The 941,083-nt window shown below is 46.1% G+C and overlaps 37 protein-coding genes, 9 long non-coding RNA genes, 1 pseudogene and 1 gene segment (V, D, J or C); 26 read left to right on the top strand and 22 right to left on the bottom strand.

Annotated features, from left to right (window-relative positions):
- The first annotated feature begins 55,116 nt into the window (after window positions 1-55,116).
- On the top strand, window positions 55,117-62,379 carry LOC128083878 (RUN and FYVE domain-containing protein 1-like). 3 transcript variants are annotated; one of them, XM_052689481.1, is made up of 8 exons: window positions 55,117-55,417; window positions 58,222-58,395; window positions 58,624-58,741; window positions 59,359-59,460; window positions 59,767-59,890; window positions 60,495-60,553; window positions 61,098-61,163; window positions 61,679-62,376. In XM_052689481.1, exons 1-8 carry the CDS (start codon window positions 55,159-55,161, stop codon window positions 61,776-61,778), a joined length of 1,002 nt encoding a protein of 333 aa, XP_052545441.1. In that variant the 5' UTR covers window positions 55,117-55,158; the 3' UTR covers window positions 61,779-62,376. The 3 variants fall into 3 exon arrangements, with proteins under 3 accessions (XP_052545441.1, XP_052545443.1, XP_052545442.1); XM_052689483.1 differs by having other exon boundaries at window positions 55,118-55,368; window positions 61,679-62,377; XM_052689482.1 differs by lacking the exon at window positions 55,117-55,417 and adding an exon at window positions 57,193-58,085 and having other exon boundaries at window positions 61,679-62,379.
- Window positions 62,380-151,946: 89,567 nt separating this feature from the next.
- Window positions 151,947-165,663, bottom strand: LOC128083890 (uncharacterized). The gene is made up of 5 exons (XR_008208241.1): window positions 165,422-165,663; window positions 163,546-163,666; window positions 163,196-163,273; window positions 161,364-161,488; window positions 151,947-154,497 (listed from the first exon to the last, which is right to left on the bottom strand). It is a non-coding gene; the product is annotated as an uncharacterized LOC128083890 (long non-coding RNA).
- A 33,254-nt stretch (window positions 165,664-198,917) lies between these two features.
- On the bottom strand, window positions 198,918-233,625 carry MN1 (MN1 proto-oncogene, transcriptional regulator). Its single transcript, XM_052689457.1, has 2 exons — window positions 230,085-233,625; window positions 198,918-202,493 (listed from the first exon to the last, which is right to left on the bottom strand). The coding sequence occupies exons 1-2, from the start codon at window positions 233,515-233,517 to the stop codon at window positions 202,309-202,311; spliced, it is 3,618 nt and encodes a 1,205-aa protein (XP_052545417.1). The 5' UTR covers window positions 233,518-233,625; the 3' UTR covers window positions 198,918-202,308.
- Window positions 233,626-237,605: 3,980 nt separating this feature from the next.
- On the top strand, window positions 237,606-406,829 carry HSCB (HscB mitochondrial iron-sulfur cluster cochaperone). Of its 3 annotated transcripts, none has more exons than XM_052689492.1 (6): window positions 403,922-404,176; window positions 404,246-404,342; window positions 404,844-404,930; window positions 405,052-405,196; window positions 405,843-405,890; window positions 406,673-406,829. In XM_052689492.1, exons 1-6 carry the CDS (start codon window positions 403,950-403,952, stop codon window positions 406,762-406,764), a joined length of 696 nt encoding a protein of 231 aa, XP_052545452.1. In that variant the 5' UTR covers window positions 403,922-403,949; the 3' UTR covers window positions 406,765-406,829. The 3 variants fall into 3 exon arrangements, with proteins under 3 accessions (XP_052545453.1, XP_052545452.1, XP_052545451.1); XM_052689491.1 differs by having other exon boundaries at window positions 404,841-404,930; XM_052689493.1 differs by lacking the exons at window positions 403,922-404,176; window positions 404,246-404,342 and adding an exon at window positions 237,606-237,678 and having other exon boundaries at window positions 404,824-404,930.
- Window positions 240,382-260,416, bottom strand: PITPNB (phosphatidylinositol transfer protein beta). The gene is made up of 11 exons (XM_052689495.1): window positions 260,325-260,416; window positions 259,184-259,214; window positions 258,298-258,443; window positions 257,790-257,881; window positions 257,209-257,216; window positions 255,837-255,911; window positions 254,656-254,739; window positions 247,070-247,147; window positions 245,651-245,761; window positions 245,431-245,553; window positions 240,382-242,208 (listed from the first exon to the last, which is right to left on the bottom strand). The coding sequence occupies exons 1-11, from the start codon at window positions 260,342-260,344 to the stop codon at window positions 242,158-242,160; spliced, it is 819 nt and encodes a 272-aa protein (XP_052545455.1). The 5' UTR covers window positions 260,345-260,416; the 3' UTR covers window positions 240,382-242,157.
- Window positions 263,064-389,056, bottom strand: TTC28 (tetratricopeptide repeat domain 28). 3 transcript variants are annotated; one of them, XM_052689454.1, is made up of 22 exons: window positions 388,949-389,056; window positions 383,157-383,435; window positions 320,036-320,183; window positions 317,428-317,700; window positions 316,610-316,740; window positions 299,010-299,517; window positions 293,395-294,736; window positions 292,158-292,681; window positions 291,032-291,141; window positions 290,619-290,748; window positions 289,991-290,209; window positions 287,851-288,016; window positions 284,971-285,111; window positions 279,859-280,003; window positions 277,687-277,866; window positions 275,863-276,583; window positions 275,106-275,230; window positions 273,802-274,033; window positions 273,391-273,467; window positions 270,446-270,575; window positions 269,058-269,165; window positions 263,064-268,547 (listed from the first exon to the last, which is right to left on the bottom strand). In XM_052689454.1, exons 1-22 carry the CDS (start codon window positions 389,039-389,041, stop codon window positions 266,923-266,925), a joined length of 7,407 nt encoding a protein of 2,468 aa, XP_052545414.1. In that variant the 5' UTR covers window positions 389,042-389,056; the 3' UTR covers window positions 263,064-266,922. The 3 variants fall into 3 exon arrangements, with proteins under 3 accessions (XP_052545414.1, XP_052545415.1, XP_052545416.1); XM_052689455.1 differs by lacking the exons at window positions 383,157-383,435; window positions 388,949-389,056 and adding an exon at window positions 380,972-381,115; XM_052689456.1 differs by lacking the exons at window positions 383,157-383,435; window positions 388,949-389,056 and adding an exon at window positions 353,831-353,958.
- On the top strand, window positions 389,236-396,695 carry LOC128083888 (uncharacterized). Of its 5 annotated transcripts, none has more exons than XR_008208237.1 (5): window positions 389,236-389,299; window positions 390,722-390,778; window positions 391,480-391,580; window positions 393,231-393,305; window positions 394,598-396,695. It is a non-coding gene; the product is annotated as an uncharacterized LOC128083888 (long non-coding RNA). The 5 variants fall into 5 exon arrangements; XR_008208239.1 differs by having other exon boundaries at window positions 391,480-393,305; window positions 394,598-394,659; window positions 396,052-396,695; XR_008208238.1 differs by having other exon boundaries at window positions 391,480-393,305; window positions 394,598-394,659; window positions 395,347-396,695.
- On the bottom strand, window positions 391,182-403,839 carry CHEK2 (checkpoint kinase 2). The gene is made up of 14 exons (XM_052689494.1): window positions 403,528-403,839; window positions 402,626-402,750; window positions 402,248-402,395; window positions 401,764-401,854; window positions 400,707-400,815; window positions 399,808-399,861; window positions 399,019-399,080; window positions 398,429-398,528; window positions 397,819-397,905; window positions 396,967-397,130; window positions 396,693-396,808; window positions 396,463-396,548; window positions 392,021-392,101; window positions 391,182-391,407 (listed from the first exon to the last, which is right to left on the bottom strand). The coding sequence occupies exons 1-14, from the start codon at window positions 403,775-403,777 to the stop codon at window positions 391,312-391,314; spliced, it is 1,569 nt and encodes a 522-aa protein (XP_052545454.1). The 5' UTR covers window positions 403,778-403,839; the 3' UTR covers window positions 391,182-391,311.
- LOC128083889 (uncharacterized) lies at window positions 399,855-401,317 on the top strand. Its single transcript, XR_008208240.1, has 2 exons — window positions 399,855-400,185; window positions 400,289-401,317. It is a non-coding gene; the product is annotated as an uncharacterized LOC128083889 (long non-coding RNA).
- A 577-nt stretch (window positions 406,830-407,406) lies between the features above and the next one.
- Window positions 407,407-417,666, bottom strand: LOC128083874 (solute carrier family 2, facilitated glucose transporter member 11-like). 6 transcript variants are annotated; one of them, XM_052689466.1, is made up of 13 exons: window positions 417,545-417,651; window positions 417,027-417,112; window positions 414,840-414,938; window positions 414,450-414,610; window positions 413,996-414,120; window positions 413,037-413,166; window positions 411,757-411,905; window positions 410,595-410,782; window positions 410,366-410,476; window positions 410,167-410,268; window positions 409,417-409,492; window positions 408,825-408,952; window positions 407,407-408,306 (listed from the first exon to the last, which is right to left on the bottom strand). In XM_052689466.1, the coding sequence occupies exons 2-13, from the start codon at window positions 417,060-417,062 to the stop codon at window positions 408,103-408,105; spliced, it is 1,509 nt and encodes a 502-aa protein (XP_052545426.1). In that variant the 5' UTR covers window positions 417,063-417,112; window positions 417,545-417,651; the 3' UTR covers window positions 407,407-408,102. The 6 variants fall into 6 exon arrangements, with proteins under 6 accessions (XP_052545426.1, XP_052545427.1, XP_052545429.1 ...); XM_052689467.1 differs by lacking the exon at window positions 417,027-417,112 and having other exon boundaries at window positions 417,545-417,666; XM_052689469.1 differs by lacking the exon at window positions 417,545-417,651 and adding an exon at window positions 414,316-414,391 and having other exon boundaries at window positions 414,531-414,610; window positions 414,840-417,538.
- Window positions 417,667-417,850: 184 nt separating this feature from the next.
- CCDC117 (coiled-coil domain containing 117) lies at window positions 417,851-422,607 on the top strand. 2 transcript variants are annotated; one of them, XM_052689485.1, is made up of 5 exons: window positions 417,851-418,325; window positions 419,446-419,496; window positions 419,858-420,094; window positions 421,491-421,628; window positions 422,163-422,607. In XM_052689485.1, the coding sequence occupies exons 1-5, from the start codon at window positions 418,054-418,056 to the stop codon at window positions 422,413-422,415; spliced, it is 951 nt and encodes a 316-aa protein (XP_052545445.1). In that variant the 5' UTR covers window positions 417,851-418,053; the 3' UTR covers window positions 422,416-422,607. The 2 variants fall into 2 exon arrangements, with proteins under 2 accessions (XP_052545445.1, XP_052545447.1); XM_052689487.1 differs by lacking the exon at window positions 421,491-421,628 and having other exon boundaries at window positions 417,860-418,325.
- Window positions 422,608-425,536: 2,929 nt separating this feature from the next.
- On the bottom strand, window positions 425,537-428,899 carry XBP1 (X-box binding protein 1). 3 transcript variants are annotated; one of them, XM_052689490.1, is made up of 5 exons: window positions 428,666-428,899; window positions 428,474-428,570; window positions 428,267-428,405; window positions 427,619-427,728; window positions 425,537-426,907 (listed from the first exon to the last, which is right to left on the bottom strand). In XM_052689490.1, the coding sequence occupies exons 1-5, from the start codon at window positions 428,851-428,853 to the stop codon at window positions 426,350-426,352; spliced, it is 1,092 nt and encodes a 363-aa protein (XP_052545450.1). In that variant the 5' UTR covers window positions 428,854-428,899; the 3' UTR covers window positions 425,537-426,349. The 3 variants fall into 3 exon arrangements, with proteins under 3 accessions (XP_052545450.1, XP_052545449.1, XP_052545448.1); XM_052689489.1 differs by having other exon boundaries at window positions 426,637-426,907; window positions 427,619-427,695; window positions 428,277-428,405; XM_052689488.1 differs by having other exon boundaries at window positions 426,637-426,907; window positions 427,619-427,782; window positions 428,277-428,405; window positions 428,666-428,898.
- An 8,111-nt stretch (window positions 428,900-437,010) lies between these two features.
- On the top strand, window positions 437,011-509,556 carry ZNRF3 (zinc and ring finger 3). Its single transcript, XM_052689460.1, has 9 exons — window positions 437,011-437,184; window positions 480,271-480,396; window positions 498,930-499,004; window positions 500,547-500,678; window positions 501,587-501,697; window positions 502,380-502,547; window positions 503,370-503,472; window positions 503,887-505,632; window positions 506,686-509,556. Exons 2-9 carry the CDS (start codon window positions 480,271-480,273, stop codon window positions 506,727-506,729), a joined length of 2,505 nt encoding a protein of 834 aa, XP_052545420.1. The 5' UTR covers window positions 437,011-437,184; the 3' UTR covers window positions 506,730-509,556.
- A 4,587-nt stretch (window positions 509,557-514,143) lies between these two features.
- On the bottom strand, window positions 514,144-533,822 carry KREMEN1 (kringle containing transmembrane protein 1). Its single transcript, XM_052689471.1, has 9 exons — window positions 533,621-533,822; window positions 526,419-526,581; window positions 525,944-526,035; window positions 521,681-521,805; window positions 521,202-521,355; window positions 518,006-518,338; window positions 517,332-517,490; window positions 516,793-516,877; window positions 514,144-516,110 (listed from the first exon to the last, which is right to left on the bottom strand). Exons 1-9 carry the CDS (start codon window positions 533,697-533,699, stop codon window positions 515,948-515,950), a joined length of 1,353 nt encoding a protein of 450 aa, XP_052545431.1. The 5' UTR covers window positions 533,700-533,822; the 3' UTR covers window positions 514,144-515,947.
- A 3,008-nt stretch (window positions 533,823-536,830) lies between these two features.
- SUSD2 (sushi domain containing 2) lies at window positions 536,831-554,041 on the bottom strand. The gene is made up of 15 exons (XM_052689459.1): window positions 553,881-554,041; window positions 552,049-552,250; window positions 550,594-550,745; window positions 549,901-550,068; window positions 549,489-549,663; window positions 548,278-548,479; window positions 547,279-547,364; window positions 546,438-546,706; window positions 545,976-546,119; window positions 545,415-545,570; window positions 544,477-544,725; window positions 543,742-544,014; window positions 543,161-543,343; window positions 539,060-539,150; window positions 536,831-537,534 (listed from the first exon to the last, which is right to left on the bottom strand). Exons 1-15 carry the CDS (start codon window positions 553,945-553,947, stop codon window positions 537,420-537,422), a joined length of 2,532 nt encoding a protein of 843 aa, XP_052545419.1. The 5' UTR covers window positions 553,948-554,041; the 3' UTR covers window positions 536,831-537,419.
- Window positions 554,042-555,439: 1,398 nt separating this feature from the next.
- LOC128084051 (somatomedin-B and thrombospondin type-1 domain-containing protein-like) lies at window positions 555,440-558,018 on the top strand. The gene is given in 7 exon segments (XM_052689821.1): window positions 555,440-555,529; window positions 555,878-556,136; window positions 556,138-556,531; window positions 557,038-557,220; window positions 557,293-557,383; window positions 557,494-557,667; window positions 557,821-558,018. Coding segments are annotated over 6 exon segments (1,050 nt in total). The 5' UTR covers window positions 555,440-555,529; window positions 555,878-556,034; the 3' UTR covers window positions 557,927-558,018.
- A 142-nt stretch (window positions 558,019-558,160) lies between these two features.
- Window positions 558,161-559,834, bottom strand: LOC128084050 (myb-related transcription factor, partner of profilin-like). Its single transcript, XM_052689820.1, has 2 exons — window positions 558,829-559,834; window positions 558,161-558,650 (listed from the first exon to the last, which is right to left on the bottom strand). The coding sequence occupies exons 1-2, from the start codon at window positions 559,475-559,477 to the stop codon at window positions 558,484-558,486; spliced, it is 816 nt and encodes a 271-aa protein (XP_052545780.1). The 5' UTR covers window positions 559,478-559,834; the 3' UTR covers window positions 558,161-558,483.
- On the bottom strand, window positions 559,711-570,032 carry LOC128084049 (thyroid adenoma-associated protein homolog). 2 transcript variants are annotated; one of them, XM_052689818.1, is made up of 31 exons: window positions 569,914-570,032; window positions 569,287-569,464; window positions 569,133-569,219; window positions 568,954-568,981; window positions 568,734-568,882; window positions 568,524-568,646; window positions 568,274-568,394; window positions 567,953-568,107; window positions 567,622-567,706; window positions 567,340-567,476; window positions 566,979-567,176; window positions 566,227-566,896; window positions 565,991-566,143; window positions 565,793-565,902; window positions 565,564-565,724; window positions 565,276-565,442; window positions 564,977-565,162; window positions 564,699-564,844; window positions 563,996-564,130; window positions 563,770-563,874; window positions 563,412-563,612; window positions 563,102-563,252; window positions 562,717-562,942; window positions 562,408-562,644; window positions 562,109-562,334; window positions 561,793-561,999; window positions 561,363-561,601; window positions 561,074-561,256; window positions 560,724-560,990; window positions 560,454-560,641; window positions 559,711-560,371 (listed from the first exon to the last, which is right to left on the bottom strand). In XM_052689818.1, the coding sequence occupies exons 1-31, from the start codon at window positions 570,024-570,026 to the stop codon at window positions 560,100-560,102; spliced, it is 5,604 nt and encodes a 1,867-aa protein (XP_052545778.1). In that variant the 5' UTR covers window positions 570,027-570,032; the 3' UTR covers window positions 559,711-560,099. The 2 variants fall into 2 exon arrangements, with proteins under 2 accessions (XP_052545778.1, XP_052545779.1); XM_052689819.1 differs by lacking the exons at window positions 568,274-568,394; window positions 568,734-568,882; window positions 568,954-568,981; ... (1 more) ...; window positions 569,287-569,464; window positions 569,914-570,032 and having other exon boundaries at window positions 568,524-568,638.
- A 2,133-nt stretch (window positions 570,033-572,165) lies between these two features.
- GSC2 (goosecoid homeobox 2) lies at window positions 572,166-574,409 on the top strand. Its single transcript, XM_052690027.1, has 3 exons — window positions 572,166-572,388; window positions 573,205-573,476; window positions 573,919-574,409. The coding sequence occupies exons 1-3, from the start codon at window positions 572,166-572,168 to the stop codon at window positions 574,021-574,023; spliced, it is 600 nt and encodes a 199-aa protein (XP_052545987.1). The 3' UTR covers window positions 574,024-574,409.
- A 170-nt stretch (window positions 574,410-574,579) lies between these two features.
- Window positions 574,580-583,925, top strand: ESS2 (ess-2 splicing factor homolog). Its single transcript, XM_052689833.1, has 10 exons — window positions 574,580-574,789; window positions 574,911-575,079; window positions 576,059-576,154; window positions 576,713-576,879; window positions 577,589-577,706; window positions 578,126-578,259; window positions 578,393-578,495; window positions 579,308-579,417; window positions 580,321-580,436; window positions 580,959-583,925. Exons 1-10 carry the CDS (start codon window positions 574,595-574,597, stop codon window positions 581,242-581,244), a joined length of 1,494 nt encoding a protein of 497 aa, XP_052545793.1. The 5' UTR covers window positions 574,580-574,594; the 3' UTR covers window positions 581,245-583,925.
- On the bottom strand, window positions 582,529-586,307 carry LOC128084172 (testis-specific serine/threonine-protein kinase 2-like; annotated as a pseudogene).
- A 117-nt stretch (window positions 586,308-586,424) lies between these two features.
- On the top strand, window positions 586,425-623,403 carry DGCR2 (DiGeorge syndrome critical region gene 2). 2 transcript variants are annotated; one of them, XM_052689546.1, is made up of 10 exons: window positions 586,425-586,671; window positions 600,384-600,506; window positions 608,138-608,265; window positions 610,310-610,527; window positions 611,327-611,403; window positions 613,517-613,693; window positions 614,620-614,823; window positions 618,691-618,843; window positions 619,516-619,752; window positions 620,552-623,403. In XM_052689546.1, exons 1-10 carry the CDS (start codon window positions 586,593-586,595, stop codon window positions 620,791-620,793), a joined length of 1,638 nt encoding a protein of 545 aa, XP_052545506.1. In that variant the 5' UTR covers window positions 586,425-586,592; the 3' UTR covers window positions 620,794-623,403. The 2 variants fall into 2 exon arrangements, with proteins under 2 accessions (XP_052545506.1, XP_052545507.1); XM_052689547.1 differs by having other exon boundaries at window positions 586,426-586,671; window positions 608,138-608,263; window positions 610,317-610,527.
- A 3,869-nt stretch (window positions 623,404-627,272) lies between these two features.
- LOC128083788 (carbonic anhydrase 15-like) lies at window positions 627,273-631,386 on the top strand. 2 transcript variants are annotated; one of them, XM_052689334.1, is made up of 8 exons: window positions 627,449-627,905; window positions 628,917-628,952; window positions 629,471-629,641; window positions 629,728-629,888; window positions 629,994-630,086; window positions 630,170-630,236; window positions 630,339-630,505; window positions 630,987-631,386. In XM_052689334.1, the coding sequence occupies exons 1-8, from the start codon at window positions 627,839-627,841 to the stop codon at window positions 631,191-631,193; spliced, it is 969 nt and encodes a 322-aa protein (XP_052545294.1). In that variant the 5' UTR covers window positions 627,449-627,838; the 3' UTR covers window positions 631,194-631,386. The 2 variants fall into 2 exon arrangements, with proteins under 2 accessions (XP_052545295.1, XP_052545294.1); XM_052689335.1 differs by lacking the exon at window positions 629,471-629,641 and having other exon boundaries at window positions 627,273-627,905.
- A 6,077-nt stretch (window positions 631,387-637,463) lies between these two features.
- LOC128083789 (immunoglobulin lambda-1 light chain-like) lies at window positions 637,464-641,888 on the bottom strand. 2 transcript variants are annotated; one of them, XM_052689336.1, is made up of 4 exons: window positions 641,750-641,888; window positions 641,331-641,624; window positions 639,511-639,552; window positions 637,464-637,982 (listed from the first exon to the last, which is right to left on the bottom strand). In XM_052689336.1, exons 1-4 carry the CDS (start codon window positions 641,793-641,795, stop codon window positions 637,669-637,671), a joined length of 696 nt encoding a protein of 231 aa, XP_052545296.1. In that variant the 5' UTR covers window positions 641,796-641,888; the 3' UTR covers window positions 637,464-637,668. The 2 variants fall into 2 exon arrangements, with proteins under 2 accessions (XP_052545296.1, XP_052545297.1); XM_052689337.1 differs by having other exon boundaries at window positions 641,334-641,624.
- LOC128083792 (uncharacterized) lies at window positions 639,159-644,445 on the top strand. The gene is made up of 3 exons (XR_008208191.1): window positions 639,159-639,552; window positions 641,334-641,501; window positions 644,397-644,445. It is a non-coding gene; the product is annotated as an uncharacterized LOC128083792 (long non-coding RNA).
- A 2,393-nt stretch (window positions 644,446-646,838) lies between these two features.
- LOC128084170 (Ig lambda chain V-1 region-like) lies at window positions 646,839-662,724 on the top strand. The segment is given in 4 exon segments: window positions 646,839-646,935; window positions 660,245-660,317; window positions 662,175-662,424; window positions 662,599-662,724. Coding segments are annotated over 4 exon segments (495 nt in total).
- On the bottom strand, window positions 648,636-657,453 carry LOC128083793 (uncharacterized). The gene is made up of 3 exons (XR_008208192.1): window positions 657,328-657,453; window positions 651,567-651,645; window positions 648,636-648,750 (listed from the first exon to the last, which is right to left on the bottom strand). It is a non-coding gene; the product is annotated as an uncharacterized LOC128083793 (long non-coding RNA).
- On the top strand, window positions 654,686-659,881 carry LOC128083794 (uncharacterized). The gene is made up of 3 exons (XR_008208193.1): window positions 654,686-654,788; window positions 655,460-655,512; window positions 659,806-659,881. It is a non-coding gene; the product is annotated as an uncharacterized LOC128083794 (long non-coding RNA).
- A 2,978-nt stretch (window positions 662,725-665,702) lies between the features above and the next one.
- Window positions 665,703-668,079, bottom strand: LOC128083790 (vacuolar protein sorting-associated protein 29-like). Of its 2 annotated transcripts, XM_052689340.1 has the most exons (4): window positions 667,977-668,079; window positions 667,432-667,620; window positions 666,668-666,903; window positions 665,703-666,143 (listed from the first exon to the last, which is right to left on the bottom strand). In XM_052689340.1, exons 1-4 carry the CDS (start codon window positions 667,977-667,979, stop codon window positions 666,026-666,028), a joined length of 546 nt encoding a protein of 181 aa, XP_052545300.1. In that variant the 5' UTR covers window positions 667,980-668,079; the 3' UTR covers window positions 665,703-666,025. The 2 variants fall into 2 exon arrangements, with proteins under 2 accessions (XP_052545300.1, XP_052545299.1); XM_052689339.1 differs by lacking the exon at window positions 667,977-668,079 and having other exon boundaries at window positions 667,432-667,942.
- Window positions 668,080-668,699: 620 nt separating this feature from the next.
- VPREB3 (V-set pre-B cell surrogate light chain 3) lies at window positions 668,700-669,294 on the bottom strand. The gene is made up of 2 exons (XM_052690026.1): window positions 669,246-669,294; window positions 668,700-669,028 (listed from the first exon to the last, which is right to left on the bottom strand). Exons 1-2 carry the CDS (start codon window positions 669,292-669,294, stop codon window positions 668,700-668,702), a joined length of 378 nt encoding a protein of 125 aa, XP_052545986.1.
- On the bottom strand, window positions 668,822-676,334 carry LOC128083786 (uncharacterized). 2 transcript variants are annotated; one of them, XM_052689333.1, is made up of 7 exons: window positions 674,748-676,334; window positions 673,590-673,934; window positions 673,065-673,424; window positions 671,984-672,058; window positions 671,327-671,466; window positions 669,246-671,119; window positions 668,822-668,943 (listed from the first exon to the last, which is right to left on the bottom strand). In XM_052689333.1, the coding sequence occupies exons 1-6, from the start codon at window positions 674,980-674,982 to the stop codon at window positions 671,066-671,068; spliced, it is 1,209 nt and encodes a 402-aa protein (XP_052545293.1). In that variant the 5' UTR covers window positions 674,983-676,334; the 3' UTR covers window positions 668,822-668,943; window positions 669,246-671,065. The 2 variants fall into 2 exon arrangements, with proteins under 2 accessions (XP_052545293.1, XP_052545292.1); XM_052689332.1 differs by having other exon boundaries at window positions 669,246-671,466.
- Window positions 676,335-679,027: 2,693 nt separating this feature from the next.
- Window positions 679,028-680,250, bottom strand: CHCHD10 (coiled-coil-helix-coiled-coil-helix domain containing 10). The gene is made up of 4 exons (XM_052689341.1): window positions 680,177-680,250; window positions 679,922-680,102; window positions 679,652-679,805; window positions 679,028-679,270 (listed from the first exon to the last, which is right to left on the bottom strand). Exons 1-4 carry the CDS (start codon window positions 680,233-680,235, stop codon window positions 679,251-679,253), a joined length of 414 nt encoding a protein of 137 aa, XP_052545301.1. The 5' UTR covers window positions 680,236-680,250; the 3' UTR covers window positions 679,028-679,250.
- Window positions 680,251-690,627: 10,377 nt separating this feature from the next.
- On the top strand, window positions 690,628-707,887 carry MMP11 (matrix metallopeptidase 11). Of its 2 annotated transcripts, none has more exons than XM_052689530.1 (8): window positions 690,628-690,759; window positions 698,989-699,230; window positions 700,378-700,521; window positions 701,488-701,621; window positions 704,246-704,493; window positions 704,736-704,949; window positions 706,533-706,790; window positions 707,242-707,887. In XM_052689530.1, exons 1-8 carry the CDS (start codon window positions 690,628-690,630, stop codon window positions 707,373-707,375), a joined length of 1,506 nt encoding a protein of 501 aa, XP_052545490.1. In that variant the 3' UTR covers window positions 707,376-707,887. The 2 variants fall into 2 exon arrangements, with proteins under 2 accessions (XP_052545490.1, XP_052545491.1); XM_052689531.1 differs by lacking the exon at window positions 690,628-690,759 and adding an exon at window positions 695,988-696,072.
- Window positions 695,250-707,937, bottom strand: LOC128083909 (uncharacterized). Its single transcript, XR_008208247.1, has 4 exons — window positions 707,867-707,937; window positions 699,116-699,224; window positions 698,896-699,011; window positions 695,250-695,356 (listed from the first exon to the last, which is right to left on the bottom strand). It is a non-coding gene; the product is annotated as an uncharacterized LOC128083909 (long non-coding RNA).
- Window positions 707,938-707,997: 60 nt separating this feature from the next.
- Window positions 707,998-718,109, top strand: SMARCB1 (SWI/SNF related, matrix associated, actin dependent regulator of chromatin, subfamily b, member 1). The gene is made up of 10 exons (XM_052689532.1): window positions 707,998-708,183; window positions 709,306-709,417; window positions 709,932-709,961; window positions 710,639-710,768; window positions 711,339-711,476; window positions 711,712-711,839; window positions 712,337-712,503; window positions 712,692-712,882; window positions 716,693-716,824; window positions 717,741-718,109. The coding sequence occupies exons 1-10, from the start codon at window positions 708,091-708,093 to the stop codon at window positions 717,778-717,780; spliced, it is 1,161 nt and encodes a 386-aa protein (XP_052545492.1). The 5' UTR covers window positions 707,998-708,090; the 3' UTR covers window positions 717,781-718,109.
- A 2,122-nt stretch (window positions 718,110-720,231) lies between these two features.
- On the bottom strand, window positions 720,232-724,700 carry LOC128083906 (derlin-2-like). 3 transcript variants are annotated; one of them, XM_052689528.1, is made up of 7 exons: window positions 724,543-724,693; window positions 724,363-724,425; window positions 723,827-723,900; window positions 723,381-723,474; window positions 722,133-722,328; window positions 721,594-721,684; window positions 720,232-720,890 (listed from the first exon to the last, which is right to left on the bottom strand). In XM_052689528.1, the coding sequence occupies exons 1-7, from the start codon at window positions 724,633-724,635 to the stop codon at window positions 720,782-720,784; spliced, it is 720 nt and encodes a 239-aa protein (XP_052545488.1). In that variant the 5' UTR covers window positions 724,636-724,693; the 3' UTR covers window positions 720,232-720,781. The 3 variants fall into 3 exon arrangements, with proteins under 3 accessions (XP_052545488.1, XP_052545487.1, XP_052545489.1); XM_052689527.1 differs by having other exon boundaries at window positions 724,363-724,428; window positions 724,543-724,691; XM_052689529.1 differs by having other exon boundaries at window positions 720,706-720,886; window positions 724,363-724,428; window positions 724,543-724,700.
- Window positions 724,701-733,032: 8,332 nt separating this feature from the next.
- On the top strand, window positions 733,033-752,557 carry LOC128084168 (uncharacterized). The gene is made up of 24 exons (XM_052690025.1): window positions 733,033-733,265; window positions 735,517-735,615; window positions 736,164-736,324; window positions 736,433-736,557; window positions 736,819-736,948; window positions 737,137-737,285; window positions 738,366-738,553; window positions 738,904-739,014; window positions 739,482-739,583; window positions 739,716-739,791; window positions 740,214-740,341; window positions 740,802-740,998; window positions 745,186-745,205; window positions 745,997-746,124; window positions 747,067-747,227; window positions 747,704-747,828; window positions 748,046-748,175; window positions 748,418-748,566; window positions 749,129-749,316; window positions 749,969-750,079; window positions 750,371-750,472; window positions 750,819-750,894; window positions 751,238-751,365; window positions 752,062-752,557. The coding sequence occupies exons 1-24, from the start codon at window positions 733,245-733,247 to the stop codon at window positions 752,266-752,268; spliced, it is 3,012 nt and encodes a 1,003-aa protein (XP_052545985.1). The 5' UTR covers window positions 733,033-733,244; the 3' UTR covers window positions 752,269-752,557.
- Window positions 752,558-756,164: 3,607 nt separating this feature from the next.
- Window positions 756,165-764,076, top strand: LOC128083898 (solute carrier family 2, facilitated glucose transporter member 11-like). The gene is made up of 12 exons (XM_052689509.1): window positions 756,165-756,340; window positions 757,259-757,357; window positions 758,012-758,172; window positions 759,003-759,127; window positions 759,497-759,626; window positions 760,239-760,387; window positions 760,538-760,725; window positions 761,131-761,241; window positions 761,811-761,912; window positions 762,445-762,520; window positions 763,299-763,426; window positions 763,740-764,076. The coding sequence occupies exons 1-12, from the start codon at window positions 756,317-756,319 to the stop codon at window positions 763,944-763,946; spliced, it is 1,500 nt and encodes a 499-aa protein (XP_052545469.1). The 5' UTR covers window positions 756,165-756,316; the 3' UTR covers window positions 763,947-764,076.
- LOC128083899 (uncharacterized) lies at window positions 757,931-767,753 on the bottom strand. Its single transcript, XR_008208245.1, has 2 exons — window positions 766,880-767,753; window positions 757,931-759,691 (listed from the first exon to the last, which is right to left on the bottom strand). It is a non-coding gene; the product is annotated as an uncharacterized LOC128083899 (long non-coding RNA).
- Window positions 767,754-770,452: 2,699 nt separating this feature from the next.
- LOC128083897 (solute carrier family 2, facilitated glucose transporter member 11-like) lies at window positions 770,453-780,306 on the top strand. 2 transcript variants are annotated; one of them, XM_052689508.1, is made up of 12 exons: window positions 770,456-770,590; window positions 770,890-770,988; window positions 771,763-771,923; window positions 772,673-772,797; window positions 774,247-774,376; window positions 774,521-774,669; window positions 775,227-775,414; window positions 776,472-776,582; window positions 776,665-776,766; window positions 777,812-777,887; window positions 778,789-778,916; window positions 779,069-780,306. In XM_052689508.1, the coding sequence occupies exons 1-12, from the start codon at window positions 770,471-770,473 to the stop codon at window positions 779,276-779,278; spliced, it is 1,599 nt and encodes a 532-aa protein (XP_052545468.1). In that variant the 5' UTR covers window positions 770,456-770,470; the 3' UTR covers window positions 779,279-780,306. The 2 variants fall into 2 exon arrangements, with proteins under 2 accessions (XP_052545467.1, XP_052545468.1); XM_052689507.1 differs by having other exon boundaries at window positions 770,453-770,590; window positions 774,247-774,669.
- Window positions 780,307-782,697: 2,391 nt separating this feature from the next.
- LOC128084105 (solute carrier family 2, facilitated glucose transporter member 11-like) lies at window positions 782,698-791,435 on the top strand. Of its 3 annotated transcripts, none has more exons than XM_052689931.1 (12): window positions 782,698-782,832; window positions 784,144-784,242; window positions 784,824-784,984; window positions 786,327-786,451; window positions 786,711-786,840; window positions 787,402-787,550; window positions 788,111-788,298; window positions 789,044-789,154; window positions 789,712-789,813; window positions 789,977-790,052; window positions 790,698-790,825; window positions 791,141-791,435. In XM_052689931.1, exons 1-12 carry the CDS (start codon window positions 782,809-782,811, stop codon window positions 791,345-791,347), a joined length of 1,500 nt encoding a protein of 499 aa, XP_052545891.1. In that variant the 5' UTR covers window positions 782,698-782,808; the 3' UTR covers window positions 791,348-791,435. The 3 variants fall into 3 exon arrangements, with proteins under 3 accessions (XP_052545891.1, XP_052545892.1, XP_052545893.1); XM_052689932.1 differs by having other exon boundaries at window positions 782,726-782,836; XM_052689933.1 differs by lacking the exons at window positions 782,698-782,832; window positions 784,144-784,242 and adding an exon at window positions 785,561-785,693 and having other exon boundaries at window positions 784,863-784,984.
- Window positions 791,436-800,200: 8,765 nt separating this feature from the next.
- On the top strand, window positions 800,201-802,012 carry MIF (macrophage migration inhibitory factor). The gene is made up of 3 exons (XM_052689905.1): window positions 800,201-800,389; window positions 800,820-800,992; window positions 801,751-802,012. Exons 1-3 carry the CDS (start codon window positions 800,282-800,284, stop codon window positions 801,815-801,817), a joined length of 348 nt encoding a protein of 115 aa, XP_052545865.1. The 5' UTR covers window positions 800,201-800,281; the 3' UTR covers window positions 801,818-802,012.
- A 351-nt stretch (window positions 802,013-802,363) lies between these two features.
- DDX51 (DEAD-box helicase 51) lies at window positions 802,364-811,274 on the top strand. Its single transcript, XM_052689382.1, has 16 exons — window positions 802,364-802,411; window positions 802,485-802,753; window positions 803,034-803,272; window positions 803,403-803,553; window positions 804,527-804,672; window positions 805,010-805,081; window positions 805,259-805,365; window positions 805,895-806,003; window positions 806,616-806,761; window positions 807,363-807,561; window positions 808,217-808,332; window positions 808,427-808,543; window positions 809,216-809,317; window positions 809,785-809,848; window positions 810,070-810,204; window positions 810,687-811,274. Exons 1-16 carry the CDS (start codon window positions 802,389-802,391, stop codon window positions 810,711-810,713), a joined length of 2,022 nt encoding a protein of 673 aa, XP_052545342.1. The 5' UTR covers window positions 802,364-802,388; the 3' UTR covers window positions 810,714-811,274.
- Window positions 811,275-812,009: 735 nt separating this feature from the next.
- GSTT2B (glutathione S-transferase theta 2B) lies at window positions 812,010-817,184 on the top strand. Its single transcript, XM_052689380.1, has 5 exons — window positions 812,010-812,173; window positions 813,961-814,048; window positions 814,617-814,767; window positions 815,362-815,538; window positions 816,311-817,184. Exons 1-5 carry the CDS (start codon window positions 812,062-812,064, stop codon window positions 816,509-816,511), a joined length of 729 nt encoding a protein of 242 aa, XP_052545340.1. The 5' UTR covers window positions 812,010-812,061; the 3' UTR covers window positions 816,512-817,184.
- Window positions 812,074-814,674, bottom strand: LOC128083818 (uncharacterized). The gene is made up of 2 exons (XR_008208198.1): window positions 814,587-814,674; window positions 812,074-813,059 (listed from the first exon to the last, which is right to left on the bottom strand). It is a non-coding gene; the product is annotated as an uncharacterized LOC128083818 (long non-coding RNA).
- A 3,916-nt stretch (window positions 817,185-821,100) lies between the features above and the next one.
- On the top strand, window positions 821,101-831,406 carry LOC128083814 (glutathione S-transferase theta-1). 3 transcript variants are annotated; one of them, XM_052689377.1, is made up of 6 exons: window positions 821,101-821,266; window positions 821,323-821,406; window positions 825,634-825,721; window positions 826,611-826,761; window positions 828,568-828,744; window positions 829,122-831,406. In XM_052689377.1, exons 1-6 carry the CDS (start codon window positions 821,155-821,157, stop codon window positions 829,320-829,322), a joined length of 813 nt encoding a protein of 270 aa, XP_052545337.1. In that variant the 5' UTR covers window positions 821,101-821,154; the 3' UTR covers window positions 829,323-831,406. The 3 variants fall into 3 exon arrangements, with proteins under 3 accessions (XP_052545337.1, XP_052545338.1, XP_052545339.1); XM_052689378.1 differs by having other exon boundaries at window positions 821,102-821,266; window positions 821,347-821,406; XM_052689379.1 differs by lacking the exon at window positions 821,323-821,406 and having other exon boundaries at window positions 821,103-821,266.
- Window positions 831,407-832,783: 1,377 nt separating this feature from the next.
- Window positions 832,784-835,228, top strand: DDT (D-dopachrome tautomerase). The gene is made up of 3 exons (XM_052689381.1): window positions 832,784-832,954; window positions 833,028-833,203; window positions 833,757-835,228. The coding sequence occupies exons 1-3, from the start codon at window positions 832,847-832,849 to the stop codon at window positions 833,827-833,829; spliced, it is 357 nt and encodes a 118-aa protein (XP_052545341.1). The 5' UTR covers window positions 832,784-832,846; the 3' UTR covers window positions 833,830-835,228.
- A 1,163-nt stretch (window positions 835,229-836,391) lies between these two features.
- Window positions 836,392-929,322, top strand: CABIN1 (calcineurin binding protein 1). Of its 6 annotated transcripts, none has more exons than XM_052689438.1 (38): window positions 836,394-836,547; window positions 837,371-837,433; window positions 837,903-837,965; window positions 838,603-838,695; window positions 838,834-838,947; window positions 839,125-839,259; window positions 839,507-839,687; window positions 840,206-840,335; window positions 840,709-840,858; window positions 841,271-841,554; window positions 841,873-842,041; window positions 842,398-842,534; window positions 842,895-843,112; window positions 843,794-843,872; window positions 844,129-844,316; window positions 844,811-844,960; window positions 845,698-845,886; window positions 846,597-846,833; window positions 847,565-847,718; window positions 847,957-848,072; window positions 851,600-851,761; window positions 853,018-853,224; window positions 853,575-853,720; window positions 854,889-855,150; window positions 856,518-856,778; window positions 857,399-857,550; window positions 858,066-858,157; window positions 865,894-866,076; window positions 867,767-868,104; window positions 872,664-872,777; window positions 898,176-898,339; window positions 900,449-900,545; window positions 901,706-902,341; window positions 902,802-902,876; window positions 914,188-914,482; window positions 924,995-925,159; window positions 927,070-927,296; window positions 927,936-929,322. In XM_052689438.1, exons 3-38 carry the CDS (start codon window positions 837,957-837,959, stop codon window positions 928,077-928,079), a joined length of 6,453 nt encoding a protein of 2,150 aa, XP_052545398.1. In that variant the 5' UTR covers window positions 836,394-836,547; window positions 837,371-837,433; window positions 837,903-837,956; the 3' UTR covers window positions 928,080-929,322. The 6 variants fall into 6 exon arrangements, with proteins under 6 accessions (XP_052545399.1, XP_052545398.1, XP_052545396.1 ...); XM_052689436.1 differs by having other exon boundaries at window positions 858,066-858,244; XM_052689437.1 differs by having other exon boundaries at window positions 841,271-841,563.
- Window positions 929,323-941,083: the final 11,761 nt, after the last annotated feature.

The raw sequence follows: 941,083 nt of genomic DNA, 5'->3' as shown, positions 1-941,083 counted from the left end.
CCCGAGGGGAGCGGGGACTGCCCGCCCTGCCCGGCCCCGCGGCTCCGAGCCGCCCCGCTCCGCCCGCCTCGGGGCTCGGGGTGCGGGGCTCGCGGGTGCCCCGGGGCGGCGGGCGGGGGCTGCGGTGCCGCCTGGTGCGGGCCGCTCTCGGTGAATTCACGTGGGAACGGGAGCCGGGAGAAGAGCGGTTCGGGCACCCCCGAGGGAGCTGAGCCGGAGGCGGGGGGGGACCCGTCGGAAGCGAGGCTGGAAAAAGTGCCGGCGGCCCGAGAAACCGCGTCACGGGTCCTCACTTGGAGAATAAATTGCCCTAAGTAGCAATTTCAAGGGGGAAATTATTTGGACTGTTTGCACAGAAGGCTGAAATGACTTGCTGCAAAGCCATCCTACCATCTTATCTCAAATATCTGCAAAATGGAGAGAGAGGCTCTGGAAGCATTCAGGAACACTATAAATACAATATAGAAGAAGATTTGTAAAAATAATTAAATAATGAAGAGTGGCCTTTATGGAAAAAAACAAGTTATATTTGTTTCCATATGGCCAGGATAAATGCCATACCGCTTATTCCTTTCAGATAATGTATATATTTACTCAGCTGCTACATTATCAGGATCACATACTGTTTTCATCATTTTATTCTTTAACTTTGCAGAATCCCAAGAGCCCTTCCTGTGCTCTTGCTGTCCTCACCAGCCCAGGCCTCCCCTACCGCACACAAGTTTGCAGGGTATCTGCCTCTCCCAGAGCCTCCACATTTGCATGCAGTGGCTTGCTGCAGGATCTGGTACTCTGCCAAGAAATTTTCCTGGGTATCCTTGGCTATTCTGCTCCTCTTACACCACTACAGGTCCAATTAATACTTGTAATCCCAGTATTCCAAACACAAATGAAGGGTACGGGAGAAAACGATCCGTGCTGCTCAGTGCCATTGCCTGGGCTTTCTGGAGCCCAGGTCTGAGCAGCTATGGCAGCACATGGCATCCTCCCTGCTTGGTTCGCTGCTCCTGTTCGATCTTCTCATTTTTTAGGTTAAGGATAAAAAGGGAAAGATTATTCTGAATAATGGAGTAGATCAATTTGTGCATTACTTTCAGACATCCCTTTATCTTTTAAAATGACCTCTGCTAGGGGTGGCTGGCTGTGCTGGGCTTCTCCCAGTTCTTCCTTTTGGTTTGTTTGTCTGTTGGCTCATTCTTTGTTTTGTTTTGCTTTTGCGAGTCCATACTGAGCAGCTTCTCCTACTTAAAATCTCATAGACTTTCATCAGTACGCAGCTGGAAACTTTCCAACTTCATTTTTATTGGACTTGTATTTTAAGCTGATGATGTGGCTTTTTTGTGTTCCATCCATCCCATCCTGCTCAAATTGAAATAACTTCTGCTCATAAACTTGAAAGGGAGAGGAATTGGCCATATATTTGAAATCAAAGTTCCTGTTTCTATATGATGCATCCACAAAAAAAATTAAGGAGATGGGGTAGATTACAGAAAAAAATACAACCCAGCCAACAGTTCCACTAATTAAGATAGGTTTTAGTTCTTGAAAAAATTGGAGATTAAAAAATGTGCTTTAATATGGATAACAGCTGCACTGCAAAGTAATGATATAAACAAAAAGAATCAGTGATGCCTCCATGTAGTTTATTTCCACACAGAAACCAAGTGCTGTGTGCATCCCTTACTATTCTGATGCACGTGGCCAGAACCAAGAACTCTGCAGCTCTGATGGAATTACTGATGGAATTATTTTACAACCTTCTTTATAATTTTCTCTTAATCCTGAGCTGAGAACAAGTGTCAAACAATGGGGCCAGATCTGCAGTCGGTAAGAACTGTTTTTCCACTGAACTCACTGGACCAAGTCCTGGTCCCTCACTGAAGTCTGTGAGACTTTTGCCATTGACTCCAACGGAGTCAGGATTTTATGCAATAGATTCACAGTGCCAACTCAGACCAAGTGAGGATGCACACATGGCACAGCAATGAGCCCCTTATCCTTCCAGACAAAAATGTATCCAAGTTTGATCCAGAGGAGGAGATCCAAACCTCACCAGGCACCACGGAGCATGAGTGGGTGAAACTGCAGAAGAGAAGAGCAGTTCTTGAACCCTCACCCTGCTCTTACACCACTGTAGCTCAGGGAATGCCCCCTCAGAACTCATTCTCTATTGTCTAAACTATTGCTCAGAATTCTTGACAGGCAATCGAGGTCGCTGCCTGGGTTTCCATGCAATGGCCTTGCCAGGATGCTTCACATTTTTTTAGAATGAACCAGGAAAACTCAACACAAAATGTATGTACTGCTGCATTACTCATCCTTCACAAACCTCTCAATTAATTGGTGTGAATGGAGTCACATCATATTTATTTTCCTGGAATGAAGGGAAGAGGACCGAGATACCGAGGCTGCGCTCTGCCAGTTGGAGCTGAGGGCACACATCTGCTGCTGCCAAACGTGACTACCATCACACAGACATTTGCCTTTGCTGGAGACAGGCATGCAGAAAGGAAAAAATGATGTGCTGTGTCCTGAATGAATACCTAGTCTGAAGGAAAGGGCTTCTAGCAGCTTATGCTGGCATTCCCAAAGCAGCTTTAAACAACCCAGCTGAGCCATGAACAGCCCTGTGACTCAAACAATACAGAGTTCAGCGCTGCCTGCCTGCCTGAATATTTACTTGGATTTACGGATTCTGTCTGCTCTGGGTTTGTGCAGTCAGTCCCAGTTCCAGCCTGGGCACATGCGTACAAACTGCAGTCAGGCCTTTTCTGTGGAGGTTTCCTCTCAACATTTAGTTTTGCTCGGTAAAATGAAAAGATCCTGTGCATACATCACCAGCTGCTGCTCTGGAAGTGTCTCACATGCACATAACTACACCTCACGCCTGGCATTTCTAACATCTCCTGCTGTTTTCAAGGGAGAATCTTCAGTTGGGCTGCGAGGGGAGATGACTGGCTCAATGTGAGCAGGTAGCCTGGAATCTTCCACAGCCTCTGTGATCCAAACCAGCCCAAGGTCTCACATGAGAGGTTCCCCAAAAAGGAGTTCTCATTTCTGACCTTGTTAGTGGGAGAACAATGCCATTCCGCAAAAGGCTTGTGCATTGCCTGCTTTGTTTCTAGTGCAGATTGCTCATTGCATTCGCCCTCATCTCATGCACATACTTTGGTCATATTATACAGCTTAATAAAAAAGAAGAAATGTTAAAATAGCATGCCAGTTCATTTCTTCCACAGTTGGCATTTCCAGGCTCTACAACATTTGAACCCTTTTGCCACTGCGTGGCAGAGTTACATATTGCCCACAAAAAAGGCATGTGTGATGTAGGAGCAGTGGATGCTTCAGAGCAGTAGCCACAATGGCAGCAGTCCTGGCTTTGTTCCCCTTTACCTGAGCACAGTAGTGAGATGAAATATCACACAGACACACACACACACACAAAGAACTCAAAAGACCAATGTAACAACACAGTTATCAAATTTTGATAATTTCATTTCCACTCTTTTCTTAAAGAAAGGTAAAAGATTATTTCTGGCACCAAAGAAATAGTGTCAGAAAAATAAAGTGACAAAAAACTAAATTAAAGCAGTGACACCAAGGCTAGACGTTCTGATTCTTGAAGCAAGAAAGGAGCTGACATGACCACAAAGTCCTGCCTCCAGCAGATGCCGGCTGGCCATACAAAAGGGGCCGTCTCCTCTGCCCACTCCTCCAGAATTTTACCTTCAGCCGGCTCCCAGACCCCCCGCACATCTGGCCGCGTCAGGACAAGCTGCAGATGCCTTCTCAGGCTCACTGACAACACAGGTGCAGATTTCTTCTGCACGTGGCCCAGAGCTCCTGCCTGACTGTGGCCGTGCAGCTGAAGCACACACACGGCTGTGCATCCAGGCGTGGGGCAGAGCACAGCAGCACTAGGAGCTGGCTCCAGCTTCCAGCAGTTTCTTCTGCGTTTGGTTGAGCCGCTCTGTGCTGACATTGTGGCCCATAGCACAGGTCCCATCTTAATTCCCCTTCACATTTGCTCTGTCATCATAACTCATAACATTTCATTGTTAACATTTCTTTCAGTAACTGCCTGTATTTAACTGCTGGGATGAACACCCTGTGATAATAAGTACAGTCCCTCCCCTATGTTTTCACCTTGATTCTTTCTGTGCAGATTTGCTGCCTCGCTATTAATATTCCAGCCATGTGATTTATCCCAGCATGTTCCCAGAATACTCGCTTTCCCTATATAAATATTTGAATGATCTTAATTTCAACTAATTAGTACTGGGACATTTGATTTCCCTCCTGAAGAATTCTCATTTGATACTAACCAGTTCCTTTCTGGTTTATGAGATCTACATTGAAGGAAGAACATAGAGTTCCTGAAAGAACCACTCACTACTGTAAGAACTGTTCTAGCTTTCTTCATACAGTTCATGTCAATCTGATTCCAAAACAACTCTCCGAGGTCTACCAGCATCCCTCCCCTGCCCATCAACACGCATCAGTCCCACAGGAAGATGGAGCTGAGGAAGAACATTGGCTGTGACCTTGGGGGCAAACCTACCGAGCACCTTGTTGTGCAGCACACGTGGGCAAGTCACCAGGTTCAGGTTCTGCTGGAGGTGTAACGGGAGCTCGATGGCCTCGTGTCACCCTCTGGGTCATCACCTTTGCTATCAGCTTCAGCTAACAAAGGAAGCTTCCAGCAGCCAGGCCCCAGCTGACTGTTTGCCTTTCCTTTTTTTCCCCAGTGAGAATCTACATGTATGATTTCACTGAAGAACACTCGGCAAGCTTGGCTGAAATATTTTGACTGTGCAGCGTGACTTCTGTAAAAAGGGAGGAATCAACATCCTCCAGAAGAAAAATTTCTGAGGGGAAAAATGTGTTTCAACCAGCTGTACTTAGAATTCATTCTGCTAGAATAAAGTCTTCTCAGAAGCATTTCTGCCATGCAGGTTGCTCTGCTCTCCAGAAAACCACACCATTCATTTTTTCTGATTTACCCCAAAGCCATGAAGTGGCTGATGAGCCCAGACGTCTTCTTAGTGAGTGAAGGTGCATGTAAAGAGCACATACTAAGTAGTAAGGCAAAAGTAATTATTTGTAACTACAATAAATTGGTTTAAAAAATATTCATAGATCTAATTGAGTAAAGACAAAAAGCAGGATTTTCCCAAAATCAAGGAGTTAAGAAGCATGAGAATTTTTTTTTTAATAGGCTCTATCAAGATTTTCAGATTCAAATCTCTCTTGAAATAAAAGAAGTTCTATTTTCCAGTTGCCTGTTTCACAGCTGCAACTCCAGTAATAGGACATCTCAGTCACTTCTATCTTCACAAAAAACAAATAACCATTCAGAATGGGAGATTTTCCAGCCTCAAAATCATTATTTGTGTATTTATATTGAATGAATGCCTAGAAGGCCAATGGAAACTGAGGTCTATTGAGTTAGAAAGACAGTGAAGAAAGTGACCTGCCTAAACACAAAGTTCAGTGCAGTTGTTCAGTAAAACAAGAACAGAAATAAGGATTTCTGAACTCTTCCAATAACTCACCTCTGCAGTCCTTATCTATTACTTGCTGACATGCTTTTCAAACAACATTCGTTCTTCACATTTACAAACAAATTCTCTGAATAATTATTTCCTTTAACAACAGAAGTCTCAAGCTATTTCCCTTCTCTGTTCTCACCGCCTACACCACCACCTCGAGAGATCTGGTGTGTTTGCAACTTAGCCTTTTTTTTCCTTCTCTTAATCAGGCTTCCTGGGAGCCATAAAGCTTCCTGGGAGCATAAAGCTCTCCTATGAAGGAGAGAAAACCATAAATAATTGCATCTTCAGAGAAGAGTTTAAGCTTTCAGCAGTGGCACAGATAGTGAGTTCATAGGCCAGCACCAAGCTTGATCAGAAAAGTCCTTACAAACCAGGTTAAGGGAAATTTACTCCTATCCAGGATCCCTTATTTGAGAAGGTTTTTCGTCGGTCACTGAAATGATATCATTTCTGTAGCTGCCGTTTAAGGATATAAGGAACACAGAAGGAAAAGCACAGCAGATTACTGGGATCCTGTCCAATGTGGAATATCTGCAGCCTCAAGTCAAACAAGCTCAGAAGGTTCATGGAATTTGACTCAGTGAGAACTGCCAACTCGGGGAAGGTCACAATCACAGTGCTCAAAAGATAAAGGAAAACACTTCTCAGTCAGTCAGGAGATGCAAAACTTTGTGGAATGTGAATTTTCTACCATACAAAAGGGGATTTTTGTTGAACTTGTGAATTGTGCATTTCTTTTAGCTCCAGTGTCCTAACCCGCCAAATTATGTGGCATTGCTCGTGGACACTGTTCCTAACCCTTCACTCATTCAAATGAAGGAATGAGGGCAGAGTTTCTTCAGAAATATTTGAAAGCAGCCCTCTTCCTTGCATCATTTGTCCTGGGGAAAAAAAAATCAAGACAAGGACTTGGACTAGAATAATTCCTCTTCGGTACCATAGCACAGAAGTTAAATCCCATCCTTGACTTCTTTATAACCCCAGAACAGAAGTTGGGTGTGAGCTGGTACTCTTAGAGTGCACGATAAATTGTGTCAAACTAGCATCAAAGGAAAATAGCACAGAAAATCTCTAGTAAGCCCAGGGCTATTATTGAAATGCATGCAGTAAAGCAACCAAATGCTTCTGGCTGTTCGTTGGCTCATTCTCCAAATGACACACTGGGGTCTGCTCTGCAGTCAAACAGCTCTGGCTCGGGCAGGCACATGGCATTCGATATTTGCCTTCTAAGCTAAAAAACCTGGGCTAGACCAAAATTCTTGTAGCCTTAGAAAGTTCACTTCACCAGAAATAATACAGCAACTTTGCAGCAATGGAAATTCAAGGAAACACGTTCAGAAAGCACAAAAACAATTTTCACCTGAAAATTCAAAGCTGCAGAAAGCTGGCTTGGTGCAGCAAATGCAAATCATGCGCTAGGCATTTCAGTGCCTCAAGGGAACAAAGGCAAAATATGGGTGTTTCTAATGACCTTCTTCATTTTGCAAATGTAATAAAATCACTTCCAAAGAGATACCTAACGTTCAGCAAATTTATAGCTGGTTTTTGCTCCACTTTCAACCAATGGCGGACAAGCAGAATGCAGCGCTCCGTCCATGACCTGAAAGCTTGTTAGCAGCCTCCCTTGTTCTCTGTATTGATTTCAGAGTATCACAGGGAGTATCTTATGATTGTTCTCGTCCTTTATAGACATATAAATCAAGAGCAAATTCACTGAACTCGGAGCTGTGACCCTCATGTGATATGGATGTTAATACAATCAGAACCACCTACTGGCAATGCATTTTTGAATTATTTCAGCCTGCTGTGCTAATAGTGTCCCAGGCTCTAACATGTCGTTACTGACAATTATTCAAAATGTATTTCATACTCAGAGAGCAAAGAATCCCTAAACACTGAAGCAGGTGAAAAGCACACGGTACGTCGCCTAAATGTGATCCCCACCGTTTATTTCCTCAGACACTGTGTGGTAATTTGTGGGTTTGGGGACAGCTTGAGTTTCAAAATCATTAACCAGCTGCAACGTAGGGCTTTATTGATCTGTTTTCACACTCGCAGTAACGATGTGGTCCTGCATAAGAGGTACTGCACTAATGATAGCAGTGCGTATGTTTCGCATTACCCGACAAACTTTTCTACTTATAATAATCATTGGGCTCTGTCTTCTTTCAGTAGTAATGGCTCATATATCTTGTCTATGTCCAAGACAAATTTCATAGGAGCAGGAACAACTCTAATTTCTGATCTGTCTGCACCATGAGCGCAAGGCCTGCTTCTCCAAAGCCTTTCTGAACACATCCCAGCAGACCTGCAGGACTCCCCCAGCTTTCTCCAGCTCAAAGGCATGTTTTGGTTGAGTGGACAGAGCTATCAGCCGCCAGAAATAGCTACGCCTTTCACTTGGCATATTTGTTTCTAGCATTCTCCTTACAAAAGGACGAGGAATGCTGCACACAGTTCTGCCAGAGCAATGCCTGAGTACAAAAACATTCAAAGTCTTCCAGTGAAACAGTAGTAAATGACACGTGCCTCTTATTACTGCTGATGCAATCCTTGATAGAACACATTTACTTTATCTTTTGCAGCTTAATAGAAGTGTGTAAAATACCCAGCTTCATTAGATGGCATATTACAAGACTTTAAAGAGGACCAAATTCTAAATAATCTCTCTGTACTGAACTGCGGGCAAGCTCTGTACAGAGCAACAGTGCAACTTCCACTGGACGGAGCACAGAATAACAGCCCTAACACCCCTAACATCCCTAACACCCCTAACACCCCTAACACACCAACACCCCTAACACCCCTAACACACCTAACACCTCTAACACCTCTAACACCCCTAACACACCTAACACCCCTAACACCCCTAACACCCCTAACACCCCTAACACCCCTAACACCCCTAACACCCCTAACACCCCTAACACCCCTAACACCCCTAACACCCCTAACACCCCTAACACCTCTAACACCCCTAACACCCCTAACACCCCTAACACCCCTAACACCCCTAACACCCCTAACACCCCTAACACCCCTAACACACCTAACACACCTAACACACCTAACACCCCTGACACATCTAACACCCCTAACACCCCTAACACCCCTAACACCCCTAACACCCCTAACACACCTAACACCCCTAACACCCCTAACACCCCTAACACACCTAACACCCCTAACACACCTAACACCCCTAACACCCCTGACACATCTAACACCCCTAACACCCCTAACACCCCTAACACCCCTAACACACCTAACACCCCTAACACCCCTAACACACCTAACACCCCTAACACCTCTAACACACCTAACACACCTAACACCCCTAACACCCCTAACACCCCTAACACACCTAACACCCCTAACACCCCTAACACCCCTAACACCCCTAACACCTCTAACACCCCTAACACCCCTAACACCCCTAACACACCTAACACCCCTAACACCCCTAACACCCCTAACACCCCTAACACCTCTAACACCCCTAACACCCCTAACACCCCTAACACCCCTAACACCCCTAACACCCGTAACACACCTAACACCCCTAACACCCCTAACACACCTAACACCCCTAACACCCCTAACACCCCTAACACCCCTAACACACCTAACACCCCTAACACCCCTAACACCCCTAACACACCTAACACCCCTAACACCCCTAACACCCCTAACACCCCTGACACATCTAACACCCCTAACACCCCTAACACCCCTAACACCCCTAACACCCCTAACACCCCTAACACACCTAACACCCCTAACACCCCTAACACACCTAACACCCCTAACACCCCTAACACACCTAACACACCTAACACCCCTAACACCCCTAACACACCTAACACACCTAACACCCCTAACACCCCTAACACCCCTAACACCCCTAACACACCTAACACCCCTAACACCCCTAACACCCCTAACACCCCTAACACCCCTAACACCCCTAACACCTCTAACACACCTAACACACCTAACACCCCTAACACCCCTAACACACCTAACACCCCTAACACCCCTAACACCCCTAACACACCTAACACCCCTAACACCTCTAACACACCTAACACACCTAACACCCCTAACACCTCTAACACCCCTAACACCCCTAACACCCCTAACACCCCTAACACCCCTAACACACCTAACACCCCTAACACCCCTAACACCCCTAACACCCCTAACACCTCTAACACACCTAACACACCTAACACCCCTAACACCCCTAACACCCCTAACACCCCTGACACATCTAACACCCCTAACACCCCTAACACCCCTAACACACCTAACACCCCTGACACATCTAACACCCCTAACACCCCTAACACCCCTAACACACCTAACACCCCTAACACATCTAACACCCCTAACACCCCTAACACCCCTAACACCCCTAACACCCCTAACACACCTAACACACCTAACACACCTCCTGCCTGCCTGCGGCTGGTTTCCTACTGCTGGTCAGACTGTAGACACCAAATCAGGTTGATACATCAGTAAGATTCCGCCTGTTCTGTAGACTCCAGGATTCTGGCCTTCTCTAGAAGCATTCTGCTCCCTACCACAGAGAATTAAGTTGTTTTTCTTTTTAAATCAAACCTACACAGGCTCATAATCCACCAGGCAACTTCACAGCATATACACAACTGCGTAATCCTCCTGAAGTTGCATAACCCTCCAGCTGTCCTCATAAGAGGGATTTTGGTCTGTGCCTGGCAGGTTTTGCAAGAAGGACATGTTCTGTAGAGTCTGCAGGTAATGATGTGTGTGATATTGGGGACGTTTCTTAAAACTAATCAGTTTTTAATCTCTGTCCTTTTCTTCTGTAAAACCTGCCTTCCATGTAGTTGTTTGCTCACAAATACAGATGCACAAAATAAGGAACAGATGTCAGTTCTTCTGATTCTAAAAGTGACTCCAGTTATATATTTTAACAAGAGCCAAATATTCTTCTAAATCTCTCTTAGAACAAGTCTTCTATAGGTATGTCACTTTTCCTATGTCAATTTGCAGTAGTGGAATTAATAATTTAGTGAGATGGCAATTATGGGACTTCTCATGTACATGTACAGTGCTATAATGTATGCAGGATCTTGTTAGTTTTCAGGCATGTAGCCATTTTCCAATAATGTTAAATCCCAAACTCTATTCTATTTCACAGAGTTTAAACAAAAGCAAGCACTTCCATAGATCTTCTCCATAGTTTATTTTAGTTCAGGGAACTCACAGATCACTCAGGCACTGCCACTGGTACCAGCTCTTTTCTCATCCCCAGAGCCATAATATTTATGATTGCCAAATACTTTCAGACTGCTGACCTTCTATTTTAACAAGAAATTACTCCAACCATAAATAATCCTGATTATGAAGCATGCTATATCAAAAGCAAAGTGGAAATGTAACTGTAGCACAAACCATACGCTATTCTGACTTTGCCCACATGGAATAAGAATCTCTTCCCAGAGAATTTCAAATAGCAGCTCCATGATTCCTTTGTCTCTTCACTCTGTGTCGTCACTTAAACATTACTTTTGTGTTTTACTTACATAATGTCCATCTGTTGCTGGACATACACAGATAGGAAATAGGAGCAATTCTGATCTTGAGGGAAAAACAGCTGGTTCTTGGTATATTCAAGAAATCTGCAATGTTTCCTCCTCTAATTGGCGTAATATCACAGTTAGTAGCAGCCATGTTCCATGACAGAGAAGAGAAGAACAAATGCTCCTTATGCCAGATCAAGTATTTCCAGAACAGGATCTTTTCCAAGCCTCCTAAGATAAGAGATGCTTCGTTCTTTTCCAAGCTTGTTTAGAAATGTCCCTGCTCCAGTATTACAGCTGTTATGCTTCCTGACAATGTTCTACCCAGCTTTGCTTTTAAATCTAATTTTAGGACAGGCATTGGTGTGTTGCAGTGTAAGAATGAAGCTTCTCTCAAACCTGAAATTCTCCTATTTGTAGATGGACATTGCAAGCAGGAGGGAAAAAGGAAAATAACCTTCAAGACAAAGTCCAAATCTGATGGCAACTAAAAAGTGGGCAATATCAGTCAATTAACAGCTCCCTCAGACTGAAGTGCCACCTGAGCTATTTGTGACCATAGCTACTGCATGAACCGATATCTATATTCCTCTGACCTGAGGAGGCTAAGCCAAAAAACTCTCCAACTCTGAAGCCACTAAGTAACTAGATCAGGATTTTGCATACAACCTCTTACAACTGTCATATAATTATGAGAAAATCGTGGAAGAGAGGATTAATGTACAGATTTCCTGAAGAATCTGCCATTAGCGTGTGCTGTGAATTAAGAGCCACGATTATATGTAATTATTAAAATCACTGTAATGCCAAGCAGATTCAAACAGGACAGATCATACCGTGCTAAATCCTATTATGTACAGTAAATGACTTGCTGTTTTGTAAAGATCTTACTGTTTACATGAATGAGATATGAAAAACCTGGTAAGGAAGGCACAGACAGGGAGTAAGGATCTAACTTGCCTTCTATCATACTGCAGGTCGGTTGAAAAATCGAAAATAGAACCCAAGTCTCAGTGGATCATGTAGTTGTTACCTCAGAACATAACTAATCATCACCACTACAAAGCTGCATTACAGTTGAATAAAGAGTTGTTCATTATTAGAGGGGCTGGTAATTCGGTCCATCAGGACGGCGAAAGAACAATCAGTGCTACAAATCTGCATTCAGTGCTCTTAGATACTTTCCACATTAGATATTGATCAAACAGTGTTTTAATGATGCAAGAAATGAAGAAGGAAAAGCGTACAGTTCGTATACTATATACTTATACACTGAGAAATGCAAATAAAATATTGATTCCTGTTCCAAGGTCAACCGTGTTCATGTCTTCACTCTAATAGGGCTAATTACAAAAGTTGGTCCCTGCTGTTACAATCATTAAACACTGCTTAGATAAACTGCCACTTATGTCATAGCCAAAAGAAACCTACTTTGCTTTCAGAATCACATTTATCTCAGAATATCCTGATGTTACCATTTTATGTATGATGCTCCCACATTTTACACGGGTTTCTCATCAAAACAGTAGAGCAGTTTCGCCTCACAGATCTGCAGTCCAAAACTACAGGCACTCATTTTACATTAACCTGACCTGATATTTTCAGGCAAAGGTTATCTGCTCCTCAGTGCCACCCCCATCTCATTCAATGGGCTTCTGAAGCTACAACTTCACTCTTCTTCCTAGGAACTTTTCTTAGCTGTTCTCTTTGGCGTTCATTCCCGATACAACACTTTAAAATGTTTAAACTGAGGGATGAGAGAGATTATTACTGTGGCCAACCTGCAGCTATTGAGACCTCTTCCACATGCACCACGTGGCTCCTGGGAACATCACAGCAACAGCAGCAATAGGAGGCTGGATAATACTAATTAAAAAAAAATGCATATTTATTTTAAAAATGTGATATCAAGGGAAATTAAAATTGAGCTGCAAGTTTAGCAGTCAATTTGGTTTTGAATGCTGGATTGTTTGGAGGCTCTTTTCACTCTGCAAGCTGACCTCGCACCTGCCTGGCTTTTCTCTGTACACAGTTGCAGCTCCCGAGACAAAGGCGCAGCGTACTGAGAGCAACAGTCTATGATGTGCTCTGCTCTCCAAAGGAACCAGAGGGAAAAGTTGTGTTTTTTTTTTTAAATTAAGACAGGAGCAGACATTTCCGACTGAGACACAGCAGATGGCTGCCAGAAAATGGTAAAGAATTCAGGAAGATGAAGGGCAAAGCAGCCTGTGGGCTTTGGAAAAGAGGCAGGAACCCAAGACCAAATACAGTGTCTGTATGTGTGGGGCAGAAAGGTTTGGAGTGGTGGAAGTGTGTAGGAGTCTCCCTCCATGCACTTTTGCTGCCATCTCTCTGGTCCTGCTGCAGGAAGCTTCGCACTGCAAATCCGATTCTAAACACAAGAGCTGCACGTCAGCAAGAATTCAGCATTCCACGTATGACGAGGAAATGTGCCTCCAAGTGCTCTGTTCTGGCCGATTTGGCCTTTTTTCAATGAAACTGTAACTGGAGCTGTATTTCCTGGGAAAGGTGGCCTTTTTCTGGGGCAACAGCTCTTCAAATACTTTTCTTAATATTGAAAACAGTTAGCATTGGAAGGGCTCAGACAATTCCACAGGAAATCCATCTAGCTGTGGAGCTCAAGAAACATTTTATTAGGGGTACTAACAACCTTTATAATAATAATAGGGAAAGGCAGTGTTTCCGTCAGTTTATGTTAGGAGGTGTTGATACAGATGCTTTCTTTTTGCAATATATGTTATTGTAATGATCACATTTCAGGAGGGCGGAGCAGGAATTTCTTTTGTAACTATCTAAAATGAAATTTTGAGATATGCCTTATCCAAGCATTTTCAGCTTCTCATTTTAAATTGTTCTGTGATTGCTTATCTGAAGCCTCAAAATAAAACGCCATCAGATGCATGGGATAGCATGTAAAAGTTCTGAAGTGTTTTTTTGTCACGGTTGGGGTTCAGTGTGTCGTTATTAAAATGCCTCTCCATTCTGGAGACATTTTGGCTCTGATTTCTAGGCGTTGGTAGCATCTACAAAGGAAGGCAGGTCCTGAGCAGAGTTCAGCTCCTGTTTCAGAGCCTCGGCAGAATGCTCCTATTTCCTGAAGAGCTCAGCACCCAGATGCTCTCATTCTCCTCCAAGGCAATGGCAAACTGCTTTGCAGTCCCATTTAAGTAAAAATACCCATTCAAAAGATTTGATTGCATGGAAAGCAATTGTTTCCTCCCTGATCCATTTGAAAATGTAAGGTGATTATCTCAAAATTAAGAATGAGTGCTATGAATGCAAAGTACAAAATTCAGTGGCTCTATGAGCTGCTTATTAAAAAGGCCCCAGCTTAGCACCCACCAATGCAGAGGATTGTTGCAGAAGGGAAAGCTCACCCTTATGATAATGAGTAGATATGAGGTTTCACAATCTTCCGCAAGGTCTCATCAGTATTCACGATTCTAATTAAGGTAATTTGGTACTTCTCTTTGGAGTACACACAAATAAAATGGCTGTAGCAAGTGAAGAAAATAAATCACCTCATGTGGACACCTGTACATCTTCTGTACACACCTTGGTAGCTGATGGTTACTCCCAGCCAGCCGTCTGCAGTAGCTCACACCTACAGCATGATCCCCTTCCAGGGCAGCTCAGTGGCACATCTGCTTTTGCATATCAACTAGAGAAAGTTGTTGTTTAGCTCAAGGAAAGTGGGCACACAGCTGGGGGGTGAGAACAGCCACGCTCACCACACAGCTGTGGCACTGAATGGCACTGAACCAAACAGCCATTAAGTCTCTGTATTGGCTACGCTGCAATATTTACAGAAATATTTATTCATAGGGTCTTACTGCTTGTTGGAAAACTACTGATGCAATAATTATTCTACCATGAAGGTTGTTAGATAACATGTATAATGCAGCACAGGCCACATTACAATCACAAGTCCTATGTTCCTCATTAAAAGCAGCATTTTACTTTCCTCACGTTTTCTCACCTCCAGGGGTCTGCTCCAGGCCTTCACAACATTACTGTAAAGATGGTTTATGTTTCTATACCAGGACGAACGAGAAGAATTAGTGAAAAACATGCATGCATCCTCGAGATTTTTAGGTGCAACTTCTTTCTGCGCTACAGTATTTCCTTTTAATCAGCAGGCCTGTTCTATTGTAGGCTGGTGAGCAAGAGCATGAGACACAGTTCTACCAGCTTCACAGAGCACTGCACACAAAACTTCCACAAATTCAGGCTGCTCCCACCTCCCACTGCTGCACAGGCTGGATCTGGAGTCTTGTTTTCATTGGCATCTCTGTTAATTCTACAGAGCAATCAAAGTAATTTGTTTCAACTGTTTTCTTCCAAAACAACTCGAATTCACTGCCACACCTCCAACAAAAAAACAAATTGTTAACAAATGACTGAAGTCTAAGTCACAATTAGAGCAACAGTTGTGAAGAGGAAATCACGATAATACAAACACAGCCCTATCCAGTTCTCGCTGGGGTAAGTCATTCCTGCAGGGATGTGGAATTATGATCCAAATGCACGCAATGGCTTTTTGTTGTTGGCCATTGATCTCTCACAAGCTGAGAAGAATTACTGCAGAGTAGTATTGCTGATGTTTATTAGAAGCAATGCCCTCTAACAGCTGGAGTACAGGCTGTGGTATAATCCCTTTCCTGAGGAGATCTCCCTTAACTTCACAAGCTTCTCCTGTTCAGTTTAAAGCATGTACGACATGCAGTGCTTTCTTATCCTCATGGCAGTACTCTGGTTACTGGTGAGCACTTCCCAGCAGCTGGCATGATACACTTGTGGTGAAAGATTTTAAAACAGATACGCTGGTGTTTCAAACACCTGTGTGCTTCTCAAAAGATGTCTTTGGCCTCATCCACACTGAGGCACAGCCAAGCATCAAACACAAAGTCTGTAAACAGACACACTGCCTTTCTGACATTACCAGATTAGCTGCCATTCTGCTCACCTACAGAACAGATGTTCAGCTTCCTAGTCACCTAAAATCATCCTCCGTAATTTACATCTAGCTGCCTGTATTTAAAACATTATGCATGGACAGGGCAATGAACAGATTCAGACAGTTCGCAACACACAAAACACTGCTGATGTATTCAGTGATATTCAACAACAAGGGACAAAACCAAATGTTGATGCAATTGATTCTGAAAATACATTGAAAGTTCTAGCTGCAAAATGAACTACCTTGCAAGGCTCAAGTGTCCTAGAAAATGTCTTTTTTCAAGTGTTTGACTTGACTAGAAAGCAACCACAACAATTTTCTACTGGACAAATGCATTTTTACCATATAGGGAATTAGTCTACATAAAAATTGTGAGAATGTTCATTGTGCTCATTCTTATTAAACATTTTATAAATATAGCCTAGCTGTAATGTGATCAATTTGAATTAATTTGTGGATTTTTAATCTGAGATCAAAGATCTGCATAGTAACATTTTAATACCAGTTCACATGGAAGCAATACCTTACAGTTGCAGTCAAACATATGAAACTTTAATCACATTTGCAAGAGATTCTTCTTCAATCAGTTTCAATACCCCACTCTTCCTTTACACTCTTTTATCTCCACTTGCAATCCTTCATCTCCCCATTCACTTGAAACGAAGGCATTTCTAAGAAATAAACGCATAAGCAGCCCAAACATCTATGGACTAAAAAATTAGAGCCAAAATGCTCTGTTTTGCTTTCAAGACTTTCTTGACACCAATGCAGCCTTGTTCTACTGGAAATACTGTGTTTCCCATGGCTTCCTGTACTTAAGTTTTGCTTAGTTCCTGTCTTTCAGCCTTCTTTTCCTTTGAGTTAGCTATCATCATTACCTGTTCACCTAAACCCTAGGGTTTGTATTTCCTGGGCTGAAACTAGAAGCTGATCCTAGAACACCATGGGCATCTAACATAGGCTATTCAAAGGCTTCATAAGTGCCCAGTCAGATCTGTACCTCTTTCTGCAGAAGTTACCCTGTCTTGACTCTGAATCATTTCTGCTGGCTGTCTTCAAATTTCTTTCACATTCTACATGTCTGCTGTTGAGCTGGCCAGAACTGAATTCATTATTTTCTCAGATATATTAGTTTGCACTTCTCCAGCTCAAATCACATTTTGTTTCCTGCACATATTTCTGAGCTCTCTAGATCCCTTTTTATTATTTATCCTCTCTCACTTGGTTTGCAACACCTGTCAGTTTGGAGTATGATTACATCATTAAAAGGCAGGGCAGCCGCAGGGCAGGCGATGCCACAATGTGCCTGGGAAGGCTCCAAGAAGCGCTGGGGCTCAAACTTTTGGAAATCTATGCATTGCAAAGAAAAAGGATCAGGAACAGGTATAGCTGAACTGGGGCTCAGAACAACTGCCAGAAGACAAAGAGCAAAGAGTGCATTTTCAGAGGGACACAGAGTGTCCGTTGCAGGCAAAATGATGGATTTTACCTGGCTATGAGGTATCTGAAGCCTCCCCACTACCTCAGGAACGCTGCCAGATGTTGTTGGTGCATGCACACACCCATAGGTGAGCCTCTGCATCCTCTCACTGCCTCCTCTTTGGGCAGCACTGAACCACCAGGCAGCTCCTTGAGGTCGTGATTCCAGAACATTTTTCCTTTCCAGTGGCTGATCTGTGTGGCACTGAGACATTTCAGAACTTAGGCTTGAAAAATGGAGTTGCCTGCAAGTTGGTATTGATATTCAGAATCCAAGTGCTATTTAATTTTGAAATGGATGCACAGGGATTAGAAGTTTGGAAGACAGCATTCACACTGAGTACAGACATTAATTCACTTTCTGAATTTTCAACTTCTATCTGGAGCCCGATGTTCCATTTTTCCATGACATTTTACACAGAATTAACTATTCTCCTCATGCCTTATTATTTCCCATGGTGGATCCCAGTGTGATTAAATTATAATACTGACAGCTCCCTGCAGGGAGCACTACGCATGGGACTAACTGGGTACTTTATCTACCTGGCTGCATAAGCAGCAGCCCACCTGGCAGTGCAGTGATTGTGCTTACCTTGGAGAAAATCAGACAGTTTAAAGCGTGCACGTTAGATTTCTCTAAAGAGAAGCAGCTTTTCAGTGAATTCACAATAGCACCTTGAGCTAATAGCTCTCCAAAAATTCTCATCTGTCCATTTTACTTAGCAGGGCTAGTTTTGTGTCATTTTTTCTGAATTTTACTAATCCGAACAGGAATATAAACTACTGAATGAGTCTTCCAGTCAATTGTAATTTTGTCTACCATTTCCTCCGTCATAAAGCCTTAGATTTATAAAAAGCAGGAATTTTTGGTGAGTAATGGCTGTCAGGAGCTCTTTTCAGACCCGTGTAATTATGATGGACAACCTGCACCCTGCCCTTTCACAGCCCTGCAATAAGCAGACAGGGTTCCACCCATATCCTGTACACAGGCTGCAATTATGGTCTGAGTAAATAAGTCAAAGATGTTGATCCACTGACAACAATGAGCTTAGAATCAGGCTATTAAAGAATGGAGGAGTATGTGGAAAATGTCCCCTTTCATGTCAAAATAGAGGAAATTATACCATTCCCTTCACAGCAGGGTGCTCATTCAAAAACGTATCTTTTAAGAAACATAGAAAAAAAGTTCTAGGAGTTCATGTCTTTCTTTTTTTTCAGAGTTTGGATAACAGCTTTAATAAATAAATATCTAAATATAGAAATAAATATGACTGATCACTTAATTGAATTACCTATCCCAATTGCAGTACTGTACGTGCTCTGGCATACCTAAAGATAGTGAATAGAGCTCATATCCTAAAATAATGCATCTGTAATAAATGCATGTGTTTGCATTCAACGCTAAACATCTCTGCTGTACTCTAAAGGGTGTCCCTGAGTATTTTCATATCTTTTGTGTTCTGCCACAGACTTTCCCCCTGACCTTAGGCAAGGCCCTCAGAGCAAGGGCCAGTAGATTTAAACTGAGTAACTTTGAAAATCTAACCGTTGAGCTCCAGTCTATCATTTTCCACTTGCAAAATGTACGCAGGGCTACTTCCTGTCTCACATTTTACCCACAAAAGCTTCTAGGTGCAGTTCTCTGATAAAATAATAAGAATGAGAGAATACAGACTATGACAAAACATTCAACTACTCAAAAACATTCTCTAAACGGATTATGATTCTAACACATTATTTATAAGTTTTGAGGATAATATTCTGATTCCCTACTGCTGAATAATTGAAGTTTCTTCACAAATATTTGGTGTCTCCACCCGAAAGGAAAACAGCTATCAGTAAAGCAGTCAAGTAAAGTGATATACTATTGTTTCTATTCCCAAAATAGAGTGCAAATATTTGCAATTCAAATGTCTGCTTATGTAAATTTGAAATCTACATCCAAAGATCTGCCAGCTAATCTAACTTGGAGGATAAGCCTTACACTGAGATTCTCCCACAGTCAGGGCAACTCTTCCAGCAGCAGCACTGCAGCCCCTCTCCCACTCTCCAACCCCACACATCCTCTATCTGCCAGGCACACGTGTGTGCAGGGAGCAGAACTGAACCCATCGCTGCAGCTTCCATCAGAACAGCTTCTCCAAATGGCGTTGCCAGATGGCCTGCAAAGGTTGTACACAGCATTGCACAGAACCACATCACACAGAGATATTCCTGATAGGCTCCCCACGCCGGGGCTCAGGGCTGCGTAGTTTCAGTGGCCAAAGAAGAAAACTCTGAAGGTTTCCATTAGTGTTTGTCTATGCCACTTTGTTTCACTTTCTTGACACCTTGCCAAAGAAAGATGACACAAGCCAGATTTGCTCTTGCTGTACTTTCTAACAGGCAGATGACTGGTGGGAATGTCGCTCCGCTGGGTTTTCACCTGGAAGAATGTGGCACAGTGCCTCCAGTGAAGTGACTTGCTACTAGCTTTAATTGGCACACACCTCCTTGTGCATCATTCTGTGCCCATAGGCATGCCTTGGCTGAATCCAGTGGAATATATTTTACATGTATTAGCACTTCCAGCATACTGAACTCTTGCAGTACATATGCTGGGCACCTCTCCAGGTATGTATGACCTCATAACATTTCATGAATTTTGGACATTAGCCTATTTTGCACTTGTTCCTAGCATACAGAAATGGAAACTTTGAGAAACAGTATCTATCATATCATATTTAGAAATAAACCAAGAGGATCACAGAAACTGTGATAATGAATGGAGCTTGAAATCAAGAATGATTTCTTTATTCACAAATTTGTCATCAACCCTTGAACAAGTTAAAAAAGCTCCCAGAAATTGTTTTTAAAGTAGTTTAGCAAGCTACTGCATTATGTTGAGCAGTACCTTGCCCTTTGAATAGTCCTATTGATTTCAGTTCAGAATAAGGTTGGCAGGATGGGGGCTTAGCAACTGCAGATGGGCAGCAGTTCCTTAATTTATATTCACTTGGCCATGTTTTAGAATATTGTTTTTTTTTTCCTAAGGAGATTCTATCTCTCAACATAGATCTCATCAGCACTTCCAATCTGGACATCCCTTCTGGATATTTCCCACCGACTTCTGCTGGAAGAGGTTGGTGCCATTTAACCAATGGCAAAAGTTCACTGGTTTCCACGCAGCAGGGTTTTGCCTTAATTCTTTGGGTATTATTGTCTAATATTGTCATCCTTGGCATATTTCACTCTATCTCTGCCCCGGATTTAAATTAATAAAATACTTCCTTCTAATAAAACTCTACAGTACAGAACGTAGCATGTTTCCAGGCCATATTTCTTCTTTTCCAAGTTTAACATGTTGGCAGTGCAATTCTCACTTCCATTTCTGTTTTAATCCCAAATCCATTGCTGCTATGATCCCTGCGTTAATGATTCCCTATTATATGGTCAATTTTGTCTCCAGTGTTGTAAACTTAAGGCTAGATTTAGAAGTGTATTCATCCTTATCATCAGATGCACATCTGCATTTAGAAACAATTCTAAATCAGTTTCAGTGTCACAGCCTTGATTTCCAATAATAATTACATAGTACAGTGTGTACCCCTTACATAGTACTGTATTTTCTCTGTTGGCACAAATACTGCCTCGGGTCATTTCACCACAGCAGTGGGTTACAGCAGGCACCTTACCCCACGCTGCATCACCATTCTCAGCGGACAGTTCTCAATTTAGTGAGCAGGACCAGAACTCCTGTGGAATGAATCGTTACCAGGTTGTGCGAGGTACCAAGCAGACCCTTACTTTACACAGATCAGCTTCACAGGGCATCAAGAGGACAGCTGGGTTCAGATGGATTTGTTGGAGCTCAGTGCTTCCTAATGTTTTCCTTGCAGTCCGGTTAGAGATGAACATTCATCCAGTTTGTTCCTGGCTACAGGAAGTCGCCGCTATCTCAGATATCACGTTTCGTCTGTTTAAAAAGCTTTCATCCCATCGCAATAATCACTGCTTTTATTTTAGTTTCTTCTCACCTATTTCAGATTTCACTCTAGTATTAATGTATCTCAGCCAGAGAAATGTATTTAATGAGAGCAGCTATTGGACTGTAATACAAATTAAAAAGCCTCTTTATTATGCCCATAAAAAGTCTTCAATTTTATTATATTTGTGTAGAGCGACAGTGACTTTTACCATCTTATGTAAAACCTTAATCAAGTCTGAGTGTAAAATGAGGTCAGACAGATTTTTACTCTCCCTCTTTTTTCCCTTTCTTTTTCTGACCAGAGTGGCCCTGATAGATAGAGAATACTGATTTAGCTGTTACCTTTCCTTTTATTTTATTGAAAGATCTCTGCAGGGATAAACACGCTCTTCTGGAGCTTTCTTTTTTTTTTAATTAAAAAAGTGAATAATAAAGCAGAATGATCTGATAATGATATGGACACAAATTCACGCTCCTCTGAAATTTATATGAAGTTACATAACGGTGGAGTTTTATGAAGCCCAGCATATTCTTCCATCTTTCAGTTTTCATTCTGCATCACTGCCACTTCTCCTTTCAACTACTTTTTTTTCCTCCTCCTTCACCCCCAGGAGTATCAGAAACTTTCTTTGTTACTGTTGTGAAAATACATACAGTAACAATAATCGGAGTGCAAGGAAAGGCTACTCCTGTGCTGAGCAAACACAGAATGAAGCCCAGCTGCCCCAGAAGACCTCAGTGTGGAAGCAGGCACAAGGTGAGAGCGTGTGGGCAAATGAACAGCATGAAGTATTTGACTATATTTGTAAGCAGTATGCTTCTCGTTCTGTTGGGTTTTATTCACCTTCTTAACAGGGATGTAGTACAAATAGTTGGCGTGGGGAAATAGGTGCTAGACAGTATGAGGTAAGGATAAAAGGAAGAAGAATGAATAGCACAGCCAAAGCTCATCAGCTGGCCCTTGTTTCCCCTGAAGATACAGCAAGGCTGAAAAGGAACTCTGAAGATTTGAGAGAGAAGATGGCAGATGTAGCAGTGTGGCTTTGCTTTTTTATAGTAAGATTTCCCCACCAAAAAAAAAAAAAAAAAAAAAAAAGCCAACCATAAAGTTTATGAGAGAACGTGCAGTGTTCTTTGACACAGCATCCTCTGGCTTTTCCACAATGCTTAGAATTTTGTCTGCATAGTTATAGTGAGCTGGCTAACTATGGAACAGGTATCAGACCCCAGGTACTGCCATGTATCTCCTTTCTGCAGACATTCTGTTTTAGAATAAAGGATCTAAAGGATTATTCTGGAACAGAGCATTCCCAAAGGACAGCAGAGATATACTGGCATCATTATGGAGGAATAATTACATCCTGTAAACATGACCTATGTTTTACCCCACCTTATGTCAAGGCAGTCAAAGTCGCTGCAGAAACATTGAGGGCTCAGCTGCCAAGCAGTTATGCTCCTCATCTCTGCAGTTCGGGGTTCTGCAGGAAGGCCTTTGCTGCTGCAGTCAAGAACTGCACCCTCTGCAAACCCAGTGAAAAGAAACGATGCTCGATGCTTGTAGCAGGAATGTGTCAGCTGGAACTCAGACTATGCACAGAATAGGATGGGACAAAAAGATGGAAGGGAAACAATAAAAAGCAGAAAAAAAAAGAGAGAACTGCTTCAAAGATGCTCCAGCTGGCTTCTGCAAAGTTGTTATTTATTTATTTTTAAAATCCAAATCACTGCAGCTTGGCGGGAGCTTCTCTGCCTGATGCTGAAGTGTGAGAAGAACTCAGTGTTTCTCTTACAGGAATAGTCTTCAGTTCGTAAGTGGTCGGTTCTGGTCTTTAGGGTCAAGATGCCATTTGGCAGTTTGCTTCCTCTGTTTCACTTTTATCATCCTTAATTCCATTGAAGTAAAACACGCAATGGAGAAAACTACCACAGTCAGGACAGCCAAATCATAGAACAACACCTTTTACTCCTCCCTCAGTGCAAAGAGAACACTTTGTAGGACTGAGTCCCAAATCAGAGAGCCCTAAATTCTATAAATCTTCCCCAAAAGAATTAGAAGTGACAAAAGCATTATGTAAGTCAGCTGATATATGTGCTCCTGTGGTTAGGGAGCAGCCTATTTGGGTCCGAAGCAAAAATAACCACATATCTCTCCAAGGAGTTGTCAGTGCCCGCTTTCTCTTTCATATTAGCTTTCTTCTAGATTAATTTGCAGAAAAGATCACAGTCAACTAGATGGCACATACTGAATACTGCCTGCAATAATAGTCTGACTGACAACTTGTAACAGCTCCACCCAGGAACTAAGCAATGGTGATGATTATTTGAGTGTACTGAACATGCAGATTCCAAAATGAGCTGACTGCCACAGTTAAAACTGAAAGAAAACTGTATCCACACCTGGAAAAATTTAGAAGTAATTAGGAATTCCTTGAGGGAACCTACACCTACTAATCTGAGTGATGAGCTGGTAGGAAAGGATAACTTGAAGTTAAAGCTGATTTTCTCCTAATCCAATATTGAGGACTTTCAGATAAGTCAAGTTTTACTCTGCATCTCTACTGACTGGGATGTTGGGACTGCTGCTGGAATTATGCACTGGTGAACAGTAGGTTGCAGTGCACAGTAAGATATACGTCCTACTGACAGACTTCACCAAATAGAAAAATTTGCTCACTCATATAAAACTTTCTACATCCCTATTATCCTGCCAGTGCTGTGCAAGATTGTGGTTTCATAATCAATTTGAGCCCATCTAAAACTGCAATGGCACCAAAAAGGGCTGCCCCACCTTCAGCCCTGGGCTGTTGACAGTAAATCACATCAGTGGCAATTCATCTTTGGTCATCTCCACCTCACTGTGAAAATGCACGCTCAGTAAAATGTTGGGGTGTAGATGACCCTCTTAATTTGTGTTTCATGTCATGTTTGATCATAAAATACATGTTTGATCATAAAATACATGTTTGCATGGATACAAAGTTTCTGAAGCAGCTCCGAACAGAGTGATCTGATCCATTGACCACCACACTATTTAACCTGTTTTCCTCTCTGAATCAGCAGCCTTGATCTCTGCTGCTATCAATCTGATACTGCCACAGGCAATGCTTAGTAACACTGAAGTAGCTCTAAATTCTTGGCTACAAAGGTGGTTTAGGTGCTGCTGTCTCACTTTAGGAAAGAAAAAAAGAGCACCATGGATTAGCTATAAATATGCATAGAGTACAGTAAGAACATCTTTTCTCAGGTTAACTCTGCCTGATTGTATGGTGGGGATGTTCCCAGGCTGCCAGCTACTATCTGAATTTGCCCACAGTGAGTTGTGAAGAGTAATTTGCATATTGAAACCAAAAATAAAGAGTGGTCTGGGGATACAGTACCTCTTATTTCTGTCAAACATGCTGCCCAGGGGTTTAGATGTAAAATTCTCAGCTGTAGTTGGATATTATAATACTTCATTTCTTAGCCTGTATTTATTACAGCAGGAATCAGCATATAAAAGGAAGTGCTATTCTTTACCCTTTTTACTCATTCTCCTGTATGGCATGTTTTAAAGTACAGCTGTCTACCAGATGCAAGAAAATTAAGTCATTTAATTTCCTCTCCCTGTGCATAACTCTGCTTAACGTTAAAGGCATTTAGGTATGAAAGTAGGAAGAGAGCTACCACAAAGAGGCTGAGTGTAACAGCTCGCCCATACCAAGTAAATCTGATTGTTTCAAAGAGAAAGGCAAAGTAGGAGACACATCCCACCCATCTTATCTTTCAGAACAAGACTTACAAATTCATACTTGACTTTAAAGCCACAGTAGACATTACATGCTCAGCTGTTCACCATTCGATACATCCACATTCAATAGACCTTCAATGTTAAGGCAGCTAAAAATGCAGTTCTTCACTGCATATATTCTAAACTGCAGCTCCCGGGATGGCTTGCTGTTCATTCTGTTACTGGGCCTTGTTCACCAGCCATGGGCATAGTTCCATGAATGCAGCTGGTCAAGAGAAACCAAAATCATCTGGGGGAAAAGTTTTGCCATGCGCAGAATGCCATTATATTTGTACTCAAGCTGCAACACTGCACTTCAGGCTGCCTTATCTGAAAAACACAGCTTAATTTCAGAAATGCAGAGAGACTGGAGCATCTCTGCCAGTTGCTTGCTTCATGTGGAATCATATTAAGGCCTGTACTTCAGTGTTATCCTTTGTGTTTTACTCTCAGCTTCATCCCACATCACATTTAGGTGTCACTCACAAAAGCTTTGTTCTCTTAGTCTTTCTGTCAAGAATTTATATCAAACAAATGCTTCAGTTACAGAATTGGAACAACGAAAAAGACATTTCCAAATGTCCCCATCATCCCCATTCATCATCCCCAGTCATCATAGTGACAGAATTTCTGTCACTATGGGGGACAAAAGTTATTGGCTCCTTTGGCAATCAGTATTAATTTCCTGACAAACGGCTAAGTGGGGACAATGCAGCATGTATAACTACTCCATAAGATGGCAAATCAAGGTCATTCTCCAGTTGCAACTAAAATTGTGAAGCGTGTTCTGATGGAAAAACATCTGGATTGCAGTGCTTTTGAGAATCATTTTTCAGTGGTTCTGTAATAATTGTTTTTATTGTATTTCTTTTTTGTTCTTCATACTGAAGTGTTTCTAAACAGTATCTGCTTCTCGGACAAAACCTTTCTCTCCAATTTAATTGATGCAAATTTTGAACAGATTAAAAATATCTTGGAGACCATTTGCTGTGACCTACAGACTCAGCCTTGTGTCACACACTGGCATTACAGGATTAAAACTGCTGTTACAAATACACTGAGAATCCAACTCATGGTTATGTTGAAATCTCCTACCCTTTCGCTTCGGCAGATTTTAAGGACAATTGCAGAATTTCATTGTATCCAGATCACTTAAGCTTTCAATGGCTGTTGTCCTAAACTGGAACTCCTTTCACAGAAAAAAGTATCCATGGTGCTCAGAAGCTGTGGTCCAAGATAGAAACCACACAAAGGTTTTAGCACAGATTAATTTTCTGCCTTTCAAGTGGTGCATATCTGTGCTTGTGTCATAGAAGACTTTCAAATTCAAAAATGTAAAAGCTGAACTCACACTGCCTAAATAATCCCGTGTCACTGCTTGGTGTCTTCAGGTCTTGTATAACTCAGTGGCTACAAATATGCTTTTAAAGTCACTTTTCTTAGTGAGTGTTAAGGCTTTCTTTTAGGAAGGTGCCTTCTGTGAAAATCTAAATCCTACATTATAAAGCCTTTACAGGAGACCATCATCTATCACAAAATCAAGGACACCTGTTGGAGTTCTTCTAGTATTAATAGAACTAATGCAGAAGACTTCATTTCCTCTGTTAAGTTTCCTTACAGCAAAGTGTTGTTGTTTTTAATCAGATCACACTGCAAGAAATGTTCACCAGGGCTCTGATTCTCAGAAAAGACAAACTAAAAATTCTGTTCAAAGGATTCTGGAAATACTGGTCTCAAAATCCTGGCACGGAACATGGAAAAAGCAGCTGGATCATACGTGGCTCAGTGAGCGCTGTAAGAAGGAAAGCAATTTTCAGCCACGTTGAATAAATGCAGGATCCCACAAGGAACAGCTGGGCGTGCTGAGGTCTGCCCAGCAAACAGAGAAAAGGGAGATGCAGCAGCATTAAGCACTGATTGGCCAATCCATCCTACAAGGCTATTTGGAAGAAAGGTCTTGATACAGTCTTTCTGAGAAGAAATGGTGTATCATTCTTCACAGATCAGTGTGCAGCAGCTCCTCATCCTTCAGCGCTGGCTCAGGTTTGTACAGCCTGAAGAGAAACCAGAGCCTGGGTATCTCCAGCAGGGAATGGAGAGAAGATGCTTTACAGATCCTCACCTTATCATGCAGTTGAAAATATACTATAAAGTTCTTATCTTCAGATCGCTCATCGATTGCTGCTCCATAACAGAGGTGAAATGTTTTATTGCTGTATAATTATTTGCTATGTGTTGACGGAGTGCAATAATTTCTAATTTGCAGAGGTGTGAAAACCCAAATCTGTAATCTGCTCCTGTCACGTCTGAGGAAAAAAGTACCAAACCTTTACATTGCTTATTAAACTCAGAATTACTCTCACTATTTCCCTGTATGCAGACCAGAAATTGGGGAAAATTAAATGTGAAATGACAAAATTTAAAAAAATCACAGAAGAAACACACGTATTATTTTCGAATATAATTGTCCCTACTCCTACATTCTGCAGATATATTGTACATAAATATACTTTACTGGAGGCTGGAAAGCTGCAGGCAAAAAAAATAAAAATAAGAGCAGAAATTACAAGGAACTGCATTGTAACAGCTGAGCAATAGCAAATATTTCTGCCTTCATTTACTGGTTGTGTAAGAACACTCAGTGTAGTTGCTCACACTGAAGTAGAAACTCCACTGAACTGTCTGACAATCAAACAGTGCAGTTTTTTTACATTTTTTTATCAATGTGTAATTGGATTTGTTAGTGCTTGGGATCTGTCACAAGTGCTCATTTGTCAGAAATTAAGTTTTCAGATCACTTTCAGGAAGAAAATGGGTGTGTGAGACGTAATTATCACATCCAGTAACTTTAGTTCCGTCCCAGAATGATCCAGGTAACATAGATCAGAAGTTGCAGAGATAATCACTCTCATTTGATGCACACCAAGGCAAGTGAGGCTGCTGCAATACTCCTTGTGCCTCCTTAGCTCAGGTTATGATGTTGCCTGGCGTGGGATGAGGTCTGATAGCAGTGATGACAAAAAGAATATATATATATATATATATATCCAGCTATAGTTACAAAAACACCTCAAGGAATGGTTTTCTATTCATCCCTCCTGGTATCCTGCCCACTGCTCAGTACAGTTCAAATCCATTCTCTCCAACTGTATGATCTTAAAATATTTTATCTTTTGCCTTCACAAATACATTTCAGAACTGATAAATCAATTAGGAAACAATTATTCAAGGACAGACTCAAGATTTTAGGATCAACTTTGGAAATCTCTCTTACAATATTAAATGTCAACAATTTGTTGCAGCTGCTTTCCCTGTATTAAATATAAGCAAAACCAGTGCTGATACTATGAAAACACACACACAAAATTATAGCAATAAAGTAATGTTTAAGTGTGAAAAAACCTAATTCCTGAATTCCAACTTGCCTTCAAAATCCCTCTCATGTCTATAAAATACTCAAAATAAAATCTGTACCAGCTGAAAGAATAATCAAGATGTGAATTGTAGCAAATAAGAATAATAAAAGAAGAAATTCCTGAAAGACACTGCGTGTTTCAGAGAGTAAAGAACAGAGCAGCACTGTTTGGGCTGTTCTGGGAAATTTCCTGGTGAAACAGTTTCTTTCACAGTTAAAAGTGAAAAATTCCAGTTGTGTTGCCCAGAAAGCATTACACTGGAGATGTAATGTACCGGTTTACTTGGATCTGATTTCACCTTGTCACGTTGTGTTTCTGCTCTTAACCTGATGGTGATGCCCCAGCAAGCCCAAACCAGACACTGCGCCAGCACTGGCACAGCTGAATCCTCTGCACCAGATTGCAATTGATGCTGAGGAACGCACACACAGCACCTGTGTATGTGATCTGCCATAACACCATCACCCCCTTTCACACAGCAATAGACAATTTCTTTAGTATTACCTGGTACTACGAAGACTACGGGGAAATTTTTCATACAAAGTTCCAAGCTGTTTCTGAACTACTCATAAAATTCAGAGTTGAACTTATATAAACAAAGGTATTTACCTAGAGAACGGTGAAAGCTCTGCTCTCACAGCCTCAGTGCCCATCATACACACTGCCCTCCCCATGGGCAGCAGCAGGAGTTGGTCTGGCAGCACTCTGCATGGGCCGGGCTGCTTTTTCAGCCCCTCCCTGCCTTGCTGGCGGCAGGACTGCTGCTCAGCCTGAGCCCAGCATGGGCCCTGCAGGAAGGCACTGCCAGTTACAGCTGCAATGAGAAAAGTCGCAGCAATTCATCATGTGAGTTGCTGATTTGCCATTAGAGGTCACTGTCCTGCTTATGACATAACCATGAGTTACATTTCATTTTATAAAGATGTATGTAATTAGGCAGGCACTTTAAAGGATGACAAATGGTAAGGACAGAGGCCATCATATAAAGTAATCTTAAAAATTTTGATGTATGTCCTGTATAAAATTAAATAATAATTAATAAAAATCAATAAGATATCTTTTAGGAAAATATATTACAATTGTCTGTTTTTCAGAGTTCAATAAGGTATTGAGTAGATAGTCTTACAATTAAGAAAACTGCTTCACCAAACCAAAGAAATACCATTTTAAAATTGCTTCCCTGTTTTAAACACATTGAATTTCTATTCTTGACTTATTATCATTGTTCTTCAATGAATTCATGTTTCTCCACATGATTTCATCCTGCATCATCCCATAGCGTGGTTCCCCTGAAGTAGGGAAGTAAGCTTGCATGCACTGCCTGTTGGAGGACTAAGAACAGTAAGGAGGCTGACCAGTCTGATAGCAATGCCTTAAATAAAGGGGAGGGAACAAAAATGACAGTTGGTACTTAATGTTCTGTCTCTCCACACAGCAAAAGCCAATGGGAAAATGGAAATGTGGAAGGATATCAAACCAAACAGGAGAGCATTAGTTACAGATTTTGGTCATCTGCACCAGAGATGAGGGACAAAGAAATCTCACTTCTGGTAGGGCTGCAGTGCAGAATTTCCTGTAACTCATTCTTCCATCTCAAACTGAACTGGTTTGCTCGGTTCCACTGCACCTCACTCCAAAACACACCATTTCCTGAGCAATGTTGAGCCAGCAGCCTTTTGCTTGGCTCAAAGTCAAATGATGCAGCACTGCAAACATGGTCATAACAAGTTGGAAACACATCAGAGGAGAAACTTTCACACCTCTTCTCTTACGAACAAAGAGTGATCAGGACAGGAAAAACACACGGGTGAAGATGTGTGATCACCAACTCCTTCTTTTGTTCACTAAAGCCTCCATAACAGGATGCTGCAGTTACTGTGGTTTGTACACAACTTCTCTCAAGTCTGGAGGAGAGTCAACATTTGTTAACATGAAGAACCATTTAATGTTTCAAAATACTCTTTGGATCAAACCCAATGTTACTGAAAGGAGTTTTCTGAAATTCATTACAACTACTGTGAAATACTGTCATGTGTTTATAATCCAATGAGTACCATATCTGCCATTCAACTCTGAGTTATATGGTCCTTAATGAGCTTTACTGAAGCATAAATGCACATCATATAGGTTAAGAGAATGAAACGTGAAGACAGCATTCACTGTGATTCCCACTTTTAATTAGGCCAACTGGGAGTATTTTAGCATAACATACTTGAGCTGTAAAAAACACCACCTTTAGAGATGCACCTCCCCTGCTAGGCATTTGCAATATCTTATCATCGTGCTCAGGATTGTATCTCAGAGGTGAATACTTCATCACTAGAAAGAAACTCAATAACATTTTTTAAAGCAAAGGTCAGGGGCCCTGCACACTAAGTCCCTGTTACAGGCTGATGATCTTTGTAAAACCATGATCACCCATTCTAGTAGGGATTAAAGTCTAGAGAGGAAGAGCCATTCCCAGCTATGGCTGGAGCAGCACATTCACCTGCCAATATTCTGATGCCTTCCCTGATCCACTGCAGTGCCCTTTCATCACAGTGTACAGATGCTGGTGTGGTTATGATAAAGGACATTCATGTTACATAGTATCTCTTTGCCCACAGTTTTCAGAAAGTGATGCCAACTATAGGGCCTTTCTTTGGGAAAAGAGTCAGAAACAGCCACAATGGCCCTACGTGCTTTTGGAATACAGAAATGGCAGTTCTACAGAGATAATCATGTTTTCATTATTCTTCAAGACCTACTGCTGAATTCATCCCTGCATACTTATTAAGTAATAGTCCTATGCATTATTACAACAATTATAACACATATTTGTAACTTCCACCACTTAACCCTCTACTCTCACCCTGTAATGGAGACTGAGCTAGAAAAAGGTTGGCAAACTTGCTATAGAACTTAGTTACAGACACTGGACTTCTTTTTGCCAGGACTTTTTGGGTGGACCTGGGTATTAATCACACATTTCCATTAAACATCACCATTGTGACCATCTGTTCAAAAGACTGTCATAAATGAGCACTAAGGTGATTCTGCAGAGAATCCAAGAAGCCAAAGAATAAATATTACCATCACATTACCACGTCCCTGAGAGTGAGGGGAAAGAATAGATTTAATTTTCTTTTTCTTTGATGTTGCTCTTTGTATTAAATTACAGAATCTTGCAGAAGGAAAGAAAGAAAAAAACTTTTGGAAGTTGCACCCCTTATCTTTTCTGCAGTGTAACAGACAAATACTTGCCAGACTCTACCCTTATTACTCATACTAGGAAGAATTCAAAATGTCATTCTGGTTTAAAACAACTTTGAAAAATGAGAGCCTTTCCAGGATAGACCAAAACATTTAGATAAGTCAAATATGTAAAGATCATACATTTCTGTAAATCACTACCGGATTTGTGTGATGTTTTTCAGAGGTATCTAAGAATAATAACTGACTTGGAAGTCTGAGGTCCAATTCTCCTAAGGGAATTTTGCCACTAAGGCAGTGGGCAAACAGTCGGATCCTTCATATAACCTCCATACTGTACGTGTTTTAGAAATCCTGCATGTCTGTGTGCTAGGAACCATGCCTCCCAGTTCCTGCAGCGGAACTAAAGAACATCCAGTAACCAAACACATCTCTTTGGACACCATTTACATTCCTTCTGACTTTTTGAGGGAAGCACAACTACCCACCTGAACAGCACCAAGTTCCCGTGAGCTGACTCAAAGAACTTGCAGTGTGGGGTGCTGTCAGCACAGCTCTAACTGAGCCGTTCCTGACACACACAAATACACACAGTCCAGGGGGGGATGGAATGGGGATGTTGCTGAGGAAGCACCACAGCCAACAGATTTCAGCCTGCCTTCCTGTGATCTGGCACCATTTTCAATTAGATAAACGCCCCAAACTTTCCACATTAAGATGAAACCAACGCAAGCAGTAGCCTTACACTTTGAAGCCTTTGTTGTTTCTCATGCTCCAAGTGCTATCAAATGCATACTTTCACGTGTTCAAGTTGCACCTACATCCAAAGAAGGGGACCAGGCAAGTTGTTGAAGTCAGACCTAGCTGAGTGCTAAAGCAAATGCAGAAGAGGAGGCAGAACACATTTGTCCTAACAGCTTTCCTTGTCTATAATTCTGTCTTGTTTTAAAAAAATCCCCTTCTCAGTGTTAGCAGAAAGAAACTCTGCATGCACTTCATTATTATGAGAAGAAATGTAGAAAAAATACCTGAGTTTAATGAGATTTTGGAAAATAAATACACATCTTGAGTTGTCTGTGTGGTGGTGCCTTCTAATGAGTTTAACTTTTGGTGTATAAATAAATACTCTTTTAGATGCCATCTGAATAATGTGTGCAAATTAAGAGGCTTCGGTGCAAAATTTCATTCTTCCTACAGTATAATATTTGTTGTTTGTTATCTTCCGTAGGCAGCAACTGATCATTATTTCCAGGATGCGCTCAGGGAAATCATGAAGTGTTTGTTTTAGATAATGATGTTCTGCATTCATAGCTACTTGTGACTTGCAGAAACTGAAATATCTGGCTTATCTTTAAAAAAAATCTACCATTGCTAAAGCTTTTTCTAACTTCAGTTCCACGTAATTGAACAAAACGTTCTACTGAATACTTTGCGATACGGCTCAAGTTAAGCGCAGCGTCACTTTGCTGTGAGTGGATGCAGTCTTGTTTCCTAACAGCTGAAGCACACTGATGACCTACTCTCCTGACCTACTGAAGGTTGTATATCCACATCACTGAAGCTTCAAATCCCTTGAATGACTGAGAACAACAGCCTCATTTACCAAAAAACATTTTCTCCGTTCCCTGTAAACTCTTCTAGTTACCAAATTGCTGATGACCTGGCCGTGGTCTTCCTGTAAGCCTCTGTAGGGTGATGTGATCCAAATGTATGCCATTGAAAGGTGTTTGTGGAGATTCTGGCCACATGCAAAAAAAGTTCCACTTTTCTAAGAACAAAAGCAAATACAGGATGGCTTCTAAATACTCTCCTTAACTCAGAGAGTGCTGTGTCCCAAGAAGACAGCCAATCTTACTTCTTAGGCCCATTGCACGAATTTATGCTCCTTTTTTTCTTTCACCCTGCCATGATTTAGAAAAGCATGTAACTTTTCTTTATCTTTAACAGTTGATAAATACAGAGATCAACTCAAAATTATTAGGTTTTCCTTTTTTTTTTTTCCAGTCATAAATACTGAGTTCCTTTCATTTTATTTCTACTTTTTGATTCTTTACGGTTCACTTTTTAGTCTATTTCTCCTCTACAGCTGGCTGTTCAGCTTAGCAGAATTACTGTCACTTAGTTTAATAAGTTCAGTCACTGAGGGTCAGGAGACCAGAGTAGACAAACTCAGCCCAGAAATGGCAGCAGAATTTCACTGTGATGGACACAGGTTAGAGATCAGAAGGCTGCAAAGCACAGCCAAGTTTAGTGGTATTTGAATGGCATTATCTTTGCTGTGACACTAAGTAGGATTCTTAGCCAAGGGCTAGGACCCAGGAATACAATGTGCAGCACAGAATCAGAAAGAAGTCGCCGTCCAGAATGGTTACCTTCATACACACAGATGAGGAGACAGATAAAAAGAAGGCCACTACAGGCAGACAAAGATGCTGTTGTATCATAAGCTGTGGTGTACGTACAACTAATGTAATTGCAGCCAAGTTATTTTGCAAGCAACACTGGAAATCAGATTCTTAAATATAAAAGTGTATTGTGAGGGCATCTTCTGAGAGCTCATTAATAAAAGGACTTCTCCCAACTATATTGGAATCACAGAATTTCAAAACAATGTTTTTGTCCTTAGAGGAGTTTTCAAAGTGCTATTCAAAAGTAGGCTCATTTTCCACAAATTCATAAAGGAACATCTGGACTAAAAATATTCTTTCATCCTTTGCACATCATTTTAGTACTTTCCCCTGATACACTTTTTGTCTTGCTGCTTGGATTTATTAGCTCCTAATTAATTACATTTTGTTTCTCTGCGGTGTAATCATTGCCTGGGTCAACATTTTCAAGGGGATCCTACAGCTTTGTAAGAGTGGTGATCAACATGTTCTGATCATTATTTGCTGTGCTCTTCTTCCTTGTCTTCTCCAGCAGTGAATGCCAAGACATTTCTTCTAGCCTTCTGTGTTCCGCAAGTTCATTCAGGCAGTGTATTTCACCTTCTATTCATCATCTGGGGGTTGTATATCCTCTCCTTTTAATTTAAAACTAATCTCTAATCTTTACATTGACTTGAGCACACAAGAAGAGAGTCAATAAGGAAGCAGTGATGAAGAATAGGTGAGATTTTTCTACTTATGCATTCAGCTGGTGGCTATGCAGTTTGTTTGTACAAAGATATCTCCTCAGAACTCCCTTTCTTTCAACATATGAGCAATGAAAAAGGCCTGTAAACCTGCAGCATCTTCCTTAGCAAAGCAGATATTTACAAGCTTTGCAGAAAAGCACAGAAGGCAACTGTAAAACCCCTCAGCTATCCTATGAGATCTGTGGCCATGGTTACACAGCTGCTTTAATCCAGCATAAATCTATGCCGATGAAATGGGGTGCTTCTAAATTCCCCTCTCGATGAAACTCCTCCTTCTCATTGCCTCTCTAATGCTGGCTGTAGCTGTCCCAGGGTTGCACAGTGAGTCTGACAAGGGAACCAGTATAACTGCAAACTAGTGGAGCAAATGAAAAAGAATATTCACTCTTAGTCAAATTATCTCCCTGTTCTAAATCATTGCATAGCACCAGAAGCACTAACACTACAGAACAGTGGATATACGCAGCTGACACTGAAGAGCAGGGGCTCAATTTCACAACAAGGAGCTGAAAATCAGCTGATAACAAGTATGAAGCTCCCTAGTCTTCTCCTTTCTGTGCTGAAAATGCAGTTAGTTCCATTTACAAGCTTCCAGCCATTAGTTTGTTCTTTGGGCTCCTTGTAACCAGCAGCTTGAACTCACACTACACTACTTTCTTGTGAACATAAGGAGGAACATTCTTCAACACTCAGCTCCTGGCAGACAGCTCTCAAGAGCAACAGGCAGTCTGCCATGTTTGCACAAGACTCGTCTCTCCCTGGGCACTCCCAAATGCAGGAAGAAGGAACGCACAACAGCCCTGTGCTATAGCTGAAGTGTAGAACTTTCACAGTTCTGAAGAACTTGAGCTTCAGGCTCACTCCATAGTCAGATGCAAGACCTGCACAGGGACAAGCAGATCTGCTCTGCCACACAGGAGCAGAGAGGCTTCAGCAGTGGCTGGAGTACAAGACCAGCGACACAGAGGGAGAGGGATGGAGCAGAGCCACGTGCCTTGCTGTGCACAAGGTGAGGCTTCATAGGTTTGGCAGACACTCAACAGATGACTAGTTTAGAAAGACATTTACTGACTTCTCATTTTTCTTTGCTATTTTCCCAACAAAAAGAAGACAATACTAAGTACGTGACCTAAGCAAGTGACAAAAAGCTGATACATAAGAAAACATGCTGAAAAAGTTACTCAGTTCCAATGACATTATATTGCTTTTGTTGCCTTCATGGCCTAGAAAAGGAACAGAAACCATTGGCTTTGGTTGCAAGAAATGTGGCCCTTTCCCAAATGAGAAACTTCAGTGGCCAACCAGCTGTAACCCATCATCAGCAAACTTGGCCACTGCAAACAGTGGTGGACAACAGCTCAAATAGCCAGGAAGAATCCTTGTTTGCTCCCTCAAAAATCAATAGGATCCTGCTTTCAAAGGATCAGAGCACAGGATTCAATACCAAAGGATAACCCATAATCTCACATTGACTAAAAGCCACTTTAAAACTGACATCAATCAGTCAGATCAGCCCTACCAAAATTAGCAAATATTATCATTAAAATGTCCTTGACCTTGCTCCCATTACCAGCAATGAAAACACTTCCTCTAAGTCTACCACTGTGGTGCAACATTAAGTCTGCAATGCCAAATACTGCAAAAATCTTAGATCCAGTTAAGGGCAGCTTCATTTTCCTGCATATGTTTCATTCTACAGAAATGTTCAAGTCTAAAAACATTAAAGCTACCTCTGCAGCATGAGCTCAGAATCAGCTTTACTGAATCAAAGGGTCAGCAAAGTCCAATTGACCTTATGTGAGTCTTGCACAAACATTTTAGCACCTTGCTGGAGTACGACCATATTATTCACAGGATCTATTTACTCGAAGGAAATCTTACAGGTGAAAGTTTTTGCTGGTGTCATTAAAAATCGACATTGAAAATAAGACATTTGAGATTCACAAGTCTAGGCTTAAAATTGTGTCCCATGCTGGAAGTTAATAACTCAGTCTACAGAAAATATTTCCCGTATTCTCCATTTTAATATCAGGAAGGAATGTTTTGTCAGCTTTTATGATACCTATTCAACTGGGGGTGCCCAAGGTTGAGGAGCGCCCAAACCATTCACAAGGAAGCAATGATATGATCTCAGTAGAAAAAAAATTCGATCAAGTTTTCTTACATAGGTGCATGTAACAACTTTGCTCTCTCCTTGCATCTCTGTGCAAGGAGTCAATGTATGTTATACAAGTACAGTTACATAATTACAAAAATTAACATGCAGAATTTAAAAAAATGAAAATGTTCTTTGAATGTACAGCCACAAATGTGTAGTCACAGCAGCCAAAATACAAGAAATGCCAATAATTAGAGATAAAAATACATCCATTTTAAAGCATTGTTACTTCCCTGCTGCACCAACTCACAAAGCTGAGTAAAGAAACCTGGATAATTTTAAAGAGCAAATCTGGTGTTGCCCAGCAACAGCACACCCTGTTAGAAAGGATGCAGGATGTTGGAAGATTTAATATTAGGGAATTGTGCTTGCAAGGGGAAGAAGAAGAACAAATACAATTTATTCATACAACATCCATAAAATTGGAACAGCTTAAAAAATAATAATCAGATGAAGTGATCATCCTAGTATTAATCTTTGTATAGTAGAGCTAAGTAAGAAGTTATTGCCTGGAACCAATGAGTTAGCATCACAGTTCATTAAATGGCATCGATGTTTGCACTGCCCTGACACCACATGATGAGAAAAGAAGGCAGTGATTTTATGAGAATCTGAGAGCCATCTCCCAGCAGAAGGCTGCACTTCTGGCACTGACTCGGATGCTCCTGCTAACGTGAGAGCTGCACAGGAACACAGGCCTCCACGCTTTCCCCTGAGCTGGAGGAAACCTGATGTCCTCTGAGGAAGTTTCTTAGGCAGTACATGCTTCACCTCTGCTTTGACTGCAAAGAAGCACCTCTCCTATTCATTTATTCTCAATCTGAGAAGCAAGTTCTTTTTGGGTTAAAAGATAAGTCATGATTTTTTTTTTTTTTGCTCTGAATGAACCTTCCACAATGTTCTTTCAGGATAATACAGGACAAATTGTGCAAGGGTACTTCTCACAAACCCTGAGAGCATGAACTTCTGCTTGTCAGTGTGCTGTTGAAACTGAATCATTAGGACCCATAGAACGATTTCAGTTGGAAGGGACCTTTAAGATGACCTAATTCCAACCCCATAATATAGGCAGAAACACCTCCCTCTCTACCAGGTTGCTCGAAACTCAATGCAAAAAACGTTACATGATTGATGCTTGGACTCCTAGTCCCAACAATACAAAAGTTTGGCAACTGCTTTAATCTCCACATCCTAAAAGTAAATGTGAGAATACTTTGTTGCTTTTGCAATGTAAAACCCAATGTATTAAACAAGAGCAATACCACATTGCCTATTAAACTATTGGTTGCATGAGAAAACAAGTCTGAAGCTGTTCTCTGGGTCACTACGTTTGGTACGACCCAGCTAAACCCTTGGGTCAGAAGCTGTTTACAATGAATATTATCAAACTTTAGTTGAAAATACAAACAAAAGCCCTTCGAGAACCTGCTATCCCAAAATGACAGGGGGAAAAATATAGAGTAGAATGAAAAAGTATAAATATTTCATAAAAACAAGCATTTCATTAAAAATTCATACTCATCATTTCTCTTCCATTCTGGGAAAGGGATCTTAATTAAAATCTATAAAGCAAAAGTGTGAGGTGAAAGCCAGAAGTGGTATCCTTGGGAACAAAAATAAAACAAGAGACAGAAGGAAAAAAATCCTGGGGAAAATGTATGATCCCAGTAATGCCACGGTGAGGATCCGATCCCTCAGATTTCCCCATTTTTGTGTTTACTACATGTTCACTCTCAAAAGTCACAGAGATCTCAGCACGTTCCTCTCTGCGATGATAGAATTTTGCTGAATCATTATTTTCCAAGTGTCAGAATGTGATTGCTGCAGTCTTCAGCGCTGCTGAAAGGAAGACTTCCTTACACCAGAGCAGCACCAGGCCCTTGACTGAGTGCTCAGCTATGTAGATCAAGGGGAAATTGTGCTTTGCTGAATGCTAATCAGTGCTGATATTTATCAAAGGAATTGTGAGGACATGGAAATATGTCATAATTCAGAAAAAAATCTTTTGAGAGGAAGTAGGAGAAACTAAAATGTAACAATGCTGGAAAATATCACTCTGTGCTGTAAGTAGAGCTCTGTTTACTATCCTTTTCTTAGCCCTGACTTTGAGAAGTATATTTACTTGGTAGAAATGTATTAAAAGAACATCTATTCTACAAGTTCTTGCAATGGTTCCCAGCTACAAAGTTCTGGGAAGACAACTGTGTGGAGTCTTTGTGATCATGTTTTCCTTACCAGAGATGGTAGCAACTGGGATGAAGGCACTGCAGAAGATGTGAGGTTTTTCCATGGATGTTACCATGCTAATTTCCAGCTGTTCAGAGTCTAGCTCTGGCTCTTATGAAAAACAAACTATTTCTTTTTGGATGAGAAAAACTTCTCTGAAAATGTAGAATAGAGTTGCTGCAGATTATATAAACCACAAGATAAACAAAAGGCCTGAGACTATCCCAAAACTACAATTTTTGCTAGAAAGCTCTTGAGCAATCATAATCTCTTTGAATACGTTGCTAAACCAAAGACTTGGAAGTCTACCCATGGCAGAGTGTTTTAACTAGTGCACATGGGTTACACTTAGAAATCCATATAATAAGATATTGAAAATATTTTCCAAATTTATTTTAGCTGCAAAGATGGAATATATCTCCAAAATAAGTAAGAACTGAAAGAACGGGGGGAAAGTGGGATGTGTTCTGTAACAGATGCCTCAGAAAAGCAGAAATAGGAAACTAACATCATTTCCTTCAAAGAAATGGACTTCTAAAGTATTCGTTAAACTGATGTGGAAGATTCCCACAGAAAGAAACTAAAAAGTGATGTTTCAAAGTAATTACTACACAATGTATCAAACCAAGACATTTTGTTGTGCCACATTCTTTAAAAAAAGGAATCATTTCAAAGACAATCTTCAATTTCTTACACCTGAACACAAATGTATCAAGTTAATTAAGACAGTTCTGACTTCCCGATGCTTCCATTCAGTTTCACACAAGCAATCATTTCACAGCAGGTCACAAGATAAGGGATAGATTTTGTCTATGTACTCCAGCACTGAACTGAATTAGCAGTTGCTCACATTCACGTTCCTCAGCCATGCAGAGGATTGGCATAACCAAAACATGCAGCTCTCATCAGCTAACTCATAATTGGTGTTGCCACAGGAAGTTACTGACACCAGGTATCTGCTCCATGCGTCCACCATTATCTTAAATGACTCCAGAAGATCTTACCAGATACCCTGAGTGAAAACATCCCAAAGAGTCAGCAAGTATTTACCTAACAAGCCAGCTCACTTTCTTCTGATCATTCAGCAGAGATTAAAGGATGTTTTGGCTTCAATTCTGAACACATTCTAAATTCTAATCTGCTTCAGATAGATCTGTGTGCAATGAAAAAGGAGCTTGTTGCCCTTTTCAGTTTATAATGTCACCAGAAATTAGGTCTATTTAACAGATGTGGAATTCATCATTTCAGCCTTTAACTTGCATTAGAGTCACCTTTTTGATAACTGATCCCACTGTGTGTTGTATTCACTGCAAGTACCAAGGGAAGTCACATAAAAACAAATTCTCTTTCACACTGACAGGTTGAAATGCAGCGCTGCCCCATGAATTCTTGCTGTTCAGTTTCTTGCTATTTACCCCATCACAATGGAAAAATTGGTGAGGATCATTTGAGAAGGACTACGTTCTTCTTTGCAGACAAAGGAAGATCGAGACCAGGCAATAAGCTGATTTTTTTGTTTCAGAGGGGAGTCTCAAAGTATTCAGTCATTACTCACCGACACCAAGGACAATTATTCCCCTAGATGCCTTAAAGTAAGGCAGACTCGTGCTAAACCTCTTGTAGCTGAGAGCATTCCAGTAACGCATAAGGCGACACATTCAAACCAACATGGATTTCCTCATCAAGTTCCCTTACACAGGCATACTGCACAAGAATCATTAGAGAGGAGGGAAGCAAGTCTGATATATGAAATATTTACATAAAAGCTTTGGCCAAAATAACATATCCTCAACTTCCTAAAGCAAATTAGTTGTTTTCTCTTACTTCACTGCATTTCATTTACATATGTACCAGGTCTTCGCATAATAATCCTAACAATTCCCTCAGCTTTATGAAATAAGCATTAATTCAAAAGAAATAACATCAACCTGCAACCTCAAACTGAGCAGAAGAACGAATAGAATTTAGTGGAAGTCAATTCCCAGAGATGTGCAAATTCCCAGGCACTCACAGCTTTCCATAGTTGTGAAGCTGTGATTAGTCATGAAAATTGACTAAAATTAAACAATTTCAAGTTTTGCAACAAACCAGGAAGCAATTCCAAAATAGTACTCCACTTTTTCCAGGTAAGTGAGAATACTACATAGCTGATATTTCATCTTTCACTTTTTTACTCTTTTCCTTTTCTGATAGGTGGACAAACAGAACACCAAACTCAATCCTCCTCTCAGTTGCATTCATTCTAATGCAGTGTATTGACTACCTTCAATGCAGTCACAAATGCATGAAGCCCATAATATTTTTCTCGTGTTCTTTGATTTTTTTTTAATGAATTGGAAATAAAGAGTAGGAGGGAGGTAGCTCTCCAACTAGGGGAAGCTGGACAGACCAATCAGTGGGCTGGATCTTTAGATACAGTGAAGCTATGTGGGACCATCGAAGCTAATGATGACACAGTTGGAATAAATTCAGGTACTGCTATTAAGAACAGTGTTACTCCTGCTACACATACCTACATAACTGTTCCCACATTATATGCCAAATAAGAAAAGTTGGACACATTTCTAGGAAACTGCTAACGGTGAGCCCAAGAACTTTATTCTTTAACAGACTCTAAAACTGCTGTAGCTGCTTGAAATGCAGCAAGGGTTTGATTTTGACACTGTCTTTTTCCCAGACTCCAGTATCATTGACTTGATGAGGCTTTTTGCCTAGATCTGTCTCCAAAGTCAGTGTCTGCATAACACGATGATGCTAGAGGCATTCATTTCCATTCGTATCAGCTCTGTACTATATGCCAGGAGGTCAGTCTCTACAGGACATGTGTAGTTATTTAAGAGAGGGAGAAAGCAAGATTCTGAGGGTAGTTCAGACCTGGACTGTGGTTAAAGCTCACCTTTAACCCTCTGGAGAAAGAGATGGCTCTCTTGCTCTGCTCCCTCTCCCTTTGTAACTGTAAGACTGTAAAGGTGCACGAAAGCCACCCCTAAGCTTCAGGGTGCAGGCCTGCACACCCTTCTAGTTGTCCAGTCTTCCTGAAAGCAGTGATTAAAGAGTAGTAATGGAGACCTTAACTTGCATGCCTGAATTAAACATTAGAGAGTTCGTAACAATTTTTCATAGTCCAGTAATTTCATATGGACAGGAAATTGTACCATACAGCTGTACTCATGAGTGAACACAACATGGGACCTCCTCAGAAACCTCACATTGTTTCACCCAGGTCCTCTCAGCTCAATAAAACCCAAACCTTCTTCTCATTGCCCACCTACCACATCACTTCTGCCAAAATGGCAAAGGGAAAAAGCTGTTTTTAGCAGCAAAACTGCCCCTTTTTCTCAATCCAGCTGGGCCTTTCTGTACTTGCTGCCATGACTGTTGTCTGACTTTTTTGTGCCTAGTATAGAAATAAATGAATTTATAGTCCTGTAAGATATATCTTTCCTCAAGGGTTTTCATTTTCTGATTCGCAGGAGTATTTTCAGGCTCCCAGAAATTGCTACAGTGATTGGGACCCCTGGCAAAAATCTACTATTTCCTTGCAATTTATCTGTTATATCACTTGCTCTTCACTTTTTTGGAAAAAAAGTATGGTTGTGTTCAGGTTACCAATTAGAAAAAAGCATGTTACTTTTTCTCTCAGACAGGATAAGAGTGAAAACATCTCTTCTCATAAAAATCAAGCTCTACTTGAATCTCTTTTCCAGAATAGCAGTGAGGTTTGTATATACACATTACTGTAATAATGTCAAAGTTCAATCATACGCAGAGTTTATTAGATTTTCTTTTATTCGTTCCCCTGAATTATTCATTGACTATCTATAATTTCCCAGAGAATAATTTCATAAAGTGCTGCAGCAATAAAACTCCCCATATATAGCACACCAATGTGGATGGTATTTATGATGTACTCAAAGAAAGATCAGCTTGTTACATTAATCATGTAAAAGTATTGAAAAATTATATTTAATCATTTCTATTTGAAAATAAAACCTGCTCAGAGCTTTAAAGCTTGCATGAAACCTAGAATTAAATTTCATACAACATTTCCTGCAACAATATACATAATTATTCAATACTACCAGCTTTGTCGGGTGTACAGTAATCTCTCATCTCATTTTCTCTGAATTACATGTTGCATTTGATCTCTTTGATTTGGTACTTTTTGCTTAGTACATTCCAGATTTAAGAAGGAGGGACAGGAAGATACATAAAGCCCTACTTTTCGGTCAAGACAAGCTGAATAGCAAGATGTGTCCTTCCTGAACCCTATTTCTGACTATGGAGACCATCAGAATCCTATGGAACACCAACACTGTTTAAAGTACCTTTTGTTCTTATCATAGCCTCTGCAGTGAGAAAGCATGCACACTAAACACTGATGCTGGCAAAGTAGAGTGCAAACACAGTGTGTTCTTCAGGAGTTCCACAGACCTCCTTTAGGGCCATCTGCAATGCTTCCTGTCCATTCAGCGACTGGATGAAGGGGCAAAGATGTGGCCTACTGCAGTTTGTCACTAGAAGTCTGCTGACACAAAATGTAAGCAGCAGTAGAAAGATTGGTAAGTTCTTTTGTCAGAGAATGAATGTTTCCTACATTCGACTTTGGAGAGCACCAAATCACATTGCATTTCACTTTGATCTTTCCAACAATAAACTTCCCAGGCTTCACTAGCCTCTGCCTGTACGAAGTCAAGGCAAACTCCAGTCGGAAGACACAACTCACACTTCAATCAGCCAAAATGCAGAAGCTGTGCAGAGCACTTCTGGAGGGCTCACACACACTGTGAGCCAAATCATGCTGACATCTTTCAGGTGTTTGGAAAGCTAAATACAGTGTACCAACACACACAGCATGTCATTAACATGAGATGCAAAATGAGTGACCACGACTGTTGATGAAGCAGAGTATGCTGCCATAAGGCCATACCTGTGCCAGGGCTGCAGGATCGTTCCATACAGTCAGTTCTTGAAAAGCTGGAACCTGCAAATTAATAAGTATGGAATTAGAAATAAATCTATGAAAAGATAATGATGCCTTTATTAACTCTAACAACTATGTGTGTTTGTAGAATATGTAAAACTACAGATACATAAATGAAAGCTTTTTTCATTTCCTTGGGGTTCCTGTGAAGGATTCAGAGAATTAATAGTTGATATAACACACGACGCTCATCTTTCAGCTTTGAAATTAATAACTTATTTGAAGTATCTCAGCCTACTGTATATGATCCACCCTGTAGTGTTTCAGATGATTTTGATTCTCTTCATGCAGAAACCTTTTAGCTAATCATTTTCATCTCTGTGTGTCAATAAATCTTGCATCTCTAGGGCAATGACTTTTACTCAGCAAATGTTAAGCAGAAGTAAAACTGCCCAGAACACTCTGAGCATGAGAATTTCAATAAGAATTTAGCAATATATTGATCTACTTCTCCCCCTTCTGACTTTTCCTTACTATGCCACTTTCACCTCCTGAATCAATAAGATAAAAAGCTAAAATAACATGTGACTTATAGGCGTTAGTTAGTCCTACTCAAGTGATTTTTGAATGGCTTCTTCACCAACAGCAAGCTCAAAAAAAAACTTTCATAACACTGAAGGCACCAGAAAGTGGACAATGCGCTCTTGAATGGAAGAACTGGCAGTCACAGAGTAACAGCGAGTGACCTTGGAAGTAGAATAAATTGGAAGTAGAATAAAAAGGAGGAATTAGAAAAATGAAAAAAATGAACTAAATGTCATAAAAAGCCAGGTTTCTGTGATTTCCTAAGTGTAACATTGTAATACCCTGCATTTCCTCTTCCTCCGAGGAAATAATTCTGTGGCATTAACTTTCCCTGAACCATCTCTGTTGCATTCTCCCGTTTACTTCCTGCAGTAGAACAGGGATCAGTGATGACATATTGACACCATATTGGAGAAACTAATCTATTTCAGTCCTACAAGTATCAGTAATGAAGACAGCATTGCCACAGATGTGTTCAGAAAGCATAACTGCAATTCCAGCAATATTACGACTGACAGCAAGAAGAGTACTTGAAGAAAACAAAGATATCTTAATATTTACCAAAGTCAGTAGGGAATCATTTATTCTCTTACAGAACTATTGGCATCTCATGAAAGGATTATTTTCATATGATGAAAAACACATAGGGGCCCATTCTCCACAAATTCTATCCAAGTAAATAGTTATTTGTAACTGTCTGCAATTAAGGAATGGCTACTGACTGCAGCAAGACCTTCTCCATGCAGCTCGAGGAAGCCAGCCATACAGATACCCATCTTCTGATAATCACTCTCAGATACTCTTCTGATTAACATAGTTCAAAGTGCCTTTGAAAATTTGTTACGAAATTACTGCAATACTTCTGATTTTTTGCAACTACTCTACTATTGTACTGTATTGTACTGGCACTGGCATATTTCTAACTCCTCTGTGAGTTCAATCTGCTCAACTAGTGGTAAAAACAGAAACCAGGTTAAAAAAACAAACACCACAGAATAGAGAAAGCCATCAGTGAAGAAGGACAAAAGCATCAAATTCCATGCAGTGTTGAGCCACTCTTTCTGCTGGAGGACAACTGAACGGCTGGTGCAGTTGGTTGGTGGCACTGAATATCACATACAGGACATTGAGAGACTTTCAGGCTGAAATTCAGAAGACTGTTTATTTGGCTGATGATGAGTTAGAAAACACATCAGAATTCCTTGAGTTGCTCATCCTCCCCGTGCCCCTTAATCACCTGCTCCTGCTGTACCTACCAATGGCTATATTTCATTTTTTAACAGAAGCCACTGTAACAGAGCAAGGTTGGAAAGTTACTATGCGTTCTGTTTCAACATATGAACTCTTCCTCTGGGCTTTGCTCAGAGTTGGACTATCAGCTCCTTGTCTAGCAGGTTTTAGCTTTCCATTCTCTTTATGTATCCCTTTCTCTTCTTCGTTGTTGTCTCATACATGCTCCTCTCTTCACACTAGTAACACTCCAATATCAATTTATTATGAAAGTTCTCAGCTTTTTTCATGTATGGAAGTATTCCACACCAGGTGTGTAGACTCCAATAGAGTAAGTTCCAGCATAGCTCAAAGAGCCTTTTTGCTTTGGTTGGCCCTTAGAACAGCCTACAGAAAACAGAGTCCACACGCTGCCAAGTGAAAGTATGGACCTACATTACTGACACCGAGATGCAAAAACCACAAGTGCTTCTCATACAGTCTCACATCCTAATCAGAAATGAATTCACTCCTCTTGCTATCCTCCCCTGCCAGAAGAGCTGGCTGAGGTCTCCAAACACAAGGACTGATTTCTCATCTTCTTTCAGAATCTCCTGGAATTAGTTAACCAGAAAACAACCAATAAAGCTCTCTGTAAGCCATTAGCAGTTAGATTAGACTTCTCTAGAGGCCATTGGATTGTTCAGCGTCCGCTTGGATATGACTGAAATGTGAGCCCTCAGTACTTATTTCTACATACACCTCCACCTTTCTTCAAACCTTAAGAGCAGCAACAGACATCCAAGCTAGAGAATGGCTACACAGGACAGTATGTCAGAGACATTGCTGGGAGCAGTTTTCAGACAGATTTACAGATAAACAACTGAGCTGAGACAGAAGTTGATAACCTATAAATCCATCTGAGCTATAACAGGAATAGCAGGACTGACCATTCTCTGTCATGGAAAGAAAGAAAAGATTATGAATCTAGGGAGATCTATTTTCTTTCCATTTCAGGTCAGACCTACCTGAGCAGGCCATGATCCAAGATTTACACTCCTATGGTTAATATAAACTTCAGTGTGACAAATCAAAACAAAAAAGCACTCCACAAAGATAAACTGATTTCTTCCACTCCACGAATCATTTGCAGAACCCAACAGCTGTTAATCCTGTTTGTCCCAACACAACCTAACACAGAGCACGTACCAACAGGGTCAACATTCACAAAGGTCCCCAGAGCATTCTTACAGCAGCACTTCGTGCAAACCTGTACACTAGATCATTAATTTTGCTAGTTATCTGCTTAGGAAAGACCAGCAATGCTCTTTATTTATTCAAGATAGAAATGAGAAGATGAGCTTCGAGTTGTTTTGATTGTGTTTAAATAAAAACTTGAGTGTATTTTCCAGCTTCTCTGATATGAGATTTCAGTTGTGTTGTTTGTTAATACTGAAAATGTCCAATTAAATAAACAGATTTTGGTACATTTTTTTTGTAAAGAGGTGATCCAATGCCAATAAATACAACAAGCGATAACATTTAACGTGTCTGTCTCAAACAGAAGCTAAACTCTTCTCAGTTCTGGGATCCTTGAGTATTTTTCAAGGTCACACTGTAAATTCAGAAACTTCACCACAATAAAAAAATTAAAAAAAATTTGAAGTTTGATGCAGAGCCATTCACAGATCACACCCATAACATCTAACAAATGGAAATCATTTAAGTGGCCATGATGGCACGGCGTGGCATATATATGGCACTGGCTTGCCGTGCTGTACCGTGCTGTGCCCTATGCCATATATGGCATGGCATGGCATATATGGCTTAGGGCACAGCATGGTATGGCACTATATGGCATGGCATCCGAGCTCCCAAACCATAGGGCAGCACTGCAAAAAAACAAAGACTAGCCGACATGACGTGCCCTTGCTTGATATTCAAAGGTGGACCTGCCAGAGTTGCAGCTAAAGTAAAAGTCTATTCAAATTAGCAATCAGCACATATGACTACTCTTCCATTTCCCTTCCATGCACTGAAATAGGAGCTCCAGCCTCCCTGCACATAAACAGCAAACACACACTCGGCATCTGATACCAAAGAAGGCTCCCAACACCATGAAAAGAACAGGGAGAAGGTACTGCAGAGAGGGAGCTGCCATCTTTGCTTTGCATCTGTGAGTGTTTGGCAAGGCACATATGGAGGATTCTTTTCTCCGCCTCATTTTTGGCCATGGAAATGCAGGAATTGGGGAAAAGCAGCAGTTCTGCCTGGGGCTGCTCAGGACAACCCAGTGACCTCAAATGTATGGTTCCTCCCCCCAGACACAGGTGCTGGGGAGCCAAATGTGTCTGAAAAATAAGCAGGAAACAACAGTGGCACAGGAACACCTGAGAGTTCTCCTTTCCTTCTCCAAGGAAGATATTTTTTGGCTCTGTGCAGGACAAATCCTGAGCATTTCCATTTTCTCTTTTCCTATTCAGTCCTAACACAGTGAGGATCTGGGGGGCTTTGTTGCACTTATTTCCTGGTACTGAACAGAAACACTTCTGCAAGCAGCAAAGAAAGAACAACAGCAGAGCAGCATTGTGCATAAGATCTCCTAAATACACCCACGGACCAGTGATAGCAAGCCAGAACAAAGGTCTTCACTGTCTCCTTCTGCCCCACCAACGAGAAGGAAAGCAGAAACAGCTCTGAAGAAACCACAGGAGAATACTTTCTCTTTCAACCCACGCTACGCAGTAGCTATCAGGCACTTGGGGCTTCCACAGGGACACACAGCCATTCCTCTGCATTAGGAAGCCACATGTCCAACCTTCACTGCCTGATCCTGCTCTGGGTGTCAGTGGATGTGCTAACTGCCAGCTTCCCTGCATGAGGAGCTGCTTTCCCCAGACTCCTGCTGCTGAACTCCCAGGGCTTCTGTCATCTCCTCAGTACAAGTGCAGGAAAATGAGGGAGAAAACCTCTACATCCAACCCACTGCATTCAACTCAACCCATTGTACTCAACTCAGCCTCTTGCATCCAACATGCAGCATCCTCAGCATCAAAAAAAATTAAAATAGAATAAAATACAAAGCCTCAGGGAAGCAAAAGTCTGAGCAGGTGGAAGAGCAGAAGTCTCAGAGGTGATGGTGACACAAACCTGAAAGGGAGTTGTAGCCTTTTGGTCACTATGGTCATTCCTGAGCTCCAGGCATAGAGGAACACAAGGAACAGCAGTGCTGATGTGAGAGGGGCAGCAACCAACCCCCATGAGGGTACAGAGGGCTCTCCTCATACCCAGAAGACCCTGCAGGAGAGGTGCTGAGCTCACGACCCCCTCCCCCATGCTGTGCTCCCATTCCCATCTGCAAAGCAGAGACCCACACATCACAAGACATGCTCACACAGGTGTGAGGACACCACTCGTGCCCAGCAGACAGGGAAGAGGAGGTCTGCAGATAGCAAAATTATTACTTTTTTCCTTCTTTTAAAATCAGGTTAATTATTTATTCATCCACAAAACACAGGTTATTGTTTGCTAAACAAATCTGTGCACCAGTCTGTGTGCATTGCTCCTTATGTGCCAAGCACCCTGCTTCAAAACAAGCCCCGTCTCCCTCCATTCCTCACTCCATCACTGCTCCCTCGAAGAGCCCTGTCCCATCACCAGCACCAGAAGAACAGAACTCCCAGCTGGGGACAAGGAGAGCGCTGCTTTCCACTCCCACAGCTCTGCTGCATGAAATGATTTCAAAAACAAATTCAGGAGCAGCGGCACGAGGAGCCCAGGCATAAAACTAAAGCCTCACAGGGTTTTGTTATCACAACACCACACTGTTAAGTGTCCTAAGCAATCTTTTTTTAAGGAAAACAAGTCTTTAGAAACAGAGGTGACCCCAGAAGTGATAAGTGAAGAGGTGCACCTGAAAGTCTGTTATCAGCTATTTGTGCCTGGCTCTGCCTCAGATATGGCACGGCGTGGCATATATATGGCACGGCGTGGCATATATATGGCACGGCTTACAAACGTAAATTCAGGTACAGTTTTAACAAGAGAGATGCATTTTATTGGTGTAAGCTACAAAGTCAAGTTGTTCCCTGTGTGCGTCCTGTCTCCAATTAGGAAAAGTAACGCTCTAATTAGAAATAACCCTGCCAAGGACAAGTGTCAAAGCAAAGCAGGAAGAAAAAGGTTTGCTCCCCCAGTAGCCACATGAGTTCATTAACAGTGACATGGACTGTGCTCTTATCTCAAGCAAGAGATAAAACATTAATCTGTTTTGCAACTATTTGCTTATCATATAGTTTAAAGTGATGCTCTGGTATTCTCTAAGCACAACAGGGCTGCACAAAGCCTGCTGGTGGTTAAACCAGGATACCCTTCCAGAGCACAGAATACACTTCACGCTGATTGAGCTGCAGCGAAGAAACAAGCTTTGGTTCATGCAACATTGTGGCCTAATCTCACACCCTGATAGTGGAAAATTGAGCATCTGTTTGGGTTTCTGCTCCCCCCACATTTATTTGGTAATAAAGGCTTAGCAGGCAAACACCTAGAGCCAAACAGAGAAAGTCACAATTGTGTTCTTAGTACAAAGAAGCTTCTGAGCTTTATGTGGTCTCCTGGCTAATTGTGATTCAGTGTATCAGTTAGCTGTGATCTTTGGTGTCTTCTGCACCTGAATAATATTTTCTGACATTTAAGTCAAGCTAAATAAGAGCATGCTAGTGACAGTAACAAAGTCTATGCTCAGAACTACATTAAAAGCAGGTTTCCCAGGTTGGGTTTCATAAATTTCTTTGCAAACATGGACCTAGCAACAGAGCTGGATCTTTTTAAGATAATACCATATCTGGTGACAGCAATTCAAAACTGGGTTAATAATTAAAGGCAAGATCCCTTTCCCTCCACTGCCAGTCCTTCAATGAGGTCTGGGAATGGGTGGATCCTGGCTCCACCCCTTCCAGTCACTCAGGTGCATTGCATTGCATACACCTGAGCTCCCCTGGGTTGGCCCTGCATTGCCACCGGCTGCTCAATCACTGGTTTAAGCTGGGACTGAGCACTTCTGCTACAGCGTGCAAAGTTCAGCTCATAAACAGATCATGTTTTCCTTTTATTCTCTTCTACTAAGAGGCTACTTCAGATGCATTTCCTAATAGCAAAATCACTACTGTGTTGGCTACTAGAAGCTTTTAGGATTTATTAAGACAATGACTCTACTTTCTAATTATGGTTCTTCTTTCTCCCTACACATTTATAGCTGCTATGATGCCAGGAGCTTCTGTGATTGCCAAAAGATGGGAGGAAGGATGTTTAAGGTAAAGAACTCTGTTAGTAAGTCTGTCATCTGCTTTGCTAATCTGCCATGTGGAGTCTCCATGGAAAGCTCAGGTCAGGCAGAAAACTGGGGGTTGAACAGGACATGCATATCGTGAGTAACTCTTCCAACACACCATCTGGAAAATATGAGATGTTTCGGTACATTAAATCAGTAGGGAAACAATTTACTTCTGTTTTATCAGATTTCTGCCAACTCAGGGCACTGAAGTGGTTCAGCAAACCAATGACCAAGGGGATTGGGGAAAGGATTTGGTCAGAGTAAAAGACAGCAGCTCCACAGCCAGCAGCTGGATTGCCTTTGGCTGCTAGAAAGCTACAGTTATAAATTCCTGCCATTTTTTACCTTTGATTGGCTTATCAAGATGTCAGAGGAAACAGGGCTGTTGTAAGGAATAAGAAGTAACTGAAGTTTCCCTCTTGATCTTGAAGCAGGGAAGGGCCTTCAGTGAAATTATCCTTACTCGTTATATGAGCAGAAACAGGGAAGGTGGTAACAGTTACACAGCTTTGTTACCCAAAAGTTCATGTTTCTCTTCGGTTCTTGCAATAAACGAGGTGCTTCTGCACATCTGTTCAGCGTTTCTTTTCTTCCTCCCTCTCCAGAAAAAAAATCCCTATTGAATCAAAGGGTTTGGGAGTTATCCCTAATTGTGGCAAACAAGCTGCTAGCTTGAACTCCACAAGGATAAAAGAAAGGAAGAGACAGATAGAAGAGACTGTTTTTGTTGGCTTTTTAAATAAAAATCTAGCCAAAGATGTATTGATTTCCCTTTTGTTTTAGGCTCTGCAGTATCTGACCAATTAACATGCAGTGACATTCACAAAACAAGCATAAAAATGAGAAAATCCAAGGCAAAGTAAAGGCAGGGAATTACACTTCTCAATGCCTCCTGCAATTTCTTTCAATAGTTTAATGCATCTAAGATGTGACTTAGTTATAAGATCTTTACTATTTGTGAAGAAGACTTAATCACAAGCAGCCTGTGCCACATCCTGCCCTTGGGTGAACAGGAACAGAATCACCAGGATTGTAAGCAAGCATCTAAATGATCTGTGGTATATTATGTGAAAAAAAATGTATTTTATTATTCCTACGGAAGAATAAACTTCACTTAAATGTATTTCAGGTAACTTAAAATCCTTTGTCTGAATTTTCCTTCTATTCTTACTGAAGCAGCAAAGCAGTCTGTTGTCTGATGTGCACAGAACCTTGCAAAAATGGAACTTCCTCTACAACACCCCCATTTTTATCATTCCACTATTTCGTAATATTAAATGTTTCCATACCTTCATACTGCTTCCAGTGAACTTGCAAAGCCACACCACTTTTCATGTAATGACTCTGGCCTGGAACATTGCCTCCCAACCCCTGCAGACCCCTGCAAATCTCCATGGAAGATCAGAAGGCACAGCTGTAGGTGACCTGGAACACCTCTGGGGATGGAGCACCCACAGCTTGTTTGGCAGGCTGCTCCAGTGCCTCACCGCCCTCTGGAAAACTTTCCCCTTAATATCTGATCTAAATCTCCCCTCCTTCTGCTGAAAACCGTTCCACTTGCCCTATCACTGTCAAACCCTGTGCATACAGTAGATTGAGCCCAGCACAACAATTCCAGTATTTGTATGCCCTGCTGGGAAGGTGACACCTTGAGAGCTGTTTGCTGTTTCCCAGGCAGCCTCACAACACGGCATTTGCTCGCGGTGCGTCCTTGCCGTGTGTGAGATGCCGCCCCACGAATACAGCAGTGCCACAGTGTCACCTAGCGGGAAGCTCTGTGTGCTGCTCATTCGCAAAGCACCAACAAATAATGTGATAAATAATAAAAAGCTAAGTTGGCGTGCACTTCTTAACTGTATTCTGACATTCCAGATCGCAGCCCACTGCATTCCTGCTATGGGTCTTTTATTTCCTTTACTTCGCTAAAAAACAGGTGATAGTTTAGAGTAGAACAAGAGCAGGACTAGTGGTCTGCAATGAACAGAGGTGAAATAGCAAATGCAGAAGTGGAAAATAGAAATGAACCCACTTTCAGAGCTAAAATTGCACTCTTATTCATGCATAGTGCCTATCTTTCATTCAAGACCAAAATAATGAACAACTTTTTTTTTTTTCTAGCTGTGCTTAAAGCTCTATTCTCTGTAAACTACATCCTCTGTGGTTATTTCTCTACCATGTACATTGATTATTATTTTTTAATAGCAATATGCAGAAAGATGATCTTTCATTTACTGTTTTTACACAGAGGTTAATTGCAAGGCAGCACAGGGAAGTATGATGCATGATTACATTACTGGATCAACACGATGGTAGGTGGACAGGGGTCTTTGTTTGCTTTTACTTTCAGTCACAAACTTTCCACATCCTATTCTTCAGCTCTATTGAATAACAAAATTATTTTGAAACTCACAACTCTGTTTTGCCCCTCTGGCCAATACTGTCCTCAGACTCAGTATTGCACAGACAGTGAAGGTTGAAAATCAGCATTAGGTCTTACTCAAGTCAGACAGAAGTGTACTTCTGTAAGCAGCAGCAAGGTAAGAACCTGTGAAGCTATCGGACACAGTGGTCGCTTAAATCCACTGTTAAGTACTGCTGGAGTCCACCAGGTGGACTCTGCACCCTTCCAGCAGCAGCAGCTTACTGCCCGCACTTAGCTCGCGTGAGTCATGGATGAACAAGAGGCTGCTGAGCTCTGAATTCTCGGCAAAAATAAACCAGATTCTTTATGCTTTGTAGGAGAGGAGCTGACAAACTTGCGGTATCTGAGAAGCCAAAAGGATAGAATCAATCTTAAACTAGCTCAAAGTGGGAGGATAAATAAGATGCAGACATAAAGATCTGTTTTGCTCTGATGATCTCCAACTTTCCTATTCCGTCTCCCCTTCTCTTTTTTTCTTAGGGGAGAAGAAAACAAAGAAACTTGTGTAGCAGGAAAGCTAATATGCAAAATCATATGACTGAGTAAGTGATCTATCTGCCTCGCAACAAAATGACCAATACAACTTGGGTGCATACAACTTCTGGAAGGAAAAAAAATGAGTGATAAACCATCGGTATCTGGGACACCTACTAAGGCTCAATGATCATATTGGGGTCATTTCAGTTCCCCTTTGCAATAAATCTCTCCTACTAAGCATGGCCCAATCACAGTCATGAATAGCCTGATTGTGCCCAGCTGCTTTGTAATGGCAGTGACAGAAGCACACACTTACCAAAAGAGCGAGTTGTCCTTCCTACCCACCACTTGAATCAAGATAGGATGGCTTCAGTTATACGTGTATAATTATATCAATAAAAGTAATAAAGATCTGTTTCAGCATACAAAACACCAGAAAAATCTGGCATTTTGAAAGATACTAAATATATATATATGTATATGAAAGTAACATTTGGAAACACAGAATGCAAGGAAAGAAAACATAACGTGCGGGTTTTTTTCTTATTTTCAAACTCGCTTAAAAAGAGAACTCCGCTCAGGTTTCGTCGCCCCTTCCCTCTCTCCTAAAGCTTTCAGCTGGGCGCTACCAGCGGGCTGCCGGCAGCTCTGGAGGCGGTCCAAGCCCGGCCTGCGCTGGCAGGGCGGCCCCGCGGCACGGCCCCGAGGTGCGGGACGAGGCGGGCCGAGCGCTGCCGGAGCGCAGTCATGTGATGGAGCGAAGATGGCTGCCGGGGAGCCGTGCGCTGCCGCGGGGATGAAGGAAGACTTTGAGATCATTGACAAAACGCAGGTGCCTGACACAGCCGAGCTGAAAAACGTGGAAAAAGAAAAGGAGGAAGCGAAGTGGTCCGCTCCCATCTTATCGCTGGCAAAGAAAGCCTCCGAAAACCTGGCGCTGAGCTATGGCAGCGCTCTGAAGTCTGCGGCTTCGGTAGGACTCATATCCAAAGCAGTCAGCAATGACAGCACAGCAAAAACAAGTATGGCTATGTCTATTTAGTAAACTTGCTTTTTATGCGGTACAAATAAGTTTAGTTCCCGTAAGTGGCGTTAAGTAGTGTGATGCTTTATTATTACTTTGAATTTAGGGTGTTTTGTTTTGTTTTTAATGTAATGCTGCGCTTGTTTCTTTAAGCAAGAGCACGCAGGCAGCACGGGAAAAGTTAACAAACTATAACCAGAAGAGCCCTAAGCTCTTGTAGCTCTTGTCAGCATCCTTAGATTCACTTGTATTTGTGGTTCAGGTGGCTTTTCTTGATTCCCTTTCTGCCTGAAGTTGTGCTGAGCAGCAGCCTGCTGGCGGGGTGCCTTCCTGGGAGGGAATGACGCTGCTTCCTGCACGGCTCACACGTCAGACAGCGGGCAGCTGGACTAAGGAATGGGTTGCTTACAAACTAATTGCTAACTGTGCTGAAAAACATCTCGTTTAATCACAGCTTGCTTTATTAAGCATTGCGTTCATGGGTGTAGTAACATGGGATTTATGGAAGAGCTCTCTTAAGACTGAATTAAGTGGGATCTTTATGGAAATTAAATCTCAGTAATATTTACAATACAGGAAACAAACCCATTCAAATGCAGTAGTACATGAGCACATTGGGCTGCAAGCTCCCAAGCTGGTGTCTGATGGCTCTGGGCAGCAGAGCTCAGTTATGCTGGCTGGTTATAATCTTTTTGTTTTGAATATTACGTATTCAAGCTGCATTCCTGAGGATGAATCGTAACTGCATGGTGGAATAAGGCTGATAGAATATTTCTTGTGTGAAAATTCCTCAGTGATGCATAGTCAGAGGTCAAGATTTCCTGTCCAGAAAGCAGCCTCCATTCTTATCTCTTTCTGCATCCACAGAACTCACACCAAACTTCTCAACTGGGGTGATCCAGTGTCTGTTCACATTTCATACCTGTTCTACCCTCCTATATAAAGCACTTCCCTGTTAACTTTGACCAAGCATCGTTTGATTTAAATGAGGTCTTTTTTAGAAATAACTTGTGGCCTGCAAGTGTATTTGTGGAAAAGTAACAAGTTGTTCCCTGCTGCCATCTTTTTGTATGAATTTTATTTAACTTCCCCCTACTTCAGATCTGGTGATCACGTGTAGATTCTGCTACACGCTGTGTGGTCAGCTGGACAAAGGAGGGAAAGGCACATCATAAACCCATTTTCTGTCACTGAAGAAACTGTTCTGCCTGGCTGGAAAGGCAGGAAATGCAAATTTAAAGAATGCAAATCAAGAAAGACTGTCTTAAAGACCAAAAGATGGAGAACTGTCACCTTTTCTTTATGCTATTCTCCTACTGTGTGTAGAACAGTGTATGGTAAACAAAGCATGGAGCTTCAAAGTGATGTTAAAATCAGCCGAACTGAGTCAGACACTACAATAACATGTTTTTAAAGATTGCATATCTGGGATCTTTTGCACTTACGTAATTCAGTTTGTGAGCTTTGAGGGTGGACTTGGATAATTTGCTAACACCTGGCTACTCTGCATGTACCAACTGGTACGTAGTTTTGCTAAAGGTGTGTGTGACTGTAGATTTCCAACAGACTAAGCGATTGTTTGTTACTTAAACTGAATACAAATCATCAACAGTGCTGTTTAGTTGAAATTCGTGTTCATAAAGAACACTTCATTCACAGTATTCATTTTTTAAGTCTTCTAGATAATATATATAGTGTTACAGTGTTTTATATATATATATATAGTGTTTTATATATATTTATATATATATATATACATATATATATATATATATATATGCATCTCTTCAGAAAGGCTTACAAGCAAAATATCCCTGATAAGTGAAAGTTCAAGATCAGAAAACAGCATAACAATATATATTCAGTTGCTACTGAACACCTCAATATCTAAACAAAGCCACAGATTTCTTATGTCTAGTCAGGCTTTTTTCTCTGTCCTTAATGTCCAACCTGACATTAAAACCCAAAATGCTACAGCCCTCATGATCCTCAGTCTCAGGCATTATGAGCAACTTTGGTACTGATATGGCAGAGCTAGGCTGCTGGGAGGACAGGACTTCATGTGCTGTGATTTGCTGAAATAATTTGGTTAGGATAACTTTGATAACACTCTTCTCACAGGGAAAAGTTACACTCGATTTTAACTCTACATTACTATTCTGTGCACGAGAACATCACGATGAGAACTACTACTCAAACGGACTTCTGTGCGGTGTTGCTAACAGCCCTCACCCTCTTCCACGTGACTGACGGGGTTGTACCTTTTAGACTCACTCGTAGTAACTCGCATTCCCGCAGGCGACCAGGCCGCCCCCACAGCGCAGAGGCGGCAGGCTTCTTAGCGCAGCGCGCTCGGCCCAAAGCAAACGTAGTCGGCCGTGGGCCTGCGCTGACTGAAGCGGTAGCTCACCGTCGCGGGGTTTTGGTTGGTTGCTGTGGATTTGTTTTTGTTGGCGATGGGTTTTGCTTGTTTTCTGCCTCGCCCCGCATTCAGGTTACCGCGCTCAGGTCAAGGTGAGGAGCGCCTCCCGCCCTCAGAGGCGGCGCTGTGCGCGCGCGGGACGCCCTGCTCGCAGAACGAACTATTTCTAAAATGGCGCCCGGCGCGCGCGGGCCACGCTCAATCTCGCGAGAGTTCAGGGTTGTTGGGGGCTGCTGTTGCCGTGGTAACTCGGGAGCACGGGGCCTGGTCTGAAGCGCCCCCAGTTGGGGCCGGGCGGCGGGGGGCGCCGCTCTGCGAGGGGCGGCGGGAGCGCGTTTCTTAAACCGGCTTTTCTGTTTTTGCCCCTCCCCGCCGCACAGCCGCGAGGCACCACGCCATGGAGGAGCGCGCCAACCTCATGAACATGATGAAGCTGAGCATCAAAACCCTGATCCAGTCGGCCCTGAGCCTGGGCCGCACTCTGGACTCCGACTTCCCTCCTCTGCAGCAGTTCTTCGTGGTGCTGGAGCACTGCCTGAAGCACGGCCTGAAAGGTGGGCTTGTGCGGCCGTGCGCTGAGGGGAGGCCCGCAGTGACACTGGTTGCGCTGTGCCCGGCCGTGCCTGCTGTGGGCTGTGTAGGGCTCTGCCGGCTGTCCGAGCGCCCTGTGGCTGTTTGTCCTCTCAGCTGTCCGCTTGTGAGAGATGCGGGTGTGTGGTTGTGGAATGGCGGCTGGGAGGCTGTCGGTTCTCATCACGAACTTCTCTGTGTGCTCCCTGTAGCGAAGAAGACCTTTATTGGACAGAACAAATCGTTCTTTGGTCCTTTGGAGCTGGTGGAAAAGCTTTGTCCTGAAGCATCAGATATAGCGACTAGTGTCAAAAATCTGCCAGAGCTGAAGTAAGTTCCTTGTTGGGAATTACGTGTTTTGCTCACTCTGCTGGGAAATGCAATCCTTCGGGTGGTTTCTTAGCTTCATTAATGAGATCTCGTTCCAAAGAGACAAACAGGGTATGTAGGAGGCGTTGAGTGCTCCCAGAGATAAGGAGGCTGTCTCAAAATATTCCGCTCTTCTCTTTCAAATAGTGCACTCAAAAACAACATTGCAAAATTTCTGTAAGCGTGCTGTAGGATCTTCACAGGTGGTTCTTTCCCCTTGCTCCCATCGCTTTTATGGCTTTGTCTAACTTTGTGTGCATGTACATTTCATTTGAGGCCTCAGGATAATGAAGAGACTAGTTTTATTCCCAGAATGTATGAACGGTTGGGTTCTGGTGTCAGCTGAAGATATGTAGGGCTTTCTGATTCAGAAAGATGTTACAGTACACTTTCCTGACACTGAAACATCGGAATGTAATCAAATCCTTCTCTTGCTCTGGCCAAAAAAATATTTCCTTTGAGATTTAATTAATTTAATAAATAAGTGCCTTCATCTCCCTTTGTAAAGAGGGAATTTTCAATTGCACAGCTCTATTTAAACATTTTTGCTTTACCATAACCTTAATGTTTCATTTTAGGACTGCTGTAGGAAGAGGAAGGGCTTGGCTTTATCTGGCACTCATGCAAAAGAAACTGGCGGATTATCTTAAAGTGCTTTTGGACCATAAACATCTATTGAGGTAACAACACCAATACCTTGCATTCACTGAATCCTTGCATAGCTGTAGAAAAAAGTCATTAATTGTCCCATTTAACTTTGGGTTGTTCTTGCATTCTGCAAGGCAATAAGTTGTTCATTGTTCTTGCAGTGAACTTAGGGTCAGGAGAATTTTCTGTTTTGCATCTTCTGCCTCGTGCACTGCCTTAGCAGGGGGAGGCTGGTCAGCTGAGCTTTAAAAGCACAACATTACTGCTTATGTTATTTTAGTGATAGAGGTACCATTGTAATTATGATGTTCAGTGATGCCTTATCTTATTTCTTCTAGTGAATTTTATGAACCTGATGCACTGATGATGGAGGAGGAGGGAGCAGTCATTGTGGGTCTCTTAGTTGGACTGAATGTCATCGATGCCAACCTTTGCTTGAAAGGAGAAGACTTGGATTCTCAGGTGAAGATTGTTTAAATATGATCAGTCCTTAAAATAATTGAGTTGAATTAAGCACTTTGATAAATACTTTACAGAGATGAGCCTAGAATTCCTAAATCTGTTATGTAGATAGGGATTGTCATTGCTTTTGTAAGTGGACGTTTGAATTCCTTGCATAAGAAACCAAACTTTAGATGAAGTGTGCTAAACACATGAGACACGTTGCAGTCAGTCTGCTAAGGCCTTGTGGGGTCTTTTGTTTTGAGGGTGAGTGGAGCTTTTCCTTAGGTTGGGGGAGGGAGAGTGGCAGGAATGTCCCGCATAGAAGCTGGTCATGTTTCCATACTGACAAGTATGAAAGTATCCATCTCCTTCAGTAGCAGCTTATGGAAATGCTGTCAAAAACAATAACTTCAGGGAAACTGAGTGCACCCAGTGTGGTGGTTTTGATGCTGACAGATACTGGCCTGGAGGTTTGCTTTGGTTGTGAAGGACATAGGCATGATCTGTCTTCCCAAATCCGAACATTTAGATTTTTACTTTTTTTTCCAAATATAGAGAAATGCCTTCTGCTACTCAGAATTGTGTTGTGAAAGCATGGTAATCTCTTAAATATGTTTTTCAGGTTGGAGTGATTGATTTTTCTCTGTACCTTAAGGAAACACAAGACAGTGATGGCAAACAGTATGTATGGTGGATGAGTGATTCTAAATTGTTTGGGTTTTGTGTTTTGTTATTTTTTAAGGACAAGCCCATCTGTCAGTCTGTAGGAGCACATCAGTGCTAGAGATATCAAGCTCTCTTATTAACTGAAAAAAGAGAATCCTAAATAGATTTACTAGCTAAACAGAAGTACAACAATAGTTGATCCTGTGGCAACTTAAACAATGTGGTGAGGAGAGTCTGTCCCAAGCCAGCACCAAACTAATGACACTCAAAATGTGAACAAAATGTGAACTTAGCCTCTGCTAAGTCACTGCTTGATTTCTGAGCACCAGCTCAGTGCCATGCTCAGTGAAGGAGCTGTTTCTGTGGGAGATACCAGTTATGGAGAAGTATTTTTACTGGAAGTGTTAAGTGATGATGTTACTGCTTCCTGACCTTGCTCAAACACATTTCTATCACAAAAAAAGATATGCAAGTGCATGTTGACAACCTCTGTACAAATTAACACTTTCAAATGGAGAGAAGTTTCTTCTCAATCAATACATTCTTGCTTTACAATTAGAGATGGAGGCATTACTGCTGTCCTTGACCAGAAGCATTATGTGGAAGAGCTGAACCGGCACCTAAGGTAGGACTTTCTGCTGTTCTGAGGCACAACCACTTTCCCTTACAGCTTTAAATGTCTTTGCTGTCATTCTTGCGACTTTTGTCTGATTATAAACTGTCTTTTTTGATTCTCTGCTGAAAACTTAGTTTCATGTTGCAATCTTAGTCTTGTTATGGCAGATGCTAGCAAAAAACAAGTTCTGTAGTAATAGTTGACTGTTCCGAAACTTGCTAGTGGTCAACAGAGGATTTTGCAGATGGATTTGTGACAGTTCTCCCTTGAACAAACATCTCAAAGTCCATCCTTTAGATGGAGATGTGTTCTTATGTAGCTGCTCAGTGCTGGTAGCTGGCTTCGTTTAACCTCTGCAGTATCAAAGAGGTGTTAAGACTAAAAGCTAACCCAAAACAGCTGTCATAATGAACAAAAGTCATTGTTAGCAAATACCAGATGATGGAAGTATGGTTGTAAACAGGAATAAACGTTGAACATTGGCACTTGTATTGTTTTCATGCATTATTTTTTTCTCAACACAGTTGCACAGTCACAGATCTTCAGAACAAAATAGACTGCTTAGAAAAGACCAACTCAAAGCTGCAGGAAGAGGTTTGTGTCTGGCTATTAAGTGTTTCTTAGCTTTCTTCTGTCAGAGACAAAACACCCAAAGAATTCACCACACACTTGGACTGAGTTGATAATAGTGAAGTATGAAGGATTTCCTTAATCAAGGTCTTTTTCGTGCAGCGATGTCTCCACCCCAAATTAATCATATCACTAAAGAACACGATTTGTCTCGCTCTGCTCACACACCTTTATACATATCTCTCGTGTGAGTTAGAATGGAAATCGGGTAAAAATAAAAGAATAAAGATCACTTTGGGAATCTTTCCTAGTTGGGAACCACAATAAAAGCCATCAGTACATGTGACGAAGGCTGAGGGGATTTTTTTGCTTGGTTGGTATTTGTTTTGTTTGTTTTCAGGTAATGGTTGTTTTATTGTTCATATTACATGCACTACATGCCTACAGTCTGAACTGATATAATTCAGCATCCAGTGCCTTTTGGGGAATCTCCACTTGAAACTGCCATAACGTTCCAGCAGCTCCATGGCTGCCTTGTGCCTTGTTTTGGGTACCAGGAAGAACACTGCACATAAAGACCTGGGGTTGTGTTTGGCTTTTTGTGCTGTGACTCAAAAATAAGTGATGAGGGCATGGAGCACACTAATAAATGTTGTGGCCTTGTTGAGGCTGTAGGGTGAGTATAGCTGCAAAATGGCCATATATGGCACGGCGTGGCATATATATGGCACTGGCTTGCCGTGCTGTACCGTGCTGTGCCCTATGCCATATATGGCATGGCATGGCATATATGGCTTAGGGCACAGCATGGTATGGCACTATATGGCATGGCATCCGAGCTCCCAAACCATAGGGCAGCACTGCAAAAAAACAAAGACTAGCCGACATGACGTGCCCTTGCTTGATATTCAAAGGTGGACCTGCCAGAGTTGCAGCTAAAGTAAAAGTCTATTCAAATTAGCAATCAGCACATATGACTACTCTTCCATTTCCCTTCCATGCACTGAAATAGGAGCTCCAGCCTCCCTGCACATAAACAGCAAACACACACTCGGCATCTGATACCAAAGAAGGCTCCCAACACCATGAAAAGAACAGGGAGAAGGTACTGCAGAGAGGGAGCTGCCATCTTTGCTTGCATCTGTGAGTGTTTGGCAAGGCACATATGGAGGATTCTTTTCTCCGCCTCATTTTTGGCCATGGAAATGCAGGAATTGGGGAAAAGCAGCAGTTCTGCCTGGGGCTGCTCAGGACAACCCAGTGACCTCAAATGTATGGTTCCTCCCCCCAGACACAGGTGCTGGGGAGCCAAATGTGTCTGAAAAATAAGCAGGAAACAACAGTGGCACAGGAACACCTGAGAGTTCTCCTTTCCTTCTCCAAGGAAGATATTTTTTGGCTCTGTGCAGGACAAATCCTGAGCATTTCCATTTTCTCTTTTCCTATTCAGTCCTAACACAGTGAGGATCTGGGGGGCTTTGTTGCACTTATTTCCTGGTACTGAACAGAAACACTTCTGCAAGCAGCAAAGAAAGAACAACAGCAGAGCAGCATTGTGCATAAGATCTCCTAAATACACCCACGGACCAGTGATAGCAAGCCAGAACAAAGGTCTTCACTGTCTCCTTCTGCCCCACCAACGAGAAGGAAAGCAGAAACAGCTCTGAAGAAACCACAGGAGAATACTTTCTCTTTCAACCCACGCTACGCAGTAGCTATCAGGCACTTGGGGCTTCCACAGGGACACACAGCCATTCCTCTGCATTAGGAAGCCACATGTCCAACCTTCACTGCCTGATCCTGCTCTGGGTGTCAGTGGATGTGCTAACTGCCAGCTTCCCTGCATGAGGAGCTGCTTTCCCCAGACTCCTGCTGCTGAACTCCCAGGGCTTCTGTCATCTCCTCAGTACAAGTGCAGGAAAATGAGGGAGAAAACCTCTACATCCAACCCACTGCATTCAACTCAACCCATTGTACTCAACTCAGCCTCTTGCATCCAACATGCAGCATCCTCAGCATCAAAAAAAATTAAAATAGAATAAAATACAAAGCCTCAGGGAAGCAAAAGTCTGAGCAGGTGGAAGAGCAGAAGTCTCAGAGGTGATGGTGACACAAACCTGAAAGGGAGTTGTAGCCTTTTGGTCACTATGGTCATTCCTGAGCTCCAGGCATAGAGGAACACAAGGAACAGCAGTGCTGATGTGAGAGGGGCAGCAACCAACCCCCATGAGGGTACAGAGGGCTCTCCTCATACCCAGAAGACCCTGCAGGAGAGGTGCTGAGCTCACGACCCCCTCCCCCATGCTGTGCTCCCATTCCCATCTGCAAAGCAGAGACCCACACATCACAAGACATGCTCACACAGGTGTGAGGACACCACTCGTGCCCAGCAGACAGGGAAGAGGAGGTCTGCAGATAGCAAAATTATTACTTTTTTCCTTCTTTTAAAATCAGGTTAATTATTTATTCATCCACAAAACACAGGTTATTGTTTGCTAAACAAATCTGTGCACCAGTCTGTGTGCATTGCTCCTTATGTGCCAAGCACCCTGCTTCAAAACAAGCCCCGTCTCCCTCCATTCCTCACTCCATCACTGCTCCCTCGAAGAGCCCTGTCCCATCACCAGCACCAGAAGAACAGAACTCCCAGCTGGGGACAAGGAGAGCGCTGCTTTCCACTCCCACAGCTCTGCTGCATGAAATGATTTCAAAAACAAATTCAGGAGCAGCGGCACGAGGAGCCCAGGCATAAAACTAAAGCCTCACAGGGTTTTGTTATCACAACACCACACTGTTAAGTGTCCTAAGCAATCTTTTTTTAAGGAAAACAAGTCTTTAGAAACAGAGGTGACCCCAGAAGTGATAAGTGAAGAGGTGCACCTGAAAGTCTGTTATCAGCTATTTGTGCCTGGCTCTGCCTCAGATATGGCACGGCGTGGCATATATATGGCACTGGCTTGCCGTGCTGTACCGTGCTGTGCCCTATGCCATATATGGCATGGCATGGCATATATGGCTTAGGGCACAGCATGGTATGGCACTATATGGCATGGCATCCGAGCTCCCAAACCATAGGGCAGCACTGCAAAAAAACAAAGACTAGCCGACATGACGTGCCCTTGCTTGATATTCAAAGGTGGACCTGCCAGAGTTGCAGCTAAAGTAAAAGTCTATTCAAATTAGCAATCAGCACATATGACTACTCTTCCATTTCCCTTCCATGCACTGAAATAGGAGCTCCAGCCTCCCTGCACATAAACAGCAAACACACACTCGGCATCTGATACCAAAGAAGGCTCCCAACACCATGAAAAGAACAGGGAGAAGGTACTGCAGAGAGGGAGCTGCCATCTTTGCTTGCATCTGTGAGTGTTTGGCAAGGCACATATGGAGGATTCTTTTCTCCGCCTCATTTTTGGCCATGGAAATGCAGGAATTGGGGAAAAGCAGCAGTTCTGCCTGGGGCTGCTCAGGACAACCCAGTGACCTCAAATGTATGGTTCCTCCCCCCAGACACAGGTGCTGGGGAGCCAAATGTGTCTGAAAAATAAGCAGGAAACAACAGTGGCACAGGAACACCTGAGAGTTCTCCTTTCCTTCTCCAAGGAAGATATTTTTTGGCTCTGTGCAGGACAAATCCTGAGCATTTCCATTTTCTCTTTTCCTATTCAGTCCTAACACAGTGAGGATCTGGGGGGCTTTGTTGCACTTATTTCCTGGTACTGAACAGAAACACTTCTGCAAGCAGCAAAGAAAGAACAACAGCAGAGCAGCATTGTGCATAAGATCTCCTAAATACACCCACGGACCAGTGATAGCAAGCCAGAACAAAGGTCTTCACTGTCTCCTTCTGCCCCACCAACGAGAAGGAAAGCAGAAACAGCTCTGAAGAAACCACAGGAGAATACTTTCTCTTTCAACCCACGCTACGCAGTAGCTATCAGGCACTTGGGGCTTCCACAGGGACACACAGCCATTCCTCTGCATTAGGAAGCCACATGTCCAACCTTCACTGCCTGATCCTGCTCTGGGTGTCAGTGGATGTGCTAACTGCCAGCTTCCCTGCATGAGGAGCTGCTTTCCCCAGACTCCTGCTGCTGAACTCCCAGGGCTTCTGTCATCTCCTCAGTACAAGTGCAGGAAAATGAGGGAGAAAACCTCTACATCCAACCCACTGCATTCAACTCAACCCATTGTACTCAACTCAGCCTCTTGCATCCAACATGCAGCATCCTCAGCATCAAAAAAAATTAAAATAGAATAAAATACAAAGCCTCAGGGAAGCAAAAGTCTGAGCAGGTGGAAGAGCAGAAGTCTCAGAGGTGATGGTGACACAAACCTGAAAGGGAGTTGTAGCCTTTTGGTCACTATGGTCATTCCTGAGCTCCAGGCATAGAGGAACACAAGGAACAGCAGTGCTGATGTGAGAGGGGCAGCAACCAACCCCCATGAGGGTACAGAGGGCTCTCCTCATACCCAGAAGACCCTGCAGGAGAGGTGCTGAGCTCACGACCCCCTCCCCCATGCTGTGCTCCCATTCCCATCTGCAAAGCAGAGACCCACACATCACAAGACATGCTCACACAGGTGTGAGGACACCACTCGTGCCCAGCAGACAGGGAAGAGGAGGTCTGCAGATAGCAAAATTATTACTTTTTTCCTTCTTTTAAAATCAGGTTAATTATTTATTCATCCACAAAACACAGGTTATTGTTTGCTAAACAAATCTGTGCACCAGTCTGTGTGCATTGCTCCTTATGTGCCAAGCACCCTGCTTCAAAACAAGCCCCGTCTCCCTCCATTCCTCACTCCATCACTGCTCCCTCGAAGAGCCCTGTCCCATCACCAGCACCAGAAGAACAGAACTCCCAGCTGGGGACAAGGAGAGCGCTGCTTTCCACTCCCACAGCTCTGCTGCATGAAATGATTTCAAAAACAAATTCAGGAGCAGCGGCACGAGGAGCCCAGGCATAAAACTAAAGCCTCACAGGGTTTTGTTATCACAACACCACACTGTTAAGTGTCCTAAGCAATCTTTTTTTAAGGAAAACAAGTCTTTAGAAACAGAGGTGACCCCAGAAGTGATAAGTGAAGAGGTGCACCTGAAAGTCTGTTATCAGCTATTTGTGCCTGGCTCTGCCTCAGATATGGCACGGCGTGGCATATATATGGCACTGGCTTGCCGTGCTGTACCGTGCTGTGCCCTATGCCATATATGGCATGGCATGGCATATATGGCTTAGGGCACAGCATGGTATGGCACTATATGGCATGGCATCCGAGCTCCCAAACCATAGGGCAGCACTGCAAAAAAACAAAGACTAGCCGACATGACGTGCCCTTGCTTGATATTCAAAGGTGGACCTGCCAGAGTTGCAGCTAAAGTAAAAGTCTATTCAAATTAGCAATCAGCACATATGACTACTCTTCCATTTCCCTTCCATGCACTGAAATAGGAGCTCCAGCCTCCCTGCACATAAACAGCAAACACACACTCGGCATCTGATACCAAAGAAGGCTCCCAACACCATGAAAAGAACAGGGAGAAGGTACTGCAGAGAGGGAGCTGCCATCTTTGCTTTGCATCTGTGAGTGTTTGGCAAGGCACATATGGAGGATTCTTTTCTCCGCCTCATTTTTGGCCATGGAAATGCAGGAATTGGGGAAAAGCAGCAGTTCTGCCTGGGGCTGCTCAGGACAACCCAGTGACCTCAAATGTATGGTTCCTCCCCCCAGACACAGGTGCTGGGGAGCCAAATGTGTCTGAAAAATAAGCAGGAAACAACAGTGGCACAGGAACACCTGAGAGTTCTCCTTTCCTTCTCCAAGGAAGATATTTTTTGGCTCTGTGCAGGACAAATCCTGAGCATTTCCATTTTCTCTTTTCCTATTCAGTCCTAACACAGTGAGGATCTGGGGGGCTTTGTTGCACTTATTTCCTGGTACTGAACAGAAACACTTCTGCAAGCAGCAAAGAAAGAACAACAGCAGAGCAGCATTGTGCATAAGATCTCCTAAATACACCCACGGACCAGTGATAGCAAGCCAGAACAAAGGTCTTCACTGTCTCCTTCTGCCCCACCAACGAGAAGGAAAGCAGAAACAGCTCTGAAGAAACCACAGGAGAATACTTTCTCTTTCAACCCACGCTACGCAGTAGCTATCAGGCACTTGGGGCTTCCACAGGGACACACAGCCATTCCTCTGCATTAGGAAGCCACATGTCCAACCTTCACTGCCTGATCCTGCTCTGGGTGTCAGTGGATGTGCTAACTGCCAGCTTCCCTGCATGAGGAGCTGCTTTCCCCAGACTCCTGCTGCTGAACTCCCAGGGCTTCTGTCATCTCCTCAGTACAAGTGCAGGAAAATGAGGGAGAAAACCTCTACATCCAACCCACTGCATTCAACTCAACCCATTGTACTCAACTCAGCCTCTTGCATCCAACATGCAGCATCCTCAGCATCAAAAAAAATTAAAATAGAATAAAATACAAAGCCTCAGGGAAGCAAAAGTCTGAGCAGGTGGAAGAGCAGAAGTCTCAGAGGTGATGGTGACACAAACCTGAAAGGGAGTTGTAGCCTTTTGGTCACTATGGTCATTCCTGAGCTCCAGGCATAGAGGAACACAAGGAACAGCAGTGCTGATGTGAGAGGGGCAGCAACCAACCCCCATGAGGGTACAGAGGGCTCTCCTCATACCCAGAAGACCCTGCAGGAGAGGTGCTGAGCTCACGACCCCCTCCCCCATGCTGTGCTCCCATTCCCATCTGCAAAGCAGAGACCCACACATCACAAGACATGCTCACACAGGTGTGAGGACACCACTCGTGCCCAGCAGACAGGGAAGAGGAGGTCTGCAGATAGCAAAATTATTACTTTTTTCCTTCTTTTAAAATCAGGTTAATTATTTATTCATCCACAAAACACAGGTTATTGTTTGCTAAACAAATCTGTGCACCAGTCTGTGTGCATTGCTCCTTATGTGCCAAGCACCCTGCTTCAAAACAAGCCCCGTCTCCCTCCATTCCTCACTCCATCACTGCTCCCTCGAAGAGCCCTGTCCCATCACCAGCACCAGAAGAACAGAACTCCCAGCTGGGGACAAGGAGAGCGCTGCTTTCCACTCCCACAGCTCTGCTGCATGAAATGATTTCAAAAACAAATTCAGGAGCAGCGGCACGAGGAGCCCAGGCATAAAACTAAAGCCTCACAGGGTTTTGTTATCACAACACCACACTGTTAAGTGTCCTAAGCAATCTTTTTTTAAGGAAAACAAGTCTTTAGAAACAGAGGTGACCCCAGAAGTGATAAGTGAAGAGGTGCACCTGAAAGTCTGTTATCAGCTATTTGTGCCTGGCTCTGCCTCAGATATGGCACGGCGTGGCATATATATGGCACGGCGTGGCATATATATGGCACTGGCTTGCCGTGCTGTACCGTGCTGTGCCCTATGCCATATATGGCATGGCATGGCATATATGGCTTAGGGCACAGCATGGTATGGCACTATATGGCATGGCATCCGAGCTCCCAAACCATAGGGCAGCACTGCAAAAAAACAAAGACTAGCCGACATGACGTGCCCTTGCTTGATATTCAAAGGTGGACCTGCCAGAGTTGCAGCTAAAGTAAAAGTCTATTCAAATTAGCAATCAGCACATATGACTACTCTTCCATTTCCCTTCCATGCACTGAAATAGGAGCTCCAGCCTCCCTGCACATAAACAGCAAACACACACTCGGCATCTGATACCAAAGAAGGCTCCCAACACCATGAAAAGAACAGGGAGAAGGTACTGCAGAGAGGGAGCTGCCATCTTTGCTTTGCATCTGTGAGTGTTTGGCAAGGCACATATGGAGGATTCTTTTCTCCGCCTCATTTTTGGCCATGGAAATGCAGGAATTGGGGAAAAGCAGCAGTTCTGCCTGGGGCTGCTCAGGACAACCCAGTGACCTCAAATGTATGGTTCCTCCCCCCAGACACAGGTGCTGGGGAGCCAAATGTGTCTGAAAAATAAGCAGGAAACAACAGTGGCACAGGAACACCTGAGAGTTCTCCTTTCCTTCTCCAAGGAAGATATTTTTTGGCTCTGTGCAGGACAAATCCTGAGCATTTCCATTTTCTCTTTTCCTATTCAGTCCTAACACAGTGAGGATCTGGGGGGCTTTGTTGCACTTATTTCCTGGTACTGAACAGAAACACTTCTGCAAGCAGCAAAGAAAGAACAACAGCAGAGCAGCATTGTGCATAAGATCTCCTAAATACACCCACGGACCAGTGATAGCAAGCCAGAACAAAGGTCTTCACTGTCTCCTTCTGCCCCACCAACGAGAAGGAAAGCAGAAACAGCTCTGAAGAAACCACAGGAGAATACTTTCTCTTTCAACCCACGCTACGCAGTAGCTATCAGGCACTTGGGGCTTCCACAGGGACACACAGCCATTCCTCTGCATTAGGAAGCCACATGTCCAACCTTCACTGCCTGATCCTGCTCTGGGTGTCAGTGGATGTGCTAACTGCCAGCTTCCCTGCATGAGGAGCTGCTTTCCCCAGACTCCTGCTGCTGAACTCCCAGGGCTTCTGTCATCTCCTCAGTACAAGTGCAGGAAAATGAGGGAGAAAACCTCTACATCCAACCCACTGCATTCAACTCAACCCATTGTACTCAACTCAGCCTCTTGCATCCAACATGCAGCATCCTCAGCATCAAAAAAAATTAAAATAGAATAAAATACAAAGCCTCAGGGAAGCAAAAGTCTGAGCAGGTGGAAGAGCAGAAGTCTCAGAGGTGATGGTGACACAAACCTGAAAGGGAGTTGTAGCCTTTTGGTCACTATGGTCATTCCTGAGCTCCAGGCATAGAGGAACACAAGGAACAGCAGTGCTGATGTGAGAGGGGCAGCAACCAACCCCCATGAGGGTACAGAGGGCTCTCCTCATACCCAGAAGACCCTGCAGGAGAGGTGCTGAGCTCACGACCCCCTCCCCCATGCTGTGCTCCCATTCCCATCTGCAAAGCAGAGACCCACACATCACAAGACATGCTCACACAGGTGTGAGGACACCACTCGTGCCCAGCAGACAGGGAAGAGGAGGTCTGCAGATAGCAAAATTATTACTTTTTTCCTTCTTTTAAAATCAGGTTAATTATTTATTCATCCACAAAACACAGGTTATTGTTTGCTAAACAAATCTGTGCACCAGTCTGTGTGCATTGCTCCTTATGTGCCAAGCACCCTGCTTCAAAACAAGCCCCGTCTCCCTCCATTCCTCACTCCATCACTGCTCCCTCGAAGAGCCCTGTCCCATCACCAGCACCAGAAGAACAGAACTCCCAGCTGGGGACAAGGAGAGCGCTGCTTTCCACTCCCACAGCTCTGCTGCATGAAATGATTTCAAAAACAAATTCAGGAGCAGCGGCACGAGGAGCCCAGGCATAAAACTAAAGCCTCACAGGGTTTTGTTATCACAACACCACACTGTTAAGTGTCCTAAGCAATCTTTTTTTAAGGAAAACAAGTCTTTAGAAACAGAGGTGACCCCAGAAGTGATAAGTGAAGAGGTGCACCTGAAAGTCTGTTATCAGCTATTTGTGCCTGGCTCTGCCTCAGATATGGCACGGCGTGGCATATATATGGCACTGGCTTGCCGTGCTGTACCGTGCTGTGCCCTATGCCATATATGGCATGGCATGGCATATATGGCTTAGGGCACAGCATGGTATGGCACTATATGGCATGGCATCCGAGCTCCCAAACCATAGGGCAGCACTGCAAAAAAACAAAGACTAGCCGACATGACGTGCCCTTGCTTGATATTCAAAGGTGGACCTGCCAGAGTTGCAGCTAAAGTAAAAGTCTATTCAAATTAGCAATCAGCACATATGACTACTCTTCCATTTCCCTTCCATGCACTGAAATAGGAGCTCCAGCCTCCCTGCACATAAACAGCAAACACACACTCGGCATCTGATACCAAAGAAGGCTCCCAACACCATGAAAAGAACAGGGAGAAGGTACTGCAGAGAGGGAGCTGCCATCTTTGCTTGCATCTGTGAGTGTTTGGCAAGGCACATATGGAGGATTCTTTTCTCCGCCTCATTTTTGGCCATGGAAATGCAGGAATTGGGGAAAAGCAGCAGTTCTGCCTGGGGCTGCTCAGGACAACCCAGTGACCTCAAATGTATGGTTCCTCCCCCCAGACACAGGTGCTGGGGAGCCAAATGTGTCTGAAAAATAAGCAGGAAACAACAGTGGCACAGGAACACCTGAGAGTTCTCCTTTCCTTCTCCAAGGAAGATATTTTTTGGCTCTGTGCAGGACAAATCCTGAGCATTTCCATTTTCTCTTTTCCTATTCAGTCCTAACACAGTGAGGATCTGGGGGGCTTTGTTGCACTTATTTCCTGGTACTGAACAGAAACACTTCTGCAAGCAGCAAAGAAAGAACAACAGCAGAGCAGCATTGTGCATAAGATCTCCTAAATACACCCACGGACCAGTGATAGCAAGCCAGAACAAAGGTCTTCACTGTCTCCTTCTGCCCCACCAACGAGAAGGAAAGCAGAAACAGCTCTGAAGAAACCACAGGAGAATACTTTCTCTTTCAACCCACGCTACGCAGTAGCTATCAGGCACTTGGGGCTTCCACAGGGACACACAGCCATTCCTCTGCATTAGGAAGCCACATGTCCAACCTTCACTGCCTGATCCTGCTCTGGGTGTCAGTGGATGTGCTAACTGCCAGCTTCCCTGCATGAGGAGCTGCTTTCCCCAGACTCCTGCTGCTGAACTCCCAGGGCTTCTGTCATCTCCTCAGTACAAGTGCAGGAAAATGAGGGAGAAAACCTCTACATCCAACCCACTGCATTCAACTCAACCCATTGTACTCAACTCAGCCTCTTGCATCCAACATGCAGCATCCTCAGCATCAAAAAAAATTAAAATAGAATAAAATACAAAGCCTCAGGGAAGCAAAAGTCTGAGCAGGTGGAAGAGCAGAAGTCTCAGAGGTGATGGTGACACAAACCTGAAAGGGAGTTGTAGCCTTTTGGTCACTATGGTCATTCCTGAGCTCCAGGCATAGAGGAACACAAGGAACAGCAGTGCTGATGTGAGAGGGGCAGCAACCAACCCCCATGAGGGTACAGAGGGCTCTCCTCATACCCAGAAGACCCTGCAGGAGAGGTGCTGAGCTCACGACCCCCTCCCCCATGCTGTGCTCCCATTCCCATCTGCAAAGCAGAGACCCACACATCACAAGACATGCTCACACAGGTGTGAGGACACCACTCGTGCCCAGCAGACAGGGAAGAGGAGGTCTGCAGATAGCAAAATTATTACTTTTTTCCTTCTTTTAAAATCAGGTTAATTATTTATTCATCCACAAAACACAGGTTATTGTTTGCTAAACAAATCTGTGCACCAGTCTGTGTGCATTGCTCCTTATGTGCCAAGCACCCTGCTTCAAAACAAGCCCCGTCTCCCTCCATTCCTCACTCCATCACTGCTCCCTCGAAGAGCCCTGTCCCATCACCAGCACCAGAAGAACAGAACTCCCAGCTGGGGACAAGGAGAGCGCTGCTTTCCACTCCCACAGCTCTGCTGCATGAAATGATTTCAAAAACAAATTCAGGAGCAGCGGCACGAGGAGCCCAGGCATAAAACTAAAGCCTCACAGGGTTTTGTTATCACAACACCACACTGTTAAGTGTCCTAAGCAATCTTTTTTTAAGGAAAACAAGTCTTTAGAAACAGAGGTGACCCCAGAAGTGATAAGTGAAGAGGTGCACCTGAAAGTCTGTTATCAGCTATTTGTGCCTGGCTCTGCCTCAGATATGGCACGGCGTGGCATATATATGGCACGGCGTGGCATATATATGGCACGGCGTGGCATATATGTGGCACGGCGTGGCATATATGTGGCACGGCGTGGCATATATGTGGCACGGCGTGGCATATATGTGGCACGGCGTGGCATATATGTGGCACGGCGTGGCATATATGTGGCACGGCGTGGCATATATGTGGCACGGCGTGGCATATATGTGGCACGGCGTGGCATATATGTGGCACGGCGTGGCATATATGTGGCACGGCGTGGCATATATGTGGCACGGCGTGGCATATATGTGGCACGGCGTGGCATATATGTGGCACGGCGTGGCATATATGTGGCACGGCGTGGCATATATGTGGCACGGCGTGGCATATATATGGCACGGCGTGGCATATATATGGCACGGCGTGGCATATATATGGCACGGCGTGGCATATATATGGCACTGGCTTGCCGTGCTGTACCGTGCTGTGCCCTATGCCATATATGGCATGGCATGGCATATATGGCTTAGGGCACAGCATGGTATGGCACTATATGGCATGGCATCCGAGCTCCCAAACCATAGGGCAGCACTGCAAAAAAACAAAGACTAGCCGACATGACGTGCCCTTGCTTGATATTCAAAGGTGGACCTGCCAGAGTTGCAGCTAAAGTAAAAGTCTATTCAAATTAGCAATCAGCACATATGACTACTCTTCCATTTCCCTTCCATGCACTGAAATAGGAGCTCCAGCCTCCCTGCACATAAACAGCAAACACACACTCGGCATCTGATACCAAAGAAGGCTCCCAACACCATGAAAAGAACAGGGAGAAGGTACTGCAGAGAGGGAGCTGCCATCTTTGCTTGCATCTGTGAGTGTTTGGCAAGGCACATATGGAGGATTCTTTTCTCCGCCTCATTTTTGGCCATGGAAATGCAGGAATTGGGGAAAAGCAGCAGTTCTGCCTGGGGCTGCTCAGGACAACCCAGTGACCTCAAATGTATGGTTCCTCCCCCCAGACACAGGTGCTGGGGAGCCAAATGTGTCTGAAAAATAAGCAGGAAACAACAGTGGCACAGGAACACCTGAGAGTTCTCCTTTCCTTCTCCAAGGAAGATATTTTTTGGCTCTGTGCAGGACAAATCCTGAGCATTTCCATTTTCTCTTTTCCTATTCAGTCCTAACACAGTGAGGATCTGGGGGGCTTTGTTGCACTTATTTCCTGGTACTGAACAGAAACACTTCTGCAAGCAGCAAAGAAAGAACAACAGCAGAGCAGCATTGTGCATAAGATCTCCTAAATACACCCACGGACCAGTGATAGCAAGCCAGAACAAAGGTCTTCACTGTCTCCTTCTGCCCCACCAACGAGAAGGAAAGCAGAAACAGCTCTGAAGAAACCACAGGAGAATACTTTCTCTTTCAACCCACGCTACGCAGTAGCTATCAGGCACTTGGGGCTTCCACAGGGACACACAGCCATTCCTCTGCATTAGGAAGCCACATGTCCAACCTTCACTGCCTGATCCTGCTCTGGGTGTCAGTGGATGTGCTAACTGCCAGCTTCCCTGCATGAGGAGCTGCTTTCCCCAGACTCCTGCTGCTGAACTCCCAGGGCTTCTGTCATCTCCTCAGTACAAGTGCAGGAAAATGAGGGAGAAAACCTCTACATCCAACCCACTGCATTCAACTCAACCCATTGTACTCAACTCAGCCTCTTGCATCCAACATGCAGCATCCTCAGCATCAAAAAAAATTAAAATAGAATAAAATACAAAGCCTCAGGGAAGCAAAAGTCTGAGCAGGTGGAAGAGCAGAAGTCTCAGAGGTGATGGTGACACAAACCTGAAAGGGAGTTGTAGCCTTTTGGTCACTATGGTCATTCCTGAGCTCCAGGCATAGAGGAACACAAGGAACAGCAGTGCTGATGTGAGAGGGGCAGCAACCAACCCCCATGAGGGTACAGAGGGCTCTCCTCATACCCAGAAGACCCTGCAGGAGAGGTGCTGAGCTCACGACCCCCTCCCCCATGCTGTGCTCCCATTCCCATCTGCAAAGCAGAGACCCACACATCACAAGACATGCTCACACAGGTGTGAGGACACCACTCGTGCCCAGCAGACAGGGAAGAGGAGGTCTGCAGATAGCAAAATTATTACTTTTTTCCTTCTTTTAAAATCAGGTTAATTATTTATTCATCCACAAAACACAGGTTATTGTTTGCTAAACAAATCTGTGCACCAGTCTGTGTGCATTGCTCCTTATGTGCCAAGCACCCTGCTTCAAAACAAGCCCCGTCTCCCTCCATTCCTCACTCCATCACTGCTCCCTCGAAGAGCCCTGTCCCATCACCAGCACCAGAAGAACAGAACTCCCAGCTGGGGACAAGGAGAGCGCTGCTTTCCACTCCCACAGCTCTGCTGCATGAAATGATTTCAAAAACAAATTCAGGAGCAGCGGCACGAGGAGCCCAGGCATAAAACTAAAGCCTCACAGGGTTTTGTTATCACAACACCACACTGTTAAGTGTCCTAAGCAATCTTTTTTTAAGGAAAACAAGTCTTTAGAAACAGAGGTGACCCCAGAAGTGATAAGTGAAGAGGTGCACCTGAAAGTCTGTTATCAGCTATTTGTGCCTGGCTCTGCCTCAGATATGGCACGGCGTGGCATATATATGGCACGGCGTGGCATATATATGGCACGGCGTGGCATATATATGGCACGGCGTGGCATATATATGGCACGGCGTGGCATATATATGGCACGGCGTGGCATATATATGGCACGGCGTGGCATATATATGGCACGGCGTGGCATATATATGGCACGGCGTGGCATATATATGGCACGGCGTGGCATATATATGGCACGGCGTGGCATATATATGGCACGGCGTGGCATATATATGGCACGGCGTGGCATATATATGGCACGGCGTGGCATATATATGGCACGGCGTGGCATATATATGGCACGGCGTGGCATATATATGGCACGGCGTGGCATATATATGGCACGGCGTGGCATATATATGGCACGGCGTGGCATATATATGGCACGGCGTGGCATATATATGGCACGGCGTGGCATATATATGGCACGGCGTGGCATATATATGGCACGGCGTGGCATATATATGGCACGGCGTGGCATATATATGGCACGGCGTGGCATATATATGGCACGGCGTGGCATATATATGGCACGGCGTGGCATATATATGGCACGGCGTGGCATATATATGGCACGGCGTGGCATATATATGGCACGGCGTGGCATATATATGGCACGGCGTGGCATATATATGGCACGGCGTGGCATATATATGGCACGGCGTGGCATATATATGGCACGGCGTGGCATATATATGGCACGGCGTGGCATATATATGGCACGGCGTGGCATATATATGGCACGGCGTGGCATATATATGGCACGGCGTGGCATATATATGGCACGGCGTGGCATATATATGGCACGGCGTGGCATATATATGGCACGGCGTGGCATATATATGGCACGGCGTGGCATATATATGGCACGGCGTGGCATATATATGGCACGGCGTGGCATATATATGGCACGGCGTGGCATATATATGGCACGGCGTGGCATATATATGGCACGGCGTGGCATATATATGGCACGGCGTGGCATATATATGGCACGGCGTGGCATATATATGGCACGGCGTGGCATATATATGGCACGGCGTGGCATATATATGGCACGGCGTGGCATATATATGGCACGGCGTGGCATATATATGGCACGGCGTGGCATATATATGGCACGGCGTGGCATATATATGGCACGGCGTGGCATATATATGGCACGGCGTGGCATATATATGGCACGGCGTGGCATATATATGGCACGGCGTGGCATATATATGGCACGGCGTGGCATATATATGGCACGGCGTGGCATATATATGGCACGGCGTGGCATATATATGGCACGGCGTGGCATATATATGGCACGGCGTGGCATATATATGGCACGGCGTGGCATATATATGGCACGGCGTGGCATATATATGGCACGGCGTGGCATATATATGGCACGGCGTGGCATATATATGGCACGGCGTGGCATATATATGGCACGGCGTGGCATATATATGGCACGGCGTGGCATATATATGGCACGGCGTGGCATATATATGGCACGGCGTGGCATATATATGGCACGGCGTGGCATATATATGGCACGGCGTGGCATATATATGGCACGGCGTGGCATATATATGGCACGGCGTGGCATATATATGGCACGGCGTGGCATATATATGGCACGGCGTGGCATATATATGGCACGGCGTGGCATATATATGGCACGGCGTGGCATATATATGGCACGGCGTGGCATATATATGGCACGGCGTGGCATATATATGGCACGGCGTGGCATATATATGGCACGGCGTGGCATATATATGGCACGGCGTGGCATATATATGGCACGGCGTGGCATATATATGGCACGGCGTGGCATATATATGGCACGGCGTGGCATATATATGGCACGGCGTGGCATATATATGGCACGGCGTGGCATATATATGGCACGGCGTGGCATATATATGGCACGGCGTGGCATATATATGGCACGGCGTGGCATATATATGGCACGGCGTGGCATATATATGGCACGGCGTGGCATATATATGGCACGGCGTGGCATATATATGGCACGGCGTGGCATATATATGGCACGGCGTGGCATATATATGGCACGGCGTGGCATATATATGGCACGGCGTGGCATATATATGGCACGGCGTGGCATATATATGGCACGGCGTGGCATATATATGGCACGGCGTGGCATATATATGGCACGGCGTGGCATATATATGGCACGGCGTGGCATATATATGGCACGGCGTGGCATATATATGGCACGGCGTGGCATATATATGGCACGGCGTGGCATATATATGGCACGGCGTGGCATATATATGGCACGGCGTGGCATATATATGGCACGGCGTGGCATATATATGGCACGGCGTGGCATATATATGGCACGGCGTGGCATATATATGGCACGGCGTGGCATATATATGGCACGGCGTGGCATATATATGGCACGGCGTGGCATATATATGGCACGGCGTGGCATATATATGGCACGGCGTGGCATATATATGGCACGGCGTGGCATATATATGGCACGGCGTGGCATATATATGGCACGGCGTGGCATATATATGGCACGGCGTGGCATATATATGGCACGGCGTGGCATATATATGGCACGGCGTGGCATATATATGGCACGGCGTGGCATATATATGGCACGGCGTGGCATATATATGGCACGGCGTGGCATATATATGGCACGGCGTGGCATATATATGGCACGGCGTGGCATATATATGGCACGGCGTGGCATATATATGGCACGGCGTGGCATATATATGGCACGGCGTGGCATATATATGGCACGGCGTGGCATATATATGGCACGGCGTGGCATATATATGGCACGGCGTGGCATATATATGGCACGGCGTGGCATATATATGGCACGGCGTGGCATATATATGGCACGGCGTGGCATATATATGGCACGGCGTGGCATATATATGGCACGGCGTGGCATATATATGGCACGGCGTGGCATATATATGGCACGGCGTGGCATATATATGGCACGGCGTGGCATATATATGGCACGGCGTGGCATATATATGGCACGGCGTGGCATATATATGGCACGGCGTGGCATATATATGGCACGGCGTGGCATATATATGGCACGGCGTGGCATATATATGGCACGGCGTGGCATATATATGGCACGGCGTGGCATATATATGGCACGGCGTGGCATATATATGGCACGGCGTGGCATATATATGGCACGGCGTGGCATATATATGGCACGGCGTGGCATATATATGGCACGGCGTGGCATATATATGGCACGGCGTGGCATATATATGGCACGGCGTGGCATATATATGGCACGGCGTGGCATATATATGGCACGGCGTGGCATATATATGGCACGGCGTGGCATATATATGGCACGGCGTGGCATATATATGGCACGGCGTGGCATATATATGGCACGGCGTGGCATATATATGGCACGGCGTGGCATATATATGGCACGGCGTGGCATATATATGGCACGGCGTGGCATATATATGGCACGGCGTGGCATATATATGGCACGGCGTGGCATATATATGGCACGGCGTGGCATATATATGGCACGGCGTGGCATATATATGGCACGGCGTGGCATATATATGGCACGGCGTGGCATATATATGGCACGGCGTGGCATATATATGGCACGGCGTGGCATATATATGGCACGGCGTGGCATATATATGGCACGGCGTGGCATATATATGGCACGGCGTGGCATATATATGGCACGGCGTGGCATATATATGGCACGGCGTGGCATATATATGGCACGGCGTGGCATATATATGGCACGGCGTGGCATATATATGGCACGGCGTGGCATATATATGGCACGGCGTGGCATATATATGGCACGGCGTGGCATATATATGGCACGGCGTGGCATATATATGGCACGGCGTGGCATATATATGGCACGGCGTGGCATATATATGGCACGGCGTGGCATATATATGGCACGGCGTGGCATATATATGGCACGGCGTGGCATATATATGGCACGGCGTGGCATATATATGGCACGGCGTGGCATATATATGGCACGGCGTGGCATATATATGGCACGGCGTGGCATATATATGGCACGGCGTGGCATATATATGGCACGGCGTGGCATATATATGGCACGGCGTGGCATATATATGGCACGGCGTGGCATATATATGGCACGGCGTGGCATATATATGGCACGGCGTGGCATATATATGGCACGGCGTGGCATATATATGGCACGGCGTGGCATATATATGGCACGGCGTGGCATATATATGGCACGGCGTGGCATATATATGGCACGGCGTGGCATATATATGGCACGGCGTGGCATATATATGGCACGGCGTGGCATATATATGGCACGGCGTGGCATATATATGGCACGGCGTGGCATATATATGGCACGGCGTGGCATATATATGGCACGGCGTGGCATATATATGGCACGGCGTGGCATATATATGGCACGGCGTGGCATATATATGGCACGGCGTGGCATATATATGGCACGGCGTGGCATATATATGGCACGGCGTGGCATATATATGGCACGGCGTGGCATATATATGGCACGGCGTGGCATATATATGGCACGGCGTGGCATATATATGGCACGGCGTGGCATATATATGGCACGGCGTGGCATATATATGGCACGGCGTGGCATATATATGGCACGGCGTGGCATATATATGGCACGGCGTGGCATATATATGGCACGGCGTGGCATATATATGGCACGGCGTGGCATATATATGGCACGGCGTGGCATATATATGGCACGGCGTGGCATATATATGGCACGGCGTGGCATATATATGGCACGGCGTGGCATATATATGGCACGGCGTGGCATATATATGGCACGGCGTGGCATATATATGGCACGGCGTGGCATATATATGGCACGGCGTGGCATATATATGGCACGGCGTGGCATATATATGGCACGGCGTGGCATATATATGGCACGGACTGGCTTGCCGTGCTGTACCGTGCTGTGCCCTATGCCATATATGGCATGGCATGGCATATATGGCTTAGGGCACAGCATGGTATGGCACTATATGGCATGGCATCCGAGCTCCCAAACCATAGGGCAGCACTGCAAAAAAACAAAGACTAGCCGACATGACGTGCCCTTGCTTGATATTCAAAGGTGGACCTGCCAGAGTTGCAGCTAAAGTAAAAGTCTATTCAAATTAGCAATCAGCACATATGACTACTCTTCCATTTCCCTTCCATGCACTGAAATAGGAGCTCCAGCCTCCCTGCACATAAACAGCAAACACACACTCGGCATCTGATACCAAAGAAGGCTCCCAACACCATGAAAAGAACAGGGAGAAGGTACTGCAGAGTGGGAGCTGCCATCTTTGCTTGCATCTGTGAGTGTTTGGCAAGGCACATATGGAGGATTCTTTTCTCCGCCTCATTTTTGGCCATGGAAATGCAGGAATTGGGGAAAAGCAGCAGTTCTGCCTGAGGCTGCTCAGGACAACCCAGTGACCTCAAATGTATGGTTCCTCCCCCCAGACACAGGTGCTGGGGAGCCAAATGTGTCTGAAAAATAAGCAGGAAACAACAGTGGCACAGGAACACCTGAGAGTTCTCCTTTCCTTCTCCAAGGAAGATATTTTTTGGCTCTGTGCAGGACAAATCCTGAGCATTTCCATTTTCTCTTTTCCTGTTCAGTCCTAACACAGTGAGGATCTGGGGGGCTTTGTTGCACTTATTTCCTGGTACTGAACAGAAACACTTCTGCAAGCAGCAAAGAAAGAACAACAGCAGAGCAGCATTGTGCATAAGATCTCCTAAATACACCCACGGACCAGTGATAGCAAGCCAGAACAAAGGTCTTCACTGTCTCCTTCTGCCCCACCAACGAGAAGGAAAGCAGAAACAGCTCTGAAGAAACCACAGGAGAATACTTTCTCTTTCAAACCACGCTACGCAGTAGCTATCAGGCACTTGGGGCTTCCACAGGGACACACAGCCATTCCTCTGCATTAGGAAGCCACATGTCCAACCTTCACTGCCTGATCCTGCTCTGGGTGTCAGTGGATGTGCTAACTGCCAGCTTCCCTGCATGAGGAGCTGCTTTCCCCAGACTCCTGCTGCTGAACTCCCAGGGCTTCTGTCATCTCCTCAGTACAAGTGCAGGAAAATGAGGGAGAAAACCTCTACATCCAACCCACTGCATTCAACTCAACCCATTGTACTCAACTCAGCCTCTTGCATCCAACATGCAGCATCCTCAGCATCAAAAAAAATTAAAATAGAATAAAATACAAAGCCTCAGGGAAGCAAAAGTCTGAGCAAGTGGAAGAGCAGAAGTCTCAGAGGTGATGGTGACACAAACCTGAAAGGGAGTTGTAGCCTTTTGGTCACTAAGGTCATTCCTGAGCTCCAGGCATAGAGGAACACAAGGAACAGCAGTGCTGATGTGAGAGGGGCAGCAACCAACCCCCATGAGGGTACAGAGGGCTCTCCTCATACCCAGAAGACCCTGCAGGAGGGGTGCTGAGCTCACGACCCCCTCCCCATGCTTTGCTCCCATTCCCATCTGCAAAGCAGAGACCCACACATCACAAGACATGCTCACATAGGTGTGAGGACACCACTCGTGCCCAGCAGACAGGGAACAGGAGGTCTGCAGATAGCAAAATTATTACTTTTTTCCTTCTTTTAAAATCAGGTTAATTATTTATTCATCCACAAAACACAGGTTATTGTTTGCTAAACAAATCTGTGCACCAGTCTGTGTGCATTGCTCCTTATGTGCCAAGCACCCTGCTTCAAAACAAGCCCCGTCTCCCTCCATTCCTCACTCCATCACTGCTCCCTCGAAGAGCCCTGTCCCATCACCAGCACCAGAAGAACAGAACTCCCAGCTGGGGACAAGGAGAGCGCTGCTTTCCACTCCCACAGCTCTGCTGCATGAAATGATTTCAAAAACAAATTCAGGAGCAGCGGCACGAGGAGCCCAGGCATAAAACTAAAGCCTCACAGGGTTTTGTTATCACAACACCACACTGTTAAGTGTCCTAAGCAATCTTTTTTTAAGGAAAACAAGTCTTTAGAAACAGAGGTGACCCCAGAAGTGATAAGTGAAGAGGTGCACCTGAAAGTCTGTTATCAGCTATTTGTGCCTGGCTCTGCCTCAGATTTCTCATTTCGATGTGACGGCAGCTGAAAATTGGATAGATACTGACTTCACCTCAAACAAGACTTTCTCTTTTTGTCTTCAAGGGCAACTTAAGTGCTTTTCCCTCCGAGGTCGTGGTGAATCGCAGGATGCTGGAAGAGGAGCATTCAGGAGGGACTCACAGAGCAGCTGTGTGGCATATTTTGATAATTAAACTACAAAGTAAAGCGAGTGTGAGGGAGCTGGAAAAAAGCACCCGTTGTTCTGATATCAGCCGTTAACGAGGGTTCTCCTTGCTGACCAAAAGCAGGTTTAATCCTTGCACCGTGTCCTGCCCTCCGAGCCGCCCCAGTCATGGGCACGCACCCACCCACAGGCATTGGTGCCAGGGAGATGGGGAGGGGGTCGGGGCTGCTTCGGGAGGGGAGAGGACCTGAGGGAGGTGCTGAGGGTGAGGCAATGCGGGAAGCAGGGGATGCGATGAGAAGAGTGGGTGCTGGGGCTGACCCCGTGTGTCAGCTGCCTCCCAGAGTGGCATTTCAATTCCCCAGAAAAAAGCCTTGAGGCGGCTGTGCTCAGGGATATGTGTTCTTATCAGCTTCATCTTATTCCAGACGGCAGTTCCTAAGAAAAATGGACAAAGGTATGAACGTCTTTCTGCCTGCTGCGGCAGAGCTTTGCAGCGTGCCCTGTTAAAATGTGGAAATAATGCACTGGAATTGTTTGCTGCACCACTTGTGTGCCTGGTGCAAGCCTGCTGGGGTCAGATGGGTCCAGCGTGTGGCAGAGCACAATGTGTGTGAGCAAACCCAGCCACTCACATGCAGCGCATCTGCAAACACAACAGCCAAACAGCAGCACGTCCAGCCAAGCTCTTGGAATGAGCAGTCTAATTCTTTAGGAAACAGCAGAATAAATATTCCAAAGCTTCCCTAAACTTGAGCATAGAACCATGGAATGGCCTGGGTTGAAAAGGACCACAATGTTCATCCAGTTCCAACCACCTGCTATGTGCAGGGTCACCAACCAGCAGACCAGGCTGCCCAGAGCCACATCCAGCCTGGCCTTGAATGCCTCCAGGGATGGGGCATCCACAGCCTCCTCAGGCAACCTGTTCCTTAGCATCTTTGACTCACATAAGCAACACAGTTCAGACAGAACCATAGAGACACCTACACACATCTATCCCACTTATTTCAGTCACTCCATCAGCCAAACCCAGATGGTCTTCCCTCCATTCCTCATGCTTCACCAAGAGCCACGCGCTGCAACCTCACCTCCTGCTGTGGCCTCATGGTGAGCGGGTGGCAGTGGGAGCAGCTGGGACTCTCTCCCTCCTCCTTTCTGAAACCATTCCCAACAGACTACTTCTGGAGGAACAGCCCTTCCAGGAAACCTGTTTACTTTTCAAACTCCGGTTACCATAACAACACAATACAACTATTTAGATGAAATCTCTTTCTCCCCCTTTCTCAGCTTGTGCTCGGTGGTAGGAGCACAGCTTCTGAATCAACGCTTTTTTTTTTTCCTTTCAGTGAATAGTTTTGTCTGTTTTTTGATATAAACACTCATCAGACAGAATGTGTGAACCTCAGCCAAGCTGAGTTCTACAGACCCATCCTCTGCAAGCACAAACGGCGTGAAACCCCGCGGGACCGACAGCCACAATGGGCTGAATACAGAAGGCTCCAAAACACGGTGGCACTGTGGAACTCCAGCCCCATCCAGTCACATTCTGCCACATCCAACTCCATGCTATCCAACTGCATCACACCCCATTCCACTGCATTCCACTCCATCCCACCCCATTTTACCATCACCTTGCTCACAGTGCACGGAGACAAGCACAGAGCCATCAAGATGATACTGGAGAAGTGTTTCCCAACTGTATACAGAGAGTTTGAAACACCATCAAGCTCAGCTGTGCTCCTTCCTGCAGGACTGGCTGCAAACTGGAGCAAAGCCCTCCAGCCTCACTTCGTTTCATGAGTTGTTTATTTTGTTCTGATATTTCCAAGGGTTGGTTTTTTTTCCCCCTCTTTACTACCAACAACTGCCACATTACTAATAAAAGGAAAAGTTCACAGAATAAACTTCAGTGCATTAATTATTGAGGGATATAATCCAAATTTATTTAATGAATTAATAATAAGTCATGGGGGTATTTTAATAATGAAATACTTCTAGTTGTGTTTCAATAATCATGGCTGGCTTTCATAATTACACTGCTGCAGTGAAAATAAAATCAAAATCAATTAGGTGGCAGCAGTTCTGTCCCATGAGTGCCCTGTGCAACTGTATCTAGATCAGGTTTAAAGAGATGTCATGAAAATCAATGTTGGTTTAAGCGTCTGCACACCATTGGTTCTCTGCTTACCCCCAGAAGGAAATCAGGGTCCCCATACAGAGCTGCCTGGGGACGTGAGAGGAGCGATTCTGCTTGGATGGAACACAGTCTCACTGCCCTATGCTGCTTGATCAGGTGGGAGGCAACCGTCCCACAGAGAGGGGATGGAACTGGGTGGGCTTTAAGGCCCTTTCCAATCTAAGCCATTCTATGATTCTCACACAGCCCCTCCAGGCAGCACTCAGCTTGCCTGAGGACAACAGTCCTGCAGCACTGACCCGAAGGGCAGATGAAGTGTTTGCATCTCCTTCCCATCCTGGGGAGCCTCCATCCCACCCCATGCCTCAGCCGCTGAGCTCTGACAGCAGCTGCATTTCTTTAACCTTTTTCATTTGGAGGAGGAGTGTTTGGAACTGGAAGGAGCTTCCAGCTCACTCTGCTGAGGAAAGTTGTCATTCCCAGCAGCTGGGATTCTTCCGAAAGGCCACAGAGCACCACAGCTCAGCTGGAGGGACAGCACAGTCCTTCAGCTGCTCCCAAAAGAACATCCCTATCCCCATCACTCCCTGGAGGGCTCTGTGAGCCCTCCACTGCCCCCACAGCACCCTGCCACTGCCCCCACAGCAACCACGATGCACAGAGATCAGGTTTAGTGCAAGGGACTTTGGGGTGCACTTCTGTTTCACTCTGTTTATTTTGGCTTTGCTGCAGAAGGAGTTGGGTTCCCCCCCCCCCAGGCATACCCCACCTGCAGGCTCCCCCTGCACCATGCTGAGGATGCAGCTATCTCATCCCCATCACCTCTGAGTGACAACAGACACAGAAATGGCCCGGAAGCAGCAGCAACAGAGGGCAGCCCAAAATAGGAAAGGACAGAGATTCTCAGCACCAAAGATCCAGAGCCTTAAAACAGGAAAGGAAGAAATACAAGCAAAACATCAGGGCAAAGTACTCATAAGCAGGAGGTCAATCGGGCAATAGAATAATTTATCTAGAGAGATGTCATCACTGAAGGCCGGGCCACAAATGAGAGCTGACACTCAGGGAAGGGGGGAAGAGGGGCTCTGGTGAAGATGTGAGGACAAAACACAGCAGGGCCATGCCGTGATGCCATGGACGTCTCAGCTTGTGGGTGCTCCATTTTTTATCATAAACAGAACATAACGCACTGTGCTTTCTGGCACAGATCATTCCTAAGCAAACACTCACAACTCTGTCCTCTCTGCAGCACAGCTCACCGTTGTGCTTTAATTACAGCTGCAGCCAGGAAGTGCTGCTGACAGGGTGGCCCAATAGCAATCCTATGGGAAACTGCATCAGAAATCAACCTAAAACATTTCAAATGGAGCCCTTGCTTTACCAGCTTTTGCAGTTAAGCACAGCACATCCTAAATGTTCACACTGAATAACTCACATACTTCTGCAAACAAAAAACAGTGGCTAGTTAAGTACAAATGGGCTTCAGTTTCTGAGTCTATGTTTGTTATTTTAAAACAGTCCCCACAATTATACTCTAGCACATCAGTTATTACTTCACTGTGTGCTGCTTTGAGCATCTGCTGTTCAAACCATCATGCCTATCCCCTAAATTACCAGCGTTTCTTCTAGCTCCTAGCTTAAGATGAAGTCCTACAAGAAGATCTGATGCAAGATTATGAATACATCAGTAACAAACAGCCAGGCTCCACCCCTTCAATCACACACATGAATTGCCTTCACCTGTGCTCCCACAACTGACCTGCTCCTTTCCCCAGGTGCTCAATCAGTGCTTCAGGCCGGGACTCAACAGTTCCCATACAACACTATATGCAAACACTGTGCTGCCACACAGACATGGATGCTGCCTGGGCCCACAGCTGCTGGAAGCAATGCTCAGGTGCGAAGGCTCCTGCTCTGCAGAAACCTGCACTGCCCTATGGTGCTGGTATCACGGCTCAGTGCACCCCGTGCTGCTCAACCCAGGGGCAGAAAGCAGTATTTTCTTATGCCCATCTAGCTCAGCTTTTTCATTTGGTCTTGCCGCAATCGGTTGTCCTTAAATAGACTGAAGTGCTGTTCAGTAGGTCAATCCATTTCATCAAGTCGTTCAGCTTGACCTTTTGCAATGCACAGCAGTGCAATTTACACTGCAAGTTAGAGTGCCACTACACATCACACTCATCCAATTTCTAGCCAGGAGAAAATGAGGGAGGGTAGGAGTGGTGGCAGATTGCTCTAACCGCTGATTAGCGCTCGGGCCCTCGTTACAGACCCAGCAGTGAAGTGCCCTCAGAACAGAGCAGAGCTTTGGGAATGAAGCGACAGCTCAGCCCTCACCTGTGGTGCTGAGAGCCCTTGAGCTCGGCACGGTGCCATGCAGCACCCACGGGCTCTGCATCCCCAAAGCCACCTGGCTCTGCTCCTCCTTTGTCACCGTGCTGGAAGGGGTCCGTGTACCCATAATGGATGCACTTTTAACTTGCAAATGCGACACAAACTTCCCTCAGGAACGTCTAATTCACATTTTAAGTAACAAAAGGGCTCAAATCCCTTTCTTGCCTACTTAGTCATGCTGCATTTAGTATAAGCGAGATGAAATGCTAAGCTTGGGGAAGATCAGAGAGAAATTGTATGATTTCCACATTATAGGATAATTCCATGGCTGACTTACCCAAACACTTGAGATGAGACACTGCACTCAGACAACATTCACAGTGCAGAGCTGAACCCTGCAGCCAAAGCAGGACAGGGCAACGGGGTAGCAGGGGGACCAAGCACCTCAATGCCCCATCACTGCCACCACCAGCTGAAGTCCCCTGCACCACTCTGAGCCCTCAGCCCAGCATCATAGGAAGCCCTCTGCACCCCAGGGACACCAGGAGGGCCCTGATGTGTGGGGTAGGGCCCCATGGCCACATGCAACAGACCCTGGGTGCTGTTAGCCACGTGGAGCCTCCACACGAGAGACACTCATAGCCACTTATCTCCCAGCCCAGTGCAATTTAATTATCAACTTGGAAGCTATCCAGCAAAGCATAAAAAGTCGCCCCATTCCAGTTGTTTAGGTATATCATTGCCCCGCTAATTGAGTTTGATGGGAATTTCAAGAGGATTTTACAATATTTTCCTTAAGCGCTGTTATGTTTAACTCTTTCCTGATTTGGTGTCACTGGTGACAGGAGGGGCAGAAGGGGCATCCCAGCAGCGTCAGCCAGCCACAGCGGGTGACATCTGGGGAGGTGTCTGGAGGGGCTGCAGCCTCCCACTGGGGAGCAGGGAATGTGCAGTGGCTCACAGCCAACCCCAGCACCACCTGTGTGCTGTGAGCAAGGATTTTCCGTGACATCAGACGCAGCCACCAATTCGGGTAATGCAACACAGCAAGGAGGGGACAGGAAGCATTCATAAAGCAAACAACTCACAGACAATGCTCCCAACTCACCCCAAATCACTCCACCTCCAGCAGACGTTCGCCCCGTTACGGTGCTCAGATAACTCGGAGAGCCCCGGTTGTAACCAGAGAGCCCCGATCCTTATCTCGGCACAGCAGAAGCTGTGGGAAGCAGCAGAATAAAGGGTGCTTTGTGAGGGTGGCATCGTTCCCATGCAGCCCTGCAGCGACCAAACAACACGGGGGGGTCATTGCCTTGCTCACAGTGAGGGCAATGCTGGTGACACTTCTCTTCCCGCACTGAGAGCGGCTGCAGAGACGCACGCAGTCCTTGCTGGCACCAGCCTCTCCATTTCGTGTTTGAATGATGCTGCCACAAACATTTATTGTCACAAAAGAGGTTATTCAAACACAAGCAATTAGGCAACTATATTAGCATATTTTTCATTGTAATAATACAACAAAGGGTATATTCCTCCCAGTGAACGTATTTATAGGCTTTCGGAGCTAATATTTGTTTAAATGATTAATATGTTTTTCAAATACATGTGACAAGTGTGGCAGAAATATTTTTATCTCTGCAAACAATGTTCTGAAAGGCGAGAGCTCTGAGCCTCCAGGAGGGCTGCTTTCCAGGTTCAACAGAGTTTTTCAAGACACACAAATTAAATTTTTATCATCATGAATTCCAAGAGAAGGGCTTTTCTGCAAAGAACGTTGAGTGCAGATGGAGGCTGCGGGACCTCCACGCCACCCTGACACCCTCCTGCACTGCACATCTGCAACAAGCCTCCGCCTTATCTTTGCTTAGATGGCTGTCTTCATTCCAAGTGCACACAGTGGTCTCACGCTGATAAGAAAGCCCTGATCTATTGATAGCTAAAAGCAAAGCTCACAGACAGACCGTGTGCCACACGTTTTTAAGCAGCACTATGTTTCCACAGAGCAGCCTTCCTGTCTAGGGATGCAGACTTTAACCAGAGCCCTGGCTGTGCATGGCAGTGGCTGTGCCCACATTACACACCACTTTTGCCATTCGATGTCTTAGACGAGCGAACCCCTCAAACCAGCAATCTGCAAACTTCCTCTCTGTCCTTGCTTTGACAACAAGGGAGAAGCAAGTTCAAGAAGCTTGATTTGGAAGTGTCTGAAACGGAGAGGTGCTGTGTGGGGAAGCAGAGCTGCGGGGCAGCGGCACCGAAGCCCCAGTGCTAAAACTGGTCAGCGTGGGACAGCAGCAAAGGGGTGGAACCTGAGCAGGGCAGTGCTGCTGGCTGGTTCATCCCCTCCACAGAAGTTCAGGAAAGTTATGAATAAGGCTCTGAGCTGCAGCTGCTCCCCAGGCAGTTCTGCCAGTGCTGGTTGTTGACTCTCTGTCTGTCCATTACCTTGTGTCCTGCTGCTGTGCCGGGCGGCCGCCTCCCACCCCGCAGTGTCTCTCCAAATATTCAAACTTTGTTGTTTTTTTGGGTTTTTGTTTTTTTCCACTGACAAACTCTGTGTCCTCAGCAGCTTTCTAGAGCTGGAGAAACAAAGCTGACATTAATAGAAGAGTGTAATACACCTATGATCAGTACCACGAGTGAAATCTCAGCCTGTGATTTGGCTGCCAATTCAACTCATCCCACTCCTTTCCTTCCAAATGACAACTGAGATGGTATTTACATTGTACTCAGCTGTGCGAGGAAGTGAAGCCTAAGGAGGAATATACTACCACCACCTGTGGAACCAAAATAGCACTCGTGCAGAGGAAGCTGGGCTGCTGGGCTGCAGGCTCTGCTTAGGAACAGTGAACTCTGCCGAGGTTTCAGGACTGGGTCCCACATCAGTGTGGCTGCACCAAACTGTTGCCCAGATGTTTGCCCTGCTTTTGAGCCACAGTTCCAACCCTGTGAATGAAAAGCCCATCCATGGCCTTGAGCACTCCCAAGGATGGGGCACCCACAGCTCTGGGCAGCACTGCCAGGACCTCAGCACCCTCTGACTGAAGAATTTCCTCCTGACATCCAATCTCAATCTCCCTTCTTTTAGTTTACAGCCATTCCCCCATGTGCTATCAAATTGTTCATGTGGAACACACTGCCACTATGGCTTTCACTTGGCCTCCACCTTAGGCTCTACATCAGAATTTGCCACCTGCAAGTTCGGGTAGAACCCTTCCAACATCCACCACCTCGCAGCCATGCTGGAAATGTGGGTTTCCACCATTTCTACTGCCTGTAGCAAGAGCAGGCTCACAGATACATTCGTGACCCTGGATTATTTTTTTTTTTTGAAATTCTCTAAATAAAGGCTTAAAAATGCATGGTTTTGCTCAAGATCACCCTGTTTGTGTTGGTATGAGGCCAAAATCCATGAAAAATAGCATGTATGCCAAAAAAAATCAATTTTATATAATAAATACAGATCATTTGGATGTTTCTTGCCAAAAACAATGCAAACATATACATCCTTCACGATTCTTATCAGAGCGCAGCTGAATCTTTAATACACTATTCTGACAAGCTCCTAACAGGCAAGAACATGCTGTTTAACTACCACTGATCAATGGTTAAAGTTTCTTCATGTCCACCCACTCCAATGGCTTTTAGCAGCCAGAATTGTGAAATTTGGGTTATTGCGAGAAACAACAAACCAAATATCAAAGGCTCATTCAAAGCCTGCGTTTGACAAAGAAATGGAGGATCTGCTAGCTAAAAACTGTATGCCTTTGGCATCACAGACATTGCTGGATGGCACTGAGAAAATGCTTCCCCGGAGCAGCTGCTCTGGGCCTCACGCTCCCAAGGACCCTGTGCATTTGGGGCACACACACAAAGCAGGGCCCGAGCATCCTGCTCCCTTTCGTAGGAACACAAACACGTTGCTGCAAATAGTTTAAATTCCCTATTATAGCCTGGGTGGAATAAATAAAATATTCCATCTGCCTAATGTGACATGCAGATCAGACCCCTGTGGGTAATACCAGAGTTTGCAAAGGTGCATATGGGATGCTACAGCAAATCTAATATATGTAGAGGAGGTTGTTTTATTTTTTAAAATAACCTTTACGTTATCCACGCTATAAATTATGTAAGAAGGCACCACTGAGAACATGGTACTCGTGCTCACATGTGCACACAGGGGGAAGGCAGCGCTCAGCCCTACAGCACGACGCCAGGCTCCATTATACAGAGGAGCTGGAGGTGTAGGACACTCCTTCAGATCATCCACAGATGCTCAGAGAGAATGCAAACGTAACTCCTTAAGCAGCAGCTTTTTGTGTGCTCACAGAAAGCACAGCCTATGCTGCACTCTCTTTTCTCCTTCTCTTTCAAAGCACTGCCAATAGTGGGAGAGGCTGCATTTTGCAAGCAAAGTTTGCAGGAACTATAAGGGAGCATGTTAACTGCTGGTGGCGGTGCCTAATGAAGTGTGTTTGAAATATTGAAGTATATGATAAAACATTATGTAAATTAAATTCATTGATAGCTCTGCTACGAAATCGTTCTGGTAGCAGAATAGTAGATAAACACGGAGCTCAGGCGGTGTCATTTATTCATCCTTAAAATGGTTCCAAGTTCCCAGTGATTCATTATCATTCAGCAGAAAACAACTAAACTTGAAGGAACAGCTCTCAGGCTCTGCAAATACTGAGGTTTGATGATGCTTTCCCTCTCGCTAGGTCAGGTCCTTCTCTGTCCTTTGTGGAGCCACTGGCTGTGGTTGCCTTCACTGTGCACAGGCTCCACCTGTGTGCCCCGAGCCCTGCAGCACAGCCTGCATCTCCCCCAGGGCAAAGGGTGGCAGCCATGGGAGAGAACAGCAGAACCAGGCAGAGACAGCAGCCCTGGGGGTGCGAGGGGTTAACGCCAGCACTGCCGCCAGCCAAGCGTGCTGGGAAGGAGACAACCCGCTGTTCTGCAACTAATTTTACAGCTTACCTCCTATCAAATATCCCGGGCCCCCCTCAAAAACCCTCTTTGAGAGGTGCTCTCCCAGCCCGCTGGAAAACCCGTGGCGTGTTGTGATTGGCACCGCCACTGCCAGACGGTGGGAGTTATAAATAAACATCTCTGCGGGGCCTGGAAAAGTCCAGCTCACTGCCGGCCCCGCCACAGCTTTCAGAGCTCCTCTCCACAGGCTGGGCCCTCGCTGGAGCCCCTCCATTGCATGACATAAGCCCCGAACAGGACATGACTGCATGTGTGCGAACAACTCGTGTTACAGAAACAGCAGCTCCTATTCAGCGGGCAAATTACTGCGAGCTCTCAAAAGGCCCCTTTCTCTCCTGGCCTCTCGGCTTGAAAAGCCGAGGGGCGAGGAGCTGCAATTTGCATCATTGGGGACAAAGACAACTCGAATCCTCACACCCGTTGCTCCTTGGCACAGGAGCCAATAGCGCAGGGGGGGGGATCAGCGACAAACGCCCACCCCAAGGTCTCCTCCATCCTTCTGCAGGGACATGGTGCCCTATGGAACAGCTCCAGGACAGGGATGCTCCCATGGCACTGCCCTGTCCCTGTCCCACACCCCAGTGTCACGGTGCCAGTGCCTACCGCCAAGCAGAGCCCAGCTGATGAATGGTGTGTGCTGCACCACAACGGTGATGGATGGCAGCCATACTTCACCAAATGCTGCTGCTCCCATGATGTGTTATTGCAGTACATCATTGGCATGGCGGGCGGCAGGACCACGAATCCGGCAGGTGCCCTTCATCAGGGCATTTAATTCTCCAGCGCTCAGCTTTTTTCTCTCACCAGGAAACAAAGGCTGTGTGTGCAGCGTGGGCTGGGAGGTTCCCCTGGCACTCCATCCATGGTGGCAGCAGGTTCTGCAGGAGCAGAGCAGGCTCCAACGCATGGCGAGAAGATCACAGCCATCTCTCCGGCTGTGACCTCTCCCTACATTTTAAAAGTCACCACTGGTTTATTGATCTTACTTTATCTTCGTTGCATGGGAAGGGAAGGTGCCCTTTAAAGAGGCAGACTCTTTGACAGACAAGTTCTCCCACAGTCACGCGTGCTCAGCTGATCCCACACCACATCCACACACACAGGCAGTGCTCAGTGGCCGTGCCCAGCACGTTGGCAGCACTCCCGGCTGCCCCTTCAGCATGCACAGCACCAACCAAAGCCAACCCCACTCCTTCCAGCACAGCTGATGAATTCTGAGCACCCCACAAGGCAGAGTAACTTTGGCTGATACCAGATTTTACGTCTCCCTGCTAAGGGTGCCCAACTGCGTATGGAGGCGCAAGAAAAGGGACTGGTGCCACACAGTAACAATTCAATTACTTGCTACAGATGCTAGCAGAGCTGTTCTCATTTTAATGCCACAGAGTAACTCATTTCATGCTGGAATTGCAAAGCACTCAGGAGTCCCACACACGCACGTCCCCTGGAGACCCCCCTCCAATTAATAATCAGTAACATTCACTGCTCCAACAAGTGAAATGATTTCTGCATATTCAAAGAGGATGGGTTTTGCCAGCCAGGCAGTGCATCCCTGACTCTGGCACTCGGTCAAGCATCAGCTCTGCAAGGCACGCTCAGCTTGCCCCAGTGATCCTCAACAACCAGAACTCAGTGTGGCCCTGTGCTCATTTGGTGCCTGCTAGGTATCACTCCCACAGCAAAGAACTGTTGGCCAAGTAGGTTACACTGCTCTGGATAGATGGCTTGGAAATGAGTGGTGTGAGCAGAGTGGCAGATTTGGAAGCTGCAGCTTCTCTCTGGTAAGAGGATTTGCTACTCAGTATTTATAACTGCAATTAGGTTGCTTTTGTAGTACGCAGCAGAAACCAAAAACTGGCACAGAATTGAATGTTTACGTCGTGGGAAAATTTCATTGTGCATCTGAGGGCATCCAGTTTCTTTTAAAAAGTTCATCCGATCTTTGTCACGCGCTTTGACATTCATTTTTGTGCACAACCTGTTGTTTGACCATTGCTGGCACTTAAACCTGAAACTGCACTTGTAATTTTAAGTGGTGGAGTTTGCCAGGTGTACGTTTGCAGTCCTATTTTTTAGAGGGTGGAAGCCTACATTGAAGCAATACCAGAGCACAGCTGGCATCAGCAATGCCTCTGCCTCCAGCACATCCAGGCTGGGTGCTCCTGAGTAACCATGCTGAACAGGGGCTTGGAGTGGATTCACTGAGATCTAAGATCCTCCCTGCTGGACCAAGCTCGTTGCCACAGGCTCCCCCTGGTCCCAGAGCCAGCAACCAGCACCAGCCTGCAGCAGGAATCTCACGCTCAGTGCTCATAGCATCAGCAGCACAGGAACAAGGGACGCAGCAACAAATGGCCAATGAGGTCAGGCTGGATGCCAGCCGGGCAGGCTGCAGACACGGAGCGGCAGGGGATGCCTCCCAGCATGCATTGTCCGTGGGCAGCGCTCATGCCAAGTGCCGCGGCGAGCCGGGAATAGGTCATTCATGCTTGAGCTGAAATCCCAGTCACATTATATCACTTACAGCTAATTAGTGGGCTCCAGGCACAATGCAGCAAGACACTGTTTCTTGCAGAAATGGATAACTCAGGGCAGCCCTCAGCACAACGTTTGTTAAATCCTGCAGGAGCAGAGGCAGTGTTCATCTCCCTTCCTCCCTTCTCCACACTAAACCACATGCAAGGCTCGGATATGAACCACCTAACACAGGCTAAACTCAACAAGTGATAGGTTATGCTGGAAGACTGCAGGAAACCATTCCCAGAAGAAAGGCGGCATTGATCCACAGGGGCAGGGTACCTTTTTTCACCCACATTCACAACGCTGGGTTCCTGAGGGCTTCTGGATGTCCAGGCAGCAATGAAAGCATTCATGTGTAACTTCCCTTGAAGACAACCAAGCAGCACTGCCTCCAGCAGTGGGAGCTCGCACAGTTACTGCAGAGCATCTCACTCATGCCACTCTCAGGCAGCTGCTTTGGGCAGCTGCGGGATGGGGAGCTCCTCACTTGGCATGCCATGGCTGTGGGGGATCACGGCTGTGGTGATGGCAGTGGTGGAGCTCGTGTTGGTGACAGCGGTGTTGATGGTCGTGGTGGTCACTGTGTCACTGTCACTGTGATGGTTGTAGTGGTGATGATGATGGTTGCGGTGATGGTTGCAGTGGTGGGGATGGTGGGTGGTGGAAACAGTTGTGTTGATGGTGGTCATAGTGGTAGTGATGGTTGTGGTGGTGCTAGTGGTGGTGTCCCCTTTGGCTTGGTGGCCCTGCCTCCCACCAGGCAGTGCATGCCAACAGCAGAACTGAACTGTTTGTGCATGGAGAGCAGATAGAAAGGTCAGTCTCCTTGCAACTTGTAAACATTTTAACATTTCCACAAGTTTCCTGGCTGTGTTTTCCTACCAAGGAGCCACAGAACAAACACGCTCTGTTAGGCTTCATTTAATGTAGGTAGTATTGATCAAAACCTTTTTCTTTTCTTTTTTGATTTTATATCATCTATTAATATTATTAATGTCAATATGGATCACTTGCCAGAAACAATGGATCCCTTTTTTTCCTTTTTTTAGCCAAATGTAGAGCTTCTGCAGATAGTTCAGTTCTAACAGAGCTTCACGGGGGATATTTCAGAAAAGATTCTGCTTGCTTTAATGCACATTAGTGCAAGCTGTGTAGCCACTTCTCAGCACACTCTAGATTTTCTCCATGCATTTAAGAGGGTGTTTCCTTGGAGAGGTGCCGCGTTGAGCAATTTACCTCATTACTTGCAAAATCACCCTTTTACTCAACAATAAGAGCTACCACCTGTTCCTAGGGCTGGCCCGTGCTTCGGTCAAAAAGTTCACTTGTTTGTTCACTTTGCTGCCTGTGCAAGTGAGAAATGCTCTATTTTTACATAAGGTATTTCTGCACAGCCTTTAATACCCGACTGAAAGGCAGCACTCTTGCAGAAGCCAGGCGTGCTGGGCGCTCAGTGAAGCACAGGATTGTGTCGGTGTTGGGCAGAAGAAGAAAGTTCAGGGCTGAAACGCGGAGCCCAAGGAGCCTGCAGGTCGTTGGTGCTGCTGAGGGTAGGAGCCCACCCGCACTCTCCTGGCAAAACGTTCTGCCAGTATGAACCTCCTAGCACGGTGCTCTGGGAAAACCCAAAGAAATGAGCAAAAAAAAAGCCATTTTGGAGGCTGAGGCTATTTTGAGAGCTGGTGGATTATATTGTAATGCGGACCGAGTGCCAAAATACACTGTGCTTGGGGGTATGTAAACTAATTCCCCCCCAAAATCTTGGGACTTTATTCCACTGTCCTGTCCCTCCGTCTGACACAGAGCCAAGCCCTGCACAGCCCAAGCACCGCAGCCTATTAGAGATTTTGCTCTAAGCAGCTTGAGAGTGTTTATTTGGTGTGCAAAGAAGATTGGAGCTGGGAAAAGCACAAAAAGGATTATTCTGTTTATCACTCAGCTTTCCCTGGCCAATCTCTATTCATGGAAAAAGTCATTTACTCGGGTTATCCACAGGCTTTGCTTGCCAGAAAGTGCTGAAAGCCCTGAAAATTAGAGAGATGCAGAATGGATTGGCACCATGTAAGGCACTTAGGAGCATCTGACACCCCGGAATATATATGCTGAATTGAGGCTTTTTCAATCCCAACTTTCCCCCGCTAATAAGAAACTGTCCAAGTCCCAGCACGCGCCAGCTAAACCCCTCCATAGGCCAAGCAACAATGAGATGGATTGTCACATCTGGGAGGTTGTTTTTTTTTGAGAGGAAAATTAGAAACCAAAACATCAGATTGAGATAATGAGCCTTTCATTAATTCTTTTCTCTAGCTTTTTGCTTTGTATATAGTTTGCAAATGCCATCTGATTTTATTTCTGTCGGAGCGAGGGCAAACCCGGGATCTCACTGCAATCATTACAGCAGCTACACAAACCAAATGGTTGCAGCCCTCATCCTCAGCCTGCAGCACTCGGTGCCTCCTCCACGCACACAGCCTGCCCCAGCACAGCAGCAAAGAAAGAGATGTGCAGATGCAAGCCCCTACGAGAATGCCTCCACAGAGTGCTTGGCATTGGGTTCTGCTAAGAAAACTGATTTGGGGAACCTTGTACTGAGCCAGACTGAGGAGGGCCCGAGGGCTGGCTTTGCTCTGCTGCTCATGTTATGTCCCACCACTCTGCTGGATGAGAATTCGGGCGCTGAGCCCAATGGGGCTGGAGCTGCCCCACGGGCTGCTGGTCTGCGCCGTCGGGCCGCCCTGAAAAGAGAGATTGTTTCTGGAAAAAAATAAATATTCAATAACTCTACAATTTCAAATAATTCAGAGCTCCGCTATTTTCCATGCATTATGAAAATAACGTCGAGGGGAAAAGGTATGTAATACGTTTCCTATTTCCTGTTTCTGCAGCCCTGCATGTGCCCCGGGGGATCGGCACAAGTGGAATTATCTATCCGCTGGCTAGGAGCGTTCATTTCAAGCCAAAAACACCAACAAAGTATGAACTAATCCCTACATTGAGCTAGGGAAGTGTGGGATCGCGGGCCAAGGGCTGAAAAATGAGGCAATTTTCCCCATTTCAGAAAGTGACTAAAATCCCTCTGCTCTTCTCAGCACAAACGCATTCTGTTCCACCTCAAACCACTTCAAGAGGGGATCGCCAGCCTTGGGAGCAGGCACTGTCCTGCTCAGAGCTTCTGCGTGGGGAGAGGCGATGCTCAGATGTTGTGCCATTATCTGTGACGTTCGGAACAGCTGGGAGAGCTGCGCTAAGTGCATTAAAAAGCACGGAATGCCAGAGCCAGTGCAGCAGATCCACTGTTCACCAAGGCATCATTTGCATTTCCAAAGAACTAAAAAAAAAAAACCCATACAAAAATGAGTACATTGAAATACATGGTTTTCTGCCCCATCCAGTTTACCGACCTGCAAACCAACAAAATGCATCTGTGAAAGAAAAGGATTAGTGAAAGACTCATTATCTCAACCTGACATTTGGGTTTCTAATTTTCCGCTCAAAATTAACCAACAAATTGTATCTCTTCTTTTTTATGAGCACCGCATAGAGGAGAAAGTCAGTATAAAAGACACCTTTTCCATACTTATAGAATCATAGAGTAGCCTAGGTTGAAAAGGACCACAGTGATCATCTGGTTTCAACCCCCTGCTATGTGCAGGGTCGGCCACCACCAGACCAGGATGCCCAGAGCCACATCCAGCCTGGCCTTGAATGCCTCCAGAGATGGGGCATCCACAGCCTCCTTGGGCAACTTCTCAATATCAACCTCAGTATCTCATCAACAGAAGCCCTGCCCCCAACTTGCTTACAAGCTGTAAACCACCTCTGTTTCTTAGCACTAAGATTTGCAGGATGCTCATTAGAATCCGAGCTCCTCCCCAATTAACCGCATGTCTTAAGAGAGGAGGGAAGCTTCCCATGCTTGATGGTTCCTTCTAATGCCTGGCAGCACAACAAGCTGCTGGCAGGAGTGGGCTCAGCCTGCTGAGCGCAGAGCAGAGCGCAAAGAGCTGCATCCCATCACACCTCCAGCCCCAATGCTCCCACTGCTGCTGCAGCTTCAGAGCTCATGGGGCTGCAGCAGCTCCAAAGAGAGAAAGAAATCAGAGAAATGCAGAACATGCTCCAACAGATCGACTCCCTCCCCCGGCCCCTTCTGCCCAGTCTCCCATTTTCTTATTCTCCCCCCTCCCTTTTTTTTCCTTCACTTTAATCTTCCAATGGAGGTACTTGGCTTGGATAAAGGCTCAGCCCAGGCCAAGTTCTGAGGCTTTTCAGACTCCAGACTTTTCTCTGTAGTCCTGTCTGAAGAAGAAGGAGGAAAAAAAAAAGAAAAAAGAAAAAAAAAAAAGAAAGAAAAAGAAAACAGCTAAAGATTTTCCAGTGGGAAGAGAGTATTTTCTCTTCTCCCATAACTTAGACACAGCCAAAGGAATTTTTCTCAAGCTTGAAAACAATTCACCTTCAGGCAAACAACAAGCATGGAAAATTTAAGCCCAGCAGGTGAATGTTTGGGAAAATTTTTAGCCTATAGAAATTCTCATGTAACCTTAACTATAGGGGTCGCTGTATGGCATTGAACCATTATGCAGCACCCTCCTCCACGCTGCCGGCTGTCATCAGCTTTCCCAAGGAGAGCTACAAGTATTGGCATAAGAAAATATCATCCTGGGGGGGGAAAAAAATGCAAACCCATCCCTTGCATACACCGTGCATTGCTCAGAACCCTTTCGGTGCCTCTGGGGCAGTGCCAGCAGCTTGTGGCTATGCCATGTCAGTGCCACACGGGGATGGGGACGTCACCTGGCAGCCTCCATGCCCTAGACCACACAGGAATTCATGCAGGTCACAAATTTGGTTATGCTGAGCAGCTTAGACTGGGTGTATATATTTAAGTTAATCAGAAACAACTGAGCCACCAAGAGACTAATTCCAGCTCTGCTAACTAGCCACTCTGGGACCATTCCTGGGGAGTCTGAAGCGCTTCCTTTCAGCCTGGTGGACGTGAGTCTAAGCAAACATGGCTTGAAAAAGCAACCAAGCCAAATACCTCCTCGACACAGCTGTAACTCTGCACTCACACAGCAGTCCCACCGTGTCCCCTCAGTGCTGCGCAGCACTGTCACCCCGCAGATCCCGTACACATAACCTAAGAAAGATGGAGTGGTATTCTTCCCCTCACCCCTTCCTCTCACTCCCCTCTAGAAGAAGGAACAGTTTAGTGGGCAGTTCAGCACAGCAGCCAGCCAACTCCATCTGGAGAGGTTCATCTGCAGCAGCTAAGGGGAAAGGGTGCAGATCCTTGAGCTGCAGAGCTCAGCTAAGAGTCCCTGGTGGGAGAACCACTGACCAAACCACACATAGCATTTCTGAGTCCTTACATCGACCATCTCTTCCCTCTGTGCAGGAGAAGCCACAGTGAACATCAGCTTTTGGCCGAACGAGGGGAGTTTTGCCACTATTCGGTGCTAACAACAAGCAGCTCTTCCCATAGCACTGCTCAGACTGCAGCCTGCAAGTGAGCACATGCCCCAGGGTCCCAAGCCCAGCCATGGGGCACCACCTGCAGCATCCGCTGCTGACCTGCACCCACCGAGCAGCCCTGCTCATCTGCCAGAGAGCAAACAAACACCAGAGGTGATCGATGGCTCCCTTTGGAAAACACTAATCACTTCGCTGTAGCGCATTTAGCAAAGCAGAGTGTGCATCAATCCCAGCAGCTGCCTTCAATCACAGCGGAGTTTAACTCCACCAGTTTAAGGGACTGCTATTAACCATCATCTGGTAGACAACGTGCCCTTATTGTAGTCAACATCCATTTAGAGCTGAGGGGCAGCAGCACTCCTCATTGTCTCGCAGTGCTCCAGGCTGGGGACGGTGGCTGGATGTCATTAGTGCCGGGAGGGCGATGTTTTGAAAATACCACCGGCGATATTTTTATACAACAGTGACATCATGAACGTAGGAGGCCCTTTTTACATTTTCAAACATAAACTGAACCACCAAAGATAGAAGATGAGCAAACCTACGAGCATCTGAGCACTTGGGATCTCACAGATTCCTCTCCTCATGTTCTGGGCAGCGTTCCCAGGCATCGCCTCATTGCAATGCACGGGGATGGCATTATAGGGAAGGAACCGCTCCCTGCTGCCCTCCTCTTTCCCCTGGGCTTTGCAGGGGCACCAGAGCAGCCAGCACAATGAGGGGAGGGAAAGTTTGTCCAAAGGGAGCCAAGTACATCGAGCATTGCTGTCTGGAGATGGCAGAGCTAGCAGGGAGGTCAGCCTGCGAGCTCCTGAATGGAGGGCAGCCTGGGAGCTAGACCAGGCTGCCATAGAATCATAGAATGACCTGGGTTGAAAAAGAGCACAATGATCATCTAGTTTCAACCCCCCTGCCATAGGCAGAGTCGCCAGTTACTAGATCAGGCTGCCCAGAGCCCTGTGGGAGCTGCCCACCATGACCACAACCAGCAGCAGCCACCAGCTGCCAAGTACAGAGGAGCTGTAGATGGAAAGGAAAATAAATGGGAACCAAATGGAGGGGTGGCTATTTGGAGCGGGCCGGACTGGTGTGCCGAGAGCTTGAAATGCGCTACACTTTAATTACAGCTCTTACCAATCAGGCGGTAATTACTGGTATCCTTCCTGCAGCCTACAATTGCCTAATCTTGTTATTTGAGAACCATCAAGATTTAAACAGCTGAAGAGCTGTGCCTCCTTCTCCAAGGCTTCACTTGGCCGTGACACTGACTGTTTAATCTGGAAACATTGTGTGACAGTGTGCATTAGCTCTGCATCTCCAGCTCCTCTGCACAGGGCAGGGACCAAAGCTGCCCCACGAGCAGCACCACCAGCACCTCCTGAGAACCCAGCTCAGAGGAGGTGGCTGATCCCTGCTGTTTGCCAACAAGTGAGGAGGCTGTGCACCCCCACTGGAGGCTCGGGCAGAAACTCTCCCAGAGAGGTGATGGTACCCCATCGCTGGAGACACCCAAGGGCAGGGGATGGGGCAGTAAGCACCGATGGAGCTTTGGGTGTCCCTGCTCCCCTTACCAAGTGGCCTTCGGGAGTCTCTTCCAACTCAAACGGTATTGAGATTCTATGATTCTATCAGAAATCCACCTCTAAGCCTTGTAAGAACAGATCAAGCCTTCACATCCAACCATTTATTTTGGTTTCTCAGTATTGGAGGCTCCTGTTATTAAAATAATACCTGCTAAGCTCTGTTATCCTCAGGATAGCATCGAGCAGAGCTGCTTAGTGTGAGTGCTCACCTCTTTTCACACCTACAGAATCTCAGTCAAGCAACATAAAGAATAAATTATGCCAAAAACATCATGTACAGTATTCCCTTTACAGAAGTATGCTCACCCTCCAACATGCAGTGTCCCCTGGGCACCCTTCAGGGACTGAGCCCAATCCAGGAGGACCCTGATCTGCTGTGCCCAGGGCCGAAGAGCCACGGCTGGTTGTGAGCCTTCCAGCTGAACCCAAGCACAGATTGCTGTCACAGTTACTGGTGAGATCTGAAAAACGGCCCTTTCACTTCAATGGCATCTGAGAATTAATGCATTGTGGAAATGCTGATTTTATCTCCATAGCATCCTTCCCTGCATACTTGTGTTACATATCAGCCTGGGAAGCAACTACGGAGATGTTGTCAGCAGCGTTCGTCTCCAAGGAAAGTCTGAAATTATTGTGATAATACTACAGATACTCAAGGACTTTATTTCCTGAGCAGTACTAATTACACAGGGATGCAGAATGACGAGGAGCCTCCATGTGCAAGGAGGATATGATTTAGGTGCTGCTGGGGGAAGACAGCCACTAGTGGCCATGAACACTGAGCTTACCCCAGTGTGGTCTGTGCATGAGGACCCCCCTGGCAGAGCAATGACTTCCATCTGTGCCCAGCCAGCAGCGCTGGCAGCACAGCTCAGGGCTGTCCCAGTGGAGATCTAAAGGCACACATTGAACTTGGGGAGAGCCCAGCCCAAGGGGAAGGGGTTGAGCTCACCACCAAGCACCAACTCCATTCTGTTCCAGCAGGGCTGGGGCTTGTGCCCGGCTGCAGAGAGCGGGGCCAGGGCACAGCATGTATCTTGTTGCACCATCCCCACGAAAGGGACAGCAACCTCTGACAGCTGAGCACAGTAACCCTTTAATCCATTGCAGAGCTTGTCTGTCAGAGCTCCAATGCCCATGGGGAGGTATCAGTAACAAAACGCAGGAAAGAGAAATGCGAGTGGAAAATGCTTGGCTTTTTGTCTCCTCGCTCACTAGGAACACAACAGTTCTTGTTTTGTGCCCGTCTTGCTGGCGGGGGGGGACCTCCCTGTGGCCACGCATAGCTGTGCCCCTCCTATGGCCCCCCAGGACCTGCATCGCAGGGAGCACCACAAGAAGCAAGGAGAGAGGATAGAGCCCAGTTTCTGGATGATTGAATAGAGCGGTCAGCAGCTGCAGGAGGCCAGCAGGCTCCTCTGGCCCTTTCCCCTCCTAAAGCAGAGCAATCCATGCGGCTGAGAGCAGGAGATGGAGGCTGTGCTTCCCCCGCGTGTAATCTGCGGATTACGTCTTGTATAACGGGATTACCGGGGGCTGCAGAACGGCAGCGAGCAGCATCCAAATCACACAGTGAAACAGGAGGGAAACCTGCAGGAATGTCCTGCACAGTGAGAGTGCAAAGACGTCCTCGTAAGATCGCGTTTAGATTTTCAGATCAGATTTTCTGTAATGCAGAACATACTTATGGCCCGTGTCCCTTGCTGGGCAGCTGCTGGTTTTCAGTGTGGAGGAATTGGCAAGATCTTTTCACCAGGTGAAATAAATAGAGTGCTGGGCCCCAGATAGGATTACGGTTTGTTTTCTTTAGGTGTATAGAATCCGCGGGAAAGCTGAGCCCAAACGGAAACTCAACTCCTAAAGAATTTGGCCTATACTGGCCAGCTTCTGTCTGCCTGCCAGGCGTGCTCTCCTTGCCTGCATTTTGCTCTTTATCTTTTAAGAGGCTTTGTTCGCAGCATATCAAGCTGCTCTTTGTGTGCCACAGGGACGGGTTCTCTTTTCAAATTACGGCAGATGATAAAGTTACAGGGTTCTGCCTGCAGAAAGGCGCTCAGAACACTTTCCTGGGCATTGCCAGGGACCCCCTCCCCAGCACAACGCAGACCAAAGCCAACTCCCCGCACTTCCAGGGCCTGAGCTCGGCTGGGGGAGGCGCAACCTGGCAGCCCCTCACCCGAGTCTGAATCCCATTTCTGTTGCTAACATGTTTTCCTCCTTGCTGACTTTATCTTTAGTCCCACAAGGGCTGTAAAAACCCTGCAGTATCTCACATGGGGAGAAAATGTACGAGGTGCACACTGTGCAGCAAAGCACTGTTTTCTGCCTCTGCCTCAAAAACAGTGCAATGCTGACTCAAATTAATGCCAGAGACAAAGACAAGTGCAGTCCCAGCAAGCAGAGTGCCACGTTTAGGTTTAGGTGTTTTCTGCACGTCTTTGCTCTCTTGCTCCTCTTTGTTTCTCTGGTGAGCAGCATTTGCAGCAAAGCCTTGGCTGGAGTATGCCGGAGCCCCAACCCAGCCCCCCACGGCCAATCATAGAATCTGAGGTTGGAGGGGATCTCAGAGATCCCCCAGCCCTGTCGTGTGCTGGCTGCCCCCAGCTCAGGCTGCCCATCCATGGCCTCGGGCACCTCCAGGGATGGGGCACCACAGCTCTGGGCAGCACTGCCAGGGCCTCACTGCCCTCTGAGTGAGGAATTGCTTCCTCACATCCAACCTCAAACTTCCCTCTTTTAGTTTAAAGCTATTCCCTCGTGTTCTATCACTATCAGATCATGTAAAAAGTCTGTCCCCACGCTGCTTGTAAGTACCCTTCCAGTACGGGAAGGCTGCAATGCTCTTGAAGCCACACTGCAACAGGAACTGGAACCAGGACTGTCTCTGTCCCCATCCCTGTCCCATCCACTCTCACAACAGGGAAATAGACTTTGCTCCTAATTTAAAATACATTCTCTAAAATTCTTTAGGGAATATCAAGGGGAACCTCATACTGAAAAAGCATGCATTTCTCTGTAGAAATGCTTACACTTCATAGTTAACACACAGTTTATTTTTTTCATCTCATGATGTTCTTTGCCCAGATCCCTTTTATTTTGGATGAGAAAGCAGCGCCATGCACAGGTTGGGAAAACAGGGGAGAGAGTGACCTAACAAATGCCTGGACAGAAATATGTCCCAGTAATCAAGTAGACTGTCATGTCCTGAGGTCTCTTTGAATGCCAGGTACAGGAGCAGCACCATGTCAGCCCCCACTCAAAGTGCCCAGGGGGGTTGCCTTGCTGCAGATGCAGCACAGCAGCAGCAGAAAATGGATCTGCAGCCTCAGCCACCCCAGCTGCAGTCAAGGTCCCCTAAAGTGGGTGTGCAAGGAAGATCTGAGGAATAACTCTGGGCTTATTCCAGTTCCTTCTGTTTCCTTTTCCCTCCCAGAGCAACACCCAGACAGCACAGTCAGCGAGCGAGGGGCCTTGGCATTGAGTTCTCCCAATGGCTGCCCCCACCCTGAGCCCCAAAGGATGGCATTTCCAATGGGAAACAAGTGTGTTTGTTGTCCTTCTCCCTGTGAATTGCTGCCTTGCTTCTTCTGAAAAACTCGCATAAATTTGACCATATTCTAGCTAAAAAACAATCCGCTCTGGAGCTGCTGGATTACAGCTTTCTGAAACTGGGAAGCAGAAGATGATGGGATGGGAAGCATCCATCCGATGGGGCTGGGTGATGGCAGACCACTGCTCCCAGCCTGCAGGAGCTGATGGAGGAGCTGGTGCCCCCACCGCCATCACCCCACAGCCATCACAGCTGTGAACCTCAATGCTTGAGCCACACAAAATCTGTGCAGAAATGATCAGATCATTACATCCCAAGGACCTCTCACCAAAGCAGCTGAAATCATTTAAACGCTCAGAGCACATTCAAGGGGTCAAGGGGGGGGGGGAAGCCCTTGGTTCTAAATATATGCCTTTGAAGGTAGCTTGTTATTTAAACAGCTATTGCAAAACAGGGTTTGCATTTAGCTGCTCTTAAGAGGGAGGGAAAGCTGGTTGTGGGCACGCAGTCACCACCCAGGTATTTTAATTGCAAATCCTGGCATGTTTTATAGATGTCAGGAGAGTACCTTTTTACGTAGGCTCCAAGGATTACAGTAAGATCCATCATCTTTAATACAAACCCAGTGACAGTAGGTAAGTCCCACCCTGCCAATGCCAAGGATGGGAGGACACCATTTAACATCTCCCACCTCCCAGAGGCAGCAGTGCGTTGTGGGGATTTTCGTGGCTCTCTGATGGGATGCACCATTCTGCATCACGGCAGCTGGGCCACGCTGAGCAGCTAAAACTCCAACCAGGCTGACAAACCCACGGGAAGGCTGCAGCAGGGCAGGACTGAAGCACATTTCGCAGCAGGTGGGTTGTCCCCCTGTGCCAGCACACACTGCCAGCAGGCACAGTCCTGCTGTCAGCCTCCAGCCATCCCTTACCAGCCCTGCAGGGTTGTTGCTCGTGCACATCGCTAGGCTTTAGCTCAGCTTTCATTCTGTTGTCAGTACAAATAGGGGAATCCCAAGTGTGCCTCAACCCGAACGCGAGATTCCCAATGGCAAGGAGCCCGGCCGTCAGCAGGGGCAGCAAGTCCCACTTGGCCTGACGTGACCGCTGCATAAACGCTGCAACCTGCTCCAGTGCTTATTCCAGCAATCCCAAGGGCACAATCTTTCCTGAAAAGTGTGTCAGTCGGCGCTCAGACACAGGTCCTGCTTCCTGCCTTGGAAAGCTCATGCAGAGAAGCGGGCAGCGCTGCTGCGCCTGTGCCAGCCCAGGCACCGGGTATAGCAGTATTCTCTAGAGGAAGACCTCCCACCCTTTGTGGACTGGCTCATCCAGAAATTTGCACGTGTGGGGACAGCACTGTGCTTTTCAGGCACCTTCTTGTGCTTCAGACCTCGTGAGCATTCCCACTTTCGGGGTAGAGTGCCTGAAGACAGGAGCACTGAAAAAGCCCCAAAGCTCCCTGGCACCTGCATACATAAAGCACTAATAAACAAGGACGCAGCCTGCAGGGCAGCCACAAACACAGCACAACAAGAAAGCAGTCGTGTAAGAGTACAAAAGCATCATAAATACTCTCCCACTGCCAAAGGACCTCTTCAGTCTTTTACTAAATCTCATCACAGGAACAATTTACAAGCCAATAATGCTGAACAACTCCATTCCAAACTCTGTGTTAAGCTTTATTTCAGGCTTTCACACTTTATCATGTTAGCACCTCCCGGCTGGCACTGGACTAATGCATGCCAAGTTCAGTAAGGGGTATAATGGAGCGGGGTTTGTCTCTGCATCTGAAGGTCTTCCAGTCAGGAAAAACAGCATGCTCACAGGCACCCGACTTGAAGAACAGCTTTTGTGTGCCCTTCCCAGGTGAATGCTTTGCGATGGAGAATTTGAGCTATATAAAACATGTTCTTTTGATGTTTAGCTGAGCTATTTTTCCTTATGGATAAAGCAGACCAGTGCTGGTGAGGGGAAAGGCTGGCAGTGTGGGCCTGGGGTGCTCCATGTGCAGGGGAGTAAGCTCTGCGTGCGCCAGCAATGGTCACTGGCCAAGAACCTAAAACATGGCATGGGAATTGACATGCTGTAGACCGTGGAAAAAGACTCTCACAGACTGAGTTGGAGAAGGGAACTTAATGCAATTATCTTAAATTAATAAGAGAAGAGCGTTCCTCTTTGGAGGTCATCTCCATTAACTAATGCAATCCTATTCCGTCCTAATGTAATTGTGTAAGCTTTGTGACTTCCATCCAAGAGCTGGGGCTCATTACAAGAACAATGCCACTCTGTTATGCTCAGTGTCACGCCGTCAGGGTTCTTCTTAGCTTGCACACCGATACCTGGGAGCTGGGAGACCCAGGCTGCAAACGTTCCCTAAATAATGGAGAGATGTAAAAGGAGATGGCTCCCGGAGGACGGCTCAAAGGTACCAAAAAGGTCTTTCTGTGCACATAGCAGCATGGTGTACACATTCCCCAAGCCCAACCGCTCACTGCTTTCCCCTGACTTCAAAATGCAGCAGTATTCCACCACCCCTCTCTACTGCCAAGTTTGTTATTAGCTTTCACAACTGCGAGCACACAGCAAACATATACAGCAATCTTCAGCGGCTCGCCCTGAGAGAACGTTACCAATGGCTGCTTAATTCAAATTGCAGCTTCTTTAGAAAATACTTCTACAAACATTGACACTCCAAAGGAAAAAAAGCTCTCTTTAGCCTTTTATAAGCCAGGAGTTTATTTTGTTAATATTTTTCTGCATGGCGTGTTTTAAATGAGAACATTCTGAAAGTAAATTGGCAGAGTATTTATTGCTGTTTATTTCTGAGCAGCTATAAGCCAGTAATAATAGAGAATCCTCTCCGAGTGAAAACTAAATTCCTTTCAGTGAAAACGCTCAGCGCAAAGACCGAAGCTGCATTTTGTCAAGCAGATGCAGAGTGTCACCTTATAACGCCCATGCTAATGGAGTAATAGGATTGGAGCTGCGGCGAGCTACCCAGATCATTACGATAATCCCAGCCTAGAGAAAACAATTCCACACTGAGCATTACTGCTCTGGAGCGCATCCATCCCACGCTGGCCCAGCCACGCCTGCTGCAGGCGCACGCACACCGGGGTTAGCGTTTAATCCTCTAACTGCCCACGAATGCTACAAGCATTCAGCAGTGCAGAGGTTCCAGTCCTCCCCGCAGGGCCCTCGCTGGCTCTGAACCCTCAGCGCAGTGCCGCCCCGGGGCTGCTCCTGTTTGCAGGGGTGCCTTCCTGCCCGCGGGGCTCAGAGCTCTGCCCGAGCCTGAAGCGGTGGTGATCCCTTGTCAGCCCACAGAGTTAAAGGAGCAGGCGGCCAAACCGCAGGCTGCAGCTCGGTCTGACCCAAGATGATTAAGAACAGGGCTCATGATGGTGGTGTGAAGGAAGGGGAAGAAGCAAAGCAATGATAGGACAAGGGGGAACGGTTTCAAACAGAGGCAGAGAAGGTTTAGGTTAGATATTAGGAGGAAGTTTTTCACCCAGAGGGTGGTGAGGCACTGGAACAGGTTGCCCAAGGAGGCTGTGGATGCCCCATCCCTGCAGGCATTCAAGGCCAGGCTGGATGTGGCTCTGGGCAGCCTGGTCTGGTGGTTGGCGACCCTTCACATAGCAGGGGGTTGGAACTGGATGAGCAATGTGGGCCTTTTCAACCCAGGCCATTCTATGAATCTATGATTTCAATTTATGACCATCTTGGAGAGTCTGGCAATTGTTGGCATTGCTGGTTAGATGCAAAGCACTGCACTGTGCTTCCCCCAGCACAAACCCAGAAAGGCGGCTTCTGCAAAACATGAAGGCTGAGGAAGGAAGGATGCCAAACCGCTAAAAAAACAAACCCTGCTGGTGCAAGGAATCCCAGAAGCGTCTGGAATCTGCTTGTAAGGCTGGGCAGCTCACTGCCCATCTGCTCTTCTGGGCCTCACCGTTCACACACTCCTTTTTCCATTATTTCACAAATTAGAAATTGCAAGTCTCCCTCCAGATCTGAAGTGAGCCCACTCAGCTGGTGGCTCAGTGAGCAATGGGAATGTCTCCCTTCCACCTCAGCAGAGCCCAGCCACACTGCCCACACCCAGCCCCGTGCACAGCCCACAGAGGACCATCCCTCTCCAAGATGTGAACAACTGAACTCACGTGCTGGGTGAAACCTTACTGTAGGGCTCTAGGCTGGCCCAGTTCGTTCCCCTGAGACATTGAGGGTGCTCCATCCCTGGAATTGCCCGAGGCCATGGATGGGTGCTGGGCAGCCTGAGCTGGAGGGCAGCCAGCACATGGCACAGGTGGGGCTGGGTCATCTTTGAGGACTCCTCTGACCTCAGCCATTCAGTGACTCTCCTTCAGAACAGGGTCAAACCCAGGGCCAAATCCAGTCAGATTCCTCCCCAAGGAAAGGAAGTACTGGTTGCCTCCATCTGCATGTACACTGTGCCCATGACAGCCTCTACCTGCATCCCACAGTGCTGTGGTCAAAGGCATCACCAGCTCCCAGCTGGAGTTCTGATCCCATTTCCTAAATTGCAGGCTTTTTACTTTGTGCATGCCACAGGGCAATTACTAAAGGAAAAATCCTTTTATCCAGAATACAGTACTTTGTTAATCTGATTACTTGTTAATTGCTCCAATTTAACTGAAACATGTGGTTGAGCTTTACATTTTAACCACTGATGCTCTGTTAGATCTTTGGTTTGAGGTTCCCTGAGAACTGCCCCATGGCTGCACAGCTGAGCTCTCCTCCTTGTAAGCCTGCATGCTGGGGCTGCCCAATTTCAGAGGCCTCCAATTCCAGGCTCTGAATGTGCTTTTGCCACATGGGGACATGGACCTCATGGGCAGATTTATGCTGGGCTGTTCCTGCACACCCATTTTTGAATAGAAATTATAAGTTTCTATGAAGAATGCTTTCCAGCTGTTGACACAAGATGTTATTACTGAAGCTGGAAAATGCAGTGCTTGTATGACCACTCCTTATCTTTATTACTTCCTCAAAGCATGAAGAAACTTGGTTAAACTCATTTTTAACAATGCCACAGGAGGCAGTGGGAGGCTTTCCTACTCCTGACAGACCTGGCTAATTCCTCATTGCAACGAGCTGAATTTTCCCTTGTGTCCAGAGGAATGAAGGCCTCAGGACCACAATTCCTTGGTGGTATCCTGTGGAGCCATTCCAGCTCTGCCTAACCCTGACCTCCAGCTGCTGAGCTGGAGAGAGCCATCTCTGCCAGTTTGCACTGGTGCCTCCAACAGCCTGTTCCCTGACCCCAGGGTCCAGTTCTGGCCCTGCATACCCATCTCCTGAAGGCAATGCCAGCAGGTGCCCGTTTCCACTGGCTGCAGAGATGTCAGCAAGGGCAGGCGTGCTGCATCCTGCTCTGAAGCAGTCCAGTGGATCGAGAACTCACAGTCTTCGCAGAGATGTGGTGGATGCCCCATCCCTACGTACCAAAGGTCAGGTTGGACAGGGCTCAGAACACCTGGTTGAGCTGTAGATGTTCCTGCTCACTGCAGGGGAGTTGGACGAGATGACATTTAAGGGTCTCTTCCAACTCCTTGGCACGGCACAATGGGAACACATCAAAACAGGCAGCTGCCAGCACAGCACTATGGGCACCTCATGTTCAAAGCACAGTGCCCAGGCTCTGGGCGGGGGACCCTGTGCCTGCAGAACATCAAACCCAGCAAAACACTTCCATGTGCGCCGTCCCGCTCCGAGCACGTCAGTCATGCTGGATTAATCCATTGGCCAGCATGAATGCTGCTGTCCCCACAAGTGTTCTTTCATGTTTGCCTACACTCTCAATGTCATCACACAAAATCAAGACTAATTATGAACAGATACCAGCCCCACACACCCCCCCTCGCTTCTGTTCCTCAACATCTGGTTTCCACAACATCTCAGGGGTGCTGGGAGCTGCAGCCACGTGCACAGACCTTCAGCACAGCTCCGCCAAGAGTTAACCCCGTTCCCTCCTCCGCTTCCCCCACTAATTTTTCATTTTGATCAGTGATCAGCGCTGAACAGGTTTTAATTCCCCAGCCTGGGATTCCCTCCAGGCTTATTGCTGGCTATTCTGGCAACAAGAAGAAAGTACATTGAGGGGAGGCCCAGCTCTGCTCACGTTCATCCTGGCATTGCCCATAGCACTGCTCACAAACTCCAGCTGAGCAAGGGCTGCCCCACATCCACACTGACCTGTCTGTAATGAGCGGCTGCAGCCCCAACCTGTCACAGAAATGGTGCTTTGCTGAGTAATGACAATACCTAAAATGGCCGTCACTCCTGGACAGTGTGTCATGCAAAATTCGTATCTGAACTGACTGATGCTCTGCTCTGGTATTTCTCCCGAAATCATGGCTCGTGGGATGGGATCTGGCAGACTAAGACAGGGATGGGCTGCGACAGGAGACTGAGAGGGCTCAGGGTTCTGACTAAGCACAAAACGAGATGGGTGAGAGTTGGGGGGTGAAGCAGTGGGGCTGCAACCTGCAGAGCCTGTGAGAGCTCACGGAAAGGGCCAAAGCTGCCCATACTCAGCCTTTCTGACACCCAAAGTCAGCCCTGGGTGAATCAGCTCTGGTCCTGCCCTTCAGGAACAAAGCCTGGGTGGTGCCACCACGGTGCCAGGGAGCACCAGTGTTATGACACCACCAGTAGGGACATGCCATGACAGCAATGCCTAAAACAACACTGCTGAGAGCAGAGATGCCAGCCCCTACCTGACCCGGCCACATCACTACCCTTCTGACCAGCGCAGCACAAGTGTTTGGGTTCTTTCAGCCCACTGGAATTTTGACAGTCATGCATGCAATTTTGAATATCCGTGGGGTCCTGTGCCTTCTGCTAACTGCAGGGCTCTGGGGGAAGAAAGCACTGCTGGGACGTCTGATCAGAGCATTGCACTGCTCCCTGCAGAAAGTCCCCTGAAGTTCCTGTAGGTCAGGCTCAGGCTCTCTCCTTGGCATCTCCAGAAATAAAACAAGCCCAGTTGGAAGCTTGCTCCAGCTCACACAGCACAGCGCTGCCCTTTCACTACCAGAGGTTATCAACCTCGAACTGGAAAATATCAGGTGCATCGAACACTTCTTGAAACTGTTTGAAACTCTTCATGTTTATGTTTGCAATAAGATAAATTAAAAAAAAAAAAAAAACAAACAAAAAAAAAACAGGTGCTGGCAATTTAACTAATCAGGTACCATCTAAATCTCCTCCGAATGGATTCTTTTGCAGTATGCTCCAATGGCTGCTTGGCCATCCAACAGCCAGCAATTATGCAGACATCCCGATTCACATGGTACTTATTAGCGGCACAAGATGTGCTGTAATCCTGTAATTTTTACTGAGGCCTGGAACTTGCTGTATCAGCTTTTTGGGCCTCTTGTGCAGATGATTTTCCTTTACTGCCCTCTCAGTCATGAGGTGGGAAGGAACACTGGAAGAGTCCCTGCTGCGGTGCCCCCCTATGGGCACCACTGGCTTCCACTGGGCATGGGAAGTACTGGTTGTGTTCAAATCCAAGGGAAAAAGAAGAAAAATCTATTAGACATCATACATTTAACCAATTCTGACTTGACCGGAATCCAATAAAATGCAGTTCATACAACATTTTTATTGCTAATTGGTTTGACTCTTAAAATTTAAATGCATGAAGTTACTTTAATGACAGGCAGAGTGGACCTTGTTAACCTTTAAAAGGGCCTTAATTCATTTATATACTCCTAAAATGCTTTGCTCTTCTTTGGTGCACGGCCCCTGCTGCCTTGGCCAGCTGCCGGGTGTGTCAGCACTGCATCCCCCCAGCACGGGCTGTTTGCACACAGTGCAGGCTCAGCTCCCAGCAGCTCCGGCCAGAGCCACACAGATAGCAGCTGGGTGCCCTCTCCAGGCTGCACAGGAGGAGATGGGGGTCCAGCAGAGCCCCAGCTCCTGTGTGCAGCCTGCCCTGGACACACAGTTCCACACCGGGCTTCCATCCAAGTCCCCCTTCCAACCATAAAACCCATGTGAAGCAGAAGCTCTGCCAGCTCCAGTGGCTTTACTCTGTTCTGAAACCCCAGGCAGTGCCTGCCTTGCGGGCATCAATAAAATCCTCTGAGTCACCACGATCCGACCGCAGGGCTGGAAGACAGCTCTCCAGAAGCACAGGTCCTGCTCTGGAGCAGCATCCCGATGTCTCACCACGCACAGACCGTGCACGTGCGACCCCAACCCAGAAGGGCAGTCGGGAGCAGTCAGCACTGACTGCTGCCCTTGGCCAGGCTGAACAGGGCAGCCAAGTGTCCAGCCCATCTCACCAGCGCCAGCGGCCCTCAGCCCTGCTGCCTGGCATGGTTGTGCCACCACCCACGGTGTTTTCACCGCATCCCAGGGACCCCAGTAGCACAGGTCCCCATGTGTCACACGTTGCCAAACGTTTTCTATTTAAATGCAAATTTTGACTTTTCGTTCAGGAGCCAGTGAAAGTTTTTCACGCCGGAATGAGGGTCACAATAATAATTTATCCACAGGCCTCTTTCTACAATTACTATTTGTACAAGAGAAGTGTTTATACTTCCGTGGCTGGGAGAGGCTTCCATCAGCAGCGTCAGAGCAAAGGAGTATTGTTGCCATCACAGCCTCACTCTGCTTCTCTCCTTCCCCCATCTGTCCCAAAAGCATCCAACCACAGCTCAGATGTCAGGCAGATGCCTGAGCACACCGGGATGGGGCTCAGAACAGAAGCTGCCCCTGGCCCACAAAACCCACCCCAAGCACAGCAAAAGGCACCCAGAGCCGGGGTCGTATCCCTTCTCTAATGTGAATTAGTCTGAGCACTAAATGAGTTCAGATTTAATTGTAAGCATTTTCTGTTAACTAAGCAAGAAATCTTATAATAACACAATAAGGTGCCATTTCACAGCATCCAAATGGAGCAATAAGCTAGTGCCTCATTTGTATGTATTTTTTTTTCCACAGTGATTGCTGACGCTGCTGCTTTTAATATATTCACATTGGCACAGCCATTTGCATTCAGATGCAATTATGAGTTAGAAACTCCCTCCTTTCTGCAAGCTCCAGAAAGGGAGAATTTCAGCCCAGAGACACGTTGCTGTTCGTTTTGTGGGGTCTAATTAAGGAGTCTGCTCTGGCAGTAATCGAATTCCTATTGTTACCAAAGGGAGCGTCCTGCAAAGAAAAAGATTAAACGAAACCAAGCCTTTAAAATTCTTCCTTCCCCCCTCCGCTCCCCTATTTCTCATTGATCTCGAGCAGAAATAGTTGTTTCCTATGGAAATAATGACTCTTTGGGGACACAGTCCCAAAGACACACCAAGCCAGGGAAGAGTTGCCATCTGCAGACCCCAATACTCTGTGGTCAAGCTGCTCCGGCACTGATGTTCCCCCTTCCTCTTTGTGAAGATGCTGCAGGCAGGCCAGCTGTATGAAAAACTGCAAACACAAATCCTGGCACTCTGCCTGGAGCACAGCCCTCCCCTATCCCACAAGTTGCAGCTGTCCCCTGACCCCTCTTGCTCAGCTCTTCTTCCCCCAAACTCACAAAGCCAGGGGGATTCCCACAGCCCTGAAGGCAGTCTGCAGCCCCCTGGATGGTTCTGCCTGATGGCCATCCCTCACCCTTTGCTACGCATCACCCCAGCCACATGCTGGGATGCAGTGCCCACAGGTGTCACGTCTGTGTCCCCATCACATGGTTCTCCACCGTGGGCTCTATTGACAACATGCCATAAAGAAAGATGGGCAGGCAGCACATCCCTGCTAGCTCCCTGCTTGCTGGCTGAGGGAGGAAAGCACTACAGAGAGCAGAGAAGACAAAATAAAGAAACAAAGAGAAGCTGGAGCTGTGGCAAGGGACTTGGTTGCCAGCCCAGGATGCTGGGGTGGCCTAGAGCAGTGAGCACAATCTTGGCCATACCAATATCCACCTGAGCTAAGGAGAACCCAGCAGCAGTGCAGGACCATGGGTGGTGCCCAGAGCATGGCTCTGAGCAGCACACAGCCCCACAGGCAGTAGAAAGGGGCACGGGCAGGAGGAGATGGTGTAATTACTGCAGCACCTGAAATCTCATAGAGTGCCATGTAGATTACCTCCTCCCAACAGGCTGGAGCTTTGGTTTATAGTTTACACCAGCATATATCGAATTAACCTCCGAGAAAAAGGTTAAACTATCAATCACGAGCTGCAGTTTAAAGAACTGCGTTCCCTGTGATATATGGCACTGGCAGGCACATCAGAACTAAGCAAAAGACTGCTTAAAAGTAACTGGGGATAATGGGCCTGGCTCCTTATGGAGATAGATGTGCAGTGTGTTGACTTTAATATGCTGCATAAATGAGACCCCGGTGTGGAAATATTGCATCACAATGTAAAACAATTTCCTCTATTCAAACAACCTCTAAGTAGACTTCTATTTAACATTCATCAGGTGGCTCGGCCAGCACCGCCTGCCTCTGGCCATGGGCGAGGGGGGCACAGGGAGCCCATGGCAGTGGGCAGAAGCTGGCACCCACCTGGCCACTAGCCCCATATTACAGAGGGCTTCTATTAGCTGCACATGTGTAGAGCAGCAGGGCTGTAATTTGAAGACATGTAACACAGATTGTTTACATTTTTGCAATCCTGGATAGTTATGCGCTGAATTTCCCTACTGGAAAGAAAAACTGCATGAGAGGGGAATGCAGGGAAGGAGGAGGCTTCTCCCCCCAGGACAGGGGGATGCGGCACAGCTGGGATGCAGCAGCAGCCATGCACCACAGCTCAGCAGTAGGACTGCAGCTAGCATACTGGTATGAGCCAAGGAGGGCAGAGGGGCTCAGGATTGGCCCCCACACTCATTGCAGTGTGGCACAGCCCCACGTCCCACAGCCCCATCACTCAGCAGATGTGATGGCTCCCAGGGCCCCATGGGCATCACCTTAAGGGTTACCGTGCCACACAAGCTCCTGACACAGCAGCAGAGGCCAAGGAGCCAGCCCCATGCCAGTGAAATGATTCTTCCATCAGGGACATGGAGACCATGGAGGTGCCCAAGGCCACGGATTGGCCCTGTGCAGGCTCATCTGGTGGGGGGCAGCCAGCCCACAGCAGAAGGTTGGAACTGCTGGTGATCCCCTCCAACCTCAGTCATTTTCTACAACTCCATGATTCGACGACGCAAAGTTGAGTTCTAATTGCAAGGAGCGTGACTGCTAGGTTTGGGCAAAGCCACCCATCGCCACAACTGCCATGTTGCAAGAATTACAGTCAGATGCTCTCCAGCAAAGGTAACAGCCTTCATTTTACACCTTCTAACTGCAATAAAAGCATCGAAATCACAGCTTTGGGCCAGGAATGGCAGCACGTTGAAGACAACACTTCATGACCAAGAGAGCAGTGACCCCCAGCCAGCCCTGTGCAGGTGGGCACCCGCTGCTGGTGGGCTGAGAGCTGGAGGGTTAGGCTCAGCCGGGCTGCTGCTTTACCTAATGCTCTGTCTTGGGGAGAAGAAAAGGTCAGCGAGACTTTGGAAATAAAAATGTTTCCATCTCAGTTGAGAAAAAGCCCAGATGGGTGAGCAAAGTTTAGAAAAGGGAAAGAATTGAGCGAGCAAGCAATACTGTGAGAAGCTGATAAGAGGAGCTCTAGCGGGAGAATAGGGGAGCCTTGTCTATCAGCCTATTAAAGGCTATTCTTACAAGTTTTTTTTTTTCCTTTTCATTAATACGCAGGGTGAATAGAACATTGAATAAAAATCAGTACTTACTGCACAATTGTAGGATTGAAAGGTAACTGTCAACAGAAGGATTGGGGTGACAAAAGGGGCCATTTCAGTGCTTAGCAAATGATTTTCGGCTTGTCATTTCAATAGGCCGTGTTTTTCAGAGATTGTGTTTTTTTGAATAGCGTTTATTACCATGCTTTTTAAAAATTTCGTGTTGTCTCTTCGCAGGCACCATTCATTTGCAGATGCAGTATTCCTTTTCGGTTGTCAGAGGGATACTGCTTTAGAAAAATAAAGTACAGTCGTCCAGTGAGAAAAAGGATTCTCTTGTGAAGCTAATGGCTGCGAGAACAACAGTGGGGCAGCTCCTACCTTCTTGCCAGGCTGACCCACTTTCTCCCACTGTTCTTTATTCATGACCCAGAGGGCCACGGGCTCTCTCCATTCCAAATCGCAAGGAGATGCTGAGTAAGATAAAACTTTTTTAACCCAAGCCCCACTTCCTTGGAGCGGGAGATCCTCAGCGACCGATAGGTCTCCTATCTCTCTCCGACAGACGAAAGGTCCAATTCTGCAGTCTTTATTCAGACGAAATCCCATTTACCTCAAAGGGGGCTTTGCTTGAATGAGCAGTGGGCAATTAATGCTCAGGCCTTACAAAAGAGATACGTGGGGTGTTTAATGCATTGTGCGTATGCCCAAGAGGAGAAGCTAAATGACAAAGTTTTACGCTTATCTAGTTTAAATAAAATCTTTGAAAGCTTCTGTTGGTTTAATCAAAATGATCATGTTCATTGCGACATAATTGCTCGCATAGGTCCAGAATTTGCATGACACTGTACACTGTGCAACAGCAGTTAAAAGGACTTGCATTAGGATTTCATATCATTTTAACAAAAACCACCATTTTTGGCACCCTGGGCTCCTAAGTAGAGAGTAATCTAGAATTAGTGAGAAATAGATTTCATGGCTTTAAGTCACTTTATAGTGTGCAGGTCTTGAACCCTGATCTTTTGTAAATTGAACCACTTGTGAAAAAACAAAGGCCTCTAATCCTTTTAAACTGCCACTGCACATCCCTGGCCCAGTGCCCTTGAGAAGTGATTTAAATGGCATTGAGTATGGCAGTTCAAAACATACTCAAATCTGTTAAGAGCCTGATATCTATGAAGGGAATGGAAGCAGGGGAAAAAAAGCTAATTAAAAGTATTGATGAGCCCTGCCGCAGAGAATAATATCCTTCAGTCCTCTGACAACCACCCGAAACACAATCAGTCCTGCAGTGGGGAGCAGGGGAGAGTGGTTTGCTTTTTGCCATAGAATCAAGTCAGGCAAACAGGCACAACAAGCTCAGGGGATGGTCTGTGCCCCTAAGGATGCCAGTTCCATGCCCTTTGGGACACCAGCTCCAGACCCTTTTAGGATGCAGACTCCATATACATTGGGATGCCAGCACCATGCCCTTGGACATCTCCATGCCATTGGGATGCCAACAGTGTATCCTCGGGGACAGCAGCTCCAATGGCCTTTGGGATGCCAGCTCCATGCCCGTAAGGATGCCAGATCCTCAGGAAGCTCACAGCCTCATGCCACCTTGTATCCACACAGAGCACCAGCCAGGCTGCCAGCAGTGAGCCCAATAGGTTTTCCAAAGCTCACTGGCACATGCAACCCCTATTTGCAATGCTTTGCTACCAGCTGCTAATGCTTCACTCCATAAACATAGAGCTGCAGTTGATTAGGCGCAAAGACTTCCAATCCTGCTGGGGGAAGAAGAGAAATGCAGCACCCACAGCTGAGCCAACAAACACTGCCTGACTGCCTGTGTCTGGTCAGTGTCTCCTCACAGCACACGGGAATTAGCAAGATCAGGTGTAAACATGCACATGTCAGTAGGATGTGTCCTGCTTTTGTCTCTACCGAGGAAAACACTCTCTGATCTGGAGACTCCAGATGAAGTGCAGATTTCATAGCAAGCAGTGATCTCTTAATTACAGGTTTAACCAAGTACTCAGAGACCTTTTTCCCTTGGATTTGCAGCTGTCTGGGCTGGGAGCTGGGTTCATCCTTCACCTTTCTCCCTTTTCAGCCAGGCTGCAGGCCTGCCTCCAGCTGCAGAACCCTCTGCTGGAACCCAAAGATGAGTTGGGCTGCAGCAGGACCCCTCCTTTTGCATGGGCCTGCTCCCGCAGCACAGCAATGGGCTCCTGGGAAAACCATTTTTTCCTCTTTCCTCCAAACACAAGACACCACTTCTGAACTCTCTCAGGTGACCTGGAGTTTTCCGTGTTAGATAAACATTACTAATTCAAAAGCACTTTTCTTTTCAACAGCCAGAATTAAATCAGAACTCTTTCCCGAGGAGCTGCAGCAATAATGGGTGCGTTAATGAGGATTACCCTTCCTGCCAGCCCCTAGGAACAGCTGATAAATCAATAGACCCATCTCAGCATGCTCCCCCGTGCCCCAAAGCACTGGGGAGAGGTGCAGCTGCTGCCATCCCCATGGTCCCCCCCCCACAACCCTGTCCCACCACCTGCACCCAACTGCAGAGCTCCATACAAAGCCATCTCTACCACAGCGCTCGCTGAGCTGGCTGCCAGCAGGAACAAAATGTTCCATTTCCTCAGCAATAGCAGAAAAAACAATTTGAAAAACTTAAATAAAAAAAAAAAAAGTAAAATAAAAAAGAACCAACGAACCCCACTGTTCTTTAACAAACCTGCTGGCTGCTCCTTTCCCAGGGGAAGGCCTGAGACAAGGATCTCTGCAGCAGAAATGCCTGACTCGGTGTTTAAAGTGCCCTTGTTAGCCCTGCCTTGATGGCTGTCTTGAGAATCACAGATCCCACGGATATTTAAGGCCATATAATTTGCTTATCTCCTTGTACACTCTTAAACAGTTCCCAAAGAAGGAGACAGGCTGCTCCCTTGCACACACTTTTGTTTTAGGCTGACATTCAGGTCATGCACAGGGATATGGGGACAGCACAGGTGACCTCACCCATAGCACCCCAAACCCTTCCATTTCCCTATGGCACACAAGTGATGGGAGCACAGCTGCCACCAGCATGCAGCCTCTGTCCAGGCACCATGGGTCACAGTGGGTGACTTCACCTTCCCAGCACAGATGGCATCTCCTGGGTTAGGGGAAGCCCTGGCATCCGCAGCTCTTGGGGGGGAGATTTGGTTCCTGCTCCACTGCTGCAAACCCCTGCTTGGCCGGAATTTTCCAAGGGCCTTCCCAGCTGTCAGAATGCCTTGCTGTGCCCTGATCCCTCATGCCATCTGTATTTCCATCCCAGCTATCCTCACGTAGTACCACCCCGCCATACTTGCTCTGCCTCAGACAAGAAGTCGCAGTGCTGAGGAGCTGTCATAGAATCACAAAATAACAGTGATAAGGGTTGGAAGGGACCTCTGGGAAGCAGAACATGGAAACAGAAGTTCAACAATGAAACAGTAAAAAGATCACTGAGTGCAATAGATGCTGACTGCCTTAGGGTAACACAAAGGGGAACCCCAGAACAGGAGGCACAACATCCTAAAGTCCTGGAAGACCAAGTGGGAACTCTCACCCAGACCCATCATGAGCCCAGGCAGCAGTGCCTGCAATGAGCAGGTGACAGAATGCTGCTGCACGGGCTCGGACAGGAAAGGAGGCTGCACTGCTACTGCCCAGGAGCTGGGCAGAGCTGAGTGGTCAGACTTCAATCGCAGGCTCAGCACGAAACAAGGTGTGGGCCAAAGTGCAGCTCCACGAGGTGCTGCGCCAAGAGGGACTCGGTGCCAGCTGCAGACACTCTGGCAAACAAGCCCCCTGCAGCTCCAATTATGAGACTTCTCTTATACCACTGTCTCTAAACATTGGCTTCTGGCTGCAGTGCCTTATGCCAAATTGTAATCACCCTCATTCTACTAATGGTCACAAGGCTCAGAGTCCAAACGTGATACAATAATCACCGAGGAGGAGAGGCACACTTCAGTGCTGCGCTGTACAGGGAACCGCAGCATATGTCACCATGCTGTGATTACCTCACAGGATCTGTTAAAAAAACACTTTTTCCATTCAGACTCCAAAATGATCATAAATTCAAATGCATTTTGGGGCTCTCTGTGAGGAGGATGCTCCAGCACACGGCAGCAGGCAGCGACCGGCAGCCCTGACTGCTGATTTAAAAGCTTATTAAAATAGAGTACGTCGAGATAAAATGCCAGGAATAAAACGAAATATGACCGGATCGAGTGTGACTTGGCTTATTGAGTTTGTTTCCTATCTTTTTATAAGGGCTATAAAAACAAACAGCTCTCACTTGACTAAAGAAATCGCTGAGTTCCTCTGCTCACTCCGGCGCATCCAGATGTGAGCACATGGGCTCAGAGGTGCCCTCTGCATGGGTTCATCACACAGTAGTCACAACCCCACAAGTGCCCTGGTGGGATGTGGCACCACACGGCACCCACGTGGCACCCGTGTCCCACTGAGAAGTGGCTGCAGTGTAATTGAATCAAGGAGCAGGCAGGAGAGCCTGAGCAGCTGTGGGAGAGAAGGAGGAGCCCGAGGCAAAATTTATTTCTGTCAACTGGTGGTCTATTTCCCTGATACCATTTCCTTGTATACAGATAAGGAGTTATCTTAAATGACCATGTCTTTTTCAATTTGTACTTAACAGTCAGTCCCATTTTCCTTATATGATACTATCACAGCAGGATGAAAAATGCATTACAATAATCCCTGAGGATCTTCATATATCAATATCAAATGGTCTGAAATTGACCTGTTATAAAAACCAGCCTTTCAAGTCAGAAAAAACTTAAATAAAAAAAGCAAATTTCAGAGCGTGCAGCATGCTCCATAACCCAAATAGTCAGGCACAAAGAGCAACGTTTCCAGAATACTTAATGAAAACAAACCTTCAACATCTATGTTAAAAAAAAAAAAAAAAAGAAATATTCTGCCTATTGATACATCTGCTTAATGTTTGCTGCACCTCTGAGGAATGCTAATCCTCTGGGCTGGATTCACATGTAAGCAGCCAAATGAGGCAGATCCAGTGGCCCCAGCATACCCTCAGCTGTGGTTTTCTGACCCCCAGAAGGAGGATAGGAGGGGGGGCAGCCCCCAGCCCTGCACCCCTGGTGCTGGCCTGGCCCCATGCGCTCAGGCCAAGCCCAAGCAAAGCCAAGGTGGAAGAGGATGCTGCTGAATGGATGCCAACAGCACCTGTCCTCATGGGGGAGGACCCAGAACCCCGGGCCCCAGCAGCGAGGTTTTGGGACAGCTGGGCTGCATGCACCTGAATGGGGGTCACAGCTGCAGGTGGGTTGCATGCAGAGCATGTGGGCTGTGTTTGGTTCCCGATGAGAGCAGCCTCTAAAGCAAGAGGCACAGGAGGACATAAGTAATGCTAGATCAGGGCCCCTTATTAATTAATAAACAGGAGTGCAAGCTAAAAGCATTACATCTACCACCACTAAATGCACAGTTAAAAGCCCAATAATAACCTGCGTTCATAATATATTCCAAGCGCTCTCTTCTCTCTGAAGTGCATGTGATATGACACCATCTACCTGCTGCAGCATGCAATTAAAATTAAGTAGAGCTCAGCCCGTGATGAATCCCATGTGAAACACCACACAGCAGCATCACCTGGCAGATCAACCCCTTTGTCACGATGTGCAGCACGATGCGTGTGCTCATCACCAACTCAGCTTTGCTGGGATTGGTGGCATGGCATTGTGCTCTCATGCACTGGGAGAAGAGCTTACTACCATACCATACTGCATGGTTCTCTGCTCGTCCTTTTAATGGCACCTAGAGCTTCCTAAACCACTTGGAAACCAAGGTAGATTTTGCTTCAGCTGGGTTTCCTTTGCCATCATAAAGAGCAAGCCATGTTCACTGCACACAAGCTCACATGCTGCTGCTCAACAAGCTCAATTACCATGAGTGAACATGCAAAGCAGATAGTAGCAGGCACACGGCCACTTAGATGCCTATTCATTTGCATACACAAACACTCATTTCCAATGCAAAATGTGATTTACAGAAAATGGACATCTAAATCGAAGTGCCCACAAATCTGCTTGCACCAGCCATGGTAATGGCTTTGCCTCTGCTGCACACAATATTGACATATATGCTAAATTACTATCAGCACTGTTGATGAAAAGTGCTGTAAAATGGCCGGGCATGATTATTTTTACAGCTAAGGGGATTCATTAGCATTCATTAATTTTTCAAAGAGCCCTTTGGAATGGGTCTGCAGTAGGAGCTCCCCTGCCCCAGCATCCCCCCCACAGAGCAGGGCTGCCCAGCTCCTTCCCACCTTGCAGAAGAGCAATTCCCTGCAACTGTAGTAAGCTCACAGCAGCTCCAAGGATACCTTTTCAGAACATTACAAGGCAGTGCCCCTAACACTGACAGACCCTGGTGCTTCCTGTTTGGCAAAGGCACAGTAAATGAGGAAGAGACATTTCTGTGGCCTTTCAGTGCTATATTAGGACTCTTTAGCTTCCCCACGTTCAATCACATTCAAAACAACAGCAGGATATGAAATGTAATCACTCGTGTAAGACCTCTGGAGCCAGATAGGCCTCTAAGACCAAGCTATTTTTCAGCACAGACAACACCATGAGCTCTGCATTTGCACCAGCAACGAGCAATAGCCTACATGATGCACCCCTCAAAACCTGCACCAGTGGAGGCGACCCACCACCACTGCCACCACAGCTGAGCCCCTCACTTTGCTCACATCCACTGTTGGGTCTCCATAAACGTTGACCAAGCATCAGCGCAGCCCTACTCAAAGCCTTGCAGTCACCTGCTGGTTTGATGTGCAGCGCAGGCAGGCGGCACGCGGAAAGGGTTAAAAGAAAATGTTACACTAAAAGAAATCTTTCTACAAGTATAAAGAAAAAAAAAAGCAAAATGATTGTAAATTCCACCAGGGGAATTCTGCCATGAATATGCTTCACCTTTCGCAGAATCTCCCGCCCTGCCTCAGAGGATAACTGACCTTTGGAGAAAAATAATGAAAAGAAGAAATTCCTTGGAGAAAATAATGTGGCCAGGCCTCAGTAATGAGATCTGCTCCCTTTATGTTGCTATGACAACCACAGTCATTTTATAATACAAAATACATGAATGGGAAAGAGGGCCATCTCCTCTCACCGAGCTGCTCGGCACCCCCAGCCCTCGCACTTCTGGCAGGGCAGCAGCACATTGCCGTCGGTTTGAGCTTGGCTTCACCTCTTTTTAGTGCATAGACAATCAAGAAATCCTCCTCCTTCCTTCAGATGCTTTCATTACCACTCATTAACTTACCTCTGGGGCTGCAGCCAGGCACATGTCCCAGCACAGTCTTGCAGGCCAGGTGCTCAGCAAGGACCAGTGGGGAGCAGGGTTTCCCCATACAGATACTTTTCCCCATCACAAAACACAGGGACATCAGTGGAACCCAAAAGCTGTGCCACGGTCATGGTATTCCTCACTGGTCCCCCATTTCCTGCTCACTCTTCCACACTTCTCCCATCGGAGCAGGGCACCAGAATTACACCTGAGTTCTGGCAATCCCTGCTATCAGTACATGCTGGGGGACGGAGAGGATGAAGTGGCAAATCTGCTGAAAAGGACTTGGTACTGGTGTATGGCAGCTGGATGTGAGCCAGCAATGCACCCTCACAGCCCAGAAAGCCAACTGTATCCTGGGCTGCATCCAAAGCAGCGTGGGCAGCAAGGAGAGGGAGGTGATCCTGTCCCTCAGCTCCGTGCTGTGAGACCTCACCTGGAGCTCTGTGTCCAGAGGTGGAGTCCTCAGCACAGGAGAGCTGTGGGCCTGTAGGGGTGCAGCCAGAGGAGAGCCACGGAACTGACCCAAGGGATGGAACACCTCCCCTGTGAGAACAGGCTGAGAGCTGGGGCTGCGCAGCATGGAGAGAAGCCTCCAGGGAAAAGTGAGATCAGCCTTTCAGTATCCAAAGGGACAGTAAGGAAGAAGGGACGGACCCTTCAGCAGGGTCTGTTGTGAAAGGACAAGGGAAAATGGTTTTAAACTAAAAGAGGGGAGATTTAGATTGGATATAAGGAAGAAGTTTTTACATTGACAGCAATGAGACACTGGCATGGGGTGCCCAGAGAGGTGGTGGTGCCCCATCCCTGCAGCTGCTGCTCACAGAGGGCAGGATTCCAAAGCAGTGCAAGCAGCCCAGCAGAGCAGATACAAAGGTGATCCCTAACAGCACCCTGCTGAACAGAAAAAGGGGTTCGCTTCTGCAGCTCCAGTACGGTGACAGAGCAGCACGCATACTGGAATGGGATAAGCACATGAATGCACATCCCAGGCTTTGTAGAGAAAGCCACACTCCATGGCACACAGTGCTCCCAGCTCACCTCCAGTCTCTTTCAAGTGACAGCGGGATGACAGCTGCTAGGACTGAAGGCCCAAAAGCAGGGCAGGAGATGGAAATGGAGAAGTCAAGGGCGAACTAAGTATGGGTTTTCAGTTAATCCAGAGCCTGAGAGCGTTTCCTGTTATCCAGGTGGTCTGGTGGGGGACCTCTACTGCACGGTCAGCAGAACTGCTAGGCAAGCTGGGAGAGCATGAAGAAAAACTCCTAAACAGAGGTTCACAAATGAAAAAAACAGTCAGAAAAATGAGAGAAGCCTAGAGGATGGGGAAAGAGGAGGCCAAGATACCAGGAGAACAAACAGCTCAGACCTATGCTGCTATACAACTCACCAAGCAGCAACACCGACAGCATGCTGGGGCTGCCCACCACCAGGAAGAAGGGAGGTGATATCTGTGGCCTCCCTGCTGTACTTTCACAGCAACATTTCCTTAAGAACAGAGACTAGCAGAAGGATACAAAGAGCCGCAGAAATCATAGGTAATACCCACTAATATCTGTTGCAGTTTTCCACCCAAGATAAATACTTGCAGAACATGGGTTTCTGGATTAACACCTCACAGGATGGAAGTCCAGATGGGGTCTGCCTCTCCTGCTGCACTCAAGGCAGGCAGCACCATTTAGCCAGGGTTCTGAATCTCCTTGTGAAAGTCCAAAACCCTCTTTCCATGCTAAAACTCATTCACTTGTCCCTGGTGACTAATCTGGGGAATACGGAAGGATTTCTGTAGCCATCTAACTACCCAAGCAAGCCAGAAAGGTACTGACAGTACCACTACGTCAGGACAACTCCAAACCCCTGGAAGCCAGAGTAAAATGCAAGTTGCCCTCTGACTGGTGCCTTCCTTGTACACAGAATTTGCATGTGGCAGCAAAATTTGCCTTATATCAAATACCAATGCAAAGGGTAATTTAAATTCTTTGTATGCAAATGTTCAGTAGTATGGAACAGTAATAAATCTGGGAAACCACTGGAAAGATGTTTAAGAGGACATACAAATTCTGGTCACACATCAGCAATTAGGAATCCCAAGACGGAGAAAGCACCTGTCTTGGCCTTTATTGAATATTATTCTCAATTAGAATGTTCATCATATACACAAGACAATTCCTTCATTCAAACTTCCATAGGCATGTTCAAATTACATCATATCTGCAAAACAGAGAGATGGAAGTTATCATAACCTGTCTCTGAACAAAGCATTATTGAAACTATAAATGGTCCTGTCTGAAGCTTGCTGGAGTGCAGAAGCCTGACAGATGCTGCACAGAAATATGACTGGCTGGGTGATGCCTTCTGAAACAGCTTGCAGGAAAATGATCCCATTATGACTGAGGCTTTCCAGCAGCAGCCGTGAATACCTAGCAGGAAAGGCAGCTCGATGTGGGGATGCACACAGCATAGCAAGCAAGGAGATGTTGCAGCAAGCATGGGGTGTTGCTGGTCACCCCACTGGTGCCACAGGGAGGTCTCCAGGCACACTGCCATGGGCTCTCTCCATCCAGGAGCCCTGAAGTGGACAGCCACAAGTTCATGCTGGCTGGGACTGGAATTGCAAGCTTACCCTGCTCTGCTTGGTGCTCACAAAGCCACACTCAGGGCAGAGCATGTGCCTCTGTGTGCAAGGTTAGAGCACTGAGGTTACTCATTGCCTGGGGCTACCCCTGCACACAGCACTGGGAACAGAGCTTCATCTCAGAACCGCTGCTGCCCCCATCTCTTCCCAGTGATGCCAGTCAGGCTGCCAGCTGTTTTCTGATAACAGATCATACATTTAAGGCCACAGGGATCCTCACGCTCATCTGGCCTGTGTTCAGCAGGAGATCAGACCTGAGGGCTTTTCTGTGTCAGCCCCTGATACAAAACCCATGTCTGTGCAGGAGTTCTGTCTAAACTTCAAGCAACAGCTCATCGTCCACATCTCCACATCAGCTCAGAGCCTCCCCTCAGCTCCCACTGCACTGCCCACAGCCCCACAACATGTGGGCAGCAGACCCTCCCCCACCCAGCATCACATTCCTGCCCCATCACCACTACGGCTTTGTCATGTACCAACCAGACACAAACCCTCAGAGGAAAAGGAGCTTTGGGTTACATTCACTACAGCTTTGTTTTAATGCTTTTTCTGTCAGCTGACAAACCTCCTGCAGTGCATCTCACCCTCGTCATGCTTTGCAAATTCTGGCACAAACTCTTCTCCACTGGAATGTTCTCACTGCACCTAAGAGTACGCACAGTTATTGTTAACAGTCCAGGGAGGATTTCATCCTGCTCTTTAGGAATGCTCGAGTTCATACGCTGTCTCCAGAAAGGTCCCATCCCCAAAAGGGATGATGTTACTATTGAAATATTGCACCAGCAGCACAAGTCCCCTGGTACTTCCCAGGGCCACTCACATTCCCCTCTACCCCACCTACATGAGCACAGCCTGTTGCAGAGCTGGGTTTGTGCACAGTGGCCCTTCCATTGGGTTGTCAAAGTGCAAAGATGCTTTTAGATGGAATGCAGTTCCTTCTCATATGGGAAAAAACAAAGTTTCACACAAGAAGCTTGGTGCTCCCAAGCATAAAGATGCACTGTACTAAGTGTAAAATGCAATCGTTTCAGTCTTAAAATATACCTTCTACTACCAGGGAAGATACAAGAAACTAACAACATTTAGGAGTATGTTCCTCATCCCTGGGGTTTCCCTGTGTGAATTGGGTATGGGGATGATGTTCCCACACCTTCCTAGAAGGGAAAGAGGGAATAGGTTGGACTTTGTGACCACAGAGCTTTTTTCCAACCTTAATGATTCTCTGACCCCTGTGTGTCTGCACCCCAACAACAGTGCCTGCCAATGATGCCACCAATACCACAGCACAGCAGTGGGCACGATGCTGTGATCCCAGCCCATCCCACTGATCTTCCCAGTCCCTTTCAACCATCACCTCTCACCACAGTTCAGCTGGCCTCTGCAGAAATAAAAGGTATTGAGAAAAATCAATGGTAATTCATTGTATCCTATGATTTTTAAAGGCAATTAAGGCTAAGACAAGGTAAGAGGTTAGAAAAATCTCTCATTCTTTAATATATTGTATTTTCTCATTAATTCTCTAATCTTGTGACAAATTCTCCCAGGCAGAGGGCCAGCTTCCTGCCCACTTGAACTCTCCCTGAGTTATGAATGAAGCAGGTAATGCCTCAGCCTGCTAACGAGCAGCACGGAAAGGAAGAGATGTTGGGCAACCACTGCAGCACAGAACCTACAAACAAGACCCACCTCAGCCCTGCCTGCAGCCCCCTGGTACAGGCAACACAGGGCTCCCCAATGCCAGGAGCTGCAGCCCCCCAGAAGGCAGATCACTTGAAATTACTGCTAATTAGGGATAACTTGAAACGAGAACACATCACACTTCCGCTAATCGCCAGCATTTCTGCATAACGCCTGGAAAATCAAAATTATTAATGAAGAAGTTATTTCAGAATTCAGAGTTTAATTCTGCAAACTCTGGATAACAGCAGTCAGACTTGCCAGCTAATTTTCACATCGTAACATCAGAACCCTTTAATTAATAGGGAACTAATTAGAAAACTCATACCTAAAGGCAGCCCGCACTCAGCTGCAGAGCTCTGCAGGCAGCACAGGGGCAGCAGCTGTGGGATGTGGGCTCTGGAGGGCAAATTCCCAATCTGCTTTTAAGCTGGCTTCAAGTCAGTCGCTGTTGGGATGCCTCAGCTGAGGCCTCACTTGGAAACACTGTGCAATGCCTCCTTCCCTCCTCCAAAACAAGGGTGAGTGCCTGAGCCCCACGTGGGGCAGACACAAGGATAGCAACCCAAGTATTTACCTGCTTTGTTCGGGCTCCTATCTATTAGGAATATTTTCCATCTCTCCACCAAACTAGGCAGAGTTTTCCCTAAAAACAGCAAATATTATGGCCTTCCATTCCACAGAAATTTATTACTATAGAGTAAAAATGCTACTGTATTCCAAACATTGGCAAGAAAGCTGGGAGCCTCCAGTCCTGCCAGCTCTTAATAAGATACACATTGAAGCTGCATGTTGCTTGCAAGTTGTATGTTTATTTAAACAAGAATTTCCAAGTGTTTGGGGACAGAGGTTGCTACAACAACTTCTTATCATTAAAAACAATGGTGCTGAAACTTTCAGGAAGGAAAATTACAAATGGAGGCACTCTGCAGAATAAATCACTGATAAACTTTCAGCACAACTGAATTTAACCCAGAAAGAAAGTCAGGCTGGATCTTTGCTCGCTCCTAATGGATGTGCACAATCCCAGGATGATTTGGGACCTATTATGAGATGAAGTGATTTATTTGGGGATTTCAAATGCTTTAAATACAGCTCTCCCTCAGTTTCTGTATTACATACTTTGCTAGCAGAGCTGGAGATAGGACACTGGCTCAGTAATCCTACAAGCTCAGGAACATTACCCAAACCTTTCCATTCACCCACCTTTAGGACCCCCTTCCACGCTTTCCCAAAAATGACATGCAGAGAAGGGTGCTCAGAGGCCAATATTCACTTTTGAAGTGATGATCAATGGAGGTTCCTAGCTTAACTGTGCCAAGGGGTACTGTCACACTAATGACACAAAACACTACACATGCATAAAGTCAGCTGAAGGAACTCAAGGAACACAAGATCAAGATCTTTCAAGTCAGGAAACAGCCTGCTTGCCAGGCTGTCCATCCCAGCCTCATTCTGACTCCTGACAGCACCCAGACACTGAACAAGAAAGGTAAATGGGGCCTCCTGGTCCTGCCACGAGACCTGGCAGGGGACCCCCCAGTCCCACAGCAGAAATCACAGGGGGTCCAGTGAGGTGCACTAAAAGCTGCAGAGGGACCACAGAGCAGACTGGTAAGTGGGAAATCACCAACAATGTAATAGGCAGTAGCATCTCAGCCCACTAGCATGTTGGAAGAGCTCACAGATATGAATCCTTTGAGTTCAGAGCCATGGGAAGACTGCAGAGCTGGTGACTGCTGGCCTCAGCTTCTCCACACAGCACCAAATGCCAGAGCCCCACAACACAGCATGCTGCCAGGACCCTCTGCCCAAATGCCAGCAAGGCAAGGAATGATGGGTTGTGCATCCCATCACCAATGGGAGGGCATCCCCAGCACAGGACCAGCTCACACCCCGCATCCATCTCCACTGCAGGGAGGGCGATAAGCAACCCTTCACTACCGTGCCTAGAAAGCTGCTGGGGCTTGGTAAATATAAGGAGACACTAAATATTATTTTTGGTAAGGATTTTCATATGAAAAAAGTAAAGCGCCATAAATCAAGCACAATGCTACAATCAGCACATACTTGTGAATAAATGCATCCTGTAGTACATTTCAGCATAAATTATAGCCATTTGATTTAGGCTTTGCTGCACAAAGCCATATTATTTAAATTCAGCCAGAATCGAGTCCACTCACATTGCAGCACATTTATAAAACATATCCATGATTATTGTCATAAACTCCTGAGAACTGGCTGTTGAGTTATTTTGCCACATCATCATCTCTAGTAAACAAGACTTATTTTACATTTCTCTTCTCTTCCCCGACAATCGGCCACAAAACGCTCCGCAGAATCAATGCCGACCTTAGGGCTGGATTTTCTCCAGCAAATGTGAAGTAATACCTATACAAAGGATGGTACATGAAGCTTTAAGCTCTTTGCAGGACACCAAGTGATGGCATCCCCCCTGCACACCCCGCTGATACAGCAGCGCAGTGCCACTTGTCCCCAAGCCATGACTGCAGCACGGCTGCCCATCCATTGGCCTGCAGCTGCTGGCCGGCCTGTTGAGCCACATTCACACTTTGCATTTCTCCTCCAGCTTGCAAACTTTTAAGAAATTAATCCCGTCACTTCAACAAGTGTAACAACTAAATTATCATCTTTACGTGATTAAAGTCTCCGCTGCGTCTTTTCTTGGCAAACATCGCACGCACATAATTTTACCAAACGCAATAAACCAACCATACAACTATTAATTTTAGCATGGTATTCATAACAATTAGAAACGCATGAGCCTTAAAATGATAAAAACTGAAATGAATACCAAAATAGTATGAAATGCAAGAATCCAGCTTCTCGAGCCAGGGAAAGGGTGTTCCATAGCTCCATAGGCATCTTAAGACAGAACACAACTGCTGGGGACACCCCTGGGTCTCTGGGGTGGATTTGGGCTCTCCCCACTGCTCTCCAGGAAGGTGATGGTGGGGCTGCATGGGGGAACAACCTCCACACTCATCAGGGTCCCAGGATCCGCACTCAAAGGGGCTCCCCTTGCTCCTCAGGCTGCCCAGCACACGGCTTGCAAAGATCCTGAGATCGCCCCTGTTTGTTCCAAAGAACGGTAGGAGTGAGAAGTTTTATCATTTCATTTTCTCTTATTTTGCAACCGATCTCCTTTTCCAGGGAAGAAGAAAAAGAAAAGCAGCACAAAAAAAAAAAAAAAAAAGCACCCTAGACATTAAGAATTTGATCAAAAGCCAAAAACAACCTTTGGTATCAAGGCATTCTTGAGCTGCTTTGTTTATAGATACCAAAATACACACACCATCCCACACTGCTGTAACCACTTAGAGCATAAAACACTTCCATAAAGAGCAGCCCGTTGTTACAAATCACACACACTGCTGCATTTCCTAGGTAATAAACACCAGGGAGCGAGAGGCAAGGCTCTCCACCAGACGATAAGGGAAAAGCCATTGTTCCTGGGGCTGGGAGGGCCCGGAGCCCACCACGCGCCAGCTTGCTTTTCTTGGAGCGTCCTCGTTCAGAGAATTCCACCCGGACTGGACTTCTCTGCATTTCCTTTCCCATTATCGCCGATTGCCAAAATATTTGCGCAGTGATGGAATCTGCCTGCCAGAATGAGAGCAGGAGGAGGGAGCTTGGCTTCAGCCTGACCCCGAGTCAGGAGAGGTTCTGGGTCTCCGTCGTGAACTACTGCCGTGGAGCTGGCAGCAGCCCAAGGCTGCCTAATGAGAGCAGCCCAGCGGGTGCCTCCCTCCCACCAGCCCCCAGCATGGGCTACAGGGATCCGATGGAAGCTGCAAGAATGTTTCCACTTTGCCAGAGCACACTAGGAAAACTTTTTGGAGAATGTATATAATTTATTTTTTTTTTTGCTAAGCGCCTCCAGATCGATGCCCACGAATAGGAAAAAACCAAACCAAAGAGCTGTGCAGAAGGGCACAGAGGAGACCGGTGAGATAAACAGGAAAGAATTGGAAATTTCCAGGGCATTGTTTGAACCTCAAGACAGAACATTCTGATCTACTTTTTACTGTTTTGATGTTACAATTCGTGTTTTAAAACACTCTGTGCCTTTTTTTTTTTAAACAGAGAAGCTGCAAAGACGTCAAAAGAATCTGAATGTATTGACTGCTATTTATTTGGCTGCCCTGCAGTATTCCTGATCTGCAGTGTTGCTACTGGGATAGAAGACATTCAAAGCAAGGCACCCATCCTGAGGCTCTGAGCTGCCCAAGGACACCATGGGGCAGAGCTCTGCTGCAAACGTGTCCTGGACCTCACGATGCTTCTGGCAACAGCCACGGCCTAAATATTTGTTGAGGAGGAGCGAGTGTCTTTGTCTCTCAGGACAGAGAGACTTTTCTTCTGCATCTGCTCAGACAGTTATACATCTTTGTTACTGCCAGTTGGAAGCTGCAGCATGCAGACCAGGCCCTCCCAAAGCAGAATGAATTGGAATTTGGGCAGAGGAGAGCATTGCTGAGCCCAGGCCCTCGCTGCCAGCTGCCAGCCCATGCTCACTGTGCCCCCCCAGCACCCCATAGCCATCCCCATAGCCATGCCACTATGTGCTGCTGGGGAGCTGCCTCCTCCTGAGTGCAGTGCCCACTGCCCCTCCCAAGGAACCAAGTTGCTCTGTGCTGACACTCATGGCACCTGAACCATAGCAGGAGAAATGGTTTTAAACTAAGAAGATTTAGATTGAATACAGGGAAGGCTTTTTTTTTTTTTTTTTAACACTGAGGGCAGTGAGGCACTGCACAGGGTGCCCAGAGAGCTGGTGCTGCCCCATCCCTGCACACAGCCATAGTCAGGAGATGGGGCCGTGAGCACTGTTGGGGCTGTAGGTGTCCCTGTGCACTGCAGGCAGTGGGAACAGACGGCCTTTGGGGGTCTCTTCCAACTCCAACCATTCTGTGGCTCTAAACTGAGCACTTCTCATACCTCCAGCACCCTGCGAGCATTATACAAGCTTCAGTCCCAGTTCACATCTTCACTCAGTGGGTATTTCACTGTTACACTTGAGGAGGAAAGATCAGATTTTTTTCACCTATTTAGACAGTTGTCTTAGGAAGTACTGTCATGCCCTCAGGACCATGCATTAATGGATTACTACCACTCTTAGGAAAAAGGTGAGAGGGTGCCCTACACCCTCTAATACAGTCTCTGCAAACAGCACTCCAAGCCCTCAGGATGGAGCATAGGATGCTACAAAGCTGGCTTTACCCAGTTTTCACATACTAGGGGGAAGAAAAAAAAGCAGGCTTCTCAAAGACAGGCAGCCCCAAGAAGACATCCCACCACCAACCAGCCAACCCCCACCTCATATGATGTGCTGTCAGTGTTCGAGCTCCTCGTGCAGCAGGGCAGGATGTGACAAGTATTTGTGCATTCTGAGCTCCGGCCGGTTTTGCTTTTTATTGTCTAGCCCTTCAAGCAGATATCTGAGCTGTCAAAACATAAGGTCTCCTGATGATAAAAATACTCCACAAAAGAGCTCTGGTGTGAGATGCCCAGGGAGGCTTCACCACACTGAGGGTCAGCGCTGTCCCCAGTCCCTCCCCAGAGCTGCACCAAACAATTAGTCTCAAGTGAAAATCAACCACAGAAGTTCATTTTTTCCCCCCTCCTTCCACTTCCACAGATCACCTTCTGCTCCGAACATGGAAACCATATGGCAGACAGGTCCTATCCTCTGCCAAGAAATTCCTGCTTGATGAGATCCCTGTAGCTATCACTGAGGCTACACGGGCTTCCAACAAGGGAGTTCAGCTCTGCCGCAGACAAACTCTCCAGGCAACCCGGGGAGGAAGAGCAGGAGCCGAGGTGCCAGAAGTTGTGCTATAGCTGTTGCCTGTTGAGAGTAATTGCCCTCAGAGGGAGCACTGTCACACTTATATCTTCATCCCCAGCCCTCCAGCGGATGGGGGCTGTGGATTCACCATGCTCTGCTGCCACAGCAGCGAGACGCCTCTGGGCAGGGTGGGACCCAACTGAAGGCATCCCATCCTTCAGCTGAGGATGGATGGAAGGCACAGAGGTCACTCCCCTGCACTGAAAAAGGCAGATGTTCTACTGATGTATACGGCCCAGGCTTTGGAAATACTGAGAACTTCACCATCCTGACAACTCGTGAATCAGTCACACACAAACAGGTTTATAGAGAAACAGTTCCCCAAATTCAGTCACATACAGAGGAACTCTGTTGAGCACTGAACAAATCCACCCAGTGACCTAAGCCAGGAAAGGACAACTGCAAGAAGCAGAGAAGTGGATCCCAAATCCCCTGAAGTTTTGGGCAGTTGGGGCAGAGCCCCACGCAGCTAGACTTTATGGAGACCTTCAGTCCTCCTGGGATACAGGCACCACTTCCCACACTATGTTTTCCCCCAGAACCAGTGCTGATGTGGGAAGTAGTAAGGTGAATGGAGTAATCAGCATCTTCAATGCCTGCATGGTGAAATGGACAGAGGCTATCAGGGGATCAATGCTGCCACATGGGACGCTGCCTCTTACCTACACCCACATCTTGTTCCATTAGCCAGCAAGAAAATGATATGCAAATACAAGCGTTGGCAAGAAGGAAGCACCAACTGAAGCAACAACAAAGGAAGAAACAGCCTTGCCACAGACACATCCCAGTGCAAGTCTTGCCTTGCTATTGCCAGCTTGGGCTGATGGGAGCAGGGCTCAAACCCAGGAGCAGACCACCTCCCTCACATTCCCTATCCCTGCATCACTGCATCACTAGGCTGGGCTGGTGTCTGGGACAATGTCACCTGCCTATGGGGACACCAGCAGCCCTGGGCACAGAGCCCTCCCCAGCTCTCACTGAAGGGGCCATCAGGTCGAGTTCACCAGAGAGCTAGAAAGAAGAAAAAAGAAAAAAAAAAAAATCAATGAAAGCACTGCAGTCAAAACAGTTTCTGGCAGAGCTCACACCATCCTGAAGTGAATATTACTCGGGACTAAATTGTTTTCCTTATCTAGCAGTTTGTCCTGAGGAGCTGGACTTAGCCTCCCAGCGAACCCAATAAGTCTTTCGGTTTGACTGGAAACTCCACATTTTTCCTTTTTAGAAAAATGTCACAGACATTCCTCCATTTCATTACTCTTCACTGCTTCTCCTTTCCCTCCTATTAAAGCACTAGCAAGGGGAGGCTTCAGTAAGAGCCAGCTCGGAGCTGGACACCAGCCCAGACTGTCTGGACATGGCTCAACACTGGAAAGACCTATTGTTTTGCTTGGCAGGCTACTGGTATTTTTCCTTATGCCCAGAAAGGCTGCGCCAATTTACAGCCGGTGACCTAGGGAGGGGGAGGAAGAGCCAGACCCAGAGTCCACCCTTTTCCCCTCCAGTAATCTCCATCAGCGGGAGGCACTTGCACTCCCTCCCCCAGAGGACAGGGTGCACCATATGGAAAACGAACTCCTGCATGCAGAGCAGCAGCCCCCTCCCTCCCCACCTATCCCCCCCCCAGGTACGCTGTGCCTCTCTGGCCTGCATCTATCACCCAGCCCAGATCTGACCCTCGCAGAGACACGGGCCACAGGTCAGCCCCAACCTCCCCAACTCCTCCCATCCTCACAGGGATCCCAGCCCCACGGGAGCTCTGGGGGATGCTGAGCACATCCTGCTCCCACCCCGGACCAAATCCCATCAGCACAGCCAACCCGATGCTATCTCAGTACTTCCAGAGCCAGGGCAAGCAGGAAGCACAGGGCTGTGGGAAAACTAAACAAGGAAGCTGGCCAAGGTTTCTCACACCAGCAAGCAGGTTTGCTCCCTTCTCATTTAAAGCACTGGGCACAAGATCAGGTCAGGCCTTGCCTTATCACAGGTTCTTTCTTCCAGGCCCTGATACGATCAGTAGCATTCACCATCCTACTGCTCCCAGCATCCCAAGGCACAGCCCCTCTGCTTGCCACACAGTCAAATCTCATCCCTACCCCTCACACCATGTGGTTCTCACCCAGGTGGCTTAGCGCATTCAACTCCAGGGGCTTTTCATGCAGTTTCCATGACAGGAGGAGAACAAGAGCTTTTCCACTTGAATCAACATCATGAATCTCTTTGCTACCCATCAGCTGCAGGAATGTAGAGCAAGTGATCTGCACACCATCTCCAGCATCAGCTGGAGCCATAACATCCTGCAGTGAGACACTGCCCTGGTGCAGACAGCAGCTCTAATCAAGCTCCCCTTCTGCAAGCAGAGCCACGTGGTGCAGCAGGCAGGGAAGGAGCTGACATCCCAGGCACATGTCTACCACTATCCCAACCCATCACAGAATCATAGAATGGCCAGGGTTGGAAGGGACCTCAAGGATCATGAATCTCCAACCCCCCTGCCACATGCAGAGCCACCAACCTCCCCATTTAAGGGTAGACCAGCCTGCCCAGGGCCCCATCCTTCAGAGCATCAGAGCAAGGAAGGACTCAAGCCCTTCATCAGCAGGCTGAGGGCTCTCCTCATCTCCTAAATCATTGTGCTCCTTCCTTAAAACCAGAGTAGCTTTAATCCCTGAGCCTCAGGGATTGTTCCTGGAGAGCACTTCCCACTGCACCAAGGGAAACGTGGCAGCGCTTTGAAACCTTCCAAATACATAGCAGAATGGTGATAATAAATACTGATTACTGCTCAAGTTCTGTGCTCCATCCACATTTCCCCAAGCCGCATACAGAAAAGTCTCAGAGGGAGACTCCCATGACCAGAGATATGGGATGGAAATGAAAGGAAGGTGAGTGAAAACAGGGCTAATCAGAGAGGAAATGGCCCTTGTAACCCAGCCAAGTCAAACTCTGATTATCTCATGGATTTAAAGTGCTGCTGAAGCAGGAAAGCTTTAAGAGCACATGCGGTAATTGTCTTGCAAATAGGAAGGCGCTGGGCTTTCCTCCTCTGCTTTGGAGAGGACACAGCAGGATGCAATACATGGCTGTCAGCAGGGGTCATGGCACCCTGCACAAAGCCCACAGCCACCTCTGCTAATCGAGAGTCCCCTGAAAGATGTGTCACCACCACAAGCCCAGCAGCTGCTCTAGAACACCCCGGGAAGGGATGTCACTCCAGAATCCAACACTTTGCTTCTGTAATCTTTCAAGAGGCGATCACTCTGTTTCTAGACTAACCACCACCTCGCAGCAGCAGAACAGAAATGCTGCTCCTAGCATTCCCAGATGTATTTGTTTTGGCACCCCAAGGCATCACGACCATAGGGACTGTCCACCCTCTACTTCAGAGGAGATTCATGCTTCAGTGAGAGCCTGCTGGGTGCAAGACAAGCAAGTTCTGACTGCTCCTCTAATCACAGAGCTCCTTTCCTGACTCCTGTTCAAAGCATTTTCCAAGGGAGCTGGGTGCACTGGCAGCAATCTGCAGCAAGGAACATCAGTGCTGCTGGAGGCAGAGAGCTCCACAAGATGGAAAGCATCAAACACCTCTCATCCTGCTGTGAACTTCCTTACAGTGACTCAGTTCTGCCTACAGGATATGGACAGCTCAGGAGATGCTGCAGAAATGGGATAAACAAGAAAACAGCATAGAAGCCAACAATATCAGGAATGAGAAGAGCCCAGGCTCAGAGAACAAGCCAGGTTCAGTTAACTTCATGGCCCCATCTCTCTCCTGCAGCTGGTTGCACAAACACCAAGGGGTGCATTGGAGACACAGCTGTCCCCAGCCAGAAAACTTCATTGGGAACACAACAGCAGGAGCACAACTTCCCTGCTCACACCCTGTCAGAGCTTTGCACACCTCCAACACAGGAGAGCATCTTCCCATTTGCACATGGGAAGGCCCAGGTGTGTCAGTGCTCCAGCTTGCAGAAAAGTGACTCACATAAAGTGCTGTAAGTATAATCTTAAGTACACACACGAAAACAAATTGTGATTTTCTTCTACATAGAAGATCAAATAATATTGCGGTTACAGCTAATTACACACCCCACAAGTACATCAAAGGGAGTGGTGTTGAACCACCCTTTTTCTTTGACTTAGAGCTGGCATCAGGATTTCACACTTGATGCTGTCACATGTTACATTATCACCTCACCATTATTTAAAGATATTGGGCTCCAGGTGTGACTTCAACTAGGCAAGAAGCAATGCCAGCGCTGAGTGCTGCCACCAATACAGCACTAACCAGAGACCATGCAGGTGGTTGGAAGCGTGGATGCAAGGAAGTGCATTTTTTAGGTTCATAGAAATGTGTGCCAGAAGATCACAACACCTCCTCCCCAATGTGCCACAGGCTTTTGGCCTTAAGAGCTTGTCCTCTATTGAGCTTCTCTGGCCAAAATACCTTACAAAGAAGCATTCATCCCAGTTTGGAGGTGTCACTTCCTATCATTGCTCCCCACTCCATCCCCACACCCAAGGTCACATTCCCACTCTCCCCAAGACACAGCTGGCACCCACTCAACTACAGGACCACAGGAAGCCTGGGCTGATGGATTGCAAAGAATTACAAGAGCTCTGTGCAAATGATTTGTTACCAATTAAGGCGGAAGTCAATTAAGGCAATTGGTACAGGTTAAAAAAAAAAAAAGATGGGTTAAGAAATTCCTAATTGATAGAAAAAAGAGCAGCCTTCCAGAAGCACCACATTAACCAGAGGCTGAAGATGCCATGAGGTTCTGTGCATTCATTCTGCTTATGATCAGGTGAAGCACTGAACTCCCGCAGCTCCCAGCCCACATGTCTGCCTAAGAGACAAATACTGCCATCACTAGATGCTCTGCTTCAGTTTTCTTACATTTTCATTCCCTCCCATTCAATGGGCCAGCTCTGTTGGGATTCTGACATCTGTAGGTGAGCGTGCATAACAGAGCACAACCTTCTGCATCCACCCATACATGCAAACAGCACCCAGCACAACAGCCCCAAACGCATCTACATCCATCTCAGGAATTCCCTGAGCCAGAAACAACCCAGAGAGGTGGTGGTGCCCCATCCCTGGGGACACCCAATGTCAGTGAATGGGGCTGTGAGCACTGATGGAGCTGAGAGGTGTCCCTGTGCACTGCAGACAGCAGGAATAGGTGGCTGTCAGAGATCCCTTCCGACTCAAACAGTTCTGAGATTCTATCTGTTGGCTGGAAATGCCCTCAGGCAGCAGCACTCCCCCAGGGTTGCCTGGTAGGACCACAGTTCACAATGCTCCCTGTAGCAGGGGAACTGGGCTGCATGCTTCAGGTGGGGCTAATCACTAATATGAAGGATGGCTTCCTTGGTGACATTTTTAACACTGATTTTAAGGAGCATATTGCCCAGCTGGAAATGAGAACCCATCAGACAATAGCATACATGGCAGGTCCTGGTCAGTAAGTGGAAAGAATTGGGGTTTATGGCTCAATAAATCATTGAACTGTCAATTAGATGAGTAGCTTAATTACTCTGCTAGATTTAGCATCCCACCTCTTCTGTAAGATCATATTCTTTTAATGGCAACACAGCAGTTATGCAAGAGCCTGACAAGTTATGCTTCCTTCCCTTTAATTCAGGATCTGAGCTCAAGCAGATGGGACAGTGCACCTCAAATTCACCAAATTGCTCTTAAAATACAACGTGCTTTGGCTTTCCATAGATTACTCCAAATAAATAGCATTACATCAAACCTCTCTTCCATTAGACAGAGGGATTTGCTTTACAGCTGTGACTCTTACTGATAAATGAGACATACTGGAGACCTCAGACAGAGCCTCACGTAACTTCCAAAGCCTTCAAAGTAACCCCTGCAAAAGCAAAGCTATGGCAAAACCTGTCCCCTGCACAGCAGAGATCAGTGACATTCCAGGGTTCAGAAGGAGAGAGCTGCACTTCTGTCGAGGAACTCACTTACAAATCACTGCAATTAACAGCCCACAGCAGGAGAGGTGCATGCTGAAGTGCACGGCTGCTCACAGCCCTTGAAAGGCAGGCAGGAGCATTTGGCTAAGGAGGTGTTTGCTAGTTTACAAACTAATCATGTATTCACATAAATATTGCCAAAGAGCTGAGATAAACAAAGCCTTTGACATGAAATAGACCAGACATTTCCCATCCTGGTCCAAGTGCAGATTCCTGACAGGCAGCACGCAGCAGTGTGACCCAGCAGCAGCACCAGCTCCATGGTGTGAGCATCCCACAGGCCCCAGTGTGTATGGGGGGCTGCGGGGGGAGCTGGGCACGGAGCCTGGGGCAAGGAAGGCTATGAGAAGCATTCTGAAGAGATCAGCTGGCAGCCATCCTGCTCAGCTCTGAAGCCACAGAACCTCATGGGTTCCCACCTCTTGGTGTGCCTGAGCCACACTGAATGAAGAGCAATCATCACAGGTTGCTCTGAAAGTAATGCCTCCTACTTATTTCCATACAACAGGCAAAATGAGCAGACGATCTGCTTGATAGAGCTAATTCTCAGCTTCAAAACACTTTTTTCAACATAGACAACACCATTAGCAGTGTATTTTTGCCAGCTATGAACAAAAACCTGCATGCCATACTCGTAAAACCTACACCAGTGGAGGCAACCACTGTCATCACCGCTGAAACATCACCCAGCCCTCACTGCTCTCACACCCGCTGCCGGGTCTCCATAAACACTGACCAAGCAATGAATGTCAATAGCAGCCTTATTTCCCCCCCCCTCCCGCATGGAGGAATTCCATTCCACATCTTTGCTTTATACACACTTCCATATCAGACACCAGTCTGTCAGACTGCCCCTCTGCTGCCATCTGTCACACAGCAACAGAATGGAATAGAATACTAGTGGGAAGGTTCAGCCTGCACTGCTGTACCACCACCATTTGCCTCTAATATCATGGAGCAATATCATAAAACAAGAGGCATTACTATTGGAGCAGCCCACATAAAATATATATCATGATCACACATATGGTAGCTGCCACTCTCAGCAAGTTCTCCAGGTGCTCAACTTTGATGAAGTTTTACTTTTCCTGTGTTCCACCCTTGCCAATAATTGTTGACAACAGCACATACAGCTCTGACAGCCCTGCACACATCCAGCAGCAGCCCTGAGGGTCTCTGGGTTACACAGCTTTCCAAAAAAAAGAAAACTTCAGCAAAAGATTTGGCAACTGCAAATGCATCTTCATCTCACCTTCATTGCTGCAACTTAGGCTGAAAAGTCCGCTTTGTAACCAAAAGCAAACCCTTCCTATACACCAAACTGCCTGACCCATAACAGTGACTCCCTTTCTTTCCTCACTTCCTACCCACAGCACCTCGACAGTTATAGATCTTTCACACTCATAAAAGATAATCACCCTTCATGGGTGAAGTAGCCTCTATTTATACCACCGCAGCAGGAGGATTGATAGACTGTGCAATTAACACACGGGAGCTGCAGCAGAAGGGCTGGGCACAATCCCTACCGAAGGGAGAAGCCGGGATATGGGCAGTGCTACACCATGTGCAGAGCCTCGAGGCTCAGAGCGCCGATGGGGTCTTTGTCCCAGGTCTGGATGTGAGGCCCCCCCTCCCCAGCTTTGGACAAGACCCCCACCGTGCACAGCTCCGCAAGGGCGTTATTTACCTTGTTAATTTCCGAGGGAGGCATTTTAATTGCTTTAAATTACCGCTGGAAAAACCGGAGTGGTCAACAATCAATCAGGCTGATTTAGCACCCCGCGCCCACCCGCTGCGAGCCGCCAATCAGCTGCCGCCACCAGATCCATTATTGATGAACTTTGCGGCTCTGCTCATTAGCTGCGAGCGCACAGCCCGACCCCGGCGAGATGCACACGGTGCCGCTGCTGGAGTTTTCCAAAGAAATCTTCCGAATGTGGCCAAGAAACACCTTTGTTTTAAGGGCGGTGACGCAGTAGCACAGTGTGCCCAGAGAGCTGGTGCTGCCCCATCCCTGCACACAGCCACGCTCAGGGCACGGGGCTGTGAGCACTGCTGGAGCTGTGGGGTCCCCGTGAACCGCAGGCAGCGGGACCAGATGCCCTTCGGGGATCCCTTCAACTCAAGTGGCTGTGCATGACGTAGGGCCCCCAGACACAGCCGTGTGCTGAGAACAAAGGCAGAGAGAGAAGGGGGAGCAGCGCAGTTCTGAGCAGGGAGCTCCTGCCCGTCCCCTGCCCAGGAGCGCCTTGGTGGCAACGGGCGCTCGTGTGCCATTCATCCGTCAGCCCACTGATCCCGTCCTTGATTTTCATGAACATCTTTGATTTTTCATCATAAATTCTCCTTGTTCCTCTACAGAGACTGACAGGGATCGTAAGTACCGAACGAAATGGAGAATATTAAAGTGGCTGCTGTCCTATTGTGCCTGTCAGTTACTTCACTTTAAATGCTGTCTTTATTAATGATAACACCATAACACTTTAGGACCCTCAGCCGAGGCCTTCAAGGACTTTGACTCACTACATCTTTCCCTGGAAAGCCTTGCCTTTCCCCCCAAAACCCTTTTATAAGGACCAGGTTTGTTCGAGGTCTGAACTCAGGGTAAAGCAGCTTGGATGCAGCGAGAACCATCCCCAGCCGTGCCTTAACAAGCAGGAGCAGCTCGGATGCTCAGAGCTTGCACAACGTCTCCAGCCCATCGCTTATCTCTGCTGTGCATCTCTGCTCCTGGGACTGGGAGCAGGAAGCTGCAGAGCCCTGGGAGGCAAGTGGGAAAGTTTTGCTTACACCTCACTCACACCTCAACAACCGTTGTTTATTCAAAGCTATGCAAACTTCGTAGGCTTGGAAATAGGGCCGAAAGCCTTATGCAACCGCCTAAGAGAGCCAGTGCAGCCCAGCAGCAGCTGGCAGCAGTCTCACAGCAAGTCAGGGCTTGCATCGGTCTGTCCAGAGCAAGCAGGTGCTATGAAGCTCAGGACAGAGCCAGCAGCAGGTCCGCGTGCTCAGAATCCCCACGCCTGCAGAGCAGCACTTCTGTGATACAACTCGTGTGGTCACACCACACACCTACCATGCACACCTATGCAGCGAGAAGCTCTTCTGAGGCTGGAGGAGGAAATCTCCGTGCTCACCGACACCCCCAGGTGCAGACCCTCAGGCTGCATGCTGCAGCTCGGAACGGCCCCCCACCCCCCCCACAGGACTGCCACCTGAACAACTTCTACCAACAACAGAGAAGACCGAACCGAAACACAAGTATCTTCGGACCCCTCCACCTTCTGCCCACCGAGGCCTCACACCAGCACAGATTCCAAGCACCAACGCGGCTTCCTGCACCAAGCACTGGGTGCGAGCTGCCAGCAGAGCAACTCCAGCCACCGGAGCGCCTCCAACTTGCGGCAGGGCAGGCAGCACACCGCACTGAGCGCACAGAAGCACCAACAACGCGAGCACGTCTACCTCAATCATCACCATTATACTCGCTTCCACAACCACTACGCCTTGATTCGTCCATTGATTTTTCAAATCAGCATCAAATCGCTTCCTACCTGCTGCTGTCTTCTCCGTTGCCGCCTCCTAGTCGCAGCCCCTCCGGCTTCTTTGGGGGGTTACTGCCCCTTCCCCGGCTCCTGCCTTATAAACCCTCCCTCCCAAAAGCTCTCCTGCCCCATTTAGCACATTAGGGCTTCCTCCTCCAGTAAGAAACCATTGGTTCCAGGGCACAGCTGCTGCCAATTACCACTACTTAACTGGCACATTAAACACATAGTAAGGAATTAGGAGTTTCAGTCTGCACTCTACTTAACAATAACAAAGTCACTTGACCTTTTTTCAGCCACCACAATGGCTGTGTAAGTGACTGCTTGACAAATGCGCTTTGTAATGGTCTCTGTTCTTTCTCATGCGACTGGTGGAACAGTTAATATCTTGAGTCACAGCATTAAGACGAGTGCTCGTGATTAATTTAAGATGTCAATTAATCACCCCAAATGGACTGGTTTGTCATCACTTCCTAATGGGAAGATGTTGATATGTCCCACGGAATCTGCAGCAGGAGCTGAGGCTGCAGCCCTCGCTCGGAGCGTTTCAGAGCCGCGCGTTTGTGTGCAGCGCAGCACCAGCGAGAAATAAAGGAATGAAGGAAATCGGCACATCCGAGCGTTAAATGTTCCTTTTTATCCTCGTTTTAAAAGTAACACCAACCTGGGAAAAGCTCTCTGTGTGTTTTTCCTGAAGAGCCGGTATTGATTTTGACTTTAAGCACTGTCCGTGTGCCATCTAATAGGCTTCCAGCCTGGACTCATTGAACAGCCCAGGTCCTGTTTCCTGTTTGTTGGAATCGAAAGATCGTTAAGGTTGAAAAAGACCTCTAAGCTAACCCAGTCCAACCATCCGCCTACTGCCAATATTGCCCACTAACCCGTGTCCCTAAATATTACACCCACCCTTTCCTTAAAGACCTCCAGGAACAGTGACCCCTCCACCCCCTGGGCAGTCTGTGCCGGTGCCTGATTGCTCTTTTGGAGAAGAAATTCACCTCAATGCCCAACCTGAACCTTTCTTGGCACTGTGTGAGGCCGTTACCTCTTGTCCTACTGCTGTTACCTAGGAGCAGAAGCCAACCCCACCTTCACAACCTCCTTTCAGGGTGTTGTATGGAGCAATGAGGTCTGCTCTGAGCCTCCTCCAGACTGAACCACCCCATTCCCTCAGCCTGTGCTCCAGAACCCTTACAGCTCCTCTGCCCATCTCTGGATACGCTCCAGGGCCTCGGTATCTTTCTGGTGGTAGCAAGCCTTAGTTAAGCAAGAGATCCTCTCTAAGTCACGGAATGTCTTATCCCCATACCAGATGAATGGGTTCAGGTGGGACTTTCAGAAGCCCCCAGGTCTTATGAATATCAACAAGACTTGTGCTTCTGGGTCACACACTTGGAAATCCTGCCTCAATTCTCGCTCTCACACAAGTTTTCATTAGGAGGGTCCTGCACAGCAGCTTATGCCCAAGTTCACGTGAGAAGAGCAGGTGGGAAAGCAGAGGAAAGGCACACAGTGCGTTGGTGTCAGCGCAGCAGTTACACGAAGCAAAGAAGAGCAGAGGTGTGCAGCTCTTGCAGCCGTGCTTTCTCTCATACAGTTCACACAGTGCCCTAATTTTACGCCGCACTGTTCAGAGATAAAGCATCCAGGTCCAGTCTTTCTAGAGCAGACAGCGGAGATTGGAAACATCTTTGATTTTATCCAGGCAAAGAAGACACTGACAATTTCAAATCTGTCCTCGGTTGCTTTTTATAGAAACAAGACATGTGCGCCGATGATTCACAACCGTATCTCAAAGCATTGCAAGTGCTGCTTTTCAGCAGCTCCTCCGAGCTGCGTGGCAAACGTTTGCAGAGCCGTCGTCACCCTGAGCTGCAGGCCGAGGGCAGTGGGCCCAGGGCAGCTCCAGACATCAGCTTGGGACACAGCACACTGTTGGCTCTCATCTGCCATGCGCCGTGCTCGGCCAGATGCACATCCTGACTTACTGCAAGTGGCGATTTCCTTCGCTGCACTTTTCCAGGATGTTTCTGGGTCACTTGCTGCTGCATGAGGCATTACCTGGCTTCATGTGAGCTGTGTCACCCCTAATCAGTCTCACACTGTGGCAACAAATAGTGTCCAAGCGGAGACGGAATTTTTTCCACCCCGAAGCCTGCGAGAGAATGGGCTTCTGCAGCAGGAGATGGCGCGTTACCTGCTGCTGGCTCCTGTGCAGTCCCCAGCTCTGGGCTGCAGGTCACAATTTGTATTAATCACAGAGCAAAGTTGACACTTGGACTGCTAGAAAATGAAAGCAAAGGTGGAAAAAATAAACTGGAAGTGGGTATAAAAGAAAAACAAAACCATAGAAGGTGTAACAGGAAGGAATGTGAGCAGGCTGTATCACAGCGCCTTCACATCCAGCGATGCCGATCATCAAAAAAAGCTTCACCCGTCCTTTTTCACCTGTTTGTTCTCAGGCTCCCACACTGCTCTATCAGGATGTCCCCTCCAACACGTGCAGCATCTCTGCCTCGAGCCACATGTCCTCCCTGCAGCCAGGTGGTTCTCCAAGCACAGAACCTGGCTCACAGCATGGCCAGGGACCCATGAAATGCCACTCTCCCATGCAAACCCTGTGAACCGTGCTTCTCTCCGCCAGGCTGTGTGCAAGGCATCCTGCTTTCCTAAAGTTCCCATGAAATCACAAAAATGTTGGGAGCTTTCTGGGAGGGAGGGCTGCCTTTCCCATCCATGAGTGCATCCCTGGGGAGCCCCCTGAGCGCCGCACAGCACCGCAGCACCACTCCTGTGGGGCATCAGGAGACTCCACGGGGTACAGGCTTGGTCCTGGCACTGCAGACCTGGGGATATGGGCTGACACCAATGAGATGAGAGCAGCCCTGGCAGGAGCGGGCACGACACGGCACTCGCTGGCACTCGCTGGGATCTCTCCACGGCTTTTTGCTGGCCAAAGCTCCGTGACAAAAGCGTCAAATCTGGAATTTTAACCCATAGCCAACCCATGAAATTTCAGCTGTTTTTTTCCATGAAAACATCCAGCTCCTTTCCTCGCCACGCTGCGGGGCGCCAGGACCAGCAGGACGGCACCTCCCGCAGAGCCGCAGAGTGGAAGCAGCCGGTGCCAATGGGGAAACTGGTCTCACTGGGCAGGCAGCCCAGTCATGGCTGGGGCAGTGCCAGCAGAGCGGGGCAGGGGGCCCACACGGGGCAGTGCCATGCACACATGGTCCTGTGCCCCTTGCAGGATGGATTTGCAGCGTGTGAGGCTGCGCTGTGACTTCAGTGCAGGTGGCGGTGGGAGTTAGGGGACAAAAACTTCAGGAATTAATTTTCTCCTCTTAACGTCGCTCTTCCATTTGATTCAAGAAGAGTAAAGGCATCGTCGCCAAATAAAATATTAACTTATTTATTCTATCTCAAGCCCCTGAAAATAAAAGTAATTGCACATAACAAGCAGCTGGAGGACGCACACGGTGGCAGCATCCAGTGGGATAGCAGAGGAGATCAAGGTGAGCTAAACAACATCCTTTCAAAAGTTCCTACTTTATTCAGGCTTTGAAGTGGCACAAGGAGCTTCAACTCATTGTTCTCAGCCCTGGTAGTGCTGGAAAGTTACAGAAGGACCTCGGCTGATGTGGGAAGCCAGCAACCTTCGGGAAAGGGCTCTTTTGTAGCCAAAGTGCCCCATGACACAAAGCAGGAGAGCGGTAACCCTACAGATAATTTCCTCATTCTGATTGGGGATCAATTGACCACTTGCTCCCATTTATTCCCTCCCGGGCCTGGCTGCCTTCCAGCCCTGAATGCAAAGCAGTCACTCCTTATTTCCAAATGCAAATGAGGCAATGAAAGGCCCGGCTTTGAGATCAGCATTATTCCCCTGGGTCCCGACCCTCCCCACCGCTGCCCTCACCCCGTCCTCTATCTCTGACTCTGTGCTCTGCCTTTCCAGAGCAACAAAGGTTAGGAGAAATAAAAGCAGAGCGACTACCATCTGGGAATCATCAAGGCAGAGTTTGGGGGGAAGGGAGCGAGCTGCAAGGACCCTGCTGTACACAACTGCCCAACGTCATCCATGCATTCCTCAGCCCACACAGGACCCAAGCAGGATGGGGATGGCCCCAGCATCACTCACTGGAGCATAGCAAGGATGCAGCAGCGAGGTGAGCTCTGCAGCTTGAACTGTGTGGCTGCAGTACCCTGGGTTTCCCTGAGCTGGGGCTGCAATTGTGCTCCCCACTTAGCTGGGCTGCAGCTGTGCTATCTGGTGTCTGCAGTGCAGAGCCCAGCTCAGCACTGTGTTGGAGCACCACACCGGAGCACTGCACTACAGTGCTGTGCCAGTGTGCATCTCCTTCCAGCAGTGCCCATGCACCCACCCAGCCAGAGCACTGGGTAAAGCAGAGTTGACACAAAGGTGGACTTCGGGTTCCAGCTTTTGTCCTGCTCTCCTTTCTCCACATCCAGTGCAGCACACAAGTCCATGCCAGCACAATGGGGCTGCAGAACTCGGGGCAGTTGATGGGAGAGGGGATTCCTGCCCCAACAGCTGCCGAGCACCCGTGTCCCCTTCCCCTGCATTGAGCTCCTGACATGTCCCACCACATCCCTACATACAGGGCTGGGGACGGGGACCTCCCCGTGCCCCCTCTCTGCAGGGCGGTGCTGCTGCAGCTCATCCATCAATGAGCTCTCTGTCCTCCACAGAGCCTGGAAATTAACCCCCCCGTAAATCTCCACCACTGCCACTCCGTGCTGGTGGCGAAGGGCCTCGCATTCCTGAGTTTCAGGCCGCAGCCACGTCCTCAAGAGCAGAGCCACAAGAGCTTTCTGATGGTTAATTGCTGGCACACTCTCACTGAAAACATGAAACACCCCCTGACAAGCCGCGTGATTTATTACTGCCCACTGCAAAACGGAACAAAATCAATTGGCTATTACCTCACTTAGCGAAGCCTTGTCACCGCCTGGGAGCAGGGTGTTAAAAATAAAAGCCAGGCACGGCCCAGCAGTGAGCCCCACACCGTGGCTGCTCCACCTGCTCAGCAGCAGATAACACCGGGCTGAGCATTCCCAATCACTGCGGCGCTGGTGCACCACCGGCTCGTTCCCGCTCTGCAGTTATTAATTACACAGATGTCATCACGAGTGCCGTGCACAGTACATTTCAGAAGAGATGCAGAGCGGGGACAGAATATTTGTTTATGGCAGAAACGTATCCTGTAATGAACTGAACCTATTTGACCCATTCCCAACCAGGAACTCCCCGTGCACTGCAAGCCTCAAAGCTGCCATCCCTGGGCTCCTTTGGGTGCTTTCATGGTCGCTCGGTGCTTGGCCGTATTGGGGACGTGCCCTGGTGCTTGTGGGCCAAAGAGTTGACCAGAAGGGCAGATGCACATTTACAAGGTATTTCAGAAACTAAATGCTTCCTCTCCTTGCATTTCATCGCCTTTGTTTCATTCCCAAATCACTTGCAGGCTCTTCCAGTCAGAGCAGGGAGATGCTCCTCCCATGAAGCTCCAAACCGTGCAAAGCATAAAGAGGCTGCATTATTTATAGACTCCGGATAGATATTTCACTCGCAGTCCGTCCCATTCCCAGCATTCCCTCCATTCACAGATCATTAAGTAGCACTTGCTGACATATAAGGCAATGCAAGTGGAGTGGTTAACTTTGAATATTGCCATCCATCCCGGTGTTAAATGAGATTCAGAAAGTAATTGTCCAAAGAGATAGGAAAGCATTTGCCCTGCCAAATAATGCAGAGCATCCCAGAGGCGCCAAGCAATAATGTTATGGCAGGGGCACCGGGCTGCACAACCCCATATGCTGCCCTGCACTGCCCTTGTCCAGCCAGCCAGTGGGACAGCACTGTGCTGAGCCCAGAAGGGTTCTCTCTCCCTCTGTGCTCTGTTGCTCAGAGGTTTTCCTTAGGCAGTAAGAATCTCACAAGAGCTTGGAGCAGCACTATGCAGTTCCCAAAAATGCCCTGATGGTAAAACCCCACAGACAGCACCCTACAGGCAGCACCCTGCACCCCCCAGCCAGCACCCCGCGTGCTTGCTGGTGCACCGGAGGTTCTTGGGGGCAGCAGCACTCATGCTGCCCACACAGTTGCAGCTAACAGCCACCTCGTGCTCCAGCACTTCCATTTCAGTCCATAGCTCTGTGTGCTGCAGCCGCAGGAGCGCCGGGGCCAGTGGAAAATGGGGCTCTGAGCTCATGCATCTTATTTTAGCTCCCCATCCTCTCTGGAAGCTATCTCAGGCATGTTTTGGGAATACAGCAGGTATTTTTATGAGTGGGATTTGCAAGGGTATTTTCATCTTAGGCTTGGAGACAGCTGGGCCTGCTGCCAGGCACAGGGAGCACAGAGGCAGAGGCAAGAAACATAAAACCAGTGAGAGGTAGGCTTCTTACTGGGGCTTATATTTAGCAGAGGGGAGCAGGAACACTTTTAAATGGCCTCGTGCTCTCCGTGCCAGCGTGTCCCCTCAGCCAGGTCACAGGGGCCAACCTTGACCAGGCTGGGGAAGACAACAGGAACATGTCCCCATTGTTGGCACTTGTGTGGCTTGGCACATATGGCACCAGGATTTGGGCACAGGGCAGGGCAGGAGCTGCCACCATGTCCCCTTGAGGTGTCACCACCACTGGGGAAGCAGGAACAAGACTGCCTGCCCTGTGGTGGACAACAGCTGACGGCCAAGCAGAGGGGCTGGGGCGATGCACGACCTTGGGGTGACACGGAGAACACGAACCCAGCAGCTGCACCATGCTTGGCCAGGAGCCTGCACGCAGCCATGGCATGGCGAGCACGGCCAGCTCGCTCTGCAAACAAAATGCCTTCTTCCCTGGGAGAGGAAGGAAAAAAAAAAAAAAGCTTCAAACCAAGAAACAGCCAGAGACCATTTTTGTTTTTAAAGCATCGCCTTTATTCTGTTCATTTTGAATTCTTTTGTTTTGCTGGAAATGGACATACAACCACTGTGTTCCCTCCCCTCTGCCTGGAGTAGAGTGCCAGCCCACAGGGTGCCCCACGCTTCCCTTTGCAGCTTGGCTCCTCTTCCAAACCAACAACTGGTCTCAGATGGGGCCTCAAGCACAAAGTGCACCCTCTCCTATAGCTAGTATTAATTCTATTGCACCTGGCAAAGGTGTGCTCAGCATCTCCTAGGGTGCTCAGCCACCCTGTGGCTTAAAGCCCTGCTGATCTCAGAGTCGAGCGCACACACTTTGGCTGATGCAGCTGGAGGGGCACGAGCACACAGTGCTCCACCATTTTGAGCCCACCCTCAGTGTGCAAAATGGTGGTGGGCACAGCTGCACCCATCGGTGGCTGCGCTGTGTGCAGAGCTCCTGATTACATCTCAGTTGTCATGCCACTCAGCGAGCTAAATTAGAGCAACTAATTGCACCTCTCTTTGAAACAATCAGGATGACAAATCAGTGGTAATCTCTTCAGTTCTGGAGAGAAGCTATCGCCGCTCGCTTACAAGGATTAATCAGCTTTTCATCAGTGTTTTTAGACCAGCACTGCCTCAGGAGGAGCCCCGAAGTCACACCGGCCACGCTCACACCGTGGGGACACCAAGATGTGTGGATGTGATGGAACACCACACAGCAGCCCTCATTCGCAGCCCTCTGCACAGCACTCACAAGGAATGGCAGTAGGAGCAGCATGAGCTGGGCTCCAAGGACACAACACTGCCACCAGACCCACAGCGAGCAACCCAGCACCATTGGGAGCTGCTCTGCAGGGACTAGGAGAAGAATCTGCACAGCCTCAGGTTTTTTGGCTAGGGCAGGTGACTGTTTTGCTCTCCGTGGTGATTTAAACTCTTTGTCGGACTTGTGTGACTTAATGAAGAGCTTAACCTTGAATTGAGTGCATTCACACATTCAGAGCAAAAAAAAAAAAAAAAAAACCAGGAAAAAAAGATGTAATCACTGCAGTGGCATCTTACAGATCAGAAGGGGAGAAGTAAATATGTGGTACTTCTCTTCTTTGGGTAATGAGTTGCAGGAGATATCTTGGCAAGCCCTCACCATTGCACCGCAGAGGTTCGTTCCATGAGTCAGGAGTTCACACCACAAGCACCGCTCTGGATCCATGGTTTGGGGCTGCTGCAGGGAAATCCCCCACCCCCTGTTGAGCTGGAGCTGTCAGCAGGCACTGCTGGGCCCTTCAGTTCTTCACCACGGCATGGCTGTGCCCATACAATCTGCTTGCTGCCAAACAAAGGTAAATGAGCAGCTCTACCATCTCTCTCCTGGAGACAGGGATTCATCATCTTCCACACTTCCACTGCACTTCATGGCAATCCCAGAGCACTTTGCATCTCCCTGCTGTTAATGCTGAGGATAGCAGAGAACTTTTACAGAAAATTCCTGAGATCCTGTGCTGCACCAAGCAGGGGTGACCACTGGTAGGTCCTGAAGGAAAGACAACACATCTCCATGGACAAAATGAACCCACTTGCATTTGATGGACCCACTGTCTTACTATCACAGGCCTTCCCCTTGATCCACAAGGACCTCCACACCAGACCAAGCAGGAGCTAAACACACAAGCAGAAGCATGGGGTGCACAGAGAAAAGGGGAAGGCCACGGTGCTGGCATGAAGACCCCCGGTGACAAATTCTTGCCCTTAGAAGAACTTCTTTTCCATGAAGCACTCAGAGCCCTTAGGGGGCTCACGGCACTGCTGCACCCTAGAAGAACTCTGCAAAGAGCACATGGCATTTCAGACCCCTGCCTCAGTTTCTCCAACTGCAGGTTACTCCATTCCCTCCCGAGTGCAGCCCTGCCAGCCCCACTCTCCATGTTGAGCCCAGGCTGGGCTGGGGATAAAACCCTGCATGGCCCTTCTTGGGGAACCACACAGGGATGCATTTGCCACAGCTGGATGTGCCTGGCCAGGTCCCTGCCTCCCAGACCCAGCCCACTGTGACCTTAGAGGCTGAACAGGAGCGCAGCTCAGGAAGAACCTTGCTGCTGTTGCTGCTACTCCATCTGCATCACTGCTGGATAAGGAGAGAGTCTTGAGCTCAGGAAGGGTTGGTCAGCATCTCCATCACCCTGTGCTGTGCACCCTCTCTCCAGAGAACACCTCTGGGAGTCAATCTCTGTGAAAGCAGCAGGCTGGTGGCATTTATGCAACTGAATCAGCCCTCTCAGTGTGCAACACACCTCCAGTATACACTTTACAACCTGTACACACCTTCCCTCACTCTCTCCATCACTGTGACCACGGTGCACCTACCTGCAGACAAAGGCTTGATATTCCTGTCCATCCTGTCTCCTGCCAGGACCAACCAGGTCCAGTAGGCATCTGAGCCTCGTGTTCTCACTTAGGTACAGGTGAGTGCTGCTGCCAGTGAGCCTGCCAAGTGCAGCAGCTCTGAGTGGGAGCCTGCCCTGCTGTGAGCCAGGAGATATTCCTTGGAGTTCAGGAGGCAATTGGCACCAAGGGCAGCACGGTGCTGCCTGGGGATGCCAGCTGGGAGGGCGTCCACATGGCTCTGGGTTGAATCACAACCTGTAATGGATGGAGAGCAGAGTGGGTTAGCAAAACTCAGCAAGAGTTATGGAAGCTTGCCTAACAGCAGCTTGGTGGGGCTTCAGAGCCTGTATCTGCAGAGATGCTGGCATTCAGGGCCCCTGGACCATCATCCTAAAGCAGCATCTTCCATGAAAAGAAAGTGCAGCCAGATGCTGTGGCCCGAGAAGGGCCTTAAGGCTGTGCTGGGATCCTGATGAATGCATGCCAATGCACCAGCACCCAGCACAGCTCTCTTGTCGTGCACAATAGCCAGCTCTGCTAAGTTACAGCATTTAGATTGCGCCATAAAAATGCAATGGTGCACTTGAGTTACATAAAGATATAACTCTTGGAGGAGAAAAGGCTCTTGATGTTTCCCCATGGCAGGATTCTTAGGTACGTTATGAATGCTAAAGTCATGGATGGGAAGCGAATGGGAAGATGAACAAGCCAGGTGGCAGCACCCTCAAAAACACTTAAACTAAAAACCACTGAAAAATGTAAAAGAAAATGGAAATCTCCATTACATTCCTGCTACCAAAGAAAAAACCAACATCTTCTACAATATGCTTGTATGTTATAAACATACACTATGCAGCATACATAATTATAATTTCACTGTCCGAATGACATGTATGTGCATAAATGTAATACATGCATAAAATATTACAGCTGTATTTAAGTCATCTTCATGAGCACATACAGAAGGCACCCAGGCTTTCTCCCAGGGGGCTCATAGCATGGAATCAGGAGCTGTCCTTATCAGCAGGGCTCTTTCTGATACCAGAGCAATTACATCTACATTTTTCCCCCCCTCTGAAAACCAAACTCACTCCCACCTGAACTACTAGAATTTGCCAGGGTGTTGGTGAACAGTTTATTTTGTGGCACATTAAACTACCCACAGAAGACAGCCCGATAAGGAGTGGGGATACAAAGCACTGCATCTGCTCTATCCCAGATGGGTTTGCTGCAGATCTTCTGTTTGCAGCTTTACTCGGGCCAAGTTAATTAGAAATGTCTGAAAGTCAAAGCATGGCTCTCGCATGAGGTCACAGGGAGCTTCCCAGTGCTTTCTGTAAGCAGGGCTCATAAACACAGCCCCTCCCTGGTGTGCTGCAATCGCTGCCCATCACAAAGCCATTTTGGATCAAAGGAAGGGGTTAACCTCCACGCAGTCGCTGCATTGAGTCTTGGAGGTCTGAATGCTGCCAACTCCTGAAAAATGGCCACCAGGCAAGCTGCTGAGAATAATCAGAATAAGATTGGAAGGTGTCCACATCAATCAATCACTCGCTGACAGATGACTGGAAGCCCCCACTGTGACCGTGGACAGCTGACCAACTCTCAGCTTAAGCTGAAGTCTAACATTAGACTGTTTGCTGCGTGTGGGTGGCTGCTGCGTTATGACCTTAATAGTCAATCAATCTTGAGATGAGTGGTCTGTCTGGCAGAAACATTAATTATCCATACTATTCATGCATTGAAAAGCTTTATCTTCAAAAACTCAACGTCACTTAGGGAGGAATAACAGAACCTGGAGCAAGAAAATAAGCCTGGCCTCAGCTCCTGGCTGGGAACAGGATGGTGTGGAGCAGCTCCAGGGATCTGAGCAGCCCCAGACCAACCACAGGAGCAGGGCACTGCCCTGGCTTCCGTGCTGGTACCCCTTCAGTGAGCTGAGAGGCTGCTGCTGGAGCCGGTGCCAAGAGGAAGACGAGGGGGAGAGATATAAAAGGACAACAAACACATCAATTAAACCTTGCAAGCTGTTAGTCACACTAGTTAATAAGTTCTTTCTATCTGTAAAGTGCTCTTAGTGACAAATCCTTTAACTGGCACTCAGTGTTATTATGGCTTTCAAGATGCCTCTGCCTTTCATGTGCAGCTTCTTGTACACATGTGAGTGCTCCCTGTTGCGCAGTCTGTTTACACTAGTTGTGAGAAGGCATCATCAAAGCAAACTGAAAGCAACACTAAATGCTTGAGAAAAACAGAATTCATTCACTGCTGCCTGCTCTGAAATCGCCTCTCCCCTGGTTGGAAGGCAGCCGTCACAGCAGAGTGCAGTGGGAGGAGAGGGGGGAAGATGCATGGCTGAGGCTCAGCTCACCCTGCTGCTAAGACTGTAGGTTTAGGAGCAAGGAGACCAGCACCCAATGTGGCACAGAACCACAGCAAGCACCCTGGGGTGCACATCCTGGCACAGGTGAGGCCATGCCCAGGGCACAGCTCCACGGGCACCACTAAGGGAACCATCTCCTGTTCAGTCAAAGTCAAAGCAATTAGGCCTCTGCGACGTTAGATTAAAAAAGAGACAGCTAATCAGAGACCATCCATAATCTATCACATTCTGCAGGCCACAATTCAGCACGCCTTGTCTGGACTGATTATATTTCCTGAAAAATGAACGGTGACTCTCGTGTAGATGCAAGTTACATTTCTGTAAACTCTCTGCCACACAAATTAAAGTATTCATCACCTTAATAAACATTAATGCGGAATGGTCATTTATTACACTCAAAAAGATACATACTCTTAAAGCAATCATTGCACATTTTTGGTATCCAACACACCCACAGCACAAACGTTTGTGGCTCTGCGCATAGATGACAAGCAGGCTGCCTGCCAGCTGCCCCTGTGCCATCCTCCTGCTGTGAGCTCCTGCTCCAGGATACCGTGTGCAAATTGAGCCTAGGAAGTCCACATCTACAGCATGCCTTCCAACATCACAGCTGGTGGCATACAGCAAGGAGCACCCCAAAGTCAGAGTTGCCAACAGCTCTGCACCCAAAGCCTCCCTCTACTGTGTCACTGCTTATCCATATCGCCAAGTAGGCAGGTGCTTGGAGCAGCTCTCCCCTCTGTGCCCCACGATGTGCCCTTGGGAATGCCTGCACAGGGAAAGCCTTTCAGGGCTGGTGGCTGGCAGGTTACTGCAGAGCTGCTGCTTCCAAACCGGGCCAGAGAAAGCCCTCTGCTCCCCACAGCAGTCATAGGGACTAAGCCAGGGGTGGTGCAGCCCAGGAGCAGGATGGCAGCAAGAGCATTTGGGAGGGCTCCAGCCTATCAGTTGCATGTGATAATGTTAGCTCTCATACCCCAAGAAGATTCTCTGTGCAACCTTGTCTCCTCCAACTGGCTCAAGGCTTCGCTGCTGGTGTCAAGTGGCAACTTTCTGGATTTTGACCTTGCTGGAATTCGCTCCTTGTGGGGGGAAACCAGTCCATAAAGTTCCCATTAGCGTAAAAGCAGATGTAAGCACTTTGTTGGCAGAGTTCAGCAGCAGGGAAGCCTGCAGTTGATCAGTTCTGCCTCACTGGTCACTGCAGTCAACAGGAATTACTACAGAGGATTTCTGTGCCCCCTCTCCCAGAGCTCACCCTTCTCCAAAAAAGATTTAAAGAAACCAGCCGAGCTCAGGCACCGCTCCAGTATAAGGCAATAAATCCGTGTGATTCATGCAGAGGGGAGTAGCACCTCGTCCAGGAACAGCCAGCAGGAGAGCAGCATGACTTTGTTTATTGTACGAAACAAATCTAACTGTAGGGACTGCATGGTGCTTAGCATGAGGAGCAAACAAGGTAAGAACACCAGCGTGCTCCTGCTGGAGGCTGGGGCTGGCGGTGCTTCCCATAAGAAGGGACACCACCCACAGTGTCCCCAGGATCAGGGATGAGGGCTCAGCTCCCTGCCTGGCAGTGGGGCCATATGCAACAGCCACGGCTCCAGCTCCATCACCGACTTCTCCATCCACATTACACTGAAAATCAGCACCAACTGACCTGGTTTCAACTAGTTTTGCTTTATGATTAACAGTCTCTGGGCCCCTATTCACTCTGTTATTCTCACCAAATTAAAGAGCAGTCCCGGATCCTCGTTAGATTTGCTCACATTTGAGCAGTGTCATGTGGTCAGTAGCCCATGGCAATACACTAAATTAAAGGCCTAATGCAGAATCCACCTACAAGCCTGACAACTAATGAATCGAAAGCTCCAGGCCCCAGAGGACCTGCACTGGGATGAAGCCACTCCACACCGAGCTACAGCACGAGTGCAGTCCCTGGGCTGTCATTCAGACATAAAGAGTTGATTAATTTTATTCACCACAGGACACACAAACAGCAGCATCTCCTCCCGGCCGGCCGCCCGTTCACTGCGCGGCTCCCCATGCCGCCAGCGATGCGCTGCAGGAACAGCAAACGCACTCCTTGCTCAGCTTCAATTAACAGCGTTCAGCCCCCAGCACAGAAAAGCAGGCCCTCTCATTCATGACCAAGATGAGCCCCTCTCCTTCCCTCGCATCAGCGGCCAAGCGAGCGCTGGATGTAAACAGCGGGGCCAAAGCGGCGGCCATCAATTCTGCTCTGAAGCATTTCAGGTCGGAGCTCTTGTCTGGAAAGGTTCAGCCTGTTGTATCAGACAGCTCCAGCACCGCAAAGGTCAGGGCTGTTTTGGTAAGGAAATGTTTGCTGAAACCCTTCCCCTCCCCCAGATTCCTGCTCTCGGCTTCACACACGCGCTCACACTGCTCCAGCCTCAAGAAATGGAGAAACTACAGCAAAGCGGTGCTGCTCTGCTCAGCCTCATCCCCAAAGATGCAAACGCAATTTTCCAGTGGGCGGCTCTACTGACAAATGCAGCTATTTGTATGACACGTATAAATGTGTGTGCACAATGGACTGGGGAAAGCTTTCTGCCTAAATATTGTCAACACTCTGACAACGTTTTTATTATACCAGCAAATAATTTGTTTTGTTGCTGCTTAATTAGGAATCAATATCGTGCCTATGTTTAATTACATCCCCCATTTCGGAATGGTTGGGATCCTGTTTGTTTTTTTTTTTTATCCCTACAGAGATTAGGGACCTAGTATTTAGGATTCAGAGTGCACAGAGGCTGCCTGTAGGAGAGAACAGCCCCATTAACAGAATGGGCGTAGTTAGCAGCATCATTATTAACTATAAACAACACTCATGCAGAAAGGTCAGAAGCACACTTACCCTTTCCGATCTGTAAACAACCAATTATTCAGCTCATCAAACAAAATAACGTGTGAGTATTTACATACGTGTGGTGTTTGCACATGTAAGTGGGTGCGATTGGGTGCATCTGTCCTCACCATCAGACACCCCACGCTGGGACATCCCTACATGCAAAATCTGATGGGAACTCTGTGCACAAGAGCCAGAAGAGCCACCCTCTTCTTGCTGCAAACCCCTTATGCCAAAGGGAGACATCTGGCCTGGCGATGTAGCCAAACCAGGCACCATAGTCGGTGCTTGCTGGCAGGCAGCAGCATCGTGGCTCTGTCTGGGAGCATGGACTCACCTTCTTGCAGTGTGCAAATGGACTGGATACAAACAATATCCTGCACTGTGTCACAGCTGGCTGCACGCTAACTCTTGCAATTACTTGCTTGTAAATAGCAACCTTTACGTGTACTTGACTCGTGGCATCTTTACGCACTCCATCTCCACAAAACCCCCCGAGCACAGCCTGGAGGAGCCACCTCCCACCACAGCCCCAGCAGTGCTCTCACCCAGCTGAGTCTGCACAAGGCAGGACACAGCTGTGCTGAGGCTCCTACCTTCGTGGCTGCAGGTTAGGGTTAGAGTCAGGGTTGCATCGCATTGTGTTGCATTGCACTACATTGCTCACCTCCCATCTCCTCTGAAGCCCACTTGTGTCTCCTACCCAAAAGATAGCGATGCACAGCCAGCTGTGCACTGTCACCACTGCTGCACAGGGTGTGCATGTGGACATCCTCATCTCCAAAGCACACCCCTGTGTCTGTGGCACAAGCAGAAAAGCAGCACCCTCCTCTTTTTGGCACATCATTACAAAGAAGCAGCAGCCTGAAAACCTGCCTTGAAAAGCACAGCTCTGCAGACATGGGGCAGTCAAAACCACTGCATCTTAGGAGCAAACATCAGAACCCAGAGAGGCAGAAGGCTGGAAAACCCCATGCTGCACTTTGTTATGGCACTGCAATGCCACGCACTGCAAGCCTCCCTCTCCTCTCTATTACAGGCAATGAACTCATTCCCACTGTGTGGAGATGATGGGGCAAACAGAAGCACTGAAGGCTGAAACACATTTATTTTTGACACTATTAGGTGCACAGCCTACAAGCCCAGCATTTCTCCATCTGAGCAAAGCACAACCACTTCTTTAAAACAGTCTCTAATGCTAGAGCTGCATTTTAGCATTAATTTCTTCTCCTAGACAGACTTCAATCTCATTAATTTTAAGACACTCTAAGCTCTCTTTAGCCATCTCTAACATAATTCTCCTAACTTAAGATACACTAGATAGAAGTAGCCAATCTCATTCGTAATTGTATATATGGCCAGCAATTCAAATTCACTTCCCCTGATTTAGTGTCCTATTTGTATTCTATCAATAAATGAAGTTCTCACGACCATACTTAAATAGAAGCAGCACTATGCTCTGATAGCCAAAGCCAGCAAAAAAATTTCATCACCAAACCAAAATGTCTTGTAGTATATGATTCTTTGACTTATTGTTCTCTCCTCTTCACTGCACTTGAATATTAAATGTTGTATTAATAGCTCACTCTTAATTATCCATGAGTAATGTACTACAACCAGGAAATTAATGGAGGAGAGCACCACAAAAATGGGGAAAAAAAAATCTCACTATCCCCGATCCATTTTTGAATAGGCTATGAGAGAAGGGAAGGCACACACAGCCTTGAACATGTAATTCAGCGCTGGACGTCACTGCTGCAGAAAGGAGTTGAGATCAAACCAGTTCCCACCACAACACCGCATGCAATAGGGACAATTTGGAGATGCCCCATCTGCTGATGAACCAGCGCATGGCCAGCGATGCCTCACCTCATTAACATTGCAGTGTAGGTCAAAATATGCCCATCCCATAAGCTGACCATCATGCAGAAGGTAACGCCCTTACTTCCTCTTCTGCCATCACCAGACCTCGATCCACAGGAATCTTTCAGGATCTGTGGAAGCAGAACCAAAACATTTTGGAGTTTCATTCTTGCTGACAACAATGCAGGACAGACAGGTGCTGGCAGGCAGACAGACTGACTCTCTGGCTGTAAGCAGGACAGCCCACAGTAGTCAGCCATGCCCCATGCCTGGAGGTGCCCCAAGCCATGGATGGGGCCCTGGGCAGGAGCCCACGGCAGGGGGTTGGGGCTGAGTGACCATTAAGGTCTCCTCCAACCTAAGCCACTCTATGGCGGGGTTCTATGAGATAGCTCAACCTGCCTTACAAATATAACAAATGCTTTTTGGAGCACTGAGATGCAGCCTCACAAGAGCAGATAGCCATCAGCAGAGAAGATGTAATATTCCCTTATTGCCCAGGGGAGGAAAGTGCTGCAAAAGTTGCCTGTATTCCAACACAGCACAGGAATCAGAGCTCTGGTATTCTGACCTGCTGCAAACTTTGTAAAAGCTCATTCACTGAACTGTTCTGCGCAGGGAAGAGAATTAGTTACTTTGTCTCTTACTCAATAAAGGCATTAAAAAATTAACAGGCCATTACTGAGTTTTCTTTGCATTTTCTGCCTATTAAAGTGTTATTTAATGAGTCAAGGCTCTGCTCTGAACTCAGCACTGTTGCTGCAAGGAACCTGTTGCAGGTTTGCCCATTGGGGAGGATCCAGGTGCAGCACAGCCCCTCTGCTGCAGTGCCCAGGTGCCGCAGCATCCACCTCCATGGGCTCAATCCCAGAGCTGCTCCAAAAGAGTGAAATGGTGAAGTGCCTAATTAAATATGTGCCTCCCATTGCCGGAGCTCTGCAGCAGCCATGAATTATGCAGCGGCTCACTTACATGTCAGCAGGATCACAATATTGATGAGTTATCCCGCGTGTAATCTGATAAAAACCAAGATAAACTCAGCAAAAATTGAGTGTAATATGATCCTTTCCTTTCAATAAACAATTTCCAGCACAGCGTTCGGATCGTCTCCGCCGCGTTCCTCTCTCTCTGGGCTCTCTTGTCACCTTAGGCAGCCTAACACAACGGCTCCTCAATATGGCCTAATACCGGCATGAATAAACAGCCAAGCTGGCTGCATTAACCTACAAGCTGTGAGACAGTGCTGGGTGTCTGTTAAACACTACCTGGGGGATATTTTCATGCCATATGGAATTAGAGGCTAGTGCTTTCAATAATGCTGGTGCATTCCACAAGGTCTGCTTTTTGGCATTTAGATTAATGCTGGAGACAGGGAGGAAGAAGTTGCCATGTCTCGCACTGACTCCCTCTTCTCCGTCTGAACAAATGACGGATGGCAGAGTGCAACTCCCACTTGGAAATGCTTTCCAACGCTCATTCAGACCCCAGGTCCTGACTCTGGCTTCCATAACAAGCTGACTGCTTTATAATCCCAGCCCAGATGCTTTTGCTACCCTGGGAAAAGTAACTCAGTTCCTCCTTTAGTTGAAATGCATCTTTACAAGAAATACTTTGAGGAGAGGGGAAGATACCTGGCTCTGGTCACCGGGCATGCGGCTCCAGCAGAAGACTGAAGGCTAAGGGAGGGCTCTTGTTTCAGCATCAGTGTGTGTCTCCCAGAACTCCAGGGGGACAGCACTACCCCCACACCACTGCTCCCTGATTCTAAAGGAACCAAGGCTGCCCATGTTCAGAACAGAAGCAAAGCCAACAAACAGCCAAGAAAGCCAGCAGCACACCTGAGAGCTCTTCCTCAGTCTGGGGATGCTCATCTGGCTGTCCTCAGCATATCTTGCACAGTGCCCTCGTACTGCCAGCTGCAGGAACATAACAAAACTACCAGTTCATTAACAAGAAGCAGGAACAAGGGGTGAAACATGGACAACAGATAGAAATGCTGCTCAGGAAATGGTGGGAATGCCAAGTGGGAAAGCAAGAGGTAGCAGCAAGCCAGGGAGCTCCATGTGCCCCACACGAGAGCAGGGAACAGGCGGAGCAGGACAGCAGGGACCTGCCAGGAACAACGGCCACCCTACACAAGCAGGGCATGGGGAGCAGCCGTGGGGATGGGCTCCGAGTTACCAGCCACCTGAGGCTGCCTGTGAGCATCATCATCAACGCTGAGCTCCATCAGCCCTGCAGATAAAGCTGTGGGGAGAGCCAGGCACGGCGCTGCCTGCAGACGCCTCATTTCACAGTTGTGCGTCTCTCTGCGAGCGAGGGAAAGAAACTTTCACAGTTTTACTGCTTCTCAAATATTTTAATGCAAGCCATTTGGCGTAATATTTTTCAAAAAATGGATACCAGCATGAGCTACATGCACATTAGCAAATGTCTCTACATTAGTATAAATACAAGAAGCAGAAAAGCACAGTCTGACTCCTAATCCATATGGTTATTCCAAATAGATTGCATGGTCTTAAACCTTGGCTTATTAGACTGAATCTTACATATGGAAAGAATTAAAATGTTGGATTTACAGTGCAGGCTAATCAGGACATTTAACTTACGATGCCCCAAAAGACCCAGAAGGTCAAAGCTCCCCAACACCTGAGCGCAGAGTCTGATCCAGCTCACACTGGTGTAAAGCAGGCAGAACCCGCGGCACAACGCTGTGGCGTAAGGCAGGGCAGGATCTGACCTCCTGCACTCCATGCAAGCAAGCTGCAAAAAGGAAATGCCTCATTTCCCACCGACTAGTCCATACAAGCCCATAGACAATAGGGCCAAGTGTGCACCGCCGGCAGCGTTCCCATAGAGGAGTGCTGTCTGGCACTTGGGTTGCTTTGCTGAGAGCCTCGGTATCTGAAAAAGCCATCAGCATGCCTGTTCCTTCACTTAGAATAAAAGGTCACTTCAGGGCTCTTAGGGGTTTTTGGGTTGGTTTTTTTTTTTTTCCTCTTCCCTTTTTGTCCAAACAAAAGAATTATGTTGATTTTTTTTAATTTTTTTATTTTCTAATACTTTGCTCTGAGATCACAAAAGCTGTTAAAAGCGAGGTATGATATCACCATTAGCAAAGCCAGAACTCACAGGAAGATGGATCTAGATTACTTACTTCTGCTAATTTATTTCTGGACAAGGCCAGACCCATCTCTGCTGCTTTTCTGCTCGCCTTTCCACCAGCACAGATGGAAGCACCCTGACCTCCCCCACCAAAGAGCCTCTTCTGCAGCAGCCTGAGCCTTGCTCCCTTTGTTTTTTGCATAGATTAATTCTGCTGATGTTGTTCTCATGCCAGTCAGTTGCCTTTTTATTACTTCTCTAACTACAACTTCCCCCAGAGTTGTTGGATTTCTGAACTTGGAGCAGTGACAGAAGAATACACTGACCCCCCCCACTTCCACACTGCTCTGTCTGCTCTTGCTGGCTGACATCTCCCTGCAGGGATCATTTCAGATGCTGTCTGCTGTTTACTTGTTTTTCCAATGTTGGTTTTTTTGTTTTGTTTTTTTGTTTTCCTTTCCCCATGTGAAAAGCAGAAAAGTTTTATGATGAGCAGATTGTAAAGGAACAGCCTTCAGGAGCAGCATCATGGGGCAGTGTTTCCAAGCAGGTACAGCAGCATGTGATAGTCGGGATCAGGAGGAGCTTCTGCTGCTGTCCCATAGAACACAAGTTCTGCAGGGAGGAGTAGAACTGGAAAACCAAGGCACCCTTATTGCAGCATTTGGGAAACCTGCACAAAGCCATGATGGGAGCACCAGGCTCTGCCACACAAGGTTATTCTCATTACCCTGCTGCAGAGGCACGGCGTGGCTGTGAGGCTCTGGCAGCGCTTCGCTAGAAGAAAAAAATGCAGACTGCTAGAGGTGGAAATCTTTTTCAAACTGTGCATTTCTTTTCCTTAATCTGACCAAACTGAAGCTGAAGCAAGCCTGACATGCCCAACCATCTAAAAAAAATGGGAGAAATTAAAGAAATGAACCAAACAACTTCCAGTGATATCTGAGTCCACCACTCACCTGTGCGCCGGCGGTGCACTGATGTCAGTGTACTGCTGCTCTTACTGCCATCACAACTGCTCAGTTGCAGAACCTTGGGCACCAATGCTCTCACACCACCAGCTCTCCGGATGTGCTCCAGCCCGGTTCCTCTGCCTCCATCCCACCAGAGACCTTGCAGAAAGCATCGTTAATCAGCAACGCTCCCTCTCTTGCAGGGTCACTCAAGGCCCCTGTGGAGGCGGGAGAGAAGATTTTAATGGCATCAGAGACCCTTTAATGATTACGTCAAGTGGCGAGTCATTTATTAGTCTCCTTAGCTGCCTGAAAACATAGGTAGTGAAAGACTGGAGCACAGCATTTAATGGCTCCTTGCTGCCCATCGCAGGACGTGCACTGCATGCCAAGGCTCCCACCAGCAGCACTGGGAACAGGGCCCCTTCCTCGGCCAGGCTGGGAACACAGGCACCAGGATGGGTCTCCCCAGTTGCTCTGTGCTGTGACTGCGACAGGAGCATCTTCCTTTTGCTGAAAGCACCATCGGATTTGGCTGACAGGAGACGCAATGGAATTTGAAAAGGCTACAGATGGATAGCCACGCTCAGGCCAGTTACACCAGCACTGAAAAGAGCTTTGCAAAAATACCTATCAGGGAACCGTCTTGCACTAACTACAGCTTAATTGCCAGCTCCTCTCTCCAGCCTCTCATTACAGAGGACTGGAGAAAGATGGGGAGCGCGTTCACCTTCTGCTTTTCAAGGAAATGATTAAACTTGGATCAGCTTTTCATCTTTCCCACAAAAAAAAGTGCTCTGTCATCTTGTGCCCGCTCACCTCGGCGAAGACGAGATGACATCTCTGGCTAAAGGCCAACAGTTCTGCACCTCCTTGTCACTTTTAACAAGAAAATAATCCTGCAGAAACACTTGAAAAACAAATCGGTGTTGACACTCCTCATCTGCTAGGTACATTTTATGAAAGGAAAGAAATACTGCATTAGCGTTTGACCCCCTCACCTTCTTGACATTGGAAGAAAATAGAGAGGCACTCAGAAAAGCTGATGCTGGAATAACAAAATAATGGGAGCAGGCAGGAGCCCGCATGGCCCACGGGCTGCACAGCGAGCCGCCAGCCAAGCTCTGCCTCTGGGAGAGGAGAGCTGGAGGCTCACTCCTAGAGAAGGGGCATGCAGGACATCTCCAAAAGGCTTTTCAGCCCTGCAAAGCGGGCTCTGTGCTCAGCACTGCAGCCTCCAAATGAACCAGCTGCTGTCCTCTTGCTGTGCAGCACTTTGTGCCGGCTCCACTCTCACACTGCCGCATGGTCCTCAGGGCTGCTTGCACTCATAAAGAAGGCTGTGATCTGCACTGCTCTGCACGCTCACCAAGGCATGCCCCAAGCTTCTGGCTTCCGTAGCTTGCAGACAGCAACAAGCCAGCTTCCCCTGCTCCCAGTACTGCTGGCTGCCACCTTCCATCGTTCTGCCCCCGGAGCAGAAGTTACCAAGAAATAGAACTGGGCTTCATCTCCCAAACAGCCAGATGTGTATGTACTTCATGAGTACACAACTATCACAAGGCACACCTGCCCTTCGGACACAGCATTCAACCTACTCCGTGTGCACAGCACCAGATGGCCTCTTTGCTTCCCAGTGTGGCCAGGCGGTTCTGCTGCCACCATGACAGCACAAGTTGCTGCCTGTAGGAGGTGGGGGCACTCCAAGGAACTCGCAGAAATATTTTCCCACTGGTAGCTGTCGGCCTGAGCTAATGCAACATGACACATATCTCACTATGAACAATGCACTGACATTCAAAGCCTGTTTGCCATGTTCAAAATCATGCCATTGTCACTGGAGTGTGATTAGAGGCAGTTGGATACATTTCCCCTCTGAGCTCATTTCAAGCACCCCTTTGAGATGCCTGTGCTGTGGAAGACCTGGCATTCCCACCGCAAGACAGCTTTGTAAAGGTAGTGTGGTGCCCATGGTGATGTTGGCTGGAAGCACGAGGGCAGGGAGTGAGGAAACTCCTGCAAAATTGCTCTCCATTAGTATGCATGCTTGCCGGCTGCAGCACATCTCACAAAGGACCGGGCTTCCCATATCTGCTCCCCTCCTGGAAAGAGACTGCTAAATGCGGGAGCAGGAACCAACTACTTGTGCCAACCCCTCCACTCAGTGATGTGCACCGAGGAATGGCTCTCACAGCCACCACAGCCCCCCAGCACCCACCGCCTTCCCTCAGCACTGATGAGTCACCATTACTCATTTCCTACCCGCCTGCACAGCCCCTGTGCCTCGCTCAAAGCATGCATAGCTCCAGCTGCTAGGTCTGAGAGCACAAGGAATGGAGGTGTGATCTCAGGTCATTGGGTTGTTTACCGCCATGTGCTGGACAGAATGTGTTTATATATTACAACAGGTCTCTGTAAAGAAAGTGCATAAATAAAGCATGAGGCCTCTGTAAGCAGAAATGTGTACAGTACACCAAACACCCTGATCATCTGTAGCCCTGCACCGCCACATCAGCGGCAGGTCATGGAGCCCAAAGGGGGTGAGAGATGCATAACCCAAAGCATAAACCAAAAGCACGGGAGCTGCTAGCAGGCACACTCACTACCATCAAGCCCTGGACAATTGTCCCTGCTCCTTTCCTGGTTTTTCAAAGCAGGCCCCTGACAACACCTCTGTGCTGCAGCCAATCTCAGAGCAGGGCCAGACCTGCACCCCAGACCTCTGGCATGGCATTGTCAGGCAGCAGAGATACCTCAGCCGCTAACCTGCACGTGGGGAGGAAGAGTTGGGTCAGTGGCACATGAGAAGTCATCATCTGCCCCAAACAGCACCATATCCTGACACAAAGCCTTCAGACAGTGGCTGGTAACACTGATGGTCCTTCCAAACTGAAAAAAACAACGCACAGAGCCAGCACTGTGTCCCAGTGCCCAGCAGCACGCTGGTGTGCGGTGAGGCACATGGGAAATCCCTGCGACTGATTCCCTCTGGGCTGCAGGGGAGGGAGAACTTAGCATAAAGCACTGCCTGGATGCCGAAATCCTGCAGCCTGCTTGCACCCTGCTTATACAACAGCATTACACAACGTGGCGTTTTAGCAGATTGCATAAGAAGGGTCAGGCACACCTCGAAACCCCAGAGCTGCTATGCATGCTAGAACAGCCAACCCACTGCTGCCAAACACTCCCTGCCTGGCCGGGCTGCAGGACGTGCAATGAGCACCACAGTCCCACGCAGGATGGGCCCACAGCCCACATTGATGGAGCTGTGGGTGTCGCCGTGCACTGCAGACAGTGGGACCAGATGCCATACAGGGGTCCCTCCTGATTCAAACAGTTCTATGCTGCTCACGCTGTCCAGTCCCTGAGAAGGTCTGTCCTTATCCCAGGATACACCCAACCTGTAACAAAACACAAATATTTCCCTACTTGCCAAGGACTCATTAACTGATACCATTTCCTGAAGTTCCTGATCTTGATCTCTACTTCAGTGAGTCTCTAGCTATCAGTACCCAGCAAACATATCACCTTGCATACCCAAACACGTGCCACCTCCCAGGCAAAGGACTTTGGGGCTCCTTCTTGATGGACAAAGGAAAATGCTTCACTCCCTAGAGAATTTAAAGTCATTTTTTTCACAGAATCATGGAAGGATGAGCAGAAGCTTGATGTCATCAGTAAATTCCAGTCTCCATTACAGAAGGCAGCACTGCATTCACCAGCGATTTATAATTTCTACTTTGAGCTGCTAGAGAAAGTGAAAGCACAGGAAGGTGCTGCTGTACCACAGGTTTAAAATTCTAGTTTCCATTTCAACAAAATCCACTTGAGTACATCCCAACGTGTCACAAACCAGGTGTCTACAGCACAGCGCATGGGGAGAAGCTGCTGTAAGGAGGAGGTTTGAGCTTCTCCATAGCTGCTAAATCTGTTCTTTCTGCACCCAAACGAGATGCCTGCAGCCTGAGTGAGGATTTATGATATGGGTAAGCTCTGGAGTCTCCTCACTCTACAAGGAAGTTCAAGGAAATAAAAGGCAATTGCATTAGTGATCAGAAGATCAGGTTTTCTGCCTGGGTTCTGATGGCAGCAGGTACCGAGATGGCTCAGCTGCCTGACCACAGCCAGCAGCACTTGCACAAGGCAGGAAGGAGTCCCCTTTGCAATGTGCTACACGCTCCACACGCAGTTTAATAATCAAGCAGCCTCACAGAAACATGACAGAAATATGCTGTTTGCTGGTAACCACCAGGAGAAGCTCCAGGTAATTACGATAAGGCTCCTACCCCAAGCACTCCCTCCCCCTGCAGCCGGGCAGGCAGCAGCACATAGCAGTGACTCACCTGGCTCTGCTCCGCTGCAGGAACCCTAGTGTCTGCACAGCGGGTGGGCACTGAGAACCAACCACCTGGGGGCTGGGAGCCTGCCCTTGGGCTTCCTCATCTCCCTGGCTGGCATTAGCACAGCTGCATCCTGAGAACTCCGCACCCAACAGCACATTGGCCTTTTTCACAGCTGTATCCCACTGCCAGCCCACTCCCTTTTTCTTGCAGCACTACTAACCAAATACTGCAGCTCTGATCTAGACTAATAATTGAAAACAACTTCTAATGCCCTTCTTTGTGCTACTGTCCGTGCTGCTCTTGGTGACTGCAGGCCAGTTTCAGCCACGCTGCTATTCCTCATTTATTTCTTCTCTCATGCAACAACTTCAAAAGGGCCGCTGCAAACTCCTCCTGCAAGAAAGACAGTAGCCAAACTCAGCTCCTAATAGCCTTGTTTCCTCTCCTCCCCCCAAACATAAATTGTGAAACTACTAAAGTTGGCTGAAAATAATGATAACTGACAGATGCTGGGTTAAATAGGCCACAGTCTTTCCCTCAGGCCTAATTTAGACCGGATATCAAAATGATATAAAATATCATTGCTTGCCTTCATTCCATCAGGACATCTGCAGACAGACTGCTATTAACTCTTTCCTAGGAGTGCTGACTTTGTGCCAGCACTTGTACAAAAGAAAAAAAAAAAAGTGTTTTACCTGATCTCTTCCTGCTCTAAAACAATGCTGGAGCTCAGGTGCTCCCCAGCAAAGACACAGAGGTTCAGTGCTCAGCTCAGCACCAGGTAGCGGAGAAGGCACCGCTGTGGATCTCAAGTGCCGTGCAGCGTATGATGGGTCAGATGCCAACAAGAGGCCAACAGCAGGAGCGATGCAGACCTTGAGAAGGCTTTCAAAATAATAGAATAAGGGGAAAACAGATATTTTACACCCTTTTCAGACAGATATTTGATTACGCTTCCTAAAAGTCAACATCTCAACCAGTGATCCTGGAGCTAACGCAGCTTGCATCGCTGCACTTCCTCCACCCCACACGCCAGCATCCAAGTTTTCATTTCAGTCCTTCGCCACGCATTGGTTTCAAAAGAACACTGGATATGAGCTGATGCCAAACATGCGGCAGCCTGAAGACAGAACCCAGAACCTGCTCACTTCTTATCATTGACATTCATGTGTCTGGTGGGGGTTCCTCTCAACTAATTAGAAGTAGACATCTAAAAGCTGTCCTCAGAAATGGCTGAATCACCCACCTCTCTCCTTAGTTGGAGTCCATGCAATTGGTTGCAACTAGCACACAGTTTGAAGTCAACCAGGAAGAGGCCCAACAAAAAAAAAACAAGATGCCAGCACCATTAACCCTCTTATTGCTGATCCCAGAAGGACCAGAGGAGCAAGCACAGCAATCTGCTCTGAGCAATGCCTTGTTCAGGAACTTCTGCAAGGAAAGCCATCGTGACAGGTCTCATGTCAGCACCAATGCTCCTATTCTTATTTTCAATGCAGCTTCCTGTGTATTGGAAGCCATCATAACTTACTTCTAATTTACCCAAAGAGAAGCCTCTTTGTCACACCAATAAGCTCCTGAGCTGATTGCACACATCACCTGCACGCTGTTGGAGCTATAATTTATTAGCCTTCTATAGGGACAGCTGAAGGAGACACACGAGGATAAAACCCAACCAATGCACACTAACAAAGCTCTACAGCTATGAGCAATTAGCAGTGATTGTTCACACAGTCATTAACTATGTTTTGCACGGATAAAAAAAATTTGCTTGTAGGCAGGCCAGCAGTGACGTGGTACAGCCCTCCACCATCCCTAGGTACCATCCATGGGATTCCCTTTGAAATACTGTAGCAATTTGCTCTCAACACAGGTTTATAGCAAAAATGAGTGCCGGTGGGTGTCAGATGGATGCAAGCAGCATCTCTCTCAATACGTAGCAGCACTGGTGGTGCAGAAGTCAGATCTGATCTGTGGGCATAGCAAAAGGGCAGAGCAGTGTGTGGCTGCGTGGTCAGGCACATCGTGTGTCGGCTGGAGCTGCAGCAGCAGTGTTGGGTCTGCCAGCCTCGGCCTCGTGCTGACAACCACCAGTACTACATGTACAGCAGAGCACAATCCTCACTTCTGCACTTAAGGACACACGCAGCTCAGACAGCTTACGACATGTAATTAGAGACTGTATTTTAATGAATATGCACAAGGGGGCAGAGTCAGAGTTGTGCACCTGAGGTTAAGTTTTGCATATTTTAACTTCTCAGTGCTCAGCAGTGCAGTCTTGCTTCATTAGCCTGACCTTCTGCATCTCGTTTCCTAGGAGGCTTTTTGGGTCTGTTTCTTCTAAAAGGAAAGAGGAAGCTCTCAGGAGCGTTCTCTTGTCTCCAACCCAAACCACCTGAGCCCATCCCAGCCAGAGCTGCATGCAGTTTCTGCACCACCCCGGTTCATTAGCAGGGCTGTCTGAGACATATAACTAAACGCTTCAGGTTTAACCACTTATAAATTTGCCAAGGGTTAACTGATCAGACCCCAATTTTTCATGGCAAATACATCAGGCTGACAACATATCGATTTGAAAAATTCATTCAGATCTACCCAGTTATTTCTGAGAAATAGTTCCAAGGTACGCTTTCCATCTCTTCCATTCTCTTCACTTTATTAATAATGTTCTGGGGGCAAGAGCGCATCTCAGTGTTCTGAAAAAAGATTCAAGATGTGCTGGGACAGCCCCTGCAGCCCATCCCTGTGTCCCAGCCCAGCAGCTCAGTCAGCCCACAGAGCAGCCACAGAGTGGTCTCTCCTCTGTGAGCAGACAGAGCAAGGCAACAAACTATTTCATTTTTACTATTTGTATTTGACCTTTTTATATTGTTTGCTTTTTCCAGCATAATCTCTTAAGAACATGACTCTGATGATTTATAACAAAAGAATATCTCTATAGTGGGTGCCTTGCAAGACCTCTCTCCTGCTGCTTTAGAGTGATTTACTTTTGGATTAGCCTCTGATAGAGAAGGGCTCGGCTGACGATTTGCCCTCGTATATCAAAAGGGAAATCCTTAAGACATCACTATAAAACAGCAGGAAAGAGCACCTGCCTGACTCATAAACTTATATGATGTGGTTTAGTCAGATAGGCCATCTGCTTCCCTTACATACCCATATGTCCTTCGCTGTTCCCTGCTACCTCACAGTTAACTTCACTGATTTTCCTCTTCACTTCTGCAAAGCTGAAATAAAAAGAAATGAATCGAATGATGGATTCATGCAGATGGAACAAGTGGCCACTGTCTCGGCCGCCTAGTTGATGCAATAAATGATGACAATGAAGATGAGGAAACACACATCTCCTCATAATTAGATCCACGTTATAAACATAATGTGCCCCATCTCACACCTGCGTGGCTCAGCTGCATCAGGTGAGGCAGCCCTGCTCCTCGCTCCTGGCCCAGCCTCTCTGCTCTGGGGCAGGCAGAAGGTTGTCCAGCCATCACCACCACCACACTAACTTGGACCAAGGAGAGTGCTCTTTTTCCCAGGGTAGGAAGACCCTGCCTTGTAATTACTTATGGAGAGATTTACAGAGCCAAACCATCACCATCAATAACCATGAATTAACTTTTCTTCCAAGGACTTGCCCATTTCCCTTCTGAATCCATTTCAACTTTGGCTTAGCCACAGCAACGCAGTGAAACACCACGCTATAGAACTCACAAACCCACTAACTTCATTACACCCCAACTTGTGACCGCACAAGCACAGCGATGCGGAGATTCATAGGAGTGGCAGTGAGTTGGCCTCGCGTGCTGCTGCCCACTTGATTCACACTGCAACCTGTGCAGTAATTCCAAATGAAAAATGCACTTGAAGCAAATGTAATCAGCCGACAGGTAATGCACAGCCAGCAAAACAGAGGCCTGGTGCCAGCTAGGCAGGATGCAGGGAGCTGTCAGCACGTGCTGCAGGGCCTGCTTACAGTCAGTGTACAAATTTCCTACAGACAAAGCTCAGGGTGTTCATTTCTCCCCTCTGCACCAGGGTAAAGCAGGCAAAGGTTTTTCCAGCTCTCTGGAGAGCTGCCTATAGCCTACCACAGAGTGGATAAAAACCTGCATAAAAAGACCACCCAAGGGACTGGGAAAAGCGGTCCCCACAGAGGCATTTTGTTTAGAAAGGCTGAAGCACAGACAATTACCCGAGGCAGAAAAACAACGGCACAAAATCTCCCACCCTGTGCTCTCAGAGCACCGTTCCCAGCAGCGCCCGCAGCTGAGAAGCCACCATGGGAGGATGCATAGAGAATGTGTGTGCAGATGTGCACGCTGGTATATGCCCTTATGGAAAGGCAGGGAGCGTACCAGGCATGGCAAGCAGTCCCCTGCCCAAATACTTCACGCTGATTCCCCCCTTAGAAATCATTGCTCATTAACACTGTTGAGCAAACAACCTCGATCAAGCAGCCCATCTCAAAAGACATCCACTGATTGCAATACTCCGGAGCCAGCTCACCAGAAACACGTCCCTCACCCCAGCCTGCCCCTAACAAACACTGACAGAGACGGTCCTGCCCAACAACGGGTGAGACACCTCCCCGGGCACTGCCTCCCCAGCCCACACCTGTCAGCCGTGTGTCTGTCTGTCCTTCCCTGTATCCGTGTGCCCATTCACATGTGTCTGCATGTCCATCCCTGTGTCCATGTGTCTGTCCCACCAGCAATGGGGACGTGGGACAGCCTGCAGACAGCAGGGCAGGACAGGACTGGTGAAGCTCACTCGCTCTGCTCCCACCAGCATCCAAGGACATCCTGGAATTCAGAGAAATTAGAAAGTGGAAAAGGCATCACATTAACCTCCTTAATTTTTCATTTCTGACACAGATTGTTTTCTCCTCGTTTCAAAGAATTTCAAGCTAATGTCTGGAGGGCAGAAAAAATCCATTTCCCAATACGCCTGCTGCAGCTTTTTCACCAATCGACTGCCCTTCCTGGTACAATCACTGGGACATTGATTTTTTTTTTTTTTCTTTTTCTTTTTTTTTCTTTTTCTTTTTTGCTAGAGCATCATCCAAAAATCTATCAATGCATCTTTGAAATAAATAAATAAATAAAACACCAGCACTCTAAGACAAGCTGCTTCCTCCATCCTTTAGCCCCAGTGCTGCAGAAAACCCTTTGCCCAGTGCCTACCCCAGCAGCGCTGGCCACCCAGGGCTGGGCCACCACTGCTGTGCCCTAGGGCCACACGGAGGCTCTGCCCACTTCTCTGCTCCCTGATGTGGCTTAGGACACAGAACAGCAGTGGCACAGAGCTCCTCTGCCATCAAGCTGCCCAGGGTTGCCCATACACAAAGCTGTGGCTCTGCTAGGCATGGCAATAACTGCCTCCTATCACTATGCTAAATAAACAATTCACTCAACAGTCTTGGCACTTATTAAGCACCTGGGAGAGAGGCTGCCTTGTGTTGTCCAAAACACTCTTAATTACTGTTTAATCAAGATCTCTTCCCCTCTAGAAGAAGAAAAAAAAAGAAAAAAAAAAGCGGAGGCAAAATATTTGCATGTATTTTCCACTGCAATCACATTACACATCTCTGTGACAAGCAAATTCTTGGCAATGCTTCGCAGGAACGCGCTGCCTGTGCAGGAGCATCGCAGCACAGCGTGCTAATCCAAATAGCCCGAGGTCTCCCCTTCCCTAGGTAAGGGAAGAAACCAGGAGGATTTCCTGGCACATGGACTAATGCTATCAAATGCTTCTTTTATTTGTTGTTGACACATGTATAGCAGTTGAAGCATCGCTAAATAACCTTGTAATATCTTGATTTATGGATTATTCTTCCATACGAGTAGCACACGGTAAGGACAGCACGTATCCATCCCCACATTATCTCCCTGCTGGAGCACTGACTGCTGCACACACCCATGGATCCCAGGCCATGAGTGCTGCATGGGATGCCCAATCCCTGCTGCCAAGTGCCGCGTGGGCACAAATCTCTTCTCACAACTCCTGCAGCTGAATTTTCCCTATGCAACTCCTGCAGGCAGATGAGGAGCGTGCCCAGCAACTTGCAGCTGTGCTTCCAGGGCACAAAGACATGGAGCAAGCGGAGCCCGGCAGTCAGCATGGCTGCTCCATCCCAAGCCCAGGAACCAGTGCTGGTGATGGATCAGCGATGACATGTGACTTTGCATTTTGACAAAGGCTACTCTTCCTGCTTAACCCAGAATATCAGGTTAAATCATCCCATGGGATGTTTTGAGAGAGGTAAAACATCTCATCCACACTGTGATGTGAACAAACTGTTCTCCCAGAGCTTCCATTCCGTTCAGGAGATTCAAAGACCTTCGTAATGATGAGCTCTGGGAGAACGGCAAGAGCTTGCAGAAGAGCTGGGCACAGCAGTTTGTTCCTCCAGGACATGTAAGCAAGCTCTGTGTATAAGGATCCGAGTACACATTAGACACTGACTCATTTTCCCATTTTAATGAACGACTGAATTTCTTTGGTTTCTCTTCCCCATCCACTGTACAAAGGTCACCCACACACAGACAGCAGCAACTGGACACATGCACGTCTGTGCTCACGTCACAACTGCCTGGATTTGTACAGCTGAGCCTAACAGCAGTCTCCAGCTCCAAAATATCATACAAATTCTAACCTGAGCCTGTTCTGGTTTTCAGATGCAAGCCAAACTAGCTCAAGATCATCTCCGCTCTCAGCCCACTTACCAAATAGATCTCATGGCAAGCATGTGCTAACTCTTGATCTGGGGAACACGTCCAAGGAAAACAGCTGCTCGAGGCTCTGCTGAGAACAAACACCGTGTGCTAAAGGAGTCCCCGGCCTGACACTCTGAACTCCAGCCCAGAGGTTTAAGTGGGGACAGACAAAACCCAAAGCACGCTGCCTTCTGAGTGCCTCCGAAGGAAGCCCTGCGTGGACACAAAGAGGGGGCCTGTGGCAGCTCGCAGCAAACCCAGCCCAGCGCAGTCCTTTGCAGTTTGCATGTCCCAAGACCAGCCACACAAACCCCATGCACTGAAGCCCTACAAGATGGAAGCGCCCACCCTGCAGCCCCGCACAGAACTGCGGCGCTGCCCCAGGCACGCTCCCAGCTGGACACAGAGGGGAGCCTGAACCAGCACGAAGGACAAACCCCCCCATCAAAACCTTGGAAGGGCTTGAAATGAACTTTCCCAAAGAATGGGAACAATTTGAAAAACAAAATAAATGTAAATCTTCCATTCAAAAGCTGGGAATGGAGCCAAGAAAACCAGCCGGGCGAGGGGTTAATGCCCTGCCCAGCCCTCTGCCTGATGCTCCCTCCACTGCTGCTCTGCAGAGCTTCCTTGCCTCATGGAGATGCACACCTCCAGCAACAGCCGCCTGCTGCTCTGCCTTCGAATGAGAATTATTGCACGTCTTTCCAGTTGTAAAATTAGCAACTGGACTTCATTGATTTCCCCCTCTCCACCTCTCTGAAAAGCCAAAATTTTGAGAACCTACAGAAAAAACGACAGCAACCAAGTTTGGGTCCATGGCACGAAGACCTGCAAGTGTTTTTTGACAGCTCAGATCTGGATGATTTTAAAGGTCACTCATTTTCACGTCCTCCTTTCCTCCTCCTGTCTTGGAGCACCAGACACCATGAGAACAGCCTTTCTTGGAGTATTTTGCCTGGCCCGCCAAGGTGCCAGGGGTCTTCTGAGAAAGCTCACATCCAGGCAGCAATACCCCAACATCTCATCAACACGCAAATCCCCACCTAAAGCCAAAGTCTGGTGTAGGAGACGTGTCCAGCTCCTGCTGAACTCACAAGAGGATTACTCTGGGCCTGTTTAGCAAAGTCCTAGCACAATAGTGCTGTAAGGCCCTTAATTACACTGTGCTTGAGCAGCATTCCTTGGCCCAGTAAAGCACACCAGCAGTATGAAACATGAATGCTGGCCAAGCTTTGTTTCCCTGTTCCTGTCTCCTGAGCCCACAAGGAACATCTGGTTGCCTTCCTTCCATTGCAGAGGGTGGGCATGGGTGGGTCCCACTGACAGCAGCACAGCTACAGCTAACAGCACACCCAGCAGCCTATTGATCAACACAAGACAAGGACGTGCTTGGAGAGGCGCCTGCAAGAGTTTTGCCATGCTGGCAGCAGAAGCAAGGGACACAGAAATTAGGAGCTGCATGAATGTAAGCATTGCAAAGAAAACCAGTATAATGGCAGATAAAAGACATTTGACCATAGCTTGCAGGGAAAGTAGTCAACTGTTTCCTCGCCTCTGCAGACAAGTGAGGAACCATGGCATTTGGCTGTAAGACACCTCCTGGGCTCTGCCAGGACAAAAGCACCCATTCAGTCGGGCTTTAAGCACAGTACAGAGGGTCAACTGCAAGAAGGCAAGAAACTGATTTGAATGGGAAGGCACGGCCATAAAGCAGCAGCCCAGCACTCCACAGTCTGTGCTTGGTCTTAGAAGGGCTCAAGCACTCTCTTTCACAACAGTTTCACAAATAAATACCCTGCCTGCCTACAGCAGACAGACCTGGTCAGTTTGCAAGGGACATTAACTAGGTAAAACCCACATCACCAAAGTAGATAAGGATCCCCTCTTGCACCCTCTTGCACCAGAGCAGCTCCTATTCCAGTGGGCTGGTGCTGCAGGCTCATTCCTCCTTTTTGGGAGTTGGGTAGGTGCTCCCTGGCATAGACGAAGACAGCAACAGGGCACACACTAACCCTAACCTTACCCTAACCCAGGAAATGAAGGAGCTTCATCCCCGATGGTTCTCCCCCAATAATCCATTTAATTCCATATAGGCAGTTTGTCTGTTTTGAAAGCAGGAACAGAATTCAAAGTAAGGTTTCAGGACTATGGATTCTTGGGAGACAGCAAGTTCCAGAAAGGTTGGGACTTCAGCTGTGTGCCTGCCTCCCCTCCCGCACTGCTTCTTGCGTGCCACATCTGCAGGGGCGCAGCTCTCCCATGACCACAGAGCCATTGTGATTCAGGGTCAGCAGGCAAACACCCAGGCCTGCTGTGCCACACTGGAGCAGAGATCTCCAGGGCAATGAAAGGCACTGCCATGGCACACACACCAGGTCACCAGTGGCACCAGGCCCAGTCCGCAGAGCGAGGGACCGGCCAGCAAGCGGCACGCTGGTTGCAGGCTCTGCAGCTCCATGCAGCTGAAAGTCCAGCACAGAGGGAAGCCTGGATTAGCTCCTGGCACTGTAGGAAGTGTGATAATAGCAGAAGCAGAGCAGCAGGCAGCAATTGTGGAGCCTGAGCAAAATCCCTTGTTTTCACTGGCTAGTTCTGGTTTCATGTTTCTGATCTTTTAAACATCAGGCACTCCCCGGCCCTGGCCAACAGCTCCCTGATGCAGCACTGCTCTCTGCCAGCAGCTTGACCTGTGCCAATAGGTTTCCTGCAAACTGCCAGCTCCAGGCTGGAGCGGAGGCTCTAACCCTGCTGCACGCTGACTGGCAGCATCCCTCAGTAGCAGAACAGCTGGGCTCAGCTCCCTGGAGGGAAGCAGCAAAAGCTCGCTCCCCCAGCCAAGTCTCACAACAGACAAAGCTACTTTTCCAAATGCGTCTCTGTAAGCAAACCCACAAGTGTCAAAGCAGGTCAGATGGAACATGGGGAGCACTCTGCACAAAGGGGGGACACGAGGGCAGAGGCAACCAGTGCCAGCCACGGGTACTAACATGTGCTCTGCTTCCATCCCAGCCCCTTAACCACACACTCTTTTCCTGGCTGTTAAGGCAGTCAGTAACACAGACCTGCCTGTCTCCTCTTCCAAAGGAGGTAAAAAAGGAGCTTGTGGAAAATAAATCACCCTCTGCAGCCTGGAAAAAGCTGGGCATTGTGAAACTGCAGAAATGACAAGAGGTCATGTGGGCAGGTGAAGGGTTAACAGGTGGAAGTCAATGCCCCTCTACCAGGCAGCCAATATTGCTATCAATAAATTATGCATCAGCATCCACTAATAGTGACCTAGCAGCCAGCACTATTTAAAACAAACCAATCAATGGTATTAACATAATCCCCGGGAGAAAACAAGACACCACATGCTGTGCTGGGACAGGAGCAGACCAGGCCAAGGAGAGAGGGACCTCTGGCCAGGGCAGCACTCAGCCATCCTGGAAGGAAAGGTCCCCATGCTGAAGGGACAGAGCGAGCTGCACCATGGCCAAAAGCACAGAATAGAAACGGCCATGCACAGTGTGGTCCCACATATGGCAGCAGGGAGCAGGTCTGGCAGCTGCTGCCCTCTGTCCCAGGAATCGCTGACACCAGGCTCTGCCCTATCTGTCTTCTGCAGGGGAGCTCCCATACGTGCACCCTCTGCATCTATGGGGTTTATCAGGCACCAGTGCTTCCAAACCATAAGTGAACTTTGCAAGCATTCAGAGCTTTGAGTCTGGTTACCTGAGAGGTTCCAAAGAAATGAGAAGTGCGCTGCTGGGAGGGCAGCACTCAGACAGCAGCAGCAGATACAGCCTGGATGCAATGCCAATGAGCACATGGCAGGAGCAGGCATAGATCTCCTGGTTTCTTCTGATGCTCATAAGTGATTGTGAAGTCCCTGAAGCTGCTTTACCAGAACTTCACTTTGATCGATCGATTCCTCTTCCTCCAGCATAATTAAACGGAATAAGCTGCCAAGTAAGCCTACACTCTCAAAACGGGGAGCACAGACATACAATCCTGTAACGAGCTGTGTGCAGCCCAGCATTCCGAACACCTGCACACAACAGTGAGCTCTCTGCTTGCGCACCCCACACGTGATGCAGTGCTTGGTGCTGCAGTTGGGGCACACAACTTCCCCTGCCCCCGGGGCAGCAGGAGACACAGGATAGGAGGGACCCCTACCCTGCCCTCACTGCTGGGCCCCAGGAGCATGGCTCCTGCCCGCAGACACAATGGCTCTCCAGCCCATCTATATAACACGCTTCATGTGCATTCTCCATATTAATAAATGGGGAAAGAAGGAACCATAAATCTATGAACTGCCAATTTGCACAGGACTAGGTCTTTTACTGGCTACGCACTAGCACCTTTTACAGCCCATTAATTACTTTCTCTAATAAAGTTTGACAAAATGATAACTTGCCCATGAAAAGTGTTGTAATAAATACATTTTCTCTAACTTTCAACTATTCTTGCATGTCTGCCTCATAAACCCCTCCCATGGTTCAGCAGCTTACGGCCTACCTGTGTTTTTCAGCCCAGAAGGAACCCTGGTGTGACGCTCCTGCAAACAGGACAATGGCACTGATGCCATCCACACCTGGTGTGTGCAGTTCCCCAGCTAAGCACGGCCTGGCTGGACACAAGAGGACCTCCTGCTCCCCAGCTGCTGCTTTTTTCCTGCAGATTTGAATCACTGCTTGCTTGGCAGGGATGAGGTACCCCATAAAGCCCACACTTAACACAACTCTCTGTGTTCCTCATCTCAGGTCACACCAAAACCAGCTCAAAACAGCAGCACTGGGGCCACTCCTAGAGGTGAGGTGCTGAGCACTCCCTCAGCAGCCCTGGGCTGAGAAGATCAGGTCCAAGGCATCACACTTCCCCACCTGACCCTCAGCCCACTCACTGTATTTCCTCATTTACACAAAGGCACGCATGAGCTCAGCAGAGAACACAATGGACAAAGCTGTTCTTTTCTAGTACAGGAACAGGAAGCAATAGGCATGCGTTTGCCCTTCAATAATTCCAAATTATAAACTGTTTGAAGACTTTGTTATTACTCAGAGCAGCACTAGAGAACTGACTCACCTCTGGACATAGGAATTCAGATCTCTTACCTTACCGCATCCATTCTCTCTACCCAGGCACCAGAGACATGCACCAGGACCAGGGATTACCAGCACTGCCAGGTGTGTGGGTGCTGTGCTGCACCTGACAGCAGGTTTCTTTCCCTGATTAATTAGCTGAGCAACTCTACTCTGCCCAATAAAATCATCACACCCTCCCCCCCACACACACACACAGCAGTGGCATGCAGTGAAAATTTATGATCATAATTTAAAGGCTGAATTCCCACTGTCAGTACCTGTGCCACAGAAATTACTCACTCCTCTGATATTCAACTGTTGATTTTGCTGGGTTATATGAAGCTGGAAGCACCCTAAGTGGAGCCTGAGTTGAGCAGATAGAACACAAGATGTGGAGACCTGTGGCACCACAAACTGAAATTTAACATCAGACATATAAATTGAAACCCTTTGACTCAGAGGCCCAAATACGAGGCAGGCTGATTTCAGAGCAGTGGTTGTAACATTACATCCCAGTCCCTGTGCAGGAGCCTGTCAGGATTTCTGATGGGCGGGTGAAAGGAGTGGCGTGCATTTGTATGCAGAGCAAGCATTAAGCAACAACAGTAGGAAAAAAAAACAAACCACTTTTATCAGCGGGGAGGGGGGGGAAAGGGAGCACAAATGTTCTCACTCATTTTCACTCAGCCAGCTGAAGCTCTAAGTCAGAACGGTGGAGGCTGAGGATCTGTTTTCTCTCATTGCAGCGGGCAGCCCAGTACCTGAGCCAGGCACCCAGCGCGGTGATGCTGCCCCACAGCTCGCACTCCCTGCAGTGCCAGCACGAACCTGGCAGCCCCAGTGCCGCTCTGCACACCTCAGCCTCCCCAGGTTTGCAGTCTTTGTGTTGGTGGGGCAGAGCTCCCACACTCCCCTCCCACTCCTGGGCTGGGGCCGTTCAGACCCTAAGGGATTGGTCCTGGCAGAATAATTTCCTTAAGGATCAGACACAAGGAGTTTGGTAATGGGAACTGAGGGTACGACCATGCAGGGACCTTCCCCCTGAGAGCATGAGTGGAATTCATTGCAAAGCTTTCTTCAGTATAGGTCTCTTATGTCCATCCAGAGCCCCTCTGATGATGGAAGAAGAGTGCACATAAAAATTCACATGCACAATTTCGATCATGTGCATTTATCTGTAGAGATGGCCCTTTTTTTGCCAAGATAATGTCAGAAACTCTACACAAATCATCACAATTTACACTCTCCTCCTCTTTAGTATAAGGCAGAGTCTGCCAAATCAAGGGCTAATATATCACATTATTTCTAGTAATCCAAGGGCTGCCTCCTGCCAAATGCTTTATGAAATACCTATGTCTTTGATTCATTGTTTTCCTACCTCACCTTGTGGGTAGCAAAGCTCTTCTCCCTCCTCGTACAACTCCCGGCTGCATCACAGCTCACAGTGCTGCTCGGCAGCGCCAGCCCTCCTCATCTCCAGCCAGGATTAACCCCTCCCATGACACTGCAGGGCCCAACGTGTTGCAGTAAGACCTTGCCACGTTATTTAATTATTATTATTTTTTTTAGGATAGTTTTCTTTCTCCTTCCAGGATGAACACACTGCCCCAGTGCTGCAGCCTTTTACCATGTGAGGACCAGGCAGAGCTCAGCACAGCTGTGTCTCATCATTGCAGTGATGCCTTCATGTGCTGCAGCCCAGCATGTTCCTCTTCACCTACATCGAGCTCACGGCCCTCGGGATGGAACCCCTCCTGTTCTGGTTGCACAGCACTAGATGATGATTGCACAGCCAGCTGATGATTTATGAACCTTCTGGTTTTGGTGCAACAGCCCACAGAGCAGTTGTAAGGAGGGAAAGCAAATGCACAGAGCAAACACTGTGCTGCTCCCTGCAGAACACAACCACAATACCAAGCATGTCCTGCCAGCACCAGGATGACTAATTCCATGGGAGGACACCAGTCACTGTAGGAAGACCTGAGCAGCTCTTCTTTCACAGCTTTAAGCACTGAAGCAAAAGCAAGTCTGACTATCCAGCCTGTGCCCCAAACGCCCTGGGGAGGTCTTCAAAGTGCCATTTTACATATCAAGAACAAAAGACATGATAAAGCAAACTGCAGGAAAATGGAGAGAGAGGATGTGAGGGCCCATGTCCCTGAGCAGACAGAGGAGGCTGCAGCTGGAGCTCAGGCAGGGAGGGAAGAATAGCCATCCCCTGCAGAGCAACTGCAGGCACCCAGCAGCCTGGCAGACCCCATGGCAGCACCGCTGGGGCAGGATTCCCTGCATGCAGCTCAGGCTCTGTGTCCCATTGCTAAATCTTTAAATGCAACTTCCTCATCTTTCTCAAGGGGCCATAGCTCCCCACGTGTTGTTTTTTTTTTTTTAAATTAATATTATTTTTTCCTTCTTTTTTTTCTAAAGCACAAAATTTGATCTCCATGCGCTCTTCCCATCGCAGCCCATCATGGTGGGATTGCTCCCAGGCTGACACAGAGCACTCCTGAGCAGGAGGAAGGCACTTAGCCCACTTACAGCCTTCTTCAAGAGAACAACCTCAGACTCCTTTGCAGATCAGAAAAAAAGGGGGATTTGCTTTACAGGAAGCAAGTCTAGGGCAAGAATCTTCCCTTGTGTTTCACATTCAGTATAGCAAAGTCTCCTCTGTTCGTTATAATCTTCAGTGTAACTTCTGCTCCGCAGCTCCTTTAATCACATCAGATATGGGAACAGAAAAATTTCATTGTTCCTTGGCCACGAACAATGCCGTTTGTGGAGCCATGAGAAAGCACAAGATGGAAATAAAAAAGGCGGGCTCTTGTTTCCCCCATAATCTCTTCTCCAAAATGACAAAAGAGGGTTTTGTATAGAGAAAATTGTCACATACAGAAACAAAACAAAAAATAGAGCGTGCGAGCCGGGACCACTTTCATCTGGAGAGGCACCACGGGGAGATATGCCAAATGTGATTCATTTTAACAAGGTTGGCCCGCAGAGCCCACGGTCAGCCAGGAGGGTCGGGGAGTGCTGGGATCACAGCCTGCCTCGTTAGAGGGGCATGGTGCTGCAGCAGGAGAGGAGCTGATGGAAAAGGCCAGGCTGGGGGTGTGGGTGTTTTTTATTATTTATTGCTAGTTCAGCCTGTGCACTGGCTTGTTTACAATGGAGTAATTAAAGTATATAAACAGATACGGAGGTTCTTGCTCTCCCATCCATAACGGGCAGCTAGCAAGGATTAACTGCATGGCCCTTTGGGGATACTCTTCCCCTACACTGGCACCTGAGCAAATACCCTTGAGCTGCTGAACAGCTGTTTGTAGAGCAGCACGATGCTGGGCTGTAACGTCACACAGACACTCGCGCATTGGGGACTGGCCCTCCTGCTCCCCCAGCTCTGCAGGTAGAAGAAAGGCCCAGATCGATAGAACTGTGAGACCCTTTGAATGCAATCAATGCAGCTGAACAAGCGTATAAGTCCCGGTGTCATCACATTATTTATTCCCCAACGTCCCTATCCTGCTTCAGCCAGAAAGCACACACAAATACATTTCTTCCCTTTGGTTTGCAGCATGCAAATAAATCAAAACCCCAGGTTCTGCTTCCCAGCCTACTCCAGGATTATGAACTGCTGGCACCAAGAGCTCTGCTAAACGTGATCAGTTTGCAATAAGCAGATAATAGGGTGGTGGCACTGAGACCCTGAAGCCAGCTCCCTTTCTTGCAGGCAGCTCCTGTGCCCTCTCATCTCGCAGGTTCTCCTCCTCCACCTCTCTGGGATGCCACTGTGTTCACTGACTTCCTTTAAGCCATTGTTACACAGTTTATTAAACGCTTTAAGAGTTGGAATTTGTGCCCCAGGAGAACGAGCTGCAGAGAAAGAGCTCGGCAGTCCTGGTGGCCTCATAGAACCAGCCAGATGTCACATCCAGCCCCAGCAGGCAGCTGCATGGAGGCAACGAGGGCTGCCCCCCACCGTGCTTCAAAAGAATGGGTGAGAGATGGGCAAAGGCCCACCACCACGCTGCCCTCCCTCTATGGGGAAGCAGAGCCGAGCTGTGGCACCAATAAACTGTGGGGCACAGCCGTGAGCCCAGCAGCTGAGCCACCTCCTGAGCTGAACACAGAGGCACCAAGTGGGCAGAAGCACGGGGCTGCTGTACTGGCACCAATGCTGCTCAACCCACAGCTCAGGCAGGCAGGTGCCTCCCTGCAGAGCAGGGCAAAAGGCACTGCTGCAACCCAGCAAGAGGAGCAGTGCACTCTGGCTTTCCTTCCCGCATCCACAACAGCGCAGTGCACACATGGAAGGAATCTCAGGCTGCTCAAAGGGAGGGCACAGAGCCTGCTTCCCACAAGTCCCAGTTTGACACCTTGAAAACCCCAAGCCAAGCACTGCAGAGAGTGAGAGGAGGAGGAGACCCCCTTGGGGCACGAGCTCCATGGGCAGCAATGGGGACTCGGGAACAGTCCCAGCATGGAGACACTTCATGAGTCCACAAGCACCCGCCAGGTCTTTCTTAGCTCTGCTTTTACATATGTTAAAGTTCAGTTCAAGTGTCTTACTGCATAATCATTGAAGTAAACCACAAATATTTCCTAAATCCAGCAATGCTAGGAAGCTAATTTTCAACAATTGTGGGCTGCACGCATGGTCCATAGGCGGCCTGCCACACAAAGTCCTTCCACCCACTGGCCAGGCTCACTGCTCCCTGCTCACTTGCAGAAGCAGTGCATGCAGCCTGGACTGTGCTCAGCACTGTACAAGCACCCCAAGGCCTCCTGCAAACATCGCTTGCTACAGTGCCAACATCAACCAGAAGCACTGTTTACAGCATGCACAACATAAATGAAAGTTTTCTGTTCGTTGCTTGAAGGCTCTGAATCATAGAATGGTTGGAGTTGGAAGGGACCCCCAAAGGCCGTCTGTTCCCACTGCCTGCAGTGCACAGGGACACCCACAGCTCCAGCAGTGCTCACAGCGCCGTGCCCTGAGCATGACTGTGTGCAGGGATGGGGCAGCATCAGCTCTCTGGGCACCCTGTGCAGTGCCTCACTGCCCTCAGTGTCAAAACTTCCATACATCCAATCTAAATCTCCCTTCTTCGAGTTTGAAACCATTTCCCCTTGTCCTATCACAACAGATCCTGCTGAAGACTCCCTCCCTTCTTTCTTACAGCCCCTTCAGATACTGGAAGACCACTTTGCTCTGTCCCCGGGGCCTTCTTCTCTCCATGCTGCACAGCCCCAGCTCTCAGCCTCTCCTGGTAGGGGAGCTGTTCCATCCCTTGGGTCAGTTTTGTGGCCCTTCTCTGGACACGCTCCAGCACGTCTGGGGTCACTAGTCTCCATACCCTCCGTGGAGGCAGCATCACACACACATCACACGCATTTGCTTTCTCCAAGTTAATCCATATTTCCATCTCTAACCAAATGACGCCGTCTCGTTTGCTGAACGAGCCAAAACTGCGGTTCAAAGCCACATCGCAAATTAGGTTATTTAGGATTCTTAACCAACACCGTTAACTAAATCCCTAACACTGTTCATTATGCTTCCCGTCGCCAATTTACAAAAAGGCTGTATCGATCTTGCCCCTACAAATGCAAATCACGCTGACCAGAATCCAAACCCACACACGCAGAGGGCTGTGCCCCCACACCCCGTGTTGCTGCAGCAGAGCCGAGAAGGGGACAGCGTGAAAGCAGCCAAGGAAACAACTTCAAATAAAGCATCTGATTAAGGAAGAGGTGGTAAGGCTGTGTCGGTTCTGTTAGACCACAGGCTGCGTTCCCACAGCTCTGCTGCCACTGGAACCTGGCTGAGCAAGCAGGTTTGCATCCCACCTCGGCACAGTCACCCTGCTGCACGCCTCTGCGTTGCCATTTGTTATTTGGGCAATGAAGCGGAGGTCTAAGGAGCAATATATTTTTTAGCTGTGGTTATAGCTTGGAATTAATGATCTTCCCACGAGTGCTGAGCTGGCCTGACATAGAAGCAGCATTTTCCATTATCTGATTGAGAAAAATATAACAGAAAACCTCACTTTCAAGCACAGAGCGCAGGTAACCTGAGAATACCAGGAAAACACTCCAATCAGTTCTGAGAAGCAAATCATACAATGGCTGAGCTTGGAGAGGACATTAAAGCCCCCCCAGCCCTACCCCTGCCATGTTCTGGCTGCCCCGCAGCTCAGGCTGCCCAGGGCTGATCCATGGCCTCGGGCACCTCCAGGGATGGGGCACCCACAGTTCTGGGCAACCTGTTCCAGGAAAGTTCAGTTTGAAACCTAGGGCAAAGGTATCTGCATTCCTCACCATGCACCCCCTGCCCCAAGGCCCTCTGGGGCTCAGCAGCACCCACAGGGGCAGAGGCTGTGGGCTGCAAGCTGAGATGGCCCCAAACTCAGTGCTCAGTTTCACATCATTTACTCTGGTGGGAGAAGGCTCTTTGTGATTAGCTCCATCAGAGCCTTGTGCACATCGATCTCATTACAGCCAGAAAGCTCATTTAGACCTTCGACAACAGAGGGAAATGAACTGTGATTCCGAGCACAGCCCACCAGCAGATCACGAATCCTCTCACTGCGAGGATACAGTTCATATTACATCCAAGCAAGAAATCTATCAAGTCACTTTAATTAATTCCCCTCCTCCAACACACATGCCTGCAAATTGGAAAGGTCACACCCTCCTGCAAGGAAGTGCTGTCTGCTCATCCGCTAAGGATGCTGGAAATCACTGGGCTATGGGTACACCAGTGATGGGCACAGGATGTCCCCATGGCACAGCACCAGAGCAAACGTCCTGGCCCTGCCGAGCCCGGTGATGCTCACACAGTGAGGCCACCAGTGCCAAGGATGAGCAGCTCGCCCGTTCACAAGCATCTCAAACACTGCGTGGTATGAGAGGCTGATGGAGCACCAGTTGAATGCTTACCCAGACATGGGAAAGTGAGCCCAACCAGAATGGGGCAATGCAGCTGGAATCAGCAGAGCAATGCAACCAGCCCCAGGAGACACAGCAGCACTGCCCAGCCCAGCATTCAGTGCCTGGATGCTTCGCTGACAGCAGAGACAACAACTGGGAAAGAGAAGCCTCGTGGAAACTACAGGACAGACATGCTGTGGGAATGCAGAGGGAAGAGCAGCCACGGACATGGCAGGGAGTTGGATCTAGGTGATCTTTAAGGTCCACTCCAACTTAAGGCATTCTATGATGTTATGATACATACGAGAGAGACAGAGTACCCTCCTTACATTTCAGCCTACCTTTGCATTGTGCTCTCAGAACCATGGAAAAGGACTTCAGGGGCTCACATCGGCTGTGTTAACCAAAAGATGCCCAGTTCTTAAAATTGTTGTCTTGCATTGCTGAGCACCTTCTCATAAAACATTAAAAGAAACAATTAAGTGTTAAAGCATAGAGTTGCAGCCAGGGCACCCAGCTCCCATGGTTCTGCAGAGGCGTATCAGTAACATCTAAGATTTCAGTGGCTGTTGAGGAGGAGGTGAGCCAGACCCACACATTGCTGCTTCATTTATGGAGACAGTGGTGGAGGTGAAGGGGCAGAGATGGACAGGCTGGCTCTGACACAAGATACTGGGTGTAGTTTGGAGCAACACAGACTCAGTCCACCTCTTCATAGCTGCACTGTCCTGCTTTACAAATGGGAAATTCCTGGTTCATTTCAGAAGACTGAACCAGAGCAGTTATTTTCTGTGCAGAGCAGAGCTGCCTTTACAGGACTGAGTCATGGGCAATCAACTAGAAGGCTGCTACATCTCTGCAGTTTGAAAGTCTGGAACAAGCCATCACTATTCCATATATGAGAGCAAAATACTGTCACTTGAGTTAAAATCCTGCTCTCTCTTCTCCTTCCTTAAGCACTGCAAGGTGGCACAGATGGCGGGCACAAAATATGAGGGAAAAGAAAGTCAGAGAATCATAGAATCGTTAAGGTTGGAAAAAACCTCTAAAATCACTCTAAGTCCAACCCCACCATACCCAGTAACCACATCCCTCAGTGCCACATTTACACGTTCCTTCAACATCTCATGGGACAGTGACCCTAACTGCTCCCTGGGCAGCCTGCCCCAGTGCCTGGCTGCTCTTTGGGAAAAAAAAACTGTTCCTAACATCCAAGCAAGTCAAGGTTCAAAGCTCAGTTTCAATATTTGTTTTGCCCCAGATCCATCCCATAAGCTTAGACCAGCAGAGACAGCATTGTGGCATTACAATTTGTTCTTCTGCTCCTTCTAAGAGGTTGGTGTAAAACACTAAGTCAAGTTTTAGCCCCAGTAATTGGCTTCATAAGGGAACAAGAGTTCCTGCTCTTGCTCCCCAGGAAGACGTGGTAAAATGAAAATACGATCCCCCGCTTTCCTTCTCCGAAATTAACAGTGGTATTCTAAGTACTGTCCTCATGATGCAAGAGCCAGGCAGCGAGATGGCAAATGATGGACAGGCAGCTGCGCCTGCAGAGTGCAATGGCACACAGTAACACTGTGCAGGCAAGGCATTTAGGTGAGTCACTGCAGGCTCACACACGCAATTTCCTTACATCAACGAGCAGCTTTCAGCTGTGCCTCCCACATTCCTCCCAGATAAGCTCCCTCTGCACTCTTTGGCCCTCCTTATCAGCCCCAGCGGGTCGTATGCAGGATGCAAGGCAGACTGCCCGCCGACCCCCGGCCACACGTGGGAGGGGGCACCAAATCTGCTCCGAGGGTGGCGGCTCTCAGGAGCATTTCCATCGCTCGCATTTCCATAGCATCATGCTGGCAAAGAAAGGCGAGCGGCGGTGAAAGAGTGGCTCAGTGAGGTTGAGAAGAAGCTCTGCTCCACCAGCCTTTCAGATACAGAGGTCGCAGGCTTGCAAGGGTCAGCAACCCCTCTTAATATTCACCAAAGCAGCGACAACAAAGGCAAGCTGGGGAAAGGGAAGCGTTCCTGCCGAGTCCCATCTTCACTCTGGATACCGCTCTACAATGCGGCGATTTCAAACTGCCCATAGGTTAAGCTACAGCTTTCATCCCAATAGCCACGTTCCCGCTGAGCGCTGCCTGCACACACACATCAAGCAGGGATGCTCGGATGACATCTAACCTCAGCAGTGCACACGGCAGCACCTTTCTCAGCCAGGCTGGTAATTTAGATCACAGAAGAGAGTGTGCCAAACGCCTAGCATTTAATAAGACCAGAAGGAGGTCAGCAGCCCTGTCAGAGCGGCACTTTAAAAGCTTCCATCTGATATAAATGTTATCTCAGACATCAGCAGCACTTGGTAAATAAAAAGACAAGTTCCACTTTCCAAAGCAAATTACTTGAATGATGCTTGGCTTTGATGATGATTCCTAGGAGTCAACTCTCTATTATTTCCCCTTCATACACCTGGGCATTAACCAGAAAGCCAAGGTCACTTGCTGCTTTCTCATTCAAACAATCTGGATTATGTCTCCCTGAAATCATTACCACGTTGTGACAGCAGCTGCAAAGCCCAGGGAAAGCACTTCCCTCTACAGCTGTAGGGCTGCCAGGAGCACTCACTCCGGTGATCCCTGCAGCAAGGCAGGCAGCCACAGCCACGAGCAGCGTGGTAGCACCATGCATGGAGCACAAGTGGGTGCTGGGACCATGCACAGAGCATGGGTGAGTTCTGCTCCTCAGCCAGGACTCCTCAGCAGCAGACTGGCCCTGTGGAGCAACCACACACCCCACATCTCCTTTAGGCTCTGCAATGAGGCAGCATTGCTTCCATGATTGCTTCCCAGAACTATTCGAGGCAACACCTCCACTGTGAAGCCTGGGTTCTAACACAGCTATTGAGAACTGCCACCCAAGAGTACTCCTTTCCCAAAACAAGTTGCTTTAGAACAAAAGAGGGGACAAGTCACCTACCTGTTTTATTCCCTTGGGTTTTCATCATGCTGTGAGGGATGTGCCAGCTCAGTGCACCGTTGCCACAGGCTGTAGGATGTTGGGCTCTGGCCATCAGTGGAGCTGGGACCGCTGTGCCTCCCACCATCAGTGAGGATGGGCTCAGCAGGAGGGCTGCTGGCAGCCTGTGCTTTGTGCCGAGGCACGCAGAGCAGCGAGAGCACATGAGGAGTTAAGTTTCTTCTTAGAAAATGTGTAAAGATGTGGTCTGCACACTTGGTGAGCTGCAGCGTTTGTAGGCCAAAACATTTTGCTGCATATTTCTGAAATTATTTGTCAGAAAAGAACGTCAATGACATAGAAAATGAGTTGCAGATGTAACCTTTTCAAGCATCAATAATAACTTCAGACATTTGAAACTAGATCTTAACTCACAAGTGACTACATCACGCAGTTTCTGAAGCAAAGGCTTGAGGATCAGACGCAGAATTGTTACAGATCCCAGCAATGCTGCCTTGCTCCAGCTCTCCCACTTAGAGAAGAACAATTAAATCCCTGTATTTGCCAAAGCTGCTTCCCTTCCTGGGACCTTTCTTCCCCAGGCTGCTGCCAGACCCAGTGGGCATTCTTGGGTCCAGAAGCCAAGCCTTACAGCACGCTGCAAACAGGACATCAGAGTGCCTCTGAGCCATGTGAGTGTTGCTTTGTTGCACACGCAGGGCACAAGGACTCCTCACTGGCACATAGGGCTGTGTAGCTAGGAGTGGTGCTGCACGCACAGACGGCCATCGGAGCACTCAGGGACCTGCAGCACTTCCTTGGCCCTGTGCTGCTTGTGGCGAGGCCAATCTGCAGCCTGAAGGTGCTTTGTTGCCACCTCAACGTCTTGTGGGATTGTGCAGCCACAGCCATATACCCATACTGTTGCTACCACATTGATACTTCTGTAATAAATATCACCACTGCGTTCTCAGGGGCACATGCTTAAGAAATTTAACCGCTGTAATACAATGGGCTCAAGTTGCCAAAGAATGTTTGTGCATCAGTGTGAAATCAGAAATTCAGGGAGGGGAGGCTCTATCTGTCAAAGGGCAGCACCACAGGGCTGGCAGAGCTGGCAGTGGGAGCTGGTTTGCATTCGATACGCATCAGCCCATCGAACACAAACATTCTTCAAAGCACTGCAGGCACAAGCCGGCCCCTTGTGGCCCCCAGCCTGGTCCTTTCTGTGTAAATCACAGAGAAAAAGGACATCGCTGCGCAGCTTGGATTGAGATGAGATGACCAAGCTGTCGGGCCAGAGGTTACCTGTGCTGCCTCTGGGTCACATCGTGCTCCTGGCACAAGCCTGAGCCCATTGCTCTCACCCACCCAAAGGACACGAGCAGGATTTTAGACTGTTTCCTCTTCCAGCGATATGGAGTGATGGTAAAACGTTACAATGATGTAAGGGGACCAGCAGTCACCTCTCAGCACAGCAGGCTGCCCTTCCTTGTGAGCACAGTGCCAATAAGGTGCATCAGGTGCACAAAGCAAACACATTTTGGAGGCTGCTGGCACACTGCGGGGTCACTGCAGGCCCAGCACTTTGCCCACACCAGGGCTCCATGCTGCCAGGCAGGGCTGATCCCACTGCAGTGCTAGAGGGACCTGGGAGCTCCTGCACTGAAATCATCTGGTTTAATTACAATTATGGTACGTGCCTCTCTATTAACTGTGAATGTTTAAATAGTTTAAAGCAGGCTGAAGGCAGCCCCTGCTGCGTGTGCTCGCAGTGCTGTTGGAAGAGCTGTTGGCATCTGAGTTGCATGGCACAGAACTGTGGGAGCAACACCAAACTCTGACCCTTTCAAAGCACAAATACTCCAATAAAGGATCCAGAGGACCTTCTCCACAGCAGAGGGAGGCCTGTGGGAGACACCTCAAAGCCTTTCTGAGCAGACCTTCCCCTAGCACAGCAGAGCCAGTGTTCAATCCCAGTGCACACATGGGATGCGGTCAGCACTGCACAGTGCATGCAGCCACCCCCAGTCCCCCCAGGTCCCCCACACCCGCAGCGTGCCCAGCCGTACTGTAGGAGCTCCTATTTACCAAGAATCATATGTTTTCTGCCCTGGTCCTCACTGTATTCAGAACAGTTACTTAGCTTCAATAAGCCCCTTGTTAAAGCCTTTTCCCTTCTGTAATCTCATCAAACTAACCAAAAGGAGTTTGTTCTGAAATAGAGTCCCATTTTGTAACCTGGCTTCCTATAGGAGATCTCCCCACGCACGCTCGGCCCCTCCACCACAAAAGGGCTCTGCTTGTCCTGGTGGCTAACAAAACCCGCGGTCTGTTTGGGTTAGCCAGCAGGGGGTTAATGAAAAGCCCGGCCCTGGGGACTCCCACCTTATCTGCAATCATGAATTTATTGAAGAATGTGTTAATGTGCTGGATTTTATTCATCAGGGGTCAGGGCTTTTCAAATTCTTCCTCCCGGCTCCCCCTCTTTCCATCCCTCCCCAGCAAGCTCACAATGCTGTTTAAACAAAGGGCTCCCAACACAAAGAGCAAATTTACACAGTAAAGTTTTCTTGCGAGCCCAGAGCAGAGTCTGGAAGAATTCCAGCTTTATAAAGAGAAAAGGGGTGAGGGGAAGAAAGGGGGAAGGGAGAGAGGGGCATTTCACAGAGAATAAAAAGAAATCGAGAGAAGTTCCCACCTCCGAAGCTCAGCACTGCTGCCAGTTAACTCCAATGGGCTACAAACCCTCCAGGGCTCCAGCAGGACAGGGGCCCTCGAAAACCATTTTCAGTATCCTTCAGGGAGGCTGAAATTAATGTGTTAATACTGCCATCCGAAATCCAGCCTATATCAACATTAAATACAGACTGCCAATTCAACAACTTTGTAGAATCACAGAGGGGCTGAGGTTGGAGCCCACCCAGCTCCAACCCCTGCCATTGGCTGGATGCCCCCCACCTGCTCAGGGTGCCCAGGACCCATCCGTGGCCTCGGGCACCTCCAGGGTTGTATGTTTGTGAACCGGTAACATTTGCTGCTGATAGAACGCTGCTGGCCAGAGCACGTGTTTCTCTGGGCTGGTTTCACAGGTGGTGACATCCATGAGCCACAGCTGCACACAACGCAGCCCAGTGATGCCTGCGGTCCCACTCCCAGCAGAGAGAGAGGCTGGGGTTGGTGACTAGCAGTGTGGGTTTTGGTGCTAAACTGAAATGCTGAGGCACCCCCAGCACTTTCTTGGTTTTCAGTGTTGGTCAGAGCTTTGAGAATTAGGGAACGTGGCACAATCCAAATAGGACCGAAGTGCACATCACCATATTACATCCACTCCAGGTCAGACGTGTGTGCTCAAAGCCACCAACATTTACACATGAGAGCTCCTTCAGCTGACGCCTTTCAGTTCCTCATGGCCACAGCAGCCCCTTCCCAGCCCCTACCTGCAGGTGACAGGGGGGTGGGGGATCACGGCACACTGGATCCGGCTGCGCTCTGGACAGATCCTGACTGCAGAACATACAATGCATATTTATGGGGTCTCCTCCGTGACAAGAATCCCAAAGCCTCATGCAGAAAATAACTCGAAGGACATAATTAAATCAGTTAAATGTCTTGGGAAAAGGAGACACACTGCAGCCAGACTTCAGCTCTCAGCACAAGGAACAACTTGGAGAGCACGGGCTGTGAACACCCTCCAACCACTTGCCTCTCTGTACTGAATAAGCAGAAGTCCCTGCCTAATGCTGGCACAGAGGTGGACTTCACCTCAGCACCAAGGCAAGCACCTCAACAGCATCCACAGAGGTCACAGCACAAGCTGCCAGTGTGCATGGCCAGAAGAGAGTGCAGGAACTGGGGAGCAGCCACTTTGTGCCCATCCATTAGCACACAATGGGCAGCGAGCTCCTCCAGACCCCAGCACCAGAACAGCCACTGTGTGGCCAAGGGGCCATGTGAACCCAGCAGTAACAGAACTCAAGAGGTAAGTGCAGCCATCTGAGCAGCGTGAAGTAACCAGATGGTTACTTCTATTCCAGAAGGGGAGGACTGGGAAGAAGCCAGGGGTGAGGAGTGGATGCTCCCTGTGACCAAAGCCACGCACCTGGTCCCACAGGGACTCTAATCACACCAAAGGACACCAGGAAGGCTGGCTCCCCTCTCTGGTTTCTCTCTCAGGATTAAGGGAAGCCCAAACTTACAACCACTAATAAGTACACCTTCTCCCTCCCCCATCCCCCGCAAAAAAAAATCCAATAAAAACTTACAGGTGTTGGTTTTGAGCTGAAAAGTTAGCAAAATCATGTACACTTCTTGCATGGCAAGAAGCAAAAAGCTGTGAAACAGCTTACACCTCTTTCACGTGTTGCTCTGCCCCTTCAAGAAGATGAAGAGCACGGTTTGAACGTTAAGTGAAGTTCCTCCCCTAACTGTCTTGAAAAGGGTCTCAAAAGTTTCTTCTGTTTTTCCATTTGTGCTCTCAGCATTGCAAAAGAACACAGAGGGATCGTATGGAATACAGCTGGTGCACTGTTTGCATTTTGATGCATTACATGTGAGTTAGCAGATCCTCACCAGCGTAAAGCGCTGCTGCGAAGGCACGGGATCTGCACATGGGCTGCAGGAGATGGGGCGGCTCATCGTTCCATCACACACCAAAATGCAGCACCGCACAGCTTTCTGCATCTCAGCTCACAGAGAATGAGAAGTTAGAATGGAAAAAACAACCACATGAAGCTGAACAGCTCTTCTGCTTCCTCTGAGTGTGAAAGACAAGTAAGGCTGTTCCCTCGGTTCAGAAATGCATTCTGACATTGCCTGGCTGCCCAGGTTACTGCTTTCTCGTAAGACATTTTTCCTGACGGAAAGGATTCTTTGACAAATTCACAGGAATGTGAAAGGATTAAGAGTATGAAATTTGAATAACAGAGATGGAGGGATTTTTAGACTCAGCTGTAGCCTGTTTACTTTTTACTCACAGAATTTAGCTCAAAATCTTGCCTGAAGAAGTTTTGTGAAGGATTCGGATCCCGGCTGACGCAGGGAAGGAAGAAGCTTCAATACACGCAGAAACAGTCAGCAAAGCCTAGCAAACCCTAGGAGAAGGGATGCTCCCTCCCTGGAGGTACAAGGCCAGGCTGTGAGCAACCTGGTCGAGTGGGAGATGTCCCTGCCTACAGCACAGGGTTGGAACTGGATGATCTTAATGTTCCCTTCCAACCCAAACCATTCCATGACTGTAAGAAAACTACACCTTATTGCAGTAACCTGGCTCTGGGTGAAGCCGTACCACTGAGGGAAGCCAACTATTGGAGAGGACTTCCCACATTCTGCTGAGATTTGTTCTGACCATCACGAGGCCCAGGGTTTACCTACATGTGAACAGCATCATTTCCATTCTTCACATTCTAGGGGAAAACAGGAATTACTGCAAAAATCAAAGAACATGGCATGACATATACAATAGCCACCATTAACATCATATTTATTGTTATTTAGTTGCTCAGTAAAACATATACAGATATGTACAATATGCATGAATACAGAAGACTGCACTTTACATATTTAAAAAAAAAAAGGAAAAAATAACACTCAGTTTCATGAGCTATTGTCACAGTCTTCCAACCAAGCATTTAAGAAATGAATTTAACAAGAATCCCAAAACAAAAAAAAAACAAAAACAAAAAAAAAGAAGAAGAAAAAAAAGAGTACAGGATTGCCTAACACACAGCAGAGTCAAGTTTCCATATTTTACATGTGCAATAACATCTTTCAGAAGAGTTTGCTATGCAGTACGGATTACCAGTGTTTTGATTTTTATTTATCTATTTTTTTCTTTTCCATGAACCAAATTCGGTTTAAAGAAATCACATCCTTTTGCTTAAGGCTGTTTTAAAGCTGTAATATTCTTGGGTAGTGAATAGTGATAAAGTTATAACTGCCGGAAATCACAGCCTGCAGTTTCATCAGTCAGAATCTATGAGTGGGATGGACTCAAACCAACAATTTTAATAGAGAATTTCTAAGACAAAATTAGACTATTTCCTCCATTAGCCTTAAGCAATAAAGGAGAAACAATTCTATAAAAATGGGTTATGCTCTTATACACCATCCATCGAACAGCTGTGAATCCAGCATTTGAGACAACCTCACACTGCAGCTCCAAAACAATACTCCAGATGTAGCCATTCTGGGGCTTTTTGTCTGCTTTCCCCACCTGCTTCCCACCTCCTTTCTCCTTCCCAACAGCAGAGCCAACGCACCACGTTTCAGCCTCCCATGACTTGTAGGAGCTCCGTTCTATGTGACCTGTAGGGTGGCATGTCCTTCTTTAAGGGACATGCCAACATTTGGCCTTGCTGGCGGTGCCTGGAAGCTGTGGGACTGATCTCCTGCACTGGAAGGGCCAACCAGCCTCAGGTTGACGACACCTGAAAGCAGTATCCAAGAAAGGGTCCTCAAAACAGACCTGGTGGCTTCAATGCTCATTTCTTCCCACCCAAACACACCTTAGCTTTTTGATGAAGTTCCCTGTAACTAAATACAAATGAGCCGAGGCCCTCTCTCACTGAGGCTTTAACAGCTGAACCAGAACAGCAGAGAATTTATGAACCCCATGAAAAAAAACCCCAGAGAAAATTCTCGGGAGTATTTCATAAATAGGGCCTATTCCATCCTTTTTTTCTTGTCCAAAAGACATCACTCCTCCCAGTTAAAATGCAAAACATCTATTTCTCAGTTTGCTACCACACTTTAAGTTAAAGTACAGATTTTCTTTTAACATACACCAAGAAGGACCAGCAGACGGGGCCAGGAGGAAACGGAGCCTCCAAGGCCAAGAACCAGATGATGGGCAGCTGCCAACCTCCCAACTCAAGCAGCTCCTACAGCATGGGGCTGTGTGAGAAATGAAGATGCTGGGCAAGGCAGAAAAGGTTTTTCAGAATACAAAGGCTGCTCTGAAAGTAATGCCTCCTACTTATTCCCTACTTATTATCTGATGGAGCAAATTCTCAACTTCAAGATACTATTTTTTCGACATGGGCACCACCATTAGCAGTGCATGTTTGCCAGTGACGAACAAGAATCTGCATGCCACGCTCATCAACATCTCATTGCCAGCAGGAGTGACCCATTGCTGCTGTGCTGAATCTCACCACCCTCTGTGCTCATATCCACTGCTGGGTCTCCATAAACGTTCAGCAAGCGTCAATGAGTGTCAGTGGGGGCCATTTTTTCCACATGGAGGAATTCCATTCCACAGCTTTGCTTCATATGCACTTCCATGTCAGACGTCATTTGTCAGCCTGCCCCTCTGCTGCCATCTGTCACACAGCAGCAGAATTAACGGGATATTTGTGGAAGGTCCAACCTCTGCTGCCGTACCAACTTCCACCTCTGATGGCACAGGCCAACATCATAAAACTGGAGGCATTACTTTCAGAGCAGCCCTCTTAAATAAGAGGCCATTATTTTAGCTATGGTGATATTTTCTGTATGTAAAAAAAAAAAAGAGTGCATTCAGTGTTAAATTAATGGAGAAAATGAGAACAGTGAAATTACCACAGGCAAAGCAAGCTTTGTGTCAAAGCTCCGGCACGTGCTGTCTGTACCAAACACACCAGGCTATGGGCATGAAATTATCCTTGTCCTGGCCAGCCTATGTACTGATTCTGTTCTGATCTTTGGCAAAAAGAAAACCATGGAAATGCACACCAGCACTGGCATTGCTGACATCTGCCCCAGTACAGAGCTGCCACCTCGTCCTTCTGCTCAGTCGGCAATGTCACTCGAGTTTGGCGAGATTGAATGTACAGAAGGTCAGCAGTAGGACTGCACTTAACCGTATTCTTTAGCAAAGCAATACGGACAGTAAGGCCCACAGGAAGGCTGACCACTCTTTCTAGAGCCTCACTACCTGCAAATCCTATCTGCCCACTGCTCCCACTGCACAGCTGACAGAACGGCCCCAGTGCAGAGACCCCATCCTCTCCTCATCTCTTATGATTTAAAACCCTCAGAATTCTGCTGTTTTTATGGTCCTGTTTCCAATTTGTACTCCTATAACCAAGTGGAAAAATAAGTCCTCAAGGAATGAGAACAACTCCAGGATAGAAGCAGAGCTGCAGAGAGCAAACCAGAAAGGAAGGATGCTGAAGACCAATGGAATCAATGCATTTCTACTTACAGGAGGATTTCTCTTTAAAAGAGATTTGAAGCATTTGATCCAGCATTCATCGAAAGGTCTCTTCCTGGTAGCACAGGGTGTGCATCCCTGACCTGAGGAAGCCTGAAAAACCTGTTCTCCTGAATGAAGCAGGAAAAACTAAAAACAAAGAAGCAAGCCATCAGGCCTGAGCGATGGTACAGGAATGCCATCAGACCATGAACTCTTCCTAAATTTTTAGCTGTAAGTGCTGAAAGACAGTATCATATGTCCAGGCATGTGCTTTGCTGGGTTTACTCCAAGACACACCTAGCTTGAACAAGTATAAGCTGAAATGAAAGGATGAGAACTGAGGCCTTAATCCACCGAAACACTCTTCCACGCTTCACTGGATACAGAAGTCCCACTCAGTTCAGCATATCCTTAAGTGATTTGCTAGACTGCATTTAAAGTTGAACACGTATTTTAGTGAACTGGGACTTAACAAATCACAGGCAAAGAAACTTCTTCCAGAGTGGCCAACGATAATTGTTACTCAACCTGGAGACATTTTATTGCAGGTCCAGGGAAAAGCTCCAAACTTTCAGTGGCACACACCTAAAAAGGTACAAAACGTGGCATGTTTTGTTTCCAAACCAAGTGTGTGAGGTGGTTCCAGTGAATTGCTTCAGCATAGGCAAAAATCCCCACCCTAGTGACAGCTCCAGCTTCAATGAAAAGTAAAGTAATATTAAAAATCAAGGCCCCAAACCCTCCATTTTTCCCAAAGTCAAGTCACTGACCACAACCATAATGGGAAATCAATCCATGCATGGTTAATAAGAGCACATTCAAATAACAAGAAATCCTGCCTTCCAAAACACTGTGAATCATTCTGAAGCCATAAATGATCAAGAGTGAGAATTTCAGACAGTGCCGTGGCCATTAGCATTGTAGGCAGAATTCCCTCCCCACTGATGTCTACTGAGAGCCAGACTTCAAAATAATTAAAGGCCCGGCACAATCATCTAAAAATACAAAGCAGTCTTCAAATTCCATCCCTCGAGAAGGGACACGTTTTGTGAATTCATGAGAGGCTGACTCTTATTTCATAGCAAAAAAGTAACTCCCCAGTGATGCTACCGAGCTTTGGGGAGCAGAGGAAGCCAGGCTGGCCTGAGCAAGGGTGGGACTGCTCACACACCCTGTAAACAGAGGATATGCAAATAATAGACAGCATTACGTAAAGCCACAGGAGTGTCAGATCATCGTGTCATTTGTGTTTTTATCTGGTTTGCTTCCAGCTTTCTTCTCCAATGAGCATTATCTACCGAGACCAGGAAAGCGTGGTTTTCCTTTTATTGTGTTCATCTAATAACAGCGTTCTTCACATGCATGGCAAAAACGGAGCCCAGCCTAAGTTTGGAAGGGTCTAACCTGGGGTGTCCCGGTCCTGGCCGATCAGGAAGTGCTGACCTTGGGCACATGGCCCTTGGTGCAGGCTGTCTCCAATCATCCACTTACTGTGACCACACTGGGATTGCTGCCACTGGAGCTGGGGTGGTTCCTACAGACAAGAGCATCACACCTCTGATCAACAGCATCTTCCTTCAGCTACAATGGGGAAAAATGGGAGCTGTGCTGCCGTGCGGCTTCACAGTGGCTTTGGAAACTCCAGCTGGATGCTGGGCCCAGACCCAACCTAGCAGAGGGCACTGCAGTAAACCAGCCCCATAGCAGAGCACAGTCGTTGGGCCAGGACACTGCTCTGCAGGCTACGAGCAATGCAGAAGGGACTCAGTGCCTTTGGGGATTGTTTTTTTCTCCAGCAGTTATAAAATAAAATGACAGCTCTGGGAACACCACCAGGAACACAACATGCCTGGGAACATGTGCACCCCTTGCTCCTCAAAGTGAGAGGCAGAGGAAGAAAATGCTGCTGCAACCTGGGTGTTTGGTGGAGGAGATAACAATTATTCGTTATTAGGTAAACTTCCTGTTAGAGCTATTTAGGGAATCATCTGTGTACCTTCCCAGGCCATGCCTGAACCAGCCCAGTCATGACAGAGCTCCGTATCTGTGTTTCACAAAGGCAAACAAACAAACCCCTGTCCTCACCTCACAGAGAGATGGGGAGCAAATGAGGGAGGGAGGCGCAGGCTGAGCATTATTCATAACAAACCTTCATTTTCTGAGGAAAAGGATCGCTGCCTGAATGTTCAAAAGAGCATTAATCGTTTGGTTTGGATGTGACTGGCAAAAGCTGGGTGTCAATACATAACATAATGATGACAATTTCATTTAACCGGCATTTATTCCTGAACTGCTGTTCTTCAGGATTAACCATCGTAATAAGCATCGAGCAAAGCAAAACAAAAGAAAAAAAAAAAAAGCAATGAAGAAAAGGAGGAGGAGGAGAAGTAGCATCTTTGTCTTATTATGACATACGTGACTTGGACATACGCTGAGATGAAAAAGGAAAAGGCTTCATCTATAAATGTATGCCAAGATTACAGAATAATGGGAAAACGTGGTCTAGCAGGAAAATCTTAAGCAAAAGTGTGCTAACTGCAGAAGGGTTAACACTGGTAACATACTGTGGCAGAAGATTAAAAAAAAGTTGAGGTTTACTTTAAATTAACCCTTTCCAGTCCATATGCCACTAAGCAGGTACCAACCTAGAAAAATAGTCCACCTAGCAGTAGCGGCCCTTTGAAATTAAAAAGAGAAAAAAAATAATTTCTTTTGTTCAAGTCAGGGCGGCCACAAAAGTCCCAAATCTGTTGGAGATGTCCGAGTGCAGGGACCTCCATGTCGGCACCGCAGTCCGGCCCTTCGCCTCGCCCACGTCGTCCGTGCAGTGCACCGAGAGGCACTGCAAGTGGCTGCCAGTCTGCGCCGCGGCCGACGTCTTGCTCGGGGGAAGGTCGTGGGCTAGAAAGGGTTCACAGAGAGAGCGTTATGAGAACCGTGCAGTGCAACACGCCAGCGCCCACAGCACACCGTGACAGCGTCCCAAAGCAAGCGGGATGGCCCCGCTCACTGCCCCCTCCCCGCACCGCGTCCCCGTGGAATTCCTTGCTCTCTCCTCTGCATGCACCGTTTAAAGCAAGCTTTCAGCGTGTCCAAATGTCCTGGATTTGCACAGCTAGCTATGCAGGTTCTATTGCACGCCTCAGTGTCACCCACCAGCTCCCAGCACCCGAGTTGTTCATTCACCATCTCCTATGCAACCCTTATTCAGCTCTTTTAGTGGAATACCACGACGGCACACTCTTCCTCTCTGAAATCCATCTATTCTTGATCTCTCCTCCACTGCTCTTAGTCACATCGTTACACACAAAACAAAAAACCCCAAATTTCAGCCCTCGCCTTGTAAAATCTGCACATTTTCCTGTCCATCCTTCCATGGGGTCCATTCCACAGCCCTCCAGGCGGGACACACCATGACTGCTGGTGGCCTGTTCCCTTCTTCCAGGCCAAGCCAGCATCATGGCAAAAGAAAATGCTCTTGAAGATAACGGTCCCAGGAGCACCTCACTTGCTGTGGTATCCGAGCCACACCAGCAGCCTCTGCCAGGAGGGCTTCTGTGGGACCAAACACTGCCAGTAAACGGAGCAACAGCCCGAGTCAGGGCCAGAGACAGCATCCTGACAGGCAGTCTGCATTTTCTCTATTTCACCACTGCATTCATGTTCACCCAGGGGATGAAGAGTTACGAGCGGCACAAACAGGCCCCACAGTTCTGCTTCGATAGACCCAGAGAATCTGGCCGGGATGAAGACGATGCTGGAACACAGCACAAATGCCAACAAATGTTTAACCTCATTACCTTGAAGACTTTTCTTCACGTCACCTTTGCAGAGCTCCCCAAACTCAAGCAATGTGGCTTTAGTGCACATACGGGGTGACCACAGCTGTTCCACTTCACCTACTGCTGCACCAGATACTGGACAGGAACCCCACAGCTCTGGTGCTCCATGTAAGAGCATCTCAGAAGATACTCCTGAACTAGTCTGGAAGTCCCTGATTTCAACTGGAAATTGCTTTAAGTACTCAATTATAGGATGTCAGAAATGTTCTTATTCAAAATGGTATCATAGCACCATGCAGAGAAACGAACTGTAAAGCTGTGTTACACACCTCAGCTCAGCACAGCAGCATTCAGGGTTCACATTTCTGTACAACATTCTCAATTACTGCTGTAACAAAAACCAGCAGCTCAAAGGTGTTTTCTAAGCTCTATGTCCTGGAGTTGGCTTTGGACTTCCTCGTCAGTTTTGATAAATGCACTGTACCAACCAGCACAGCTGGAGCACGAGCAGCTCCCCATGCAATAACCAAACACACACTTCCAAAGGCTGCCTCAGCGCATCCTTTGCTCACACACTGACTTCTGCTCTTCTTTCCTGCTCCCCACATTCTCCTCACACCCCAGGCCTCCCCCTGCTCCCTGCACCGCCTGCTGCTGCCTCTCTGCAGAAAAACAACATCCCCACCTCCCCGGGGCTGTGCTCCAGCCGTGGCCCTTCACACACCGCTGACACACGGCTGCAGAGCTGGTGTGCTCACATCCTGCGGGCACAAGCAGCCCTGTGCAGGGCAAGGACTCCCCGGTACGTTGTTAACAGAGATGAGTGAATCCCTGGCTGTGATTGTGATGCCACTTCAGGGAAAATGCAGAGCAAAGAGAAACAAAAGAAAACAAACCCCTAAATAAATACTGCGGGGAATCGAGAAAGGGAAACGTTCTTCTCATTTGTAGTTGTTCAGATCCCTTGCAATGCACAGTACTCAGTATTTTTTTTTTCATTCTTAGGTCTCTCTGAACATACAGGACATGCTGGTCTCAGTACAGGAAAAGCCAGCGCCTTGAGATTAGTCTTCGTGACAGCAGCTTTCTTCCTCTGCTGCAGAAAAAGAGGAAAGAGCGCTGCTTGCAAACTGCTGTCACAGGAGGCCCAAGGATATCTGCGGTGGTTTAGCAATGAGCATTTATTGTAGGATGCAAGAGACCAGCCCTTCAGCTGGGAGCACAGGTACACTGACTGCAATGGCAGAGAAAGCACATCCCTAAAGCAGGCACCGTGCCTCACCCGGACACCAACAGCACCCAGAGAGCACCAGCTCCTCGACCAACAACCAAACAAGGCAGTAAAAGATATGCTTGTTTACTTGTAAATCAGTCAATTATATTGCCGTGGTCCACACTGGGCACATAGCTCAGCATCACTGTGCAAGGGCTCACGTTGTCTTGGTGCAGAAAATGATGCACACAAATTCAAAATAAAAAGGAAGACAATGAGGGCTTGCAGGAAGGCTCATAGACAACACGGTATAAAACTTTCCCACCAGATTATTTTCTTCCAACATTTTTGTGTTAGCAAAGCTATGATGCTTTTCTGAAGAAACCCTCTGCATTAAGAAATAAAAGTTGCTCTGATCCACTTGATGAGAATCATGTTCTTAAACACAAGAACTGCCTGATGCTCATTCAAAACAGTATGTTCTCCCACCAGATCTGTTTCACTAACTTCCCTTACTGCTTCTCTGCCTCATCCAAGCCAGCAATGTCCCAGCACCTGCTTTATGCAGTGCACACACTCCTGAGGGCTGCTGTTAGCTGAGACCAATGGGACCCAGCAGGTTAAAATTAGTCGGATAAAGCAAGATGGTGTCATCACTTCACTGCATCACAGTTGCCAAGTTTCAGATAAATCACTGTCAGTCATGAAGTACACCTAATTGAAAGCAAGGAATTTTTAAACAAATGACGTTTAAACAATTTGCACAACTACCTCTATTAGCAAATACCACTAGAAAGCTGGAAGTGTTATTATTAAAAGCAATACTCTTCTAGTGAGAGCCACCCTGAGCGCTAAAGCCCTAAAGATGGTCTGGATGGAGACTACTTATCCAAGCTGAAGGATATGACATGGCCAAAGGCAGGACAAGTGCTGGTACAACCGCCCAGAAGCGCTCAGGGCCAGGTTGGATCGGACCCTGAGCAGCCTGAGCTGATGAGGGCAGCCAGCCCATGGCAGGGGTTGGAACTGGATGATCTCTAAGGTCCCTTCCTTAAGCCACTTTGAGATTCTATGATCACAGTACAGTGTGTGACACTTGAAAATGGCTCATTTTGCTGGCAAATGTTGAAGTAGATATAAAAGTTAAAACAGTGCACACCATATTCACATGGAAGGGATAAGTACAAAAGCAACGAAGCATCCAAAGACTGAAAGGCATCTGGAAACAGCTCAATCATCACTGTATCCTCCTAGAAAAAGCTCTGATAAGCGCAAGTCCTGGTAGCAGCAACCTCCATGATTCCTTTATGCAATGATGTCTGTTAAATCCGCCTCCATAAACTACCTCCTTGTTCCATTTCACATTTATTTCAACTCCTATGTCCACAGCAATACTCTTCTAGAGCATTTCCCTGCATGTTCTTTTGGTTGGTAATTCCTTCAGTCTGGAGAGGAGCAAAACCCACCCAGCTGCACCCATTCACCATCCTGGGATGGCACTCACTGTCACCCAGAGCAATGGAAAAAAGCTACAGCAGTTCTACATCCAGTCACTGCAAGTATCGAGCTAAAATTTCTAGCACTGGAAACAATTGCTTCCTTTTATCTTGATTATAATGTTCCATCCTCCCCATTACCCTGTGCATAGCAACAACCCATGCTCTGTATTTCACAGGAAGATAAAAATGAGGAAAAAAAAACCCACCACAGCCGTGTATCCCAGCCCACTGTGCAAAACTGCTCACAGCAGAGAAAACTCCTGCAATAATCACTGAATGCCCTGAAAGTAAACGAGGTTTGATTAATATTGCTAACTCAGCTTGCTCACAGGCATTTCTAAAAGCCAGCTACAACATCTGGAAGAGTTGGGTGACTATGGCAAGAAACATTTGCAAACATTCATTTGAACGTTGAAGTTAAGTCTGGTCACTTTCACACCCCTGACACGACTGCGTTCTGCCAGTACTGTCACAAATTAGTTTATTGCAGTTCAAACTGTAGGATCAAGGTAAATATTCCAAAGTATTCTCTGAATAGTTTTGTGGGATTCATCTGTTAGAACACACAAAATCAAATATAAGAATTGCATCAACCAGCTACGACAAAAATGCCATGCTCCTATATTTACAGAGGCATATGCATGCACAGACAGTTTCACATTCCTAAGTGCCTTTAAAAGTTTTTACTTTAATATTAAAGCTCGCTTTTGGGCAGAAACTATACAAGCTTTCAAACAGGCTTTGCCCACACAAACACATTTCAATCTCCAAGTCCTAAAACAAACAAACAGAAGCATAGCACTGTAAGAAGACTCTCCCCCAGCCTTCCCCTGTGCCCCTCTACCCTCTCGCTGTGACCTTACACATTTAGGAAGCTGCTCTTTCATTCTGCTCTATTTTGCAAAGGCATGCATGCATTCAGAAAATAGAAGGTTTGTTTGTTTGTTTGCTAAGTATTAATGAAGGAATGGTAACAGACACATGACGGAACACTGCTGCTGTCACATGCACTGTTAGTAAAGATACAGGGAGGAAGACAAGCAGTCCTTAAGAAAAAAGAAAAAAAAACAAACCACACACAAAAAATGCAAACACTGCAGACAGGTTTTTTATATCAGCACGGGAATAACATGCTTCCCTTTACTGAGATTAGATCCTGACACTCTCCTCAGTCTTGAAGACACCACGTATACGTACTTCCATTCCTACTCACTCCCTCCTTAGCCCATGTTAAGCTGCTCCTAATATCTCTTCCACCAGGTAGCATCTTCATCTGCATTTTTTTAAACATCAACATCCTCTTAACTGTGACAACCCCGCCAAACTCTACAATCGCAGATGTGTCCTGACTTTTAGGTAAGCTAATCCCATTAAGAGCAAGTTCACCTGCAGTGCTAGAATGCATTACACGCATCATCTTGTGAGAGATGAGATTACTCGAGGAAGGTATGGCCAGTAGCCAAGGCAACTGCAGATGCTACACCGGCAACAGGAGTTATGCTACTCTTCAGGTGCTGCTCCTGTCATTTCTCTAATTTTTGCCAAAGCCAACAACAACAAAAGAAACAAGAGACACTGACAAGCAGGGAGCAAGAGTGTGCAATTACAGTCTGGTAAAGGTCTGGTTTGCAATGGGTTCCACTCTACATTTCAGCGTCACTGCGAGATTGAAGTGACAAACAGGAGGTGAAGATCCCTGGAACAGCCACGTGCCGCAGGGCTCGTCCCTTACACATCCTCACCGGCTCTGACAAAGCCTCAGCCGCGGCTCGGCGCTGCCCACAGTCCCATGCGCCCAGCGCAGCGTGGGCCCGGCCGCCGCCGCCCTCAATGAGCAGCCAGGCGTAAAGCTCCTGGATTGCCACTCATCTTGTTAAGGCTAAATCAGACGGTTTGGCCAAAAACACTATATTCCCTGATCGGAGATCAGCTTCCCCTCTACCACCCGATAACCGCTCTTAAAGGATGCATTAATGGGCTCCTGTTCACTCTGAGCCCGTTAAGCAGAGGCCAAGCTAGCATAAGAGGGAATAGATTTGAGTAATGATCTCTTATGAGGCAGCAAACCTACATATAGTGTTTAAAATTATTCCCCTAGGACAAGATGTTTTTCACCAAATCTCCCACATGACAGTTTGACATATTGGTTCAGGCACATAGCTCTGCATCTGTACACACCACAGAATCATCTTTTTCAGTTTTCAAGAAAAATAAGGTCTGAAAACATTTCATGTCTCTGCACAGCGGACCGAGTCTCCATAGATTAATTCACTCCTAAAATGATGTTTTTAAACACAACCGTTTCCTTTCTGTTTACAAACAAACCAACGCAGAACGGACCAAACCTCAGACAAAGGTATTTTCTTGAGCTCACAGTGCATTTGTTCACCAACACAAACACGTCTCCATAAAAGCTGCACAGCTCGGCTCCCTCCCCCTCTGGCACCCTGCAGCCCTGTGCTGGGTCAGATCTGTCTCTTCTAACCTCCCATTTCTTGGGGCAGTGACTGGCTTTGGCTCTGGGCTCTGCGCAGCACCAAGCACTCTGCTGGCACTCAATGAGAAGCCTGACTTGCTCCATGACTGAAACCTTCTTACTCTGTTTTTAGCCCTTCACTTATTTTATGTAATTGGTGCCATTTTTGAAGCCCATAAAACACTTAAAGACACAACGCTCCTCAAGATAACCTGAATTAAAGCAAAAACCAAAAGCGTACACAGTTATTAAGATGCACAGCTGGGGCCAATGGCACTTAATGAGGACCACACTCGAAACAGAGCAGGTGATTCCCCTCTGCTGACCCAGAATGCTACGCACAGACACTCCAACTCCAGAGTACCGGTCACATCTCATTCATTAACATTTCAAGAAGTCATTTGGCTTGATCAACTCGTAGATTTATGGCAGGGATCTGCCAGCTGAGCTACAATATAAAAGCCTTTTCTCACAAAGGAGGGAAGGCTGTTTAGTCAAAAACGCGTGCACAGCTCTGAGCACAGCCCCACAGCACCAATACATCCTGCAAGCCAGGACCAAGAACTCTGCTCGTTAAAGCCTGTGATTTTGCAGCATATAGACGAGACATTGCTCACCGAGCAGGAGAGGCAAGGCAAGGAGTGGCTGCCACTGCTCACTCGGTTGGGAGCACAGCCCACTTACCCTTAATGTTGAGTGCTGCCCACCTCTCCATCAGACCATCAAGTCTAGCAATGTCCTCTGATTCTTAAATCCTCTTCCTGCATAGGCAGCATGATTAATTGGAGGTGCCTGCAATTCTAAAGGGAGCATGTATCAGACCATGCTGCGAAGATGTTTATTTTGCTTTAAGTGGTCTCAGAGCTGGCATGGAGCTGTATCAGCGCTCACTGCTTGCACAGAATTTAGATAACAGGAGACATAGAGTACCTGCTGTGAATACATATTGGTCTTTTTTCTGCCCTAGCCGCCTTTCACACAGATTTTCACCAGTGGAAGGATGAGCATACCACAACATGGCGGCAACCCAAATCCTGCAGTAAGGAAGGGTTTGCTGTTACTCCCCTCCCTGATGGCTGTAAGGATCCAAACAAACTGCAGATTTCTCCCCTGAAGCTCCAAAATCTAGCTAGGGATGGATACCACTTAAAGATACTCTGACTGTAGACACATGCCAGTGTCTGGAAAAACTGGTAAAAACATCACCAAGTAGAAAAAAACCAACCCAATCAGTGGAACTGGAAGTACTCATTTTATGCACAGCATGACCCTGAAGACAGAGAACAAATGACGTATGGATGAGGAAAAAGACATCACAGTTCAAAAAACATGTGCCCTGTCTACGCAGCTGGAAGAAGAGGAGGAAGGGAGAAAAACAGAATTTCCTTGTAGGAGAGCAACCTGCTGCCCATGGTTTTGCAGGCAAGTATGAAACTGTCTACACCTATTTATTTATCTGGAAGCTATTACTAAATTAGTTATTTCCAACTATATAGCTTTCTGAGAAGAAATACAAGCTCTGTATCAAGCGTGGGGAAGCCAGACAGTTCTGGAGAAAATACATAAAACACCTTGGGATAATACCAGCTTCTGTTCCCTATTGCATGGCATGGGTGGGAAGGAGGGACAGGAGTACAGCTCACTGTTTTAACTCATATCCTTCCTCTATTTTGGCTGTCACCAGTTCCTGTTTTCAGTTTAACACATTCATGCTCATGCTGGTTTTACTGCAAAACAAGCAAACCACACAGGAAAGTTATGTTCTGACCGCCCCCCCATTTTGAAGAGGTTGCTGCAGAGGATTTTAGCTCATGTGTAATAAAAGCCCATTCTTGCAAACCAGACCCCATCAGGAGCTGTGGTGTTGCAGCACTGCTTTCTGCAAGGCTCATCCTGCCTTCCCCAGAGCAGACAAACCACTGATATGGAGCAGCGAGTGAAAGCTGAGCCGTGACAGCCAAACTTTCACCTGTGGCCCACGCTAATCCAACTGCACGGCTTCTGAACAACTGGTCCGTCTCCCAGCACCGCCGCCAATGCTGTGCTCCCCTCAGCCCTGCATGGTATGAGAAGCTAAAAAAAGCAAAGCAAACCAACTGCCACCAGCAGTCAAACCTTTCCTGGGCAGTTCCAAGAGAAAACAAGTGGAAGTCATGAAATTGCAACACGGCCCATCGCAGCTGATTCAGCTCTCCTGATGTTTCTATGCGACCACTTGGAGGTCAGTGAATCCACTGGGAGTTCTGGATTGTTTACTGTGGCCTGAACTGATGACAAAGCAGAAAGTCACCTGGTTTTTCCCTCCCAGTTCATAATGCCAGTAGAGGCTTTCTTTGTGATTCGTTTTGAGGAGGTACGCATAACGTAGTGCACCTGTGAGAAAGCAGATTCTGTTCTTTAAGCCAATAAACACTTGCTGGTCAGGAAAGACTGCCATTCGGAAGAGACTTCTATGAGCTTCAAGGCTCATCCGGGTGAATACCTGATAGGAACCAGTGCATCCTGCACCCCTTTTGGCAAGCAAACTTTCAGTAAAGCCGTGCTTTCCCAAGTGCACAGCAACTATTGGTTACATGGTTCCACACCTGGCACTGGGACCAGAAAGGCTCAGCAATAAAACAGAATTCTGTACACGCTTCTCAACGATAGCTGTCAGAAAAGGCAACCACACCTTGCACTTCTGTTCAGCTCAGAAAGGACCCAACGGTTTAAATCCTCCTTCCTGCCCATCACACTTACATTCAGACCCAGTATTAAGAAAACAGATTATGAACAGCTTCTCTGAATGCTCACTCCAAAGGACGGCAGCTTTTTCAGCCATGTCTCCCTCCACCTCTGCAGCCCATATGCAACACGAAGAGGAGAACTCCACAGTAGGAGTGAATATTGGCTGACTGATCCCATGTTTTCTCTGCTGATGGCGTACATCACTTGCTTGCACTAACTAAATGCTCTGAGCCTATTTTCGCCAAAGATAACAACCCACACATCCATGACGAGCAAGGAAACACTGGATCTTGCATCCACTACTTTCAAATATATTTCACATGCACGCAAATTACCACATGGCAGCTTTACGCGTGGCTCCAGACCACACGAAATCCACCTCTTGAGAGTCAGAACGCAGGAGCTAATAAAAGGGTTTTCTTAAAATACAAATTTCAAAGTGGAATCTTCTGCCCATACTGCAGTCAGATGGAATTGTTCAATGGACATTGGTTAGTGTTATTTCAGGACAGACCCAAACTGAAATAAACTCTACCTAAATGTTCTGCCTTAAACGGCCACCTTAGCATTTAACAAGGAAGTGAGGGGATGAATGGTGGCTAACGGCCTTGGCCCCGCACAGCACAACTGGCCACCAGCAGCCAAAGCTCTGGGGAGAAATGCTCTGAAACTCTCACCAGGTGCTGATTCAGCCTATGCCCTGAAATCAGGTTTTACTGACCTGCAAGTTGCTTCTTCCCCAATTACAAAGGGGCTTCTCAAAGCACATTAATTGACAGGAAATAGCTCAGAGTTGGGTCTGCTGCTCCACCATCACCACTGACTTGAATCTCAGCCAGAGGATGATACCAGAATGAGCAATATTTAACAGCCAACTCATTCTAAACCAGTCCTACTGTTGTAGCAAGCTTTGCTGCAGCTCGTTTCTTCTTGAGGACACGGAGGTCGAAAGTGGTAACATCACTTTCAGACCAATGTGAATTTCAGTACACAGAAGAGGCCTGCAAAAATAGCATTAAAATGCCCACTGGCACTAGCGTGGAAAGTGGGTGTATTAATGGAGTTTGTAAAGGCAATGAATGGATGGTGATTATGCACAGAGTGAAACAGAGGAGGAAACATGTAAATTCCAGCTTTCCCTCATCAGATTTGTGCAAAAGCCTACATAATTGCTGAGAAAAAAAATAGAAACAACAACACTAAGTAGGATATTTAAGCCCTGCAAATTATACATGGAAATCTCTGTTTTCCTTAAATGAAAACAGAATGAAAGAAAAGATTCCCTTCAAAGAACTTTGTTTGTGGTCGTTTAGTTTCAGGATGCAAATTAAATGAGTACTTGTTAGCCTAGTGGAAAAAAAAAGAATTTGTCTCTGAAATATTATCAATCTCCTCATGAGCAGAAGGTTTGGATACAGTTGGTTGAAGCCTGTTACGTATGTAGTCATCTTGTTCCCAAAGAAATCAACAGGAGCAGCATCCTCATATCCCAAAGTCACATCTGTATCCAGCTTAGCTGCCAGGGCAGGAGGGCCTCAAGCCCTCTGGCTGCTGAAAGTTCATCCATCAGTTCCTCCCATCTTCTTCCCAGTTCTGCTTGCATCTCATGCAAGTGCTTCTGCTCTATCTATAATTCACAATTACGAGCCCATAATACAAAACTGCCACAGGCAAAGTCAATCACTCCCAGGGGTCTCACTCATCTGAGGCTCTTGCACACCAAGAAGTGGTGATAACGTACATTAACACTCTGGGTTAAGCTACATGAGCTCAAGAATACCTGTGGAAATACAGCTGCAGTTTACCAAAAGCTTACAGGAAGGTAGAACAAACAGCATCCAGGATCTGTAGCTATTTCATCCAATTTGTTTAGAGCATTACCTTGAAATACATCTCACTGCCCTTCAGGACACCTCCAATTGCAGTTTGTTGGTCTTGGAAGTAGTGGCTTATATGAGGAGACCCTAGGAAATGGCTTCACTAAAATCAAAAGGAGTTAAAGGAATTTCAAGGAAAAAAAATAAGAGATCAGAAACCTATGAACAAAGTCTGGGTCTCATCCTAAGAACCTGCAGAGGGACATGCTAGAGATGAAGGCTCCCTGGTCCACCCCAGGGAACACATAAGGCATGGAAGTACCACTCTAAATCCAATGGTTTTCCAATTGTGATTTGCTAATTCCCAGTAATTTGTGAACAATTTCTAAAAAGTTTAAGAAAAGTAACAAAAAAAAAAGCAGACATCAGAAAGCTTGAATTTGTTCAACAAGGGCCAAAATCTCTGCAGGAAAACATTTAGGTGTTTGTAAATCAGACTGATACCTGATGCTGTGGTTGCAAAATTGCTGGGTCCTGTCTACAATAGAAAAATCTCAAATTCTGGTATAGCCCAAATTTGATTTTGGCTGCAAGAAGAGATGGAAATGTTGTTGCCAAATAATAGATTTGGTGCATTGAGAAATATCCCACAAAATAGCAAAAAGGTATGTTGATTCAGCTGGAGGTCACACAGCTGACTGAGCATCAGGGCCTGGTTGCACAGCATGTTTTAAAGTTAAATTTATCTGGAGGAAAAACAAAAAATACATCATCAGATAGAAGAAACACACAGCCACATGAAGGAAGAATGGCAATGAAGGAAATACACCTTAAAGAAAAACAACAAAGCACAACACAATGAAATCTAGCTTACTTAGGTAAGTCTCTAAGTGCTACTATTAGGATGAGCTCATCTTTTTCTTCCAGTTGTCACATCACCATGAAGAGTCTTCATGAAATTCTCAGAATAGCAGCAAATCAGGAGCAAATAGCTGTTGGAGGAACAAAGTCATGTACAGACAGACTTTCACTGCTTTTCAACTGAACATTAAAGTTTCAAAGACCTGTAACAGAATGGAATGGGCCAATACAACGCTATGCTGACGTGGTCTCATCTCCAAACCTAAAGCTAGAAGTATGGGTCCATATTTCCCTCCTAGCTGCGTGCTCGTGTGATTTATGAACCACAACAATTTCAATATCATTGGAAAATGAAACGATGACAGACAATTAACTTTCCACTCCATGTTAGCAGCTGTGTAGGCTCTGTTTGGAGCGATCAGGGACAAGAACTCCAGAAGTGCCAACTTCCACTTAGTGACTGCGCAGGAAGAGCAGGGACAAGGGACAGGACGGAGCAGCACCAAACCACACAAGTGCTGACACACTAAATCAAGATGCATACCTCAAGGTGATGGGTAATCTGTATAGGATTAGCAGATGACAAATTACAGTTCACTTCTGTCCCATATGCATCTGCACCTATTTGTTAAAACTGCTGTTAATCTGAGTGTGATGACAGAAGGACCAGCGCCATAGAAAGGCACTATAAAGGGAGGGAAGAAGATTGCTCGCCTGTGTCAGAAGACTCCAGGTTCACAGGAAAAAGCTCCACCGAGGAGGGACCTCCAGAAAGAGACCCTTCCCCAGTGGCAGTCAGCCCTTAATGAGGTCTGATCACACACATGAACTGCCTTACCCTGTGCTCCCAGGGCTGACCAGGTCCTTTCTCCAAGTGCTCAATCAGTGCTTCAGGCCAGGACTCAACAGTTACCATGCAGTATACACAATCCCTGAAATTTATTTCAAGACCTCTAACAGGGGCTAATCTGGGACCTATTATCACAGAGATAACCAGATATCCCGACGTTAGGAAGACTACACTAACTGCACAGCTCTTCCTTTTACATTTGTTACAGAACCAGGGCCACCCCAGAGAAGGGAGGCCCCAGGTTTCCCTTGCTTACCCCAGTGCCCAGAAGAAAACCCTCTAGATTCAGTCACTCTCCCCAAGGCTCAGCCAAGCAGCACTTTTCAACTGAGTTAACAAAGGAGTGGTAGAGGAAGATAAGTTTAAAGCAGATACAGTATGCAAATAGCATGAAGTGATACAAGCACATGTAGAGAAAGCAGTGACTGTTTCACCCATGCTTGCTGAGCTGCGGACCTGCAGTACAAGCAGCAAAGGAGACAACAGACACATCCCTCAGCCTGGTGTGCTCCAGGCATGGCAGGAGCCAGCCAGAGATGAATGCTAGCACAAATGGCCTCATTCTTCCAGACACAAATGACAGCATTACTTAACTCACGCAACCTAAAACAGGGGAATCTGCTGTGGACAACTCTTTACCCCTATAAAAAGTAATTAAGTAGCATAGAATCATCTTCTGGGTGCATGCTAATTAGATAACAGCAAACAACTTTCCCATGCACATGGTCTGCAGGAAATGTAAAGCTTACAAATGTAAAGCTTACACCATCATAAGCGACCAAGATCCCTTTGCAAGAGGATTTTGCTCACAACTCCAGCACTCACTGGGCTGGGTGCTCCTCCACTGCACACCCTGCACATCCTGCTCGCTGTAGGGAGGCCCACTGCCTCAACATGCAAGCTCCAAAGAAACACACTGCTACAGAAATAAAGCCAAAAATGAAGACATTGCTGTGCAAAAGCGTAAGGATCACCTCTAGTCTTTATAACTATCTTAAGAAGGGCACTGCTTGTACTTTGTCGCTCTGTCAAACTGGGCAAGATTTTAAGCACCTTAGTTTACTGCCATAAGGCAACAAATAATCTCCACCCCACAGCTGACTCACACATTCCATTTGCACAGGCAGGGTGAGATGCAGGTGGTGCCACTTGAGTCACACCACCAAAACCCTCACCCAGCTTCGCCACAAGCCAGGGCCGCTGTGTGTTTAACACACTGCACTACATGCACCTCAAAGCACGTGAGACACTAGGTTAATTGGCCAATGTCAAAACTGGTTATTCTGAAGGTAAGAGCATTCAGACTGTGTTTTAGACATCTTTTGAGTGGCAAGCTCCAAGCCATGCCGATAACCAAGAATGTGTCTTTAAACAGAAGCATCGTGCCCTCCTGGAAGAATGCTTTGTTTCCTGGAAAATGCACTGAGAAATAGGTACCCATAGCAGCACTGCAATAAATTATTCCATCCTCCATCCTTCCCAGAGGTTGTATCCATGCAGCCTCATCTTCCAGATGCACAGCTGCCAAGACAGATGAAATTTTAAGCCTGCTCGTCTTAGATAAGAGAGTGAATGAAATGAAAGCAGTAGCACCCATCACCAATTAAACCACGAGGACATATGCATGACAGAAACCGAACCCAATTTCTTAATGTGCCCATCTTGATCCATATTCCTCAGGCCAGCAGCAGCAAGGCAGCTGTGCTGGAAAGAGTTAATCTTGCCTGGAACATATCTCAGATTTCTCAGAAAGTCAAAGACTGCAGCTGAAGCCGGGCTGACTGCTCCCCTGCCTGCCTGCAGCCTGACCCCTGACATTTCCACTCTGCTTCTCACTGGCACAGAAAACTTAACTATACACAAACAAACAGGTTGGGAGGACAGATAAATGGAACGCAGGAGGAGGAGAAAGGAAAGATTTCTCGGATTTCTTTTAATAGCTGTGATTAAATAATAACAGCCACCACCAGACCTGGGTGAGGGGCTGGCATTTATCAGTAAAACCCTCAAGTCTACAGCAAGACATCTCTGTTTAATTAATCCTGAAAGGGTCCCTTCCCCCTTCCCCTTCCTAGAGAGGTTTGAGGATCCACACGTTTAAAGATACAGTGAGTCCTTTTTGGGCTTTTTCTTACAAAACACAAGGGAACAAAGCGCCCGTTCAAAAACACAGCTAGGATTTACAAACTCTACTGCAAAGAATTCTATCAGATGAAACGAAATTGGCAAACCTTAACGGAGAGGTTAGCTTTTGAATTAGTTGTATTTAACCCTCTGAAGCAATACACACATGAAGCAATGCGTTTTTACAGCACCCTGCTGCGAGCGTGCATGGAAGGATAGCAGACAGGTCCACAGCCGTCACTGTCAGAGCAGAACCACCTTCCAAGGACGGGATCTGTTTGGTGCTTGGTGCAGCCTCACCACCCCGTCGTCGTCCAGTTTTCCCATCACCGCAGTGGCATCAACATCACTCCGCAGTGGAAGAGAGTTCACATGCACACAGACCACAGTTTTACCCATGCACAGCCAAAACACTGGACCCCATCTCCTGTCCGCGTGCCTTCATTTTGCTCTGGGAGGCCCTTCTGGAAGCCACCGCCTCAGCAAGCCCCTGCCCTTTGATTCTATCCGCGGGGAGCAGGGCAGGCAGCGTCTAGCAGCAGCGCGCTCAGCCCCGAGGCCAGACAGACACCTTGAAACCAAGCAAGCAAAGCAACCAACCCACTCTTAGCTCGCTGGAGCGTTGCAGTTGGAGCCGTGCCTCCAGCACTCCCGCGCTGCATCCTCCCAGCCCGGCACACAGCGGGCAGCGATGCTGAACGCGGAGCCGCGCGGCGCTCCCAGCACAGCACCGAGCTCCTCCTGCTTCTGAACGGGTTGTCACTTTCACACGTATTCTTTACAAGCTGGCCGTCAGCATTCATCCTCTCCTCTTTTTCCTGCTTCTCAATAACCATCGAGATGAGTGTTAGCGCCTTTTTAACCTCCTATTCTCCCCCCATTTAATTCTCCAACACGACTTTTCTGAGGCTTGCCCGGCTTCAGAGAAAAGCAGTTCAGAAAACGGAAAACTGTTGTGTTCCACATTCATTTAAGAAACGCAGTAAGCACGATCTGCTTTTCTAAACCCATTTTTTCCTTCTCTTTTTTTCCCCAAAACTTTCCAGCAGCTGAATAAACTGGTGGTGGAATTACAGATATTTATTCTTTTTGCGTGTAGCGTAAATTGCCAAAGCAGCAAAGGGAAAGGAGGAGAAAATTTTGAAGTAATGATTTCTGATACAATCAAAAGTGAGAAGCGGGAGAAAGGGTTATTTTCAATTTTGGAAGGAAGTTACATATTCTGTAGGATTTAAAGAAAAAAAAAATCCCAGGAAAATATAAAATCAAAACCTGTTATTTTTTTTTACTATCTATATTTTAAATACTTTTCTTTCTTAGAGAAGCACCAGGATTGGGAAGGAACTGCGATGAACTGCAAAACGTCTCCATGTATCCACACACCAAAAAATGGTTATGCAATGACAAGAGACAATTCGGTATGTAATCAAAGACAGAATCCCGACGTTCAAAGAGAAAATGACTGTAACAGCAGTGACTTTGAAAATGACAAGGGTTGTTTTTTTTTTTAATAGAAACAATGGCCATCAAGATTTTTCCTGTAACAACCAACGCTTAAATGCATAACTTAGCATGCAGCGTGCTGCCAGGTATAATTAGTACCAAAAAAAAAAAAAAAGCAAGAAAAAAGTGATGCGTAAGAAATTCATACTTACAGTGGAGCAGCATTCTGTAAATGGTTAACCATTCACCAAAGGGCAGCAAACCTTTCTGATGACAGACAAGTTACTCCTAGGGCATCACATCCAGACAAGAGAAGCCTCAGCGCAGCCCACGGCTTGGCCAGTTCCATTTCATTTTCCTTGTAAGACACCAAGTTGCTAACAATAAGATGGCTGCACAACACCCAGCCTCTCAGGTTTAACACTATTAAGCTGGGGCAGAGGCAGTGCTGCAGTGCTGTTTGGTGCACGGCAGGTAATCAGGACCTCTGTATTTGCATGTGGTTCTGCCCTGCAGCAAAACAGGGCCTCAGAATCCGTCAGGAATCCAGAGCACAGTGCAATAACAAAAAATAGTGCTGGATGTAACACTATACGCTCCATATGTTCAACTACCACAAATGAGAAAGCACACCGACCACTCAACAGCATTTGTCACCAAGAGCCACTTTGTGCAGTCGCGTTTGTGGCTTTTGTAGTGCAAAAACTTATAGAGCCAGTGCTCCACCAGCACAAAACTCACACGTTACAAACAGCTACACCGAAATATTTCAATGTTCAAAAGTTTTGCTTCCAGGGAATGGCACATTTGGCTGTAAGAGCCAGGATTTGTAATACTGGCTGAACTACTGTGATTGACAAACAGTGAATCACAAAAAGTGAATCACAAAAAGGGAAATTTTGTGACTGGAGAGAGAGCCGTTATGTAAGGCCCGAAATAAGGACTGTAGTATTTTTCTGTTCTTTGATCGGAAGATTATCAGAAGACTTTGGTGAGACTAAAAATACGCCTTTCCAAACCAGAATTTATACTGAGCACAGTGTTAGTTAGGAGAAAGCCAGAAAAACAGTGCCACAAAACAGTGCTAAATCAGATCGGTAACACACCGACATGCACTGAAAATCACAAAGGCTTGCAACTCGGAGTGTGCAAACTGGTCACTATTTGAGAACACATTTTGAATGACGAACTGAAGAATTCTGTGATCATCTCCCAGAAGTTTGCACATCGCTGGCAGCAGGAGGAACCGATTGATGCAGTTTGTTTCTGTGTGAACACGATGCATGAAAGAGTAACTAGTGAAAGAGCAACCCAAGGTGCATCTTCGGATGGCAAAGAACAAGTTTCAATGAATGCAAAGGAGGAGTGAGGACCTCCTTTGCCCCCGCAGCAAACACAAACTTTTATAGGAATAAAGCACCAAAAAGACAAAAACTTCCCAAATGCATGCACGTGGTGACAGGGCATGCATACTTTGGCTGCGTGGATAGCAGGCTCACCTGAGTGACATGCTTAAGATCGTCTTCAAGAGTGTCTGCGTTGTAATTCCTGCCCAGCTTTCTAAATAAACAAATACAGACTCACAGATTCCTTCTCCGACTGTCTTCCTGTATGGTTTAGGTCAACAGCAGCATTCTCACTGCCTGCAGTTACACAGGAGCAGGCCCCTTACACACAAGCAGGGAAGCAAAATTTGGGAGAAAAAAAGCCATTAAAACCTCAGCACGGGAAGCCTGCAATGGCCCAGCTAGATTTTGATTTCAACCAAGGTGTCCAAAAAAATATCTTCAAGCAGAAAAAGAGGCTCCAGAGAGGTTTTACAAGTAATCAGAATCGATCTGATAACATAAGGCCTTATGTTTCTTCTGCATTTCACATTTTGGAGAGTGTCCCAAGTGAAAAGTCTTCAAAGAGTGGATTGTCCCAAAAGCCATGGAAATGGCTGCTCGATGCTATTGCCAAACTGCATTTCCACTTTGAACATGGAAGCTTTCAGGTGTATTAATTCCTATCCATATCTTCATTGTTCCAAGGACTGTTTGCACCCGGGAACTATTTTATTAGCACTATGAGAACACCTACCAGTTTGTTTAACAAAAGCATTTTCCTCATGGCAACTCAGCAGCAAGAAGCTGCTCCAAGCAGGCGTCCTTCTGTTAGCCCTATGCCTACCACACAGTTTTGTTCTCACCAACAGAACCCTTTTATTAAAAGGAAACAATTAAAAAACTTGATTGTATGCCTTGATTTGCCATTGCTTGCAACTTGCTGCTTGTAATATTATCGTATGTTGGCTGGAAAGACTGCTGTAACCCAAACACGCGTGTTGCATACACACTTTATCAATGGGAGAATCACCATTACTCACATCACAGAGCTATTCCTTCTAATCCAAGGAAAAGCTGCCGGAAGGAAGAAAAAATACCTTGGCTTTCACACGTACAAGCTAATGACCCATGGCTACACGAAGCCAAAGTCGGTGACAGCAACGCATTGGGTCCTGCTTGTGATATAACTGCTCTAAAAAAGAAAGCAGCACAGAAATACCAACACCGCAGATGGAAAGAGACTCCTGTCTCCCAAAATTAGCTCTGTGTGTACACCCCCATGCCGCAGGATCTCCAGCCTGGATTGCTGAGGCTCAGCACAGCGGGGCAGCTCCGCTCCTTGCGAACATTTCAGTGAGCAACACGTTGGGAATGTGCAACGGTGGTGTGGGCAAGAGATACCCCAAAGAGATGCCCCAAAGAGATGCCCCAAAGAGATGCCCCAAAGCACACATCCTGAAGATGGGACAGCAAGGCAAAGTGCGGCACTGCCTGAAGCACACACCTCAAACCCACCAGGTATTTTCCCGAAGGTTCCAAGGGGGGAGAAAGAGGGGGGGAGAAGTACTGAAGATTAAAGACAGATCAATTTTGTTCTAAAATTTTAAATGAAACACTCCTGTTTTGGAAAGAATTTCATTAAGGTGAAAATATAATACAGAAGTACCCATTTAGAAAGAATGTGCTATTAATTCTTAGCAGTGTGTGTGAAAGGGAAAATTGCATTTTTATCTAAATGGTTTTCTCTGCATAATCCATTTACAGTATTCTTTTACAGCTCAGTAATGGGAACTTTTCACATTTCTATTTGGGCCGCACCACTGTGAAAAGCAGGAGCCATCTTTAGAAATGATTAAAGCACAGCCCCCCCCCAAGCAGGTTCTGAGAGAAGCTCCACAAAAAGAGGGCAAAAGGCAAATAAAGTACGTCTTACGGGATGGGAGCAAGAGCAGAGGGGAAAAACCTCCTGTCTTAATGACGTAAGCCAAGTTTTTGCCAAGGAGAGGAAAAAGGATGTGGGTTAGATTGTTTCTAATGGAGAAGAAAAGGTTTGGTCTTTTCCCTCGCCTGTGTATGAAGCAAAACCAGCTCCTTTTCAATGCAGTCCATCCCAGACATATACAAAATGGTTTTGCATTATCACTGAATGCACAGGAATATTCAGAGCTAAAATAATAGTTACCAGTACATACAATTAAAAAAACATTTAATCATCGTCAACAAACACTCACTTCTAAGAGTTCCACACCACTTGAAACTAGATATAATCTAAGCAATCATTCTCAACCGTCAACAAGAGGATCCAGGTTTTCCTGCTGCACTGCCATCAGCTAAAGGCAATGAAGCTCAAGGCAAAGTGAAAGCAGACTGAGAATTGCCCGGACCACACGTGGTGAGGTTTGCTCCATCTGATACAATTAAGGGAAAATAGAAGATGCAAAGTTCTTAAAATTTTAGATTTTCGAATCAAAACATCTGAAACTCAAACACCAAACAGCACAGCATGCTGGCTTGGTGCTTAATGCACAAATAACCATTCTCCAAATCATGCACCAGGGCCCACAAAAGAAGTTAAAGCAGTGCATTTTCTAAGCGCTGTTAGATATTCTTCATCTCTTCTTTTCTTTTCCTGTGTTGACTTTTTTAGCTTATTTCTGAAAATCAGTACAACAAATCATTTTATTCTTCGGAATATATAGATGTAAGTGCAGCAGACATGTAAAGACAATTGGACAATGAATAGTTTTTGTTCCCTTCACCTCGCCGTACTTCTCACTACAATGCAGTAATTACAGGAATCTGCTCCTGTTTTAAGCTTTACAGTAAGCTCTTTCCAAATTTAAGGCCAGCAACCAACCCTTCATTACGCTTAATAGGTAGACATAAAAACTTAATTATATCACAGTCTCTCCAACTGTATGTTTTACCAGCTCCTGGAGTTCATACTTGTCTGATTCAAGGAAGAGATTTTTAATCTGTTCTGTTCCATAACAAAATATTTGAGAATCGTGCACAAAGTGGCCTAGAAAAAAAAAAACAATCGAAAATACAAAAGGATTTGGGTAATTATTGGAGTAAAAATCATCGCTTTGTTAAAGGAAAAAAAAAATATGTCAGCTCATACAAAGAAGATTCACAGAGCTACAGCAGCAGCAGGACGGTGAGGCTGCGCTCCGTGAGCCCTGGTCAGAGCCCACACCTGCCCTGCAGCCCAGAGCAGCGCTGTGCCCAAACACAAATTGATTTCTTCACTTCTCATATGTACCACAGCTCAAGTAAATTCAGAGATGCGATACATCCGCACAACAGACTGCTTTGTATCAGACAGAGCCCTATTTTGCACGCACCGAGTTTAAAGCAAAAAGCTGAGCTTACTGCTGTAGCTTTCCCTCCGACAGCTGTCCCAGCATCCCTGCACCACTTCAGAGCCATCTGAATTCAAACCCATTTTGCAGACAGCTACCACAAATAATAATAAAAAGATGGCACAAATCATCCTACTGACTAAAAGCAATAAAAAGGAACGAGGAGGAAGGAAGTCACTCGATAGCCTCTCCTCTCTTTGGTAGCCCCCCTATCTCAAACGAGACAACGTGACATTTTAATTGCGATTGAAACAGTCCTCATTTTGGTTCTGCCTCTAAAATTAAGGCCTTGTACAGGGAGCAGCTGGGATTGGGATGCTTTCTCCCAGCATACAAAGAAAAGCATGTGCTTATATTTAGAGGTAGAGAAGGGAACTACAGCATCCAACAACAAGAAAGAGCAGAAAAGAAAAATCATACCGATTTTATCTTCAAAAACACACTCATGCTTCTGATTTGTTTAAATCAAGGATGTGTTACAAGTGTTTGACCCAATATCCAGCAACAATAAAATCTGTTCCATCATAAAATAACAGCTGTTGTGCACTTTATATGATAATACTATTTTTGAAGTGTATCAGAATTACTGTCTCATAGATTGTGGTAATTTTCATTGTGATTACAGTGGAATTCCCTGTTGGGGTGGGGGTGGAATACAAACAATAGGCACGTTTCTATTATTTTCATGCTTTTAAAGCAGTTATTGGCCTCAAATTTGGGCTACCCTTCTAACTGGGCAAAAAATAAAAGAAGTTTTGCAGTGTAACATCGTGGAGTGAATAAAAACTAGCAGAGCAGATGAGTCGGAACAAAAAACACCTCTAACAGTAAATGCAAGAAGTTATCCAGGTGTCCTGGAGACATGAGGGATGCCCTGCTTGTGGCAGCATCGCATCAGGACCGGAGCTCACAACACAACAGAGGCGCCGTGCCCCTGTTAAAGCAACAGCTGAAGCCATCGTGTGCACGCACTGCCTGGGGAGGGTCTGCTCCTTCCCCTGTCCAAGAAGAGAGAAGCAAAGGAACACAGCCACGATTCTTCTACCCCTGGATATCTGGAGGTGGTGATAAATACTTCCCCATCGCTTCACTGTCTTTTTCTGTTGCTCGGATAGAGGAATGCATTCAGCTTACTGCACTCACACGCTCCGTCAAAGCGCCGCAACTGCTGTCTTTTTTTCCAGGAGAGGAGAGAATAGAGAGTGGGACCTTAATACAGACTCCCCCACGATCTAAATGAAACGCAAACCCAAGCATCCATAAGCAGAATGACTTGACCAACTGTGCCATCTAGCCAGGAGCCGGCAGCACTCACAGCACTCACAGCCTGCTGTAACCCCGCAGACAATCGGAGCATCACCTCCAGCACTGGGTGGCAGAGAGGCGCTCCCTGGGGACGGACCCTGGCCGGGCTGCATTTGCATCCCTGGTTGTGTGCTATCTTCCATCCAGTGCCACCCCGTGCCTCTGTGACTGCGCACAGCAAAAGGCTTCAAAATGTCACAGCGGAGGAAGGCGATCGGAAAGAGAAAGAAAAACGGGAAGGTTTTTTTCTAGGAAAGAGATGCTCAAATTCTGACCAGCTAATAACCCCGGCCCTGCCTCCATTTCCTATGTGAATGGATCCATTTACATCTTCATAGCAAAATGGTTTCAGGGTATTTCAAAGGAAAAAGAAAAAAAAAGGAAAAAAAAAAGGAAGGTCGTGCCATTCTTTTTAAACTGCATTTAGGGGGAGCGTTGAGGGGAGGAAGGATGTGGCCATCCCCAGCTTTTGCACCACGGATGCTTCACACCACAAATCAAAATCCTCGATCTTAAACCAACTTAATGAGGGTATGAAATGTTTTAGATTTTTCCTACCTTTACAAATGGCCGCTTTTTCAATTAGCTGCGCTTCCTCAGCCTCGGGATGATCTTTCTATTAGCAATACAAATGCTCTCTAATATTTGGCGAATACTAATTTGCCAAATTAATGAGATGCAGACTGAACTCTAAAAATATATATTTTGTCACACCAAAAAACCACGCTCTCACAACCGCTCTCTGATTAAAAGCTTCTCTGCGACGGAGAATACCAAGTGCTGAAGGCCCAGCAGCCAGAACTGAAGCTAAGAGAGTGAAGAGAAGAAAAGGCAGCGCCTCACTGTTCACATCTCGCTTTTAAAGGCTCCAAAAAGAGAGATCCAAGAGGTTGGGCAGGGTGGCTGACAGGGAGAGGCTGCACACAACCTCCAGTACAACGTTCTGCAAAGGACCAGCAGAGCTCCTCACAGCTCATACGTGTGTTATTTCTGTGTTTGCTCTCAACTAAACTGTATTTATTTTAATGCAGAAATCTATCGAGGCAGCACTTAAACACAACCAGATTGCAGCTTCCCAAACCGAAAAAGCTCCTTCAGACAAACCTCAAAAACTAATAAAAATCTGGACGGTGCAGCATCATGCACTGCATTTTTAAGCTCAAATACCAAGCAGGCACAGATAGATTTGATAAAATTAAAACCAAACGCACACAGCTTATGCAACGACAGACACCCAGCACGAGCTGAGCGCTCAGACAAGGAGCAATCCACCTTTGGGAGCTACAAGTGACCAACACACACATGCACCCTGGGGAGCGAGATCCCCTGGATGTGGCTCAGAAGCATCACCCATAAAATGTATTAAACTTGTACCAAAAAAGCCTTTGCGTTAAAAGGGCCCCCAGTAATTAGTAATGCCTTAATAATCAGTCATGTTTTAACGGCATCAACCAAAATGAAGAGTTTTTGCAAAGGAAAAGTGAAGAATGATGGTATTCTTATACAAGCCAGTTGTCTTAGCACTATCAGCAAAATAGAAAAAAACCTGCTTTACGTGTTAAAAGCTGAAAAATCCCAGATGGGGAAAGCCAGGGTGGACCCTGAATTCCTCGAAGACCGGACAGCCTCACTTATTATTTCCATCGGGTATCTCCACCCAAAAACTCCTGGGGAAAAGTACAGAAGCAAAGCACACACCTCAACGGGAGCTCCCTCTTAAAAACACCCCTCAAACAAATGAAACGAGGAATGCTGTGCTTCAGAATACCCACCCCAGCCTTAAATGTGCCCCCCAAAATATAGGCGTGCATTTACAGATGAAACTTGGCTGCTTTTGGAGGCCAGGATTTTTAAAGTGGAAGAAAAAGGCACAGGGACAGAAGCAGTGCCATGCGGGGCCTGGTAACCAAAATGGGAAGGATCCCACAGAGCATGACGTGACCGGTCACTTTTTCTAAGTGTGCTCTACGAATGAGGCATTAAAACTGCTCCATTTTGGGAAATCCTGTACGAAAACCAGCATGCAAGTTGGGCCACCTGAAGATTCACTGTAGAGCTGGCTTCATGTTTTCTGTGGCTACTCTGCCACTTTAGAAATATATGTGATATGAGAGACTAAAAACACACAGCGATTTGCCCAGCACTAAGATTTCACATGGCCACATACAGACATTTTGCCATTTACACATCCCTGTTATCCCACAGCTGAATGTGCCTTGTAAGACAGCACACTTTGTTAAAAGAAAGTGCAAAGGTGCAGAGCATGTTGGTGATGTGCGTTAGTTCTGACACAGCCGCAGGTCTGTGGATGAAAAGGCAAATGGAGCGGCCACGGGAGGAGCTGAAATGCCAACAAATTCACACACTTATGCATCAAGTACTGCATTATAGCAGCTCCAGCAATATTGCAAACTCTCCCCTTCTCTTTCAGGCAAACAAAGCAGCATCAGGAAACACACATTCATCACCATCGAGTGCACCCAGCGCAGTCAATGAACTCACTTCAAGCAATCCTTACAATGGCACCAAACCATGCACTGCTCCCAACACTATTTCAGCGTGTGAAACACCCCTCCGACACACTCAGCCTCAGCAAACAAACCTCATCCCCCAGAAAAACCTCTCCGAATTTAGCAGTGCTGACAACAAAAGCACGCACTGGGAAAAGAAAGAAAACAAAGGCTCCCAGCGCCTCAGCAGGACCAAATTTGTCCTTTGTGAATACGTCTGGTAGTAACTTACACACGTCACCCACTGCTGCACCAAGAGCTGTGCCCTCCCGGCTCCCACGAATGCTAGGTTGGGTGTTATGATGGAATATGAACACCAACTGAAGGATGAAGCACAAAGCAGTGCTGCGCTCAGCACAGCACGACGGCCGCGCAGCTCTCGGACTGCGCTCTGATTTTTGCCATCAGCGCCTGCACGGTTCTGGGTTACACGTGGATGTCCTCACCTGGCACATGCGGCACTGGACCTCCCAAACATCAATTAAGAATGAAAACCAAGAGCCCAGCAGAACTCAGTGAATGGGTTTCTGGAGAACAGCAATCAACACCGCGCTGAAGGGAAATCGCTGTGCTTCAGTGAAACCAAGCAAAGCAAAAAGCTGCTGAACTAGAGCTGGTTTTCACGTGAATTGGATCGAGTTGCTCTTTGTCAGGTAGAGCCACGCTACTGGAAGTCAACAGGAGCTCTCCAGGCTGAGCACTGTGATGTTTCTCTGCCGGCTGTAGCTGCATGGCAGAGCAGAGTGTGATGTTATAGATAGGGGAAGGAGCGATCGGCCGTCACCAAAGAGGTGCTGGTACAAGAAACTATGAGTCAGAGACAATTCCTGACTAAAGCTTGTTACTAAATAAGACAAGTGCATGTGAACTGCAGTCTGAAATACCATTATCTGTCCTCATCTACCTTTAAATCTCACAGCTCGCACAGACTGCCAGGTAATTAGCTAATTATTTCACTACCGGCATCAGCATGAAAAAAGAGATGAATCATAAGGAATGCGAACAGCCACGAAAACAACTCGAACAAGTTGTCTCCCCCAGCAATCCGGGCATCACTCGCTTGTGCCTCTGGTGCTGCTGAGTTTTAAGGAGCTCCTCAATCACAAAGAGCCCTCTGAGAGCCACAGTGGAATCGGAGCCCTTGTCGTCCCCCCCCCCAGCACGCAGCAGAGAAGAGCAGCACGAAGGCAGCACAGAGCCCAGCGCTGCAGTCAGCCCCGTGCATCGCCGTGTCCTCCTCCCCCTATCCCTGCACCCAAGGAGAACCAACGAGATCGCAGGTTTCACCATCAGATTCAAGCAAAAAACATTTTCTCTCCCGCTACATCGTGTGTCAGCACAAGGAATTGTATGCCAGAGAACCACAGTCACGGAAAATTCTCTGCCGGTGTCCCCGAGTTTTGCCATTTGAACCCTTCCAGCGACAGAAGGGTGAAACCAAACAGTGCCTCTGTCCGCTGCTGTAAAACCAGCCGGCTGTTTTGTGCCTCCGAAATACCCAAACCTGTCCTTATATAGGACCCACGATGGAATGGTTTCCTTCTGAGTGATGAGCTGCTCCAACAGCAGCGCTGTGCTTATCGCGACCAGGGACGTATTGCTCAAGATGTTACTAAGAATAGCGGTGATCCAAGTGCACGTAGGAGTGCTGTGAAAGAAGGCACCGCTCCACGCCACGCACACACAAACAAAACACACCGAGTTCGAAGCCAAACTGCACTTTTAATAAACGTGCAGACCGTGCGCGGTTGTTTTTTTTTTCTTTTTTTAAATCTATGGAATTAGGGGTTAGGGAATAAATTCTCCTTTTGCGATCTGTTCTGAAGCACAAGGCGGTGCGTTCACGGCTGTGCATGCGTGTGCAAGGGGATGTGTGACGGAGGGAGGGCGAGCGTGTCTGTGTGCAGAGTCTGCCAAGGTGGAACTGACAGGAGCTGTGATTTGTGCTAACTAGCTATTGATCCAGTCAGATCGAGATGTTGTGTACAAGAAACAATAAAAGAGAAGGGGCCAGGAAGGATGCTGTGTGCAACTCCATTTAAAAATGGAAAAGAAAGGCCCCAAACAAACCAATTTATGTCCTTGCCTGGGTGAAGCACGGAGAATGCTGATGGGCTTCCTACAGTCTGCTGTGCATGCTAAACACTCCCGCTTCAAATGAGAGTCTCCTGAGCTGGGCATTAACCATGAACAAAGAGACAAACAGTGGGGGCGAGGATTCACGCTTCAGAAAGCCGAAGCTGGAGCACCGACCAGAACTGGGAGTGGGGAACTGACGATGCCCCAAGCACCTGAGCTCCATCTCATTTCCCAATGCCTTCCTTAGTGAGATTGCCGAGCACAAAACGCAGCAAAAAGTCGGTCTGTAAGACCTAGCCTAACAAAAACAATTCCAAACTATGCCGTTGTGCCAAAACTGCAACTTCCCTGGGCTGAAATAATGCATTTCTAGCGTGGAAGTCATGCACGTGCACTTGTGGCACGTCACACAACCACCCGTGTGCCCTCAGACACGTGTGCCCATTGTAACGTCCCCATGGTGGGCAGGGAGCTCTAAAATACAGCCGTGAGACGACAGAACAGAAACCGACTGAATCCATAATCGCCTTTATCTTAAACAGCCTTTATCATAGGGAGTTCTCATTAGAATATTTTTTTCTGAGCTCGGAAAATTACGATGCCCTGTGGGCACGGGGAAGGATCAAAAATGACAATGAATGCCAAAATGAAACATCTGCCAGCTAAGCAAGTTTTACACCAGTGGACCCAGAACCTAAACTTAAATTTCCTTCTCACTAAAAAAATAAAAACCAAGAGCATCACCCTGCTACCCGGCTGCTGGCACATGCAGGAAAGTACCTGAAACTGCACGGGGATCACTAACAAATACATGTTCCCACGGCTTGGACAGATCTCTCTAAAAGTTCGGAGGAAGCGGATGCAAAGCACAGCAGGTAGACCCCCCAAAGCCCCCCCCAGCACCTGGCTGAGCCCCCACACCTCAGTGCTCTGCAGGTGGCCACTAAGCTCAGAACCACGACCCTGGGCCCCGCCGGGCTGTGGGTGCTTTGTCCCCAGCACTGCTGCCCCACCGAGCTGTGAGGCAGGGCAAGGTTGGTGCATGCCTGGTAACCTCAACGGCAGCCCACAGTCCCCCCCCGTGGGCCAGGATGCGCGCGGGACAGCGGATACCTTCTTTGCTGGGATTCTGGGGCTTGGGCTTCTCCCACGGCGCCATGGGCTTGTCTTCCTCCTGCCCCTCCATCAGGGCCTTCTCACCGGGCAGGTACCAGGTGGAGTTGTGCTCCGCCATCAGGGAGTCCAGGTCGATGGTGCTCATAGCGTTCTTGACACCCTCCGAACAACACCCGCCCAGGTCACTGTCCCCATTCTGCCCCGCACACTCCCCCTTTTTGCTCTTCAACCCCAAGGGTTGGTCTTCCGAGATGCTGAACTGCTGCCGCTGGAGCTGGATCTGCGCCTGCAGGATCTCCAGAGGGTGGATCTCGTCCTGGGCCGAGGTGCTGGTGGGGGTCCGCACCTGCTCCATGCCCGGCGTGCCGGGGTGCGCGCCCGCCGTGCTGCTGAGCCCGTAGCTGTCGGGGGTCGAGGTAGATGTATTGAGGAGGCCGAGGGCCAGGGGCTTCTGTCCGTTGAGCAGCGCGTGCTCCCCGCGGGGCAGCTTGGGCGAGCCGCCCAGCAGCGGGCTGCGCGTGGGTTTGGGGCCGGCGTTGTCGGAGCTGGAGGACACCTCGTCTTCGTTGCCGTAGCTGGTGCTGACCTCGTCGGCGAAGTCCACGTGTGGGGAGCCGCCGTCCGACTTGGTCACGCTCTGGATGCCGCTGTCCAGCGAGGACATGAGGTCGGGCTGCTCCGCCAGCAGCAGCTCGCCGCCCTTGCCCCAGGAGGGCGAGGTCAGGGGCTTATCGTGGGGCGTGCCCCCGCCGCGCTCCGCGCCCGCGGCCCCCGGCGGCCCCCCCGCGGCCGGAGGCGCCGGTTGCCCCGGGCTGACGCCCGCCCCGCCGCCCTCCGCGGCCGAGAACTTCTCGAAGAAGGTGCCGGGGCTGACGTGCCCGCTGTCCCGTTTCCGGCGGCCCCGCCCCCGCCCGCCGCCCGCCTTCCCCTCGCCGCCGGCCGCCGGCTCCAGCGCGAAGCCGGGCGAGAGGCTGCTCTCGGCGGGCAGCAGCGGGGCGGCCTTGCCCGCGCCCCCGCCCGCCGTCGGCCCCGCCGGGAAGTAGTCCGGGGCGGCGGGCGGCGGCGGGTCGGGCTCGGCCTGGCTCAGCTTGCGCTTGGCCTCGGCCGGGCTCTTCTTGTTGAAGGTGACGTTGAGGTTGGGGGCGCCCAGACTGGCGATCATGTTCTGGCAGGCGGTGGAGAGGGCGGCCAAACAGCTCTGGCCGAACACGTTGTCCTTGCCGGCCGGCTTGCTGAAGGAGCCCAGCGACAGCGCGCCCAGCTTGCTGGCCGCGGGCCGCGGTGGCGGCGGCGGCGGGGGGAACTCGGGCGGGGGCGGCGGGTAGGCGCCGGGCGAGGCGCTGAGGGCGGGCGCGCTGCCGTGCGCCGGGGGCTGCCGCGCCGCCGCCCCGAAGGGGAAGCCGGGCTGGGCCGCGAAGTCGGCGGGGCCGCGACGCTCGGCCGGAGCGCTGGGAAGGGCCACGCCGCCGCCGGGGGACTGCAGCTGCGAGAGGCCGCCCACAGCGGGCGCGAAGGGCGGGTGGACGCCGGGAGAGGGCAGGGCCTGCGCCGGGCCTTCGCCCGCCATCCGCAGCGGCTCCTGCAGCCCCAGCGCGCCGGCGCCCGGCCGGAAGAGCACGGCCGCGCCGCCCGGCTGCAGGCCCAGCTCGTGGGGGGCCGGCTCGGCCGGCAGCCCCGGCCCCGCCATGCGCCGAGGCAGCAGCTCCCCGGGCGGCGGCGGCGGCCCCGCGAACCACGTGCCGTCGGGCGCCAGGTGCGGCGCCGGAGCGTCGAAGCCGCGGGCTGCGGCGGCCTCGCGCTCGAAGCCGGGCGGCGGCAGGGAGCCGGCGGGACCCACCTCGCCGTGGTGCCCCAGCTGCTGCAGGCTGGGCGGCCGCAGGCGCTGCTGGCTGCGCGAGGCCATCTGCTTCATCACCAGGGCCGCGTTCTGGCGCTGCGCCAGCGCCGGGTGCTCGGGGCCGCCGTGCGGCAGCGGCCCTACGAAGGCGTCGGGAGCCGGCGGGGTGAAATCGCCCGGCAGCCCCGGGTAGGACGTCGGGGAGAGGTGGCTCTCCATGGCCGGGCCGTGCATGCCGCCGGCCCAGGAGGCGCAGCGCTCGACGCCGGGGTTGCCGGGGAAGTCGAAGCGCGGCCGCTTGGCGACGCTCACGTAGGGGGCATCGAAGTGCTGCAGTCTTTGATTTGGTGGCTGTTGCGGAGGAGGGTGCTGCATATTAAACACGGGGTCGGCGTAGGGATGCATATTCCTGTTCTCCAGTCTGTGAATAGGGTATTCAAACTGTGCGTGCTGGTTCTGCATTATCGGCCCATTGTCCTGCAAGTTGGGGTTGGGAGCGTTGGCTTCTGTTTGCTGTTGCCTAGGGATGGCCGGCGGGCAGGAGTTCTGTCTGGCCAGCAAGCCCGGCGGCTGCTGCGGCTGCTGCTGCTGCATCAGCGGGTGCCTGGTGCTGGCCCCCGGCTCCAGGCTGGCGGGCATCTTCCGCGCTCCCCCGAAGCGCTCGAAGAAAACGCCGTGCTGCTGCTGCTGCGGCGGCGGCGGAGGGGGCTGCGCCTTGGCCACGGCCATACCCGGCGCCCGGGGCAGCGCCGTCCCCGCGAAGCCGCCGCCCGCCGGCACCTGCCGCCCGCCGCCGTAGTGCGGCAGCTGCCCCTCGGGCTCCGACGGTGAGAAGACGGGCAGCTCGAAGTGCGCGGCGGGGCCGTCGCCGGGGTAATTGTATTCCAGCGAGTCCTGCGCGGGGAGCCGCCGCTGCTGCTCCAGGCCGTGGGGCTCGGACGAGCCGGCCGCCGGCAGCCCGTGGAAGGAGGCGGCGCGGTTGGGGGACTGGTCGAGGGGCAGGCAGGGCGCCGGCACGGCGTGTCCGGAGGCGCCGGCGCTGTGCTGCTGGAAATCGGGCAGGTTCCCGGCGCGCTGCTGTCCGAAGCCCTCGGCGCCCTGGCTCTCGGCCATGTGCTCGTAGCCGTCGGCGAACGCCGTCTGCCCGCCCAGCGCGCCGCTGTAGCCCAGGAGGCGGCCGCCGTGCACGCAAGAAGCGCCGGGATCGGGCCCGAAGTTGCCGCCGAAGTGCGGCTGGTGCTGGTGTTGGTGCTGGTGCTGGTGCGGGTGGTGCGCGCCGCCGTGGCCGCCGTGCGGCTGCTGCCCGCCGAAGAAGCCGTGCACGGGCGGCTGCATGCCGGCGCCGTGCAGCTCGGCGGGGCCGCGGCCCGGAAAGCCGTAGCCGTCGCCGGGCAGGCTCATGTTCATGCCGAGGAGGGGCGGCTCGCCCAGCGCGCCGAGGGCCGGGTCCACCGCGGCCGCCGGACCGCCGCCGGGGAAGGCCGGCGCCTTGAAGTGAGCGCTCATGCTCAGTCCGGGCTGCCCGAAGCCGCGCTCTCCCTGCCCGCCGCTCCGGCTGCTCATCTGCGGCTCGAACTGCTCCAGCCCGAACATCCTGCGCGGCTCAGAAGCGCATGGCCGCCCGCTGCCCCGCCGCCCCGCTCACATCGCGCCGCGCCCGCCCGCGCTCACCCCGCGCCTCTCCGCTCGCTGCCGCCCGGCGCTGCGCTGCCCGGGAGCCGACGGGGCGCCGCGCCGCCGCTCATAGGCTCCTCCGGCGCCCGGGAGCCGCGCGCCGCATCGCCGTCCGCCGGACGCGCGGGGCTCCGGGGGCGGCGGCGGGGCCGGGGCGGGCGCTGCGTGCGGGCGCTCGGAGGGCTCCGCGGCGCTCCCCTCGCGCGCTCTCCCCCGCTCTCAGCCGGCGCTGGCGGAGCAGCAACAAGTTTTGCATTTCAGCGATGAATTTCAGCCATCGGGGCTGCGCCAATGAGCGCCGCGCGGCCCGGGGCGGGGCTCGCCGTTAAGGTGGCTCCGCCGCGCCGGCTCCTCGCCCCTCCCGCTTCGCTCCGCTCCCTCCGGCCGCTGCCCCGCGGTGTTGCGGGGGGAGCTGCGCGGAGCGATGCCCGCCCGCCCGGCCCGGCCGTCGGGGTGCGGAGCGGAGCGGCGGGATTCGGGTGCTCCGAGCCCGGGAGGTGCCGCTCCCGATAAGGGCAGAGACGGGGAGAGGCGGCCCGCCCCGGGTCCGGGCAGCGGGAACGGAGCGGTCCGAGCGCGGCGCCCTCGGGGTGAGAACACCGCTTGGACCCCGGGGAGGATGGGGAGGGAAGCGGCACCTGTGGGGCTCGCAGCTCGCACGTTTCGTAGTGAAGAAAAAATAGGAAGAAAATGAAATTACTCGCACCAAAAGAAAAAAAAAAAAAAAAATGAGAGGGAGAGATCTATAAATAAGCAGCCGAGAAGTATTTGTGTATGGCAGCAGAGTTTTAAAGGGATTTTTTCTGCAGGATCAGGATGCCGCGCTGTGATTAAATATTGATTTTGTGTAATTAGTTTTCATGTGAACTATCCTCCTCGCTGATGGCTTGGAGATTTCAGAACGGGAGAAGAAATGGAATCGGACGTGGAAATTATTACTTAGCCGAGGGACGGGGGTGCTCGGGGCCGGCGGCTGCACAAAGGGGAGAAGCGAAGTTCCGACCGCAGCGGGGAGGGCGCCGACAAAGCGGAGCGGCGGAGCCCCGCAGGCGGAGCGGTTCGAATCCCGCAGTTTTGCGGCTCCCGCAGTTTTGCGGCTCCCGCAGGGCCCGAGCCCCCCTTCCCACCACCACCATCGCTCCCCCCAGCCCCGGGGCTCCGCGTGCGCTTCTCCCGCGGCCGCCGCGCGCCCCTCCGCGTCCTTCTGCGCCTGCGTGCGCGCCGTCGGAGCGCGTCTTGCGAACGGGCGCAGCGCCCCCTGGCGGCCGCGCGGCGCAGCACTCCGGGAGAGCCGAGCGGAGCCGTCGGGGCGCGGCGCGGGGCGCTGCGGAAGCTCCGGCGGGGCCGCAGCAGCAGCACGGGCGGCTGGGACGCGGTGCGGGGCTCCCGGGTAGAGGGGGAACAGTTCTGGCTCTGCCTTTAGGGTAGATGGGGCGCACTGTTCTAATTCGTAATGTTAACAGTGTGTTGTGTAAATGGTCACTGATGTCCTCTTGATCCAATCTTTCTCTGGCCACAGAGGCGTTCTGTTTAAATGGGGATTTGTTTTTGTTTTCTTTTTAATTGAAGAAAAGTCTGGATTGAGCTGGAGGGGGGTCCGAGCACTGATGGAGCTGTGGGTGTCTCTGTGCGCTGCAAGGAATGGGACCAGATGGCTGGCCTTCGGGGGTCCTTCCAACTCAAACCATTCTGTGGGTCCGAACCTGAAATGCAGCAGAGCACAGAGAGCGCTGTAAATGACAGCAACACCAGTGCACAGAGGCACTGTGAGTGTATTCATGCCAGGGGTGCACAAAGGTATTTCCCACTGAGGTTGCCATGTGCCTGCCGGACGATGTACCTGTCAGGAGCAGCACTGTACACTAATTACTGCTGTAATCACATTGGATTCCATTTGAGGACGACCCTTTTTATCACAGCTTTGTCATCACGTTTATACACAGCCTCTTCTCTGGGGAGAAAGCCTGGGCTCTGCACCGCGGCTGTGATGAGAGCTGCACAGCGTGGCTGTGGAAGGAGGAAACTCACTGCTGCCAGTGCTGCGTTCCCACTGCCTGGAGCTCCCACCACTGCCTTGTGACCTCAGGCCGATGTGCCATCACAGCTCTGCTCTAACTCCAGGGCTGTTGTCTCAGGGGCTTATCCTGCAACAATTCACGTGCACCAGCTTCCATGTAAGAGACCAAATCTTTTGGCAAAGAGATTTTCAGCTATGAAGACAGCTCACCCCGTTACTGTGCAGGTGGATGCTGTGTCCATTTGTTCCTCAGGTGGAAGAAGCGCTGTCAGAAGAACTGCAAAGAACACACACGTGTGGGATGGAGACTCCCTCGGTCCATTGGCTGAACACCCCAAGTGTTCCAGGACCCTGAGCTCCCATCTGTGCCCAGCAGCAGAGCCCTGCACTGTGCACACCAACAGAGCCCTGGGGCTGTCGCTGCCACCGGAGCTCAGGTATGGAGCGCCCGGATGGGGAAACCTCTCCATACAGGGAGAAGTCTATCCTACAAACAGTATTTTTACTTTCGGTCTTTGGGTTTTGGCCATCGTGGGGGGAAGGAGGGAAAGGCGTTATTTAAATAGCGGTAGCTGCAGGGGATTATTTTCTAAATTAACAATAGCCGTCGCCGCTGCCAAATCCGAAGTGGAGAGGATTCATTGATTTCGACTTTCAAGACAATGGTGTGATTTGGGGTTTCATATTGCAAGCTCTGCAAACCAAATAGTGGGGTTGATTTAGAAAAGGAAAAAAAAAAAAAAAAGAAGAAGAACAATTCAAACGCCATCAATTCATCAGCCCTGAATTCAGCTCTTTCCACGGTGCCAGGCCGACTTGCACTGAGAAAAGTCGCTGCTCAGCAAAAAAAAAAAAAAAGAAAAAAAGAAAAAAAATCCCTTTTTAACAAAATGAATGCATCATACATAAAACATCACGGAGCGTACAATTAGTAAGCAAATGTAAGAGTTCAGCTCAGTTCATAATTATTCAGCAAACCTATTCAGGACGATTTTTTTTTTCTTTTTTCCTCCCTGCAGCAATCAACTGTGTGGGCTCATTACCACCGAGAATCTAAGGAAAAACCACACATAACTGTACAAAACAAGCCCATATGCTGGAAAACTTCAGTTCGCCGTTAGCAAGAGGTCTTTTAAGCTGTTCCATCAAGCAGAGGCACGGCTTGCTTTCCTGTGCCGCTCACACCTCAGCTCTGTAAGGTTAAGATCAGCCTTCAGGTGTATCAGTGTAACTACTGAAAGGCACAACGGAGGGATAAAAGTGAAACGGATGACACGTGTTCAGCAGGACGGGGCTGTGAGCACTGATGGAGCTGTGGGTGTCCCCCCAGTGGGACCAGAACAGCCTTCAGGGGTCCCTTCCGACTCCAACCTGGGTCTGTGATTCCACACATCTGATTGTGTTGAAGAAAAACAACACAAACCCCAACAAATTAGCTGACATAAACACCCCAAAGGATTAGTTAGGCTGCAGGAACTGTAAGGGTTTTATATTTCCTAAAGTAAGTCGCTGAGACATAAATAAAAAATAGCACCTCTCTATACGGATAATCAGTATTTAACTCTCCTCGGTATTTTACGGTGGAGTTTGTATGATTGACTTTGTTCTGCTGTTTTCTTAAACCCGAAGCAGGTGGGATTTATGGCAGCGTGGTGAAGCAGGAATGAGCTCTGAGCATCTGGAAAGTCGGGCTCACCGTGGGCGATGCCAGAAAACCACTGCAGTTAATTCATTTTTCATCATCTTATAAACCAACCTATTGTGAAAGCAGAAAAGCAGAGGCGATTTCGTAAAGTCTTGATGACTTAATTTTCCCTGAGCGTTTGGTTCACAGAGGGCTCACCTTGGTGCTTTTCTTTTACATACAGACATCAGGTGCTGTTTTATGCTGTGTCTGCAAGTTCTTCTCTGCCACTTCATAGAATGGTTGGAGTCGGAAAGGACCCCCAAAGGCCGTCTGCTCCCAGTGCCTGCAGTGCACAGGGACACCCACAGCTCCAGCAGTGCTCACAGCGCCGTGCCCTGAGCGTGGCTGTGTGCAGGGATGGGGCAGCACCAGCTCTCTGGCACCCTGTGCAGTGCCTCACCGCCCTCAGTGTCAAAACTTCATCTTTTCATCCAACCCAAATCCCCCCTCTTTGGGTTTGGAACCATTTCCCATTATCCCATCACTACAAACCCTGCTACAGCATTTGTCCCTTTCCGTCCCACAGCCCCTCTGGGTACAGGTGGCACACAGCGGGCTGCCCACCACCAGCACAAGGGGTTAAACATCTCCTGCCATCCCACAGCAGCGCCGCTTCGGGATCACATGGACAAAAGGGCCGATTTAATCCCGGCTGCAGACGACTCACATTGTGCTCCCAGACTTCGAGCAATGTCAGGCTATCGGGTTTCCCACTCATATCCAAGGCACAGCCCGAGCACAGACGGAACAAAGACCTCTTTGTTACCGGGGAAAAAAAAAATCCCCCGCAGATATTAACAGCGCAGCAGAGTTCAAACTGTTAAATGATTCAAATATTACTTAATGAATACATTCCAAATGAGGTCTCAGAACCCAGAACGCTTTTTAGATCATCATTTACAGAGAGCCCGCCTCTTCGTTTACTTCTTTATGAACTCGTTGCTGTCAGGTTTTAATTATAGCCATTTTGCTTCCGGGCTTTTTCACTTATTGGCAGAGTTTGGTTCTCCCCGTTGCGCTGCAGACGGTGAGGGCTGCACCTCCCAGTCGTGGCATTGCCTCCCATGGGCGGTGGCGCCCCATCCCTGGGGACACTGAAGGTCAGGGGACAATCCCAGGGCAAAGATCAGCCCGGGACATCGCCGGTGCCAGCATAGGAATACTTGAATAATCAACAGGATGCCTTGAACTTTCGCAATCGATCATCATTGGCTCGAGCTAATATTAACTTTGGGAGATGCCATTATCTACCGATTAATGGAAAGCGAGAGTAAACGCGTGCTGTAGCTAATTGCCCAACACAAACACTGCGTATTAAAGTCGTTACAGATAAGGCTTGGTTTGAATTTAAGGACTGCGTAAAGGCGCTGCTGCTTTTCCTCACCCAGCAGAATTGCCAGGACCTCATTGCAGCCTTCCAGTACTTGAAGGGAGCGTATAAACAGGAGGGGGAATGGCTGTTAGTGAGGGTGGGTAGTGATAGGACAAGGGGGAATGGTTTTAAACTAAGACAGGAGGTTTAGGTTAGATATTAGGAGGAAGTTTCTCACACAGAGGGTGCTGAGGCACTGGCACAGGTTGCCCCAGGCTGTGGATGCCCCATCCCTGCAGGCATTCAAGGCCAGGCTGGATGTGGCTCTGGGCAGCCTGGGCTGCTGGTTGGCCACCCTGCACATAGCAAGGGGTTGAAACTAAATGATCACTGTGGTCTTTTTCAACCCAGGCCATTCTATGATAAGGGCCATGCTTCATTGTCTCAGCTCTGACCATTTGGAACTGTTGAAGTCCCCAGGAGATATTTGTTTTTAAAATCCATGGCTTAAAGGGTTTGACTGTGTTTTCTAGCAATGAGTGACTTCTGCGACTGGCATTTCCTGGCTGCAATTTAAATGCTCAAGAGATAGGAATACACTTTAATTGACTGAATGCTATTTATATTTCTATTGTGCTAAAAGTTTATGGCACAGTCTTAAAATCAGAGCAGTCCAAGCGCCACCTGCTCCTCCTCCCAACACAAACACATGCAAAGAGGAAAAGTCACAGCACGAACTCACAGCCTTCACAAATGCCAATCAGTTAAAAACATGGGGCTAACTCACAAGAAAAATGGCAGTACCTTCACGGAGCAGCACGTTATCTTCATACATCTCACTTTCTTAATGTTGTATCAGCAAAAAGCTCCTGTGCTTCCCTGTTCTTCTCAATGAAACACAGGCACTCCTTGCGAGTCCATTCAGACCGCGCTCCTACGTGCAGCCAAGCGACGGGTTTGAAAGGTTACTGCAGAATATGGTTCACAGCAGTCTACTGCAGTGAATAAATATCATGTTTACATACCCATTATAACAAAACCATGTTACACTTCCACTGCTTCATGTTGGTTTGCCATCTGGAACTTCAACAAGCTGAGAAAAAAGAAAAAGAGAGAGAATTCAGTTTTGCATTTACAAAAAGGAGCTGTACAAGTTTCGATTTACAGCAGCAGAAACCCATCCACACACAGTCAGAGCTGCATCCCCGTTGGCACACAGCCTGCCTGGTGTGCAGGGCTCGGCCACACTGCGTGTGTCTGCTGTGATGGGACAAGGGGAAACGGCCTCAAACTCAGAGGGGAGAAGGAGATTGGATGTAAGAAGTTTTTACACTGAAGGCCATTCTGTCTGCACAGTGGGACCATTCCTTCCTTGCTGGGATAGGATACAGGGTGAGCAGCACCTGTGACAGAAGAAGACAGCCACAACCACAGCACTGCTGAGTTCCAAGCATATCGCATGGAAGTGTCTGCAAAATGCTCAGCCTGGCAGATTGAAACACACACTCATAACATACAAAGAAAAGCACCTGCTCCATATTCCAAATGGCCACAAGGTTCCAGCCAGGAGTCACTTCGCTCCGAATCCCAAACCAAACTTCTGACCCAACCCCTCTCCCCCACTGCTGCTAACATTGAAGCACACATTTGAGTCACAACACCGTACTGCATCCACAGAGGACTCCCACCTTCCTACACAGCCCGATGCAGCTAAGCACCAGTTCATGATCAAACCACAACTGCTAATACCTAAGACAAGAGACGGAGCATTTTATCATCAAATTTATTGAAACGTCATTGAGTTTCGCTGGAGGTCACACCAAAGTCTGCCAAAGTCAACTAAATGCTTTACATTCACTACAAGATTCTCTCAGATTTTCACAACTAGTTCTGTTATTTGTGAACTTGTAGGGCCCCTTTCCCTCTGTGTTATGAGTCCCATAAATGACAGCAAGACTTGTATTCTACCACTGAGAAGGAGCCTTTCAGTTTCCAGGCTTGCAACAGCCCTCCTTGCAGCAGAGCTGTTAAATGGAAGTGTGTGCACATATGTCCACATATCTATTTACAAAACCAACCTCCTGCTGTCACAAATATCCATCAAACTGTTCATCGAGAAAGGGAAAACAGGGAACCCCCCCCCACTGCAGCACGGAGGATGAAATCACTCAGGAAAGCTGCCCAACCCTGGCAGCAGTGGGTGTGCTCACCTGGCTTCAAGTTCAGGCAGATTTTGTCATTGACACAGAGGAGAAATCAGATTGCTCCTTCAGTAAGCAGAGTAAGTAAAAAAATGGTTCAAAATAGAATGGAAGTGATATTATAAAGATGGAAGCTTAAGCAAGGTTTGTCCTACCGAGGTTACTGGGAGGAAATCAGGCAGCAACAGAACTTTACCTACCTAGTGTTTCTAAAGTAGTTGGCTTCTGATCTAGCGAGCATTTTGGTAATACATGTCTATGAGATGCTCTACCTCCATATCTTAAAAAACGCTGAGGATGTTTTCCTATTTGAGAGTTATCTACAGATGTCTTTATTACACTGCTTCTCAAGCATCTACTGACAAACATCAGAGAAACACGTTAGATGCTACAATTTAAACTTTCATCATACCTGAAAGTATACATTTCTTTTTAAAGTGTATTTTCAACATGAAAAGAGCTAAAAAATCACCGTTATATTCCATTGTGTGATGTGTGTGAACTCAAGACAATTTGCATAACTTCCAAAGTGAACCTCTGGAAAACAGCACTTTCATTATCAGCATTACGTTAGAGAAGGTCTCTGCCTTTGCTGGCACAGCGTGGCGAAGAGGAACTCGATGCATCTTCTTGCTCTAGAAAGCTGCTTCTGGAAAATTTCAAATTGCAAGCAGTTTATAAATCACAAGCCGTTTTTCCTTAATCTTGCCAATTTTAATGAAGAAAAAACATTCGCATTTCAATGTACAAAAGTCCAATAAAACACTTTTTTTTTTTGCTTTGTGACTGGTGGGTAAAGGTTGGGTCAAACTTATTGAACAGTAAAAGTCTTCCAATTTCCACTGTGAGCAACTTCGTTCTGATTTGCCTAGAGGAGAACGACCACCCAGAAATAAATAGCTATAAATACATTCATTGTTCCTATTTCAAAAATTATCCACATAGGGAAGACACAAAATTGAAGTTAACTTGTTGGAATCCGTTTCTTTACAACGGGACGGGGCCGAGGTGTAGCAGAGTGACTCAGAACAGGGGGGAAAAGAAAAAAAAATAGGGCATAAATTGGTCCAGTATTGACATTCATGAAACATATCAGTTAAGAGAATTCTGCCGTTAATTCGACCTTTAAATGACTCTACTCAGTTGATTTTTATTTGCTTCAGGTATACATAATGAAAGCAGTTTCCTTTGCATCTTTGCTGAGGACAGGTATAGTAGTACCCTGGAGACACTGTAACAACCCCCTTCAGTATGCATGTGCGTATATATAATTATATACAAATAATCATGCATCCACACACACATTGTAATGCGACACTGCATGTGACGGTTAAATCCATCATCATTCATCGTTGGCAGCACTTGTTCCTCTGACTTGGCCTTGATTACGTAACTGTGGAGAAAGAAAACGCACAAGGTAAGCATTAAAAGCTCCTCGAAACATCAAGTGCCAAATAGGTAGCTTAATTAACCTCCAATTAAAACAGGGCAGGGCAGTCACAGCATCACCGAGACCGAGCAATTCAGAGCAAAGCAATGCAAGGTGTCCCAGGGCCCTCACACAGCACAGCAGACTTTACAGCTGCTGCTGCTGGGATCCCACCTGTGGCACTTCAGCAGTCACAGTGGGAAATACCAGCATTAACAGACACAAATACTCAGAGCTTTGCCAATCTCGGGAAATGCTGCTTTCTGCAGCATTACTACTTTTATGCAGTTTAACATTTAAAAATGGCTGTGTGGAACTGGATTTTAAGAGGTTAATGTGCTTTAAAAGGTGACAGTCCACAGCTTCCCTCAATAACGTGGATTAAGTCCACATATCACAGGATAGTGACTCCTGCAGGTTGTGCCCAGGAAATGATTTGCAGGCTTCAGAGCTCAGAGCCAGCACAGTGATGACAACAGGTCATGCACTTTGGGTTTCTGCACTAGCAATGCAGAAGGAAGCAGGTTCTATGGCCAGGGTGTAAAGGCATTCTGCCAACAGACCAAGCACCCGTGGTTGTTTTTACAGTAGTTGTGTGCAGAGAAGGTCTCTCATGTCCTCTGGACACAAAATGTCTCCTCCAGCTGTTGATCACATCAAGGTATTCAATCAGGAAGGAGCTCAAGGCCCAGAAGCATTATGTGGTATCGTTCTGCCAGCAATTCCCATATCATATATATCAGTCTCCTTTTCCATCCAGCAGTTGACTTACACAGCTTGATTTGCCTCAGAACCTACAGAGAACTCCTCTAGACGTCAGCAGCCAATGTGCCTCGAACGGAACCCTTCTTACGCATCTAAACGTAAAATAAAACTGTGAGCTACCATGTAAAGAACCTATCATGCTGTTGGTTAGTAAGAGAGAAGTCACAATCGACATGGCCAAGGCTACTCACCCTGGCCACGACCAAAACCAGCCTCAGCTGAAGGCTTTGGGAGGCCGGGTACACAGAGCAGGTTTGTTGGGGTGAGGGATGCCTGGGAACCACACAGCAGCTGTAAATGATGCTCCTTAGATTTTTATCAGCCTATGATGCCTCAGAACCACCCTGCTTGAAATGCTCAAGGACACAAGGTGTACCACAGTGCTTTGGCAGATGCTCTCCTACTATGCAGTGATTAGCTGATGTGTATGTAGTGAGCCACAGGTGCTCCTCACCTCCAGGAGTCAGATGTATAAATCACTATGTGATAGAAAAAAAAATGAGGAAGATGGGCTGGCATTGAGAAACTCTGGAAGAACACAGGTGAACACAGGTGAGGAGTCACAGAGCAACAAAAAAGTAACAAAAACAGAGAGCCTGACAATAAATAGTGGCTTAAGATGAAGAAGGGGACCAACAAAAGAACTGAAAAGTCCACAGAATCTGAGGGGAAAGAGTAACTTAAACTAGAATGAAGAAGGGGTGTTGGAGAGAAAGGGAGCAGCAAAAGAAAGCAGTGCATCCTGGGGAAATGCAATGCTGCCAACGTCACCACGCTTGTTTCCTGTGCTCGTCACACTGCATAACACAGCAGTGTCAAAGCTATTTCTCTGCAGGGATGGAAGCACAAAGACACTCTAGTCAATACTGTAGGCACTTCCCAGTAGTCCAGGTCATCTATTTAAACAAACCTCTATTTAAACAGGAAAAAAACCAAGATATTTCAGCAGTAGGTGCCCACTCCTCTCACATTTCACCATACTCACAGAAAAGCTGTGTTAGCAGTGTGAAAATGTGGCTTTTGCAAAAAGCAATGCACTGAAGTTCTTGAAGATAGTGGTGAGCTACCTGAAACATGCTAGCTGCACTGCTTTGCAAAACAAGAAAACATGAGTAGGTTTGACATTTAAAAACAAGGATAAGAAATCTGTGTGATCCATGAAAACACCTTTCCATAATCAGAAATACCCCACTGCCAATGAGAGTGCAATGTTTGCAACAGTGAGTGAACTCATTCTTCCCAGATCTGTAACAGGAGCTGCCAGGGCAGACTATCCCTCCAGCTACCTGAAGAGAAAAGGTGGTTTTACCAGCTCACACCACCTAGCCATTAGCACCAACAGCAAAAAAACACCTCTTCCAAATTCCAACATTTCCACACTGTTTGATAAAAACCAAACATCAAGCGGGGACAGAAGAATTACAGCTAGTTTTGGTTCTAAAAGATGTGCTAGGCTCAAACCATGAAAAAAGCACTTCCAAAACCACTGTCAACAGGGAGACAAAACCATGAGACAGTCTGTTTAAACAGGGCTGGCAGATGAAATGAGTAAAACCACGCTAAAAAGCAAGTGATAGCTGCAGGAACATTGTGCCCTGACACCACCAAGACAATGGAAGGAAAACAAGGTGAACAGGTTTTGGACATAAATGGGCAAAATGGGAAGGAAATAGAATGGACTCCACAAACTGGAGGACTAAAAAGGAAGAAAAGCTCACGTCAAAGGTCAGTTCTGGAAACAGACTGGAGAAGGCTTCTTGCTCAGCCTATGATGCTTCTCTATCTCTTAACAGAAAGCATACTGAACGTATCTAACAGATGGATTTCCTTCCAGACATCAGTCCAAAGATGGATTAAGCTATATATACTTGATCTTCACAGCCACTAAAGCACGTACGTTGATAAGCCCATCCATTTTACTGGCTTCCTTTTTGCAAGTAAAATTCTCAGTTTTGCTGAGCTAACGAGGATGAGCACTGCGTTGTCACGTGATCTGAACAAGAACATTGCACAGCGTGCTTGAAAAGGAAAAGTAACCAGCTCCAATGATTAGAAATGAACCAAAGCAAACAATGCAAAACTGATGATGGCTCTGAGAAGTGGTAAAAAAAAGTAGTGAAGGTGATTTTGTGTGATGAGCATGAGAGCATAGATAAAGAGATGGGCAATGCAGGCACCCCAGATTTAGTGACAGCAGAAGCATTGACCTTAAAGCCACTTCCAGCCCACCACAACGCAGCATGCAGAAGCCTGAAGTGCATGGGTCTGCGCAGCAGAACCACTGGAGGGGCCACAGTGCTCATCAGCAGTTGCCCAAATGCACGCAAGGGAATGGATAAAGCTTCATAAAGCTGCAGTTCCCAAACACTCAATGGCATCACTACAGATAGCACACAAACATCAGCCTGAAGGTGCTCTCACCGCTTCCAGCTCCTTTTGAGTCTCATCCTCCATCCTCCTGATGTCCTCCATAGTCAGATCGATCCACTTGTCGATCCAACAGAACAGCTGGCGATGGAAGTTGGTAAATATCCTTTTTTCTTGCTTTAAGAAGATAAGAAAGCATTACATGAGAGGCCTGCTTCCTGCCACCCGCCAGCACAGCGACTGCAGTTCTTTACTCTCAACATGAAGCACTTACCTTCTGTATAAGGTTTTCCACTTTGTTCTGCAGTCCCCACCATTTAAATTTAATCGTCACCAACTTGTAAGCACACATTTTAGGGCACTCTTCATCAGTTGCTAGCTCTTTCTGTTTATGGATAATTGGAAAAGGTTTGTTTTTTTAATTCATTTCAGTGAAATGCATTTAATATTACTCTACATCTTAGTAAATGACTGCACTAACCTCAACACAGAGTAGCAGGGATTAACAAATAACTGAGTTACATCCATACCTATCTTATATATCTATAAGACAATTCAATTAATGCAGCAAATATATATTTTAAATCTGTTTTAGCATTGATTCCATTTCCATCACTTCCACTGCAATATACTTCCTGAGGTTTTGAGGGGACAACAAAGCTTAATTACAACAGCTAGTCCCAAATTATTATATACTTCTGGGGCTATTACCCAAAGGCAATTATAATCTGAGCTGTATCAATTTTCTCAACATAATGGTGGAAAACATTCACTCCAGAAAAGATGCAGATCACAAAACTCACATCATCACCCCCAGAGTTTACTTCTCACAAAAACACAAAACAAATCTGATTTGGTTCTGCTTTTCCATATACTACAAAAAGGAATCAAACCCTGGCACGCTCTCCCCTATTCCTCTCTCCCTCACCTTTCTTCCCTGGAGATGATGGCAGAAGGGTTTGCTCTTAGCCATACACAGAAACTGCCTCTAATTCCTACTTTCTTATCACAGTTTCTACTTCCAAACAGGTTTGAAGCACCCATAACATCACAGATGCTGTTTTTCCTACAATTCATGCAGCCAAGTTTACATATCAGAAGCAACCACGTCCTATTTTTTTTAACAGCAAGTTAGGTTACTCCAAGCCTTGTAGAAGAGGAAAATTAAAGGAGAAACAGGGAAGCAACTCAACCCAAACCTCTGCATGTGAATAATAAGCAGTACAATGGGAAGACCATAGATTTATATTCTGCCTGAGATGTTGGTTCCTTCCTCCTGAGGCAAGGAGCAAAGACTGGTATGGAAAAGCCCTGTGAGGGCTGTGTGACCCAAGGACAGAGAGAAATTACTTTTTTTTTTTTTTAATAAACATCTGCAAAAGGAGGAAAACTCAATGCCTGGAACCAGCATGCAATTTATAATAGTGTACACTCAGAGGTCTTGAATACAGATAACACTCACCCAATTTAATTTGCACTGGTTTAATTTAGTAGTGATATTGAACAAGCAGCAGACAGTAACTTTGCTTATTAATACATCTGGAACTTTAAATGAATGCACAAGAACAGAAACACCAAAAGCCTGCCCTCTGTTCTAGCACTAACACCAAAGTGCTGGTCTCAAGAGGACAGGCAAACGTTTTTTTTCCTTGCTGATGACACTTCATAAGGCTGTAAAGCCAGTTCTTCTTACCTTCCAGTTTGGCCCCAAAGGTCCTCTCTTGGTCTTAACTGACTGGAATAATGCAGGGTCTTCATCAGCTTTGTAGTCCTATAATATAAAAACAAACAAGCCTGAGTGTCGGAAAGAAGCAGCTACAATAAAGCTCCTGCTCATGGCAACCAAAGTGATCCAGCCAACAGCTGGGAGCAGTGAGTGGAGCAGGTTTTGAGTCTGGTTTGAATTGGAGTGGAAAACTCCATCACACCAGCTCGCTTGCTGCCCGTCACCAGCAGTGCTCCTGATGTATTTACAGCAGAACAGCACCCTGGGCCTCCTCCTCTGTCCCAATTTGTGCGCCCTTGTGCTGGGCACTGTGTGCCATAGGCACAATCCTCTCAGTTTTGTAAACTGTGTTTGGTGGGGAAAGGAATAATAACACTGAAATCAGAATGCTGATGTTTTCCAAACTGCAACACACGTCTACTTCTGAACCATTGATCAGAGCAGAAAGGGAAGAAGGCATGAGTGAGCTAACTTGAGAAATCAGGACCAGGATGACCCCAGCCTGCAAGGCACACTGCTGGCCAAGGCACAGAGCGAGCACAAGGCAGCAGCTCCTCTGGCACTGCATTACAGAACAGGCACCACTACTTACCAGGTCAGTCATACACAGTGGGAACGAAGCCATTAGCAAAAGAGCTGAGAGCTGAGAAATGCTCCTAGTGCATGGAATAGCTCACTTTTACTGATGAGGTGTATGGAAATGATTATTTCAGAGAGACATTTATTTGGGAATTAGGACAGGTTAGAAACCCCTGACCTTGGTATCCAGGACAAGAAAGATTTACATGACGTATGGGAAACATGTGCCTAAGAAAACCACTGCACCCAAGTAGCCAAAGAGAACTGTAAAAGTTTAAATGACTTCTAAGCAGGACGAGAACTCAGTGGGTGCTACAGAAAAACCCAGGAACACTTAGCAAAATTAATGTGCAGTTTTAAAAGACAAATTTTGATGAGGACAAAATGTGCAGAGCACAGAACGAAAGAAACACTGCCAGGAAAGCAGCTGCTGGGATTCCCCAATCCTGCATCACAGAACAATCACAAAGAATCCCATCCACAAATTGCTTTAAAGATGAATTAAAACTAAAGCTTCATCTTCCTACTGCATCCCTGGACATGGAAAATTCAATCCTATCCGCTTCAAGATACGAATAATTGTAAGAAAGGCTCTGTGAGCACCAGAATTGCAGTAGTGCTCCTTATGAGGCACAGCATCCAAGCACAGTGCCTTGAGAACTGCTTTCCAACTACAGCAGCTGCACACACACACAAGATAACCCCAGCACTGGCACACCATGGAGCAGGGCTTACCAGGCTGGGTCACACAGGAGTCCATCTGATCTAATATCCTGTCTCAGTGGCCAGTAACAGATGCTGCATGGAAGGATGCACACAGCGCATGGGCAGATCTAGCAATCCAAGGAACAAGAAGCTGGCTCCTCGCTTATGTACTTCATTTGTAGGTTGGTTTTATAGAAAGCTCAGTGTTTTTGCTGTCAGATGCACTGAAGGCCCCATACAACCCACTAGTTAACGGATTTAGAAAGCATTAATAGATGTTCAGATCTTTCAAATATATATAAATGGATTGCTTTTGCTAGAAGCATGATTCAGAAGACCTCCAACCGCACTGCTGGCGGATATATTTTCACTGTGACCACAAGGCAGCATTTTCTTCTATTTTTCCCTCTAAATTGAAACAATATATTTATACAAAGAGCCCAAATAATAGCCAGGCAGCTTTAGCAGGGCACTCCCACAGGTACTAAGAGAATTCTTTATCCACCACACAGGAGTAATTTGAGGACTCAGCACAAGCACCGCATGTTAACACTGAGAATCCAGCAACACGTGTATGCAGGTCCTCCCCAGGAGGAGAGCAACATTTGTTCTTTAGGAAAGCCCCGTTCATTTCTGATTTTACTGGACCAAGGCACGTCCTTTTTATGAGCACCAACATGAGCAGTATTTCCTCACATACAACACGCATGGCATGCAGAGCAGAGCACTAACTCCCAATTACAGCTGCAAGCAGGCAGCAGCACAGGGCACGAGCCTGCTGCCTCCTTAGCACTGCAGCTCCTTTAGGAGCCAGCAAGGTGAGCACAGGGGCACAGCCACACTGATTGCCACCAGCTGCAGACTTCTCCTCCCATTAGTGATTTCCAAACACTGTGGGTGAAATCAGCTGCAATCTGCTCCAATCCTCAGGTCCACAGCACATTCTGAAGGCTTCATCTTATGTCTGTGAATAGATATTTCTAAAACAACTCCTGGCTGGAAAAAAAAAGGAATTTTCTTTACAGGTAAATCAAGAAATACATTTAAGTCCTTACAACAATATATTTTTAGATAAATATATTTCCTACTCTAAAATACTGGTTATGACTGCCTGTCAACCCCACTCAAACACCAGAATAGAAGATACGGAACAAAGGCAGCAAGCTATTGCAACATATCAACAACTTTCTAACCATCAATGCTCTTATGCTGCATTTGAGGGTATGAGAGACCAACAGCATATACTTCACTCGCAGTCATTAAGGTGAAGGATGTGCAATTAACACGTTAAAAGATATACATTGAATACATGGGGCCCCAGAGCAGGTCTGTCCCATTCACTCAGTGCTTCCTAATACTTTCATCACCTGTGATGCCTTTCCACTCATTCCCAGTGAAAAACTTTATTAGGACAAGCACAGCATGCTCTGCACATGGCTCTGAGCAACTGGATGGCTGTGAGCACTGCTGGAGCTGTGGGTGTCCCTGAGCACTGCAGGCAATGGGATCAGATGCCCTTCAGGAGTCCCTTCCAACTCAAACCATTCTATGATTCTGTGCTACTCTCCCACTCCTGTGGCATTACTTGTAGCACAGAAATAAATGCTATAAGTAAAAGGTAGGAGCGAAATAAAATTCAAAGAAAAGAGATGAGTCATGGTAACATTGTAGAGACCACATACAGAAGACTTTTCAAGAATCACACCACATCCTGTTAGACCAAAGCCTAGAAGGACAAGAGAGCACTGCAGGAACTCCTCACAACACACAAACCCTACCAGCATGCAAGCAAGTCAGCTGGACTGGAGCCAGAGTACAAATAAACAGCAGTTCTCTGCAAAGTTTAAGGAAAATATCTGTGCAGCAAGTGCTTAACTCCTGACAGCAACAAGTCCTTCTTAGGAAGAAAAACAGGCAGCAGTTGGAAGAAACATTACAGCTAAAAAGCCCCGAAGCTCTCCTGAAAACTAGTCAGGCAGGCATGAGATGCAGCTGAGTAAGAATATAGAGAAGTAAAAATCCTTTCTGAAGAAATACACAGATGTTGTTTCATGTGTACTTCCTGCTTAAAACCGCAATTCAATACACATGAATGCAACAGACTGCAATAGAGAATTATTCAGAGACCGTGAACCGTATCCAATAAAGCAATAATTGCAGCACACCCTCAATTCAGGTGTTTCTTCACAGTTCATTGCCCACCAACGCTAAAAGTTACTCTGAGATGCATCAGCGTAGTGGGAATAACATCATCAGGTGGTGCCACCTCTTCGCCCCCTCGTCCAGTGACACCCACCAGCAGCAGCCCATACTTTCACACACCTGCCTCACCTGAGCACCAAAACAAAACAAGCCTGAAGCCCCACGCCTCATGTTTCAGTAAACTCAGCGTTCCCTTATTCAAAATAAGCATCCTTATTTATTTTTCAGATGAACTGAGAGGTTATGATGTACACAAGACGCACCAAGACTATTACCAACACAGCACACGATACTACGCTTCTGGCCTGCTAATAACGAACTTTTTAACGCCTATCACATCACAAATTGAGTCCAAACTGGGACAGATCCACCTTGCTTTCAGAGAAAACAGTTTTTTCAGTCAAGAAACTTTTAAAATTCTTCTACAGACTACGAAAGGATGTTTCCTATGTGATATATTTACTGAAACTGTAGAGCCAGGGGGATCACAGAATCATAGAATGGCTTCGGTTGGAAGGGACCCCAAGGATCATCAAGTTCCAACCCCGCTGCCAGTGCACAGACAGCCCATATTTCTTGCTCTTAGTTCAAGCATTAAATACTGACTGCCCTGTATGAAACTGTACTTTTAGAACACTGTTTCAAGCAATATAATGATCCAGTATGACCTAGAAGAAGACATCTAACCACCTCTTCACTGTACAGAAACAGCTATAAATCTGACTTCAATTCCTTTGTTTTTGCTACACTCCAGCTTCACACAAATTGTTTCCAAAAACGCAGACTCTTGTGATGTTAACTGAGTGTTCAATTCTGCTTAGTCTTTAAAAAGTCTTATTCTCCTGGGAAGTGATTTTTGTATATAAACCACATAAAGCTGCTTTGATTGTATGCTGGAGATGATTAAGAGGCCAGGGTTAAATCTATACCTGAAGAAAGCCACAGATGTTGCCCAAATTATTTCTATACATACTTAAACAAGCACAAGTTAGCATATGCATACCATCAGTACCTTTAGGAAATGCACTGCTTTTTGTATTTATGCTGATTGCAGCTCTGAAACTGAAGTAATCGTCACACTACAATGCTTTGGCCAAGGTTCAATCACTGAATGCAAGGGTACATCTTGAGTGTATTTATCAAACTTTTACCAAAATTGGATTTTAAAAATGCAGCTTGCTTCCTTCAGTCATGCTGTTATCCCAAGTAGCACAACTGGGTTCTTTTTGACAAAAAATAAAGAAATGTAAATAAAACAAAGGCCAGAAAGTGCAGATTTTCACCACGGAAGAGACTACCAGTCTGGGTCAAGGAGAATTCCCTGCTGGCCAACACTGAGCTGTTGAAGAAAGGGGGCAAATAAGAGGTGTGAGAAGGGTGCCAGCTCATGGGTAACTCACAGCAGGATCTACATTCAGATAAAACTTCATTCAACAAAGCAGTGACGTGATATTCAAAGTCAGCACTCTGCAAAATGGAATGTCTAAGGGATGAAACGGAAACGCAAACCTGAATCATGTGGTGGAAGCTGGTCCCAAGGATACCTACACTATCATGGGTCCTACTGTGAATCTTAACCTAAAAGCACTTTGCTATGGCCAAAAATGGTGTTAGAGTCACTACAAAAGGAAGAGAACATAGAAACAGAAGAGGTGACCTGAGACTCTGGATTAAACCATTCCATGTTTATAGTTCTGACACTCTGTAGACCAAACATTCAAAAGGAGGAAAAAAAAAAAAAGGAGGATAATGTACTGAAAATAGTTTCAAGGACTTTCACATATGAAATGGTTTCCATGTGAAGACGGATGGAGAGACAGCAGACCTGGGAGAGATGTGATGGAGAGGAGGTGGGGGAGGACAGTGGGAGAATGGTCAAAATCTGTAAGAATTCTGCAGAAAGTATAAAAAGGGGCACAAAATGAACTGAATGATGAGGCAGGCACGTGCTGTGTCTCTGTACCAACAAACACTCCACAGAATTCACGAGGCTACAAACGGTTTCAAAATGGATTAGATGCACTCACGGGAATGGAAGTTCCTACCAAAGGGCCAGATGTAAGCAGGGGTTCTGGAAGTCTTTTAAACAGATTGATCTTTCCACAGATATGCACCTCTCAGCTTTTTGTATTCTATGCTTCCCAAGTGCCTTATCCTTCCACACGTCACTGCTACTGGCCCCTAACAGGATACTGGGTTAGATGGATCTTGATCCTGAGCCTAAAGTACAGCTTCTTTTAGCATACCGCCATCTGTCAGTCTTCAGTACAAAGGAAACTGCAATATGAAGGCAAACCATGGCACACAGCACTGCAAGAGGGCATACAGCATAAGCAGTGCTGTTCCCTAACAGTACTCCAAACAGAATAAATATGTAAGATCAAGGAACATCAATAATAAGCACCTTTATTTACAGGTACTGCGACTGAGAAAGCAACCTGACAGATGACAGCATTGTTGTTGTCTGCCACAATTCCAGGCATGGAATAGGGAATGCACAACATACATTTACCTGCCAGGTCAGCTCTAAGGTCATATGGAACGTCTGAAAGAACAAGGGGCAGCAAAATGATTCCTCACTGCACTACAATAGGCGAGGTACATTTCGTTTGCTTTACTGGGAGGTTCTCCAAACAGTGTATTTTCACACATGTAAACCCACAGATCACCCATTAAACATCAGTTAAGCAGCAGGTTATACACTTAAGTTGGCAACAGAAATAGCAATTTATGAAACACGCCTTTCCCATTCACATACCACTGTGGCCTTTTCCCTCTTTCCTTTACTTGCCTGCAAAGGAGTTCTCTCTCACAGTGAAAGATATCCAAGTATTTATTTTTTGGAAAATAACAATTAAATAGTTTCAAGAACAGCTGCTTGCACAAAACCAGCACAAAATTATCACGTGAACACAAACAGGCCAGTGTTGGTGTAAGCCAGAAATTAGGACAAGCACTTTATAGTGAAGGTGCCCTCTGAAGTTGTGTAAACCTGCGTGTAGAATCAATGTATCCTACCTTCTTACATCAGTCACACACAGTGAGTTGCTTAACAATTGGCAATGCAGAGGAACAGAATGGGAACTATCACAGACCTGAAGGGCTGCCCTGTAAGCGAAATCCCAGCAAGGCAGATAAAGCTGAATACATTTCTTTGGGTATTTACTCCAGTGAAATTTCACATTATCAGATTTAAGGCATCTTTTCTGTGTAAGAAGATGGAGGCCTGTGTTCCTAGCACTGAACTTTGCCACTCTCTCTTCTTCATCTAGCAGCCAGCTTCCACCACTGCACACACTCCTCTTTGTCTGGCATACAACTTCACTAAATAACCATGTGCCATTACTGATAAAATCTCTCCTAATTTTTTCCTTCCTCTACAACGATATTAAACTTCATACACTCAGGAAAAGGACCACAGACTCCCAAGGAGAGATTTCTGGGTGTATCCATAATGCTGATGGTCACCAAAGCAATTAATGATGAGGAAACAGAAAGAGTAATCCCACAGCTTTCAGAAGATACCAAAGTTCATTTCTTGAGAATTGTTTGGATAAAAGGAGTTTAAAACTAAAGTCTAGTTTTTAATGGCAAAGCCTGACAGCTCCTCTCGAGATTGCCTGAACCACAGAGTGAAGGATGGGTTGGGGGACAGAGAATTTCTAATCAAAAAGTAGCAGCAGAAGCACAACAGGAGCTTGGTGGAAATGCTGCTCTATCTCACGTTGGACAGCTGGGGCAGGTTCTTGCTCTTGCCTTCACACGCTGACATGAGCACACAGATCCCTGCTCCATCTACTCAATTACTTTGTCTACAGCTGGAAATAAAAACAACACCAGCAGTCTGTTGATTTTCACGTCTGTGTCTTGTAACTGAGAGTCAAACCCAACAGTTTAAAATTGTCAACGCAATTCCTAAGCATGAAGCACAGGAAAGAATTATTCAACATAATTGTATCTGTTGGATAAAATCCACACCACTTCCAGCTCATTCACAACAACCAGAAAGCACTGACAGAACGAGCAGCACGCTGTGCCCCCACCCCAACATTAGCATGTTTACTTACTCCTGGTTCTACTTGAGTTCTGTCTGCAATGTCAATATGGACAACTTCAACACTCTTCCACGTGTTGGGATCTAAATTGTGCACCTGCAAAAGAAAAAGGAGTGGTTTTGATGCCACAACCTGATGCAGCAAGTATATTTTATTCTGGACCTCATGAAGGTAGAGTGTGTTCTCAGAATCTGTGCTTTCTTTCTCTGCTTTCCTACAAGGGAATTATTTCTTTAGTTCAATTAATTCACTAAACAATTTTAAACCAACACAAAGCCTTCAGCTCCTGTGCTTTCATGAGACCAGATTTAAAATCAAGCTGTATTCTTTGTATTCATCACAGCTGATGAAATTGAGTTCTAATTAGAAATGTCACCCATTCAGCAAAATGGTTCTATTTAGAAAGAAATCTTCACAAGTTCCAAAGTGCAAATATGGCAGGTCTCAATAACCTGCCTACCTTTAGTCAGTTCTCTAAAGAATAGGCCTTCCTCTAGTATGCTTCAGATGAATGCATGCAGGATGAAGCTACACATTGATCTAAGCATGCTATTAACTTCACATCTGTTACCTGTATGGCACACCTGAACTTACAATTAAAGAAGGCAGAGCTGTTCAAGAAATACCCTCCTTCTCTGCAGCACATCCTTTCTTTAGGATGAAGCAATTCACCAAAGCACTGAGAACACATTGACCATCCTTCCCCCCCAAATGCTCTGCAAGTACATTTGTCAGAAGAGGTCTCCTGAAGAGACCCATGAACTGAATGAAGCATCAACACAGGAAAAGAAGACCTCCAGTCCAGAAAACTTACAGCTTAAGCTTCAATAAATAGCCCTACAGAAACATCCAAAAATAAACCATAATGTCAGTTTCAAAGTCACTGGCACTCCTAAGAGAAAAGAATATGAAATTAAAAGTTCCCACTTCCTAAAAACCTCTGTTAATGTCAGTGAGAATCAGATGTCTGCACTGATATTAACATTAAAAACAAAAAAGAAATTCCTCTTTTTTTTTCTACCTCTTTAGATGAGAAACCCTGATCACCTCAGGATTTGAATAACACTTTCTGTGTAAATGACTGGTTGGACTTTGAACGTTATACAGTGATTATCTGCCATTACTGGATATGGAAGACCTTATTTGGCTGAAAGGAAAATATTACTAATGTTAGGTATCCAAACCCAACTCACGTTCTCTGACGTCCCCAGGTCGGGTTTGTGCCAGGTCTCGATTTTTATGAAGAAATCATCTTTCATGTATTCATTCTGTAAGAATTAAAACAAAAACCATGAGTTTGATTGTGCTCACTCAGCTTAACTCCTAGTTACACAGCGTAGGTACGTTTTACATAAGTGCAAATTTACATTTGCATAAAGCAGTCCTCACTAAGTCTTAACTAGCACACGTTCTATTTAAATTACAAAAAGAAACAGCCCTTTCTCCTGCACACAGAAGGTACAACGAGATAACCTGCCTCTGATGGGCAGTGCTGGTGGTGGGGGGTGGCTGCACTGAGTGATGCTGGAGGCCTCTTCAAACCTTGGTGATTCCAAGAGCAAGAAATCAGCTACAGCACCAAGTGCTCCATTGAAAGCAGTCCTACTGGTAAGCCCAGCTCGGTGCACACAAATAGCAGTAAGGGCGCTGTCACTCAGGATCCCTCTTCCTCAGCTCTGAAATTCTTTACTTCTACGTTCACAGCATTTTAAATGAATACTGCAACAAAGATGGAAAAATTCGACGCCAATATACTTCAGTTAATGAGACCATTCTGAGAGCTGGGTGACAGCTGACACAGAGCAGACGTTCACATATAGCACAGTTACGACCGTCGAGGTCTGGCTACCACCAAACCTTATGTCTACAGCCCAGCACAGAACACTTCTAATTTCAGAAGTAGAAAAGCAGACATCAGTGTGCACACATCATGGGGAAACAAGCCGAGCAGTTCAGCAACGTGTTTGCAGCACCTTATGCTGTACCCTCAGGGTGACAATCTGAACCAAGTCTGCATGCGAGCAGATAAAGGAATTTAACATCAAATGTACAAAGCTCCCTCAAACAGATCACCAAAATAGAGACACGGGATAATGAAGGCTTGCTGGTCTCTTTATCACACATTTTAAATAGCAAAAACCCCAACACCCCAGCTAAATTGGTCCACCTTGCTTCTCAGTTAACCCATTTTAACTGAGGCAGAATTTCACTTTCTGCAAAACAGGATTTCAGGGACTGATTATTCCACATTCAAGACCATAGAAAAAGCTGACTTAGCATTCTGTTCTTGGCCTGCCTTAACAAGACAGGCGTTACAGAGCTGTAACAGTAAGCAAAGATACAAAACATGATGCAAAAAATGAAAGCATTTCTTTGCCAAATCACAGTTCTTTCCAATTATAGCCAAGTAGTGACAAAGTAACAAGTTGTCCTGTGCCAGGAACCCCCACAAGGCATAGGTACGTGGCTGAGGCTGGCTTGCTGGAGTCAGTTGTAGCATTCACAACAAATAAAACATAATTCAGATCAATCCACCATAGCACTGATAGCAATTCAAACACTCACCGTCACAACTGGTCATTGGAAACACGTGGGATGAAAGGAAAAAAGAAACAAAAGCGTGATTAGATAGGATTGTTTATGAAACATTGCAGACAATGAATACACCACAGTGCTAAGAAACATTCAAGATTAGTCAGAGAGATTTTGGTGTGTGCAGTCAGCATGCTGCAGATTACAGCTTGCCAGCCCTAATTTTGGAAGTTTACTACAAAGTGATTCCAACTATTGAATAAAAACAACAGAACAGAGCCTACTCTTAAGGCTGCCAAAGTTGAAGTATTTCAATAACGCAGTCACCTCCTTTAAACAGACTACAAGGATGTACAGAAATTACTTGGTTTCTAACAGCTTCTGTTCTACACTCAAAGAAAGAGTGAGTTGTTAGTCTTGCACTAATGGCACTGCACTCTAAGGCTGCTTTTCATAAGCAGACCTTTTCAGAACAGGAGATCTCAGAAACACAACATTAAAGTGCAAAATGTGCTTTCTACTTGATGGCACCCACTCTGCTCCTAAACAATTTAAGACCATCCCTAAACACTAACAGCATGAGACACTTCAGCACAGAAGTAAGTGTCACCTACTTGTTCTACAGTAAGGATATGCGTTCCAGGCCTTCTCATGGAACACCAGGGAGCCTTCTGGAGCAATCATTCTTACAAAACCAGGAACTTTACTGTAAAAAACAAAAATTGACATGATTTAAGTTTATTTGCCAGCTGCAGAACCTCACTGATTTCTCCCACTCTAAAAAGAAAGGCATGTTCTACCCAAGCACAGCAAAGGTCACGATCCCTAAGTTACTCACAATCAGCTATGCAAGAACTCTAACAACATTACTGATCACAGAACAGTTAAGAGAACATTGCTGAAGGTAACAAGGAGGCTGTGGATGCCCCATCCCTGCAGGCATTCAAGGCCAGGCTGGATGTGGCTCTGGGCAGCCTGGTCTGCTGGTTGGCGACCTGCACACAGCAGGGGGTTGGAACCAGATGATCGCTGTGGTCCTTTTCAACCCAGGCCATTCTATGATCCTATGTAACCACAAGGTAATTAAGAGATGGTCCCAACCAATATCTATGTTTTCCTCACCTCTTTAAGTGATAGATTTTGTGAGTATATTGTCCCTTCTCATCATCTTTTTCATAAGGCTCGTTTATTAAGACTTGAATTCCTTCACCGCCTCCCGTTTCATTTTTGCTAGCTTCTGCCACCGAATAAAGTTGACCAACTTGATACTGGAAAGTTAAGAAAAGTGAGATTCAATATTTAAGTCAGGCAAAATGGCCAATGCACAGAAGAACTGCTAGCAGGAACACAATGAAATTAGGAAAGAAAAATAAAAGAAGCATTCATGACAACGTGACGATGGGGCAAAACACACCACCTCGATGCACCTCTTCCTTCACCTTAAGGCAACACACTGGTATGGATCCACCACCCTTCGTTCATCCCACATTAAAAACAAAGCATAGAAATTCTTCATGAAATAAAAGTTGTTTACAAGATTTTGAAATGATTGAATTCCAGCACCAGCTCCCCCAGATTAATACTTTTAACTAATTAGGTACCACCCTCACAGGACCATTTAAATAGCTGCCTTCAGATCTCAGAAGACCGTTCCCACTTTTGCCTTCAGGAAAAGCTTTGGGGTCACTGAATGCCTTGATCAGCAGGAAAATTCTGCTGCAGCACACAGTTGCACAATGTTTTTCTCTCACTCGTAAGCCATGGAGTGGCTCAGAAACAACTAAACGCTGCAGGCCTGTAGGCATCTGCCTCCTTTTGAAATTCACTGATCTGCAACAGGTTAGCTCTGCCTGACTGGTGGCTTACACACATGGTACCTTATGCACAGCTGAGCTGCACTGAGCTGAGCACAGGGAACATTTGGATCCAGGGCAGTCAGACTTAAAGAACACGTCGGCATCTTCCCATCCCTCCCCCCAGAGCCAGAACAGGTCAGATGAGGACATACCTCTTGCACTGAACATGGCAACACCACTCGGCTGAAAGGACAAAAAGAAAAATTAATACAATGAACTGTTAGGTTTCAGCAACAGTTATAAGCTGTAATAAACACAGTCAAGAAGGAAACATCAGCACGAGCTAACTTAGGATTTCTTTTCAGATGCACTGTACAACAGTACAGCTCTATGGGGACAATACGAGAAATCTGCGTGAAAGGATGGTCAAGGGGAGATGGGTGGGAATGTCAAAAGCTGCACAGAAGGGCAAGGAAATCCAAGCCCCATTTCCAGCTCTGCTGGAAACTCAGAGCTGCCAGCTTTTTTCACACGTGACGACAAACAGCCCTACCAGTGCCACAGACAGCAGAACACACACATGGGCCCTCAGAGCCTACAAATGAACGTTAGCAATTACAGCCGTTATGAGTCACTTAAAGAGCGGCGACGGCTCACGCCCATTAAGGTGGCAGCGGGACGGCACCGGGTGCCCCGAGGTCCCTCCAACCCGAGCCGTCTCGTGCCTCTGTCTCGCAGCTCCTACACACCTTCTTTATTTATCCCTGACGGGACAGGGATTCCCACGTGTGCCTTGCCGAACTACTTCCATTTCCACCTATAAAACCTTCCGAGAGAGATGGAAAACCAAATGGAAAAAAAAAAAAACAAGACAGCCGCCTTTGAGATCTGACCGCCTCAAACGTTTCAGCTCGGAAAGCGGAGCTCGCAGCTCACCGCGGGCTCGCCCAGCACGGCCATCAGCGCAGAGCTGAGCGCTGACTCGCCCGGCCGGACGCGCGGTGAGCACCAAACGAAACCGCGCCCCAGGCGGTAACGGAGCGGCTGCGGGACCCCGCGGTGCCGCCCCGAGCCGCTCGGATGGCCGCTCCTACCGTCCCTGCAGCCCCGCGCCCTCGATAAGGGAGCGGCCGAGGCGACGCGGCCCCGGGCTGGGGCGGGCCGGGCGCTTCCGGCGCGGCGGAGCCGAGGGAGGCCCAGCGCGCATCGGCTCCCGCCACGGCCCCACCCGGCTGCACCCTCGCGGCTCGGCGCGGCCCCACCGCCGAGAGGCGCGGGCGGCTCCAGCCGCTCTCCGGCAGCACCGGGCCGCGCCGCTCAAAGCCCGCTCGCCTCCCGGCCGCCCGCACTCACAATTCCTTGATCAGCACCATCTTCCCCGCACCGCCCCGTACTGCGCACGCGCGACCGGCGGCGCCTGCCCATTCCGCACGGTGCGCTTCCGAGGAAGCCCCTCCCCCTCTGAGATGGACGCCCAATCCCGCCGCGTCGTGCAGCCTTACTTCCGGTCCGCGCCTCGGTGAACCCGGGCACGGTGCGTGGCGCGCACGCGCCCGCCGCCACCAATCCGAGGGCGCGTGACTCACAGCAACGCCTCCACCTCACCTGCAGGCAGCCAATCGCGGCGCGCCGCCCCGCCCCGCCCGCCTCCAGCCCCGCCCCGCGTCCCCTCGGCCCGGCGGGAAAGGCGGCGTTGGCCGTAGGGTGCTTGGTGTTGGAAAAGAGCTCCGTCCAACCGTCAGCCCGTCCCCGCTGTGCCGTAAAGCCACCGGCGCCACATCTCCCAGCTGAACCGCCCTCGTATTCCACCCCTGTGAGAGCAAACCACCACACACAGCGCGGAGCAACACTGACACTCAGCGGGATAAATGCTTTCCCAGTTCCTCGTAATGAAATGTCACTGCGTTTGCGATTGTCTCAGAGCGAAAACGTGAAAGTCGGGTGCTGTGGAAACAAACCGCTCAGACCTGTGCCTTAGAAGCATGGCCCACGAGGCACAGAAATGCAGCAGGGCCGGGGCGCAGCACAGAGCTTCCAGAGCTCCCAAACATTCTGAATTTTCCTTTATTTGGTTTTTCACAACCTTGGCTCAGCCCATCCCGCTGCTGCGGCTCTTTCCCCATATGGACAACATTTGTCTCTTGTTTACTCAGCTAGCTGCAATGCACGCTCCCTCCAAAACCCTTCTTCTCTTTGTTTATACCCAGATCATTCCACACCACAGCATCATCTGAGGAGCTGCATCCTGCTGATTCCAGACCATGCACACAGACAAACCTCTTCAGGCCTGCAAATACAGTTTCATCGTAGTCTGCTGGTGGAGAGCACACTTCCCCTGCAAACTGTTCCTCATGGAGTCCTGCAGCCACAGCACTCCCTAAGTACTGAGCACCCCATGCCTCAGGCCAAGGGAGAACGCCTCTGGTTCCTCCTTGGTGCCACATTTACCTCAATCAAATGTGAAGCAGCTTTGGGCTGATCATCTCAGACATAAGTATGCCACAGCTGAGCAAAAGGACCCAAAGGAAAAAAGGAATCGGATTCTTGGTGTGATGGCCCCCATGCTGGCACAAAGGGTGGTCTGGAAAATCTCCTCTGTTGCTGATGTCCTCATATCCAAGATCTGTTTGAAAACTGTGAGGCACCATAAAAGCTCAAGGTCTTTTCATACCAAAACTCCCCTTAATACTGGAACCCACAGGCTGCAGCTAAGTATCTGTGCATTGGAGAAACTAACAGCATTCAAATTTCACGTGCTGAATTGTCCTCTCTACTTACAACTGCATCACGTTTTCTTACATTCCTGTTCAAACAGTGATGCTGCTAGACAGTCTGAATCTGGCTGTCTAACAGGCTCCTCTGGAAGCCTTCTGGGACTGCAACATTTTCCTGACACACTCTGAGATTGTGGGTTAGGCTCCATGATGGAGAGGAGCTGTACCTTGGGAATGTGCCTGCTTCTGAAGTCCCTGTGACCCTCCTCCAGCCTCTGGCACTGCGTGGGCTCTGCTCTTGCTCTGATGCTTCCTTCAACTTTCTGGCTCCTAATCATCCTTTTGTGATAGAACAGACATTTTTAACAGCAGTAAACGCACTTTTATATAATGAACTGTGAATCAGAGCATGCCTTTTTATTAACTAACCATTCCCTTTTACGCCAAAAGTTCAAAGTTGTGCACTTCAGCACAGAGGCTACAGGCAAGTGACTTGGGAACAGCACAGGTGCTTTCCTGGAGGCCATTAAGACACCAGCCACAGCAATTTTCCAATAAAATCTCATGCAAATGGTGTCACTACATAATAGAAGATGGACTGTATTCTTTCTAACAGGGATAAAAAGTTCTCTTTGGAGAACTTCAAATACAGAGCATCAGCTACTTCAGAAGTATGCCAGGAAGGGTCCCTTGCAAAAGTGCTTATTCAATACAGACTACCATGATTTACATGGTTCAGGTCAACTCATTTTCAGCAGGTCAAGGACTCAGAAGCTAGAAACTCTAGGCCAGTGTGAGCCTGCTCTGTCATGACCTAGGATACGGTTTGTGTCTTTCTGTCAGCACGGATAGAGCAGACATTTACATAGCGGGGAGAGAGGCATCAATGAAAACTTCAGAAAGCATAAAAAAGCTTAAATTCAGGTTAAATTCATATGGTCACCAGCACTTCCTTTAGGGACAAAGGCATCTTTAACATAGGAGAAGAGGAAAGATCTAAGTAAGCATGTTTCAACTGGCAAAAGGTGTGGAGAAAATATATCAGATATATCATACCTTTGGTACTTGGTCCTCCCACAGTGCAAGGATGGGACGAGGTGGTCCTTGGTCCTTCCAAGCCTACACGACCCTTTGCTGCTGACTAAAACAAATAAACAGTGAGCAAATGCTCACCTACTAGTAAAAGGAAAAGCAATTTCCAGGCATCATTTGTAGAGGAGGATGACATTCTGCTAAAAACCAGGAAGTTCTCAAAGACCCCTCATTTCCACAGCAGAAGTTGAGGACACTTGGAAATTCCCAGCTGGCTGCCAGGACAGAGAGCCATGCGCCAACAAGCTTGTTACCAATGCTGTCCTAGAACAAGAGACCAGAGAACTGAGAGAACTCATGCTTTAATAGACACTGAAATCACAAAGGAAGAAGGCCAAATGCCTCAGCAATTTCAATAAAAATATGAAAATCTTTTTACATGGTAAATTTCATAATATAAAAAGTTTAATGCTGTCTGGAAACAGAGTTTTAATTTACAAAAATGTCCGTATAGGCCAAACATGGCTAACACTGCATACATGGAGAGCAAGTGCTAAAGGGCTGCTGCTTGGAAGAGTCTTTGCTGACAGTCCTCTGAGTTACCATCTTCAATGCTCTTTTGAAGAGTTCTGCAACCGAGGGGCGAAGTTTTCCATACACATCTGCAGCCTTTCTGGACTGCACGGCAATGCAATGAACCCAAAATTGCTCAAATCCATTATTACCACCTAGCCTGAAACTACCAGTGTTTTCTATCAGATTCACAGATCTTCTGTGCACCTGAATCTGTTCTGCAACATGAAAGAGATGCTCACAGAACAAGTTTGACCTAACGAGAGGAAGTGCGGCCAAGAGTGATGTACACAGGTATAGCACCCTTCAATGACTTTTTGCCTTATTTAAATAAGGTAAGCCTAAAAAGAAGGAAAACCAGTAGCAGGCCGGGGTTCAGGCTAACCAACAAATCCAAATTAAACGGGATTTTGTTCCGTGAGATTGTTTACTGTTGCCCTTTAGTTTCAGCTACAGATAGACAATAAAATATCTGCAATCAGTATCTCACACATGGGATAAAACCAAACTAAAATACATTCCACGGCCCGGGGGAATCGTTGCATGTGGCAGGTTTAGTGTGAAAGTGGGTAATACCTAATTCTTATTGCTCACTGTATTAAGCAGTGTTGTCACCTGTACCATGCACAAATACAACAACGACAAATGCATTTAAACGCCACAGAAGGAATTCTAATATCAAACAGAGAACATGGTATTTTCATTTCCTGAATTTCTCCACATATCGGGCAAACCTGATAAAACTGCTTTTTCCTCACAAAGGGGTTGTTTCTCAGTTGGGGGTGCAGGAGTGAGGCACAAGGTGTGTGAAGTGTCTCCCAGACATAAGCAAGCATGCATGCTGACGGCTCTCATTAAGCCAACGAAGTGCCCTGTGCCAAGCCCATGGAAATAAACTTCTCAAAGACTTGTTCTAGTGACACCCACCTTCCATATTTATACAACACCGATTTCCCAAATACCCAACAGCTGAGCCCTCCCTGCTTCTAACGCATCCCTCCCTCCCCTTAAAAAACAAACCACAACAGAAGAACCATCACCCCCCCACCCCAAGTTAGCTCTTCTGAAAACTTCAAGCCAGTATGAAACCTACTGGCAGCATGAAAAAGGGTTGTACCAAAATGACAATATAGAATTTCCACAGATTAAAGAGCCTTTAGCTACGGATGTAAACTACAGTAAAGAGGCTTATTTCCGGCATGTTATGCAGCACTACAGGGAGTATTTGCTGTTGCTATACATAAGAAGCTGCCCACTTCCATCCTGGGTGTTCCTGGGATGTCGTTCTAAGTTATGCTGGTCAGAAACAGAGCAAGTCACACCGAGTCCCTCAGCAGTCGTGTGACCACAGCAAGCTGCACGATCAGCAGTCACCATCCAGCTGATGTGCTGGTGCTGTACTGACTCATTTTGGCCCACTATTCTAAGGTTCCCCACCTAACGATGGAAAGACAGTATCTAGCACCAAACCATCTCAGAAAGATGCAGTATACAGACAAGTAACTTGAATCATATAAACTGAATGGATTTAGTCAACTTTTTTTTTTTTTTTTTTTTTTTTTTTTGCTACATTGCATAATATGAGTAAATGAATAACTACTCTTTTTGTCTTTCTGCACTGAAACTTTTGTGACCATCCATCTCTCGTTAGCTGACTGTAACTACACAGCCTGATGTTCTTTGCCCTCAGCGCTTGTGTTCATTTCTTGCAATAGCAAAAAGGAAATCATTCTCTCAACATCAGTGGCTTCCAGAATATATTCAAAGCAAGCATTTCGTACGTGCACCATGATTAAGTAGAACCTAAGTAATTTTACATCATGGTATCAGAACTGAATCCTCTGCCCTGCTATCACACTTTTCTTCTGAGATCCCCCCAAGATCACAAATACTCAGGTCCACGTTTTCAAGAAGAGCATCCAGACGTGATAAGTGCAACAATTACCTGCATCAGCAATGATCCCCTAACTAGTGTGGAGATCTGACTGCACTCACCATTCAGGTAGTCAGCTGCAAGACTGAAAGTTGGCTTACGATCCCTCTAAAACTCAGGGCCTAAGTAATAAGCCTCACAACACCTCCGTGAGGTAGGTAGGTAAGTATTACTATCCCCATGTATATAGACAGGGAAGATGAGGCACAGAGAGGTGAAGTGATGAGCCTTCAGTCACTTGACAAACGTTGGGAGTGCATAATAGAAACCAAAAGCCTTGGTGATCCAGTGCTCCGACTTCATAGCACGCAGCCTGTGAAATACTCTGCTTGGATCTAAGTGCACAGTGTGGCTGAGTTCATGTCCACAGTTTTCAGTGCATGTAAATTATCATGTTGATTCTGATTACGTCACTACATTTAATGGCCACTTAAAAAAAGAACAGCCTCCAACTTGATTCACAGCACCTAAATGCCATCTAGCCTCGGAAAGCTTTCTGTCCTTCCCACGTCACCCCTGGGGGGCTCTCTGTTTTCCAAAGGTGCACAGGTTCTGCCTACAGCCGGTCTGCGTGTTCCCTCACGTGTGTCCTGCCTGTGTACACTGCTGTACTTGCTCCTGAAGAAACTTATTTCCACAGCAGGGGAAGGTTGTGCAGATGTGCCCACGATGAGCTACTTGCAAACATTTAGTAGGATCAGAGAAGGATTTACTTGGATGGATAATTTCTAAACCACATACACTGATGTCACATTCCGGCCAATGTGGAACTACAAAAATTATGAGCCTCAGTGTCTGTCACCCTTTTCTGCACCCACGCAGCAGACAAAAGACATCTGTGCTGCCCAAATACCTGCCAAGATGAAAATTTCACCATCCATGTAACATTGTGTGCCAGGAAGATCAGTGTTGATAACACAGAGCTCATCTCTCTGACACAGACTCACTACCTCACGCTGAGGCTCACCTTCTCCGTTCTACCCAAACATTCTCTGGGAGCAGATCAACCAGCAGAAAGTCACCTGAGAGGTTTCCCTCTGGACAGAAGTTACCTGGGATGCAGGTTTTAGAACGGGGCATCTGTCTCCTCTTGTCTTTGTGTCACTGTTCATATCAATGAAAAGAGAACTGCTATGGAGTTGCAGTGTCAGCAATTTCTTGTGTTTTGCTAACAACTTACTGGAGATACCTAGAGGTGTGTTACCTCCTCCTCTCTGCCAGCCTTTAAACCAACCAGAGAAATGGCTTGTACTGCTGCAGGCAGAAACCTGTGCATGCTTTATGGAAGTTCTGCCTCCTCTCTTCTCTCTCCAATCCCTGATATGTATAATTTCTGTATAAAAAGCCAGCTGTAAAACCTCCTGTTAGGATAAAAAATACAAGGTGGTGGCTTAAAATCTAACATTTTTTGAACAGAAAGAGATTCGCTGGACCGGTTGCAGCAAAAACAGAATGCTACATAGAACCTGTGAAGCAAGTATGGCCAAAGACCTGATAACAGAAACTAAAACCCATCTGTGTGAGGCCCAGGTTCCTACACAGGGACGGCAAGGGCCAATCTGTTGCATTTCTGTGTATTGACAAAGGTATGACCATGGCTTCTTAGATAATATTCTGTGGTTCTGTATCGATAAAGGCAAGTGGGCAGAAGCAAATACTTTAACAAGACTTTCAGTCATCAGTTGGTACTCAAGACATTTCAACATTTGGAGGAAGGAAAAAATCTTCCTGGTGACAAGAATTTATAACCGTTCCCAGATGGCAGCCTCATGGGGCGCACAGAGCCTGCAGCGCTACTGGGAGGCGGAGGGTGAGCTGATGTCACTGCGTTTGCAGTTTCAGGGTGTCTGTGTCCATTAGGAGGGTTCTTTTGTGGAGAAGCGAGGTGTTGCTCAATAGACAGGTCCTTTAGTTCCAGCTTTTCTGCGCTTTCTTCTTTGCTGTGCCGTGGAGATAAATTTAGCAAGCTGAGGACATCTTTCTTAGAAGTCATTGTTCCAGGTGCTCCTCGGAGAATCTTTATTGGGCCACTGGAGTGCTGGGGAGTGTTTTGCCAGAACATCTTTAAGTTGTGAATCGCTTGCACTTTTTCATCAATGGCAGCCATTTTCAGTTTGTCTATGTCTGGGGCATCAGCTGGACTAGAGCGAGCAGAACCGGTGGAGGAGTAAGAAAGAGCTGGAGATGGAGTGCTGCCAGCAGGAGACTGATGCCCTGAGCTTGGGGAGATATTTCTGGGCGATTTAGAAATATGAGCACTGTAAGGAGAGCTGGGGTACTTGAGCTTAAAGTGTGGCTGCTCAGTTAAGGAGCCATGTGAATCACAGCTTGGAGATGGCTGCCCACTGTACTGGCCCGTGCCTTCTTTGTTTGACATCTCCGATGCCGTGGGGCTGTTATAGCCAGAACTCACTTTCTGAAGGGATGAACTCCTCGTTGGAGGCTTTGGTTTAATTGCAAGAGGTGAAGACTGATTTTTCTGACTCGAGCTGATCGGCCTGCTGAAAGCACTGGTCTCTGATGATTTGAATGCAGACATACCTGCTGGTGTGGAAGCTGCATCATCGGAATTTTTGCTCTTACTTATCTGACTGCTGCTTCTCTGAAGACGTTCAACAGCAATGAGGTGACTCTGAGTTTCCTCCAGGATTTTTTGGGCCAACTCTTGAGGATCAAGCTTTGGATTACTGTCCTCTTGGGATTTGACAGTGCTGTCCGTCTCAGTACTAGACTGGTCAGATTCCCCAGTATCAGAACTTGCAAGTTTTCCAACTTTTTGGAAAGGTGAGTTTGGGCTGGGAATAAGAGTCATTTTAACAGGAGAATTTGGAGTACTTACGCTCCCTTTGGAACTGACAGGCTCTTTAACACTGCCAGTTTGACCAGCTTTGGGCTGCTTGTGATCAGGGGAAAATCTCGTTTTTACATTTTCCTGGTAACTGGCCAAAGGCTCATTGCTGATTATAGAAAAACCTTCATATTCTTCTTCATCTTTGCTGGCTACCATGCTGGTTTGTGGAGACAACTGGCTCTGCACTGCAGATCTATGTGGATAGATGTTCTTGGGCCTCTCGTAGTCCTGGCGTCCTCTGTGCCCCACGCCATCTGGCATGCTCTCTGGCTTGGAAACAAAACTCATGGAAGAGGCAATGGAGCTCAGGCTGTACACAGAAATGGCATCTGATGCGATGCCATCCGGACAAGTAGGAGAGAACGGTGGGTTTTGGTACTGTGGTACAGGGTTGGAAATAGACTGAGCAGAAGCCAGTGACTCTAGTGAAGAGGAACTGTCCAGGCTAAGGCGCTTAGGCAGCTCTGTAGAATCTGAAAAAGAAGTTAAAAAAAGTACAAGAGTGCCCTTAGAAACGCAGTAATAGTGAACTAAATCAGGCAATGTGCTTATCAGAACTGAGAAAATGCTATAAAACACATTACTACATTACTTAAAAAAAAAACCCATAAACACAACAACAAACCAAACAACACAGGTGAGAAAAATAATGACTGCAGGTCAGGAAATGTATGGACAAGGGCCTCAGACCAAGTATCTTAAGGGAAACCCTTGGGAATTCACCAATTGATTAGGATTTTATATCTCAAAATCTTCCAGCTGCTGGTGTGTACTCCTAACTTTGACTTCAGGCAAATCTGAATGTTGTTTTTAACATGAAAAAAACATCTGCTGCACTTGTTAAATGATGCATGGCCTGTGATGCATGTATGATGATGAATGTGTGATGTCTGCAAAAGGAAAGAGTGTGAGATTTCAATGGAATTCATTCTGATCAAATCATCAGACAGCATACGAGCAAAAACTACTCTAAGTAGCTTTACCAAAAAGTGCCAGCAAGGACTGTAGAGCAAAGTGCATGGTCCTTCTATTAGCTTGTTTCCCAGTTTTCAGAATCACCTCCTCTTGCCCCACTTCACAAAGGTCAAAACCTGTAGCAGAACAAGGAGTAAAAAGCCACAATTCATAAAAAGATCCTATGTTCTAAACAAGCATCATCTTATTTTTAACACACCACACAACAAAGAGACATTAAATTCTGCAATGCCCTGGAACGACATCTCTTCATCTGCAGTATCTGGTTTGCTCTTATTACTATTCATCAGACCTTCACAAGAGCACTGTGGAGTTGGGCTGCAAACACTTGGACATACACAAAGCACACCAGTCCAAACTGATAGACAAAACACTGCTCAGTATTTTAGCTGCAAATTATATGGAATTATCAGGGAATGATGGATACTAAATGCAGCTCAGGGCAGGGCCCCACATGCCTGCAGCATTCGTTCATTAATCCAGGTTTTTTTCACAGGAAAGGCCCTGTTAAGTTCTTTACAGAGAGAGTGGTGAGGTGCTGGAACAGCTGCCCAGAGAGGCTGTGGGTGCCCCGTCCCTGGAGGTGTTCAAGGCCAGGTTGGAGGGGCCCTGGGCAGCCTGGTCTGGTACAAAATGGGGAGGTTGGTGGCCCTGTGTGTGGCAGGGGGTTGGAGATTCGTGATCCTTGAGGTCCCTTCCAACCCGGGCCATTCTGTGACTCTGTGAAGAACAGAGACCATGGAGTTTACCAAACAAGGCCTGGGCAGCAGGATGCATAAATGTGTGGGACAAGCACTGCCTGGCTTTTATGAGCTCTTCAGGCTTCTTGGACATCTCTTTCCACCATGTTGCCACTTTCCTGCAGTGCCCTTCCCCTAAGCCTTTGCAGGTCCAAGTCAGAATAAAACTTAGTTAGATATTTAGATCTTATCTATGTTTTCTGCAGGATGCAGATCCTGGTACATACTATCACCCTGGCAACCCTATCCTGGCCCATTGCACAGGTTGCCCAGCCAAAGGAATGACTGGTTGACTTTCAGGTAAGAAGTCAGAAGCAAACTCAAGTATTCATTATGAACAACAGGAGAACCAGATTCTAAAATTAAAACAGCACCGATTTGCTGTAAACCCTGAAATCCACCTTCTGTTGACTCAGGAGACGTTCTGGTGCGTGACAGAAAAAGCTGTTTATCACTGACCAACCTGTAAATGGGAGCTTGGTGCACGTGAACTGGCCATGCAGTACTGAGCAGTCAAGGACCACATCCAGAGATGCAGAGACCAAAGAGAACCCAGACAAACAAATCTACAGCTGTGAGCCTCATCGCTACTTCAAGCCACCGTAGGAGACACCAGCACCAGCTTCAGACAGGTAAGGAAAGAAGTGTTTTCCTACCTAGAGCTGCCAGAAACTCGTGACAGCCAGGAAGCCTCCAGAGTTGGACACTGATAGAAACCTGGATTGGTGCAGAGGAGAAATCCTGTTCCTTCTCGCCTGCCTGAAGTTGAACCAGGACTTGATGCAGCTGAAAATAATACAAACATTATCCGTTCCTTACAAATCAAATCACTGCTTTTCTGACCGTCGCACCTGAGGAAATGCATGCTGACAGCCCCTCACCAATGCATTCATACATTCAGCTGCTGCTCCTGAGCAGAACAGTGAGATGAAAGATCTGAGCAGAGAGAACAGTCCAGGGACAGCAATTATGGACACACTTGAACAGCAGCACATCAAGGGACAGAACAAGGGAGAGGGCTGGGGTGTGGTCAGCTGAAACTGAGTAAGGAGAAGCACAGCAGGAATGCATGGGAAGTGAAAGCAAAGGGGCTGCTCACAGACATTTGCTAAAGCCCGTACCATGACTGAGCAATACTCCTTAAATGAAACCCAGAAAACTCATTCTCAGCATTTAACTGGGCAGAACAAGTCACATGAAGCTATGGAAGACTTTCGTAATATCTCCGTTGCCTTCCAGGAGTGAATTTACTCAACACTGCCCAAAGGACAGGAGTAGCAAAATTGAGAAAAAAAAATGTGTTTATGAAGATCTGACACAAGTTAAGGTGCCAGGGCCTCATCTAACTCAAAAACACAGCCAGGGCAGGAAGGATGGAAAATCATTAACTGGGGACCAGATACCTCAGGACCACCCATTTTTTCCAACCCACAAAAGCTTACACAGTCTTTTTCCACATTAGCACCATGGGGCAAATTCCAGGCCTGAAAGCAGGGTGAAGATGGTACCCTGCACCTCAGGGAAATGGCTCTGCAGCAACCAAGGCTTTAATCCTGCACAGCAGTGTCATTCCCCTGTGCATGTAATATACTCACCATTCCCACCACATTTTTAACAGCCTTCAGGCAGCAGATAACAAGGAAGGAAAAGAGAGGAGAAAAGAACACAGGTTACTCTGTGCTACAAAATGCCTGTGACAGGGAGCCCCGCAGTGCAGCGATACATCCACATGCAAACAAGCATCCTGACTGCAAGATGCTCTATTGTGAGAAAGAAGGGAGCAATGGAAATGGCTTGAGCTGTGAATCAGGAGCCCAGCAGTGTAGGAAGAGGCAGCAGGAATCTGGGAATGCCCAGCTCACTGCAGTCAGCTCAGACAGAAGGCAGGCATATACCCAGGCCAACCCACATTCTGGCAGAAGGCTGAACACAAAACAAGCCCTTCTATTCTTTTATCTGGTATACATTACAGGCATTTAAAACAGTCATCAATGCCTACTGTGGCTCCAGCCTTCCAGTTTGTACTAAAGATAAGCACTTTCTATCCAGAGCAAAAAATTAGACTGCCCGTGTCACTGTTTGACTGACACCAAGAGCACCTGCTCCCTTACGACACCAATCACCCTTACTGGAAAGACAGATGAAAGCAACAGCTGAAAGTGTTCACGCTTCAGCTCTGTGCAAAGTCTTGTCTCCTTTGGGACAGGCTGCGCCTTTGCTGCTCACCAACTGAGCTGCTGAGAAGGAGGCAAGGCCAGCAAGTAGCAGCAGAAGTTGTGAGAGTTCAGCTGAGAAATCCTCAACTTATAACTAGGCAGGTTATTGTGCAAAAGGAAATTCTGCCTGTGGCTTGGGCTACTCAAGAACATTTGCAGAAGCAATGCAATATTCCTGCCAGTCTGAACATTCTTTCCTGGATTTAACTGTCTGAGGCAAGAAGACAATTGTGAAGTAATCTCATGGACAGTCAAACATACAGATGTACTGGAATGTTGTCCTCATCACATCCCATTTACAGCAAGCCTCCCTCTGGTGGTAAGGAGGAAAAAATAATCCTGCTGCTTGACAATAGTAGTCTCAGCCACTATCAAAAGAGCCAAAGCAAGACAGCAAAGTACCATGAAGGACAAGTCATCAGAAATATCCCTTGTGCTACTATAACTTGTGACAAGGAACTATTTCCTTGAAGCAGACATAATCTATCTGACCTCCAAAGCAGCTTCTTAACGGATAACAACAAAGCTGGAGTTGTTATTTTGCATTCTGTACAGACAAACTCAACACCACAGTGTGAATGAGAGCACTCTAGAACCACACAGAGGAAATCCCAGTGACTTTCCATGGTACTTCCCCATAATATCTTTGCATGGGGAAAGGGGGAAATACTCTGCTGTTCACCTGTCCACAATGCTTAGTGTGTTCATTTACTCAAGCAAGCAAATGATCAAGATAAAAAAGGAGCCATTGGGACAGTAAGAAACATGTAAGGGAAAACTAGCCAGGCTGGTGGCACAGAGTGAGGTTAGGTTCTTCTAGGCATGCTACAAAAACAGGGAAAAGGGAAGAGTGTGAAGGAGGTGGGGAGGGTTGGGGTACAGGGGAGTGCCATGGCCACAGGTTGGCACTGCATCTCTCTTGAATTAGGTGAATTCTTGCAGCAGAGCTATGAGTACTCATACCAGAAAAAAACATTGGCTCAATAAGTTCTAAGATCCTGGCATCACCCAAAGTCAGACATTCTCTGAACTACAGGTACAAAATCAGCCAACACAGGCCCTGGATAGGATACAGATGTTTGGTCAGGATAGGCCAAAAAGTAGTGCTTCTACCTCTCATTTTCCACATTTTGCTTCTCCCTCACTGTACAGAACGTATCATGTTTTCACTTTCACTGATCTGTGAGATCCAAGGCCATGCAATGCAGTAATATGCTCATCTTTTTCTGTTCTCCACACACACTTTCATTCACACAAACAGGGAAACACAGAGTTTCGGCCTCTGAGGCTGATAAACCACAGCATAAACCACTGTGTGTTTCTGAATTTACTGACCTGGAATGAACCATTTGCAAACTGGTACCGGAGAAAAACCTCCCACTTACCCTGTTGATGAGCTGTTCTCCTGTTTCTGAAGCTGTGATAAGTTTACAAAGTGCCTGAAGTGCAGGGTTAGGCAAACCTGGAAAACACCAGCAGAAACAGATTGTTCAAAACCTGTTTATTGTCTGCTTGGAATGTAGCAACCTGAATGGGATGCAACTCCCATTATAAAAGAAGGGAAGAGACATCATACATCTCAAATACTGGACCCAGGAGTAAATGATTTCAATCTACAACAGTTTCAGTTAACATTTACTTCTAGAACCACTATTCTGTTAAATGCTTTCACTTCATTATTGTAGAAACCTAGACCAGCAGCATCATTCTGCAGGCTTACACCAAAGAAAGGCAGGAAAAGGTAAATGTCTGCTTAGACACAGGAGAACAGAGCCTGCAGCTGGCCTGCTTCTCACCTAGGAGTGACTGTATGGTGCTGCTGCACTGCTGCAGTCGTTCACCAGGGTCAGAGGTGGGGAAGAACACTGCTGCTGGCAGGCCGCTGGCTGGAGGGTCCAAGCGAAACCCCACTGCTGTGAGCAGTGCCTGCCAGCCTGGGATACCTCCAACTTTATTCTCCACGCTTTGCTGGGAAGTATACATGGAATTGTGCTGCCCGTTCTGGATTCGCTGCAATGATTTCTCCACCTGTGAGGAAAATACAGCGTTAGCTCACTGCAGAAGAGATTTTTACTAACAACGTTGTTTTACACAGTAAAGAGGCAGCAACAGTGGGCTGAGGGACAGCAAGACTGGCGATGGACCTGTGGCACACAGAAGACTAAACGCCCCTGAAAACAGAGGTTCCAGCAGCTCAGCACCCACAGCTTTAAAATCACTGTGACGAGCACCACTGTGCTCTGGGACACTGGGTAAATTAATGCCACAGGAACGAAGTACCAGCCTGACTGTGACCATTTCCAGTAAGCGGGCAGTGGCATCTGTCTGCTCAAGATGACTCACTCTCAGGTTCCAGCCTCTGAAGTACACTGTTCATTAGCAGGCAAGAGCGTGCAGAGCTATATGGTAAGGAGTAACAAGAGGAAAGTGGCCACAAAACCCAGTAAGTGGAATGACTAGCAATGTTCATGAGTTTCCATCCTCTCATGGATACTCCACATTCCTGTGGGACTACAGAAGACATACTGGGGAAAAAAAAAAAAAAAAAGGGAAAAAAAAAAAGCACTACAAGCCATGAAAGAGTGTCCTCATCATCTGGCAGCTTGGCCTCCATCCTGGCGCTCCCCACAGCAGACTACTGGCACATGTGGGAACAGAAGTGTCTCTCATCTCCAAGTCTGCCCACAGACCTCAGTCACTAGCTCTGCACCCCTCTGACTGCTTTCTTGCAATGTCCATAGCAATTTTCCTTGTCAGAACAATTAACCCCAACGATATCCTCTTTTTTGAAGCATAGACCCAATTCAACACCTTATGGAAACCAGACGGGACTGAGAAAGATTCTTGTCATGACACAACAGAGGACTTCATATCTGCTCTGGAGTCTCCTTTAGGTATCCCATTCTTCTTATACCGACTGATTTAGCAAGATAACAACTTACAGTATGAAAGAAGGGTTGAAGCTTCCCATCCCAGTGTGACCTATTACACACCAGGGTGTTTCTCCTTCCATTCTTCATTCAAAGATTCACCTCTCTACGACACAGCCTGCAAGCCCCCCTCCCATGCCTGCCAGGTGCTGCAGCATTGCCTCCCTTACCAGATGGAGCAGGACACGCAGGGCATCCCGTGCCCTTTCGGGATGCTGCAGAATCTCAGTCAGGGCCTGTCCTACCAGTGAAGAGGGGCTGTTCAGCTTCATATCGCTCCCAATAAGCATGAAGCCTGTAGGGTTCAGAAGAAGAGACTTACTGAAAGCTGAGACAGAAATGAGACAGACTGAGAACCTCTGTTACTGGAAACATGCAAAACAGAAGCAGATAACTTCTGCCTGCTCAGATTAATGACATAATGTTTTATTGCACCCTGCATGATTACTGTCCACTCACTGCCCAGTTCTATAGACTGAACTTCAAAAAGCTTCTGGATGCTTCTTACTTGTCATCCTCTACTAAACCAATACTGTTTTCCTGCTCAAACAAGTGGAATTACACTGTCTTTTGGTTAAGTGTTCCCCTACACATCTCAAACACGTAGTGAATGAGTGGCTGTATTGCACATTACTTCTTTGCAGTCATGGAACAATTGTGATGAAACACTTCACCTTGCAATTGCCTTAGATTATATTAAATCCACAACCCATTTACTATACAGTGAGATACCAACACTTCTCCCTGACACTGACATTCAGTCACACTCAGATGAATTAGGGCCTGAAACATGGGCTGAGTTCTGTGTGAGCACAGGGAACATGCTGCTCCCAGCTACCTGCTAGCACCAATTGTTACTTAATTCAAACTCTCTGGCATAAGAGCCCTTCCTAAAAATCACAGATTATCAAGACAGCTTCCTCCTACCTGCCCAGTTGGATGGATGGGAGAACTGCTTGCTGCTCTGTACAGTCTTCATTGCTTCACCAAGAGCTGCACTGGCTTTCATCCCATTTAAGAGGGAGGAATAGAAGGCGTGTACAAACATTTTGGATGCAGCCACTGGAACAGGCCAGAGGGACACTAGGACACACTGAGCCCCAGCAGCCAGGAATGCTCTTGTCAAGCCAATGACTCCATCAGCAGTGACTTTGCTGTTGGATTCTTGGTAAGAGCCAAGAACCACTAATTTTACAGGAAGCCGCAGATCCAGGACATCAGCTGCAGTCAGCAGAAACTCCTGGAGAGGAGGACAGTCTGAGATGCTCTCCACATCACTGGCATCATCCTGCATGCGAAGGGATTCTGGAATTGTGTAGGGGTTCCCAAATGAACTCTTGCTGCTGGCTGGATTGCTGTCAGTGTTGGGTGTCAGGACCAAAGCAGCAAGCTTCCAGGAGACGTGGGTTGCAAAATGGACACACTCTGCCTGAGTGAGGGCGCTCATGACTCTCTCTTTTGTTGCTGCACTGCCAACTAAGGGTTGGCAGCCAAGTAACTCTGATACCATGTATGCTTCCTCTTCTGCAGAGGGCATAGGTCCCCACAGCCACCTATCCATAACTGCTGAAGGGAGCTTGGGATTTCCTATGACAGCTGCCATTGAGGTAGAACTGGAGTAAGCAGAAGTATTCTTCTTTCCATGGGACTATATAGAGAGAAAAAGAAAGCAAAAACGGGGCTCAGAGATCTGTCTGTTGAGGTGTTGCTAGCAAAGCAATCTGTCTCCTTGTTATAAACAGAAGTTTGGACATTGTAATTATTAAAAAAGCTCTGCGTTTCGTTAGTTTTTTCCATTTAAATATCCCAAGGAATATCTCCACTTTAGGACAGTCAGGATTTCTATCCCCACTTCTTGGGTTAATAAATAGATTAAAACAGAAAGGAATATATGTAGCCCAGGTCATCCTGGAGGGCTGCAGGAGAGCTAAACATACAAAGAAGATCCCAGCTTCCCACTTTAAGGGAGGAATATTTGTAAACACCAACTACCTGCTTTCTAGCACCTGTATTTCAAGGATCAGCAGGTCCACTGCCAACAGCATGGTGCTGTGTGCAACTGATTACTGGGGCCTGACACTGACCAGAAATCCTTAATGCCCACCATCAGTAACAGAGAAAATATTCAGACCTTTTTGCTGTTCCAGTGACTGCATTTAACCCAATGCAAGGCAAGACATGCAGTGTTAACACTGCTCAGCAAAAGAGATGTGACTTAAGATATTCTCCCTGGAGACGCAGGCCTTAGAAAAGCTGACAGTGTTTGCCATGCATCAGCATGAAGGTATTTTGGCGAGGTTTGCCAGTGTTTCAGCTTTGACTTATGGCTTCACTGTCATGAGACATCAGTGTCCTTCTCCACACAGAAATCTGAGAAGTAAGGAAACGTAACTAGGAATGTGATCAGGCAGTTAACTCACCAAGGAAGCTCAGCGTGTGTCACAAACACCTACATTTCTGCAGTTTGCCCACAACCCAGGATATGCTGCCCTTCACAGGAGGATATCCGATTCCCCTTGTACTTCCTGGCATGTCTGGTTGTGATTCTGTACTGCAGAAACTATACCAGAATACTTTGCACCTGGGGAGCTCGACACGCTCATCTGCCCTGGGAGTGCCACAGGAAGGTGGCACATTTGCTATTTCTATTGTGTAGGAAGGCAGAGCTGCTGCTATTCCTGCACACATAGCAACTTATACCTCGGGGGGGGAGGTTCTGTGAGAGGGAGGTTTTAAAATGCAGTGTCAGACCTTGGAGCTGGGATTCAGCGACTGGATGGACGGTACTGCAATGAGGCTGAAGCGCTCATAGAGATACTCATTGGAGGAACTGCCCTTCAGGAGAGCAAAAGGAATGAGGTACAGTTCTCCCTCCAGAACCAAGATCAGCTGGCGGTGACGGCCAACGGGCCCACTGGAATGCATCAAGCCCTGAAAAGCAAAGAGATAGAATTAGTAAGCTCCAAAGAAGTCTCAAGGATTCGGATGCAAACTGTCATTACGTTTCTAGGCAATCGTACACCTTTAAGGCAGAGAAGCAGCACTACTTAGTCCTGGTAAATAAGCTGTTTCTTTGAAGATGAAAGCTTCAGCGCAGGCTTAGGAGAGACAGTTCTTCTGACATAGCTTTGGAGCTAACCAGTTCAGCCTGTGCTGCTCTGTTCCCCTCTAGGCTGCTCCATGTTCCCAGAGACAAGATCACTCTGCAGCGTGCGCTGCAGGACGGAGGCAAGGATCTAACATGTAGGACTGTTGTTCTTAGGAGAATTTTAATTTTAAATGATTTAATCTCCATCAGATGCAGCAACTATCTGTTTTGACATCAGAAAAACAGCTACTCGGGCTCTTCTGATCTAGAAATTCAAGGGCTTCAACAGAACAGGAAGCGTATTTTCAAACAAGCAGCATTTCATGAATAATAACCTCACAAAACCTCTGTGGATCTAGTTAGATTCTTTTTGGAAGAAATATCACTCATGTTCTAACGCTCTTCTGCTATTTATCAGATGTTAATCCGTTTGAAATCCGCGCTTTAGAGCAAAGTTATTTCAGCTCAGCCCCCATTTAAGAGAAGACAGAATAATCTTTATTTTGCTATCAGCAGTGAGCTGCTGCCACAAACGGAAACACAAACTTTTACAACATGGCATAGATGAATAACATCAGAAAACCCTGAAGTGCATACACACCGAATAATCACCATCCAACAGAAAATGAATGACTATTGTGCAGTTTGAGGGTGAATGTTACTACTTGTATCAGTACGCACCCTGGTCCTAACACGATTCCTCCCTCCACTTTGCTCAGGGTCTAGCTGGAGCAGACTTCCAGGCTGCACCGTGATGCACCGATAGCTAAGGATTAATTTGAGATACACTGACCCCATCTCACCACCAATCAGAGAACAACAGGAATTTGCAATTGGTCTCAAGCTTCAGCTCTCAGGCAGCAGCAAAGATGAATGAACATTATTAAGAAACAGAAGTTTCAATCTGGTGATTTCCCTCCAAAGGGAGTTGGGAGTGAGTCAGAAATGCCAAAAAACACGTCAGCTACACTAGAGAGTGTCAAACAGTAGGAAGCTGAAGAGAGACACTGAGGTGCTTTCAATGGCTTTTTGGCTTTTGAAGGGGGAAAAAAACTGCTGAAAGATGAGAAAAATTACATATTAAAGGAATCAAGAACGGTTATTGACCTCTCGCTGTTCCTCCTTCCCTCCTCACAGCTTTTGAGCTTATCCTGCCCACAGACTGCAGACAAGGATGCAGGGCCGTCCCTGACACGCAGCAGCCTCAGGAGCCATCCTGTGAGCCATGTCTGCTGCAGCCTGACACGCTGTTTACAACACCAGCAGCCCCAAGGGATGCTTGCCCAGCACTGGCTGTCTGTACTGAACCAGGATGCGTGCTCTGCAGCTAAATCCACAGCTCCCATTCAGCCTTGCCACTTTTTGCAGAGCCCAAGCTGACAAGCAGTAGCTTCTCACCAGGGGGTCGTTTTCCAGACATGTTTGTTTGCTTTTTATTTTTAATAAATACTCCATTTTACCTACTGCTCCAATTCTATTGGCAACAGAATCAGAGCACCTGAGCCAGAGTGACACACACCCAGCAAAATTTTCAGTTTGCTTGGTTTTTTTTTCCATACTTTTAACAGTCTTTCACTCTTCCTGATCTATTTGTTCCTCGGTGAATCTGCCAAGTTTGCCAATTAGGATTAGCAATCAGGGACACACTTCCTTCATCAAAAGCAATACACTTTGGAAGCTGAGTGGAAGCGATTCTTTGTTTTCCCTCCCAGTATATTCAGTCTCATTTGGGAAGACCAAGCTGAAGGTGTCATGCCTCAGCAACAACCCCTGGGTTTCAGCTTTCCAAGTGACAGGGAGTTTCCATAAGCAAATCTCTACATCTAGAAGCTTACTCCTTCCATGGGTCCTATCAGTAAGTCGTAGAGCGCTCGGAGCGGGGGTTTGGTGAAGGAAGCCTGCCTCCTTGGAAGAGAAGACGTCCCATCCTTAACAGGGGACACGGTACTGCTGAACAGACTGGTCATGCTCTGACTGCTCCTGTGGGATAAAGGCAAGAGAGAGGTTAGTTTCAGAGACTTGAGGTCCACAGTAGGATGCCCTGACTTCACAAAACCGACAAAGAGCCAGTCCCAGTCTGTCCAAGCAGAGGATTGCGCTCTGTAAGATGCTTCACACCAGGGTTTTATTCTCTCATTCAGCTTCACACCACAATGCACCATGACAGCAATGAGGCTGGTGCCAGGCCTCATCACACACCAGCAATCCGAGGAGCCTGAGATGGCGTGGGTACAAAAAGTTATGGCCCCAAGGAGGAAATGAAGTTGCCCCAATCTGGTCTGTCTAATCCAGCAGCTGTGCTCCCCAGAAAGGTTATCCTTGGCATGGTGCCATAAACAACCATTTTATATGAAAAGGACAATTTTCCAGAAAGTTTTAACAGGTGGGCCCCTAAAAAAGAGGAAGGGAGGGAAATGAGATGTAATAGTACTACGAGGTCTGAAGTGCAACCAGAGTCACCACTGGGGCTGTCTGGTAACGAAAACAACATCTCTGGCATAAAAGGCCACCCACGAGGGCCTCATTGTCCCCATGGGGCCAAAAGCACCTGACAGAGTATTCCTTGTAACCCCAGCCTACATCATGCGCTGATGCTGCTGCACAGAGAAAGCCTCCTTCCCTTCCTAATCTCCGGGAAGTGCAGCACTGTTCCAACTCTCAGATACTTTCCAGTGCCATGTGGCTTTGCCAATCTATATGACAGGAAAGCAGCTACAGCTTCCCGGACTCACAACCAAACCCTCACACCTCATCAGCACGTTAGGTGTGCTGTGGTTTAACCCAGCAGGCAGCAAAGCTCCACACAGCCATTCACTCACTGCTCTACTCCAATGGGATAGGGGAGAGAATTAGAAAAAAAAAACCTAAGTGGAACTCTCGAGATGTGATAAAAACTATTTAAGACAGGAAAGGAAGAAAAAAAATAGTAATTGTGGTTTTATATATACGATGCACAACACAAGTGCTTCCCACCCACCAACCGATGCTCACCTGTCCCTGAGCTGCAGCTGCTCTCCCTGGACAACTCCCCTTGTCTCTGTTCCTTGTTTCTGTTCCTCAGTTTTACTTCTTGCAGCACTGTGTTCTCCCCTCTAGAGCCCTCTGCAGCTGACTGAGCTGAGCACACTTTGCAGAGCACCGCTGTTTCCAGACTATCAAGCACAGGCTTTAGAATCTGACCAGGAAATAAAAACTGTGCTATCCCAACCTGAAGGTTGGACCAGGTGATCTCCAGAGGTCCCTTCCATCTCACTGATTCTGTGATTGTCTGATGCTGTGGATTCTGTACAGCAGATTCCTCCACCATATTCCATCGGATATAGCAGCAGGGAATGGCAGGGATATTCTGCTGCTTGTCCAGGAACCAGCCAGCAAGAAGAGCTCTGGACCAAGCCCAACAGCTCCGACCTTCCCAGGGTGCAGCCATGTGCCAGCAGGTGGCACTCACAGTCCCGTCTTCCAGGGATGGACTTGAGCCATTTTCACTGACTAATTTATTGCAGGGGATAGGAGCTTGATTGCTCTAATGAGTAGAGCCCCCTTCACCTTATTTGCACAGCCAAGAAAATCTGGATTTATCCCTTCACTGCTCAGATAGGATTTTTTATTAAAATAAAATCAAAGGAGCGTCATAAATCTTTCACATCCTTTGTGTGTGTGTACACAAAGGAGAGTGAGAAAATCCATAGTGGGAGGCTGACTGACATCTTTTGCAGCAGGCAGATGGAACCTGGAGCCCTCTCTCCCTTTCCTCCCAAAAGAGTACAAAGGAGCAGCTCTCCAGGGCCTGTACAGGGCCCACCTCCCAGTGATTTCAGTGTAATGAAAGAGACTTTGGAATTTTTCAGTCAAACGCTTCCCCAAAGCCCCAGCACTGGCTTCTGGGACGCTGCACAGCCGCAGGGCTGAGCACTTCAACCCTGCTTTTGCTGTGTTCCCTCCCCTGATTTCTGGAACAATAAATATCACTTGGAGTCTGCACAGACTGCACAGTGTTGCTTATTTACAACACTTTGTACAAGGCAATGGTGATTTGCAGCAAGCAGAGCAAACAACAAACTGGGGCTCAGGAATGCCTGCATGTCAGTTAACTCTGCTTCTTCCCTTTATCTTGAAGATGCAGGAACAAAGCAGTGATCCCCTGAGAATCTCTGAGAATGGAGGAGAAAACCCTCATCACACAAGCCTTGAGCTAAGGCTAATTTATCCTGTAAGCCTCTGAGGAACAGGCTCTGCTTGCAGAGGGTCAATGTGGCTGGGCTAAGGCTGGAGGCAGAGTTTGTACTGCAGTCAGCACAGGTCTGCTCTTGTCTTGGCACCCATTAGGGCTCTGGACAAGACAAATTCCACTCATGGCCTTGCAGAGCCATTCAGAATGGTTCAGTATAAGACTTACTGTCTGTCAGGCTTGGGACGAATGGACATCCAGACCGGGCAAGCCTGTCCAAAAAAGCTCTTTCCAAGAGATGCAGCCCCATGTCCAAATTCAGCATCTTGACACAGCCACAATACCAAGCAGTGTGAAGCTCCAGAAATGTTCAGATGTGAACAATCTGTGGATGCTTTCAAGCAGCCACAGCTGTCTCCAACACCCAGTAGTTGTTGCACATCAGTGCTCTATCAGTGACACCAGCAGCTCAGGCAGTCACTGCAATCACTGCAGTGCCCCTGCAGTGCTCCCTTCTCCTCTGAAGTCCACTTTTTCTCAGAAGTTCCTTAACTTCAACTGCCAAACCCAAGTCTTCTTTCTTTCTAAGCAGAGTTGCCAAAATAAAAAAAAAAATCATATTACTCTCTACTTAAAAGTCAGAATCACCAGGTTACCTGACAACAGCAACCAGAAGGCACTCACCCAAACCAAGGGGTTTCTTTCAGTCACCTGCTCATCACTAGAAATGGAGACTGGATGGCTCCAAATAGTTCCAGCATCTCTCAGGGCCTCATTTTGACATGGGTTCTTAACAGCACGTGCAATTCCTGTGCGTGAAAGAACTTGCACTGGCCTCATGCCATGCAAACTCCCTCGAGAATCCAAAACATGTGAGCATTGCATTCAGGCCCCAAATAGGAATGCAAGGCCTGCCTTGGCAGCAGGAAAGGCAAACTCTTACTCTTGGCTCCAAGCAGGCCCTACTCCTCTTTGTGCCCTGCAGCACAGAAGCCAAGGCAAACAGAGCCCATACCTTCAAGCACTGTTTGTGAGCTACAGTGTTACTTACTACCATCTGAAGCACTACAGCAGCAACAATTCACTCACCACTGACCTCCAGCTGCATGACCTCATGGCAGTATTAGCTGGCAGAAAAACAATTACACAACAGAAGGGAGCTGGAGACTGAAGCTGGAAGATTAAGTTTATACTTTGCTAACTATTCAGTTCTGTTACTGACTCAAAGTCAGAGAGCTCACAGTTTCTCATCAAAGCTCTAGGCCAGGGCACAGAAATGCTGCCTGTTCCCTTTATCTCTCTTAACCTCTCCTCTATGCAGACCTTCATCACTGGTGGGGCATGCACACCCCTGGAGGGTCTGTCTGTTTGATTCTGATCTAAGCAGTACTGATAGCTCACCATCACTACAGTAGCACGAACAGACACGTAAGTGGATTGAGGGGGAAAAAAAGCAGGCCAGTTGTCAGCACCAACAAGCAGCTCCCAGTTTCATGGGATGCTGTTACTGCAGCTCACAGGCTCCAGTGACTGTTCACTGCACTGCAGGCTGATTGTTTTTTTCTTTTCCAGCTGAGAAAGGTCTGGGTACCCCATGCTCATAATCCATGCTGGAGTACAGCTGCAGCCAAAACCCCTCGGTTGCATCATGCAAGATCTCTCCATTATGGGAGTGGTGACACTGGAAAATTTCTGTTTTCAATTTTCATTTTGAATGCTTGCCTTCAACAGCAGTGTTGCGAAAGACTGAGACCTGAGCACACTGTAAGAGGTAGAAAATGAGTGCAGACTGCACAGCTAGTGCTAATTAGCATGATTCGTTACAACCTGCAGAAACAAGTACTTCCACAAGAAGCGTATAAGCCAAGAGCTCCAAGTTCTCAGACAGCAGGGACAAAAACAGAGCTCCTCTGCAAGTGTTCAGCCAGTCAGAAATAGAACTTGTCCAGGAGAAGAGGAAATTAGAAGTGGCTGCCCCTCAGGACAAAGATGCCAGTTAACAATTGCTGACAAGTCCTCATGGCTGTCACCTTAAGCAATCACTTTCATCTGGAAATGTAATGAAGATGCCACTCCCTGCTCTTCCAAACCAAGCTATTGAGCTCCTAAGTGAAATACAGAGTCCTGTCTAAGGTCTCTGCGGGTGGCCCTCTGTCTCACAAGAAAGCACAATGATGCTTTCAGCTGCTGTTCTGCCTCTTTACTATTGAAAATTTCTATTTTTAAAGAAGGAAGCAGTAAGAACCCATGCCTTTCCAGGGACTAGTAGGGCTTCTTTGTCTTTTACATGTAATACTTGAGCCTCTACAACAGAACCAAGCCTCAACAGGTCACCTATGTGCGGAGTGCCTGGTGACCTTCCAAGTACCTCCTCCCAGGCTGGACACACGAGCAGCACAAGGCAGCACTGGATTCCCAGTCCCATCAGGAGCGAGACACAAGGCTCCCTGAGAAAGGGAGAAATCCTCACTGCACCAAATGAGGAAGAAGAAAAAAAGACCGAAGGGAAATGCCTCTGCTCAGAAGGAGAGAAAGTAACCACTGCACATCCTCAGATGCAGACCTTATTTACAAGATAGATGCTTAATGTTCCAGAAGAATCAATGTGTGAAGACATATCCACATGAATGGTTACTGCAGCCATGATGGTTTGCTGTTCTGCATGCTTGAAACAGAGGGGAATAAGCGAGACCACCAGCAGTCATCAGCTGCACTCTGAGGTCACACCAAGACAACTCCTTTTCCTTGCTGATCTCCAAGTGCAGTGCTACACTCTCACCTGTTCAAGAGGTTGTTCCTGCTGACCATCCTCAGGAAGCCAGTTGGATCAGTCATTGAGTTCAGCTTGTTATTCATCTCCTCAAACTGCTGGTCCATGATATCTCCAGCTTCGCTCTCAGTCTCACTGCTAGCACAGGCTCTGCAGAGAGAACAGCAGGGTGAAGGAGTCACTGGTGCAGGAAAGCACAACAGCATTGTGATAAATGCTCAGCTAGTTTGAGAGAAGTTGGATTTCAGGCAACCTAAACCATTTCTAAAGTCAAACTGTCCCTGGATTACAGACAATACTAGAAATACAGGATGCAAATCCCCACGCCCAGCAATGGGTAACGATTTCTGAAGCTGTAGAACAGTACAGAAAAGCTGAGGTTTGCAGGAAACATCAACTTTGGCCCTTGAATTGCCTAAGAACATGCGTTAGTGCATCCTTTCCACAACAACAACTCCAAGTTCTGCTTGCTCCCTACACTGGCAAAGCTCAGTATACAAAAGACAGCTGTGTTGATGCTCCTATTATACAAACAGGGAAAGAAACAGAGACAAAAAATAATAATAAAACAAAAAAAACCCCAAATCAAACAACTCCATCGTGACACCAGGACAGCAGCAACAGAGAGAGACCAAAATTCCTAAATTCTGCATTTCCTGATGTTAACACCTAAATTACCATCTCTGTCAAAACAACAACAGCAGTTATTTCTTTGTAAAGACAGAAAGCACACACACTACTATACATATGTTTTTAGCAACTCCTTCCTTTAATTAAATAAATTGCACATCATGGTGCATTGCCAGCCTTGGAATTTGCACACTTAAGCTAAACCTGTTTTCCTGCCTGCTAAAGCTGTCCTGCATCTCACTTCTCTTTCCTTTCAGTGGGTTCCCAACATCTTGCAGGCTTTCTGCAAGGACACGTTTTCCAATAGTAACCACATAAATGAAATTAAAGTAAAACACAGCACGACTCCATATGGTGCTGTATGGACCACAAGATGTCTTGTAAATATACTTCCAGGTCAATGTGATCTCATAACCTGAGCAAAGAAGCCCTGATAAAACTCAATCACTTGAACGCTGGGCAGCTGAACAACAGCCAGAGGAGGGAAGAAAGAACGTGGAGAGGAAGAAAAGCCTGTCAACAGCTGTCTCCTGCACGTTCTTCCTCCAGCTGCAGGCATGCACAGTCTTGAGTCCTGGCACGATTTTAGGTATTGCAATGAATATTTGGAGCTCTTAGAAGAGAAGAATCTTGAGTTCATGAACCTAAGAGAGCAGGCCACAAGCTCCCCAGAAGAGAAAGACATCTGTCCCAGCACAAGTTCAAGCAGGCATCAAACTCCCTCACACTGCATTTTCTGCAGGTATGTGTTACTTGTCAGCTTAATTAGACCAGCAGTGATGAACACTTTTCAGCACAAAGCCAAGACTGCAGTGCAGAACCTAAAACCACCAGAGCAAATCCTGATGATGCACACCATGACAGCATCCCTGCCTCTCCAGGAGCAAAAATAGGAAGACGCCACCACGGTGCAGGTCCTACTGCTTCTGGTTTCAGACTGTTTCAATACTAGGAGTTGTCCACAAATTCATCTCAGCAGTTTGTCTTGTTTACAGAGCTCAGCTGACACAACCCTAACGATTCCCTTGTGAAGTTGCTGCGTGACTTTAGAAAACAGCAACCTCACACTGCACTGAGGAGAGGGTCAGAGCTTAACCTGAACCTGACGGCTCCCTGTGCCAGAGCCACCATTTTGCTAACAACAGCAGCAGCCCACCTGCTCATGCTCAAACTCTGTTATAGATACCATCAGTACCTCAGTAACACAAAGATCCATAGGAGCACAATTCTGCATCCTTGAAACCCTCCTTTTACTGAATCACTACAGCCTATCCTTCCCCAATGGCAATATCTTCCTGACTCCAACACTGCACTCAGAGAGCAGAAGCAAAAACCATGTTCTCCACGAGCTTTCAGAATAGTAGAATATAATTTCTCAAATAATTTTATGTCTTATGTCATCACCTTGGGATAGTCAGTGCTGTGGTCACAAAAACATTTATACACAGCACCAGAACTAACAGAAAGAATGAGAAAATTACTATCTAGCTAATACGAAGGAACAAAAGCCCTTTATCTGTCTCCTAGCTGCAGACCTACATAAACCACACAGATCACTCTGACGTCTCTTCCCTCCTTGGAGAACAAGGCAATGAAGCAGAGAAAATGGCTCAAATATGTTTTCTTCTAGATACATGCTGTCCAATCTCAATTCAACATCTCCTCTGTCCTTCTTGTACCAATCAACAACATTTCTTGTCTGGGATATCAATGCATGGTTTATTTTAGGTTTCTCTGTTTTGGGGTTTGGTTTCATTTCCTTCTTCTCTGCCATTTGTCCAGGGCAAATACAGCCACAAATCTGCTTGCATTCTGCCATCTCAAGAAAATGGCATGGATTATGGACTGCTACGTTCTACTGCTCAGGTGTCACAGAGATTTGGATTGTCTTCCTTCTGTCACTTTGTGAAGACTTGAGGACAGTACAGATTAGTTTTCAAGCGATTAGATGAATTTCAGTGGTAACAGAGGTGCTTAAAGTAATCTCAAAAGGTTGCAGAAACCCACAGGTGATTTGCAAGCGAGGTGTAGCAAGAGTGGCAGTTTCCTGGGCAAATTTCTAACCTAAGGTGGGAAAAAAAAGCACCTCATGTCTTTTAGAAGACTGATACATGCGATTTTGTTGTCACTGTAACAAAAATCCACCTCCTACTGCGGCTCTCAGTTCTCAGACTTCTCAGCCCATTAGCTGAGAATGTTACAAAGCGCCTCCTGCGGAGAGAGCAAGAATCAAGGCTTTAAAGGCCACCTCCAGCTTACCGGGTATAGTAGGAATCCACACCCAGAGCCTCCCGCACGCTGGAGATGTACTGCTCCAGTGCAGAGTTTGTTACTGTTTGCAGGGCCACGCTGTTGGCTTCGTGGAAATCCCCGGCATTTTCTGTCAAGCTGTCACCCAGGTAATACTCATGGAATTTCAGAATACCTGCAAGGAACACGAATTGTGAGATTATTTCCACTGGGAAAGAAAAGCGCTGCCAGCCGTCCAGGAAAGGGGCACAGTCTTCAACATTTGCCATTTCCAGCATCACTGGGGCAAAGCCCTCTGTGCTGTGTCTCCACAGAGCATTTCCAGCCCTCCTGTATTCCAATTTGGTTTTTAAAATCTAGCTTTGCACTTTGCAGATTGTAGCTCAAAGGCACAAAGGCAGAGTAGTGCTTTTATGAGGTATTCAGAACGCATTTGCTTTTGCAGCAGTCTTACATGAATTATAAAACAGATCTTTCATGGAAGCATCTACCAGCCCGAGTCACATTTCAATAGGTGACTTTGAAAAAAGCCTAGTAATGGTCTCTGATCACATATATTGAGCACGCCAGGCTCAAATGCTGAACAAAAATATTATTACTACAGCAGTCACACAAAGGCTTTTCCCTTCACTTTTATGCACAAAAGTATGCTGTACACACAAAAAAAGAAATATAGATTAAAATACAGTAAATTATTAAAAGTTAACATTTCAAAGTGAATAAATAATACAAAGAACAACTGCTGTTTTGGTAAGAATTCAGCTACTACTCCACATAAAACCTTCTTCCCCTCACACTGGCATAATTTTCCTGACACAATTAATTCTACAGTACCACAGACGGAGATCAGCAGTGAAAGGCTGCTCTGGATGCCCTGTTTGTATTGGCAGCAAAGATCAATTAGTGAGAGCAGGGGAATAATGGCAAAGCAACTCCTTCTGCAGGAACAGAGAATCAGTGAAGAGGCTCTAAGGACATGGTTCCAGTGGGATAAGAGGATCATGGGCTGCCACTCTCTGCCAGTACTAATAAGATGAGGAGGGGTCAAGTCACTACTGAAGAGCTTCTCAGCAAAGCTGCTCAGGAGGAAACCTGCATGTTGGAGCTCAAAGCAGCACTGTTCCTCTCGTCCCTTATACCTGACAGTGCATCCAGTACTGCAGTCACAAACCCATGTACTGGAGAGTGCAGCTGCCCTTCTACAGGATCAGCTGGGCGAGGAGGAGACTAACTATGAGGCTGATGTACTTCTGATACTTGCAAATTTATTATACTCAGCTTAATCTCAATACTACAGAATTACTGCCATTTTATTCTGCAAAACACACAACTAAAGAGCCAGCTAGTGATTGGGTGCACAGCAGGATGACATCACCCCAAACTTACATAGGCAATACTGCAGAACACCCCCAAGAGAAGTGTTTTCCAATCACAGCCATTCCATCTGAAATCAGGCACGTATAAATGTCTGCTTACCTTCCCAAAGCATTTTTCATGCAATCTAAATAATGCTTTTTATCTCTTCAGCTTTGTTATGGTGAAAGGCTGCAATTATTAAATTATATCCAGAAAGAACTCATGAAAATTTAGTCATCGCTTTTATTAGATAATGAAAAACAGCTGCCTGCAAAAAAAGCAACCCTCTTCAAATTAATCTTCCTTGCTTCTCTGTGATAAGCATTTCCACATTTATTTAAGTGGAATTCAGAGGATCAGGCAGTTCAGTGGAGTATCAAGAAGCGGGGACACCCTTCTGTTTTCTGCAATCCACTTCAGTGGATAAATGTCAAAAGCTTTTGAAAGGCTAAAGCATAGAAATATAATTAAAGTAGGCGTTCTTATGCATAGAAGATTCTCACAGAGCCAACAGAGTCAGAATCTCATTACTGCTCTGCTCTGCCAGGTGGGAAAAACATTCAGACTGGAGATAGGAAAATGGAAATATTAAACATCTGAAACATTTCCATTCCCAGGTCAATGTCAAAACCGTGAATAAGCACTTCCATGTCATTACTGCTGTGGTTATGCCACTGTTTCCAGCTCCTGGGTTCTAGAATCTGTGGTACCAGATTCTTTCCCAGCTGCAAATGGTACAATTTTCATTTTGTAAGGCTTGTTCATAGGCTCTCACCTTCAAAAAGCACCTCACCTGCCCCAGGAGCCAGCAGCCAGCTGTACAGGTAACCTGCAGCTAGTGAGTAGTACAGAACAAGCCCTCTCTGGCCATTCACTGTCTCCAGGACCTGGTCAATGGTCACTGGAGAATAGGGATCAGAGTCCTGCTGCCCAGTCTGGCGTTCCACAAGCAGGTCAGCAAATGCCCTTGTTCGTCCCCTCTCTGCTACTGCCAAAGCTTCATCATGGTGACCTGAAAAGACAAAGTCATCTCTCAGACGTGACATCAACACAGTTTGCAGCATAGTGCAGAAACAGGAACAGCTGCTATCTCAATTGGAACAAAAACCTGCAGAAACATATCGCAGCACTTATTTCTGGAAGGAGTAGTCACTACACTGGTATGCAGTCCCACAGATCATCTTGGCTGCAAGAGCTAACATGATATATGGGGAAATGAGTCAGAGAAAAGAGAATGAATGGAGAAAACATGGAAAAGAATCCATAGGTGCCTGAAATTCAAAGCAGGAAACACCTTTTCTTGTCCTGGCAAATAAATGCAGTGCTGTGCTGCATCAGACAGATAATAAGAGAAGGCTGGATCATGAACTTCCTCCCTGCACCTTCAGTCCAGCTCCACATGAGACTGGAGTTCAGCTTACCGAGGCTGACAAGTACTCGCTGCAGGGCCTGGTAGGAAGATGTCTGCAGGTCGAAGAGTGACAGCTTGTAATCTGTGCTCAGCTGCACCTCATGGCGGATGGTTTCAAACAGTGCCGAGGCCCGATAGAGCTGGGAGGGAAAACAGCCACGGTGACACCCTGACAGATACAACAGACAGCACGAGTGGGAGAGCGGGATCCAAGGCCACCACACCCCTAGGCAGCCCCTCAGGGGGTCAGCATTCCTGGCAGAGGGCAGGTGACCTGGGATGAAGGCACACGGGCCTGAGAGTACTAAGCGCATGGTACACCTTGCCCCAGGATGCACCAGACAATTCCACCGCCAGGGACAGAACTGACCCACCAGGCTCAGAGGAGAACAGCCTGCAAGCACAGGGCAGATCTTAGAATACCTGGTGCTGAGACTCCTCCAGGTTCCCACTTGCCCAGAGGGAGAGGCCGAGACCATGGCGGATTTTGGCCTCATCTTCTCTGCGTCCCAGCTGCTCCGCCAGCCTCAGTCCTGAAAAGAAGTCAGAATGAGAGGGAGCCTCAGAGGAGAAGTCACTTTGGCAGCCAAGTAGAGTATTTCTTCTGCCTCTGCTGCTGGGAACTGCTGGCTCAGGTTAGGCCTATGCCTCCAGGGTGCCCAGGACAGGCAGACAGCAGCAATGCAGAGCAGTGAGATGTCAACTGTGGAAGTGCTGGGCAGCAGCTGTTTACACTCCAGTCAACACCAGCACAAGACGTGCCTCAGCAGAGCAGACGCTTCCATGGACCAAGATCCAACCCCATGTGAAGTTAAATTTAATTCCCCTGAAACACACACACTATGCTCCTACCAGGAAATCTGATTTAAACCTTAACAGTCAGTTAATCAAAATCACATTACGCTACCAAACACTGCCAGACAAGAGGCCTCTTGCCACATCTCTTGTTTGTTTCCCAGCAGCTTTCCCAGCTTCCTGGTAGGCTCCGTATGGTTTGGAGGAGGGCAGGATCCTGGCATAAGCAACTTGGAGCCTGTCTCACTCCCAGTAGCACCTTCTTGCTCCCTTCTATCATACTCCAAGTCTCCCACCTTGATGGGCCCAGCTGCCAGCAAAGATGGCTCCTCTCATACACCTAACATTTCCCACAGACTGGAGACGGGAAGCCCTGGCCATGACCATGCAGCTCAGCAACAAACATTATTTCCAGGTTTTTCAGGAGTTCACATCACATCAGGAGATGGAGCAGACAGACACACATATATATATAAAGACGCTCACTAGGCACGCTTGGAATTCAAGCTCAGAGATGAACGGAAGGCTCTGACTGACATGGTGTGCTACACAGAACAACCTACTGGGGCAGCTATTCAACACGATGCCCAACAGTAACTATGGACATCTGCAATAGCTTTGGCTTTGAAGGTCACTGTCAAAAATCCCCTTAGTGCCACACTCATAGCACCTCATTTCCCTTCATATCTTCAGGCCTTCCTCCTTTTCCCATGTATCTATCCAAAATGGCGTGCTGGACAATTCAGCCTCTTACCTTCCTGCAAGTACATCACAGCCTGAGAGTAGTTCTGCAAGGCATGATGTGTCCTCCCCAAACTGCTGTATGACAGAGTCTTGGCTACAAGATCGTTCATTTGTGCTGCAATGCTGAGATGCTGCTCCTGATACACTACTGCCCTTTCATAGGTGCCCAAGGACTCATAGGTCAGGCCCAAGTTCCCATAGGCTCGGCCTTGGCAAGTAGGGTTGTTGGTCTCTTCTGCAATCTGCAGGTCCAGCTGGTGATACTGCAGGGCTGTGTCATACTCGCCCATCTGTTGGTAGACCCCACCAAGACCGCAGGCAGCGTCACTCTCCAGAGCACGGTCCTTCATCTCACGAGCAATGTTCAGCTGCCGTTCCAGGCACGAGATGGCTTGCTCGTAGTTCCCCAGCTGGCTGTGCAGGCTCCCCAGCTCACCATAGGCCTGGGCTTTGTTAAAAGCCTCCCCTAGCTCGTGTGCCACCACAAGCCTCTTCTCAAAGCACACGAGAGCCTGCTGCAAACTTCCCATAGCTCTAAAAAGGAAGAAAACAGCATTTATTTTGTCAATATTTTCTTGAACTAAAACACTTTGTCGCTTCCTCTCAAGGTCATCTCACATTTTTCAGGCAGAGACAAACGTTTCTCCCCCAGGAATTGTGCCCAGCACTTCTGAATCAACATCCTTCCTCTGCTGCCTTCCAAACCTCTAGTTCGAAGGACTGAGCAACCTCAGCTCCATTATCTGAGCCAGCAGCACTGACCAAACCATTTCCTTCCCAGCATCCAGAGGACCTTGTTACCTGGTCCTACACTCCAAATCCCTGTGCACGTGTACAACAATCATACAAACACACCCCCCTCCGATGACACACTGCAGCCATTTGCACTCCCCTAGACATCAACCTGTCTTCCCTGCCACACTTACACAGCCCCCACCTGCTGGCCAGTCTCCTCTTTTCACCCCCATCTGCATGCACACTTCAGCCCCACAGCATGCATCTCCCATTTCCCCTCTCTCAGGCCTACTCCCAATCCCACCTGTGCATTCCCACATGCTCCCTAATCACACACACTCTTCCCCACTCTCTGTCCCATGCTGGCATGCACCCATAGTCTGCCTGCTAGCATTTTAGGTGCAGCTCATCCTCCTCTCCTCTGGTGCACCCACACTTCCCTGACACGAGGATGCTTTCCTGGGTACTCCAATGCACTGCATTCCACTGTCCTAACATGCAGCAATCCTCACCTGTGCCCATTGCCCAGGCCTCGGTAGGCCTTTGCCTGATCTTGCATGCGGTTCAAGCTTTGTGCAACAGACAGGTACTGTTCATAATACTTTATCGCTTCCTCAAAATCCCCCAGAGCTTCGTAACAATCCCCCAGGTTCCCATATGCTCGGCCCCGATCTAACACAGATTCATTTCCACTGAGCTGCTGCAGCATGGCCAGCTGCTGCTCGAAGTAGCCAATAGCTTCCTCCATGACGTTCATGTTCATCTTGGTGATGCCCATGTTGCCATAGACTTGGGCTTCTATGCTGGGGTCCTTCAACTTCTGCCCAAGCTCCAGTTGTTCTTCGTAGCACTTGAAGGCCATGGTGTACTTCCCAAGTGACATGTACACTGCAGCAAGGTGACCGTGTGCTCTGCATTCTCCTGGCATATCTCCCAGCTCCTGGTACACCTCCAGCTCCTGCGTATGGTAACCTAAAGCCTTGTCACACTTCTGTATCATTCTGTATGCAGAGCCCAGGGCTGCATAGGCACTGGCTTCCAGTCTCCTGTCTTTAACATGATGGGCTAAGCTCAACTGTTGCTCATAAAACTTTATTGCACCATTTACGTCTTTTTTACAGACAAAAATATCCCCCAAGTTCCCCAGAGCTCGGAATTTGGCCTGGGAATTGTTCAGAGACTGGGCCAGGGACAACAGATACTTCTGACACTCCTCTGCTTTGCTGAAGTCCATCAAGGCTTTGAAGGCCAGGCCCAAGTTGCAATACGCTTTGGCTTGGCTCAGCTTGTCATGGAGATCCTTTGCTAACGCAAGATCCTGCTCGTAGTACTTAACAGCCTCTTCGTAGTTCCCGAGGCAGTAATGGGCATAACCAAGATTATGGCAAACCTTTCCCTCCCCTTCCATGTCCTGCAGCTCAGGGGACAGGCGCAGGTACTGCTCGTAGTAAGGGGCTGCCTGCACGTACTCTCCTCGTGAGCAGTGAAAGTTGCCCAAATTGCTGAGGGCCCGTGCTTCACTTTGGATGTCTCGCAGCTCCCGGGCGATGTTGAGATGGTTTTGGTAGTGCTGCAGAGCACGATCGTGGGCACCCAGTGCTTGATAGGCGACCGCCAAGTTCCCGTGTGTAGACGCTTGAGAGGCCCGGTCGTTAACTTCCATAGAGATCTGCAGCTCCTGCCGATGGTACTTAACAGCCTGGTCGTACACACCCAGCGCGTTATAAGCATTGCCCATGTTACCATAGGCCCGGCCCTGCGCTGCGTAATCGCTGAGCTCCTGGGCTATAGACAGATGTGTCTTGTGCAGCCGCAGTGCAGTGTCATAGTCACCTTTCATCTGGTGAATGATTCCTGAAACGTAACAGAAACAGGTTCAATAAAAATACTGTGTCATGGTAACCCTTCTGCAGCAGCTCACGTCGCCAGAGCTGCTCTACAGCTTGGCCTTTGGCAGTCTGTGGCCAGCACAGTGCTGGCCAGGTAACCCAGCCTATGATGAGCTACTTCTTGTTTAAGAGATAGAAAGCAGAGAAGAGGATGAACTTTATGAAACTTTTTGAGTGGTGCCTTGGGCCCACAGGAAGTGAATGCTACAGTGAAATATATTGAAACCCAGAGAAGAAGCACTGCCTACACTGGGAACGATAGGAATAATGCGCAGAGGGGCTGGAAAACATTGTGTATCAGAGCAACAAGAACACAGTCATGAAATTCAACAGTAAGAAATGCAAAGACACAAACTTGAAGAATAATAGCAAGAATTTCTACTACAAGGGCAGGGAATCATCACTTGGAAATAAGAGGAGGAGAAACTATCCAGTGAATTGTTGCATTTCCAGTCAAGAAAGACTGCACTTGCTTTGTTCATGGTCATGGTAGTAGTATTAAGTGGCATGTGTGATAACAGGAGGTAGAATTCAACACCCCAGGACTTCTTCCACTTCTCTTCAATTGCCCTGGTAACTCAGAACTCCTGTAGCTTTTCTGGAAGAGTGACTGGGGATGGCAGTGATCATGCATGGGCCAAGGAACTACACCACGTGCATGGACATACATCCCTTGTTAAGGCATGCACTGCCATGACAACACTGCTCATCTCTGCACTGCAGCTTGCCTTGCCGCAGCGCTGCACAGCACAACCTCTCACTTTCAGGCCAGCTTCCCCGACACACCACCAAACCACAAAATCACCAACACCCTTGCCTGAAGTGCCTGCTGCAGGACATGCATTAACTCAACAGCAAGACTCATTATTGAAAACACATTCAAAGATCATTTCCTTATGCATCACCCTATATTATTAATCCCAAGCGTGTCACGGTGAGGAATAAAACAGCAACAGCCTTAAGTGTCCCCAAACAGAGGAATGTGAAACGCTGAGGTTGCTCTTGGAAAAAGAGAAACGTGATAAAGACACCCCACACCATCTCCTGGTACATCTCCATCATTTTCCAGGGGTAATTAATTACAAAGGATGGCCCAGCAAGGAAAGCTTCTGATCTAGACTCCAAAACCACCACCTACCAAATCCATTCTTTGCACACTTCTCAACAGAAAAAAGACGGATAGGGGATGAAGCCTTCTAAACATTTTAGTCAGCCTCTTCACTGCCAAGATGGAGAAGAAAACACTTCTACTTTCTCCTACAGAGTGCTTGAGGATTTGAAATGATTACTAGTTCAATCAGACGAAATTTTCTATAATCTCCTTCATTACAAATAAAGTAAGGTCCCAGAGATAAAATGAGGCACATGGCCTCTACCTTAATACAAGGCAGACCATCCAACTCTGAGTAACAAGGACATAAAAGAGAGGCAGTGAAGCTCTCTCATAACTGCAAAGAGATGCTAAGCACCTGGGGACAGACTTTGAACTACTGTGTTTTACTAATAATCTGAAGTGCCATCTCTGCATCACAACAGGACTGTTAAGTGCTGCAGAAGCTGAAAAGCCAGCTCTCTGCATGGAGCCCTGGCATTTGGAAACACCATCTGCTTTGCAAAGGTTGACAATCTCAGACTTCTGGTTAAACTCCAAATCTCCTTGTTGTGAAGGGCTTGATAACTTGTGACTCGCCCTCAGTCCATTACCTTCAGCTTACGAGTCACAGAGTGCATTACATCTCCCCACAGAGCACTGCAGCAGCTGGGCTATGTTATATTCTGGGTCTGTCCCGCTCAGCATTAGATAGTGCACTTAAGAGAGCTTTCCATCTAAATCAGGGAAATGCAAACAGAAAATTCTGTTGCTTCAGCAAAGAGGCCAACTCTAACATTCTGGCTTGGAAACACACATTTAGATACATTTTTTTGCCTGTCAGCATGGTTATTTTGATGAGGCTTTGTTTTGCATGTGGATTAGATGAAGAAGACAATTAAGACTCGACTTTTTAATTGGCACTGGATGCATTTCAACAACAGTAATAGACTTTCTCTACAAGAACTGCGTGCTCTCTTTTTCCAGCGTAACTTAACTCTGATAGAGAGGACATAGAAAAATATCCAAATAACAGCTGAAACGTGAGATCCTGTACTCAGAAGCTAGGAAAACTATTTTAATACAAAGCGTAGAGCAGCTGAGTCAGCATACCAACCTAACGTTGTACTTAGGTCTAAATCCAAACAAGAAAAACATTCTCTGCTGCACCAAAATACTGGTTTTTTTTGAACAAAATTTTCTGGAATTGCATGTTGAAACTCTTGCTAAATCCAAAGCTACTGTAAGAATAATAATCGCATTAAGATGAACTTTCTAGTCCTGACTTCACTGGTTTCAAGCCAGCAACATAGCAAGAGAATTAAAAATGCAAGTGAGTACCCCTGGAGGCCAAGGAACAAGAGCACGTTGCTTCCTTCTGTGGTAGCACTTAGTTTTGTTCTGGGATAAAGCAAAACCACTGCTGTAGTGTCAGCAGTCACAGCGAACTGCTGAACCCATCTCCTCTCAATGTTTCTGTACCTCTGTTTTTACTTTTTGAGGTGCTGAGTAACAGAGCCAGACTACACTGTGCACAGATGCAGCTGAACTTCACTTCACATGAACTTCACATCACTGAACTTCAATGAAGCTCCTTCCTCTACTGATGGTCTGCTCATGGCAACAGGCTCACAAAGATGGGAGACAACTCAGGCAGCCCAAGCTTGATCACCAAACAGACACAGGGAGGAAAACCAAAACCATGAGACTGCTCCCATTTTCCAAGACTTCATTCCCTTAGTTTTCTGGATTTGCTCAGAAGGATCTGTGGCAATTCTCCAGAAAGCTGTGCTCGGAGAGGAGGCACACGAAATCCTTTCTGAACTGGGGAGGTTTGCTGCTCAGAACAGGCCCATTTCCATTCTGAGGAGCTCACAGATGAACACAGCTGTGACTCCACGCATCTGCCCAGGATCAACCCCACAATGGCAGCAGAGATGGGAGATGAGATTTGTGCTTGGTGAGAGCACCTACCCTGTATTTGGCAAAGCCCTTGAACAGAAGTTAGGGGAATCCAGATGCAAAGCTTTATCCACCCCAGGCCTCCTGCCTGCTCTGTCCCACTAGAAGAAACACCAGCAATGCTCAGGGCTCTGTAAGGCTTAGCAGCTCACAGGAACTTGTGCCTCAGACCTATTTTGTCTCACACATTTTCCCTTATTTGTGTTAAGAAGTTGATTCGCAACAGTAATCAGAAAGCTAAGGCTGATGCATTTTCTACAGTTCATCTTATCTTCTTCATTCAGCTCTCGAAGAGTCAGCTATTATGAGAAATTAACTAATTCATCAAGCCCTTTTCAATTACCTGCTGCTGATAACATCAAAGTACAATTAGCATCTACAAACGAACCAAGTGCCAACTGCCAGGCAGAAACAGAAGCTAATTTACAGTGTGGGGAGGCCTCCAAGAGCTGAGATTCAGGGGCTGCCAGCAAACATGTATTTTGTCATACCCACAACAGCCCTGTTCTGCCACTCCCCACAGCCTCGTCCGTCCAGCTGAGCTGTGCAGTCAGAACACATCCCAACAACAGCTGCAGTGACAGCAGCACAGACTCCCACATCTCACAGCCAGAGACGCAAACACATCTTTGTTCACTTCTGCATCTGGCACTGTGAAAGAGGAATGGACTTCGCTTTGATGTAATTCAACCCTCCTCAGCCTGCCAGTAAGATACTGATGTCTGTCCTCAGAAGAACATATTATTCTACACTCTATTACTTTAATGTGTACATTCTGAACACAAACTTCGTTAGGTTTTGATCCACGTGTCACCCAAGATAGAATGCAGCAAGCTGACAAGCTCCCAAAGTAATGGCTGGATAATAAACCACATTGCTTCTCGCCTTGGTGCAAAACTTATGTTTCTTTCTGACACCTCAGCAGCTCTTCAAAAGCACTGTACTTTCTCAATTGCCTTCTGCCATGACCTTGTACATTCTGGTGCCTTCTGAGTGGCTGAATAATTTAACATGGGACACGTTACATCGACACACAATCTGCCAAGTGCCTGTTTATTTTATGAAGATAGTCTGGTGGAGTTGGTACAACTAAGAAGATAGCACACAGCAAGCCTCACGGGTCCTGGCAGCAGCTCCAACAGTTGCTGCATTCCCTGACCAACACTGCTCCACATCAGGGCCTTACCTAAATTGGAGGAGGCTCTGCCTTCAGCAGCTCGGTCCTGCAGGCTCTCAGCGATGTGCAACTGCTCCTCATGGTACTGCTTAGCCCTCTCCAGGTCCTGCATGCATCTAGCTGCGTGGCCCAAGCCCGCATAAGCTCGCATCTCAATGGCTTTCTCAGCCAGCTCCTGGGCCAACTCCAGCACATAGTTGTGGTAGGACATGGCTTTGTCGAAGTTCCTCCGGTAGTGGTAAGCACTGCCCAGGTTGCTGTAAGCTCGGGCTTCCTCCCTCTTATTCCCCAGCTCCTTGGCGATCTTAAGATGTTGTTCATGGCACTGCACTGCATTTTCAAAATCCCCCATTGCAATGTACACTGCTCCCATGTTGCCCAGCTCCCGTGCCTCAGACAGCTCATCTTTGGATTGCTTTGCAAGGAGGACACACTGCTTGTGGCTCGCCAGTGCGTTTGGGTAGTCCCCGATGGCTGTGTACACATGGCCCAGACTGCTCAGTGCTGCGGATGCTGCCTGCAGGGATAAAAGAGAAGAAGTAAGTACAAGTCCTCATAAAAACAAGTCTGATGGCCTCAGTCCCAGAAATCAGCCCCAAAGGGCCATTCTGGAGAAAACTTGTGACTACCAGCTGGAAATCCGCTCTCTGCTGTTCTACATGCATCAGGGCAGTTCAGGTGGAGGCAGCAGTAATGGAGAGAGAGCAGTGCTGAGATTATCTCCTTTCTCTAGAACACACGGTGTGTGTGCATATCTGGGTAAAGGGGAAGGGTGGCACTGCAAAGATGCAGAGACTCCTGAAAGAAACAGAGAAAGTGAGAGCAGACAAACTCTTCCCTGCTCCCCCCTGCATACAGTGAGTTCATGTCAGCATGACAGGCTCCTCACATCCTGCAGGCTGGTGCCAAAGAGCATCATGCACAAAGACCAGCAGCAGGATGTGTGACATGGCGGAACCATAAGGTGTGCTGAGCCCACAGGAGGACTCTCTGCTTTCTTCTTCTCAGGCTGAACAGACCCTGAATACAGCTGCTGGAAACCTGCAATCTGCAGCCAGCACTCAGCAGAGAGAAGGCCTTTGTTGCTCATCATAGAAAACCAGTAGGCCAGAGGATACTCACCAACATCTTCACATCTGTTTGGCCCATCACACCATGCTCCCAAGAGCATTTATATTGTGCAGTAAAACAGGGTCCTTCTACCACAGCACTGTTTGTTACTCAGTCCCAACAACCTTGGGACTGCTGCACAGACAACAGGACTTCAGCAGCTGGAGCCCCTGTCCTCTGGGAATACCTTAAATAAATGCAGTTATTTGGAAACTTTAGCACTGAGAAACAGCTGCATCCAACAAGACAAATTATTCAAGAAGCAGACTGTTGATCGCTGCACCTATCAGGACACAGACTTGCCTGCACGTACACAGGGCTGAAAGCAGGGCAAGGAGTTAAGTGCAGGGACACATTTCTGCTGCTCAGTGCCTATTTGCTACCTCAGCATGGCTGTTCACTCCAAATCCCTGACCTGGAGCACTTCGCAGTCCCCTGCATATGCATTTCCTTTGCTATCCAGCTGCTGCTGTGACCCAGTTCCACAATAGCCATCTTTTCAAACACTTTCAGAAAGGAACAGTCAAGGTGAGACTGCACAGGGACCATTCTCACCTTGTCACAGCACATGAGCACAGGAAAGCCTCGGTCCACCCTTCTACCTGAGATGCAGCATCTCAGAATGCTGTCCTTACAGTTTAAGATGAAATAACCTGGTGCTGCCAATGAAGAGACACTCTCACCCTCTTCCTATCTTTGGCTATGCACTCCCAGCAGCATCAGCAGAGCAATGTTTCCAGACTGAGGAGCTGTAAAACACAATACACTGATTCAAATTAACAGAGTTCATCTTTTCTCATACAAGAACCCCGAGGTGACAGATTAGCCGTTAAATACAGCTTCTAAGTCAGGAGATATTCAACACCATAGGGAAGCTCCCTCTTGGCCAGCTCAACAAACAGCCAAGCTGCATCCGTTTTCCCAGAGGCACTCTTTCAAGCAGCTTAATAATAACAGAACTGGCAGCATTCAAAACGCTATGATTATTATTTTTTTCTTTCCCCAAAACCAAAATATTGCACAGAGTCCTGCACAGGCCTTAAGGTACACAGGGGTCCCCTGACCGTGCTGGTGAGCAACACACATTCCTCATTGCACAGAGCAAACTGCTGGGCTACTCAGGGCACAGCTAAATCTCCCAGCACAACGCAACCCCAGGGAGAACTGACCCAGCAACCCCAATTAACTCTGGCAGACAGGCCACCACCACCAGGAGCACTCGGTGCAATCGGGAATTGAACAGAAATGCTTTTTCTGGATATCCAGAGAGTCAAACTGTTCTCTTCTGGTGCTGCTAAATTAAAACAACAACAAAAAAGGACATTTATACATGGAGATTGCTGAACAAGATGGGCCATGGCTCAGGGCCATCTAGACAGAGGTTCAGATGATGTTAATGTCTTACAGCTAGGGAAAAGGCATCCATGGAGATGTGCAGAACTCAGACTCTCCGTGCAGAAAAGAAACTCACCGGCTGCAGGGACTTCTCATACAGCACACAGAAGGAATCGTTCATGCACACAGACACAGGAAGGCTGCCTGCCCTCCAATGCAGTATTCCTCCCAAAGCTTTATTCTGTGGCCATTAGCTCCAAGGGTGCTCCAAGGGAGGCACTCCTCAGCCACCCCGTAGCCTGCATGAGCAGAGTCTGTCACCTTTGGCTTCTCATGGACTGGCTCCAGCATCTCTTCTCCAGCAAGACAGATATCGATGCTCTGTGTGCTCTCTGGGGTGATCAGCGAAATGAGTGCAGAGCTTGACATTAAAGCACTGCTTGGGAGCAATCTGTTGATTACATCTGCTGGAGGACACCAATGACTAACACTTCAGGGGGTGAGTAATACAACTCAGGAAGATAAATTCATCACTGTGTACTTAATAAAACGTTCCACATAACAGCATCCACTGGGAACTCAAAGTGGCTCACATGCTGGCCAATTGGGTAGAGATATTCCCAGAGGTGCTGGCATAAGCACCAGAACACAGCAGTGGAGTACCAGGTTGGCACTAGGTGTGCATGTGCAGCAGGCTCCAGCTGTGCTAGTAAGGATTACTGCTTGGTGGCAGGGTGAAAGGAGACTACAGCTTCATATCAGTGGGGTTCTGCATCAGCAAACAAAGAAAATCAATGCTTTGTATATCTGACAAAGACAAATTTTACAGTGGGGGATGCTTACACCTTCAATTATGCAATTTATCACTTTAATAGAAAGCAGATTCTTCTGCCACTGAGCTGAGGCACAGAAGGGAGTTCAGAAAAGGGTTTCAAATTCTCTCTTTTTCCTGGGAGCAACAGTCGGGTTTTTCAGCTGAATAAGGTAAAGAATCTGATGTTAAGCAGATGTGCATCACAGAATGATAACTAATAATGATCCGATGACTGCGAGGTGTGTTTCTAAGATATTTCACCCATGCCAGAAAATAATCATTTCCCAATTATGTTACATTTAAACAATTCTTTTGTTTAAATGGTGAAGATGTTCTGCCTGGTAGCCCTAACCCCCAAAAAGAGACACCAAACAGCACCTGATCAGAGACTGAACTTTCAAAGCAGAAGAGTGAAACAAGTGTTGTGCACAAAGTATTTGTGACATCGAGAGCCTGACTGCAGCACCTACCAGCTCACCTGTTATGGCAGGGGCTCCATGGAGCCCAGTTTGGCTGTAAAGGCAACTGTTGACCCCTGAAAGTTTACAAGTTCAGGAACGTGAGCATACACCTCTATTCGCAGCTAATAACAGCCTGCAGGGACATGAAGCCTTAACCCATCCCCATTTTATCTGTTTACATCATCCCTGACAAGCCAGGCTGGATCCTGAAGCAGAGAGGCATCAAGAGACAATGGGACCATAGCCAGCTGAGGACAGAGATGGGTGTGCACTGATCTAGCCTGGACACGAAGCTGACAGCTAACAGAAATGTTTTCTGTGTAGGATGCACTAAGGTTGGCTAACAGTAACAGTAACACTGCGTAAGGATGCAAGCACACACATTCTGTTTGTTTTACAAATACAGACTGGCTGACTGCTGTGCTCACAGGCAGGACAGTAACCTAACAGGAAATTTGGGACACACCAGTGGCTGTAAATTGCATTGATATTTCTATTAAGCTCCCGCTTCTATTAAGCTCCTTTACCAATTACTCAGAACTCATCAACATTCCACAGGTAGTCCTGGGGACAGGTGTTATGTGCACCACTGCAAATTTCACACTCAAACACAGTCAATGCCCCCTAACATTCAAAGCCACCCATCCCTCCTCCTTCAAAGGCAAAGGCCTAATTGTCAGTACCAATCCAGCATTCTTTGTGCAGCATGCTTTTGAAAACAATGAGGAAGCAGCAGGCAATATTCTCCTCCTGTACACTATCTGTACACAGAAAGGAACATCTTTGCTGTGGTAATTATTTCCTGAAAACAAAACAAAAAGAAACTGGAATCAATAGCTCAGTCGAAATCAATTTCTTTGTAGAATGTTTCAGTCTTTCACATGGAAACCACCATTTCCAGAGAGTCTAAAAATCTATTTCATTCCCCATAACTTCAAATCCAAGCACAGCAAACACCAGCAACGAGCAGAAGCAGTGCTGTAGAATCCAGACTTCCCAGCAAGTAACAGCATCATAGGGGAAAACAACAGCAGTCCCTCTCACCTATTTCTACTACAGATGCCAAAAGCAAAGTCACAGCATCTCTGCCATCACTGGATGAAATCACTCAGACATGTGACATGCTGCTGACCCTGGCATCGACCCTGCATGCTCCTCTTCCTGCACAGGAGCCTCCAAGCAAACCTTGTCCTTTGCAAATTGCCTCTGCAAAGCAATCCTTTTAGAGCAGGGCCAATCCTGGCATGATTTCTGCTCACAAAGTTGGATATCATTTTAGAGAGAAGCTCAGTATAGGAAAACTATGGCTGAGGTGAGAATAAGAATCTTCTGAAATCCCCAGAGGCATGGAGCCCCCAGAGGTGCACACCTTACATGAGGTTCCCACACCATTTCTTTTACTGTAACCAGGGTACAGGCCACAGAAGAATGCTAGGTTTTGCAGACACCATGAGAGGCAAATGAAACCAGAAAGCTGACTTTCTCTCAGTTAAAACACACGTACAGTGAGGGTCAAGTAGGGACATTTAAGGAGATCCTCAGGAAGTATTACATTTCCCTTTCGAGTCTGAAAGTGAGACAAAACAAAGCACATGGCTTTGAGTGCCTTCCCAAATATCCTGCACTGGTCAGATTTCCCCACATTCTGCTTAATACCAGCACATTTGAACTGGACAAACCCTTGTGAACCTTGTCAAGCTGAGCTTCTAAAAAGTAAAACAACACAAGAGAAAGGCAATTAATTTATGTTCATACAAATCCAACTGCTCAGTACTTGAGCATTGTGTTGCTCACATCACTGAACTCACCCTCTCACCTAAGCAAGTTTTCCACTCTAAGATGTAATGTAACACCAGTGCCCTCAGATGAACTCATATGGGAAGCATTTTCCCAACAGCTGGTACTCGAGTCTTCCTTGTTGCAGCAAAGAATTTGGTTCTGACATGGAGTGAGAAAGCCATCCTGTAAAAAGCTGTTCTCCAGGGTACGTGGGAATTCACCCCAGATTCCTAACGAAGCAGGGCTGCCAGCTGCAACAAGAGCCTGCAAACAGCAGGGCGAAGGCAAGCACTGCAGTGGAGGGTTTCAAGGCTGGAACCCATCCCTCCATCACAGGTCAGATTCTGAGTCCCAGTGGTTATTCAGTGCCTCTCAAAGAACAGCTGTTTGAAGTAGAAGTATCTGAGGGAACAATAGGAACTGGGAAAAGAGCATGCCTGTGATTCTGTATACTCAACAGAGCCAAACATCTGCGCCAGAAAAAAACTGAACTCGAGTGAATTAACGATGCTGTAAAAAGTATTCAGGAAGACATATAATCATTCTGCAGACCGAATCCAACCTCTCACAAGTTCTCATTAAGCTAAAAATCACTGCATCTGTGGAACCTGAGACTTCAAGGGCAGCAGGGATAAAAATAAACCTGCTGTCCTGTTAGGAAATCTGGAGAACCAATCTGCCCCACTCCCACCTCACTCTGCACTGGCTCTTTAGACCCTTAGCAGCCAGTCCTGCCCCAGCGTGCTCAGCTCTGTCCCTCAGTCTTGTGCAAAGGACATTTACCTTACATAACACATTAAAAAAAACCAATCACAGAAACATCACCACTTAAGCCACAGTGAGTCTGCATGCACTGATGATCAGGCAGGTGCAGTGGGATGCACTGCAAAGCCCCACTCTCCTGCAGCTCAGCCTTCTAGCTGATCTTGGAAGTCCTGCTGGCTCCTTCACCCCTTGGCCACCCATCAGGAAGCCAGGCACGCATCTGGGCTGTACCACTTCCAACAGCAGTGCTGGGACTGAACAGTGGAGGACTGAAGCTGCACTCTTGCTAGCCTGATATCTGCTCAGGCAGCTTTTTCCTCAGTACTAACAAAAATGCACATTGAAACCAGCTTGAGATCAGCAAGAAGGCTTCACCAAGAGGCAATTCTGAAAGAAAACATGGTCCTTTCTTTTTGCAAAAATCCAGTTCATAATTGCAAGGACTTGATCTTTTCTACAGTTTCTAGTTCCTGGAGATAATTTTGCACTTAATTCCCCGGAACCAGTGCTGGTCTTGTAGCTCTCTGGACAGCAGGGAGTGGGAGCACTCTTTTGCTTGAGTGGTTAGCAGCCCAACCAACCATTCTGTTGTTTGTAAATCCTGTGTAAAGTGTCATGGGATTTGGAAAGCTGCTTCTCACGCAGAGGTTGAATCAAAAAACAGCTTGTTTCAATTTCTTGAAAGTACATTCAGGGCTCAGAAGATCCCTTAAAAGACCCGAGAGAAAGATGGAAGGCATAATGGAGAAACAAGAGCTAAGAAGTAATCCCATGCAGTGAAAATGTTTATGTACATGGATATGGCACAGTCACCCACCCATTTTCTTGACGCTCGGCCTTTAGAATAAGGTGCTTTTCCTTTTATTTTTTTTTAAACAAAATATATAAAGACATTTTTGCAATGTTACCACCTCTGCAATACATACATCCAACATTTATCTCTTGCAAAATTTCTCTTCGTAGTTTCACCAGCAATGGTCACATCCTAAACTTGTAATTCCAACACTCTTACTAGCAGTGCCTATATTAATTATTAATAGAGATTAGCAATTAGCAAGGCCAGTTTCAGCCTGTTCCTTACTTCAGGAACTCCAGTCAGATGTGATAAAACTAAAAGGAACAAAGTGTATTATCATCTCAGCCTTCCCCATCCACGCTGCCACTGGCAGCAGACAACTCACTTCTCTGTGGCAGACAACTATGTAATAAATTATTTTGAAGCAGTGGCTTCACTGCAGAAGGGAAAATGAGACAGAAGATAGAGAAGCAAAGGAACGCTTACGTACCTTCTCTGCTGGTTTTTTCTGCACTGCTCTGCCATCAACCACAACATTTTCCTACTGTCACCTCCACCCATTTCTGACATCCTACTCAATGTTTTCATACCCGACAACTTGCTTTCAGCCTGATGACTCTTTCTAGGTTTCATTTGTGAGGTATTTATATCCTGTTCTCATTTTCCAGACTGTTACCAAACGTAACTGCAATGCCAAGATTTTCAGATTCATCCTTCCTAAAAAGTTTGCCAGGGACAGACCACCTTTTCACATGGCTGTGTCCAACACAAATGCCACAGGCAGAGACACTGTGCAACAGAGTGAGGATCACTTCAGGATTTTCAGTGAGAAAGAGAAAAAACCATTGGTCCTAAGGGAAACTGTCTTTTAAAGCAACTGAAAGCTACCTGATTGCAATGGAAAAGAGCTCCTGCTATGAATGATTACCCACTCCAAGCTAAATGCTGCATGGAATAGGAGCTGCACCCAGCCCACTGGTCTGCACCCAAGTGACTAATGAGCAGACATGAGCAGAAGGGGAAACAGAAGGGTTCTCCTGGCAACAGTTAAGATACCGCTCAGAAAGAGCAGGCGGACAGGAAAAATTCTGCTGCACCATGCAGCATTGGACAGCCCAGGTGTCTGTCTGTTCTCCCAAGGACAGAATGCTACAGAAATCACAAGTGAGATCTGCACGCACATGTCAGCTTACCAAGAAAGCGTTCACCTCACTGCACAATTTCTCAGATTCCCTTATAAACTCTCAACAAGTGTGAGGAAAATGGCATGCCTTAGCAATGTTTCCTTCACATTAACCACAGGCTGTGCCTAGAAAGTGGAATATAGGGTAGGAATGGAATATAGGGGAGGAATAGCCCAGCCCACCACAATACCTGCAGAAAAGATGGGCTACAGGACTCCAGCCTGTCTTCCATTAGCTGCTATCTTCGAGCATTCCAGGATGGCCTGAACCATGCCAAGCTAACAGAAGGTACAGTATGGTGCACTGCCATGCAACACAAGACAGACAGCTCAGATGCAATTGCAGGGAAAAAATCAGTAATGACAAACAGCCTTCCACCACCCTCTGTGCAATTTCTCTCCTGCTGGCACAGGTAAGGGACAGGCAGATTCATCGCCCCTTCTGGACACAGAAGGACAATGTTTCTGCTTTATTTCCCCACAGCCCTTTTTTAGTGAATTATGATCTTTTGTTCCACACAAATATCAGATGTAGCATGCATAACAAGACAATTTTGGCAACAGTTCACTACAACACACAGCTATAGACACAAGTGCCAGGTAACTATTAGAGCAATCTGAATCAGCTGCAAGTCACCCAAAAATGAATGTGCATGGCAGTATGGAGATCAGTGCTCTTCTGCATGCTACATGCTAGCTAGGCAGCCTTTCTGGGTACTTAGGCTTGGAAGCTGTTACCAGCATTAAGCCAGAAAAAGACTTTTTCCTGAACCCCATCACCAGTTCTTGCCAAACACAAATATCCTCAGCAGTCACAGGTATCTCCTGGAGCCTGGCACGTACCAGGATGCCAGCTGTGCCAACCCTGAAGGGAAAAATCAGATCCCTGTGTGCTCCAAAAACAACACAACTTCCTCTCTCTTGGTGGCCAAGTATCTCTGCAACAGAACCAAGAACACTGATCCACAGCTGGAAAATCAGCTCCCTGTGAAGCCACTCAACTTGCTCCAGAGAAAGCTGCAGTGACAGACCAGGGTAACAGCAGGGCAGCAGGAAAAGGATCTTACAGACATCAAAAGGATGTGGCACAGCAGTCATGTGCTGGGAAGTGCCAGCTGCCCACAGCCCAGCTGGAGAGGTAAAGCAACAGCACTACAGCGAGGAAAAGCTGTGCTTACTACTGAGCATGAGCTGTGTTCCAGCTTTGCCTCAGTGCCAGGCTGCAGCAGTGCAAAGCTGGAGGATGTCCACACAGCTGCTCTATGACTCTGTGCTCCTGACAAGGTAACCAGCAGGAGAACCTGGCCCCAGGACTAATCAGCTGCACATGTTCTGCTGAGCTCACCCAACACTGACATGCCCTATGATGTTTTGTCTAGGGAAGAACAGTTGCACAGATCCACGCTTCCAGCCAAACGTACAGCACAACTGCAAGCACAGGACCCCTGCAACTGAAGCACAAGGAGTTGTAACTTCAATCTCTGCCAGCTGCCCTCCCTGTGGCTGCCAGTATAGAAACCATCCTGGAGCAGGAAGGAACGTGGATGGGCAGCTGGGGAGGCATCCCACATCTCAGGCAAGCTCTCACACCACTCGATCAGAAAGAAGTCCAGCTGGGGAAGCACACCTTGCTCACACATGAGACAGAGCTGATACACTCTGAAACATTTGTTGGAACGTTCAGCTCACAGCAGCAAAGTGAAGCAGTTTGTGGCACAGCAGAAGCACAGCCCTTGCACAACATTCCCAGAGCAGGGCAGATAGAGAACTGTGGGCAAGGCACAGAGCCACAGGAGCTCCCACAGCTGTACTTCAGGAAGAATGAAGGACAGTTTCTCCTATGGACAGTTATGTCATTTGTAACTCACACTGTGTTCCAGTCTTCTTCCTTATCTAACTCAGCAGAGCACATATTTCTAAAATGATGAGAAAAGAACATGGAAGAAATATATTCTTCAACTCCGTAGCATAATACACACATGCTGTTCAGACAAAAGATTAAATACTTACAGCTTTACTATTTAGTAAAGATGTGGCTTCTACAGACAGAGCATGACAGGAAGGACACCTGGAAAACATTTTGCTCCCTTCAGGAAGAGACAGAAAATCCTGGCTTTACATACTTTACAGATTTCAGTAGAAAGAAGTGATCTATCTTTCCTACTCCATCTCCTTCTGGAAATAAGAAAGTGAAATCTGATCTTTGACTCTCACAGCCTGACAGTAAGTAGCTGTAGTTTACAAAATGTAGGAAGCTTTATGGTGAGTTTCATTGCTGGCTCGGACACGCTTTAAAGGGGACTGGGAAAATCTACTACAATTTCAAACCTACCTAACCACCAGCATCTGGGCTGCACACAAAGGATGTTCAGACAGTTGCACAATCTACAAATTCCCAACTGAATGCAGGCAGACTATGTCTGTCACACCAATCATCTTTCAGTAAAGCTCCTCCTCCAGAGCTTAACACATCCCTATTGCACGGCAGCCTGTAATTGCTGACAGCTTTCTATCATAACAATCATCTAACGCCAGCAAAGGCCTCTCATCTCAGCCCTCTCAATGTAGTAGGAAGCACCTCCTCGTTTCATTTTTCGGACTGTCTGGGAAGACTCAAACAGCATCAGTGAAGGACAAAGCTGGGCGTCCCACCATACACTGCTCAAGCTCTTCAGATATTCTCTCAAAGAAAAGTAGTATTTTAAGAACTCCTTCCAGTGAATTGGAAGCACTTAATTTGAAAGGTTCTGTCAGTAACAGATGGACAGAAAGGATTGCTCTGAAGGGCACAAATCCCCTCGAGGCAATGAATGCTTTCTGGAGTCCGCTGTACAGCCATAGCTGTGTGTATTAACACACTTTTTAAATGTCGAAGCGATCCAAGGTCTCTCAAGCAATGATTCATTGATGTTTTATGCTGTTCCGAGGCACACTACAAAGCAAACAGCTTCTGCAGCGAGAGCCACAGCCCAACAGTTTGACTTCCAACACCATCGCTCTCTCTCTTCAGTTCTTAAAATCACACAAACCTTCACTGCACTCAAGCTCTCCCCTCCAGTAGACTGCAGGGTCCCCACAATTCCACACCATTTAGAAACAGCCATGGAAGCACATGGCTGGTGACAGGAGGGCAGTCCTTCCAGAAACAGCTTCCCTCGAGGGGAGGTGGGGGAAACCTTCAAAACCTCTCTCCTGATCGGCCTGCTCAGCTCACAACACACCGCACAGGAGCTGCCAGCACGCAGCAGCTTGTTGGCAACACTGCGCTTCCCAAAAGCTCAGCGCTGGCAATGCACTTTCACACAAGCACTAATTTTATTATGGTTAGTTTATGATTTTGCCTCATTGCTCTGCTATTTTTAAATGCAGGGCTGTAATAGAAGGCGTCTGACTGCCCAAGAGAGAACAGAGCCATCGCGCTGTGGAGACTTTGTGGTGTTGGTGGTCTCTGCAGGGCAGAGCTCTCGTACAATGTGAGGGCACAACCAGCCTGAGGCAGGGCTCTGCAGCTCAGCACAAACACCTGGACCCACAGCTCCCTTTCCCCATCAGTTGTTGCCTATCAGTCCTCACAGCTTCCAAAATGTAATCTTCTGAAACAGCAGTTTTCCAAATCATATTACTTGGAGTGAACACAGGTATTGTCATTAGAAACAGCCACTGCAACCCATCGTGAGAGATCACCCGTGGCTGGCTCCAATTCAACTATGCAGAAGCAAGTAATGGCTGTACTGAATTTGGCAATACAAGGAAACTCTGCCTATCTGCTACTAGCTAGAGATGAAGACGAACCTTGGGACAGCAGCTGACACAGTCAGCAAAAGCCAGCAAATTTACTTTTTCCCTCCAATCATTTACATTCTCCTTGTCTAAATCATAACTCATGGTGTGACATCAACACATGCTGCATGGATTACATGATGACTTGCACATGATCATGTTACTCAGTGCTTAAAACAAATTATTTACTTCACAAATACAGTACAGGCACAACAAGCTGTATCTCTGTTACTAAAAATGGCCAGATTTGTACCACGAGATAACTGACATGCATTAGCTACCTTATAAATCCCATCAGTGGTAAGGCATTACAAATTGCTTTACCACGAGGTAGCAAAATGAACTCTGAGCTTCCTACTGCCTTTGCAAGGAAGCAGGCAAGAGCACAAACCTAAATTTTGTGTGAAAACCAACACCTGCACAGTCAGACTCAGAACTCACCACCAGCAGAGCCCAATGCTCAGGAAGCAGGTTAATGAGTCCGAAGAAAGAATCTACTTCTACATGGTGTGATTTGAAGGGCACGGCTTCTCTGGCATCTTCAGGTGCTTAAATGACAAATGACCCTGTAACACTCCTCCTCATCCCCAGTAACATCTTGCATTGATCAGGTAACAGGCAGTCTAGGAAATGAAACGCACCACCTGCGTTTCCTGGGATATGATCATTTCAACGTCAAGTTCAACCCTAAGTCATGCTAAATAATAGCTTAATCATTTAATTAATTATTTACCTTGCTTTGCAACTCTGCTCCATCCTGCTAACACATACAAAGCAATTTATACAATGACACGGGAATTTGTTACGGCTTATCTTTTACCTGGACCTTAAAACAATTACTGCATCCAATCTTCTGCCCCACAATGTCTCCATGAAGCACCAGCAATTTGCTTTATTCCTTGTGGAGCTGTCTTCAGTTACAGGTACTTCTCCATGCTGTCACAGGTGAAACCTGCTCTGGATATTTAATCTTCAGTGATTTCTGACTCGGTATCCATAGAGCAGAGGTGACCTCATTGCAGCTTCCAGATAGCTTAGACTACAACATTTTACAGTGGTTCCTTTAATAAGGTCACAGCTTTTTTCTGTGCACTGAACAGACAACTAGCTCTGACTTAATGTCTCCAAGCGATACAAAGTCTGCCAACATCTGATTACCTTCACCATTACAACTTTTGATCTTATTTCTAGCCTAAATGCATTCAGCTTCAAGTCTTTCCCTATTGCATCTCTTTTGGTGCAGAAAAATAACTCTTCTGATAGAAGTACTGTACAAATATAACTGCAGGCTTTAGCTGTCTCTGAGGAAAAACTCCCAGCCTGCAAGCTTCTTATGCTCCTCGCAGCCAGCTTCTGTGACATGTAAAGACGATGAGCTGAAACAGCATAACCCTGGTCTTCCCTCTTAATACAATCTGTCACTCTTCCTCCCACACAAAGACTACCTTGGCTGCTGGTTTAGGGTATCTCTCAGTGTAAAACTCCCTGCCCTTTCATGCGTGCTGTGTAAAAACTGGAAAAAAGGGCAACAGCCCAATCTGCCAGTATGTATTTTCCTTGGCACATTAATGAACAGACAATGTGCACTGACATTTTTATAATACAAAGTATGAAATATGTCACAGGAATGCAAGACTATTGCTGGTGCAGGATACAGCTTTATCTCTTTACCCACGCATGTTCCAGCAGCAAGGAAACAGAGTCAACATTCCATTCCACAACAGAGGGTTGGCTTAGAAAGCACATCTTTTTGTCCTTATTCAGGAGTTCTAGCCCCTGCATCAAACTCTGTGCCATCATTTCAGGACAGAAATGGTTAAACTAGAACAGCCTGCAGCTGGCTCTGAACAAGAAAAAGAAAAGCCTATGCCTAGGGGCCCCACCAGCCTAACAGTGTTGCATTTCCATCACTGCACACAGGTCTTACTTGGAGCTAATGCCAATGGATCTGCCCAAAGATGTGCTCCATAAGACACACAAACACAGAGCTGCTGGCCATCAGTCCTGGTGGCTCTTCAGTGTTCAAATGAGCTGTGCTCACTTAGGAAGGTATGGTCAAACTTTATGCTATTTACCTGGGGCTGTAAAGGAACAGCCCATCAGTATCCATGCTGCCAAGTGGCATGGCTGAAATGTGGACAGCCGCATGCACAGCAGCTTTGCTTCAGCCAGTACAGGGGAGAACACTGTAAGAGCAGCAGCACAGACTTCACTGGGATTCTTAAGTACAATCCCAGAGTCTGCAGCAGGCCAAGACAGCCCACGCTGAAATCTGCCCCGTTTCATCTTCACAGACAAACGACAGACCTTAGCTTCAGCTGGGATGGAGTTGTTTTCTTTGGAGTACCTGGCATGATGCTGTGTTTCTGCTTCTAGGGGAAAGCCAATGTTGATAACGCACTGATGTTTATAGCTGCTGCCAGGCTGCACTGCACAGAAACAAGGTTGTTCTCAGCAAGGAGCCCAAGGAGATGGGAGGGAACAGAACTAGGACAGCTGACCCAAACTGGCCAAAGCGATATTCCATATCATATGGCATCATGCAGGAGAAGTTTTGAAGGGGGTGGGGGTTATTCCTCTTCTCTTCTGCTGCTCATGGGGCCAGCTGGGCACTGGTCAGAGGGTGGTGAGCAATTGCTTGTGCACTTGTTATACACACACATATACATACATACATGTATAGTGATAACTATTATCCTTTTCTTTATCTTAGAAAATAGTTTGATCTCAACCTATGAGTTCTGCTTTTTTTTTTTTCTTCTTTTTTTTTTAAATTCTTGTCCCCATTCCACAGGGAAGGGGGGGAATGAGTGAACGACTGCACGGTGCTGGGCCACCTGCCAGGTTAAATCACAACTACCAAACTGTGCTGTAATTTCCATAACCTGCTCAGGAGTTCAACTCCTGCATTCACCATCAGAAGAGAGGCAACTGTCGTTCTACGTGCTCCTGCCGACCTTCCTTTTTCTTCTACCTGCTGCCATCCTTGTAGCACGGTATCCCACTGACCACAATACTGGATCATCTGTTCAACAGGAACTCAAAGAACACATGGAGAGAAAGACCAGGTCCCTTAACAGTTCCAGGTTCCTGACTTAACTACACTCTTCTATGTGCTATTCTAACTCTCTCTCTCAAAATAAAGATCTCAAAGAACTAGCTTATCTGAGTTTCTTGATCAGCCACTGCGGGTCAACAAAAAATGACACAGTGAAGTGACACTCTGGAGATGGCTACTTCATAGTGTCCATTACAGTATTACCAAAAACTGGTCTTTTTACTCAACAGCACAGACCAAGATATCAATATCCCAAGGTCTCTCTTGAAGACACTGCAGGTATGTCAAATCCTAGATATTTTTGCTCCATTCTCTCTGTGTGCAGAAGTATCAGAAGCCAGCCTGAACTTTTCTTCCACGCTGTGGCTGTAAAGAAAGGATGTCATATCTGGACACAGGGATTGTGCTTGGGATGACACGGTGCTCGTTAAAGGAGCTGTGCTGACTCCCTGTGCCAGGGAGAAAAAACCCTAAATCTTCAGTCCATCTGAGCAGCTGAGATGATTCCCCAGCCAGGTGACAAAGCTGCCCTTCTGAAGGCCTGTGCGGAGGAGGAGCCACCTGAATGTTGCAGCCAGAACCTCTGCAAATTCCTCCTGAGTTTATGGGCTACTTGACCCAGCAGAAGCCTCTGGTACAGCCATTTGCTTCAGCAGCCTCGGAACCCAACGCTCCCTCTGAGGACAGCAGCCTCACATACAAAGGAGCATTTTTTACCTTTTAAGCCAATTCTCTGGACAATTGGAGGTAAAACAATTACCTCATTTCAGTTGCACACCAAATTCCCTTCTGGTGGAATTCACATCAGCACTACTGCAACTTTATAGTATTTGCATTATAAAAATGTCTGCAAAGGAGGCCAAGAAAAACAGCTTTCTGTTCAGAGGAAGCTCTGTGGTCAAAATGATGTCATAAGAAAGCGCCAAATTAATTTCCTGTGGTTACATCCTTACAGGAAATCCAAGAAGCTCAGCTTTCTTTCTAAACCAAGCAGTCATTTGTTGTCAATAACTGTTAATTACGTGCCCAGATGTGTCAGTTTATAAACTAAGAGCTATCATGATTAGACTTCATTATCTGGATTCCTCCCAGATCGACTGTTGGGATCTGTTTAGATCAGCAGCCTGAAGTCAGCAGAACAGATCAGCACGTGCTTCCCTGGGCCATTTCAGGGGCTCGGTGCAGGCAGGCTGCTGTGCTCTCAGCAATTCCCGGCAGCTTCCTGCAATTTCCTTCCTCAGCCTCCCCCCCTGCACTGGGGGAGGGGTGCCTGCTGCCTAGAGAAACAGCACGGCGTAGGAACAGCTACACAGATTTGACTCTTAGCAAGAACAGGGATTCCTAACCGAGAAAAATAGAAAAACAACGATGAGCAACAGCTCCTCTGCCTTGCACGAATAGTAATAGGAAAATCAGGAGCGATTCATGAGGTCTTCCAGCTGGTAAAGTAACCACAAAAATGCCTAGCAGGTTCCTCCCCCAGCCACAGTCCTTTCAGAAACTACAGAAAGATGCAGCATGTCAAAGTTCACTTGCTATTTAAATTGTAAAATAAAACTTCAGCAAGCACTGAACTACTTGAAATAGATTTTCTCAATAAGTCCTCAATGGGAAACCTGTTCCCCAGTTTTCTGTCTCCCCAAAACCACTCACATACAGTGAGCACTCACACCTGCCCTGCTGCTGCCAGCCTCTCCTCCTGTGCCACACAACCCACACGCTCTCTGCTTTCCCACTCACAGCAGAGGGGAACCCACTGGAGGAGGAAAAGAAATCTTTTGTTTCTGTAATCTGCACTGAAATTATGGCTCTGTCCTTATAGTGACCCTTCAGTGGAAATCTCTTGGGACAGACTCTTCAGTCCATGCTTTCTGGACTGGCAGGAAGCCCAGCAAAACACTTGGAGAGTTGAATGGTAAACGGTAAAGACAAATCAGATTCAGTCCAAACAACACCTACACTTTACACAACACTGTATTTTAAGGTTTGCATGGATTATTTTTCTTTTCAGTACTTTATAAACAAACCACATTTTAGGCAGACTGTGAATTTTTAGGGCAGGGACCCAGCTCGTTACTTGCCTGGAGAAGACACAACACAAGATGCATCCTGACAGAGTTCAAATCGGCAGCATATACACCTCATGGAAGTGAGAGCTGATGACACCCAGTGCTCAACAGCAGAGATGTTGTATTGATGCCTACTCAGGAGGTCTTTACTGGGAGACTATGGGCAGTGGGCAGGAAGAGAGGCAGAATGACTTGCTCAGTCAGTGGATTGTTTCCTCGAGTAAAAGGAGGGGCAGACAAGTGCCAACCAAACCACATGCCACCTGAACACAGATACTGTATCTAACAGAACATGCCCTTTCCATTACAAAAAGTGAGAGGCTGGGAAAAGAAATTACAGAGCTTAAAAATTCTCTCAATAGCAAAGCAGACAGATAAGGCTTTAAGACACGATGGCATCTTTTTCAGAAAACCATGCAGCTCCGATCCAAACTATGGTTTATTAAATAATCTTCCTACCTCTCTGTCCTTGAGTTTCATGGCAAGCACCAGCTGATGTCTGTGGTTTGTGAGGGCCTCCCGATAATTTCCTTTGGAGAAGAATGCGGAGCCCAGATTCCCATGAGCTCGGCATTCTCCCGTCTGGTCACCTGAGTCACAACAAAACAAAGGTCAGCTAACAAGGAGTCACCAGAAGAGTCCAGCAGAAAGACCAGAACACACTGCAGTGAAACTCCAATGTGAGAGCCAAGATCAGAACAAATTTACCCTCATTTTCACTGCACAGCCAAACCTCATCCTCTTCCCTGGCCTTCGAAACTTCTACAGTAACCCTCAATCTACTTTTAGAATGATGTTGATTTTCTCTTTGGCCTAACACCTGGCAGCTCCCAATCTTCCATGTTTATTCCTTGTTCAACATCAGCAATCTCTTTGTGGAAACAAATGAGTGGTTTAGGCTTAAAGGAAATAACGAGCATGCCAGCTTTCTCCAGAAAACAATTCTGCAGCTCAGCTCAGAAACAAAGTACCTTTATTGCTGCGTTCTGAGCCTCAGAAATTCAGACTAACTGCCTTTTTCTATCTAATTTTTGGGAAAAAAAAAGGAGGAAAAAAAGACTGCTTTACTTAAGGCTCATTTTAGGCTTTGAGCACTTCTCCACAGAAGGTAAGACCTATCGCCATGCACAGGACAGTAGAGAACCCTGTAAAACTTTAGCATGTTCAGTGATCATCCACACCTGAGTGTTATACAGAGATGCTGACCATTCACACGACTATCAATTTGTTCCATCTGCACCAATCCAGCACTCAAATGACCGAGATGAGGACTCTACCTAAAGTCTTGGCTACGTCCAAGTCCTGCTGCATGTATCCGGTGCTCTTCTCTGTGTTCCCAAGGGACCAGTAAGCACTGCTCAGTGCAGAGAACACCGATCCCCGCAGCTTTAGGCTGCAAGTGCCAATCTTCAGGGCAGCTTCCAGTACAACCACAGAGGCCCCGTGATGGCCTGCAGTCAGAAGTTCCTGGCCAATCACAGACACCACAACAAAGGGGCTCTTGTCCAGCTTCATCTTCTGCAATTGTTGATAGGTTGGCTCCAGGGACTCTAAAATACAAGAAGGGAAGAAGAGTTACTCAAAAAACTAAGTTATTTGCATCCAGAAATCAGCCTAACACTTCACCCTCATTTCTGTTAACCAAATGACACAATGAGTTCAGAGCCAAACTGCTCAAATCAAACTAAAATTTATTGCAGGAATTCAGGGCTCAAATACATCATCTAATAGCCAGTACAAGCAAAACGAGACAGGTCAGATCAAAAAGCACTTCAAGAAGACAGCACAAGAACTCAGATCAGTCTCATCCTACAATATGAAAGCTGGTCTAATGGCAGAAAGAATACAGAGAACACCTGAGGTTTCATAGGAGATTAGAAATGGGCTGTTCAGATCTGTTCAGATACCACAGCTCACAACATGCACTAACAGAGGTGACCAAAGGGACACCTGCAGAACAACAGCACCACACCTGACAGACTAGTGCAAATGGGTCTAACTGCTTTATTAAACATCGTGGCTGCATGTTTCAGGAAGGACATCAGTGTAACAGGACTCCTGTTCCATGTGCTGTGCTGCACCCCACCGATCACATTGAGTTACATTTTCAAAATTTATGACTAAATAAGATTTCTGGATTAGATGATCTCACCTGAATCAACATTACCACAGCAAGCTCAGGAAGCCATTTGCTTCCTGTTTTCATCAGCTCTGCCTCTCTACACTCACTATGCATATTAAGAAAACAACAGATACTTAACACTTGCCTGAAGATGCAAACACTTGCTTGAAGATTGCAACAGATGCAATCCAGATTCTAGGATTAAAAGCAGACGTAAGAGGACAGAAATCCTGTAACGTGCCACCAGCACACAAGATTAACTGTTGCTGATAGAGCCCAGTTAACAGGCACAACACTGCAAGAGCAGGTATAAATTCAACTCCTGAGCTTATAATTCTAGCTAGGTAATGCAGGGAAACATAGGGGAAGAGAGGGAAGAGCTCCTGGTTACTCTGAAGTCAAGTGGAACACGGAGGGCTAGCATGGTAATGGAAGGGCAGACATGGAGGCCATCACATCTCTTGCAGCGAATGGTGAGGGAAGAGACATAACCACAACCACGTGAAAGATGTAGCAACATTGATTCATTGACTGTGCAAGAGAGTTTGAGCTTCCTCTACACACTGTGAAGCTGCGCTTCCTGGATCCCTCAGGGTCTGCACTTAATAATCTTTAGCACATCACTAATACTTATAACTCCTGCCTTCGCAGCTGCTCCTCTTCCTTCTCAGGAAGATTCCACTCACATCAATCTAACCATAGCTCCAAGTAATCATCCAGTGGATTCAAATTTCAAGGGACAGGTTTTACCCTGTAACACCTGAACAGGTGCCCCTCTCAGGCAGCAAGCTCTTGTGAAGGGGGCAGAATGAAACATAACAAATATGTAAGTGCTTGCACACACAATGCCCAGCTGAGTGGGACTAAGACCCTGAATATTCAATACAGTAGTACAGCATACATACACACTCAAATTAAAACTAATACTTTATAAGCAGAGCTAATTTAAAATCTGCCAAAATACTCGGTGGGAAGATAACAACTGGCAAGCAGCAACACCAAGAAGCACAGTAGGGAGCAGCAATATAGATACACAGCTGCACTATGATGGGACAGTAAGATCATCTAGTTAATCTGGAGAATGCTTACACAGAAATACTGTGTCACCTGCATTCTAAGCAGCAGCCACAGTACCTTTGGGTACCAAATGAAATTAGCCTCACATATTAACTGCTATACAGGATGGAGAATACTAAATGAATTCATTTTAAGGGATGGAAAAAAAAAACAAAACACTGTAAAAAAATATAACACTGAAGGGAATATTCTTTCATTTCAGCACTTCTTGACCCCCAAGCCCTGGGGATGCACTGCTGAGGATGGGAATTGTCGCGCTCCCCCTCAGGAAATACAGCCAGCACACAACAACAAAGAGCTTGCAAAAGAAACAGAGCAACAGAGAAATGGAATGAAGAGGATACTCCCACCTTCCTCTAAAACGAGGACAATTACTAAAGAGAAGCAAAGCAGTCTACAGCTAAAACCACCTCAAGCTCCACGTTATGTCAAGGTTCTTCCCAAATACAAGTGAACCAGCAGAACAGATTTTTGCCTCCTGGAACATTGTGTTTTGAAAAACATTATTACAGTGGAAAAGCCGCTTGAACGCTCTTGTGGGCAAACTGTGGCCCTCAGCATTTAAGACCCTCTGTGCCCAATGGCCAAGCATCAGAGCATCGTGGGAAACCGTTTCAAGTGAAAACAAAGCCAGGGCCACAGTAGCACACATCTCTCCATCTGCACTGATCTGCACCAGCACTTACCTCGCATGGGAGACTTCATGGCGGCCTCGACCATGCCGACCAGAAGCTGCAGGCTTTTGGGATCCTGCGCCAGCCCCGACGCAAACGCTGCCAGTGCATCTGCATGGCGACCCAGGTACTGAAGGGCTACGCCCTGTCGGAAGTATGCCTGCAAAAACAGGGAAGAAATGCCAGTCACTTCACTGCTACAAGTCACAAACATCCCATCCGTGGGCCATCTCACGTTGGTGTACGCTGGGCTATGCCATCTCATTAAGGTTTCTTTGGTCATGACAAAGAAATTTACAATCAGAAAAACCCAGCGTCACAGCTTGGTCATTTATTTCCATCATGTGTGAGTACCTCAGCCTTTGTGAGACCTCTGAAGTGCTAAGGGGGGTCAGCACTTGATGTTTACGATGCACAACAGAAGAGAACAGGTTACACTACATTAAAAAGTGCTTTAAGAACTACTCCTTAAGCTTGGCTCCCAGTATTGCGTTCCTGTATAATTACAGGTTGGAGGGGAGCTCAGAGATCCCCCAGTCCTGCCGTGTGCTGGCTGCCCCCAGCTCAGGCTGCCCATCCATGGCCTCGGGCTCCTCCAGGGATGGGGCACCACAGCTCTGGGCAGCACTGCCAGGGCCTCACTGCCCTCTGAGCGAGGAATTGCTTCCTCACATCCAACCTCATTCTCTCTTCTTTTAGTTTGAAGTCACTCCCCCACGTCCTACCACTATCAGACCATGTAAAAAGTCACTCCCTTCCTGACTGCAAGAGCCCTGCAATTACTGGAAGTATCATCTGTCCCCATGTGCACTAGAAACCCGTGCTTACAGTACATTCAGCATACACATGTGGAGGTCTTTTTACTTAAACAGGACAAATATTCAACTAATATCCAAACTGCTATTCTATTAGAACTTGCAGACACTTTCAGAATCCAACCCATGGAGGCAGAGATCAAGGAAAATCAGAAATGACAAGAGAAATTTATAGACATGAATATTTAATCCTTTTTCCATTAGCGAGCGTTGATTGTAGAACCATCTTTAATGAATTCAATGAAAGTAAAATTCTTTTCATTAACCTTTAGTATAAATGTGTTCTTATTGAACCAAACAAGCTACTGTACTGGAAACCAATTCAATGTTAATTAGATTACTAGCATTATGCTTTAAATCAAAGGAAATACAAAGAACTAATAAATGTGCAGCAGCCATCACCATGAGCTCTCCAAGCAACGCATGCTGTCACCTCAATCATGGTGTACGCTCTTAAGTCCTTTTTTTCCCAGAATTATCATTTAATTACTTTCTATACCGCTTCATCACAGAGGCAGGTTGATGCAGCATGGCTCTGATGGGGGCCTTTCAGGCCAACAAGGCTGGTTTCACAGACCCAAGACAAATATGCCTGCCTAATCCAATTATCAGGGATGAGGGCACAAATACACAGCAGCCAGCAAGGGAGCTTCATCTCGCGTGCAGGCGAACCACACATCTCGTGCTTTACAGAAAGACAGAAGCCTGTCAACTCTTCTCTCATAATGCATCCTACCTGCATAGGTGGCACATCAGAAACACAAAGCAGAGCATCAGTTCAGCCCAGAACATTGTTTGTGTATGAATACAAACAAGAGCTCCACAGAAAAGCCTATTAATCTTAACCGAATGAAGATCTTTGCCAATTTTGCTCCTGCAAACAACCCTTCTTTCCCCTCTCCTCCAGTTTCCAGCTTATGCAGAACCCTTTGCACACACTGCACACACTGTGCTCCCGAGAGTCCTTTAACAAAATAAATAAAAGGCACTTGCAGCGTCTATTTCCTCTCCAAAAGAAGCATTCACAAATTATTTTAGCATTGGAATGAAGACTCCATATCAAGGGAAGAAATCTGCAAACAGGAAATGGAGAGAATCACCCTCTGGAAGAGGAAAAGGAAAGGAAGGGCAGGGAGCCAGGGCTGCAGCTGAAGGAATGAGACACGGTGCAGCTCTCCAGCCCCGACACAGACAGAACCTTCCCACACCTCAACACACTTCAGCAATTTAATCGTGCTACGTGAAGATCACAAGTGTTTGCTCCATGATAAAAATCATACTGATTGATTCCCAGGTGAGAAAAGCCGATTGATTCCTCTCAAGAAGATTAAAGGAACAAGAGGATGATGTTTAGCTATGGACAGGACAAACAACAGCAGGTGCTTTCTGACTGCAGCTCCCTGCATCCTCAACATGATACAAAGACAACGGAACATTCCCTTGCATTTTTTCCACTCTCTGCCCTGTTGCATTAGATCACACCTCACAAACTTCTACTCCAGCTGCTTATTTCTAAGGGAAAACGGCACCAGTCCTTTCCTGACCACAGCACTCAACCCAACAGTGGGTAACAAACACTGCTTTATGAACAGCTGCATTGAGGTCTGCTGCTGATACACTGCTGCAGAGCTCCAAACCCACTTCACAATCAGGAAATGCACACAGAAGCCTCAGAGCAGCTAGAGTTATCTATGCAGGAGGACCACCACGACCTAACAGAACTGCATGAAAACACAGGTCCACGAGCCAAGGTCTATCTGAACACACTAAACAAAAAATCACTGTATGCAACAATAATGGTCATTTCCCATAAAATACACAAATTACCTCCAATTACAGATCAGTGCTGCAGTTTGCAAAATTTGCATGAGTGCTCAGGTCATTCCCAGTCTCTCACCTTTCTGGAATAGAAATGAGGAGCTTTCACATTTTCTTTTGACAGCTATATTTTATTTGAATATATTATGTTAATTATTCAAAGCTCATGGACATTTGCAATATGTTCTGAGTATGCAAATTCAATTACCCTGAATTCTCTCTTTCACAGATCTGCTGCATGGCCAGCAGAAAACAAATGTGACACACCAGAACAAAGATGGAGATGAGGGTAACATACAGGAGGACTGATTATTGCTACAAATTCTAGTTTACATAGGCAGGCATGGAAGATACACCATGCGTTTGTAAATTGTCTGTATCAGAGTTCCTGTTAAGAGTCAAATATCCTCATGTGCCCCAGGTCACACCGCATCTCACACCTCCTGCAGCCTGGCCCTAGTCTCCAATAGAACATGAACAGATGTGTACAGAGTATTTTAAGCAGTTATCAGCCAGGACTTCTCCTGCCAGGCCCTTAGCTCAGGTGCAGCACTATTTCAGCAGACAGGCACAGCATCCAGTACTATCTAGAAGTCTCCTTTCTCCAGCTCCTGTCACTAGGATGATGCAGTGAAACCAGCCGTGTGCCTCCAGGCAGGCCAAGGGCTCCTGCAGATTTGAAGCTAACAGATTACAGTTAGATGGAAAGAATTACAGTCCCACGGACAGCTCGTATTTCCTCACTGGTATGTTAACCACCTATTTTTTAATGAGATTTTCTGGTAGAAACACGTTTTGTTTAAGTAGCACCAGACCCATTACACCAAAATTCCTTGCTTCATTAAACCTCAGCGTAACACAGAATTCCAGCTGGAGAAGACAGAAGAACCCCACTGCCCGATCCAGGAGATCTGAGGAACAGGATAAAGGTACAGACCCAAGCACCCCACAGAAGAGTTCTTCAGCCCATGCGATGGCTTTCTGGTAAGGGTTGGCTGCTCAGTTGCTCCCCATTTCTGAAATCACTTTGGGAAGCAGATCCTCCCTTCAGCTGCCTCACTGTGTTTCCAGTTTCCTCCCTCCTTGCACATCCCCACTTCCACAAAACAGGTAACAATTACTTTGTGGTTTTGCAAGAAGCATTCAGAGAAGCTCACATTTACTCATTCCTAACGAAGCTGACAAAACTGTAACAAAAACCAACAATCGGTAGCAAAGCAGACTGACTTCTCAACATGCCTTTAAATTGGTCAACGAATTAAGGAACAATTGTAATAGGACTAGCAGAGTAATCTCATAAACCTCAGATCTTTAGAAAGCTAGGCTTAAAACTAAATGCTTAAATCCATGAATCACATTATCCAAATAGCACAGAATTTCTTTGTTTCAGCAATTCCATTTGGAAATCCTTGAGATTTTTTTCCACTTTACTGTGAACAGCCTGAAGAAAGAAGGACGCAGCAGAACCAGTAACTGCTCACACACTTTCATAATTAATAAAGCCAATAACTGACATCTTTTTACAACCTCTGAAGATAATGGCATTATTAAGTGCTTATCTTACATCTGAATGCAAACAGCAAAACATCCACATACTCACACACACACACACAGACCAACTGAGAACAGGAAGGATGATCTACACTTCACACATGTTCCTTCTTGGGCCCCACATATTAACACACGCTGTTCCACTTTCACATTCAGGCAGTAGGCAGAAGAGGAATGTAAATAACACTTAACAAAGATACGATTTCTTTTCTTTCTACATCCTGCTCCTTCTCCTTCGTGCTGGATCAGGAAGGAAATCACTGGACTAACATGGGAAAACTAACATTACAGACAATCTCCTTCACTGGCCTATATTCCAGCACTGAAATTACTCATTCTGATCTACAGTAAGGTGAAACCAAACCTAAACATTTCTCTCTGTACCTATCTTTCTGGCACACCTGCAAGGATGATCTGAGCATCTACAATACTTCAAACATACGCAAAGTCCTGCTGTGAGCTGAAACTTGGCCCTGGGTGCATCCCCTCAAACACAGATGGTTTCTCTGGTGCTGTTCCACCTGCAGACTCACTGCCATGCCAGGGGCTGGCATTGCACAGCGAGCCCATGCTTGGTGCTGGGCATCTGTTGGTGAACAGTGAGAGAGAGAGGCACAACCAGCAGGAGCCTGTGGGGAAGTGAAGAGGATTAAAAGGTAAAAGGCAGCTTTAGCAAAGAGCTGATCTTATCAAGTCACTGATACTAAGCAAGAGAGGTTGTTAGTGTAAGAGAAAGCGCATACACTATAGACCTTCTGCTTGGGGAAGCCAGGTCGTATCTCAGCCTCTTATGGGCATTTTTCAGTCAGCTGGGCAACTACCAGCAGCTCAGACAATATACAGACTTCATACAGCCAAGTGGAGATAGGCTGGGAAAGGAGACAAGAAGGGAATAATTAGCACTTTCTATCCACAATAATATTGAAAGCATTCCCGATACTCTGGAAACAAAAATAAATCATTCTCATTAACTCGTAGAATTTATTTGGCAGCTGATGCTTCAAAGCCCTGCAGAAAATTGGCCCCGTAATGAGGGCTGCTCACACACCAAGCCAACATACAGAACATCAGCGATCTGAAGTTGCAGAGATCCAGCACAGGGCCCACCAAGAAGTTAACAGCTCCTTCCTCCTTCCTCAGATGCGACTCCCTCTGCATTTTTTCAGAGCTGCCTTTTTGTCCCGTGCTGAAAGGACACGCCATACTTTCATGGTATGTATCATTTTTGTGGGCTTTTTTTCTGCTTTGGCTTTAGGAAAAGTTTATTAACAGGAGGAGAAAATGAAAGAAGACCTTCCTAATCTGACCCTCTGGTTTTGTAAATACAAACATGCCTGTGAGCCTTCTGGTCCTCGTCTCCTCAAATTCCATCTCTGTCACTGAACATGGATATTAAATTTTTACAGGTGCAATCTGAAATGGGATCAGAATGCAAATGCAATCACTGAAACGACTGATATTAAGAGTGTTCTGAACACAAAAGCTGTTCTAGGCAGAGCAACCGGCTTATAATTAATACCAAACAAATGATGAAGGTAAAAACACAGTAACATTTCTACATTTCCCCAAATTCTGCTAAACACAAGCAATTCCAGTAAATTCCAGATAATACAGTGCTTTTCTTACCAGATAAGGATCAAAATATATTTTAATTGTTCAGACCATGGATGTAGGCTTTCACAGCAAAGATTCATACTGTACTGGCATCTGGAGCAGCCTCTGCTACAACCCTTTGGGCTCATACCACTTTTCTCTGCAGAACCTATGGCAATAAATCATTCAGATCCTAAGCATGTCTCCTATGCAACACTTAAAAGAATTAGAGAGAAAAAGCAGCTGCAGGAGTTCAGTCCCATCTTACCACGGTCTCGTGTAAGTCTGAAGCATGAGCTCATCTTTCTGGAATAAGATTTAGTACCAGGGTACAAGTATTCCTCTAAAAGCAGTCAATTTCTACTTTTGGCTGGACAAAATACGGTACTGTTAATAAATACTCTTCAACAGTTACTACTGGGACATCAGCTGGCACATCGGAGCACGCTGCCACATGGCCATCTAAGGTCACTGTTAGAAAACCAGGAATCCCAAATTCCTCTCTGAAGCAGGGCAGTCCCTCTAAGAACACGATGAGCTGAGGACAACATACCAACAGGCTATCCACGCTGCCCACTGTGAGTGTGATGGCAAAGACTATCAGGGCTTTCATCACCAAGGCTGGGCAAGGCATCTTGCTCGTGCAGCCCATGCTGCTCACAGCGTGGCCCAGGATGGATGCTGCAGGCCCTGCAAGCCTCGTGTGGGAGCCAGACAGGCTCCTCTGAGGGCACCGTGGGCTCCTGCAGCTCCACCAATTCATTCTCTTTGCTCTGCCCAGCCCCTCACTTTCTGTAGGTGGTCCTTGCAAGGCCTGCAGGCAATACCACAGCACCGCCTGCTCTGTGCCCAACCCGCCTTACTAGAATTCATGTGGTCATTTTGTCATCCAACCTCGAGCTCCCGGAGTGACTCACTTTCAGAAGGAGCTGCTGGATGACTTGTGACTGGGTAACGGAGATGGAAGAACAAAACTGGAATGGTATCAGAAGAGCTTGGAGCAGAAAACAACTGTCAAATAAACATGAAAAAACTTGAAAAAAAAAATCTGTCTTAGACAAAGGCTCTCATTGTACACATGGGAGGAAATTCAAAACACCTTTCTATTCACGTCAGCTTCAGGCCCTGGACAACCAACTGTCTGGATAGAAAAGGCAAACGTTTAGAAATACTTTTCCCACAATGCTCCCTCGCTTTGCCAGATCAGCAGATGACTCTGAAAATAGCACAAATAATCTCCGATGCGTTTAACCGGCCTGTCTTGAGCCTGCAGAATGCTTCCACTGGGATGTACCAACTACCCTGGGGGGGCTGCTCCTCGCAGCCTCCAGGCAAGCAAAGCCAACATGTGATGAATACAGCGCACACGACTGAAGGAGCAAAACATGGGAACAGTCACTATGGCTTCTTGGGGCCAGGCACCAGGTTGAATCTTTCCTCTCCCATTGTAACTGCTTTACAGCCAAATGTTAGAGAGAAATACAGGACAAATCTCTGCTGTGGGATTTCAGGAATGTGGGGAGAGGGAAGAATGTGCTTTAATTCAGAACACATGCAGCACATGTATAAATACTGCTTGCAGTCCATATGCATTCAACTCCTGCTTTCACAGTTAAAACTGCATTGAGACAATTTTCCTCCCAAGTCCGTACACTCAGCTGGCACCTGACCCACCCCCAGAGCCTGCCCTAAATAAACAGGAAGAGATCTAACAAACACATTGTTTCTGCAGCACAGATTCTTTATATTCTTCCCATTTCCAAGATGTCTCTAACAAAAGTTATGCCATTTGAGAGTGGAAATTTCCTCTAGGTCCCATGGAGTCTACAAGGACGATCAGCAATGAGGGGCAGGTAAAATATCACACCTTGTTTATCAAAAGAGCCTTTAATTTTTCTTATGAATCATGCTTCCACTACCTCCAGTGGGAGAAGGTGCACAAATCACTTTCCCACAGGATCTAAATATAATCATTAGTAACTGAATCCAATTTTCACTTACTTTAGTTAGCAGAAGAATCAACAGCACAGCTTTCCATATGGTGGCGTTGCTCCTTTCCTGCTTACTCCAGGCTTGCTCTGGAAACACAAGCTACAATCTAGAGCCTGCTCTTCAGAGAGCGTCTCTAACCCCTAACAACAGGGTGTGCAAACCTTCTTTCTACCTTTACGGCCTGCAGCTCTTACATCTTATCCAACACTAAGGACTGGCAGGGCGGGAGGGAAGTGCTGCAGACAAGCAACCCACTAACATCAAATACAGCCTGGTGTTTCAGGTTGGCAGACACAGAAGTGAGTGCAGCACCACCTAGAATTCCCCTGCAGCTCAGCAGGGACAACATTTTGCTCTGCTTGTGGCTACACAACTTGTTTTAAGAGGTATGAAAGAAAAGATAAGCCACCGTCCAATGCTGCTCAGCAGTAACACCAATCCTAGCGCAGAATTACTGGCAATTTAATGGAAGAATAAATTGATTACGTGGCATCTGTAAGGTGTTTCTTGGTTAAGTTTGGGGCAGTGGCAGGACTATTTCTAACATTATTCATCTAATTTCAGGTCTGAACTAGGATTTATATTATGTAAACATTTGAGATGTATCTGCAAGTGCACATCTGCACACAACCCTCCCAATTCTAACAACATTTAATGTGTTGAGAAACTTTGCAGAACTCAAGAATATACAAACATATGCTACTATTTGTGTTCTCAAAAACAAAAACAAATGAAAAGCAGTACAAAGAAGGAATAGGGAAAAATAAAAACTGTGTTCTAAAGAAGACAGCATCCACCAAAACAACTCCTTTGGCTATTCAGCACACAGTTTCATTGCCTCACTTTGAATTCCTCATCTGAGCAGCAGCTTAAATGACTGTCCCTCCCCATCAGCATTTCTCCATGTTGCAGACTGGCAGTCTGAGCAAATTTAGGTGGATCACACTGAAAACCCACAACAAAACCCAGAAATGAGACATTAAAGCATCTGGTCAGCCCACTGTCATAAGGCTTGGCATTCACAGCAAAGCCAGCCAGGGACATCTCAAAATCTCTGTCAGCAAATGCAGCTCTTATGGACTGGACGGTCCTGACAAAGGTGATCTGGATTCACAGTTAAGACAGGAGGTCTTTAGTCAGCAGTTAGGCAGCCAGTAAAACTAACATCGTGCAATGATGTGCACTGAGACTACTGAAGATGACCAAAATCTGGAAGTCTGGACTTAAGAATAAATAATGCTATGATTGTTGTCTGTGCCTTCTGGGCCAGCAGCTCCAACAGACAGCATCAGCAGCACATCTGCACCTCCAGCAACAGTGCAGCACACAGCCATACAGCAAGCTCCATATCCAGCGGAGCACTCAGCTCCAGCAGCACACGAGGACAATGCACTCAAGCAGCACTGCCATACAAAAATGGAGGCACAGCCATCTTTCAGACTCACAGTACGCACAGCCAAGACATTGCAGAGGACTCTGTTTCTTATGCAATGGTGCCTAAACCACCAGGACAAAGAATGTTACTACAATCCCTGTTACTCCTGTGGCGGCGCTCAGGCTGCCGAGAATGAAGCTGCCAACAGAAGGCCTTGCCCAAAGACGGCCAACCACTCTGCCACTGCCTTCCTGTGACACCCCATGGCCAGCAGGATGCATCCTGGTGACCCTGCTCCTCTCCCACAGGGCAGCTGGGCCCTGGCTCAGCCCCAGAACTACCTCCACACTTCTGGTTTTCTCCAAATGCAGGCACTCTTTCTCTTGCCCAGAAGATCAGACCCTTTTGATTTCGCTGTCTCTAAAACTGCTCCGTGTCTTGCCTCCTTCCCTTGAATTCCTGGTAGATCAACCCATTTCATCTTCCCTTTGACTGCATCCATTCTGAAAAACACCTAAGGTTGTTCTGGAAATGAAGATATTTCTCCACATTGGAGTTCCCAGGGTCAGGCTGGATGGGGTTTTGAGCAACCTGATCTAGTAAAAGGTACCTCACCCATGGCAGGATGGTTGGAAACTGGGTGATCTTTCAGGTTTCCAAATCACTCTACGATTTAATGAAGTAAATGGAGATTAAAAAGGATTTAGCAAAAATTAAGACAGCTGGAAGACAGAGACAATAATTTGCACAGCAGCAATTTGGAACTAGATTGGGCCATCTTCAATTCAACAAAACTCTGCTACTTTGTGATTTCTGCTTTAAATTCTGACACCCTGAATGTGCTCAGGTCTTTAACAGCCATATTAGTTAGTCATCCCAAAACAGGATGGAAAGTGAAGGTCTTTTTGTCTGCAGATTGCTTAGTAACATCAGCAGACGTTTGAGGATGCTGCCCACTTACAGAGACATTTACCTAAGCTGAATACTGAATCTTGCAGTTTTTCATATGGTTAAAATCATGCAACTATGTAGGAAAAGTAATGAAGTCACTGAAAAAGACTAGCAACTCTGGCAAGGTTCAGCTGTAATAAAAAGACAAGTGATTTTGTTCTTAGTTATACAGAAAATCCAAGGGAGAAAAGCTCCAGTGAAAGTAAGCTTTCTATTTCCCTTTCAGCATTACGACAGAAGGTAACCACGGTTCCTTCGGAAACCACAGTCACTCACCTGGACCGGTTTTAGCAACAAATATTTCTGACACAAACCAAATGAAACACACGTGTTTAATGCAGTCCCTTTGTGCAATTCTTACGTTGCCCATGGAGCTGATGCTGCGGATAGTTTATCACTCCACACAACGGTATTTCTAAGCCACAGGCAGGGAAGACAATTGCCTGATTTTTTATTTTAATGTTTGTAGCAGACCACTGGGTTCTCCTTGAATCTCAAACTTTGTATGAGGATTTCTGTTTCTGTTCCCAAGTCCAATACGAGACATTTGAACTCTGAGTGAAGAAGCGCAATTATTAATGAATCCTGGTGTCAAGTCCAGCTTGTTAGTCCCAGCTCAGAAACACAATGGTTCCATCCGTCTAGAAGACAGAAAGGTGGGAGACAAGGATTCTGCAGAATTAATTGCCCAGGAACAGCCAAGCCTCAGCAAAGTATGTTTTATTTCAGTTAGCAGTGAGGTTAAGAACAGGGTAAGCACAATCATAAGATGATGCATACTCGCCTCACCTCAGGAATTCTGATTCTGCTCTTGCTTGTTGCAGGCAGATTTGAACTACTCAGCAAGGAGATGAGTCCTAGAAGCAATCTTGTGACACAGTAGAGAGGACATTCCCTGAGAATCCGCCTTTCAAAGAAAATCAACCAAGTGTTTCTAATCCTCTTCCTCAGGAGCTCTACCATCTCCATTCACATCACCAACTCACTTCACGTATTTTTCATTTCAGTTCTAAAAATGCATGCACAACTTTTGGCCTGGCACACAGCGCAGCAAGAATGCACAAAGCAAACGAGCAGCACTGCAGAAAGGACCCAGGAATCTCAGCTCAGCAATGGGCAGCTCTTAAAAGGCCCCCAACAAAACACCACCAAAAAATCAACTTTATCAAGTCCAGTGTGCATTAGAAGAAATAATCACTTCTAAATGACCAGACAATTAGTGGCTGGACTAACAGTTCCTGGTCAAGAATGCAAGCAGCATAAGTGGATCTATGAAACAGTCATGACTTGTTTCTTAACCAACAGTGGAATTTACTGTTATCCTTTAAGAAGGCCAAAGCAACTAAACTGAGGGACACATTAAAACGGAGCGCCTGGATGTTTGGAGGAATGCTCTGAACCACACAGAGCTGCAGCTCTGCCACTTCTCTCAGAACACTCAAAAGGACTTTTCCTGACCATCATTCCTACACCAAACCTCCACCCACAGTCACTTCTGGCAGCACCAGCAGGTGCAGCTCCCTCTCCCAACATGGGCGTAGTTGTGCTGGAGGACTGCTGCCTCCCAGCCTGCAGTCATCTCAACTTTGCTCAGTCAGCATCGCCTGCCAAGAAGGACAAAGCCAACGATAGGGACAGGAGGGAAATCCAGCCTGTGGAAACACTAAATATATAAATCTGTTTGGCTAAGGTGAACGTGGGAAAAATTCTTCAGGATGAGCGTCACATGTAGCTCTGCCAGATCACTACTCTTGTAACACAAAAGGGAGAAACATCGACCCTGAGTTTCCTTACATTGATTTGCCTCCTTTATCCCAGACCTCTGAAGCACCAAGTAATTTAGTAGTTGCTATAGAAACTACCAGATTTTATTGAACTGCCCCGAAAGGGTCAAGAGATAGCATGAAAGCAGTACATTTTAAATTATTTCCCTGCTACGCAACTGCTTCATTTTAGTTGCCTTGCACTCCTCTGCTTTGTCATTCAAAGAGTATTTGACTGACCAGGAGGTGCCAAACTGCTAGGGGCTGCAACAGGTAAATCCCAAATCAGCAATGGTCATGCTCTAATAAGCTGTATAATTCCTCACACAGAGGAGCCATCCCAAGCCTGTTTTCACCCACATTTCACCAGTTTAATAATTCTGCACTTCATAATTCATCTCTTCACTCCAGCTCTGACACACTCTCCCCCCATCCCCTCTCATTTATGCTTCTATCAATACATACGTGCAGACTCCATCACATTGCATCACTGCAGCTTTGGACTGTTGCCTGAACGTAGTCAGCTTTGCTGCTCTGTGAACTCCTTGCTAGCACCTCTCATCCTTGTACACATATAAATACAGTACTTAAGTACTAAGGGACAAACCACACAGAACATCTCCAGGTTGGATATTAGGAAGAACATCTTCTCAGAAATGCAGTCAGGCACTGGCACAGGCTGCCCAGGGAGTGGTGGAGTCACCGTCCCTGGGGGTGTTTAAGGAAAGGGTGGCTGTAGTACTTTGGGATGTGACCACTGGGCACTATTGGAGGTGGATGGACAGTTGGACTGCATGGTCTCAGAGGTCTTTTCTAGCCTTAATGATTCTATGATTCTGTAAAAAATACACTTACCTTTTCTTGCAGCACAGTCCAGCCAGAAGGCATTATCCTGCCTTAAATAAAGGAGCACGTGTCCCTAAATCAATTACCTTCTCTCAAAAATCCTCTCTAATCCCTTCAAACATGCTACTTCATTTATTCTCAAAGATATTAAAGCTTAACAACTTCAAGCTCTACAAACCCTCCACATTTCTCCATTTTGATCTTACTTTTTAAGTACTGAGACAATTTTAAATGGAGTGTGGCAGCACACGAGATCAAACACGATGCATCGGTTGACTTCACATTGCCCTCAGAGCACTACACATGGCAGCCCTGAAGAGCTGGCTAATTGCAGCAGCTAGCCCATTTTCCTCATCTGATCATTAAGGGAGCTGGCTTGCAGGAAAACCCCACAAATTAATGATGTTGGTGTATGTAAACCTGGAGCAGAGCGCTACCAAACTATGACAAGAATCTGAAAATGTCAGTGCCCACAGTCCTACAAATAAAGAACATATTTGGCTTTGTAATAGAGTTTTTCTCCCATGCTATGCTGTACTGTATTAAGAAAACACAGTCTACACCTGACAAACAAAAAAACCCACAGAGAATCCCCTCTCCTATCACACAGTACTCACCCACATCCTCGTGGCACAGCAACACCTTTGATCTCTGCTCCTATTTCTAGCAGTATTCATAAAATCCTAGAAACACTGTGGCATTAAACCAAACCTACAGCCTAAGCACAGTCCTGTGAGCTAAATGCACAACTGGCTGCATTTTAGTGCCATGTATTTTCAGTAATGGCTTTTTTGCAAACATATCCTTTATTCAGGATACAGACTTCATGCTTTATTAAATAATCTTCATCACTACCTTTGGGAATCCTAAATTTTTGGAGTATGGAGAGGAATAGGATACTGAGAAAATAAGTACAGCTGATGAGCAGGTTGGAAGACTTGAGCTGTATAAATTAGCCACTGGTCTTTTGCTTTTCATCCTACACATGAATCACCTCAGACTAATTTTGTTGCCCCAGATACATCTCGGGATTTATCAGATGTAACGATGAGCACTGGACTAGAAAGGGGAAAAAAGAAAAAAAAGAGAGGAAAAAAAAGAGGAGAAAGAAGAGGAAAAAAGAGATGCTTCTGATGCAGAGTGCTTCTGAGGATGGGAGAGAGGAGGATCAGGGTGGTCAAATGTGCAACAGGGTCAAACAGCACAACTCAGACTGCCTTGGGAATCTGCCATAGATAACATAAATTCACAGTACACACCAAACACAGCAAAGCTGGCAGGATTTAAATCAATTCTCAACCACCAAAGACTGATCCACATCTAACAGAGCTGACGCAGCCCACATCAATACCGACTGACGTGGTGACATAAGTAATTACCTTCCAGTTCATCCTTTAAATGACAGAAGAATCCTTCCTAGCTGAGCTATTCCCCTGAGCACCTCTCTGGGAAGAAAGGGCAGCGTCTCAGGAGCAGAGCCGTGTGCTGCAGCATTCCTGCAGGAAGGGCAACTCACTGATGAATGTCCCCTTCCACCTGTGCTTACGCCAATTTTGTGCAGCATCAGATTATTTGAAGAAAAAATATATTGGATATAGAGCACGCTTGGCTTTGATGATAATGTTTTCTGTTGGTTTTATTAAAGAAACATCTCTATTTATTTGAAAAAGAGAGAAAGGTGAAAAATGAAATCAGCAACGATGACCAGATGCTCCCTTCTTTCTTCCTCACTGAACACACCTGAGACTTCACTGTCACTTGTCTATGAGACAGGCTCTTTGCTTTTCGTAGCTGAACCTTGCTAAGTATCCAAAAAGGAAAATGTCTTTTATGAGCACTGTGAACTTACATAATGTCATACATTCCCTGGGGTAACCAGCTCCACACTACATTCCTTATCGTCAGTCACAGGAGAGCAGCCTGTCATTGTGGCTCATAGCATTAGCTGGGAGGATTCTGCAGAGCTACATTCTCCAGTTAACTGTACCATCAATAAGCAAAAGAGAGAACTCTTATTTGAAATACAGAACAATTGGGAAATACCTTTTTCTGAGAATGTGCTGCTTCCACTGCAGCATGGCAGAGGTTATTCTGAGCTTACTACTTCAACTGGGTTCAGCTGTAAGTAATTAAATTTAGTCATAGAAGTCTGATCTATAAATGGAACCTACAAAAGCAATTACCAAAGCTTCCATTAGATTGGTAAGCAATGGCAGCTCTGCTTGATGTAAATTTAAAGGAACGCTGTTTATACCACACGAGAAGTCACAGTAACTCAATCCCCTTGCAGAGATTTACTTCCAAAGTTGCACTTCACAGTGAATACAGTCACAGGTTATACATCTCAGCCATGTTCCTTCCAATTTAACAGTCTCACAGGCGAAAAAGACAATCATATAATATGACTTAAAGCGACTTTTTGGCTCCTGCTACATACTCAGGAACCAGATGAAGGAAAAAACTAAGTTAAACATGCAAGAGACAGGGTGACTAAGCATCAACATGTTTTTAAAATGTATTCTGTACTCTTTTTGCTCCCGTTGGAATCAAGACCATGAAAAGTTGATGGAGCTGTGAACGAGCTGGTATCTCTGAGCCCAGATTCACATTAACTTCTCAAAGCTCTGTTCTACAGGTCAACAATTTTGGCAAAGAAACAGAGCAAATGCATGAAAGCACTGAAACACTCCGAACAAGTAAAACAACGAGGAGAATTCATACTACCCTGCTGTCATTCAAGAGCCATGAATCTTCCCACCAAGCTGTGTGCCTTTGGCCCCCTATCTGTCAACGAAGGGTGAAGGATATTGGCTCCTCCTGACTGCCACAGCCCCTGCTGAGGACCTTTCAATTTCTAATGCTGCTGAAAAACCATGCCACCCCAAAATGGGGGGATTTTAGGGGAAGGGATGGTGAGGTTCTCCTCATTTCTTTGTTTTGAAAAAGTACTAAAATACTAAAAAACAAACAAACAGAAAAAAAAACAGCAAGATGACAAGATGAGAACAAGATGATAGTGATAGGACAAGGGGGAATGGTTTTAAACAGAGACAGAGGAAGTTTCGGTTAGATATTAGGAGGAAGTTTTTCACCCAGAGGGTGGTGAGGCACTGGCACAGGCTGCCCAAAGAGGCTGTGGATGCCCCATCCCTGCAGGCATTCAAGGCCAGGCTGGATGTGGCTCTGGGCAGCCTGGGCTGCTGGTTGGTGACCCTGCACATAGCAGGGGGTTGGAACTGGATGAGCATTGTGGGCCTTTTCAACCCAGGCCACTCTATGATTCTATGACAAAAGTGAAGGTGTACCGGCAGTCAGTATCCAGTCATCCCTTGTATACATCATCTCTTCCCCTACCATCAACACATTGCCTTCTTCCAGCCAATTACAAGAAATAAAACAACAAAAAGAAAACATTTTACAAATACATTCTGCCACATCCTATTATGCCAAGGCGTGCTGCACTCAGCAGCCATCAGGTTTGTACAGTCCTTGTTTTCAGTCCTCTGCTCCTGATCTTAACAGTTACTTCTACTTTTCAGACTCTGATTTAGGTACAACACTCTCATCCAGCAAGGACTGTGGAGCCAAGGACAAACATGTAACAAAACAGGATGTCTCTTTTTAGCAGTATAAATACAAATACTTGTTGGTCTCCTCCTCCGTCACACAGGAAATTCCAGGCTACTGTGTCCGTGTGCACGTGGCACAGACAAACAACAAGAAGCAGATGGACAGAAACAGTGACAGTTTCCCACGTTCAGTAAGAAGTCAGGACCATCTCTGCACATTCCATCACCCAACAGCTGTGTGTCCAACGGTGTGTTCACACTGCATGCTCGGGTCAGCAAAAGCTTGTTCTTTTTGGTCAGTAAGACTTCTCACACAGTAGAATTTTCTTTGGGGGATGGAAAGCTGAGAGAAGCAGCTATCAAACAATCATGCTGACATATCAGCTTGTGATTGTGTTTGAAAAGCAACTGGAAATTTGCTACAGTAAACCAGGGTAGAAGCAGCCGACAGCCACAGTGTCCTCAGTGAGAGCATCTCCTCTATACACAACAAACACAGCAATCTCCAACCAACTGACATTTCTGTGCCAAACAGAGCATTTAACTCCACGGCCTCTTATCAGCAATCTACCCTAGATGGGGATGTAGTAGTTAAAAACAGATTGGAGTTGCCCAAAATGTTTCTTCCTTCAGTCATACAGCCTCATTTAAAAAATGACAACGTAATTCAACAGCTTCTCAAGGTTTAAATTTTAATCATTTCCCCTTTGCCCTTTCACACTACTGCTCCCAAAGGAAATTCATCTTGAAAGCATCACTGTTTCAGGCACCTGAATCAATAAGCCCCTATCCTGAAATACACAATAGCGAGGGAATGCACTTTCTCTATTAAATACACACTCCACATGCACATGTCGACTCTCAGGCACTCCTTACACAGCTTCATGCTCCCTTCACATAAATGCACGTACGCAGTGGGGGTGAGAAGACACCAAAAACTGTACCTTGCAATGACTCAGAGAGCTGGTGTGAGTGGGCCATCAGCAGAGCTGCACCATCTACCTGATTGCTCCTGAGCTCCTCCTGCCTGTGAACTGAGCATGGCTTTATGAAGGCAACCTCCCACTTTCCCTAAGAGCAAAAAGGCTCAGCAGTGCTGTACGCTGCGAGACAACGATGGGTACAGTTCTGCACAAATGCTGTTCAAACGCACCCAGCAGTCAGCCTGCCAGCCTCACAGAACTCTGACATACACGCGTTTCTTTTCATTGTCATGCACTTCATCAGAACCAACCTTCAGCCCAGCACCTTGTGATCTCTAGGGACAACAATCACCTTTCCTTCAAATACCCCTCGAAGGGCTTTTGAAGAAGTACTAAGCAGGGACTCCGCCTTCCCTAGGAGATAACTCAGTCATTCAAAGCCAACTCTCCCCTGAAAATCCCTCTCGCTCTCATAGGAAGGCCTGTACTTCATGCCTCACAGATTAACCAGAAGGGCTTTGCTGGCTCTGGGCTCCCAGAGGCAATTAGGCACTGAACAGCCCACCTGCTGCCTGCATCAGACATGGCTTCACACTGCCTCTAACTACCAAGAGGTATTCCTTCCAAATGAGTCACTATTGCAGCGGTACTCAGCTCTGCCTCTGGAGACAACCTGCTGATCACAGGATAGAACATGACGCAGGGGTTATCCTGACACTATAATGAAGCGAATCTCATTTCTGTAACAGCAGAGCCTACGTGATCCAGTGAAATCACCTCAATGAAGGGACTCAATTCAGCTCATAGGGCTGCTCAGCATTCAGGTCTCTTCAGTGTTGTTGGCTGCGTTAGAAATACGCTCCGTTAGCACAGAAATACAAGTTGTTAGTTGTCTGCATGAACGGAGCAGCCCAAACAGCAAGTCATTGAACTGCACGGCTCCTCCAAGGAAAGGCAACTTGCCTCCCCAAGGTCTGCTCCACAGTACTTCACCATAACCGTGAGCCAAAAGAAGGGTTCACAACCTGCTCTCTGCAGCCACAGCTGGGTGTGTGTCAGTGACGTTCAGCTGATGGAGTTGGAAAGTACCCAGGAATGTAGAAGGAAAAGAAAAAAAGCAGGATTGAGAACTAGCACAAGGGTGAACAGAACGTTATTTCTACACCATCTTACGAGACTACAGGAGAAATAAGAATCTAACTGCCATGAGATGCAAGAGAACAGGATGCCTGGCAGAAGGGAGTATTTTTAAAGCACAGCCTTGGAAAACAGCATGCAATTGCTTATTCAGAAAGTCCTAGATCCCACTTTTATATCTAGGCTGCAGTCCAAACCTCTGCATCAAAGTGACACGGCTACTGACCCTGTGCAGTACTTATTTTTTGAAATCCCAGATAACTGCAGAAGAACAAATGGTACAGACAGGTGACCTCTATCAGCCTGACTGTGTTAATCCTGACGGGAGGGCCAGGAAAGGCCTGCTTCTCATCGTGTCCCCGCTGCTCTGCTCGGCGAGTCCCACCTAACCCAGAGGGCCCCGAGGCCAAAGGAACACCCAGCCCAACAGTGATTCTCCTGCCAATCTCAGGGTTACGTTTCTGCCTCTATTTGGAGCATTTTGTTTCTGTTCGTCAGCAAATCAAAAAGCAGGAGCTTAAGGCACCGTGTTTAGAGCAAGAGACAATTAATTACCCTTATTGTTTGAATACTGCCCCAACTCTAATGGCTGTTTCTCCCTTGCTAATGTATTCCCATTCCCCCCACAGCATCCCAAGCCTAAATAAGCTCTCCCCAACCCATCCCTGTTAATACACACTCAATAATCTCGGACTTTCATGTTCCTCATCCGCTGTCAGTTATCCAAATGATACAAATTTAGCTGCTTTGATCTTTCCTCATACATCAGTCCCTCCAGGCCCCTAATCACTTTTTTCACTCTTCTCTGAACTCCCTCCAGTAATGATGTGATTCTAATCCTCAGAAAGGAGAGCCTTTGGCTTCGGTTGTTCACACAGATGCGAGCAAACTCATTTGCAGAGGCTTCACAAGCTCCACACGCATTGCTGTCACCAGCAGCCACGCATTAAACCGTGACACCGACACAAAGACGGGATTGTCTCATGAACACCAGATAGCAGCAGCAGAAAGAAAACACAATGGAAATGGAAACGATCGACTTGCAGCATCCGCATTTCAGCAGTGAGCGATACGAGCCCTGCTCGCACTGATAACACACCTGGCAGCACAGAAGAGAGACGACGCTATTAATATTTCTGCTCATTTCTGCACAATAGCGGAAACCAAAGAGTGCTGTCAGCAGGAGAGCCTCAGGGGGCCACCAATGCCCGAGTGAAGCAGTAACTCAAGGACAGCTCTGAGGAGTTTCTAAATTCACAGACTTGGTGCTAATTGAGTTAAAACCAAACTTTTCTTTATTTCGTCTTTAAATAGGATAGCTGACAGAAAACGTGTGTTAGCGTATAGCAGGTTGGGACAGCTGAAGCAGAAAGGAGACTAATATTTGCCTTCTATAATCATCGTCTGTCTGTGGAACTGGACACAGTGCACAGGAAGCACGTATAACAAAAACACACCTTCGTGGTTTAATATTTCTTTTCTGTTTTCCAATATCACAGACTCACAGAACAGCGGAGTTTGAAGGCAAGCTTACAGATCCCCCAGCCCTGCCGTGTGCTGGATGCCCCCAGCTCAGGCTGCCCATCCATGGCCTCAGGCACCTCCAGGGATGGGGCACCACAGCTCTGGGCAGCACTGCCAGGGCCTCACTGCCCTCTGAGTGAAGATTTTCCAACCTAAATCTCCTTCTTTTAGTTTAAAGCCCCCCATGTCCTGTCGCTATTAGACTGTGTTAAAAATTGCTCCCCTCCTGCTCGTAAGCACCCTGCAAGTACTGGAAGGCAGCAGTTTGAGCTCTCCCCAGTCTTCTCTTTTCCAGGCTCTGCAGCCCAGCTCCCTCAGCCTTTCTGCACAGGAGAGTTGCTCCAGATATACCAGTATTTATTTATTTTTTTTATTTCTTCCCCTATAGTCCCCGAGACAGAGGATCTGCAGACAACTTCCTTGTACAAACGAAGAACAAATTTGTGTTCCATATGCTACTTTCACACGTTTTTATTACAACCACTCTACAGCGATGCTCCAGCTTCTGCCTCTTCTCTTGACCTGCTACAGAACAGCAGGAACACTCAGCTCCCCAGCTGCCACGGCCAGTCCTGAACTTCGCTGCCATCACCAACCGGCAGTATCAAGCAGGTTGTAAATGAGAAGGAGGAATAATACCAAACAAAGTGCACAGCTGAACTTGGGATATGGGGAAAAGGAATGAAATTCATTAAGGAACAGAACCAGATGAAGTCATGGCTGCTTTTGTTTCTCTTTGGCACAAAAAGCTGAGAACAGAACAAAGAAGCAGCATATAAGCACTGATGGCTTCAAAGAAGTGGTCGTACCAGTGCCAGTACTGAAGAGTACTCGATATCATTAACCAGCAGAAGTTAATTCTAATGCAGGGAATCTCAGGATAACAAAAGACCTGACAGGAACCTGCTGGTGTTTGGGGACACCACGCAGTGTCATTGAGCTACAAAGAGGGAAAGAAGGGCACAAGGCTTTCCTCATTTCAGTACCAGGCTGCTCAATTGGAAAAGGTCAGCCGGACTCCTAGGACAGACAAGAACGCTTTCCCACGGCTAAATTTAAATGTACAATGACCAACAAACTGAGAGGCATCACAGCATGTTTCCAGGAAAGGCAAGCACACTTTAATGAAATGAAGAGTTGAACAGCAAGGTATTTCTGCCACCCATCTCACAGGGAAGCGATCCGGGTCACAGAGATGCACAAAATCTGCATATGGTTCACTGACCTGATGAACATACAGGTCCACAAACATCTGTTCCGGCCCTTTTGGCACAGAAAACATCACTGAAGCAGAATATCCTGCAGGAGCATTAGCAGTATATATTTGGTTACCATGAAAGCAGAGTCTGCAAGGAAGTCAGCATCTCCAGAGCGCTCCTCACGGCTGTGTCCAAGCAGTACCTGTGGCAGACAGCTCTCAGCATGCCAAGTCGTGCCGGGTGTCTGGCAGCTAAACAAGTTCCCAGATCACACAGGAACACCAAAGCCTGTGCTGGTACAAAACATGTGAAAACACAAAGCTATCAAAGGATCCCAACTTTGCTCTGTATTCCTCCTTCAAAAGCTCTTCTAGCTATGCTACATTAATCTCTCATTGATTGGAATTTTTTAAGTGATTGATCTGTAAATACTTGAACCATAGCAAAACCTGAACTCTCTCTCCTTATCGATACCACAGGAAGATGCTTTCATCATAACCCATGGGCCCTGTTTTACAGGACTTCCCATTGTATGCAGAGGGATCACGCTGAGCCCCAACTCATTCCAAAATGACCCCAACCCCTCCAGTCACCCCTCACAGCTCCACCTCCTGCACACACCACCACTCCTGAGGCAGGACACAGATCTCCTGCCATGACATGCTGCACGTAAGAGCCAGGAGAAGCCTGATGCAAAAGCCAGATGGTGGAAACATCTCCCACTGCTGCATTTCAGTGATTAAAAGGGATGGAAGGAAGAGGGAGCAAACTTCTGTTGGGCTGCAGAGCAGTACAACCATAAGCTGCATGCCCAGGAGGGCACAAACACTGCACTACGAGACTGAATTCTTCAAAGCAGGATTCGGAGCAGAGAAGTGCTGACAGAAGCAGAACGATCGGAATCACAGCAGCAGGAGCCGCCATCTCAGCGCTGCTTTAATGGCCGCTGGTGATGCGTCTCCATGGCAGCCAAGACTGCAATGAAACTGCTGCCTGAGAAATTATGGGTCTGATGATGGCAGGGCTGGGAGACTAAACAACAAGCGTTCCAGCTGCAGCAGTCTGGCTGTCTACGCTTTGTGTCTAAATGAGATACTGGAGATAAATAGAAATGAAAACCTCTGTCAAATTTGGTCCATAACAAAGCCCGTCACTGAGCCTCAGTGCCTCACACCACTCTGGTCAGATGAGGGCCCAGAGCAGAAAAGCCAGCTGCAGGGCTGTAGTCAGAAAACCCAGGGCAAGGACTTCTTAGCAGGTTCAGGTGGCTCAGGGACAAGTGATTTGATGGTGGCTCTAAATAACCTGCACAAGTCAACAGCTTCAGTGCTGCCTGCCTCCAAACTGTCCAAGAAGCATGGGCTGCACCCTTCAAAGGATTCAATGCCACTTCAATGAGAACATCATTTTTCAATGAAAATCAGTCCTGGGCAGCTGAATGTTTGGGTTCCAGCAGAACCTGCATCTTTCGAATGGATTTCAGCTGAACATGGTGAGTCAAAGAGCAGACACAGGGAGCTGGGACACCCCCCTGTATACCTTTGATGACAGTCAGATCAAAAATCCAGATGACAATGGAGATAGAGCTTGACATTAAGATAATTTGACATGTTGAACAAACGGCACTAGGCATACCTTGCTTCCAAAGGGATGAATTAATACACACATACTAGCACAGATTGTCTTGGGGTGATGTTCAGGTTTTCCAGTATTAACTCCAGAAGCCCAGGCTGTGCACAAAGCAGTTACAATTCCCTCATCTTACCAACACTGCCTCTGGAGCTATCTGCAAGATCTAGGGCCACTTATGCTACAGTGAAACAGAAGGCTGCACGGAGATTACAGATTAACATAGGTAACACAACACCTATAATGGCGTGAAGCCTAATTTTAGCTGTTTATTGGAACAAAAACATTAATCAGTCAGTGTTAAGATGATTAATGCAGTTAGATTAAAAATAGAAAATCTATTCACCTATTTAAGAAGTAAACGCCGTACCTGGCAGTTAATCAATCTTTTATGCCTCAAGTCCTTAGATGCTTTAAGCAAACAACAGACTGATTCTCACTGCCAAAGGCTCTGCATGAAGACTACCTGAACCGCAGCTGTCCCGCCACCAGAAGCCATACAGCTCCTCCCTAAGAGGGGCATCCACAGACCATCACAGAACAACCACAACTGCTGTGCTGAGCAGGACCTTGGAGGAAAATCTGAGTTACAAAGAGGCAACAAAATTCAGGCAAAAAGCCCACAAATTGGGCAAAAGAATAAATCAGCACCTGGAGTGGCAGATTTCACTTTGTGCATGTATTGTAGCAACTGTGAATTCATGAAGTTTTAGTCACAAATCTAAATTCAATCAGCCCACTCTGTGTATATGCCTGCCGTTCAGCTATCACACTTAACAATTTGCTGCATATTGTGATAATAATTGGAAAGAATTTTAATGATGCCTCAGGAGACGTGCCTTCTCCAGCAGACAGAGACACGCGGTCCATCTGCATCTTTCAGTCCAATTTTCCTCTGAAGCATTACTCACATCAGCCAACCTACTACACACAGCAACTCTCTGGGCTGCAGTAATTCTTAACATTCGGTGTTCATCATTTCCTGCTTTTAAAGCCACATACAGAACCAACCAAGAATGCAAGAGCCCAACGATGACCTGCTCACAGATACTGATGTGAAAAAAGAAACGCTGGTAATGCCAGGAGGCCAGCATTTCAAAAATGCTCATTTAGGAAGATGAGGGACACTGTCACCAGGGCGAAGAACGTAGCTCAAAGCACAACCTGTGCTATGAAATTCCACTGTAATGCTGGCACTTATAAAAATGCTCAAGTAGGAGATTATAATGTAAAAATATAAAAACACGATCAAGCTACTACAAACCAACAGCATCATCGTGCCTTGTATTTTTCACAAGTAGCTGCCCACTGGATTTTGCGGTGTGAAGTTAAAAGGATTGGCTCTAAGTATTGACTTTGAGACTTATCACAGATGGTTTTCCTAACAGCAGAAGTGGAATAGGAAGAAATAACGTGAAAGCAAGCTAAAGAGCTGTCAGTCCTGACAAGGTAGCATCTGCAACTGATTCTGCACCGACTTTTGAGAAGGACAGCCAAGCTTTGTACAGAGCCATGTAGAAGACACAGCAGTTGCCAATGCTTTCATGGTTTGGACACTGGAAAAAGAGAAAATAAGATAATAAGGGTCCAGCCTGCAGTGGGGGTCTCAAACTTAAGCAGAGTTACAACCACCAAGTTACAGCCATGTCTGCATCGAGATCTTGTCTCAGGTGAAGCAGACCGTATGTACTTTTGCTGCCAAGACTCTTGGTCTGTAACAGGGGGGCCCAAAAAACATTCCTTCTCTGCCAAGCCTGCTCTCATGCCTTGAAGAAGAAACAGGGAAAAGCTAACTTCTAGTGAGCAGACTGTTCTACATAGAAACTGTAAGGAAGATTGACTTTTCAAGCAGGATTACCACGCCCTCCTTCTTTACTTAAGCATCATTTACTAGATCTCTGCTTACAAAAACTGCTTATTAGTCACCCGACTAATGAAGCACACGGCCGTCCTCAGCACCAGCTGGCTCCTCTACCACGTCAGTTTGATGCAGCTGCCATCATTAACTTCCCAGGGAGAGCTCTTCCACCTCACTGGGGAGCAGATGACAATCTGGCCCAGCCACATTCACTCCCTGGGTGCCCATCACAGCAGTGTCTGTCAGCCTTTCAGTCAGGGTGTTTGCACTGATGGTTGGGAATACAGCTTTCTGCACCCACCAAAGCACAGGTCTGCTCCCTCTAAACATTGCACACTCTCATGCTCTGGAACAACAAACCTTCAGCAGAGGGGACTTCAAGGAACAAGTCAGTGGGCCACTAAGTGCCTCCTTACAAAGGATCCCAGAATTGCTATGTAACCAAAGGAAGCATGTTGGAGCTCAGCAAAGCTGCCTGCAGCAATTTGTGGAACGCTTCTCTAAGCCATGAGGCAATTAACCGCCAAGAAAGTGCTGAGGTAGGTGGAATTAGGAATTATAACAAATCAAGTACATAATCCTACGCCATTTACATTGAAAACAGCTAAAGTGCTTGTAACTCAGAGTGCTGTAAAATGTTTACAATTTTATTGCAGAAGATGATGCCTATCCTCCAAACAGGATAAATGAAACAATCCAGCTTCAGAGCAGGAACGCACTCAGAAGAGAAAAGCTCCTCACCACCCACCCCCAAAGTCACAGTGAACATTCAGCACTGCTGACAGAACCACAATTACTCTAGCTCTTAATTAGCGGGTAGGAAACGGGCATCATTGTTTCAGCATGGAGATCACTGGCTTCACAACACACTTTCACATAAGAAACAACGGTGCAAGAGCTTTGTATTCCTGATGCAGTAACAAGTTAATTGGTAGAGGAAGAAGAGTAACTCGCTGCTTTTAAAGAATTATGAAATACTGTCTATTTCCTCAGCATCAGATCAGAGAATGAAGAGCACAGTGGATCAGACAGTAACCATCCTTGAAACGAACTGACACGGCCATTCTCCCCCTTCTTGTCCCAGAGCCTTCATCCTCCGAACTCCATTGTCAGAATGTTATCTTCCCCAAGCTAGTTACTGTTCTGTAACAAAAAGCAAGTGATCTCTTTTAAGCCACCAAACTGTAGAGTTTTAATTACTGTAAAACTCCTGAGACTTCTACTTTTTAAAGAACAAAGTTGAAAAAGAAAACCCTCACTTTCTGTTGGATTTCTCTTAGAGTCTATTTAAAAAAAAAACACAAAAAATCCAAAATAAAAATCTCAATGCTCTTCCTAAAAGACTGCGAAGGTAAAATAGGACAAGACCTTATGCTTAAGCTACTGTTAGAAACAGAACATTATTTAACATTCTCCAGCAGTGCTGGTATAACATCAGTAGGGCATCGGCTACTGAAGACGATGGGAGTTTCTCCAGAAGCTCAAACGAGTTTTAGGTTGGGCTGCTGCACTCAGAGAACACTGCCAGTTAGTGAGGAAAGCAACACACAGACCCCACAGAACGCTTTTAATTCCTGCCAGCTACACACAATACGGAATTAAGGAAAATATATAAAAAAGACATCTGTATTTAAAAGAAACAACCAACAACCCACATCATCATGCAACCAGCTGCAGTGCGATGTGCGACACAGTGACCTAATGCTGAAAGATTTTGAACATTCTAATAGCTGGCCCTAATAACATTCATTACAACAGAAAGAATGCATGACAAGCGAGCACCAGGCTTCCTTCCCAACCACTGCACGAGGGGTCACACTTGGTTTTTAACAATGGAAATGCTCCACGTTTCAAAATATCAGGTACTCCTTCACAGTCTAAGCTGAAGCACAGCTGGTGCTTGTGCCTGTACAGAGATTTTCTCCCTCTAATGTGACTTTGATACCAAGATGTGTTAAATCTTTGATTTTACTGGCAGATGCTGACTGTATTTGCCTAACCTCTGAAGTTTGCTGATTGACAGTGTTAATGTATCTTTTTAATAGATGAAAAGGGAAATGACAGCGTTTGGCTCACATTCAAGCACATTTCTTAATAAGTGCAAAACACCCTACAGCTCAATCTGCCTTTCATACAACCTGCAAAATCTATTCTTTATTGTGCTGCTAATAACTGCTGGCATACTGAAGGAAACAGGAGCTGGATGGGAATGCTTGGCTGCAGGAGCTGCTTCACTTCCTGAAAAGACATTTGCTTCCTTCCTGCGACGATCGGATCTCAGACATCCCAGGCAGAAGTTAAACATTGCTTCCAAACCATTTCTCAGCTCCTTCTACATCAAAGCTCAGCCCCAGACCTTCTGAAAGCAGCAGCTCTGCAGACACGAGGGCAGAGATCCCAGCATCAGGGGTCTGCATGAACTGCTGGCCCCTGTGATGCCTCCCCTCATCTTCTGAAAAGCACCTTCTGCCTTTCCATTTATCTCAGGACACTGCGTGCGCTCTCTGTGACGAACGTGAATGTATTGCTGGGTACCACAGCCTTGAGTTCCCTTCCACACAGGGTAACCAGGTACATTTCTCCGAGGTATGGAATACTCAGCACAACACTGTTGCGTGCCATGACCAGGTAGTGCTGAGGCTGTCATGGCTTTATTGATGACAAAAGCAGAAGCGGTATCCCTGCAGGCACTGCCTAGAGGCAATGCTATTGTTTGCGTTCACATCCACACTCCTGTGATCCTGGCAGTGCTGCCAGCAAGTGGGCAGAGCTGAGTGTTCCTCTGCTCAGCACTGCAGCACGGGGGCAGGTCTGGGCTCCCCAGCACGAGATCCACTGCAGAATCCTGTAAAGGGCCACAAAGATGACGGAGGGACGGAAGCCTCTCTCCTATGAGGAAAGGCTGAAAAGAGCTGCAACAAGTTTGGATGAGAGAAGGCTCAGGGGATCTCATCAGCATCTATAAATATCTATAAACAAACAAAATTCCAGCCACATTTTTTTTCTTCTCCCATCTCCTTGGGCACTATCTTAAAGCCTCCCTAGGAGAATAAAAACCTCTCTGATAATACAATTTGTTACTGACGTCCAAAGGAAATTGGAGATAGTGAGGAATTTCCTGTAACACAATTCTTCAATGATTCTTTTGAATAAATAGACCAAATTCAACAGAATTGACATTGAAGCACTGAGCCTAATGACAAATCTGTTTTTTTTTTAATTTATTTTCACAAACGTCAGCTACAACAGTGACCACCATGCAGGTCCAGAAGCCAATGAGAGAGCATACAAGTGTCTAATCAAATTCAACAACTGCTGGCTCCAACAGCGGGCATTTATTTTGCAAAACAGTGAGAGCAAATGCTGAATTTTAAAGGAAAACTGCTTTTCTCAACACAGAGCTGACTGCTGTGAGAAGGCCTGGCTGGCTGTGCTCGGGACTCTGACCAACCAAAGCTCACTGGGATGATAAGATCGCAACAATGGAAGCTGTATTTCCAATGTCTGTTACTTTTCAAAGTCCTGTAACATCATTTAACAATAGTAGTACTTGTGGCTAAGAAATTCCCTGCTATGCCAGAACTCACAGCTTTACGGTCTCAGTACTTCACAGGTGTAATTATGAAACCAGAACTCCCAGTGGCAGAAAGGTACCAGGGACATGCCAAGAATGCAGCAGGTCTGGGAGTGGGGATGCTATGGTACGTGCTTCACATTTTGGCAGACTGGCAGCGGGGTTTCACTACATGCCAGGTATGGGTCTCCATCTGAGGAAGTTGTACGATTCACAACACAAAAATTCAAGAAAGAGCTCTCCAACCATAACAGATTAACATTTAAATGGAAAATGGGATGGTGCCAACTCCTAACAGTCTGCAAAGTCCTAATTAACATGAATAACACAGCTGGATATTTTATGTATCAGCCTCCTAAGTCCCTTCTTCCTGCCACTTAAGAGAAAAAATAGTAGAATGTTTTATGGAGGCTAGTTCATGGCTGGCTAGGTGCAATTCCGTTTTCAGAGAAGGCAGAACTGCCAGCTCCTTGCCCTCATCTCGATGGGAGGTGTATGGCTATTCTGCATTACCAGTGTTTGCTGAAGGAAGTCACAAGACAGAGTTGACCATAGAAACACAGATATTTGGAAGAATTAATGCTGTAATTGCCTTGCCTTCTGGTCCTGGGCTGCAAGGTATACAAGCTGATGTTCAGCTGATATTCATCTCCTGGCAGGGTAGAAGCTGAGAGTAACTGAAAATAATGACAAGGTAAAAAAGAAAAAATGAAAGAAAAATTGCTTACTTCACCATGAGATCAGACTGCTATTTTATTGCTCTGATGGCAGTTTAGTACACAATGTGTTTTGGCATGCTCTTCTACAAATACATAGCATCAGAATTAATTCGAGGAGGCAGATTCCCACAGCCAGCTCCCAGTACTGCTTGATTTTATTCAGGTCTCGTATCAGCAGAGCTGTCAGAGAAGTGCCAGAGATGAGAAGCCCCAGCACAGCTAGATTAACTCCAAGAACTGCTCACCCACTTTTACATCAGAGAACCCAGGCTAAAGGGCCTGCCCTCTCCAAGCAAGTGTATGCCCAAGGAAAGGCCAATACAGCTCTCTGTCCGAGCAGGATCCTGCAGGACAACTGCACAACAGCTGCACTGAGCACCATGCAAGCAGCTGGTTTGGATACAACTCTGCATCCCCAGGTACAGAGCCTTCCCTGGTTCCTTGGCAGCAGCTCCAGGGCAGCTATAACCCTGGCACAGAACCCCAAACAGACCAAAGCCAAGCCTGGATTCCTATGGCACTGTCTCAGCCCTACCTGCTGATGCCCAGCAGCCTCAGGATCCTGCTTCACACTCTTCTCCTCTTCTTAAGGATACATCAGTGTTACGCTGTACTCCAGAGCTCTACCTGAGGGAGCAGCTCACTCTGCAGAGCTGCGGTCACTTTGTGCTGTGCCTATGGCCAGAAGCGTGCTGCTCCTTAGAAGTCAGAGTACAGCTACAGATAGGCCCACTTTCTGCATCTCAATGACTTCTTCCTCTAAAACAAACTCTTTTAACAGAAATTCAAGTGGATGAGCAAGATTAAAAGGGTGATGTTAGACGTATCAGCAGGATACCGGGACGATTGCGGGTAATGTAGGGAGACTGCATTAATCTCCTAAAAGGATTCAAATGCTGCATCTAGAGCAATTCCACTCCTTAACAGGAACAAATTAAGACAATTTCCCTTACAGAAATTTCCATAATTACAAGTAATTATCTTGTATTCTGAAACTCTTCAGTACAACCCTTATAAAAAGGCGTTCCTATCTAATGCTCTATTTAGGAAATACAGGAGGAATTGTTTCACAGTGAATTGCTTGTTGTCGTCGCACCGATTAACCCTCAGTTCTGCTCTGTCAGAATACAGGTTGATCTCTCATAAGAACAACAAATTGTCCATCTTCAGTGACCTAAAATTACATTATGAAAACCTAAAAGACACAGACCTTTAGAAAGATATACAGAGAAGAATAAACCACACACACAATCTAAATCAAAGGAAAATGAAGTTATAAGGGAGTCTTATACAACAGAATTATTTTCCGCTGGTTAATTCCAAGGTTTGAAGACAGTATTCTGACATGCATTCTTTTAGGGCAACACGGACAAGAATGGCAACAGCTGTTACAGTATTCCTAGATCCCAGCACCTCCCCGGGCAGCCTGTGCAGCACCCAAACACTCTTTCACAGATTTTTCCTAATATCCAACCTGAAATGCCCTACAGTTACAAACCGAGCATCACATTCCATCATGAAGTGCAAGGAGTGAGGCAAAGCTGACCAGGACTGCACAGGTTTCTCGACAGGGCTTGGCAATACCTCATCAACAGAGACACTTTGGGAGCAAGTCCCAGCACTGACCAGCTTTCTTCTTCTGCCCACTCCTCACTGCAGTATGCAGGGTTAGCATTCTCCCAGGTTCTTCCATTGTACCTAATCAGAATTTCCAGTATTCTGTCATCCACTGCTTCTCATCTGCCCACGTGCCACACAGAAGAGCCTTGTTCACTTTCCTCTACAGCCTCCTACCAGGCATCTCCTACAGCTCATACAAGGCTGAGAGCAGACTTTACTGCTTCCTTCCTAAGGCTTCTTCCTTCAAAACTGAAAGAAAAAAAGGAAGAACATCAGTCATTTTCACCTGGCATGAGCAGAATCCCTGAGCTGAAAAGGCAAACCCACAAAGACCAGAGCACTTGCTCCCTCACTAAATCCTCACACAGCCGATGCCTATATTGCCCGTGATTCACTCATCTGCACAGAAAGGAGCTTTGGGGTCAGCTCAGCTCACGCTCTTTTGCAGAAATTATTGTGTCTTGCAAGCATTTCTCAGTCCTTTTTCTCTATTTTACAGAAAACTCTCATTCCACCACGCAGCACAGTGGGAAAAGGTTACTGCTGCACAACAGCCGATGAGGAATCGGCTCATTCAGCTCCTCATGGAAAAGAATTCCACAACCTGTGACATTTTACAAGCGATACAATACAGATTGCATTCAGTGTGTTTTCCCAACAGTGCTTCTGCATGACACACCACACAAGCGCAAATACCAACAAGAGTAAGGCTGCAAAAGAAATTCTGTTGTTTCTAGAGAAATAAACAGAGATTGTCTCATAGAAAACTGTGAGCCATGCAGGGAGTGAAGAGCTCCTCCCCATCAGGCAGAAGTGGATGTGATGGTCAGGCTAAGTCAGACAGCGGACGCACAGAGCCACTCGTGGTGCACAAGGGCAGTCTAAAAGGAAGTCTGAGCTTTTGGATCCTATCGACACGCTGTTTAAAAGGAACAGTGACCAGGACACAACGTGCTGGTGCATTCGTGAGCATGTATTTACAATCCCAGTGTAGCACTCGTATTATACAACACTACAGATCCAAGGTTGAAGCAAATAACACAGATCTGTATTACTCCGCAGATCAGTAACAAAGGGGCAGGCTGTTGATTGCTATGCTGCTATTTGCGATGTATTGGCTTGTTCACACAGCTCACACCTGATGTGGTCAGTCGGTGATTTCAGGTTTGTCCCATTCAGTCATAACTGAACAGCAAACGATCTCTGCAAAGCCCCGTGGATGGGGTGTGTGGAGGCCAGCCCTCGGGGCAGCATCCTGCAGTGAGTGCTGAGCACTGCCCTGCACAGGGAGCAGAGGGCTCAGCACCGCAGGGAGGCACACAGCACCCTCACCTGTCAGCTGAAGGCACCAGCATGCCCTGTGCACCACGAGGTGACAGCTGTCTATTGATAACCACCAAACAAAGGAGTTCAGCTTTATACACAGGATGAGCCAACTGCACACAACCCCAAGGAAGCACGTTTTAATAACCGTAAAAACAAAAACTCTTCAATGAACAAAACACCTTCAACATTTCATGAAAAGATTATCAGGGGAAAGCAAAAGAATACGAGTGCAAATCTAATAAATCAAACCAAACTCCCGATTCAGTACAGCAGCACACACAGCTGTGCAGTACAGCTCATAGACTGACAGCTCTCCTGTTTGGATATTCCAACAGGGCAGCGGCAGACAAACAGCCTCCTGAAGTCACTTGGCAGAAGGGACCAGCAGCCGTACACGACCAAGGGCTGCAGGAACACCAGCTACCAAATCTGCTTTCTCGTTTTGCGAGAACGGTATTGATCTTCCTATTAACAAATGGAACAGCAGTGCCGTTGCTGAGTGGTTTGCATGAGTCATTTTCCTGAAACTGCTCTGTACAGCACATGACTGCAGCACTACAAAGGCCGGGCCAGCAGAAACCCCGGCTGCGCTCACGTGAGCCTGCTGGCAGCAGTGACAAGAACTCCATCTCTGCTGAGATTTTATTGGTACAATACTGCGGCTGAAAACAGAACCTATTCCAACATGAACAAAGTTTCCGTCACATCGCAGCAAGAGAAGGAATTATTTTACGCTCAGACTAATAAGATGCTCCATAGCTGAGATGGATTTGAACTATCATCTGAAAACTCCACACGATCAAACAGGGCTGCCCAAAATCCAATTCGTGGATTTTGGTGGACACCAACAACTCGGAGGAAAAAAGTCCCATCTGACACAATGACTTCAGCACTCAGAGAGCCAACACTGCAGAGTGAATCCTGACACCCGAAACGGAATCTTCCAGAGTCGAGGAGCCCAGCCAGCAGCCAAGACAAATACTGCAGCAGTTCAGCCGATACTGCTGTAACTATGGCCTGGGGGGGTTTCCATAGCCATAACCACAGAGCGAGTGCATATTCAGTTGAAAACAGTAAAAAACAGACGTGTAAAAATCTATAGCTTGTGGACATCTCAAAAGTAATTTGAAGGAAGAGACAGAGAGGCTCAGAAATAGCACTGGAGCCCCACCAGAGCTCAACCTTAATCTATTTATTCTGCTGAAGACACAATGACTCGCAACAAGAACTCCTCTCTCTCGCTACAAGGAATTGTCTGCTAGAAATGAACTGAAGAACAGCGTCAGGGAGGCGGGATGGAGGTGAGGCACGGCGGTGCGGCTCTGCTCGGGATGCACCACAGCACCGCTCCTTCCAGTGCCCAGCACTAACACGAGAGACGCTCTCATGCATTTCACATATGATTTCTATTTCTTCCCTGATGTAAAACACAGTATCACACATCGTGCTACAAAGAAAGAAGGAATCCTGCTGGTTCAAGCAGGTTTTTCCAAGAGAAAAAAAAAAAAACAAAAAAACAACAAACAACCAACATAGAAAACGTTTAATAGCACACAGCTGCCAGGAGCAGGGGTCAGAGCTGAGGAGGGGCGGCACCGCACATTCACTTCGCTAGGTTTTCCCTTAGAAGAATGTCAATAAAAAGCGGTGCCAAGTGCGCCTGAAAGCCGCTCCGCGCCGAGTCCGGGAGCCGCCGCGCGGCCGCAGCGCGTTCCAAACGCAGCGCGCCGACAGGGAGACCCTGCGTACGGCGTGACACGGCCGCTGACCGAGCCCTGCGAACTCCGCTCCAAAAAAGCAGCCATATTAGGAAACGGCCCGAAAAGGAGATTTACGGCCCCGCAGCCCCAGCTCCGCTGGCACGGGGCGGTGCGGGGAGCGGGGGCAGCCCGGGGCGGGGCCAGCGGGACAGAAGCGGTGCGGGCGGACGGGGCAGCGCCGCGGGGAGAAGAGTGGAGGGGACGGGAAAAGGAAAGGGCCGGGGCCGCCGCGGGGCTCTGCCCCCGGAGCCTCCTCGCCACTCACCTTCTTCCGGGGCTGCCATTTCATCATATTTGTAGAGCAGGGACAGGGAGCATCAAGGTCGCGCTCGGGTGCCGGCGACGAGCGCGGCGGGGCCGCAACGCCCGCTCATGCTGCCCGGCCCCGCCGCCGGGCCCGCGGGAGAGCAGCCGCCCGCGCCGCGCGGGCCATAGGAGCGGGCCCAGCCCCGCCGGCACCGCTCACGCCCGCGGCCCCGCGGAGCCCGGGCGCGTCGCGCGGCCGCCCAGCGCTGCGCCGCGTGTGGGGCGAGAGCCCGGCCCGGCCCGGCGCCGCCCACCGCTCCGCCGCGCACACGAAGGCGGCCCCGCGCGCCCCGCCCCCGGCCCCGGCCCCGCCCCGAGCCGCGGCCCCGCGGGAGCGCAGCGGGCGGTGCCCGAGCCTCGAGGCGCGGCGAGCTGCCGGGGCGGCCCGGCTCGGCTCACGCGGTGCGGCCCGCCGATCGTCCCGGCCCCTACGTTACAAATCTAGCATCGGCAGCTCCGGGGAGCGCCGTAAACAGTATTTGAGTAGAGGGAACAATGTCATCTGCCGTGATGCTGTCAAAAGAAGCTTAATTTAATTAAGGACAGATTGCAAAAAGTGCTGTTTTGACAGCACCGACAGGAGGCTGGTGAGACTTCTTCTGAGTAAAGATAATTACCAGGAAAGAAAGTGGGAGCAGTGCCTGCACATCTGCCCCAGGAGGGAAGGAGCAGGTGGACTCCCAATCTTAACTCATACTCCAGCAACTGGCATTCCCCTTATAGTGAAGCTTCTTTTCCCCTCCGTTATAAAATAAATAACGTTGGCACTATTCTCAAAGCTATAGAAAATACCCAGAATTAATAACGTTTCATTCCCCTCCCCCCGCCCCCAGCATCCCTGGCTCAAGATGGTGGCACATGGCTCCATGGGTGCAGGCACTATTTCCTACGTAGGACTACACCTCATTCACAGAGCTGACACTGTCAGAAACAGTGCAGTGAATTCCTTCTGGCAAATGATCCGTACCTATGGACCAGCAGCAGAGTTTTCCAAATACACAACAGTAACGAATAACTGTATTTGACCCCTTCGGATATTTATGTGTAACAGCATTCCAGCTGGTTAGCACAAAGCCATCCAGCAGAACACCCAGACACACCAGTGCTGGCTTTTCTCCCCTTTCCTGGTATTTTCAGAACTGAAACCACAGATCTGACAGTCCAGTACTTTGTACCAATACCTGTTCCTCTTCTAAGCTACTCAGCATCCTTAGGAGAAGAAAGCTGTGTATAATTAAGTCATCTCTTATTAGATCTCATTCAGTTCAAAGAAAAAAGAAAAGAAAAATGTGTCTTTTTCAAATTAACATTGATACTGCAAGTAGGAAAGAGTCCCACTACAAACAGCTTGGTGAGCAGCCTGCATGGTATGCTAAAAGCACATGAGATTTCAGTGTACTGTGTCAGTCTACATTTCAGCAAGCAACTAAATCAGACAGCATTCAGCAGGTACATGAGGGGTTTGAGGAACAACATCTGACATTTCCCATCCCCACACTAGAGGTGCTTTGGGCTCAGTCTGCCATTGCTTTCTTTATATAAGAGAGCAATATGTAAGAAGTCGAACTAAAGAGGCCAAGGCCAATCACAGCTCATGTAGCAGAGGGTGCACAGCACAGGCCAAGAACACAATAGGCTAGAAAAGCAATCCCAGCTCCTACAAAGTTCCCACATGTGAGCCTTTCATATTCTGCTCCATCTACATTTGCTCCCGTTGCATTTTGCTACTGGCCTATAGCATTTAGCTCTGTTCTCCTGATAATAAAGATTGATTATTGTACGCCACGCAGCAGTAGCATGGATCATCTTCATTATTAGGTTACTAGGGTTTGTGTCTCAGCAGCTGACACTCTTCAAAAGACTGAAAATCATTTTGGAAAATACTTTGTTTAGCCAAGCAGAAAAAGCTCTTTTCGTAGGGCTGTAATCCAGGCTGAAAAAAAAAAAAAAAACCCAAAAAACCAAAAAAAAACAACCAAGGACAGGGCTTTGAAATATAAGGATATGCTTATCTGGAAAATTCCACTGCTGACAGAAAGGAAGCTGAGAAAAATTAGTTGCTTAACACTAATTAGAGAGCAGTAGCATGATGTCGTTTAAAGCAATGCAGAACTGAAATGAAGTGAAGATAAGAAGAAAGCCTACAGCATGTGTAACTGGCAAGGCGATTTCAAGGCTGGAGGGGCAATGGAGGGAACTGGAACTGGCCACACCAGCTGAGGGCAGCAGCTGCCTGTCCCTAATTACAAGCTATTCACTGCTCCATTAAGTGATCAAACAGGTTAACGCAACTTTAAGGATAATCTTGTGATACAGAATCATTCCCAAGTGCTGATACCTGAACTAGAACCTGCAAGGAATGGACCACTGCACAGATGTCTTGCATGCTGGTCACAGGGAACAAAAGGCACATCTACCTTATTTGGGGCTTTTGCCCTAAGATCAGGCTGTTCTCTTAATTACTGGACCAAGTCCTGTGATACAACTCCATTCATTCCATCTCCTGTGAAAGGAACAGTGAGACACAACCTAAGCCACCCTTTGGGATTCATAACAAGAGCTCCACTCCATGCCCTGTACTGCAAAGAGAGAACAGCATACTGCCATTTCATCATCTGTCCTTTCACAGCATAGCAGGAGGCTCTCTAGCATCTCAACTGCGAATTTAAGTATTTATGTATGTACAACTATACATAACAGAGAGAGATGTTGCAAGGAAACAAGCATTATTGCAGAGTAGAGAAACAGAGAGGGCCTTGATGCTGCACAGCCATGGTTCAGCTGCAACATCACTGTGTTGTCATCACTGGTTGGTCACAAATCTGACACAAAGCATTATATAACCTGCCACGGAGAAAATGAGCATCATCCCAGGCAAGCTCAGTCCATGCAGTGTCTAAAACTTCAACAAAGATGATACATACAGAAAACAAAAATAATTTACAGGTTTCCACATGAAGAACTATGAAGAATTTTGCCCTCAAAAGAGTGAGCCTAATGTTAACAGAATAACCATTTTGTAGAAAGGACAAATAGCAACAAAACAGAGAAAAAAATAACTCACGTGTATGGCACCGCGATCTTCAGAAGCACAGGCTGGGATGAAGGTTTCAGTCACAAGAAGAGATTTCTTGGCTGGTGAATGTTTTTATCAAAAGAGATACGTGCTCTTCCAGGAGGTTACCACATAATTGCTTCACAGGCACAACATAACACTTAGATAATATATTTCTACAGCTCTCAGGGCAGGGAATACATTCTAAATTTTCACTCTTCCCAAGGAAGATGGTTGCTTTCTAGCTGCTAATTGTGACTGTTATTGGCTTCAGCTGGGTCACTGTGTGATTACGAGCAGAAAAGAAAACATGTTTGGGACCTGCTTCTCATTAGGGCTCCCACTTCCCTCTTTCCATAGCAAGCACAATTACTGCTGCTATGGAGACAAGTGTAATTTGATCAAGATGTGGGTCAAAGTAATACAGGGGGGTAAAAGATTTGCCAAAATAGATCCTCCTTGCTATGCACCCTTCCTTGAAGAAGGGACTTCTCCAAATTTTCCCTTGCTGACTTTCATCACCATCTGCTGTCCCAAGTGAGAAATTCAAAGAGTGAAATAAAGCACTGCTTGCTTCAGATCACAACAGTCGGGCACCTGATCCACCCGTCTCTGGAACAACTGTGGCTACAACAATGTCCTGCAATTATCTGCAACACCTGTTGCATTTAGAGAGCTTGGCATCGTCCAACAGAAATGCTCTGTCTTCTCCTCTTTCTCAAGGATATTTCTGCAGATTCCAAAAGAAGGCAGCTTCAGTTTGAAAAGCTTTCTTCTATATCAGAGCACTGAAACTTTGCTTTATTTTACATGACATGCTATTTATTATTTACTAATGGTAAAAGCAACTGTACAAGAAGCACTTCCTCAGTCTTCTGGAATAGTACTTTTTCTAAAGATCCACAATACTACATAGTCAGGAAAGGACAACAGAAGAAGGAGAGTACTGTGGTCTGGGCATACTCAGGAGGTACTGACTGTAACTAGGGAAGAATGGCCTTGCATGTCCCAACACCTGGTAAGCAGAGCAGATTCATCCTGAGTCACTGCCATCATCCCAGATGAGCAGTCAATATCAAAGAAGTATCTTTTATAATTGAAGATGAAGCATTCAGATTCTAAGACGAAAATCCAGAAAGCCCAGACTGCTCTTTCTTAAAGCTGAGATTCCTGTGTACCTCTTGCTGACCTCAGTTTGTAGTTTCACTGACACCTCCATGTCCCAGAGCCACTCCTGGCTGTAGGCTGAGGGGACTGCAGGGGCTTTGAGCACAGAACACAAAAAACAAATACCTGAGAGGAGACTGGTCACAAGAACCAGAAGTCAAGGAAAGGAGCAGTTTCCTTAGCACCACTGGTAAGTTGAATAAAAGGCTTCACAAGTAATGCTTGGCCTCACACACGGGGCTTCTGGTCAGATCTGCATTGCTACTTCAGAGTGGACGCAGCAGGAAAAGATCTCCCTCACCAGAACTGCTGAAGCATCCTGTCCGTATGAAGCCCCCAGCTTTGTGGAATGTCCCTGTTGCTCAAATGATTGAATGAAATAGACATAAATGCACACGTACACACACTGACATATAAACTCAACTCACATTCTACTTCTTGCTCCTCGAGCCACAAAACACAAGAGCTGCAAGGCAGGGGGATATGGCGAGGAAGAGTGCAGGGCAGCAGCACCAGGTACCAGCGCTGTGGTCCTCCTGCCCTCCCCACACTCCGGTTGCCAGGCAACCCCAGCCACACGGGACAGGCCTTTTAGCCAGCAGCAGCTTCAATCGTTACCACTTATTGGAAAATATCTATCTGAGAATAAAAGCAGGCACGGCTAAAGCAGAAAAGCCTGCTCTTCTGCAGTACATGGCTCGCTCTGTGGGAACTCTGAAGGTTGCAGTTTGTCTGTATTTCAGGTAAGCACCTGAAACATCTGCACTGAACTCTGCGCTCTGTTTGAGTAGGCTTTCATTAGTTACTCAGTACTGGGACTCTATGTTTTAATTTTTCCAGTCGTTTTTCATTTGTCTCACTACAAGCAGCTGCTCTTTATGCTTTAAATTCGAACTATAGTGACTAGAAACAAATTGCAATAAATGGTGTTTGCCTTGTTTTGCCTGCCTTTTTGCATTCAGCAACTGCAAGACTAAACGAAGCCCCTTTCAATTAAGATACTGTCTTTCCACTCTCACTCTGAGTTGCTCTGGCACCTACTGGGGAGATCTTGTGTTTGTGTAGAAACAGCCAACAGCAAAGCAGATGGCTGTAGTAACTTTAGAGACACAGCAGCACTGGGGAAGCACAGATCCACCAATAAAACAGAAGATCACAACAACCATCCAACCCCTAACGCTTTCCTAATGTGAAAACTTCCAACTACAGTTTGAAATCACACGCTCACACAGACACTGCTCCCAAAGCAGTGTTCCAAACACACCTGATGATGTGTCTAGATGAGAATGATGAGAAGAAATGGAAAAAATGAAATAAATGAAATGAGCCAGCATGTAATCCCAGAGATTGTACAGTGCTCACACACCTTGAGCAAGGAAAGACCAAGGAAACAAGAAAGAGCCTGTGGGCCTCCTTTGCTGGTGCGAAGAGTTTGCCATCAAGGGAAAGGATGAAGCAGACAGAGCCCACCAGCTCATTAAACAATCCATCTCGTGACTACACATGTCAAATACGGTCTAATAATTGGTCAACTACCTAAATGTACAAATGCAACACAAACTCCTTTTCTAGACAAGTTACAGAGCTTTGTCACACTACGTACTGTGCTCATCCTGCTTCTCAGGACACTGAACTTTACAGAATTTTTAATCTAAAATTCTTTTTCATTTTCCTCTGAAAAGGCTACACAATAAAGCTATTGTATTGCAAAGGATCTGTTTTGTCAATTCCAAATCTCCCTTCTTATGCAGTGGAAATGGCAATATGTTATAACACCTATTCTGCTCTGAGCCCTGAGATTTTCACAAAAAATCCTGCAGCAGTCAGAAACAGCACTTACAGCTCTCTAAGGAGTCTTCTCCTATGATTTACAATGATAGACAGTTCTACTGCTGAACTTTCGTGTAAAATATGGAAGAAGAATTTCGTTTGTGTCTGTTCACATTTTCAGTTGGGAATTCATGAATAAGAAATGTGACAATTCATCCATATTCAGTATCATCTTTTCACCAAGCCACAGTATGCTGAAGCTGTACAGCAGCCCTTTTCTCTGTTAACAGCCATGAGAAAGAAAGGAATAAACTTAACTTCTATACAATGACAAAGTGTCTGCAGATACGCAGCCAACAAGCTCTCAGAAAAAAATTCAGATAAATCTTCAGAAAAATGATCTGAGGGCAGCTATTTCTTTTGGTTACATTTAGTGCTAAGAATGACTTCCATTGCCATGGCTGAGATAACCATTCTTACAGTGCAGAGCCACCGTGACGTGCTGTAAAGCATCGCTGGAATCGTCACAGCAGGGACAGTGCACACTCTGAGGATCTACATCTCAGATCTGTGCTGGAGAAGCACACACAGATGGAGATTTAACTTATATTGCCCTCACTTCTGACACCACTGCCAGCCTGGATCTGCTCACAAGGGGCCAACGATGTGCACATGCCAAATCCTATGGAGTGTGGGGCACTGCAATGCTCACAGGACCTGTTCTTTACAGAAGTGCTCCTATCAGATGAGTGGATGTATACAGTTCAGTGCACCCCACCACTTGGAGCCATAAGCATAGAAAAGCTCACTAAAAATCAGAACTGGAATACTCAGTGAGCGGGGCAAGATGCAGTTGGTTCTGTTCCATGGTGGACAGGCCAGCAGCTTCCCACATCACACAGCTGTTCAGAACCTGACTCGAAACATTTCTCAGCAGAAGCTGTGAAAGCACTGAAGAATAACTAGGTCAGCTGTAGGACAAGGATGGCTCCATCTTAAAGATACAAATGACCACAGCTAGATGACTTAGCGTCTGGATTTTAAGCATCCAGCACTGGGAGAGCACGAGACTTTGAGGGGTATCACAGTTTTTCTACATGGAAGAGGAGTAGGAGCCAACCACATAGCAATTTCCACCCACGCCTGATAAGAGAACTGAGGGAAGCCATTTGCAAGAAATAAAAATAAGAAAATAATTGAGCTGCATCCACATAAGCAATGTTAAAATATATTTTGAATACATTTTAAAGAAAAAAATACTTAAACCATCCATTTAAAAGATAATGTAAACAGAAGATTGCTCCACAATTATTTTTGCAATCAGCCTCTTATCTTACTAAATATTTATTTAGAGGAGGCTCTAAATAAATGTTGGAGTTTGCTCCATGGCAAACTCAAATGCAGTCTTGAAGACTCACATGCACTCATCTTTGCTCCCTTTTTCTCTAACACACATTTTGCACTTTTTAAAAAGCGAGATTACAAACGAGTATTCCTGAAATAGGAACTCAGTGCACGTGCACACAGCAGGCAAGAAAAACCAAGCCATTCCATACGCTTCCCAGCAACATCAGTGCTGACCTGCCTCAAACCCTCAGAGCAAAGGCCCTTGTGGCTATGGCACAACTCAGTGCAGCCCCACAACTCATCTCTCGTGCAGCCGCTGCTTTGGCTGTCAGCCAGAGCTGCTTAATGCCAATTACAATGAAGTCACTCTCATGCAAACATCATACAAACAGACGAGTGACTCCATTCCACCAAGCAAGTAGCAATTTTTCCACAAACTCACGCAGTTCCAAACCAGTGACCTGTGAGTCTAATTCTGTATAATACATTACCAGTTCCCTCACATATCCAGCCAACCTGAAACTCTCCTTTTAATCTTTATGTTAAAACAAATCGCAAAGTTTGTACCATGATAAATACAGTGCTCATTGTAATACAAATCAATGGCTGGATGTGGTCTTTTCAAATCATGCCACTACAAGTACAGCTTGAATGGATCAATAATTTCTGGTATTTGCTAAGTTTCTGGGCTGAATTTTAAAGTAAGTCTGGACATCAAAAATCAATACATAAAAACTCATGTATTTATCTACATATAGAGCTTCATAGAACTGGCCCAACTAAAGAGGAAGAATTTTTTTGTTCTAAAGGCAGTACATCAGAGATGGGAAACGTGGCCACATTCCCTTCCAGAGCTAGCTTCAAGCAAGCTCATTAAGTGTAGAATTTCATATACAGCTTTCTTTATTCCTCATACCATTAAAGTAACTGTTTTAATGACTCACCATTCCGGGCTCATACAACTTCAGCATTAGCACGCACAGAAACTAAGGCTGTATTTGCCACAAACAACTGCTGAACAAAGTCATTATGAGATGTAAATGAATGGTTAGTTCTGAAAAATTTATTTCCTAGATGTATGTAAATTAGTTCATCAGCATGTTAGCATCAAAAATTCTGCTAATGCAAATGAATTGCACCTTTACATTCAATTGCAGAACCAAATGCAGAGCAACTGGGTACCAAAACAGAGGTAAGAATTAGAATAAAAAGTAATCCCAGCTTGTATATGAACGCACCATGGCTGCAGAACAAACCATTTTAGTCTGTTACTATAAATCCCACCACAAAGAGATGATAACAGTCATATTTTATACTTCTTGTAAGGCAGCTTTGCTATTGCTCTCCTATTGCACTTTATGACTCTGACATCAAGTTACAGATAACTGAGCTGCAGCACAGAAAACACACTTAGAACTGAAAATGTAATAAAGGGATTCTACGTGGAGAAAAGATCATGGGAAGGAACTTGGACATGCAACAGCTCTGACAGCACTTACTGGATATGAAATACTAAAAGACCACATATGAGAAGGAATCACCTGACCAGCACAAGCAAATCTAAGAAAGTCAAGAATGAACTAAAAGCTTCACAAACTATAAAGATCCAAGAAAGATGGAGAAAACTCTACAGACCCCAAATTCCAACACTGCGTGAGATGCCTTGTGTGTGTGCTCTATGTTAAAGCAAAAGAGAGATGGAGGACAAAAGACAAAGGAGAGAAAAAATTAGCTCATATTCTCCCTGCTCTACATGACAGTGCACCTGGAATGCCATCCAGCCTTTCCTTTTGCTACCCAACTGCCATTCTGGGAGTATCAACACCTACATAAAGAGCTGCCAATAAGCTCATATCTTACTATTAACCTTTCAGTTAAAAAAAAATCCCTTCTAATTAATTGTGTAGTTGTCTAATTGTGTAAAGACTTAGGCCTAATAAGCAAGACTTCAAATTTATAATAATTTGTTCTTAATCACTGCAATCTGAATAGAAATAAAAGTGTCCTGGCTGCTGAGCTGCTACAGGAACCACATCCCAGATTACACAAGCTGTTCCCTAAACAGACAGCCTGACTTACTAAATCAGACATTTAATTAAGTTGGTCCCAATCCTTCCAATGAAACAAGCAAAATGAGTCCCGTCAGACTAGAAACATACCTCTGAATGATCTTTGTTCTACAGAACGAAGAGCACAGCAAACTATTTGTCTTGTATATGAGAAAGAAGATACGTTTCTGATAACACTTGTTAAAGTTTATATGTTGGAGTCTGAAGTCTGGGAGCATGGTTGGGTCTGTCTGAGCACAGTGGTATTCCCAGGACTGTGCTATTCCACTTCAAAGTTGCAGAGATCACAACTTCCCTCCTTAGTTACCATGACTTCTACTGAGCAAGTATTAAATGCAAATCTTCCAGCAAGACACATTCAACATTCCTCTGAGGCAGTGATCAGAGAGTACCTTAAACAGGCCTTCAGAAATAGCACAGTTCCACGGATTCCACAGTTGCAGTTTGTGTGTGCAACCATTACAGGGTATGTACTGTTTGTACTCTCACACAGAAACCAAAGATCACTCCATCGTCAATTAGTAGTGATCATTTTAGCCTAAAAAAGTCATCAGTAAACATCAAAAAATGACACAAGTATACTAAAAAGAAAAACTCTCCTAAGCTTGAAACGTACTTTGCCTGTCCCACTGGGTTAAGAAGCTCCTGGCTGGCTGTAGGCATTCTCTCTCGCTGCTTTCCAGCAGCTTCCCTCTTTGCTTTAATCTCTCAGAGCAAAGGAAAGGAGAAGCAAAGCAAAATTTACCTCTCTATGTAGCGACAATCAGGTAACACGCTGTGATTTAGACAAACAGTTGACCTCAGTGTTTAGTGGGACATTTATTTTCACTCTAAAGTACAGAAGAACGTAAAGCCAGCTCTGCTTTTATTGCATGCGAAGTGCTGTTGGGTAAGAGATTCAGCTAATCCCTAGAGGCACCTTAATCTGTAGCAAGAGGAGTGCCTTAGGAACAGAGCAGCGGCTGCACTAGAAGCTGTTGTAACCATTCAGAACAGAGTAAAGAAGGGTGGAAACTGCACTGAGTAGGTACCCTGATGCTCACCTGCTGCAAATCAGTTCATACCAGCACATCCCAAATAAGTTTTCTGGATAGAACGGGAGCTTCTCAGAGCTCATCCTCGAACTACAGAGAAACGCTGAATAAGGCCTTCTGCACAGAATGCTCCCAACAGCAGAACCCAGAGCTCAGGAGGGGCAACTCAGCGGTGCGGCTGCACTTGGCAGCGCTGCAGCTTCAACCAGGCTCAGTACAGGACATTCTTACTTCATCTCTTGGTATCTTTATAAAGATGACTTTTCCATTTCTCAAAGTGCATTCCAGCACACACATCTGGCAGCGCACCGCAGTGTGAACAGCATTTACTAGCTCTCAGTGCATATGTTATGCATCCAATGACATCATGCACTCTTCAGTTTGCCAAAGCTCAGCCTCTACCGTACAGACCACCAAAACAGAGCCCCAGAATCCCCAGGGGGAAAACGACTGACTCTCCGTCCCAAAGGTTCTCCCCTTGCAAAACCATATTTAATGCTTTATTGGGTGCAGTGTTCTCTCCTGTTCATACCCATTCTATCTCCCATCTATACTTTCTAATCATTCCTAACTTGCATTTATTATATCCCGTCTGTAAACATTTTCTCTTTGCAGAAGGCCATAATTTCTGTGAACGCAACATGCTTTTCCTTTTACTCACAGTGTGTCTTTAACTCTTCATCCACCTGAAAACTGGAAAATCTGCATCTTCCCTGTAAGGCCATGGCTGTTTTTCACTGCTATGGGTGACAGCAGGTGATGCAGTACAGATTCACTGTTCTCTGAAGATGAGATCAATGGCTCCTCTTGCAGCGATAGTCATTACAGAAGTGAGAGCCCACCTAAATGTCTTTACCTCATACTGCAAATCACAGAATCACAGAATTGTAGGGGTTGGAAGGGACCTCCAGAGATCATCGAGTCCAACCCCCCTGCCAAAGCAGGTTCCCTACAGCAGGTCGCACAGGTCGGCATCCAGGCAGGTCTTGAACATCTCCAGAGAAGGAGACTCCACCACCTCCCTGGGCAGCCTGTTCCAGTGCTCCGTCACCTCACTGTAAAGAAGTTCTTGCGCACATTTGTGCAGAACTTCCTATGCTGCAGTTTCCAGCCGTTTCCCCTTGTCCTGTCTCCACTCACCAATGAAAACAGTCTGGCCTCGCCATTCTGCCCCCCACACCTTAGATATTTATAGACCTGGATCAGGTCCCCTCTCAGTCTCCTTTTCTCAAGGCTGAACAGACTCAGTTCACTCAGCCTTTCCTCATAGCAGAGATGCTCCAGGCCCTTCACCATCTTCGTGGCCCTCCGCTGGACTCTTTCCAAGAGATCCTTGTCTTTTTTGTACTGGGGAGCCCAGAACTGGACACAGTACTCCAGATGAGGTCTTACCAGGGCAGAGGAGAGGGGCAGGATCTGTTCTCTGAAAATGTCTGTGTTTGCTCATACATAAATCTCTCAAACCCTTTTAAAGAAAAGGAGAAGGCATTCCAACGTCAAAGGCCCTCACAAGCCCAAGATGCAGATGCCTATCCATGGTGTCAGGAGCCCTGAAAACAAGAACTGCTGCAGAGTGAGCCTGCCCATCTCATACCTCAGCTCTGACATCAGGATGGTTACAAATCAAAGCAAGCACAAAGCAATATTTTCCAAGATACTCATCCAGACTCCAGCAACAAAATTTTTTGAGACTTCCTAAAATGCATTTGGAAGATTGTGTATCGTGTTCCTTAATGGTCCTCTCATCCCTGAATTCAGCAAATTAATAATGAACTCAGCTACTCCTACAGGCTTCTACAATAACCCAGGTTAGCAAGCACGTCCCACCACATAATTAATGTATGTGGAAAAAACACCTTATTTATCACACAGGAAATGACAGGTAATTACAGCACTGATATTCAGTCACTACCTCTGTTACTGTGTTTTATTTTTAAGGTATAACATTGGTCAAGGGTTGACTGAATTTGAAGGATTCAGAACATGTTGAAATACAGTTTCGAGCCCAGTAAACAGTTCATCACAACCAGAAACAGAGAAGTAACTGGTAATTACCTTCCTAGGAGGAAGATATTAGCAGCGCCTTACACTGGAAAATACCTGTTTTCCTACTTTGTTTCCTGCAGCATTTCCATTACATTGGAAGAGTTACCTGAACAATAACACACCCTCCAGACTCACAGACTCACACTAACTTGTAAGTTAGCATATCACCTCCTGTGTAAAGAGTACACGTATGTGCAGAAATTGCATGCAATGTATTACTTGGGAGGTGTGTATTTTGCTGTCATAACCTGTGAGATCAAGACCACTCAAAGGACTTGTAAAACTAGTATTCACCACTTGCATTCCTCTGTTTTACCTCACAAAATTTCTGCACACATTAAGGACTAAACGTATACATGTATGGGTTCACATGACACATGTGCATACATACATTTCCTCCACCTATTCCAATTTCGTTGGGGAAAAAAAAAAAAAAAAGAAAGAAAAAGGAAAAGCACACATCAAAAGACAATGGAAATCATAATGCCATTCCATGAAGATGCCTGTGAGTTTTAAGCAAGAGCACATAGACAAACTAGCACAAGTCATCAGGATGCTGCCTTGTCCCTAAGGTGCTCATTTCCTGTGTCAGAAACAGACCATGCATGAGCCCTGACCTCAGTTGGAGGAGGAGAAATCCCATCAGTAGATCAACGAAATGAGTTTGGCCTTTCAAGAGCTCTCAGACTGACAGACAGAAGTCAGCAGTCCTCATGGTGTAGACTGTTGTGAAAAGACAACAGCAGCTGTAGGTAATTGAGGAGACTTTGGCATAGGTTCTAATAAAGCACATAAAAAAGCCAACAAAGTTGAGACCAAAGGGCAATTAGAAGCCAGAGATCACTTGCCTGAATATCAAGTTCTCAAGTGCTACAAAGGCAGAACTCTGTAGCATTTCCAATGCTCAAGCAAGGGATGCTAACAGGGACTTCACTCGCTGTGGGACACAGAGCTGTCAGGTACTACAGACCACCTCTGCTTTTCTATTGCAACTTTCACCTCTAACAGAGATGATGAACACAGCTTCCAGGACTGATCCCACACAAATAGGCTTAATTGCCACTTCTAAAGCTATTCAAAAGGTGGAGAAAAATTGCAACAGACTCAAGTTTCAAAACAAAGAATTCAGATTCCTTCTCATGCAAAACAGTTTAACGTGCAACACAGCCAACTCATCAGTTGGGGGTCACTCAGAGGTTACCCACAGAAACACAACAATAGCTAGGATCTAGATGTATCACAAATTAATAAGTATGTTGGCTCAAAGCAACAGCAGTCCATAAATCCATCTTTCCCAAGATACTCCTTGCATTTCTAGATACAGCAATCCTGTTGAAATCTCCTCTGCTGGTCACCAAAGTGTTTCCAGATATCAGTCTAATGTTCCAGAAAATCTAGTAGAAAACTGAAGGCATTTGATGAATTCAAGTCAAAAGACTTCTCCTGAATGAAAAAGCAATTCTTTTCCTGCTTCCTAACTAAGTAAAAGGCTACCAAACTTCAATTGCTGCATCAGGCATCAGCTAATTGTAATAATTACTTTTAAGTTAGTTACTGACATCTACTTCAGAATTCACTTAGTGAGGTGAACTATAAAAACACAGTTAATGCCAACAAGTCTGAGGTAGAATAGACAAAGAACTCATTTAAGAGCACTGTCAAGTCGGGGGGGTCCAGATCAGCTGGCTCTAATGAAATCCATTTAGATGGCCAGCCAACAGACATGCAGCCTAAGAGAACCTGCAGATGGCTTCATAGCAATGACACGACAAGCTCGACCAGTAGCCAAGGGGTTTTTGTTACCCAGAACAAATCTCAAACTAAACTAACAGACACCAGAAGAAACCACCCATACACTCCTCTGTCACTACAGCCAGTATACTGAATGCATAGATCTCAGTCAACTTCCTCATCAAGCAACAAAATTAAAACATTTTGATACTAAAAACCTCCTACAGAGTAACTAAGAGTAAACCTCTTAGGCAGAGTAACTTGTTCCCACCATTGTGCTCTTCATGCAGAAGCAAAGTATCTACACGACATTTGCTTTTGGTACTGTACGTTACAGTAAGCATGTAGCACAGACAAGAAGTGCACAGAGGACTGGGTTTTGCACTGGTGTGAACAACAGAAATCTCCTAATTGTCTTCCAATGGTTTCCAGTTTTTAAAATGCCTGCAACATGTGGTAGAGGCCTCTTTGCTATTAAACTCGTTATGCGTGCAGTAAAAGCACTGCTGGAGCATAAATAGTTCTCACATGGTTATTTCTGATAAAGCCCTATCTATAGTGCTCCTATACTTTATTGAGGCTCCTCAGCATCTCCCCCAGAGCTCCATCCTGAAATCCTTCAGTTTGTAACCCATCTAAAAAGCAAATGGTTCAGTATTTTTATTATTAGTTTGAGTGGAAGAGGGGAGGATTAAAAAATAAGGCAAATTTTGTCAGGGGAAGTGACTGGGAGGGTGTTTTGGTTTTAAAAGCCAATTGTTTGGGGTATTTTCTCAACTTCTTAACTATAAATTTAGCTTTCTCCAGTCACTGGAGAAATATTCATGTCCTGCAATTGTTTGCAAGTAAAATTAAAATCTGTTAGATATTGTTCAAATGTTTTGGCTGTTGGGAAATACTCCAAGATTAACAATTTGTTGCATCTGGTTCCTGCATAACGCCTGTGATAAAGCACTTGTGCTTCCTGATCGCAAAGAGTATGTGATTTTCCATCCTTATCATTGCCAGCTGATTAAAAGATAGAAGATGAAGTTCCCACACAGCCCTAAGTACCTCACCTACACATGGGCTCCTCAAACACACTCTCAGACTGACCCTGCAGGCTGCACAACATTTCAGGTGGGCTGTGGCAGTGTCTCATGGAAGAAGAGCCTTGGCCTAAGACACACAGTGGCCCCAGTTGGGATTTGTCCATGCAGTGGGAGAAGCTGGGGCTTTGCTCAGACACTGAAGAACCAGGGCGTTCACCAAAGTGAAAGAACTTGGTAGCAAAATTACTGCATGCACCATTAGGGTTTTTGGATTCCATAGCCATGTGTATGTGTTCTCTTAAGCACCTGAGGCAAAATATAAACAACTTCTTCTAGTGTGATAACATGCAAAAACCTAAGCAGAACAAGTACCCAAATCCCTACGGAGGCTTCAGTCTGTAGATCAACAAGCCCACTGCTCTCACCCTCCTGGAAAAGCTGCCTTCATTTCTCAGGTCAATAGAATACACACTTGTAACCAGCTATATCCAAGTTGTTTTCTGTTCTATGGTGTGATTTTAAAAAACATGAATTCACACAAGTTACAGTAAATTTGTAATTGCTGAAATGCAGATAGTCATTTTATACAAATTTTAGATTTTCCTATTTCATTAAGCACCAAAACCAACACCACAAGCAACATATATACAAGATGCTTTAAAATATCTGTAGCTCCAGAAATGATTAATCACTTTAATTAATAGCTTTGAGCATTCTGAAGAGCAATTTTTATTGTTGGCACTTCAGAGAGGTGTTGTTTTCTTTTTTTTTCTTCTTTTTTTTTTTGGATGGGTCTAGTTTATATGATGAGACAGGAGGAACAAAAAGAAGGGAAACATTTAGGGGGAGTAACTGTGTAGGAGTGTAAGAGACAATGGATGTGTCTGAGCCAAAGCTGGCTTGCTGCTTTGGATCATTAACTAATAGCTCCGATTCTTACTGCTCCTCTCCAGACAGACTTCAGAATCAGCCCCATTCCTCAAAGCACCTCGGGCGTGAGACAAAGCAGAACAAGCACAGGACTGAATGAAATCATACAGAAAGCCAATTTCTTTTTTATTCTTCAGCAAATTAATTTAGATCTCTAAAAGCTATGTTTACTATGCATGCTCCTCTCATTCACATTCATTTTTCTGCTGCATTCTCTGCCTTGTTACAGCTTTCCAAACTCTTAATGATCATACACTGCAATACCAGGCATCTCCTTCTGTGATTAAGCGCACAAATTTTTCTGCCCTCTGAGGTTCAGCGCTATAGCTGTCCTTTATTTCAAAACAGTCACAGAACCCATTATTTCCAGGCACATTTCTGTACTGCAACCAAATCTAAGAAGCTGACATTTTTTATTTAGTACTCCTGTGCTACGATCATGAAAAATTTACTCCCTGAAACACAGTTGCATGCATTTCCTTTCTGCTGCACTCATGATAAAATGTAATTTCCTTGAATGCACTGGTAACAAAGGTAACAGCGACACATATCAACACAAAGTAAACACCAGCATGAGGCACATCTCAACTCTCTGGGGTCAAACTACTGCCTTACCCTCCTACCAAAGACGTGAACCAGCCAGAGCCGACACACATCTCCAAAGGCAAGGGAGAGGATTCAGGGAAAATGCCAATCAGTCAAATTGCAATTAGCAACTCAAGCTTGCAAGTGCAGTATGGCTCACTACTGGTGAACTACCAAGTAATGAAATGTTAAAGATGATCAAGAAGCTTATGTGCATTGTTGTGTGCTAGCTGAAGAACGATAAAGGTTACTTTCACACACTGCCTTGGAAGGCAAGTTGTTCCTTGAAGGCACAATATCCTTCATACTTTCTATCCTAGTTGGATAGATTAGATGTTTTTTTTTTGTTTGTTTGTTTGTTTGTTTTTTAATTATTATTCTTACTTTGAATGGAATTGTCTTCTACAAGGTGCAGCAGTGCTTAAGGCACACGTTTGCACTTCTTTTCATATCTTAGTTTTTGTTAAAAGCCGTCTGATCTTAGATACGTGCAATCCAAGAAAGTTAAAATACACAGAGCTAATTTTCCACTATTTTCAAGCTCATTATTTCACAGCCTTGAAATACAAGTTCTACACTGCAAACGGCCAGTTCAAGCCATCTGAAATCTTGGCGCAAATACACCACCTGATTGTAGAAATTCACAGGCTGAGTACACAGTGAGACTAATGAGTCTTAGATCCTATTCTCAAGCCTGCCAGGAGCCAGCTGGATGGCCTACAGCAAATCTCTGTCTCTCCATCCATAAAATGTGAGGGGTAATGCCAGTGTTTTAAAATGTCCTTGATTTTTCCTAACAAAATTTCATCACTATCAACTTCAGGTTATGGCAAGCTCTCTCTTCAAAGCTCACTAAGCACGCACCGGCTAAACACAGTTTTAGTTCTGTTGTTTTCCAGGTCCTAAATATCTAGCTAAATTAAAAATAAAAGAGAAATTGTCCAGCATTTGTCTCAGCATCTGAAGCGTTCCAGAGGCCCAGTGAGCGACCGCAGAGCCCCGCTGACGCAGCATTCAACCCACAGGGGAGCTGTCCAGCAAAACGCCATCTGAACGTCACCATGATAAAGCAATAAAACCAAATGCCAGGCTTTTTCTTCCACGCAACACTTAGAAAAAATATCAAACTCTTGTGGTTCCACGGAACAAATGGACTCGTGAATAATTAACTTCTTGAAGAGAAGTCCATCAGCGATAAGAAAAACGCAACAGCTCAAACGAAACCTCCAGGTCAGAAGGTCCCTGAATCTCTTTGACAGCGCTCAGGAAGAAATGCTTGCCAGGGAAAGGCTCACCCAGCACTTCCTGTCTCCTTCAACACCTCGTAGCGGGCATCATTTAAACAGGCTACTCCAACTCCATTACGCAGACCTTCAGTCCGATCCCACGTGGCAGTTCTGACAGAAAAGCTGACATTCACCATCTATCAGCTTTACCCAAAGGGAAGAGCAGATTCAAAGAGACAAAAGCAGCTTTATTCCATCCTTCACTGACCACCCCCAACAGTTCTCCTTAAAAAGCTGCTCTTGTTACTACCAGTATTTATTCTTTTCTAAAGAGAATAAAAATAAAAGATGACAAAGTGAATCCTGTAAGAGGAGCTTAGATCAAACTGATGTTAGCATTGGCAGTCATACTTCCCATGTTCTCAGCAGGATTTTAAAAGTACCTCTCAGAGATATGCCTAGTTTTGCTATGATCATAGAAAGACCTACTGTCTTCAGTTAGAATAATCATGAAGGCCTGCTTTTGAAGCAGACGAGCTCTGCATGTGCTGCGAAAGCAAAATCCATCATGTTTGTCTTCTACTTTGCTTTATGACCTCATTTTAAGTCAGAAAGAACCAGCATAAGTTTAGCTACACATCAAAAGGCAGCACAAGCGAGGTCAGCAATACAAGGTAGCAGTATTCAGAACTTGAGATGTACTGGGCACTCAATGCCAAGCAACAATTTTAAGCAAAATGATACAGCTATAACCACTAACTGCAGAGATATTAAGTTCAGCTGAAATGTGCATCAACAAAATTATTGGCATATACAGCAGAACAAGAAATAAAAGAATAACACAGATTAATAAAGAATGCTAGTTTCCATTACTTCTCTTAGCAGTAACACTGACCATCAAGTCTGTAGTCCAACGAAACACAGCACAGGTCAGCCCAAGACTGTACTCTAACACCACTAGGATTAACAACAAACTTGCAGCACATTGCATATGTCATTCCTTCTCCAAAACTGGATGTACATTTCAAATGAACACAGAAATGGGTCAACAGAAAGCAATTTTGGATTATGGAAAATGAAGCAAGAAAGAGTCTGAAGCAAGGAAACACCCCATAACAACTACTGACTCCTAAGGCATACGGAAGATCTGTCCAAAGACTTTCATTGCTGCCTGTTGAAAGGAACCAAAGACACAGAGAACAGACCAGACAAGAAGCATCCTCTACCCTCCCCTTTCACACAAAAGCACTGACAGACAGACAATCTGGATACACGTGTTTAACGCCTATAAGCTTGAGGGTTTAAAGAAAAATTACATTGCCTAAATCTTTTGTATAAAACTTCATGTTTCCCTTCTGTCATTATTTTTTGCATTTTGTTTGTGAAGGAAAAAAGCCTGCAAACAGACAGCAGTGACTAAAACACAAGCTGTATAACCCACGGCAAAAAAAGGAAATCTCCTTTTTCACTCTGAATGATAGAAGACTATGAATTATTTAATGCAGTGTTTCAGGAAGGTTCCTTTCCATCTCCCATATGAGATGAGGTTCAGTTAACAAAGGTTTCAAAGAACATCCTCTCTCTGTAAACATCCAGGATTATTTGGTTTTATTAGCTATATCAAACAAAAAATAAAATAAATGTTACAGGCCCATCAAATACCTTAACCATGACTCTTACTTATGGCCAATGCTCAAGCATAAGAAAATCCATCAAACAGTGTGATGAGGATATTTTAATATACTGGAATGCTAACAAAAAGAATGCCTTTCTTTTACATTTTGTTACACATCAACATTCAAGTTCTCTATTATTTTTTTTTTTAAGCTGGACCCAAGACAACAGCTTTAGAATGAGAAAAGCAATACAGGAATTTGCATACCACTGCCAACTCCTGGAAAAGCCATAAGAAATTATAAAAATAACCGTACTGCACAGCTTTCAAATCTTGTATTTCATGTTTAGGGTCTTACAGTAGTTCTCTCAACTTCTACAGAGATTCAGTTGACTTCAGAAGGCAAACTTGGCATTCAGAAGGGAAGGGAAAGAAGGTAAGAGTTCAAAACTAACTTAAATCCAGACAACAAAAGCAAACAGGAATATATATTAACTACATGATAGAAAGCATAGTATTGCTCAATTTTGTTTATTCACTTCTCTAACTTCAGGAGTAAATTCTCTACTGATGGATAATAGCCAAATGCTTAGTAAATTATTTCTGCTGCTCCACACAGCAGGAGGGGCTTTATCATTTGTCCTCTAAAGCAAAGAAGAAAACATGCACAAAGACAGTTTTGGCCAGAGGAAGACACGACCTGCTTTGTATAAAAGTTCATAGTAGGACTGAGACCTAAGTGCTCTCAGGGTTGGGGTGGAGGAAGCAGTCATTTTGAGAGAAAAAAAAGATGTATTTATAGAAATAATAAGAACTGATATGAAAATTTCTTCCCTAATTCATCTGAACCATCACTGTGCTTTTGAGTCAGACAGTGCCTAAGCTTAATGCAGCAGTTTTCCCTGTTCTGCCTTCCCTGCCTTCGCATTATCACAAACACAGCACACCCTACTTAGCTACAGGGAAGCAAGACAGCAGGAATAGTTTCCTGAACAAAACCCCGGTGTGCTGAAAGGCCAGTAAGTCAAAATCGTTAGACCACACAATGCCTTCAGTTGTTAAGTAGTTCTCAGCAAGCCTCACTGCCAATTATTTGGGTTTTCTTGATCTTGGCTCAGAGCACCATGCCGAACACACTGTATAGACACTTCATACACACTGTATAGACACTTCGTGCTTCCTTCTGACTCATCAGTCAAGAAAATTTCCTGCATTCTCAATTTTTAGGGTTTTCTCTTGGTGACTTGTTTCCTCAAATTCTCCATTTCATTTGATTTCCTCAGAGAGCTGTCAGGGTAGCAGGTCTGCGATGAGGACTCAGCAATGTCAAGACACGCCATGATGCAATCAGACTGTAAACCCAAACAAGAAATGCAGGTTTCCAAGGGCATTCCTGCTTATTTCAGGGGTACCCAGGCTGATCATCCTCCTGTTGTTTACTGCCAGACAACCACCTACCAGCAGATCTCAAAAAATAAGGCACACTGCAGTCCTTTTCACCCACGGTGTCTAAAAGAGACTTCCTAGTGCTGCTTAAATCCTTTCTGATGGTCACAGCTACACCACAAATCCAGAGTCACTATAAATTCATGATGCCAGCCTGCAAAAACACATCTATCCACCATATGAAAAAAATAAATTAAAAAAAAGTGAGGAGCAGCTTTCTGTGACTTGATTTATCATAGTAGGAAGCAGCATAAATACAGTAAAAAGTAGCAATAAAGCATAATAAGAGGGCCTAGGGACACCACAAAGAAAAATAAGTGCGTACACCTAATGTAAATTTTAAAGAATACCATTCTAGAAAGCATACATAAGACATGGGTGATCCCCTTCCACATGCATTACTGTCACATTACAACCCCAGGAAGCCCAATTTACCAGGACATGCATACTGGCCACATCCAGATTCAAGTCAAGAGAAAATAAAAAGCATTACGAACAGCATACACTTCAGAAAATAAATGTATCTTAGAAACATCTAAAAACATGAATATCTGTTCCCAAGTTAGATCCTAGAGGCATTACTACGCATGCAAGGAGTGCCCTCTCATGTGTGCTTTGTTCATTGCAGTTCTTCACAGTTCTTCAACTCGCAGGCTATGAATAACCATTACCATAACATTTCTAAAAAAATTAATCCCCAAGGTGAGGAAATTTGCAGCACCTATGCTGAGAAAAAACAGGAATAGTTGTCTCATCTCTAAGAATAAACTGGAAAAAAAAAAAAAAAAAGCAACACTGGAGAAGCAAGCAGCTGATGAGAAAAGTTAGGTGGCACCACCTCAGGGTTAAGGTTTTAGTCTAAAAATTCAGGATACAAAATCCAGTACCATGGAAGTAGATGAAGACAATCCAAATGTCTTAAAACGACACCCAGTGGCTCTGACTCTCAACAAACAAGTAACAAGATATTTTTTCTTAACTCTTCCTGGTATACATTCTTCTCAAAACAACAACTCTTAGATGACTCTTGGAAATTATTTATTTGTTTGTTTTTACAATTTATATAATCACAGTGAAGGGGGTTGTTGTTCTTTTTACCCCCCACTATGTTATATTACTGCTATTCTGTCATTTTAAGAATTCAGGGAAAGGCAAGTATAAGCAGTATATCCACACTACAGTTTTCCCCTAGCAATACCACAACCTTCACTTCTGGCACAGAGACACTAAAGGAATAATTCCACAGGACTGAACTGTAAGAAAAACATAACTCCATAAAGCTGCCAAACCACTACATGATACTCGTTATTAAAGTACCTAATTAAGGAGAAAAAAAAAAAATTGATGCAGAAAAGGACAACCTAGTGACCAGAACATAGGTTATACGAAATATATTTCACAGATTCCCCACCTGACAGTTAAAAGACTGTTTAAAGCATGTCTACTTGTCCTAGGTCCAGAACCTAGGGCAATACAGCCACATCCACATGATCTAAAGCTCAAGGGCAGACATTTCAGCATGGGAGACAGCAGAGCAGTCATGCAGCTATCACAGCCTTCAGATCTATGCCAGCACGTTATGTGGATGCAACAGGGCTTGGCTCTATCACAAGGGTGACTAAACAGAATAGAAACATTTTTTGCCTCTCAACTTCCAATCGGTAAAATAAGAAGTACCCTGCCTGCCTTATAGACAGTAAGAACATTGAATGTTATACAAAATGCCAGAAAAAAAAAATAAATATATATATGTGTGTGTGTGTGTGTGTGTGTGTGTGTGTGTGTATACACATCCTGTTATAAAGGGTACACAAACTTGCCATTACATTCAAGAGGATTGTCAAGAAGCAGCACTAAGAATGGGAGGAACAGGAACAGAGAAAGTTGAGATAACTGCAACTCCTTAATAACAATAAAACCAGGCTCTATTAATTTGGATATACATCCCAAAAAAGACATGAAGTTAAAAAAAAAACACCACAAGTATAGATGGCTTAATGTAATAAGCAAAAAAAAATGGATTGCTCAAAAAGGAGAAAGGGAAAAAGATTTGAAGAAGGCACTACATACAGCAACAACAACAACAACAAAAACCCAACCTTAACTAATAAATACATACAGTATTTAAGACAAGAACATACATGGAATGCTGTGACCAATTCTGGGTACAAGAAAGAGAGACAAACAGAACCAAATCTAGCAAAAAGGCCTCAAAGATGACTGAGGGACTGGCCTGCTGGTCATACAAACAGAGGCCGGTTCCTTCCATTGTTAAACCTGGAGAAGACACAGTAGAAGACTAAACCTTACCAATGGATATAAACACCCAACAATAAAGAAGTGGAACCAGGCTCTTCTCACTAGTACCAGTAAATGGACCAGATGCAACAGGTACAAACTTCAAGGTAAGAAACTCTATTTAAACATAAGACAATTTTTTGTGCATGAAGGTGGTCAAACACTGGAATAGGTTGCCCAGACAAGCTACAGAGACTCCATCCTTGGAGGTATTCAGAACCCAAGTGGGCAATGTCCTGGATAAGTTGCTCTAGATGGACCTGTCTTCAGCAGTAGGGGCAGGACTACATGACCTCCAGAGGCCCCTTCCAGCTTCAGCTCTGCTGTGATTCTGTGACATGGAAAGACAGCAACAAACGCACGAGTCTCAGGATAACGTAACACATCAAGTTCTACTAAAGCCAAAAAAATCTGCTCAACAGTTTTATGCTTGAAAAACTGGAATGCATCTTTCTGTAAATTAAGGACAGATTGTAAGCAGGAGAACAGGACTGGAAAGTTCCTTGCTCATCAAATTAAAAACAAGAGGCCTATTCATGAGAAACATTATGTGGTCAAGTCACATTCTTTTCTTAGAAGTTCTACACACAAGGGAGGATGGGCATTTTACTTGCAATTCTTGGAGAAAATTTTAGGTTGTTATGGATTACTACAGCACATGTGGATAAATATCTAAAGATACGCAAGCAGTCAGAAGTACAAGAGGATGAGCAAATGTCCCTTTGCTTTTTTAACAGGTCTGATCATACCATTAACAGCTGGAGTGAATTAAGAAAATACCCATGCAAGCTATTTCACCAAATTCCCTCACAGTTACACGACAACATCTAAAACCCTCCTGGCATTTCATACACAAAGGCCTCACAGCTCAAAATCCCCTCCTCTTTCTGTTCTGTCTTTCAGATTTCTTCATCATTTACATAGACAAAGCCACATTTTTAAATGAAGCACAGGAAATGGACAAAGATCAGTAAGAGAAACTTGCACTGATGTGAAATGGGAGTCATTCATTCCAGTTACTTTTAGTTTACACATGCGTAGAGCATTCTTCTTCCATCAGCTAAACTCTTCAGAGTTCCTCTCTGTAGCTCCTGCCTGAACATTAGACTTTGGTTTGAACATCCTTGTAGCCAAATACGTTCAAGTCTGACAAATCATTTCATCCTTGTGAGCAAACAGCTTTTCTGATGGGATATTAAGGCCATAAATCAATACAAGAAAACAGTTAATTATTTTCACCCAAATACTGTCTGCTGTTTCCCACAGACCAAATCTTAGATAACAAGAGGTTGGGTACTCTAAAATAGAATTTCACCAGACAGCTCACATTTGCACTCTGATTGCTGGTTATCATTCAAGAGTAGGGACTTTCCCCTCAGAGTACCTGAGGACAGGGTGGGAAGCACTGCCTCAGTATTCCTGAATTTGAACAGTACAAAACATTTACCAAACGCCTCAAAGCCACGTCGAAGTTAACCATGACTAAGAAAGGAATACAAACACAGCTAATACAAGCTATAAAAGGCAGCAAAGTTGCATGGTTAGGCATCAGGACTAAGGAAATCCAATGCATTTTCTAGTTTGTTCAACGTTCAATTAACTTCTTTTTTCTTCAGAAGGAGTTTGAGTTTTCCACTTGTTTGTTTTCCATTTCTGATGTTTGTATACTAAAATAAATCAAGCTGTTGTCACAGCCGGCTCAAACCATTTCCACTTCTGAAAGGACCCGTTTCTCCTCACAGTCAAAGTGATTATCAGCTCTGCCCTCAAGCTGTAGCTCCTAGTTAGATAAGGCTTCGTTCCCCTGCTGGGAAGGCTGCTTACCTCACAGCCATGAGCTCATCACACTGGGACCAGCTATTTCTCTATATCTGAGGCATGAATTTGCAACAGTTACTGAAACCTACACTTTAACACAAAATTAGACCCAAATTTAAACCATTTAAGCCACAGTATATTTTTCCAGTAATTTGAGGACAAAAACCAAACAAGACCTACATCCAAAACATCAGCAAGAACCAAGAGACTGCTCATGTTCAGACGTCAGGCACAGAATGTATCCCTCATTTTTGCTCACCATGCCAAGGATTCTCTTCACAGCCACGCAGCCTGCACAACTGAATAGAACTTTGCTAGAGCCAGATCACAGCAAAACAAAAAGAGCTGCTTGGCAGGAAATCAAAAGAGCTAAATGAGCCTGATCTGATTTGCCTGTAGGGTATTCCCAAAATATAATTTAATTCCTGAAACATCCTTTTATCTTTGAACTTCTCAATGACAATTACACAAAGTATTTTGAATAGCAGAACTGATGAGCCATCCTGCCAAACAAACACTGCAAACGTGAGTTTCACGTGGTGCTGGTGGAAAAAACACCACAGCCACATAATGAGACCCACACTAAGTTACTGTGATCTGTTACAGACCAGGTATTTCTTACTGCAATCATATATTCATTACCCGTGTTTGGTTTAAAGTTGCAGTAGATAAGCAGATGTATTTGTATAAATATACTTGCTTATTAATAAACAACTAATGTTTAAAAGACCGATTTAAAAGATGGAGGAAGCGAGCTCTGTTAAAAGAAAGACTTTCAGGCACAGCTTTTTGTAATACAGCCTCTTTCCTTTTCTATTAAGTTCAGAAGAAGATGATTGTAATGGGACTATGTACTCTAAGAGCTCATCTGGGCACACAGCACACAGGGTCCCAGTGGTGCAGAACGACAGCAAACCAAGTTACATCGCATTACAGAAACACTGCTCAGGCTTCACAGTACTCTAAATGAATTCCTATTGCCATGACCTCACAAGAAATAACTTGGGAGAACTGTGAGTGGGGAAGCACCAAAGTTTGAATTACCTCAGGGCCTGAATGGAAATAAAAGCTGTATAAAAATCCAGAGTGATACATAACTGTGTTTGAAAGCAGAACAAGCCCTTCCTGCTTTCTGCGCTGTCTCATTTCACAGCTTTAGTTCATAATGCTTCTTGGTTTTTGTTTGCCATCCTCTGAAGTATGGATCAGCTTAATGCACTGGCTTGATTACAGAGTGGGAACGCATTTATTCCAAACACATGCAAGATCTCAGCTGTGATATTCCCTATGAGCATTGTAGATGCTGATGACAAAAATAAATGTATCTTTACATAACAAACATATACCAAGATAAAGGCTGATAAAGAAGCATACATCTAATAACTTTGATCTCAGAAAACCTGGATTCAAGAACCATTCATTTTTCTACTGCTGAAGTAAAAACTTCAGTATTTAAAAACTCAGATTTTTTTGCAAGAAATTACAAGCCACATCTGTCAGGCTCCCTCTTCTGGCTAATCAGCAATATGGATTAGGTTTTTAGATGCATTAATTTCAAGTTCTCCCACGTACATTCTATCAATAAGATCCAAATAGATTCTTAAAATAATTATAAAGGAGCTTCTGATATTGAAATACGCAACAAAAGTTTTCAACTTCAGACAGTGCCCTCCTGCTGCTTCCCACTGACGAGCTGAAGCCCAGCTACTAAGAAGGGACACCACCATCAAGTGAGCATGGCTACCAACCCTCCACCAAGATCTCTGAGCACCATCATCTATTTGCTATTTCTACATCCAATCCAACCTGAAATCTCTGTGCACAAAAAAATATCGGGGTAGTTAATAAATCCTCAAAGTACATTTTTCCCTTTTTTTTTTTTTAAATCTATGATGGCTTAAAACAAACTGCATTTAAATGAGGAAAACATACCACGCAGATTTCACTGCCTCCCTTCCAGGATCTCTCATCTCTGCTGTGACTTCCAAAGCACTTCAGCTGGGTAAGAACTGATTCACTAATCAGAAACAGTTGAGGAAGCACACCAATGCTACCTTGCATTCCTGCCGTTACCACCGAAACACAGAGGAGTGGCCTTTCACAAAATGGTCTCAGAGGAGAGGAGCTGCATGCAGGAGAAAGGGAAGCCACCACATTTATTTACCAGAAAAATAGGAAGAGGAACAAAGAAAACAAAAAACCTCCACAAAAAAAAACAAACCAACAAAAACAACCAAACAAGAAGCCAACAAAACAAACAACTCAGGAGCCAGGAGCGTGCAGCTTCGCCTCTGTTTCATCTGACCAAAAGTTGTTTTCCAGTTCAGCCAGAAAGCTCATTTATATTTCTGTTCTTTAACCAAATAAAAAAAGAAACAAAGACTCCTCTGTGATTTTTCCATACAGGAGAGTTGCCCAAGAGCTCCTGCAAACACCAAATCCCTCTGCTTTAGCAGCACTTTTCAGTCTCCATTCCAGAGAAATGCAAAAGGAAAAAAAAAAAAAAAAAAAAAGGAAGAAAAAAGAAAGTTCAAATATCATTGTAGAGAGATGCAGAATTCCAGCAGACAAAGCACCATCTCGCAGTGGTAAAGTAATCAGAGCTCATTAGTGTTTATGTTTGCACTGACTGTTAGTAACACTAAGACAACTGCTGCAGCTGCTGTGCTGCAAGCAGACAGAACTGCTCTGTCTCAGGTAACAGCCCCAGCAATTAGCAGAGCTTAGCTGATAGCTGTGGGTTTCAACATTAGTGGGGGTGCACTTTTAACACAACATTCATCTGACACTTTCCTTACTGGTATTTTATGGAAACAGAATTACAATGAATATTCTTTGAACAGGAAATTCTCACCAACAGACTCCGTGTTTCAGCTCTGAAGCTCTTTCCCTGGGCCATGCTTTTCTTTTTGTGACTGCAAGCAGGCAGAGCTTTAGGAAAGACTTTCAATAACATTTAAAGCAGTTTTCTGGTCTTAACAAACAAATAAACTGAGTTTAAAATTACACTTTTGTCTTCAAATGTTCCATAGATGAGATATCCAATTTTGAGCAAAAGACGGGGGGAGGGGGGAGAAGACATGACAATCTTTTCTCCTTCAGAAGGATCCATCAAAACCCTGTTGGATCCTCCCTCTCCTAGTGAGGGAACCACTGCAGGACGCCCAGCCTAGCAGACAAGCTGTCACAGCATGCCCATGGTCAAAGGCTGAGACAAAAGCGATGCTGTGAAGAGATTGTACTGATGAAAAGACAACATTCTTCCTTTGTCTTTAAATGCATTCATACATTGCAAGCCTTGTCATTCCTTCTGAGGCAGACACATACCTCAGTAGGTAAGGTGATGTCTCTGGAGCTGCAGAAACAGTAGCTTTCCCAGGACTGAATCCTCAAACCACACACATTTATCTAGGAACAGTTCTAACTAGGAAGAATGCAGTTTTATAAAAATAGAGGAGAGGAAGCTAGATGATAAATCTGGTCTTAAATGGTATCATTAACTAAAGTGACTGGTAAGACTACGCGAGCAAAGGACAGGAAAATGCAATCTGGAGTACATTCTATTAAAATGGATTAGCATGTAAAGGGCAGACCCTGAGTTAGCTAGCTAGACAGTCAGAGCCATTGAAGCAATCAAAATCAGCCAGTGGGAAACAATCCCGGAAGGAACAGGTAATCAACACCATCTACTCTTTATAAACGTTTCCTTGCATGTTCAGACTTTGCCAAGTACACTGAGGTGCACATTTCTTACAGTGTTTATCCATCACGTACACAAAAACTCTTTGAACACTATTGTAAAGATTTTATTGCTCCATTGTTACTACTGACCTCCATGCTACGTTGCAACAAAACGCTCCTGGATGCAAAGCTGTTATAAGATGCCTGAAACCACGGTGGTTTAAAGTAGTAAGACAGTATTGCACCTCACACAAAAAAAAGTTTAATGCCCAGCAGGAAACTCAGGTTAAACAACTTCTGAAGACAAAAAATTATCTAGAGCCTTTAGTAAAAGCAGATGTTAACCCAGAACTATTTGCAGTTCTCTACATTAGGTTATCAGTATGAGAAATAATCCTGATGAAGATCCTCTTGATAGAGTAATACACTTTCTTACCTTTGGCCACTTGGGATTCAGAAGTCTTGCTTTGATGGCATCATCCAGGGCCTTGTCATACTGCTGGATTTTCATGTACGCTGCTGAACGGTTACTGTACAGAATGCAGTTCTGAGGATCAACTCCCAAGGCCTCGTTGTACAACACAATTGCTGTATGGAAGTCACCATCGTGACAAGCCTGGTTGCTCTGTCGAACCTTCTCAACAAATTCAGCTTTGCTCAACATGGGGCTGTCAGGACTTCTTCTTCCAACAGCTTTGGATCCAAAGAAAGAAATCTGTGGGGGACAGGGAGGAATTCCACATTAATGATAAGAAATGCTATTTAAAAAAAAAAAGAACAGAAAAATACGAAAATAGACCCTATAGCAGAAATTAAAGTCATCAGCATTAATGTTAATAAATTTTAAATTCAGAATCACATTCTTTAAAAATCAGTTATTATTTTCTCAGTACGTAAGCAACAATAAAGAGCTTTAAAAAGCATCGTGTTCTGTATGAATGCTATCTTCCAGACACTGTTTTATTCAGGCATAAGATGTCTGGTTTAGTTTCTGAAGTCCACACATTCACAAGCATTTTCTGTTCACCTATATTACTGGATTCTACAACACCAAGCACAGTCCCAAGGTAAAGAAGACCACCAGAATGCATGGCAGGTATGAATGATGAGATGATGCTGGTATATCCAAAGTCCAGTAGATGACAGAGAAGCATCTGTGTGCACAGACAGTAGAAGAACGTATAAATTCTCCTCAGACCAAAGAACTGACACTGGTACACAGGCTCACAAACCCCTACACCCAGCCAACTGCAGGCTGCAAATTGCTCATAAATCAGAAGAGAAGAACGAGCCTGGGTATACTCGCAGAAATTAGCGGGGCACACAGGGCTGCTGGTTTATATTACCAACAGCCAACATTGCAGAGCCACTTCCTGAACTGCTGAATTCAAATAAAACAAAATAAAGAAGAATGGGCTTAAGACTTAATTAAAAAAAAACTCTAGTGATGTACAGTTTTAGTTCTACTGATTCCAGTATATCCTTCCTCCACGCTTCATTTTCAACATTCCTTGTTTTCCTCAACCAGTCATTAGCAGTCAATAACTGGTTTTGTCATGTATTCCCTATTGTCTCTCAAAGAGCCTAAAAAAAAAATAATCAGCAGCAATACCTCTGTACAACTCTGACAAAAAGACCCTGTAAATTGGGCAGTAACTGTACTTGGCAACAGGCAACATGTACATACAGAACCGTAATGTGCCTGGAAACAGTCATGAAAGGATCAGACAGTACTATAATTGAAATTGCTATTATCCATTTTCAGTTCAGCAGACAGAAAAAGGTTAAGAGTATCACATGTTGTTACCACAGCACAATCACAGGGCTCAAATACATTACCAGAGTCAGCTGAGTCATATTTTTAGGTGCAAGGGGAAGCAAAGTGCAAATTGGCATCCTGTCTTAAGCATCAAAAATAGTTTATTTTTTTTCCCAAGTCAAAAAACAGTAACAGTGAGACCATTACATTTGAAACCAGCAGTATCTTCCTTATGATCCTTTCCTTCCTAATCAAATGTTTTCTGACAGGTGTTTGTCCAAACTCTTCCTACTCAAGGCGACTCCATGCTTTCCTTGGGCAATTCCATTCAACTGGTTCATGATTTTCACCATGAAAATGTTTTTCACGATATCCACCCTATCCACCCCAAATCTCCATAGCATTTCTTCCTTCTACAGCAGAACCCCAAACTTTCTTCCTTTCATCACTGCAGTTGCCCCTTATATAGTATTCTGGATAGTATGTAGCTTGAACTTTGTATTTATCTATTATTGGGAATGACATTATAAAAAGCAAGTTTCTGCATAAGTGAAAATTAGCTCAATATGCAGTTCATCTTCAAAGCTACCAGCATACTTATCTGCTCTTCAACCAAGTGCAAGCAGAACTCTCAACCTGCAGCTACAGCACAAGGATCTGAGCAGAACACGTCTCTTTACACCAACCAGTGCAACGGCTCACAATTCTGTGTCCATAAGCACAAACTTCATCATGCGGTCAGTTTAATATAAGCTGAGAAGCTGCAAGGACAGAATGTGAAGATTTAGCAAGCATTACGCGTGGGGAGATGCTGAAACCCACAGATTAGGGGAAGTCTGAGAACAGCAGCTAGTCACCAGAAGGCCACAGGTGGCTGGACATTCTGCAGGGACACAGGGCTGGTAAGGCTTAAGTAGCTACAGAGGGACACAATGCCTTCCATGGAGAATTGATTCACTTGATTTCATAGTAACTTAGAACTGACACTTCATAGACGCTACAGGCAAAAAAATCCAATACAGAGTTACCAAAATTCTCACTGTTAATAAGGAGTGCAGAGCATTTTAACCTGAGTAATAATGCCCTCAAAAGACTGTATAAACTCTAACATGAGACCTAAAGAGAGGACAGTCTGCATCAGTTGAGAAGGGAAGAGTGATCGATGTCACATAATGGTAAGACAACTCTGCAAGGCCTCTGACGTGGTCCTGCCACTTACTGATCTCTCAATGGACAGATAAGGATTTGAAAGGTGGAACTGCCCAGTGAATTAGCAATTGGTTGGATGGCTGCAGCAGAGGGCTGTGGTGAGCAGCTCCATACCCAGGTGGAGGCAGTACAGGTGGTGTCTCCATGGGTCTGCCTTTGGACCAGTACTCTACCATCTGTTTCTGTGACATCGACAGTGAGATCAGGTGCGCCCTGAGCAACTTTGCAGATGACACCAAGCTGAGTGGTGCAGCTGATGACAGAAGGAAGGGATGCCATCCAGAGGGACCCGGAGCTTATAAACAACATGGAAACTGACTTTTTACATGGTCTGATGTGCCGGGACAAGGAAGAACGGCTTTAAACTAAGAAGAGGGGAGATTTAGATGAGCAAATTCATTATTATGAGAGCACTGAGGTCCTGGCGCAGGCAGCCCAGAGCTGTGGGTGTCCCATTCCTGCAGGTGCTCAGAACCATGGATGGGGTCCCAGGCTGCCCGAGCTGGTGGGCAACAGGGATGGGGCTGGGGAAGCTGTAAGGTCCCCTCCAACCCAATCATGTTCTGATTCTGTGAACTGTGCATGAGCATGCTGAAAGGCTAAAACAAAATGAAAAGTGCAAATTTTATAGGTTCTTCACTAATCTCATTAGAGAGTTGCCCCTCAGGGACAATCCCCCTCAGCATCAACATGAAGTATGTTACTGACAATCATTTCAAAAGAAGAATGCAAAAGAGCAGAAGTTTTTAAAGAATAGGAGAAACACACTGAAAACTTGGTAGAGAGGAAATGGAAAATAATAGAATAATTAAAACAAAGTAGAAGGAAAAATAATGAGAAAATGAACTTCTTCCTGCTTTAATAGTCAGTATGACACGGATACAGAAAAAAGTAATACAAGTTGACCTCCTGAAGCCAACTACTACTATTCAACAGATCTACCATTAATGTAAGTGAAAAATCTAATAAAAACTAAAATGAATAGGCAGGTAGCTACTTCACCCTCAGTCTCTCATTACAACATCATCATCCCTAGAGACTTGCTCAGTAGGAATGGAACTGGTATCTAGGCAAGGAAGAAAGAATATGCAATAGATAAGCAAGAGGTTTTCAGCTTCAGTCAAGAGAAGAATAAGATGCCAAAATACTGTGAGAAGACAGAAAACAAGGCATAACTGATAAGTAGCATTAATATATGCATAGACTGATACTGTTACAGTAATGGGTTTCATCTCTAGAATACTGGAGGTTTAAACAGTACAGAGTATCATCAGTAACAACCATTAATGATGCTACTGCAGCCTTACCCGGACTGCAGGTAAGGATAATATATCCCGTCCTTAATCACCACTCTGTATTTCAGAGTAAAAACAGAACTGCACTAATGACACACGCTGTCATCCAAAGATGCATCCAGCAGAGCCAGTCTCTAGATTCCAAATTCAGTCAGTAGCATCGCTCTTCAAACCAAACTGCTGAAAATTTATTCAACAGCTGTAATACTGGGTGGAGGAATAGCCTGCATGAGAACCAGCTTTTTATTCGGTGCCAGCAGTGCAGCAAGATCTATGTCACCTATTTGGACTTCACTAAGACCCATGACACAATCCTCCATGACACCTTTCTCTTCAAATTGGAAATATATTAATTTAATGGGTAGGCTGTTGAATGGATGAGGAAATGGTTGCGAGATTGTGCCCAGAGAGTGGTGGTTAATGGCTCAACGTTCAGATGGAGATCAGAGACAAGCAGTCCCTCAGGGGGCAGAACAGGCACCAGGTCTCTTAAATGCTTTCATCAATCACATCAACAGTTGAATCAAGTGCACCCTCAGAAAGTTGGTAGATTATGCCAAGCTGTGTGGCATGGTCAACACACCTAAGGAAGGGCTTGCAATCCAGAGAGACCTAGACAAGCTGAGCAGTAGGCCCAGGTGGTTTACATGAGGTTTACAAATCCAAATGCAAAGTCCTGCACTTAGGTTATGGCAATCCCTGCTATCAGTACAAGCGGAGGGACATAACGATGGAGCAGAGTCCTACCAGTACCAGTGGTACTGGTAGATGACAGCTGGATGTGAGCCAGCAGTGTGCTCTTGCAACCCAGAAAGCCAGCTGTATCCTAGGCTGCATCCAAAGCAGCGTGGGCAGCAAAGAGAGGGAGATGATTGCATCTCTCTACTCTGTGCTGCGAGACTTCACCTGGAGCACCTGGAGTGTCTAGAGGCGAGTCCTCAGCACAGGAGAGACGCGGACATATCGGGTGCAACAAAACTGACCCAAGGGATGGAATACCTCCCTGTGAGAGAGCTGGGGCTGTGCAGCATGGAGAGCAGAAGGCTGTGGGGAGAGCTGACAGCAGTTTTTCAATATCTAAAGGGGCTGTACAAAAGAAGGAACAGACCCTTCAGCCTGGTCTGTGCAATAGGACAAGGGGAAATAGTTTCAAACTAAAAAGGGAGATTTAGATTGGATATGAGGAAGAAGTTGTTCACACTGAGGGCAGTGAGGCACTGCACGGGGTGCCCAGAGAGCTGGTGCTGCCCCATCCCTGCACACAGCCACGCTCAGGGCACGGCGCTGTGAGCACTGCTGGAGCTGTGGGTGTCCCTGTGGGACCAGATGGCCTTCAGGGATCCCTCCCAACTTAAACCATCCTATGACACCATGATCTGTTGTACTACAGGTACATGTTTGACACATCAAAAAAATTATTTCTCAGCTTTAACAAAACAGACTCGTTTTCTGCTTATCCGGGAGCCCACGGCCGTATACGCATCAGGCTGACAGTCGTGCTCTCCTCCACACAGAAGCACGCTCCAACAAGCCGTATGCAAAACCACACAGGCAAATAACGGTCCGCACGTGCGTAACGGCGCAGGCACCGCTGCCCGCACCGCGCTCCCTCGCTCCTCAGCCGGGCGGCGGGCAGGGAAGGGGCGGGAAGAGGCGCCGCTCTCAGTCCCTCACAAAGTCCCGGGAAGAACCGCCGAGCGCCCCGCGAGAGAACCGCGGCTGTGCCCGAGGCCCCGCCGTCCCGGAGCCTCGCTCCCTCGGCACGTCCGCGGCCCGCCGGGGAGCCGCCCCGCCCTGCCCCGCTCCTCACCTCCGCGGGGCCTTCGCTCCCTCCCCCCCTCCCGCCCCGGGATCCGGTCCGGGGACGCGGCCCGCCCGCGCGCCGCAACTTCTCCCGACGCCCCCGGGAGGCCGAGCGGGCGGGAAGCGACCGCCCGCCCCGAGGGCCGCCCCGCCGCCACTCACCCGGGGGGGCTCCGCGTCCCGCTCCCGCCGCCGCCGCCCCCGGCCCTCCGACGCGGCCCCCGGTGGGGCGGGCGGCGCCGCCTGTTGCTCCATCGCGCTCCGGCCCCTCCTCCGCCGCCGCCTCCGGGGGCCGCCGCCGCCCCTCGCCGGACCGATCCCGCTCCGCCCGCCTGGCCCGCGGCGCCACGTTCCGGGCCCCGGCTCTGAGGAAACCGCACTGCCCCCGGCCCCGCCCCCGGGGCTGGGCTCCGCTCGGACCCCGGCCGCCCCCCGCCCGACGGCGCCGAGGCCGGACGTCCTGCCCCGCGCCCGGCCGGAGCCCGAGTCCCTCTCGTCCCGCCGAAGCCGAAGGTAAGCGGGCGGCCTGCCGCCAACCTCTGTGCGCGATTCCGAGCTCCGTCTTCACAAAGAACCTAGACCCAAATCCTTGTACTGCCATGAAGGCAGAAAATCTTCTCCTAAAGGCAGCAGAAGCCCCAGTAGCATTTCTAGGATGAGTGGCATTCCATGTCTCACCTCTTCAGGATTCAGGGACAGTTGCCCGCGACCCATGACATTGTTCTCACCAAGCACGGGAACATGCACTCATCAGCTTTCTGGAACCAGCACCTAACCTAAAATCTTCCAAATGCTGCAGACTCTACCAGTTGAAAGAGACTCACAGAACTGTTAGAGTTAGAAGGGACACCCAAAAGCCGTCTGTTCCCACTGCCTGCAGTGCACAGGGACACCCACAGCTCCAGCAGTGCTCACAGCGCCGTGCCCTGAGCGTGGCTGTGTGCAGGGATGGGGCAGCACCAGCTCTCTGGGCACCCTGTGCCACTACCCTTTGCATAAAAACTTCTTCCTTGTATGCAGTCTAAATCTTCCCTTTTAGTTTGAAATCATTTCCCTTGTCCTGTCAGAACATACCCTGCTAAGGGTCTGGCCCTCCTTTCTTACAGCCCCTTTAGATGCTTAAAATCCATCCTCTGCTCTCCCCACAGCCTTCTCTTCTCAGCCTGTCCTCACAGGGCAGATATTCCATCCCTTGGATCATTTTTGTGACCCTGTAATGCTATAATGCAAATGAAAGTACAGCAGTAACAGCAGTGGTACAACCCTAGGCTGTAGGGAATGAAAACAAGCTCAAACAGAGCAGCTAAAAACACAAAAACAAAGGAAGAAAAGGTATTGGCCTTTCAAAGACCTCAGACAGAGATCTCCAGCAAGGTACCCACTGCTCCACTGCCTGCCCTTAAATGAGGGAAGGGCTGGATCCTGGCTCCACTTCTTCCAGTCACTCAGGTACATTACACGCATCTGAGCTCCCCTGGGTTTGCCCTGCCTTCCCACCAGGTGCTCAATGACTGCTTCAGGCTGAGACTCAGCATTTCCACTACAGGCCCTCATGAAACGAACATGCCAATTGTTGTGCAAATACTGCATCTCACCATTTACAACGATGGATACAAGTGTCTCATAACACACCTGAACTCTGCAACAGACACAAAGGAGAAAAACTTACCTCCTGAGTGTCTTATCTTAATTTATACTTGACAGTGCTTTGCTCTGTAATGGATTGGGCTTTATTCTTTCCTAATCCATTTACAGTAAATGTCTCTAATCATAACGTGGATGGTTTTAGGCTAAAGTTATTAAATTGTTCTCTCTTACTAAATAATTAAATTCATATCCTCAAGCAATTGGCACACAGTCCAAAAACTTTTTCACTTAACAGACAAGAAAATTTAAAATTGTTCCTCAGTTTAATTCCTTGTTCTTCTCTTACAGCTTAACAAATGATGTAAGGAAGATGGATACCACGCTTCTTATTCAGTCCATCCTAAGGTAAATAAACAGTACACACTTTTCAAGAAGAGGACAGTTAGCAGGTACAGGCATTTTAAGGACTGCAGTTATTCTAACCATAGCCCTTGTCATAGTGGATTTCTCTTTATGCATTTCCTGAGGAGTTCACAGACATAATTTTGTGCCTGGTAATACTACAGTTAAGGCAAAAGCTCAAACTTTGCATTTCATGTAGGAGGATACTAAGCAATACCTTCAAACATAAGCTAGAAATTGGAACAGAAGAATGCAGAAGTGTAGATGGTAATGAATTTAGCCTCAAGTTTTTTCATAACTTCATCCAAGAAGAACCATCTTTTCCTGACACTCCTCTTGAATCAAACAGATGGATGAACTCCAGAATGACTACTTGTGTAAATCCCCATGCATACACAGCAGTAACTTCACTCTTACAAAGTTATTTTTATTTATCAATTGCATCTTCAGTAGTTACTCCAACAATAAGATTTTAAAAAATAAAAATTCTGCTCTCCATAAAATAAAGCAATAATTAACAAAAAAAGTCCCTTTTTTCACCTCATTTTCTGAAATGACGTGGAAGGAGCAGCATGCTTAGAAGAGACAGGTTCATCCTCATTTTCATGGAGACGTTTTCTCGTAGCAATTGGCTAAAGGAAAGATGCAGCATGATGGCTACATTAATCAGGTAAGACAGAGCCTGACTGTTTTGTCTACTGCAGAATTACAGATGCTGGATAAAGTCTCCCTCCTGTAACTGAAACAGCAGCATGACTAATGAGTGTTTCTCTCCAGTGATCTAATGGCAAGTGATCCTTCTCATGTAAGACACTGCCCTTACTCCCTTTTCTGTTTCAGCCTCTCCCAGCTTTGACTACTGTTTAAAATAATGCTAATTGCTATCTAATAATTAATATCACAATACCACTTCTAAGCTTTTAATGCCATAAGAATTTTCCTTTGAATATTACATGTTCATGACTCAAATCCATCAAAACATACATACTCACATACAGAACTTTAAATATATGGATAGTCTTTTAAAACCTAAGAGACAGTTTGTTTACATTCAAAGTGTCTTGCCAAAGCACAAAAGTAAACTCCTTCTACTAAGACTGCAGGAAAGAATTAGTGGACTGCTGCATAAAGGCAGAAAGTACACTTCTATACTAAATTATCAGGATTACATTTTCTTATTAGGGTTTACTTTTAAATCTAGCTTTGGCACCAAGTATTAATCTTCACATAATCTGTCATTCATACCATTTTTGATGTTTGTGGTGGATTCATAGTGGCACTTGTCTGAGCAAGTAGTTGTTGAAATGTATTTTTCATATCCTCATCCTGTTAAAAGTAAAAAAAAAAAAAAGGATCAGCCTTAAATACTATATGGAATGTTTAAGGTGGACCAGCAATTGTGGAATGAATAAAGGAGAAAAGGACATAACTTTTCCCCTCACCATTAGAAAAATAAAACATGTAGTGCTAGGAGAAAGGAGCTGAAATGACAGTCCCAGATTGCTATAAAACACTGCACAGTGTCACAATTCCTTCTCTAAGGTTTCCAACATCAGGCCCAGTGAAAGAAGAGGTGAATCTATGCTTAACAGGACACAACTGAGACACAGACTTAGGAAACACCACTTTACAGCAAATAGGTTACATTTTATCAGGGCGTCGGTCCTTGGAAACATCGGCTCTATTCCCCAACCAAAATCTGGAATGTGTCACTTCTGGCAAATAACGTCGTAACAAACAGAAAATTCCAGAATAAACACCTCAAGGACCTCCAACAGCTACAGTTAAACTGATCCAACCTTCCTTCATCCCTCCCATTGGCCCCCAAAATTAACATCATCCTAACCTGTCCCAGAGAATTTTCAGCAGCTGGTTTATGTACAGCGTTGGTAAGGACAAAAACAGCTCTACTTCGTTCTACAAATACATTATTTCCCTCTCTAAGTACTTAGCTAATACCAGTCAAGCAAAAACTGAAATAATAATACCATGCAATGAAGTGCAACAATACTGAAAGAACACAGCATGCAGGGCTAGGTGTTTGTGCAGATAATTCACTGGTCAGTTTTATCAGGAGGCCTCATCAGGGCTTGGGACCCAGCTTTCATCAAAATCAAGTTCCTCGCTCTTGAAAAACAAGTATTTTCTTACATTTCATTTTCATAATGACTTCCATTCCTACCAGAATATTTTCATTTCCACCAGCTTAGCATCATCTCAACGTGCAGTTTTTAATCACGTCTCCAACCCACCATCATCCTTCCAAACAATCTATTGTGTACTCTAAGTAGAGAAGAACCAGCTAAAACATCCATACTAAAATGACAGGAACAACCTCTACTTTTAAAACACCCCACCATTATCTCTACCTTAAGTCCATTTATCAAAGGTTGTAAATGGAAGGTTTCACTTTTAAAAACCCAAATGATTGTTAACAAATATTTCTTATTCATAGGCTATGCACATTGCTACACTGTTCCCTACCATAACAAGTTCACTGGATTATACAGTTCATCCTCTACCAGAAGTGGTAAGTCAGAAGCTGCCATTAATGGGAGAGACACTGGAAAGAAGTGGACATAGGGATGTTATTAGTAGCACTTCTGCATAAAGAAGTGTGGCTGCAGGAGCATTAGTAGAGGAAAGAGCAGCACAAGATAGGAAAGCACAGATCATTTCTTAGGGAAAGCTATCATTTAACAGAAAGCCAGGTGTGTTTCAAGAGAAAAAGCTAGCACATAGATGCATTCTGGTTCAGCTGCCAAGGACTGAGGTGCCCTTGGTCTATGCTGGGCAACCTCAGGGAAAAAGGAATTCCACATGCAAAAGACATTTAGTTGACATAGTAAACTTCCTCTTCTGAAAATAAAACCTCGTTCTCTAGTTTCAGCAACTTCTGCAGGAATTTTATTAAAAATGGGTTACTGTGGATTACCTGCAAACCCTAAATCAGACTTCCAAAGTTGAAATCAGATCTTGAAACCTTGCCTGGGACTACCTGAAGTATGCTGCTCATTGTGATTTTAACTTAGATCATTTCCTTTGGCTGAGCTTTGAACAGTGACTGTAGGTTCACCAGCTGAACAACTGATCTAGAACCAAAAACAGACATTTATTCTTAACAACTACCTGAATATAACAATTTCTGTAATAATTTTGTTCTATTATCACAGCAAAGATTGGGAAAATCAGGGAAGAGTGAATGAGACATTCACTGGCAGAGGTTCAAGAGAAGTAAGGATCACTGAGCTCCTGTGGGTTTCAAAAATTGTAACCCTTTTTTGGGTGGAAGGCAGAGGAGATGGGTTCTTATTCTAAACTACAGAGTATTGCAGCATCTCCTTTTTTGGTTTAAATATGTTCTTTAGCACTACAGCAGCTTCAATGTGAACGCATAATTTATTTTAAATGGAATTTGGACTCGTCTTTTTCCAGTGTCACGTTTTTCAATTACATAACACCTTTTTTTTTTTTTTAAATTGAGCTGTAAAAATTATGTTTTGTTTGGAGAACGTGTGCTTACAATAACTGAAAAGTTCTCTAGAGGACCCCAGATCGCTAGAGGGGGCTGACATGCTACACACTTTAAGTATGCATCTTGTGCGTGTTCCAAACGAGACTTTAGAGGTAATACTTACAGCACAACACAAGAGGGAGCACGGAGCCAGTAGCTCCTTCTCACTACTTGTGATCACAAGACTCTAGCAGCTTTGTTGGTGACAGTACTCGAGGTTTGTGATATTTAGAACTGAACATATTGCATGTTGGCCTCTCAAAGCACGCAGTATATCACCTATAAAAAACTGACATTTTTAATAACAGCCCACGAAGAGAAGCAGCTTGAAGAGTGACTCCTGAATGCTAGATGACATACAGATTTACAGGTAAAATGCTGTATAAAACTTCTTGTCCTGTCTTCAAAACCAAACATATCAGTAAGAGCTGCCCCTAAAGAGTACATATAGTCAAGAGGCTCCGAGCTTCACTTCACATACTGACAGATCTCAGTCTTGTGTAAATCGCTGTCATATACTTCCCTCTTTCCCATAATGCATATCAGTGATTCTTAAAATCAGTATATCGTGGTTTGTCAGTAACTTACCCTGCTCAGCATTATAATCAAAATGTAAGAAGCTACAGCCAATTAACCCACTGCAGAAATTATGCACAAAACTACAGTAGTAAAAGCCAGGAAAGGTAGAAAGTATTTCTGGATGCCCAACAACTGAGTTACTTACAAACAATTACCCAACTGAATATTCTGTCTCAGTAAGTAGCAGCTGCTGATTTGAGTGATTCTCCCTTGCTTCAGCCTATGTGGGGGGCATACAATGTCACAGGAGCTACAGTTCTATGAGATAGTTAAGCTACAGAGGTCATAGAATGTTTTGAGTTGGAAGGAACCCTTGGAGGTCCATCAAGTCCAACTCCCCTGCAACGAACAGGGACGTCTGCAGCTACATGAAGTAATATTCAGGTAATAAAGAGAAAACTGAACAGACATAAAATTAAGCATAGTGTGGTTACTTTGGAGAAGACAGGAATAAATAATTCCTTTCTCTCTCTGGCAGAAGTATATGATTTGGAAGGATTTGGAAGGATTTGTGGTGTACTCATGACAAGGTGGAATACCTGTGGTGTACTCATGGCTCTGCGTTGTCAAAGGCAGACGAAGGAGAAGTCAAATTAGAAGCAGAAATTAAGCAAAGAGGTGTTTATGATGGGAAAGGCACTGAACAGCATCAAGCAAGGCTATAAGACTAGGAACAGCAGCAACAACAGTAGAAAAAGAACATGGAACTGAGAAAATTGAGAAATCATACATACCATGGGAGGGGGTAAGAGCTAACAAAGACTCTGTGAGGGCCAGTGGCCAAGAAGACAAGCACAATGAAAAACAGCAGGGGGCCTAGCTGACTTTGCAAGAATTTAAAATAAGGAAAACAGGAAAAAATGAGAATCTCCATGCTGTAGAGAGAGCATTTGTTGGGACAGCAGTGAAGCAGGTTTGCTCTGTACACCGCAAGAAAGTCCTTGGCACACAACTAGGTACTGCATGGTCATCTTGCTTGCAGCAGCAATCTCTTCAAAATGTTCACTCTGGTTTCAAATTGTTCAACAGGAAAGTTGTGACTACTGGCATCTGGGCTAATGTCATTCTACAGATTGGGATCTGATGGCTCATTTTCCCATATGTCATTCACAATGCCAGTAAAAGAAATGAACAAGTCACAGACACACAGTATGCTCCTCCCTTCTCATCTCCCTGCAAATAGGTATCAGGATCCCTGCAGTCTTACAGCAGCCAGCAGAAACAGTGGGGCCAGCTGGCAGGCAGCAGCACCTGCCCATGAGAAGCACAACGTGGCAGCTGCTCTTCTGCTGGCTGCTGTCAGGGGCAGCCTACAAACCAGTGGATGGAAGCTCTGCCTTAAGGAAACTGCTGTTATTCCCTAGAAGCTGCAGAACTGAAGCTCTCCTTTCTCATCACCTTTTCTGGCATTCTCCACAGATGCAGGATTGGGTACACAGAGATCTCTGGTGACCAGGGCAGTCACAGTTTCTCTGCTTCTTTGCAAAAGCAAAACCTCATGAAACTCAAGTTATTGAATGGCCTTTGAATTTATATCAAGAAATTATCTCCAGAACAGCTCATCATGGCTGTACTTAACAAACTCAATTCCTACCTGAAGCCAGGGATGCTCTAAGGCTTCCTCTATCGTAAAACGTTTGCTTGGATCCACTACCAACAGCTTCTTCACAAGATCCAGAGCTAAGATAATAAGAGTTAAGCAATCAGCTACTTAAAAAATGCAAACAGATCAACATGCAATGTACCACAAAAATGAAAACTGAAAGGAAGTTAAAACAAAAGAAAAGATCTAGATATTCTGCTACCTATATAAAGGAGTCATACCCATGTTGGATACGTGTTTCCATTCTTTTGAAATGAACGTGTATTCTCCACGAGTGATTTGGTCTTTCAGAGATAGTTGAGTGTTTTGCTCATTAAATGGCGGATATCCACACAAGCTGTATAAAAGAAAACAAACAACACGGGTTTTGTCACAGTGTCATTTACATGTATACATTTTTAAACACACTTTCACTTCCTACTAAATACACTGAAGTTGCCACATCTTGAGCCACGTATCTCAATGAAAGCCCAAGGCATCTAAGCAGTATCTTACCATACAAAAAGAATAACTCCTAAACTCCAGCAGTCCACAGCTCGGCTGTATCCAGCAGTCCCAAGTGAATTTAGAACCTCAGGAGCAAGATACGTGGGAGTACCACATAATGTTTTCATAAGAGAAGTTTCTCCAAGAATCTTGGATTGTCCAAAATCTGTAATCTTGTATGTAAAAATTGTAACACCACGTTACATATTGACTGGACTAGAACATACCACATCCTCAGTGCACAACAGAGGTAACATTAAGTCTCTTCTTTCCAAGACACAGTTCCAGTACAAGACTATGAACAGAATATACCTCAAACATTATTAAAGTCAGCAAACAGCAATTGAGGAGAATATGAGTAGGGAGAAATATGACAGAGGATCAGACTTCAAACTAGCAAAAAGTATTCTCAAATCTGGATGTGAACGGGCAACCTCAGAATAAAGGTATTTTTGCATATTAGAAGACACCACTTGAACAAATCATTTTGACATGCACATCTACTTAATGCTTTCTGAAAAAACATACAGCTCTGTCATCATATAGCCTGGATATTTGTGAAAATGCTTTCTGAAATTCACAAATATAGATTTTTATTTTTAAAGATGGCACCACATTTAAAATTGTGCCCAGTTAAATGTTAAAGAATACAGTTTCTCAGTCATTCTCACAGAAACGTATGGGTAGAACTATCCACGAGAGTAAAACTGAACATATGAAAAGCCTCAAAGTTTTAGGTTACTTCACAACTTGTATGAGTAATTCTATTGTTTGTGTGCTATGTTTAACTCAATACTGAGAAGCACAGAAAGGAGTACTCCCAAATCTCCACACGAGCAGGAGTAATGTAAGTTTCCTTGCCTTTATCAGACATGTCTCTTCAGAAGATGAAAGCAGCACGTTCTCTGGCTTCAGATCCCGGTGTATGATTCCATTGTCATGAAGATACTAGATAAACACAAATACACATACATGAAGAAAAGCAGACTATTATCCTTCTTTAAGATGTATGCTTTCAGTTTTTCAACTAGCACTGGCAGGATAACTGAAACTGCTATTCAAGAGACATGCATGCATTTAAAGCTACACAGCTCATGATCTTTTTTAAAGCCAAAGAAGTCCACCCTTCAGTTTGCAAAGACCGAAATGCTTCGTCAGGGCGCACAGTGCAGCACTTAAGCACTAATAGTTTGAAGGCTTTGCTCACACACTACTGCAAGTCTCACATGATAATCCTGCCTCAGTGAGCACAGTCTGTGTTACTGCCTCAATCTCTGGTGGTGGTTTTAAGAAGTAAGAGAGTTTGAATGCTATTTGGCTGTACTGAAGTACAGAATCTTGTTACAATTACTTGTTAATAGCACTGTGCTGATTACTCTCATAAGTTTCAGAAGTGACAAATAACAAAAAAATTCATCCAATTGACATGTAAATGCATCACCATATTTTCCTTGACAGAATTCACGATTACCTTCACAGCCAGCAGCATCTGATAAAAGTACAACTTGCAGGTAGCTTCTTTCATCTTGATTGGCCTTGACACTCTGTCATACAATTCTCCTCCTTCCATCCTAAAACAGATGTAGGTAACAAGTCAATATATTACTTTCAAAAGTTTCATCTCATTACACAAGACCAAGACCAAAATTGTTTCTTTTGGCTCTAAAATATATTTCAATTCTGAAAATGAATGAGCAATGCTCCAAGCACAGCACAGGCATTGCTGACTTAAGGCCTAATCTTCTGAAGTCTTCACTGGAAGAAGTTACAAGATTTCTGATTTACATCCTCTTATCAGCTCAAAATCAAGTAGCAGCAACCCAAATCGGCAGCATAGTGGGTGTCTATTCAAGGCACTAATTGCCTTCAGTGTGTAGAAGTGATTAATCCCCTCATTATCCCAGCTCCTGATTTTACAGAGGCTTCAGACAGCGCTTGAAGCCAGCAAAAGGAAAAGAAAACAAGAAGAAAACACGCATACACAACAGAATTCAGAACTATTTACATTCTTTATAGCTGTGGAAGACATTTCATGCCTTTACTTTCAAAGCTGTTACTTACAGTTCCAAAACAATGTAGTAATCCTCTGCTTCGAAGAAGTTTTTGATCTTGATTAAGCAGGGCTAATAAAAAGGGAACACAGATGGACACATGGAAAAGTAGAACCAGTTGTAAAAACCAATGCTATCAACTGCGTATCATCTTGAATTTCCTATTTCAGTCTGATTTCCCCATGGCAGCTAAATTAGCACTTACACAACCAATAGGCTTTGGCAAACAAAGTCTGTCATCTTCTCCCCTGTACTTCACCCCCCATACAAATAACACTGAATTCTTGTCACCACTACAGCTCAGCAGTCACCCTTACTTTTTCCAGTCGTCAGATTCCACAACAACCCCGATATCTTCTTGATACACAAGAGTTCATTAATCTGTGCAAGCTTTCTACTTAACGAAAGGAAAATAAAAGACTTTGGGTGAGGGGGAGCTGGAAAGATAAGGACCCAGCTCAAGAACTTGCCAGAGGAGTGTAATGTTGATTATCTGGCAATCTGTATGAAGCCTGCATCAAGGAGAGATTTCTCCCACCGCTATGGTTCAGGTTGAAAACTGCTCTGCAAAGTGCCTTCCCAAATTTACATCTGAGACATCAAGACTTTAAAACCTCCTACCTGCAAAGATACAGTATACTTAAAATAATTTGAAACGTGCTGAACAGACTTATTTAGGCTGCAATAATGACATGCATCATTCTCTAAACAGGTAAAATCAATCGTTACTATGCTAAATCTGTGAAGCAGAAGAGTGCAGTACACAGCAGAATGAATACAAATGTACAGTGACACTCACATGATCTATTTTCTTCAAAATCTCTATTTCTGTGTTGATATTAAAAGCCGGGTTCTGTTAAAAGAATCAAATATCATATGGAATCATACAGCAATATTCTAGGATAAGACACTTCAGAAATAAAGTTCCAACTTAAAAACTTAATCTCAGCCAGCAGATACCAGCACTGTCCTTTGAACAGCTTTCTCCTCCCTTCGAGATGTTTCCCACGTGAGCTACCCTAAAGTTAAATGCTACTCACTTTTACTCTTTATTATGCTAGAGAAAATAAAAAATTGATCTGAAAGTATCTGCATCTACTTCCTCCTCTGAGCCTCTACCACTGGAAATTAGAGAAGCATTCACTGAGCTTGTATATAATCCTGCAGAATTAACAAGGTGAGTCTAACCTGTTTTAACTTCCCCTATGAACCCATAGCTGCAGATTTTGTATCTCCGTTCTCATTCATTTTCAACCTCTGTTTGTATTTTTTCTTCACAGTTCATCCTGTATCTCTGTATCAAACGAGAGTGATCGATCTGAAGTTGTTTGAATATCTCTCATGTTACAGCCACAGCTCCTTCTCTAGCAGCTATGAAAGCAGACATGAGGAAAGCCCTCCCCAGCAGGCTTCACACCATTTCATTTAAGTGTTATGATGGAACGTACAACACAATTAGCAGAGCTTAGAGACCTCTGGTCAGACCTCCCTGCAGTGTAAATTTCTGATGTGCTTTAGGAGATACATCCCAAGACTCCCCCACTCCCCTCATTTGTGTGTACTGCATGAACAAGCAGTCCTAACAGTGTGGTCAAAGAATGAAAGCAAGCGTTTGCTACAAAAGGGAGAGTAAGAGATAAAGGCTGCCATATCAGGATGGCTGCAATGTGGCCGAAGGACAGAAACAAAGGTACTTACTGCCTCTCTAACACCACTGGCCATGAACTTCCGCTTGTTGATTATCTTTACTGCAACTTTATTACAAGTGCTCTTCTCAAACGCCAGTTTGACTTCTCCACAGGCACCACTAGCATGAAAGCACAGCTGTGTTAATGCTTACAGATACCTTCCTAACTCGGCCTAAGAAGCTTGCTGAAATGAACAGGAGGCTCTCGCCTCATTAAGACTACATGCAATCATGTAGTTTTCCACCTTTCTCAGTATGACAGATGGACAAAACTATCTCAGAAAACATTCAATAGTATTTAAGTACTGATGGTGTCGGATCCCAGTTTCGACCAACTACAAACACATAAATGTTCTTGCATGTAAAGAAAATAGAAAGATAGAAGGAAAAAAAAGATACTTTCAAATCTTGAGCAATTAATTCAGAAATCACAACCTATGGCTTTTAAGCATCTCACATCTCTGATAACTCTTGATTCTGGGATACTCTAAGTGATAGATAATGATAAAAAGCATTAACTGATCACTGAAGACATACAATATAATTTTGGTGAGGTTCACTAAAATTACAAACTCAACTCCTTTCTTGATACTCTGGTCTTAATAAACACAGTGTGCCACAACATGTCTGAGGCTAAATCTGTTGAGTAAGCAAAGACATTGCCAGTAAGTGTCAGGTTTTGGCATTCACATAAAGGGAAATAATTAAGGAACTGCACTGCTTCGTGGTCTCTGTTAACACAGTTGTTGATCCACTTGAAGCTGCAGCTGGAAAAGCGTTTGTCAGTAGGACCACGTCCATTTGTGTTTTATCTTCATTGAAACCCACCACAGTCATTAGAACACTCATCACAAACTACTGAAATAATCTCTGTTAAACCAAAGCACTGCAATCCTTATCAAACTTATTTGCTGTGTGCAACAAACAGAAGGTAAACACACTGCTAATGGTACCTGCTGCCCTCCCTGCCCCGTAAAACACCTGAAATAGCTGTGGCATTGGAAAAACTACAACAGCAGCTCAGGAAGCACAGTACTGAAAATGGCAACAAAATGAAGGGATGCTTACCTTCCCAAAGTCTTTGACATGATATACTTCTCTCGGAATTCTCTAGGAAACACCAACTGGTCATCCACCGTGAGATCAGAAAAGACAAACACTAGGGAGAGGGGTGGAGAGCATCCTCCTGTTATTCACTTCAAAGTGGTTACAACGACACTTCCCGAGCTTTTATGGTCAACAACACAACCAAGCAAACGCTGCCCGCCAGAAACAGCACAGAAATAGTAAGGAAAACAAGAATTAGAAAATTCATATTAAAAAAACAACCATCAGCTGATGCTGCAAATTACACCGATGATCGTTAAGCAGGCAATCTCATCACTGAAAAACAAGACCTTGGGTCTGTGCCAAACACAGCGATAAACTTATGGCTGTTCTTATGACTTCAGCCACAGGGCATTCACAGAGACAAGGGAAATATTCAAATCACTGCACAAAGAACCACCAGGTGAGCACCAAAAGAACCTGCACACGTCGTGGTATGTTTTACCCTTGTTAGTCTGAATGGACAGGGCGATTTCAGAGTTATGAGTCAGCGGAAGCCTCTTCCCTTTCCCTATGAGCTCCCTATTAACGAAAGTTCCATTCGCGCTGTGGTCTTCAATGTAGGCAACGTACGAATTTTTTGGTCCCATTTCCTAGAAGGAAAAGAAAGAAATCAGAAAGACAGTAAGAGAGAAAAAAGGACTACAGCAGTTTTGAGTGTGGGCTCAAAACATAGGTGTATTTCATAAAGCTGGAGAGGGAACAGCACCTGGTTAAAGGAGTCAGTGCTGAACATGGCAAACTTTGAGCTCATTAAGATCCCAGCAAAAGTTCACCTTTCTCAATTACGTCCATACACACAAATAACCTTTTTACCACCTACCCTGAAAATTCGGAAGTGCTTCTTGCTGTAGTTCTGGTAAAATCCAGTCTCAGATAATCCGAGCTTAGAAAAACTGTAATCGCAGCTTTTGTCTCTTCCAAACCAGTACTCATCATTCACACAGTCTGCAGCCAATTGGAGAGAACACAACATTGCAGGCACTGATTAACTACTGCTCTACAGAATGAAGCCACAAATGTAAAGTAGGATCACAAAGACATCAGCGTTCCCTTCTCCTAACTCCAACAAAACACCACACTATACCAATCCTTTATTTGAGGAAGATGTTCAGAGGGCTGGAGCACCTTTCCAGCACAAAGGCTGCGGGAGGAGGATCAGGAGAGCTCACTGCAGCCTTCCAATACTTGTAGGGCACTTACAAGCAGGAAAGGAGTGACTTTCGCATGGTCTCATAGTGACAGGATATGGGGGAGTGGCTTTAAAATTAAAGAGGGAGATTGAGGTTGGATTGAGGAGGAAGCAATTCTTCCCTCGCTGTCCTGGCAGCGCTGCCCAGAGCTGTGGGTGCCCCATCCCCGGAGATGCCCGAGGCCATGGATGGGCAGCCAGCACACGTCAGGGCTGGGGGATCTCTGAGCTCCTCTCCAACCTCAGCCATTCCGTGAGCCTACGATTTCGCTACATGCAGTACAGCAGTAGTTTCATTGTATTAACAGCGTCGTTTTCCAATCACCTTCAGCGATACGCTCACACGACAAAGAAACAAACCAAAGCAATCCAAGCTACGGGGAGGACAGACGGAGCGGGCAGCAGAGGAGACACGGACTGCCGAGCAGAGCAGCCGGGAGCTCAGCGGGACGGCACGGAACGGAACGGCACGGAGCTGCACGGCGCATCCTCGGCCCGACGCGGACAGGAGGCCGGGGCCGGCGGTCACTTACCCCAATTGCTGAAACCTTTTCCGAGCGCGAAGAGCCGACCCCACGGCTGGGGAATGAGCTCCTCCGGTTCCGGGTCCTCGGGAATGGAGGGCAGCTCCTGCGTGGGCACGGTGTCCAGCGAGCTGAGCGTGCCGGAGCTGGAGGAGGACTGGCTGGCGCCCTGCGAGGCGCTGGAGGAGGAGCTGGTGCCGCCCTGGGACGGCTGGGTGCCCTGGGACTGCCGGGCGTCGCTCCTCGTCTCTCGCGACATGGCGAGCGCCGCGAGCACCGCCGGCACAGCGCTTCCCCACGCGCGCACCGCAGCCCGGCCCGCCCGACCCGCCGGGCACAGCGCGCACGCGCGGAGCTACGAGAGCAGCCAATAGCGGCGCGGCGCCGCGCGGGGCCGCCGGGATCCGTAGTGCGGAGGACGCGGCGCGGGGATGCGGGCGGCGCTGCGGCTGCAGTTCGGCCGGACGCGGTGGGCGCTCCGCGTCTCGGAGGCGGCCCCCCGGCCGCGCTGCGTCGGGCCCGGCTCCGCCCCGTCCCCGCGGTGCTGGAGCTGCGGCGGCGCTCTCTCCGGCGTGGACGCGGTCCCCCACTTCTGCCCCCGCTGCCGGGCCCTGCAGCCGCCGGAGTCTCGGCCCGACCTCTTCCGCCTCATGGAGTGGTGAGTGCCGGCGGGGCGGACTCGGGCGGAGCGGGCCGCGCTCCTCACGCCGCCTTCTGTCGCCCGCAGTGACCGCTCCTTCCGTCTTGACGCGCAGCGGCTGCAGCGGCGGTTCCGGAGCCTTCAGCGCGCGCTGCACCCCGACCGCTTCGGCCGCAGACCGGCGGTGAGTGCGGAACCCGGGGAACGAGCGCTGTGTCGGCTCCAAGCTGGGGGACTGCGCCGCGCGGGGCTGCCGCAGAGATTCTTGGAGTCCTACAACCGCTTGAGTCGGAAACGGACCCCGAAGGCCGTCTGTTCCCACTGCCTGCAGTGCACAGGGACACCCACAGCTCCAGCAGTGCTCACAGCCCCGTGCCCTGAGCGTGGCTGTGTGCAGGGATGGGGCAGCACCAGCTCCCTGGGCACCCTGTGCAGTGCCTCACTGCCCTTGGTGTCAAAACTTCTTCCGTTTATGCAATTTAAATCTCCCCTCTTTGAGTTTGAAACCATTTCCCCTTGTCCCGTCACAACTGACCCTGCTAAAAAGCCTGTCCCTACAGCCCCCATAGATACTGATGGTGACACAGTGCTGCTGTGCTGCTTGTGACCTTAGGTAACAGCAAGCAATGTGTTTCAGTCACTGCTTATTGATGCATTTCTGTTACATCTCTTCCACCGGCAGCAGGAGCAGCGCTACTCGGAGCAGCACTCCTCCCTTGTGAACAAGGCCTACCAGACGCTGCTGCACCCCCTGAGCCGCGGCCTCTACCTGGTGAGTGCTGGGATGGGCAGATGCACACACCTGCCTTGGGGCTGCTGGCACCCACAGCCAGTCGGTTGCCCACTCAAAGGCTGTGATATTCACGTTTCCAAATTGCTGGTTTTTCCTCCAGCTGGAGCTGAGCGGGGTGGAGCCGGCCCAGGAGACGGACTCTGATGCAGATTCAGAGTTTCTCATGGAAATCATGGAAATCAATGAGAAACTAGCAGAGCCTAAGAATGATGAGGTCCTTGGAGAAATAGAAACTTTAATTAAAGGTGGGCTGAGCTCTGATGGTTTTGTACAGAATGAGTTTTACATCCTTGTACTTTGTACAATACAGAAGTCTTTCCAGAAGACTTTTCTGCTTTAGGTATCTTGGCATTGCTGTCACTAAATTCTGTTACTTTTGAATGGACTTGCTGCGTATTTTTTTCCCCACAAAATAAGAATGCTGTCTTTCCTAATTCATGTCATCTAAAAATCCAATCTAGCTTAAGAAAATCGATATAACAGTACCTATTCTGATGGCAAAGTAGGTCTGTGTATTGATCAGAAAAAGGATTACATTCCACCTCCAGCAGACCACAGCAAGGAAAATTGTTATCAGAGAGACACACAGTGTGCAATTACAGCTTCTTATTTCTGTCTACCCAAATATGTAGAGTTTACTTAATGTTGAGGAAGAATCCTGGGTGCAGTGTTGGAGATCAAAGCAACTTAAGCTGCTGGGAAGTGAGTGACCACTGTTTTGTGGGTACTGCTGTCTGTAAGGCCATCTCAATAAAGAACCACTTGTGGAATGGTAATGAAAAGAACTGACAGTGCTAACACAGTGAGCTCTCGTCTTCCAAAGGACCACACCACAGTCTGAATGCAGCTGTGTTATGGAACAAAATCGGAGTAAAATGATGTGTTTTACAGATAGACAAGAAGAACTGACCGAAGAGGTGACCGCAGCTTTTGAAAGAGGTAGTTGTTTTATTAAGTAATCAGCTGCCATAAACGTATCAGTTATAAATGGCAAAAACACATTCTGCTATTGAGAATAAATGGGCAGGAGCTCGAACCATTCCAGACAAGATTTTGATACGAGGGAGCAGTCCTTATATTTCTCTTCTAGGCCTCACAATTTCTTTACTGTTAGGCTTACATGGCATGCGTTGCAATCCTAAAACATCATATGGAAAGTACTAGCAGCTCGTGAAGCACGAGAACCTTATCGTTTGCTGTTCTTTGTACAGGGAGCATTGAGGACTGCATTGCATCTATCCTTCAGCAGCCATCCTTCCCCTCCCATTAATAGTTAATTAAGGAGCAGTTGTTTCAGTATAATTTCTGGAATTGCCCCTTTGCATACCACAGTGCTACCAACTGTATTTTTCAGTGATGGCAGTTGGTTTAAGAATATACATTCCCCCTACAAAAATGCTTTGTCTCCTCTATAGACCTAAAATTACCCGCTGTCTACATCACCACCACAGCCACCTCACAGAAGAGTTATTAAAGAGCATTTGTGCCCCATTTCCTTCCTCGGTTCTTGTTTTACAGAACACCTCCACTAGGGAGCTCCAAACTTCCCAACAGAAGCAGCAGCAGGCACCACGTGTTCCTCAGTGCATGGGCTCTCACAGCTTGCAGTTCTTGGTTCTGAAACAGCTGCTGGCGAGGGAATCTTGAGATTGATTTTGAAAATGAAAATTGTCCTCCTCCTGTTAAATAATCCTCTAATATTTATTTTTATTTCCTTGCAGATGACCTTCAGGAAGCTAAGAAGCTTCTAGCCAAAATGAAGTACTTTGCAAACTTAGAGGACAAACTAAAGAACAAGAAGATCCCTTCCTGATAGTGCCTCCTTTGCCATTAAGAATTAACGTAATGTTTAATTAAACTGCTGATTTAGTAACCAAACCCAGACAAATGGTGTTTGCCTCCTACGCCTCTGTTAGAAGCTTTACTTCTGAGAGAAAGAAGGCAAACAGAGAAAGCAGTGCTTGCTGCAGCACCCGGTCGCTTACAGCTGGGAGCAGGCCAAGCTTACAGCCAGGAGAAGCTGCACTGTGTGCCTAAGATTACTGTCCTCAGAGTTACAGGTGTGGAAGTCATCAGAGAGACACAAACTGCGTGCAATTATGGCTTCTTACCTTTGTCTACTAAAATATGTAGAGTTTGTTTCATGTTGAGGGAAAGTCCTGGGTGCAGTGTTGGAGGATCAAAGGGAAAGCTCGTTCAGCTCTGCTGTTCAGCTCTGCCTCATCCCCTGGGATGCATCCTACCCACCCACCTTGGAAAAAAAATCTTTAACAGTGAAATGATTTTGATTTTGTTTCCTTATCATCACCTGTCCTTTCTGCTCCTTTGTACTTTTGGGGACATTGATTTCAATGAAGGATGTTTCCTGGCCCAAAAATGAGCAGAAGTTTTAAAGCCCTGTGGGATAGTTTGAAGTATGAAGACATGAGGACGGGGAAAAAACAAAAAGCACAACTCAAAGACCAGGAACTGTTTTATTATTACTGTTTTAGGAAACAAAGCTTTCTAATAAACCTCATCATTACTTAAGATAATCTAATAAAGATAAATCACATCAGCATCACACTGCCTTGATTGCTTTGAGACAGACTGCACGTGTCTGCGCAGGAGAACCAGCAGGGATTTAATGTCCTTAAATCTTATTCTGAGATTATTTCAATTAAAAAGCAGCAGCTACAGACCTCACGTTAATGCACTGAGTGGAATATTTCAAACAGCAGCTCTGCAGTGGGTCAGCTCACGTTTGGGTTGAACACCTCAGACCCCAAGCTACAAATTCTTCAGTAAAGCACTAACAGGTGCTTGGATCTGAAAAAGGAGCTCAGAACTACAAGAGCTCCTGCAGTTTGGTGCCATCCACAGGCAGGGGCTGGAGGCAGCGAGGAGTGGAATTCATTCAGCAGCCACTGCCACCATTTCTGCATTCTTACATCAAGTTTTATCTAAACACTGAGTCTTCTGTGTAATGCATTCTAACAGCAGTTCAGCAGTATCTTTTAACAGCATTTTAGGAAGATTGCCTTTACTTAAACTTCCTCTCAGTATGCAGGAGGAAGTAATGAACTACTTGTTCATAGTGTTACAGCGCTCATTTAGAGGACATTTGTAATTCTCATTAAGGTCATTCAGTTACAGCTTTGAAAATACTTTGTTAATATTCATCATGGAGTTGGCTTCTTTCATTAAGTTCTGTTTCCTTTTCTTTGCTTTTTCCTCCAAAATTAAGTTTGTGAAATTCCTTTTTGATCTCCAGAAAAGATTTGTTTTTTGTCTCAGGAATTACCAGGAAGATGAAAGCAGCAACAAAGGAGCACTCCAGTAAGAACACCACAAAACAGAACTGCTTCAGTCCTTTCTGAAAATAAATGGCATTTATGATTGCAGCAAAGCAAAGCACAACAGTGGGTTTTGGAAAACAAAGAGCCTGTTTTGTTTTTCATGGTAACCTGACTGCCTGACAGGGGGCTCCCAGAGAACACAGACCCAGCAGCCCTGAGTGCAACTTCTGCCTCTGCTTTGACACAAAAGCATACAGGATTATTAACAAACCTTTCATCTTACTGAAGTGCTGAGATCCAGCTTTTCTAGTTTTGATACCTTCTGTTTTTCCTTTTGAATCTGAACCCCCTCACGCATTCCTTTCACTTTTTACTTAAAAATTTTAGGTGACAAACAGTAACAGAACGGTTTATTTTTATTTTTTATTCTATTATTTATTTTTATTATTTATATTTATTAGTTACATTAGCTGAGGGTTTGTGTGCACCCAATGCTGATGTCTCACTTTATTAACAGAAGGCAGTTTGATGGAACGTTAGAGCAGAGTTAAGTGGAAGGTGAAGCAATCTGGAAAAATAAAATACGCCAACTTACCACTATGAAAGGAAAAAGCATTCCAATGGTGAAGAAACTAATCCAGCTAACAGTCCCTCCAATCATGCAGGCAGCAGGACGTGAAGACTGCACAAAGATTTCAGCAGTCAGCGTGTTGGTTATGCCACCTGGGGAGTGTGAGAGACAGCAGGTGATTGTGGCACGTGGCTGTTTACAAAGTGCTCCTAATGGCACCAAGAGCTGCCATTTTTAATGGCACTTAATGGCACTTTAATGGCAGTCCCTGCTTGCACAGTGAGCTTCTAAAGGGGGCCTGTTTCAGTAGGACAGCTCAGGCACCAAAGGTCCCTTTAAAAGTGTAACAGGTTTTTTCTTGCTTCTTGCCTGAATGGAAGGCCAGAACCAAGAGCCCCACCTGACACACAGCTGACCCTGACAAGAACTCAGCCCGAGCCTCAGTTTCAGCTTGTGTGATGCTATTCATTCTGATGAACTGTCAGACTTGCATTCCTTAATGAGAGCCCTGGCAGCCTTAAGTAAATACACTGCTTACACAGCAGTTGCTCACGTTTCTCCTTACACCCTCCAACACACAGCTGAGCATTTTAAAACATGCTTTACTGAGCTGTACCTGGTCCCAGCCCAAAGCTCAGAATGAAGGCAAATATCGACATCATGCTCACGTAAGGCACCCAGGGGTACAGCTCCTGGAACAGAAGAGAATGAAAAGCTTCAGTTTGTATTTCAATAATCTAGCTCTAGCTTAAGTTACACATTCCTCAGTTCTTTTATTTCAAGACCAGCAGTCATTCACTGATGCTTTTAACAGGACCTGCTTCAGAGAAAGTCAATATTGCTAACCTCAGATTTTACCAGATGGCTTCTAATACTTCTGTCAAGATTTATCATCAGTTCTCTGAGGTGAAAACAGCATCAGCATGGAAAATAATTACTACTAGTTCAACATTTTGTCAGTGCTTATTTTGGCATTTCAGAATGATCCTATGAGTTACCTAATTACCTTTGAGCACTCAAAGTAAACAGATTTTCCTCACTGCATTGTTTATATGTACATAAAGTTCAACAGTGCAGTAAAGAAGCACTAGGATTGCTAGAGATGCATGCATGCAAAACTAAGGATGGTACAAACATTATTACTGCACAGTTTTGTCAGTATTAAACACAGCTTTAAAACAAATACAGGACCAAATCTTCTGAGAGCTCTCTTACAGAAACAGCTCCAGAATCAAATCTTTCAACTGCTGCCGTTTTTTACAGTGCCATTCAACACAGCCCAGCTCCCACCTTCCAGCTTTGAGTATCACAGATTCACTCTCACTGTTAGTTACATCACATAACAAAAATGAGTCCTACTGTGCACCTGGTAAGTCAGAGAGAACGTTAAAACAATGCTCCAGAGGGTCATAAGGAGGTATCCCCCAAGGATGAGGTATCTTCTCCCCACGCGGTCTATCAGTAAACCCTATGGACAAGACAATGTTTTGTTACCATACTGCGCTCGTATTCACCAACATCAGACTGTTACAGTCTTACTGAAGGCAGAAGGAATTGTTGCATACACAGGTGAGTGCTGTGAGGCATTCACAAGCGCCAGTGCCAAGAGTCACATAGGGGATTTTTTCAGCCGAGATCCCAGCTTGCTCGAAAACATAGGTTGCATAGAAATAAATCTACAAAGGGGGGAAAAAAAAGCAGAATTAAGCATTTGTAGTAGGTAAACTGTCAGCTGGAGACAAGATTATGTTCATATTAATCATACATCTGAATCTATTTTATATTGTGACTTACAGCATTTATCCCACTGAGCTGCTGGCCCATGGTCATCACAACCACAGTAATGAGCTGCCATCGCACAGCACGATCAGTGAAGAGCTGCCAGGGCTTCTTGGGTTTCTCCCCATCTAAGGCAAAGCATTCCCGCTGTATGTCTTCCATCTCCCTCTGATACTGTGAAGAACCATGAAATCTCTTCAAAGCTAAAAACAAAGCACCACAACACTCAGTTTGACCTATTCCACAGCTTCTGGAAACTCATCTCTTCTCACAAGGACCCAACCTTTGCTAAAATACAAAAGTTTTCTACTCTAAGCTAAGAAAAACAGCTATTTGCTTTGTGACTTATTTTTTGCTTGCTGATTGTGATGCTGTAATGAGATGATAATAGCAGGGTGGCAAAGCCTTTGGCTGCAGCAAATTGAATGAGCCCAAACGCAGCAGCCATAGATACAGAAATAAAAGAAAAGAGCTGCTTACCTTTGGAAGGCCTCAGGGAGGCAGGAATCTCCATTAAGAGATGCCCTCATCTTCACTGCCAACCCTGAAATGAAGGCTGGCAAGGGGTGGATCCTGGCTTCAGCCCTTCTGGTCACTCAGGTTACACCTGAGCTCCCCTGGGCTGGCCCTGCCTTCCTACCAGGTGCTCAATCACTGCTTCAGGCCATGACAGCATTTCTACTACACTGGTTTTCTAGAAGGAAGGGTACCCTCTTTACTCGTGTTTTGCTGTGGTAGATTAGGAGATTTGAGGCATTCCTTTTATTTACGTTAAATATCTGACCTTGAAACATTCCCAAGGCAAACTGCTTGGAATTGTTCTACATCTGGGCCACAAACTGCCAAACTCTTTTCACTGGAGGACATTCAAAGCAGTCTACCATCTTCTGCTTAAATTCCAGACAAACCACATCTTTTGTTACACCCACGTCTTTAATTTTGCCAGTGGGATGAATTTAGTGGACTGCAGGGAAGAAGATAACTTTCTTGATTCTTGTAAAGCAAAATACTACCTGAATGGTAGTATTGAATGGTAGAATGGTAGTATTCCATTCCATCTGGATGGAAGACCAAAGGCTGTGTAATGTTGTGCTGATAAAGAGAAAAGTGAAATCTGGAACCCAATGTGCTCATCACAACCTTCTGAAGATGCAGAGAAAGAACCACTGTGAGTTACCTTTGGCACAGCTCAGCTCATCACCTCTATCAATAAGGAGATATCTGGGACTTTCAGGAAACCATGGCAGGAACAAAAGCTGGGCAAATGCTGGAACACAGCTGCTGGATAGCAAAAGTGGCCAATAGGCTTCTGCACCTAGTATTTCTCTGAGAGACGTGGGGAGAAAGCAAGATGTTTGACCTTCATTAATTGCTTCTTGTAACCTGTTCCTACATACTGTGAACCTCAACAGAAAGAGGCTTGCAAAGCATTTTCCACCCACTTTGAAAACAGGCTTCAGTCAGGAAGAAACAAGCAATGCTGCTTTCCTGCTGCTTATTGCTGTGCTGACTCCAATAATTAGCTTCAGAGTTGCTGTGGCAGTGTTTTCTAGCAATACAGGAATGTAAAAGCATCAGAACTTCACCTCAAGCTTAGCACTGAAGCTCCCAATGCTTTTGAGAACGATACAATAATTCGCCTTTGAAAGGAAAGCAGAAGGTCGCCTGATCCCATTCAGAGCTGATCTAATGAGGTGTATTTACATAGAAATTAATTGTTAAAATTGGTACAAGTTGGAATCAACAGGAGAAGGAATGGTGGGCAACAGAAACTTATCCAATAGAAAGCATTTTGCATTTTAAGTACTGACCTCAGATTAGCCAGCCTAAGTTTGTATTTGAATTTATTTTGTAGCACTTCACAGCTACAACAATCAGCAAAATCAGTTAATTCAGAAGGTGGAATAAGGAAAAAGAAACTTTTAAGGGCCTTGGATAGTGGGACAGAGAGAAGAGGAAAGAAAAGATGAAGCAGATAACGTGCTGTGACACATTAGGGCAGGAGGAAGCTTGTGGCAGACTTCATGAAAGAAGCTTTTCATCTACGGTTTTTTGGAAACCAACTGTACAAAGTCCCCAGCAACCTCATCTGTTCTCACAAAGGATAAAAACAGCAGCAGTGCTGTTATAAAGAAATTCAGAGGCCCTCCCTCAAGCCCTGTCATATGTGTTTAGTTGTAACCCACTATCCCCAGCAAAAACATGAACTGTGCCCATTTACTGGTGCCATTCTCTTCGACATATCTAAACTGAGAATAATTCCCTTGGGACATGGATAGTAGACAGTTGGGAGTTTTAAGAACAAAATAGCAAAAGCAGCTTTCCCAGGTTTTTATGTTACACCTTCTGTATAAGTTGCTCAGTAGTGCTACAGTGAGGATCCTTCAGGAAGCTGCAAGGAATTGCAGTTCCTTACACACAAGTAACGGGAGGTAGAAAAGTACACGTATTTCTAACCTCAAACCAATTATTTGTCCTGACAGAATGCCCCCAGTCAGAAAGATGGAGCTACCCATGGCCATGCCTCCTCGGAGATGTTTTGGGGCAACCTCCCCAAGGTACAAGGGTTGCACACAGAGCCCAACGCCTGCAAAGCAGAAACATTTCTCTATGAACAGACTGTACCTTCGCAGTTTTTCGCACATCATACGATATTCAGCACTTAACCCTGTGCTCAAGAACATTGTTCCTTCACCAGACTCTGGTTATTGAACAATGATGTCAGTAGTGAAATATTATCTTATTCTGGCTAATTACAACCACACAAAGATATGGGTCTTCGTGCCTTTACAAACAGGTGTAATACTATAATGAGATGGAGAGTACCATGATAATAGCAGGGTGGCAAATCTTTGGCTGCAGCAAACAAAAACTAGCCCAAATACAACAGCCACAGATACTGCAACGAAGGAAAAGAGCTACTCGCCTTCAGAAAGCCTCAGATAAGCAGGGATCTCCAGCAAGAAAAGCCTTCACCTCCACTGCCAACCCTTAAATGAGGGCTGGGAAGGGCTGCATCCTGGCTACCCCCCTTCTGGTTATTCAGGTACATTGCATGCACCTGAGCTCTCCTGGGTTGGCGCTGCCTTCCCACCAGGTGCTCCATCACTGCTTCAGGCTGCGACTCAACATTTCCACTACAAGTCACACTATGGTAGGACAGCATTACAGGACTTGAATCTTTTCAGGTTCCAAGTTTTGCTTTGAAATATAATACTTAACCAAAACACGTAGGAAATGGGACTTGTTCTGCGAATTTACCTCCCTTCAGAGTCCAAATTAAACTACAGAATGTCTTTCAGATCAAACCTACAAAGCAGCACACAAAGACATAATGTAATATCTAGAGACTCACCGGTAATGTTAAGTCATCAGACACCACAGCTTATTGAAAGCAGGGATAGGAGATCTCTTACCTGAATTTATACCGATCAAAAACCTTCCAACAATCAGCAACTCAAACAATCCTGTTGGAAAACTGATCCCCATTAAAATGGCAGCCAGTATGGCTATAATGTTATTCATCAGAAGGGCTCCTTTCCTGAAGGGGAAAAAAAAGTTTTATTTTTTGGTAATATGGACAAATGGGCTTTGGAAGAGACATGCTGCTCACTGGAAATCTGTTCACTCACATCTGAAAACAGCCATGGCAAGGCAGGAACATGGCTTTGTTCATTCACACTGTGTTTATATGGAATGTTAATGAAATATTTCACATCACACAGCACGTCCTTACCATTAATACAGGGCACAGACGCACACTTGTGGGAGATGTGTTTTCACACAGTATTTCCATACTCTTGGAAGAACTCCTAGGAAGAAAGTCGGAAAAGAAGACGTGTTCTGTCTGTGCCTGTCCCTGTAACTCACCTGCCCAGCTGAATGGCCATGCTGCCTCCAATCAGGGCTCCACACAGGCCACCAAGTGAAAAGATAGAAGCAATGACAGACCAAAGAAAAGTCAGCAGGTTGGGATTGAGTTCCACGTGATAACGACTGGCCCAGGTTTCATTTAAGAACTTGTGTATGTGCTGCAGTAGAGAAAGAATGGTGTAAGTACAGCATTCCATCTAGCCCTACAGCGTGCTATTAGGAGTCAGACCTAAATCCTGAAAGCAGGATGTTCTCTGACACAGCAGATAGATGCAGTAACAAATGCAACATTCCTGGCTCAAACGAAGATGTTACTTGTTTAGTTCTGTTAATTATTCTAAAGCAATTACACAGGATAGCTGAATTACCACAAAGCAGAATACTTACCTGAGTGGGGGCATTGATAATGGAAACATTATATCCATACTGAAAGGTCCCTCCAATTCCCACCGAGCAAACAGCCAGAAACAAGGTCCAGCTGGGAAACTAGGGAACAAGAGAGTGAGGTATGAACACTGGCAGGCCCTCAAACTCACATGTGCTTAACACCTAGGAGAAGAATCAGGGAGGTAATCATGGACTTTTTGGACTGTGAAAGTATTTGGTTAGAAAATGATACAAGCTCTCCAATATCTGTAGTGGGAGAAACATTTCACACTGATGTTGGTCACAGTTGTAGTATTTTCAAGGGACACAAATGTGACAAACTTCCAGGTTAACCTTAGGATACACAACTGATGACATCTACTGAACTGTGGGAATCTGTTCTGCACCAACCATGCTGTTCATGGTGTCAATTTTTATACAGAATTTTAGGACCTAACATGAACAAAATCAGAGCAACATTTCCATTAGATGCCCTGTGATTCCCTGTGGATAGAAAGTATTTATCTGAATGACAGCCAAGGCAATGAATTAAGAGTAAGCAATAAGGGTTGTAGCGAAGTGGTAGGAAAACAAAACCAACACATGCCAAATACAGGCATTGCCCACTCAAATCTTTCCATTAACCAAGTACCATCCACACACCCTGTGTGCCTCATGGGCTGCATGCCCTGTAACCACCTTCATTTTGCTTCCATAAGGTAAGCCCATGGCAGCAGGCTCCCAACAGATGGTGCCATGTGCCCTCTACCTCAGTTAAGAGGTGCTGATTTTTGGGCCAGCCCTTGCAGAACAGTTTGGAATGAGTAAAATAAGACCAAGAACCCCAGCATCAGAAATACATGAATGGGAACTGGTTTCCTCTAGCAGCCCGTGATTAAATTCCATTTAAGTACAAACAAAACAGAGAAAAAGCAACGCTGATTACATCTCACAATTCACTTCTTGCTGAGAAATGTAATCTCTCCATTCCCATTTTATCTTCTTCCAGCAATAATATGAAGTTTCATGCATAACTTCAATCTAAAATACTCCAAAGTCAAAATAATCCTGGCAATGATTTTCTATGCCTGCTAAAGACATGGTTTTAATCTGCATAACAGAACTACAGCCATGGAAGCCCGCTTAGAGGGAACAAACAAGAAACAGCATAATCTTGAGCAAGAACTACAAAAATGCAGCAGCAGCAACACAGCCATTAGAGCAGCACAGAGATTTGGTTCCCTAATGACCCACTTCTCTGAACAAGGCCTTCGTTCACCCCCACCTCATGCTCCTTATCTGCCAGGCAGCTGGGTAAGAATTCTTGTGATGAACTCCAAGCTCCATTCAGAGCAACCGCGAAAAATCACTATTTTACATTTATCAGAGTGCACCCCCAATAAATTACTCAATTTTGAAGGTTATCGTTACATTTTGATTGAAGTTGGAAATAGCATAGGAAGATTTATTTAATATTAAGGGTTTGCTGTGCCTAATTGTGCATATATTCATATGCCCCATACGTGCTACATACATATTAAGGCTGTTACACGTAGATGCGCATCTCTGCAGCCACATCCCCCCACCACTGTACCAGACACAGAAAGCTCCAGGACTAACAATGTACCCCATTACCAACACAAAGCCCCAGCAAGGCACCTAGGCCACGAATGGTTACAGGACACACCTTTACAACACCTTATGCTCCCTGTTTGGTTACACGAGGTGTACCAGGCAGATTTACTGACTGTATACAACACGAGAGGTCAGCAAGCCCTGCGTGTAACATCTGCTATGATGAGCTGCAGGCTCATTCCTTCCTCCTATGCCCCTCTTGCTCTTTTGAGCCTCTGGTTCCAAAGTGAGAGCTAAAGTGAGAAGACGCTGCAGGGGGTCAGGAAAGGAGCCCAAGATCACTGACCCAAGCCATATACTTTGTTTTGCTATGACACCTCCACTTTTCCTCCTGCCCAGTCAGCCTGCTCATTCCCCTCATATGCTGTGTCACATGTGTTGCAGTTTGGGCCTGGATTTCTTATCCCACAGACAACAGCCTTGTGTGTTTCACGAGTTATTGAACTCGTGATGGTTTATGAGCATTCCAAGAAATTAACCATGAAAAAGCAGGGAGTTACACAACCGTGCAGCACTGCTAGAGCCACAGACTTTTCACAGGACCCATCTGTGAGGCCACAGAGCTCCGCTTACCTTACTGGGCGCGCTCAGCAGGGGCCGGGACTCCATTCACAGCATGGGCTGAATTAGATTTCCTTTGCAAAAATTAGTAAACTACACTATAGGGATAAAAGGTGCCAAAGAAATTGAGTTATTTTTGTAGGAAAACACAGATGTTTGCACTCCACCTCCAGCCTGGGGGATCCTTCTCAACCCTTCTTAAGATGGAAATCGGAGCGGCTGAGGATGGAGGGGAGCTTGGAGATCCCCCAGCCCTGCCGTGTGCTGCCTGCCCACAGCTCAGGCTGCCCAGGGCCCATCCGTGGCCTCAGGCACCTCCAGGGATGGGGCACCGCAGCTCCGGGCAGCACTGCCCTAAAGTCCAACACTCAAAAAGCCTCACAACAGCTGACAACAAAAGCTCGCAGCACGACAGCAACAGCTCCCAGAAACACGTTTAACAGCAGCGCGCCCATACCACAGCACAAAACACCCTTCGGCCACCCGCCAGCGTCCGACCTCGCCTCCCAACGAGCCCCGCACGCCGTTACCTGGCGCTCCGCAGCCATGCCCGCCCGCAGCGCCGCTCAGCTCCCACCTGACCGGCTGCGATCCGCCCGGCGGGGGATCGGCGGCACCGGGCGCACCGCGGCTCTGCCCCGCCGCTCCGTGACCGGGCAGGGCCGGGCGCTCTGCCCCGCGGCCGCGACGGCACCGCACGGCCACGACCGCAGCCCGAGCCCCGAGCCGCGGCACCGGCCGCCCCAGCACTACATCTCCCGTCGCGCCCCGCGGCGGCCGCAGAACTACAGGTCCCGGCGTGCCCCGCCGGCCCCCTCCGAGCGGGGCGAAAGGCCTGGAAGCGAGCTGGGCTGTGGCGGCGCCGTCCGAGTTCGGGCGCGGCCCGGCGGCGAGCGTTCCGGCGGCGACGAACGGCCCGGCCGCCGCGCGGGGAGAACGCGGGTCCTGCGGTGCCGCGGGTCGGGCCGGGTGCCGTCGGGGCAGAGGGAGGCGGCGGGGCCTCCCGAGGGAGCTTGGAGCCGACGGCCCGGCAGGAGCGATGGCAGCGCTGGGCAGGTCCTGTCAGGGCGTCCCCGCGGGTCCCGCGCTGGAGTTCCCGCAGGCCGCCGCCCCCGACCGCCTCGTCCCGCCCGGTGACGCCGCGGGCTGCGTGCAGATGGTGGGGAACGGCGGCGACGGCCGCGGCTCCTCCGGCGTGTGTCCGCCCGGCGGCTTCGACATCGCCTCGTTGGCCGCGCTCGGGAGTTACAACGAAGGCGTGGCCGTGCCGCCCGTGGGATCCTTCACGCACCCGCAGCAGAGCCACAGCCGGTGAGTGCGGAGCGGCCGGGAGCCCTGCGGATCCGCCGTAGTTCCCGGAGCGGTCGTGGTTTGTTTTGTTCCAGTATTGTGGTATCCGCACGTTAGGATCGCGTTGTTTGCTTCGCTGCCTTGAAGTCTGTCGCTGAGGGGTGAAGAAGGCTTCAAAAACGAGAGGAACGTGAGCGAATTTACGGAGACCTTGGTCACAGGCTCGAGGAATGGCTGAGGTTGGAGTGGAGCTCAGAGATCCCCCAGCCCTGCCGTGTGCTGGCTGCCCCCAGCTCAGGCTGCCCATCCACGGCCTGGGGCACCACAGCTCTGGGCAGCACTGCCAGGGCCTCACTGCCCCCTGAGCAAAGAATTGCTTCCTCACATCCAACCTCAATCTCCCCTCTTTAATTTTAAAGCCACTCCCCCCTGTCCTTTCACTATTAGACCATGCAAAAGTCACTCCTCTCTTGCCTGTAAGCACCCTGCAAGTACTGGAAGGCTGCAGTGAGGTCTCTCCGGAGCCTTCTCTTCTCCTGGCTGCTCTCAGTGGTTTCTCCCAGCCTGTACATGTATCTGGGATTGCCCCAACCCAACTGCAACACATTGCTCTTGGTTTTATTAAACATCAGTAGCTTCTCACATGCCCAATTTTTGAGCCTTCTAAGATAAGCTCTTAAAGTCTGATGCCTTTTAAAGGTCAGATTGCTTTTTGAAATATTTGAACACAACATTTTTACGTAAAGACACAATTCTGTCAAATTTTGCTGTTTGGTTACATTTCATTTGAGCATGTTGCCGTGAGATAACGTATGAAGAGGCCGAAGTTAGATCACACGCTGCTCCCTTTATCTTTTGCATGGTAGCACAGCTGGATTTGCCCCAGGTGAAAAAAATAACTAACATAAAGGAGAAGAAATGATCGGGCATTCTGTGCGGGGAGCTCAGCAATTACAGCCTTCCATGACTTTCTTTGGAACAGAATGGGCCTTTGAATCAGAAATTTCTGCTCCCTTACAGCTGGTGATGCACAGCAACTGTTGCTCTTAGCATTGTTCAGGCTGTGAGTGAAGTTTGAAAATCAGTGTCGCAGGAACATATTACATGTGCCAGCCAGTAACTGCTTCTCTCTGTTTTGCAGTGTCTCTGTTCGCTGTGGAAAGAAGCATAAGCTAGAAGAAGAGTCAGAAGGGTAAATTGAATTTGTGTTTTATATCCTGAAAAAAATTAATTTCAATAAGTATTTGAGCACATCTTATCTACAAAATACATAGGAATGGAACTGCTTCCATCGTTTCAGTGCGGAACTTCCACTGAATTGCACATGAGCCCAAACCCATTGCAGTTTCCTCATTAATTGTGTAGTACTGATTTTCTTGCGTGGGTACCCATGTTTTGATAAGAGCAATGTTGATGTATTCTTTTGTAGAGGTTTCCTTTTTGCAGTTTGTCAAGCTGGGTGAAACGTACATGGCTTTCTCTAATGCACTGTCCTGTAGAAAGCCACGTTTCTCTTTTGTAAAGGTCAATTGTAAACTTGTTTTGTTTCCTAGTTGTCCCGTGAAGAAGAAGAGACTGACAGGAGCCAAAAACTGCCCTCAGAATCCCAGCACTGAAGAGTGGATTCTCTGTGCAGGTCAGCAGGCAGCTGGGGAGGTAGCAACAAGTCAGTATGGTGGTAGCCATCCTGAAACTGCCATGTTAGAAATTCCCTGTGAAGAAATGGAGCAGACAATGGGGGAGCAGCAGTGCGAGGTTGCTCGCAGGAAGCTTCAGGAAATTGAGGACAGGTAAATGCAGGGATTGACTGGGTTGGCTTTACTAAGCTTTACCTTTTTTTGGTGGATATTAAGGGGTAAAACTAGCATTTACAGTAGTGTTACCTGGCTGCTGAGTCTGGGATGAACCTTTGGTGTGAGTGGTCTCTTTGTGAGCTGCCTGTGGTTTTCTGAGTGTTGTGGTTGATAATGTGATCTGAACTTGATGCAAGAAGAAGAGATGCTGAATAAGTAACAATCTCCTCAAAATCATCAACAGCATCAATATGCTGTGCTGGGTCTTAAGCATTTTTGTGTGTGTATCCAGAGCTCACATTTTTAATTTACATTGTCTATTCAGAATTGAGCTCAGCTTGCTGGGTTTTTTTCCTCCTCAACAAATCACAGCTTGTTCTATGATTAATACTAAAAATGCTTGGGTTAGGTATGAATTTGTAAGTGTACAGAATAGCATGAATCAGAGATCTTTCCTCATATGTAAGACTGAAGTCCATCTTGCTAACTATCAGGTGGTTTGGGATTGGGAAATGGGGTGGCTCTTATCAGTCCTCTACAGTCATGTAATAAATGTACTGTGCATTCTTGCCTTCCAAAGACTTTTGGGAATGTCATGTGTATGTATCAGTTGACAGCAGCTGAGCTGGTATTCCAAAATACTCCAGAATGTCTGCTGCAGACAGCTAGAGAAGCAAAGAAGTTATATAAATTTAAAAAGCAATTTTTTTTTAGATGAGTACTTAACATATGATGAATGAAAGGATGCGTTTTTCATGGGTAAATAAGAGCAGTCATTTTTCTTCTCTTGGCTACACCTGCATTACAAAGTATGTTTATGCCTCTCAGAGGGTAATTTCCCACCTTTCCCAGCTACTCTACTAAATTTTCTTTAAAACTTTTACCAAAAATAGAGGAGATGCCTCCAGTTTGATCTGGATTCCTCAACTTTTTGTACTGTTTTAATCTCAGATTGATGCAAAGTCTTTCAAGATTAAGAAATATGTTCAGTAGCTCTTGATTAATTCTCAGAATTAACAGATGGAGAACTGAGCAGGCAAAGTTACTGGGACTCACTTGCAGTAGGACTGAATTGTATGCTTTCCCCACAAGTGAATGTGGTTTATGTGTTCTTAGTGTCACTGTGCACTGCTGGACGATGCAAAGATAACAAAGCTAGCTCAGGTACCAGAAGCTGCTCGAGTGGCTTCTATGGTTGCAGTCGTTCTTAGGGTATGTTGGCCCAAGAGAGACTTGTGTGAACACGGCCCCGCTGCTTCTGGTACCCCAGCCTAGGCCAGATATCTGCACTGTGCAGTGCAGTGCACATGGATACAACTGTAGTCTGCAGTGGATGTGCCTGTTGAAAGTATGCTCAATAGTGTTTATTTCCCTCTTCCCCCTCCATTCCTAGGATAATTGATGAAGATGAGGAAGTTCATGCTGATGGAAATGTTAGCAATCTGCCCACTCTTATCCTGTCAGATACCCTTAAGAAAGGGATGAAGAGGGATTTTGGTGAAGTCCTGACAAAGAAAATAATAGAGTCTATGTAAGTTCTGGAGGAAATCACGGTGCTATGTAGCTAACACGTGCAAATGAAATGAGAGACACAGTCTTGTGTTTGTGGAGATGTCCTGAATTAGTGCATGATGCAGCCAGCATTGTGTAACAGAGCACAGAACATTGTGTTCACCTGGCCAAAAGCAGGAAAAACTGTCCTTGTGTAAAGCAGAATTAAGTGTAACTGCAGCAGTCATGAAGCTGTCTGTTTTGTAGCCCTGATTTGTACAGAGTGAAATACTTTGAATAAACGGTTATGTCCTCATTGTTACGTATGTGGGTTCCCCAGAGAAGGTCCTCAAGTGTGACCAACAGTGCTCATCGAGTTTGGTGGAAAACACAGGGTTAGAACTAAAGTAATGGAAGTAGTCAAGGAAAAGACAATTGGATAGGCAAAAAGCTGGAATGTGCATCCTGGAATACAGTTCCAGGCTAGCACAGTGCATGAAGATATTCACTGTCTTCTGCATTTAGCAGTTGTGATTGCAGAACTGTAATTTAACTGACACTCCATCCCTTCTAGGAGCCGTCCTTCTATGGAGCTGGTGCTTTGGAAACCACTTCCTGAATTTCTCACAGATAAACTGAAGCCTGTTTCTGTTAAGAACTTCAGGCAGCAGGGTACTGAAGGGTGTCAAGCTAAGCAGTCAACACCAAGAGCTGCTTTTGACCCACAGACTGAAACATTCCCTGAATCACAACAGACTGCCATGTCTCCAGATCCATATGCCAGTTTGGGAACCTCTGGATGTGCGGAAGAAGAAATGGAGCTGTAGATGCCAAATTGTAGACTGAAAGTGGTGACCTTGTGATGGTTTTTTTTGTTGCTGTTGTTGTTATTTTGATACCTTCTTTTCTTCTGGTTTGTGTGAATCTGAAGTTTGGTTACGTTTTTTTGTTTTCCTAGTAGCAATTGTAAGAACATGGATTGGCCAGACACAACTTTGGGCAACGTTCTAAAAAGATAATTCTGGTCTGTTCAATATTCTCATTTTTACTGAGAAGGCAACCCAGAGGCCTTTGCAACAAGGAAGCAGCTTTCCATCTTTGTTAATGTTGAAATTTCCTCCTAATGTCCTTGGAAAGGTTTAAAATCCAATTGACTGAATGTTACGGTGGCTTACGCCACGCTTGTCACTTACTGAGCCATTCAGACCGGTGCAAACGCTATGCTTGGTCAGTTACTTTTATTCACATTAGAGAAAGGTATTGAAAGGAAGACAAACTCCTGAGCAGTCAGAGACAGGAAAGTCACCCCAAAGTAGAAATACAGCTCTTCACACAATTGCTGTTTCATCTGCAGCTTGCACTTGATGTTAACTCCAATTGAAATGATACGTTGTGCAGCTTGGTAAGGAAGGAATGTTATGGCCGAGCAGAACCGTCCTGCTTTGTGGAAAGTAAAACTGGCTACTAATCTGGAAGGTATCTAACTACAGTCCTCTTTGGTTTATGGTCTCATAAATGTGGGGTTTTTAATGCCCCTCCTCTCCAGATGGCACAAAGTCTAGAGAGAAGTGGTTCCCAAGCCAACTGATGTGAGTCTTTATAAGCACTGAGCCAGGAGGTCGTTTCAAGGCAGCGTAACTTGATTAAATAAGAAATGTCCTTTATAGGTGGTATGGATCAGATAGAGGGAGCTGATTTTCTGAGGTAAAGGATGCCAAGGTAAATAAGTCCCAGACTTTGGATTGCTGACAGTGATGGTGAAGAAGATGCTTCTTGTTTGCATGAGGAAACCCGGATTTATGGGCTGAGCTAGAACATGCCATTAACATGATGCCACATAGTTCATACAGATACATGCCAAAAGAATTTTGTATCCTGCTTAGGGTGTTAAGGAATCCTCAGTGCACTATGGCTCACAGCTTTTCTCCATGCACACTACTTCTATTACACTCAAACAAGGTACAGAACATCATCTTCTAGTCTCGAGTCCTCAGCCTTTTCCAGAGAAACCAAAATTGAGGCTTTTCTTGAGAAAAATTCCTTTCCAAGTAATTGATTCTGTCTCTACATCCCAGTCTGTATTTGACATCCTGCTAGCATGAAGGAGCAAGTACACTGACCTCAGTAATGCAGCTGTCTGCATAAGAGAAATTATTAATCCTGTGCACAGCTAATTGATAATCCTTGTGGGTTTTTTAAATGTTTAAATAAGTCAGTTGAATGATTTTAAACTTCTGTTTTTGCAGTCATTCTTTTTTGGCTCAGAACAGCAGCCTTCTTGGAAAGTTATCCCTGTTAGTTAAATCCTATGTATATCTTGCTCTTCTTGTTGAAGGTTTTCTGACATTTGCTGTCTCTGGCTAAAATATTTCAGAGCTTCACTAAAAACATTCCAACGTTTGAATAGGTATTATGCTGAAAACTGCTATCTAAGTTACATTCTGGGACTTTGGAGAGCGTGTGCAGCTTTTTCTTGCTCTTATATCTATTTCAGAGTTACAAATCTCTTGCATGTAATGTGTAAAATTTCTTATGTATTATTATACTGTTGAACTTGCTGAAAATGTACAGCCTTTGACCTGCTGCTACATGGCTTGAGTATAAAGTAATGCAGCTTGGGGCAGGCTGTAGTCATTGCGGGTAGCAAACGTGGTGCCTCTAAATATCTATTTTTTTGAGGTTGCAGGGTTGTATGAAAGCTCAAGATTGGGACTGACTTGCTGATAGCTCTGATGCTAAATAAATGGAAAAGGAAGGATAACAATTCCAAAAACGTGATGAAAACATCAAATTTTGGCATAGGGTACAAAAAAACTGAGAAGCCAAACTGTGAGATCCAGACAGCTTCCTCCCTACTCAAAATACTGAATGGGCAAATGGTCCATCAAATTAACAAGCATTGACCTCTGTTATTCTGCCACTGAAAGAATCTACTGGCAGACTATTGACAAAGACATGAGATGGGAAAGAACTGCATCCAGTGCATTTGCTTTAGATTTATGTTAGAATTTGTCTAAGTTATTTATGCTGTTACTAGGAGAGAAGAGGGCTGAAGTGCTGGTGGGGGAGGTAAAGAGCAGGGGTAGAAGTAGGAACCAGTTATTTAGGACTGAACAAAATCATTGCTCTAGTAACCTCTAGTAACCGGTGAGGACAAACTACCAGGGACTTTCACACTTCTGTATTTATAAGAGTTTGATTTGTTGTTGCCTTCCTTCAGAGCCTTTATTAACTCTGTTTGTGAGGAAGATAGAAACATGATGCAGTATTAGGAAAAAGTGGAAAAAGTTTTATTTTGAAATATGGAAGATCTGATTTTGGTCTGTCTGCTCCTGGGGCCAAATCACCATTTGTATGTGAGTTTTTCAATAAATTTTCTAAAGTATTTTTAGATGGTGCAATTAATCCTTAGTAGTATGAACAACATCAAAGCAGTATGGTAAGCAGGTACACCAGGTACACCAGGTACACCAGGTACACCAGGTACACCAGGTACACCAGGTACACCAGGTACACCAGGTACACCAGGTACACCAGGTACACCAGGTACACGCTCACTAGACTCATCTGGTAGATGTCAGTGCTGGCAAAAATTCTGAGCTCTCTGAAGCTTCCAGATACCCAACATGAAATGTGTGCTTTCTGGGGAGCAAGCCCAGTAAATCCCACCAGCCTGTATCAGAACCCACACTGACAATAAGGCTCAATAAGCCGTGCCATGAAACACCTACAGCTGCAAAGACAAAAAGAGGGAACAAGATGGCATAAGCAGTGCTCCACTTTTGTCTGCTCTGTCCTAACAAATTTTGGGTGTAAATTTAAACTGTCCATTTCCAAATGCAATGGGAATGTGAGCAGTGGACACCAAGTTTTTAAAAGCCTAACATTTGTGGCTCATTGAGATGCGTTTCGATCTCTGCACTAAGTGGAAATAACAAGCAGTCTATATCCATGTCACTGGGTGGCAGTGTTGCTGCTACTTTAATTAAGTTAATTAAGCTGTGCAGTAACAGAGTTAAAGCTGTACTCAACAGCAAGAACTGAGTACTGTTTACTTCATTTCACATGACCTTTGCAGTTCATCCCATGGGTATTCACTAACAGTACTGCAACTGCTGAAGCATCATAGGTCAGCACAGGTCCAGCCTCCAGACATCAATCACAAGAGCAGCTACAGGCACCTGTGCAGCTTGAGGTACAAGTGCAGAAAGACCCACTGTCCAGAAACACCTACCGAGTTCAAAGCTTCCCAGATAGTCCCTCCCCCCCCACTGACATACAAGGCAAGAAATGAGCTGCATTGCACTTTAATTGCACCAATGTAGTTAAATAAAATGGAGAAAGCAACTCTACATAGCCAACAGAAAACAAGCATTTACACAGTAAATCTGTAAAATGTACAGACCATTTAGTTTTAACCCAGCTGTCTAAACACAGATGTCCCAATGAAGCTTTTAGAGTTAAAGAAGAGTACTTTGATTTTCAGGTTCATTCCAAGTTGCCAAGTTACTGAGAAATTAAGATTTTCTCCTAAGAGAACACTGAATGGGAGCAGTGAGGGGACAAAAACCCCATTTGTTTTTGTTTTTTTTTTTTCTTCTTACCAGTAGAAATGAATGGCCATCACTACATCTACCAGCATTCATAGGAAGAAATAAGCAACACTTTTCTGCATACAATCAATTTCACCCCCTGCACCCCCAGAAGGGCATATCCTGTTACCCTGCCAGGAGATAACCAGGGACAATTAACACTACCAAGTTAGACACTGATCAGTTGAGGAAAGAGTTCACTGGCAAAGCTATCCTCCCAAGTATGGTCAGTGTCAAGAGGAGAGGGCATGTCACTGAAGGGTGACAGGGATCCTTCATATCCAGAGTCACTACCAGCATCCAGCAGATAGCTTGAGGCTGCAAAGCTATGATGAGAGGGAAGCAGATGAGAGATACCCAGCTCAGGCATTAAGCTGTCTACAGGCTCCTCTTTCACAGACACTGGGACCTCAGCAATAGCTTTGTCTTCAGGCGGAGAGAGAGACACTTCCTCAATTTTCACAAGCATATTGGTTTCATTGCCCATCTTAACAGGAAACTCCAGCATTAAGGGTTTTGTGTACACATGATCAAACCTTATGAGTTCATTAATGGCCTCCAGCTTAGCTGATGGGGACCCCAGAGAGGGAGAGGGGGAGGTCGGTATGGAATTTGTTTCTCCACACATCTCTTCCTCCAGCTTCTCCAGGCTGGATGATTCTGAATCAGCACATTTGAGAAACATTTCTGGGTCCAGAACGTCCAGTAATCCGAACAGGAGATCAGACTGCAGAATAAAATACTGTTTTAGAAAGACAGCTTACCACTGTAACATAACAACACATTCACTGTGGCATAAGTTCACCTTCATCTGAAAAGAAAGATACACTAACATCACCACACAACCGCAGTTTTACCAAGAGCAACTGTCAGTTCCTGATACTGGTAGGACAGTCACTGATCAGAACTACTTTGTTCATTAACTCCAGGGAATAGAGATTTCTTAACTCCACGCTGACTGCATATTAATACATCCTCAGTATCTTCAGACTCTTCACATACCAACACCACAGTACTTACTGGCTCTAAGGAGTTCAAGAACCAGGCACAGGCAGATCTGCCCATGACCAAAAGTATGGTAGTTTTTAGAGTCTTCAGGATAGGAAGAAATCCATACCCAATTATCTTCAAGCTCCAACTAAGCGTAGTCATCAACAACCAAGCTTGTTTTCAAGAAGTTACAGTATGTCATCAGCATTTGTATGCATTTGCTGTATAAGCTAGAAGACTGTCCAGGCAGTATTTTTTAAAGAGTAACAGAAATTGAACTTGTTGAAATTGCATTAACATCTCCTGGACTCATAGGGTCCCATTTGGACTTGAACCACAAGTAGGGTATTCCAAAGCTTAATAAACAAACTGTCAAAGATCAGAGACTTCATATTAAAAAGCTCTGAAGCAAGTTCTTAGACTACTCAGGACAGGAGCAGATGCTCACCTCAGAATCTGAAGAGTCACTGCCATCAGAATCCATGTGGAGGTTGTCAGAAATGGTGACAGCTGGGCCTGCACCTGCTGCAGAGGAACACGTAGTCTGAGTGCTGCGGACTCAGCGGACCCGGTCACCAACCTGATGTCATCCACCTGGGATTCCTTCACAACCTGCACGAGGAAAAAGCCCCATTAGCCACAAGCGTTCTGGCAGGCAAGACGGCACCCTCAAGATCATGCACTTCTGCAAACACTTCCATTAGGTTCTTTGCTTATTGTGCAATGTTTGATAAAGTGAAACCACTTTCTACAGTGGCTCAAGCCTCCCCACCCCTGGAAATCCACCTTGCTCACCACTGCTGTTTTGAGACATGCACAGGTGACTGGAACTGCTTTCTTTCCATCCCTGGAGGTGCCCGAGGCCACGGATGGGCCGTGGGCAGCCAGCTGAAGTGAGTCTGGCTGATCTTTACAGTTCCCCCCGAGCTCAAGCGCTGTACGTTCCTACACTACGCACAGAACAGCCACGCACCCAGCCGCCGCTCCTCGCCGCCCACAGCGCCTGCTCAGCACCCAGCCGCTCCCGGCAGCTCCGCTCCGCCCCACGGCGACCTCAAGGATCGGCACCGCCGGACTCTGCCCCGCCGGGGGCTGCGGGCACTCACCGTAGACTCGCACTCCGGCTCCGTTTTCAAAGCGTCCAAGCCCAGGCGGCAGCGGAGCTCCTGGTTCTCCAAGGAGAGGCTGCCTGTCTGTTCCCGCAGCCGTTGGTTCTCCCTCAGCAACCGTTGGTTCTGCGAATACCGGCGCGCGGTCAGATCGCGTCCCGCAGCCGCCCCGCATCCCCCGGCCCGGCGCTCACCTCCTCCTCCAGCTCCACCACCTGTTGCTCCAGCTCCGTCATCCGCGCTTTCTTCCTGTCCCTGGCGCTTTGAGCCGCCACGCGGTTCTTCAGCTTCCTGCGGGGCGCATTGGGGGCACGTTGCGGACACATTGCGGTCACGGTCGGCGGCTCCGCAGCCCCCCCCCCAGCCCACCGCCGCCCCCCACTCACCTGCGCAGCGCCTTCTCCTCGGGGCTCAGGTGGGTGAGGCGCTGCCGCTTGCGGGCCGGCGGCGGAGCCTCCGCGGAGCCGGGAGCCGCCCCCGCGGGCAGCACAACTGACAGGCGGCGGCCCGCTGCGGAGTCGGCCGCATCGCCGGGAAAAAGAAGCAGCCGCGGGGCTCCGCGCAGCGCCGCCATCACCGCTCCGCCGGTACAGGTCGAGCGGCACTCCGCCGGCACGGCCGCCCCGCCCGGATTTCTACGGTCGTGGCTCTCCCTGATTGGTTGAGGCGGAGTGACGTGCGGCGCCGCGAGGGCAGCGATTGGCTGCGGGAGAGAGCGAGGCCGGGGCGGATTGCATCAGACTGTGGGGGAGGGGTTGGCGCGTGGCGGGGTTGGGGGGCGGCGCGGCGCGCGGGGTTTTGTGCGGTGCTCAGTAAAACCCGACCGCCGCTGCACGGGGTGCCGGTGTGCGCTTGGACTGTAAGGGGGGCTGTTCTCACGTGCGCTGTTAACGTCTGGTATAAGGAAGGCGCGGACCCGGCAGTCCAGCCTTGTTGGAAATGGAAAAGAGGAGTTCAATTAAGCTGGCCTTGAGCTGAGACTCGCTTTCACCGGCACTGCCCCGTCCTTGGAGGTGCCCGAGGCCATGGATGGGCATGCATGCTGGGGCAGCCAGCATATGGCAGGGCGGGGGGGGGGTGTCTCTGAGATCCTCTCTAACATCTGTGATTCTGTGCTTTCAGAACGCTTTAATTCTGATTTCTGCCTTTTTGGTTTTCTTTTGTTTTGCCATCTTGCTGTTCACACATTCCTCTATATATATATATATTCAGTTATTGCATTCAAGCCTGTGATCCACATATCAGTGATTACTTCGGAGGGATTCTTACCAGACTTGTAGAAATATCACAGAATAGCCGGGAATGGAAGGGACCCCGAAGGCCGTCTGCTCCCAGTGCCTGCAGTGCACAGGGACACCCACAGCTCCAGCAGTGCTCACAGCGCCGTGCCCTGAGCGTGGCTGTGTGCAGGGATGGGGCAGCACCAGTTCTCTGGGCACCCTGTGCAGTGCCTCACTGCCCCGTTGTAAACAAGTTCTTCCTTGTATCCAATCTAAATCTCCCTTCTTTTAGTTTGAAACCATTTCCCCTTCTGCTATCACATAGATCCTGCTAAGGGCCCTACCCCTTCTTTCCTACAGCCCCTCTTTAGATCTGTAGTTTATCACCACGATCTGAGGATGTGCCAATGAGGATACTGTTGGCTGTCCTGCCAGAAACAACATTAGTTCCTGCCAACAGCTTTTATGTGGTGTGTTCCAGGTGGCCGACCTACCAAAGGAAATTGTTCTGTTTAACAAAGGTGGAGAGGCTTTCCCCTTGTGTAACATCAGATAGGGAAAGAAACATGAGTCGAATGTTATCTACATGTGAAAAAGGGGGCACAGAGGAGGTAAAGAAAATGAGAGTATACAGAGAAAAGATAATTTGACTAATAGACTTAGTCTGAGAAAGAACATGTTTGCCCAGTGTGTGTCTAGAAACACTTGGAAAGTGGCCTAGGGCCTCCAGCTCATGTCAACAGCTGGCATATTCCCAGATCTGTTTCAGTAGCTGATTAAAGAGAAAGGAAACTGTTCTGCAGCCCAAAGCAAGGTTATTCTGAACTTGTAATGTTTGTAATTATCTTTCTGTTCGTTTTACTTATTCTTACATTCCGTCAACACACGCTGAGATGGAAGAGTGCATCTCTCAAAATATGAGTCCTCTCTGTCTTCAGGTGAAAAATCACCATTGCCTTTCTAAAGGAGACTGCTAACCTGGCTGCTGAGTTTGTCAGCTGGGCAGGGAACACTTCAGCCCTATGCCTAAGTTTGCTGGGGTAGCACTGGTAGCACTGTTACTGGAAGATGCCTCATTTTAACATCTTCCCAGATTTGATTAAGCTCTTGACCCTAGAAAAGGACGGAGTTGTGTGCTGTGAGTGCTCTTTAGAAGTGCTGTTGCTGGAGAGGAATTGTGTCCACCTATACACATGGATACATGATGGTATGTTTGTGGTGGTAATTACAAGCAAAAGGAAAAAGCAGTGTACTCGCATGAGATGGAAACTATGAGTGCAGCTTTAGGGGAATGTTGCAGAATGAGTTTGGACAATACAAGAGAGGGAACTTGTTATTGCCCTGCTGTCCCATTGAGCTGACAGCTTGTGTTTTCATTCTCAGTAAATATTTGATGTGTTGAGTGAGCTCTGAGGAGAGCAGCCAGCTGTTGAACTCTCACACACCTAAAAGCTCCTGTTCCAGTAAATTCTCCTGTTTGCACATCCTGATTCAGAACTGGAGCCTCTTCTTGGAAAATGCTCCAGGAAGTAAACAACTGCACTCAGTAAAACCTGATGGCTGCCTCCTGCTGGTAAGGCCTGGCAATGGGGCAGTGCCTCCTTCTGACAGAAAACAGCTTCTGCTATTTCTTAGGCTTCCCTCCCTGCATTTTGGGATTCCCCTGGAAATTCATAGGCTCTGAGAGTGCTGGCAGCTTTCTTGTTTTGTCAGGGCACGGGGCTGTGAGCACTGATGGAGCTGTGGGTGTCCCTGTGCATTGCAGGCAATGGGAACACATGGCCCTTGGGGGTCCCTTCCCAAACCCTTCTGTGAATCTATGATTCTACTTCTGGCAGAATGAAGAGGTACTGTTTCCAAGGACCAGTCTGGATGTTCATCCTGTTTCCACTTGTCCTTACAGAATGTGGTATATAGTAACCATTTCTTTATTTCTTAGTGCTCTTTTCTCTTTCTTTGCTTCCGTGTGCTGCTGTGCCCATGTTTTGAGGTGGGCCCTGAAGGCTCACTACACGGTGCATATCTGCCCTGTCTTGCATCTCTCACGTCAGCTTGTACTGCACATCAGACAGGAGTTTGCAGTGACATTCGAGTGCACAAAACAAAAGGCCGTGGGAGACATCTTTAACTGGAACGAATGTCTCCAGAGAAGTCTTGTCTGGTGTCGCACCTTCCTGGGGCGTTCTCCGGGGGCAGAGCAGCTCCTCGGGTACGGGAGGACATCTGCTGGCTGCTGTGCCGCGGTGCAGCCGCTGCCGGAGGCGGTGCGATGGGAGAGAAGGGTCTGAAGTTTCGTTTAAGGATTACTTCAATGCAAAACAACCTTCTCGCTCAGATAAGAGTCCAGGAAGCCTCCCTGGTCATCAGAAGAACCTTCTGCTGCTGGTGTTCAATTGCTTCTGATAGCCATGTTAAGCTAAGGTAGATGTTAGTGTGCTGCATAGCATGAAGATGGTATGTCCTGAATTCCGCTATGGTTGTTTAATATACAAGGGGGGACCTCTGAAACACTAACTTAAATTTGAGTATCAGAACAGCCCAGGATTCCAAACTAAATACTAAATGAATATCTGCATTGTAGGAGGAAGATGTTAAGTCAACAAGACTCTCCTCTCCTCTCCTCTCCTCTCCTCTCCTCTCCTCTCCTCTCCTCTCCTCTCCTCTCCTCTCCTCTCCTCTCCTCTCCTCTCCTCTCCTCTCCTCTCCTCTCCTCTCCTCTCCTCTCCTCTCCTCTCCTCTCCCCTCAGTGATGTATACCGGGCAGTGAATGGGAAAACCAATCTCTACAACCTTCTATGTGGGTTCAGTATTACCCACGAATACTCGACTTGCAGCCCAAAAATGAAAAGGTCATCGCTCACCAGTGGGGGGAGACAGTCACTGGATTCTGCAGTGACAGGTTGCCGTCTCCCTTGTGACTGTATTTCCCACTGAAATGTGCCGTGCTGCATTATTTGGTGTTATTTGGTGTCACTTTGAATTATAAATCATAGGAGTGAGAAAACGGCTTTCTTACATCTGAGCAGATCCTTTCTGTATATTTTCTGTTCTCTTTGCAAAGCGAATGGAGGATGAACTATGCTCTGTGCAGGGTCTGGCTGATACTGGAGGTAATCAGACGGAAATTCCAAATTCACAGCAACTGAAGTAAACTTTTAATCCATACTCATGGATTAACGTCTTTATTTCTTTGAGAAAAGATCATGTTTTCCTTTGCTTTCAATATATGTGTTCTTAATGTCACTGCCCTCAATGCCTCCCTGCTACAACCTGACTTCTCTTCCCTATGTTTCACATTCCTTAAACATCCCTATCAAGCAAAAGACAACATATGCTGTGGCCAATCTGCTGCTGCACACATACTTTTTTTCCTGGCTACTGTCACACAGAATGTGTAACAGCTGAACACCACCCCTGACCCCCCCATTAAAGGATGCAGTTCTGTTTACATGCACTCACATTTACTTATGTCCTTTCCTAGTCACAGCCCCCTTAAAATGCAAATAGAGTCACACAAGCTTCATGTTAATTAAATGAGATGCGCTCAAATTGATTATTTTGTTTTAAAAGTGTAAAACCAATAACAGACTGTTCTTTGGACAGCAGAATTGAAGAGGGTTGGGTTTTTAGGCGTTTCTGCTTCCTTTGCTTCCCATGTCTCCTGCACACCCTGGTGAGTGCTGCTGCAGTACCCAGAGGCAGCAGCCTCTGATTTTCACAATGTTTGCAAGAATGTACAGTCTTAAGACCTCTGTTCTGCCCTTAAGCTTCGTTAAAATTAGCTGATGTGTTCAGAAGAGTGACAGGGCTGGCAGGCAGATAGCGTATGTTTAATTTCATTATGAAATGAGGCTAAAAGAGGCTCTAGAAGGGGTTCTCCTGTGTGCTGTACTTGTGGTTGACTGCACAGTTTTGGCAGAAGGCAGCTTTCAGACATCTCCAGCCAAATGTGTTTTCAAGGGTAGGGACAGCAAGACCAGGGCAGCTCGATTCCTGCCCGGTTTAGTAGTGAGAAGGGCTGGTGGTCACAGTGTGAGGATGCTCAGTGCTGGGTTTTCCTCTTGTCTGATGTGCAGAGCTGCACATTCTACACAATATTGCAGCCCTGTTCCCAGACTTGAGCTTTTTTCTCAGCATGGGGGTATGTGAGCACTTCACTGACATTGTTTTCCATCAGTGTGGGAGGAGGGCTCTATAATACCTAGTTATTTGCATGGGAAATAAGATGTAGGAAGTTTAGTGTCAAAAGCACCCACTGGTGCTGGTTGCCCTCTTCTCAGGGCATTCTTTTTCAGACCATTTGGCATTATATCTCATTTCATTATGCTCAAATCAAAGCTCTTATTGACCTCAGCTGCAGTTATAAATGCTTGAGGCTTCTGTGTGTCAGATCCCAAGCCTCAGTTAGCTATGTAGGGAAAAAAAAAAGGAAACATAACTGAAGTATTATGGCAAACTGAACTGGGAGCCATAATGCTGCTAGCTGGGAAGAAAGCCAGTTAGAAATATTTGATTGCTTTAGTGTTAGACAGTCCATTCTTTTCCTGCAATCTCCTGCTTGGATTTCTGCCCAAGTCAGGGAAACTTTGTGACCTGAGACTCAGTGCCTCATGTCACTCCTCGCTGTGTGACTGTGGGGCTATGGCGAAGGCAATATTGCTGTGCCTGCAGACCACAGCTATGGATAGTTTTGGAAGTCTATTTAATTATAAACAGAAGCAGGAGTTCTATCTATCTATCTATCTATCTATCTATCTATCTATCTATCTATCTATCTATCTATCTAATTTTCACTATACTTCAATTATTTTTATCTACACTGGGATGGATGCTCCTGTGAAGGCAAAAGCGTGCCCAGGTAACAGAAGACTTTCTCAGTACAAGTGGGCCGGGTACAAGATTTCTTTTAAACTATCCAATCTAAATGCACCCTATTTTACACATATATATTTAAATCTGAAGTCTTACTAATCTCTCAATGGTGTAGTATTTGTGTGATCTTTAAAGATGAAATAGAAGAGAGAGGAAAAGGAAAAAATAGATCTCTAGCATTCACAGATGCCTACTGAATTCTTAAGGACACTTGGGGTGCCTTGACCTACAACTTACAACTTAAGCAGCTTACATTTACTAATAGGACATTCATTGGAAGAGCCTGATTACAGTGGCACGAGGACCTTTTTACAGGAAGAAAAATATTTGGTGAAGAATCTCAAACGTGACACACAAGGCTTAAAAACCTCCCAGTTATTGGAAATTAAAACCAATTCAAACAAAAACAAATGGAAATAAAATAGAAGAGAGGTCTGTGAAATGTTATAGTGCCATAAATGGGTCAGATGAGTGCCAGGAAGTGGTTACAAAAACCCAGTTGTTTTTAATGGTGACTTGATCTCAAAACCATGATTGATCAAGTCCAGTTCTGATGCAGGAAGCAGTGGTTTGGGGGATTGGTGGAGTAGGTGGTTGTCCTTCAGCAGCTGATGGCTTCCTGTTCTCTTCTTCTTCTTCCTTTCCCCGAGAAGCAAGAAACTCCCAGGCTATAGGAAGGTCCTCAGGCACAGATCTACCCTTTGGCTCAGGGAAGTTGGCATGCAGGAAGACCATTTATGACAGTGCTGGAGAACTGAACTATCCCAAGTATTTTCCATGGGATACAATACCCTACTTAAGACTTTAGGAAAGGACTTTTTGAAACAAGTTAAGGGGTGGGAAGAGCGAGGCACCTGTGGGGCGGCAAGAGGGAACCACAGGCTTTGTTTCTCTGTTTCTTCATTTTACGGACCTGTACTCATTAGAGAGAAGAGGAACGGAAGGACACGGAGCATGCAGATCCTCTTTTCAACTCCCAAAGGAATGAGAAGACAGCAGGTCTAGATATCACTGGCCTAATCCACAGAGGAGGTAACAGAAACCCACTCGTCACAGTAACAATGACCCCTGCATTCATCTCACCTTTTGCTGCAGATTGCAAGACCGAGTACCCGACTCTGGGAGCAGTCTTCCAGAGTTCTCCTTTGTTTAATCTCTTAAAGTCAGTTACGATGTAGCAAACAGTATGTTATCCAAACACCAGCCATTGATACACAGGTAAAGAAAACCAAGGGGAAGCGGTTTGCAGGAAAGACGTTTTTATTCAGTGCACTAGATGCTCATTTCTGGCATCCTAATGGAACACAACTTTATAATATTCTTAAAATCACGTTGACCGCATCTGTTTGCTTACTGCTTTCTCTGCTGTGACCAGGCCCCAGCACTGCAGTGATGCCTCTTCCAGCTGCCTTTCTGTGCATTTGGTAGGTTTGGCCACCTTTGATTCACTGTAACAAATTCACACTCAATGAAGAAACCTTAACAGTTTTAAGCCAATGCTGCTAAGGATCCGGTTATCCTGTCTTATAAGCTCAAAGAGTACTGAGTTCAAGATGCTGATCAATACTCTTAGAGCTAGAACACCTCTCTATGCAGAAAGGCTGTGGGATTTGGGTTGTTCAGCCTGGAGAAGAGCAGGTTCTGGGAGATCTCACTGCAGCCTTCCAGTACTTGGAGGGCGCTTACGATCAGGAAGCAACTTACGGTTCAGTTGTGATAGGACATGGAGGAATGGCTTTAAACTGAAGGAGGGGAGATTGAGGTTGGGTGTGAGGAAGCAATTCTTTGCTCAGAGGGCAGTGAGGCACTGGCAGTGCTGCCCAGAGCTGTGGTGCCCCATCCCCGGAGGAGCCCGAGGCCATGGATGGGCAGCCTGAGCTGGGGGCAGCCAGCACACGGCAGGACTGGGGGATCTCTGAGATCCCCTCCGACCTCAGCCATTCTATGATTCCTGCCCTACACGCGGATGAGGAACGTGCCGGATCGCTGGCAATGCCGTGTTACAAAGGCCCACAGCCGGTGCAAGAAGCGCACCAGCAGCAGCCGTGAAGCCGTCGCGCCTTCGTGCCTGACTCACTGGGGCATCCCCAAAGCCCCCGGGCCGACAGCCCCGGCACCGCGCAGGGCCGGGCGGGCGCCGCAAAGCGCCGAGGCCGCAGTCACGCCCCGACCCCGCAGGCCCGGCCCGCGTGGGAGGCCGCCTCCCGCCAGGGCCTTCCTGGCAGCAGCGGGGCCCACCGGGCCGAACCGCTGGGCTCCGCGGGGCCGTGCGTGCGTGTGTGTGCGTGTGTGTGTGTGTGTGCGCGCCGAGGGAGGGACGGAGCGGGTCAGAGACGCGTGGAGGGCGGAGATAACCCCGTGGTGGCCGTCACGTGGAGCAGATGAAAGGGAAGCGGCTCGGCGGGGCGGGGAGCAGCCGGGCCGAGGGACGGGGAGCGCGGGGCCGGCGGCGGCGAGGAGCGGGGCGCGGCGCGGCGGGAGGGCGGCTGCCATGGGGCGCTGAGCCGCCCGGGAGCCCGGCCCCGGAGCTGGAGCCGCTCGGGAGCGATGCGTGGCGGCGGAGCGCCGCTCCCCCCCGCCGCGCGATGAGGGGCTGCGGGGCCGGCGCGGGGCCGGCCGTTCCGCCGCCGCTGCTGCTCGGGTTGCTGCTGGCCGCGGCGCCGGGCGCGGCGCTGGGCAAGGAGACGGCGTTCGTGGAAGTGGTGCTCTTCGAGTCCAGCCCCAGCGGCGACTACACCACCTACACCACGGGGCTGCAGGGCCGCTTCTCCCGCGCGGGCGCCACGCTGAGCGCCGAGGGCGAGATCGTGCAGGTGAGCGCCGCGGGGAGGGGAAGGAGGGGACGGGGAAGGAAGGGAAGGGAAAGGGGGGGCGCCGGCCCCAAGATGGCTCCGCGGCGCCGTCCGCCGTCACCTGGCGGCACAAAGCCCGCGCCGAGCCGGGCCGGGCCCCACGTGCGGCGCGCGGCCTGGGGGCGCGGGGCGCCACGGTGACAGATGCGCGCACAAAGGCCGCGGGGCGCTCCGCCGAGCCGGGCCCGCACCTCGCGGCGGAGCCTCGGCTGACACGCGGGGAACCGCCGTGCGAGGCCGCGCCGGGAGCGGCGACGGCAGCCGGGGGGGCGGGGATGGTGCGGGGCCGCCCGGCCCGGGGCAGCCGTCGGAGCAGCGCCTGCAGAGCGCGGCGCGGGGCGTGCGGATGGGAGCGCACGAGGCGCCGCGCCGCTCTCCGTCGGTTCCCCTGCAGGTCCGGCGCTGCGCTCAGCCTACCTGTTACTGCTGCCCCGGATCTCGGCTCCTTATTCAAGTTCCTCTTAACTTCTCATCGGAGAAATAAGTTCGGTTTTTATCTGAATGCGGCTACTCTTTACTCTGTTTGAAACTCTTGAAGTGCTTATCTAATTTCTTTGTAGTCACTGGTAATTGTTGACTTTATTTTTTTCCCCTTCGGCTAAGTAAAGAAAAATGACTTAAATGGTGTTTTAATAAGTTTGATTGTTGAGCAGCTGCCAATAGCAACCCTTATTTCTCTAACAGCAATGGCGTTTGTTGGCTTGAGTTTTGTCTATGCACACGTACGTGCCTATGTATATATGGTTGCGTATTGTAGAATGGTTGGAGTCAGAAGGGACCCCCAAAGGCCGTCTGTTCCCACTGCCTGCAGTGCACAGGGACACCCACAGCTCCAGCAGTGCTCACAGCCCCGTGCCCTGAGCGTGGCTGTGTGCAGGGATGGGGCAGCACCAGCTCTCTGGGCACCCTGTGCTACTGCCTTGCCACCCCATTGTAAACAACTTCTTCCTTATATCCACTCTAGACCTTCCTTCTGGGGGAGGTTGGTTAGGAACCATTTCCCTTTGTGTCTCCTAAAGAGTTTCTCCTTCTGTCTCCATGTACGTGTTCAAAGAAAATTCCAGTGCCTCGTAAGCTCCAAAAACAATTAGTAAAGCTCTAAAGCCATAACAAGTGATTCTGAAAATAATACTTTATTTTTTTTTTCTTTTAAAGTAAAGAATACCAGTTTTTCGTGCATGTTCTTTCAGAGTTTCTGCTGGGAGGCTTTCTTGTAAAAATTCACTTGCAGGCAAAAGAGTTGTGAGGACAAGCTGCTGGGGAGCATTCTTGTTTATTCTTCCAGAGGAAAAAAGGGATGAAACAATTAATTTATGTTTCTGACATTCATTAAAAGGTAATGCTGGAAGGAGCTGAAACTGATACTGACAGACATTCTTTTGGTCCATTGTCAAGTCATTCATGTTTCACTCAATGCTGTGTATCTATGGGGAAATCAAGAGCCTGACGTGTTGCTGTGTTAGCATTAAGGACAGAACAGACAGTGAGCATCACTGAGCACCTGATGGAGCTGTGGGTGTCCCTGTGCACTGCAGGCAGTGGGACTGGATGCCCTCAGGGGTCCCTTCCAATCCAACTATTTTATAATTATTCTCTGATGATGGCTTTCTTACTGTGGCTTTTCACCAAGGCTGTGTATTCATGAACCCATATGAATACGTTGGTTTTGGTCATCGTTTAAAGATCACTGTGAAATTTAGCAAGGGATTTTGCAGCTGATGGCCCTTCAGCAGTGGGCAGCGGTGCTTCCAGCAGTTCAATGAGCTTCTCTTGTCCCCAGTCGTTTTGTCAGTGCACACAGGCTCTTTCAAAATTAAAATGCTTTTTTCGTTGAAGTGAAATATTAGAAATTCTTGAAGATCAGCCACACATTAGAGAATGAATCAAAGGAACTGTGGTTTCGGGACTATACAAAGACTTACTTTTGTTTATGTTAATAGCTTCAATTACTCATTAGTGTTGAAAGTCTCTGAACAACAATAACAACAAAAAACGACTTAACAGTGAACTTTCAGCTTTTGATAGGTTGTCCATTCAGTCTCCCACTGGTTATTGGTCAGATTGCTATCCAGCAGTGGTATGCTATTACATTGTTTCTCATGTTGTGATGACCAAGTCTTCTCAGGGTCAAACGTCTACCAGAATAACTCTTCAGAGAGATGAAATGTTCCTATGTGTTCTTTAATGTGGCCACAGTTTGCAGCAAAATCATGGCCAGGTTGCAGTGTCTGCTGCAACCCTCATGCTGCTGAAAGGTCTGACTGCCCTGGTGGTGTTGCCATGCTGGCATACAGTGTGCTTCCTGAGGCTGCGTCCTGGTGCTAGGATGGCTGAGACTGGGAGTCAAACACTTCTGCTTGGAGAGTGATTGGGAAAACAAGACTTTGTTGAAACCACTGAAATGAAATTCTTCGTTAAAACAAATGGTGACCAACAAGCTCCTTCTGGTTGAGTCTTCTTGCAGCACTTGGACTAAAAGCTTAAATGTAGTTCTGTGTTGAAGTAGGTGCTATGTGACCACAGGCTTACAGTGCTAGGGCAGCATCATTGAAGTGAGCAGCAGTGTTTCTATTGCTTAGAGAGGGATAATATATCTTAATTCTATTTGTACTTGGCAAGCCTCATAGAATGATAGGATCATTTGTGCTGGAAAGGACCCCCGAAGGCCACCTGTTCCCACTGCCTGCAGTGCACAGGGACACCCACAACTCCTTCAGCACTCACAGCCCCATCTCTTGACTATGGCTGTCTGCAGGGATGGGGCCACCACCTCTCTTAGCACCCTGTGCAGTGCCTCACTACCCCCATTGTAAACAACTTCTTCCTTACATCCAATCTCAGTCTCCCCTCTCTAAGTTTGAAACCATTTCTACTTGGAGATGCCCAAAGCCAGGCTGGATGTGGCCCTAGGCAGCCTGATCCGGGTTGCCAGTTGTAGGGAACTGTTAGGTCAGAGCTTGAATTGGTGATGGAGCACCTGATGAAGGGGTGCAGCTGGCTCAGGGAGCACAGACATATTATTTGCACTTGTGTTCCACAAGTGACCAGAAGGATTAAACCCAGAGTAGGACCTCCCTGGGCTCAAGTGAGGGCCAGCCATGTATGGGAGAGTATTGCTTGTACCTGGGCTGCTTCTGAAGATGGAGTTTCAGAGGCCCCTTCATCAGTTGGTAAGTTCAATTCTTCTTAGTGTCTCGTACTGTTGACTTGTCTGTGGTGCACATTTGCCCAGTATCACTGAGAATCTGTTGCAAGTGGTTTTGGTTTTTTTGTGACCAGAGCACCAATACATACTACTTTTAAGAGAAGCATTGTGGGGGAGAGGTTTTTGAAATATTATTCTTGGTTTTGCTCGTGTGATAGAAGTTCAGGTTTTAGTTGATTCGTTTCTGCTTGGAAGCCTCGACAGGAAAATAAGTTGAATAGAACTCAACATAGAACATAGAAAATGAGTTCTATGTAGCTATTGAACAGAAGTGATGTGGATTTGTAATAATCTCCAGTTGTATATGCCTTCTGTGCTCAAAAGGTACCACTGTGGGGTGAACGAGCATAGTGGGTTTTTTATTTTGTTTGTTAAAGCTCCAGGAGGAAAACAGAATTTGAACACTTAAACTTCTTGTGGCTGTTTCTTGTAGCAATGCCCTTGCCTGTATTTTCATCTTCTTTCTGTTGCAGGAGATGGGGAGGCTTAGATTTGAACTGCAGCACCATGTGAACGTGTGCCCTCCTTCAGTCTGCCTCCCACCCCTTATTTACTTGAGTAACTTTGAATCTTTCCTCTGTTTTCTCAAAAAGCAAAAATAGCTAAATTGTCAGGTAGGCTTTGCTCTCTGAAGTACTGGCAGAGTTTCTAAGAGAGCTGAAAGCAGCAACTGGAAATAACTGTGCGGATATGTAGATGTCTGGCAGTAATCAGAGGAGACTGAGTCAAGGGAACGTTTGTGTCCCTTGAGAGTAAAAATTTTTTTATTTTATTTGATGCTGTTGCTTTGTGAGCAGGCAGGTTGAGTTTCTTCTTGTGCCTGAGGGCCATTCAAACTCAGGAAGTGGAATTATTTGTGGCATTGAGTCACCATTTTGGATGTTTTCTTTGCTTGTTACTCTCTTAGACAATGAAGACACCTGTGATTGGTTTTCTGTCATTTCCCGTACCTTAAACGTGGTGCTCAGACTTCCAGTAATGATCTGAAGGACGTTGGGGTGATAGGTTTTCTCTGGTAAAACTGAATTCCTGGTACCTGTTTTCGGTTTGCATTGGTGTCACGTTCTTGCGGCGCGGTGTTTTGGTGCTGAGGAGACACTGAAATGTGGGTGCTTAGAATGGGATGGGGGGGAAAGGTTGTTGAGCACTCACTGTGTGGGTCCATCCTGATGCACGGGTGGGAGACCTGGAACCTGTTTGCTTTGTGTTATGTGAGAAGGCTGCCTGAGTGTGATGCTCTACTGCTACCTGTTAGGTTCTGTGCTGTGAGAGGGAGGGATGTTTTTTTTTCATGAGTTATGAGTTATGAATGAGTAGCTACAGGTGTTGGGAGCATGTGAAGAAGGCAACCCATTGAAGTGTCTTGTTTAGGTTGTTCGTGCTCTTACGCTTTTGTCTTGACCCTGTGAGTTCCAGTCTAGTTATGTCAATACTTGTAGGTCGGTTATTCTGGGCTTCTGAACACAGTATTATAAATAAGGATCTTTCACTTTTATCATCAATGAACGTGGTATAAAACCTAAATCAATGTGGAATTTTAGGGGCTGGTAGCTTAAAAGCTGTAGGCCTGCAGTAAGTGAGGCCTTGGAGCATAAAGACACCTGTGTGAACTGTTTCTAAATGGATCTAAGGCAATAGTAAATGCATGTTTCTAGGTGTTACTACAGGAGTACAAAACTCAATGAGGAACTGATGTTTCAAGAGGAAACTCCTATGTCTGTAGTGAGCAGTACTGGATGGAATCCTTCTACCAGAGCCATGACAGCACTCCAGGCTGAGGCTGTCCCTTGAGGGCAAGGCAGGAGACAGCGTAAGAAAAATGAGGTAAAAGGTATCTGAGTATAGAGGAAAAGGTGTAACAGAGCAAAAGTGCTGATTCTTGGAAGGATGAGAATAAAGATGGCAAAGGAAATAAGCTTATGAGTCTAGGTCTTGAATTGAGGCCAGCTAGTGCAAGTTTATTTGCTTCTCCATTTTATCCCTTATTTTTGTCCATAGAAAGTCATTGGTGGCAGTTCAGATAATTTTTTCACGTAGTTCAGTGGGAGATTTTCAGACTTAAAGATTTATGCAGTTGCATCCTTGCCCTTAGCAGGATGCTGACTGCTGCCTTTCAGGTACTCCTGTTGCTCATTCAAGATACGGCATTGGGGCAAAAAAATCCCAGAGGAAAGACTCAAAAATTGTTAAACTTGGAGCCGTTTGGAGAAGTTTTTCATTTATATGTATTTACGTTAAGACTGGATCTATGTGAATATAATGGTTTAGATATAATTACAGTCTGCTTTGCAGTGTTACCAGCTCTTGTGGCCAGCCGTGCCCCACGGATAGGACTGGCACACACTCACCCTGAGCACACTGGATGTGACTATAGGATGGGGTAACTTTGTTTTAATTGCTTTGTTCACAAAGAGCTTTTGAAATGGCTCTGGGTGAAGCAGGTAGAGGTCATGATTTGGTGTGGCAGAACTTGATAAGAACAAAATGTAGGCAGCTTTGCTCGAAGCGGGTCTTATAGGAAAGTCTCGAGTAGTTGTATAAAACCATTGATTAGCATACATTGTAATTTTCTTTCAGTTTATACCATCTTGTGGTGGAGTATGTATTTAAAAATGCTCCCTTTTTTATTACAGTCTTCCAGTCGTTTTGTTTTGGCGTTTCAAAGTGAGGCCCTTCTGGACCAAAATAACTTTCACAAGCATAGTTTTTCAAAGTGTGAATGCTTTCAAGAGGCCAGCATCTTCTTGGTTAAGGAGAGGTGACATCTGGAGGCAGCAGTCTGTCGTATCCTCTGTGTGAGTTCTTTACCCAGCTCTGGAAGCAGTGCAAGTATTTGCATTAATACCTAATGCATTAAAAGTGCTCCATTTAGGAAGTGTTAATGTTTAACTTGAACATACTATCTTCCTTTGGACATCTACACTTTACTATGCAAGCGTGGTCAGAACAGGGGTGGTTGTGTCTGCATATGGAGACAAAATGAATGCAAGTTGAATGTTTGGCCTCGTTTCTTGTGCTTCCTGACTTGAAGGGAGAGCCCTTCACATTAAAGAAGATTGGCAAAGGAAGAAGAGATTGTTTTCAAACAAAGACGTGTTTTGAAATTGCTGCAACACGAGATTAAAAAAATGAATGCGTTTTTTCTTGACTATCTGACACTTGAACCAGACATGACCAGGAAAGTGTGATTTTTATTTTTTTTATACATCCAGTAGAAACCATCAAATTGTGTACTTTACTGCACTCGCGCCACTGGTGGAGCTGTGTTTATGTTGGGATTGAGTAGCAGCGCTCAGAAAAAGGATTGTAGTGCCTTGGAGTGTCTCTTCACAGTGATGAGCTGCTATCATTCTTTATTTCCTTTTCATGCTTCTTTAAAAGACTTCTGTTGTTGCATTTGGCTTTAAGATGAAAAACCAGTTTACAAAGGTTGATTAGGTGCCTGTTATGTTCCAGACACAAGTACGCCCTTAAATATGCAGCTTAATATATGCAGACTCTCTAGGCTTCCAGACTCATGTTGCTCTGTACACTGATGTAAAGATTTTTCATTGTTTTCTAATGCTGTTGGCAGCTTAATCTTTCTGTTTGTTTTCTGGAGCTGAAGCTGTTTTATTATTTTGCATCATCGTTAGTAATCAAGCGAGCTGAAGCCTCAGTGAGGAGGTGAGGAACTAAGGGACATATTTGAGAGTCAGCAGTGGTGGTTGGAGTGCAACTGTTTAATTAGCTGTACAGGCACAAATGTTGCAAGTATGTGTCTCCTGCTGTGAATTTATTGCATGCGCTTGGTAAGCAGCTTTCAAATGCTTCTGATTGTAGTGTTTGAAAAAATTGCTTTTAATTCAGAAAGACCCTAGTTTGCACAGTTTCTGCCAACATCTGTTTTCCTAATTTGATCCTTTTGATGCTCGTCTGCTGTAAAACAAAAAATAAAAGTAGTAATTTTGGGTGGGAGAAATCCTTCTCTGTTTCTCACTCTGCCTCCCCCCAGCACATGCTAACCTAACTTTTCAATGGATTTACTGTTGGACCTGAAAGCTTCTAACCTTAGAGCAAAGCATGCATTTGGAGAAGCGACTTGGAATTATAGGAACTATTCTGTTCCTTTTTGTACACGAGTGGATCAATTATCTTAAGTCTGTAGATAGTGGGGAAGAATCTATATTCAAGTCTGTGACTTATTTTCTGCAAAAACCATCCTCGAAGGCTTATGGACTTCTCTTACTTGAGCCTGGCTACATGGTGGCAGCTGCAATTCAACCCCAAAATAATAATAATGGAATCTGTATCTCCTAGATATTATACATATAATGTGCCAGTTATGCAGATTAGTGCTCTGTTCCTTTTCCACTGAAGTTTTACTGCTCTTTGCTGGTTTTGGAGGTAAGGATGGAGGTTCGGATGCTCAGTGTAGCAGTTGCTGATTTTTTTTTATTTATTATTATTATTTTTTTAAAGACTGGCAGTTCTCTTAGGGAAATGTCTAAGGCCCATAGATGGTGTGTGTCTGTAACATGAAAACAATATAGGTTTGCATTCTAGTGTTGCATTTTACAAGGGTCCACCTTACCCTCTCTTGTTTTATATTTACTTAGCATCTGCTTTAGGGGGCTGTTGTCTTTCATGCTCTGATGATGAAGGATTGATGAATGCCTGATGAATGCCAAGCTGGCAGACATCCTGCATGGTGCACAGCAAGACCGAGGGGAACTTGTGAAGCAGAGCCAGGCGGTGCTGGTGAGTTCAGTAGCTAATAGGAGCCAAGGGCTGGAGAGCTGTTTTTACTCAGAGGCAAGGTATCCCCAGTCTGCTAGTTGGCAGTGTTCTGTCTGTTTCGAAGATAATATCTTTCCCTCCCTGCACTGCATTGAAAAGGCATTGTGGAGTAGTTAACACAAAAAAATTCTCAAGGTGTGATCTGCTTGTCTTCTGCTGTTTGAGAAAGCAAATGGCTCTGGCTCTGTGTTGCCAGAGCTCCTCCTTCCCCACCACATTTTTTTTTTCCAGTGTATCTTTCAATGTTTTGATATTGGGAGTTTACAGAGATATTTCTGTAGTAAAATGACAGGACTGCTGTGGCACACTGGGATAAACTTCTCAACCATATGTATTTTGTGTATATTCAGTTGCCTCTGGGAGCTGTCTCCCTAAATAAAGGAAGTTAAAGATAGGGGTTTCCTTTCATCTATCCTTCTTGTCATCTTCAGACAGCCATGAGAAGGTTCAGAAGTCTTGAAATCTTTCAGATAGCTTTAGTATTAAGCATAGGTCTCTGATGTGGAACGGTCAGCCAATGTTTGCTTGTGTGTGATGTATGTGGTACAATTAAATTGAAGTTGCACAAGGATGAAGCTAGGAAAAATAGTTTTTAAACTATGCAAGTGGTTTCTTTTTCCACATCTTGAAGTGTGCTGGAGCCTGGACAGACATTTCAACTGTGCAAGCAATATGGGAAGAAGCTACTGTCCTTGTCAGGTCTGAAGTGTCCTGAAAGAGTTAAGCTCTAATTAGCTCACTCATAAGGTATTTAATATCCTTATTAAACTCAACTACTGGTTTGCTTTTTTTTTTCTTCTTATGGTGAATAAAATTTCTTGAAGAGCTGAGCCTCTGCTTCTCAGATCAGAGGCTCACATGTTGAAGCTGGCAGTGCTAGAGGCTAGTTCCTATCTGTGTGACAGCATTTTTAATTTAACAGGACCGGCTTTGATGTGCTCGAATATTTATAGGAAGCTTCAGATCACTGCAGTATATGTTCTTTTTAACTGGAGCAGAAGTTCCTCTTCATGCAACAAACTTTGATTCTCTCTGTTTACTCTTGGGTCCCTTTTGGATTTGCAGTTATCTGAGAGGTTTTGTGTTACAAAAATACAGTTTGAGTGGGGGAGGAGCTGCTCAATTTCCCTTCTAGTTTCTTCAGTTTGTGGGGTGGCTTGCTGACTGTGTCTTAGCTCCTTGTTTCAGCCCAAATACAGCTGGTGACATTGTGGGAGAGACTGATACAGTGAAATTGAATTTAAGCGAAATGCAGTTATCATACAACGTTCTCTCATCATCTGTGGGAGCTCTCCTGTGTCTGCAGGGTCTCAGACCTGAGATTTGTTCAAGTCAGAGGGCACTCAGGAAGACTTGCTCATGTCCTGGAGAATCACAGAATGGTTGAGATTGGAGGGGAGCTCAGAGGTCCCCCAGCCCTGCCGTGTGCTGGCTGCCCCCAGCTCAGGCTGCCCATCCATGGCCTCGGGCACCACAGCTCTGGGCAGCACTGCCGGGGCCTCACTGCCTTCTGAGTGAGGAATTGCTTCCTCACATCCAATCTCAGTCTCCCTTCTTTTAGTTCAAAGCCTCTCCCTGGTGTCCTTTCACTATCAGACTGAGTAAAAAGTTGCTTCCCTTCCACTTGTAAGCGCCCTTCAAATACTGGAAGGCTGCAGTGAGGTTTCCCTGGAGCCTTCTCTTCTGTAGGCTGAACAGCCCAGCTCCCTCAGCCTTTCTGCACAGGAGAGGTGCTCCAGCCCTTTGATCATCTTCGTGGCCCTGCTCTGGACCTACTCCAACAGAAATAACAAGAATAAGAGCTTTCAAGTCACTTTGTGGCTTAAAGAGGAACTGAAAATTTGAGGTTAAGCTCTCAGTGGGAGCTGATCAGAAATTATGGGGGGAAAGAAAAGAAGTTTTAGGTGGAATTTGCTTTTTTTAAAAAAAATAACTATTCCACTTAGATGGTTTGGCTTACGTGGAACTCTGTTTGTACTCAGGCAGCAATCGTAATAAAAGAGTACCCAGTGGGTCAACTATCAGCTCAGAGTTTTACTTCTCACTTTCTTTGCCTGGGCAGCTTACCAGGCATGCTGTCTCTGAACTGGAGCCCCTCCAGCACCAAGAGGTGAGCTCTGTCAGAGCTGGCCCTGTAGGCCCTTTCCAAAACAGTAATGTGGAGTTTTTGCCACTTTCGCTAGTTTTGGTATCTTAGAAAGGCATGATTGTGGTTGGAATCTTTCTCTTGATTGTGCCAGAAGAGGAAGTGTCTATGTCATATGAAAGTGTTTCTCAGGCTAGCTATTCCAGTAAACTACTTTCTTCCTTTTTTTTCTGCTGTGTTTCTGTTCTTCCTACTTTATCTTTACAACTTTGTTGTGGATCTCTTGTGGACTGCTTTATCATTCTTACTCCTTCCATAGAAAGCCTTATCATGGTCAACTGGGACATGAAATCATAGAATAGAATCACAGAATTATAGAGTATCCCGAGTTGGAAGGGAAAGCAAAACAGCAGTGTTTTATTTCCTAGAGTTTTCCATGCGGATGCCAACAGTTGGGGCAGATCTCTCTAGTTTGCTCTGCTTTATTGTTTTCTTCACAAGGTTCTGTATGTTTCATGTCATATGGCTGTGTAATTGTGACTTTTTCTATTATGCTTAATTGGGAACTCAGTTATCCAAGCAGCAGATTTCTCATGTAAAAATTCAGCCTTTCAGGAATGGTAACTTTTTATGCGTATTTTAATGCATGTCTTACACTGGAAAACATTTGTTAGTGTAGACATTCCTACTGCAGATGCTCTCTGTTGGTACAGCCTATTCTCATTCAGCAATTGATTTCAATTATGTCACTGTCTGCATAGCTAAATAGTGACAGGGAGTGACCGCAGGAGAAGTGATTGATTAGCCCCACTGCATTTGTGCCTGTTTGATGCAGGTAGTTTGCTCAGAGTAATGCTGCTCTTGTTAGGGCAGTTCTGCAGGGGAACAGGGACCTGCAACTTAATGTTGAGCTTCTAACGTACACCAGCGAACAGAACTGTGCTAGAAGTCAGCTTATGGAGTCTGAAACTACAAAAAATGAGTATGATATCAAGAGAAGAGCTGATCAGAACGTGAAGCAGCTGTGCAGTGTCTTCAGGAAGTCAGCATTGTTCGCTAAAGCTGATGTGAAAAGCTCCTCTAAATTGTGTGGCTGCTGAAATACAACTTTGGTGCTTGTGTTGATGGACAGATGTGTCTATGACCTCTTTTTTTTTCTGCAGCATCCTTATGAGATGGGAGAATTTTTGAAGTATCAAATTATTCAATGCTTTTGTCTCCGAGGAGGGTTTATCTAAAGATGGCGACGGTTTTTGTTTGGTTTTTGTGGAACTTTGGTAAAGCTGTAAAAGAAAGCTGATACTACTGATGTGAGGCTGTGTCTTAATGAGTTTCCCTCTTGCCTCTAGCATATGAAATTATTGTAGTTAAAAGGAATTACAGAATTCAAAGGGAACAAAATGCAACCTGTATGGCACCTGTGTGACATGTTGCGGTTAGGCCAACATTTTCTCACTGTTAGTGTTCTGTTGCTGAGACAGATGTCCTCATCCTTGTTCAGGGGCTGCAGTTCCTTCCTTGTGGCTGAAAAATCTCGCCTGAAGTCATCAAGACCAAGGAGAAGCTGCTGAAAGGGCCCAGATGCTCTCAGGGCTTTTGACACGTGATATCCCATGATACAAAGGATGGGAGAAGGAATGGAATTCGCCGTTTATAAAGTCTGCTTTTCCTCGCTCCTTTCCTGCCCTTTTCAAGTGATTTGAGATCATATCAAGTGTTCAAGGGCTGGATGGACTTAAATAAACCCTTATGCTAATAAGATGTTCTGCAGAGGAGTGTTGTGAATGTGACCACGATGTCTCAAGGTGCAGCTTTCATGGCGAAGAAGTTCTGTCAGGGAGGGATTATTACAGAGCTTGTAGCAGAGACTTTGATCCTGTCAGCATCCACGCTTAGTTACTGGCACAAATGAGAACTGTGTTTTTATTGTTCAATTGTTTCTCCAGTTTCCAACTCTGCTTCCCCAGTGAATATATTTTTCAGTGATGTTTTATGGTCTGAAGTCATTGATAAACACATATGCAGGCAGTGGCTGGAGCCATTGTGGCTGAGCCATTGAGTCTACAGCTTTATAGTCTTCTCAGGTTACTCGGATGGTTGTACTCTTTTAAGTGAGCTAAACAGCATGTGCTGCACTTGACAAATGTTACTCAACCTATGTTTAGAGAAGGAATGGACTTTGGAAAATTTTTCAACTTTGGAAGGGGCTACTTCCATCTGATGAAGGATATTGAGCATCTCCTGTGATTAGAGGAAAAAATGTTTGGAAAGCATGTTTGCATATAGAAAGCTCTTTTTCTATAATTTAAATACATGAACATTGAAACTGTTTTTAAAGAAAGATAGTGTCAAGCTTTTGACCCCCTTGCATTTAATCTGCTCTGCTTAAGCTATTCTTATTTAGTGTGATTATTCATTTGTATAGTTTTAATTTTGCATAATGATTCTCTCATCATGTGCAGATCAACAGGCAATCAGATTTCTGCTGTCTTGGTATTTTCTGATGTGTTGCCTTAGGGGCAAAAAAATGAGTATATAAATTAAATCAAACTAAAAGAGGGGAGACATAAGGAAGAATTTTTGACACTGAGGGCAGTGAGGCACTGCACAGGGTGCCCAGAGAGCTGGTGCTGCTCCATCCCTGCACACAGCCACGCTCAGGGCACGGCGCTGTGAGCACTGCTGGAGCTGTGGGTGTCCCTGTGCACTGCAGGCACTGGGAGCAGACGGCCTTCGGGGGTCCTTTCCAACTCCAACCATTCTATGATGCCTATTTGTTTGGGTAGCATCTCAGAAATACGTATGACAACACCAATGTTGTTGCTCTGTGGAGACCCAGTGTTGTGATGTTTTGAAATGCTGTGAGTTCTGACTGATGGTGGAGACCCTACTGTTGTTGAAGAATTGTAAGCAGGCTTTGCAGACGCTGTATTGCTCTCACTGTGCTTTTGTGTTAGGAGGGAGCAGCAGACAACAGCATACATTTAAATCAGTCCTATTGCAGAGGCAATTTTTGCCAATCAAGTGTAAATTATTTTCTGTCCTTAAATTAGAATAGTAGAATCATAAAATGGTTAGGAGGATGTTGAAGAGCACCCAGTTCCAACCCACCTCCTTGAGAAGGGACACCTCCCACTATAGACCATGCTGACCCCCAAGGCCTTGAGCACCTCCACGGATGGGACATCCATCACTTCTGAGGGCAGCCTGTCCCCATGCCTTGCCACCCTCAGCTATAGCTGGTTTCCTTGAATGGGAGTTGGTGAAGCTAGGAGGATGTTTGCTCCCTGTGTGAGCAATGTGACATACTGTTGCTGAAAAGGATATTGCTAGTGAATAACTTCCTAGATAAAGATCTTTTTTGGACTAGGTTATGCTGCCTGGGCAGCTGAAGTATAGATTTAACAGTTGTACTGTCCAAATGCTGCTGAATCTTGAAACCCAGTGACTATGAAGATATTCCAGATAAAATAGTACGTTCTTCAAAACAAAACACAAACTAACATAGTAAATACTGGAGGTGAATGCTGATCATAGTCTTAAGGTAGAATTCTGATGTAGGTAGTTTCCTAGGGAAGGTTGAAGAAAAGTACAGATCCTGAATGTGCCTTAAGGGAAGGTGATAGGGAAGGAAACCTCACCTTTTTACATAGCATTCTTGACAGAGAATGAGACACTCATTAGAATGAAGAGAAGAATGAACTTAGAAGAGAGAAGCCCTAAAGCAGTCACTGGGTGTCGACCTGAGTCATTGGAGAATATGCTGTAGCACTTTTTTGTGTCTTTAGAGACTTTGCTCTAAGGAGAAGCCTGTGAGCTTCAAGAAAGAGGCTGGGTGATGACTTTTAGCAGAGAGCTATGGGAATGATTGGAAGATCAGTGGAATGGGTCAGAATTAAATCAGTGCTCTGCTTTGTTATGGGCGAGTGTGTGCTGCCTACTTAAAGGGATCACAGAATGGTTTGAGTTGGAAGGGACCTCCAAAGGCCAACTGGTCCCTGTCCCTGCAGTGCACAGAGACACCCACAGCTCCATCAGTGCTCACAGCCATGATGTATGCCACCCATGAACTGCCTCTGTTCTGTCCTTAACACCAACACCTAACAAGCAGGGATATCCCTCTCTTGTTGGATAAAGTTTGGAAAGGAATGGAAACTGATAACTGATAATAGTATAGAATGCTGAGGAAATGGAGCTTGTCACAGTGATTGGTATATGGAGAAGAAGAAATCTGGTGTGGCCTTCTGCAGCAGAGCTGTGCCTTTGTGTCTTCTTCTGAGCCTTGTTTGGTACTGAGTTAACATCAGGTAAGAGGAGGAGCTGTTGGTGCTCTTGAAAAGCTCTTTGAACTTACATGTGTTACTGAGCTGTGTAGCAGCTGATCAGAAACAAACACTTATGTTTGTTACTATCTTAATTTTTGCCTTTCTCAAAGGGTTATTAGAGTGTGTCTAGGTGAAGAACAGCAAACCTGATTTGAGAGCGGTATGCAGAGCTGAATCCTGTCGTATGAGCCAAGAACATGACTTCCTAAATCAAGGCTCTGCCCGTATGTGTGTGTTACACTGTCTGTTTGGATTGTGGGAGTATTGCAGCCTTAGGTTTCTTCTGATTGTGACATGGTGTGAAAATAAAGCTTACATTAATAAATCAAAACTAAATCCTTCCAGATGATTTGTCTGGCCACCTGCGCTGGTTTGGGAGAACTGGAGAAGATGAAAATTAGGACTATTTGAATAATCTGCTTCTAAAATACAGTTAACTATATAACTATGTAAAGTGAACTATATAAAGGAAAAAAGCCCATATCTGAGGGCTTTCTCAAATGGATCTGAGGTGGATGTCTTTGCCTTAACTGAAATAGAAAACAAGACCATTAAAGTCCTGTTGTGCAGTAATAATTGTGGCTTAGTGGATGCTATGATATGTGAGGAGATATTCTGACCCAGCACCCATCTTTGCAGGGTGAATTAATGGTGGGTTTCTGCCTGTTTTCCTTTGGAGGCACAGCATTAAATATTCATCAAATGTGTGTTGAAAATCTGAAATAAGATTTGTCTCTTTATGATGGCAGTCTATACCATTCCCCTCTGTGAGCAAGTAGGCAGCATGAACAGCTTACTTCTTCTGTTGATGATTTTCAGCACACGTGGGTGTTTCTGTATAGAGCAATCTGTTACTTGAGAGGATTCAAGCTTGAACTTATACAAGGATACAAGGTGTATTAGAGCAGGCAATAATATATTTGGGGAGCAACTTCAAGGAGTCAGATATTTTATGCTTCATTTAAACTTGTGTATCTGTAGATGGATATTTGCAAATGTTTACCGTGACCAGTGGAGTAGAAAACGGGAGGAAAAAAATATGATAAACCAGTAGTTCAGAATTCTTCTTATAATTAATGTTTGTGTTCAAAGGGAGAAACTCTGGTTTGTTTTGAAAGGATATGCTTTTAATCTTGAGCAGGGTGTACCTGATACAAGCTAATTGCCTTTGTTTTATCTGGACTTAAGTGCGTAGTGAGAGAATTGAGGAGAGGAGAAATGATTGCATGTGATGCTCCCTAACTGGTGTTTTTAGTGTCTTATCTCCATCCTTCGTGATGGAGGAGGTCTAAAAGGACTCTGAAGGGAAATGCAAAGGTGTTCTGGAACCTTGATGCTCTCGCCAACCCTGTGCATGTTGCTTGCAAAATAATTACTGCTAACCTTCATGATTAGCTCATAGATATGGAATATTTGCAGTGTTCCAGTATTTCACATACAGGTTGGCTTCATGACAAGCTGCACGCAGAGGGCCTAGAGTTGGTATTCTTTTTTTTTTTTTTTAAGTTACCTTAAATTAATTAAAACTAATTAGTACTGCTTTGGAAAATCAGTTAAGTCAGTTTGGTACCCTTCTTAAAGATTTGAAGTCAAACCAAGGAGTCTGACAAAGAATTAGAGCTGAGATAAAGCAGATCCAAAAGTTAGCTATGAAGCATATATGCCACAAAGTCACAGTGGGATTTAATTTCTGCTCCAGTGTTGCATAAAGAAGGGATCTCCTACATACCTGGTTGTGTCAGTGCACCAATCTGTTAGCATTGGAGACTTCTACCTTAGATTTGTGTGCTTGAAGTTCATCAGCTACTTTCACTTTATTGCCTGTCTTGCAACATGAAGCGTTTGGCTTTTTTTCAGTTGCCCCCATAGTAACTAATCCATTCATTAAAGCTGTCAGTGTGACTTCATACGCTTCCAGGTAATGGTGATCTCTCGTTAACCTGTTAAATAGTTCTGATTCGGTCCTACTTGCTAGTTCAGCACTGGTAAGGCTTGGAGTGTGAGAATCTGCTTTCAGTGCTGTGTTTGACATTCAGCCTCAGACATTACTGTGTGACATCCACATTTCCTGTAGCTGATGTTCTTCTGTATCTGTCTTGGCCCCAAATACTAAGAGTGCTCTTTAGCCAATTTCATATTTGTACAGAATTGTCTGACATGTAACTTTTCAACCTGCAGTCAAGTAAGGAGGAGATCTTACAGACAGAGACTTTAAATTTCTAACCCTTACTTGTCATAAATGAATTTGCAGTTTTTATGCTACTATCTGTGTCTCTTACTGTTTATATACCTTCGTGTGAGTGACAAATATAATGACAAGGAGAAATACAGAACTGGCAGTTAAATAATAATACTGCTTTGGCTTCAGGAATTTAAACTGATATATGCAGGCTGAAGTTTGAAGCCTAGCGTGTTTGTAATAGACTTTGTCATTGCATTTGTCTATTCTGAAGAGTTCAGCATGAGACTCCTTTCTTGCTGGGCAGGTGGAAACACTTGGACTGTCTTCCCATTTCCCCCCCTACTTCACAGTCCATTCTCTGTATGCAAGAATGATGGAGCTGTGATTTTGCTCTGTATCCAGTGCAAGTCTTAAGTCTTTGCATCAGGATTGTAGTTCAGGAGTTTAATAACTGTTCATTGTCCTTTTTCCCTTGAATTTGTCCAATACCTTTTGAAAGATTGTTTACAGTACATATAGCAGAGAATGCTATGTTGCGTTATATGTAGAATCCACTTGGATTGCAATGTCCGTCCACAGGCTTGACCTGTGCATGGCGTTTCAGTTGATTTAGGTTGAAGTATGCCCAACCATCTGATGAAACAGGGTGCTGTGAAGTAGAAAAGTAAGTGCTCAGTTGACAGCTGGTGAGTGCAGTCCTGGAACACAAAGCCATACCTATGCAGGAAGGGATGTTTGTAGCAGAAACCCTGTACGTCTATACCTTTGTGAAGAACAAGAGTGGCAGTGTCCCACTTGCAGGCACACTCTCCAGTGAAAAGGAGAGAGGCTGAAAAATGGCTGTCATATGTGTTTACTTCTGTACTACTTGGCAATAGAAAGGAGTCGAAGGGGCTTTGACAAATTGAGAGCAAGTCCTTAGGCCTGATGCTCAGAAGCCGTCTGTTTTCAGACTTTTCCTTTCTTGTTCTTGCTCCTTTTTACACTGATTCATCTGTGAAGTTGTAGAGTTAGAGGTCTCTGTGCTGTGTTCCTCTTGGGAAGCCAGAGGGTTGGAAACATAGCTCAGTGTCCCTTGGCAATCGTCTCTGCTTCTACTTCTAGAGTGTGGGGATGGGTTGGATAACCCGCAGAGAGGGGAATCTGAAGATGTCCTCTAAATTCATAAGACTTGAGATCCTCTGTGGAGAGCAGTGCCTGCTCATCTCTCTACTGCAGTCACCTCGGGCAGATCCTGAAGTTACAGACGACTAAAGTTAAGGAGACGGCTCATGGGCTGAATGTTGAAGATTCTTAATAGTTTTAGGAACAGGTTTCCTGACTTTGCTGCCAGTCAGAAAATGTAGGTCTGGGACAAAGGCACTCAACTCTACTTCATTCCTTAGCACACCCAAGGTGTGTACAGTTAACATGCACACACCCCTTGGTGTTTTATTGCTTTCCACACGTGTACCCCTGACTTCTCCAGCGATTGTTCTGTCCTGCTCTTAAGAGCTTGGGAACTGTGCTCCAGCAAGGTGAGGCTGCTGTAAAGAAAGGCGGGGGTAAAGGAGTTCTTTGACCATCAGACAGAAGACAGCATGGGAGGCTAACTGGTATGCTGTCTAACTTTGGCAAGTTCTGAACGACTAGTAAAAATATTCATATTACACTTAAGGGTGAACAGCATTGCCTGTGGGTGATGAGAAACAAATACTGTGTGTTCATCCATCTCCACCGCATTCCTGATGATAGTGCAGCCAGTAGGGCTTGTGCTGTAGCATGGGATGCTCGTGTCACCTTCAGAGGAAAGGTTTGTCTTCTGTATAGATATGCAGCACAGTCCAAATGAACTCCTTTACCACACCACAGCTGTGCTTTGGTTTGCCTGTAGCGCTGTACAGATATTCAAGTCAACTGAGCTCCAGAACAAAAAATAATGTGTAGAACAGAAATGTAACAGGAAAAGTGGTGTGGACATCCTCATCCGTAAGCCAGAGTTTTGCATGAAGTAGGCAGCCTCTGTTGCTTAATAACCAAGCAAAGTCAAGTTTGGATCTTGTAAATTCTAACAGGATCTCAGGTTTTGCAGATTCTCTAAATGAAATACGTGATTGTATACACTAATGTCATATAGAGCAAAGTGGCTTGTTTGAGATCAGAGTTTACCCACCACCTGTTTTCAAAGATGAGCATCCCCCTGTGGTCTGTGTGTGGATGGAGGAGTAGTTCCAGGTGTTGGTGTGTTAATGACTGTGCACCATCTTGGCCTGAAATAAGATCAAAATCCAAGGGCACACGAGAAGTAGAGGAGTGTGGTAAAACTGTGATGTGTTCCATGTAGTGGGGAAATAATTGCAAAGCATGGACTTCAGACTTCAGGAGCAACCTCAAACACAAGAGAACATTTTACTGATCCCATTTTCCAGTAAGAGGAGCACACCTGGTGTCCTCTTATCACTCCAGTTGCCTCCCACCATAAAGGCATCCAGGCAACTTCAATATTTTCTGTAGTTATTTGAGACTTATTTGCAACAAAAGCCCACCGTCTTGCTGCTTGCTACTGTGAGAATGAGTGGGAGGCCAAGGGGTCATTTCATCTACTGATATTTGTACCGAAGTACTGAACATTGAGTCCTTGGAGGGTCCAATTTTAGAGGATATTTGGGTATTTATAGCTGACTGTTTACATGATTGGAGTAATGGTTTCTTGCAGAAACAATCTTACGGTGTCTTATAGAAGCAATCTGTGTAACTATCATAAACTTTTAGAAAGTTTTTCCCCATCAAAGCAAGAAAGAGGAAAGATGAGAAGGCAACTACTGGTATGTCACTTTTAATTTAAGTCATTAGCCTAACACAGTCTTTAGACTCCTGGTACCTTCTTTTCTTTTTCTTCACAATCCTCTATGGAGTGTGTAGCTTACTGGTTACTGAAGGGTTAAATCATCTTGCTTTTGGAAGCAGCTGGGCAGTTTACACTCCTTGCTGGGCTGTACAAAAATACTTTTCCTTTGAAGTACTGGGAGGAGCGGCTAAGGGTAAAACCTGGAATGGGGTTGCAGCTTGCAGTTTGTAGTGGGCTTAGCTGCAGCAGGCAGCTGTGCCTGCAACTGCTGTGTGAGATGGCAGCGAAGGTCAGGGCTGCTTTCTCTCTTGCCTTTGCAGTCTCAGTTGGAAGACTTTCTTTTTGAAATTCTTTAAATGCTATTGTTGGAAAATTCTTGGATTGGGACAGGTTGCAAGAACTATAGATTTAAAAATATCCCTTCCCATAAAGACGGGACAAATACAGGGCCCCCATTGAATGCTCCTTGGCTGCCTGAGATTTGATCTGGTAGTGAAATACAAACTGCTGCTGGTTGTGGTGAGAAAGATTCACCTCCACTGAGTGGTGGGAAGGAGGTCAAACTCCTTTGCATAATGTATGTGCTAAGAAGAGCTTTCAGGGGTCTTGTTTCCAAATTTGCTTGAACCTGCAAAATCTCATTCCTGATGCCAGGTTTGGGACGTGATGAACTCACTCTAGCAGTGGAGCTACTGATGGGATGAGAGTTCTGCATCTCCAGGCTAGATAGTGGTCACTGTGCTTCTGAGGAGCACTGTGCAATAGGAAGCCTTCTGTTGCATACAGAATACTACATAACTATGAATGAAATTGCCTGATATGGCTCAAAGCAAATGTTTTCATAGATGAAACCTGATGCAAGATGACTCCAGTGCACTTGCCAGCAGAGAAACTAGGCAAAATGTAGTGGCTCTGGTTTTTTAGGGTAATACTTGGCAGACTGGTAACTGGTTATGGAAAATATTTGTGTTCTTCTTTGGGGGAAGGTTTGAATCTGAGAGAGATAATTGACACCATTATATTAAACTGTGGAAAATAAACTTCCCTTTAGTGATCGCTGCCAATAAAGGTGATTAAGAGCAGCTTACCCACCAAGCAATAAGAAGGTGACATTATAATGCCTTTGTTCTGTGTTGGGAAACCTGCAGTCTGCTTTTCACTTCAGGAAAGGGCTTTATTTTCTTTAGTTCTAAATCAGCAGCTTATCAAATGTTAGCCTGCTTCAGGAACTGAGGGGAATTCTTTGGTGCTGTCTTGGAGCATTTTGGTGGGGGGACAGAGGGGAAAGTTGCTTTACATTTACTTCCTATCTGAACTTCTTTAACTGTCCCCTGCCCTCATGTAAGTGAGTTTGTAAGCTGTGTGTGCACACATTGCCTACCATCATGAGATGATGCTTTGGAGTGTTCCTGCTGGGCAGGTGATAGTGCTACATGTCATCTCCAAACTTCTACTTGGATTTCTCAACTGCCCTTAATCCTGTCCCTTATTATTTACTCATAAGGGTCTGACAGTTGGCTGTTAGTAGCGTCACCCCATTTGTTTCCTGCTGCTCTTTAGTTTCCTACATTTGCCTCTTTTTTTCCTGAATTCAAAAAACATCAAGAATTGACCAGCCAAAAAGCTGAATATTTATCTAGCACTTCTACTCTTTTGATTCATATGAAGGGTTCTATCCTTGAAATACTTATTAATACTTGTAGTACCTTGCTTTCCCGTTTAACTACTCAAATTCTAGGGTAAATATTTAGTAACATAGACCTAAGAATCTCAGAAGAGGTAGTTGGCATTATTCCAAAGCCGTCACTCAGAATCTTCACTGATTAATGCTAAACATGTTTATTTTCTGGGAAGGCAAGGGTCAGTGCCGTGGCAGAAGTGAAAGCAAATGGTCCTAGAACAGGGTTTTGAGGATATTCTATTTCATCAGACCTAGATTCTTTTGTGTTGACCACGTGGGTCATCTTAGCTAGCACTGCATAGACGAGAATTAATACCTCCATTCCATTTACCATGCTGTTGATTTGTGACAATCACGATGCTTCCATTTGATGCCAAGGATGGTTCCTACTTATTTATTATGAGAGAGAAGTTGGTCACTCTTCATATTATTATTAAATATCCTTTTAACTAAATGGAGTCCAGAGAAGCAAGAACGCATGGCTGGTAGAGTGACTTTGCTGTGCGTAGCTGAAAGGCTAATGCAAAACTGTCACACTCAACTTTCTAACAGTAGGAAAACTGTAGTCTGGCCAAATGTTGTTACAGTGGCATACGTGCACTGACTGTATTTTTGTCTGTCTCTCCAGGCCATGGGGGTGCACACACTGTTTCAGAGTGGTAACAAAGCTGCTCTTGGGCAGGAATGGGTGCTCCTGCATTGCCCAAAACTGTGCAGGCAAAGCAGATATTATCAGTGCTGGCCCTGGGGCATAAAATAGAAAGATCAAAGCGCATGGCAGCAGCACAGAGGCTCTTCAAAGCCTGAGTAAGGCAGGATTGATAGAGAATGAGAGAGCTCTTGCTGATGTAATCACAGCCTGTGAGACAGGTTGTGTTGTGCTTTTTTTTTTTTAATTTAAACAAAGGCACAAAGACAGTCCTTGTTTGTTTAGAGGGGTGAAGCATGTGCCACAGATGTAGGGCACGGATACCTGAGTATTTAGAAGCTTTCCATGGGTAGCACAGAGCCCAAGATTTTAGAAGTAACTTTGAACTCTCAGCTTTGCTTTTTATTGTGCATGGCTTCTGCATGTGGTATTCTCCCACTTGTGGTGTCCATGTGGGATCAAGTAGGAGAATGGCAACAGCAGGAGTGCTTGTGTTCAGACTGCCTTCATTATTAGAGTGGAAACTATTTTGTTTTCTCTCAAACTCCCACTAAAATGCTTTTGGATTTGTTTGATTCCACCTTGCCTGTATTCTTTTTCAGAGGGAAAAGTGATAAGCCTGATTTGGTGTCAGGCAGCACAGGCTTGTCCAGGCACAAACTATGAGTAAGGAAGAAACAGTTTGTTCCCCCTTCATTTATGTCGAAAGGAGGAAGAAGAGGTGTGACTTCACTGTAACACATGTGTAGAGATGGAAAGAGTTTCCCTTTTTCTCTTCTAGAAACCTCAGTTTCTTCATATGCTGTGGCTGCAGAAGTGCCACAGAGCTGTTTCTGAACTTCCATTCTGATTGTAAAGGTGAAGGATAGAAAATGGCTTTGCAAAGGGAACCTTGTGAAATTGTGACCTAGGGCATGATAGTGTAGCTTTTCCACCCAGAGATATTTGTACAGTGTATGGTGGATGATGAGCTAGTGCAGTCTGATGTGCAAAAACTTGGTGGGCATGGTAGGAAGACTGTATTACCAGAAACACAACCTGTATTATTTGGAGTAGTTGCATTGATTTTTTTTTTAATTTTATTTTTTTATTTTTTCTTTTTTTTTGGTAAATATTTGAAACTCAGGCAAAACAAGCTCACCTGGTTGGACTGAGAGTAAAGCCTCCATGCCTGTGTCTGCTCTTGGTGCAGACTTCAAGCATGTGTATGTGAACTGCCTGAACATGCCCCATGGGGGGGGATAGCTGCTCTTGTTAGTCTCTGGAGAGCTGTTGAAATTCTGAAGCTGAAAACTTATTTCACCATTCTGCATTGTTTTGCATACTGATTGTTTTAGAAGAAAGATCTAATGGTATTATCTTGGTCTCAAAACTTACTGCAAGATGCTGGAAACCACAATGATTATTTCTAGTTGGCAAATCCTCCAGCTTTCTTTCCCCTGTGGCCATGAGATTCTTTACAGTGTAATTCAGATGAGTGCCCAAAATTGTGGCACTCTTAAGTTTGAAAATCTGTCATGGTGGAAAGGATGGCTGTTGATGTTAATGCTTCTTTCCAGGGTTAAAGCTACTTTGTAGTCTGCTAAATCAGTTAATTATCTTAATAACAAGTCCTGGCTCACAGTGGTGCATCCTCTTTTGTGAAGTATCTGAGATGATAGTGGTGTTCCTAGTGTTGTCTCATATCGAAGCCTTTCCATTTTGTTCGCAAATATCAAAACTTCTTCCCCCTCCTTGCCTTGAAACTTCACTTTTGAGATGCTCTTCCACAGATGTCTGTTTGATACTTGACACTAGCAAAGGAACTTCAATACAATTGAAATACACTGCTTTTGGTTTCCATTTACCAAACCTTCAGGCACCAGGAAATCTACTCGTCTTCTAGAGCTCTGAGATGGGCTCTGACATGCACTTTTCTTAATGCTGCAGGCACTTCCCCTCGTGATACAGAGAGGCTTGAGAGAAATTCTGGGATGGGAATTCTAGCAGTTACCGTGACTTTCTAGGAATTCATGCATCCACTTAAAAATAAATAAATAAAAATTCCTTTTGGAGAATCACAATGAGATGTTGGTGCAGCCTCACCTTGAGTACTGTGTGCAGTTTTGGACACCGCAATGTAAGGAAGGTGCAAGACTTCAGAGAGCATCAAAAGAGGACAGTGAAGACAGTGGGGCTCTGGAGGGCATGATGGATTTGTGGCTGAGGTCCTTCAGTTTGTTCAGCCTGGAGCAAAGGAGGCTGAGGGGAGGCCTCACAAGGAATGAGGGGGAGTGCTGAGCTCTGCTGACTGTGACAGGGTTCAAGGGAATGGTGTGGAGTTGGGTCAGGTGGGTGTTAGGGAAAGGGACTCCTCCAGTGGGCATGGAGCAGACTGCCCAGGGCAGTGGGCACAGCCCTGAGCTGCCAGAGCTCCAGGAGCGTTGGGACACTGCTCTCAAGTACAGGGTTTGGGCAGTCCTGTGTGGAGCAGGAGGTTGGACTCCAGTGTCCTTGTGGGTCATTTCCAGCTCAGGATGTTCTGTGGTTCTAAGAAAATGTAGTAATCTGGTCTGATGTAAAGAGAACAGTTGGTAAAGCAGGTTTTCTACCTGTAGGAGAAAATGCATTGCAGGGTACAACTGTTAATGTGGCATCCCCATGGTTTCCCTTTTAGAGAGCAATAGGATGAAAATAAGATATGCTGGCTGATTCCTGTGTGCTCTGCTGAGTGCTCTCCCACTTCTGTCGGCAGTATCTGTGGCCTTTCGATTCATGCAGCCACGTGAATTAACACAACTGCCACACCAAGTTAGCCTAAAAATTAATCTGCTTCAGTGACTTTCTCTGGCAGAATCTAGTTGTGGATGCTTAAGAAGGAATATAAGATTAAAGAAAGCACATGGGGAAAATTCTGCAGCACATGCTTCCAGGCTCTACTGACTTGTGCCTTAGGACTTCCTGTTAGCATCAGCTAACACACACAAGCACTAGATGGCTATTTCACCCACTCTTTTTCCACTGTGTTGTTTCATGGATTGCTTATCTGACTTTGAGACAGCAAGATCCTGTTTTTGAGAGCCCTTTCAACCATTTAATGCTATGACATCATACTTACTTTTGAAGAGTAAAGGAGTCTGAGTTGGTGCACTGCAGTGCAGGAGGCCTAGAACAGCAGCTTAATTGACACCTAGTTAAATTGCTCACTAACACAAATGGAAGGACGAAGAGTAAATTTCCAGAATTCTCTCATCCTTAGTGGTCAGTGTAAGTTTCATAGGTTTCTCTTTCTGAGCTATGGGTGAAAATATGTTGCCAGGAAGTCATTGTTCTTTCTGTCTTTCTAATTCTGTGCAGCAGCTGCGTTGTCTTTAGCTGCTATTAATGTTCAGAGCTCTTTGAACAAAGGAGTGTTAGGCTGATGTAAAATCTTCCTCTGCAAGACATTCCCTGTGAAGCTATCTTTTGTCCTGATGGCTCTATTGTAACCATTCCTGTATTTGTGAATGAACAGGAAGCTGGTGATGATAGTGAGCAGATGAGTTTGATCTTCAACAGGTTTTACTCAAACTTCCACTTGAGGGAGTTTATGTAGGAGCTGAGCTGTACTGCTATCAACTGCAAAGTCTGATCATTTACACTTCCTTTCTTTAAAGAAGCTGGAAAAATGTATTGATGCGAGAGGAAATGTGCTAAACTTCTGTATGTATCATATCATATCTCAATTAAAATCTAGGAATTTTGTCAGTCACTTCATTTTGAAGTAATGAGCTCAGTCATGTTTGATTACTGATGAACAGGACAAGTGACAGAATTTTGTGTCTAAACAGATTTGTGCATTTCCAAAAATATTATGAGAGGTAACTTAATGGCACCTCATGTAGCAGTGATCAGTGGCTAGAAAAAGGGAGGACTTCTTTCCAACAGTCTCCTTCCATGCATGTATACTTTAAAGCATATTACTTCAGACTGATGATGAAACAAAACACGTCCTTAAAGCCAAACATGTACAGCGTTAAATGTTGTGGAGGTCTTGGCCTTTCTCTTCTGTATTGGCTGCATAGAAAGTGGAGTCATCAGCCAAGTAGTAGCATAGATGTATCCACAGTGCACAATATTAAGTTCCAGCACAGCAAGCTAATTTAGGAAGTTTATTTATTGAAAGATGATGTGATCTTGCACAGGAAGCTTTTGTTAGTCTGTGTAAGTGTGTGAAATAGCAAGCCGAATGCTTATGCTGAGCTAACAAGGAAGAATGGTGGGAGTAAAGGGTTCACTCCTTAACGCTGGAAAACCTCACGGCTCCAGGGCCTGGAATTGCACCTGATTCTGGCAGCAGGAAGTAGGGATTTGAAGTCAGGTACTACATTAGTTCCACAGTAAAATGTCAGGATTGTGTTGGAATCATTAGGTAAGGAGCAGAGTGAAACAAAATCTTATGGGTACATCCAGCCTCCAAATGTCTGCATGTTGCACGCTGTTCAAGTCAGTGCATCCTAAAATTGGAATGGAAGACTTTTTAATAAAAAGCTGGCAAACAAATCACACCTTATGATTTACTTGCCTTATGACACAAGTTAAGACTTTGAATAAAGTCTGATGTAGAGATGGTGACTAAGGAACAATTATTGGCTATTCCTTACAATATGCGGGGATTTCCAGAGTCTAATGAGTGAAATTAACAAAGCAGCCTTGGCGTTAGCAAAATCGTGTATAATTCTAACACAGCAATTTGTGTTACTGTGGGATGGTGTTGAAGCTAAAAGCATATGTTGTCCAAAATAAATTAGGCAAAATTATGGAACACAAATGTGTTGCTTACCCGACCCATTAAACCCAATGATCTGGTGAGGTCTCACCTCTGGAAATCTTTTCGTCATCGGTAGCCTTAATTAAGAAGCATCTATTCTGCCTTTTTTCTCTAGACTGATGCAGTTGGTCACTGGTGGAGGTAGGACACTGCTGGATGGCTATTTGAGCACACCCTCCACCGTTGCTTTTATAACTTCCCCAAGTTTGCAGAGGAACTCTGTGGCAGAGGAAGCAATCCAGTCTCTTGGGAAGCATTCAGCTGCTTTAACCACAACACTGTGTTTTGTTTTCTCATAGTAACTTACCTCATTCGCTGCATACTGTCCAGTTTTTGTAACGTGTGAGGGAAACGTCCTACAGACAGGATTCATTCACCCCATAGTACTGCATGACTGGAGTAGAGTTTACACCATTGATTTCCCATTCAGCGAGGCATACCTCCGTGGTGAGGAGTGCCAACGGCAGATACACAGCACTGAACACGAGCCAGTAAGCTCTCCTGGACTTGTTAGAGTGGGCTGTATGCCAGTGCTACAGGAGTTGGTTTAAAAAAAAAAAAAAGAGGTTTTTGTGGAAGAGAGGAAATGAAGGGGTAGTCTGAAAGAGACTAGTCCCCATGTTAATGGCCACTGGGAGAAGGAATCTAGCAAGAGGTGGGGAAAGAAGGAAAATTGCAGCTAGCCTGGTTTGCTCTACGAACTGGATCAAATTGAGGTTGAAAAAGGAAAGTTTCATGATCAGTTAAATGATAGTGTTTGCAGTGACTATTTCAGCAGTTTGCTACATTAGCGTTAGAATAACTCTGAAATGATCTTTTCTTTTCTCGCTCCCTACTACAGAGGTTCTTCAGAAGCCGTTTAACATAGAGCTCATCTCATTCAAAATGGTTGCCAGTTGCCACTTGGAACAATAGGACTGAAGCCACAGGCTGCCATCAGGTGGCTGTTCTTAAGAAGGGCATTTTTCTTCCAGCAAATTGAAATGCTCCTTCTCACGTGGTGACATAGAAGGTCTCAATGTTCTCTAAGTTCTTATGTAATGGACTCTGAAAACAGTGCAGTTATTCATTATTTTATCTGAATTGGAGAAGCCAGTGCAGCAGGTATTTTCTTTTATAGGGAGATAGTACTATTAATCTGGAAGCTGTTTTTGGGAACAACTCTTTGTACCATGTTTCTGTGCCATAACACTAGGCACAACTTTTTTTTTTTCCTTTTTTTCCCCCTAAGTATTCCATTTCTCTCTGTGCAGGGACTTGTTTTCCATTTGCTGTGAATGGTGGAGTTAAGCAGAAGAAAGGAATGCTTTTTTTATGTGGTCTCACAGGGAAATATCTGGAGCAGAAATCCATTTACCTCCATCTTCTGTTAGGATTAGATCCAGTGAGTAGGCCTATCTGTTCTTCCTATCGTGGAGCAAAGGCAATTCTATTCCTTTGCATACACCTGAGCATCCTCTCAGGTAATTACAGCAGAGGCTTTTACTTCATCTCTACTTCAGAGAGCCAGAGAGATTTGTGCTGGTATCAGTGATGACATTGGATCTGACTAAATAACTGTATTTAAAGCTAGAGGCAATGGTTTCAAACTAGAAGAGGACAAATTGGATGTGAGGAGGTCTTTACCCTGAGGGCAGTGGCACAGGGTGCCCAGAGAGGTGATGGGATTTGCAATAAACAGGTCTCTTTCAACTTAAATGATGTGATCTGAAGTTTAATTTGTGTGCTGACCAAAGAGATAGGGTGCATCTGTAAGGAATTAACTGTTGTGTCTTGGTTTTGAGAACTCTTTCCGTGTTGACTAATAGAAGTGCAGGTCAAATATCTTCTGCTTCCTGGGTGGTTCTTCCAGACTGGCTTTCATCAAGGTGGTAATCAAGAAGTTACTAAATACTGGAACTTTCATTTCCATTGACCTTTGTGTTGGACACCAGAGTATTTGTTCAGAGCACGTCACTCAGCTGTTTGCATTTTCACTCAAGCTGCTGTTTGTTGATGCCAACCGAAACTTCATGCTGCTCTAAAATGTGCATTGTAGAAGTGTCTGTACTTTAGCAAGTGTCATCTGCTTCCCTGCTTTGTGTTTTAAGGAGGATTCTAGAAATGAATTGGAAGACAAATACCGTGGAATTATTTTCTACCCAGCATGGTACATACATTGGCTAATATTTGAGGACAGTTTTTAGTTTGGATCACTGTCCCAAGCTCAAACCGAAGGTATGTTCTCGTTTTCTGTGAGAAGTAATGAAACTGCAGCTGGTTGTACATCCTCTGCTGTACCTTCTCCCTGTTCCACTTCTAATCAGTGAACCAAAGTCTTAATTTTGAATAGAACAGAAAGTCTATCCTATGTGTTGTCATCCGCCTGCTTCTCCCTTCTGCTGCTGTTATTCAACAGGATGTGTCCTGATGAGTCTAAACAGCATTTCAACTATCTGAAATGCAAAACAGGGTGGATAGAAGGATGCAAACATCTCGGCTCTTTCTCTTTTGTGCCTTCCCTGTTGCAAAGTGCAAAGCTACCCATTTGGTATTTCTAGCTGGAGCAGCTCCAGTGCTGTCCTCCATCTCTGAATTTCACTGCAGCCCCAGGGGAAGCTGCACCTCTGTGGCTCTCTCGCAGCTGCTGGACTTTGATGGGGACATGCCTGCACTCTTTCCACTGGCCTCCCTTGGCAACCAGCCCTTTGAAGATGACCTCTTGCTGTTTGCCTGTTGTCTCTCATGTGTTGGATTATAGATGAGAGGTTGGCATGAGGGGTGGGGGATGGGATGGAGTGCTGTGCGTTTTAAGCCTCTTTTCTTTCTGCATTCTCAACTTTTTTTCCTCTTTGGCTTCTACCTCTGTATTTGGTTAAAATGTTGCCATGCATACAGAGAGCAGCCTGTGGCAGAAACGCGTGGATCCTGCTTGGAATTTGTGTATAAGACAAAAGGAGTTCTATTAGTTTTGTGATGAGGACAGTGCATTCTTCTTGTAAGAATCTATTCCTATTAGCTCCTTTCCTCTCACACCCCATTTTTTTGAGGACAGTTGTTCTTAATTGTAGACACAGAAAGGCTGCTTTACGTGTTCTGTGTTCCTCTTCTCTCCCTCTGGCCCCATTGAAACACGTTCTCTCAGTGACAATGCAGATACGTCACCTTGTTAATGAAGATTATGGTCCAAAACGGAAAGAGAATGAAGCCCTGTGGCTGTGCTGCATTTTGCACAGACTGTGTGTCAACTTCTGGAAGTCCAAACAACTAAACATTACTAAATACTAACCAAGTTCTTTTTTGGAGTGGAAGAAGGGCTGAAGGATAATAGTATCACAGACTGGACAAAGCATAAGTGTCCAATTTCGTAGTGAAATGTTAACAAGTGAGTTGTCCTAGCACAGAGCACTGGAACTGTTTACTTCTACACATTTTACCACCTTCTTTCTCGTGTTTTTTCTCCATGATCAAATCATTTTAACTTATCTTTATCAGCACTCAGTCTGAGGTTCCTGGGCACAGAGAATAAAATGGTGGTTGACACCTGCCATTGAATGTTGATGAATAAAGTCAGGAATGATGTACATTTCTTCACGTTCGCTGCAGAATGTCCTGCAAGTAACTGGGTGTGCCTGTGAGTGCAGTGTGAGTGCCTGAGTGCAGCATAGCACCTAAAATCAGGGCAGGATGCTGGAGGAGTGCCTTTGATCTCTGCATGTAACTAGTTCATCCTTACCTGGAATGCTTCTTAACTGGATGCCCTGGTACTGTCATCTCTTCAGGAAACCCAGCCTCCTTTTAACCTCAGTTAGGAGTAGTAATCAAAAGATGTAAACTAATAAAGGTAACAGATTATTCCTGGACATGAGGCTTAATGAGACAAGTGCAGGGATGGTTGCATTTCTTCTGCTGCTTCTTGAGAAAATCCAAACATTGTGTCTTTTGTGAACCTACTACCTTCATGTGATTTGCTTATTCTTATGCAGCCTGAACAAAAGTAGGCCATGTAGGCTTAAACCTTGTTCTTTGTGTTCTAGGAGCTGCTGGTGTGGGTAATGCAGGTGCACCTGAACTTTGGGTAGTAGGCAGCACCAGCTTGGTGTGTCTGTGCCAAGTGTGTAGAAAACCAAGCAAAACTGATGCTTGCTAAGTCTTCCAAGTGCTTTGAGTGGGAAATGGACTGATATGCAGAAGGATTTATGTTTCTGGGTAAGGAGTAAGAATATGCAGGTGAATAGCTAATTAACGTTGGAATTTAACAAGCTAATCCTTTCTTTGTTGATTGGAGCATGATGAAACTAACCAGTGGGCTTGCTGTAAGGAAGACAGGACTTTCTGACTTTCTCTCTGTCTTTAACATTTCTGGTCACACAACAGACTAGAAAAGGAAGGAGAAGAAAAGTGAGTCTTGTGCAGCCTGAAGAAACTGTGCAGTTATCAACCACTGAAACAGCACGTGCTTTTGTTCTAGTTACTCTTCCAGTCCATGCATGAGTTGAAAGTCTCTCCTGAATAAAACCATTAGCTTCTAAATAAACTCTTAGCTTGTTTAGATCAAATTGTATATATTCTATAAATACCATTAACCTGCCTTATTCACATGTCTGGCAATTTCTTTAAGGAGTCTTCATACAAACAGTTCTGAGGAACTGTTTTGTTACTTTTCTGCTGTATAGTGACATTCATCCTTTCCAGGCACTGAATAATCTCTGGGATTCAACAGATAGACCCCATTCTGTTGTGCAGTGTTAGTCCGGATCTCTTCATACTCCATTTTTGTGAGAAAACTTGCTTACGAAATATTTGAAGCTCCATATGAGGCCTTTAATTTAAACTTAAGTGATTAAATGACACTAATCTGATACTGGCAGTTTTGAGTCTCCACTGAGTGCTGTGGAACAAATGGATTACCTTGCATCTCACGAACTACTACTTTTTCCCAGCCAATTAAGACTCTGTTTAAAGTTCTGGCCATTAGTTTATTTTTTGAGGATTGCTGTTTTCTGTGTAGTTCCAGAACTCTTATTTTACTTTGTACCTACTGGCAGCATTCTCTTGCCCAAATGATCTGTGAATATACTGTTTTACTTCTGATTTTACTTCTTTTTCCATCTTCAGTGGTATTATGCCTGCATCTCTTGCCAGCATCTTTCTGCACATTTGAAGGGGGAAAACTATACTATAATCATGACTTTGTTCTGTTAGCTCCGTTGCTACTGTTGTAGGAAAATGCGGTGTAATCAAAACACTTAAGCTCTTGAGAGAAGAAATCTACCCTCAAATTTACCTCAGACTTGCATCTCTTCTTGGAATTGTGCGTTTGAGACCCTCTGAAGGAACGCAAGTCCGGGTTTCTGTTAGAACAGTCTGTAAGCTTCCCTTGCAAGGTGTTTGGGATATTTGGTGTCCAGCTGCTTTGTCGCAGTAAATTGCTCAGCTACACTTGATCTCTGTGCGGTAAATCTAATGCATATGTGCTGCAATTACATATCTGTTAGAGTGCATGGGCTGTGTCTGTCTGTTGCGTATCTCATGGAGCAACCCTGGCAGGACAATGTCTGGGAGCACGCTGCTGCTGCTAGGTATGTCTTTTTGCTGGCAGCTTTCTTCCTCTCCTAAGGGATTTGTGGCTGAGCAGTGGAACAGGTGAGTTGCTCCCGTATACTTTCCATGGTCTGTTAGTCACAGACACGGTTTGGTGTCCCGGTGTCAAAGGTATGGTGCTGCTCTCTAGGTTCAGGTGATAAGCGTGCTGACCAATTAGGTCAGTGCCAGTGTCTTGGTCCCTGCTTATTTTGGCTGCTGCTCAAGATTTACCACTAGTGTTCACGAGATCTGATGGGCTGTATATATAATGCTGGCCAGTCTGTTGTAGAATTTTACTGAGCTGTTATGCATGGTGGATGCTTTCAACTGTGTATCTCTGTTTTAACGTTTAATTACAGCACAGACTGGATTTCTCATCATCTCTCTTGGCATACTTCCTGGAGTAAAGTGGACTGTGAGAGGATTTCAGGAATGCTTGATGCTCTGCTATAGAGAAAGTTTGGTGGAACCCACTTGTGGGCTCAATGCTAACCGCTGGGTCGAACCACATGGTCACAACTGATAGCCAAGAAAAACGCACTGCTGGAATGTTCAGGTCCTATAATGTTACATTTTGTGGTGATTTGGGTTTTGGCAGGATGTTCTTCCTCAAAACAAAAAATAAACAAACAAAAGCATCTGAAAGCAAAAAGCAACTGTTTTACCAGCTAAAGTTTTAACTTGTGCTGGAGGCTGAATGTTGTTCTGTACAGCTAAGGTTCGTGAGCAAAAGATGAAGTGCTTCTGGCTTTCACCTTGTTAAAAAGGCTGTGTCTATCAATAGAGTGAATAAACCAACCTTCCCCACACGCAGTACATGTAGAAAGCTACACAGAGTTGCACAGTCCGTTAGCAGTTCAGTGTGTGGTCTGAAAATAGCTAACACTGGCTAGCTGGGAAGAAGTTGTAGATGCCAAATAGTGGCAGTTCGGTTCTTCAGATTTCTCTATTTTTTCCCTGTTTGTGATTTAATTATTATTGAAGCTGAATTTAGTATTTAAAACTTTTGTATTCACCCTCCCTGTCATTTTTATGATTCTGTATGTACTTGTTCCTGTTGCCGGTAAATTGGGATTGAAGATTTGCAGAGAATTGGAAGCTATGAACCGAGTTTTCTTTCTATATGTAGTTCTTTGTTTAGTCTGGTAGAATAGTAAATCACTGTAATACAATTGAAGTTATGTAATGGGAAGTTTATCTGTTGTCTAATGGGATATGTGTGCTGAATTGTTTTAGGTATCAGACAAGCTCGCTGAAGTCACAGAAAAGCAAGTCCATAGCTTTTGCAAATGATTTTTACCTTAATTTGAAGGACAGAGAGTAGAATCGAAGTATGGTTTTAAAGAGGCTGTGTTCAAAGATTTCTGGACATAATCTGATTCAGCTTTCCATTGAAAGTACATCTTTAGCCTAGGTTATCCAGGGCCTTGTCAAGCTGAATCTTGAATGTTTCTGGTGAGGAATATTTCACCAATTCTTTGGGCAGCCTGTTCCAATGTTTACTTGTTCTTACAGTGAAGAATTGTTTTCATCCAAAAATAATTTTCCCTGAATTATTTTTGTGCCTGTTGCCTCTTGTCTGGTTAACATGTGCCCTTGTGAAAAGACTACTTCCATCATCTCTACTGCTACCTGGAAGACAGAACTTCCTGAGCCTTGTCTAATATGAAGAATGGAATTCCTTCAACTCTTTTAATGTGTCAAGTTCTCCAACCCATTTATCATCTTGATGACCTTTCAGTGGATCTTCTACAACCAAAACTGGACAGACATTCCAGGGTCATCTAGAAAGTGCCAAATAGGGTGGAATGATCACAATTGTTCATCTGCTGGCCATGTACATGCAGAGATGCACCCTCTTTGTCTCTGCTCCAGATGCTGCCTCAGATGTTGTTGATGAGGGTACTGAGTACCTCCTGAGTAGTGACTCCTGAGGAGCTCCAGCTTTGAGTAGCTGCCCCTTCAACTTAAACCATTAGCCACCTTTGAGCTAACTGAAGACTCTGAGCCAATTTAAGTTGTTTCCCACCATCTTTTGGCTCACCTGTCTAATCCATACCTTAGCAGCTTATCAACCGGGATGTTTAAGGAGGCCAATGTAAAACAATTTGCTAAAATCGAGGTAGACTGCATACACACATCTTCAAGTTGATTTATTGTAAAAGGTATTGAGATTGGTTTATCTTTGGTGAATCCAAGCAGGCTTTTTTACTCGCTGTCTTATCCATCATGTACCTACAAGTACCTTCCATAAGGATCTGTTCCGTAATGTTCTCAGGCACTGACGTAAGACTGACTGCTTTGCAGCTTCTTGTATCTTCCTTTCTGCAGATAAGTGTAGCATTCACACTTTTCCAGTCATTCCCTGGTCTCTGTGATACTTGAAAGGTAATAGAGAATCATCTTGCAGTGCCAGCTAAGCCTTTTTGTTTTTTGCTTTGTTACTGCTTTGTGCCGACCCCATTCAGTAGCAGATCTACATGTTGCTCCTACTTGCTGTTAACATACATATTATTCTTAGCATCTTGTGTCAGCTGGACTTTGAGATTTGTGTAGGAAAGTCTGCATGTTTGAACAATATTTTTCTATTTCTGTCTTTGGGAATTTGCCTCCTTTTCCACCTCTGGTTTTCATCTAACTTCTCTATTCCATCCGTTTTCCAGTTTCTGTGCACCCAGGGGAAGCTAGAAAGGAGGCTCGCTACCTCTTAGTTTCCAGTTCTTAGTTGACATGTACCTTCTCTGAGGGAACACTTGGAGTAGAATTTGCATTTCCCTGACGATAGACTTCTCATTTGGGTTTGCTTGTTTTCTTTTGCCTTCACTGCAAAACCTCATACATATTATTTCAAAAGCCTGTCTGGTGAAGGAATGTGAACCCGTGTGGAGTGAGCTGAGCCCGTGCCAAGCATGCTTCAGGTGGGAAAGCTATGGTATATCAGTATATCTGTTGTTTCAGATCCTAAAGCAGTAGGGAATTCAAGTCTCAATAGTTCTGCTCAATTATAGAGGTTTATGCAGAGTACTTCTTTGAATTTGCTTTTTTACTGCAGGTATTTGAAATCGCTAGTAATTTTTTTCCCACATATAAAACAATTACTCACTTTTATTGCTGCCTTTCTAGTTTGTCCATGATATTTTTTGTTCAGTGTCTGCTGGAGGTCTGTAGTGGTGAAGAGCAAATATGCAGACTTGTTGTACTGTGGTCTGGATTTCAGTTGGGAAACCAGACAGAGCAGATGTCTAAAGTGAAACAGGTCTGTGACCCAGAAACACCCTGGATCCTCCTTGGGCCTGACTTTTTGTTTATGTATTCTCATTTAGCCTTTCTCTCTGGTGTCCTACGAGCTCTTTAAACTTCAAAGTGAGAAGATTCCTCAGTCTTTGTCATATTCTGGCCCCTAGCCCACAAACCCTTGGCTTCCTCCTGTACAATTCAAAGGAAAATGTCTACAGCTGAGGTGTTTCAGCTAAGACCTCTCTGGGACTCTGTGAGAAGATGGGATGGGGAGATGCTTACTCACCATTTTTTAAAAGCAGTGTACCTAGTTTTCCACCAGAGGATATGAAACTGATGTATTTTTTTTGTTTTAAAAGAAGCCTCCAGAATGCCTTTGTTGTAGGAGCGCAGAGAAAGTGCAAGTGCACTTCATATGCTTCTGCTTTGCTGAGCAGGAGGGTGTTACCTGTTCTGCTATCCTGTCCTTATCCTACCCCAGCAGGGATAGTGCAGGGGATGAGGATTTTCTTTTCTCTTGCTTGTGAGAGAATGACAAAAGGAGAGATTTCTAGTAGCTTCTTGTAGCAAGTTTGATACTTGGAACTGGCACTAAAGTTGGCATTTGCAGAGCTCAGCTTTCCAGCTGTCTAAATTGAGCTAACCAAGGAAATAGGATATTTACAAGATAGGAGTCCAGGGTCTTTTAAATGTTAAGCCTTCTCTACTCAGCTCCTTCCTGATCTTCTGTTCAAGTAGTCTGTTACTCTCCATATAATCTCTTTAGTTTTAAAACAGAATGAACAAATGGCTTCCATGGGTAGGTTGAGGTGAGGGTGAATGTGAGCTTTAATAGTCCAGTGACGTTAGTAAAGAATGAGGAAAAGCTGCAAGGTTGGTTCTCTTTGAAAAGTGCCTCTAACATGTAGCTTTCAGTGTGTATTTCAGGGAGTACTTAAATACAGTCCATACAGACCCTTTAGCAAGGTCTCAGTTTCTCTTTTCCTAGCACACTAATGCACCGTGTATCTCCTGCCCACTGGAGAACCTGTTACAGATTGTCTACAGTTGGTGCTAGAGCTGCACTGTGTGTTTTCTTTAAAACAAGCTCCCCACCTTCTTGCATGCTGTCAGTGCAGCCTGTGTCTTAGCTTTAGCTTAGGTGTTGGCTCTGTACCTTAAGTACACGATTTCCAAAGTTGTGCTCTCAGGTTGACGTATGATTTGCACCTTGAGCATAGCACTGATTTTCGTATGAGCACACAAACAACAACGTGCTGTGTCTTTTCAAATGCTCTCCTGCAGCCTTTAGGTCAGGGGTATGTCCCCAGGGCTGTTCTGTGTTCTTTTGTGGATCAAAGTGGTCTTGGAGTTGTTCCAGCTTCACCTCTACAAAGGTATATTTCAGTCTTCCCAGCGTGCGTCTGTGAGCCATTCTAAACTCACTCTTTTCACACTTCTGCCCTTTCTTGTCCTGGTAAATTCTCATTTTGAGTAAATTCCCTGTGTATGCTTGGAGGGATGGATGGTAGCTGCCTGGAGGATGGGAGGTGTGTGCTGAAAGTCATGTCGGCCCTCACCCAATCCCTGCAGAAGTGTCATTTCTGATTACTGTTGCAAAACTATGAGAATTCATTAAATGTGAGTGACTAAATGTAATTTTTTTAAAAGGGAAAATACTTTAATTTTGCGTCTTAAAGTATACTGCTATGTCAGAAGTGAAAGAGCCTGAAAAGAATATAAATGGTTACTTGGGTGGGAAGCTCCCTGAATGCTAAACTGGAAACGAATGAAGAATATCCTCTGCTTTGTATCTGTTCCTTTGTTGTATGTCAGACGATGAAACACCTGATTGCTATAAGAGAATTAAGCACAGAAGGAGACATCAGGAGATCTATTTGGAAAGGTAGCGCTGGTTCTCAGAAGGTGTGTGACTGAAGACTTTTGAACTGTCCAGGTCACGTTATTCGGTCTTGGTTTGTATTCCTCAGCACCGATGTCTTGGCAGGGCAGGTGTAGAGTTGGGGTCTGTTCATACTGTGGTGTTTTCAGTGGAACTGAAATCATAAAACCCGTTTACAGCAACAACATACTGTGTGCAGACTCCTAGCACTGTGTAAGGCATGCACATGCTAGTTTGGTTTTTTGGGGGCACTGTTGGGATCATTGTGGTGTGTGACTGTCCTACCACACCCCAGCCAATAAACATCAGCTGTCATGGTGTACCACGTGGACTTAAAGCCTTGGGTTGCAGTCGCTGATGATCTTTGCATGGTGTGAGTGTACCCTTTTTCTTTTGTTTAGGATCTCTGGAATCCTTACTTGCAGTGTGAACTGGGGGGAGGGGAAGGGAAGCTTCCTTCGCTTTTAGGCCTTAGAGTCTCAGCATGAAATGTAAATGAAATGTAATTGACTGTGATGTGAAGATGGACAGAATTTTATGCAAAGAAATTCCTGAGTGGAAGTTGATTACTCAGAGTGATGGACTGTAAGGGTAACTGTAAAAATGTGAAACAGAGGAGTTACTGTAGGGTTTGGTGCCTTCAAAGAGAAGAAAGTTGCAGTAGGTAAAATGGGAGTTAGTGAGTTAACGGATTAAGAAGTGCATTCTCTACAGAAACAGACAGAACAGCGCTTCTCTTTTTTGCCTTACATTTTTACAACACTTCAAAAAAAAAGAGATTTGAAATGGGGAAACCAAGTATCCTCTCCTGGCAGGTGAGCTAGAGACAGAGATGAGGAAGGTGATCAGGTTGCCATTGGTAGTTTATCCTTGAAATCAGGATGAGGTTGATGGAGAATATGGTTTGAGTGGAAGTTTAAATAATATGTGTTAAAAAATGAGTAATATGAGTAGGTGAGAGGAGTTGCTGAAACACAGGAGGAACCAGAGGAGGAGGAAACTTATTGTACTGGAGGTTGAGGACAGATCACAATTCCAGGATCTGGTCATGAGAAGATGAGCGAGTAAACTGTACAGTCTAACATCAACCTCATCATGCTACTTGATTAAAAATGCTGACTCTGAGTACTTTAATATGGGTTCCCTCAATGTGTTTGTGGTTACACAGGGCTGTGTTGATCTTGCAAGTCTTCAAGATTTGCTGGAGCAAATAGTGTAGGGATAGTTCAGCCACGTGTTTTTAATTGAACAGGACAATGTTTTTGACAATGTCAGTTGTCCTTTCCTGAAAAATGACTGAGGGAGTACTGATGGCATAATGTAATTTGTTTTGTTAATTATTCTGGTGAGATTCCACTGTGATGCAACAGAATGCTTGGGAGTTTGTAGCCTTGTGAGTCCTCTATATTTGCCCACACAGTGCCGGAGGCACCCTATTAGTTTTGCTTACTGCTTATACTAGATTTTGCATTTGGGTTTGAGGTTTCTTATGTGCACGATTATTTTGCCAATGTGTGGTGGTTTATAGTTTCACTATTCTCCTGTTTTAGTCTTCCATGTAATGTTAGGATGTGCAAGGTTGGAAAAACTCTGTGCCTGGGTTGGGTTGTACTGTGGAGTCTACATAGCTCTCAGTTCTGTTTGTCCACAGACAGCAGTGGCAGTAGCAGCCATCATTGCCATGCTGAAGGAGGGTTCTTTTTTGACAGCTGTTTGTTCTGCCTAGCAAACAAACACAGCTTTCATCTATTTAAGCAGACCATTAGTTCGTAACACAACCTTGCTATAGTCTGAGTAAACTAATGTTCTAAGTGGGTACAGTTAATGGATCTGGACAAGAATTTGAAATTCTCTTCCCCTCAGGGTGAACAAAACTGTGGATGGCCCCAGTTCTGTCCTGAGGAGATGAGTTCCTGCTTCATTTTTTCCTCTTTATTGACAAACACTTCTGGGGTTCTGTTTTTTTACACTCTTGCACAAGGGGACTTCAGAAACTTCCTCAGAAACCAAACTCTTTGTACAAGGCTCAAAAAGCAGGGACTGGTGGTGTTCATTAAGGCATTTCAGAATGCAGTACAGTGACCAGTAAATGCTGCGTAGAAGTCAAATTTGTTAGAAAATCTTGGTACTGAGAGCTGAGAGATACCTCAATCTTAGTGTTTTTTCTGCAGCCCAGCTTCATACTCTTCATTCAGTTTTAAGTCTTGTGCAACCTTTCAGACAGACTGCTCCTTTAGTTACACATACTGTTGTTGTTTCTAGTTGTTTTTTAATGCATATTCCAAAATTCAGTTTGCAGGCTTCAATCTTAGTGCTTGGTACCTTCTGCATGACACGCATACATCAGCTAATGCTAGCTGTAATTGTCATCCGTGTTTTGTTTAAGGCTGCTGTAAGAGTGGGACTCTGCTGAGCCTTCTGAATGCATGCAGTGCCTCAGCCATCTTTGCTGATCTGGTGAGGCGAGAGAACTTCTTCCAAATTTCTTTCTGGTTTTTGGACAACATATGCCTGTTTAAGTATTTCTTCTGGATGGCTGGATAGCCTGTCTTCATTTTTTCCTTCTGACTGGAAAGCAGGAGGTTTGCAAAGTTATGCTGTGAGAGTGACCAGCCTTCCTGATTTTGGAAGCTGTCAACCAATGTTTTTTCATGCAGCACGGGAAGGAGGCCGGCAGTTCTGTCCTGCAGAACCATAGAGACAGTGAATGTGGTGAGTGGTAAACCACAAGGAGATGAGTGCCTCTTCGGAGGTCTCACTGTTCCTTTAGGGGCGAGCAGGTTGCCCAGAGAGATGGTGGATGCCCCATCCCTGGAGGCACTCACTGAAGGTCAGACTGGATGGGGCTCTGAGCACCGGACGGAGCTGTGAGTGTCTCTTCATTGCAGGAGAGTTGGACTGGATGATCCCTTCCAACTCAAATGATTTTATGACACAAAGCTAGAGTCCGTGTCATCCAGGAAGGTGAGCTTCTTCAGCTTCTGCTGGATCATGGCTTCTTGAAGGCAGGATCAAATGGGGCAGTCTCCGTTGCAGCATAGCTCTGCTCTTTGTGTATGGAAATAGGGCTTCAGAAGCCAACAGGTTGGTTGTTACCTTATTGTGTCTCAGATTGCTCCCTATTTTTTTTTTCTGCCATTCATCATCATTGGTTAGTTCCAGTGGTTGTTTCTTCTGGGCATGCCTCTTGCTGCAGAAGAGTACAAAGGAAACAGAACTTGTTCTGAGTAGTTATGCTGTGCTTTTTTCTCAGGCTTCTAACCATAGAATCATAGAATCACAAGGTTGGAAACGACCTACAAGATCATCTAGTCCAACCACCCCCCCATTGAGCACCATGTAGCTAACCTGAGTGCTTTAAACATTAGATTGCTGATGTCTGCTTCAGTTACTCTGCCTCGACCTTCCTCTTCCCAAACTGCATTTTTAATATTTATATCACGGTTGAAAAACTTCTTCCTTTTCTTCTATTTAATAATGAAATCTACAGTTATAAAGAATTGGTGGCTGTGACATCTCGGAAGTAAAGCTGTGTGTGAAGGTGAAATGCACAAGGCAGGGTACCTGAGCAATTGGCTGGCACTGCAAATTCCTGGCTATTGAGAAAGCCCTCAAAGGACTCCTGCTCTGTACTGCACATATTTTCCTGTCTTTGGAATTATGCACAATCTGCAGCTTTTTGCCTCTAGAAAAGAAGCCTATTCTCAGGAGTTTGGGGTGTTCTTGTTGGAGAAGAGATGTCATACAGTATTGTCATTCTAGCTTTTAAAAGGGAAGGAAGCCCAGGCTTTGCAAGAGGTGGAGATGAGGCTCTTTTAACCTCCTTGGACTTGTCCTGGCTTTCAGGGGTGTAACTGTAGAGTGCATTTCGTGTCTACAATCTGAAGATCTGCTTATAGCTTGGAAGCTGTTATGGAAAGAGTGTTCTAGAGAAAAGGGACGGCATAAGGAATATTAAGTTCTTGTCCTTCCTCCAAGATGATTTCTGGACTAAAGTGGATAGAGACAGTATTTTAGTATGGCCAAAAGTGGATAGGGACAGTATTTTAGTATGGCCAAGAAAGAAAGGCCGATTGTTGTAATCTCATGGCAGAATGTGGAAAGATGTGGAGCTGTCCTGAAGGAGGTTTGTAACACTATAATGTTTCACCCTGGCACTCAGGGAAAAAAAAGGACAAAGGGTGAAAGCTGTCGTGTAATCATCAAGACTGCTTTGAGGTGATTGAGTTACAGCATAAAGTGTTCCTCCTTTGCTGTCAGTTTGCTGTTTGTCTGCTCTGTAACAGTAACCCACTTAAAATCGGTGCGGCCCTTTTTGAAGTTATTTTAAACCCCCAGCAATGTATACAGACACCGTAACCTTGGAGAACAGCACCTCTGAGGAGTGCTTTTGCTTCTGCCCTTTCAGACGCATGGAAAGTGCCAAAGTGCATTTCAAGGATGTTAAACTAGGAACCTCTGGGTTAGGGTTAGGTTCTGGGTTATGGTTTCAGAGCGTGACTGATAGGAGCAGTTCTGTTTCATTAGACTTTAGTATAGATGAACGTTTTCTGTTGACTTTAAAGATTCCCACGGGCTCCTTTGGAGCCTGGTTATGTTGGAATGTGTGCCGTGGCAATTTTGAAGGGAGTTCTTCCACTACCTCATTCTTTTCTTGCTTTTTGTCAGCACAGAGCAGTTGCTCCATCAGGTCCTGACTTCAAGGTTCCTGTCCCAAACTCTAAACAGAATGAGTTGAACTCATCTGTGTGAGAGGGCAGACAGCTCACAGCAACTCAGAACAAAAAACAGAGCTGGGAGTTAGATGGAGGATTCTGCTCTCTCTGCCTAGTATTGCTGAGACTTGTTTTTTCTCTGAATACAGATGCACTGGTGATGAATCCTGAAAAATGGGTGGTAGAAAAACCTCCGCATTGTGCTACCATTGTGTTTCCCCTATTTCATAGTAATTACTTGAGTTATTCACAAAGTCAGGGCTCCAAAAGCTGATCTTGCATTGAGTCACTTGCAAGATGAGAGATGCATGTGGAAAGGGCAAGCTGGTGAAACAGAAGAGATGGCAGAACAAGGGGAACATGTGAAATAGCATGGGAAGTTTGTTCCATAGCCTAGTTCATGCACAAAATTATGCCAGTAAAGCACATCAAAGTTAGAACAGATAAAGTAAGATTACAGTATTGGTGCATAGTGAGCTCCTGGTCACAATAGAAGAGCTACTTACAGTTGAGGGGAGGAGGAAGAGAGGGTCTAAAGTATTTCTTGTTTCTTACACCAGACAACATAAATGCCAAGAAGGAGACACTTCATGATGCCTCTCTCATGGTTGAGGAGAAGATAGTGACTATTCCAAAATAGTTAGGAAGCTTCTCATCTAATTTTGAATTGTGATAGACATGTTCAAAAGGGTGACAGTTGGTTTGTGCAAATATTAAAGCAAGTAAGTTAATGCATTTCAAACATCAGTTCTGAATCTGGCTTGTGAAGCTTTTATGAGTGGTTCTGCAAAACAGCTTTTTTTTTTTTTGTCAGTTTGCAAGGAAAAGCTGAAGTAGAACCTTCAAGTATTTTATATCTTAGATGAGGACTTACAATTACTTTTAATTATAGGCATTAAATGATTTTTCGTAAGTAAGGTGACAGTGACCTTACCTGACATTCCAAGATTTTGAACTGATAGCAAGCTTCAGAAACATGGAATTCTTCATAATTGCAGCCTTGTATTTTGGTCTTTCTGGTGTACTTTAATAAATACTTGTTATAAACTAAGGAATTCAAAAGCAATCTGCATGTTCTCTGATTTACACTGTTTTTCTGATGGTTTCTTACTGGTTCTGTTTCAGATGCATCCACTCGGACTGTGTAATAGCAATGATGAGGAAGACCTGTATGAATATGGCTGGGTAGGAGTGGTGAAGCTGGAACAGCCTGAGCTGGAACCAAAGCCATGCCTCACTGTTTTAGGAAAGGTAAGGGGCTCTGTGGGCTGTATGGATTGAATTGTTTGGGGTAAACGCTGCTTTTAACTGTTCCTTGGAAGTTTCTTTCTGAGAAAAATCAACATGGAATAAAATGAGACCTCTTGTAGTGCATGAAGTATTCCCATTTTGCCCATTTTTTGCACTTGGTGCCTCAGGGAAAGAACGTCCCCTCTCAGTTAGTTGGTGGTGATGGCAAAACGAGCACATGGCCCATTCTGTGCTGTGTAGGAATCTAATGAAGCCCTGCAAAAGCTCGCAGTAGTGGTATTTGAGTAGAAGCAGAATGAATGGCCAGAGTGATGGTGGCTCAGTCAGATAAAGCTTATTGTCAAATACTATCAGAAGTAGTTGAAGTGAAAGCTTCTTACTGTTCTTAAGCACGGTTTCCTCAGAAGGCATACTAATTCAATTTTTTTCTGGGAAGGAGAATCCCGAACCCTTCAGGAGACTGATTGCTGTAATTGAGGATAGGTATTGCTGCTAACGAGTGAATCTTAATATCTCAATCAGAGAAATGCAAATTTTCATCTCTGTAGTCTCCCTTTGGAATCTTTGGGCCCCCGGAATCTGAATTCCTTGAAAATCATTGCCCTTTGTTTTATGGTAGTAGAAGAGGTTATTGTGAGTTTTTGTGTAGTAAAATGCATGCATAGATGAAAGAGCGAATGATAAATTTATGTTGAGTAGCAAAAGAAAAACTGATGTATGTAAGGTCCCCTGGGAAGCTTGGAGTACTGTGAAGTATAATATAGAGAATACTTGAAAGCTGTCTGCAGTGCTAAATTCCATGGCACGCAAATCTGCTACAAAGATACTTTTCCCATTGTTGATTTTCTTTAATTGTGGTGGTTGTTAGTAAGACCCTGGCCTGTGTTTCTTAGTGGCTTTGCCTGACTTTATCCATCTGCTAAATGGGATTGGTAAATGTACAGAATTTAATGTGTCCATTTCCGTACAGATTTTTGAATTGTTCATCCTTCTTTGTCAGATGTGTGTGTTGTAATGAAAGCACAAGAGGTTTTCTTTTTTTTTTTTAAGGGGGGGAAATCATCTTCTGCTAGAGTGCCTGTGAAAACTGGGCTCTGATGGGGGAAGAGGTGTGTGTGGCAGCCGTGATTTAGCGCTGCCTTTGATCACAGTGCAGCCCTGTTTGAGGCAATGCTGCGTGCAGGCGAAGCAAAGGCCTGGGTTTTACTGATCTCATGAGCTCCTGAATAGGGCTGGGAGGGGAGTGACAGAGGAAGAAGAAAGCGTTGGAAATGAAAAGGAAACCCCGTGAACCCAGCAAGCATTATTGGCTGGATTTGCCTACCAGGGAGCCGCTCAGTTTCTGCCAGGCTAATTCTGCTCCAAGTCCCTCTCCCCCACCCCAACACCACCTCCCCCTCTCTTTCCTTCTTTTAGACTTTTTGTTTTTCAGGCATGGCTGTAGTAACTGGTTCTCAGGCTGGGAACCCACTGAGCCTGTTGCCATGGTCACTGGGAAGCTCTTCGTGCCATGTGCTTCAAAGGGAACCTTTCCCCTCCTAGAATTCCTGTCTTCTCTGTAGACAGCACAATGGGACTCCTTCCCCTCTGCCTGCCTTGCACAATGCTCCAGCAGTGTAGCTTTACTGCGGAGGAAGGGAAAAGCATTGTTGCCTGCAAATTACCTGTTGTGTGTTTGCATCCACTATGCTGGGGTGACGCTACCTGTCACCTGTAGGCTGATCTGCAGTCCTCTTGTCTCCCCCTCCCCGTTACTTTTGGGTCAAGGCTACATTGGATGGGGCCCTGGGCAGCCTGGTCTACTATTAAATGGGGAGGTTGGTGGCCCTGCATGTGGCAGGGGGGTTGGAGATTGATGATCCTTGAGGTCCCTTGCCACCCGGGCCATTCTGTGAAGACGCTGTAATACAACTTAGCAGTGCCACTGGTTCTTTATTTCAGTACAGTGTAGACACTCAGAAAATAGTGTAGACTTGCTTAAAAGTAGCACTTCTTCCCTCTTCTGCAGGCTTGAAGGTCCCCAGGGAGGGATTTTGCTTCTTATTTCTCTTCCAGGGCCTTCTGAAGGGTCTCCTCTATATTAATAGGATATGTGTAATTGAGGATGTGCATCTGAGTAGAAGCTAACAATGAGAGGATGTCTCCACTACTACAGCTTCCTGTTTTCTTCGGATCAAAGGAACCTGTAATAGAAGGAAATTCCTAACGGTTCCCCCAGTGTCCATTCACTTCTTATCTCTGTTTTAAGAGGTTGTTTACAAATACGTTGACACAATCAGCAGAATTTTGTTTTGCCACATCATGATTGTGAATGCACTCCTTAGGTTGGGGACAAAATCCTCATGAGTTCAGTAACACTCATGAGTCATGAGTGTTCAGCCATCTAATTGTGACTCCTAACCTTTTTTTGTCCAATGGTTAGTTTAAATTTATAGATTCTTGGATGGTAATCAAATGTGAAATCATAGGGCTGTGTTGGTCAGTTTCTGAATAGAGAGTGATCTAAGGCTTGAGGAGCTGCAGCAAGTGGGCCTGTGGGCAGTTTTGTTCTCACTTTGTGAATGTGTGTAAATTAATTGCCTGGCTTCTATTTAACTTGTGCAATACTTCTGTCCAAGAATACTGTAAATCTGACTGTGAGCTCGAGCACATCTGCACTAACTATGGGAGCGTGCATGCTTGTCTTGTTGAAATGCAGCTCTGTTTAGTTCCCTGTCCTAACAATGATGTTCCTTGGTGAAGCTTTTGGTATAAGCCTTGGAGGAAAAAGGGGAGACTCTGCAATGCATTTGCAAGTTGTATTTTTATGGGAGTCAGAAATGCTCTAATGTGTGCTGATTAAATCAACATACCTGGATGAGCAGCTGATACATGTCCTTCCTTATGACCTGTCAAAATGCCTCTAAAGAAGTGTCCTTCTGAAAGCAGACCTTTTGCAGCAGTAATGGTTAGTTGCAGAAAACCAAGCCTGAGAAGTGCAGTCAGTTTGATTTCCATCCTGCTTTTCTGTTGTGTGAACTGTGACTTGAGCGAATCTTAACTGAATGGGAGTCCCTTCTCAGGTAGGGTGGGTGGTGCTCTAAGTGCATAGAGTAACTCTATCACATATACTTTCTAAATAGCTTTCCTTGCTAAGTTATTTTCTCCTACAAATCCATTTCCAAAAAAAAAAGAAGGTTCAAAATGTTTTTAGTTCTCATGTAAAAAGAACCTTGAATTGTGTCATGCTCATTTCTAAAGTATGAGCAGCATCTTCGCTTTCTTTAGAAGGTGGATTTGCAGCAAATGAAAATGAAGGCAAATTAAGTGAAATAACTTGTACCTTGATATTCATAGTCTAAATTAAGCATACAGTTGTATGTGTAAGTTAGAATTACAGGGATTACGTAAGCTTACCTTTTGTTTCTGTGTAATATTAACAGCTCTTATTTTATCAAACTAGGATATCCAAGTTTGGGTAACTTATATAAATGGATTCAACTAAATTGCAGAAAGGTATGTAGAATAAGATCTGAAATTATGATACGTGCTTGTAGATACTGATACAAGTTTCCCAGACTTTGCTTGTTCAGGTATTTTTAACTGGTCACGGTCATTAGCTCCAGAGATGTCATGCTGCCTGGTGGTCCCTGTGTGTCTGCAGTGGAAGATACTGTCACTACAGGAGAACTTGCATCCTTGGAAGCAGCTGACCCCATGGTAGTTGTTCCATGATGTGGGGACCATTGCTGCCTCTGTTTCTTCTCTGCCAATCTATCTTAATTCTATAAAGTCTCAGAATGTAAGGTAAAGTTTTGATCTGAGAAGCGACCAGCAGAATGGGTGACCTTTAAGCCTTTATTTCAATTTGTTTGCTTGTCTGTGTGGCTACATGAAGGCTTGTATTAGCAGGGTGGGATCCAATGGGGGTAGGAAGGAAACTACAGCAGATGTGCTTTCTTATGGCAGTGCTGATCTGACTGCACGTCGATTTACAGATTAAGGAAAGTTGTTCCTCAGTAGAAACTTAGTCTTAGTTATTTTGAGCTCCCATTGACGTTCAGTGACAGTTCTGAATATCCAGAGACCAGCCATAGACATGAGCACAGTGAGGAGTGGATGCACATTTCAGCTGTGGCAACAGCAGTGTGGAAGGCAGCCATGTTCCAGACAGCCATGCAGATGTTTACAAGTGAGACGTGCAGGCTCATGTTCATTGCTGGTGAAAGCACACAGCTAATGGTGGTGACTGTGTTGAAAATGTAGTAGCTTTGTAGCTGAGAATTTGCTTTATCAAATAGTTTTATTGTACTATTTTTGTTTGTTGTAGTTTTCGTGGAGATAAATAGGAGGCATTACTTTTGCAGCAACCTGACACCTGAAAAGTTAGTATCCATTTTAAACAACCACAAAACATTTTCTGTAATTGTATTTGAAGTGATGCTGTTATTTGTGCAAGTAATTTTGGTGTTATTCATCTTCTGACATTCTTCTTTCTCCTCCAATGCTAGCAGTGTGATGAGGTCTCAACAGCATCTAGGCATAAAGATCTCTGACATTCTAACAAAACTGTATAGATAAGGTCAGAAGAGAGGGTAATATCTTTATTCAGGAAGACTTGGAATCTTCATCATGAGATCAGGTGGAGAAGTGATCGTCTCAGTCTTCCCAATAGGGACAAATGTTTATTTTTGAATGAGAAAAAAAATCACTTTAAAGCAAAACACGTTGGACAAAAGCTCAGGGCATTTCTGTTACTCTCTCCTTGCCTTTCTTTCCATCCTCCACAGCCCATGTTCTTAACACCGAGCCTATTTTAACAGACTAAAAAAGGAATTTGAATTGGAAAGAAAAAGGAAAAAATATTGCATGTAGGCGTGTTTGGCAGCAGAGAGCATGGAGAAACGTGTAGGAGCAAAAATGGGGACTTTGCTTGAAGCAGCAGTCTCATCACTACAACTGAAGTCTTGAGTTCACAAGTTTCTCATGTTCCTCCTCTTTAAACTGTCTCTTCTGTGCTTAGTTTGAGCCTTTAATTTCAGCAGTGGTTTTAAGAAAGAAGGGAAAAAATTGAGAATGGGTAAGAACTGTCAAGTGAGACAGTGAAGTTTTTGAGACAGTGGAAAGGTTTGTGTTGTGTATGGATCATATGGTGAAAGATGTAGAGGGAAAGAGAAGCGTTGGGCCAAAGCCAAAGAGGGGCTCACACCTAGCAGTGGGTGAACAAGGGCTGGGATGGGTCATGCAGTTATGAAGTAGATCTGTCAGTCTTTGGTTCTAGGGGGTGGCTGTCTCCATTAGCCAGCAATCTGTTATTGCATTATTTTACTAGCTTCCTTTTCATGTTCACTGTGCATTGTTATGAAAAGCAACAGCTATTCATGAGGAAAGGCTCTCTGTGATGCTTTCCCCCTTTGGGCACTCCTTAGGTCTGCTATTGTTGGATTGATTACTTCACATAAGTGTCCACTTTTAGAGTTGAGTCCTCAGCAGTCCTCACCACCACCCTTGCTCCTCTCCAACCAACTGAAACACAGCTGCTTTTATCTTCAGCTAAAGAAGCAGCTGTTGTTGCACAACATGTGTTACTGGAGTCTTTGCTCAGTCAGAACTCCCAATGAAATTAATGGAAATTCAGGCTGAGTAAGAACTGAAAGTCTAAGGAACAACATAAAAATAATGATAACATGTAAATGTTTTAAGTCTCTCAAGTACTTGGACCCTCATGATTCTGCACTCTTTGTGAGCCTCTCTAATGTAGACTTTGTGCTAATTTATATGCAGAATCTACCTATGGAATGATAAGTAACATGCAGTTGCACATGCACTGGAAGCACTACAAAAATAGAGCTTGAAGCAGGATAGCAAATGATCATTCAGGTGCAGCTATTTTGGAGCAGAGATAAGCACAAAAGGCTGGCAAGCAGAATGAATAAATGGGTCAGAAAGTGAAGAAAATAAGGAGCAGACATGGAGGCAGGGGATGGAATTCTGTAGGACTTCATAGATGAGTGACGTGCCTAATTTCAGTGCATGAGAGGCAGGAGGCTTTGTAAGAAACTGGAGAACTGGGGAATGTAACTGGAGCTGCATGAGAGGGACTCCGATATTCAGAGTAAAAGATAGACAGATGTAATAAGCAGTGGTAATAAAGAAATTGCATATATAAAGAGGGGATGTTTTGCAGAAGTTTTTATAAGATTGGAAGAGAGGAAAGAGAAAAGGTTGATATAAGAAAACATGCTTCACATCCTGTTTCTCTGTGATAACTTTCCAGAAAGTTATTTCTCTGCTCTGAACGTGTCTCCATGATAATATAGATAATATATAGAGGTGGCTGTTTGAGTGACATGACAATTTGATGTTTATACCAAGTTCAGGGAATCAACTCCTTACAGGTCAAGTATCAATTCATGCTGCACGCTCAAAAACATTAAGTTTGAAAAGGGCTTTTTGGTCAGTGTAGGGAGCACTGAAGCCATTTGCAGTTCTGGTGGGTTATTTCTTGGAGATCAGAATTGGGTACATTTGTGAAATGAGTTCTTCAGGCAAGTAGGCATATATTATCAACTTCTGCTTGGCTATTGCCTTAGATGTGCTCACAGTGGCTATGAAACTGACTAAATCTATTAAAAACATCAAAAGCTTGTATACATTCTACTGCATTTATGTCTCAGTTGTGGCCTACCAGTGTTGTAATTGGTAAGCCCAGACAATGCATCACAGACATTCAGTTTTTCAAAGTACTCTAATGACTTGGTTGGCTTTGGATAGGAAGAAAGGACAGACCATAGCCAGAGGATCCAAGTAGCAAACTTTTTAAGGGAGGAGGAAGTGGAGCTGTTTTCCTATGGGCATGGAATGCATAGACTCTTGAGTCCGTGAATGGTGTCGAAACTCCCAGAGGGTCTGGACCCTTCAGCTGACTGTAAGGGACTAATGAGCCTGCCTGGCTGTTTATGGGCTGTGGTTAACCTCTTGCAAGTTAGGATTTCCTGTCGCCAGCAATGGGCTGTGACCGCCAGCACCACAGTGTTAATGATGAGGTAGGGGCTGATGAATGGCTGGACTCCAGACAGCAGCCTTCACTGGCAAAGAATCAAGTGGCCAGAGGGAGAAAAACACTGATGTCTACAAGAGAAATAATGCAAACTCCAGAACCTATAATTCCCATGTTTAAAAAAAGAAAGGGAGAAAGAAACTGGGGACAAATTCAAACCGAGTGAAGCTTTTATCTCTGCATTTTGAATAGAAGATTGTTTTTCAGCAAAACTGGCTGCAAAAGCCAGGCCAGTTAAAACAATATGCAGGCTGCTTGCCTCCAAGTAACCAGAAATTGTTGGCTTGGAGTAGGCTGCTCTGAGGAGCCAACCTGCTGGGAGACGTTATCCAAGCAACGGCCTGAATGTAATTCCTCCCGCTGTGGAATGGCTCTTTGGCAAATGAAGACCCTAATTAAAGATGGAAGGGTTTCTATTTTGTTTTTCTTTAATCCTTACCCTGAGGCCTCAGCAATACAGCCATGTCGCTGCTTGTGTGGAGAGAAGTTTCCAGTTTCCCTTTGTAATAAGAATCCTCTACCTTTTTTATTCTTTTTTTTTTTTTTGAAAGAAGTAACAAACTAACAACAAGGGCCCACCCCAGGATGGGACCTGGGAATGAATCTAATTCTAAACCAGGAACCGCTATCAGAAGGACAGTCCATGTCACCTTTTCTTAGCCAACCCATGAAAAGTTGCTACATCAATTGGAGTACTGGGGTGGGCCATTCATCCTCTACTACTGAGCTTATTACTCAGGCTGATTCTTTCTGAGGAAGAAGGCACAAGTTTGAGGATCTCACTGAGGCACCAGCAGTATTCTACTGGACGCCAAGGGAGTTTTACAAGCCTTTGTTCTGTCAGGGACTGAAGTCCTGTACTGGGAGTTACATGCCTATTCTGTACTGATGGATGCAGATTCTCTTCCCTGACAAAGGTGACAGAAGCTCCAGGGGAGTATGCTGCAGCATTTTGACTCTAATAGATGTGGAAGTGAAAATACTTTCGCTGCTTGACAGCTCACCTTGGCTTCTGTGAGATCTGTCTGACCATACTTGCACAGACTACATGCAGCTATGTAATAACACAAACTGCTTCTCTCTTTGTTGAGACTTGGACCTACTGTTTTACCACCTCACATGAGGACTGTGTTATCTCTGAAATATCCTTGTTTAAGGTAGAGCTCAGCCTATGGATGAAGGCCAGATGCTTGAGGTTGAGGCCGAACAAGACAGGATGACACTAAGCAGAAGACACTGATTTTTCCATTGCTGTTATTCTTACTTTTGAAAATAGATGCATAACCCAAATTGACCTTCATCACTCATAGTCTTTTGCACTTAGGCTTGCTTTCATTTCTTTACAGTACTTCTGGTGAGCTGTAGTCATATTCTACCTTGTCCTGCTTTCCTGTTAGAGGATAGCAATATGATGGTACTGATAGGCACAAAGCTCTTGAGCTTTTCAAATTCTGGTTGCTGTAGATGTGTCAGCATATCTTTGATAGGCTACTGCAAATGCCTCAGGCCTGTTCTCTACTCTTGACAGAATTTGACCTGAGCTGAATCTGTTTAGAAGTTTCAGCTCTTCCCTAAAATACAGAAATACTTACTAAAGCTGTGGGTCAGGAATCACAACTCCAGGTCGTTACGTTGAGAAGAACTTTCCACCATAAGCTCTAAAGCATGTTGCTGGAAAAGATTGAATTTCCTTATTGAATTGTCTGAGAGCGGGTGGAATTCCTGCAGGAATTAAGAATTTCAAAAACTCTGTGATAAGAAAAAAAAAAACTTCTGAATTTGAGACGTAATACTCAGTTTTTCTGTATGCATTCTGATTTCTAATTTTAAATTGGTGTTCTATTAGAGCACGTTTCAGCCTCTGTGATTAGGAAGAGATCAAATGAAATAGGTAGACAGTTAAGAAATAAATAGAACAAGGGAAGTAGCCTAGAAGCTGTAGAGGTGAACGAGATAACGAGTGTTTTGGTTCCTAGACAGCAGTGAATAGAAGTCATTCATTTATCATTTTTGTGCCCATGACCTTGTTGTGTTCAAGTGACATTCAAGTCGCTTGGATGTGACCTGACTGGGAGCTGCACTCGCTCCAAGTGTGAGATCTGACAGTTTATATCCACATGACTGGAGTTATGCAAGTACTCTGATCTTCAAAAACATGGCATGGTGCACAAGAACCAGAGCTCAGCCCTCAGAATGTTAGCTTTGAGTTAGAGATCTGTGCAGATGCTGCGCATATGAAGGCAAGTTTGGGAAACAGAAAGCTGATGTGATTGCACAAACATTTGTCTAATATCTTCAAAATTTACGTGAGCTGATCTTGGTAAATTTGGATTATTTGGTGTTGGTATAACCTGGCATTCAGAAAAACTTAAGAAGTGAAGTTCTTAAAGGAATGGCTGTATTACGAAATCTAACTCGATATCAGAGAAACCCTTCTATGGTGCTGTGATTCTCTGATTTACTGAATTATTTTAGTTTTGGTTTGCTCTATCTTTGCATTGTAGATAACTAGAAAAAGTTATGTTATATTACCACAGTTATATTATTATTACAGTATTATTACAGTTTCAAAAATGAGCACATCTTGTGACTATTATATTTTGGAGGTTTTTTGTCTGTAAGAATGCTCATGCCCTGAAGGGTTCTAAAATGTAACAAGATTTCTGAATGACCATTCATTTCTTGGTTAGTTGTCATGAATGCTTCTTGCTGGGCCACTGTTACATAGTTCAAGACCAATGCTCTCTTCCTGTGCTCACCCTTCTTTCTGCAACTGACTTCTCGTATCAAGGAGAGTTGGCCTGCACTTGGACTGTAGCAGCAGAAGGCAGGATTTGGGGAACAGAGTCCCTTAAATGCAGTGTATCACAACCAGTAGGCTTGACTGTATTCAGCATTAAATGAATGCCCTGTTCATGTTTTTTTTCTCCACTCTGTCTAGACTATGAACTAATGGCAGTAGTTCTCCCTAACCCCGGAGTGGAGAGGCTCTTGTGGTTTTTTTTCTTCTTAGTTTTAACTGAGAGCTACTTAGTGCTGAGTGGTATGGGTCTATGGCTCACACTGGAAGCATAGAATGGTTGGGGATGTAAGATGCCCCCAAAGGCCGTCTGTTCCCAGTGCCTGCAGTGCACAGGGACACCCACAGCTCCAGCAGTGCTCACAGCCCCATTTCCTGAGCATGGCTGTGTGCAGGGATGGGGCAGCACCAGCTCTCTGGGCACCCTGTGCCAAATGTGATTGTATAGCATATGGGTGTATGTCTTCTTTTCAGACCTGAAGTACATAATGTTTTTTAATAGCAATAGTATTTTTAAATATAGATTTATAGTTTTGCACTTTCAGTATTGCTTCTTTGATAAAGCAACTGTCATAATGCCATATATTGCAGTATCTGCAGGATACTTGTATTATAAAAGCCATCTCAAAGTGCCAGAGCTGCTAAATTGAGAATTACTGACAGGAAGAAATTTTATGTTGGTGCAATCCTTTGGTGCTTTACTGTCTTGTTCTGATAGTGTTTGCTTTTGTAGACAGAAATCTAAAAGCTCCTTTTTCTTCATCTGAAAACAAGGTTTGAAATGCATCCTGCTCGTGCTTTGCTGAACTCAGTATTTCTGGAAATACTGGGGAATTGTACATTAACAGGGCTGAGGCATCAGTTGGTTAATCTGTAACTTTTCTTCCTTTTCTCCTTTCAGCAGCCTGGCTTTCTAACTGTGGTTGTGGCTCAGGGGGCAAGGTGCTTTTGATGAATGTCAGCACCTGATAGCAGTGTAGGAGGGGGGATAGGAGGGACGGCCTGCATTGTACAGATACAGTTAACGTTCTCTGTTGCTCTGAGAGGAAAAAGATTTGGGAGTTTGTAATTAAAAAGTACATTTGACTCAATGCTGTGAGGTTTGTGCAAGATTGGCAGTGATAAGCAGAGCACAGCAGTCTGTTGTGGCAGAACATCTTTCTTTGCTTATGGCTGATGTTCCATGCTTCTCAAGTAAAATGGGTTTTATTACCATTTTTTTTTAAGTGATACCATTTCTGTTGTTGAAAATCAAATGTTATGTCTTTGTTCTCAAATCTCTGCTTTTTCAGTATGCTTATAGCTGCTATCTGCACAATGGGGTATGCAGTTCGTGCTCCCTGCTGAGTTTACCATAGAGTTCTTCGAGCTGCAAGATGAAACCTGCATCTCTTGCAGTCGAAGTTGCTGAAATCCATGACCACTGCAGAGGAATAAATCACAACACTGGACCTTCTCATCAAAAATCATGTTCCTTGGAGACATGGCACAGGCAAATGGATTGCTGCTGAGTGTTGATTACATGTTACCAATACACTGTGTGAGAAGCTGGCTGACTTCTTCAGAGGACCAAAGACAGCTGATGATAGAATCGGCTACAAAAGGATTCAACCTCACGCAGCTTGTGTGATCCCACTCCTTTGGCAGATTAATGACCACTGAGTCCACAATGTGGAGAGTTCTGACGTGGAATATTGGGTTGATGGGCTGGGTTAAAGTAGAAGATATGCCTGAAGTTCAGTAAATCTTAGTTCATAGAGAAAACAAGAGGGAAAAACCTCAAAAGCTGACAGAAGAAGTGCAGGTTTGGTTACGCTGGCTCAGTTATCAACTAAATGAGAATGCATAAACCAATTCTCCTGATGACTCCATTTACTTAGAGCAAACGTATTATCATATTTTCTGCTGCCTGCCCCCACCCCAGAAGGAGATATATTTCAAAACAAAAAGGAGAAGAAAAAAGCCCCAGTCATACTTAGTACAGCTGTGCAATGAGGCCCCACTAATAGTGCGTACTGGGCACCTGATGGAACAGTTAGGTAGCTTGCTAAAAGCAGCTTACTGGCATTTGTACTGTGTTTAGCACCTAAACCATTGCTTAATCCTTCTGTCTTGAGCATTTTTTTCTCCAAGAGAATAAATCAACTCCTTCCTATACCTCATCCTACAGACATCACTAATAGTTTGTACTTACAGTCCACTGAGTTTTAGAACCAAATTCATGCAGTTGGATCTCTAGAGGCTCATCTAGTAAGACAGGTACATAGTTCCAAATGTAAGAGTATTTGTGAGGCTGAAGTACTAGCAGTAAGTTACGTCTGTGGCTTCATGCAGGTAGCAGATACTTCTGAAGCATCCTTTCCTACTGTCAGTTTTATGTAGGAATTTAGCTTAAAAAAAAAAAAAAGTGTGTTTTTGTTGATAGCTCTCCATGCAAATTAAAATGCTGTGGAAACAGATGAATCCTGTGTGATGTTTGCAATAAACTTTTTTTTAAAGGACCTTAAAATGTGTAATAAACACACTGCATCTTTTTGTTTCCATAGATTTTTCAGCACAAGAAGTTTCATAAAGTTAGAGGCTGGTGCTGTTTAAGGGATTGAGAAAAAGCAAATTCAAAGGTGGTTCTGTAGCTCTGATTTTTAGTTGCTCTAGAATCATCTGTGCCTAACATTCAGTTATGGGGTAAAAAAAAGTCTGCCTTGCATCTGAATAAACTGATGCAGAACTGACTTTTTTTTGAGAGAACCCCTAGGTCTTTGTCTTCCTTGCTGGACATCTTACTTTCAGCCCATTCACATTACCTAACCACTATGCTTCATTTTGTGGCATTTCTAATGCACAAAACCAGCATTTTAAAAGCTTGTTTTCTTCCTGGACTTTCTGAGGGGAAAACTCAACTACCTTGCTTGATTGTTCCATGCCTGGTTTATGATTAACTGAAATATACTTAAAGCATTTTTAACCTGTTGTGTACTGTGTCTCACACAAAGCAAAATAATCCAATAGAATCTGCTGCGGAGATTGGAAAATACAGATCTCAAACAGGATTCTTGCTAATGAAATTCTATTAGTTACTTTAATTCTTCAGTCAAGACGAGTAGAGACATTTGTGCAGTTCTAAGGTGAATTTTTTTTTGCACGTGTCAGGGAGCAAAGAAGTCACAGCACTTGAAGCCAATGCAGAAAACATCAGTTGAAATGGGTTCTGTAGCTGTATATAGGTAAAATCAGTATATGAGACAAAGTTAGAGCAGGGGGCTGGATACCTCTCCTGTAACAAAAGGCTGAGGGAGCTGGGGTTCAGCCTGGAGCAGAGAAAGCTGCAGGGAGCCCTTGTTGTGACCAAAGATAGAGAGACTACTTATGAGGGACTGTAGTGATAGGACAAGGGTAAGAGCTTTAAACTAAAAGAGGAGAGTTAGATTAGGTATTAGGATGAAGTTCTTCTACTAAAGATGACACTCTGGAACAGGCTGCCCAAAGGAGCTGTGGGTGTCTCATTCAAGGCCAGGGTGGATGGGGCTTTGGGCAGCCTGACCTGGTGGGAGGTGTCTGCCCATGGCAGTGTGTTGGAGCTGGTTGGAACCAATAGATGGTTGTGTGTTGGAGTACTGCTTACAGTATTTGCTGATGTGATCGTTGCAATACATGGCTACAAACCTTTCAGAGCAGTTATGGACTGAAATTCTCCCCGCATCCTTTGCTACCTTTGTTCTCTGTGTTGCTTAGATAAACTTTAAACATACGTATCGTGCCTCATCAGTTGTTTCCCTTCACCTGTGTAACCACAATGTTATCATGCTCTGCATGGACCTCTTCCTGTTCTTTTGCCCTTCACTCAACTTTAAAGATTTGTTCCTCTCCTCTAATTATGCTTCTGCATGACCAGTCTGTTATCTGCATCCACTGAAAGCACTGCTTGTGGCTCTGTTTTCTCTTTGGCTTGTTTGCACGAAGCTGGGAATGGATTATGGCTCATGTTGGATGAGAGCCACCCTTTAAGCGACACACCAAGAACCTGCTTCATCCTCATACTTTTCAGACAGTGAAAGAAGGTTGTTAAAGAAGAGAGCTACTTACAGAATGGCTGAGGTTGGAGGGACCCCTGGATGCCATCTGGTCCACCCCCTGCTTAAGAAAGGACACCCATTGCCCAAGAGTGTTCAGGAAACTTTTCTCTAGGGACGGAGACTCTGTAACTAACCTTCCCAGGCAACCTCTGTTAACTGTGTTTCCTGGGGTCCAGATGGAATAGGAGAATAAGCTTGTTATGGGAAAGTTAGCTGATTCTGCTCTGTACACAAGCACATGCTTAAATACCAAAAAACAGAGGAAACAAAGGATTGAGTGCCTTATCCAGAGAGCAGATTCAGCTATACACCCTGATTTCTGTTTCCAGAGTGGAATCACCTTCCTATTGTTACAGTTAATGTCTATTTAGTGTTTCATTATTCTTTGTACTTGAGGACAAAGTAATTTAGGAGTTGCCAGTAGAGAACTTCCTGGAAACTGTTGTCATCTCCAGTGCTCCTGCTCTCAATGAGCGGTTTTTGCACTATTGGGCCTAACATTTGCACGTGTCAGAGTTAGCTGTTGATGTGCACGGACGATACAACAACTTCCATGTAGCATCAGTCAGGATCACAGACCATAGAATTGCTTGAGTCCCTCGAATGCCATCTGCTCCCACTGCCTGCAGTGCACAGGGACACCCACAGCTCCAGCAGTGCTCACAGCGCCGTGCCCTGAGCGTGGCTGTGTGCAGGGATGGGGCAGCACCAGCTCTCTGGGCACCCTGTGCAGTGCCTCACCAGGAGGATGTGGGAGCACTCTTCAGGAAGAGTAAAAGTTAAGGTGGTGATGATTCTATGCGGTAGCCTTGTCAAGCAAACAGGTCAGAGCCGTTCTATAGCATAGGCTTTTGAACTTGGAATGTGAAGAAGAACTGGAAGGTGACTGTCATTATGAACAAAGAGTAACTGTTTAAATTACTGAAAGTATATCACTGCTTTTTTTATTATTATTATTTTTATTGCTCCTTACAAAAGAGGAAGAACACTGCGATGCAGTAAAATGTCATTTATTTTAAACCATTGAAGGGAAGTAATCTCAGAAACTTCTATTCCTGGCTTCTTTACTGCTTTCTGCTAATTGCACGGAAATTGAATTGGGGAAATACACGTTTGACCTTGGAGTTGTGAAGGTAAAGCAGACGGCAGTATGACTTCTGTTCCTCTCTCCCAGTTGGTGTGCCTCTTTGTGATCTAGCTTTTGGCTGCTTCGCTCAGAAAAATGTGTTTAGGGAGCAGTCTTTAAAGGGTTGAATAGCCTAATATGCAAAAGTCACATGCCTATTATAGACCGGGATCATTTTAATTGGGACTTGTATTGGCTGCATTATTTTGAGCTGCCCTGATTGCTAGGGAGCAGATAGGATGTTTTCAAAGATGTTTTGGCTTTAATTACCCAACGGGTTTGGGGATCGGAGGATGGAAGGGTGTCCCTGCAGCCTAGCCCTGAGATTTTTGGAGCTGTGGGTGCACGGTGGGCCCCCAGTTTGCCCCCCTCCAACCTATAGGAAGGAGAACATGAGATGAGAGAAGCGGCTGTGCTCAGGCCTCAGCCTGCTCACACTCGTTTGCTTCTCAACAGAGCGCTGCGGTTTTAAAAACGAGTTTTAGGGGAGGAGGAGGAGGAGGAGGAGGAAGGGGGAGCGGCGAGGAGCGGCAGGCTGTGTGGTGTGTTTGTGGCTGCTCTCTGATCTCTTGCCAGCGAAACCTGGAAGGTCAGGCCGGGCTGCCGCCAAGCGGCGGAGCTGGAGCCGCAGAGCGCTGGAGCGGGCGCTGCTGTGCGCTGCTTCCTGGGATGGGGTGGACGAGGCGCATGGGAGGGGTGGGGACCCCTGAGATCTGTGCACTGTGGAACTGGTCTCGCTGCGGAGACCTGCCTTGGTGGAGCCGTGCTGGTTGTCCCCTCTCGTGTGCCTTAGCGTAGCTTCCAGGAAGATCTGTGCTGTGATCTTTCCTGGCACAGAGATGAGGCTGACGGGTTGGGAGTTCCCTGGGTTGTCCTTTCTCCCCTTCCTAAAAATGAATGTGACACGGCCTTTTTGCAGTCACCGGGGATTGCCGTGACTCCAAATATCATTGGGAACGACTTGGTGACTGTGTGAGCCAGTAACCTCAGAAGTCTGGGATGCATCTCTTTGGGACTCACAGACTTATGGATGTTCAGTTTCCTCAGGTGGTCGTGAACCTTACAGCAGGAATGTCATTGCTGCCCCATCGTCCACCTTCTGAACCATCTGGTACAGATTGCCCAGAGATGTAGTGGATACCCCATCACTCATGCATCTGGGAGACACCTAAGCTCAGGGGACAAGGCTCTGAGCACCTGATGGAGCTCTGTGTGTTCCTCTTCACTGCAGGGGAGAGGGAACAGATGGCCTTTAAAGATCCCTTCTGACTCGATCTTCCATGGTACCGAAGAATCAAAACAATCCTGTGACATATCATGATTAATTTTCAATGTATTGGCTTGACACACAAGTATTAGTGGGATTAAATAAAATTTGCTGTGTGTAAGTGTTGGGAGGGATAAAAATTCAGGTAGAATGATAAGGGAAACCCTCCTGATAGGTACAATACTACTGTTGAGCAGCCTTATAGAAAATGTTTCCAACTGTATTACTTGGGATTCCTTCCAGTTGTCTTCTACTGCTTACTATTGAGACATGGCAAAGAATGTTACCGTCTCCAGCACAAATTTTGAACCCAGTTGGTATTTTTAATTTCTAATGTAGGATGGCTGAGGTTGGAGGGGACCTTAAAGATCACCCAGCTCCATCCTATGGGGCTGAGTGCCCACCCCCCCAGCTCAGGCTGCCCAGGACCCATCTGTGGCCTTGGCCATCTCCTGGGATGGGGCACCCACAACTACTTTGGACAGCCTGCGAGTGCTGATTTTGCAGTAGAGAGTAAAACATACGGATTGCATCTCATTCACGGGAACTTAATGAGTTGCTGTGCCATGTACTGCTCATTTGATGTGTTTGCAAATGAAGAATTTTTCTGAACCGACCTCTAAATCCTTTTTAAGAATATTTCCAGAGATCAAAGTGCCTCGCTTGTTGGCTGACCATTCTGAAAGAACAGCCTAAATACCCTGAACAGTTCTACATATGCTGCATGTTTGTAAAAGATGCCTCCCTTAGGGAAACAGGGATGAGTTTTCACCTCAGGGCCACATCTCCTCAGTGGAGAATGTGTACTAAATTCCTTTTAACTTTTCCTCCCCAACAGCTACTAGTGATTAGCCAGGTGTGCTGACTTCAAAGAGGACAAATACCTGCTGCTCTGAGAAAGAGACTCCGTCTGGGTGTTGGTTTCCTTCATGTGCTGTCTGATGGACTTTGTTGGTTTTAAAATAAAAATGAAATAGAAGAATAGAAAAAAAGAGAACTACCTGAAGATGTTCAAATTCACAGTTTTGTTCTGGCCAGCAGGCGTCTGATAGTCACAGGACATGGGGGAATGGCTTTAAACTAAAAGAGGGAAGGATGAGATTTAATGTTAGGAAGAAATTCTGTACTCAGCGGGTGATGGGACCCTGGCACTGCAGCCCAGAGCTGTGGGTGCCCCATCCCTGGAGGCACTGAACACTAGGTTGGATGGGGCTCCGGGCAGCCTGAGCTGGTGGGGGCAACCAGCCCATGGTAGGGGGTTGGGGCTGGGTCATCTTTAAGGTCCCCTCATTCTGTGCTAAAGCACTGTGTGATGTTTCATAATCCACAACTTTTGGGTGCTTCCTTTATATCTCAGGTTCAGGTTTTGCCAGTCTCTCTGCAGAGTCGGTGTCCTCTTGTTTAGTCTGTGATGGTGGAGGAAATAATGCTTTGCTGTCTGCATCCATCAAAGGTAGAAGCAGATTTGAGAAGCTTCTGGCAATGATTGCTCTGTGGAGCTGCTGAGCATCTCTTGAGTGAAATGTGGAGAGGCACAGTGGCAGAAACAAATAACGCTGTCTTAGCCTAGATGGTTAAAGTACTCTTTTATCTATCCCAAGGAATTTTAATATGTTCTAATTATTTATTTATTTCCCCCCCACTGTTGGTAACTCCAGCTTTGGATGCTATTAGTTAAAAGCTTCGCATTTAAACAGCTCTGATGCTGAAGCATTATGTGCAACAGTTCTGACCTCCAGTGGCCAGAAAGAGCAGTGTTCTCTGCAGGCACTTTGTACACAAGTTGATACCAAGAGCTTGTTATAGCCAAGACACAGATCATAAAGAACCTGGTCTGCCTTTATTTTTCTACTCTAGTGAACTCGCATCTCACCCCAAATCATGGTATGCTTTTTGATAATGCTTTCAAGTAATATGGGAGGGGGAAAAATGAAAATATTACATTTAAAATCTTTGAAGGGTCTTAATGACATGTGAACTTATTTTAAACCTTGTTGAAGAAGGAGTTTCAGTGGGAAAAGGCAGAGATTGCAGAAGCTACAGTGAAGTTTAACCGCGTTCCATGTTGGTTCCATGACTTTGTGTTTGCAATGACTCTGTCATTTATTTTAACTACACAGAATCTAGCAGTGTGAAGTTTGCTGTCCTGAAATGAAGAAAGAGAGTAATTTCGGTAGTGACTGTGATCTTTTGGGATAAGCCTGAGGATGCTGTCTTTCCTATTGCAGGCAAAAAGAGCAGTGCAGCGAGGAGCCACAGCGGTCATCTTTGATGTTTCTGAAAACCCAGATGCCATTGATCAGGTATGAGGGAGGGAGCTTGATTTTATTACACCCTCTGTTGGACTCCTTTAGAACTGCGGAGGCAGCAGCACAGGGTAGGCAGGGCTCTGAGCACAGCAACGTTAAGACACGCAGATTCTGGCCAGCTCCTGCTTATCTTCTGGCAGGCAAGAAGCAATGGAGATGCTGAGAATGATAGAAGGAGAAGAGCGTGGGGAGTTAGATTTTTCTTCTAGCCTTTGCTAGAATCTCGAATCCAATACTGGTACTGCATTTTTGAGAAAGGATGGGGCAAATACGAGTGGCCTCGAGGCGATGAGGTTTCTGCCCAGCACTGCATACAGGGGGTTTGGCCGTGCCCAGCTTTGATCAACAGCATTGTTGAGGAGCTGTTATTTTTGAGATTGTAAAATGGGCTTCAAACTTCAAACGAATTCCTACACACACAAAAAAAGTGTAACTATTTTTTTCTTATTTGCAGCTTTGAATTTTGGCCTAAGTATTGTGTGGACCAGCAGAAATATCTGTGTGGACCAGCAGCATTTTTCTTTTTCTTTTTTTTTTCTTTTTCCCCAGGGGTCACTGTGTAAGTTCCATCTTCTCCTTTTAGATGGGTGAGGTAATATTTCTGTGAGAAGCTTTGAGAAGATCCTGCCAGGCAATTTCGAGTTAACTGAGTAGAGAAAATGAGCTTAACAAGCATGAAAATAGTCTACATTTGGTTTAGTTTTCTTCTGTCTTAAGAAAGCTACAGCAGAAAGAAGTGAAGCGGAATATTTTCAAGTGCAGCCTGAATTTCCTGGGGAAAGAGAGACTCTCTGTGTTTACATTTAAAAAGCTGGCTTTAATTGTGAAATTAGCATCTGTTGGTGTGAGGAGTATGGACTCTGCAGTAGGTACTTTGGGAGCTGTGGTCTGCACGTGCATCAAGGCTACAGCCTTAATTTTGCAAACATTCTCAGTATTTTTTCAAAAATTATCTCACAAGGGTGTTATCTATCTTGTTTCCAGTCTTTTCTCTGTATTGCAACTTCCAATTGCTCTCAGCCATCCGTCCATCTCTAAACATGCAAAGCTGAGTTGCTGCCTCTGTGTCTTTCATCTACCAACAGCTCTCCGTCCTTGACTGTTGCTAATTAACTGGGTGCAGCTAGCTACAGTGATTGGAAAATTAGTTGATTATTGACTATTTGCATGAACAAATAAAATGGAAAGAGGTTAGGGCAGCAGCTGGCATTGTAGGCTTTATTACAGGACAGAGCAGCAGCTTATGCAAACGCTCACAACCAGAAAATGAATGACAAGACCTAGTTTCACATACACCAACCACAAGTGGTACTTGATTGACTGCTTTCTATGCAGTTCTGGACATTTGTGTGTCATGCATTTTGATTCTCAGCCAAAGGACCTAAGTGAACAGTTAGGTTTGTAGTAGAGAAAAACGATTGGTGCTGGAATCGGTTCTGCTTTCACGTTCATTTACTCTTCTTTCCATTCTCCAGAAGAGGAGAAGTACTTGTGCTGAAATGTGCCTCCTGAGCAGATTTGTTGTTGTTGTTCTAGCTGAACCAGGGCTTAGAAGACCCTCTGAAGAGACCAGTGGTGTATGTGAAGGGTGCCGATGCTGTCAAGCTAATGAACATAGTTAACAAGCAGAAAGTGGCACGAGCAAGGATCCAGCATCGCCCCCCACGGGTGAGACTTTAAGAAACTTTATCTAAACGTTGCCCTGCTGTTACTGCGTGCAGTGCTTGCTAACTGCAGTGCAAAGACTTAACAGATGAGAAATTCTGCTGACCTAAATCAACTGAGAAACTTTACTGTGGACAAGTGGCCATGTTTGATTTAAGTGTAGAATCCACAGTGTGGGACCTGATGTCTTCCATATATGTGTTCTTTAAAATTTATAAGTGGCTAGCAATTTTACATAATAGAGGCTTTCCTTTTTCTTAGTTATATACTACAGTTACTGTATGCACCTAGCAGTTCAGATTTGTAAGATAGCCTGCCCTGTGTTAATTAATTTCTTGGGTGGTATTTTAAACATGGGTTAGTTATTTTGTATCTGATATTTGTAATTTTAATAGAAAATGTTATTCTAGAGATTTTTTTAGCACCCATTACATGTAGCTCATATAAGAAGAACAAAACTAAAGGTCAGCAATGACCCAGTTACCATTTTGGTTTTGCTGTATTTTCAAGGAATACTTCTGATACGAAAAGTGAGAAGTGCACCATTTGCTGAAGATGTAATTACTCATTTTTACTTGCTTAGATATGCAAGCAAACCAATAAGAAAGGAAAATTTGTACTAGTACAATTCAATTTAAAAAAAACCTCTGTTTTCATGTAGAATTAGCCCAGAGCTGCTGTGAACCTGACATCTCCTGATTGGCACTCTGTGTATTTCATTCACTTGCAGTAACGCATGTACCTCAGGTTTGTCCCATAGAATCCTTGTCAATGAGCAGAGTGCATTGACTTAACATTTTCTGTGTAGGTATGTGGCACTGACCACTGAGAAAGTAGAAAAGAGAAAGGAACAGTAGATTTGACTCTGATAGAAAGATAGGAAAAATAATAATGTTGTTCTAATTTTTAAGCAACCTACTGAGTACTTTGATATGGGAATTTTCCTGGCCTTCTTTGTGGTTGTGTCTCTTGTTTGCCTCATTCTTCTTGTCAAGATCAAACTGAAACAACGACGTAGTCAGGTAAGAGCAGTAATGGTTTATTTATTGAATGCTGAAAGTTAGTTTCTTTTACTTCGCCCTAGAACTTGCAGCCTTTAGGATGCTGACTTAGAATAGCCATCTCTGGGGAAAGGTTTTTATCCGTGGGTGTAGGCCTTTGAATGGATGTGGCAATGTCTTTAAAGGAGATCTACGCTGACCTTTGATGTCCCTTCAGTTAAATTCAGACATTGAGTATTGAACGAACCATTTAGCCTTTGGGAAGGAAGAGTATTTCTGTTCAGAAGTTGAGTATCAGTAATGCTATTGTACTCCAAAAGAAGTCCAAACGTTCATTCATGTCTTGTGGAGAGATTGTAATGATTTAGAAGAAATCACAGCTCTTTTTCAGTAGAGTAATATCCTTTAATTCTTAGTTGGAGAAGGTTGTGAGGTATAAAATGTGGTAATTCTAGATGAGGTATTTTTTCCTATCAGGCATGAAAGAGAAAGCAAATAGGAGCTAATGGACCTTGCAGTTTGAATTTGTAAACTGTTCAGTGCGTGGGTATGCATGTATAAGGAATGCAAAGCACGGTGCGTTAGTTTGAGCCTGCTGTGATTTGAAAGGTACATTAATTTGATGTGGTGGTGTTTTCTCTGCTACTACACTACAGTCCCTTATGCAGCAGTGTTGCCTTTTTTTCTTCTTCTTATGTTCTAGAATTCCATGAACAGGCTTGCAGTGCAAGCACTGGAAAAAATGGAGACCAGGAAGTTTAAGTCTAAAAGCAAGGGACACCGGGAAGGTAGCTGCGGTGCTCTGGATACACTCAGTAGCAGCTCTACCTCTGACTGTGCCATCTGCTTGGAGAAGTACATTGATGGAGAGGTAAAGGATAGAACGTTTCTTCAACATAGGCTGAGAATATAGCTTATAGCTTGATTTATTTGAGCCCTGTGACATACAGCTAGCTGTTGGATGCATCATGTATTGAGGTTGTGCCATTTGCCGGACAGATCGCATTGAGCAGCCAGCTCAGCCTCAGCTGCACTGTGCAGTCAGCAATGTAAGTCTCAAGAGCTTTTCACCACGCTGCAAAGTGAGAGCTGAGGAGGTTTCACTTTGTAGGTTGATCCCTCCCTCAGGCTGCACTGATGGGAGACCAGAGAAGGGAGGGAGCTCCACAAGGTTCAGGAGCCAGTTTCAGCCTTCTGTTTATCATTTCTGTGTTGATGTCAGCGATTGCCTGCTCTGACGTAGTTCTACCAGAGAAAGCAATGAAAGAATGAAGTAGAAAATAGGCCTGTTAAGACAGCAGCAATCAATAATCAAAGCTTTAAACCTCCATATAAAGATGAAAGCACTGTTAAATGGACTCCATTGATCTTTGTTTAAGTACATTTCATATTTTGGGGATTACTTTAATACTTTAGTACGGGTTCCCCCAACGCATTAAGGCACAGGACACACAGTAAAAAGCACCCTTAGAAATGCTGGTTACTCACAATGAAGTTCTAACATTAGACCACTTTTTCAGAGGGTTTATCCCTAACCACTGTGCTTTTGGCTGAATGTAGTGGGGTTTTTTTCCTCCTTACTGCTTCTAGAGCAGGAATTCGGCTATGTTAAAAAAAAAGAGCTAGGAATAAAGTGTGAGGATTTACTCATTAGGCATCAGTACTTTTTATGTCCCTCCATGTGTTCCTTTAGGAGCTGCGTGTCATTCCCTGCACTCACCGATTTCACAAGAAATGTGTGGATCCTTGGTTACTGCAGCATCACACCTGTCCTCACTGCCGCCATAACATCATTGGTATGTCCTGCTAATGAGGTGGGGATGCTCAGCTGCATCGTGTGTTTTGCACTTCAGGCTTCACAGTATGAAACAGAAGCTATGCCTGTAGATAAATCTCTGTAAAGCCCATAGTTTTATGGTAGTGCAACCCTAGAAATGCAGTTGTTTAAAAATGACTGCATACTCTGGAATATCAAGCCACATTTCTGTTTTTCCCTTGTTCTGGGCACAGTGCTCAGCAGAGAGCAGCAATGGTCAGCCCTTGAACACAATGAGGACAATTACATTTAATAGAATTATTTAATAATTTTTTTTTTAACTGGTTTGTGTAAAGTAACGTGCAAAGCAAAAACAACAGCATTGACTGCCAGATTCGCTCTTAACCTGCACGACTATACTCCTACTTCTTCACTCCTTATTTCTCTCCTTCAGAACAGAAGAAGGGAAACACAGGCCCAGTCTGTCTGGAATCCATCAACTCAGCACGCAGCCGGCAGCAGAGGGTGATTCTGCCTGTCCATTACCCAGGCCGAGTGCACAGAGCGAACCAGATAACAGCGTATCCTACACGGACAAGCATGGACCCTCATGGAAATCCCATCACAGTACTTACAGTTGAGCGACACGGTGAACAGAGCCTCTACCAAGCCCAATCTGCAGCCTATATCCGAAGTTATCAGCCTATTCATTTGGACCATGCTTTAAACACACACCACTGCAGCCTGGAACATAGGGCTTATTCTCCAGCTCACAACTTCCGACGACCCAAGTTTGGAGGACGAAACTTTTCTAAAGCAGCGTGCTTTTCCCAGTACGAGACCATGTATCAGCACTACTACTTCCAAGGCCTTAGTTACCCTGAGCAAGATGGACAGCCTTCAACTGGCATTTCCTCAAAGGGTCCTTCCCGTGCCTTTCAGCCTGGTAGCAGTGTGCTTTTCCCTCCTGTGGTACACGTAGTGCCCTCATCTCGCTTGGAGAGTGGCAGTACCTCCAGCTTTAGCTGCTATCACGGTCATCGTTCAGTGTGCAGTGGATATTTAGCTGACTGCCCTGGAAGTGACAGCAGCAGCAGCAGTTCTGGTCAGTGTCACTGCTCCTCCAGCGATTCCATGGTTGACTGCACCGAGGTCAGCAACCAAGGTGTTTATGGGAGTTGCTCCACCTTCCGCAGCTCTTTGAGCAGTGACTATGACCCGTACATCTACCGCAGTAAAAGCCCTTGCCGAGTGGGTGAGGCTGGTGGTACAAACAAGGGTGCAATTGTTCTCTTGGAGGACCCCCATCAGGATGAGCTTCCAGCTCACAGTCACAGTGTGGTGAGTGCTGACTGCCGGCCTGTGCCAGCTTCTTCCTCAGGGGACCAACTGTCTAATTGCAGCATGGATATGAACTATAGCAGTAATTCCTCACTAGAGCACAGGGATCCAAATGGCACTACCTCAGAGGGAGGACCTGAGGCCACTCCTGGTGCTGCCTTGGATGTTAAAATGAACTGGAAGAATCCAGAGATAACAGGGCCGCTTATGGAGCAAGCGTGCGCGTGCTGCTTTGAACTCCAGCACTCTGCCCTGGAGCCTAGAAATGGGACAGCTGACTGTAGTGCACTCTTCCTCAGTTCTCCGCTGTGGGGGGCATGTGGCCCAGGGTTAGAACCACAGTCAGGGAGCACCCAGGGCTTGTACAGTATTAAATCAGACCACTTGCATAGGACAGATAGGGTAAAATACGAAGGGTTGCCTTGCTGCTTCTATGAAGAGAAGCAGGTAGCCTGTAGTAGCAACAGTGGCAGTGGAGGCGGTGGCTGCTATACAGAAGACTATGCAGTGAATGTGCAGTACACGCTTCCTGATGACACCTTGCCAAGCTGTTATAAGGGTGTACATGATCTGGGTCAACGCATTCCCATCATTCCTGAAGACAGAGACTGTGAGCTAATTCTACCTACAGAGTGCCAAGGGACCCACACAGGTGGCTGTAGTTCCTGGGATGGAACATCTGAGCTAGATGCTTACCTGCACTGCCAAGGTATAGGAGAGGTACAGGATGAGAGGGAGGTGTGCTATGAGGCAACATCTTTCCTACGTCAAAACTGCTCTCAGGAAGAGGAAACCAGAATGCTCTTTCCTAGTTCCACTCCGCACTCCCAGAAGTTGACAGCGACCACGCAAGTCACAGGTAATCAGTTTGCTTCTTTTGGTTATTCCCTACCTTTTAACTGTAGCATATGAAATGCGAGATCCCAGTTTCCCAGGTATGTGCAGCCTTAGTGGTTACTGCAGTGTTTTGCATGAGAGCTGGTTATCAGTTAATCCTTCCCCCAGCAGTGTTATTTTGTTACCTATGCTCATTTGGCCTTAGCTAGAGCAATAGAAGATGGTAGTTAGGAGCTTTCGTTCTCATACTTTTTGGGGACTGCTAGTACCAGGTCCCCAAACCAGGGACGTCGTGCTGGTCTGGGAGCTTTGATATGTTTGAATGGATAACACCAGAGTGGGCAAGGCCAGAGTGCCAGGAGGGGACTGACAAGATGCAGCTGAAAAATAAGAGTGGAAAACTTGGAACTGCTGTAGGAAAATATATGAGAAAATCTTTGCCACTGACCTGCACAAGGGGAAGAAAGAACCACTCATGGAACAAAGGAAGTTCTTTCTTATCTGCCTTGCCTAAATGAGTTTATTAACTCATTAACACTTATTAACAGAAACATCCTAGGCTGGAAGAGTCCTTGAGGCATTATCCAGTCCAACTCCCTGCTCAAAGCAGTCAGCTCTGAGATGACACCACGTTGTTCAGTTGCTCAGGTTAGACTCAGTTTATCCAGTCTGATCTCGACAGTCTCCATGACAACCTTCAAAAGACATAGACTGCACCTCTCTGCCCCTGTCCCAGTGGCTAACTGTTCTCATAGAGAAAAGTTTCTTTTTATATCCAGTCATATATCCAGTTAGTGTCTCAGTGAAAGCCTGTTACCTCTTGTCCTCCATGCGTCACTGAGAAGATCTCAGTTCAATTTTGATGACAGACATAGCATCATAACTGCAAACAAGCCCTGCTTCCTCACCCTCTTGTCACAGGGCAAGTGCTCCAGCCCTCAGAGCACTTGGCTCTGTGCTGAACTTGCTCCAGTCAACCACAGTGTTTCTTGTACTGGTGGGACCCAAACTGGACACAGTAGTCAAGATGCAGTGTTCTTCAGTTTTAACCAGAGATTTTCTCTTTGTCTTTCAGGTGCTGGATCTCATCCCTTGGAGAGAAGCCAGACTGGTGACTAGACTTGTCCAGATGACACCAGGTGGAGAAGTGGAGCTTATCACAGACTCCAAATTCACACGGACTTCAATTTGTTAAGCTTTGACAAACACACAAAAGTGGTAATGTGGAGAAGTCCCTCCCCCACTTCCTCTATGTCCACATCAGCTTGATTATCCTCTTTCTCCCTTTTGCCTGAAGCCTTCAGGCCTCCATTGGTGTGCAAAGCCCATGTGGGACATGGTGTGGAGCATTCTGAGCTCTAATGCTGTTTCTATATTAATGACAAAATGTTATTTATATTTTTCTTTTTAGAAGTGACCGTGTCAGCTCTTGCTGAGAGGTAACACGGTGTGTTAAATAAGCCAGGCTATGTGTAGACGCTGTTACCTCCTACTTAAAGGAGTCCAGCCTTTGATAAGCTCAGGGCTACACCTGCCTTAGAAACCAGATAGCACCTTGAAATAAAGTAGTCCAGAGGGATACAGCTGCTGAATGGATGTTCAGATATCAATTAATCCTAGTAGCAAATCCTAGTAGCCAGCAACTTATATGCGTGATTTTGAGAGAGGTGAAGGATTAGACTGTCTCCTTCTTCCTCTCCCCTCCCCACCTTTTATGCTGCTCCAATGATTTGGCTGGGGAGAGTCTCCAGCCATCATGATTAGTTTTAACAGACTGGGGATAGGGATCCTGTTAGCTCGGGTTGTTCATATTCCCATTTCCTGCTAAAACATGGACCTCATTGTATCTTCTGACTGGTGAAGATTGTTGGGGGGGGGGAGCGACACCCTTCCCTCAAACAGGTGGTAGAAGAAAGCGTTTAGAAAGGGTGAAACCTTTGTAGATAGTCAATCTTGGCTTCCATAGGAAGTTTTACAGGCACTTGTAGCCCCCCTCGTGGCTGTGGGAAATGCTGGCATATGCAGGATAATAGGGTTTGCAGGGGGCTTGCGCTTGCCTGGCTCACGTTGGAAATAGGTCAGAATCTGTCTTGTTCCCTTATAGCCTGCAAGCATGCCTAAGGGGAAGCAGTGCTTGTCACCCATTGCACACGCAGGGAAATGAGGACTTGGTTTTAGTCACGGTTTCCTTGGTTGCTGTGGATGATGTAAGCTTCCATAGATCGATCTGTTTTAAAGGTTTCTTGGGCCCAGCCAGTTGTGCTTCATTTTCGTCTTGTGTACAGAGCGTTCTCTGTACTCCATTAGCCTGGGCACATACTTTTGTTCTTGTTCTTGTACTAGTGGGGACATTGGTTATCATGGGATAACGTCTGTCGTCACTTCTGATAGCAATTGTTTCCTGTGGAAACAGCGGCTTCTGAGTAAGAGGCTACCATAGCATGGTTTAATTGCCTGTCATGCTGCATGTGCCTGAGGACACAGTGTCATCCTGTCTGCTATATTCACAGCAGGAACTCTCCTAAAGGGAAACTACTTTGTTAATGCCCACACTGCCAGCCTGCTGCAAAGATTGGTCTGAAGTTCAGTAGGCTTCGAAGGTATTTAAAAGTCGTGAAAAGGAGTTGCATGCTTCACCTTATGTTTGCAACCGTAACGTCCTTGACAGCACTGGGCTGATTGTGAGTACCAGAAAAGGTAACTTCTTTTCTGTATAGTCCCGAAGGAAATACTTTATAAAATGCAAACAACCAAGAAAGAAACAAATCAGGTTGGTTCATTTACTTTTCCTTTCTGTACTCGATAAATTAGGAAAAAACAATTCTGTCGGAAGCAGTTCCCATTAGATCTCTCTAAGTGAACAAACGCCCCGATCCAGCTGTTCAGAGAATTGACACAAGCCAATACTTGGGCAGAAAACTGAAACAAAAAAGTAAACATATTTCCTGTGTATAAAGTTTATTGAAAACGTATTCATTCTCTGAATGACTGCAGTAAGTGGCATGTGTTAGGAGAAGCAACTTTACGAGGCTTTTTTTTAAAAGTCTTACCTTTCTCCTTCCTCCACTCGAACGAAAAGCATTGCACACGTCATGGGATGCCACCTGGATTACCTTGCTTGGTGTTTCACCAGGCACTGTGAGGCCACTGAGATGCACTGTGCTCCATAGCTGCACGGCGCCGCGTGGCAAAGCATGGCTCTGCAAAAGGTATTTGAATGTTGTGGCTCATGGTGTTCCTGTGCCAGCCTCCTTCACGTGCTGTGGGGATCTCTGCCAGTCCCACAGTTCTGCAGGCCTTACAGAGATGCCCTGTGCTTGGTTTCTGTGTTTGGCTTTATGGTCAACGTGTCGTTCATCCTCATGTCTGTCCAGTTGTCGGCCAGCTGCCATGATAGGTGGTTTTATAACAAAATACCTTTCTACTGCTTCCATGAACAGTTGTCATTGTGTTTGGCTCATGAGGCACTATTTAAAATGTTTGTTGTTTTGTTTTTTTTTTTAATGATCTTATAGCACTTAAAATTGTTTTGTATAAAATTTGCTGTAAAGATTTGTAATATGGTCAAAGGGCTCTTTCTCCTTCATTACCATTTTTTTAAATGTTTTAAAAGCTAGAAAGCATCCTGTATATATTCTGTATATGTATAGCAGCACATTTCATTTATGGAAATATGTTCTCAGAATATTTATTTACTAATATATTTATCTTAAGCCATGTTTTATGTTGAGAGTGTGTGACATTATTGTAATAATCATTGAAAATCACTAACACGAGGCCCTGTAAATACATGATAATTGCACACAAAGATTTTACAGTACTTGCCGACCAAAAATGATTTAAGAAAAGTTGTAGTTACCTGCAGTTTTGTAAGAAAGTGTACAAATGTCTGTATTAAAAAAAAAAAAAGGCAAAACCACGCAAAAATACAGTTTTATTGCATACATGTGTGGAAGTCGTCCTTATTTGTAGGGAAAGGACACAGCTGTGCTTCTCCAAGTGCAGTCCTACGTGAACTGCTTTCAGCAGCAGTGCTTCCTTTGCTAAATAGCAGGTAGGCACATCTATGCATACACACACAGATACAACAGTGGGATTAAAAAATGCAAAGTTTTCTTTTGTGATTTATTTTTTTTCTTCCCCTTTGGAGACAAGCTGTAATATTCCATCCCAGGACCATTCAACTTTCAGGTAAGTGCCACGCTGGAGTACACAAAATAAATCAGTATCTTACTGGGCATTATGCTCAGTGTAAGGCCACTGCTGGATTTTAGCTCCTTCCTAATTGTGTTTCCAGCAGCCTCGCTGCCTGCTGTTTGCTGTCCCTGCTCACAGCTGTCAGGTCTTGCTGTTAAGAAGGAGGAAGTTAGATGTTAAAAATTCCAAAGGAAGGGAGGGCAAAGGTGTGGAGGCAGAAGGAGGAGAGGAGGATTGAGGCCGTAGCGCACCAAAGCGTGCTGTGGAAAAGATGGGGTTAAGTGCTCTGCTGGGGGAAATGGGGAGGGAGATGCAATGAAGCTTGACACTGCAGGGTGGCAGTCTGTAACTACCAGGGCAGTTCTTGGACTTCTGTGTAGAAAGAAGGCTGTGTGAGAGGGTCACACAGGTCTCTGCAGGCTCAAATCACATGGCAGCTGGCACACACCTGCTGGAAGGCGTCCTCATTTCTATTTGGAACCTGCATGTTTCCTGAAGCAAGGGAACTTATTTGTGCTTTAATTTCAGATAAAAATAATCTATTGTCCTGAACTATGACTGCTTTGAGGCCCGAGCCATCATGGTGCAAATGGATGCAACAAATGGAGAAGTCATGTTGAACAGATAGGCTAAACCCAAATCCATGCCCCGGCTCATGGAATCACTGGTTCCATTGCAGTTAAAATCAGCGTTGTGCTGCTCTCATCGTGTCGACAGAGGGCATAATATGATCAAAGACATTCATTAACACTTTGAAGAAAATGGCTTGGATGCGATCACTGGTGGTTAACGATCTCTGTGCATGTATGTACACGTGTGAAACACACATATATGCTATTGCTGAAATAGTTTGCCTCTCTATGTTTTGTGTTCTTCGTGCAGTGACACAAAAAGATTCCATTCTCCTTTGGTTGCTTCCATCTCACCAAGGTTTCCACCTGGTAACTCTTTGGATTAGGGTTCTTCCCCTTCTCACCTAGGCCTGTTCCAGTGCATTGTAATTCAGTCACCTCAGAGTTCACCCAGGAGATGAGCGTTATTTCTTAATAAGATCGTACACAGTGCTAATGCTGGCTGTTGGAGCACGGTCTCATTTTGGCAGTAGCAATTTGGAGTGTTTCTGCTGAACTCTAAGGCAGATAGTCGACAGTGTTGGTCGTTGATGTTTTGCACAGCGGTTTGTGCGGGATGCAGTGCTCAGTTCCGGTGGGCTCCCGGTGTGGTGAAGGTGTCTTTTGGAGGTGGCTGTGTTCTTACAGCTGGAGCCAGCCTGCCCAGCTCTTTGTCTGGGATACAATAGACCCGAAACCAGATCTTTGATGGGAAAGGGAAGCCCTGCGCTTCTGTGACTTGCTTGATGTGAAAGGACCTCATTCAGAGTAAAGAATGCATTTCTCTCACGGGAATGAAGAAAAAATAAAAAAATACGGCAAACGTTTCCAGAATAAACAAGTTTAAAAGGAGTCTCATAGACTGGATGGCAAGAAAGGAGAGCACAGTAATCCCCTCTTGTGCAAGAAGAGACCGGTGCCTGTGTGACAGTGGTGTTTCTAAAAGAAAACGAGTTTTCTTGGGCTTCTCCCCCTGCCACGCAGTGCTCTTCTACACTTGAGCAGCACAAACTGCTCTCCTCCCGCTGCAATTTACTGCATTTAATTTTTTATAATTGTTACTTGCAGCCATTTGCCGAATGCGGGATGACCACATAGAGACGCAGCACATACTTCAGCGGTGAGTCATCTCAAGCAGGATTTGTTCTTTTCTTGTCAGTCTGATTTATTTCATGGGATATCCCCTGGATTTACAGTAAATTGTCTTTCAGACTGAATTTTGGAATGCAAAATTTCATCCTGAAAAACACAAGCACTCGGTAAAGCTGAGAGCTGCATTACCCGCATGTTCTGGGGGCGGTGCTGTGGGAATAGGGCTCCACTTCTCATCCCAGTTAGAATGATAAGTTTACTCAAAAATGTCTAGGATGATATTCAGGTGAAACTCTCATTAAAGTGTATGTCATCAGAGGGTTGGGAAATAGGTTTCTGTAAGCTATTAAGAACTAGCTGGGCTGGTCGGATTGGGTATTTGTTGAGAGTCATGGTTTTGCAGTAGACCCTTCCATCTGTAAAATGGTGCACTAGAAAATCTTGAGCAGTCTTTTGCAATGGCTGAGAAGGCTCAGTGAGCAGAAGGTGACACTGGAACAGCTTGTCACGCTCACCCAGCAGCATCCAGCGCCTGCTGGTGTGTTGGCCTGGATGCATTTAGGATGCTGCTTCATTTTCCAGTAAAAATCTCACATTTATACCTCTGCAGGGAATCCTGGACTACAGAAACCATAGTTCTGCAGTGCTGTTGGGTTGTCTGGATGAGCAGCATTATAAAGCCCCAAGTGAGATGATGTTAATGTTTAAATGAATAAATAGATGAAGATGTTGGATGTTAGGATGTTCCCAGGAGCATATGCACATGAATTAGCAGGATTGGATGAACAACCAAATAAAAATACAAGCTAGACACCAGATTCAAAGGAAGAAGGGGCACCTGAAGCAATTGTTTCATCACTGCTACCAAACTGAGAGGCTGAGTTACTCTCCTTAGTGCCCTTCTATCCTATGTACCAATAAATTCTGGGTTTTTTTTTCCCATGATGACAATGTATTGAAAATTTATTTTTCTCAGAGTGTAAACTAACATCTTCCTATGAAACGTTAGCAAGATACAAGCATAATATCCTGTATTAAATAATTTCCGATACATATATAAATATATTACTATGACATCACACTTTTTTTTTTTTTTTTAAATTATAGTCTCTATTTTCTCTCCAACTTAAAAAATATTAAGACGAAAGTACATACAAAATCATTTAGCCAACAAACTATTTTTAAAAGCAGATTTTGAATTGGGAAGGCCACTTCTCCTGCTGGCGGCCAGCAGAGGTCCACGCATTCTGTGGACTTCTGTAACCAACATGCTGCATAGAATGGCTGAGGTTGGAGGGGACCTTAGAGATCATCAAGCTCCAACCCCCAGCCGTGGGCTGGCTGCCCCCCACCCCATCAGGTTGCTCAGGATCCCATCCCAGCGTGCTCCCAGGGATGAGGCACCCACAACTTGCACACAGTTAGGAGACAGCTTCACAAAATGCAGTGCTGGGCTACCAGCAAAGTGCTCACTGCTCCTATTCCTGGTGCACCCTTAGTGCTATGGCTTCTTCTCCACATAGCCATGGTAGCAGCCAAGAGAGCAAACCAGATTCTGGGGTGCAGTAAGCATAGCACAGCTAGCCTGTCAAAAGAGGTGATTCTCCTGCTGTTTAGCTGTACTGTGGCCTCACCTTGGATACTGCATATGGTTCTGGTCTCAAAATAAAAATGATGTTGAGGTCCTTGAAAGTATCTGGGGGAGGGCAATGCTAGCTGGTGCCCCATGCCTGTCAGTGCTCAAGAAGCATTTGGTCAATGCCCTCAACAATATGCTCTAACTACTGGTCTGCCATGAAGACTTGATGATCTTTGGCAGGTTCCTTCCAACTGAGCTGTTCTCCTGTTCTATTATTCCATTTGATCATTCCATCCAATCCTACCCCACACTGTGCTATCCTATCCTATCCTATCCTACTCTACCCTAACCTCAGGAAGAAAAAAAGATGGTAATTGTAAGTGTATTGCATCACTATGGAGCCAACCATAGCAGCATAGGTCAGCGAGGAAGGCACCAGGACAGGGGCTGGAATGTGTGTGAGAGGTGGTTCCTTGTGATGGTTTTGTCGTCAAAGCATGTGAAGCTGTGACCCATGCTGTATCTGCAGCCTGTCCAACCTACTGAGGGAACTGCTAAGAGCTCAAAAGGCCGTTCAGGTAATGGTCCAAACTAATTCCTGTTCTGCAGTCATTTTCTGTTTGTTGAAGTCAATGCTGCAAATGCTAACGTGGTATTCAGGGCAGCTGTCAGCTGCCGGTGTCATAGAGGCATTTCTGTGTGCTGAATCATGTGGGATTATAACAGTTGTGCATGTCAGGCTTTTCTTCTTCTTCTCCTAAAACCTTACAGCAAACGTGATAAAGTGCCATTTAAATGGGTACCATTTGCGTTGGCCACATACAACTGCACCACCGAAGAGTGAAGAGATGTAAAAACTATTTTGTCCTTACTTTTGCAGCAGGTAGAAATCAGTCACTGGGTATTCTTTCAAGTTATTGGTGTTAATTACGTGCTTTATGAATTTTCCTTTGACTGCCTAGGTCAGACTGCTGAAGAGTTTTTGGTAAGAAAAGAAGGCAAAGCTTCCTCACACTGTGCTCACAGCGTAACTCTTTGGGATCTGATTTTATTCTCTCTCTCTCTGTTTTCCATCAGTGAACCAGACTAAGCACGGATAGAAAGCAAACTGTTTTGCTGCAGGTCTTTGTAAACACTGACTGTTAAGAAGGCAATTTTCAATGTCTTGTTAAGTTTGAAAGAGTCAATGTCTTTTAGTCCAACGTGTAAGAGAGAACCAATGTACTTTACAATTCTTGCTGTCTTAATCGTTGGCAATACTGTGATTAACTTTTCCTGTAACCTTTCCAACAGCTTATGCAAGAAATTACTAGCTGCTTCCATGGTATTCCACTTTTGATATAAACAATTCCATAATTGCTGGCTTAGCGAAGTTCTGTTTCTATTAAGCACTTATTGTGCAATTGTTCAGCTGTCTCTGGCACTCATCTGTGGTACATAAATGGAGCTGGAATCAATTCAGTTCAGGCAAACTCTAGATCTATGTAGGTTGCTCTGAAAGTAATGCCTCCTATTTATTTCCATACAAATTACAATAGATACAAAGAGCACGATAGCACTGTTTGACAGAGGAAATTCTCAGCTATAAAGCACTATTTTTCAACATAGTCACCACTATTAACTATGCATTTTCACCGGTGATGAGCAAGAGCCTGCATGCCGTGCACAACAAAGCCTGCGCCAGCAGAAGTGACCCACAGCTGCTGTGCTAAAACGCACCCCCACCCCTCACTGCGCTCACATCCTCTGCTGGATCTCCATAAGCGTTCAGCAAGCAGCTATGAATGTCAACGGGGTCATTTTTTTTCTGCATGGAAGAATTCATTGACACACCTTTGCTTTATACACACTTCCACATCAGACACCATGCTGTCAGTGCCCCTCTGCTGCCATCTGTCACTCGGCAATGGAATGGGATACTGGTGGGAAGTTTCAACCTCTACTGCCGCACCACCGCCATCAGCCACAAGGGCGCCGACGCCACGAAACAGGAGGCATTACTTTCGGAGCAGCAAGGCACAACGTGTCGCCGTTTGATTTTTAAGTGCCCTATTTCTGTCAATGAAATCTACAGCCCTCGTGAGGGGAGGAGCTTTCCATGTTGATAACAGGAGGGCAGATACTGACTGTGAACTCAGTGACCTCTGGCAGGCACACACAGCAGTGTCTGCATTGCTCACGTGTCTGCTATGTTATTGAGCATCAGCATATTTAAACTCATATTTACACCCTCTGTCCTAACCAGGTTTACAGAACTTTAATGGCTCTCACTGAATTCGCTCTGCCGTAGCTGGAGGAGCTGCTCATGAATGCCAGCTGTTCCCAACAACTAATCTGACCTGCACTGTCATTATTTTCTGAAGTATCTCACAGGGCTGGACTTGCTGAGGCTGACACACTCACTGCTGATCCCCAGTGGTGGGATGAGAAGTCAGCATTGTAGGTGAACAGATCTTCTACCAAAGAGAAAAAATAGTTAATGCTGTCTGTTGCAATCAAAGAGAAATTATTCCGCAGATCAAATCCCCGCTGATGTTTCAGTTCTTTGGCAATTAAGGGCATTAGTCTTAAAAATGTAGCTCTGCTTTCATTTCACAGGCAGGGGAACGCTTTCTTCTCGCAGTAATTGACAGCACTGCAGATCTGATGAGCTCCATATATATGAAAATCATTGCATCACTTAAATCCATTGCCACCAGTATACAAAAGAGAACAGCAGACAGACAAAGTCACGCAAAGGACTTTGGGAATTGACTTTTTGGAAGACAAGTATGAGAGTGGGAGGAAAAAAAACAAGGGGGTTATTCCCAAATCACCTGGATTTTAAGAAGATTGGTTCCTGTAAAATAAAAGACACTTCAGTTTCCCACCAGTGGGTTGCAGTCATCTTGTTGGCTTCGCAGCTGTTTCTTGAAGATGGATATTGATGTGGATGGCCGATAGAATATACTCCAGATCTCTCCAGCAGCAGTAACCTCACTGGAATCCTCTATTTCATTGGCAGGTGGGATCTGATGGGATCTGGGAAATAAGCATTACCTCATGATCAGTGCTAAGGTACCAGGGAAGCTGCTGCTATTAGTGTGATAACGTTATTTTTGTATTGGCAATGCTGATAAGTTCCACTATATCTACAACACTTATTTTTCCCCCAAAATACTGCACAGTTGTATCAGAATTTGCAGTGTTGGTTGATTTTTGACCAAACAATGGTATAGAAAGGTAGTAATAAAATCAGTTCTTTAATCTGTGTGTTATGCCACAATACAAATTCTTACGTTTGTGGGGTTTTGGGAATCTTTTCAATATTTAATTAAAAGAAAGTCAATATTAATAAGGGCGGTGAGGCACAGGGTGCCCAGAGAGCTGGTGCTGCCCCATCCCTGCACACAGCCACGCTCAGGGCATGGGGCTGTGAGCACTGCTGGAGCTGTGGGTGTCCCTGTGCACTGCAGGCACTGGGAGCAGACGGCCTTCGGGGGTCCCTTCTGACTCCAACCATTCTATGGTTCTATATATGTACACACATAGTATGTATATATTGTATATAGGCACACTCTTGAGGATATAAATGTGTATCACGTAACTTGATTTTGAATCTGACCAATATGAAAGTATCAGGAGGCAGAGAAATGAAGTGTACCACAAGGGAGAGCAGAGCTGAGATGTCAGTTCACCCGGGACAGCTCTGCTCTGTACTTACTTCATGGCAACGTGCAGAAATATCTTGGCCAATATGGCTGTAACACTTAGGATGAGCAGTGCTGTGAGGCTGTATATTGTCCACTCTGGAAAAGAAAAATGAAAGGAGAAAGGAGGAGATGGAAAAGGAAAAGGAAATGAAAAGAAAACAGAAAAGAAAGAGAGAAGAATGGGGAAAAGAAAAAAAAAAGGGAAAAAGAAAAGGGAATGTGTGTTATTTCCAACTCAAATGTAAAGATGCCGTGAAAGTTGGTTCCAGACACACAGCACATTTCAGTGGCACCTCCCCCACCCATTCACCTGCTCCATCTGTGTCTACAGCCCTCTTTGTAGAACTGCAGTCGCTTTTGTGCACTGGGATATCTGAGCTGCATGCAGTATCCAAGCTAATTCGAGGCTCTATCAATGCATGCTCTTTTTTTTCAGCACCTTTTGCCACCTCCATGAAGTGCTCTGACTTCCTATCTGATTTCACTGCTTCTACAGAGTAAGTAACAAAGCAGAGCAAACGAATCTCATCTTAAATGGAGATGACATTACCAGGCATGGAGCTGCTGGGATGGCTTGGACTGGTCGTGATGACATAAAGTATCTTTGACGACCGAGCTGCGTTGATGCTGAAATTTGTGTGTTCATTTCTCTTCTCTGAAAGGGTCTGATTCACTGCAATCTTGGTTTGATGCACGTTGTCCTTCACAGCTGAAAACACAACAGTGTGATTACATCAACAACTACACAGGTGTAACTGGGCTGTGCTTTGTACTTTACAGCCACGTGCTTCTCTCTGGTCCATTTAGGGAACTGCAGGCAGCACGTTCTGTGTGATGTCAAATTTGGGCTTCACCCAGAAGGGGTTCTCAGAATGTTTGTTTCCACTGCTGTTGATCAGAGCAGTGGGACTGAAGGGCTGCAGTGTTTTTCCTGATGACCTTTTAGATAACTGCAGTGCATCACTGGTAAGAGCTCAGTTGAACCAAAGATGCTGTTGGACTACCACTATTTGCTGTTGTTATTGTTGTTGTTGTGTTGTTTTGTTTTGTTTTTTTCCAGCTCTTTTATTTCCCAATCTGTATTGATAGGTAGATGCATATAGGATTGACTTTTTGAAGGTGCAAATGTTGCTGCTGATGACGCACAGCTGACTGGAGTTTTTGGGTGAATTACATGCTTTAACGACACACTGAAATGCACAAAGAACAAGGCTGACCTCTTACCTCTGTATCTGATAGCGAATCCCTGGGCTTGGTTGATTTCATCTGAAAAGAAGTACAAAATAACAAAATCCAAGGAGATGTTGAAGGTGTGGGGAGGCCGATTCTTCCCATTAAAACGAGCTAGAACATGATAGGTATAGCCATCCAGCAATTCCACCATGTCTGTAGCATCTTTGATTTCAAAAAGGACAAAGCTGAAGAGGATTTGAGATGCTCCTGGGACTTGTATGGTCCAGTAGCAGACTTTGCCTGTGCCATATGTGTCAGGAAAATCTGGGGAATAGATCACAGCTGTAGCAGAAGTGTAATTCCCTCCACAGGCACCAATAAGGGCTGTGAAACAAAGAGGAGAGGGAAAAGAAATTAAAAAAGAGAAACCAGTGCAGGCAGTGCAACCATCAGACACAGCTTTCCACTCTGTGGAAATAATGCACAAACTTTAGGGCATGCACTTGGGTGGGCCTTATGCATGAGGGCACTGCTCCTCCAGTGTCTCTTGGCCTCAGGTTATTTACCTCCCACAGCACTGGGAGCAATGTATCATATGGCATTTGCTTGGGATACGTTCCTTCTGGCCCCTTACTCTGACACAGAATCACAAACAGAAGAGTTTGGCTTTATCTGTACACCCTCACATCAGGCATTTATCCACATCAGTAACCCAACCCCAAGCCTTCTCAGAGCAAAATGATGTCCTCATGTGAACGATGTTCTAGTTCGTTAATAGTCTCTGTGAGCATTTATATGTGCCTTCTGGGCATCCTTTCTCCTGATCAACCTTATTGTCATGAAGTAACTTGAGTAAGTGCCTGTTATGAAGTCTAATGCAAATCGACTGGATTACTTGCTATGATCAGATCCTTTAAGCTCAGTACAAATACGTGCCCAGTGACACTTTATAATCCTTAATGATTGTTCAGGGTCATAGTGCAGACCTATTCAGCAATGAATCTAGAGAGGACGTTTAATGCCAGCCAACTGATTTGATGCATATGTTTATATATATATATACACATAGATGTCCTTGGAGGCACCCATGGTCAGGGGTCAGGGCTGTGAGCACTGATGGAGCTGTGAGTGTCCCTGTGCACTGCAGGCAGTGGGACCAGATGGCCTTTATAGGTCCCTTCCAACACAAATGATGCATGGATTTGTATTTATATATACATATATGTATATATCCTAAACATTCAATATGAAATAGTATATTTCAGACAGAACTGTTTGAATCAGAATGATCACTCCCCCATAGAGTTCTTCTCTCTGAAAGCTTAAAGAACTGTAATAGAGTCCTTGGAGAAAGTAAATACATGTTTTGAAGTGTTTCAGTTTTCACAGGGCTCTGAGCAAGGCCTCCAATAAATGCAAATTAAAAGCGAGCTGGGGGAATGAGGAAAAGTAGAGCATGTCTGCCAGAAAATAAAGTGAAAACACTTCTCTTTTTTTTTCTGGAGCACAGCCTCGTCATAACAGCAAACCTCACACCAGTGCTGCACTATAAAAGACCCCACAGAGGGACTGAGAGTGCATGAAAGAAGGAGAATGTAAAGAATGCAAAAGATCCCACCGAGGTACAAAGGCCCACAGAGAATCTGTGTTTGGCACTCACTCCATGCTAACAGCTGGTGATGTAGTTGAGTAGATGGAATTGTTTGAATAGACTGTATTGCTAGAATTGAAATTGGACAGTGGGTGTCGTTTGCTCTTTGCAACTGGCTTGTAGGTGTTGCCACGGTTGGCTGTGCTGTTTGTAACAACTGAAACGCAAGGTGCTCTTCAAATAGGCAATATTAATTATGAATGCTAATGGTTAGTGCTCCACAAAATACAGCAGCTCCCCGTATGGAACAGAAATAGAATAAGAGAATCAGAATAGCTCTTAGGTTGGAAGGGATCTTAAAGCTCACCCAGCCCCAACCCCTGCTGTGGGCTGGCTGCCCCACAACACTCAGGCTGCCCAGAGCCCCAACCAACCTGGAATGCCTCCAGGGATGGGGCACCCACAGCAGTCTGGACAGCCTTCCCATCCAGTTCTGTGCAGAACTGGAAGAGTTCTGTGCTGTGGGTCTGAACGTTACAGCTTTAGGCCATGACAGCAGCACATAAACACACAGGTAAAAGTTACAGATGGGTGTAAAAACTTCAGTTTAAAGACACAGAACTCTTCAATGCCTGCCACTGCATCTTTACTGTCCCTATCTCTTCTCCACACTCGGATGTTACACTGAGGCCTGTGGGACTCTGCAGGTGAGGAAGAGACAGAAAAAGGATAAGACAGTGTTGTGTGTATAAAGGACTTGGAAACGATGAGCTCAGGAAGCCAGCAGGTATCAGGAGTGAGGGTTCTGGGCGTACAACACAATCTGTAGATTAGAAGTCAGTGACCTTGGGGAAGAGGAATGAGATGAGCAGGTGTTGCTAATCAGCAAAACCAAACAGGTGGTGGTTACTAGAATGACTTCTTTTTTCTGCTCACCAGAAAAGACAGTGCAGGTGCTCAGGGTAACAGCTGGCTGAGCCCTCGGTCATTTCAAAGAAGAAATGCCCCAAAGGATGCTTCTACTCATCATGAATTCAGGAAGCCAAGAGCAAAGGAATCAGTGGATATAACAGCACGAGCCTGCATGCTAGTGCAATATGGAAAGCACTACAAAGCTCCAGTGGGGGAGAAATTGAAAAAAGTGTAGTATTATAGAATCAAAGAACGGCTTGAGTTGGAAGAGATCCCCAGTAGCCATCAAGTAATAGGAAGGAAGATTTCCATGTATAAGAAATTACGAAATCAGTGATGGTCAAATAGCAAACTTGACTTGTTTGCACCTTTGCTGAACACCCTTCCCCAGCAGTTCTTCTCTGTGGCTTTGCACTGTGTAACTGAGTTAGAGCAAGTCTTGTCTGGCTTAATAAGGAAAAACAGAGTGTTTGTGAGAGCAGAGTTAGCACCAGCTCTGGAGAAGTAAGAGACAATCTCTGGAGCGTGGGTCAGTTGCCTAAGCAGGCGTTGCTTCTTTGAAGAGCTATTTCACATTATTAATGGATGGGAATTTTAAGCTGAAGTGGAAAGCAGCTTTATTTTATACTGAATTTAGGTGTTTTTCTGCTCAACAGTTCTCATTGCCTTTAAGCCCTTTCCCCTAATTTGCTCAGCATTTGAGGCCTCTCCTTTGAGAAAAACTCAGCCTGTTTCAATACTTACTGTCGAAAAGAATGACTCTGCCATCCCCACCACAAGGCTGAGTATGGTCTCCAAAGCAAACACTGTTGCATTCCGTACTGGCTGCCTCCCCGTATCTCCAGTAGTCAGGGTTATTTCCACAGAAACAGGCATAACCTGATTCCATGCCTGCAAACTTTGACAACAAAGATGCATAAGGAAGGGAGGGGTCATGTTTAAAGGTGTAACAGCAGGAGGTTGTGGGAACAAGCAAGCTGGCAGCAGAATGCATGTGCTTTGGAGAAGTTGATTAGTCTGTGGTCAGAGGTCCCACCACAGACTGAGCTGTTAGGATCCCGCTTAAAAGTAGCAAGAAAGCTGGAATAGAGGGCACCTAGAGCAGCATACATGCAGCCCGAGGCAATTTCTCTTCACTCCGTGCAGCCCAAGCATGCCAAAAGGTTGGACACCCGTGATTCAGTCTTTTAAAACATTTTGTAAATGTGCGTCAAAGAAATCACCTTAAATTGTTGACTTCGGCAGGAACTGATGCATGCCTGGATAGTAAGTTTATTGGAGGTCTCACTGGTGCCAGTCAAAGTAGGTGGCTCTCCATGATCCTTGTAGCAGCCCAGATTCCCTGGCACTGGCAAGAATAACGGACAACAGTCGTAGAAACATTAAGGTTGGAAAAGGCATCTAAGATCACCATGTCCAACTCCAACCCAGCCCCACCGTGCCTTTACCATCAGTGCCTCAGCTCCACGTTCACTGAGCACCTGCAGGGATGGTGACCCCACCACCTCCCTGGGCAGCCTGTGCTCTCTTCAAGACACCGACCGCTTCAACTACTCTCCTGTTACTAAGCAGCTCTCTGTATTTTCTTCTATTGGTTTTACACCGTGAGAAATGTTACTCTAGGTCATGTTTTCCAAACTTTCCCAGGGATAAATGACAGGAGATGCATCACAGCCTTGTAGCAATATACCTGCAATGCTCTACAGCCGTCTGCTCCCAGTGCCTGCAGTGCACAGGGACACCCACAGCTCCAGCAGTGCTCACAGCCCCGTGCCCTGAGCGTGGCTGTGTGCAGGGATGGGGCAGCACCAGCTCTCTGGGCACCCTGTGCGGTGCCTCACCGCCCTCAGTGTCAAAACTTCTTCTTTATATCCAATCTAAATCTCTCCTTTTTTAATTTGAAACCATTTCCCCCCGTCCTACCAGTGTTTCAAGGCTCACTGATCGCTATGGGTGGTCATAAAGAGTTTTTTCTCTTCAGGGCATAACTCGTTGTTTTGTGGGGGTTTTTTTCTGTGCTTTTCATCTAATCACTGGAATTTAGCCATGACTTCTAGAGAAACAGTGTGGAGTATGCTTCTGTGTAAAGGACATGAAATTATCCCTTGTCTAATTGTCATGTCTGCTCACACACTTAGAATGAAATAGAGAAAGAAAAGAATTATAGACATAGAAATAAATTGAATAATTCAGTTGGTAGGAACATCCAAAAATCATCATAGTTTTGGTTTATATTTTGCTTTGTTTCCTTTTGTCTTAGCAAACTGAGTGCCTCAGTATTTCTGTCCTCCCATATGCATTCAATAGGAGTGCAATAATATTTTCTGAACTGAGCCATCTTCACAAATGGCTCAGTTCTGCTTTGGGTTTGGGAAGTCCCACTGGTGAATTTCCTTATACCTCCCCAGTGTGCAATGAAACATTTCCCTAAATTCACAACTTCTATTTGTCCCATTCTAGCAAAGATGATCTTTTACCCATTCTTTTGGAATAGCTCTCAGTGATCTGCAATTGAGGATGACTACCAGAAAGAAGAGCAAAGGAAAGAACAAAGTTAGGAAGAATCAAATTCAAGTATGTGTGGGGTTTTTTTTTTAATTCTTAGATCATGTTACTTCAAATATTGTTGATAAAATAATTTTCTTTCCTAAGAATGATACACTTTCAACACCAAATGCTTGCATGGATTTATGGCTTGGATATGCCTTGCAGCAGCAAGCTTCTAAGCACTGCGAATTCAAGTTACAGCCTGATTTAACATACCTTTGGAAATTCCCATTTACAACCCCACCCAGCTGGGTACATCTGGACAGATAATTCTCAGAGAGCTCAGTTTTCTGTAAAGCACATTATTTCACTGCCCAGAAAACAGTTCCTAGCCACCAGTCTAGCTCCTTTTGCTAGAGGACCTGGGATTTCTAAAACCACGTATTAATACATGTATCTACTTAATAGCTTTATTGGTGAGACCCGTCAGCCATGTCTCCAGAAGATTAATCCTTCAGTGTTTCCCATGCAAAGAAACCAGTCTCAACCTTTGAAAACTCTGTGCATTTTGTAACTAAATAAAGCACAGCAGCTGGGTAAAATCCTAAAGCCAATTAGTCTCCTCAGTGTCCCAGTGAGCTTTCAGCTTTCTCATATCTAGCAAACAAAATCTGCCACGTGGTTTGGAATAAGCAGTTGTTCATGGAGAATCACCAGTCTAGCCCCATAGTGAGCAGCAATTTCCAAGCCAATATTTTTTGTTATTAAGTCAACAAAATACATAACCTCATGGCTACGTGCTCCACAGAGAGCCAGGAGAACTTGAGTAGGCCCACATCAAATGATTAAATGACCTGAGACAACACAGAAAATACTGGCTACCATACATGTACACACAATTTCGCTGCATTCCTTCTCCCTCTGCCTACTGAGGGGCTGGTCCTAAACCTGAGACACTGCTGTGTTGCTGCTGGGAGTTAATCAGCAAAGATGGTATAAACATAACAGTGTTGTCTGAGTCTGCTTTGGGCAGCAGGTTGGATCCGATGATGTCCAAGGACTCTTCCAACCCAGGATATCCCACAGTTCTATGTGTGTACATTAAGTATTTATATGGATAATAAAAATATTTCTGTGACTGATCAATTCCTCTGACCTTCAAAAACCACTTTTTTCCCTTTTATTTGTTTATACCCACACCAGCACACAAGAAAAGAAGAAGGAGGAAAGGAAAGACTAAGCTCCTAGCGGGGCACTGCCCATTGGGAGCCCCCCCCTGGGACACCACTGTCCTTTGCACCATGACAGCCATTCTCATCTACCACTGCTGCATTCCACACAGTGTGTTTACAAGTGCAGAACGCGTTTCTGAAGTCAGCATTCTATGTGAAGTCCATGTGAATAAGCCATGATAAAATCAGACGCTGAATTGTAGTTGCAGTGAATCACTGCATGCAAATCTCTCTAGGGAACAGAGAAGTTTCATGCTGTTGGTGTTACACTGGCGGGTATCGTTTGTACTAAGTTATACTTGTTTTTTCTAGTAGCAGACATAATTATGGAAAGGTTGCTTACAGGACACAAATTTTTAACTCCCCAAAACATTGAAATGAGTTTTCTTCACAAAATTGCTTTCTTATTCCACCACAAAACTCAGTTTTGTATTACACAATTCACAGGTTTGTTAGTTTTGAGGTTTATCACTGTGCTTACTGAAAACAGACGATACAGTAAGGAAAAAGTGCTTTTTTTTTAATTACACGTCATAAACCATGAAGTTTGCATTAAGACTTGGATGGACTTGTAGTGTACATTTTGTTGCTATAATTCCTTTTTCTAGTATCCAATTTCAGCGCAACGCTCGAAACAGCTGCTACTGGTCAAAAGGGTATTTTGTAAATATAAATCTGGATTATCTGTGCAAGTAAGCGTCCAAATATAAATCCTCATCCCCCCCCATCACAGAGAAAGTGAGTGAGATTTGTTTTACAAGGATTCCTTGCATAGAACAAATGAAGCGGAGAGGATTTGCCTTGCTGGGGACATATCCAGAGACTTTGCTTAAAATCTGTCAGCTTTAAAGAAAATGCAAACTCTTTAATTTGGGACCCAGACAAATTTATTAATTATGGGGGTCCTTCTGAAAGGTACTTCCTTAAATCAGAAGCATGCTGACATCGGGACAACTGCTCTGATTTAACAGTGTATGCAGAGGCAATCTCGTGGACATAGAGGCACAGAAATTAGAAGAAAAATATATCCATGATCAAACCTAATAAAATGTTCAGTTATGGGTGTTAATACTGAGTCATATGTTTAAAATTCTTGAGAATTTATCCTGGAGCATCCAGGAATGAAAATCTGGGAACGTATTGACACGAACCGCGAAAGGAGAAACGCGTTTTGGATAAGGTGAGCAGCATCATACATGGGTAACATCAGATGCTGGAAGGAATGTTCAGATGAATAACTTGAGAGCGATCTGAATTATTCGTCTTTTCCCTGTGTCCACTTCTACTGCCCTTTTTCTTCCTAGCCGTTCCATAGCTGTGTGCTATTCACATCAAACTAACGCTACCCATTTAACAGATGAACCACAAGTGATGGAGACACAGACATCTTTTTGAAAACCTAATTAATCATTTCCTATCCATTTTTCTCCTCTGGACTGTACTGAGCTAACGGCGTACTTCATCAGATTAGAAAAACTAGAAGTACTCCATATGTTTTGAGTGCTTCCCCATCTTCTATTTTTATGTAAATAACGTAAGCCACTAATTCTGAGAGGAGATGAAGAGAGCAGCAATGGAGGAACAACTACACAGCAACCTTGTCATTAACTCCAGAGATCAGTTTCAAATATTGCTTAGTTTGCAAATGAAAATAAGCTGATTGGCCTTGTCCTAGTTTCTGCTGGAAAATCACTACCCACTGCTGTATAACTGCCAACCTCCGCTCGGCAGAGACACAGGCCTGAACTAATTACATGGTTCTCTTACTTCGGCAGGATGGAATCTCACAATATTTCCAATATATTCCATCCTCGTGCTCTGCAATGTAGCACCATGGGCTGACATCTCCATCAGGGTTCCTGGGGGGAAAAAAAGAGAGAGAGAGCGAGCGAGTGAAAAATCAGTGATCTTTAAATGCCATGTAAAAATAAATCTTACTGAACCTGAGTTTCACACTGTTTTTGCTCTAACATTGAACCCATTGCAATTACATGCCAAGAAAACAACAGAAATGGACAGGATGTTCAAATCACTGTAGTTATAACACACGTGAAGCGTGCTGTGATGCCTCAAACATAACTTCTCTGTTATTCTACCAATGGTACTGGTGTGCTGAGCCAAAGACTCAGGGTTCTGATCGCAGGATAAAACAGGATACTCATGGTTCAGACATGCTTCTAATTTGTGCCAACTGCTTAAAGCTGCATCGAGGCAACATTGGTGGCAATGAGACAGTCCTTACCTGCAGTAGTTGTGCTCACCGAGCCCTCCTTCCCCATTGGGATATTTCAAAGTATTATAAGGGTGCTCAAAGGTCTCATTCCAAAAGAGACAAGGCTTCCCCGCGTGTTGGGAGGTCTGGTTCTGAGTGCCACGGTAATCGGCCCCATTTGCTGTATAACATTCTGGGAAGAAATGGAAAGAGAGAGAATAGAATATATGTAGTTTTGGTGTTTACTTGCTCTTCCCTTGCCCTCTCTCCCATCCCCAACACTCTAGTTTCCTTTCACTAACAGATTTCCTCCACTGTTTAGGCAACTGAGGATGCTGTTTGCACCGTAAATTTTCCCATAGACCCAAACACCTATTAAAGGGATTATGATTTCACTATTTAAAGAGGGGAGATTTAAACAGGATGAAGTTTTGACACTGAGGGCAGTGAGGCACTGCACAGGGTGCCCAGAGAGCTGGTGCTGCCCCATCCCTGCACACAGGGCACGGGGCTGTGAGCACTGCTGGAGCTGTGGGTGTCCCTGTGCACTGCAGGCAGTGGGAGCAGACGGCCTTTGGGGGTCACTTCTGACTCAAACCATTCTAATGGTTTGGTTCTATGATTTTTACTCAGTTCTTTATAAGATACCTTGGCTGGGACTGCAGTGTGATTAATACAATCAAGTATATACTCTGAATGAAAAAAAAAATCACATTTTTTACTGCTTTCTCTTTGTTTTGCTTGTTAGGTTGAATTTGTAACTTGCTGATTTTCCAAACATGACAGTACATGACATTATCAGTCTGCTACTTATCAGCACACTGCCCAGCTCTCATTCCAAATTAACTACGTTTGTGAACATCCATCCCTTACAAAATGAAAGACTTTGTAGGTGTGAATCTTGCAAACATTGATATCCTGATTTTAAAAGTTCTTCAAAAGATGCCCTATGAAGGTGACTGATCACTAGAATAGGTCTACCGGAGAGGTGATGGATTCTCTCTCCTTGCAGATATTCAAAATACATCTGAGTATGGTCCTCAGCAAGTTGATTCACGTGACCCTGCCTGAGGTGAGGGGATGAACAAGATGACCTCCAGAGATCCCTTCCAACATCAGTCATTGTGTGGCTCTCACAGAATCATCACAGAAGGGTTTGAGTTGGAAGGGACCTTTAAAGCTCACCTACAGTCCAACTCCTCTACAGTGAAGAGGGACAATCTACTCTGATCCAATCTTCCAGAAACAATTGCCATAAAGAATCACAGAATGGCCTTGGTTGCAAAGGAGCATAATGCTCATCCAGTTCCAACCCCCTGCTATGTGCAGGGTGGCCAACCAGCAGCCCAGGCTGCCCAGAGCCACATCCAGCCTGGCCTTGAATGCCTGCAGGGATGAGGCATCCACAGCCTCCTTGGGCAACCTGTGCCAGAAAGAACATAAAGAAATCAATTTTATAACACTTATCATCCATGAATTTATTAAAAAATAGTATTAAAATGCAACATTCTGTGATATACTTAAAATGCTGTCCTGTTTTCCTTGGCCATAAGCATGGCCCTGTGCTGGTAGCGTTACTGGGGGAAGTCACAAATGCCTGTCCTTAGCTGCAGGCTGGGCAGCATTCCATATTATCTGACAGCATTCTCTCTTTTTATCTGATAGCATTCATTCTCATGGAACAGCTGCAGAGATATTCTACTCCAGTGCCCTGAAGGAAAGGGAGAGCATTGCACCTGGCCCTGGCGCGGTGCTCCTGAAGAGAAACTTATCTGATTGAGCAAAAAACAAGCTTCAGATTAACACTTCTCCTCACTTTAATTAACCCGGCCTCGTTAGCCGGGCGGGTGGGCTACGTGCATTTCCTTGAAGACGCAGATCTGAATTTCCAGTATTTGAGTCACCGCAAACATTTGTGTAAACATACAAAAAAAGACGCTCTGAGTCACCGGCGGTGCCACTGTCCTTCAGAGCTTCTCCTGCTTTGAAGTGGACACCACAGCTTTCCTGTCGCAGCAAAATAAAGAGCAGAGTTTGATGGAAAGGGGGGGAAAACATAAACTGGATGGACACAATAACGTATGGTATAACAAAGCAGTTGTGAGGAGGGACAAACACGGCCAGAAAAGGTGCTTTCATCATTTTAGTGCTACGACTCTTCTTGCTTTTCAGTTCCAAACTGGAAGCAATGTGTGCTAACATCCCCCCAGCAATGTAAGGAATGCTACAGTACCTGAACGCGATCTGGCACACAGACTGAACAGAAGTTAACATCAGCCCTTGCAGGATCTGCTAAGACTGGCCCGTGCTTTAACTTGCAGCAGCAACCGCCTTTCGTTTTCATCTTCAGCCTTTTTTCTTTTTTAGTACTTTGAGGACGTGGTGTGGAAGGAAGAGCCGGATCTCTCTTTGTTCCTCTTAGCTACAGCATTCTGCTCTCAAGGTAATGGATGGCTGCAACAATACCTGCATTGTTCCTGTGCAGGCTGAGGTGTTCTTTACACCCAGAGGGTGGTGAGGCACTGGCACAGGTTGCCCAAGGAGGCTGTGGATGCCCCATCCCTGCAGGCATTCAAGGCCAGGCTGGATGTGGCTCTGGGCAGCCTGGGCTGCTGGTTGGCAACCCTGCACACAGCAGGGGGTTGGAACTGGATGAGCATTGTGGGCATTCATTAGTTTTGTTAGGGGAGGAAGAGAGATACCATGGGAAAACACTGACTATCCCAGAAGAAAAGAAATAACAAAGCTTTATTTTAAATTATGAAATATAGCAGCTGTGAACAAATGAAATCCAATGAAATACTTTTTGTTTGTTTTTTTTAGAGGCAATCTAGTTGGAAACTTTCATTTGCATAATGGCTAATAATGCTCAGTGATTAATAATAGTTACTTTGCCACAGCACTGAAGTACAAACGTTTCACGTAAGCACAGTCATTCAATAAAAAGAACCTCAGCACTACTTTCTTCTACCTTGAGATCTACTGCGTTACACTTTGTAGGGTTCCCTATAAAATTCCCAGCACTGCAGGACCCTCAGCACGCTCAGTACCTTTGTCTTTGTTCACCATGACTTCCCTCTACTAACCACCTACTGACTGCTGCATCTACTGCTTCGGGGAAAGCCTGCAAACAGCAGTAATCACAGTCAGAACCATGGAAGTCAAATAACTCTTCCTTTAAGTGATTGCTGAGTCTGGAGAAGTACCTACTGAGAGGAAAATACCAGAAAGCAAAAAGCAGAAAACAAACTGGGATGGTTGTCCACTCTGAGCGAGCGTTCTGTGTGAGATACAGGTTCACAATTAGTTTTATTAGAGCCAGATCAACATTTGGAAGATCAAACAGCAGCTGTAGTAGAAATTTTTTCCATCTGTTTCGGTTTCTTCTTCAATGTAGGGACCTTACAATGATCATTTCTGCCTTTGTTACTGTGGAACTGTATGGCTGCCTGCACTCCACATGGGCACCACTGAAGGATCATTTGAAAAATTAAGGTAGTGCAAAATGTAACAGTCTGACTGCTGTCCTGAATGAGGCACTGATGATATAACACTGAAGCTACAGAGTCTGCACTGGCTTCCAGTGATTTTCTAACATGGACATCTATGTGTTGGTCTGCAGCTCTGAAGTCCTTGATGGCAAGTCCAGTTATCTGAGAAATACTCATTCTGTGCCAAATGATGAGTGATGGAGATAATGCAAACATCTTTATGTCCTCTGCAGTCTCCTCTGCACAAATGAGAGGAAAAGCAAAGAAAACAGCTATGCTCAAACATCCTTCCTCTCCAAGGCCATGGACGGGGCCCTGGGCAGCCTGAGCTGGTGGGGGGCAGCCAGCCCATGGCAGGGGTTGGTCCCCTCCAACCAAAGCCATCCTGTGACTCTCTGATCTGATTTTCGCCCACTGAGCATTCCTCAATGTCCATCATTTCTCAGAGATGCACTCAATGATGCTACGAATTGGAGACTGAAGAGATGGAAATTCAGGATGGTTTAAGAGTGCTCTTGTATGACTGGGGTGCATACATAGCTTTGCACTGAAAATTCAGAGTAACAAACTCATTCCTACTTCACTGAAAAAAATAATAATCAAGTTACTTGTCTATTTGTTTGCTCTGGGTAGGGATAGCAGGAGAGATCCTACCAGCAACATTCCCATGAGAAGCGGCATTTTCTTTTAAGGATATTCGGATAAAAGAATAAACAAGGCTAAATGAAAACTGCTGCCACTGAAATACGAGGTTTCGCTGCAGAAGTGTAACAACCAGGACTTTAAATGTTCTGCAAGGTTGGAGCAATAAGGAAAGGTTCCTAAAATATACGTGGATAAGAGCGTGGGCCGAGTCCAACAAGGACTGTGTGTCAGGTGCCTGATGCATGTGTTCTAACAGTGCTTTAAGAAGAGATTCAGGTGATTTCCATTCTACCAGAGCCACTCTCCTTGCTCTTGCTGCAGCCTGCAATCGCAGCACTCCTCCTTAAACGCAAGCACTGTATCTAGGTGCAGATGGCAACAGTTACAGGCACTAACCAGATGCTGCAGTCTCTAATTTGATTGAAAGGGTATAATTAGACAGCAGAAACACTTCAATGAGAGAGTAAGGCACAGAGGAAAGGACAGAAACCACTTAACCGATGCCAAGACACCCCAGCAGCGATGGAGGCCCACGGATGGAAGGGGCACAGCACCCAATTACCTTCCTCAGATGAGAGTGCTTTTGTTTCCCTATGGATACACGAATAGAGATTCTATTATCATAGGTTGCCACAATTCTGCATGTGGGAACGCTGATTAAAACCAGAAGAAGCTTCAGGAGATCAAAGAGACAAATATGGCTTCTGTGGTCATTATTAAAAATATTTTTAGTAGCGCAATGGCTTTCTTTGAAGATGCAGTTTTATTGATTGAACCAAATGTTCATTTGCATATTTTCATAGGATTGGTCAGGAAAGAACCTTGTTCCATAATATGTTATGATGGAAAATAGATTATTTTGGGGAGGATAAGGCCAGTGAAAGCCTGCTGTGATGCCACGAGGACAATGAAGCGGAAGGTTTCCCCTACGCAGTATAGAGACGTTCTGTACGTAGTTTAAAAATCTCCCATCCTACACAGGCACACACACATCATCTTTTGAGGTCCTCAGCTGCTCCGAAACGGTCATATTTAGTGTTGGTTCAGAGCAGAGAGTGGTCAGAATGACATTGGGTCAAACCTCATCTTCAGCATCCATTGGCACAGCCTGGAAGAGGACAGCGGTTTGGTTCCACCACCACACTTGTCCCGAGCTTCTTTATCACTGGAACTAAGAATGCATGATGTAGCCCCGGAGGAATTTCTGCTCCTTAATACACCCATTTGTTTTCTTTGTGAAGTTTTAAATCTGTTGTTCCACTGTCAAGTGTGGCAGACCGAATCCCTCCGGAAATTTTACCAGCGTGGGCCTCAGCCACTGTGCAGATGGAGGCAGTGCTCAATTGCACAACCGCTGTGGTGTGATATGACAAAATGAGCAGCTGGCAGCGTGTAATCCCGGCCTCCTTCCCACTCCGTTGGCTCCACCCTACCAAAATCCATTCATAACTCCGGATTTTGAGTTAGGCTCTGTGCATGTACTAGCACGATCCCCCGAAGCGCCTAGGGTGACTATCTCAGCCTGCTTAGAACTGCTTGCTGGATGATTTGCATGATGGCCGCTCAAGGAACACAAAGCAGAGCTGCTTCACACAAAGGTTTGGGGTGAAACAACAGCACAAAGGAAGGAAACCACAGCACAGAGATCCGCTACTGCTGCACAGAAAGATAACAGAGAAGGGAAGAGGGGAAATCAAACACGCTTCTGAGTGGGAAATTAAATGAAGGCTGTAAGTACAGAAACTAAAAGTGACAGCCCGTTGCACTGAGTGTATAAAACAAGACTGCTTCAATGGAACTGACATTTCACAGACTTTTCAGTTTCTTTGTCCTTGTAACACAAAAAGCACCAAATTCAGAAAATCCTTTAATCATAGGCAACACATTCACCACTCCACCACCCCTTCAGTTACTGAGAAATATGGTAGGACTGAGGTTTGAGTACTGCAGATTTCAGTGACTGAATTAATACAAACTGGAAGGTAGGTGGCTGTGCTTTCTGGATCCATTATCTTTGCTACGCATTCATTCCTTGTAATATCATGTTTTTTTCCCCACAGCTGTTTGTTCTCAGTCATCTCTGCCACCTTTCGTGGCTGTGGGTGTATGCAGTCAGAGCACGGATGTGCACAGAGGTCTCTACTCTGCCTATGAACCAAACACTCCTACAGGGATATATCCTCCACATGCTCACGTGCAGCTGCTGTGAAACTTGGCTGCTTACACAGTGCGTTCTGTCCACAGTTGTGTTCTGAAAAAAGATGACACTCTTCAACTTCAACAGAGAAAGGATTACCAACTGTGCACCAAACGCTGCCTGGTGGTACTGAGACTGATAATCAGACGTGGTAGGATTGATAGGATGCGGGGAAATGATTTCAAACAAAAAGAGGGGAAGTTTAAGTCGGGTATAAGGAAGAAGTTTTGACACTGAGGGTGGTGAGGCACTGCACGGGGTGCCCAGAGAGCTGGTGCTGCCCCATCCCTGCACACAGCCACGCTCAGGGCACGGCGCTGTGAGCACTGCTGGAGCTGTGGGTGTCCCTGTGCAGTGGGAACAGACTGCCTTTGGGAGTCCTTTCCAACCCAAACCATTCCGTGATTTTAAGTGTACCTACAAAACGTGAAAATAAGCAAGTGTCTATTCACAGCTAGAGGAAGCAGTGCAAATTCTGTATTAAGCAGAATAAGGAAGATTCAGCTATTCAGAGCACATCTAAGAGGACCGCGCATCCGGTGGCTGTGACACTCGGACCGTCCGGATCAGCCGCTCCGGACGCACCGAACTGCCGATAAGGAAGGGATGTTATCGCAAACCCGATCACAACATCACAGAACGACTTCGGCTGGAGGGGAGCTGAAAGATCACCGAGCTGCAGCGCGCTGCCCCGGGCTGGCTGTTAGCAGCAGAGCGGGCTGCCCAGGGCGAAGCGCTGCCGGACGGCACAGCTCCGTGCCAGCCGCGGCTCCGCACAGCTCGGGGACAGACTGCAGCTCTGCCGCCGCTCAGCCCCGCCAGAAGATCTACGAGCGGCTCCGTCCGCTCAGCCCGGCTCCCCCGCGTCCCCGCCGGGTGTCACTCACTCACTCACTCACCGGACAGAACGGGCTCGCGGCAGCAGCTCAGCGCCAGTCCCGAAAAGGCCACGACGGCGGCGAGAGGGGGCGGCTCCATGGGCCGGGGCCGCCGGGCCGCACCGCGTTCCGGAGCGGAGGTGGTCGCGGGCGGCCGGGAGGAGCGCGAAGTGCGGGAAGCGGAGGCCCTACAGCATGTGTCCTGTAAGTGCGCCCCAGCGAGGTGCCGAGTGGCAGATGAGGGATCCTATTACCAGCCATGTGACAGGAAAGGATAGAAACCAACATCCCAACCTGCTGCTCCCCGCTGAGGCGCGGAACGGCGGCGCGGCCGCTTTTCCGTTTGACACCGACGGGTTCGGGCCGTGCCGCCCGCAGCGGGGCTCCGCGGAGCGATCCTCGCGGCCGGGACCGCCTTTCGACCGGCGAGGCAGCGGCGGGCGAACCCCGCACGGCTCCGTCAGCGCCCCGCCGGCCGCGCCGAGCTCTCGGCTTCCCCCCGCGTCCTTCTGCCTGCCCCGCAGCCCCGCAGCCCCGCAGCCCCGCGGCCGTGCCAGCTTGGCGGCCCCGAGGGCTGTCTGCCAGCGCGCAGATGCGGCGCATCTTTTCTTCCCTTAGGGGAGGGCGGGGAGAAGACCGCTGTAATCTTTGCGCTATGGCTCTTTACAGCCCTGCACGGGCCGGAGGGTGGTGTAGGGACTGAGCCGGATGCATACGGCCTCAAACATACAAATACGGACGGAGACGCACAGAGACGAGCACGCGGACTGCTACAGTGCATAGACACGTGCAGAGGAGGGCCGCAAAACTAAGGCAAGGGATGGAAGACCTCCCCTCCGACGACAGGCTGAGAGAGTCAGCGTCCAGAGGGGCTGTAAGAAAGAAGGGACAGACCGTGCAGCAGGTTCTGTGTAATAGGACAAGGGGAAATGGTCTCTAAAGAGAACGGGGGAGATTTGGATAGGTCAGGCACTGCACAGGGTGCCCAGAGAGCTGGTGCTGCCCCATCCCTGCACACAGCCACGCTCAGGGCACGGGGCTGTGAGCACTGCTGGAGCTGTGGGTGTCCCTGTGCACTGCAGGCAGTGGGAACAGACGGCCTTTGAGTGTCCCTTCCAGCTCCAACCATTCTGTGAGTCTATGTTACATAGCATACATAGAGACAATACACAGCTACTGACAGACCACAGAACTGAGGGGGAGAGCTCATCATCTCTATTTGAAAATGGTGAATGCAAATTCAGGTGGCTTTCCTTTTCTTTTTTTTCTATCTCCATGTGGGTAGAAAAGCTATTTATTTCTCTAGGTCATACATAATGAAGCCATAGTCTAGACTTCTGCAGAGGTTTCTTCGCTGACTTGCGAAACATTTTAGCAGTGGCAGCACTTCTTTGCTAAAAAGTAAATAACAGAAAGCAAACACCAACAGCAAAAAAGAACCAAGCAAACAAACAAAGCAATCAGGGAAAAGTTAGACTTCTTTTGTTTAACACAAATCATAGAATGACAGAATGCTGAGGTTGGAGGGGAGCTCAGAGATCCCCCAGCCCTGCCGTGTGCTGGCTGCTCCCAGCTCAGGCTGCCCATCCATGGTCTTGGGCTCCTCCAGGGATGGGGCACCACAGCTCTGGGCAGCACTGCCAGGGCCTCACTGCCCTCTGAGTGTGGAATTGCTTCCTCACATCCAACCTCAATCTCCCTTCTTTTAGCTTGAAGCCCTTGTCATTACATTCTTGTCCTTACGGCTTCTTCATACTTTTGCTGCGTAACGACCCCTTCAAACATCTACAAAGGAGAGGGAGACCCATTTTACTACTCTGAACGTGTCAGCCACAAAACACAGTTTCATTGCTTTGTTATGGTGGTACATCAATACACAATATATGCCTCATTCTTAGTATGCAGAAAGCTCTCATTGTACATAACCATGAGGTGAAAAACGTGCTAAAATCTCTTTTGGCTGTTGTGAGATATATTAAAAACAGGAGAAAAAAAGAAGATACTTAAACAATGGATTCATATATACCATGTCATCTAATATATACTCAAAGGGGCACCTTTGCCAATTTATTGTGCCTCCAGCCTACAACCAAAAGGTTTGGGAAGCCAGTTGTGCATCATGAAACCCTTGCTGATAGTGAAAGAATTACTAACTTTTGCAGCTCTTTGGTTCTACTTTTCTAAGATCTTTCATTCATAAACTGCTGGGAAATCGTGGCTGTGTCAACAAGCGAGGACAAAATGTACAGATTTTACATTCTGCTGGGACAGCACACACTGAAAGGGGCCTCTCAGACCATGTATTAAGAAGTATAAAATGATTCATTACTTATTAGCTACTGTTGTTATTGCCATCGCTGTTATTTGTGAACAGCGGCCACAAACCACAAGCAGAAAATTGCACAATGCAAATGGGTGATCTTGAATACAGTAAATTGAAATATAAATGATTCTCTATTACAGAAAGAAAAAAATAACCTATTAGAAAAAAAAAAAAAAAAAAAAGAGCTCTGAAAAAAAAAGACCAAGGAATGACCATGAGCAACAAACTGGCTGAAAGCAAACTGTGCCACTGGCATATAGGCATGTATAGCAACTGTGTGAGTTGCTCTATGAGTGGTTGGTGAAGGAAGCGGAGCATGGAGTGAGCAAAGGTGGTTTTGTCAAGGAGTGCTGGAAGACCAAACGCTGGGAGATACATTAAATTGATGGTGTGAATTTCATTATTAACATGGTGTTAATTGTAAGCATTCTGTGTGCCGGTGAAACTAAGGAACAGGATGGTAGGTAAGATGTCTTTCACATCACTGTCACCACAGCTGAAATGCACCACCCACCCCTCACTGTGCTCACATCCACTGCTGGGTCTCCATAAATGTTCACCAAGAGACGATGAATGTCAGTGGGGGCCATTTCTTCCCCATGGAGAAATTCAGTTCCACACCTTTGCTTCTTATGCATTTTCCTGTCAGATGTCATTTGTCAGATTGCCCCTGTGCTGCCACCTGTCACACAGCAACGGAACGGAATGGGAAGTTGGTGGGAAGTTTGTAGCAGAACAGCCTGAAGCAGTGATTGAGCACCTGGTGGGAAGGCAGGGCCAACTCAGGGGAGCTCAGGTGCATGTGATCTACCTGAGTAACCTGGGTCTTGGCTCCACCCCTTCCCAGACCTCATTTAAGGGTTGGCAGTGGAGGTGAGGGGAGCTTGCTGGAGGTCCTTGTGCACCTGAGGCCTTCTGAAGGTAAGCAGCTTTTTTCCTTTGTTTTTATGGCTGTTGCACTTGAGTAACTTTTTACTTACTGCAGCCTAGGATTTTGGTGTTCTGCTCTCATTGCTACACTTTCCATCACATTACAAAGGTTTGTCTTATACTGCCAATGTCATGCAAGAGGAGGTGGTACTTTCATTGCAGCCTTCATATCTGAACAGGCTGCAAATGGCCCCAGGAAGACGTGTGTTTGTCTGGTAAAGGTCAGTGTTATAGGTTAGGATTATTTTAATTTTATTACTTTGTAAGTAAAAGATGAGAGGAAAAGTGCAGAGAAACCACAGGCTCTTCTGGATTCTGTCAAAACTTTGGTTCTGTTGTCTGAAACGTGCCTGATAGAAGAAACCAGTGCACATAACTTTGCAACTGATGCTTTCAGAAGCAATATCCCTTCCTTATGATACACAGTAGGATGAGTTGGCTGTTATACAATCCCATGAAGTTTGTTAGCATTTCCCAGAGATTGAACAGCCATTATAATGGGGGCAGAAATTAAATGACAGCATACTGCATGAAGCCGTTGTTTCTATCTTTGTTGCTGTGGACCATTTATCCTTCTGCTATGCTTTCTCCATGTTTCATTGGAAACTCATCTGGGAGTTTTGCTCTTTCTAGTTGAGATGTCACTGGATCCTGGGAAGCAAGCTTCTGCTTGGCTCTGCGTCTTGTGAGGGAAAAGACAAAAAGTTTAAAACAAAAAAACAAAAGAAAAGACTGTTAGAATGATTACCATCATGTTACTGCATATCTTTTTTGTAGTACTGTGATACCTTTCCCCTAAATCTCTGCTCACACCATAATGTGATTGACTTAAAACCCAGCTTACTTTTCGAGGCTGGAAACATGAAAATATAACCCCGACTTGGTGTTGTGTTTGTTTGCTGAAGGAGAAAGGAATTTAAAAACATAGCATTTGGTGATCAGGATTAGGACAGAAGGCTGTAAGAGTAGTGCTTTATATGAATCAGTTATGTATACAGAACCTGGAACATGTAAGATTTGGTCAGTATAGGAGATGTCCTTTGTGTATTTGTGTGTGTATGTATATATACATGAGCAAAAAACATCAATTGCTAATGGTGTCTCCTGTGTGTTGAGTATCCATTACTTTTGTACAGAGGGGAGAAAAGAGGCTTGAGTATGACTGTGCTCCATGAGCTATAGGAAATGATGTTTATGTAACTCAAAGGTGAGGGGCAAAACTTAGTAGTCCCAGTGGCATGCTGATAGATGCAGTTAATGATTGAGCAGAGGATCAATGGACTGCACTGTCAGTGACAGACATCGGTGTCACTGTGTTCTGCTTCAAAAGACTCTGAAGACATGAATCTGTTGGAAGGTTATAGGGCTAAAAATGGTTTTGTCTTGTTAAACTGGCCAGCAGAGTGAATCATGTGCAGGCTTTTAAAGCAAATGATTAAAATCTGAAGGAATTTACTAGTTATACAACATGTAGTAGAGATTTCTTTTACAATGTAGTAGTTTATATAATGAATGTATCTCTGGTAGGGATGTTCCGAGAATGGGCAGTGAAGTATTGTCTTGAATTCTCTTCACCCTTATGTCATAAGAAACATAAGCATTCTCAAGGCAACCCTAGAAATGAGAATATGTTCAAGGTTGTGTGGCGAATTACAATACCATGCAATGCATTCCTTCAGGGATAGATTCAGTTTACCTGTTGGCATCACCCATCTTGAAGCAGACAGCCTTAACACTCAACAATTACATCATTTTGATGAAAAAATCCCATTCTCTCTCTCTCCATTGACCAATCATGTTTGCTTGCCCTGATAATCAACTACCATTTTTGCATCATAGTTTTCTAGCAGGACTAAAGAACCATCAAGACATGAAATTTTAAATCATCAGGTTATAGAGTCATGGAAGTTGGAGAAGACCTCTAAGATCACCCAGTCCCACCATCCACCTATTGCCAATATTGCCCAATAGCCATGTATCTAAATATTACAGCCACCCTTTCCTTAAACACCCTGTGGACAGTGACCCCCACCGCTTCCTGGGCAGCCAGTGCCTGACTGCATTCCTAGTATCCAACCTGGATAAAAAAGATATAGCAGGAGAAGATCATGTTTGATTTCTTTGCCATTGATGGAAATGGTTTAGGAGGTCACAATACTTTTTCTTTATCAGGTTCTTTCTTGTTTTTAGCTTGCTTGAATTCTTACCTGTCCTTTCTGTATAGGAGAAGCAGACGTGTCACAACAGCGAGACTCATAACTCCAAGCATACAGGCAAGGATAATTAGTTGTTTGAAGTCTGAAACAAAAACAGCCAACAGTGAAACAGGAAGATGTTATTTGTCTTCATATCAATTTGTTTGAACGTGATCATTACTGGATTTTAAATTGTATATATAGAATAAATGTTTTGCTCTTCACTGTGGTTGGGGAACAAGCTGATTGTGGGTGAGCACATAACCTCCCAGTAAGGGCAGGTGGCTGTGAAAGCTGCTCTAACACAGAGGATGATTGGTGGCTAAAATGCAACTGACTGCATCAATCTGCAGTATTTCTGTGCAACCACCAATCCCAACAAATGATGGGTCTTCCATCCGTTTCCCAATCAGGTAGCTTTACAGTTTCTCTTCATTCAGAAATTCCTCTGCAAAGCTCCAAAACTTCTGTCAGGCTCACAGACACCTCAGGCAGGTACCCCTTCTCTGTCAAGTGATGAGAGCCCACCATTGGCCTGGATAGCTTGTCCTGGTGGTGATTTGTATCTAAAGTGAAATCTTTGTTTTCAGTTTTAAATGCCAGGCTATTTTTCATGATTTTTAGGATGTTTTGAAGTAGGTCTCTTGGAAATAACAGCCAGACAGCAATTCCGTCCTCATCTGAGAGAAAAGTACACAGAATTAATGGGGTTTCTGTCAACATTTCACAAAAGGATTGTATTTGCACACAGCCTGGGAAAAGAAAGCTAAAGATGAAAAAATTGAAAACAAAAGAGACAAAAATGGATTGCAATTAACGCCATCAAATTGTTGGCTATCACAAACAGGATAAATGTGTGTATTGTGAAGATGTTCCAGATTTCAGTTACGTTTTACTCATGATTTTTACTATTCTCCTTTCTTCTTTTTGCTGGATGGTTTCTTTTTTCTCCCTCCATGAGAAATTCTATGAAGAGAGGTTGCTGAGGTACTGGCAAGCCTTGCAGTGGGATTGTAATTAGAAGCATAGCAGAAGTAATTATTAGCAGAGGATATCCATGGAAACCTTAATTCAAGGAAGCAAAACTCAAAAGTAAAAACATGCAGGCATGAAAGCATAATTTGTTTTTGAAATACAGAAATGGATTTTGCAAAGTAACTGTCCTGAACTACTTTTGTTTCTGTCTCTCTTCTTATCCAATTTTCAGAGTCCTCATGCCTTCATTGTAACTTCTCTAGTTCTTTTGGGGGGAAGGGAGAAAAAAGCATGTTAGTAAGTAAAACCCCTGATGATTTGTAGTATGGACTTTGAACCCAGTGTGCCAGAATGTGCAGCACCGCAACGAGTGCAGTGCTGAGAAGAAGCACCTTTGGAAACTGGCAATAACAGAGGGCAGCGTCCTGCGCTCTTGATCAGCGTGGAAGAGGTCATTATTCAAAAAAAGAGTGTTTTAATAGTTTGTGCTGGAAGCAAAAATCTGACCACAAATCACACAGTTAGGACAGTGGTCACCCATTCAGGCTCCCAGAAGTTTGGAAGCACTGACCATTAATTTTGGCAGTGTTTTCCTGGCATGAAGCTGGCCCTCTGTCACAGAGCTTAATGAAATGGGCGCTGGAAAAAGAGCAGCATGTTACTGCGTAAAGAGGAAAACAGTACAGAAAACTAGCACAAGTAATAACAGTTTGTAACTGTTTGTAAGCAGTGAAAATGCTTTCTGTAACTGCGCTGAATCCAGAATTGGCACAAGGAAAGTCAGTGCTGGATTTCAACTGTACTAAACTGGAGATTGAAACATATTTAGTGACAAGCAGGTGGATGTCCATGCCATAAAAATGCTAGGAGTTAAAATGTAAGCATGATGACTTTTGGACTGTTTTGCCTGTCTTCTTGAGAGAGACGTGGACCTTCTTGGCCTGTTAACCAGTTTCATATTTTCTGATATGAAAGAGGAAGGAGCAAGACTAGATACAAATGCCATTATTGGGGCACAGTGGTTAGGACAGCTTAGTGAAGGCCTTTACATGCAATTTGAATTTCATATTGTCTTGACTACGATATCCTGCTAGAATGGGCAGCATGGTCATTGCTCCAGCTTCCTGGGACTGGCAAAACGATCATTTGGGCTCATTCTACAAATGAACACCAAATATCACATGGTAAGGGATGTCATTGTTATAATCAGGTGAAAGAAATGTACTGAAAAACATTCGTTCTACTGTTCATAGGATGGTTTGAGTAGGAAGGGACTCCCAGAGGTTGTCTGTTCCCAGTGCCTGCAGTGCACAGGGACACCCACAGCTCCAGCAGTGCTCACAGCGCCGTGCCCTGAGCGTGGCTGTGTGCAGGGATGGGGCAGCACCAGCTCTCTGGGCGCCCTGTGCAGTGCCTCACTGCCCTCAGTGTCAAAACTTCTTCCTTATATCCAACCTGAACTTCCCCACTTCTTGCTTGAAACCATTTTCTCTAGTCCTGTGCCTAGCCATAATACTATGGCATGACTCCTTTGTTCTGAACGCAGATAACGTCTGTTTATCTCCTTCCTCCTGATCTTTTAGGGCAGGCTTTTTGCCCCCTAATTCTATAAATGCAAGTGTCCAGTTTGCTTACTGAGACTGTCTGGCTCCCATCCAGTCAGTATGCAGCTGACAGCAGCAATGGAAAAACCATCTTAGCTTTCAACTTGGCAACATGTTCTGCCACTGTTCTGGCCTTACTTTGTGAAGATCTCAGTCTTTGACAAATGATCTGTCATTACTGTGAATGATGAAATGTATTGACAAGAATCCACAGCTGATGTGTTGTGCACTTTCCAAGTTTTTGGAAGTGCTCAAAATGGAGAAAGTGGCAGGATTTGAGTACTTTCAGGAACAATTAGCACAGAAAGTGCTTAGGAGTGCTGTGTGGCCCTGCATCACCATGGCGCTTTGAAACATTGCCATCTTGAGGATGCTTGGAGAATTCACGGCAGGAAAATAAATCCAAGTCGAAACGGTTTGAAGAAGGTAGGCAGTAATCTGTGAATTGTAGACACAGCCTAGCAGCTGTTCAGTCTGAAAATTCCAGGTTAATCGATAAAGTTATAATAGTGACACAGTAGGGGTGATTTTTGCTGCTTATCGTAAGTATTTTTCTACTGCTGTAGGGTAATAGCTCCTGAGATACTACAGTCCTTTGAAAGCTTCTGCTTTCTTCAGTTCCAACAAGCACTGAAGAGGAAGCTTGGCAAGAGACAGAAGTGCAGTGTCTGCCCACTGTTATCAGAGGCTATTTATTGGAAGGGACATCTAGAAGTTATCCTGTTTAACACTTGAGTAGGATCCCCTAGAGCCAGCACTTTATCCAGATAGCTTTTGGATATCTCCAATGATGGGGACTCAACAGTGCCTTCTGGGCAACCTGTGCCAGCACTCGGTCACCATCACAGCAAAAGAGCTTCCTGATGCTCAGAAGAAACGTCCCATGATCCGGTTTGTTCCCATTGCCTCTTGTCCTGGCACTGCCTGGTTCCACCCTCTTTACACCTTCCATTCACCTGTTTGTAGATATTGATGGGGATCCCCCCCGAGCCTTCTCTCATCCAAACTGAGGAGTTCCAGCTCTTTCTGCCTTTCCTTGTAGGAGAGAGACCTCCATCCCTCCATCATATCTGTGGCCCTTTGCAGGACTCTGCAGTACATCTCTTGTGCTGGGGAGCCCAGACCTGCAGCTGTGGCTTCTGCAGTGCTGAGCAGAGGGAAATGATCAGCTCTCTCACACCATCTGGCAATACTTTGTCTAATGCAGCCCAGGATACCATTAGCATGCTTAGTCTGAGTTTGAAAATTATTTTAGATTGTCTTCTTGAGGAAAAAGATCCTTTTGTTCAAACACAGAGGGAGAGCCCCAGGCCTTGGGAAGAGGCAGGTACTCAGAACAAAGAAAGAAACCAATACCCCCCTCTTATTCAGGTTTAAATACCAGTATTTCTAGATGTGCAGGGACCTCCTATCCAATGTCTTCCCAAAAAAGAGTTGCTTTTGTCAAGGGCCATCATCATATACTGAGATTGCCCCATAATGATCCTGGTGGCGATTTCTGGTGACTATTTGTAACACTTAAAAGGAAACAGACCTGATCTTAAGATGCAATCGGGTGAGTCCCCAGACCAGTCTCCAGTTGACTGACAGATTCTTTCTTTTGATCCAGTGAGTTCATAGCCCTGGTTGCAGGTGAAATGGATGGCTGAGCCCACTAGGTAGTTAGTTCCATCCTTCCTTCCATTGGCTGGGGGACCCAGCCAGCCACAAGAAATCACTAGCAAAAGAGAAATATCTGGTTATTTTGAACTAGTGAGTCTCAGTCGCAGTGATTCAAATGGCATTTGTGTGACAACTCACAGACAACAATTTCTTGGCTAACTGAAATGCTTTCAGATTTTTTTTTAATGGCAAGGTAAAGTAATAGAAAATGTATACAAGAATTCTACTACACAGTGCTGCAGTAGTAAAAACAGTTAAATATATATATATATATAGCTGTATTTTAAATTGGTCTAACTATCTTACCAGTTTAGAGTTTTTTCTGATGAAAAGATGACTCCTCCTGATAAGTATTTATAAATGCACGAACCTACTGTTGAGTAAAGCCTCTTCAGATGACCTTAACTATTTAGATGCTTGCAGAAAGGGAAAACTTACTTAATGCTGTCTCACCTGGCTCTAGACTTTCTACCAGCTGCTTGTGATTCTGATGAGACAGTCTTGTGAAATTTCCCACTTGAAGGCTCCTTGTTGTCAGGACATCGAATCTGCAGAATGGGTCTGAGTCACAGAGTGAGACCATCTCTTCCACCAAGGGATCAGTGGGGTCTTCATACGGATGGAACACTGGCAGAAAGGAGGCATTGTGCTTTTCCCCGTAAAAATAATCGTTCAGTAAGATCTCTGTGTCATAAGTAAAGAGAGAAGTTCCATTTTCAACAGCCCCTTGGGAGACAAAGTGGAAGAGATTCATTTGTAACATTGCCTATAGATCTACACAACCTTCTGCCAAGTACTTGTCTAGATAAACGTAGCCAGAGCTAGAAGAGATCTATGTTGCCCCTCTTATATATCCTCCTTCCAGTTCAAGATTGTTTTCCTTTTTGCATGCAGCATTTTAAGCTTGCACTAAGTCTAATGTTTGATCAGTTAGTTAAAAATACAAATAAATGTGCAGCTGTGATTTCACAGATGCTGGTAAAATTTGGTAAGAACAGGCAGGATTTGTCATGATTCTGTCTTTATCCACTTTGGCTGGACATGTTACCCATTTAACCAAGTGGAGAAGCATCTGTCTCTCACTCTGAATAGACTGCTTAGCACAGACAATTTTCTGGTCTGTAGATCACAAACAGCTTTGAATTTACAAAGAAAATGTAATAACAGACAACCAGAGGAATCACTCACAATTAGCTCCAAACTCGAACAACTGCTGGGGACTCGCATGAACCGACATGGTGGTTTTATTCTTGAAGGTAAACTCATCCTCTGTGTTACCATTCATCACCCCAAAGAGACCCTGTGTGTGATTCGTAAACTTCTCTGGGAGCAGAACTGTCAGGGTCAGAAATCCTCCACTTCCCCTAATCTCCACTCCAGACCCAGAAGAGAACATCACTGTAACTTTCTGATCGTCCGTACAATGAAGAAAGAGACCTAAAATGGTGAGAGAAGGAGGACAAAATAGCTAATGGCACAAAGCAAACAGATGAGGAGTAAGGACTGATTCTCTTCTTCAGTAAGGAGGAGTAATCTTCTTCATCCTCCATGGGATGAGAAGGGAAATCACTGCTGTACAGAACGCTGAAAAATCACATGGAAGAAGCAGGCACTGAAGTCAAACATCTCAGTACTATTTCCAGTATTTTCCTCTTCATATTTCTCTATGCATCCCCGAAAGTTCAGGGTAGCACCAAATGTTGGTAAAGGCTGTCACTTGTGTTACTTGGACTTTCTGAGCAGAGGGGATGCCTGTCTTCTACAAATCCAATGACTCTGCTTCTTCCTGGGTGGTGCTGGTATTACTGCTGTGCTAACTGCCAGCAATACTGAAAGGCATGGGAATAATGGGATGTGATGCTCTGACCTGGACTACATCTCTCCATGGGGGCTCAGCCACAGTGTGTGCCTCTGTTTAGAAGGAGACTAGTGGCCCATAACTTTGGTGCTTATATTCCAGTCCACAGAGTAGCTGTAGTCAATCTTGAAGGTGAGAGGATTAGGTTCTGTGTACAAAGACATGGCCAGCAAGGCAGATTGGATGGAAAGCACTTTTTTTTTTTTTAAAGCTGTAGGGGGTTCAATTAGAAATACAATAGCTTTCAAGGCTGATATCTGTCACTAACCTTCCAGGTCCATCCAGCTTTGCTCAGAGAAGTTGAGCACCTTCTGATTCAACAAGACTTCCAAATTCAAATCCGCTGAGTAGCGTACTTCGATCACATCAGAGTTGTTCTCCTGCATGGCCACTGCAGACAGGCCTGTCACCTGAGCCTGAGTTCCTTCAGAAAAAGGCACAAAAAAACCCCCATACCTTGCATCAAATAAACTCAATTAGGAAGGTGCTCGTGATACAGGCAAAAAAAACATCAACAACAAACAAAACAGGAAACAAAAACAGCATCCAGATATATAAAGTGTTTGTATACAGTAAAGTAGCAGAGTGCCAGAACACATACGAGTACTTTGAGAGAAGAAATTATGTTTCTGCTGATAATAACATCAGTGTGAGGTGTTCATCAGCCTGTGAATGGGAGAACAGCCCAGAGAGACCCAGCCATAGGTTGGGAACCAGGCAGGGAGAGGGGAAAAAGACCAGAGAAGATAAGGTAAATACTGTGAACAGTGAATCAAGCAACCTCAGAAGCTATTGTTTATCATCGTTGCTTTCTCTCTTACCAACTTACCATTGGGGAAGCGTGCCTGCTGGGTCCTCCCTTGCACCTTTAAGGATGTGAGATCAGATTCTACCAATGTGTATTCCCCTTGTCCTTTGAAAGTGAAGTTCAGACCATCAAATGTGAAGAAGTGAGGATCCCCAAAGGCAGATGCTTTTTTGGAAAGAAAAAGAGAAATAAGAACAAGAAAAGTCCACAGACCATTAGAAAGCCGTGGGCCCTAACTACTAAATCTCAGCTATTTAGATTCTGGGAGTTAATATGCTACTTAAGCCAAAAGTTTTGTAGGGCAGTTAAAGAACACATTTTGCCACTGACAGATCAATTGAAACCACCTGCCATGGAAATCTTCAACAGGATGCTGTGCGCTCAGCATTGTCAACTGGCATTAATGCATACACACACAAATGTTTTAAATGTCAAACGTATGAAAAGTCTGTGTACTCTGTAATGGAATTCTGCAGCTCTTACCAGCTCGGGGTGGGCGATACGTCCTGCAGTCACTAGAGGGCCGGTTTTCCATATAGAAGTGACAATTATCAGACCACAGGCAACAGTAATAGAAGCTGATAACATCATAAAGCCAATGGGAAAAGCCAGGTATTCGGGGAGGCTTCAGGAAAGGTGGTGATCCCCAGTCGTGGCCTCTGTCAGGTGTGCTGCCTCCTGTGGAGTCTTGTGTGAGGATTTGGGTCCCTGTGGAGTCGTAGCAGCACTGCTGTCCTGCTCCATACTGGGGGCTGGTTGAGAAATGTAGGAAGAGGAAAGTCATTATTCAGCTCTGGGCAGTCTGTTTGTGTTTAGTGGTTGCCTTCATACGGACATGAATAGATGTTTTGGTTACCAAGCTCTGTGATGTCCACAAAAGATGAGTGTCAGTAAATATTTTTGTTTCTGCTCTTATGAAATAGATCAGATCAGGGATTGGGTAGGAGGGGGCTTTACCCAAGGCTGTAGGGAAGCTCTGCAGACGTTATGGCCACACATGCATAGCACTACTAACGTTATTCTGACAGAACAAGTGCAACCAACCATTGCAAAAAAGGCTTAGTTAAGTCTAATCAAACTACTTTTAGATATTACTCCTTGTTTATGCATTATGAAGTCAAGCACAGTGCAATTAATTGTCCAGTAAGACTAAAGCATTGCTTTCACCTCAGCAATGAGGAGAAATAAGGGAGCAGGAGAGAAACAGCCATTGCCTTAAACCTGACTGCTGAGCCTCCAGAGGCCTTTCTGACTTATGTGATGCTATGATCTCTGAGGCGAAACAAGTCATTAAAACAACATGGCTTCAAAAATTGCTCTTTACCTGGCTTGAATGGCCCTTACGCAGTGCATAGCGCCGGGATGGTAAGTACACACACTTCCCTTTTCCATGTCACAGCCATAATCTGTCTGAAAAAGATCAGTGCTCATGCTTAAGGGAATTTCCATTTTGTCCTTCCTGTTTTCATGTTCTCTCCCAGCCATTTGCCTCTAAGGTCCATGTATAAGCTAAACAAAGTGGTTGTGGCTGTGGGTTTGGTGTCATAGAATGACAGGAAGAAACAGCAAATGTAGGACTGACGTGATGGTATCAGCATGTTAGTCTAACCTCAGCTTTTTGCAGTCTGGTAGAGCAGAATTTGATGAACAGACGGAGCTAAATGAGGAAATCAGCTGTAAGTGTAACAGTCACAGAATGTGGCATCCTGACCATGTTTATTCTCGGGCAATAGGTTTCACACTGCCATCATTCATATTGTACATAGGTGAGGAAGTCACTCCATCTGGCCTTCAGGTCAGTGCTGTCTGAAAGTGTAAATGACATGGCAACTGATTTCTTGGCTTTTGACAGTTCTTTGTTACCAGTCAAGTGGGAGGAAGAATGCAGGAGATAAGAAATAATGTTTTATGGCTGTGGATTTGCACTCCAAAACATAAGTTAGAAAGGTTTGCAGTGAGTTATAGTGTACTAGGCAGAGAAGAAACAGTGACCTGCTACTCCACCTGGACTGTCACAAATCCATGGGGCTGGATGGGATCCACCTGAGGGTGCTGAGGGAGCTGATGGAGGTGATTGCTAAGCTGCTTTCTACCATCTGTCAGCAGCTCTGGTCAACTGGGGAGATCCTAGGCAACCAGAGACTTGCCAATGTGACACCCATCTACAAGAAGAGTTGGAAGGAAGAACTATTTGGCCTGTTAGCCTGACCTTGGTATCAGGGAAGGTTATGGAGCAGAGAACAAGGCTGCAGGGCACAGTATAACAGTCCCTCAACTTCTACTTGGAACTGTACAAGGCCACAGTGACAGATTAATAACTTACGTGGAACCTGCCAGTATCAGCTCTTGCCTGTGCCAAGGTGCAAGGGCAATCTATAATTTCTTCCATGAAGTTTGGAAGTTGCTCTTCCTTCCTGACCCACTCTATGCATTTTGCAGTTGCCCATGCAGCTGGCTCATTTCTGAAGTCTTCTCCAAGGTGCCAAGCCAATGCATGTGCTGGGCTCCAGATGGATGGAATGTTGCTGAAGCAAAACAAAACAAAAACAAAAAACAACCAGATCTAATAGCTGAAAAGCAAAGTTTTGGCATCAATAATTATGAAGTATTTTACACCTTGCAAGTTGTTTTTTGCTTATGAAGGCACTTAGAATCATAGAATCATAGAGTGGTTTGGGTTGGAAAATCACTATTTTTCTAATTCAAGGGTGAGGTAACGGCATGCAGTAAGGATGCTGTAACCTGGAATACAATTTTCTGTCCATGCATTTTTACAACATAGATCCTTTAGGCCAGAATGGAGAAAGTCTGGATTCTCTAATCAAATCTAATTCTGTGCTGTAGTATTATCACATCCAGTAGCAACAGATGTTCTAGTTCAGGATTGTATTAGGTTTGGTTGGGATGGAGTTTTTTTCACAGTAGTCTGAACAGAGCTATGTTTTAAACTTGTGCCTTGTGACTAAATAGTGCTGGTAGCACTATTTGGCTATGGTTTGCACTGGAAGAGTGCTTGCACTATGTCAAGGTATTCTCTTTTTCTCACTCTGCCCCCCAGGGAACAGGAAAGAGATTGGTAAGAGGCTGAGAGGGGGACAGAGACTGGGACCTCAGTGGAGCAAAGAGTGTTATAGAATGTCATGTCCAGCAATAAAACTGTGGTGAAGTTAAGTAAATAAAACTGCAACAAGCCAACACTGAGCCTCAGAGAAACCACTCTCAGTAGAAAGAAGATAAAGAAAACCTGTCTAAAATGAGCAATGAGTGCTGGTATCCCCTATCAGACATCCTAAATACTGTGTTGGTGATTAAGTTTTATGTTGTGATGACTACTGTAGGTAACTGAATGATCACATGCTTATCCTTAGATGAAGTCTATGCTTGAAAGGTAGACATTATAGTTTTTGAATAGGTTTGCTAGATTTTTTTGTATGAGAAACAGAGCCCAAGTCCTGGTTTTAAGTGTCAAAGGAGAAGACTTTGTAGAAGTAATAATAGGGTACCTATGATAAATGAACCTCGTCATGTACTTGCCTTTGCCCATCAGAATAGGTGCTGGGGGTAATTCTCAAAATTCCAAAGTCCCAAGTATTGTAATTTGCTTCAGCAGGCACAGGAATGAAAGAAAATGTCCCTGTATTGGGAGCTTCTCTTGCCAACGTATAAAGATATTTCCATTCAGCCATCCAGTTTTCTGAGTAACTCTCACCTGTCATGTAGAGGTAGAAAATCCATTTAGATGCTGTGAAAGAAGAGTTAACTAACAACACAACTGAAATTAGATGCCTTCACCCATGTGGAACTGAAGAGCAAAGCTGCCATTACAAGCATGACTTCTCTGCACTTGCAGATCTCTTCCTGCAGCTTCAGTGAAAGTGAATGCATGATACATAGAGCTCTGCGCATTCACTACACTGGTGTACAGGCAGGAGAGGAGTCACTTTACCTGTTTCCTGGTACCCCCAGACTTCTATGTTGATATGGGATGCTGCAAGTGCCTGGTGTGTCCAGGTCAGAGTTAAGTTTCCATCCGTGCCAGGAGTGCCGTAGTATTGCCATTTTGTCTCATTGACCAATGTGCATTTTTCTCCAGTCGAAACCTTGCTGTGATGTACTGCATTACAGAACACAAGAAAAACCTAAAATGTCAAATTTAATGACAAAATAATAATTAATGACATTTTTGTCTTGCTATAGCTATGAAAAGTTGCAATTACAGTATGTAAGATTTTTGCAGTATTTCCTCTGTGTGTTTTCTAACAGGATGCATGATAGAAAAAGAGTAAATTGGAGATGAGAGAATACAACTCCTAGTAATGCATGTGGTCCTGGGGATACAACATCAAGGTGCAGATCTTTTCCAATATAAATACCTACCAAAAAGGTTGACTCTTTTGGTCAACCTCAATTTTGAGCAAGAATTTTTTTGTGACTTAATGCTGCTGCTGCTGCTGAATAACAGTAGAACTCATTCACAGCAAAACTTCATCTGTTCAAATAGGAATTACCAATAGGGATCAAGAATGACTTTTTTGAGGCCAGATAGCCCATTAAGAAAGTGAGAAAGGCTTATATCATCTTGTTTTTGTGAAGCAAGAATAGAGAATGAAGGGTGATATGACAGATTGAAATAAGTAACCTGACAACCAAGTTCCAGAGTATGGAAATGTCAGCCCGCCATCTGCAGAAACGTCAAAGGGGATGAAACCAGTTTCAAACAGCAATGGGGAGAGGCAGTGGGCTTTTCCATCCGTATCAACATAGCCACTGGTTATGACTTGCTGCTTGAATCTGTTGATATTGAAAACATTTCTCAGAGCCATTGTTGAGAGCAGAAAAACTGTGAATGTCTCAGTTGTTTCACTACGCAAGCTATTTTCATGTGCAGGTCATTCCAAGTCCCATGGCTGTTTTGCTTGTATCAGTGAAAATAAAGCATGTGCACTTTGTACTTATCACTGCAGTGGGGATTCTGCTGTGCACTGCACAAATACACAGCAAGTTGCAAACCTTAGATTTACAATTTAATTATGGGAGGGACAAGATAAATTAGTAACAAACTCAGAGCTCATTGCTTGTAAATTAACCATCTGCTTCCAAATAGGGTTCTTGCCTGGCATCCTTACTATAAGCCTAACCAGGACTCTTCAGGATTGATGTATGGGGACTGCAGAGCTATTCCAAGTAGTGCTGTAGGCTTGGGGTCTGCCAAGAAGTAGCTTCTTTGCTCATCTAAACTGAAGTTTGTGTTGGCTATGATAAAGCAACAGTTCACTTAATTCAAAGTACACAGTTGTTGAAAGACTAAAATCTTCTCAAACGCTGCTATGCAGATTGGAGGAATGCTAAAATCTGACTCAGAACCTTCTGTAGAAAAAAACATAAGGAGATCAGGGCTATTAAAATGTGGTGTACCATATGTGTAGCATGTGTGATATGTACTTCAGTATGTCACAGGCTGACACTGAGGATCAAGGATTTGTCTTGCAGGAAAATAGATAAGGTGTCTACTCCTCTTTCTTGTCGTTTCAGTTTAAAAAATCCATATTGCTTTTTCTTAAAATAGAATGTTAAAAAATATTCAAATCATAGTATCATAAACCAGCAGAGATTGGAGGGGCCTTACAGCCCCAAATTCCCACCCCTGCTGTGTGCCCATCCATGGCCTCGGGCTCCTCCAGGGATGGGGCACCAGAGCTCTGGGCGGCTCTGCCAGGGCCTCGCTGCCCTCTGAGTGAGGAATTGCTTCCCCACATCCAACCTCAACCTCCCCTCTATTCGTTTAAAGCCGTTCCTTCTTGTTCTAGCAACAAAAAGTTCAGAAAGGAAGTAGTGATATTGTAAGGGAACAGCTTAACAGAGGAATATGTGTATCACGCAGTAACTCAGCCTACAGGAAGTCATCCTGCCTAGAAATGCAGACAACGCATATCTTTGAGGATAAGGATTAGCAGAACTTTTTCAAGTTTCAGGGTTTTGGTAAGTTTTCACTCCTGTATTGACAAGTTTTGATTTGAGGCAACTACCTACTGTGAGAAAGTGAGATTAGAAAGGGTATCTCCCTTTGGCAGAGGAACATAGAGTCATGGCTCACCTGCACATTAACACAGAAGTATTAAAAGCTGTATTTTCTATCAAAAAATCTTTGCCTCCCATCAGAGATCCTGAGTATGGAGAAATCCGAAGACAAAATTCATTGTAATCAGGACAGCAAGTCCCCAGGGACTGGCAAATCTCCTGGCATGAACAGGTCCCAAGCAGCTTCCCACACTGGCTTGAGCAAGAGTCTTGAGCTCCTTGTTAAAGAACAAATCAAGGGAGAAAAACAAACAACACGTCAGGAATGTCATTGAGTTCTTCTCTGAAGCAGCAATACAACATCTAAAGCACTGCCATAAATAAATGAGGTAGGCTGTTTATGTCAGATGAAGGCAGCAATCACCTGTGCATTAACATCACTCCGTTTTGTTTAGAAAAATTCACTTATATATAATTTCAACAAATCTATGGGTATTTTTATATCTAATAAAAAGGTAAAGCCCATGAGCAGCTTGCCCCTCGTCACCTAGGTAGTGTCACTAGTAATAGTTACTTCTAGGAGTATCATAGAATCACCACAGAGCCATAGAATGGTTGGGGTTGGAAGGGACCCCCGAAGGCCATCTGTTCCCAGTGCCTGCAGTGCACAGGGACACCCACAGCTCCAGCAGCGCTCACAGCGCCGTGCCCTGAGCGTGGCTGTGTGCAGGGATGGGGCAGCACCAGCTCTCTGGGCACCCTGTGCAGTGCCTCACTGCCCTCAGTGTGATCAACTTCTTCCTTATCATTGATAACAGGAATCAATGATAACAGGTTAGTGCTCTTGGGTGAATGACAAGCTGAAACTAGTGACAAAGTGTGATCCAACGTGGGATTATGGAAGGTTGAGATTTCTTCCTGCTGTGCATTTTATTTGAATTTAATGTTAACGACATAGCTGTTAATATAGCTAGGTAGGTGGAGAGATCGCCAGGCCTTGGCTGAGGGCTAACTGAGTAGACCATGAGTTATTATTGGACATGACATGAAAAACTGCTGAATACAACAAAGTAGTAAAAAGTTGACAGAGGAGTGACTGGATTTCATAGTGAAGAGGGATTTGAGTGAGATGGACAAGCTGCACTGATAATTTGGAACACAGGGGAATGGAATCTTTTGATTCTGAATCTTGTGAGACTAACGTTAACTATGCCAATAATACCATGTAAAGTTGAGATGACCTCACTAAACATCAGAATTCTAAATTTGGCCATGAATGTAGCAAAACTGGGACCAATGATAAGCATATAATTAGGGGAGGGTTACTAACGCAGTTGCAGACTGTGTAAGACTGTGCGGCTTGCTGAGCTAACATTGTGAGTATAGTATCTGTATTTGCCTCTTTGGAGCAGGGGTTTATCCTCAGTGCTGGTTGGATCCACAGCAGTAACCACATATGTGGGACTGAGACAGGAGGAATTTCCTGCATGTGGAAGTACAGAAGAGCTGGCAGTAGCAAATTAGGGAGGAGAAATCAACTGCGTTCCAAAATTCTGCAGATTGACATCCTTCCCAAAGGTCATCGACAACATATGAATGAGACTATGAGAGGAAGAAAGAATTATGGTCATAGCTTCAGGTATGATGTTTTCTGTCAAAAGGAGAAGAAAATGTCACGGAGTTTTCTTTTGTGTACTGGGGGGGTGAAGGTGACAGAGGGCTGTTTGTTTTCTGTAGGGCGGAGAGAGCAGGAGAATGAAAAGGTAGTAAAACACCACTATTTCTGTCTCTTTTTGCTGGCCTCCATCCTTTATCCTGAGATAACGTGTGGATGTGGCTCCTGAATTCTCTCCTAGAACACCTGATCGTGTTAGAAGTAAAGCAGAAAAACATCTGAAAGGCACTCACCTGTATTCCGAAGGGCAGCGAGGGAGAAGAAAACGAATAAAGAAACATCTGCACCAACAGATTTCATGCTTTGTTCAGGTGATTCAGGACAGCTGATTGTAACAGCCTTTGTGCCAGAAGAAGAGGAGCCTTTTATAGATACACGTGTCCAGAAACGATAGGGATTCTCACTGTTCAAAGGTTTGTTGTAAACTATTGAAGCAAAACCAAGTCAAGGAATGCTCTTTTCAGAGGTCGTTTCTCATTCAGGAAATGATGAAGGGAGCTGGGGAGGCAGTCAGTGTAATTCCTATATGTTTCTTGTCCTTCTGTCCTTCTGTCCTTCTGTCCTTCTGTCCTTCTGTCCTTCTGTCCTTCTGTCCTTCTGTCCTTCTGTCCTTCTGTCCTTCTGTCCTTCTGTCCTTCTGTCCTTCTGTCCTTCTGTCCTTCTGTCCTTCTGTCCTTCTGTCCTTCTGTCCTTCTGTCCTTCTGTCCTTCTTTCAAAAATAGGAGGAAATAGGTGCTTATTTTCCAAGCCCTTCTGCTCCAAAGCTCAGGAGCATGCAGTCTGTGGCACAGGGCATTATGTTTTAATTTTACTGGAGGCGCTGGAAATGGTTATCAGTAAGAAAAAATCATCAAGAATAGATGCTAACAGTACAGATTTGCTCAGAAGATAGCGTGACATGGGGAAAGCATGTTCGCTGCCCAGTGTGTGCCAGCATGAACGTCATGTGTGAGAGAGAGGAAGAAGATGCTGCAAGAAGCAATTCGTGCTGCTTGAAGGCTGGGGAGCAGTTCTTTCACAGACTTTGTAAGGATGTTCATTGGGAATAAAGGAGGCTGCTGCATGTACAATACCAGAAGGGCAAGGTCAGGGTCGAGGTAGCCGAGCAGTGCCGTTGTTCCTATTGAAACATGCAGTTTTGTTGGCACAAGAATTGCAGCTGTGATGTAGGAGTGCTTTTCGCAGTCACAACCCTCCAGGCCTTCATGAGGAAGATGGGAGCTGGAACAAAACGTGTTTATGATCGAAATTTAAGATGAATCTTAATATATCTACTGAAAAATTGCACATTTTGGACCTCTGATTCGCATTCCTCTTTCTGCTACAGTGGAGCAGAACAAAGCCTATAGGCTGGAGCATTCACAGGGATGCAAGTGCAATTAGCACTTCTTTGGCTGATGACAGTGTGAATCTGAGACAGCAGCGATCCTAATTCATGCCTGGGTCTTCACTGTGAGTACGCTACCCTGTGCCGAGCAGCAGCAGCCTTCAGCCGAAGGAAGTGCGGGAAGCGGACCCGCAGCCCCGCACCGCCTGAACCACGCTTCGCAGAGCTCCTCCTGTCAGGCCCCCCACGGCTCTCGCGCCGCCCCCTGCTGATGGGAGGCGGTACTGCATGCACCGGAGCGGCCCTACCTTCGCGTGTCCGTACGCGTGCGTAGCAACGCCTGGAGGACTTGTACCATAGAGCTTGGCGGACTGTCGGTGCAGAGCGGTAATAGAAGAGAGATGCTTCTTCCGCATCTGGGAGCGCATGTGTATTGCTGCCTGGAAGATCGCTATAGATACAGGCAGAGCGGAAGACTGGAAGTAGTGATTTTCGTTCAGTCTGGCAGCCCTGCCTGTAAGCCCTCTTGGTCAGCGACGGGAAAGGAGGGGCATGGTAGGTGCTCCCCATCAGAAACGCTGCCATGAGCAGCACTGGAGGATCACAAAATCATAGAATGGTTGGAGTTGGAAGGGACACTCAAAGGCCGTCTGTTCCCAGTGCCTGCAGTGCACAGGGACACCCACAGCTCCAGCAGTGCTCACAGCGCCGTGCCCTGAGCGTGGCTGTGTGCAGGGATGGGGCAGCACCAGCTCTCTGGACACCCTGTGCAGTGCCTCACCACTCTCATTGCAAACAAATTCCTTATACCCAACCTAAATCTCCCCTCTTTTACTTTGAAACCATCTCTCCTTGTCTTGTCACGTAGATCCTGCTAACAAATCTGTCGTTTCCTTCTTACAGCCCCTTTAGATACTGAAGGGCCACTCTCAGCTCTCCCTGGAGCCTTCTGCTCTCCAGGCTGCACACCTTCGCAGCCCTTCTCTCAGCCTCTCCTGATAGAGAAGGTGTTCCATCCCTTAAGTTAGTTTTGCAACCCTCCTCTGGGCACACTCTGACTATGGACCTGTCCTTCCTCCCAAGGGGACAAGAAGGGATGTGGTACAGTAATGCCCTACTTGGAGCTGCACCTTACCAGCAGCATCAGCTAGAAGGGCTGGAGTAGCACTTTGCTTGCACTTTGCTCCCTCTCCATTGGTCACCCAGCTCAGTTCAGCAAGGTGGTTGGGATGGGGATGTGTGTACAGCCAGGCGCCGGGGCACTGGAGCAGAACGAAAGGCGCTTGATCCCCACGTCCAGGCAAGGGGCGGTGCGGTGCAGCCCGGCCTCTCAGGGGACAGCCGGGCACTGCGGCAGCATGCAGGGGCTGCTGCTGTGCGGGGGGTGGCTGCTGGCTGCTGGCTACGTGCTGGGTGGCTGCCGGCACCGCTGTTGCCCAGGCAGGAACAACGCCTGCTGGGCCAGCAGTGCACGCCACACTCGCTGCTATTGCGACTCGTACTGTGAGAGGACAGGTGACTGCTGCCAGGACTACCAGGCTGCGTGCCGCCGTGCTGGTGAGCAGTGGGGCAGGGTGAGGGCGGTGGGTGTCGTGTCGGTGAGGTTTAGCCGTTCCCATCAGTGGTCCCTGTGAGAGGTGATGGGCTGTGTTACAGAGCTGGGGCTGTAGGTGGGTGTGTTTCAAACGCCATCCCGGTTTTCTGCTTTTTTCTCTGTTCAGTGAGGGATCCCGCAGCGTGTTCTGCAGCTGGACATGGCAGCAGCAGCAGTGCTGTCACTGCGAGCTCCAGAGCTGAATTTTGGGATGTGGGTACCAAGGGCTGAGCCACACGCTGCTCAGGGTCAGGGGCTGTGCTGGACATCGGCACTGTCAGCGCTCTGTAATCTCCACAGAGATTAGCGAGGTCCCAGCTCAGCTCGATGCAGAGCCTGACAATAAAAGCACACTATGCTGTGGGGCTGAACCACGGGGGTCCCCCTTCTCCCTGCTGTGCACAGATTCTCCCTGCTCCCGTTCCTTCTTCTTCTTCTACGCTATTGAATCTCTTTTCTCTCTTCTCAGCAGTGGGCTGTGCAGTGGGGCCGTGGGGGCCCTGGAGCAGCTGCAGCTCCCCATGCGGGGTGGGCAGCAAAGACCGCAGCCGCCAGGTCACCGTGCCCCCCCAGCACGGCGGGGAGCCCTGTCCCGACCTCAAGCAGCGCCGTGGGTGCCTGGGGGATGACCCGGCCTGTGAGGCTGCCAAAGGTAATGCAGGACCCCCTCCTAGCCCTGCACTGTAGTGACTGTCACCACCTCACCATTGCTGCTCTGTGCCAGGGGTGGCCAAACTGCTCCCCGATTCCTTCAGCCCAGACATCAGGGATCCCTGGCGCAGAACTGGGATGCAGCAGTCAGAGGAGTCACCCAGGTAGGTATGGGGCTATGACCCCTTTGCACACCCTATCCCCAACCCCCCGCAGAACCCCTGTAAGCTCCTATAAAGCAAACACTTCCAACCATTATTTTTCCCCAAACCAGCTCCCACCTCCCCATCTCCTGCAGCTTTTTCCGCCTGACGCAGGTGGCAGCTGCCTGTCGTGGGCAGCCCTGGAGCCGCAGGCTACAGAGGGACAGGCGGGTGTGCGTTGAGTGCTGGGGGGACACAGCCCATGGGCATCCCCAGTGTGATGGATATGGGGTGCAAGGAGCCAGGTAGGCAAATCTGGGGAGGAATGTCCTTTGGGAAATGCCATGCGCCCTAAGGGCACTTCTAAGAGGCATTCCATCTTCCTCCCTATTAAAAATGATAATTTAGCATCTATATTTTTTTACAGCAGGACAACATTTGCTGGGTTTTCCTTACAGGACGTTTTGGGTGGCCACCTTCATAGCAGGGTGCCAGGGCTCGTGGGTGCGGGAGGCTCTGCAGGAGGGCTGCGCCTGTCCACCCCCAGCATTCATCTTTGTATAGGTGAGCAGAGCCCAATTCCTTTAAGGGCATCTCGGCTGCTTGGTGTGGTGTGAGGAGCACAATTAAAGGTGGCACCGAAAGCAAGGGCATGGCTGTGGCAATGCTGTTCAGGGCAGAGTGCCCTCAGGTTGGGTATTAAGAAAAATTCTGCTCTGAAAGAGCAGCAAAGCATTGGAACAGGCTGGGAAGTGGTGGTGTCACCATCCGTGGAGGTGTGACATCTGGGGATGTGGTTTATTGGGCATGGTAGCAACGGATCAATGGTTGGATTCAATGATAACAGAGGTCTTCTTGAATCTTAACAATTTTATCATCAGATGGCACCAACATCGCTGTCCCCAGTGCCTGCTTGTCCCCCCCTGCCACCCTCAGGTGGCTTCAGCTGAGGCCCCCACCTCAGCCATACAGCACCATACCCACATCCCACATGGCTCACTTTATTCAGCCCCATGCACCACAGCACCCAGCAGTCCCTGTGTGGGCACCTGGCAAGTCCCAAAATGTTCAATATCCCCAGGAGCAGCAGCACAGGGCTCCTGGCAGCACCCCGCAGCCCCTCACGTGCCCAACTCCCTGCGCAGCTTCAGGATTTCCAGGAGGAGCTTCTCCTTTTCCAGCACGATCTTCTCCTTCTGCAGTTGCAGGGTCTCCTTCTGCAGCTCCAGGATCTCAGTGTGCAGCCGCCTCTGCTTTTCTGACAGCTCCTCGGAGGCCGCTGTGCCACCTGCACGGAGTGAGGGAAGGCGTTAAGGCTAGGAGGGGAGTGGGAATGGGGTTCTGGTGAGGGTAAAAGGGAGATATCACCAAACTGCTGCAGCATCGCTGCCTGAAGTGGATGCAGAACCTCACTGCGGTGTTGGAAATGGGATCGGGAGTCCCAGCACGGATTGGGGGCTGCTCACCGTTGTCGTGCGGGGGCCCGGGGCTGCCCGTTCCCAGCGATGCGGGACTCGCCATGGCCTCGAGGCACGGCCACGCCAGCGCGGGGCTCGGCGGGCACTTAACGCGGGGCGGCTCGGGGTTGCCAGGCGGAGGTCCGGGGGCTGCGCCTTGCGGCTGGGCGGCCCGGGGGGCGGCCGGTCCTGGGGCGGGCTGCAGTCTGCTCTCCGCGCCGGGCAGCGGCCGCTCCTCGGGGCCGGGGAAGCGTTCCGGAGCGGGGCCGCGCGGCAGCGGCTCGGGGGCGGCAGCGGGGAGCCCGAAGGACGGGGCGGGCTGAGGGCCGGGCTTGTTGAAGAGGGCGAAGATGTGATGGAAGAGCCGCTCCTGGGGCCGCTGGCGGAGCAGCGGGTGTTTGTCGGCCGCCAGCTCCCGGCGCGCGTCCAGCACCATGTTATGCCACTTCTTGCGGATCTCCTCGGCCGTCCGCCGCACCACCGGGCTCAGCGCGTTGACGGCGGCCGCGATCTCCTCCCACGCGCGTTGCCGGTCTTGCGTGTTGCGGTAGCGGCCGCTCTTGGGGATGAGGATGTCCTTGCGGAGGCTGAACTCCTCCAGGATGAGGAATTTCTCCTCGTCCGAGAACTTGATGCGCTTAGGCTTGGCCGCGCTCATACCGCCCTGCGGCGGGGACGGGGGCTCAGGGGTTCCCCCCGCCCCGTGCTCCCGAGTCCTCCGCCCCCGGCTCTCACCTTCCACCGGGCCGGGCCGCCGCGGGAAGCGGATGTGCCGCGTCCTGTTCCGCGCCGGGGCGGAGCCGGTACCGGGGCGGAGCAGCGGGAGCCCCGCGGAGGCCGGCCGGACGCGCTGAGCCCGCAATCTCAGGCAGGGAGAAGCTTCCACGGCGCGGCTGCTGCGGGGCTCTTTATTTGGAATAGAAAACCCGGGCTGGGCGCAAAATACAGCTACAACACCGGATAAAAAAGGTGGTGGGAGGGCAGCGGGGTAACAAGAAGAGCGCCTGTGCACGTCTCATCCTCCCAGCCGGACCCCAGCGAGCAGCGCAGGAGGGATGCGGGTGATGCCGCACCGGTGGCGGTGGGACGGAGCCGCCGCTGTGCCCTGCCCGCTGCTGCTGCTGCTGCCGCACCCAGGCACAAAGGGAGTGGATGCATCCTGCTACCCCTGAGTTCCACCCCTGTACCCGCAGCCATGCTGCAGGGAGCACCCAAAAAACGTCAGGATGCGGCCACGAGAAGCAGGACCCCTCGGTGACATTGCTCCGTGCCCACAGCCATCAGCCGTCCCCATGTGCTTCTCCCTGCTCTGGCGGCACAGTGCTCTGTCGGGGAGCAGGGCCCAGCCCGTGCTGTGCCAGTAGCCCCTGCACCAGAGCCAGCTCCTGCTCCAGTTCCTGGGCACCACAGTCTAACCCCAGCACAGCTCCATGCTCCTCACCCAGCACGCGGAGCACACGGGCAACCAGCTGTGCCCTCACCAGCAGCAGGGCCAAGGCAGCACGCAGCACGGCACAGCCCAGCGCCTTCATCCAGCAGCGTGCAGTTGATTCTGCAGGGAGAGAAATAGAAGGTCCAGTGAGCACTGGGCTCTTTGGGACCACAGGTTTCCCAGCCCAGGGCTGCCACCATACCATGGCTCCATCGCTGCTGGCAGTAGTGCAGGTCCTGCAGCACACCGGGGCCTGCAGCCTGCAGCCAGTGCAGGGCAGAGCTGGGAGCCTTCTCCACGAGCTGCAGCAGGAAGGGCAGCAGCTGCTGCGCCAGGGCGGCTGGCTCTGCAAACACATTGGGCTCATCCTCCTTGTACAGGCTGGGGGGGCTGCAGGGGAGCAGAGGGGACATAAAACCTCTTGCCACCCAATGCTCTTCCCTTCCCAACCCTTGCAGGGGGCTGTACTCACGTGTCAGCCTCCAGGTCCTCTATGATGGCCCTGAGGTTGGGCTGGGGCAGGTGCTGCAGCAGTGAGCTGAAGGTCTCGGGGTGATGCCCAAACTCATCCAGGAGGAGCTGTAGGAGGCTCAGAAGCCCCACATTGCCCTGCACAAAGATGCAGCCATCTCCTCCTGGCTGCCCCTGGCCGTGCTGGACTAGGCTCACAAAGCCTGCAGCCTCATGCCGTACATCAGGGTCCTCATCTTGCAGGAGGTGAATGCTCATGTTTATCACCCTGCGGAGGAAAGAAAGCATTGCTGCATGCCTAATGGGTGCAGTAGAGGAGGGAGCACACATACAGGGCCACTCAGGACCTACCGCAGTGCCACAGGGACGAGCCAGGGGCAAGAAGCCCCCCGGCATTGCCGCAGCATCTCGGTGCCTGCTGTATGCAGGGAGCACGCAGCTGCCAGCCGCAGCACCTCATCTGCCACGGGTCGGCCACACACCTCCAGCATCGTGCACCACCGCTGTACCAGCAGGGCATTCTTGGCTCCAAACCTGAGTGGAGCAGAGGAAGTGGTCAGACACAGCTCCTGGCTTACGGACCACCTGGAGGTCACAGGATCCAGGCACAAAGCCCAGCGCTCTGATCCCACAGCCCTACCCCACAGTGAGCAGCAGGCTGGCAGCACACAGCGCCTGGGAGAGGAGCTCTGGACCAGGGCGCTCTGTCTCCATCACAAGGAGCAGTATTTCCACACATGCTAAGGCAGAGCCCTGGAGCTTCTGGGTAGCTTCCCGAGACCAAGATGGGCAGCTTCTGCAAAGATGCATCAGAGCTTCAAGGTACAATCTCAGGAACTCTTTGTTCCCTCTGTCTTGCAGCACTGACTGTAAGTTCTCCTGGTCAACAATAGGAAAGAATGGACAAGGTCAGTACTCCCCATCAGCAAAGCCCTCAGAAACGCTGTCCTGAGCAGCACCTGAGGGTGCACTGAAGCTGTGCCTCCTCCCAAGAGGTCAGTGAGGGACAAGGGGGGACCACTGTGCATTAGTGTCCCACTTTGGATCTGTGATTTTGAGCCCCACTGTACCAGCAGTGTCAGATGGAGGGCCCTTTCTAGCTCCTCGCATTCTGCTCTTTTCCCATCGGTCACCCAGCTCAGCACAGCAAGGTGGACATCGGGGTGCGGATGTTGCAGAAGTGAGCAGACAGTGTGGATTCTCTTGCTGTCAGCCTGTCGGGCTGCCTCACTGCAAGCAAAGCGGGCCATAGTCTGGTGGAGAATAGCTGCACCCACCTGGAGGGAAACAGAGACCTTCTCTCAATGCTCTGCTCCTGGGCACAGGACAAGGATGGGCTCCCACCCCCCATGCCCTAAGCTTTACAGCAGGGAACAGGAGCAGTACCTGCAGCTCAGCACAGCCCGGCTCCCTGCCCAGCTTGAGGTTGCCCAGCTCAGCACTGACAGCATCCCAGATGCTCTGTGTGAAGCTGGGGCTGAGGGAGCTGGGCAGGAGGGCGAGCACCTGGAGGAAGGCGGCACGGACAAGCGGGCAGCGCTGGGCAGGGCTGAGCAGCCAGCCCTGCGCCTCCAGCTGCAGGGCCACAGGATGCAAGGCCTCAGCAGGCAGCCTGTGGGGACACACACCCTCACCGTGGGGCCCAGAGAGGCACCACAGCCATGGGGCAATGCAGGGTCACTCACCCGTCGGTGCCTGGGTGGGGGGCCAGCAGTGCCTGCATCTGCAGCAGGTGCCCATGCAGGGTGTTGTGTGAGCTGATCCCCCCGGGTGCAGGAAGCTGCCGGGCCAGATGCAGAAGCAGAGCCGGGCGCTGGGACGGTGGGACGACAGGAATCAGAGCTTTGGCAGCCATGGCTCGCACGGCATAGATGGGGCTCCCTGCCAGCTCCAGCAGCGGCTCCAGAAAGTGAGTAGAGGGACTACGGAGTAAAACAGGCACAGTGTGGTGACACGCCGAGGAGTGAACATCTACTGCCAGCACTCTGCCTTACCCGCTGGGGTCATCGGGGCCAGGCTGCAGCTGTGCCAGCAGTGTGAGGATGGCGTGCAGTGCAGGACGCAGGTGAGGTCCCCCTGGCACAGCCGCCCCCAGCTCAGCCAGCAGCACAGCACCCAGCTGCGGGTGCTGCCCTAGGAACGCGGGCAGGCTCAGCCCCTCCACCAGGCAGCCCTCAGCACTGCTCTGCTTCTGGCCCAGCAGCCGTGTGGTGAGAGCACCTGTGGGGAGGGAGCACATCAAACACTCCTGAAGGGCAATGCCACGTTCCAGCCCTGGGATCCACCCAAAAGAAGGGATGATGATGTGCACCCGTGCTGTGGAGTGCAGTTCTGGTTCCTGTTTCCCCATGGGCACCGCTGCAGGGCTGGGGTACTCACTGAAGAGCTGGATGGCCGCATTCCTCATGGCCCAGCAAGGCGAGCTCAGTCCCTGCAGTGCCAGGGCCACCATTGGGGTAGCATGCCGCAGCAGCGCAGTGCCCAGCCCTGCACCATGCACCAGTGTTTGCAGCACGTGCAGGGCACACACCTGAAAGAGAGTGCGTGAGCTCAGCCGTGCTGCACCAGGCACCGACAGCCTCATGCTGCAGTAGCCAATGCAGACAGATCCCTCTGAGGGGCTCTGTGCAGACCACCCCATTCCCAAGCTGGCTTTAATGGCAAAGGGATCAGTGTGAACTGCAGTCACCTGTGGGAGGTCAAGGGTTTGGTCCCAATCCTGTGGCAGGGCCATGGCGGCCAGTCCCAGCAGTGTCTGGATGCAGCGGGTCAGAAGTGGACGTGCCTGGGCTGGGTTTTCCCCACTGACAATGCAGAGGAAGAGCATGGGGAAGCCAGCAGCACGGCGCGTTATTGAGCTGCTCCGGGGTCCACTCAGTGCTTCTAACCCCTGAGAAACAAAGCCCATCCAGACCGGTGAAACCTGCCTGGTGGAGCCCGCAGCCTCCCTGCAGGGAGCAGCCAGCACCACCCCGCAGCATCTCCCCAGGGCTGGAGGATATGGATGCTGGAGATGAGTGGAATGCAAGCAGGAACAGGCACAGTACCTGGTCCAGTATGATCTGCGGGATCGCCTGCATCTCTGTATCGGGGTGGTTTAGCAGAGCAGCGCAGAACTTGGTGAAGCCCATGCTGCAGCCTTCCACTGCTCCCTAGGGCAGAGTGATGTCAGGACTCCCTGCTCTCCACCCTCCCACAGCCCCCAGGGCTGCAGGATGGATCAGGAAGGGTGGGAGAGAGGCCGAGCTCACCCCAGGCAGGCCACGTGCTTACCCAGTGCCGGCACCGCAGCAGGATCTCTTGGAAGACTGTTGCAGCTGTCTGCAGGCTAGCAAGGGGCAGGAGGTGCTTTGTTCCAGGGGATGACAGCAGCAGCTCAGCCAGGCCTCCCAGCAGCAGCCCAACTTCCTGGGGAGAGCCAGGGTGTGGAGGAGGCAGCAGAGCTGCCCAACAATTCTGTCCTCCCTATGCCCACCGTGGCAGGGCTGCCCAGCAAGGACTGCTATTGCTCAGCCCATGACCACCAAGATGCTTTTGAGCACACAGCCTCTGCAGCATTTTCTCAGCCTGCTGCAAGCCCTGCACAGCAGAAATGTTCTTTTTCCAGGCTGTTGCTGGGCAGGCTTTAGGTAAGAGGCTGTGATGGGTGCTGTCAGAAAGGAGCTGTGACAGGTACCTTCAGTGCAGCTCAATACAGCTGCAGGGCTATGAGCAGGGCCAGCCCAGCTCCTGCCCAGCTGGGCATTATCAGTGCTGGGAAAGCAGCTGAGCTATAAAAGATCAGTGAGGAAGGGGGGGGAGGGTTGCTTTTGGAGATGGAAAGCTGCAGTCTCTCTATCTTTTGTCTTCTACTCCACTTCCCAGGAGAGAGGCAAAAGCTATGCTAGCCTCCAGGTAAGTACACTGCTTCTCTGCCCCATCACCAGTGAGGGTAGATGCCCAGCAACTGGGCTGTACCATGGGGAGATGCTCCTACCTTCACTGACACCCAACAGCAGGTCAGGATCAGACTGTGCTCCTCTGACAGCAGAACTGAGTCCTCTTCCTCCTCCCGTTGGCCCTTCCCCAGCATAATGAGAGAGCCAATTGCATTCCCCATGTCTGCAAATGATGGAGCAGCCACTGCAAAAGGAAGCTTCATCTGAGCCTTAAGAAAGGTTGCTCCTGGCAGTGTGGAGGACTGCTGGAGCTCACAGCTGAGTCCAAGATAGCCGTAATAGAGGTGAAAATAGCTCCTTGCAGGGACTCTCTCACCTTGCTGCTCAGCTTCAGGCCCCTGCTGGCTCTGCAGAGCCCCCAGCAGCAGGGAGGTGATGTCCCTTGCAGTGCCCACCAGGCTGCTGAGCAACTCCTGCCAGCCTTGTGCTGACTCTGCTGTTTGCATGCAGGTGACCACCTCAGGCACCTGTAGCAGGCACCTCCGCAGGGCTGCAAGCACACCTGAACAACACCCATCTCATGTTACAGCAGGGCTTGGGGCCATCTGACATTCCCAAAATGAGATGTATGGCTGGAGAGGGAATATGGAGCTCCTCCAGAGCCCAGGCACACACCATGCATTGGTGCTATGGCTGCTGCCTGCAGCAGGTTCTGTTGAGCTGTGGCAAGCTGGGTCTGCAGTACCCGCAGCAGGTGTTGGGCGAAGTACAGGCTGCGGTTTGTCAGTGTCTGGGCTGTGTTGGCCTCCAGGGCCAGGAGCTTCAGGGTGCTGCTGTCTGACCTGGAGCAAGAGGTGGATGTTGATGGTGTGCAGGCCCCAGCCCTACTTTGCCTCCACTGTTGCAGAGCCAAAGCAACTCTTTAGGCTGCCAAGAGTTGCCCTGCCCATCCCACGCTCGTACTTCTGCAGGATTGTCTTCATAAGCACTGCTCCGACTTCGGCCTCCTGCACGCGGGGGCTGCTGAGGGCATCCTGGGCCAACTGGAGCAGTGTTGGAGTGAGGGTCTCAGGGAATGTTGCAGGGAAGTAGCGGATGAGCAACTCCGAGGCCATGTCCCTGATCTGCCAGAGGAGGAGAGGTGAGAATGGGGAGATGGGTTGGGGGAAGTAGGGCAGCAGGTGGCACTCACCTCGTTGGTACTGTCCTGCAGGCAGCCCAGCAGTGCCAGCAGGTTGGGCTGGGAAAAGAAGTCCCAGCAGCCACTCTGCCTGGCATGGGCCAAGAGTGTGGCCATCGTCCCTGCAGGGATGAGGATGAAGGCGGTGAAATAGGGCAGAGGAACAGCCCGAGAACCCAGGGGTGGTCTGGCTGGGGTGTCCCTACTCACGCGGGGGCTGTCCTTTCTTCCTCTCAGGGCTCCAGGTGTCTGTACAGGTCTCCAGAATGGCCGTCAGCAGGAGCAGAGCCGTCTTCTTCCTCTGGTAGTTGGCCCAAGGGGTGAGCGAGGAGATGCAAAGCTGCAGCAGCCACTCCACAAAGTCTGCAAATGGAGAACCCAGCACCGTGGCCACCTGCCTGCCAGGCCCCTAGGGCTGTGTGGAAGTGCTACGGTGGCCATCTCACCTACAGCCCGTGCCAGCTGTCCCACTCCCTCGCCCCTTGGCTCCTTGGGGTCCTTCCCCCGCAGCCGTGCCAGCGCACCGTCCCGCAGCCGCCCCAGCACCTTCTTCAGGGCTGCCTGCAGCAGCTGCCGGAAGGCAGACGTGTGGCAGTTGAGGTTGAGGGGCAGGAACTCCCGCAGCAGATGCTCCTCAGCGCCTGCCAGGCTGTGCCCGGGGCCGCCGCACAGCAGTCCCAGTGCTGCCAGCCGCACTCCTTCCTCACGGGCACGCAGGCAGGCCTGCAGCCGTGCTGCCTCCTCAGCCCGCAGCGCTGTGACCCCAGCTGTGCTCCTCTGCACCCTCAGCAGTGACACCCAGGCCCGCAGTGCGGCTGCGTCCGCACCACTGAACTGAGCGGCCAGCAGTGTGCCAGCAGCTGGGAGCTGCCGCAGCGTCCAAGGCAGGAGGTGGTTGGTGGCGTTGCTGTGCAGGATGGGCAGGGGTGAACGCAGCGCCTGGCTGAAGAGTGGCAGCCAGTGCTGTGCCCAGAGCTCGGCCTGCTCGTCACCCTGCCCCTGGGAGCACTGCTGCTGAACCAGGGCCCTGTACAGCTCGGCGGCCGTGGGGCACAGGTGGTTGGTAGCCAGGCAGTTCAGGAGGTGCTGTGGCAGCATGGGGCAGGCGTCCAGCACCTATGGGAGAGGCCATGAGCACCCGATGAGCCACCTCTACCCACTGCATCGCTAATAGGGATGCAACCTTGCCATCCCCTACCTGCTGGCTGCCCACGTAGGGAACAATGGCACACAGAGGCACGTATCTGGCCTTGATCTGCCATGGCATTGAGACCGCCCTCTGCAGCATCTGTTGGTAGAGGGGTCTCTCCTGGTCCTCAAAATGCTGGCATTCCAGGTGGTAGATCTCCACCAGGAGTCTGAAGGAGCTCTGGATGAACTCAGATACACCTTCCACCTGGGGAAGGATGAAAACCAAGGTTTCCCTTCTGAATTCCTGCTTTAGAAGAGACCCTGTTGCCACGTACTTCTAAAAGGCAGCCACGGGTTAGGGAGCCGAGGATGGCAGGAGATGGCTCATCTCATTGCAGCAGTGCTGGGGGTGCCCACTCCAACCTTACTGGGGCTTCGGCATTGTCCCATAACAGCCGAGTGAGCTCCTGCAGCAGCTTGGCATCCTTGGCCAGGAGGCGGCTGCCCTGCAGGTGCCAGAGCTCAGGAAGGTTCTCCTGGACACGCCGCAGCCACAGCACCAGCACTGGAAGTGGACAGGCCCCAATGCTGAGCTCAGCTGGGCTGTGGGGCTCAGGGAGCCATCAGCCCAGACAGATACAGCCCAGGGGGGATGGCATTCTATGGACTGGAGCAGCACTGGCAGCCCCACCAGCAGGTTTGTCTCCTACCTTGGAAGCAGTGGTAGTGGCAGTCCTTCTGCTCCTTGCTCAGGGTGCACACGGTGGGAAAGAGCACATCCAGCAGCAGGCAGGCCTGCAGAAGCAGAGTGGTCAGTGAGCAGGCAGATGGGGACTTCCAGGGGAAAAAAGCCTCAGTACAAAACAGGAGAAAGTTTGGCATCCATGTGAGCTTTCTATGCCTGCCTAGCAGCCCTCAGCTCCGGGAGAGCAGCTCAGCTTTTGCTGCCTGATGCAGAGCAGGTTGCTGTGTCAGGAGTGACTTTACCCCAGACTCCCACTGCTGGGTGAGGGGCTCTGACCCTGGACTAAGCCATCATACCTGGCAGGTGCTGCCCTCCAGCTGGCTGCAGAGGATGTCCGCACGGCAGCATGTCAGCAGTCCCCTGCTCAGCACCAGCCTCTCCAGCCCATCTGACTCTGGGATGCTGTGAGCCTCCACCATCAGCTCCCCAACTCTCAGCTCCCCTGCACCTGCTGGGAAATGGCTGCATTAAATGGGACAGAGAACCAAACTCCACCATCCATCCACTCAGTGGCCCCTGAGAGTGGACACAGCAGCAGAACTCTGACTGACGGTGAGCGTCCTGTCCCCTTTCAGTCCCTTTGCTGAGGCTCTTCCCAGTGCCATCGTAGCACACACCTCTGTCCACGAGCTGGAACAGGGCGAGTGCAGCTCTGGCCCCGCTCTCAGGCTGTGGGGCTGTATTCAGCAGCATGCTGAGTGCCGTGCCTGCCAGCAGCCGCACATCCTTGCTCAGGGCCTGGACACAGAAAACAAATGCACATATCTAGCCTCTATGCATTATGTGGGCAACTACAGAGCACCCTCTGATGCTCTAATGTTCCACTGGGGACATCAGTTGCCCCTGCAGCACCAGGACCGCACGCACCTTCCCTGCCACTGCCTCCAGCAGCAGCCCCAGGATGCGCTGCAGGGCTTCATTCTTTGCTGCTGCACTCCACACCAGTGGGGCCACATCCTTTGGCATCATCTGGAAGAGCTGGAGGCAGGCCTGGAGGAATGGAGGGGACAGTGAGGATGGCCTCCAGCACTGCTCACCTCCAAAAAACATGCATGCTTTCCTGAGGCAAGCTCCCACCTTGACAGCCAGGCAGCTCCAGGTGCCACTTGGCGCTGCTTGGCCCTGCAACACGCAGCTCAGGGTGCGGGCGAGGTGCTGCAGGAGTGGGGCCAGGTTCTGCTGCCAGTGGTGACGTCCCAGGCTGCTCTCCTCTATGAACATGCATACTGCAGGAGGGGGACAGTGTCATCCGTGTCCCTCCCAGGGATGGGCAAGGGGTCAAAGAGTAGCAACTGACCTGCCTGAAGGTCCTCAGAGGACAGCACCTGGGGGGCAGAGGGACAGGCACCCTTCACACCCCACACAATGCATGGGGCAGAATCGCCTCCAAAGCTCCCGTAATCAGCTCCCTTCCACAGTGACCCCAAAGGCAGGGGACTGGGGGCACAGTGGCATCCACATGCCAGCTGTTCTCACCTCTCCGTGCGGTGTCAGCCCAGCCAGCAGCGTGCCCACCTCCTGTGCCAGCACAGCCTCATGGCCCACGGCCAGCTGGGTCACAATCTGCTGAGAGACCCCCACTCAGCCCCAGAAGGACCCTAAGGATCACTCATAGGGGACCGTTACGGACCTGTTCCAGCTTCTGGAAGGCGCTGGAGCTGCCCGCTGCCTCCAGCTGGAAGGCCAGGACACAGCGCAGCAGTGGTCGCACCTCCATCTCGCCCAGCGCCCGCAGCTCCTCCCCCAACTCCCGTGCCAGCTGCAGGGCCTCCTCCAGATGCTTGTCCCGGCACCGCTTGGCTGTGCTCCTGCAATGGGATGGAGACGAGGTGGGGTGCACCGGGCTGGTTTGCCGTGGGAATACCTTGGTGGAATGGAGCTTAGCACGGGTGCATCCCAACTTGTTAGAGCTGGAGTGCCCAAGCTCGGAAGGGGTTGGGGTGGGGATACCTGGGCTGCAGGAGGGTTGTGCTGGGGGTGCCCCTGCTTAATGCGGTTGGGGTGAGTTGGGCGAGGGCTGCTCCACCTCCATTGGGGATGCACAGGAGGTGACCCAGCTTGTTGTGGTACGGATACCCAGACTCGACTTGAACTCAGCTAGGAGTGCCGCAGCTCCACGTGGTTGCCACGCTCCCATCTCCCCCACCCGCAGCCCGCATAACAAACGCGGGGAAAAGCGCCCCACCATGGGCTCCCCTTCCCCCCGAAGCGCCGTAGCCCAACCCGCGCTCCAGCCGCCCGGCCCGGCCCCGCTCACCCCGCGAACTGCCGCAGGCATCGCACGCAGCACAGCGCGGCGGGGCCCGGCCCGCACCGCCCCGCATCTCCGTAGAACGCGGCGCAGGCCCGCGCCTCCCGCTCGGCACCCATGGCGCGGAGCGGGCGGAGAGGCGGCCCCGGGGCACGCAGCCGCGCCGCAGCGCCCCCTAGCGCTGAGCGGCGGAGCTCCATCCCGCGGCGCCGGATCCTGAGCTCGGGGACCTTCAGAGCGCGGCCCGTGCCTGCAGGGAGCGGGAGGGGATTTCTGCCGTTTCCCCCTAGGATTTTCAAACCCTAGAAATTCACTTTTGACAAGCGAGCGGCTAAAGCAGATTAACCTTTTTGCTAATCTTCTATAATGGCTTTGGAATCTCCTTAACCAATAAGGAAATGATAAGAGCCCGTTTCTTTTCTTTTTATCTATATCTATATTGTCCTTCCTTGTCTGCATTTTTTTTTCCTTCTTGTTTTATTTTCCCTTCCTTTTCTAACACGAAATGGCCCAGATCCTATCGCCCACAGCTGCTGTAAACACAACATCGGTAATCCCTTCCTTTATTCCTCTCCGGTAACAGGGGGCAGAGAGGTGTCTGCCGATTGGGATTGATTACAGCAGCTATCAAAAGTCTCCTTTGTAAGATCTGGATCCTAAATCATATAATTCTTTGATAAAAGAAGCATTACCGGTCCATTTTCTGAAGTGAAAGGTATGGGAGAAATGGAAAAAAAGCAATCAGCGAAGGCACTAATAGGCAGGGATGGGCAGGGAGCGGGGAAAGGCCCTTTGTGAAGGATGGGGAACAGGGATTAATCTGCTTCAGCCGTATGATTAGTACAGCTGAGAGCAGAACGGGTCTGATTTGGGGAGCAGGACCTGGCCCCACACTGTACTCATGCCAGGGCTGGGAGCTGGGGGTGGGTACCAGCAGGCTACAAGGGGCTTTTCCCCTTCTATTGAATTGGTGATAATTTATGTTACAAATTCAATAGCCAAAAGAGAAGCAAAATAGAGGGATGGAAGAAAAACTGCTGACATTTAATGCACAGCAGTTTCACAGCTCTCACTCCTGTGTCGCTGGCACCACACTGCCCTGCCCACAGCACCCAGCAGCACCATTCACCAGGTGGGTTTCCTGCACCTTGCTGCAGACCTTGGCTTGCACAGCTCTACAGGGCAAGAGAACTCGGGTCTAAGCAACCTGAGCTCAGCCCTCTCCTGCAAGACTTTGTCCCCAGGCTGCTGGGCTCAGTGCGGGCACCCATCCCTTCCATGGTGATTCCCAGGGAGTGTTCAGTCCTGGTGCCACGTCCTCTCCACACTGCGAGCAGGACACATCCAACATGCCTCCCCACGGGCAGCTGAGAGAGAAGTGCTTGCGTGCCACCGAGATGTGCCACTGATCTGTACCGCCAAGCCAGGCCACCAACATGCTGTGAATGGCCATCATCTAATTTATTAAGGGATTTGAATCCTTACCAAGAGCATGCTAGATGTGAAGCATCTGTATTACTGTTCTGATTATGGCAATGAAGGTGGGGGAAAAAAGAAGAGAAAATACAATTTCTCTGCTTTCAGCAGAAAATAAGACAACTTTTGCAGAGAGTTCTGGTGCAGCTAAAGGCTGTGCTCTCATTAAAAATGACCTTTTATTAAGCTGAGCTCTCTTCTCTCTCATATTGTATGATATGACAGCTCTCTTTTGATGGGAAAGCTTTCATTTGGCCAGAGAAAGGGATAATTTGCTTCTTGTAAGGAGTTAATCCTCCAGTCCATTTCTGTGCTGGGGATGGCTGTCCTCCCCCTGCCCTGCACCGGAGGCTTCGGCACAATGGAGATCATAACCACCTCAAATCTACACCTGAGATGGAGAAATCAGATTTCCTTCTTGAGTCATTTTTGTGGGATTAGCTAAATCTTAGATCCACACTAACCCTTCACAAAGCCAAGATTAGTTAGAATTTATTTTATTCACAAGGGGGTTTATGGTTTTCTTTCCAAAGGGATTATATCTCTCTCTATATATAGGGTGGCTTCAGGCATAAAGCAGCCAGGTTAGAGGGAGGAAAAGTGTGTGTGTGTATAAAATAAAAACTCTGCTGCCAGAATGACCGTCACTTGAAACTCTGGGACAGCGCAGGGATTCTGGGCAGCCTCACTGCTCTGCTTTCAGGGCTCCTTAACACTGCAAGACCCTGCAGAGAGCAGACCCTGCTCAGTGTGAGCTTCTACTACCACCGGCCCAGCCAAGGATGTCTGCAGAGCCCACGCTGGATGCCAGCTCAGGCAGGAGAGCTGTGCAGTGCTCCTTCAGCATTGAGAACATCCTCGCCAGCCCGGCAGAGAGGAGCCCCCAGGTTCTGGTTCCACTCTGCCTCCAGAGCATCCTGGACTGTGCACCCAAGGGGCTGTGTGAGCTGGAGGGCATTGCCCTGCAGGAGGAAGAGGACGAGGAGGAGGAAGAAGAGCTGGAAGGTGCGGCTTGTAGCTGCTGCTGCTGCTCCCACACGGGCACACGGCCTCTGCAGGACCCTCCAGGTTGGCTGGGTGAGTGACTGGGGCTCTGCGTGCTGCAGTTTGTTTGCTGGGTGACAGTGCAGTGTCCAACCTGCCACAGTGCTGGGTGCTTTTCTCTGACCTCAGCTCTGGTGAGGAGCTGCTGAGTCTGCTGTTAGCAGGGCTTCTGAAAGCTGGCACCCTCACCAGGGTTTGAAATCAGCAGGTGCTTTTTGTTACCAAGTATTGCTGCTTTATGGTAAAGCACACAGAGTGGCAGTTCAGGATAGGAGCTCTGCAGAGAGCATGGGCTCCATGGTCATGCTGACAGAGCTCCTTTGCACCACCCGCTCTTGGGAATCTCACTTGTCCTTTCAGGGAAAGGCGGGAGGATTTTTTTGCTCTAGCAAAAATCTAGCAAATCCACATGTAGCAAAGTGGATGCATTTAGCAAAAGAAAATAAAAGAAAAATAGAAAACCTTAATTTCTGGTTCAAAAGCATCCTGAAAGTTCAGAAATACTCCGTGTTATGATGGAAAAATAACTCCTAACCATGCTGTTAAGTTTCCAAGTCATTTTCTGGAGCTTGCCCACAGCATCAAAGGTAAGTGAACAAAGAGAACAACACTAGTGCTCCCCACCTATATGCTTCTTTCCAAGTGACACTCTGGGCCCTTCTCCTGCTTGCACTGTGATCATACATCTTTCACCCATGCGAGCTGTACTCCATCCACGCAATGAGTGCAGATGCAGACAGTGCTCGATGCCACTGTATTTCAGCTGCTCACCCCCAGAGCTGACCGTCCCCCTCCTTGCAGACACCAGGTTCCCTTGGCCCATGCGACTGCTCCACTCGGCGGTCAGAGGCTGCAAGAGCCCTCAGGGCAGCCCCAGCGAGCTGCAGGCCTTCCAGCAGATCCAGCGCAGGACGCGCCGCCATCGCACCATTTTCACCGAGGAGCAGCTGCAGGCCCTGGAAACACTTTTCCACCAGAACCAATACCCGGACGTCATCACCAGGGAGCACTTGGCCAACCGCATCCACCTGAAGGAGGAGAGGGTGGAGGTGAGGTGCTGGGAGGAGCTTTCTCCCTTCTGCTCACTGTAACTCCAGGAGAACACAAACTGGGGCACGGTACTGTCTTTCTGGGGAGCTGCAGAGCTAGAGTTCAGAGTCTTGTTGTAAAAAACATTCTTGGTATTTTGGGTATTTGATTAAATGTAGATGAAATGTCAGGGGGATTTTTGTCTGCCCAAAGGCTGCCCAGAGAGGCTATGGAAGTCCCATTCCTGTTCAAGGCCAGGCTGGATGGGGCCCTGGGCAACCTGATTTAGTGTGGCAACCCTGTCTGCAGCTGGTGGGTTGGAACTAAGTGATCTTTGATGTCCCACCAACCCCAAATCTTTCTGCGATTCTATGATACCCTAGTGCCACTCTGCACAGCCCGAGGGTATTCCTGCCTAACCAACACAATGCAGACGTTCTTTTCTCATTTTACACTTTCCAGGTCTGGTTTAAGAACCGTCGAGCCAAGTGGAGGCATCAGAAGAGAGCATCTGCCTCGGCAATGGTCCTTCAGGGCAGCGCAGAGCCGCCCAAGGAGAGCTGCTAACGGCCCTGCGGGAGGGGAGCAGCGGGGCCGGGCTTCAGAGGGCGGGATGGGTGAACGCAGGCGGGGCTCCTCCGAAACCCGGCCTGTGTGCTGAGCCCTGTTGAAGTGATGTGGCCCTCAGATGCTGAAGCGAGCACGAAGCTGACAGGTGGTGTGGGGACCGTGCCTGTGCTGTGCACGTGAGCCCCGGCCGGGATCCCCGGGCTGCACTGCTTGTGTTTGTGTCAGCTCTGCTTTATGAACACGTGCCAATGAAGGCTGTTCTCAGCACTCCGTGGCTTAGAGCATCTCTTCGGGGCTCCCAGGACGAGGTGCCTCGCCCCAAGCAATGCCGGCCATGCCTGTGCCCCTTGCGCGGGCAAAGACCCGCATCCCTCACCACATACACACCTACGGAGCTGTCGAGCCCCGCCCGCGCCCCCCAGGCCCCGCCGCGACTCCGCTGCCCCGGCGTCGCCGTCATCGGGGCGCCGGGGGCCCGGTCCGCTCCTCCCAGCCGCAAGGGGGCGCGCTGACAGCGGCTCCCTGCGCCTCTCCCGGAAAAAGCTCTCCAACTCTTTGTCGCGTTATTATGACGTCACGTCACGTCGCGTCTGCGACGGTGGCCGAGGAGGGTCAAGGCGTCATGGCGGCCGTTCCTGCGCCTTCCTCCGGAGCTTTGGTGCCCGTCGCCGCCGAGGCCGGCGCCGTGGTCAGGAGCAGGGAGACCGTCCGACCGGCCGCCAAGCGTCCGAAGAAGATCCTGGATGAGGATGCTTACATCGAGGTGGGCGGCGGGCCCGGGACGCCCCGCTCCGTGTCACCGCTGCCGCTCGCGGCCCGGCCCGTCCTGAACGGCTGGGGACAGCGAGGGGTCCTGACACGTTCGTGCGATTTTCTGTTTGCAGAGTTTAGAGAATATTATTCAGCGCGATTTCTTTCCCGACGTGGAGAAGTTACGGGCGCAAAAGGAGTATCTGGAAGCTGAGGAAAATGGTGACTTGGAGAAAATGAGGCAAATCGCTATTAAATTTGGCTCCTCCTTGGGCAAATCATCGCGGGACACACCTGTGCCATGTAAGAACCATCTCACCATGGCTGTTTTAACGTTTAAACTGATATTATAGATGATTTCTACAAAACAAAACAGAAAAATGACGTTATGCTTTGTCATTTCGTATGCCGTAGGCTATGCAAGAGAGAGAAATGGTCTTCAGCTTTTTATTTATTTGTTTGGGTTTTTTAAGGTAAAAAGCTTTGTATTTAATGTTATTGCTCTTATCTAATGTCATACAACAGATTTACATTGCATGGGAATTAGTATGGCAGACTGGGCAGTAGTCAGTATCTGATGACTGATGTAATATTTCTCTTTGATAGTGTCCAATAATTCCTTCTGGAGAAAAAAAAGCAGCGTGGTAACTGTGTCAGACAAATTTTGTCAAGCTCCTGTTTATTAGCAAAGATCACATGCTGTACCTTACAACACTGTACTGTGAGAAGCTTTAGGCTATGTACTAAATCATCATTACAGTTTTTGGGGTGGAAGGCATGGAAAGCTCATGACAGCCCAAGGTTAATGCAGCAAACATCAGAGGCTCAGTTGTGTGTTTGTTTTCACTTTGAGTTTGGGAATTTTTTGTGCTGAAGGCCTGTGCCTCACTGAGCTCGTGGGCAGTTTAGCTAAGCAGCTTTCTCATAGCAAAAGGACACATCTCACATGGTGAATTCCTTTCCTCCCCTGCTGTGGGAGAAAACACTGAGCTGTGTTAAGGTTGTTAAGCTCACATTGCTACAGCAAATTTGTACACCTGTGACTCTCCTGTGAATTTTTCTCAGCATGGGAATGTCTCAGATGAGAGATGTTGTTTGTTGAATGGGAGCCATATTGAAAAGAATGTTTTATAGCCTTTTTACAACTTTTTAATGACATTGTTCTTCTTGTGATTTGTCTTCTGTGATTCATGTTTGGTACCTGACCTGTGATGCAGAATGTTATGGCAAGTGTTCAGTTCTGTGCTCTGGTAACCATGCGAACATTTTTCTTTGGTCACAGATGTTACCCCAGCCACGTTTGAAACCCCAGAAGTGCATCCAGGTGGTCTCCCTCTGGGAAATAAATCCAGAGCTGGCACTCGAGCTGCAGAGGAAGGTAGGAGAATAATGTTTCTGTCGCTAAATTCCTCAGCAGCACGAAAGTATGCTTGTGAACTCTGTCCCCTGGTGAAGGTTAAACGTTAGCCAATGTTTAAGCAATTTCTTTTAACCTTCTAGTAAGTGAAAATAATCAATCTGAAATTGTGTGAATTTTCAATTATAGATCTCTTTAAGGCAGTATGACTTCCTAATGCATTGAATTTGTTGGAAAATAGTAAATTTCTCCTGTGTCACCTGAAATTGGGGTCAGTAAGCAAAGATAGCAGAGGCATAGATATTCGTGTGGCATGTTAGAAATGTCTGCTGGCGTCTGGGCACTTGTGTGTTTTCCTTTAACAGGAGTAGCTATAAATGTAGTGAAAGCCTTTCTTTGAAAGTTGGTTATGTTTTCTGAAGTTGTGTCTTTCTGCATGTGTACACTTCTTTTTTTTTCCCACTAAGTTTAATTATTAGTGAGTCAGTAGAGGGCTACTCACAGAAGGAACTAAGGCTTGTGTCTCTTACAAAAAGGGAGATATTAACCTACGTCAAACTTCTTCCCTCTTCTTATTAGGAGAAGCAGAAAAAGATGATAAAGATGCTCTTCCCAATCTGGACAGTTTCTTAGCAAAACACACGAGTGAAGATAATGCTTCATTTGAGCAGATCATGGAAGTGGCCAAGGAGAAGGAGAAAGTCAAGCATGCTTGGCTGTACAGTGCGGAAGAGGAGTATGCCCAGGTAGGGAAATGGCTCCAGTGTTTCTCTGCACTTCCAAAATGACACAAGAGGGAAATGCCCTTTTACTGTATTTCTTTCCTGTTTAATTAAATGGTGTATTTTCTTACCATCTGTTTTGTTCAGACTCTGCCAAATGCTTACATACCTGTATTCTTATGGAAAAGTTTGAAAACCCTCCGATTAATAGTATAGAAAAAGCTTCTGCTCTTTTCTTGCTGCTTGTATCAGCTAATACATTTTCTGGTATGGTAGAATGGTAGAAAGATTCTTTCAAGGCTACTCACTTTAGTTTTGAAGACTGCCTTTGTATGAGATACATGGCAGATCTTGCTATTCTCTTTTTTCTGGTGAAGCATTCAACTTAATTTTGATTAGTAGATGGAAAAAAACGAAAGCTGTTTGAATCATCATTAGTGTTGTCAGAAGGTGTAACAAATAGATACGTAATCCTTGTGAATTTTTTAAGTCTATGGTGCTCACTTGATTTTATACAAGAGCTCATACAGGGTTTTGTAAGCTATCCTATGGGCACAGGATGGTTTCTCAGATGCCAGTTGCCAGAAGGAGGGAGCTCGTGCTTTGCAGATGCTAAGTACATTAGGACTTGTAGCTGAGCTTGTGATTTAGCTCTTGCAAGTGGTGCATGCTTGATGAAAAGATTGCAGGAGTATGTTTTCAGTCCTAATTTTTTCTTCTCTTGTCCTTTCAGAGACGAAATGAAAACCTGGCACTTCCTTCAGCAGAGCAGCAAGCCCTGGAGAATGTGAAAGCTGGGCTGGAGACCTGGGAGTACACTGCTAGAAACACCCTCATGTATTATCCAACAGGTGAGGCATGCAAGTCGCAGGAGGGCGATCTGTCTAGGTTTGTTGGCTCCAGACAGTGCTTATCCCCCTTCTGACAGAACAGCTCTTACTGGTGCTACTGCACTGTTTCTTCTGTGTAGCTCAGAGATGTGCAGCTGTTCTAAGAGTCTTCTCCACCCATCCTGCATCATTCTTGAGATCTTGCTTCATTGCCTCTGATTGCAAAGCTGGATTGTGTTCTGTCACTGAACAAGCATTTGTTTTTAGGAGCCATAAATATTTCTGGTTTGTTTCATCTTATTCTTAAGCACTCATTATCTTCAGTCATTTGCTGCTTCTGCTCAAAGAGCGCTGCTTTGGTTTTGTGGTCGCTTGGTTGCTGTAGGAAATTCTATCATGTTATAGCTGAGCCCTTTCACAAAGACTTTCTGCATTTCAAGGTGTACCTGATGAGGAGGACACGTTTAAGAAGCCCAGGGAAGTTGTCCATCGGAACACTCGTTTTGTGAAAGATCCATTTAGCCAAGCCTTGAGCAAATCACAGCTCCAGCAAGCTGCAGCCCTCAATGCTCAGGTTGGATAATTTTGTTGCTTCTGGTCAAAGGCCTTTAAAACAACATAATTGTTGATGATGTGTGTGTGCTGGATATAGATAGCTGGCATCTTTCTCTAGAAGTTGATGAATGACACTGTTTTTATTATTTCAGTACAAACAGGGGAAAGTAGGACCAGATGGGAAAGAGCTGATACCCCAGGAGTCTCCAAAAGTGAATGGATATGGATTTGTGACTACTCCCTCTCCTGCCCCTGGTAAGAGGTTTCTTTATGGCTGTTTTCCTCTTTTCATCTAAATCTGCTTGTGTGTCACAGTTCCATTTTGTTCAGATGTACTGGCTTCAGGATGCTTTCAGTTAGAACGCTCTGATTATTTTTCTTCTAGTTCAGATACGGTGTTTGAATTTGTAGCTGCTCCTCACCAACATGGTTTTCCTTGTCTTTTTTTTTATCCCTCTTAAAATGTGAACGTAGTGAGACTTTTCCTCTGAGAAGCCTGTAGGTGGCATATGGAATGCACCTCTTTTCATCAGTGAAAATGCCTTTTCCAAACAGTGGACAGCCAGATTTTCTAGCCAGTGACTTAATCTTAGAATCTATTCTGTAATTGTAGCTGTTAGGCAAGGTGTAGTCATTGTTTGACACAGACATTTGGTTATTCCATGTCTTAAGTCTTCTATCATTTCCTTGCTTTTAAATAGTTCCGCGTATTGAAGGAATTTTCATACAGTATCAAAGGGGAAGATTGTACTGTAGAATTAGAAAATGAAAGTTTCACTAAGCAAAAGCATACCAGTGGAAAAATATACACATGGAAAGATCAGGTTGGGCTTTGTAAGCTGGAGGGTGACACAGCCACAGCAGTACCTGGTGTTTAAGATCATGTCTTTGTAATGGGAACGACGTGTTACTTTTCAGCACAGGCTGTAGCAGGGCTCAGTTGTGTCTTGAGTTTGCTACATTTCATAATATGGTTCTCTGTGGGTGGATTCTGTGTTGTTTTTGTTTTGTTTTTGCTGACCAAATAGTTAAATACCTTGAGTACGACTTTTAAAATTTATTTTCAGGTGTGAATGAGTCTCCTTTTATGACATGGGGTGAAATAGAAACCACCCCTTTACGTCTAGATGGATCAGAAACACCGTATGTGGATCGCACACCTGGACCAGCCTTCAAGGTATTTCATAGGAGTCAACGTGTCATTCTTTGGGGCAGAGGGGACATGGGCTAAGAAGGGAAAGACAAGTGAGTAACTAATAGATTAGCATTGTTGTGGGATGTGTGACACATCTCTGGGCTGCGTTCCCAGTCCTTGAGACTAATAACCTGTGTTCTGCTTGGAGGGTGGAGATGGACATGGCCCCACATGAAAGCTACTTAGTGCAGATATCTCAGGTGCAATGCACAGCTGGCGACAGTGAGACTTGAAGCTTGGTGATAGGCCTAGACAAAGGGGCTTTTGGAGAAAGCTGAAGAGGTGCCTGGTTTCCTTGATTTTAATGTAGGAATGGGTAGAAATCATAATATTTCCCAAGTCTGAGGCAGCTGCATCACTTAAAGGTTGGAAAGGTACACTGACTTTGTTAATGACGCTTGACCCTGTGTGCAACCTGTCTCCTGCTGGTATCATTGAATGTGAGTTGTCTGAGATTCTTAGTTTAAGAAAAGAGTGATTTTCTGTGTGTGCATCTGTTTTGTCAGACTTTGAAGTTGTTGTCTGGTTTTCCTGCTGTTTAGCAATGCCTTTGTTTGCCTGAGAGCTGGCTGGCCATGGGCCAGGGCTAGGCAAGACACAGGTGACATTGTTTGTCTATGAGAGACAGCAGGAGGAAATGCCAGATGTAATGGCTGCTTCCTTGACTGAACTGGTTCTACCATATTTGTTACTTGCAAAGGCAAGTTGAAAATCTCTCTATGTCCTCTCTTGCTTTTATGTAGCAGAAGAGAAGAGTGGGCTGATCCCACTCCTCCCCAGTTTAGATTGTTGTCAGCTGCAATCCAACCATGGAAGTGCTTTGTTTCATTTATACAGCGCTCATACCTACTGCCTTGGCAGGTAAAGTGTGTGATGTATTTATAGATCCTGGAGCCTGGACGTCGAGAGAGGTTAGGACTCAAGATGGCCAATGAAGTGGCAGCTAAAAATCGAGCAAAGAAGCAGGAGGCACTTCGAAAAGTCACAGAAAACTTGGCCAGGTGAGACTTCTGTTGTGATGGAGGAACTGGGGGTGAAATCTGATGAGATTTAAATCAATATATGCAGAAAGGGAGGAATGAGGAAAGTGCTGGAAACATTTTTAGACGTAAAAGAACACACCAAGGGAAGGGGGGTGGTGATTGTTCCTGGTACTCCCTCTTGTGAGCATTACTGTTCTGCCCTATGCTACCCAAGCGGTGCATCTGGATCAGTGTCTTGCTTCACTGCAAGTAGATGAGACCTGATGCAGCATGCTTGGCTGGCTCACAGGAAGGACGGCACAGGCTCAAAGGAAATAAGCAGGCAGTGCAGTTTATGTTAAGGAGGGATGTTAGATGTTTCTCTGTTACTTCTCTCTCTAGAGGATCAGGCTGCATTTACTTGCAGGCAAAAGGACTTCTGCCAATGGGCCTGGTCAGTGGAGAAAGCGGACACCAGGTTCTCCTGTGGAAGCATTGATAGCATTCCTGATAAAAAAAAATTTTACTGTAAGGTCTTTAAAAGCGTCTTTTCTATTCCAGCCTCACTCCAAAAGGATTAAGCCCAGCAATGTCACCAGCTTTGCAACGACTGGTAAACAGGACTGCAAGTAAATACACCGACAAAGCCCTGCGGGCCAGCTATACTCCTTCTCCAGCCCACACAGGAACTCCTGGTTACAAGACACCAGCAAATGGGCCCCAAACACCCACGACCACCCCACAGTCTAGGACAGTATCTCAGACACCAGTATCTCAAGATACTACATCAATCACAGATAATTTACTACAGCTTCCTAAAAGAAGGAAGGCATCTGATTTCTTCTAAATATTCTTGTCATCAGCAAGTCAACAGTGAACAGCCCATGCTCAGCTGTCTGCAACGTGGATGTTTTGAACCATCAGTAGTAAGAGGTATCTAGATTCAGCTGCCAGAGTGGAAGCCAGCAGTTATTAGATCCGGGACCAAATCTAGACTATGTAGCTGAAATAGCTTGTGATGTGCTTTATGGAAGACAAGTGTCTCTTGCTGTGGTATAACTTCCCTTTGAACTGCATGGATATGTTACACAGCTGTATCATAAGGATGCTTCCTGCAGTGGCAAAGAAGAATCTGGACTCTTAGCTCAAACAGTGATAATTTTTGAAATATCTCTTTTTTTCAGATGGCCATGTGTTTGAATACATTTCTATACAAATATGTCTATTTATAAAATATGTTAAGCCTTCCTAAAAGGTTGAACTGGATTTTACTCTTGCTTGTCAAACATTTTTGGTCTCATCCTTTACAGAAGAGAGGATATCAGAGAGTCACAGAACTGTAGGGGTTAGAAGGGACATCTAGAGATCATAGACTACAACTCCCCAGCTAAAGCAGTTTCCCTACAGTAAATTGCACAGGGCCACGTCCTGGTGAGACTTGAGTATCTCTAGAGAGGGAGTCTCCACCACCTCTCTGTGCAGACTGTTCTAGTGCTGTCTTGACAGTAAAGAAATTCTTCCCTTCTCAGCCTTCTCATCTCCAGACCAAAGAGATCTCAGGTCTCTCAGCCTTTTCTTGTGCAGGAGATGCTCCAGACCCCTAACCCTTATATACATATATATATATACACATCTCTGTCACTCATGGTTGTAGGGGACATCTCTTTAATGCAAGTGAATTTTAAACTGGTGCTTCCCAGTGCATGGTGGACTTGTCAAAAGAAATCTTACGTTGTGAAAAAATGTGCCCAGTTCCAGATGTCAATTCACACTTCCTAATAACCTGCAATCTTACTTATTGTGTTCTGCAGCTGGTGTAACAGAAGCTTGAGTGTGAACAGCACTGTGACTCCAAAGAAAGCTTTCCTTTGTGCTTTTGACCAAAACTCCTGGTTATTGCAAACCATATCAGAGATGGTTGTTCATTCAGCTCAGTAGATGGACTTTGTAAAGCAAAAGATGACTATTTCTGAAAGGACTGGGGGTAGTTGAAGTTGAAAACCAGCAGTTCACAAGCTGGATCAATTTTTAAGAGTATCTGATTTCCTTCACCCCACCTTTCCATCCCACAGAAAGAAGTTTTGGCTTGCTGATCATGCTCAGGCTTTTCCCCTGCAGTTTTTGGGGACACTCACCCTCTTGTGCAGTGGGCAGAGGGGGTAGGGATTTGGGATTTAGGAGTTTGGAACCACAAGTATCTCAAAAACTTCATTTACATACAATCTCTGAGATGTGTCAGGCTGAAGCAAGTGGAAAATAAGGTCCTCACAGTCTTTAGTCAGGTATTTTGATGTGTGGAAGTCAGTCTTGTATTATTTCTGAGTACACATAATTTTTCTGACATTAGAATCACTAAAAGGCATTAATGCATAGACCATTGTGTGCAAAATGACCCAGGCTCCAGATGTCAGAAATCCTGGGGTTGCAAGGAATGTCCTGCAGCACTTGAGGGGCTGCGTTTGCCCACAGAAGGTTTTGCTGAGAATAGATCTTCCCTTTTCACCCTGAGACAAATGTTTGGAGAAGTCAAGCCTGACATCTTGACGTTTAAATGTTCTTTGGGAAGGATATGTGCAGATTTCAGGTCTCTGTTAGCTATGTTTAAGTCATGGCAGTGCTTGATGGCAGGAGCCAACTGCTGGAACTTAAAACGAGCAAAGTTCTCTTTCACAGCTTCTGTCAGCTTGACATGGCCCAGGAGGTCTCCCTTTACCCCCAGCTCCATAAAGATGTACAATTTCCCTCCTGATACCTCAAAGATCTCAGAGTTTTGATGATTGATGAGAGGTGCAAATGTTCCATCTGTTTCCCTGGGGAGAAATTAGTCCAGGAAGCCCTGAGGCATTCTGTCGTCAATTATCTTTATAGCCACATTGCTTTATAACCTGTTGCAGCAGGCTAATTTCACTGCCATACGAGACTTCTCCTGGTGTGCTCCTGGTGCTCAGGTTGAAACCTTTCTTTCAGTGTTATTTTAGGGTTGTCTTCCTCTTCAGTCTTCGGTTTACCAGTTTTAGATTATTTTTTTTTTTTCCCCCACAAGCTAAAATGGAGAAGGAATCATTCATAATAGTGATTACAAGAAAGCTCCTCCTGAAGGCATTAAACTATTGGAAAATTTTCTTAAGCAACTGAATTTGAGGACTATGGTTTAGTGGTGGCGACGGGTTGATGTGGGCTAAGATTAGTGGTTCCAACCTTAATGATTCTATGAATTTCTACTGCTGAAGGTTTCCTGCCGTACCCAATGGATGGAAATCTAGTCTTAGCTCTTCTTGCTGGTTATGGTGAGTTTTCAAAATACTTGTTGGTAGGTTAAGTTTTTTAAATGCTTTCACTGAATGGACCAATGCTCTATTTGTGCTGCTTGGCTTTATGTTCAAGCACAACGATTTATCTGAGTTTGTTATTGCATTCGTGTTTTGAAACCTTTCTGAAGTTGTTTAATTGTTCATGTTTGTATCTCAGGAGGCACACAGGGTTAAGTGCTACATGAAGGAGCTCCTGAAGGTGCTGGGGAGCAAAGGATGCTGGTTTTTTTGTTTGTTTGTTTTGTTTTCGCAGTGGCTGCGTTCAAGAACTGTTTGTTTCTATTCGCTTGGTGCTTTCCCTTAACTTTCTTTCCTTGGTTCTCTTTCAGCCCCTCCGTTTCGTAGCTCTGATGATTGGCTGCTTCCTGTGGGTTTGGCAGCTGTTATTTTCTTAAACCCTTACTCATTGAGTAAGTTGCATTTTGACTTCCAGCTTCTGCTTTACTTGAGAAGAGCTCACAACATCACTTCTTTGGAACTGATGGGAGGATGGTGGTTTATGTGTGTGCTGATTGCTTCACTGTAATCGGCCTCGGGGGCTTTTTGCTTTATGTTGGTTTCTGCTTTTTCAAACGTAGTTTTTCAGCTCCCAAGTGTATGACTTCAAAGCCTTAACGATGAGAACGCAGGGGCTGGGGACAATCCTGCACAGCCCACCAATGTCATTCTGACAAACATTCTGATCGCCAGACTGGGACTTTTGATTATTATTCTCCCCCCCGTCTTTGAAGCTTGTAGCTATTTTTTATAATTAGCCAGAAAGACGAAGAACAGTTTTAACCGTTCTGAGCTGTGGTTGTTGCAGTACAGGCTGACCTCTGGGTGCAAGCTGAGCCCTGCTGGCAGGAAGGCACAGCCAGCTGAGTACACTGCTTGCACCACGCCTGGGCACAGGGCAGCCTGCAGAACACTGGGCAGCCTGTGTAACACTTGGCAGCCCAGAGCTTTGCTGTAATCACACGACGTTCTCCGCAGGGAATATCCATGGAAATATTTATGCAGCTCTTTGAGCAGTGCCTGCGGATTTCTGTAAGGCTGAGGGTGTTTGGGGCTGTTTTTGCCTTGGTGGAGAGCTTCCTCCTGTGCGGTTTCCACTGCCACTTCCACAGCACCTGTCCCTGGCTGTGACCTTTCCAAGTGACTTTTATAGCACAACTTGTGAGAATAAATTGAGTGATACGACGTCGCTGGGGTTTGTGAGTGCATGAAACGAAAAGGTTTTGCTTTTTTTAGTGTGGAGGTAACCAAGGGCTCAGTTTTTTTCTTCAGGCAAAAGGAAGAAACAACCAACCTATTCTCAGATGCTGATGGATGAATATAAAGAACATCTATTTACTGATGTGTCCGTGTTTTCAGTGATATTCCTTAAAGACCAACCTGGGTAAACAGCTCTGAAACTTTTAGGTAAAAGGTTTATTTCACAATGTTCCCACAATCTGCTTGTCCCCGGGAGGTGTTCACATCTATGCTAGGGTGTGCTGAAGGCTCTGCTCTATGTTGCTCTGCCTGCAGTGCAAGCCAGTACGAATTGGTTGCCTCTACTCAGAGGCCCTGCTTGATGGGTGATGTGCATACAGAAGCGTTTCAGTTCTCAGCCTTCCTGGCTGGATGCATCCTGGAATTTCTGAGGAGCTGTGCTCGTACCAGGATGTGGCTGGCTCACAGAACAGCACAGATAGAGCCGTGTCTGAGAATGGTTAGTTTGGTGTTGTGCAATCCGTGCTTAAAAGCTGATTGCATAAACTACCTTGAGGCACGGGACGGTGCTGGTCCTGTCTTCCCTCGAGTGAGTTAACCTGAAATCAGAAGCCTTGGTTCTGATGGATTGAAGGGCGTTTGTCAGAGCTGTAATTTATTTCCAGGGAAATGCTCTAAAGCTGGCTCTGGGAAGAGCTTTGCAGCCAGGCCGTTCTTGCAGGGCTGCTTTGATGTCAGGGCTCTGCTTCCTGCAGTTGTGCACCCTTGCTATCCGCAATGGAGCTGCCAGAACTCTTTGCCAAAACAGCACCTTAGACGGCCAAATCCAATGCGAAAACCCACCTGGGCTATAGCGGGGTTTGATTTATTTTCTCTCAGCGCTACTTTGCCTGCTGTGTGCGGGCAGGAGCAGCCAGGAAGGGGGAGGAAGGGCCGGGTGCAGTTAGAGAAAGGGGTAGCAGGAGCGGGGTGCGGGACGCGGGGCTGGGGAGAGGGCACGCGCTGAGCTGAGCGTGGCTGGAGGGGTGGCAGCGGGGACCGGGGGGGCACTGACAGCCTTTTATTGGTGACCTTGGAACCGCCGCCTACGACTGGAAAACGTCGAGTTGCGTGTTTTAATCAAATCTCAGCTCTCGATTTCACCACCGTTTTAAAAAATATTTGGAAAAAACCGCACCACCTAGGAGCAAAGCCCGTCCATCCCGACGCGAACCCCCCAGCGCAGCCTCCCGTAGCTCGAGGCCCCGACGGCGCGCCCCTCAGCCTCCGACCCCGGGGGCGGGACTTACAAGGAGGGGGGCGCCGAGCCCCGCCCACCGCGCCGCCGATTGGTCGAGAGCTGCGCCGGAGGGAGGGGGGCGTGGCGGCGCGGGGGAAGGCGGCGGGGAGGTGCGGCCGCCATCTTGTGCGTCGCCGGAGCCAGGCGAGCGGCCCGCAGCGTGGCGCCGCCCGACCCCCGCGCTACCCCCGCGCCCGCAGCCGCCGCCGCAGCCAGGGCCGCTGGCTCCCGCCCGGGGGCGGCGGCGGACGGGGCGGGGAAGAGCTCGGCGCGGACGGGATCGTCCGGCGGCCGTGCCTCCACCTCCTCCTCTTCCTCCACCTCCTCCTCCTCCCGCCGAGCGTCGCCCCGCGCTTCGCTCCCCGCGGGTTTGTGGCGCTGCGCCGGGGGAGGATGAACGGAGGATAAATGGTGCCCAAAGCGGACAGCGGCACCTTCCTCCTCCTCTTCCTCCTGGTGCTGAGCATCACCGAGCCGCTGCGGCCAGGTAGGGGCGGAGGGGGGTCGGGGGGCGGGTTGCGGGCACGGGGCCTGCGGCGCCGCTCGGGCCTGGGCTGCGGCTCGGCTCCAGGGCTGCGGGCCGGACCAGACCAGCACGACGTCTCTGGGCTGCGCTGGAGCGGAGCGGCGCCGCGGAGCCCCGCAGGTGGCCGAGGAGCGGCTTTGAAAGCCTCGCGGGAAATACGCGCAGCCCTGCGACGAGCAGAGCGCCGAGCTCGGCGGGTGCTGCTGCTGCCCTGCCTGAGACCCAGCGTCGGCGCCCCGTGCGTTGGGTGGCACGGAACGGCGTGCGGGAGCCCCGAGCCGCCTCTCACCGTGATGGAAGAGAAAAAGCCCTGTTGCATCTCGGTTCTTACCGCATCGTGTCCCCGCTTCTGTGTTTGCTTCTTTCGGGGAAGCGGTGCAGAGACGGGATTTTCCTGGTGGCTCCTATAGGCACAGGGCTTTAAAGCGTGAAAACGATTAACTTTTCAGAAATGATTGGTGTTTGTTGGCCGAAAGTGACTACTTTTTGAACCGTGTAGCTCATTCATTTCTCTTTGGGTGTTGAACTTGCTCACAGCTGTTGCCAGGAGGATCCGTAGCCTCGGTGTGAGGCTGTCCTCTATAGCACGGTGAGCTTCGCCCTGGAAGCTGCTTGCTGTTTGTCAGTATGATGATGAGAACGATGGCATTCCTCTCGTAACTTTGAAATCCACTTGTTCTTTCCCTTTGAAATAACTTTGATGATCCAAACTAATAAAACGTGACACTGTTAGTGAACTGTGTTCAAGCAAGTTCTCGGTACAGCTGAAGCACAATTGGGTCAGTGTAGGCAGCCTTTCTGAAATAACAAACTTGGATGTTGAAACTGCTGTGTGTGTGACTTGCTTTGTTTTATCTTGTTTTTTTGGCAGAGCATTATGTATGTTAGGGCTTATGACATGCACTTATGTAGCCAAAAAAAAAAAAAAAAAAAAAGCTGCTAGCCTAGCTGGTGTTATAGAAGCTAGAGGCCTTTCTGTTGGTCAGGATGCAGTGTCAGCTCCATGTCAGGCACCTGCCCTTATGGCTGATGCTGTGGGCGGTCGAGCCACTGGTTGGAAGCACTCAGCAGAAGTCTGTATCCTCTTTCAGGTGTTGGGCTCCTCTCTGGCCTGGAATTGAGCATTGGAGCCTTTTAGAAATTGGAAAATGGCACTTTCTGTATAGTGTCAGAGCACGTGTTGCTGTAGTATGGTATCAGATCCTTGTTAGCATCCAGTACTTGGTGGTAGAAGACAAGAATTTGTTTTGAGTGCTGCTCCTTCAATATTTCTCACTATTGCACTAAGGTATCGACTTTAAAGATCTGTGGTCTCCTAGCTAGGCTGCTGGAAATACTTTGTTTGTAAACATCCCCCAGCTGTCATCATTGCAGGTCTGGGTTTGGAAGCTGTGGCATTGGGATTCCTCCACAGCAATTCCGCATGCTCTGCTTGAACCACGTGTGTGCATGTGTATGGCTACATATGGAACCACACGTAAAGTAGGAACCTTAGCTCACCTTGTGGCAGAAGCAGCCTCGTGCAGGTCGGCGTCTGGAGCTGGGTGCTGGTTGAGGGGCTCCTTTGGGACGCCGTGCCTGAGCTGTCCATGGTGGTGGCTTCCTGCGCCCTGGGGAGAGCCTGCAGGTGGGTGCTGCTGTCTGCCCTCACCTCCTTTGCTAAGGTTTGCTTTTCACTTGCTTCACTTACTGTCTCCAACAGGTCGTCTGCTCAGTAGCTTGAATATTGTAGGGCCTTATCTCGAGTGAAAATGTACAAATGGGGAATCTAGCTCGTGTGAGTGTGGACTGTGCGCAGAACCAAATTTCCCATTTTAAACAAGGAGAATGGCAATGAAGTGCCCCCTGTCTCTTGTGGGCAGGTGCATGGATTTCCTCAGAGGAGAGTTACAATAGCGTTTGGACTTAAGAGTTTATTTTCCTGGTTGTGTTTGTTTTTCTGTATGTTTCTTTCAACCTGTGTATTGTAGCAACTGTCTTCCTGGTTTACAAAGGATGCCTGCAGCTTGCTTAACTTAAATCTGTACTTGGAGCTATCAAATGAGTGCTGCAGAGTGATGTGAGGCTTTATGTACTCTGAGATGAATGTGTAGTCCCTTCACAATTCAGTCCCAGCGAATCAGGCTCCTCTTTGTACTTCCATGTTAATTTGACACTAGCTTTGTATCCGTGTTCTTGCTGTGCTCTTCAGATAAATAAAACCTTCTTTTAAGCCTCCTCAACTGTAGTATCTTTTCAGGGAAGCTGAAAGGCAGTGATTTTTACATGGACTTATTTTTTTCTGCATTTAGGGTGAGATAGTTGTTAGTAAACTGAGAGAGGAACATTCCTATTTCCTTTCCTCTTTGTTTTGCCAATTTTTCAGCGTTGATGACAAAAGTCTGCTTTACGCAGCTACCATCACTAACAACCTTGGGTGCGCCCAGCAGGCCGTGACATCAGCCCTGGCTGTGGAGATGTGGGCTCCTGAAGGTACCATGGGCAGCTACATTTTTCTCAGCCAGTAGGCTTTTAATGGCCCTTTTATGCCTTTGAGAATCTCAGCTTGAATTTGTCCCAAAATCTTTCTCTTTTTTTCCCTTTTTGACCATAAACTGCTTATTTTGAGCAGTAGCTTCTTTTTAAGCATAGAACGGCCTGTGTTGAAAAGGACCACAGTCCTCATCCAGTTCCAACCCCCTGCTGTGTGCAGGTCGCCAACCAGCAGACCAGGCTGCCCAGAGCCACATCCAGCCTGGCCTTGAATGCCTCCATGGGGCATCCACAGCCTCCTTGGGCAACCTGTTCCAGTGTGTCATCTTCTGTGTGAAAAACTTCCTCCTTAATGTATTATTGAATGTTCCTTATTAATTATTTGGTTCTTATTTTATTTTTTATTTCTTAGTAGAGCATTTCTCCTGATGTTTGGAAGCTACTCATGTGCACTGGAGATCAGTGTGTCAGACCTTTGCAACTACATGGGTGCACAGGGAATGGCTACCTCAGTATTTCTTTTAAACATGCACAGAATGGGCTGTATCCAGTGATCAGACACCCGTTTTTTGAGCTATTTGCCATGTTAGGTTTGGACTTCATGTCTTTTTCAGGACGCCTCATGACATCTGCTTCAGGTTATTGAACTTGCCGGCTGAGAGCTGTTGTTTTTATGTGAGGAAATATTTCAGCAATGTTTTAACAGGGTGACATTGTACTGGAACTAAATTGGGTTTAGGCACTCGTGCATTTCTTTCAATTGTCTAACAAGCATCAGAGATGGAAACCAAGAATTTGGTTTTGCAGCACAGTTTGAGGATGTGTAGAAAGTTCCTGTTTCTGTCAACATCCCATTACACAAGTGTAAAGCAAAGGTTTGGGGGTCCTTGTATAATATTGGGAACTTAAACAGTCCGAAATGATCGGCACAGCACCCTGGGGAATGTTGTCTAGTGGATTAAGTAAGATCATTGCTAAAGACAATAACACGTTTTCATATTTAACAGGATAGTCTGCTTGCTAATGGAAAACACTTAAACGTGGTTGGGCTTTATATTGGATTTTGTAATAGTGGTATAGTACAGAGGCTTGTCAATGTAGGTCATTGGGCTTTCTTGTTACAGCATTTACCAGGCAGCTAAAAGCCAATAGAGTTCTTCTTGCAGCTTTTTTTTCTCCACCTCAGGGCTAGCTAAAGGAAGTAATTCCTCTAGCCTGAGATTGGCTCCTAAAAATTGAGTGCAGTTTATCTGATTGGCAGTGCTTAGGCAGACTTGGCACTGCGAGGTGTCTGATCGAACACCCCACAGCCTTGGCTTAGGGTCTGCACTTCTTGCTGTGCTGCTTGGTGTGCATGGCTGGAGGTTTACGAGGTTGTGCAGGAGAGGTGCTGGGGCCTTGGGGCCATACAGTACTTAGTGTTTGTGCTGCCAGCTCCTCCTTGTTGATCTAAAGGTGTTGCTCTTAAACAGAGCTCCTTAATTAGGAGTCTGAAAAGACCCCCAGCAAAACTTGTATGCTGGGGTTGAATTTGTTTGTTTTTGACTAATTCCGTTGTATCAGTTGGTTCAGTTGAAGAGCCAAATAGATCAGTCATAAAATGTGGCCAAGGCACAGCTTTCCTCTCTCCTAGAGAGATTGCATCAGCTAGCAAGTAGAAGCTCTGATTTTGCCTTTTGTTCCCTGTCTACCTTGGAGAAAGCTGCAATGAGTAATGTTTGTTGGGTTCCATGTTGCTGCTCGCTGCAGTCCCTGTGTTTGCATTCAGCTGAACTCCCAGGCGAGGGCTTGGTACAAGGCAGAAGGTTTTCACTGCACCTCTTCTGCCAATGCTGCTGCACGCAAGCCTGCCCCCCGCTCAGCCCCTCATTTTTCAGTGTTCCAGTTGTTGTTTTCCTTACTGCTCTGCTGTTTGTTGCTGTTCTGAGCTGTAAACGAGGTTGCTGGATTTAAAAACTCTTCCTTGCAGCCACTGTCAGTGAGGGGACAAGGCCAGCAGTATGAGCAGCAGCTGTGATGCTGTGAGATTGATCATTCCCAATTGTAAAGCAACTTTGGGGTGCGTGTAGGCTTGCTGCTCTGCCTGTGCAGTAAGGAGGAGCAAGGGCCTGCAGGCAGACAGTGCTTGGTGCGCACGGCTGGGATTCTGAGAAGCAGTAGAGCAGAAGGGGATTCTGACAGACGTGACTTCTGTGTCCCCACAGTGGGTTCAGGAGTAGAGCAAGGCGAGGCCATGGAGAAGTGCTGCTGCAGGCAGCTGGGGATTGACACAGCAGGTTCAAAGAGTTCAGAACTTCAGATACTGAGAAAGAAAGAGGTAAAATCCCCCAGAGAATGCTGGAAAACCAACCTGGAAGGTGTGAGAAATTGGGCAGTCCTCCTTCCTGGCTCCAAATGAAGCAGGGGAACACGGGCAGCTCTGCAAGGAGCATGCTTCTCCTGGTTCCTATGGCACAGCCTCCAAACACAGCCTCCTTCGGTCACGCTGGCTGGCAGGGTGTTGTTTGTTTTGCAGCTGCAGCATATGATTCCTGCCCAAGTACAGTACTGAGCATGTGTCCCCCATACACTGCAGTTTTAGGGAGCTGTTTGCCAGTTTCCAAGACTGTTCTGCTGCCAGGGCCAGCAGTTCTTCCTTGGTGCCAAGTGTGGGTTGGTGCCTGGCGCTAGCATGGGGAGTTTGTGTATCGTGGACCGTCTGTGCGTGGCAGACACAAACCCGTGCATTGCACTCACTGTACAGTTGGCGAAGAACTTGTTGAGGGTTGATGAGAACTCTCAGCTCCTTGGGTTGGCACTGATGAGCTGCAGCAGAACTCCAGCAATCGAGTGACTTAAATACATGAGTTGGGATGAGCCTTTAATCTGCATTTCCCAAAGTGCCAGATCTCTGGTGTGTTGTGGTTTCCTGTGAAACTTTTAATTTCAGCTTTGTGCTAAAGGGTCAGTCTTCTCATTCTGTATTTGATGAACAGTGTTTTAATGGTATTCGTTGTATGCTGAGGAGGTTATAGTCAGTGTTTGATGCCTACCATTTAGATTATTGAGAAATACAAATTTTCTCAGGCTTAGTAGGAATTGATAGTTGCCTCATTAAGTAAAGCTAAACAAAATAGCATTCAGCTTCCTAGTTAATTAAAATTAAATTTGGTTGATCTAAGTGTTATATTTGGTTTCCACTGTGTTTATTGACTAGTGCATGGAAATGTAGAATTGGCTGAGGATGAGTTATGCAAATATTTGACTATGCTTACTGAGGTTTTTGGTCCTGTTTTCATAAAATTGGAGAGGGGAGGTGGGTGGTGGATGGGAACATTGAGCTTTGCTTCTGCTCCAGTGCTGGGGAGGGACTCTGAATAACACAGTGGGTTGTCCTGCAGGATTCGTGTCTATGGTTTTGCTTTGTCTGTGCTCACGTTCATTAGCAGTTTAAATTAAAAGGATTCCTTCTGACTTAAGAGTAACATGTTTTACTTGATTAAGGAGCAAAGCCAAAAACCAAACCCGGGAGTCTTATAGCAGTGACATCCAAGTGCAGACCTAACCAGGAGCACCTTGTATGCTGGCAGGAGCTTGGAGAGAAGTTGTGCAAGAATGCTGTGCTGTATCAGTGTCCATCTGTGGCTTTCTGAGCCCAAGCAGGTGGGATTTGGGTGATTAAGCCTCATGTTTTGATACAAGAAACTCTTGCCCAGGTCCTTGTTTTACTGCAGAATGGGAGTGCATGGCATCACACATGGTGTGGGCAGATGCAGCGGTGAGCAACACGGGCTGCATTCCTGCCGTGCTGGGCTCCGCTGGATCCATGGAATGCTATTCAAAGCACGACCATTTGCCACGGTGCGTGACAGCTACTGCAGCAGCTACTTTGCAAAGGATAGAATGTGTTCTCAGAATCCCAGATCAGAATGTTTCTGTGTATCAAATTTTTGCTTTTAAGTGTTATAGGTGCTTGCACTTCAAGTCCTGTGCAAGACGTGAAGAGAGATGAAGCAGGAGCCAGAGGTTTTTGTAGTCCGGGCTGCATTTAAACAGTGCTGATGTGCATATAGAACCTCCTGTTTGCCCTTGTTGTTTGAGGCTGTAACTTTCAAGGCTCTGTGAAAGGCCTGTTCTCTCGGTTTAAAATCAAGAAATTGCTGGGCTTAGTTTTTGGAGAGCGCTGTCATTAAAAATGCCTGACTTCACATGTAGGATTTTGTTACCTTCTTGCTTGACATTAAAGGTTACTGCAGCAAGGTATCCTTAATGCATGTTTGACCTTAAATGATGTGTTTTCTTTGCATTTCATGCTGAAAGTTTGGGGATATAAATCCTGTACTTAGAGAAACAGTGACGTTAGCTTTTGTTTTGTTTTTCCACAAGGTGGGAACATGTGTTGTCCTGTTGGAAGTCAATGGAGCTGCTTCCCAATATCTTTGCAATCTGGCAGTTCCTACTTTCAGTTTAAGGGTGGTTACAAATTAGCCTTGATTGCTCTGATAGTTCTTGAATTGCTCTTATCACATTTCATCTGAATGCTCTTCTTGTTGAAACTTGATCTAAAGAAAATATTAATGTTGTTCATGTAGTACATTGGATTGAAGTTTTCCTCTATGGAAAACTCTTATTTCTCTGAGTAACTGTTTTCTTTGCTGGATTTTTTTTTTTTTTTTAATGCTTATAGTTTATTTTGCCCCAGGGGATACAGATTCTTTCCCTGGTGAGCCTAGTGAAGTGAAAATAAGGCTTTGCGTAAGTGCAGATATTGTACCTTAGCTCTTCCTGCAGAAAGGCTTTGTAGTTTGTGTTCTTCTCTAATCCTGAGGCTGCAGCAGGTTGGAGGAGAGGCACTAATCTGACTGCCTGCATTTCTGTGGGTAGTTCTGGTAGGCAGCTCCCAGGCAATGGCACACAGTGCTTGGGTATCCTTCGATCCTCTGCATCCCTTCTTAGGGGTATTCCAACAAACACAGGCTGGTGGAGCAGCAGGCCGTGGCCCTCAGGGCCCTCTGGAAGCTACAGCTCAGAATTACCTCAGCTGGGTGGAAAATGGAGGATGTGCAGGCAGGCTTTGGTGCTGCACTGGCGTAGGTCACTTGGTGCTGCTGAACAAAATGTGAAGGCCTGCTTCAGTCTTCATAGAACAGCTGAAGTCCTGAAAGAGGTTGTTAGTGTAATGGAAACGTAGGCTTTAATTCTGAGCCATATTAAAGGTTCTTGAGTCCCTGTGGTTTTGGCTTTGTAGCGAGTGATTCTTTGTGCCAGAGCTGTATCTTGCTCTTCCCTCCAGCTAATCTGCTTTTTATCATAATGTAGCAGTTTCTTGAGGAAAAACAACAACAACAACAAAAACCCGTAAAAAACAAGCCTGTTACTTAGATGCTATCATCACTGTTAGGAAAATAAAGCAGTTTTCAGTCTCTGGTGCTGCATTGCATGATTCATAGTCTTTTAGCGAAGTTCAAGGAGCAAGCTTTGTTTTCTGTTGGGTTTTAGCAGTACTGAGGAATTGAGAATTGCATTTTTTCCCCCTTTCTGTGTCAGTATTAGGAATAAATGTCCACAGTGATAAATCACAATATCTGTATTTTCTTGGTCTAGGCAATCACAGCCAGGGTTCTCACTCAAGACGCTCCTATGTTGCGTTGGCTGAGTGCTGGGTCTCTTGCACTGCCTAAGGTTGTGTTGCTGTGTGTGCTTTTTTCTTTTAATCCTTACTGGCATTGAATCTACCCTGCAGACAAAGAGCAGACAATGAATCGGAGTGAATGACACTTGTGAGCAGGAAGAAACTGGGTCAGTTCCAAGCTCATGCGGGTGTAGGTATAACATCGATGGGTCTGGAGGGGATGAGGGGAAGCGGGCTGCTAACATTCCTGAATGCAATGTGAAATCTTCTGATGGATTTTTAGGGTCATTTAGCATAACTCAGTATGACAGAACACTGAGTAATACAGAATGCTCATTAGTTATTCATTAGAATTTACAGTTTTCAGCTGGAGCGCTGTCACAGTTTTAATTACTTTACAAAACTACATGCTGAGGTCATGCAGAGAACTGGAATGCCTGTAATGTGTATTATTTATTTATTGGAAGTTACAATTCCACTTAGCAGGAACAAGGAACTTTGGGATCTCTGATTTTGAGGTGCTGGTGCTCAGAGGTACTGGTTGTATTCAGCTCTGACGAGAGGTGCTGTGAACTAATTGTGCTCATAAAGCTTAGCATGGGTCGAGATGCACAGAATCAGTCGTAAGAAAAAAGCCATTTTCAATTTTAATAGATGTCAAAATACGAAATGATAGTGGAACATGTAGGTACAGATTTAAAGCACGTAGATTTGCTCTTATAAAATATAAGTAAGACCTGTTGGACAAGTTGAAGAAAATCTGAATGAGAAGAGCTCCTGGCCAAAGCACTTGTAGCCTGTGTTTTCCTTACTGCTTAATCAGCTTTCAATAACAGTAATTGCCTCTTCAGAATATTTTCTTGCAGGTTGATTCATCTGGTTTGATGCAACAAGCAATTCTGACGTTGAGAAAGCAGGAAGCAGTTTTGTTTTCCTACAGACTGTAAACAAATGTGAAGATCTGCCAGGTCCAGTCTTGAGAAACCTGAGCAAAATAAGCGATGTACACGAAGTACACACAGCTTCCATTGTTCATTACAGCTTCAAGTACATGACTTTGTATGTGAGCTTGTCTTTTCAGTTACAGTAGTAGTTTATAATAGAAATAACAATAAATGCTGGCTTTGTGCATTTAATCAAATTTTAATTTCCATACAAATGAATCACAGCAGACAAGAACAATTAGCATAGGAGATGAGAGTGGCATTTCTTTGTCTTCAGAATGAAACAGATTCAAATGCTAGCAGTGTAAACACTAAAAGCTGGCTTCCATCCGTAGTGTTGGCTGCCAAAAGAGTATCTTAATGTATCAGACTTTACTGGCTGATGAATCTCTAAATTAATGAGAAATTAAGTCATAGCAACTCAGTCCCACATCATCAGTGACTGCAGTCAGAGTTTAATCTTTGTATCAGAGCTTTCTCCTGAAATGAGTGGTATGCTTTTGGGCTTTGGTTCAGAGCAATAGCTCCCTTGCTCATTACTTCATACATGTGCCCATCTCTTCAACTGGGAGCTGCCAAGGCTGTGGGTTCCTGCACCACTTGTGGATGGTGAGTTTGCATTAGGAGTGCATGCCTTAAAAGTGAGGGAGTGTGTCAGTGGCACATTTCTGGCTTGGAGATTCTGCTTTCAGATATTCCCTTTTTCAGTGGATCCTCTAGATGATACACAGCGGTGTTTTAATTGGAATTTAGATTCCGAAAGCTTCAGTGTGCTCAAATAATGCTTTGCAGGAGGTGTTTGTTACATACCTGAGGCAGGACCTCTGGTGTAGAATTTTGTTGGGCTGAGTTTCTTTTATATCTCAGTCTTGAATTGAGGGAATATAGATAGCCCTGTAAGACGGTAGCAAAGCATTCATAGTCGCCTACTGGCTTGTTGGTGTTGTTGGTGGCTCTGTAGTGCTTGTAGCCAGAAAAGTGCCTGTTTGGCCCCATGTGTAATTGGCTTCTGTTTCTTGGTTGAAAATTTTTAGAGCTTGATGGTTTTTGCCCATTCCAAAGAATTATTTCTACCTCTGCCACTTCTCCCACCCTTTGGTGGTGTGTCCTGGGCCATCATGCAGGCTGCCCTCACGGCAGCTGGGTTGAGGTCCTCATGCCGCACTCAGGGCTGGCAGTGGTGGCAGAGGAAAAGCTGTAGCTGACACGGCTTGAAATGAATGTGGACAGATGCTATCAGATTTGATCTGAAGCTTGCTGGTTCAAAGCGACCTCATCAAATTCATTCAGAAAAGTGAACTAGCAAGGTGAACTTGTATTGAATCAGCACTTTGTTTCTTGTGGCTCTTACGGTCTTTATTTGATATTGGGAGCTCTCAATGAGATTTACTATGTTGCAGGTTCTGAATTTAGATGCTCTCAGCCTTACTTTCAGTTACAACACTTTTATGGAGGGACTTGTTGTCCCTGTGCTTTCTGCGTAGAAAAGGGGAGAGATGAATAAGAAATTAGTTCTATTTAAAATGAAAATAGGAGGTCTGCTTGTCCAAATGCACTGCTGCAAGACTTGAAGCAGAAAACACAGGCCACAGTTAGCATTGGTCCCAGGCAGCACAGTGCTGGAGCCATGCACCAGGACTTGCCTGTGCTCAGGCCCCAGAAGGAAAACATTCTCAATTATTCAGATTAAATGAGATAATTGGACCTGGAAGGACTTCATGCATCGTTTTATAATGGAGAAAAGGTGCTCACTGCATGAAACCTGTGCAGCTGTGCCAGAATTCGGGACGGAATTGGGAACATCTTTGCAGGAAAAAAAAATTTTCTGTAGAGGCATAAACAGCTGCCTTGAAAACTGCTTCCCATAGGAAACTGGGATTTTTGTATTATTAAAAGTTCTGATGATTTTGTTGCTTGCTAACTTAGAGAAAATATTTGGCGGCTAAAGGAGTTGACGACTCCTAACTTACTGCCTTGCTTGTGGTGTTCAATGAATTAAGTTTCCAGCAGTCTTGTGAGTTTTCAGGTCCACAGCTAGCTTTGGCTTGGCTTATCTTGGGTGAGTGACTCCAGTGGGTGCACTGGGATATCTGATGATTTGCCCCCAAAAATTGCTATTGGCATTTGAGGTCTTTGCTCAACAGGAACATGATACTGTGCTGTATGTTAAGTTTGTAGAGCTGACACAAAACCTGTCAGTTTATGCTGTGTGTAGTAGAGAACTACGAGTGATGCTGTTTCCATTGTGTGCTTGCTTCCCTTCTTCCCAACAAATGCCAAATAAACTGAGCTGAGAAAGCTGGAGGGTTGCACTGTGCTGTGTTTTTGTTTGCTGGTGCTAATGTGTGTCCTGAACAGAGCTGGGCAGGGGATGTGGCAGGATGCAGCATGCTGCTGTGCTCCTGGTGTGCCTCTGGTACTCCAACAGCAGCAAGGGCTTGGCTGGAGAGAACCAGCCTTTGGAATTGATGGCCAAGGAGGTGCTAGGTACGTCCAGCTGGGGAATGAGCCCATTTGGCAAGGCAGTTGGATTTCCTCAATGATTGCATCTTGTTTGTGGTGAATCACAGCAGGCAACAAATAGAAGCAAAACGATTTAGAGGAAACTCTTCCAGAGACCTCACAGTGAATTGGGTGCTTGAATAATGCAGGGAGAGGTGGGCTCAGGGCGAAGAGCACAGGAATCAATATTGACAGTGTTTTCAGAACGCAGAGCTTTTCATTTTGCACTGGACCCTGCCTTCGTAAACATGTTTGTACACCCCATGTACACACATTGTTCATAGAGGAGTGTCTGTAACGCAGGAAGCAACAACATTATGGCATGTAGGTGGCTTATTTTAATGCCTGTGATTTCAGGGCAGTGTCATTATTTACCTGGCCCAGCTGTGTGTAATTGTACTTACCACACTAGTGGCATGTGTGGATCTGTGCAGAGACCACATGCAGAGTAATGCAGACCTGCAGCTGGGCAGAATGCAGTCTTGTATGGGAAAGCATCTACCAGAGGCTCATTGCTTGGAATGGCCATAAATTAAGAAATGTGGTGTTCCGTGCTGATGCTGCGCGAATGTGGGAAAACAAGTTGCCATTGTAGTGAGAGTATAAAGGGGAAGAATTTTAAACTGAAAGAGTAGAGATTTAGATTAGATGTTAGGGGAAGTTTTTCACTTAGAGAGATGAGGCCTGCCTGAGAGGCTGGGGATGCCCCATCCCTGGAGGTGTCTGAGGCCATGGATGGGACCTGGGCACCCTGAGCTGGGGGGGGAACTAGTCCATGGCAGGGTTAGGACTGGGTGGGCTTTATGTTCCCTTCCAGCTTAAGCCACTCTATGATTCTGTGACTGAGCTGTGCTGCCAGGAGCAGGCTGGGAGTCTGCTACAGCCATTTTGTGGTCTGACTATGATCCAAGTGGGTGAGGTGTGAAGAGGATTTGCCCTAGGAGAGCACATTGTCAGTACCCTGTAACAGTGCAGAAGGATGCGCTGTGATGGAGCAGTGAAGGTGAGATATTCCTGAAAGATATTGAGGGGCACACATTTAAGCTGAATTACTCGGTTCTGGCATTTGATAGATGGAATTGGAGTATATACATAAAAAGCTTTGAAAAATCATACTTTTTATAATGCTAATTAGAACTGACAGAATAATGATGGCAAGTAGGCAGTGCTGTTGTAGCAGCAGGCATTGCATGTTTGCAGATATTGGCAGTTTCTTTTGAAGGATGTGCTCATAGGTGTGAATTCTACAACGGAGCTTAAGCTAGAAGGTGAAAACAGGTTCAGCAGTATGGAAATTATTTTACAAATACCTTTGAGATGTGGCTTAAAATTGCGTTGGACTGTAGTTCATGTCTGAGTGGGTTCCTGGTATACGTAGTGACTGGAGTGGGAATTGTGTAGTAAGTTTGTTGTGTAATGGCAGCACTTAAAAGCTGCTGTAGTGTGTTTTTACACCTCAGTTCTGAGAAGTGAGCAAACTATCTTAGTGCCCTGTAGGATGCAAGTGGGGAGCACTGCTCTTGGCTGCTTCTGGGTCCCACAGCTCTCATCTCAGTCTGGAGCTGGGCTTGGGAAGGCTTTGCAAATGTGTATTTGCCTTCCTTCTGTTGTGTTAGAGAGACCAGCTTATCTGCAGGTACGTGAAAGGAGCAGAAGTGAGACACACTGTAGTGCAATTGTCTTGAAAATCCATTTTAGAAACTAAAGAGAATATGTTGTTCTAACATGATCAACTTGTATTCTTGCTAGTATTTTGTAAGTAGAAAGCTTACCTCTCAGTGATATCCGTATTCTTTTTGGGTGAGGCTAATACAGCAGTAGCAACTGTAGATCAGAGCACTGCATTTCATAGAGAGAGCTGAGTTGAAATATCTGTGACTGCACAAACCAGAAATCTGCCAGTTAGATCTAATGTGTATTTTTAATTAGGAAATTTTTACTATGGCTCTGTGCTAGAATTCTTTCTCAAAGCCTGGAAGCAGGCCCTCCTGTCTGTTAGAGCTGCGAACGTCCAGTTGAAAATATGGAAGTGATCTGAAGCTAAGCAGCATTTAGCAGGCATTGCACAGTGACCAATTTATGTATATTTAGACTTAGAAGAATGTATTACATTTGAGACAAAGCACAACTTTCTTCTTTTGCAGAGCTCCGCTGCACCCCGGGGCAGTTTGCGTGTCGGAGTGGAACCATCCAGTGCATCCCTTCCAACTGGCAGTGCGATGGATGGCCCACCTGCGAGGACGAGAGCGATGAAGTTGACTGTCCAGGTAAGGCTGCTCAACCCAACACCACCTTATCTTTTTGTGTGGCTTACTCTACAAACATTTTTTCAGTTGACTGCATCATACTTTGCTGCTGACAGTCTGGAGATGTGCTGGCAGCGAGGAAGGCTTGGAGTTTGAAAAAGAGACTTTCTTTGCAGGGAAAAAATCGTGTTGCAATTAAACTGAGATGACACATAAGCCTGAGGTTAAGTTCTGAATTACAGTTTGGGTTGCGTGAGTGCATCACTCAGACTGTGCATTGCTGGACTGGGTAAAGAGCTTCTTTTATTGCTACCTGTTCCGATTACACTTCATGTGCTTAAGTGGAGAACTTTGATCTGCCAAACAAACTGTTGTATTTACTCTTTATGAGCTCATGTATGTTCTCGGGGGCCTACTGCCAGCAACAGTTCTCTGCTGAAGCTTCCAGATACTGAGTTACCTTTAGTTTTGTTATTAAAATGAAAAAAAAAAGTAAGTGAGCATAGAATCACAAATAGGAGCATTCTCATTGGTGTTCTTTTTTTTGTTTTTTATGCACTGGCCAACGTAATTCTTTTTCTATGTATCTTAAAGGTGAAAGAACCTATTTATTTTCTGACAGCAGTGAAGCAGAAATCTGAAAGCATAGCTTAGAATTTAACTGTGGCACAATTCAAAGCTCTTACATCTACAGCATGGCTAAGCTGTGTTCAAAAACTGTTTTACGAAGCTCTTTGCCTTTGAGGTACTTAATTTGCTTGTAGAGAATCGCATTCATATCACAGCATTCGGTCTGTCTGTCATCATTCTAAGTTTTAAGCTATTTTAGTGGCAGAGGTGCTACCAAATAGTAACGTTGGTGTTTTGCAGGAACAAGCTGTTCTAAATAGTTGTGGTTTGTTTTTTTTTTTAAGTGGAAATAGTAAAGTAAATGTAACACTCGATGTTTGAAGCTGCACGCTCATTAGCCTTCTCCCCACTGTGTGCTGTGCACAGATAATGAAAAGGATGTGCTCAGTGCCTTTTTTGAAATGATTTTTTAGAAGGCTTTTGGCTGGTTTCTGTGAGTGGGTATGTTTGCAGGGAGTGGGGAGAGGAACTTCCTAGGTTCTGCAAATTAAGTCATGCCATTAATGCAGCTCCTGTTTGAGGTTGTTATTCAGGATGTGGATGTCCTTAAAGACACATGCTTTTATAGTTGTGCTGTTATTCTTCCTCCTTCTTAGCTATTTTTGACCAAATACGAAGAGCTAGGGATCTACAAGTTCTGGAGGTCAGTGAAAGTCAATAGCTGGGTAAAAAGTCACATTAATGTTTGGATTTACTCAAAAAGCACTGATACTGAAATATCCCATTAGTCCAAAATGATGGTTTGCCTGCTGTACCAGTCAGCAATCTGAAGCTGTTGCACGACGTTTGCAACGGGGGATGAGGACTCATTGGTGGATCTTTGAAGAGCGTTTTGGTGTAAGGCTAGGGTGAGGATTTGATAGAAGTGCAAGTTGTCAGAGGATGGACTCAGCCTTTGGTTTGGGTTAGGTCTCATTGAACTGTCTGGCCTGACGTGGTGGGAAGACCTTCAAGGAGTGTCAGTGTCAGAGTGTGGGAGACTTGATTCATCTCCATATCCATATGCAGGAAGAGGAGAGTAACTGACATAGAGTGTATTAGGGGGGAAAATGATGAAAAGCACAGAGAAGGAAAGTGCTCCACTTGATGAAAAAGTTAATTGGATAAGTAATTGGTGGAAAAGGCTGTACGAAGTTAAAGGAGCCAGCCAGCTGGGTGTGGCAAGAGCTGAGATATTTGCACAGTAATGCAAGGAGGCAGCCAGCAAACCAGAGGAACAGGAACTACTGGTGTAGGTCATAAAACTCTATTATACCTGTGACAGAACTTCAGTGGGGCAGCATTGTGAGCTGAAATGGGCGTTGAAGGGCACATGCTGTGTGAACTGCCAAGAGCAGGGACCAGTGCGTGTGCTGCTGTGCATGTGAATGGTGTGTTGGAGTATGAAGAAGGACAGAATTATCCAAGTAATGCTGCTGAGGCCAAGTTAAGCTTGGAAGAGCATGTATTTCTCAAGCTGGGGAAACTAAGCAGTCACAGGACAGACCGACTGCTGAGACATTGATTGGGAAACTAAAGCAACTAATAATAGCAGCACAAAGTCATGCTCAGGAGTGATAACTTTCTTCTTTGGCCACTGAATTAACAAGAGATGATGCAGCTTTAAATTTAGAAAATACCTTTAGTTCAAATGAGTAATTGTGAGATGATTCAGCTAAATTTAAATCCTTAGTAATTAAGGTTCTTAATTTCAATAAAGGCAGACCAAACACTAAGAGAACAAGTCAGTGAAGCCACTCGGGCTTGTGAAACTTGGAGAATTAAAACGTCTTCAAATTAAAAGGGATGAAATCTCTCTGAAGCATTAAGAGAAAGCTTGCAAGGAAGGGCTCTGAGTCTGATTGCAGAGCTTTTCACTTTTCAGCCTTTGAGCTGCTAATGGCACCCTTCAACATGAGCAGCTCGGAAGCATCAGTGGTGGTGAGTTAGGTTTGTGCGGTTCGGATGAGGGTGTGTTCCAGTGACTGCTTTGTCATTTTGCTATTTGCAGTGATTTAATGTAAGGCCATTGAAAGTTACTTGGCACTATTCACATTTTTTCAGCCTTATTTCTTTCACGTTAGTAATGAATCTCCTACTGAGTTAAGAGAATGATGCAGTAATAAAATTGTTTGGTGATTGTGTGTTGTCTTAAGTACAGGGAACATCCCAAACCCTAATACTTCTTTGTTAGGATCATTTCTTTTAACATCTCCAGAACATGAGGAGGTAAGGCGTTCATTCACAGACAGTCTGAATAAGTATATTTAATGGCTTTTTTTGTCAGACCACATGTATACAAAATACACAGCCCAAAGTTTTAGGTGAAGGAAGGTGTTTCCAGCTGAGGTGGCTCATACAGTGTATTCTTCTTCCACGAATTATCACCTGACTTTCAGTTTGCCTCATGGCCAGGAAGCTTCAACACTCCTTCCAAAAGTGTTCCAACCCTGTGCTTTTTTGCTTAATGATATATTGGGAAAAGCATTTCCGTTGCTTAGTCTTTCATTTCCATCCTTAATTGGAGTGTTTGTTCACATATGATGAACTACTCCATACTGAGATCTTTAAACTGTTGACATTTATGTACTTCTTAGTACATCTCCTTTCCCTCCCTACCATTTTAAAAAGCTAAATAATGACAAATAGCCCCTGATGAATCCATGCTGATCTCCTACAGGATGCTTCATTTTTCCTTTCCCTTGTGGTGTTTGAGCTCCTTACTGTCAGGGCACTCCATGGGTTCGACTGATGCACAGTACAGCAGGATACTGGGTTGTTTCATCTATTTCCCAGCCTGGCACAAGTGATAAAGCAAAGAGTGGAGCTGCCAGACCTGAGAGGAATCACCCCTCTCTGTGGACATTTGAAGTACATTTCCAAATCTTTAAGTGTGAAATTGGCTTTAATCTTGAATCTCTCTCACCTCTTGAATTACCAGATTGAATTGAAAGCTTTCTAAAGGTTCGGTAGGTAATATGCTGGAGAGAAAGTTTGAGGCCTAGGGAACAAGCTTTCGTATTTCATTTTGACATACAGTGAATGGAGAGGTGTCCTGGAATTCCCTGTTTGTGATGGAAATGCAAAGATTCCAGGTGTAGTGTTTTCAGTGTCCAAAAGGAAATGTCTGAAGCCTGTCTTCCCAAATGCTCAGTGCTAGGCAGCATGCCCTTTGCTTCAAGTGTAGTTCCTGTTGCATTTAATTGCAGCTGCAGAACAGACCCGTCTTAATGGTACATCCATCCTCATGAAGTGCTTGGCTGGAGTGACTGTTTGCTGTGGCACAGGAGCTCTGGGAAACAGTGCAGCTTCCCAGATCCCAGGGTTCGCCCCTGCATGAGTCCTGACCCTACACATACTTCTTTTAATACTTCAGGCTCCTGACAGTCAGTCTCTTGTCTGCCCTTTTTCCCGTACAAAGCAGACTCGGGTCTGTATGATAGCTTGCAGCTTCCAGCTCCCCTGAGCGGTGTTTGCCATTGAGCGCTGTGTTTGCTCCCCCCTGCAGTGCTGCCTGGCATGCCTCTGTTCCAGCCTGCTCCTGGCTCAGCTCCTGCCAGCTCACTTTTGTGTGTTCTCAGCACACGTTCCTTCGGCGCTGCTTGGCTTTTTGCATCCTTTCACATGGTCTGAAGGATAGAGATGCTGAGAGGTGCAGAAGAGGCTGCTGGAGGGCATGTTCATCCCTCACTGCGCCCGAGGAAGCTCTTGCTGTGGATGTATGTGGAAAACTGGGCAACTTAACTCAGAATAATGGATAAGCCCCTGTTTGTTTCTGACTTAACCTCATGGCATTTGTCCCCTCTGTGTTCCTTGCTCCCAAGAGGAATAGCAAAACTCGTGTATGTGAGGTAGAGCTTTCTCTGAGTGTTTTCAGCAAGTTTTGCAGTCAGAAATGCCAAGTCATGTTCAGCTAAAAGGTAGAGTAGAAGCAAAATACTTCCCTCTTCTAAATTCTTCACTTTTGTTCTGAAAATCTGTGAGTGGTATTGATTCAGATCTGAAACAGTTTACTGCCCTAAAATGTGGTAGGAGCCATCCGGCATGGCAAGCTTTCCTTCTACATGGGTAGCTTCAAGTTTGAAACAGCTGAAAACAGTCATGTAATCAGACATGTTGGGCAACTTTCCTGATGGACTCAGCCTGTAAACATGCTAGAGTGAATTAGCGACTGTTTGTAAATTGGAAGGAGTTGCATGAATGCTAATCATGGCCTGATCCAATTACAAGCACTCTGGAGGATGTTCCTGTCCTGCATGCAGTGCTTTGCAAAGGGAAAAGAGAAACTGTGTCTCATGAGTCTTCCCTTGAACCCATTTTTGCCCTTCCCTACTAACTACCATGCAAATCCATTTTCTTGAATAGTCAAAACATAAAGCTATTGTTTTGGCTAGGGAAAATACTGCCACTGCTGCTATCTCTTGTGTGTTTCTTTAGTATCTAGAAAAGGAAGGATTTGGAAAATAGCTCATCTTCCCTAAATTAATAGCTTTCAGAATATTAACTGTGCACATAAGCACGAAAAATGCATGTTTTCCTTTTTCAAACACTGGTGAAACATAGGCTGTGGTATTCTGCCTTAGGCTGTTATCTGAAAGCTCAGCTCGTGGCACTATTCCTTCTAAAGATATAAATATTTTTAATAAAGGAAACAGGAACAGCAAAGCACACAGAAAATGATTCTGTTGCGTATTGCCACAGCACAATAGCAAACCAGCCCAATTACACCTTTGCCATCTGAATCTGCAACTGCTTTTCAAGACAGCTGAGTAATTTGCGGGCTTGTTAGCGTGGTCTTTATTGCCCTGGAAAAAATTGTCATCTTGCTTTTCTCAGAGACAGGAAATTCAGGTCAAATCTGAGCAATTTCGTATTTGAAGAGCTCCAAATTATTAAGCAGCTGACAGCTCTGGGCATGAAGGAGAACTTGTGGTGCTGCGTGCCTCCAGAGCTCTGCCTTATTTCAGTAGCAGGGCTGCCAGCATGGGCACTGGGGAAGGAGCCATGGTCTCCTTGGCTTATGTTTGACTGAGCTCACTTGGTGCGAGCTGTGGATTTTTCACGGCATCTGCCATAAATTGTGTCAGTTTAAGATGCTAACCCAAGTAGCCCTTTCTTAATCTTGCATATTAAAACCTACAAACTCCTCTTTTATTCCTGGCAGAGTTAAATTGTTAAGTACTTGTGGGCGTTCTGTTTAGCTGTGAAGGGTCAGCCATATGGTGTTGCATCTGCTTGCACTTCAGAAAGGGGACTAATGCTTCTTGTGTTTGGTTCTTTTGCTTTACATGTTACCATTTGATGCCATGGGGAGAATAGGGCTTCCCATGCTGAGCTTGGTTCATCTTCGATACAGCAAACTACGTTAATTATATTAGACTTTAAAAAATAATGTTAATTAAAGATTTGCTTTTTTAATGTCTGGGTATCATTTTGAAGATCATAATGTTTCAGCAGCAGTATTTACACTGGGATTAACAGGAGTCCAGTCCTAAAACTAAAAATAGATTGGCCTTCAATAAAAATACTCAGCAGTGCACACTGTTGAATTACTTCACCATTTTGTGCCCTTTGAAGTGTACTGAATTTCTTGGCACTAACTCTTTTCCTGTGATAAATAGTGTGTTCTAATATTGAATATTGGGGTTACAACTTTATTCCTGCAAGGCCATGTGAGTTCATTACACACAGCCATTTCTTAACGGGTGATCTCCATGGGCATGTAATTCCTTGGGTAACGTGATAACCAAATATCCCTTGCTTATCCCATTAACGTGGGGAAAACTCAGTGTGCTGGTGCCAGATGATTGCAAAGCTACTCTGCCCTAGGCTCTCATCAGCAGTTTGTCCCAAGGAGTACATTGTCTGATGGTTGATCTTCTGGAGGTCTGTCCCCTAGCTGACACAACGGGCAGCCTCCAACTGTGTTCAAATGATCAGCAAATTGCTGTGGATCTCTTGCTATCTAAAGTTTGAAAGGAGAAAGTTTAATTCGTGTAGTTTTTAATATATTTCAAACAGATAAGCCTGTTAAAGAAGTCTGTGTTGCTGCTTTTTATTTGGGACCATAGCTGGGTACGTAGAGCTAATCAGCTTTAAAAGGAAGTAAGCTGATTCTTTCTATAAGAAATTTGTCTGCACGGCTCTTTGTGCTGTTCTGTTAGCTACTAGTATGAGGTGACATACAAGTAACTATTTCAATGCCTACATTCTCAGATTCTTCATTTTTCTGCTTTTAGGTTAATTTCTTATTTCCACATTAAACTTAGTGTTCGTCTCAGCCTTTCTCAAAGGCTTCTCCCGCACCCTTCCAGCTGTACTACCTATGGACTTGCTAGTTTTGCTGGCTGAGGCAGTGGCAGCACCTGACCCACGTGCTTCATTTGCTCCTGGAATGCCCTGGTCCCCTTTGTGGAACTACAGCTTGCATTGTGTTTTGCTGAGCTCCTGAGTCCACTTGTCTCATGCACCCATTCACAAGCCCTGACAGCCAGGTTAGGGCCTGTGCACTTTTTGTTTCAGAAATAATGAGCAAACATTTGTTTTAGAAGCTTGAGAAGGAATAAAACACCTTGTTCTTCTGGTTGAGGAGAGTCCTTTCCTGGTTTTAGTTTTGTCTTAGATCTCAGAGAGTATGTTGGAAAATACATTGAGAAAGCTGTCCGTGTCTCTGAGTGCTCAGCTGGAGAGAGGGGAGCTCTGCAAACGAGATCAGACAAAGTGCACTGGGGATGGTGCATTTGCTGCTGCGACCAAAAGGACAGGTGTGGAGATCTGTGCAAAACTGCAGTTGTTGAAAATCTGCCCAAATATTTATCTGTGCAGGACTCGTGTAATGTAGCGATGGTTCTTCTCAACTGTAAGTATTTCAGTTATGTCCCTTGTGAAATGGCCAGGCTGGTACTACAGAGATCTGCCATCTTTGCTTGCCTACCTATTATTTATCATGTTTGTCTCGAATTAAAACCCACAGAAAGCTTAGTAAAACCAGCTCTGCTTTGTTCCATCTTTCCCTGGTACTGACTGTTCCTTCTTGTCCTTAGGATTGACAGGGGACCAGCGCACTTACCATGGGAAGGAGAATGTGGACTCCAGGCACAACCGAGGGAGAGGAGGAGAGACGACCCGCTTTCACACCGTCAATGTGGCACAGCCTGTCCGATTTAGCAGTAAGTTGCAGCCTGGGAAATCTGGCCCATCTTTCTGCTAATTAGTTTAACAACTCAGACTAATTTGTCTTAAAAGAAAATTAATGGGTTTTCTCTTGCATAGATTTCTGACTAATTTTAGTTCACGTTCCGTACTCTTGAAGGGTTTTGTACATTTCGTTTATATGTGTGCTGTTATAATGCATGGTTTATATAGCAGACTGGTAGATGCAGAGTACTCAGCTTCCTCTGCAGTCTTGTTTTTGTGCAACAATCAATTACTTCTGATTGAAGTCATTTTGACAGTATTTTTAAATAAACTAAGTGCATCTCAGATGTGAGTTTCATAGCCTTTTTAAGAGGAGTATATTCTTGAAGAAGAGAGGAACATGAGGAAATTCTTCACTTGCATCTCTAAAGAGAAGGTCTGTTGAGGAAGAGTGTGGTGCCTGAATAGGTTTCTCCATCTAACTTCCATACATCAGTTGGGAATCTTCCAAAATAGCACTCCAATAACATCCTGCCCTCATCACTGCTAGTGCTGCTGTCTGCATCTTGGTACCAGCCTTGTCTAAATACTTAGAAATATTCTGCAACTGTCCTCGCAAATGATAGCTCAGAGTAACTGATGTCTCTGAATCTCTTCAGGCTCCAAACATCTTAAGCCTCTCTTGCTTCTATCTCCTTGTGCTCCATGGATCATGCAGTGATTTGGGAGTGAGATAGCATTGATTAGCTTTGGAGGAATGGATGGGGCAGGCTAGGAATGGAACATGCAGAGAAGAAGGCATGGAGGGATTCTGGAGAAGTCAAGTGATTAACAAAAGTCAAAATTCATCTCTTTGTTGATTTTTATTTTTATTTTATTTTTTTTAGAAAGGGGGAAGAAGAGGAGAAGCTTATTAAAATAGGTCTTTTGATCTGTTGTGGATTCCAATACTAACTTGTTAGCCACATTTGTGGAGAACAGTAAAGCAGTTTAGAAACTGATACAGCAAAATCTGTAATGTTCTGCAGTTTGGTTAATATTGCATTCAGTTCCATCCTAATGGCGTGACCAGCAGGTCTTAAACAATCCCATTGCTTCTTAAATAGAAATGGTGACTGAGGAAGGACACTTAAAGGGAATTCAAATCTAAATGTGTGTCATTATTTGATGATAAAGATCACTGTTTCTGAAGGGAGTCCTGAAGCTTGCAATAAACGTGAAACAGTTTGTGAATTTAAAGTACCTTAATTAGGTGTCATGCAATATTAATACTGCAAATGCAAGTGCTAATATCGTATTTCATGTCTGTTTTAAATTTCATCAGCTTGCCTCTGAGATTTTATTAGTTAACCATCACCTCCAAGAATGCCAGCCATCAAAAGCCCATGGGTCTGTCTCATCCGCAAATGCCTTAAGGCTTTTGTTGCATATTCCCTTCTGAGAGAATTGAGAGAAAGCAGAGACAACAGTTCATACCTTCACCTTCTTGATCCTTAAAGATTCACTTTGCAGTGATAGTTTTCCAAGGCAAACAATCGTTGCTCCAGAATCCCCATCATCATCAGTGGTAGACTGAGCTGGAGTAGGTGAATTCTACTGAGGCTGTTCCTTAAAAGAAGGCTGGAAACTTCAAAGCAAGCTGGGCTTGTTTTTAAACCACCTAATAGAAAGATGCAGTCATGAAGTTAGCTACCTCTGGTTTATGCTTCCTGCTTCTTTCTGCTTGTTTTGTTTTGGATTGATCAAACTGATTGGATTTTTAAGGCTGTTCAGGGAAAAGCTTCCTCAGTAGATTATCAGTCTTAATTGAAGAATTTAAAGGCTGTGGCAGTGCAGTGAAACATCACTAGGAGTTTTTTAGTCCATTTAAGAGAAATCCTTATGTGAAGAATATTAGTTATGGAAGTCCCCCATGATTTACAGTGCTTGCATCTCCTACTGGTGAGGTGAAGTATGGATGCAGTATGTTGGGTGTACAAATGCAAGTGATCACACGTTGTATTGTCATGAACCGATGAGGATGTACTACCTTGAAGATCCTAATGTGGGGGGAATGCTTTCCCTTCTATTCTTCATGTTTCCTAGGAAAGTGCCCAACAGGGTGGCATCACTACGAGGGCACAGCCAGCTGTTACAGAGTCTATTTAAATGGGGAGAACTACTGGGACGCCGTGCAGACATGTCAGCGGGTGAACGGATCCCTCGCCACCTTCACTGCAGACCAGGAGCTGAGGTTTATCCTGGCACAGGAGTGGGACTTGGAAGAGAAGACATTTGTCAGGAAGGACCAACGTAGGTGAGTGTGAAGGGGGGAGCAGAGATCTCGCACGAGAACAGTTTCTGTGGGGTTTAATTGCTGGTAGTTAGGTTTGTCTAGCAAATCTAATGGTAGCATTGATTTCAGGTGAACAACCCTGCAAGAGCATGCTGAGAGATGGCAGTGGCCATCTCTGGGTTTTGTGTTTTAAATAATATTAGTAGATTAATAGGCTACAACCCACTGTACTCTTTCTTTTTTCAGGCTGTGTCAGCACCATATTAGTGATCTTGAACTACCACAGGGGAGACGAATTTTGCAGTGATTTACTGCTGCACTGCACTGTACAGGAATAATATTTCTTTACAATTTTCAACACAACTTTTGTTTCCATTAAGCACCAGCATTTCTGACAAAGACTGCAGGTTTGAGATGAGAATGACATAAAATGCCATCATGAGTTGTAAGGACTGGGCTTTGGTGACTTGGGGTATTTCATTCTGTTATTTCACAGCAAACCATTTATTTATATGTTTTTTGCCTGTGAGTGTTTTTGGGTTCAAAATACCACAGTCATAACAAGAGTGTGTTGCATATGCATGGAAATTGAAGGCATCATGAGCGATTTGTGAACATGGAAAACTATTAAGTGCCTTCATTCAGTGTTATCTCTTTACTTTGCAAACTTACAGACTGAAATTTTAAGGAAAAGATCCTCAGAATGTTTTCGAAGTTGATTTTTAATTATGAAGGTATCATTGGGTTCCATGTAGTGTTTCTGAATTTCTCAGTATGTTTTTTGTTGTATGTTTAGAATAGAATTTAATATTTTTTGTAGGTTCTGGGTTGGATATCAATATGTAATCACCAACCGAAATCACTCTCTGGAAGGTCACTGGGAAGTAGCTTACAAAGGTAGGCCTCTACAATTGTTACTGAGCTGAAGCTGTCTTAAAGCGTGGATATTTTCTGCAGGAACGGCATCATCTTTTACTGATGGTGTTGAAATGCTGTAGGGGAACTGCTTTGCTTTACAGTATCAAAACGGAAGTGGTTAACACTGGCTGACCTTATTCGGTTGCAAAAGCAGCAGTCCCCTCTGCTGCAGATGCAAATATATGTTTTTATGCCTTTTATTTTTAATTAATTCAGATAAGTGATTAGTTTATCTCAAAGTCGTCGTGTGAACTCTCGTGTGCAGAATTGAATGCCCAACTGCTGTGCTGATACAGGTCAAGGGAAATGGAAAATGAAAAAGCAGTATTTGAAGCATCAGCACTGTGAACTCCAGTATAGCATTTGAAGACTGATCAGAGTGGTTTTCTTCTCACACACAACTTCCACTGATGGAAAATCTGCGTGAATAACTTTCCATTATGTACAGTGCATAATTGTGAGCAGAATTCTGGAGAGCAGTTGGATAAATACGACTTTTGACGCACGAGGAGTAGTTGAACCCTGCGTAGCTTTCCAGAGGTGATGCTGTTTCACTGTGCTGCCGTACACAAAAGTATTGATTTCTCTTGCCATTTACCTAAAAGGATTTGATTGAATATTCAGAGGAAACTGCTCCTTCTTGTGCAGGCAGGAACATTTTTGTTAGTTCCTTCAAGTAAAGCACATAAAGGTGCCTCTCAACATCAGAAGGATGGCGAGGGGAGGTTCCAGCTTTTTCTCTAAAGGGTTTGTGTTGCCTAGTCTGGACAAAACTGCTTATGCAGGTAGGCTTTGCCTATGGATTCCTAGAAGAAAACTGGTTCTCCTTAAAAAGACCTTCCTTTGCTCTTCAGAACGTTGACTGCACTGCCATCTGCTGACCAAATGTTTGTAACCAGGGTGACACAAATTACAGAAAATCATGATATCTGTTTGTATTACAAGTGGTATTTAACTTGATGCATTATATAAATTTAAATCCTCAGTGCCATTTAGTCTTTTGCTTGCAAGTCATTTACTAAGATAATACATATATGAAATATAGCAGTAGTTTTCAGTAGATTCCGAAAGGTTTTACTTAAGTTCTCTTGACTTGGACTTGTAGAAAGGCAGTGAATTCCTAATATCTGTTTCAAAAGTGATTTAGGGTTCTGTAGCTTGAAAACTTTTATCCACTCTTGGGAAATATGGAACTTAAACCCTCAAAAAAACGATGGGGGAGCCCAATTGCATTAAAAGTCATCTGACTAAATATTGAAAAAGGCCATCACATGACATGACTGCCTAACTGAGTGACTGCAGGAGCTGAAGTCAATGTTTAAGCACACAGATTTGGAAAGGAGGCTTCTGAAGACCACATAGACCAATTCTCACAATTGTCTCTTGATCTGACATGAAGCTCCACAACTTTGAGTACCAATTGATTTAGAAGTAAGTAACTAGTTAACCTAACAGTAAGACATCGGTCAGAAGCTAAATTTATCAAGCTGTACAATGCCCTTACAACATTTCTCACGCCCTGGCGTGGGAGAAATAACTTCATGCTAAGTCCCCACTCTTTTGAACACATCTCAGTGCAGCCTTTTAACAGTTGCATGGGTTGGAAGCACCCGGCAGCACATACCTCTATGCAGTGGCAGCAGCATCACAGCTGTGTTTTGTTTAGCTGTGTTCAGCACTGCACTCTGAGTGAGCAGCACGGGGTGTGTGTTCAGGGTTGGTGTGGGTTCTTGCTCCACGAGCATTTTGCAGACCTTCAGGTGTACTGGTCCCTGCACAGCTTCCCCTTAGAAGATCCAAACTGGCAGGCAATCCCCATGGGACTCTGGAGAGCAGCATTTGTAGAGATAACTGAACATCACTGCAGAATGGCAAAATTGCATGGCTCCTTGAAAACTGCAGCCTCTTCTGTGTGAGTCACCCCTTCCCTCCCCGCTCTTTACCTTTCCCCGGAGGAGTGCTGCTAATGGAAGCTAAAGCTGGGGGCAGTAGCCCTGTAGAGCGTTGGTGTGCATGAAAGGAGTGACATTACAGAGCCTTTCTGAAGCTTTGCTTACCCCCAGGCTGCTCATACCAATGCATCTTGTTCTAGGCTCTTCGGAAGTATTTTTACCCCCTGACCCTATCTTTGGTACGGCTATGTCTGAAAATGAAAACGTTCTTTGTGCCCAGCTTCAGTGTTTCCATTTTCCTACCCTTCGGCACCATGGTTTACACAGCTGGTATGCTGAAAACTGCTATGAGAAATCATCATTCCTCTGCAAAAGAAGTAAGTTGGTTTTAGCTTAGTGTTAACTGTCTTGTGTCCTTAAATATGCATGTAACAAATATGGAGAAATCTCTTAGTTATCTTTTCTGCCTGTTGCCCAGTAAATTGAAATGGAGGGAAAAAAAAAAGTGACATATTATTTGAGATAGGGGCATCATAATGGCTAGTTGTCAGCCACAGTATAGTTTTTTGTTAAAAAGTTACTGTTAAGCAGCTAGAATATGCTTTTTTTTATTAGTAAATATCACTCTTAAATTATCAGCATCACCTAAAAATGAATAAACACATATTTATGGTGTATTTTTGAATATAGCAACTTCCAGTTGCTTCAGGCTATAGGATCCCAGAGCAGCCTGTGTTGCTTCTCTCTGGCTTTGGTACCTCCCTGTTAAGTCTGTGGGCTAAAGCCATCTGAACTTCCTTGCTGTGCAGGGATGAAGATGCAGGCAAGGGAGTTAATTTTGCCTGGCTTCCTTTTTAGACCTGACCTGTTGAGAGTGTCCTGCAGATTTGGTCCAGAGAAGATTCAGCTGTTTTAGGTAGCAGGAGGCTGGGAGGGAGTTGCAGGAAACATGGCATTGCAGCTTGTCCTTCTCAGACTGCCTGCTTTTCTGTGTGTCCTGAAGAGGACACCTGAAGGCGTGTCAATTCCATTAAATGCTTAGCATTCACTTTGTCCATTTTGAGCAGTAAATCATCTCCTCACATCTCCACACAATCCATTTATCTTCCCCACTCTTTTAAAAGTTGTTTTAAACGCCAAAGTTTGGCTTTTAACTGATGATCTGCTTATGTTTGCGAGTCATGTTTTGTAATAGATCAAACTGGACCTCTGGCAGGCTCACAGACACTTGGCTATTGATGTGCATTTCTTTTCTAGGCCAGACAGGTGTTGTTGTGGGTACTGATGTGCATTTCTGTTCTAGGCCAGACGTGTGTTGATATCAAGGACAACATTGTTGACGAAGGCTACTATTTTACTCCGAAAGGGGATGATCCCTGCTTGAGCTGCACATGTCACAATGGTGAACCAGAAATGTGTGTGGCTGCTTTGTGTGAGCGGCCGCAGGGATGTCAGCAGTATCGCAAAGATCCTAAAGAGTGCTGCAAATTTACGTGTTTAGACCCAGGTAAGGCTTTGCTGGAGTTTTATCAAGTGAAATTCCTGCTCATCTTGGTTGCCTTTGGGTACAGCTTTGATATTGTACATCTTTCCAGTGCCTCCATGCTGCTGAGTACCATCCCCATCTGTGGAAAGATCCCAAATCATAGGATATGAAAAACTTCACTCTCCTGCCAGAAAATAATCAGTCATCCTTGATGCTGCTTCAGGAAGAGCTTGTCTTCTCTATGGAGGTTGACAGTAGTGTGGATTTCTAGTGGAGCTTCTTGGTTGTTCATGATATTTAGCTGTCATGAAAGGAAAAGCCTTTTCTCTTGGGCACTAATTAAGTGTCTTTTTCCAGAAACGAGCATTTATATGTGTGGAAGTTTGAATGCAGGATTCACATAAGCAGCACAATTTGTAAATTACATTAATCATCAGACATGCAACCTTACTTAAAGGATTTGGCATCGCACTGTAGCTTCTCGTTCGAGGAATACTGCTGTCAGTTGCCCTTTGGAGGTGTAGGTTTTGGGGTGTCACTTTTGTGAAAAGAAACTCACAGAAAGGAATTTGTCTTATTTAGCACTTACTGTGAAAGTAGCCAAACCCTGGAACATTGCTTGTGGAGTCGTCGTGTGTGGGAGGTTATTCAGAGCCCTGATGGGCACAGCCCTGAGCAGCCTGCTCCAACTCAGGCTGCTTGAGCAGGGGCTTGGGCTGGATGATCTCCAGAGGTCCCTTCCAACCTCAGCCACTATGACTCCCTGGTATTCTAAAAGAACCTCTTTTTATCCGAGTCCCTTAAGAAACTGTTGTTCAGATCCTTCCATCATGGGAGACGCAGGTCAAGTCTTTCCATCACTAGCTGCTGTTTCAGTCATTACAAAAAAGGGGTGCTTATTGGCATCCAAATTTGCATTTGTTCTTTTCTGTGTCAAATCTGCACAAGTTGATGATTAAAGGCCACTTGCTGTCATTTACATCCATTCTGAGGGCTGAGTTTAACAGATGTTCCTAACTAGTGTTGCAAGTTGGTTGAGGAAAGAGTGGGGAAAAAGCAGAAGTCTTCCTCCCACTCTTATCAGCAGAATTAAGATTGCCTTCACTTTTTTTTCCCCTGCCTTCAGGATCAGTGTCAGCAAAGCATCACCCAACAGACAGGATAAGATGACCTGGGATAACCTAGTGCCGTGTTCTTTAATCCCTGCTTGTGCTGTGGCTCTTAATTATTTCATGAATACTGATTGGAAGAGTGTATTCTGCCACATCCTTTCTGATCCTTAAGCTCTTCTTCCTATGCTGATGCTAAATAAGACTGCTTCATTATGCTCTGAAGTGTTGGGTTTTTGTGTTGGTTTATTTTTTTTAGTAACTCAGTTTTTGAGTGAAGCATCATCAAGCAGTTGTCTGACTTCCTTCGTAATAAATTTACTTCAACTGATGATAAAGACTGAAATTTTGAAATGAAGCATCTCAGTTTTCTTTCTGGATGTTTATCAATGACTATTGCAGCTGAGAGAAATTAATGAATTACTTTCTTTAGTCAGCACGTATTTGTCTTTGTCCAGTTCTTACATCTATCTTCTCTAAGCTTTGGTACAGAGGAAAGAAAGCTGTTTTACTAATCAACAGTCAGTGAATTAATCACCCAAGGAGAGACTGGGGGGAAATAAATCTTGCTGTTGAGTTGGCAGGTAATCAGCTCTTGCTGTGTGCGTGGGTGAGCGGCGATTACAAGTGGGCAAGGAATGTTACTCAAGTACTTGGTAGTAGGGGAATATTTCAGTGGTAGGAGTGAGCTGAGTAATCCCAGCTGTGCTATCTTGAAAGATGCTTCTCATTTAGCTGGAGATAAGTAGCACGGGAAAACCTTTTGTGTGCTGATGCTGAAATGGAAGTCCATTGCCTCTTCTTGGATGTGAGGCTCTTGTTTGTACAAACCTGGGACTTTCACTTATGAAATAGTATTAAAAGAAGCAAAGTATTTGCAGGATCTGCTGGTGCAGAAACTTCTCTAGGATTAAACTGGCACGGTTACTGGATGCTGCTACTGTCCTGAGTGTGAGACAGCCTTCATGGAATAATCTATTTCTGTGTATGTAGGTTGAAAATCTCAGTGATGGCTTGTCTTGTTCTGTGCAAACTGGGTCTTGTCTCTTTTTTTTCAGTTTCATCTAGGACTTCATTTGACAATGGCTTATCCAGACAAACAGGTTGAGGGGTGAGAGCTGTCAGAGGCTGTGAGCGGTGTAGAAGAAGCCTGGACTCCCCAGAAGGTGCAGGATTTGCAGTTTCAGCTGGCCTGGAGGGGCACTGCGAGGCTTTGTAACCAAAAAATCACGTCATGCTTCACTGCATGTATGTTTTACCAAAGTGAATTTATGTAAGGCAGCTGTTGGAAGTAACTTACGGTGCTCACAAAGTCAGCACTGCTGTATAATGAATGAGAAGCAACCTCAGGTCTGTGCTGTTGGGGATGGCGTGCTGATCGGTTGCTGCTGGTGTGTGATGGCATCATCTGAAGCCCTGACAGTGGGAGCTGCTAAAAAATTTGACTGCACAGAGGTTTCTGTGTGGCACAGCCAGGTTTGAGAGGGTGTTGTGTTGGTGTTTCATGCGTAGTGTGCTATTAAGTGAGATAGCAGGGGCCAAGAATGTGTCAGGTGATAAATACTAGCCTATTAAGCCTTGTACTTCTAACAGTGTGTAAATGTGGTGGATTTTTCTTTTGCTAGCATTTGTAGCAAATCAGTAGTTACAGGTTTTGTGAGGGTTTGAGTGCTCTTTTGTAAACAGTCTTCGATGGAGCATCGCTGCTGTCAGTAGAAGGAGAAGTACTGTAGAGAGCTCCTGCAGCTGTGCTGGATGCAGGAAAGGAGGAGGACTGGGACCTGGCCCTTCAGTGGCTGGGGACAGAGCTCATCCCTGCTGCAGGTCGTGTTTCTCTATAATCCCAATGGCTGGGGTGTGCAGCTGCTGAGCCACATCCAGCCTCGGTGTGCTTCTCGTTCTGAGCTCTGTAACAGGAAACTGTGCCAAGAGCTCAGTGCAGTCATTTTTGTCTATTGTCTTTGTGCAGAGTGCTTGTGCACTAGAGGGCTACTTAAGTGTGATTAGTTGAATTGTGAAATCTCTCCCATGCCTGGCAGTGACAGATCAGTGATAATTTGCTAGCAGCAGCTTTCCCAGTGTGGAACTGTTTAGCTGGGGTGTGGATCTGTTTGTAGATCTGTTTGTAGATCTGCTTGTGGATCTGTTTCGTGTCCTGTCACTTGTTTTCTGTGATTTTAGGAAAGTATCTAATTCCTGTTCATCTTAGTCTCTTGAGTTTTTGAAAGATTGCTATGTGTTGATGCATCTTCTGAAGGTATTTTTAGTTCCCATCATTTAATTTTGATAAGCATGCTACCTACGAGACGTGCAATTTGAATGACTACGTCTTGGTGATAATGAGAATGTTTAGAGATCTTGTTTTATGAAAGACAGAAGTTCAAGTGCTCTGAAGTTGCATAAAAATGCAGTGTAGATGTGCCAGTTTTCAGGCCTTTCCCCTAACTTCCAGGGTTGCTGTTTTCTTTAGTACAAGCCCATCAGTCATGCCAGGGAGACAAGCTCATGCTCAAAACACTGCTGACCTCTCGGTTTTCCCTTTTTCAGATACTTGAAGCCTTCAGCAATTTGCTGAGTAACATCTTTAGTTGTTCTTGCAATAAGTAGATAAATCACCTAATGATTCATCATTTTTCTCCATTTTTGAAACGTAGAGAAGTGTCAAATCAGGCTGATGAATCTCTGCTCTGCGTTGCTCTCCGTCGCCGACAAAAGAACATCCAGAAAAATGAATCCTGAACATAAGTAACAGGCTGCTTTTCTATATTTCATGTAACAGATGGGAACAGTCTGTTTGACTCGATGGCTGGTGGAATGCGCCTGATAGTGAGCTGCATCTCATCCTTCCTCATCCTCTCTCTGTTGCTCTTCATGGTCCACCGGTTGCGTCAGAGGCGGAGAGAGCGCATAGAGTCTTTGATTGGAGCAAATTGTGAGTACCTGTGTTGGGAATGGGGCTCAGTCTGTACCTGTGCACAGTGTAAAGCTGCTTCAGGATGACAAGGGAAGAGGAGGTAGAAATCAGCATGGAGAAAATCACTACAAGTCTGGTTATAAATACTGGTCAGCACTTAACCCAGGTGAATGGAGCTGTGTGAGCCACTGGCTGCCTGAGTGGGTTGTGGTTTGTACATGTTTTTACCACTCCTCATGTAAACAAAAAGCAATGCTTATCTTGCACCTGGTGGTTATTACTAAGTTGATACATGAAAATGAGAAATTTCATGGTCTTTGCCTGTGTGTGTGTGGTTTAATTCAGGTTTCTCACATTGGAGTAACTTTTAAGCCAATAATGGAAGATTACTATTCAGTTTATATGCAGTCCAAACCTGAAGGATCTTCTGTGTATGAATGATCTCTTTAATTGGAAGAGTTTAGATTCGGGTGTACCTGTGGTGCAGGACAAGCAGGCTGGGAGCAGGTGGCCTTGGGCCTTACTGTGTAACTGCAGTGAGCTGACCCACATGGCTTATTTAGGCTTTCTGGGTCTTCAGGAGACGTGAGTTTCTTGGCTGTGAAAAGTGGAGAAAGGTGTTTCTGTCTTAACCTGAAAAAGAGAACACAGTTATCAACTCTTTTCTTTCTTTTTCTTCTCTTGAAACAGTGCACCACTTCAACTTGGGCCGCAGAATGCCTGGTTTTGATTATGGTCCGGATGGTTTTGGAACTGGCCTTACTCCACTCCATCTTTCAGATGATGGGGAAGGTGGGGCATTTCACTTCCATGATCCACCACCACCCTATACTGCTTACAAGTATCCAGACATTCAACACCCAGATGACCCACCTCCTCCGTATGAGGCTTCTGTCAATCCAGACAGCATCCTTTGTTCCACTCCAGGTATGTGGGCAGTAACTTCTCTTTTCTTTTATTATTAACTTTTGGTTACAGGGGAGGTGATTTTTTTTATTTTTGTGTTTTTTCCCAGTCTGTAATAATATATTTCAGTGATGGTGGTGGGAAGGTGTCTTACAATACTATCTCCTGTTTCCATGACAGAAGAGGTATGAGTTAAAAGTGTCATTTGGCTTGGTTGTTTCTTTTCCCTGGGAAACACAGTTTACCTAAGCTAAAAGTGGAATCCATGCTTCGAGCAGCACAGCTCTTAGACCTTACCAGCTTTAAATTCTTAACTTAATGGCTGATGGCGTTTCCATCATGCTGATACCTTTTCTGGTCTTTTTGGAGATAAAGAACAGAAGAAATGCCAAGTACAGGAAATTTTGAACAAAATACATCCAGCCTCTTCCCTTCTCCCCACTCCCCCCCACCCACAGCCAAAAAAAAAAAGACCAAAAATACCACTTTTTAATGATTCACCCGCTGCTTTTCAGTTCTGCAGCTGCGATATTAGCATACTGTAGTCCTTCCACTTTGGGATTTATAGCAGCCCATCTCAGAAGATCAGTAAGATACTCGCACTGATCAGCCTTATTTATATATCACTGCTTTATTTTTACTGCAGGGTTCTCCTCCTTTGCAGTGTCCTATCTGTTAATACAGATCTGGCATTTTAATCTGGTGTTAATACAAAGCCAGGAAAAACTCGGAGCTTCCAGCAGTACAGAGAGTAAATTTACTTGGTGATGTGGAACGAAACACTTCACCTTCTGATTCTGCTTTTCTTCTTCCTTTCCAGATGGAGTTCTTTCTCAGACTGTGCAAAGCGGTCCTCCGTCACTAGGAAACTGTGATGTATCCCCACAGCTCACAGAGGGCTCCCTTCCTCCCTCAGTTGGTCCTTCTCCAGTGGAGCTGGAAGACTCTGCTGACAGCAGCACCTTTCTTGTCCCCCCAGACACAGCGCTAAATGAAAACACACCGGCAGAAACTCTGACAGGCAGCCGGCACAGCCACTGTTCTCTCAATACCATTGTATAAAGGAGTCAGCTGACTGCCAGCCAGAAATAGTTTTAGCAACTGTTTGCACAGACAAACACTAATCCGTGGTTGGAACTTCAGAAGGAATCTCCACTTTGTTTTTGAACACTGCTTTTATGTTCTAGGTTAGGATTGTGCCTCTCGTTTTTGGCTGTTGTTATTTGTTCACTAATCGGTTTGTCCTGTAAATATGGATTGTATAACTACTTTTTTTTTTTTTTTTCCATTGGCTGTGGAAAAGAATGCAGAGAATTCCTTTGACTTCTAAGGAGAGGAAAAGTATGGGTAGGGGTTTTTTTTGTTTTGTTTTATTTCTTAAACTGAGAGGAAATGAAATCTACATCAGAAAAAGCTGCTTGGATTTGGCTGGATACCACTGGACCCAGGAAACAGACCGTGGAAGAGGGGGGTGGGAGCTGTCATGGCTCAGTCACTTGCTTTCTCTCTTGCTTCAGTGCTACACTTGGAAAAGACAGAGAAGGCTGAACTGCAGAGGAAGGAGCTGGGTTTCTGTTTTTACAGAGCAGGAACATGGAGGAACTAAAACTCATGCCACCAAGTGAGAGTTGCAAACATTTGTGTGTTCTGGTCAGCCTTGCTGTTTCAGACCACCATGGGACTGGAGGATAAATGATCTACACCGTACGTGACTTCATCTTTTTATGGAGGAGTACTCAGAAAACCAGGATTTGCAATGACAATTATTTGTTGTTGTTAGCTGCACAATCTCGTGTTGTCTGGTAAATTTCTGTCCCATAAATGAAATTTGGTCTGTGTAATGCTGGCTTCCCTTTGGTAGAATCCTTGTGTGTATCATGGGGAAGAGGCAGGGAGCAGGTAACTGCCTGAGTGCTCTGCCTTCACTGTGTGAATCCCCTGCTCATTACAGTCCCAAAAACTGCAAAGAAAAACACTTCAACTCCTTGACAGTGGCACAAGACTGGCCTGGATAAAAGACCATTGTTCATTGCATGCTGTAATTAGCATGTAAGTGTGTTCCATCCCTTCCATTTCGTTTCTTTACAGTTGCTATAAATACCATTTGAAAACACTGATTGACATGCACTCCACGTAATGTTTAATTCTAATTGGACACTTGTTTCTTAGCCTAATCCTATAGATGCCAACCCTACTCTTGTCTTTCTTCCCTCCCACACCGTTTATCCAGGTCCCACAAGGGGTTTATGATGTGGCTCATGTACTGAAATCGATAAAGCAGTTTGCCTCACTCTGGTATCTGATCTTCAGTTTTCCCCTCAGGTTAACTCTTTCAGCTAATTTATACACTGCAAAACAAGATTAATTCAATCCCTCACTAAACCTGTAGTTGAGCACTGTCGGTTTTGACAGTGAGTGCAAAATCATCTTGAGAGGTGATTTTAAATTGAAGTAGGATAGTAGTGTTCAAATAATTTACCCCTCCCATCCGTTCTCCTCTTGCCTCTGCCTCTCCTTGACTTGCTGTAGCAGTCAGCAGATGAGATAAACTGTAAGGAATTTGTAAAGGATGCCCCTCTGAGTGTTCTCCTATTGCCTTATGAAGGGTACAAGCCTAGAGGGACAGGAAGTGAACACTGCACGGGGGTGTATATGTGAATTATTTTTCTAGTAATGATGAGAAATCGTACCTGTATGACAAATCCTAACCCACTGTTGTGGTTTCCCATTGCAGCTGACTTTTTCCCTATTGAATATGCTGCTACTTTCTATTCTGTGTCTTGCCTATAGGCTTATACTGTACTTGAGGATTGGTCTTGACAATTCAACTCCTTTTGCACAGAAAACTGTGAGTTTCACGATTGAGATCCTGTCTGGTTTCTCAACATTCGGACACTTGCACCCCCGAATCCATGGGAGAGAGAACCACAGTTGCAGAGGATGCGTGGCAGGACGCCTTCCTCCTGCTCTGTGCCCCTTCCCTGGGCTGCTGGCACGGAATGGGAGGAGTGCTGCAGCCCGTGGGGCCTGTAACCATCTCTGAGTTCCAGTCCTGGTCTGATGAAGCGGATGGATAGCAGTAGTGAGAACCATGCGTGCAAACGATCGAGCATTTCTGAAGTATGAAAATAAAGCGGGTTTTGTGCGTTTTTGAGCACATTCATACGTTTTATACATTGTATGTACTGGTTTTTCTTTAGTTTTGTAGGTACGAGTGTGTGTGTGTGTGTGTGTGTGTTTTGGGACGGCTGTATCTCTATGTACACACGCTGTATGCTCGGTGTGCTCAGCAGGGCACTGGGCACTAACTGCTCCTGGGGTGATGCTTCTCTCCAGCTGGCTGCACTCTGTAGGGCAGGGTGCAAAGTCTGTGCTACTGCAATCTGTTCCTGAAAACACTTTGTTAGCAATGCAAACTGGAAAGCTTCTAATTCCTTTTGAAGCCGGATGGGGCGTTCATCCTCCGTAGTATCCTAGCGCAATAACAAAGGACCTTTGGGCTTGGTTTAGGCTCTGAAGCTGTGTTTTGTGGTGGAGGTGAACAGATACCTTACCTCACACATCTCATAACACTGCGGGAATATGTTCTGTGTTTGTTTTTTTTATTTTATTTTACTTTTTATTCTGTGGTGAATTTATTTGAAATAAACTCTGGTACAATCCGTGATGTCATGGCGGCTCCTGGCTGTAGTTGTTCCAAACGTGGGTCTGCTTTGCAGGAGCTCCAATGTAATGTACTGCCCATAGTTCTGAGCCTTTCCCACTTCTCTTTTGGCACAGAGGCTGCTGCTTCCTCTCCTTTTTCCCTGTCCTTCACCTCAACTGCAAGCAAGGGATATCTTGCATCGAATGGAGCAGCTCACTGAGTCCAGCCCTTGTTTACCTCTCGGTGAGCTAATGCTGCAATAATGTCATTTTTTGCCCATTTAAATGTAGCTTTTTTCACAACAGGTAGGAGCCTCTGCAGCAGGGATGGCGCAGCTTCCAGGACCTTGCAGCAGCTGGGAAGGTCCTTCCCTGGCGGCAGCAGCTCCCAGGCAGAGCTCCATTGCCCTTGGTAAGGGCTGAGCACGGATCAGTGAGCATGCCTGAAGGAGGACCTTGCTCTTCTGCTTGCCATTAGATTGATGAGATCTTTGGCTTTAGTTTATGCTTCGATTTCCCACTGCTGCTCACTTCTCTGATGGTTTTTATCTCCTGGTGCATCCCAGATCTCCCTGCAGATAAGGTTCCATTCCCCTATCAGCTTATGATGAGCAAAGGGCCCATCTCTCTGCGTGTCCCTGGCTGCCATCAGCTCTGCCGGGTGCCAGAGCTCCGTGTCCTATTGTGGCCCCTGACAGAGCATCCCCTCATGCTGCAGACCGTGCTGCCATACTGAGCTCTTCACTGCTCCGTGGTGGGCACAGCTGTGGTGGTGTCTGCATTACCGTGATGCACAGCCTCTGTTTTTGCACTAGGTGAGCTGTGGGATGCTGTAGCTGTAGGGAGGTTCTGCTACGAGGGCAAAACTGCTGGTCAGATGTACAAAGCTTTGTGTGATGTTCAGCTGTGTCTCACTCTGAGCCTCAGATGATTCCTGTGTCTGTGCTGGGATGTGGATGGGGAAGCGAAACGGAGTGGGTGCAGGGCCTCTCTGAAGGCCTCACCTCCAGATGTGCTCCCCATTCCTGTGGCCCATCCACGTGTCTTTGCTGTTCCATTTGGGAGAAATGTTTTTTGTCAGCAGCGCCCAACCTTTGCCCATCTCACGTTAAGTGGCACTGAAGCTGTTTTTCAGAATGTTTTTGTCTTTCAGAGGTGGCTTTTCAGTGGCAAAAAACTGAGGGTTTCGTGTTGTGCGATTGATGCTACATCTCTTCATTTTGCAGTTGTTGAAACGTTCCTTTTTTCCCCTTTAGCTAAAGAACGTTAAATATACCAAAATTGCTTTCAAACATCCCTCTCACGTTGGGATCTGGACCATGAAATGGGAGCAGAACAGTGGAGGGGAGGCAAATCCATCAGCATTCCCGTTCAGAACTCAGGGCGGTCAGAAAAGCACTGCTTGGAGGTTTCTCCTGTGCCAGTGGTTGGGACTGGATGGAGCTGTGGCTGTGTACAGAAGATTCTGATATTCTGTGAAAATATGGTGCAGAACTGAAATTGGGTGCTACGACGATTGGTTCCTGTGAGGATCTTCTCGCTGCTTTTAACTCCTATCTTGGCACTAAGGGTTGGCACTAAGCTCTCTTTTTCTCAAGATGCTGTGAGAAACATTTCATCCCCACGCCAAATAAATGGTTCTGTAAGACGAAGGTGCTGTGTCGGCATCTGTTTGTTTGGTTTTTTGGGGGTTTTTTCTTGGCATCGATGCATTTCTTCGGCATCGCGATGGGAAATCCCGTCCAGCGGCGATTCGGGGCAGCAGGGGGCAGAAGCGGAGCGCGGAGCTGCGGCAGCCCGAGCCCGGCTCGTTGGGGCCGGCGGACACGGAGCTGTGGGTGCCCGTCCCCGGCGGTGCCCCGTGTCTATGGGGCTGGGCAGCCCGTGCTGGTGAGGTTATCCAGCCCACGGTGGGCTTTCGGGATCTGTCAGGTCCCCTCCAGCGCAAGGCGTGCTACGATTCTACAAAACGATGCTCTGTAGGCTGCTGTGCTGGTTTAGCAGTGTGAGTGAACATCTCTAGGTCGGGTTTCCGTGCTCTCCCATGTGCTGCCGGCACCGGTCCTTGGGATCAGAGTTGCTGTGCGTGTCCCTGTGCTGGTGCCATCCCTGTGCCCTCTGCACCAGGGTTCCTGCCTTCTGCTGCTGGGATCCAGCTCTGATCACAAACATCGGGGTTCTGTGTGGGGTCACAAATCCGCTTTACCTGGGGAGGTAAGGAGAATTTACAGCCATAGCCCAGGGCTGAGCTCAGAGCCAGGAAAGGAGCAGGGGCTGCTGGCGAGGGGCTGACTGGCCTGGCTGCGGCCGGGGCTGAGCTCATGCTGTCCAGCTGCCCAGTGAGCAGCAGGAGTGCAGCCCGAGCTCTGCTGGTGGCTGCAAGATGCGCTCATCACTGAATGCTGTCCAGCACACGACGTCACCGTCACAGCGGTGCCACCCGGCTCCTTGGCCCCTGCCCATGAGGCACAGCAAGGAGCTCACAGAGTTCCTCCAGCGCCTGGAGTTGTGTGCTGCTGCACTACAGGGCAATAAGAAGTAAGTACCACACACTGCCCGTGTCACAGGTAGACAGAGGTCTCTGGGAGGCCGCAGGGCCCTGCGTGGCTCCTCTCGGTGCCCTGGCACAGCCACTGTGCTGCACCCTCTGGCTGTGCCCACGCCCGTGGATGTCAGTGTCTGGGTGCTGCAGCAGGAGCTCCTGCCAGCCCAAAGTGCATCACTCAGGGCCACGCTCTGCTCCCAACACTGGCAGTCCCCCTCCGGGTGCCGGGCAGTGCCAGGGCCATATGCAGCTGCTGCCCACAGTGCTGTCTTTGTGTGGGCACTGCTGTGCTCCTGTCCGGACATTCTGGCTGCACCAGAAACAAACAAAGCTAGGACTGCCTAGGGTTTACTCTGCTTGGGCTCCATCTCCCCACTTTCTGCATGCCTACAGCCCTCATGCACCCATCCCTGGGTGAGCTGAGCTGTGTAGCTCCTCTCCCCTTCCTCCAGTCTCATCCCAATCCCCCAGGTCCGCAGGCTGTGTTCCCAGCTGAGGATTCACCTCCAGGAACAGCTCCTGGCACTGCTGTGCACAGCGGGGGCTCCCAGCAGGGAGGCACAGTGCCCATGTTGGATCGATGGATGCCGCAGCAGTAACTATTTATATTTTTCAGCAAGCCTTTTTTTACCCCTGTAATGGCTCCTGCACCCGTGCGTACGGCTGTGGGAGCTCCCTGTCCTGCCCAGCACGACGATGGACACAGCCCCTCTGAGAGGATGGTGCAGCCGTGAGCGTGCAGCAGCAGCAGCAATGGCAGCAGCAGGCTGGGAAGCACAGCGCGGTTCCTTGAAGGTTTGTTCTGGTTCCTATAGAAACTGGAGGCTGCTCCCAGTAGGAGGGCAGCAGGGAGGGTGGCAGTGGGTGTCCGGCAGGGCAGGGAGATGTTGGGGTTCTGCTTGGAGCATGAACCGTGGGTGCTGAACGTGCCCCAAAGAGCCCCCTGGCCAGCCCAGCCCTGTGCATGCAGCACACGGTAGCAGTGCTGAGCCACAGTGCCGTGGCCAAGCTGCCAGCAGAATGCCCACTGTGCCCTGTGTGGTGCTGGGCTTTGGTCATCCTGGCAGCATCTCCGAGTGCTGAGCCAGGTCAGTACCTGCGGGAGGAGAGGAGGAACGTGCCCCGTGGCCTCCTTTTTTCTGCTGCTTTCAGGCAAGCGGGGATATTTTAGGATGATGTGACAACGCCACCATCCCGCGCACTCACCCCCTTCCTACCTCCCCTCTGCAGGAGGAGAACTCTTCCATTGGGATAACGGCTGCCCTGCACCATGCACCTGGGCTGTGCTGGGGGTATGGGTGCTGGGCTGGAATGCAGCAGTTCCCCAAACCCACCCTGGCTGAAGGATTGTGGGGTTAAGGGGGTTCTACCTGTGGGTTCCCGTGGCACTGCTCACTCCCAGCTCCTTCTCTGAGCTCCAGATCTGGGGGTGCCAGAGCTGTGCCAGAACCAAAGATGTCACACGTGGATCCCCATTGGCCCTGCAGGAGCCTTCCATGGCCCCACACAGGGCCGGCAGCACAGTGGGAATGCCGCAACCCATACCTTTAGGGATGGAGAGTAACAACTCACTGCAGCCCTCATTGCCACCCCCTCGGCCCCACAAAGCTCAGTGCAGCCCTGAGGAGCTCAGAGCAGCCCCATGGTGCCGGGAACTCCCACTGCTGCCTGCTGCCCACACGTGCCAGTCCGACCTGGCACAGCACACTGGGGCTGGCTGGGGGCCGGGCGCTCCCGCTCCCTCCTAGCAGGCGAGGAGTTAAAAACTCAGCCCTTGTGATGAATATTTAAAAGCAGTGTTCAAGCTGGAGCCGAGGATTTCTCCAGGGCTGGCAGCGCTGCATCCCTCTCCCCAGCCCTGCCGCCCGCCCGGGCGCACTGCGGAGGAGGACGGGGCGTTGCAGCGGGGCTGCCAGCATGGGGCCGCTGGGGCTGGGGGTAACTTTTGTCACTTTGCCTCTTGTCATCCGAGCGGCTGCGGGAGGTGAGATGTGCTGCCTGTCTGCTGCATCGTCGTGGTTGGGGCTGCGGAGGGATGGGCACGGGGTGCAGGTGGCTGGAGGTGATGGGGTGGCATGGTGCCGGGCAGGGGGTACGGCAGTGCCAGCCAGCCATTCTCTTTCCTGCATGTGGGGGGAATGCATGTCTGTGGTGCTTGGGGTTTGGAGATGTGGTGCAGCCAAGGAGCTGTGTTCTGTGCCCTCCTCATGGGACATCCCTGTCCCTGCGGTGCCGCTGGGCTCAGGGAAGTGTCAGCCCTGCTGGGAAGCATCTGGGATGTCAGATGGTCATTCAGACAGCTGGTATTGAGGTTTCAGCCCCTGTGCCCCATGTACTCATAACCAGGGAAATGCCACTGAGGATGACTCCTCAGAGCAAGTGGGGCTGGGGCGTGCAGCACTCTGCTATAGAGCAGAGCACCCACCTGGCTCGTGCCAGGGATGCTCACAGTTGGGTGAAGGCAGCACTTTGTGGCTCTGAGGGTGTGCAAGAGGCTCAGTTCCCACTGGATGGGAAGAAAAGCCTGAAGTCACTGCCCTGGGACAGTCCCCATTCCCAGCCCTGTGTCTGCAGCCTCACATAGCAGCGCGGTGAGGAGCTGCATGCGAAGCCAGCAGCACAGGCGGTGCACACAGCACTGCCTGCGGCCTGTGTAACAAAAACAGGGTGAGAGGGGAACCATCCCTGCAGGCAGGGAGTGCTGGGGTGGCTGAGTTCCCCCACAGGGATTCGGACGGGTTGGTGGGACACGAGTGGAGCAGAGCGGCCGTGGGCAGCAGCAGCGCTCCTCACCCCGCTCCCAAAGCAGCACAGAGCAGCTGTCCCTGCACTGACAGCAGCGAGGTGGGAGGGAAGCGGCTCCGTAGCGCTGCTCCGGGCGGTGTGGGCGCACCTCTGCCCACGGCCACGCTGTGTGCTGTGCAGAGATCTGCAATATGGGGGGGCTTAGGGAGTGGGGGCCTCTGCAGCCCCTGACTACAGCTTTCTCCTGCAGGGCAGTGGTGCTACGACTCACAAGACCCGAAGTGCGGTGAGTGGGGATGGTCACAGTTCTGTTTGGTGCTTCCCTGCCCGGTGCCCGAAGGCACTTTGGAAGCACACATATAATAGCTTGTAAGAGGTTAATTAAGGATCAGGGAGCATGTAATCAGCAGTTACAGCCCAATTGCTTTATAGCCCTCAGGTGTGTGCTCACTGTGCTGCAGGTCAGCCGTGTCCGGCAGCGCTCCAAGCATTGCTGCCCGGCGCAGACCCGGCTCCAGCAGCAATTAAACCGTGCTGGAGCTGGCGGGGGTCGGTTGGGACAGCACAGAACAGGCACGTGCTGAGGGCACCATCCCTTAATGAGGGCAGTGGGTAATAGGGAGCTCATGGGGTGGGCTGCAGCTCCACAGGTGTCCAAGGAAAACCTTCCTGGAGTAATGGGGAGAGAAGGCATGGAGATGGGGCAGGGCCTCTGGTGGGGACAGGGCTGCCCTTGGCTTCGTGTCCCTTATGAGGGTGGTGGTGACGGCACTGCAGGTTCACCCATGGCTGTGCTCCCTGCAGGCCCCAGCCACTGGAAAGAGCTGCAGGCCACCTGCGGCGGTGACAAGCAGTCTCCAGTTAACATTGACCGGCGCTGGCTGCAGCGGGACGGCAGCCTTGGGGACATCATCTTTGAGGGCTACGACCAGGCGCCCCCCGGCAAGTGGCGGCTGCTGAACGATGGGCACACGGGTGGGTGTTCTGCTCCAGCCAGAGCTCAGCTCCACAGCGGTGCTGCCCCACGGCACCCAGCCCTGTCCCTCTCCTATCATCTGCAGTGATGCTGAGCCTGGAGAGTGAGCCGGGTGCTGAGCACATTGCCATCAGTGGGGGGGGCCTCCCGGGCCGGTACCGTGCACTGCAGCTGCACTTCCACTGGGGCAGCCCATCTAGGAATGGCTCTGAGCACACTGTGGATGGGCATCAGCTCCCCATGGAGGTAGGCAAAAGGCCCGTTAGCACCACAGCCCTTTGATTTCCCATCCTGGTGCCTGGCTTCTGGAAAAACTGGGTGTCCATGCTGAACTCTCCATACTTTCTCCAGCTGCACATTGTCCACATCAACGTCAAGTACCGCACCCTGGGGGAGGCCAAGGGGCACCCAAGCGGGCTGGCTGCGCTGGGCTGCTTCTTCCAGGTTGGCTGCAAGTGCACTGGATGGATGCTGCCGTGCATTGGTCTTAGCTGAGCACAACTGCAGGGCACACTCACTCTTTGCAGGTCTCAGAAGCCGCGAACTCCAACTACAACACTATCATTGGGGGACTGAGGAACATCTCCCATGCTGGTGAGGTGCCCTGGGGCTCTGTGCTGGGGCACGGCTGGGAGGGGAGAGACCCTGGGGCACGCTGAGGATGGTGGGGCTGAGTGCCCACGTCCTGCTGTGCAGGGCAGGCAGTGGACCTGGCCTCCACCTTCCGCCTTGGCACGCTGCTGCCGCACGTCGCACAGCTCTCCCGGTACTACCGCTACCAGGGCTCCCTGACCACCCCTGACTGCAGCGAGGCCGTCATCTGGACCGTGTTTGAGGAGCCTGTGGGCATCAGCAGGGAGCAGGTAATGGGATTACCTGCCGTGGGATGGAAGGGCCCATCTGGCCAAAGCCGTGCTGTGAGCATCCCCAGTCCCTGCGCATTTTCTTGCGCCTTGCAGGCAAAGTAAAAGGGGACATCTGCAGAAATGTGGGGATGGAGAGCTTGAGAGGGGCACCGAGAGGAAACTGGGTGGGTTGCTGGATGGCAGGGGGGCTGGGGAGGGGACTGGTGAGGATGGATGAAGTCGTTCTGCCTTTCCCGGGTATCTCAGTAGATGCATTTCCTGGCCGCTCTGTAAATGCTCCGCTGGGCTTCCTGCACCATCAGCTGCGAGGCGGCACAAAGCGCAGTGCGTGCAGAGCCGTGTGCTGGCCGTTAGGGGGAAAGACGGGGCTCCTGCGCTGCGCTCTGCTCGGCAGCATCTGCGTGTGCGCCTCGCTTCACCCCGCGAAGAGCCCGCAGTGCCCGCGGCGCTGCTCCCACCCGCTCCTCTCCCCCCGCAGCTGCAGGCGTTTGTCAGCACCGTTCACTTCCCGGCCTCGGGCGCTGCGCCCCTGAAGATGACCAACAACTTCCGTCCTCCACAACCGCTCCACAGCCGCAAGATCTTCTCTTCCCGGGATGCCACGGCCAGCTGTGGGTGTCCCCGCTGTCCCCTCGCCCCGCTGCTCCTGCTGCCCCTGCTCGGCCCCTTCTTGTCTTCCCTTTAGGGCCCGGGTTCCCTGTTGCCTCTTCTTTGCAGCAGTGAGGAAACTTCTGGTTTATGGGTGATGGGGAAAAAATGGTAAAAAGCAGCTGGGGGCCATCAGCCGGGTGAGGATGCGGCAGCTCTGGCGTGGGCTCGGTCATGGGGCTGTCGGGGCTGCAATAAAGGTGAGCTCCTGGCCCCGTGTGCGGCCCCTGGCTCCGTGTCTCTGTGCAGTGCCGCTGCAGGGACACGGGCGGTGTGTGGCCATGGGGGAGCTGGGTGCTGCAGGAGGGGATGGGACGGCACCGGGTGACACATAACGTGAACCCCAGCGAGACAAATCCCGGCCCAGCACGTGTCCTTGTGCTCAGCATACACACACATGGCCACGTTGCCTTCCCAGCTCTGGCTTTGGGGACGTGGCACATCTCAGCCCTGCGCGGTGCAGCCTGGGGCCCTTTCCCAGGAGCTGATTTTAGGCTGCAGCTATGTCTGCCCCAGGTCCAGGCACTCCAGCCCCCTAAGTTATGGAATAAGGGCACAGGTCACAGTGGGACTGAGCAATGCCCTGGTGTGAGGCAACTTAGGTGTGCAGATGATCCAGACAGTGTCTGGCAATGGTTCCCATGCACCCACAGCAGACTGGAGCTGGGGCCCAGCCCTCCACGTGCTGCTCCACAGGGGGCTGGGGGGACCCTGCTGTCACCCCTGCGTGGCTCTGCTTGGTTGTGGCTGCCGAGCTCCAGCCGTCTCCGGTTGGGAGCCACGGCTGTGTTCGGGGGTTGTGGGTACTGACCTGCCCCAAGGGCTCCATAAGCACAGGGCCCAGCTGTGTGCCCATGCTGTGCTGCAGGTGGGAGTTCAGCTGGGGCAGGGTGAGCTGAGATACAAGGGGCCATGCTCGTCCTTGTGGAGCTGTGGTCACTGCTGGGCTTCTTGCCTTGGGCGCTGCTTGAGATGGGGCACCTACAGCTTCTTTGGGTAGCCTGTGCCAGGGCCTCACCACCCTCTGAGTGAAGAATTTCTTCTTTACATCTAACTTAAACCCACCACCTTTCAGTTTAAAGATGTTATTGTTTCTTAGCACTATGTTTTGCAGCATTTGAGGTATTTCGCAGAGTCACAGAACTGCTGGGGTTGAAAGAGACATCCAGAGATCCTCCAGTCCAACCCCCCTGCTGAATCAGGTTCCCTGCAGTAGGTTACACAGCAAAGTGGCCTGGCAGGATCTGAATGTCTCCAGAGGAGACTCCACCACCTCTCTGGGCAGCTTCTTCCAGTGCTCGGTCAGCCTCAAAGCGAAGCAGTTTTTCCTCATGTTCAGACGGAACTTCTTGTGTTCCAGCTTGTGCCTGCTGCCCCTTGTCCCATCAATGGGCAATGCTGAAAAGAGCCTGGCCCTGTCCACTTGGCTCCTGCCCTTTGGTCTTCTCCAGCCTGAACAGTCCCAGGTCCCTCAGCCTTTCCTCATACGGGGGATGCTCCAGGACCCTCATCATCTTTGCAGTCCTCTGTTGGGCTCTCTCCAGCAGTTCCCTGGTCTGTCTTGAACTGAGGAGCCCAAAACTGGGCATGGTGCTCCAAATGTGGCCTCACTTCTCTCACACTGCTGCCCACTCTCATTGCAGTGCTCCCCAGGATACCACTGGCCTTCTTGTCCACAGGGGCACACCACTGTCAGCAGACACCCAGGTCTTTCCCTTAGAGCCCATTTGCAGCAGCTCAGCCCCTAACCTGAACTGATGCATGCTGTTATTCTTTCCCGGATGTAGGATCCTACACTTGCTTTTGTTGAACCTCATTGGGTTACTGTCTGTCCAGCTCTCCACTCTGTCCACATCCTGTTGAATGGCAGCACAGCCTTCTGGTGCATCAGCCACTCATCTAGGTCTCTGTTGAAGATGTTGAACAAGACTGGAGCCATGCTGAACATGACAGGAGCCATTTCAGGTGTTTCTGTGAATTGCTGCAGTGCAAATGCCCTGGTGCCCTGCAGTGAGATGGGACCAGAGCCTGCTCTGGAAGGTGGGCAGTGGCTATTTCCTCCCCACCATTTCTCCAAGCCCCAACTACCAACACTGGTGAGCTTCCTGGAAGCTTCTTCTCTGAGCCATTACCAAAATGGGGCCCAAATCAGCGTTTCCTGCCCCTGGCTCTGCTTGCTGCTGTGCCGGGCAGTGGCACTCATGGTGCCACGTGCTGGAATGTTTGTGCTGAGGAAGCAGAGCGTGCCGTGGCCACGGCTATCTATTCCTGTCCTCCAGCTGCTGTTTGGCCAAAGTGGCCGCGTGTTTTCGGCCCGGCTACAATTTTTAGCAAGAGAAACTGCTGCCCCCAGGCCCTGTGGCTGCGGTCAGCACAACTGGGAGACTGCAGGCCCAGCTGCGGGGCTGGCAGCACGTGGCAGTGCCCACGCACCCACACCGCCCCTCCAAACACGCCAAAAACATGGCAGAAACACTTAAACCTTGCGTTCAGCCCATGCAAAGGCTGCAGAAGGATAGGAAGGCCATCTGCAAGCCCATGGATGGGGTTTGCTCAGCGCAGGGCAGCTGCTGGCTGCATCCTCCCGCCTCCTCCGTGCATGCTGTGATTGCCCCAGGGCTCAAACCCCTCCCCAAAAAGCTCAGTCAGACACCCCAGGCCAGCCCATGTCAGCAGCTCTGTGCCATCCCCTGCCCAGCCCCTGCGCCCTGTCTGCTCCCAAGCCACAAGCCCTGAGGTGGGGGCTTAAACAGGGCTGAAGCTCAGCTCACATTGTTTACATTGCTTTGTGGCCCACCTGCATCAGGAAACATGGCTTCTAACAGGCAACATCAAGCAGAAAACAAGTGTTTGCTTCCCTTCCAAAGCAGGTGTGTCGCTCTGTTGGGAGTTTTATTTTGTAAACCTGCTAAAATTGAGATGATAAATATTTTTCCGCAGCACAAAGGTGTTTATTTCAGCCTGTTTACAACCTGTTGACAAGCTCGGGGTCTCAGTTTGGAGCTGTTTACCCCTCACAGGCTGTGTACATTTCCAGATAACACCATCCCAGCTGTGCAACAGGCGGCTGCTGTTTTGCCACAGCCATGCAAATGTTCTCCTCTTTGCAAGCAGGCTGTTTCGGTCAGGTGGTGCTGGCAGCTGAGCCCGCCTAAAACATTTATTGATTTAATTTAATTTCTCTTTAATTGCGGCGTTGATGGCTCTGCGATTCCTACAGCTGAGGCTCTGCTGCAGGGGAATACCCAAAACTCCGTTTCATCTCCAAGATTCAGGGAAACCTGCTCCATATTTTGGTCATCTCCAGCCTGCCGTGGACGGTGGAAACAGGCAGGAGTCACAGGATTAACTCAGGATTTGGGGTGACACATAATGGGAATGGGCAGGAGTGGCACATAGAGGCAAAGGCACAGATGGAGCAGGGTGGACCCAGCCCCACGTGTGTGGGTCTGCCTGGAGGGCACCCATCACCTGACGGTTTGGGGTTGTGTGTGTGTAACTGTGTGCATGTGTGTGCATGTGTGTGCATGTGTGTAAGTGTGTGTAACTGTGTGTACGTGTGTGTAAGTGTGTGTACATGTGCACCTCGTGCCGTGTGCCCGGGCTGTGGCCACCCACCCAAGCAGTAGCAAGCTCAGTCTGGCAAAGCCCCAACCTGAGGCATGTGGCATGGCGGCCAGTTTGTGCGGCACTCGCTCTGCTTTCCACGTCAGTGCTTTCTGGAGACTGTTTCATTTCCTTTTTTTGGCCAGCGTGGGCCCCCCAGCTTCAGTTTCTGATTGGAGACTGAGGAGTAAATTTAGCTCGGGGATGCCCCGGCCGCACAGCTGCACGGTGGGGCTGAGCGTGCTGCACCTCGGCAGAGCTGTGCCTTCCTGGAAGGGCTGGGTGGCCCTGGGCCTGGTGCTTGCCTTCACCCCAGGCCCTGCCTGCTCCCAGGGCTATTATGAGCTCCCAGCTCTTGCTTTCGGGTTTCAGCCAGCTGCCCACAGTAACGCAGCTCTTTGGTGGTCCCAGCTGTGCTGATGGAGCTGCACCACGCACCCTGCTCTGCTGCTGCCACGTTGCCAGGCGAGCTGAGCCCCGTGTGCTGGTGGGATGTTGGGGCTCAACGGCTGCAAGACTGGGAGTGATGTGTGGGGAACAAAGCTCATCCCCTCTGGTCTGGGGCACGAATGTGGAAGGGACCCAGCCTGACTGTATTCTGGTAGTGGGGGTGCGCAGCCCCCTGTGCGATCGGGGCCCATGCTAGCACTGCCTGCCTCCATCTGCAGCTAATTAAAGCCTTCCTGAAGCATCTCATTTACTAAATTAGGTCTCTCTTGGTTTGAAATTAATGGCAAGCCAGAAAAGAGAAGAAAAAAAAAGGTGACTGTTTAAAATTTCACCAAAGGACACGACAGAGCGAGAGCTGCAGCTGGGTGCAGAGCCCCAGGGTTGCTTTCTATCTGCTCATTAGCAAAGCCCAGCACTGTCCAGAGGGCTCATCCTGGGCTCAGCTGTGTCCCCACTGCCAGACCCGGCTGTCCCAGCCCTGAGGTCCCACTGAGTGCCACTGTGGGTGCCATGCAGCCCTGCTGTGAGGGCCAGTGCCATGGTGCTGTGATGAATAATTCAGCACGCGCTCCTCAGTGTGTTGTTGCTTCTGGAAATGGTTTAGCAAAATCTTTTAATCAATAATTAGTGAGGTTGTCCTCATGAGTGCGAAGCACTAAGGCAGAGCTTGGCTTGCAGTCTGCAGCTTTCAAAGTGGAGCCCATGAGAAATCTCTGCCCAGCGCCTGGTTCCCCGTGCTTTGGTGATTTTATCCAGCGTGAGCAGCTGCCTCAGGGCACAATTTGGTAAATCCATCACTAAGAACTAAGCTTTCAGCTTCCTGAGTGTGGAAAAAGCCCCAAAGTCACCATTTCTGTGCCAATCTCAGGGCTCATGTCAATCCAGCATGACAGTCTGAAGGGCTCAGCTTGGCAGGCATGGGCAGAGGGCAGTGATTTGGGCACAGGGGCATGAGGACAGCACAGCCCTGTGTGGTAGAGAGTCTACACACAGCAAGGGGAGAATGAAGACTGCTGGTTCCCTGTGCAAATCCTGAAAAAATAAACAAACTCATAGAGCAGAAAGCAGGAATTCACATTCAACTGCAAAAACTTCGTCGCTGGGGAAAGAAAATGAAGTTCAGCCACATCCCACCCATCAGACACTAAACCCACTGTCACAAATGCCTGCCCATGGAACTGGGAGATCCCAGCCCTTCTCCAAACTGGATAAAAGTCCCCCAGATTACAGAATTGTCACAACTCTACTGCAGAGAAAATGGCCAGCCAAGCTTTCAGTGCATATGCAGCCATGTAGAAACCTCAGTTCTGACAGCAGAACTGGCCCCATGTCCTGTATCCCACCAGTGGCTGGATGGAAACATAGGGTGGGTGGGATGGCTGGAGGTGCTGGAGTGGCTGGGATGGATGGACATTGGTGTAGACAGAACGGATGGTTGTGTTGGATTTGCTGAGGCAGATCAGCACGGTGGTGTAGATGGAAGGATTGGAGATGCTGGAGTGTGCAGGTTGGATGGAGGTGCTGCGATGGATGTGATGGATGGACGTGTTTGGGTGGGTGGGATGAATGGAGATATTGGTGTAGATTGAATAGATGGGTAGATGTGTCGAGGTGGGCAGCATCGGTGGAGATTGAGTGGGACAAGACTGATGGACTCAGTAAGGACAGATCCTCCTCAGCAAGGAGGACACACAGCTGACAAGCTGTGCACAGCAGTGCTTTCTGCTTGCTGGCTTGCAGGCTGTGCTTAGAGCTGCCCTACAGGGGCCACTGCAAAATCTCCCTGGGGAATAGGGACGCAGATAGGGGACAGGGCTGGGGTGTACACAAGGCATGTGGTGTGGAGAGTCAGGCTGCTGCAGGCACAGGGCACAAAGGAGTATTCACACTGACATCCCACCCAGGGGACACCAGGGTGTCTGAACACAAGGGTACAGAGCCAGAACTACTCGTGTCCCCAGCATAAAGCAAATCTCTGCAAAGGAACTGCAGATGGCAGTGGGTGGGAGATGAGGACAGCACGGCCACAACCACGTGCTCAGTGCCAGCACAGACCTTAGACTGCCCCCATATTGCCCCAGAGCATCCTGCCTTAGATATTGGTGGTGCCTGGGTATACAGCAGTGTCTCCAGCGCTGAGCCATGGACCCCCCAACATTACCAGTATGTGTGTGTGCCCCCCAGCCCTTCCCCATCCTGGACCCCACTCTGTGAGATGCAGACAGCACGCAAAGGGACACAGAGACATGGATGCAGAGTCAGCACTAGTTCAGTGTCATGTTTATTAATGTGACATCTGGAGGGATGGGGACAAGAGGAGGCGACAGGCAGAGGCGGATGATGGGGGCACAGTGGGGGACATCTGAGTGGGAAGTGGGGGCTGCTGCCACCAGCAGCGGCCAGGGGGGACAGGGAGGGTGAGGAACCACCGTCCTCACATCGCATCCCCAGTGGGACTAAGAGCACTCGGACCTGTTCAGGCTCTTCGTGACAGTGGAGACTTCGTGTGTGACCTTGCAGGTGTAGGTCTCGTGGCTTGACCATTCGCTGGCAGTCAGTGACAGGTAGCTGCTGGCCATGTACTGGCTGTTGCTCTGCCGCTGCGCTGCTGTGGTCTCGCCACTGCGGGTGGAGCCATCGACCTGCCACTCCACAGTCACCGGGCTGGGGTAGAAGTCGCTTAACAGGCACACCAGGGTGGCCTTGTTCTGTTCCAGCTCCTCCTTTGATGGCGGGAAGATGGTGACGGTGGGGGCCACCTTGGGCTGGCCTGCAAAAGAGAGGCAGAGCGGCCACACGTGTGTGTATGGGTGTACATGTGTGTGAGCGTCTGTACAGCAAACACATCCACCCAGCCGTACCTATTTTCGTGGATATTACACATGCATATACGTATATGCACATGTATATACATATATATATGAATATGTATATGTATATGCATAAATGCATTTTATATTGTAGTTTTTTCTACAGATAAAATATAGATATATAATCTATACATATAATATACATTACATCTATAAAAATTACATAAAGCATACAGCAGACTACACATATACATATAAATCTGTTATATCCTATATATATATCTATAATAAATCTATATAATATATATAAATTTTTAAATATATAAGCAATTTTATTTTGTATACATATATATGTATACATATATACATATATATTTATATATATGCACACATAAAATTTCAACCATACGTATTTGGGTGAATCTAATTCAGCTTTGGAACTCTGGTTGACTGCCATAGTCCCCTTTCTTTCCTGCTGCAAGGCTACTTTTAAATTTTAATTAAAGTTTTAAAGAAAAGCACTCAATTTTCTGGCTATTTCTGCCTCAAGACGTTCAGACTTGCCTCAGAAAAAGTACAATTAAAAATTGCCACGAGGAAGGCAAGATTTACTCTTTCTCAGAGTGTTTATCCAACAAATTACAGCCAAATCTTTATCTATATACACATCTATATCTTCATTCACATCTACACCAGAAAATGGGGGAGAAGTGCCCCATTAAAAACTTTCCACTGAGGATTTGCTGAACTGCACTTGTTTTTGGACTTATGCCCTAGGTAATTTGGATCAGATTGGGTTTTTTTCAGCCAATTTTTTCAAAAAATCAAAAAATATATATTTCTCTCTCTCTTTATATATATATTATTTTATATATATATATATATATATACACACACAAAAAAAAAAAATTACAAAATATTCCTGTCAGTTTTTTCAGCAGAATAACCTTTGATTTTTGACAGCACTTACCTGGACAGTGTGCTTGAAACCTCAGAAACATTGAATTTCACCCCAAGGACACTGTTTCAGTGACACTTGGGCTCCCCATGGCACTGGAGCCAACCAAAGTCCCCAGTGAGAGACCAGACCGGGGACAAAGGTCGTAGTCCTTCAGACTAAGAGGGAAGGACTAACAACTCACATTTCTAATTTCTTGACAAAGACAAAAACTTTGTCTTCTGATCAACCTAAACACCATTTCTGAAATCGTGTGTCAGAGACAGACCTCAGGCACAATTTCTGGTCAAATTTTAAGAATTTTCCATTGACAAAATAACCCCAAGTCCTCCACGGCGCACGCCAGAGCCCTCCTGGTCGGCAGGGACAAGACTCAGCCCAGGCTGCCGCGCTGAGCGCCCGTCCCTGCGCTGGGGGCAGACCCCAGCCTGCCGCCAAGACTGGGAAAAATCCCCAAATCGCCAAAGATCGACCAAATGTCACAATTTCACAACGGGGGAAGAAAGACCGAGACGAGGTCAGCGACTCACCTAGGACGGTCAGGGTGGTCCCGGACCCGAATATACCACACAGTGATACGGAGCAATGCAAAAACCTCCCACTTCGTGGCAGGAGCAGCTCTGGGTCCCGTGGAGGTGGCAGGATGAGGGGACGGGTCAGAAGTGATGGGATGGCAGTGTCCTGATGGACAAAGCAGAAGGGAGATGATGGGCTGGACACAATAGGATGAAGGTGACGGAATGGACACAGGATGGTGGTGCTGGGGGCTGGTAGGGAGGCGTGTCCCTATGGCAGCCACGCAGAGCATCCAGGCGCTGCAGACAAGAAATGTCCCCGGGGATCCCGCTGCCATGCACTACTGCCTCCAGCCCCCAGCTGCCTTCTCACAGAGTGAATAAGGATGTTCAGTACCAAGGACGCAATCAGGAGGGACTGCAGATTTCAGAGAATCAAAAGACACTTGCAACAGCACAGAGCATTCAGACCGTACAACCTTCTTTCAGGGAAAGGTGCAAGAGCACATTTCAGTGTGGCTAGGCAGACCAAGGATGTACTGCCACAGCCACAGATGGATAAAACAAAACCAACCAAAAAAAACAAAGCCTGTGAAGAGCCCAAGCACCCACTTGGTGCTGGGCAAGACTGTAAGTGAACACAGAGCAACTTCCTGAGGATGATCAGTTGATTCCTGAGGTCCACCAGGGAAATACTTGCAGTGATACACGGCCATGCAGAAGCAGCCTAAGCAGTGGCCCATTCCCAGCCTCATGAATGGCTGAGCCCTGCTGCTTGCTGTAAATCACGGAGTGCAGATGGTGTTCGTGCACTCTCCTCATCTCTTCCAAGGGATTTCCAGTAGCTGGGCCACTGTTGGTCAAAGTCTTGACTGAAGGCATGTCAACCTGCCACAAGCACCCACCAAAAATGTTCTTGCCTGTCAGCCAGTTTTAGTGCAGCCCCTCCAATTCAGGCCTGTTTTGATAGCTTTACTCTCGTTGATGCTGTCCTTCCAGCTCACTGGGCCCAGCTTTATCCCATCGCTGCACCACTGCCCTGTCCCTGCTGCCCACATCTCCCTCAAGAGAGGAAAAGAAAATGTGAAGAGGATGTTGATGCCTAACCAGAGCTGCTAGAGCCAAGGCACTGGCTTAAAAATGAACTGACAAATGTGCAAATGTTGCGGTTTGTGCAAGTGGTTATAGAAAGCAACAGAGTTGGTGAATCTCCTGAGTCACTAGAAAATGAATGATGCATCAAAGATTTTGTGGTTGGAAGCACTTTCTGTTACAAATGTTTGGTTTTTCTCTGGGAAGGCTTAGGTGCAACTGATTGGTGCAAGTGACACAGACTCGTTGAAACTGACTGTGCAAAGTATATAACTGAAGTATGTGATGCCATATGCTATGGATAAACAGTTTCTGGGTATTTCTGAGGCTTTTGTGGGGTTTGAGTTTGATTTTAGGGGAGGACTCCAAGGGTACTCAGAAGTCCAGCTCTTTTCCTCAGAGGAATGCATGTAAGAGAACCAGTGCTGTGCTGATATACCAGCTGAGTAGTGATGGCCCTCCAGCAGGGACTGGGCAGGTGGTCTCAGTAGGAGCAGGGGCAGATGAGGAGCTCCCAGCCCAGTGCATGCAGGGAACACTGCAAATTGTGGATGTAGGATTGGAGGGAGGCAGCCAGCAGGGACGAGGGTACAGCCTGGCAGCACAAGAGGACATGGGCCCTGCAGCACGGGGCAGAGATTGAGGTGGGACTTCTGAGACAGACAGTAAAAACCACAAGCTGCTCCTTGCACTGAAAAGGAGGTTTTTGTATCATTTCCCCATTGCTTTGTGTCACCGTGCAGCAGTACTGCTGCTGTCGTAGCCACCACAGTAATAGACAGCCTCGTCCTCGGCTTGGACCCCATTGATGGTTAATGTGGCCGTGGAGCCGGATATGGAACCGGAGAATCGTGAAGGGATGTTTGAGGGTCTGTTGGTGTTGGTATAGATCACAGTGACAGGGGCACTGCCAGGTGACTTCTGCTGGTACCAGCCATAATAGTTGTAACTACCCCCGGTGCAGGTGATCGTGACGGTTTCTCCTGGGTTCTTCGACAGCGACGCCGACTGAGTCAGCGCTGCCTGCACCAGGGAACCTGGAGAGGGAGAGGAGAGAGGGGAGAAAACGGCCATCAGCGATTGCCCGACACGCACAGCCCTCCCCGCGCAGCAGGGGGACAGAGCCCCGTGCCCAAAGTCCCCGACCGGGCGCAACGAGTACCTGAGCTGTGGGCGAGCACCGCCAGGAGGAGAGGAGCCCAGGCCATGGCGCAATCCCAGTAGCTGTGTGTCCCCACGCCGATGGGGCTGCGCTGTGGACCTCGACGCCCTTTTATACCCGCGTCCTTCCGCAGCACGCCCCCCATGCAAATAACTCCCTGTGCTCCCAGCCACGTCCTACGCCTCTCCCCACACCTCCCTGCCCGCTCCTGGCCCAGCCCCTGCACTGTGGCACAGCGGGGTTGGCCAGGCGTTGCAGCGGGGACACGTGGCGGCACCCAGGCGCTCAGCAGCCCCAAAGTGAGCCCAAAGTGCTGTGGTACCAAAGTGCCGGGGAGAGCCGAACCAGCGGGGCATGGCGGGAACAAGCCATGGCTCCCTTCATAGAATCACAGAATCACCGAATCACCAAGGTTAGAAAAGACCTCTAAGATCCTCCAGTCCAACCATCCACCTATCACCAATATTTTCCATTAAACCACATCCTCCACCAGAACATCTAAATGTTTCTTGAACCGCTGCCTGCAGCGCTGCCCCATTTCACCCTCAGACATGTGATGCCCTGCCCTGGGCATGCTGGGTTTTAGCAGGTGGTAGTGCCTGAGCAGAAAAGGCCCGGGGGGCTGGCAGGACCCTCAGCAGCAGCAGTGCAGCCAACAAAGGGCTTGTACTGGAAAGGAAGCTCTGTGGTGAAGGCCTCAGAGCATCACTTATCCATGGGATTACTGCTTTGGGGCAGGAATGAAACAGAGCTGAGTAGAATTATCCAGCAGTGGCACCAGAGTCAATAGGCAAAGGCTGAAATACAGGGAACAACCAGAATATAGAATGGTTGGGCTAAGAGAGACCTCAAAGCCTACCCAGCTCCAAGCCATGCCAGGCAGGGACACCTCCCACCAGAACAGGCTGCCCGTAGCCCATCCAGCCTGGCCTTGGGCCCTGCCAGGAAGGAAGCATCCAATACTTCTCTGGTCAACTTGTTACAGTGCTTCATCACCTCTGAGTGAAGAATTTCTTCTTCATAGCTAACCTAAATCTACCCTCTTTCCATTTTAAATCATTTCTCCTTGTCATATTGCTACAGGTCCTTGTATAAAGTCTCTCTCCATCTTTCTCATGAGCCTCCTTTAAGCACTGACAGGCTGCAGGGAGGTTGCCCCAGAGCCTTCTCCAGACCCAGCTCTCGCAGCCTTTCTTCGTAGAAGAGGTGTTCCAGCTCACTGATCATTTTTGTTGAACACTGTTCAATAGAGCAAAACACTCTTTTTTGCTGCAAGGCTGATCAAACGTTGGAACACGTGTCCCAGATAGCTGTGAAGTCTCCATCCTTGGTGACCTTCACAACCTGCCTGGGCAGGTCCTGGTCAGCCTGCAGCAGCTGCCCCAGCATGGAGCAGGGTACGAGGAGATGATCTCCAGCGGCTCCACCAGCTCCAGCCATTTGGGGCTTTCCCCAGCCCCAGCACCTGCACTTCTTCCTCTTTGCTCTGCCGCTCTCTTGCCTGGGCTCACAACCCTGGTATCAGCCCCATCTCAATGCCTTCCCCTCTCTCCAGGCCTCTGTCTGCCTGAACAACAGAGCCCTTGGTCCAACACCATGTCCCACACAGAGGCCAATGGGCCAGGGTCCCTGTGAGTGGCACAGAGGAGATGTCCTACAATAGGTTCACAGGCAGCACAGCCTGATCCTCCACACAGGTTGCTCAGTGACCACGTCCAAGTTGCAGCAGCAGGCACCTGAGGAGCCCTGGAACCTCAGCAGCTCCGTCTTTCATTTCCCTGTTGCTAGAACTCTCTATGGCCATGGCCAGTGCCTCTTTCTCTGTCAGAGCAGTAAGAAACAGCTTTGTCTTGGGCTCCTGTGAAGATTAACATGACCACAGAGCAGAGCAGGTCTCTGTTGGTGCCAGGGTTATGGTCTGAGCAGAGCTGAGCCCTGGAGCACTGTTCATGCACAGGGTACTGCTATTACCCCAGGCAGGTGCTGCTCACACACAGCCAGAAGCCCCCACTACTACCGATGCCTGCAGGTCTCCCCAGGCATGTGCACACACCCCGGCTGCCAGGGATGGCTCAGCAGCCATGTCTGCCCTGCTTATGGGCTGTTGGGTATTTATGTACCAAGCTTGCCCAAGGCCTGTCTTTTGGCCACCTTCAGGAGGAAGAAACCAGCATGAGGCAGAAGCAACACTGCAGCAGCAACACAGGGAGGCAAGATGGGTGGGCAGCAGGAGATGGGGCTCAGGGGCTATGTGCAGTGTAGGACAGGAACAGGGATGCTGGAACCATCCCCTTCCTGAGTGATGGGCACAGTCCTGAGGCTCTACAGGAGGACAGAGCAGGGCACCTAGCGTAGCCACCTGCAGCACAGCACTGGGCCATGCCTGGGACTTGTGTCACCAGAATAATGGCACAGCAAAGGCTGCCAGCTGCTCCCTGAGATGTCAGGTCTGTGTATCCTTTTCCATTACTCTGTGTCACTGTGGCACCAGTACCGCTGCTGTCTTCATTCCCACAGTAACAGACAGCCTCGTCCTTAGCTTGGACCCCAGTGATGGTTAACGTGCCCGTGGAACTGGAGAATCGTGAAGGGATACTTGTGGGTCCCTCATCATCATAGCAGATCACAGTGACAGAGGCACTGCCAGGTGCCTTCTGCTGGTACCAGCCATAGTTGTTGATAATCAGATTCTGATTATCTTAGGTGTGGGTGTCTTGATATCCCATATGTGACTGTGGGCACAGGGCATCATCTCACAGCCTGGGGAGGGCTGTGTGTGTCAGACGCTGGCTGAGCTCCACTTTCTCCCCTCTCTCCTCTCCCTCTCCAGGTTCCCTGGTTCAGGCAGCGGTTCTGAATGCCTTCTTTACGTCTGTCTTTAAAAGTCAGACCAGTTATCCTCAGGATACTCCTCTCTCTGACCTGGTAATCTCGGCTGGGGAGCACACTAACCCCCCCGTGATTCTGGAGGAAACAGTCAGAGACCTACTGCTCCAACTGGACTGCCACAAGTCGATGGGGCCAGATGAGATCCACCCAAGAGTGCTGAGGGAACTGGCGGAGGTGAGAGCCGAGCCGCTTTCCATCATCTGTCAACGCTCCTTGTTGACTGGTGAGGTCCCAGAAGACTGGAGGCTTGCCGATGTGACTCCCATTTATAAGAAAGGTTGTAAGGAGGATCCGGGGAACTACAGGCCTGTTAGCCTGACCTCGGTGCCAGGGAAGGTTATGGAGCAGATTGTCTTGAGGGAGATCATGCGGCATGTGCAGGGTGACGGGGGATCAGGCCTAGCCAGCATGGGTTCATGAAGGGCAGGTCCTGTTTGACCAACCTGATCTCCTTCTATGATCTAGTGACCCATCTGGTGGATGAGGGAAAGGCTGTTGATGTGGTCTACCTAGACTTCAGCAAAGCCTTTGACACTGTCTCCCACAACATTCTCCTGCAGAAGCTGGCAGCCAGAGGCTTGGATGGGTGCACTCTTGGCTGGGTAAGGAGCTGGTTGGAGGGCCGGGCACAGAGAGTGGTGGTAAATGGAGTCAAATCCAGCTGGCGACCGGTTGTGAGCGGTGTTCCCCAGGGGTCGGTGCTGGGGCCTGTCCTCTTCAATATCTTTATAGATGACCTTGATGAGGGCATCGAGTGCACCCTCAGTAAATTCGCAGATGACACCAAATTGGCTGGAAGTGTGGATCTGCCTGGGGGTAGCGAGGCCCTACAGAGGGATCTGGACAGGCTGGAGAGCTGGGCTGAAGCCAATGGGATGAGTTTCAACAAGGCCAAATGCCGGGTCCTGCACTTCGGCCACAACAACCCCAGGCGACGCTACAGGCTTGGGGCGGTGTGGCTGGAGGACTGCGTAGAGGAAATGGACCTGGGGGTATTGATTGATGCTCGGCTGAACATGAGCCGACAGTGTGCCCAGGTGGCTAAGAAGGCCAATGGCATCCTGGCCTGCATCAGAAACAGTGTTGCAAGCAGGAGCAGAGAGGTGATTGTTCCCCTGTATTCAGCACTGGTGAGGCCGCACCTCGAGTGCTGTGTCCAGTTTTGGGCCCCTCACTGCAAGAAAGACATTGAGGCCCTGGAACGTGTTCAAAGGAGGGCAACAAAGCTGGTGAGGGGTCTGGAACACAGGGCTGATGAGGAGAGGCTGAAGGAGCTGGGAATGTTCAGCCTGGAGAAGAGGAGGCTCAGGGGAGACCTCATTGCTCTCTATAACTTCCTGAAGGGAGGCTGTAGTGAGCTGGGGGTCGGCCTCTTCTCTCGTGTCATCAGTGATAGGACCAGGGGGAATGGCTTCAAGCTACGGCAGGGGAGATTCAGGCTGGACATGAGGAAGTATTGCTTTTCGGAAAGGGTGGTCAGGCACTGACTGGAACGGACTGCCCAGGGAGGTGGTGGAGTCACCGACCCTGGGGGTGTTCAAGGAAAGACTGGATGTTGTATTGAGGGACATGGTTTAGTGGGAGCTATTGGGAATAGGTGAACGGTTGGACTGGATGATCTTTTAGGTCTTTTCCAACCTTGGTGATTCTATGATTCTATGATTCTATGACTCTGCCAGCCTCGGTGTCAGCAAACCTGGGAGGAACCGTCAAGATCACCTGCTCCGGGGGTTACAGCAACTATGAAGACTGGCACCAACAGAAGACACCTGGCAGTGTCCCTGTCACTGTGATCTATGATAGCAGCAGCAGACCCTCCAACATCCCTTCACGATTCTCCGGTTCCTACTCCGGCTCCACGGCCACATTAACCATCGCTGGGGTCCAAGCCGAGGACGAGGCGGTCTATTACTGTGGTGGCAGGGACAGCAGCATCACAGCAATAACACCACTGCCAGGTTTATGCTGCTGTAAATATGATGCCTGTTAACAGTGGATAGAGTTGGGAACCCTCACTACCAATCAGGCCTTCAGGTCTCCTGGGGCATCCTCACAGGAACAGCAGAGACTGACAACTGCTCCCTGTGATGTTGTAGTGGAAATGCTGAGTCACAGCCTGCAGCAGTGATTGAGCACCTGGTAGAAAGACAGGGCCAACCCAGGGGAACTCAGGTGCATGCAATGTACCTGAGTGACCTGGGTCCTGGCTCCACCCCTTCCCAGACCTCATTTAAGGGTTGGCAGTGGAGATATGGGTGCCTTGCTGGTGATCCCTGTGTTCTTGAGGTCTTCTAAAGGTAAGTAATTTTTATTTATCTGTTTTTGTGGTTGCTGCATTTGGGCTTGTTCTCATTTGCTGTAGCCTACAGTTGTGATGCTCTGCTTTTATTGCTTGCTTTCCATCAGCTTGAGTGATACCCATTGCAGATGTACAAAAGGTTATGTATCATTTTCCATTGCTCTGTGTCACTGTGGTACCAACATAGCTGCTGTCTATGCTCCCGCAGTAATAGACAGCCTCGTCCTCAGCTTGGACCCCAGTGATGGTTAATGTGGCCGTGGAGCCAGATTTGGAACCGGAGAATCGTGAAGGGATGTTTGAGGGTCTGTTGGTGCTGCTATAGATCACAGTGACAGGGGCACTGCCAGGTGACTTCTGTTGGTACCAGCCATAGTTGTAGCTACTCCCGGAGCAGGTGATCTTCGTAGAATTGCTCAGAGTGATTTGGGCTGGAAGGGAGCTTTAAGACTATTTAGTTCCAATGCTTTAGGCAGGGTCACCTCCCCCTAGAACAGGTTGCTCACAGCCCCATCCAGCCTGGCCTTGAATGCTTCCAGTGAGAAGGCAGCCATAGCTGCTTTGGGCAACCTGTTTCATTGTCTTGCTATCCTTACTGTAAAGACTTTCTTGTTATTATCTAAACTAAATCTACCCTCTTCCAGTTTAAAGCCATTTCTCCTTGTCCTGTTGCTACATGTCCCTATAGAAAGTCCCTCCCCAGCTTTCCTGTAGGCCCCCTTCAAGTACTGGAAGGCCACTGAAAGGTCCCCTGGAGCCTTGTCTTCTGCAGGCTCAAAAACCCCAGGCCTCTCAGCCTGTTCTGTAAGGGAGGTGCTCCAGTCCTCTGATCATCTTCGTGGTCCTCCTCTGGACCTGCTCCAGCAGCTCCATGTCCTTTTTGTGTTGGTGGTACCAGAGCTGGATGCGCTACTCCAGGTGGGGACCCACAAGAGTAGAGCAGGGGGGTGGAATCGTATCAAATCTTAATGGCTTACTGCAGTTTTACTGACAACAAGGTGCAGCAAGCCTTCCCAGGATACCAGAGCTGTGGGCAAATGCCACCAGGAAAGGAGCCCAAGCCATGGTGCAGTTCTTACAGCTGTGTATCCCAGTGTTGTTAGGGCTATGCCACGGACCACAACTCACTCATAAAAACTGCCCACTGTACAGGACCCTATGATCACTATTAGCTCCTGCTGCAGTGCTCTCCCTGCTCACTGTGCTCTTTTACTTGGCTTACAGGAGCTGGCTGATCATGGTTAGCTATCACTGGGTTCCAAATTAGGGAACAGTGACACAATGAGATGGACAACTCAGTTACTGACCTGAGTTCAAAATGGAGGCTTTCTGCACTTACTGACTTAAGGGCTGATCAGGGCTCTGGGGCTGAGGCAGATTTGTCCCCTCTGTGTGGCCATGTTTGTAAATGCTCTATACCTAGATGTATGAGATATCACTCTGCCACTTAGCCACATTGTACCTATCCTTGCAAAGACGCAGCAATTTGTCATCCCCAGCCCTCCTCCATGGAGCTGCCTCTATGCTGGGATGCTCTGGGCCGGGTTCTCATCCTTTAATGAGCCTGTGGCCATGGCTGAAGTCCCTTCTCCTTTAATAGTGGTGTTCCCCATCCTACTGCTGCTTGGGAGGCCTGTGTGTGTCAGGCGCTTCTTGAGCACCATTTTCTCCCCTTGCTCCTCTCCCTTTCCTGGTTCCCTGGTGCAGGCAGCAGTGCCTCAGCTGGCCTCAGTGTCAGCAAACCTAGGAGAAACTGTCACGATCACCTGCTCTGGGAGTAGCAATGCTTATGGCTGGTACCAGCAGAAGTCACCTGGCAGTGCCCCTGTCACTGTGATCTATGGTAGCACTGGTAGACCCTCAAACATCCCTTCACGATTCTCCGGTTCCCGATCCGGCTCCACAGCCACATTAACCATCACTGGGGTCCAAGCCGAGGACGAGGCTGTCTATTACTGTGGGAGCTACGACAGCAGCGGTACTGGTTATGGGTGATACAGAGAGATGTTGCACTGAATTGATGCCAAGTCTTAAAAATTCCAGCAGATGTGGGATGGGGCCCACTGCCCAAAGACCCCAGCTGGGCACAGTGGATCTTCCTACGGCACCAAAGCTGTGGGTCAGCACAGCCAGCAGGAGAGGGGCACAGGCTGTGGCATTATCCCAGCAGCTGCCCATCCTCATGGCAATGGGTCTATGCCATGGAATCAAACTCCTTTTCATATCCTGGACTGCCCACAACACAGCCCACTCATGCAGAAGCTGCCCTCCCAGTGGCAGCTCCCATCAGATGCTCCCCCTGCCCAATGCAGCCATTTCCCTGGACCCCCGAAGACCAATTGTGGTTAGTTGTCACTAAGGTCAGAAGATGAGGCTGTGGTGGCTAATATAGTAGCACTAATGCTGGTATAGAAACAAAGGAAGATGCAGAACTGAGCTGCAGACCTGAGTTAAAAACAGAGGTCTTCTGCACTTGCTGATAGGCTGAGCAAGCCTTTGGTGCTGAGGCAGATTTATGTCTTCTCTGCATGGCCATGTCTGTAAATGCCTTCCTTGGTGGACCTACCCGTATGAGAGGTTATTCTGGGTACTAAATTGCATTACCTGAAAATCACCTGAAAAGGCACAGCTCTGTGTCTCCCCTCCACCCAGCCCTGCTCCATGTTGCTGCTGCAAGGCCCAGCCTCCCACTGCTGGAGCTGTCTCTGTATTGAGCTGTTCTGGTCTGGGCTCTGTTCCTGCAATGTGCCCCCACCATCAGAGTGGAAGGGACCTCAGCCACAGCTGTGGGCACTCTAGATGATCAGAGCTCGGCAAGGAGCCCCCCAGTATGGAGGCAGCTCCAGCAGAAATAGGACAAGGGCATCAGCTGCTACAGGCAGGGCTGGGTGTGCTGCAGTGCTGTGCATCTTGCTGGGATGTGTTCAGGACACTGTGCACAGCAACCCGCATTGCAGGACAGGGAGTGTAGGGCTGTGGTGGGGACCTGTGTTACCATCAAACAGAGACAGCTAAGACTGCCAGCTGCTTTTTGCACTGACAGGAGGTTTGTGTATCACTTCCTCACTGCTGTGTCACCATGGGACCAGCATCACTGCTGCCTTCACTCCCACAGTAGCAGTCAGGCTCAGTGATGGTTAATGTGGCTGTGGAGCCGGACTGGGCACCGGAGAATCGTGAAGGGATGTTTGAGGGTCTACTGGTGCTAGCATAGATCACAGTGACTGGGGTGCTGCTGGGTGACTTCTGCTGGAACCAGCTATGGCTGTTGACAATCCTGGTGCATATGTGGGTGTCCTGCTACCATATTTGTCCCTGTGGAATCAGGTGCCTTATCTGACAGCCTGGTGTGGGCTATGTATGTTGGGTACTTGCTGAGCCCTATTTTCTCTCTTCTCCCTCACACAAACCTGAAGGGAGAGTGCAAAGTGAACAGAGCCAGGCTTTCTCCAGTAGAATCCAGCAGCATGACAAGAGGCAGTGGCACAGAATGCAGAGGTTCTGCCTGGACGGAGCCAGGAGTTCTTAATCCTTAATCCAAAGGTAATGTAGCACTGAGAGGTTGCCCAGAGAGACCGTGGAGTCTCCTCCTTAGAGATCTGACAGCCACCTGCACACAGGCCTAGGCACTGTGCTGTTGGTGTGGCCACTTAAGCAGAGGTAGGAGCAGATCACAACAATCATCCTGACCTGAAAGATTCTGCGGCTGTGTTTCTCTTCTGGCACAAGAGCAGCCAGCCCTGCTCTATGCCAGCAGCCTTGTGCTGTGGGAAACATAACCTCTAAGTGCAGAGCTTTAGCCTGGTTGCTCAGCAGCCTACAGGTTCCTTGCTGTCAGTGCTGGGGTGTGATTTTTGCCCTGCCATGTATAGTCCAGGGCAATGAGGGAAGGGCCTGAGTGGCACGGCTGAGTGTGAACCTGAGAGAGAAAGGCAGGAAACATCCATTTTTAATTCAAGGCTGTACCTCAGTTTCATACCTCGCTGTGTCACTACCAGCAGGACCGCTGCTGTCCCAGCTAGCACAGTAATAGACAGCCTCGTCCTCAGCTTGGACCCCAGCGATGGTTAATGTGCCCGTGGAGCCGGATTTGGAACCGGAGAATCGAGAAGGGATGTCTGAGGGTCTCTCGGTGTTTTCATAGATCACAGTGACAGGGGCACTGCCAGGTGACTTCTGCTGGTACCAGCCATAACCATAGATGCTGTTACCCCCGGTGATCTTGACAGTTTCTCCCAGGTTTGCTGATACTGAGGCTTGTGAGTTACTGCTGCCTGCACCAGGGAACCTGGAGAGAGAGAGAGGAGTGAGGGGCTTATTGTGGAGGTATTATAGATTAAAGTGGCATTGTCAGGAGTCTTCTGCTTGTACAAGTCATAGTTGCTGTTAACCACGAAGTAGAAGTTGGGAATATTCTGTGTATGCCTGTGTGCTCAGGGGTGACCTCCCCACGAGGAGGTGGAGGGCTGTGTGTGTCAGGCACAGACTGAGCCCTGTTTTCTTCCCTCTCCAGGTTCCCTGGTGCAGGCAGCCCTGACTCAGCCGGTCTCAGTGTCAACCTGGGAGAAACTGTCACGATCACCTGCTCCGGGAGTAGCTACAGCTATGGCTGGTTCCAGCAGAAGTCACCTGGCAGTGCCCCTGTCACTGTGATCTATAACAACAATAACAGACCCTCAAACATCCCTTCACGATTCTCCGGTTCCTACTCCGGCTCCACGGCCACATTAACCATCACTGAGGTCCAAGCTGAGGATGAGGAAGCTTGCATGGCAGTGCTGATTATAGTGGTGGTGGCCCAAGGACAGTTTCCATCCTCCTTGTTGCTGTGTTCTTCCCTGCATGGGCAGAGCTGTTGAGGGCAGTCAGTTCTGCCCTCTGGGACCACAGCTGTTGTGTTGTTGCCTTTGCAGAACCTCATTCATGTTCCTGTCCTATTGGGGTCTATGACAGCAGCTTTGTGGATATAAAAGCACAGGGAGACATGCAGTGACATGATGTCTAGGGATAAAAATGGCAGCCTTCTGTCTGTCTCCATTATGGCTGTGTTTGAGGTCTTGTCTCTTCCTGCCAGTGGTGTTCCCTGTCCCATGCTGCTGGATGGACAGTGTGTGCTGGGGAATTGCAGGGTGGCTCTGGGGGCAGCACCCACTGCTGTGGTTAGAAGGAGCAGAAGGCATGGCAGGGGTCTTGTTGGGAGAGCTGGTGCTGGCAGGATAGTGGATGCCCCAAATGGGAGAGAGGGACACAGCTATGGCCATTTTTGATGAGGGGTGTCCAGAACAGAGCAGCGCATCCCACTGCCTCAGACATGTCCTGTGCCCCACGGTGTGAAAGGGAGGGCGTCCATAGCCATGTGGATGGAGCAGGAAACTGCTGCACCCACAGTTCTGCATGGCCAAAAGGAAGATGGACAGAAAACAGTTGTATTTATGTCAGTTCCTTTTAATCATTGTCACCACACAGCACTGGAGCAGCATTCCCAGCTCCCACAGTAATAGACAGCCTCGTCCTCAGCTTGGACCCCAGTGATGGTTAATGTGGCCGTGGAGCCGGAGAGGGAACCGGAGAATCGTGAAGGGATGTTGGAGGGTCTGTAGGTGTTATCATAGATCACAGTGACAGGGGCACTGCCAGGTGACTTCTGCTGGTACCAGCCATAATAGTAACTGCCAGCATAGCTGCTACCCCCGGAGCAGGTGATCGTGACGGTTTCTCCCAGGTTTGCTGATGCAGTGGCTGGCTGAGTCAGTGCTGCCTGCACCAGGGAACCTGGGGATGGACGAGGGCAATGGGGTCTATACCCAGTATCACCCTCGTTCCTAGAATATTATTTGGGGTAACAGTCAAGGTCCTGGCCATTCAGATAGGACAAGGGCCTCTTGAATTCCCACCACAGGAATTCCCACCATGTTCTCACTACGTACTGTCAAAATACAGCATAGCAGCTGTTCAGTCTCCACAGTAATAGATAACCTTGTCCTCAGCTTGGACTCCAGTGATGGTCAGCTTGTGCATGGAGCCAGATGTGGAACTGGAGAATTGTGAAAGGATGTTTGAGAGTCTGTTGGTGTCACTATGGATCACAGTCACAGCACCATTACCAGGTTTCTCCTGGAGCCAGCCATATTGATGACTACTCCCAGAGTGGCCAATCCCTGGTCTTGATGCAGGGCCCCAGGCAACGCCTGCAGGAGCAGAAATACAGCGAAGCCATGGGACCTGATGTGCAGGTTGAAGGAGAGCAGTAGGAAGGAGGGGAGACCCTAGAGCCAGACTGAGAGGAAGCAGCAGAGAAAAAAAGAACTTCTTTGTCTCACTACCCCAGGGATCGGTGTCATCCTCAGGCCACCATTCCTGTCATTGCCACCGCAGTAATGGGCAGTGTTGTCTGCAACTTGGACCACAGTTACAGTTAATATGTTCATGTGGTAATGTGATAATTCATGTGTGTGGGCCTTAACTGGACCCCAAAGAATTTTAAGAGAATGCATGTGGGTCTACCAGTGTTAGCATGGATCCCGGTGTAAATCGTAATAAATCACAGTGACAGGGACACTGCCAGCATCTTCTCCTGGTACCAGCCATAGATGATGTTAATCCTGGAGCATATGTGGGTATCCTGTTGTCCCATGTTTGTCTGTCTGCTCAGCAGCCTCATCCCTCTGCTAAATGAGGATGCTGTGCATGTTGCGAGCTCACTGAGCCCCATTTTCTCTCCTTCTCCAGGTTCAGGCTGGTGCAGGCAGCACTGACTCAGCCTGCCTTGGTGTCAGCAAACCTGGGAGAAACTGTCACGATCACCTGCTCTGCCACTAGCAATAGCTATGGCTGGTTCCAGCAGAAGTCACCTGGCAGTGCCCTGGTCACTGTGATTTACTATGACAACAACAGACCTTCGAGCATCCTTTCATGATTCTCTGGTTCCAAATCTGGCTCCACAGGCACATTAACCATCACTGGGGTCCAAGCTGAGGATGAGGCTGTCTATTACTGTGGGAGCTTGGACAGCAGTACTGATGCTGGTAGAGTGTCACTGGGAGATGAGCAACTGATGGATTGATCAGGATTAAAAATAGAGGTTTTTCACCCTTGCTGGCTTACAGCTGAACAGGCCTTTGGTGCTGAGGCAGATTTATGTCTTCTCTGCATGACCATGTCTGTAAATGCCTTCCTTGGTGGACCTACCTGTATGAGAGGTTACTCTGGTACTAAATCACATTAGACCTGTCCCTGAAAAGGCACAGCTCTGTGTCTCCCCTCCACTCAGCTCCATGTTGCTGCTGCAAGGCCCAGCCTCCCACTGCTGGAGCTGTCTCTGTATTGAGCTGTTCTGGTCTGGGCTCTGTTCCTGCAATGTGCCCCCACCATCAGAGTGGAAGGGACCTCAGCCACAGCTGTGGCACTCTAGAGGATCAGAGCTCGGCAAGGAGCCCCCCAGTATGGAGGCAGCTCCAGCAGAAATAGGACAAGGGCATCAGCTGCTACAGGCAGGGCTGGGTGTGCTGCAGTGCTGTGCATCTTGTTGGGATGTGTTCAGGACACTGTGCACAGCAACCCACATTGCAGGACAGGGAGTGTAGGGCTGTGGTGGGGACCTGTGTTACCATCAAACAGAGACAGCTAAGACTGCCAGCTGCTGCTTGTGCTGACAGGAGGTTTGTGTATCACTTCCTCACTGCTGTGTCACCATGGGACCAGCATCACTGCTGCCTTCACTCCCACAGTAGCAGTCAGGCTCAGTGATGGTTAATGTGGCTGTGGAGCCGGACTGGGCACCGGAGAATCGTGAAGGGATGTTTGAGGGTCTTTTGTTATTCCAGTAGATCACAGTGACTGGGGCACTGCTGGGTGACTTCTGCTGGAACCAGCCATAAGCACTGCTACTGCTACCCCCAGAGCAGGTGCTCTTGACAGTTTCTTCCAGGTTTGCTGACACTGAGGCTGGCTGTCTGTACTGCCTGCACTAGGGAACCTGAAAAGGAGAGAGGGAAGAAAATGGGGTGCAGCAGAGAGTCCAAGGGAGGGCCACCAAGGTGCTGTAGGGATGCTTGGGGAAGAACCTGTGCTATGCTGATATATCAGCTGGGTGACTGTGGCCCTCCAGCAGGGACTGAGCAGTGAGGAACTGTTGCCCCAGTGCATGCAGTGGACACTATATGTGCAAATAGTGATGTAGAAAGACAGGGAGGCAGCCAGCAGGACCTGGTATGCAGCCTGGCAGCTCAAGAGGACCGGAGCCCTGCAGCGTGGGGCAAAGATGGAGATGGAACTTCTTAGGCAGAGACAGTTAAGGGCATTAACTGCTCCTTGCACTGAAGGAGACTTATGTGACTTCTGAGTCACTATGGTACCAGTACTGCTGTCTGCACTCCCACAGTAATAGACAGCCTCGTCCTCAGCTTGGACCCCAGTGATGGTTAATGTGCCCGTGGAGCCGGATATGGAACCGGAGAATCGTGAAGGGATGTCTGAGGGTCTCTTGGTGTTGTCATAGATCACAGTGACAGGGGCACTGCCAGGTGACTTCTGCTGGAACCAGCCATAAGCATAGCCACTGCTACCCCCAGAGCAGGTGATCGTGACGGTTTCTCCCAGGTTTGCTGACAGTGAATCCGACTGAGTCAGTGCTGCCTGCACCAAGGAACCTGGAGAGGAGAGAGGGGAGAAAAAGTGGTTCAGCAAGTGCTTGATGCACACAGCCCTTGCCTGGCAGTGGTGGGATGAGGAACACCACCATTGCAGAAGAGACCTCACAATCATCCATGCCTCTTCAGAAGCTGGAGGATGGAGCTGCCAGCAGTAACAGCAAACATGGTCTGGGTGTGACACGGTGCTGTGTCTTTGCAGGGACAGAAAGAGGTGCCTTCTATACCCAGAATCTCCTCTTGCACCACAAGGTACAAGAGGTAGGCCATTTGCAGAGAGGTCAGGAACCTGCTTCAGCCCAGCTTGGCTGTGAGACAGATGAGCAGAAATCCTCCATTTTCAACCACTCTGTATGCCTTTTTTCCCCTATGTCTCCTTATCACCATACCAGGATTACTGCTGCTGTCGTAGCCCCCACAGTAATAGACAGCCTCGTCCTCGGCTTGGACCCCAGTGATGGTTAATGTGTTTGTGGAGCCGGATGTGGAAGCGGAGAATCGTGAAGGGATGTTGGAGGGTCTGATGGTGTTCCTATGGTTTACAGTGACGGGGCACTGCCAGGTGACTTCTGCTGGTACCAGCCATATTCATAGCTACCCCCAGAGCAGTTTCTCCTGACGGTTTCTCCCAGGTTTACTGATACTGATTCTGGTTGAGTCAGTGCTGCCTGCACCAGGGAACTTGGAGAAGGAGAGGGGAGAAAATGGGACTCAGCAAGTGCCCAATTTGCACAGCCTTCCCCAAGAAATAGCAGGGGAGGGAGTGCTATCATCGGAGGAGAAGGGTTCACACCAATTGGTATGTTGGAAGGTTAGAGCCCAGCCTGGAGCATCTCAGCACAGAGGCAGCTCCAGCAGGAGATAAGGGCTCACATCAGCAACAGGGAGCAGGGCTGGGGCTAACAAACTGCTGTGCCTTGCTAGGGACAGGTACAATGTGGCTAAGTGCTAGAGTAATCTCCCATACACCTAAGTACAGAGAGGAGGGCATTTACAAACATGGCCATGCAGAGAGAACAGAAACCTGCCTCAGTCCCACAGCCCTGGTCAGCCAAAGTCAGTAAGTGCAGAAAGCTTCCATTTTGAACTGGAGTCAGTAACTCAGTTTCCCATCTCCCCGTGCCATTCTACTACCATAAGTGCTGTTTCCCAAGTCATCACAGTAGTACATATGCTTGTGCTCATTTTGGACCCCAGTAATGGCTAATCATGATTAGTCTTCTGGGATCAAGGAAAATGCCTACAGTAGGCAGGGGGAGCATGGAATGGGGGGGTGGCCAGTGTCCATCAGTGCCAGCTTTGTGCTGTAGAAGGGTGGGAGGCTAAGAGGGAGTTGGAGGCCATAGCACAACTGTTGGAGTAACACCATTCTCCTAGTGGTGGTCACCAAGGTCACCTGGGCAGTTGACCTGGGCATAATCACTGTGTGCAGCTGGCGCCTTATGGGCTTGGGGCCTCTGACCCACTGCTTTGCTGGGAAGGCTCTGTATGTCAGGCACCCACTGAGACAGTTTTTCTTTTCCTCTCTCCACTCCCTTTTCAGGTTCCCTGGTACAGGCAGCACTGACTCAGTCAGACTCGCTGTCAGCGAACCCAGGAGAAACTGTCACGATCACCTGCTCTGGGAGTAGTAGCAGCTATGGCTGGTATCAGCAGAAGTCACCTGGCAGTGCCCCTGTCACTGTGATCTATTGGGATGATGAAAGACCCTCCAACATCCTTTCACGATTCTCTGGTTCCACATCCGGCTCCACAGCCACATTAACCATCACTGGGGTCCAAGCCGAGGACGAGGCTGTCTATTACTGTGGGAGCTACGACAGCAGTGCTGGTTATGTTGGTTGCAGCACTGCAGGGTGGAACTGGAGAATTGTGAAGGGATGTTTGATGTTGCTATGGATCACAGTCTCAGCACCATTACCAGGTTTCTCCTGGAACCAGCCATATTCATGGCTACTCCCAGAGTGACCAACCCCAAGCCGCAGGGGCCCGGGCAATGCCTGCAGGAGCAGAATGCAATGAAGCCCTGGAACCTGATGTACAGGTCGAAGGAGAGCAGTAGGAGGGAGGGGAGACCCTACAGCCAGGCTGAGAGAAAGCAGCAGAGAAAAAGAGAACCTTTTGAACATGCACGGTCTCATTGTCTTAGGGATCAGTGCCATCTTCTGGCGCTGGGTGTTGTGTGTCAGGCACTTGCTAAGCCCTGTTTTCTCCCTTCTCTTCTCTCCCCCTCCAGGCTCCCTGGTGCAGGCAGCACTGACACAGCCAGAGTCAAGGTCAGTGAACCCAGGGGAAACTGTGAAGATCACCTGCTCTGGGATTAACAGTGCTTATGGCTGGTACCAGCACCTGGCAGTGCCCCTGTCACTGTGATCTATGGTAGCAGCAGCAGACCCTCAGACATCCCTTCACGATTCTCCGGTTCCCGATCCGGCTCCACAGCCACATTAACCATCACTGGGGTCCAAGCTGAGGACGAGGCTGTCTATTACTGTGGGAGCAAGGACAGCAGCATTCCTGCTGTTATACTGATATGGAAGTGAGGTAGAGATCACAGCAATAAGCAAAGGTTTTTTGTTGTTCTCTCTTATAGCTGATCAGACTAACGGGACTAAGGCAGATGACCATCCTGAAGATGGTCACAGTTCTTTATGTCCTCCCTGCTGTGTTTTTTGTTGCAGGTGATTCTGGGGACAGAGCACCTTGTCCTCCTACAGCTGTTTGGGTGGAAGATATCTTCATGATCATAAAACAACCATCAGCCTGTTACAATGAGACCCTTCAATAACTCATCTCTTGTGCCTCCACTAATGCTTTGGGTTGTTATGACCTAAGTGCAGAACCTGGCCCTTACCCTTCTTGAATGTCGAGGGGTTGGACATAGCTCATTGATCTTGCCTATCCTGCTCTGTCTACAAGGCCTTCCTACCCTCAAACAAATCAATACAGTTTGATGCCTAGCAATAGTGTTTGTAATGTCATGTCAAACAAAGGGGAGTCCTGGGGACTATCTGTGCTGACAGCCTGCCAGCTGCTTCACGACGACTGAACTCCAGCTGTAGCCATTCCCACAAAGGATGGGCAGGCACTGTGCCCAGCCCTCGTCCTTGCTGCTCTTCTGATGTTCTGTGTTTCAACCATGCAGAGCTTGTTGTAGGCACGTTCCTGTTCCCTCCCTGCGGTCATGGCTTTGACTGTTCTCACTTCCATGCCCTAGGGCACTGCAGAAGTAGACATCACAGCTATGTTTCCCTCTGTCACTATACTAGCATCACTGTTGTAGTAGCTAAACAAACTAAACAGCCTCATCCTTGGTTTCAACATCAGTAATGGTTAACTTGCTCTTGAAGTTAGATGCATAAAGAGAATCAAAGCGGGATGCCTGATGTGCTCCTCCTGTTGCTATACCACACAGTGACAGAGGCACTGCCCAAGATTATCTGCTGGTACCAGCCATAACCATAGCCACTGCTAGCCCTGCAGGAAATGATATTTATTGTTTCTCCAGCATAACGGGGAGATTAACCTCCCATACAATGAGGTAGAACAGGTAAGATGTTCAAGGCCATGGCTATGCAGGGGGAAACTTGGCTGAGTGGCACAGCCCATCACTACCCTGAGGGAGAAAGGCAGAAAACATAAATTTTTAATTCAGAACTATCTCTCTTTCACATCCCCCTGTTTTACTACCAGCAGTACTGCTGCTGTCGTGGCTCCCACAGTAATAGACAGCCTCGTCCTCGGCTTGGACCCCAGTGATGGTTAATGTGTGCGTGGAGCCGGATTTGGAACCGGAGAATCGTGAAGGGATGTTTGAGGGTCTGTTGGTGTTGCTATAGATCACAGTGACAGGGGCACTGCCAGGTGACTTCTGCTGGTACCAGCCATAATAGTTGTTAATCCAGGAACAGATGTGGGTGTCAGTGGAAACTGTTCCCAGCCCTGATAGGGGGTCTGTATGTCACATCTCCATTGCTCTCTGTCACTGTGGTACTAGTACTGCTGCTGTCTTCATTCCTGCAGTAATAGACAGCCTTGTCCACAGCTTGGACCCCAGTTACCATGAGTGTGGAGCCCAAGTTGAAACTGCAGAATTGTGGGGGGATGTTCGAAGGTCTGTTGGTGTTGAGATAGATCACAGAGAAAGGAGTGCTGGCAGAGGTCTTCTTCTGGTGCTCCCTTAACAGTAACTGCCATAGTAGCCACTACTCCCAGAGCAGGTGATCGTGACGGTTTCTCCCAGGTTCACTGACACTGAGGCCGGCTGAGTCAGTGCTGCCTGCACCAGGGAACCTGGAAAGGGAAAGCAGAGAGGGGAGCAAAATGAAGGTCAGCAAGTGCCCCCCCCACAGCCCTCACAGGGCAGCAATTGACCAGGGAACAGTACCAGTGGAGGAGAAGGGACCTCAGCCACAGCCATGCCACACCAGCAGCAGGGAGCGGTGCTTGGAATGGCACAGTGCTGTGCCTTTGCAGTGTGGCAGAGAGAAATGCCTTCTGTCCCACCACATCATACAATAGAGAGGCCATTAATAGACTGTGCTCTGCAGAGGGAACAGGAACCCACCTCAGCTGTACAGTCCAGCTCAGCCAGGAGAGAGAAAGGCTGTGTGTGTTGGGCACTCATTGAGCTCCATTTTCTCACCTCTCTCTCTCCAGGTTCCCTGGTGCAGGCAGCACTGACTCAGCCAGCCACTGCATCAGCAAACCTGGGAGAAACCGTCACGATCACCTGCTCCGGGGGTAGCAGTAGCTCTGCTGGCAATTATTATTATGGCTGGTACCAGCAGAAGTCACCTGGCAGTGCCCCTGTCACTGTGATCTATCGCAACACCAACAGACCCTCAGACATCCCTTCACGATTCTCCGGTTCCATATCCGGCTCCACGGCCACATTAACCATCAATGGGGTCCAAGCCGAGGACGAGGCTGTCTATTACTGTGGGAGCAGGGACAGCAGCACTAGTGCTGTATGGTGACAGTGATTAACTGGAGAAGAGAGAAAATTTAAAACTGTAGGAAGATTTTTCTGTCCTTCTTCCTCTTCTATGCGCAGAATTACTGCAGTAAGCATGTTACTCTTACCTCCGCATGGCCATGGCTGTGAATGCACTCCCCTTCATGCCACAGGAGAGGCACGGTTATGTGCTGTTCTGCTTTGGACACCCCTCATCAAAAATGGCCATAGCTGTGTCCCTCTCTTCCATTTAGGGCATTCACTATCCCTGCTAGAGACAGCTCTCCCACCAAGACCCTTGCCCGTGCCTTCTGCTCTTCAAAACACAGGAAAACCAGGCAATACCACCACAGGAAGAGGAAAAAAACTCAATAAAAGTCATAATGGAGAAGGGCAGAAATCCATTATTTTTAGCTCTGTACAACAGTTCACCCACCTCCTCTCCCCATTTCTCTATATCAGTACTGCTGCCGCCGTAGGCACCACAGTAATAGACAGCCTCGTCCTCGGCTTGGACCCCAGTGATGGTTAATGTGGCCGTGGAGCCAGAGAGGGAACCGGAGAATCGTGAAGGGATGTCTGAGGGTCTGTTGGTGTTAGCATAGATCACAGTGACAAGGGCACTGCCAGGTGACTTCTGCTGGTACCAGCCATAATAGTTGGTACTACCCCCGGAGCAGGTGATCGTGACAATTTCTCCCAGGTTCCTTGACAGTGAGGCCAACTGAGTCACTGCTGCCTGCACCAGGGAACCTGGAGGGGAAGAGAGAAAAATGGTGCTCAGTCAGTGCCCAACATGGACACTCCTCTGCATGCAACAGTGGGAAAGAGAACACCACCATTAAAGGATAAGAAACCTCAGCAATGGCCACTAGTACATTGGAGGATGAGGGCCCAGATCAGAGCATCCCAGCACAGAGACAGCTCCAGCAGGAGAATGGGGCTCAAAGCAACAACATGGAGCAAGGCTGGGAACGACATGGTGCTGTACTTTTGTAGGGGCAGGTACAGTTTGGCTCTGGACCCAAAGTAGCCTCCCATATATCTAAACACACTGAGAACATTTTCAAATATGCCCACATAGAGAGGACAGAAATCTGCCTCAGTCCCAGCCCTACTAATCCATAAGTCAGCAAGTGCAGAAAACCTCAACTTTTAACTAAGGTCTGTAACTCTGTTCCCCACCTCTGAGTCTCTGCTTCAAACCCAGTGATGGCTAGGCTAGCCATGAGTGCGGTGGGAGCACTGCAATGGGGGTTGCTACATGCTATCGGGGCTAGCTTTGCATGGAGAGGCTGTGCTAGGGACAGCTTGGGGCTTAAGAGAAAATGATGGTCTGCAGCACAGCCCCATTGGTGTAGGGACACACAGCTGCTGGGATCACAGCACTGTTTTAGTCCCTCTTCTGACAGTACTTGCCCACTAAGCTAAGGTGAACAGGGCAGATTTACTGCATGCAGTTGGGGACTTCGGGCATGGGGCTCAGTCCCACTGCTGTATGCTGAGGACTGAGTATCAGACACTCACTGAACCCTATTTTCTCCACTCTCTCCTCTCCAGGTTCCCTGTGCAGGCAGCGCTGACTCAGTCAGCCTCGCTGTCAGTGAACCCAGGAGAAACCACCACGCTCACCTGCTCTGGGGGTAGCAACAACTATTATGGCTGGTACCAGCAGAAGTCACCTGGCAGTGCCCTTGTCACTGTGATCTATACCAACACCAACAGACCCTCCAACATCCCTTCACGATTCTCCAGTTCCCTCTCCAGCTCCACGCACACATTAACCATCAGTGGGATCTACGCTGAAGACAAGGCTGTCTATTACTGTGGTGGCTGGGACAGCAGCAGCAGTGCTGGTGTAACGACACGGGGAGATGTGGGGGTAACAAACAGACTGCAATTCAAAACCAAGGCTTTCTGCCCTTGCTGAATCATGGCTGAGGTAGGATCCAGCCCTTTCTGCCAGGCTGTACATGTAAGTGTCCTCCCTTACTGAACCTTTTCAATCAGTAATCAATTCTGGGTCCAGTGCCTCATTATCCCCATTCCTGCACAGGCACAGCACTGTGTTGTTCCCATCCTCAATGCCTCCTACCACAGGTGCCAGCCACTCCAGCTGCCACCCCTGGAGCAGGTGATCTTGACAGCTTCTCCCAGGTTTGCTGGCACCGAGGCTGGCTGAGTCAGTGCTGCCTGCACCAGGGAACCTGGAGAAGGAGAGAGGGGAAAAACAGAATTCAGTGAGTGCCCAACTCACACAACTCTCCCTGCGCAGCAGTGCAATGAGGAATACCATCAGAAGAGAAGAGACCACTGCCATTTTGGAGGATCAGAGCCAAACCCAGAGCACCCCAGCATGGAGGCAACCACATCAGGACTACAGGGCAGACAGAGTAACTCCGAGCAGAGCTGGGAATGACACAGTGTTGCCACTTCTCACAGACAGGGAGGAGTGCCTTCTATCCCCAGAATGCCCTCATGCACCACAACACACAACAGAGACCATTCACAGACAGTGCTTTGTATAGGGGACAGGAACTCATCTCACTGTACAGCCCAGCTCAGCCATCAGAGAAAAGGGCACAAACCTCCATTTTTAATCCCTGAACATTTTCTTGTCACCACAGTAATAGACATTCTCATCCTTGACTCAAACCCCAGTTAACATGTTAACAAAGCCAGATGTGGAACCAGAAAAGAATAAAGAGATACCTGAGGGTCTCTCGGTGTTCTGATAGATCACAGTGACAGGGGCACTGCCAGGTGTCTTCTGCTGGTACCAGCCATAGCTGTTGTCGCTACTCCCAGAGCAGCTGCACATGCCCACTTTCTGCACTCTGGCACTGTTAAGCACCACCACAGCCATGAGCAAGGGCCTAGGGCTAGCAGAAGCACTTTGCCATCCTGCATTGCAAAGCATTTGCAGAAGCAGCCTTCTCTGAGATACCTGAGGGTCTCTTGGTGTTCTGATAGATCACAGTGACAAGGGCACTGCCAGGTGACTTCTGCTGGTGCCAACCATAGTTCTCGCTACTCCTGGAGCAGGTGATCTTGACTGTTTCTCCCAGGTTTGCTGACACTCAGTCCAGCTCAGTCAGTGCTGCCTGCACCAGGGAACCTGGAGAGGGAGAGGAGAGAGGGGAGAAAATGGGACTCAGCAAATGCCTGACAGCCCTCACCTGGCAGCAGTGGGATGAGGAACACCACCATTGCAGAAGAGACCTCAGAAGAGACTTCTGAAGCAACATCCATGCCTCTTCAGAAGCTGGAGGATGGAGCTGCCAGCAGTAACAGCAGACACAGTCTGGGCATGACACAGTGCTGTGTCTTTGCAGGGACAGAAAGGGCTGTCTTCTATACCCAGAATCTCCTCTTGCACCACAAGGTACAAGAGGTAGGCCATTTGCAGACAGTGCTTTGCAGAGTGGGCAGGTACCTGCCTCAGCTGTACAGCCCAGCTTGGCTGTGAGACAGATGAGCAGAAATCCTCCATTTTTAATCCCTTTATCTACCCTTTTTTCCCCCCCACATCTCCCTGTATCACCATACGAGAATTACTGCTGCTGTCCCAGGCACCACAGTAACAGCCAGTCTCACCCTTGGCTTGAATATCGACGACAGTTAGTTTGTGCATGGCACAGGATTTGAAACAGGAAAAGTATGAAGCAACGTCTGAGGGTCTCTTGCTGGCCCCCAATATCAGAGCAACAATGGCACTGCCAGGAGCCTGCTGCTGGGAGCAGCCATAGATGTTAATGCTGGAGCAGATGAGGGAGTCCTGAGGTTGCATTTGGGACTGCATGCTCAGAAGTGTTATCCCACTGCACTATGCTGAGGCTGTGTGTCCCACACTCATTGAGCTCCATTTTCTCCCGTCTCCCTCTCCAGGTTCCCTGGTGCAGGCAGCACTGACTCAGCTGGCCTCAATGTCAGCAAACCCAGAAGAAAATGTCAAGATCACCTGCTCTGGGGGTAGTGGCAATTATGTCTGGGTCCAGCAGAAGTCACCTGGCAGTGCCCCTGTCACTGTGATCTATTACAACACCAACAGACCCTCGAACATCCCTTCACAATTCTCCAGCTCCACAAACACATTAACCATCACTGGGGTCCAAGCCAAGGCTATTACTGTGGGAACTGGGATGACAGCACTAGTGCTGTGCGGTGACAGTGATTAATTGGAGGAGAGAGGTAAAACTTAGGAAGTTTGGGGCAGGGGGGGGTGATGGTCTGCAGCACAGCCCCATTGGCATGGGTACACAGAGCTATTGGGACTGTACCATGGCCTGGGTCCCTCTCCTGGCAGTACTTGCCCACAGCTCAGGTGCCCTGGGCAGATTAACTGTACACAGCCAGGGACTTGGGCCTTTGTAGGGACAGACAGAAGTGTCCCCTGTCCTCAGAATCTCCTCATGCACCTGTAGGCTCAGCAGTCTTAACCCATTGCCTGGTGTAGACTATGTATCAGACCTGACCAAATAGCACCCATCCCAATCACCACAGTAATAGACATTCTCATCTTGGCTCAGACCCCAGTTAACATAGCCAGATGTGGAACCAGAAAAGAATAAAGAGATACCTGAGGGTCTCTTGGTGTTTTGATAGATCACAGTGACAAGGGCACTGCCAGGTGTCTTCTGCTAGTACCAGCCATAGCTGTTGTCGCTACTCCCAGAGCAGCTGCACATGTCCACTTTCTGCAGTCTGGCACTGTTAAGCACCACCACAGCCATGAGCAAAGGCCTAGGGCTAGCAGAAGCACTTTGCCATCCTGCATTGCACAGCACTTGCAGAAGCAGCCTTCTTCCTCACAGCAGCAGTGGCACAACCTGCTATTCACATCATTCCCCAGCCCTGCTCCTCCCACCAAGTCCCCTGGCCAGCTCCCAGGCTATTTAGCTGGCCTAGCCTCACCCACAGCACTGCACCAGCCTCCCACAGCTCTTCAACACAAGCATATCAGCCAGGAAGGGAGGCTGGAGGCAGCAGGAGGTTCAGGTGCCACAGTCAGTGCTGTTAAGAGTCCATTGAGCATCTCTGATAAATCCAGAGAGGTTTCAGTAGTACACAATGGGAAGCAAAGAGCAGCTCCCTTCCAGCCCCGAGACTGAATTCCTGTCCTCTTCTCAGTTAACAAACAATTAATAGGATCCAGAAACATGAAAATACCATTTTATTCTATGCTCATTTTACATAGGTTCAGTCCCAAGCAACCACTAGCTGCAACTCCACAAGGCCAGGAACAACAGCACCTCCTTCTTAAATATAGGATATATATACACACACTTTTTTTTTTTTTTAAATATACTCCCATTTCTCTTACTCAGTTTCTCCTGTTCTAAACCCTACTTGTGAACTTCACAAGCTCACGTGGCTGCAGATTTACAACCCAACACGCCGCTGCAGCAGCACCCCCACGTGGCCGGATTCAGCTTTAACTAAAAGAGGAGGAACGAGAGATGGTGAGCAGATTCAAACACGTATCAGTGTTTCTTGAACTCAATTCTTTCTACTTTCACATCGTCCTCAATTAGCTGGTATACATAAGTTACAACTGTGGAAGACTGGATATCCATCAGTACGAATGAAGGAATGACGTTCCTGGAAAAAAAAAAAAAAGGCATACTTTGTCAATCACCCTTTTTACCTTACCCTTCTTACCAAGATGTCTTATGGAAATATATTACAAAACATTAAATTGCAAAGAGCTGCAGTCATCTGGGAAGTACCACAGCTCAGAGGCTGCAATTAGCCAGAGCAGCCCTCAGGGCTGAATGTCCCAGCTTCTGGAAGGCTCAGATGCTGGCAGTGCCCTGAGGGGCTCCTTCCCAACAGAAGTTCAGCACACAGCTTCTGGAAAACACCTGGAGGCAATGCAACTCTAAGAAACAGCATCACAACATCATATGGGTTTAGGATTGTGACCATGACACATCAGTGCCAGGCTGTCCAGGCCAGCTCATGAGCTAATCAAAGCCTTATGAACAGTGGGAGCTAGGCTGCGTTCTTGGGGGAAGGGAAGAGATGGCCTGCATTGGTGCTGCATCTCACCAGTACTCTGCAACACTTGGGCAGCACTCTTAAGGGCAGATACACATCTGAGGTTCAAGGCTCATTGCACTCACGTTTCTAAAGCAGTGTAGGCTCCTGTAGCTGATCCCGGGTTGATGTAGAACTTATTTTCATGCTCAAATGCTTCAAATCTGTGTGTGTGTCCTGAGATAAGAATGTCTACATCCAGCTGCCTCCGTAGCAATGCCAAGCTTGCGACATCCCCCCAGGGAATGACTTGATGGCCATGAATCAACCCAATTCTGAATTGCCCAACAGTTACAACCTTCTGTTCAGGATAATTCAGACTCTGAGAAAGAGAAATACACAAGTTAGAAATCAAACAGAGTACCTCACCAACACAATGAAGGTTCACAACACAAGTCTGCCTTTTACTACCAAGATTGTACAGTGATCCAGATGCTTGCACCATGTATTAAGAAGAGTAACTGCAAAACAAAGAACTGGGATCTTGAGCCTGACTGGAACCACATGGAGAGCAGGAGCTACAAGGCTATTCAACAGTAAAGAAGCTCCCCATTCCTGCAGCAATCTGAAGGACTGCAGCAACATCACAGCAATCATAAGCAGATTCATGCAGAACTTGAAAAGTTGAGTGCACGTATCACCAGTACACATCAAGTCCTCCCTTACCATAGGTGCAATAAGAAAAGCCTAGAAAGTCATTTTGCTTCTTCAGCCTTATTCATTCCTACTTCCTAGCCCCACACCTTAATGGTCGTGAATTGTAAACGCTGAAGGTCTTCCCAGGTTTCAATGGGACAACTATGGTTTGCAAGATGGAGGACAGAGGAATTAACAACAGCGAGAACATTACCTCAGAGTCCCCCTTAACAACATGAATGTCCCCAGCCAAAGTCCTGAGGTAGTCATAGCTTTCCTTGGTGCAGAGGTTTCCTGTGCACAAAATATGCTGAATTTTCCCCGGAACCAGGAGGCTCTTGAACTTCGCTGGCAGACCACTGCATCGGTGTGGGATGTGCAGGTCTCCTAGCACTAACACCAGCTTCACACACACCACGAGGAAAGAGAGAGTTTTAACCATATCACTCAATAGTACAAAGGCAGTCAGCAGCTCCAGTGCGTCTGATTTTTCCAACAACTTTTACAGAGGCAGCAGGGATTTCTCCCAGAATTAGCTTCCAGGGAAGCACCCTCAACACACACAAAAAGCCCACACTGCACCCCACGACTACTCCTAATAGGACACACCCATGGGCTCTCACCACCCAGCTGAGGGAATTCACGACCCAGTGACACCAAAGGACAGCGAGCACCACACCAAACACCACTAAAGTCCAGTCCCAGAGCCACCGCGCCAGCCCAGCAGGACAAGGAGGCGGCCTCAAGACCCCCGCTCACCATCCTGCTCCACCACAGAGCTCCGACCAACCCGTTACCTCGACGCGCACTACAGTAGCCAGAAAGTAGCGCGCCTCATTTTCTCCTCCCCTAGGCCAATGGCAGCTCTCGAATTGCCCCACGTGACACGGCAATACAGCTCTGGCCCCGCCCCCAAAGCCAGTCTCAGTGCGTGCCCGGCTGTGCTGCGCATGCGTAGTGCGGGGGCGCGGTCGTTGTCATCGCGTTGGGCGCGAAGCGTTGCGGTGTTGCTCTCTTCGCGCTGTGAAAGTTATCTGTGAGAATTTAATAAAAGACGCAGTACCCCCCTGCGTGACAGCGTTCGTACAAAGCGCCCAGCAATGCCCGTGCAATTACACCCGTCCTTTTCCCTCAGAAGCGGTAGGGAACCGTGAGGGGCGTGCAGACTTCTGTGAAGGGGAGAGGGGCGCGACAAAATGGCGGACGAGGGGGAGGGGGGTGCGTGAGGCGCGACAAAATGGCGGCCGGGGGAGTGGGGGGTGCGTGAGGTGCGAGGCTATCTAGAGACTAAACAGCGTGTGAGGACAAATCTTTATTACATTTATTGTACTGATTACATTTATCACCATTATTAAACCGCGCCAGAGCCTCAGCCTGCAGAGAGGCCTTTTCCGTTCTTTCTGCGGCTGCCATTCTGTCTGCTGACAGCATCGCATCATATTTGTGTGGGGTGAGCTAGCTGGGTTTGCTCCCTGCTTCTTTCTACAGCCAGTTGGTGGTGAGGGGCAATGAGCAGAAATAGCGACCGTTGTCTTCCTCCTGGGCAGCAGCAATGATGAGGATGCAGGCATTGAGGGCAAGGTCTTTGGTAGCAGAGAAGCGATCAGGAATCCTGGCGGGCTTGTGCTTGTCTCGCTCCGAGTTGTAGTAGAGCAGGTACCTTAGGGCCTGCCCTGGGCGCTGCTGGTACCAGGTGATGCCAAAGTCGCTGATGTTGTACTGGGGGCTGAGGACACAGGACAGCTGGGCAGTCTCCCCAGGCAGCACCTGCACGGCAGCTGGCTGGGTCAGCACCGGCTGGGCCCTGCAGGCTGTGCACACCAAGGATGTGGTTACTGATACGGAGCTGTGTCCTGACACCCCCAGCCTCAAAACATTCCCCTACCCCCATGAGGCATCCCCATTGCCCAGACCCACCGGTCACTCCATGCTTGGAACAAACTGCCCTTCTTAGCTGATGGTCCCCTGTGCAAAGCTCAGTCCTGCCTGCAATCCCCAGTGTCAGTGCAGCTATGCTGCTGATCTTACCTGACCCTGCTGTCCCCACCAGCAACAGGAGCATGAAGCCCAGGACCATGGTAGGATCCAGGAGCAGAGGACTGGAGGCTGTTTTGAGACAGACTGCAGTGCTGCACAAGCCCGGGTTACTGTGTGTGCTGCTTGTGCTGGTGAGGCATATGTAAATGACACAAGGGGCTGGGGGACTCCAGCTCACCGCACTGCTCTATTTGCTGCAACGGAGTTTTAGCAGTCGGGCTGTAATCATTGGGGTGAGGGTCCCAATGCATCTTCACTTCCAGTCACATCCTTAGACATGCAGCCCTCCCCAGAAACAGGGTACAGAGTGGGGTCAACACTGAACCCTGATCAGCCTACCAGAGGGACATGGTTTCAGGGGCTCTGGCTGCTGCACAATTGGTGCCCACTGCAGAAGGACTACAGATTGGAAAAGCAAAAAGCTGCCAGAGTCAACAGGGATGAAGGCCCACATGTCTACCACCACCACAGCGCAAGAAGACTCTGCAGCCCAGCTCCCAAGGCATCTCCAAGCCCAAGAGATGATTGCAAGTTCTCCACACAGCCCTAGTTGTGCTCTGGCTGTGAGGGAGGGAAAACAGAGCCATGAGATCTGGGAAGGGTCCTGTCTTGTTAGGCCACCCTGGCACTGCATCTTTGGTCCCAGAGATGGACAGGTGTGGCACAACAAACCAGATACTATGGTGACACGCTGCGGTGCTCTCAGCAGGGGCTCACGTGCCCAACGGCTTATCTATTTTTTCCACCTTCTATATCAGTTTGTCTAACAAAAGCATTGACTTCCCTCTATGTGACCTTGACCAATTTTCTGTGACACAGTCTCCCTGGGGAGGAGTGAGAGAAAAACAAGAGTGAAAAGTGATGGCCGATGCTCCTCAGAGCCACTGTAACATGACCACCTCAAAGCATGGTGTGTCTGCAGCACAGGAGGCAGCAGGGTACTCCAAAGTGGAGTGGAGGCAGGGTTTTTCTGGATGCATCCCACGAGGAACAGAAATACCCAACTGGTTATGAAACACCCTGCTGAGAGCAGCAGCCTCATCAGCATGGGCACAGAGCGCTGTGGTGCTCTGCCACAGCCAGCACATATCAGAGGAAATTGTGAGGTGGCAGAGGAAACCCAAATACCACCTTACACAAAAGCAGCACAATCATCTTGATGTGATTTCATCAACCACAGAGAGATTTGATTACAAAACCAAGGTCACAACAATAGAGGCTTGTTTCGGAAGGCCTTCACCTCTTCTGCCTTGTGCCATGCATCAGCTGAGCCCAGAGGCACTGACTGATGCAGCACCACAGCTGCCCAAGCAGCTGGTTTGGCAACGACAGTGAGAATTGGTGCTTTATTCCCTGCTCCAATTTTGCATTCTTGAGGGGACAGCGGTAAGAACAGAGACAACAGCACCTCTCCCTCCCTCCTTCAGCAAGAAAAGCTGCCATGTAGGCGTTGCTCCACCCCAAAAAACAGCCGAGCATTTCCTCCATGGGAGGAGGATGTGGCTGTGTCTGGCAGGTGGTAACAGCCCTAGAGGGTGGTGCAAGATTTTGTCTGAGCTAGGCTAGATGCACAGTAGCCAAAAGCCAGTTCCACCAGGAGCCAAAACAGCCAAGTACAGCAGAAACTGAACAAACATTCACAGGGTTTGCTCTCAAGAGGATTTAATTGAACAGGAGAAACAACTGCTGAAGGAGAGAGGAGTTTGCTAGAGACCTTTGCATGATACACAATGGAGAAGAATTATCCATGGTGCCATGAACACAGCATGTGCAGCACAGATCCCTGTGTCCTGCTGGGCCCTTCTGGGCTGTCATCTTTGTCCCACGTCCCCTGCTGCAGGGTTCCTTCCTGGGAAAGTGAGGAGCTGTGAACAAACAAAACGGCCTTGGTTACCCCATGGCAGCAGAGGAACCTCACATCTGCTGCTGTCCCGCATGCAAGGCAGGAGCATGGCCACAGCTTCCTCCTCAGGGCTCCTGGCCACCAGCTCCTGTACCACTGCAGCGGGGAATCAGCAATCCCTGGGCTTTGGCTGCCTGCAGAGCTCTGCGATGCCTGGGGCCACACTCACGCTGTACTCCGTGCTGCCAGTGCTGACGTAGATGGCTTCCCTGCTCGTGGTCTCCCTGCCCGTGGTCTCTGAAGGCCCACAGTGGGGATGCAGACCATCTGCCAAGGTGTTCTGTCTCCTCAGCTGGACATAACACCTGCCTGAAACAGAGCAGAGAGGATTCACAGCTCTGCAGAAGCAGCCCATGCTGAAATAGCACAAATGAGTTATACTGCAGTCTCTGCTCACAGAGGCAGATCACAAAGGTTTTTTGCTGACAGTTTTTTCCCCACTATAAAGGTCCGCTTTACTCCTTACAGTCCAAAGGCAGTTCCTTTGGCTGAATCCTGCATCATGCTAACTGCCAAAAGATATTTTATCAGGGCTTGGAGAAGCCTTCAGCCTCCTGCTGCACTCCTCCCAGTGACAGCACGGGAGAGCAGTGACCTGATGATGTAGTGTCACTCAGATGAGTCACTGCTGTTCCCAGTGCATCACACCTGGCTGAGACCACAGGGCATGCAGTGAGGTGTCAGCAGAGGGCAACATAAATCAGAGGAGGGACTGGACCAGGCCATGCTGCTGAAGAGCCAGCGTTCTCACAGAGCTGGCCACTGCCCCTGTAAGGTGTGAGGTGTTGTCTGGGTGGAGATGTGTTCCTTGCCCAGTATTACTTACACAGAACATACAAGCACAGAGCAATCGCAGCAAACGCAGCGCTCCTCAAACACACCAGCAGGACAGATGAAGAGCCTAGAAAGGAGAACGCAAGCTGGTACTTGTGCTGTTCATATTGTAATATCTCCTGGGGTGTGCAAACCTGCAAGTGGGTTTGTGGTTTCAGTGAAAACGCAGCAGGCTCTGACCTCTGCAGCTCGGAAACGCGAGTAAGACACTGAAGAAAAAAAGGCTAACAGCATGGAGCAGGCAGGCTGTGCCCATCCTGTCATGCAGGGGGCTTCTCTCAGCATGAGGATGCAGAAAGGAACCAGCCTAACTTTTAAGAATGTCTTCTGAAATATGAGTCGCATTTCTTTTGGCTCCAAATCAGCACAGACATGGCACGTCTCACAGCTCAAGACAGGGTCATCTTTTATCCTCACATCATATATTTATCAGGTGAGTCATGGTGAGCCCAAATTACTGTGTAATTTTAACTAACCGTGTTAATTGGCCGGGCCGGGTTTTGTGACTGAGTTACACTGGATAAAAGATGCTTTGCACACTAAACTGCATGCATTAAAAATCTATGTTGTCATTAGGTACAGATTCAATTTGTTCATGGAAGAGTCACATCACCAGCGATCAACAGCTTTTACAGATAACATCTGCAGCAACAGGCACACAACCTCGCAGATGAACTTCTGTGGTTGTGTGGGTGCTTTAAATATATCTGTGCATCTTGCACTGATGTTCTGTGACTTTGCAAAGCCTTGCCATTGCACCATAACAGCAGCTTGTACTTTGGGCTGCCAGCCCCCTCAGGCAATGCAGGTGCAAGTGTGCTGCAGATGCAGCTCCAGCTCTTGCCTACCTGCACTCCCCCAGCTCCCCAAACAGGGTGGTGGCAAGGTGAATGAGGAGCACCCTGCACAGTGAGATGTGTCCTAGATGAGGAGCACCCTGCACAGTGAGATGAGAAAACTCACACCCATCCTGTCACTGAACCCATAGATGAGATGGAGTGACTGACATAGAAAGGCTAAGAGGCACAGAAGGATTTCCACTTGCCCCATGAGGTCCCTGGAAACACACTCACCTTTCACAGTGAGGTTGGTTCCCCTCCCTCTCTGCCCGCCAGACGGCTCTCCCAGGCCTCTCTCACACTGGTAGCAGCCACTGTCCTCCTCTTCCAACCCAGTAATGGTGAGACGGCTCCGGTGATTTTCCAGATCTAATGAGCTCTGGAAACGACTTCCAATGCTGCCGTTCTCAACCTGGAAACTGGACCTGAGGTGCCATGCTATGAGTTGGGATGGGCTCTGGTCTCGTTTGTGCAGCCAAAAGAGGTCTGTGAAGTTGCCAGTCAGGTTAGTGGGGAAATCACAATCCAAGGTGACTTTACTGCCCTGAAGTGCAGAGTAGCTGAGGTCCCCAGGGGCCGCCCAGGGCTGCTGACCTGCAAAGAAAAGAGGTTCATAGGGGTGGCCGGGTCCCTTGTCCACCGAGCTCAATTCAACAGTGCTAACACTTCCCAGGGGCTTTGTGAAACCACTCAGACTGGAGAGGACCACAGTTCTGAGGGACACAAGAGTGCAGTGTTGAAAGAAAGAGCCGGACTCACCTCTCACGAGCAGGAAAATCATCTTTGTAGTCGGATCGCTGTTCCCTATCTTCACATAGCAGAAGTAAGGGCCAGTGTCATTCATAAGCACGGTTGAGATGTTGAGAAAGCTCATGCTGCTTCCAAAATCCAGAGCGCCGCTGAAGCGGCCTTTGCTGTCATACACACAGGACTGATTGGAGCGTGTCATCCTAAATTGCAGGACCCTTCTCAAGTCATTCCTATGGCTCCAGAGGATCTCATAGAATGGATTGCTAGTGCTGTTGTACTTGTGGAAAGGACACTCCATCGACACGGGCTCTCCTACTGTCACAAGAACCACTTGACTCTTGAGAATCCCTGAACCTAAAACAGAAAATAAGAGCTGGAAATCTGTCCTGAGCTCCAGTTCCTGCTCCTGGGCAGGGAACAGTCACTCTCACTCCATTCCACACCATAGTGATTGCTTCAGCTATTGTGCAAGTGCCCCTTGATGCAGGCCTGACAGCTGCCCTACCACCTTCATCTCTCTGGGGGTTCACAGGGCACACGGATGCACTGACTGAAATTCCTGGCCCTAAACCTCTCTCCCTAGCTCCAACAGAGCCACAGGAAGCCTGGGAATCATCTGCATGCTCAGTGGTCCCTAAAGCCTCAGGACCCCTCCCCAGTTACTGTGGCCTGTGCATTCCCACTCAGAAACAACAGGAAGCATTGCTGAGCACAGCTCCTACCCAGCGCTACCAGACAGTAATGACTCTGCAGAAGGTAAGATTTCAAGAGATGAATAAGCAGTGGGGAAGCAGTAGGGAACATTTCACCCCAGGGACTGTCACAGCCTCGCAGTCTGATTTTCTTTTTGGCTATTAGCACAGTAGATCATGTCCAACAAACGGATGTTCTCAAGCTCCTGCACGTTAAGTGCCACTGGGTGTTTCTGTCCATCTCTCTGTTCAGCATCCAGAAACTTTTTCAAAATACATCAGGAGCTGTTTGTTCTTTTTTGCCTCGATTTCAGTAGGCTCTGAAGAGACCCGGCATAACGGGATCACAAGCAGTGCGAGGGAGTAATGGTTTCAAAGCAACATCCACCCCAAAAAAACCCAAACCAGCGAAAGGGCTGAAGTGGGACAGTCCCAGTGCTTCCCACCAGGGAGAGAGAACAGAGCAGGCACTTACCCCAGGACAGGAGCAGCAGGGTGAGGAAGGCGAGCAGCACATAGGAGAGGGTGAGCGCCATGCCCTGCCGGCAGCGGAGACAGGAGGCAGCCCCTTGTTTTGCACCTCGCACAGAGGTACCGCCCGCCCAGCGCGCAGAACGGTGTGAAACAGCTCCACCGAGAGCTGTCGGCACCAGCCGGCCTCGTCCTGCAGCATGGCTTTGTCCATGTCGCGTCGCTGCTTCAGACCGCATCCAGGGGGCGGGAGGCTGCAGGCACCACCGTGCTGCGGTCTGCCCGGTGGCGTGGGGTCACTCGAGGCCTCTCAGCTAAAGAGGGGCCCCGGTCTGTTCCCTGTTCCCTGCATTCAGAAGCAGGAGAAAAGCCTGCGAGCAGGCAGCCGCGGCCCTGGGGGCAGGGGGCAAAGCTCCTTCATAATGCTTCACCATCTGCTCCAGCTTCCCACCAAGCTGCCTTCAGCACAAGGCTGAGGCCACAGGGCAGGGGTGCTAATGCTGGAGCAAGGGGGCAATTTCCTTTAATAAGCAGCTTTTTATTTACAGGAACATGCTCTCTGTGCTTGTTCTGCTTACTCCAGGGACTCTCCAGACACATGCTGCTCTCTAAATCACCTCCCTGAGAGCAGAAATACCAAGTGCTAGCACGGGAACCGTCCTGGTGCCTTGGAACGTGGCCCAGGGGAACCCAAACAACCCTCCTTGTCCCAGTCATCCACTGGCTCACATGTGAGTGCTCACAAGACCTGTGCTGTACCCCCCGAAGGGGAAAGATGAGTCCTCCATAGCCTGGTACAGCAGCAGCTGCTGCAACCTGCAGCACAGTGAGGCATCACTTAAAACGGATGTGAGCACTCAGATGTTTGATCTGGAAACCAAGGTCACAGGAAAACAAGGTTTTAGGCTAGCCCAGTAGTGAGAGCTGCAGCACCACCAGCCCCAGCTCTGAGGCTACTGCTGATCAGCCTTACGCTCTGCTCTGTGGCTTCACAGTTCCTCGTGGGAAAAGTGAGATAAACAGAGCGGTGAGCACAGCTCTGCCCACATGCACCCTCTGCACCCTTTCAGGACCTTTCTCTGTGTGAGGAGGGGAGATGTGGAGAAAAGCAATTTGTCCGTGGCCCTGGGACACAGCACAGCTCTGCAGATCACTCCCTGGAATGGCATCAGTACTGGTTCCCACCATTCAGGTGCTCTGCAGCCAAGCTGTGGGACAGGATTTCACCTGCACATCTTGGCATCTCCACAGGAAAAGGGGATGATGCTACAGCACCTGCAAGCACTGCTGGGGAAGCATCTATATGGCAACATCTGGAAACTCAGTGGAAGATGCAGCTGCTGCACATTTTGTTACCTCCACCTCCTGCAGGACGGCGCCCAGCACGAGCAGCCCACACATCTCTGGCAAGCGCTGTGTGTGCTGTGTTTGCTCGCAGGCAGCGTACGTGGGGAAAACACCGCCTTTGATTCAGCTCTTGGTGCCTGGCAGCAGCCCCCTGGAGAGAGAACTATGTGCACAGCAGTGCAGAGGTCAGGGAGTAGGGCATAAGAGCTCTACCAGAGCACATCAGCATCCTTTACCTATTTATTTATTATAAAAAAAAGGATGATGGACACATTTAAGCCCTGCACGATGAGTCACACAGGAAAGCCATGCCACAGAGTTAAGCTACCTGCAGGAAGGGAGGCCGAGCAAGGGGTTGGTTACTGAGCAGCAGCCAAGATCATGAGTGGTGGAACGGCCCCAGGTTGTCCTCACTGCACATTTCCAGCCTTGCAGCTCTGAGATCTTGCCAGCGGGGACTTTGCTGGTCTGAATGGAGCCAAAAAATCACTGGGCAATGACAGCTGCCAGCACAGCCCCTCTGCTCCCGGGTTCATGGGAGGGCTCCCCTTGCTCTAATCCTGGCCCTCAGCTTCGGAGCGCAAGCACATGCAGCAGGGCAAGGAACGAGCAGGCTGTGCTGACATTCCCACACTTGGCGGGCAGCCTTTGCCTGACCTGAAGCACTCACTGCTGAAGCTGCCAGATGCACGTGGTCCAAAGCTTTTGCTCCCTCTGCTATTTGAGCTGGATGCCCAGCACTGACTGCTGACGTTGGTCAGCCCTGGCGGTTTTCTGTAGTGACACTGGGTGAAAGTTCATGGCCAAACCATCCAGAATGACTCAGCTGAGATTTAACTCCTTCCCCTTGTGACCTGGACAAGTTCTTGGAAGCGGAACAGCAAGAGACAGAGCTCTTAGATATTTCCTACTCTGATTTAAGGAGACCAAGTTAAAGGACGTAGGTATTTCACGAAGCAGAATAGTTTTGCAGAATCAGAATGCTCATCCCAGCTCCTAAGCTGAAGCATTTCCAGCATCACCCACCGGCAGGATGGCCTGTAATGCTGCAGCTCAGAGTGCTGCTGGAAGGCCATGCAGGGACCTCAGCTTTGCTGACTGCGACCAGGCAGCTCCCAGCTGTGTTGGTGGGGGCCTGGATCCACGGCAATCACACAGATCTCATTCTGTGCTTACAGCCAACTGCCAGGAGGTGGTGAACCTGCAGTGCTGCACCCTGATCCTCGCTGCTCACCTGAAGAAGTGCCAGTTTGGGACAGAAGGCACCAAGCAGCGCGTGAGCAGTGATCACCACCGGGACAGACATTCTCCCTTAAAGAAGCAGCCAAGGGTAACAGGTTGCATGAGAGTTGCAGGCTATCCCAAAATGCAGATAAAGCGTACCTCCCCCCTCTCGACCTCAGTACATCCTCTTTGTAGCACTAATTTGCCAAGGAAATACCTCTGAACCTTCTTCACCACATCCCTCTCTGCAGACTGTTTTGATCTTGTGAGTGATGTGGGGTGCAGATGAACTTGAGCAAAGCAGAAAGCACCACATCTGAATTTGCCAGTAAGCTGTGAAAGGCAGTGCTGCATCCTCACCAGAGATGTAAGCTCTCAGTGAGGTGGCGCAGCTCAGCCACTGCACCACGAGGGGTCTGCTTCAGAGCGGGCAGCGTTGCACAGCATTTCAGGTAACTCCCACACACCAGGGAAACCTCATCACCACCTGGAAACCATGATGCAGCTTCCAAGAGGGCTCTCAGCCAGTAGTTATTGGCAGGCTGCACAGAAACAAGCTCACATTAAAAGCGTCTGAGGCAGGGAACTTCTCACAGCGGAGCCTCCTGTCCCAGTTACAAGCGTTGAGTTCAGGTTTTAGTGAGATTAATTCACTTTTCCTATTCTGTCAGGAAGAGAAAGCACTGCAGCTATCTGCTATGAATCCTTACTGGGGAAGGAGGGGAAACACTACTCTGAGCTAGCAGGCAAGGGCCAGGCACCCATCTCATCTCCATGGGAGCTGATGGTGCAGGCATGGCTCCCCTCACACACCACCCATGGGACAGCTCTGCTCCACATCACAGCCCTCTGCACAGCTCCACCGCTGTTCTGGCTCTAACAGGTGAATTCAGGCAGCAGCCAGAGCTGCAGTGCAGAACTGAGGTTGGCTGTCTCTCAGAAGAGCACAAGGCACCACTGGGAGAGGATAGGGGCAGCTCAGGACACCGTCTACTACCAAGCATCTAGGCTCTGACATTTGAAAGGGGCAGCACCTTCAAACACTGCAGCCAACTTGAAGTATCTCCATCTGGACTTCTCCACAACTCCAAACTCCAGCAAGGCCCAGAAATTGCTCAGCGTTCAGCAGCTGGAGGTCAGCAGAGTTTCCAGATCCACTCTGACGTGAAAGCTCACAGGTCAAGTATTTGAAATTGTTACACTCTCACTGCTGTGTAATAAAGAATATGGAGTGATCTCAGGTAAGAACCAGAATCTCCCAAAGACAGCATGCAGGCAGCAGTAATGAGACTTGTTCTGCTGCCACGACTGTAAATAGAAAGCAGCCCTGAACTCCACTCGATGCTGATGACCTTGAGAACATTGCATAACACACTAAGCAAGAGCAGCCAAACACATCCCAGTCACACAGGTCACACCTTGCCAGCTCGTCAGAACAGCTCCTCAGGAAGGTTATCCATGCAAACACTTCTGAAGCACTGCAGGACATCTCCTATCACCTTTCCAGCCTCTGCTCTGTCTGCAGCACTGCCAACCCCATCCCAGCTGTGCTATCTACTTTCACCAAGTCACACAGGTACAGTTCCAGCTGGGCTGCAGCTCCTGTCTGCAGAAGTTATGCAAACACGTGCCTCGCCCTGTAAGCAGTTAACAAGTAATATTTAGCCAGCTTGATTTCAACCGTCGTGTTAAATAAGGAACATGCACAGGTAGTACTTCCAAATAAGCTTCTTTATTTCTCCATGATAAATAGAGCACTAATTTCCACAGCCTCAACTGTTCTTTTCCTTCCCTACTAGTCCAGAAGTGAAGGACCACTAGAGGGCTCCTCTCCCAGCCGTTCCCTCAGCTCAGCACCTGTCCGTCCTTCCTTCACTCCCTGCAGGCAACACGGCTCTACACCAGCTCTTCTCCTTCCTACAGGGGAGCAGATTCTTCACAGGAGAGAAGAAACACCTGCAGGGGAGAAAGCACAAGGTCAGCAGCAATTAGCAAATGCTCTCCAACATAAGTAGATCAGCCTAAGCTGAGACACAGTCACTGAAATCTGCCAGTAACAAACTCAGAAGGCATTAGGAAGCAGTGCACTAACAGCAGCACGGTTCTCAGGGCAACAAGAGGGGAGCACCTGTGTGACCCCCCCCGAGGGGCAGTGAGGGCAACCCCCTGCCCTTCCCAGCTCCCTGCAGCATTCCAGGGCACAGGAAGGGCACTCACAGGGCAGAACCACTGCCAAACAGAAGGCCTGCGGCCACACAGCAGGCTGCTCTGCTACCTTTGCGCCCACTTAGCCCCTGTCCTGACAGCAGCCCCCCATCGGGGTCAGCACGCGCTCACCGTTGCTGTACTTGCACTGTTTCAGGGCCTCGCTGAAGCCCTCGCACAAGGTCAGGTCCTGCTGGTTGGTAGCGCACTCCAGGAACTGCTTCATCTCGTAGTGGCACGGCCCGTACGGGGACTGCGGCTGCAAAGCGGGCTGCTGCCGGGGCTCCTGCGGGCGGGCGCGACGCGGTGAGCCGCAGCTCCGGGCTCTCAGGCCGTCCCGCAGCGGCGCGGCCCCGCACAAGGGCGGCACAAGGTCACCCCGCCCGCCGGCCCGGCTCCTACCTGCGCGGGCACCGCCGCTTTGGGCGGTTCGGAGGAGCCGCTGAAGGCTCCGGTGAGGGCGCTGCCCACGACGTGCCCCACGGCGGAGCCCACGGCCACCCCCGCCGCAGTGCTCGCCATCTGCGCCATCAGCCCGGGCTGTGCCGGCTGCGCCGCGGGCGCCGGGGCCGCTGGGGCCGCGCTGCGGAACAGAGCAGAGTCAGAGAGCCGGGCGGACGCGGGCGGACAGACAGTCCCTCCCGCCCCAGCCCGTACCTGGCGGGTGCCGGCGGCGCCGCGGGCCACGACCTGCTGCTCCGACCGCCCCGCGCCATCCCCGCTGCGTTCTGCCCAGGCTCCCACGCGCGCCGCCTTAAGAACGGCCCCTCCTCCCACGTGACTCCTTGCGCACGCTCACTGCCGTCGTCCGAAGCCGTGCGTCCCGAGCTGCGCCGCCTGGGCCCCGTCTGGCCCGCCAGGGGGCGCTGCCGCTCTCGGGCTCGGGCGCCGCGGCGCCCCCTGGCGAACAGGGAGGGAGCTGCAGGCGCTGCCGTCGGTCTGGCCTCACCCGGAGCCGCCCGGCAGCCCGCAGCGCGGGGCCGGCCCTAGGCTCGTTCCCCAGGCCGGCACAGCCCACCCCTGCCGCACAGGCACGCTGCTCAGCCCCCGACGTGCTTCAGCTGCCCCTGTGGGAAAGGCCCGTGGAGATGTAGCCGAGCCTGTGCTGACGGGCGGGCGTGCAGCACAGGAGGATACATTTGTGTGATGGCATCTGCCTCCGCAGAGCCACTGACCGCAGCTCTGTCTGCTCCGTGACCCGGTTTGACTTTGCAGGAGCAGAACGTGAAGGGGCTTGCTGGCAACGGGCAGTGGAGCCGGGCTGTGCTGCATGAGAGGCGGTGGGCGGAGGAGAGGTGGATAATGAAGGGCTTGGAAAGGGGAGAGGAGCGGTCTGCAAATGGGGCACAGAGAAAGGGAGCCAGGGAGGAGAGCGGGGAGCAGTGATGTGGTCTCAGCCACTGACCAGCACAACAGTTTTCACAGCAGCCCTCTGGATACAAACCAGCAGATCAAGGAAACCTCTGAAGGCGTGGACGTTGCTGGGAGGTGGGAACGCACCGAGACACCCAAAGGGAGCCCTCAGATCGCAGACAGACGGGCTGGCAGGAGCCAGCTTTACCTTCAAACCGACCTGCTGGTAATCACACCCAGCTCGGCTCCTGTGTCTCTGCAGGTCTGTGGCTGCTCCCAGGCCTGGTTCCCTGCTGCATCTTTGGATGCTCCTTCTGCCCTGTGAGTGAAAGAAATTCCCAAAATTGACATGGATCCGGAAGTTGTCCAGGGAAAAAAACCTCAGCTGTGTTATGGCTCCAGGGCTGCGTTCATACATTCAGCAACTTAGAAAAAGCAGCTCCTTGGGCTGGTTCACTGACCGGCAGGAATTAGAGCGCCCAGCCACTGCAGGGTTGGTAATTAGCTGCTCTGAAAGTGTTTTTGTAGAATCAAGTTTCCAGCATGGGGGGAAGAGAGAAGTGTTTGTAACGCAAGCCACCCCTGCACTGCAGGAGCAGGGCAGACAGGGCATGCAGGGGGGGGGACGCAGCTCCCACACTTCCAGCAAATGGATTTGCCTGAAAACGACTTTTGTCTCTTCTTCTGTGCAGACAGCACCCCAAAATCCTTCCTCCCACAGCGTCGGGAAGAGCTCTTGTCCTGGCAGCGGTGCTGTGCTCCACGCAGAGCACAACACAACTCATCCCGGTGAGAGCAGCAGCATTTTGCATTCAGCATTTCCCTGTCTTTCTCCCACTGATGAACAGCAGAGAGGGGCAGACAGCTGGCAAACTGGCAGAATGTAACCGAAAAGCCACTGCAAGGCAGCACCGCACCTATCGGCCCCCAGCCCCACTTCCCATAGCCCTCCTTCATCCCGCAGCCCTCCGGGCAGCCCCGTGCCTGCTGCTGAGGGGGAGCAGAGGCCCTGAGGGCCTGAGAAGAAAGGGCTTGTGCTGGGGGGACGAGGGGACTGTGGGGGCGTGGGGAATGCAAGACATCCAGCCATAGGAAATCAGGGCTTGTTGGTCCCACCACACACACAGCAGCTCTCTGAAGGCGTCTGGCCTTCAAGCTGAGGGCATCTCTGTAAGCTGTGTCTCCGGGACCCTTTGATTTGGTTAATTAGACACAAAGCTGTTCTGTGCTGTGGGAGGAAGGTATGCGCCGAGGAGCCCGGCTACCGCCGCGGTGCTAATGAGGTAATTTAGTGTGGCTGTCTGAGACGGCTCAGCGTGCACAGCCCACAGCCAGCAGCACCACCAGCTCTGTGTGCACAGCCCACAGCCAGCAGCACCACCAGCTCTGTGTGCACAGCCCACGGCCAGCAGCACCACCAGCTCTGTGTGCACAGCCCACAGCCAGCAGCACCACCAGCTCTGTTTGCTCCTGCTGTGGCAGCCGGCTGCACCAGCACTGCACTGCGTTGCCCCAAGCAGAGCTGGTGTGTGCAGCACGGCTCTGTCTGCAGCAGGCCATCACCCCAACAGAGACCAAACTTCCTACTGCCTGTTTTTCAGTCCAAATGTGATCTTGTTCCATAGCCTTGTATCTGCCTCTTTCTCTTCTGCTCTGTAAGATTCCTCCTTACATAATAATTCAAGTGTTAGGGCTTGCCTACACTTAAAATTCATTTTGGATGAGGAGACCTATAAATCTGAAAGACAGCAGTTAATTTCTGAATAGTTCTGGAACGATTTACCCCAAACCAATTCTTTCTGAGTAACTCAGCGCTGGGCTGTGCGTCCCTTCCAGGTAGCAGCAGGATCAGTAAGACGAGGTTTGCAAAAAGTGGGTCCATTTTTCCCACTGCTCTCTTGGTCTAAAAGCAGATAATAATCTCCCTTTGCAGAGCCCGCCTCACTTAAATCCTCACACTGTCACCACCGAAATGTTGCTGCAGAGACCTCGGAATTCCCCGCGCATTTGATTTCAAGGGGTTATTTCACAGGTAAGGAATGCAGCCCTCTGCCTCCATCACACATCTCCTTCCCCCCACCGCGGACAGCCAGCCGCTCTCCCTGCCAGGCTGCAGCCCTGCTGAGGGGCTCGGTGCCACCCGCAGCTCCCAGGCAGCCTTACCCAGGCTCTGCACGCAGCCCTTCCTTCCATCCCTGCCCCACGTCGCACTGAGCGGATGCCTACAGAGCCTCCCCAGCTGCAGGTCTGTGCTTGGAGCGCCCAGCTACTGCGTGCATGGGCAGATCTGGGCAGCGCTGTGGCTGTGCCTGCATTCGCGTTGTCTGCGTTCGCAGCGAGCGGCGCAGGACGGCTGCTGGGGGATCTGGGCAAAGCGTTCAAAGGAAAAGAAAGCGTCGGGTGGATTGGCCAATGTTTGTGTTGTGGATGGTCCCAAAAAAGAGCAACAAAACCTCCAGTCCTTACCGATGTGTTTGTTACTCAAAATTACCCCGTGAATCACTTAGGACTGAGTACGTGTTGCAGTTTCTCATGTCCTGTTTGTGTTTTTGAGCCCTGGCTGCCCCTAATTTTGCTTGTGCTGAGTGGTTGAGTTCAGTCTTCCAAGTCCATACAGAGCACCACTCTTTTATCCTGTGAAGTTTTCTGCAAGCAGAACTTGCAACCAACACAACAAAACCAGGGAAGCTGCCACCACTAAAAGTAACTCAGAGTTTTCATGAGTAAACGGGCACATTTCTGCAGCACTCACTGCTGGTTCCCCCAAGGGACCACGAAGCTGTGATGCCAGAGACGCACTGCAACTCTACAGCTGATGTTTGCTCATCAGAGATGGGAAAGGGAGGACTTGAGGAGCGTCCAGCCGGAGGAGCAGCGGATGGCAGACGTGGCTACAGGGGAAGCAAAGGCAGCGCTACAGAGCGCAGTTTCATCTTTCACGTCTTGTGCTCCCAAGATCTACATGCCATTTCTTGGATGTGGTTTGCCCTGAGGGCAATCTCAACAGCTGTGAAGTTTCAACAGATGAACGGCGTAGTTTTCAATACATTTCACAAAGCAATTAAATGGTTTTAACTCATTCGTGTGTGTCCACTTCTGGTATCAAGGCTCTTCCTAATGCTAATCCATCAATGTCACAAGTGTTTCCTACTGAACTCCAGGGCCTGGCTGCTGGAGAACATCTGACCATTAGCAAGAATGTTCTGCTCCCCATTTTTGGAGAGCCTTTCCCCATCAAAAGAGGCTTCTCTCAGCTACATCCATGGATCCTGAGAGGTCTAAGTCCATTTCTGCATTTACCTGTCCCACTGTGAGCTGCCTGTGGAGAAAGGTACCGAGCATGGAAGCTGGATTCATTTTCCCTGGGGGAAAATGAACTGAGTGGTGAACACCTTACTTTGTAGGAATTCCCCTCATCTCTCGATGCAAAAAGAGGAGACATGTATTGAACCCAGTCAAAGAAGGGCCTGTGTGTCCCAGAAATCATCAGTTAGTCCTAGTGAAATGACCTCTTCTACAACACCTCCAGCATACACTCAGATCATGAGGACAGCAGCGTGAGCAGTGTGAATTACTGCTAATGCAAGGCAAGATGGTAAACCTGAACCCTGTTTTGTTTCCTTCAGTGCAACAGAGAACCCGTAAGCGTACAACAGAACAGTCACAGCACATTTGATTCGTGTGCAGTGAAAGGAGCTGAGCAATAAGGCTGCAGCGTGCTGCCTTTATCCTGATGGGATCTGCCAGGCTGTTTCACGGAGTCTAAAGCAGCGAGCTCACACCCCCCCACAGGGATGCACTGCTGTGCAGCCCTGCAGCGAGCTCATCACGCCTTGATGGGGCTCCGTGTTTCACCTGCGCTGTCCCAGCAGTGGGGCTTGGCACTGCCTTCTCATCCACACGTCTGCCCAGAGGCCGCTTCCCTCTGTTCTGCTCCCTGGTTGGTCTCACTTCCCTCCTCTGTGCTGCAGACACAGCAAACATCTCCAGAGCTGCTCCCAGCAGTTCTCCCAAGCAGAGGGGACTTCTGGCTCAGAGGAGCCTGAGCAGAGCAACACACGAGTGAGCATGGAAGTGAGGGTGGGGGCTGTGTCTCAGGCAGAGGATCTGTGACCTTTAAGGAGGCTGTTAGCACCAACTCATGAACAGCTACTGCTTTGAACTGCAATATTACATCTACAGGCTACCTCCCCCAGATCCCCGACGTTCCCAAGCGAGGACATGACGCCTATATGGCAGCCTGAAAGACCCCGAGCAATGGTGCAGCCTCTCTGCAAGCAGTTCACAACCACCTGTGATTCAGGGTCCTTTGTTTCAGCTCTTCAAAATCTCTCATGGATTTCAATCACTCCATTGTTCTCCTCTGCCCTACTGACTGTCCAGCCCAGCAGCTCCCAACATCTGTTCTCGGCTGGAAATATCTTTGCCTTTCTTTTCTGTCCTCTGTAGAAGCAGTTGATGGTGTCTTCCCTCCACGTGGAAGGCTAACAGCCCCTGCAAATGCACAGGGAACTCTGGTTCTGCACTGGTTTGTGGTTACTTCTGCTGAAATGCTCTTTCAGTTGCAGCCTCCACCGCAGAGAGCTGAGCTCAAGGCAGAGACAGCCGTGTGCTCCTCCTTTGGAACACTGCATGCTTTTTGTCTGGCTTCAGCTCACTGCAGGCAAGAGCACAGGCCGAAGAGATGCCTGAGTGATATGGAGGGGTAGGAGGGTCTCAGGGGCAGGCAGGCTGTGCGGGAAAGAGGTGCTGGGGGGGAGGAACCTGCTGCTTCAGTGCCATTTGCTGAGGAGCGAGTGAGAGTGAGAGGGGGGACCAGGAGTTTGGCTGCCCTGAGCAGAAACGTGCTTGAAGAACACCTCAACCCACACCCTGAATTCCACAGCTCAGTGCAGGGGACAGGGGAAGCGAGGAAGGACAGGATGGGACATTTCCAGCAGACCCACAGCACGTTCCTAACAGCCTTGTCCCAGCAGTCCTGGCTGCCTCCCTCCCCCAGTGCCTTCACATCTCATATTGCATTTTATTAATGCAATCCCCCTTAGGCTAGAGGGAATCATATCAGGAGACATTCCAATCTCAGCTCCGCTTTGGAGGGGATCAGAGAGAGGCAAGGGTGGGGGGTGTCTCACCAGGACATTTCATTGCAGAAAAACTGGCAGGTTGAACGTGCTGCAAGACAGCACCAGCAACCTGCTATCAGACACCGAGCCACAGGCTGCGGCCAACTGCTCCATGCTGCTGCTCTGGCTCACGGCCTCCAAGGACCACTTGTTTCTGCTGTGTCCACGCCGTGGGCTTAAAGCTCTACACCTGGGCAGGGGGCTGCTCACAGGGTGTGGGCTTTGCCCTTTTGTTCAGGAGTGAACACAGCTGTGCATGCAGGCAGATCTGTGCTGCCACAGGGGCTCGGCCAGGTTCTTCTGGCCACCAGCTCCTCATGCTTGCCCTCATTGCTAGCCAGGGCTGACTTCTCTCACCAGAAATGGGAGCTGGCTCCCAGGCATCTGGCTTCTGAGGTGAATTGTGTTATGCGCTGAGCCTCTGCCAGGAAAACACCAGCAGATGAAACTCCGTCCCTGGCCAAGAGACATACAGATGGATGTGTTTTCCTTGCCCAGCTTATCTTGCGGCAGTGCTTCTCGCCGCAGCCCCGCGCTGTTCGTGTGCGCCCCGCTCCCGGCGCAGACCAGGGGCTGATAGACAACAAACACCGGGGCCTGGAGCCACAAAACCACGGTGGGGCAGGGAGCTGCTGGCCGGGGGCAAATCCCAGAGCTGGATGCAGTTGCAGTGGGGCTGTGGCCTTCAGTCAAAGTGAAGGTCGGTGAAGCTGCAATGGAAGTCAGTCACAGACAAGTGCAGAATAAGCTGTACTGGCCGTGTGTAACTTTCTGGCCTAACCAGAGCTTTCTAGAAATTCATGCCAAGGCTGCTGTATGAGCCTGGTTAAAGAGAAATCTGGGGAAAAAACCTTAAGACCACTTTACTTTGGAACTCTCAAGAGGCTTGGTTTGGATTCAGGACAACTTGCACAATTTAAGTCACCTCATTAAAAATTATGAAGAGCTTCGAAGCCAAGCGCCTCGCCAACCAACCGAAACGTTCACAAATTACTTTAGATGCTACTTTACCTTTCTGCTTCTGATTCCAAGTCCTCCTACTGCTCCTTCACCACACTCCTGTGCTGGGCTGCCAGCTGAGGAGCAGCATCTGGTAACTCAAGGGCTGTCCAAGAGGGACATCCTCCCCAGCCCTGGCGTTTCCAAGGGCAGTTCACCACATATGCCCCCCAGCCCTGTTTGCACCTACCAGCACCTGCACAAACATCCGCTTTGGCTGCCCAGGAAAACATGACGCCGGGGCCAAAGCAAAAGAGAACCTCTGAAAATGAGGGGGTGAGAGCAGTGACTCGCCTGCTGGTGATGCTTTCCCATTTATTGCCCGCGGAGCTGTGGTGACAGAGACAATTCACGAGGCCGTCACCTACCCAGGGAACAAGAAAGACATCAGAGGAACCAAAAGGGTTACTGTGTCCTGGGGCGCTGGCTTCAGGACCCTCCTCCAGCTGCTCACAGCAATGCCCCAGAGGTGCAGCGCACTGCTGACTTTGCAGGGATCCTGAGGCCAGGCCCGCAGCCCCACAGCACACAGCTGCGAAAGTCACACCAGGGAAGTGGCAGGAAACAAAAGGACTTTGGACAGACAGGCCTAATCCATTGAAATTCAGTTTGTCTCTCACCTCCCCCTTCCCCTTCTCTCTCAGACCTCTTCTCTCTCCTGCTCTCAGTCCAAATTGTCACAGCAGCGTCTTGCTGCCGTTTCACGCTGAAATGTCCCACTGGCTGAGAGTTACACTATTTGCTATTCACAACACAGAGAAATCAGAACTGCTGTTTCCTTCATCTTGCACACTGTTAGCACCGGCTGTGGTTCCTTGTGAGGCTCATGTCATGATTAGCACCAAAGGAACAAGATGCTTTGGCACTATGGTCCTGCAAATTGCCCTCCAAATCCAGCTAAACAGGGATTGTATCCAGAGAGCTGGAAAAAGTGAGCAAGGGAGGCTGGCTGCAACAAAAGGGCAGGGAACCCCCATGCTCACTGTTTCTGAGGCCACAGAGCTCATCATACACATGACACAGCCAAGTCCTGCCTCACAAACATCTCTACCATTCTCATTCCTGTTGGCAGCTCTGGCTGGCCAAAGGCTCCTGGTCTGAGCCCCATCACAACTCAGGCACCAAGGAACAAAGTATGCAGCCCAGCCTCAGCTCACAGACCAGCAGGCACTGAGGCAGCTGTCGAGCAAGAAAATCCATGCGCTGGTGGGACCTCCCAGTCATGAAGGTTGCTATGGATCCCCTGCAGCCACCACGAGCTCCCTGATCCCCAAAGGTTGCTCCAGCCTAGCAGAAGCTGCAGGAAAGCAAGCTGGCTGCACTTGCACTGAGAGGTGTCAGCCTGTTGGTGCTCCGGGGTTGGGGTGGAAGCCCTGTGCTCCTGTGCCAGAATGCTCTGTACATTCAGCAAGCTGCACACCGATGTAAGGCTGAGGGCTGTACAGGCAGACAGTGGCTGCGAGAGCTCCTAGCAGAGCAGTGTTAGCAGAAAAGGCTGGTGCTGGCTGCACGTAGGGCTGTCAGCAGAAGGTGAGCACACAGGCTCCCAACCCACTCAGTGGGCCATCTTCCTGCTGCTGAACATGTCCCTGCTCTGCTGGAAAATGCTTGGAATCCCAAACGCACCATGCGCTCTCTTTTGTGCTCAGTGTCTTGGCAGGAGCCGGCTGTTCTCACGCACGGTCCCATCTCTGTAAGGCCTGTGTTTCCCAGAACGCCCCCTTCCCAAGTCTCCCTTTTTTAAGAAGAGCCAAGCTGCCTGTCGCTGCCTCGCAGGCTGCTCCCACGCCTCTCCCTGCTTCCCCAGGGCACCAACAGCCTCCCCTGGCATGGGCTGAAGGCCCTGAGCTCCCGGAGACACCAGCCATTCAAATGAAAGACACTAAAGAAAAGCGAAACAAAGGCAGGAAAACTTTCCTTGCTGGAACCCAGCTGTCTGTCTCAGAGCTAGGCAAGAAAGTAAGAACTGCTGTGTGTTCCAGAGCAGCGGAGTGTCCACTCCACAGCATGCAGCCTGAGCCCTGCGAGCACTTTTCCCTGCTTCTTCCCTGTGGCTGCACCCACAGGTGTGGCCTCTGGGATACCTGCAGTGCCCATTCCAACAAGGGACAGCTGCCATCCTCAGTGCTCACAGTGGGAGCCAGACATGGCCTGAGCTGTGAGGTGTGGAGCTCTACAGTTCTACACGTTAGATCTGTGCAGGGTCAGGTCAGGACATCACTCTGGACTGCCTGACACGCAGTGCTAGGTGGGCTTTTGCTTTTCTGCCTCGCCTTCCTTTGCTCAGCATTGCAGTGCTGTCCAAGCAAGGCCACCACCAGGCTCACTCTTCTTGCATCTGCTTATCATATTCAGTATTTACATCCTAAATATGGTTTCCATAAAGTAGAACACGAACAATTCATCACAGACGAATAAAACAGTCATACAGCCTGGGAAGTTAGGAAGCTTTACCCACTCCCCATGCACCAGCACAGGCAGCTGGAGATCAAAGTCTCCTTATTTGCATACATTTCTTGAACTAATTTGCAGTTAATCTCTGCAGAGGGGATGCTGACACAGTGCAGAGCCTCTTCCCCACAGGAACCAAGAAACTGGAGCTGTGTGCTGCCTGCCTCCATCTCCAGGCTGAGCGGATGGAGGCTTTGGCATCCCCAAATCAGAGGTTTACCCTTCCTTCCCCTTCCTCAGCATCCTGCCCAGGGAAAGCCTTCCTGTGGGTGGTGAAGGGCCAGGCGCACACAGGGGCTCCCACAGAGTCCCACAAATGCAAAGCAGTGATGCAGGCACATTTCCTGTGTTAAATCCAGAGATCAGGTCTTCCCTGTGGGCACTGAAACATCCAGGCGTGCAGAGGATGGTTTTTGTCCTGTGGAGGGGAACTGGAAAACACCTTCACTGCCCTCCCACTTGCTCCCTTCGACCCAGGCATCAGTCCTTTAATGAACTGTCACAGACGAAAGCAGAACATCTGACCCATTTCTTCTAACCTGCTTTGAGGCAGCTCCAAGAGCTTTTGTGGCCCCACAAAGCACGCACGGGGCGGAGAATGGTGAACACTTGTGGGATTTCAGCACCACTTTTCAAACCCCCTCCCAAGCTGCCACGCAGAGCAGTCCCAATTTCGAACACCATCCCAGTGAGAGCAGAAACCAGCTCGGGACTGGAAGGAAGCGCTTGCAGCGTGTGTGCAACTTGCAGCCAGGTGCTGCCTCGCTGCAGATGCAGACGGCCGGAGGCGAAGCAGCATCGTCAGCCTGGGGCAGCAGTGCGCAGCCCCGCACCTCCTCCTTCTCTTCTTCCTCGTTCTCCTTCTCCTCTCCCCCCCAGCCGGTGCTGCAGCCCCCGGCAGCCCTGCGCCGTCCGGCCGCGGCTCCCGGCGCCTCACTCCCTCCCTCCCAACGGGGCGTGAAGCCCGGGGGGGCCGGGGAGCGGCGGGGCGGCCCCGTTCCGGGGCGGCTCCGCCCGCGGTACCGACGGGCCGCATCCCCTCGGCCCGCACGGCTGTAACCCGACGAGGGGAGAACAAAAGGCAGGAGCGGCGGCGGGCGGGAGGGAGGGAGGGAGGGAGGCGCGGGGGGAGGGCAGGCGGCCGCGGGGGGATAAAAGGCGCTGCGGGACCCCCCCCGCCCCATGTCCGAGCCCGCCCGGCTCGGCCGCTCCTCGCCGCCCGGCATGGCCCGCCCGCCGCTGCCCGCCGCCGCGCTGCTCGCCGCCGCCCTGCTGCACTGCGCGCCCGCCGCGCCCGCCCGCCGCCACAAGCCGGTGAGTGGGGACGGGCACGGCCCCCGGGCGGGCACCGGGACAAAGAGGGTTTGCGAGAGGATCCCCCGCCTTAAAGGCATCGGAAGCGGCCGTTCCGCGTGAGAGCGAGGAGACGGGATAACCGGAGGAGAGGGGCGAGCAGGCAGCAGGGGCCGCCTGGTTCCGGCACCTGGGATGCGGCTGCGGCGCCGTGCCGGGGAGCGGCGACGGGAGGCACCGGGAGCGGCTCGTTGGCTTCTTAGGCGTGTGCTGCACCGGTGTGCCGTAAAGCAACGGCAAAGTGAATGCCCGGTAGCAGCCCGCGGGGATTAGCTGAGGGTCTGCCGATGGTTTTACTCTCGGCTCTGTCATCTGAGCACTTTCTAACTTGGCTGCTAAGTATGCCGTGGGCTGGGACTTGGCACCGAGCAGCCTCGGCCCCCGAAGCGCTTGTATTATTCCAAACCAAATGTCACCGCTCTTGGCTCAGCCGTCACTCTGAGGAAGGCGAGGCCGGGCGTTCCCGCGGCTCTCACCCACAGCGGCGGCCGCGCGGGGCGGCTGCGAAGAGGCAGAGCGCACGGCCGGCGGTGCTGCTGCGTGCGGGGCCGCTCGCCGTGCTGGGGGCCGCACGCAGGCTGGGACGCTGCCGCTCCCGAAGGGACCTGAGCGGGCTCCGCTCCTGCTGCCGGCAAGGACTCGCGAGGTTCCCCGGGGACGGGAGAGCCGGTCACGTGTGTCACATCCTACAGACGTGGGTCCGGTCCTCGCACCGTTCGCGTTCCTCCCATGGTGCGTGCAGCTGCCGGCCGGCTGTGAGGGCTGGTCGGACCCCCAGCTGGTAGCCTGCTGTCCCGAGACTGTTTCCTCCTCACTCTGGGTTAGCGCTCCGCATCCTGAGCGCTCATACTTTTGTCTTGGCTCGAGTAACTGCACGTGATACCCGTACAAATATGTTTTGCTAAGGAGCATCTTGTGCTGGTGTGTTTGATCAGCCTCGTGGAGATCGGGGTTGTAAATCAACGTTTCATTCAGTCTTTGCAGAGAGTGGCTGCGCTGCTTTGAGGGTTGAAATGGACAGATGTTTTTCCATCCTTTCAGATAGAAAGGATCATCTCAGATTTCCTTTTGGGTACATGTTCCTTATCTGGTGTGCTCCTGAAGGGCATTCTGGTGCCTCCAAGTACAGACAGCATCACAGTCGTTGCTCTCGGCAAGTAAGATGACAGCAAAGTGCCTCATCCCACTCCCAGTGCCCCTGCTGGGGTACGCTGTGGGGTGGAGCAGTGATTGCAGCGAGGAGGACTGCATGGTTGTCAGTGAATTTCTGGCCTCATCCCTTCTCTGCCCTTGTAAGAGAGCTCTGCCATGCCATCACATGCTCTCCTGGCTAATTTTAGTCCTTCTGCACAAAGAGATGTTTCCCCATGTCTAACTGCAGCTGTTTTCCTTCCTGTGCACCTTGTGCTGTCAGGTGATGAATGAGAAGGGAGCCAAAGGACTGAGCTGGGAAAGGAGGCTTGCTCCTCTGAGACAGAACATGGTGACTTCCTCTGGCTGTGCCAGTAGGAGGTGTGGGCGAGGGCTGCACTGCCAACACCCCGTACCCAGACTGGGGCTGCTGGGTGCTGCAACACCAAATGACAATAGCTGTAATTGGGGAGGGAGGGGAATAAAGGGTTAAAATTCATTTTAAGGCTGGGCTTGAGAAGCTTCAGTCTTTGTAGGAAGCTCTGTAGCTCTCCTTCACTTTTGCCTTTATGCCTAAGAAAGAAAAAACAGGGTAAAACACAGGCTGTGTCTGGTGTCCACAGTAAAACTTGAGAACAAAAGAACTGCAGTCTTTGGGCAGTGCACGGCGCGTGCTGAATTCCTGCATTGCTTTCAGCTCCCCTGGGAATTCAAAGTCACTCCGCTTGCTGGGAAACTCCGTGGAAAAGCAGTGGCACCTCCCCAGCTGCCAGCACCATCACCTGGGAGCTGCACGCCGCAGCTGTGCCCCCAAAGCCGACAGTCCTGGGCTCCCTGCACTGCTCTGCTGCAGCCCCCAGCTCTCAGCGGAGCTGGCGAGGCGGCTCCTGCAGGAAGGGTTTGATTTGCGCTGTTTGGTTTGGCTATTTAAATACTGCAATGAGTGTTGGGGTAATTTTAGGCATGTTTATCCTCTGCTCTGGGAGAGACTCAAGACACATGTAAGCAGTTATTCTCCAGTGGGCCTGTTGTGTTTGTGCTTTCACATGCAACATGCACACACCCTGCAGTGTGGCAAATGGGGTGCAGCTGACAAAGCAGGCTGAAAGGGAGAAGAGGGGAGAGGAGCACTCTGTGAAGACCCCACGCTGCAGCACACGCTCACTTTTACTCGCTCCCCTGGGTGCAGTCTGCCCTGGCCCACAGCTCAGAGGGGCTCGTAGAAGCAGGGCAAAGGTGTTGTTCAAAATGGGGCTTCTGTGGAAAACTTTTCATGCTGAGTCTGCTTGTAGCTGTCCTCCTTGTGGACAGTGGGGTTAAGGAGAGAGGCATCACAATCTCACACCATCTCACTTAAGTGGCTCTGAAAATTAGTGGAGGGAGAAAGTCCACTGGACGTCTCCAGCACATCAGGCAGGTGGCCAGTGCTGTCTTGTGGGTTTGGAGATCCCTGCCTGCATTCCCTGAAGGCAGAACATCCCCCATAGCCCTGCAGAGGGCTGCACTGTGCCTGGTGGCTGTACCAGTGAGAGGTGTCCTGGCTGTTGTCCCTGGGTTGAGCACCAGTCGCTCATCGCTCACCTCAGCTTGGATGTAAATGCACAGTGAACAAAAAGATCTCAGCCCTTCCTCATCTGGCTGGAGAGCACTGCATCCTAGATTAGTTTCTTGTCTTCAAGGGGATTTCTAGGTCATCAGCCTAAGGGCTCTTGAAACCTTCCACTGTCCTGGCATCCTGAGGCTTGTTTGCTTTCTAAGTACTGCTGCTTCTGGCAAACTGTTGCTTGGGTGACACCAGCAGCATGGCTGCAGAGTTAATGATGGACCAGACTCACAAATTGTTATGTAATTAAAGCGCCTGATAACAAAAATAGTCCTGCAGTGTTTATTCATTTGCTTTCTGTTGTTACATCAGAGCCTGAGCCTTTTCATTCTGACTGTGGGCATAAACATTTGCAGTCTATAATGTTTCGTGTTCTGTGTTGCTTAGGAAAAATAAACATTTTCCTTCTTTCGCTGCCAACAACAACTATCACCAAATAATCCGGAAACAAACCGTCAGGCCCCAGGAGGTCGTGCTTGGTGGTGCTGTGAAGTATGAGAGCGAGCAGAGAGGAACCTCCAACTGTGCGAAGGCCAGGAACTGCAGCACCTCCCATTTGACCTCGTTTGGCCAAAGGTTGGCCTTTTCCTTTCCATTCCCTCTGCTCTGTGTGCAGTAGGACAGAGCTGCAGCGCAGCTTGAAGGAGCCAGTCCTGTTATAGATGTGTTTGGTGTAAGTAAAGAATTCAAAGGGGTTGGGAGAGAGACTTGTTCAGGGAGGAGGACCAATAATCTGTTGACTTTGCTTACACACTTCTTCTGCAGCATTTCCATTAACTGTGCCTTCAGCAGCACAAAAAAGATGTTTCTGCTGTGGACTTTCAGCTACAGCATTCACACCTTTGTGACCATCCAGTGCTGCGCTTATGGTCTGCCTCCACTCTCTACTCCAGAGCAGGGTGACCCCGGTTTCAATGCTAACAGCTGCAAGTGCACTTCCAATCCAACCCTGCAGACCCGTGCTGGGATGAGAAGCAGGCTGGTCAAAATACTGGGCAGAGTGCTCTGTGCCTGAGGAAACCAGTGCTGATGTCCAGCAAGACCATCACCAAGAGCCTGCTCAGCAGTGCACAGCCACTGAGGGGGCACAGCTGCCTGGCAGCAGAAAAGACATGCTGGAACTGTTGTACATGAGAGCCACAGGGGAAATCGTATCTGCTCTTGAACTAAGGGAAGGAGTGCTCCAAGGTGCAGACTCATGGATGGGAGGAGGATAATCCCACTAGCCAAAGGGAGAGCAAATACTAGGGCCACACCAAATACTCTGAGTAACAGAAGAAGAAAACAAGGAGAAATAGAAAAGTATCAGAAGGGGCAAGGAGGTGGGGAGAAAGCCCATCTACTCATCCCACAGCAGAAAAGAAAACAGCCCTCAGCCACAGGGGAAGTATCCAAGACTGATGGAATTCATGCTGTAGCTTGTCCAGTCCCTCCCATCTGACAGGGAGGGGGGTCTCCTTTCATGTCTGTGCTGCAGGAGTCAGCAGGAGCCCAGCCGTGGAGGTAATTAGGTGTGTGACAGAGAAGACAAGTTTAAGTTCAGGGCAGGCAGCAGAGGATGGACCCAGTCAGAGGAGAGCACCGAAGTTGTCTGTACCTGGCGGTGGCCTTGCTCTTGAGGTTTTTTATACACCCATTGTAGCTGTGCTGCTCTGGCTGCTTCTCTTTTCTGGGGGATGAGTGCTGCCCAACACAATGAGGTTGAAGATGCTCCTGGCTCCTTGGGATGGCTGGGACACTTCCTGGGAAGTTTGGCTGATGTTCATCTGGCCCCATCAGAGCTGGAGAGATGTATGTTGTCACAGAATTTGAGTACTGAGACAGCTGGAAGGAACCGAGTGGGCAGTCAGCACCTCCATGGTGGTTTCTGCTCTCCCATGGGATCAGTCCTTCCCTCCAGCTCCCCCTCAACCTTTTGGTCACAAGGCTGTTAAGAAGAGGTTTCTCTTTCTCTGCAGCCCTCTTTGTGAACAGTTTTGTTCCTCTGCTCTTTGCTCTGGGTTTCAGGCCTGGCAGTCCCACTGCACTCAACCACTTCTGCTCTGCACTTGCAGAAATTTTGCTGCTCAGTCTCCATTGCAAAGCCTTGGCTTCTTCCCCCGTGGGAAGCTGCCTGTTCCTGTGTACACTCACCATCCCTGACTATGGGTTATCCTGTGAAGGACAGTGCAAAGGGCTGCAGACTGCTGTAGGCTCAGAGGCAGCCCTTTGCATGGGAGGCTTCTGGTGGGCTGGGGATCAGCTGTCACTGGGGAGAGCTGGCATGCTCAGTCTTCTGCAGCCCTTGGCTCCCCCAGGCTGGCAGGAGGTGAGGCAGGCTCTCTCACACTGTCTGATTTCCCATCTTCCCTGCAGGTGCTGTTCTTGTGCTCTGAACCAGTTCTGCTTTTGGCCGTTCTGAATGTCTTTCCTGGCTTGCAGAGACCTCCCCTTGCTTTTGGTCTTCAGCAGTCCTTTCCCCTCTGCTGGCAGGATGGGAGGAGTGGGGATGCCCTCATGGTTACCCTACAGCTGTTGCCTTCCTAAGCCCTTCTCCACAGGTTTGTCCTTGCTTCAGCAGCAGCACAGCTCTAAGCAAACCCCTAAGCATACAGTTAGGGCATACCACATATGAAGAGCTCAATAAAACAAAGCAAGTGCTCCCTGAAATTCCCATACATATCCCATAGATGGGTGGTTTCAGCACAGGGTGGAAGGGATTCAACCTTAAGTGACAGGATGTGCCTTATCTAAGCCTTGGGAAGTGACTGCAGTGAGGTGTGTCCAGTCAAGGAGGCTGAAATCTCCAGCCTGATACGTCTCCTGAGCATTGTTTGGAAAGTGGTTTCTGCCCGTCACATTTCCCCTTGCTGGCTGTGCCTGCAGTGGCATTTTCCAGCCCTTTCCTGCCATCATGCTAATGTCAGTGTGGTGACGGCAGAGAGAGACTCTATGCCCTACCACTGTTTGTGCAGGGGTGCAGCAAGTGCAGGGGCAGCAGGGCAGGTCTAACGTCCTGCTTCCACCCAAGGGACCTGCTGGTGTCCCCTCCCAAGCCCAGTCAGGCTCAGTCATGGCAGCGGGAAGGCAGGTGGAGCAGGGAGGGTCCTGCTTAAAGGTAAAGTTGGGTCTGGATGTTTGGAGTTTGTGCCAACAAGCTCAAGTTAACCAAACAGTAGAGACAAAACCTGGCTGTCCTTACCCCCGGAACATAGGTTCCCCCAGGGCAAGAAGGAAAAAGGTAATTTCTCCTCTCTGCTTCTGCTCAGACGTTGATAATCTCTAGTTTATGCCAGTGTTCCTAGCCAAAAAGCCAACAATTGACTTTTCCTCCAATTGTCAGGCCTCCAGCAGTTAGGGTAGATCTTGCTATCATAGCCAAGACAAAAAGCCCATCTTCAATTTCAGCTCACTTGCCTGCCTGGGTAACTCCCGTCCCACTTCCACAGTGAGGGCTTTCCCCGGAGTCCATCTCCACTCCTGTTCCCTGTGTGCCTTGAAGTGGTTGCCTGATGCCTCCTGGCCCTGGAGATGCAGACACATTCATCACCCCATGGTAGCAGAGTTCTCCTGAGCAGCGCATGCAGTGTGGGAAGCCAAGAGCCTTTCAGACTGGGCTTTGGTGAAAAGCATCGGCAGACGCAGCTGCTGTTATATGCTTGGCAGAGGGTCTCATGGGGGCTGAGAATAAAATATTGGCCAGGACACAATCCTTATGAGTTCCTCCTGCCAGCTGTCCTTCTCAAACATTAGCTGCCTGGGAAGGCAGGATGCCAAGCCACTCTTAGAGAGTTCAGCTTAGAAAGACAGGTATCTTGCGCTTGGCAGGGCTCTGGCATTCAATGGAAGCAGGCTGGTGCAGCCTCCTCTTGGACTGGCCAACTCATGCACCCTCCTTTCACTAAAGGATTGGACGGATTCCCCATGCAATGGCTGGTGGGTTGAGTGGGCTTTGTTGTGCAAGACATAAAATGGCTTTCTTTGCCCTTCTTAGCGGTGTGTGAAAGTGCAGCGGGATGCCAGGATGGGGTTGATGCAGAGGCTGGTTTCTAAGGCAAGGGCTGGCAGATGCCAAGCCCCAGGCTGGCTGACTGACAGGGAGGACAAACCAGCACCATGAAGTAGTGACAGACATACAAAGAACTGGACACCTGAACTGCACCTTGTGCAACCCCTCTGGCTCCTGTGCCCACCTATGCATCACTCCGAGGCACGGGGCAGTCTCAGAGTCAAAGCCCAGTAGCGGAATTAATGCCAAGGGCTTCACACTTCATTCCTGCCCGCATGAATGGGCTCATTGTAGGGGAACAGAGGGACGGCAGCACGCGGATTACACGGCATTGCGGCAGCGCTGGCATCGCGCCAGCCCGACCCTCAGTCCTTAGGCAGGCGGGAGAGCTGGCCTGAAAGCAGGCAGCTCTGTGCAAGGGAAGGAAGAGAGCCCTACACACGACTCAAGCCCTGTGCGACGGAGCCTGCCTGCTTGAGCAGATGCATCACTGCTGCATCTCAAGCCCTCCTGGTGCTCAAGCACATTTAAATCTGGCTGCACAGCATGAGGCAAAAAGGGCTGCATTTGGACCCAGGGCTCACACAGCACAGTTACTCGGGAATCAAGCATCTTCTCATCTTATGTACCTCACAGCAGATTGGGGATTAAGCTTGACTCACGTATCATGGTGGTCCTGTGACCCATAATCTTGCTGTTAGTTGGGAAACCAGTGGAAATCAGTTAATTAGCACTAATTAATGCTTCCAAGAGGAACCATGCTTTTCTAATTAAGTGTGAGAGAGTGGAGTGACCTTTCTGCAAGCAGATCTACAGACATAGTGAGGCAAGGGGGGATGGTCCTGTCCTTCTCTCTCTCACACAGTGACAGGGACCGCAGGAACAGTCACTGCTGCTCTGCCCTGGGCTCTGTCACCCTCCAGATCCGTGTATCCTGCTCTCCAGCTCGTGCAGCCCCTGAGCCATGCCAGGGGTCTGCTTATCGCACTACAACACCACAGGAGGGACAACGGGAGCACAACCACGTGCTGGGGACTAAAGGCTTTCTCCTTCTCACATCACCCACATCACCGCTATCAGGGCAAGGAGGGAACACAAGGATGTGGTGAAAAGTGGGAAATTTTACTCCCTCCCTAGTGATTTGTTTCAAGTTTGGAGGGTCTGGTTCTTATCCACAGTTTGCAAAAGCATTTCATGCTGTCCAGTTGTCAAGGAAATGTGGACCAAAAGTAGATGTAGGGGGTGCTATGGAATTAGACTTTGTTCACAGGTATGGCCTTGCCTCAGAGCAGGAACCCAGGGAACTGAGGATGTCTGTGGGCAGCAGGATGTGCCTTAGCAGCCAGGGAAGAAACCAGGGAGAGGCGGAACTCACCTCTGCAGGTCTGCTGTTGGTAGATGTCCATTCCTCCATCAAGACCTCTCATATCCAAGACACAGAAGTGACAGCTTTGTTTTTCTCTTCCAGGACATGTCTCGAAAACATCACACCTGGAAGGAGCAGAGTCCCTGGCTTTCATCCCTGGTAGGGACTGGGGTGGCCGCCAAGGGCTTCCCCATGGGTGCAGATGAGCAGGCAGCAGGCTGGAACCCACCCCGCTGTGGTGTGCCAGACCTCCCGGTGCTGCCGGACGGCCAGAACGGGCGCAACCGGCAGAAACGCTTCGTCCTTTCCGGGGGACGCTGGGACAAGACTGACCTCACCTACAAGTAAGAGAGATGTGAAATGAGAGTAAGACTCAATGGCTTCTCCCTCCCTAAAACTCTCCATCTGATGTCCCTTGACTGCGGCATGCTGTGATGTCCTCATACAAGTAGGAGGGCAGCCCTGAGCTGGGTATAACCAGCTTGGCAGGGCAGCCACACACCAAACCGCCTGCAGGACTGCACCCAGCACCTCTCCATCCCTTCACGCACGTGTTCCTGTAAATGCAGCTGCTCACTCCCCCATCCCAACACCTTCTGCACAGCCACCCCTCAGCTTGTCCACAACAGCATCTCCACGCATGCCTTTGCTTCCCCATATCAAACCCCAATGCACACTGAGCTGTGCAGCAGCATAATCCTGCTGTGCTTTTGCCCCCCACAGCCATCATTCCATAGGCTGACCTCACAGTTTGTTTTAAAAAGTCAGTTTTATGCTGCTGCTATTGATGTTCCCATAAACATGATTCTGGTGTCAAGTTTTGCCCAAACCAGCCCACACATTCTCAAGTGCAGATCTGCTGATCAGGTCTAAGGGAAGGTTTGTTGTCTCCCCAGTTCCCCATAGGGTGTGAGGTGTGAGTGCTGAAGTGAGCACACTTGTAAGGACTTCAACAGCACACAAATAATATTTTGTTTAATTGAGTGCAGAAGATTGTTCCTCACAGCGTTAGGAGGCTACAGATGAAAGAAAGGCTTCTTCCATTTTTTACTTTGGTCAAGTGTTAAAGGAGGAAACACAGCTGAGATGAACACACACCAACACTGTTAGTGGAAGGGAAAGCAAGCTCCTTTTGTAGCAGACCTGACACTCTGATTATGTTGCAGAGAGCAGAATAGGCAGCTGCTCTGAGCAAGCCCAGATTTCCAGGGTCAAAAAGATTGATGGGCTAAAATAATATCACACCACTTCCAGGCAGCTCTGTGGGGATGGACTCAAGACAGAACTGGGAAATGCTGCAGCCCTTTACTCCAGAAAAGCACAGCTCCCCTCTGGGCCCAGTAGCCCGAGGGTTTCAGCACTGATGGAATTTGTCTGCTGCAATGTTGCATGGAAGAGGGTTCTGGAATGGAGCATCTCTGGATTGGAGGTACTCTGGTGCCAAGAGGGAGTGGCTGATGCTCTTTTCCCCTTGGGTCTTTTGCCTTTCAGAATTATCAGATTCCCGTGGCAACTTGTGAAAACCAAAGTGAGAAGGACCATCGAGGAGGCTTTGAAAGTCTGGAGCGATGTGACACCGCTGACCTTCACTGAGGTTCAGGAGGGCCGGGCTGACATTGTCATTGATTTCACAAGGTGAGCGCGGCGGGCAGCAACACACTGCTCCCAGATGGAGCAGCAGCACCGAGTAGGAGATCCCAGGCCTGCAGCTGAGCTGCCAGCACAGCACGGGCACTGACAGGGAGACTCATATTTCAGCTCTCAGACTTGGGCATGTTTTTGGTTTTTCTGTCAGATGTGGGCCGCTTAGTGTAAATGCAGCTGTTCTGTGCTGGCTGTGCACAGTACCGTTACTAATCCGTCATTAACTCTGCGTATATTTACATTTCTCTGCCCACAGGCTGTTTTCCTAAGTGTTTGTTTTGACGTTCCATCTTCAGGTCCTCCATCCTGTCCCCTGACAGTACAATGTAACTGTCTGCCTGAAGACAAATATAGCTTCCTTGTTAAATGAATTTTGGCTCTTGGCTTGAAATTAATGGCTGGCAAAACATTCACAGGAGCAAAGGCTTCCCTCTGTGGCCTGTTTGCACAAAACTGAGAACGGCAGTGGAGACTGTCCAAGCAGGGACGCAATTTGTGTTCTGTGTATTTGCCTGTGCCACCCTCAGCTCCCTACAGTGGTCACATCCCATGGAATTCCTTCAGTTGCCAACAGTGGGCTCGGCTTGAGTGAGGACCTGAGGATTTGGCTGGCTTCCTCACAGGCTGCCCCTCCACATTCCCTGCCATTCAGCCAGGTTGATTCAATTCTGGCTCCGGCACCCATTTAATTCTTTAGGTTCCATCTTCAGCTGTGTCTTGAGAAAACCATAAAACTCCCCTGGGCTTGGTGTGATGGGGCTCTACTTACTGAGTGCCCTGGCACAGAACCAGGTTGGCATCAACCTGTAGGGCTCCAAGCAGTCAATTATGGGATGAGCTTGTGGTGGGACGGAGACCTGCTGTCTCCTCGCAGCGATTCTCCACTTTGGGCCGTGCAGTGCCAAGCACCTGAGCCACATGGCTGTTTGTCTGAGGCGCGCTGTGGTTCCCCTCCAGGTACTGGCATGGTGACAATTTGCCCTTTGATGGGCCCGGAGGGATCCTGGCACACGCATTCTTCCCCAAGACGCATCGGGAAGGAGATGTCCATTTTGACTACGATGAGACATGGACGATCGGGAACAACCTGGGTATGGTACTGTTTAAGGCAGCTGTGCTGTGCCAGGTGTCTGTCGGCGCACTTAGAGATTATTTAACTGTGCTTTGAGCAGGGGCCCTGTAAAATTGATACGCAACCATCATTGTTGTGGGATGTATTGTCACTTCCTGCCACTTACAAGCCTGCTGGACTTTTTTGTCCTCTTCCAGCCACAGCAAAGCCTATGCCCAGCACTTGGATTCCCAGAGCAGACACAGGCTCACACACTGGATGACACACCAAGTGGCTTCCAAAGGACAGCATAGCAATCAGGCCTCAGACTCAGTCCTGCATGCCCTCAGAGTATTTTCCCTTTGAACAAGTCCATAAAGGGAATCTACCCAGGCTCCAGCTCTGTCCCTGTGGCCTGGGAATGCTCTGACCATAAACAATGCCACTGCAAGTCAAGACATTTTTTTCTTTGCTAATAATAGATCGGAGCTGGTAGCTCATTGCTCAGGCATTTGGGGCCTGGCGTCACAGTATCCATGTGATACCACAGTACCACTTGGGACCATCTGGACCAGCGCCCAAAGCATCCGTTTCTGCAAGAGCCACCCAAACTAGTGCAGGGACAAAGACAATCACAAAGCCCGAGTTAAAGCTCTGCCCCTCTGAGGTTTTCCAGATATTTTGTCCACATTGATGTCAGGACTCAGACGGGTCGCCCTCAAGTCCGATTCTGTCAGGTGAACACCAGGTTGGCTCTGTGGGGGACAGGACTATCACGTGTCCGACTTGGTCCTTGCCATCCTGATACAAGAATCTCAGCACCAGGTCTTGCTGCTGAAACCTTTCTGCTTCTCAGGGACAGGTGGGTTCTGACACTTTGCACCTCCCATTGGGGCTGCATGAAGAATTTCCTACATTCTCTCATAGACAGCGTTGGAGCCAAACCAGAACTGTCAAAACAGATGCCAGTTCCCATCAGAACCCAGCCCTGTTCCATGGCCTTTTCCCCCCTCTGCCTTCCATAAATAAATGTTATAAAAGGTCTTTGCAGCTAATTGCTATTTAATATGCCGAAAAGAGCTTTATGATATAAACACGGTTTAATCCTTGCCTAAGCTCTCAGAGATAGGAAAATCCTTAGCCTCATTACATACATGGCAGAGCAGAGGGGGTGAGGTGCCTCAGGGTCAGCCCAGAGCCGTGCAGGGAGCAGGACTGCATGCAGAGGACCTTCTGTGAGGGGCAGCAAAGCACCCAGCACAGCTCCTGCAGACGTGCTGTCCTTCACCTCCCCAGAGAATCTGACAGTACTGCTGCAGATCTGCCAACACTGGAAAGCATCGAGTGAGGATCCTGCCAAGCTAAACACAAGTGTCTGAAAGTTTGTAATAAATCACTGACACAGAGACCCCACTTTGTCAGCTGACCTAGGTGTGTTGATCTAATTGTGTCAGTGCTGCAAAAATTCATCGCTTCTACGTGCAGCTGACCAGCAGAGGAAGACCAGGGCTCACCTTCCCCTCCACCCTTCCCAGGCTCCCTTCCAGCTGCATCCCCATCCCGGTGCTGAGCAGTGACCTGCTCCCCTGGGCCAGCAGGGAAATCCCGCTCGGAGCAGTGAGACCAGCTGACTCACATCCCTGCCTTTCTCATCACCTGGGCTGCAGCTCGGAGGATTTCTGGCTGAAGGCAAGTGAAGGAATACGCTGAGACTTGTCAACAAACAGCCTCAGCTCACAAGCTTCGCTGCTTAATGTTTCTCTTTCAAATTTCCCTAAAATGTATCAACTTCAAAAATGATCTATTGGAAGGTAAATAACATCTGCCAGTCAAGCAACATTTTTGTTTACTGAAATACACTTTTCTCTGTTTACTCTTATAAACGCTGTTTGATCACATATTCCCGAGGTACAATCTCCCATACAACTGCTTGTGCTCGGTGAAGAAGGGCAGGTCTTGACACTGGAGGAATTTTTATGTGTTTATCTTTAAATGCCCTCCTATTGCCACAATCCATACACAAGCAATAAATGAGCTCCCTCTGCTGTCTGCGTGGCAGCCACCACTCGCCGGCTGCATTCCCGGAGGAGACCCCAGTGACACCAGGAGCTGCCACAGCAGGCATGAGATAAGTGCTACCTGCTACATTATAGCTGTAGCTAACAACAGCTGCAAGCCTGGGTGAACAAAGAGCAGCCTTCCCACCCACCGCTTACGTCTGAAGGCCAGGTTTCCTTCTTTCTGCAAAGTTCTCCTTTCCAAAAGTATGTGGAAAATCCTCACCTTCCAGATAGCTAATGAAGTCCCTGGAGACAGAATTAAAGATTACCAACATGCCCAGGCTAATACCTGAGCATATGAATTCACTCACAGTGCTCTGGAATCAGTGGATCCCTTAATTAATTATGCCCTTTGATCCCTTAAAAACCACACACACAAACAAGGTATAGAGCTATACAGGAAAACATCCAGGAACAGTCTGCAAGCTAGGTTTCTATTGCTGCATGTCAGACTCCTAGAGCATACCTCAGTGCATTGTCAGGAGCTGATGATCAGCAGCAATGAGCCTAATAGGACAGCATCCTCTCTGTGAGAGAATCATCCTCACAGCCTGCCCATCTCACACTAACAGGCACAAGCGTCTCCTGTCTCATCCCTTTGCAGGCACTGACCTCCTCCAGGTGGCTGCTCATGAGTTTGGCCACGTGCTGGGCCTGCAGCACACAACTGTCTCCAAGTCACTGATGTCTCCTTTCTACATCTTCCGCTACCCGCTGAGTCTGAGCGAGGATGACAAGCAGGGTATCCAGTATCTCTATGGGAAACCCAAACTGGATCCCGACCCAACCCCAATGCAGCCAGCAGAGCTGCCCCAGCCAGACCTTGAAACAAACGAGATCACCAACGTGGAGGTAAGCAAACAGCTCGTCTCTGTCTCCTTTATCACTGTGGCGTGTTCTCAGCTGCTGAGGCTGCCCACACCATGGGGCCAGCAGCAGTCTTGGACATGATTTGATGCCTGTTTTCCTTGCACACCACTGAGCTCAGTAGTAGGATGACGTCCTGGACACGGGGCTGTCTCATCAGCTGAACCCAGCCTGGGTGAGGGCGGTTCTCGTGGGTCCCAGCCCCTGACCAGGCCATGCTTTGGCAGGCTGCGCAGCCCGATGCCTGTGAGACAGCTTTTGATGCTGCAGCCACCATCCGGGGAGAGCTGTTCTTCTTCACATCTCGCTACGTGTGGCGGCTCCGAGCTGGAAAGCTGCAGGCCGGTTACCCAGCTCTGGCCTCACGTCACTGGCAGGGGATCCCAAGTTCTGTCGATGCCACCTTCGAGGACCCTCTGGGCAATATCTGGTTTTTCCAAGGTAAGAGCTGGACTGGGATCAGATGGCTCAGAAGTAGTCTTCTTTACAGCGGGGTATTCAGGACACAACAAGTCCCTGGGAGAAGAAACCCTTAGGATACACTCAACAAATCATGATTCTTGCTGTTTATTTCTTTCTCTGTTTAAGCTTTTTAGCAGATGTGAAGGGGAGAAGAGAGAAGAAAGGGTCGCTTTTACTTCAGACACAACCATATCTATGCCTCTGGAATTGTTTTGAGCCTCTGCCCTGGCCATGCTGCTGGCAGAGGAGGAAGGAAACACTTGTAACATCTTTCTTGGGGATGAAAACAGGAGAAAAGTGGCAGGTTCACTGGTGCCCACAGTTACTGAGTTTTGCTAGCACCCCAAAACTGTGAGCCCACAAAGAAGGGAGCCCTTACGTAGAGCCAGGCAACCTCCAGACACCACAGGGATTCAACACCAGCCACCACAGCGGGGTGAGCCCTCCTGGACAACTTTGGAGCTTAAGACCAGCAAGGACTGCTGTTTCAGCTCCATTGTTTTCTCTAATGCTCTTTCCAAGTGTGTATTTAATATCAGGGACACAGAACTATGTAACTATGCCCAACTGCCCTGACTGTGCATGCCCCATCTGTGCACTATGAGACCAAGCACCAGAAACCACACCAGGCAGCTCTGCAGGCAGCTTTACCACATAAACAGATTGCTCACCTGCAGATGAGGTTTACAGTGTGAAAACTGGCAGGCTCCAACCATGAATTAAAATGAGATAAGGGGAAAGTATTACATGCCATAGGGCAATTACAGAGTTTCCAGTTTAATCTAAACTGGAAATATGTCCCCCATCTCTGTTTCAGCTTGGCAACAAGAAATGGAGTTCTGTACTTTGCCTCTCTACAGCCACATGTCCCCCTTATGCCTGTACGTATGATCTCTTCCAGATAAGCAGGCAGGGTAGGGACTGATCCTTGGGCCCTATCCCGTGCACGGATGTGGCACACAAGGAACGTGCCCCCCTTGAGCCAGTCCATAACCCATTTTGCTTCTCTGCAACCGCCTGGCTGCCCCAGGCCTCGCCACAGAGATGCCACAAGAATCAGCCTTTGTCTGGTCAAACTCTACAGCTTTGTGGATTTCTTTATCCAATGATGGGCTCTACTCCTTTTTCGGCATAACCAGGGCAAGCTAAAAGTTCAGGGCTGATTCAATTGCCTGAACGCATCCTCAAAAACTACAGGCAACCCCATCTGACTGGAGCAGCTAGAGAGAAACATTCTTTCAAATGAACACAGGCCTCTCCAACACCACAACCATGAGAGGCCAGGAAAGGCAGCCTGGCAGCTAGTATGTAAAGTTAAATCTTGTATTATAACTTCCACAGATACAGAAGAGACAGCTGCTAGGAGTCCTCCCAATCCCACCACTGACAATTCTGGTTGAATTGAGGGGAGAATTAAATTCCTTACCCGCTTGGTGGGCATTCATAAATAGCTTTCCTTGGGAGCTCTGCCCAGGCACCAGCTCAAGTCTGCAATTCAGTGCCAAGTTATCTGACATCTAAGAACCTCTGAACCTGTGTCCGCTTTTCCATCTTCTCACCAGATTCTCAGTACTGGATTTATGACGGCGAGAGAAGAGTCTCTGGTCCCACCCCAACTGTAGAGCTGGGCCTCCCTGCTTCTCCCGTGCAGGCAGCTCTGGTGTGGGGAGCAGAGAAGAACAAGATTTACATCTTCAGTGGAGGCAACTACTGGCGCTTCAACCCTCGCACGCGCCAGGTGGACAACATCTACCCCCGCACCATGGCTGACTGGCGTGGTGTCCCACAGGAGATTGATGCTGCTTTTCAGGATGAGTTGGGTCAGTGCCAGTGGGGACAGGGCCTGCTCTGGGGCATGCGCTCAGGGTGATGCTACTTCCCACCAGAAAGACTTAGACATTTGGTAGCAGTGGACACTTCCCAGCCATAGCACATGCCATGAAGTTTATACAGACTCAGACAGGTCCCTCTTGTCTGAGGGACCTCCTCCTGTCTGTCCCTTCCCTGGGTAGGGAACCGTGGATTCTTTTAAAGTATTAATTAGAACAATCAACATTTAAGCATCTGATGAGAGAAAACTTAAAACTTCTGGTAAATGAATGGTCACAGAGTCCTACCCAGCTGTTACCATTCCCAACAATGTCAGCACAGCAGCTCTGCCCACAGTTCAGCCTAGGCAGCTGTGCTGAACAAACCAGCTGCTTTCAGTATTACCTAGTGCTGGCAGCTGAGCCAAGCTATCTCACCTACTCCTCCCTCTATCTTCCACAGGTTTTGCCTATTTCCTGAGAGGCCGAGACTACTGGAAGTTTGACCCCGTCCAGGTGAAGGTGCTGGAGGGTTACCCACGCCACATCAGCCAGGACTTCTTCAGCTGCACACCTTCCTCCAACTCCTTCCGATGAAGGAGCATCCCCCTCTCTTCCCTTCCATCCTTGACCTCCAGCAGCCACAGAGGGCTCCGCCGCCCGTCCTGGCTCCTTTCAGGCACAGAGCCTGACACAACAGACGTGTCACAACAAGTGACAAAGTTTGCTCCTCTCCCGTTCCAGCAGCAGCCCCAGCTTCTGTCACTGTCAACACAAAAGCATCTGCCACATTCTTTACAGACACGAGCAGGCCAGGTCCTTCCAGCGATAGCATCCCAAGAGCCATCAGGCCCGCCTGGAACGGGACTCCCCCCATAACCCCGACCCGCCGCCGCCCTCCGCTCCGTGAGGCCGCAGCCCCTCAGCCAGCCCCCCCGCGGCTCCCAGTGCTGGACACTGCCCCTCCGCACCGCGCTCCGAGGACGGAACCAAACCCGCGGGCGTCAACGTTTGTACGACGCGTATAAACCCTTTTTTTTTATATATAAATATATATATATATACTGTGTATATACGTATGGATGTACCAATAAAGCGCCTCTTTTCTACCTGCCGCCCGCCTCCCCTCAGCGCCGCCGCCGCCGCGCGCCGGGTGGGCGGGAACGAGCGCGCGGGAACGGGTAGGTGGGAACGAGCGCGCGGGGCGGCGCCCGGCGCATGCGCAGAGCAACAGCTGAGTAGGCCGCGGCGCTGCCCCTCCCGCTGCGCCCCGCTCCTCTCAGCGCCGCCAGAGCCCCGCCAGGCCGCCGCGATGATGATGATGGCGCTGAGCAAAACCTTTGGGCAGAAGCCTGTTAAGTTCCAGCTGGAGGAGGACGGCGAGTTTTATATGATCGGCTCCGAGGTGCGGACAATGGCGGGGGCCTGGAGGGGGAGGGGGGGCGAGGCTGAGGGATGGGCTGCGCTGAGTGGGGGCAGAGGGCCTTCGCTGCAGTGATAGCGTGGGAAACGTGCGGCTGAAAGGAGCCGGAGCCGCGGGCAGTCGGGCCGTGTGCGCCGTACGAGGCACGTGGAGGAGGAGCAGGAGGAGGGATCGCCTTCCCGTTCCCCGCTGTCTGCTGGTGAGCGCTGCAGGTCAAAGATACAATTAAAAATGGCCTGAAAGATGGTAAAGTCAAAATGAGTCCTGTCTGACGAGGAATGTGAGCCTTTTTGTGGACTATAATCACTGTACAAGCACAGCACCAGTCTAAAAATCTGCTTTCAGAGCCTAGAACTCATCCTGCTGCCTTGTGCTGAGGAAGGCAGAACTGCTTTGCGGGTATTCAGCAAGCCTGGAGGAGGCAGAGATCACATCCTGCGTGTTGCAAGGATTTAAAGGACCGGGCAGGGCTGTGGTGTCTGAGCTATCCCAGTGCTGTCTGGGAAAAGGGATGCTGCTGGAGAGCTGGGTATGCAACTGGGTTAAATCCCTACTGAGTACTGCGTTAATATAGCAAAGTCAATGTTAAGTTGTTCAAAAATACATAAAAATTGATTGTTGTCAATGAGTTGGAGTTTGTTATCAAACTAGATTAGGTTGGATGTCAGGGAGAAGTTCTTTACAGGGAAAGTGGTGAGGTGCTGGAACAGCTGCCCAGCGAGGCTGTGGATGCCCCGTCCCTTGGAGGTGTTAAAGGCCAGGTTGGATGGAGCCCTGAGCAGCCTGGTTTAGTATTAAATGGGGAGGTTGGTGGCCCTGCATGTGGCAGGGGGGTTGGAGATTCATGGTCCTTGAAGTCCCTTCCATCCCTGACCGTTCTGTGATTCTGTGACTCTGTGATAGTGAAGTAAGTGCTGACAACAGCTGTGTTTTCTATATTGTGCCAAAAATTGTACTCTACGATGCCAAACCTGATATATTCTGAAAAACATAAAAAATCCTCTTGGGATGGCTATCATTACAGAGGATTTGTTTCAGCTTCTGATAAGCATTTCTTTAAATGGAACGTGATTCCAGGTCATATCTTTGCTTTTCTTTTTCCAGGTGGGGAACTACCTGCGTATGTTCCGGGGCTCCCTGTACAAGAGGTACCCCTCACTCTGGAGACGACTGGCCACAGTGGAAGAAAGGAAGAAGATAGTGGCATCTTCACATGGTAAGAAGATGAGTAAATGTTCCCAGACTAAATGACTGCCTTGAAGAACTGTCTCTGTAGGCTCAGAAGCTTGTGTACCTTTAGGGCTTTGCTAATCGCTTCAGATTGCCTCAGTGATGGAGTGTTCTGCAAAATATGCTGTCCTGGGGTTGGCTGCATTCGTCACAATGCAAAAGTCACACCTCAAGATAAACACCGTATTCCAGAAGGGACTTTTATTCTCAGAGGGGTGCTTCTGTCCCTTAGCCCATTGAAAGCCTGCACATGTACTTTATATGTTTACAACTCCCAGAGTTTGTAGTGTGTTTCTACTGATGTTACTGCCACAGTGAGAATACAGCCACCTTGGTATTATTTCTGATGGGAGACTTCTTATATAAGTACTTATATTCATTAGCAGTGTAACTTGTTCCTCAGGCTAAGGCATAATAACGACAAGCAGTTCATTCTATACTTAAGCCTCCTCCCTCTCATATCCTGCTGACCCATTGCTGTTTTCTTTCTTTTCCAACAGAAAATCAGAGGTCTCACAGTCCCAGAAGATGTAAGTCTGATTTTTGTGTTATTCTTAGCTGTGCTGCAAGAATAATCTCTGTCATGACCTTTAGTGTTATTACAGTATGTATTAACATCTCACCCTCTGATCTCTCCCTGTGGTCTTCCAATTGTGCATCGTCATCACATGCTGAACTTTTCTTTCTCAGAACATCAATGGGTTTTTGGATGCAGATGGTCTGTGCAATTTAGCAAGTTCTGTCCTGAGATTCTCCCCCTTTTCTAAGTCTTAAGAGTTTGTACTCCATGGCTTAGCTTTCATTAATATTTGATGTGTCTGCTCAGCCACTCGCTTTTCCACTGAGTGTTACATCTCCAATTCCAACCTTTAAGTCCATTGAGGATTTATAGTTTTCTGGGCTTTTCATCCCAGAGATTGTGGAAGAGATTTTACATCACTGTGGGAAACTGTAGGTGTGCAGAACTAAACGATGTGATAGTATGGGGTAATACAGGGTAGGAATTTTTTTTTCTCCCCTTATGTAAAAGCACATTATTTATAAGCTTATTTACTATTTAGGAGGACTTAAAAACATTTAAAATGATGTGTTTTCTTTCTAGTCCCACCTGCACTGACAGAGAGGGCTGTTCACTATTCAGCTTGTTTATGTCATATGCTGCATAATGCTCTTTCATGTTAATTATTGGCATCTTTCCTGGTAACAGATCATGGATATACAACATTAGCCACCAGTGTAACACTGTTAAAGGCCTCTGAAGTGGAAGAGATCTTGGATGGAAATGATGAGAAATACAAGGCAGTGTCTATCAGCACAGAACCTCCCACCTACCTCAGGTAACCAGTGTTGGTGAGGACCATGAAGCTGCTGGAACGTGTCAGCATGGACTGGAAGCACTGTCCTGTCCCAATAGAAATCGTATAAACCCCTAAAAGGGCAGCTTGCAGGGGGTGCTTGCAAGTCTGTGCTAGCAGATATTTGCAATGTTGGGCAAATGAAGATCTCCAAATTGTAAGGATTGGGTTGCTGCCCACGTATTACAGGAAGAAAAACATTAGTGTTTGATGATACAGCTCATTTTGCAATTACTTCATTCCAGCTGTAACAGATGTTTTGGAGAACACTCTCTGCACGTACTTTTTGCTGGAGATGTCGCATTTCTCAACAGTCCCTCTGTAAATACAGACAGGAAATTCAAATATGAAGCTCATATTTATAGTGGTACACCTGGATCCATGTACGATGGATAGCTGTGAGCTGGAGAATGGACTTCGAAGGAGGGAGTGTGGAATAGGAGTTCTCAGTCCAGCTGTCATTAGGGAGGAGCTCGTAATTTATGGTACTATTCTTAATAATAGTGGCAGTGGTGTTCAGGGCCTGCAGGTTAACACAGTCTCATTCTCCAGAGAACAGAAGGCGAAGAGGAACAACCAGTGGGTGCCAACACTGCCCAACAGCTCTCATCACCTGGATGCAGTGCCGTGCTCAACAACAATTAACAGAAATCGCATGGGCAGGGACAAGAAGAGGACCTTCCCTCTGTGGTAAGGCAGCTTCCTTCTTCAGAAAAATGGAAACAGTTACAACGTGACTCACTGCAGGGGGCTGCTCTAATAGAGAAGTGGTTGCCATAGCCCTGTAACTTTGAGTTGAAGAGTATGTCTAGTAACTGGGGAGTTGAAGTATAGGGATTGGTAACAGTAAAAAGCACCCTCCTTCTATGCGTGCCAGATGTATGGTTTTCTATTCCATGTGCTGTATTGTTGCTCTTTGTTGTAGCTTTGATGACCACGACCCAGCAGTCATCCATGAGAACGCATCCCAGCCAGAGGTTCTGGTTCCAATCAGGCTTGACATGGAAATTGATGGGCAGAAACTCAGAGATGCATTTACATGGAACATGAATGGTATGTAGGAGGAGAGTTTCCTGGGGTTAGAGAGATACAGATGCATTCATCACCAAATATGAAGAGAGAACAAGCAGGTCTTTGCCCTGTAAAGGAGGAGCTCTAAAGCTCTTGTTCTTTGATGTGTCGTTCAGCTCTCATGGCTCTTAGCAGATCCCTGACACTTCCACGGGTCGCAGTAATTCCTGGATGCTGTAATCTGAAAAGTTAGGCCTGTTCTGATCCACTTTATCAGTTCAGCAGCCTAATGGAAATGTCAGCCAAGATTAATACTAAATAGTTAATGTGTATTTAATTAATTAATAGACCGTTGCTGCGTTCTTTGTGAAACAAGAAAGTCAAGTCAGTGTGTACATGTGTGCAGCCCCGGAACAAAGCACTGTTTTAACAGCAAAAGGTGATTCCCTTCTTCAGGCAATGATCTTAACTTGGGTATTCTGTAAGTGGCAGATATTGGTGGCTGAGAAATAAGTCTTTTTGTTCTTATTCTGTATCAGAAAAGCTGATGACCCCAGAAATGTTCTCAGAGATTCTTTGTGATGACCTGGATTTGAATCCTCTGACCTTTGTCCCTGCTATTGCCTCTGCCATCCGACAACAGATCGAATCGTACCCAACTGACAGCATCCTAGAGGATCAGTCAGACCAACGTGTTATTATTAAGGTAAGGACACGGGGGCACTGGAATGAGAGCTGAACCATTTGCATTTCTCTAGGTTGTTTTTTTTTTTTTATGGGGGAAAAATAGTACAAGGACTTCCATCAAAACTAGGAGTTCCTAATTCCAGTCCTGTGTCCAGGTTAGATTTTGTCCTTGAGAAATGAATGACTTGTTTCTTCCCTTGTCTCCAGCTAAACATCCATGTAGGGAACATCTCCCTTGTAGACCAGTTTGAATGGGACATGTCAGAGAAGGAGAATTCACCAGAGAAGTTTGCCTTGAAGCTGTGCTCAGAGCTTGGCCTGGGTGGGGAGTTTGTCACTACTATTGCCTACAGCATCCGGGGACAGCTGAGCTGGCATCAGAAGACATACGCCTTCAGGTACAAACTGTCATCTTTCTGGATGGGTGTAGATGCATGTTCTAACTTCATGGCTGCTAGCACCAATGAATCTTGAACAGCTGATGCAGTGTAGAAAGCTTAATTTGAAACTGGTTCTCATGGATTGTATATATACTATACTATGTCTCTATAGTTCTGGAATTATTTTTCTATAGTAGAAGTGTTTGATTTCTCATGTTCATGTGCCCACTAGTGCATACAACTGTCTTCCTTTTAAACCAGTTTATTAGATGAAAAAGAAGTAGGGTGCAGGTAAAGATTTTTTTTATTTCTTGGACATCCTTTTGTATGTTTCATCGACTGGCAATCCCCTAATCTGGAGTCATTTAAAGACCACTGCTTGTGCAAGGTTAGCAGTTCAGGTGGTTTCATTGCTCCCACTGCTTTGGGTGGTTGTCTGTTGTGAAGTGGCAAGTGAGTCACATCACAAGAGGGGGAGGTGTTCGTGGTGAGCTGTAAGAGTCGTTGTATTGCTTGTATGAAATGGATGGGCTCCTCTGGATAGCAGAAATGTTAGTGGTGGATCTAACCAAAGCACTTTAAACACGTCTAGTGATGTGTCTGCAGTCAGGTCTTGCTCAGGCGTGGCCCTTTGCTTGTTGCTGGCTGCCTGGTGAAGCAATGAAGCATTTTGATCTAGTGCCTGGTGTCTTTTGTTCTGTAGTACATCCTGGTGCCTCTCAACCAGCCTGTGTTTTTGCTCAGAGATCTTCTTGTGGTGGGTGTAATACATCCCACGACCAAATATCAATGAAATCAGCTTTTGCCACAGAATGAAAGGCTGTTCTAATTGACAGTGGCAGAATACCTTGTGCCTTCTTCTAATGTCTGCACAAGATGATCCTCAGATACGTTTCTGTCTCATCAGCTCTGCCTGACTTGGGCCAAGGTTTGGCCTTCTGAGCCTTAGCTGACTGACACCACAGCTTTCTACCCTGGCTGAAATTGAGGTTGATCACAGGCCATTTTCATAGCTGGAATGCAGCAGTGTCAGATTTGAATAATCAGCTTTTCTGACTTGTCTCCTAATAATAATTACTCCCAGTTGTGCTGTGCAGCGTCCTGTGGCAATTCACTGTAGGGATGTTATCCTCCATACGTTGCTGAGTTTGCAGTCTGTTAAGTGTTCCTTAATGTGTGCTGCTGGGTTTTTTGACCTCAGGCCACGGTGACACTTGAGGAAGTTTGAGAGTTCAGCAAGTGATGTATTGCAGAGGTGGGAGAAAGGTGCTGCTGGCGCCAGTTTTGTAGAGGTCAGTTTGAGGAAGCTTGCAGCTAATCCCTAATGTGGTTCACATGGAAGTTAAACTCTTCTCTTGGAGGTAGGGAGTTGACTTCCACCTTGCTATCCGTGACAGTAGATTGATATTTGCTGATCTGTGTGGGACCAGATGAAACTGCTAGAGCAGAGGGTACGTGTTGCTGAGAATTGGTGGGAACCCGGAGGGCAGTCAGTGGCAATGTGATGCTTCTAGTGCTGCCTCTTCTTCCCTGCTGCTGTACATGTGTGCTTTACATGTGTAAAAACATGTATCTGGCCCTGGTTACTGCAGAGCGCTTCCTTTTAGGGGTAGCTCAAATAGGTAGATTTCAGGCCACCTTTAGACTGTTGCAATTTTTTAAGGGGGAGAATTAAAAACAAGGAAGGAAGGCAGAGAGAACGAAGTATGTAGCCATGAACCATTCAGAGGCAAAGAGCACCTAATTTAAGACTTGCTTTTTTTGTCAAAGTACAAACATGCCCCCCTCTTCCCTCTTTTCTTCCTGCAAAGGAGTACTTCAGAAACCTTCCTGTGATTAATGATGTTTGGGTTCTGTGGTTGGTTAGTTCCTGAATTCCCAAACCACAGGAGCGATGGTTGCTCCAAAGTTATTCCGACGATGTAAGGAAAGAGTGCTGTAGATGTATCAAAAGAACTTTAAAATCTCCAGGAATCGGAGATTTGAGAAGTCATGTGCCTCTTAGTCATCAGAGGGAGAGGTGAAACTGTCCTTCAGCTGATGAACTCCAGGACAGTTGTTCCAGCTGGCTTCTCTGCAAAACAAGGGGAGCCTGAGAACCCGATGGAAGTGACAGGACTGGAAGCGGTCGGTAACTGATGCAGTTGTCGTTTTCAGGGTGATGGTGTACTGAACGTTTCCTGCCTCGGTGCTGAGATGTTTTTAAGGGCAGCACACAGTGTTTCATACCCAGGCTTTTGCCTTCAAAACCAGAATAACTCGTATGTCTGACGAGTTGCCTTTTGCAGAGGAAGACCCCTCCCTGCCCTCCTGGCTGCACTGCTGTGCCCGTGATGCTGCTGCCAGAGGCTCTGCCCCAGCAGAAGCAGTGCAGTGCTCCACTGGGAATGCTGCAGCTGACAGTGCCTTTCACTCATTCTGCCAGCACCTCTTGTTTAAAAAAATAAAGGAGGGGGAAGCTGTCCTACGAGGAAGTTTAGGAGATGAGGGAGGATTTTTCATTTTCTCTAATTCTGCCCTACAGAAATGCAGTATCTGAGTTGGCTTGCATTAGCAATGCTCATGAGCTGGCTTTCCGGCCCCTATTTAATTCCAGTGGATGCTCATTGCTGATAGCACGGTCTCAACTTCATTTACCATGCTTAAGTCAGGATCTAGCAGTTAGCCTGGAATTTGCAGCATTTTGTGGCTAAGATGAATTTCCTGTCTTCAAGTGTTGCTTTAGTGGATATCAGCAATACTGGAAGTGGATTTGACCAAAGTTTCCTCCCTGGATCAGATACCAAAGGCATTGGATTCATTTTTCTTTTAACAGCTTTGCTGCAGACTTTGTCTGCTCCCATGGTGCCCACCAGAGTCCCTTCCTGTGAATGAGGTGGCTGAGCATCAGTGCTGGCATCCTGGTGGGGGCACATCCCTGGGATCTGCACACACCTGTGTGAGGGCTCACACACGTTCACACACACACACACATTCACACACACACTTGTGCTGAGCTGCTTTCTAGAATTCAAAGCAAACATTTACATTCTGAGGCTCCTTTGTATTTATGCTAAGCTTCCAGCTCCACCCTCAATGTTTGGAAAGCTACTCCCGTAAAGTTCCTGTTGACTTTTGCTGAAAAGTCACTAGTGAAGGAGTAAACATTGTTGTGCGTGTGATAATGCAGCTGTTCAGGGCAGACAGATCTCTGATGAGCAGTCTTGTGATCTGTGACAGCCCTGTGTTTCTGTGCTGGGATTAATCACAGTCTGTGGTTACAACAGCAGGTCCTCAAGAAAGAGCTTTTGCCACGGCAGTGGGGAGAAAGTCCTTGTTCCACTGTAGGTTCCCATCCTGTCATGCTCCCTGAAAGCCTGACATGCTGGGAAGAGCTGCTGGAGCTGCTGGAGCTGCACTAGGCAAACTACAGCTAGGAAGTAAGGGCTGCAGAATGGCAAAGCTAGGTGAAGAGCCTGTTAACAGTCCCTGCTCAGCTGCTGCTGTGGGAGACATCCTCCCCACGTTAATAAACTGATCTGAATGTTGCCTGTGCTTACTCCATTTGAACCCTGACGGCCAAGCACATTATGGCCTTAACAGGAGAGAACTACTGCCGCAGTCATTTGGATGTCTGTCCTCGCTGGGGGTTGTGGAGTTGGTAACAATTGATCTCTTTGAGGAGGTAACTGCCCCTGTTCTGGGTGTTCACTGGGGCTGAGTGGCTGCTTAAGCCTGAAACACTTGAAGTGCTGTGCTGTGCTTGTGTCTTGCACCTGGGCGGGCAGCCAGGGGAGCAGACTGTCAGCACTGATGGATGTTGCTTTGATTTCTGCCCTGCTGCTGCAGTGAAAACCCTTTGCCGACTGTGGAAATCGCGATTCGCAACACGGGGGATGCTGACCAGTGGTGCCCTCTTCTGGAAACCCTCACAGATGCCGAGATGGAGAAGAAGATCAGAGACCAGGATAGAAATACAAGGTGCTGCCCCTCGTTCAGTTCTCATTCTGGCCCATCCCTAAGACAGAAGTTAAAAGCTTTAATGTTGGTTTTTTCTCTGCCGAGCGCCGATTGGCAGGATTTCAAACTTGCACGCCACAACAAACTCATAACCCTTCTGCTTCAGGATACTAAACTGTTATCACCTTACTCCACAAATATTTAACTGTCTACTTTAGCCATATCCTGTTTGAAGCAAACTTTCCTTTTTTTTTTTTCCCCTTGGACTCTCTGCTTGTGCGGGGGGAAGTGTTTCTATAGGAAGGCATTCATCAAAAATATTGGAGTTTCATGCACTGTCACGTGAATTAGCATCCTGCCAGAAGGATTCCTTTTATGTAGGATAAAGTGCTGTTTGATCTCGGCACAGACAAGGTCTCAGCTCCAGCCTGACGAATGTTGACCTGTTTGCTGGCACGTGAGCACTTCTGCCATTGCAGGAGGAGCTCTGCTCGCCATAGAGCCCCACTAAGCAGTGCTCAGCAAGCACTCAAAAACACTTGCTCCTACTTGGTTAAACTGCAGCTGCTTCTGGCAATACAAATGAACTGCTAGTATCTCTCCAGAAGATATGTTGTGGGAACAGTAAGTATGCTGGCTTGGCTCTCTCCTAGGAATATTTTAGTGCTAATTAACAGATTTATAATTGTTCTCAGCTATCACTGTCTGAATAGGTCTCATGAGCAACTGGTTCAGTCTCACTTAATGAGCAAAACTGCCCTAAAAGCTGAAAATGGTGTGTCGTAGCACTACAGGTAGGGGCACTCAAGTGACCAACGATGTTTGGGCAGTAAAAAAAGTATCACAAAGCCATGGTAACCTCACCAAAAGCATGGCTTTTAGTAAGGCTTCACCTGTCTGTAACACAGCACTCACTGTAACTCTCTTTCTCTTCTAGGCGCATGAGACGCTTGGCCAACACTGCTCCAGCCTGGTAAACTCCCTGTTGTGACACTGGTGCTCTTCCTACAGACTCTGTCCCTACTTCTCTCCCCACGTGGATCTAGGATTGGCAGGGGTCTTACTGTCCCTCAGGGACACACATTCCACTTGCCAAGAGTTCCCTGTACTGCTGACTTCTGCCCCATCCCCTCAGCCTAGAGGCCACGTACCAAGAATGCTGCATTAGCACATGATCTAGCTGAGATTTGTGGCAGCTGTTGGAGCCCTTCTATGCCTGTGTGTGGACAGTGTAAAAATACTTTTGTATAGGTGCAACACGCACTACTAGAACAACTTTTTAAATAAAAGGAATGCATACTACTAAGGTAGAGTTCAGTATGTTTGAACAAGTAGTGAATCTCACACTTTGTCCTGTTATAGCAACTGAGTCACTTCTGGGTAGAAGAGTTGACAGGTGATGTTCCTTTGTTTATTTTCTCTTTGTGAAAACTGCAGCTGGAAGATCATAATGTCTGTGCACTCAGTAACTGAGACTGCAGCATCCCTTCAGCACTGGGCTTTGCTTTGGTCATTATTTCCTCACACAGCAGCCAGTTACAGTACACAGAAGATCACACGCTTTGCTTTGGGTGCTAAATTCCCTCAGCACTGCAGTGTCTGGATTTTGCAAACCTAGAAACAATCTGTCTTTTCCTGGGATGTTTAAAAAGAAAATTCACTGAAAATTCACAGAAAATTCACTGAAGTGAGATGAAAAAATTCAAGCTCCCTTAAAAAAAAAATCTAATTAGAATCTACCTTGCTACTGAGGTGCACCGGCTCTTTGATAGAGTTCCTACCTTTCTCTGCCAGGAACTGTCAGTTATTGCAGACAGGGTGGATTTTGCTGGCAGCCTGACACTGCATTCAGAGCTTTATGATAAAGCCAGTAGGTTTTACAATCCCTGCTGATCCACCCACACTGCTTGCGCAGTCAGAACTCCTTTCTGGCCTTAGTTTGTCATGTTTAGACTTGAGTAATAGCAGAGCTAGTTCTGATTCCAGGGTGGGAGGGAACTTCTTCCAGATGTTAGTACACAGAAACCCCAAATTTGCAATTTAGCAATAATATTATTACAGTCTTAGCCTAGACTCCTGTCCCAGATTGCTATTCCATCCATTTTTTCTTATTACAGGGGTCAAAAGGTTAGCTGTGCACGTATGACAAGTCCATGCAGAACATGTTTTGCTTGTGGATGCAAGGACTGCAGTTCTTTCTAACACTTCAGCCTCTTGTTACGATCAGGCATCTCTTCTGCAAGCAGCCCCTTCAGGGAACACAACCAAAATGCAAACAAAACTGCTGTAGCCTTAAACCTAGCAGTTTGTGCTTAAGTAACCCTAAGCTTTGCAAAAAAGAATGGACAAGTGCACACGAGGATGTGAGCTTCTGTAACAAGCTTACAAGTACTTTGGCTTCTCCAGATCCAGAGAAGATGTAGGAATCTTCCCTCCAAGAAACTAGAGGCAAGGCTGCAAAGTGCAGGAGTCCAGCTCCCAGAAAGATGAGCACAGGCTGCTTTGACCATGAGGACTATGAGGAACCAGCAAGCAGCAGCTTTCCCACCCTGTAAGCACAGCTCTTCTCTTTAATCTAGTAACCAGCCCCCACTGAGTGCAGCCCTGCTTCTGCATTCCACAGTTGCAGTTCTGCGTTACCTAAAGACAGCACCAGCTCTGCAGGAGTTCATGAACAAAGCACACAGCAGGTGCCTGTCTAATCTAAGGCCACTTGCCCCTGGTACCACTCTGCCTTCTAGAAGATCACTCCCTGTATGGTTCTTTCCCTACAGAGAAACAGAAGTGCAGCAAAAATAGTTGAAGTTTTCCATTACTGAGCTGTTTTCATGGGAAGCCTGCAAAGGAGCTGAGTGGGATGGCTGTGGTTCAGCCTTCCATTGCCATAGGGCTTCTGTATCATTCTCATCTGGCTGCTGGTTACTCACACCTCCAATAGTTTTAGCAGTGGTTTGCAAGCACGTAGCTGAACAGTCAGCCGTTAACTGAGCTATTGTAAGACATGCTGCAGGTCTACTGTACACATTTTGGAGGTCTAGGAGCACACATGCACTAAAGCTAGCAAGAATGATTAAATTCAGTTACTAAGATTTCTAAAACTCAGAGGTGGATTCCACAAGTGTGGAATTGCATGGCATGCACAGACTGCCTTTATTACTAATATCAAGTGCCTCTTTCAGTCACCAACTGAAACAAGCTTCCAACTCCATTCCATGTTCCTTCTGTGGGCCTCCCTTTCTCCATCCATACCTCATCCCCTTCTCACACGCTGCAGGGAGAAGCAGGGGAAGGAAAGCTTCCAACTAGACTAAGTTTTGCCTTGCCACAAGAATAAAAAATATGGAAGCCTGAGCAAGAAGCCTGGAAGTTTTGAGCAAAGTCCTGAAGAGTCCTGGTGCTTCTGCTCCTGGCAGAAATGGACACGCAACTGAAAAATAAAGACTTTAATGTAAAGACTCTTTGGAAACAACAATGAGAAAGGGTGGGGGACTCAGAGGGAAGGGAGTAGTTGAGCTGCATTCCACTATGGTAGGTTTTTGCCTAGGAGACTTGGCTGTGCTTCACCATGACAAGGTGCACGACTTGTTTGAAAGCCCACAAAAATGTCTCACAACCATGAGAGCAGAGAGCATCAGTCTTTGTACAGAGGCCAGAAGTGACTTGCCATACAGCAAGCCATCAATAGCAAGAGAATGAGTAACTGGTTTCATGCCCCATTTGATACTTATCCCCACCAGGCAGCTGAGGAGCCATCACATAACCTCCAGCCCTTCTCCCTAGAACACCTCCATAAGGATACATCAGTTCTTAAGTGCAAAGCTTTGCAGAACCACTTAGTACAAGAGGAAGATGGGTTACCCATACAAACAGTGAAGCATGACACATCAGAATGGCAACTGGTATTATTCCAGTGAGATCTCTGGGGCACAGCATAAGTCCAGCCAGAAGAGAGGAATCCAGCCACAATGAAGTCCTCTGCTACAGTGGACGCTGCTGCTGGTCTTGGTCTCCAGGTTGGTTTTCGGGATGATCCTCAGGGAGGGGGTTATAGTTTGGATCCTCTTCAGGTGTGTCAAATACCATCTTCCTGGCGAGGGATACATGCATCCCATCAAGCAGGCAGGTTAACAACGTGAGCTGAAGACAAAGAAAACCCCCAGCCCTCCAAGGATGCCCTGACCCTTCACAGGGTTTGGCTGCACAGAACATCCCAAGCCAGAAGGACCCACAAGGATTACTGAGTCCAACTCCCAGCTCTGCACAGGAATGCCTAAAGATCAAATCATACATCTAAGAGAGTTGACAAACACTTCCTGAGCGCTGGCAGGCTTGGTGCTGTGACCACTGCCCTACTGCACAAGCACTCAGCTCAACATGCAACGACAATACCTCCATCTCAAGGACAGCTTTGATCACTAACATGAAGCAGAACACGTTCTAATTTCTTAAACCACAAAAGTACTTCAGGAAAATAAAATCCTACCTGTATCTAGCACTTCCACAAGAAGGTTCCAGTTCAGCTAGAAAAACTTATGGTACCAGTAGCTGCTCTGTACACACACAGCGTGCTAAGTGCCAGTGCTTCTGCAGCAAAGGCTTCAAGTGTTGAGCACAGAAGCTACAACCACACAGGTGGGTCCTGCGTGGCTTAACACAATGTAGCAGAAGCTCAGCAAGACTAACAGCCAAAGCCAGGTTACCCCACAGAGCCACAGACCTGTTTGCTATGGAAGAAACACACGTTGGGAAGCAACACTGTAAACCCAAGAATTAAAATCTGCTTTACTTACAGGAAGCTGGGAGTCAAAAGCAACTTCTTTCCTCCAGGCTGGTTGGGAAAGACATCTTCCAAGAAATAATAGATATGACCCACTGCAATCCCTGGGGAGAGATGCCACCAAGGTCAGGCCCAGTTGTGCCTCCTCTGCCTGCTGGACCAGTGCTGCTGGAGCTAAAGCAGGATGAAGCCCTGAGACGACTACAGCACACAGCTCCCATCAGATCCACCTGAGCTGCGTGTCAGCAGCCAGGTTGATGGCTGTGGTCATGCTTTACATGGGCATAGAGGCAGGCAGGGCAGAGCCAGATGCCCAGGAGACCACGCACAGCCCAAGCATCACGCTGAGCTCACCACACCCAGCTGCTGCCTCTGGCTAAGATGCAGCAAGATACAAGGTGCTGAGCTGAGCCCCAAGCCTGGCCGGGCAGCAGACAGCCAGCTCACATCAAGCCACCCACAGCCTTAAATAAGATGAAAGCAAGACAGCTTCAGCAGAATGAAGAATGCCACGGCTGCAAAGTGCCCCTCTACCCACCAGCTCTGACTTACCCAGCAAATCAATAATGATGGAGTTGCCCAGGAGCAGGGAGAAGCCCATCAGGACCCAGGGCAAGAAAGGGGCCTGGAAGTTAAGGAGCCCGAAGAAGTTCATGCGGATGTAAGGGTTCCTGCGACTCCACACATACACCAGCATGATGGTGAAAGCCTGGCCCAGGAAAAACAGGCTGGCAAAGAGACCAAATAGCTACAAACTACGGAGTCAAGGAAAAAACCAACCTTGCACACCATCTCCAGGAAGCACAGGATGTACGCAGCCAGGAAATTTCAGCTAACTGGCATGAAAGATGCTGCTCATGCCACCAAGTCTTTCCTGAGCTGGTTGAGATGCACTGATGCTCTCCCACACTCTATTTCCCTCCATGCACCCTAGAGCAAGACACTGCATGGCACCTACAGTGACCTCCAGTGACTGCTCCGTAAGGTCCTTGCTACAACCAAAGGAGACCAGGGAGCTCCGGGCCTTCTCCATCAAGCAACCATCAGAAGGGGCTTTCAGAGAAGGGCCTTCATGGTGTCAGAGCCTGTGCTCTAAGGCAAGGCATTCCAAAGACGTTTTATGCTTGGGAAGGAGATATTTCTCTTATCCAGACTCCTTCAGTTACTGTAAGACAAACTTAGGACAGGGACACGTGGCAGTCTCTTCAGCCATTGGCCAGGTGCAGGGACAGATGGGCTCACAGTGCCCAGCACACTGCTGACCTGCAGGCACCTTGCTCCCTGTGCTCACAGCTCAGCATCCCCCACTTCAGTTCCTTACTCTCTTCACACCTATTGAGCAGCCCTTCACCCTCAGCCCTGCCATTGTCATTGGCTCAGCTGGACGGCTCCTCACAGAGCTGAGCAAGAGGCTTCCCTTCACGTAGAGCTTTCAGACGCTGTCACTCTGCCCCTGGGATTAGGCAGCCCTTCCCACGCCAGGTGCATCAGCGCTTCACAGACACAACAAATACCAGAAGCTCTTCTTTTGGCTTGCTTCCACTCCTCCACACACATTGGCTGGGCTCAGGCCAGGCTCCAGCCATCCCAGCCCAGCAGACCCTTCGGGCCCACGGGACACAAGGAGTGCAGGCCCAGGGAGGCTCCCTGACTGCAGCCCATGGTGCTGGGATTCCCCAGTGGGCTGACCTGGCCCACAGATCACATGCAGCAGTGTGAGACACAGCTGGCAGATGAGCCCCATGCTACTCAGAGCATCTCAGAAGAGCCCGGAGGGCCTCAGCCTGCTCAAAAGGATACTGTCATGAGAAACCCTCCAAAGAGGAACATGAAGACAAAGTCAGCCGTCCTTCCGCGGAAGGAGCCTTCTTCTAGCATGCGGCAGTACCTGTACCTGAGAGCAGGAGAGAAAGGAGGGGTATAGGAAATTAACGGCTGGCTGCCTGATCCCCAGCGAGGCCTCATGAGGAACAGCCAGCTGCAAGTACAGGAGGCTATGAGCAGTTTTACAAGCACCAGAGCAGAATAGAGAGTCTCACACCACTGAGGTAGCTGTGGTGCTGCTACTCATCTGCTGCAACAGCTTCATCCTCTAGCAGGTGGAACAGCAGAGGCCACGAGCAGGGCCACCACCCACAGAACAACCCCAGGGTGCTGCGTGACAGGGCAGTGTGGAGGGAGGAGGGACAGGGCGTCACGGCTGAGCCAAAAAGGGAGCAGACAGCCTTACTGAGACCAAAGGATACAGAAATATCATGTTGAAAAAGAAACTGAATCCCAGGGGCCCAAAAAAGAGGAAGTTGGTGATCAGCCTCCATATCTGAAAGAGAAGAGAGAACAGAGGGTAGGCAGGTGGCTCTCTCTGATCATATGGACGGTAGCCCCGTGCAGTAAGGTCAGCCTACCACCACACAGCTGCACCTACACATGGACCCCCGCCCCACACACATTCTACCGGCCCAGATGGGAGAAGATTACTCTGTTTCAGGATGGGACAAGCACAGTTCAGCACCCAGAGTAAGTGTGACTGCTCACCCCACACCACAGCAAAGCTATCCCAGCCCCAGCACAGCTGCTAAGGACCTCACCCAGGGATGCAGGGGATGAGGTGGGGTTGATCTATGGAAAAGGGAAAGGCAGGATGGTGTATAGCAGGGGAAGGCCAGGAGGAGAGAGCTACATCCTGCAGTAAGGCAATGCAGGGCTAGCAGGCAGCTCCTGCAGTGTCAGAGCAGCCCCTCCAGACGCAGTCAGGGCCCCGTGCCCCTGGGCAAGGCCTCACCTGGAGCTTCCTGAAGATGAGGTCGGGGTTGAAGTACAGCTGGAAGGGGGTGATGAACTCCAGCTGCTGAGAGACACAAGCAGGGCAGCTGCCACCACTGCCGCTCGCTAGGCAAGCAGCGCCAGCCGCCCCGCACCCTCCCCAGCACAGCACCCCAGTGCCCGCTCCCCCAGCCCTCACCACGGCGGCGGTGGTAAGCACACAGGCCGTGGTGTAGGCGCGCGTCACGGCCGGCATGCCCAGGTACTCCTGCGCCAAGCCCTGGTAGGCCATGGCGCACGGCGACAGCGCCCGGCCGCGCCGCGGGGCCTTTAACAGCACCCCCGCGAGCCGCCGAAGCCACGCCCCCGTCAGCTGCGCTAGGCCAATCCTGACGCAACGGGCGGAGAGGATTGGCCAATCGGAGCGCGCCTCATGCCCTAGGCCTCCAACCCGGAACGGACCCGCTGCGGACGGTGACGGGCCGAGAGGGGGAGCGCCCTGGGGTTCCGCCCCCTGGAGGCGGGGCGAGCGAGGGACGCCGGAGGAGGTGGGGCGGTGCGATTGGCTGATGGCTGAGGGAAGGCGGGGCAGAGGGTCACGCCCCCACAGAGGTGGCCAATCACAGGGAGAGAAGGGGACAACAGGGGGCGGGGCGGAGGCTCGCTGTGCACGTGGCTCTGTGCGGGGCTGCGCTGCCTGGTGCGCGAGTGTCCGGGCCGTGCCCAGCCGCGCGGTACGCACTGCACACCTGCTCTCTCCCCCTTCAGCCGCAGGGCTGCTGCCCTGAAAGCACAGCCTTCCCCGCTGCTAGCCGGCCCCTTCCTCTCCGGTTCACTCTGCAGCCAGCAGATGACACATGCACCAACATTCAGAGGCTTTGGGGTTTCAGGAATTCATGCTCATGATTCCATCTCTTATTGCTTGTAGCACTGATGTGCTTCCATAAACTGTGAGAGGTCAAACCAGGCAGCACAAGGTGCCTGCTCTCCATGAGGCTGTGCCAGGTGTACGCAGAGCACTCTCTGAAAGCATGATCTGATAAAGGTCTAAACAAACCCACCGTCCCCCAGTCCTGAGCTTGTGGTGCTTTCCAGAGCTGCACGCCGTGCTGAGGAGCCAGGTCTAATTTTACAGCCACCCTGGTTGCAGGCAGAGGAAGGGGCCTGGTATTGGGTTTCTGTAGGAGAAGGTTAAATTGTCACCAGGTTTTTAGTGAGCCCTGAGATTCGTTTTTAAGCCCTCAGTCAATGGGAAGTGAAATCATTAGCAGAGGAAGGAGTCCTTGTGTTTTCCACTGCATCCACTCTGACTGCTGTTTGATGGGGGACAAAACGCAGGTAGAAGGTGAGGGGACAGTGAGGTTAAAGCAACACAGAGTGGGAGAGAGGAAAAGATGAGGCAGATGGGCACTGGGGTACGGGTTCCTGAGTGCTCAGGTACTGAGACCAGCACTGCCAGCATGAGCTGCACTGGAGACCCTGAGAGTGGAGCCCAGGGATGCTAAAACTGCAGCTGAGTCAAAAGGAGGGAAAGAGAGTTCCTGACTGGGGCTGGGGGCTCTGCTAAGTGCTGCTTGGATCCACATGGCTGTTTCAGCCTCAAAGCCCCACTGCCACAGCTTTGTGTGTCAGTGTTGTGCAGGCACAGCCCCCGCAGAAGGACAGCTGCAACTGAGTAAAAGAACTGAGAGTGAATAAATGGATGATGAAGGAAGTATATGAGTAAATATCTGCTCATTTGGATGGGAGATTAGAGATTTCCTATCTGCTCTCACAGTCAGAAGCTGAGTTCAAGCACTGTGACTCCTGCCCCTACCTTGCTTGAACCAAGACTGGAGATAAACATTTGGAGCCCATTTGCTGGAAGGTCAGCATTCTGGAGCCCAGCCTCCCTAGCTACAAGGAGATGAGAATCCAAATGATCAATCCTAATTATTCCACGTGCAAATCGGACATCACATGAAAGGCAAAAAAATGTCATCACATCATTTTCTTTCTTTTCCCTTGTTTGCCAGCCAAATTCTGAGAACTCTACTTCTCCAGGCTTATGCTTAAGGCTTTCTTTTTACAGGAATCAAGTGGGAAAGCAGTGAAATGCATCCAGAAACTCCCCCTTCAGCATGGGAAGAGGCCAGACAAACCTGTGACCCCTCCAGTTCCCAGGCAGCTTTCTGCCCATGATCTCACTTCCTATGGAGAGCAGCCAAGCTGACTTCATGCATTACAGCACGCCCAGGGGCAGCTCAGTCTGCATTGTCACATTTTATGTTCTTTGGGAATTATGTCCTTCCGTCACTTCACATCAGCTCAGCCACACAGCACTCATTATATACCTTTGTAGGGATGCTGGCAGAGCTTCTTCTAGAAAACCACAGAATCCAGTTAAAACCCACAAAGAAACCAAACCCAATCTCTTTGTCTCAGCTGCAAGACAGTAGGAGGGACAGAACAGGAATGCTGCTCAGGAGCCGCTTTGCTGATCTCCTCCTGCCTGGTCCTGCTGTCCTTCCCCTGCCCAGGGACCAAAGCTGATGGGTGCAGGTGCTGCCAGCAGTGGTCTGATGCCCAGAGTTTTGGGTGGGCTCTAATAAATGTCTATCTGGGGGCTCCTGGAACTGCCGGAAGAACAAATTGCCAGATCTCCACCTGTACTTTTGTTCAGGTCACTCACAGGACGAACTGAAGTGCACTGGTAGCAGAGGTAACACAAGCACTGCTACCAGTTCTGCACTTGCAGGTATAGCAGCAGTAACCTGTGGCACCATAAACTTTTGTGATCTACAAACCAGCTCACAAGGAAATAGTCCTGGAGGGGAGGAATTCATGTGTCACAAACCCATCACTGCAAATTCATCTGCTCTTCGATTTAAGTACACATGTACTGAAAGGGAACTGTGAAGGCACAGGGTCAGACAAACATTGTTACCTCTGGTTTTGTTCTCTGCCTTCACAGGGGATTTTAAGGCATGTGCAAGCATTTGCCTGGGGTCACAGGTGAGTTTAACTCCACAACAGAAACACGGCAGCTTCCTGTTTCTTTTCTGCAAACCGAAATAGCAAGGAGTTTGAAAACAAAGAAGAAAGCTCCCAACGAGTTAAGCAATTCACAGACCTCGAGGAGGCACATGAGCAAAGATAAATGGGCTGTCGCAGAGTTCATCTCCTTTGTTTGTAGTAAATTATTGTGTGTAATTCGTGTTTCCTGTCCATAAATGCCAGAGGAACTTGAAGACATGGAATCTGTTCTAATTTACTAAAGACAAAAACAATTCCTCTCAAGTCCATCTGGAACTTGTTTTTATCATAATTGTTTTAGGCTCAGTAACGAGTTCAAGATCTAAGTGCCCTCCCTAATTGTTTCAAGAATAAACAGATGCTCTATTTAAAGGCGTCAGCTCCCCTTTGCCCAGCACAGCAATTGCTGGGGTTGCAGGATGAAAGGAGTGTTGCACCAGGTCAGCACAGACCCCAGTGAGCAGCAGCCCTCTGATGGGGCCATTCATGCCACCAGCAGTGCTGGGGCAAGAGAGCAGCCCCTAACCCTATATGCAGAGCATCCAGTTGGTGAGGTGTGCCCTCTGCTCTCTCCTGCCATTAGCAGGCTGTTTGTAGCTCCTTATGACCTTTAGCAGCGTGTCCTACTGGTGGATGGCAGTGGCACACCGCTCCAGCTGAGCTGCATGGTGTGCTGCAGGACTGTGTTCACCCCAGGCCCTTGGCCAGACCAGCTCTCCATCATGCTGCACAGCCCCAGTTCTCTGCTTTGTTTGGAACTCGGGACGAACTCAAGCTGCCCGCCCATCACCCGAGGGGAGTGAGCTGCCTGTGAGGTCTCACTCACCCCAGTGCCCCCCAGCATGTGCTGTGCCAGCCCTGTGCAAGGCACACATCTGTGGAAGTGTAATCGCACGAGGAACGTGTTCAGAAAGGCGCAGGGCACTGGAAAGGGAACTGCTGCTCTCAGACTCCATCCTTGCCGTATGGATGATGGGTATCAAGAGCCCCAGACCCACTGCAAATCAGTCACAAAGTAACTCTGCTCCAGTTCTGGAAACTCCACTCCATGGACTCACAGCCCATCGATAAGCTGTGTAACCATAACTGCCCCAGGCACTTGAGTCTTGTGTCTATCACACATCAGCTAAGCCTACAGTTTGAGGGCTGAAGTCAGGGGAAGATGAATCATACAGAACTGGATGTTTGGTTGTTGGTGGTATTTTGTTTGCTTGTTTGTTAGAAAGAAACTAAGAATAGCACTTACTGCTCAACCCTCCAAGGACAAGTGGGTTGCACGGGGTTTGTGGTAAATCAAAGTTCATGTTGTTTTTACTCTTATGGGTTTTAGTTCAGAGATACAACCGCTTCTGGCATATCATGAGAAAGACAATCTTACCTAAACCTCCTCGAGCAGAGTCTGGTCACATATCCAAATAAAGGCCCTCTTCTAAACCAGATTCTGATTATGAATTGAAGGCATCGAGAGGAAACCACTGTCTCTTAGCACGGTTATTTTTTTCCCAGTGCTTCATCACTCCTGTTAAGTTCTGCCTTGTGATCTGTTCTCTGCACCACAGGTCACCTCCCACAGCTGTCGCGGGGGAACATCATTCGAGGGCACTCATTTTGTAACATTCATTTCATAACCACTGTGGCCAGTTGGCTACGAGAACGTCAGGCAACACTTGTTTCCTATAAAAGAAGGTCTACTTTCAGCTGCAGAAATGCAGCACATACACCCGGGTCTGCTGTCAGCTGCTGAAGGCATCAGAAAGAGCATCTGCACTTTGGAGCCAGGGCTGTAGCTGTGTCCTAGTCCAGGTGGCTCTCAGCTGGGAACAAAAAGCCCTACGTGATATGAGCGCTAAATAAGATATCAGGATGAATCTGACACTGTGACATCAGACAGGACCATCCAGCACCATTTGTTGCCACGTGGCATCACAAAGGATCCTCTCCTGCACTCAGGGATGGAGGTTTTGTTCTGCAGTTTGCTCTCTCTGGCCCTCGGATTACTCACTTTCAACTAAGCCCCTGTGTCAGAATATGATACAAAGAACAAAAGGAATAGCTCAGCTACAGCCTGACCTGCTGCTCACCAGAGATTGAGAAAATGCAATTCGATTACTAGTAGTATTTTGGTATTCCTGGGCTTTCCCAGAGAACCTCTATTGCTTATCAGGAGGATGAAAACACCAAGCACTGACCCAACTCACAGGAGACAGAGCTGCTCTTCTGACACGCAGAAATGCCTGCTAGCAGGTGAGCACCACAGATCCCCCAGCACTCGTGTGTCCCCTCAGAGCCAGAGAGTTGCCCAGCGACTGTGTGTCCCTGCTCCCAAAAACTGCAACAAAGCCCATTTCCTGAAGTTGTCATACAGTGTTTTTAACTCACAGAAATTGTGAGGGTGGTCCTTACAGGAAAGGCAGAACGTTTGACAGAAACAGCTGGGTGAGACCCGATACCCAGCCAGGGAACAGCTCCAGATCAGCCCTGCGGTTACAGAGCAGGGTATGTAGGGAGGATGCATTCTGTAGATCCAAGCTGCATTAACAGAAACAGGCCCCTCTTCTCCTCTCTCAGTGTGCCTGCAGCTGGTCCAGAGGACCCAGGGTGAGACCCCTGCCATGCAGGAACCTTTCAATGCTGGGCAGAGCAAAGGGTGTGCTTAGAGGCTCCTAACAGCAGGATTCTGCTTGCTCCTGCAGTCAGACCATTGCAAGCACAGAGATGCCATCACATCTCCATGTGACAGTTGTCCCATACTTGTGGCATCACGTTTAACCTATGATAAGCTGAGATCAACAAGAAAATATTTGAGGAAAGAGGGAGGTAAGCAGTGCTGGGGAGCTGCTTCTCCTTCCAGGAGTCGTGTAGCTGCAGCATGGCACTTCATGCTAGTGACACAGGCTGGAGATTTTTCACCCACAGCAGCTGTGACACGAGAACTCATCCTGAAGGCTGAGCATTGGCTATACTGTGATCTTCAAAGGCATGGCAGGAATCCAGTCGGCAACGCAAGCAGTGTGAGCACCAGTCAGTATCACAGCACGATGCATACAGGTGTGATGGAAGGGAAAGAAAAGCATCCATTCACACATCGAGGTTGCTGCCGGAAAAGGCAGAGAGCTCCAGGAGCTCCCAGCCGGGCTGCGCTGCGAGCCACAGCAGCGAGCATCCCGTGCTGCTCCTGCCGCTCAGTGGCTGAAGGCGGAGCAGCACTCACTGCCACCGTGTCCCGAAAGAGAAGCTTTTGCAGAACGGGTCGGCAGCAACAGCTGATATAAAGAGGGGTTTAAAAACAGTTGCACCTGTTCTGAATACTTGGAAATGTACGGAATGTATTGTACAGAAAGACGCAAGCCATTGCTGTCACTGCTGCCAGGCCATCTTCAGCTGCTCGCACGGGACAAGGAAGCATTTCTGGAACAGTGGGCAGCCCCACACAGGCTGGCCTTGTTACACAGAGCCCATCAGATCTGCCCTGCAGAAGTGATGGGTGGTGCAGGAAGGGAGCAAAGCTGCCCTCCTAGTGAAAGATAAACCAGAAGACAAAGATGAAAGGTCATGGAAGAAGTCGCCATTGCTGTGCAAAAAACAAAAACAACAACCAAAAACCTTTTATACTCATTAGAATTTAGCTGGAGCCTCCCAGAGGTAACAAGAGAGCCTCTACTGCAGAAAGGCATTTAATTGTTAACCAAGGTTTTGAAACAGAACGGAATTTTAATTTTGCATTCCAGGGGTGTGCCATAAATCCACTGTACGAGGACCTCTACGCCTCTGTGATCAACTGTGAAGCTCTATTGGTTCCTTGATTGGTACCTCTCACAGCACAAAACCACATACACTCCTTGGTACCAGCTGCCCTCAGAGCTTAGGAATTTGGGCAGCTCTGGATCCTGCAGAATAATTTCCCCAGACTGTCATGTATTTGAAAGAAAGTTAATGGAACTGTATTGCTAATGAATACGTAGTCCCATTTAGAGAATGTAAATCAGCTGGCAAGACACTTACCAAGTCAAGTGTGTTATCCTAATGTAATAGTTGACTCAGTACATAGAATCACAGAACGGTCTGGGTTGGAAGGAACCCTTCAGATCATCTTGTTCCACCTCCCCTGCTACAGGCAGGGACACCTCCCTCTAGACCAGGTTGCTCACAGCCCCATCCAGCTTGGCCTTGAATGCTTCCAGGGAGGGACCATCCACAGCCGTTTCGTGCAACCTGTTCCAGTTTCTCACCACCCTCACAGTAAAGAATTTCTTCCTTTATCTAAATAGCCTGTTCCTGCTTCCGCTCTCTATAGTCTTTCTTTTTGAGCTAAATAAGTCCAGGAGCTTCTTGTTGATCCACGGAGGCTTCCTGGCATTCTTGCCTTCCTTTCTCTCAGGATGCACTGCTTCTGGGCTTGGAGCAGATGGCCCTTGAATACCAACCAGCTTTCTTAGGCACCTCTTCCCTCCAGGGATTTCTCTCATATCACCCTGCCAAGCAGTTCCCTGAAGAGTTCAAAGTCTGCTTTCCTGAGTGGCAAGCTTGCTGTGCACCTTCTTTAACATCCTGAGGATTTTGAACAGCACAGCCAAGAATGTCCTTGAGCTTCACATTACTCACCAGTCCCTCCTCATTGGTGAGGACAAGGCTCAGCACAGCTCCTTTTCTCATGGGTTCCCATGCAGCCTGCAAGAGGAAGTTATCATCAACACGTTTCAGGAACCTCTTTGATTTCTGGTGCAGTGCTCTGTTGTCCCTTTGACAGATACGGGGGTGGCTGAAGGCTCCTGTGATGACCATGTTTTGTGAATGTGGAGCAGCTACTATTAGTTTGTAGATGGTCTCTTCTACTTGGTTTTCCTGATCAGGCAGCCTGTAGCAGACCCCCACTACAATGTCTCCTTTCCCTTGCCTTCCCTTTAACTTGAACCCATGCATGCATATGCCTGCAACTCGTCCTTCTTGCTCCCCATGCTCTCTGCACTGTGTACAGGCACTTGAGTTGGACTCCATTGAGGCTGATTTACCAATCAGAATTCCCTTATCCTGAACCTTAATGCTGTCTTACTGGCCCATGATCCTCATTGTCAGCCTCAAAGCGCAATGATTTTAAGATTCCCACCTTCAGCAACTCTAGTTTAAAGCTCACCTGACTGAATTGGAAAACTTGCTGCCAAAGATGGTCTTTCCCATGTCTGACAGATAAACTCCATCCTCCCCAAGAAGATGAGATGCCCCAAAATCAGTTCCGTGACATAAGAAGCCAAAGCCCCATTCACAACATCACTCCCTCAGCCATTTATTGATGTTAGTTCTGTCAGCCCTTTCTCTCCCCATTCCCCTAACCTGGAGAACTGACCAGACAACCCGTGTTCCCTGAGCTTTTCCCTCTTGCTAGTCTTTCTGGTGACAATTTGCCATTTCTCATCGCTGTTCATTTCCCCTCCAACCAGATATTCACTGGTAGAGTTCAGGGCTGTTTAGCCCCAGGCTATGGGTTCAGCGCAGACTACACGTGAATCTGGCTGACCACGGTCTGCACAGACGCCCCTTCCTTTAGAAGCTCCGAACGGAGGCGCCGAACCACCCGGCGCGGCGCCACCCGACAAGTGAGCTGCAGTTCCGGCTTTCGGGCGTTTAAATCTGCCGCCGTTGCCCTGGCAACGCCCACGTCACGTCAGCCGCTCTCGCGAGAGCTGCGCGCTGCTGGAGGGCTGCCCGCAGTGCCGGCGTTTCCCTGGCAAAGGACGCCGCCGATCCCTCGTGCCCGGAGGCGGCCGGGATGCGAGGCGGCTGCTCTCCGCCAATGAGTGTCGGTACCTACGCTGGAGATTTAAATAATCCTTTGGAGCACTGCTGAGAGCACGCGAGGCTTCGGCAAGACGGGAAAGACCGTCAGAGAGGATGAACAAGCTGCAGAGATTGGTAAGAACAATAAACTTTTCTATTATTTTTTTCCCCTATTTTTATAAGGCTATGTAAGTCCTTACAGGCTATTGCAGAATTATTCGTCAGCTCGTCCCAGTCCCTGGTTTAGAGCTGACAGAGGGCTCTCCTGGAGCTGCACATCACACGTGAGTGCAGGCTGGGAAGGAACCCTGCAGGGCAGCTCGGCTGTGAGCTCGGCGCTGCGCCGTGGCTCCGGAAGAGAGGAGCAAACATTTTCCCTTTGCTTATGGCTGTAATAGGTGATAGTCTCTAGAATGAATACAGGGAAATCAGCAGGAGGAATGTTTTGTCGTTAGACACTGTGGTTAAAGATAAAAAGAAGCGTGCTGCTGAAGGCACAGGACATCTCTCTCATCTGGAGAACTGGAGTTGGTGGGAAGAGCAGGGATAGCAGGGCACAGTCCTGGGCTCGCAGCAGTGAGACAGCAAAGCGGTGCCAAGGAAAGTGCAAGTGAGCACAGTGTGTCCTCTGACGGGCAGGAGAGAGCTCAGCCTCTTCTTGCCGCAGGGCTGGAGCAGTCTGCCGTGCTTCTGCCAGGGAGAACGTCTTATCTGAGCCTCCGGAAGTTAATGACATTACGAGGCTTTGAGGAAAGAGAAAAGCTAAGGTTATTTGAATTTGTGATTTAAGAACTACGGGTAGATGAGGCAAACTGTTCCTTTCTTTGGTAAATGGCTCTGTAAGAAGAAGTTGAGCAGGTGAAGCAGACAGGTCTCCCCAGCTTTTAGGATATCTATGTCTTCCCCTGGGTCAGTGGAGTCATATTCATGCAGCAAAACAAAATCTGGCCTGAGGTGACCTGCCCTGGTGGTGAACAGCTGAGCCTGAGCACGGGCTCATCATGTCATCCTGCAGAGCTGTCCTGTGGGGAATGCTGTGCAAGTCTGGCCCTGGGCCGCCTGGAACACTGTGCAGGCAGTGTCAGGATAAGGGCCGGGTGCCCCAACAAGCTCAGAGTGGTCTTGGGACATGAGACAGTGACACCACCAGGGCACTGCTTGCCAGGCACAGCATCTCATGTGCAAGTAGAGAAACCGAAAGCACAGGCACAAAATACATGAGAACAGACAAGGATTGGTAGTGTGGCTGCAGTGAGGATGGAGGTGTGGGTATGGGGAGCTGATGCTGCTGGCACGTGGCTTGCTGCTCTGCAGGAGCTGTGGGTCCATTTGTGGAAAGTCAGACACACAGAAGAGCATCGTGTTCAAGGGTGGCAAGTATGAACTGGAATTTACAAACACAATAGAGGAGGAAAGATCAACAGAAATATGTAGAAAGGGGAATACACATGACTGATTTTTGCTTGTAAGCCTGACAGTAAGCAGCCAGGTGTCAGCTGGGACAGCTTGTTCTAACCCTTCCTGAGGCAAGAGGCTTCTCTTTGATACCAGCACCCTGATCCCATGATGTTGCGTGAAGCAGCCCCATTAAATGGCTATATGAGCAGTGGGCAGTGAAGAAATGACCTCAGGGAGGCACAGAACGTGACACAGAACCCACGAGCTGCCATGTATTTCACCATCATTATACTGAAAATGCAGAAAGTGTTCTGACTGAATACTCAACTGCAGACTGCTGAACACCTGTAGGAACAACATTGTGATGGGAAAGTTCGTCAGAAAGACATTGCCTGCTCTGTACGAAAACTGAGGCAGCACAGGAAAGACAGTCTATTTTAAGCTAAAATGAAAGGACAAGAAAAGAAAATATAATTGCAGTAAAAGGGTAGAAGAAATAGCATGCCAGTGAACAAGAGTGCCTTGCACATAAATAGCCCTGAGAAATTCTCTTATCCTAGAAGGGAGCTGGAAATGATTCAGAAGTTATTAAACTTTGCCAAATGCTTCTTGAATAATTCATCGCATGGGTACAGGTTTTGTACAGAATTGAATTAATTGAAGCAATAACACCAGACCCTGACAGAATTTGCTGTTCTGTAAGCACATGCATTAAATATTAAACAAAAGATACATGCAAGCCTTTGCCTTCAAGCAGTTCCAAATTATGAATGGCAGCGAAGTATTAATATGGAATCTTAATATCATTTTTCACTTTTGGAAGCCATAGATTTTAGAACTCTGTGTTTTGTTTTCTGTCTTTCGTACTTCCCATTATATAACATCATTTGTAGCCTGTGCTAATACTTATCACACAATGGGCCAAATGTCTGCTGAGCCATTTTATTCTGTGCACAAAAGTTATCCTTTTTGCATCCATCTTCTTCAGCTTCAGAGCAAGAACCTGATCCTGACAGTGTGTGCTGCTGGCATTGGAGGCACTTTCCAGTATGGTTACAACATCTCCATCATCAATGCTCCAACTTTTGTAAGTACTGTGGGCCTGAGAGGCTCCACCTGAGACACACACTGCCTCGGTGTCCTCATTCAGGCTGCAAATGGTGGCCTGCCTCCAAAAATAAGCAGTCTGCTAGTACTGAGGGTGGGAATGTGTTGTCACCTCTGTGTAAGTCATAGTCAAGGTACAGAACTTTGCTGTCACGAGCCACCCTTATTCAGGATCCAGAGTCAAGAATTCTTTCAAAAGCCTTGCTTTTAGTTGTTTTAAAATATCTAATCCTAAATTTTTTCAACCTGCATCCTGTGAAGTTGACTTTTGTCCTTAAATTCGAAGTTGGACCCACGATGCATGTTTTTAAACTACCCAAAACAGCTACACAGACACACAAGCCAAGTACAACTTTTCAGCAGCTACAGTTTTAGATCCTTATCCCTCTGTTAAAAACACGTCCATGAACTGGAGGCCATTTTCAGCCCAAGATGTAACAGCATGAACCCAGGACAGGCAGATGGATGCAGAAGCATTCACACGCCTCTCTCTCCCCGCGGTCACACAGCACTGTCCTTCTCTTACAGTACATCCAGACGTTCATGAACAAAACATGGTTGGAACGCACAGGTGCTCCCCTGGAGAGTGGCATGGTCCTGCTGCTCTGGTCCTTCACCGTGTCCGTGTTCCCCCTGGGAGGCCTTGCAGGGGCTGTTGCTGCTGGCCCCATGGCCATTGTGTTGGGAAGGTAAGAGGTGCTGGATTGTACTTGAAGTTGCAGCTTCTTTTAGGCCAAGGGGAAATACGCGAACCTGGCACACGTCTGAGCTCACTGCCATCTCTTTTCTCTCTGAAGGAAGATGTCCCTGCTGGTTAACAACGTCTTTGTGATCGTAGCCGCCGTCTTGTCAGGATTCAGCCAGATGGCGAAATCCTTCGAAATGATTATGCTCAGCAGGTTCCTTACTGGTGTGAATGCAGGTATGAGGTGTGCAGGAACCAGAAACCTAACAGGCCAAAAGTTATCGAAAGGATCAATTAGAAATAGAAGATACTGAAATAGGAATGATCTTAAACATGAAAATAATTTATCCTCTAGTCCGATCAGATCTGAAATTAAAGGTTTGGGTAAATAAGTTTAGGTAGGTCAGACATCACATTTCCTGCAAGACAAGAGCTGACTGCATTTGCCCTCATCTCTTCTGTCTGCAAGCTGAGGCCAGCATTTGTCTGCCTTACCAGGTGTAAGCATGAACATTCAGCCCATGTATCTGGCAGAGAGTGCCCCAAGGAAGCTCCGAGGGGCTGTGGCCTTGACCTCTGCATCCTTTACAGCCCTGGGTCTGGTGCTGGGCCAGGTTGTTGGACTCAGGTAACGTAAAGCTAGAAGCCCGGTTTATGCTTCACCTATTTTTCTTCTCTTTTTTCCTTTTTTTTTTTATTTCCTTTTTATTTTACTCCTCCTCCCTTTCCTTTCTTTTCCACTGCCCACGCACAGCAGATGATTCTGGTCTCTTGTAAGATTTACTGAGCAAGATACTTGTTATTTTTTTTCTCCAGGGAGCTTCTAGGAGGGGAGGAAAGCTGGCCACTCCTTTTAGCCAGCAATGCTGTGCCTGCCCTAATCCAGCTCATGGTTCTGCCGTGCTTTCCTGAAAGTCCCAGATACCTCTTGATTGACCGTGGAGACAGAGAGTCCTGCATCTCTGGTGAGCTTAGGGTGACAGCCAGCCCCTCAATGAGCAATGGGATCTGCTGACTGGGCAAAGGCACATTAAGAAGGTTAACTGCATATCTTCACACACAGTCCAGTGTATTCAGCCCAAAGCAAATTGAAATGTAGATTCCTCCCAACACAAATATTCTGTTTGGTGACCTACCAGTCTCCCCAGATGAAGCCCAGCACTATGGGTTTTGTCTCCAGTCCCACGATGCGCCAGAACATTTGGTGAACAAACCAGAACCATACTTGTTCTGTACAGGATACACGGTGCCACCAGTGTTTGCAGGTGCATTAGTTGTTGTGCCCTTAAGCAGGTGGTGGTTGGTTGCATATTTGTGTGAACCAAAGTAATTCTGAGCACAGATTAATGTAGACTTCTTTGCATCCTGCTTTTTTTGCAAAGACTTGGGCTGCAATCTTGTGAGAATGGTGCCATGGTTTTCTATCTGAGAAGCATTGTATCATTCCAGTTGTCATTACTTCCTCCTTCCAAGCTAAACAGCATTCTACAATCTTAAATATTTATGATCTATTAAGATAATTTAAAGACATCTTCCTAAAAAAAAAGTACATTTTTTGATACAAAGAAAAGGTGAAAAGGTGGAGCTTGTGTTCACGGTGGCGTGTATGTTTTGTAACTATGAAGTGAAATAAATGCTGGCTGAGGAGCTCATGACCAAATGTGCAGCCAGTTCATATTGAGGGATTTGCTTAGATTTGTAGCATACAATCCCCATGCACAGAGAAGCTGGAATTAGTTTCCAGGAAACATGTACCAAGAACGTCTTAATTGCCTGCATTTCCCAGGGAATCCACTTGAGGTATGAGTCAGAAGCATGGCTGCTGGAATGACATGGACTGGAAATATTCTCTTGTCAAACAACAGGGAAGGATTTGCAGTTCCTACCCCCTAATCCTTCAAGGGGCCACCACTTGCCACTTGTGGAGGCAATGCCACTATCACGGGCTGTTCTACAGCTTCCCACAACCATCATCTACTGCTCAGCTGTTTGGCCTGCAGAGATGGGCAAACAAAGGTAAAGCCTGAGTTTCCTCGTCCTTGCAGCACTGAAGAAGCTCAGAGGCAGCAGTGACCTGGGAGAAGAGCTGGAGGAGATGCTAGCTGAACAGGCTGCCGCCAAAGGTCAGAGAGCGAAGAAGCCCTGGGAGCTGTTCCGAAACCCAGCGGTGAGGTGGCAGCTGATCAGCATCGTCGTGCTGAGCAGTGCCATGCAGCTCTGCGGGAACGATTCGGTGAGCTGCTGGTGACTGCAGCAATCAGCAGCAGCACTGTGTGGGCCATGGGTGCAAGCACTTGGGTCTACCACTCTTCCTGTAGAAGAAGGAGCAGTGTTCTGCTCTGCTTTTGCAGATCTGGCTGCAGAAGGCATGAACAAAGTGGTGAAGGAGGAATCTTGTGAGAAGTGGGAGAAGTTGAATTGGAGTATATAAAATGATGGCATAAAAAGTAAACGGTGCCTGCTTAATATACATGAAAAACCTTTTGGCATCCAGCCCTGATTTTCATGGTCCTTCAGGAAAAAGCAAGTGGATGTATTTTCAGACACCTTCCCTTACTGCTCTCTCTTCTCTTCTCTCCACAGATGTACTTTTATGCAGCTTACGTGTTCCAGGAGGCTGGAATTCCTCAGGACACAATCCCGTATGTTGTCATCGGCACAGGGAGCTGTGAACTGATCACATCTGTAACTTGTGTGAGGCTCTTCAAACACTGCTGACACACAGCTGTGCTGACTGAGGAATTTTGAATTTACATTGTCTGATATCCCAAGGAAGCACTTCATAACACAGCGGTCAGGCAAACTCTCAGCATTCGTGTCCAGAGGGGTTAATGCTGTATTTTGTAAGACATTGCATTGTCATCACTGTCTGAAAAATGCTCTTTGAAAGGGTCTGAATGAACACTGTGCTTCTGATCTGTGCACGCTGTCTCTAGAAAATGAAACTTTTCCCTCATGTCTCCACAGCTGCAGTCAGGGTTTAGGTGCACCTGGGATGTTCGTGTCTCCTTCAACCACCATCTTGCTGGCTCCTGCCAGACCCCCTCCCCTGAGCAGCTTTTCTCTTTCAGCTAAGAGTTGCAATGGGACAAAAGGGAGCAGGCAGGAATCTAAACAGATGTCAAACATTTTGCTTTATTTCACTGTGTTACTTTGTGCAGAACATGATCATAGACTACGCTGGCCGGAGGCCACTGCTGCTGGGAGGATACATCCTGATGGCAGGATGGGCCACTGTCTTCATGGTCGCTCTGAGTCAGCAGGTAATGGACTTCATTGGATTATTTAAGGGAAATGCAATTGGCCTTTGCTTTTTTTCATGTGATTGGGGTGTCGAGTGGTGGCAAGTAACAGTAAGTGCTCTGATTGGCTTTTCGTGTTCCCTGTGGCTGCAGACTCAGATTAGCTGGATGCCTTATCTCAGCATGGCCTGCATTTTTGCCTATATCCTGAGCTTTGGAATTGGACCAGGTCAGTTCCCCACGTTTCACTGAAACTTTTGCGTGCCATGGAAGTCTGCAGTTGTGTGCAAGCACATGCCTTTGGAAGTAATTTCTTGTCCTTACAGTGTCGTAGGATCGAACTAATTATGAGCTACTTTCACAGCCAGATCCCCGTGAGAATAATGTGGGTTACGAAACCTCTCCCAGCAGTTCATTCCAACACGAAAGAGACTAAATAATTAGCCAGCCCTTAATATTTAACCCAAGACTTCCCCACTGCAGTTTATCTCTTTTACCACTTGTTCTGGCCTTGTTGACTAGTGAGAATAATTTACTGAATACAATTTACTGTTCTCACAAATTTCACATTGGCTTTGCTTGTGCTCTCTTGGTTTTCATCAGCAGTGTTACCAACAACGTTGTTAACTTTCCTGCTATTTCTTTTTCCAGCTGGTGTAACAGGAGTTCTGCCCACAGAGATATTTGATCAGATGTCCCGACCAGCTGCTTACATGATCTGCGGGTCTCTGCTCTGGTTCAATCTCTTTCTGGTCGGAACAGCGTTTCCATTCATTGTGGTGCGTTCCCAAGGCAATGCAATGGTGATTTCTGATGTAAAGTTGATGTAAAGCTTTGCAGGCATGAATGGCTTTTAGTTCTGCTCTCTACTGAGAATGGTCAGGACTAGAGATGCAATGTAATTCCCCTCAGCCAGACCCTGGCACCATTCCCCATGTTGATTCCTGAAGTGAAAGGGAGCAAAACTCCACCACATGCAATCCCATCTTAATTCCTACTGTGGATCTCCATTCTATACAGTTATGTATAGACAGAAAGCCAGAAAACCACGATTTGAGATACTGTTCTTGCTACATCAAAGCTCCCAAAGTGTGCTGGAGAGCTGCTGTCCTCCTTGCTGGGAAGCACACAAATACCCTCTGGATGAAGTTAGTCCATGCAGGGAAGGGGTTTATAATAGCCTGTTTGCTGTTGTACAGAATATCTCTAACATCATCTTGTTCTTTACCTCCTCCTCAGAAAAATCTAGCACATTTCTGCTACGTCCCATTCCTTGTGGTTTGCATCTGCACTGCTCTCTACATTTGGTTCTTCCTTCCTGAGACCAAAGGAAAGTCCTTCCTGGAAATCTCAGAGGAATTCAGGAAACGGAACTTCAGAGCTCAGAGCTGTGAAGCTTTCTATAAAGGCCCTGAGGAGATCAGGTCCACCACGTTGTAGCAGAAGGAAGGAGAATGGCAGCTGGGGGAAGTTCAGCAGTGCTTATGTTCTCTTTGCAGGGACACAGAGAGGGGAGCAGGGCTGGGGAGAATATAGTGCTCTTAATTCAGCCATTAAGATCATAGTATGACTTACTTCATTTGCTATACTCCTAAGCCACCATTTGGCTGAAACCTTAACATAGAATCATAGAATGGCCTGGGTTGAAAAGGATCACAATGATTGTGTAGTTTCAACCCCCCCTGCTGTGTGCAGGTCGCCGACCAGCAGACCAGGCTGCCCAGAGCCACATCCAGCCTGGCCTTGAATGCCTCCAGGGATGGGGCATCCACAGCTTGTCCTCTGTCAGCTCCTGGGGACGTTCTCAGGACTGCCTTCCTGCCAAAATGCTTGAGAGTTTCTCTTAAAAAGCAGATCATGAGTGATGTGGTGGTTCCACTGAAACACTTTCAAGCCGGTCTATCAGAGAAATGCCTGACAGCAGCATGATATAGCAAGACAAGGAACCTGACTGCTTTGTTCAGGGATGTCAGTAGATGTTACAAAGGTTGTAAGCCACCTTTTTGTCAGCTGAATTTTGCAACATTCAAACTATTTATTGTGTTGCTACACAGACTATTTTCCTGCTGCTTAAAAGCAAGGTTCTCTGAGTTGAAATGTGAAGTGCCTGCTTCCAACCGATGGTGAAACTCAGGCCATGCTGCCAGATACCTAAATATTCATTTAGGATACTGTGTTTTGGTATTCAAATCTAAAATTTGGCCCAAGAGGCTTAGAGCTTAGGATGGACCATGATTTGAAAAGGACAAAAAAAGGGAATGACAAATAGATTCCCTCCTCTCCCAAATTCAAAGACAGTTTTGGATAAATGCATGCACCCTCTGAAGGGTCCATAGTTAGGAGCCAAAGCTTATCAGTGTCACAGATCGTGGTTTGCACAGAACTTTGTGCTGTCACTTTGTGCTGTGTGTTTCTGCTTATGGAGAACAGATTTATAATATACATCAGCTACTAAATGGCAACAAAAGTTTAAAAATCTGCTGTAGGTTTTTAATACTAAGTAACACACATATTAAAGAGTAATAGGTTGATGCCTTATTCTCTTATCAGCAAACACCACCATGTGATGCTCCAGCATCTTTCTTCTGAATTTCTCCTAAATTTCATCTGCACCCCAGAAGCCTTTTTTTTTTTTTTCCTTCTGAATCTGGGCTCTCAGATATAAAAATTAATATGATTAAATTCTGCTTTCAGACAGCAGATGAAATTCTCAGAACCGTGTCTCAGTGCTCCTGTTTCTGTTATTAAGTGATTTCAAATAGACAACTACTTGTTGAGCAATAGCAAGCAGTTAATTATTTTCAGCTATAAAGGCATGTGATGGATGCAAAGCTTCTAGCACTTGCTGCATGGCTTATACAGCTGATTTTTGGTCACCATTTTGCAGACTATTTACTCTGGACTGATTTTCTTCATGGCTTGTTTCTTGCCATCCAATCCTATGTTCTGTCTCTGGTCCTGCCTGGACAGTGCCTGTGCATCTTGCAGGGATTAAGACTCCATTTCACACCTATGCTCTGCTGAGGCTATGGTAGCAGTGAAGAGAACATTGGCAAAATAAGTAAAGCTTCTTTCTTTATATTTTTAAGCAATTTTAATAAAAAAAATCCAGCATTTTTGAATGTCGTGAATGTAAACATAATGTTTCTGAATGTATTACTGTCACGTTGGGCATGGGCAGATGTATTTTTCCAGAGTCTGTGCAAGAACAATCTTTCACTACCTACAGTTTACGGTGTAGAAAAAATAAATGTTTGTTTATCTGCAGTTGGTGCTATTTACAAGTCATTCACGTAAACACATGGCAACAGCAGCTATCTCTGCTCTTGGACAACACTGAGATTTTGAGACAAATAGGATTTTGAGACAAGACAACCTGGAGCAAGACAGCTGGAAGCTAGCAAATGCAGAGGAACTCTTCATTCATACCATGGGAGAGGGCAGTGAGGGCCTGAAGGAAAGAGGACTGATGAATGCACACACTCAAAGCAAAAGTGCTGGTACCATCACAATGATAACCAAAACATTCCATCCTTCAGTGGGGATCAGGGAAAAAATGGGAAATAGAAATGAGGCAGGGAAGAGAAGGTGGGAGAGAAGATGCCCGGGTGGAGGGAGAAGCCTGGCACAAAATTGCCAGGAAGCACAGGTTTGAGGAGAAACCCTCAACGTCCAGAGGTCCCCATCTGGGCCACTTGTATGGCTGCTACCCTGAGTCAGAGCTCCTTGGCTTTCCCCAGGGCCCTGGAAGGACAGATGTCTGCAAGTCAGCCCTGGAAGAAGATGCCTGCCCACAAGTGATAGGCATTCAGACCCAGCCCTGAGACTACGCATCAGAAAACCTCAGCTCCAATTAGTTCTTTTCATAGCCACGGCCTGAAATCAGGTGTCTTTAGACTGATTAAGCAAAGGTAAACAGTGGTTACATTTTAATTGGTCTAGTTGGTTGCATTTTAATTGAAGCATCTAACAAGATAGTTATTTGTTACTGAATTAACATACCTTCATTAACAGAAAGAATATATGCCACTTACTTAGGTTAATTTCCTAATCATGTGAAGCGCTGGGCACGAATGGTTCTTGAGAAGTGGTTCTCAGAGACTCATGGTGGTTTAAAAATCAAATCCCCAGGCACTATAGGAATGACTGATTACCATCACAGCAGAGAAGCACTGTTCCTGCTGCTATGCTGAGTGCTCCTCTGCATAATCTGCCTCTCATGTCCCGCACAGCTTGGTCCCAGCCTGACCAGCCCAGGTTCTTCCAGAAACTGAAGGCGTGCAGAATCCCAGCATGGCACTGCCCAGTGCAGCCACTCAACAGCTGAAATGCTTTCCCCTAAGCTGTCTGAATCTCCTGTAAAAGCCTTCTACCAGAAATGCACTGGAAACTGCCAGAGAAAGAGGCCAATTGAGAATTAGGGCTAAAAGTAAAGATGGAATTGATTTGTGTTACGATCAGGTTTTAAAAGTGACGTTCAGCTTTCCTAGCGCTCAGCGTGTTACAGGAACACAGACTTGAATTTCAGGCAACAACCCGGTAGCCTTAAAGCATTGACTGATCCCATAATTCAAGCATGAATGCACAAGCTTAGTCACGCTTAGTCAAGTTCCTGAGTAAGGCTTCAGACAGCTTTTCTGTGTTGAGGCTCAAGGTAACAGTCAGGACCTCTGCTGTTAATACGATGACTAATTACCCAAGCCGTGTTTTGGGGAGTCCAAGCCAGTCCGCTCTAGTCCATGCCAGACTCTGGACTTTGGCTTCCATTAATGCCTCTTTATTGTCCTTTCCTTGTCTCCTGCAGCTCTGTTGCTGGAGTTTCATTGCCCAGCTGAGCTGGCATGAATGCATAACTGATCAGAATTACTCGCAGTTTCATCAGTAACCAACACATTTCAAAGCAAATAGCAAGAACTTCATGACAAACCAAAGAGAGTGTAAACACTGAAAGAGAACGAAAGGACGTGTTGAAATATTATCTCAGGCTCCTCTTTCTTTATATATAGCCTGACTTTTCCCAAAGTGTCCAAACAAAGCATCAGGAAAGATCTAGCCTGCAAGCTGAGATGACTACCTTTGCATGCAAGTTGGTATACGTTTCCTTTTTTCACCCCCACACAGAACTTTTTCAATACAGATTTTTTTCTTCCTGCTATTCTAAAGGACCCGTTGCACAAATTAAGTACAGAAAGTTAAATCAATCTGAATCAAATGCATTTAAAACAATAGTATGAAATCATGATTGAGAGCTATCAAATATGTTGCAAGGAAATATTTTTACAAAGCAAAGAAAACTGGATTTGAGAGCACTTTTCTATTTAATGCCTGATGTATGACAAAGACAAACTAAGGGAGTTCAGAGCAGGGCGAGAAAACAAGACTGCATGATTTGACAGACGGAGGAGGACCAGGAGATGGAAAATGTCCTCCTCAATAAAGGGGTTAGAAGTAACAAGGTACCTAAGGAACCCAATAAAAGAATAACCAAGTAATGGTGTTATAATACAGAACTGGGATAACAGTCAGAAATTTGCTGCGGATGCAAACTTTGTGCTTAGAATGGGATTTACTGCTTTTTTTGCTCCTGGTGAGTCTCATGCTGATATGTGGCATCTTTTGTAAGCACAGAGCATGGGTCTAGTGGTAGAGACCACAATTCTTACTTCTTCCTAGTGCTTTGATAAGCACAGGAGAAGTAGATAAGACTGTCATCATTTAATATATGAATGTGCCGAATACCAATTCCATTCAGAACTAATTCCTCTGAAGCCAGCTACGATGCAACATGGATAAATTCGATGCTCGTTGAAACCACGGCGTTCATCTGATTAGAAATCGGCCTGTAAATGTTTGCCAGTTATGGCTCAGCGTTGCCTTTGAATACGATTTGTTCCAGAGATAAAAGTACAGCACCATATCATCATTGCTGTTCAGAAAGCACTGGGACACCCAGTAACAGAGAGCAGGGGAGTGGGAGGGATGGGTACACATGTAGCACAGCACCACACTGGGGCTATTCTTAAGCCTATCAGATATATTTCTAAAACAGAGTGAGTAACTATAAAACCAGGAATGCCCTCCAAACTCCAAATGTTTATGTTGTCTCAGCCAAGCTATTGAACAAAATATTCACTTAGGAGAGATAACAAATGGGAAAGGAAGAGGAGGAGGAACAAATAGGAGGGAAGCGTGCGCATGATGCTTGCACGTTGTACCATGCTCCCACAACCAGCAGTTCTATGCAGATTAAGTTGACAAAGCTGAAGACAGAAGCACTGAGGTGTAAAACGTGTTCTGGAAGACAGCTGCAAGCTTCCTTTCTCCTTTCTACAAATGTCTCACTGTCCTGTGCTTTAGCTGCTGTGGTCTTTCACTCCATTACCTTCAAGCGATCCCACAGGCAGAACAGGACATCTGGGGGCATGTCTGAGCAGCTTTCTATGCTGACTTTTCTTCCTGCCAGAAAATGAGCTGCAATCTCTTCCTCCTGGCTTTTGTCCTGGGCATTGGTGGAACTTTCCAGTATGGGTTGCAGATCTCCATTATGAACTCTCCTGCTGAGGTAAGCACAGACAGCTCAGTGATTGAGCTCCCAGCATGGATTTCACTCATGCATTCCTGCCTCTATCTGTAATCACTAAGGTCTTTCCTTACGCACTCGAAACTAGACTTTTTGTGGCTGCCTGATTCTCAGAGCAGCTGCCATTGCTCTTGTATATCCTTGTTTCTAACTTCTGACTGATTTGCCACAGAACTAGGAAAGGGGAGGATGAGGGCTATCCATAGCCAGGCGTTTTTCCATTACTGACTTGGATTGTTCTCAAGAAACTCTCCTGTCCACAAGGTTCCTGGATTCCTTTGTTCCAGGTTCTTGGCTATGCACACCAGTTCTGTGTGAACACCTGAGAGGCAAAACAAGACAGGGAAGAAGTGGAGCTTTGGAGCTCAGGTCAGCGCTGATACCTGCAGCTGAAACAGGAGAGGTGTTTGTCAGCTCAAATAGTGCAGAGGACATTGAACTCATAGTGTCACCACACTGGGAACCCTTATCATGGAAAAGGACACTGACATTATCAACAGTAGATTAGAGAGACCCCAGAATGATACACACTAGGAGACAAATCCTGACCTCACTGAAGGCAATTTAAGTCAAACCTAGACTTTATTCAAAGCAGCAGGCAGGATGCAGAAAGAAGAATAAGAGGCAATGAAGGGGAAAGCTGTATAACAAATTGTGCTCTAGCACGTGAACAGAAGATGGCATTTGCTGTTGATATTTAGTATTGATATTTACTATGATTTATTACACTGTGTTTCTAAAACATGGACTCTGTTTATGTTAGTGGCAAAACTCCTTGTTTTACTGGGGTTTATAGTTCAGCCAGGTTATTGACAGAAATGTATCAGACAAGACAAATAGGTAGGAAAGAGAAATTAAGAAAAAAGGTGCAGTGATCAGAAAACATGCTGATTGAGTCCATTGGTTTCTTTTTTTCTCTTAAAGTACATCAAAAGTTTCATACATGAGACCTGGCTGAAGAGATATGGATCTTCTCCCAGTGAAGAGATAATTACTTTGATGTGGTCCTTCGTTGTGTCCATTTACACCATTGGTGGGCTCCTGGGCTCCATGTCTGTCAGATACATGTCTGTTAAATTTGGAAGGTAGGAATAATGATTGCATTAGTTTGTTTACACCCATACCTGCAAGCACAAGTGATTACGTCTTGCTGAAGACATATGCTTGTAAAGATGTCCTGTGAGCAGCCCAGGGCCACTTCATGTGAAAGATTGTTGAAGAAACAGAGTAACAAAAGCTGCCAAGGATCACAAGGAGAATACCATTACTTGGAAATTCCAATGCCAATCCAGACCAGAGAAATCATCTGGAGAGTACATGCCTTTTAAAAACGAATTTCACAGACAGCATCTCACAAAGCACGCTCTCCGAGGTAGATATTAGTTCCAACAGATTACACGCAAGAAGTGCTTTAGGCATCAAAAACTCCAACTAACGTTTCAGTTCAGGACAACATTTTCCAATTTCCCATTTATTTCACTGCAGCTGATCTCAGTTTTTAACCGGTGTACTGCATCACTTCCATCTGGCCAGGAATGACACTGATTTAAATTAATTCCAGGAAGAAGTCCATGCTGCTTGCCAACATCCCTGCTCTGTTGAGTGCAACTCTCATGGCACTCAGCCGGCTGTCTGGGTCCTTCGAGATGATCATCATTGGGAGATTATTTGCTGGAGTGTGTGCAGGTAAATCTGCATTCCTATATGTGGTATTAAAAGCCTGGGAGAGCAGTGCCTGAGGGTCACACGGTTTTACCTTGTGCCTGATTACTGAGTGCATTTTTTTACTAAATAAGAAAACGCAAACATCATTAAATTAACTGTACATGAGAGGTCAATTTCTCATTCACACCCAATCCACATGAGAAGTAGTGCCCTGTCTGACGGTCATTTGTCGCTGAAGGTTTAGGTCTGAATATCCATATCATGTATGCGGGGGAATGCGCCCCACAGAAGCTGCGTGGGGTGATTGCCATAACTGCTTCCACTGCCATTGCCGTGGGAAAGTTTGCAGGATTTGCTCTGGGCCTCAGGTAAGAGCTATTTCATTTCTTCTGTTATTAAAATTTATGCATACATCGATTCATGTCTACGGATAAGCAAATCGATAACTTTTCGTAGGTGTGCTGAAGTGTGCAGCCAGACCAAATTGTCTCATCACAAATTCTCAACTGCATGAAAAACAGCAATCATATAAATGGTTAAGACTGAAGAATGATGCTGCTTCCTAGCAAGCACGGATCAACATACAGACAGTTTAATCCTTTTGTTTCAGAGAAGTTCTGGGAGTAGAAGCTCTGTGGCCTGTTCTCATGGCAGCAAATGCAATTCCTGCCCTCATTCAGCTGCTCACCCTCCCCTTCTTCCCAGACTCTCCCCGCTACCTGCTCATTGACAAAAAGGACAAGGAGGGTTGCATCAAAGGTAAGGAAACGGGTCACAAAGCGTTCGTGCTCTTAGCAGTCAGAGCCTGGAAGCTATGCCTTCTGGCTCTGTGTAATGAATGGATGCTCTGTCCGTATCTATGAGTATTCCAGATCTTCAGTGACCCTGATGGCAGCTGCTAACGTAAACAGAGAAACAGCCATTATGGCTCTTTTGGGTGTGAAGGGAGAGAACTCTTTGGCTCCATATTTAATCATAGCAAGTGTTTTTCTTGTCTCTGTTTTGGTGCGTGCAGTAGAACTGTACCTTTAGCAGGAGGGAATTTAGGGAAGGGTTGATAAAAATTTAAGCCTCTCCTATATGAAATACTGTAAACACTTGCTGGTCAATGGTGAGGTCGTGATTGAGATTTACAGGTAAAAATAGATAGGAATGAATTGTATTTGGGTATAAGCTGAACCCAGATCTCTAGGGCATTCAGACAAGCAACAAGCCTGATGCGTTTATAAGACACTCTGTAAGGCAGGAAGGAACCCTCTGCATTCATGTGAGCTGGTGAGCATGGGCCCAGAGTCATCTTCTCCTCCTCCTCTCCCTGCAGCTGTGAAGCAGCTCTGGGGGGATGGCGACCACATGGCCGAAGTGGATGACATGATTGCAGAGCAAGAAGCCATCCGTGGGGAGAAATCTAAGAGTGTTTGTGATCTTGTTCGTGACAAATCTGTCCGTTGGCAGTTCATCACTCTCTTTCTTGTCTCCTCATGCATGCAGTTGATCGGAGTCAATGTGGTACGCGTGCTACTTTTCTCTGCTTTGTACACTGTTTACAGTTTCTTGGCAAGAAGTCTTCTGCAATGAGTAAAATGCTAATTGGAACAGTGGCTGTAAGGTGGGAAGTTGTTAGCATTTGTTATAAATCATTCCCATGGAAGTCTGGGAGCTAAGATAAGTTGAGAACTCTGGTTTAGCAAGGGTTACAATGCTAAAATGCAATTTCTTATGTGTTAGGAATACTTACATTCAGAAAAATGTTGACTATCAGAATCACTGCAAAGTTTTAAAGATGATACACGATGTTCATTTAAGCCAATTGCTTAGTAAGTACTGTCAAAACTTGTATGTGCTCTGTGTTCTGCACATGAGACACTAAAACTTGTGAAAGGATGCTGGATGGAATTACAACCTGTAACATGAGACAAAAGCTAGTGCTGAAAGTAAAAAGGTAAGTTTGTCTTTGTTACTGAGTTAGAAGCAGAGCTGCTAGTAAAAGCTCATCTCCACAGATGAGCTTCATAAAAACACTGAGGAGTCGTTGCCAAAATCAAGAATGTCTTCTCTTTACTTAAGCCCTAATTAGTTGTTATCTGCCAAAAAAGGCAGAAGCTGGTGTAATACACGTGATCACATGGGTGCAACCTTCACACATTTCTGTTCTTTCCAGGTTTACTTTTATGCATACAATGTCTTCCTCCAAGTTGGACTCTCCCCTGCCCAAACCCGCTACGTCTCCCTGGGAGTTGGGATCACTGAGATCCTCACCACAGCTCTGTGTGTAAGTGGATCGTCAGCTGAATTTCATTCTGCTGCAGTGCCTGTTTCATTTCAACCTTTAGAAACTACCGCAAATGGAGATCCAGCAACCAGCTCCCTTCAGTGAACCAACAGGAGTACTTTGTGCTGATCACACAGCACCATCTCACTTGCCAGTAGGACAAGTAGGGGGCACTTCCTAGGGCCAGCACCCTGCAGATCCCTGCCTGGCTGCTGAAGGCAGCTGCTGAGCAGCTTCTCCACCCCTGTGAGACCTGTCCTGAGCGCTGACAGCAGGTACTCGTGTTTGCAGGGCTTCCTCGTGGACCGTGCTGGGAGGAAGGCACTGCTATGGAAAACCCACGCTGCTATGGCCTTGGCCTTAGGACTTCTCACTGTCACGCTTGCTCTACAGGTAAGACCTCACTTATGCATCTGAGTCAAGTGTCACGTCTTCGTGTTCTGTTACATGGCAGACATTAATACTATTTTCCTTTCCCCAAAAAACTTCTAAACTGAAGTAGAAGTATTGTTGCAGCCAACCATCATACTAACAGTGGTCTGTTTCCAGCCATGTACGTGCAGATTTAAGTCAATAGCTTTCTACAAGTGTGATCACTGCCAACACTGTCTCCTTGAGAAGTGTGTGGAAGTTGAGAACACAGATGTATGTCATACTATGTAATAATGAAGATTGACCCTGTTTCTAATAGACTTGGATTAATGAAATTTTTATTTCTGATTTTTGTTTCCCATCATAGGATTCTTTCTCCTGGATACCATATTGCTCTGCTGCACTCATTTTTATCTTCATCATGAGCTTTGGACTCGGGCCAGGTTGGTGTTTTATACTGGAATGTTTTCATATACCCTGGCTTCCTCACAGCATCAACTCTTCCTCACAACTCTTAGGAGGGGCACAGCTGTCATACAGCATGAATCCTTGCTCTTCAGCGAGGGGTAGATGTTCCCAGTTCTACAGCACTCCATACTGTGGTAGGAGTTAGAGCTTCCTTTCATACTGCATTCCTACTTGTCTTTCTCCTGAAGAACCAAGCAGCATTTCAAACATGCCTGGGTCAGATGAAACCATCAATTTCTACAGCCATACGAAGTGTGAGTTACAGAAACATCTGGCAAATTTTCTACTTTTTTTCTTTTTTCTCCAACACTTTTTCAGCTGGAGTATTATGCCCCCTACCCACAGAAATATTTATTCAGTCATACAGACCAGCTGCTTATGCTTTTAATGGAGCTACAAACTGGATCCAGCTCTTCTTTCTTGGACTTTTGTTCCCTTTCATCGTGGTAAGCAAAGCAAGGTGTTTTGAAATTTTCTGTTTGGAGGTTAGATTTTTCTTGAACCCAGAGATTACTTCCCTTTTCCAGACCTTTGTGCAACAGACAGCTGGGATTAACCATAGTTTGGATGGCCTTTTGCTTTCTACCCAGAGGTGTAATGGAAGTGTAGTAGAACCACAAAATGCTGCTAACTGTACACAGTAACACTGGAAAACATGGAAGGGGTGGCAGGGACACCAACACAGTCAGAAATCATCTGAATGTCACAAGGGGCTCCTTTCCTTTCCCTCTTTGCCCTGTAGATGCATCTCCTTTATGTTTAATGTGAAAATGGATCCACCCAGCACTAAGAAGCAGCAGGGAAACTGAAGCCTGTGCAGTCTGGGAACTGTGCAAGGAGGGACAGAGCTAACACACATTGGGAAGGAAAAGTGACTGAAATGCAGCTCAGCACCTCTGTGAATTGTCAAGTAGTGAGATTCAACATCTGCTGATCATACAGCTTCTCTCCTTACAGCAGGAACAGAGAATTAGTTCACCTTAACCTCAGTGCTGGTCCAAAAGTGGCAGCAAGCAAGGTTTGCATCAGCTAAGTCCCTGGCCAAGTGTTTCATTTAATACAAAAATAGGAACACCATATCGTAAGAGAAAGACTTTTAGATCGGTTCTATGAACTTATTTTCCCTCTTTCTTTTCCCACAGGAAGGCCTTGGTAGTTTTTGTTTCATCATTTTCCTGGCATACTGTCTGTCCATGGCCATCTTTGTCTACCTGGTAGTGCCAGAGACCAAAGGAAAGAGCATGCTGCAGATCATGGAGGAGTTCAACCGCCTGAATTACGGCAGAAAGAGGGGACAGGCAGCCCTGCAGCAGAATAACTGCTCACTGACAACTGTTACTAGACTTTAGTAACAAACTTTCCACTCCATATTCTGTTCTTTTATTACTGTTGTGCCAGAAGCCTCACTAAACAAAAAAGATCCTATTGCTCCCAGACAGTACAAATGTGAATTAAAAAAGTAGAGACCTGCTGTGCAGGGTGCAGGATGACCTCGGGGGTTCTCTCCAACTGCTGAAATATGAACTGAATTAAATGCTCAAGGAAGGAAGGAAGGAAGGAAGAAGGGAAGGAAGGGGGTGAAGGGGAGGGGAGAGGCAGGGAGGGAGGAAGGCAGGCAGAAAGGAAGGCAGGAGGGAAGGCAGGAAGGCAGGCAGGAAGGAAAGGAAGGAAGGAAGGAAGGAAGGAAGGAAGGAAGGAAGGAAGGAAGGAAGGAAGGAAGGAAGGAAGGAAGGAAGGAAGGAAGGAAGGAAGGAAGGAAGGAAGGAAGGAAGGAAGGAAGGAAGGAAGGAAGGAAGGAAGGAAGGAAGGAAGGAAGGAAGGAAGGAAGGAAGACAGGGAGTAAAGAAAGAATATCTTCACTCTCTGCAAGTTAGCATCTGTATAAACTGAAAACACAGGATCAGCTATTTTTTCTATCAAACCCAGGACTCCCATATTGCTGGACAGAGGCTTTCACATCAAAATTACTTGCTACCATTTACAAGATGGTGCTGCTGAGCTTTCAAGAGAAGAGATTCAATCCAGACAAAGTGTTTTGCTCTTTGAACCAGTGGAAGAAGGGCACCATTCCTTTCAGAGGACATCATTGCTACACAGTGTTTTCCCCTCTTACAATCAGACTTGAGAGCAAGCATGCAGTTCTGGGTCAACTAGGACTTTCTTGAGCTGCTTGTGACCAGGTTTCTGTGAGCTGCAGGTTTCTTTTAATCTTTTTTTTTAATTATTATTTTTTTATTTTAGCTTTTTGGAGGGAAATCATTGCTGCATCTGAATGAGAAAAGTGTAAAGAAGTAAAGGAAACACTATGTTAGAGAAGCATCCAATATAACCTGCCATCTCTACCCAAATGGGTACATTATTTAGATTTCTGAGATTCTTCTACTTGGACTTAGAAGGATTGACCACCACTGAAAGAAAGCATGAGCAAAGAAAGCAGACATGCAGGAAACCCTTAGTAGGCTAATCCACTGTGGGCTGGGTTCTCCTACACCATTACAATGACATTGGAGTATGCCTTCAGCCTGGAGTTGTTTCATGTCAGAGAGAAGGCACACTGAGTTTCAATGGGATTCAGTCCCCACGTCTCTGGTATTGATGAAACAAAGAGTGGTGCCTCTGCTAGAGAGCCCAACCTGTATGTGAGCATCTGCTCATCTCTCTAGGTCTCTAAATACTCCAATTCTCACTACAAAGTATGGGAAAAGGACCTCGCTTTTTCTATTCATTGCTTTACAACGTGAAATGCTTTTGCTTGTTGTGCTTTGCAGTTTGCTGACAAGAAAATAAAAATGCAACAACTTGGCAAACACATCCCACTGATCACGCTGGTGTTTGGCTTTCACCAGTTAAGGAGTCAGGGCCAGAGGAATGCCAGTCTCTGGGATTGTTTTATCAGGGGGAGCTTTTATTCTGGAAATGAAACCTCCACCACTGGCTGTTGCAGATGCTGTACAATGCAATAAAATTTGCAAAAGGATCTAAATGTTGAGAAGCAGTTTCTTTTGCAGGCCTAATCTGCTGTTTGATCATCACACCACCCTCTAGCAATATCTGTAGCAGTGCCAGGAGCTAATACCAAAAGCAGTGGCCTTCACAGCTGTATTAGGTTTACATGACAAGCTTTTGATAGCAGGGGGGCTGCAGGAGTAGCCTCTGTGAGCCCAAAAGCTGCCCCAAGTTAGAAAAGAGCCAGTCAGCTGGCTCCAAAAGAGACCTGCTGCTGGACATAACAGTGACACTGAGCAATGCAGATGATGCCTTAGTGACAGTAGATTTAAGAAGGGTAAAAATGCTGCACAACAGCAGCTTGGAGAGAGGAGTGAGAAAATATGACAGAAACAGACCTGCAGCTATCAAGGTCAGTACAGAAGGAGGGCAGGAGGTGCTCCAGATGCTGAGCAGAAGTTCCCTACAGCCCAGGAGAGGCCCATAGTGGAGCAGGAGGTCTGGGGGAGCTGCTGTCTGTATCTTTGAAGAGAAACTATTAGGTAATGTCTTCACTTGGTCTGGTATTTCTCAGCCTTACTGGTTTGCGACGAGTGTTTTTGTGTTCTAAAAGAGACTGAAAACTCATTTCTCACATGCATCTTTCTACAGTACGATCTTGCTCACCATGCCTGACTTTTCCCCTTCTTCCCCCCTACTATTAAGTACTGTCTGTACAAGGGGAAGCATGGTTAATTATTAATGATGCCTTGAACTAGCTTGTATGGCGAATAAAGGTTAAATGAGTGCTTGTGAATCAGCACTGTATCCATTAGATTTCTAGGATCACAGAAGTATGTCAAGTCTGGAACAAGAACTAATCTTAGGTGAAAAGGCTCATTCCTTCTTCCATAGGAAAATGAGTAGGAGCTGTACTAGACATTGAAGTCTTGCTTTTTCCATATTAAAGCACTGCACAAACGTGAGGGGACAGATGGAAATGACAATTGCATGAGTATTCTGAAAGAAATACAGACAGTGAGAGGAAGAAGGACAAGGCTCTGCTGGGGACAGTTAGCTCAACCAGATGCTGTAATCTGTGCCTGCCAGACCTGGGATACTCTGCTGGGTACAGTCCTGGTATGATGCTAGGAGGTGGATCTGCATCCCTTCCAGCAGGGGATCGGAGAGGCCAGTGGGCAGCTGTGCCATCTGACTGCACTTCTCTGTGGCAGCAAAAATCATCAGCTGAAGGAGGGCTGTGTGAATGTGACTGGAGTTTGAGAGTAAGAATTTGTAAGAAGCACGAGAAAATCTAAATAAAGACAGAGAGCCCGGCAATAATAATGGAAGAGAAGGGTGGATTCTGGGGTTTTACAACCAAGAACATTTGAGGAGCCCATGCTAAGAGGAGAAGGTGAAGGAAAATGCATAACTACAGCTGATGTGAAAGTAATGAAGATCTCATGATGTGGAAAGAAGAATTCAGCTTAAATTCTTCCAGTGAACTGATGTGCTACAAGATGCCCAGGCAAGAAGGTGTGGAGACGGAGTGACTGGGATGTCAGCATAACATAGCAGGCTCAGTGCTGCTGAGCTACCAGACACTGTCAGGGAAAAGGCAAACTTTGGGATGGATGCAACCCTTCCACCGTGCTCCTGAGCAAAACTCCTGTCTCCTTTAAAGCCACAGCCTCCCCTTCCCACCTCCCCTCAAGGCACTACCAATGCATTGCTAAATGTGGAGCTGTATTTAGTGTAGAATATGAGTAGAAGCCTGAAGGAAAAAGCCTTTTGTTCAAAACAATCTTGTCAAAGTGAAAAATTTTCTTAAAATCAACTCCCAAACCAGAACAGGCGCACACCAGGCCTTGTCCACTGTTACAAAGTGGGAATAGAGAGGTTTCTGTGTAGTTCTGGAAAAAGCAAGGCCATCTGGGTGTTAGCAAGGACCAAGGCTCCTCCTCCATGCCAATATTCAAATACTTTATGTCCTGCACTGGGAAGCTGCTCGAATCACTTTCACTGACTGAAAATCTTACAGCATGCAGGAAATCAGGCAGCACGGCCCAGCTGCTGTACTAAGTGGGTTAACTTTGTAGCAGAGTGGAGAGGAGGAAATCCCTGCCTAGAGAACCTGCTGTCCTGAAGGAAAGACGCCAACACCTGATCCTCACCAAGCAGAAACCCACATTCGTTTTAGCAATGCAAGTAAAGGGGAGCACTCCCAATACAAAGATAAACATTTACTGATGTTGTAATCAACGTGGCATATCTGAGTCTTGGAATTATTAAACCAGCAAGAAGAGATCCTGGCCAGTGATGGAGGAGGACATAATTCACTAGAAGCCATGTAGTTAGAATTTAACTTCAGAGCTATGATCCCAACTTGTTATAATCTAAGCATAGGAAACATCACTCATCTGACTGACTTGACAAGGGCTCCCAGAGCAGGCAGGTATTCAAGAGGAGATGGCTGGTTTCCTCTCAGAGCTGGTGAGTATCCAACATCTTGTCTTCTAGCCCAGCCACTGACAGCAGCAGAATCTTTGAAGATTGCAGCATAGGGAATCAAGCAGTCTTTACTGTAACAGAAAAGAACGGAGTACATGCTGGGGACAACACTGACTCAGCAATAATACTGACCCACAGCACGTGCAGAAAATGTTCTGCAAGTGCAAAAGTGAGGTTTAAGAGAGGATGTGGGAAACCAGGAAAGAGGAAAACAGGGAAAATGGTATTATAGAAAAGAAGAAAAAGGAAAAAGCATTCTGCTCTACTGCCACGCACTCTCCAAGACATTTGCAGATATTCATCTGCTTAGAGTATGACCTGATTAAATGTCTGAAAACATACATGCTTGTGAAGAGTGCTCTAAAATTCAGTGTACATCATAGACAACATAGGAGTCATTCAAGTAGGAGCTCTGAAAATGCAGATTCCTATGGGGATAATAGATACTTTTTTTTTAAATAAGAGTTTTAAGAGAGTGAACTTGATCAATCCCAGGAAACAGGTGAACAAAGTGTCTGAGAACCAAAGGAAAAAAGGGAATCATGAAAGCTGCAGTCGTACCAATCCAAAAGCAAACAAAAGCTGCTGATAAAGGCTTTCATGGATTTTTATGATTTATCACTTCTATTATTTTTATGATTAAAATTCTGTGGCTGGCAAAACTGAAGGAATTATAGACTGCTTTCTAGGCTGCTAATATTCCAGGCTGTTAATGTTCAGGAAATGATTTTTTTCTGCTTTTGTTTTTCTTTGGTTGGTTTTGATTTTGTTTTGTGATGACGATGATTAAGGCTTTTTAATCATAGAAATGGAAAGATGTAAGATCTCATGAATTAACTCGTGGTTCTGTAGGCCTTGCTGGGCTCAGGAACTTTGGATGTGTTTTATCATCTTCGGCAGGTTCAATACCGCAAGCTCTTGCTGATGATTTTGGTGCTAGGAATTGGTGGAACCCACTTAGGTGGCTTTCAGATGACTGTGATCAATTATGTTTCTCCGGTAAGAAAACCTTTCATAAAATCATATTTGTAACTGTTTTTTTTTTCTCTTTGTTTGTCTGTTTTGGTTTGTTTTGGCTTGGTTTTGGTTTCTGTAACTGTTTGTTTGTTTGTTTTGTGTTTATACTTTGAAGATGCTCTACATTTCCTCTTACATGTTACTATATGAGTTTATTCCCAGCCCCTTCCCAACCCTTACTGTCCAGTATCAAAGCACAAAGTAGTGTATAAGTGTTAGGAGCTGTACTGCAAAGACAGCTTCCCACTGAGTGTTAGAAAAGCTGAGAAAACTGGAAAACATGCAGTGCACCTACTGTGATCTGTAGTTGAATGGGCGGAACATAGAAAATAAAGTAGCAGGTATTTTCAGTATCAGGTATATTCAGTATCAGTATCATAACACCTTTCCTTCCTTAGCAGACTCTGTTGCTCACAGTGCTAATGACCAAGCAGCTGCTTACAGCCGCCATATGAACAGGCAATAAACTGTATTTTAGTGGATTTGTGGCTTATATAGATACTAATTTGCAAACAAAAGCCCTATATCCTTGATTTTTATAATAACTATTAATATTTTTATTTTTAAGTTGTAAACATAAAGAAGAATCACTGTGATTAGTGTCTCAGAGGAATAAACTTTTTTTTTCTGTCCCAGTACATTCAGAAGTTTATCAATGAAACCTGGCTGGAGCGATACGGTTCACCGCTGCATCAAGAGACTCTCACATTATTTTGGTCCTTCATTGTGTCTACATACTGTGTAGGGGGAATGATAGGGTCTCTGTGTAGTGGGTACCTGGCTGCAAAATATGGAAAGTAAGTATATCTCCCAGCATTTCACTAATGCTGCCACAAGGGAGGCAATTAAACCTCACTCACCTAGCACAGTGATTGCCAGAATTGTCACTGCCCCCTCTCGGTGCAGCGTTAGCTCTGCTCAGCATGTGTATCTAAACCTGGGTACACAAGAGAGATGAGAACATGTGACTGTTTCTGATCCCATTTTCACTGGGTTTTGTGCCGTATAATTCCTATATTTTTGCTGAAATGTTAGTGAGGAATCATTCTCTGCAATGACTTTACTGAGCAATAATGCTTAGGGAGCTTGACAACTCTTTGATTGCAGCTCTTACAAAACATGCAGGTTCATTCATCTGTAAGAACAGTCACAGTTTCATCAAAGGCAAGTAGAAGTCTGTCAAACCACATTCAGAACCATCTTTTCAAGTGTGACCATAAAGAACAAGGCCAAAACTCTCTGGGTGAAAGTGGACAATGAATCTAGGTCTCCATAAGGCTGGCTGTGCCTAGTTCAGGTGACAACTGCAGTGTTCAGGATGGGAGTTCTGACCGGAAGGAAAGAAGTGAAGAAGACCATTCTTTATCAGTCTCTGCCTTGCAGGAATTTCTTTCAGTCTCATAGTGTGTTCACATGATACTAGCATAGAAAAGAGAAGCCTAACTTCTCCCTTTCCACCCTTGTGGGAGAACATCATGCCTTTTCATAATCAGATATCGTTGCCCAATAAGCAATGGAGTTTAAAATGAACATGACTTAGTCTATAAATCAAGAAAAGAACAGGCAGAAATTAGTTAATGATGAAGAAGAAAATGTGGATCATACTAACATGTTTTTGCTGTTGTAGGAAGAAATGTCTGCTAATCATTGATGTGGTCCTAATAATAGCCACATTGAACACAGGCTTCAGTAGGAGAGCCAAATCCTTTGAGATGATCCTGATTGGACGCTTCCTCGAAGGCATCTGTTCTGGTAGGACTCCCCACTATTCCATGTTAATGTGAATTCTTAGGGGTGGATACAGAAATCTTCCTGCTAGGAGTACCCAGGCATGCACAGTAACCCCAGTGGAACAAGGAACAGATTGGGAAAAGGTAAGAAGATCACATCTCATGTTGAGGCAGCAGACTGCTCAAGCCTATTGCAAAGTGCAGTGCGTTCAGAGGGCAGGGACATTATGATGATGAGCTCTCCTTTGCTTTCAAGAGCTCTTACTGAGGAAGATATCAGATGGGCTAGCTAAGTAGGATGTACGTTTTCCCAGTACTTACTGTGGAGCAGGTGAAATGAAAAGGGACTCTCATTTTCTGTAACTTCAGTTCTCCCTTGTCTTCTTTTTAGGAATATATATGAATGCCCATGTTCAGTATGCAGGAGAGATCTCACCTAAGAAGATGCGTGGCTTTGTAAATGTGACCTCCTCGATGTTTCTTGCACTAGGAAAAGCTGTAGCAAGAGTTCTTGGATTACGGTACTTGTGCTGCTCCTTCTGGTCCTATTTTCTATTTGTCTTCTGTGTGTCAGGAAAGTCCAGTCCTACAAACAGACACAGAAGGGGGGGTTGTACTTTGCTTAACTATTGCTGCCAAAAAGGAAACAGCTGCCCCATGCCAGTCACTGAGGTTCCCTTGTCAGTCACTGAGGAGAGGAAGACACTTCTCTTGAGGAAAGATTAAATCCATCTTTGAAGGTGCAGTGTTAAGAACAATTTATATATATTGAATATATATATATATATACACATTCAAGCTTAATAGGCCCCTGAGACCTGAGATTTTCTCTGCTGATTTCATGATATCCTCAAGCAGAATTACTGTATTTGTTCAGAGATCTGTTGTGAGAATATTCAAACTCCACTGATGTTTAGGAAAGAAACCTCAAATTACAAGAAAAATCTCAGCCTTGCAGTAGAACTGAGATATCAGGCTTTTTTTCTTTCCCTAGTCTAGGTATGTTTTATTTCAATTTATTCTTTACAGTTATATGTATATATAGTTTGCTAGTCTAGGATCCAGAAAATAACAAATTGGTTGCAAAAAGTAATTCTACTGGACTATAAATCTACTCTTGTATGCCTTCGCAGAGATCTTTTAGGAACTGAAGACACATGGAATGTGCTACTGTCCTTTTCTGGGCTTGTGGCATTGATCCAACTGCTCTTTTTGCCCTTCTTTCCCGAGTCTCCTCCATATCTCTTTCTGCAAAAAGGAGACAAGGATGGTTGCTTGAAAGGTAAGGTAAAATTTTAGAGTCTCAGCAGGTTCCAGTAAGTGACGTTCTAGTTCTTTTCTCAGTGACAGATGAATCAAGGCACGGACTCAACTGTAAGTGATCAGTACATCAGATAATGGGAGCATATGCTTCATTCTGTCCCTTCTGTAGCCATGAAGCAGCTCTGGGGAGAAGAGAATTATCACACAGAACTTGATGACATGATGAAGGAAAAGGCTGTAACAAAAGGCACCAAAATAATGAATGTTCTAGAGATGCTGAAAGAACCATCTGTGCATCCACAGCTGTATACCATGCTCCTGCTTCTACTGAGTCTACAGCTCTGTGGCCTGAGTGCAGTTGAGTATAGCCTATATCCAACCAAATCACTGTGATTCCAACTTGTCACTTTCCTCTGGATCTGTGTAACACGCAGAGCCTGCCTCTGTCTGTGAAGCTCTGTTGATCACCACCAGCATTCTGGACTCTGCTCATTGCATTGCCTGGCAATGTGGGCAGAGAAGTTATTTCTGTCCACTGTCAATAGGGCAAAGGTGCTCAGACCAGCAGGAGCTTTGCAGCTGAGCACCTTCTGAATAACTGCAAAAAGGCCACAGAATAAACTATTACATCACCTCCAATGAGCCCCAGTATTATACTATTGCTATTGCAGTGATGACAAATTTAGGTCTAAGTGATGCAGGATGAGAACGTACCACATCCATTGACTGTGCTTCGTTTTTAAAACGGTTCTTATTTCCCAGATCACTTTCTACACATCGGAAATTTTTCAGACAGCCAACCTCCATGAAAGCATAATCCCATACGTAGCTCTAGGAGTTGCAGCCTGTGAGCTCATCTCCGTCATCTTTTGTGTAAGTCAGATCATGCTGGGACTTTAAGACTGAGTTGGGTCTATTCTTCCTCATGTGATTTAAGTCTATACTTCCTTACTTCCTTATCTTCACTAGGTGAGTTTAAGATTTTTCCCGTGGCAGCACATAAATCTGTAAAGTGGTTCTTACTGTCCCTGCTAAATTTCTTCCCATCTTTTACGTATTCCTGCCTATCTTCAGTCTTCATAACTTCTTATAAAATCCTTCTCTTATCTATACAAATATAAATAAAATGTCATTCAAAGACAAATATGCATGCCTACTTCCTTTCACTGACATATCTAATTATTTATTTGAATGGAATCATAACATGCATCCACTGATTACAGTGTTCATGAAAAAGTTGCTGCAATGTTTGGGCAGCAAGAGTAATTCATGGCATTAGGGAGACCAGTAGGAACTCCATGAAATAACTAACTTGCTACTAACATGATTTGTGTTTTCTTGAGTAAAGAGAACTGAAAAGGAATGTCTAAGCTATTAGAAGGCTCATAGCCACTTCACTTGCCCACGCCCCCAGTGATATATGGGTTTTTTTTGCTTCTCAGAGCTCCATAATCGATCGCTTTGGACGCCGGATACTCCTGTGGGGTGGTTATTTGTTGATGGCACTGGTACTGGCGCTGCTTGAAACAAGCCTTCTACTGAGTGTAAGCAAATGTCTCACTAGGGGTGGACCTGCATCAGAAACATAGTCAGCCTTAGTTCTGACATCCAAAAGAGCAGGTCAGAATATCTTCTGAACACAAACTTACAGCCCAGTGGCACAGTTTTGATATTGCCAGGGTTTAGCACTGCATTTCAATCTTTGTCTCAGTCCACAAACTATTCACTCCTCTCTTTTTCACACATATCTTCTGATTCACAAGTTTTAAACATTTCTCTGAAATTGTCTAACTTCTTGACCATTAGATTGAATCAGTTTTCCCTATGCTGTAACTTGCTTGGAATTCATTCCTTATTTTTCCCGAGCAGGGTGCACAGTCTAACCCACTTCTTTAGGTATGACACTGCAGGATACTTTTGACTGTCTGCTGCTTTCAGTACACAAATATCAGTAGTTCTAGTGAGAATCTGTTCCTCAGCATTGTGGGCTTTTTCATCAACATCTCTTCTCCAGTGTGTTTGGATCAGCTGTGATCTGAAATCGTCATTGTCATCCCTCCTTCTGCCTTTGTTTAGGATCGATTCCTCTGGACGCGTTACTGCAATGTTACTCTGATCTTTTTATTCATCATTGCCTATGGAATAGGACCAAGTGAGTATAACAATATAAGCAGCAACAGCAAAACTTAGACCACAGGGGTACACACAGGCCATGGGATATAGCAAATCAGCAGCAGTCCATTTTGCCCTAAAGCAGAGGTAGCCTCTTCCAAAATATCAGTTTTCTCAATTCACCTGTAAAATTCAACTCCATTAAAGGATGATATATGGTAGCATGCAGTGTCTCTTAGCATTACTCTGTCCTTTCTCATTCTCTCTTTGTTTTTTTTTCTGAGTCACTGCCATCAATAATAGCAGAACCAAATTTACAAGCTCTCTACTATGATTACACTCACTTGAAAGTAAACTTTACTCTGTGGTTGACATGACTAATGACGACATTGAGTTATGGAATCTTCAAAATCAAGTGTCAGCCTTTATCATTGTAAGGGCAATATATGAGGATTACAAATGTCTTTAAAACCTAACAAATTGCCATGGTAGCAGAACCAGTTAGCACCTACAGACAGTGGAGAGAAATAGGCCATTGGAGTCATTCACCTCCATGTTTCAGACATCCTAGGCGGAGAGAAATTGCGTTTCAGGGGTGTCCATCTCTCTCCATGGACTGTAAGAGAAGTTGGTAGGTGAATTCTGATAGAGGTGGTTGTGCTGCCTAGATTTATGTGATCTCAGTAGTCTGACTTTACTGGGGCGGTGTTTGATGAGTGACAACAATTTATTCACTTTGAGGAGAGCAGTTAACCCATTCTCCACAAAACACACAGCAGTGTTTCTTATTGCTTTTTACGTTGTTTTTTTTTCCCCAGGTGGAGCTGTTTCATCTGTCATGAATGAAATCTTCACCCTCTCAGCACGGCCCTCCGCATTTGTAATCGCTGGAATCATCATTTGGCTAGGCCTCGCTTTCACTGGGATGCTTTTCCCCTTTGCTGTTGTATGTAATGGGATTCCAATTTTCTCTTTGACTCTTTCAATTTCAACTGTTTTTCTAAGCAGGTCTGGCGAGGGAGTAAGATTAAATTCTTGTAGATGACCAAAGCTGTGAATTTTAATTACCACTGGCATGTGGAGACCATTCATATAGAGTTCATCTGGAGTTCTGATAGCCTCTGCTGCCTTCAGAATAGACTGAAAACATATAATTAATGTATTCCTCATTTCTTAGGGACAAGCCAACAATTTGCAAGAATCCATAGGAGCCAGTGTTGCCAGGGAAGTCGCTCATCTTACTCTATTTTTATCTCCAGATGGCTCTTGGACCCTTCTGCTTCCTCATCTTCATTGTTGTCCTGGTAGTTTCGTCAGTTCTCATCTACATGTTCGTCCCAGAAACAAAAGGGAAATCAACCTTTGAAATTACAGAAGAATTCAAAACACTCAGATATAAGAAGAAAAGGCATCAGACTGTGGAGAATAACGTGACTGAAGAAAAGATACACTGCACCAAGCTCTGACCAGCCACAATAAGCAACTTCCACTGACAAAAAGCTCTGTCTCAAAATCAAACTGAGAGTTAAACCTTATCATAGACTTATCTCAATAAACCATAATAAAAAAAACAACCCACAGATAGCTTGTCATTAATCCAAGTAGTCCTATTTTTATTTATCTTTGCTTCTCGGTGCCTCCCTCCTCTAACAGTTCTGTGGCAGGAAGACATTCATAGCCACAGATGTTCCCAGGGCTGACATGTGGACAGCAGGATGCAGTCAGAAGGATGCGGGCAGTGTTGAGAGCTGGGAGATGAGGGACTGGGAGCAAGGTGGGGAGTGAGGCACTTGGAAGAGTAGTGAGAGAGCTTGGAAACTTGGAACTTGGAAAATTCAGCCCACTTCATAAATAAGTAACTGCTCAAGACAAGAAGCGGAAGCTGCGATAGTAAATATCTGCTTGATCTGTGCAGGATTAGGACACATTACACTCAACATCACATCAGCACATCTGCGTGCAGTTCTGCACTTTGCCACTGCTGCTCTCCAGGAGCTGTTAATCCTGCTGACTGCTGCTGCATTTAACCACTTCTGTCCCCAAACTCTTCTACCTTTATATAAAACTACAAATTATTTTTCCATTTTCTATCACTGGTACAAATGGTACACCATGCCTCCTGCTCTGGAGGACCGTAAGTCCTGCCTCTCTGCAGCTTTACCATTCACATTGTGCTGGAACTCTGAATCAGTGTTGAGCTTAAGGTGTTTTCTACTTAAAAATTTCAAATAATCTACTTCCTCCTTCTGAAGGAATAGCCAGAGAAGAAACTCTGATAATAAAGCATGTTCCAGCAACTGAAACCTAATTTAGATTTCATATTCCACCTGTTTTCACTCCCTGTATCAAAATAGGAAGTATTCATGCTACAAAATCTTTTATTTAGAGGGACCTCTCCTGTCAGTACATCGAAATATTTGATCTCTCTGTTTTAAGTCCTGTGTAATTGCTGTAAAAAAAATCAGTCATATGAAATAAGAAATAATACGAAGTTAACATTGATCTCAGCCTCAGGCAGGTGACTGCTTAAGCAGAAGGTGCAGGAAAGAAATGACAGAAAAATTCCTCAGTCTGAGGAATTCTCATTCCTCTGTTTCCCCTTTCCAGAGGATGGAAAAGCTCCTCTCAGAAGTGCTGAGTACAACAGCTGGCAGAATTGGCTGTCAATATTAAGCTGTCAGAAGCTCCCCAGGAAAAGAATAGAGAAGTTGCAGTTCCCATTCTTAAAGAAACCAAATAACCTTCCCAAAGCCCCAGAAAAGCTGATGTTCACTCGGGGTTAGACTCCATGGTCTTCCTGACTGTAATTGCAGCCTGGGGCTTCGTTAACACTCCATGCATTAGCTCACTCAGCTGACTCCTCTCAAAACCTTGGTTCTAGCATGCTTACCTTTGGAGAACCCACAGGTCCTGTCAGCTTTCAGAGGTGCCCTGGCATACAGGAGGAGTACTTTGCTGTTTCACACATAGCTTGTGGTGGCAATCACTTATTTTAGGAGATGCTGTTGTGCCTACTTTCCCTCTTACACAGACATCTCTCCTCACTCTTATCTGGCCTTTATCGTCCCTTTTGCATTCATTCAATGAATTCATATCTGTTGCAGATATTTTTGCACCATCACACTTCTCACGTCTTTTCTGTACCTGGGTTGCATCTTTTCAGCAGTAGTTTTGCTTTTCCTTGATATGATCTTCCCATATCACAGTATTTACATCCCCCAAACTGCTGCTACTCCACCACAGTTAACTTTCCCCTGCATGTAGCCCCAGATGATGTTAAGGGAATAAAATGTAAAATTAGATGCCTCATGTTTTTAATTAATATACCACTGCAGTTCTCTTAATATCATAGCTTCTGGTCTCTGGTCCACGTGTAACTGACCTGTTCCCTACAGCTAAGCATTCTGTATACTTGAATAGAACATTACCTTCTGGTTGGCATCCATTTCAAATATGCTTCCATACAGAAGAAGTTGCTAAAGACTGCTGGACTGGATGCCACAATAATGTGTGAAGTTTTAATTTTATTTCGAGTAAAGAGTTTCAGGAAATCTATTTGCAAGTGCAATATAAAGAAGTAAATAAATAGTGCTGATTACACTGCCCCTATGCCTCCATGCTTCCAAAACACAAAGTGCTGCTTTCCAGGATGAAGTATTTCTTTTATCTTCGTGTCATGATGACCTTTTTGTCCCTCTGTGGCAGTGCTTCTATACAACTTGCAGCTTTCCTAATGATGTTGTAAAGGGGAATTTCTAATGCCTACGTTGTATGTTTGAAAATAAGCACAGCTTGAGACCAAAGGTGAATGCAAATATATTATGTTCTTCCATGCTGTTCTATTCACGTTTTACACAGATTTCACAATGAGAAGCAATTGCAAATGGAAATACTTCTGAAATGCACTGCACAGATGTGCCATACAGTAGCTATATAGATAGGCAAATGGAAAAATACAAGTTAGGATCAGTGTTCACCATTGGCAGTGCACCAGATCATTAGTGTATTCTGCCATGAAAACTTTCACTTTCATTTGCCAATTCCTTCTCTCTGATTTTACTCTCCTCCTTCTCCTATCTTCTTTTCAGGACTCCCAAACCCTCATGCAGAAAATGTGACTTCAGCACACAGAGAGGAAAGAATCTCGATCAGTGTCACTGTGACTTTGCTGGTCCTTTTGCAGGAACAGGTGTCAGCAGAAGCACAGCAGGAACACTGCAGAAGGACTGACTGCTCGTCCGTGCTGCACAGCTCAGCTCCATGTTCAGATGGAGCCTTGAGTCCCTCTGTCCCTCTCTTATGAGCTCCAGATAGGCTCGCTCTGATTTAGCCCCACTGCCTCCTGCAAAAAAGCAGTCTTTTTGGGGCAGTCTTGCTGGCTACCATCACTACTTCTTACCTGAAGGAATCTTTCAATTCCAAGCATTCATTCTCCCAGGTTCTACAAAACCAACATGCTAAATCCAAGAGCTGCTCTCTCAAATGCTTGCTATTGCTGTACGTCTCACAGTTACTGAGAAACCAGATTGTATATGATTAACTTGCCAATATTAATGTTTGCATGTTGTTTTAACCCATGCCAAGGCCTCTCTCTTTCTCAGACTTCTGCAAGAAATAAGTTATTTTTAACTACTCACTCTGCCTATCTTTTACTGAAAAGTAGTAGTAGCACACAGTACTTGACTGTCACAGGGAGAGTGACAGGGCTCTACATAGATTATGAAGGGACCAATGAGTGTACTTCCATTCAATAAGTCTGAGGACTTCAATTCATTTACACAAGTATGAAGAAACCAGGAAATTTAACACTAGCATTGAGTGTTCAGTGCCACAGTAATGTCCCACAAATGTGATAGAATCATAATAAACCATGAAATAAAGGAGAAACTAGGAAGTTCAAAACAGAACCAGCCAGCATGCTCTGTCCATCTTCATGACTGTCTCCTTTTCATATGGGCCACCAAATCCATCCTTGGGGGAATCTTCAATCAGACACCTAGATCATCAGCTGCTGGGACTGAAAGATGTTTCTGGACAGGATTCCTTGATTTTGGAATGCCTTTCCCATTTATAATGTAAGTGACTAACCACTAATGTTAGTGACTAGTCACTGATGTTTTGAACATGATTCCACACGCCAGATCACGATATAATTATTTGTTTACACTCTTTCATCAGTATTGCAGCAGTTAGATTTCTAATTAATGAAATCATGATCAATGATTCAAGGAGAATCAAGTAGAATCAAATGAAAATATCCTTATTTATCTTTCTCTGGTTTATTTCCAGAAAAACCTCCACTCTTCCTGCTTCCTTATTTTTACTGAGATCTTCATCTACCTCCTCCTTTCAGAGACGAAGGGTGCAATTATGAAATTAACGAAGAATTTGCCATTTTACATTTTAGGATGAGACTTCATTCCATTACAGGAAGTACTTGTGAGGAACGTACCACCTACATTAGCTTCGAGCTGGTCGGAAGAAGGGCTATGTTTTTAGTATGGTCAGTAAGGACTTTAATGTTCGTAGAGTGCAAGATGAAACAAAGGCAAAATATTTGTTTGCTATTATTGGAAAAGATTTGAATACTTCTTCATAGACACAAGTGGAATCTTCGTCAATGGAAGACATTCTCATCACCATAAAAACCTGACAGAAGTTAGTAACTGATAAGTGATCATGACATAAAATATGAGCTACGCTAAATTTATAGATTTCACTTAGGATCCTAAAAGTTTTCTTTAGTTCCAGTCTCCATGATTTTGTTTTTCAGAATTTCATTTTGAGTTTTTAATGATAGCAGACCTAAAGTGTCAAACCCAACCTAGGATAAACCGCTGGGCTCCTCTCAGAGGAGACTGGAAGGACAATGGATTGTAAATAGGATTTCTTCTTTGTGGAATTTGAAAAAAAGTCAGGCCTGATTATTTAGGTGAAAGTAGAAATGAGTCAGTCAGCTTTGCATTCCTGATACAACAGAGCAGTTTTGTTGAGTCACAAGGCATACGATTATCACAGCCACAGTTACTCATTTGGTATTCTGACTTGTAACCTGCTTCCTACCACCGTGAGCAGCTCTCCAGGAGTTGGACAACAGTGGTTGTAACCACTGAGCCAGCACACACAGAGAGAGCAGGAGGAGGGAGCTGGCAGAATGTTGTGGTCATTTGTAGGGTTTGTAAGGTTTGCTAGTTTCCAGCTGCTATTAATTCCTTTAGGAGAACTGCAGTACTGAACAGTTATAAAGCAGCACAAATACAAAGGACACAGCAGAGTGCAATAAAGGTGTTTCATGCACAGGGCACAAGGAGAAGCCAAGAGCCTGTCCTCATTTCACTTATTCTTTAGAAAGGAACAGTAAAAGTCTCCTGATCACATTAAATTTGCGGATAAAATGGAACAGTACTATTCCATAAAATCAAGTGTAGCTCAAAAACTCCAGAAAGACCCAAAAATGTCAGAGAAATGTTACTGCGATTTAGTAATTCACAGTAATTCCTGCTACTTGAGAAATTGCTGCTACTTGAGATCCTCAGCAATTATTTGGGAAGGAGAATAGGAATCACATAGAAAACCCTACGCTTTGATATGAATTGAGAAAATGTACGTATGCAATAAGTAGAAAACATTACAATTTTAAAACAATTTCAAAAATGAATTAATAGCTATGCTGCTTCTGTTTTTGTACAGTCCAAATGCTGCTGTTGTTGGCGTTCAAGAGAAAACACAAAAATGCTAAATCATTCTAAATGCTACTGCAAGCCAGGAAAAACAGCTTTGCTACGCGTTGTATAGGAACACTTGCAATTACACAAGTAACTAAGGTTTTATTATTAACATCTTTCTCTTGTCTTTAGACTCACTGCATTTGCAGTAAAATCCTCTGTCAATAATTGCATTCTGTGTTTTATGAGCTAGAAGGCCTGAGCTTAGGAATTTACTGATGGCTCCAGCATAACCCCACCGTCACATCCGCACCCAGCCCAAACCTTGGCAGTGGAGGAATGTCCCCTGGCATGACTTAGAGAAAGCAGAAGACACTGAAAGCAGGAACAGCACAGGACATCAGACATACAACAGCCCCAGGCAAACCTCTTTTTTCCAAACGTGGTCTGTAGAAGAAGCCAAGTGAAGCCACATTTCAGGTTTCACATCACCAGTGTGGAGCCTCTGGGAACCAAAGATGACTTTCCAATGGATCAACAGATGCAGCACTGGATTTGGGTCTGTTCTGTTTCTGTTATGGTCAGAGCTGAAGCCTGAGGGATGAGGAACCCAGCTGTGCCACCCTACCTCATTAAGGAGTATTTGCTCACTTTGATTACTCTCACAAGGAAGTGGATTTTAGTTACTGGTTGGTTTGGCATGGAGACTTCAGGTAGGGACACTCCATTCCAAAAGCCTCTGCCAGGGCACAACATCTCCTGGTGCCTTCTCACCATCCCTGGCCAAGTCTCACAACCACAAGACAAGAAATATTCTTCCTTGGGACAGTCTAAATGGTACATAAGTCAGAACAGCTAAATCAAGATTTGAAATGTGCTACTTCTATCTCAAGCCCAATGAAGAGCTGTGTGTTTGAGAATTTGCCCATTTTTTTCATCTAATAAAAGCTGTTTACTATGCCGGTGAATCTGAAACCGAATACAAAATCTTTACTGCTTCATAAACACAAATACCTAAATATTTTGTTAGTTGTTTTTCCCACTGAGCAGATTATAGTGGATGTTGCTCAGCTCTTATCAATGAAATAAAATATTTTACTGGTCTTGGAAAACTACTTGGATGTTTTTTTTCCTGAGCTCTCCTTTCTCTTTCCAAAGGCCAGCTACAAACTTCCTCTGTTTTGAAACCTTCCCCCTGCAGGCTGGACTAGATGCAATTATTTCCTGAAATATTTAATCCAGCATTGTTAACTTTGTCCAGCTGAAGTAAATATAAGTGAGCAAAGACGAAATAGTAAAAATTTAACCCTGCTCCCTGCAGCCAAATGCCTACTGCCATAGCAGCAGGAATGAGACAGACACAGAAGCCAAGTGATAACACAGACACTCAGTGCACTGGACAACCAGCTCCTGAGCTAGAGATGACCGGCTTCCTGGCAGACCTGGTGAGTACATGGCGAGGCACTGACATCTGGGATATTTTTGTATGCTATCAGTGCATGAAAGAAAACAAAATCACTCTCTCTCTCAGAACAACAAGGCTCCTATTTGCAAAAAGTACTTTGGAAGTGATTCTACACACTTTTTCAGGGTATTGCAGATATTTGCACTTCGCTCTGTCTTCCATCTTTGTCAGAGCCTGCCTGCAAAATCCTTGAACAAGTGAGATGCTTCTGGTGAATGAGAGGCACAATTAAGGAGCAGTCTGATGCAGCTATGAGCTTAAGATCTTCTACTTCTGCAGGTACAATACCAGGGACTCTTCCGAATGGTCATTGTCCTGGGAATAGGTGGAACATTCCAAATTGGCTTTCAAATTTCTACAATCACCTACGTGAATCAGGTAGGTAAAAGCTCACATAGACTGGTAAATGGCATCGCCACATCCCTTTCTTGGCATGCTCCTCTCTGATTGTTAGCAAGGATTTAATCACTATATTCTCCTCTTATGATTAATTCCCATTACTATGCTATTGTGTAAAGTAGAACATGTGAAACTGTTGAAAACAGAAGAAAATAGAGAGATCTGCAACTTGTTGTTAATAGAACTGTTCCTCAAAAAAAGCACTGACAGGTGTGCTGCAAGTTTACAGGGAGACGGATGTCCCATGTGGCTACTCCAGTGATACCATATGACACTCTCAGAGCTTACCCATCTTCACATAGGGAAGTCAAACAGAACAAGTGAACTGTGCTCTAACTGCTTCTCTCCACTGACCACAGGTAAAACTTCCATTTGAGACACTGGAACTTAAAGGAAGACATTATCATTTAGTAGAAATCACCTTATGGCAGAAGTGTTACTTTCAGGCTTGAGAGCACAGAGTTCTAAGTCAGAAAGGATTTAGAAACTGCAGTGATCAGGTGCAGTTCCTCGTTACAGGTCTGTGTCTTAGCACCTCAAATTTCAAGGACAGCCAAGCAAAGAATGACCTCCTAGTAACAAGGAATCAACGTAGCATGCTCTATTACTTCATGCCTCTTGGCTAATGCAAACTTTTAGAGTCTATGTGAAATAGAGACTTTATCTAAAGCAACAAAGTTATGTTATAAATGTAACAAAATACATGCTGTGGAGTCAAAGTTATTGTTAATGATCCTTTTTTCTCTGTCTCAGCATGTTAAGGCTTTCATTAATGAAACCTGGCTGGAGCGATACGGCTACCCCATCCATCAGGATAACCTCTTGTTCCTGTGGTCTCTCATCGTGTCCATCCTTGGTATAGGAGGTCTCTTGGGTGCTTCAGGAAGTAGATACCTGACTGTCAAGTATGGCAAGTATGTATTTTTAATGAGAATTTGTCAACTGAATCTTAATTTAAGGAAATTACTGTTGAGGTTTTTAAAGTTTTTAAATGTGAGACTGATTTAAAGGTACAGTAACAGCAGTACACAGCCAGCTTGGCAGTGATGCCAAGTTGCTGCTTCTTGCCTGTATCCTGTGGCACTAGCTAACCAATGATGTTTCCAGCCTGCCACACGAGATGCAGTTACTGAGGCTGGATTCAACTGGAAAAGTAGCTCCCAGCTGAAGGCAGAGGGGTTTTCTGGAGATGCTACTCACAGCACAGCAGCGTTGAGATGCTCCTAGGTGCTACATCAATGCCACATTGCTCCCCTTCTCTATTTCACTCTCCCTGGTTTACTGGGAAATGAACTTCAACGTGTGACCCAGAAGGGACACGGTACAGGCTGCAGGTCCTGTCCCAGAAGTCACAGTGCTCACACATGCCTTCCAGGGAATTTGGAAGTAACCTTTTTTCCAGTGCCTTTTTCTGCCAACCTTGGCTATAGCGAATTCTCCCTGTTCAGATCCTGAGCTAGCTGGATGCCAATATAACTCTGTGTAAGAGGGGCACAGAGTGTCCAGAGCCAATAGTGTAGAAGGACCTATATTGTGTGGGACCACACATGCATAACTTGACAAACTTAGCAAGATGACTTCATCCTGTGCTCCCGTGTTGCAGGAACTCAAATGCCATTTCTCTCCTGATCTACAAAAATGTCTTATTTGCTTGCATTTACAGAAAAAAATGCCTCCTGTGCAACAATCTATTAATGATAACTGCAGCATCTATCATGGGCTGCAGCAAAATGTCCAAGTCCTTCGAGATGATTCTCATTGGACGCTTCCTATGTGGTGTAAGTGTAGGTAAGTGATTTCTCCCACAGGTTAAATATTACATCCTTATTCAAGATAGATAACCTTTCACTAAGAATTTAAAGTCCATACATCTTTGTCAGAAGATATTCTACATCAACCAACTGTAAGGAGTACAGTTATAAATAATTTTGAAGATACCAAATTAAATTGAGCTTTGCCAAGTGCATAAATATCCAGAGCTGTCACAAATGTTCTGACACGACTGAAAACTTTTCTAGTGGAGAAATAGATATAGTATTACTTTAATTTTGGTGGACAGTATTCAGAATTGTATGGAATACAGTTTAAATCTAGTCCTCTCATTTGGCTTCAGAGAAACAGACCATTCAAAGTCATGGCCATTTCATTTTGACTCTGAGCATATTTCAGGAATGCTCTACAAGGGTGTTCAACCTGCTTCAGAGCAGAAAGTCCTTGGGGTTAGTGAAAGGAGCTGGACACAGTCCAGTAAAATCACTGCCTGCAGGTAGTCCATGTGCAGGGAAAATAACCTGTGCTAGTGTCAGTACCTCTTGTATTTGTTTCCTACACAAAATGTTGCTTTTCCATTTAGTTTTGGATATTCGCAAGGATGCCTTTTTTTTAAAAAAAACTTATTTAAGTAAGTGTCTATTTTTCAAATAACCGAGTTCTGTAAATTACTGACATACAGATGTATTGAAGAACATTATTTCAAGGACTGCTCAGCCACAGTCACCCTGCTATGATCTAGAACCCACATCTTGTGTCATGTAAAGACCTAATTGTTGCTATGAAGACTGCACATCTCCACCATTTTGCCAACACATAAAGACAGGAGCAGAAACTGTTTAGATTAGAGGGGCTGTGACTATCATATCAAGAAAATACTCTAGTTCACAGACTAGATTTCAGAATTCCTGAGCCATTTAGTACTTCACTGGTAGCTGTAATACCAACTCTGCTTCAAATCATCAAAATTATTGCTGTACATTGAAAAGAAATACTTGCATCTTCTCTCAAGTCATGTACAAACCGACACTGAAGCACCATATACTTTTACCCACTATGGATCTACCACAGCAGCTCTTCTATAACATCATTTCAAACAGGGCTGAGATTATGTACATTAACTACAAGCAAATGAAACACTACTCGCAGTTTAGTTACTCAGCTTTTGCATATTCTCTTTTAAAATGTATTAAGACTCAAAAGAGACATGATGATGAGGCAACACCCCACAGGCGTACAGTTCTTAAGGTCAGGAAACTGCACTGTTCAAAGAGGACAGGAACCACTTCTGTAGAAAGGGTTAGAAAGCCTGTACTTCAAAATCTCATGCCCAGGCTGAGGTATGAGAAACAATTTGGTGCACGAGGCAGCTATATTCTGTGCTGCTTAGTTATTTACATTCCATTTTATTTCCCATGGTTATGAATGTCTTCTTCTTCTCTCCCATAATTTCCTCTTCACCTCAAGGCTTTTCTACTCCTCTGCATCATCAGTATGTTGGGGAAATTTCCCCTAGGAAGCTACGTGGATTTGCAAACTCTACTGCCTCTTTCTTTTGGTCACTGGGAAAAGCCGTAGGGCAAATTGCAGGACAAAGGTATAGTACAACTGATTTGCAACCCAGTTCATATCTGGATCCCTCCATCTTTTGCTTCTTCTGCTTTTCCATCAATTTCTTTCTCTTCTCAAAAACCAATGTAATGAATTTTTATTCTACACATGCTTGTTTTATTCCTGCCAGGGAGCTGCTGGGCAGCCAGTCCCGGTGGCCCATGCTGATGGCCTCCTGTGGAATTCCTGCACTGGTCCAGCTGTTCACTCTGCCCTTCTTCCCTGAATCCCCGCCATATCTCCTCATGCATAAAGGAGACCAGGAAGGCTGCAAGAAAGGTAACTGAGTGCTCTGTGTTCCTGTTCCTTCCTTGGCTTTCAGTTAGTTTGTGAATTTTCTCTCCCAGTGCAGAAAAAAGTTTCTCCCTGCTCATTTCTGAGATGACTCTGAATACCCACTAAGTACATTTTTGTTGTAGTCCTCATAGAGAATACAAAACTACTCCTCTAATACAAAATCTTTCATAATAAGCTGTTATGCTCTGAGCAGTATAAATGGTTAATGCTAAATGACAAATGACAAATGGCAGTTTGCACTTCAGGGCTCCACAGGGCACCACTCAACTCTATTGGCTGTGTACCAAGCTTGTACCCTGAGAGAACGAGGAAGGGATTAATGCGGACCCACGAGCAGGGAGGAATCATTGTGCACCTCACTAAGCCCCTCTCTCTGAACAAGCCCCTCTGTGAAAGAGGGGACAGGGCTCTGGAATACACCATAGGACATCTTTGCCTCACACTGCAGATCCAGCCCACACAGCCCACTTAAACTTCTCAGTCACCAAACAAAAGAGACAAATTAACATGGCAGGTCTCACTCTCCTTCTCCTCTACAGCCATAAGGCAGCTTTGGGGTGAAGGCCATCACCAAGCAGAGATTGATGACATCATGAAAGAGAAGGCAACAGTGAAAAACATCAAGATCTTGAGTGTCCTGGAGCTAATGAAAGAACCAGCTATCCGCTGGCAGCTGTACATGATAATTATTCTGACCGCCTCAGTTCAGCTGTGTGGCATCAATGCAGTTGAGTGCATTTCCCCCTTAAAGTCTCAAAACATTTACAGCAGCCTTAAAGAAGACATCATAGCTCTCAAGATCTCCTTTCATTTTTCCCAGGTTTCCCAGGCCATTATGTGGTATCTGCCAACCCTTCTACACAGCAGCAGCTGCTTGCAGAGCTTGGCCAGGCTCTCCATATGACATCTTGCCCAGCTCTTGGTCACTGCTGGAGTTACCACTCTCAGTATTTATTTATTTATCAGCCATTTTTGGCAGCTGCTGTGAGGGCCCAGAATCTGTTCCTACAACAAGCCCACTCTCTCTTGGCAAAATCTACAGCACAATCTTATGTTACTGCTCCCATGAGTCAGCATTCTAAGGAGGACACATGGGATGGCAATATGCTCACTCTACCTTTAGCCATTAAAGCATGCTCACGGTTCTGGCAGCTTCTGCAATCCTCCCTGTCTTCTTCAGATCAGAACTTTTCTGAGATCATTTTGAAGCCACAGCTTTGCAATTTTCTGCATGATTCTTCCACATCTAACTTCACGCTGCAGCAATATCTGTGAAGGAAACACACAGTTGAGTCTAACACAGTTCAAACTGAAATCTGTATCATCTTAGCAAATCTCCAAATACAGAAGAGATACTTTAAAAGAAAAGATGTCTGTTTTACTTCCTCATGATTCCATAACCCACGCTCTTCTTTCTTGAGAAGGAGGAGTATGTCCTACAACATTGTTCTTGGATGGGCTCCATAAGTGACAATATAACTGGCTGTTTATGAATGCACCTAAATGAGGTCTATGCAAACCTAATTACAGCAGCTGGAGATCTGTTTATCACAGAACTTTATCTTTCATCAAATTAATTAATTTGATAATGTTTTACAATGTTTTTGTCTGCCAATAAAGTGAATACTACCAGAAAGAGTGCACAACTCTTACTCAAAAGCCGAGCTGCATGATCCTTGGCTGCCAGCTCCTATCCAGGTCAGTGTCACACACAGACATGGGTAAGAAATCATATTCTTTCTTCTCTTACTGTTCTGTGTTTGTTGGTTTTTTTTCTCCTCTAGATTTATTTTTATACTTTTGAAGTCCTCCAGGCAGCTGGCTTTGAGGAAAGAATGGTCTACTATATGACCCTCTCTATTGGACTTGCAGAACTCTTAGCCACTGTAGTCTGTGTAAGCCAAGTCATGTTACTATGGGAATGCATCACTGTTTGCTTTTCTGGCACTGACACCAGCTGTGATTTCTGTCCCTCAGAGCTCCATCATTGAGCGACTGGGCAGGAAAACACTCATAAGAGGAGGTTACTTCATCATGGGTTCACTGCTAGCTGTAATCACAGTGACCCTCTCCCTACAGGTGAGGAAACTCTTCTCCTGGTAGTTCTCTTTCCATTATCTATTCTGTTCTATTCGTACCTATGCTCATAGGTAGAAACGTGCTTCTGAGAAAGGAATGTGAAGCTCAGAAGTTCTCAAATAACCCTCTGCACATAGGATTAATCTTTCTCTCAGCAAATACTGTCTGCACTCCTGCCTCCCTTTAAGCAAGACTATAGCAAGGAGTGCACAAAGCACAGAGAAGGTAGCCTTGATTCCTGATATCCTCAGGCTGCAAACACTGAACACTGGTCAGCACGGATCAAAATGCAGTCATAGGGAAACTGTCCTTTCTAATTATGCATTTCTTAATAAGTTACAATTAACAATTAAAAAACCAGACTCTTTGAAGTTCAGCTTTGCTGCAGATTTCCCTGGGAATGCACATACTGGTTCATGGACTGTAGAGCATTTCAATTTTTTATTACCATGTCAGTGATGTAATTTCTTCAGAAACAGTTCTCCTGGGTTACCAGTATTCATCTAAGAGCTGTTCAGTAGATACTACTGCAAAATTAACATTGAAGCAAGGTGGCAGCAGACTTCCATTTCTGTTTCAATCATGAAGGGTCTTGGATATAGGAGAGACCTTTTCCTAAAGCACTGTGTCCTGTATCTTCTTGACTAAGATCTACTCCTTTTCAGTAGAAATTGTTCTAGCTATTACCCTGTCAAAAGCAAAGAAAGATATAACTTGGCCTTCCCATATCTCTAAGGGTTAGGGGAAGCACTGTGGGATCAAGGAGAAAGGAGGACATGGTGGAAAAGTACTACTCAGACATCCTTTATTTGAAGGCATCTAAGCTTGACAGTTGCTCTGCATCAGCAAACTTGATTGTCTGCACACCTAACAAAAATCTCAGGGCTCTGTCCATAGGAAGAAGGACTCACATTTCTCTTCCAGTTCTCACACACCATATGTTTTTTATTGAAGTAACAGTGTCAGAAAACTTTTCTAACCTACAGGTATTCACAGATTTCACTCATAAATTGTTTTTTTTCTTTGTTTTGTCGTGTTTTCCCAGGATTGGTATTTCTGGATGCCATACTGCAGCCTCTGTCTGATTATCTTATTTGTAGTTGTCTTTGGGCTTGGGCCAGGTGAGTACTGCATTCCAAAGAAGTAAAAGAATCAAGTCATGTTCCCTTACAAATATGGCTGGGGAAATATTGCATTATATAGCATGCAGCATTTCACAAAGGTGAGTTCATTTAACCTGACCTTGTAGTCACATAAGCATCGTGGGTCCAGTCAGTGGCCAGAAACTGCAATGCCATCAGGTTTGAGTTTTTATAACGAGAGACTGATGAAAAGAGAGAGCAAAAAGTATTCACCAAAAAATCATAGAGAAACAGAGTGAAAGTAGATTTTTTAGAAACAATTAAAAAAAAAAGAAGAGAGAAAAAGAAACCCAAGGATACTTTTAAATTCCTTGTCGTATACTCTCACATTGTATCCCACATAAACAGCAGCATAGATGACCTACTTCAGATTAACTCTTTTCCTAATCTATACTACCAACTCCTTGTGAACTTAAAAAGCTTATTTATTTTTAAAATACTTGCCTTCTCACACAGTAGGTGAAATTATTTACCTAACTCAAAGCCGGCCAAAGTTCTGTGACTTCAAGATCATAACTGAAATGCCCAGGAAGTGAATCTGGAAAGACTGCTTATCACTGATCTAGCAATATCATACTGGGAATTCTTGCTTGTAGTAATAATTGGTATTTCACTCCTATGCAGCTTTTTTCATGAGAAGATGTCAGATTTTTTGAAATGCTAACTGCTCAATTCTTAAATCTTCCCAATAAAATTTGTTTGAAGAAAGTAATATTTAAATAAAGTGATGTCTAACAGTTTATAAGATGCCACAAACACTTTCTTTTCTAAAAGAAAAGAGTCTCTTGAATGCCGGCCAACAGCAGTAGCATCTTTTTGAAGATCCAAACCTTCAAATCAAACACACTGAGAAGTAAATCTTACTCCTCTTCCTTTTTAGGTGGTGCCACAGTTTCCATGAGGGTTGAAATTTTCAATCTGTCCTGTAGACCACCCGCCTTTGTGATCAGTTCAGTTTTCAATTGGCTGGGTGTCTTTGTGATTGGAACAACCTTCCCATTCATCGTGGTGAGTGACACCCCAGGGCGCTCCCCAGGCGAGCCATGCTCCAGAGCTGGCCATGGGAGTTGGAAGAAGAGCAGCAGGAGACGTCTCGAGAATGTGACAAACACAAAGATGTGCTCATCTTGCTCTCTTTCTCACTCTGCTCTTCCCTGCAGGAAGGACTCAAGCACTTCTGTTTCCTCATCTTTATAGGGGTACTTTTCTCTTCAGCAACGTTTTTCCACCTGTTCCTTCCAGAAACAAAAGGGAAGTCAATTGTGGAAATAACAGAAGAGTTTGATAAGCTAAACTTCAGAAAGAAGCATGTTTCAGCAACTCCAAACCATGTCATGGAGGAGGGTTACACCTTCTGCACCAGGCTGTGACTGGCTGGTACAGAGGTAGCAAGCATTCTTAAAAGGAAGAAAGAAAATACATTTGTTGTTCTCTGGTTTGTATGTTGGTCAAATGGACTATCAGCTTTTATTACCCATCACCTACGAGGCTTTTCCTTTGCCAAAACAGCACGGTTCTAAAGCACTCCACTCTGGGCAGCTTAGAAAAGGGATGATGGCTTATATTAGCGGAATAGACTCGTCTAACTCATGCACATCTTGGCTCAACTTGCTGATGTGTAAATCTCTTCTATAATGGAGCAATTAATACACACTGAAACTGCATGTAGAATTTCTAAACATTCTGCTGACCACACAGAAAAAGAAGACTTATGGTCCCTTCTCTCTCTCTGAGTCATGAGTTTGTATTTACAACCCTGAAATAGCAATAGTAAAGTTCTTGGCTTGCTATCTCTGGCTAGATTTCAGTTCACAACAGATTAAAGAAAAAGAAATAACAGAATAGGACAGAGTCTTTGTTTCTTTAGACTGAACAACCACATCTTTCCAGATTCCTGTACTTAATGCCACAATTTCCTTCTGTTATCAGACTTTCACTCTAGTTTGTCAAAATTCAGAGCTTTTGGGTTTTAAACTTTCGATATCAGCAGCTCTCCTTGCTGAGAATTGCATTGAATTATTTTATTTAAAATAAAAAAAAAAAGAAAGAAAATCCATCACTTGATTCTAAAATCAGATTTGTTCACAAAATGGATAAAGAATGAGTAAAAAAATTCCTATACAGCTTTATTTGTTTCAGTGGCAATACAGCTAATGAAGTCACAGATGGAAACCCACTGTCAGAAAACAGAAGCACGGGGAGTCCTTTCAGATCCTCAGTGCTATCGCCCCATCAGCACCATCACTCTAAGCCTGTTGCTACCCCTCCAGGATCAGAGTGCCCACAATTACCTTGAGGGCAGTGAAACACAGAGCAATATGCAGCGGAGTGCAATATGCAAAGTAAAATCTACACCCTAGATGTGCATAATAAAATAAATGTTCCTTTTTATCTCTGATACTGCTTTGACTGGTGTGTTTACTTCAACTCCAATGTCAGCTATTCAAAATACGAATTCTGCCGTTCATCTTAACTGCTGCTTACCTTTCATTGGAAACGTTACACATAATAAAAATGGCAGATGAACTTGGAATAATACTTCTGGCTTCCACAAGTGTTTCTTTCCCAACAATAGGACATCCCTCAGGAACAGCTGACTAGAAAAAAACTATTGGTGTGCAGATCCTTCCATGACTGGGATTTTTTGTTGTTTGTTTCGTACTGAAGAGCACTTAAGACTTCTCACCAAAAGATAATCTATGAAACATGGAGAACTCTAGAATGAGAAAAGCCCCAAAATTTTGCAGTGTTCTGTATATGTGTTTATATACACCCAGGCTGGATGGGGTTGTGAGCAGCCTGGTCTATTGGGAGGTGTTCCTGCCTATAGCAATGGGGTTGGAACTAGGTGATCTTAAGGGTCCTTTCCAACCAAACCATTCTAAGATTCTAGGATTCTATGTATAACAACATAAATAGAAACCAATGACTATTAGTCATTTGGAGACAAGTCTTTCCTTGTAGAAATCTCAACTTTGGTAAAACAGAATTATCTTTTCCTAACCCGTCAGTCTGAGCACACACTTCAGTGCAACAATACCCCAAATCTTTGGAAACATAAGCAGAGTGTCATCATGTAGCACTGCTGGGTTGACTCTCCAGTGAGCCACTCCTCTGATCTGTTATTCATTAGATGTTTTTAGGAAAGTCTTCTCCATATGATCCTTAACAGGAACTGAGCGGATGCCCTATGGAACATTAATGTGACAACAAAGTGGAACAGCTATTTGGAGCACAGGTCAACCTTTGCCTGTGCTCAGTGGAGCGAGCTGCATTCTGGCAACAGCCTGGTCAAGGGATGAAAAAGCAAAAATGTATAGTTCAAATACTGGTTCTGTACTGTACTGAGTACAAATACTCAAAGCTGGAGTATCTGCAATAATTCATAGCATAGAACACGTTGGGTAGCTATACTGGCAGTTCTGCTCACCTATTTAAGCCTTAGCAATCCAGGTGTTCTGCGATATTTTGGGGTCAGAATGAATAAAAGTTGCCAAAAGCCTCCTAAACACACCTCCCAGTTATCTGAAACAGAATGACTGCAGCATATTGACGATACTTCAAAGTACTGTGGAAGTCCAGCCCAGGGAGCCAGAGGTGCCGAAGAGGTGAAGCACTCAGAAGCATCAGGAGCAGCACATGTATGCATTCAGAGCCATCAGCTGATGTGTAAGGATTGTCTCAAATACTGACTCTGAGGCAGCTACAAAAACTTTCAAATGGGATCAGAGAAGTGCTGCTACACTAAGAACAGACCTGGGCTAGTTAGACCTTATTTGAGAAGGCTCAGGACAGCTTTGCATATGTGTGTCTTGCATGACTGTAACACTGCATTTCCCCCCAGTGCCATCTAAGCAAGGCAGATACTAGCAGCTAGCATAGCACTTCTTTCCTTTGGCAGATGCATGGTATGTCATTCCAACTTTGCATGACTTTCCAGAAAAATACATTAATTCCTAATTCAAAGGGATGGTCTCACTTGTGTTCTAACAACAGCTTCACCGCTGGAGATCTAATCAGAAAACAAAACAAAACAAAACACTGTGTATTCTCAACTTACATCAGAAGACAGTTTCACTATGAGAACAACATAAAGTTGAGGAAATTGGCCAGGTGGCACTACATCTCAGATGTCAGCTGGAGAACTGTGAATATTCTTTGCAGTTGATCTATTTTGTAGTGTGACTATTTGCATACAACAATTTCTTTCTGATTTCTTCATCTTCTTTAGCTGAGGTATAAAATGTAGATGATATCTAAGCCATTTACCAGCTTAACACATATAAAACCATTTTAGCCTTGAAATAAACGAAGTTAAAGTCTGAAAATGTTCTATCTGATGTAAGAGACAACACTCCAGCTCTGAAGGTTACTGGCCTGATGTTGAACCTTTTTCAGCAAAGAAAAATCCAGTACTCCTAACAGCTGCTTGAGCCCAATGTGCCACTGTAGAATTGTTAGGCTCTTTCCAAAAGTCCTGTAGATATCACTATCCGAGCCCCATTTAAAATTCCCAACAGATAACACTGCCTCTAAGTTTCTTAGTTTCTACTGAGAACTAAGCAAGTTAAGGCTATTGCAGTTCTTTCTAAAATCAATGTCTCTGTTACCCATTGCCCAAGGACAAAAGAGAGTTCATAATGTATACAGGTTCCTGGCGAGTGAGACCGTCTTGGTTACTTGAGCTAGACATAACCACTGGTTGAAATATTTAATCCAACAATTCTAAACTTTGTACAACAGCTGAAATAAGTGTAATTAACTCAAAAACCTTCTAACTAAACTTTAACTTCAGTAATGTAGGACTAGTTCACTGACGCTGCTATTGTGCAACGCGAGCTTTCAGTTCCTCTGGCAGGTACCAGTCAGTAAGCAATAGGAATCAGCTCTTTCGTTGGAGATGGCCACCTTTTTCTCTGACCTGGTGAGTAAGTGTCACTTTCTCATGTCCCTGACATTTAAAGGGCAAGGCTAACGTGATCCAGATTACTTAAAGATTATAAGCTTTTAGGACAGCGACCATCCTTCTCTTCTGCATTTAAACATCGCCAAGAGGAATGGGGTTGGGGCATGGAAGGGTCTTTTTCGTGCAAGAAGACAAAATAAAAACTAACAAAACTTCTCGCAGTTCCACCGTCTGACAACGCTGTTGTACTTTCGTCTTCTGAATTACTGAAAACTAGCAGGCGCTCTGATTACTTTAACGACTAATTCTGAAGTAATGAATGGATTAACTGTGCTGCAAAAGGCTACGATACACATGACAAGCTGCAAAAGAAACGGGCTTCCCCATTTCATCCATCCATTTAATATCATCCATCAAGAGTTACCATAGTCTTAAGAGGGGAAGAAATTCTAACAAGTATTTCTTACTTTCTCAACTTCCAATAAGTACTAAAATTCTGAATTTCTAAATCTATCATGCACCCATTAAAAAAAAAAAAGGAAGAGTGAGAAGGTGAGTTAATTTTTGTTGATTAGCAAATCCATTGAATCTGAGACAGAACTTTGAAGGAAATTCAGAATCTCCTGATCCATTACTTCTCTATTCTTGTCATGAGATAACTTAGGAAATTCAGTAGTGGAGAAATGAAGTAACCGGCCCTTGAAAGATGGATCTAAGAACTAGAATAAGGAGAGATCTAAATATCATCCAAGCCACCATTACACACATTTACTTTACTTTGCTCCTGTCTGATTGTATTTTATTCCAGTTTTTCTTCATCTAGGCACTGATCTCCAGGAAACTGTGAGCTTATGAAGCTCATGATAGGAAAAGGGGGAATGGCTTTAATATAAAAGAAGGGAGATTTGGGTTAGATGTTAAGCAGAAATGTTACTCAGAGTGTCGAGGCAGAGCTGTGGGTGCCCCACAGCCATGGCAGGGAGTTGGGGCTGGGTGATCTTTAAGGTCCCCTCCATTCTAAGCCATTCTGTGATGCTATGATTACGATCTGACTTGTAAAGAACACAGAGCACAGTGTCTTCTATACAGATCAGTAGTATCACATACCCAGATACGTCTGGGTAGTTTTGTGTTAGGGAGAGTTTTGTGTTAGTGCAATTACAAAGACTATTCCAAATTACCATCTTCTCCTTTTAGCCCATGCCTTTCTGAAAAAGGCAAATGTTAAAAGTATCTTTCCTTTATTAAGCTTAAGAATAACAACAAAGTCAGAAATGAAAGCAGTACATTAATGTGAAGTTGATGGAGTACTTTTTTTTCTCTTTGCAGGTTCAGTTCCAGGGGCTACTTCAAATGGTCCTAGTGCTGGGAATTGGAGGTAGTTTCCCATATGGATTCCATATTTCTGTCATCAACTCCCCCTCTGTGGTAGGTAGCAATCTCCCTGGCCAGTTTCAAGATCTGGGGGTCTTGCTTTCCAATTCATCAATCTGTCTGGTGCCATGCACGTGATCTTCTCTCCTGTATGCTACTTACAGGCAAAACATGGCCAACTATACAGATGTCAAAGTCACAGCATTACACTGTCAGCACCATTACTGTCTTCCACGTGTATAAACCATGCTTCTCATAGCTAGAGCCCATAAATGAGAGAGCAACCTTGCATTAACCTGTCTGAATTTGATTTGTAATTTTGCTTCTCCTTCCTCAGTCCTTTTTCTCCTGATTTAATTGTAAAGGATTAGCCACCAAGGCCTTCCTACAATTCCTAGATTTCATCAAATAGAACTTTCTAAAATGGAGAAGAATGACAACAGCACATTTTCTGTTTTTCAAGCTTACTGACTGACACTAATTTGAAGATTTTGAAATTGATCTCAACTAACCTGTTTTACTCTGAAAGTTAATCTCAAAAGAAATCTAGTCTGAGTAGAACTGAAGTACAGCAGCCAAATAAGATGAAGGAATCTGACACCCATTATCCAGTCAAAAATCATTTTCCTTTTCAGCACATCAGGAACTTTATTAATGAAACCTGGATGGAGCGACACGGCTCCCCCCTCCATCCAGAGACAATCATGCTGCTGTGGTCCTTCATTGTGTCTGTCTTTGGGATTGGAGGCTTCCTGGGGAGCCTCTGCTGTGGCTACCTGACTACCAGATACAGAAAGTAAGTGTTTCTAAAGCTCAGTAGCTCAAGAGTCCAAGTACGGCAAGTACAGGGAAATATCAAGGTGAATGAATAACCCCTTCTTCTTGGTCGAAGCAGCCTGACTGCAGACTAACCTGATCGTGTGTACAGGCACATCCAACACTTTCTAGCTGAAAGATCTATCAAGCTTTATGAACACCCAAAAAGCAGCTGTAAAAAAGTCTTCTGCTGTAATGTGCTACATGCAGCCTCTTTCAACACCTGGACAACAGCATGCAGAAGACATTCCTACATGACAAAGAGCCAGATTTCTACTTACGTACGGCTGTTCTGAAGTGATGACATCATATTAAATATTCATATCTAAACTAATGAACTGTGAACAGAACTGGAAAAATTAATTTTCCTGAAATTACACTATAAAAGATACAGGCAGCACCAAAACAAATTCTCCGAGAGAAATCTCCATTTTTGGCAATACATTTTACTAGAAATCATTCCAAAATTATTTTTCTCTCTGGAAGGAGAAAAGATTCCTCACCAGTCTGGTCTTTTCCCACTGTCTGTGTATAACACCACTAATTTCATTTGCAGAGAAATTGGCAAACTTATCTGCTCGGTGTGATCCATTTAAAGATCTGCTCCACAATCCACTGGTCCAGAGGCCCCTCATGTGGGTCTTAACAAATCAGCTTAGCCTGCCTGCCTTTGTGTTCTTTCCTGTCAGGTAAGTGCCCCCAAGAAATTTCTTGTGGGACACTGCCTAATCCCACACTCCGAGGGTCTCCCATGACTGGAAATAAAAATGAGTTTTCCCATGGATTATTTTGTGTGGGATAACCTGTATCACAATCTTTTAAACAGAGGATCTCTGGGCATTCTTAATGTGCAAGCAGACTCTTGTCTAGCCAGCAGCACAGCAAAAATGAGTGCAAACAACTTGGACTTGATCCTGAGACATTGTGATCGGGAGCATATCAGCTCACAGTTTACACAGAGTGCTTTTTGAAGCACGAAGCACACCTCTGAAAAATGCATTTTGCCATCTCCCAATACCTCAGATCACATCCATCTGTCAGAAGTGCCTTTAGTATGATCCATACTAAAACAAGAACCATAGACAGATTACTTCTGGGAAAAAAAGTCACATTTTATGAGGAGCTCCTGAGATAAACATTAATGAATTCAAACATAAAGGACTGTGAAGTATTAAAGCATCTCTTTGACTATCCAAAGTCAAAATCCTTTCAGACATTCCTTTAAATGACAGGAATGGTTCCGCCATGCTTTCTGTCAGAGAAAAAAGTCAAAAGGGGTTCTTGTTTCGCACTAAATTCTCATGTATTGTTCTTTGTTTCAGAAAAAAGTGCCAGATTGCCACCAACCTGATCATGCTGGTAGCTGCACTTTTAATGGCCTTGAGTAAAACAGCCAAATCCTTCGAGCTGATTCTGGCCGGACGCTTCCTTTACGGCATTGGCACAGGTAGGTGCCCGTGATGCTGTGCAGGGCGAGCACCCCTGCTGTCCCAGGATTTTCTCCTCAGGTATTGCTGCTCTTGAGTAATGATTTTAAAGAACCAAGCGAATGGATTAGGCCCTTAATGAAAATGAAAGCCATCATCCCTTTGCAAGAATTGAATCCCAACATCAGAGTGAATGGAAACGGTGGAAGACAGGATGGGGCCTGAAATTTCAGCTTTTCTCAGTATTTTAACAGTCACTTATCCTCTTTTATCTTTAAGGGTTTTCTCTCAATATACATCCTCAGTATGTAGGAGAGATTTCACCCAAGAAGCTGCGTGGATTTACAAACTCCACAGTTTCTGTTTTTCTGACACTGGGGAAACTCACAGGACAGGTTATTGGACTACGGTAAATTCTTCTGTTTTTCTACTGTGTTACACTAGAAGCAATAGAAATCTTTCTATATACTTACCTTCTCATCTACTTAATGACTGAGGAACCCTTTAATCTTCTCCAAAACAGGGCTTATCTTATGCCAGAAGAAAACTTTTGATCAAATTCGAGGCAAACATAGTTTTAAATATAGGAGAAAGAAAAGCAAATTGCTCATGACCTGATTTCTTCTTCATGAGGCTCCCTTTCTGCTCCAGGACTTGCCCTCAGAAATTTACTACAATTACATGAAAGTCTTAGCAAGACATTTTGGTCCTGCAGTCAAACAATGACCAAAATGGTCTCATCAGCTCTTTAGACATCACATAGAATGCAAATCATCTTTAGAAAGTATTTCAAGATGCCAAAGAAATTTCTAAAACTTGTCTGAAATAAAAATAGCCAGATTTGTGAAATTTGCCAAGTCATCAATACAGGTGTTTGCTCCACGGCACCCCTGAATGGAATTTGAGCAATCCTCACCACTCAGGAGAAGTTCCTGAACATTCATAATTTTGTTTCACATGCACTTTCCAGGGAGATTTTAGGAAGTGAAGCTTTGTGGCCATGGTTGTTAGCATTTGGTGGACTGTCAGCCCTGCTTCAACTGGTTACTCTTCCATTTTTCCCTGATTCACCATCCTACCTCCTGATCCAGAAGGGTAATGAGGAAGCCTTCAGGAAAGGTAGAGTGCCTAACTTGCCACCTAATTCACGTGATATGGTAGAATGCCCAGCTTTGGCAGAAGATACGAAAGCAGGACAGAGCTGTTCAGCACAGTGGTGTGTACCATGGAGCAGGAGCAGAGGTAGTTCTGACTAAAGCAGTTCAGTTTCCTAAAGCAAAACATCTGCATTAACTGGGGAGTTCAGGCTAATTTAGTCAGTACAGAAAAGAAAGACAGATGCATAACAGCATGTTTAAAATGTCCAGTTTGGGCAGTAGCTATTTCTTTAAAGGAAATGGTTTGGGCAGCCTATTTCTTATTAAATGAAGAGTACATGAATGTTTACTTTGTTTACAATTAAGTCAATTCAGCATTAGAAAGATACTCCATACTGACAACAGAGGGACAACATTTTTTTATCTGCCTGTTGACTCAGGATCAACTAGAAGACAGAAGCAGACAACAAACCAGACACTAAGCACCTGCATCAATGGATAAGCAGAATAAGGATTTAATGTAATCATTTATGATGGAGATATTCTGATAGAATAATGCACTTCCCTCTCTCTCCACAACAGCCATTAGGAAGCTCTGGGGGGAAGGAGACCATCAAGCAGAAATTGATGACATTATGAAGGAGAAGGTTGCAATGACGAGCACCAAAACCTTGCGTGTCCTTGAATTAATAAAAGAGCCATCTATGCGCTGGCAGCTTTACATTCTGATGATTCTCATGACCACCTTGCAGCTCTGTGGAGTCAATGCAGTTGAGTGCTCTCTTTATCCACAGAACAATAAACATTAGGCAGCATTACAAAACCCTCCAAGACACTCTTTCTTACACCAGCTTAGACTAAGAAACTCACAGAATGATTTCCATGGGAAGAGGGCTCTGAAGGCCATCTGACTCACAATAAGGCAGACCTTCAAAGTTAGATCAAGCTGTTCAGGGTTTGGGGCAGATATTTGGAGGCCTAGAGATTCCATGACTTCTCCAGATCCCTGTAGCAGTGTTTAGCCATTCTCTCAGTGAAGAATATTTGTATTATGTGCAGTTAGAATCATCCCTTGCTGTCACTTGTATCCATTGTCTCTCGTTCTTTCACTGCGTATCTCTTACAAGAGTCTGGCTCCATCTTCCCTACACTCACCTGCAATTAGATCCCACCGTCTCTTCTGCAGGGTGAAGAAACCTCAGCCTCTCCACCCTTATCCCTCATGCCCTTTGCCAGTACTCAGACCTGATCTAGTTTTTCAGTGTCTTTCTTGCAGTGAGGGCCCAAGACTTGACACAGTCCTCCTGACTTTGGTGCCACGCAGGGAGGAATGACCAAGTCCCTCAAGCTGTTGGCTATGCTTTTACTAGACCTATACAGTTATTCTTCACTCCCAAAAGGACACAATCCACTTCTATACTAATTTTCCAACTTCACTAAGAGAGATGAAAAGTGATGTGCATCACAATTGCTAAACTTTTCTTCACAGACGCATTTCCTCTCTGCATTTTTCAGATATACTTCTATTGTTTTGAAGTATTCCATACAGCCAAGTTTGAAGAACATCTTATCCCGTACGTGTCCCTGGGAGTTGGGCTATGTGAATGCCTATCTTCTATATTGTGTGTAAGTCTTTGGAGACTGGAGTTCGAAGGAAAAATGTAATGTGGTCAACCGTGCTTTTTGTTTCTTGTAAGTGGGCCCAGGGAAGATTTGCATAACCTAAGGCACATCGTCCTGTTTCTGTAAAACCACATGAAGGATGAAAGGCAGCTCTTATCCATTATATCTTTAGAATCATTTTTATTCCGCAAAAATATTCTCTCATTCTGTTACAATGAGTAACCACTAAATGAGAAGGCATGAGCAGAACACAAGAGTCAGGGGCACAGCTCCAAAAGAACAGGAGTCTGGATTAGCTGCATCTGATGGCTGGGATTAGATGAGTGTACATATGCATACACAGTTTGATATATACAAACATGCAAGAAAGAAAACTATCTAATAACAGTCTAGAAGAGACTAATAAGTAACAGCTTTGAAGCTGATAAATTCATCTGGAGTTAAGAGTCTCTCAGATTTCTGGCTATTATTCAGATAAGGCTCATGTGAAAGACACGTGTAGAGGGCAGGAGTTTTTTCATTTGAGAACTGAGATTTATGACACATTTTCTGCCTTTCAGAGCACCCTTATAGAGAGATTCGGGAGGAAGGTTCTGCTCTGGAGAGGATATACACTAATGTGTTCTGTGCTAGCACTCCTTACCACCACCCTGTCACTGCAGGTAAAGATCTAGCAGCCTTCTGGCTACTTGCCCAGCATCAACCCACGTTTCTGGTCCTGCCTGAATATGAATAAGTACAGACACTGGAGTCAGTGGAAGAAAAAGAGCTCTGTCATTCTTTCACGTATCTAACAGTTTGGTATCACTGGTTTCTCACTTTCAGCACCGGTTCTTCTGGCTGCACTACTTCAGTGTTGTCTTGATCTTCCTATTCGTTATCTTCTATGGAATTGGACCGTGTGAGTAAGAGAGAAAATGCTGCATCATATTGGTTAGCAACACAACTGGCAGGGGAAGAATACACTAAATCCATGATAAAATTCTGGAAAGTAGAAGGAAAGGGCAGATTGGTACAAGCAGGAGAAAGGAAAAGGATACAAACACCTCAAATTTTTTTGCTAATCCCAGTACCCTAATGATTTAAAATAGACTATTACTTTCTCTGGAGGGTTTAAGAACAAAACTTCAGAACTCTTTTAAAAATACTAAGCCAGAAATAGGATTCTAGGCATTGCCAGGTGAGTGGTAGTGACCAACCCTTCATTAACTCAGTGAGTTAAGCTTTATAGCTGCTAACATACTTCAGGCAGAAATGACTACAGGACACATAAGAGTCATTAACAATGGCTACCAATGCAATACAGAACTGCACTGGCACCAGGAAAAGGATTCCAGCATGTATGAGAGAAACCTGAAGTCCTAAATTAGCATCTGTAGAACCTCTCTGGAATCGAGGTCTTCCAGCCCCACGGCAGAAGTGATCTGCCAGCAGGCCACCTACTCTGCCTGACGTTTCTTAGCATTGCCACTGCAAGGATCTTCAGCAGGAGCAAGGTGCACTAAGCAATGGAGGAAACAAGTACACTTCTGCTTTTCTTTTACAGCTGGAGCCTCTATAACTGTCATGGTTGAAATCTTCAGCCAATCATTCCGACCATCAGCCTTTCTGATTGTCGGCTGCATCAACTGGACGGGACTGTTTGTACTCGGGATGGTTTTTCCATTGATTGTTGTAAGTCATTAACCAGATTCCTCCCTCGAGGCTCATCTACTTCTGGAAGCTGACAGGGAGCTAAATTATGGCAGTGAATTGCAGTGATATGCAAAGCTTAGCGCTCTGTCTGAACACCACGCCTGCTCAGGAATATCCCAGGCCTCTCAGAGAAGCAGCAGATCAAACGCGGACAGCACTGTGATGCTCATTCTGGTTCATGTACTGAACAAACCTTTGAATTTCCATTAGTAAGACACAGATCCACAACCAAGGGCAAAGAAGTGGAAATGAGATTCTTATTTTCCTTACGGTGTTTCTCATTTCTGCTTGCAGGATAACCTCGGTCCCTTCTGCTTCCTCATCTTTTTGGGAATCCTTGCTCTATCAGCAACTTTCGTCTACCTGTACCTCCCTGAGACCAAGGGAAAGTCAATCATGGAGATAATGGCAGAGTTCAACAAGCTGAATTTTGGAAAAAAGGAAATCTCAGTTACAGAAAATAACTTCCCTAAGGATCAGTTGTTCTGCACCAAACTCTGAATGTCCACAGGAGAAATCTGCATTCTTTAGAAAAGACAGAAAACAATGCTGCAATGGAAATAAAAAGGAATCATTGAAAATAGAACACGCTCTTCCATGTGTTGTTCTTTTCTTTTCTTTTCTTTTCTTTTCTTTTCTTTTCTTTTCTTTTCTTTTCTTTTCTTTTCTTTTCTTTTCTTTTCTTTTCTTTTCTTTTCTTTTCTTTTCTTTTCTTTTCTTTTCTTTTCTTTTCTTTTCTTTTCTTTTCTTTTCTTTTCTTTTCTTTTCTTTTCTTTTCTTTTCTTTTCTTTTCTTTCTCTTCTCTTCTCTTCTCTTCTCTTCTCTTCTCTTCTCTTCTCTTCTCTTCTCTTCTCTTCTCTTCTCTTCTCTTCTCTTCTCTTCCTTTCTTTTCCTTTCAATACAGATATGAAATTCATTATGCTAGAGTTTTATTTCTTGCTCATGTCTAAACATTCTAACAGGAAATTTTGTCACTTAGTTTTAAGATCTACAGGATATAATTTTTTTTTCCTGAAAAAAATCCAAAAAACTAGATCACCATTTTTCCTAACGTATTTTATAGTTCTAAGACATTTTGCTAGAGGTCTACAGGGTCCGTTCCTGCTCCAAGACCATACATACACCTGAAGAGTATCCAGAAATGTGTTTAACCAAATAACTTAAGGAGGCAAATGCAGGAAGGAAGGATTAAGCAGACTGAATGTTCGTCAGTCACAAAAGAGAGATAAAGTAGAAGTCGATAATAAAATAAAATAATTGACTTGAAGGCTGATAGAGGAAAAGCTTGGTACATGGTTTTGGGCAATTTAACAAAATGTAGGTTCAAATCTTAGCAAAGGAATATAGGAAAAAGCATTCCAGCTATGTAAGTAGAAAAAAATATCGCAGGTGAAATGGTTGTGTGAGACATTCCTTCTGGAGACAGAATGGGAATTTCAGTGGAGAACATCCTAGCAACTCCAGGCAGGAGGAAGGGCTGGCTGAACTGTTATTGCTGTGTGTAAAAGAGGTTCAGTGGTTCCTATAAAGCAAAGCACACTCTCCAGAGCTTCTGTGCCATCTAAGGACCTGGTTTCCAGGCTGGTGCATCAGCTTCTGGGAATGACATCAGACGTTTTCAGAAAAGAGTTTGTTTTGGAAATGTTTCCCTTGTTACATAAGCAAGCTGCAAATACCTAGAGATTATTGTACCCAGCAGAAGAAAACAAGCTGTGAAGTTCATTACAAATACAGTCTAAGTTTTTCCAGGTGACCACTAACAACTATGGCATGATGTGTCACTAAATGCTTTGAATCATACCACCTGCTTCCAACAAATCACTGCACCAGAGATTCATGAATATTGCAGAAATCAGTTCCTCTCCTTACAGATGGAGCTGTCACATCAGTTTGTTTTTAATGCTTTGACACAGGATTCATGCCCAGAAAAGTTATTTTTTGATTTTTCAGTATTTTTGTTATTTTTAGAATGTTTCGGATGCAGGAGAGCCTATTCACTAACACAGAAAAGGGATGAATTAACAGCACATTTGGAACAGTTTTGTCACAGCTCATAGGCCTCCATGCTGTCGGGGATTTTCTGCTATGTTTTACTCCCAGAACTCACAACTGAGATACCCACCTATATTTTTTAAAATAATTATGAGAATTGCAAGAAGAAGCACATTATAGTCCTCCCATTCTCAAAAAGCCTCCAAAATTCTTACTATGTCACTGTTTTTTCATGATCAGGCTGTATCCAAATACATGGACAGGACTCAGAGTAAGACTGGAAAAGCTGGAGATGTTCTTGAGTCAAGAAATTTCATTTCAATAACTGATAAAGTGCTTTTTAAGAAAGAAAATATCAAAATGCACAAAAGACAGGTAGTAATTCTTTAAAGAGCTAAGGATTTGAGGAGGTATCATGGATTACAACAAAAATAAGTGTTCAAATGATGTCCGAGCAGAGGGAAATCTCATTTGTGTGCACAAGGTAGCACTGAACCCCAGCAGTATTCCACTCAGCCACAGGCTCCCCACCTTGAGAAAGAGGTGAGCAGATTAGAGATGTGCCAAAGGGAAAAAACACAAGAGAAGTCAGACTGCAAGGATCAAGTGAGATTCTTCTAGAAAAGAGAAGCACGAAGAAGGAGGCTGTCATGGAGAAGACTGGAACAGCTTTTTTCACCTAGTAGGATAAGGCTGCAAGATTTCAGTGAGATTTTGGAAGGAAGTTTTAAAAGCTTCTGTTGCTTCCAGTCGAGTTCTTCATTGGGTTTGTGTTGTGGTTACCAGCTCAGAGGCAGCATTGTATCAGTGTTCCTGTATCACTTCCAGCAAGCACAGCACTCAGAAGCAGTCTGAAGCTCCCACATACCTTGTTAGCTTGGTCTTCACACTGACTGCTACTGACCAACGCCATACAGAACCTGGCTGGAGAGCCCTCAGTGGTGTTCCTGCAGCTGGACATTGTGGAGCACAGCTTCATTTTGCAGCTCAAAAATGTCCAATTTGAACACGGGCTTGGGCTGAGAAAAGCTTTTAGCCTGCTCCATGATAGCACTCTGGGGATGTCGGCCCTCATGAGCACCCGAGAAGCTCTTTGAGCATCTGTGTGAGGGCAGGAAGGCTTCTCCAGGTGTCACCTTTCCTCTGTTGGGGACCAGTGGAGGTTCTGACCAACAGACTTTTCAGGAATGGTGGATGGTTAATGGTGCTGAGCTTTCATTGACCAGTGAGAAATTGGTTGCTTTGTGGTCACAGATTTAAAAAGCCAATTATGTGGCTGGATGTCCTCATCAAATTGACTTGCTTCAGAGATAGAAAGCCAGCAGACCTGAAGATGAATGATTGAACTGAGTCTCTTCCAGGCAGATTGTTTGACATCCAATAAAGCATTCCTCTTTCTCTGGGGCCAGTAACAGAACTCAGCACAGTCAGCCTACCCCATTAAACATGCAGGAAATCAATCTCTGCCATACTTGATTGAAGTTAGCTATCTCAGAAGAGTCAGAAGAGTGCTTTAGGCTTGCATAAGACTTATTTCCACAGAAAAGAGGTTTACCATAAACGGAGTGGGTTTTTTTTCCTCAACACATGCAGGAACATTACGCACTACTTCTGTGAAGCGGTTGTGTCCTACCCCTCTTCACAAATAAATAATGCTTTTATAAATCATCAGTCCTGCAAACCAGTACTTGCTGTATGGGGGAGGGGGATCATCAGCTGGTAGTTCTTGCATAACAGCCCCTGGGTATAAAGCTAGAGGCCAGGGCTGGGATGCAGCTGGAGCAGGTTTGTGCAGCAATGTGGAAGGGACATGGAATGGGACTTAGAAATAGACAGGGAACAACAAAGACTTTTTTTTTTTGGAAAGGACGCAAACTCCTTCGTGACAAAGGAGACAATAGGAAAGGGAGAGAGTCTCCAAGTTATGGCAGAGAGAAGGAAAGGATTAGGATGGGCTGGAATGCAGAGCGTCCCTCTCACAGGAAATGGGACCATTGGAAAAAATCCTGATCTATTTCTATTTTTTTCACAAATAGACTTTTGGTTTATTTTGCACTGGGGAAAAAAACAAAAAACAAAAAACAAAAAACAACCTACTTCAACTTCTTCACCTACTTCAAATTTTCAAATTGCTCTGAGGAGAAAATAATGGAGATTGATATTTGAGTTTGATTTATTTTCTAACAGTAAGCTGTTTCTGAGATAGATGTTTAAAGGCACGTGTGTGCAGACATTTGGCACACAGCTGGCTGAGACACAGGGAGGCTGGCTGGGAAGTCGGGCTGAGAAAGTGGGATCTCAGTGGGATCCCCTTCATTCATCTGCTGCGGTCTGATGTTCCAGGCACCCAAACAAGCTGTAAATGACAGCCAAGACTAATTACCCAGACAACCCCTGGTACTTGGGCTAGCTTGTTTAGCAAGAGGGTTAATTGCTGCTGAGTTCCAGCGATGCGCTGCTAATAAACGTGGGTAATAACAGAAGCCAGATGGATGCCAAAGGAACTGATCCCTGGATTCCCCAGTGCGAGGACCTGACACTATGTATTAGCAGCAGGGAAGACTGCGGGCTGCTCGTTAATGTTAACATGGATACATTCTTCCAGTTTTTCTGCTATCAAGAACAAAAGTAGGATTGAGCTGTATTTTGTTTAATGAGGGGAATGTTGATCTAGACCTCATCTGTGTCGGCTCACATTTACTTCAGCAGGGAAGACTGCAGCAGGAGTCAGTGAGGTGCAAAATCTCTCTGGAATGCAGGGTTGGAGCGGTGTGATTGCCAACCCCCAGTAGCATTCACTTCCCACACAGGCAGGGAAAGCCTGCTGGCTTGGAGGGCTTCTGGGTGTACTGCAGGTCAGCAGGCTCCTGCAGTACCCAAAATTCCCACCCAAATCACACAGTCAGTAAAGACAACATCACAAAGTTCTCCTTCCTATACTGCACTTGGGCACAGCACCCAGAACCACATTCCAGTAGGTACTTGGGCACAGCAGGGCTGATGGCTGCAATTGTCTACAGCAATCAGCGTTCACTGCAAGATCACCTTTGCCAGACACTGAGCACTTCTACGATTCACTCCTCTGGAGAAAACCTATGTGTGCCTGTGTGCCTCCTGCCCTACTTTCAGCTGTGTTCGCTTGCATAGCAAACTCCAGACCACCAATAGCTTTTGGGGTGTTTTTCTCTTTTAGGGATGTCCTAGGATTCAGGCATGTTTGGGTACAAAAGGGGAATGAATACCTGCTGCCAGCCAGAGGCAGCTGCTCACATCTGGAGGAGCAGCCCAGCACATGAGCTGCATTTTTCTCCCACAGTTATCCCTACTCAACTGGAGCAGTTAGTAGAAACCAAGACCTAAATGGGAAGACATCCTTGTTTGGGCCTTTATCACAGCAGTGAATGTCTTGGAAAAGAATTCAAATCTATACAGATACTAACTAAGATACTAACACATGAAAGCTTTGGATGTGGTGAGACTGGAAGCACAAAATATTCAAGACAAAGACAGAAGGCATAGAAGGATCTGGGCTGCAAAGTAACTTAATAAGAGCAAGAGTTAAAGTATTTGCTTTCTTGAAAGTGGTAAAAAGCATCTACAAGTCCTTGGGATTGTTAATTATTTTATGAGCTTCTAGTCCTTCTAGCTAGGAAAACAGCCTTTCTGCAATAAATTGGGATGACAGTGCACATCTCCAAATGGCATACCATGGGAGTGTGGTTGTACTTCAACAGTTCTCATCTTTGTGACTTTCAGAGATATTTATGAGGTCTGAGAATGCAAAGAATACATACATACAGGAGAAATTCAAAGCCATACAATGATACAACTATTTTCCTAGCAGTTCAGGTATGCAGATATCTTCTGGGATTTTTTAGCTTTCCCAAACGTGGCAAAGGAGGATAATACTCTTTCTTCCAGCAGTACCTAGAAATACAGGTCTCTCCTGATTTGGAGATGTCCTTTACTGGCTTCACAGACCTTTGTGCTACATGCTTTCTTTACACTGGGAAGACAGGAGAGCAGGAGAACAAAGTCTACTCTAACTTGCTTTGTCACCTGCTAAACAAACAGCTGAAAATACCATCTGACAGGTGAGCTCACTTGTCTGACATGGCTTTCCACAGATTGTTAAACCTATTAATCCCAAACTTGCAGTCCAGTGTTTTTCTGTTCACATTCGGCTTAAAGATGCTGAATGCCCAATGAGCAGGGCAGCTCTCCAGTTAAAAAGAGGAAAGGAGCTGCCAAGTCCAAAGGCAGTAAAATCTGTCTTGGTTAAAATAATAGAGGCTGAGTCACCATACATACCACAGATCTCATGTGTGTGCAAGCCCAGGGACAGATGCAATAACTCCATGTTGTTAAATTGATTTGAGTAATACGGACCAATACCTCACCACTGTCTGTGGGGTACAGATGGAGGACTACTAAAAAAAAGCTTTGATTTGAACAGAAGCATTTCTAGTGCTTCTTCTGAACATGTACACCAGTCTGCTGCAGAGCAGACTCTTTTAAATACAGCATCCTGAGATCACCTTAAAACAAGAAGCAGAAAAACAACACCAGCTCCAGAATGCAAGAAGACAAGGTATTTAGGGGGAGCAACACCTGAGTGCACCTTGCAGAATCTGCAGTAAGAAGCATGTAAGTTGCAGAGAGGTAGTGCAGCCCTGAGAAGAACAGAGCTCTGGGTTCCTGCTGCACTCTCCTCCCAGCAGCCAACAGCATCTGTCTTCTCCTTCAGGCTTTGTCAGCTTCTTTGAGATCAGTGCTGGCAATGTGAGCTGGAACACCACCACCTTTGGTTGAGGTGTTCTGAGGTGGTGACAGCTTAGCCTTTAACACTCACCAGGTTTCTGAATACTGAAGCTCTGCTCATGTTATCTGCAATTGGCACAAAGGTAAAAAGCAACAGTGCTACACCCTGCTGTTCTAACATCTTGTCTGCTGCCTAAGTAAAGGTAGAAATCCAGTGGGAACCTGAGTGGAGAATCTCATATTATTGTGGAGATATGGCTGAGATGAGAGGGAGCTTTCTCAGATATTCCTAATAGAAGCTTCTCTTTAAAACAGTGCAATCTTCTGTTTGAAGACAAGCTCTCCATGTAGGTATGCCTTTGCCCCATTCATGCTGGGCAGCCCAGCCAAGCTTAAACACATCAATCTTGACCTGATTTCAGAATGTATTTAAATGTAAGTCAGGAAGCTATTGGTGTGCTCTATGGGTCTTCCTTCACAAGAATGAAGGCCTTTTACTTAAAACAGCTGGACTGCAGCCCAGGTCCACCTTAGTTGTAACTCCATGAACATGTAGCTGCTTTGCAGAAACACTTGTGCTCCAAGTGTGTCCCCGAGCTCAGACCAGGCAGAGGCAGCAAGTGGAAAAACCCACTGTCCACTGTTCTGCCCTCCCTTTTTCACCCACAGAACAATTTGCAATGACATGAAGATTAGAGCACAGCTCAAAATGAGGGAGATGCACAGCGAGCCATTCCCAGATGTCAAAGTGGTGAATTACGAAAGGAAGATTTCCATATAAAATGTATTATTCAAGCCCTAGGTCAGATAATATAATTTGCTTCCAAAGTAAAACAGATTGAATACAGATCTGTTTCCTGAATCTCTTTTAAAAACAATGCTAATATTAAAAATAAAAAATAAAAAGATCACAACACATCTGATTTTTGGTTTTTTTTTTTCTGGAATTACAACCCCCTCTCACCCTTATTTTAAGCACTATTGTGAACATCCCGTTTTGCCCATCACAGCCTTGCTTTGCAGACAACAGCTTCTAACTGAACGCCTGTGCCTCAACCTGCAAGAAGAGGTTTCTGGGGATAACATATGGCAACTGGTCAGCGAATCAAAGCAGCGCAACCAAGGAAGCAAGGTGTTTCCTCAAACCTAAATACAGTGTATCTTATGAAACATGGTTCATTCCTGCTCACAGCCTGGCAGTGCTGAACACTGAGAAAGCAAGGCATGATGGCAGGTAGATGTGCTCTCACAGTGGGTATGCAGCCTCCAAACACAGCAGTCCTCCAGCTGAGGAGGCTGCTCCCTTCTCCAGAAATCAGTCTGCCACCTTCTTAGAGCCACCAGCTCAAAGAATGACACCTCTGTTTCCTGATGCTCTCTGCTCCTTATCCCGCCCGACATCTCTTTGGAAGCCTTTCTGTGCTACAGGCCTTCTGGGTAGTTTTCAGAGCATCCACACACTGAACTGTACCTTCCTAAGGTAACTCCGAGACAAAGTATCATCAAGACCACCCCTACTTGTTACCAGTCTTGCTTTGCACTCTCTAATAAGGAACCTAAAAGCCTTTCCTTTCGCCTTTCTTGGTGTGACTGTAGCACATCATCAGAAAGCTGTTTGATGCACTTCTGTAAAATATTTTACCTTCATTTTTAGAAGCCATGAAAATACTAAGAGTCAAAGGGATAAAACAGCATGGAACTGCAGGTGCCTCTCTATTGTGTGAGCCGGGACTGCTGCGTGTCAGCCCTGCAGCTTCAAACGGCATCCTCCGCTCCTTGCTCGGGGGCTGCGTGTGCTCACATGTGCCATGCAGATGGACGGTCAAGCTCTCTAGCACACGCAGTAAAACTTTGCTGAAAGTTCATGCGTCTGATTCCTGCCTGGAAACAGTCGGTGCAGAGCCCTGATTTCCCCTCTGCCTTCCCGTGAGTCACTCCGAGCAGCTCAGGCAGTGCCGGGTGCCCTCCGCAGCCTACGTGCGCCGCATCACAGCATCACAGGGCTCAGCGGCAGGCTCGGCTCAGGCTGCCTCTCGCCGCCCAATGGATTCACACCGTGTCATCGCTAAAAAAAAAAATCCTTTCTGCTTTTTTTTTTTTTTTTCCAGTGGAAAAATATGGTGTGAAGATGGAAACGAGGAGTTAGAGATCGCTTTCAATTTGACTGAAGAACATCACAGATTATCATGCTCACAAGTCAAGTTTTCCCTCACGTGTTATTAAAGTTATGCACACCGTTTAATTAAAAAAAAAAAAAACCAAAAGCACGAATTACTTGATTTGTCAAAAGGAAAAAAATGCATCATGCATCAATCAGGGCTGGTCTCCCCATTCTGCAGAATCCTGGACGGCAGCCCCACACGTGCGCGTGAAGGCTGTGTGCGAGCCGCCCGGAGCAGCAGGGCCCAACTCCAGCGTGCAGTGAGTAGCGCACGCTCTAAATATGCTCGCCGTCGTAACACCGAGCAGGAATAACGGCAGAAAGCAGCAGCCGCGCTCCGGCCGGGCCCTGGCACAGCGGAGCTGTTCGGTGCGCGGCCCCGCGGAGGCACCGCCCCGATCCCCACCCCGCAGGGCGCGGCCCCTTTAAGGCCGGCTCGGCGCAGCCCCGCGTGCACTGCGAGCCCCGCCATCTCTCGCGGTTCCTTCACTCCTCTCAGCCCGCAGCCCCTCGCCGCCGCCATGCCCATGTTCACCATCCACACCAACGTCTGCAAGGACGCCGTGCCCGACAGCCTGCTGGGCGAGCTCACCCAACAGCTGGCCAAGGCTACCGGCAAACCCGCGCAGGTGAGGCCCGGGGGGCGGGCGGGGAGCGCTACGCGCGGGGCCGCTCCTCGGGGCCGCGTGGGGATGAATGGGAAATGAGTGGGGAACGAATGGGGGGGTGGGAGCGCTACGCGGGGGCTGCGAGCCGAGCGTCGCGGGCCGGGCAATCGCAGCCCGGCAGTGCTGCCCCGCGGCGATGGGCCGCGCTGGGAGCTGCGGAGCCGGCCCGGCCCTCCGGCCTCCATCTCCGCCGCGTGGCCGCGGTCCGAACGCAGCCTTCGCCCTCCCCCGGCCTCAGAGCCCGGCTCGTGGGTCGGTGCGACTCGCGCTGTGCTTCGCCGCGGGCTCAGAAAGGACACGGCGCTATTGCATAACGCTCCGTGCTGTTAAGTGCTCTACCTGCAAAGAGGGCTGCGCGTTATTAACCCTCTGCCCGCTTTGTTCATTGCAGTACATAGCTGTGCACATCGTACCTGATCAGATGATGTCCTTTGGGGGCTCCACGGATCCCTGCGCTCTCTGCAGCCTCTACAGCATTGGCAAAATCGGAGGGCAGCAGAACAAGACCTACACCAAGCTGCTGTGCGATATGATTGCAAAGCACTTGCACGTATCTGCAGACAGGTAGGGTTGGGATGTGGTCCTTTTCATCTGTTGCTTTGGAAACTTCATTTGAAAACATAAAGAGCCAGCAATAAGTGCTTAGGAGAACACAAAGTAACCTCTTGTAGCTCTTCATGTCTGTTTTAAAGTTTGTTGCCTGCATCTTTCCCTTGGAAGTTCTCCAGAAAGCCTTGTAGGAAAGAACACCTGAGCGTTGGCAGAGTCCACAGCGTAGATTCATTCACTCCTGGGGTCTGATGTTTCCTCATGGTGGGGCCTGAAAGCACGAGGGAGAAGCAGTAGTAGGCTGGAGCTCACAGGCAAGTAGGAATTAGCAGGCTGCAGACAGTTCATGCACAGGTGGAGCTTTGGGGAGTGCCCACGTGCAGCAGTGATAGGCAGAACCAGCCTGCTGCCTCACATCCACGTGTTGGAAGGAAGAAGCACAGAGCCTCTGGGCTGTGTGTTGGTCTGCTGTGTGAGACTGCAGTGCTCTGAAACAAGAGGTTGGTCTCTGGAATTGTGGACAGGCTGCTACCCAAAAGGTGCCCGAGTTCTTCCTGACTGAAAAGCTTGTATTGGATAGAAAGAATGGTTCCAGAGGCTCCAGGAGTATCAGCTGATGGAGGTTATCACACAATGTTAAATGGGTTTCAGTAAAAACTTGTTTCTGGGAGGCAGGAGAGCACTCTCCTCTATCCTGTTGCCTTGTCTCACTCATTGCTTACAGAAACTAGCTAATAACTCATCTTTTGTGTATTCCTGTGCCTCTTCTGCAGGGTGTACATCAACTACTTCGACATAAACGCTGCCAACGTGGGCTGGAACGGTTCCACCTTTGCATAGAGCTCTCCCTCCTGTGCCCAAAGGCTGCTCCCATTCCTTCCCTCATGCTGCCCGTTAGAGACCACCACACAGCCGGCCCTGTGCTACTTGTGTGCACTCACGGATGGATGGCTCCTCGTTAGTGTGTTTCAGTACTGCTGCTTCAACATTCCTCTGTTTTCTCTGTGTAGAAAACAAATAAAGATTTAGAAATAAGCTGTCTGGTGTGGCCTTCAGTTGTGGATGGGGCTGGGTGATTGCTGTGGTTGTTAAAACAAATGGAGGATTTTGATTTGTTTCCATGTGTAGGAGCTGGCACTTCACAGTTATGCTGCATGGGAGTGCAGCAGTGCCACTGGGCCGTCTCTACCTCACTGTGCTCCATAGGTGCGCTTAGACCTCTGTTGCCCTAGACATGCAGCCAGCGCCGCGCCGGGCTCACGGCTTCGACGATCCCCTCGGCCGCCATCTTGGCTCCACCTCCCCTCAGGGCGCAGGCGTTCCCGACTCCTCGGCGCCCTCTCCCGCCTTTCTGGAGTCTTCCGTCGCGCGAGACCGTGACGTCATCACAGCGCGCCCCCCTCAGGCGGCCATGGCGCTGTTCGCGGTCAGCAGGTGGGCGGCGCGGCGCGGGGCTGCGGCCGTGCGTGGCGGCCGTGCGTGACGGGCTGCTTGTCGGCCGTTTCAGGTACGTCGGAGAGGAGGAGGAGGATGCGAACCACGAGGCGCAGGAGGAGCGGGCTCGGACCCTGCTGGAGCGGCTCCGTGAGCAGGCGAAGGCCCGGCAGCTGAGGCGGCAGCGGGAGCTCGGCGGAGCGGGGCCGGAGGATGGAGCCGCGGAGGGGAAGAGAAACGTAGAAGGCGCCGCGCAGGGCCGAGAAGGGCTGAGGAAGGAATGCGAGGGCGGCAGTGCGGTACTGAAGAGGAAGAGAGAGAGAGAGCCGGGCCCTGGGGCAGGTAACGGTGACACTGCCGCCCTCACCGCCATCTGCTCCCTGAGCAATTCCTTTTCTAGCAGAAAACCCGATATTGCAAACATCGGGGACCAGTACAGTGTAAGGGAAAGAGGGCTGCGTGTCAGCACGGTGCTCAGCTGCCCCCGTAGCACCAAAGCAACGTTTGGCTCTTGTGCTTGAATTCGGGGATAAGCTTGGTTAAGTTCTGTGATGGAAAACATTCCCCGTATCCCTTTTCTGTGGCACGTTGTGATCTATAGCTCTGCGTTGCTGTTACCTAGATTCTGAAGGAGACACCGAACAGCAGGAAGACAGGAGCAACCTTAAAAAAAAATCCTCTAAAAGGAAAAAGAGAGATGAGGGATCTGAAGGGGCAAGGAAGAAAGAGAGCAGTGAAGGAGCTGAAGGAAACCAAAGCGCAGAGGAGGAGCTGCCCTCGGCAGCCTTGGGGGAAGAAGCACAACCACCACCTTCCAGCCTGGCAGTTCTTGGAGATTATGATAAAAAGCCTGTGCAGAAGGTAATTGCCTTGACTGAATTTTGATGATAGCTGGGAATGAAAAGGTGCCTTATTAGCATGTATTTAGTATATAGCTTTGTCTTTTCGGTGGCAAAAAGCACCTTGCTACTCTCTTTTTCTCTCACCTCAGGTACAGCCCTTCTTGCCACACTGGCTTGCTCAACCCAAGCTAGTGCAAAAACGTATTAAAGAGAATCTAATTCCAATCAGAGATGTCCCAGGAATTCACCCCAAGCTGTTGAAAAAGCTGCAAATGAATGGAATAGAGTCCTTTTTTCCAGGTACCTTGTTAGTGCTCTTCTTTCTCTAAATTTGTTTACATATTTCCTTCACTCTTGCTCTATGATTTGTGTACTCAATGAGATGAAGCATGAAACAAAAGCAAGCTTAATGCATTAATGAATTCAGTTTTTAACCTCTGTTTTCATGAGGTGTGTGTTCTAGTAATTGAGGTAATTACTAGTATTTTATATACATTTTATAATTACTAGTATGACTAGTAATCTAGTCATAAATGCAACTACACAAAATGTTTTGAAGCAATACCTCACAGAAGCCGAAAGAGGGAGAGCTTGCTTTTGTTATTCCACTTCTACTTAGTTCCCTGGCTGCTAAACCTCACAGATGAAACAGGATTGCTGGTTTGTGAGGACAAGTTGTGAGGCAGGGAAATAAGAAGAGTTCACAGCTGGCAGTCATAGCTGTTGTTTTTACAGGACTGTTTGTTTCAGTCCTTGTAGCAAACTCTCTTGCAGCAAACTTTCTTGTAGCACCCTCTTGCAGCAAACTTGAATGACTTCAAAGCCTATGGAAAGTGTTTGTTTTGCTCCTTGGCAGGTAATGCTGATTTTCCTTGATGCATATTTTGTGTACTTCAAAAAAAAAAGGATGCTTACAGACAAGTATCCGTGGGTTTTAAGTCTGCCCAGTACCATCCCAATATGAATACAACAATATGGGCATGTGTTGAAAACAGTATTTGACAGAGTAACATCTATTCTGAGCATAAGAAATAGCTGAATTCTTGGGGAAGGAAATCTCTGTGCCCAGTGCTAAGCTCACAAATGAAAAAGACCTGGAGGAAAAAGCAGACAGTATCTGTACTGGTTTTACTTCTTCTAGTCTTACGCCTGCAGCAGCAGTGGTACAGATGTGGACACAGATTTGTTGTATACAACGTGGATTTCCTAGATAAACCAGTCTTAGTCTAGTTAATTAACTCTGCAAGTAATGTGTGTTTCCATTTCTGTTCAGTTCAGGCAGAGGTGATACCTGCTGTTCTGCAGAGTGCATCCAATGGGTATTTGATGGGGCAGGGAGGATACCGCCCCAGGGACATCTGTGTCTCAGCACCCACTGGCAGTGGAAAAACCCTGTCTTTTGTCATCCCAATAGTGCAGGTGAGTTTTTACTACCAGCAAAATACCTGTAGGGAAAACGTGGAGTTGCTTTTGTTCAGGCAAAACTTGAACTTAAAAGTAGATGAGAAAGCTGAGAAACTTGTGAATGCCAATCAGCAGGGATTTTTTGCTCAGAGCTGTCTGGAGGGTCTACATGAACCCACTTGTGCTCACTGCTGTTTTGCAGACAGCTGACAAAACACGAGGAGTTGAAAGGGAATAAAACAGAAATGTAAAACTCTGGGAGGACGTGTGAAGCCTCTCTCTTCTCATTAGTTTAAAGAAACTCCTTCTCACCCCGTTGTGTTAGGGCCTCATTTGACCTTTGTTTTTACAGGTTCTGCTGGATAGGGTAGTTTGCCAAGTGCGAGCTCTGGTTGTTCTGCCCACCAAGGAACTGGCTCAACAGGTAAGTAGCTCTTCACCTTTCTTGCTGAGCAGAACTGTGCTGAAAGAAGGGCTGACGCAGTAAATATTTGCATGGCTGTTCAGGAAAGCAGGCTGAATGCTCTGTCAGTGGGATTGTTAATGAAAAGTATCAGTATCACTGATTTTCTTGCAGCTAACAAAGCCCGTTTCTTTACAGGTGAGTAAAGTGTTCAACATTTACACCGATGGGACAGGTCTGAAGGTTGTATTGATTACTGGCCAGAAATCTTTCGCAAAGGAGCAAGAAATGCTCGTCCAGAAAAAGTAGGTTGTGGTCTTTTGATAAGGTTTATAGAGGTTGTAAACTCTAATCTGCACAAGCAGAGGTCAAAATACAAACTGTTGTATTGCACCATCGTGCGAGAAGATTTTGGATAGTGGGTTTATGTGCTAGAGGTTGTTTTTGTTTTTTTCCCAGGTGCCTGCTTCAGTTCTTTCTTGCAGTTGTTACATTTTCAGATTTTTAGGGCTCTTCACTACCTGAGTAGAACGAAACACTGTGTGCCCACAGAAACAACTGACTGACTGCTTTTTGCTGCAGCTTTCCTTAAGTGTTCTTTTCTGACTTGCATCCAAGAATGTTACTTTTTGTTTAAACGGGATACAATGGAGAGCAGGATTTAGTGCCCAGTATTGCTTTTGTTTGCTGGTAAATTGGATATTTGAATTGCAATTCTAAAATTACTATAAATGAAAAAACACGTGGAAAATCTTCGGGCCTTCTTACCAAAGATCTCTGATACATGCTGTACAGCGTGGGAGCAACTGACTGATGAGCAGCTTGTTCTTGCAGGGTGACAGGCTACTGCAGCCTTGCTGATATTATTGTGGCCACACCAGGGCGGCTCGCAGATCACATCAGCAAGACCCCAGGGTTCAGCCTGACGCAGCTTCGCTTCCTGGTGAGTCACCTCCACACGTCTCCCATTGCAGAGCAGGGGCTGTTGGCTCTGTAATTCTTGCTTTGTTCTTGCACAGGGCATAAATGTATCTGTGTTGGAACTGTTGTGTGTACTTGGTTCGTGCTTTAGGCAGTTCATGCAGCTGCCTTAAGATGAGAAGTTCTGTTCCCACTTGTGACACTTTCTTACGCTTGCAGACACAAAAAATAGTGTGTGGTGGTGTTTTTGTTTTTTTTTTTCCAGGGTTAATTATCAGGGTTTCAAGTTAATTCCACCATATTGGAATCTGTATAGAGACATGGCTTCCATCTTAATTAGGGTTTGAAGTATTTTCTCTTAAATGCAAACATGTATTTGCAAAAGTGCAAATGAACTTGTGTGTAGTTTGAGTGCCTGGTTGGCTTCTGAGCAACTGAAATGAAAGCAGAATTCTGTTTGGGGATAGAAATGTGTGCCTTCATTTGAGAAAAGATGGGCAAAGTAAGCGTTTCTGTTGACGAGAAGCTTTTATACGTCTTGGATTCTGGCTCACTGTTATAGATTTAAATAAATAAATGAGCTGCCACGTTCAAGACAGTGTTTAACATGTAGTTTTTTTGTCTGTGGCTACAGATCATAGACGAAGCTGACCGTATGATTGATGACATGCACCAGAATTGGCTGAACCAAGTTGTCAAAGCTGCATTCCAAGCAGAAAATGAAGCTGGTTCCAGTACACTTTTTCAGAGGACCAAACCAGGGCCTGTAACAGCAGCTGGGTAAGCTGCAAAATGCATTTGTTTGAGCTGTTTGCAAGGATATTCAGAGAATTGTCTGCCAAAGTGAGGCAGCTACTTCTTCAAAGCTTGAAAAAGCAGGCAGTGAACAGCTGGTATTAAAGGATGTCTTTTAGGCTGAAATCTAAGTATTGTCTTCTTCAGGCGTTCCTTAACTAGACTAAAGCAGCATCCAAAGAATACACAAATAGTGCAAGTCTCTGAATCATTTACACAGCAAACAATAGCACTGCCCTCTGACATACTTGAGTAATTTGAAGGAAAGTGCTGAACTGTGCATCTGCAGCTGCTCTTTTCAAATAGCATGGCAGAGGTGCATCAGAAACCGAGATCAGCAGCAAAGGAAGGAAGTGACTCGGATTGGGGCAGGGGTGACTGGGGCACAAGGTAACAAATGAGGGTTGAGCAGTTGAGTTGAGAATGCTGATCCAGTTCCATCTGTGAGCTCCACTGTTAAAGGAGAGTGGGAAAGATCTTACCAGTGTGGGAAATGGGTGTCAAAAAGAGTTCATCTGAAGGCACGTGGTGGGGAATTCCTTTGCCCTATCCTCAGAGTTCAGTTTCCATGTGCTGTTCATTTCAGCTGCTGTTACCCTCAGATACCCTTACAGAAACTGCTGTTTTCAGCTACGCTGACCCAGGACCCAGAGAAGCTGCAGCAGTTGGGCTTGTTTCAGCCTCGCCTCTTCACGTCTGTCTACTCTGAGAAAAAAACACTCAGAGATGGAACAGAGACCGAACAGGATTCTGAAGAGAAGTACACCCTGCCTGAGGGGCTGTCGGTATGATATGAATTCTCTTGCAAATGTAGAAGTAACCTATTTGGTAGCTGTTGGAAAAAAGAAGGTGTTTGAGTAAATTAGACTTTGAGATTAGTTTAACTCTGGGATATCTAGTGATGTTTGTAGCCTATGAACAAATACACCTTTCCTTCAATGTCTTGTGTTACAGAGATGCTGAGAGAAAGTGGCTTTGGGAGTTTTTGTGACTCCAAGAGCTCTGCCTTCACTCACCTGTTTTCTCATTACTGTTTGTTTGGTTAGGACCAGAATTCTTTAAAATTAAACTCTTCATACCAAATTAAACTTGCTTGCAAAAGGGAGTGGAGATGAGCAGCAATGTACACTTCTCAACTGCCCGTCTCAAGTTGTATTTTACACATGCATTCTAAGGCATGTGAATACAAATCCATCTGTAGACCAGAAGGCAGTGTGTGTTGTTACTTGCCACAGAGAAGTGAGAGAACAACATAGGTCTCCTGCCTCTGCCTGATGCTGTGTTGCTGTGACTTGTTCTAAATCGGGGGTGGCACTGTGGGAACTGGTTTTGTTGCAAAACATCCAAGTCTATGTAGGTTATGGACAGGTAGTAAGTTTCAGGGAAGAAAGCCCTGGCAAGAACTAATTTGTCTCTGAACTTCTTCCCTGATGACTGCAGCAAAGTTACGTGCCTTGTGACCTGAATTCCAAGCCGTTGCTCCTCTTGCACTTCATGCTGACAAAGAAGTTCACCCGTGTGTTGTGTTTTACCAACTCCAGAGAGGCTTCCCACAGGTGAATATATTCCTGAGGCCATTTGGCAGATAGCGGCCACGGTGGTGTTACAGTGAAGTGGTGAGGTGATGGTTTCTGTCCCATCCACCTGCAGATTGTTCCTGCTTGTTCAAGCTTTTGGTGGAATCACTGTGGCTGAGTTTTCCTCTCGGTTAGCTCCAAACGAGAGACAGAGAACCATGAAGGAATTTGAACAAGGAAAGATACAACTGTGAGTATCTTAAATGAGTTTCCTGTAAGTGTCAGGACATACACTATTTCTAGTGTAAAACTAGTCAGAATTAAGAGGATATTTCAACAGGGCTCCCCTGTAAAACAGCGTGCAGGAATGAGTTGAAAAACGTGGGACCTGGCTCAGATTGGCAGCTGGGTTTACTATCCATGCTATCCATTTCTATCCATAATTTTGATTCACTTTGTGATGTTCATAACTGTATTGGGATTGCATCTGTGAAATGTCCCCCAAAAAAAGGTAAATGTTTATTTTTTGGATTTGCTTTTTGTCCAAACCTGGTATTTAAATTCTTCCTTGATTACTGGCAGACACCTCACTGTCTGCATTCAGTACCTTTAAGGAATGCTCAGATGTTTACAGGTTTGTAACCTGTGGTGTGCTGGCAGCTGTCTGGCTCAGTGCTGCAGGCTTGGAGAGCCTGGAAATGCTTTATAGCTTTTCATATGTAACTGTAGTGGCACTTAGGCAGCTAATGCCAGTTACACCCTGTGACTTACAGTGCTGCTTGAATGCTTAGTGCTCAGAAAAGTTGAGTGCCCAGTTTTAACAGAGATTAGCAGTAGCTGTGCTGTGTTCAGCTGTTTTCTATGTGTTTGTGGAATGGCAGAGATGCTACCTGAAAATAACTGTATGTACATTCAAAACCAGGTTAATCAGCACAGATGCCACTGCTCGAGGGATTGACATTAAAGGAGTGAACTGTGTAATAAACTATGACACACCTCAGTTCATCAGGACTTACATTCACCGGTAAGACAAAGCAGGGGCAAAAGGGAGATGCTGGAGCCTGGTGCTCTCTGAAATACTTAGTATAAGCGACATGCACTTAAAAAAATCCAGAGCTGAAACTCCTTTTAACTTCAGTGTAGAGCTAATTTCTTAAATCAGAAGCTAATTCATGGCATCATGAGAGCAATGTAGTATTAAAACAGCAATCTAGCACCCTGTTATATAAAATGTGTTTTATAGGAGCTAGAAACATTGTCCTGAAGAACGTCAGGTTGGGTTTCCAGAGGCTCAGAACACTGCAGAGGTTCAGCAGCTGTAAATGGACTCTGGAAAAGTTCATCCTTTGTAGCACATGGCTAGCCCTGTTAAACATAAACATCCAGACTTTCTCCTAAATCTGGAGAGTTTCACAGTCAGGCTCCTGAAGCAGATGTGGCAGTGACTGCTGCATGAGTGAACTGACCTGATGTTCCTTCTCCTGATTTCAGTGTTGGAAGAACAGCTCGTGCAGGGAAAGCAGGCTTAGCTTTCAGCATGGTCCTCAGAATCCAGGTATGTCATCGGTGTGAGATTCATTTGAAATGGAAATGTTCATGTTACTTTTCACCTTCTCCAGTCAGCTGTTTTGTACTTGGAAAATCTTTATTCAGTCACTCTGTGACGGGGCAGAAAATCCCAAAATGTGCTCATTTTCCAGCTGAGAGACAGCAGGCTGCCCCCTGCAAACGGGAGGCACTCACTTCTTTTTCTGCTGTGTCTGTTTTGTTGTGCAGGAACGCAGGTTTCGGCAGATGTTGAAGGATGCTGGCATTCCAGACATAAAGCAGCACTTGGTCAAGGGCAAGTCGTTAAAGCCACTGGTGCAGCAATATGAGGAGGCTCTGTCTAAACTAGAGAGGACAGTCAAGGTAACTGAGAGAGGGAAGAACAGCAGAAAATGGGGAAGGAAATTAAAAATTTAAAGCTACAGTTTACAGTTCCTTGCAAGTGATGACAAGCACAAGTATTAGTGTCCAGAAGCCTTCTCCTGGACTGAGACATAGCTGTTTGGGTGTGAAGGAAAGCATTTTCTGCAGACCTTTACACACCAGTAGGAAAGTTGAGAGCTTTTGGACAGAAGCAGGATAGCACTTAACTTGCCACGTTGGTGGACAAGGGAACTGTAACGGATAGTTTTGTGCTGTGTGATTTGTGTAAGTGTTCTGCTCTCTTCTTTGAGGACTTGACAAACTTTTGTTCTTGAAGAATTACGATTTTGAGTTGCAGATTTGGATTATTAGGGGCAGAGCAGAACAGATCGTGATACTGTTACTTTGCTGCCCAAAGTCCCTTCTGCATGGCCCTGGGCAGGAACATTTCCAGTCATCTTCTCAACTTTAATTTTGAACAGGTCGAGCGAGCACAGAAACGAGTCTGAATGAACGCAGGCAGAGGTGGCTGTGCTTCATGGCACGGAAGATAACCAGCACAGTAACAAGGAGATGTGGTTCCTGAGCTCGGTGCTCATCTCCTCAAGCTTATCTTGTCTAAAATCAGCTGTTACATGCCTCATTCTCGTTTGGAGGACACAGGAAACAGGCTTAATTTACTGGCTTTCAAGAAGCAAATGCAATTGTTTTTGAAGAGGATTTTGCATCATTGCCCAGCTGGCATATTGACAACTGCCTCCAGTGAACAGAAGAGCCATGTCCACTTCTTGGTCACGGGTCTGATGGAGCTGCTGGTCACCAGATGTGTGGGTTGTGCCTTTTTTGCCTCTGAAATTGGACAGCTCAGTTCTGCCATGTTGTGCAAGGAGCTGCATCCTCATGAAAGCATAAGAATGCATGCAGTGCAGTGCCTGGAGCAGAATCCTGTTTGAAGAACTGTTGTAGATTGAATGAACTGCAACTTTTAAATAAATAGACATAGTATATTTTAAAAAGATTTTATATATACTATCCTAAAGTTTCTGAAATACAGAGGTGATGACAGTGGATTTTTGGTTGTATTGCTGTGTCTTTTTGTTATTTCCTTGCCTGCATTGTTTCCTTCCTTTCAGTACAAGGGGTAGCAGCAGCTGTGCTAAGTGTTACTGTTAACGCAGACTAAAACATCTCATGTCTACTATGAATTTAAAAGCCTTAATTCTATATTTACCTCTGGTATTTTCAGCCCCTGACTAACAACTGCCCTGTGGTTGTAGCCTCCACCTGCCCTTGGAGACCTGCAGGAAGAGATCCAGCTCTGGCTTTTGTTGTTTTGTAAAACAATGTAAATGAACACCATCGTTGGCAATACATTGATGAAGGAAAAATAAAAGGGAGGGTATTGGAAAGTAAGTAATTGTAAGCACAGCAGGAGCAACATGTGACTGTCACAGCAGCCAAGCCTGCATCTGTCCTGCTGCTCGGGTGCTGTACCTGCCTGTCAAGTTGGTTTTGCTTAGTCATGGAGGAGATGTGTGCAACCCCCTACACCAGAACTGCGAGTTCCCATGAGCGAACTCGCCCGGGCACAGCATCCCATTAATCAACTGCCTTCATGTCTTATCATTCAGTGATTAAGAACAGTGATTAAGCCGAACCAGGTCCTGATGACACGTTGAAGAACTTCGCCCTGTGGGTCCTGGGGAGCGGCTGTATCATGGCTTCGCTTCGGGCGGTGCGGAGCGCAGCCGGTCGGGAACGGGGCGGGAGCTCCGGGTCCTCCTCCGCGGTGCCGCCCCGCCCCGTGCCGGCGTCTGCGGGACAGAACGGAGGGGACGGCAGCGAGGCAGCGGCAGCATGGGGCTGGAGCTGTACCTCGATCTGCTCTCGCAGCCTTGCCGGGCAGTTTTCCTCTTCGCCCGCTGCAACAACATCCCGTTCGAGTTCAAACGGGTGGAGCTGATGAAGGGTGAGCGGGGATGGGAAGGGGCCGCTGCCCCCCGGTAGCAGCGGGCGGGGGATTCGCGTCCAGTGTGGAAACTCCGGTTGTTACCGGGCGGTGCTGCCGCCCTCGTCCCCACCTCGTGCTGAGGTTCTGCAGAGCTGTGTGCGAGCTCTTTGAAAACAGTCCATCAGAAAATGGGGGACAGGAAAAGAGACGTCGTTCTGAGAAGTAAGGCTCCTCGGGGTGCCGGCCAAAAGGAGATGGAAGTGCACCCAGCAGCGTGGGCTTCGCCCCTTTCAAGTAATGGGAGCTCCGTGCTGCAGCACAGTGTGGTTCTCCTCTGGGTGTAGCAGTGGGGCACAGTGGGGTGAAGTCATGCTGACAGCACTGGGAGATGGCAAAGGCAGGGGAGGGTGAAGTGCAGCAGCCAGAATGGGAAAGCTGAGGGCTGCAGAAGGGAGAAGGGCTTTTGTTTGTTCCAGAACCAACTGACGGAGGGTAGGAGCCCCACAGAGAGGTATCGTATGTTTTCATCAGAGGACGTCTGGAGATCTGTATCTCTTTCCTTTGCTGGTAAAAACTGCCTTTCAGCCTTTCTAGTGGTCTGTTGTGAAATTCAGTGAATGTATTGGGCTTAAAATGCAAGATGAGAAGGTTTACGAGGCTCAAACTGATAGAGAAACAAGAGAGGCTCCAGCTTGTTATGAGAAAAACCTCTGGGTGTTGTGGTTTCTGCTCTGGGTGTTCCCCTCGTGCCTTGGCTGCTCACCGAATGCACTTGATGCTGCTTTCCTCTTAACAGCCTGTCTCAGTAGAGGCTGATTGCAGCTGGGGTAAAAGCCCATACGGTGTCTTTTCCCTTGTTGCCAACGAATGGTTGTGGTGAGACGTTGATCCAAATGAGAAGAGGCTGGCAGGCAAGCAGGGAGAGCATGAAGAGGAATGGAAAAATTGAAAGAGAATTACTCAGAGATTGGGTTTGCCAAGTTCTGGGAAAACAAACCTTTTCCAGAGCATCTCCTGGGGCACAAAGATTCCCAGGTGACTCACGCATGACAGGGGGAAAGGCACTGGAGAGATGTGACTGTGGAGATGCACGTGTGTGACTCTGAAGCCAGGGGCTGGGAAGAGGCTGGCGTGAATGAAGGTATCTGGGTTTGGGTCCAGAGGTAACAAAGCACAGCGGGACTCCAAAGGAACAAAACACCTCTGGTTGGCTTTACCCACTGCCTGCTTTACAGAGGAGACCTAAAAGACGGCTTAAAAGCAAACTCACGTCTGTTTTTGCTCTGATCTGTGATAAAGAAAACTCGCACAAAGAGCAAAGAGCTTATTGATATGTTTGTAATAAAGTTCTCATGGCTTTATATGGAATCATAGGAATTTGTTTCCTCTAAACAGAGGACTATAAAGAGAGTTTAATATGAATTTTCTCATTTTCCAGGAAAAAGAAAAAAAAAAAAAAAGAAAGGGAAAAATTGCTTTCTTTCTCACTATCCCTGTGGTTAACCCACTGTGTTTGTGGTACGGAGATCCCTTCCCCCCAAAGCTCCTTGGTGTTCGTGCCCTGACAGGTGCCTCCAAGCACAAACTTTGTGCTGATACCGCCTTGAGTTGACAAACATTGCTGGTATGAAAGGACTCTGAACCTTTGTCAAGAGGTTGTTCTGGTATGCAGGCAATAAGTGGTACAGGGCTGTATTTGTACAGTCCAAGCCAGAAATGGTCCATGTGTTGCCCGCGGGCTCCTCAGCTGATCCCAGATGGGAGCTGAGCACCACTGATGAGAAAAAATCTCTCATTTCCCTCAGGGCAGCATAAGACCGAGGAGTTCAGGAAGGTGAACATGCTGATGAAAGTGCCTGCACTGAAGGATGGTTCCTTCACCTTGGCAGAGAGGTAAGGCACAAATAAGCTCAGTCCTCTGCGGAAGCACTGTTTGTCCTGATGCTTGATGAAAACTCTGAGCTGCTGCTTGGAGCTAGCTTGCATGCAGGCAATGTCTCTGAGCTCAGACACCTGCCCCTATGTCCTCTGCTCTCTGCCTTCAGCTGGGGGCTGTAGTTCAATGTGTAGATCTGTCAGAAGGCACCTGCTGCAGGATGGCCTGGCAGCGCTAAGCTCTGAGTTGGAATGAACTCATTCTGTGGTTTATATACGCTCTGAAATGTCTGCAGGGTAACTGTAGCACAGCCAGGCAGACGCAATGGTGATGCCTGTTGGTGGTCATGCAATGGTGGCCTGCTGGTGACGCGATGGACGATTGCTGTCCCTGAGCAACCAGCAAGCCAGCACAAACTCTGCCATGTGCTGTGACCACCCAATGATCACACATTCTCACTTATACCTGACTTAAATTACATTTGTACTGCTGCTCACACAGCAGTGCAGTATTCGGAAGAAGGAGAAAGGATGAGGTGCCTTCATCTCAGCTTACCACTCACTGCTCTGTCCTGCTCTCTGCCAGCGTTGCCATCCTCATGTACCTGGCCCGGAAATTCAAGACTCCCGATCACTGGTATCCCTCTGACCTGCAGAAACAGGCCAGAGTTGATGAGTACCTGTCATGGCAGCAGGCCAACATTCGTGGGAAGGCGAGCAAGGTGTTCCTATGTAAGGTAAGGTACACTAAAAACTGAGAGCTGAGAGCGCAACGGCAACCCTCTGTGTGCTGGGCCTTTCTAAGTGAGCATGCAAACCGGGTGACAGGAACAAACCTAGACCTGGGATTGATGCGGCTGGTTGGTAGTAGATCTTTGCCCAAATGAAGTAGTCTGAATCCTTCCTGCTGCAGCCATAGCTCTGAAGTCTGTGGGGCTCATTCTTTGTCAATGCAGACCAAGCAGTGTGCATGGTGAATGTACCCTGTATGAACAGCAAGCAGCAGGCACAGCTCGCTGCCTTCCGCCCAGCTTCATGGAGAGAAGGAACATCCCACTGTTAAACAAAATGCAGCTGTTTAAAGATGATGCAGCCCTCCCTTGAGAGAAGACACGCGTGGTTGAAATTTCAGACTTTCTAGGGAGGAGACACAGACAGATGGGAAGCAAGGATGGTTACTGACATTCATCTGTTCAACAGCTTGTTCTGTTCAACAAACAGCTGTTCTTGGGCACGGACACTGGGGGATCCTTAGAAGAAGGCAGTTTGAGGCCTGGACTTCATTTAGAGGGAAACGTGCAAAAAGCAGTGTCTGTTCTTTTCCCTGCCAGGTGCTGATTCCTCTGCTTACAGGCCAGCCACTGCCTTCAGAGAAGTTGGAAAATGCTATTGAGGAGCTGAACGTTGTCCTGAATCAGTTTGAGGAGAAGTTCTTGCAGGGCAAGCCCTTCATTGCGGGCAGTGAGATCTCCTTGGCAGACCTCGTGGCCCTGGTGGAGCTCATGCAGGTGAGCTTCGATCGCGGTGCTGTCAGATCTACAAGCTGGGCTGTGGGCAGCAGCATCTCTGTAGGACAGATCCTTCTCTCTGCAGTTTAGTCTTCAGTGGAATTAAAACTTGTTCCTTTTTGACCACAAGCAGAATTGAGTTTGCCAGGGAATTTCTCTTTAGAGAAGTTTGGACAAAATTTTCATTTTCTGGTATTTCTTCCAGGAAAAAAGGAAAAAAGTAGACAGAGGAGGATGAAGGAGAGATTGAAAGAACACAAATTCAGGAGAGAAGCTGAACTGCATTTGTCTTGAGGCAGCTGAATGTAAGGTGCTCATTGACCACGCTTTGTCTTTTGAGCAGCAGAGCAGGAACTCCTCACTCTCCTTCCTAGACAGAAGTAGTGCAGCGCTGTCTGCGCTGTGTAGAAATAAAGTCACTTTCTGTTTTAGGGGAGAATAAATCTATTTGATTGTCTCCCAGTACCAGGATTCAGTGTCATACAATGAGCTACAGAAATCACAGGGATTTGGAAGAGGCACGTTGGTGTGTGTGGACCTGTGTGTTCCACGTTACACAGTCTGGGGGTCTGCCACAGCTGTGCTTCCACTGCAGCTCCCAGGGGACAGCACTGCTTCCTGCAGGTTAACAAGCAGAGATGAACTCCACCTAATGAACTCCATGACTTTGTTGCCTCAAAGGAGAGGCACGTCTGTGCTTCGTTCTGCTCCCAGCCCTGGCTGGCTGCTGGCAGGGAAGCCTGATGCCTGGGTTCTGTTGCTCTCTCTGCAGCCTGTTGCTTCTGGCTACAACTTCTTTGAGGAGAGGCCCCAGTTGGCGGAGTGGCGCAGGAGGGTGGAAGAAGCCGTGGGGAAGCAGCGCTTCCAGGAAGCACACGAAGAGATCCTGAATGCCAAGAATGTGGCTGCTGAGAAAATGGCACCTGAGCTGCGGGAGCACTTAAAGCAACAGCTCTTAAAGCAAATCAATTAGAACAAAAGGCGTCACACTCCAATTAAAATGAATGATTTTGGGTAAGCTTTTAGTAAAATTTCAATATTTCCTCTAATAATAGTACAAAAAACTGCATTCCAGAAAATGCGCTTCAATTACAGTCTTTTTGCAACTTAGAAGGGAAGAAAACTACATCTTGGACTGCAGGCAGGCAGCCCTTGGCTGCTTCCCCTGCCCAGAGGGTAAGGGAGCTCCTGGCCACTAGAGGCTGCTGTGTTATAGATCAGAGCAAAGGGACCCTCGGAGCGAGGGAGCCGTGCGAGTTTTCGAGTGAGGTCTGAGAAGGATGGGGTGAAGCCCGTGAACGAAGATCCTCAACAACAGCCTTATGCCATCGTCTACATAGCTCATGCACAGTTGAGAAAAGCTGGTTTTCTAGCTGAAATCACTGCCAACCACGTGGGAGCCTTCCTCAAACCACATCGGTGCTCCATCCTTTCCCCAGACAGCTCTATGGAAGACATTTAAACCAGGTTCCCCGCTGCTGAATGCTGCTGTGGCTGGGGCTGTACTGGGGGCAGAGGGGGCTGGTGGCCAGCCCCAGGGCAAGTGCAGTGCTTAGCAAGCAAGCTAACTAATGCTGAAATAATGTTCATGTTCCACTACTCTTCTGTCATGACATATTCTCCAGTAAAGTTAATTGTTACACTTGCAGAGTGTCCTAGCTCTGTTTGGATTTGTAAACAGAACTGAGAAAGGGGCAGCCCTGGATTCCTTACACAGACCTGTGTGGTTCCCTTTCATAACCTCCTCACGGCCTCCCCTTGCACGCCTTCCTGTCCTCTTCCAGTTTCTGCCCTTCCATTTCCCAGGTAAGAACTATGAATCCTCCCAGTTTGCATAACTGTTTTTTCCTCCTTGTTTAACACTGGTTTCAGCTGGAAGTCTGTGGTGTGCTAGGTGGTTACACTGCCCACAGTGATGGCTGTGTGGTGCAGTGGGTTTGAGGTGTCTGCCATGTCAATGCTAGTCAAGTGACAGCAGTGCTCAGAGAAGATGAAAACAGCTGCTCAAACAGTCTCACATATCCTTTCAGCTGCACCTGCGGTTTTGGGGAATAAGCCATCTGTTTATTTGAGTTTCCTGAGTAAACCTGCCCTCTAGATCAAAAGGGCACCACGAACCAGAGTTTGCAGTGCGTGTCCCCCAGGTATGAGCTAAGCCAGGCAGGTCAATCCTCTCTCTGCTCTTCCAGCTTGCAGGATATCCTAAATGTCACTAGTGAGCAAAGCAAAGTTTGCCCAAAAAACGCTTTCATTTTCTGCACTGACACAAGCAGAGAATAACTTGTTTTCTCTAATTTTTATTATCTTCTTGCATTCTGCCCAGCAAACTCAGTAACTTGCCCTGAGAGTGTTTGCACTGTTGCCACCTGACCTGTAACTGCTGTAGGTGCTGCTCTGCCGTAGCAGCTTGCCTGTAGTTCTGAGCCTAAAGAAAAGAGGCTGTTTATGCCATGCTGCCAACCACTTCCTTTCTTCTGCAACCTGCAGCTTACCACATCCAGCTGGCTGGGCTTCACTCTAAATAAAATAGGTCCCTCCTTGCAACCTCTTTTAGCACTGTTTGTGTAACTTCAAACTCCTCCAACTTCTCCCTTTTTTTGTAGAGAGCAAACTTTCTGTTTATGATAATAATAAATTCCTCAGCTTCTGTTCAAGTAGAAACAGACCAGAGACAACAAAGGCCAAGAGCCAAATCAGACAGTCCTCAAATGAAGCTTGTTAGCAGAGCTTTCTTAATATATATTTCCCTGCAGAGTCTCAAGACTAGGCTTTGTGCATGTGAAACCATTGTGAGAGCCAAAGCAAATGCAGGACCAGCACTTGGTCTTATTGAAGCTCATCCCATTGGCCTCAGCCCAGCAATCCACCCTGTCCAGATCCTTCTGTAGGGCCATCCTACTCCCAGGCAGATCAACTCCCAGTTTGGCATCATCTGCAAACTTACTGTAGGTTCACTCAATCCCCTCATCCAGGTCATCAACAAAGGTACTAAACAGGACATGCCCCAGTTCCGACCCCAGGGGACACCACTTGTGATCTGCCTTTCGTGAACCTGTGCTGTCTGGGCCTGATCCCCTAGTTGTCTTGCACATGCTGTGTGATCTCACTCAAGATCATCTGTTCCATAGCTTTCCTTGGCACAGAGGTGAGGCTGACAGGCCTGTGGCTCCCTGTATGCTCCTTATGACTCTTCTTGTAGATGGGAGTCACAACGGCAAGCCTCCAGTGCTCTGGGACCTCTCCAGTTGACCAGGAATGCTGATGGATGGTGGAAAGCAGCTTGGTAATCACCTCTGCCAGCTCTCAGCACCCTCAGGTGGAGCCCATCTGGTCCCATGGACTTGTGACAGTCCAGATGGAATAGTAGGTCTCTGTTTCCATCTGAACCGTGGGGTTTTACTCTGCTCCCCATCCCAGACTTTGAGGTCAGGGAGTAAAGTACCCTGAAAATAATCCATCTGATTTTTAAAGACAGATGTAAAACAGGCATCGAGAACCTCAACCTTTTCCTTGTCCTCAGTGGTGGTGTTCCCTGCCACATCCAGCAAAGGATGGCCGTTCTCCTTACCCCTAACCCCCTTTTATGGTTAACATTTGTAAAAAAGTTTTTTATTCTCTTTTGCTACAGACTTGCCTTGCTGTTGGTTTTTATCATGGAGATAAAGCATATCGTCCTTGTACTTTGCCTTCTGCTGTCCCTCCGCTTCCCCCATCTGGTTAATTTGTGTCATTTGATCTTAGCTGGTTCCAAATCCAAGGCTGAAAACCCCAAGAGCAGCTCTCTCTATCTGCCAAACCCAACAGGTTGTGCAAGAGTTTTGCCTGCTGCAGTGCAATGTTCACTGTCTGCTCCCCTTTGAGCTGAATATGGAGAGAGGTTGCGCATCCTGTGACAGCTTAACATGCCATTTTGACTCACTTTCCTCAATTCTTGCCAGGAGCTATGTGGAAATAAGTGAGAGCCTGTGATTTCTAGAGTAAAATCATGCTGGGATACACAAAATCAGAGGAATCTACAGAAAACAGATACACATCCCAAGACATCTGCTGCGTTTTTTATTGACAGTGCCTGCAAGTACAGGGCGAAAAAGCTTTCCTTGAGGTGATGGAACTAAAAAAAAAATACTGTGCTAGAAACCTAAAGAAGAATAATGCAATAAAATGCCATATAACACGACTAGATTAAAAACATCTCTGTGATTGTGTGGGTGATGCTGTGCAGTCAGCAACAGCAAAAAGACAGACAGAACATTTCCAGAAGGCATGGGAAAAGCCCTTGGAAGCCCAGTCAGGACTAAAGGCTCCACTGAAGAATGAACCAAAAAAGAAGCAAAGTGATCCTACAGTGTTTGTCCTGCTGCCTACCACCGGGATCAGAGAGCGCTTCTCAGTTCTAGTTTAGAGAAGGGGGTTGCAAGCATTTTAAACACAAAACTCTTTTACCTGGGCAGAGGCACAGTCACGTTCATTTCCCTGCTCTGGTAGCATTTAATATTTTCTTGCTCTGAAGGAGTTTGATAGAACTCAAGCACCTGCCACAGTACTCTACAAGCCTTCATTTTGCAGAGGCTTTATAGGGTAACGTATCCTGGATGGGGACTAAAGAGTGTAGAGAGCCCTTCTCAAAGCTAGTCAGGATAAGAACAACAACAACAAAATCTTATAGTGTGGTTCTAACTCTGAAGAATTCCTCTTAAAAACCAGTGCATGGTACTGCAGACGCAGTGTCAGGACACAGCACAGTCAAAAGTCACTCACAGATGGTTGTTCTAACAGTAATCTCTGTTGATAAGGAACTGTCAGAGCAAAATAAATAACGGAGAGTATTCCAGTTTGGGATTTACCCGAGAAGAGCTCACTGCTTGGTACCTAAACCTTTTCCCAAACTTTTGCATGAGTGAAACGGCACCTGTCCCCCAGCTCCCTTTCCTTGAGTTCCCAAAGGTCCGTGTGTGACAGAAGTGCTGTGTGGGACTGCAGGGCTGTGTGGGATTGCGGGGCTGTGTGGGATTGCAGGGCTGTGTGCCACGTGAGCTGCGGGGCAGCGCTGATAAGGAGGTGTCAGAGCTGGGTCTGACCGAGGGTGACTTTGCTATGATCAGTTCAACCCCTGTCGATGTCACAGACGTGTCTGTACTCACTGTCCTCGAGCCACGGAGCTGCGAAACGCTGCGGGGCTACGCAGGGCTGACATTAATCCTATATAAGAAAGAAGGGGAAAGGAGGGTCGCCGGTGTGCGTGGTGCCCGTGCCGACCGAGCAGCCGGCTGCGGGGCCAGAACCCGGGCTGGAAGGGCAGCGGTGTGACAGCCGGCCCCCTTCGGATCTCAGTCGCCGTCACCGCCCCACAAGGCTCCTTTCCTAAAGCGGCCCTACGCGCGGTGCCAGCTGCATTTCCTTTCCCGGCCTCCGCGCAGCCCGTCACGTCGCGGGACGGCAGCACCACCTCCTGCCGCTGCCCGGCTCCGCGGGGGGGGCCTTCAGGGCCGGGCGCCTCGGGGCCGCCCGCCGCGTCCCCGCCCGTAGGAGGGCACGGCCGGCACGGCTCAGCCCCCCGCCTGCCCGCGCGGGGCGGCTCCGTCCGCAGAGCGTCCCGCGGAGCCGGGCGGCGGCAGCATGGGGCTGGAGCTGTACCTGGATCTGCTCTCGCAGCCCTGCCGCTCCATCTACATCTTCGCCCGGACCAACAACATCCCGTTCGAGTTCAAGCACGTGGAGCTCTTCAAAGGTGAGGAGGGCTGGCAGGGCGGGCGGCGGGGCCGGGGATCGGAGCCCCGCGCTCAGCGCTCCTCTCTCGGCTCTCGGCAGACTCGGTGCTGGGAAAGAAGCCGGCGGCGGCGGCGAGCGGCGCGGAGCGGCCCCGCACAGGTGAGCTGCCGGCGGCGGTGTTCCTGCGGGCCGCGGGATCGAGCCGTGCCCGGCTGGCGGCGGCCCGGGCGGTAAGGCGACCCCGGCGGGAGGCCGCGCTGCGGGGCACGCTGTGGCGGCGGGTGCTGGCAGCCCTGCGGCTGCTCAGGGCGTAGTGTTGGATGTCCGTCGGGCTGTGCGTGGCTGAAGGTGTGTTCCTGTGGCCGCTATGGGATGGAGGAGGAGTGAGGCAGCATCAGTGCTTAGGGGCGTGCAACGTCAGCGGGAGGAAGCACGTGAAATCACAGAATGGTTGGGGTTGGAAAGGAGCCCCGAAGGCCGTCTGTTCCCAGTGCCTGCAGTGCACAGGGACACCTACAGCTCCAGCAGTGCTCACAGCGCCGTGCCCTGACCGTCTGCAGAGATGGGGCAGCACCAGCTCTCTGGGCACCCTGTGCAGTGCCTCACCATCCCCCACTGTAAACAACTTCTTCCTTATATCCAATCTAAATCTCCCCTCTTTTAGTTTGAAACAGTTTCTCCTTGTCCGCAGATCTTGCTGAAGGGTCTGTCCCTTATTTCTTACACCCCCTTTAGATACTGGAAGGCTGCTTTCCTCTCTCCCCAGAGCCTTCTTCTCTCCAGACTGCACAGCCCTGGTCTCTCAACCTGTCCTCACAGGGAGGTGTTCCATCGTTTCTGTGGTCCTCCTCCACATCTCTCCTGTGCTGAGGACCCCACGTCTGGATGAGGTCTCACAGTGAGGAGCAGAGGGACAGGATCACCTCCCTTGGCCTACTGACCATGCATCTTTTGATGCAGCCATCTGGAACCTGGCAAAATGCAGGAGTTAGTGGAGCTGGAAGATCACCTACTCATAGGGGCAAGCAGGGGTGCAGAGCTCAGAGACTTTTCCAGGGTTGTACCCTTACAGTACTGTGTCCCATCCTTCCTGGGAGTCATAAACAGGTGGCAAGGCCACACGCCACAGCTAAACCTGCTGCCAGCCTGCAAGCTCTGCTCAGCCTGCAGAGAGGGAAGGACGAGCACAGCTCATCAGGTGCGGCGTGGCTTTAAACACTCACCCTGCAGGCCCTCCTGAGCACAATGGCTGGGCCGTGCAGCTCCCAGCGCTGTCTCATAGCCATGCTGTGGCTATTTTTGTGGATCCCCAAGGAATGTTTCTCCAGCCATTTCTAGCAAATTAGTCACAGTGACAGTGACTGCTCTGGGATTGGTGTACTCAGAAACAGTCAGCTGTTCAGACTTGTCCAGCTGTATCAGAAGACTATTGAACGTTTGCATACTGTATTTTCCAGGTAAGTCATTTGTTATTTTTGTTGCCTAGGGCAGCACAGTACTTGGAAATCCTTGGCTGAACAGATTATTAGGCAGGGATGAGATTGGCAATCAAATTTTTTTTCCCCATTTCTTTTGTGGAATTTTGTCTACTTCTCTTTCCACCATCAGTAGATCCTCCCTGCACGAGGTATTTTTCCTGTGTGCAGACTGCCTTTCCTCTTGACAGTGTATATTCTAATTTAAATTATTCCTCAAAGCTCAGCAATGCACAGTGTGTATATATATACACACATAAATATAGACGTATCTATTTATACATGCACATATATACCCTTGTGAGTATACTAACTGCTATTACTAATTACACCAGATGCAACTGATGTTAAACAACTGTAAGTCAAGGGAATGCCACAGGATCAATAAAGATGGGCCACAAACAAGAAATGGCTCTGCTTGCTGGGAAGGGCACAGTATTGAACTCTGCTGAACTACAAATACCAATACTGATCATTTTGTTATTGCAATAAACAACCAGTCCCACTGGAATAACCTCCAATCATTGTTCATAACAAAGCTTTTATCACTTTGCAGCCGAGTTTCTGCTCAGGTCTTTTTTGTCTGCATGAACCAAAGCAAGTCAGATGCTATCTCTGTGCTGCCAGTGCAGTCTGTGCAACAAATGCTGGCCCCCTGTCAAACGTGCTGTAGTGCTGTGTTAGGACTGACACAGTATGAAAACAGGCTGAAATCTGATTCAGCTGCCCTGACCCACTGCTTACTTCTCATATCACTGTTTCTCAATTGCTTGCTACCCTGGATAATAAACAAACAGCCAACCAGCTGGGTCCAAGAACTGGCTGCTCATTATTTGTCAAAGCTACTGACTTGCAGTTTTATGCTGTGTTTTTCTAAGGACCGCTTGAGCTGTGCACACCTTGCCCAAGCTGGGTGTGATGACCACTAGCTATTGGAGCCCCTCTAGATGCACAGGCTCAAGCACTTTCCTGAGCAGCTCCTTGGATGACAAAGATGTACACAATTTTCCATACAGATTTTCTGTGATATAAATCATAGACAAAAGGTCCCTTGTGCTTTGCCAACTGGCTTGATTTTCTAGGAGTGTTTTTAACGCTCAAGTTTCTCAATTAAAGGGCTTGTTACCTCACACGGTCAGGCTCCAATTCTTTAGAAACCCTTTATTCTGAGCTTTTGTACACTGCTGCCTGCTTCTGCTCTGCACATAGAACCTCTCACCCAGCTAAACTTGAGCTAAACATTGTCACTGCAGGCAGCTAGAAACATTGCCCACAGGAGAAGTGGGATTAAATCCCTGCAGACAGCAGATGGATGTGAGCCTTGCTCTCCAGTGAAGCTACTTGTATGGGAAGTTAAAAGCTTTTCTCTAAGAAGCAAGGCAGGGGCGAGTCAGCTCGCAGTGAGAATAGGGCAGTAATGTTTGCTCTTTGGTTTATCTCACGTGAAGTCAGTGCTGGGAAAGTTGTCAGAGGCTTTGCAGTGTTCTCTAAGTTGCAGTGCAGGAATCCTGCTTTTTCCCATCCCTTCTTTCACAGCCAGCTGTAAATAAACCTAGTAGTCCAAAGTCTTTTTTATTGCTTGGAGATGTTTCACACTGTCCATTAAAGCAGCCACTAGCACCTCCTTCTGTACGGCAGCAAATGGTTCTTGGGGATGAAGAACCTTGTTAGTTAACAGCACTTCTTTTTTTTTTTCTTTTTGGATAGAAGGGATTTTTGTTACGAAAACTTCTGCTGGTCACACTGGTTTGATTTGATCAGGATTTGCAGCCTGGCACATCTCCTTATAGAAAGCATGTAAGACAAACAAAGTAAACAAAGCCCTTCAAGCTTTTTTTTTGTACCAGTTCCTGGAGTTTTATGCAATCTCCTGGCATTTAACTGCTGACTCACAAGTTCAATGCCTTCAGTGAGAAACTGAAAACTTGATTAGATAGGCAGCTATGAATGCCTTTAAACTCCTGTGACTGTGGAGTTCAAACTCTCTTATGGGCTGGCTTCTTCCTCTGATGTTTTCCTGACACAGGAGGTTTATTTGCTGGCTTATAGCTGGCAGTAATGCAGAATAGAGGTGTCAGAGCTTCTCTGACCCCGGTGATTGGCCCTGGTGGCAGAATGAGTTACTTTGCAAGTTCACTGTTATACTGCTGATACTCATGTTTTTCCCATCCCAGCAAGAGCTGGAATTAGCCTCTGCTGCATGTCTGCTGAGGGATCAACTCTGCTGACAGCATTTGCTTTCTTTGGGAATGATTGATTTCCTCTGCTCTTTGGAGTCAAACAAGGGAAGGATTCTGCTCCATGAGTCTTATAAGCCACCCTGGTAGTGTTGGATTAATTAGCCGCTGCAGGGATCTCTGTGGGCACAAAGGTTTTAAATCACTTTCCATCACGACTCCATCCCAACTGGTGTCAGCCTTGTTAACGAACTGAAGGAAAATGACTCTGTGTTGGTGTTGTATGTTGGAAAAAGGAGCAGGAGTGGCTTCTGTTTGCCCTCACTGGGCTGCTCTGCATGCAAACTCAGCCTTTCCAGACCACACTTTGTGCTTATCTAAGTCTTTTTTCCCCCCATTTCTGAAACCATAGGACAAGATTTCAAGTCAAGTTAGTGTTTTCAGAACCAATATCTTCGTCTGTTTTCCAGATGCCTCACTGGGAATGATTTTTCAGAAAGTTTTGGTAGTATTGTTGGTAACAAACAACTGAATTGCTGGGTAGAAGTGGACTGCACCTTGCTGTGTGACATGGCTGAGCAGACTGCAGGCTGTAGATGGCTTTTGCATTGGCTCTTCAATTTCATTTTCAAAATACAACATAGGAAAAGAAACAGCAGAGTTCACAGATTTTCCAGTTGGTTACAGGTGGTGGATACAATTCTAACCTCTGACTTGTCCATTCATATTCTCAGGGCCATCAAATAGTGAAGGGGCTGGCAAAATCAGTCTCTTGAAGAAAGTACCAGCACTGAAGGACGGAGACTTCACCCTGGCAGAATGGTGAGAACTCAACCCTCGGAGTTCCTTGGATACCAGTAATACGAATCGTGTTTAGGGGGTGTCATTCCCTCTGAATGACTCAGAACTGGCAGTAAGCATTTATGAATAGGAAAGATTAGAAAGATTAGTCTTCTTTGACATTTCAGCTCCTTTGTTCTTAAAAGTTAGATACCAATATGCACATTTATGATAAGCATTATTTCTGATAATTTCAGAGCAGTTAAAGATACGCATTATTTCAGGTGGACATGAGCCATACTTGGAGATGAACAACTTGAAGTCATTAGAAAGATGTTCCTTTGACAGGAGCTTTTGTAATTATGGATGTTCAGCTGGCCATTGGGTCTGTTTGTGGAGAAGCAAGTGTTTTCTGCCTAAGTTGGTGTCACAAATGCTTGCTTCCTCCACCATGTCCTTATTTCTCAATCAGAAGGGGTTAACATATTGTCAACTCATATATATGTCCTGACTTAATGAAAATTATTGTGATGATATTTTTTTTATTTCCAATGTCTTGCTCTCCAAAGAGCACCACAAGACTGGAAAGGTCTCTGCAAAGTTTCATACCTATAATGTACCTTATATATCTTGGTTATTTGTAATACTATAACCTCATCTCCATTTTCTGTTTGCAGTATCTTTCACAATGTAAACAAATCTCCTGGCTTAACTGATCTTCACTGAAAGCACTTACCTCAAATTAGGGTTATAAACATATCTGGGAATTGTTTAAAGCATATAAAACACGAGGAAAACTACAGAGCTACTTTTATTTGTCTGACTTAGTTATTAAGGCCAAATTAATAGCTGGACAGATAAAGCTGGTCTGAGGTAAAAGCATTCTGTGACATTCCCTGACCTCTTTTTTGTCTCGTTAATGTCTGAGCAGCACTGCCATTCTGCTGTATCTGAGTCGAAAGTACAACACTCCTGACCACTGGTACCCATCAGACATAAAAAAACGGGCCCAGGTAGATGAATACTTGTCATGGCATCATGCTAACATCCGGGCTAATGCTCCTAAGACCATGTGGATCAAGGTAAGGAGACTGGATACTAAGATGAGAGTAAAATGATGCTTTCCTGGGTGAAAACTGAACCGAAAGAGTTTGTCCCAATGAAGTAAAAAATCTAGTCCATTCCTAGCTGGAAGGAGATGTCAGAGAGCTATTTGCTCAACATCAGGATTTGGCAAAAGCAGCTTTGGCCATTTTGTGTTGTTTTTTGTTTTGTTTTCTAGGTTTTTTGTTTGCCTGTTTGTTTCCTTAAAGTAGTTCTGATCCAGAAGGTCTCAAAGCCTCACGCCTATTATTGCCTGGATTTGTGAGCAAATGTAGAACAGATTGGGTATTGCCTCCAAGGGCTCCCCCTCCCTGCACAGCTGTGCAGAGTATGCACAGACCTTTTGCTTCTTTGGCAAGAGTGTGTTTTGTTGCTGGAAACTGAAAGGTTTGTGTTCTTCACACATCAGGTCTCTGTAGTCCCATCAGGGTGGAAAACCAGAAGGAGATTTTTGCTTCCAGAATGCTTACGTACTCCTCTGAAATGAGCTCAGGGATGGGTAGAACAGAGATACAGGGAGAACGGCAGTATTTCTTTATTCAGTGTGGTCAAATCAATTTATGTTTGGGTAAAATTAATGGAATCACTCTGAAGCAGAAAATCATTTAGTATCAGGTGATTCTGCTGGACAACTGGTTCCAGCCAACTCATCAGAAACCTAATGCAGCTATCCTTAGGGAAGCCCAGGTGCAAATACATCCCTGCAAGCATGATTGTAGCAGAGGATTTTAGATGAAATAAGGGTTGCCAGTAAGAAGAACGTCACTCTTCCTGTGTGAAGTCCACCCATGTTTGTGCCTAACAAAACATATCACTCACTTAGAATTTTGATTTATTAACATTTGATTTTTTGGCAAGAGAGTCCAAAGGAGCAGCACAAATATGAGTCAGACTCCTACAAACATCAGTTTCTTCAAGTCTCTGCAGGCTGTCATTGCAGTGCTCCAAGAAGAAATCCATCTCATTGCTGCTAGTTAGATAACTCAATTACAGAAAGGTCATCAGAATAATTGAAAATTTGGAAACTTATAAAGCCACTGTGTAATAGAAGGCACAGTTACTGGTTTAGTGAGAAGATAAACTGCCCTGAGATACAGAAAAGGAGATACCATTTCCTAATGGCTATACCTGGAGATCCCATCATTTGAAATTGGAAACATTTAGGAAGAGAAGTGGCCATGAATTTTCTGATGAAACAGACCCTAAATGCACTTGGCAAAAAAAAGTGGCTTGGATTAGACAATCACAACATGAACTTGTTGAGTATACTAGCAGTAAGTAGGAAGTCTATCTACCACCCCTGTGGAAATTTATATCTTTTTTTTTTCTTTTCCTGAAAATAAACTATTTCTTTGGCTATCATATATAGAGGAGGTATAGTTGTGAAATACTGGTGGCTCTGGTGGTATATACACCTCTGTGAATGGTGACAAATCTCACTGAAAGGCTGCTACCCCCCGGGCCAGTAAGTCTTTGGAGACCAAGTCTGTTATTTATGATTGCTCTGACTGGAATCATTTCTAATAGTATAAGGAATGATTCTTGGGACGCCTTAGAAAGAGTGATATAAAAAGGGCACTTACCCACCCTGCCCTCCTGGCAGCTGCTCTTCTGCCAGCTACACTCCCTACCACAGCCACCACCATGGCCTGCTGCCATCACCCGGAGGGACTGCAGGTGACCACCAGTGGCAATCGTGTGTATCTCATCAGGTGCAACTTAATGACTACCACTAGATCCATGAGAAGACAGCTGACCATGCTCTGTGCTCGTTCTCTGCTCAGGTGCTGATTCCCCTCTTCACAGGGCAACCGCTGCCCTCAGAGAAGCTGCAGGAGGTGATGGAGGGGCTGTCTGCTTCCCTGAAGCAATTTGAGGAGAGGTTTCTGCAGGACAAGGCTTTTATCATCGGGAGCGAGATTTCTTTGGCAGATCTTGTGGCCATTGTGGAGCTGATGCAAGTGAGTGCTGGGCTATGGTAATGAAAGGAAAACATGCTGCTGGGCAGGGAGGGATGCAGCATATGGTAACACTTGGTTAGGAGGAAGGGCATATCTCAGCACAACTAAGACAAGGAGTAGAAGGCAGCAGTGGGTTCAGAAAATCAGTTGTTTTTTTAAAAGAAGAAACTGGCTGCAACAGATCTCCTCTGTTTTTGTTCCTCACAGAATGTCTTCCTGTTGCATCCTGATTTTATTTTTGACCTCTAGAGATAACGTATAGAACTTTATGAGCTCCTCCCCTCTCTTTCTCCTACCCGTACCTGCAGTAACATTTTTGATGCCCGTTGTCTCGGCAGAGTGTCTCACTGTTTGTCGCTCTCTCTGGCCTTCTGCAGCCTGTTGGAGTTGGTTGTGACATCTTTGAAGACAGGCCCAGGTTGATGGAGTGGCGCCGGCGGGTGGAGGAAGCTGTGGGGAAGGAGCTTTTCTTCCAAGCCCATGAGATGATCCTGAATATCAAAGAACTGAGCAACATTCAGATTGATCCACAGCTGAAAGAGCACCTGGCACCTGTGTTGATGAAGATGTTGAAATGAATTAACCTATGTTACTATTTTTCCTGTCTTTTTTTTTTTTTTTTTTTTTTACTTCTGTCATCTCTACACCTAACTGGAAAAAAAACCCGCTGTATTTCTTATGTAGTCTTGCAAGGTGTCCTCCCCAACCTCACTACGCCTTCCCTGCATCTTTGGGGGGTGGGAGCTGGGGAATTCTTAAAACCTGAACCATTAGATTTGTATGGAAGGGAAAGACCCTATGGGTCACTTAACACATGCGTCTGGGTTATATTTTAGTGTCACTCAGAAATGTTGGAAACATGAATAGTAATTCCTGTAAAATTTGAGCCAGCCTGCAAACTGGAACATCAGAGAACTGTCGAGGATGAGGATCGTTGTTTTCATGTGTTTGTAACATTCGGAGCTCCTTCCAAAGTGGCAAGCACAGCAAAGCAGACCTGATCCTCACCTTGCCAGCATGTGTCTCTGCGTAGTGAGTACGGAACAAAGCTACAGGTAGTCACTAAAGTAAAAAGAAGACTTTTTATTTCATTTTTTTAATTTAATTTTCTCGTTGCTGGAGCGTATTGCTTGGCCGCCCATCTACATTCCATACTTCTGGTTGCCTTTAAGATCCTGTGAGAAGTTTCTTACGTTCATCCACGACTGTAAATCACTGTGATGCTTTAATTTAACCACTGCTCTCCACTTTGCAGAGTTGGGTTTCTTAGGCATGTGGTTTGTCAGTACGTGTGGTGGGCAGTTCTCGGGAGATCTGTGCAGTAAAGACTGAGCAACTTCAAATAGCTGAGGATGGCCACAGCCTTCAAATAATGCCCACTTGAATCCTCTGTTGATATCATATATGGAATACACTGAACAGATGCATTCACAGTGACTTCTTTAAAGAGAATACGAGTGCAATCAAATCATTTTTTTCTGTGGTAATAGTGCAATAGCAATCCACATTCCTCCTAGAAAATGGAAAGGAGGGGTAAATCTAGACACGCTTTTGGAGATTGTTTTGGATGGAAGTTCACCAAGTCACCCTGTGCAAGATGAAGTAATAAGGGAGATTTTGTGAGCTTGAGCAACATATGCATCACAATAAAAAGGCAGAGAGTTGTTTTGGAGCTTCAAGGCTCTCTTTCTTGGTTGTGCTGTTTCTGATTAGTTGTAGCTCAAGTGGGAAACCATTTTGTACTGCAGCACAAAATGATAATATAATAATGAAGCAAAATAAGCATTTCTAGTTGTTTTTTCAGTTGAAAACAGCAAAGGATGCAAAAACTGTTGGAATGTGTATGTTTGCATACTTCCATTCACATCTAGCTGTTGCCCTTGAACCTTACCCTGAAATGCTTAGTAAATGGGAATTCCATCTCTCAGTAACTGAATAGCTTCTTCTCTTTACAGTACTAACGTGTCTTGGCTACTTGCATTTCTGCTGTTAAGTACTATACAACTTGATGTGTTTGGGTGGTGTTTTTTCCTGAAGTTCTACTGCTAGATGTATGGATTTGGTCCAGAGCCTGGGGAGATCTTTAAATTCCCCAACTGGAATGAAAATCTCATTATATACTTGAGCTTTCAGTAAGAGAAAAGTTCGCTTTTTATGTTTACTGTAAGGACAAGAGAGCTGACTGAAGGCTTTCTTTTTATGAAATGAAAACATTAGAAATAGGTACATGTTTATTCCCACCTTTCCTTTCTTCTCTTAACCCCCAAACATTTTTTGCTGAAGTTTTATTCAGGAATATTGTCTACGCTTGAGATGAATTTTAAATGGGAAGTGGTTGACCATTTGAGAACTTTGAGAGTGGAACTGCTAAGTGGCTGATGACACACACAGATGCCTAGAAATGGGCAAAAAATACCAGGATTTTCCAAAGGCTCAGCAAAATGGAGACTGCTTGCTGCTGTGCTGTCATCTCTCGATTCATTCCCCTGCAAGCATTTGAGTTGCCAGCTCCAGGACAGAAACAATAGAACAAATGCCTTTAGTGTAATAAAAACTCAGATTCTGGGTTGTGCCCTGAGGTCATGGACAGTTTGCCATTTGTGGTCAACCCTCAGGAGCAAAGGACAAAACATATCATTAAAATGTTTGTGACAGACCCTCATGCTGTTGTAATTGCTGACTTTCGATACTTCAATCTCTTCTGCTCCTTTTCTTTTGGAAGGTCTTCTGACATGCTGGTCTCTTGTCATGTATTTTTTAGGTGATGAGGTTTTATTTTGGCCTTGGAATTTATTGGAAGAGATGTTTAATGTATTAAAAAGGAATGAGAAATTGAAAAATGGATCCCAAAGGGCACCTTATGTTGGATCAGTGGTTCTCTGCAGACAGGCAGTGGACTTGTGGCTGGGGTTTGCAGGGTGGCTGAGTCCTCTCAGGGCCTTTGTTTTTCAGCAACAAACTCCGTTCTCATCATTCACTGATGAAGAGAGCTCAGTACAATCTCCTGGGCTTCTCAGTGGGCAAGTCCTAAAATCTTCCCTGCTGTATCCCTGCCATGTAGCAATAAGGTTTCCCCATCCCTTGTAGAAAACGCAGTTATTATAGAAAAGTAAATACCATGCAAAAAAACACCACATAGGCAGTGCTTCTGCACAGCACATGGCCATCCCCTGCCAGATCTGTCTCACTTCACAATCACTCTCCTAGAAATCTGCAGCCTGACTGCTGGCCGGCTTACATGTGCTGCTCCTCCTGCCAGTATTGTCCTCCCTGGCAACAGTGAAGGCCAAACAATTCCCCCAGCAAAGCCAGCAGCTCCATCCGTTTTCATTAGTCTATTGGTAACTGTGGAAAACAAGAAAATCATGTTATACAAGGCCGGTCTTCACAGCAGTGCTTTACCTTAAGCGAGATGACTTACTCGTCTAGCTAGTTCCCAATGCCTTTTGCTGTAAATCAGCACAAGTCCCCACAGAGGAGCTCAGCTTCCGAGAAACCTGATCCACACAGGAGACTGCAGCTGTGAGCCAGTGCCTGCAGCACTCCTGCCAGCTTTGGCACCCAAACACAGCTGCAGAAGCTGGGGCAGAAATCATTACAAAGAATCACAGAATGGCCAAGGTTGGAAGGGACCTCAAGGATCATGAATCTCCAACGCTCCTGCCGCATGCACGGCCACCAACTTCCCCATTTAATCATAGACCAGGCTGCCCAGGGCCCCATCGTATCTGGCCTTGAACACCTGTAGAGACAGGGCATCCACAACCTCTTTGGGCAGCCTGTTCCAGCACCTCATAGTAAAGAAATTCATGTGGGACACAACAGTAAGCCTCCTTGCTTGCCTTTAATTTCTAGCAGAGGAGCAGCTGTTCTACAAAATCATCTCCCTTCCCGTGGTAGACTTTTCCTGCCCCAAAATCCCCACATGCAGCTGATGCGCCGGGGGCAGAATAGAAAAGCCCCATGCCTGACCGCGGTTCGCACTGAGCCCGAAGGGCAGGAGAGGAGGCCCGGAGCGGGGCCGGGCGGAGCGGGAGGAGGCGCCGGGCAAAGCGGGAGGAGACACCGGGCAGCGGGGCACTGCTGCGGGCAGGAGGCGGCCATGCCGTTCGTGGAGCTGGAGACCAGCCTGCCGGCCGAGCGGCTGCCGCCGGGGCTGCCCACGAAGCTGTGCGAAGCCGCAGCCACCATCCTGGGCAAACCCGCCGAGGTGAGCGCGGGGCCGGGGACGGCGGGCGGGGGGCTCCGGGAAAGCCGCGATGTGACCGCGCGTGTTCCGGCAGCGGGTGCACGTGACGGTGCGCAGCGGGATGCCCATGGTGCTGTCGGGCTCGGCCGAGCCCTGCGCACAGCTGCTCGTCTCCGCCATCGGCGTGTTGGGCTCGGCGCAGCAGAACCAGGGGCACAGCGCCCGCTTCTTCGACTTCCTGACGGCGGAGCTGGGCCTCGGCCCCGAGCGGTGAGTGCGGTCCGGTTCGGCTGCGGGCGGCCGCTGGGGGGCGGTGTGGGTACCAAAGCTTGGCTGCCGACGCGAAGGGCTCCGGGGGGCCGAGTCCGGGGCGGCTCCGGCTTAAAACACGGCTGGGCCGCTCAGCGAGCGGCGTGGGGATCGCTGTTCTCTGGATGTCAGTGACTCCGGCTGGGATCATCGCTGCAAACCCGGTGCAAATGGGCCTTCCTGAAGGTAAGACGTGTCCCTTCTGCCCCCTGTCTGCTGGTAGGGACGTTCGCTGCCCCGGGCTGCTGGCAGGACAAGTACCTGCCTGGGCGATGAGCTACCTGGGTACTGCTGGAGTCTCTCTGCGGGCAGTGCTGCAGTTCATTCTGCTTTGGGTTTGTGCAGATGAGCTCTGCCACCTGCCCACACACGGCTTGTCTGTGCTTCTGTTCAATTAACACCGCTGTGTGAGCCAGCCAGAGCTTAGGGAAGATTTTCTAGTTGGTTGCAAACTGGGAAGGGATTATAATTAATTCTAAAATAATATTTTTCTTTTGCTCTTGTACCCAATAAGGATCATGATTCGCTTTTTCCCGCTGGAGCCCTGGCAGATTGGCAAGAACAGAACAGTCATGACTTTCCTGTGACCCCTCGAGCGGCCGTTTGGAACAAAGCAGCGATGAAGAAACCCAGAGATGGCCTGCTCCATCTACCTTGTTTCCTCTTAAATCAGCTCTAATAGTTCTGCACCTTCACCTATGTGATTCTCTTCTGCTTTTGGACACTGTGCATAATAAGAGTGGGGCATTCAGCTGTACTGTTACCAGCAAAGTAGTTCAAAGTCCTTGTCTGAAGCCTTTCATGTAGCACAAAGGGCTCTGCAGGTGCCTCAGCCATTAGCAATCTGGAGATGGCCATGCTTAACAGGCTGAGACAAAGCTTTTCTTGCAGAAGTCCAGAATTTATTTGGCTTTACTGAGAATTGCAGAGGTCCTCCAGTTTATCCAGATTACCTCGTGTTTTGTCGTGCAGAAAGATCCTCCCTTCTGTTTCTATGTGGCAAGAGGTGGCTCCTAGGCTGGCTGAGGAGAACTGGAAGTATTCCTTAAATTATTCTGTTTTCAGGCTCCCAAAAAGCCCTTCCTGGAAAGAGGTGATTGTTGGAGACAAGCTTGTGCATTAATTTCATTGTTTATGTAAGGCTCGTGTCTGATTTTGTGCTCTGTGCTCTACCATTGCCAGTTGCAGGTGGCTGCTCCCACAAAGTTCTGTTTGCCCATGGAATCTTTGTGGCTGGCTATTTGTGTGTCGGTGGCTGTGTGTAGAGGATGGAGCTGCTAGTGAAGAGTTGCACTGTGCCACAGGAAAATGTTGTGAAAATTCTGCCTCTGCTGCCTTTAATCCCTGCTGTTAACCCTGGCGTTCAAAATAGGTTGCATTTCTTCACTCTTACAGGGAGTTTTGGAAAGGGACAGACATCTCACTGTGCCCCATTGCTGATTTTTCATCTGCCTGCACTATGCAGAGGGGCTGCTGTAGTTGCCCACAAGTGACTGAGCACACAGGCAGCATTCTGCCTATTGCTCTCAGAACCTTAAAACTTCTGTTGCTGTTGCACTTTCACTCTGAAGTGTTTTGGATTTTAGGACCTATGTGCTCCATCACTTTATAACTGGAATGTACGTGGTATTTCAGTAAAACAAAAGCACAGTAATGTTATTTCAGCCTTCCACATGAGAACTCGTACTGCCATTCCCTCCACTCTGGGACTTTGTCAGGTGCCAGGCACAGAAGCAAAGAGGACCTAATTGCATGCCCTTGAGAGGTAGAGACCATTAAACACAAGGCTGAAGAGTCTCCATTCCTTCATAATCTTGATTCGATTTTTGTTTGTTTATGTCTTGAGCTCAAGCTAGTTGAAAATACCCCTTCTAATTATCACTTGAATTTGGTTATTCCTTACGCAGCATAAGGATCTTCTGTGTTTGCAAAATTCCCCCTCAGGGGGAGCCGTGCTGTCTGATTAATAAAATGTATCAAAACCTGTTTTGATGAGTGTCAGTTTGTTGGCTTTTTTTCTTAGCTTAGTGCTTGGAGACAGAGATGCTGCCTGCATGGATCCCTGCCTTTTCTCAGATCTCCAACTGAGTGCTTTTGAAATAGGAAATAAACTGGTGAACTAAGCATGAGATACACATGTAACTGCAATGTATTTTGTTGTGGGGAAGAAGGCAGACAGCCCTGGTTTTGCCAGGGAGATACAAAGGTGCTTGACCTACTTGATTGAAATCTCTGACATGCAGAAGGTAATGTACCTTTAATCCTGCTGTGCGAGCTGCTCCTTTCCTAAGGGCACCTCTGTGCCATGAAAGGGCAGCAGTCTTTATTTCCACTACAGAAACCTGTTTCTGACCTGTGCCCCAGCTTTGGTTCTTTTCCTCAGTATTGGCTGCTGCCGAACTAATTTCAGATTCGGTTAGTGCAATTATTTTAGAGCTTATAACATTTTCTCACATTTTTGTTGGCTTTATGTTTGGTAGTTGGAATCAAAGAGATGTGTTACCTTTACCCTCCTCCCTCCCCCCCCCCCCAAATTACTATACAAAGTCCTCTTTGCCTGCATTCTATATGCATATGGTTCTGCTTCCATGGCATGGGGTCTGCTCCCTGCTGGTTTGTTCCAGAGCACTGTGTCAGTGTGTTTACATACTCAAAGGTAATGACCTGAATATGAGGCCTGAGTAACCACTGCCTAGTTTTGAAATGAGAACCACCTCTCTGTGTATTTACACAAGGCTGAGGACTGGTGGAACGCCGAGCAAACGAAAGGGCACTGCTGTCAGAGAACTATTACAAAGCCACGATCTCCTTCGGGATCTGTAAGCACAATGCCGTGCTGCAGCATCCTATGTCACTGACAGACAGCCCTGTTCTGAGCTCCGAGCGACCATTTTCTCTCACAAAGTTCATGCTTTCAAGACTAGGAGAATTATTCTTTATAGTGCTAGGATCTGCCTGGAATACCAACAACCCGCTTGCATTTTAGACTAATTTCCAAGCCCCTGCGCTGGCTCTGGCTGCGCCCTGCAGGTAGCGCGACTCACGACGCATCAGCACTTTCCCGCCTTGAGGCTCCTCAGCCCCGCCCCTCCCCGCTTTCCCATTGGTTGTCTGAGGAAAACCTGTCCAGCCAATGAGAAGCCGCCTTATTGACGACGGGCTCCGGGGCCCTGAGGGAGGTTGCCGTGGAGACCGCCGGTGGGGCCGCGTCTCCGGGGAACCGCTTGTCGCCTGAGGGAGCCCGCTTCTCCGGGAGCCTTGTGCTGTGCCCTGCTGTGCCGGCAGCCCGGGGGCGGCCCCGCCAGGTGAGTGTTGTGTCCGCTGCGGCCCCGCGGAGGGGCCGCAGTGTGGCCCTGCCCAGCCCGCCGTGAGGGCGGTGTGAGCCTGGCGCGGCGCGGCCTCTCCCGCCCTTCTGTGAGGCCGTTGTCAGGCAGACGTGGGCTCCCGCCCGGCCCCGGCCAGCTCCCGGCATCCTGGCAAGCAGCTAGGGGGTGTCCCCGCTCCTTTTTGTTACCGCATTTTGGTAAAAACCAATTTCGCTGAAATACGGTGAAAACGGTATTTAAAAAAAAAAAAGAAAGAAAATTTAAATATTTAAAGCACCAAACCCCAAGTGTTTCTAAAAAAAAAAAAAAAAAAGCGCGTATGTTTGCAGCGTATGATTCCAAGTATAGCAACAAGGAGAAAAAAAAAAAGCCGGGGAAGCCCAAACCACACCCTTTGTTTCTGGTTCTGAAGTAGGGAATCACACAATAGATGTCACAGACGATCCGCACAGGAGCTGCCATCTCACGTTGCAGCCTACTAAGGGAAAAGGGAGGTGTGGTTTTTGAAGTCAGGAGGCTTTAATGGATGTTTTTACCGTTTGATGATGTGCGCACATGTAATAACTACACCTATCTGATGTTGTTGTTTTATTCTGGTATTTTGTACAATTACAAACTTAATCCCAAGTTATTACAACATTAACTTAGATCCATCTATCCATATCTGTTCCAAGATTCGTGCTTGAGTAAAGAGCAGAGCTAAAGTTTCCCCTGCTTTTTCTATGCTTGCAGTCTCTTTGGCACTGCAGCCACGGAAGTAAATTGCTGCTAACAGTCTCTCTCCTGTTGACTTCCTGTACAGCCTTGAAGGAGACCATGTGGATTCAGCAAAAGCCTTGAGCACATTTATGGAATAGGCGTGTTTGTAAGTTGAACTTTAAAAACATTCACTTTAAATATCTAATTGAGTTGGGGTCATACGGCTTTGTTTATTTAGATGTCAGAAGTCTCTGCACTTTCTGCCAGTACCTCTGGTATTTGATATTTTACGAAAAAGATATGGTGATATTTCTTCATATGTTTATATGTTATTTCCATATGCAAAATAAACAAGGACTCCCTGTCTTGAAAGAGATGTGATTTCTTTTTTTTAAATAATGTTCAGTAAGTGACATAAAGAGAAAAATGCTTACTTGCTGTGCATTTATCAGTCTGATTTAGCTGGTAGTAAATATTCGCTCTAATATCATTCCTCTGTGGTAAGCCAACTTGTCTCGTGGCAGTAACGATGATGTAAGACAATTTATTGGTATTTGATTAAAGTATTAAATATTTGTTTTCTGAATGCTTTTCTTATGGTCAGAATAAATGTTCTAATCCTGTTTGCTTTCCAGGCCTGTTTGCATTTAGCCCACCCTCCTAAACCTGGAGAAGGACAGTGAATATTTATGAACATGGTAAGGATTTACAGTGTTTGAGATGTTTTGGTAGAATAGAATTAAAAATTTCCCCTCTTCTTAGGACTAAGAATAAATTGGCACCATCAGAATGTTGGCTTTGAAGTGGTACTAGAGCAGCTATTGGTAGACTTAAGTAAATTTTGAGAAAACCAACCATATTGCACGTGCACATTCTAGAGGAACTATTGCTTGCAAGATGCTTGGAGTCCTCACTGTTGTATTAGCTGACTTGGGAGGAAAAAAACTGCTTTGCCATATTTTTATTAGCAGTTAATGATACCTAAATTCACAGCGGCTCTTCTAAGATTAAGTAGAACCTTCACAATATGGAAATATGCAATTCACACATTTGCCAAGTAAAGTTAAAATAAAAAACATCCAGTTTGCAAGATAAACTGAAATGTACTGGAACAGCTGCCCAGAGAGGCTGTGGATGCCCCATCCCTGGAGCTGTTCAAGGCCAGATTGGATGGGGCCTTGGGCAGCCTGGTCTGGTATGAAAAGGGGAGGTTGGTGGTCCTGCATGTGGCTGGGGGTTGGAGATTCGTGATCCTTGAGGTCCCTTCCAACCCGGGCCATTCTGTGACTCTGTATGAAGGTAACAGCTCTTGTGCCATCTCAATTGCCATTCTAGATTCGAATCGCTGCACTGAATGCGAGCTCCACAATTGAGGATGACTATGAAGGTACCTTCAAAAGTCACAAGACACAGACAAAGGAAGCACAAGTAAGTAAATCCAGAATTCTCCTAATAGATGTGATTTATAGGAATTTTGTCCTCTTTTGTTATCTTTCGGTCATCTGTGTTGTTTTGTTGTTAAGAAAGTTGTGTTACTGTCTTATCTTTTGAATGTTCACACTACAGGAAGCAGAAGCTTTTGCTTTGTACCACAAAGCTTTGGACCTTCAGAAGCACGACCGCTTTGAAGAGTCTGCCAAAGCTTACCATGAGCTGCTGGAGATCCGTCTTCTGCGAGAGGTCAGTGTTGCTTGGGGGATGAAACTCCAGAAACTTTTTATTACATTGGTATTACTTTGTGTCTTACTGGCTAATTCAAAATGTCACTGTTATCAGTTGGCAAGTTGTTTGCTGCTTTTTTTTTTTTTTTTTAACTAATTCCTAATTCTCATGTTGTGTTTATATTACTATTTCCAGGCAGTTCTTTCTGGTGATGAGAAAGAAGGGCTGAAGCATCCAGGCTTGATGTTAAAATATTCCACCTATAAAAACCTAGCACAACTGGCAGCACAACGGGATGACCTGGAGACAGCCATGGAGTTTTATTTGGAGGTACAGCACAGCTGAAAGAAAATACTGGAGCCTCAATGTTTGCATCAATTTGCTGAAATACAGCTGTTCACTTTTCAGCAAACCTTTGTGTGTGTGTGTCTGGGTGCTGTGTGCTTTCTGATGTTTTATGGCCACCATTCAGTCCCTAAGCCACTTGTGTCTCACTTAAAAATTAAAGCAGCCGTAATCTCTGTAAACAAGCAGATATGCATGTCTGAAATGTGAACAACATTGTTTTGCTTTCCAGGCTGTAATGCTAGACTCTACTGATGTCAACCTGTGGTATAAAATTGGTCGTGTGGCAATAAAACTCATCCGCCTGCCTTTGGCTCGTCATGCTTTTGAAGAAGGTCTCAGGTGTAACCCTGACCACTGGCCTTGTTTAGATAACCTTATCACTATCTTGTACACACTCAGTGACTACCCAAGTAAGTACAGTAGTAGACCTTTAAAGAAAAAACTCAATAAATGTGTAATTTCATATTAAAAAATAATGAGATGATGGTAGATTAGGGTGTGATGGAGATTTTTACTTCGTGATGAATTTTTGATTATTTGTATCTGTTCTAATTACTCTAAAAATAATTGCCCAGTGCAGTCTTTATCCAGAACTATGAATCGATCTGCATATTGATGTTGGGTCTCTGCTTTTGATGTTAAAATATTTAAGCGTTTTACCTTTGAGTAATGTCCAGTGAATTAACTGATTCAAATGGTGTTTAGGAGAAAAGTTATAAGATGGCAGAAATGTTGAGTCTGTTGAGTCCCATCGGTTTGCCCGCTGTAATGATCCTAATTTTATTGATGTGATTGCCCATATGAGCAAAACCCGCTGGGATTCGTTGTCCGTTGCAGCAGTGGAATCTGAAATTAAGACACTTAATAATATGAAAGTAGTGCGTGGTGAGAGTAGTGATTGACCATTCAAATTGTATTTCTCTGTCAGCATGTTTGTACTTTATCTGCAAAGCCTTGGAGAAGGATTGTCTCTACAGCAAAGGATTGGTTCTGAAAGAGAAGATCTTTGAGGAGCAGCCTCTCCTCCGGAAAGATTCCTTAAGGATGTTCCTCAAATGGTGAATGTTATCTTGTAGCCTATACTGCATTTGGAGTGTCAACTCTCTTTTGTAATCTTGCACTTCGAGTTGTTTGTTTGTTTGTTTGTTTGTTTTAATCGATCTCTCTTCAAGAAAGAAAACAGCACCTTCTGTTTTCCTTTCATTCCTCACTGTTTGAAAAACAGAGTAGGACGATCTCCATTTATCGTTCAATTTTTAAGTGAGCAATTATTTTTGGTGGTGAAACACTTCTGTAAGTGTGCTGTAAAGTTTGCAAAACTGGGTTATTTGGATGCTTGTTTTAACACTTCATATTACACTGCAGAAAAATGTAAATCATGACCTTAAAAAAGCAAACAAACCTTTGTCTTTGTTTCTTAATACTTTCTAGTGACATGTCTATCCATAACGTAAATGTGAGTGCAGCTGAAACGGGAAGAATCATAGATGAAGCACTGGAGCTACGTAAGAAAAGACAGGCTTTGCTGGTGCAAGAGAGAGAGCCGGACCTCAAGCTGATCCAGCCAATTCCCTTCTTCACGTATGTCTATTTTCTGTTTGTAACACGTTTATCTGAAGCTACTTATGCTGGCAGCTGTGTTGTTTAGGTTTGTTTTTTGTCCAAATGCTTTTATATTTTCATTTTTTGTTTGGTCTGTTTATGATTTTATTGTAAATGTGTCAATTTTCAGTCTTTGATTTAACATTTCAGACTGATGTTAAATGAGTTGGTAGCCATTCCAGCTGTATAATTGGATTTTTTGTTCTAGACTAGTTTGTGAACTTCAAAGTAGGTTTTGGATTTTAGACGTTTTTTACTGTTGATATAATGGAAACTTTTAAACATACTGCAGTTCTTTATTTACAGCAAATTATAAGGATATTTAAAGTTAAGTACCTCTGTATTAAGGCATAAAGGGTTGATTTTCATAGTGTTGTGTTTCCATGTGCAGATGGAAGTGTTTAGGAGAAGCTTTACTTGCCATGTATCACCACCTCACAACATGTGATCCTCCTCGGCCCAGTCTGGGAAAGAGAATTGATCTTTCAGAGTACAGAGACCCCGGTCAGCATTTGGTTCTTTCTCCCACCTCAACTCCTGTCAGTGTCATTCAGCCAACTCCTGTCAGCACCGCTGCGGTGGTGACAATGCCAGAACCTGTGTTAGCTTATACTCCTGTGACACCCAGTTTTCCAAGCCACAGTCAGAATTCATTGGAGCCAGGAGCTGCTGTAGGTGAGCAAGGTACTTCAGTTTAAGATCAAATATATTTTTCCAACTGCAGAATTTTCAGCAAGTCTACTTGCTTCAGAGCAGCTTTTTTAATGCAAGTTTACAGCCAGTTTGTATTTGGTTGTGTTTTTAAGATGTTGATATGTTTGAAAGGAAAATGATCGATTTTCAGTATTTCATTAGAGTAAGATGGTTGCAGACACAAATCATCTTTGTATTTATCTTTATTAATATTTATTATTTTCCTAAAAAGACTTCCCACTTTTTGTTTGATGGTTTAACACGTCAGTATCTTTTTCTTTTTTGAAATTCTGTTTTCAGGTGATATGTCTGCAGGAGATAAATCCAAGAAAGGGGTGAAGCGAAGAAGAATTACAGAAGACAATGGTGAAACAGCAAAAAGGAGATCTGCCAGAGTCCGGAACACCAAGTGTAAGAAAGAAGAGAAGGTTGACTTTCAAGAGCTGTTGGTGAAATTCCTTCCTTCCAGGTACAGCACCTTAAAATTGCTATTCCCACATTATTTTTTGAAGGACACACCTCCTTCAATCTCATACATGTAATAAAACTGTTTTTAATGGAAGCTATTGAAAACTGATTTAAAAATGAGAAATCTTCTGGTAAGGTGAGACAGAAGACAGTGCAGATGTCAGATTGTGCAGATCAACAAACAGGGCAGTCTTGGTTTCGACAGAACTTGCAAGTACTTTATCTGTGAGCGTGCTTCAGTTGCTGTGCTTTCACTGCTAAGCTGTGTACAACATGCCATGCTTAGATTTAACTTCATAGTGAAGGAAGGAATGAGGATTTTGTTGGTACAGTGTTTTTGTCCCCCTTTCAACACAGATTAAGAAAATTAGATCCAGAGGAGGAGGAGGACCCTTTCAATAACTATGAGGTGCAGTCAGAGATCAAAGAAGAAAATTTCCAACATGTTGGACCTCATAGAATGTCATTTGATTCTACAACATTCATGGAATCTGGTAAACATTTGTAATAACTGTTGGTTATTCTGTCTTGTATGCTTTTCTGTATTTCCATGTCTTGTATATAGAAGAAAGATACAAATGTGAAATGAATATATTCATAATAAAATTATACTTTTATCCCAATTAGTAATGTGATTTTGAAGTCCTGGGGACTGGTTAATTGCTGTATGCAAGCACTGTGTTGCATGGAATTGCCCTTTTAACACATTAGAGCCCAATAACTTAATTCTGCCTCTGTAGCACAGGATGATACTGTGGCCCTTTTGTGAGTTTAGTGCATAAAACACTATCAGAACTAATACATTTTAAGTCACAGCTTAGTTATGCATAGCTTTGCTTTTATCTGCTTTCTAGAGAAGCAGGATGTTCATGAATTCTTGCTGGATAACCTGAACAATGGTGGCATCTTGGAGCTGATGATGAGATATCTGAAGGTCATCAGCCAGAAGTTCCTGGTGAAGTGGCCTCCTGGCTTGTCTGAGGTTGTGCTTAGTATCTATACTAGCTGGAGAAAGCACAGTACGAGCCTTCCCAATCCATTGCTGAGGGATTCAAGTAACCAGCATATCAAGGTAGTGTATTTTTGGTTGTATCAGTAGTGTTTCTACTTAGTTGCAAATGAAAAAACAAATTCTGAACACTGTGCTCTGTTGTTTTTAGTTAAACACACACAGTGTTGTTGTGTATCAGATGTCAACATTTTATACATCTAGTTATGTGCTATTGTGTATCTGTGTATTTTCATATGTACATCCCTTTTTAACAAATTGAATTATGTCTTATAACTTCTTGTTGTGTAAAATTTAGAAGGTCACTACTTTGTAATTATACCATTAAAATCACTGTCCTTGTGCTTGTCTTTTCCCTTTAATCCCTGAGCTTATTTCAAATTTGATCTGTAAATTGTAATAAATGTAATGAATTTGGGGGTTTTGAGACTGCAGCGAGCTCCTCTGGTACCATGCACTGTCGGACCTTTAACAATTTTCATAAGCTCATGGATTTTACAGATGGATTTGTAGCCCTTCTTCCTATGAATGTAATCAGAAAATAGCATATTCTTCACTGCACAAAACCACCTGACAGACACCCGTGGTGCTTTCCAGTCTGCTCCTGAACGCTTCATCAAGCGTTAATAAACCAGTAAGACTAGAATGCGTATTCAGTGTCATGGAAATGATGACTATTTTTAATTTCTCTCTCTCTCTCTCCTTTTTTCCTTCTTTTTTTCCAACTTCACTCTTTTTCTGCAGGATATGATGTTGATGAGCCTTTCCTGCATGGAGCTGCAATTAGATCAGTGGCTGCTGGCAAAAGGGAAGAACTCTACAGGTGAGAGTCAGGTGCTTCTTTCTCTCTTCTAAAAATACTGTAGGTAAATTAAGAAACTGTTCCAGGAATTCACTGGATTTTTTTGGAGCTGTCTCCTCTATATGCTGATATCTTTCTCTGTACACACATCTGAAAGGTGCTTATTACTGCTGCGTCATTTGGCTTCGAGCAGATCAGTACTTTGGAAATAACTGGTATGTGGGGCTCTTCTCACGGGATGCTGGTAACTTTATGATAAAACATAATTGATTTACAGTTTCTCCACGAAATTGCCCTGCTGTCTCTGTGAATGGGAAGTTTGGTTCTGACTTGCCAGGAATTCATTTCTTGGGAGACCTGCTGCAGTTGTCGTTTGCGTCCTCACAGCGAGATTTATTTGAGGAGGGCTGGATGGAGTTTGTCACTCGGGTGTATTGGCTGAAAGCTCGCTTTCTGGCGCTTCAGGTTTGTTCTACTCTTGTTTTAACCAGACTTTTCTCAGCAATTACAAGTCGTGTTATTCTCAGCTTATTTTAAGTGTGAGGATTAAATCAGTTAAACAGTTAAATGCGCGCACTTTGGGGAATACAGGAATGTTTCTTGACTCAATGTTTTGATCAGTATGAATGGAAGAATTATTTCTACTAATTACTCTTTTGTATTCTTAAAAGAAAGGGATTTTAATTAATCCAAATTAATCCTTAGAATTCCACTTGAATTTGATTTCTCTGGTTTGTTTTACCTATTACAAAGGTCACTGATAAGATATACTTGATTTGCTTGCTTTGGTTTGCTTTTTTTGGATTTGTGTTTTTTGGATTTGGATGTGGATTTCATGTGCAATAATCACATTGGCAATGCCTACACTGAATTTAAACATTTCGTACGTGCTTTGGAAAGCCATTCTGCAGACAGAACTCTAATTGTTACTGTTTTTTCCCCTCGCTGTACTTCTGTAGGGAGACATGGAACAGGCACTTGAAAACTATGATATTTGCACTGAAATGCTGCAGAGCTCCACGACAATGCAGCGTAAAGCTGGTGATGACAGCAGCATCATAATACGATTACCTAATCTGCATGTTGATTCCATAGTTTCTTTAGAAGAGGTAAGAATTTGTTTGCAGGAATGTTTCTCCCTGTTTCACCCCTTTCATTCTTAAAGGTCAATCTATGAAATGATTTTTTGTGATGAAAGCTTACCTAGAATTTTTCTAAGAGTAAAGAAACAGGTTCATGGTTTAATGATGAAGTCATGGCCATCATCTCCTTTTCAAGAAGATACCTTTCAGATCTCTTGGTTTTGTACAACTTGAGATTGTTTTTATGCAGAATAGAAAGGTTTTTCTATTAGAGGCACTGCATGTGCAGTGGTAGATTATTAAACCACTGTTTTATTTTCTGTTGTGTGAACATAACTTCCACTGATGGTTACATGAGTTTCCTTTTTCAGCAGTTGGTGTTTTCCACTTAGTAATTTTCATACACATTTGAATAAAAGGATGTTAATTTTCCATTCTTTCTGTGGCTGTTCCAACGCATTTGTGCAGTTGTGCCATCTTCACTTTGAAGTCCATCTGATGCACACATTCTTGCACAGAGGTGTGATTTGGGGGTTTGAGGCAAGAAAGTTTATTATTACACAACAGTTCCATACTGTATGATAATTAAAAGCATGTGGAACAGCTGAAATGTTACATAGTAAGAGTTTTCTTCCTGGTCTACATTCCTGGACGTAGCTGTAAAGTTAGCACAGCTTTATAGCTCAAACATTAGGTGAAAGGCCTCTACTTTTGTATGTGAAGACAAAATGGAGGTTGGATTGTGCCATGTGTGATATTTGCAGATTGATAAAAACCTAAAATCTCTGGAGAGATGCCAGTCTTTGGAAGAGATCCAGCGACTGTATGAGGCAGGGGATTATACTGCAGTGGTGCATCTGCTCCGCCCCACGTTATGCTTTAGTGGAAGAGTCAAACATCTGGAATTTGTGACATCCATACCAGAGAGACCGGCACAGCTGCTTCTCCTACAGGTTTGTTGGTGATTTACAGCCGTTCTGAACCCAAAACTTTGAAAAAGCTACCTAGCATATGAATGATTTCATGGTGTAGTGTACCTGTCCTGCATGAATGACAAACTGTTGGTAGATAGATCCAGTATAACAGCTGCATCTGTAGTCCACATAATACTGAAAATGTGTACAGATCACCTCAGCAGTGGTTAGAGCAGTCAGGTTTTCTGCTTGGGGGAGAAATAATCACAAGAAAGACTGACGCTGTTTTAGCTGGAATGAGCCAAATCTGACAGCCTCTTTGCAAGCTCATTTACCTGAACTTGAGTATAAAGAAGCAGAAGGGTTGCTGTAGTACTGGCCTTGCAGTTGCTGTTCTGACATTTATGGAGTAATTATGTGGTAGCAGAAGAATATAAGCTGCATATGGGCAGAATTTATTAAACCTGTAGGTATCGTATTCTTGGAAATGTGTGTTTCATGCCTCTCTTATTCAAGTAGAAAATCGGTAATGATTTTTTGAAATTTATGTTCTGCTGTATATTTGTCATCTAAGATCTGGACACCTCCTGTTGTCTTTTAATGTCACATGTAAAGGTGTTTAAATTCAACTTAATTCAACTAAGTGTAACAAACTGTCTTACCTGTATAATGTGTACAGCTGCCTTCTGCTGTATTCAGTTTATTTTTTTTAAGAATACACCCTTGTTCCTTATATTTACATTCTCTAGGACTCTTTGCTCAAGCTGCAAGATTACAGGCAATGCTTTGAATGCTCAGAAGTTGCCTTGAATGAAGCAAGTCAGCAGATGATGAATATGACGGCAGCCTCTGCTAAAGAAGAGTGGGTTGCTACAGTAACACAGCTGCTCATAGGAATAGATAGTTCATTATCATCAGACAACAGCATCCTGAAAGAATCTTCTGTGACACCAAGCCTCGTTCGATTAACAACCAACCTGATTCAGGTAACCTTGATAAGAGTGGCTGTGTGTTGGCCTTCAGACATGAGTACAGCTGGCTGACCTGTTCACAGTGGCATTTTGAGTTACAGTTTTGCTGGTGCAGAGGGAAAGAGGAACATTGTTGTTTTAATTTTCAAGTCAGCGTGTTAGAGGGGCACTAAGTGCACCTTTCTAGAATCAGGAGCAGTAGGTGCCTTCAAATACAAAGCTGCCTGAAGGAATTAAAGAACAGTGGTAAAATAACCAAAGGAACAAAACTCTTATGCTCAATTAATGGTGACAATGGTGACAATGTGAAGACTTATTCAGCTGGCTGAGTGCATTTTGTAACTTTGTTCAGGTCAGTCATTCTTACTTGCTTAAATTATCAGTATCATGTCTGTTAATGATTCTGAGTGGTCTTTTCCAGTTGTTGTGCTTTATAGTTGTTGTCTTTTCTTCTGTACATTTATTCACTTTGAAAAGTCTGAATGTGTTATTAACAGAGAGATAACTGGTTGGAAAATGGCTATGCAAGAGAAAAATGGTTGGGGAATTCTATTCTACCCTTTCCCGTGCCAGCTGATCTTACTTGTAGGACTTCTTATCCCTATTCACTGTGAGAAGCTGAAGCTTAATTGAGGATTATTCCTATAGGGTAGAATGCATTATTAGCTTCAGGTTGTTCATTAAAAATTGACTCCTGACTCTTAATCTGTATCTTTTTGTGTGTGTAACTCCTGTTTCTTTCTTAGATCATAGACTGCAGCATGGCAGTCCAGGAAGAACCCAAAGAACCGTATGTCTCCTCAGTTCTTCCATGGATCATCCTACACAGGATCATCCAGCATGAAGAAGATGCTTTTCGATCCCTTTGCTGCCAGCAGCAGCAGAACCAGGGAGAAGGAGGTAATTTTTTAAAATTCACTTCTACGTGTTGGAGCTGAACTTCTTTCCATCTTACTGTGGAATATAAATAAAAATTACTTATGTTTGACATCTCATCTGCTGACTGAAGGGAGTAGATGGATATGCAAATATGACATTCTTCTCCCAGAGGCAACTTTTATTTTTTTGCACCAGATGCAGTGGGTGAAGTTAACTCAGTTCTGTACGGCTAAAATATTTGCCAACTTCTTTCTTCTAGTGAATCCTGATACTCCTATGCTGCCTTCTTCACTTATGCTGCTGAACACTGCTCATGAGTATTTGGGAAGAAGATCCTGGTGCTGCAACTCAGATGGTGCTCTTCTCAAGTTCTATGTAAGTGTTAGCATTGTACAGTATGGAAAAGAAAACCCAACCCTCTGAAATTCATATGGGCAGCAGCCATCTCAAAACAGTTTATTAGATTATTGCATGGGTAATGTCTTCATGTTACAATGCGCTGCTGAGTCCACTTTTCTTCTGCAAAGCAGATCAGCCTTTGAGTCAGCGAAGTCTGAATAGTGAAGGTTTGCTTTTTGCACTCCCCTTTCCTTTGTTCTCCTTTCTAAACAGCACTTCTTGTCAGACAGGAGCTGGCTTTGGGTAACCACCTTTGTACTAGACAAACATCTTAGATGGAAGCTAGTAAATGGTCTGCCATGCCTGGAGAACCATGGAGTGATTATACTGAGTACTTAGCCTGGTAGCAGTATGTTTCAGTGTGATTTCTTCACAAAAAGGCAGGTCAAGAATCATGCTCACTTGTGTTCAGTAAGCGAAGTAATATTCAAAAGTCTTAATTGTGAGAACTTTGTGTTAAAGAATAACAAAGAACAGCACAAGTAAGAAAAGTGGCGGCGTACCTTGGTGTTAGAATAAAAAAGTTAATTATCCATTTAATTCTCTAAAATCTGGCAAGTAATAGGCATGTACTCTTGAGTGTTGGTATAAAACTGAGAATAAACTTGAGCAGATTATTTCCTGTCATAATGCCCATTCTTCTTTGGTCTTCTCACTGAGAAGAGTAATTGCTATCTTCCACTTCTCCTGTTTTGCTTCTTGCACTGTTATTTTATTCTGCTCCTAGGATTTGGAGGAGAAGGAAGAATGACAAGCAATCCGATAGCACTGTGCATCATTCACAAACTGAAAAAACTGTGGTGTTACATCTGCAAACATGTAATCTAATGGGATTCCACTTTCATCTTAGTGATTCTAAAAAAGTTTTAGACTAGATGTATAGCTGCTCAATTCACAGATCAGAATTTGCCAAGTGTTACTTAAAGGTTGCGTGGTTTCCATTATAGATAAATATTATCTGGCATTTTAGAGAGTCTTTAAATGAAAATTCAGATTTGAATTTTGCAGTTAAACTTAGTTATTTATTTCTTCCAAACTGTTAAACATTTCTAGGACATGATCTGTCCCCAGTTAGGCATCTGGGATGTTGCTGATCCCTCACAGTGCTGTTACCTGGATTTGGTCCTGGAGTTGTGATGCTTGTCACTGTTCTGCTGTTGCTAAATTTGGGTATTTTGATTGTACCTGCCTTGGGTTTATACTGCAGACTGAAACAGGTAGTACTTCTGTTGCTTTTATGTTATGAGCTAAATGTAACTTCAGCTTATATTTACAGAGCTGATCTATTGAACAAAGATGATAATGAAGAGCTACTTCAGTCCTTCTCCCTGTGTCTCAAGGCTGTTCTTTGCTCTGTTGTTCAGATGAGTGTGTTATAAAATCTAATATGCTCCAGCAGTGTGTGTCTGGGCAGTAGCATTATTAGATGAAAGGAGTTACCTGCTCTCTGTTGACCTTTTCAGGATAATTCCTTGAGAAATCCCCCGTGGCTGAAGTAGGATATTTCTAAACATGTTGCTATTTCATTTTTCCCTCGGCATAGAAATTGAATTGCAGTCAGCTTTTTGCTGCCCAGAGTACCAGCAACCTGGGTTACCCTGGCTGTTGGCAGAACCCAAATAATACAGTGCTGTGGTGTTCAGTGGGCAGTGCTGTACAGGGATATTGCAGTGGCACTTTACAGATTCAGCTCGACTTCGTTGAGGCTTATTACCTTCAGCCACAACAAAATGGTGATTAGTTCTGCATTGAGCCACTCGGGAATCTCTTCATTTCCCTTCTTGGCACTCCCTGGAGCTTATTAACTGCAGCTCAGTGCCAGACTCCATCTGCCTCTGTGTCTGAGCAGCAGCGTGGCCAGGCCAGTAATTTAGACAGCTGGGAAGGGTGGTGTGGAAAGCCTGAGGGGTTCTGCAGAGTGAGATCTCCCCGGCAGGGCTGGAGCTAATGAACAGTGTTGGAGCTGAGGCCAGTTCAGTGTGGTGCTGTTAGCTTATCTCTGCAGCCTTCTCTGCTCTGTCTCCCTGGAATTAGGAGCATAATGCTGTTATACCTGAGCTGCCTGTGCATGGATCTGCCTTTGGGTCCAGCAGGCTTCTCAGCTCAGGCACTGTGCTTCATGCACATAGCTAACCTATTTCCAGACTCAGGTTTGCCCTAAGTGCTGTGCAGCTGCAGTACTCCAAAGGGCCAAATCTAAACTGTACGGTGTGCCTGTATCCACAGCCTGGTCCATCTGATCCATGCCCTGTGAGCCTGGGCAAACTACAGATAATTGAGAGCTGCAAATTTATTTACCACTGGATCTTCGCTAATGTCATCAAGTACCTTAAATGAGATCTTCAGTTTTCAGTCTAAGGGCTGCCCGCTTTTTAAACTAAAGAATGAAATAGCATTATTTAGCACAGATATTCAGCTTTCAGAAACAATGTTTTGGAATGATAAAGAAAGGAAAAAATGGAATGGAACAAATTATTTGGAGTGACAGCTTCAAGAATGCTGAATAGAAATGTGTCTTATAGACTGATATTCATCTTCTGGATGTGCTGAAAAACATTTTATTACATATAGTGAAGAAGATATGCAAGAAAATACATTAATACATAGTTAATTCCTTTGTTACTAAAAATTATTCTGAGGTACTGCTAAAAGGCACACAAGAATGCAGGGGGTTGTTTTGAACACTCTTCAAATGATAATTCTGTTAGGGGTGTTAGATGTGATTTTGTTTGCAGCAGCAGGAACATCAGGCTTTCGTTGTCCTGTGGGCTTTGCATCTTCCTTCCCACTTATCTACGCTGTCTTAAATTTCAAAAGCTGCTCACAAGTCCTTACAGGGAAAGTAGTGGAAATAAGGAGACTGCTGTGACTTGAAGGTGATTGCTGATGCTCAGAATCTCATTGAAGCATCTTCTAAGAATTACCCTTGCTCTAATGCACTACCCTTACTTCTCAGAGTTTTGGCTCAAAAAACATCAACAACCCAACCATACAAAACACCTCTTCTAGAAGTACTGTGGAAGTAGTGAGATCTTTTCTAGGGGTTGCAGATGGATGGAACATCTTACGTTTTCAATTTTTGACTGCAGAATTTCGTGCAGAAGACACTGATGTCTGCGCGTTGGAGCCTTCTCCTTGTGGTAGCCTGGCTTATTCACAGCACTGACAAACTGTAGTGTTCGTATTCACCAAAGCAACATGATGTGTAATGGGAAACTGAACAATCTTAACTAAGTCTAAAACACTGATAACTAGTTTTCTTGACTGAAAATAGCGTTCAAGAATTAATGTAGAGAACAGTGAAAGCACTTTTCTCACAGTTACAGTGCCATTTAAATTACTTGTGTGAGAGTGGATTGTAGAAATACGGGGAATATTTGATTGTGTTTTGGGAGAAACGGGTTTCTTAGGCTGTTTTTAGCGCATAACTCCAGACAACCAGGTAACTTAATACAAGCTTCAGATCTTAGATGACATTTTCATTGATATTTGTGTTGTTGTAGGTGCAGGTACTCGAAAAAGAACTTGCAGCATCCACTTCTGAAGATACTCACCCATACAAAGAAGAGCTGGAAACAGCTTTGGAGCAATGCTTTTATTGTTTATATGGTTTTCCTAGCAAAAAAAGCAAAGCAAGGTATCTAGAAGAACATTCAGTGCAGCAGGTAAGTTCTGTATTGCTTAATGTCAGTGAAACTTTCTGTGGTGCTGGAAGATGCAGCCTTGTTTGGTGTTAATGTACCTTAAGATACTTACAAAAAAGATTTTATATTATGTATGTGTATATATATATATATATATATAGTGTATGTGTGTGTGTATATAAATTTATGATTTTTACTTTCCTCTCCCCTCCTAAAACTTATCTTGCATATTGTAGAAAACAAACTTTCCTTTTAAAAAAAAAAAAGTAGTAGACTTGATTCCAAAGAGTCGTGTTTGAAATGAAATGCTGCTGTTGTCTCACAGTAATTTGCTGTTTTGAAAGTACTGACAAACTGATTTTTATTGAGCCATGCCTTTCCTGTTTTCAACAGAGAAGGAGAAGTTTGAGGTTGAGAAGTGTAGAGAGGAAAATGAAAATGTCAGCTTATAAGAAGAAAAACTTTAGCAGCCAACCTTGCTGTTAATGAAAAGTGGTACTGTTAAAAATACAACTTATTTTGTGAAATCCATGATGGAGAATATCTATTAGCTGTGTATCAGAAATATGCGAGATTCAGTTGAATTTGAGAGAAGAAAAACTACTGAGTGCCACATGAAAAGGGTTATAATGTTAAAGAAAGGACAGAAAAATTGAGATATCAGTCCTCCGCCTGAAACACTGGCTTTTTGCTTATAAACCTCCAGATGAATTTATGGTTACCAAACGTAAGTGAGCATAAAATTAGAAATAAAAGTTACATTTTGACATCTGTTTGAAAACGTTCTCGCTGAAGTTGTTAAAAAGAAAATGGAGTTTTTAGTAGTACAGCTTCATGTACAAAGGCAAAATTTACTGTAAGGAATAAGTTGAACAATAAAAGGAAAAAGCTTGGTCTAACAGGAGAGAACTGTATTAATAAAAATAATAGTTTGTCTAAACAAGTGGAGTGACTTTATTTTTCAGTGGCATACACTGAGTTGCAAATAAATGTTAGTCCTTTAATTGTGAAGCAGCAATGATGTACTTGAGAGCACCAGGTATTAGTAGTGATTTAATTGTAGGGAGGTTTAATTGTAGAATCATAGAATGGTTTAGGCTGGAGGGAACTTAAAGATATCTAGTTCCAACCTCCTGCCACGGGGGAGTCACAATTTCAGTCCTTCTAGAGTAACTCTTAGTGTTTGATAACTGGAGAAGTCATATATGCTCCCTGTTAGTAGACAGTGATTTTGGAATTTGAGATCATTTTTCCCCTCTCTTCTCCTCCCTCTTCAGGTGGATCTCACGTGGGAAGATGCCTTGTTCATGTTTGAATATTTTAAGCCTAAAACTCTTCCAGAATTTGACAGTTACAAAACCAGCACCGTTTCCGCTGACTTGGCCAACCTTCTAAAGAAGACTGCTACAATTGTTCCTCGAACAGACAAACCTATGCTGAGCCTGGATGCTGTGTCTGCCTACATCGAAGGAACGTGCAGCAAGGTATAATGAGCTGCTATAAAAACAGGATTAAATTACTGCAGTGTTATTTTGGTGTTGATTTTCAGATAGCTAAGGGAACAATTTATTAAATAATACTGGATTTCCTTAGATAATTGCATTTGATTGAAATCAGACACCTCCAAAGCTTCCGGTCTTGAAATTTAATATTGGTTGAATGGAGTCCATGTGACATGTAAGTGCTCTGTAAATCTGTGGAATATTTTCACTGTTTTCATATTCAGTACCTTCATGTGATGGAAAGACTACTTTCACTGTAAGGAAGAAGCAGAAGTTCAGCTCATTTAATATGGACATTTTATTAATCTTTATTATTAATTTATCATCTCCAGGCGCCATCTCTCCCAGATGGTGCAGACTATTCTCCACCAGTGGTGACTGAGTTGTATTACCTGCTGGCAGACTACCACTTCAAGAATAAAGAACAGTCCAAGGCCATCAAATTTTACATGCATGACATTTGCATTTGCCCAAACAGGTCGGTATTGTTGAATCCTGCTGCATGATATTCATTCTTTTCATTTATTTCAGTATTAGGAAAGCATAAAAAAGAACTTTGTTTTTGTTTCAGGAGTTAAAAGCAAGCAACCCTGCTCTCTGTTGACCTCTTTCATTTGCCATGCTTAAGTATGGTACTTAGGTGATGTTTAAACTAAATCTGTTTCTTAGTGGCATCAAACTTACTGAAATACCACCGAGATTAAGCAATTTCATGTTAAAAATTGATTAAATCTTAGGGCTTGCCTATTGGATGTCAGCTATCATTTCAGTTCCCATTGTAGACCAATTTAAATGACAAAAACTCCAGTTTAAATTACTTAAGAGGACTGTTTCTAAGTTCAGTCAGGTAACAGAGGCAAGAGGGAAGGTGAGGGCACAGAGCAATTTTACATGTGAAGTCTGTAGGGGAAATAGACATAGTTTAATGGTGTTGAATCTTCTGGTCTGGGAACTGGTTGGGAGATTGCTAGAACTTTAGCTTGCAACTTGATAAATTACAAAACAAAAAATCCAACACATTTCTCTGGAGTTCTGTAGATGTCACAAATAAATGGGAGTGCATTTTGGCTTTTTTCTGTGACTTTTTGTTGTTCAGAATAAGATGCTTTGTGTGGTAGCATGCTATTTTTGCCCTGGTCATTTTAGATACTGTTTCTTAAGATGTCTGTATTATGGTTCCCTTTCCATTCCCCTCAGGGATGTCTCTGTTGAGGTCTGTTGACCCAAAAATGAGCTTTCAAATTAGCAAGAAATTAATAAGCAAAATTGTGAGAATGTTGTGATTTATTCCTTCAGTGTTAGAATCATGGTGGAAAAAAATAAACATTCCAGAACCATGAACTTCAGATGTTAATTTGACGTTATGTGATAGGGGATCTATTGTGACAGTTGTCAGTAATATAAGAAATGGAGGGCAGGTTACTGAATGTTGACTTCAGAAAGCAATCTTTCTTAATTATTGAAATTTCTCAGTATGAATTTGTTCTTTGTGATATTTACGTTGGAAATAGTTGTGATGATAAAAGCTGTTCACAGTTCAGTCCAACAACTCGAAACGTCTGAATGGCTGCTGGCTGTGATGGCTTTGCCGTTCAGCGCAGCGCGTGTGAGGAGGTTGTTGATACCTTATTTTCTTGCTTCCCTAGGTTTGATTCATGGGCAGGCATGGCTCTGGCTCGAGCAAGTCGTATTCAGGACAAGCTGAACTCTAACGAACTGAAAAGTGATGGTCCCATCTGGAAGCACTCTACTCCTGTCCTGAATTGCTTCAAGCGAGCCCTCGAGATCGACAGCTCTAACCTCTCCCTGTGGATAGAATATGGCACCATTTCTTATGCCCTGCATTCTTTTGCATCTCGACAGCTTAAGCAGTGGAAATCAGAACTCCCTCCTGAAGTTGTGCAGCAGGTGAGACTTAATGTAGTGTAGTGGGGACCTGTAAATCTTTTAAATGGCCTTTCCTGACACAAGAACTTAAATATTCACGTGCTACAGCATTTAGTAGCTCCCTACTGGCCTGAATGTTAGTAATATTGGAAATTCTAATTTTCATTCATAAAAGCAGTTGGCATCAAGTGCTCTTTAAAGAGTTTGGGGTTTCTGCTTTTTGTTGTTTTGTTTTTCTTTCTGTATAAAATTATTTTGAGCCCGATCTTTGAATTGTCTTTAAAAGATAACTCACCTTTCCCAAAGGCTGTGTAAAGTTTTCCTTGCCTTTCTGTAAGTGTCGTGCAACTTTCCCAGGAAAAAGTGAATTGTGTATGTGCTTAAGTAGTAAAAAGTTGTAATGAATTCATTAGTAATGAGCAATTGCAAAATACTCTTTCTCACCTTGATGGAGTTGCAAGGAGAAATGTTTTGCCTGTCTTTTTGGACCAGTAAACCGAATTTCTGATTTAATTATTCTGACTCTCAAATATTATGTAACTCAGAATGTGTGGGAACAGAGTGGAAGAGAAACACTGCTACTGAGTGACTGTTGTGCTGTGAAACTTACTAGTGGTTGAACTGCAGAGAGTGGCACTGGAGCATACTTACTTACCAGGACAGTGTATTCACAGCACTGATGGGTCTTGCAATCTCAGCTGCAGGTGTAACTGTGTTAGAGTTGCACTCCTTGTAGCTGCTTGTATGGCGTTTGACTCTGTGCACAAGAAGGTGATGTGAGCACATGTTCTAAAGGGGGGCAAGTGTTGTGTTGTGGTTGGCTTTTTTCCCCCAGTAATTATGCATGCAGTGGCATCTAACAGTACATATATATACATACAGATAAGGGTTATTTGTTAATAACATCATAAAAGCTTCAAAACTACTCAGAAAATTAAGTATTATGCCTTATGTCTGTGTTCTGTTAAAGGTTTGCTCTTACTGTCTCATGGCCTCTTGGCTACAAGGAGCTTGCTAGAGATTTTCAGGGATAGTGCAGGGATAGTATTTGATGTTGTCAGATAAAAAGTACAATGCAGACCAACCATCTGAAGTTGTGCATTAAATCAGAATGTTTATTTAGCACTACTTGAATTAAAAAGTGCCTTTTTTTTTTTTTTTAACAAGAGCTCTGTTATATTAAAAAATAAGTTTGAACAATAGAATCTTCCTTCCAGGAATATACATTTTTTAGGATTGAGTTTCTCATACGCAAAAGCTTGAAAATGCTTTAAATAATGTTCCTCATCTTTGAACTTTTCTGAGCAGGAGTGGTTTGGGTTTTTTTAGCTTTTTTCATTGTAGCCACAGTGAAGTGATGTATTTCTCAATGCTTGGTTCCATCTCAGATGGAAGAACGCCGAGACAGCATGTTGGAGACAGCCAAGCTGTGCTTCACGTCAGCATCTCGCTGCGAGGGGGACGGCGACGAAGAGGAGTGGCTTATTCACTACATGCTGGGAAAGATTGCTGAGAAACAGAAACAGCCTCCTGTTGTCTATCTGCTTCATTACAAGCAGGCAGGTCATTACCTGCATGAGGAGGCTGCCCGATATCCAAAGAAGATTCACTACCATAATCCACCAGAACTTGCCATGGAGGCGCTGGAGGTAAAAGGAGAAAGTAAAATACCTAGACTTGAAAGCAGTGTTCTCTACAAATAACAAAGTACCAGTTATTAATGATTTATATTATGAAGCATGCAGAGCATAAATGGTGCCTTGCATCTGGCAATGTTTACAAGACTAACTTAGAGAATAAAGTGAAGTCTGTTATTGAGGCTATTCCTGCTTTAAAGCCAGCTTGTATGTACAGTCTCAATGTTGGACAGTTTTCACTTTGCACACAGCGCATCAATCGGGTTTGATCAAAATCAAAGTGAGTGTTTCACAAGGTTCTCATACCTGTGAGAGCATAAGTTAATGCATGAATTGGAACTGTAGTGATAATGCCTCTGTTTTCCTTTGTGTCTGGTAAACACAGGGCATCTGGATCATACCCAGCCGTGACTTTGGCCTTGTCTGCTTTCACTGTTTTATTCTTTAGGTTGCATTTATTAAAATGTTCAAGTTTTCAGACTCTGTCATTAGCAAGCAAGGACACGTTCTATTCAGATGAGTTAATGTAGAAGCTGACCATCATATACTGTTTACTGCAGTTGCTACAGTCTGTTTGTTATGTGCAGAGCTGTGCATTCTCCAATAACTAAATGCACTTGGGTGTTTTCTAGGTGTACTTCCGACTTCATGCTTCCATTTTGAAACTTGTGGGGAAGCCAGATTCTGGAGTAGATGCAGAGATATTACTTAGCTTCATGAAAGAAGCTTCTGAGGGACCTTTTGCCAGGGGTGAGGAGAAGAACACTCCAAAAGCTGCAGAAAAGTGAGTGCTGATTGCTAGGGAACATCATCGAAAGGCATGCTTGTAAACTGCTGAATAATGAGCCATTAAAACGAAACCGAATGAAACACAGACCAAACCAAAGGAATAGATTTAATTCTAATATGTGCAGTATCAGGCACCATGTATAGTTAGAAGGTCTTCTCAGTAATTGGTGCAGTGTAGATGGGAATGGAATAAAATGGAACAGCTTTGATCTTGTGATCTGTTTTGAAACGACTTTTATTTATTTATTTTTATATCAACAATGAAAATTGCAAAAGCAAACACTTCTATTTTGAAGGTTGAGTTCAGTCCTCATATTTTGTCATCTTAAAAGCCAGGAGATAAATGTTCTACTGCTGAACACTGGTAGGGAGCAGATGATCAAACTCCATTATTTAGAATTTTAGTAAGATTGATAAATGCATTGGAAATGTCATAATGCAGTCTCTTTCCTTTCTTTGTATATGTTACTGATACGTTAATGCAAGTTTTTCTCCTCCTTGCTCTCCCAGGGAAAAAGCTTGCATGGCTGATGAAGACTCTCACTCTTCAGCTGGAACAGTGCCAGGCCCTGGGACTTCCCTGCCCTCATCCTCTGGTCCAGGTCTGACATCCCCACCTTACACAGCCACTCCAGTTGACCACGATTACGTCAAATGTAAAAAACCCTGTCAGCAGGCAACGCCGGACGGTACAGTCCCTGTTCTCAATACTGGCAGCACAGGGAGGTGCTTTAATCATGGGGGGTCTGACCTGAAATGATCAAACTGCTCATTTCAAGGAGGGTGATGGGTCTGTGGTATCACGGGCAATATTGATGCTTTATGAATTCGGTACTTTAAATAGAATCAATGTACAGTCAGAGCTTTCAATACAAAAGTCAAAGTTGTCACCTGCCACCGTTAACGCCTGTCATTTAGTCAAGATGGGGCTGTTGACAGGAGAATGCAGCTGCCTGAGTTTTCAGTAATCTTTTCTTGTTTCTGCAGAGCTAAATGTCTGAGCTTACTAGGGAAGACGTGGATTCAGTCTTTAGAAGACTGAATGCTCTGTCAATGCCTGTGTGAACTGACCAGGTGAAAATTTGAATGGTGGGTGAAACAAAACAAATTGCTCAAAAGCGAACCAAAACAGTATGAAACAGTGTTTTACTTTTTTGAAGGAGGCAGGTGGCAACTGTTTTGAATATATTGTGTATCAGCACGAAGTGATTTGCATGACAATCCAGTAGACTTCATCTTTTGATTTGTATCATTTGCAATGACTGGCTAGCAGCTCATCTTTACAGGTTACTGCCTTAGAGCAGCAGAAGGTAGGATGGTATCACAGCGTTACTGAAGATTTTGCAGCATGTAGAATGCAGAAGAAATTAAATTACTGCTTAAGTAATTTAACATTATTATTGGGCTAGGAATTTTATTCTATTCTTCTGGTCGTTTGTATATCCATCTGGATCTATGAATATCAGCACTCGAGAAGGAGTAAAATACCTACAGTGTACAGCAGTGTGGATAGAATGTGGTAGGGCCCTGGAGAGGTGTTCTGCTTAATATGAATTTATCTGTGGAGGGTGGGATGCCTCCTGCTGTCAGTTTCTGAAGAACAATCATTTGTGAACACCTTACATTGGCATAGTTTTGAAACAAATGTTCACGTACCTGGAAACTCTGCAAGATGACTTTATTCCTTTACCCCAACAGATAATTCTTGGTGAAACTGACAGAACTTCCTTCATTTCTTTCACTGAATTGAATATAGAAATATTCATTTTAGGCATGCTTGCATTTAAATCTGGATTAATTAATCAGACTCTCTTGATAACATACGTGATGTGTTGGTGTACTGGTCAGACTTTTAAGTCCGTTAGCCTCTTTTTGAAACAGCAAGAACAGAAGGAACTAAATATTATTCCCAAACCATATTCCCTATAAGAAGCAGTTCTGACTAAGAAGACTGCATCTGCTCAGGTGCTGCAGACTTGAAGTGTCCCCAGGAGACAGCTAAGTTAGGTGAATTTTCCTATACTTGTCAGTACATTTGCTCTCAGTGAGGTATTATGGCTTTTGGCAGACTGACTGCCCAATGGGGGCAAAGCTGGCTGCTTAGCAAAGCCTGAAGGTGCAAGCTAAGGAACATCTGCACCTGTTAGCACAGCAGTTCTTGGGGCTGCTAGCTTAGCCTGCCTAGGATTTAGCTTTGCTGCTGTCACAGCAATTCAAAGTGTCAGCTACTGAAAGAAGCAGAGTTAAGGGCATCTTTAGGAAGGCAGTGTGCATTTATGACAAGTAGAATTGGGAAGTACTGCATCATTCATTGTGTTTTGTAAGTTGCTGGCAAAACTAAACTCTGGATACAGCACATTGAAGGGCTCCAGGAAACTGAAATAATTGCCTTGGGGCTGCTGCAGACGGAAGGAGAGCTAACAGGCTGAGCAGTGCTTGGAAGCCTCCTGCTTTTGTATTCTCACATATATTGTGCTTCTCTGCATTCATTTGCATTTTACTTACATTAAAATACATACTTCTGAAGTAAAATGCTCTTGACAGCTTACATATAATCACATCACTGAAAAAAACTGGTGCCTGCATTTCCATTGTACTGTTCCTTAAAAATAGCACGAAACTATCCATCATTTGACTACTCTAGACTTTCTTAACCATTCTGACAGTAATTGAAACTGCCTATATTGCTGTTCAGGGCTGGATAGTTTGGCCTGAAGTCAGCCTGGATGTTTATTCTTTCTGAGGCTTCACAATACTCTTATTTACTTTTGCAAAAGTAAATATCTCTTGTATCAATACTGTTGATCGTATGTGACAATCAGAACGAGAGCACTATACAGATTCTTATTCACAAAGGAACAAGGAAGTACAGCCTGTGAAGTAACTGAACTTTGTTTTCCTCATGGCAGCTCCTAGTAGAGATCCTCCTCAAGGAGACAAGTATTGTCCAGTTGCAGCTTGCATTTAGTGGCTGACCAGCTGCTGTTATGTGTGAAAAGCAGGCAGCCTCCTTTCTCTTCTCCTGTCTTTCCGTTCAGGATCCTTTCCTTCCTTCTGTTAATCCTGTCTTTTCTGTTGTCACTCCCTCCTGTTGCTGTTTTATAACTCTTCAAAATGATCACTTGCATTTGATAGTAGAAGCCTGAGACTTAATTTTTTATTTTTTTTATTTTCCAAGAGCAAACTGGGGAACAAGAAGAATCAGGAACTCATTGGGGGCCCAGCTCATAGTTATTTATATGAGCTGGATTTGTGCACTCATTAAAAACCAGTCACACTACAGGCTTCAATCAGTTTTTCTAAATTTGGGGCTAAACATAAAAATTGGTTAGGAAAGCAAAGCAAAATAATAATAATAATAATCAGAGAAAGCAAGTTTCCAAACGTAGGCCAGGGGTTGTTGTGTGGTCTTTTTGCTGTAATATGCTGTTGTGGTGTTGATATTCAATTACAAAGTATTGTGGTATGCAGATGATGTATTCAGTACTCATTGCTACTGCAGTGTTAAAACGTTGTATTGTTTAAGTCTCCATCCATGTCATGTAGTGTGTTGTGTGTAGTTAGATGTAATCATCCTTTTTGTGTTTGTCTTTGCCTGATTGCTTTTGCAACCAATATTGCCCGTGCTGCCTCTAACCTTTTTACAAATCTCTGTTCCCCAGGCATTCTCTTCCTGCTTTTACCTGTCACGGCTTGCTTTAAGTAATTGGCAAATCCTGCATGATAACCTCACTGGGAAAGGCTCCTTGCTTCATGCTGTGGGAGAAGTCTCCCTTCATAGTATGTTGGTCCTGTAATTCTGCAAATGTTACGAAGATGCAGTTTCTTGTATGAGGGGCTTCTCAGCATCCCGGTGAGACGAAGGTGATCTCTGAGAAACTTCCTGCACGTAGGCTGTCTCTCATGTTAAAGTGAATAAGCTTCAAAGATGGGGTGGATATTTCTGTGCGTAAAAAGAACAAAGTCTGCACTGCACTTTGGAGCATTAAAATCTAACTCGAAAATTCCATCTCTCCCACAGTTTGAAATGAAAGCTTCAGGTCTGCAATGCATATCCTATTCTGGTACATCTGGATGTTCATGGGGACTGCATACTGGACTCCATGAATAATGAATCAGATCCAGTTTATTGCAGTGTGCTCCATTTTTACTTTTTCCCCAATTTAACCTCTTGCTGATTAGTGCAGCACTGTCAAAGAATCTGACCAAATGAACAGAAAACACTGATGAGGTTTTGCTGCATTGCATTTGAAAACAGTAATATAGGACTGCAAGTTACCAAAACACATTCAGTGATCAGTGTAGATGAACAAAACATTGACTTTCATCTGATTCATTTTATTAGAAAACTCCCTTTATATGTTCAGGGGATTTGCTGTCCTCAAGAAATTAACCTGCTCCTATGCAAATCTTTGCAATTCTTTTGCTTTCAGTAATGTGCAAATGGCTTTGCAGAGTTGGATGTTGTCTCCTGTTATGGTAGAAACTGTTTCAAAAATGAGAATGGTCTGATGCATCATGTTTCTGACCACAGAGCAATGAAGAAAAATGTTCATACACACATACAGAAGAAGGGAGGAGCTATGATGTCAAGTGTGCAGGGTAAAGAGAGAGAATCTGTAGGTCTACAGCCTTGGAAGGAATCCACTTTATTTTTGCATGAGTGTGTATATCTATATATATTTAATACATAGTCATTTATCCATCTGCTCTGTGGCAGAAATTTTCTTTACTTTAAACTGAGCTTATGCATGTAGGTCATTCCAAAGTAATGCCTCCTGTTGATTTCCATGAAGAGATACAAAGAGTGCAGTAACACTGTCTGACAGGGCAAGTTTGCAGCTACAGAACAGTTTTTTTCAGCATAGTTACCACTGTTAGCTCTGCACTTTTGCCAGTGATGAATAAGAGCCTGTGTGCAATGCTTGTAAAAATCTGCACAGCTAAAATGTACCACCCACCCCTCACATCCACTGCTGGCTCTCCATAAACGTTCCCAAGTGTCAATGCTTGACAATGGGGGCCCATTTTTCCTCATGGAGGAATTTTATTTCACACCTTTGCTTCATTCGTGCTTCCACGTCAGTCATCATTCTATCAGACTGCCCCTCTGCTGCCATCTGCCACACAGCAGGGGCATGGATATTGGTGGGAAGGTTACCTCTACTGCTGTACCACCAGTATCCACCCCTGACTGTGTGGGCCAACAACATAAAATAGGAGGCATTACTTTTGGAACAGCCCTCCTACATAGCTTTTCAAAAAGAACCTTTCTCTGCCTCTTGTTTCTGGCTTTGGATGAGTAGCTGAATGTTTCTGACGTTTCCAGATTCCTTCTTGTTATAGCTGAGTATATGTAAGACATCATTCAGAAGTCAGTTGTACCCTGTTGGCTCCCTAAGCCTTCCCCCACATTCAGAGGTCCTCTCCCTTCCTCTTCTCATTTCAAAGAAGTTTCAAAGAATGGAGGACAGGCAACACAATTACAAAGCTGCATAGTAATTAACTGGCAAAGATGGAGTACCTTATTTATATTGGCGTGGTAAAGCTGTACTTCTGCTCCCCTGAGAATAAATTATGTCAGTTTGTACCATGAGGTGATTTTATCTAGCTTACATACTTAGCAGTAAGAGCTTTGTCATTAGAAGTGCACGTCTGCCTGTTCAGGTGGCTTACTTTAGCAGTTGCATTAAATTTTCTTTAATAACAGCAATAATTATTACAAAGTTATGATGTTCTTCTTAATGTCTGTCTTCCAAATGGACAAATATCAACAGCTGGGAATTAGCAACTACTTCTCATGTCTCACAGATTGATGGTAATCTTAAGGGTGTTACCCTGCCTCAGTGCTTCTGTAATTGTTTCACTGCAGTGGTCTGAATAACACTAGTGAATATCCCTCTTAGCTACAGTCAGCTTTTCCCAGTGAATGGAAATGTATATATACCTGAGGGACACGCAGCATCTGTATTTCTGAGCTAGGTAGAAGAGCACGGTTACAGGAAAAGTACTTTTTTATTATTATTGTTGTTCCAGTGCTACTCTGTGCCACTGCAGCGAGTTCTGCATTACAAACTGTGGCACTGAGGTTACCATAAAAGCTTTTGTTTTGTTTTCAAACTGTATAAAAGCCCATCTAGGATTACCTGACAAACCATGGCTCTTTGTCCACCTGTGCTTGAAAACCTTCAGCAATTCTGTTGCTTCTGTATGCTCTTCTTTAACTGCAAGAAGCAGTTAAACTTGAGATTCAGAAAAGCATGGGACTTTCTTGCTGCAATTAAAAGCTACTGCTTCTTCTGCTACACTCAGTGACTAAGGAGAGCAATTCTGTGTGTTTGGCAATCCTCCCCTCGTCGCTCCCTCTAGAGAACTTCCCTGTAGTACATATATTTGAAGTATAGCATCATATATCATATGAATTATAGTCCATCTTCTCATGCAGAGAGGTTAGTGTAATCTCCTAGTGATCTGTTGCTGGTCTAGCAGTTCCGGAATTACATTCTAACGCTTCATCTGTCATAACCCACGCATCAGAACTGACCTCCAAGCTTATGGCAAAATTTGGAAATCTGCAATTTTCTTTTTTCTTCCCTAATGAGTAATTCAGCCTTTTTACTACAGACGCAGAAACTTCCTTTAAAAATTATCAAGGGAGCTACTGTAAATGTTTTGCTGATGCCAGCTGGGAGTTCAGTGGTACCACAGAATGTTATTGAGGCTCTGTAAGTGAGTCACTGAAAGCTTGGCTGACCTCTCCTCAGAATCATTCTTTCCAATTCATCCTGATTATATCTCTTCTGTAGAAAACTTGTCATCATTATCCAACCATAAAGCTTCAAATTAAGAAACAAATACTCTTTCACCATTCTTTTTCAAGATAGGGTTTTATTAATATCAGTTAATTGAAAGGGAAGGTTTTTCTTTGTGTTTTAGTGAAAAGCTGAAGAATTGTATCAAATGTGGTTTTGTTCTGTTGGAATCCTAATAAGGAAAATCTGACCTGCAAGCTAAAGGTCTGCAGAGGGATTTATACTGATAATGTAAATCCATCTCTGGCCCATAGCTCCCTTGAACATAAGTGATTTGGGTGGAAAAGGAGAAATTTAATTAAAAAATCAGCTCATCTCAAGGGCCTTTGCTTTTTTAAATTTTCTTTCTTGATCATGTCGAGGAACTTAATGAATAAGAATGCAGTGGAAATACCTAGGCAACATATATTAGCCTGTCTCTTTGTTAAGCTGTTTCTCTAACTTAAGCAGAAACTGGAAATTTATGTTTGGGGCTACAAATGTAAAGAGAATTGCCTATAATTTTGGTTGGGCATGGAATTATGCTGGCATGATATTGCAGAGAAGTGGCCATTTCCCATCTCAGTTGTGCAAGGTTGTCTCTGATAAACCTTGATGTAGAAGAACTTGGGTTATATCAGGCTGGTTTGGGATGTGGAGGGTTTTCTCTTGCCTGTTTGTTCTCAGTGTGAATTTTGTCCCCTGCAGCTGTGATCCTGTGCTAATTGTCTTGTGGTCTGTTGTTAGATTAGCAGCTTGGTTCTGACCATAACATTGTCAGCAACCACAGTGCACCACTCCACTCATTTATTTCTGTCAAGGCAAATTCACCTCTACTCTTCTGTCTATTGCCTCAGTCAAAAGAGAAGTCTGAGAGCTTTCCTGTCTTACACTTAGCTCTTTGATGGGTCATTTGCCATAGCAAACCACCTTTCAGAATGTTTGCTGAACATCATCTAACACCTGCAGGATAGGTGGCATCAGTGATCATTCCTGTAAGTCTTTTTTTCCTCTCTAATGGTGCCAAGTTGTGTTCTTTTTTGCCCTTCACAAGTAATTTTTACTATTATTGTTGTTCAGTTTTATTTTATCAGTAGACTCTAAATTCTACTGGGTGCTTCTCAAGGTAGTGGCACAGTAAAGCTGCAAAATATTTTAAGGTGATACAGCAACTGAAATATTTTGTTCTCAACCTAACTGCTTGTCACTGTTAAGCATCATTCCTTTTGAGTCAAATTCCAGGATTATATTCTAGGATAAAATTTGATGGGTCAGGGAGCTCTCTGTCACATTAGTTACAATAACCTGAAGTGAAAGAATACTGGGATTTTCATTTCTTAACACAAAGAAGTGAGATGAAAATGATAAGTTGAAGTAACAAGTTGAAAGAAAATAAATACCTTTTAGACAACAGAATTGGTGGTTGTTAAGGATCCTGTATTGTGTTGGGAAGATGTTTGCAGAGTGGCTGCAGTTTTGCGTTACTGTTACCAACGTGCAGCTCCATCAGTGCAAAACAGTTCATTCCTCCTTTATCTGTTTTGCAGAGAGGAGTCAGGATAGCACTGCAGCAGTGCTGTCTGACTCCAGTTCCACACAGGATATGTTTAATGAGCCTGCCAGTTCTCAAGACAGCCTGAGGAAGTCTTACACAGAGAAGAGGATTTCTGCTGCCTGTGCTGATGCAGTGATGCCCAGCAAGGAGATCCTGGGATCTACTGAGGAGAAGAGTAAGCCCATCTTAATGGATAATGCCAGCTAGTATTTTCTCATTAAAATGTTTCTTCTGGCATGCAGAAGCACTGAAATATGCTGCACTGTGGCTGAGAATTTTCACTAGGCATTATTGCTGATTTTATTTTTTAATATGTTATATGTTATAATTTTAAGCTAAACTATGCTTTGCTCATGTGGCCATCATCCCAATTTGTAATGCCTGTTAAACCTTACAAATCAGAAAATCATGATAAACTCTTGTCATTGGTGACCCTGTGACCTGCTTGCCTTCTTTTAAAGTATTAATTACTATTACTTCAATGCTTCAAATCTCTAAGTAGTGTGAGTACTCGTTTCAAAATAATCTCAATGAGAATAGTTTTTTTCCCAAATACAGATGCACTTTTTGTTCTAACCAAGCAACTGCTTGATATTCAGTTCTTAAAAAAGCAGCAGCAGTGGAATTAAATGTTTTATTCCACTGGATATTTTATGTTGTTGGAGAGTGGAATTGCTTTCTACCACACTTTTCCACATATAATGAAACTTCTGTAGGAAGTCTTCTGAATTCCACTGGAAAAATTGTTTCAGAATTTTTTTAGACCTTATCCAGAAACTGGAATTTCCCTCTCTCCAGTATTTGCACAGTTGAACATGGCAGTGGTGAAGGCACACTTCACTAGGAAAGAGAAACAAAATGAGTGTATTAATTATGGCCGCTGTTCTGGGTTGTGGGCACTTTGTGTGTTCAGGCTCTTTTGATAGTTCAGGCTATGCTTTAATTTCTTCCAGTTCCACAGAACCACAAAGCGTGCTGTGTGCATAGACAGCCCTGATGCACTTCACTGATCTCTCCAGGAGCAAGTGCCCACTGCCATCTTTCTGCTCATTAACTTTGATAGCCTGGTTTCTTGTTCCTAAGAATGCTTCAGCACATACCTCAGCCAGGGAAATCTGTGGTGATGTTTGCATCAAAACAAGTATACATCAGTTCCTGTTTTGTTGGGTTTTTTAATGGTATTTACACAACCACGAAATCCAGTAACTTTTGGGTGATGGACAAAACCAGGGCTGTTCTTCAGGCTTGCAGTGAGTTGGTTGTGTTACTGCTGTCAGTTGTCCGTTAGGAAAACTGTGTTGAATTCTTGCTCTACTGACATTTATTAAAAAAAATGTTGTAACTGCAAAGTACCTTCCTGACTGATCTCCAAACCCCATTCAGTGTCAAGGTTTATTAAAGCTTAATAAACTTAAATGGTAGCTGTATGTTATTCTATTCATTATGTGTGTTTTACATGCTCTAAATAGAAAACTGTTGTGCATCTACAAGGCTGGGTTAGCTGCTGCTGATAGTTCTGAGCCTAAATTGGATTCTGGAAGTGTGTTCTTCTAGGTACATTGTTGAGAATAAGATTTCACTTGGCAGGATGGCTTTAATTTTCTGTTCTTTTTTACTTTATTTGCAATGGAATTGCATTGAATTTAAAGTCTTACTTGCTTCCCTGCCTCCCCATCCCCCCAGTTATCTTACTTGGTAAACATCAAGCATAGTCATGATTTTTTTCAGAAAGCATTTGCTAAATATGTCTACGCAGTACTGGAGAAAAGGATTGCCATTTGTTGCAGCTCATGTCAGTCATTCTGTACGTGTCATCTGCCGTTTTGTTATTTTCATTGCCATGTTTAGTTCTCTCAATTTTCCAGTTACAGGAAAATCCGAAGAGCTGCTGGAGAGCTCAGAATCTTACCACGCTGTTGAGGCTGCTGGCCAGAAAGTTCTGGTGGACCCTCAGCCTGCTTCTGGCAATCCCTCCAAAGCTGCAATCCCCCCACCCTCGCAGTGGGACTGGAAGAAGAAAGCTGAAACGTGTGGAGATGGATCTGAATTCCCTCAGGGTCTTCCAGCAGACCTCGAGGAGCAGCGGAAGTTCCTGACAGAGCAGTGTGTTGCCTCCTTCTGCTTGTGTCTCAGCCGCTTTCCTCAGCACTACAAGAGCCTCTACAGACTGGCCTATCTGTACACTTACAGCAAAACGCACAAGGTGAGCAGAGCACTGATCCAACAGCTGACTAGCTGTGTTTATTGCCTCAGTACATCAACTGTGTGACCACCTCTACTGACTGAAAAGTTGCGGTGTTGAAGTTCAGCAGATAAGTTTGTTTCTCTAGTTTGGATTTGAGCAATCTGGTGGTCTTTTGTTGTTTGTTTTTTTTTTTTTAATTATTATTGTTGAATTAAATTATTTCTTGTCATTCAGCAGAGAATTAGCTTTTAGATACGTCACCTAAACGAAGGTGTTCTAATAAAAATGACAGTACTTGTTTCTTCCACTGAGTAACTGGACTGAAAAGTCCTTTGGAAGCAGTAATGCTTTAGTATTGATATAAACAAACCAAGTGACCCAGATAAGCTCTCTGGCTGTCTGAGGTCACTGTAAGAGTGAATGTATCCAGCATCCAAGCATGGAGACCACTAGCAGTTTGGTTCTAACCAGCACCATGTGCACATGTGCCTCCTTAATTTGAATGTATGTTAGCTATATGCGTGCATGTGAGGTGAGAGAGGGTGCCTTAAAAAGTAAAAAATCTGATTCTGCAGATTTGAAACAATTAGAAGTAATATATGTATTGTATACTGTTTATGTGTGTGAGTAGTAGAAATTATCAGAGCTCTCTCGCTAACTGTCATAATTAAGGTTTAAACTCACAAATATCGCATTTCAGATCTTGTGTTCTCTCATGCTGCACTGCATTACTTCCAGATTTCTCCTTCCCACCACCGAAGCTTTGACAAATCAAATCTCTGGTGTGCAGTCAAGTAGGAAAGGGAAGCTAACAGAAGCAATAATAGCATTTACTCATAGTAGAAAACATATTTCCAGTACTGCTGCAAATTGAGCAATAGCATGTATTAGCAATGCGATGAAAGGTGATGAATATTTCATACGGCTGTAGAGTGATTATCCAGACAAATATGACCATTCTTCAGAGAGAACTTGTTTTGAAAACATTCTTATGCTGTTTGTATGTGACAGTTGTTAATTTTTTCTTGAAACTAATCATTAAGAGGAGCTGCAGACTCCTGCAATCTGTCACTTGTTGCTGACAAATGATTTTCTATCAACATTTAACAAGAAAGGCTGTCTATTTTCAGTTCAGTGGTTCAAATAGCATGTGTCCTTGCCTAAGGAACTACTTGTAAAATATTTTCTTCATTTTTTTCTCAGTGATGATGCCGCCTCCTTTGCTACTCCAGATATAAATATCAACATATTGAATTGTGATGTTTTTCTGTATAAAATGCATGTTGTTTTCTAGACTTATCTTGTCTCAGAAAAATTGAATCTTGCTCATGTGAGCCTAGTAGTTATCAGGTTTGTTTCAAGGAGCAATATTGGCTTTTAATACCCATTTTTATTATTTCTCTAACGAACAACTACTCAGCACTACAAAAACAACAACAAAAAACAAAACCCCAGACTTCCAACTGGTACAGACAGATGATAGACGTTGATTGGGTTAGAATTCTTTTTCTTAAACAACTCATTTAAGTCCTTTTGTAGAACAGTGTTGAATATCCATGGTTTAATGGTACATTAATATATCGATGGTGGGAATTTCACTCCTGAGCAAATTAAAAACATGACAAGGATCTGCATTTGCAGTGAGAAGTGTGCTTGGATATCCTGGTGACAAGCCCAACCAAAGAAGTTAATAAACTAGATCAGGTTGAGTTGCTTTGGAGGCAGACTTACTGGGAAGTCTGGAGGCAGAGTTACTGGGAAATTTTAGAAAGCTGAGATGAGTTTTAAAATGCATATAACCATCTTGGAAAATTCAGCATTTATGTACCAGTGCCAGGAATATGTATGAAGAATGGAGACTGATGGCCAGAATTCATGGTTCGCCAGGAAAGCAGAGGATTGGCAGGTCTCCACACTGCACAGAAAAACAAGTTTTCTGTATGCAATCTGTTTTCTCCCATTTCTGCAGTATTACATTTTTTTTTGCTGTTGAAAGATTAATAAAAATAGTAGAGAGCTTTCTTTTTAACATCTTTTTCAAAAACCTTTCACACTGTTGGACTACGTATCTTGGACTATGTATATTTAACTTCTTCTTCCCCCCTATCAAAACCCCACTTACTCTTTGGAGGCTATTTATCTTATTTTGTTATCACAGGAAATTTTACACAGCTGGTTTTTATTGAAACAGTTATGCAGGAAAGCAAGGGTGAATTTTCAGAAGTTGCTTCATCACTAGTTTTGGGAGTAGCTTCAGTTTCCGATTCACCTCGTGTCTCTCTGGAAGTTTTCATCCTTTGTGATGTTCAGTCTTTATCTCCCAAATGAGCGTTGGCACTCTTTGGAAGGGAAGAAGACAGGACCTGGCAGGACATTGTTCATCACTATTGCTAAAAGCTCTGTGAATAGTGAGTACGTGCCTAATGGTGTCAGGGTGAAGCAGCACTTCCCAGAGTTTCCAAGTTAGGTATTGGTGGCTTTTGTCACTGTTTTTTAATGGGTGTCCATCTCTGAGGTGACTGAGATTTCCATTTACTTGACCATATCAGATTTTTCTTTTCCATTTTAACAACGCTAGTAAACTTTCTTTGGCAATTTATTTTACCTGTCAGTCATCTTGCCTTTGAATCTTGGGGTGATGAAGATGTGGGAGGCAACAGCGGAACTGGAAAGAGTGCTTTATAATTGTCCTGAGTCAGCCAGCTAAACCCAGCAGTTCAGGCCGACAAGCAGCGTGCCAATAGGAATAAATCCCTTCTGCTGCGTCCTGGATCCATTCACCCAGCGCTCATAACTTCATCAGCTAAAAACAAAGCAGAGCAGACTGTGAAATCTAATGAGCTGGGAGAGCTGTTCAGGCGTATTTAGTGGGAATAACTGATTGTGCTGATTTAAGGAGAAGGGGAGTGGAAAGTCTGTAAGTACGTTTTTTTTTATTCCCATTAGTTTTGATTGTGTGAAGTCCCAGATAATTGTGCCATTTGTCTGGATGATCTTTTTGCTCTCGCCGAGGTCACTGTCATCATAGTCAGTAAAAGCCTATGAATTCCATGTACCAAATACATACAACGGTCAGTATCACCTGCAAAGCAGAGCACCAGAGCAGGACGCTGCCCTTCATGATCTCTGGATTTTTTCAGTATGAAACTTGGATTCAGGACTACCTCTATAGCTAAACACCTGCATCAATTCTCTGAATGAACTGTTTATGATGTCCATAAATATCTGGATAATCTTTCCTATGCTCAGCTCTCTTGATCAGCATTTTGCTAAAGGGGACATTCCAGTTTTGTAAGACATTGGCAACTGCTGCATGACTGCTGTCACCAGGACAAAGCACTTATGATTAGGCAGAGCTTTTATTGTTTCATCAAAATCTTGTAGAGAAAATCATCTGGAAAACAAGCTAAGGTTTTTGCTACCGACAGCACAAGTATTGAGGTGATACTGCGAGTGGAGTATACTTGTCAGATGGACATGATTTTAATCACATTTAAGATTCACAGAAGCATATTTCCACTCCCCAGAAAACAAATCTGAATTGAGCACTTACTTCTGTCTATAGAACCAAATGGCTTCCTCTCTTTTGTCTGTTCTGTAAGAGAGTTAACAAAACAAAGCAAACCATCCTCAGTGTGATGTAACTCTAATGCTACTTTCTAATACTGATAGGAAAAAAAAGGAGCAAATAAAAACCACTGTCAGCAAAACCTTGCAATTAATAATTGTCCCATCTGTTGGTAATCCTGAATACTATGTTTTGCCCAGAGCCAACAGCTGTCCCTTACTTCTCAACCAACAAGAGATGTACATGCATCTCTTAGGTAATGCTCTTAGAAATCTGTGATTGTTGTCTATTGTTTATTCCCCTACCAATGCTTTCTTTGTGAATCCATTGAGCATTAACTAAATTTGATGATAGGCACAGAATTTTCCAAAGAGATCAAGTAAAATTACATGGAGGGCTGAGTAAAGATAAAAGGCTTGAATTAAGCAGCCCAGTGAAAGAGGGCCACAGTTTTAAGCTTAGTGTTTACCTCTCATGTTTGACCTTAACGCTGGTGGGTTTGCTGGCAGTTAGCCCTGGGGAAGGTTTTAAACTAAGACAGGGGAGATTTAGTTTAGATGCTAGGAGGAAGTTTTTCACCCAGAGGGTGGTGAGGCACTGGCACAGGTTGCCCAAGGAGGCTGTGGATGCCCCATCCCTGCAGGCATTCAAGGCCAGGCTGGATGTGGCTCTGGGCAGCCTGGGCTGCTGGTTGGTGACCCTGCATACAGCAGGGAGTGAAACTAGATGATCACTCTGGTCCTTTTCAACTCAGGCCATTCTATGAGTCTGTGATACAAGGTGGCATTCTGCAGCCATAGGGAACTGACTGATTCTCAGCTGGAGCTGAGCAGTCTGAGTGCTCGCTCTGAGAAGCAAGCTGGATTGCCTTTCCCGAGGGACGTCATCCCCAAACCACACATCCACAAATGCTGCTGGAACAGCAGCAATCTGCAATAGGTAGGATATCAAATCAAAGCAAGTGATGCCATTACCTTCCTGCAACTCACCTGCCCCATTTCTTCCACAGAACCTGCAGTGGGCCCGTGATGTGCTGCTGGGCAGCGGCGTGCCCTGGCAGCAGCTGAAGCACATGCCTGCACAGGGCCTCTTCTGCGAGAGGAACAAGACCAATTTCTTCAATGTAAGTCTACCGTTGATAAACATATCCTTAATTTCTCAGCTATCATTTTAACACTTGTTTCTCATTTGAAAGACCTCTGAAAGGATGGTGATGTAAAATTTGGGAAAGGCGTGTTAAATGAGCCACATAATTAGTGAACAGAAAGGCAGAACTGTAGAATAGAGGTTTCTGCTGGGGTTTCTCCTCGTGGAGGGAAATACATGAGAGGGTTTGTTTCTGATGAGCTTGAATATATTGGGAGGTGTCAGCACTTCTGTTACACATCATTTACCATGTACTTAGTGGCTGAGAACTCTCAAAAAATTATAATTCTATTAATTGTAATTATCCTCTTGTTTACTCTTTCTCAAATGGACTTTTAGTTCTCAAGTTCAACAAGTAGTGCCAGTTGCTCTCAGAAATCTCAGGATCCTGAAGGAGCTCTTTTATTCTGCATTTATATTTTAGCTCAGAAAAAGAATATTTCCATGCCACACAGCCCAGCAGCAGTGCTGTCTTATAGACTGCCCCTGTGTATGTGATATATTTTAGTCCACATGGTGGTCTCTGCTTCTCTGGGTAACGTAGGAAATCATACTTAGGAGACTTCTACGTGCACTTATGTATCAGATTCCCTGCTGCAACTGAGGCCCAATGCACTGCTGTTGCCTTCAGTATCTGTGGCTTCTCTGTGCTGTGTTCTAGTTTTTTGTGCTCTTTTGTGATAGGATTCTGTAACTGTTCTGTGGCTTGTGGTGTGTGGGAAGGACCCAGAAATGTTCTGTTTGTTTCTGGACTATGATGTGGTTTCTTGTGATTGAAGTGACAGAATTTTGCCTGTGCATACCCATGCAGTGCTATAGCCTAGCTTGATTTTGATTCATCTGAAATTTATTTCCATTTTATACTTGTTAACATCTATCTTCATCTTTGCTGTATGTTGTTAGTTAGCACCTCTGCACAAACTTCTTGCTAAATGCTTTCCTCTGATTACAGTCCCTCAGCTGGGCTGAACAACTAAGGGATATTGGCAGCAGTTCAAAATGATATCCTGGAATTATCTGTGAAAAGAATAATGTCATTCTGGAAAAAAAATTTCATTAACAACTACTGCCAGCCTGATAGGATGTGGACCAAACAGCTGTGGCCCAACTGATGACTGCATGGCATTGTCCTTCAATATCTGCCTGCATTCTCTCTAAGAATCCTGCACTCTGATTAGCACTTGACATCTGTGAATATCCATCTCCAGCCCAGCTGACCAAGTATTCTTGTAGATGTTAATGAAATTATTCATCGTTAAAGTCACGTGTGAGTTTTGCATGATCGTGGCTGACTTGTTCGTCATCACAGCATTAAGTGTCAAGAATGTATTTTCATGTTTGAGGAATGGGGAATTCAGTACTAGGTGCATGTTTTCCATTGTTATTTTATAGGACAATCATTCTTTACTCCCCATATTGGTATTTTTATACTCTGAAAGATGAAAAATGCTAGGATTGAGAAACACTTTGAAATAAAGGATAGTTTTCAATGAAAGATATATGCTAGCCTGGTGCAATGTACCAGCAACACTGGTAGAAAAGTGAGGAAATAAGTCACAGTGATGGCCTCAGCTTGGACGTAGGTCAGTGTTAGCCCCAAGTTTTGCATTGAAAATGTTGCAGTCAGGTGTGAGACATTTCTCACTGGGGACTCGAGTTCTGCAGTGTGGCTCTGCTGTGGTGACAGCATAACCAGGGATGGCTGGCACAGCTTGTGGGGGTCCTGGTGAATTGGTGCTAACGTCCTGACTACTCCTCCAGGCATGCAGGTTACTCTTGCTGTTAACAGATACTATACACGTAATGAGCTTAGCATGATTAAATATTTTGGTGATCTCATTTTCTACTATCTGTATTTTCAAAATCCTCTTCAAGCAGTGCTCTGTGTAGAACACGTGGCAGTAATCCAGTACAGATGACACAAACATAGCACAGTGAGAAAATCCAGATCTGAGAGAGAAATGGCAACAAGTACACATGAAAAAAACTGTTAATGTCATCTGACATTCCAGAATGGGGCAAACCTAAATCTGTGAGCAACTTGGAAGGAAAAACCTTTCTGGGAACTTGTCTGGGTTAAACCTCAACTAGCTCGTTCCCATGCAGAGCTCCTAGGCTGGCAGTGTAAGCAAAGCACGAGTGCTGCACCATCTGGATCAGTGCTCAGAGTGCAGACCTGTGTGCCATCCACCACAGGCAGATGGTGGTACGGCCCACTGGCCCTGCTGGTGTCTTCGCTCACAGACTCAGGTGATAAAACAAGAACTCCAAAGACTGCTACACAAGTAAGCAGTCACATAATCTCAGAAATGAAATGGCTAACCTAAGCTTATGAATGCCTTCCCTGGGGTATTTTGAACAGAAACACTTCATGTAGGATGGTTTGCTTCCATATAACGAGTTTGGTTTTGGTTTTGAGAACTCTTTAGGTTTCATGCTGCAAAAGAATTAAGCGAATATTTGAGTGGCTTTCTGAATACAATTTATCACAGCAATACCATATCCTATACTTTATTGGAGCCAGTAGCAATAGTGTTTTTAGTCTCTTGACCAGACACAGATCCAGGGTTGTTGAAATTACAGCTGGCTTGTTTTTACAAGTACAAACAACAATGTGCAAGAGAAAGCTAAGCAGCACGAAGACGAGCAGGGACTGTGCCAGCCTGCTGCTCCCAGACATTTTATAAATCATGCATACTCCTAGTAGAATTATTTATGAAATGTTTATGAGGGCACTGTATGAAAAGAAATAAACATGGGGCAAACTGTCTCCCGTTCACTTTTACTGCAGGACTGCGCGTCCGACTGTGTGTCAGTCTGTTGTCCAATTTGTTAGCTGTCACTCAGCTGCGACTGAAATCTCTTCATTTTTACTGTCTTTAGAATGAACAAAAAAGACACGTTTGCTTAGCCTGATTTCCTCTTATTTGACATATTAGGAGATACCAGGATGTGCAGAACTGGCCTTTTTATATGTTTCAAGCAGAGCATGCTCATTGCATCACTGTACCTGTTGCTTCCCAAATGAAGAACAGCCCCAAAGCTCTAGGACTGGTGCAGTGATGACTGCAGTTAGACTTGCAGGAGTTTTAGCAGTGTTTCAGGCGTCTTTTTTGTTTGACCACTTGAACTTTTCTCCATAACTTCTGTGTCAGGGTTCACTCCAGCTTTCCTCTTCTTTGTGGGTGTAAATATGCAGGAAAACTTAGAGGGCTCCAGAATGGTTTCTATGGTAACTAAATTAGAAATTAATTCATCGGGGAAAAACAAAAACCTAAAAACCACCATAACATTGCTTTATATAGCAGGGCACATTTTTATTTATTCAGATTTTGTGCTGTCATTAATAAAACAAAGTGAAACTTCATGCACAGATGATGAGTATTCATCAGTCTGTGTGTGGGTGGTGATTGTGGAAGAAGCATTTTGATGGCTGAGCTCAGTGTCTCAGTAACTTCTCCATATGGCTTAATACACTGGAGTTGTATTTTCCTGGCACATTTTCCCGTAATAAAGATCTTGATTTCCAATTTTGGTAGCTGTTCTCCTCATAAGTAAATATATGAAAACTCGGCATGCACGCGTTCTATATAATGCAGACATTCGTGTGCATGAAGTCTTGCAAGGCTGCAAACTGTTAAGGGTAATTGTTCTATTTTTAATTCCAAAAGAGATGTGGTATGTTTATTCTCTGCTGCATCCCCAAAGCTCTTCACTCTGTGGTCTGAATAAGCAGGGTCACACAAAGGCAGCATCACCCACTGGAGCCCCCAGCTGAGACAGCCTTGATTTCCTTCAGCTTGCCTGTGTTCATACTGGGTGCAAGCAGGCACTGCCAACAGACCTCTGATGTACAGACCTGTGAGATCTGGGCACCAAACAGCTGAAGGATGAGTGCTGCAGGTTTCTAGTGGCAGTTCTCTTAACAAGAGGGTGATAACCAGTGCATACTTGGTTGCTTTCCTCAAATAGCCGGTTCTTTCCCTAGCTGTGTTTCAGATTCTGAAAGCTACATCTCAATCTTTCCAGAGGAAAATGATTCTGAAAAGGAGAGCAAGCTGCAAGGGCTGACTGTGTTTTGGGGCTCTGTACAACTGGAGCTAGATGGGTGAATTTGAGACATAGGAAATGAAGGCTGTGATGAAGTCTCCAGTGTAAAATTGTAGGGGAAAAGTTCGTCAGCATTGTTGGAGGGGGAAGCTGGGAATTTGTATCACAGAAGTTTCACTGTATGCCTCAGTTGGTTTTATATCTTCCCTTAGGCACATTACTGATCACTGTCAGGACGTGGCACTCAGTATATGGAATTTCCTTCTGAGCTGATACAGACCTTTTATTTTTCTCCCAGCTCCTGAAGTATCACCTCAGCATTAATGACTTCCATAACTTGAATTAAAGTGCACCATTTGCTACAGCATTTTAATGTCTGTTGGCCGTGTGATGTGGTAGAGAAAACTGGATGTATATCACTGAAGGGAAGAATGAAATCTGTTAGGATGGTCTCCATTATGAAACAAAGTCTGTTGGGTGTTCCAGGCTTTTGTTCTATCCAGCCTGTTTGCTACTGGTGTTAACCCAAAGAAATCCCAAGTGCTCTCCAGGGCCAAGAGTAGCTTGACTGTAGCCTCAGTTTGTTTGGAAAAGCCTGAAACTAGAGGCAACATCAGCCCAAGGTTGATCTCCTATAACTTCAGCTGCTCTGCTTTTCTTTCTGTCCCTGGCTGCTGATAGATCTGGGTTACTCTTCTCCTGCTCATCAGTTGTGCGTGTCTTTTCAGTTGGCAAATGTGCTCCCAGCTCCGAGACATCTGCTGCATGGAAAGAGTTTCCTAAGAGAAATAGTGCCATTTGAATGAGGGGAGGAAGGGGAAGAACTCAAAGAAGTTTACTGTGAATCTGTGTGAGCTGAGGTTCTGCCTCAGCACGGTTGGAGCTGGTATTCAGTCGTGTACAGGGGTCCAAGAGAACTAATGGGTGTATTAGAGCTCGCTCATTGGTTGCAATTTAGAAGAAAAAAAAGAAAAAAAGTTGGTCTTTTTAGCACTTCTGTTTGCGTGAAAGTGAGAATGAGAGGATGCCAAATCAAGTTTAAAAAAAAAAAAAAACCAACAAAGCTCAAGTGACATCCCAGAAATCACAAGGGCTTTGGCTGTTCAGTTTTGCTCTTCTTGCTTTTGAGAGTTTCGGATGCCATTTTTATGCAGCTAACAGGTAACAGAAATCATAAAGGACTCAAAGTACTTGTAGGGCTCATTAAAAATAAACTTTTGATTCTGGCAGCTAGATAGCACTTTAAATTATTAGAGTTAGTAGCATTTAATTGGTGGCACACAAAATTGTGTCTAGAAAAGATGGCCTCCACCACTGACTCTGAACTTCTGTGCAGCTGGATAAAACAAAATAATGACACCGGATGTCATCAGTCTCTTGTATTCATGCTTTGTAATGTGGCAGATAGAGCTATCTGGTTAGAGGATGGTTAAGTCCTCACCTACTTGAAAAGACAGAATCCTTCCAGGAGATGGCCTGTTCCATCTATAAAATGTCTGTGTTCTCACTGCCGGCCCCAGCAGAGACCCTTCCAAAGAGCTTACTATCAGTACAAGTTCAGTCGATGCAAATTCTCACTGTCGGCTTTCTACTGACTATGAGGCATTCAGCTGTGAAGTTCAGTACAAGACATGCACATTTTGTTCATCTGCCAGGAGAGCCAGCTCCTCGCTGAAATGGTTGACAGGGTGGGAAGGAGGACTGTCAGCAGTGCCCTGGCATGCTGTTAGGAGCCCCTGTGCTGCAGGGAAGCTTTGCTGTGTGAGTCGGGGCTGTGCAGGTCACCCAGCACCCCTCCTCAAGGCGAGACAAGGGATGACCTTGCTGTTCTGCACTGGGGATGTGTTGGAGCTAATGTGCTGCCTGCCTAGCTTGCTGCCTCTGAAATTTTAACAAGTGTTTCATTGCTTTTCCTACGTTCCTGCCTAATGTCATTACAAAGCTATTGTTCTTCAGCTGTGTGAGGAAACCATTTCTGGTGTGGGTGAAGAGATATTTGCGTGGAAAGCTTCTCAGGAATAAATAACCCCATCAGGAATCCCTTCTGAACCAAATGATTCATAATCCCGTGACTTAATTTGTAAACAAAATCAGCTGTATAAGGCAGTTATTTTGTGATTGTGGCATGAGCTGAAGTCTGAAGCACTGCAGAGTGAAACCAAATCAGTGTTTTCCCATCCATTGCTCCTTGACGTCGGTCCTGTTTGGTTTTTGTTGATTTGCTCAATCTTCCTTCAAATATCACCTGTGTGGAGCAATACCATGGCACAGAGCTGGGTGCTTAATTCAGAGCAGCAGTCCGTGAGCAGTGCACCACAGGGCAGAGGAGCTCATCTGTGATCACAGGTGGGCATCCTGCAGGCACAGGAAGGTATGTCTGCATTGCTTAAATGCAACTCACATCTGTGAGATTATTTTTGCATTAAATCACCAAGTCTAGAAAATTTTTAAATGAAAATTAGAGTTTGTATAATTTGGTTAATTAAGACACATAATGAGGTGACACTAACTTTTTTCTGAAGCTGTGACTGAAGTTCAGTTTGTGAGGTGAGAGTGTGGAAGAGAATGACTGTTTTCTCTCACTCTTTGTTACATTTGCTGATATTGTTGTCTGTATCTGAAGCAGACAGAATGTCTGTACGTAGATAAGGCAGCTTTTAGAGAATCCACTTGTTTTAGTCAAATAAGCATAGTAATTTCCATTATTTTTGTCATCTAGTAGAGCACATAGCTTCCACTGGGGGAAGGGAGAGTGGAGGAAGCACTGATGTTCACTGCCCCTATAATGAGAGCTAAGGTGGCGTGATTTCTTTTCTGATAGCTGTTGTTCTTCCAGTAACCAGCCAGTCTCCTTTGTTCTCCCTTTTTTTTCCCACTTGTAATGTTAACATAACTCTACAACTGTACTCATATACGTCTTGTCCAGATTTTCTAATGTTTAAACTGGAAGAATGCTTTTAGTTCTCCACAAATGAATCTGATCGTGCTGTCTCTTGCTTGCTTTTCTGTGTGCTCTCTCAATGCAATCTTAATGCCAACTCTGAAAACAAAGGTAAGCAAGGAGTTAACCGTGCAAGTGAAACATTTGTAGTGATTGGATTAAGACCAGAAACCGGGCAAGCAATGAAATCTTAAAGATGCCTATAAAAAGCTAGATAACTTTTTAACCTCTGCCCAACATGTTATTTACAGTTCTTCACTCCATCCTCTTGGAAAAACAGAACTCATCAGTGAAAAATGTCCATCGTTCGCAAAGTTTTCTGCCTCAGTATATACACACTGTTCTTTCTGGCTGGCTTTGCAGGCTTTCAAGGCCCAGCGAGTAAAGATGCCAATAAATCTAAATCCCTGGAGATCCAAGCATGGCGTTTTAAACTGTCGTTTGTGCCAGTGGATATTAAACAGCTTCCCCCCCACCACCACCCCACCCCATTGCTTGCCTAGGAAAAGTTTCTTCTTTAGTTGTTACAGATATATTTTTAGACAAAAGACAAATACTAGTAAAAAAATGTGAAGCTTTTTTTATAGAAGAGCAATTGTTGTGGAGGTTGCAGCATGTTACAGGACATAAAGCAGTTTTAAATCTGGATCTTAAAAGGTTTAACAGCAACCATTTTACCCTGTCTGAACAGCGTTTGGATGGTGTAGGTTGGCTTGGAGAATACTGTGTGATGAGTGTCCTTTTACAAATGTGCAGTGAATAAATCCATTAGCCATCTGCTAGCTGTGTATCAGGTATGAATGGAGAAGTAACCTTTAGACATTTAACCACTGAACAGGGTTAGTTTTAAAATTAAGTTCTTAAAAGCAAAATAACAAAAGCCACCTATAGGCTGTGACTGAAAGCTTTCATGTGTCCCTGTAGTCACAATGTGCAAAGTTCACACAGGCGTGTTGAAAATTGTGTGTGTGTGTCTGAAGTCACATCTTGTCTTTAAAAACCTCTCCCCTGGCTCTAAAACTGATAGCAATTCTCTGGGGAATGGAAATTTTATGTATGTATGGCTAGAATCAAAACCTCAGGGTTGTTTTCTAGAAGACTTCTTTCTGACATGAAGCTGTGAGTGTTGTATTCAAGGTGAACTGTGCTTTTTTACTCTGTTTTTAATGAGATGTTTCTGCCAGTTGTGTGTTGTGAGGACCTTGTGGCATTAATTAATGCAGTTTTCTCTACTACTTCTATATCCTTCACTTTGGGAATGTTTCCAGGACTGCTGTTGAGGTAGATGTCAGTTCTGTATCTGCTCATCCCTCCCATGTTCCAGATATGGCAGTGAGATCTTCATTGCTGTATCCTGTCTGTGCAAAGAGACCAACCTTACTCTGAAAATTAAAGGAGCCAAAGGGCAGTCAGTGAATGCCAGAACACGTGCAGCAGATGTACAGCACACACTGCCTTCCCAAAACCCTGCCACATTTGGATGCTGTGCCACAGGTGGTTTCAACTGACCTGGCACTGTGACTGATTACAACTTGCATCGCAATTAATAGCGACAGTAATTTTATTTTATTAAAGCAGTGCATGTCGTGAGAAAAATTCCTGGAGTTACAGTTCTCAGCAGAAGGATCTGAGTGTTTTGGTATTTTTCTTGGATATATGTTGCCTCAGTGCAGAAGTGAAAGCAGGAGAATGTGGGATGAGAGCAGTGATACAAGTCTGTGCGTACATCTGTGCAAGTGGAACGTATTTCTAGATACAACCTGCTGTATCCATTAATTTAAAAGTCTTTAATTGGCAAAACTAAAAAAGTTAAGATGGAGGTGAGGAGATAAGATGGCAGATGATGATAGGTGAGAATACGTGCTGCTGTTTTGTGGATGAGCCGTTTTTGAGATGCCTGCAGTGTCACTGTGTGGGGCTCAGATGAAGATGCTGAAGCAGGAGTTACCTTCACAACAGTGCTCCATCTTTGGCAAATCTCCTAATGGTAGGAGAGTAAAAATGCTGAATATTGTATAGTGTATTACTGCTTCAGACTCCTCGGCTCTTGTGGAGGAGGTTGGATTTCCTGGCATAATATGAGCACTTCTTGGAGTTTGCTTGATAGCTAATAGGTGAAATCTGGAGCACTGACAAGCACTGCTTAAACAAGGGGTCGTGGTGCTGAGCACCTGAGTGTCATACAGGAGGGGAGGTTCCAGTCGGAGCTCAGGTGAGAAGCAGTGCATTCCCAGGAGCTTTCTGAGCTTTGCTCATCTCACTGCACACACTTCACCTTCTGCCAGTTGGATTACTTGTGTCCTGTCAATAAACAGCTTCGTGAATTTGGCTTTTACTAAGCTGGTTGATTTTTCAGTAGCTTAGAGAAAGCAAAGCACAGAAGTAGCACAGACCTTTCTCTTGAAGCACTTTGTAGGAGCTATTCAGAATAAATGACTAATTTTGCCTGCTATTTGGCTTGCAGACAGAATAAAAATCAGGAACTGAAAATTCCTACCAAGTCATTTTCAATTTAAAACCTTATCACTTCAGAACTGCTCCCTGTGTGTATTCTCAAAGTGTACCAGCACTTAAACTGTGATCTACTGCTTAGCAGACTGGAACTAGTGTGAGTCATTAAATTAATGGTGTTTTCTTAAGTATTCAGAGGATTGAGATAATTTAATGAGCTTGTTATAACAGCTGAAATGATGTCTGTTTACACATACCTACTTTGTTCCCCCTGACAGACTGCACTAAGAGTTTAAGAGCACGTGCTGGTTTTTCTGCCTCGGTGGTTGTTTTTAAAATCAATGTGTAACCATCAGATGCAGTATTTGAGGGTCACCAGGCTCCACTTACTCCTGTGCTACTGACTCTGAAGTCACTCTTTCCTGTGGGAAACACTTGGACAAACCTCGTGGTGTGATGGGTGTGCTGTCAGGCTTCAGTTTCTGTTCAGCTCACCTGTGGAGAAGTGCGTGACTGTCCCAAACTCTGTGACACCTTCAGACCATCTTAACTTGCTTAATATAGAGTACAAATTTTGTTTATGCTTTGTTTGTGTAACACAGCTAGCAGCAGATTCAGTGTTAAAAGACATGAATAGAATCACAATCAGGTTTTAAAAAGGCTTTAAAAACGCGCTGGATTACAGGTTAGTATAAGGCTAAAATGAAGATGGGACTTCAGTGTGAATGTAGTGCAGTGCATTTTCTTTGTCACTTAGGGGAAAATATTCTATGGGAACATAAAATAAAAAGGTACAAAGCATGAGAAAATGACAAAAATAGAAATTAATGATAGGTAGGTGTGGTTTTGTTTAGTTTTTCTTCTATCAGAGTTGATAGGAACAGAAAGTTGAGCAACTCTGGCTTAAGGATAAAGGAAGATTTAGGAACAATTGCAGTTCTCATATCCTTAGACTTTACTTCTAACTCAAGCACAGACACGCAGCTTTTAAACCAGGTAGGCTCATTTCCAAACATGGCTTTAAGCAGCCCTACTCCTAAGTCATGCTGCAATAACACAGGTATTTTATTTTTAAAGGGTAACCAACAAACACTGTTTAAAATCGAAAATTTTGCAAGCTCCTGTGTTAAAAAGAACTACAACAAAAAACCCTCCAGAGCTTTCAGTGATTGGCTTTACTATCCCAAACTGCTTTCAGATTAGGAGTAGTGTTTGATTGGCACAGAAAGCCAGAAAGAGGCTTTCTCTTCAACACCAAGCAGAGTTTCTGCAGGCAGTAAATTCTTGTCCTACAGGGATTAAACAGTAACAACAGCAAAAGGACTTCCTGAATTTCACTCTGCATGTGTGTGCATGGCTGTGTGTGTTTTAGGGGAAGGGACTGTTATGATGTTGAAAAACAAGCAGATTTTTTAAGAGAGGGAAAAAATTTTATTTGCAAATTATGAATTGGTGACTATTGCACTGCTGTAGTCTGCTTAGAAATCAGTTCTGGGCACAGTGCTACTGTGGCACTGTAGATAGGTGACCCATTCCCATGATCACCCATTTGCTGGGTTGCTGTGTCACTCTTTTCAATATGTCACTCTTCTCCCTCCAAAATCTGACAGTCCTTTGCTTGCTTTGTTGTGAATAATTGAGCCAGAACAACACTTCCTTTCTCTCTATGTTCTCACATCAATAAGGTAAAGCAAAGCAAAGCACCTTTTTTCCTGAAAACTTCCATCTGAGGGGATCTCCATGGGCAGCCTGGAGCTGACATAATGAAAGGCCCACCAGGGGACGAGTCTACATCAGAAATGTATAAGTATGCAGACAGCAAGGTGACACACTACAGTTTTCTGTTCTTAATCTTTTGATTTCTCTTACTGCTGTTGCTGCCTTCTGACACATTCCGCTCTTATTTTTCCATGCGCATTTATTCTTTCTTCTTGCCCCTTTAACAAGAGTTTAAATGTAGGACAAATAATTTGGTAGTTGAATGTTATTTTACTTTTTTTTTTTTTTTTTGTCTGGAGACACAACAACAAATGGTCCATATGAAATTAGCAAAAGTTTTGTTTGCAAGGGGAGTTTCTAATAGTTTTGTAAGTTTGTCAGATAGAGTGTAAATGACACAGGACCAGCTGAAATATGATTTCACAGTGAAAGTTGTGGTTTTCAAGGAGTAGTAAATGTCAGAAACAATTCGGTTACCCTTACTCACTGAGTACTGAAAGTGCACAAGTTTTGAGCAGACACAAGTCTCCTGAGAGCCCAGAAGAGCCCAGATTTGGCACTTGCTGGTCTATATTCCTCTTTCAGATTCAAAGGAGAGTAAAATGACTCCAAAACAAGAATCATAAACCTGTATATAAACAGCAGAACATCTCTGGATAATAAAATTGGTGTATTTTAAAGGAAAAAATGAAATACAGCTTTTTCTCCTCCCTCCTTTTCTCTCTCCAAAACCTCTTCCAGCTACCTGCTGCCCACCCTGTGGTTTAGCTTCAGTGCAGGTGCATCTCTGTTTTCAGCATCAGCAGCTAAGTCTCTTCCCTGCAGAAGTGATCTCCTTACAGCAGTCCCAGCACTGCTAGAAAAAGGAAATTGCCCTGTAAAATAATTACATCCCACCATAACACTTGTTGCTCTGGATTAAAGTGGGTTTTCCAGGCAAATATTCTGGTCTGATAGCTATTGTTATTTGCTTGCAAGAAGATTAAAAAAAATCTGAATGAAAGGAAGCAAATACTGCTGCTGAAGGAAGAATGCTTTCTGTTTCCTGCAGGAGTTTAATTGTCATGGGAGCTTGAGATTACCTTCCTCTCTATGCAGGGAGAGGGGGGAAAATGCCATCTCTAAGTGAAAACAATATCTTACTTCCTTTAAAAGAAGACGTGGAAACAGAGTTCATGCTGGGATTTACGGTGCCTATCCTCTGAAGAACATCACTTAAAATGAAACGATTTCAAATATATGCATATTGACCTTAACACACTCATATGCTGTGTTTGCACGGAAAGCCTGCATGGAAAGCCAGCATCCTTATCTCTGCAGTGCAGAGAGGTCTGGAATATTTCTGAGCATTTATTATTCATCTCAGAGCACTTCACGAAATCCCAGTGTGAGAGTTAAAAATGCTTAAAAGTGGAAAATCCCTTTCTGGCTTGTCTGGTTCGGAGTGTTGTGGCATTGGAAAGCATGTGCTAGAGTTCACAACCCAGTGGGTGATTCCAGCTGAGATATTCCTCAGTCTTGCTTTGGTTGCTATCGATTTAAAGATACAGCTTTCTAAAAATGCATCGGATGACCTGAGCCTTTTAAGGAAACACTGCAGTATAAATGGGTCGCTTTTTAATGGTCTGCAATTGTGCTCTGCCATCCTCCTTTCCCCTCAAAAATAACTAAGAAGTGTGTTTAAGTCACAGTCGTTCAGGATTAACAATTACAACTCAAATGATTGCTCCTTCTTGAAGACTATCTGCTGAACTGCAAGTAATCATTACGAGCATTTATTCTTAAAAGGACAAATGTTAAGTCATCTTGTTGACTCTGGGCATGTTTCAAGTTTCCTGTAATTGCTCTGCCAGTGTTTCCCCATCCATTCTTCCTTGCCAAAACGCATAAAGCCATGCTGTTTCATTCTTGTATCACCCAAATTAAACAGAAAAAGCTGGAGATGTTAGCTGTTTATGCAGCCCTCATTTGCACAGTGTCTCCCAAGTCATGAAGCAATTAAGAAAATATCATCTCATCTTTCACCCCTCATCAGCCTGAAGCCTTGAATAGCATGTCCCAAATTCTGCGCTGTGTAAAAAATAATTAATGAAAAGGCCTTTGATATTACATAGTGCTGTGTGTGAACCAAGGATGTGGGCGTGATGGTGCCAGCCATCTTCTGCAGCAGCCATTTCACCAGCCAGCCCGGCGCAGGCGGCAGCAGGAGCACAGCCATGCAAGGAAGAGCTGTAGCTTCAGGTCATGTTAGGGCTGTGCTCCAACCACTGAGGCTGTGCTGACATGAGCACCCACTGTTAAATCCCTGCTTGTAAACACCACGTACACGGCTTTATCCGCTTCTTGCTACTGGATTTATGGCATCTCTTTCCTTCTAGGTTTAGAAGGTGCAAGTCCCATCGGATGTTGCCGGTTTCCATAGGCACAGGGAACTGATGCCTTTCTATTTTATATGTTAGGTAACAGTTGGAGTGTTCTCCCTTGGTAACACCATAAGTTATGCACACACGTATCCAAATAGCACACAATGGACCCTGCTAGCTGGGTGTGTGAGGTAGGAGCATGCAGTGCAAACCTAGAGAATGTAATGGTGATCAATAAAAATGATTCCTTAAGAAATCATGGAATGGTTTGAGCTGGAGGGAGACTCCCAAAGGCTTGTCTGGTCCTACAGGGACACCCACAGCTCCAGCAGCGCTCACAGCGCCGTCCCCTGACCGTGGCAGTCTGCAGGAATAGGGCACCACCAGCTCTCTGGGCACCCTGTGCAGTGCCTCACTGCCCTCAGTGTGAACAACTTCCTTATATCCATTCTAAATCTCCCCTCTTTTTTTTTTGGAACCACCCCCCCCTAGAAATGGGTAACTTTTGCAGTTGGATTTTTGCAGAATTGAAGAACACCCAATCCTTCAAAGCTCCTAAGAGACCAGCTTGCTTCCTCGATTAAAGTTGGTAATGGACCTCTAAAATAGTCTTTCTGTACAAAAGCAACAGCGAATCAGCCCTATCTATCACATTTAGTGACATTAAACAGATTTTGCTCGTTTGTAAGGCAGTTTGAAACCTGGAAACGAAGTCCCTGTTTTATCTTTTATCATCATCCAAAGGTGTCTTCTTGCTGCTTTTCATGGTACCAGGGCAGATGAAGAGAAGTAATTAAAAAACCCAGTTCTTACATTGCCGTGTTTATGGCCCAAAGGCATTTTACCTGCTTGGAATTTTTATGACTGATTTCCAATCCTGTGCACACTCGCTCCCTGGGCGATTAACTTCAAGCATTTTCAGATGCTTTTAATTCCAGGTAACACTTAATTTGCACTAACACATGACAGTACATAGGGAAGGAAAGAGAGAGGAGAGGAGCTGTGCTGCTATAGTGTGGAACTACTGAGCGGATTAAAACCCGCGGGTCAAAAAGAAAGCCCATTAGCATTGATACTTAGCAAGTATTCATTTCGGGTCCGAAAGTTCTGTATTTAAAACATAAATTTGTACGGGGGGCGGCGGGTCGTGCCAGGGTGTGAGACACGGGCAGAGACAGGAGAAAGTGGGGGGGGGGGAGAAGAAGAAATAAATCAATAAGCGCGGCAGCAGGAAATCTGAGGTATGCGGTTTCCAGAGGTTGGCCTCCCTCCGGTGCGAGAGGAAGTGCGAGCCGAGCGCCGAGGCGGGCGCAGCGGGGCCGGGCCTGAGGGCAGGTGGGGGGGCGGGGGCGGGGGCGGCGCGGCGCGGAGCCGGGCGGGGGGGGAACGGGCGGGGCGGGGCGGGCGGGGCGGGGCGGGGCGGGCGCGGGGCCGCCGGGGAAGTTCGGCGGAGCGAGGCTGGGCCGCCGCCGGGCATGGTGAGTGCGGGGGCGGCCCCGCGGCCGTGGGAAGCGGCCGCCCCGTGCGGGGGGGAGGGGGCGGCCAAGGGAAAGTTCCCCTCCGTCCGCTCCGCGGGGAGCGCGGCTGCGCGCCGTGCCCGTGCGGGGCCGAGAGCCCCCTGAGGTGTGCGGAGCGGCGGAGCCGTCATCCGAGGCCGGAGGGAATCCCCGGGGCTCCGCGGTGCGGCTCCGCTGCGGGAGAAGCGGACGGGAATGGGGAGCGGAGCGGCCGAGCGAAGTGCGGGCGGGGAGACACGCGGGTGAGGGACCGTGTGACCGCGGGGTTGGGGGTCCGTCGGTTCGTCGGTCTGTCGGTCGGTGAGCGCCTCGGCTGTCCGCTCAGCCCGGAGCCAGGCTTTCCCCGCAGCCCTGCCGAGCCGCTGCTCCGTGCGCCGGAGTGGTGGGAGTCTAAGAGGATTCCCACGGCATTAGCGGTTCGTTGGGACCGGTCAGCTTTGTCTCGTCACATGCTTATAATTTTAGATCGCGTGTCTTAATTGCAGCGAACGCTGGTGTGCACGCCGCCCTGCCGCACGCTGCTTGCAGCGTTGGCTCTGGCAGCTCTGTGGTTCGGGTTTTTAATTCGCTGCAGCGTGTGTTTGTTTGTGCAGCGGCGGATTTCGGTGTCAGCCGGGGGATATTTTGCAGGGAGCAGATTTCGGAATTGCAGCCTATGCTGGGGAGGCTCTCCTTTCCCTGGGAGAGCAGATCCTGGAGCTTCAGGATGTGTGTATTGCAATGCAGTCAGGCTGACATCCTGAAACCCCAGGTATTCGGATCGGTTTCGTTAAAATGACTTCTGTGTGTTTTTAGCATCTGTTTGAGAGTCTGAAATACTCTGAATGCTGAGGCCTTTCTCCTCCTTCTCAGTAATTACCCCGGCTGTCCTCAACCAAATCATTGCTGCCTCATGCTATCCCTGAAATCAAACACCAGCAGGCTGTGCTCTGTTCTGCCGAGCTCCCCCAGCACTGCTGTGCCTTCTGCCGGGCTCAGCCGCTGGGATAACCGCTGCCGGTTGAATACGGAAGATCTGTGCGTGCTGCGATTTGCATTATTGTAAATGGGGTAATTGAATTACAGCCTCTCAGCCACGACTTGTTCCTCCGGTGCTGTCAGCCGTCAGCCGATGCCAACGGGGTGCTGGGCAGGAGCAGCTGAGTGCTTGCTTGGGTCTGACATTTCCACCAGCTCTATCATTGGATAAGAAAGCTACTTCTTTTAACGTAAATTTGCCAAGGGAGTCTCTGAAAGCAAGACGGCATTAGATGCTAACCTAAAAAATAAAGGTAAAATGCTGTATAACTGAATTAATGAATTTAACTTTTATTACATGAATTTCTCTATCAGAAGAGAGGCTATATTCTGAGGTTAGGGAAACTATATTCTAAGGTTAGCAATGGGTGCATAGCAGTAAGAGAATTTTTTGCCTTTTATAGCCGTCGGGAGTCGCTCAGAGCCTCCACTTGCTAGACAGAGGAGGGAAGTGTTCTATGGTGCTGCTGTAGCAGGGGGAGAAGAGGTGATGAAACGAGTTACCTGTCAGCTCCTAATAACTTCATTTGAGGGGCTTAATTGGCAAGCATGAAATTTGCCAACTCAGATAGAGCTCCAGTGGATTGAGAGGAGCATGCGTTCCCCAAGACCTGACGCCCTTTTACCACCTCAGATGTCTTGTTCTGATTCCTAATCACTCACATACAGTATTTTTAATCACCTATTTCAAATAAGTTGCTTCCTGCCTTCAGCTTTAACTCACAATCTGAAATCCAAGATGTGTATTTCATATGTCATTCCTATGTCAGAATGAAACCTTAGGCAGAGCTGTGAACTAAGTCAAGTACTTGCAAATGTGCGTCTCTATAAAGCTGGCATTTAAAGAACAGGAATAGGGAACTGCAGTCAGATCTTAAGGGATTTCGATTAGAGATTAAAAGGCTTTTTAACTGGCTTCTGCTGTTATTTTACCTCTGTTGGATCATTGGAGGAGTTTAAATGTTTGTTCAATTCAGCTCTGTGTTCCTTTATTCTTCTCAACACCAGTGAAAGGTGCAGATATTTCTTTGTGCTTCTGGGTTGCGTGGACATACCAGGACACCGCTCTGCATTGCAAACGTGCTATTCCTGTTGCTTTCCAGTAAGCATTTTAGAGATTGATGGCTAACAATGAACTGCTGAGTACTGTTACTAGTATGGTATTTTTTCTCATTGATAGCACTTGCTTATTTTCATGGTATTAAAAATATTGATAAGTCTTCATTACATTCCACTTCACAGTTCTCTGTTGTGAATTGTGTCACAGCCTCTTCTGTGGAATTTATTAACTTCCTGTAATCTCAGCTTAGCCCTACATAAGCTACAAACCCCCCACCTGTTGCTCAGAAGCTACTAAACATGAGTTTGTGATCATAACTAAGATTTGATGTGATGTTGCTAGTACCAAGCCAGAGGTGCTCACTGCAGCTGCAAATCAGCACGTCACCTCTTAATGACAGCGTGCCTTGTTCTCAGCCAAGTTCAGTATGTATCATGCATCAGGTCCCTTGAGGTTTGTGTTGCATCGCTTCATTCTTCAGAGGTGGAAGGACACGTTTCTTTTCATATTTACCAGGTTGGTTGTAAGAAGCTTTGCCCAAAAGGTTACTGAGAAATGTGCTCCTTCTAAAAGTCCTCGTGGTATCACACAGTTCAGGTGTGTATGAGATAAGGGACCTCACATATCTGAACAGTGCAGACCTTTTGACTCCTGTTCCTTCAAGCTCAAAAATCTCCTAGAGGAGAATCCACTCCTGTCATGTTTGTGTGGTTTGGTGCTGAGAACCAAAAAAAGGACATACCTGAAGTGCTTTTTCTCTGCTGCTAACCTGAGACCCTCCAGCTTCTGATAAACTGCAGAGTTTATCTTGTCCACTTATTTGTAAAGCATACAGGTGGATGATGGTCTTTTTTGTAGGTATGGTGTAAGTGTGTTGAAGTATTTTTCAAAGGCTCAGATTTTGATGCTTCTTATCTTGCTATTTTTGCATGTCATTACACAGAAGAGAGTCTAAAATCTGAGAGCCTCTTGCTGTCAGTGCAGGAATCATGGATGTCAGCTGTGGGGCAGGAGCTAAGAGTTCTGTTTGCTCCCGAGGCAAGGACAGGAGAAAGAAGATCTACCAAAACATGCACATTTTTATGCCAACCAAAGTTGAAGGACATGTTGACTCAGAACTTTGTTTGAAAAGCTCAAAATCCATTAAATCTTGTACGTGGGGACAACCTCACTATGAAAACTATAGTCTCCTATGTTTTGGGTGCTGAGTAACCCCTGTACGAGGAGGGGTGCAGTGTTTCAGCAAGAAGCTCAGAACAACTCATAATTCTACATTAACAATGTGCTGAGTCTCAATAATTAGCATAGCACTTCTTATTATGAAGCTCTTGTTGTCATTTTGCTTGTAGCATCTTATATAATGACCTTGATGTTAGAAGTGAACTGGTCTAAGCAGCTTGAAGAAAGGTACCTGTGAGAAAGGAGGGCAAAACTCAGCATTTTTCCTTTGCTGCACACATCTGCCCACCTTGACAATTAGCTGATGCTCTTGTGACAAATCTGTTGTCTTTTGCTTGTAGCAGCTGCTTTGCTCCTGGTGGATTTGGAGATTCCTCAGATTGTGTCATTGAACATCTGGCCAGTGTTTAACTTTCTTTTCCATTTGAGCACTGTTACTCTCACAGCAGCAGAAAGGCTTTTGGAGGCCGAGACATTTGAGATTTGGCACCTGAATTTAAACTCTTCTGTCCCTGGATTATATTGCTGGGTATTCCTAATACTGATTTCCAACATCTTCTGTCTCTAATCTTTCTTTTTACCTATTACTGGTTGTGCTGTACTATTCTTGCATTCATTTGAGGCAGGAGTGTAGTTAGAATAATGTTAGTAATATCACGTGCCAAGTTCTCAGGACTGTGGTAGTCTCACGATCCTTGTCCATCTCTTGGCTTGCAACTGGGGAATTGCCAGCTTTTCCCAGCCTTATGTTAGCCCCAGTTCTCTTTCTGGTTTTGTAGCACCTCCCCTGGTGATAAGAATGAATGGGGATTTGATCATGCCAGTAATGTCAGTCAGAACCACCTGTAGATGTTCCACTTGAGGTCTGTCTCCCCTAACGTCTGTTATCTTTTGGCTTGCTCATCCAGGCTTTATTTCCACATAGGGGAGAGTGGTTTCCAGACTGCAGCTCATCTTGTCCCAGGGCAGAGCCTGTGGCTCAGGTGAGCCACCCTCCAAATGCCCTTTTCTCTGTAAAGGTTTTCTAGATAATATCACAGAATGTACATGTGTATGTCGTGGGCATCTGAAATGGAATAAATCCCACGTGCTGTCAGAACATGAGGGTTTTGTAATGTGTGCAGGGGATTAAAGCAGGAGCTGCACCAAGTTTTGGGGGATGAGCTGTGCAATTGCAGAGCTCTGAGCCAGTGCAGCTGTGTCTCTTGTTGAATGAGATGGCACCTTCAGAACAGGTGTTGAGAGAGCAGCCTGTTGTGCCTTTTTATTCTCTTCTCTGTATTCCTTCTCATTGCAGCTATGGAGCAGAATGGATGCTTTCTTTTTGCATCTGTTGGTGTGTGTGTGTCTGCCTGTAGACATCATTGTGCAATCAGATGGTATGCAGGAAACACTGCACTGAAATCTCCTCGAGCTTCCTGAACAAGCAAGCTAAAACCTCGAGATTCTGCCTGGCGGGGGCCTAAATGCAGTGCTTTGCAGAGGCTATCAGTACCCCTGCTGCTGTTGGACAGATTCCACCTGAGCTTGTAACTCAGCATCTTAACAAAGCACTTTGGTTTTAGCTAATTGCTTCCTCAGCGAGGAATTGGCTCCCTTCCCCTGCCTCTCAGATGATCGCATCCCTGACTTGTGCTCACACCTTCAGTGTGCTTTTGTAGGGTTACACCAATTTACAGTGAAAACTCCTAGAATTACATTTTGTGGGGAGAAATGAGGGGTGAAAATGGTCCGTTGCATTATTGTTTTTTTTGATCAGACTGTGATAACTGGAGCATGTGGAGCATTTTCATTTATCATTGTTTTCCAGGCTGCTAAATTCATGCTGCAGGATCCCACAGTTCTTCCAGAAAGCGTACATAGAGCATCATAGTCTAGATTTCTAGACTGTTGAAATGTCATTTATTGGTTATTATACTGTTTTTTTTTAAATATTCTGTTGCTGTGCAGTGCGAACAAACTAAGCCAGCCAAGAGGAATGCTCCCTGAGTGCTCTGTGAAGTGTGCAAGATCTGAGTTCAGCCCTGCGGGTTGCTCACTGAAGGCAGGAGCTCCTTTTTCCTCTTGGTGGTGCAGTTCTCTTTAGCTAATAATAATGTTGTGAATGTAACTGCTTTGATTTCTTAGTATCTTTTTCTCACCTGCGTTCCTATTCACAGAAGTGGAATTGTTCCGCTACGTTCTTTGTAACAATGAAGAAAGAGAAATAATGAATTATCTGTACAAAGTAGGAAAAACTCGGATCGGTGACAAAGCAAAATGATTAGCAAGATGGGAGCATGCTAGGATGGGGTGGGGGAAAGTCGGTGTAGTAATTTGCTAAACGAGGTGGGGAGGAGCTTTTGATGGTTACACTCAGAGCTGGCAGGAAGTCGTGAGAGCTGCTGAGCAAACACACACAAGAAGTTGAGCAGTAAATAACTAAAGCAGTGCTTGCAGGGAGGAGCAGGGACATTCTTCATTGAAGGGCTGTACTGTGCTTTCTTAGCTGAGAAGAGTCACATTTAGAGTTGTGTGTGTTGAAACCATTCATTTTGAACTGTCTTCCTTTCCTTTTCAAGTCCTCAATGCAGGGTCTGATGTTGACCTAGAAAGCAGGGAAGGGATGTCACAGGACAGCTAATATTACTCCACTGTGGTATGTTTAACCCTGGAGTACAACGGGTTTATAAAAATATACATGTTTAGGGAAGTATGGGCTTTGTGGGGGTTTTGCAGTTACGCTTAGTTCACCTTCAGATTTTAGAACACTGTGTAGGGTTTTTTTTATGAGTTGGTGGCTTCTCTGGCTCATTTTGTCTGGTTGGTTTGTTGGCTTTGTCATATTTTATAACAATGTTAAAAAATATGAATTAGATTTGCTTTTAGTAAAATGCCTTTTCTTGATAGGACGTTACTCAGACTGATGAGTTTTGGTCAGAAAAGTGTTTGGTTTTGCTTTGGTTACCTTTGGTAGAACTGAGATGGTGGTATCTGGTGCAGCTTGCACTTCTGGGGGCCTTGTAATAAATTGGGAATTAAGTCCAAAGTGGTGGGAGATGTTTCTATGCAGCAATACTCACCTTATGTTTTTGCTTGTTTTATGTGGATTTGATCATCTGATGCGTGACAACTGTTGCTTCATTTTGCTGGCAGAAATCATGCAGTGCTGAGAGAGTAAAGTTTGACCTCTGCCTAGAAAATGGCTCACTCTGAAACATGGCAGTCATCTGCAAGGATGTTTGGGGTTTGCTGAGAACTGTCAGCGTTTCCTCTGCATTCCTAAACCCCAGGGAATCCCCTCCCTTCAAGTTCTGAAGCAAGCAATGTAGAGGAATAACGAGCACTTCCTTCCTTGCTATTTTCAGTGGCTGAACTAGAAAGTACTGCTTTTGCTCTAGCTCCTGCTTACAGAGCTCTGCACTGTGTGCTTCTCTTCTTACCCTCCTCGAGTCTGGAGTTCTTGTACGTGTGGCAGTCGTGCAGTAAGTTCTGAGCCGAATAAAATCAGCTAGGTGTCATGGGTAAAGTCGTATGCTGAGTTCAGCATTCAGCTTCACATTCAGTGTAAAGTTCAATACAAAGTTGTTTCAGAATTTTCACTTACGAAAAATCCCAGATTTATTGTTCCTAGCAGCATGTATTGGGTTCACTTCTCTCGCCCCTCGGGAGCTTGTTTAGCTTGGGGAGGCGTGGAAAGCAGCTTGATGTTTTGGATCTTGAGAGGCATTCTGAGTTGTTGGAAGTGTCTGTCGCTCCTTCCTCCAGTTCCATGTAAACAACCTTGCTGGCTGTTGCAGAAGGGAGGAGAACCTTTCAGCTGCAGAGCACTGTGCTCCGTGCCAGAGCCAGCCGGTGCCTTGGGCTGGAGACGCTCTGTCTCAGAAGGGCTGACAACAGCAGGACTAGGGGAAATGGATCCAAGTCGAAGGAGGGAAGATTTAGGTTGGATGTTAGGGGGAAGTTCTTCACAAGGAGAGTAGTTAGGCCCTGGAATGGGCTGCCCAGGGAGGTTGTGGATGCCCGGTCCTTGGACGTGTTCAAGGCCAAGTTGGACGGGGTCCTGGGCAACCTGATCTGTATGTGTGTGTTTGGTGGCCCTGCTAGGCAGGGGGGTTGGAACTACATGATCCTTGAGGTCCCTTCCAACCCGGGTGATTCTGTGATTCTGTGTGATTCTGTCAGGTGGCCTGTGTGGTGACAGTCAGCACTAAATGCCATCGAGGAGTTGAAGATGTTGGTTGGAAGGGTCTGCACTCCTGCCATTGTGTGTTTTCAAGGGAGATACTTTGCTAGCAAATCTGAATTTTCAGATGATTGTGTGAAAGCTTTAGTGAAGCTGAATAACTTTTTCCAGTCTCCTCCCCAGTTATTCCGTTTCAAGCTTTGCATTTCTGAAGTTTTGCTATAAAAGCCGTTTGGCCATTTTTAAAGGAGAAGTTTCAGTTTTTCATCTAAATTCAGAACTCTTCTTCCTGAAGGATTCTGATACTTGGCAAGGAAAAATATAAGCCTGATGGAATTAGTTAAACCTCGGTAAAGGTTGGGATGAGACCATTTCTGTCTCCTCTGGCTCAGGCTGCAATCTTGAAAAGAATTCAGCACTGCTCACAAAGTAGAATCTGAAAAACTCACTACAGCATAATTGTTCTGCATATTGCTTAATAAAATTGCAGTGGATGGAATGAAGGTTGTTCTGACTCCCAGCAGCGGGCTTCCTTTTGCTTTGGCTGCAGGCTGCATACGAGGTGGGCAAGTGTGGAACAGGACGGCAGTCTTGCGCTGTGCCGTTCTGCATTTGTAAAACTGCAAGGCAACACAGAACAAGTCAGCCTCTTTCCTTTTGAAATCAGGCTTTCTGTTGTAATAAACATAAAATGTGAGTTGTAGTTAAAGCTCTTCTGGTCTCCCTAGTGTTGGAGAGAGGCAGAAGAGCAGCACTGCCCAAGCAGATAGTTTTGCTTCTCTCTAGCAGATGAACATCGTCAGGTTAAGGAGGCTAGCATTCTGTGCACAGAGTTGGTCCTTCCTGCATGTTTTTGTTGCACTAAACCTGTTGTTTCAGAGAATTTTCTCCTGATCTTCTCCTTCACGTTTTCCACTTAAAAGAAAGGATGCATGGATATTTCCAAATTAATGATCTTAGGTACGTGGTGGTTGCATACACAGAACATATGGGTGAGATCTGTGGAAGTAATTTCATCTGATCTCGGATGTGATATTCTCAAACTCATTCCAAGTGACCTGCCTAAGTCAAATAAAAGATGAGATAATGCTGAAAAAGACCAGGAACCTACATGTTGGCTGTCTTCCATTCCTGCAGCGTGCATCTAAGTTGACCATAAATTGTTTTGTATAGTTAAATTGGCTGAGTGGGTTGTTGCAATATGGTGCCATTATGATGCCTTTGGTTGTTTTAGGATTTGGCAGAAACCCAGCCTACATATGTGCAGACAAGCAAAAATATCTGCGCTAGAATGTGTGTGTTCATCTGTAGCCTGAAAGCAAAATCACTGTGTAGTTCTGGGGAAGAAAAAGGCTCTCTGTTTAAAGTTTGTGCTGCTTTATGGAGCCGTTTCCTATGAGGTCTCTTCCTAGGTGAGCATTCCTGAGCTGTCTGAGCAGGTAAAGCTTTTGCAGCTGCCATGGGGGTACTGTGGATGTTGGCATTTGGGGGTGGGAGGTGACAGTTGTGCCTTGGGGGTTCATCATGGTGAGGATTTGGGTACTTTATGGGGAAAAAAGCTGCAAAAAAGCCTTAAAGAGAGCTTCAGAGAACGAAGAGGAAATATGGGTGTCTGATCACTAGGGAGCAAGAGTAAGGAAAGTTGGCGGAACAGTCTGTGCACTAAATCTAGCTGAAGTCACTGTGTCCTATTTAAAAGCACTGATATTTGTGTGTGTTTTTTTGTTTTTCTTTTTGTGGTGTCCCCCAAGTTCTCATACGTGGGAACTGCAGATTCTCTGAAAACATGGAGGGGCTCTGCAGACAGACGTACACATATCTGCTGCTTTTGTGCTCAACTGCCGCCCGTGATTGCTGCGTTCATTTTATTTGCTTTCATATTCTATTAAGGTCTGAAGAGTTTTGCTCACGCTGAAAGTAAAGCTAAAAATATCAAAGCAAGACCTTTAAGCAAGGATAAAAGAGTAAATATTTGTATATCCTGCTCTCTGCACGAGTTTGGAAAGCAGAAGTCATTTTCGGTCCAATACTCTTATCAGTGAGGCTGTTGGTTCCTGCGTGGCCACAAAGTGGTACAAAAGACCCCAGAGGATTTCCATCGGAAGGAGCTGCAGCAGGAGAAACAAGGGAAGGGTTTGCACTGCTGTAACAGCAGTATTTTTGTGAATGGTCCAATATGAGCTACGTGCATGGTGTTAGTTGAATTTAATTCTTCAAATACAGTTGCTAGTTGTTGACAGCAGCATCCTTATTAAACATTGGGGGAATGAAAAATTGCCTTAGACTTTATAAGACATGCAAAATCTGAGCTGACTAACCATAATTAAATTTCATATTCTATCCATCTCCAGCCTTGCTCCCCAAACATTCACTCCACAGTGGGTACTGCTGAGAAATCTGTTTTTTCTTATGGGGCTCGTTAGTTCTCCAGCGAGCACTGCTGGCATCAGGGCAGAAACTCAGGTCCCAGTGCCTTTAGTTGTAGGTTGTTTGAAGATGCAGACTTGCTATGGCTGGGCTAATTGTTGGTCTCAGGCCTGGAAAACTTATTTTGAGTAACTTGTTTGTTAATGGTTGTTGATCTTTGGCTTAGGGTAGGTGTGATTGCAAGCGTTTAAGAAAGATGCCCAATATAATTTAGGCTTTGCTTGCTTCCTTCTGGGCATCATTCAGAAACATGTTTAGGTGTGGGGAGGCTTCTGCAGGACTCCTCATTTGCTAAGACTGGTATTAATTGATTGATTGAAGTCGACATCTCTGTGTTTGAAGGACTGGAGCATTGTCCTTCAGTCCTTTATTCCGTGACCCTCAATGAAAATCTGTTAAGCTGAAGGACCAGCTGCATTTTTTAAGCTTTTTCTCCTTATCAGCTGGATTCTTCTTCAGGGTTTCCCGCTTTTCTTCTCTTTGCAGGGAATCTGGCGCATCCCCGTGGATGAAATCGACCGCCCGGGCAGTTTTGCATCTCATATGAACCGCTCTATAGTGCTGCTGCTCAATGTGCTGTCGCAGCTGAAGGATTACAGCACCCTGCTGAAAGTCTCATCTATGCTGCAGAGGACCCCTGATCAGGGAAAGTACGATGCGTTTATTTCAATCTGCTGCTGCCTATGTTTTGTTCTTTTAATAACTATTTTATTTCAAGACGTTCTTAATTTAGAAAAAAGTCTATAGGCAGACCTCCTTGGGAATATAGCAGGATGGTGGGTAAATTTTCTCAGGATTATGATTCCAGAATAGAGTTTAGAGCTCCTCTTCATTTCCCTTGGAACTCAGAGCAGCCACACAGCTGCCCTACAGATATGCATAGGTCTGCTATCACGTGAAGGGGTTCACTGGTGGAGCAGGGCATCGCATCCCTCAGGGCCTCTTGTGTAAGAGCTGTGTCCACTGAGAGAGGTCACAGCACAGGCATCCTGCCTTCCTGTAATCCCTGACTGCCTGAACAATGGTGCTACAGGCAGCTGATGCTATTTAAAAAGCTTATCCTATTCAGGAGTGAGCTAATTTTAATTGTATTAACCTTACTGAAGAGGGAAAAAAAGCCATTTAACATGAACTATATACAGATGTGTATCAATGGGAAGACCAATAAACAGCTAAAGAAAACATTGAAGCAGTTGCAGTAGTTCGAAGTTGTTTGCTGAGGGGGATTTGTTGAAACTAATCTGGCAGATACCAAAGAGGTTGAGCTGAGTGATTGATGGCAGTAAGTTGGAAGCAGTTTTCACATGTTTTCAAGTGTGAGTGCATATGAATTTGCATAGATCATAGCATGTCTGGGAATATGTCACCACATGTTCAGGAAACTTGAAGCCAAAAATAATTGACTTTTAACATATCGGAAGAACTGGACCATAGAAGGCTTAAATTCTGTTCTAAGCGAGCCTGAAGTAGTACTAAAAATATTATGTTATTTATAAGTCTGGTCTGAATTCAACAAACAAGTGATTTGATGTGTTGGACCAGCCAGCGCCAGCCACGACGAACTGCAGTCATTACAGGAACTTATAAGTACAAATCTGGGTGTGTCTGGTGCGTGCCTGCAGCATCCTCACTTTTAATGAATAGATAAATATTAGTAATGATAAGTTTTTATGTATGTTGCCTGAAAGACAAAGCAAACATTACTTTTCAGAATGGTACAGTGTAGAGATAAAATGTTCATTAAAAATGTTGGCTTTCTGACCAAGTAATATTCTTCACAATTATTTACTTGATAATTATTTGATTTGAGCCCTTTTAAACCAGCCTGTTCTGAAATTAAAAAACAAAACAAAACAAAAACCACCTATTTTCTGTCAAGCTGAACTAGGCAGGCTGGTTAGCTGGAAATGTTTTCTTTCAAAGTGGTCTGAAGCAGTGTAATACAGTGAAGCTGCCATGTTTTGGTAAATTAAATGAAGCCATAGAGTGGGTGTACTCTGTAGAGGGGTAAAGTACTAGGTTTTTAGAATAGTGAATGGAAAAAAAGTGTTGACACACCAGTGTTTTAGATTTAAAAGCCTACATTCAAAAGTAACCAATATGGTGAATGGGGAAGGGTTTGCTGATATCCTTAGTGTCACATGTGCAGCTTATCCAGAACATGAAAATCACCTGGCAGTTCAAGACAGCTTTGTGTGATTAACACTCTCTTTCAAGAAAGTTTTGAATAGAAAGCTAGTATTTCAGGGGCTCCAAAGGCCTGACAACAGAAAACTGTAATCCTGGTTGTCTGTTTGTTCTGTGGCTTTAGCATTTCTCCTCTTCCCTTTCCTCCACTTGTAGGTAGCACTAAATCCATCTTTTCACAGAGTCACAGAATGGCCCGGGTTGGAAGGGACCTCAAGGATCACGAATCTCCAACCCCCAGCCACATGCAGGGCAACCAACCTCCCCGTTTCATACCAGACCAGGCTGCCCAGGGCCCCATCCAGCCTGGCCTTGAACTCCTTCAGGGACGGGGCATCCACAGCCTCTCTCTGTCACATCTCCTTCAATGGTTTTGGGGATAGGAGTGGAGAGGTGAAAGAAAACATGGATGAAGTTTCATGTTTCAGTATACTGTATTCACATGCAGTACGTTTTGTTTGCGTTTCATCTAGCGTGTTTAGAGCCGCTTTGAAATAAATGCTGGCATTTGCTGTTACAGTCATACAGCTTTTGGCAGTTAGCTTCATTTGTGTTATTTCACTGTGGCACAGGAAGTACTTACGTGATGCAGATCGCCAGGTTCTGGCCCAGCAAGCCTTCGTGCTGACAGTGAAGGTGCTGGAGGACACGCTGAACGACCTGACACAGGTAAGGCAGCAGTGTTTCATGGTCACTGGATTCACTTTGCTCATTCCTTACATCTACTGAGATTGAAGGATACTGTTGCTTCTAATACCTTTCAGTTACATGCAATTACATGTAAAACTTCCTTTTAGCACAGTTCTTCTTCTGTTTTTGAAAGTCAGTGTTAAATATAGTGGTTGAAAATGGATTACAGTGAGTTTGATGTGAGTCTCCCTTAAATTTAGAATAATAGTAATTACATGGAATAAAAGAACTGCAGTGTTTTCAGGTGGAGTCTGTTGCAACTTTTCTTACCAAATGAAGTGAAATTCCTCTTGCAAAACAAAACCAGACAACTAGATATTGCATGTGTGCCAGTTTTTAAATGCTAGTCCTTGACAGCAGCAGATGTGTTACTACATTTAAAGGTTCAATTTTTAAATGTCATTTAGACACTAATCATCTTTCAGGTTAAAATAACTAGAAGTTGAAAGTATTTTTTGGTAAATACAGTCAAGGAAGAACTCATTTCTAAGGCTGTTCCAAGTTAGCAGTGTCAAGGCTTAACAAACTAAGGAAAAAAAACCTCGAGGACACTGGATCTCTGTATGAAATAGTTCATAAATGAATAGTTCATAAGCCAAGGAAGAAGGGGGGGTGTGCTGATGTTTTCTAGCTTTAGACCTTTACTAAAGTAAAGCTACAAAGTTTCAAATGTTACAGCTGTGTTTTGCATAATTCTTCATGTAATAACGAGAAGAAAGTTATGCAAGAATGACCAAAAGGAAGATTCTGAAATTAAAGTTGATCTCCAGCTGCCAAAAGAAACAGGTTCACTTTTGACTGTAATGCATCGGCAGTAAAATTTCTGCTACTCAAACCTTGGATTTCATCTTTTTGGATTCCATAGCGTAGGATGAAGTACTGGGGCAAAGGGGAGGCAAAGATTGCGGCTTTGGTTCAACCTTTGCTGCTGATTTCTCTGTGGTGTTTTCGCTGATTAATGTGCTTGTGGCTTAGACTAATTAATACTCAGGAACCAGCAAGAATGAAATTGGAGTAAATGTGTTTTCTTCAGCAGAGGCAGTAGTGTGAAGGTACTCATTGTCGTTACTCGGCTGTGCCTAAGTGCTTTCTGAATTTTATATGTATAATAACAGAGAAGAGTGATTTATCTTATTAAGGTTTCAGAAGATCAGAGTGCCAAGTCTTCTAGCGTCGCCTCAGGAAGGATGACAACAGACGTTTCTAATAAAACTAGTGCTGAAGAGAGCAAAGATGTCCTTCCCAAAAAGCCAGTTTTGTCTGATGGAGTAGTGCACAGTACTGAAAATGGAGTAAAAGAAGTGACTCAGGGACAGATCCCCAGTGCTATGGACATATTGGAACACGAGGACAAAAATGCCAAGGAAATTAGAGAGCTCCCTAGGCCTGGTTCTGTTGAGCCTATGGATTTTGATGGATATTCCAATGACCCTGAAAAAATTGATACTTCATGTAAACGCGGTGAGCCGGACCGTCTTCAGTCTGGCAGGAACTCAAAAGAGAGAGCTCCAGAGAGCCGGACAGCAGAACTGTCTTTGGAAGAGCTAAGCATCAGCTCAAAACAGCAACAGCAGGCAACTAAAGTTCAAGCAGTACCTCCAGAAGAGCCTGTTCAAAGATCAAAGAGGAAGAGGAAATTACTGGAAGATGTTGAGTCTGGGAAAACACTTCTGCTTGATGCCTACCGAGTGTGGCAGCAAGGTCAGAAAGTTATGGCCTACGACCTGGGTAAAATTGAGAAGATCATGTCTGAAACATACATGCTGATTAAGCAGGTATTCTGTTATTAACTTGTATTTGTGACTTCACAGATTATTACAGAGTAACAATAATCACCAATCCAAGCCCTATGAAATTAACCCTGTATTTGTTGGGAGGTTGGGGAGATGAGCATCTCCTAAAGATCCCGCTCTCCTAACAGGAGTGCTGCTAAGGTGTGTGGGTGGAAAGTATGCTGCTCCGTGTTTTGTAGTCCAGGAGTCCAGTCCTAAATTCCTGAAATCAGTTCAGGACTCTTAACACCAATTGTGGGGAGTTTGTTCATCCCGAATGTTAGTTTGAAGAGTTATGTAACTTTAAATGTATAATCCTGAATAATTTAAGATGGCTCTCTGCTGCAGAAGTGCATCTTCTCCCACTTACCCTATGCCCCACATCCTCATTTCATTTGAATTTAATTGGATATATAGATGATCTAAGTAATTATGACTTCATTAATTGTGGTTTTCTATTCAGGTGGATGAAGAAGTAGCACTTGAGCAGGCAGTCAAGTTTTGCCAGGTGCATATGGGAGCATCAGCCCAGAAACAGGTAAGTTCTGTGAAGTCTCTGCTTACTTAAAACATGCTTTTATTAAATTGTCTGCAAAGGCAAGTGTGTGGTTGAGTATTTGCAGAAATTAGAAATATCTGATTTTCTTGTACTGCTGTTGTCTAAAGATAACTGGGATCGCATTAGTGGAGGGAGATCGTCCTTTTTTTGCTTCATTGCTGCTGTATGCCTAGCTTGACAATGAGTCTGTGTACCTAAGAGTTTTTAGGAAAACACCAAATCCTCTTCAAATGGAAGCATTTGTGGCACACTGCAGTTTTCTGAACGTCCACATGATTTCTCAGAATTTCAGGATGGTGATTACTTCTCTCTGATCCCTTAAAGCTGACAGCCTCCTCATTTGCTGACACTGCACTCTGCTCAGATACCAAATATCTTTTCTCTCAACTTGCGCCACTGAGAACTCTGATTTTTAACTCTTTAAGTTACTGAGTTTATATTGGCTTCTAGTTTTTGAATTTCTCCAGCAAACAACTGTTGAGCTTTAAAGGGATGGTTATTATCAGTCTTTAATTGTAAATAAAGTCAAGAAGAAATCTGAATCACTGGTGTCTTTAGAGGTGCTTCATTTTGCCTAATATTTCATCTTCCCAACATCTCCTATAACTTCATCTCCCCATTGCATTTTCCCTAGTAGAAGTGTACGAGGAGAAGCACGCACAGTGACTGATCTAGAGATGTGCACAGAATGCATCACAGCTTCCCAGCTAGCAGTTCTCCATTGCTTGGTTCTTCTCCCTTGCCTATGTATTGATTTTCAATAAAACGGAGAAAAGTCTTGGAGAATTTCTGTCCACGTTTGAAATGTGGCTGAGGTTTTGTTCTGTAGGACATAGCTGTCTCTGCTTTGCAAAAACATAGTGTTTTCAGGAGGTGTATCTCTGATGTTAGCAATTTAAATATTGTCTTTATGTGAAATGGATCCAAATACCTGATTCACCTGTGCTTCAAAACAAATACATACCTCAAATTTTCAGATAGTTCTTCAAGATTATGGAACAAATCAGATATCCAGCACACTGTCACTGTTCTTTATATCTCTTCCTCCATCAGCACACTGTCACTGTTCTTTATTTCTCTTCCTCCTGGCCTCAAATCATGTATATTTCCTGGTCCTTCCTTCAGTGTGTGTTAGCATACATGGCAAATGCATTTTCAGAACAAAAGCACGGTGACGTTAGATGCTGGTTAATAGGAAGAGAAGCTTGCAAGATGAATACTTTATATAGAGGTAGAAGTCTCCCTTTTATTTTTTTTCTTTCTACTAAAGCTGTACAGAATTGAGGCTGACAGTCAGCTCCTGCCATGAGGTTGGTCCTGCCTGTTCTGCAACTTCAGGAAATCCTGATATTTCTGTGAAATACCTGAATCCTTTCAGAACTCTCATTTCCATTTTATTTCATACCTGTGCCTTCTGTTGGAGTATAAACCTTGCATTTTCATGCACCTTTCTCTTGAATCTCAAGGTAATTTTTTCTCATCTCATTTTGCTGGATATTATTCTACTGATTATCATGGCCTTGTTGAGGTGGTTAGAGGAGCTTCAAACCCTTGAAGCTGGCTTTGTTACACAGTATTTGCTCTGTACAAGATTACCTGCACACTACATTTCTTCCTGAGATGGTATGAATTCTTTGTCAGGAGATGTGCCAGCCCATTTTTTTTCTCTGTGCTGTGTCTGAGTCCTGAGCATCCATAGATGTTCCCAGTTGTTAATGCTAAGGTAAGAATTACCTGACAGCGCATCTAGTTAACGTGCGTTTAGACAGTGCACCTCCTAGCAGGAGAACAGAAGAGAATGTAAGAGTAAAGGGAGCTTTCCTTCATTGAGATTTTCAAGGAACTAACATTTTTCTCCAGTTTTTGCCCCTGAGGAAGCCTGTAGCATTTTTCTGTTGAACTGTAGAAATGAACAAAAATGTCAGGAGAGGTTTGCAATGGAAATCTTTCTTTGTTTGCAGTCTGGTATTTAGCAGGTGGTTGTTGTTAATAAGTACATCTTTTCTCAGACTATTAAGACTTTTAGTTATAATAATTTGTTTTGGAGGAAAAAATACAAGTCATCACACTGTGATTTAAGATTTCAGAATAAAAGGAATTTCCTAATAAGCTTCTTTAAATTGTAATATAACTGTTTGCCTTTTGGATTTATTTTTCTTTTCAAAAACTACTTAATAAAGTCTCACATGTCAGCCAGATTTCTTGCTGGGCCTTTATAAAGGTTCTTAGTATGCTATGCCAGCTCTTCCAGCAAAGTCAACAGTTTCTCATGTGTGCAGCAAAATGTTAGAATGGTGAAAAACCTGCACACAGATAATCTTGAAATAGATATAAAAATGGAGCTGGTATTTAACTGCACTGGAGGCAACGAGATTTCATGTTTAATCACTTGAAATAAAGCATACCTCTTAATGTGATGCACTACAAAGCTTGTAAGCATTCCCTTTTAGGAAGCAGTCCCAACTAATGAGGTTATCACATACTGCAGTCTCGTTTTCATCTATTTCTAGCAGATCTCGTTAGCAGTGTGAGGCTGTCCTACTGTTTCTCGTATAACACTGAATTAGTGTGGAGGCACAGGAATAGCCGCTCTTGTAGACATCTGTCTTCAACAGACTGGATCCTGTTTTATTTAAAATTGGCAAGTATTTGCCTTCTGTAAACAAATGATGTCATGCGTAAAGCTGCCATAAGCTAGAGAAACTCTTTGCTATTGGAGAATTTGAATAGGATTGTAGGGCCTGTGGTTCTTCAGCCCCTTATCCCAGACCAAAAAATGAACACAAAACTCACCTTGATCTATGTCTTCCTCTGCTGGCTTTTGTGTTTTGCAGTTCCAGACAGCGTATGGGATTTTTTTAATGAAAGTTGTCACTTCCTATTGAATTCCGAGATGCTTGAATTGTGACTTCTCAACTCTCTTCCAGACGAGTCAGAGTTTTTAACCTAAATATTTAGCAGCTCTGTTGAAATCTTTTTATATCCCTCTTCAGACATAAGCAGGAAACAATACAGCAATCAGTAAACGGAATTTGACAAAGTGGGTTATTATACTTTTGTGATGAGATCTTTTTAATAGCTTGGCCCTAGTGTGACACTTCCACTTCATTTCAGAAACCCTCTGGTGGTGGTGGTCTTCATGACTGAGTCACTGTTAAGAGGTTTTAGCATCTTCTCCAAAGTCAGCTCAGTACGTGGGGAAGTGGCTTGAAAAAGCTGACTCCCTGCTTTGAAGGAGGCAGAAGGGAATGATGGTGCAAAACCATCGTTATGCCACACGTAAGCTCTTGTGTTCATTCTGTTGAAAGAAAAAGACAAATCAACAAAGAAAGTAACGTAGATGTTCTGGCATGAGGTGCCTGTAGGGTAGCAGCATCTTCTTCTCATGTCAGGGACAGAACGTTCAATTTCAAAGTGTTGTCCTTTAACTATGAACAGCAAAACATGTGTAAAGTATTGCTAGACATCTTTACAGCATGCTTAATGGTGTGCTTGTGCTTAGGCCATAATACCTTTAACAGAAAGGTGTACCTGTATTGACCCAGTACAGAGTAAGATAAAATGCTATAGCCTTGGGCTCTCTGTGTGGTGAGGAACCTTTTCAGTTAAACATCTGTGCAAGCTTAATGATGTCCAGCTCTTACTTTTAGGAGTAATTGCTGCTTTCCCACAGCAAATGCAATTTAGCTTTCCCATGTCCTGCTGGTGGGCATTTTGTTCTGCACAGTGGAATTCAGTGACACACTTCTGCTTCATACGCACTTCCGTGTCAAACACCATTTTGTCAGACTGCCCCACTGCTGCCATCTCTGCTGGCACAGACATCTGTGTGGCCACACAGCGCTGGGATGCAGAATAAGTATTCCTGACAGTCGTTCTTCTTTTTGAGCTTTCCTTTTTGAGTTCACTGTGAGCAGGATTTTTGATAGACACATATCAACTGTATTGAAGCTGCAATCCAGCAGTAGTCCCTGTATCATCAGTATTTAACTTACTGAGATTATGTGATAAATTAATTTAGTTAAGGGTCAGACAGCATTTTGAAGGATGCTTGTTCTTTGTCATTTAACTTCTCAATCTGAGAAAGTTATTAAAAAGATTTGCAGGCATCCTAAAAGAGTCGGCTGTTGCTCTGAGTTATGAGGTATATTTTTAGTTTTGCCCAGAATGATTTTCTTACGGAATTAATGGTCCCTGAAAACTGAATACCTAGGAGGCTTTTAGAGGAAAATGAAAGATTGAGGCAGACTGGGTTGACCTTGGGGTAGCATTACACTTCAGTGTGTGGTCCTAAGGACCAGGAGGGGACACACTAGCAGAAAGCACTTACAAAGCTTCTGGATAATTAGAGAATTTCTAACATGCCTTTCCACTGACTACCTGAAGTTGACGATACTAATTTCTTCGTTTCATGTATCATACTGATGTCTGTGGTGCTGTTTGAGACTTGCCTGCATGGAAAAGTTGCTGCAGCAGAAGCTGTTAGTGCAAATGAAAATATTTCAGTGTAAGAACACACCTGCCTTTTTCTCTGGACCTGGAATATGAAAAGGTTTTTTATCGCTGCATACTAAACATTGAGTGCCATAATACTGCAGTTAGAGCTTTCATCCATGTTAAAACTGCCCTGTCAGGTTGCTTGAAGGGGACAGGTGAAACTTCCAGGCCACATTTTAGCATATGCTAAATCTCATCAGTCCTGAGAACTGAATTTATAGAAAACACTGCAGACATGGACTTTGCACATAGGTCTAGACTCAACATCTAAAAATACAGTAGTGTTCAAAGGCAAAGTTCCAAAATGCCACTAAGTCTCTAGTCCTATGCTGTGACCCTTGAGAATAGGGAACTGTATGAAGAAATTCCTACTGATGGATAGCGTTGTAGCAGCTGAAAATTTCTGTTGGCTCCTCACAATATTGTATATCATCTAAATGTCATGAGAAGGGACTATTTCAACATTGCTGAGTTATTTAAGAGTCACTGCTGCCCTTGCCAAAGCATCCCTGCTCTGGGACCAGCTCTATCCCTGAGGAGTGAGAGAGAGAAAAGCAATTTTTCATGTCCCCCTTTTCTACTCCAGCTGCCAAACTTGAGCCCTTCCTGTGCTGCTTACAGATGAGATCCTCCCTTTGGCCCACAGCTTTGCTCACCTTTACAAAAGCACCACATCTGTGCCTGCCTTCTCTTATCTACTGGTGCCGAGCTGAGTTTTCTCCTTGTTTCCCTTTGTAAACCTGCAGTCAAAACTCCTCAGCACTTTTTAATGTCAGACCTAATTAAACGTGATGCTTCATATTGAAGCTGCAACTAGAATCAAAACAAGTAAATGTTCTTGTAATACAGAGGCACAGTCAGGTGATGCAAATGAGACGTCTTCAGGCTCCTGGTGGGCTGCCAGTATGTCCTTTACTTCTATGAACTTTTGCTGCTTCTGTAATAGGAAAAGCAGTGTTTAATGGGGAAAGGCTGTGTGGTAGTGCTGCTGCCCATGTCTAGTTCTGGAACAGATAACAGGGGTTTTGGATCCCACTTTTGCCAGTGCTGGCAATGGGTCGTCTTCAGTTGCAGCCTTGCAGTGAGGAATTGTAGGAAAATGTAGGAAAATGGGCTTCTGGAACTTGGGGCTGGAACCACACGTGGCCTGGAGAGTGAAGTACTGGAATTGACTCTTGAGTGTTAGTGCAGTGATGTTACAGTCTCTGTGCTGGAACTTACAGGGAATGTGACCTCCTGTTTGGAACAGAAGAAAATTGTGTACTATGAGTAAAGCTGGAGGGTGCTTCTGTGGACTTTTCCCCTTGTGCTGTGGAATGCTGTCAGCATTGCAGTGATGGAGTCTTCTAGGCTTTTTTTCAGGGAGAGAACTTGAGAATGACTTGTGTGAACTACTGCAAACGTCTAGAGCATTTTCTTGAATTCTCGCTTCAGGAAAAAAAAAAGCAACCCACAGCAAGCTGTTCTCTTCAAGAAACAGCTAAAAGCTTTCTGTAAAATTGTTCGGCTGGAAATTGAAGGAGATAAGTCAAATATTAAATAATTAGAAAATAATAATCTCTGGTTCTACCTCATGTGTTTCCCCCCTCTTTGTTCCACCCACGTGCTGCTAATTTTCATCTTCCTGCATGTCAAGACGTCAGAGGCTGCTTACAGAGAAAGTTGTTTTTCTTGAGTTGTCTGCATGCTTTATTAATGCCTCAGAGATGGTGAAGGAGGGGAAGTGGGAGGTGGGGGGGGGGTCAAGGGGACAGAAGGACAGTTTTTCTTATGGTCTCACTCCTACCAAAGGGTGACCGTTTGTTCACTGTTGCATTTGCCAGTTGCCATGGCATCCCCCTCTCACTCTATCCTGGAGGTGTATTCTTGATATAATTAACAGCTCTCCTCCTTCTGTCTGCTGCAAAAAGCAATCATTAAGTGAACATGAAGGAAAAAGTCACTTTTTTATCTTTTAGTTTGTCTACCCATGTTTTTCATCATTTTCTCTCCCGGTCCATTTTGTGTATGAAAGTATTGCTGGAATGCTGTCTGTGTTGGACATTAAGTGTCAACAAAGGATTTTGTTAGGCTGGAGGTGTCTATAACGTTCTCTGTGTTCTGTATATAAAATTGTAATATTAAGAAATAGAAGATTCCTCAGAGTCTGGATTACAGATAATGGATATTGCTGTTCTGATGTACTTTGGAGAAAACTTTCAAAGGAGATTAGCTTCAAATATTGCTATGGAGAGACTGAGAGGAAAAAATGTGAGAAGACATGTAATAATTAAAGCACAACATTGAACGTAGCTGGCTTGTCATTCAGGCTTCCCAGTGCACCTTTATGTAAAGTGGATGCTGACTTCAATCCCACCACGATCCCACACTTCCAACATGAGACCAATTTAAAAAACCACCACCACCAAACATTATGTAACAGTTACAGTGCCAGCATCTTTCGTTAGGAAACTTCTGTTGGGAGGACTGTCACTTTCCCATTTTATGGAACGTTGGATCATTGCTTTTTCCCACAGCCACAGAGCAGTGAGCTGCTCCACAGGCAGTATCAGTAAGGTGCCGGTAGGATTTAGTTGTTTTTCAGAACGTGTCTTGAAAACAGCAAGGCAAAAATGAAACCTTGGTCAGGTTGTCAGCTCATGACTTTGCAGGGAGTCTATAAAGTACAGTTTTACCATAACTTAACTTAATGCCCAATTTTTTTTTCTTTGCTTTCGTTGTCTCATTACTGAAGTGCCTCACTGGGAAACTACAGGGAGCTATTTTTTTCCACTAACATCTTTGAAAAAAGAACATGTATTTTTACCACCACCTCTCCTGGAGGTAGGCTGTCCTAATGCCCATTTTCCTGATTTTTTTTTTTGTTTACACCAGCTTCCAATGTGATTAAGGTTTCCTCATAGGTTTCCTGAATCTGAATGGCCTCTTTGCAAGGAATATGCAGAAACAGTCAAGCTTTGAGCAAATACAGAGACTGATTTGCACTCCTGTATGTCTGTAAATCATAATCCCAGCAAATATGCACGCTAAGTGTTCATTTGAAATTTGCTTTTATACAAACTTCTCAATGAAGAACGTTTTCCTAGATATTTGGAAGGACAGGAAATAAGATAGCAGGTATTTCTGGAAGTATTGGGCTGTTTTTCTCACAGCCAGTGACACGTTGGATATTAATGTCTTAAATGTTTCTTCTATCCGCTTTGATAGTAAGTAGTTGAGGCAAAAATAGAACTACTGCAGTAACTCAACTTGTTTCCAAAAAAACCAAGTCCAGTCCTGACCAGATGAACGTGGTATTACAACAGAAGTTACGAGGAAAGAGAGAAGTTTTCATCTTACTTCAGCTGTATACACCTGTTCTGTGAATAGCGTCCTTGTGAACATAAGACATGGTAACTAAAGCCAATTCATGATCGAGCTGCTGTATTTCAAAAGCAGCAGTGATAATGGAGAAACTCAGCGTGGTGGGGTGGGTTGGAGAATGAGGGAAGGAGAATTTTTGTTTTTTAGCAGTGGAAAGGAGAAACTGAGAAAAATATGCTCATGAAAAAACATACAAAACACTGGTAGAGGGCTGTCGCTGCTGCTCAGTTCCTACTCTGCTAATCTTTATGGAGCCTTACTGCCTGTATAACAGTAGAAGTAGATGAACATAACTTGTTTTTGGCGAATCGGAGACTTCCTGTAATGACTTTTTCTGGATTTGTTTCTCAAATACAGTGTTACAAGATGTGGTGTTTTCCTGGATGCAGTCACCTGCATGGGGGTAAAAATGTGGCCCCAGAATTCTTGGTGAGCAGCACAGTTAGCAGTTCTGCCCTAACCTGGGTTTTGTGAGTAGCATCACTTACTGAGCAGAGGTGCTAGAATTCTTACTGTTAGATTAAGAAACTCTTTCACAGGTCATGTCTGAAAAGCTCCTATTAAATTCTAAAATACAAAAATCTATGGTTGCTACTCTTCAGTACAGGACGGTACTTTTTGACTGCATAAGGAATCTTAGTCATGGTTTTATTGAGACAGAAACATACTAGTTTTGACTTAACTTTATGTGCAATTAAAATTTTACTGTCCTTATGAGGCAGGGTGATTTTCTATGGAAAAAATCTCTGGAAAAAGAAACCCTGCAACTTCATCTGGATGAGCCAATTAAAAATAGAATTTGTTTTTTGTTTTGCCCCTGATAGGACATCTGTATTTTAGAGAAATAGGAATGTGAATTCATTCAATCTCTGTATACCAATAAGTGTTATTTCAGTCTCAACTTTTTCTCCTTGTGTGCCTGATGGTCTGCAAGTTACAGGAAGGCCTTCCTCTCACCAGTGTTTGTCAGTGCCTCTGTTGCCTAGTGAGATGTGATGTGGCAGCCACCAGCCTTCTGCTCAGCTGCCAGTTCCCAATGGTGTTCCTCAGACTTGTTCTGTGGCATCTTCTCTAATCCCTTGATGGAATACTGAGCCTTTGGGGAGCTCATGAATTACATCATCTTGGAGGGCATAGTAAAAAAGCTGGAGAGCAGGGCTTGCTTTGCAGAAGATCTGTAGAGGCTTGCATTGACAGGAACTGCAACAAAAGAGATAAACAATAAAGAGAAATTCAGAGTCCTGCACCTGAGGCAGGATGACTCCTGTGCAGTGTAACTGATTGTAGCAGCTTTCCCAAAGAGACTTGAAATCCTGGGGGATAAGAAGTTGAACCCACAGTGTGGCATTATGGCAGTGAAGTTCAAGAGAGCTGAGTTGCTTCACCCTGGAGAGGAGAAGGCTCTTGGAGGGTGGGAGCTTGAATTGGCATCTGCAGGAGAGAGGAGAGAGCCCAATGAGAGGCAGCAGTCACAAGTTGCAGCAAGAGAACATTGGATAAGGTGATAGGAAAAAAGTGTTCAGAGAGAAGGTGGCAAAGCTCTGGAACAGGGACCAAGGGAGGCTATGGAACCTCCATCCCTGGAGATGCATGGAACTGAGTTGGACACAGGCCCTGAGTAACCTGAGCTATGTCAATTTTGCTTTGCTAGGAGTTGTACCAAAGAACCTTTCAGAAAGCCCTTCCAACTGGAATTACTCCGTGATGCCGTGTTCTTTCTGTCAGTAATTGTTTTCCTTCCGAGTTCTGTCCCAGTCTGCTGAGTTATTTTCCAAATATCCCCTGATAATAGTTGTACTTTGTTAGAGAAGTGCCATTTGAGCTGCAGATATATTTCTAGCAAGCAACTAACTAGTAGTACTCTCATATATTTCTGCTGGGGAAAAACAATGAATACAATACGAGCACAGAAATTACAGGTTCTATGTAATGTATTATATGAATTAATGAAATGCATGGGTGTGAGGGGTTTTCCCTCTAAATCACAGCTGAGAACATTTCCTCTAGTGATTTCACTTCTGGCATAAAGCTTCTGCAGTTCAATATCCCTCAGCTTTATGTAATCCCGTTGGTACATCTTGAGACCTTTAGTTTTGGAACTGATGCTTTATACATCAGGAACTAGAACAGGCCCTATTGGATCCTGTATGGCGACTGATTTGAGTGTAGCTGCTTTTTAAATTTTTCTCTGTGTGTGCACATAAGATCTCACAGATTCAATCACATGCTATTTAGAGATTAATTAATTAACTTCAGGAATTTTAGAAATACATTCCACTGTTGTTTTTTTTAAGTGTATGCTTTCCAGCCTTGAACTGCAAGGCATGTTTCCATATGATGTTTACTTTGTTCTCCTAGTTAAATTCTGCTGATTCTTCTGGCATTGTAATAAATCTTTAGTCATCTAAGATAGTAGGGCTTAATGTGATTCTACATCTGACCACAGAATTCTTTATTTCTATTCTAAACACACTGTAATCACCATGGTTAAAATCATTCATGTTAGAGATATGAGAGGTAAAGGTATAAGGCAGAGAATAAGCAGCTGAGATTTCACTCAAAGGTATCTTTGATGGTACTATAAGTCTCCATTAAATGAAGGCTGGAAAGAACATGAAATAAATAGATCCTGTGGCCTCGCAGGCAAGAATGCTTTATTTTATTACTGATGAAAATTATAGAGAAGATACTCGTTCTATGGATGCTTTTCTCTCCTTCCATGGTGAATTTATGTCACTCTTCAGTCTACGTAACTAACAGCACTGCATTGAATTCTTGGTTCTGGCTTTAGGGGAAGGTGTTGCTCTTGGTGCAGTTGTTAACTTCTGTAAACACAACCATTTTCCCAGGTGTTCTGAATAGGGCACCAACATTATTCAGTTCTGCAGTTACTGGAAATTTATGATTTAGGGTTAGGCTGATTGGTTTTCTGTATGCAAATACATATTTCTGTTTTCCCCATTTCTTCTCGTACCACCTACAAAACATGATTTATTTTAATCATTTGCAAATTCTCTGACAGCATTGTGGATCCACTCATTCAGGCCAAGAGTTTGTCAACATATTCTTGAATGAAATAAATTAATTTTTGTTAATGAGAGTTTGTAATTCATGTTTACTGATGGATTTCAGGAAAGTATGTTGTTGGGAGGGATCTGTTAAGTAAAGCATTGTAACTTTAAATATGAATAAAGGCTCATTGTTTGATAAATAGATTAAGGAACAGAAAAATCTGTAAAAGATAACATTTGGAGGTTCTCAATTTTATTTTGATAATAACAATTGATTTTATATTTGCTTTATATATTTATAGTATTTCCTGTGTACAAGAGTTGAGCTGCCTGCAGGTGTCACTGAAACAGGTAGCATGTGCAGAATTACTGGCATGAATTTTCTCATGTCTGTCCCTACCCTCTTTTGTTTTACACAGTCCACAGCAGAAACACCCACTACCCCAAAGCATACGAAGGACAACAGAGAGAGCTTCTTCCCAGTGACACCAGCCACCCTGCATCCTGCCCCAGTGAATCCAGACACTGTGACTCCTGAAAATCTCCTGAGATTGAACGATCTGCATTCCAAATCCAAACCAGCCTCTTCCTCTTCCTCCTCCTCCTCCTCAGCATCTTCTTCAGTGCCTCCATCCCAGGAGCCACACAAGGACACTGAACATCTCCGGAGTCAGAATGCAGAGACTGCTGCCAGCATGAGTGATCTTGCACGTGGTGAGTCTCAACATCTTGGCCTTCTCTGATTTGTTTGCAAAGGCCACGTGGTGAGTCAGTGCTTGAGTTCTGATTCTGTCTCATTTTCTGATCACTAGACCATACTCAAAAGGCTGCACAAATAGAGGTTTTGTTTTGGGGTACATGTATAAAATCAATACATCTTTTATTTACTAGGATACAGTCAACAGCACTGAATGTAACTTGCGTATGAAATCATGGAATAGCAGCCTAAAAATAGAACCATGTTTGGATACATAATTTAAGTCTCTAGTGGCATTAAAAGGATTGTTGTTTTTCTTCAAAGAGGTAAAGATAAACTTCAGAATACCTCAAATGTTTTAAAAGTGATTGCAATTGAAATAGACTGGTGGATAGCCTACATCTGACTTGTAAGTGACTGATTAACATAATTAGATGCATAGATACCACAGCCACTTGTATGTGTGTAGAGATAAATAATACTGTGAAAATTCCAAGCTTCTGCATGACTCATAAAGTTAGTATATCACCACCATTATGCTTCACATTTGAGAAAAGAAGAATCTGGCAGGACTGGAATGCTGGAAATATATTTATAGTCCTAGTATGGCTGTGTGCAAGGTTAGGCTACAGAAAAGGATTGAAGAAGCAAAACAAATGTTATTTATTCTGTAGAAAGATGATGTGATGTGCTCAGGATGGTGTTATATATTCGGTCCTATATAGATTGTCTAGATGAGAAGAGTGAAATGAGAATGCCATCATGGCAGGCTGACATCGTTAGCAGTAATCAAAATCACTGCGCAAGGCAGTGTTGTTGCACTTTGGGAATGAAGATTAGCCCCAGTTAGCCCCAGACTTGTCTTGGGTGCCCAAAGACACGGCTGTGCTTATTTGTGGGATGCTGTGCATATCAAGGTGGCAGAGCACCTGCTATAGCCTGTACTTTTTTGCATCCTTAGCAGGAACACTGTCTGAAAAAGCTTCTGCTACTTTTCGTGCTCACTCCATCTGCTCACTAGCTTGAACCTTAAAGCTACTCAAACTGCCATAGGCAGATTAATAAGAGCCCAGATAAAATTTTGAATGAAGCACACACATACAGGCATACAGGGAATGTGGCATATGAGGATACAGTGGAAATAGCGCCTGTATTTGTTGGAATCAATGCTGCATAATACCATTTCATAATTAGCAGCATGATCTACTCTAGGTATTTTGTTTAAGTAATCTCATATTGTGACTTTTATTCATATGCTTATGGTTTTTTTTCTTTACATAACCAGGCTTGGTGTCTAAATGCACATAGTCTTCTGAACTCATTAGCAGTGAAGAGCAGACTAGGGAGAAATCAGTTTTCCCAACTTGTTGGGCTTTGGGTACAGAATGATATTGAAATTTAATATCCTATATTAGGAGTTGCATTATAATAACCTATAACAATCTCCCTTTTCACAGAACTAGGGAGAAATCTGTCTTGAGAGGAAGAGGGAAAGGGGAATGATAAGGAAGGGAATGACTGAGTCAATGTGTAAAGCAGATTTATTGTTGTTCTTCTGTTGCTGAAGGAATGGTGTTGCAGGGTGCTGTAAGATATCTTGGCAGGGTTGTTCTGCAGGGATTCACTCAGATTTGTGCCTAGACAACGAAGAAGAAAATCCTCTAGATCATGCAGTTACTGTGCATTCACTAAGGAGACTGGTAGGAATGACAATGCAAATAAAGAGCTCTCACATTCTCAGTTTTCAAACAAAACTCATGAGCTTTTCTGACGTGCTTTCCTCTCTGCAGTTTCCCAGGCTGCCTTGCAGTGATTAGAACGTTTATTTTAATCTTTTGACTTCCTAGGCTTTGTTAAGGTGGGGAGATTTCACATTGTTCTTTCTTCTTTTATGCTTTCTATACATCATCTTAGTTGAGGGAGATGGAAGGGCTAGCTGCCATAATTATAACCCTGAAACCATGCATCTGAAGATCAAGAGGCTCTCTCTGCAAAGCTCTGATTCCAGTGCAGGGTGTGTGTGTGTGTTGTATCTGGCTTTCTGCTCTCCGACTTACCTGACAGGTCATTTCTCTAGCTGAGAAAGATACCAATTACTGCTGTGTCCTTTCCTTTTCTTCTCTTTCTAATTCTCCTACCTTTGCTCCCACCTCCTTTAAAAAGGATTATTTCTAATTCAGTTTTACTCCTTTTTCATCTGTCTCTCATTAGCTCTGTTCCTGTTTCAGAGTGATCTGTTTTCCTCTTTTTCCTCTTCTCATTTTTGTGACCTCCTCCTCTATCTGTTTGTTTCTGTGAGAATATTGCACGTCACAGTATTAGCTGCTATCATTTTCTGTGCCTTCACCTAGAAAAAGTAATGGCTTTAAAAGCAAAGTATCCACTCATTTCTTTTGTGAATGTTTTAGTGGGATTTTATGTCTGGTATAACTAGCTAGGGCAGAATACAGCATGATGAAATTCAGCATCAAAGTGAAAGGAGTGGTAGTTTCAATATGAGAGGTTCCTGCAGGTAGGCATAAATGTATGTGAGACTCTGGTAATGTAGGTATTTGGATGCAGCCTGTAGTTTTTTCTGGGGAAAGTAAATAGGATAATTAGGATAAACCTCTCCACTGCATCACATTGCTCTGTTGATACACTGTTCTGAATTGCTGGAAAGTCATGACTTTTTCATTTTTGTTGTCCTTATCCAAATAATGATTCTTATAAGGGATGGGCGGGAAAACTTTCACATCCTATTTTTGAAGGTTTGTTTACTTGGAATTAATACCTGTTTTGCTTAAAGGGATCTATTCAGCAAATTGTCATTTAAATTAAGGGTAGAAGAGTAGCAATTTTCCTCCTCTTCCATTAAATTCATGTGCACTAAATTCACGAAGCACTACACGTTTTGATGTAAAACCAGGAAGTTCATGATATAGGTGTGTGGGCTTAGAAATGCAGGGCTAAGGAAGACTACCAGTTCTTTCTGTAGCGTGCAGGGAAGTTGCAGCCCATAAGCCATGTAAGTACCTTGCTGTAATTTCAGATGTTTTTTATGTAGGCACAGCAGGGCAGTAGAGGTTTGAATGTATTTCAGCCTGTAGAGCTTTCAGACTTCAACAAATGAGCGTGTGAAGAAAGTTTCATGAAAGGATAAACAGCACCGTTGTTGCAGTGAGAAATGAATTTAAATTGCTTTAATTTGTTTAACCTTATTTTAGCTATGGAATGCAGTTCAAGCTTTCAGTTTGAAAGGACCTGCAGTCGTTCAATCTTATTTGTGATCAATCTCTTCCACTGTTTTTTTTTCTGCTGAATTCAAAATTGTGCTTTAGAGTGCAGAGTTGGTCTCAGCAAGTAGCTCAAAAAAGCTGAAACACAGAAGATGTTACAGACTGACCATAGGCCTGGGGCCTCACATGAGCTTCATTTCACATTGCTTTTCCAGCAGTTACCTGCTGTAAGGATTCTTTCTTGTATGCTCATGTCCTTTGACTCAATGTTCTTGTGTCTCTTGTAGGCAACTTGACTTCTGTTATTTCCTCCTTTGTTTTCCCTGTTGGCAGACTTCTACCTCAGTTCCCCAGGCTGAATTCCTCCAAGGCTTTAAAAATCTCTTGCAACCTCATGCCTGTTGTAGCATCCTTGAGTGCAAGTCACCTGTTAGTGACTGCAGGGCTGCTAACAGAAATCAACCAGGCGGACTTCAGCCAGCTCTGCATCCTCTCTGCTCTCTTTTTGCATCTGCCTCCTGTGTTGGCATTGGCATTCTCACTTCCTCCTATCTGATCCGTCCTTTTCATTAAGCTTTTTATTTTTCACAATGGATGTGCTCTGAAAACAATTTCACCACTGAATGTCAGCAGGGCTTTTCCTGTTTGTGAATGACTCTTTAATTCCCTTTTGCCTGGTGCTCAGGCAGTTCCAGTCAGCTGTGTCTTCTCTTCCCTTTGGAAGTACACTGATTCAGTTTGCTATTGCAACAAATTCATTCCAGAAAAGAATGAAGACTAGACTTTCACTAGACTCAATGCCTATTTCTAATCTTTACCCTTTGGGTTGTTCTTGTTGTTCTTTTTGTTTGGTTGATTTTGTTTAATTTTGTTCATTCAATTCAATATTGTGCCGAATTGCAATTAAAGTTGTTGTTGGTTGTATGTACTCATGTTAATCAGTGGGAACAATTAGGGCAGGAGCAGCAGCTTCCAAATTGGCCTGTGAGGTGATGGTAAGAAGCCTAGTGCAGAGTGTGGGCTGGGTAAGCTTGGGGTCAGAGAGAAGTCCTGGGAAAACTCTGCCATGTGGATATTTGCACTAACAGAGAACATGTCTTCTGGAAACCACAAAGATTTGGAAAAGAACATGGTAATGATGCTGTATTGTTACAGCAAGTTTCAGTTGCACTAGTTTTAGATTGCTGCCATAATGAATGTTTTACTGCACAAATGAAGGCTAAAGAGAGACGCAGTTATAAGCCTACTGCACAGGTCTTGCATTTACAGATTTCTTAGGAAAATTCTCTAGAAATAGTATTATAATGTAACCCCCCTACTCTAGGAGCTACTTTTGCCCAGCTGTATTGTGCTTAATTTGGCTGTCAGGTCAGAGAAGGATGAGAAATACTGGCAGAGGAGGAAGGGGCTTATGGCTTTTGTTGAATAACCAGTCCATACAATTTGCAAGGAGCAGACCACAGATGAGTGACTTGCTGTCCACAGGTACTGCTGTGTGATACTCTCAATTGATGTACTCTTGCTAAATCCAGCAGTAAAACACAACTATCAATTAACTATTTCTTATAATGCCATTTGAAAGTTCATATAATTGCATACAAAACCTATTATCTCTTTGAGATAATAGGCCCACTGATTATTATTATTTTTTTTTATTGAAGGGTGCTGGGAATCATTGCTATGTTATTTGTTTTGGTTTGGGCTTTTAACAAAGAGAGAAGGAAAGTTACTTCTGAACTTGAGAGCATAACTTTACCAGCACACTTGTCAACTTCCTGCATCTCTAGGAGGCTTGAGAGCAGCAGGAAGTGATTCTGCACAGAGAACTGCAGTGGCAGTGCTGTTAGCCTGCCCCAGCATGGCTTTTCCATACCAGAGGCCTGGGAGCTTGGGAGTTACTGTGGGCTGGGGACTATTCCCAAGAAGCACTTTCAGAGCAACCGCCTGTTTTTTACTACCATCAGTGCTGTTCTGTCACAGCTGACCTCGGCGTTAGGGAGGAACATGGGTTACATCTGATACCACTGTCTAATAGCCAGGAGCACAGTTACAAATGCAGCAGTATGCCATCTTATTACAGTGCCAACTTCTGTTCACCAGACTGTTTGAATTTATTTCATTTCGGGGAGCTGTAGAACTTGCATTGCACAGCTTTCTGCTTCCAAAATTACTCTGATGCTTAATTTTAACACATGGCTTTGTGTGTCAGCTTTGAATGTAATTTCCTGAATTTGGCATTTCAAGTCAAATTCTTATCTCTGCAGCTATGACTTCATTGTTTGTTGTTGTGTGGTTGTGTTTTTTTTATTTTTAGAAATAAACATCATGGCAGGAAAGTGGGAATTAATATGGAGAAGGTAAATGTGTAAGGAAAAGAGTACTGAGTATACTTACTGTATACCTTGGTGCACTGAATGCTGCCTGCTGTGGTGTATGATGTAGCACCTCATGACAAAGGCAGTTACATGATGGCTCTGTTGCTTTTGTGGGTCAGCGTTCTTAACCGAGCTGTGTTCAGCTGAACCAACCTGTGTTCCAGCGCAGTCTTTCCATTGACTTGGTAGCACAGTGTATGAGGAAACTCTGAGCTCCTGCAAATTCAAGCTTTCCATGCCCTTTTGCAACTGCTGTATGGGAAAAAAACTGTATTAAATTCCTAGCACGCCAGAGGGAGAGGCAGATGGAATATTGAAAATTAATTGTTTACACATTAGCGCTGTTCTTTGGAAGTGTGGTAGGATATTTACTTCATCGTGTCAGGGAGCAACAGATTAGATGCATTTCCATCAGCATACAGACATCCACCTTGTGTGGAAACTCAGTGATAGCTCTGTGAAAAACTACATGTATCCTGTGTAGCCATTGAAATATAAAGTAAATACCTTGTCACTGGGACAAACAAAGTATGTATTTCTTCATGTCTGCAGGCACACAGAATGCAGTTGTTACTCTGTTGAAGTGGTTGGAGGGCAAAGTGGTACAGATCTGCTAAATCATAGTCATGTATTTTCAGGCGTTTTGTCTGACACACAGAGTGCTGGGGAAGGTGCTTTGCAGAGGGGTGAAGCCAAGAGGCACAACCACTTTGTGTCAGCCCTTGAAGCCCTTCTCTGTTCATTTCTCCAAGCATGCACTTTTGAAATCGTGTTGGTGTTCTGTTCTGGAGTTCAAAGCTCAGTTCCTTCCTTTTTCCCATAATGAAATGATGCTTTGTGCACGCACCGTGAGTTGCTTGTAGCCCTTCACATATCTGTGCTTTAATACTTCACACCACCTCCCTCAGCAACTGGAAAGCATTTTTCCAGGTGCCAGTCATATTTTCTGGGCTTGTCTTTCAGCCCTCACGCAGTAGGTTTAGTGCATGACTAAAGGGTTTCTCGAAAATCCAGCTAGAATGTTTTATAACACTGGGATGTTAATGTCTCTGTATAGCTGACAGCAGAAGGAAATTGAGCAATGAAGTGCACAGCGCAGCACACAGACAGCAGAGCAGCTGCTTGCTGTTACGGTGCGGCTGCTTTTAAACTTTCTCCACATCTGCAAATTGCCGAGTGCATATTTTCATACAGACATGTCCAAATAGGACATAAATTGTCGTCTTCCTATAATAAAGGGTGCGGGAGTTGTATAATCTCTGTGTTTATAGTGTAGGGATGTATGTATATACTGTATTCTCTGTCTAAAGAGGCAGAGAGGGAATATTAACTGTGATGAAGTCATGAACCCAGCGCCCGCTATAGGCATCTGCAAACACTGGTTGCCCTGGCAACAAGTGGAAAGAGGTTGGAGAGGAAAGCTGGAGTAGGTTGTTGCATTGAATTGTTTTCAGCTTGTTTCTTCCTCACTAAAGCAGGGAGATGTTGAGAGGTATGATGTCCTTCTTTCTATGTGTATACTATTTTATATGTATTTAGACAGCTGTCGGGAAAGGGAAGGCTGACAAAAATACTTATAATTCAGCTCGGTTGGAGATGAACTTTTCCATGTAAATATTCATGTGCATTGCAAATCTGTGGGTTTTCTATATGCTTTTTTGTGTGTTGCGTTACGAGGTGAGAGTGCAGAATCGATCTCCAGAGTGCAGAACCTGTCCCATCTTCAGCCTGGAGACCAACGCGTATTACATCTTCCCAAACTGATTTTATTTTAACCTGGGATTGTAGAGCTAACGTTGGAAAGCCTGCAAGAACAGTGCAAGTACTGAGTATGTATTGCCAAAAGATTTCTTAACTGAGATTAAATCCGAGCTTGAGAACACCTTTGGATTGTGCTGCAGTTATATTCTTGTGCTCTTGCACTTGTGAAGAATTTTGTGGCTCATGAGTTAGTGAAGTCTTTCCCTCCCTGGGGAAAGTTTTTATTAGAGAGAACTAGGACGTTATGTTCAGGGCTGTGGCAGCACTGTCCACATGGTAAATACCAAGAGATACTCTTCAGAAATCTGTTTCGGACAAATAACAGGAGATTCAGCTGTGTGTTGCTTCCTATTATCCTTCTGCCTCTTGCCCTGTTTGTAATGAAAAAAGATGTATTTGTGCACTGTATTGAAGTATTGATAGTGCAAATTATAGACACTTGGAACAGCCAGATCTTATAAAAAAAATAAAAAATATGTATTTTTCTCATTAACTTAATGTTTAACTTAGAAGTAATGCCATGAAAGCGACTGTTACCACAAAAACAAATTTGCATAGTCATAAAAGAATAAAGTGTATCACCCAGTCAGGGGATAAAATTCAGTCAGTGTGTATTTAGAACCTGACAATGAAGGATTCATTACCAGGCAGTGGCTCTGGATGTACTGAGAGATGCAGCCTGATAGAATATTAACAAGTGCTGTTTCTAGAAGTGTAGTAATAGAAATACATGCTTGGTGTGCCAAAGTCCTGCCCTTTCATTTCCATTCACTTTTACATGAAAAAGGGCTGACACACCGCTTTGTTCTAATTAAATCTAGTTTTACTGTGCTACAAATCGATACCTTCAAAAATAGGAAAAACAAAGATGATGTAAAAGATGGAGATCTGTGTTAGAAGCTGCTCCCTCATAAAAGAAAGTAGACTTGCATCAGTCTTGCAGCGTCTGGTTAGAAATACACTGCTCAAAAGAGCTTTGTCAGGGGGCATAATTTAGTTAAGTAAAGCTCAGCAAATCAGCTTAAGCAGTGATATATCTTATAATTAAACAAAGATTGTAATCCACATAAGAGGTAGAGTTTAGTCATTAAACAATAATGCAAATCAGAGCTTTTATTCTGAATGGTGAACTATTAAGTCCCCAGTGCAATTTAGCAGTTGAGTACATAGGAAATAGTTCTCACTTAGCAGTATAGTTAAAGCTACGGGATCTCCAGTTGGGATGGCTTTGTATCTGCCAAATGAATTGGTGTTTTGTCTCCTTGGTTAACAAGTGGATAAGTAAGGTTCTGTTGGTACTTACCCTAGATGCTGTAGACTCTGAGCCTGTTGTGTTGCAGTAAGCAAGACAGAGTTGCTGTCTTAAGCTGCCTTGCAGGATGATCTGAAAACATCATTTTCAATCTTGCTTTTCTTCAGACGTTGGTGTAAAGCTCTTTCTTTTCATCAAGTGTCTTGTAGCCATTTCAGTGTGGCAGTCTGGGTTTAGGCTCCGTTTGTTGTCAGCTGCTTGTGGTGTAGTGGGATGTGTGTTTATTGGCTTTGGGCCACACGAGGGCTGATCCTTCTTCATATGGTCCCTTGTATTTCTCTGCATGCAGTTAAATCATGCCTGTCTTATGTAAAGATCAGGCACGTACACAGAATGATCTTCAGCTCTTCTATTTCACAAGCAGGGAAACAGTGAGTTAGAATTTTCCTAATCCAGACTCCTGTTGTTTTACTGCTTCCTTCTCTGTTCTTTTAAGCTGAATTGGTCAGATGCAACTATTTTTTCCTACTGTCGTGACCACGTTTTGTGCAGGAAAGAGAATGAGAACTGTTCTTCTGCACTAGACCATTCCATTTTGTGCTTGATAGAGAGTGGAACATCACAGAACAGAGGCTTCTGTGATTTGTGCTGTAGTGTGTGACCTTTCCTTTTTGGGAACTATAGGAGAATTCTCTGCAAGCAAACTCATTTATCCTAAGGCTTGTATTGGCTGCCAGCTACCAGTTCAGATAATGGGTTCTTTTATTTTACCAATGAAAATTAGTGAATGAAAGAACTGAACAGCCTGCTTTGGTAAGCTTTTTTGATGCAAATTATTCAAGAACCCTGGAAATACAATGCATTTAAAAAGTTGTGTCTTTCAAGCTGCATCTATCTGACTTTCACCAAGCTCTTTCAAGAATTTCAGTTTTAACTCTACAGTGGTGAAGTGTTTTCAGCTCACAGGGAGTTAGGGGTTGAGAGCAGTTTTCCAATGAGGAAAAGTTGAAAAATATTCCCTTTTAAGTCACGTTGCAGATAAAATCCTAAATTAAATTAGAATGTGGACATATGAGGATTTTAGAGAAGTTAGGTCGTGAATATATATTGCATATGCTTGTTTGCAGTAGCTGCCTGTGTACACCTTACCCCGTGTTAATGTAAGATAATTCATATTTGTCTGAGCAGCCCCCTGTTGTTGAAGGATATCTTCATTTCTGTGAGAGAATGGGTGCTTGTTTGTGTACCTATAGCCTTGAAATGAGACTGTGCTCATACACACTAGGATGAGTTGTAAAGATCCCAAATTCTGAAGTAGCAGAAGATGGGAATATTAGACTAGTTTTTTAGGCTGATTGAGTCAGCCTATCTCTGAAAACTGAGCATTTTACGTGGCTTGAGATTGATTAAATAAAGAAGAAAAATGGAACAGATTTGGCCCTGTTGCTGGATGTTCACAGTAATTAATCTTTCTTAGCAGTGAGCTGCACTTCAGTGTCGCTCGCGCCCACGATTGCAGATCAGAGAGACCCATCGATCACACATAGCTCATCAGTAAGGGTGATGGCTTTTGTTTTGACTGCATGACAAGTGATTCACCCCTCGTGTCTGCAAAGGTTAATGGTCAGTTGCATGAATTTGTTTCTTGCAGAGGTAACAACGTGCTGTAGAACAGATTTTTTTCTTCACTTTTGTAAAGAACATTTTTAAAGAATTTGAATTGATGGCAGCAAGTATGAAAAAGTTGTGATTGCCATCTTAGCTCCCCAGTATTTAATTTTACTCAGTCATTTCATAGTTAAGAAATGAGGATTAAAAAAAAATCCCACAACTTCTACCAGGTGGTTAGACAGCAGAAGGACTGAGGCTTAGGAAAGAGATCAGCATGTCTGTTAATCTGTGAATTATCTTTCGTTAATAAAGAGGAAGAAGAGCTTGAAGTGCCTTTGGAGGGTCTTGGATTCCAGCAACAGGAGTCACGGCTTTGTCAGCAGATGAAAATGGCCACTGTTGCACCATCACCAGAGCCTGTTTGTTGGCAAGTGGAATCAGTGACCAGCACAAATTCAGGACATGTTTGTACCCAAGGTAGGAGCTTTTTGTGCTTCGATGCTGAAAATTAGCTCTTCTTTGAGTATCAGTCTGCAGAGATTGATGGATTAGCTATGCATTAGTTGTGATGCATGTTACAGAGCTTCTCTGCTGCTTGCCTTCCAGTAAAGTATTTCAGAGTGTAGAGGCATTCTTGGCTATGTCACGGCTTCGTGGAGAAGTTCTTTGTAGTCCCTTGGTGGTTATTCTCTTTGGTGCATGACTCACATACCAAGTACCGTAGCAGCAAAGCCAAATGAAATGCCTCCCAGTACTGGGCTATTGTGCTACATAGGTTGAGCTTCTTTGAAAGTAGAACTTCTCCATTAATCGAAATCTTACACAGGGCAATATGACAACACTTGATTATTGTACTGGAATATTTAGCAGAAGGAAATGATTTTTTGTGATAATCAGACTGAGTCAAATTAACATAAAAACCAGCATTACAGCAATTAATGCTTTCTATCCCTCCTCTGCCTCCTTTCCAAGAGAAGTAGGAGTTGATATTTAGACTGGAAAAATGTAAAATTTGTATTTTTCAGACAGACATAAACATAGATATTCATGTTCAGGGTATCTCTCTTCTTATTTGTGAGAGATTATCTTCTGTCTGATTACTGCAACGTTTCTGGTACTCTGCTCTGAGCTGATTGTCTACAGATGGAGATGGGTCACTGACCTCGTTGGAAAGTTTCATCTGTTGTGGCAGTTCTTACATTCTTGTATACTGCTGAGAATATACAATTCAATTTCAGATTCCCTTAGTAGTCAGTGTAATGTTGTTTATTTTTCAGGATAGCATCAGGGATCTGGCATTTTATTTTGCCATGTTTAAGTAGCCTTGTCAATTCCAGAAGCCTTCAAAGAAGGATTTAACAAGACTGAATCCAAAAAAATGTATATTAAAACACCTGTTATTACTATGCATCTGGGATGATCTGTTTTCATTCATACAACTTTTAAAAAAAAAATCCACTTGAAGCATCATTATTAGTAAAATATCAATAAATATATGCTAAATACTCAGATTGAATGTGAAAGCATTGTCTCCTGCTGATTATTGTTGCATATGTATTGTTTTGTGATAGAGCCTAAGGAAGGGCCAGATCCTTCTTTGTCTCGTGAGATGGGCCCTTTCTTAGCAACTTTGGGTGGTGAAGACAAGAATCGTTGTTGAGGAGTATGTAGAGATGACATGATGGTGCTAATCAGCGTGGTGTACAGCAGCATGAGCACACCAAGGGTCTGGCTTCTTTGCTGACGTGATACCTAACGATTTTTTATGACAGAATTTGAAGAGAGTAATGAGGAAGTGTTGACAGATATTACTGTGTATTTTTCTTAGTTTGTGAGGACAGTAGTGGAAACCACAAAGACCTTGTTTGAAAACGTAGCCGACTGAGGGGGGATCTTGAGAATACGAATTGATAGGAAATAGGAGCTGACATTTCAGTTATTAAAAAGACAACTCCATAGTGGAGGGAGTTTATAAAAGACTTAAGTAAGACTAAGTGGCTTTATTTGGTGCATTACAGAATGGGGAACCAGTTAGAGAATGCAAAGGTAAGATAATTGCATCTGCAGTGAGTGGGAAAATGGTATTTTGAGGAGCCTTTAATCTAGATGTAGGTGGGTCAGTGCAGTACTACCACTTTAATGCTTGGTTTAAATAGACTGGGTGTCTGCTGCCCAGAAAGATTTTTTTAAATTATTATTGATTTCCAGTTGCCGTTATGGAATCCTGAGGCGCTTTGTTCTTCTGGTTCTGAATCATAATTAAAGCAAAACTTGAAGAAAGACCTTTTGAGCTAGCCATATGTCTGACAATCAACTGCTCCCTCTTCTTTGACATCTGAAATCCTACACAGCTTCCTAACATGTTTTTCTTATTATTTTCTGTTTAGCCTCCAGTTCCAAGCCTGAACTCAGCTCCAGTTCACAGACTTTGGGAAGTCAGCAGAACAAGACAGATGGCACCCGAGTAAAAACTCGCGTTCTGCCCAACATGCCAAAGCTTTTCATACCTTCATCTGTCACCAAATTTCCACCTGAGATCACTGTCACTCCACCCACTCCCACCCTCCTTTCTCCAAAGGGCAGCATTTCAGAAGAGACCAAGCAAAAATTAAAGGTAATAAAAGGGAAACAGTAATTTTTTGGCTTATTGTTTTTATCTTAACTCGCCCCTCAATAAAATACTTGTGCGAAAGGAGCAACTGTCCCTGTCCCCAGTTCATAACCAGAAGTAGCATAAATAGTGGAAGACCCATGCCTGTCACTGCTCAAGAAGCATTTGGATAATGCCTTAATAATATGCTCTAACTTTTGTCAGCCCTGATGTAGTCAGATAGCTGGACTTGGTGGTCTTTGTATGCCACTTCCAACAGAACTATTCTATTTTGTTCTAAGAAGCTAGCTATTATTAACAGGATTCAGCTTTTAAGAAGTGGTGAAATTCCTGCCATGGTTGGCATCGGAGCTATCGTAATCTGTATCCCTTTCTTGGGAATTAAACAGAATTGTCAAAATGTGTGAGGGAGTTAGTGCAGCAATTGCAGTTCTTCCTTTAGTGAAAGCTACTGGAATAGTGACTATGGGGAGACCTACTGGTTAATGTTGTGTAGTTTCACATTAGGTTGCCATATCTTTTATGGAAGTAAGAGGGCTTTGGAATGTGACGGAATAGCAACCAGTTGGCTTTTATCCCTGTGATCATGGGTTTATCCTGACTATTTAGCAATATATTCTCTCTCTCTCTTTTTGGGATCAGTCTGCTATTTTGTCTGCTCAGTCCGCAGCGAATGTAAAGAAGGAGAGCCTTTGTCAGCCAGCTTTGGAAATCTTAGAGACCTCAAGCCAGGAGTCCTCACTGGAAAGTGATACTGATGAAGATGATGACTACATGGACATATGAATGAATTCTGGCCATCATCAGCACCAACCATATAACCATTCTTGTTGCCAACATCTCTGGCAGTCCAAACATCCTCGTTGGCATTACTCACCATTAATCTGCATCGAGTTCTTCACTTTCATTACCTTTGTTATCACCACTACCACTTGTATTGCCTTCAAAATCTTCGCCATTTTCCCCATCATGGTGCTTAACAGAAGAAAAACAATTGTTTACCAGGCAGTTAATTCAATTGGACCACACCGTCAACTTTAACTTCAGTAAATGCAAGGATTTTGGTTTTTTTAGCTGCAGCTGACATCCCTGTACTGTTTTTGCTTCTTCAACCAGAGCCTTGGGATTCAATCCAATAGCTCTTTTCTGTATCATTTTCTTCCTTTTAGTTGTCTTTTTGCGTTTTTGCCATTAGTTAAGTTTTTCTCCCAATAATTCAGCAGTGGAATCTCTGTCTGGTCTTGCCATGATTAGTCCTAGCTCCTTTCAAGGTGAATGGAGTAGAAAAAGTTTGCTGAGCTGGTAGAGGATTTAATTTTATTAAGGAAGTCTGTTGTGGGGTGACAAGGGTGAGCGGACAGGCTGTCAGCTGCTTGGCACAGTTGTGTGCTTTGCTGGAATTTGTCTCGGTGTCAGTAGGCAAAGATCCAGCTTATCTAGGCAGACAGAGAGCTTGGCCTCCTGTTTGTGCTCATTTCACACCAATGTATGAGGTCCAGCAGAAATTACCAACCTGAATGTTGGCTTAACGAACTGATCCTTCCAGAATTGTCTTACAGTCCTTTCTCTTCTGATGCCTTGGACAAGCATTTTGAATTGGGGGCTAGATGATATTTTTATGGTGGTATTGAAAAAGACTCAAGATTTCAGTACCGTTTCAGTAATGTCTGTTTTTTACAGAATGACATGAAAAGGTGTTTTTTATCTATCTGCAGAGGGACTGCTCACAGTTATTTATATGAGAAAATAATGGTAACAAAGACCTTTTTTTTTTTTACTGAATATTACCTTTGTAAAATAATGAATGCAATCCATGCAAAAAAAAAACCTACGTCACACTATATATACACACACATGTGCTCACACATACATATATATGTCTGTGTACATATATGTATGTATGTATATGAAAAAAGGAAATGCATACAGCTTGCCATGTTGGATTTCTTTGTGTTTGGGGGAGGTGGTTTTCTGTAAAATGCAGAGCTTTGTATAAACTTTTGTTTTTTTCTAATAAAGCTGAAATGTACCTACTGCTTCCTCTGTTCATCTGAGAGGGCAAGGTGCCGTGGTTCTGGCAGATGTTCTGCTCCTCCCTTCCTTTTGGGGAGAGGGTAATGGAGTGAGGGGGGGGGAGAGAAATCCTCTTTCTTTTCTCAAGACTTCCAGAAATCTTAGGATGGATTTGGTCTTGTGTGACTCTGAGCCGAGCCAGCAGTGCTGCCAAGAATGCATGCAGTGGGCTCACTTCCCTACTGAGACATGATCTGAATTCTTTTTCGTCCGAGTGTCTTTGAATACTGATGAACAACGCAGGGAAGAAGACACGGTGAACGTGATGACATGGGAAGAATACTTCAGTGTATGCCCCAGCACTTAATCTGCTTTTGCAACGGTCATTCATTTGCTGTAAGAATAATGAATGGATCCTGGATAAAAAGAAGCATGGTCAAACAAAATATTGCAACTTTATTCTTACACTCAGTGCTCTTTGTTTTGAACAAAATGTCATTTTTAGTGTTTCCATCTTGAGCATATTAGCAGTTGTTCCTGAGACTTGTTCACTTACTGCAAGTGATAGGTGAGCTGGATGGAAATGATGTGGGGAAGATCACAGTAACTGAATGGTGAAAGCAAATGGGTATTTTCAGTAGTAATATGTTGTCAGTGTTTGTTTGCTCGTTAATTTGCTGTAAGTTATTGTAAACACGATGTACAGCATATTGCGTAGTCATTGAGTGGTGTTTGCCTAAGTAGCATTAGAAAATCAGGAGTTATACTTGCTGCTGCAGAAGATAGCATGGAAAAAATAGAAATCAGCTTTTTATGAGAAATGGAAGACAACATGGATACCTCGTTCTAAATGGTGCTCTTTCACTCGAGTACATTTAGTGGCTAATGTGCATTCATAATGATTTTAAATTCATAGGTCTTTGCTTATAGCATTGGCTTGAGGTATGAAGACTGAACATTAGATTGTCTTACATGAATTTGCCCATTGAAAATGATAGTTTTTCTTTATTCTTCTCAACATTTTCCTTCTTTCTCCCTCCCAGTGCTTGTTAATGTGCATGATCTTGATCTTCCTTTGATTTCTAGCCCTTCTTTTTTGAGAAGGGTTTAATGTTTTGTTGAAGAAAAATTAGTAAGTGAAGCTGTTCAAGTCAGCTAACAGAGCTGAATGTTGTTGATCTACTCTTAAATCCTATATTCAGAAGTTTTATCTGATTTTCTCTTGTTTTAATCTTTTATTCCCATTATGGTGTCAGGTAGCTGGAGGGCTTTTTGTCAATCCCAGGAAGTTGCTGAGATTGGTGTGACCATACAGGCCACCTCCTGCAGATCTTGTTCTTCTGCCAGCGGCTAACTGGTGTGTTGTTGGACGTGACAGGGCAGCTTCCACAGTGGGAATTACTGCTGATCTGTGCTAAAGGAACCATTCATTTTGTTTGTGTGAAATTGTAAAATGGTGGAATGGCTTGGATCGGAAGGGATCTCGAGGATCATCAAGTTCCAAACCACCTGCTGCAGGTGTGTTGCCAACCACTAGATCAAATACAAGATCAGGTTGATCAAGACCCCATCCAGCCTGGCCTTGAACACCTCCAGGAATGGCGCATCCACACTCTGGGCAACTTTTTCCAGCATTTCAATGCTCTCTCAGTGAAGAAATTCCCCTGATGTCTAATGTAAATCTTCTCTCCTTGAGCTTGAAATCATTTCCCTTGTCCTATCACTATCTACCCATTTAAATAGTTAATTTCCCTCCTGTTTATAATCTCCCTTTAAATATTGGAAGGCCGTAATGAGGTCTCCTCACAGCTTTCTTTTCTCCAGGCTGAACAAGCCCAGCTCCCTCAGCCTGTCTTCATAGGAGAGGTGTTCCAGCCCTCAGATCATCTTTGTGGCCCTGCTCTGCAGCTTCTCTAACAGCTCCACGACTTTCCTGTTTTGGGACCTGGACCTGGGCACAGTACTCCAGACGGGGCCTCACAAGGGCAGAGCAGAAAGGGGCAATCACCTCCCTTGCTCTGCTGGCAACCCCTTTTCTGATGCAGCCCATAGGAACCACATTCTGGAGAGAAGATGCCAAAATGCTTGGATGCACTGCATATTGTAACATATGTTTGTCTCAAGCACGCTGCCTAAAGTTATTTTGGAGAAAGATCTTCAAATCCTGTGCAAACAGAAATATTCACTTAATATAGCATCCTCTGAAGCCAACAGTTTAGTTTTGTGACATTTTCAAGCGGAAAAAAAAAGCCTTATTGTAAAACTGCGATGAATTAGTGATGAGTTGAGTAATTTCTTTGATTTCAATCTAATTCTAGTTATTTTATCTTGACATCCAAGCATCGGCAAGATCAGACTTCTGACTCCTTCCTTTCAGTATTACAGATCAATTGTAAACACAACAGCTAAATACAGGATTTACTGGATAGCCACTGCTTCTGAAATCTGTGTTCCCAGATGTCTTTGTGATGTTGTGCCAGACAAATAAATGGCTGCTACTGAAGTATACTGCTCCTGTATATGTATATATGTGTGTGTGTAGTTGTCTTTTTCCTGTGAGTCTGAAGGGAAAAGCATGTCTGGCACCTAAAGGAAACATAAAGGTAAGTTCTGTGTTAAGAAGCTGTTTTTTTGTTATGTGCAGCCAAAAATCTTTTTTAGGTTAGTGCTTTAACATCGGAAGACCTTTAAAGATAGAAATGTTTGCCAAATAAAATACATCATCCAACTGAAAGTTCATTTTTGTCCAGAACGCTTGCAGCTAGAAAACTGAGCAGATTTGCAGGTGCTGTGGTTAGAAACAATTTCCCACTGAAACAGATACAGAAAGAAAAAGTAGTTTTCTTATTACCTGCTTCCTGCATAGTGGGTTTTTTTTTTCCTTATTTTATCATAATAAGTCATGTGTGTATAGCAGTGGAGTAACTGCCTTTTTTCAGGTCAGTCTAGAATTGTAAGCTTCCGTGCTTCCTAAATCATCTCCAGACCAACTAGGTGGGAGCAAGGGAAAGCTTTTACTTCTTTTCTTCCTTTTTTTTTTTTTTTTTGCCAGTAATTAATTAAAATCAAATCCTATTGGCTGCTGACAACCCAACCTTTGAGACATCTGGGCAGACAGCAAGTAAACGTTTGTTTTAAAAAGTGGGGAAAAAAATAATTTCACTCGGATGTTGAGAATCACTTGTGTATGTTGTTATGTTCCCTGTGCTGTTATTGGCACTGGTTTTACATACGGTAAAGAATCTTCCACTGATTGGTTTTTTAAGGCATGTAGCACCAGGATTTGGCTGTGCTTAATGCGGTTTCATTTCCTGGCACAAGAACTGCATCATCTGCAGGTGATTGAGAGCATCAGGAGTTTCTGACATGGGGACTGGTGTGGTTTTTTTTAATATATTTATTTATTTATTTATTTGGGTTTGTTGTTGTTGTTTGTTTCATTTTGTTTTTAATCAGAGTGAAGTTTTCTCATAAATAATGAAATTAATATCTTTTGCATCCAAAATAAGCACCGTATGGTCAGGGAGAAAGGGACCAGGAAAAGATGAGGAAGGCACAGCAGCTGAGGCTGGAGACAAAATGGACCGACTGGCAGCAGAGGAGCTAGGTGAGAACAGACCAACTCTTACTATTGAGGGTGCGATCACGCTGTCATGGAGTTCAACACTGCTTTTGGTATTGGTGATAATATTCTTGAGGATGATGGGAAAACCCATGGCATATGCAGCTTGCATGCAGCTCCACACAAACTTCAGGCACTGACAGTCCTTAAGGAAAAGGGTGGCAAAGTAAATGGGCTGGGATGCTCAGAAGAAAAGGCAGCAGGCATCATTCTTAGTTATGTAAAACTGGAATGCAAGAGCCTTGTTCCTGTCTCTGAAGATGATGGTAAGAGCCTTAGTGCAGATGTTGAGTGCCAGTTGCCATCTTTCTCTAGAGGAGTAATAAGACACTAATGCAGTTTTGAAGCCTGTGTTACTGTTTTGGAAGTAACTGCGGGGCACTTGTGCTGCTGGCTGCACTAGCCCAAATTAAACCTTTGTGAGAGCTGCCCTGTGGCACAGTACAGCAGCGTTGCAAAGGAGCACAGACCAGATCTGAGCTTTGTTGGTTTCTGGAGAATGACTGTTACTCACCTGTGTTACTGTTCTATGGGAACCTTGCTCTGGATTTCTTTTGGCCACTGCTGACCCTTAGGTAGAATCAGTCTTAGAGCACGTATATACAGAACACAAATGCTCACTTTTTATTTTTTGCTGCACTACCCGCAAGCCTTCTATATAGCAAGCATATGAGCTGTTTGCCATGTCTTCATTTCCATGCCTGCAGAGGCTCAGATGCAACCTCGCAGCACCGTAGGTATGGATGCAAAAGCACTTTCCTGTGTATTAAGTCCAGAATATTTTCTGTCCTATGAATGGGTTTTTCCCTAATGAAATGTGTGTGAATAAAAACAAGACACGTGGCAGGCCTGGCTGGAAGGCCATCCAAGGGTATCAGGGCATCTCTGTAGACATGCCCAGCATTTGTCCTGTGCTGTTCAGCAGTTACACTAGCTGCTGTCTTAGCGCTAGAGGGTGCCCTAGGACAGGGAAATATTAAAAAAGGAAGGAGCTGTCTTTAAATTTCTGAGAAACGAATTTACATTGCTGGTTTTGACCTTAGGTGCTTCCAAGGGCCTTCCACAGTTCTACTAACCCGTATGTCCTTTTTGTACATGTATGGTCTGATTCCAAGCAAAGGAATGGAGAATCCTCATAATTGTAGAGTATTCTGTCTCTCATTCATGATCATAGCAAAAACAAACAGGCCACCACCAATAATTCTGATAATACAGTTAGCAAAAAACACCCAGAAAGGTGCATGCTCACTCTGTTACTAATATGACAACTCTAGCATGAAAACAGATGCACTCTGTGCTTTCTTTTCATATTAAATCTATAGCAAGAAGAAAATATATTTTGATAGTCTTGTGCTAAAAGGCTCAAATAGTGCTTTTAGCTTTATCATTGTCAGTCCTGATTAATTTCACCTGGTTCATTACAATAGCATGGGGTTTGTGTCACTGTAACCTGCACCTGGTGGATAAGGGATAGATATGTAGCTTACAGATCTGTAAACTGTTTTGAGTTAGTTCCATTAAAGAAAATCTTAATTAAGGGCAAAAGCTCATGTGAGAATGAGGAAAGAAATATGGAGCTTTTAAGCTTGAAGAAATCTGCTCTAACAATCTCTGTTACCTAAGGTAGTCAGGAGCTGAGATCAAGCACTACAGTCATCTTGCAGAGGTGTGCATGAAATAGGGCAGTGAGATGTAATTGGGGCTGTGAACTGACTGCAGAATCAGGAAAACAATCTTCTACCCTGGGGAAAAGGAAAATCACACTTCTGCCCGCATTTAGGAGCTATCTGTGCAACTAAATGATTGTATATATATCTTAGTACAAAAGCATTCAATTATGTAATCCCAGTGGGAGGAATACTTCACAATGTCTAAGCACATTGTCATATTAAAGGAAACTGCCTGTCTAAAGCTAAGTCAACAAATGTGTTAAAAAGCAGCTTTTGCTGTGAGATCAGTCCCTGATACCCCCTTACACTTCTTTCTCAGCCTATTTTTTCTCTCCCTTTTCAAAGACCCAGTAAATTCAAGAATAAATTGAATCTAAATCAGTAAACATGGTAGAAGCATATGGGAACCAAACTGGAATGGGATTAACTTTATTTTAGTTAGTAATATTATTCTGGCTACAACTGTAAGGTCAAGAGTCAGTTTTTTAGACATAGTACTTCCTGTGTGAATACTTAATTGTTATTCTTGATGTATAACTCCAGTTAGCTAAAGAACCTGTCTATGTATTCACTTTCTTTTCTTTTTACTTGTTAAAGGCTTCAGACAAGAAATGATTTACAACTGAGTTTAGTTTTCAAATAGGCATTGCATGAGTCATTATCTAATGTTGCACTGAACACATATTGTTCAACAGCAATTAGAAAGGATAATGTATGAACTGCAAAGCTTCGTTCTTTACAAGAGAATCAGACAACACTTCTTATGGAAGTCACACTGGAGATACAGTTTCCTTATGTTATACACCCAAATGCTTAAACAGAGTAATTTTCTCATCTGAATATGTGCTTCTAATACAGTGTGACTCCTTCAGTACTGTTGCAGTGATCATTTTCTCTTAAGAGCTAAACTAGATGTGTTCTCAAAGAATAGTTAATTTGTTAATTGAATCAACATGTAAAAGCAGCATGCCATTTGAATGTTGAAAAGCTTTGGTTTGAATATGAAAATGTGTCAAATTGGAATGTCTAGGCTTACATTAGATTTCCATCAGATTGAGGTGGGTGGGAACAATATTAAGGTTTAGAAATTAATAGTGAAATTGATTGAGCTTGCGACATCACTTTGCAATGCTCAAGTAGTCAGTTCAAGTTCAAACAAGAGTGCTGCTGTGACTCTCCCAATAGATATCACTGCTGGGAGCACTTCCTGTATTCAACAGCAGATGGGCTTTCCTGGGACCACAACAAAGCATCTGATGTGTTGTCTCACAGCAAGTAGTGATGCTACAAGATGGTATTTCAGTCTGGCTTTCGTGAACGTAATAACGGCTTGGAATTAGATGTTGAAGTATTGCTGCAAATAGAAGTTGAAGATTAAATTGGTAACACGGATGCCGTTACCTTTTGCTTGAAAGAGCACAACCTCTGGTTGTTTAAATCCCTCCATGTCCACTACTGCCTGCCCCATGGCTTCAGGTATGTCCCCGTTCAGCTGGGCTGACAGGTGCTGAGGCAGCATGAGCCCTGCAGCTCTCCCTCTGCAGGACGTGGGCCGACTCTGGCTGAGCTCCATGGACATGTGTATTGGCAGCTGTGAAGAGGCAGACACAAGGGCCTTTAACAACTGCACATAATTCACATGACTGCTCTGGAAACGTTACTATCTATATTAATGAGTTCACTTTCAGATCACTGAAAATTGCAGCGAAATGTGAGACAAATAATGTGTTCATATATGCAGTGCCATAACACCCCGCATTTACCCCTTTAAACACAGAGCTTTGTACAATTCCAGTGAAAATCAGAAATATTTACAGCAGTATTGAAGCACTCCATTTGTACGTGTGGTCCTGCTTCAGTAATAACTGAGATCCAAAGGCAGCACAGGGCATCAACTGCTGTGATATCTGAACTCTGAAGACAAATGGAAAAGTAGCTGCAAAGAATATGAAAATATTCTTAACAGATTTGATGAAACACGAAGAGAAATGATACTTCGTAATCCGAGGAATCTGCTGGGGAAAATGAAGAGAGGAGGAGGAGGAGAATATTTTGTCTGATTCAGCAACGCACTTAAATATAATTCCAGTTGATTTCAACGAAGATAGCAAAGATTATCATCAGCTTCTGTTTGTCCATCAGTTCACTCTGTAAACTCAAAGGCTTTACAGAGGTATTTCTGCAGGTAGAATTTCCCTTGAAAACAGGTGCTTTACAATGAACAGACCTAGCTTCTTTAGTACTGGCAACTCAAAAGTTTACAGTTGCCTGCTGAAAAATGCCAAACAGGAATGGAAATGCATGTGCTGATTAAAACAAAAACATGTGGAAAAATGAGTGCCTACGAAGAAGAGGACAGAGTGTGGTAGGGTGTGTAAAAAAAAGGGCAGTGTAACTTGAGGTTTTGGTAGCAAATCGATCAGAATAAACAGGAACAAGCAATGGTTTTAAAATTGCTCTGCATTAATCTGGAATTAGTATTAAATTTCTCCCTTCAGTTTTCATGGCTGTGGCATATAGATTAGCATTGGAGAGCCAGTCTACAATCATCATCGACATAAATTCCAGAAATGAAATCATAAAAGAAAGTTCTGCGTAGCGCTGCTTGTCTTTGTGGGATCCCTGGAACAGCCTTTATTGGGAATATCCTTTTCTTGGGCAGTGCTCTCCCCCATTCCCTGTGGTTGGTGTTATTCCTGCAAGGAAATCCTGCTTTTCATGTTGAGTGCATAGAAATTGGACTGCAGCACTCCTGCAGCTGAGCAAGAGCAATAGAGGAAGCCGCCTGAGTTTTGTCACAGTGGATAATGCACAACTTTCCATGAATAGAATCCTGGAGAAGACCAGCAAGTGCCCACTCCTGTAATCTGAGCATGATGAGGTTTTGGAGGGTCAATTCCTCCATGTTCCCCTTTCCCTATGTGAAATTTCCTGTGTCTTGTAGCCATTTCACAGTATGTTACTACCATCCCTTATGTCCTTATTCTCTTTTAGTTGAAAGAGATGTTTCTGAAATTCCTCAGTCCCTATGACTGAATTTGAGAGTTAATGCCAATGGAATTAGCACACTGCCACTGTTGAATGGTCTCCTGTGGCTATATAAACATCAAGGTGACACATTTCCAAGGCAGATGATGTTACTGCTGTGATACCATTATGTGAAGAATATTTCTTAATGCCTAAATGTCACTGATGTGATATTTTAGATTTAGATTTAGATTTGATATTTTATCTGGTGGAGGATGATGTTATATGGAGGATATATGCTTAGCAAAAAGAGATAATTTTGCTACTTAATTTTTGCTGAATTTTGATTTACTTACTGAAGAAAATCTATGATGTTGGCTTGACGTGGAAGGGATTTATCCATGAGAATGGAAATATTCTGAAGTTTATTTAAGCTGACCTCTTATTGGCAAACATACTTCAATGACAGTTCTATTAAGAGAACTAAATCAGTTTCTGAAGTAGGTCACCTGAAAAAGCTGGAACAGAACAGACTCCAGGAAACCTGGGATCCGTCAGCCTGGGGAGGGTTTGCTGGAGAAGTCATTTCCCACACCAGCTTCTTCCTTTAGCATAACTTCCAACTCTGAACAGAAATAGGCTGAGGCTTGGATGCCTTTGGTATGTGGCTGGGTAGGACCTTGGTAAGATGACACTTTGTTTTAACTTTGAGGTTTGCAAACAAGTGATGAGACCAAGTTAGATGGCTGTGGTAATCCCACTGCAGGCTCATCATAGCCTCACCTAATGCAGGTGAGAAATAGCTAAACATGAAGGTTGCTCAGAAAGTATTTTGTATATTTTTTTTTCCCTTCTTTCACAAAATTACTGATAATGGCCACTCTACAGAAGACATGGTCACTCAGTATGTACAGATAACATTAATGATTTGCTTTATTACCAGTTCCTGATTCTCCCTTCAAATGGATTAAGAGCCTGTATTTCTGCAACTGAATTCTCATTTGTCTTCAGGTAAGGAAAAAATTCATTCAGTACATGAGTTAAATTAGATAATAACATGTTTCTTCCCCAGTATCCCTTATGATGTGAGTTTTGCTTCCCTGCAGTCACCTTTAATCAGTGACTCTGCAGGCTTGCTCTGTGTCTGCTGGTCAGAGCCCAGAACTCAGCTGCTGAAACATGGGAAGAGAGTCTCAAGTGGAGCCCGCTTAGCAGGCAAAGAGAGACACGTCCCTCTCCTGCGCTGTGCAAAATGACTGAGCAAAACTGCTTCTGGAAAAAAAGGGCTGTCATTTGCAAAATTGAATCTGGAACTTTTGTGAACATTAGGACTGAAAAAGAAGAGAAGAGGCATTATCCATTTCAGCTCTTTGTCAAGAGAACAGCCCTGGCTTGCATTCCTCAAAGAAAACTGCTTTTTGGCACGGGGTATGGTCTGCTTCTGGATGGTTCATGGTTAACAAAAAGAAAAGAAAGTTGTGATGGAAGCAGGGAAGAGCTGCCCATAGCAGGAGTTAGTCGATACGTAGAGAATGACTCCGTGAGTCATGGATGCTGTGCATGAGTTGGATATCCTAAGTGGGTATGGTTAGTGTAAACTGAAGTGCTTTTTCTCCCTTGAGGGCTGTTAGCAGCTCTCTAAAAGCAGAGAGGAGAGCAGCTAGTAAAGTTGGTGCTTCAGAATTGCAGTGAAAGTGCTTTCATCCATGGATCAATCTTTTGTCAGCCCTAACACAACGGCTGATGGCTTTAGTGTATCTCCACTGTCACCAGAAGGCACTTCTTGGGAAGTGAAGCCCTGAGGCTCAATAACGTGTCACCTGTCCCATCTCTAGCCTTTTCTGCAAGTGGGGGCAAGGACTGCTTTGCCAGCCTCAGCAGCATTTAGACTGCAGGCATGCCTCTCTTGGGAGTAATGTCTGGGCATTTGTGGAATAGGAAGTGTGGAAATAGGGGCTTCTATTTCTGTAAATGCTTGGCTAGGTACAAAAGCTGATGGCAGGACCCCTGAGCCCAGCAAGAGGATAACAATGGTGAAGCACACACATGCTTTCTGTTCTCCTCTGTCTTACCTTTTATTTTTCCCCCTCTTTCATTCTACCCTCACTTTCCCATACGTTTCTCCCCCATCTACTCACTTTTTCTTCCTCTCTCTTTTTTTTTTAAACAACAGGAGTTATGGAGCCCTTCTTTTCTGGGGGTCTTCAGGAAACATGTCCACACAGGGCTCACAGCACCAGTGCTGAACAGGCACCAGCCTTACAACAGCTGCATCTCTGGCCAACAGCAAAGACCACCAGTTTTAATGCCAGGTAGGATAAAGTGGTCCATCATCTGAGTCACCTAATATGCTCGAGTTTTGTCACCTCAGATTGTAGTAATCTAGTTTTGTATATACATTGAGACCTAAATATGTAGCAAAAAGCTCTGTGGGGAAAATTCAGTGTTATTGCCATAGTTTATTTCCAGTTAATTGACATGTTTGGTGTTTCACCTCTGGGGTCCTCTAAAATAACTTGGGCAGCTTTGCAATATATTGGTGTATGATGCGAGCAAATTATGTCGATGCAGAGACCGAGCTAAGGTCCCAGAGTGAAATGAAGATGAAGGGAATGGGGGAAGAGGAAGGCTCATTTCCCTCCCTTCAAGCCTGGACCTCCCTCTGCCACCCTGCTGCTAGTGAACACGGTGCTTTTGGCAATAGCCATTACAAGTGAGAAGCTGTTGGGGAAGGGGGGATCCCCACTTCCAGGCATTCGTTGCAGATTTTCCTCATTCTCTCTGATTGCAAGGCACTGGGAAGCCATTCATGTGACAGCATGTGTCCTTGCTGGGCCCAGAACTCACTGAATATTGCTGGGAACAATATGCTTTTTGAAAAAGTCATAGGAATAAGAGATGAACAGGTATGCCAGAGCCACCTTTTCTGCTCTTGTTGAGACAGAAATGTTCTCTGCACTAACACTGATTTGTGCAGAAATCATTAGTACAGTAAGAGCTTTGCCAATTGTTCTGTAATCGTGCTGCCTTTGCACAGCTGCTGTTTTTTCCCAGATACTCTAATTGCATTTTTCATTTTGATCCCTAATGATGATGATTGTATCTCCTTGTAGCATATTAATCTCGTTGTCATCTCAGTGTTTACACGCTGCAGACATGTTCATTTCTGGAGCCACCAGTCAATGTGCTGTACTTAACTGTTCCAAGCTTTTTTCGTGTTCAGTCCATCCAGTTCCACTCCAGCTCAGCAGTGGCTGTGATAGTGAGGTGATAAGATTTAAATGGAATTTTACAAGTTTGTTTTGCAGTAGATGGTCAGAAAGAAGCCATGCAAATTCCCTGCTCAATTATATGCTGTTTTCATAAATGCATCCTATGATTATATTTAGCTTTGTTTCACTGATGGAAACAAAAGCTTTGCATTTGCTGCAGAAAACCACATAAACTATCTCTAATGTAACCTCCTTAGTATTACCACATTTTATAGATGGAGGTGGCTGAACATTACAGTGTTCCTG

The sequence above is a fragment of the Tympanuchus pallidicinctus genome, unplaced genomic scaffold (assembly GCF_026119805.1).
Source record: "Tympanuchus pallidicinctus isolate F22 unplaced genomic scaffold, pur_lepc_1.0 scaffold25, whole genome shotgun sequence".
NCBI classification, from domain to species: domain Eukaryota; kingdom Metazoa; phylum Chordata; class Aves; order Galliformes; family Phasianidae; genus Tympanuchus; species Tympanuchus pallidicinctus.
Note: the sequence above shows the minus strand (reverse complement) of the source record. Positions and strands in the feature narration are given on the sequence as shown.

Bases quoted from the DNA above. Each gene is read 5' to 3' on its own strand.
- LOC128083878 (XM_052689481.1), top strand. From the start codon at position 55,159: ATGGCTGCCGGGGAGCCGTGCGCTGCCGCGGGGATGAAGGAAGACTTT. The intron at 59,461-59,766 runs GTAACAACACCA...TATTTCTTCTAG, and splicing joins GACCATAAACATCTATTGAG to TGAATTTTATGAACCTGATG. The intron at 61,164-61,678 runs GTAGGACTTTCT...TTCTCAACACAG, and splicing joins GAGCTGAACCGGCACCTAAG to TTGCACAGTCACAGATCTTC.
- MN1 (XM_052689457.1), bottom strand. From the start codon at position 233,517: ATGTTCGGGCTGGAGCAGTTCGAGCCGCAGATGAGCAGCCGGAGCGGC. The intron at 202,494-230,084 runs GTATCCGCTGTC...AACCCTTTCTAG, and splicing joins CCAGAATCCCAGCAAAGAAG to CCCACGACCTTCCCCCGAGC.
- PITPNB (XM_052689495.1), bottom strand. From the start codon at position 260,344: ATGGTGCTGATCAAGGAATT. The intron at 259,215-260,324 runs GTGAGTGCGGGC...TTGTCCTTTCAG, and splicing joins ATGGTGCTGATCAAGGAATT to CCGAGTGGTGTTGCCATGTT. The intron at 245,762-247,069 runs GTAAGAAGAACT...ATCCATAAACAG, and splicing joins CTTTGGGGCCAAACTGGAAG to AAAGAGCTAGCAACTGATGA.
- TTC28 (XM_052689454.1), bottom strand. From the start codon at position 389,041: ATGGAGCAACAGGCGGCGCCGCCCGCCCCACCGGGGGCCGCGTCGGAG. The intron at 320,184-383,156 runs GTAAGAAAGTGT...CTGTTTTTGCAG, and splicing joins TGAATCCCAAGTGGCCAAAG to GCATACTTCCGACAGGGCGT. The intron at 270,576-273,390 runs GTAAGTGGGAGG...TATTATTTTCAG, and splicing joins GAGAACAGCTCATCAACAGG to CTGCATCAAGTCCTGGTTCA.
- CHEK2 (XM_052689494.1), bottom strand. From the start codon at position 403,777: ATGTCGCGAGAGACGAGGAGCGACGCCCGGCAGTCCCAGGGCACCCAG. The intron at 397,131-397,818 runs GCAAGGAAACTT...TTTACATACAAG, and splicing joins AAGAGACATGTCTGATAAAG to ATTACAGATTTTGGACAATC. The intron at 396,549-396,692 runs GTATGACTCCTT...TTATTATCTTAG, and splicing joins GAAACACGTATCCAACATGG to CTCTGGATCTTGTGAAGAAG.
- HSCB (XM_052689491.1), top strand. From the start codon at position 403,950: ATGCGGGCGGCGCTGCGGCTGCAGTTCGGCCGGACGCGGTGGGCGCTC. The intron at 404,931-405,051 runs GTGAGTGCTGGG...TTTTTCCTCCAG, and splicing joins TGAGCCGCGGCCTCTACCTG to CTGGAGCTGAGCGGGGTGGA. The intron at 405,891-406,672 runs GTAGTTGTTTTA...ATTTCCTTGCAG, and splicing joins GACCGCAGCTTTTGAAAGAG to ATGACCTTCAGGAAGCTAAG.
- LOC128083874 (XM_052689466.1), bottom strand. From the start codon at position 417,062: ATGGAGTCCCGGCCCCTGCTGAGCGCGCCCAGTAAG. The intron at 408,953-409,416 runs GTACAGCTCAGT...CACACTCCCCAG, and splicing joins GAGCTTTGGGCTGGGACCAG to GTGGCATAACCAACACGCTG. The intron at 408,307-408,824 runs GTAAGTTGGCGT...ATTTATTTTCAG, and splicing joins TGCTTTTTCCTTTCATAGTG to AAAGGACTGAAGCAGTTCTG.
- CCDC117 (XM_052689485.1), top strand. From the start codon at position 418,054: ATGGCAGCGCTGGGCAGGTCCTGTCAGGGCGTCCCCGCGGGTCCCGCG. The intron at 418,326-419,445 runs GTGAGTGCGGAG...TCTGTTTTGCAG, and splicing joins CCGCAGCAGAGCCACAGCCG to TGTCTCTGTTCGCTGTGGAA. The intron at 419,497-419,857 runs GTAAATTGAATT...TTTGTTTCCTAG, and splicing joins CTAGAAGAAGAGTCAGAAGG to TTGTCCCGTGAAGAAGAAGA.
- XBP1 (XM_052689490.1), bottom strand. From the start codon at position 428,853: ATGGCGGCGCTGCGCGGAGCCCCGCGGCTGCTTCTTTTTCCCGGCGAT. The intron at 428,406-428,473 runs GTGAGCGCCGGG...CGGTATTCGCAG, and splicing joins TGGTGGAGCTGGAGGAGGAG to AACCAACGGTTGCTGAGGGA. The intron at 426,908-427,618 runs GTGAGCATCTGC...TTTATTCTGCAG, and splicing joins GTGACTCTTCAGATTCTGAG to TCTGATCTCCTGTTCGGATT.
- ZNRF3 (XM_052689460.1), top strand. From the start codon at position 480,271: ATGCATCCACTCGGACTGTGTAATAGCAATGATGAGGAAGACCTGTAT. The intron at 499,005-500,546 runs GTATGAGGGAGG...TTGTTGTTCTAG, and splicing joins ACCCAGATGCCATTGATCAG to CTGAACCAGGGCTTAGAAGA. The intron at 502,548-503,369 runs GTAAAGGATAGA...GTGTTCCTTTAG, and splicing joins AGAAGTACATTGATGGAGAG to GAGCTGCGTGTCATTCCCTG.
- KREMEN1 (XM_052689471.1), bottom strand. From the start codon at position 533,699: ATGGAGCCGCCCCCTCTCGCCGCCGTCGTGGCCTTTTCGGGACTGGCG. The intron at 526,036-526,418 runs GTAAGGACTGTC...TTTTCCCCCCAG, and splicing joins GGTGAGCACAACTACTGCAG to GAACCCTGATGGAGATGTCA. The intron at 521,356-521,680 runs GTGATTTCTTTG...TTGTTGTCAAAG, and splicing joins GCCGAAGTCAACAATTTAAG to TTTGCAGGCATGGAATCAGG.
- SUSD2 (XM_052689459.1), bottom strand. From the start codon at position 553,947: ATGAAATCTGTTGGTGCAGATGTTTCTTTATTCGTTTTCTTCTCCCTC. The intron at 546,707-547,278 runs GTAAAGAGCAAT...TTTCTCAACCAG, and splicing joins GTAAGGGCCATTCAAGCCAG to CCCCCAGTATGGAGCAGGAC. The intron at 537,535-539,059 runs GTAAGAATTCAA...TTCCCTCACAAG, and splicing joins CTCCTATACAGAAAGGACAG to ACGCAGAGCCAAGCAGAAGC.
- LOC128084050 (XM_052689820.1), bottom strand. From the start codon at position 559,477: ATGAGCGCGGCCAAGCCTAAGCGCATCAAGTTCTCGGACGAGGAGAAA. The intron at 558,651-558,828 runs GTGAGCAGCCCC...CACTCCGTGCAG, and splicing joins CGGGCCCCCGCACGACAACG to GTGGCACAGCGGCCTCCGAG.
- LOC128084049 (XM_052689818.1), bottom strand. From the start codon at position 570,026: ATGGGTGCCGAGCGGGAGGCGCGGGCCTGCGCCGCGTTCTACGGAGAT. The intron at 568,982-569,132 runs GTGAGAACAGCT...TCTGCCCCCCAG, and splicing joins GGCTGACACCGCACGGAGAG to GTGCTGTCCTCTGAGGACCT. The intron at 565,443-565,563 runs GTACGAGCGTGG...CTCTTGCTCCAG, and splicing joins ATGAAGACAATCCTGCAGAA to GTCAGACAGCAGCACCCTGA.
- GSC2 (XM_052690027.1), top strand. From the start codon at position 572,166: ATGTCTGCAGAGCCCACGCTGGATGCCAGCTCAGGCAGGAGAGCTGTG. The intron at 572,389-573,204 runs GTGCGGCTTGTA...GCTCACCCCCAG, and splicing joins GGAGGAAGAAGAGCTGGAAG to AGCTGACCGTCCCCCTCCTT. The intron at 573,477-573,918 runs GTGAGGTGCTGG...TACACTTTCCAG, and splicing joins TGAAGGAGGAGAGGGTGGAG to GTCTGGTTTAAGAACCGTCG.
- ESS2 (XM_052689833.1), top strand. From the start codon at position 574,595: ATGACGTCACGTCACGTCGCGTCTGCGACGGTGGCCGAGGAGGGTCAA. The intron at 579,418-580,320 runs GTATTTCATAGG...ATGTATTTATAG, and splicing joins CACCTGGACCAGCCTTCAAG to ATCCTGGAGCCTGGACGTCG. The intron at 580,437-580,958 runs GTGAGACTTCTG...TTTCTATTCCAG, and splicing joins GTCACAGAAAACTTGGCCAG to CCTCACTCCAAAAGGATTAA.
- DGCR2 (XM_052689546.1), top strand. From the start codon at position 586,593: ATGGTGCCCAAAGCGGACAGCGGCACCTTCCTCCTCCTCTTCCTCCTG. The intron at 600,507-608,137 runs GTAAGGCTGCTC...TCTTGTCCTTAG, and splicing joins CGATGAAGTTGACTGTCCAG to GATTGACAGGGGACCAGCGC. The intron at 611,404-613,516 runs GTAGGCCTCTAC...ATCTTGTTCTAG, and splicing joins CTGGGAAGTAGCTTACAAAG to GCTCTTCGGAAGTATTTTTA.
- LOC128083788 (XM_052689334.1), top strand. From the start codon at position 627,839: ATGGGGCCGCTGGGGCTGGGGGTAACTTTTGTCACTTTGCCTCTTGTC. The intron at 629,642-629,727 runs GTGGGTGTTCTG...TATCATCTGCAG, and splicing joins GCTGAACGATGGGCACACGG to TGATGCTGAGCCTGGAGAGT. The intron at 629,889-629,993 runs GTAGGCAAAAGG...TACTTTCTCCAG, and splicing joins GGCATCAGCTCCCCATGGAG to CTGCACATTGTCCACATCAA.
- LOC128083789 (XM_052689336.1), bottom strand. From the start codon at position 641,795: ATGGCCTGGGCTCCTCTCCTCCTGGCGGTGCTCGCCCACAGCTCAG. The intron at 641,625-641,749 runs GTACTCGTTGCG...CTCCCTCTCCAG, and splicing joins GGTGCTCGCCCACAGCTCAG to GTTCCCTGGTGCAGGCAGCG. The intron at 637,983-639,510 runs GTGAGTCGCTGA...TCTCTTTTGCAG, and splicing joins GACCACCCTGACCGTCCTAG to GCCAGCCCAAGGTGGCCCCC.
- LOC128083790 (XM_052689339.1), bottom strand. From the start codon at position 667,659: ATGGTTAAAACTCTCTCTTTCCTCGTGGTGTGTGTGAAGCTGGTGTTA. The intron at 666,904-667,431 runs GTAATGTTCTCG...TCTCTTTCTCAG, and splicing joins TTGTTAAGGGGGACTCTGAG to AGTCTGAATTATCCTGAACA. The intron at 666,144-666,667 runs GTGAGTGCAATG...TTTTTTTTCCAG, and splicing joins GCCTACACTGCTTTAGAAAC to GAACGTCATTCCTTCATTCG.
- VPREB3 (XM_052690026.1), bottom strand. From the start codon at position 669,294: ATGGTCCTGGGCTTCATGCTCCTGTTGCTGGTGGGGACAGCAGGGTCA. The intron at 669,029-669,245 runs GTAAGATCAGCA...TGGTGTGCACAG, and splicing joins GGTGGGGACAGCAGGGTCAG to CCTGCAGGGCCCAGCCGGTG.
- LOC128083786 (XM_052689332.1), bottom strand. From the start codon at position 674,982: ATGCGGTCTGAAGCAGCGACGCGACATGGACAAAGCCATGCTGCAGGA. The intron at 673,425-673,589 runs GTGAGTCCGGCT...TTTTCTTTGCAG, and splicing joins GATTTTCCTGCTCGTGAGAG to GTCAGCAGCCCTGGGCGGCC. The intron at 672,059-673,064 runs GTGAGTGTGTTT...TCTCCTTTCTAG, and splicing joins AACCAACCTCACTGTGAAAG to GCTCTTCATCTGTCCTGCTG.
- CHCHD10 (XM_052689341.1), bottom strand. From the start codon at position 680,235: ATGGCGCGGGGCGGTCGGAGCAGCAGGTCGTGGCCCGCGGCGCCGCCG. The intron at 679,806-679,921 runs GTAGGAGCCGGG...GCCCGCCCGCAG, and splicing joins AAGCGGCGGTGCCCGCGCAG to GAGCCCCGGCAGCAGCCCGC. The intron at 679,271-679,651 runs GTGAGCGCGTGC...TCTCCCCTGCAG, and splicing joins ACAGTGCAAGTACAGCAACG to GTGTTTCTTCTCTCCTGTGA.
- MMP11 (XM_052689530.1), top strand. From the start codon at position 690,628: ATGTCCGAGCCCGCCCGGCTCGGCCGCTCCTCGCCGCCCGGCATGGCC. The intron at 704,494-704,735 runs GTAAGCAAACAG...ATGCTTTGGCAG, and splicing joins ACGAGATCACCAACGTGGAG to GCTGCGCAGCCCGATGCCTG. The intron at 704,950-706,532 runs GTAAGAGCTGGA...TCTTCTCACCAG, and splicing joins CAATATCTGGTTTTTCCAAG to ATTCTCAGTACTGGATTTAT.
- SMARCB1 (XM_052689532.1), top strand. From the start codon at position 708,091: ATGATGATGATGGCGCTGAGCAAAACCTTTGGGCAGAAGCCTGTTAAG. The intron at 708,184-709,305 runs GTGCGGACAATG...TTCTTTTTCCAG, and splicing joins TTTATATGATCGGCTCCGAG to GTGGGGAACTACCTGCGTAT. The intron at 709,962-710,638 runs GTAAGTCTGATT...TCCTGGTAACAG, and splicing joins GTCTCACAGTCCCAGAAGAT to ATCATGGATATACAACATTA.
- LOC128083906 (XM_052689529.1), bottom strand. From the start codon at position 724,635: ATGGCCTACCAGGGCTTGGCGCAGGAGTACCTGGGCATGCCGGCCGTG. The intron at 723,901-724,362 runs GTGAGGCCTTGC...CTTCTCTTTCAG, and splicing joins TCATCTTCAGGAAGCTCCAG to ATATGGAGGCTGATCACCAA. The intron at 723,475-723,826 runs GTATCCTTTGGT...TCCTGCTCTCAG, and splicing joins TTTTTCAACATGATATTTCT to GTACAGGTACTGCCGCATGC.
- LOC128084168 (XM_052690025.1), top strand. From the start codon at position 733,245: ATGAACAAGCTGCAGAGATTG. The intron at 733,266-735,516 runs GTAAGAACAATA...CATCTTCTTCAG, and splicing joins TGAACAAGCTGCAGAGATTG to CTTCAGAGCAAGAACCTGAT. The intron at 749,317-749,968 runs GTACGCGTGCTA...TGTTCTTTCCAG, and splicing joins AGTTGATCGGAGTCAATGTG to GTTTACTTTTATGCATACAA.
- LOC128083898 (XM_052689509.1), top strand. From the start codon at position 756,317: ATGGCTGGTTTCCTCTCAGAGCTG. The intron at 759,627-760,238 runs GTACTTGTGCTG...ATGCCTTCGCAG, and splicing joins GCAAGAGTTCTTGGATTACG to AGATCTTTTAGGAACTGAAG. The intron at 763,427-763,739 runs GTATGTAATGGG...TTTTATCTCCAG, and splicing joins TGCTTTTCCCCTTTGCTGTT to ATGGCTCTTGGACCCTTCTG.
- LOC128083897 (XM_052689507.1), top strand. From the start codon at position 770,471: ATGCCTACTGCCATAGCAGCAGGAATGAGACAGACACAGAAGCCAAGT. The intron at 772,798-774,246 runs GTAAGTGATTTC...CTTCACCTCAAG, and splicing joins CCTATGTGGTGTAAGTGTAG to GCTTTTCTACTCCTCTGCAT. The intron at 776,767-777,811 runs GTGAGGAAACTC...GTGTTTTCCCAG, and splicing joins CAGTGACCCTCTCCCTACAG to GATTGGTATTTCTGGATGCC.
- LOC128084105 (XM_052689931.1), top strand. From the start codon at position 782,809: ATGGCCACCTTTTTCTCTGACCTG. The intron at 789,814-789,976 runs GTAAAGATCTAG...TCTCACTTTCAG, and splicing joins CCACCACCCTGTCACTGCAG to CACCGGTTCTTCTGGCTGCA. The intron at 790,053-790,697 runs GTGAGTAAGAGA...TTTCTTTTACAG, and splicing joins CTTCTATGGAATTGGACCGT to CTGGAGCCTCTATAACTGTC.
- MIF (XM_052689905.1), top strand. From the start codon at position 800,282: ATGCCCATGTTCACCATCCACACCAACGTCTGCAAGGACGCCGTGCCC. The intron at 800,390-800,819 runs GTGAGGCCCGGG...TGTTCATTGCAG, and splicing joins CTACCGGCAAACCCGCGCAG to TACATAGCTGTGCACATCGT. The intron at 800,993-801,750 runs GTAGGGTTGGGA...CCTCTTCTGCAG, and splicing joins TTGCACGTATCTGCAGACAG to GGTGTACATCAACTACTTCG.
- DDX51 (XM_052689382.1), top strand. From the start codon at position 802,389: ATGGCGCTGTTCGCGGTCAGCAG. The intron at 808,333-808,426 runs GTGAATATATTC...ATCCACCTGCAG, and splicing joins TCCAGAGAGGCTTCCCACAG to ATTGTTCCTGCTTGTTCAAG. The intron at 808,544-809,215 runs GTGAGTATCTTA...ATTCAAAACCAG, and splicing joins GAACAAGGAAAGATACAACT to GTTAATCAGCACAGATGCCA.
- GSTT2B (XM_052689380.1), top strand. From the start codon at position 812,062: ATGGGGCTGGAGCTGTACCTCGATCTGCTCTCGCAGCCTTGCCGGGCA. The intron at 814,768-815,361 runs GTAAGGTACACT...TTTCCCTGCCAG, and splicing joins GCAAGGTGTTCCTATGTAAG to GTGCTGATTCCTCTGCTTAC. The intron at 815,539-816,310 runs GTGAGCTTCGAT...CTCTCTCTGCAG, and splicing joins CCCTGGTGGAGCTCATGCAG to CCTGTTGCTTCTGGCTACAA.
- LOC128083814 (XM_052689377.1), top strand. From the start codon at position 821,155: ATGGGGCTGGAGCTGTACCTGGATCTGCTCTCGCAGCCCTGCCGCTCC. The intron at 825,722-826,610 runs GTGAGAACTCAA...ATGTCTGAGCAG, and splicing joins GACTTCACCCTGGCAGAATG to CACTGCCATTCTGCTGTATC. The intron at 828,745-829,121 runs GTGAGTGCTGGG...GGCCTTCTGCAG, and splicing joins CCATTGTGGAGCTGATGCAA to CCTGTTGGAGTTGGTTGTGA.
- DDT (XM_052689381.1), top strand. From the start codon at position 832,847: ATGCCGTTCGTGGAGCTGGAGACCAGCCTGCCGGCCGAGCGGCTGCCG. The intron at 832,955-833,027 runs GTGAGCGCGGGG...GTGTTCCGGCAG, and splicing joins TCCTGGGCAAACCCGCCGAG to CGGGTGCACGTGACGGTGCG. The intron at 833,204-833,756 runs GTGAGTGCGGTC...GTACCCAATAAG, and splicing joins CTGGGCCTCGGCCCCGAGCG to GATCATGATTCGCTTTTTCC.
- CABIN1 (XM_052689434.1), top strand. The intron at 841,564-841,872 runs GTACTTCAGTTT...TTCTGTTTTCAG, and splicing joins AGCTGCTGTAGGTGAGCAAG to GTGATATGTCTGCAGGAGAT. The intron at 900,546-901,705 runs GTAAGGCAGCAG...TATCTTATTAAG, and splicing joins CGCTGAACGACCTGACACAG to GTTTCAGAAGATCAGAGTGC.